The sequence below is a fragment of the Choloepus didactylus genome, chromosome 14, assembly GCF_015220235.1.
Source record: "Choloepus didactylus isolate mChoDid1 chromosome 14, mChoDid1.pri, whole genome shotgun sequence".
NCBI classification, from domain to species: Eukaryota; Metazoa; Chordata; class Mammalia; order Pilosa; family Megalonychidae; genus Choloepus; species Choloepus didactylus.
The window spans coordinates 52,249,508-53,391,913 of record NC_051320.1 but is presented as its reverse complement, the minus strand read 5'-3'; the positions used below and the strand labels follow the sequence as shown (position 1 = coordinate 53,391,913).

The window sequence follows — 1,142,406 nt, the reverse complement described above, 5'->3', positions numbered from 1 at the left end:
TTCTTTTAGTAGTGAAGATGCTCCCCACAGTAGATGCTCTACCTGTGGCTTTGGCAGTTTGCTGGAGGAATGACCTTCCCTTTGTAAATTACATGGTCTATAAGGATGTGACTTTTTTTCAGTGGGAAATAGACGCCGTGGAGCTTGAGCCTCACTGAGTTATTCTTATGGCTTTATTATAGTCACTAGGGGTGGGATAACAGGTTTTTCTTGTGTGTGTATATTTTATTCTAGTAAATATTTTTTGAGTTCCTTCTATTTGCTAAACATGTGCCAGGCATATAGAGTAATAGTTAACATTGACACAGACTCTCTGCCTTCACAGAGTTTGTAACCTAATGGGGGATTACACATGAGAAATGTGACAGTAACCATAGAGTGTGAGATGTTCCTTAACTGGGGACATAAAATGAATTCCTGCCTGGCCAGTGGGTCATAGGCGGCTTCCGGAAGGGACTTCCCAGTTAAGGCCCACAGGATGAATTATTATTGGCTTTATTTTCTAATTTTTCCCCCATGTATCACTCATGTAATTTTAAAGCCCACAAGTTTTTAATGTTTTGTGATGCCCTAATCATACCTGGATTCTCTATTAAGATGTTTACGTAAGTTAGCTCCCAGGGATACAGATGATATAGCACATTAACTTCACAGGCAGAATAAAGCCTGTGTTCATAAAGTAAATGACTGCTCTGCTCTATTTGATAGATGTGAAAATAGACAAAGTGGTAACTTTTCTAGGGGCAGGGCCAGGGAAGGAAGTTGTGTCTCAGAGTCCTCAACTATTCCTTCCAGATAATACAAACAAATTACATCACTGCTGTGCATATTAGCCTGAGTGTGATGCCTGAAATCATAACATGCATACTTCTCACAATGATGAATCAGTGCAGTTAAAAAGGAAGTTGCTCAATTAAAACAATTAACCAGACTTTAATAAAAGGCCCATCTCAGTTGATTTTCTTCCTACCTGAACAAATTCTTTATAAGAATAAAAAGATATTTGCAGAGCAATTTCCAGTCTATTAAATAAGAAATCAACAGCTTTACTTATGTAACACTAACCTCTTGTTAAAGTACCTTCCCAAGTTTACAATATTTAAAATAACGTGTGGTGAGGCTGAGGAGGGTCGGCTGACCAACCTTTACCTTCCCGGCGCCTTCAGCCGCAAACGCTGCCTCTAAAGAAGAGAATCACCAAACTGAATGGCAGGGATTTTGCACTTGGTGGTTCAGAGGCCGCCAGGCAATCTCCAGACTGTGACAAAAGGGGTGGAGTCTCTCATTTGTACAGAGTGGATTCGTCACAAATTTACCAGGTCAAGAATTCCGGATAAAGTGTTTCAACCTTCACCTGCAGATCATGAAAAATATGGTGGGGATCCCCAAAACCCCCATAAACTGCATATTGTTACCAGAATAAAAAGTACAATAGGACGTCCATACTGGGAAAAAGATATAATAAAGGTGCTTGGATTAGAAAAGGCACATACTCCTCAAATTCACAAGAATATCCCCTCGGTGAATGCAAGATTGAAAGTGGTTAAACATTTGATTAGAATCCAGCCACTGAAACTGCCACAAGGCCTTCCAACAGAGGAGGACATGTCTGACACGTGCCTCAAGAGCACTGAGGAGCTGGTAGTGCGGTGGCGCCTAAAGCCTGTGGGGCAGGAAGGAATTGAGTCCTAATGCCAGAGGGGTTTCAGATTTTTAAAAACGCAATTGTTTTTATTTAAAGATGGTGAGAACGTATTTTCATTAAAATGTATTTTAAATATCAGCCATTTTCACTCACTAAAAATGGCATGATTCTTCCTTACTTACAGACTTGGAGGTTTTCGTGCTATTATTTGGTTTAATTTTCTCCCCTTTTCCCCTAGTAGTTTCACTCCACTATGGGTAAGAATGGCAATTTTTTTAACATCTAGGTTCAGATGCATTGCCACCGTAGGTAATCGTTATTAACTTAAAAAATTTTTTTTTTGTTTTCTAATTTAACTGAATTCAACAAATTCTTTGAGTGATTCTTTGCATCGGCACCACGCTATGTGTTGGAGAAATCCAAAGCTGACTAAAATATGTCTTGTTCTCCTCAAAAACTTACATTCTGTTGTGATAGATGATAGAGGTTCAGCCAAAGTCATAAAACATTGAGTCCAACCAGACCAGCTTCTTTGTACTTAGTGTGTTTAAATATATGTGGACATGGCTTTGTGTTTTCATTAAAGGAGATGCCAAAAAAGTAAAAAAATAAAATAATAAAAAATAAAATAAAATAAAATAAAATAAAATAACGTGTGGTTTTGCATGACTTGCATTCCTTCTAGGGTTAAGAATTCAAAATAGTAGAAATGAGACATTGGTAGCACGAAGTGAGAGACTATGTATAGAACTCTGAAATTCTTGATGTTTCAAAAGTATGCATCCCCCACTGAGATGCACTCAATTGGCGTTTAAATCCTGGCTCTGCCACTTAGTGCATGACTTCAGACCAGTTATTTTCCTATAAAAGCCTCAGCTTCCTCATCTGTAAAATGGGGATGAAGAGCTAAGATGTGTAAGGTGCTCAGCAGCATGTTTGACCAAAGTAAGAGCTCAGTAAGTGGTAAATATTGTTCAAACATGCTCTTAAGCTGGGTTACTGGGGAGGCCACCAGATACATGAGTCAATGGGAACAGATTTGGTGGGGGGAGGGAAGACAATTTTCAACTTGGGGCAAAACGAATATGAAATATGAGTAGGTCAACAAGATAACCTGGGTGACTGGGAAGCAGTGCAAAAAGCAAGATTAGAGCTGCCATCACTACCTGTGTCAGGGAACTAAACTAACACAAAGATCTATAGTCAAAACAACTAAAGGAACACCTTGAGAGTAAAACACTTAAATAGAATAATTAAAAACACATTCCTTTAGCTAAAATGCATGTTGGGTGAAAAGTAACATCATACCAAGGTCACTGCGCTGGGTTCCAGGAGTGTCTTTTCCTCACGAGACAAGAGGGCCCTTTGTGCTGTCGCTGGTAGCGCAGAGGGCAAACCCGGTCTCTGTCTTCCCAGGGTCGGGGTTTTCCTCAGATGGGGGCCTCAGGCGGAAGCCTCGACTGCTCTGTACAAGGCCTACACTGGATGCGCTGAAACTAGGATCCCATGGATCAGGAATATGTCACTGGATGCAACTTTTCAAGCTGTGAGCAGGCACGGTGGGAGCTGAGGCACCACAGCACCTGACGTGTGACTAGGAAGTGGCAGGCAAGATGACGATACACTGAGCAAGCCGCTAAGCGAAATTCAGCACAAAATCTTCACTGTTGGTTAACTATACCTGATCTAGCCTGGACCACACAGTCTCCTGCCAAATTACATTTGCTCTGTTGCAGCAACAGACCCTGGACTGCTTGAAACACAGTGGGCAATATATTATAAAAACCGTGGGTGTGCTGATTATTTTAAAGCAGGTGTGAGTTTTAAACAGGTGTGCGTTTTAAAGCAGGTGTGCTGTTTTAAGCCAAACTCTTGCTTCTGCAGCAGCAGCAGCAGCAGCGGTTCCTAATTGGGATCACGTCAATGGGTATATAGTACTAAGGCTTTTGGCCTTGGTGTAACTTTTTCAGAGTTGGCCAAGCAACAGCTTCTCTCTCCCACCGTCAGGGTGCTTTATTCTGCAGAAGATATGCATGAGCTTCTGGGCAGAAGGTTGCAGATTTGGCTGACTTCCTTACATGAGCCATTTAGCAGAAAACTTGGCCAGTTTGCAGAAACACTTGACATGAATTCCATGGGTATGGAGACATCCTTACAACACCTTTTAGAATATGAATCTGAGCTGCCATTTTAGACAGCCACAGGTGCAATTTTTGGCGCTTGTTAGGTCTGAAGTTAGGGAGCTCTGAAATGACAGCCTGTACTTGATGCTGGCAGTTCTTTTGCAGGAATTACTCTCAATACTTGGGCAAAGACACCTGCCCTCTCCTCTCCAGCATGAGACTGCCTATATGACTAGCAGCAATACTATTTAGGGATATTTTACAAGTCCATTTCTAGTCTGATTGTAGACACTAAAATTTATTTTTTTAAATGGAAATAAATGTTTTTATAGTTTTAGTTTTTCTCTATCACAAAAGCTCAGTTTGCACAGGACTTTTTTCGCAATGATGAATATTTCAAGTGTAATACACCCTTCTATGCAGATAAGAACTTTAATGGGTGCAGTTTCTCAAGATGGTCTATTGAAATCATCACTAAGAGGTATTGTTGGTTAACAAATTGAGGGTGAAAAGACAAGGAAGTGAAATGAGGTGTAGTTTGGTTAAGCAGTCATACTAAACAGATGTTAGAGACAGAATAGGCAAGAATAAGAAAGGCAGCAGACTCTCTAGCTAAGCCAACTTGAAAGGTGAAATCACTGCCCTCCCCCCTACGTGGGATCAGACACCCAGAGGAGTGAATCTCCCTGGAAATGTGGAATATGACTCCCAGGGAGGAATGGAGACCCGGCATCATGGGGTGGAGAACATCTTCTTGACCAAAAGGGGGATGTGAAAGGAAATAAGCTTCAGTGGCAGAGAGATTCCAAAAGGAGCCGAGAGGTCACTCTGGTGGGCACTCTTATGCACACTTTAGACAACCCTTTTTAGATTCTAAAGAATTGGGGTAGCTGGTGGTAGATACCTGAAACTATCCAACTACAACCCAGAACCCATAATGTAGCTTATGAGGGGTGACAATGGGATTGGGAAAGCCATATGGACCATACTCCACTTTGTCTAGTTTATGGATGGATGAGTAGAAAAATAGGGGAAGGAAACAAACAAACAAACAAACAGACAAAGGCACCCAGAGTCCTTTTTTACTTTAATTGCTCTTTCACTTTAATTATTATTCTTGTTATTTTTGTGTGTGTGCTAATGAAGGTGTCAGGGATTGATTTAGGTGATGAATGTACAAATATGTAATGGTACTGTGAACAATCGAATGTATGATTTGTTTTGTATGACTGCATGGTATGTGAATATATCTCAATAAAATGAAGATTTAAAAAGGGGGGGGCAGAAAAGATGGGAGGGGAGAAGATTCTTGTATTCCTTGAAATAGTATAGGGAAGGAGGCAGGGACAAGGACATCTGACTTGGGGAGACCCTGCAAATAATGCTCTTTTTAGGTAGGAAGGAGCAGGAAGGAAGGGGACTAGTTATTGGCCTTTAAACTCTTCTATATGGCTTGGCATTCTAGAAATCTAAATTTCACAGAAGCTGTTTCTAGGGTGGACAGACCACACTTGAAGACAAAAGGTCTATTTTCCTCTTTCCTTTACCCCAGAAAGAGACTTAAAACCATCTCGCCTACTTGGGCTGCTTATACCTCATGGTGTTGGGATGAATGCATAGGAGTCAAGAAGAAAAAAAAACAAAAACAAAACTAAAGTGTTCCATCAGTAAAGCAACCAAGAAGCATCTAAAAATTAAGGTAATCTACCATTAGTTACTATTAATTCTGTTAACTAAACCTATTGTTTTCTTAAAAGAGTATATATGACAGAAAATAATCTGTCACTATAAAATCAATTAAGAGTCTATAATACATATCTTAAAAAAAATTAAGGCAATGATTGTTCTCTATGGACAACAAAAAGTTGAAAAGGGCTAGGTATTAAAATGGGATTTATGATGAATGCACAACCAAATGATACTGTGAGCTGATTGTACACTTTGGATGACTGTATGGTATGTGAATATATCTCAATAAAATTGCAGAAATATTAAGCTTCCCCACCTGGGTTATTACTGATGTTGTTGTAAGCATTGAGGACTACCAATTTGGTAGGCCAAGCCCTCAGTCTTGGGGCCTGCCCTTATGAAGCTTGTTACCGCAAAGGAGAGGATAAGCCTCCTTATAATTGTGCCCAAGTCTCCCCCAAAGAACCTCTTTGTTGCTCAGATGTGGCCTCTCTCTAAGCCCACTTGGCAGGTGAACACACTACCCTCCCCCCTACGTGGGACATGACTCCCAGGAGTGTAAATCTCCCTGGCAACGTGGGTCATGACTCTGGAGATGAGCCTGGACCCAGCATCCTGGGATTGAGAAAAATCTTCTCTACCAAAAAGGGGAAGCAAAATGAAACAAAATAACATTCCAGTGGCTGAGACTTCAAATGGAGTCGAGAGGGCACTCTGGAGGGTATTCTTCTGTGCTATATAGATAGCCTTTTAGTCTTTAGTGTATTGGAGTCGCTAGAAGGAAATACCTGAATCTGTTGAATGGCAACCCTGATTCTTGAAGACGATTGTATAACTATTTAGCTTACCCTGTGTGACCTGGTGATTGCAAAAACCTTGTGCCTCACTCTCTTTATCCAGCGTATGGACAGATGAGTAGAAAAATGGGGACAAAAATTAAATGAAAAATAGGGTGGGATGGGGGATGGAATGTTTCAGGTGTTCTTTTATATGTATTTTATTTTTATTTTTATTTTTTTTTTTTGAGCAATGAAAATGTTGAGAAATTGATTGCAATGATGAGTGCACAACTATGTGATGGTACTATGAACAACTGATTGTACACTGTGGATGACTGCATGGTATGTGAATATATCTCAATAAAACTGAATTTTAAAAAAATTCACCCTGCCTCCCCTGTGCCTGAGTCATTAGAGGATCTTAAAATTCATAATGTCTTCTCATCTCAAATTTCCAATTTCTATACTCCCACCCCATTTTACAATCAAGAAGAATGTATGTAAGAGGGGCTGACTATCTTGACCCAAGGTCAGGTAGCTCTTTTTGTTCCATTATAGTTGAAAATGAATTAATAAAGAAAAACCATGTTATATATCTTCAAAAGGAGATGGTATGTTTATATACTGTAATGAAAGTTTACACAAGCATGGAAGATGCTTAATATGTTTGATTTATAAAATATTGTAACAAAAAACTGTTAAAATGGGATTTAAAATGCATTCAAAAGACATATTATCTGGATTAGCAATGAGCTTGATATAGTGAATCACTGAGTCATGTAATGTGCTCTGCAGTCATTTTAATCCAAATATCACAATTTCCTTAGTGGATACAGGAAGAAGACAATTCTTTTCCTTCAAGAGTTAAATATGGAGGCAGGTCTGGGGCTTAGCCTGGGACATGCTACAAGTCAAGAAAAAGCAGCACCACATGGGATCTGAGAATGAAGTGATATCCTGACGCCTATGGTGCTGTGCGAACAAGAGCACCAGCCTTGGTTCTGCTCCAAGGAGCTGCAGACTCTCAAAATCATCACTTCTCTTCATCTGACCATGCATCATTTTTCATACTGCAAAAAAAAGAGCTGGAACCTTTTGCTCCCTTATTTTTATAGGTTGGAAGATTAGCATGCTATGTAATTCAACCTTATATTTTCATAGCCTGGTACCTTCCAGAATATTTTTATTCTATCCCATTTTATCTTCAAACAAAAGAAAATCAGCATTTATTATCCCAATTTAACTGATGAGATGACTGAAGCATGAAAAAGTAGCACAACTTCCCCAAGATCATGTAGTGAGACAATAGCAAACTAAAACCCAGATCTATAGACTAGTCCAACATTCTGGCCATCACATGCCTCTGCCTCTCGGGAGTGGTCCATTTCAGTTCACCCCTCTTCTCTCCAAGCCTATCCACAATAGGCACAGGGAAAGGAGCAAGTTTCCAAATTATCTCTGCCAATCATGTTCTTGAATTTTGTTAAATTAAGGGCATAACAAACTAATGGTGAAAATGTTGCACTTTCTCCCCCATATAGCAGAGAAGCATCAGATTCTCCATTGACGATTTGAAACCCATCTTCTAGATGAAAGAGGGAATTATGTGTATGGAATAGTGATGTCATGCTTCCTAACTGGCTGGCATGATCCTAGTTTCATGTAATTTTATTATTTTCATAAAAGGTGATTTAATAATTTTAACTAACCTACGAGATTTATCTTGTGTGTGGGATTTATTTTTTTCAAATAAATTTAATCAGAAATAATTAGGGGAAAAAAAAAGCTGGAAAACCATGGAGAGCAACATGCAAATAACTGATTTCCTATGTGCCTTCCATAGGGATCAGAGAAACTATTTGGTCAGCCCTTTCCGTCCCTAATAACCCTTAATATGTTTAACTATGTGTGAATCTTAAAGGAAAAAAGCTTCAAGGAACAGAATTTCTTAGGTTGTGTTCGTAAAGAATATTAATGATATACCAAAAGAAGTAACTGAGGCTGATTCTCAGAGATAAAAAATCAACCCTTCCCCCTTTAATTCTAATCTCCCTCGAGAATTCGTAAAACCTTAGCTACTTATTAAAAGGGCACTAGGGACATAAAGCAATAATATGCATAACAGCTGAGCACATGTTGGATGCCTGTGTCTGACTCCTGTTTCTCCTGGCTTAAGAAGCTCTGATCTTATCAGCATTGAAATATTAAAAACCACATATATGTGAAAGGAAGTCATAAAGCCTCCTCCTCATGCTTAACAGGGTGCATCTGCAAGGCCACATCTGGGTGAGAAGGGTCCCCAGGCACAACCACAGAGTGAAAAGGGGCATCTTCTTAGATGTGGGCAAATTTCACTTTAATTGCAAAAGCCTTCATTTACAGCACATTCAATAATGAATAAACAGAAGAGTTGCTGATATTTGAAGATATGAACATATAAAAGCCCCTTGAAATTCAGGTAGTCAAGACAAGAGCATTCAATAAGGAAAACAACCCTCCTCAGTTTTATGAAGACTGTTTTACATTTTAAAGGATGACTAGGCATATTAATTCAAAGTAGTAGGATGTACTTTCCAGAGAAAGGGGAAAACTTTTTTTCATATTATTAGGGAAATACATGTTGATAGTTCCACTTGATAAAGTGAGTTGGAAGTCCTGCCTGGATCAGGCTAGGGCAGTATTTAGTAAAAGGGGGCTCTGGGCAGGGATGAGAATCAGGAGAAAGGGAGCACCAAAAAGCATGCAGTTGCCAATCAAATTAATTCACATCCCCTAAACATAGACGAGGCCCACCATCCATGACCCCAGACACAGAACATATAAGAACAGTCATCAGATATTTACTGCTCCCATTGCCTGGTGCTAATGGTCTTAATTTAGCCCAAGGAGAAAATCTTTGACCAACAAATTAGTCATTGAATCTAAGTCAAAGAATTTTAAGGAAATTCTTGCTATATATATGGATTCCTATTTACCTACTCAAAGCAATGGTTATACAATGAACATTCCTGTTTTCATAAGGGTTTGTTCTCTACAATGGAATGGTTTAAGAAAAGCATTGCCTAATTTTGCCTTTATTTTGCGCTTTCAAAAGGGACAGAAGGAATAGAGATTAATTCTTCAACTTTGGGGGCCCACCCGGTATAAAACCAGACTTCTTTAACTCAAGGTCCATTCTTATTTTTTGGATGTGTCAATGTTTAGGAAGGCTAGTGAAGTCCATTATATCCCACTCCTACAGTGAATCTACCACAGTGTTCTACCTAAATTGTATGTTTAAAACTACAGAGGGTAATTCAACTTTTAATAAAACTGCAGCAATTCAGAACAATCTCAGAGAGCTCATCTCAGAAGTGAAATTAAAGAACTATTGCTCAGATGTTCTGAAAAGTCAAGCAGTTGTTCTCAGCTCTGCCTCCCTTCCAGGCTCAGGCGGACACATAAGGCGGCGGCGGCTCTTTAGCGGTGCCATTCATGGCAGTGTCATCATACGGGGGTAACAGCACCTTAGGAGAAGGAAATGGAAGGCAAAGGTTAGTGTTTAGAAGTGCACATATGTTCCTCCAAGGTTTAACTGCAATTCAACTTCATGCAATTAAACATCTTCTATGATCTGTACCAAGTTTGATTTTCCAGCAAGTGGACACACTTTGACAAGAAACTTTTTGTAATTTTAAAGAAGCAAATGGGGAGAGACTTTCTGCCTTTTCTGAGTTTTCCCAGCCCTGTGTATGCATAAGCCATGGTGCCTGGTGGCCAGAGAGCTGTGTCTCTAGGATTAGGAAGAGGTGATGGTGGTTTCTGAAGAGACATGTGCTGAGCACGCACACCTGCCAATTAGAGCAGGCCTCTGACTGACAACAAGAGCACTTGTGGTAAGATCCAGACACTACAGTGGAAGACATAAAAGGCCTTGGCGTCAATCTGGACTCAAAGGCTAGCTCAGCCACATTTCATCAGTGTAGACTTGGGTAAGTAATTTAAGCTGTTTCCATGTCAGTAAAACATTGATACTGAGAATTAAGAGTTCTATAAAATATCTGACACACAGCTTTGTACAAACCTGAAATGGAAGGCACTATTTAGCTTGGAGAGGAATAAACAAGAACAAGCCCTAAATTTATTAACCTTTCTGCTTACAGTTCAAGTACAAAAACAATTGCTTGTATTTGTTTATGGACTATTAACATAAGAAAACACTGGCTATTTTTATGTTATTGAAGGAGAAAACAAAATACGAGGTTATAAACTCAATATTAGTCTTTATTCAGTCTGTTAACATTTATTACGCATCTACATCATACGAGGCATTGTGAGGACAAGATAAATAGGATAAGAGACACTTCTTACCCTTTAGCAGTTCAGAGATAAGAAGATTAAATAAAACTTCACCCATCAAGTGCTTTGTGGAAAAAGAAAGAGTATTCCCAAACAGAACACCACCACAATTTCTTACTTTTTCTATTATGGATATTAAATTAAGATGGTAAATGTTCACCTCATTCATATATTTTCATTTATCTATACCTTCAGCTCCTAGAGGAAAGACACTAACATTTTCTGTCATATGCACTGCACCCACCCCCCACTCATACACATACCTGACGCACACAGCCTTCTCTCTGACTCAATGTACTTCATTATTTTTTTTCTGCCTCCTGTAGGGCTGAAACCCTGTCTTACTTACCTCCAAGGTTGGACCTAGCGCCTATGCGATAACTTAGGTGTTTGCGGAATAATAATAAATTCACTTAGGTTGGGCCTTGAAGAATTCACAGGGCTCCTTAGGTGGGGAAGAGGAGCCTGGCATTCTAGGCAGAGAGCACCTGTATTAGTGAAGGGCCAATCACAAGACAGAAACCACGCACTAATCTAAACAGAGTAAGTTTAATATCGAGGATTATTAACAGGGAATTAGAGTAACAAGGAACTGGATAAGAGGAGGAAAAAAAAGAGAACACTAATAGACACTAGTTCTGAGTAAGGGTGCTATTCAAGGAGGGAACAAACATGGAGAGGGGTCCCCTCCCCAAAGGTGGGAATCAGACATGGTTGGAGAGGGTGTGGCTGAAACCCACTGGACAGCAGTTAAGTTTTCTGGGCTGAACCAGGTCAGACCTTATCCACAGGCAGCAGGTGGAGGCTGCCATCCAAAGAACCACCTGCTGAGATGCTGAGAAGTTGCTGCACAGGAGGCTGATGACTTGCTGCTGGAAATGTTCACCAGAAGGTACCACTTGCCCTGGAAACTGCCTCAAAAGGGCTATGTGTTGGGAAGGGAGGAGCGGCTGCTGGAGCCTCTTTCCCCTCCTCAGGGCTCTGCCAACAAGATCCAAGCACACTGTAGGACCACCCACTGACCAGGAAAATATAAGCCCTTCTTCCTCCAGCTTAACAGCATGCCAGCAGGCAAAGGAAAAATTTTTACCAGGTCCAGAGCCAATCAGGCTAAAAGAGAGAATTTGGAGCCGAGAAGCAACACTTTGATAACAGTCATGGCAACACACAAGCAGTGGCAACAGGCAGGGGTCACTACTTTCAGCTTCCTGGCCCTCATTCCTTAAAGTGGAAATGACTGTGTGCCTTTGTCCTAAATACTTTATTCTTCAGGCACTGCCCAAAGTACACCGTCTTGGGCAAATATTCCACTGCTGCCCATGCTTAAAGGGAAAGGAATACCCCAATATATATTTGTATATTCGACATCACTCCAAGGCAAGAAAACATTTCCACTCTTCTCCCCACAAAATGAAACTATCCACTCTGGCACCCAAAAAAACAGCACATACCCAGCACCTAGTAAATACAGGGCATTCAGTAATAGCACCACAAACCCAAAAGCACAACACTTTTTGTCTGTAGGTTTACAGAAAAATCATGGAGGTGTACAGAGCTCCCATATACCCCCCTCATACACACAGTTTTCCCTTTTAATAACACTTTGCATTAGTGTGGCACTTTTGTTACAATTGATAGAACAATATTATAATTATTCCATTAACTTTAGTCCACTGTTTACATTAGGTTTCACTCTGTGTTGTATAGTTCTATGGTGTGTATGCGAGTGGTAATGTCACACAACCTAAATTTTCCACTTTTATCCCTTTTCAAATATACAATTCAATGGTGTTAATTACATTCACAAAGTTGTGCCACCATCACCATCATCCGGTGCCAAAACTTTTCCATCACCCTGAACAGAAACTCCATACCAATTAAATATTAATGCCACATTCCCTTCCCCAATCAATCTCCTGGTAACCAGTATTCTAGTTTCTGACTTTATGAATTTGCATATTCTGCTTATTTCATATATGTGAGATCATATAATATTTGTCCTTTTGTGTCTAACTGACTTCACTCAAAATGATGTTGCCAAGGTTCATCCATGTTGTACCATGCAGAGCTTCATTCCTTTTTATGGCCAAATGCCTATACCACATTTTAATCATCCATTCATCTGCTGATGGACATTTGGAGGTTGCTTCCACTTTTGGCAATTGTGAGTAATGTCACTATGTACATCAATATGCAAATATCAGTTCAAGTCTCTGCTTTCAATTTCTTTGGGTATATACCTAATAGTGGGACTGCTGGGTCATATAATTCTATACTTAACTTTCTGAGGAATTGCCAAACTGTTTTTTACAGTGGCTGCACTAATTTACATTCCCATTAACAATGTACAAGTGCTCCTATTTCTCCACACCCTCTCTAAAAACTTATTTTCTGTTTTTTTCCAATATTAACCATTCTAGTGAGTATGTTATAGTATCTTGCTGTGGTTTTGATTTGCATTTCCCTAACAGCTGGTGATGTTGAACACTTTTTCATGTATTTCTTGACCATTTACCGATCTTCTTTGGAGAAGTGTCTCCTTCAAGTACTTTCCACATTTTTTAATTGGGTTGTCTTTTTGTTGTTGAGTTGTAGGAGTTCTTTATATATTCTAGAGATTAAGCCCTTTTAAATATATCGTTTCCAAATATTTTTTCTCATTTTATAGGATCTTTTTACTTTCTTAATAAAGTCCTTTGATGTTCAAACAAAAGTTTTAAATTTTGATGAAGTCACATTTACCTATTTTTCCTTTTGTTGCTCGTGCTTTTGGAGTAAAATCTAATAAACTGCTGTCTAACACAAGGTCCTGAAGATGTTTCCCTATGTTTTTTTCTAGGAGTTTTATAATAATTTTAATTCTTATACTGAGGCTATTGATCCATTTTGAGTTAATTTTTTATATGGTTTGAGGTAGGGGGTGTCTACCTTCATTCTTTTGCTTAAGTATATCCAGTTTTCCCAGAACTATTTGTTGACAAGACTATTCTTTCTCCACTGAGTGGACTTGACACCCTGGTCAAAGATCAACTGGCCAAAAGTGTGAGGGTTTATTTCTGAACTTTCAATTCAATTCCATTCGTCTATATATCTGTCCTTGTGCCAGTACCATACAGTTTTGATTACTGTTGCTTTGTAATGAGTTCTAAAACCAGGAAGTATGAGTCCTTCAATTTTGTTCTTATTTCAAGATGGTTTTGGCTGTTTGGGGCTGTTTACGTAACTCCCATATGAATTTGATGATTCACTTTTCCATTTCTGCAATGAAGTTTGTTGGAATTATACTGAATCTGTAAACTGCTTTGGATTGAACTGACATCTTAACAATATTTAGCCTTCCAATCCATGAACACAGAATATTCTTCCATTTGTTTAGGTCTTCTTTAATTTCTTTCAGCAATATTTTGTAGTTTTCTGTAAACAAGTCCTTTACATCCTTGGTTAGATTTATTCCTATATTTGATTCTTTTAGTTGCTATTATAAATGAAAATTTTTTTTCTTGATTTCCCCTTTGGATCATTCATCACTAGTATATAGATACACCACTGATCACTTGTTAATCTTGTATCCCACCACTTTGCTGAATTTATTTATTAGCTTTAATAGCTATTGTGGACTTTTCAAGATTCTCTATGTACACGATCACATTGCCTGCAAAAAGATTTTTATTTTTTCCTTTCCTATTTGGATGCTTTTTATTGCCTAACTGCTCTATCTAGAACTTCCAGCAAAATGTTGAATAACACCGGTGACAGTGGGAATCTTTGTCTTGTTCCTGATCTTAGGGGAAAAGCTTTTAGTCCTTCCCCATTGAGTATGATACTAGCTGTGGGTTTTTCATATATACCCTTTATCTTGTAAAGGATTTTTTCTTCTATTCCTAGTTTTCTGAGTGTTTTGAGTTATCAGGAAGGGGTGCCAGATTTTGCCAAATGCCTTTTCTGCATCACTTGAGATGATCAAGTGTTTTTTTCCCCTTTGTTCTATAATGTACTATAATAACATTAATTGATTTTCTTATGTTGAACCACCTTTGCGTACCTGGGATAAATCCTATTTGGTTACAGCATACAATTTTTTTAATGTGCTGTTAGATTCAGTTTGCTGGTATTTTGTTGGAGGTTTTTGCATCTATATTCATGGGGGATACTGGTCTGTAATTTTTTTCCTGTGATATTTTTATCTGGCTTTGTTATTAGAATGATACTGGCCTCAGAGAATGAGTTGGGAAATGCTCCCCCCACTTTCTTTTTTTTCAATTTTTTAAAAGAGTTTGAGCAGTATTGGTGTTAATTCTTCTTTAAAAGTTTGGTAGAATTCACCAGTAAAGCCATCTGGTCCTCAGCTATTCTTTGCTGGAAGGTTTTGGATTACTGAGTCAATGTCTTTACTTCTTATTGGTCTGATGAGATCTATTTATTCTTAAGTAAAAGTAGGTAGTTCAACTGCTTCTAGGATTTTGTCCATTTCACCCATGTTGTCTAATTTCTTGGCATATTGTTGTTCATTATGTTGGAAATAAAGTGGTACCTGTAGAGGAATAAACGATCACTCTGTTCTGGAGGAGAAAAGAATTTATTTATGATCTTGCAAGAAAGGGCACACAGCCAGAAACATGGTGGGCTGGCCCCAGGGAAAAAGAACATGGCAATAATATTCTACCGCTAACATGCAGGTCCCTCACTGTTTCCCCACTGGCTGGGTACTCCAGAGGTTACAGCCTATCTGAGAGAGCTAACTAGCCCATCTTTGAGATCTTGAATTGTACAGCTTATCCGAGAGAGTTTATTCAGTTTAAATTTCCCGCTGAGAGTTCCCGCCTCTGATTATACCCAATATCCCTCTACATTCCAGTAACTCTGGTTATTTTTCCCATATAAGGAGCTGGTGCTGATTTTAGGCTTACGTCATGGCTTTCTTTTTCTCCTTCTCTTTACCATGGAGCCTGTTTAAGCCAGTTCTGCTGCCATTTTCCCTATTCCATGTTGCCTTTATGTGAAAGCTAAACTTAACCCTTTCTTACAATTATACCCTCTTTAGTCCTTTTTAGTTCTGTGGGGTTGGAAGTAATGCCCCCCATTTCACCCCCCCCCCCATATAGTTAAAGGTTTGTTGCTTTTTTTGATCATTTCAAAGAACTAACTTGGTTTCAATGATTCAATTTTTTTTTTTTTTTAATTTTCTATTTCATTTATCTCTGCTCTAATCCTTCCTTTTGCTTGATTTGGGTTTAGTTTTCTCTTTCTTTTTCTAGATCCTCCAGTTGTGAGTTTAGGTCTCTGGTTTGAAATATTTCTTCTTTTTTAATGTAAGCATTTAGAGAGATAAATTTCCCTCTCAGCACTGCCCTCCGCTGTATCCCAGAAGTTTTGGTATGTTGTGATTTTGTTTTTGTCTCGAGACATTTCCTAATTTCTCAAAGCACTGACTTTTAAGGCACTTACAGTGTAGTGGAGGGCAGAGACAAGTGAAACAGGTGTAACTCAAGCATAATCAGGGCTTAGATGCTAAAGAAGAGGAGAGGGTGGGGGTCAAGGAAGGACTCCCAGTAGGATAAACAGGAGAGGATCAGACATAAAGGAAAGAGGATGACATGCCAAATAGAGGTAACAGTACACTGCAAAGGCAGGGAACCCTGAAAGCACAGCACTTTCTGGGAACTGCAAGGGATCTATATGGTGACTACTTAGGGAGAATGTTAGAGAGACAAAGTTGGAAAGATGCAAGATCAGAACATGAAGAAAGAGCCTTGTGTACCAACTTAAGGAGTTTTACCAATATCTAGCAGGAGCAACTCCACTAGAAATCCTAAAAGCCTCAGCTTGAGCCGAGGGAAAAAAAAAATTATTCCTTAGAACAAAGCAACAGCTCTGTATCTGCACATTTGACTTTAGGAATGGACTTCCAGCATGTAAATATACACATACACACCCACACACATACAGAATTAGATATGGTAACTTAAAGCAAGTGGAAAGAGCTGTGATTAGCACTAGAAACATTAAATTTCTCATGACTTAGCTTCAGTATTATGCTCCAAAACCTCATTAAACAATTAACTGCTTCATATCTATCATTCTTGGGAAAATTATTCTAAAATACAGTATAGCTGGTTAATAAAAAAAAGGAGTAGCATTGGCCATCATATCCAACTTTTTTTTAACCAAGTAAAATGTAATATTCAAACTCTCCAAAATGTTCAGAGATTAAAAACAAGATTTCTTAAAAAGAAATCAGTAAAATTTGCTTGTCAAAATAAACTTACTTTAACTTGAAGTTTCAGTTTTTCACTATTTCTTGCTATTTCTCTTCAAATTTATTTTTAAATTTCATTTTACACTAGTATTTTAATATCCTTGATGGCCTTTCCTCTCAAATATCTATTGCTTTTGACCTTTTATCTAAAGGTCAAGATGCCTGGTAAAGTTTCTCCTTTCGCTTGTCATCACTTTCCCATTACCACGTACTAAATGCTAAGGGTAAAATATTCTTCACACTGCATCTCATGCTACCGGACTACTTTCAAAAGTTCTCCAAATGGTACTGGTTTTAAATTCTTGAGGGGACAGTGCCATCCCATCTTTAATCTAAATGACAGTGATAGTGATGACCTCAAGGAAGGGTCTGGTGAGTAAGAATAACCATACTGTTTATAACTGTCTAAAAAACACCTGCTATTTTCCTTTCCTACAAAGATCAATGAAGTACTTAGAAATCTGAGAAAAATAACCATAGGGCCAATTAAGACATAATAAGCCTATTAAGATGTCATAAAGAAAAAGTGGTGAAAACTCAATTATTCTGACATTTTCAAAGGCTGGCATTTAGTTAAACCTAGTCTTTTACTTTTTTATTTTACAAGTCTAATCATTTATAATGAATGGCCAGAAAAATAATCTCTAAGGACTAAGGTCATGCCCTACTTCAAGCTAAAGTCACTGCCTGGCAAACAGCAGGTACTCAATAAACGAATACACAACACTACGCATTGCAAACCTCACCCACAGACCACCTTACTTCAAGCCATATTCAGTACAACCAAATTCTAATCTAAGTACAGTCCCTTGGAGTTATTTTAGCAGATCTTAGCTACAGTGACTGGATGATAGTACAACTTTCTTTCACATAGATGTAAAATTCTTTTTGCCAAGGGTCCCAGAAGTCATCTGCTCACTAGGAAAATTAGCATTTATCTATATATGGTGTCTCTTCTATTGGGAGACATTATGCTAGGTGACAGCTTGCTGGCAGGAAAAAAGTTCATCATTCATTTCAGTCTGACTCAACAAATACTGAGTGTTCCCAGTGGAAACTTCATTCTTCTTAGTTACAATAATATATGGAATAGTTGGAGGAAGAAATCAATTAACCTCAAAGGTTGCAAAATCTAACACGCTGGAATATAAGTGCTTCCAACTGGGCATAAATCCACAAGTCATTAAAATTTGGGAAATTAAGTTACTTCATCAAATAATAAGAAATGATAAGATGCTAAACAGGAAAGAACTATTGGTTATAGGACATGTTTGAGTGCTATGGTTAGAACTGGACTTGTACTATAAAATCAGTTAAGCCACAATTAAAGAATATATCTTTCAATACTATGATTTTGAGCTATGTATATGCAATACTATATTAAAAATAACATTTTAAATATAAAAGGATAATAAGGGCAGTGTTGAAGGAAAAAGGAAGTTAGTCATCAAAGACAACTTGGAACCTGAGGATGGTGGGCAGGGCTAGAGCCATCTCATCCCTTTTGCCTTCTCTGATGGCAGGTGGCCTGGAAAGCAATTCTAACTTGCCAAAGATGTAGCTCTCAAAACAAGAAAAGGCACCAAATAGAGCAACCCAGGAGTGCCACGCTATGTGAAGTTCTTACCTAGGAGATGAAACATTTTTTCCTGGAAAAGCTGGTCAGGATTGGCCCCTCACCTGCTTGGGACGCTCTTCCAGCCTTGAGTTCCCCAACCTCCACATTATAATATACAGTATGCAAAACACCAATGGAAACTGGAGATCTATGGTGCCATGAGGCACCCCCAAGGAAATAAATGTGCGTAATGGGAACATGAACATTTCCCTTATTTAATACCACATTCTTCATGTCACTCCTGCATAAGACAACAGCAGCCCAATATTTCATGGCAAGCTCTGATTTTCAATATCTGGCGTTATCCCACCAAACTTATTTCCATTATTCCCCTAGCACAACCTGCTCATTTCCAACCTGTGTATTTCTTTGTGGTATTTCTCACCTGGTTTTTTTTTTAATTTCTTCTGTCATTTCATACAAAACCCAAACACAACGCTCAAATTAAATTCACTTCTAACATGGAGGTCTCCTGAAATATTCCAGTCTTGGTTACTCTTCTCTCCTCTTAACTATACTATGCAATTGTAGCATAAGTTAGTTGTAGAAATAAAAAACACTACAATCATATATTTTATATCCTTTATAGATAAAGTCATGAGAGTAGCATTGGAAAGGATAGTAATTACAGTATGCCCCTACGAACTCAGACACTGTATTACTTTCCCGAAGCACTTATATAACTTAACAATTAAATTATATACTGTCTTGTACTATTTACTGCCTTGTACACATTTACCTTTCTCCTCTCTGAAAAGTTCCTAAAAGGCAAGGGACTTACACTTCTGTATCCTTTTCTCAACACTGGTTCTTAGATAGAAGTGTGTTCAAATTTTAATCTTATCACAATATCTGTATGACTGTGATCAAATTGCAGAGGTAATATAGTGGTGACAGTCAAACATGGATTCTGAAGTTAGGCCTGGGTTCAAATTCCAGCTCCATGATTTGTGAACCCTGGAGTCCTGAGCAAGTTACTTAATCCACCTGAACTTTAGTTTCCATATCTATAAAACAGGGACCATGATAGATACTCCTTAAATACTATGGTAAAGATTTAAGTGAGATAACATACCTAATGTTCTGGGTAGACTCATAGCATTTTGGGTTCTCGATAAAGGGCAGTAATTCTCCCACTATGGAAAGATAATCAACATGATTATCTCCACCAGTTTGACTACACACCTTCCTTAAGGAGTACTTTGCCAATAAATTTAATTCATTTGGGTTAGAAAAGTTCTTTTTTCTTCTCCAGTTCTGGTGGATGCAGATAGTTGAAGGCTAAAATCTTAGCTGTTCTGCGCAATACACATTGAAGCAAGGAGGTGGCCAGATAAAGGCCTACAAGGAAAGATCACTGAACTAACAACTTATCTGACCTGGATCCTGTCTCAAGAATCGTGAAATATTTCTATTCTTCACTATGAAAGAATATGACTCAAGATCCTGAGAAACCTTTAGTAACTAACTCCTTTGGAAATAGCCAGCTCATAATTCCTTTTACCTTAAGCTGGGAGTGAAGCACTTCATTTATCTCCCTCTACAATCAGAGTTTCCAGCCTACTATTCCTACCCCTATCTCCTCTTTAACCAAATCCAAACAAAAAAATTTCAATGATGAGACAAAAGGATGCCATTTTTACTGCAGTCTGTGTGTCTCAAGAGGGGTGGGTATAGAGTTAAAATTCTAAAATCCAAAGTAACACTTGGTTGAAACACCATCTCCATTCGCTCATTCTTGACCAAGTACACCTGAATACCCATCGCAGGCCAGACATGGTGCTAGGTGCTGGGAGGCAGAGATGAAGACAGTTTATTTTATGAACTGACTAAAATCTGGAGGATGGTGCCCCAGATTAACTGAACACTACTCATCACAGGAGTGGGGAAAACACATGTAAACGTGTCTGCCGTGAAAAGCCAAGGCATGCATGTGAAGCTGAGGTAGTTTGCGGTAGTTGAAGAGCTGGGTGCATGAGGCCAGATTACAAGAGATGGGCCTGGAACAAAAGGCAAGGATCCCATCACAACTGGCCTTGTTAGCAATGCAAGGAAGTGGAACCTTTTCCATAAAAGCCAGCAGCCCTCACCATTTGGGCAGGGAGCAGCAAGCTTAGTTAATAATGTTCACATGTAAGAGACTCCTGAGAGCATACAAGGATTTGTTTGTTTTTATGAAATTAACTGTCTATCTTTCCCCCTAAAATGTGGAAAACTAAAGAATATCTCACTCACTGTAAATAAAGATTTGTTTTGTTTTGGCTTCTTTGGGAGGTAGTGGGTAGGAAGCAAGGGGCATGGCATTCATAAATCGCTCAGAAGAGCTGTAATTGTTGATAATACATCAATAATGGTCCTTCAACGCTGCTTCACAAATATGATGGACTTGGCAGGATGAAATTTTAACTCCACTCCCTTCTTTATCTGCAAGAAAATATTAGAATGCAAGCAGCTGAGACTGTTGTTATTGTATGGATAATCTTGAATCTGCTCTCATTTATTTATTAAAAAATAAAAAAATCAAATTATTGGGAACTTAGATTTTAGCCCACACTTCACAAATAACTGTCACCCAGCAAAGTGAACTGATAGCACAATTAAGAAATATTGAAGTAATAATTGGTAGAACCCCTGAAAGGATGATAAGATCAGATTTAAGGTTTAGAAAGACTTGTCAACAATAGAGAAAAAACTGACAAGGTAGGGTTGGAGACTAGAGGCTAAAAAACTAATTACAACAAATTTGCAGGTGATGACTCCTAGGTTACTGGCTCAGGTGACTAAGTGGACATTGCCAGCACTCACTACAATAAAAGAAAAGCAGCAGACTGGGAAGAAATGAAGCGAGCTCTGCACTGTGATGTCTCCATGGAGCTGACCACTGGGTGGTTAGGGATATGGACATGGAAAGCAGAAGGGACCTGATCTAGTTCACACAATCTAAGCTATTTCCTCCAACCTGGATGAAAAGAGAGCAAGACAAATGAATGATTTAAATACCAGTCATTCATTTTGTCAACACATGTTAAGTCTTACTGTGTACCAGGCACTAAGGATATCACAATGAGTGAAACTACCAAGGTCTAAGCCAGCACAGAGCTTATATGCTAGTGGAAGAACATGATAAAAACAGAATTTATCATCTATCCATTTATCACAGTGTGCCACACAAATATTGTAATTTTCTATGTTTGCCACCATGTCAAGAAAACCAGGCTGAGAACATGGGCTCTGGAGTAGACCATCTGGGTCCAGCACTTTCCAACAGAGACCACCATTCCTAACTTGGAGACCTTGGGCAAGTCACTTGCATTTTTTTAAGTCTCACGTTTTTCATCTATCAATGGACATGGTAATAGTCTCTATCTCACAAGGCTGGTGAAATAAATAAGCCCAAGTAATGTGCCTACCACAGTACATAACATGTAAGGGTTGATGAGTCTTAATTTTATTATATACATTTGTAAAAAGAAAAGGTGGCTTGCAGTACTGCACATAGTACAAAATAAAACTGAGTATTAAAATGGCCCAGAAATAAGGTAAAACAGAACATTGAGTTATGACTGTTTAATTTCTCTCTATATATGTATATATAGAGGGGGTGGTGTTTCTGGCACTAAATTAAATTAAGATTTTATAGAATGAATTCCTATGAAAAAGACAGTGGGAAACCCTGCATATAATAGCTTAAGGCCCTGTTTCTCAAGACTTTAGTTACTGTTTTGCAAGTGATCAGTTCTTTTATTTATTTATTTTTCTTTTTACTTTTCACTATAGTTCATCAAATAGAAGCTTGAGTTTACATTTGCAGGAAAAAATAATAAATATGGAAGATTAAAACTTTCTCAGATAAAAGATATCCCTTAAAAGAACCAAATAATGGATGGCATAACATTGTAAATGTAATGAATGATGCTGAAATGTACACTTAAAAATGGTTAACATGGTGTGCCAGTTTGGATGTATTATGTTCCCCCAAACGCCATTATCTTTGATGTAATCTTGTGTGGGCAGACGTATTAGTGTTGATTAGACTGTAATTCTTTGAGTGTTTCCATGGAGATGCAACTCACCCAACTGTGGGTGATGACTCTGACTGGATAGTTTCCATGGAGGTGTGGCCCCGCCCATTCAGCCTGGGCCTCAATTAGTTTACTGGAGCGTTACATAAGCTCAGACAGAAGGAGCGAGTTTGCTACAGCCAAGAGGGACACTTTGAAGAACGCACAGGAGCTGAGAGAGGAACTGCAATTTACAGAGACATTTTGGAGACAGCCTTTGAAAGCAGACTTTTGCTCCAGAGAAGCTAAGAGGACAAATGCCCCAAGAGCAACTGAGAGTGACATTTTGGAGAGAAGCTGAAGCCTAGAGAGGAACGTCCTGGGAGAAAGCCATTTTGAAATCAGAACTTGGAGCAGACGCCAGCCACGTGCCTTTCCAGCTAACAGAGGTTTTCCGGACACCACTGGCCATTTTCCAGTGAAGGTACCCGATTGTTGATGTGTTACCTTGGACACTTTATGGCCTTAAGACTGTAATTGTGTAACCAAATAAACCTCCTTTATAAAAGCCAATCCATTTCTGGTGTTTTGCATTCTGGCAGCATCAGTAGTCTAGAACACATGGCAAATTTTATGTATCCACAATACTGTTTAAAATGTTTTAAGATATCTTAGAACAGAAAAAGGAAATTAGATAAAACTAAGGAAATCTGAATAACCTACGGACTTTAGTTAATGATAATGTATCAACACTGATTCATTAATTGTAAGAAATGTATCATCTCTTATGCAAGCCTCACTAATGATATGCCAAATGACCACTACATGATAGGCCCACGTCAAAGGTAGTCCCTAAAACCTTAAAGAATACCCGGATCCCTATCTGAGACTCTATAAATGTTTCACTTGCTAAGTTTATTCATCAGAAACTTAGATCCTTCAGAGTGCTCCTATGCCAACTAAGTTCCGAAACCCAGAGGCAATAGCCTCTTCGGGAACATCAACAAGATGTGTCCCTTTTGCTCATAAAGTTCACATCCCTTTTCAACATGAATAGGTTGGGGTGGTCACTGCCTAGACATCCCTGAGGATTGGAAAAGTGACTGACTAGAGGAGGGAGTGGCAACAGACAAGAGGAATTTACCAAAGGATTATGAATACTGAACATTTACATAATTTTCTTTTTCTCAGTTGCTAGGGTATTAGAAAAGTTAGAAGAAAAGAATTGAAATGGTGGAACTGTAACCCACAGCATCCTTTGAAATTTGTTCTATAGCTACTTATTAAATGGTAATTTGAAAGCTGTACCCTTTTGTATATATGTTGTATTTCACAATAAGGAAATAACTGAAACTATGGTACTATAACTCATAATAACTTTAGAAATTTCCAAATATTTACTTGTTTAATCATACTTTGAAAGATATTACATTTTTGTATATATGTTATATTTCATAAGGAAATAACAAACTGTGGAATTAATATTCTTTGAAATTTGCTCCCTAACTACTTGCTGGATTGTACTTAGAAAGTTGTCACTTTTATGTATATATGTTATATGCCACAATTAAAACAGAAATTAAAAAAAAGTATCATACTACTGTAAGATGTTAATCATAGGAGAAACTGGGTATGGGTATACGGGGAACTCTCTGTACTGTCTTCTCAATTTTTCTGTAAATATAAAACTGTTCAAAAAATTTTTTTTCTTAATTTTAAAAAGAGACAGAGAACCAGAAGATTAGGTGCTGCTATTTGCTCTTGCAGCAGGGGAAAAGCTCAATTCTTGATCTATCTACACTAAAAGCAGGGGTTATTAAATTCTCTGGGCTTATTCAACAGTGGTCCTAAAAACTCAGCTTAAATTTCCACTATGGCAGAGGTCAGCACACAATATGGATCCAATCTGGCCTGATGCTGGTTTTATATGACCTGAGAGCTAAGAATGGTTTTAACGTTTTTTAATGGTTGGGAAAAAAATCCAAAGAAAAACAATTATTTCATGATATATAAAAAGTACATAAAATTCAAATTTTAATGTCCATAAATAAAGTTTATTGGAACACAGCCACACTTACTTGTTTACATATTGTCTACAGCAGCTTTTGCAGTGTAGTAGCAGAGTTGAATAGTTATGACAGAAACCAAGGTTTGGCCTGCAAAGACTAAAGTATGGCCTGCAAAACTTAAAATATTTGCTATCTAGCCCTTTATAGAAAAAGTTTTGCCTTGCCCTGAACTGAGGAAAAATATTTCCCTGAATTCCGATCCTGGAAGATATGAGATCAGATGTGAGTATACACAGCCCCAAAACAATCTCACCATTTAGAGGAAACAAGTCTTCCAAAGGTCTATTTAAACTAATCCCAAACAGCCAAGATATTTTCTCTTCTTCACGATTTGTTACTCCCCTAAAAGCCTACAATACATCTTGTTTAAAACAGGCAACATCTACACTAAATTCTTATCTTCAACTGGTCATACCACATTTGTTTATTTAGATGTGAGCTTTCTTTATTCAAGCCAAACAGGAAAGGTGAGATAGCTGAGTCTGAATCTCTATGATTAAATGGAACAACAATTTGGGCAGGAAGTCCAGGTTTACCTTTAAAACAGCTAGAATAATTGTTCCCAAACTTTTTTGAATACCCCCATCTATAATATATATATTAGTAGCACATATACACAGAACCATATTTCTTTGATTTGATGGTACACATTTTCATACAGTTTTAACATCTCTGAATTTAGGTTGTCCCTTGTAGTCGACAGCATCTTTCAATAAGAGGTACCTAAAATAATGGCACAATTTACAACTGGTGGCATCTTGAATTCAAACACTCAATAGACCAGGAGATGGGAGAAAATAAATTCTGGGGATTCCAATGAGAAGTTTTCCACCCATGTATAAAAAATCATTTTCAAAGGCAAATAAAATAGAAACAGATTTTATTCTCAATTCATTGCAAAACTGCTTTAAGTTGTCCTCACTGATATAAATGAAAGACTTTCCCTTGATTCTCAGCAGAGATGTCTGAATTTTTATATAGATTATATTTAAAATAAAAAATTCGTAATTCAAAATTCTTCAAATTGGGTCAATAAATTCTCAATGTTAGGCTATTTAGGCAGGGAATACCTAATAACATACCAGTCACACTGAAAATTAAAACAGTTTTGAGCATTTAAAGATGTATTTGAATAAATATTACATCTTTAAATATTGGAGGAAAAAGAAGGAATGAACTGTGAACTATCCCCACCACAGGAGTCCTATTAAAGGCATCCCAGCTACTTCTTCCCCGCATCCCCCAAGCCTTAATGTGCTACGCCACCTGCTGTACACACCTCCTTCCCGCCACCACACACCATCCTAGGGTGCTGCCCCTCCCTGCTGGCCTTAGCCCCCACAGGTGTCCAGGTCTGCAGCTGGAAAGGTAAGGCTGGGAAGGAAAGCCTGCTCAGACTTCAGCGTCCCATTTCACCCAGTCATCCATTCCCCCTTCCCTTCCATTAATACAAAGGGAGAACTATGACCTACTTCTAGGACCCAACATCAACTGCTTGATTTTTTTTTTTTTTAAAAAGCTGAGTTTTTTCATAGTTACAACCATAATACAAACTTTCATATTCTGCTCTTTGAAACACCATGAGCCTATGGCCATCTCTCTCTAGCTAAGCCAACTTGGCAGGTGAAATCACTGCCCGTCCCTCTACGTGGGATCTGATACCCAGGGGAGTAAATCTCCCTGGCAATGTGGAATGACTCCCAGGAAGGAATTTAGACCTGCCATCAGGGGATGGAGAACATCCTCTTGACCAAAAGGGGATGTGAAAGGAAATGAAATAAGCCTCGGTGGCAGAGAGATTCCAAAAGAAGCCAAGAGGTCACTCTGGTGGGCACTCTTACGCACAATATAAACAACCCTATTTAGGTTCTAATGAATTGGAATAGCCAGCAGTAAATACCTGAAACTATCAAACTACAACCCAGAACCCTTGAATCCTGAAGAAGATTGTATAAAAATGTAGCCTATGAGGAGTGACAATGTGATTGGGAAAGCCATATGGACCATACTCCCCTTTGTACAGTGTTTGGATGGATGAGAGAAAAATGGGGGCCAAAAAAAAAAAAAAAAAAAGGGCACCCAGTGTTCTTTTTTACTGTAATTTTTATTATTATTATTTTTGTGTGTGTGGTAATGAAAATGTTCAAAAATTAATTTTGGTAATGAATGCACAACTATATAACGGTACTGTGAACAACTGAATGTATGTTTTGTATGACTGCATGGTATGTGAATATATCTCAATAAAATTGAATTTAAAAGAAAAGGAAACATCATAAGCCTCTCTTCTGCAGTCTCATTGTTCACGATAATTTTTAAGGCAACAAAGACATTTTATCAATTGGCTATACCTTTATTTAAAGTAACCATTCCCTACTTATTAGACAATTAGATTTGATAATTGTTATTAAAAACAATGCTGTATGAAAATTTTATGTATTTTTTTTTTTTTTACAACTTCCCAGAAACCTTTCCTATAATGTTAAAAAATTCAATGCTTCATTTGACTTGAGAGCAAAATCAATATGGACTCTATCTTGGGCATATGTGATTAAATAAATAAGAAGTTCTGTGTATGTTTAAATGGTTCACAATGGAAATCAGGTCTTTTTGAATGTTCTTCCAGAAATTTCAGGTTTCATTTATCTGTGTTGACATGATGGCTCCAAACGTGTTTCTTTCTCTCTCTCTCTCTCTCCCCCTTTCTCCCTCTAAGGCAACCCTGAGACTCCCCGTCAAGCCTTCTAACATTTAAAAGTATACATACAGTTTTTTCCAAAGTTGCTCTGGGGTGAAATAACTGGAAAGTTATATGGGTCAGAGATGATTTCCAGCAGACCAGAACATTTAAAACATCCTGTATTTCACTGATTTAAGAATGTCACACAGCAAGAAAGAAACACTGGGTGAGTTAATGTCACACATGGTCTGCTTCATCCATGTAACCCACATTCAAGCAGAGGAAATCTCAGGAGCATCAGGTTCAATCTCATGTATGATGCATTCACATTAGTGCCAAGAGCTAAGCAGATAGGAAGCCATGTGCACATATAAGGAAGATGTCAGGAAAATGCCCAGGGCTGAACTACATAAGAAGAAGCAGGGCTATTCAGCACAATTTTAAATAAAGCAGCTGCCTTGTTACGGAGTTTACTTTTAACCTTTCCTATTCCACCTCTTTCCTCTAAGTCACCTCTTCCTTCCCTTCTACTGGGCAAAAAAGCAAAATCAAGCAAAGTCCTACCACTTTTAAAGTTGGTAATCTTAGTGGAGAAGAAATTTCTGAATGAATTGTTTATCTGCTTCATTCCGCATCCTGATCAAATACGTGCAGGGCACTGGTGGTAAGAGCACAAGGCCCCGGGCTATGGTCTAAACAGACATCTGAGTAAGAACAAAGAGTGAAGGCAGGCTGCTGAGGTTAGAATCTCTCTCCTGCCACCCACTAGTTGTGTGATCCTGGCAAGTTACCCACTTTAGTGCCTCAAGATCCTCATTTGTAACACAAAGCATTATATTAACAGAATCTACTTCATGGACTCTTGTGAGATTAAATGAGTTAATATATGTAAAGCACTCCATGCAGACAGCTTAGCAGATGGCGACCACTACATGAATGTTTGGGGGAAAAACCTATAATGCAAAAGCTACAGAGGAGGGAGACACAACAGATGCAGAGAAAAGCTGAGCAGCACTGGAGCCATTCAGCATTGAGCCAAATGACACCTGTGGGAACACTATCAAGGAGATGAAAGCATCAAAAGGTGGTTGGACCAGGTATCTTTTAAGGTCTAATCTTACCCTGCCAATAAGTGATTTTATGTTTTAAATTACAGTCATACAACAGAATACTTAAGAACTCTCTCACCATACATTCCCTCATTTACCAACTATCATTTCTACCTCCAACAACTCTCTCACATCCTTGCCCCCTCTTCTTCAGTCCCTCTACTACTGTGCCCTGATTTCAGCTTATTTGGGATTTTATCAGTCAACATCAACGTCTCATATTGACATTGGTATTTCTAAATTAAAAAAATATACACACACACAAGCTCAGAGAGATCAAACTATGAAGCAAAATTGAGATATTACAAATCAGATCTCCCTTTTATATTAAAGTACTTAGGCCAGAAGCTTCAAGGCCAGTAAATCACATGCTCGCGTTTCAAACCCTCTAAAAAGTTAAACCCTCCTTTCCCATTCTTAGAGAACTTTCTTTCTCTCCCTCCACTTACACTCAATGCCTCCTGACAAGACAATGTATGACCGTAGGTAGCATTCTATTTGTGTGGTATTTTTAACACACATGAATCTTAAACGGCCAAGACTGAAAAGATCTTAAGTTAACAGCCAGACTAGTATCTACCCTGCAGGCAAATCCTTCCCCTCAAACCATTTCAGAAAGTTAGTTATGACTTTTCTGAAGAATCTTCAGAGATGATGATTGTATATTCATTTTGGTAACATTTGCTTTCTCAGATAAGAAGGAACTTCTGGCATCTAACTAAAAATCTATCCTGCTATCAATTTAGTTCATTCCCTTGCCTTTTGTCTCTCAATTAAGCACAACTCGTGCTACCAATTAAGAACTTGCTTCTACCATATCCAGGGGAAAAAAAACAAAAAACAAAAAACAATGGATTTCATGCACAACTTTTGAAGTCACCAAGGCTACTACTCTTTCTCACCTCCTACCCCAGTAAACTGAAACCTTGTTTTGTGGCTTTCTGGCAGACCAAGGTCAACCACAATTAATCCCTGGCACCTCAAAAGAGCATCTCCTGGGAAACAGCTGCTGGGAGACAATCTGGCCTTCAGTCCAGTCACTGACTTTTTTCTTAACTGTGTTTTCCAAGCAGTCACAGACTCAAAAGAAGGCTCCATATGTATCTTTTGAAGTCAAAACAATAAGCATGTATGTAATGGTAATATGGATATGCCATAATGACTTCATGAAATTAAAAATTTTCCTATTTATTCCTAAATAGTTAGGAATTTTCCTACATCACCCAAGACTATGATTCTTTCATCTGGAATCAGACTTTCAGACCTCATTTTGGCTAAATATTAATCTGGTTGCTTTTAAATTGCCCAAATTCCAATGAAATTAGGTCTCCTACTTTTAACAAAATACTGGGTACTATCATGACCCAAGTCTTTTTATTAATATTAGTAAGAGATGGCATAGATTAGAATATTACTAAACCCCTCAATCTGCACAAAGTTCATTCAGCACATTGCTATGTTTTTCCCTTTAAGGACAATTTTTTTAGGGGGAGGAGGGGTTAAAGTAGAGAAGTTATAGGTTTACAGAAAAATCATGTAGAAAATACAGAGTTCCCATATACCATTCCCATTAACAGCCCCCAATTAATATTTGCATTAGGGTGGCACCTTTGTTCCAACTGGCGATAGATATTATAACTGTACTGTTAACTACAGTCCATAGTTTACACTGTTGTACAGTTTTTTTAATTTTTATTCTAGTAACATGTATATCACCTAAAATTTCCCCTTTTAATCACATTCAAATATGTAATTCAGTGATCTTAATACATTCACAATGTTGTGCTACCATCATCACAATTCATTACCAATATTTTCCATCATCCTAAACAGGACCAATTAAATATAATCTCTCCATTCCCTACTCCCATCCCAGCCCCTGGTAACATGTATTCTAGTTCTGACTCTATGAATTTGATTATTCTAATTAGTTCATATCAGTGAGATCATGCAATATTTGTCTTAAGGTAAAATTTTGATGAGGAAAAGCGGGGGGGGGGGGGAGAATTATGTAATACGCAGAACTAAATAATTTACCCAGAATGTGATTCCTACAAAACTGTTATAAAAGGAATGGTACGTTTCCTGAGGGCACCAAAACTGTGTGCTCAGGCCCCAGGGTGCTATAGAAACTAAAGGGATACCTTGGGATATTTTAAATTTTCAAGTAAAACACAGCAAAACTTGTTAGATAGGGCAATAACTACTTCTCTTAAGCTATTTATTAAGTTGAATACTTAATAGAACAGTGATTTTTTTATTTTTTATTTTTTTTTTTGGCCTAAGGGCATGGTGAAAAAAATCAGTAAGACTCTGAGTCATTATGAGCTGAGAAAGTTTGTGACCCTCTGCCCCAGGCATTCCCTGCAAAGGCTTTTTGACTGGTTGGGTTGGGTAACCCTTGGAAAAGAACCTATGGTAATGATCCCCAACATCTAATAACTCTTCTCTGTATTATTTCTGGGCAGAATTTGGAAAAGTATATAGCTGGTTAATAATATGTGTACTTTATAAAGAAGGGGAAAGAAAAACACATTTATTTTCTACTGACAAGAGCTCCAGTATCCTTCCACAGAAGAGAGACTATTCAGCTTGAGAGAAAAGCCATCTGGCCTAATATTTGCTAGAAAGTAAGACAGGTACAATATGTTGTTATGTCAACGTGGATTACCAAAAAAAAAAAAAAAAAAGGGATATGCACAAAAGAGAAACATGCATTATTATGTAAGATTCCTAATGCAGTTTTGGGTGAGACAGGATAGAATAGGGCATCAAGGCTGTGGTCTCTGGTCTTATATTCAGCTTCAAATGAGTTAATGCAAACCTGCAAAGCCTCAACTGCAGACTTCATGAAGCCAAAATTTCCCCTAAAAGCTCTGAAGCCTCCCCAAACACCATAAACACTTGTGAAATCATGGGCCCAAGTAAATTCTCAGTTAATAACAAAAAACACGGGGTTATAAAGGTTGTAAACGCTGCCCAAAGACAAATTTCAGATACGTAAGGGCAGGTCACAAGTTCTGAGAACTGTGATAACTATCCCTTTCTAGAACAAAGGAGACACCTAGTAAATGCAAAACATGGTTAATACAAACCTTTTAAGCCCCTAGTGTTCAAAAGTTACTATGGAAACCTGCCATCAGCAAAACTCTCCTATATAACAAGACAACCCACTCCCACTCAGTGCATCCATCTCTTTGAACATGTCCACGTTATCTCTTTAACGTGGCTTCTTTCTCTTTTTCTTTAATAAACTTTACACTTATTTCTACTGGTCCCTCTTGTCCCTGAATTCTTTCCATGGCAAGAGTCCCGAACCTGGAATGGAGTTCTGCCCGACACTGCTGCCAGCAGGGCACTGGTTACATGGGGACCAGGGAAAATGACAGAACTAGATCATTCTAACCCCCATTTAGGGTCTCAGAGTAAGGCAAAGGTACATTTCATTTTCTAAAGTCAGAACACTAATATTAATTTAATTCTAGTCAAAACAATCTTTAAACTAGCAGAGACTTGCTTAAAGACAAGATCTATTTTCCAACCACAGAAATCTAGATTATGATCTCCAAACATCATTCCATACAAAAAGGAAGCAGGGCTCCTTGAAAAAATGGCCAATTCTAGGTCTGGGATGGGAAATGGCCAAGATGAGCCTGGAACAACTTGTCATACCAGACAGCGAGGAAGCTATCAAATACTACAAGAAGGCTGTCAAAAAGACTGAGAACCCAACACGAAGAGGCTCCAAATGGCCAAAGATGGTGCAATTTGAGTATTAATAACAATATAATTATAGTGGAAACAGTAAATAAATACTTTTAAATCCAATTGTTCATTTATCACTTAAAAAAAAAAATCTCACTGGTCATCATTGAAGAATCATTTTGAGAATTGACAGATAAAGAAAACAAACCAAGAATGTATCCATGTCACAAGTATCAAATAGCAGTTGAGGGAACGTTTCCCTTTATAAAAATATCCCAGCTAAATAATGAAGCAGGAATGACAGAACATCACAAGTTTGCAACACCTAACGAATCAATGAATGTGGACATTAGACACCAATGGTTGCTGACATCCCAAAAAGAAAGAAATAGCTAGACATCATATGCCTGCTAACGGAAGAACACCATTTATTACTTATGAAGTAAACTTGGAAAAATAAAATAAAAAGAAAATCCTGAACATGGTCAATCCTCTAAACCCAACTACTTACTTACTGTAAATAGAGAGGAATAAATGACAAGTTAAAAGACATTACAGAGATGCAATCAGAAAAATCTAGACTATGGGAAACCCTATAGGTCAATCTAATTTCTTCAACAAAAAATGAGAAAGATGTAGAATATATATTGAACCACAGATCCTGATTAAATAAAGTGCTAGAACAATTACAATGTTTATGAGATAATTGGAAATCTGAGCAATTACTGGATATTTTATGATATTAAGGCATAGTTATTTTTTAAGTCTTTATTATACCAAAAATAATCATCTTTTGGGGAAAAAAATCTTTAAAAACACTTCAGAACAGTTGAAAGAGGAAGGCTAGGGGCATGTAGAACACCAGAAGGAAAGATATAAGATAAAGACTGGGACTGTAAAACTTAGTGAAAACTAGAGTGGTCAATGATGGAATTAAATGTGCAAATATAAGAATGTTTCTACACAAGGGAGAACAAATGAATGTCAACACTGCAAGGTGCTGAGAATGGGATGGTATTGGGGGGAAAATGCAGTCAATGCAAACTAGAGTCTACAGTTAACAATAACATTGTAACATGCTTCCACTAACTGTAACAAAGGCAATATACCAAAGCTAAATGTCTGTAAGAGGCGGATATAAGGGAGGGGTATGGGATTCTTGGTGATGGTGGTGGTGTCTGAACTTTTTAATGTATTTTATATTTTATTTTTATTCTTTGTCATTTTTTTCCTTTTATTTAGTTTTTTTTTTCTCCTCTTCCTCATTTTTGTGGAAGAAATGGAAATGTCCTCATACAGATAGTAGTGGTGAATGCATAACTGTGATTATACAGGGAACCAATGATTGCTTACTTAGGAGGGAATGGTGTTTGAATAAAACCATCTAAAAAGTAAACAGAGGGATACAAGTGCTGGAGAAAATGTGCAGAGAGGGATATACCTAATCACTGCTGGTAGGGAGTAGAATGGTACAGCCCATCCAGAGGGCAGTGTGGTGGTTCCACAGGAACCTTAGTCTGGGATTGCCATATGGTCCTGCCACCCCCGTTACTGGGTATATACTTGGAAGAACTGAGAGCAGAGACACGAATGGATATTTGCACACTGATGTTTATGGTGGTAGTAGTCACGATTTCCAACGGATGGAGATGGCCTAAGGGTACATCGACTGATGAATGAAACGGTGAAATGTGGTATATACATATGATAGAATACTGAGCAGATACAAGAAGAAATGAAGTTGTGAGGTATGCAACTAGGTAAATGGACCCTGAGGACAGTATGTTATGGGGAAATAAGCCAGAAATGAAAAGACAAACACTATAACACCTCACTAAAATGGACTAACTCTAATGTGCAAACTCTGAGAAATGAATCTGAGAGCATATGTTACCAGGGGAAGGCATATTGTAATGGTTCCTAGATTTCTTACAGCAGTTACATCTATTCCTGAGTTGTAATGGTTATTCTAGATTCTGAGATTTGTGTATAACCTGTTCAGTGCCTGGAACTTCAGGTATCTGTGTGACACCTGAGACTCAGAGCTACAGTTCAGTAGCTTTTAATGTCAACATTACCCCATACAGTAAATGTTAAAGAAGCTGAAAAAGAGATCACAATTCAATCAGAGATATGAATCAAATGGACTTGGTTAAGACTAAGGTAAATCAGACTAAAGGGCAAAGGATGATAATGATTGTGTTTTAAAACTTCAACTTCTGTGTGAGACCAAAGAGATGTTTATTTAGTGGAAAATCCTTATTTTCTGCAGCATGCTATATAATTTAACTTGTACGCTCAGTTTACTCAAACACTAAAATTTCATGTAACCTTGAATAGGGAGTAAAATCTGGTTTGTTCGTACAGGTTAGTGTGAAGCACCAATACATCCCACAGTAATTTGGGCAGAGGATAAAAAAGTATTTGAAAAGCCCCCTTGAGGGACTGGAGAAAAATGTATCAATATTAAATTTACCCACCTGGGAAATTCCTTATATTCTTGCAAACACAGGGGCCTACCAATTCAGTAGGTTGAGCCCTCAATCTTGGGGCTTGCCTTTATGAAGCCTATTACTGCAAAGGAGAGGCTAAGCTTCCTTATAATTGTGCCAGAGAACCTCTTTTGTTTCTCAGATTTGGCCTCTCTCTCTAAGCCAACTTTGCAGGTGGGACATGACTCCCAGGGGTGTAAATCTCCCTGGCAATGTGGGCCATGACTCCCAGGGATAAGTCTGGACCTGGCATCATGGGACTGAGAAAGCCTTCTTGACCAAAAGGGGGAAGAGAAGTGAAACAAAGTTTCAGGGGCTGAGAGATTTCAAATGGAATCGAGAGGTCATTCTGGAGGTTATTCTTATACATTATATAGATATCCCTTTTTAGTTTTTAATGTATTAGAATAACTAGAAGGAAATATCTGAAACTGATGAACTGTAACCCAGTAGCCTTGATTCTTGAAGATGAGTGTATAACTATATAGCTCATACAGTGTGACTGTGTGATTGTGAAAACCTTGTGGCTCCCACTCTTTTTATCCAGTGTATGAACAGATGAATAGAAAACTGGGGACAAAAAAGTTAATGAATAATAGGGGAATGGCAATAAATACTAAATACTCAACAACTCACAGAGAAGGAAAATATTCTTTAAGCCAGTAAATTTATCAAAATTATAATAACTTTGAACAATTATGTCTCTAAGGAGACTCACCAACCTTTTACTGTAATCAATGCATAGGATTCTGCAATCCCCATAAAATGCCTCCTTAGCACTTGGGTATGCTGGTTTTGTGCATCTAGTCATGGCAGAGTTCATTTCTGAAACACTGCTTATGTACATTTGATTCAATTCAACAAACGTTTGGTGAGCACACAGGAAAATTATTCATGTATAACATGTTTCCTCTCAGAAATGCTACATGACTCTTAGTAATACCAGCTTATACCCATATATTTAGGAAAACATGACATTTTTTTATTCCCATTTTATACATAGGAAAGTCAAGTCAAGGGCAGGTTAAATTATTTTGGTAAGGTCATACAGCGAGCACATCAGCAGATTTTTAAAAAAAAACTCTGTTCTAGTTTAGACTCAACGTTGACATTTATCCTTTTGCCCACCCTGTTCCTTCAATCTTATGCAAGCCTGTCCATTCTGACCCATTTCATGTTATCCGTCTTCATCCATTTCAATCACCACTCACTGAAAACAAAGATGATGGCAACACATGGGGTTTAATACCTAAAGGACTCACACTTCTATCTTTACCATGAGCCATGAGTTTAATTTATATAAAGTATATATGACTTCAAGGACTCTTCCGGTGAAAACGCATTTTCCAAAATCATACTTGGTAGATTTAAAAATCTTAAGTAGCAGAACAGAAATCATCTGAATTCTTTTACTAAGGTTTTCATGAGCTGGGCAAGATTTAAAGACCTAGTAACCTCTGTTATTCTTATTTATCTACTTATCACATTTCTAGATTTAATTTCACATGTAAAAGGTTATTGTATAATCACAATGCAGAAATTATATCTAGAATTATATACAATGGTTTAATTAGGTTTAATTAAAGTTTAAAATACACAAATATGGGTAAGATAATATTCAATACAATATTTTAAATAACTAAACCATAAGTTGGGCTATCTAAATTTTAACATACTATAAGGAAAATCAAACACTTATTCAACAATGAAACCTTGAAGACTAAGCAGCTCATGAGCATGTTTCAACAACAATAAAAATCCTCAGAGTCTATGGCAAACCAATTTAACAAAACACTAGAAACATTAAGAAGCCATCATACAGCAGAGGGGTGGGGAAGAGCTCCATGTTAAATGATATCACACTTACCGTAGTGTCATTGCTGGTAACATAAACCAGGACATCGGAGGAGTTTCTGCCATTGATATATCGATAGCAGTTCCAAACACAGCTAATCAGGTAACCCTGAAAGTGAGTAGTGATAATGAGATTTCTAATCTTCAAACTTCAGCAAAGTTAAAATATCACCATAGATGAAGTCATATTACAGACTTTTTATTCACCTAAATTATAAATGTACATATTAATTCTACTAAACCAAAAACCCTTACAATTAAGGATATTAGGTGTAGTAACTTTTTGGCAAAGGGTGCTACTGTAGCCTTATTCGATCACATATAGAAATATCATACCCCAGAAGATGGTAGGGAAGGGAACAGAAAAAGAAAACAGAACAAGAAATTCCTACATAAAAGGTTTCTGGAAGGAGCAACAGACACAAGTATTCATTGCCCCCGAATTCACAGATCAAGCTTATTAACCCATTTCTCACCATGCTTCCTTGGGAATTTTTATTCTACATGATTATCTGTGATTTTACTAGACAAGTCAACTTTAAAAAAAAAAAGATCCACAGCATTATGTCTGCTTCACAATCAAGAAATTCAATAAAACATTTCCATGTTCACAATAAAATAAAAACAACTCAAAGAAGATACTTAAAATTATTAGGCAAAATAAAGATGTGAGAGAAAAACACGAGTTCATGGGAGATGTTTAAACTATGAACTCTTTCAACTTTCTTTCCAATCATTTGTAACTGGAATAGAACTAAATGTTTTCAAAAATTTCTTTCTAGCTTTAAAATTCTTCGATTAAAAGAAGCTTAAGGATATAGACAAAATGGAACCCTCACACATTGTTGGTGGGAAAGGAAAACAGTGCAGGCACTTTGGAAAACAGTGGGGCAGTTACCCAAAGATTAAGTACCATAAGATCCAGTAACTTCTCTCCTAGGAAGAATTGTGCCCACATAACAACTGTACATGAATATTCATAGTAGCATTATTCATGATAGCCAAGAACTGAAACAACTCAAATGTCCATCAACTGATGAATGGATAAACAAAATGTAGTACATCTGGTACAACAGATTATTTGGCAGTAAAAAGGCAGGAAGTAGTGACACAAGCTACTACATGCATGAATCTCGAAAATATTATGTCAAGTTGAAAGAAGCCTGTGACAGAGGGCCACAGATTGTATCATTCTATTTATATGAAATGTCTGGAGTAGGCAAATTTACAGAGGCAGAAAGATTAGTGGTTGCCTAGGGCTAGGGGTGGGGTGAGGCAAACGGGGAGTAATGGGTTTCTTTTTGGAGTGACAAAAATATTCTAAAATTAGATTATGCAATCAGAGATATGCACAACTCTGTGAATATACTAAAAAACCACTGACTTTACTTTAAATGGGTGAATTTTACAGTATCTGAATTACATCTCAACAAAGCTGTTTTTAAAAAGAGACAACGATATTTAAAGACAAAAGGGGTGCATATCAACATTTTCAGGAGAGTCAAGTAAAACATTCTGTCCCGTACTCAGAATGCTGGTTTAAGCTGCATTCATACTTTACTGCATTTCAATTTTTATGTGATGATGTTAAGATGAAGATGCATAATTCTATTTTATAAAATATTTCTTGAATGGTAGTAAACTAAAAGCATGGATGAACAATGAGAGAGATGGAAAAGGCATATTTCTTGAACACGTATTTAATTTACTCAAACTTTTGGTTTCCTCAACTATGCTACCACTTCTTTATTTAAATTTTTTTTAAAAAACTAGATTTTCAAAGAATTTCAATACAAATGAGTAAGGAGGAATGCCTGAGCATATTAGTGGTGTGTTATGTAAGGAAATTATTTATTCGTTGTTTTAGTAGTGAACACTGGATTCCTTAATGCAAGAATTCTTTCTGATGTGAGGCCTCTAAAACAGTAAATCTATAAATGAAAGATTTAGGGCAAGGACATGGTGCTGAGGCTTCAACAGACCCACAGCATTCCAGGGCACACCACCACGTGCATTCACTTACTAAGAGCTCCAACAGAAGAAAAATCTCTGCATGTTGTCTCTAAACCCAGCAATTTATTTCAGTGACCTTATTTTTTGACTTTTCTGTAATCTTGAAGAAATATTTAGTATATTCCCCAAATAAATTTGCATTGGCATATTATTTCCATCTCTATTTGCAGAGCTCGAGTTAGGCAGTCAAGCATTGTTCCCTTTACAGTCTTAGGACAGACTGAAGCTGACAAATGTCCCTTTTTTGGGCTCCTAGGAACTGGGAGCCTTATTAAAGATTAACAGTGAATTTAGGTAGTAAGAGCTACTAATCAGGTAAACTGACATGTGAAACCACAAGACTCATACCCAGATTTAATTAAACTAATAATTACCAAGTCTACAGGTTCAAGGCATCAGCTTAGTACCAGGGGGATAGAAAAATGAAGGCACAGTCTATGTTCTTGGGGAAGAGGCAATCATCTAGCTCTTGGGAGAGACAGAAATGTAAATAAATGTAAGACAAGCACACATTTCTCACAGGTCGAAGGAAGTGCTATAAATAATTTGATGCCTTTTATCAGATAATTATGATAATTAATATTTGTGTTTTGCAATTTATGAAAGCACCATGAGAGTAGGAATTTTTCCTATTCACTACCAAAACCCCAGTGCCTAGAACAGGGCCTGGCATATAGGAGACCCTTAATAAATATGTACTGAATAAATAAATGAATGATGAATCTTCCCACCCATTATCTCACATCTCATAGTCATCCTATATGATGATTTTATTAATTATTATTGCTATTCAGTAAACAAAGAAACTGAGGCTCTGTTCGCACAGCTAGATGTATTGGTGACATGACATCAAAATCCCAAAACCAAGCATTTCCATTACAGATGAAAATGCTCACAGAATTTTAAAACAACAATATTTAGAGGACTGAGAGGTTCCAGGCTTTTGGCAATAGAAAAGTAGCCTGGTCAGCCTAACCTTCCTACAGGCAAAAATTATAAAATCTGGAACACATGCATGCACACACACACACAAAGAAAGAAAAAAAAAAGGCGGGGGGGGGGGAAGAAAAAATAAATAAAAGCAGGTAGAAGCTGAAAGATAGTCTATTCTTGAAAGACAATCCACAATGTGTGAGATTTGAGCATGTGGCCTTTTGCATGGAGGCACTGCTAACTCTGTATGTGCAGCCTGGGTGGCAGAAAGTCCAGTCTCACAGGCTTGGGTTTCAGAGGATAGTGCTTAGGACTGACTGAGAAGCCAGAAAGTTGGGATGGGGGGAGTGGGAGCTGCAGGTGCAGTGAGCCTCAAAATCAATGTATAAAATTTGCCCAAATCCATGACCAATAAACTATGCATGTGACCGTAAAAAATTCAAATGGTATTTTATGGAAAAACATTTGGACTCAGGTGATTCTTAATAAATCATTCCCTTTCTACCACACATAATATTACCTATTTAAAATGCAACCACCCCCCACCCCCCAACCCCAAATGCAGCTTTCTCAAACCTGTTGAAGCAGATTTTTAAAGAATTGGGTAATTTTATGCCAATGAAGATCATGAAAAATATTAAGAATTAAAAGTTTCATAGCCTAATAACCATTTGAGAATTTTTTGCCTATTAGCAGCATATAAGCACAAATTACAATGACATTTTTATAATCAGACAACAATTGAAAAAGGATAGATAATTCTCAAATAATGAGGGTGAGGGGAAACACTGCTTATCAGAGTGTCAAGTCATTGAACTTTTGGGGACAGCAATTTGACAATGTATAAAAAGTCTTCAAATAATGTATACTCTCTGATTTTAAGAAAAATATCTTAGAGAAATAACTGAATAAGTATATAAGGATGCCTTTAGATGTATTTATTGCAGCACTATTAATAAATGAAAAAGTAGAAACTGCCTCAACGTCCAACAAGAGGTAATTTCATAAATAATGATAAATCTTTGTAATGGTTTGATATAGGATGATGTTCAAAATATATTAAATTTATAAAACAAATTACAAAGAACATGTACAAAGACATTATAATGGATGTAGTAGCATATAATATACACTATGTAATGTATAAGAGAATAAGAACAATTCATTTATTCCCATCCAAATAGATTTTGTAATAACCCTTGACGGGCCTGTGGAATTTTGGTTAGTGTTCATCTCTATCTAGATAATAGAAATAACTGTAATGTTAGGATATCAAAAAGTGGTTCAGATATCTAAAGGAAGACAATGAACTGACTGAAGTTTGTTTACTTCTTTGGCATTCAGGAATACATTTTAATACTTAGACAACACATAAAATCTTATACTTACCTTAAAAGCCAAGATGAAGCTGATAAACAAAAGTATGATAAGGACCAAACAGGTAGGATTCACTGACATGATATCATCTCTATAGGGAAAGTTAGGAGGCTACAAAAGAAAAGTGTCTCATTAGCAAATCTCATTAACCTTTCAAGATTAAAGTCCCTAGGAAGTAATTCAGGTGTGCTTATCAGAAAGCAATTAAAGCAGACAGGCATCATTTAGGACCAACACAAAATTTCTAACCTATCTCTACCAACGAAAAAAGCTACAAATAGTGATGGAAAGAAGCTAGTCTGTTCACATAATTCAGGCATTAACTTTCAAAAAGAAAAATAAAAGATCTGAAAACATGAACTTGCCCTCCAAGAATTAAAAAAAAAAGTCAGTGGTCTTTATCTGGGAATATTCTGTATACTTCTGGTATTTGGATTTTCTGCAAATTCTAGAACATTCTAAAGGGGATAAATGGTGTACTGTTTATATGGCGTGCTTTGCAGATGATACTTCTCCTGAGAGAACAGAATCTCTCATACTAAAAGGTATTTACAGCATTAAAAAAAAAAAAAATTAAGTCCTACCATTTGACCACATTAATTAACTACCAGGTCAAAAGAAACATTTTTAGGAGGATCGAAATCTGCTACTATGGTTACAGCAAGTAACAGACATTCCCATGAAATACCTGCACTGCACTTACTGAAGCTCTCCACTTACCTCGCCTAGGTAAGCACGGATGGAAGGCAGCCCTATGTGCTCTATCCCCCTTCATCTCTAATCGCCATCCAATATTTGTTTGGATTCCACGGTAGCAATATTCTGATACATAACAAAGTTCCAAATGTTAAGGTAGAATGTGGAGAATACCCATGGCTCGTGTGTTTAGCTCCTACTCCCCAAGATAAATGCCATGTAATGGAAGTTTTCGGACTCCTTTCACTTAGGGCAAAACACGTAAGAAATAAAATCAAAGTAATTCTTTGTTATCAGCTCACGAAACTGGTGCTTTCCCTCAGAGCCTTGGTTTTTTACAGTTCTGATCTTAAAAGGGCAGGAATAAAATAACCTGGTACTGGTCACAAGACCAACAAGAAGTCATACTGCTCCTGTGCCTAATAAAAAATAAGGATTAAAATCGATGTGATCTTTTCCACAAAAAAGTTTACATTGTTTTCCCCAAGAAAAGTGAACATGGTTTCTGTCAGTTGATACCTATAAAAACAGGTGTTAACATATTTTTTAAAAATTCAGTTTTATTGAAATATATTCACATACCATACAATCATTCATGGTATACAATCAACTGTTCACGGTACGATCATATAGTTATGCATTCATCACCACAATCTATTTCTGAACATTTCCCTTAAATCAGAGAGAATCAGAGTAAGAATAAAAAAAAAAAGTAAAAAAAAGAACACCCAAACCATCCACCATCCCACCCTATTTGTCATTTAGTTTTGTTTTTTTTAATTTCATTCTGAAATAAATTCAAAGTTATAGAAACAGTTGCAAAAACAATACAAACCCATACACAGAACTCCAGCATACCCTGACCCCTCTCCCCCGATACCCCGATCCACCAACTTTAACATGCTGTCACACCACCATTTCTCTTTCCCTCCCTCCCTCCTTCCCTTCCTCCCTATCATCCATCACCTATTGCTGTGTCTCCTGAACATATGAGAGCAAGCTGCACACATCCTTGGACACTGTAATTCACATATACAATTCCCATGAACAAGAACATCATTCTTTTATGCAATCCCATTAAGTGCAGCTAAGAAGTTCAAGAAATTCAACATTAATACAAAGCTTACATTCTATATTTCCTTTTCTTTTTTTTTTCTTATATCTCAATTGTGTCCCTTTGAGCCTCCTGTCCTCCATCCTCAGATCCCATCCAGGATCATCCTTGGCATTCAATTGTCATCTATTTAGACTGCCTGTTTTTTTTTTCAATTGTGGAAACATATATACAGCCTAAATCTTCCCATTCCAACCCCTCCCTAGCATTCCATTAGTGGGATTAATCACATCTAGAATGCTGTAACACTATCACCTTCCCATCATCCATTACTAGAAATTTCCCTTCACCCCAAACAGCAACCCTACATTCATTTCTTAACTCCCCATTTCCCCTTCCCCAACTTCTTGTAACCCATACTTTACTTTTCATCTCTATGGTCATATTCTCTGATAATTTCGTTGTGTTTACTGTGGGGCTTAAAATTAACCTCTTAAAGTCTCCCCGAGTACCTCTTTGTTGCTCAGATGTGGCCCTCTCTCTAACTGAGCCATCTCGACAGGTGAACTTGCTGCCCTTCCCCCTACGTGGGACCCGACTCCCAGCGGTGTAAATCTCCCTGGCAATGCAGAGTATGACTCCCAGGGATGAATGTGGACCCGGCATCGTGGGACTGAGAGTATCTTCTTGACCAAAAGGGGGGTGCAAAATGAGACGAAATAGTTTCAGTGGCTGAGAGATTCCAAATGGAGTCGAGAGGTCACTCTGGTGGACATTCTTATGCACTATATAGATAACACCTCTTAGGCTTTAAGGTATTGTACTAGCTAGAAGTAAATACCTGAAACTACCAAACTCCAACCCAGCAGTCTGGACTCCTGAAGACAATTATATAATAATGTAGATTACAAGGGGTGACAGTGTGATTGTGAAGACCTTGTGGCTCACACCCCCTTTATCTAGTGTATGGATGAGTGGAGGAATGGGGATAAAAACTAAAGGACAAATGGGGTGGGATGGGGGGATGATTTGGGTGTTCTTTTTTCACTTTTATTTTTTATTCTTGTTCTGGTTCTTTCTGATGTGAGGAAAATGTTCAGAGATAGACTGTAGTGATGAACGCATAACTATGTTATCATACTGTGGACAGTGGATTGTATATCATGGATGATTGTATGGTGTGTGAATGTATTTCAAAACTGAATTTAATTAAAACAAATCTTTAAAACAAACAAAAAAATTAACCTCTTAAATCCATAACAATCTTGCTTTTCTTTGATATCAATTTAAATTCAATAGGACGGGTAAACTATGTTCCTATACTCCTTCATTCCCCCACCTTTGTATAGTTCTTGTCAAAAATTATGTATTTTACATTGAGTCCAAAACCACTGATTTGTCATTAGAGTTTGTATATTTTATATCATGTAGGAAGTAAATAGTGGAGTTACAAATCAAAAATTATTGATTTCTATTTGTATTCCATTGTGGTCAGAGAATGTGCTTTGAATATATTCAATTTTTTTTTTTTTTAATTTATTGAGGCTTGTTTTATGTCCCAGCATATGGTCCATTCTGGAGAAAGATCCATGATCACTAGAGAAAAATGTGTGTCCTGTATATGTCTGTTAAAATTCTCTCTCTCTCTCTCTCTATCCTTTCTTTGTTTCTCTATTGGTAGGGCTCCCTTTAGTATCTGAAGTAGGGCAAGTCTTTTATTGGCAAAATCTCTCAACATTTGTTTGTCTGTGAAAAATTTAAACTCTCCCTCAAATTTGAAGGAGAGTTTCGCTGGATAAAGTATTCTTGGTTGGAAATTTTTCTCTCTCAGAATTTTAAATACATCATGCCACTGCCTTCTTGCCTCCATGGTGGCCACTGAGTAGTCACAACTTAGTCTTATGTTGTTTCCTTTGTATGTGGTGAATTGCTTTCTTCCTGCTGCTTTCAGAACTTGCTCCTTCTCTTCAGTATTTGACAGTCTGATCAGAATATGTCTTGGAGTAGCTTTATTTGGATTTATTCTATTTGGAGATTGCTGGGCATTTATGCTTTGTGTGTTTATAGTGTGTAGAAGGTTTGGGAAGTTTTCCCCAACAATTTCTCTGAATACTGTTTCTAGACCTTTACCCTTCTCTTCCCCTTCTGGGACACCAATGAGTCTTAAATTTGGACATTTCATTTTATCTATCGTATCCCTGAGATCCATTTCGATTTTTTCAATTTTTTTCTCCATTCTTTCTTTTGTTCTTTCATTTTCTGTTCTGTGGACTTCTAGGACACTGAGTCATTGTTCAACTTCCTCTAATCTTGTATTATGAGTATCCAGAGTCTTTCTAATTTGGCCAACAGTTTCTTTTATTTCCATAAGATCTTCTATTTTTTTATTTACTCTTTCAATTTCTTCTTTATGCTCTTCTAGGGTCTTCTTTATGTCCTTTGTATCCTGTGCCATGTTCTTCTTTATGTCCTTTGTATCCTGTGCCATGCTCTCGTTCTTTGATTGTAGTCTTTTGATTAACTGCGCCAAGTACTGTGTCTCTTCTGATATTCTGATTTGGGTGTTTGGGATTGGGTTCTCCATATCATCTGGTTTTATCAAATGTTTTAAGATTTTCTGTTGTTTTTGGCGTCTTGGCGTTTGCTTTGGTTGACAGCTTTGATCTTCCAGGACCCCTGTTGAGGGAAGGCTGTGGTATGTCACAAGTGCTCGCCGTCCCTCAAGGGAAGCCCCGGGCTGCCAGGCCGTGCAGGGGCGCTCCCAGCCTAATACAAAAATGGCTGAATGGGGCGTCTCAACCCCCTCCTTTTTGCACAGCTCCGCCTTCCCAGCTCCGGGACAACTAGCTATGTATGTACCCAAGGCCACTGTCCATGGCCGATACTATGGCATGTGTGCAGTGCCGTGGGATATACTCCCTGTCAGACTGGGTTTCCTGGCGCGGCTCTGGGCTGTGGGTATCGCCCCGGGCAGGAGTGCCTCCAGGCCGCCAGGGAGCCGGCTGCAAGCAGGGCGGTTTCTTTCTCCTTTTGGCTCTCCCCTCTGGCCCCCTGGCCTGAGGGAATCAGCAGTGGTCTATTCTCCACGCCAGACACCGAGACGTTGGCACAGCCCACTCCTGCCGTGCTTCACTGCGTAGTTCTCACCATTGTACCTGCAGCCACTCCTGGGTTTTTGTTTTTTTTTTTTTTTTAAAAGAACTAGTCCATCTCCACACACCAACCCCCAGTTTCCCCACACCGCAGCGTGGCCACAGGACTTTCAGTTGGCTTACTCACTCGTTTCAGAATGCAGACTCCTGGTTTCACCAAGTGCACGGTCCCTGTGGTTTTAGCAGACCTTGTCCAGCTGGTGCATCACTGAAACTGGTATTCTGGGTCACTTTCTGGTTTTTATCTAGTATTTTTCACAGAGGTGTTTTTTTCCCTGTCTCACCTAGCCACCATCTTAGGTTCCACATGTAACATATTTTAACAGCATTTTATAATACTCCTCATAAACAGATGATTATCTTTCATCAGAACAGGCTTTAGAACTAAGCAGGTGCTTTCCCACAGCCTTCTTGGATAAGAGTCGCCCCAGACTCATTATATCTCAATCTGACACCTAGGGTCTCAATACCAGTCGTCTTTACTGTTACCATTTGTTACTGTCTCTTGGACATTGTCATAACCTGTAGGCCTCACTCAATACACACTGATTTGTAAGTAAAACATATGGAAGACATTCACTTATATTATTTGATCTGTAATTACAAATAAAAGTGAATGGTGATTTTTTAAAAATGATATTACAATTACTATCACCATCACCAACATCATCATCATCATATCACTGGTTGCCCTAAAGCAAACGAGTGTGGAGTGACTGGATGACATGGAGCACAACAGAAAGTCTATGTATGTGTGTTTTAATTGCTTGTCCTGTATAGTAAGCTTTATGCTCCCATAAATCTCTCCAATATATAGATTGCAGCACATAATATTCTACTCAAACAGTCACAAGGCTGCCATATGGCTCATCTCACTATCTCATTAATCAACACCCACCCTTTCCAAGCCCCCTTGCATGACAGACTGCTGAGATCATGTTTCTTCCACCTTTCCAAGATGATTTCAGTGCCAGATTATCATTACAGAGTAAAAACACAAGTCCTTATAGAGGTAATTCTCATCATGTGTAAACCCTTTCATACAAAAGCACCTAGCTGTAACATAAGGAATAATATATAAAATGAGCACATGGGAAATACACAAAAATTTTATTGACATTACTCTCTACTAAAACATGGACTTGTTTTCTAAAACAAAAAGGAGCTATTAATAACAAGAATGACAAAAAACAATTGACAACTAGATACTTACGGGGAAAGCACTAGAGGATTTTTGTGCAGGTGTGCCAGGTACCAGTAAAACGGACTGAGCATGACTGCCATCAAGATCACAAACTCCTTTTGATGTGTTTCTCCCCTCCCTCCATCCCCTCCAACTCTCTCATTTCCACTGAACCTTTCGACTTTCACTGTCATAGCAAATCCCCCAGCCTAATGTCTCCCACCCCAGAAAAAGCTTTCTCTTTCCCACACACTCAGATATTACTACTACTGTCACCAAAGATAAACATTTAACAAGACATTTAACAGGAAAAAGGAAATGTTAAAATACATTTAACAGGGAACCAGTCCCAAAAATGTCTGGAGAAGAAAGGGATTCTATGGTCAAATAAGTTTGGTAACCAGTGAATAACAGAGTCCCACTTTTCCCACATAATAGCCAAAACAAAAAGCTATTATTTGTTGATAACTAAACAGGCTGCATTTTATAAAATAAGACAATTAGTAATTAGTTTATAATTTAGCTAGCCACATCTAACACCACCATCACTGCCACTAACTTAACTATTTCAGGCTCAGGGAGGCCCAAAAAGCATAGGAAGCTAAAAATCTCTGTAAAACAACATTCAAAAATTCCTAATCAGGAACACAGATGAAAATTAAAAACCCACAAATTAATATGAGTGTGTGTATCTCTATCTCTAGATCCCTTACTTAACCAGGTGCCCCTCATGAAGAAAAGAAGTACTTTGGATGGCCACATACCAGCTGCCGTATGTACTCCTGAATGGAGTTTGGATAAACAAGCACAGTGACTGCCACCAAGGTGTTCAGGGCAAAATCAAAGATCTGGTAACAGAAGAAGGGGATGATCCAGGCAGCATGTTGCTAAACATATGAAAAAAAGAGAACGTTAATAGGTTCAATATTACCAAACATTATTTTGTTGAAGTCAAAGAAATATTTTATTAATCTGAAGGGAAAATGGAGGAAGAGAAATTGACTAAATCAGTTCATGATGGTAACTGGCAGGCCAAATGTAAGTAGTCAACAAACAAGTTTCCATGAATATTTCTGAGACTGTAATATTAGCTTCCTTAGTAGCACCTAATAGAAATGAGAGATTTAAAACTTCCAAAAGTTGTTACAGAAAACTGAGAATAATTACTTACAAACAGTTGCACAGATTATACCTGTAAGGGACTGAGGAAAAGGCCCAGCACCTTATTTCAAAGCTGCTTACCTTATATGCACCATAAGTAGCCATTGCACATATCAGGATCATGAGAAGGGAAACTGCAATCGCGATGCACATGTCTGTTGAATGGGAAAAAAGAAAAAGACAATCAGTAGCAGATCTACCGTTCAAACATTTTTTGAGCCTCTCCTCAAAAATTTTGTTTATAAACCAATATAAGCAAGAACTCTTTACTAAGTAAGCCCATCAGTTGCTTTTTTTTTTTTAATTTGGGAAGATGATCGTTAGCGGAGATAAAAGCACCCAAAGATGTTTTCCATAAATAAGAGAAATATCTATAAATAAGGTGCTGATATTACACATATTTATTTCAATAACGGGAGATAGACATTGGTTAGATATAAAAAAGTTTGGTCTTCTGGTCCAACTAATTATATAAATAATGAATTACATAGGTATTCTTTTAACATGTAGGTACCCAACTTGTATTCTATAAACTTGTGTGTGCCTCACACCCCTCATGGGAGCCCTCCGATGGCTTCCCATCTCCTTCAGTCCCCTACGTATTCTCTAATCTCATCTTGCTTGCATCGTCCAACACTATCTTGCTCACTATCAGTCCCATTGGTTCGTTAAACACAGTAAAATCATCCCATCTTTAGCCCTTGTATTTGCCATTCCTATTGACTAACAAAACATTCTCCCATATTTTTGCTTGGCTAGTTCCCTCTTTTTAATAATTGAGGTCTCAGCTCAAATGTGAACATCTCAGAGAGATCTTCCCTGAGTATTTTTGCTAAAGTACCTCCCCATAATATCACATCACTGTTGTATTTCCTTTACAGCACATATCACCATTGGAATTTATCTCTTACTAATTTATTTACTTGTTTACTGTCTGTCTCCCTTTGCTTAAGTAAATATCCTGAGGGAAAGGACTTCTTTTTCACTACTACAATCCCAACATCTAGAAGATGACGGATGTCCAATTCAGGAGCTGCTGGCCACATAGTGGCCATTGGGTACCTGAAATGTGGCCAGTCTGAATTGAGATGTGCTCCAAATGTAAAATACACTCCAGTTATCAAGGACTTAATATACAAAAAGGATGTAAAATATATCATTAATAATTTTTACATGGATTCCATGTTAAAATAATACCTTGGATATAATGAGTTAAATAAAATATATTATTGAAATTAATCTCACTTGTTTCTTTTTACCCTTTTTTAATGTGGTTACTAGAAAATTTAAAATTACTTACTTTACACTTATGTATTACTCATATTACATTTCTACGGGGCCGTGCTGTTGTAAACCAATGCCCAGCTTATAGGAGTTACCAACTGAACATTTATTCAGGTCATATTACCAGATCTTTAGGAAATTCTGGTTAGAAGCATGGTATGTCTGGCATTCTAAAGGCAACATATAGGGTCATTAATAGGCTAAGAACACAAAAATCTGTGCAATAACTTATTTGTACAGTACCTTCTGGTTTTCAAAGCATTTTCACAGACTTTTAGCCTTCATAACTCTGGGGTAAATACTATTATTCCCACTAAACAGATTATGAAACTAGGTCCCAGAAGTTAAATAACTTCCTTAAATTGCACTGGTATCAAAAGGCTGAATTATGACTAATTAGGCTCTCATGACTCTAAATTTCTCTTGCTGCTACACTATACTGCTTCAGCTTAAGCTTTGAATACTGACCAATGAATCAACCTGGGCTGCCACTTCCAACACCTACAAGTGTTTCTCCAAAACAGGAAAGCATCCTAGTTTTAGAATGCCCTCTCTGTATCTCCAGCTTTAGAGATGGAGAAGGAGGGAGAATATTTTAAGCAAGAAGTTTATAAACTAAAGCACAGGATGAAAATACATCCTGTGACAGAAATTCATATCAACAAAGGTCATTTTGCCATCTTAAAAAATGGAAGGTTCCTCAAATTGGTCTATATATTTAATGCAATTTTTATCAAAATCCCAGCAAGTAAACTTACAACCATGATAATAACTTCTTAGTAAAGGAGTAAAAAATTCTCAAAAAAGAAAAAAAAAAAAAAAAAAGAAGGTACTGAAAGATCAGAAGATGATTTAGTACCAATTACTACTTAAAAGATCATGATTTCTTTCAGGATACACAAATATTTTCCAGTTCGTTTTAATATTTTAATGTTAAATTATCTTAACTTTTCCCTCTTGTGAGGGAAAGAGGTATCTTACAAGGAAAAAATTCATGTATGCCTTGGTATTCTTGAAGTAGTAAATAGGAGAAATAAACTTTAATGCATTTGAAGTGCAAAAATTAAGACCCAGTGACTTAAGTCCTTAAATGAAAAAGGGAAAATCTCTGTATACACACATGCATATATAAGCACACAGAGATGCATTCCAGTGCTATTATTTGCATATAAGGTATTATGCTTGTCTTTCCTGCATAAAGCTATGACCACAGTGGAATACTCATTGTCTGCTTTCTCCCCTTCCCCATTTATAAGTGTGTTTTTTCCTTCCCCCAGGGAACTGGGCACTGTGTTACTTCATTTATTCCTTACAACAACCCATGAGATGGATACAATTATTATTTCCATTTTAGAGAAGAAAAGGATGACTAAGAGAAGGTTAAGTAACTTATCCAAGGTTGCCCAGCTAAGTAAGTGGCAGATGAAATATTCTACTCTGGAAGTCCAATCCAGAGTTAATACTCTCAGCCCCTATGTGAATTAGTTAGCTGAGAAGGAGGAGGCTCTAATGCAATAGTGGAGGTCAAAGGGCTGAAAAAATCATAAAGCCTCCCTAAAAGGAGTTAGACATTAATAAGGTCTATTATCTGCAAAGCCTATTCAAGTTTGTAGCTATCTCTGAAGCTTGAACTCAGGCAGAAGTTTATTATTTTCCTCTTTGTCCATTTCTTTGGTTTCCAAATTCTGTACAAGCAAATTTGAGAAGTGAGAAAAAAAATTTATAGAAGCCAGCCCATTAGAAAATATTTACCTGACTACATCACAGCTCTTAAAAAACACAGATTGGTGGTGGGGTGGGGTGGGGTGGGGTGGGGGGGTGGAGAAGGAACCAAACAAATCAAGGCTTTAGTAAAAAAAAAAAAGAAATACAAATATATATATTAATATAACCTACAAAAAGAAAGCGCTTGAGAATTACATGTCCTATTCTGAAAAAAAAAAACACTCCAGAACTGAACCTTATATAATCATTAATTTTCTTTAAGTTCCATCTTTTTCAAATAACATAAGACTCAGCTAAATGTAAGATACAGCTAAAGAGGTCATAAAATATTCTATCACCATTCACAAGATACTACTTACCATAAAAATGTTAATTTGAGATGAGAAAATTTTCAAAGTTCTATCCATATAAATGACATCAACCACACTAACCAGATGAATAGATCACAAACATGTGAATAGTTTAGGTAGAACCAAAATGTAAACACTGAGCAGATAAGATAAATGAGATTACAGACATTTCCTTTCCTAGAAATCTAGAGCAGATGTCACCCCCTTAAATAATGTGTAAGCATGAGAGTTTATTTTGAAAAATTAACATTCACTCCTTTAACTATGTCAACGGCAAATAAAGAAAAGGTTCCAAAAACAACAGAGGATTTTTACAATCGGTAAAAGTGGTAGAAGGACACTTCCCAAATATGGGTTCGTTGCTCAGCAAAGTCAACAGAAGTCACACAATAGAAGTCACCCTGAAACCAGGCTGAAGAGGAAAGCGGACAGGGGAACCTTTCCCAAATCAGCTCCCAAGTGTTTCTTCAATTAGTTTTAATACCCAATTGAGATATTCTCCTCTATATTCTAACCCTCTACAAAGAGAGTTAATCATTTAATAACAATTAACAGGCAACAAGAGTGACAGCCGAAAGGCTTATCTATATCTGAGAGGTTTGGGGCAAACTTCCTGAAGTGATTCTTTAATTGGCTAAATCCATTAGAGACAAACAGAGTTAAATCATTTTAGTTAACATGTAACTGAGGTTTGGAGAACCCCAGCAATTAGCCATTTCCCATTTCCTTTAGGAACCAGATGACACTGTGAAAGCCCACCCCCCCCTTCCCCCCAAGGGGGTCAAGGAAGATAGATGAAAGGCTTTATTCATATCTGGGAGGACTGCGGACCACAGATGAATGCTTATTCAAATCTGAGTGCAGACTTTACATTTACATACTGTTTCCGACTTTGTATTTACATACTGCCTCCTTTGTGAGAATAAAGCTTTCCATTATAGCCTGCTTCCAGCTTTGAAAGTTACATTTTAAGGCTACTTTAACAATTCCTGCTTGTTTACAGTTTTAAGATTATATTTAAAAAAAGTCACTGTTATAAAAGTACTGGTCAGTGATAGGAATATTCCTTATTCTCTTTGCACTTTGCTCCCCCTCCCTCCAACCCCATTCTTTGCACTTTGTCCCCCAACCCAGCCAACCCACATAGATATCTTATTGTTTTCTAATTAAATTCCTACCTTAACAATGCAATTCCTAATTTGAAAAGGATCCCAAGAAAAGCTATACCACAGGTCACAAAAGACCTAATTAGAAATGTTCCTGATACTCAATTAGTCATGGAAATAGAACAAGCATACAAAGGAGTAACATAAAATGCTCCTCATTTAAATCAATTTCTAATTCTACTTTCCCTTATTTCTTGGATTTGTTTCCTTCCTGAAACTTACACCTAGCTAACTAGTTCATATTCCTACATCTTACTTGCCTAGTCAAAACCATTCTTATCTATACTTTCTTGAATTTCTGGTCACATTTCCAGTGCTGTAATACATGAAAATAAACAGTACTTGGGGTATATTCTCACCATGAAGTCTAGAGGACAAGTACCATCAGCTGTGCTCACAACCACAGGCTGCAGCAAAATACAGAGTTCTCAAACTCACAAGGGCAAAAAGAACACCCAGGTTCAAGCCTCTACTGCAGGGGCCCCTGTTCTAAGGTTGAAAGTTTGGGGAGAAATGAGCTGTGTGTTTGAGTTTGGTCTCATAGAGGAACAATATGTAAAGTATGCACCCAGACATGAATAGGCTTTCATCTATCGCCCCAGACTTGGAGGCACCATGCCCAGGTATCTCAGAGGACGTAAATCCTAAAGGAAATAGTACATAACTGAGATAAGGAACTACCGGAGTTCTCCAGACCCTGGTAACTTGTTACCCACGATGATTATCTTTCTTTGTCTCTAACATGTATAAATACCACGTGAAAAATCACTACAGGGAGGCAGACTTGGTATGTTTCCCCTGCCGTCCTGCCGGGCTGACATAAATAAACCCCCTTTTCCTCCACAGCCCATTCTGTGTGTCTGTGCATTAAGCCGTGCCAAACGCCGAACTCAGATTTGGGAGGGCCTCATCATCAATATAATTCTTAAAATTACAATATAATTTACATATTATAAAAATTCACCCTTTTAATGTGGTTTATAATCGTTATATTATAAATGTAACTGTGTGACCACTGACTTCACCAGTTAGCCTGCTTTTTTTTTAGGATCCCTCTTTTGTGCCCTTGGGAAAAGCCTGATTCCCTGTAAATTATAACCACTGACTGCAGGATTTTAAATGTAAATGTTATTTTAGTTTATTTCCATTCCTTTACTAGCTATCTTGTTTTACAACACTGCTATAATCTGTAACTATATGTTTGCCCCAGCTGGCTTTTGTCAGCTCTTATAGCCCATTTGTTTTGCCTAGTTTCTTTACTTGTTATCTTACGGTAAGTGAACTGTTGAGGACATTGCTGTAACCTGTAACCATGTTTGCCAGATCTTGTCAGTTCTTTATAGCCAGTTCAATTCCTTTACTTAATGTTAATTAAGTGATTTACAACCCTGTAGTAACCTGTAACCCAATACTTACTCCAGCTGGTTTTTGTCAGTCTTCAAGAACTTTTTGGGTCCAGGCTTAAACACTTCCAATTCAACCTAACCAATCAATATCCAACATCACTATTCCCACTTTCCTTTGTTTAAATCCCATAAAAGTCCCTGTCTACTTACTGGCAGCCATGTAATAAACCTCTTTCTCTCCTGCTTACTGCAATGCTAAGGATGCACAGTCAAAAGTTAAAATTCAGAACTGACGTGTGTTCCACAGAGAACTCACTCTTGCTCTATGTCTGATTTTTATTATCTTCTCCACAATGACCAACAGTACTGTGATGGTTAAATTCATGTGTCAACTTGGCTAGGTTATGGTGTCCAGTTGTTTCATCAAGTAAGCACTCGCCTGATTGTTAATGTGAGGATATTTCATGGATTTAAATCATCATTAATTGCGTCTATGGCTTACTACATCTACAATCAACTAAGGAAATTGCATTCAACAATAGGGGGAGTCTCATCCAATTATTTGAAGGCCTTAAAAGGAGAATAGATGATTTCAAATGTCAGAAGGAAGAATTTCCATCTCTACTTCAACCAGCCAGCTTCTGGGGAATTTATCAAAAACCTTCATTAGAGTTTCCAGCTTGAGGTCTGCCCTAAGGAATTCAGACTTGCCCATCCTCACAGTCATGTGAGCAATTCCTATAATAAACCTCGTAATATTTACATATATATATCAGTTCTGTTTCCCTGGAGAATCCTAAAACAAATACATAATCACATTCTGCTCTTCTAGAAATGGAAGCAGTGATAATATAGGCTAATTTGAAGGAATAATCTTAACAAAAAAGTTCTATTATTTGCAACCATAATTGAAAATTATCCCCATTTTCTTCTATTTCTTTAACTAACAAAACACATTTATATGAAAAACAAAAACCTCCCTTCAACCACATCCCTACCTAGCTTATTGACTTCTTTTTCTCCCTTCCCTCCACATTCTATGTCTCTCTTGTCCTCTTCTTACCATTAATTTCTCATCCAATCCCATGATGAATCTCATGGCTTTACCAGCCATCACCCATAATGAGCACTCAAATCTTCCATCTCTAGCCTTGCACTGGTCTAATGACTTTCTAGTTCTCACCGATATTACTACAAAAGACTCGACTATCAAGAAAAGTTTCAATGGCACAAATTTCATCAAATCATTCCCCTGCTTTCACATCTTTCAATGGGTATCCATTATTTTTTGCTTAAAAAAACTAGTCATGATATAACCGTTTCTATCTTTTAAGTCCTGTCTCTTGCCACTCCCTGACGCAAACTTGTATCCATGCTTCCTGTCTAGAACAATAAGTTCCCAGTTCTGAGTTTTGTTTTGCTTTTTTCTTTTGGGAAGGGGGTATCAACATACCATATGCATATGACTTTTAAAAAAAAACTTTGTGTGAATGGGGGCAAAAGGAAAAAGTATAAGCCTCCAACCTCAAGCACTCCAATGCCCACCAAAGCCAGAAGCAGCCACTTTTACTATTTCTATTTTTAGCTACTCTACTATCTTCAACACTCCAAAATAATATCTCTATTTATTAAGTTGAGCCAGTATTTATACTCTGCTTTGAAAGAAAAAAAATAATCATACCAATCCTTCCTAACTTTTTATAGCTTCAATGTTTAGGCCCTTAATAATTAACATACTTAAATGTAAACTTTTAAGTCTCTCAACTCTCCCCTCTCTCAGATAAAGAAATTAGCTCCTGTCATCTATTCCATTACTTTTATTTGGAGAGATTTATATTTATATAATTAAGTCTTCTGGGCTTTGTATAAAGGTTGCTTAAATAATAATAGAAAAACTTATAGACAGCATTTAAAGTTTTTTGTGATTATGTCACTACAGTTCACTGAGAGCCAAGTCATGTGACTAGACCTGAAGAAAATTTTAATAAATTTAATAAAAAATACACAAGACCTACATGGCAAAAATGCACGATCTAGATGGGAAAAATCTGGAAACACCAGTGAGGGACACTAAAGATCGAAAAACTGGAAAGGCATAAGTTGTCATTAGACATTTTTTAAAAAGTTATATAACTTTGAAGTTAGTGAAAATACTGAACTGTACAATTAAAATGGTTAAATTTTATGGAATATACAATATATCTCAATAAAGCTGTTGTTTTAACAAAAAATGTACCTAGACAAAATTTTGACAATAGATAAAGATGTTACTTCTCCCTTAACCAATAAATTTAACATAGTCACAAATATACAACAGGATTTTCTTGGAAACTGGAAAAGTTGAAGCTAAAGTATATTTAAAAAAAATAGAAATAAGCAAGAACAATCAGAAAATATCTGGGAAAAAATGGTAGGATTAGCCTTACCATATACTAAAACCTTGTACTCTAGGGGATATGGTGAATTGGCACTGAGCATTCATTCCTACCTTTTAATGTGCCTTCCTGCTCTGCAGAGGTTAGAAATCTAAAATCCAAATTTTCTAGATTCCTTGCAGCTAAGTACTAGAAGCAGTTTTAAGTTTTCCCAATTAAATGTAGACAGGGCAAAAATGAAAAAGCAGGTCTCAAAAGAATGCATACTATATGAATCCACTATTAAAATTCAAATACATGAACACTAAATAGGTCAATTAGGGATATAAATGTATTGATAAGTCTATAAAGAAAAGCAAAGGAATAATAAACAATTCAGGAGTGGCTTTCTCTGAGGTCAGAAGAAAGGATATGGGAATAGAAAGGGACATAGAGAGCTCTTTCAAAGTTAAGGTAAAAGTCAATTTGTTAAACCATGTGGTGGGAACAGTAAGTGCATGCAGTACTACTAATGTTTTATTTATAAATTTTGTTTTGCAAATAATCAATATTCAGTAAGAGGTGATTCTACAAAGAACAAGGAACATCTTTTATGTGCTGATATAAAATAACCTCTAAAGTGAAAAAAGCAAGATGGGCATTCATTTTACATGCAACTTTTCTGTAAGGTTTATATTTTTTCAAAATAAAGATTTGGAGGGAAAAAATTATCTTCACACTAAATCCACTCACTCAATTGTAAATCCTGATTTTGAAAACATTAAAATTTAAACAACAAAGTGCATCAGAGAAGCAGCAGGTAAGCAAGGGGGAAGAAAAACAGAGACCTGGGCTAATCTCTAGTTCCAGCTCAGCAACTGGCAAATTTAGGACCTCCAACAAATCAAGGTTGACTCTTTTAAGCTTAATGCATCTAGATTTCAACAAGACATTTAGCAAAGTTTTTTATGATATTCTTATAAGAAAATGGAAAAATGTGCACTTAGTGGAAAGTCCAAATAAGCAGGTGAAAGACTACCAGATATAGCAGTCTTTGGCTTGCATTTCCAAATCCACCCTCCACTCTTGAATGCCCTGCTCTCTGTCCCGGAGGCCAACTACATAAGCTACCAGTAGGGGGCTCCCTTGGCCTCTGCCTTCAGTTGAGTTTAGCCAATGAGGAGCCCAGGCATGCGATCAGAAGGAGAAAAGAGTGAGGTGCCCCTGCTGTGAGGCTGCCTTGGGCTGGCTGTGACCCTAACCAAAGTCACCTCAAATACCACTGGCCTCCCCATAAATCCTTCAGGTTGAGGGATGGTAATAGCTAGGCTAGATTACCCAGCTTCCTTCACTACCCCTTGTGGTCTTCTTACACCTACACCTTTGTGTATTGTCTCTTGAAAATGAAGTCATTGAAGCATCCTAAAAAAAAAAAAACCAGAAACACGGCAAGATGCAGTCAAGTATAGAGTATGTCACCATGTGCATAAAAATAGGGAAAAAGAAGTGCATAGCCAAAATTTACTGTATATGCATAAACTAACTTTGGAGGAATATTCAAGACACTGTAAAACAATGGCAGCTTCCAGGGAAAGAAAAACTGAGAAACAACTAGGGTTGGGACTTTTCACTGAATACCCACTCTTCTATACCTTTTGAACCATGTGATTTAAAAGATAAACTGTCCTCAAAAAGTTAAACATAGAATTACCATAAGACTGGCAATTCCACTCCTAGGCATATACCGCAAAGAATCCAAAGCAGGGACTCAGCAGACACCTGTGTACCAATGTTCATAGCAGCATTATTCACAATAGCCAAAAGGCAAAAGAAACCCAAATGTCCATCAACTGATGAGAAGACTAAAAAAAAATGTGGTACATACATACAATGGAATATTATTCAGCGATAAAAAGGAATGAAGTTCTGATAAATGCCACAATATGGATGAACAGTGAAAACATGCTAAGCAAAAGAAGCAAGACACAAAAGGACAAATATTGTATGATTCCTCTTATATGAAATATCTAGAATAAGCAAATTCAGAGACAGAAAGTAGAGTACTACCAGGAGCTGGGGGGGAGGGGAGAATGAGGAGTTAGTCCTTAAAGGTAAAGCATTTCTGTTTTGGGTGGTGAAAAAGTATTACTAATGCAAAGTGGTGATGGTTACACAAATAATTAAAAGTGAAGTATAACACTTAAAATGGTTAAAATGGCAAATTTTATGTTACATATATGTTACCACAATAAAAAAAAAGATAAATGACTGGAAAGGATGGGTGGGTAGGTGGGAGAATGGACAAAAGAAAATAAAGGCCCAGGCTGGTTCCTATGGCCCAGTTTCCTCTGCTGTTACATAAGTAGGTCTCTTTCCAACGGGACCTTTATGCCCAACTCCGCAAGCTGTGCAGACTGCCAAGCTTATCTGAGGGTATGTGAACAGAGAACAGGTAGACAGCCTGGGGCCCTTTTCAAAAATTCCCGAGAAGGAGGGCTTTACTCTGTGGTGCCAACAGCCACAAAGAAAGCCCCAGCTTGCCACAGGCTGGTCACTCTTTTCTTATTCCCCTATGTCTCAGTTTTTATTATCAAACACTTCTAACACACACAGAAGTACGCACATAGAAGTATAATGACTCTCCATCACCCAGATTCATTGTCCGTATCATTTCATGCCCTTTCTGGGCATTCTACTACCAATGAAATCTTTAATAAGAATTGTTTCCAATTTTGTGCTATTATGACTAAAGCTACTATGATCATCTTTAAACCGAGTTTATGATGGACATAACATTCATTTCAGTAGAGTATGCATCTAGGAGTGGAACTGCTGGGTCAAAGAGTATGTACTTTTAGCTTTAGTTTTTCCAGAGTGTTTGTATGAGACACATTCCCAGCAGCAATTTGAGAGTTCCAGTTGTTCAAAATCCACACCAATAGATGGTATTGTCAGTTCTTTTAATACCAGCCATTTTGGAGGGGTGTCATGATTCAATGTGGTTTCAATTTCCATCTTACTCACAACAGCTGAAAATATTTTCATATGTTTATTACCCATATGGATAGCTATCTTTCTCATATTGATGTGACCCAGAACCATTTATTGAGAGGGATTACCCTTTCTCCAATAAATGCAGTGATGCCTTTAACCTCAATCAGGTGACCATATATGGGTAACCATCAATTCTAGATTTCTTTCCTGGCCACCTCCTTCCTCAGACCAGGTGTGTCTAAAATAAAATGAGTGAATAAAATAAGATTTTGGCTAAAAAGATGAACTGCTACAAAATGGCTAACTCATTCAATTCTCCACAAAATTAATCAGAAATTAATTTGGATGAACTGCTGTTTGGTAATAGTCATAGCACTGACCCTGTTACAGTTCTTTGCCAAACCATTAATTTTACAAATAAAATTCCAAAAGGAATTAACTAATTTATTTACTACTTCTAATCAGTTAGTTGTGAGTGTATGACACAATCTGCCACACATGCACGTTTTTCAATACTTATTCTTTGATCTCACTCAGTAAATTGAACTATTTTTTCTTTGGCTTTTTATTTTGAAATCATTTTAGACTTACCATAGAGTTCATGTATAGCCTTCACCCTGTCTCCCTAATGTTAACAATTTATCTAACCACAGTATAATTATCAATACTAGGCAATTAACACTGGCATACTGCTAGTAATTACACTACAGCCTTTATCTGAATTTCACAGGTTCACCCGCAATGCTCTTTTTCTGTTCCAATACCAGATTACATTTAGTTTTTTCTCCTTATCTCCTCTAACCTGTGAAAGCTCCTTATTCTTTCCTATAGTAATCTTAATTTTTTAAATAACATAAAAAAGAAATATTTATTTACAAATTACCTAAACATGTACTATCACTAATACATTTTGTATTTTATAAAATATATGCAAAAAATATAAATGTTAAAAGGCTAGATTTAAAAATAAGAGAAATTCTAATATTTTCTTTCTTTATTCCAGACAATTCCCTTATGGGCTCTATTTCATTGTAAATAGCAATATAGCTTTCATCTATAGATCTTTTCAAGAAAAGATCACATGGAAAAACTTACTCGTTTCCAAAGTAAGACACATTGGTACAAAGTAAGACACATCCCTTATAAATCTTCAGATGGACGCCACTGTTCCAAAAAGATATGGACTTAAAATTGCTATAGTAAGTGCCATGATTTTTCAAGCACACTTGAAAGCAATCGATTGTACCCTTCTTAAGGACTATTTAACTCTATCCACCTGTGAGTTACATATGGCAATGCATGTCAAACACAATGACCTCGGACCTACAAACGTCAGATCTCCTTTAAGGAGATCAAAACATGAGAAAGAATATAAAAGAAGTTATAAAAGAAGATTCACTCAAGTGAATATCTACTTCTCTGTACCTTTTGAACCATGTTATTTAAATGATAGATAGTCCTAAAAGTAATTAAAAACTCAATCCTTTCAAATACATGAAGTATGAGAGAAACCTCAAATGTACTGTAATTACTACCCAGGGCATTACAAAACTATTATTATTTTAAAGCCTTGAGTACCAGCAAGCCTTTGAAGGCAGCTAAATCAAGGTGATATTGTCAGATATCATCACCCAGATTAATCTCTAGCAGTCAGAACAAGACATGCAGTTTTACTAGTCGATTCAGATAAAGTCATAGCTATACAGCATTTAAAATTTCTTTTTCTAATTTCAGTTACTCAGAAAAGGAATCTTGCTACTGAAGACAATGATATAAAATTTATTTTTAAATGTCAATCAAACATCCTATTTGTAGCTTAATATCGTTTTTAAACTGAGGTGAAGAAAAGCAGAAATTATTAATTTAATATTACTGGAACTCATTATCCTTTCTGGAAGAATCCATAAGAGTAACAGGGTTATTCAGAAGAGAGAGGATGAGAAATGTTATAGCAGAAATGTTTCAGCTTGGCAAAGTCCCAGAACCCAGGAAAATATAATGCTTCTGACTTCTTATTACACTTTGTGTAACAATGGTGGTGGAGGACAATGGATATCAAACGTCTCCTGGTTTTCAGTCTGCTTCCAGAGCAGTCACTCTCAGAGTCCTCCTCCTCACCTTTTTTTTTTTTTTTGTAGTTCTTTTTTTATTTTTTTATTTTTTTATTTTTTATTTTTTATTAATTAAATTCAGTTTTACTGAAATACATTCACACACCATACAATCGTCCATGGTATACAATCCACTGTCCACAGTATGATAACATAGTTATGCGTTCATCACCACAATCTATCTCTGAACATTTTCCTCACATGAGAAAGAACCACAACAAGAATAAAAAATAAAAGTGAAAAAAGAACACCCAAATCATCCCCCATCCCACCCCATTTGTCCTTTAGTTTTTATCCCCATTCCTCCACTCATCCATACACTAGATAAAGGGGGTGTGAGCCACAAGGTCTTCACAATCACACTGTCATCCCTTGTAATCTACATTATTATATAATTGTCTTCAGGAGTCCAGACTGCTGGGTTGGAGTTTGGTAGTTTCAGGCATTTACTTCTAGCTATTCCAATACATTAAAACCTAAGAGGTGTTATCTATATAGTGCATAAGAATATCCACCAGAGTGACCTCTCGACTCCATTTGAAATCTCTCAGCCACTGAAACTATTTCGTCTCATTTTGCATCCCCCTTTTGGTCAAGAAGATACTCTCAGTCCCACGATGCTGGGTCCACATTCATCCCCGGGAGTCATCTTCTGCATTGCCAGGGAGATTTACACCCCTGGGAGTCGGGTCCCACGTAGAGGGGAGGGCAGTGAGTTCACCTGTTGAGATGGCTCAGTTAGAGAGAGAGAGGGCCACATCTGAGCAACAAAGAGGTACTCAGGGGGAGACTCTTAGGCACAATTACATGCAAGTTTAGCCTCTCCTTTGCAGTAATGAGCTTCATAAGGGCAAGTCCCATGATCGAGGGCTCAGCACATCAAACCGCCAGTCCCGATGTTTGTGACAACATCAACACCAATCCAGGTGAGGATGTCCAACACATCTGCACCTTCCCCCAGATCCTCAGGCTGGGGAGGGGGCTCCTCCTCACCTCTTAATGCTGGGGCTTCTTCAGGGCTCTCCCCTTTTCTCTTTACTCTCCCTTACACCATTTTTAGGCTGATGTCCTCAAATTTATATCTCAGTCCAGACTCTCCTCTGGGCTACAGAGTCACAGGTCTGACTACCTTTCTGACATCTCCACTTAAAGACAGTTCACACTCAACGAGATATCCAAATAATAATAGCTAGTACAATAGCTGAACTGATTGAGCTGTATTATGGGTCAGATCCCACTCTAAAGACTTTTCATGTACTAACTCATTTAATCCTCACAACAACCTTGTGAGGTAGATACTATGACAATCCCTATCCTTTAGAGGAGGAAACAAAGGCACTCAAAGGTAGGTAACTAGCCCAACATTAGCACGGTTCATACCCAGGCAGGGTCAGGATTCAAACTGAGATGTTCTGGCTTCAGAGTCTACACTTCTAACAACCATGCTAAACTAATTCACTTAAATCAGTCTATTTTTTTCCTTGAGGTGTGTTTGCCCTTCCCGACCCCAGACTTCATCACCTCAGTAAAAACAATGGTCATTTACTCAAGCTGGAAAGCAGGAGTCATCTTTGATTCCTTCCTTTCCTTCACCACCACCCCAGCAATTCTGTCAAACGTACCTCCAAGCCACCTTGTTCTTCTACAGCGCAGCCACCATACTCTTTCATCTGGATTGTAGAAAAATGTCCCCAAAACCAATCTCCCAGCCTCCATGCTCACATACCCAGTCCCCTGAATGCATCCTCCACTCAACAAAAGATATCTTCTTAAAACACAGTCAGATCATGCATCTATTTAAAAACCACTGAATGGCTTCTTCTCACCCTGAAAGTAAAATCCACAAACCTCACTGCTTTCAAACGCTCCTGGCCCAACTCTAAAACTGTATGTTGAGCCCCTCTTTCCTTCCTTATTCACTTTGCTCCAGTCACAGTTTTGCTGCTTCCATACTTGTTTAAAGGTCTCCAAAGCCAATGAGACATAAATCTGCCTGATGATTTACTTGTGATTGTGCACACAGCTGCCTCTTTCAAGTTAGCATTTATATAGTGCAGCTATAATTATAAAATGTTCAGGTTTCAGTGACCTTCGAGTGGAGAGCCTAGCCTCTTCCCACTTCACATCCACCAAACATAGTTTCTAGAGAGGAGAATGATCACCTCTTGGAGGAAAAGTAAATACTGAAACATAATGGAATGTACAATGAGAGACACACCATCTGTTCCCTGCTGTTTTCTCCCTCTCTCCCCCAAAAAGGCCAAAAAGTCCATGATAAAGCCAAAAGTCCAAATTTAAAAATGGGCAGGTTAACTTAAGAGGAAAAAAAAAAAAAAAAAACAAAAACAAAAACCAAGAAATCTTATCTAGTCTCTTGCATTTAGAACAAAGGCAGAACATGGGCAGCACATAAATATCTGTTGATTTGATTTGTAACAATGGAAAGAAAGTTAAGTATCACTCAAATGGGCCCATGAATCAATATTTGTAGTTACTAGGAAAAACTGAAGCCTGATCCCCAGTCCTTGAAAATACCAAAATATCTACAGTTGTTATCAGATACACTTACTGGCATCATCCATGAACTCAAAGTCACCTCCTAGTTCAGAACTTGAAAAGTGATACTGATCTGGATCAGCCAGGGCACTCAATAAAATCAGAAGCACCACAGCATTGATGATCTGCAATAAGGAAAAAAAAAGTGTTACCTGGGCATGGTCCTTCTAATGGAAAAGTATCCCAATGACATGGGGTTTAACAGTAACTTAACTTTCAACACTAAGTCCTGGCCCCACTGGGGAAGCAGGCAAACATTCCCAATGCTGAAATACCACCAGTCCATGCAGAAGAGCCAGAGAACATGGCTTGAAGCACAGACTGCTGGGTTTTAGCTCACTCACCCCTTGGCCCAACACCCTAGAGCAGTGCACTACCTGCCAAGCTTATGCACCTTCTAATGAGCTAAAGATTTGACACTGAAGTTTTTTTCAGGTAATGAGACATTTTTCATGGATGCAGACAATCAGAGCTTTGAGACCATCTAGAAAACTGTCTCAGGGAATAAATGCAAAGCTTCCTAGCAGCAGAGCCAGGCTCATTACTCCTGCAGCAGCACATGTGAGCTCCTTTGTACTCCAGGCCCACATGTCTGTCTTCCGGATATTGCTCCATCGATTTTCCTCAGGTTATTCAAACTCCACATCTCCCACCTCTGCTTCTCCTTTTCTATTCTCTAACTTAATCAGCATCACCCAGTGTGATTGTGAAAGCCTTATGGATCACACTCCCTTTATCCAGTGTATAGATGGATGAGTGGAAAAATGGAGACAAAAAACTATATGAAAAATAGGGTGGGAGGGTGTTTTGGGTGTTCTTTACTTTTATTTTGTATTCTTATTTCCACTTGTTCTAGTAAAGGAAAATGTTCAAAAAATATATTGGGGTGATGAATGCACAACTATATGATGGTACTGTGAACAACTGATTGGATGACTGTATGGTATGTGAATATATCTCAATAAAATTGAATTTTAAAAAATCAGCACCACCATTAATAATTTAAAATGGAAAGTATTTATTCAGGACAACCTAGGGGTTACCCATTATGCTAACCACTTTGTATGGATTCTCTTTCTCCAAGGCCCACAATAACCTTATGAAGTAGGTGCTTAGTTATCCCCATTTTATAGATGAGAAAACTGCGGCTCGGGGGATTAAGAACATTGCCCAAAACCAGGAAGCTAACAAATTGTACAGACAGGATTTGAATCTAGGGATTTTAATTTCAAAACTTAACCTCTTCAAGTCTCCTGTTCATCCTTGAAACCTGATTATCTTCGGACTTACCATCTTCCCCTTATACCACACATCCAACCAATTGCAAAATTCTGACCAATACCTACATATTTCCATTTTCTTTATTCTTCCCAACTGTCCCTGCTAATATGCATGTGTACCAACTCTGACGAAGTGGGGGAGAAAAGTTCTAGAGTTTACGTGAGGCACTGCCTGAGACTGGGTTGTTATTTCTCCTGGTTTCTAAGTTCAGACTTGTGTTACAGCTCTGTTTCATTCTTGTCAAAATGTTGAGAAAAGAGGAAGAATCTTCATACCTAGAAAAAAGCTTTTTATGCACAACACTGATAAAGGCATTCCCTACCATAAAATTGTGTTTAGAGATACCTACTTACAGAAGAGGTTGAAATGGAAAGTCAGGTTGTTTTATAAAACCATCCACTCCAGATTTCATTTTAAAATAGCAATCTCCAGTAGTAGTTTTATTTTGTGGAAATTTCAATCATATTTTTCTTTCTCTATTTTCCAAATTGTCTAATACAGTCTAATTGCTTTTTTGAAACAAAAATTAATGAGAATAGCAATTTCACAGAATACACACATTTATTACTAATTTAAATAGATAATACAAACAAAGGTATAAAAGGGTATTTAGTGAAAAGTCAGTTTCCCTCCTATTCCTATCTACCAGTCACCACCCCCCACAGAGGTTATTACAACTACCAGTTTCTTATTCTCTCCAAAGATCCAAGAAACTCTACAGCATATTTTAAAGAGAATGTGATTAAGAAAACTATTTGAAGAAAATCTTTCAGAACACATCTAAGGCTTAAAGGAAGGTTCAAGCTAGTCCCACAACTGGCGCCATGATGTTCAGCCCAGATGTCTGATAAACCGACACGTCTTCCTGGCATTTCATTTCCTTTATACTCCTATCTTTGAAAAGGCAGGTGAATGATTATGGACTGAAATAAGAGGAGATGAAATAACGGAGGAATGTGCTTTGGAAAAAAGAACAATAGAAAGGCAATGTATCACCGTCCTGTTTGTTATTTAAATGAGGAAGATTTTAACGTTGAAAGGAAACTTTTTTTTTTTTTAAGTTGGGATTCCTTAGGTGACCTTCTCACAAGCGAATGTGAGTGAAAGCTCTAAAGAGGGAGGGGGTGCCTTTAGGGAGGATAAGAGATGAAGACAGAAAGGTGAAGAGGTACAGCAGGAAGCTAAGCATGGGGTTGCCATATGGTCCTGCAACCCTGCTATAGGGTATATGCTTGGAAGAATTGAAAAGAGGGACACAAATGAACACTTGCACAGTGGGGTTTATGGTGGCAGTATTCAAGATTCGCAATGGATGGAGGTAGCCGTAGGGTACATGGACTGATGAAGGGAATGGCAAACTGTGATGTATACATACAATGGAATATTGAGCTGCTACAAGAAGGAGCGAAGTTGTGAGGTGAATGGACACTGAGGACAGTATGTTGAGCGAAATAAACCAGAAATGAGAAAAACATTGTAATGCCTCACTAATATGGACTGACTATAATGTGCAAACTCTGAGAACTGAATCTGAGAGCACAGGTTATCAGAGGAAGGCTTATCGTAAAGGTTCCTAGACGGTAAGCTCTTATAGCAGTTACATCTATTCCCTGAGTTCTAATGGCTATTTTTAAATCCTGAGATGCCAAGTTCTTTGAGTATAACCTGGTTGGTTCCTGGAACTTTGGGTATCTCTGTGACACCTGAGATTCAGAGCCAGGGTCCCGCAGCTATGAATATCAACATTATCCCACACAGCAAATGTTAACGAGTCTGAAAGAAGAGATCAGACTTCAATTAGAGATATGAACAAAATGGACTTGGCTAGGACTAAGTTAAATCAGACTAAAGGGTAAAGGATGATGTTGACAGCATTTTTGAAGCTTCAGGTTCTGTGTGGGACCAAAGAAAGAGATGTTTATTAGGTGCAAAAACTTTATCTTTTGTAACACATTATATAATGATTTATATGGTCAGTTTATTCAAACAACATAATTACATGAAGCGTTGATTGGGGAGTGAGATATGGTTGGTTTGTGCAGGTTAGTGTGAAGCCCCACTACATCTCAGAATAATTCTGGCAGAAAATAAAAAGGTATTTGCAAAGCCCCCTTGAGGGTTGGGAGGAACATCTGGAAACATTAAAATGATATTCTCACAAGCATTGGGGGCTAGCAAATTAGAAGGCCAAACCCTCGATCTTGGGGCTTGCCTTTATGAAGTTTGTTACTGCAAGGGAGAGGCTAAGCCTACTTAAAATTGTGCCTAAGAGTCACCCCCAGAGAACTTTTGTTGCTCAGATATGGCCCCTCTAGCTAAGCCAACTCTGCAGGTAAACTCACTGTCCTCCCCGCTATGTGGGATGTGACTCCTTGGGGTGTGGATCTGCCTGGCTACGTGGGACATGACTCATGGGGATGAGCTTGGCCCTGGCCCTGTGGGATTGGTAATATCATCCCTTACCCTTCAATCCAAGCGAAATGAAGCAAGGTAAAGTTTCAGTGGCTGAGGCTGAAAGATCTCAAATAGAGCTGAGAGGTCATTCAGGAGGTTATTCTTATGCACTTTACAGATAGCCCTTTTTAGTTTTGGTGTGTTGGAATGACTGGAAGGAAATACCTGAAACTGTTGAAATGCAACCCAGTAGCCTTGATTCTTGAAGACTATTGTATATAGCTTACACTGTGTGACTGTGTGATTGTGAAAACTTTATGGCTACCACTTCCTTTATACAGTCTATAAACAGATGAATAAAAAAATTAGAATAAAATGAAAATGAATAATAGGGAGGGATGGGGGGTGGGATGTTCTGGGTCTTCTTTTTCACTTTAACTTTTAATCTTATTATTTTTTGTGTATGGTAATGAAAACATTCAAAAATGGAATGTGGTGCTGTGAACACTGACTGTACACCAGGGATGACTGTATGACATGTGAATACATCTCAATAAAATTGAATTAAAAAAAAAAAGAGGTAGTGCAGGTGAGTCTGGTTAAGGAAATAGGGGCCAGATAAGGAGTTTGGATTTTATTCTAATGTAATAAGAAGCCAATAGAGAATATTAAGGAGGGGAAGAATGTTAAGTGATCAGGGTTCAAATGGGTAAACATATAAAACACCTTGAACAGTGACTAGTCGATAAAAGACACTCAATTTAGTCCCCTTACCTACTCATGCCTTAAGAACCACAGAAATTGCATCACAAAATTGCCTGTTTTCCAGATCTTCTAAGCCAGTGTTACACATCTGCTTTCCTGCCCCTTCAGTTTCAGTGGACTTATTATCCCCTTGCCTGGGTCACTCACCATATTACATAATACATAAGAATTTACTAATTGTCTACAACATATCAGGTACTTTGCTAAGTGCCTTGGAAGAATTCCCCAGAACCAAAAATTGAGGACAAATAAGTCAAGCATCCAAATTAGCACAAAGCATAAAGCAGTAATTATCTCAAGAATTAGAGAAAGAATTATGGAAGTTCAGAGGTGAACGATATTCCTGAGGTGGGGTGACAGGGAGATGCAGTTAGAAGCACTTGGGCTAGAGCTGGGAAAATGAGAAGAATTGGAACCTGAAAGGTGTGGAAAAGGACAATGTCCAATATAAGCTAGGCCACTGAGACAGGGGGCCTGTACAGAAAACAAGTGCAGCTGAGAAAACGCTCACTGCCTGCAACCCACAGAAGTCAATGCCATGACACTGAGGTTTTGAGGAGAGAAAGAGCTTTAATGCAAAGCTGACCAGCATGGAGACAGGAGCCCAGGCAAAAACCCAAGTAGGCTTAGGGTTTTTATGGGATTTAAACAAAGGGGTGGTGGTGGAGATAGTGACATTATTTAAGTTGACATATACTGATTGGTTATGTTTCAGGTATAGTGAATAGGGAATGTGCAGGCACAGGGCCAAGAAGCTAACAAAAGCCAGCTGGAGTAACCACAAAATAGCTGTAAAGGAGGGCAAGCATTTGGTTACAGCAGTGTTATAAATCGCTCAGTTAACATAACTATAATAAGTAAAAGGAGTAATAAAATAAGAACTACAGTCACAAGTGTTACAAGTTAAACTGCTGTAGTCAGCAGTTACACAAGCAATTCAATTTGGCTGGAACACAAGGTAGATGAAGGAAGGTGATAGGAAATGAAGCTAGAAATGCAGGCTGGGGCAAGATGATGGAAAACCCTGAAAGCCAAGAAAGGAATTTGGAGTTTTATTCTAATAGCTAAAAAAAAAAAAAGAAAAAAAAGAGGCCTTAAAGACTTTTTGAGAAAAATGATGTGATCAGAACTATGTCATTAGGAAAATCAAATTGGCAGAAGTAGGGGGGCTAAATTGGAAAGCAACCTGGAGACTCATGACATAGTCGGGCTCAGAGGTAATCACAGGTGTATCCACCTCATCTCTAATTCTCATGATAATACGGTAAGATAGGTTTTATTGTCTGCATCTTACAGGTGAGTTTGAGAGTTAACCCTAGGACCCTATGTGTGGAAGGGGCAAAGCTCTTGAACCCCAAGGCCTTTCCAAATGGAAACAATTGATAGATATAATAACTCCCTAGATACAAGGATAAAGGAGGGAAGCAAATATTCTGAGGTTTCAAGTCTGGGTGACAGGAGGTACTATGACATTGTGAGGAAAAGGGAAGATGGTTTGAGGGTCTATGACAAGGTTGATTTTAGATACATTGTTTGAAAACACTTGCAGGATGCCCAAATAATTTTTTTAGCTTGTCCATCTGGCCTCTAGCTCTCCTCTTGGTTCTCATTCCTGTGCTATGTTTTTCTGTTTGCCTACCCAGGCTCTTCCAGCCTGGTCTTCCTATATGCACTCCTGCTCTCTCCTGCTCAGTCTACGAACACAACACATAGTTCCTGACAGCACAGATATGGCTACCGGTTTGCGATGTCCTTCTCACCCTCCAAGTGTACTGGTTTCCAAGCTTGGCTGTGCCCCAACTGCTCTAGAAACTACCTTCTTCCCTGTACCTCTTGCCCCCTGGCCCTTCTCTCTGTGTGCAAAAGCCACAGACTGCAGTCCTGGGGCCAAGTCCCTTCCGGGTGCTACTTTGTGATAGTCCAGATAAAGGTCATGGAGACACAGAGTAAACAAAGATGTGGTGCTAAGGTCATTACACATCACAAATGCCTCTCTAATCAGAGTGAAATGTTCATAATGGGACATCTGTGTACTGACAAACATGCACTGCATTATTACATAAACCTCAATTGTTGGATGGGAATATGGCACATTATGAATGATGTGCCTACAACAGGGTGATCCATGATGACCTAGGACTACACAAAGGGATGGTGACAGGACTAGTCATGGTAGCGATTAAATAGGGTCAAGTGGGAAAGGTCAAATTGGAAAAGGTCAAATTATGTCAAGGCCCCAACGGCAGTAAGAAAGAAGAAATTTGCAAAAGAGAGAAAATTGAAGTAAATGAATCATCAATTCTGACCAAGAATGAAAAGTTACCACAACTAAGAACCAAAAAGATAATAAGACTTGCCAGGAGCAGATTATGTAACAACCACAGCTAAACAAAATGTAAAAGAAAGAGAGGAAATATTTATGTTCTTATTCGGTTAATGCTCACTTTCATTTGGGCTTTCTCTGTTTTGGTCTGTCACATACAAACTGTTCCCGTTCTACTTACAAAGTGTTCCTGTGGTGTCACATATTTTTCCTTATTCTTGACAATGATTACTTCCATATGTAAGTAAATTCAACTTCTGTCCAATTACTTAAGTGATGCTAGGCCCTTGAAAATTCATTCTCTTAAATCATATATCAGATTCTGGTGAAGAATGAATCTTGCAGCCTGAATCTAAACAACTGAAAATTAAAATTCTTAGTTCTCCTTTTCAAATGTCATGATAAAAGAACCTTTAAGAGCATTCAAACTCATTAAAACAATAATTAAACAATAATCGGAATCTGTACAAAAAATTACTACAAAAATGATCACTGCAGACTTATCTACAATAAAACTTTAAAGTAGACAAATGGCTAGCCTATATTACAATCAATAACAGAATCCTATACAAGCAATAAAAACACACTTTAAAAATATGACAAGAAAAAGCTCACAGTATGATAAATGAAAACTGAGGTATAAAAATATATAATATGATTCCAATCTTATTATTTGTATTTGTAATAAGCTCACATGTATAAATCACAAATTAAAAATACTAAAACATACAGTGGCTACAAAGCAGGTGGTAAATTTGCAGGTGGCTTATCTTTAATTATTATATTTATATATTTTTTTTAACTTTGCAGACTAACATGAGCATTATTGCTTTTGGAGTCAGGAAAAATATTTAAAGCTTAAAAAATACTTTTAATATGAGACATCTTACAGAACATAATTATTAAACCTGGTTCTCTAAAGAGAAACAATTAGTATGGCAAAAAGATGATCAATAAGCAAATTTGGCCATGCATTCAGTTCAAAACATGGAAACAGATACAACTAGGGAAAAATGTCAAAGTAAAAAATGAATGAATGAATGATGTCACTTCCAATAATGGCAAATAAGGTAATTCCAACTAATCTTCCCACTGAGAACTGGAAAATCTGAACAAAGTATAAATAATGTCTGCAAGAAAGAAATAGAAAGCTAACAAGGTGGTGAAGAATTGCTGAGCCAAGAGCCAGGATAAGGCAGAAACTTGCCTGTGGATATTTGCTGATTCCAGAAAAGATGGAGGAGAGTTAAGAGCTGAGCAGCACTCTGGACAGTCTTGCTGTGCCAGGGCCAGTGGTGGGCTGGGGGGAGAGATCAGAACTCCCTAGCACTTCATCATAAGACCCTGAAGGGGCCGCACTATAGCAGTAAGAATAAGGTGAGCCAGAGTAGATGAACCTTCATAAGGCCACAGCCCAGATTTGCATTATCCAAAGCCTGAAACTGGATTGCTAGGCCCCTAGATCCCTGTAAGAAGCTATTAAATTCCTCAGTGGCGCACAATAATATCCTATGTCTCAAATGATCTCTTCAATTAATCAAATGCAATGCCCAGAATTAAAGAAACAGGAGAAGGCAGAACTACAAGAACAGCAGAAACAACCAACGACAGAAGCAGACAATACGTGCCCTAAACACTGCCAATTATCAGGCACATGCTCTGAAGTGACTATGTTTATGATATTCAAGGAAATGAGGGGAAAAAATGACAGTTGAGGCAGAGAACTGGAATCACAAAAAAAGGATCTGACAGTAACCAAAACCAAGAACATGTTTAATTATAGATTAGAAAGAAATGCAAGAAATTTAATGAATTGGAAAAGACAAATGGAAATATTCAGAATGATGGCTTAAACAAAAACAAAAGAAGCTAGAAGAAAATGGAGTTACATCTTGAAAATGCTGGAGGGTAAAACTGCCTACCTAAAATTTGGTATAAAGCAAAAAAAAAAAAACCTTCAAGATGATAGGGAAAAGAAAAGATACTTCCAAACAAAAATGAGGGAATTAGTCACCAGAAGTTCAGTAGTAAAGGAAACACTACAAGACATTCTTTGGGAAAAGGGAAAATGATACCAGGTGGGAGGATAAAGATGCAGAAAAAAATCAAGAACAAAAATAGTTATGTGGGCAACTGTATTGATAAATAAAACAATATTAAAAACTTATACAGATGCTAAATATAAATAGAACCAAAGCACACAATAAATCAAAACAGGGTAACTGGAGTTGTACTAATGTAAGGTCCCTGCATCATCCAGGAAGAGTAAAAGTACAATTAATGTTATATTTTAAAAGAACAGATTTGGGTGGTGGATACCTCATAATAATAGAGCTGTTTATATTTCATGCACTTTTCTACATGCAGTGCAATTTTCAATTAAAATGGTTAAAAATAAAAGATAAATGTAATCTGATATGCTGTTTTCAAAGATTAGGATAATTTTTTATTCCAATACTTGGAATTTTTTTTTCTAAAAGCTTTCAGTGGTAGATGTGCCTTTCATTTGGGTCAATCTACAATGGGCAAATCAAAATAACATGAAAGTTTGAACTTTTTATGTGAAATTTCTTTAAATAAAATCTTTTAGGATCATGGTACAAATATGCTTTTTATTGAAACAAGCGCCTATGTGGTCCCGCTCTGGTGTTGCTATTCTAATTCAAACAATTGTGATAAATATATTCTGGGGGGAGAAATCAAATTTACTGTAATTTGTTTACTGTAAATTTCTATTTGCCTATGCAATTGACTAAATTAGTTCACCTACTATGTGCCCACTCTGCTTGAAACTGATTATATGAAGGTGAATAAGGCAGAGTAACTGACAAAGATTAGTACTCCAGGGGGAGAAATACAAAAATAGCTAAGTAAAATGCACAATAAATGCTATAATGCCCATTAACTCTTTCATCCATTCATTCATTCAAAAATTACTTATTAAACACCAAATACATGCCAGGCCCTATGCTAGGCATCACAATAAATATTATGGCAAACCTCTCAAGGTAGCCTGTTCTCTAGTGGGCAAGACAGTCAAATAAACTGGGCATTCCATTCAAAGTGAAAAGAAATTGTTACACCAGTGGCTTGGGGAGAGAGGGTGTGGTAACTGAAAGATTTCACAGAGAGTTGACATGATTAACACCAGAAAGTAACAGACTTTTGGAAATCTTGAGAGACAAAAATTACACTTCAGCAAAAATAATTTTAGGGTCTCAGACTTAGTGACTAAGAACTGACTGATAAGAGAAACACAAACAAAATGAGCCATTCTCAGTGGTTCTTTGAATTGGATTATAATTAGCCAATTTTTAAGTTGCTGAAGCTATAAATCAAAGGATAGTTTCTAAGTTACACACTGTGAGGGAAAAAGTTGAAGCAGTAAAATGCACCTTTTATTAAAGCTCTATTTCAATAGACAAATTTAAAAAATGGATTCTAGAGATTTCCCCCAAAATCTGATTAGGTCCATTTGATTCATCTGTATAGCCCACAGCACCATCCTTTGGTATGTCTTCCTCATGGGCGATGAACTAAAATCAAGAGACTACTACCATCACAACATACTGCTTTGTATTATCAAAACAGGTTCACCTCCCCTGTGAGGTATCATTATTACACCATTCTACAGATGAGGAATCTCAGACATCAATGGAAACCTGCCAAGGTCATCTAGTTTTCAGCTAAGACTCAATCTCTGGTCCCCTGATTCCAGGTACCACAACCCAGGTTCCTCCCAACATGCCACCACATTTCCCTCACAAGCCCTGGATGACTCAGAAAACCAATCCCTGGCATTAGTCTCGGAATTCTTTTCAATGGACTATTCCAGATAGCCACACTCAATCTGATGGGTGGGCATGCAAAATGTAATCAATTTGCTACTCCAGCAGAAGCAATCCAGTTTCCCTGAATGGACCTGGTTGGGTTCTGACCTTCATTCTTAAGCATTCTTAAGCTGGGACACCATGGCATACTCTCAAAACACAGGGCACACATGGCTAGTGAGAAGGATGTCTGGATGGTGGAGAGAAAGCAAAGGGCAGTTCCCTAGCAGAGGCTAGAAAGAGGAAGACTGTCCAAAGAGCCACTGGGAGACTTGGAAGTAGGGGGTATGGACCAGGAGGAGTGTGTTCCCGTTTAAGACTTAAAGAACATTTGGAATATTTGAATACGAAGAAACAGGAACAGCCAGAGCCTAGGACAGGATGGAATATGGAGATCTAAACTCTGTATAAAAAAGTAACAAGTACTAGGGGGTTGGAAAGCTGACATTTGGAAAGAAGAGAAAAATATAAAGTGTTAAAATTAAAATTTTAGTGCAAACCATGCTCTTTGTGGTCTAATATGCTCTATCCACTAGATCTGTTAGTTCCCCCTGTTTGTAACCATCCAACTCCAACAACCTGGATTATTATAAGATGTGCTTTGAAAGACTGAAGTGACTGTATTACTTCCTGTTTAGTTTTTTTTTTTTTTTTAATCATCATTTTATTGAGATATATTCACATACCACGCAGTCATACAAAACAAATTGTACTTTCGATTGTTTACAGTACCATTACATAGTTGTACATTCATCACCTAAATCAATCCCTGACACCTTCATTAGCACACACACAAAAATAACAAGAATAATAATTAGAGTGAAAAAGAGCAATTGAAGTAAAAAAGAACACTAGGTACCTTTGTCTGTTTGTTTGCTTCCCCTACTTTTCTACACATCCATCCATAAACTAGACAAAGTGGAGTTTGGTCCTTATGGCTTTCCCAATCCCACTGTCACCCCTCATAAGCTACATTTTTATACAACTGTCTTCGAGATTCATGGGTTCTGGGTTGTAGTTTAATAGTTTCAGGTATCCACCACCAGCTACCCCAATTCTTTAGAACCTAAAAAAGGTTGTCTAAAGTGTGCGTAAGAGTGCCCACCAGAGTGATCTCTCGGCTCGTTTTGGAATCTCTCTGCCACTGAAGCTTATTTCATTTCCTTTCACATCCCCCTTTTGGTCAAGAAGATGTTCTCCATCCCACGATGCCGGGTCTACATTCCTCCCCGGGAGTCATATTCCACGTTGCCAGGGAGATTCACTTCCCTGGGTGTCTGATCCCACGTAGGGGGGAGGGCAGTGATTTCACCTTTCAAGTTGGCTTAGCCAGAGAGAGAGGGCCACATCTGAGCAACAAAGAGGCATTCAGGAGGAGACTCTTAGGCACAAATACAGGGAGGCCTAGCCTCTCCTTTGCAGCAACCGTCTTCCCAAGGGTAAAACTTATGGTAGAGGGCTCAACCCATCAAACCACCAGTCCCCTATGTCTGTGGTCATGTTAGCAACCATGGAGGTGGGGTAGGCGAATACCCCTGCATTCTCCACAGGCTCCTCAAGGGGGCACTACATCTTTTTTTTTTTTTTTCCTTGTTTGTCTTTTTTCTTTTTTTTTTTTTTTTTTTAACTTTCCCTTCTTTTTTCAAATCAACTGTATGAAAAAAAAAGTTAAAAAGAAAACAAACATACAATAAAAGAACATTTCAAAGAGACCATAGCAAGGGAGTAAGAAAAAGACAACTAACCTAAGATAACTGCTTAACTTCCAACATGTTCCTACTTTACCCCAAGAAAGTTACATAATATAGCAACATTTCAGTGAACTTGTTCCTACTACATCCATCAGAAATTAACAGACCATAGTCATTTCTGGGCATCCCCAGAACGTTAAATAGCTTATCTGTTCTTCTTGGATTATTGATCCCCCTTCCTTAATTGCTCTCTACTGCTAGTTCCCCTACATTCTACATTATAAACCATTTGTTTTACATTTTTCAAAGTTCACATTAGTGGTAGCATATAATATTTCTCTTTTTGTGCCTGGCTTATTTCGCTCAGCATTATGTCTTCAAGGTTCATCCATGTTGTCATATGTTTCACCAGATCGTTCCTTCTTACTGCCGCGTAGTATTCCATCGTGTGTATATACCACATTTTATTTATCCACTCATCTGTTGAAGGACATTTGGGTTGTTTCCATCTCTTGGCAATTGTGAATAATGCTGCTATGAACATTGGCGTGCAGATATCTGTTCGTGTCACTGCTTTCCGATCTTCCGGGTATATACCGAGAAGTGCAATCGCTGGATCGAATGGTAGCTCTATATCTAGTTTTCTAAGGAACTGCCAGACTGACTTCCAGAGTGGCTGAACCATTATACAGTCCCACCAACAATGAATAAGAGTTCCAATTTCTCCACATCCCCTCCAGCATTTGTAGTTTCCTGTTTGTTTAATGGCAGCCATTCTAACCGGTGTTAGATGGTATCTCATTGTGGTCTTAATTTGCATCTCTCTAATAGCTAGTGAAGCTGAACATTTTTTCATGTGTTTCTTGGCCATTTGTATTTCCTCTTCAGAGAACTGTCTTTTCATATCTTTTGCCCATTTTATAATTGGGCTGTCTGTACTATTGTCATTGAGTTGTAGGATTTCTTTGTATATGCAAGATATCAGTCTTTTGTCAGATACATGGTTTCCAAAAATTTTTTCCCATTGAGTTGGCTGCCTCTTTACCTTTTTGAGAAATTCCTTTGAGGTGCAGAAACTTCTAAGCTTGAGGAGTTCCCATTTATCTATTTTCTCTTTTGTTGCTTGTGCTTTGGGTGTAAAGTCTAGGAAGTGGCCTCCTAATACAAGGTCTTGAAGATGTTTTCCTACATTATCTTCTAGGAGTTCTATGGTACTTTCTTTTATATTGAGATCTTTGGTCCATTTTGAGTTAATTTTTGTGTAGGGGGTGAGGTAGGGGTCCTCTTTCATTCTTTTGGATATGGATATCCAACTCTCCCAGCCCCATTTGTTGAGAAGACCATTATGGCTCAGTTCGGTGACTTTGGGGGCCTTATCAAAGATCAGTCGGCCATAGATCTGAGGGTCTATCTCTGAATTCTCAATTCGATTCCATTGATCTATATGTCTATCTTTGTGCCAGTACCATGCTGTTTTGGCAACTGTGGCTTTATAATAAGCTTCAAAGTCAGGGAGTGTAAGTCCTCCCACTTCGTTTTTCTTTTTTAGAGTGTCTTTAGCAATTCGAGGCATCTTCCCTTTCCAAATAAATTTGATAACTAGCTTTTCCAAGTCTGCAAAGTAGGTTGTTGGAATTTTGATTGGGATTGCATTGAATCTGTAGATGAGTTTGGGTAGAATTGACATCTTAATGACATTTAGCCTTCCTATCCATGAACATGGAATATTTTTCCATCTTTTAAGGTCCCCTTCTATTTCTTTTAGTAGAGTTATGTAGTTTTCTTTGTATAGGTCTTTTACATCTTTGGTTAAGTTGATTCCTAGGTACTTGATTTTTTTAGTTGCTATTGAAAATGGTATCTTTTTCTTGAGTGTCTCTTCAGTTTGTTCATTTCTAGCATATAGAAACATTACTGACTTATGTGCATTAATCTTGTATCCCGCTACTTTGCTAGATTTGTTTATTAGCTCTAGTAGGTGTATCGTTGATTTCTCAGGGTTTTCTAGATATAAGATCATATCATCTGCAAACAATGACAGTTTTACTTCTTCTTTTCCAATTTGGATGCCTTTTATTTCTTTGTCTTGCCGGATTGCCCTGGCTAGCACTTCCAGCACAATGTTGAATAACAGTGGTGACAGCGGGCATCCTTGTCTTGTTCCTGATCTTAGAGGGAAGGCTTTCAGTCTCTCACCATTGAGTACTATGCTGGCTGTGGGTTTTTCATATATGCTCTTTATCATGTTGAGGAAGTTTCCTTCAATTCCTACCTTTTGAAGTGTTTTTATCAAAAACGGATGTTGGATTTTGTCAAATGCTTTTTCAGCATCTATTGAGATGATCAATTGATTTTTCCCTTTCGAGTTTTTAATGTGTTGTAATACATTGATTGTTTTTCTTATGTTGAACCATCCTTGCATGCCTGGAATGAACCCCACTTGGTCATGGTGTATGATTTTTTTAATGTGTCTTTGGATTCGATTTGCAAGTATTTTGTTGAGGATTTTTGCATCTATATTCATTAGGGAGATTGGCCGGTAGTTTTCCTTTTTTGTAGCATCTTTGCCTGGTTTTGGTATTAGATTGATGTTAGCTTCATAAAATGAGTTAGGTAGTGTTCCATTTTTTTCAATGTTTTGAAAGAGTTTGAGTAAGATTGGTGTCAGTTCTTTCTGGAAAGTTTGGTAGAATTCCCCTGTGAAGCCATCTGGCCCTGGGCATTTATTTGTGGGAAGATTTTTGATGACTGATTGGATCTCTTTGCTTGTGATGGGTTGGTTGAGGTCTTCTATTTCTTCTCTGGTCAGTCTAGGTTGTTCATATGTTTCCAGGAAACTGTCCATTTCTTCTACATTATCCAGTTTGTTGCCGTACAGTTGTTCATAATATCCTCTTATAATTTTTTTAATTTCTTCAGGATCTGCAGTTATGTCACCTTTTTCATTCATTATTTTGTTTATATGGGTCTTCTCTCTTTTTGATTTTGTCAGTCTAGCTAGGGCTTGTCAATCTTGTTGATCTTCTCAAAGAACCAACTTTTGGTGATATTTATCCTTTCTATTGTTTTTTTGTTCTCTATGTCATTTATTTCTGCTTTAATCCTTGTTATTTCTTTTCTTGTACTTGGTTTAGGATTGGTTTGCTGTTCATTTTCTAGCTTCTTCAGTTGATCCATTAGTTCTTTGATTTTGGCTCTTTCTTCCTTTTTAATATATGCGTTTAGTGCTATAAATTTCCCCCTTAGCACTGCTTTTGCTGCATCCCATAGGTTTTGGTATGTTGTGTTCTCATTTTCATTCGTCTCTATATATTTAGCAATTTCTCTTGCTATTTCTTCTTTAACCCACTGATTGTTTAGGAGTGTGTTGTTTAACCTCCAGGTATTTGTGAATTTTCTAAGTCTCTGATGGTTATTGACTTCTAATTGTATTCCATTGTGGTCAGAGAATGTGCTTTGAATAATTTCAATCTTTTTAAATTTATTGAGGCTTGTTTTATGTCCCAGCATATGATCTATTCTGGAGAAAGCTCCGTGAGCACTAGAAAAGTATGTGTATCCTGGTGATTTGGGATGTAATGTCCTGTAGATGTCTGTTAAATCTAATTCATTTATCAGATTGTTTAGGTTTTCAATTTCCTTATTGGTCTTCTGTCTGGTTGATCTATCTATAGGAGAGAGTGATGTGTTGAAGTCTCCCACAATTATTGTGGAAACATCAATTGCTTCCTTTAGTTTTGCCAAAGTTTCTCTCATGTATTTTGTGGCACCTTGATTGGGTGCATAGACATTTACGATTGTTATTTCTTCTTGCTGAATTGCCCCTTTTATTAGTATGTAGTGGCCTTCTTTGTCTCTCAAAACATCCCTGCATTTGAAGTCTATTTTATCTGAGATTAATATTGCTACACCTGCTTTCTTTTGGCTGTAGCTTGCATGAAATATTTTTTTCCATCCTTTCACTTTCAGTTTCTTTGTGTCCCTGTGTCTAAGATGAGTCTCTTGTATGCAACATATTGATGGTTCATTTTTTTTGATCCATTCTGCGAATCTATATCTTTTAATTGGGGAGTTTAATCCATTTACATTCAACGTTAAAACCGTGAAGGCATTTCTTGAATCGGCCATCTTATCCTTTGGATTATGTTTGCCATATTTTTCCCTCTCTCTATTAATATCCTTTATTGTACCCATACCGAATCTCTTTAGTACTGAACCTTTCTCCAAGTCTCTCTGTCCTGTCTTTGTTTCTCTGTCTGTAGGGCTCCCTTTAGTATCTCCAGTAGGGCAGGTCTCTTGTTAGCAAATTCTCTCAGCATTTCTTTGTCTGTGAAAAATTTAAGCTCTCCCTCAAATTTGAAGGAGAGCTTTGCTGGATAAAGTATTCTTGGCTGGAAATTCCTCTCACTCAGAATTTTAAATATATCGTGCCACTGCCTTCTCGCCTCCATGGTGGCTGCTGAGTAGTCACTACTTAGTCTTATGCTGTTTCCTTTGTATGTGGTGAATTGCTTTTCTCTTGCTGCTTTCAGAACTTGCTCCTTCTCTTCTATGTTTGACAGTGTGATCAGTATATGTCTCGGAGTGGGTTTTTTTGGATTTATTCTATTTGGAGTTCGCTGAGCATTTATGATTTGTGTATTTATGTTGTTTAGAAGATTTGGGAAGTTTTCCCCAACAATTTCTTTGAATACTCTTCCTAGACCTTTACCCTTTTCTTCCCCTTCTGGGACACCAATGAGTCTTATATTCGGACGTTTCATATTATCTATCATATCCCTGAGGTCCATTTCGAGTTTTTCAATTTTTTTCCCCATTCTTTCTTTTATGCTTTCATTTTCCATTCTGTCATCTTCCAGGTCACTGATTCGTTGTTCAACTTCCTCTAGTCTTGTACTATGAGTGTCCAGAATCTTTTTAATTTGGTCAACAGTTTCTTTAATTTCCATAAGATCATCCATTTTTTTATTTAGTCTTGCAATGTCTTCTTTATGCTCTTCTAGGGTCTTCTTGATTTCCTTCATATCCCGTACTAGGGTCTCATTGTTCATCTTTAGTTCTTTGAGTAGCTGCTCTAGGTGTGTCTCTTCTGGTCTTTTGATTTGGGTGCTTGGGCTTGGGTTATCCATATCGTCTGGTTTTTTCATATGCTTTATAATTTTCTGTTGTTTTTGGCCTCTTGGCATTTGCTGACCTTGATAGGGTTCTTTTAGGGTTTGTAGACCAGTTGAAGTCCTTATCTCTAATTTATCAGATCTACAGCTTCGTGGAGTACTCTTTCTCTAACTAACCAGCAGGTGGCGTCCACGAGCCACCTGTTCTCCACAAGCCAGATCTCCCCTGCTTAGCCTTTTTGGTGAGTGGGGGCGTGAGTCTTGTGGGGCCCAATTGGTGTCCCAAGCTTGCGTGTGTAGTTGGTGTTGCCTGCCCTGTATGTGGGGCGTGTTTCTGGGCAGTCGGGGAGGGGGGGTGGCCCTAACAATCAAATCTCCCTGATGATCCTAGAGTTTTAAAGCTACTGCAATAGTCTAATCCTTCAGTTCAGTCCTGCCACAGTTTGTCTCTGCCACTGACCCACAAGTCTTTGGTATTGGCGTATGGCTCCTGAGACTTGCAAGTGGGCCCCTCTTCCAGGCTGTGCACCCCGGGTCCTCTGTTGAGGGATGACTGTGCTATGTCACAGGTGAGTGCCGTCCCCCCAGGGCAGTTCTGGGCTGCTGGGCTGTGTTGGGAGGCTCCCAGTCTGCTCAAATGATGGCTGAATGGGGCTCTGTTAATTCACACTGCTCCCCCTTCCCAGCTCTGGGACATTCAGCTGAGGTTGCAGGGAAGGCTAATGTCCACGCCCAGTTTTGTGGTGTGTGCCTGTTATTTGAAGCACTTCCGTCACACTGGGTTGTCTGGGGCAGCTCTGGGCTATGGGGCTGGCGATGGGCAGGAGTGTTTCCTGTCCACCAGGATGGTGGCTGTGAGCGGACACCCCCCTTTTCTTGGGAAGTTGTGTTGTTTAGTGAATTTTCTCAGCCACTGGATTATTGCCTTTTGTCTCAGAGCTCTCTTAGTTCTGCTCTTGACTTGACGTGCCCAAATTTCAATTCTTTGAAGCTTTCTGTATTGAGCTTCTTAGAGTAATTGTTTTAGAAAAAGCAAAAAGGATTTAAAAAAACAAAAAAAAAACAACAACAAAAAAAAAACGGCCCTCCTCAGAGATCTAATGGGTTATTGAAATGCTAATAGACAAAGCAACCAGGGCCATTAAGGAAAGGTGCACAGGGCAGAGAGATCAGCCTTGCTTCGGGATTTGCATATGCGCCTCAAGGCCTGATCTCCGCCCTTCCCCTTTCTGTGTTCACCAGAACTCCAAAAATCCTCTGCTTTTACTTTGGAGTTTTTCGTGTTGTTTTTTTTCTATGCCTGTCTCCTCTCTGCTGGGCTGGCTGCTCTCAGAGTCTCTGGTGTCTGGCTTCAGTCTATCTATGGTTGGAGTTTGAATCAGTAGAATGAGTTTCCGATAAGAGCAGCCACTGCAATTCTCCCTTCTCCTTCCTGGAGCTGACAGCCCCTCCTCCCCCGGGACTGAGCCTGGCAGGGAGGGGCGCGGGTCCCCTGGCCGCAAAAACTTACAGATTTCGCTGATCTCAGCAGTTCCACGTTTTCATGAGTGTTGTATGAAGTATGCCCAAAGACAGATTGCTCTGTGGTGTCCAGTCCACGCAGTTCCTGGCTTTTTACCTACTTTCCTGGAGCAGTAACTGGGCGAATCGGCGTCTGAATCCAAGGGGAGGCCGAGGCCGCTGTGGCGAGAGACTATAATCCGGGCCGGGAGGGGGGGTGGCTACGGCTCCTCTTCCGTCTCCTCAGTGCGGGGAACATGTAGAGCCGGGGGGAGACCAGCCGAGAAGACAAATCGCTCCTTCTTCTTCCTCCTCCTCCTTCTCCCACATAGAAACACTCACAAACACCCAAGCAAGGGCCCGAGCTACCGGGGGGGCATCGCCACCAGCCCGGGAACCAATCCTCCTGTCGGCGGGGGCGTCCCTCCCTGCGGCTTGGTGGTGTCGGGTGAGTCGGTACCGACGGAGGGAGGGGGGGAGGGCGGGGGGAAGGAGCCCTGTGTGTGTCTCTCTCTCGTTCCGTCTCTCCCTCTCAGAACAAAATCCTGTTTAGTTTTAATATATAAAATAATGCTTTCTTTCTATAGCTGTTTACCAAAGATAGAAGATACAAAACTCATAAAACAGAATGTCTTTACTGATGAAAGTGAAGACAATACAGATTTAATCAATTAGAATATAAATTTTTCATTCCATTCAAGAACAGTGCTGTTATATTATTCTTTAGATTAAAATTTTCTAAAAGGGCAATGCATTCAACACATCCAAAAACAGAAACAAATTTACAAATTAATGACAAAAACTTACATTTCTTTCCAGAATTGAAAAAGTTTGCAATTACAAAACAAAAAGCTGCTAAACTGTAACTTGATTGCTAACTTTTTCAAGTCTTGTCAAATGAAAATAAAATGCAATGATATATTACAATCCACCCATCTCTTAGACAAAGAAATGTTTTATAATCTTAGTGCTGAATTGTTGAATAATACTTTCTCCTTTCTGTATGTAGTCTTTTAAAACTGCTATAAATATTCATCACTTTGAATCTAGGTAATGGAATATTCTTCAAGGAGATGTCAATATCTGACACTGTTACTTTTATTTAAAAGAAAACAGCATCAGATTATTTCAAAAATAGTTGGCCTCTGAAGATCACTGTTCTCAGTTATTCCCAAAGTAATGAAAAGATTAGCTAACAAATTAATTGTTACTAATGTAAATATATAAACACCTTCAAGAGTCTATTCATGTTTACATACTTATTTTAGAATATTAAGATTATCTAAGAAACTCCCATTTAATTACTAAACTGCTGAAAGAAAAAAAAAGGAAATAGGTAAAAATAAAAGAATCAAGCAGGTACTTACTAACTTAATTTTTTTAACATTTCACAAAGTGCTGTGGTATTTCTGTTACTAATTCAAAGATTACTCCTTACAAGTACTTTGACTCTTATTACTAAGCCTTCAGTTACTTGTTCTGTTCAATACCTTTTGCAAGAATAAAATAAAATAATAAAAACTTATAATCAGTCAAAGTTTTAATGACACAGGCAAGCTTCTTAAAAAAAGGAGTTTAGCATAGGAAGTGTGTGAGTCCACCAAATCATTGCTACCAAGACTGGTCTTGCAGACCAGCTGCTTTGGCATCACCAGGAGCTTATTACTAATGTGAACCTCAAGGCCCACCCCAGACCTAACGAATCAGAAATATCAATTAAACTGGGGGGGGGGGGAGCCAATTAGACTGACAACTGACTTCTCAGCAGAAAACAGAAGTCAAAAGACAGTGGAAGGATGGTTTCAATGTGCTAAGAGACAATAACTTGTCTTTCAAGAATGAGGGCCAAATAAGGATATTTTCAAAAAATGCTCTTTTGAGATGGAAAGTGCTTATCCATTATAATATTCTAATCTATATACTAGTTTCATTTTCTGACTTATCTAGATGACTGTATGTGTTTTTGAACTGAAATTGTTATCGTTACCATTTTAAAAATTTGCACAATTAGAAACTTCATTATTGGAGCACACCTTGAGAAAAATGCATTAGCATTTAGATATTAGTTTTATCAATAATCATAACAATTTGCATGACTTGTTTAAGCTGCTTTGTGATACATTATAATTAACACAATTGGAGAGGAAAACTAAAGTACAGGCATACCGCATTTTATTATGCTTTGCTTTACTGCACTTTTTTACAAATCGAAAAGTTTCCAAGTCTATTGGTGCCATTTTTCCAACAGCATGGGTTCACTCCAGATCTCCATGTCACATTTTAATTACTGTATGTACATTGTTTTTAGACATAATGCTACTACACACTTAACAGACTCCAGTCTAGTATAAACATAACTTTAATATGTACTGGGAAACAAAAAATTTATGTGACTTGCTTTACTGCAATATTAACCTTCTTGCATTATATGCCATATTGCACTGGTCTAGGACAGAACTTGCAATATCTCCGAGGTATGCCTGTATTGCTAACTAAAAAAGTTATTTTATTATGAACAAGTTTAGACTGTATTTAAAGCTTCCTGTAGATAGTACAGAATAACTGACTACTCACTGGGTAACAGGGAGATGCTTCTCAAGTGCTTAGAAACAAGACTGCTGTTAGGTGGCATGTCACACTACTAGATGTCCCGCACCCCTCAATCTATTCTTTCTTCCACAGTAATAAACTTATCTGGGTACATAACTAACCAGCTAAAGATAAGATCTCCCAGCTTCGCTTGCAGCTAGTTATGGCCATGTATCTTGGATTTGACCACTGGGATATAAGTGAAAGTGATGTGTGCAACTTTTATTTTACATCCTTAAAAAAATAAAGTTGCTTGTCCACCAGCTGCCATTTCTCCCTTCTAGCAGGCCAGAACTATGCTGATGAGGATAAATGAAGTAGCCTCCTCAGACTCAGAGAAGAAAGCCACGTGTTTAGGATGGCAGAAATGCCCCTCCAGCCTGGGTCTCTGGATGGGCTCACAGAACAGCCAACCCTCCCTGGACTGTTAACATAAGAGAGAAATAAATGTCTATCTTATGTGAGTACTGCATTTTTTCATCTCTTTGTTCTATTAACTTTACCTATACCACAACAAATATGAGGGTTAAAAGTAAACATTAACACAAAAGAGAAAGTAGCAGATTATGAGAAAAGTCAATGCCGTTGTAAAAAAGGAAATAGAAAAAAGAACACGACTCCTAGACCAGCAAGACTACATCAAAGTGGGATAATTGAAAATGAGACTTTAAAAAAGGAATATCCAAGAAGTAAGCCCTCTTTTTAAGTACAATTGGAAGAAGACATGCTGTCCTGGTCTGGAAACATGATCTTTTTTGGTCCTGAATGCTTGTTATCTCTTTTGTGAGACTGGACTCATCAGTTGTCTTCAAAAGCTATTAAATAATTGAATTAATATCCAAATAATTCAACTATCATTATTGTCTTCTAAAGAAAAAGAATATATAGGCCCAAGGATAGGAGTATTCGTCTCAAAAAATTCTATTTCCCCACTGTATATTAATAAATTGGCATGCTGGTTTTACAGGCCAGTGTAATGTGAGTTCAGTTAGTGTAAATCAGCCGTTCAACTTTAGGGCACTGACAAGATCAAAATCTCTGGTCCAGAAATGTAGAGGATTCACTAAGGAAGAGCCAAACTCTGATAAATCCCATCTAGCCTTGCTTTGGTGACTCTGAAGTGCTTCTTTCTTTCCAACCTGTAGCATCCCGTCTTTGCAATCCCCCAAGCCCTCTACTATTGATTAACAGAGATTTCTGCACCTACTATGTGCTAAGTGATACTGCTTCACCATCTCTGCATCATGGAACCAACAAGCCATGTAATTTTGACAGCTCAAGGTTAATAAAAATATAAGCTCAAGCTTATTTTTACTAATCATTTGAAATTGTATGTCCTCAAACATTTTTTGGTTCCCATGTATTGCCCTGCCAGAGAAATACAACCCATTTTTATCCAGGTAATTTTCCTTTGGAAGCTACAACTGCAAAGAAGCAAATCTGAACCTTTAAAAGTTTGGCAAGAGCCACTGAAGAAATCTGAGCTTTGATTAATTTTTATTTTGCTTAAAGAAAAACGGGTTAACTATTTTACAGCTCTTCAACAACTCTCATCACAGCTACAGACTAAGAGCCAAGAGAGCTGGGAACAAGAGAAGGAAGCAGGGAATTATGCTGGTAGGGTGTAACACACATCATTTCCACTAGCATCCCTTTATGAGTAACAACACATCTACCCAAAAGGGAGAGAAGTAGGATGGGAGAATTGTGGTCTCTTCCTTCATGGCCAAGATTCAAAGTAAGATGACAAAAATATATTACACATTTAGTCAAACATGATACACATTGTAGTGTAAAACCTTTGCACTACACCTTAATATGTGATGCTTTGTTAGTTAAGTTGGATATATTCAAAGTGAGTCCCAGAGGGGTTGATACTAAAAAACAGCTTTGTCTTCAAAATGTTCTGATGAATATCATAATTATGCAATAAAAACTAAAAAATAATAATAATAATATTTAATCCCAGAGAAATTTCACCACTCAATATTTTATAGCACTGTCCCTGATTCCTTAAAAGAGGGGGTGGCGGTGGGGCAGCAAATAGCACTTCACAAAGGAAGATATACTATTGGGCGTAAAGCAAAGATAAAATGTTCCATACCATTAGTCATAAGGGAAATGCAAATCACAGCCACCATGTTGCTACCACCATGAGCTACCAGCATGAATAAAATTAAAAAAACTTGCCAAATGTTGGCAAGGATGTGACACAACTGGAACATCATACGTTGCTGGTGCAAGTGTAAGATTGCAGAATCACTTTGAAAAACTGACTGGCAGTTTCTTATCAAGTTAAACATACATCTACCCAATGACCAGCAATTATACTCCTAGATATTTATCCAAGAGAAATAAAAACATATGTCCACAAAGAGTCTTGCGCAAGAATGTTCAGAGCAGCATTATCCATAATAGCACAAACCTGGAAACAACCCAAATGCCTGCCATTTGCCAAATGGATAAACAAACTGTGGTATATTCATACAGTAAGATATTCAGCAATAAAAAGAAATGAGCAATTGATACACATCAAGAACTTGGATGAATCTAAAAGAGGTTATGCTAGGTAAAATAAACTAGATACAGAAAATTATGTACAGTATGACTCCATTTATATAAACAGGCAAAACTCAAGTTCAGTGAGATGGGGTGGGGTTGTGTGTGACAGAAACAGACAAAGAGGCATGAGGGAACTATCTAGGGTTCTGAAAATGTTCTCTAGGGGTATGGGTTACACAGGCATATGTATTTGCCAACTCAGTGAACTAAATAATATTAACCAATCTCTAATATAAATACCTGAAGCCAATATTTTCAAATCACTGGCCTGAATTGAAGGAAACCTTTATTAAACCAAGGCAAAAGCAAGGGTTTTTAAGGGTATAACATAATGGCAACAGAACAGTATCATACAGACCACAAACTAATCATAAGACCTCAAAATTACCTTAGCTCTTTTGGCTTCAGTTTTCTCATCTATAAAATGGGTATAAGAAAAATAAGAAAACCTATCTCACTGGGAATTTATGAAAATTAAGCTCAAGCAAAACATCTAGGCACACAGGAATTTAGTAGATGTTAGTGGGAGAAAACAACAATTAGAAAACACAAGAAAAAGATCCACTTTAACTATCTGGCATAGCAGGCAATCACTTAATAATTTAGGGAAAAGCTCTTATAATGGTCTCTTACTTGAGTATCTCCCCTTAATTTTACCCTTTCTTCTGAAAACCCTCCCCCTTTCTGATAACTGACCCCAGAACTGATCCAGATGGCAGATAGGGAGGAATGCCTTGTTCTTTGGCAACCCTGTCCCCTGTCCACACAATATCTTCAAAATGTTCTTGTAAATCAAAGTTTTGAATAATCAAACCATATTTAAAGGTATATGGGAAACTCATTATGTTTAAGAAAAACACTTACATTGTTCTGTGAATGCAAAAGACTTTTTATGAAAATTACCAGTATTTAATCCAGGTTTCCAACATACTGAGTTTACCTAAAGTAGCACTCTTATTCCCATCTGCTAGAAAGCTTTCTATCTTACAAAAGGCCACATATTTCCAAAAGCTAAGACATGCACACCAAAAAATGGTTTCCACAAAGAGTGTTCAAATGGGAGGCAAAGCATGCAGAGTATGCTCCTTTTATCACACCAATATTGTCTGGTTGGATTACAGCCAATAACAGGGCTCAAGAAGATTTATCTTTACTGTGCATCACTTAGTACATTTGCCTAATGCAGTGCCCCAGATTTACAAATTACACTCACTGATGTACAAGTCTGCAGATTTGAACATTTTCAAGGAGGACATGAGACATCTGCATAAAATAGTCTGTTTTTATCATAAATAAAAGCACTAACTGTATTTGAAGCCACCTATCCCTTTGCTAAAGAACTTCTTGGCTTTTAGCAAAATCAGGGTGGAGCCAATACAAATGGTATTTCATCTGCATTCAGACTGCACAAAAGAATTATATGAAAGCTTTTAAGGCCCAAAATTTCTATTGTGTAGTCAGGATAGGCTATGACTAAAAAAAACTTGAAACTGTAAATAGCACAGAGAACACTGTATGCCTGGGGATGGGGGTAGGGAGGATGTTTTGATTAAAATGTTACAACAAATGAGTTCACGATTCGACATAATGTCCTTATATTTAAAAAATTAGCACAGTATTAAACATGGACCAACAAACACTGATTCATGCTTAAGAATTTTTTTTTCTCACTGAAAAGTTCTACATGATATTTTACTACCATTCTTAAGTCATTTCCTCGTGATGTAGAGGTATTCATTGTAAAGTGGCTCGGGTCTACCTCTCCACCATGATGTCATAAACCAAACATGCAGTGGAATCCGACTCAGGATTGGCGCAGGCTAGGGGCGCCAACAATCACCCTAAAGCAGGCACCAGGCAAAACTCCATCAGGAAACCTCACTGCACCTGATAACCATTGCTCCCCATAAAAATAAGGTATTAAAAGCTCCAACCTAAAAAAAAAAAAAAAAAAAAATCAGATTTGCCTGCGGTATTTGTTAAAAGGTACAAGGATCACCTGCAAATGGGCAGGAACGAGGTAAGTGGGTGTAAGATGGCTTCCCCAGGCAGATTGAAAACTGCAGTAAATCATAAGCAAACCCCTTCTGAGGGTAGTGTCTTTAAAACAGGTGAGGAGAACCATTCATAAGTGTAATAAGAACCCCGGACCATTTCAAGTATGGATCAGAACGTGCAAATAAGGGGATGTAGAGCAAGTCAGAAGACGCTGGGACTAAGAATGGGCATTGCAAATCTTCAACCCTGACCACAAAGGTAGTAAAATACGCCCAGTCACCTCAAAGACGGCTCTCTGGACCGTCAAAACACAAAGCCAAAAGGATTTTTAAAAGAAAAGGAAAACACGTACTCCTCAAATAAGAACAGAATTATTCGTCCACTAACTGCACTTTCACCGGGAAACACGGAGCTGCGCGCCTCACCGGCTCTCCAGCAAAATCTGAGGGATTTCGGACGCTCTGCTCTCCGAGCCCCCAACCCACCCCCATGACCCCAACCCCCACGAAATACTCCCAACTTCGGGGCCGCAAAGGGATCCCCGTCCGTCTCGGCCTCACCCTGAGGGAATTTCACTCATCCCGGCCACAGGTTGGCCGAGCCGGAGGGGGGTGGGGTGGAGGGGACTGCGGACAGGCTCACCCAGAGAAGTTTCTAATAATACAACTTTAGGCGGATTAGCGCCGACGTCACCAGCCCGGAGGCCGAGCCCGTAACCCACTTCGGGGCGTGAAAAGGGACACCGTACTCGGGCCGGGGTCCGTGCCGGGCTCGGGGCCCTCGCGCTCCCTTGGCGGGATGCCCACTCCCGGCCTCGGCCGACGCGCCCTCTTGTTCGCCTTGCCCGGCCCGCCGCGCTCACCAGGTACCAGACGCCGAGCAGGATGGTGCCGGTGCGGACATGGCAGCACAGGCAGCAGCTGTTGGAGTAGAACCGCGTCCAGGGCGCGACCATCTTCATCGCTCGGGCCGCGGACGCAGTTGCGGGAGCGCGCGCCCAAGTTTGCAGAAGCCTCGGCCGCGTCGCTCCGGCCTCTCCGCTCGCCCCGCGCCGCTACCGCCGGCTCCTCCGCCGCTGCCGCTCCCCGTCCCGCTCGCCCGCCGGTCCTCGTGCCGCGCTTTCCCCGAGGACTTCGAGCGGCCGCCGCGCTGGGACCCTGCGCTCTGAAGACCGCGGCGGAGAGAGGAGGCGGGGCGGCCGGCGGGCCACGTGACCTGCGCTGGTGTTCGTGATGTCACCGCGGACCGGGGCCAGCTGCGGGTGCCGCAAGCACCGCGTAAATAATCACCTTTGAACCCTCCCCAGGGCCCAGAGTCTGCCCGCAATGGAGTTCCGGGCCTTCGGTCTTTTATTTGGTTGTTTGTGTAACTATTGTAGGTTTGAGATTCTTTTACAGTCTAGTTCCTTGGGGTTTTCACCCACCCCCCTTCTACTTCTGTCTTGCAGATACTTAGGTACCATGCTATTACTGTTGTTATCTTGCAAACTAGAGGAGGGGAAACTGTGTGGTGTGATTCCAGTCAACTGCAGTACTTTGAACAACTGCTCAAGCCGCTAAAAGCAATTTGTCTCAGTTTCTTAGCGCAGTTACTGTGGTAGTAACCTTTTCCCAGAAAATAGGATGTATGTCAAGGACATCCTCCCTGTGCTTCGGTTAGCATTTTTAATCAGGGCTGCAGCTCTAAAGAAACACTCATCAAACGAATTACTGCCCCAAGGTCCGTGCAAGACACAACATAAAGCCTTAAGAGATACTGAAAGATTCGACTCCAGTTTGGAGTTTATTTCCTCCCATCTGGTGTTTTGTCTTTAAGCGCCCTTGTCCTCGGTTACCCTCTGACCACTGTTAAAACCAAGCAACTTGGACAGGCTGGATTATTAGCATGGGTGAAAGATTTGTTTCACAGTTGGAGCAAGAGAAAAAATGGTTCAATTAAAAATTTTTTACAGACAGGTTATATAGGAAGAAAGAGGAATGTTAGGTAAGGTCATTTAAGTGCAGGACTTACTAGTTTTTCAAGGCTATCATTGGTATTGTGCATTTTAAACTTGGATCCTAAGGGACCCAAGAGCCATCCCTGAGATGTCAGGTACAGACCCATAATCAGAAATAATAAGTAATATCATTGTGGGGGTTAATCAGAAATTCTGGACAAGAAAGCTAAGGGCTTTTTTCCTCTCACTTCAAAGTTTTGTTTTCTTTTACATTAGAGATTTTTTTTCAGACTCTTCCATTTAATATTTAATTATGCTCACAGCCATCTCTACCCAGATATTAGGACAAGCATTGGAGCTCTGAGAAGGAACGAGAATATCACGTCAGGATGGGGAACGCTGCCTTAGAAGGTACTTTCAAACTCCCAGAACTTCCTGAAAGTTACCTCCCTCTTTTCTCCCTCCACCAGAATTTCTGGTTCATTAGGCAAATGACTTATTGATTCAAGGGAATCTTAGATTTCAGAAAGTTTACTATTCAGGATCCAAGTTTACAGACAATTGCCAAATTGCTCTAGATAAGAATAGAGACAAGAGAGTGAGATGGCAGTGAGAGAGAAATTTGGGGAAAGAGTAAACCCGGCTGGAGAAGGAATCTAAGAAGAAAGAGACTATATGCCTGCTGGTGTAATGCCAGCAAGTTTGATTAAAATTGGCATTACACGTCAGTGTTTTTGGAGTTAATATTTATTTGGATGCAAGAGAGTACAGGCATTGGCCTCAAAATAAGAACAGAGGCTTCCCAGGGAACTTCGTCACAGCTGGGTTACTCATTTTTAAACAGCATATTTAACTGGAATACTAATTTCAGTAGTGCAGTGATTTAGACAAATCACCTTGTTTTCATCCCTGGGAGACTGAGATTGAGCAGCTACCTTTGCTCTCCTTTTACTACAGCCAAGGAAGCTTGATAAGGTCACCTTGCAATGGGTTCATGCCCCTCTCCCATCCCTCACTGTCTCCATTGTGCCTCCAGTGCCAAATTTTAAACATGTCATCACCCAGGTCCTTTCCTTGTTTTATACTTCAAATTTTCTCTCCTGTTTCAGTCTCTTGTCCCCTTATTCCAAGTTCAATTCTTTCCCAATGAGTCAGAGGGAGGAGTCCATCAGATAAAGCCATCCTCCTTTCTTTTTCAAGCCTCCTCTTTTCTATGGCATCTTATTTTAATCTGTCTGTTAAGAGAGCCAAATTTCCCAACATTAATTTGAGTGCCTACTGTGTGTCATAGTTCTACCCGCCTCTTTAAAGTCTCCAATGATTCATTCTTTATTGTTTAGTCTGTTGACACAAGTCCCTACGGTGCTAGTCAGAATGTGGGCAGAGTACGATTAGAGGTCAAAACCAAATGCAGTGGGAAAGCGGAGAAGGATTAATCCCATTAAAACTGATGAGAGGTAGCATTTGAGTTGGGCCTTGTGAAGGGTTGGTAGACGGTGAACCAAGAAAGGTGAAGGAAGAGATACCTGCTCCAGGAGTTGCATAGGGCCAGGTTCCTGTGTGGAGGGAGGTATCACATGAGCTACCCTCTAGCTTCACGTCCCTATGCCGGAGGGTACTGTTAAATGGATCTTCTTCAATCTTTCATTAATTCATTGCTCTCTTGGGTGAGACCGAAAAAAAAAAACCACCCAAAAACAAAAAATACCACTCTTGGATACTTCCTTATGCATTCTTTAAAAAACCAGGATCTGTTCATTCATTCGTTCATTCATTCATTTGGTGAAAAGGAACTTAGTGAGTACTTCCTTGAAGCCGAGCATGAAAAAGGAACAAGAGATAGTTCCTACCTCCAAGGAGCTCATAATCTCATGAGCAAGACAGAGAAATAAACAGATAATAACAAAACAACAAGAGAAGTACTAAAATATATTTTTAGCACAGGGTACTGTGAGAGCCTGAAAGGAAGACATCTCAGCTTTGGGGAGATGAGGGCAGGCTTCCCAGAGGTGGTGATATCTAACTTCAAACTTGTAGGATAAATTGGAGTTGGCTAGGGAAAGAAGTGGGGATGGGGGCAGGATACACCAGGGTCTAGCAGCTGAAGGGCCTGTAAGTTTAGAAACAGCGAGAAGTACAAGAGCTGCTGCGGCTTCAAATTTCAAGGCGGAGACAGGGTAAAGACAGAAAAGACTAAGAAGTTTCAGAGGTGTCCCTGTGGATGGTGGAGGTAACAGAAGATGAAAAGCTTTTTCATACCATGCTTTGCTAAGTGGTTTGGGGTATTTTTCCTGAGGAAATGGGAAACTACTGAAGGTTTAATAAATATTAAATGCTTATCATTTGATGATAAATTAGTGTCACAGGTTTAAAATATATACAAAGGAGATAATCAGGACCAGCTACATGATTTATAAGGTCCTGTGCAAAATGAAAATGCAGGGCCTCTTTTTAAAAAGTATTAAGAATTTCAAGATGGCAACAGCAGAACATTAACCCCCGTGTGGAGCCCTTGGGAGTGAGGAGCCCTGTACAACTGCACAGGTCCCACACCCACAAAGCCGGTCCCAGAGATAGGCCTCTATCTCTCTCAGAAATTAAAACACAAGACACAAGAATCATTTGAGAGTTGTCTATTGTTTCTGTCAGATAACAAGGAACTGCTTCATGGAGGCTGTGATAAATGTCAATTTTGTTGGAGTGTGCAGAAGCAAAAAAGGTAGTATGCCAAAGGATTCATTACGGTATCTGGAGCTTGTCCCAGTCGGGGGTCAGGACAGTGAAGGTCAGAACCGGGAGCTGGCTGCAGCCCTGAATTGCAGCCAAGGTAGAAGTCAAAAATCGTGATTGATGCACTCTCAGAGACCCAGGTAATTAATGACTTATTCATTAAAGCACACATTTAGGGTTTGGTCAGTTTCTGGAGTAGGGATTGTGAGAAAAAATACATAAGACACAGTCCCTGTCTCAAAGAAACTCAGCAAATCAGGGAGACATAGCTGGGCGGATGGAGTCATTAGTTTATTAGCTAGCAATAAAACAACAGTATTCCGATTAATAGTGACACTAATAGGATACACCATATGGTTTCTCAATGTTTAAAGATTTGCAGTCAATATATCTATATTGTTCAGGGTCCAGTCAGGAAAATAGAAACCATTCTAGATACTTCAAATGGAGGGAATGTAATGCAGGGAATTTGTATGAGATGAAAAAACAGACCAGGGACAGTGAGGCAACCCAGAGATTAGCAAAAGTAGGAAGGCAGCTGCCCCCACCAGCCTGGCTGGAGCGGAGACCATGGAGGGAAGGGCTTCCACCCAAGGAGGCACGGCGGCTGTCAGGCCCACACACTGCTGGTGCCTTTGAAATGCTCCCGAAGCGGAGAGAGAGGAGCAGAAATACCCCGGCCTCTCCCCTCTTGCCCCCCGCTCCAGTCTGCTGCCAGTGCTGAACTCCCAGAAACCAGCTGAGAAGCAAGCCTGGGAGACATACTTTCCTGCCATACCAGAAGAGTAGGCGGAGGGAGGGGCTTGAGAGCAAACAGGCAAGTGACCAAGGCAACATCCAACCCTCAAATGATATAGAGCATTGTTTATCTTCTTTGATGATCTAAAAAAGACAGAAGCTTGCAATGTCAGGTAGCAGGAAGACCAGTACATCTCCCCTTTCTCAGTTTGTGGAATTTGGTCACAAGGGGCACGAATTCAAGACTAGATTTGCCAATGATTGCCTCTTTGGGAGAATCACTTTAACTGTCTGAATTGCATAAATTGGTAATGATAATCTTGCCTTTGTGGTTGTTTGGGAGGATTAGGGAGTAGAGTATGTGAAGTGTCTGTTGCATAATAAGTGTAGGAAATGACAGATCTAGACAAAATTTACGTTGTATAGCACCTACTAGTCTTTTACATATATTATGTAATGCTCACAACAAACCAGCAAGACAGGTATTAGAATTCCTATTTTCAGATGAGAAAACTAAGGCCCAGAGACTTTAACTCACTTCCCCAGCCTTCTGCTGCAATTGCAGAATCAGGGTTGGGATTTGAATTCGGGTCTCTCTTACTGCAGAGCTTGGATGCTTTCTGTCCTCCATGCTGCCACTTAGCTCCCACCCTCAAGGGATTTACAATATGAGGAAATATGGCACAACTTTAAAGCAACTAATTAAAATGTCAGCCAATAAAGGCAGGTACATAATATGTCCCTGAAAATATACATAAAACTAGAATGTCCAGAAGTTGACACAATAGAGTTTCTGTTCCCAGAGAGTTAAAAAAATTCCTACTAATTACACCTCAACTTTTAAACACAAGCTCTGGTGATATTGTTCTAGCTTTACACAAGTTTCTGGATTTGTTTCCTTTACAATGGAGCAAGATCAATTAGCTTAGAAGGTCCAAGGAAGGACCTGATTGAGATAGTCACAGCTTCTGCCATACCCAACATTTCCTCTCAAGTGTTTAAGTTTATGAAAACTATGTTTCTTATGACTCTCATCAGCACTTTAAGTTTCCATTTTCCATCCATGGTTATAAATTAATTAGGGCCAAAATGCAATAAAATATTTAAATGTTGGCACAAATAATTCCTTAAGAGGGCAACACTGCTGAAATTGGCAGTATCAGCATGTGAGATCACAGAAGGATTGTTGGCTGAGGGATGAAAGTTCTAATTCAGCATAAGAAATGTTTTCCAAGAGTGTGTGGTAGATCTGGTTGCCCCTCCACGGTGCCCCTTCCAGCAGGAAGATTAGGCGTCCCTGCCCTCTGGAACTCGGGATTGCCCTCGTGACTTGCTTTGCCTGATAAAACGTGGGCAGAAGCAAGTGGGTGGAACATCAACGGTTTTACTAAGCTTTTTCCTCCTCCACCTTGAAACATGCAATGTGGCAGACAGAGACTGCCCTGTCCCCGGGGCCAGAGGGAAGACAGCACGGGTGAGAGGCACGGCCTACCCATGATGGACATGGAGTGTGGGCAAAAAGGGAACCTTTGTTGCATGGTGCCAAATTCGGGGGTTGTTTGTCAGCCCCATCCGAGGGATACAGGCCACTGATGAAAACGTGGGTTGTCACACAAGCAGAGGATTAAGTAGAGGATTACGTTCCAAAAAGTAGTGCATGTAGCAAAGGCTCCAGAAAGCTGAGAAAAGTAGTCACAGAGGGTTGAGGCAAACAGAAAGGCTTCAAAGAGGAGGTGGGACCTAAGGTGACCTTTGGAGGGAAAGGAAGACTTGCATGTGCTCTGCCTCCTCTCCATCCTATTTTAATTGTCTGATGATGCATTTTCCGACACCAGATCATTAAAAGGTCAACAAAAGGGAAAACAAGGATAGGAGAGGTTGTTTTCATTCTTAAAAAAATAATTCAGGTAAACTGAAAAATATTCAGGATGTCTGAATCTGTCACCCAGATTTTGTCACATAAGATTTTGCCATCTTTTTTAGAACATTTTCATTACTCAAAAAAAAAAAAAAAAAGAAAAGAAAAAAATTGCCATCTTTGCTTCATATTTTTTTAAGGAAAAAAAACATTACAGATACAATAAGTTCAAGCTTCCTGCATATCCCTCCCCAAGAACAAATATTGACTTGTTCTTTTAATGGTTAGTTTGGTTCTAGCATAGCTCCACTCCTTTACATTTGTAAATTGCTTCTGCTTATACTTGTTATTGAAATGATAACAACTCCATCTCCCCTTGTTAGAATCCACAAAATCCTTGAACTCCTTAGACCCGAGAGAGAGATTTTTAGGCCTTTAGGCTGTCTGATCTCCTGCTTCACTCCTGGCAATAAACTCTTTCTCTCCTTGAAACCCTGGTGTCTCAGGAATTGGTCATTTGAGCACATAGGCGGAGAACCCAATGCTTTGTCCAGTAACAGGGAGAAAATAAGATGTTAATTAGTGACTACATCACTGTTTTATCCAGTTTTAGGCTTGCACAGTATTGGGAAATGCTATTATCTTGTCCTTTAAGGATTTAATAGGGTCGTAAAATGTCAGAGCTGGAAATATTTTGGAGCTGACTTTAACCAGAGCTTTCATTTTACACTTAGGAAACCGAGGCTCAGAGAGGCAAACTTTCCCAGTCACGCAGGTGATTCATCGTAGAGCTAGAGCTTTGTCCCCACAAAGTGTTACCTTCCAAAACTAGTATGGAAGAGAGCCTGGGGAAGGGAAGGCCAGGTATCCATCAGGGCCAAGTGCATGCCAGCTTTTAGAGGTATGAGAAAAGCAATCCTGAGGTTTTGGAGGTAGTGGAGAGCCAAGAGACCTTAAGAAGCCAGGAAATGCCTGTGGTGGTTATCTAAAGGCAGGTTGCAGCCTGCTGGGATCACAGTGACAACCAGGAGCTTCCCTGGCTGCCTGGGCTGGCCTTAGAACTGCAGTTAAACTGAGTTCTTGGGGCCTCAGGATTCCAAGGGCCCAGGAGGGCAGTGAGCTGGGGGGACATCACTGGTTCTCCTCTCTGACAATTGTTGTTGTGTTCTGCTTTTGCTTTGATAGTCTGAGGGAAGTTTTCTGTCTATATTCTGCTATGGTTTAAATAATAATCAGAAGCAAAGAATGCATTTAAATTTTGGTTTTTTTCTTGAAATGAAGGTTTCAGATTAAGCACATACCAGGGACGTTTTCACAAGGGTGTTTTCATTTGGTTATTCAATCATTTTAGAATACATGAAGCAATCCTTTACAGGCGCCAAGTCCCTTGCTACACAGAGGATTTAACACATTCCAGAAATGTGCTAGAAAAAAGGCTGAAGGCACTTTGTTTATGGAAATGTTTGGCAGCCTTTCCTGTTTTCCTCAGGGGGAAAGAAAATTTGCACTTTAAAATTGAGCTGTGCTAATATCCATGAGTCCATACTGATACTAATAAATGATTGAATAAATAAATGAGAGAGAAGAGGCAAATCTCTCATGCAGAAAAATTCCAAATAATTTATGTAGTTCCTCTGCCCTCAAGGAGGAGCATAACTCCTCACTCCTTAAGTGTGGACCGTGCCTAGAGATTTCCTTCCAAAGAATACCTCATGGAAACGGAATAAAAAGTAACTTTGCAGTGGGGAAACCTGACAAACACACCTCAGTCAAGTCATCAGGGTCAACGTCCACAGTGAAAAGTCATATTGGTAGTAGGTACCTGTTATAGGTCTGGCCTTTGTCTCAGCCCCTGGGGGATAACTTCTATATCCTCAGATGGCAGGAGTGTCTTTTGTCATTTGTGACAGGCTCTGGACCACACCTGATAGTTTATGCTAAGGAGATGACTCTGGGCAGGGACAGCTGGAGGTTGAGTTCAACCACCTGGGCATTCATTCCATCACCCATGCCTGTGTAATGAGACCCCCAAAAAGCTCTGGGCAAGCTTATCCGATTGATAACAGACATCAACGTGATGGGAAGGTGATGCACACTGACCCCACAGGGAGAGGACACCAGAGCTTCGCATTTGGGGACCCTCCCAGACCTTGCCCTATGCATCTCTTCTTTTTTCTTTTAATTAAAAGTGTTTATTTATTTTAAATTTTAGATACAGTAGTATTCACTTCTTTTTGGTGTACAGTTTTATGAATTTTCACACATGCACAATTTCTTGTAACTATCACCACAAACAGGACATAGAACAATTTCAACACCTTATAGAATATTAATCCCTGAAAACCACTGATCTGTTTTCTGTCCAATCTTAGTTTCCTGTGGCTGCTGTAAAAAATGACTACAAACTCGGTGGCTTAAAATAACAAATTTATGGTCTCACAATTCTAGAAGTCAGAAGTCCAAAATCAGTATCAGTAGGCTGAAATCTAGATACCCGCAGGGCCATGCTCCCTCCAGAGAATGAATTCCTTGACTTTTTTTTTTTTAATTAAGAAAATATTATTATTATTAACTTATTTTTAGAGCAGTGGTAGGTTTACAGAAAAATCGTGCAGAAAATAAAGAGTTCCCATATATCCCCCCACATACAGTTTTCCCTGTTATTAACATTTTGCTTTAGTGTGGTACATTTGTTACAATTGATGAACAAAGAATATAATTATATTATTAACTAAAGTCTATTTTACATTAGGACACACTCTGTTGTATAATTCTATGAGTTTGGTTTTTTAAAAATTCTTATTGTGGTAACATATATACAACATAAAATTTTCCGTTTTGACAACTTTCAAGTATATAATCCATAGTGTTAATAACATTCACAATATTGTGCTACTATCAACGCCATCTATTACCAAAAGTTTTCCATCACCCTGAACAGAAACTGTATCTATCCATTAAGCGTTAGCTCCCACCCCTTCCTGCGACCCCAGCCTCTGGTAACCTGCATTCTAATTTCTGACTTTATGAATTTGCATATTCTAGCTGTTAGGTTGGAGTTGTTCAGGAATCCACACAACGCAGCGAGTCATGGTTTAAGTAGAAAGTTTAAAGTTTATTAGAGGAAGAAAGCAGGTGGGAGCCAGCGAAAAGAAAGAAAGAAAAGGGCTCTAGCTCTCTATCTGAAAGCAGCATTTTTTAAAGGAAAAACCCACAAAGGGAGTGTGTTGGGGGGAGAGGGTGCCTGCTGAGTGTGTCCTGTGCCTCGATTGGGTGAGTGCCTATCAATTTCTGGGCTGATTGGTTGCTAGGGTTCTGAGCATTATTATTCTTTGGAATGTAGCCGTGTTATCTATCTAGGGAGAGCAGGCCTTTCTGGTTGTTCATCTTATGGGCATATCTGATCTTGCCTTATCCACCCCCTGGGGATCGAGGCGCCACCATGGCTGGAACAGCCTTGAACAGCCTTTATCCTTTACTTTATGTTGCACCTGGTTTTTCTGAGATAAGCTGCGGGGTCCCTAGGTCATAAATTCCTTCTATATACTAGATTCTTTTTCTGGAATCTGACACTAGTTATTTCTGTATAAGTGAAATCATACAATATTTGTCCTATTGTGTCTGGCTTTTTTTACTCAACATGATGTCTTCAAAGTTCATCTATGTTGTAGCATGTTAGAAACAAGCATTATACCTAAAAACACACACCTGATTGTGGGGGAGAAAAGAATTTATTCATGATCTTGCAAGAACAGACGCACAGCCAGAAACCTGGCAGGCATGCTGAACAATAGAACACAGCAACATTTTATATCCTAAGTCTAAGACGCTAGTCCCTTCCCTGTTTCTCCATTTGGCTGGATACTCCAGAGGGTACAGTCTATCCAAGAGAGCTCATCCAGTTTAAATTTCCCGTCAAGAGTTCCTGCCTTTGATTATAGCTAGCACCAACTCTGGGCTTACATCAGGGGCTCTCTCCTTCCCTTTAGCCTCGGAGCCCGTTTGAGCTAGTCTTGTTTAGTTTCCATTTTCCCTGCTCCACGTTGGCTTTGTGTGAAAGCTAAACGTAACCCTTTCTTACAAGCATATATCAGAACCTCCTTCATTTTTACAGCTGAAAAATATTCCATTGTATGTATATGCCACATTTTGTTTGTCCATTCATCTGTTGATGGACACATGGATTGTATACACCTTTTAGCCATTGTGAACAAAGCTGCTATGAACATTTGTGCATAAGTATCTGTTCAAGTTCCTGCTTTCAATTCTTTGGGGCCTATACCTAGAGGTGGGATTGCAGGTCATATGGTAATTCTATACTTAACTTTCTGATGAAACTCCAAACTGTTTTCCACAGTAGCTACACCATTTTACATTCCCACCAACAATGCATGAAGGTCCTATTTCTCCGCATCCTCAACCATACTTGTTATTTCCCTTTTTTTTTTTTTTAGTAATAGTCATTCTAGTGGCTGTGAAGTAGAGTCTCATTTCGATTTGCATTTACCTAATGGTTAACGATGTTGAGTATTTTTCATGCGCCTATTGGCCATACATATATCTTCTCTGGAGAAATGTCTATTCAAGTCCTTTACTCCTGTTTTAATTGAGTTGTTTGTCTTTTTTTGTTGAGTTGTAGGAGTTCTTTGTATACTCTGGTTATTAAACCCTTTTCAGATATATGGTTTCCAAGTATTTTCTCTCATTCTGTAGGTTGTCTTTTCACTTTCTTGATAATGTCCTTTGATGGAGAAAAGTTTTTAATTTTGATGAAGCCCAGTTTACCTATTTTTTTCTTTTGTTGCTTGTGCTTTTGGTGTCAAGTCTAAGAATCCATTGCCTAATGCAAGATCCTTAAGATGTTCTCCCATGTTTTCTTCTAGGAGTTTTAAAGTTTTCAGTCTTATATTTAGATGTGCTCTTATTTGTATCCTTCTTGCTTTAATAAAACTAATCAGTAAGCATAGCACTTTCCTGTATTCCATGAGTCATTCTAGTGAGCTGTCAAACCTAAGGAGGTGATGGGATCCCCTGAATTTGTAGGCAGTTTGTCAGAAGTGAAGGTGGCCCTGGAAACCCTGTCTTTGTGGGTTATGTCTGAAATGAGGGAAGTCTTGGGACCATGTTCTAACCTGTGTCAATCTGACCTAATTCCGGGTAGTCAGCATCAGAATTGCATGGTAATTGATACCAGAAGTTATTGCAGCACTCTTGATATGATACGATGAGAATGACACTTTACCACTGTGATCTTCCCCAAACCCACAACCCCAGTCTAACACATGAGAAGAACATTAGACCAATTCCAATAGAAGGGCATCCTACAAAATACCAGACCAGTATTCCTCAAAGCAGTCAAGATCATCATAACAGGGGAAGTCTGAGAAACTGCCACAGCCAAGAGGAGTCAAAGGAAATATGACAACTAAATGTGATGTGATAACCTGAATGGGATCCTGGAACAGAAAGGGGGCATTAGGAAAAAACTAAGGAAACCTGAATGAAGTATTGATTTTAGTTAATAGTAGTGTATCACTATTGGTTCATTAATTGTAACAAATGTACCATACTAATGTAAGACGTTAATAACAGCGGAGGCTGGGTCTGGGGTATATGGAAGCTCTCCATACTAACTTAGCAGTTTTTCTGTAAATCCAAAACTGTTATAAAAATTACAGTTTACTTGAAAAACATATGAATTGCATTGTAACAAAGAGAAAATGATTTTAAAGCAGTCTCAGAAATTTTTTTAAATAAATTTTAAAGGCAAATAATCATAAAAGCAAAATTTTTTGAAGACCTCTACATTTCCTTTGGCCTCACTTATGCAGAGGGAGAAAGGGATTTTTTGTGAGTTAATGAAAATGTGATAGATGCATTTTAATAAATAAGTCTATGATACTCTCCTAGTGTTGTTTGCTTTTCACTCTGCAAATGCCCTGTCAAATCCCCAGTAACATTTTTAAATGCAAAAACTCCTCAACTGTAATGTTAAAAATGCAAATAGAATATTTCAGTCGGACTGAAGCTGGGATCTGGATGAGGAGGACTTCCTCATGTGAATGGCATGGGAACAATTGGGAGTAGCTATTAGAGCTCCTTCAGTTCCTTTCCACCACCATTTGTTGATGACTACTTCGTGCCAGTCCTCTGGAACAAAAACTGATGAAGACAGTCTCTGCCTTCATTGAGTGTACAAATTAGTCAGGGAAACTGTTGTACCATCAGATGATTTCAATGTGAGACCCAGATGTTACCAGGCATTGAGTCGCATCAATATCAGTTGTCCCAAGTTCCTGTTCTTGCTCTTACTGTGTCTGTGGGATCCTGCTCCCTCTTTATAAACCCATACCTCAGTGTTTGACTCTATAGAAGAGCTTCTCGTTGCTAAGGATGTCAGCCCCATCCATGCATTCGCAACATGCTTGCTCTCCCTCTTAGGAGGCCCACTGGTGCGCAAGCAGCTCAGTCGGGCTTTGTGATGCCCCTGCTGCATGTTCTGTCTCCATGTGCTCCCTGAGCTGGCTATCTGGAGCAGGGCTGGATTCTGTTCAGCGACAGGGAGATTGTTTTCTCCCAATGGGGCTACCTGTGTCCCTGGGCCCTGGAAGTAGAGCTATCTCTGGTGAGAAGTTCACAAATATTGCCAGAGAACACCTCCTTTGTCTTCTACAGACAGCTTCTCCAATGAACACAGAAATGTTCGTAAGAAAAAGTAGTGGTTTATCAGGACAGAGGGACTCCCTGATATTGCCTTTCAGGTCTTTGCGGATATACCAATCTCTTCAGCAGCCCAGGTGGATCGTGGAATTGATAGAGAGTTGCAGTTTTGCCAGGGAAGCTGGAGAAGAGCAAATGGCAGAGGAGAGATGAGATCCTGGCAAGAAAGTACCTCAGCTATCAACCTGAAGCCATCTAGGAGATGGCTGAGGCTGAGAAAAAAAATGGAAGGTTCAGGGGTCTGAGGGCATCTGCTGCTGTGAGGCAGCTGGGTGGGGTGGAGACTATGGTGAGAGATGCTGATGAGGATGGGGACAAAGGCGGATGAGTGGAGCAGAGGGCTACCAGGGAGGTCAAGGGGCATAGACATAGGAGGTTCCTCAGGATGAGGGTAAAATGGACTAGAAGGGGAGACTGTGAACCAGGTGATGAAGACTTCAATTCCACTTGGGAGAGATCTCCAGAGCTTGGTAGATACAAGGCCACCAGGTACCTGTGTGGATTTGCTCTACTGTGGCCAGTGGATAAGCTGTGTTGAAATCTGGACAATGCTCCACTCAAAAAGCCAGGCACATTTGAGCAGGGCTGTGTCCACCAGGAGGAAAGGGCAGCCTAGCTGCAGCCCTGGGTAGATGACAGATGGTCAAGGGCAAACTGGGATGGCATGAGCCTCAAAGGAGGAGTGAAATAGGAGGCACAGGAGAAATAGTCTGGAGTGGCATAAAGGAGGAAGGAGATGCTACTTGTCTTCTGGTTCCATGACACAAGGCTCTTTTGTAGATAATAATAATAATAATAATAATAATGGCTAACACATACAGAGCTTACTGGATGCTAGGCACCATGCTAAGCACTTTTCACCTATAAGCTCATTTAATTTTCACAGTAAACTCATGAGGAGGTACAGTTATTAACCTAATTTCACGTTGAGGAAACTGAGTCACTGAGAGGTTATTTGCTCAAGCTCACATAGGTAGTGGCACCATGAATTGACCCCCAGCAGTCTCACTCCAGAGTTTATGCTCTTAGCCATGATACTAAAACATGAGGTCTGCTTTCCATCAAAAATAGCCCACAAAAACTATTTTTATATCCCCAGGATGACAATGTTGACTCCAAGTCTAAACCAACTCTAGTTTGAAAATCCATGTGGGAATCCAAAGGTAAACTTTATTTCTTTCAAAGTAGAGAAAGATCTCCCTGTGTTTCTCCTCATTGCTTGCTTCTCCTGCTGCCCTTCCCCTCCCACATTCTCCTGTCCTCTCACCAGCTCTCCTGGGGGCTCACGTGGCTCCCTGACCTGCTGCTTCCATTGTTAAAGGATTAGAACCTAAGCATGGTCTGTAGTTTCTCTAATTGGTTTTGCATGATTTGGATGTTGATTTTTAGTCCCCTCTTCCTCTAATTGTTTAGGTATGCCACGGTTAGGTGTGCAGGTGGGGCAGCGGGAGCAGACGGCATCACATGGTGGGAAGAGGTTGGAGTTCTGGCTCCAGCACTTGGCTCTGGACCTCAGACAAGACAGCATTCAACAGACATATATTGAGTATTTAGCACATGCCCTCCTGGATGTGCCACAGAGATCGAATAGGTTTTCACCAAACCCACTTCCTTGCAGTAATAAGGTGAGGTCCTGTGCCTGAGTTGGGCCATGAAATGTGCATGAAAGTGGTGTATTGCCTGTTCCAGGCCTGGCACATAAACATTCTCCATTCCTGGACTGAAAAAGAATTTTAAAGTTCAGAAATTCCTACTGATGGAGCACAGTAGGTGTTAGACACAAGCATGTGCTTCATTCATTTGACTCTGCAATTTGAAAATGCTAACACTTGGAAGAGATCTATTGGGTAGCTGTGGCTGAGATGATTAAAATCGAATCAGTACTTTTTATACTGACCTCCCTCCAAAGCACACTTTCAGCATTTGTTTTGCCAACTGAGTGATGACTGAAATAAAATCTAATATCATCTTTCTCCTAGTAAACCATCTACTCCCTACATTATATATTCCATTTCTAGCAACACAATTCCAAAACAGTTTATCTTGAAGTCTTAGGCCAATCTTATTTCAAACATTTCTTCTGGCTATAGGAAATATACTTAGTTACTTGACAGTACGTAAATCAACCATTGTTACTGTCCACAAAACATTTTGCTGCATAGAAAAATCTCCTAAATTCTGCGTCCTTGAGACTTTTCTTTCCCTGTTCTATAATTCTCAGATCAATTACTGCAGTTATTTTTCTTTTGGATTCTAGAGAACCTATAAAGCTTATAATAAAAATAGCAATTAAAGACTAGTGATCTTATGCAGCTTTTCTCAAGAATTCCAGGCAATTCCATGGAAGCTATATATAGCGAAGCATGAGATGTGAGCTAGACAAACAGCAGCTGAAGCCAGGTAGAATCCCTAAGTGTTTGGAACTTTATGAATCCTCATCTAACTTATTTAAAGTACAGACCATCACTGTGATCTTAGAACAAGGGTCAAAATTCTGCTGGGCTTCAGTTAGCTTTCAGGGCCTGACAATATCCAGGTCAAATAAGTCAATCATCAAAAAAGGATAATTATAACAATAAGGCAAGAATAATAGAAATTCACAGTAAAAGTTTCTGCATCTAAAACAGAATTTTACTTTTTTGAGAAAAGAAATTTCTTTGACCTTGATCATCACAATTTATGCCTCTCCTGGAATCCAGTGGCCCTATAGTTCCGGCCTGCCCAATTTCCTGCTCACGAAGGGTTCACTGACGCTATTTCTTTGCAGCTGTACCAAGGGAGCTCCCGTCTAATCAATGGCAGGCAAAAGCTGTCTCACGGTGAAGTAACCTGGAGCCTTCTCTTTCCTTTGAACATCCCACCCTCCCTCTCACCTGGATTTCCTCAGCAGCCTTAGGGTGACCAACCATCCCAGTATGCTGGGGGCTCAGGGGTTTCCCGGGATGTGGGATTTCCAGTATTAAAACCAGGAAAGTCCTAAGCAAACCTAGATGTGTTGGTCACCCTAAGCAGTCTCCTAAACTGGTCTTTTTGCCTTCATCCATTTCCCCCCCTCCAACCCATTCTGCACAGAACAGCTAGAAAGATCTCACTAAAAGACAAACCACTCCCTTGCCGGAAACCCTAAGATAACCTCCTAGTGTCATTAAAATAAAGCCAAACCCCTTAGCACACAAGGATCTTCTCTGTGACTTGGCCCTGCTTTCCTCTGGCTTCATCTCTCACCAACAATCTTCTTTCCTGCTCCCCCCCCCTTCCTGAGCAGCTGCTCTAGATTCCAGAAACACCTGCTCCCGCCACTCCTGGAAGGCCGCACACCTTTTCCCTGCCACACGCCTTCCTCACACTCACTGGTCCCTCCACGCAGAATGCTCTCCTCCACCGCCGTCTGCCGAGGGCTCTCTCCTCTGGCGAGTCCTCTCTGCCTTAGCCTATTTGCCTTTGGTGCCTGCATCTGTAAGGATGGGATTTGGCTCCTGCTGACAGAGACCCAACTACCGGGGCCTAACAAGATAGAAATTCAACTTCTCTCTCACATAAAATGAATCTGGAAATATTGCTCTGGGGCGGTTTGGGCAGTTCCGGAAGAGGCTAGCCGGGTCCAGTGTTGTCCCAAACAATTCAGGGTCCTGTTATGGGGGCTGTCATAAAACAAAAGAAATTTTTTCTCTCACATCCTGGAGGCCACAGGTCTGAAATCAAGGTGGTAGCAGAGTCGGTTCCTCCCAGAGGCTCTGAGGGAGAATCTGTTCCCTGCCTCTCCTAGCTTCCGGCAGCTCGGACTCTCCTCGGCATTCCTTGGCTTGTAGATGCCGTCCTCCAAATCTCTGCCCGTCTTCACGTGGCCTTCTTCTCTGGGTGCCTTAAATCTCCCTCTCCTATTTCTCATAAAGACATACTTATTGGATTTAGGACCCACCCCAAATTCAGGATGCCCTCATCTCAAGATTCTTATTTAATTACATCTTCAGAGACCCTATTTTCTAATAAGGTCACATTCACAGGTAACGGGGGCTTGACTTGGACCTATCTTTTTAGGGGGACACAATTCAACTCACTATGGTGACCCTACATATCCCCTTTCCTGGCATTTATCCTACTGTCCCATAATTGTCTGCTTGTTTGTCACCCCTCCAAGCTCAAGCCAGTAAGGTGAGGGATTGGTTTGTCGTGTTTTGTCTCTCCACCTAGATGTACCTAGGATGTCCCTAGGCAGTGCTCAGTACCACAGAAGGAGAGGGTGTGGTGTTGACCCATCAGTTAGGAATAGAGGTGACGGATGTCTGCATTGTCAGGTTAAGCACACCTTCTTTATAAAATGGGCATGGATCCATTCATTTGTACAATGACTATGGAACAAATACTTTTGAGCCCCTAAATCAGGTTAAATATTGGGTTCTAGGTGTTAGTGATAAGGCGGTGAGCTAAACAGACAGGGTCTTTTATTGGGTACTATATTTATAAAAAGTTCCTGGCAGCACATCTAAGCCTTGCTGAGTTCACCTTCCTTTTTCCTTCAAAGGAGTTTAATTCTGTTCTTTTTACAGTAAAAATTCATTAAATCTCAACTGAGCCACCAGTTGAAAGAAGGACAGAGTGGTAGATTTTTAATGTTCTCATTATCATCCCAATTTCCTCTTTAAAAACATTACTTGGTCATTGTTCTAGTTTGCTAATGCTGCAGAATGCAAAACACCAGAGATGGATAGGCTTTTATAAAATGGGGGTTTATTTCGCTACACAGTTACAGTCTTAAGGCCACAAAGCATCCAAGGCAACACATCAGCAACCAGGCACCTTCACCGGAGGATGGCCAATGGCCTCCGGAAAACCTCTGTTAGCTAGGAAGGCAGCTGGCATCTGCTCCAAAGCTCCGGCCTCAAAACGGCTTTCTCCCAGGACGTTCCTTTCTAGCAAGCTTGCTTCTCTTCAAAACATCACTCCCAGCTGCACTCTCTTTGTTTCCTCTCTCTGAGTCAGCTCATTTATATAGCTCCACTGATCAAGGCCCACCCCGAATGGGTGGGGCCACGCCTCCATGGGAACATCTCATCGAAATGATCATTACCCACAGCTGAGTGGGGCACATTCCAAGCAAATCTAACCAGCACCAAAAATGTCTGCCCCACACAAGACCACAAAGATAATGGCATTTGGGGGACACAATACACTCAAACCGACACAGTCATTTTAAAAAGTTTTATAGCCCTCAAGAAATGAACAATTGGATAATAAGGATTGCATAGAATGTATCTTTGTAACACTGTGCATTTTCCTTTGAACTTTTGATAGTGTAGAAATTTCTGCAGAAGAGGTTTTCAGAATGAGCTGAGCCCCACACCATCACAGAGAGTTATCTTTCCCAGTCCCAATTCTTAGCATTTAAGATCTGGTGTGGGACAAAAGCCCCAGCTACCACCATGATCTCTGTGCAGATTCTTCAAAGACATATTCCCCATAAGCCAGATAGCTGAGAAAACAAGTTCACTTTCAATTAGTTATTGGCATAAAAATATTTTCCATTTTAAAAATCATACACTGTCCGGCGCCGCCCCGCTCGACCCCTGTTCCCCGGCCGGCGAGGGGAGAAACAAGGGATGAGAGAGAGAGAGATGCAGACCACGCAAACTGACCTGGCTGGAAGTCACGACTCGAGCCACACGGCGGTTGCGAGAGCAAGTCTTTTACTGAAGCTAGATAAGCATTCTCTGTTACAGGTTTCCACGCGGGGCAGAGTGCCTCGCGGGAGAGCAGCCTCGATGTGGCCGTCAGGTACGGCTCCTAGTGGGCTGTCTCCCCGAGGTTCGCTTGGGCAAACTCTTAAGTACTCTACTCATAACCAATGATCTAGCGCCGCGCATATGCACTCAATTGGCAGATAGGAATAGTGAGTGTGCACGTCATAAGCGGAAGCAGGATATGGGCGCCATCTTGGCTCATTCGATGGGCGGGGGGACTTTGGAGCAGGTTTACAGCGCATGCGCTATGCCCGTCCCGGGAGACGGCTCTCCACATCTCCCCCTTTATTATTTATATCGACCCAGTGTCCCCAGTGATGAGTGTGCTCCCGTGAACCCAGATGGCTCACAATTTGTTCCGGTGCTTTGGGGAGTCTGGACTAGGTCTCAGCCATTTAGCGGCGGAGCCTCTAGCACCGACCAGAATGCTCACCTCATATGGAGACAGGAGAGTCCGTGAGCTGGAAACAACATGACTCTCCCTGCAGTGCTTTGCCTTGCAACTGGGGGACAAAGGCGGGGGCAGGGATAGCATTAACCAGAGTCGGAGGCGTCACTAGGCGTCCCTATGCATTGGCTAGAGTCAAGTCTGGCCACAACTATGACTCTGCCTTAGGGACCTACCTGAGACAAAAATTACGACTGCTGGCGTCGCCCGTTATACCCGGGACACAGCTGCGCGCTTAGCTACAAACCTCGCTCCCGAGTGCCCCGCCCGAGGCGGCCAGGATGGGGTATGGCCATCAGAATGGTCGCTGTTGGGGGTATCAAAGGTGGAGGACATAGCCATCATAGTGGTAACACGGTACTGCCGCGCTTGAAACAGGCGTTCTAGCAAAGATTTAACAATGACTAATCCCACCAATGGTCCCACCATCAAGAGAATCCAATTAGTCAAATTGGGCCAAGAGAACCAAGAGGTGACTTGGTCCCACAGATTTTTTACAGTCTCGCCCAGTGTGGAAAGGTCGAAACTAACAGGCTTCAATTTCCTAATGTTCTCAAGTCCCTGAAGGTCGGATTTCACTTGGTCGGAGAGATTGGTGAAGTTGGGGAGATAAGTGTCCTTGAGCCACTTGGCGACATCTTGCTGCTCCTCTGTCAAGTTCACCCTAACCGGGGTGACACAAAGCCTCCCGAATAACCATCGGGTATCACACGTCTGCTGGAGAACTCTCCAGAGTCCATCTATTTCTAGTCCAAGTTCATCTATCTCCGCTAGGAGTTTCTGAATGGCCTGGAAATTTAAGTTCAGCATCTGATTGTGGCGGCGTAGCACGTCTCGGGTAAGGTATGCCTCTTGGACGCCTAGACTTAGAGAAGGGGATATTGTTAAGTGAAACAACTTGAGAAACAGGGCCAACCCAGTCGGTTGCCTTGACGGGGAGCCAGACATAACTTGGGCGATACACTAGGATAGCGGGGCGGCGAGGCATCCGGGTCTTTGGAACGGTTGCAGACTGTAGGAGCAAACCCCGGAAGGAAAAGGCACCTTTGAGTCTCATTTTTACTCAAGATCCCTTCACAAGACTGGCGGCTCTTCCCTGTAACGTTAAGAAATTCAAGCAAGACTCCCTTACTTAACTCGCCATTACCAGTTTCACAAGTAGCATTCGCCGCAACTGTGGTGTTGACAACCTTGACAGAGAGGTTAGCAAAAGAGAGGATCAGTGTGTCATTGGTGAGGGGGAAGGACTCGTTGAAGCTTGTGGAGGAAATATTTCTGTCAGAAGGCAGGTGGTGGAGACCTAGAGACAGGGTACGAGTGAAAAACACAGGAGAGGCGGGAGACCCAGCAGAGAATGGGGCCAGGGTCGGGGGATGATGCCACAGGCCCCAAAGACCACTCTCCTGCGCTACCACAGTTCCACTAAAAAAAGAAAAAGGCAGATTAGAAGGATTGCTATAGGAGAGCAAAGAACAGAGTTACCGATCCTCTTTTTGGGCAACCGCGGGGTGGTCAGTCCTACTATTATCGTCTTGTCGGTCGTCGCCATCATCAGCAGGGTCGGAGGCTTGGTCTAATGGTTCAGGTTGTATATTCGTTGGCGTTTCTGACAGCTGTTCCTTGGCTTCTTCAGGTGATGTCACGGTTCTCACCAGTCTTTCCGGAACCCACACTGGTTGACGTCCTGGTTCCTGGGGAAAAACACAAACAGAGCCTCTGGCCCAGCTGAGCACCGGGTCAGGGCCTTTCCACTGCCCCGACAGGACATCCTTCCAACGGACTAGACCTCTATGCTGAGGACTCGGGGTGGTGTGTTGCAGGGCAGGTGTCACTCCCTGTGAATTTTCATTTAAAAAATTGTATGTAAATAAGGCTATAGACAATTGAGCCTTAGTTTTTCCTGTGGCAAGGGCCACTGAGGCACCCACACCGGAGCCTCGGTTTTCCATTTTAGTTTTATAGGTGTGGGTGGGAATCTCTCCTCAGTGGCCCCTATGAAAAACCCAAGCCTCGTCTGTCAGACTTGGGGGCAGCTTGTATAGGCTCCGCACGTCCGTGCAGTGAAGCTCCTAAACCCTTGCCGGGGGTATACCCCATTTCTTTTAGCAGTCGCTTAGAGGTTGGGGAGTAGCCGCTAATTAAAGTAACGTCCATTTGGGTCAGAATGTCTCTTCCCCACAAAGACACAGGCAGGGCTAATACATAAGGCTGGAAACTGCCTTGGTGTCCTTCTTCATAGGCCAATGAAGGGCAGCTGCACTGAGCATGGGCGCTGAAATTTGGCCTATTCCTCTAATGGGCTCTTCCGCCCTGCTCGTTGGCCAGGTGGGGGGCCATTCTTGTTGTCTTATGATAGACCGATCGGCCCCTGTATCGAGCAGGCCCAAGAAAGATCTGCCTTGCACCTTAATGGTTAGCATAGGTCGAGACTCCAGGGACATATGGAGTCCCTCAAAAATCGCTCCACTGGATCCGAACCCTTTTTCCCCTCTCTGTCTGATTCTGCTTGGAAAGACTGCATGTAAGCTGGGTAAGAGCAGGAGCTGCGCCAGCTTATCACCTTCTGCAATGACTAAGGTGCCCCGCTGAGATTGAACCATAACTTGGGCACGGCCTGTGAAATCTGAATCTACAAGTCCTGGTATAACTGTTAATCCTCTCAGGGCCGTGGATGCTCTCCCCAATATGAGCCCTACAGTACCAGCCGGTAAGGGCCCCTTGAAGGAGGTCCCTACTAACTGGACACCCATGGAGGGGGTTAGTACGAGTCTGGAGGTGGCACAGAGGTCCAGTCCTGCTGAGCCGGGGGACGCACGAATTTGATCGGATCCTGTGTTGTCGAATGGCATGCAAGGGGGTCCGTCGAAAGGGCGGACCCCCTCTTCCCGTTTTTTGGAATCTGCTCGGGGCGGCCAGAGAGGCGTCTACCCTGCGCATCGAAAACCGATTTACAATCTTCTGCGCGGTGGGGGCCTTTGTGGCAACGGCCACACGGCCTGGTTACTGCACCTGGTTCGCCAAACCGTTGAGTGGCAGGGGGCTGACGTCTATTGGGACAATCTCTCTTAAAGTGCCCTGATTGGCCACAGCCATAGCACCCGTTAGACTTTGCCCCTAAGGTTCTCGGGCCTTTTGTAGCCACCTGTAGGGAGCTAGCTAGCATGGCAGCTAGACCTGCATTAGTTAAAGGGCTGCCAGTATCTCTACAGAGCCTGACCCACTCTGTCAAATTTTTTGCTCTGTTTTGTGCCAGGATAACTTTGCACTCCTTGTTGCACTGCTCAAAAATCATTTGCTTAACCACAGTCTCTGCTACTCCTGGATCTGAGAAGATTCTCTCAGCTGCGGTTTGCATCCTGGCTACAAAATCCGCAAATGGTTCTGTGGGGCCTTGGTGTATATTGCTGAGTGAGGCCTGAGCCTCTCCATTACCTGTTAGCTTTTTCCAGGCACCCACAAAACAGCGGAAGATCTGGGCGTAGACCTCTTGTGGGAAACCCGTTTGGTTCTGGGCATGGGCGCCTCTCCCCAACAGCATGTCAGCATTCCACCCGCCACGTCTCCCTGCCGCATTCCTTGCGGCCTGCTCTTCAGCTAACTCCTCAAACCATGCTTTCCAATCTATGAATCGGCCTGATGGCAAGCAAGCACGGGCTAGCTGAAAAATATCTGCGGGTGTATGATTTAGAGCAGAGAGGTTCTCGATCATGTTCAAGGTATAAGGGGCATTGGGGCCATACTGATGGACGGCCTGCCTCAATTCCCTCAATAGTTTGTAATCATATGATTCGTGCTGATTGCCACCTTGGGGATTGATAATAACCGGGTACATTTCTGAGACTGGCTGCGGCTCAAGTGGCTGGTAGCCACCCAGCACGCCAAAAGGTCTAAATGTTGTGAAAGGGTTCCATCTCCAGAAATGTCTCCCACCACTACCTAATGGCAAAGGGTCCTGAGGGCCTGTGTACTCGGGCGGGGGGTACGGCAAAGGTTGCCCCTCCCCTGACCGGCCCATCGAGGTTTCCGGGTCTGGCAGCAAAGGATAATTACATTTACTGGGCATGGCCACTAGAGGGAGCTCTCGGCGAGGTCCTTTGGTGGGACCGCCCAAGGCGTCAGTTGGGAGCTGGGGTGTCCCTGGGGGTGCAGCGGTAGACATTGGCGGGGCGGAAGGCCGCACGGGTGTGGCGGGAGGCTCCTCCCACTCAATTAGCGGGGATGCTTCCGCCTCCTCGTCAGTATCGCTATCTGACTCTGAGTCAGAGTCACTGGACTCCGGCGGTTTGCCCTTATAGGAGCCGTCCGCTGACGAAACTGACTGGGTTTCTTGGAGCGCGCACCGTGCTCCTTGCAAGGCAGAGGACGGGCTTAGGCCGGCAGCCGATTCTAGTTCAAGGACCGCACGGACGGTCTCCCATATGGGTACTAGAATCGGGTCCATACACACGCCCGTCTGGCGCGCTCGGTCTATGTCGCGACCGAGCTTCATCCAAGAGGGTAGGCTAAGGCTGCCGGTGCAGGCAAACCAAGGGGCAAAAGTATCAACATCATCAAGAAAACGCTGAAGGGAGCTTTTCCTGACCGAGATACCCCGTTGTTTCAAAAGGTTCTTTAAGGGAGCTAAGAGAGGTGAACTTCCGGACTGCCCCATGATTGCAGTCGGCACTATACTTCAGTCACTCGGAGAGCTCTTCCGAGTCCCCCGGGGTCACCTGAAAACCCACGGGCCCTAACTATCATGTAATAAGACGCACTCACCTTCTCGCGTTGATCAGGCGCGGGAAGTCCGCCGTAAGCTCGATGCGCAGCGCTGCTCTCCTCACAGAGGGACCGTCGAGAGCGAGGCAGGAGGAGGAGCGTTCCCCGTACGGGCCACCACTTGTCCGGCGCCGCCCCGCTCGACCCCTGTTCCCCGGCCGGCGAGGGGAGAAACAAGGGATGAGAGAGAGAGAGATGCAGACCACGCAAACTGACCTGGCTGGAAGTCACGACTCGAGCCACACGGCGGTTGCGAGAGCAAGTCTTTTACTGAAGCTAGATAAGCATTCTCTGTTACAGGTTTCCACGCGGGGCAGAGTGCCTCGCGGGAGAGCAGCCTCGATGTGGCCGTCAGGTACGGCTCCTAGTGGGCTGTCTCCCCGAGGTTCGCTTGGGCAAACTCTTAAGTACTCTACTCATAACCAATGATCTAGCGCCGCGCATATGCACTCAATTGGCAGATAGGAATAGTGAGTGTGCACGTCATAAGCGGAAGCAGGATATGGGCGCCATCTTGGCTCATTCGATGGGCGGGGGGACTTTGGAGCAGGTTTACAGCGCATGCGCTATGCCCGTCCCGGGAGACGGCTCTCCACAATACACACAAAAAATATTCATATTTGTTTATATCTATATCTTAAACCATTTTTCTGCTCATCTGTGTTTTTTAGGGTCATGTTGATAGAGAGACATTAAAGCAGCATGCCTCAAATTAGGGTCTCAAACAATATATGACTAGTTTGCTAATTAGTGTCAGCGCTTTGGGATCCAAACCCAAAGTGATTTTTTTTTTTTCCTCCCATCAAAGCCTTCATCCACTTTCTGTTGAATCCTCCTTTCCTGTCCCTTAGAGACATCTCTGGAAGATTCTATCACTTCCCAGTCATTTTCAGTACTTGGAAGTCCAGTTCAGTTGACAGCTCCAGTTTAAGTCGCATTCTTTGCCCTCCCCCTGCACTGACCAGGCTCCATGACCTAGGGTGGAGTGTGCTCTGTGCTTCCATTTCTCTCCCTCTCCCACCTTGGGATCGGCCCCTGGGACACCTTCCCCCACCCTTCCGTACTCCCGCTTCTCTAATGTGTTAGGATGGCCAGGTGGGAGGGAGACAGGTTTTCGAGACTGTTTTCTAGCTGACTGCTCATCCTCTCTCAAGGGTTTCTTTGCTTCTTTGCTCATCATTGACGATCACTGGCCTTCATGGGTGGGGCACCCAGATGTGTGAGTTCTCCAGGCAGACCTTCTTGCAGGCACCATGCTCTCCGAGCACCTCTTCATTTGGCCTGGGGAGGTGGTGAAGGACACCCCGCCCTCTGCATTACAAAGTGGGGGGTGGGGGGCTGGTTAAGCCACAGTGTACTGCTCTAACCCACCAACATCCTACTCTTATGATTCCCTCCCCCTCCCTCTTCCCTGGTATTTTCAGGTGGGTGTTGGGGACTGAGGAAGTGGGAGGGCGTGGACAGGAGGATGCCCCAGGTGTTCTGTCCCAGGGATGGCAGTTCTCTCTAGAACAAGGGCTACATAATGCCCCTTGGTCCTCAGCTTTGCCTCAGTGGTCTGTTCCAGGGCAATGGGAAAACGTCAACTCAACATCCGTCAATAAGTTTTCAGAATGCTACTTGGCATTCCTTGTAAAAAGAGTCCCAAGTCCAAATGTATTTTGGGACCACTAATGAAATAAACCCTTTTTTTTTGATGCAAGACTTTTCTAAAGTTCTAATATGCTGATGTAAATGGTGAACCCTGGAGAAAGGAAACAGTATGCTGCAACTCCTAAGCTTTGACTGTGGAACATAGTTTTGACACTCACCTGGTGGGAACTCCTAAAAGTGTTTCATGAAACAGGGGATCGGGAAATACTGAGTTAGCAAAAAGGCTGAACAGTTTTTATACTGGTCAAGGTGAGTTTGAAGAGAGCAGTGAAGTCATAGATAGTGGGTTACATATTAGAAAACTCAACTTCCTATTACAAACATGCAATAAGTAAACACAATTTCCTACAACAAACAAACAAGTAAAACCCAGGCATGACATTCCCTGAGATAACAGGGATTGGGAAATAATTAGAATTCTTCCATTCTTTGCCCAGCCTCCATTCTCAAAAGGCAAGAGGGGACTGGGTAGAGGGGAGTTCAAGAAAGTGACTCCCTTCAATTTTAAGTGTTGAAGGAGCATGATGTGTACAACTTACTCCCAAATGTTTCGAAAAACAAAGATAGAAATAGATAGATAAAGACAGAGAGAAAGGTTGACAGATGGATAGATAGAATGATATAGCAAATGTGGCAAAATGTGGATATGGGTATCTGAGTGAGGGATGTGTTGGAGTTCTCTGTGGGTTTTGTATTATTTTTGTAATTGTTAAAATTATTTCAAAATAAAAAGTTTAAAAAAGGAGTGATGGCCTTTTGATGCTTATTCTCAGATTCTCAGATCAGGGTTTGGTCATTTGTGATAAAGTTCCATCATCTTTACTTTTGAGCTTTATGAGACAGTAAAGACTGGCTGAAACATAGTGTTTTGGTTCCTTTTGCAAAACACCACTTCATGTTTTATGTGACTGAATACTTTAGACTCCACTGCATTGTAGCCATGAAGTTAAAGACTATTTAACATTTAATATTAGAGTAAGTAAAACCTTTCAAAGAGAGCTTCTTGCAAAGAATTTCAATTTATGGTGGCAACATCAGAATATATATATGCATAATGTACATATAGTGTGTGTGTGTGTGTGTGTGTATATATATATTTTTTCAAGGTGGACTTTTACCTCAAACTGGCTTATGTTTATTGTTAATATCATCAAGGTATCTGACTTGGAATATTCTCTAACCCTTTCTCCTTATCTTTTTAATACAAGGCAGTGGCTTGGTCATTGCATCTCTTCTCAAAGTTTCATATCAAAGTTCACAGACTTTCAATATCTCAAGGATCTTGCTGTTCGAAATTTGTGTTCTTTGGCTTACACTTTGATTTTAATCGAGGCTATCTTAAAGAATTTGGGTTTATAATTCTTTAATTCAGCAGTGCTTAACATTTCACCATGAAAAATATCTTTGTTACTTTTTCTTATGTCTCCCTATTCATCATGATCGACCCAGAACTCACAACCTTCCCTACATTTTAATCAGCTATCCACAGGTTGCATGAGGAGATGTCTCTTCTGGACTTTTCCTTTATTTCAGTTATTTCTGACATGATCAAGCTTTAGGTGATGAATCAAATCAGTCATCCCCAGGTATAGTTTATGGTCTGTTACTCAGCAGTGTGAGAATCTAATGTGGAGACCAGAGTTCACCTTGGTCTCCAGTGAATTAATTTTAATAACACATCTGATTTTCACAAGGAGTTGAACTTATCTTCAAGTTGAAACTTATTTTAAAAACTTTTCTTCTGGGAATGTAAAATGGTAGAGCCACTCTGGAAAATAATGTGGCAGATTTTCACAAAGCTATACATGTAGTTACCATACAACCCAGCAATAGTACTCCTAGGCATTTAATCCAGAGAAATGAAAACTTAAGTTCACACAAAAATGTGTACACAAATACTCACTGCACCTTTGTCCATAGTAGTCAAAAACTGGAAACAACAGGTGAATGGTTAAACCACAGTACAGCCAGACCATGGAATATTACCCAGCCATGAAAAGGAATGAACTATTGACATATGATAATTTGCATTGGTCTCAAGGGAATTAGGTTGAGTGAAGAAGCCAATCCTCAAGGTTAGGCTCAAGGGGGAAGGTGAGTGTGAATACAAAAGGGCAGCACAAAGGATCCTTGTGTTAATGGATTTATTCTGCATTTTGACTGTGGTGTTGACTACGTGAATCCACACGTGATAAAATTGCCTAGTACTGAATACACACACATGCACACAGACACACAACTGGGTGCATACAAAACTGATGAAATCTGAGTAAGTTCAGTGGAATGTATCAATGCCAATATCCTGGCTGTGATATTGTGCTATAGTTTTGCAAGATGTTATGATTGGGGAAAACTGAGTGAAGTGGGATTGCTGTGTTATTTCCTCCAACTGCCCGTAAGTCTGCGGGACACTGATTACGTGCTTCAACTTGGCGGGCCTGGGCTGGGGGACCTGATCAGCCCCTGGGGAGGGTGGTGGGCACGGGCGACAGCGCCCTCCGCAGCCCCCCGGGCCTGGGAAAGTGAGGCCGGAGGCAGGCCCCGTTTCCTCACCCAAAATAACACTGTTAGGGGAGGCTTGCCGGAGGGAACCGCCTTTTCCCCACCCCCTTATCTTGCCCGGACACTCCCCGTTGTCAGTGCAACTCCCATCACCACCAGTGCGCATACATTGTTGCCAGACACCGTTACCGGAGCAACTCTCGCCCCTTTTCAATCAACCTCCGCGCCCTCTCAGAACCAATCCAAGCCTTTAACCTCTACAGCTACCCCGCCCTCTAAACGCCCAATATAAGCTTGTACTCTCCCCTAATAAACTCTCTTGGCTTCTTCACCCTAAAAGAACCGTGTCCCGCCTGTTCCTTTCTCGCCGCCCTCCATACTTTGCACGCCACCCCGCCGGGGACCTGGCCAAGTCCCCCGCCTCGCCCTCGCCTCCGGGAAAGAGCCCCCGCCGCCGGTACCCTCCGAGCAATCCTGGGAGCCTAGGATTTAGCAACCGGCCGCCACCCCCCCCCCCCAGACGAGTCAACTGCGACCGCATAAGTCTACAACTATCTCAAAATAAAAAGTTTAATTAAAAAAAAAAAAAAAAAAAGAACATGCTACCTGTCTTGCTTTTCAAAGTCGGTAGCATGCCAGGTTCTCAAAAACCAGATTGTTCACATGTACTATCACATTACTGAAAAACATCAATCATTCCTGCATATTTGCAACCTTTTTTTTTCTTATGAGTTATGTGTAAGACTCCTGATTCAAAATGAGGTTTTTAATTTTTTTTTTATTTTCATAAATTCTGTTATTTTAAATTTTACTTTTTAAAGCAGTTTTATTCCCACTCTGTACAATCCATCCAATGTGTACATTCAATGGCTCTCAGTATGAGCACAGAGTTGTGCTTTGATCACCACAATCAATTTTAGAACACTTTAATTGCTCCAAAAAGAAAAACCCTATACCTCTTACACACCCCTATTATCAACGCATAGCACTGGTGTGTATCTTTGTTACAGTTGATGGAAGACTGTTACAATGTTACTGTTGACTATAGTCCATAGTTTGCATTAGGTGTATTTCAAAATGAAGATATTTTTAATGGAAAATAAAAACAAAAACAAAAACATAAAAAAGAAAAAAAATAGGCTCTTATAGTTTAATAAGAACAGATAAGATATTGAGGGTAATCTTAATGATACGGGAATGCTCAGGAATGACTATGGTTTTGTTCATTTTCTTGGCGTATGGTAAGAACATGTTGGAAGTAATGTAGTTATTTTAGGTTATTTGTTTTGTTTTGTTTGAAATGTTTTTTTTTTAATTTTTTGATTAAGTTTAAAAACAAAATATATACAAAACAAAACAAAACAAAACCAGGCTCTTAGAGATTCCTACTGTGTGAAAGTCACTGTGGGTGGAAAGAGGATCGACAAACATTGGCCTCAGAGAATTCACGGGAGTGGAATCAGGAAAATGGGGCAGCAGTAGCGTGGAGTGTCTTGAATGCCGCAGGATGTGCAGTGCAGATGAAGGCCACGGCTGTGCAGACCGGGGAGAGACAGTCTGAGTGTGTGTGGACACTCGTGTGTACATGTGCGTGTGTGTGGAAGAGTTTGAGATGAAGACTGAGGAGGCTCAGGCTAGGATTCCAGGAGGAAGTGGTATCTAATATGGATCTGAAGTGACTGCCTATGTAGCTATTTTAAATTAAATTAAATATGATACGACTAAATAAAAATTTCAGTTTCTCAGTTGCACTAGCCACATTTCAAGTGCTCAATAGCCACAAGGGGCCAGCGGCTACCGTATTGAACAGCATGGCTATGTAACATTTCCATAATTGCAGAAAGTTCTGTTGGATGGTGCTGGCCCAGAAATTGACGGCAGAGTGGGGGAAGGATATTTAGGGTGGGCTAGACAGCAAGAGCCTCAGGAAGGATCTACCGTGACCAGCTTGCTTGGTGTGTGAGAAGGGGAGCAGTAGGAGATGAAGGTGAAAGTGAAATTGTAATCCAATTGTAAAAGGACTAGAATGGAAGGTGTGCCAGTTTGGATATATTATGTCCCCCCAAAAGCCATGTTGTAATCCAGTCTTGTGGGATATTTGGATTAGGTTGTTTCCATGGAGATGTGACTCACCCAACTGTAGGTGAAACATTTTGATTAGATATTTCCATGGAGGTGCAGCCCCGCCCATTCAGGGCACATCTTAATTAGATCACTGGAGTCCTTTAAAAAGAGACGACACAGACCCAGATGCTTGCTGATGCTTAGAGATGCTTGGAATTGTGGACAGAAGGATGTTTGGAGAAAGCCATTTTGAAACAACATGGGAGCAAACGACCAGTAGACGCCAGCCACGTGCCTTCCCAGCTAGGAGAGGTGTTCTGGATGTCACTGGTCTTCCTTCAGTGAAGGATCTTCTTGTTGATGCCTTAGTTTGGACACTTTTTGGCCTTAGGACTGTCAATTATAACCAAGTAAACCCCCATTTTTTATAAAAGCCAATCCATTTCTGGTATTTTGCATAACGGCAGTATTAGCAAACTGAAAACAGAAGGTTTGGGAGTGTGAAGAGCAGAATCTTTCTCTCTTTTTTTCACTTATAAATATACCCTGATGATCATGCAATACCAGTAGATAGAAAACCTCTATTTTATTTGCCTCATTCCTTTCTACAGCTGCACAAAATTCCATCTTTGAATGTAACATAATTTATTTAACTGGTACCTCTTGATGGGTACTTGGATTGTTTCCCATCTTTCACTATGACAAAGGACATCTTATGTATAAGTCAGTTCATACATAAGGCAGCGTCTTCTTGAACTCAGTGGCTCCAGTGGTGGCCTCCTGGGGCCCAGCTTAGAACCTGCTTGCCTACCCCTTCCAATGACTTGGCAAGTACCTATGTGTGTTTTTTTTTTTTTTTTTTTTAAATGTTTTTTTTGTTTGTTTCTTTCTGTAGATTCAGGAGTCACCCTTTCCTGGATGACATGCAAGTATATGGAGGGGGGAACATGCAGAATTCTTCCTCTTATCCTTGCAAATATAACATTTATAAATGTAATATGTCACTGACTCAAATTAAACATGGTAAATTGCACTCCATAGTTCTCCATATTCTCTAAAACTAGGCAACTGCCTTTTTATGAGTCTCCAGCTCAAAATTATTCTCATCAAATAGGGAAAGTATGTGGAAAAAATAAAGTTGGATCTCTACTTCATCCTGATACCAATCAAAAGCAGTGAGTTCTCGGCCTGATGTGCTCAAATGACCAACTCCTGAGACATGGGGGTTTCAAAGAGAGAAAGAGTTTATAGCAAGGTGTGAAGCAGGAGAGCAGAAAAATCTGTCTCCCTGAACCACAGTAACTTTGATAGTTTTATAGTATCAAAAGATGGGCAGGTTTTAGGATAATGAGTACAATGGCTCCAGATGACGTAATTAGAGGTGATCTAATTACTGATTATGCAGACTGATTGATTACATGCTAAGTCACAGAATGTATGTAAGAAAATGGCAGCCTTAATATGATGATGGGCATGATTTTTAGTATTATAATGAGGTATAAAGGTTGAAGTCTAAGCTACTGTGCATGTCAGGGTGGGGCCATTTTGGTTGGATCCAGCTTCAGTTATCAAGATAGCTTTGGAATTTGGGTGGGTTAGTGCTGGGTCCAAGGCCCTTCACTAATAAACATTAGGGGCTGTCTTTAGTGATCATAAAACTCTAAAGTCGAAAAACGGGATAAAATGGGTACAAGTAAGGGTCAGTCACAAGTTTTTACAATCACAAGGGCACAGGAGATAAAGGTTATACAATCATTATCAGAGATCAATGTAGCTGGATTATAGTTGAGAGAGTTCAGGTATTTCCCTCTGTCTACTCTAATATACCAAAAAGTAAAAAAGGAATATCTATATAATGATTCAGTAATCACAATCATCCCTGAAATCCTAATTTCTTGGTTACAATCCCTTTTTCTAGGATAAATTCCAAACGAATAAAAAATTTAAATGCTAAAAATCAAACTGGAAAAACACTAGAAGAAACCATAGGGAAGTTATTTAATAACCTGAGTGGGCAAGGCCTTTTAACTATGCTATAAAACCTAGAAGCTATAAAATAAAAAATTTAAAAGTTCAGCTACATAAAAATAAAAATTTTCTACTTGGGAAAACTATTATAAATAAAGTCAAAGACAAAAACAAACCTGGAAATTAGTTGTAATTCATATCAAAATGGGATAATATCCTTAACAGATAAAAATCAACAAGACAAAGATCAACAAATAGAAATACAGCAAACAATTTGAACAGACAAAATGTAAATATAAATCAAGCATATGCAAAGATGCTCAGTCTTACACATAATAAGAGAAGTGCTGATTTCTCATTAGCAAAATAAAGAAGTTTGTTAATATAGTGTATTGAATAAAATGAGGGAATTCTGGCATTCTCATATGTAGCCAATAGGAGTGTAAATTGATTTAAACTCTCTCAGGGCAATTTGGTGATCTATCAAATTTACAAATGCTCATATCATTTGACCTAGCAACTCCATTACCTAGGATTTTATCTTCAGCTATACTCATACATGAAGAAAGCTGGCAGGTTGATAATTATGCACTACAGCATTGCTTGTAATAGAAATAGAGAGGCAAAACCTAAATGTTCACCAATAGGAAACTGATTAAATAAATTATGGTATATTCACTCAATGAGGCATGATACTGGGATGAAAAGAATGATGAAGCTCTTTATGGAGTGATGTAGAGAGATCTCCAAGATACACTATCAAGTGAAAAATACGGTGTATAATATACTAACATTTATTTTAAAAGAGGAAAAATAAATATTTATACATTCACATACTCACATGCTTATTTTCTTGAATTTGAAATAAAATAGCTCTGGAAGAATTTTCAAGAAATTAGAAATATTCTTTGCCTGTGCAGAGTGGAACTAGGTGGCTGAAGGATGGGGTGACAGGGAAACATTTGCACCCTTTGATACCTTTTGAATCCATCTTGAGTTAATTTTTCTTTTTGATGTGAGATAGGGGTCCTCCTTCATTGTTTTGCATATAGACACCCAGTTTTCTCAGCATTATTTCTGAAGAGATTATTCTTTCTCTACTGAGTGTACTTGGCACTCTAGTCAAAAATCAACTGACCTTCTCTCTCTCTAAGCTCACATGGCAGGTGAACTCACTACGTGGGACATGACTCCTAGGGGTGTAAATCTTCCTGGCAACACGGGCCAACTCCCGGGGATGAGCCTGGACCCAGCATCCTGGGATTAAGAAAATCTTCTTGACCAACAGGGGGAAGTGAAATGAAACAAAATAAAGTTTCAGTGACTGAGAGGTATCAAATGGAGTTGAGAGGTTACTCTGGAGGGTACTCTTATGCACTATATGGGTATCCTTTTTTAGTTTTTAGTGTATTGGAATAGCTAGAAGGAATACCTGAAACTGTCAAACTGCAACCCAGTAGCCTTGATTCTTGAAGACGACTGCATAAGTATGTAGCTTACACAGTGTGACTGTGTGATTGTGAACACCTGGCGGGTCACTCCCTTTATCCGTGTATGGATTAGTAGGAAAATGGGGAGAAAAAGTAAATGAAAAATAGGGTGGGATGTGTGTATGTTGGGGGGGGGGGTGGTGGAATGCTTTGAGTGTTCACTTTTTACTTTTATTTTTTATTCTTATTTTTTTGGAGTGAGGAAAATGTTCGAAAATTGATTGTGGTGATGATGCACAACTATATATTGGTACTGTGAACAGCTGATTATACACTGTGGATGATTGCATGGCATGTGAATATATCTCAGTAAAACTGAATTAAAAGAAAATCAGCTGGCCATAAATATGCAATCTATTTCTGAGCTCTCAGTTCTATTCCATTGGTCCATATGTTTGTTCTTGTGTCAGTACCATGTTTTTTGTTTTTTTTTTTAATTCATTTTATTGAGATATATTCACATACCATGCAGTCATACAAAACAAATCGTACATTTGATTGTTCACAGTACCATTACATAGTTGTACATTCATTACCAAAATCAATCCCTGACACCCTCATTACCAAACACACAAAAATAACCAGAATAATAATTAAAGTGAAAAAGAGCAACTAAAGTAAAAAAGAACACTCGGTGCCCCTGTCTGTTTGTTTGTTTGTTTGTTTCCTTCCCCCACCTTTCCACTCATCCATCCACAAACTAGACAAACGGGAGTGTGATCCCTATGGCCCCCCCAATCCCACTGTCCCCCCTCATAAGCCACATTTTTATACAATTGTCTTCAAGATTCATGGGTTCTGGGTTGTAGTTTGATAGATTCAGGTATCTACCACCAGCTATCCCAATTCATTAGAGCCTAAAGGGTTGTCTATATTGTGCATAAGAGTGCCCACCAGAGTGACCTCTCGGCTCCTTTTGGAATCTCTCTGCCACTGAAGCTTATTTCATTTCCTTTCACATCCCCCTTTTGGTTAAGAAGATGTTCTCCATCCCATGATGCTGGGTCTACATTCCTCCCTGGGAATCATATTCCACGTTGCCAGGGAGATTCACTCCCCTGGGTGTCTGATCCCACATACAGGGAGGGCAGTGATTTCACCTTTCAAGTTGGCTTAGCTAGAGAGAGAAGGCCACATCTGAGCAACAAAGAGGCATTCGGGAGGAGGCTCTTAGGCACAATTATAGGGAGGCCTAGCCTCTCCTTTGCAGCAACAGTCTTCCCAAGGGCAAATCCCATGGTAGAGGGCTCAATCCATCAAACCACCAGTTCCCTATGTCTGTGGGCATGTTAGCAACCATTGAGGTAGGGCAGGCCAATACCCCTGCATTCTCCACCAGATCCTCAAGGGGGTTCTGTATATTTTTTTCCTTGTTTTTTTTTTTGTTTTGTTTTTTTTTTTTTAAACTTTTTTTCTTTCTAAATCAACTGTATGAAAAATAAAAAAAAAATTTTTTTAAAATTAAAAAAAAAAACATACAATAAAAGAACATTTCAAAGAGACCATAACAAGGGAGTAAGAAAAAGACAACTAACCTAAGATAACTGCTTAACTTCCAACCTGTTCTTACTCTACCCCAAGAAAGTAACCTAATATAGCAACATTTCTGTGAACTTGGTCCTACTATACCCATCAGAAATTAACAGACCATAGTCATTCCTGGGCATTCCCAGAACATTAAATTTACCCATGATAGCTTATCTGTTCTTCTTGGATTATTGTTCCCCCTTCCTTAATTGCTCTCTATCGCTAGTTCCCCTACATTCTACATTATAAACCATTTGTTTTACATTTTTCAATGCTCACATTAGTGGTAGCATATAATATTTCTCTTTTTGTGCCTGGCTTATTTCGCTCAGCATTATGTCTTCAAGATTCATCCATGTTGTCATGTTTCACAACATCGTTCCTTCTTACTGCTGTGTAGTATTCCATCGTGTGTATATACCACATTTTATTTATCCACTCATCTGTTGAAGGACATTTGGGTTGTTTCCATCTCTTGGCAATTGTGAATAATGCTGCTATGAACATTGGCGTGCAGATATTTGTTCGTGTCACTGCTTTCCGATCTTCCGGGTATATACCGAGAAGTGCAATCGCTGGATTGAAGGGTATCTGTATATCTAGTTTTCTAAGGAACTGCCAGACTGACTTCCAGAGTGTCTGAACCATTATACAGTCCCACCAACAATGAATAAGAGTTCCAATTTCTCCACATCCCCTCCAGCATTTGTAGTTTCCTGTTTGTTTAATGGCAGCCATTCTAATTGGTGTGAGATGGTATCTCATTGTGGTCTTAATTTGCATCTCTCTAATAGCTAGTGAAGCTGAACATTTTTTCATGTGTTTCTTGGCCATTTGTATTTCCTCTTCAGAGAACTGTCTTTTCATATCTTTTGCCCATTTTATAATTGGGCTGTCTGTACTATCGTCATTGAGTTGTAGGATTTCTTTATATATGCAAGATATCAGTCTTTTGTCAGATACATGGTTTCCAAAATTTTTTTCCCATTGAGTTGGCTGCCTCTTAAACTTTTTGACAAATTCCTTTGAGGTACAGAAACTTCTAAGCTTGAGGAGTTCCCATTTATCTACTTTTTCTTTTGTTGCTTGTGCTTTGGGTGTAAACTCTAGGAAGTGGCAACCTAATACAAGGTCTTCAAGATGTTTTCCTACATTATCTTCTAGGAGTTTTATGGTGCTGTCTTTTATATTCAGATCTTTGGTCCATTTTGAGTTAATTTTTGTGTAGGGTGTGAGGTAGGGGTCCTCTTTCATTCTTTTGGATATGGATATCCAACTCTCCCAGCCCCATTTGTTGAAAAGACCATTATGACCCAGTTCAGTGACTTTGGGGGCCTTATCAAAGATCAGTCGGCCATAGATCTGGGGGTTTATCTCTGAATTCTCAATTCAATTCCATTGATCTATATGTCTATCTTTATGCCAGTACCATGCTGTTTTGACAACTGTGGCTTTATAATAAGTTTCAAAGTCAGGGAGTGTAAGTCCTCCCACTTGGTTTTTCTTTTTTAGAGTGTCTTTAGCAATTCGAGGCATCTTCCCTTTCCAAATAAATTTGATAACTAGCTTTTCCAAGTCTGCAAAGTAGGTTATTGGAATTTTGATTGGGATTGCATTGAATCTGTAGATGAGTTTGGGTAGAATTGACATCTTAATGACATTTAGCCTTCCTATCCATGAATATGGAATATTTTTCCATCTTTTAAGGTCCCCTTCTATTTCTTTTAGTAGAGCTATGTAGTTTTCTTTGTATAGGTCTTTTATATCTTTGGTTAAGTTTATTCCTAGGTACTTGATTTTTTTAGTTGCTATTGAAAATGGTATCTTTTCCTTGAGTCACTCTTCAGTTTGTTCATTTCTAGCATATAGAAACATTACTGACTTATGTGCATTAATGTTGTATCCTGCTACTTTGCTATATTTGTTTATTAGCTCTAGTAGCTGCATCGTCGATTTCTCGGGGTTTTCCAGATATAAGATCATATCATCTGCAAACAATGACAGCTTTACTTCTTCCTTTCCAATTTGGATGCCTTTTATTTCTTTGCCTTGCCGGCTTGCCCTGGCTAGCACTGCTAGCACAATGTTCAATAACAGTGGTGATAGCGGGCATCCTTGTCTTGGTCCTGATCTTAGGGGGAAGGCTTTCAGTCTGTCACCATTGAGTACTATGCTGGCTGTGCATTTTTCATATATGCTCTTTATCATATTGAGGAAGTTTCCTTCAATTCCTACCTTTTGAAGTGTTTTTATCAAAAACGGATGTTGGATTTTGTCGAACGCTTTTTCAGCATCTATTGAGATGATCATTTGATTTTTCCCTTTTGATTTGTTAATGTGTTGTAATACATTGATTGATTTTCTTAAGTTGAACCATCCTTGCATGCCTGGAATGAACCCCACTTGGTCATGGTGTATGATTTTTTTAATGTATCTTTGGATTTGATTTGCAAGTATTTTGTTGAGGATTTTTGCATCTATATTCATTAGGGAGATTGGCCGGTAGTTTTCCTTTTTTGTCGCATCTTTGCCTGGTTTTGGTATTAGATTGATGTTAGCTTCATAGAATGAGTTAGGTAGTGTTCCATTTTCTTCAATGTTTTGAAAGAGTTTAAGTAAGATTGGTGTCAGTTCTTTTGGGAAAGTTTGGTAGAATTCCCCTGTGAAGCCATCTGGCCTTGGGTATTTATTTGTGGGAAGCTTTTTGATGACTGATTGGATCTCTTTGATTGTGATTGGTTGGTTGAGGTCTTGTTTCTTCTCTGGTCAGTCTAGGTTGTTCATATGTTTCCAGGAAATTGTCCCTTTCCTCTACATTATCCAGTTTGTTGCCATACAGTTGTTCATAGTATCCTCTTATGATTTTTTTAATTTCCTCAGGATCTGCAGTAATGTCACCTTTCTCATCCATTATTTTGTTTATATGGGTCTTCTCTCTTTTTGATTTTGTGAGTCTAGCTAGGGGCTTGTCAATCTTGTTGATCTTCTCAAAGAACCAACTTTTGGTGTTATTTATCCTCTCTATTGTTTTTTTTTGTTCTCTATGTCATTTATTTCAGCTTTAATCCTTGTTATTTCTTTTCTTCTACTTGGTTTAGGATTGGTTTGCTGTTCATTTTCTAGCTTCTTCAGTTGATCCATTAGTTCTTTGATTTTGGCTCTTTCTTCCTTTTTAATACATGCATTTAGTGCTATAAATTTTCCCCTCAGTACTGCTTTTGCTGCATCCCATAGGTTTTTGTATGTTGTGTTCTCATTTTCATTTGTCTCTATATATTTAGCAATTTCTCTTGCTATTTCTTTAACCCACTGATTGTTTAGGAGTGTGTTGTTTAACTTCCAGGTATTTGTGAATTTTCTAAGTCTCTGATGGTTGTTGACTTCTAATTGTATTCCACTGTGGTCAGAGAATGTGCTTTGAATAATTTCAATCTTTTTAAATTTATTGAGCCTTGTTTTATGTCCCAGCATATGATCTATTCTGGAGAAAGTCCCGTGAGCACTAGAGAAGTATGTGTATCCTGGTGATTTGGGATGTAATGTTCTATATATGTCTGTTAAATCCAATTCATTTATCAGATTGTTTAGGTTTTCAATTTCAATTTCTGTCTGGTTGATCTATATATAGAAGAGAGTGATGTGTTGAATTCTCCCACAATTATTGTGGAACAATCAATTGCTTCCTTTAGTCTTTCCAGTGTTTCTCTCATGTATTTTGTGGCACTTTGGGTGCATAAACATTTATGATTATTTCTTCTTGTTGAATTGCCCCTTTTATTAGTATGCAGTGAACTTCTTTGTCTCTCAAAACATCCCTGCATTTAAAGTCTATTTTTTCTGAGATTAATATTGCTACACCTGCTTTCTTTTGGCTGTAGCTGGCATGAAATATTTTTTTCCATCCTTTCGCTTTCAATTTCTTTGTGTCCCTGTGTCTAAGATGAGTCTCTTGTATGCAGCATATTGATGGTTCATTTTTTTTGATCCATTCTGCGAATCTATATCTTTTAATTGGGGAGTTTAATCCATTTACATTCAATGTTATAACCGTGAAGGCATTCTTGAATCAGCCATCTTATCCTTTGGTTTATGTTTGTCATATATATTTTTCCCTTTATTAATATCCTTTAATGTACCCGTACCAAATATCTTTAGTACTGAACCTTTCTCCATGTCTCTCTCTCCTTTCTTTGTTTCTCTGTCTGTAGGGCTCCCTTTAGTATCTCCAGTAGGGCAGGTCTCTTGTTAGCAAATTCTCTCAGCATTTGTTTGTCTGTGAAAAATTTAAGCTCTCCCTCAAATTTGGAGGAGAGCTTTGCTGGATAAAGTATTCTTGGTTGGAAATTTTTCTCTCTCAGAATTTTAAATATGTCGTGCCACTGCTTTCTTGCCTCCATGGTGGCTACTGACTAGTCACTACTTACTCTTATGCTGTTTCCTTTGTATGTGGTGAATTGCTTTTCTCTTGCTGCTTTCAGAACTTGCTCCTTTTCTTCCGTATTTGACAGTGTGATCAGAATATGTCTAGGAGTGGGTTTATTTGGATTTATTCTATTTGGAGTTTGCTGGGCATTTATGATTTGTGTATTTATGGTGTTTAGAAGATTTGGGAAGTTTTCCCCAACAATTTCTTTGAATAGTCTTCCTAGACCTTTACCCTTTTCTTCTCCTTCTGGATCACCAATGAGTCTTATATTTGGACATTTTATATTATCTATCATATCCCTGAGGTCCATTTCAATTTTTTCAATTTTTTTCCCCATTCTTTCTTTTGTGCTTTCATTTTCCATTCTGTCATCTTCCAGGTCACTGATTCGTTGTTCAACTTCCTCTAGTCTTGTACTATGAGTATCCAGAATCTTTTTAATTTGGTCAACAGTATCTTTAATTTCCATAAGATCATCTATTTTTTTATTTAGTCTCACAATGTCTTCTTTATGCTCTTCTAGGGTCTTCTTGATGTCCTTTATATCCTGTTCCATGCTCTTCTTGATGTCCTTTATATCCCATGCCATGGTCTCATCGTTCATCCTTAGTTCTTTAATTAGTTGCTCTAGGTACTGTATTTCTTCTGATCTTTTGATTTGGGTGCTTGGGCTTGGGTTATCCATATCGTCTGTTTTTTTCATATGCTTTAAAATTTTTTGTTGTTTTTGGCCTCTTGGCATTTGCTTAACTTGGTAGGGTTCTTTTAGGATTTGAAGACCAATTGAAATCCTTATCTCTAATTTGTCAGATCTACAGTTTTGTGGAGTACACTTTCTGTGACTAACCAGCAGGTGGCGTCCACGAGCCACCCGTTCCACTCAAGCCAGTTCTCCCCTGCTTTGTCTTTGTGGTGAGTGGGGGAGTAAGTCTTGTGGGGTCCAGTTGGTGTGCCAAGCTTGTGTGTGTAGTTGGTGTTGCCCGCCCTGTATAAGGGGCGTGTGTCTGGGCGGTCAGGGAGGGGGGTGGCTCTAACAACCAAATCTCCCTGGTGTTCCTGGAGCTTTAAAGCTGCTGCAATAGTCTTATCCTTCAGTTCAGTCCTGCCACAGTTTGTCTCTGCCACTGACCCACAAGTCCTTGGTATTGGCATGAGTGGGTCCCTCTTCCAGGCCTTGCACTCCCTGGTCCTCTGTTGAGGGATGACTGTGCTTTGTCACAGGTGAGTGCTGTCCCCCCAGGGTGGTTCTGGGCTGCCAGTCCGTGTAGGGAGGCTCCCAGTCTGCTGAAATGATGTCTGAATGGGGCTTGTTAATTCCCACTGCTCCACCTTCCCAACTCTGGGACAACCAGCTGAAGGTGCAGGGAAGGCTAATGTCCACGCCCAATTTTGTGGTGTATGCGTTATTGTAAGCACTTCCGTCACATTCAGTTGTCTGGGGCAGCTCTGGGCTATGGGGCTGGTGATGGGCAGGAGTGTTTCCTGTACACCAGGATGATGGCTGTGAGCGGACGCCCCCCTTTTCTTGGGAAGTTGTGGTGTTTAGTGAATTTTCTCAGCCACTGGATTATTGCCTTTTGTCTCAGAGCTCTCTTAGTTCTGCTCTTGTCTTGACCTGCCCAAATTGCAAGTCTTCGAGGCTTTCTGTACTGGGCTTCTTAGAGTAATTGTTTTAGAAAATGAAAAAAAGAAAAAAAAAAAAAAAAGAAAAAAAAAGGGCTGTTCCGGCAGATCTAATGCGTTATTGAAATGCTAAGAGACAAAGCAATTAGGGCTATTAAGGAAAGATCCAGGGGGCAGAGAGATCAGTTTTTCTTCGGGTTTTGCAAATGAGCCTCAGGGCCTGAGCTCTGCCCTTCCCCTTTCTATGTTCACCAGAATTCCAAAAAGCCTCCGCTTTTATTTTTGAGTTTGTCTTGCTGTTTTTTGCTATGCCTATCTCTTCTCTGCTGGGCTGGCTGCTCTCAGATTCTCTGGTGTCTGGTCTCAGTCTATCTATGGTTGGGGTTTGGATCCGTAGAAAGAGTTTCCGATAAGAGCTGCCACTGCAGTTCTCTCTTCTCCTTCCCGGCGCTGACAGCCCCTCCTCCCACGGGACTGAGCCTGGCAGGGAGGGGTGTGGGTCCCCTGGCTGCAAAAACTTAGATTTCACTGATCTCAGCAGTTCCAAGTTTTCATGGGTGTTGTATGAAGTATGCCCAAAGTCAGATTGCTCTGCGGTGTCCAGTCCACGCAGTTCCTGGCTTTCTACCTACTTCCCTGGAGAAGTAACTAAAACATACACCTCACCAATCCACCATCTTGCCCTGCCCCCCACCCCGTACCATGTTTTTTGACCATGGTAACTTTGTAATAAGTTTTAAGATCGGGAAGTGTGAGTTCCAAAACTTTGTTCTTTTTAAGGGTAGTTTTGACTACCCTTACCTTTTCAAATTAACTTGATGATTGGCTTTTCCATTTATGCAAAGAAGCATGTTGGAATTTTGATTGGGATTGCATTGAATCTGTAAATTGCTTGGGGTAGAATTGACATCTTGACAACATTTAGTCTTCCAATCCATGAATATGTAATATCCTTCCATTTATTTAGGTCTTCTTTGATCTCTTTTAGCAATGTTTTGTAGTTTTCCATGTGTAAGTATCCTTGGCTAAATTTATTCTCAGATATTTGATTCTTTTATTTGCTCATTACTAGTGTATAGAAACACTACTGGTTTTTGTGTGTTGGTCTTGTACCCCACTTTGCTGAATTCATTAGCTCTAGTAGCATTGTTATAGACTTTAGGGACTTTCTATATATAGGATCATGTTGTCCGTAAAAAAGGAGAGTTCAACTTTTTCCTTTCCAATTTTGAAATTTCTTTTTCTTGCCTAATTGTTCTGGCTAGAATTTCCAGTCCAATATTGAATAATAGTGGTAACAATGGGCAACATTGTCTTATTCCTCATCTTAGAGTATGATGTCAACTGTGGGTTTTCCATATATGCTGTTTATCATGTTGAGGAAGTTTCCTTTTACTTTTAGCTTCCTAAAATTGTTTTGTCATGAAGAGGTGCTGGACTATGTCAAATGACTCCTTTTACTTTTAGCTTCCTAAAATTGTTTTGTCATGAAGAGGTGCTGGACTATGTCAAATGACTTTTCCGCATCAAGATTATCAAGTGTTTTTTTTATCTCCTTCATTCTATTAACGTGATGTATTACATCCATGCATGCCTGGGATAAATCTCATTTGATCATGGTGTATAATTCTTTTAATATGCTGTTTGATTCAGCTTGCTAGTATTTTGATGAGGATTTTTGCACCTATATTCATAAGAATATTGTTCTGTACTTTTCTTGTGGTATCTTTATCTGGCTTTGGTATTAACAGTGATGTTGGCCTCATAGAATGAGTTAGGGGAATTATGGCTCTTTTTAACTCTTGGCAGTCTGATGAGTAGGAAATGACATCATTCTTTAATTTGTATTTTCTTGAGGTTAATATGTTTGAGTGTTTAAAAATCTTTTTGATGACCATTTTTTATTTGCTTATTAATGAATTACTTATTCCCATCCTTCACTTATTTTTCTCATTTTTTTTTATCCCCTGGTTAATTGCTTTTATGTATTGTAACTAATAGCTTGTAATCTGTTAACTGCATTGCATATTTTTTCCAACTCCATTTGACTACTCACTTTGTATATATGGTATTTTACCATACAAAGTTTTAAATGTATACATGGTTGGCCACATATGTATGGCCAAAATGCAAAAGCAATTCATTAGGAGAAGGATAGTTTTTCTAACAAATGGTGATGGAACAATTGGACATCCATAGGCAAAAAAAAAAATGGACCTCAACCCAAACCTCACACATTATAAAAAAGTTAACTCAAGCTGGATCATAGTTTTAAATGTAAAATATAAAACTATAAAACTTTTAGAAGAAAACAAATAACTAGGACTCAGTGAAGCATTCTTAGACATGACACTAATGGCATGAATCAGAAAAGAAAAAGTTAAATTGAACTTGAAAATTTAAAAGCTTTGCTCTACAAAAGACCTTGTTAAGAAAATAAAAAGATAAGCTATAGGCGGGGAGAAAATATTTGTTAACCATGTATCTGACAAAGGAATTTAATCTAGAAAATGTAAAGAATTCTCAAAATCAAACAGACACAAGAAAATCAAAACACAAATTAGAAAACGGGCAAAAGACATGAACAGACATTTCATTAAAGAAGATATAAGGCTAGCAAATGGGCACATGAAGAGAATTTAGTATTATTAGCCATTAGGGATATGTAAATTTAAACCACAGTGAGGTGTTACTAAACTCCCATTGGTTGTGTAAGGGCCTGGATTGCTGGCTCTTCCAGATATTCTGGGGGTTAATGCAGTATTTTTAGCTTTAACTAGCTACAGTTGATTTTGAGTTCTAAAAATTGAGAACCCTGATTCAAGCAGTTTTATACCTTAATCTGTTACCTGGTTCATATTTTAATCTGATATTCATAAAATTAATCCTTTGCTCCCACCCCCCATGCTGCCTATCTACTGTTTTTTATCTTTCTCAAACATTATTTTCATAATCTTTGAGGTACTTTCAAAAAATCAATTTATATACTTTGGAAATACTGACGGTTTGTTTTCCATATAAAGAATATGATACAGCTTTTCATTCGTTAGACTGCTTTTTGTCCTCCAATTTTAGTTTTCATTTGGCCTTGATTTTCTCTAGAAATTTATTTCCATTTCTAGGTGCTTATCCCCACTATGGTGTATTCTCTTCTTGGCATTGGTAACTTTTTCTTAGAATTTCCTGTGCTTTCCAGGTATACAATCAGAACAAAAAGATAATTTCTCCCTTTTTTTCCAATGTTGTATCAAAAATTTTTTTCCTTATCACATCTGTTAGTACCTTCAGGACAATGTTGACTAGCAGGTAAACTTGCCTGGCTCTGATTTTAATGGAAATTACTTATCATCTATTTAAAAAAAAAAAACAACACCTAAATTAGGAATGGCTGTTGAATTTCATTTAATACCTCTTCAGCACAGTGTCATGATTACTTTTTTTGCTTTAATTTTGTGACGAAATATGTTAATAGATTTCCTGACATTTACTCACAGTGTATCCTTAATCACATTGTTTTATTTCTTTGATACATTGCTGGATTCTATTTGCTGATAACAAAGACCCCCAAGTTTCTGGTATTTGGACGTTCCCTTTCCTTGTCCCAGTGCTATGGCAGGTTTTATCCTATTTTTCATTATATTGGTCATTTCAATTTTGATTAGCAATCGTAATAGCTCCAACTTCTCCAGATAAACCCACAGTATTTTTAAATTATTATAAAGCTTAACAGTAGATTAGAAATCTTTCACAATCCCACCATCTTAGGTTACTAACAGCTCTTGCTGTCATTGACATAAACCTTGTGATCTGTCGGAAAGTCTCTAACTGTGCACTGAGGGTGCCTTAGCATCTTTTCAATACCAGGCCAGATGTTACCTGGGACCTTTAGCCAGTTCTATCACCAAAAAGGATTCACGTCAACCTAGGACATTTGAGGCCAGCCATCTTCATCCATGTCCTTTTTCCCTTTACGCTGTAACTAAAGAACAACAAAAGTCAAGCTTGCCCCCATCTCTCTCTATTGGTGATATTCTTAAGCAGAATGTTTTCAGAAGTGTTTGTTTTGTTTTATAATTCGTGTACCTCACACATACTCATTCTGAATGCCTTACACATATTCATTTTGAAATAAAGGAGGAAAGTACATCTAAATACAAATAAGGATGTCATCACCATGGGGATGACCTTGAATTTGGTTTTCCTTCAAATAAACTTATTCACAAACCTAACTATTATTAGTTTAGCAAATGACTTGGAATATACCTCACGTCTTGATGCTACATTGTTCTGTTAGACTATTTAAAAAGAGTGGAATAGGAGTAATGCCTTTGTAATTTTTTAAAAAAAGATTACTTTATATAACAGGGTAGTTCTATTAAAAATTGTAATAATAATCTATATTTGTAATGTAGGTGTGAGAGCAGGCTACCAAGTTTCTCTCAGATTGTCTCTAGAATTGTTGAGTGGCAGAAATTCTTTCCAGATCTTATTATATAGGAGTTGGGGCATTATTAGCTGCTACTCTGAGTACCATCCAAAAGACTTTTTGCTTAGCTGGAAAAGGTAAATCTAACTCAAATGTGATGCTTTGGTGCACAATTTACACAATTTTAAGTCAACCCGGTGACAGAGACTGCTAGCTGTGCCCAACATCCAATTCTTTTCTTCTTCCTCCGTAATAAAATCCTCAAAATTAATTTGGCCCACGATGACCTAGAATAACCACTCTACTATTTCCTAACTGCTTTCGTAGCTAATGGGACCAAGTGACTAGGTTTGGGTAAATATAATGTAAGCCTATGTGATATATGTGACTTCTAGGAATTGTTCTTAAAGGAAAGGGACATCACCTTTTTCCAGGTGGCTGAGATGCTGATATGAAGTTTGGAAGTGGAGCAGCCATCTTCAATCCTAACATGAAAGTCAAATGTTGGGAACCAGGAGCAACAAGATGGCAAGAACCTGGATCCCGGACCCTGCAGAGTGTTATATTAGCCCAGAATTGTATTACAGACTTTTATGCACAAGAGAAATAAACTTCTATCTTGTTTAAGTCACTATTTTTTCGGGACACAACTAAACCTAATCCTAAAACACAACCTCAATTTGAGTCTAATTTCCTTAACCTATAAGGTTACCTTATATACAAGTGCTGTATCGCACCTAGTAGCAATTACATCTACTGCTAAAATGACATAAGGCACAAGATGTTTACATGGAGATTTGTGTGTCACACCAACAGGGATATTAAAAACATTAAGAACAAAAATTAATCACCATCAGACTAACTTAGGATGCAAAATAACCAAGTCCCTTCCCATAAGAGAACTGTAATGAGCAATTTAAACAAAAGTGGTTTGTTTTATTTACAATTCTGAAAGCATTTTACAAATAACATATTTGCATTCCCTAAGTCTTTTGGAAAGTAATTCCAGTTTGTGCAATAAGTTTACAGGAAAACATAAGACATCTGTAAGACATCTTAAACCTAAATTCTATGTTTTGAAAGATACTTCACAGTATATTTATAGAGGACTTTTTTAATTAAGAAAAACTAAGCTCTGTAATTAAATATTGCCCTGCAGTATCTTTGACCCCACTACAAACCAGATTAGCCTATGAAACAATACCATTAGATTCAGATGAATTATTTCCACACCACTTCCGCCCAATAAAATTCATGCACAAAGTAAACATGGTAAATTACATTAATGACACTGTATTTCAATACTTCTTTTTTGGACTCTCTCAACTGTTGTTTGGCTCAACACAAGGTACTGGAAGGCAGGATTCCAGTCTGGGAAACCCTAAACTACTACTCTCTCTGCTCCAGGGTAGAGAAGGATTTCCATTAAGTATGTGGATACAGACCAGGATTAGGGATACTTTTGAGTGATTTCTCTAGGAGGCCTTGTTTGCTAATAGGAACAAGATTCCCCTCCAGGGCAGACAAAGTCTGAGGGAGTCAGTCATCTCTCTTCTAACAGTTCAGAAAGCATCTATCCAGCCACTAAGGAACAAAAAGCCTCCCTCTCCTCTCTGACTCACTACTTTGATTTTAGTGCTGTCTGAGGTGATAAATGAAAACTAGTTCTTCTGTTCAGATGCCAGAAACTGCTTTGATATCAAATAAAGATCTTATGGGATGGGAGGGAGCACTGAAAAACAATGACACTTTATTGAGCAAAACAGTTTGCACCTCATCCATGTAAAAGAGAATAAATGCATCAATTTTATCAGCCACATAGCTGCCATCCCTTAAAACATAAAGTCCACATCTTAGTTCTTGAGCCTGAGAGACCAGATGGAGGCATCTCCATACTGAATCCACTCCAACTTAGCAATGTGTTTCTCCACCTCTCTACAATACATCTCTCTTCAAAAGATGGTGTTTCTAACACCTAGTGTAGGTGGCTGAATGAGAAGATAATAAGCTGGAGAAATAAGAAAGTCCATCATTTGACAGAGACAACAGAATTCTAAGATAAGGAAAATGGTGAGGTAGAGTTGAGAGAGTTCAATTAAATTTTTTAAGCATAGACCTTTTGGCACATTTCAAAATTACAGACTCCCTATCAATTTCTCCTTTGTGATACTTTACAAAGTGCTGGCAAACTTATGAATCCTTGGTTCTACTTAGGAAATACCTATATAAAGCTAACAGAATAAAGTCATTTGAAGAAATCCATTTCTGGCACTTTAGCTATTATTTACCCCCATACAGAAGCAAATAAAACAATGCTATCCATTTGCTGAATTTATTTAAACAAATCAACTTAGAAATATCATTGAATTAAACAAAACTTCTGACATGTAAACATACTGCCATGTTCCTGATACAGATGTTAACACCTGTATAAAAGTTAATAAATGCTTGTTAGGAAAGCTGTCCATTAATAAGGCCAGTCTTTAGCAAAACAAAAACAATTTTGTTTCTTTAGCTTTCCTAGTCTGACAATGCAATACTATCAAACCACAATCAAATATAAGAAAGACAACATTGGATGGATAGATCGGTACCATTGGTTACAGCTGTTAAACAGTTTCATTCTTGGTGCCACATAAAAACGATTAAGCCAATCACATCAAATAAATCATGGCTTTTTTTTTCTATATCACAATTCACTAAGTGATGTTAATTATGGTCCTTGTCAAACATGTTTGGTAAAGGCTATTTACAGTGTACATGGCTGAGCATGCACTATTTATAGTTACAAAGATACCTGCCAGTTTATTACGATAGAATTACACAGTGCCTGAAAATGGTGAAACATCTCACACATCATTTTAACCAAAACAATTTCAAGCAGGAATTGCTCCTTATTTGACCACAATTGCAATAATTACATGAAAATTCTTATAAAAACACTAATCCTTCAAGAAATTGATGCATATTCTACACACTACAGGTTAAGGCAGTAAAAAAATGGATTCCTGATAACTGGAGGTCTTGACAATGTCAATTAAAGCTGTCTGATGCTAGTTTTTCTTCTTTATCAAATTCTCGAAGTTCTGTCTGTATAACTAGTTTGTGAATGATTTCATTTTTAAAGTAAAAAAAGTGATAGTAACTAAGAAGAGTTGACACAGATAAACATTAATTGCTAGGGAAAGAAAAGACGTAAGTTGATTTTGCCTAAAAAAAGTTTTCAAATCATAAACAAGAGCAATGTGAATCTGAACTTTAAAAGAATAAAACAAATACACATAGTTTACTTTTCTTAATTTAAAATATACTGTACTTTGAACAATTCAAGTAATATAAAACTATCAAAAATAACTTCATAAGCCATAAGTGTCAACTGCATTTTCAATGTTTTAATTAAGAACTTACTTTTATAAACTGCAAACTAAACCATGACAGTTTAGTTAAACAAATGATAAATGACTTTTTATTTGCACTTGTGATTCCTTTAATACAAACTACTACCAACAAATATGTAAAGAAATGGCAGATTATGCATTTGATCAAAGCACTTTGATTTAAGCATAAAACAGATTTAAATGGTACAAGTTCCGTGCATAAGATCCAAGAGGTACCTACTAATTTGTAGGCAACCCTCTCTTCTAATCAGAATCCTTTATTCCTCAGTTGCAGATGAGACAGGGCACAATCTGTTGTAAACAGGGCACTGTTGTAAAACCAGGATAATATTCTTAAATTAAGATCGTTCTCGTTAAATTGAAAATACTTTCCCAAGTGTCTTCCAGCACTGAAGTATATTCTGCTGACCTTTTAATTTCATAAATTAACTCTCTTTTGATTCCATTTTTATGGTGGTTGTGTTCACAGTTTTGTTTTAAAAACTGGTTGCAATTTATATAAAACTCTGTACATGTTCACAAATTATTGCATAAACAGCATTATCTTCAAGACAGTGTTGGCAAACACATGTCCAACTCAGGAAAAATATATTCACGTTTCCCGTCTGGCTTTTTTCTTCTTTTTTATTTGTTTGGGAGATTCCCAGCTAGTTTCAGACTTGGCTTAAAAAAAAAAAAAAGAAAAGAAAAGAAAAGAAAAAAGGGCAAAAGAAAAAGAAAAGAGAAAAAGTTAGGAGGACAGTCAAGTACAGTTATGTCTCAATAATTTAATACTTAACAACAAAAACGGTTTAAAATCCACTAATGGTGCCTCAAATTTTATGTTCAAGTTTTCAGGTCCTAGATACGTTTTTAAGTTATCCTATATTTGTCTTCCTCGTTTCCCTTCAATCCCAACATATTACTTGGTTTAATCATATGGAATTGCTAATATACAACCAGTTTTGTCCTAGAAAAACTGCCATTTAACATGGCTCAACCTAACTAGTAATAGTGAAAATGGTAAAATGGACACTAAAAGTAGCTGAAGGGAAACGAGCAGGAAAAAGGCACAGAATAATTTGCAGCCTCAAGAACATGTGCACAGATAAAGGGAGAAGGACCAGGCAGACAAGAAGGCCTTGGTCACCTACTCTTTCCTTGAATCATTTCAACTCCTTGGTCCCCACCACTGAGTTCCACAAGATGCCAAATAATCTAACCTTGGCAAAGGAAGGAAATTAATGCACTTGACTTCTAAAATTAGAATTTTAACACATAAGAAAAACATGAACAGTACAGAGAACATGCAAAAGAACCAAAAATGAAGATGACTCACTCTGTGAAGGAGGCACACTATTTTGCTTAATATTAGACTTGGATTTATCTATCTCTTGTAGCATCGGTGGCACTTGGGAAGGGCTCTTGTCATAATCAGTTTTTGATGAAATTACAGATGGCTCGGTAGACACAGAGGGTGGTAGAGTCTTGATAGGCTATTTTGGAATAAAACTATCTTAGTTTTTTTTTGTTGTCGTTGAAAAAAATTCAAATAAATTTAAGCATCATATATTGAGACTTTTTAGTAGGAAGTAAACAGATGGTTTCCAAATAACCTGTCAGCAGAAGCACTACAAGTCATGCCTGCCCTCTAGTGACATAAACAAATACATCTCTACCCGTAGAATTCATGAACACAGGTTGAGATAAAAATGGGTGACAGTATAAAATTATCAAATGTCTACTGATTCTCAAATAGGAATGAGTAATTCTTTCCATTTAATTAAATTTTACATTTCTTTTTCATTACAAACAGCACAACTATATATCTGTTAATGATTCAGTGGTTCTGGACATTTCCTACCAACTTTAAACTTCTCAAAAATTTTTCATGTGAAAGACAAAGAGAAAATAGCTAATTTCTGAACTACCAGTAGGTGATGCCCCTTTTCCTCCTTCCCAAGAGGTAGGGATGGGCACTGAGGATGTTTCAAATAACAGCAGCAAAAGCTTCAGTTTCCTACCCAAGGAAAAAGATTAAGCTCCACACAACAGACTAGAGCTACCACTCCTATTAATAAAATTCAGGTCCAAACCTTCAGTATGGAAGCAAAAATGAATGTTTAGGCCTAGCTTCTTGAGCGCTGCTCCTCCTTGCAAACCTGGGAACGTGGGAGCAAGAAGGAGGTAAACTGATTTGTCTCGCTGAGGCATTCATCACTGTTAATGAGCAGTCAAGACCAGGTAAGGAAGAAACTCCAATATTTGGAGTGCTTTGAGGCTGTAATAGCTGAGTAAGAGATCATTTCACCCTTTAGCTTTACCTGTGATCATTAAACATATAAACATGGATACATGGTTCCTTGCCCCTTACTTTTCCAGGTTCCATAAAGTCCTAAACTAAGGGCCAGATTAGGACTGAAAGCACAATAGAGAGGAAAAAGGAGGAAGCTGTGTGATCTCAGGTAACTGTCTATGTAAGGTATCTGAAACTGCATTTATGTTGCTTAGTTTTTTTATCTTAATGTTCCTGTATTGATTTCTTATCCCAAAGTTTTATTCCTTAATCTCCCCTTTCCCTCTATCATCTCACTAATCTTTTTTAAATTGTAAAAAGCTCAAACTACTCTTTACAAGATGGCTTCTGAAAATGACTTGAGTAAAACATCATAAAGTCAAATGACCTTTTGCAGTCCTCCTATTAAACCTATGCAGATAGAAATTACATCCTTTTATATCAAAACACTCTTAGGTAATTAAAAAGCAACAAACCCAAATAGGAAATATGCTTAAGATTTTGTTTTAGTAATAAGACTGCTATTGATTATTTCTCCTAAGTAGAGGTTAACTCAGTTTCTTATCTAAAGCTGCTTCACTAAGAATGTAAACTCTACAAGGGCAGGGATTTTTTTTCTTTTGACTTACTACCATCTTTATAAAAATCAAATATACATACAAACACATCAACAATTATGGAACTATATCCCATTAAACTTTGATAAGACAACACAAAAGACCTAACAAATAGCTAAGATGTTGCTGAACTGAAAGCATTTTCAATAACGTTTTAATTTTATTTGTGTATTAAGAGAGGCTGGACTGTGTTTAGGCATTCTAGCCAGTGCTTTATTGAAGACCCAGTTCTACTTTATCTTTTTAAGAATATTATAGATAGGAGAAAACTCACTTATGCATGTGTGTAGACAGTTACAGACATATTCCCATGGCACCATATCACATTCAGATAATGCCAAAAGCAGACTTTAAGGTAGCCATGAAATCTAGCTTGAACAATGGTGAAGGGCAGGAATTTTTTTGGTCTGTTTTGTTTTCTGCTGTATCTGCAGCACCTTGAATAGTGTGTGGCATGTAGGTTTACAATAACTTTTTTCTGAACAAGTAAATAGATGAACCACACAACTCAAGTATAATTTAATATATTTCAGTTTGCTCAATGAGAAATCAGATTTTGAAGATAGCTATGGTCTGTGCATCATCTGACACAACAATATTTTCCACAGAAGGCATATAATTTGAGAAACTGCCACCAAATTTTAAACATTTCTAGAGGAAGAACAACAGTTGTGTCATGTGCATGCTTTGGGGAAAATGCAACTAATCACCATTTTTCTAAGTCATCTATCCCTTTGTGTGACTTAACATTTAATGGGAGAAAATATAGTATAGTGGGCTCTGGTTTTGCCACTAGTAGTTACGAGACTCGGAGCAAGTTAATTCAACTTCTCTACCCTCATTATATAATGGTCTTACCTTTCTCTTGTTTCGAGAATTAGTGTATTTAAAATGCTTAGCACAGAGCTTCAATAAAATATTAGTTATGACACAATTCTCCAGTTGTCAAAACTTTGTTAAATATAAAAAAATTACCTGGCTATTTTTGATGAGTACTTCAGCTGGATCGCTAGTACTTATGGTCTTCAAAGAACAAGTTTTTTCCTGTTTTGGACGGACTTTATTAGAGGTATTCACTGGAAGGTCTTCTCTGATCTGTTTTTCTAATTCTTCTGTGTCCTACAGAGAAAAGAAAGATTGTTAGATGATATAAATCGCTCAATCTTTACTAATTAAACCTATTTGGCTTGTTGCACTAATGCCCAGAAGACGTCCCATGAAAATAATTTTATTTTAGAAACTGTCCGAACAGCTTAAAAGAGAATATATAAAAATAATTAACTGAAGATTTATAATACATATATATGTTTTTATATACAGAGCCCCTGCTTTCCCTGGAGATTTAAACCAATTGTGAATTAAAACACACACATAACACACACACACCAAAATGGGAACCATTCTAATATACTAAACCAACTGAGAATAAATTAAACTAGAATCTCTTTTATTAAAAATAAATTACACAGTCAACTAGTTGATTAAGATTAAAAATAGCATTTTATCACTAAACAACTTCTCCAAGAAATGAAATACCTATACAATAACTGAATTTTCTAGATAAATGAAGCTTACATAGTGGAAGGGGCAATGGCAATTCCAATTTTGGTCATGCTAGCTATATAGTATCAGGGACAAATCACTTAAGTTTTCCTGAGTCTCAGTCTCCTCAGGTGTAAAGCAAACTTTGCCCAGATAATATCTAAGATTCTATCTAAGCTTTAACATTTCTATTGCTAGTCCTTTAAACTCTTTTTTTAAAATTAAATTGTATTGAGATTGTTTACATACCATACAATTATCCAAAGAATCCAAGTGCACAATCAATTGCCCATGGTACCATCATACAGCTGTGCATCCATCACAATTTTTTTTTTAATTTTTAGAACATTTTCAGTTACTCCAGAAAAGAAATAAAGCCAAAAAACAAAAAACAAAAAAACAAAAAACAAACCTCAAATCCTCGATACACCTAACCAGCCCCCCTCCACTGGTATAGTACATTAATTACTGTTGATGAAAGAATGTTTAAAACACTACTAACTGTAGTACATAGTTTTGCAATGGTATGTTTTTTTTTGTATATACCCCTCTATTATTAACTTTTAGTTATAGGTCATACATTTGTTCTAGTTCATGAAAGATACTTCTAATATTTGTGCAGTTAATCATGAACACTGTCCACCATAAGATTCCCACTGTTTATACATTCCCATCTTTTAACCTCCAACTTTCCTTCTGGTGACATACGTGACTCTAAGGCTTACCCTTTTCACCACAGATATACACCATTCAACACTGTTAGTTATTCTCACAATAACGTGCTACTGTCACCTCTGTATTTCCAACACTTTTAAGTTCAACCTACTTGAACGTTCTGTTCATAATAAGCAACCGCTCCCCATTCTTTAGCCTCATACTATATCCTGGTAACTTACATTTGATGTCTATGAGTTTACATATTATAATCAGTTCATATCAGTGAGACCCTGCAATATTTGTCCTTATGTGAAAGACTTATTTCACTCAATATAGTGCCCTCAAGGTTTCTTCAAACAACCAGTTTTTTTTTTAAGACAGTTCTGTTCACCCCACCATACTTCCGTCCTAAGTAAACCAATCGATGGTTCCCCTGTATAGTCACATACAATTTATACATTCACCACCATCACCACTATCTATACAGCGACATCTCCAATTCTTCCACAAAGGCGGAAGAGTCAAAGAAGGTGAAGAGAGAAATAAAAAAACATGTCAGCTAAAAAGCACAAAGGAAAGATAGAATTAAACTACAGTAGAATAACAGTCAGAAAACATCACGAATGCCAAGAGTCCAATACCCCTCCCTCCCTTATGTACCCCTCTTTAGGCATTTAGCTTTGGTATATTGCCTTGTTACATTAAAGAAGCATAATACAATGTTTCTGTTAACTAGAGTCTCTAGGTTTGCATTGCTTGTATTTTCCACCCCTATACCACTCTATTTTTAACACCTTGCAAGGTTGACATCCATTTGTTTCTCCATCATGTAAAAACACATTTGGTACATTTTATCACAATTGTTGAGCACTTCTAGGTTTCAATGAGTTATATAGTCCCAGTCTTTATCTTTCCTCTTTCCTTCTGGTGTCCCCACATGCTCCTAAACCTTCCTTTTTCAACCATACTCACAGTCCTCTTTGTTCAGTGTACTTACATTGCTGTGTTACCATCACCCAAAATGTGTTCTAAACCTTCCCTCCTGTCTCTTCCTACCTGCCTGTAGTGCTCCTTTTAGTATTTCCTGTAGAGCAGGTAACTTGTTCACAAACTGTCATTGTCTGTCTGTCAGAGAATATTTAAAACTCTCCCTCATATTTGAAGGACAGTTTTGCCGGATATAGGGTTCTTGGTTGGTGGTTTTTCTCTTTCAGTATCTTAAAAATATCACACCATTTTCTTCAGGTCTCCTTGGTTTCTACTGAGAAATCTGCACATAGTCTTATCAAGCTTCCTGTGTATGTGATGGATCGCTTTTCTCTTGCTGCGTTTCAGGATTCTTGTTTTATCTTGACGTTTGATTAATCTGATTAAGTGCTTGGCAAGGTCTATTCAGATCTATTCTGTTTGGGGAATGCTGTGTTTCTTAAATCTGTAATTTTATGTCTTCATAAGAGATGGGAAATTTCATTGATTAGTTTCCTTATTATTACTTCTGACCTCTCCCTTCTCTTCTGTTCTTTTGAGTGTAGGAATTCAAGTGTCTCGTTCTCCAGTTCCTGAGTGTTTTCCTCCGACTCTTGAAATCTGCTGTTGTATGTCTCCATTGTTTTCATCTCCTTGTGTTGTGCTTTTCATTTCCATAGATTCTGCCAGTTGTTTTTTCAAACTTTCAATTTCCACCTTATGTTCACCCAGTGTTTTCTTTATAGCCTTCATCTCTTTTGCCATATCTTCCCTGAAATCGTTGATTTGGTTTTTGATTTGATTTAGCATATTTCTTTGAAAATCTTTAATAGATTTTTTCATTAAAGCGAAACAATATCTCAACTTTATCTTGATTGAGGTGTAAGTTTCTTCCTTTGGCTGGGCCACATCTTTGTTTTTCCTAGTGTGGATAGTAGTTTTCTGTTGTCTAGGCATCTGGTTTCTTTGGTTTCCCCAATCAGATTTTCCCAGACCAGAAAGGGTTCAGGTCTCAGAATGGGTTTATATTCAGTTTCAAGTCTCCCTGCAGGTATGTCTTAGAGATTGACACTTTCCTGTGAGGTCTTTAGCTGCTGTGCTTTTCCTAACCTGCGCAGCAGGTGGCCCATCAGCTTGTTGCTCCAGACTGGTGTAAGGAGGTGTGGCCCCTTTAGTTTCTGTTTCTGTTTTAGCTGTTTTCCCTCAGGCTCTGGGTCTGGTTCTGAAGGGAAGACAGGTAGTAGAACTGGGCCGCACCTCCTTCCTTTTAGGATACATCCCTTAGGGAGTTATCATTTGCATATGAATAGCTTCTTTGTCTCTCTGGTTCTGTTATTTCCACCCATCTGGGTCAGAGCCTGTGAAATGAAAATGGCTGAGTCTCTCTTCAGCCCCTCAGGTTGAGAAAGAGAAAAAGGGACAGAAAGCCTCCTTTCAGAGCCAGTCCACGGCCCTCCAGTTTCACTCATTAGCCAGAGGTAACACCTGGTCTTCTGGGCTCCCCCTCCCGGAACAGTGGAGTCTTCTGGTTCTTTAAGGTCACTCATCATTAAAGCCTCTGTCTGCTTGTTAGAGATTTGTAGCTTGTATTCAGCAGTCCACATTTGTTAATTAAATCCCCAGTTGGAGTTGGGCTGAGCTATATTCACTTGCTCAGAGAGTGCTGCTTTCTACCACAGCGAGGTTTTGCAGTTCAGCCTGCCATGGGGGGAGGGGGCTCCTGGCACGGTTCCGCAGTTTTTACTTACAGATTTTATGCTGGGATCTTAGGCATTCAGATTTTATGTTGGGATCTCAGGCATTCCTCCCAATCCAGGTTGTGTATGATGTGTGGACAGTCACAGTTGTCCCCCAGCAGTTATTCCACATTATTTACTAGCTGTTCATGGTTGTTTATTAATTGCTCCAGGGGACTTACTAAATTCCATTCCTCTCTATGCCGCCATCTTAGCTCCTCCACTCTCTCTTTAGACTTTAAAATTTCATTTTAGGTATGGGAAATAAATATGAACTGGAAAATATTTAATAGGATTTTCATGATTTGTATCATTCTTTACCAAACCCACATATGTAAATAGTTGTTGCTCTTTTTAACAACAGGCTAAGATGATCCTAAAAGTTTCCTTTCAACACTGGTATTTTATGAAATTTGTTCAGCATGTTAGGGAGCTTAGACTCTGGAAGTATGCTATGTTAAGTTTGCAATCCGTACAGAGTTAATCAGAAGATTATCAGTTTATTTCTATCCTAAGTTGAACTCTAACAGCAAAAAACTCTACCAGCCACATGCCAAGAACTAAAAAGAACTTTACTAAAAACAGAACAAATTCCAACAATTTATGGATAGGATACAGTCTGCTACTCTGTGCAGAACTGTTTAGATATCTCATTTAAATCTCAAAGCAATCTATGCAGCTAAGTAACTTGTGCAAGGTAAAAGAAAACAACAACAACAACAAGAACTAGTAAATGGTAGAACTGGAATTTGAATACAGGTCTGACTCTACAGCCTATGCACTTATCCACTATAGATATTTTTTAAAACAGATGAAAACAGTTTTTAAAGGGCTATCAGAATATCAGAGGAACTTGTCACATTAATGATCTTTGCCAGTAAGTTGAAAATTTCAAGGTACATTTATCCCACAAAATTTATCTTAAAAGGAACTCACTCCACACCCACAATCCAGAAAAGCAGTATTAGTGAAGATCATTCGTCACAGAAATCCAGGAAAAGCCTGGCTAAAATGGATTCTAGATATTCTTACTCAACAAAGGATAGCTGTCACAAACATTTCTCACCAGCTTGCTCTAGCTAACAAGAAAGGCACATCTACTACATAATTTGTTTTTCAGGCCTATTTTGATCTTAGCAATGTTAATCTTAATGACCACCCATATTATATTGAAAAAAAACTGACACTGGATTTGTATCACCTTGATTTATGAAACGTTATGCCACCCTACAAACAACATATTTCCTTTAGAAGGAAATATGTACATATTTCCTTTAGAAGTAATGCAGAAACTTTTCCAAAGTAGAACAATCAGTAGGAAAATTACCATTTGAGGCTACTCTCTAGAAATTTTGGCTCCCTACCTACTACATTTAAAAGAATGAAAACAATTAGCAACATGGTTACAGTAAAGAATATAAAGATTTTCATTAAACTTAGCAATGCAAACCAGAGTCAGGTGAAAGACTCTGCTTACTATGCACATGGTTTTTAAAATCGTGCTAATTGTTGTTACCTTCCATTTACTCAGAGGGAATTTCTGTATGTGTGAAATACTGTACCTTCTTTTTCCCCATTTTACCATCATATAATTAAAAAATGCATCTGGGTAATTTGGAATTTTATTCATTTATTTTTTTTTGTTTACACTATTGATATGGTATTTTAGAACATTTTCATTATAATATGATGTATAAACTTTTAAAAATTCTATCATTTAAAAATGCTTTTCAATTAAGTTTGATGCCTTGTACTGTCTTTATCTCTACATATGCTAAGCATCTGCATATTATCTTCTTACATTTTCAGCAGTAGGTGCTTAATGAACAATGCTTATTGTTTTGATACTTTACCTGTGTAAGAGAGTTATCTTCACCTTGCTTCTTCTTTTTCTTTTTCTTCTTTTTAGATTTCCCACTTGAAAGAGTTCCCTCTCCCTTTTCTTTATCTTCATCTGAAACCTGATGTTAAACATAAATATTAAAGTGAACCTATAGATTAAGTTTTATAATTCAGATAGTTATTAAAAAGTAATTTCATTTATTAGGTTCAGTCTTTATGCCTCAAATTAAAAGAATTATTACCATGCCCTTGCGTGCCCAAGGAACATAATAATCGGTAATAAAGAAACAAACCCTTTCTGATGGGAATTATAAAGGTTAAAGAACAAAACCACACCCACCAATCCATTTACTTACCTTTTGATCACCAGGAATTGGTTCCTGTGACTTTAGAAGTGAAGCCCTTTCTTCCTCAACCCAATTCCCCCACTCTTCTGCTGGTGCATTCCAATCAGAGCTGGGATCGGCAGAAGACAGACCATCTAAAATTCACAAGTGGGAATTAGCTCTGTCATAAACTAAAATGCAAAAAATAAAATTTTTCATCTTTGTTGAACTAAACTATAGTTTTAAACTATTATTCTTCTTTCTCCCAAGCACATTTTAAGGGTTAGAATAAAACCATAAAATGATGGTAAAAAATCTTTATCCAACACCCACCAGGCATATTGTATGGTTAATTAAATGGAATTTCCAAGAAACTCCAGAAAACCTATGTATTAATCTTCCATTCTCCCAGCTTCCTTTGTTTTAGGTCTCCTGAATTTGCTCTCTTTTCACTTTCAATCTCTAACTTGGTCTAGGACCTCATCATTTTTTTTTGCCCTGATTATTTCAACATTTTGCAATTGATTTATTTTCTAGGATACAGAATTTGTCAATCTTTAACAGCAGTGCCAAAATTATATGCTGTACCTGCCATTTTACACTGTACTTTCCCCCTCCTTCCGAGCTTTTCAAGGTTAAGGTTTTTTTCAAATTCACCAAGTCATGAAAGAATACATATACACTATTGTCTCTTCCTCCTTTAATATTTAACTATACATCCTTACATTTTCCAAATTATGCAATGCTCCTTCTACCTGATCACTCCAAAGTATTTGAGTAACTTTCAGGACATCATGCATCCTATTCTCAAGAATGATTTTTTATTCAGAAGACATTGAATTCTACCTCCTTTAGGAAGCTATCACTAGCTTATTCTAAAAGAGAAAATCATTTGGTTTTACCCCAGCAAAACAAATACTTCTCAAAGTTAATGCTCCCTCCCCCCTTGCTGCACATCATACACTCTCATATACACTCCTGTAGTAACTACTTATAGTGAGGTTTCATTTACATTGGTTTAAAATGACAAGGTTAGGCTTTATTTCCAAATGGTTAACAAGTTGACTGAAAACTGCTAAACTGAAAAATCCAACCTTTCCCACAAATGTTAAATGCCACTTTTATCAAATACTAAATTCTTTCATATACACTTCAGCATGTAACTGAAATTTCTATTCTATTTCCCTGTCCTATTCCTAAGATAGTGTCATACATAATAAAACTAACACATTTTAGTATCTAGAAGGATAAATCTGCCTGTGATACTGTTCTTTTATTTTCTTTATTATTCTTATTTTTTCTTTAAGGGGGAAACATTATGGTATCTCCTCAAAAAGGCTTTAAAGCCTATGTTTTGGAAAAATACATAATGACCTGGGAAAATGTTCACAGAAAAAAAAATACAAAATTATTTGTACAGTATGACTGCAAATTTACATGAAAAAACAGAAAATATATTAATAAAAGATATACCCTAATAGTGTGGAATTACAAGAATTTCATCTATTCAACCCCTATTAAGTATTCAATGTGTGCTAGGACTTGAACTAAGTAGGTACTGGAAATACAAAAATGAAAAAGATACAATCCCTCCCCAAATGAAGCTCATGGTCTGTTTATGGACAGAGAAATGTTAAGTACGAAAAAGATAGTTAAGTACACAGTTAAAGATTCTGTCACGGGTGGCTGCACAGAGAAGAGGGGCTAATTCAACAGAGGACAGGGAGAAGTTGAAAGATAAGCAAGGATTCAGAGTCTAGAGGGGGTAAAACTAAACAACTAGTTCAAAATATGAAATGTGTTACAAAAGATAAAGACTCCTCCTGTATTTCTAAATTTGCAACCATGAGCAGGTATGTGCAGTCACAGTGAGGTTAAGAGCATGGGCTTATCTAAATTTGAATACTGCTCTACCATTTAACTGTGATTTTGGTCAAGTTTCTTAATCTTAATGGGCTATGTACCAACTTCATAGGATTGGGGAGAGGACTGTCTGAGATAATTGTAAAACAGTTTATGGCAAGGCAGTAAGCGCTAAATAAATGGAAGCCATTGTTTTTATGTATCACTGTTGACATTTACATTAGAAAGCCAGCTTCCAAGCACCAGGCATATATAATTAAAAATTTATTCCCCACAACCCTGATTAGTTTCTCAATAAGATACACTTGGTATGTCTTAACGCAGAAATGGCATTCATTAACACTACTAATGTTAGGAGATAAAATGCCAAAGGGGTTACTGATTTTGCTTAAATCTCACAAATAAGAAGCTTAGTTTTGGAAATTGTTTGTCCATAATGATATATCTAAGGCCTCTTGTCGGAAAAGAAACTATTAAGTTAAAAAATAAAGGGGGGGGAGGGGCAGGTGAATGGGCAATATACTAACATACAAACTGTTTTCTTAATAAATATGGTGGGAAGTGGGCCTAAGGGATAAAAATCAAGTGAAGTACTTCAAGTATTTTGTAAAAGGCCTAGATGGTCATAAAGTTTGGGGGAACAACTGCAGACGATGGCTTTATTTCTGTAAGAACATTAATGAAGCAGAGATCACTACTGACTATACAAGGTCTATAGTGATCCTTATGTTTATTGATTTTAGGTGTTCTGTTTGTTTTAAATTAACTGGGATCATATAAAACTGTTTTAAAATAACAGGTCAATCACCTAAACCTAGAAATCGCCACCAGGAGACTTTTCAGTCCATAATTCTTAAGTCACACGACTAATTTGTTAATAAACTTCTTAGATATAGTTCTCTAGAAAATGATTCAAAGTATAGTTTTCTCCATTTTAAAACAGACCAATTTCTCATTTCTCAAAATTTTCCCATTAGCTTGCCAGTGTCTTTTTAAAAAGCCAGATTAGATTTCTTTTCAAAATGGTAAGTAATTTGTCTCTCCATTTACTCTGCTTGTGGAATAATGTTTTAGGTTTAAATATTTCATTGGTAGTCTCTATTTTTTATCTGGAAGAAAATGGTTGTCAGCTATTTCTTGTCAGAACCTAATTCAGCATTAGCTTTAATAAAACAAAAACAATTACGCAAGAAAGAAATTTTCCAGTGTTTAAACAGACAATGTTAATTAACCCCGCAGAGGAGACTGCTAATTTTGCCACTCCCTAGTGGAATAATAAAGGAAACAACAGCAATAGCACGAGCTGTACTTACTGAATATTTACTATGTACCAGGTACTGTTGCAAGTGTTTCACATGTATTAACTTATTTAATGCTCTCAACAACTCTGTGGGGAAGGAACTATTGTTTTTCTCACTTTATAGTTGAAGAAACTGAGGTATAGAGAGATCATGTAACTTGCCTATGGGGACGGGATCTGGGATTCAAACCCAGGTAGTCTGTCCTCAAAGCTCACGCTTTTAACCAACTCACTATACTGTAGCTAATTAACTTATTCCTGTGCCAACAAGAATAAAGTTCTATTCAAAATCTGATTCTTTACAGGGATTATAATGGTATCATTCCTTTATGGTCAAGAAAACTGGTAGATTAACACCTGCCTTTAAAAAAATGTTTAAGCATGGGGGCTGGAATTGGGGAAGGGGCAGATACGGGGTTAATGATTAACGGGCACGGATTTACTGTTTGGGGGTGATGGAAAAGTTTTGCTAATGGATGGTGATAATGGTAGTACAATACTGTGAATGTAATTCATGTCACTGAATAGTATCTTTACAGTGTTTAAAATGGGAAATTTTATGTTGTGTGTATGTTACCAAAATGATTAAAAGAAAAAAACAAAACTACTTCCATTTATATGAAATGCCCAGAATAGGTAAATCCATACAGAAAATAGACAGAAAGTTGACTGGTGGTTGCCTAGAGTAGAGGTGGGAGGATGGGACAGGGGGTTTCTTTTTTGGGGTGATAATGTTCTAAAATTGACTGTGGTGGCCAAATACTAAAAACCACTGAATTGTACACTTTACAGATAGGCTGTATGGTTTCTGAATTATACCTCAATAAAGTCACTATTTAAAAAAATGTGTAAGTCCAAATGTTATCTTTTATACTTTATTATCTCAACCTTTTACTCATATTCAAGTGATTGGGCAAATTCAATGCCTTTCTGTCAGATAATGTCTATGCCTCAAACCAGAATCAATATAAAAATCATCTCACACTTTAAAGATATACATAATATAACATACTTGTGGATTAGTAACCTCAAATACTAAATTATTCATTCTATAAATTTAGAAGGAATAATTACATTCACTGAGCACCAAAAATGCCAGATTTTTGGTGGCAAAAAATAAAATTCAAAGAAAATGAGGTTAGAGAGAAACTTTGAACTTAAAAGCCTGCCAATGCAGCATAGCAAATTTGAGGAAGATGTTGTTCCTGACACATATTACTTTTATTAAACACAGAGAATATATATTTTTTTCAATCTCTTATTTTAGCACCCAGTCATGTTTTTCATGTTCAAAGAATCCTACTATAGATAAGATAAAAGTGGAGCTATTTTTTCCAAATAGGGAAGCCTGGAGCCCTGATTGCTCAGTCCTCCTCAGCTTCAACCCACAGCAGCCCAATATAACTCACTGATATTTTCCTACATTCACTCCTATTGTTCCTATCACGACTCCTCAATTCTAGTATGCTCATAGATGATCATTCTTCCTAAAGTACAGACAAACCATTTTTTTCCAAAACAGTGCCTGCATCATAATACCCTGGACTGTATAAGATATTTTATAATTCAAAAGAGCTTTCATGTTGATTCATTACCTCATTAAAACCTCATAACCAACTACAGAAGGTAAATATTAAAGACTATTAGATCCACTTTACAGGTGAATTAATCCAGATTTCAAGATAATGACAAAGCTCAAGCCATATATGGTATTACAATTTTGAGCCAGGACTAGAACTCAGATCTACCTTCTAAACTAGTACTACTCCAACCCCTACCACCTCTCTAGTCTTTAGCTAGCAACTGAAGGGTTTAAAACAAAAACAAAGACAAAAAACCCAAAACTCCATATGGCCCTAATCTACCTACCTACCTTTCCAATATCACCTATCACCTGATTCACAGATTAAAGGAATCTGTGAGAATTCTGCTTCAACCAGACCAATTTATGCATTGTGTTACAAACTTACCTTCATGACTACAATCATCACCAAGGCTGCAGTGGTTAAGAGCATGAACTCTGGAGCAGAGTACCAGGGTTTGAATACCACCTCTACTAGCTGTGTGGGTGGGGGCAAGTTCTATAACTTTCTTTGCCTCAGTTTCTTCATCTGGAAAGTGTGGAAAAAATAATACCTACTTTGTAGAATTGCTATTAGCATTAAATGAGTTAATAATTTGTAAAAGGACTTAGAACAGTGCCTGGCACCTAGTAGGGTGTCTGCCTTTATCATCCTTATTATTACTACTGAACACCTGTGTACAAAGCACTGCCCTAGGTACTGACTAAAGACTAAGGATAGTTCCTATTTTCAGAGGATTTCATTTGGAGAAACAAAACATATTCTTTAATTCTTTTTTCTTAACAAAGGCCAAAATGGTGGAAATTCTATAAGGTAGCATATGAATGCCAAATAAAAGGATGTGCTATCTAAAACTCAGAAAAAGGAGTAAATTCTGAGGTTTGGGGTTGTGAGGAAAAAACCTCAGAGGCTTTTTAAAAAAAAATAAATAAATGAAGATGGCATAAGATTCTGCACAGAAGGTAAGTTTAAAAGATAATCAGCTCCTCCCCTCAGAGTCCTTATGAACTAATATAAATCACATTCTTATTCCCTTCCTCTTTTTTTTTTGGTTTTTAACCTGGCTTTTAACCTCCCTATGCTTCTACCAGAAATTAGGCTAAGAAAGTGGCTGTACACCAGCACAAAAACTTGCACAATTTCAGTATCATAAATTCAAATCCATTCCTGTATATTGTCATTATTTTATTAAGAAACTAGAAGAAGTAACAGAACATTCACTTAAGACAAATTTTTAGACTAGAAATGCTACCAAACAAGTACAGGAACACTTTGTGTTTAAATATAGCCTCAATCATTAAGAAAAATGAGTTTAGTTTTAATTTTTATAGGTATTCAATAACCAGTTTACAAGTAATATGCTTGGTATTTAAATATATTACTTATGAGGTGGGAAATTAAGAGGAAAATTAAAACAAAGAGCATGAATTCAGGGTACTAGAAAGAAAATTCGGAAGAGTATAACAGGACATACTTAACCCAGACCATTCATCATCGATATAGGGTTGATTACGGCTAACATCCCACTGATAATCACAAGTGGTAGACTGAGAAACTGGCTCAGCAGTAGACCCTTAAATGAAAAACGAACGCAATAAAATTAAAAATGGAATTTTCTAATGATGTTTCATAACAATAGTTCTATACTTTGCACACGAATACTTTATTTTTTATTTCTCCTAAAAGGAAAAATTCAAACATTAGAAAAAGAGGTCAAATGGAAAAAGCAGAATTGAGAATGATTTTAGGTTAAATATGATAACCACTTGATCTAATTCGCTTGATCAGATATATACTTTTCCCTAGTACCAAACTGTTAGATTTTGTCTTTTGCAGTATTTACTTCTAACTAGTCATTTACAAATTCCAAGAAGTCGGAAGAGTTGTTTTAACTTTCTTCTTAATGGAAAATAATAAAGAGAAAAAATCTGCTCTTGATCATTTTAGTCAAGGATTTTTCAGGATATGCCTGTAATCTTAGAACCCTGAAGGAGAGATCTAGAAAATGCCTGAGTTAGCTAGAACCTTCTGACTAAGGAAAAGTTAAAGAAATAGATATTATCTAGAGAGAAGAGGGAGAGGGAAGCCAAAGACACAAGAAAACTGCTGGAGGTTTAAAGACCAAGTTCAGGTGCATTTTAAATAAAATAATGTCATAAGTTTTTGTGGGTTATTTTTTGGAACTGGGTATAGGGAATGAGAGTGGGGACCACACAGCCCTTTAGGAATCTGAAGAAAGCTGTGGTGGACTAGAACTTACATGAAATTTTGCATGTAGTTCTGGGGCACAGAAGTTCATGGAAGCCAAATAAAAAACTCTTCCTTTATAGCCATAAATTCATTTTAGAATATAAAATATAAAGCACTGGTTCTCTATCAGGTGTCTATCCCCAGACTTTTTGAATCAGAATTTCCACATGTATTTACCATTTGTATCAGTCTTTGGAGGATTCTAATATCAAGAAATGGTTAAGAAGAAAAGATAAGTTTAAAAGATAATCAGTTCCTCCTATCAGAGTCCTTACTAATATAAATTTCCACTTGGTTACAGATGATCTTAACTCATTAGCATTCCACTATTATAATAACTGCCTGATGTATACTCAAATTATGTTTGTTTGTTTGTTTTTTGTATAATTTTAACAAATATAGCACCTCTTTAAAGACCATATATAATTAGCACATCAGCTGCTTAGGAGGACTACTCTAACATTGTTTCTGTTCCTTTAATAGTTCACACTGCTTTTTCTGAATAGATGAAGGGAATAGCATCTGTGCAGTACAAAGTTGTCAAATGAGGAAAGCAATGAATTTGTACCTCTGGAACCAAAACATAGGCCACGAGACCAGGAGTTGACAAACTATGACCTGTGGGCCACATTGGTCACCCCATTTTTGTACCGCCCATGAGCTAAGAACAGTTTTTCCATTTTTAAATGGTTAAAAAAAGTCAAAAGAATATTTCACAACCATAAAATCATATGAAATTCGAATTTTATGAAAGATTTGTTGAATATATAGAGCTTCAATTATGATCAATAAAATACAAAGCCATTTAAGTAATTCTAAATTTAGTTTATTAGTAATAATGTATGTTCTAAAGCAACAGCTACTCAAAGTTATGTGAGTGTCCATATAATGCGAAAGGCTGAGCTATAAATTCACAAGGAGGAAAGGCGAATGGAATTAAATGCCAAATTGTAATTAGAAGTATGGGTAGGAGCACAATGGTAACGAAAGATAATCATGGTCCTGAAAGGAAGGCCTTCCATGTGTACTTGTCTGTGTACCAAGGTACTTTCAATTATGTCAGGCCACAGAATCTTCCTATCTCCAATACAAAAAGGAACTAAGCCATTTTGAGGATAAGAACTTAGGTCTTCTCCCCCAGCCCCCCTGCCCCTTTTTAAAGGCCTGTGTCACATTACATTATATATCTACTATTTATGTTAACAGCACTACTTGACGCTGATTATTTTTTTCAAATAGCAAGAGCTAAAGTTAATTTAAACACAAAAAAATTGTTTTTGTTAACTAAATGAAAGACTGTTTTCACATACCAGAAACAGCAGAGTTAAGTGTGAGAGATGCAAAAGAAGCAGAATTCTGTTCAGAGGTATTCATTCCCCTATCCACACTAGACCAAGCAGCTGTTAAAATAAAGAATGTCACTTGGAACCTTCAATTTACAATGAAACTTGAAAGACACGTACAGATGTAAAACTATAACAATATTTAAAGATAACCTTAGAAATTACAGCCACTTAATAGATACTATTTTATTATCTACCGTGTGCCTGGTCCTTCACACCAACCACTTCCGATCCTTGGAGCAACTCTATTAGGCAAAGTTTCAGAGCAGTTTTGTGACTGCTGATAGCTAGCAAACAGCTGAGTCATGACTGGAACCAGTTAATTTCCAAAGCCTATACTCTTTCCACTGTACCAAGCTACCTTATTACCTACCATAATTGAGCAACTACTTTTGGGCCAGGCACTGAACTTGGTACTTGACACTCATTACAACCAATATAATTACTTACATTTGAAGTTCAAATAGGTTAAATAACTAGCTCAAAGCCCAGAATGCTAGGATGTGGAATAACAGGTTTCATATGTACTAGGACTGGCTGAATGAGTGCCCATGCTCATTCAAGTATACCATGCTACCAACTCAATATTTTCAAGAGATTTGTTTCTTGTATTATTTTAAGGAACATTCATGTTTACATACTTCCATGAGAATAGTTACACCTGTCTTTCTTCTCAGTGACCTTTTGCAAACCTAATTTTACATAGTTCTCTTTCAACTTCAACAAATGTCCTGATACATCCTAGTAGGAACTCTAATCTGCTTCTTAATTTTATTTGTAGCAACATTAAGCAAGGACTATGTATTTTACATCTCAATTATGAAAATATTACACAGCTTTTATAAGCAAAGCACAAATATCCCAAAAGGTCCTAATTTTTAACATTACTCCACAGTAACTGAACTTGACCACTATTAAATGTTTAAGGATGCTTTACAGCATAAGAAATCCACATTTCCTTCCCTGCTGAAAATAAGGCTGAGAATTTAGGGAATATCTCTTTCCTAACAAATTTTGATATTCCTAAACAACTTCTGGACATGGTAGGGGAAGGAAGGTAAGCAAACTTAAGACCAATATTACTAAATAATCTTGAGTTTGCTTCCTGGGGGTCAACATTAGTTTCTCTAAACTTAAAAATGATGGGAAAAGCAACAAAGAAACAAACAGTATTGTCTACTTAAACACTAAAAACTTTCTAATGTCTACTGTTCCCCTTAAAAAAAAAAGAAATAAACTAAGAAATATCTGTGACAAACACAGATAAAATTACATGCTTAATGCACAAAGAAATACAACTTGATAAGAAAAGCAGCAAGAGGCCATTCATTAAACAAATGGGCAAACGACATGAACAGACAATTCAAAAAGAAATTATAATGATCAAGAAAGCTGTGGGAAAACATTTAACCTCATTACTGATTTTGATAAGTTAACCAAAACAAATTAATATATTTTTTTTGCTTAACAAATTAGAAAAGATTAAAAAAAAAATAAGAATACCCAGCCTTGTAAGCATATGATAAAATGGGTACTCACACTGCTGCTGAGAATATAAATTAGAACAACTCCCTTAGAAATACTTTGGCAATATGTTGTAAAGAGTATTACAAACATTCATATTACTTTAACCTAATAATTTTTTCCCCAGTATATATCCTAAAGAAATAATCCTAAAAAAAGATGTTCAATGCAATGTTATTTAGAACAGTTAAAAGAAAATTACTTCTCCGATAATACGGGAGTAGTTAATTATGCTATGCTTACACAATATATTATTTTAGGATCAGTAAATAAAAACAGAGAGTAAGGAAAATGTTTATATTACAAAGGCAAGTACAGATGGGATGGAAAGAGCAAAAAAATGCATATCCAATTTGAGTTGTAAATGGAAATAAAGGCCACAAAATCTATACATAGTATGTGTGTGTATGTGTAAGAAAGACCATAAAGAAATAAAAAAAAAAACTAACGATGGCTGTCTCTGGGTGCTGTGATAACAGTGGTTTTTTCCCTTCTCTTTTTATAGTTTTCCACATTGGGGACTAATTTCTTTTCTGTAACTAGTAATAGTACACACAAACACTTGAAAGTTAAGTTTATCTTAACTTGATCGTTCTCAATAGAAGTAAGGTTCTCAAACTACTGGTCTTTATTTTTAAAATCTAGGGGAAAAATTAAGTACAAATATGCATTTTACAGACTGTAAAATACTATGTAAATGCATACTTTCTTAGAAACTACTTCTGTTTACTATTTTTACTTAGACTCAACAGAACTATTTTGAAATTAATCAGCAAGTCTGCTCACACAATACTCTTATCATATCACTAAGAACACACAATAAGTTGTCTATATTGATAACTGAATGTGGTGAAGTATGTGAGAGCATGCTGTAAAAAGTAATAAACGCTAATCATTTATCTAGTTCCTACTTTGTTCTACTTGAAAGATCTGAGTTAATCACTATTATTTCTATATGGTATTACAAATTTTTCTATTTATGGATTCTTTTCCACTGCTGGAATATTTAAAATGTACCAGAGAAGCAATTTTAAACAAACTTAAAATAGTCTAACAGTTCTTACCAATGCCAGAAAATATTGAACGGTCACTCCAACTCCTTCCCCAGTCTTTTCCATTTGCATTAGCATCTCCAGTGTCTTGAATCCAAGCAGATGGCTCAGTTTTCCTCTTGCCTGCAGAAGCAGGTGAAATAGAGTTCCACTTCTCCTCATCTACATTGATTTGTGAGGAGAGTTTTATAGACTTTTCATTCCAGCCTCCTCCATTTACAGTGAGGTTTTCATTCAGTCCTGAAGAAACTTAAAGAAACAAAGAAAAAAAAAAAGAAAAAAAAGGAAGAAAGATTAAAAACTAGTACATGATTCATTGTTAACACTGGGTTATTTTCAAATTTCTACGATTGCTTGGGTTTTAACTATCATTCACTGTTTTCTACTGTACATCTGTTTGAGCTTTACAGAGAAAAATGAAGAATTTCAAGTGTCATGATCATCACGGATGCCTTTTAGATAATTTAAAAACTAACAGGAGGTTTGAACACAATATATATACTAGTGATGTTTTCAACAGTGGAATGACTTGCTCAAAGAAGTACAACAGAGCAAACAGGGAAACAACACATATTCTGCACTCAGAATACTCACCCATTATGAATATGAAGACTTCTCCTTAGTTACATGTTCTGTTCCTAAATATTTCTATGTATTATACACAAGGAAGTGATTCTCAAATCTAGCTGCTCATTAAAATCACCTGAGAAACTTCTTAAACATGCAGACCCTGGAGCCTCAGCCTAAACCGATTAAAATCAGAACCTCTAGGGGGTGGAGCCCAGGCATCAGTATGTGTGCATATATCTATATATTTGTGTATGTATATGTATAGATGTGATTATATGCATGTGTTTATGTATATGTACACATACACAAATACACACAGGTGTGTGTGTGTGCTTCTAAAATACATACATTTGTATGCATTTTGTTCTTTTAAAAACCTTTCTAAATGACTGTAATGTGTAGCCAGGATTGAGAACCAGGGGCATGAAGGAAAGCTGACAGGGTCAAGAACAAGCCTGAAGCTGAGAAGGTATTTTTACATTTCTGAACTTATGTTTATAACAACACTTTTGTTTTCAGGTCAGGTACACATTTTACTTTATTCAATACTTATCAAAACTGAATAAAAGATATTTCCTATTTGTGAAGCACTGCATAACTTTAGATTATAGTGTATTTATTGTGAACTATTGGACATTAAGGAAGAAGTTTAAAAGATTATAGGTACTAAGACTTAAAATATATAGGGTTAAAGTCTTTTCTCCCATATATGCCTATATTAAGTACAAAAAAGATCCTTTTCTACTGGCTTAAGTGATAGAAGCAAGACTCAAACTTTCAAATAAACTATTACTGAAAGGATGTTTTTAAATATGGGGGGAAGGGAGGAACAAGTAGAACATACAAAGATTAGAGACTGCTATTTTCCAAAACCTCTGGACTGTGATTATGTTATGTTACTTTAAATAAATAACAAATTTTCAGCCTTGTTTTCCTTCTGTGTTATGCTTTCACATGAGGAAAGAAACAGATACATATATGTTTCTATTATGATGGGCCTTCAATTTAAGTTACATGTAATTGTTCTCACCCTGTAGTGTAGAATCTCTTTTTCCAGACTTAAAGTTGCTAACTTGAACATTTAGATGAGAATCACCTGGTTGAAATAGAAATAAAATTTATTTAATACTAAATAGGCCACTATGCACAGTAAATTAAACTAGGAGTAGCATACAAATTAATATTTACTTACTCTTTATAATAAATTGCTCCTGCAAGTGCTAAATTCTTACACTGGAAAAGACTTCAGTTTTACCCATAAAATATTTCATATGTCCTTAAGAAGCTGAGTTCTCTAGTTACCATATTCTTAGTCAACTGAAATGCTAGTAAAGGGTCTGAAAAATGCCTAAGTATATATCAAGTCTGCTATTCTATAGCTGTTATTAAGTTTCTTTTAAGTAGAAACTAGAGAATTGGGCTCTGCAATTGGATTCAACTTTGCCACCACTCAACAACACCAGCTGCCTTTTCAACAATCCTGGAAGCAAACAGCAACTTAAGAAGAACTTTGCCAGTATTTGGGACCAGGACTTGGGAAATACGGCAAGAGGTGAGAATACACGTTTTAACACAGAAATACTATTTCTCTGACACTAAAAAGCAAAATGATCACAATGTATGAAAAAACCAGCATGACACAGGATAGTACTAGCAAGGAAGGCATGCACATGACAGTGAAATGGATAAGTAGAAGTCATTGCTGCACCAAGGCAATAAATTTCAACAAGTCATCAAGCAAAAAAGCAAAAGGCAATAAAGCTGAGGAAGTGGTTTAGAGACAATGGGGGGGGGGAGGTGTGGGGTGGAGTCGGGGAGCAACTAATAAAAAGGTGAAGGAAGATAAGCCAATGCCTTGAAGCAAGTTGAACAGTATCACTCTGCAGAATGACCTGGTCCAGGATAAAAATGATGGCAAGACATAAAATATGGCTACCAAACCATAAAATATGGCTACCAAGAAGCCATCAATATTGGATAGCTTGAGCATTTCCAATACTTGAGAGAAAGAACATTAGTTCAGTAAATTTTAAAGTTCCAGTCTAGCTTTATCAAATACCTATGGCACTCTTGAAAAATTGGAATAATAAGGAATCCAGATAAGTCTAGTATAACTTCAAATGCTTGTTTCATCTTGGAATGAAAGCACCCAACATGCAAAATGGTGATAATTCCATTTAATAAATTCCAGTATAAGAAATGGGGTTGCAAAAGAATTGAGGCAAAGCAATACATACGAGGAAAAGAGACAACATCATTTTCTCATGTGACTCAAGGTAGAAAGGCAAATTTTAATTTAATAGACCACTCATTAGGTGACATGTAACAAGCAACACTGCTGGTGTCCGGTAAACCAATACATGGTTCACAATACTCTCACGAAGAAGGGTATATCAGCACAATGATGTAAGCAGTTCAAAATAATCAGATTTTGAAGTAATCATATTTTGTACATCTGATTTAAAAGAAGTTTGATTTGATGTATCACTCTTATGTTCCACTAATATACCTTTATTCTTCTTGGAACCAACAGGAAATGATGCAGTTGTAAGTTGCTCGGTGGTAACTGTGATGGTATTTTCTATCCCAGGGATAGTTGAATCCAATGAACCAGAATCAGTCAGCACCTTATCACGTTTACGCTGCTGTCGTTTCTCTCTGTGACTAATTTTAGTTTCCCAGGCTCCTGACATATCCCCAGAAAAAAAATGTTATTCAGTAAGGGGAACAAAAAAAATGTAGCTGGGGGGGGAGGGGGCAAGCAAAATATCATGATAAATTTAGATATTACGCTAAAAACCAAGAGTGCTGATTATATTAATTTATTCTAAGAATTTATTTTCATCTCATTATTTTGTTTTAGGCAATAATAAACTGCCATTATTTACTCTGGCCATTTTTATCAAATCTGTTATCCATGGTTTATAAAAGGTGATAGATATAAATCATCATGCGTATCTTTTTAGCTTGCTGGGTTGAAGGGAAAGGATAGTGTTATGTATAATCACTAATAAACGGGTTTATTAGGTGATAATAATAAATGCCTTACTCAAGAATTTCATACACAGCCTTTAAGGGATGATATGTTTAAGAACATTGGGGGTAAAAATACCAAACCATATTTCTAGGACACAAAAAAAAGATGACTGGATTTTCAATTGTGCAAGATACTGAGCTAGACCTCAAATTTCAAGGCAGTTCCCCTCAGGAAAACTACTATTGGATCCTTAAATAATTTAGATTAACAAAAGTGTTTCCTAACAAAGTCACAGATCTGTACATTAAAATCTATGGTTATTAAAAAGAGCTAAATACAAGATTAGTAATATAAATGCAGCTTTTATATACTACACCTTGGTTAAAAAAAAAAAAAGGATTATGAATTTTTTCTATAGCCCTTTCCCTTGCTCAAGTACCTTCATCAACTTCCTTTCCATCATGGCGTGAACTGTTTTGCACTGCTTTAGCATCTGACTTTGATTTCTTCTTATTTTTCTTTGACTGAAAGTAAAATAGAATGTTACTTAACAACATTTCATTATGTTTTTATAAAGGTTGGATGGAGTCAGTAAAATACATAATGAAATGTATGATGCTGACAACCAAAAAATTTTATTAAGTTTGATTTAAAAAACAACATATTAGATGGCAATAATAATAATATGAGGTTACCATTTGTTGAGTGGTTACCCTTACTAAGTACTTTACACTCATTTTCTTACTTAGTCTTCAAAAAAACTTGCCGGAGAAGATACTACCCCATTTTAAAGAGGAAACGGAGATGTTAAGAAGGCTGCACTGGGTCACTGTCAGTTAGTAAATGGTTAAGGGTCGTAATTAGAAACTAAGTATGTCTGGCTCCAAAGTCTGTGCCCTTAGCCATCACACTATTGTATCCTAAACTTACATCATAAATAAGGCCCTATAATATAGTGTCTGCAGAGAGATAAAATTAAAACCTACTGCTAGTATTCAGAAGGAAATGATGAGCTGGCTACTAATTTTTGGATTGCAAAAAGCAGATTATTGCCACTTCTTATGTTTGTATAATAAATTAATGAGTTTACTGTATATAGTAGGTAGCACAGCTTCAAAGCATGTGAAAATACCTAGGATTTATATATAGTAGGGTAATTCAATGAAGATAAAATACCTATACACATAAAAGATACAGGCATTTTGGAATGCCCTTCAAACTCCCTTATACTAAATTATATTCTTTTGTCCTTTCAAAACCCCTCTATAAACTACAAAAAGTTTTAATTTCAAAACTTAGATAAGTGCCTCCAGACAACAAAGTTTATGAAACAGTATTTTTATTTATACATTGTATTCATTCATTTAACTATTGAGATCAGCTATGTATGTATTATTATGTATTATCATAAAGTTATGTTTAGCAACTAAATAAGACTGTATCTTGATTAGAAGTTCTGTTTTTTTTAAAATTTATTTTAAGCTTCTAAGAATAAGCAGTGAATAGCAGGTAAATGCTTTCCCTATTTCCATGTGGCATAATCTCTTAAAAGGTGATTAAAAATTGACTTTTGACAATGGAACACATGAAAATCTATTTTTAAAAAGATTTTTACCACCCTCATAATTAATTTGCATTTGTTTTTCTGCATGTGTTTATTATCGTTAACATGTATCATGTTTAATGTATGCTTCAACCCATCTATCAAAACCAGGCTCATCTCTTTTTAGAAAAATAGAGTCATCATCCACATACCATAATAGTCACCCTTTTAAAGTACGCAATTCAGTGGTTTTTAGTATATCTGAAGTTGCACAACAATCACTATTTAATTCCAGAACATTTTATCATACTAAAAAGAAATCCCATACCCATTAGTGGTCACTCCCCATCCCCAACCCTCTCCTGGAAACCACCTGTCTCTCTCTCTCTCACATCCACCCTAAGTAAAGATAACACATTAAGTATCTATTGTTCACAGTGTAGGTCAGAGATCTACAAACTTTTTCTGTAAAAGGCCAGATAGTAAATATTTCAGGCTTTGCAGGCCACATGGTCTGACAGAAGCACACAACTCTGCCGCTGTAGCACAAAAGCAGCCACAGTCAATATGTAAATGAAAGGGTATGACTGTATTCCAATAAAAACTTTATTTACAAAAAGAAGCATCTGGCTAGATTTGGTGGACCGACCCCTGGTCTACAGCAGCAGTCCAGTAGAAATATAATGCAAGCTACAGATGTAATTTAAATTTTTCTAGTAGACATACTTCAACAAGTTAAAAGAAATAGGAGTCATTAATTTTAAAACATATTTAACCCAATTCATATAAAATATTATAATTTCAACATGTAATCAATATAAAAAATTATTAGTGAAATGTTTTTATAAAGGTTGGATGGAGTCAGTAAAATACATAATGAAATGTATGATGCTGACAACCAAAAAATTTTACTAAGTTTGATTTAAAAAAACAACATATTAGATGGCAATTCTATGAGAAAGAATGTAAATTAAGTCTTCAAAATCTGCTGTGATTCTGCACACCTATCTCAATTTGGACTAGCTCAACAGCCAGATGTGGCAAGTGGCTACCATACTGGACAGGAACTAACTAAATGGATAATATAACATTGATATATACTTTGTACTTGGTGCACTGAAGAAATTGACAGCACATACACTTTTTTTTGATAAGCTAAAACCTATCATCATGTCTTCTGCTTCTGTATTAGCTCTACTTAGACTGCCACATGAATGTACATCTTTCTTATTCTCCAAAATTTGAGCTGGAAGCAAATATTTATTTGGTTTTGAAAACAAAATTGGAACTAGGAAAATGACCCTGATAGAGAATTATTAATTGACCACAGACTGTCAGCAACTATTATTCCCTTAATGGTACAATATGTCTTTTCTAAAACCTTACTAAATCATAACATTAATTTTTCAATCTCATCTTCCAATTATGCAAAGGTTTTTGTGAAAATTGAGCTAGTAAATTTTAATCAGTTGTTTCTACAATCAAATCAGAAGGCTCTACATTTTTTGGTATTTTTAACACATGGATTCACTAAAAAGTCTTTAGAGATTTTTAAATTGGTTGTATAACTTTTTTAATTGGTTGTATAACTATCACTTACAAGGCTCCTTTTAATTAAACCATTTGATTATCAAAATAATCCTTTGAGGTAGAAGACACTCTACATATGAGAAAACGAATGCATAAAGTGATTAACTCACCAACCCCAAGATCACATGACTAATAAGTGTGGGAGCTCGGATTTGATCCCAGATAACCAGGCTCCAGTCTGGGCTCCTAATCACTGTTTCATTTTTCTGTTAGAAAACTGCACCCAAGTTGTAACATTGGGCAGATATGAGGATTTTTTATAATTAATACAATCATTTTCTCTATATTTTATTTTGAAATATTTTCAAAACTTATGGGACAGTTACAGAAATAATACAAACCCCCTATAGACAACATACCCTATGCCCCCAGCTACCCAGATCCATCAATTTCAACATCTTGCCACATTTTGGCATGTCATTCTACCTATCTATCCATCAATCTATTAATCCACTTATTTATCATCCATTTTCTGAACACTTGAGTGTAGGGTGTACATATCATGCTCCTTGGACACTTAATAATGCCATGTACACAAACTAAGGACAAGGATATTCACAAGTATCCACCTTAAGTGCAGTTACCAAGTTCAAGAAATTTAACATTGTCATAAAGCTTACAGTCTATAGTCCAATTTTTTCACATGTAACAACAAAGTCTTTTTTAAGTCTTCTCTCCTCCTTTGTTAGATCCCATCCAGGAACATGTATTGCCTTAAATTGTCAATGTCTCTCTAGTTGCTCTTTTTTTAAACTGTGGGAACATATATGACATAAGCTTTCCCATCTCAACCATTCCCAAGCATACCAATCAGTGGGATTAATCACATTCACCATGTTGCAGTACCCTCACCACTTCAGAACTAAAACTTTCCTATCTCTCCAAACAGAAGCCCTGCATCTGTTTTGCATTAACTCCCTAATCCTCCCTGCCCCCATCCCCCACCCCTCGCAACACTTACTCTAATTTCTATTTCTACGAGTTTGATTATTCTCCTATATTTTCTTTGTAGCTACCATGAGGCTTAAATTTAACATCTTATATCTGTAACAATCTCATTTGCCTTGATACCAACTCAACTTCAATAGCACACAAAAACTATGTTCCTATACCCCCCATCCCCCATCTTTACGTAGTTCTTGTCACACATTATTTGTTTAAATATTATGGGTCCAAAAACCACTGATTCATCAGTACATTTTATGCATTGCCTTTTAGATTCTGTAGGAAGTGGAGCTACAAACCAAAAATAGAATAGTACTGGCATTTGTATTTACCCATCGTCAGCCTCACCAGAGATCTTTATTTCTTCACGCAGCTTTGATCTCGTCTACTGTCCTTTTCTTTCAATCTGCGGAACTCTCTTTAGCATCTCTTGCAGGGCTGGATCTAGTGATGACAAACTTGCTCAGCTTTTGTTTAGCTGGGGATGTCTTAATCTCTCCCTCATTTTTGAAAGACAGTTTTGCTGGACACAGAATTCTTGGTTGGACATTTTTTGCTTTCAGTACTTCAAATATGTCATCCCACTGCTCTCTTGCCTCCATTGTTTCCGATGAGAAATTGGCACTTAATCTTATTGAGGTGCACTTGTATGTTGCATGTTGCTTCTCTCTTGAAGCTTTCAGAATTCTTTTTTATCTCTGACATTCAACAGTTTGATTATAACATGCTGTATGTGGCATGAATCTAACTGAGTTTATCTTGGTTGGAGTTCATTCAGCCTCCTGGATGTATGTATTCATGTCTCTTATTCAATCTGGGAAGTTTGATAGACATTATTTATTTGAATATTCTGTCTGCTCCTTTCTCTCTCTTTTCTCCTGGGAATCCCACAGTGTGTATATTGGTACCCTTGATCTCCCACAGGTTCCTCAGGCTCTGCTCACTTTTCTTCAGTCTTTCCTCTTTCTGTTCCTTAGACTGGATGATTGCAATTGTCTCATCTTCAAGTTCACTAATTCTTTCTTCTGCCAGCTCCAATCTACTGTTGAATCTCTCTAGGAAAATTTTAATTTTAACTGAGGTCTTCAGCTCTGTTTGGTTCCGTTTCATAATTTCCATCTCTCTATGAATAGATACTCTCTTTGTGTTTATCATTTTCCTGATTTCCTTTAGTTCTTTGTCTGTTTTCCCTTTAGCTCTTGGAGCATATTCAGGGCCATTTTTAAAAAGTCTTAAAATGTCCTGAATCTGAGCCTTTTCACTGATGGTTTTTAATGTTTTAATTTTCTCCTTTGTCTGGGCCATCACTTCCTGTTTCTTTGTAAGTTTTGTAATCCTTTTTGCACATGTGGCCCTGGGAATTTCCCTGTTAACATGGATGTGAATGTCTCTCTTCCCTAGGCAACAGTTTCCTCCTAGTCCCAGGCACTGTACTCTGTATGTCCTACAGCCAGCAATCCCTTGCCCCAGGCAGCCTCTTGACTGCTCTTGCACAGTGTTCTATAGGAGGGCTCAGTGAGCTGCCTTCTACACAAAGGGCAAATTCTGGGAGAGAGTCCCTCAGGCCACCACTAGACAGCCAGACATACATGCTTACCAGTAAGTGCAGGAGGGTTGCTCTGCTACCACTGAAACTGGGACCAGGGACCAGAGGGGCTAGCCAGGGTGCCAAAAGATGCTACTGTTTCTAAGTAGCCTTTTCCTTGATTTGGGCTCATCCTATTACTGCTGTCCTTTAAGTGTTTTCTTGAGCTTTAAGAAAGATGTTTCTGCCAGTTCTTGCTGGTTATTCAAAGCTTCTGTTGGGGAACAGAGCCCTGGCCAATACAAATAACTGTTAATAACAAAATCACACAAGACGTAAATTGTTTTTAGAATACTCTCTTCATTCCATGAGTTTCTTAAAAAAAAAAAAACCAGTTACTTTCTGACTCCTTGTTAAATATTTCTCAACCCTTAAGACAGAGAAAGAAAAATTTTCCAAAAGTATCTGCTAGGTAGACAACCATTTGCCATTATTTAAAAAAAAAAACAAAAAAAACACACACACACAAGAAATCTGGAACACTTGTGTGGCTCACTTTTTAAAAGGAAGCCAGCTTCATAAAAGTATGTTGTCACAAGATAACTAATAAATCCTTTGTAGAATAAAAGATGATGATCACCACCTTGCCCTGTATGTTAAGTGGTTTGTCTTCCTAATTGCAATCTGTTTTAAAAAAACCTCTTTTCCCCATCAGTTTTCTAGAAAGAATGTAGTGAATGAATTTCATGCATGGTGCTACCTCTATAAACTTATCCCCAATCCCAAATTTTATTTTTTTGATTTAATTCCAATCAAAATGCCCCCTCTATCTGTGGTTTTTATTCAGCTTTGCTACAGTTTCAAAAAAGTAAATAAGTTGTTTTCTGTTAAGCATATATCTTTTTTTTTTTTTTTTGGCTTTTATAAACGGGATTTATTAGGTCACAAATTTGTAGTTCTAAGGCCATAAAAGTGTCCAAACTAAGGCACCAACAAGAGGCTACCTTCACTGAAGAAAAGCCCATGGCATCCAGAACACCTCTGTCAGCTGGGAAGGTGTGTGGCTGGCATCTGCTGGTCCTTTGCTCCTGGGTTTTGGTTTCAAAATTGCTGTCTCCAAAATGTCTCTGGGCTTCTGTCTTTGCTCCTTTCTCAGCTCCTGTACGTCCTTGTTTCTTTCTCCCAGGACGTTTCTGTCTAATCAGCATATATCTTTACAAGTATCTCATCTTCAGTTGCTCACAAAAGTAGTTCTTTATGCCTTTAATTATTGAAATAATCTAATGTTCCCAAACTTCCCAAACTGTAAATATATTTTTTATTATCTGCCCAAATTACTCTAGGATGTGTCACTATTTCACTCCAGCCTATACTAACCTACCGTATCTCACTTCCTATTCAAAGTTCCATGCAATTGTGGTGTTTGAACAAATCGACTGTAGAGTTGTACCATTTAGAAAATTTAGATCCTGTACCAAATAGATATCTATTCCCTTGGTCTCATATGAAAGTTGAAGTTTTAAAACACAATCAGTTTCAACCTTTATCCTTTGGCGCTTGGCAGATTTTACCACTATAAAGAATCACAAAGTATAACAAAAGACAGAACAGAGACCAATTAAGGCTGGAAAGATTAACTTTGAGAGTACAAGTTTTTATTTGTATAGCATCAGAATTATCATAAGAAGAATACTACTATATAAGTTTAAAGTTAAGTGATATTATCTTTATTTTGCAATTAGCTATTTATACAAGGTTAAGTAGCCAGGTTCTGAATGTATTCCTTATTCAACTTATTATAGTATATATTTCTACAAAGTACTGGTTTTTAGAAATCTGGTGAGCTGACACCTTTAATATTTATGTTTCTACAACTATCTAAAAAAGCTGTGCTGGTAATGCAAGGTGGGATATAGAAGTGCAGCATGAAAAAGAGGAATGCTGAGTATTTTCTACGTGTTAGGAATTGGATACTATGATGCTTTGATCTATGCACTAGTTGGTGTATTTAGGTTTTTTCACTAATTTATGACAAAAAATGTCCTATTTTCTGAAATTGTTTTCTTTCTACTGCCACTGTGTCAAAATTCCTCTTTTTTATAATGGGATAGACAGTTTTGAAAAATGCATTTGGCAAAATTAAAAATTGTTAGTTCTTGCAATTTATTTTGAAAAATTTTAGCAACTGAAAACCACTGCAATGGGGTCACTTCCACCTACTTTCTGACCAAGCAAATATGGCAAGTCCCTATTTTATACTGCGCCACATTTTTTAAAATACAATTTTATTGAGATATATTCGCATACTATACAGTCATCCAAAGTGTACAATTGTTCACAGTATCATCATATAGTTGTAAATTCATCACCCCAATCTATTTTTTGAACATTTTTCTTGTACCAGAAAAAGTAAAAATAAGAAGAAAAAATAAAAGTAAAAAAGAACACCCAAATCACACCACCATCCTATTTTTTATTTAGTTTTTGTCCCCATTTTTCTACTCATCCATCCATACACTGGATAAAGGGAATGTGATCCACATGGCTTTCACAATCACACTGTCACCCCTTGTAAGCTACACTGCTATACAATCGTCTTCAAGAGTCAAGGCTATTGGGGTGCAGCTTGGTAATTTCAGGTATTTACTTCTAGCTATTCCAATGCATTAAAACCTAAAAAGGATTACCTATATAGTGCATAAGAATGTCCGTCAGAGTGACCTCACTGCTCCACATTTTGACAGTACTTTTTTCATTTGTGTCTCAAACATACAAATAAATTGCGCATGGTTAGATGGGAAAAGATGGATCATTCAAGGGACATACTAATTCTATTTCTCTACTTTCTCTATACCAGCAATTCCCAATCTTAGTAACTTTGCAACACAACGTCAGGTTGAGACTGTGGAAAGTGTCACAAATAAAGTAGAAAAGTGTTGCAAATAAAATTGAAAAGTTTTCTATTGATTTCCCCCTTTTGGGGGAGCTGTAATCTAAGCTAGATTCAAGATTACTCCACTTGCTACTATTCTGATACATTTCCTGATTGGAAGAAGTAGGAGTAGATCTAAAGGTATAGGAAACTGCCCACATCCTGTATTTTATCCCCTTAACCTGTTTAATTCTTTTCATTCACAGCACTTATCACGACTTGACAACAGAAAATACATTTGCTTATTTTTTAGATGTTTTCCCCACCAAGACTGATGAGAGCAGGGAATCTCGTTTTATTTGTCTTTGCCTACAATAGTACACCTTACACAAAGGAAGTATTCAATTAATATTTGGCCAATCAATGAAAGAAGTTAAAACTAGACTGCAATACATACTGTTCTGCCTGCCCAAATGTCCCTCTGTGCTACCCAACCCCCCAGCCAAATAAAACCTCTGAGCTTTCATATTTACTTGATCTATCATCCAAATCATTAAATTATTTATATATGTTTGGTGTGAGCTCCTATGGCATAGTATACCACAAGTGCAGCATGCCTATTAACTCACAATCTTTAAAAAAAAAAAAAAAAAAAAAAAGTACAAGAAACCTTTCTTAAGAACTCTTTTTTATTTAGCCCTGAATTCTTTCTCAGAAATGATTCTCACATTTCTGAAAGACTAATAAATTAATTCTACTTTGGGTTCTCATTTTTACCTCAATTTCAGCATGTTTAAAACCAAACTCCACCACCACACTGTGTTTAATCCCTTCTTGCCATTTAATGCCTGGTAAAACTATGGTATAGTGGAAAACCAGAGGACTGGGGCAGAAGTTCTGGTTCTGGAATCAGTGCTGCTCCTTGTTGGGAGCTTAGATAGAAAAGTCTTGGGAGCAGAAATGAGGTTTCCTTGGTTAGATATCATTCTCATTTTTATAGAGAATTGTTTTATTTACCTTAAAGGGGAACTCAAAAACAAATTCTTTTGAGTGGGAACCCAAGAAATCACAAAGCTACAGACTCTGTGCTACCAGAGAACCTGAGAGATCAAGGGTCCAAGATGCAGAGAATCAAACCATATCAAAGTGTTCTAGATAATAAAACATTTTAATGAATTCAAAAGACCATAACAGGAGTTTAGATCTTTATTTACAAGAACAGGTATAGAGCTGGATTTAGTCCACAGGCCACAGTTTGTCAATCCCTGGTTTTAAACTATAGTTTCTAAGATGTATTATGGAAGGTAAAAGATGAATTTATCTAAGTTCTCTGTATACACAGGTATTCTATTTTGCTAAGGGCTGCTCTAGCTCACACCTGCTTTTATGTGCACTACTTTGGTGTCTTAAACATTGATTGCCCCTCGAGCAGTGGTTCTCAAACGTCTTGGTCACAGGATCCTTTTACACTCTTAAAATATATTGAGGATTTCAAAGATGTTTGTTCATGTGGTTTATATACATTGATATATTTTTTTTAAATCATCATTTTATTGAGATATATTCACATACCACGCAGTCATACAAAACAAATCGTACTTTCGATTGTTTACAGTACCATTACACAGTTGTACATTCATCACCTAAATCAATCCCTGACACCTTCATTAGCACACACACAAAAATAACAAGAATAATAATTAGAGTGAAAAAGAGCAATTGAAGTAAAAAAGAACACTGGGTACCTTTGTCTGTTTGTTTCCTTCCCCTATTTTTCTACTAATCCATCCATAAACTAGACAAAGTGGAGTGTGGTCCTTATGGCTTTCCCAATCCCATTGTCACCCCTCATAAGCTACAATTTTATACAACTGTCTTCGAGATTCATGGGTTCTGGGTTGTAGTTTGATAGTTTCAGGTATCCACCACCAGCTACCCCAATTCTTTAGAACCTAAAAAGGGTTGTCTAAAGTGTGCCTAAGAGTGCCCACCAGAGTGACCTCTCGGCTCGTTTTGGAATCTCTCTGCCACTGAAGCTTATTTCATTTCCTTTCACATCCCCCTTTTGGTCAAGAAGATGTTCTCTGTCCCACGATGCCGGGTCTACATTCCTCCCCGGGAGTCATATTCTACGTTGCCAGGGAGATTCACTCCCCTGGGTGTCTGATCCCACGTAGGGGGGAGGGCAGTGATTTCACCTTTCAAGTTGGCTTAGCCAGAGAGAGAGGGCCACATCTGAGCAACAAAGAGGCATCAGGAGGAGACTCTTAGGCACAAATATAGGGAGGCCTAGCCTCTCCTTTGCAGCAACTGTCTTCCCAAGGGTAAAACTTATGGTAGAGGGCTCAACCCATCAAACCACCAGTCCCCTATGTCTGTGGTCATATACATTGATATTTACCATTTTATAGATATACTGCAAAGTTTTATGTATTAATCTTTTTCAAAATTGTTAAATGATTACCTTTTACATGATAACTACACTTACATAACTATTTTCCAAAACAAAAACAAAACTTAAGACCAGTGGCATGTTTTTGTATTTTGAAACTATTGTTAATGACTAGCTTAATAAAAGACAGCTGGATTCGCCTATCTGCTTTTGCATTCCATCTATTACGATACGCTGTTTTGACTGAAGTGTATGAAGGAAATCCAGCTTCACTCAGATACGAATTTGGAAAAGGGAGGAGTATTTTAACAGTCTTTTCAGATAATTGTGGGTGTTCTTTGATATTACACCAAAGATTAGTTGCCAGAAGCTGGGGCTGAGGGGAAAGATAGGAAGTGACACTACCAATGGGCAGAGATTTCTTTACTGGGTAAGAGAAATGTTCTAAAATTATGGTGATGACTTACAACTCTGTAAATATACTAAAATCATATGTTGAAAACAACAGAATGTTATCATGTATTTCAAAATAAAGCTATTTAACAGAAAAGAAAAGAAAGTGTACCCATGGGGCTGGGACTTAAAGAAGGGTAAGAGGTAAAACATGAGACTAGAGCCTAAAAGGTAGTCTTATAGGTCGTATTAAAGATTTTTAGATAAGAGCAATGGGAAGTCATGAAAGGTGTTAGGTAGAGGAGGGAAAAATATTACCCCCAAAACTTGTAATTTCTTAAAAGCAGTTGCAATGTGGAAACTGGATCTGTATCAATAAACTTTCCATATTCTATTAAATTAAAATCCATTGGTCTACCTTGCACTTTGAATGGATCTTTTCCCGTGTGACTCTGTAACATGCAAGCTTCAGTTATTTGGAAAATATCGGTCCACAGAGTTACAAAGATCTTCCAAATGTTAACACATTTCATTATAGAATATTTAAAAAATCACAGTTGCTACTATCACTACTGATCTTATCAGAAATTTCTTTAAGTACTGGAAAGACGTAAAGCTCATGGCAGCAGATACAAATTTTCCAAAATTCTAATTTTCATTTGGCAACAAATCATCTTATTATTAGCAATATATACTATCAGTTGTTTTCCTTGAAGTGACAAAATCATTGTGTTTATTTTTGAGGAAATGTCTGAAAATATCCAATATGAATAACCATGGCTTGTCTATCCACATTCTTTCAAGTAAAAACGGGGTAACAAAGTAAGTGGCTTGTTCAGCTCGCAATTCACTCAACTGCACAAGTGTTTTTCCTCAAGACAACCACTATTCTGTAGTATGCAGCACACTTTACGTATACTTTCCAATTCATCACACAGAATATTTTAAGACCATGTATTCAAGAATCGAAATTAATAAAAAATTAATATTTTTTACTGCTTCACTAAGGATACTTTAAGTGTACCCAGCAGTTTTAAAAAATTGTTTTTTTTAATTTTTATAACCATGAATGAATGGCAGTAAATATGATTACTACTAGTAGTTTGGTGTTACTGCCTTGATTGATGCTAACGTACTAGCAGTTTTATCCACTACTGCTTTTGTACCATTAGTGAAAATATCAACACAGTGAAAGCAAACAATGTCTTTATTATGAAAATAGTGTTGACTTGGGGGATTCCACAAAAGGGTCCCTGGGATCTCCTCTTATGGATCCACGAACCACACTTTAAGAAGTGCTGTCTTAGAGAAATTGAGGGAACATTACATATTAGCTATGTGATCTTGGGCAATTCACTAAGTTCTTTTTATTGATTTGTATAAAGAAGAAAATGATAATGTCCCTCCCAGAGTTGTTAATCAGGATTAAGAGATGTGAAAATATTTTGTGCATTGTATAGCATCATAAAAATGGAAAGGGTTATTAGTACTTTTAATGAATGGTATCAGTATTTCAATCAACTAAGATACCACTGACTTTACCCCGAAAACTTGGTGACTGAATTTTATATTTTTTGCCTCTGTTGTTTCTCACAGCAATCTTTACACTTTTACCTCAATTCAGACCTTTATTATCATAGGATGCAAGACTGAGCCATTAATCATAAATGTTGCTGCCAGCTTAATCTATCTAAGTTTTTAAGTTTTTATCATATTCCGACTCCACCCCTACTAGTTAAACTGGTCTAGGCTTTTTCCTTGAATATATCTGAATATGTACAATTTTTTTATCTGAATAATGTCTGATTGTATTCAGTTGTTTCCCTCCCCTGGCAAAATTGGCCTCCTCACTTCTACTTACTGAAATACCACCCCTATCCTTAAGAATACAATTAAGTCAATCTTTTCTGGCTACTCAATTAGGATAATCTTTCTACTCTGAATACCTGGCACTTAATGCCTTGATTTACCATCTATCTTCTCTTCCGCTTGCCTTTCCTTAACTAGACTGTAATCTCTCTGAGGGCAAGTACACCTTAATTTCTCTTTATTCCTGTTAGCATCTATTAGCACAATGTGTTCAGCTCAGCTAATGGTCCTATTGTGTATTCTACTAAAAACTAGCAGACTGACCTTCACATCCAAATAAAGATTTTGAAAACTACTATAGCTTAACTTGCTTTGTAGACCTAAGACCAACAGCTCTTGTTGTATACAGTTGCTAGGGAAAGTTTTATCTATTTTTATCTATAAGTCATTTAAGTGACAGGATGAGATATCTATTATCATAGCTTCGAGTTAAATTATTCTATATGGGCAAAAAAATCATACTTTAAAAACTGCCCAAGATGTTCTGAGACAAAAGCAAAGATATGATAATGTATATTAAGGAGCATAAGTAGATATATGTTTGCTTATAAAGAAAGATAACATTAAAAAATCAATAGAAATGAGAGTTACTTGGACTAAACCAAGTTAAAAAGCATAAATTCATGATGCAGGATGGTTAAAAAGGAACATCAACCATGAACTGTGGCATTTATTATTATGCACAAAGTCAAATAAAAGAGGCAATAAACCAAAAGCAAAAGCTTAGCCCTGAAAAAGCAACAGAGACTGAAAGGTTAACATGGTTAAAATAATAAAAAGAGCATGGGCTTGTTGTCTACGACGGGTTCAGAATCCTAGTTCAGAAACTATGATATTAGCAAAATCATGAGATCCCTCTAAGCTTCAGAGCCTTTATCTATAAAATAGGGTTATTATTTTCTACCTGGAAGAGGTTTTGATAGGATCACAATATAGGGCAGTAAAAAGCACAGACTTTGAAGTCAGAAAAGTCTGGGTTAGAACTGGCTACTTTTTATAGCTTAGGTAATTACTTATGGCCTCAGATTTCTCATTTGTATGAGGAAGTATAACACTATCTCCTCAAAGATTTTGTGAGGATAAGCAAAGTTTTCATAAATATCCTATGAAGTCATAAAAGTATACTTAGCATATAATAAGTTTTCCCTACTATATATATATGTAAATATATTCATACATATGCACATACCTCACCTTGCACAGTGCCTACCAATTATAGATACTTAAATGTCAACTATTAAATTATTTCCTACCATAAGAAATTTCAGTGATGATTATAAACTTGAAACTGTGGTTTTATACCGACATACCCAATCTATTTATGATTAGTCAATCAGATATTATTCCAACTATAATTTTTTTAGGATAATTCAAGGAGTTGAAGCAAGAGTAAGTAAGTATAAGATGCTCACTAGTAGAAGGGAAGCCCAGGAACAAGGACACACAGGTGGGAGAAGTATAAATCTATAATAGATATATAAACTATTCATGGTATAAACTCACAATCACTGTATTGTATGTACTTATTTGTTTATACAAATCATTGACTATTTTTCTGCCAAAGGTAAAGTGAGGCATAAATTTAATACTTTCCTCCAACTACTGTTTATTTCAAGCCACCCTACCTGCAGCTGTCTTGGCCCTAGACCAATTTCACTGGGTTACAGGGGTTGAATCGATAACACCAGTTCTCCAAAGGTATTTTGAAATTGCAAGCATCAAGAAGCTGCAGCAACAAGTTCCACTGGCAACTGGAAAATTAATAAAATTCCAGGAATGTACCATTTATGGAGGACAATCAATAGTCTTTATTTGGAATTAGAGTGAACATCTAAATCCTTGAATAACGAACTGAGAAGAGAACATTTTTCTTTTGTCTCAATCACAACGGATATCTACTTAAACGCTTAATATCATTGGGCAATTTTACTAAGCTTTTTATGCCAGAGGTACATTATTAACAAAGGTAACACAATTCTGTTTTCTATTAAGAGTTATGTTATATATCTGGAACCTTATTCATAAAAGAGACGTTAAAGTCATATTAAATCTTTTTCAGCATAAAGAAGATTTAAAATGCCTCAGCAATGTTTAAGACACTCAGTGATAAATCCTTCCCATGAAAAAAAATTTAAAACTTTACTTTCACCACCCCATCCATCTGCTACATTTTTTCAATTTTCCCTAGTTGGGGGCAGGCGGGTAATATTTAAAATTTGTGAAACATAAAAGCATCATTTTACCAGTACATCATTCTCATTAAGAACTTTATACAGAATTTCATATGCTCCCAAACTTACCTTTTCATTTTTCTTGTCTGTCTCTAATGGCTGCTTTGCTGTTACACTTCGAGGAGTACGAACAACTTCATCCTCAGCAACTTCAACAGTTCGTCCATTTGGCTGCACATGCAACAAAAAAGTATCATGCTATCAAACCAAAGATTTTTACTCAGGAAACAGCATATACTAAATCAAATTCTACCCCCTGACCCAAATTAAAAAGGCTTTTGTGCAGTGTTTTCTAAGACCTGATGGACTACTGTCTTTAGTAACAGTATTTTGTAATATAATGATATAATGAATATAAAAAAAACTCTGTAGTATAAATGTATTTTCTGATTTCATCCAATTATCAGTCCCTCTAACAAATCCAACAGAAGCAGGAAAAAGAAGAAATACATTATTTTTGCGCCTTCTTTCTATATCTACAAAACAACTGTTATTATCTATTTAAATGTTGACAAGGCTTTGCTATAAATGATCAGATAGTAAACATTTTAGGCTTTGGGAGCCACAGTATGTCTTGCAAGTACACAATTCTGCCACTGTAGCTCAAAAACAGCCACAGATGATACATAAATAAGTGAATGTGACGGTGTTCAAATAAAACTTTATCTATAAACACAGGAGGAAGGCCAGATTTGGTACACGGACCATAGTTTGATGAACCCTATATTTCATGATCTAAAAGCTACACCATCCAACTCTATAATTTAACAGCTCTACTGTTATAGGATGAAGAATCTTTACCAAAGAGACACAGAGATCACAACAGAGTACCTGGGGCAGGGTGGGGAATGGACAGTTAATGCTTAATGGGGTCAGAGTTTCTTTTTGGGGATGAGGAAAAGTTTTGTTAATGAATGGTGGTGATGGTAGCACAATATCGTGAGGGTAGCACAACACAGAACTGTAAACCTGATAGTGGTTAAAATAGGAAATGTTACGTTGTATATGCTACCACCACCACAACAAAAAAAAACTAGAGAAAAAAAAAGAATCCTTACCAGCCCACCGCCACAGCGTAAAAAGGCTACCTCAACTATCCTAACACTACTAAAATAAAATAATAGAGGTGCTCATGAATGTAATCAAGTATGTGATTCCCAAACCTGGCTTTTAAAGACTCTCTCATGTTTTGTTTTTTTTAAAATACACATTCTTGAGCCCCTTACCAGAAATTTATGTAGATTCAGGAGTTTGAAGAATGGTACTTAGGTATCTGCATTCTATCATCTTCTTTCGAGATCCTAGCACTTTTTGTCACTTGCCCATTTGCCTCAAATTCAACATAATAAAGTTAGTAAGTCAATGTACTAATTTTAATCGCTTTATTTCCAGTCACTGCAGAATAGAAAAATGACTTCCACCAGACTGCCCACTCATTACAGGAGAGCTATACTCAACAAAACAATCTTAATGTTTAAAGTTCCTATGTGACTTTATTTGCATTTCTTAAAAATGATAAGGGGGAGAGAAGATGGTGGCATAGAGAGGAGTGGAAGACTTAGTCCCCTCCCCCCCACCCAAGAACAATTCATAAATGACCAAAAAACTAGTAAATAACGTGGAATAACAGCAGGGAGACAAACGTGACTGTCCACTCATCATCCACCAACCTGAATTGGGAGGAATGCCCAAGAACACAGCAAAAAATCTGTAAGTAAAACTGCGGACCCGCACTGAGAGCCGGAGCCGAGAGCCGAGAGCCCCTCCCTCACGGAAGGCGCCATGCACTCTCTCAGCCCAGCTCCAAGTGAGGTTTTAATATTAACTGCTCAATACAGACAGCGAATCCTCAACAAGCATACAGAGGCTCTTGGTGACAACTGACCTTGGGAGAACTGGGGGACATATCTGTCTCAGGACGGGGCGCCCAGAGGATCGGGTGCTATCTCTGGCTGACGGGTAAACCTGGGAGTTTTTCTGCCCCTTTCTCACTCTGTGGAGAAAACCTCAGCTGTTCTCAGCCCGCAACGCTTTGCAATAAAGACAGCCTCAGACATTTTAAAACCAAAACACGAGAGGCGGGGCAAGATGGCGGCATAGAGAGGAGTGGAAGCTAAGTAGTCCCCCTGGAACAACTACAAAAAACCAAAAACAACTAGTAAATAATCCAGAATAACTGCAGGGGGACAAATGAGACCATCCACTCATCATACACCAACCTGAATTGGGAGGAATGCCCAAGATCACAGCATAAAATCTTAAGTAAAACCTGCGGATCCAAGTCGCGAGACCCCCTCCCCCATACCCCGAGCTGCGAAGCCTCATGGTGCCAGAGAGAAGCTCTTTCCCAGCAAGCGAATATAGCTCAGCTGAGCTCCAACTGGGGTTTTAAGTAGCGAGTGTGAACTGCTCACTACAGGTACGCATCCCCAAAAAACAGACAGACAGACAGAGGCTTTGGGTGACGACTGACCTTGGAGAGCCAGAGGGTCGCCTTGGACTGGGTCTGAAGGGGACTATCTGTTTCTTTTTAGGCTCAGTGGAGAAAGCCCCAGTCATATTCAGTTTCCAGGGCTGTGAGTTGGAGAAGGGTGGAGACAGCACAAGCAGAGAGCCAGACCATTGAAATGCTAATGACCTCCACCTGTGGGGTCTGTCTTCTCTAGGAGGAAAGGGGTGGGGCCCTTTCCATTCAGAACCAGATCCCAGAGCCTGGGGGAACATGGCCATACCTCCTCACACCAGCCAAGAATTATAGGTTAACAGGCATCACCTGCTGGGCAGAAAAGCACAGTGACCTGAGGCATCAAAGGGTGGAGCAACTTTCTAAGACACACCTGCAGGGAAACCAGATACTGAATATTTCTTCCCTCTGGGACCTGAGCCTGTTCTGGTCTGGGAAAACCTGACTTGGATAACCAAGGAAACCATACCTAGACAACAGAAAATTACAACCTACACTAAGAAAAAACAAAGTTATGGCCCAGTCAAAGGAACAAATGTATACTTCAACTGAGATACAGGAATTTAAACAACTAATGCTAAATCAAATAAAAAAGTTTAGAGAAGATATTGCAAAAGAGATAGAGGCTGTAAAGGAAACACTGGGCATATATACGGCAGAAATCAAAAGTTCAATAAAACAACTAGTAGAATCTATGGAAATGAAAGGCACAAAACAAGAGATGAAAGGCACAATGGAAACATAGAACAGTGGATCTCAAGAGGCAGAAGAAAACACTCAGGAACTGGAGAACAAAACACCTGAAAGCCTACAAGCAAAGGAGCAGATGGAAAAAAGAATGAAAAAATACGAGCAACGCCTCCGGGAACTCAAGGATGAAACAAAGTACAACAATGTACGTATCACTGGTGTCCCAGAAGGAGAAGAGAAGGGAAAGGGGACAAAAGCAATAATAGAGGAAATAATTAATGAAAATTTCCCACCTCTTATGAAAGACATAAAATTACAGATCCAAGAAGCACAGCATACTCCAAACAGCAGAGATATGAATAGCCCTACGCCAAGACACTTAATAATCAGATTATCAAATGTCAAAGACAAAGAGAGAATCCTGAAAGCAGCAAGAGAAAAGCTATCCATTACATACAAAGGAAGCTTAATAAGACTATGTGCGGATCTCTCAGCAGAAACCATGGAGGCAAGAAGGAAGTGGTGTGATATATTTAAGATACTGAAAGAGAAAAACTGCCAACCAAGAATCCTATATCCAGCAAAGCTGTCCCTCAAATATTAGGGAGAGCTCAAAATATTTCCTGACAAACAGACAATGAGAGACTTTGTGAACAAGACACCTGCCCTACAGGAAATACTAAAGGGAGCACTACAGGGTGATAGAAGACAGGAGTGCGTGGTTTGGAACACAATTTGGGGAGATGGTAGCACAACAATGTAAGTACACCGAACAAAGGTAACTATGAATACGGTTGAGAAAGGAAGGTGGGGAGCATGTGAGACACCACAAGAAAGGAGGAAAGATAAAGACTGGGACTGTGTAACTTGGTGAAATCTCGAGTATTCAACAATTGTGATAAAATGTACAAATACGTTCTTTTATGAGAGAGAACAAGCAAATGTCAACCTTGCAAGGTGTTAAAAATGGGGAGGCATTGGGGGAGGGATGCAGTCAGCATAAACTAGAGACTGTAACTAATAGAATCATTGTATTATGCTTCCTTTAATGTAACAAAGGTGATATACCAAGGTAAATGCAGATAAGGGGGGTGGATAGGGGAGGCATGTTAGACACTTGACATTGGTGGTATTGTCTGATTCTTTATTCTACTTTGATTTAAGGTTGTTTTTCCTTTTGCTGCTTCCTAGCTGTCATTTCTTTTCCCTCTTTCTTTTCTCTACCTTCTTTGACTCTCCCTCCTGCCTTGTGGAAGAAATGTAGATGCCCTTATATAGATAGTGGTGAAGGTGGTGAACACATAAATGTATGACCATGCAGAGAACCATCGATTATTTACTTGGGATGGAATGTATGGTGAGTGAACAAAACCATATTAAAAAAAAAAATAGGTTGATGACAAAACCTCGAGGGCAATATACTGAGTGAAATAAGCCAGACACATAAGGACAATTATTGCAGGGTCTCACTGATAGGAATTAATTATAATATGTAAACTCATAGACATGAAATATAAGGTAGCAAGATACAGGACGAGGCTTAAGAATGGGGAGTGGTTGCTTAGTATGAGCAGAATGTTCAATTAGGATGAACTTAAATGTTTGGAAATGAACAGGGGTGTTGGTAGCAAGATGTGAGAATAACTAACAGCGCCGAATGGTGTGTGAATGAGATGGAAAGGGGAAGCTCAGAGTCATATATGTCACCAGAAGGAAAGTTGGAGGTCAAAAGATGGGAATGTATAAAACTGAATCCTATGGTGGGCAATGTCCATGATCAACTGTACAAATACTAGAAATCGCTTCCATGAACCAGAACGAATGTATGACAATACAATTAGAAGTTAATAATAGAGGGGCATATAGGGAAGAACTATATACGTATCACAAACTATATACTACAGTTAGTAGTATTTCAACAGTTTTTCATAAACAGTAACAAATGTACTATACCAATACTAAGAGTCAACAATTTAGGGGGGTTGGTTAGGGATAGAGGAGGATTAGTTTCCTTTTCTTTTTTTCTTTTTTCATCTTTCACTTTATTTCTTGTCTGTAGTAAGGAAAAGTTTCTAAAAATTGAACAAAAATTAAGTGTGATGGTTGCACAGCTGTATGAGGGAACCCAGGGGCAAGTGATTGTGCACTTTGGATCTTTGGATAATTGTATGGTATCTGAACAATGTCAATAAAAATGAAAAAGCAAAAAAAAACCCAAAAAAACAAAAAAGCCAAAACACTTTGATCAGCAGAGTCACAGAAACAAGGAACTTAATTGATATGCAAATGACATCTCTGAAGGGGGCACAGCTTCCCAAGAGGAAAGGAAGGCGCCCAGCTCTACTGTCCATCTTTCAGTCTTTCCGGAACCAGACCCCAAAGCCTGGGGGAGGAGAGCCACAGGCCACACCCTCTTACACAGGCAGTGACAGGCTGACAGGTGGATTTGCCAGGTAGAAAAGCACAGGTGTCTCATTCCTCTAAGAAAAGCCATCAGGGAAACCAGATACTGAAATATTACCTCTTTCTGTGACCTGAGCCTGTTCTTATCTGGAAAAACCTGATTGGGGTGGCCTAGGAGGTCAGATGCCTAGACAACAGAAAACTACAACCTACACTAAGAAAAACGAAGCTATGACCCAGTCAAAGGAGCAAACGTACACTTCAACTGAGATACAGGAATTTAAACAACTAATGTTAAATCAATTCAAAGAGTTTAGAGAATATTTCACAAAAGAGATAGAGGCTGTCAAGAAAACACTGGGCATATATAAGGCAGAAATTCAAAGTTCAAAAAAACAACCAGCAGAATATATGGAAATGAAAGGCACAACACAAGAGATGAAAGACACAATCGAAACATACAACAGCAGATCTCAAGAGGCAGAAGAAAAACACTCAAGAACTGGAGAACAAAACACCTGAAAGCCTACACGCAAAGGAGCAGAAGAGAAAAGAATGAAAAAATATGAGCAACGCCTCCGGGAACTTAAAGATGAAACAAAGTACAAGAATCTGCGTATCACTGGTGTCCCAGAAGGAGAAGAGAAGGGAAAGGGAGCAGAGGCAATAATAGAGGAAATAATCAATGAAAATTTCCCAACTCTTATGAAAGTCATAAAATTACAGATCCAAGAAGCGCAGCGTACTCCAAACAGAAGAGATCTGAATAGGCCTACGCCAAGACACTTAATAATCAGATTATCAAATGATAAAGACAAAGAGAGAATCCTGAAAGCAGCAAGAGAAAAGCAATCCATTACATACAAAGGAAGCTTAATAAGACTATGTGCAGATCTCTCAGCAGAAACCATGGAGGCAAGAAGGAAGTGGTGTGATATATTTAAGACACTGAAAGAGAAAAACCGCCAACCAAGAATCCTATATCCAGCAAAGCTGTCCTTCAAATATGAGGGAAAGCTCAAAATATTTTCTGACAGACAATGAGAGACTTTGTGAACAAGACACCCACCCTACAGGAAATACTAAAGGGAACACTGCAGAGTGATAGGAGAAGACGGGAGTGCGTGGTTTGGAACACAGTTTTGGGAGATGGTAGCACAGCAATGTAAGTACACTGAACAAAGATAGCTATGTATATGGTTGAGAGAGGAAGACTGGGAGCATGAGAGACACCAGAAGAAAGGAAGAAAGATAAAGACTGGGACTGTGTAACTTGGTGAAATCTAGTGTTCAACAATCGTGATAAAATGTACAAATACGTTCTTTTACAAGGGAGAACAAGCAAATGTCAACCTTGCAAGGTGTTAAAAATGGGGAGGCATTGGGAGAGGGATGCAATCAATGTAAACTAGAGACTGTAACTAACAGAATCATTGTATTATGCTTCCTTTAATGTAACAAAGGCAATATACCAAGGTAAATGCAGATAGGAGGGGGGGATAGGGAAGGCACGTCGGACACTTGACATTGGTGGTGTTATCTGACTCTTTACCCTACTTTGATTCGGGGTTGCTTTTCCTTTTGCTACTTCCTGGTTGTCATTTTTTTCCTCTTTGTTTTCCCTCTCTACCTTCTTTGACTCTCCCTCCTGCCTTGTGGAAGAAATGTAGATGCCCTTATATAGATAGTGGTGAACACATAAATATGCGACCATACAGAGAACCATCGATTGTTTACTTAGGATGGAATGTATAGGGTGTGAACAAAACCGTCTTAAAAAAAAAAAGGGGCTGATGTCAAAACCTCAAGGGCAATATACTGAGTGAAATAAGCCAGACACATAAGGACAAATATTGCAGGGTCTCACTGGTAAGAACTAAGTATAATATGTAAACTCATAGACATGAAACACAAGGTACCAAGATACAGGACAAGGCTTAAGAATGGGGAGTGGTTGCTTAGTACGAGCAGAATGTTCAACTAGGATTAACTTAAATGTTTGGAAATGAACAGAGGTGTCTGTAGCAAGATGTGAGAATAACTAACAGTGCTGAATGGCACTTGAATGAGGTGGAAACGGGAAGCTTAGAGTCATATATGTCACCAGAAGGAAAGCTGGAGGTCAAAAGATGGGAATGTATGAAACTGAATCCTATGGTGGGCAATGTCCATGATTAACTATACAAATATTAGAAAACTCTTCCATGAACCAGAACAAATGTATGACAATACAACTAGAAGTTAATAATAGAGGGGCATATAGGGAAGAAATATATACCTATTGCAAACCATATACTACAGTTCGTAGTATTTCAACATTCTTTCATAAATAGTAACAAATGTACTATACCAACACTACGAGTCAACAATTGAGGGGGTTGGTTAGGGATAGGGGAGGATTAGAGTTTCCTTTTCTTTTTTTCTTTTTTCATCTTTCACTTTACTTCTTGTCTGGAGTAATGGAAAGTTTCTAAGAATTGAACAAAAATTAAGGGTGATGGATGCACAGCTGTATGAGGGTACACAGGGGCAAGTGATTGTACACTTTGGATCTTTGGATAATTGTATGGTATCTGAACAATCTCAATAAAAATGGAAAAAAACAAAACAAAACAAAAAAACCTAGAGAAGAAAATACAGTTGTTTTATTAGAGAACTGGCATGGTTCCAAAGTTCAGTATGGTTGCTGTGGAGAATGGGGAAAGGGGCAGGGCTTAGGTTAGGGGTGAGGAGGCAGTGCACAGAGAAAGGTATGATAGCCCAGAAAGGAATTTGGACTTGGGGCCATTATCTATCCCAGGAATATAAACGTTAAGTCTCTTTCCATTATCACCACTCTGTCTATTCTTTTATACTACTTCCTAGTTAACTCCTCTCTAGCCAAACCTGCCTCTTCTGATTTCTTATGGTCAGCCTCATCTTTCTATGTAACCCTTACTCAACTGAACAATCTTGGAGCTCCAATTCCACACCGTTTCCCATCTCTTCAACTGGAAGCTCACAGGCTTATCTCCGGAAAACTTCACTTAACTAACCCTTTCAGGAAACTTACTACCTTCATTTTACTCATGTAAATGACTATATTGAGTGATTTTAATTTGTTTACTATACGCTAACAGATGAACTTAAGTGGTCAACAAGTGTTTTAAAAAATTTCAATGCAATTTTCTTTGAAACCAGCTGCTGTTTGTAACCTCCCAAAAGAAAGACGAAACAATCTTTTGTTTCGAATAAAGTCTGAGGTTTTCAATCAGTGACCAACAGCATTCCCAAAGATAAACCACACTCAGTTTCCATTTAACAGGATATGAGATGATCAGCAAGCTAAAGGTCACACACTCCAACCAATTTTATTTCCTTTGCAATGTCAAACTACCTCTACCTATGTTAACGGCTATAACTGCAGCTGTTCTCTGTGGCCTACACAGATCACCCAAATTTTCTATTCACTCTTGGACTTTTACATAGCTCTCATCACTACTGCGGTCCCGTATGTCGTCAACAATTCCCCACGTATACCAGAAACCATGAAAAAATCCTACTCCAAGAAAACAGGTAATAAAATTCTTGGACAGCAGGTCAAAAGGATCACCAGGGTGTCTGTGCCTCTCCTACCAACCAGCAGCACTCATTTGTCCTCTTATTCTACCACTAGCTGGTCAAGAAGGCTTTGTCCTTAACAATCATTAACCATGGGGATTAGCAAATCCTTAAATGGGAGCATATAATATGGATCTCCTTACATGAAAAATAATTAATTGTAAATCAACACTTGGAATCCAGTGTATCTGCTTTTGTGGCTGCCAGTCTGGATTTTACATTAAAGTACTGTTTTCTCTGATCATGAAGCCTTACTATACCTGACATGTTTCTACAAATTAGCAGTTACATGAGTCTCTCACTGTACCTCAGTTTAAAATTCTATGGAGAAATTTGACATGTTACCCTCCAGGAACTTTCAGGGTTAATTTCATCTATATTTTAGGTTAGACCACAAGCATGACTGTCAAACTTGGTGAAAATGAACCAGTGAAGAAAAGCAGTACAATCATTTTATTTGCATGGATGAAGTCCTTGGAAGTATCAGCATGTCTGCCTTATTATTATATCTTTCCTTATTCCCACCCCACATTTTTTTTAAATGCATGCATAAAAAAGGTGTGTGTGTGTGTGTGTGTGTGTGTGTGTGTGTGTGTGTGTGTGTGTGTGTGTTGGGTAGGGTAGTCAGAATGAAGACATCTAGGTGACAATAAGGAGAATGGAACAGATTAATGGTATTGGGGAGGGGGAAGGGGAAGTTCAGCTTGAAAGCAGGGGCTTATTTCATTGACTCCTGATGTCAAGAAAATAAAAAACTTCATGTTAGTCAATCTGCAAGTTACTAATTCCATTAAACTTTATTAAAATACTTAAGTACCAGGGACTGTGCTAAGGGTTGTAGGAATAAGGATGTATGAAAGGAACCTGACCTCGAGGAATTTCAATGTGCAGAATAAATTATGCTTAATAATAATGGACTTTTACACTTCATCTGAGCAGCCTTATATATTTGTTAAACTGATTCTAAATTTCAAAAAAGCCTGTATCTGAATGGTAAGTAGATATAAAGTTTAACATGTGACTTCCAAGATGAAACACTGAGAACCCTACTGCCACTTACTTATGTAATTTCATTTCTAGCCACTGAAGTCAAAACCAAGACTTCAAATTACCTGGAAACATCTAAGATTTAGAAACTGGAATGGCAGTTTACCAACTAAAAAAAAAGGGGGGGGGGGCTTGAGATGAAAAAGACCATGAGATCTGGAGTTAACAAAGCCTAGAATTAAGGCCCAACCTCAATATTTAATCAAGGTGATTTTAAGCATTTTCCTTGACCCAGCTCCCTAATTCATCATTTGAAAATATAAGAATATGTACTTATAGGTTTCTTGAAAGAATTACATTAAATGAGAACATATGAAAGCACACTTGCTCAATGAACAGCTTATTCCCCTCCAACATCCTTTCCTTTCCAAAAGTAAGAAAGCCCATTACCCTCTATTCCCATGTTCAAGCATTTGGGTTATTTTTTATATGAGCTCAAAATAAATGGTAAGTTCTGGTGGTCAAAAGAGCAACAAACAATACACATATCCATCAGGACCAATGTTCCAGACATAAATTTTGGGGGGAGTTAAGAGAATACAAATTTTAAATAGATACATCCTCTCAAAAGCTAAGAACAGTCCATGTTAGGTCTAGAAACAGCACTATAATGCTAATTTTCTTTTTTAAAACTGCCTACAGTTTCACAGTTTTAAAGAAAATTAATTTACTCAATAAAGGAATACAGTTTAGCAATATGTCAAGTCCTTAAAACCTTGAAACAAAGTAAGAAGACAGGTATACAATAGCATTTACTAAAATACAAGACAAAGGTACACTTTTTTTTTCATTTAATAGTTTTTAATTATTTTTAGTCTAATTCCTGTTTTATCAATTAGGAAACTAGGAGCCATCTTACAAGTTAAGTGAGATGAACACATGTACAATCAGCAAATCAGAAAAATGAGGCAAGTATCTTCATCTTCTGACTTCTAGTGTTTCAGAAAGAATGCCATACCATAAACCTGAGTTACCCATTTGAAATAGAGTGAAAGAAATGGTAGCATGGAATAGGATGTGATACTAAGTACGTTTTCTCCTTCAAAAAGTCACCATTCTGCAATATGTTTATTCTTCTATAAAATATGGAATTAAAAATAATTTAATACAGATTGTGTCTTACAATGAGTGTGATGATAACTGTTCTAGTTTGCTAATGCTGCTAGAATGCAAAACACCAGAGATGGATTGGCTTTTATAAAATGGGTTTTATTTGGTTACAGTTACAGTCTTAAGGCCATAAAGTGTCCAAAGGTAATAATACATCAGCAATCAGGTACCTTCACTAGAGGATGGCCAATGGTGCCTGGAAACCCTCTGTTAGCTGGGAAAGCATGTGGCTGGCATCTGCTCCAAAGTTCTGGTTCCAAAATGGCTTTCTCCCAGGATGTTCCTCTCTAGGCTGCAGTTCCTCAAAAATGTCACTCTTAGTTGCACTGAGGGGTATTTAAAATGTCACTCTTAGTTGCACTGAGGGGTATTTGTCCTCTCTTAACTTCTCTGGAGCAAGAGTCTGCTTTCAATGGCCGTGTTCAAACTGTCTCTCATCTGCAGCTCCTGTGCTTTCTTCAAAGTGTCCCTCTTGGCTGTAGTTCCTCTTCAAAACGTCACTCACAGCTGCACTGAGTGCCTGCTATTTGTCAGCTTATTTATATGGCTCCAGTGATCAAGGCCCACCCTGAATAGGTGGGGCCACACCTCCATGGAAATATCTCATCAGTTATCACCTACACTTGGGTGGGGCACATCTCCATGGAAACACTCAAAGAATTGCAATCTAATCAGCACTACAATGTCTGCCCCACAAGATTGCATCAAAGATAATGGCATTTGGGGGACACAATATATTCAAACTGGCACCATAATAAAGCCAAAATTATATTCAATGGTCACTATATGGCTTAAAAAATGCATCTTCATCTAATATTATGGAACCTTTCTCCATATCTCTCTCTCCTTTCTTTGTTTCTCTGTTGGTAGGGCTCTCTTCAGTATCTCAAGTAGGGCATATCTTTTATTAGCAAAATCTCTCAGCATTTGTTTGTGAAAAATTTAAGCTCTCCCTCAAAGTTGAAGGAGAGCTTTACTAGATAAAGAAACCTTAGTTGGTAATTTTTCTCTCTCAGAATTTTAAATATGTTGTGCCACTGCCTTCTCGCCTCCATGGTGGCTGCTGAGTAGTCACTACTTAGTCTTAGGTTTTTTCCTTTGTATGTGGTGAACTGCTTTTCTTTTGCTGCTTTCAGAATTTGCTCCTCTTCAGTATTTGACAGTCTGATTAGAATATGTCTTGGAGTAGGTTTATTTGGATTTACTCTATTTGGAGTTTGCTGGGCATTTATGATTTGTGTATTTACGTTGTGTAGAAGGTTTGGAAAATCTTCCCCAACAATTTCTTTGAATAGTCTTTCTAGACATTTACCCTTCTCTTCCCCTTCTGGAACACCAATGAGTCTTATATTTGGACATTTTATATTATCTATCATATCCCTGAGGTCCATTTTGATTTCTTCGATTGTTTTCCCCATTCTTTCTTTTGTTCTTTCATTTTCTGTTCTGTTGTCCTCCAGGTCACTGATACACTGTTCAGCTTCCTCTAGTCTTGTACTATGAGTATCCAGAATCTTTTTAATTTGGTCAACAGTTTCTTTAATTTCCATAAGATCATCTATTTTTTAATTTGCTCTTGCAATCTCTTCTTTATGCTCTTCTAGGCTCTTCTTCATGTCTTTTATATCTTGTGCCATGGTCTCACTGTTTGTCTTTATTTCTTTGATTAATTGCTCCAAGTACTGTGTCTCCTCTGATCTTTCAATTTGGGTGTTTGGGTTTGGGTTATCCTTAGTGTCTGGTTTTCTCATATGCTTTAAAATTTTCTGTTGTTTTTGGCATCTTGGCATTTGCTGAACTTGCTAGGGTTCTTTTAGGATATGTATGTTAATTCAAAGACTTCTAATTTGTCAGATCTACAGCTTGGTGGTGTACACTTTCTCTAACTAACCAGCAGGTGGCACCTGCGAGCCACCTATTCCCCTCAAGCCAGTTCTCCCCAGCTTTCTCTTTGTGATGTGTGGGGTCTGATTCTTGTGGGGTCCAACTGGTGCACCAGTTTTGCGTGTGTAGTTGGTGCTGTCCGCCCTGAATGTGGGGTGTGTGTCTGAGTGGTTAGGGAGCAAGGGCGGCTTTAACAATGAAACCTCCCAGGTGTTCCTGGAGATTTAAGGCTGTTCCAAGGGTCTAAACCTTCAGTTCGGTCTCGCCACAGACTGTCTCTGCTGCTGACCCACAAGTCCTTGGTATTGGCGCATGGTCCCTGGGATTTCCGAGTAGGTCCCTCTTCCAAGCCGTGCCCTTCTATGGCCTCTGCTGAGGGAACGATGTGCTGCATCACAAGTGCATACCAAACTTCAAGGAAGTTCTGGGCCGCCAGGCCGTGTAGGGGCATTCCCAGCCTGCTGAAAGGATGGCTGAATGGGGCATGTTAATTTCCCCCTTTTTGCACCACTCTGCCTTCCTAGCTCCCAGACAATTAGCTGTGGGTGTGCTAAAGGCTATTGTCCATGCCAGATATTGTGGCACATGCGCGCGTTGCTGTAAACACTTCCCGTCACATTGGGTTTTTTGGCGCAGCTCTGGGCTGTGGCGCTGGCGCTGGGCAGGAGTGTTCCCAGCCCTCTGGGAAAATGCCTGTAAGGGGCGTGTTTTCTCCCCCCTTTTGGCTAACCTCTGCCTTCCTAGTGCTGAGAGAATTAGCAGCAGGTGTGTGAAAGGCTATCATCTACGTCAGATATTGAGGTGTACTCACAGGTTGGGGAGACGCTGTTCCTGCTGTGCATCCCTGTGCAGTTCTCACTGCCATATCCACAGCTACTTTTGGGTTTTTAAAAAGAACTAGTCAGACTCCAAATGCCAACCCACGGTTTCCCCACACTGCAGTGTGGCTGCCAGATATTCAGCAGGCTTACTCACTCGTTTCAGAATGCAGACTCCCAGTTTCATCAAATGCACGGTCCCTGTGGATTCAGCAGACCTTGTCCAGCTGCTGCATCGCTGGAACTGGTGTTCTGGGTGACTTTCAGGCTTTTATCTAATATTTTTTACGGAGTTGTTTTTTTGCCCTGTCTCTCCTAACCGCCATCTCCCAGAAGTCCTACGTTCTCTCTTTTAATGGGAAAGAACACAGATTTTGAAGACAAGATAAAAGACCAGAATTACAATCCCAAATGTAGGTCATATCACCATGGACAAGTTACTTGACTGCGTCGTAATATTCCTAACTGGAAGTTAACCTGACCACACAGGAGGGATAAGTATGTAAATTATGTGCATCACAAAAAAGATAAAAGGTAAGATGTTATGGAAATTCTGCAAAGGCATCATCTGTAGCTGACAGGTTAGACTGTAAGGCAGCCTGACAATAAAACTATTGATTCTTGAGTATTTGCCACATGCCAGCACCTTGCTAGATACTTTACATGCATCATTTAAAAGTTAATGGAAAAGACCTAGTCTTGGTCAGTTCCTTAGTTTTAGTTGTAAAACATTTTGATACAAATTCAAGATAGAACAACTTGTCAGTATGATTGAAAGCACAAACCCTGTGTTTTTTTCCTCTGCAAATTGTGTGTACATATAAACTACATAAACTACATATAAATTACAGCTTCAGACAGTAATTTACCTATTTATTTTAAATCCGGCCCCAATTTTTTAAGCAGTTTTACTGAAGTATATTCATACACCATATAGTTCACCAAAGGTGTACAATCAATGGCTTTTAGTATAATCACAGAGTTGTGCATTCATCCCCACAATTAATTTTAGAACATTTTCATTACTCCAAAAAGAAAAAATCCCATACCCCTTAGCAGTCACCTCTGAATTCCTCTATCCTTCCCCAGCCCTACATAACCACTAATATAATTATCTCTACAGATTCATTTACACTTAAAGAATACTAAAATATTACTGTTAACCAGGTCCATAGTTGCATTAGGTTTATTTTTTCCCATATACTACCCTATTATTAACACCTTGTGTGCTGGTTTGAATGTATTATGTCCCCCAAAATGCCATTATCTTTGATGTAATCTTGTGTGGGCAGATGTATCGTGTTGATTAGATTGTAATTCTTTGAGTGTTTCCATGGAGATGCGCCCACCCAACTGTGGGTGTTGACTCTGATTGGATAGTTTCTGTGGAGGTGTGGCCCCGCCCATTCAGCATGGGCCTTGATTAGTTCACTGGAGCACTATATAAGCTCAGACAGAAGGAGTAAGCTCGCTATAGCCAAGAGGGACACTTTGAAGAATGCACAGGAGCTGAGAGAGGAACATCCTGGGAGAAAGCAATTTTGACACCAGAACTCTGGAACAAATGTCAGCCATGTGCCCTCCTAGTTGGCTGTTATACAGTCCCATGTTTTATTATCTTGCATTCCTTATAATAAGATACACAACCTAAAACTACCCTTCATTCACGTTCACACACATAACTGAGCACTGCTAATTATACTCACAGTAATGTGTTACGATCATCTCTATTCATTTCCAAACATTTACAATCAACCTAAATAGAAATTCTGCACAAATTAAGTATTAGCTCCCCATTCTCTACCCCTGTTCTATCTCCTGGTAACCTGTATTCTAGATTCTACCCCTATAAGTTTGTTTATACTCACTTCATATTAGTAAGATGATATATTATCTGTCCTTTTGTGTCTTGCTTATTTCACTCAACCTAATGTCCTCCAGGTTCATCTATGTTGTTGTAGGCATCAGGACTTCATTCCTTCTTACTGCTGAATAATATTCCATCATACGCATATACCACATTTTGTTTATCCATTCATCGGATGATGGACACTTGGGATGCTTCCATTTTGGCAACTGTGACTAATGCTGCTATTAACATCGGTGTACAAACGTCTGTTAGTGTTCCTGCTTTCAGTTCTTCTGGGATTATACCTATTAGTAGGACTGCTGGATCATATGGCAATTCCATAGTTGGCTTCTATAGGAATCACCAAACTGTCTTCCACACCAGCAGCACCATTTCACAATGCCACCAGCAATGAATGAGTGTTCTCCACATCCTCTCCAACACTTTTAACTTTCTGTTTTTTAAAGTGGCCATTCTAGGTGGGAAAGGTATCTCGTTTTCATTTGCATTTTCCTAATAGCTAGTGATGTTGAGCATCTTTTCATGTGTTTTCTGGTCATCTGTATTTCCTCTTTGAAAAATGTCTATTAAAGTCTTTTGCCTATTTTTAAAATTGGGTTGTCTTTTACTGTCGAATTGTAGAATTTCATTATATGTTCTGAATATCAAACCCCTATCAGATATGTGGTTTCCAAATATTTTCTCCAATTGCATAGGCTGCCTTTTCACTTTCTTGACAAAGACCTCCAAAGCTTAGAGGTTTTAATTTTTAAGAGGTACCATTTATCTAATTTTTATTTTGTTGCTTGTGCTTTGGGTATAAAGTCTAAGAAACCACTGCCTACTACAAAATTTTGAAGATGCTTCCCTACATTTCTTCTAGGAGTTTCATAGTCCTGGTTCTTATATTTAGGTCTTTGATCCATTTTGAATTAATTTTTGTACAAGGTGTGAGGTAGGGGTCCTCTTTCATTTCTCTGTACATGGATATCCAATTCTCCCAAGACTATTTACTGAAGGGAGACTATTCTGTCTCAGTTGAGTGGACTCGGCAGCCTTGTCAAAAAATCAATTGGCCATAGATGTGAAGGTCTATTTTTGAACTCTCAACTCAATCCCATCGGTCAGTGTATCTATCTTTATGCCAGTACCATGCTGTTACCACTGTTGTTTTGTAATGTCTTCAAAGTCAGAAAGTGTGAGTCCTGCAACCTTGTTCTTCTTTCTCAAGTTGTTTTTGGCTATTCTGAGCCCCTTAGTCTTCCAAATAAATCTGATAGTTGGTTTTTCCAATTGTGCCAGTTTGAATGTATTATGTCCCCCAAAATGCCATTATCTTTGATGCAATCTTGTGTGGGGAGACGTATTAGTGTTGGTTAGATTGTAATTCTTTGATTGTTTCCATTGAGATATGACCCACCCAACTGTAGGTGATAAGTCTGATTACATAATTTCCATGGATGTGTGGCCCCACCCAGTCAGTGTGGGCCTTGATCAGTTCACTGGGGCCCTGTAAAGGCTCAGACAGAAGCGAGCCTGCTACACCCAAGAGGGATACTTTGAAGAATGCACAGGAGCTAAGAAAGGAATGTCCTGGGAGAAAGCAATTTTGAAACCATAACTCTGGAACAGATGACAGCTACGTGCCTTCCCAGCTAACAGAGGTTTTCCGGATGCCACTGGCCATCCTCCAGTGAAGGTACCCAATTGTTGATGACTTACCTTGGACACTTTATGGCCTTAACATTGTAACTTTGTAACCAAATAAACCCCCTTTATAAAACCCGATCCATTTCTGGTGTTCTGCAAAAAGGCAGCATTAGCAAACTGCAACACTAACTCTGCAAAGTAGGCTGTTGGAATTTTGATTGGGATTGCATTGAATCTGTGAATCAATTTGGGTAGAATTGACATCTTAACAATATTTAGTGTTTCAATCCAGGCATATGGAATGTCCTTCTGTTTATTTAGGTCTTCCTTGATTTCTTTAAGCAATGTTTTGAGTTTTCTGTGATAGGTCCTTTATATCATTGTGTGAATTTATTCCTAGATATTTGATTCTTTTAGTTGCTGCTGTAACCGCATTTTTTTCCTTGAGTCTCCTCAGGTTGCTCATTACTAGCATATGGAAACGCTACTGAATTTTGCATGTTGATCCTCTAACCTGCCACTTTCCTGAATTTGTTTATTAGCTCCAGTAGCTTAGTTGTACAGTTTTTTCAGGATGTTCTATACATAAGATCATGTCATCTGCAAACACTGAAAGTTTTACTTCTTCCTTTCCAATTTGGATGCCTTTTATTTCTTTTTCTTGCCTAACTCCTCTTGCCCAAACTTTTAGCATAATGTTGAATAACAGAGGTGACACTGTGCACCCTTACCTTGTTCCAGATCTTAGAAAGCATTCAGTTCTTCGCCGCTGAGTATGATGTTAGTTTTGGGTTTTTCATACATGCCCTTCATCATGCTGAGGAAGTTTCCTTCAATTCCTATCTTCTGAAGTGTTTTTATTAAGAAATGATGCTGGATTTTATCAAATGTCTTTTCTAGATCAGTCAAGATGATCATGGGTTTTTCCCATGATCATGATAATCTTGGGCAATTTGTTAACGTGGTGCATTATATTGATTTCCTTGTGTTGAACCCTTGCATAGCTGGGATTAAAACCCACTTAATCTTGGTGTATAATTGTTTTGACATACTATTGGATTCGATTTGCAAGTATTTTGTTGAGGATTTTTGCATCTACATTCATTATAGAAATTGGTCCGTAATTTTCTCTTCTCTGGTATCAAGGTAATGTTGGCTTCAGAGAATGAATTCGGTAGAGTTCCCTCCTCTTCTTTTGGAAGAGTCACTCTCTTTACTTGTAATTGGTCTGTTGAAGTCTTCAATTTCTTCTACAACAACTTCTAGGTTGTTCATGTGTTTCTAGGAATTTGTGCATTTCACCTAAGTTTCTAATCTGTTGGCATACAGTTGTTCATAGTATCCTCTTAGGATTCCTTTTATTTCTGTGGGGTTAGTAGTGAAGTCCCTTCACATTTTACTGATTTTATTTGTATCCTCTCCATTTTTTTCTTTTGTCACTCCAAGGTTTTGTCAATTTGGTTTTGTTGATTCTATTGTTTTTTTCTTTAATTCTCAATTTCATTTATGTCTGCTCTAATCCGTTAATTCTTTCCTTCTGCTTGCCTTGGGATTAGTTTGCTGCTCTTTTTCTATTTCCCCCAGGTATGCAGTAGGTCTTTAATTTTATCTCTTTATTTTTAATTCATGATTGTTATTTCCTTTCTTCTTGGTAGCCTATGCCTTTTATTAATATAGCGTCCTTCACTAATATACACTGTCTTACATAACAGTTTTGCACTCACAGTCTATTTTGTCTGATACTAGTATAGCTATTCCAGCTCATTTTTAGTTACTGTTTGCAAGGAATATCTTTCTCCAACCTTTCACTTTGAAACTTTTGTGTCCTTGGGTGTAAGGGAAGTTTGTAGATAGCATATAGATGGATCATTTTTTTAATCCAATCTGCCAACCTGACCCTTTTGATTGGGGAATTAATCTATTAACACACAATGCTATAATTCTAAAGGCAGTGCTTCAACCATTTTATCCTTTGACTTTTATATGTCATACCTTATTTTTGTCTTTTTTTAGCTTTAGTATCATCTTGTAAGGCAAGTATCTTGTTGACAAACTTCCAGTTTCTGTTTATCTGGGAATATTTTCAACTCTGCTTTAGTTTTGAAGAACAGTTAATAATTCTTGGCTGGCAGTTTTTTTCTTTCAGTACCTGTGCCAGCTGTAGATATTCTGTCCTCAAGAAAAGCCATGTTCTTTAATGCAATCCATGTGGGGGCACACTGATTAGTCTGTTGATTAGTGTGGAACCTCTTGATTGAGTGTTTCCATGGAGATACGACTCCCCAACTGTGGATGATACCTTTGATTAAATTATTTCCATGGAGGTATGGGCCCCACCCACTCAGGGTGGGTTTGATTAGTTCATTGGAGTATTTAAGAGAGAAGCTAAGAGCCAATACAGACCCAGATACTTGAAGATGGAGACTAAGAGATGAAGCCCAGAGTTTGCCCCAGAGAAGCTGAGAGGACCCCCAGATGCTTAGAGAGAAACGCCCTGGGAGAAAGAAGCAAGGACGCACGGGAGCTGAGAGAGAGGAGTGAAGACAGAAGCCCAAAGACATTTTGGAGAAAGCCATTTTGAAACACAACCCAGGAGCAAAGGACCAGCAGACAACCTGCCTCCCAGCTGTTCTTCAATGGAGGTACCATCCTGTTGATGACTTGGTCTGGACACTTCTATGGCCTTAGAGCTGTAACTTTGTAACTTAATAAATCCCTTTTATAAAAGCCAATTCATTTCTGGTATTTTGCATAACGGCAGCATTCGCAAACTGGAACAATACCCTAAATATATCATATCACTGCCTTCTTTCCTCCATGGTTTCTGATGCGAAATCAGCACTTAGTCTTATTGATCATCCCTCATATGTGATGAATCACTTTTCTCTTGCTGCATTCAGAATTCTCTCTTCATCTTTGGCATCTGTCATTCTTATTAGTAAGTGTCTTGGAGTTGGTCTATTAGGATTTATTTTTTGGAGTATGCTGCGCTTCCTGGACATGTATATTTAAGTCTTTCATAAGAGTTGGGATATTTTTTGGCTATTACTTCCTCAAATATTCTTTCTGCCCCCTTTCCCTTCTCTTCTCCTAGGATACCCATGGGTTTATGCTCTTCATGCTGTCATTTAATTCCCTGAGATCCTGTTCAATTTTTTTCACTCTTTTCTCTACCTGTTCTTCTCTAAGATTTCAGATGTCCTGTCTTTTAGTTCACTGATTCTTTCTTCTGCCTGTTCAAATCTGCTGTCGTATGCTGTTCAGATTTGCTAAAGCCATCCTAATGCAAAATACCAAAAATGGGCTGGATTTTATAAAGGGGATTTATCAAGTTACAAATTTACAGTTCTAAGGCCATAAAAGTATCCAAACTAAGGCATAAACGAGGACACTTCACTGAGGAAAAGCTGATGGTGTCTGGAACACCTCTGTCAGCTGGGGAAAGCACATGGCTGGTGCCTGCTGGTCCTTTGCTCCTGGGTTCTGTTTCAAAACAACTTTCTACAAAATGTCTCTGGACTTTTGTCTCTCTTAGCTTCTCTCTCAGCTCTGTGCATTCTTGCTTGTTCTCCTAGGGCATTTCTAAGCATCTGGGGGTCCACTCTTAGCTTCTCTGGCGCAAACCCTTGGCTTCACTTCTTAGCTTAGCATCTCCAAATGTCTTTCTGTCTGAATCTCCAAGCATCTGGGTCTGTGTTGGCTTTTAGCTTCTCCCGAGGGCAAACTCTGGATTACATATCTTAGCTTCTCTCCAAAATGCCTCTCTCAGCTTCTCTGAAGGCATTTTCTCTGTGAGCTCTGTTTAAGGAGTCCAGTGATCTAATTAAGACCCACCCAGAATGGGTGGGGGTCACACCTCAATGGAAGCAACCTAATCAAACATTCCACTTTAATCAAAAGACTAATAAGTCTGCCCCCACAAGATTGCACTAAAGAACATGGCTTTTGTGGGGGACATAATAGATTCAAACCAGCACATATGCCTCTAGTATATTTTTAATCTCCTCTATTGTGCCTTTCATTCCTGCAAGTTATTTTTTTTGTATGCTTTCAAATTCTTCTTTACGATCATACAGTGGCTTAATATCCCTTAACTCTTTAGCCAGATTTTCCTTCATTCCCTTGAATTAACTTAGGACAGTTGGTTGAATATCTTTGATTAGTTGTTCCAAATTCTGTGTCTCCTCCAGGTTCTTAATTGGTTCCTCTGACAGGGCTGTATCTTCCTATTTCTTAGTATGACTTATAATTTTTTGCTGATGTTTAGGTATCTGATTATCTTGATGAATTTACACCGATGTTCAGTTTCTCTCTGTTGCCTAGGGTTTTACTGTTTATTTGCATTGAGTTAAGACTCTTCTTTGACACTTGGTGCAACTCATTCTAGATTTTTATAAGTGCCTGTGTTTAACTGACCAAAACGGGGCCGGGAGCCCTTGAAGGGGGCACAGAACAGTTCTAAAGGGTCCTGGGGAGAGGGTCAGGAAGGACACCAAAAGCTTTTTCTGTCTGTCCCTGAAGCTGCACTTTCCTGGCCTGCCCAGCAGATGGTGCTCTTGGGTAAACGATTCCTTGCAGACCTAAACAGGGAGTGTTTTTTCAACCTGCACACGTTCCAGCCCTGGCAGGGGCAGTGTCAAAACAATGTCAGCAGGGACCCCTGTTTGGGGCAGGCTAGAACTGTGATTCAAAGTCAGGGCCCAACATTCCAAACCTGCTGATCAGAAGCCACATTTGACAATGAGCTGTGTCCCCATTCCAGGGAGGAAGGCCTCCACATCCCTCTCCATCTTCAGCAGCCAGCCACAGACCATACCAGGGCTGCATGCCTTGAGGGTGAGGGATGGGCACTGACCACTGCCATGGCACATTTTTTTTTTTTTTAACTGCAGCTTCTCAATCTCCTCATCCGCTCTTTCCTGGATGCTGTACAGTGCTTCCCTGGCCTCTGGAGCCCCAGAACCACTGTTTCAGACAGTTTCTTCCTGTCCATTATCTGCTTTTGGAGAAGCGTGTCCTGCAGCATCCTACTCAGCTATTGATCTAGTTTGCTAATGCTGCCAGAATGCAAAACACCAGAAATGGACTGGCTTTTTTACAAGGGGATTTATATTTGGTTACACAGTTACAGTCTTAAGGCCATAAGGTGTCCAAGGTAACGCATCAACAATCAGGTACCTTCACTGGAGGATGGCCAATGGTGTCCGGAAAACCTCTGTTAGCTGGGAAGGCACGTGGCTGGCATCTGCTCCAAGTCCTGGTTTCAAAACGGCTTTCTCCCAGGACGTTCTTCTCTAGGCTTCAGTTCCTCAGAAATGTCACTCTTAGTTGCTCTTGGAGCGTTTGTCCTCTCTTAGCTTCTCCAGAACAAAATTCTGCTTTCAAAGACTGTCTCCAAAATGTCTCTGTAAGCTAAAGCTCCTCTCTCAGTTCTTCAAAGTGTCCCTCTTGGCTGCAGCTCCTCTTCAAAATGTCACTCACAGCTGCAATGAGTTCCTTCTGTTTGTCAGCTCATTTATATGGCTCCAGTGATTTAATTTAGACCCACCCTGAATGGGTGGGGTAACACCTCCATGGAAATTATTCAATTAGAGTCATCACCCACAGTTGGGTGGGGCGCATTTCCATGCAAACAACCTAATCCAAACATTCCAACTTAATCCCCACTAATATATGTCTGCCTCACAAAACTGTATCAAAGAATATGGCTTTTTCTGGGAGACATAATACATTTAAATCAGCACAGCTATCTTCCCCAGAAGTTCTCTGACTCCCTTTTTTCCCTGACTACCACAGAATCACACTCTCCTAATTTTCCTCCTAGCCTATCAGTCACTCTTTCCTAAGCTCCTTTGCTGATTCCTCCTATTCTTCCTAACCTCTTTTATTTCCAGGTTATTTTTCCACATATTCTTTCAAATTCTTCTTTATGCTCTTTTAGTGTCTTTGTAATATCTTTACCTCTTTATACACATTTTCCTTCATTTCTTTGAATTGATCCAGATCTGTTTACACATCTTTGATTTGTTGTTCCATATTCTGTATCTCCTCTAACTTTCTGATCTACTCCTTCAGCTGGGTTATTTCTTCCTGAGTTTTAATATGCCTTGTGATTTTTTACTGATATCTGGTCATGTGATTATCTCGATGGGTCTATTCTGAAGGCAGATCTCTCTCTCTTGTCTAGGGCTTAGATGTTGCCTGGGTTTATATTAGAGTACTGCTTTGACAGTTTGGTTGTCTGTATTTCTCAGCCCAAAACAGGGCTAGGTACCCATATAGGGGGTATAGACCAATTCCAATCAACCTGGGAATTCGGTCTGAAAAGTCCTGTAGTTCCCCTGCACTTTCCAGTCTGCCTAGCAGATGGTGCTGCCTGGTGACTTAATTGTCCTCAGAAGCTGTTTACCTCCCAGAACCCAGAAGCATCTGACTAGGCAGGGCTGAAACTGTGGGGTCCCTGTGCTCTCATATCGCCAACCAAAATGTGGCTCAATGCGGGGTGTGTCCCCTACTTTCCTAGTGGAGGACTCCCCCAGCTGCCCCAGCCTGCAGCCACCCCCCTCCCCCACAAGGATCAGGCCTTGAGCTGCTGTGTACCTCAGGAGTGGGGGATGGGCACCAGAACCCAGGGCTGGAAACAGTACTGTCCATGTTTTCCCACTCTTCTGACCTGGGACTGAAATGTCATCTCCTGTCCTCCAGGTCCCCAAACAGATGATTAGGGTAGTTTCTGCCTAGGTACTTGCTGCTTTTAGGGAAGACTTTGTGGTTCCCTCCCTGATCCTCCATCTTGCAAATTCTTCCTTGCTGCCCTTTTGTATCCAGCCTTCCCCTGCAGCCTAAGTCCTGCAGTGGGTCCCTGTGGGCATGGTTCTCTGTCTCACTGCTGTGATAGGTTTTATGGTCTGTGTCCTTGGTGGCAGGGATCCCAACTGCTGGCTCTGGGACCGAGCGAGGGGGACAGGAAAAGACCGGCCAGTCCAGGCCATAAGTTTCCTACCTGATATTTTTCTCTTTCTTTGATTCAGCATTTGTGGGATCCTTCACCAATCTATACCTTCCTCCAGAGTTCTGAACAAGTGAGAATTGTCCTTTTTTTGTTGAATCTCTGGGGAGGGGTTTTCAGCAGTTGTTTACATTGTCATGTTGATTATGTCACCTCTTCCTAACCTCTTAGAGGGCTCTTGGTCCTCAGTACTTTTTTTCATCTCTATCTGCACTCCCTCCCTCCCTCCAGCCCCAATTTTGAAAACTTGTAATAACTGAAAGACCTTTTATTCAAATTTGCAAAATCTTGACTATATTTCCTGAGATCTTTGTGTCTTCTAAACAGTTAGCCAAAAATTCAACTCTTTTCAGGAATTCCAAATTATCTTCCTGTTCACTGTACCAAGGTTGTTCTGGGGGTTGTTTTAATGGATGGGAAGATAATGGGGAAATGAATGACACGCAATACCTGTCACATAGCCAATTTATACTAACAACGGTCTCTGAAAACTAAACTAAAGAGCACTGATTTTTAAGGTTTTACATCTGATGGGTGCTGAGATAAGGACTAAAGGTAATTTACCAGATAGATATCCTTGCACTTCTTGGATCATGATAGATGCCTTCTAGAATCCTGTAGACAGTTTGAAAACTACTAGCAGAGTTGGAGAGAAAGAGTAAATTTTAAAACTGGTTAGAAAATACCAATTCTTCATTTAGATCTCTTGATTTTGCTTGAATAATAATTTTAAAATATTTTCAAGGCTTTCATAACCTCAAGAAATAGTACATTAATCAATAATGCCAAAGCACAACAAAAACAATGTTTAGAGAGTTTCCCACTGTTTTTTGTATCTGAATAAGATGAGCACAACTTTATTAAAGGTCTTTTCTGTCTGCACTATTAAAAATGTTTTCTGCTAGACCTTTGGCAGAATAAAATGAAAAGTCAAAAATTTAGTCCTTTCACATACCCAAACAAATGGAACCAAAATTCTGGAGTCTTTGTAAGGGTCATTATAATTTTCATTAGACACTTTAGAGTCTAAAAAGTAAATTTCAAAAGCAACAAAGAAAAGTAGCACTGACTGGGAATATTAGATTTGTTCTCTGAATGTAATTTAATATGCTGGAACATGCTACCAAAACCACAGGAATATAGTAGAAATAACAGTGAGTTCTTAGGCTAGAGATTTGGACACTGTTTTGCCTCTGAGATGCCTCTGCACTCTGACCTTGAATAAGTCACTTGATCTCTCTGAATTTCAAGTTTCCGCTTGTAAAATTAGGAGTATGTATTTCACTTACCAATTAGGGTTATTTTATCAAATGATAATTCTTTTAAGAATTACAACTAAGGGGGATAATGACTTAAAGGTAAAGAGAACACCCTATAGGAGGCAAAAAATATAATTTACCTTTAATATTACCTGGGATGATACAGCAGAAGCATTACTTAAGAATTAAAACACACACACACACACACACACACACACACACACAAACAGCTCTACTGGGAATATCTTGAGAGACAAATTTATTTAGCTAAATAATAAATTATCCAATGAAACCGTGAGATGTCATTTTAGCCACTTCATTCAGCATTTGGTTCAACAAATAATCACCAAAGATCCTTAGAAGCCACAGTTTGCCACTGTATATCCAGAAGCTTCATGAAAGAGACCCCCCAAAAGCAAATGAGTAAGTAAACAAATTTACAAACTGTGACGAGGTTTATGAAGGAAACACATGAGACTGAGACAGAAAATAGAAGGGGAAGCATATTTCAGACAGGATACTCAGGAAAGGATTTTCCGAGAAGGTGACTCTTAAAGGTAAGAGCTAAAGGATGATGAGAACAGTGAGGGGAAGATTGTTCCAGAGTGTTAATAACAGTTCATGTGAAGGTAGGCATTGGGTTGTGAGCATGAAGAACTGAAATAGATAAAATAGTTGGAAGTAGGTAAAGAGAAGAAAGTAAAATCAGTTTAGAAAAAAATAAGCAGATACTAGGCCACATAGGCCATGAAAAGTTGTTTAGATTGATTTTAAATGCAAAAGCTACTTAAGTGTTGATTTTAGGTAGGATGATGATTTGTTTTTTTTAAAAACTCTTCTTATTACGGTGCAGAGAGAAGAGTTGGAGGCAGTCAACAGAAGGCTATTACAGCAGTTCAAAGAAGAGTGACCTGAGCTAAGATGACAGAACTAGAGAACAGTTGGATTGAATACATATTTTGGAGATAAAATTGTATCTCCAAATAATGGTATTATCTCCAGATAATGGTATTAGCTGATGGATTAGATAAGAGGTGAGGAAAACAGGAGGAGGTGAGGTAAGGGAAGACCCAAGGATGACTCATTTTTGGCTTGAATAACTGAATCGGTTACGGAGTCATTTACCATTTATAGAAATGGGGAAGACTGGGGGAGCACAGGAAATAATGAATTCTGTTTTGGAGATGTTAAAGTTAGAGACAACTGTCACACTTCCTGGACGTGAGATTCTGGAGATCAGAGGAATGGTCCATCTAAAGATTAGACTATATGGGTTAAAACAGAGTGGTATGGAAAAACTATCCGTTACATATTAAACACCGTATTTAATAGGAATATCTCAGCAACACTACACTAATACTAGGGATGAATAATTAGCAGCTGATAAGAGCTCTGGGATGTATAATGTTATGATAATTGCTTAAAGTTGAGTGATGATGAGTGAAGATATGTAAGAAACTGACCGTTTACTTTGTAATAGAATATATATTAAGTGAAATTAGGAACCCACTACTTAATAAATCAAGTCCTCGACTTGAGGCTTGCTTCTGTGAAATTTAGGGTTGTAAATGGGAGGCTGAACTCCTCAATTATGCCTAAGAGATACTGCCAGGGAAACTCTTTTTTTGCTCAGATGCAGCCTTTTTTCTTTCTAAGCCCAATTTGGCAAACAAATTCATTAGCTCCCCACCCCCAACATGAGAGACAAGATTCCCAGGGGAATGAATCTCCCTGGCAACATGGGACATGACTCCCAGGAAAGCATGTGGCCCTGGCAATGATGGACTGAATTGTCTACTTGACCAAAAGGGGGGAAAAGGAAAAGTAGCAAGCTGAGGCCACAGTGGCTGAGAGATCCCAAACAGAGTAGAGAGGCTATCCTGGAGGTTTCTCTTCTGCAAGCTCCAGCAAAACAACCAAAATGTCCACAGTATGCCATGCCCTTACCAAAAGTAGTTCCCAAATACCTAGGTTCCTACCTGAGATTCTATAAAAGATTCACCCGCTAAGTTTTATCTCTCAGAAACTTAAATCCACCAGAGTGTTCCTTACCAGACAAGTCCTAAAACCCAGAGGCAACAGCTTCTTTAAGATCAACAATCAGATGCACCCCCTTTCAATACAAACAAGTTAGCGTGCTTACTGCCTAGGCATCCCTAAAGATGGAGAAAGAAATTAAGTGAGAAAAAGGGGTGGCAAAAAAACAGGTTAAGATTTAACAAAGGTCTATGAATCCTGAAACTTTATATAAATATTATATATATATATATTTTTAGATGCTGGGGTGTTGGAATAGCTGGAAGGAGGCAAGTGACATGGCAGAACTGTGACCTATAACATCCTTTGAAATTTGCTCTGTAATTACTTGTTGAATTGTGCTTTGAAGGTCTTCACCTTTGTGTATATACCTTATATTGTATAATGGGGAAAGAACTGAACTATGGAACTATAACCCATAACAATTTTTGAAATTACCTATGTAACTGCTTGTCGAGCTGTACATCAAAAGTTAGCACCTTTTTGTATGTATGATACAGACTAATATACTCATCTGTTCATTCCATAGTTACTTATAATGTACCTTCTCTGTGTGTAGCATACTAACAATGTGCTCTATGCTGCTGACACAATAAGGAACAAACACTCAGGTACTTGTTCAATGACTTTGTTATATTCAACCATTTAATGTACAAATATGACAACTGCATAGTTTCCCCTAAATGTAGAGCATTATACCAGGCATTACAAGGATATAAAAAGAGTGAGACTAAGTCTAGCTGGGAGTGGGAGTCTGGGGAAAGCTTTTCAGCTGGGCCTTGAAGGAAAATTTGAAACTGAAAGAAAGACAGGAAGGAGGACCTTCTAATAGAAGAAAACACTATGAACAGTGAGTCACAGAAATCTAGCCAAGCAGAAGAATTTCTTGTCTTAGGGGTAATGGTGAGGACAGATCTAAGGTGGGGTTAGATCAAGCAGAGGCTTAACTGCCATGTCATGGACTTTGGATTTTATTCAATAGGTGATGGGGAAACTACTGAGAAGAAGTACATATGAAAGTCATATGATCAGGGCTGGGCTTTAAAAGACTGAACTAACTGGAGTAGGTAGAATGGACTGCCAACAAAGAAACTGGAAGCAAAAGGTAATAAAACCCTAAAGTAGGGCAGCCATAGTGAAACTAGAATGGAAGTAATGACTACAAGACACTGCATACCATTAGAAGAATTTATTGGCTGCAGTAAGGATGGACCTTACAAAATTATAGCCAGAGAAAGAAAGCAGTAGCAGATGAGGCAGTCATCTTCCACTTTAAAAATTCAAAACTGGCTCATATGGCTGTTTACCAAAGATTAAGAGTAGGAATATATTGTATAAATATTTTGGTGGGACATATAAAAATCTAATAATTATTTTAAGCACAGTCCAAGGTTATATAGTAGCAAACAAAAGAAGACACTACTCTTTTCTTCAAGGAGCTCGCAGATATTGATGAGTAAACAACAGCAAATTTTTATGAAAATTCCCACACTAATACACAAATACCTTGTTCACTGCAAAGAATTTTCTTTGCAGTTGATCCTGGTTATATGCTGAGTGCCTATTAAGGACGCACATTGAGCTAGATGTCATGGAAACTATTTATTAGATAATAATGATTTCCAAAATGCCAAAAAATAAGCCCAGTGAAAAGATCCCCCCCCCCACCACTTTTATGGGGGGGAACAAACTACAATTCATGCCCTAAAAGACCAATGACAAGATTTTATTAGGGGAAAAAAAATTTTGATTTAAGTATTTCAAAAATTCTTATAAAAAGGTTCAAATAAGTAAAGATTTTAAAACATTCACCAAATAAAAACAAGCTACTAGAAACAAATTTTGAAAATTTGACTTCCAAAATTTGGAATGATTTAAGAGAAAACTAAAAATAATGTAATAATAGAATGAAAACAAAATATTTAAGCAAAATGTCCTAAAGTAACATGGTGTGCCAATTTGGATGTATTATGTACCCTAAAACACCATGTTCTTTGATGCAATCTTGTGTGGCAAATGAATTAGTGTTGATTAGATTGGAGTTCTTTGTTTCCATGGAGACATGACTCAATCAGCTGCGAGTGAAACATTTGATTGAATAATTTCCATGGACGTGTTACCCTGCCTATTCAGGGTGGGTGTTAATTGGATCACCAGAGTCATATAAAGGAGTCCACAGACAAGGACCTTAGAGCAACTGAGAGTGACATTTTGAAGAGGAGTTGTAGCTAAGAGAGGACAAAATGCCCCAAGAGCAACAATTTGGAAAACACCATTTTGTAATGCAACCTAGGAGCAAGCAGACACCAGCCACATGCCTTCTGAGCTAACAGAGGATGTCCAGATGCCAATGGCCATCCTTCAGTGAAGGTACCCTTTGTTAAGGTGTTACTTGGACACTATATGGCCTTAAGACTGTAACTTTGTAACCAAATAAACCCCCTTTATAAAAGTCAATCCATTTCTGGTATTTTGCGTAATGGCAGCATTAGCAAACCGGAACACATGGTATGTTCTTTCTTACTTTAGTTAGTTTACATCACTGAAGTGATTCGAATCAGAGAAAGTATATCCTGAAATGTACAGAAGAATGTACAGAACAACAATGGAATAATGAAAAAATGGATTATAAGATGAAATGTAACTTGACTCAGAGATCTTGCTTATGCTATGGATCTTATGGCCCTATTCCTGTAGTGATTTCAAACTGATAGGTAAAGGTTCATGGGGAGCACTTGTTTAAAATGTAGATTTCCCAGACTCATTTCCAGAGATTTTGAATTTATAAGATCTGTGGTGGGGCTCACAGGAATCTTACAAAATTTTAACAAATATTCAAAGAAACTCTATTGCAAGTAGTCAAGAAAAACAAATTTGAGGAATCCTGCAGTATTTTAACCTAAGATCTTCAATTTATAAACAAGATTAGCTAAATAGAGTAAGATTTCCCCATTCCTGCCAGCCTGACAAGATAAGTTTTCTTCCCCTGAGCCTTTGCTGTTTCTTTGGCCTCTCCAACTAGTCTTCCCCCACCCACTTTCAAAGCCAACTTCAGTAATTAGGATTTCCAAGCCCATTTCAGCCGATAACATGACTATACTGCTAATTTTTTAAAGTGAGTATACTTTTTTCCCACAACTGGAATAAAAAAAGTCCCTGGGGAGAAACTGAGCTTTTACTTTTGTATCCCCTTCACAATGAGGCATATGAATATCGTATTCCTTTTTACTGCCTTCAATTTGTAAGCAGTATCCTTCTTTTCTACAAGCAAATATTTAGCATGGTGCAAGGTATATAATGAGCTCTAAATAAACAGCTTATACGTCTTAGCCTTATAAGGCAGAGTATTTTTTAACTGTGGGTCCCTCTTGAACAGTCAAATGTAAAATCAATTTAGTGGGTCACAAACATCAAGAAAAACAACAGTTTGTATGTGTGTATACTGTAATGTAAAATCTACTTACTGAGGGTTACAAAGTATGAAGGCTATAATTTTGTAAACGTTGACTGACCTAAAAGTTCTCCAATACATCTTCACCACTTACTAGGCAAAGATACTTTTTAACTCAAATTAACATTCAACCAGTCAGTCAGTTTTCCCATTCTCCACTCCCCAAAGCTATACTAGGGTTCATTTATTCATTCCCCCCTTCCTTAACTCAAATGAAAAGGAGGAGAGGAAACAGACCCCAAGTTTAATGAGCACTTTTCACAGGATGAGCATTCACAGGAGTCTGTGTTCCTTCTTCAGATGAGTCATCTGAGTGTTATGATGCACTTCAGATGGGCTCTTGGAGCACCTGTCTCTTTACTCAAGTCTATCTGAAATTCTAGACATCCCAAATAGGGCCTTGAAAATCTCACAACCTGCTTCATCCACACCGGGCTTAGGCTTAATGTAAGTGGCTTTTTTTTTTTTTTTTTCCAAAGATGAGCTTCTTTCCTTACTTCACAGCCAGGTTCTGTATTTCCACCGTAACATTACTTTTGATAATCCGCTCTTGAAGCTCTCTACAAATTTAATACAATTATATATGCTCCAAATCAGTTTTATTTTTTCTTTGCCTGGCTTAAAGTACTACCCACATGGAGAAAGTATTAGTAATTAGTAATATAATTACTTTAGTTTGAACTCAAATCCCACTTCCTCCAATAACTTTCCTAAATCTCTTCAGTGGGATTAGTCTCCCCTTCTCCAAACTTCACTAACACTCTGCTCACACACACCTCTATCACACTTGCCAGTCTATTCAATACTAAAATTTTTTTGTATTTGCCTGTCTCCTACTAGTTTCTGTGACTGAATCTAATTCCTGTGTGTATAACTTGCACTGTTCATCAAACACTGGAGTACACTCCACATAAAAGGGCTTTGATACTGGCTGGCTGAACTGTACTGAAAAGGTGAAAAGCTTTAATTCAGCAGATTTCAAGTAGGTTAGAAGTCATTTCTAATTCTGCACATCCTCCATATCTTCAATTTGCTCAACTGTAAAGTAAGTATTGAAAAATAAACAAAACTATGAAAGATACAATGAGAGAACCATGGGAAAACTGTAATAAAGAATGTAGAAATAAAACATGAAGGCATGATAAAACGGAAGTGACACACTCTGCATTTCCACACGTGGTCTAGTAAACCAGTACCTGAATCCCTCTCAGCCTGCACCATTCTGCTCTGTCATAGCCTTTCACTCTATTTCAAAAACCTCCCACTCCACGGGGTCAACAAGTTCACTGAACCTGCCTTAGCTTTCTCTCATAGGGCTAAGTACCAAAGTATATCAGGTAACCAACTCCCTCTTGCTCCAGGTTAGGATTCCGTGGGCCACATTCAACAGAACAAGAGTGAGCAACCATTTCCCTTTAACAGTCCTAACTAAAATGGAAGCGCGTCTAGATCTGGGCACCTTTAATCCTCTGTAAGCCCCGAAGTTTTAGGTCACCGTATTCCTTCCACTGGCTACCGTCTCACTGTGACTTGAGATGGCACCTGTCTTCCAGGCGCAGTTTTTCCAGAATACCACCTATTACCCTCCACATGTAGGCTACCCTGCAGGCCTCAAAGAAGGATGGTTGTTTTTCGGGCAGTCGAGATTCCGGAAAATGGATTAAAATTCTGGGATCTTTTATTTATAAACATATCCCAAACCTTCTAACTTCCTTCCTCCAAACTGGCCTTCCTTACTCGTCCCGTATTTCTTTAGTCCCACCATTCCCCAAGTAACCTGTCCAACTATCACCTTCTCCACCTTGGGAGATCTGCGTCTCCGCTCTCGACTAACCTCACTCTTTTCCCATCCCGGCTGGGGCTCGGCCTTCCACTCAAGGGTCTCTTACGCCGACCGGCTACACCGGCCCCTCGCCCCTTTTCTACTGCCGCTCCTTCCTTACTCACTTTGGGCTTCTCGGGCAATTTCTTCCGGTTCTTCTTCTTTTGCTCCTCGCTTCTGAGAGTCTTCAGCAGGGGCAGGTCGTCCGGGGCCGTAGCCGGCGCTGCTGCTGCTTCCTCCCGCTTGCGGGGCGGGCTCCTCCGTTTCTTGCGGGCGCCAGCGCAAGCCGCGGCCCAACCGTAGCCAAGCAAGCATAGCAGTAGCAGACCCAGCGCGCCCGTGCCCACCAGGATTACCCAGCCCGGATACCGCTTCGGCTCCAATCCCAGGTCGAGGCCCAGCTCGGTGCGCAGAAAGCCTAGGCCGGCCGAGAGTATTTCCCGCAGTCGGGCAGAGCCCTCCTCAGCCTGCTGGGCCAGCGCGTCCTGCCAGCTTGGTGCAGCCATCTTCCCTCCAGTCAGAGAGACTCGCAGGAAGACTAGGGCGTAGAGACGCAGTGGGATAGTCAAGGGAAGGAAGCGCCAGGCCTGACAGCCTCAGACTGAGCGCATCGCGGCCGCTCCTCGCGCCAGAGCCGGGAACCGGCCGCTGCCACCGCAGGAAGCGGAGAGGGGGTTCCCAGGTTCCCCCTAGTCGGCCTCACTCCGCTGCCACCAGGAGGAGTGGGGGGGAGAGGGGAGAGTCTCTCCAGTGGCGGCCGCTAAGCGGCGTCTCGGCGCCAGCGGCAGAGTCCCACTGCCCTCCCTCGGCGGAACAATGGCGGCTCCGGCCGGGATCCACGCCTAGCGCGGGGTACGACGGGGAGGGTCTCAGGTCACGTGAGCGCGAGCGGGCGGGGCGCAAGGGGTAGCTCTTGGGGGGCGGGGCCAGGTCGGGAGGCAGCCACTCCAGCGAAGGAGCTGCGATTGCGATTGGCTGTGAGTAGTTCGGGCCTAACAGAGGCGCGGAGTCTGAGGACCAGGTGGCTCTGGCCTGGAGGCTGGGAGGGGTTTACGGTAGGAAACCTCCGCGGGGTGGGTAGGCTCCAGAAGCCAGAGGACGTGGCGCTTTGAATGAGTCCGGGGAGGAGCTCTCGAGGAAGCCCCGTGGGCGGGCAGGAGCAGGGTGAAGAGCAATGAATTGGGTTATAGGGTCTAGGTCAAAGTCACCCCGGTAGTAGGTTTTTTTTTTTTTCCCCTTTTTCTGGAGGTGGGATGGAAACGGCTTTTGCTTCCCAGGGTCACCGGTCCTAGGGTCACTTCCAGAGTGGGCTCAGTTAAGTCAGGCGGGCACCTTTCTTCTTCAGCCTGCGTTTAATTCACAAACTGGATATTTTTCTTCAGGGCCAACTAACACATATGGCGTGCTTACCATTTGCCAAGCTGGTTTGGGCGTGTTCGCATCGTTTCGCTCATTCACTCTTGCTCTCACTGTTACTCCCCAGAATTCAAAAGCTGGAAAGCCCGTGGGAGGCATTATTCTTTTCCTCCTAATTGTAGCTCTAATAAGAAATGAGAGAAGCACATTAGATTGTATTTACAGGCAGAAATAGCTTCTAATTGCGTTTCCTTTTAAGCTTTATACAACACTGCAAAAGGAGTTTCCAAAAATGCTACACTGTTGACCATTTGCTCACCAGGAAGCTCTAAGAAGGAAATGAAGAGCCTTTTCAGGTTTCAATTATAAAGATGTTTGAAGTCTGCCTAGGGTTTTTGTTTTTGTTTTTGTTTTTTTCATGGTATCATCATGAAGTTGTACATTTATCACCACAGTCAGCACTTGAACATATTGATTACTACAAGAGAAATTGTTTTGCCTAGGGTTTTTAAATTCCATTTTACCATAAGAAAACTCAGTGTTCTATTATTAAATGATAATTAGCATGTAAAAAATTGTCTTAAATGAACTAAAACACAGGCTTTCTCAAAGAATAAAATTGGTAGGAATTTTAATAAGTACCCAGTGCCAAAAATGTATTAAGCAATATTTTGACCTACTTTGCAACAGCATTGGAATGCACATTGTGATTAATGGATAGAAGGGAGTTTTGTAAATAATAAAAATAAACTACTACTTTTGGAAAGCTTAAGCAGATTTATAAAGATTAAATTACAAGGCCCAAAACTTAGAAGTTGTCATTGTGATCTGCTTAAACTCCAAAAGGTTCCAAGTTCTATTTATATTTGTGAAATTAGAATTATAGTCCTACTTATGTCTTGGTTCCAGAAATAAGAAGTGTTCATGATTTTCCTAAGAAGTTCCATTGATTATTCTAGGCTAACACCTGTGGATTTATGAATTACACTATTGCAGTAATAGTAGACGGGTTTGTTTGCCCATTCCTTTGGCAGCCTAGCAAGTATTGATTCAGATATATTACCTTTCCTCTTAACTTCTTTCCATAATTGCCCTTTAACCTTAAAAACAAAAATGTTAATGGTATCACCATATAGAGACACTAATTTTTCATATATAATGTTCTAGTTATCTTTCCATGTATTTATATTTTAAAAACAAAAATGGAGTCATACACTACTGTGTTGCTCTTAAGGTAGTGTCAATTGATAAAACTCATTTGATAAAGCCCACTGGGAACATACCTGTAGTCACGTGAAGTTAGGTTTATTAACTTGTGGCAGGTTGGAGTTAGATAAAATTTAAATGAAGCAATGTTTTGAAAGACTCAACACAAAGCAGAATCATGTGTGAAGGGGAGACTATCAGGCCTGGCTTGAGAAGTAGACCAATAATCCTAATTCCTTGGAAATAGCAAAACTAAAATAAACATTAAATATTTCTGCAACCCCTAACCTGAAGCTCTTCACCTGGGATGGAAGTAAAGATGGCTTTTTCTGGGAGTCAAAGTGATCCATGTGGAATGGATAAATGAATTGTGGTATAACCATACAATCTACTACTCCTCAAAAGGAATGGACTATGCAACAATATGGATGAACCTCATCAAATTTACGCTGAGTGAAAGAAACCAGACAAAAAAGAGTATATAATGTATGGTTCCATTTATATGAAACTAGGAAATGCAAACTAACGTATAGTGAGAGCAAATCAGTGGTTACTTGGGGTTTGGGGAAGAGCAAGAAGAGGTAGGAGGGAGGAATTGCAAAGTGCTAGGAAACTTTTGGGAGTGATAGATGTGTTCACTATTTTGATGGTGGTGATACATTTTATGGCCAAATATGTATGTGAAAACTTATCAAATTGTATACTTTAAATATGTGCAGTTTAATGTATGTCAGTCATACTTCAATAAAGCAGTTCTGTTGTTTTTTTTTTTAAGTGACCCACATGACTCAGAATTGGCAGACAAGAATGGATGTTTCATACTCACTGATGGGATTTCAAAGTTTTTGTCCATCTACGATTTTAGAGAACAAGGCTTTTCAACACTATGTCCTTGATGTTAATTTACAAAAGCAGTTTTTTACAGGTTTGCACAATAAATATCCTCATACAGTATTATTTTTAATGGCTACATAGTCTATTGTCTGCCTCTTCTGATAAGGGATTGAAGAAGAGGGGATTAGCAAGAATGATTTCTAGGTTTCTCACTTCCAATTGGATAGATGGTGAATGCCATTCACTGGTATGGGGAATACTGGGAGAAAACTGAGTTTGGCAAGCAAAGATTAGTGGCTTGGTTTTATGCATATTGATTTTGAGGAATACACAATATCCAGGTGGAAATACCAAATAGGCAAGTAGATAGATGGGTGTGGACCCCAGAGGAGAGATCAGAGTTGGAGGTACCTCTTGGTTTCTTTGCTCTTCCCACATTTTTCATTCCTCAATCATAGTATGTTCTCTACTGTCACAAACCCCTTGCATTTGCTCTTTCTTGTGCATGGAATTCATTTCCTTACTTTTCCTAGTAATTCCTGCTCACTCTTTCTATCTCAAATTAAATGTTATGTTCTCCTAGAAGTCATACCCAATCCCTACATCATGTCATGTCCTCATGTTACATATTTTCATAGCAACATGAACTTTCATAGTATTTTTCAAAATTGTAATTTCATGTTTATCCATGTAATTATTATTTTCTCTCTCCCTCTGACATGAGAGCAGAAGCTGCGTCTCTTTTTGCCCCCTATTGTATACCCTGTACTTAGCTTAATGCCTGACATGGTAGGTGCTCAGAATATATTGAAAGAATAGTTTATATTAATATGAATAGAAAGACTAATAGCTATTTACTCATGATACAAACAGAGATATATCTCTAATTGAAGGCATCAGTTAGTACTTTGTGGAGGAAAGCCTCTCAGATGGCCCCAGTTATTCCTGCCTCCTGTTTGTGATTTGCTTCTACCAAAAAATATGGTAATAGATGATAGGATGATAATTCTGTGATTATGTTACTTACGGTTGTGGTTCCCGTTTGCTAGCAGACTCTATTTTCTCTCTTCTTCGCTGGCTTTATTGAAGTAAGTTTTCATAGAAGAGGCTTATGTGGCAGGAAACTGAGGGTAGCCTTTTGCCAGCAGCCAGCAAGAAACCCTTTGTCTAACAGCCCTCAAAGAACTGAATCCTGCCAACAACCACATGAGTTAGAAAGTAGATCCTTCCTCACTTGAGCCTCGGATGAGACCCCAGTCCTAGCCAATACCTTGTGAGAGACCCTAAAGCAGAACGTCAGTTAAGCTGTGCCCAGACTCCTGACCCACAGAAACTGTGAGATAATAAATATGTATTGTTTTAAGCCACTAAATTTGTGGTGATATTGTTATGTGGCAATAGATAACTAACTTTGGTATTTTGGTACCTGGTAGTGGGGTACTGCTGTAACAAATACTTAAAAATGTGGGAGTGGCTTTGAAACCAAACAGTGGTCAGAGTCTGGGAGAATTTTGAGGAGCATGATAAAACCTAAATTGCCTTGAACAGAGTTAGTAGAAATACGGATTTTAAAGACACTGCCAGTGAGGGTTCAAAAGGAAGTGAGGGAAGTTTTGGAAACTGAAGAAAAGGGCGTCTTTGTTGTGTAATGACAGAAAACTTAGCAAAATAGTCTCTTGCAATTATGGGGAAAGCAGAATGATGTAAATAATGAATTTGAATATGTAGCTGCCGAGATTTCCAAGCACAGTATTGAAGATGTCACTGGGTTTCTTGATGCTTTTAGGAAAATGTGAGAGGAGAAAGATAAATTGAGGAAAGAACTATGAAATAAAATGAAACAGGATTTGATGATTTTGAAAATATCAGCTTCTTCAGAAGGTAAAAGATGCTGAAATTAAGAAATGGCTTCTGAGCACTGTCAGAAAAAGTGGCATAGAGAAAAATCGGAGAGTGACTGTACAATCTTTTGTTAAAACCTCAGAAAGGTAAAAGGATCAGAGTATTCAATCAGATGAAGGACCTATGAAAGAGATTAAGGTGTGCCTTGAGGAACTTCTTAATCAAACTATAGGTCTTCTGTTACATGAAGTTTAAGAGCATTGGTTCTCAGCAAAATTAATAGAAGCACAGGACAGAGAAAGTCTTACCTAAAGTGATTTGGGGGCATGGCTTTGTTCTAATTTGCTGAACCCTGATGAAATTCACAGAGGGCACACAGAGTTTTTGAGAAAATTGTATCACCTAAAACACTGCCAGTTTGGAAAGGAACAGAGAGCAGAAAATGAAAAGGTGTTGAATTCTCAAAATTCTACTGTCAGGAAGCAGGCTGAAAAAAATACTCAGTGGCAAACATACTGCTTTTCTTGAAATAGGAGGGAAAACTCCGAAGGTTCCAGGAGCCCAGAAGGTAGAGCCAAGAGCCACAGGGAATTAGTCTGAGAAACCTAATCAAGGAACTTCTCATGTTTGCCCATGTAGATTTCGGAATTTCTATAGTTCACTTCTCCTTTTACCTCCCATTCCCACCCCACTTTTGAACAGGAATGAGTTTGGCTACTTTCCTTAGCCTATCCCATCATTATATGTATGGTGGGGGAGAGGGGCATAAAACTTGTCTCTAGTTTCACAGATCCACAGATTGAGAGGAAATATGCTCCATGAGCTGTAATTAACAAACCATACTTGGGAACCTCATCCACATCTAGTCTTCATTTAAATGATGAGATTCTGGACTTTGAGCAGATGCTATAAGGGGATGAGACTCTCAGAGACCTTAGCAGAAGGTGAATGTGTTTTGCATGTGGAAGTGATGTGAATTATTAGGGACCAGTGGGTGAACTGTAGTAAGTCGTTTCTAAAACGGCTCCTTGTGATCCCTGCTTCCTGGGATTCATGGCCTTATGCAATCTCAATCACTTAAGAAACTTGCTTCTAACCAATAGAGCACCTCAACAGTGAGGGGATCTCACTTCTGTTATCAGATTACAAAAGATTCTCACTTCTATCTTGCTAGCAAACTGTTCTTGTTGGCTTTGATGAAGCAAGTTGCCATGTGGGAGAGGCACATGTGGCAAGGAGCTAAGCCCCTCAGTCCAGCAGCCCAATGGTATATAGTACATTAGTTACTATTGATGAAAGAATGTTAAAACACTACTAACTGTAGTACATAGTTTGCAATAGGTATGTTTTTTTTCCTATATACCCTTCTATTATAACTTCTAGTTATAGTGTCATACATTTGTTCTAGTTCATGAAAGATACTTCTAATATTTGTGCAGTTGATCACGAACATTGTCCACCATAAGATTCACTGTTATATACATTCCCATCTTTTAACCTCCAACTTTCCTTCTGGTGACATACGTGACTCTAAGCTTACCCTTTCCACCACATTCACACACCATTCAGCACTGTTAGTTATTCTCACAATGTGCTACTCTCACCTCTGTCCATTTCCAAACACTTGTTCAACCTAGTTGAACATTCTGCTCATAATAAACAACTGCTCCCCATTCTTTAGCCTTGTTCTATATCCTAGTAACTTATATTTCATGTCTATGAGTTTACATATTATAATTAGTTCATATCAGTGAGTCCCTGCAATACTTGTCCTTATGTGTCTAACTTATTTCACCCAGTTTACTGCCCTCACGGTTTCTTCATCAATTTCCTTTTTTTTTTAAAGACAGTTTTGTTTACATACCATACATTCCATCCTAAGTAAACAATCAATTGTTCCCTGTATAGTCACATATTTATGTGTTCACCAGCATCACCACTATCTAAAAAAGGACATCTGCATTTCTTCCTTAAAGAAGGAGGAAGAATCAAAGAAGGTAAAGAGACAAAAGAAAAAGAAATAAAAAAGATGACAGCTAAAAGCAACAAAGAAAAGAAAGAATTAAACTAAAGTAGAATAAAAGAGTCAGACTACATCACCAATGCCAAGAGTCCTATACCCCCCCTTATGTCCCCCTCTTACAGGCATTTAGCTTTGGTATATTGCCTTTGTTACATTAAAGGAAGCATAATACAATGTTTCTGTTAACTAGAGTCTCTAGTTTGCATTGATTGTATCTTTTTCCCCAATACCACCCTCTTTTTAACACCTTGCAGGGTTGACATTCATTTGTTCTCCCTCATATAAAAACATATTTGTACATTTTATCACAATTGTTGAGCACTCTAGGTTTCACTGCATTATACAGTCCCGGTCTTTATCTTTCCTCTTGCCTTCTGGTGTCCCACATGCTCCTAACCTTCCTCTTTCAACCATATTCACAGTCATCTTTGTTCAGTGTACTGACATTGCTGTGCTACCATCACCCAAAATTGTGTTCCAAACCTCTCCCTTCTGTCTTTTCTTATCTGCCTGTAGTGCTTCCTTTAGTATTTCCTATAGAGTAGGAGTTCACAAACTCTCACATTGTTTGTCAAAGTCCCTCACATTTGAAGGACAGTTTTGCCGGATATAGGATTCTTGGATGGCAGTTTTTCTCTTTCAGTATCTTAACTATATCACAGCACTTCTTTCTTGCCTCCATGGTTTGTACTCAGAAATCCACACATAGTCTTATCAAGCTTCCTTTGTATGTGATGGATAGCTTTTCTCTTTCTGCTTTCAGGATTCTTTCTTTGCCTTTGACATTTGGTAATCTGATTATTAAGTGTCTTGGCATAGGTCTATTCAGATCTATTCTGTTTGGGGTACACTGCGCTTCTTGGATCTGTAATTTTATGTCTTTCTTAAGAGATGGGAAATTTTCATTGATTATTTCCTCTGTTATTGCTTCTGCTCCTTTCCCCTTCTCCTTCTGGGGTACCCATGACAGGTACATTCATGCGTTTCATGTTGTCATGCAATTCCCTGAGATGTTGCTCATAATTTCCCATTCTTTTCCCTATCTGTTCTTTTGTGTGTAGGATTTCAGGTGTCATGTTCTCCAGTTCCTGAGTGTTTTCTTCTGTCTCTTGAGATCTGCTGTTGTATGTCTCCATTGCACCTTTCATCTCTTGTGTTGTGCCTTTCATTTCCATAGATTCTGCCGTTGTTTTTTCAAACTTTCGGTTTCTACCTTATGTTCACCATTGTTTTCATTATAACCTTCATCTCTTTTGCCATATCTTCCCTAAACTTGTTGAATTGATTTAGCATTAGTTTTTTCAATTCCTGTATCTCAGTTGAGTGTAAGTTTGTTCATTTGATTGGGCCATATCTTTGTTTTTCTTAGTGTAGTTTGTAGTTTTCTGTTGTCTAGGCCTCTGGTTTCCTTGGTTACTGCAATCAGGTTTTCCCAGACCAGAAAGGGCTCAGGTCTCAGAAAGGGGCAATATTCAGTATCAGGTTTCCCTGAGGGTATGTCTTAAAAGTATGACACACCCTGTGAGGACTCTAGCCACTGTGCTTTTCCTAATCTGCCCAGCAGGTGGTGCCTGTCAGCCTGTCATTCTTGACTGGTGTAAGGAGGTGAGGCCCCCTTAGTTTCTGTTTTGACTGTTATCCCCTAGACTCTGGGGTCTGCTTCTGAGTGCAAGGCTGGTAGTAAAGCTGGGCACCACTTCCTTCCTCTTAGGGAAGATACACCCCCTAGGGAATTATCACCATCATTTAAATAGTTTCTTTGTCTCTCTGACTCTGCTATCTCTACCCTTGTCTGGGTCAGAGTGTTGCGAACTGAAAATGGCTGAGGTTTTCTCCACTGAGCCTCTTAGGTTGAGCGAGCAAAAAAGGGACAGAAAGTCCCCTTTCAGAGCCAGTCCATGGGCCCCTAATTTCACTTGTTGGCCAGAGGTAACACCTGTCTTCTGGGCTCCCCATCCTGGGACAGATGAGTCTTCTGGTTCTTTAAGGTCAGTCATCACTAAAAGCCTCTGCCTGCTTGTTGGGGATTTGTAGCTTGTATTCAGCAGTCCACATTTGTTAATTAAGACCCCAGTTGGAGCTGGACTGAGGTATATTTGCTTGTTCAGAGAGTGCTGCTTTCTCCCACCGTGAGGTTTTGCAGTTCGGCCTGCTGTGGGGTGAGGGGGCCCCCAGCGCGTTTCCACAGCTCTTACTTACAGATTTTATGCTGTGATCTCAGGCATTCCTCCCAGTGCAGGTTGGTGTATGATGTGTGGACAGTCATGGTTGTCCCCAGCAGTTATTCCAGATTATTTACTAGTTGTTCCTACTTGTTTATTAGTTGTTCCAGGGGGATTAACTAACTTCCACTCCTCTCTATGCCATCATATTGCTGCCTCCTCTTCAGTCAAATTTTAAAGATGCATTTCTAAAGCTGTGAAACCTTTATTACTAAAAGAAAAGCTTATTTAGAAGGCAATAAGTAGACTTTCCTGGAAGAGAGGAAAAAATAATATCCCAGATCTCATTTGAGACCTAATGTCTGCAAAAACAAGTTGTTATTCTGGTGGCTGAGCAGAAAGGAATCAGCTATCATTACTGAAAATACTGAAGTATTTATGCAAATTAGTAGCCTCAGATACTCAAAAATTTACAAAGAATTGATAATGTAAAATAAAATATAAAATTTGGCAGTTTGCTAATTTATTACTCCAACATTGTCTTGCTAGATCTAAAAAAAATCTTAAATTTTACAAACTACTTGAACTCATTGAGCTTTTTCTTCTTAGAATATAGTACGTGTGAATTGCAGGCATGGTTACTGTTTGGATAAATTCATTTTGTCTATGTTGTGACTCCTAGTTCCAATCAGCCATTTTGTGAATATATGTAAATGCTTCAAATTGCTTTGGTACAAACCTATAACTTTTACCAAAAAAGGGCATTTTTGGTAGATAACATACCATTTTCAGATAAATATGTTAAGACATTATTTTCTTGGAAAAATTAAGACAACTATACTATGGTTCACCTAATTACTTAAAAATAATCTTTCATAATTGAATCTAGTTTTGGCCAAGACAGTGTCAGCTTCCTACTTTTCTCTGTGAGTATCAAACGAAATCGATGAATGTGGAAGTCCTCATTAACCATAAAGTGCTGGGCAGATGTAAATTTATCAAGTTATATAGTTACTTTATGATTCCTGTTCCTAAGAAGTTGTTTAGTTCCCTTTGTGTACTTTGCCTGCAGGTAGAATAAGGAAATCATCTCTTAGTGCTTTAGTTATAGCCTCCTCTTCCAAATAGGCAGACTTCATTTATAGGCAGGAAGATCTGAGACAGGTATTTGCAAACTTCTCCAGTAGTTATGTTCTAAGGAATAATGGAGTTCTGTGGTAAGTTGACTTACATACCCCAGAAAAAACATTCTTAAAATAATCCCTGTTGGACTTTTTAACTTAGCAAAAACTGGAGTGGTCAATGATTGTGACTAAATGTACAAATATAAAACTGTTCTTGCATGTGGGAAAACAAATGTTTGTCAGCCATGCAGAGTGTTAGAAAGGGGATGGTATTGTGGAAAAAATATAATCAAAGCAAACTGGAGTCTGTGGTCAACAGTAACATTGTAATATGCTTCCATTAAATGTAAAAGGCAATATAACAAAGCTAAATGTGTATGAGGGGAATATAAGGGAGGGATGTGGGATTGTTGGTAGTGGTGGTGTTGTCTGACCCTACTATTGTATTGTATGATATTTTATTTTTCTTTTTATTATCTTTTTTATTATTCATTAAAAAACCTTTTTTTTTGTAGTAATCAATATGTTAAAGTACTGACTGTGGTGATAAATGCACAACTGTATGATGATACTATGAACAATTGATTGTACACTGGTATGTGAATATAGCTGTATAAAATTATCTGGAAAAATATAAACAGGGATAAAAGTCCTGGTGAAAACATGGAGAGAGGAATGTACATATTTACTTCTGTTAGGAAATAGAATGGTATAGCTTTTCTGGAGGACAGTGGGGTTGTTCCACACAAAGCTAAGTATGTGGGTGCCTTAAGGTCCTGCTACCTCATTAGGGAACATTTACTTGGAGGATCTGAGAGCAGGGACATGAATGGACATTTGCACATTGGTGTTAATGGAGAGAGTATGCATGATTTGCAATGGGTGGAGGTGGCCTAAATATGTTGACTGAAGAACAGAATGCTAAACTGTTGTGTGTGCATACAATGGAATATTGAGCAACTGAGAGAAGGAGTGAAGCTGTGAGACACGCGGTGAGGTGAATGGAAACTTTAGACAGCATTTTGAGTGAACTACACCAGAAAAAAAGGCAAACACTATAATGCCTCACCAATATGGACTAACTACAATGTGTAAACTCAGAATTGAACCTTAGAGCACAGATTTTTGGGGGAACGCTCATTGTAATGGTCCGTAGATTGTAAGCTCTTACAGCAGTCACATCTATTCCTGAATTATAATGGCTATCTCCAGATTCCGAGATGCTTATCCCTTTATGTATAACCTGATTGATCCCTGGAACTTTGGGTATCTGTGTGACACCTGAAACTCAGAGTTAGAACTTAGCAGATATGGATGTCAGTATTAGAACATATAGCAACTGTTAAAAAAAGCTGAAAAAGACTCCAAACTTCAACTAGAGATATGAATGAAGCAAATGTGGTTAGGGCTAGGGCAAATTAGGCCAAAGGGTAAAGGACAATACTGACTGTGTTTTAAAACTTCAAATTCCATGTTAGACCAAAGGAAGAGATGTTTAGTTGGTGCAAGATCTATATTTCCTAAACAATTTAACCCCTACAGTTTGTTCAAATACCATAATTACAAACTTTTAATAGGTTTGTATAGGTTAGTTGAAATAGAGACACATCCCAAAGTAATTTGGGCAGAGAATAAAAATATATATGCAGGGTTCCCCTGAGAAGCTGGGGGAAGATGCAGAGGTCTTGGGCTTCCTCACCTGGATTGTTGCAGATGTTCTCACAAACATGGAGGACTGGCAGTTTGATGTGCCGAGCCCTCTATCATGGGACTTGCCCTTTTGAGGCTCATTATGCAAAGGAGAGGCTAAACCTGCTTATGATTGTGCCTAGGAGTCTCCCCCTGAGTGCCTCTTTGTTGCTCAGATGTGGCCTCTCTCTCTGGCTGGGCAAGCTCGCAGGTGAACTCACTGCCCTCCCCCCTATGTGGGACCTGACTCCCAGTGGTGTAAATCTCCCTGGCAACGTGGGATATGACTTTCAGGGATGAATCTGGACCCAGCACCATGTGATTGAAAACATCTTCTTGACCAAAAGGGGGATGCAAAATGAAACGAAATGAAGTTTCAGCGGCTGAGAAATTTCAAATGGAGCTGAGAGATCACTGTGGTGGACATTCTTATGCCCTATATAGATAACCCTTTTTAGGTTTTAATGCATTGGAATAGCTAAAAGTAAATATCTGAAACTGTCAAACTGCAACCCAGTAGCCTTGACTCTTGAAGATGATTATATAGCAATGTAGCTTACAAGGGGTGACAGTGTGATTGTGAAAACCTTGTGGATCATACTCCCTTTATCTAGTGTATGGATGGATGAGTAGAAAAATGGGGACAAAAAACTAGATGAAAAGTGGGGTGGGGGGGATGATTTGGATGTTCTTTTTTACTTTTTTTTAATATTTATTTTCACTTTTTCTGGTACAAGGAAAATGTTTCAAGAATAGATTGGGGTGATGAATGCACAACTATATGGTAGTGCTGTGAACTACTGATTGTACACTTTGGGTGATTGTATGGTGTGTGAATATATCTCGATAAAATTGAATTGCAAACAAATAATCCCTGTTCCTGCGGGTGTCAAACCATTGTATAAGGACCTTTTGAAGATGTTATTCTTAGTTAAGATGAGGGCCAATTTAATTAGGGTGCTTTGCCATGTGACAGGAACGCCAAGGACCCAAGGATCATTGGCAGCCAGCCCTGGAACATCAGTCTTCAGAGTGAAAGCATTGCTTTACCAATGTCTTGATTTTGGACTTCTAGCCTCAAAACTGTGAGTCAATAATTTCCTATTGTGTATGGTATTTATTTTAGCAGATGGGAAACTAATGGAAGTTCTCTATAAAACAGTCAGGTGTAGTAGTGATGAGGAACAACTTGAGTGAGGGTTTGGAATAGAAAAGAAGTGGTATGTCTTTGGAGAATTTTACTAGACTGAAGCTGAGGACTGGTATTGGAGATTAGTGCCTAAGTGTTGGGTTAGCAAGAGTTACTGGATAAGATCTGGGATTTATTCTGTAGAGTCTTTGAAGACACAAATATCATGAAAATAATGTGTTAGATTAATTTCCTAGCATCTCTTGCTAGAACATCGGCTCCATGTGAGCAGGAAGGGTGTCAGACTTGTTCACCGTGGCACCCCTAGCACCTACTGCTGTCCCTAGTGGTATTTATAAATGTTTGTTGAATGAATAAAGCAATGAATGTGGTAGATTGGCGGGTGGGGTAGGAAGGAGGCAGTTTCGGTGGTCTAAGAAGTGAAGTGCCAAGTGCCAGTACTTTGTGGTGGTGGAAATGGAGAGCAAGGGTGCCAATGAGTGACAGACAATAAGAAGCAGGGACGGCGGGAAGGGAGGAGTCATGGGTGACAGGGATTTTGTGATTAAGTAGCATGGTGATCACTGTACCATTAGTGAAAACAGGAAAGTCAAAAAAAGTTAGTTTGTTACTACAAATCCTAATTTTGAATTAGTATACCTCTTAGGAGTTATTCACAGTTTGTGAAACTGGAATTCCTCATAGCTTGTCCCACATGCTCCTTAAGGGTTTTGTGAAGGCTGTGTTCTTTCTTCTTTCTCCAGCAACATTCAGGACTCCTATTTTCTTACTTTGCACTCTCACTCTATTTTAGTAGCCCAGAGAGAATTATAAGGACTAGAAACACACATTTCCTCTCCCATTCTAACAATATGACCTCTGCCTTTACTGTTTTATTTAAGCTGTGGTAGTCACAGTAGAAATGAAAAATTATGGTCATATTGCGCACTAGTGTTTTTTTATTTTAAGATTATTTCCTTTTTTTCTGACTGCTTCCTTGTCTTTATAATTCAAAGAGAAATAACTCAAAACTTTCTTTCTCACTTAGTTCTTTAGCTGAGTTATTTGTGAACTGAAATTTGCATCTAATAACAATCTTCTTTCTGAAAGAGTTTGTAGTTACAACAATCTCAGTTTATATCAGAAACTTTTTGACTATGTCCATTTTCTCCTCTGAACAAATATTCTTAGCCATCTTTAAAATGGAAACTCAAAAAGATAGTTAAATATTGATTTAGAGTAATCTGAATACATCTGCTAACAGGATTTAGTACCAGGAAATTATTTGTTTATTTTGAATAATTGGAATGCTTTCTTCTAGCTTTCCCCCTTGCTGCCCTGAGAAGCTAGGAACCAAATTTAACATTGAGGCACACTCCCTAACAGACTGTTTGTTAATGTTCTTTATGGGTGGATAGCATTATTCATAACTTTGAGTATAGGGTTTGTTCACTGAATTTGGACTTTTGTTATCAGCTGATAAAATGACCATTTTGAACTATTGCATGAGACTAATGTCTGTCAGTTTTTTCAAAGTTACCATCCCGTTTTGTCAGAAATTTATGAAATTCTTTAAATGTTGTGTTGTTTTTTGCCTTTAGCAAAAATGAAATAGCAACTAGTAACAGAAAGCATAAATTCTAAATGTTATACAATTGAATTGAAATTTCAAGGTGTTTCAATTAGGATACAGATTCAGCTGCTTTAACAAAAACTTGCAGAAATCTAAACAAGATAGAGTTTTATTTCTCATTTAAAAATCTGGTTCATTTCTCACATAATGCTGCTATGTCTGCTCCTTATATTCTTTGGTTCCAGTATCTCTAAAATATTAGCCTCTTCTGCTTGATTCAAGACGGCTTGCCGCCATGTCTAAATTCCAAGCAACAAGGTGGGATAAAGAGTAGAATAAGAAGATATCTTCCATTTAAAGAGCACAATCCAGAAGTTGGATGCACTATTTTTGCTTACATCCTGTTGACCAGAACTTAGTCACATGGCCACACTCAGACACAGGAGTGGCAGGGAAATATGCCTCACTAAAACTTGGGGTTCTATTTCTTATGGAAATGTGGGAAGTATGGATATGGCATGCCAAAAGTTGTGATTTTTCAGTATCAAATGAATGCTCATTGAGCTAAGCTGGTTGACTGCATATTCAACTGTGAAGAAAAAAAAATGAAAGCAAAATTATGCATCATCAGTAAAATGCTGAAAATATGTCATCAAAAGTTAGGTCAAAAGTGAAGTATTAAGTAATAAGCACTTTCTGTATCTCTTGGGTCTTGGCAGTGGAAGCTCTCCTTATAACTTACAAGTCTATTGTTTGACTTCCAACCATTTGGCTTTTGAATTCATTTAAAGTCACATACTTTGTATGAAAATAGGGAACAACCTACCTAAATGGAAATTTCTGGCTTGTTCTGAAATTTTATGGCAGAATCAGCATTACTTAGAAAGCTAGCAGCTTTGAATAGCCAAGCTTTCAGTTAGAGTACAGTGTGATGGGATTCATACTTCCTAGGCAGTGCTTCCCCATTGAACTGTATAAAGTGCTTGACTTTGTGTGTAGGGATGACTTTGTTCTCGGGCATCAGTAGTGTCCACCTTAGCTAGAGCAGCTCTGGAGGGAGCAGCATTCTCTAGTCTCCTCCTGGTGCTCTGCTGAGGCACCGTCAGCCCTGCCCAGGAAGAGGAAGAAGAGCACAGCTTGAGAACAAGTGAAGTGCAGGAAGGGTGGAGTATCATGGTCCCAGCCTGGGTCCAATGGAGGAAGAGGTGATCAAAAAGGTCAGGAGTCCCAGCTCAGTAGGGAAAAGAAGTTGCAGGATACTTTTCTGCTCTGGACAATTTGGGAGTATCAGAACCTCAGCAGCTGGTGAGGGAGTGCGGGGCTTGGCCATCTCCTGCATGAGAGCCATGCTGGCTTGGATGTTTTGATTCTGGACCAGGACTGGGTTTGTCCCTGGGTGGACTAAGTAGCCACATACTTGGGCTTCTTTGAGGAGTCAGCTAAGTCTCACCCAGATATATCATACTTCATTTAGGAATCTACTAACAAATATGAGATGTCATAGCTTCCTTTTGGCTCCAGTGGCATGAATTTTGTATCGCTGAAGACACCCTTCAGGCTTAGCAATAAAAGTGAAGGCACTGTCTCTGAGAACCATCTCAGATGTTTCCTTGGAGGCTAGGGGAGTGGGATGTTGTATCTCTAGGCTTCTTTAGCTCATAATCATTTATAACTGACCTGTTTAACTGATTAACTGGTTGTCGTATTGGAAGCTAAAGAAGTTTAAATTAATAGCATTTAATATTTCAGACTGGGAGAGTGTGGCAGATATGTCAGCAACAGTATGGTCCAAATGACCAGGGGCCTTTTTGAGGGTTTTGTGTTAAGGAGGGCCGGGTATTACATTGCATAAAGGAAAGTATGTGGTGACTGTGCACCAGAAAAATAGGAGTGGCATGCAGTTTTTTTCTGGTGAAATATATTCTCCAAGGGAGCTTCTGCTCTGACTCCTTTTAGGCTTAGAATGTCTGGATTGGTGGCAGTGTACATTATTATGATGGTGCAAGTCACTGTGGTTTAATATATAAAATATTTTTTTCTTTTAAGGTCTCATAATTCTTTTTTCATTGTATTTTCAGTACAGTGATGTTTAAATGTATATATTATGATGAATTGTGATTTTGGGATAGCACTTTTATGGTAGTTGTTCCAGTTTGCTAATGCTGCCGTTATGCAAAATACCGGAAATGGATTGGCTTTTGTAAAGGGGGTTTATTTGGTAAGAAAGTTACAGTCTTAAGGCCATAAAGTGTCCAACGTAAGGCAACAACAATAGGTAGCATCATGGAGAAAGGCCACTGGCATCTGGAAACCTCTGTTATCTGGGAAGGCATGTGGCTGGTATCCACTTGCTCCCAGGTTACGTTTCAAAATGGCATTCTCCAAATGTTGCTCTTGGGGTGTTTTGTCCTCTCCTAGCTGTAGCTCTTCCAAAATCTCACTCTCAGTTGCTCTGCATCTAGGCCTGTGTGACTCTTTTTAAAGTACTCCAGTGATCCAATAAAGACCCACCTTGAATGGGTGGGATAACACATCCATGGAAATTATCCAAACAAAGGTCTTGCCCAGTTGATTGAGTCACATCCCTATTGAGAGTGTTTCTACTCAATCAAAGATTCCAACCTAATCGACACTAATATGTTGCCCCCACAAAATTGCATCAAAGATAATAGCGTTTTGGGGGACATAATGCATCCAAACTGGCACAGTAGTGGATATGGAAAAGGCAAGTCTTTGATGAGCTTAAGTATCTCTAGGGAGATCAATATTTTATGAATATGAAATGACTCTTTATATAACTTAAACAAATTTGAAGCTGGCTATAGTTCTCTAGGTATTTTCTGTCCATGCAGTATTGTAAGTATATACAATTTGAAAGTATAAACATTGAGGAGACATCTGAATACAAATGGCAAAATGAAGTCATGTTAAATAACCTTCCTCTAAATCTAATGAAATGAACAAAAGTAGTTAAAAAAAGGCAAAAATTTATGAATAGCATCCAAACATAGGGGAACAATTTTATGTCATAAACTTCAAAAAGTGTTGACCAAAGAAAGGGACAGAAGTTTTGGTATAGTTCTTTTCTTCACTCCTACCTTGCAGAAACAATGTTGAAATAATATTTATTAATGTCTTCCATGTTTTAGAAAAACAGTCTGTGGGAGTAAATAGATGGTCCTGGAAAAAGTAAAGGAAAATCCTTCAAGTGTGGCAGCCCCTACTGATCCCTGTGGGGTCTTGACAGAGGCAGGAGGGGCCTCCATGGCTTCCCATCCTCCAGGTTCCTGTGTGGAGCAGGATGAATGAGCCAAAACCTGTAGGAATGGGAAATGCCCACACCTGGGTGACATGGGCACTGGTGCAAGATGTTTAACTCAACCTGGAAAGGAAATCAGAGACTCCTCCCAGACCCAGTGTGGGTTTCCCCTCCCAGAACCCCCACCATGCCTTCAGGCTAAAGGCAAGTGGATAGAAAGCAACCCAAGCATTAAACTAGCTGCAAATGGGGCAGACAGATTGGTCCCAAATAAAGTGGAGATGCTTTATCAGCACAAATGGGAAGTCTGGATGACAGAGCTGTCTAATTTAAATTGAGAATTACAAGGACTGGCTTGATAAGTAAGCAAAGACATAGAGCAAGAAGAAGGAAAAGATGAAGAAAAAGAAAGAAAAGAACATGAAGTAAAAAGGCAGATGTTTTAAGGGGCAAAAAAGCTTTTAAATTAATGAAATTATACCTCCTCCAAACAAACAAATAAACAAAAAACAGATTTCCTGGAAGTTCTTTAAGGTATAAAATAACTTTATGATACTATCACTCTGTAAAACCAAGACCACAAAATGAGTAGTAACAAAAAGGAATGAATCAAACACTTAAATTTCAGAGGTAAAGACATAAATTGAGACCCCAAAGAGACCCATTAGAGATCTACTAAATAATTTAGAAAGAGCTAGGAACAGGAGGACATGGCTGAAAATGGAAGTAGTGGCATGGAGGAAATGCTTGCAATGATCAGTGAATGTAGAGAAAAGGGGCAAAGAGATGAAAGTAAATGGAAGGCAATAAATATGGAGGACAGAGACTATCCAACATGGAGAGCAAATGGAATAGGGGAAGTATTTAGTTATGTAATAAAATAAAATGTCCCTGAAATTAACAAACTGAAACCTTGGGGGAAAAAAAGGCATGGCACATTGTAACTCAGAAGAAACTGATACAGAACAGTAAACTTTGAGATACATTCTGGTTAAGTTATTCACATTCAAGGATAAGAAAATAATTCTTTGGCCATTCAGGGAGAAAAAGTAAGTCACCTATAAGGTGGAAGATTAAGCTTGCCTCAGACTTCTCAGCAATTTTCAAAGCCAGGACGCAGTGAAGCAGTATCTATAGCCTTCTGAGGACAAGAAAGTGTGTGCCGCCAAATTGTTCAGTTTTGAAGTCAACAAGCAGGCCTTCTCAAACTCGAAAGAACACAGGGAACGTAGCTCTTGGAAAAAAGCTTGTAAGAGATATAAAACTTGTGAGCTCTTCTTGGGAAAAGAAAAACACCACCACCTTGATATTCAGATCCAACCAAAGAAATGAATGAAGATCAATAATTTAGGAGTAAAGAGTCTGTGGTAAAAGAACCTGAAACAAGCATTGGATCCATTAAAAATAGAAGAAAGACTAAATAACTAGGAGTATTATAATTGTAGAACACAATGTGAAGGTTCTAACCTGGCAAAATAAAATTAACAATGAAAAAATGGGACGGGGATAAGGGTAGGCCAGAGAAATTGTTTAGTGTAATCACCTCATCTTTCACAGCAAAGAGTCGACCCATGCTCTCCAAAATTAAATCACATAGCTAAAAAAAAAAAAAAAAGTTTCCAACCCTTTAATGATTTTTACAATCTCTTTGCTTAACTTGAGAGCCAGAGAGGCAAGTCAGAAGCTGTGTCCCAGATTTGTCTGCAGCTGTGTTTTGATTTGTGAGGTCAGTTCAATGTTTTCAAATATTTTTTAATCTGAGTGTTTGTAGGTGGGGTCATCCTTGCCAGTCTTATTTCACACATTTAGGGGCCTGCCTGGCCCTGTCTTTGGAAGACTCTTAAGGAACTAATGTGATTCTTCCTGTGATGAAGAATCATTTATCCAAAGTTCAGTTATTCCTAAGATGAAATAATTGTCCAATAGATACATTCCTTTCATTTGTTTTGTAAGACATTTATTTTTTTGCCATAACAAATGATACCTTCCCATACATTATAATGACAGAACTATCTCTCCTGGTAAATGTAGGTATTGTCTCCCACCCCCTACCCCCCCAACCCCTGGCTCTTTTTTCTTAGCTTTGTTGCTACCTGGCTTTGGCTCCCGTTCAAGCATGAGTGATACATCATGAAAGATCCCTTTATCTGTGTAGGAGCATCCCAGGGAAGCTTCTCCTTATGTGGTGTCTTACTCTATTTAAAGCCTTGGGGGCTTTGCTGCTGTCACCTTCTAGCTATTTCTTTGGCAAAATTTTAACTTTCAGTCCTTTAAATAGAGTACGAATTGGGACTGAAACGGAGCCAGAAGAAACAGCTGATTGGCTGTGAAGGCCACTGAGAGGTTCTGAACCTGGCCTTAGAGGCTGAGCTGGTCATTTAAAAAACAACTGCTTGGGAAGCCCCAGGAACTCTATGGATGGCTTTAGGAGGGACAGCTGATGGACACTGGAAGGACCGGAACTCCAGCAGGAGATCAAAGATTAGGCTCTGCAGAAAGAATCACAGAACTTGAAGTTAGTATTTGTACATGCAGGTACCATATTAGTTCTCCAGGGATGCTGAAAATGGACACCACCTAGAAAAGCAAAATTAGCCTTTTATTTAAATTAAATCCTATTATAATCAGGATTTAATTTGAAGTCAGTCAGAAGGTCTTGCCAAGTACTCACGGGGAAGAGTAAATGCTGGACTGTATGACAGTGGCAATGGGAATGAGGAGGGAGGGGCCGATATGAGCCATTTGAAAGGAAGAACCAAAGTTTGGTTACAGATTGGATATGGGACAGAGAAGAAGTCAAACTTCATCACTTGAATGATAGGTAATATCATTAGCCATGGGCAAGTGGAGGGGTCTACACACAGCAGGGTCTTGCTTGCACACTTATTGCTTTGATAGGTCAGTGTTTCCTATAATGAAGGGGTTTTCTTCTGTCTTTTCACTTCTTAACTCTGATCAGCCTCTTGTGACCACCTCTCAGAAAGCCCTGCAACAAATTATCCCATATGGGCTTCCTGTAAAACCAATCTCCTTTAACCTGTTGATTAATTTCCACATTTAGCATTGAGAAAGGCAAATTGCTTGCCGCTAAAATATTTCAAGCCTCTTTAGGCAATGATATATTTTTAACCAATTGGATACCGAGGACAACTTTCAGTATAGATGGCTACCCCCATTCTGAATGCCGTTCCATGATATCTTATGAGTTTATACTTAAGGAAAGTATTGAGCATAGAAAAGACTGCCTACATTTGTTTGTATTTAATATTCAATTTGTTAGAATTATAAATTGAAAAAATTTGTTTTTTCTTAAGTCTATAAGTCCAACTTGCAAATCGGGTTATTTTATTAAGAAGTCTTGTCAATTTTTGTAAAAATTAAGAAAAATTGCTTTCACTTTTAAAAACTAATGTTGCATTAATTTGTAAATTTGATAGATTAAGTGCCCCTAAATAAAACTAGTTTCCTTAAACATTTTAAACCACACTTACAAATTTAATAACATAGTATTCTGGTATTAAGTAATTTTAAGATGCATCATTATTTTATGTGCTACCAATAAAGGAAAAACACTGCCCATGCTGTCTTATCACATTGGTTGATCATAAGACACACCCAGATTTCAGATTTGTTAAAATGCAAAAAAATTTGCATCTTAGAATTGATAAAATAGTTCAAATGTCTGACAGGGCATTTTGCTTGTTAGGGTTGAAACGAGCAAAATCTTCCTAAGCATTTAAGTAACTATTGTAAATCTAAATACTTTTAAATTAATATGTAGATTTCTAAATGTAGCATTTTAAGTATTTAAATACTGCTCATAAATGTAATAAAATCCTGTTACAGATTCTAAATTAAAATAAGTAAAAAAAAATCAATAGAAAATTTCAACAAATTACAGGGTTAATCTGTCAGTTTCTGTAATATGTCAGGTACTCTTAAACATTTCAAACATCTTAAATTGCAAGTACATGAAGATTTTGATGTTTATGAAAACTTATTCCTAAACTGAACACAAAAGAATGAATACACAGGTTTCATTTCTTCCCATCCTTATTCTTATTTCTATACCTTCTTAGTGTTGTACAGTCACTTACCCAATGAGCAGATTTATCATCTCAGGTGGGCTTGGGGTTACTGTTTCAATGTTCAAATCGCTCATTAGATTATGAATTAGATCAGTGGTTCTCAAACTTCTGCATTCAATCTGTTGAGATATCATAGAACATGTAGCTTCTGGAAAATTCTACTGTAAATTAGTGAGAATGAGAGGAAGAAGGCCAATAATTTCTTAGAATTACTATGAAAAAAGTTTTGACCTCAGGGACCCCATGAAAGGGTCTCAGATTGCCACAGAAGTCCTCAGACCGTTCTTTCAGAACCATGGAGTTAAATAAAAAGTTAGATCATCAGGCCAGGTCCTGGGTGCTACATACCAGGGTAATTCTACCCACACCCCAGGTTAACATGCTGAGCCCTTTCTTACCACTGATTTCTGTCTACTGTGTCAATGGAGCAAATTCATGCCTTTCATCATGTGCCTCCTAGGTGTCTTTTGGGTTTCAACCTTACTCAACTTTTTCAAATTTTTATCATCTAATTTAGAAAGATGTAAGTCTTTTTACTGCATGACTAGAACACGTTGAACGCTGTACTTCCTCTCTATACTTTCTCTTTGCTGTCTAGTTGGACTGTGAATTATTTTTGTATTTTTCTTTTCTGACCCTTGATCACAATTCCATAGTCAATTTGTTGATGAGACCCTAAATCCTGTTCTCATGCATGTAATAGCTAACCATCCAGGCATTGCTACATTGTCTGAATTCAGCAGAAGCCGCATGACCATCTGTTAGAGAAGTTGTAGAAGTAAATCTTTCATTAAGTAGGAAATTGCTCCAGACCAATAATCACTAAGTTCTCATTTAATTTTATGATTCTACGCTGCTTCTGTTTCCTCCTTTCAACCCTGAAAACGTGCAGGCTACTCTGAGGATCATGGGGCAGGCACTGCTGGTTGCTTTCCCATTATTTGGTTTCTCCTTTTCCTTGGTAACAGAGGGAATAGTTAGTATTTCCTACAGTGAGGCTATTTTCTTCTGTCTTAGCAGTACTTAGATTGACCATCCTCTTATGATCACGTCTTGGAAAGTACTGCAACAAATTATCCAGTGCAGATGGGCTTCCTGTAGATAACATTTCTGTAATGAAAAAAAAGTTGATGAATTTGTGTAAAGCCAATCACATTTTACCTATTAACTTCCAAATTCAGCACTGAGAAAGGCAAATTGCTTGCTACTAGAAGAGACCCAATTGTTTTTAGAGCATTAATGTGTCCACTTAAAAAGACATAATTCCCAGGATACCTTACAACTAGGGGTGGCTTTATGACCCAGTTTTGGTGCGTGAGATATAAGCAAAAGTACACAGAAAGGGGTTTCTAGGAAAGCAATTATTTTCCTTATGAAAAAGAAGTACACTTAGAGAGTATGTGTTTTATTTTTTACTGCTTCCTGTCTGGAATATAGATATAATACCTAGTTGGGGGTAGCACTCTTGTGACTATGAAGAAGCAAGCCACATGCTGAAGACTGATACCAGGAAGTGAAAGGAGCCTGAGATCTTGATGATGTCTTCCAATGTACCAGGCCTGGTCTGCTTCCTTCTGGAATTTTCATTATATGGGGAAAAAACTACCTCTTTAAGACACTGAAATTGAATTTCTGTTACATGCAGGCTAATGCAAAACTAATTAGAATGATGGAAAAATATGATTGAATTCAATTTGAACTTAATTGTCTGATACATTTGTTACTAGCCAGCTGTGACAGCCAGTGGCATTCTTATGTTGCTTTGCCATGTCATCTCACCCCTGGGATATTCTTGATAAATTTAATACCATGGTAGAATGCAGAGTGGCTTTGGAACTTTGGAATCAGTCAGAAGAATCCTGGCTCTATATCACTAGCTATGTGGCTTTGAACAAGTTACTTAATCCCTTTGACCCTTAGTTTTCTCAGCCATGGAAATGAGGCTAAGATTTAATATCTCCTAGAAAGGCCCCTATCAAGATGACAGACTGAGGTGCTTCAGGGCTCCATCCCCCCACAGAAGCTTTGAGCAACCAGCAAGAACTGGCAGAAACCTCATTCTCAAAACCCCAGAAAACAGTTAAGACTGCAGTAACTGGGCGAGCGCCAGATCAACAAAAAGTCTACTTAAAAGCCATGTGGTCCCCTGGTGCCCTGCCTGGCTCCTCCCCCGCCCCTCATTGGCTTGGCTTGCACGCCCAGTGCATATCCTTGGTTCTGGTTCTGGTTCTTGAGGAAGCAGAGAAACCCTCGTGCACACACTGGGACCATGTATGTTTGGCCCAATCTCTCTGGTGGTGGCCCAAGAGACTCACCATCCCAGAAGCAGCTCACAGAGCCCTCCTAGTTGAAGGAGAGCAGTCAAGAAGCTGCCTGCGGCAAGAGATTGCTGGCTGTAGGACACGCAGTGCAGTGCCTGGGACCTGAGGGAACTGTTTCCTAGGGGAGAGGGGATATTTGTATCCATGTAAATGGGGGAATTCCTAGAGCCATGTGCTCATGCCCAAGACAAGAGGCATGGGCAGAAAGGGCCAGTGAGGCTGCTATGTTCTGGCCTCAAACTATTCTCTAAACTCACTGTATGGATAAGCTTTAAAGAGAGCACTGCACAGGTCAATCGGCAAAGACTGGTAAAGGTGTTTCCTGTTTTTCCCCCTTTCGTTAGCTCCTGGCATTCAAGGAAAGCTGTGGCCTAACACTAGCTGGAAACAAGCTTAAGGAACTGATGATTTAATGGATATTCTATCAATACTAGATATCTTAGTGAGTTTTCTTGTAAAATAAATATTCAATTTTAGGTTCCATTTTTATGTTTTCTCATGGCATCTTATACTTTTCTTCTTAGGAATTGTTATAGTTGTAATTTCCTTAAGCCCTAATATTTTATTAGACTCTGCTGTAATTGTCTGCTTAGTTATTTTCCTCTCTCCCAAACTTCATGTAGGCAGGGACCAAATCTATCTTATTTGTAGTTATAGTCCTAGTACCTAGCACAGTGCCCAGCATATAATATAGTAGTTTGTCAAGTTTACTGCCATTTTTGTTAAATCTATGTTGCTTTGACCTACAGTAGGGAATAGAGTCATGTAAGTAGTGATAAATAAATACTTTTAAAAACCCATAGAGTGGTGGTGGACTTGATTTACAGTTATATTTCTTTTCTTTAGCAATTCAACGTTGATTATTCTTCTGATTGCATACAAAACATTGATATGTTCTGTTCAATGGAAAAAATGATAAAATAGAAAATCCACTCAACAAGTTTAGATTTCTTGATTTATCTACATTTGTAGTACCACAAGCTTTATCAGTTTTCATTGTTCTTTCTTTTTTTTAACCCCTTCGAATATTAGTAGTGAATTTATGTAGTTTTTTCTCCAAAAGGTTTTAATTCTTTTATAAAGAATATTTGCATTAAACAGTGATTGACTCTGCATTTTCTCTACTCTGTCTTTTAATTTTTACCTCAGCAGAGATATTAATGACCATATGCCAGTCTTGAAGATCAGTAAATTTGTGGTAAAATAATAGAATCTTGAAAGAAAGATGGGGAAAGAGCTATTGAAAATCTATCCCACACTCATGATCTCTATGAATCTGGTACGACTTAAGTCACCATTTTATGATCAAATATTTTATCTCTGGTGTCTGAGGAGTCCTTACGAATATTGTATCTCTGTTCCTTAGAACAGAGGAAAGAATTAAGCTGGTATGTTGCTGCATAAAAAGCAATTTCCTTCCAGGACAGAATGTTTAGGGGAGATAACAGTTTCCAACCTCAAAGCTATATATTCAAGTCAGAGACTTGATGTCTGGGTTGTTAGATACAAGCAGAATGATAAAGATAGCTTTCCTGAGTTACTACATTCAGGGAGAAGATAATATTGGCTTGGTTCATTATATTTCTGAAAAGTCCCCTTTAATTTCTTGATCAAACATTTTAGTTCCTTTAGAGTCATAGATGACTTGGAGTTGATGTCACTTCTATTTAACTTCATCTCATAGTTCCGCAGGTACTGTAAAAATAAACAAGACAATCCAGTGCTGGTGTCAGCCTGACCCGTATGTGGTGGACACTCCCCTTTCTTCCAGATGGTGTTATACACAGGCCAGCTGGGCCACTGCCAGTATTTTCTGGTTGTTATTGGAAATGGACCAAGCTTCATACATCAGGGGATCTAAGAAGCAGACTGTTCTCCATTGTTCAAGTTTTTCTATTCAAATTCATATTCCCTTAAGGACCATATGTCCTTTTACCTGTTTACAAGTATTATGCCTGCTTTTTCATTCTTTGGTAACACTATTTTTTTTGTAATCTGTTTGTCTAGATAGGCTTCTGATAATGAATAGAAGTGATACATTTTCCTTGGCATGGCTTGAACACACTATTGTTCTCCCAATTATTTTTGTTATGTATTTTGGAGTTGAAACATTTTTTAAGTGACTGATTCCCAGATGCCAGCTGTTTCCAAGGACAACTTCTGTTCTCATTTCATGCAAATCTAGACACAGGACTTGGCACCTTTATGCTTTCTCCAGAAAACCCATTTGCAAGGTAGTGGTTAATATGGTGGATTTGTATCTTTGCTCTCATTGGGTGACCTTTGGTTACATAGCCTTTCTAGGCCTCAGTTTTCTTATCTTTAAAATAGAGATGTGGTAGTTTGAAGTGTATGTACCCCAGGAAAGGTCATGTTATTTAATCCATTCCTGTGCATGCAGACCTATTGTGGGTAGGACCTTTTGATTAGTTTATTTCAATTGAGATATGACCGGCTTCATTTGAGGTGGGTCTTAATCCCCTTACTGGAGTCCTTTATAAGAGGATAAAGGACACATAGAAAAAGCCAGAGAGTTCAGAGAAGCCTGAGAGACACTGAGAGAGGAAGCCACTGAAACCAGAAGCTGGAAGCAATGAAACTCGGGAGAGGAGGACCTGCAGACGCAGGCCATTGTGCCTTTCCATGTGACAGATGTGTCCCCAGATAACAGCAGCCTGTTTTCAGAGTCCAGATACTGTCCTGCCCTTAACTTTGCTTTCTTCACATGACAGTATATCATGGAGCTTTTGTGATGTTCCTTTTACTTTTTATAGCTGTGGTTGCCTCCATTGTATGGCTCCACCATGGATCACTCAACCACTCCCCTATTCATGGACATTCCGGTTATTTCTAGTTTTTTGTTCTTGCAAACAGTGCTGCAATTAATAACTTTGTGCATAAGTCTAATTGTAGTTTTACCAGTGTATTTTTGTGATACAGTTCTAAAAATGGAGTGCCAGACATGGGAAATACAGATTTGAAAGCAGAATGACTAGGGTCTTTATTCCATTATTCCCTTCGGCATTTCTCTTCCAGCCAGCACTTTTCTCTCCACCAGCAGGAGCACACACCAGGCTCTGTGCTCCTCCTCTTGGGCTGGCTCTTTTTATTATAAAGAATATAATAAAAATCTCACACTGTTCCGCCTTCCAGCCCTATAGACCTTCACCCAACACTGACTCAGAAAATAGAGACTCTCCTGTATCAGGACCCTCTTCCTTGGAAATCACTGGGGCTTTCTATATGAGAGACTTTTTTTTTTGTATGACCAGATCTTTAAGGTTTGTCACAATAAAACTCAAATTGTAACTCCCGTGTAAATAACCTATAAAGATCTCTAGGATTAAGTCTTATGCTTTCAAACCATTGAAATTTGTAGTTTGGGCTTAGATGGAGGAAATAGTCAAAGATAAGGAGGCCCCTTGACTGGGGAGAGCATGTATCTCTTAAACAAATTCCATAAAAAGAAATCCCATTTGGAGTGGCTCACTTGAGGTTTTTCAGTTCTCTTGCCCATGTCTTGCCCAATCCTCCTTCAGCTAAATCAGTCTGGTTGCCATCCTAACCAGGAATTACTTGCTTATCTTGATTTCAGTGCTACGGATGTGCCACCTCCCACATTTGGAATGTCTTCCGTTTATGTCCTCTGCTTTTGTCAGTAGTTGGTTTAAAACTCCTATTCTCCAGAAAGCTTATTTGACCAACTCTACTCTGTTAGAATCTTTTCTGTACCCCACTTGCCTCAAGTTTAGGGTTGCCAGGTTTAAGAAAATAAAGAATATAGGATACCCAGTTAAATTTGAATTTCAGATAAACAACACATAATCTTTTTAGCATGGGACATAATTATACTAAAAATTATTTGTTGCTTATGAAATTCAAATTTAACTGGGGTTCCTGTATTTTATCTGGTAAACCTACTCAAATTTGAAGTTCTTGAAAAACAAAGAACCCCCAAACATTGTTACATTTGTTTATTATGTTGCTTTCAAAATTTCCTACAAGTTATTTTGTGTGTATATTTTGCTGTCTAACTAGATTACAAACTCCTTAAAAGTGGAAGCTGTCTTCTGATTTCTGTGGCACAACCTTCCCCCACCTGTATTCCCAGCACTATGCTTGTTATCAGTTCTAAGCTAAAGTTTGATGAGTGAATAAATCCTCAAAATGAGCTTTAAGATTAAAGAAAAACAATCTTCATCCTTGAGAAAATTCTGATTTAAACACTAAACCAATCTAAATTTCTAAGACTAGAGTAAAATCAGAAGTTATTTTATTAACTATATTTTATCCTTACAAAATTGTACCATTATCTTACCTACAATAGACAATTATATTAATTAAATTTTTGCTTCAATTAAAAAAAATCATAGTAGCAATAGTTTCCAATTGCTTTAGTCACTGTGCCAGCATCAGTATCTGTTGTGGCCTGTGCTCTCACTGTCAGCAGAAGGAGCCAACTTCAGGTTTGATTCTTCTCTACTGAGAATTAGTTTACTTCTGCTTCCTAAGGCTCAAATTTAGAGACTAATATTTGAAGACCATTTATTTGATCTTAATATTGAGAATTAGACCATAGGTAAAAAATTAATTGAGATAACTAAATAACCAGCATCTAGTTTATTTTAGCAGTTGAAGTGGGGTGCTATTAAAGCTAATATGAATGGCAGCAAGGGAAGCTGTTTAATTTGCTGTTAATTTTCTGAACAACGTTCTGGAGTACGTTAGGATTTTGAAACTTGAATCTTGTTTCAAAGGAACTGGCTCGGTTGTAAGAAGAGAAGTGAGGGGAAGCTGCTGAGGAGTGTTTCATCACTGGGACGGTGTACGCAAAGCAAACAGACCACTCAAAAGGGAAGGGGTTTTGGAAAGGTGGGGTGTAGTGGGCACTGGAGAGGAGCTGTTCTTTTATCTAAAAGGAACGGAAAGGGAAATGGTGGTAAAAGAGCCAAGAAATGGTCTGACTGGAGGGAATCTAATCGGGGGAATTCGTTTTTCTGAAACAGATAGTGGTTTGGTGTCCTTGGGGTAAGAAAGAAGTTGGTGTAGAGTTGGGAAGTGGCCTATTTAAGCTGGACCTGAAGGCTGGGAGGGTGAACGGTGCCCCCGACTAGGGCAGAACTAGTGTTGGCTGCAGCTCTTGGAATGACCCTGGGGCCACACCATGCTAATTTTAAAGGTGAGGTATAAAGAAACATTGGGAACAAGGTCTGGTGAGATTAGAGATGAAAACAATTAAAAAATTTTAAAAAAGGAAAATTATTGGAGATCTGCTGGACTTTTATTTATTTTAAAATGATTTCTGGTTGTTAAATATACAAAATTATTCTGAATAAAAATGGTTTATTTTTTCTTAGATACACCATATGAAAGGTCATACTTTACAGAGTTCTGTGTATTTGAGCCACCATCGACATTCCACCCCACCCCCAGTATTCATAGCTTTAATTAAAATATCATCTGCACTTTCACCACCAGATATAACCATTGTAATGTTGTGATATGCACTCTTCCAGAAAATGCATGTGTCCATAAATAGATATATTGGATATTTAAAAAAACAGTGGGCTCATGCTTTAAGTAATGATGGTAGCTAATACCTGCTGAGGGCTTATTATATGCCAGACACTATCCTCATAGCTTTACACTATAATACCCATTTAATCCTCACAACAGCCTTGTGAGGTAGTACTATTGCCCTCATTTTATAGATGAGGTCCAGCAAGATTAAAAAACTTGCCCAAGGTCGCACAGCTACTAATGGGTAGTCAGATCCTGTGCTCTTAACCATCATAACAAATTATCTTCCATATTAATGTTCTGTCATCTGCTTTTCACTTAAAAATAACATATTGTGGACATCCTTCCATATCAGTATAGATCTTCATCATTTTAAAAAATAATGTATCATAATGTATGTAACTAAATTGTCCACTGATCAGCATTTAGGGTTTTCACTTTTTTTCTATTCTAAACAATGCCTCTGAATGTCTTTATTCACTTATTCTATTATTGTTTTTTAGTTTCTAAAAGTGGGATTTCTAGGTTAAAGGCTATTTATTTAGTAACACTGCAAAACCACTTTGAGAAAGAATCTCGGTGAACCATACACCAGCACTGGGCTCTGAAGGCTGGCATCTAACCTTGAAATTAGCTTAGAAGTTGGACCAACATGGCAGAGAGTCCCTAATGCCACCTAGTGGCCCCATATCTAAACTGTAGTATCAACATTTCGAGACTTTAAGAACAATCCAAAGATTCAATACAACCCATAATACTCAGAGAAGGACCTGACAATATGTTCTCAGTTTTTCCTCATAAATAATACTGTAATGGTCAAATTCATACATATTTCAGATTATTTCCTTAGGAGATAGATTCCTGGAAATGCTATTACATTGTTAAAAGGTATAAACGTTTGTTAAAACATTTATCTTATTATAAATATAGTACATTATACACAAATGTAGTATAGAATGAAGACTAAAGTATAAGAAAAATTTTAATCATTTGTAATTTCATTATCCAGCAAAACCACATTATTTTTTTTTAGAAAACAAAATTGATGTTATATGTATACAGAGTTTTATACATATATACTTTTTGTATATATGTTTTTTTTCCCATTAAAATTTTTTTTTGTTAGATTTCATTAGTCTGACTTCTTCACTGGGAGTCATTGAGGGCAGAGACTTTGCCTTATTTCCTGATCTGCATTAAAATATATATTTTTTGATTACTGAGTTTTTTGGCATCCTCTTAAATGTTTTTTTAAATGCAATTTTATTGAGATATATTCACATAACGTATAATCTTCCAAACCCCTCAAAACCCCTTAAATTTTGTGCCCCAGTCAATGCCTCACTTGCCTTGCTCTAACCATGGCTCTGGCAGTCATTTCCACCTGGGTCTTACATCTTTGTTGATCTTTATTACCAAAAAAGCCAAATCCACCTTCTTTCTTCCCCTCTCATTTCTGCATCCCTGTTCTCTCTCTATCTTCCCATCTTACTATTCTGCACTGTCTCTGTTCTGAGTCCTCCTGCTCTTGCCTCCTGCCCCCCCTGTGCACTTTAGAATGTTGATTCCATTGTAAGCAAACTCCTCAACATCTGATGTATTTTCAGACTCCTATTTCCCACTCCTGGTACAGAAACCTGGCCCAATCCCCGAAGATATCACTGTTCTGAAACTCTCTTATTTTACCCACTCAAGGACCAGTAGAGGTGATGGTGGTGGTGTGGAGAGCTCTCTTGTAAAACAGCCTTCTTTGAGGCTCTGGAATTCAGTTAGATCTCCCCGCTTCCTTGTCAAGGTCCCCCACTGATAAGCTGGAGCTCATCCCTTTCCTTTACTGAAGACCTTGAGATAGGGCTTATTCTTGGTAAAGAAGCCTGTTGCAATCTAGTATATTTTGATGTCCATCCAAGATCTTGCCCTCAGAATTCCCCTGATGTTCACTTCTAATCCTTTACAACCACCTGTTGCAGGGCCACATCTTCGGTTGTGTTATAATTACCAATTTTCTATTATTTTTCTATTCTTTTACTCCAACCATCTGTCATTCTATCCAGTGACCTCACGCTCACCTTACCTTCTTCTTTACTTCTGTTTCTACCTCCTCTGGCCCTTGGTCACTCAGTTTTCTTTCAGCTTTATTCATCTCTCTAAGCTTTCTTCGTTCTCCACCTGGCCATTTTATGGTTATTCACCAAAACTACCAATTCCTTTGCACTCTTACCCTTGTAACACATTCACCCCATATAATTCAAACCCCAAATCAATCAGTCTTCTCTTCCTTTACACTTGGTGTTAAATATTTGGGAGAAGACACAGATCAGTCTTCTTTTTTTGTTCAAAGGTCATTTTGCTCAATCATTAGCTTGGTCCTCTGCCGAGATGCATCTCCCCTTAGTATAACACAGCGTCCCCAGTGTACCAAGGCAGTGGACTGAGATCAGACTGAAGTTTGCCTTGCAGACTCCCAGACCACATAACTGACTGTGTGGTGTCCGCTGGAATCATGGGAGTGGAAAATGTGCTGTCTCAAAGTTGTCTCGGGAATAAATGCTGGCGGGATTTATATAATGTAGATTAAAGGTAGCAAATCTCTCATAATCACCTCCCATTCAGGCTACTCCCGACCACCATAACAATCCACAAATCATTAAAGCAGGGAGAGGGGAGGAATATCCAAGTGGAGTCACAGGGATTGTAAATTGTGTCTTTGTTATCATTTGTAAGGTCTTGTCTTGGTGGTCCCATCTGGCGATGTTTCCTTCTTTGGGGCTCTCTATATGCTGTGGTATATAGCACCTAGAAAATTCCTTAGATTGATCTTGGGGGCCAAAACATCACTTCGAACCTTATGAATCTTCTTTAAGTTCAATAAACATGAATATTTCATACATTTTAATTCTCTAGCTGGGAATACCTAATTCTATGTTAATCAAAAAGGGAGATTATAACACATTTTAGGCTAAAAGGGAATGCTGGACATCATTAGGTAGTGAATTACATCACAAAACTAACATCCAAAGGAAAACCAGGCTGAGACCTGTGTGTCTTAAGCTGAGGGCCTAGTATAAGTCTCCTATTTCCACTGAGTAATCCTTCATTGTCTGCTGAATTGACAGCCAGCAGAATCGCTGTGGGGACTGCCACAAAAAAAAAAAAAAAAAAAAAAAAAAAGGGCAAGGGAACCCTGTGTCCTGGGCCAAGAATCATTTGGAAGATGAGGTGGAAACTCAGTGGGATCTACAGGTGCCAGATGGTCTAGGTGAGGCTGGTGCCACCAGGAGCAGCATGAGTCCTGACCAAGTCGAGAGAGGCCAGACCAGGAGTGACTCCTCTTGTGAGTGGTGTGCTGGTATACTAGCTCTCTGAGAGGAGGAAAAAAAAAGAAAGCCCTGATTCATGGTGTTTGGTGATTTCTGTGCTGTAAATACCACCATGGTCCATTTAGAACTATTAATCCGATGTTACTAACACAGAGTTGAGAAAAGATATGCATAATCAGCTCTTGAATGCTGGTAAGACCCAGCTCCAGCATACCATTATCAGTAGGACAAGCAGTGACCAGATGCACAAAGGACTCCACACTGCAGAGGCCAGTGAGAACCCAGAAGCAGCAAAAGGCTCCAGATGCTATTCTGACACCTTCTTTCCCTGCTGCTGTGAAGTTACATAAGTCATAGGTAAAAGAAACCTACACTTCCTCTGCATGTCTGAGTCGAGATGAGAGAAAATTTGGAGGCCTCCAATAAATGGGATAAAGTCTAAGCTCATCAACACAGCATAATAGGCTTGCATGATCTGCCCTTGCCCGAGTTTCCAGATTCATTTTTTATTATTATTTGCCATGTTTGTTTTCTCTGCCTGGAATGTTTTTCATTTCACTTTTGTTTTTTTTGACCTGTTATTGGGGATTGAATCATGAACCCCACAAAAAGGCATGTTCAGGTCACAACCCCTGGTCTTATGAGTGTGAACCCATTTGTAAGTAGGAAGATGTTGTTAGGTGAGGTGTACCCAAACTGAATGAGGGTGGGTCTTATCCAACATGACTGAAGTCCTTATAATCAAAGGAAATTGGACATGGAAGAGGAAGCTACGGAGAGCAGCTAGAAGCTTGAAGTCAACGGAACTTGGAAGAGAAAGGAGATGATGCTCCTTGTGCACTGCCAAGTGATGGAAAGCCAAGAAACCCCAATGATTGCTGGCCAGTCAGAAGATAACCAACCCAGGATGAAGCAAGCCTTCTAGCCTCTGAAACCATGAGCTAATAAATTCATGTTGTTAAACCAACCTATTGTATGGCATTTGTTTTAGCAACTGGGAAACCAAAACACCTTTCTAACTCCTATGCATTTTTTTTTAATTAAATTCAGTTTTATTGAAATACATTCGCATACCATACAATCATCCATGGTATACAATCCACTGTCCACAGTATGATAACATAGTTATGCGTTCATCACCACAATCTATCTCTGAACATTTTCCTTACATCAGAAAGAACCAGAACAAGAATAAAAAATAACAGTGAAAAAAGAACACCCAAATCATCCCCCCATCCTACCCACTCCTATGCATTTTTAAAGACTCCATTCAGGCATCAAAAACTTTCTCTGAATGCTCTAGAATCAGCACTGTTCAATGAACATTCTGCAATAATGGAAATATTCTCTGTATGTGCTATCCCATGAGGTAGCCATTAACCACATGTGCCTTTTGACCACTTGAATTGTAGCTAATGTGACTAAGGAACTGAACTTTGAATTTTATTTAACTTAATTTAAATTTAAATTTAAATAGCTACATGTGGCTTATGGCTATCATATTGGATAGTGCAGCTCTAGATTGAGGTGAGTGCCCCTTTTTTATGGTCATAAAATGCATTTTGTGTTGCTTTAACTTGCATTTACCTAATTATGTTATATTTGCTAATTTTTTTTTGTTGTTGTTGCCTGTCTGTCCCAACAGATGGTACATTCAGTGAAGGAAAGGAATGTGTATTATTCATTTATTTATCCCTAGCATCAGCACAGTACTTACAACATGGTAGATCCTTAACAAATGTTAGTTGAATGAGTGAATAGCGCTGGATCTTCCTAACATTAACAAATGCCTCATAGATCTCTCTGTAGGCACTGCTGCCTGAATGGGACTTTACCATAAGGTCACCAATTAGATCTTCACTCTCTGCTGCCTCACTCCATTCATGTTGAATTTTCAACCTTGAATTTTCAAAGCTTTCCTTGAATAATGACTGCCTTTTCATTTTCTCCACCTCTGCCTGGATTAATGTCTAATGTTCTAACATTCTGCTGGGATCATGACTTAAGTTATTATCCCTCTCTGGACTGATACATTGGTGTCCTTTATCTTCTAGACTCATGCTATGTGTCAGTCCCTATAGACATACCTCTTTGAATTTATGCACACATAGTCCCTTTTTAACCTATACCATGAGCTTACTTAAGTTTGGCCTGGGTTGTGCCCCCTCTCATTCTTTTCCAACTTGCTGTCTCTGAAGAATTGGTTTTGACTTACTGGGTTATAAGATACCCACATTTTCTCTTATGATCAATACTCTCAATATAGATATGCCCATGCAAGAGGTTCCCCCCAGTCCCTTTAAAATTGATCCTAAATTACTGTATTCTACCATTGTACCCAAATCCTTTTATCTAACTACTAGACTTAAGATAAACCACACAATTAACTGAGTGCAAATTAGCATGTGTTGTTCACTTGTTCTTCTTTTAAAAAATAAATGTAAACATGTAATAAATATCCAAACTGGACAGTAAATGTCATTTTTTTAAATAGATGGTCATACAATTTTCTTCTTTATTTTGTCCATGTGGTAAATACACTAATTGATTTTCAAATATTAAACCAGTCTTGCAGTCTTGGAATGAACCCAACTTGGATGTGATTCATTATTCTCTTATAGCTGAATTTGGTTGGCTAATATTTTGTTTAGGATTTTTACATCTATGTTCATAAAAGAGATTGGTCTACAATCTTCTTATCTCATAGTATCCTTGTCTAGTTTTGGAATCATGGTTATGAAGGCCTGATAAAATGCAATTGGAGTATAAATACCCCAGCTCCCTTGCCCCTTGAGGCATAACTCTGAGGCATGAAGTCTCCCAGAGTTACCCAGTAGACTCAGACTCCAATTACTCCTAGTGGTGACCTGTTGGATAACCAACTCTTTTTTAGCTGCCTTTCCTTCCTTTTTTCACTTCTTCACTCCTCTACTTGTATTTCTTGGAATCACCTTTGGCAATTTCTTGCTTTCCTTGACTTACAGCTGCAGAACTTCAATCTCTGCCTCTGTCAGGTCACATGGTTTTCTCTCCTCTATGACTGTAGCTCTGTGTCTCTTCTTATGAGGACAGCAGTCTTACTGGATTAGGAGGGCAACCTGGTTCAGGGTCTAAGGGTGGAAGAAGGGTGTCTGTGTACAGAGGGGATGATGGTGATAGGATATTAGTTATATACAGGGGATGATAAAGTAAGTGAGAGCCAAGTTTCTCACTGTCAGGGAAGGGGGTTACAAATACATTAAAGGAGAAAATGAATGAATTATCTCTAATACTGGTTTAGAATTAGAAGTATCATTGTGAGTTCATAATTTTCAATACACATAGATAGATTTAGAAATAAGCATAGATGTGTGTGTGTGTTTCCATAAATCCATTCCCTAGCTCTGTCACCTGAGAGGGCCTGGGTGTAGTAGAGCCCAATAGAGCATTAAGTATACTTAGCATCTCGGTCACAATTTCTAGATACCACTCTCCATTAAAAGGATCCAGGGTTCCTTGGAGAAATGGCTAATTCCAGAGCTGGGGCAAGGCAAGTACAAGATGAGCCTGAAACATCTTATGCCAAAGGACACAGAAGCCAGCTTGATAGTAATTGATTAACATGTGTTGAATTAAACAGAACTCCAGGAATCAATATGATATAAATAAGCAAATGAATAAATTGGAAGACTGACAAGGAACAGGGTATCTATATAGTTTCAAGGTACCTGTCCACAAAATGCATATTAGTTACAGAGGGGAAAGTGTAATTTTACAGTAGGGAAGTCTAGCAGATACACCTTAATCTGGTGATGAAAGTGAATATCACAAATAATAGAACCTGATAGGATGCAGTGAAAACAGCACGGCATATTCTGTGATATTTCTGCCAAAGCTATAAACCTGAATCTACATATTAGGTACCACCAAATAATACACATTCTCCCTCCCTCTTTTTCTTTCTCTCATGCACTTGTTGGGAAATTTGTTTTGGTCTTCAACTTCTTTTGATGTGCAAAACCTTTTCAACTCTAGAATCTAATCTTGTAGCAGATTTGAAAAGATAGAACTGCAAATATCCATTATAGCTATAAATGAAGATTACTTATAGGATGTATTTTTAAAAACCTGCTGAGTCTAATGCTCAGGAAACAAATTATAAAAGTATTGTTTTCACTTGTTAGAAACTGGAGAGTGCTGATGGGAGGAAGTCAATATTCATCCAATATAAATGCAAATTTTTGTGATATATAGTAACATAATATGCAACATAATCAAGTGACCATAAAGTGCTAAATCTTTGGTTCATACTCTGCTCCATCTGAACTAAATTCTCAAACTGGCTAGAATATGTTGCAGATAATTGTGCACCTTTTCCTTTTTTAATTTGGTGAGACTGTGTAACGCTCAGACTTCTTTCACATAATCAGATACGATGAACCTGAGTTGGTAGGCCAAAAATAAGTTCCCTTGGTATATAGAATTCATTGGTAGACCATTCCACCTGGAAGCACTTTTTTCTCCAAGTTTCTGAGACACTCCACTCTCCTGGTTTTTTCCTTTTTCATTGATCATTAGGTCTCCATTTCTTTCACCGAGGCCTCCTCTTCCAGCAAAACTTTAAAGATAAGAATGCCTTGGAGTTCAATCCTTATTCCTTTGCTCTATCTACACCCTTCTGCAAGGTGGGGTCCTCTAGTCCATGGTTTTATATATCATCTTTATGTTAATGGCACTCATATTTTTGTTACCAGATCAGATCTCTCCTTGGTCTCCAAACTTGTATATCCACATTTTGAATTAACTTTTCCACTTGGATATCTAATAGCAAACTTAGCGTGACAAATATAAAATCTATTGATTTCCCCATCTCTTCCCATTCAAATCCTCCTCTAACAAAACTTTCCTCCTCTGAGTAAGATGTATCATCATATACCATGTTTAGCCTGGTAGCTCAGGCTAAAAACCCTGGAATTCTTCTTGATTTCTCTTCATTCCTTGCAATGCATGGTCAATCCATCAGTAAGTATTGACCATTTTTCACTCTTTCTACTGCTACAAACCTGGTTTAAGACACCTGGATGACTGCAAAAGCCTCCTAACTGGTTGTCTGGCCTCCATTCTTTCTCTACACAGCAGCCAGAGTAATCTTTGGAAGCAAAGGTCAGAAAAAATATCCCTCTTCTACTTAAAATGCTTCCATGGCTTCCCATATCAATCAGAACAAAACCCAAACTCTTTGTCATGACCTACAAGGGCCAAGAAAGTCAGGCCCTTAACAAACTCTCAGACCTCATCTCCTCCATTCTCCCCTTGTTCACCCTGCTTGTATTAGTTTCCTATTGACATGTGACAAATCACCATAAACAAAGTGGCTTAAACAAACCAAATTTATTTTCTTACAGTTCTGAGGTCAGAAGTTTAAAATCAAGGTGTCTGCAGGACTGTGTTTCTTTGGAAGGCTCTAGGTGAGAATCTGCATCTTCACTTTTTCTAGCTTTTAGAGGTCAGTTGTGTACCTTGGCTCCTAACCCCATCCTCCATCTTTGTAGCCAGCCATGTGGCATCTTTATTCTCTCTCTCTGATTTTGACCCTCCTTCCTCCTCTTATAAGGACCCTTGTGATTACATTGGGCCCACCCAGATAATCCAGAATACTCTCCCATTCCTCTGATTTCCACAAGGAAAATGTTTTCCTTAATCCTCCTGGCCTTTTGCTGTATCCTTATAAATGGGAAGTGAGTTACCTGGGGAGTGAGTTTGAGGAGGAACTGGACACAAATAGCAGATACCCTTCTGCTGTCTTTCTTTTTGGAATCTGCCTGCCTGCAATTGTTTTCAGCCATATACAAGCAGTAAAGTTCTAATGGTATGGGGAAGCCTGCCTGTGGTGATCCAGCATCTTGTCTGACTGGGATGATAAGTATGCTTAATTCAGAAGGACTGGGAGTTGAAACCTTACTTGGTTCCCAAAACTAAAGTCATATTTTCTGTATCAGCTTTGTCAGTTATAAAGGTTATATTTTGGTCTCCATATGCTAACTCTGTCATATTTCTTAATTGGTTCAGAACTTGGGCAGAGAAATGAGATGCTATTTATTTGTACCCTCCTCAATTCCTCCAACATTTATGCATTTGGTTGTTTGATACTTCTCTTCCCTTCTGAATATGACGGCATGGCCTTTTTCATTGCCTAAGATAGTTACACAGCCTGGGATAGTACTTGGCATAAAGAATGTACTCAATAAATATTTGTTTGCTAGAAAAAGTTCCATGTCAAAATACAATAGCTACTGAAGTTTTGGTTGGGAATTCATTGAGGATTAACTGTGCTGTAGGTAAAATTGACTATATGGGCAAAGGCAACCTACTGTTTAAAGTTGCACCTATTAACCTACAACATATTTAAAGGATCATATTCCTTTTCATAGAACATATTTTAAAAATGAGCCTTTAAGCATTATTTCATTTTTTTTGATATTAAGTGATTTTTTTTGCCACACAACTCATGTTAACCTGACAGCTTCCACAATTATAATTAACATTGTAATTCACTTGTTAAGCCTAAGATGAGTCAGTATTTAAGATTTCTACTACCAAGGCACTGAGAGTATCTGGAATGTAAAATAGTATGTATGATATTTCAAGATCTTCAGATATTTTATAACCAGTAGTTTAGTAAACATTTATTATGCAACTAGTGTATGCAGTTCATGGTTCTGGACATGAATAATATTCTCCCTCAAGCAGCGTGCTTTTGGGAGATAGAGACATGAAATACTATTAGGGCTTACTATGTGCCTCGCACTGTCCTAAAGGCTTTATATTTATTAATGCATTTAATATTCACATAAATGCATATAGTATAGCTACTATACCATTTTACTGCACATCTTGTGAGATAGATATTGACTGCCTTTTGTTACAGGCTGTTTTTTAAAGGATATTTATATAGCAGACAGCTTTGGAAGATGTACAGTCTCTCTTTGGAGAAAAGGGCAGTTTCCTAAAATCAAGATTCTTCCTCTGTAACATACTGCATATGTAGGTGTGACCTGGCCCTTTTACATTGCCTTGTGGGAACTGGGACTCAGGGAACCAATGCAAAACATGCTGATACTCTGGCTACTGCAGTTTACTGTGAGTAATAAACTGTCCTTCATCTCTGATCTAGGAGTCTCCTATCTTCTACCAGCATCCATGAAACTGTGCAAGCTAACTTGTTAGTTTGTAAGTAGGGTAACATCTCAGATCCTTCACAGTTCTTGACACACATCAGGAAATTAAAACACAAAAGGCCCAATAAGTTGCCCAAAGTCACACAGCCAGTAAGTTTTGGAGATGGGATCCAAACTCTTGTGGTCTGGGGAAACTAATAAGTTCAATTTCAGGCATATGAGGTTTGAAGTATGTTGGGGGATTGAATCATGTATCCTGCAAAAGATGTGTTTAATTGTATGGTCAGTTTATTCAAACACCATAATTACATGGAACTTTGAATAGGGAGTGAGATCTGGTTGGCTTGTACAGGTTAATGTGAAGCCCTGATACATCCTGGAGTTATTTTGACAGAGAATAAAAATGTATTTGCAAGGTCCCCTTTAGGGACTGAGAAAATATGTAGATATATTAAACTTCCCCATCTGGGGAATTACCAATACTCTCACAAGCATTGGAGACTACCAATTTAGAAGGCCGAGCCCTAGATCTTGGAGCTTGCCCTTATGAAGCTTGTTTCTGCAAAGGCGAGGCTAAGCCTACTTATAATTATGCCTAAGAGTCACCCCCAGAGAATTTCTTTTGTTGCTCTGATGTGGTCCCTCTCTCTCTAAGCCAACTCTGCAGGTAAACTCACTGCCCTCCTCCCTACGTGGGACATGACTCCCAGGGGTATAAATCTCCTTGGCAATGTGGGACATAACTCCTGGGGATGAACCTGGACCCGGCATTGAGGGACTGAGAAAGCCTTCTTGACCAAAAGGGGGAACAGAAATGAAACAAAATAAAGTGTTGGTGGCTGAGAGATTTCAAATGGAGTTGAGAGGACATTCTGGAGGTTAATCTTATGTGTTATATAGATATCCCTTTTTAGTTTTTAGTGTATTGGAATAGCTAGAAGGAAATACCTGAAACTGTGGAAATGCAACCCAGTATCCTTGATTCTTGAAGATGATTGTATAACTATATATCTTACACTGTGTGACTGTATGATTGTGAAAACTTTGTGTCTCACACTCTCTTTATCCAGTGTATGGACAGATGAGTAGAAAAATGGGGACAAAAAGTAAATAAATAATAGAGAGGGATGGGGGGTTGGGATGTTTTGTGTGCTTTTTACTTTAATTTTTATTCTTATTCTTTTTTTGCGGAAACGAAGATGTCAAAAATTAATTGTGGTGATGAATGCACAGCTATGTAATGGTACTGTGAACAGTTGTACACTTTGTATGATTGTATGGTATGTGAATATATCTCAGTAAAATTGAATTAAAAAAAAGGCATGTTCAAGTCTTAATCCATATTTCTGTGGGTTTGAACCCATTGATAAAGAGGACCATTGAAGATTTATTAGTTAAGGTGTGGACTCATTTGTGAATAGGATTTTGAAAGATCCTATTTAGATGAGGCCAAATTGAATCAGGGTGGGCCTTAATCCATATGACTGGAGTTCTTATATGCAAAGGAAATTCAAATGAAGCCAAGAGTCAGTAGAAGCCAGAGGTCAGCAGCCACCAGAAAGAAGCAGAAATCAGAGGAGCAGACATACGGAGAGAGAGATTGCCACGTGATGCCAGAATGCTACAGGCTCCAGGACAAAGCAAGCCTTGACAACACCCTGATGTTGGCCTTCTGGTCTCCCAAACCGTGAGACAATAAATTCCTGTTCTGTAAGTCAATCCTTTGTATGTTATTTGTCATAACAGCTCTTGGTGATATATCTAGTATGTATATATACCAAGGAATCCAGGGCATAGATTTACATTTGGGAGCCATTTATGTAAAGGTTGTTACTGAGATGATGAAGTGGGGATAGAGTATGTAGATACCTCTTTCTAGAAGCTTGGCTTTGAGCAATAAGCATACAGTGGATGCTAGAGGAGAACTTAGAGGTGTGTGTGTGTGGGGGGGTGGTGTCATTTATTTAAAGTTTGGGACTGATCTGAAAATTTAAAAATATTGTTGGGAAAGAACCACTAGCAAGGAAGAGGTTTAAGGTTGAGAAGAGAGAGGGGAAAGTTGATGGAGCAAGACTCCTGAGGAAATAAAAGTAATAGAATCCAGGTCACGTCTTTTCACTGAGGTAGGTGAGGAGAAAAATATGGGTAAAGTGCTGATAGGTGTGTAAGTGGAGGGAGTCCTTCCCTAAAATAAGGGTCAAGGCCATTGCTAAGAGAAATGAAGGAAGTGTTGGGACTGGGGGCACCAGGAGTGCAGAGTAGGTTAGAAATAGCTGTGTAGGAGGCGTAGCTGTCTGCAGACTGTTGACTCTCCTGTATCTGGCACAATACCGTGCACACAGTAGGTGCTCAATAAAATATATTGAATTAGTGTGTAGAGATGTGGAAGGATTCTTGGCAGCACCAACAGGTTGATTAAGATTGGAGACCACCTTTCTGCAGAGGCAGGGTCCTGAGATGCTGAGTTGGAAGGTGTATGGGCTGGAGCAGGATCCTACTTGGTGACTGTTTGTAGCGCTAAGTGGGCAGGGCCCAGCCCAGGTTGACGGGTGACAGGACATTCAACCCTAGGGTACAGGCAGCGTCGAGCAGTGATCAGCTGGGATGGAGAAGGACTAGCACAGCTTCAAAGCTCTACCTTGACCCCATGGACCCCAGAAGGTTGAAGCCTGGCCACATCTGGACTCTGAGCGTATTATAGCACAATTAACAATTATTTAAGTAATGATGTAATCAAAGAATAAATTTAATGATACAACCATTCCAAGTGCAATCAGTTTTTATTTTTAATGTATTTATAGACTTGAGGTTCAGGCTTCTAAGGGAAAGGGATAAAGGGATGGAGATCAATAAAGCGAGTGAGAAAAATAGCTCAAAATGAGCCACGGAGCATTTCATTTTTAAAAGAAATGTATTTATGGTCAGCCAGAAAATGATGTTAATGGTTGTAAATTGGAAATAGTCATAAGAGAAAGATTTAAGAAACTTTCCATTATTTGGTAAAGTTTTAAATTTGGCTACATTTGAATATCAACAGGGGTGAGAAAGCAAGTCCATAATTCTAAAACCAAGTTAAAACAGCTCTTGAGTCATGTGAAGATTTTGATCTTGGAGAGTAATTGGTTTTGTTTCAGCTCCCCTGAGTCAGTAGGAAGGGTAAAGAAAGCACTGACTGCAGCAAAACATTAGCCTTCCAAGCATTAGGTCTTGCTTTCCATAAGTGCAATTTAGGGAAAAAACTCTTCCAACCTTCTGCGTCTAAACTGAATGGTGCTGTGCAGTTTAAATGTACATAACCCCTCCCACACATGCACTTGGCAGCAGCTCATGGTCCTGACTTATAGAGAAGGATGCAGGGGAGAGTACATCCCAGGAGAGCGATTCACAGGGCACTAATGCGTGTCATTTTCCTTTACTATCATCTAATTGATCTTGATGGTTTGGGGCTCTGCCATTCATTTCAACAGTAAATTATAAGCTTTTAAAACCAGACCACTGTGCCTGGCAACCCAGTGGTTTCCTGTTCCTTGCCTGCCACTGCTTGGGAAAGTCATCTGAGGAAATGTAATGAGATCGCTGGGGCAACCCCATTTCAAGACTAATTATTCCAGCACTCTGTATTGCATTATTATTTTTAACTTACTAACATTAGCTTTCTTCTTCCTAAGGTGACTTGGGTACACTTAATTTCCCTGTCAGAAATGCAAATTGCAATGTTTTTTCCTATTTCCTAGGAAATTATAACCCTCAAGTCTAGCCCCATTTTCTCTCTTGTTTTTTATTTTCTTTACAGAGAAGGGATTAAATATGGTCACTGCAAGATGACACTGCAAAAGCAGGCTGGACACATTTTTAAATGGCTAGACCTTTGAAGGGAAAAGTTGTTGGGAAGGGTGGCTTTCACTCTGGTGGGACAGCAGCCTCCTAACTTGTCTTTCTGCTTCTGCTCTGGCCCCTCTCCAACCTGTTCTCAACCCAGTGGTCAATGTGATACTGTTAAGCCATCAGTGGATAATGTGCATGCTCTTCCCAAAACCCTCTGTGGCTTCCCATCTCAGTACAATGGCCTGAAGGACCTGCCCGCTCTCTCCTCTCACTCCCTCCCTGACCTCATCTATTAGAACCCCCTCACTCACTCCCCTTCCACCACTGGCTTCCTTGCTATTCATCAGACACACCAGGCATGTTCCTGCCTCAGCACACTGCCCTTGCTGTTTCTTCTTCTAGAATGATCTTCCCCCAGATGTCCCTATGGTTTGCTTCCTAACATCCTTAAGGCCTTTACTCAAATGTCACCTCAGTGAGGCCCTCCTTGACTATCCTATTTTAAATTCCTAGCAGCTGCTAATAAAAAAAAAAAAAAAAAAAAAAGGAAAATAACAAGTATTGGTGAGCATGAGGAGAAAATGGAACCCTTGTGTATTTCTGGCGGGAATGGAAAATGCTGCAGTTGCTGTGACAATTTGGAGGTTCCTCAAAAAGCTAAACATAGAATTACTATATGATCCAGCAATTCCATTCCTAGGTATATGCCTCAAAGGATTGAAAATAGGGACTCAGGTGTTCACTAGTTTATGTGAAGTGCTTGGCACAGAGACTGGCACCGAGTAGGACGTCGGTATGTGATGACTATCACCATGGCGATATGATTCACTGATTCTCTACCACAGACATCTTCAGGGCAGGGGCTATGCCTTACGTGTCTTTATATCCCCAGTGTGGGCACAGTGCCTGGCTATGGTAGGCAGCACATAAAAGCTTTTTGACTCAACACCGTTCAAGAAACCTTAAGTTGTTTGAGAGCAGAGGCAGGGTTTCCAAACCCTCTTACACCTTAGCCTGGTTACATAGTAAACACTTAAAAATACATGAAAAAATTATGCAAATTAAAAATGAATGGGAACAAAGGGAGCATCATATATATGTTATAAATACCTTATAAGGCTCCTATGGTGAATTGTCTTATAAGCGAATAACTTTTCTATTTGGAATCTGATTTAGGTTTGGATGGTCTATACCATCAAACTTGGGCATGGATCAGAATCACTTGGGGAACTTGTTGAAAAGACAGAGGGCTAGGCCTATCCTACTTGAATGAACCTGGGCATCAGTGCGATTTATTGGTGCTCCAGGTGGTTCTGATGAACAGCAAAATTTGTGAACCAGTGGTCTACACATTAGGTTTTCTTAAAACAAGGCACACCTGTCTGTCTTTGCAAGCCCAGGAAGGAGAGATGTCCACAGGTACATGCATTAGGAGATAGGTGTGTGGTTGTGAGGACAGAAGTGCCTTCCTATGACTCTTTTGGTTTGGTTTTTCTTCCCCTATCCTCAACATATATAAGAACCCCATCACATAACTGCTTTCTCACTAATTCTCTACTCTCCCCACCCTCTCTCTTCCTGTACACTCACTGTTATATTTTCCGTACACAAATAGAAACCATAAATACCCCACACCACCCCAGAAGAGAAGCACAGAGGAATGCAGTGAGTTTTTAATCTATGTCTCCACTTTGAACACTTGAAAAATAGGTCATTCATAGTCTTTCCCACATAATTAAGAAATCCATTAGCACCATTAGCAAGACACTAGCTGTGACTTTGAACTAAGTATGTGTGTCATGATCTTTCCCCAAATAAAGGAAACATCTTTAATAACCCTGAAAGATGTCTTCGATTGATTTGGATCAACTTGGTTTTATTTTTTCAGAAGTGATTTCTCTGCATTGAGAGAGGAGAAAGTTTATTTACTCATTCAGTATTTATTAAGCTCTTTCTGTATTCCAAGCAAAATATTACCCACTGTGTTATAGTTATTTCATTTATTAGTCTTGATTCGGGGGACTTGGTTTTCACCAGTCTAGGCCTTTAATAGAGGTGTTAATGGTTTTCCCCTTGAGAATCCCCAGAAGGTTACACCCTTTGAGAGACTTTGCTTTCCTGGGGAATTTTTGGCTCTTTGGTAACTCATAGTCTTGGTCTCCAAGTCTGTCTTTTTTCTAGCAAACGCCCAAAGAAACCACCAGACAAGATTTCCCCAGAGCTGCTTCTACCATTCTGTGCTATTCTTAGTCCTTTGTGGGGGAGCGAGTGTGTGGATAAACAATGTTCTTTCACACCATTTCACCTTTACTCATTATTCTTTCAGGGATTGATAGTTTCCAATTGTGATTTGCACTTCCTTCTTAACCAAAATCAACATATATTTTCTGATTCAACATTCATTCATTCATTCCAGTACAGTGTTAAGCATGTGGGCTTTGTTGTGCTAGGTAAAAATTTTAAAACATTAAGAATAAAACTCTCATTCAAATATAGAATGAACATATGCCACAGATTTAATAACTCATTAATGAGAGAACTAGCAAGATGGTAAATCTGGTTCAAAGGATTACAGTTGAGACAGAAATATTTATAGTAACCAAAAGAAAGAATGCTGGAATAGGATTGCTAAATTAGATACAAAACTGACTTCTCTCCTATAGAACAATAAAACTGTAACCTTTGGAGTTATCTTTTCTGTTGGAGAGAAACTCATTTACCTTGTTATAGTCAAGAATCATTTGACTCACTCTCAATTTTCTACAAGTTAACAATATCCTAACCAATCGTAAATAGTGAGCAATAAAGATAAAACTTCCCTAGGGAATAGGATTATTCTAGAGTGGGTCTGTTAGGCAATGTTCCAGTATGACACTGAAAGGCACAAAGCCATCTTTTTGCCTGTTTCTACGTTTTGGTTATTTTTTCATAATGGAAATTAGTTGTTTGGATTAAAATCCTGATTCCCAGTTATTAGCTGTGTGACCTTGGCCAACTTATTTTACTTCTCTAAGCCTCAGTTTGCTCATTTGTACAATAAGGATAACAGTAGTTTCTACTGCATTGGATTATTGTGGGGTGTTAATGAGCTGATCCATGTGAGAGCAGAATAGTGCTTGACACATAGTAAATGCTCAATAAAGTTTAACTTCTGTTACTTATGCATACATTAGTGCAAAGAGTTTAGGCCAACTCTGAAGTTAGAGGGCAAAGTCCTCACAAGAGTGCCCTCACTTCTGACACCAACTGCAAGTGTACGGGTTTCCATGTGTTCCACGATTAGATTCATAGAACTCACTGAAAGCTGTTATACTCATGGTTGTGGTTTATTAAAGGGAAAACATATGAATTAAGACCAGCCAAAGGAGGAGTTGTATAGGACAGAATGCAGGAGAGTTCTAAACATGGAGCTCCTTTTGTCCTCTCCCCATGGAGTCAGGATGCATTACATTTTCTGCATCAATGTGTGACAATATGCATGAAGTACTGCTAATCACGGAAGCTCACCTGAGCCTTGGTGTTCAGAATTTTTATTGGGGCTCCATTAGGAAGGCATGATTAATTGCTTGATTGGTCAGGTGGTTTATTTCAGTCTTCAGGTCAACGATATCTTGTGACCCAAAGCCCCTATATCACATTGTTGGTCTTTTTGGCTCATGGTCAGCCTCTACTCTAAAACTATACAAGTGTGGCCAGCCCCTGCCCTTAGTCACATTGTTAGACCATCCAGTATGACCCAAGGCCCCCAGGCAAACAAAGACACTCCTATGAGGCATAATATTCCAAGTGCCAGAAATTACCTCTCAGAAGCCAAGGGCAAGGGTCAGACTTTGTCTTTGGCGAAGTCCGAATTCTTTACTACTCAATTAGACTGAACTGTAGCAATTAGGGGAAAGGTTTGTATCCTCTGTCCTGGTCTTGTACGAGAGAGAGCTGCAACCCTAAGGCCATCACAGAGTTGATTGTAGTGAGCAGGGGGATTTCATATCATTCAGGAACTGCAGGAAATTATCGGCTCATGGTCAGAGTAGCTATTGGCAGTCCAGAGCCGAGCCTTGATGCAGATAGGTGGGAGCTCATATGAGACAAAGAAGAGGTAGAACAAACCGAAAAGGAGATCTGAGAGCTTGGTGTCATTCACAAGTATTTTTTTTTTTAATTTTATAAAAAAAAAACAACAAAAAAACAACAAAACAATAAAAAAACATTTCAAACAAAACCAAAACAAAGGAATAAGAAAAAACAAATAACTGAAAATAACCACATTGCTTCCAACATGTTCCTACCCTACCCCAAGAAAATAAATAGACTATAATCTAACAAAGGAATAAGAAAAACAAATAACCTAAAATAACTACATTTCTGAGAACTTGTTCTTACCATACCCCCCAGAAATTAACAAACCATAGTCATTCCTGAGCATTTCCAGAACATTAAGTTTACCCTCCATAACTTATCTGTTCTTATTAGATTATCATTTCACCTTCACTATTTGCTGTCTATTGCTAGGTCCCCGACATTCTACCATATAAACCATTTATTTTACATTTTTCATGGTGTTCACATTAGCAGTAACACAATATTTCTCTTTTTGTGCCTGGCTTATTTCACTCAGCATTATGTCTTCGAGTTTCATCCATGTTGTCATATGTTTTACGACATTGTTCTTTCTTACTGCCGTGTAGTATTCCATCATGCGTATGTACCACATTTTGTTTATCTACTCATCTGCTGAAGGACATTTGAGTTGTTTCTATCTCTTGGCAATGTGAATATTGCTGCTATGAACATTGGTGTGCAAATATCTGTTCATGTCACCATTTTCAGATCTTCCAGGTATATACTGAGAAGTGAAATTGCTGGATCGAAGGGTAACTCTGTATCTAGTTTTCTAAGGAAACACCAGACTGTCTTCCAGAGTGGCTGTACCATTATACAGTCCCACCAGCAATGAATAAGAGTTCCAATGTCTCCACATCATCTCCAGCATTTGTAGTTTCCTGTTTGTTTAATGGCAGCCACTCTACTTGGTGTGAGATGATATCTCATTGACTCACAAGTATTGAGCCAGTAGACATTTGAGTTAATTTCCTTCCCTCTCTGCCCTTTTCCTTCTTTCCTTTTTTTCATTCCTCATCCATTTGAATTACCCATTGCATGCACTAGTCATGAATCTTCTAGTCATTGGAGATTCAAATGTGAAAAATCATTATAGTACATGTAAAAAGTACTGGGGATCACATGAGAAGCATGTCCACAGAAGGGATTGTTCCAGCTTATTGGCCTGGGAGGGACCATAGAAGTAAGGAGGTAAAGCTTATGGATACATTAGGAAAGATATAGGGATTGGTGGGAAAGGGCAAAGCCAGGGAGCTGAGTATCCTGGATACAAGGTAGCTTTTCTTGGCGGTAATGATTTTATAATTGTTTCAAAGTTGCATTTTAAAAAAATTGTGGGCTAGGGAAACACTGATATAAGGTTTAAAAAGCATAACTCATGTGGCTCAATCCTGATGGTTTGAGAGAAAGATCCAGGAGCTCAAAATGACAAGAACAATAGTAACATTCATTGAGGGCTTGAGATGACTAGCATCATCCTAAGATCTTTATATGGATCAACTCATTTGACCTTTAAAAACAACTCCTATAAGTTGTGCATGAGTTATGTATGACTGTTATCCCCATGATACAGATGAGCAAACTAAGGCATGGAAAAGTCACTTAGTAAGTAGCAGAACTGGGACTTAAAACCAGGAGGTTTGGTTCCAGAGCTTGTGCTGTTAATCTGGACAGTACTCAAGTTTTTTACTTGGATTTCTGGAGAGCAGAGGATAGTTGCTTTCCCTTCACTCACAGCCCTCACACATTCTCCCTGCAAGTGTTCCCTGGGGCTTCTTGATTCTCTTCCTTCCATACTGATTCCTTCTCAAAACGCTGCTTGGAGGGTAGAGAAGCTGAGAAGCCTGAAGTAGACCAAGGAATGGGGTTGGAGCTAAAGAAAGGTTGGGAACATGCCCACATTAATAATCTTTTATTTCATCAGTCACTCTTATCATGTGTGACTATTCTCAAGTTTTGAGAAATAGACTAAGTAGCTTCTCCTTGACACTGAATCATAGAACTTTAAAGCTGAAAGAAACCATATGGATTTCCCAACTTGTTGGATTTTCAAACTATCTTCGGAAGGCCTCTCTCGGGCCTCTGGGGCCTTAGTGTCCTCCCATCTACCCCCCCCCACCCCCTTCAAACTTACTGGCCCTGATTTTACCTGTTTCACATTTTGGGATTCTGGGTGATATTTCGTGTGAAGAGCAGAGGGGGGTGATATTTTAAAATTTAAATTGTTTGTGCTTCTCGTATTTCCTTACACCCCTTGGCTGTTTACCCATTCAGTGAGCTTGATATTCTGTGTTCACTGCCTTAGGACAAAGAAGGCTTAGAGAGAGGAGAGGCACACAAAAAAGGAAGACATCCTTGGGTTCTAAGTTTAAAAACCCTAAGCTTCAAAAAGGGCAGGATTCCTGTGATAGATAAGAGATTTGGGAGATGAGAAAGGGCTAAGCCTCAGCCCTGGAAAGGACTCCCAGAGCTGGGGAGAGGCAAAGATGGAAGGGAAGTGAACAGGAGGTGGTCACTGGATCTGGGAAAAGGACCAGACTTAAGAGACTGGAGTCCAGGCTCCACTGGAACATAAGCCAATGACAAATGGCCCACCTGCGTTGGGCATGGAAGTAAAGGAAGTCTCCTTTGGAGGGAGTGCTGCATCCCCTGCCAGGAGGAGCCTTGTTAGCAGATTTCTTGTTAATGGCAGCAGAGGACTCCCTCTTAGACAGCCATCTGCATGTCACCTTTTGACTGGCAAGAGAGACAACCTGCTGAATAGAAGCCTATTCAATTTCCATGCACACCATTTCCTTTGTTATCATATGTGCAGTTTGGTTCATGGTGGCAATGTGCCTACCAGAACATTCCATTTCCCAGGCTTCCTTCAAGGTAAGGGTGGTCATGGGGATAGTTCTGGCCAATGAGATGCTAATGGAAGGCTTACTCCTCCACTGAATGAGGCTTCCTGAAAGGCGATTGTTTTCCTCATAAAAACATACAGGCCTCCATGGTGTGGGTCTCTTGCCTCCTCCTTTCCTCACTCTTCCTGCCTGAAATGGAGACATTATGCCCGTAGCTACCCCAGCCATCTGTGGCTGCCTGCCAAGGAGGGCAGAGCAGGATGGTCTGTGAGCAACCACACTAGTGCTGGCTTACCCACCACTCACACCTTCCTTGTTACACGAGAAACATAAACTCTCACTTAATCCACTCTGGCTTCTGAAGCATGTAACTGAGCACTGTCCTGACTGGTTCCATGCCTGTTACTGTGTGGACAACCTGCATTTACACACCTGTTCCACATGTGTGCACCCAACCCCGTGATGGAGAATGTCATCCTGGAGACCTGAGAGGGTGCAGTGTGCAAAGGAGACCCGGGTCCTGCACTTGGGTGCACCACATGGAACCTGTCTGCTGGACTTTAGGAGAATATTCCCCTTCCCTTACAGGAGAAAGGATTCTCTTAACAACAACACAAAACTGTTCCAGCTCAGCCCCCTCACATTTTACAAAGGGAGAAACTGAGGTCGAAAGACATGAAGTGACCTCCCACAGTCCCACAGTCCCACAGTTAATCACTGGCTACTGTCTGTTGGAAGGCAGGTCTCCTCCCACCCAGGCTGGGGGTTCTCTTTCCGCTGCCAGAGTGGTTCAAGTGCAGAGTTCCTTCATATTTTGTTTTATTTTCTACTAAGGTGATTAGCTGAATCTCTGGCATGCCAAATTAGCGATGTTTGAGGGCTTTTCGATGAAAATAAACAAGGATTAAACAAATCAAATAATTTGTAAGAGATCCAGATGGTAATTAAATGTATGAATCCTGGTGTTTCTAAATGATAAGCAGTTCTCTTAATTATTAATTGCTAAATTAAATGTAACAGCCTCATATTGGTCTGATTTATTCATCATCAGTGTACTTAAGAAGAACAAAAAACATAAACTAACCACATGTAAATTTCTACATTCATCAGCAAATACAAGAATAGGACAAGCCCACTGGAGCTCCAGACAGGTGTAGCAGATGTAGAGCTCTGGTCTGGGGCAATGTGGAGCCCCTGTGACTCTCTGACCCTCAGAAATCATGTCCTGTTCTGGAAGCCTACAGTAGAAGAGACAGTGCTTTCCCACAGAGCACAGTTTAGGGAGGATTGGTTGGGAAAACAATCTGGATAACTTTGAGATGGTTCAGGGTAGGTCTTCATTAAAGAGCACTTAAAAGGGAGCTCCCTAAGGGGTTTCCTTTGGATTCTGGTTGAGCACCCTCTGGTGGCCAAAATTTTCCCTGCAGTTTTTGTTTTTGTTTGTTTTTGGCAGGGAAACAGAACAAAAACTCCGCTGGGCAGAATAATTTTGAAACCAGAGTGTTTGCCGTTTTTATGCTGATTCCATACCTCTTTTAGGAAAGACTTCTGCTGCTTCATGGATCTTGGTTTTGACACAATTTTTTCTGACACCAAACCTGGGTTCCTTTTGATGCTGTTTAGGTTCTTTTCTTTTTGATATTTATTCACTTGAAATGGGTAGTAATGCTTCTCATAGAATCTGAAATGCACACTTTCAAATACTGCATTTAAAGATCAATTTTTAATGGACTAAATGGAATGTAGGAGATATACCTTCTCCTAGTTCTATTCAGTATAAACCATAAACTTTCTACTCTTTCTCTCTAGCACTCCTCTGGTCAAGGTATATTTTTTGGATTAATTTAATATAAGTTTAAAATGATTTTTTAAATGTATATGAATGCACTTAGAAAATTGTAAAGTCCTCCACTCATCTAAGTATTATCTGCATCTCTGTCTTCTCAAAAGAATAGGAAATAGTCACTGAGCCCTGCTTTAAAGGCAGGGAATCCTCAGCCTGAAGGTTGAAAGATTGTTCATTCACTCATCAAACATTTATTAAGCATTCATGTTTAAGAAATACAAAGAAGTAATTAAGGAGTTTATAGTAGTGTATTAGGGGAGAGAGAAACATAAAGAGTAACAATGGATGAGTGCTTTTATAAGCTAAAATTCTCTTTATGTTAACAACACAAAACCACTTTAATGCTCACAATTTGGGAAAATATTTCATACAAAGACTTATGCTATTTAATGATGGTTACATATGTATTTCAGATAAAGGAAAATAAACTGACATCTATTTGTCATGATATAATTCAGTGGTTTAGATGACACATAAAATGCTTCTTTTCTCCACTGTTTTATGAAATAACAGTTAAGAGAACATTGACATGCCCACCTCCCAACACCCAGGGAAATAAAATAAAAAGAGAAGGTTGCAGTGGCAAGCACAGTCTGGCATGTAGCTGGGGCTTAACAAATATTTTGGAAATGAACAAATACATTAATAGCAAGATGGGGGAAGGGATTTTCCTATTTCTTATGTGAGTATTGTTGAGAATGTTTGTTTCGGAACTCATTAAGAGGCTCTCATATCCTAGGTATGAGCATGTTAATAACTACAAACCTTTCTATGATGCTGTGGGGAAAAAATGTGAAGGGCTCATGAGTAGGGTGCTGGGGGAAACTATATGTCCATCTCCTTCATAGCTAGGAAAGGCCATTGCATTGGAAATGGAAGTTCTAGAATGGGGCTTCCAGGTCATTTCATTACAGGGAATTGAATCAGCTGGAAAATAGATCCTTTTGACCTTCACTTTCTCCATCTATCTGGAAACAGATATGATCACTGGAGCTCCAGCAGCTACATTGGGCCACAAAACAAACTAGAAGATGGAAGCCAATGCTAAGGATGATGGGGAACAGAAAGATAAAAGGAATCTGGGTCCTTGATGACCATGGAGCCACCAAACCAGCCTTGGATTATCAACTTCTTTTATATGTAAGAAAAGAAACCTTTATTTTGTTTAAACTACTATAATTAGGTTTCTGTTATATGCAACTGAACTGAATCCTAACTTATAAACTGCCCTTTTGCTATTCTTAGGGAGTTGAAGTCAGCAATTTCCTTCCCTTACTTTCTTTCACAGCTTTCCCTGCCGCAATCCCTCCACCTAGCCTTAAATCCAGGGGTCAGCAAGTTTTTTCTTAAAGGACCATATAGTAAATGTTTTAGGCACTGTGAGCCACACAGTCCCTGTCACAATGACTCAGTTCTGTTGTAGTGTGAAAGCAGCCATAGACAAAATGTCAATGAATAGGCATGACTGTGTCCCAATAAAACTCTAATTATAAGAACAGGTGGGAGCTGGAGGGAAGTGCCGCTTCCAGCAGGGGAGCTGCTTTGAATGTCTGGGGCTCCAGAGGGAGATCTGGCTGGATTTGTGACTCATAGCCCCTTCTCTCCCAGAGGTGACAGATATAAATAGTGGCTAGTTTCTTTGGATGGGGGCTACTTATGCTGATCATGAACATATCCTACATGAAACCCACACACCCATCTTTCCCCATCTGTCTTATATAATGAGCTCCCAGTTTGCCTGACATGATACAAGACGCAAATGAGAATTAATGAACATTTCTAGTGTGAAGGTGTTAGCTCATTTCTCTGTTAATTTACATATACTGGTCCAAAATCCCTTATCCAAAACCCTGGGGCCATTATGTGTTTTGGAATTCAGATTGTTTTGGGTTTTAGAAAGGTAAAACAGTGCACATGTCAAGCACATTAACATTTGTGTAGAAAAATATGAATAGTCACACTCCATGGAACCAATGAAGATATAAGTAACCTTACTCATATCAGGTCAGGTTTTGCCATGAAAGGTTTTGATGCCAAACTCATGGAAAAAAAATGGTTTTCAGAACTTTGTGGATTTTAGAAATGTGAATAAAGGGTTGTGGACTGTATTCAGTCTTTCCTAAAGTGCTACCTTCCAATCATTCCATAATGCTTTTTTGACCATAAGGGGGAAAAGAAAGACAACAAAATAAGGTTTCAGTGGCTAAGAGAATTAAAATAGAGTCAAGAGGCTGTCCTGGAAGTTACTCCTATGCAAGTTTCACCTAGATATGCCAAATGACCACCATATGATAAGCCCAAGTCTACAGGAGTCCCGAAAACCTTAAAGAATACTCATATCCCTATCTGAGACTCTATAAAAGTTTCACTCACTAAGTTTATCCTTCAGAAATTTAAATCCTCCAGAGAACTCCTATGCCAGCTAAGTTCCAAACCCAGAGGCAATAGCCTCTTCAAGAACATCAACTAGATGTGTCCCCTTTTCTCATAAGGTCGGGGTGAACAAGTTGCGGTGGTCAATGAACAAGTTGGGGTGGTCACTGCTTAGAACATTCCTGAAGATCAGGAAAATGATTAAACTAGAGAAAGGGGTAGCAACAGATAAAATGCAATTTAACAAGGGGTTATGAATACTGAATCTCTACATAATTTTCTTTTTCTTAGTCACTAGGGTATTGGAATAGCTAGAAGGAAAGGATTGAAATGGTGGAATTGTATCCCATAGCATCCTTTGAAATTTGTTCTATAGCTACTTGTTAATTGTAATTTGAAAGCTATCAACTTTTTATATACATGCTATATTTCACAATAAGGAAATAACTGAAACTATGGTACTGTAACTCATAACTTTTGAAATTTCCTATATAATTACTTGTTAAATCATACTTTGAAAGATATTACCTTTTTGTATATATGTTATATTTCACAATAAGGAAATAACTAAAACTGTGGAACTGTTATTTATAATATTCTTTGAAATTTGCTAACTACTTGTTAAATTGCACTTGGAAAGTTATCACGTCTATATATATGTTATATTCGACAATAAAAAAATGATTAAAAAAAATGAAGCTGAGTCTAAAGCAGTGGTTCTCATCAGGAAGTGTTTTGACACCACCCCCTGCCCCAGCATTTGGCAACCTCTGGAGACATTTTTTGGTGTCACAGTTGGAGGAGGGGTGCACTGGCATCTAGTGGGTAGAGGCCAGGGATGGTGCTAAACACCCTACAACTCACAGGACAGTCTTCTACAACAAAGAATGATCAAATCCCCAAGTTATTAGGGCTGAGGTTGAGAAACTCTGGTCTAAGGATACCACTCAATTGGCCTAATTCAGAAAAACACCCTGATGAGATCTTTTGAGTTAGGAGACACATTTGGTTCTGTATTTCTGACTCTCTGTCATTCTCTGTTAGTCTCTTACCCCTACCTCTTGTCCCCTACACTCCACAAACCAAATCAAACCTACCCTCCTGCCGCCTGAAATGATTGCTCCTCGCGCTTGGGGGATATTTTGAAGTTCCATCCTGAGGATTGCCTGTGCTACTGGGCCGAGAGGGAAAGCGAGCAAATGGGTTTTTCTCACCAATGGGGAATACATTTAAAGACATTGGAAATATCGCCAAAGTAATGGAACTAATGCCTTTTTAAAGGACAGGATGATGATTTTACATTTCTTTCTTGTCTTGTCATCACTGTCTTGACAGATGGAAAAGGAAAATGTTTGCTTTTGGTAGCTCTGAATCACCAGCAGAGGGCAGACATTACTTACCTAAAGGAAAAATCCAAGTTCCGCTCTGCCTTCAAGTAGAAACTACAACACCAGTATCCGTCGGAACCAGCTGGCAGATCAACAACCTCCCCTGGCCATTTTCTTCCTCCATGTCATAACTGACACGATTAAACTTGTTTCATTCAGTCATAGTTCTTATCTGGAAAGATTTGGTTTCTCCTTTTTTTGTGTGTCAACTATTTTGAAGTGATTTGAAAGACTTTTTTGAAAAATAAAAAAGGTATCACCTAATTAAAAGTAATACATGTTCACTGAAGGAAATATGAAACACATATAAAAGCACAAAGGGAGTTTTTACTACCCCGAGATGACTACGGTTAGTTTTTGGTGCCTTTTCTTCCAATCTTTTCTCCTATTACAACCTATGAAACATACTTGTGGAAATTGCCCTACAGAAAAATGCATAAATATGATGTGCTTTCTTTTCTCTGTGCTTTTTCTCCCAGCTCAACTGGAAACTCTTTTTTCTAATCTTTGAAAATCCTAGACATTCTTCAAGGTCAACCTCAAATGTCTTGCTTGATTCTACCCAGCAGGAATTGATCTCTTTTCTCCAGCTCTTTCTGCCACTGTGTCTATGGCTTCTTGTGGCAATTGCCACCTTCTGTGTTATATTGTGAATATTTAAATAATAAACTTTATTTTTTAGAATAGTTTTAGATTTACAGAAAAATAGTGCAGAAAGAACTGAGTTCCCATATATCCTGGCCCAGTTTCCCCTATTATTAACATCATGCATTAATGTGATAGATTTGTTACAATTGATGAACCAAACTGACACATTATGATTAACTGAAGTCTATAGCTTACATTAGCATTCACTCTTTGTGTTGTACAGTTTTGTGGTTATATTATAGTTGAAGGTTCCTACTAGGACTAAATATTCTGACTGTGGGAATCTTAGTCATCTTTGTATCTTTCATAGCACCAATACTGGATTTTCACATAGTAAATACTCAAGTATCTGTGAAGAGGAAGGGAGGAAAGAAGGAAGAAGGAAGGAAATTGTTTAATTATGACTTGCAACAAGCTTTTGAAGAAGACGGGAAGGCTTTATTCTAGTTTCATACCTTTACGATGCCATTGGTAGTTTTTTGGATTGAAAGACTCAAAGTTTGGGAATCATGCTAAGAATTCTTAGTGACAACAGCCAGTGACTCACCTGGGGAACAACAAGATGTCCTGTGGGACATTGGAAGGAAGTCAAGGTTTTGAGGCGATGGAGTTCTTGGTGAGGGTCAGACAGAGAGGGTTGTTTGATGTGTTCAAAGATAACTTTCAGTTGTTTCTTTGCCAAAATTTTGGGACAGGAAATCTTTCTTTTCCCTCATTTCTTTTTTGATGTATCAGGCCTGAGCCGGGACCTGCCAAGGTGCCTTATTAGAGGCGTTGGCTCAAGTTACTATGCACATTTTCGTTCCCAATATGGAATACCTCTAACTCCTTTGGTGGCAAGAAAAGGTCTTTCTTCGAACACCTATTAAGATTCAGGTCATTACTTGGGATTGTTATTCTTTTAAATTAATTAGCATCCAAGAACGCCAGATAACATGAAATTTTAAGGCAGGAGTCTGGGATAAGGGGTGGACACATTTTGTAAGGCTGAGTGAGTTGGGACTGGTTTTGACTTTGGGTGCTGGACACCTTGAAGTAGGTGGGGCCTATGCAGGGGAAGGCGGGGCTTCTGAAACAGGAAAGGCACTGAAAGAAGAGAAGGTGGGAAGTGTCCAGAGCTGTGCAGTTCAATGCGTGCTCACTAGCCACATGTGACTATTGCACACTTGAAATAGGTTCCAGTTCAAATTTACACTTCAATAAGGGTTAAATACACATCAGATTTTGAGGATTTAATAATAAAAAAAAATCTCATGATAGCTTTTTTCATATTAATTACATGTTGGAATGATATTATTTTGGATATATTGGGATAAATAAAATATGTTACTGAAATTAATCTCACCAGTTTTTTACTTTTTTTAATGTGGCTACTAGAAAATGTAAAATTACATATGTGGCTCACATTTATAGTTTGTGTTTGTTTCTACTGGACAGCACTGGTCTCGAAAATAAACATTACCCATTCATTTGTTTATTGCTTCTTCCTTCTCTCCCTCCCTTCCTTACTGGGCATTTTCTATGGGCAGGTTGTGTGTTAGGCTCTGGGTTAGAGAGAGGAGTTCCCTCTAGGAGCTTCCAATGTAGTGGAAAAGAAAGACATATAAACAAGTTATTATACTATATCGTGTTAAGTACTTTCTTAGGCCATATGATGGGATTCTTTTGGGGGGGTGTGATTGACTCTGAGGAGCTGGTGAGACTTGAGCTGATTTTCAGTTCTGCTTATAGCCATTTGTGGGAAGTGGCTGAGTCCATGAGGCAGCCCCAAATCAAACAGGTCTCTATAATTATGGCTCTAATTACCCATCAGAAGGCAGACTTCACATATACTCCAAGACAACAAGGACTCCTTCAGTCATTAGAGGAGGGGGAGGGGACTCTATACTGTACAAAACACTTGCTTGTTGCTTCACATCCAGAGCTATGTTTTCAATATGGTGGAGGATTTGCTCCGAGCCGACCTCACCCAATTATCCAGAATCTCTTTGAATATCGTTGGCCAAGATGAGATGTGCAAGTTATTGAATGTCCTTCAGGAAAGTTATTGAAAGTCCCTCAATGCTAGGAGCACTGTATTACAGTATAACAGCACTGGTGAGATGCTCACCATCTGTTATCTGGTCCTTTCCACCTCTGCTTTGCCATCTTTGGTGTCAGTTACATCTTCATGTGGGCAGTAAAATAGCTGCAGCAATTTCAGGCAGGGTTTACATCTAAAAAGGATAACCCACAGAGTCTTCCAGTGAGTCTTTTATTTTTTTTAAAGAATGAGAGATGTCTGCAGCAGACTTTGCATCTCATTTGTCATCACTGGGTTGGTTGTACATCCATTCCTGAGCCAATCCCTCCAACCCTTGGGGGGACTGTCTTTTGTTTGGAGGTAGAGTCACTTTCTTGAGATGTACTAGGCTTTGTGGTACCTAAACAGGAAGGAAGAATGGGGAGTATGTGCTTGGCAGACATCCAATAGCGTCAGCTGTGTGAGGCCAGCACTGTTCAATGTGGTGCAGATGATAGGTAGTTATTTTGGTGGACTGTCTAAAGCCACTAATGTGAGTTACTTGGTTATCAGGATAGTTAAGGAAGCCATAGTGAGTAGGAGAACACTACATACAGGTTGAAGTTTCCTAGTCAAAATACTATTTTGTATATAGGACTGCTGTGTTGTTGTTCTAGTGATGAACTCATGCTCCACAAGGGAAAACAGATGTTTAGAGCAAAGAGTAAGAAAAGAAAAGAAGAAATGAATCCAAGTTCTGCTGCATAATATTCAGGTGTTTCATCAGCTTAGCTGCTTGAGTCCCTGGAAACAAGGCGGGATGCTCTGAGTCAGATGTTTACACTTAAGTAGTAGATCAAAAATAAATTAGCCTTTGCTACATCGGGCAGCCTGTGATGGTGTTTAATCACCTCAGAATCCATATTTATTCATGTTAGCAGTAGGAACTAACAGGATAAGTAAAATAGGTAGGATTAGATCCAGACCCACACTCTCCTTTGTAATAGTGGGAAGTTCCTCAAATTTTTGATCATTTACAGCGATAAGTTCCTTGGGAGTGGCATCTTGTAGCACAGACCTCGGCTTATTTCAGGCACACATTGCATTTTTTGGGGAAAGGAATAAATCTAGAGCAACTCCAAGGGGGGAGCAAATTTCTTGGAAAGACTTCTGGTTTAGTGCCAATGACTTAAGAATGTCATCAGTCTAAAGAAGCTGTTTCATTGGAAGGGTGACTAACTGTCCAGTTTGCCAGGAACAGAGGGAATGTGGGATACAGTGTTTTCAGTGTAAAAACTAGAAAAGTCCCATGCAAACTATGAGGAACTGGTTATCCTAAGACACCAGTCACTGAAGAATGAGGAGGAAAGGGCAAAAGAGGCCTGGGAGGCAAGAAGGAATGAGTGAGGGAAAAGGTGACATGGTAACAAAGCTCTCGCAAATCCCTCTCCCTCAAACATCACAATTCATCAAGTACTCCAGCCTTTGAAAAATAAGGAATGAGAACAGTTTCATGATGGAGAGAACTTGCATGATGTTGGTCTTCTCCCTTTAAAATATGTATATTGAAAGTATCACTCCTAAATGGATGCAGTGACTATTGAATTGTCAAGATCACTCAGGCATACGTTTATGAGATACTTATTAAGAATTCCATCTCAAAAACTGTCCTCGTAACTTATCCCCCATTCATTCAACAGATATTCACTGAGCACCCACTGTGCCAGGCTCTGTGCAGGGCCAGCAGCTGTGAGGAAGCCAGGCGAGGGAGGGCTCGGTCCCCTGGGAGCAGGAGCTGACAGCCGACTCCTCCCTCCACATCTTGTTGTCCATAGCTGGTGGGTTTACTGTGCAGTGGGATCTTGGGAGATGTCCAGAGCAGTCCTGGGGTCAAAATGATCAGCAAAAGCTTTGTCAAGTTTGAATATAGCTTGAGACCAGGTTCTCTGAGGTACCCGGTAATGAAAACAGCCAACTACAATTCATCTCCAGCTTAAATGCAGTAGTGACATGTGAAAAGCAAATCTTTCTTTGGTCTAACCTCACAGTTTTTTTCCTCATTACTTTCATCTGTCCACCATTAATAAACTGTCTGCAGCTCCTAAACTTGCCTGCTTCTCTTTGGCTTCTAGGCCTTTCCACAGGCTGTTGATTCTGCTTGTATCATCCTTCCCAGCACACCTGCCCCCACCTCTGTTCACCTGGCTAATGTAGACTTGCTCCTGAAGTTTCAGCTTCACCGTCCCCTTCTCCTGGAAGCCCTGCCCAAGTCCTCCCTCTGGGCTCTCATAGCCCCCTGTGCCTGCCCTATTGTAGCATGTTACACATTTTGAAATTACTTATTTCATTATCTGTCTTCCTCATTGGACTATAGGCTCCCTAGAAGCAGGACTGTGCCTGCAGTCCACCAAACAGGTGCCTAACAAATATTTATTGAATAACTGAGGGTGAGAATAAAATAAAATTCCAATAAAACTATAGCAAACATATGTTCCACGATTTCTTTAAGGCCAGCTGATATATTAGTTTAGTTTAAGAATGATATTCAAAATACTCCTGAACTGGATCACCAAGCAGAATGGACTGGCCCCGTGATGCTAGATGAGGCTGGAGGTCCCTGCTGTGGCAGGTGCTAACTCTTTAGTGGACTCTGGGGAGTGGGGGTCCCTAGGGAGAGGTCTGGTATCTGGTATCAGAGATTGGTCATGCCAGGAACATGGCTAGTTACCAACCAGTACTGAAGTGTTTCAGTATTTGAACAACTGCTGTGGTCATACAAATGCACTTGGGCAGAATTTCAGCCCTGGTCAGGTTCATTTTCTCATTAAAGTGGCTACAGTGTAGTTTGTAGCAAGAAGAGAAAGGCTGCATTTTAAATGGCCCCAATTTCCCCTTGTGGAATGATCTGTGTAAACTTATCAGATGTGTTTACCTATGGGAAAGATGCTATATGCAGTTTTCATAGCAGAGCAGAGAAACACTGATTTTATCTACACCTTTCTCTACTAAATGCCAGCTGAGGGGGTGTATTAGGCCCATGCTGAACCTCTGTCCCTCACTTGGCATTTAATAAGACCTCGTGCTTTTCAGGAAGGTGGAATTGGATGGGGAAGCTGTAGTGGGGAAGCAAGCAGTGTTGGGGCTCTCTGCCTCCCTAAAGATTTTCAAAGGATGCTAACCCTTAAGTTAGAGATTTTTGAAACAAACGATTTTTTTTTAAATTGATTTTTTTCAGAGCCTGAAAGTGCCAAAGTAACATGTGAAATAATTAAGAAATGAAGATATTTGGATATGTTTGAAACTTCTTTGCATTTCCCCAAACTTTAAACTTTGGCTTCATTTAATTTAGCCATAGGGAGATGTCTCATATAGATCTATAGGCCTATTTTGCTCAAGTACTGAATATTGTAAGGTGTTTAAGTACAACTTGGATGCTAATGAGTGCAAATTTCAGCAACTCTGCCACATTCCCCAGTGAAACTCTGATCTAAAAGAATTATACAAAGCCATGCTTTCTCTCTAAGCATAAGAGATTTTCCATCGAAAAAAAGTTCAGAAACTGTAGGTTGGTGTTATAAAACCTGTTTTCTGTCTATTTTAATATAGGCTTTGAAAATGCAGGGGTATTAGAAGAAGAGGAGAATGTAAGATCCAAGTTATGTACTGAAAGATCCTGGGGAATGGCTTATAAAGTATAATAGGATGTGGGATGATAAGAGATTGCATCAGTACTGGCAAGCACTGTTCCTGATTAAGAGCTCAAATCTAATGGTCTGGACACCTGGAAGGGCTGAATGAAAATAGAATCCCCAGAAGAATCTTTGAAAAAAAAAAAAAAAAAAAAAAAAGGACAGAATCCCAGAGGCATATCCAGAAATTGCTAAAGGCACCAAGTAAAGAAAGGTCACAAAGAAGAAAAGAACCTGGACTAGCCAAAGGAAGGGGGAGACCAGGAAGGGGGTATCTCATTAAAATACGGCATGAAAAACCATACTATTGCTACTTAACAAAGGAAATAAACTGATATACAGGCAAAGATTTATGCTCAAAGATTTTCATCACAATGCTATTTCTCATAATTCAAAAAATGGAAACAGCCTCAAAGGATGACAGTAGGAGAATGATTAAGCAAAGTTCAATGTGCCTTTATAATAGAATATATCATGCAGCCATTAAAATGATGCTCTTCAGAAGTTTTTTATTGAGGAAGGAAAATGTTAGTGACACATGTACAGCTTAATCTCATCCCTGTAAACAGTGACAAAAAATTTTTGTGGCAGGTTAATTCATTATATAGTAATTGTGTTTTGTTCCCTTTTACTTTTCCTTCTTCCCATTTTATATAGGAAGGCAGTCTTTTTAATTCTTGGTCTCAGGGATATGAGCAGCAAGCAGTAGCAATCTAAAGCTAACTACCTATCAAAATGCCACTTTTATATTCAGAAAATAACATAAATGTTATTTTGAAAATACTGTTAAAATTCCCACTTTAAATATCACAGAAAAATAATATGCAATACTTACTCCACACAGTAGCAGCCTCTGCTGCTGCTGCTGAAATGTCCTGGCTCATCCATTGCAGTTGCTGCTTTCAAAGAGGACAGGGAGACTGCACAAGGCTTCTGAGCACTGGAGAAATTATGGGCCACCCTAGATTGGTTTCAACTTCTATTAAGAGCAATCTTATAGATTGAATAGAATAGAATCTCAACTTCTATTAAGAGCAATTTTGAGTAATTATTTTGTATACATCTGATGTATTTGGAGAGCTGAGAATGCAAATGTTATCCTCAGTCTATCAACCAGAAAAGCTTATTAGCTACCACTTCCATAATAAAATCTTATAGTACTTTCTGAGTCATCCAGATTGGCCCAGTACGGGTTTAGGATTAAGTTTGTTTTGACATAATCCAATTCTTTGAAAACTGGTAAATTATGTCGAGTCAAAATTGCAATTTGTTAACTAGAATGGTGGTTTTCAATCTTTTTTCTTTTTTAAGCAGAGGAATAGCCCTTGCTTCAAACTGCAGCTTCTGTGGAAGTTGAGGAGGACCCCAGGACCTCCCAGCTCAGACGTATTTCCTCTTCTCCAGGTTACCTTCCTCCCACCCAGAGGGTCTCTCAGAATCCCCAGGGCTCTGTGGCACAATTAAAAAACCATGGAACCTAAATGTTCTAATGAGAAGGAGCTCTGCTCTAGCTAAGCACAAAAAGAGATTTTACAGCCTACAAGGTATAATTGCTGTACCTTGTGGGGAAAAAGGAGAGAGGTAAAGAAAAGGGCACCTCCCTTAGACTGGGAAGGATTTGGGGGTCCCTGGGCCCCTTCTCTTTCTTAAACTTTGCCATTTATATTTTTCTTAGAACTATGAAATCTAAGAGTGAGATAGCACTGTTTTGTGTGGAGTGCTATAGAAAATTATATCAAACCCAAAATTTTAGTATATTCCAGGGTCAACCATATATTTGAGATAGGAAAATGAAAATGGTCTAACAATGCTGCATCATGAGGCTTTTGAGTTTTAAGATTCATTTTGGCAGGAAAACTTTCTTCACCTTCTCCTACTTCCTTTTTTTTTTTTTTTAACATTTTAAAAATTGTGGTAACATATACAACAAAATATTTCCCATTTCAACGACGTTCATATGGACAATTCAGTGATATTAACTACATTCACAATGTTGTCCTACCATCACCACCATCCCTTACCAAAACTTTATCATCATCCCAAACAGAACTCTGTACCCAGCAAGCAATAACTCCCCATTCCCCCTCATCCTAGCCCCTGGTAACCTCTAAACTATTTTCTGCCTCCACGAACTTGCTAATTTCTAGGTATTTCATACAAGTGAAAACATACTATATTTGTCCTCTTGTGTCTGGCTTATTTGACTGAATGTATGTCTTCAAAGTTTATCCATATTTTAGCATGTTTCACAACTTCATTCCTTTTTATGGCTGAATAATATTGCATTGTCTGTAGGTAGCACATTTTGTTTATCCATTCATCTACTGACAGACACTTGACTTGCTTTCACCTTTTGACAATTGTGAATAATCCTGCTATGAACATTGGCATACAATCACCATTCAAATCAGATTTCTTTGAGTTCTTCTGAAATCATTTAGCAATTACCTGTTTTCAGTGAGAGGCAGTGTATGGTCCTGGTGGACAACCTAGCCCTGGTTCTGGAGTCAGACAGAGCCAAGACTGAACCCTGACCCCATCATTTAGTAGCTGTGTGTCATGGAGTAAGTTACTTAAGTTATATGAGCCTCAGTTTTTCTCTGTAAAAGTCATAGTAAAAGTACTTACATCAAAGGATTGTTGTGAGGATTAACCACTAATGATGTATTTACCTATCATACTACCTGGCACATTGTAAATGCCGAATAGATTATTACTATTTTGCTTTTAGTCTCTCAAACAGTGATTCTTTATCATGGCTGCCCATCAGAATCTCCTGGAGTGCTTCAAATATAAGAATTACTGACAGCCCAGGCCAATTAAATCAAAGCTTCTGAGGCAGGGCCCAGACATAGGTAATTAATAATAATAATTAAAAAAAAAAGCCATGATAATTTTAATGTTCACTGGGCTGAAATATGCAGCTCCTTGCTAATTAGGAAGCAGGTAGGGAACAGTTACCAGGTAGAGAAGTTAAGTAAGAGGCATAGTGGCATCCTGGAAAAGCCCTGCCTCCCATGACCGGGTCTCTACGTGTCCACAGACCCACCTAAGGACAGAGGCCCACAGTGACAGTGAGGATAGACTAACTGATTTCAGGGAGATACTTGGAGATAAAGGAACCAATGATCAGAGCTTAAATTTGCATGGCCCTTTATGATTTTCGAAGTGTTTTCCATAACTACCCCATTCAGTACTCTCAATAACCCTGTGAAGTGCATGAAGGCACATGCTATCCCCGTTTAAAGAAAGGGACATTAAGTCACAAAGAAATCAGTTCATTTGGCCATAGCCAAACAATGCCTGGCACAGCTGAACCCCATCTCCTGATTCCAGGATGCCACTATGCCTCTTACTTAACTTCTCTACCTGGTAACTGTTCCCTACCTGCTTCCTAATTAGCAAGGAGCAGTTCTGGAGAACATTCTAATAGGATTGTTGAGTGCCTTTTTGCCTTGTCCATAAATGATCAGGGTAAGAGAAGGTTCTAGGGGAAATAATTGCTGTAATGAGACTCTCCTCTGCCCCTTTCCCAGAGCTTTGAAGTACAACCAAGCTGACAGTCAAGTGGAACTTGGACTTTTGAACTTTGTATCAACAAGAAAGCTTAGTGCTGCTTTTGTGCCTAAACGCTCAGAAGTTGATAAAGTTTGTGAATAGGAGACAAATATATTAATGATGGATTTCAAGCTACTTGTGTTGAGTATTCCAGGAAAAGCTGACCTGAGAATATATCATATTCTCGATGTCCCACATAACTTCTTAGAAGAACCTGTTCCAAAGTAAATTGTGGTCTGTGTGACAACAGAACGTTTGCATGCCTATGCACGCACCTAGTTATCCCTGGTGACAGTAACCAAAAATTGGATACAGCAATCAGATACTCTGTGGCCCACTATTTCTTTGACTCTCTAGTACTATTCAGTTAATCCTACATAAAGTCTCTCATCAACATAAACTCTCTCGTTTCCCTACTCTAGGGGATGTGCTGCCATTTTAAATGTTGCAAGCAGCTGGTGGAGCTTACAGTAATTGCCCAACCAGGCATATGTCCTGACTTGTGGTCTCACAATTGGTTATGGAATTGATTCTGGATTCAAAGAAGCAAGTGACCACAGCATCAGGATGTGGGCTGGTCTTAAAAACAAGGGTGGAGGTTCATTCAGATACAGCCTTCTGGGAACCAGCTTGTTTTGTACCATGAGAAAGACCAACAAGGTGTCTTTTCCTTTTGATTTTTTTAGACAAGCCTCTCTGGTTTAGTAATATATTCTGAGACTTTAAACTACATGAGAAATCTTTCTGGACCTGAAGGGCATGAAGCGCAGACTACTTTGAATCATGTTTCAGTTATGGCTACTGAGAGAAATATGGGTTTCATCCTCAGGGATTTATTTCCATGAGGATCTTGGAAACATAGTCAGGGAAATATCATGTTCAGATCTCATTCTCTGGATTCTGATCAAGGTAACCGTCATCTCAGTTTTGATAACTTGTCATGAGAAAAGATTGACTTTTAAGGACAAGCCAAGGAGAAGCGAAACCTCAGGCTGTCAGTCTCCCTGCCTTCTGTGCTCTGTTCCTTCCTGCCTCAGGGCCTTTGACTGGTTCTTCCTTCTGCCCCAATTATCTTTTCCCAGTTAGGTCCTCACCATTCTTCTGATTTCAGTTCAAATGTCAACTTTTGGAGACGATCCTCCCCCAGCCTGGAGTGTGTCCTGTCATAAGGTCTTATAACAGCTCTGCTTTTCCTTCATAGCACTTATCACATTTAGCAATTATTTGCTAAGTTTGTCTTCTCTGTTAGACTGTAAATTCTCTGAGGGCAGAGCTGATGCTTCTAGAACCCACAATTGCATTCCCAGCAGCTAGGGTTGAACCTGCCTCCAGGACCCACTCTCTAAGAATTTGTTGAATGACTCAATGAATAATAAGTAAATTACATTTAAAAAAATTATTTTAGTTTTTCAAAATCATCTGGAGACTACCAGTTTATGAACAGAAATTTTCTAACTAAAATCACTTTACCTGACAGAAGAGATTGCCTTTTTTTCAGAAGCTTGAAAACCAGCCTTCTCATACTTAGTCATAATATTTTCCTCCAAAATATTGAAAAAAACGTTTAGGTTTTCTTTTATATAAATAGCTTTCAAGATGGAAACAGTGTGAAGAAAACCTTGCTTAAATTGTTTAAAGCCTCCCTTTCCTTCTTCCTCCATAAAGTGCAATTTAGAACATATTTTGAATATTCTCTTCTTGATGGATTCACCACTTAGGGGAGTGGCAGGACCATTCACTGAATAGGAAATAAGTCAACAAGTTGTTGAAAGTCTTATTTTCCTTTCGTTTTCCTCAATGCCTTCTATCTTTCGTAGAAGCTGCTAGGATGGATTACCTTTTGGCCACATACAATAGTTGGAGAGAACACTCAGAAAGATGAAAAAAATGAAGCCTGACTATAAAGATACGTCAAAATAGGTGTTTCTCTTCACTTTGGGGTATTTAATCCAAAGTTGTTAGAAACAATTTTGTGGCTCTTATTTTGGAAAAGTTTCTAGAGGTTGAAAGAAAACCAGCCTTGCTACTATATTGTCATTCTGATTTTAGAGGAAAAAAATAGATAACCTCTTTATCAGTGTGATAGCTACATGTTTTTGACCATTTCAAAGTATGAAAAATTGTCAACAATGGGATGTTCAAAGGACTGGGCTCTGAAAGAGGGGGACAAGATGGTTCAGCAAGGCCAGTGTGGTACAGGAGAAAGTGCTATGGATGTGGAGTCAGCATGGCTGAGTTTGAGCCCCACTGGAGATCTTGAGCTAGTCTTCTGTCTTGTGCCTCAGTTTCTTCTTTTTTGTAAAATGAAAATATTTCATAATGTTGTTAAGATGACTTTTGATAATGTGTGTGAAAAAGCTGGACCACATGTGAAGTGCTACGAAAATATGAGTCGAATCTGAATTTAATTATACTATACACTTTTATAACATTTTGCCACTAAAAAGCACTTTGGTACACACTCTATTATTTGAGATGAAAAATAATCAAGTAAGCAAACTGCACTAGGTAATAAGGTACAAAGATGAACAAGATATAGTTGCTGGCATCAGAGAATTTGTGGCCTAGTGGGAAAGACAGGCACGTAAGCAGCCCATTTCAACAGGAAGGAGAGGGATAAAGGCATGGCTGAGGAATAATCACAGCTGACAGACATTCGATGAGCATTTACAGTGTTGTGTGCTTTGCCTTGGACTTTACATTATTATCCCATTTAACCCTGATAGCCAACCCCAAAGGTAGTAATAATTATATCCGTAACTTGCCCAAAGTCACACTGCAAGTAAATGATGAAATTGAGATGGAAACTTAAGTGTATCTCCAGAGTCTGAGGGCTTGATTATTGCCCTTGGCAGCCACTTGATAGGTATTCCAATCTTTGTTACTATGTAACAGACCACCTCAAACTTGGAGATACAAAACAACCACCATTTTATTATGCTCATGTATTTTTGTGAGTTGTGAACCTATAAAAGGGCACAGCAGCCATAGCTTACCTCTGCTCCATGATGTCTGCAGCCTCACCTGGGCAGGCTGAAAGGTTGGGATTCTGCATCTGGAGGCTGGTAGCTAGCCTGCTCACATACCTGGTGATTGATGTTGGCTGTTGACTGAGACCTTAGCCAGGGCTGTCAGTCAAAACATCTCCATGTGGCCTCTCCATATGGCTGCTTGAATTTCCTAACAGCATGGTGTCTGGGTTCCAAGAGCACGCATTCCTAAGAAGACTAAGCAGAAGCTGTATGGTCTTATATAATGTAGTTTTGGAAGTCACATCATTCCAGAATTTCATCATGCATAGATAAACAAATAATAAAACATAGAATTTTATTTTCTTCCTACCTGGCCTCATCCCTGCCTTTTTAAAAAAAACAAAACAAAACCCAAAGGTAGTATATTTTGCAAAGTGTTCTGCAACTTGATTTTTTTCTCTTCCTACACCTCTTGGAAATTTTTTCCACACAATTACAGGGAGAGATTTTGTATTTATATGTGTGCATGTATGTATGTATTACAGGCAGCAAAAGAATTCTTAAAACTAATTTCATGGGAGGTATTGGATGGAATGTAGATATTGGGATTAGGACAAACATGGGTTTGAAACCTACCTTTTCCATTTAAAAACCACATAAGATTGGGAAAATTCCTTGGTCTCTTAGAGCCAACTTCCCCCTCAAAAGTACAGATAATAAAACCTTGCAGATTTGTGGTGAGGCAGTCAATAAATAATGGATATAAATTGCTTAGAACATAGAAGATGCTCAATAAAAACTGCCTACCATTATTATTTCATCCCTAGAGTAGAGAATAGCACTGTTATTCTTCAGTGCTTCAACAATCATCCTGTCCTGGTTCTGGAGGGGCTTAAGTCTTCTTTCCTAAACAGGCTTCATTTCCGCTCTGCTAGACACTCTGTGAAGCAAGTTCTACAAGCCCTGAAAGGGGTCAGGATCTCTCATGAGCATCAACAATTGCTGCTAAAAATAACCATTGTTAGCTATTTCCTGGTATTTAAGGGGAATCATGAGATTAAATCCCGGTTCCAGGACTGAGGCTTGTGTGATGGCTCAGATTAACCACTGCAGTAGATTGCATTTTTAGCCCCAATTCTTAACTCCTTCCTGTATCCATGCCATTGACTCTGTGACTTTGTAATTCCTCTTACTAAAAGGATGGAATATATTTCCCTATCCCTTAACTTTGGCCATGTGACTTGCTTTGGTCAATATAAAGAGGTAGAAGTGACAGTGTGTCAGTTCCAAGCTTCGGTTTTAAGAGGCCTTGTGTGTTTCCACTTTCCTTTTTTTGTTCTGGCATCACTAGGAGGAGGACATGTTAGCCCTCTGATCATAGGAGAACAAGAGACATGTGGAGCAGAGCCAACACAGCTGACCATCCTAGTCAAGCTACCCTAGCTGGCCCAGCTTAGAACAGATGACTTCAGCCAACCCACAGATATGTAAATTGAATAAATGCTTACTGTTAAACACTATGATTTTGTGGTTGTTTGTTATACATCAGTAGCAAACCAATATAGCTATACTTCATCAAATGCTAGGAAATGGTTGAGAAATAACAGGAAATTCAAAAAAAACCACTAGTTGAACATTGATTTATCATGTATATGCATGGGCAGGGTAGGGGAGAGAGAGAGTAAGAAACAAAATGATTAAGTATGTTTATAATACAGCCAAATAAGGATGAGGAGTATATAAACTGTCTTCATGTAGTTAAAGTATAAATATCAGGGATGGGGATAAATAATTTCCTGAGCTCCAAGAGGAAGTATCTAGGAAAAATGCCTCAATTCTGAGCCAACAAAAACTTCTTAGGCTGGAGCAGGAAAATGTCTTCATGATAAGATCTGTATCAGTCTTGGTCCTGAGGAAGCATTAGGTGCCCCCTTGATCTGATATTTTAAAATTCAAATAGAAACATCTTGTGAAAATATTCTCAAGCCAATTGGATGGGGCCTGGAATCAACAGGTCAGTTAAGTTGAGCATCCAGATCTCGTTAGACAGATGGGTGTCCGTCCTGTCCCCAGTGATCTTCCTGGCGTCTGATATCAGCCTGTGAATTTTAAACAGCTTAAAAGAGGAAATATTGCAAATAATCTTTTCAACTAGCACAATCTTTTAAAGTTAGACATAAGGCACAGACAGATCTGACAAGGAGTCTAGGTTAATGGGCTTTGGGTCAGAAAGGAATTGGAGTAAAGCTAGGAGCTGGCACGTGGCCCTGGGACTATCCTTGGGTCATTGATGGTCATTACAGGTAGTCTCATTGCCGTGGGAAGGCTAGTGAACACGGGGCTGGTCCAGAGGGGTTTTTGTTTTGTCTGGTTTGTTTTTTTCCCCTAATGTAACAGCAAGATTGAACATCTCTGGTTCCCAGGCTAAAGACAGTCTTTCAATGTAGACCCATTTAGAATTCTTTCTTGCAGTTTGGAGAGTTGAATATTCTTTTGGTAACATAGGAATGGATTTTATGGGAGTATTGTTGGGGTTCTCTTGGGAAGGAATTCACAAGAGGACAGAGCAGCACAATGTATCTTCTTGCCATTAGCAGAGAAGGAAACATTCTGTGTTTGGTTTTAACAGGGGCTGGGGCTGCACAAATAACTTCTCCTGGTGTTAGTTGTAATCTACCTCATGCTTCAAAAAGCATTTGGAGTGGCTTTTACTAGTTTCTCATAAATGAATTCCTTTCGGGGTCTGGAAATAGATACCGGGGGGACTTGCCACAGGCTTCTTCCTAAGGTTGATTTAATTAAAACAACTGTTTGCTCCTGGTTGCTCTCTGTGATCTTTGTTCAAGCTCATAATTTCTTGATTTCCATGGGTTAATACAAACAAATAAAACTCTTAGACCATAGATATAGTCCTGTAATTCCAAGGGGTTAAATATTTTAGTGACAGCATGGAAAGACTAAGTTTTAGGCCAATTAGTAATGCTTCTGTAATGGAAGTTTGCATAGGTGTGAAAGCCTTTCTGACACGAGTGATAGGACACTGTCTTCTGTACATGTAGAAAATACTTTAGCCTTTCATTCTAATTTTTAGTAAGCAAGTAAAGACAACTTCTAAGGTTATTTTTAAGTTTTTTTCCTTAAACTGTAAATTTTGAAATAATTCAAGACAGTTGCAAAAATAATACGTAAACTATACAGAGAACTCCAACATACCCCTTTCCCCCAGATACCCAGGTCCACCAATTTTAACATTTTTCCACATTTGTTATCTATCTATCTATCTATCTATCTATCTTCTAAACATTTGTATTGTATATATAATGCTCCTTGAACACATACTACTTCCACGTTCGTCTCCTTAGAACAAGGATGTTCACTTATGTAACCACCTTAAATACAGGGATCAGATTCAAGAACTTTAACATTGATACATTCTGTATTACAATTTTTTCACGTCTCAACAAGTCCTTATTGGCATTTTATCCTCCATTATTAGATCCAATCCAGGATCATGTATTGCATTTAGTTCTTCTTCTCTCTCTCTTTTTCTCTCTTTCAACATTTTGTTCCCATTTATTAGAGAAGTTGTGGGTTTACTTAACAATCATGCATAAAATACAAGATTCCCATATACACCCCACCACCAACACCTTGCATTGGTATGGAACATTTGTTACAATCGATGATGACACATTTTTATAATTTTACTGTTAAAGTTCAGAGTTTAACTTAGGGTTCACTGTGTAGTGTAGTTCCATGGATTTATAAATTTTTTTTTTATTCTATTACCATATATATAATCTAACATTTCCCCTTTAATCATATTCAGATATGTATTTCAGTGCTATTAATTGCATTCATGTATATCCCATTACCACCGTCAGTTACCAAAATAGTTCCATCATTCCAAATAGGAACCCTGTAAATTTTAAGCTTTAACTTCCCATTTCTTACCCCCACCCCGTCCCCTGGTAACTTATGTTCTATTTTCTGACTCTGTGAGTTTGCTTATTCTAATTGTTTCAAATCAGTGAGATCATACAATATTTGCCCTTTTGTGTCTGGCTTATTTCACTCAATGTGATATCTTTAAGGTTCACCGAAGTTGTTGCATCAGGACTTCATTCTTTTTCATGGCTGAATAATAGTATATGTATATACCACATTTTATTTATCCATTCGTCAGTTGGTGGACACTTGGGTTTCTTCCATCTTTTGGCAGTTGTGCTGCCATGAACTTCCTTGTGCACATATCTGTTCGAGCACCTGCTGTCAATTATTTGGGGTATAAACCTAGTAGTGGTATTGTGTGGGGAGCCGCTTTCCGGGTTAAGGCCTAGTGGACACGCCGCGACCTGCTCCAGAGTAGCCCCCGCCCATCGTTTGAGCCAAGATGGCGCCCGTATCCTGCTTCCGCATATGACGCATGAGGCAGCGGTTGCTGCTAGCCTATTGTACACGCTTACGTAGTGTCAGCACATTGGTTGTAACTATTGTATATAAGAAATTACCCGGGCTAACCTCGGGGAGACAGCCCACAGGGAGCCGTGCCTGACGGCCGCATAGAGGTTGTTCTCCCACGGGGTATAGGGCCTCGTGTGGAATATGTAACAGAGAAAGTTTTCTTCCTGGCTCCAGTAAAAGGCTTGCATTCACTGCCATTGCGTGCCTCAAGTGTCAGTTTGTCTGCGTCTCTCCCTCTCTCCCTCTGTTCTCCTTGCCGGCCGAGGACAGGACGTGCGGGACCGAGCGAGAAGGCGCCGGACAAGTGGCGGCCCGTACGGGGAACTGCAGCGGACTTCCCGCGCCTGATCAGCGCGAGAAGGTGAGTGTTTCTTTTACGTGAGAGTCAGGGCCCGTGGGTTCTCAGGCGGTCCCGGGGACTCGGAAGAGCTCTCCGAGTGGTTAAAGTACAGCGCCGACTGCAAGCATGGGGCAGTCTGGAAGTTCGCCTTTGTTGGCTCCTTTAAAAACCCTCCTGAAGCAGAGGGGTATCTCAGTTAAGAAAAGCTCCCTACAGAGGTTTCTCGATGATGTTGAAACTTTTGCCCCTTGGTTTCCCTCCACCGGCAGCCTCAGTCTGCCCTCTTGGCTGAAGCTTGGTCACGATATAGACCGGGCGCGTCAGACGGGCGTTTGTCTGGATCCAATTCTAGTCCCTATATGGGAGACCGTCCGCGCGGTCCTTGAACTGGAGTCGGCTACAGGCCTAAGTCCGTCCTCCGCCTTGCAAGAGGTACGGCACGCTCTCCAAGAAACCCGGTCGGTGTCATCTGCGGCCGGCTCCCATAAAGGCAAGCAGCCAGAGTTGAGTGGTGGTAGCTCGGACACCTCTGCCTCAGAAGCGGGTAGCGATGACGGTGAGGGAGCGGAAGCGCCTCCATTAATTGATTGGGAGGAGCCTCCCGCCCCACCCACGCGGCCTTCCGCCCCGCCGGCTCCTGTCGCCGCGTCACAAGAAACGCCGCGGCTTCCGGTGGGCTGGTTGAGCGGTTCCGCCAAAGGCCCTTACCGAGAGCTCCCACTAGTGCCCGAATCCGATAATCACGATGGTCCGCCTTTGCGGGACCCGGAACCCCTTGCAGGCGGGCCGGGGGAGGGGCATCCACAGCCGTATCCCCCACCTGAATACTCAGGCCCCTTAGACCCCATATCATCAGAATGTGGAGGGAGGCATTTCTGGAAATGGGTCCCCTCTTTCACCTTTAGGCCTTTCGGTATACTAGGTGGATACCAACCACTTAAGCCAGAACCATCCCCAGAAATGTACCCGGTTATTATTAACCACCAAGGCAACAACCAATATGAAGCATATGATTACAAACTTTTGAAGGAGCTAAGGCAGGCCGTCCATCAGTACGGCCCCAATGCCCCTTATACCCTGAACATGGTTGAAAACCTCTCCGCCCTAAATCATACGCCCGCAGATATCGTTCAGTTAGCCCGTGCTTGTTTGCCACCAGGCCGATTTATAGATTGGAAAGCGTGGTTTGAGGAGTTAGCTGAGGAACAAGCGGCTAAGAACGCAACGGGAAGGCATGGCGCGTGGAATACAGACATGCTGTTGGGGAGGGGAGCCCATGCCCAAAATCAAACGCGGTTCCCTCAAGAGGTCTATGCCCAAATCTTCCGTTGTTTCGTGGGCGCTTGGAAAAAGCTGACAGGTGAGGGAGAGGCTCAAGCCTCGCTCAGTAATATTCATCAGGGCCCCACAGAACCTTTTGTGGACTTTGTAGCCAAAATGCAAACTGCAGCCGAGAGAATTTTCTCAGATCCAGGGGTGGCAGAGACTGTAGTTAAACAAATGATATTTGAACAGTGCAATAAAGAATGTAAAGTTATTTTAGCACAAAACAGAGGAAAACAGCTGACGGACTGGGTTCGGCTTTGCAGAGATGCTGGCAGCCCGTTAAGTAATGCAGGTCTAGCTGCCATGCTAGCCAACTCCTTGCAAGTGTCTGCAAAGAAATCTAAAGAACTAGAAATGAAGCCCAGAGGATGTTATCATTGTGGCCAGCTGGGACATATTAAGAGGAACTGTCCCAATAAAGGTCAACCACCTGCCACTCCACAGTTTGATAGACCATATGCAGCAACCAGACTATGTGGCCGTTGCCACAAGGGACCTCATCGCGCAGAAGACTGTAGGTCAGCCTTCGATGCGCAAGGTGTGCGCCTTTCTGGCCGTCCTGAACAGGACCCAAAAAACGGGCAGGGGGGGTCCACCCTTTCGGTGGGCCCCCCTGCATGCCATCCGGCGACACGACGCCCGCCCAAATTCGCGCATCCCCTGGGTCAGCGGGACTGGACCTCTGTGCCACCTCCAGACTCGTACTGACCCCCTCCATGGGTGTCCAGTTGGTAGGGACCTCCTTTAAAGGGCCCTTGCCAACAAAGACTGTTGGGCTCATAATAGGGAGAGCATCCACAGCCCTGAAAGGACTAAATGTCATACCAGGTGTTGTGGATTCAGATTTCACAGGTTACGTCCAGATTATGGTACAATCTCAGCAAGGTACGCTGGTCATTGCAAAAGGTGACAAGCTGGCACAGCTCTTGCTCTTACCCAGCTTACATACACTCTTTCCAAGTAGACCCAAACAGAGAGGAGATAAGGGATTTGGGTCTTCAGGAGAAGTTTTTGAGGGCCTCCATATGTCTCTGGAGTCTCGACCCATGCTGACTATCAAGGTACAAGGCAGATCTTTCCTAGGCCTGCTAGATACCGGGGCCGATCGGTCGATTATTAGACAACAGGACTGGCCCTCCACCTGGCCGACGTGCAAGGCGGAAGATACCATCAGAGGAATAGGCCAGGTTTCGGCACCCATGCTGAGTGCCGCTGCCCTTCATTGGGCAGACGAAGAAGGACACCAAGGTAGTTTTCAGCCATATGTATTAGCCCTGCCTGTTTCCCTGTGGGGAAGAGACATTCTTACCCAGATGGACGTTACCTTGACCAGTGGTTGCTCCCCAACCTCTAAGCGATTGTTAAAAGGAATGGGATATGTCCCCGGCAAAGGCTTAGGAGCCTCGTTACAGGGACGTGTAGAGCCCATACAAGCTACCTCCAACATTGTCAAGCAAGGCCTGGGTTTTTCCTGGGGGCCACTGAGGGAATGTTCCCACCCACACCCATAAAGCTAAAATGGAAAACCAGATCTCCGGTTTGGGTGCCTCAGTGGCCCTTATCACGGGAAAAGCTCTCCGCATTACACACTCTGGTGTCAGATCAGCTAAGAGAGGGCCACCTCATTCCCTCCACATCACCTTGGAACACCCCTATTTTTGTCATAAAGAAAAAATCAGGCAAATGGAGGTTGCTGCACGATTTAAGAGCCATCAATAGTTGCATGGAGCCTTTAGGGCCCGTTCAGATGGGGTTGCCCCTCCTTTCGGCCCTGCCAGAGCGTTGGCCTGTTATCATCATAGATATCAAAGACTGTTTCTTTTCTATCCCACTCCACACAGAGGATACCCAAAAATTTGCTTTTACTGTGCCCTCTCTAAACCAAGAGGAGCCCTGTCACCGCTTTGAGTGGACGGTCCTGCCCCAGGGCATGACCAACAGCCCTACCATGTGTCAGTTGTATGTCGCTGCACAGTTGGCCGATACCCGGCAGCAATTCCCCAAAGTAAGGATCCTTCATTACATGGATGATATCTTGCTGACTCATGAAAGCCCAGATCTCCTTAACGCTGCACTATCACATTTGGTTCTTGCACTTAGAGAGGTCAATCTTGAAATAGCCCCAGAGAAGATCCAGATGACCGAGATTGTCACCTTCCTGGGAGCAAAACTTACGTCTACTCAAGTCTCCCCCCAAAAGGTGTCTCTCAGGTTAGATAAACTGAACACCCTCAATGACTTACAAAAACTCATGGGAGACATAAATTGGGTTCGCCCATATCTGAAGTTACCCAATGCCGAATTAAGACCCTTGTTTGACTTGCTTAAAGGGGATCCGGACTTAGCTTCGCCCCGGTCCTTCACCCCTGAAGCAAGACAAGCACTATGCCAAGTAGAACAGGCACTCAGTAGTGCCGCGTTAAAAAGAATAAACCCTGATAAGCCTTTCGAAGCTTGCCTGCTGCCGACGGTGTCACAGCCCACGGCGGTGCTGTGGCAACAGGGGCCATTACTCTGGATCCACCCCGGAGTTTCTCCAAAAAAGATCTTAGAGCATTACCCTACCGCAGTTGCAGATCTGGCCCTGGAGGCCATCAAGAAGGCCATCCAACACCTTGGCCAACCACCAAAAAACCTTAGAGTACCCTACTCTCTCCCACAAATTGAGGTGCTTACCGGATGCATAGATCAATGGGCTGTTCTCCGATGCACCTTTTCGGGATGTATTAATAACCAATATCCCAAAGACCCCCTCTTACAGTTTGTCACCCAACATCCGGTAATCTTTCCCAAAGTGACTTCGTCTAGGCCACTAGCGAACGCCCTTACCGTGTACACGGATGGCTCCAGCTCCGGTACAGGGGCGTATTGTGTGGAAGGGGACACTCCCAAAACAGTGTTTTTTCAACCACAAAAACCGCAGTGGGTTGAATTGCAGGTTACTATTACAGTCCTGAGAGAGTTTCCTGGCCCCCTGAATATTGTCTCTGATTCCCTTTATGTCGTAAATTCTCTACAAATCCTAGAAACTGTGGGCATTATAAAATGCTCCTCCACTGTAAGCATATTCTTTCTCGAGCTGCAAAAGACGATTCGTACTAGGCAACATCCCTTTTACACAACTCACATTAGGGCCCATTCAGGCCTACCTGGTCCCGTGGCCCAAGGAAATCACATAGTAGATGTGGCCACTCGACAGCCACACGTCTTCCCCGTGCTGACACCATATCAGCAAGCCCGAGAGTTCCACGCCAAATTTCATATCAATGCAGGTACCCTGGCTAAGCGGTTTAGTATACCGCGAGCGGCCGCTAGAGACATAGTCCGAGCTTGTGGAAATTGTGTTACTCAACAGCATATCCCATCTGTGGGAGTTAACCCTAGAGGTCTCGTCCCAGGAGACATTTGGCAAATGGATGTCACTCATCATTCAGAGTACGGAAAAATCAAATACCTGCATGTGTCAGTAGACACATGTTCTCAAATATTATTTGCCTCTGCTGAGACAGGAGAAAAAGTCCACCAAGTCATTGCACACTGCCTTGCCGCTTGGGCAGCGTGGGGCAAGCCAAAAATGTTAAAGACAGATAACGGACCTGCTTATACCAGTAAAACTTTCCAAAAATTTTGTGATAATATGGGAGTACAATTGAAGCATGGAATCCCTTACAACCCTCAAGGACAAGGTATCATTGAAAGAGCACACAGGTCTCTGAAAGACTTGCTCAAAAAACAGAAAGAGGGGATAGGTCACGGCCTATCCCCAAAGGCTCAACTGTCTGTAGCCTTATTCACGTACAATTTCTTAAATGAAAATTCACAGGGCATGACACCTGCCCTTCAGCACACCACCCCGAGTCTTCCACATAGAGGTCTAGTCCGATGGAAGGATGTCCTGTCAGGACAGTGGCAAGGCCCTGACCCCGTGCTCAGCTGGGCCAGAGGCTCTGTTTGTGTCTTCCCACAGGAACCAGGACGTCAACCGGTGTGGGTTCCGGAGAGATTGGTGAGAGCCGTATCAACGCCCGAGAGCGCTGAGAAGCTGCAGCCTGACCAATTGGGGAACCCCCAACATGACACAAGAGACCCAACCTTCAACGCTGGTGACGACCAGCAAGATGACCAGCAAGATGATGAGAATGATCCTGACCGCCTCCCCGTCGTCCAGGGGGAGGACCGGTGATCCCAACCCCTATTCCCCTATAAATACCCTCCTGATTTGTTTTCTCTTTCTCAGCAGTGTTGCAGTGGTTCAGGGAGAAGATCAGTTCCTCTGGGGCCTCTGGCACCATCCCCCGACGCTAGCTCCCTTTTCTGCGGGGTCCCCCGCCTCTCCTCAGTTCTTCACTCCTAATTTAACTCTTAGCCTCCGTCATCTACCTTTGCCTGCCAATGTTTCCTCCATAACCTTCAACGAGACCTTTCCTCTAACCGATGACACGCTGATCCTTTCATTTGCTAATCGCTCTATAGCTAATTGTTCCTGCGCAAACAGCACAAGTACTGCCTGTGATACCCATTGCACTCAGGTGACTTTTGGAGTCTTGCTAGAATTTCTTAATACCTCGGCTGGCTATCAACAGGATTGTGAGGGGTTGCTTAACAAAAATGAGACGAAAAGATGCCTCAAGCTTTCTGGGTTTAGACCAACAGTCCTTAACTGCTCTCGAGATCCTGATGTCCCGCAGCCTCCTTTCCCCCCTTGCGCGCATGATCTACACAGGAAAGCCACTCTGGAGGACTTCTCTTGGCACAGCTGTATGCCCGTGAGGCACCCGTTCCTCTTAAGTGAGGACTGGTGGCTCTGGTCCGTGCGCCCTCACATACGTAATTTCACAGCAATAAGCAAGATCCGAAAATATACTGAGGCATCGGCGTGGGGTACCATAAACCAATGTCGAGAACCGTTAATCGACCCCAAAGCCTCCCGTATCCAAACCTTCGCTCAGCATTTGGCCTGCAACCCCCTGGGGGCATGTCTGGACCTGCGCTATTTCATGCTATTGAATGGTACCCTTACCAACACGTCAACCGACGCGACGGGTAACTCTACCACTGCCAATTGTTCTTTTTTGGGTGCAGAGGGAACATATGCTGATAAGAATTGTTCCTTCCCTTTGCACAGGCAGGTTTGTGTGCTCCCTCCCTTCGCCTTTCTACTCTCTACAGAGCCTACCTTCAACTGCTCCAGAGTCCCCTGTACCCTGTCTGAATGCTGGAACGGATTCCCTCCCTACGCCATCCTAACCTACCGTCCCAGCTATGTTTGGGTCCCAGTCAACACCACTGATTGGGTAGGCCCTATTACCCAGGTTGTGTCAACGGAAAACTTTCCGTTTTCTGGGCCTTTTAATCCCTCCCTTAACAGGAAACCAAGAAGTGTCAAAGGCTGGCTGTGGAACCTCGGCGGCATCGTCGCTTCAGTGTTCGTCCCAGCAGTGGGGAATGCGGTGCTTCAAGCCTGGACAACGGAGCAGATCGCCCTGACGATGGAAACAGTCAACACTTTAGCCAATGCCACCCGGGACGCGTTGCACGCCCACAATCTAATGTTAGAGTTGAATTCGCAAGCAATCCAGAAAATGCAAAGTGAAATACAGGAACTTGGACAGGAGATAGATGGGCTCTGGAAAACAGTCGAGCAACTGTGTGACACCCGATGGATCCTTTTCAGACTTTGCGTCACTCCGGTCAGGGCCAATGTAACTGCTAACACCCACAAAGTCTCTGACTGGCTTAAAAATACTTATCTGCCAACTTTTACCAATCTTACCCAGCAGGTGGACGTCAGCCTGGACAAGATTGGGGCCGTTAAGTTGACCCCCGTTAAGTTCAACCTTGTCAGTTTGGTAACTGACCTGTGGAACCGAGTTACCTCCTGGTTTTCGTGGCCCAATCTGACCACTTGGGTTCTCCTCGCTATAGGGTTGTTGGTGGGTTTAGTAATCGTCAAATGCCTGTTAGAACGCTTGTTTCAAGCACAGCAGCAACTGCGCGTTACCACTATGATGGCTATGTCTTCAACCTGTAGTACTTCTGACAGTAGCTTCTATACTGATCGATCCCCGTCCCGGCCACTCGGGGTGGGGCGCTCTGGGGCCAGGTTCGCGGCAAAGTCCATGGCCGTATCCCGGATATAACATATAACTCCAGCAGTCTTAATTTTTGTCTCGGGCGAGTCTCTTAGGCGGAGTCCCAGTTGTGGCCAGACTGGACTCTGGCCATTGCACAGAGACGCCTAGTGACGCCTTTGACGCTGGTTGCCACTCTCCTGCCCCAACCGTCTTTCCCCAGTTACGAGGCAAAGTACTGTAGGGAGAGTCACGTTGTTTCCAGCTCACGGGCTCTCCGGTCTCTATATGAGGTAAGCATTCTGGTCGGTGCCAGAGGTTCCGCCGTAAAATGGCAGGGGCCTAGTCCAGACTCCCCAAAGCACCAAAACATGTAGTGGGTCACTCAGGCCCACGGGAGTACACTCATCAATGGAGACACTGGGTTGAAATATATAAAAAAGGGGGAGATGTGGGGAGCCGCTTTCCGGGTTAAGGCCTAGTGGACACGCCGCGACCTGCTCCAGAGTAGCCCCCGCCCATCGTTTGAGCCAAGATGGCGCCCGTATCCTGCTTCCGCATATGACGCATGAGGCAGCGGTTGCTGCTAGCCTATTGTACACGCTTACGTAGTGTCAGCACATTGGTTGTAACTATTGTATATAAGAAATTACCCGGGCTAACCTCGGGGAGACAGCCCACAGGGAGCCGTGCCTGACGGCCGCATAGAGGTTGTTCTCCCACGGGGTATAGGGCCTCGTGTGGAATATGTAACAGAGAAAGTTTTCTTCCTGGCTCCAGTAAAAGGCTTGCATTCACTGCCATTGCGTGCCTCAAGTGTCAGTTTGTCTGCGTCTCTCCCTCTCTCCCTCTGTTCTCCTTGCCGGCCGAGGACAGGACGTGCGGGACCGAGCGAGAAGGCGCCGGACAGTATTGCAGGTCACATGACAGTTCTACACCTAGCTTTCTGAGGACAGCCAAACTATCTTCCACAGCAGCTGCAGCATTTTCCATTGCCACCAGCAGTAAATGAGTGTTCCTATTTCTCTGAGTCTTTTCCAAAGCTTGTTATTTTCCATTTTTTTTTTTTAAATAGCAACCATTCTAATGGATGTGAAATGGTATCTCATTGTGGTTTTGATTTGCATTTCCTTGATGACTAATGATGTTGAGCATCTTTTCATATGCTTTCTGGCTATTTTTATATATTCTTTGGAGAGATGCCTGTTGAAGTCTTTTGCACATTTTTAAATTGGGTTTGTCTTTTTGTGGTTAAGTTGAAAGATTTCTTTATATATACTAGATATTAATCCTTTATTGGATATGTGGTTTCCAAGTATTTTCTCCCATTGTGTAGCTTGTCTTTTGACTTTCATGATGAAGACCTTTGAGGCACAAAATTTTTAATTTTGATGAGATTCCATTTATCTGTTTTTTCTTTTGTTCTTTGCACTTTGGATGTAAAGTCTAAGAAAGCATTGCCTGACACAAGGTCTGAAGATGTTTCCCTACATTTTCTTCTATGAGTTTGATAGTTCTAGCTCTTATATTTAAGTCTTTGATCCATTTTGAATTGATTTTTGTATATGGTGTGAAGAAGGGGTCCTCTTCCTTTTTTTTTGGGCAAATGGAGATCCAGTTTTCCAGCACCATTTGTTGAAAGAGACTATTATTTCCCAATGGAGTAGTCTTTGCTGCCTTGTCAAAAATCTGTTGGATATAAATGTAAGGGTTAATTTGTGAGCTCTCAATTCTGTTCCTTTGGTCTATATCTCTGTCTTTGTGCCAGTACCTTGATGTTTTGATTACTGTAGGCTGCCCAGCAAATGCAGCTCTTCAGCTAACTTTCCCCTGTAATCCTGAGGAAGCACTGCATCTTTAAACATCTACTACCTCCACCCCTATCAGGGAGGGTTGAAACAACAGCTGCCCTCAGAGCTGGGACCCAGTGATCTGAATCCGCTAATCAAAAGCTATAGATCAGCGATTGGCTGTGTAAAACCCTGTTCTTGAGGAAGAGGATTTTTATGTCCCTTGCTGTCAGAAGTGGCTAGCCAGGGACTGGACCCCATGGCAGCCATGAGAGGAGGGGATGGGTGCTGGGAGCCGCTGCAGAGAGAAATTTACTGTTCTTTACTGTAATTTATCAGATTCTTCCGTCTGCTCTTCCCTGGATGCTGTATAGTGTTCTTCTGGCCTCTGGAGTTTCAAAATATTTATTTCAGGCAGTTCCTGCCTGTTTAATAGTTGTTTTGGTGGAAGGACTGAGTCCTGGAATCTGTATTCCGCCATCTTCCCTGGAAGTTGCTATTATTGTCTCTTTAGTTGCTCCTTTTTTTTTTTTTTTTTTTGTTGGAATATAGGGGTCGTGATCTAGTTTCATGGCTTTGGATATTTTCTATATCTCATGACAATGGACCTCTTTCCTGAACTTCAGACTCACAAATATTCACATATTTTCAACATCTCCACTTGGATGTCAAATCTACTATCTAAAATCAAATCCCTGATTTTCTCCCTGAAATATGCTCCTCCTGTAGTCTTCTCATGTCATTCAAAAACCTGGGATTCATCCTTGCCTCCCCTTTCCTTCTCATCTTATATCCCATCTGCCAGCAAATCTTGTTGGCCCTATCCTCAAAATATACTTGGAATCTGACTATTTCTCACTATTTCCTTTATTACCACCCTGGTCCAAACCACCATGATCTCTTTCTTGTCTTATTGCAATATTTTTCTAACTGGTACCCATGCTTCTATCCTTGCTCCCTTCCATCTAGTCTTATCTTAGTAGCAAGTCAGACCATGCCTCTCCTTTGCTCAAAACCATCCATAGCTTATTATTTCATCCAAAGTTAAATACAAAATTCTTAAAATGGGCCCCAAGAGCCATGACCTGGCCCCTGCTCTCTCTTCCACCCCAGTGCCTACACGCTCTCCTTTTGCTCATGCCACTTTGTCCAAAATAGCTTGATTGCTGGCCCTTGAACATGACAAGCCTGTTCCCAGCCCACAGCCTGAGCACTTGTTCCTTCAGTCCAGATGGGCAGCATCACGGGTCAGCTGCCATCCCAGCAGTGAGGGCTTTCCTGACCACTCTGTGAAGCAGAAAATGCCTCAGCCCCAACAATGGGGCTCCTCCTCTTTCCTGCTTGTTTTACCCAGAGCACTTATTGCTATCAGGTAAACTATATATTTTACTTTAAAATTTTATTTATTGCCTGTCTCCTCCCACTGGGATGTGAGCTCCCAGTGATTTTAATCTGTTTTGCTCACTGTTGTATCTCCCAGTGCCTAGAACTCTAATAGAGTAGGTGCTGTATTTGTTGAATGAATGCCTGAATTATTTATTGTTGATATTTTTTTGTCTCTTTATACAATATGTGTTTACATATATAGTATTATTTGTAGCTAAGGACTGTGTTGCACATATTGTTTTCTAATTTGTTTTGCACTATCTCATAAACATCTTTCTATTTGTTAAATAGTTTTTTGTAACATCATTTTATTGACTGTATTTCATTTTATAGATAAATCACATTTTATTTACCTAGTACTCTACTGGTGGTAATGTGCAGTTTCCAAGGATCAACAACTTCAATGCACTAACTACTTGGCTATATCTGAGATTAATTCCTTGACAACAGTAATAATCATCATTTATTAAGTACTTCCACTGTGCCAGGCTCCAGGCTAAGAATTTTACATGTGTTATCTCATGTAACAGTCCAATGAGGCAGGTATTTGAGGCAGGTAGATGTTAGAAGAAACTGAGGTTAAGTAAGTTGCTCAAGGTCACGTGGGTAGAAAGTGGCAGAGCTAGGTTTTACTCTACAGCCTACTTTCCAAACTGATATGTTCTACCACCTTCATGGCATCATTTTTTAGATGTGGAATTGTTGCTTGATTCCCAACTCTTAAAATGTCAGGAGCTCTTGAGGGACTTGATTCATGTGTTACTAGGTTAGAAGAAAGTGCCAGTGATAGTGATTCTTGTCATAGGACCACAGAAAGAAGGAAACTACAAAAAATTTATTTAACTTTATTCATAGCATTAAAATAGAAAATTGTCTACATATTTAATAAAATGAAGTAATATAAGGGTATTTAATGAAAAATGGGTCTTTCTTCCACTTCACAACACCCAATCCTACCAAGCTAGAGGTATCACCATTAATCATTACTCATATTCTTCCCAAAACTAAAGAACTTCTTAACTCAAACATGTTTGATAGGGTTTCTAATGTGGGAAAGTCCACTACAGGCTAATTTGCAGAAAGTTTAAAAATGGAAACATCTTTGAGAACCACAAAAATAAAAATTAAGAGCCCTAAGGAGATGAGAGCATCATGTTTGAAGAAAAAGCAATCAGCCACCTAGTCCATCTCTTTACTTCAGGCACTCACGGTGATCAAGGTAGAGAATGATAATTCCCATAAGTTTTGCACAGCCCTCAGAGGACCAGCTCCTGCAGCCTTTCCCAGGAACCAATTTTCCTCTTTATTCTTTCTCCGTAAAATATCCTTCCCCCATGTAGCTTTTCCTAACTGACCCCACCCCTCAGTCCCTCTTTAATATCCCAGTAGCAGGGGAGAGCACAGCATGGCATTGGGTCCAGCAGACTCGGGCATGCATCCTGGCTCTGCTATTAATTAGCTGTGGGAGTTGGGGCTAATTACTTCATCTTACCAAACTCCTTATCTATAAAATGGGGATAATAGTACTTATATTATACATTGCAGTGAGGATTAAGTGAGATAACATAAATAGTACAATACCTTAGATATAGTAAATTCTCAAAATATGGCAGCCATTATTAACCAACCTGGTAAATAATTTTCTAAATCTGCTTTATTCAGGTGTAATTTGTATGCAATAAAATTGACTCTTTTCCAGGTACAATTCTATTAAGCTTCAACAAGTGCATATAGTTGTGTAAGCACCACCATCACCACAGTCTAGATATTTCTATCATGATTTCTATCATGTCTAAAAATGCTCTCGTGCCTTTTGTAGTCAGTTCTTCCCCATCAGTCCTGGACTTTGGCACCACAGATATGTCTTTCAGTCCTTATAATTTTTTCTTTTCTACAATGTCATATATAAATAGACAGTATGTAGCTTTTGGAGTTTGGCTTCTTTTGCTTAGCATAATGCATTTGAGATTCACTCATGTGGCTGTGTGTATCAGTAGTTCATTTCTTTCTATTGTTGAGTAGTATTTTAATATGTGGATGTGCTACATTTTATCTATTTACCAATGGAAGGACATTTCATCTGTTTCTAGTTGGGGCTATTATAAATAAAGCCATTATAAACATTTGCGAATAGGTTCTTGCGTGGACATAATGTTTAATTTCTCTTGGGTAAATACCTAGGAATGGGGTTCCTGGGTCATATGGTAAGTGTATATTTAGCTTTGTAAGAAACTGCCAACAGTTTTCAAAAATGACTGTACCATTTTGTGTTCCTACCAGCAACATATGAGCTATCCAGTTGCTCTATATCCTCACCAACACTGGGTATTGTTAGGTTTTTCTATTTAAGCTAGTCTATGGGTGTGTAGTGGTATCTCACTGCGGTTTTAATTTGCATTTCCCTAATGACTAATGATGTTACACATATTCTCATGGACTTATTTGCCATCGTACATCTTTAGTTCAGGCTCAAATCTTTTGCCCATATTTTTCATTTGAATTGTTTCTTTTCTTTTTTTAACTTTTTTATTTTTGAACTAATTTTAGAGTAACAAATATTACAGAAATAGGACAGAGTTCCCATATACCCCTTATCTTAGTTAACCTCATATTAACAACTTATGAAACCAAAGTACAATTATCAAAACCAGGAAATTAACATTGGTACAATGTTGCTGTACTAATTGTACTATCAAATTGTACCTCTTGTTAGAATTTCAGTAGTTTTTCCACCAATATTCTTTTTTCTTTTGTCTGATGCTAACTAGAATCCCATTTTGCATTTTGTTGTTATTTTTCCCTTACTTCTTCTAAATCATGACAGCTGTTTGCCTGTCCTTGTGTTTCATGACCTTCACAATTTTTGTAGGATGTTCCTCAGTTTGATTTGTCTGATGATTTTTCACAATTGGAATGAGGTTGTTTTTGTCAAGAGCACCACAAAAATGACATTGTGTCCTTCTCAGTGCTTCATTATTAAGAGGTTCATGATTTAAGTCTTACTACTGGTGATGTCAACCTTATCATTTCTTTAAGATGGTGCCTGATGGGTTTTTCCATTATAAAGTTACTCTCTTTCCCTTCGTAGTTAATAAATATATCTTGTGGGAAAGACTTTGAGACTATGCAAATATCCTTTTTCCCTTCAAATCTTCACCCAATAATTTTAGTATAAATCAGTGGATCTTGTTGGCAATGATTTTTACTGTGGTGTTTGATTAATGGTGATTTTCTATTACTCTCCTACCTTATACATTTATTCGTTGGAATTCTTTGGTAAGGAAAAGGAGTCCCTTCTTTGTATCAGTATGGACTCAGATATTTGTTTTATTCTATTGATTGAAGTTCAATGCTATCATTATTGTATTGCTCAAATTGTTCCATCTCTGGCTATTAGGAGCTCCTTTGGGTTGGCTTTTGTGTTCTTTTGACAAGCTCTCATCCTTTTTTGAATACTTCCTTACTTTCTGGCACCACAAAATATTAATCTTGTGTTTTTTTCAGCTCCAGCCCAGAATCAACCACTTCTCCAAGGAGCTCTGACTTCTTTTATTTGATAATGGTGATTAGAAATAAAAATCTGAGTGGTAGGTGTACTCATTGCTACTGAGGTGTCATTACTTCTAGGCCCTCCCAGCAGACAGAGCTAGAAAATACATGAATGTATTATTCTGACCTACGCACACATATATATATATGTATTCCTGTATCTATCTGTCTATTATATTAAAAGCAATGTGTTTATACTGATACCTCGGATTCCAGTCTAACACCATATGGCTAATTTCAGCCTTTCTTTATTTGTAACTTTTCTCCAACAGTGAGAAATCTAGCCTCTGTATCTACAGTATATTTATTTGTTCAACTCTAGTATTACCTACAGAGGTTCAGAATGGCTAACCCCTGCTTCTATGAGAAACACATTTAATAACTAGATTATAGCATTTTTGTATTGTTCTTTTTTGTCTTTAGCCTTATGGTATCCAGTCAGTCCACTGACTGGTTAATTCTTTCCTTCCCCACTCCTTTCAGTGTGGTTCTGTTACTTATATGTAATACAATAAGGTTCGTTTGTTACTGCTTGCATTCTATTTTGGGTTTTCCTCACATCACTGCTAATTTTAATTATTTGTTTATTTTTTGGGTATGTGAAATGTTACTATGCTTCCGAAAGTCAGAATAAAACAGATATACCCAGAGAAATGTCCTTCCCTCCTTATCCCTGCTACTCTGTCCCCATTCCTCACCCTTTTTTTTTTTCATGCCTTTACACCCATCCCCATAGTTAGCCAATCTCTAGTTTCTGGTGTATCCTTCCAGTATTTCTTTTGCCAAAAGATCAGATACATGTGTATTTTTTATATCCCCTCATTCTTACATGTAGTGTAGCTTACTACAGGTGCTCTTTTCCTATTAGTGAGCTGTGAGTGTTCTTTATATAATCTGAATACCAGTCCTTTATCAGATACGTGTTTTGCGAGTATTTTGTCCTGGTCTGTGGCCCACTGGATGATGAGAGAAATGTGGTCCAACCATGCCCATCACCCTAGTCAAGGATCAGTCAACTGCCACACGTGTGATGGGAACATCTTGAACCAGTCAGCCCCCAGCTGACATGCTACTTGTCTGCAAATGCATATATGAGCCCAGTTGAGGTCAGCTGGGCTTGGATTAGATAAGCAGACCCACCCAGCTGACTTGTAGACTCATATAGTAGCTATCATAAATGGTTAATTCATTTTTATTGAGATATACCCACATACCATGCAGTCATACAAAACAAAGCACACATTCAATTGTTTACAGTAGCATTACATAGTTGTGCATTCATCCCCAAAATTAATTTTTGACATTTTCATTACCACACACACAAAGATAATAAGAATAAAAACCAAAGTGAAAAAGAACAACCAAAGTAAAAAAGAACACTGGGTGCTTTCCTTTTTTTTTTTTCTTTTTTTCCCCCCATTTTTCTACTCCTCCATCCATAAACTGGACAAAGGAGTGTGGTCCATATGGCTTTTCCAATCACATTGTCACCCCTCATATACTACATTTTTATACAATTGTCTACAAGATTCATGGGTTCTGGAGTGTAGTTTGATAGTTTCAGGTATTTACTGCTAGCTATTCCAATTCATTAGAACCTAAAAAGGGTTGTCTATATTGTGCGTAAGAGTGCCCAACAGAGTGACCTCCCTTTCGGCTCCTTTTGGAATCTGTTTGCCACTAAAGCTTATTTCATTTCCTTTCACATCCCCCTTTTGGTCAAGAAGATGTTCTCCATCCCACGATGCTGGGTCTAATTCCTCCCTGGGACACATATTCCACTTTGCCAGGGAGATTCAGTCCCCTGGGTGTCAGATCCCACGTAGGGCAGTGATTTCACCTGCCAAGTTGGCTTAGCTAGAGAGAGAGGGCCACATCTGAGCAACAAAGAGGCATTCAGGAGGAGACTCTTAGGCACAAATACAGGGAGGCCTAGCCTCTCCTTTGCAGCAACAGTCTTCCCAAGGGCAAACTCTGTGGAGAGGGCTCAGCCCATCAAACCACCAGTCCCCTATGTCTGTGTGCACATCAGCAACCATCGAGGTGGGGAAGCCCAACACCCTTGCATTCTCCACCAGCTCCTCAAGGGAGCTCTGCATATTTTTTCATTGTTTTTTTTTTTTAAGTAACTTTTTTTTTAAATTAACTATATCAAAAAAAAAAATAAAAATAAAAAAAAGATATACAGTAAAAAACATTTCAAACAAACCATAACAAGGGCGTAAGAAAAAGACAACTAACCCAAAATAACTACTTTACTTTCAATGTGTTCCTACTCTACCCCAAGAAAATAACCTAATATAGCAACATTTCTGTGAACTTGTTCCTACCATAACCATCAGAAATTAACAAACCATAGTCATTTCTGGGCAATCCCAGAATGTTAAATTTACCCATGATAGCATATCTGTTCTTATTGGGTTATCATTCCCTCTCTATTAATTGCTCTCTATTGCTAGTTTCCCTACATTCTACATTACAAGTCATTTATTTTACATTTTTCAATGTTCACTTTAGTGGTAGCATATAATATTTCTCTTTTTGTGCCTGGCTTATTTCACTCAGCATTATGTCTTCAAGGTTCATCCATGTTGTCATATGTTTATGACATCGTTCCCCTACATTCTACATTATAAACCATTTATTTTAGGAGTATGTTGTTTAACCTCCAGGTGTTTGTGAATTTTCTAAGTCTCTGATGGTTATTGACTTCTAATTGTGTTCCATTGTGGTCAGAGAATGTGCTTTGAATAATTTCAATTTTTTTTTTTTTAATTTACTGAGGCTTGTTTTATGTCCCAGCATATGGTCTATTCTGGAGAAAGTTCCGTGATCACTAAGAAGAATGTGTATCCTGGTTATTTGGGATGTAATGTTCTATATATGTCTGTTAAATCCAATTCATTTATCAGATTGTTTCGGTTTTCAGTTTCCTTATTGGTCTTCTGTCTGGTTGATCTATCTAGGAGAGAGTGATGTGTTGAAGCCTCCCACAATTATTGTGGAAACGTCCATTGCTTCCTTTAGTTTTGCCAGTGTTTCTCTCATGTGTTTTGTGGCACCATGATTGGGTGCATAAACATTTATAGTTGTTATTTCTTCTTGTTGAATTGCCCCTTTTATTAGTATGTAGTGGCCTTCTTTGTCTCTCATAACATCCTTGCATTTAAAGTCTATTTTATCTGAGATTAATATTGCTACTCCTACTTTCTTTTGGCTGTAGCTTGCATGAAATATTTTTTCCATCCTTTCACTTTCAATTTCTTTGTGTCCCTGTGTCTAAGATGAGTCTCTTGTATGCAACATATTGATGGTTCATATTTTTTTATCCATTCTGCCAATCTATATCTATTAATTGGGGAGTTTAATTCACTTACATTCAATGTTATTACTTTGAAGGCATTTCTTGAATCAGCCATAGTATATCCTTTGGTTTATGTTTGTCAGATATATTTTTTCCCTCTCTCTCTTATTGTCCTTTAATGAACCAATATTGAATCTCTTTAGTACTGAAGCTTTCTCTATATCTCTCTCTCCTTTGTTTCTTTGTTGGTAGGGGTCCCTTTAGTAGCTGAAGTAGGGCAGGTGTTTTATTAGCAAAATCTCTCAGCATTTGTTTGTCTGTGAAAAATTTAAGCTCTCCCTCAAATTTGAAGGAGAGCTTTGCTGGATAAAGATTCTTGGTTGGAAATTTTTCTCTCTCAGAATTTTAAATATGTCATGCCACTGCCTTCTCGCCTCCATGGTGGCCGCTAAGTAGTCACTACTTAGTCTTATGTTGTTTCCTTTGTATGTGGTGAATTGCTTTTCTCTTGCTGCGTTCAGAATTTGCTCCTTCTCTTCAGTATTTGAGAGTCTGATCGGGATATGTCTTGGAGTGGGTTTATTTGGATTTATTCTATTTGGAGATTGCTGGGCATTTATGCTTTGTGTATTTATATTGTGTAGAAGGTTTGGGAAGTTTTCCCCAACAATTTCTTTGAATCCTCTTTCTAGACCTTTACCCTTCTCTTCCCCTTCTGGGACACCAACTGAGTCTTATATTTGGACGTTTTATTTTATCTATCATATCCCTGAGGTCCATTTCAATTTTTTTGATTTTTTTCCCCATTCTTTCTTATGTTCTTTCATTTTCCATTCTGTGGCCCTCAAGGTCACTGATTTGTTGTTCAGCTTCCTCTAGTCTTGTACTGAGTATCCAGAATCTTTTTCAGTTGGTCAACAGTTTCTTTTATTTCCGTAAGATCATCTATTTTTTTATTTACTCTTGCAATTTCTTCTTTATGCTCTTATAGGGTCTTCTTCATGTCCTTTATATCCTGTGCCATGCTCTTGTTGTTTGTCTTTAGTTCTTTGATTAATTGTTCCAAGTACTGTGTCTCCTCTAATCTTTCAATTTGGGTGTTTGGGTTTGAGTTCTCCATATCGTCTGGTTTTTTCATATGCTTTAAAATGTTCTGTTGTTTTTGGCTTCTTGGCATTTGCTTTACTTGATAGGGTTCTTTTAGGATATGTAGGATTGTCCAAAGACTAATCTCTGATTTTTCAGATCTACAGCTTGGTGGAGTACACTTTCTCTAACTAACCAGCAGATGGCATCTGCGAGTCACCTATTCCCCTCAAGTCAGTTCTCCCCAACTTTGTCTTTGTGGTGTGTGTGGGTCTGATTATTGTGGGTTCCAATTGGTGCACCAAGTTTAGGTGTGTTGTTGGTGCTGTTTGACATGAATGTGGGGCCTGTGTCTGAGCGGTTAGGGAGGGAGGGCAGCTTTAATAATCAAACCTCCCAGGTGTTCCTGGATATTTAAGACTGTTGCAAGAGTCTAAGCCTTCATTTCAGTCTCACCACAGATTGTCTCTGCCGCTGACCCACAAGTCCTTGGTATTGGCGTATGGTCCCTGGGGTTTCCGAGTGGGTCCCTTTTCCTAGCCGTGCCCTTCTAGGGCCTCTGCTGAGGAAAGGTTGTGCTATGTCACAAGTGTGCGCCATCCCTCAAGGGAAGTTCTGGGCCGCCAGGCCCTGTAGGTGCGTTTCCAGACTGCTGTAAGGATGGCTGTATGGGGCGTGTTAATTTCCCCCTTTCTGCACAGCTCTGCCTTCCCAGCTCCAGGACAATTAGCTGTGGGTGCGCAAAAGACTATTGTCCACACCCGATATTGTGGCATGTGTGTGTTGCTGGAAACACTTCCTATTACACTGGGTTTTTTGGTGCGGCTCTGGGCTGTGGCACCTGCGCCAAGCAGGAGCGTTTCCAGCCTGCCAGGAAGATGGCTGCAAGGGGCATGGTTATTTTCCCCTTTTGGCTCATCTCTGCCTTCCTTGCTCTGAGACAATTAGCAGCGGGTGTGTGAAAGGCTATCTTCCCCGCCAGATATTGAGGCGTTCGCACAGCCTGTTCCTGCTGCGCTTCACTGTGCAGTTCTTGCCGCCATATCTGCAGCTGCTTTTGGGTTTTCTAAAAAAGAACTAGTCTGCCTCCAAACACCAACCCACAGTTTCCCCACATCGCAGCATTGCTGCCGGATATTCAGCAGGCTTACTCACTCGTTTCAGAATGCAGACTCCCCATTTCACCAAGTGCATGGTCCCTGTGGATTTAGCAGACCTTGTCCAGCTGGTGCATCACTGGAACTGGTGTTCTGGGTCACTTTCTGGCTTTTATCTAGTATTTTTCACATAGGTGTTTTTTTGCCGTCTCACCTAGCCGCCATCTTAGGTTTTCCCGTAAATGGTTAATTTTTAAACCGCTAAATTATGAATTGGTTGTTACACACAATAGCTAACTGATTCAGCCTTGAAAGCACAACATATAAAGAATTATGAAAGGAATTAATAATATTGCCCTCATGGAAGAAAAGTCTTGGGGACCATGATAACTCTAGAGATTGTAGGGCTCAGAGGCCATCTCTGGAAAAACCTAAAGGCCAGAGGTTTATGGTGGTGAGCTGCAAAGAAAAGTGGCTATTAGCGATTGTCCTGCTCCCAGTTTGTAGGGGTAGAGGTTGTGTATTTCCACAACCCAGTGTGGACCATGCATGGAGTGACTTTAGAGAGACTCTGCTAAGAGGGTAACCTGGAGGGGTGTTAGGATCCTAAAAGAGAGAATTTCTGGAGTGGCCTGCCAGAAAGAGGGGACTGAGCAGGGTAGTAAGTGGCCAGTTGAAGGAACTATTAGATGTATTAAAGGAATTGTGGGTGAGAGATCACCAGTGAGATTTCTGGTGAACATGCTAATATATCATAAGCCAAAGAGTCCAAAGTGCACCAAGGCCAAAATGCAATAGCACCTCACAAGTAAGGCCTGTCTGTGCCTTTTACTGCCCTCCCTTCTGCTCTTCAGCTCTGGAGGGCAGAGGCCACCTAATGCATGGAGGATGGTGAGGGGCGGGGTGCTGGACAGGTCAATATGGGGGACCTTCCAGCCTGGACTGGTGGAGGGAGGAGATTTTTAACTTTGAATGAAGTTTGGAGCTTTCTGTACTACACAGGAAAAATATTGTATCTACTAAAATGAGATTATTTTTGTGACTGGAGGACTTTTTATTTTCTAAGAGTTTGCAGATAACCTATAGGCCTGCTCCAGATGATCTCATCTAGGGGCAGAGCAAGAACCAGCTGTGACCTGTGGGTCTTACTTATTTGCTTCTTATACACAGGACTGTGAATGTGTGTGTGTATTCATTGTTTCTTTTTTTTTTAAAACATAAAGATGATAGTAGACAAAACTCATTGATCTGTATCACATTATATTCATTTAAAATGTTTTGGAGCCCATCCCTCAATGGCTGTGTGCCTTTATAAAGTTTATTCTGATTATGATATTCTTGAATATATCTCCTTTCCTCCAGGGCTTCCTTGATGAAACCACAGGTCGCTTGTCCCCAGGCACTGGGGAGAAGTAGAAAAGTTCACACTTGTCCTTCTGTTTGGGTAATGAATTGCATTTCAGTATTTTAAAATTCCATTTAAGAAGCACCAAGTTTACTTTGGTCCTGAATTGCATCTCAATACAATTTATAGTTTAATAGGTCAGCTATTTCACTATTTTCTAAAAAAAAAAAAGGCACCAAAAGTTAGTAGATGATAACCAAGAAAACTAGCTTGCAAAATGCCATTTTCAATGTCTCCATCATTCAGGAGAACTTTAAAAAGAAGAAAAAAAAATCCATGCAATGTAAAACCAGATAAATTGATTTGTTTCTGTTTTAGAAAACATATTCCTGGTTCACTGCATCCTTTCCATGCAGCAGTTCTTTGCCTGAGGTAACACACTGAATCTGAAAAGGTTTATACCAAAAATATCTAACAACTCCAAGTCACTTGCTAGCAGCAGGGTTGTAGCATATCAATGAAACATAATCATTGCAAGGAGTGGCAAGAACTTAAGGTTTGGAATCAAACCTGAGTTTGAATTTACCAGCTGATTCCTTAAGAAAGTATTTTAAATCCTGGGAGCTTCACTTTCCTCATCTATAAAAATGGGGTTGTATTTCTTGCAAGTTTGTTGCAAGGACTGAATGAGATAATATATGGAAACTAGTCATGTGCCTGTCATATAGTGAGTACTCAAAGATAATTTAAAAATTATCTCTAACAAGGTTTTGGAAATTTCATCAGTTCTTTGAGTTCAGTATGACCTCTTGCACGTCATCAACTCTCAGGTAATGTTCAATTAAAGAAAACTATAATCTAAGGTGCCACTGCTAGACTTCTGCAGTTCATTTTTAGAAAATATCCTATGTAGAGTTTTGGTGTAATTGCTCCCAATTTCCTGATTTTCCTACAATCATTGATTCATGAGGAGTATGGGCACAGGAGAAACATGTTGTAAGGGAGGGATAAGAGAGGTCAGGGAAGACTGGGTGCATCTAGCTCTTGTAAAATATTGTACCTGAGAAAGCTGCTTGATATTGTAGAGGTGGAACACGCTTGGAGTGTGAGAGATGTGGCCCTGACACATAACTGGTTGTGTGTTCATGGGCAAATTTCCTAATTACTCTCAACTGCAGTAAAATATCAAGTTTAAAATCCACTTTGTAGGGTTGGTGTGAAGATTAAAGGAAATATGCTGTGTAAAGCTCCTGGTGTAAGCTCACAGTAAGTGGTATAGTAAGTGGCAGCTCTGGAGAATGGCTTTGAATACTGTTGGGTCAGTGGGCTGAGGTCACCAGCTACTGGTCCGAGGCAGGGGATAAGGAAAGAGAATCATAGAAGAGGGAGAAGGAAGGAGTGAGGGGTGGGAAGGAAATGCATAAAGAGAAAATGAGAACTGTACTGGAGGGAAAAGAAAGTTAAAGGAAAAAGTTTCTATAGGAGAGGAATAGAGAAAAAGAAGCATGTCTAGCTGCAGTCAAAATTTAAATACTGTGACTCAGATGTACAAAAAACATTCATCCCATATTGCTCTGAAGTAACAATTCAACTGAGGTGGGAAAAAACACCTTAAATTTCCCCAAAGTTTGTAATTCAGTATTCTCCAGAATGAACAGTTCTTTGTAAGTATTTAGTTAATTTAAAGTCCAAGTTTTCCAGAGGGTTCCTTTTAGTTTCTCCAAGTGTCTCTCTTTTCCTTTCTCCTTCTCAAGATGATGCTTCAGTAAGGTGAAAGCCTCATGGCAGCAGGAGCCTGGGTCTCTAGCTTTTGTTTTCCTTGCAGCCTTCTCTTCAGAATCCCCTGATCCTCTTGGCTCACAGGGCATCCTATGCTGGTGTTGCTAAAGGGTGGCTTATACCTGCTGGTCTTTTCATGGTGGAAGTAGATGGTCCTTGTCCAAGGCTCTGGTGGTGGTGGTGGTGGTGGTGGTGGTGGTGGTGGTGGTGTGTGTGTGTGTGTGTGTGTGTGTGTGTGTGTGAATGTTTCCTGCCTGGCCAGCAGACTGATTCCAGTTCTTTCTGTTATCACTCTGCCTATCCCTACTGGGGCACATGGAAACTGGAGCTTCTGAATCCCTTCATACCAGCACGTACAGCTGCAAATGTGAGGGCTAACGTGGGCCCTTCTATCCAGGCACTGCCCCCTAGTACTGTTCTACTGCTCCTGAACCTATTGATCTTGGACTTGGAACTTCTCTCAAAGGCTCCCAACCCTTCCAGGCTTCACCCAGGCAAGCAGGACATTCTTTAATTCCTCCCAACTCATCTTGGGCTGAGGTCCAAGGTGGGGAAGAATCTGTGGTTCTGTGTCCTTTCTCTGGGAGTTTGGTAATTACCTTACTTTACCAGGGTTGCTATGACAAATACACAATGGATTGTCTTAAATAACAAGAATTTATTGTCTCACAGTTTGGAGTCTGGAAGTCCAAAATCAAGATGTCAGCAAGGTCATGCTTGTATTCTGGTGATGGAGTCGTCCCTCACATGGCAGGCTCTCTCTCTTCTCTGGCTTCTTCTGACTTAGGGTTTCTACTAACAGAATTTTCTGTCTTTATAAGGCCTCCAGTCATACTGATTAAGGCCCATCCTGATCTAGTTTAGCTTCATCTAAATAGAATCTTTGAAGATCCCATTCACAAATGAGTCCATACCTTAACTGATAATAATGACTTCAAAGGTCCTATTCATAGATGGGTTCATGCCCACAGGTAAGCAGATTAAAACTTGAACATGTGCTTTGTAGGAACATGGTTCAATCCCCAACAGTAATATATTTATTTTAGTCTCATTTCTTCCTGATTCCTCACAGTAGTTCTCAAATCTTTAGTCTCGGGGTGAAAAGAGCTTTTGTTTATGTGGTTATATCTACTGTAAATTAGAAGTTAAAAAAGAAAAAAAATTAAATTTTTATTTATTAATTCATTGAAAAATAACATTAATGAATCCATTGAATGTGTTGGGGATTGAACCATGTCCCCCACAAAAGGTTTATCCAGGGCCCCACCCCTGGTTCTGTGGGTATGAACCAATTTGTAAGTAGGTCCTCTGAAGATGCTATTGGCTAAGCTGTCCCCAAACTGAATGAGGATAGGCCTTAATCCAATATGGTTGAAGTCCTTATAAGCAATGGAAATTGGACACAGAAAGAGAAGCCACTAGAGAATAAAGAAGCTGGATGTCAACAGAACCTGGAAGAAAAAGGAGAAGATGCCACCATGTGCATTGCCAAGGTTTGCTGACTGGCCAGAAAATACTGACCTTCGGAGGAAGCAAGCCTTCTAGCCTCTGAAACGGTGAGCGAATAAAGTCCTGTTGTTAAGCCAACCCATTGTATGCTTGTTGCTTTAGCAGCCAGGAAGCTAATAGAATACGTTAATGTAACAGCATTTTAAAACAATGGAAATAAGCATATTTTCCAAAGCAACAAAAGTTAGTAAGGAGAGTAGCATTGTTTTATATTTTTCCAAATCTCTTTAATGCGTGGCCCAATAGAAGACAGTCCTATTAAGCATATATCTAATAGAAGAAATGAGCTTTTCTCAAGAGTTGCTACTTACTGTACCACTTACTGTATGCTTACTATAGTATACCATATGTCTAACAAAGATATCTTCATTCTAACTGTTGTGATAAAATAATGTTGTGTGTTGTGTAGTCTCTGGAAAACTGCATTATACTTCCCTCAGAGAATGAGAGCTAAAGAGGCAAATAATGTCTGAGTAGGACCATGAAAATGATTTTGATCTTGAAGACCCCCTGAAAGGATCTTGAGGACCCACAGAAGAACCCAGACCTCACTCTAAGAACTGCTGCTCTAGAACTTCTTACCTGTACTACTCTAGGGTTTCTACATATCTTTGCTGTCTGATGGGACCTGCTCCATGTCATTTCCTCCTTCTTTCCAGTGGCATTTCTCCCTTACCTTCCTCAGGGTAAGAATAGTGTCTGAGCTCTAAGGGAAGAAGTTGGATTTTCCAAGAGGAAGAATATAGGGATATTTCAAATATATTATCTCCACTGCAAAGAGGAACATTATTTGAAAGGAGAGGATGGTTGAAAGTGAAATGAGCTGAGGTCCTTATCAATTGCCAGGTGTGTGTGTGTGGGAGGGTCTGAATGCTTTGCTATCCCTAGCCTGTCTAGCAAATATATTGTTCTTGCAGCTACATTTATAGCATGTCTCTTAAATTCATTAGACCAGCTCAGTTCCTTGTTTTGGTTTTTCTTTATTATCTTGTTTTGGAGTTCGGGGGAAGAAAATGTATATATTTCTTTTTTTCACAAATACTATTAGTGATAATAACCAAGACCTATAAACTCATCCCAGGGTGAGCAAGCTGTGTGATTTTTTTTACTGTCTTTCATGTGAATCCTCCCTCACCACAACATTGTCAGTCAATCACATTGCCCTTGGAGTTCATTATGTTACCATGGCAATGGCTTCTTGCACAGTTAAAAAGAAAATTCTGTACTCCTGCTGAGATATGGAGAGAGCAAAAACCTAATTGTCTGGCAGTCCTCACCATGGCAAAGTGGACGCCTCAGCAAAGGCAGTCCAGCCCCTTTGTACTAGAGAGTGAAGATGAAGCGCAACCACTCAGCTCCTTGGGTAGGGCCGATAAAAAATGAGTCTGCCTTTTGCAGAGTTACATTGGAGGTTATTTATTTATTTATTTATTTATTTATTTATTTATTTATGTTTATTATCACAGATCCACTGGAGGCTTCTCAGTTCTTAGGTTGGGGACCTTCACACACATCTTCTTGGCAGTATGACAAATCTATGGGGAAGAAGGAAAAAAAATCAATGCAGATGGCTGGTAGGGAACTTTAACTGCTCTTTTGGTCACCTTAGATTGCTTAAGAAGGAAAAAGTTTTTGTAAAGATGTCTTCATTTGGCTTCCCCCAGAGACGGATGCTGAGACAAGGATTCAAGTGCAAGGAGTTTATTTGGGAGGTGTAGGCAACATCAGTAGGGGGTGGAAAAGTGGCATGGAAAGGAAAGATGGCAGTAAAGTTGCAACCACAGCAACCACTGTAGGTGGCTGGGACTTAATTCTGCAGGGAAACTTCTAAAAGTAGGGTAAAGCACTTGTCTTCGACTTACCCCACCTGAAGGGAGAGAGAACTGGGGTATTTATATATCAATGCCCAAGAGTCTTTGGCTGAAGCCTGCTCCAAAGGGTATTAATTGCTTCTGTGGTTCTAGAAAGAGTCTGCAGACACAGAGATGCAGATACTGGCAGTCCGAAATCTGTGGATGTGGATAAGGGATAAAGGTGAGACAATGATAAGGGTTATACACTACAGGTGCCCAGATTGGAGGCTTTGTTTTGGGAAGTTAGAGAGCTTCTATTGAAGCAAGTTTAAAAGAACCTCACAGCAGTAATGGTGGGTGTGAAAATATGTAGGATTTGCAGAAGGTAAAAGAACATAAGGTTGTTTTTTCTTCCTTAAACAATTGTTTGTTTTGTTATTTTAGTTAGTTTGTATTTTTTAAATGAGTATTTTCCTAGTATATCAGATCTTTGAATGGACGTTTGAATCTTCACTATCTAAAATGTTGGCTTTCTCATCCTGGAAGCTCTTGGAACTTTAAGTGCTTCAGATCCAAGCATTTAACCCTAAAATATCCTCATGTGACCATATCAATATGAACCATCTTCCCTAAGTATATTTTGTCTTTTCTTTCTGCTGTCTTGAAACTTTCCCAAAGATGACTCCTGAGGACAGCAGCCAAGAGTACAAAGTGACAGGAATAGATGAAACAGTGCTCCCAGCAGGAGAAAGAGTAGCAGCAACTTGCATTTATTGAGTACCTACTACGTACCAGACAATGTGTTAAATGAGCACATGGATTCTTTCATTTAAAACTCATAACTATTCTATGAAAGATTACCCCATTTTACAGATGAGAAAACAAAGGCACGGTAACTCATTCAAGTTTAACCTAATCTACTCCTGTGAGTGTGAACCCGTTGTTAAGTAGGACCTTTCGATGAGGCTACTTCAGTTAAGGTGTGACCCACCTCAATCAGGATGGGTCTTAAACCTATTACTGGAGTCCTTTATAAGTGGAATGGAATTCAGACACAGAGAAAAAGACAGGGGAGAGAGAGAGAGAGAGAGAGAGCACCACAGGAAGAAAGGAGCTGAACATCGACACTGGAAGAGAAGGGACAGACCAGGGGACATGTGCCTTACCATGTGACAGATGTGACAGGCTAAGGACCAAGGATCAGCAGCAGCCAGTCCTCAGGAAGAAAGCATCACCTTGATTTGGACTTTTTCCCAGCCTCAAACTATGAGCGAATAAATTTCCATTGTTTAACCTGATCATTTCATGGTATTTGGTTGAGCAGCCTAGGAGACTAAAACAGTGATCTAACAGAATTTCTAATCATCTGCTCTTCTAGATTTTCCAGGGTATATCTCTGCATCAAGTTACAGCACCAGAAAATTACACACCTGGACCGTATCAGCTTACTTCTCTGGAGAAATGCCTTCATAGAGTTATGATTTAATAGTATGCACTTGAGGTTTAACATAGAAAACGTTCACATGAAAAGCAATGTTGGCATCTTTAAAACGGTCTTAAAAGTTGCCTATTATTGTTGTTTAATGTTCTTTATGTAAGGATTCATGCCAAGGATGAAACTTTGTTTATATTTTAATGAATGAGAATTATGTAATTCACCAAATTTTCTATCTGCTACTAGAAAAACCAAAGCAAAATTTACAGCTCAATTATAGTAACTTTCCTTAGCCTGTTTTTCTGTGTAATTATCTCTCTCCTTTCAAGTACATGGCTCTTGCTATTTTATCCTTATTTTAATGATTGATAAGTATATGTGTTTGTTGTCTAAACCACTTCAAATACCTTTTTGAAGTAGCTGGAATGCAAAAAAAAAACAAACAGGATTCAATACTTATTATTAATATTTAGGAGTTTGTTGCTTAATAGGGTAAATGCTAATGATTTTAGGGAACTTTTTGGTTTTAGGGGAGTTGTCTCCAGATTAGTGACTTTTTATGCTTAAACTGGGGGACCAATAACTTCAATAATAGTTATCACTGTGCTTCTGCTACTAAGAAAATGTCTTCATGTCCCCTAGAACAATCTGACTATATGTTTACATTATAGAAAATTTGAATCTTAGAGCATTCACGCAAAGCTTTATTTTGAAAGGGGATGGGTTGAGGTTGATAGCCTCTAGTGAGGAGTCATTCAGTTCAATAAAAGAATCAAAACTTGATAGCACTTTGCCTTTTATAAGTGATGTTGTAGGAAGCAAGGGGCTTTTATTAGTTACTTACAAGTATCTCCCTGTTTCACATTTCTTATTTATGTTCTGGAGTGATGTCTTTATGTTGAATGCCTTAGCAACCAGTTGAAAATCTAGTTAATCCACTGTCTGTTTTGTCTACACATTATCAATAATGGATTGATGGATTTTTTTTTTCTTACTAAAATAATCAAACAGGTTGCTTGTTTTGGCATTGGTAGACACAGCTCCAGTATGCAATTTAAAATAAGTACAAAGACACATACACTTTCTAGAAAGGAAGCCCTATTTCCTGAAGGCAGTGAGCTGTGTGGTCTACCAGGGTAACAAACTTGTTTTCTTAAGTATCTCTTTAGCTTTGCATTAAAAAAATGAGACTTAGCAGTAGCACCAACATAAGTGGTTGTCACAGTGACTTGCATCTTTGTGGAGTGTTATTTTCTGGGTTACTGGGCTTTCTCTGCTATTGGATTTGGTGTCATGCCATTCAATTCCTATTTTGAAAATTGCTGAGTCTCAAAAACTGCCCACACTTCAGCCCTGGTCGAGCCCTCCAGTGGGTCTGATTGGTCCTTGGTCAACCTCTGCTATACAGCAAATTTATTACCTTGGAACATTTCTCTATGGCTGTTTGTCATTTTGGTCTCACTTTGGAGGAGCCAATGCAGTTGCTTTTGGCACCTGAGTTTGTAACCTTTTCCAGATTTCTCCTTCACAACCTCTTGTCACAGACCCAAATCCCAAAAGCACATGCTAACTCAGCCCAGGTGCCAGGAGGATCCATCCCCAGCTGAGCCATACAACCCTAATGAGCAAGCAGCCATATGCACAGTTAATTAAAACTGAAGTCAAAATAATAAAATGAGTTTTCAGGGTATACTTAGAAATTGCAAGGTTTCCTTTTTTTGAAATCTGAAAACCACTTGTGCAGCCAGCAGGAAAAAAGGAACGATTCCCTTTCCTTCAAAATCTCTGTTTAATAGCTACAACATATGTTATATACCAAAAAGCCCACTGAAAGACATTTCAAGGAAGATACAGTAAAAAAGAAAGCATAGTTTCTGTCCTCAGTCAGCTCATGGTCTAGTGGGGCATTATAACAAACTCTCTCCTTTTAATGACAGAAGGTCAAGATTTTTCTTTTCTGTTTCCCTTGACCCTCTGCAGATAGAATTTGTCTCTTACGTTTGAGGTTCCACAGCACTGTGCCTGCCTCTATGTTATAACTAATGTTTGACAATTCGTCTCCCTTGCTAGACTGTGAGGTCTTGTGGTTGTGCAGGAGTGTTATGAGCTAGTGCTAAAGTGTTAATCGCTTGATATTGGCTATAGTGAGAGTATTTACGGAATTCGGCAAATGCTACAAAGGAGGGATATGATTTTGGAGTGCTGGTTTACCAGCATATCAGGTTCTTAAAATCAGGAATATGGCTTTCTTTTGGATCTCTAGAATTTAACAGTGCCTGGCTTATGGTGGGAACTCAATACATATTTGATGAATTGATAAGGGAAGGTACTATACCTAGGCTTTATAGGACATAAACAGAATAAATCCAACCAACAAATGAGGCCCAGTCGTATGTTTAGGGAAACAAACAGCCACAGAAATGTAGTGATTTGAGAGGCCTATGGAATGTTGTCCATTTCCCCATCAAAATATGTCCCTTGTTAGCTTGCTGCACTACCTGATTTCCATATTGATGCCATTTTAAAAGTAAAATGCACATTTCAATTGGTTTTAGGCAGAAGTTCCCTGGGTGGAGCCGGGGAAGAAGGGGAGGATGATGTGGGGGCAAGAAGAGTGGGAGGCAACACCTCAGCCAGATAAGACCATAAGGAGGATTGTTTATCCACTTGTTATCCCTGTGCTGGAACTAAGTAGGACTGTGAAATGGGTGAGATTTATTCCTAATACATTGTAACTTTTCTTTCTCTCTTGATCCTTTAACTGTAATCTAGGACTTTTTCTGTCCCTTTAAAATAAAATAATGATCCATTATGCTCTGGACCTATTTCTTCTTCCCTAATTTTCTATCAGCTTTCTTGTCTTGTGGTCCAGTCTCCATGATGTTATGATGCTTATGTTATTCTGATGACAGTGCTATCGTAACTCAACAGAAGACTTGTGCAAACAGTAAAGTTTGAATCCAAAGCCACAAAACCCCAATGATGGTGTTTCAAGTTCTAAGGTAGATGTATGGGTGAAAATTTTTGTGTAGGGGAAAGAGAACATTCCATGTGGTGTGCTTCAAATCATATCATATAAGCAATTACCTCTTCTGTCTTAGTGCGAGATAGGTTCTGATTCATTTTTGGTAGAAGAGAGCAGGGACCTGATGAGGTAGAAAGAACTTGGGATGGGTAAGTTTTAATGAAGGGAGTGAGGAGGAACTGCTATAGGATGGGAGATTTTTCCCTACCATAGGTCCTGGTTGTTCAGTTTGCATTAGGAGTATGGAATGTGGATGTATGCTGGGGGCTGGAGACGGGAGGGGGGATGAGGCCCCTGAAAAGTATTGGGGGAGAGGTGACAAAAAAGAAGAGTAGGGGGTCTCAGAGACAAATATTGCCTAGAGCCAGCTATACATCTGGTCTTTTATGATGCTACTAATTTTTATAATTGCTGAAGACACATTATGGGACAAGCTCCTCAGGCCATACTTGGGATTTTATGCTGATGGCCTATCCCTACTGGATTCACCTTGCTTAGAGGTTTATCTAACCTTAGGGATAACACTTCCTACTGCCACCTACCTTGTAAAGCCTTCAGGGAGAAGGTGGCACCAAACTGAAGGAGAATCCCAAAGAAGGCTTATTTGCAGTCAGTCACTTAGTAGATTCTGGAAAATAATTTTTGTTTAAACCAAAAAGCAAAAGAGGCAGAATTTTTTTATTAAAATTCTTTCATTTACCCAAGCGTACATCTTTATTCTTCAGACAAGCTGTGAGGAGCTGGCAGGTGGGGAAAAATCCAAATCCTCAAAAATGTCATGCAGTGTTTCTAAGATTTAAATAAAGATTACATCAAGGCTTTAGAAAATTGAACTTCCATTCTTAACTACAGATATCTGTCTGGGGAAGAGCATGAGCTAAAAAGTACCTTGGCAATGGGACTAATAAATAGTATCTTTCAAAATGGTGTGAATAAGGAAATAATGCCGATATGTGTGAGCTGTACCAAGGTGTTTGTGCCAATGTGTTGGTTTATAACATCATACGAAGTTCAAATGGAAACTGCTTTCTCTCTCTTAAAAGTGTCAGGTCAGAAGTACACATACATTTATTGAGTACTTCCTGTGTGTGTACTTCCTGTGCACTAAGTGTTTCCTGTGTGAGTACTGTGTGCCAAGTGCTTTCCATGGATTATCTCATTTACTCTTTTAATAATTCTGTGAGGTACTTACTATTGTAATCATTCACATTTTACAGGTGAGAAAACTGAGGCAAAGAGCAGTTAAAAAACTTGTCCATGGTCAGCAGTAGAGATGGGATATAAATTGAGGCAGTCTGACTCCATATTTCTGAGCACCATGCTTCTCTTATCTCCCGGCAGTGGAAGGCAGGGCAGAAACTGCCACAGCAGCAGACACTGATTGAGCACTAACTATATGCCAGGCACTGTGCTAAGCCCCTTCCTTGCATTAGTCACTTATTTTCATGATAGCATTCTGAGGTTAGTACTTTTACAGAAAGCACAGCAACTTGCTGGTGTCACATAATTGGTGTGACGGAGCTGATGGGGTGAAACTTCAGCTGGGCCTGAGCCACTACAGCTAACCACCAGAGTGACTAAAAACACTAGCCAAGGACACATCCAGTTTTCATAAAGACTAACCAGCAGGTCCCATGTAACTGATTACAAGCATGCTCAGGCATTAAAACAGATGTGATTTTTCTCACCCATGGGTGCCACCCAGGGGTAGCACTGATGCTGCTGACCAGTGCCATCTTCTTCCAGGACCTGCCTCTTTCTGCTCTGAGTATCTCACTACCCAAAGCCCAGGCCTCCAGGGCTGTGGAGTGGATGGCCTTTTGGCTATTACCCCTAGGTAAAGGATGAGTGGATAGACAATGCTGTTGGTTTGTTGGTTTACTTGGAGGGAATTTCAGATTCTTCTCTATCACTCAGTTCCTGTTACAAATATAATCCACCATTTTTTTTTCTCATAAGAAAAGAGTACCAGTCACCAATGGAATGTAAAAGTCACTTAAAGCAGAGCTTGAGGACTACAAATATGCTCATGCTTTGAACCTATGTGGCCAGTTTCAGGGACAGAAGTTTACTGAACATGTCTTTGACTTAGCTAGGAAAAGTGAGGGTTGATTTCTATAATTTGTCCCTTGTTGGAGTTCACTTGAACTTACAGTGCTCTCAAAATTTGATGTTACAGAAATTAAAATGATTGTTCCTTTCTTCCCCTGTTCTAGTTTGCTAGAGCTGCCATTGTGCAAAATACCAGAAGTGGATAGGCTTTTATAAAGGGGTTTTATTAGGCTACAAGTTTACAGTTCTAAGGCCATAAAAGTGTCCAAACTAAGGCATCAACAAGAGGATTCCTTCACTGAAGAATGGCTGATGGCATCTGAAACACCTCTGTCACTCCTGTGTGTCTTTGCTTCTGTCTCCCAGGGCATTTTTCTCTAAGAATCTAGGGGTCCTCTCTTAGCTTCTCTGGGGCAAAGTATGGGCTTCATCTCTTAACTTAGCATCTCCAAACGTTCTTCTGTCTGCATCTTCAAGCATCTCTAAGCGTCAGTGTCTGTGTTGGCTCTTGAACTCTCTTAACTACTCCAGTGAACTAATCAAGACCCACTCTGATTGGGCGGGGCCACACCTCCATGGACATAATCTAATCAAAAGGTCTCGCCCACAGTTGGGTGAGTCACATCTCCATGGAAACACTCAATCAAAGGGTTCCACCCTAATCAAAAGACTAATAAGTCTGCCCCCACAAGATTGCATTAAAGAACAAACATGGCTTTTCTGGTGGACATAATATATCCAAATGGGCACATCCTCCAATTCCTTTTATCTCTACACAATGCTTAATTTTTATGATGTGGGATTTGGCCGTCTGCCAGGATCATGTCATCTGAAAATAGGGAGAGTTTTACCTCTTTCTTTATAATTTGGATGCCTTTTATTTCTTTTTCTTGCCTAATTGTTCTGGCTAGAGATTCCAGTACAATGTTGAATAACAGTGGTGACAGTGCACATCCTTGCCTTGTCTCTGATCGTACAGGAAAGCGTTCAGTCTTTCACCATTAAGTATGATGTTATCTGTGGGTTTTTCATATATGCCCTTTAACATGTTGAGGAAGTTTCCTCCTATTGTTAGTTTTCTAAGTGTTTTTTGTTTTTTTTTTTTTCTCAAGAAGGGGTTCTGGATTATGTCACGTGCCTTTTCTGTGTCAATGGAGATGATCATGTGGTTTTTCTCCTTTGTTCTATTAATGTGGTCTATTACATGAATTAATTTTTTTATGTTGACTACCCTTGCTTACCTGTGATAAATCCCACTTGATCATGATGTATAATTCTTTTGATGTGCTGTTGGATTCAGTTTGCTAGTCTTTTGTGAAGATTTTTGCATGCATATACATAGGGGATATTTTGTAGTAATTTTCTATTTTTGTGATATCTTTATCTGGCTTTGGTACTAGGGGATGTTGCCCTCAGAGATTGAATTTTTTGAGTTTGAGAAGGATTGTTATAATTCTTCTTGGATTGTTTGATAAAGTTTACTAGTGAAGCCATCTGGCCCTGGGCTTTTCTTTTTTGGGAGATTTTTGATGACTTATTCAATCTTTTTGCTTGTTATTGGTTTGCTAAGATCTTCTATTTTTTTCTTGAGTCAGTGTAGTTTGTTTGTCTTTCTAGGAATTTGTCCATTTCATCTAGGTTATCTAATTCGTTGGCTTACAGTTGTTCATTGTATCCTCTTATAGTCCTTTTTATTTATGTGGGATCAGTAGTAATGTCCTCTGTTTCACTTCTGATTTTTTGTTATTTGTGTCCTCTCTCTTTTTTCTTTTTCAGACTAGCTAAAGGTTGTTGATTTTTTTGATCTTTTCAAAGAAAAGAATTTTGGTTTTGTTAATTCTCTTTGTTATTATTTTTTTAATTCTCTATTTCATTTCTCCCCTCTCTAATCTTTGTTCTTTCCTTCCTTTTGCTTTTGTTGTGTTTTGTTTGCTCTTCTTTTTCTAGTGCCTCCAGTTTTGAGGTTTGGTCTCTGATTTGAGATCTTCTTTTTTAAAGTATGCATTAGAGATATAAATTTCCCTCTCAGCCTTGCCTTTGTTGCGTCTGCAAGGTTTTGATATGTTTTGTTTTCATTTTCATTTACCTCAGGATCTCTCCTGATTTCCCTTGTGATTTCTTCTTTGGCTTATTGGTTGTTTAAGAGTGCATGTTTAACTTCCACATACTTGTGAATTTTCTATTTCTCCCTCTGTTATTGATTTCTACCTCCCTTCCATTGTGGACAGAGAAGATACATTGTATGATTTCAATATTTTTGAATTTATTGAGATTTGTTTTGTGACCTAACATATGGTGTATCCTGGAGAATCATCCATGTGCACTAGAGTAGAATGTGTATTCCACTGTTGGGTGAAGTGTTCTATATGAAGCTATTAGGTCTAGTTGGTTTATAGTATCATTCAAGTGTTCTGTTTCCTTATTGATCTTTTGTCTACATATTCTATCCATAATTAAAAGTGGTGTTTTGAAGTCTCCTATTGCTAATGCAGAACTGTCTGTTTCTCCCTTCAAATCTGTCAATATTTGCTTCATGTATTTTGAGGCTCTGCCATGAGGTGCAATATATATTAAAATTATGTCTTGTTGTTGAATTGACCCCTTATCAGTATATAATGACCTTCGTTGTCTCTTTTAACAGTTTTTTTACTTAAAATCTATATTATCTGATATTAGTATAGCTACTCCAGCTCTCTTTTGGTTACAACTTGCATGGCATATATTTTTCCATCCTTTCGCTTTCAACCTATTTGTGTCTCTGAATTTAAGGTGAGTGTCTTATAAACAGCATATAGTTATATCCATTCTGCCAATTCTGCCTTATAGCTGGAGAGTTTAATCCACTTACATTAAAAATAATTATTGATAATGTGAGACTTTCTTCTGCCATGTTACTATTTTGTTTTTGAATGTCTCTCTTATACCCTTTTGGCTCCTCAATTCTCCCATTAATGCCTATTTCATATTTGTTTGATTTTTAAAAATTTACCATTTTGAGTTCCTTCACATTTCTTTATGTACATATTTTTCATGTATTTCTTTGTAGTTCCCATGGGATTTAAATTTCACATCCTAAATCTATAACAATCATGTTTGATTTGCTACCAACTTAACTTTAATAACATGCACATACACTGTTCCTAAACCCCTTCTCCTCCCCCATCTTTTTGTTGTACTTGTTACAAATTATATTTTCATACATTGCAAATCTGCAATCATAGATTTATCATTACTTTTCATACATTTGCATTTTAGAAACTGCAAGAAATAAAAAGTGGAGTTACTTACCCAAAAATGCAATACAACAGTACTGGAATTTATAATTATCCATATGGTTACCTTTATCAGAGGTCTTTCTTTCTTTATGCCTCTTCAATCTACTGTCTAGTGCCCTTTTCTTTCAATCTGAAGAATTCCTTTGAGCATCTGTAGGACATATCTAGTGGTGATGAACTCCTTCAGTTTTTGTTTATCTGTAAATGTCTTAATTTCTTCCTCATTTTTGAAAGACAGTTTCACTGGATATAAAATTCTTGGTTGATACTGAAATATTTCATCCCATGGCCTTCTTGCCTCCAAGGTCTCTGATGAGAAACTGTCAATTAATCTTATTGGGACTGCCTTTTACATACACATTGCTTTTCTCTTGCACTTTTCAGAACTCTCTCCTTGTCTTTGGCATTTGACTATGTGCCTGGGCATGGTTCTCGTAGCATTTATTCTGTTTGGGGTTAATTGGGCTTCTTAAATGTGCATATTCATGTCTTGTGTTAAACGTGGGAAGTTTTCTGCCACTATTCCTTTGAATATTCCTTCTGCCACTGTCTCTCTTTTCCTTCTGGGACTCCCATATTATATATATATATATATATATATATATATATATATATATATGTATATATATGTATATATATATATATATGTATTTATTTTGAAATAAATTCAAAGTTATAAGAACAGTTGCAAAAACAATACTAACCCCATACACAGAATTCCATCATACCCTGACTCCCCTCCCCCGATAACTCAATCCACCAACTTTAATGTGCTGTCACATCGCTCTTTCTTTCCCTCCCTGTCTATCATCCATCATCTATTGCTCTGTCTTTTGAACATATGAGAGCAAGCTGCACACATTGAACATACACTATAATTCACATATACACTTCCCATGAACAAGAACATTCTTTTATGCAATCCCATTAAGTGCAGCTAAGAAGTACAAGAGATTCAACAATGATACAAACGTTACATTCTATATTTTCTTTTCCTTATGTCTCAACTGTGTCCCTTTGAGCCACCTGTCCTCTATCCTCCAATCCCATCCAAGTTCATCCTTGGCATTCAATTGTCATCTTTTTAGACTGTTTTTTTTTTTTTTTTTTTTTTTTTTCAATTGTGGAGACATATATACAGCCTAAATCTTCCCATTCCACCCCCTCCCTAGCCTTCCATTAGTGGGATTAATCACATTTAGAATGTTGTAATGCTCTTTCCCATCATCCATTACTAGAACTTTCCCTTCACCTCAAACAACAACCCTACACTCATTTCTTAACTCCCCATTGCCCCTTCCCCCATTTCTCTTAACCCAAACTCTACTTTTCATCTCTATGGTTATATTCTCTGATAATTTCTTTGTGTTTACTGTGGGGCTTAAAATTAACCTCTTAAATCCATATCAATCTTGTTTTTCTTTGATACCACCTTCACTTCAATAGGACACATAAACTCTGTTCCTATACTCCTCCATTCCCCCACCTTTATATAGTTGTCTAAAATTACATATTTTACCTTGAGTTCAAAACCACTGATTTGTCATTAGAGTTTGTGTATTTTATATTATATAGGAAGTAAATAGTGGAGTTACAGTTCAAAAATTATTGTCTTCTATTTGTATTCCATTCTGGTTGGAGAATGTGCTTTGAGTATGTTCAATTTTTTTAAAATTTCTTGAGGCTTGTTTTATGTCCCAGCTTATGGTCCCTTCTGGAGAAAGATCCATGATCACTAGAGAAAAATGAGTGTCCTGGTGCTTTGGGATGTAAGGTACTATATGTGTCTGTTAAAATTCTCTATATCTCTCTCTCCTTTCTTTGTTTCTCTGTCAGTAGGGCTCCTTTTAGAATCTGAAGTAGGGCAGGTCTTTTATTGGCAAAGTCTGTCATCATTTGTTTGTCTGTGAAAAATTTAAGCTCTCCCTCAAATCTGAAGGAGAGTTTTGCTGGATAAAGTATTCTTGGTTGGAAATTTTTCTCTCTCAGAATTTTAAATATGTCATACCACTGCCTTCTCGCCTCCATGGTGGCCGCTGAGTAGTCACTACTTAGTCTTACGTTGTTTCCATTGTATGTGGTGAATTGCTTTTCTCTTGCTGCTTTCAGAACTTGTTCCTTCTCTTCAGTATTTGAGAGTCTGTTCAGAATATGTCTTGGAGTGGGTTTATTTGGATTTATTCTATTTGGAGTTCGCTGGGCATTTATGCTTTGTGTATTTATATTGTGTAGAAGTTCGGGGAAGTTTTCCTGAACAATTACTTTGAATACTCTTTCTAGACTTTTACCCTTCTCTTCCCCTTCTGGGACACCAATGAGTCTTAAGTTTGGATGTTTTATTTTATCTATCATATCCCTGAGATCCATTTTTATTTTTTTTATTTTTTTCTCCATTCTTTCTTTTGTTCTTTCTTTTTCTGTTCTGTGGACTTCTAGGACACTGAGACATTGTTCAGCTTCCTCTAGTCTTGTATTGTGAATATCCAGAGTCTTTTTAATTTGGCCAACAATTTCTTTTATTTCCATAAGATCTTCTATTGTTTTTATTTACTCTTGCAATGTCTTCTTTATGCTCTTCTAGGGTCTTCTTTATGTCACTTATATCCTGGGCCATGGTCTTCTTGATGTCCTTTAAATCCTTTGCCATGTTTTTGTGCCTCAATTGTAGTTCTTTGATTAATTGTGTGAGGTACTTTTTCTCTTCCGATATCTTGATTTGTGTGTTTGGAGTTGGATTCTCCATATTGTCTGGTTTTATCATATGCATTAATTTTTCTGTTGTTTTTGGCCTCTTGGCATTTGCTTTGCTTGATAGGATTCTTTCAAGTTGTAAAAAAAAAAATACTGTCTAATTTTTCAGAAACACAGTTTGGTGGCGTACACTTTCTCTAACTACCCGGCAGATGGTGTCTGTGAGTCACCTATACCCCTCAAGTCAGTTTTCCACCTTGTCCCCACAGTGTGAGGGGAAATGATTCTTGTGGGGTTCAGTTGGAGAACTCAGTTTGGGTGTGTTGCTTGAGCCGTCTGCCCTGAATGTGGGGTGTATGTACGGGTGGCCAGGGAGGAAGGACAGTTTTAATATTCAAATCCCCCAGGTTCCTGGGGATTCAAGGCTGCCGCAAGAGTCTAAGCCATCATTTCATTTCAGCCCCAGACCCTCTCTCTCACTGTCCCACAAACCACTGGACTTGGTGTAGTGTCCCTGGGTTCTCTAAGTGGGTCTCCCCGCCCAGCCGCGATCCTCCAGGACCTCTGCTGAGGGAATGCCGTGCTACGTCACCAGTGCACACCATCCCTCAAGGGAAGCCCCGGGCCGCCGGGCTGTGCCGGGGCGCTTTCAGCCTGATGCAAAAATGGCTGAATGGGGCGTCTCCACACCCCCCACCTCGCACAGTTCCTCCTTCCCAGCTCTGGGACAACTGGTGGGACTCTGGGCTGTGGGCACTGCCCCAGGCAGGAGTTTATCCAGCCCTCCGGGGAGCCAGCTGCTAGCCGTGGGGTTTATTTCTGCTTCCAGCTCTCCCATCCATTCCCCCGGCCCCAAGGGTATCTGCAGCAGGCTATCTTCCAGGCCAGACACCGAGAGGCCGGCCCAGCCCCCTCTTGCTGTGTTTTACTGTGTGGTTCCCACTATCACAGCTGCAGCCGCTCCTGGGGTTTTCCCTTTTTTTTTTTTTTAAAAAGAGCTCGTCGGTCTCCAAACGCCAAACCCTGGCTTTCCCAGACGGCCGCGTGGCTGCAGGTCTTCCAGCCAGCTTACTCACTCGTTTCAGAATGCAGACTCCCGGTTTCACCAAGTATACAGCCTCTGTGGAACTAGAAGACCTCATCCAGCTGGCACATTGCTGTAACCGGTATTCTGGGTCACTTTCTGGTTTTTATCTAGTGTTTTTCACGGAGGTGTATTTTTGCCCTGTCGCACCTAGCTGCCATCTTAGTTTCTCCTCCCATATTGTATATTGATACACTTTTTGGTGTCTCACAGGTCTCTTAGTCTCTGTTCATTTTTTTTTTTTAATCTGTTTTCATTCTGTTCCTCATCCTGAATCATTTCAATGGTCTTGCCTTCTAATTCACAGATTCTTTCTTCTGCTGGCTCAAATCTGCTGTCAGAATCCTCTAGGGAATTTTTTATTTCATTGATTGTGGTCTTCAACTTGTGGTCTTTCTTTGTCTTGTAATCTTTCACTGCACACTGTACCTTTGAATATTTTGAAGTGTTAACTCTAGGATTTAGTCCCTAAGCTGTCTGTTCCTTAAGTCTGTATCCAGATAGTGATATGACAGAGATTTCCTTAAGTGCTGGGAACTAATACAAACAAAGAAACCAATGCAAATACCACCTTTCACAGTCTTTGCAAATTTGCTTTGTGTTGGCTGGTGTTCTCCTCCAGAGTTTAGCCTTCCTTCAAGAAGATTAGCCTGGTACAAATGCAAAGTGAAGGGTCTTCTCCTTTTCTGAGCCAGTGTCTTGTCCAGGACTTGTGTTTCCTTGTGTCCTTAGAAATTCTCCCATTTGCAGGAATTTGAATGCCCCCTCAACTCCCTATGAATAGACTTTCTCCCCCTCCTGGGTGCTCAATTGTATGACTTAAAGTAGGTAATACTTTGCCTTGGGCCTCTTTGACTTAATTGTTTCTTGCAATTAAGAAATATAGCTATCTGCAATCCACTTGTGCCTGCAGGGCAAGATCTGGAAGGGAGAGGCTGAGATGGTTTAGTCTTTCATGCTGCCACCTTATAGATTGGCACTGATACAGAGACACTGCAGTATGCACATAGGGGTTACTCTGCTCCCTCTGGAACAGGGCCAGGGACCCACAATGGGAGCATAGGGTGGCTCCTCAATGCATGAGAAGGAGGTGGGGGAGGGGCCAGGAAGGATGCCATGTCCTTCCCCTACCATTTTTTAAAGCTGTGCTTTCTTGACTCAACATTTGCCCATTTTCTGCAACACTTAACTGTTTCCCAGAGTTCTAAGGAAGATGGCTCTGCCAGTTTTTACTAGTTGTTCAGAGATTTTGGGGTCAAATGGAAACCTGGAGTGTCTTACACTGCCATCTTGGTTAACTGGCTTGTCTGCATTTTAACCAAATCCCCAGGTGATTCACATGCACATTCAAGTCTAAGAAGCTCTGCTCTGTACCATCAGTGAGAGATCAGACTGCTTAAGAAATGATACTGACATGATGTTTTAGATGATTTGGGGAGCCATGCAATGTAGTATGCTTCAAGTAAATCCAACGATTGCTTGCTATTAAATACCTATAGAATTTTTTTTTCTAAGTCTTTACCACTTTAATTTAAATTCAGATTTATTTTGGGAGTTTCAATTTTCATGTTAGTCAATAATGGAGCTTGATATTGTTTATCAGCATGAATCCTGCTCTCCCCCTCCCAATTCTTCTTGGGTTAAGAACACGGATAATAGAAGAAAACTATAGAGCTGACATTCAAGGAAAATCTAGAAAATGAATTCCTTTTTATCTTCAGTCAGAGCAGCTCTGATGAATAGAGTACTGTAATAAAACCTTTTTATATGCCTGTCATAGAAAGACAAACCTTTTCCAAAGGAAATGGATTTGAGCATTTGCGAGATATGATAAACAGCCTGACAAAAAAGGGCCTGAATTTCCCTTTTAAATGTTCAGTAGGGGGAGGTTTTAACTTCCCTTGTCAGGTTAAAAAAGAATTCATTATGAAATCCATTCCAGCTGAAACTCAGAAATGAAAACTAGACCAGATCAGAGTAGAAAGCAATGATTTAGAAATGTGTTAAAGGGAGTAGTTTAATGAATAAAGTGTCAACTTTCTATAGGAGCCAAAATAAATCATGCATGGGCTTAACCAGTTTCGTCGCCATGAATTAGCTGGGTGTAGCTGACACTGGCACTCAGTGTAAGGAAACATTAAAATCTAATTCTCACCAAGATTTGTATAAGTGAATTGTTGATAATGATGTTAATAATGGCATTGTATCCATTTTATGCCTTCTTTATTCCAGCAAATGTGAAAGGGAAAAAGAAAATGAGGAGCATTTGAATGAAAATGGCCCTCATTTGACGAGTTTTCCATTCAGCAGATGCCTTGAGCCTTAGAGTCCACCCAGCAAACAAGGACTTGAAGTCCTGCCACAGAGCCATCTCTCTAGACTCAAAAGTTGCTGTCCTGGCTGTTAGTTGCCAGGTGAGGCTGCTTCCTAACAAGGTTTTTTGGTTTGTTAATCACTGGCTCCCGGACACGGGGTCAGAGTTCAGCAAATCATTGTTGAATAAATAAAATAATTTCTCACCTAGGTATAGATACTTATAAAACACCCGCACATACCTTTGAGGGATGGATGATACAATACTTATTTTATAAGGGAGAAAACTGAGGCACTAAGAGGCGGACAGAATGCTTCTCACATTCTGTAGTTATTTTGTTTCTTTCTTGTTTGTTTCTCCAGCTAAAAGTTAGGGTAGGAACCTTGACTATCTAACTAATGTCTTAGTTCCAGCATCAAGCATGGTGGTGGGCACATGGAGGGGTGGGGTGGGGGCTCAGTACCAGTTTGGGGAGTGAATGTAGGATCAGGGATCTGAAACTAAGTTTCCTGACTCTAAATGTAGTTCAGTTTCTTTATGAACAATTAGTAAATAAATGAGCTAATTTCTACCATTCTGTGGTGACCAAGACAGAATTCCACTCTATAGTGAACAATGACTAGTGTTACAGTGATGCTACAGTGAAGACTATCAGTAGACTGAGAAAATTATCTGCTTAGATTTTTTACACAACAAACTTGAGGGTGAGGCTGAGCCAGTGTCTTTCAAACATATATGACTGTAACCCACAGTAACACACACACACACACACACACACACACACACACACACACACACATTTCATTAAACAGAATTTACTCTTACTACATGCAATACTCTTATTCCTTCCCTCCCCTCCTTTCCCTTTCTTTTCCCTCCTCTCCCCCTTCATTCCGTTTCTTTCCTTTCTTTTCTTTTCCTTTCCTTTCCCTTCCTTCCCTTTCTCCTCTCCTCCATTCTGTCTTAAAATATGCTAATCTGCACTTTCTAAATTGATTTTATGACCCACTAATGAGTTGCACTGGCAATCAAAAGCCACCATGGCAAAGACCGCTGGGCACAGGGTGAGACTGCATTTCTCAGCTCTCTTTGCATCTAGGTGTAATCATGAGCCTAAACCCTCTCCAGTGGAATGTGAGTGGAAGTCAAATGCACAACTTTCAGGCCTAGCCCGTGAAATCCACCCTGGCTGGTGCCTTCAGGCTCTCTCTTCTGGCTGACTGGGAAGGTGATACCCAGCAAGACCCGGGCAGCTGCGTTCTAGAGATGGCAGAGCCACCGTCAGCTTGTGTGCCTGGGCTGTAACCGGAGGAAGAGATAAACTTCTCATTCTTTAGGCTCTGAATACTGGGAACTATTTGTAAGGGGAGCTTAGCTTATCCTTACTCACACAATGGCTAAATAGATGATTGACTAAACACTCTCCTTTGTAGCTGTGGCCACATTAAGGTATGGAGCCCTGAGTGTAAATACATCTAAGAAAACAGGGGCTGCCCCCAACACCGCATTAACACAAAAGTCATGTAAGATGATCTCATCCCAGGGCTACGTTGACCTGCTGGGCTTATACTTGTGAGGTGACCAGATTTCCATCATCACTGCTGCCTTTTCTTCTGCAGTGTGAAACAGCACAAATAGATCGAAAGTAAAAATGTGTAAGAATGAGAAGACCAGAGCTTTAATGGGAAAATACACATCAGATCTGAGTGACTGTGAGAAACCATCTGTTGCAGTTTGCTAATGCTGCCGCATAGCAAAATACCAGAAATGGATTGGCATTTATAAAGGGGGTTTATTTGGTTACAAATTTACAGTCTGAAGGCCATGAAAATGTCCAAATTAAGGCATCAATACAAGTATACCTTGAGCAAAGGAAGGCCTATGGTGTCTGGAAAACCTCTGTTAGCTGGGAAGGCACATGGCTGGCATCTGCTGAACCTGGGTTGTGTTCCAGCTCCTCATTAAGCTTCTGTGCATTCTTCAAAATGTTGCTTTTGGGGCATTTTGTCCTCTCTCAGCTTCTCCAGCGCAAACTCTGGGCTATTATTTCCAAAGTGTTAGCAAAAGTCTGCTTTCAATGGCTGTCTCCAAAATGTCTGTCTAAGCTGCAGCAGCACTGAGCTCCTTCTGTCTGAGCTTTTATAGGATTCCATAAACTAATCAAGACCCACACTGAGTGGGCAGGGCCATGCCTCTATGGAAATAATCCAACCCAAGGTATTACCCACAGGTTGGGTGGGTTACATCTCCATGGAAACAACCTAATCCAAAGTTTCCAATCTCATCAACACTAATATGTCTGCCCCCACAAGATTATGTTGAAGAACATGGCATTTTGGGGGACATAATACATCCAAACCGGCACACCATCCAATTTAATACTCACACACATTCATGGGTCTCATCAGCAAAGAGCAGGGAAAGTTGGTCGTTATGTGCGAGTTCTTGCATGCCAAGGACAGAGAAGCAAATGATGCATGTGCCAAGCAATGCTTACATTTCCTTCCTCCATCTTCTTTTCCTCTGTGGTGTATTGAGTCCCACTGGTACCTGCTGGTATGTTGTTGTTCAAGACTTACTCTTTACTAATTAAGGAAAACCAAATGATTGAATTTTATCTCATTTTCCCTGTTCTTCTGCTGTTCATCTAATGGGAACCTTAGTGAGCAGGATAATGGCTAAGGGCAGCAGAAACAGAAAGAAAGGGAATAAAGCAAAGGCCTGCGTGATTTCTAAATTGAGTTCTTTTACATAAATAATATAGAAATGACTAGAATTTATATAAAGTTTTCTCTTAGAAGACACCAAGTTGATTTTGGGTAAATTCATTTTCCATAATCATCTTCAGCACTAAATGAAAGACTTGTAGGCTGGGCCTTACAGTTTTCAAGTCCAACTCTCTCATTTTATATGGGGAAGCTGAAGCCCAGAGATGATAAGGGACTTGTCCAAGGTGACAAAAATTAGTTTTTGTGAGAGCCTGCACTGGATTCCATGTTTTCTTCATGACTAAGTCTCCTCTATTATTTTCAGTACACAATATTCCCTTTCAGAAATGAGAGGCTGTTTCTTCTCTTTCCTTTCCCCCTCCCTCATGCCTTCTCTGTCTCCTGCCTTTCTCTCCATCTTTCCTAATTTAAAAATGTTTTTATTTTTTTAGATGTGGCTGACAGCTGTGTTCCTTGTGGAGGAAATTTCACTTGCCTAGACAGCCTACTGGGTCCTATAATAGTCCAGTGGGTCATATTCTGACTAGGTATCTGCTTGCATTAAAATATGGAGGGCTTCTCTATATGAAGTTATGTAAAGGTAACAAATGGGATTAGCTGGGGATGACTGAACTCCCACTATGGAATCAGCACATATGTGGATTACTCTACTCTGCTGGTAACCAAGCTTAATTGTTTACAACAGTTCTGAATACCACCCAATGGCATTGTGAGATTAAGTTTCACTTAATCTGGGTGAAACCTTCAGCAAAGTGTGGCCAAAGAACTGTCTCAGTTCTGGCCTAATCCAGGTATCTTTTCTTACACCATCCTCTTCCTGCTGATGCTCTCTCCTGTGGCCCTAGTGAGTCTTGTCCCCAACTGCCTTGTGTGGGGCTCAAGATCTATTGATTGTTGTATCTGACCCTTTTTAGGATTTGTAGAGAATTCTCAGTCCCCTCTGCCATCACTCCAAGTTCACTTTAAGCTTCAATGATTTAAAAGAGGCTGATGCACCGCAACACGCTCAGGAAAAATGTTGGATTCCTGCTGATCTTAGTTGTCAGAAGAGGCTCTTTCCTCACGGTTCTGGGGCTTGCACATGTCTCTGTTCCTACCAGCCCTACCCTGCAGCATCTACACTGGGATCTGCCAGTGTGTCTTCTGCTAAACTGTGATGCTGGGTTTTCCCTTTGACTTATTGGTAAAAAGAGAAACTTCCAGATTCTTGATTTTACCATTTAACCTTTTCATATCCTTATTATCTGTATGGGGTATACAAGTGTACATAAAGTGCCTATTACCCCCCAAACCAATGCTAGTTATTTGGGGAGAGGAAATGGTCATCTAATAGATCTTGATTCTTTAGTCCCTCAACTGAGTTGGGGAGATGAGAATGCCATCAGCACGCATCGATTTCTCATGGGTTTCGGAAACAGTGATTTGATCAGTGAGACCATGCTCTTGTAAAACCACAAAACAAAAACAGAACCCAGACCCCAAACAAAACTTCCAGAGAGGGAAGTGGAGATGAAGACTTGACAGAGGGGTGGAGCTTGTACTCCCAGGTGGCTGCGAGGGAGGCAGCCAAGTGATAATGTGGATGGTCAGTGTTGCCTGTCTGCTAACCCCACTTCTTCTCTCCTTTTCCACTTCCACTTCCATTTAGCCCCTCTCAGCAATGGAATGAGAACAGGATAGTGTATGCCACTTCTGGGCTTGGCTTTAGAGAGTGGATGTGCCTTCTCCACTGTTGCCCTCCTCTTCTACCTGCTACAAATGAGAGGACTCTGGGGCTCTAGAACAGTGCTCTCAACCTTTGCTGCTCACTGGAATCTCCTGGAGAGCTCAAACATATCCCTCGGCCCAGACTCCTTTCCCAGAAATACTAGTTAGATTGGTTTTGGGTGTGGCCTGGCAGCAGGATTTCTAGAAGAGCCCTCAGTGATCCGAGTTAGTGTGCAGCGGAGGCAGAGAACTGTTGCTCTGGCTGGGGTGGTAGATCCATAAGATGAAAGTCACCATGGGGAAGAAAGCTGCCCATGATGGGGAAGGAACACCCACATTGGACTGTTACTTGAGAAGCAAACTTCTATTCTATCAAGTCACTGAAATTTTTGGTTTATTTGTTATGGAAGTAACTTATCTTTTTAGTGAGCCCAGAGAGAATGCCACCTTAGCATGCCAAGATATCATCCTAACACCTGCCAGCTGTTCTGTTCTGTCAGATTAAACTGTGTCACAAGTGGGTGACTGGGGTGCTGCTGGAATGTAGAGCCCCCCTCTGCTCTGGTTTTCCTGGGCACTCATCTTGTTGACTGTGAGCACTTTGGACCAGGTTTTGGCCCTGTTGTCAGCCATGAGCTCACACATGGAGATAATCATTATTTTATCTTAAAGATAGTGATTCCCTCAAGATTGCATTTGTTCTATGATTCTTCAGACTTTGTAATTCTGTTTACTGTTATCCAGTGCTCAGGATGATGCCATCTACTTTGTGGATTGGTGATGATTCCACATTTAATTTTTCCAAATTTTCTGATACCACTCAGTGGGAAAAATAATTGTTGGTGTTTGGTTGCAGAATATTTCTCATCTAATTGTCCCCAAACAGCAGGATATTATTTGATTTCTTTGATTGATCTGTTTTGTGTATATATTTTTAAAACATCTTGAATAATTTAGAAGTGATCTTCGGTTTGTGGATGATTTGGTGTCTACAATTGTGCATCCATCTGAAGCCACATATTTCAATCAAGTGTCTGAAAGCAGAAAAGAACAATGAGTAACAAGACTCACTGTTACATGATTTTGGGCATATTGAGTGGTCATCAGGTTCCTGGAAACCTGGTGCTTACCGTCGAGCCAAGTTATGTTCTAAAGGGCAGATCCTGGGCCTATCTCATGACATCAGCATTGAAGGATTGATAAATTTTCTGTTTGCACTAAGCTCTTTCGCTCTTGTTAGTTGGAAGCATTAATGAAAGGGAAAATAATACCTGCTGAAGCTCCTTGATCAAGCTTGAAAAAAGAGTTTCAGGGAGAAAGTAGTTCGTGTTTGTTCATCTGTTTTTGTCCCTTTTCCTTGCACCTATGATCCAGCTCTGTGGGAACATAAATCAGCTCTGGAGAGGAAGTGGGGCTGTGGCAGGGGAGTCAGCAATGTGTAATGCTGATGCTCTGGAATCATCCTGGGACCTGTGAGGAGCAGGCAAAGGGATTTGTGTTGACCAAACTGTGCACTTTCCTCCCTGATGCCTTAAGGCAGGGCTCCCCAGCCAAGAGGTCAGGAATCTCACCTGCTAAGTCTGAAAGTTACCACACTGTTCTTCATGTCACTAGAGTTTGCCCTCTTGTCTTGCTCCTCACTTGGGAGTTTTCCAGGATTAGCAGTGGGAAGGGGGACAGGGTGAGGGCTAGGTCCCATTGTCTCTTCCCCATGCGGGAACTTAATTGGAAGCCCTCCTTGGAAGCTTGGGACCTCTTTGTCAGGAATCCCCTCTTCAAAATGATCGTAAGGCTTTGGGCAAGACACAAATTCATCTTGTCAATGACCTCCAGTCAAGGACCACAAGGAACATACCAATGGTTGAGCAAGTTGGGTTTATAGATTGTTACATTGAGAGAGACGGCACGCCATAGGGAAATGTGGGGAGTCTCAGTAAAAGGATGTTAGAAAGGACTTAGGAGATTTGGGCTTTAGTTACTTGAATTTGGGGAGGGTCCAAAGGAGCAAGGGTTTGCTTTGCATTGGGTGCTGTCAGAAGCAAGGACAAGTCTATGGCTGGGTATCTTCATAAATCTCATCTATATGGAGGGCAGACTAGATCAAAGCTAAAGCTATAACTGGTAAAGAAGCAGGAGTCACTCCTTAGCCAGGAGAGGGGAATGTCTGGTCATTTTTGTGCTTTGGACAATGTTCGTATTTTAGCCTATGTTCAGACATGAAATGGAGTGGCCTTGCTCTTGCTTTGATCCATCAGTCAGAGAGTGGCCTTGTCTGATGTTGGTGTTCTGTGAAATAGTTTATGTCCAATACGGCCAAACTGTGAGTGCCGGTGTCAGCTCCTGCTCAGTATCAGGAAGTCAATATGAGGATTGTCTCCCAGATTTCAGGGGCCACTTTTCTCACTCTCAATTCAGTACACTCTTGCACAGCCACATTGGTCATTAAAAGATTGAAACACTTCTGCATTGCTTAGTAATTAGCTACTGTTGTTGGAGGTCTCCCTCACATCCCTTCCCCCTTGCTGCCTCTCCCATTCCCCCAGATTTCCCCACAACCCATCAGTTAGTGGCAAAGCAGGGGACCTTCCCGCTTCTGCTCCAGCTCAACATCTGATGTCTGTTCTGATGGGTCAGGGCCTGTGCGGTGCCTTTGTTGAAACTTTTGAATATCACCCTGGCTTTGGAATTGTATCTCCTCTCCACATTAATATTAAGAAGACCCAAGAAGACAGAAGAAAGGAAAAGAAAGAAAGAAGTGAGAGGTGAAAGAGTGACAGGGAAGTAAGAGAAGGTGAAGGTAGAAAATGAAGCAGAAATAAAGCCTGAAAAGTGAACTTAACAAAGACTAAAAACTAGAACGAAAGAGCTGAGGAGAAGAGGGGAACAGAAGAGGAAGAGAATTGAGAACAAGAGGAAATGAAGGAAAATTCAGGCCAAGACACCTACTTTTTAAGGATCTCATACTATACGGTAGTTTGGTATTGAGTATGCCTCAAAATAAATTGCAACCAGCTGGGGCTTAGAAAACAATTGTTAAACAGAAGTTGGAGCTGAATCAAATTTGACAGGGTTTAACCTGTAAAGAAAAGAAGGAAATGGAGCTCTACAGTCTAATGGCCACTTGTGGCAAGGCGTGTGGAAGCTGGTTATAATTCACAGCTGGGGGCCTCTGCTGCTTTCTTCTGTTTGCATCCCGTGATGCTCTTTTGAATCACAACTTGCACAGGTTCCTGTGCAGGTATGAAAAATCTCACTGTCTTTGAATTAGGATGAAAAACAGCATGTGTTTCCCTGCCAAGTCTCCAGGAGAAGGCAGTGCGAACAGATGGTGGAAGGAGCTGCGCAGAGATCCTTGATTAACCCCGCCGTGATGAGAGGGGAATCACAGGCGGTGGCCTTTTCTTTTCCACTTGTGAAGAACTTATACAAATAGTCAGTGGGAAGACTGGGAGGGGCAGGGAGGGGGCGCGTAAGAGAGGTTCCTTTCCTGTGATGTCTGGATTCTGTGAATTGGCAGCATAACCACTGTCCCTGCAAACACACAGGGATATCTGAAGGCATCAATTAAAAGGAAACAGAAGGTAAGAATTAAACGAAGGAAACAGCCTGTTGGCAAATGTAGGGTGGGTGCTAGAAGCCCACATGGGCCTGGAAGCTCACTCCATCCTGAGTTCTCCTTGTGGCTCCTTGTGTCCTGATGCTCTGGGGCATCTCTGGCAGCCAGTCTAACTGCCCTCCTCAGTGCAAGGCTGTGTGGGGTAGAAGCAGGCATTTGTGCAACTTGGGCCAGGGTAAAGTGGGGAAGATTCTCGCAGAGTGGCCGTTCCATTAAATTTCTCTTTAGAGATTGTTTTTCCCTAAAGAAATTAGAGTCCCATTTCACATACACTTTCAGAAAAGCTACTGCCAGCTCTAGGCCTTTTTTGTGCATGTGCATGTTCAACCTTAGGGAAATAATTGCTGGAAGAGTTTGTCCTACCAGGGGCTTCCTTTGTCCAGTGATGTAGTAGGAAGTTTATCTGAATTTCTTTGTTTAACATTTTTGAGAGGGTGAATATTTCTGGAAAATTGAATTTCCTTTCTGTTCATGAAGAGTTCAGTAATTTCCGCTTTAGAGAGTTGCTTTGATTCCCAAAATGTTTTTTAACTACCTCCATCATTGAGATACCTTGTTTTTTCTCCATTTAGGGAGACAACAATGTGTATTGGATGAAATACAATCCCAAATGTAGTCATATAATTTTTTTTATCTAATTCCTGAAACAGTGCCTCATAATCTTAGGATTGAGGCCCTCCACAGATTCCTTACTGAGATGGGCCCTTTATGATCTGGCTCACTCCCTTCTCCTGCCTCATCTTGTACCACTTCCCCTACAGGTTGCCTATGTCCCCCTTCATGGAGATCCTTGACATCCCTCCAAATAAGCCATGCTCATTCCTTTTTTTTTTTTTTTTTTAATATATTCATTTTATTGAGAGATATTCACATACCATGCAGTCATACAAAACAAATCATACATTTGATTGTTCACAGTACCATTACATAGTTGTGCATTCATCACCAAAATCAATCCCTGACACCTTCATTATCACACACACAAAAATAACAAGAATAATAGTTAAAGTGAAAAAGAGCAATTAAAGTAAAAAAGAACACTGGGTGCCTTTGTCTGTTTGTTTGTTTGTTTTTTTCCTTCCCCCATTTTTCTACTCATCCATCCATAAACTAGACAAAGGGGAGTGTGGTCCATATGGCTTTCCCAATCCCATTGTCACCCCTCATAAGCTACATTATGGGTTCTGGGTTGTAGTTGGATAGTTTCAGGTATCTACCACCAGCTACCCCAATTCTTTAGAACCTAAAAAGGGTTGTCTAAATTGTGCATAAGAGTGCCCACCAGAGTGACCTCTCGGCTCGTTTTGGAATCTCTCTGCCACTGAAGCTTATTTCATTTCCTTTCACATCCCCCTTTTGGTCAAGAGGATATTCTCCGTCCCACGATGCCAGGTCTACATTCCTCCCCAGGAGTCATATTCCACGTTGCCAGGGAGATTCACTCCCCTGGGTGTCTGATCCCACGTAGGGGGGAGGGCAGTGATTTCACCTTTCAAGTTGGCTTAGCTAGAGAGAGAGGGCCACATCTGAGCAACAAAGAGGCATTCGGGAGGAGGCTCTTAGGCACAATTATAGGGAGGCCTAGCCTCTCCTTTGCAGCAACAGTCTTCCCAAGGGCGAGTCCTGTGTTAGAGGGCTCAGCCCATCAAACCACCAGCCCCCTATGTCTGTGAGCACATTATATGCTCATTCTTTTATGCCAGTGCACAGGCTGTTCCATGAGAAAGTGCTCATGGAACATCCTGTTCAGTTGGGCAGAAAGGACATGTCTCTATTATGTTAGATTCATTCAGGTTACAAGGAGAAGAGACTTGCTCAGATTGTTTTTGGGTTGAGTTTGAGGAGATAATGGCTTATCTCATTATTCACTCCATCTACTAGTGTTTCTTCCATGTTACAGCATCTCATTTTGTTCGGTCTGAGCTTTCACTGTTCTGACACTACTGCCTCACTGTGTCCTTTGCCTTATAGTCTGGTTTATCCATCTTTCTGCTTACTGCTATCTTCAAAGTGAGTCTTTCTGCTTCTGTTGCCTCTATGTCTGTTTTCCTCTCTGTATGTCTCATATTCACACCTCCTAAGAGAGGGACTCTTTGTTTGGGCAGTCAGCATCCAGGATAGAATGGAACCACTGGACAGAGCTTTTGTTCTGGGCCACCTCACAGGGCATGGCCAATCAAGGGATAGCTGCCTTCACGTCAGATACTAATCCATGGTCTGATCAGCTATAGCAGAGTTAGGTGGTACAAAATGTGGCACCAAAGGATGAGAAATCCCAGAGAGGGGCAGTGGGTGGGTTAGCATCATAAAGCTCCTTAGAAACACTCATCTGGGCTGCTTGGTACATGGAAATAATAGATGTCAGCAAATGTGTCATATTAATAAAATACACAATGAATACACAAGACAAGGCCAGAAGAGGCTGAGATCATTATATTCTGGGGTGGGAATTCCTTTGCTTATATCATCAAGGACATACTTCTCAGCATGGCCCAGTGTCCTTCCTAAGATAAGTCCCCTGCTAACCTTTCCAACTTTGTTTCCATCCCCTCCCAGGCACCTGTCCTCCAGTCACTGGATCTCTTTGTTGGCCCCCAGATGATAATGCCACATTCATTCAGGTACTGCTAGGAAGAATTCCTATGCTTCTTTAATTTTGAAATGAAGCATCATTTTTTCTTCTGAAACCTTAAACCACCCACCCCCCCAGCCACCTGACACCTGACCTCACTCCCCCCGCCCTTGGTACCTGCTTCTCTTATAGCACTCCTGGGTTGTGATTATTGGTTGACATGCTTGCCTTGCTCACGAGACAGTGAGGAAGAGGAATGACTGTTTTACTCAACTTGGTATCCCAACAACTAGCCCAGTCCTTAGGACCTAGTACCACTGCTCTGATTAGCTCACATGTATTGAGTTACTATTCTGTTCCATGAATGATTCCAAGTGTTTTATAGGTATTAACTAATTTAATCCTCTCAATAACTTTCTGAAGTAGGAGCCATAAGTATCCTTATTTTTGGGAAATTGAAGATCAGACAAGCTAAGTAACTTGCTCAAGGTCACATAGCTACTAAAAGGTAGAGTCAGGATTCAAATCAGGCAACTTGTTCCACAGTTTGTGTTTGCCCACTGCACTATATTGCCTCTTAACAATAAATATTAGAAAGGTGTTAGTAGACATTCAGTTAGTGTTGGAAATAAAGGAACCAATGCTGGAATTTTGAGAGAGAAGGAAAGCTAAGGTGATGGCATTCTTGGGAAGGGACATGAGGCATGAAAAACCATCCACAGAACAGAAGAGCCTTGGGAGATGTGGTGGTTTGGAACTGTATGTACCCCCAGAAAATCATGTTCTTAAAACTAAACCATTCCTGTGGGTGTAAACCTATTGTTAAGTAGGACCTTTTAATTAGGTTACTTCAGTTAAGGCCCAGAGTGGGTCTTAATCCTCTTACTGAAGCCCTTTATAAACAGGATGGATACAGAGAGAGAAAAAGAAAACCATGGAAGCAAGAAGCTGAAGGAACAAAACCCAGGAGAGACGGAGAGACTGGCAGACACCGCCATGCGCCTTGCCGTGTGATGGAGGAGTCTGGGATTGCTGGCAGCCAGGCTTCAGGAATAAAGCTCTGCCTTGATGATGCCTTGATTTGGACATTTTCCTCAGCCTCAAAACTGTAAGCTGGCAAGTTAATAAATTTCCACTGTTAAAGCCAACACATTTCATGATATCTTCTTTCAACAGCTTAGCAAACTAAGATAGGAGACAAGGCTGAAAATATCAGACCAGATTGAGGACATTCCCAACTGACAAGACAGGGATTGGACTTTTGAGGAGGGGAGTGACAAGATTAAAAGTTTAAACAGATTAATCTGGCTTCAGAGTTTGAAATGGGGAGAGAATAAGCATAGGGAGTCTGATTAGGAAGTCACAGAAATAGTCTACAGAGGCAGTTTAATGATGGAGTTGCAGGTGTGGTCCCTGGAGTCAGATGAATGAGGGGTTTGAGTCCTGATTGGTCTGTCACTTGCTGGCTGTATGCCCTCCTGAAATCTTCAAGCCTCTGTTCATTTAGAAAATGGGAATTATTGCTTACTTCATTGGTTGTTATAGGGATTAGATGCATGTTTGCCAAGGACTTAGCAAAGAACCTGACCTGTTCTTCTTTTGTCTTTGGTGAGGTGAAAAAGGACTTGTACTTTTGTGGTAGCACTGGCAAGAGAAAGACGGGAAAGTGAGAATCAGTAGAACCTATAGACTGATGGATGATGAGAAGTTGGGGCAAGGAAGGGTCAGTGTGTGATCAGTGTATGTGTTAAAGCCAGGGTATCTGGGTCCTTGGATACATCATTCATCCACACAGCTAAACTGCAGATCCTTTCCTGGAATGTAAAAATGTTGGACAACGTTTGCTCTTTTTTCTTTCAGCTCTGAAATGCTACAATACTATAGCCAGGAAGTTTGGAGTCTGGACAAATGGGAGAATATAAAATATGCCCAGGCTCTGTCTTTATCTCCAAAGACATGTCCTCTTAAAAAAAAAGAAAAAAAACCCTGTCATTTTGTTCTCCCTTTTAGTTGGAAATATCATTGTTTTCTTTTGTTTTGGGCAAATGACTCCAAAATCTCTGCCATTGATGGAAGGTTTTATGAACAGAGCAGAAGATGAAGCAGAGATAAGTTTTCTCCTGCAGCCCTGTGGCTGCCCAACCCTGACTTGGGCCTCCACATTTCTTCGAGAGGCAGAAGCAGTTGGCTTCTCTAATAATTTACCCCTCTTTTCCTCTCTGCGGGTGTGGCCCACCCTCTTCCTGGTCAGTCTTTACAGCTGGTTTGTGGAGGTGCTTCTTAGATGTCTTTCCTTCTGGGCACTCCAGCTAGGTGTCTTCAAAGAGAAAGAAAGATTAAGATACACACGCAGGCTCCTGTTAATAAATGTCTTTATATTGTGGACACTTCTTTGCTTGGGTTACCTTTCGTGGTGGGTGAAGTGAAATGTCTTAACAGTTGTAGAAGCCTCCAGTGAGCAAGTTTGCGAGGCAGCCCTTGAAGGGTTGAGGCCCTCTATATAAAAAAAAGCAGTTTATTTTCAGTTAATGAAAGGCAAAGTGTTCTTTCCTGCAATTTTGTTTGTGGCAACTTCAGATAAATTTTTCAGCCCTACAGGTGCCATATAATCTTCCACTCACTTATCTTTATGGAGTTGGAAGGAAGGTTATTGACTGCTGTAAGATTATAGCACAACACCCTGAGCACTGGATGTTGATGATGTAGTCCAACAAAAGAGTGTGGGCTCTTAATCAAAAGGGGAAACATTATGAAATTGACCCATTGGGCACTAATCAAGTACCTGCTAGTAATTATATCTGTTAGAGACAGCAAATTTCCACTCTCAGAGTTCTGGCTTGGATGTTGAGACTGGATGTCTACTTAATAGCGGAATGAACTGTGGCATTCTTTGATAATGGTGCAATGAACCATCCCATTAAACATTTCAAGAATCACAGCCTCTCTGAGGAGACAGAGTTAATAATTATCCAAGTATAACCATAAAACAGCAGCTCACCATGTGGAAATTTACGATAATGCAATTAAAGTACAGGGAAAAAATTTGCCCTAAGATCCTGGAAAATAGGGTTCTTCTTGACGAAGAAAGACGTACAAGAGTTCTTGCAGGGTCAGTAATTTTCTCTTCTGCTGTGCCTGATCTGTAGCCAGATACATCCATTGAGTTGTTGTATATTTCAACTATGGAAGTCCGTTTGATTCTTTTTCAAATCTGTGTCATCGCATTGTATAGTTACTAATCCCTGTGTGTATTTTCAAGATTGCAATTTTATTTCTTTAACATGATAATCAAAGTATTTTATAAATCTGGGTCTGGTAGTTATAATATTTGAAATTTGTGTGGGTATGTTTCTGTGGTTTATGATGATGGTTCTTGTCTATGCTCATGTTGTCTTGTTTTCTTGTATGTCTCATAATTTTTGACTGCTTGCTAGTTGTTGACCTTGGAAAATTATTTGTGGGGGTTCTCTGAGGCCTAGTATGGTTGTGGTTCCTCCTAAGATGCCTCAATAAAATTCAAGGTCTGAGCGCCTCTGGCTTAAGATACAGACTCTATAGAATGAGGTGCAAATTCATAAGAGGACTAGCTCCTGGCCACAAATACCCAAGAATAGCTTCTTATTGTTTTCTTTCCCTTTTTCCTTTCCCCTGGGTTGGGGGAGATCAGATTACCCTTGATTTGAGAGCTTAGTGTGGGAAGGGGCCTCCCACAAGACTCCTCACCTTTGGTGGGCTTGAGCCCAACTCCCGTCTCCCTGGGTCTGAGGCTGGTGACCTGAGTAGGGTGTTTGTGTTACTGGAAATATCTTCATATTATAAATGGTTTTGTAATCAGTTTTGGCTAACTCTCTGTTTATAGGTTTTCATCCAAAATTAGCCTGGAAGTTCCTCATGTCAATTCAGATCTTCAATGTTTTTAAGTTGTTTATATTTTTACAATGATATCCATCATTTTTCTTTGATTTCAGCTGGGAGGTTGATCTGAATAACCTTAACACACTTTTCCAGCTACTGGATGTCCACTGGCTCTTTTAAAAATGCAAACCAATGCAAGTTTCTCTTCATCATCTATGACTTACTTGTTAAAAATTATTCCTTTCCAGTTGGACCCCAGGCTGCACTTTGAGAGAGTTCCAGGATAAAGTTCAGTTTGCTTAGCATGGAAAACAAGGCCTCTTCTTACCTCTCTGGGCCTATCTTCTTCTGTTCTCCATTTCTCACCCCCACGCAATACCAATAAGCTTAGAAGTTCCTGAATACTTGACATTTTTTTCATACCATTGTGCTTCACACATGCAGTCCCCACTGAATAGATATGCCCTTTCTCTTTGAGTGTAAGGCAAATGCTTATTCATCTTTCAAAAGCCAGCTCGGAGGTCACTTCCTTCAGGAAATTCTCTTGGACTGCCCTCTCCCCATATCCTATAATTTATCCTCTTTTATGGCACATGATTGTATGGTTATTTATTACACTATAGCAATTTCCTTTTCTACTGGAGTTCAAGCTCCTGAGGGCAGAGATTGTAATTGATTAATATATCTTTTCCCCAGCCCCTGATTCAGTGCCTGGCTCATAGTTGATGCTCAATATATTTTTGTTAATTGATTGAATGAATGCTGCATCCAGATATTCAGTCCAAACAGGAAGAACACTGTAAGCCCTAATTCTGGATGTATTTGGTGCCCACGAATCCAATCTGGTGGACTGATGAGTTAGGGGGAAGGAGCTGGGTCTGTGCTACTTAGCTCCACCTTGGATCTACCTTCAGTAGAGGGATGAGGGCTCATTTTTTCTTAGCCCTGTGGAGAGCCCCTCAGGATGGGTCTCCAAGGAGAAACCTGTAGTTTTCCAGCTGGTTACTGTTGGCTAACCAGACCTACACCATGCCGCCATCAGAGCTTTTTATCTGTATTGAAGGTGATATTTTGATCTTCCTGTGCCAGATTTCTGTGTCTACCTCTGGTTCAGAACTCCAGCAGGGAATAGGGATATTGTTTATTAGCCCCTTGGATGCCAGCAGGTGAGCACTGAGGCTGCTCCTGGAGTTGACCGCTGAGAAGCACTGATTTGGACATAACAGGGGAGAATGTGATTGGCTCTTCAGCAAGCACTTCAAAAACTCATTTAGTCCCTGTGCCAGTTTGGATGTATTATGTCCCCCCAAACACCGTGTTCTTTGATGCAATCTTATGGGGGCAAAGTATTTAGTCTTGATTGGGTTGGAACCTTTGAATTATGTTGTTTCCATGGAGATGTGACCCACCCAACTGTAGGTGAGAACTCTGATTAGATAATTTCAACAGAGGTGAGGTGTGGCTCTACCCATTCAGCGTGGGCCTTGATTAGTTTACTAGAGCCCTATATAGGAGCTCAGACAGAAGGAGCTTGCTGCTGCAGCTGAGACAGGCATTTTGAAAATGGCCATTGAAAGCAGACTTTTGCTCTGGAGAAGCTAAGAGAGGACAAATGCCCCAAGAGCAACATTTTGAAGAATGCACAGGAACTGAGAGAGGAGCTGGAATTCAGCCTGGGATCAGCAGATGCCAGCCATGTGCCTTCCCAGCTAACAGAGGTTTTACTGGACACCACTGGCCTTCTTTTGATGAAGGTACCTTATTTTTGGTGCCTTACATTGGACACTTAATGGCCTTAAGACTGTAACTTTGTAACCAAATAAACCCCCTTTATAAAAGCCAATTCATTTCTGGTGTTTTGCAAAACAACAGCATTAGCAAACCGGAACAGTTCCTAAACCCCCTGTGCCCCCCAAATTATACTGGTACAAGAGAACAGAAAGGAAGGAAGAGGAAAGCAAGAGAGAAGAAGGGCTCGGAAAGAGGGGAATTGAATTAATGAATCAGGGTCGGTTTATTGGAATAGCTGAGGGATTGCTGTAGGTTTTGGATTTTTCTTTTAATGATTTTTCCTTGCTCCCAGCCCAACAAAGCCCAGTTTTATGTTTTTGCTCTCTGGATCTGTGGGCCCAGACTTCCACAACACACTAGTCAGTTTTATAAACTGTGTTTCAAGGGGGTAACCTGTGAGTGTAATTTTCCATTCTGCCTTCCAGTGAGCTTGGCTCCCTCAAGGAAGCTTGTCAGGCCCTGTGTGTGTGTGTGTGTGTGTGTGTGTGTGTGTGTGTGTGTGTGTGTGTGTGTGTGTGGTGGTGGTGGTGGGGTTCCAACATGCCTCTTTCATGCAGTACAGCTGCAGGGCGTCCCTCATCTCTGAGGGTTATTGATGACTCATTTCCCCCTGCCTGACTTTAGGAGCTCCTGAATTCACGCCTGGGTCATGTTCTTGCTCCTAGCCTTTCGCTCTGGATTCCCAAAGCAAGAAATTATCTGCCAGCGATCCAGCATCCAACCCCAGCTGCTAGGTGGTGAGTCTGCATTTCCGTTTCTGCAGCAGCGGGAGGGTTGTGGGTAGTCGTCTGCTCAGATGCCTCGAAGGAGGGACGGGAGGAAAGCTGGGAGTGAGAGAGGCAGGAATGTGCAGGCAGGGTTGGGATCCCAGAGAATTTTGTTTATTACACCGGCATCATCAGGCCTTGGTATAATGACTGCTCAAGATACGGGAAGGGTTAGCTTGCTGCTGCCCCCAAATTAAACTGACTACAATTTTGCTCAACATAATAAGATGATTCCTGTTCCTAGATGCTCATAATAGAAATCTCTACCTAAATGTGCCATAGGTGCCGCAAAAGATACCACATCCAAAATAGAACTCTTGATCTCATCTCCCTCCCACCAAACTTGCTCCTACCCAATTCTTCTCCCCCTCACTGTGACACCACCATTTTCCACTTGTGCAGCCACAGATCGCATCCTTTGAACACACCACACCCATGAAGTAGCCATCAGCAAGCCCTGTGATTCTCTCTTGAAAATAAATCCCAAATTCTATTGCTCCTAACTTTCTTCCACCTAGACCAAGCCACCACCATCCATCACCTGGATGGACCTGGATTGTGACGCCACCTCTGAATTCAGACTCCTGCTTCTAATCTTGTCTTTTTAAGGGTAAATCATAGCAAATATCTCCCTCATTACTAGGTTCACTCAAGAGGCTTAATTGCAGACAGAATAATATCCAAACTTCTTACAGTGGCCTGCAAGACTCTAAATGAACTGGTCTGTGATGATTTTCCTATCACTCCCCCAAAACCACTACCTTCCAATCACATTAGCCTTCCCTCTCTTTCTTGAACCGTTAAACTCATTCCATCCTTAAGAATGATGTTCTGTCTACTTGGAAGTCTCTTTCCCAGAGCTTTGTGGCTGGGCACCTTTGCATCATTTGGGAGTCAGCAAAAATTGCACCTCCTAAAAAAGACTTCCTTGACCAGCATTCTTCTCCATCCTCTATTATGCTTTTTTTTTTTTTAAGTTCATCTTTTTTTTTCTTTATTAGAGGAATTGTGAGTTTACAGAGCACTCATGTGTATCTTTATTATTCTTTATCCCATTTAACTTAATCTATTCATAGCTCTATCAGAAATTACATTTATTTGTTTATGTGCTTATTTTATGCCTCCTTTTGCTAGAATGAAGAGTCAGGATTTTGTCATCTTTACTACACAGTGCCTAGAACAGTGAACTTGGCTATAGTAGGTGCTCAATAACTTGTTATTGAATGGATGAGTGAATATCTGTTTGCTTCCTCAGGCTTGCTCTTTGGTCTATCCTTATCTCATCAGTAATCTATCCAAGTTCCAACTATTTCTTTGGAATGTCTTCTGGGGAAGTGTCCACCACCCCTTCCTACTGACACCTCCCCTGGCCCTGATACGTTGGTGCTTGGATTTCCACAGTAGGCTCCATCCTTTCCTACTCCCGTCTGTTGTCAGAGTGACTGTCTTACAACACAACCTCATCATGCAGCTCCTTGATCATCTGCGACATTCTTTATCTCCCATCAGCCTGCAGTCAGGGCCCTTTAACTGACCCACCTTCCGATTTAAGCCCACCCTTGCAGGTTTCATCTGAGTCTCTGTTGTGGTGAGAATGGTGCCTCTTGGTTTATATCTAGAGAACTGGGCACAGGTATTTACCCCCAAAATATTTGTTAATGAATTTATATGACTAGGAGTCCTTTTGTAAAGAGCAAACACCCTCTGTTTTCTGATAGTGAGGAAATGACTTATTTGTGTTATTTTCTGGAAGTCAAAAGGACCAAGTCTGGCTGAACTGCAAAATCGAACATAATTACTTTGCTCATTAAAAATTCTGAGATGTTTGAGACTATAATTAAAGAAAACACCTCCCCCTAAAATTACAAATGAATTTCTGAAAAAGAAATTCATCCAATCTTACTAACCCAGAGGAAGATATTAAAGATTCTAACATCTCTCAGATGCCTATTACAGAGGTAGTAAGAATAAAAGATTATTAAAAGTAAAAGAGCCTAGTCGGAGGCGGGGCAAGATGGCAGACTGGTGAGCTGTATGTTTTAGTTACTCCTCCAGGAAAGTAGGTAGAAAGCCAGGAACTGCGTGGACTGGACACCACAGAGCAATCTGACTTTGGGCATACTTCATACAACACTCATGAAAACGTGGAACTGCTGAGATCAGTGAAATCTGTAAGTTTTTGCGGCCAGGGGACCCGCGCCCCTCCCTGCCAGGCTCAGTCCAGTGGGAGGAGGGGCTGTCAGCTCCGGGAAGGAGAAGGGAGAACTGCAGTGGCAGCCCTTATCGGAAACTCATTCTGCTGATCCAAACTCCAACCATAGATAGACGGAGACCAGACACCAGAGAATCTGAGAGCAGCCAGCCCAGCAGAGAGGAGACAGGCATAGAAAATAAACAACACGAAAAACTCCAAAATAAAAGCGGAGGATTTTTGGAGTTCTGGTGAACATAGAAAGGGGAAGGGCAGAGCTCAGGCCCTGAGGCGCATCTGCAAATCCGGAAGAAAAGCTGATCTCTCTGCCCTGTGGACCTTTCCTTAATGGCCCTGGTTGCTTTGTCTCTTAGCATTTCAATAACCCATTAGATCTCTGAGGAGGGCCCTTTTTTTTTTTTTTAATCCTTTTTTCTTTTTCTAAAACAAGTATTCAAAGAAGCCCAATACAGAAAGCTTCAAAGACTTGCAATTTGGGCAGGTCAAGTCAAGAGCAGAACTAAGAGAGCTCTGAGACAAAAGGCAATAATCCAGTGGCTGAGAAAATTCACTAAACACCACAACTTCCCAAGAAAAGGGGGGTGTCCGCTCACAGCCATCATCCTGGTGGACAGGAAACACTCCTGCCCATCGCCAGCCCCATAGCCCAGAGCTGCCCCAGACAACCCAGTGTGACGGAAGTGCTTCAAATAACAGGCACACACCACAAAACTGGGCGTGGACATTAGCCTTCCCTGCAACCTCAGCTGATTGTCCCAGAGTTGGGAAGGTGGAGCAGTGTGAATTAACAAAGCCCCATTCAGCCATCATTTCAGCAGACTGGGAGCCTCCCTACACAGCCCAGCAGCACAGAACCGCCCTGGGGGGACGGCACTCACCTGTGACATAGCACAGTCATCCCTCAACAGAGGACCCGGGGTGCACAGCCTGGAAGAGGGGCCCACTTGCAAGTCTCAGGAGCCATACACCAATACCAAGGACTTGTGGGTCAGTGGCAGAGACAAACTGTGGCAGGACTGAACTGAAGGATTAGACTATTGCAGCAGCTTTAAAACTCTAGGATCACCAGGGAGATTTGATTGTTAGGGCCACCCTCCCTCCCTGACTTCCCAGAAACACGCCCCATATACAGGGCAGACAACACCAACTACACACGCAAGCTTGGTACACCAATTGGACCCCACAAGACTCACTCCCCCACTCACCACAAAGGCTAAGCAGGGGAGAACTGGCTTGTGGAGAACAGGTGGCTCGTGGACGCCACCTGCTGGTTAGTTAGAGAAAGTGTACTCCACGAAGCTGTAGATCTGATAAATTAGAGATAAGGACTTCAATAGGTCTACACATCCTAAAAGAACCCTATCAAGTTCAGCAAATGCCACGAGGCCAAAAACAACAGAAAATTATAAAGCATATGAAAAAACCAGACGATATGGATAACCCAAGCCCAAGCACCCAAATCAAAAGACCAGAAGAGACACAGCACCTAGAGCAGCTACTCAAAGAACTAAAGATGAACAATGAGACCATAGTACAGGATACAAAGGATATCAAGAAGAACCTAGAAGAGCATAAAGAAGACATTGCAAGACTAAATAAAAAAATGGATGATCTTACGGAAATTAAAGAAACTGTTGACCAAATTAAAAAGATTCTGGACACTCATAGTACAAGACTAGAGGAAGTTGAACAACAAATCAGTGACCTGGAAGATGACAGAATGGAAAATGAAAGCATAAAAGAAAGAATGGGGAAAAAAATTGAAAAAATCGAAACGGACCTCAGGGATATGATAGATAATATGAAACGTCCGAATATAAGACTCATTGGTGTCCCAGAAGGAGAAGAAAAGGGTAAAGGTCTAGGAAGAGTATTCAAAGAAATTGTTGGGGAAAACTTCCCAAATCTTCTAAACAACATAAATACACAAATCATAAATGCTCAGCGAACTCCAAATAGAATAAATCCAAATAAACCCACTCCGAGACATATACTGATCACACTGTCAAACACAGAAGAGAAGGAGCAAGTTCTGAAAGCAGCAAGAGAAAAGCAATTCACCACATACAAAGGAAACAGCATAAGACTAAGTAGTGACTACTCAGCAGCCACCATGGAGGCGAGAAGGCAGTGGCACGATATATTTAAAATTCTGAGTGAGAAAAATTTCCAGCCAAGAATACTTTATCCAGCAAAGCTCTCCTTCAAATTTGAGGGAGAGCTTAAAGTTTTCACAGACAAACAAATGCTGAGAGAATTTGCTAACAAGAGACCTGCCCTACTGGAGATACTAAAGGGAGCCCTACAGACAGAGAAACAAAGAAAGGACAGAGAGACTTGGAGAAAAGTTCAGTACTAAAGAGATTTGGTATGGGTACAATAAAGGATATTAATAGAGAGAGGGGAAAAATATGACAAACATAAACCAAAGGATAAGATGGCTGATTCAAGAAACGCCTTCACGGTTATAACGTTGAATGTAAATGGATTAAATTCCCCAATTAAAAGATATAGATTCGCAGAATGGATCAAAAAAAATGAACCATCAATATGTTGCATACAAGAGACTCATCTTAGACACAGGGACACAAAGAAACTGAAAGTGAAAGGATGGAAAAAAATATTTCATGGAAGCTACAGCCAAAAGAAAGCAGGTGTAGCAATATTAATTTCAGATAAAATAGACTTCAAATGCAGGGATGTTTTGAGAGACAAAGAAGGCCACTACATACTAATAAAAGGGGCAATTCAGCAAGAAGAAATAACAATCGTAAATGTCTATGCACCCAATCAAAGTGCCACAAAATACATGAGAGAAACATTGGCAAAACTAAAGGAAGCAATTGATGTTTCCACAATAATTGTGGGAGACTTCAACACATCACTCTCTCCTATAGATAGATCAACCAGACAGAAGACCAATAAGGAAATTGAAAACCTAAACAATCTGATAAATGAATTAGATTTAACAGACATATACAGGACATTACATCCCAAATCACCAGGATACACATACTTTTCTAGTGCTCATGGAACTTTCTCCAGAATAGATCATATGCTGGGGCATAAAACAAGCCTCAATAAATTTAAAAAGATTGAAATTATTCAAAGCACATTCTCTGACCACAATGGAATACAATTAGAAGTCAATAACCATCAGAGACTTAGAAAATTCACAAATACCTGGAGGTTAAACAACACACTCCTAAACAATCAGTGGGTTAAAGAAGAAATAGCAAGAGAAATTGCTAAATATATAGAGACGAATGAAATTGAGAACACAACATACCAAAACCTATGGGATGCAGCAAAAGCAGTGCTAAGGGGGAAATTTATAGCACTAAACGCATATATTAAAAAGGAAGAAGGAGCCAAAATCAAAGAACTAATGGATCAACTGAAGAAGCTAGAAAATGAACAGCAAACCAATCCTAAACCAAGTAGAAGAAAAGAAATAAGAAGGATTAAAGCAGAAATAAATGACACAGAGAACAAAAAAACAATAGAGAGGATAAATATCACCAAAAGTTGGTTCTTTGAGAAGATCAACAAGATTGACAAGCCCCTAGCTAGACTGACAAAATCAAAAAGAGAGAAGACCCATATAAACAAAATAATGAATGAAAAAGGTGACATAACTGCAGATCCTGAAGAAATTAAAAAAATTATAAGAGGATATTATGAACAACTGTATGGCAACAAACTGGATAATGTAGAAGAAATGGACAATTTCCTGGAAACATATGAACAACGTAGACTGACCAGAGAAGAAATAGAAGACCTCAACCAACTCATCACAAGCAAAGAGATCCAATCAGTCATCAAAAATCTTCCCACAAATAAATGCCCAGGGCCAGATGGCTTCACAGGGGAATTCTACCAAACTTTCCAGAAAGAACTGACACCAATCTTACTCAAACTCTTTCAAAACATTGAAGAAAATGGAACACTATCTAACTCATTTTATGAAGCTAACATCAATCTAATACCAAAACCAGGCAAAGATGCTACAAAAAAGGAAAACTACCGGCCAATCTCCCTAATGAATATACATGCAAAAATCCTCAACAAAATACTTGCAAATCGAATCCAAAGACACATTAAAAAAATCATACACCATGACCAAGTGGGGTTCATTCCAGGCATGCAAGGATGGTTCAACATAAGAAAATCAATCAATGTATTACAACACATTAACAAGTCAAAAGGGAAAAATCAATTGATCATCTCAATATATGCTGAAAAAGCATTTGACAAAATCCAACATCTGTTTTTGATAAAAACACTTCAAAAGGTAGGAATTGAAGGAAACTTCCTCAACATGATAAAGAGGATATATGAAAAACCCACAGCCAGCATAGTACTCAATGGTGAGAGACTGAAAGCCTTCCCTCTAAGATCTGGAACAAGACAAGCATGCCCACTGTCACCACTGTTATTCAACATTGTGCTGGAAGTGCGAACCAGGGCAATCCAGCAAGACAAAGAAATAAAAGGCATCCAAATTGGAAAAGAAGAAGTAAAACTGTCATTGTTTGCAGATGATATGATCTTATATCTGGAAAACCCTGAGAAATCGACGATACAGCTACTAGAGCTAATAAACAAATTTAGCAAAGTAGCGGGATACAAGATTAATGCACATAAGTCAGTAATGTTTCTATATGCTAGAAATGAACAAACCGAAGAGGCACTCAAGAAAAAGATACCATTTTCAATAGCAACTAAAAAAATCAAGTACCTAGGAATCAACTTAACCAAAGATGTAAAAGACCTATACAAAGAAAACTACATAACTCTACTAAAAGAAATAGAAGGGGACCTTAAAAGATGGAAAAATATTCCATGTTCATGGATAGGAAGGCTAAATGTCATTAAGATGTCAATTCTACCCAAACTCATCTACAGATTCAATGCAATCCCAATCAAAATTCCAACAACCTACTTTGCAGACTTGGAAAAGCTAGTTATCAAATTTATTTGGAAAGGGAAGAGGCCTCGAATTGCTAAAGACACTCTAAAAAAGAAAAACGAAGTGGGAGGACTTACACTCCCTGACTTTGAAGCTTATTATAAGGCCACAGTTGCCAAAACAGCATGGTACTGGCACAAAGATAGACATATAGATCAATGGAATTGAATTGAGAATTCAGAGATAGACCCTCAGATCTATGGCCGACTGATCTTTGATAAGGCCCCCAAAGTCACTGAACTGAGTCATAATGGTCTATTCAACAAATGGGGCTGGGAGAGTTGGATATCCATATCCAAAAGAATGAAAGAGGACCCCTACCTCACCCCCTACACAAAAATTAACTCAAAATGGACCAAAGATCTCAATATAAAAGAAAGTACCATAAAACTCCTAGAAGATAATGTAGGAAAACATCTTCAAGACCTTGTATTAGGCGGCCACTTCCTAGACTTTACACCCAAAGCACAAGCAACAAAAGAGAAAATAGATAAATGGGAACTCCTCAAGCTTAGAAGTTTCTGCACCTCAAAGGAATTTCTCAAAAAGGTAAAGAGGCAGCCAACTCAATGGGAAAAAATTTTTGGAAACCATGTATCTGACCAAAGACTGATATCTTGCAAATATAAAGAAATCCTACAACTCAATGACAATAGTACAGACAGGCCAATTATAAAATGGGCAAAAGATATGAAAAGACAGTTCTCTGAAGAGGAAATACAAATGGCCAAGAAACACATGAAAAAATGTTCAGCTTCACTAGCTATTAGAGAGATGCAAATTAAGACCACAATGAGATACCATCTAACACTGGTTAGAATGGCTGCCATTAAACAAACAGGAAACTACAAATGCTGGAGGGGATGTGGAGAAATTGGAACTCTTATTCATTGTTGGTGGGACTGTATAATGGTTCAGCCACTCTGGAAGTCAGTCTGGCACTTCCTTAGAAAACTAGATATAGAGTTACCATTCGATCCAGCGATTGCACTTCTCGGTATATACCCGGAAGGTCGGAAAGCAGTGACACGAACAGATATCTGCACGCCAATGTTCATAGCAGCATTATTCACAATTGCCAAGAGATGGAAACAACCCAAATGTCCTTCAACAGATGAGTGGATAAATAAAATGTGGTATATACACACGATGGAATACTACGCAGCAATAAGAAGGAACGATCTCGTGAAACGTATGACAACATGGATGAACCTTGAAGACATAATGCTGAAGGAAATAAGCCAGGCACAAAAAGAGAAATATTATATGCTACCACTAATGTGAACTTTGAAAACTGTAAAGCAAATGGTTTATAACATAGAATGTAGGGGAACTAGCAATAGAGAGCAATTAAGGAAGGGGGAACAATAATCCAAGAAGAACAGATAAGCTATTTAACGTTCTGGGGATGCCCAGGAATGACTATGGTCTGTTAATTTCTGATGGATATAGTAGGAACAAGTTCACAGAAATGTTGCTATATTATGTAACTTTCTTGGGGTAAAGTAGGAACATGTTGGAAGTTAAGCAGTTATCTTAGGTTAGTTGTCTTTTTCTTACTCCCTTGTTATGGTCTCTTTGAAATGTTCTTTTATTGTATGTTTGTTTTCTTTTTAACTTTTTTTTCATACAGTTGATTTAAAAAAGAAGGGAAAGTTAAAAAAAAAAAGAAAAACAAGGGAAAAAAAAAGATGTAGTGCCCCCTTGAGGAGCCTGTGGAGAATGCAGGGGTATTCGCCTACCCCACCTCGATGGTTGCTAACATAACCACAGACATAGGGGACTGGTGGTTTGATGGGTTGAGCCCTCTACCATAAGTTTTACCCTTGGGAAGACGGTTGCTGCAAAGGAGAGGCTAGGCCTCCCTATGGTTGTGCCTAAGAGCCTCCTCCCGAATGCCTCTTTGTTGCTCAGATGTGGCCCTCTCTCTCTGGCTAAGCCAACTTGAAAGGTGAAATCACTGCCCTCCCCCCTACGTGGGATCAGACACCCAGGGGAGTGAATCTCCCTGGCAACGTGGAATATGACTCCCGGGGAGGAATATAGACCCGGCATCGTGGGACGGAGAACATCTTCTTGACCAAAAGGGGGATGTGAAAGGAAATGAAATAAGCTTCAGTGGCAGAGAGATTCCAAAAGGAGCCGAGAGGTCACTCTGGTGGGCACTCTTACGCACACTTTAGACAACCCTTTTTAGGTTCCAAGAATTGGGGTAGCTGGTGGTGGATACCTGAAACTATCAAACTACAACCCAGAACCCATGAATCTCGAAGACAGTTGTATAAAAATGTAGCTTATGAGGGGTGACAATGGGATTGGGAAAGCCATAAGGACCACACTCCACTTTGTCTAGTTTATGGATGGATGAGTAGAAAAATAGGGGAGGGAAACAAACAGAGAAAGGTACCCAGTGTTCTTTTTTACTTCAATTGCTCTTTTTCACTGTAATTATTATTCTTGTTATTTTTGTGTGTGTGCTAATGAAGGTGTCAGGGATTGATTTAGATGATGAATGTACAACTATGTAATGCTACTGTAAACAATCGAAAGTATGATTTGTTTTGTATGACTGCGTGGTATGTGAATATATCTCAATAAAATGAAGATAAAAAATAAAAAAAAGTAAAGGACATAGAGAAACAGGACATGAAACCTGTTCCCAACTTCTTCTTGTGACACTGAGTTGGGGAGTTACCACCTCACACAACAACTGAGTGCACCCTCCATGTGGCAGAGTCTCAGGATACTCAGTAAATATTAAAAACCTCTACTCATGGATGATGGAAAAAGTTTTGGTAAAGGATGGTGGTGATGGCAGCACAACTTTGTGAATGTAATTAACAGCACTGAATTGTAAACTTGAAAGAGGTTTAAATGGGAAACTTTATGTTGTATATATGTTACCAGAATAAAATTAAAAAAAAAAAAAAAGAGCCTAGTCATTAAATGGACAAGTGGATAATATTATGGCTTTGGGCTTTTTTATGAATCTCACACAGGGGGAGAAGGATAATTCTAGCTGTGTAGTAGGGTGAGGCATCCCTAGACAAGACATCTAAAATTTCCACTTATCTGCAAGTCAGTTCCTGGAGAAAGATGTTAGAGTCGCTCCTCTTTCTAATATAAGATATATTTTTTGTCATTGTTGGGGATGATCCATGGTTGGGGAAGGCAAAGACAACAAGACTTTGGGAACAGGTCCTTATTTTTTCACTGAGAATCTCTTTCCACAGTAATATTCCTGGACTCCCAGAAGCAAACTCTGCATATTACTTCCTGCCATTGCAAGCCATTCCCAAGACACAGGGCCTGGGTCCTTTTCTCTGGGCCTAGCTCAGAAGAGACTGAGGGCTTTTAGCTGGGGACCACGGCAACAACTCAGTCCACAAAGTCATGGATATGAAAGAGGTGATGGTTTGTTCTTCTCATCACATGAGTCAGCAGTCTACTCCCTATTCCTTCTTCAAACTACACACATTCCAACCTCTTGCAAAAACTTTAGCAAGTTCTTGGGGTAATGGATATAATTAGCATGGATGAATGAATGACATATAGAAGCTGCTACAGGAAGCACATGCTAGTTCATCTAAATGGTATTTGTGGGTTTGAACAATGTATACCTGTTAAGACTTTTAGGCACCAGAACAAGTTCATAAATATAGATGCTAAGTAAGGTGGGACCATAGCATCTTGCAAGGGATATTACAGCATGGGATGGCATGATATATTTGTAATTCATGTATTCATCTTACAAACATTTATTAAGATAAGCATATGGCTTAGTGCTGTAAATATAAGGTGGATCAGACACAGTTCTTGGCCTTCAGGAACCATAATCCATTGGGGAGATAGTCATGTACATATCCGTAACAGAATCTGATGAATGCTGAAGTTGTGGAATGGAGAGAAACTGTGGAAGCATGGATTATCTTTGCCAGGGTGGGGGTGTGGTGCTTAGGGAAGATTTTGGATAGAAATATAAAAGTTGGAAAGGTGAAGTTTGGGAGGTAACCTGGTGAAATGAGTTTTAGATATTTTGAATCTAACATTTGAAGGCAGGTGAAAATATGTAAATAGAACTTAAGCTGGGGCTAGAGACTTACAGAGGAATAATTCATATTGATGACGGTTGAAGTTCCATTATTTGATTGGCCACTGAGGTAAAGAATATGTACAGAGAAGAGGAGAAAACTAAGAGAGGCAGTTGGGGACCATCCACAGTTGGGGAAGGCAAAGAGAAAAAGTAACTGCTACTATTATTACTGCTAATACTATTAGTACTAGTTATAATACTTCAAATAATTCTAACTACCAATTCTAACTACCAATATGACTATTACTATTGGTATTGTTGCTGAAGCTATTACTACTCATTGCTCTTTATCGAGTATTTAATTAAGCACTGTGCTAGGGTATGCACATGCAGTATCTTTCAAAACTCTGCTCAATACCTCTGCAGGGTAGGTATTATTATCTTGCTTTTATAGATGAGGAAAGCAAGGCTTAGCAAATTTAAGATACATACCCAAAATTACACAACCAGTTTGGGCTTCCATGTATGTCCAGGATGCCTAGAGAAATAGCAGTGGTCAGAGACACAGGAGGAGAGTCAGGATAACATACTGAGGCTGAGGAGAAAAATGGTGGCCAGAGGTGCCAAATGCAGAAAAGAAGCCAAAGAGAATGAGCACTGAGAACAGGCCAAATTATATTAGAAACAGTAGTCTATGATGTGATCCTATAGGTGCTATTATAGTATAGTGACGTATCCAGAAGTCAGATTACATGAGTTGAATTGATCACTATTGCTCCTTGTAAGTTGAGTTTCCTTTACTAGACTGTAGCTTCCTTGAGAGCAAGGGCCATGTCTTACACTTCTGTATTTGTCACTGTGCCTAGAATAGTGCCAAGTGCCAATGGGACATCAACACATCAATTGATTACATTCAGGTATTGCATTTGGGTGCTATGTCAACTAGGAAATCTGGGTGCTATGTCACTTAGGAAACCAGTGCAGCACAGAAAACCAAGGAGTTATTTGATCTGAATATTACCTGAGTTCATTGTCAGGACCACTGACATCAATCTCATGTAAGCAGCTCCCAATGTGTTGGGGCTTGGAAACTGGTGGTGATGGAATGTGGCAGTTCTTCACTTGACAACCATTATTGGTTGGAGATTCTGTCATGTTGGTGGCAGCTGTCTCTGTAGAGAAGCAAGTGAGAACCCTTGTATCAGGTTTAAGTTACCTTGTGAGTAACAGAAAACAGCAAATAGTAGTGACTTAAACAATATAGAATTTTATTCCTCTCTCAAGTTCAAGAGATCAGGAGGGAGTCCTCTAGCACTATACAGAGCATCAGCAACTCAGGATCTTTCTATTTTGTTGATATGCCGTATGCCTTCCATATTCCAAATCACCTCTTGTTTCAATATGGGTGTCAGAACTCCAGCCATCACATCCACATATCAGCTAGCAGAGAGGAGCAGTTAAACAAGGGAAAAGTTCATGCCCTCCTTTAAGGATACTGCCTGGAGGTTGCACACACCACATCTGCTTATACTCCACTGACTAGAAGTTAGCTGCAACCACAGTTCGCTGCAAGGGAGGCTGGGTAATGTATCCTGGGTGACCATGTGATCCTCTATTATGGCGGATGAAAAGTAGAACAGATAATGGGGTCAACCATAGGGTCTGTCAGAATCCTTCATTGGATTTTGACACCAGCTGATCAGAACTCTGTTTTCCGTCAAATTCTCAACTTTGCAAAGGGACAGAGAATTTGTTTATGCTATTTTTAGGATTTTAAAAATAGAAGTTCTACATCCAATTAGATATAAAACTTCAGTAATTTTTGTCCATTCGTTCATCTAATGATCTATTTTTAATGGTTACATAGCTAGTCCATTGGTAAAACGGACGGGCTCTTGAGTAGGACTGCCTAAGTTCAAATCCCAGTTGTATCACACACCACTTGTGTGACTTTGGGCAAATGGCTGAATCTCTGTAACCTCAGTTTCCTCTTCTGTAAAATGGAGACAACCTATCTCAGAGGGTTGTTGTAAGGAATAAACGAGACAATCTGTTTAAAGATCAGTGACTAGTTTATAATGTCTCAGCAAGTGATATGATTATAGCTCAAAGAATGTTTGTTTTATATATATGCATAAATTATGTATCACATAGTTCCAAGCAAATGGGGGGGATTCAATAATTATTGAATTGCATACATGCACACATACAATATTCACATAATCTCCTTTTGACACCTGGGGACTGTTGGTCTGAAGCACCAGCTGCAGTTGCTTGTTTTTGCTTTGGCTACCTGATTTCCTTATTTACTTTTCTCCCCTGATTTAATTTGAAGTTGCCATCATGTAAGAGAGGCTTAGATGTGGGGAGAGAGATGGAAAGAGAAATGTGTATTTGGTGAAAGGCATTTGTGTGCACATCTGAGCTATTGATTTAATGAGATAACATCTGTGTCTTCAGACTGAATGAGAAGGAAGAGAGAAGGGTTTTACAAGCTGACTGGGATAATTACAGATTTGTTTAACTGTCACTGGGATTCTATTTCATGGTTTTGTTTCATTATGAAAATTATTTCACCACTGGGTTAAGACCTTATATCCTAAGTGTCAGCCAGAAGCATATTTTTGTGATTGAGCTCTTCTGGAAAGCCTTTGAAACTCAAAGCTTACCAAGGAAATAATAAAATACAGGTACAGTAAATACCAAGGGGCAAACTCAGGGTGGTGGATTAACATGTAAAGATTATTGAAGTGTGCAGTGAAATATGGGATAATTTAGTGGACATGGTTTACTGGTGAAATTTTAAAGCACAAGGTGTTTTAAAATAAATAAAACCCAACTTTGATTAGTGTGTGCACTTTCAGTTACAGAATACATAATGTTGAAAAAATATTGGAGTCCATTTGAGGTACAACGGTTTAGCACAAATTTTTCATTTGAAATTAGTGTTTACTCTCAGCCAGAGAAAACTCCCAGATGTTTTTCCATTAGGCTGTGTATTTAACTAGAGGCCATAATTGTGGCACAATCTGAATGTGCAATGTGCTATTCTTCATATGAACCCTATACTAATATTAATAACTACCATTCGTTATGGGTTTGTTATAGATCTGGCCCTGGTAAGCACGTCACTAACTCATTTAATCCTCAGGAAAACCCTGTTAGTATTAGTATGCCGATTTTACAAATTAGGAACTTGCTACCAAGTCAAGTTCATAAGTACCTTGCCCAAGGTTGTGGACAGACAGGGCTGGGATCCTCTCTGTCTGACTCCAAAGCCTGTGTCTTTAATAACTGTAGCGAGCCTGGATCCTGAGTGGGAGGCATTTGCACAAGGAGCCATCTGCTCGGTCTTGCCCTGTATGTTAACAGGGTCAGGTGAGATTGTAAAAGACACCTGGGCATTCAGTCATGGCTAGCAACCAGACCCTCAGTTTTGTATTCTGTAAAATCGGCATCATAATTCCTATTACTTACAGGGCTGTTATGAGTCTTGCGACATGATGCATAAGAAAAAATTTATAAATTGCAAAAAAGGTCATAGAAATGAAACTAACAATTGTGTTAATTGGTTTTTATGACAACAGTCCTTTTTAATTTTGAGAATATTACTTTTCTATTATGGCAATACTATTATTCAGTCAATTCTCACCAATTCTGTGGATACAGTTATTATTCCTGTTTCCCAGGGAGACAGTGTGTTTGACGGGCTTTTTGAAATTTGAAAAACAGGAAATGTGTTTAGGAATAAAATCCTTTTGCCTATCCCTCTCCCTCCCTGCAGCTCTAATCAAATGGCCCAATGCCTCCCTGGAGATGGAGGGTTTTGTTTAACTGAAAAACTACTGGGCATCTGGAAAGCATTCTTTCCTTTGCTATAACCATTTCAAAGCTCTGTTGTCATAGGAACTTTCTTTGAGTGTCCACTGCTGTGCCCCACCCCCATTCTTTTTTTTTCTTTTTTTCCCCAATAACCCCAAGGTCTGTAAAGAGGAACTTTGGGAATTTTTTTCCTTCTTAAAAGTGATACTTATTTTATTCTGAAATGTCAAATGACTCATTGTAGCTGGAATAGAGATATTTAGGATATTAGACAACTGTATTGCTAAATAAATAATAGGTGGCATTCTAGAGTGATTTCTCTTTGCATGTGCTGGTCTAAGAAGAACCTTTATTCAAAGAGTGGGAGTGCATTGCCAAGGCTCTCAGGGCTCAGAAGCAGGAGATAGGTATGAAGTTCATGTTATTGGGACCAACCCACTGAATGATGTGTGCCAGTCCCATGGAAAGCACTATATTAGGGACTCTAGGGGTGCACAGACAAGGAAGACATGGCTTGTTTGTATGATGCTCTTATACTATAGGGAGGAAAAGGCTAGAATGCCAATTAGTGTAAGATAAGGTAGAATATAAAAAGTGTGATAATGTATTTACAACATGTTGGATTAAGAGGGGACTAGATCAAATCCTTTTGGGGGAAAGGAAGAAGTCCAAACACTGGAATAAAGAGTGGCCCAGCTTGGCGAGAGTGTCAGTTACCATGGGGAAGGAGTGAGAAACAAGTCATATTGCAAATAGTCTTCAATATTTAGGCCAAAGAGGAGACTGAAAGAGGAGTTGGTTCCTAGAGTCACCTCAGCTTTCCACATCCTTTCAGGTCCTAATGTAGGCATATAATAAATCTGCTTATTTTGTGGGGGACCTTGGGTGGGTTCTTATGCAAAAAGAACATGACTAAAGCAAACCTTCCTTCATTTTTTTTCTCCATTCATCTTTCCTTTTTCAGGGCTCAATGCCAGATCTGTGGGTGTGTGATAATTGGCTACAATGATTCAAGGCAAGATGTTACTTGCTCAACTCATTTGAATTCTCCTGATCTTGGATTGCACAGTCCTGTGATAATTGGAATGGATTGGGACTCATTTCTAAATAGGGAGGGGTTCCTTAGATGAATGGTTCTCAACCCCACCTGCACATTAGAATCACTTGGGGAGATTTTTTTTTTTTTTAAGAGTTCAGCTTTTTATTGAAGATGTTACAGGAGTTTAGTCAAAAAGACCAAAGCCCAAGTCATCATTAGACTCCTCAAATTCTTCTTTCTTTGCTTCCACTTTCTTGTCCTCAGCTGGGGCAGCAGTGGTGGAGGGGGCAGGAACTCCTGCTGGTATAGCCCATGCTGCTGGGACAGATCCAAAACCAGCCCCTACACTGAAAATGAAACTACTGGGGAGATTTAAAAAATTCCAACCCTTTAGCCCATTACAGGATAACTGAATTAGAATCCCTGGGGTTGGGATAGGACATTGATATATTTGTTAAAGTTCTTCTGGTGGTTCCAGTGTTCAGTGAGAGTTAAGAACCACTGCTTTAGATCATTTCTGCCAGGAAACATAAATATTCAGCAGTCAAGCGTTCCCTGTTTGATGTCTCTTTCTGAATCCAAGGTGAAATTTAAAAGTGTGATTTCTTGGTCTAAGTTCCCGTCTAAGCATTATCTAGAAGTAGCAGCCAACAGCCTTAATACAAGAAATTACCGAGGTAGCACCTTGTCCAAGCCCGGGGACCCAGCAGGTGAACATCATGACTATGAATACTGACCACCTGACACTGCTTCTGGTTCCCAAACACTGTCTCACCAGCCAAGGACTTCAGATGCCACAGTGTAACCAGCACTTCTTCCTCCCAGCACAAAATGTTGAACAGGTAAATGGAGGAGTTGAGCACAGCAATTTGAAGTAGATTTGAAACACATTTCTCTGCCCAAAGAAAGACTTTTATTTAGCACTTCTCAACCCCAGACTCCTCACATGGAGAGGGCCCTTTTGGTTCAAACCCCCAAAGATAAGAAGTCTGGTTTCTAAGAACTTGATGTTTTTGCCTTGGATTATCTGGAGTATTCCTTCAAGAACACCATTCTGTGTAAAGACTTTTCGTTGGATCAGGGAGTCCATACCCAAAAACAAAGAGAATTGAATTTTATGTAAAGGGTGCTCCCTGGAGATGTACGATGAAGGGGATACTCTTTACCAATGCCAGTCCGTGGGAAAAATCCGGTTTAAAGTCACAAATTGTTTCACTGCACAGTTGTCACGTGGGAAATTACTTTGATGGAATGGGGACCTCCAAGTGCATTATTGGTGATCCATCCCAGGATAAAGACTGTGCTTCCTTGCAGCTAGGAGTGACCACACATGTCACTATGTGCTGGCCAATGGGATATTAAAAAAGTGATTTATGATACTTCCAGGACATAAACCTCAGAAGGAAACAATGTTCCCTCTTTCCTCCTGCCTGCTGGCTGGAATGAGGACTTCATGTAAAGCCACTTTGGTTTTTGGATCTTGGGGTTGAGAGAAATTTTCATGTTAGAGAGAAATAAATTTTTATCTTGTTTGGTTTGGGTATCTGTCACACACAACTGAACTCATATCATAATTAATATACAATCCCTCAAAGCCTAAGTACCATTACAAAAATCTTCCTTTTATTGTCTTATTCTTTGGAGGTCCTTGACTCCAGGAAGAGAGATAAAGAAGAAAACTTGACCTGCAACATAATGATTTTGTTGCCACCATTATTATTAAAAGTAGTCTGATTTGAGTCTCCTGTAGAGCCGAGAAGAAATGCAGCACAAGAAAACCAAACAGTGCAGAAGGGCCACTGAAGCATGGGGACACTAGTTTTGCCACCCAGGACATGCTGGACACCTCACCTAAGCAGGAGAGATAAACACATTGGAAACAAACTCTACCCCACTGAGAAGAGCCTTATATAATCAGTAGCCTATATAATGCAGGATTCAAAAAAGTAAACAACCCCATGCTTCATGCACAATTCAGTGGAAATAATTAATTTAGAATGATATAATTATGTCTACATGTTCAAAGTGTCATCCAGAAAAAGAAGAAAAAAATTATCTGCACTGGTTGCTTTGCTAACCTCATAAATTCAAAGGAGAGAGAGAAAAAGGTGAAAGGCCTTAAAATTCATGGAGCACTTCGGGCTGGGCCAGTAAGTCCTGTGCCACTCCTTATCGAGCTTTGCCAACATTTGTCTCTGTGTGAGCTCCCTAAGTGATGTTCCTTTTGGATATCTATTGAGAGGAGTGGCTGAATTCTATATTTCATAAGGTTCATTTCAGTTTTCCTCAGCCCCAGAGAAGGCAGTCTAGCCTATAGCATGTTTAGAAGAGAAACTAATGAGCTGTCAGGAAGGCAGATTAGAAGCAATTCACTGACTCATAAGGATCCTCGGCTGTATCCTTGTCAAGTAGGTGAGATTTTATACCTCTCAGTTCTTAGGAATTCATGTGTAACCCTCAGGGTAATGTCCAGCCAAGTCGCTTGGGTCATCTAATCCACTTACACCGACTCTGGTTTTCTAGACACGCAAGAACGGATGACATAGTTGATATATGTCCATATTTCCCCTCCTGAGCCACCTTTCTTGCCTCTATTCCAGTGCAAACTCAGACATTGCAGGAGCACAAGGTTTAATAAAACATATGATACTGACTTACATGAAATGTGGTGTTTAATTCCACCCAGAACTGTAGTTGGTAATATAGTGTGAAGTTTTAAAATAATATTTTAGCACAAAAATGTAAATGTTCCTGTAAATGTCACATCTTTCCCAAGTGCTTTGGTTGATTCATTGTTTAATGAGAAGCCTTAATTATATTTCTGTTACTCATTAACAGCTGCAGTGCAGTATGAGTTGGGATATTCAGTCTCAAAGCTTTCTGAGTGCTGATTTGAGGCGACAGCTCACAGATCCTGGGGGTTGGGGGGGGGGCATGTCCCACCAGGAGATGAGATGATGGACTTGCTGATTTTTTTGGAGCTATAACCAATCTTCAGGGCATGATATGGAACCTTTAGGAAAAAAAAGCTGAAGTCATCTTTTTATGGGTCACTGAGGTTCTCTCAGATCTTTAAGGATCCCAGAGGTTCTCTCATAGGCCCTGGACCCCAGCTTCTCCCCCAAACTACCATCCAGAATGGTAGTCTGAATGTATTGGTATGGTTCTTTCCTCAGTACCCTAAGGAAAGAATGGTGTGCAGTTTTTGAGAGAGAAAAGGGGGCCCAATTGGCTGTGAAGGGAAGGAGAGCAAGGTCTGTGGGCCAAAGGAAGAATGAACCAAGAGAAAAGGCACCTTATATGGCCACACAAAGGCTGGGGGTGGGGGGTGCGGGGGGGGCGAGATTTGTAGCTCAACAGCCAGGCAAAAGCACTGGGAGGCAATGGTGGGCACCAGGCTCTATCGGGGAAGGGCCTATTGGGCAGGGCAAAAGATGGGCTTTCTTGATTTAGCTCATTTAGCCCCACTGTGATGGCCTGTTTAGAGTGGATTGGGAGAACTGGTCCAAAGAGCTAATGTTGACTGAGTTTATTCTAATTGCCCAAAAGGCTGTGTACACCTTGCCTCATTTAATCCTCACAAATTAGTTCTTCAAGGTAGCTATTATTTTCTCTACTTTTCCAAGACAAACTGGGGAAGTTAAGAACCTTGAATGTAGTTACTCTGTTAGAAAGTGGTGAGCTGTAGATTAATTTGTTCATCTGTTCATTCATTCATTCATTAATTCATCCTGCAGCTGGGAACTCCATCCTGTAGCTGGGGATTACCTATATGTGCAGAGAAACATGTAGGTCCTTTATTTTCTGTAGCTTAGGACTTCTTACTGATGCCTTGGGGCTCAGGGGTCTGCTTCGATTAAGTTGCAGGGGTGCCTAGCTATTGATACTCTCTGCCTTCAGGGCAGCAGGGCAGGAATTGGACACCCAGCTTCTCCCTTGCCTTGTCTGCTTGCCCCCATGTTACATACTAGTGTTGTTATTTCCTATGCATGCCATGATGTGGAGGTTTGGAAGTACTGCTGTAAGGCCATCTTGCTGATGTGCCCCTACCCTGCTGGTAAATGGGTGGGGAGGGTGTGGGACTTGAACATACTTGTCCTGATTTATGGTATAATCACATCTCAGTCTTTCCCAGTTTAAACTGCTTCTTTCAAGTTAACTCAATCTCCTTCAGATAAATGCTTGGATTTCCAGGATTTCTCTTTCTCTCCCTTCTTCACTCCAAGATGGCTCCCAGCATAGGGATGTGCAGCCCCTTGGCCGACATTTCCTGGACACTTTCTGGCTTCAGTTGAAGTGTCTTTGCCTGCTTGCCTCTGTATATCAGTCCTCATGGAGTCCTCTGCCCGTGTCACTGGGCCTTCCTGGTTTTGGGTCTCATGCTGGCATCAGCAGCTGCTCACTGTGAACCTTGCTTGGGCTTCCATCCTCAAGGTCACTGTCCTGGAAGTCTGGTCTTGCTTGCCCCAGGCCTTCTTCAGTTCTTCTTTCCTCTCCTCACCTCTGCGTCCCCCCACCAGGCATATGGGAACTTCTGGACTGCCTGTGCATTGTGCACCAGCCACGGAAAACCACCATTGCCATCTTAGACTATCTCCCTAGACTCCTGCCGGTATTGCCCTGAGACCCAGGCAAATGAGGCCCCTGCCCTGGGCCCTGCACTTTAGGGGGCACCCGTCTGGCATTCCTCTGGCTGCACCCCTCCCTATCAGTCCCCACCAGTGAGGAGCTTTTAGGGATGGAATCATAATCATGCCCCCTACAAAAGACATGTTTAAGTTTTAATTCACTTTCCTGTGGGTGTAAGCCTATTTGTACACAGGACCTTTGAAGATGCTAATATCAGTTAAGGTGTGGCCAAACTGAATGAGGGTGGGCCTTAATCCAATATGGCTGACATCTTTGTGAGAAAATGAAATTGGACATGGAAGTAGTAGCCAGAAGCCAGGGGAAATCAGAGGATCAGGTACAAGAAGAGAGGCTTGCCATGTGATTGCCAGAACACTCCATACTCCAGGAGAAAGCAAGTTCTGCCAATACCTTGATGTTGGACTTCTAGCCCCCTGTTGTTCAAGCCAACCTATTGTGTGGTATTTGTCTTAGTGGCCCTGCACACTAAGACAGTCAATTGGGGCTCATTTGTCTAGATAACTTTGGGTACTCAGGACCCTGAAATTCACTGTACAAACAGCCCTGAGTGTGAGTCTGCTCCAGGGCCTGTGGGAGCCTTTTTCAGGCCACTGATATGTATGTGCCTTGGCCCAACAATGGTCAAGCTACCATGGGTAGGGGGTCTGTGGACCTATGAGAGACCCCTATGAGGAACAGAATAGAGCCAGGAGTGGGAAGAGAAAGGAAATTAGATGGGGGAGCCTCGAGTTGGACACTTGTCCAGGTGCCAATCCGCTCCTTCCTCTGTCAAGTATGCACCATTGCTCTTGTGCAAAATTGGATATGATGCCCTGCCAGAAGGGGATCTTCTCCAAAAGCTTGTGACCTTGCCTCAGTGTGGTCAGGAAAGCTGGCCCCTTGTCTTGATGCTCTCTGGTTTCTTCATACTTATCTAGATATTTCTAGATCAACAATATCCTTCCCCTACCCCGGGACTTTTACCTGGTGGCTGTGTATGTCGTGGTGGGGGGAGGGAGTGACCACATGGGTCTGACATATTGTTTTCACTTGCTTTTTTTTTTTTTTTTCACTGTGCACACTAGAAACCTGTCTGCTGTTTCCCAGAGTGGTCTCTACTTGTGGCTTAAAGTAAAACTCCACAGCCAGACCTCAAATCTTTGCTTTTGATGTCTAAAAGAAGTTGTGAGGAATCCTGCTTTCTTCAAAAGCCATCAAGCAGTGCTACTCTAGCAATGTGACATTTCATTGAATAAGGGTTAGACCAGTTTGGACGTCCTCAAATTCATGTGGTAAATTGCCTCTAGTTACTCGTCACACACAGTAGAACCAAATATGGGTACAGCTTGATCAAAAACAAAAACTAGTCCTTCTGCATAGATAATTGGAGAAGCACTGATCTAGAGAGTCCAAACCTTTGAGTCAAAAAGCTTACCAAAGACCTCCTTTCCAAGGTGGTATCTACCTTCCTCCTGAAGGGATAGATGCGTTGTTGCCCCAAAGCCACAGAACTCATATTTTCCACAAATATGACAGTAGACCAACTGTAATGCAGTTACTTTCAGGTATTTGAATACATACCTATGTTATTCTAAAGGCCACACTTGCTCTCCTAAGCTACATTACTTTTGTGCATCAGTTCTACTACAGTTCCCACTTTTTCTATCACAACTTCATGCTGTAAGCTAGCTCCTTCTAACCCTTTGCTATTTTTTTTGGTTCTTTGTGATTCAGTTCTCCATCTGATTCCATTATTTGTCTTTATTCTGACTCCTGGTTTGTTCCTAGGTTCGACTGTGGCGTTTATGGACCAAAGACCCTCAGATCACCCAAGAGGGCCCAACACAACCAAGTTTCCAGGTCCTGTCGAGGTGACCACCAGCACTGGACTTCTGCTTTCTCAAAGGCCAGTCAACTTGTGTTCACATATTCCCAGCCATTCTGATGACTGATGACTCCTAAGCCTGCAACTCCAGGTGAGCTCCAGACTCAGAGGCTACTTTGGGCTGGGCTGAGCCCTACACATTCTTTAGGACCCTGTGCAGGCCCATGTCCTCCAGGAAGTATTCCTTAACCCCTAGCTAACTTGGGTGCATTATCGGTGTCCATCCATAGCTGTAGGTCCGTGTCCACCTTTAGAACCTAAAGCAGTGGTTCTGACTGTGTTTTCTGGACCAGCAACATCAGCATCACCAGAAACTGGATGGAAGTGCAAATTCTTAGGCTGTACCCCAGACCTACTAAATTAGAAACTATGGGATTCACCTAGCATTCTGTGTTTTAACAAGCGTTCTTGGAGATTCTGTAAAGAATAAGCTCAAAGGCAGGGTTGAGCCATATCATCTTTGTGCCCCAGTATCTAGAAAAGCTCCCATGTGCCTGGTCCGTGATGGACCAAACTGGTTTTGCTGCCCTTTTGATGATTTTATGACAAGAGATCCAGGATTGCCTGCTCCTGGCTTCCAGTAACAGCTCCTGCCCCTTCCACCCACAGAGTTTCTCAGAGAACAATGGATGAGTGAGAGTAGAGAACCAGTTTTTATATTAATAAATGTGCCTGCTGTTACCCAAGAGAAAGCTAGATGAAGACTGGGCTAGCTGATGCAGTTGGCTTGGGGCCTACACGGTGTCTTCTATTATTTACCCCACAATTCAGACCAGGGACCATACTGCCCTCTGGCTGCTGCACAGAGAAAGGACGTTTAGAGGAAGAGGGCTGCCGGTTGGTTGGAGATTTAACCTGTCATCCAGCTGCATGTAAGGGTGAGGTGGACAAGGGAGGGGAGGCTGCTCCTAGGGGGCCATGAGCTGGCTCACCGACCTAGCCACCCACCCTTGAAGGGTCAAAGGAAATAATAAGAGTGGTCATAAGGACAATAGGAGCTAACATTTATGGGATAGTTACTATGTGCCAGGCACTGTTCTAAATGGGATAGATAAAATCATTCAACCACAGGTTTTCAGATGAGAAAACCGAGGCACAGTTTGATAAGGTCACAAAACTGGTAAGTGACAGAGTCAGGCACTGGGTCCAAAGTCTAATCACATAACTATTAATGCTACACTGCCATCCCAAAAAGGGGAAAAGCAGGATAGCTCTGATTGCTGGTTGGGGGCAAGTTAGCAGGGAGTTTGATGGAGAAGGGGCACATGTGGATATACACATGCACACACACATGCACATACACACATATGTGCACACACAGTGAGAGGATGATTCCTGGGCTTCCAGTGGGCCCTGGAGTCTCCTTTTCTAGATGACTTCTTGGCCTAGAAGGGAGTAAGGATGGTTGATGTGCCCTGGGGGAATGAGCCTATGGTAGCCAGGAGCAGGGGCTAGGAGAGTGGGGGGTGTGGCAAGGGCTAAGGGCTCTTGTTTTTAAAGCATAGTAAATGTCCCCCTGTCCCCCAGTACAAAAATGTCTTCTTGTCAGACTAATCCAATGTGGGATGTGGGGAGGGGCACTGGGAGGCAGGTGGGCAGGGGCAGGCTTGGCCTGTGGGGCCTGCTGATGGAGGGGCTAGTCTGTTCTTCCCTTACCCACAGCACAGCGGAAGGAGAGAGAAGCAGGCAGGAAGGCTCTCTGGATAGGGGTGTCTCAGCAGTGGGGGTGTGGAGTGGAATGACGCCAGTGCCTTAGTAAATAGGCAAGAAGGAGGAATATGTGGGGAAATGTTTCCTTACCCAGTTCACATTTGTTCAGTTTCAGAGCTTTCCTTAATAAGGGAGATGACAGTGATTTGGGCAGAGATTTTAAGTCAACAGCAAGAAAGTTGATGCCTTGGCCTTTGTCACTGTTTTCCTGCAAAGGTTTTTTGGCATTGTAAACATGTATTTTTATTTTCTGTAAAACTGCCAGCTCTGATGTTTCTCTTGGTATCACGGGTACATTATTTTTCCTCAGGGTGATTGGATTGAAAGAGACTTAATTTATTCCACTTATTGATGTCCAATTTGAAATGTGGTGGGTTATGGAAAACAGAATCAGTTTTTGATGTAGACCTTTTCTCTGAGTATCTCACCACACGTTTGGTAGCTTGATCAAGATTTCCTTCCTATGTAACAAACGAGGAAACAGATTTGGCGGAGGTTCAGCGGCTCGCCTGTGATGATCAGTTAGCTGTCAGGGTGGGTTAGAGCTTCATTCTCTTCTCATTGTTCTGGCCAAGATGTATGCCCCTGGGTCCTCTCGCAGCACAATCTTTGCCTGTGTTTCTGAAGCAACTGACCTATTTCTAAGCAGGCCCACTAAGGAGAGGCCCTTAATGGATGAGCTCATTTCTTCTCCTCCCAAGATACACATGCAATGGATGAAGTTACTATCCTTCAGCTTAATTCTGTCTCTTCACTTTGGAGTGCAGGGCACCATCTGCACCTTCCTTCCACTTTAAACAACTCCTTGTGATGGGGAGGACCTCCCACTAAGCCCTGGAGGGGGTGCAACGGAGCTAGCAAGTTGACTCTAGAGGTTGCTAGTTCCCACCTCTTGAAGCTCTGGGAACCCAGGCCGTACACCCAGGGTAAGGCCCATGGACATGGCAGCTGCACTGGCTCAGAGAGCCTGGGTTTCTCCACCACCTCTTTCACAAACCTTAGGAAGCACAAGGAAGCTCATTCTGGAATTCAGTGACTAAATGGCTGTCCGGACAAGGTAACCCAGATTGATTGAGATTTCTTTGAAGGAAGAGAAAATGGAGCTGGGGACCAGGGGGCAGGTGATAAGAAACCAGTAGCAGTCCTCATGGTAGAGTGGGGGACAGAGCTAGATTCAGGGGGTTGCTGGCTGGGAAGCGGCCCAGGTGCCAATCCATAGACAAGAACAGCCGTGGAAATATGGGGCGGATTAACTTGGGTTTCCATACGACACTTTCCTTAACTGGCTAAATGTAAATCAATGCTACTCCTGCTACAGTGGGCAATGCTCCAGGGTAGAAGGTAAAGCCCCACTCCTTGTTGCTGTCTTCTCTGGGTGTCTTTGCAAAACTAATGTGCACATTGCATATTCCAGCTATTTGTACCATCACCCCCGAGGCCAGCTTCCTGCTGACGGTTGTAAGAAGTTGGTGTTTGCCATGATAAGATATTTTGAAACTCAGTAATAGATGACATGGTATGGTTTATTGTGGATAAGTAATTTATTTCAGGCTGATTTATTTTGCTGTCTACATTTTTACGTGATCAACTTGCTTCTAAGAAGTTTTTTGGCCCCCAAAAGTGTAGGAGTTAATCCCTTATTTTGAACCTAGCGAAGTATACAATTTTTGTTAATAGAAAATCAGTTTCTCTTTATTTCCATTAAATGATCTTGAACAAATATTTAAAGAATATCAGTGTGAAGGGTAACCAAATTATTCCCTGCAGGTCTTTCCTATGTCTAGGTATGTATAGATCTGGTTCCAACTGGAGGTGTTGGAAGGACATATGTTGTCAACTTCACAGGGAAAAAAATGACAAATTTAGTGACAAATCAAGTGAGGGAAGATGAGGAGAAGTCATACTGCATTGATGTGCATTTGGACAAACCAGATTGCCTGAGCCATGTGGCCGTTTCGGGTAAACTGCCAGTGGGATAACTGGTACTTTGGAGTCCTCTCTGCTCTCAGGACTCCAAGGGGCTCAGAATCTGGCTTAACAATGGAATCTTTGGGTCATTTCCAGTTTCAGGGTGGAAGTATGATCTCCAAGAAAGATTATTCTGGAATTTTCACCAACAGTATTGAGAGTCAACACATAGTAGTTACACGAAAAAAAGAATCAATTTAGGGAAAGAAAGTGAAGAAGCATCCTCTTTGCCATGTGTAGCTGAAACTGGCTCTCACAGGAGAGGTCAGAAAAATAGGAATAGAGAAGGGGGAGCTAAGATGCAGGGGGAGAGGCATGTCAGCACACCCAGGGAAATACCCCCTCTCCCTTCCACTGCTGGTTCAAGAACAAACTCAGGGAGAGACTAACTTATTTGAAGCCGCTTCTCTACAATTCTGTAGAATCATGCAACCTCCTTGGAGAAAGAGTCTAGATAAACACAAAGCTTAATGATTACCAATAAATAGTTATTTCTCCATGTTGAACATGGAAATTATTATTTACAGTGGATTTCAGCATTTTTCTTTTGCCCTTTACAGATCATTAAATGCATTTTCAAATCAAGGAAATTCTCAAGGGCCTTCACAAGCTCAGATTGTTTATAGAGCAAAAAGTCAGCTCCCAACAAATATTTGCAACGTAATGGTACATTTGTATAAAGCCCAGAATTTTTGTATAAAACAGGTGACAACTCAGTATATGTTTCACTGCTCTATTAAGCATCTATCTTCCCCTTAAAAATTATTCCCCATCTTGTTTAGCACAAATACACCAAAATGGTCATTTATTTTAAATTAACTTAGTGCTGGCCTGGAAAAGACGGCTCCCAGATGACGGCAAAATTATTCCAACAGGGTTGCCATTGGGACTGTTCACCATAAAGTGATCTTTATAGGTCAGTGTTTTTAACTTCAAATGACTGTGACTACATGAAAGGAAAATGTCTGGCACCAGGAAAAGGGGCTGTTTGACCAGTGGGGCTTTATGGCCAGTACTTCTTAAAATATCATTTTCTTTTTTGTTTTTCCCTTTACTCACTGTTGGGGCATGTGGAAAACAGACTCTTTCAGCTGAGAAGACATAGAAAGGTCTCCCTGTTCTAGGGACAAAATATAAACAAACATGCTGGACATCAGTTTACAGAGTTTCCTATTTCTTGCTTTCATTGCACCTGCCTGCCCTCGCTACAGGAACCAGTTCTGTCTGCTATTTGGAGCTCTTCTTTAGCAGAGTGAATGAGCAGATAAGTAGAGATCTCTCCTTTTAAGGATTTCTTATCTCACTGGGTCCAAATATTGCTTCTTTTGGAGGCTAGTCCCCAAGTTGTATAACCCAGCACCTTTGCTTCTTGCTTGAACAGTTCCAAGGAAGTGCACAGGGTCTTTCCTCTCAGAGCCCTAGTGTTAGCCTCTGTGGCTTTGGCTTGTGGTCTCTAGGTTTGCTACCTTTTTATCAGGCTTTTCCCCATAGTTACCTACCTCCTGGTTCCTAAGTCTTAGTTCAGCTGAATAATAGTGGGCACAAATATCTAAAGATGGGGATAAATGACATGCCCTCATTTGTGTAGTGCTCCCTTTTCTTAACGTGGACGAGGCTTCCCCGAGGCTGTGATGCTCAATCCGAAGTGTACATTAGAATCTCTTGGGGAGGAGGCAGGGCAAGATGGAGACATAGGGAGGTGTGGAATTTAGTTAGTTCTCTGGATCAACTAGCATATAGCCAGGAAAAACTAACTAGCAAAGAGTCTGGAACAACTGTTGGGGGACATCTGTGACCAGTAACACATCGTACAGCAGTCTGGAATGGGTGGAACAGCTGAGATTGCAGCATAAGAACTGTAAGTAAAGCTCCCTAAACTGTGGAGCTGGCGCCCCTCCCCCACCAGCATGGCAGGCTGTGCTGAAACACTCCCCTGTGGGAAAAAGAAGTCTACTAGGAGGAAGGGAAGGTAGCTCAACCAAGTTCCAACTGTGGTTTTGGTTAACAAATTTGGACTACTGAATATAAGCTGCGAGCACAGATAAATCTGGAGCAAACAGTAAAGGAACCTGGAGGTTTCTCTCAGTAGAGAGGAAGCAGGGCTAATGGAAAAAAATACATAAATAAAACCAGAGACTTTTGGAGTTGGCTGAGCTCAGAATACTGAAAAAGGGCTGTGTGCCAAGAAAAGGGGCACTTAGAACTGGGCACCGACTCTGGTTCTTGACTGGTAACTGGGGGCTGAGGACTGGCTCTGAAAAGGGGATTTATTTCTTTTTTCCTTTTTTTTCCTCTCATTCTCAGTAGCTCATTAGAGGAAGCCTTAGGCATTTTCAATTTGTCAGCACTGACCCAGGCAAGAGTGGAGTTAAGATGCTTAGAGCGACAAAGGAAGAAGTCAAATGTAGGAAATAAACCATAATGGACTTATATTCTCTAAGAAAAGTAGCTACTTTCCCTCAGAGAACTCAGACCTTAGGGTCAGGGATGGGGGGCAGAAATAGATTAAACTTGGCTTCTGATGCTCTCTGCCCCTGGCAGGGACAGGGTCTACTGAGAACTAAAGGCAATGCACATTTTTATGCCAGTGGGGAGCTGTGGGCTGAAAAGCACCACCTGCTGGACAGGATAGGAAAAGCATAGCATCTAAAGGCCTCACAGGAAAGTCTGACAATTTTTGGTGTCTCATCCTCAGGGACCCTTGATACCAATTATACCCTCTTCCTGAGACCCAGGCCTGTCTGGTCTGGGAAAATCTGATTGGGGTAATCAAGGAAACCAAATGTCTAGACAACAAGAAATTATGAATCACCTAGAAAAAACAAAGATTTGCCCAGTCAAAGGAACAAACTTACACTTCAAATGAGATACAGGAGTTGAAACAACTAATTAAAGGTCTTCAAATTAATATGCTAAATCAATTCAAAAATCAAATCAATGAGTTGAGGGAAGATATGGCAAAAGAGATGAAGGATATAAAGAAGACATTGGGCGAACATAAGGAAGAACTTGAAAATTTGAAAAAACAATTGGCAGAACTTAAGGGAATGAAAGGCACAATAGAAGAGATGAAAAACACAATAGAGACATACAACAGCAGATTTAAAGAGGCAAAAGAAAGGATTCAGGAACTAGAGGAGAGGACGTCTGAAATCCTACACACAAAAGAACAGATAAGGAAAAGAATGGAAAAATATGAGCAGGTTCTCAGGGAATTGAATGAAAACATGAAGTGCATGAATATACATTCCATGGGTGTCCCAGAAGTAGAAGAGAACAAAAAAGGGGCTGAAACAATAATGGAGGAAATAATCACTGAAAATTTCCCATTTTTTATGAAAGACATAAAATTGCAGATCCAAGAAGTTCAGTGTACCCCAAAAAGAACAGATCCAAATAGATCTACTGCAAGACATTTAATAATCAGATTATCAAATGTCAAAGACAAAGAGAGTATTCTGAAAGCAGCAAAAGAAAAGTGATCCATCACATGCAAAGGAAGCTTGATAAGACTATGTGCAGATTTCTCAGTAGAACCATGAATGTGAGAAGGCAGTGGGATGATATATTTAAGATACTGCCAACTAAGAATTCTATATCAGGCAAAACTGTCACTCAAAGATGAAGGAGAGTTAGAAATATTTTCAGGCAGACACTGAGACAGTTTGTGAACAAGAGATCTGCTGTACAAGAAATAGTAAAGGGAGCACTACAGGCAGATAGGAAAAGACAGGAGAGAGAGGTTTGGAGAAGAAAGTAGAGATGAAGACTATCAGTGAGAGTAAAAAGAGAGCGAGAGGGAAAATAAAATAAAAATAAAATAAAATAAAATAAAATGAGATATGACATATAAATTCCAAAAGTCACAATGGTAGATAGTAGACATTATGTAGAGTGAAATTAGCCAGAAACAAAAGGATGGGTACTCTATGGACTCACTAATATGAACTAACATTGATGAGCAAAATTTGAGAGTTAAAGTTGAGAACATAGGTTATCAGGAGATAGAAAAAGATTAGATATTGGGCATTTGATGCTGAAGGAGTACATAAGAATAAACAGGATTGATTGTATAGATCCAGAAATGGATAGCATAATACTGTGTGATGGTAGCACAATATTGTAAGTACTCTGAACAAAGATGAGTGTGAGTATGGTTGAAAGAGGAAGGCTAGGGGCATGTATGACACCAGAAGGAAAGATAGAAGATGAAGACTGGGATTGTATAACTAGTGAAACCTAGAGTGGTCAATGATGGTGATTAAATGTACAAATATAAGAAAGTTTTTAAAAGAGGGAGAACAAATGAATGTCAACATTGCAAGGTGTTGAAAATTCAGTGATACAAGGGAAAAAATACAATCAATGCAAACTAGAGTCTATGGTTCATGGTAACATTGTAAGATGCTTCCATTAATTGTAACAAAGGCAATATACCAAAGCTAAATATCTATAAGAGGGGGTTATAAGGGAGTCATATGGAATTCTTGGTGGTGGTGGTGTTGTCTGACCTTTTCATTGTATTTTACTTTATTTTAATTTTTCTTCTACATTTTATATTTTTATTCTTCATTTTTTTTCTCCTTTTTATCCTTCTTTGCAGAAAAAATGGAAATGTCCTCATATAGGTTGTGGAGGTGAATGCGTAACTATGTCTAAATAGGGAATTATTGATTATTTACTTAGAATGGATTGTATGGTGTGTGAATAAAACTGTTTAAAAAATAACGGAGAGATACAGGTGCTGGAGAAAATGTGGAGAGAGGGATGTACCTATTCAGTCTTGGTAGGGAAGTAGAATGGTGCGGCCCATCTGGAAGGCAGTGTGGTAGTTCTACAGGAAGCTAACTATGGGGTTGCCATATGGTCCTGCAACCCTATTATTGAGTATATACTTGGAAGAACTGAGGGCAGAGACATGAATGGACATTGCACACTGTTGTTTATGGTGGTGGTATTCACGATTTGCAATGGATAGAGGTGACTTAAGGGCACATTGACTGATAAAAGGAGTGGTGAACTGTGGTGTATACATTCAATAGAATATTGAGCAACGGCAAGAAGAAATGGAGTTGTGAGGTTTGCAACTAGGTGAATGGAACTTGAGGACAGTATGTTGAGTAAAATAAGTCAGAATCGAAAAGATAAACATTATAACACCTCATTAATATGGACTAACTATAATGTGCAAACTCTGAGAACTGAATCTGAGAGCATAGGTTATCAGATAAGGCTTATGGTAAAGGTTCCTAGATTGTAAACTTTTACAGAAGTCACATCTATTCATAAGTTGTAGTGGCTGTTTCTAAATTCTGAAATGATGAGCTGTTTGTGTATAACCTGGTCAGTCCCTGGAACTTTTGGTATCTGTGTGACACCTGAGTCTCAGAGCCAGACTTCAGCAATTATGAATATCAGCATTACCCCATATGGCAAATGTTAAAGAAGCTGAAAAGAGATGAGACTTTAATTAGATACATGAACAAAATGGACTTGGTTAGAACTGAAATAAACCAGACTAAAGGAAAAAGGATGATATTGACTGTGTTTTAAAACTTTAACTTCTATGTGAGAGCAAAGGAAGAGATGTTTATTTGATGGAAAATCTATATTTTCTGTAGCATGCTATATAATTTAACTTGTATGGTCAGTTTATTCAAACACCACAATTACATGGAACCTTGATAGGGGGTGAGATCTAGTTGATTTGTACAGGTTAGCATGAAGCCCCAATACTTCCCAGAGTAATTTGGATAGAGAATAAAAATGTATTTTCAAAGCCCTCTTGAGGGACTGGGAAAAAATTGGAAATATTAAACTTCCCCAGCTGGGGAATTCCTGAGATTCTCACAAGCACTGGGGACTGCCAGTTTAGTAGGCCAAGCCCTCGATCTTGGGGCTTGCCCTTATCAAGCTTGTTGCTACAAAGGAGAGGCTAAGCCTCCTTATAATTGTGCCTAAGAGTCACCTCCAGAGAACCTCTTTCGTTGTTCAGATTTGGCCTCTCTCTCTAAGCCAACAAACTCACTTCCCTCCCCCCTACATGGGACATGAGTCTCAGGGATATAAATCTTCCTGGCAATATGGAACATGACTCCTGGGGATGAGCCTGGACCTGGCATCATGGGATTGAGAAAGACTTCCTGACCAAAAAGGGGAAGAGAAATGAAACAAAATAAAGTTTCAGTGGCTGAGAGATTTCAGATGGAGTTGAGAGGTCATTCTGGAGGTTATTCTTACGTGTTTTGTAAATATCCCATTTTAGTTACTAGTGTATTAGAATAGCTAGAAGGAAATACCTGAAACTGTTCAACTGCAATCCAGTATCCTAGATTCTTGAAGACGATTGTATAACTATGTAGCTTATTTGGTGTGACTGTGTGATTGTGAAAACATTGTGATTCACATTCACCTTATCTAGTGTATGGACAGATGAGTAGAAAAACAGCGGAATATGGGGGTGGGTGTGAAGGAGTGTGAGATACTTTGGGTGTTCTTTCATACTTTTATTTTTATTTTCATATTTATTTCTTGGAGTAATGAAAATGTTCAAAAAATTGTGGTGATGAATGCACTATATGATGATACTGTGAACAAATGATTGTACGCTTTGGATGATTGTATGGTATGTGAATAAATCTCTATAAAATTGCATTCCGGAAATAAAAGAATCACTCGGGGAAATTTTTAGACTTCAGATCCTCAGGCTTCCCTCAAAACCAACTATGTCAGAATTTCTAGGGTGGAACCTAGACAGTGATATTTTTTAAAGCTTCTTGGGTCCAATGTGCAGCCAAAGTTGAGAACCACCATCTTGAGAGCATTTGAGTGATTTTGACACTTCCTCGGTGTATCCTCATGGGAAGGTAATGACTGATTCTCATTTTTCCCTTGAAATAAATGAATCCTTGAAAAGACTGGGTCTGAAGTGACCACCTGAGTTGTCTCTGGACACCTACACATTGAAAATGACTGCTCTTTAGAGAACTTCTGCTTTAGAAGGACTGCAGACTTTTGGAATGAGAGTGCCAACAGTTTTTTATCATTTTATTTGCAACTTAAAGCTATAGGTATTAGTTACTGAGTGTTGCTTGGAAATTGCTTCAGAAAGTACCATTTATTAATTGATATGCATATTGTACTTTTGTTGTTTATAATAATATGCTGTTATGGATATACTTTCTTCATGTTTATATCCTGGGGATTCTGAGAGGCAGAGTGTGATGCTGACAATGAAAGTAAACCCCTTCCCTCTTCGTTGCTTGGGTGTAAATTCATTTACAGTTTATACCCCTCCCCTCCAAAAGTAAAATAAAACAAAAAATACTAGGAAATTATATTTCCAGCTTAGAATATTGTTTTACATTAGGTAACTTCAAATTTACCTAGATGCAACCATATTATTAATTATCATTTTTTTCCTGTTGTGATTACATTAGATTTTCTGCAATCTAAATAGCCAGTTTCTGTACTATCACCTACAGGAAGCTTGAAATAGATCTGGTTTATGAAAACAATCTCAATAAATATTTGGGCCCTATATTTCTTGAAGATAAACACAATTTCTTGGTCAAGGGTCCAAATAAGCCCAAAGTGGTTACCTCAAAGTAGATTAACACATGTAAGCACCAGCAAGGAAACCTGAAAAAATGGCTCTAAGACACATCAAATATTCCATGAGTTAACTTGTGAACTCCATTGCCAGTTTTCACTTCTCAGTAATAGAGAAGCTCTCATAATCAAAGAATTTTAATGATGAACATCTAAGACTGATCTAGTTCAGGGATGGCAAATGGATTCCATTCCTCACACCAATGTTGAACTACTGGTGGTGGCTGCCTGGGATGCTACGTTGAGAAGGAGAGGGAGACTACATCTGGGCTCAGCCGAAGGAGCCCCCCATCAAAAGCAACGTGTGCAGTGGGTGTGAGAGGAGGGCAGTGGCAGACCAGGGGTCAAATATTTGCTGCACCTCATCCAGTCTAATTCTTCCCCTTGGGAACAGTAGTTCTCAACCTGGTCACATACTGGAATCATTTGGGGAAGCTTTAAAAAATCACAATGTCCCACCCAAACCATCTGGGTTTAGTACTCATTGTGCATGCAAGATTGAGAATGACTTTTATACAGAAAAGGAAACAAGGGCTTTGAGAGACAGTGTGAATTGCTTAATGATATAGTTGTAGGTAGAGGATATTTATCAGGTTCTGTAATTCCAATCCACTGTTCTCGCCACCATACCATATTGTCTCTGTTATGAATCTTTGTGGAAACACACAACTAACTGAATGACTTTATCCATTGACTTTTAGACCAGGGGATCCCAACCCATGGGCAGTAAGCATTGACTCTCTAGACTAAATTAATTAAAAGTATTCATATTTAAAAATTACTGTTTTGAAAAATACATGCAGAATTTGTTTTGATGAATAAAATACAAATGTATTTAGAAGCTGAATTCAAAATTTATTGCCAAATTCAGCATAGCCTTTTAACCTTTTGTTCAGTGGATAATATCCTCTCAGTTACTGACATGTTGGGGTTGGGCATTGCTAATTTAGACTTAAGGAGTGCATGAAGCAGTGTGAAGAGCCCAGGCTTTCAAAGGGGCTAATTAAAAGGCTCAGTGATTGCCTGCAGATTAGCTTTGACACGAGAGTTGTTGGTCTGTCTGATGTTGTTGACATCTCCTATGAACGAGAGGACTCTTTCAGGATGCATGGGGCTTAATATGATACGACTCCTAGAGTGCCAGAAAATGACATCCTTGAGTCTGATTCAGTGAGGACGCCAGTGATACTTCAGTCTGGACCTCTTTCAGGGCGGCAATAAGTCATTCAGTGACTGCAGATAGGTGTGGTAGAATTCATGAATATGTGCTGTCACATCATATATATTGTGTTTGATTAATGTTCATTTGGACAACTCTATTTGATTCTAGCTGGAAATCCTAGTGTCAATCACTTTCCCCCCCTGTGACCCAATTTCCTAATCCCTAAAAAGGAGAGATTGATGTCTTTTCCAATTCTAAGAAACTATCTCCTAAGGATACATACATTGGATGGTTATTAGTTTACAGATGAGGACACTGGAGTCGTGGGTGTGAGAAGCAACTTCCCTAAAGTAATGAGAAAGTATTGGATTAAATTAGTTTTTTTTTTTTTTTTTTTTTTACTTAGAAACCTATGCTCTTTCTATTAATAAGGCTAAATAAAATTTCTTGGACTACACTGAAATTTTAAGATTCCTCTGTAATTGCTGTATCCTTCTTAGGCCTCTGTTGCAGACTTCTGGTGCTTTTAAGACTAAAATATGAGTCCAGAAGCCTAGACACTTTTGGCAATTCTAAATATATGTTCTTTCTTTTCCAGTTTGCTGGAGCTGCCATTATGCAAAATACCAGAAATAGACTGGCTTTCATAAAGGGGCTTTATTAAGCTACAAGTTTATATTGCTAAGTGTCCAACTAAGGCATCAGCAAGATGATACCTTCACTGAAGAAGGGCCAGTGGCATTTGGAACACCTCTGTCAGCTGGGAAGTCACGTGACTGGTGCCTGCTGGTCCCGGGTTGTGTTCCAGCTCCTCTCTCTCAGCTCCTGTGTGTCCTTGCTTCTTTCTCCCAGGGCGTTTCTCTCTAAATGTCTGGGGGCCCTCTCTTAATTTTTCCGGGGCAAACTCTGGGCTTCATCTCTTAGCTTAGCATCTCTAAACATCCTTCTGTCCGCATCTCCAAGCTTCTCTGAGCATCTCTGTCAGCTCCCAAGCATCTCTCCAAAAGTCTCTCTCAGCTGCTCTGAGCTCCTTCTGTCTGTGAGCTCTCTTATAGGACTCCAGTGATTTAATTAAGACACATCCTGAATGGTCAGGGCCCACACCTCCATGGAAATAATTCAGTCAGAGGTTCCAGCCTAATCAACAGACTAATCAGTCTGCCCCCATAAGATTGCATTAAAGAATATGTTTTTTTCTGGGGGACATAATATATCCAAACTGGCACATGCTTCTTGTCACTGGTGGCACTGTGGACTGAGTAAAGGGCCCAGCCAGAATCAATGTGGTCTTTTCCTAAGGGTCAGCACTGGAGCAGGAGCTGGGGAATGGGGCAGTTAATTCTGTAGACTATATACTTGTTGAATTCCTACTCATATATGTCAGGAAATTTGGACACACAAACATGAGTGAAAAGGGATTTCTGCCTTTGCATATTAGCGAAGGAGACAGCCACATGCATAAACAATTAAAGCAAGGCAGACTGATAATTTATGTGGTTGTGGCTGTCATGGCTGATTGGCCAGTTTAGTGCCCTTCCCCTATTTCCTTGCCTGCCACCAGCACAGAAGTTCAAAAAGTGAAATATGAGGCTTTCCTAGTTTTCTGTGCAGGAAGGTGGTCATATGAATAGTCTTGCCAATGAGAATTAAGAGGAATACAGTACTAAGGTGGTTTCTGGGAAGGTTTTATCTTTCTTTCTTGATAAAAAGGGAAGATGATCACTAATGCCACTTTTTATAGTTCCAGTTTCTTAACTTAAATATGAATGTGGTATCTAGAGCTTCAATCACCATTTTGCAACAAACATGTGGGATATGCCAAAACAATTGCAGATATGCTAGGTCTAACATAATCCATCCACTGAACCAATAGTAGCACAGTCCTCCAGATATTTTGTAGTATGAGAAAATGAAATATTGATTTGTTTGAGGTACTGTAAATTGAGATTCTTGTTACTTGCAGCTGCATGTATTCCTAACAGATATATAAATATATGCAAAATATTGTGGAAGTAAGTTTCTATCTTCAGAGCCAGGTAGTGAAAAGTAGTGTTTAAGGGCATGGATTTGGGAATCAAAGTTCTGCTGCTTATGAGATGCGTGACAAGAAGTTAAGGCAAGTCACTTAACTTCTCTGAGCTTCATTTTCTGCAATTGTAAAATGGGGGTAATAATATCAACCTCACAGAGTTGATGTAAGAATTGAGTCTAAAAAGTACTTAATACAGTACTGGTAGCTCTTATTGTCAGTAACCTTCTTGAACCCTTTTACTGAAACTCTTTTGGTGAATTTAAGTGTTTCTTGTAGACAGGGCAAAGCTCAATGCTCAAGGACTTTTTGTTGGATAAGCAATCTAGCATCGAATGACAAAGTGTCTCTCAACAGAGGTCAAGCCTATATATGATCAGGAAAGCAAGTTCGAGTTGTCTGGGTAGTGGATGCTCTTGGGCACCATCCAGACCCTCCCTCCTCTTTCAGGACTGAAGCACTGATTCCCCCAGCTGCTCAGAGTGTTGGCAGGTGGATGCTTTTGGATGAGTCCTTCTCTAGAATTGTCGTCAGCCAAAAAGAGACATCTCATCCAAGGTCACACCTCCTTCCGAGGTGCAGTTCACGTCCAGTGACTGTCTAGTGCTTCCTTCTCTGGTACAAGATATAGCTGAAGGGTCAACCCAGCTCCAGAGCTCCTTGAAGTTTCTACCGAGGCCTTTGTCTTGACTGTATTGTGGTTAAACTCCTCTCTCTGCCCAGTCTTGCTTTTTTCTCTCCCCTACAGTTATTGATCCTGAGAGTACCCTGCAATAATTTTCCTCCATCTCAGAGGCTGTTTCCCGGGGAAAGACTGCAGCTGTCTCTCTGGTCCCATGTATACATGCAGAAATGTGGCCAGTAGTGGCAGCATCCTCAAGGAGGAAGGACAACCTGGACTCCAGCAGTTCTCTCAGTGGGATCCCTGGTTAGAGAGCAAGTGTGTGTGTGCTGTTACTACTCTCCAAGGGTTATTTGTTCATTTGTTTGTTCATGCATTCATTCCATTCAGCAGGTGTTTATCAAATGCCTACCATGTGAAAAGCACTGTGCCAGCCTGTGTCCACCCCCATCCCTGAGGCTTCCTGACTAGTTGGGGAGATTGACATTAATCAAGCAATCACATACACCTTGTAACATTACTACTATGACGAGCCCTGTGAAGGAGAGAGGCATGAGAGATAGATCTTGGGTTGGGAGCAAAGGGGCAGGAAAGTCTTTCCTAAGGACATGATGATTCAGCTGAGCTGAGGGATCCTCAGGGGTTAACTGGACCAAGAGAGGAGGAAAAAACATTCTAGCAGAGGAGCACTGTGTTCAAAGGGCCTCTGGTGGGAAGGAGTGAGGAGGAGGTGCTGAAAGGAATTGAGTTGGCCAGAGTGGGGAGAGAAAGTGAGGGTTGTGGGAGGTGAACCCTCATTCTCTTCTCGTGATGTTTTCTTTCATTAGGAGGTAACTTCATTAGTTGTAGCACTCTTGGCCTCTGTCTATTCCTCACTCACTCACCGTCCTTGGTGTGCCAGTTTGAATGTATTACGTCCCTCAAAAACGCCATTATCTTTCATGTAATCTTGTGTGGGCAGACATATCAGTGTTGATTAGACTGTAATTCTTTGATTGAGTGTTTCCATGGAGATGTGCCCCACCCAACTGTGGGTGATAACTCTGATTGGATAATTTCCATGAAGGTGTGGCCCCACCCATTTAGCATGGGCCTTGATTAGTTTACTAGAGCACTATGTAATCTCAGACAGACGGAACCAGCTTGCTACAGCCAAGAGGGACACTTTGAAGAATGCACAGGAGGTGAGAGAGGAGCTGCAGATGAGAGACAGTTTGAAGATGGCTGATGAAAGCAGACTCTTGCTCTGGAAAAGCTAAGAGAGGACAAATGCCCCAAGAGCAGCTGAGAGTGACATTTTGAAGAGGAACTGCAGCCTAGAGAGGAACGTCCTGGGAGAAAGCCATTTTGAAACCAGAACTGGAGCAGACGCCAGCCATGTGCCTTCCCAGCTAACAGAGGTTTTCTGGTCCCCATTGGCTATCTGCCAGTGAAGGTACCCGATTGTTGATGCATAACCTTGGACATTTTATGGCCTTAAGACTGTAACTGTGTAACCAAATAAACCCCCTTTATAAAAGCAAATCCATTTTTGGTGTTTTGCATCTCAGCAGCATTGACAAACTAGAACACCTGGGGTGGAGTAGGAATGGCCAAAGTGGTGGGTCTGGAAGGAGAAACTGGGCCATGTACCTGTGTCTGCCTTTCCTCTTAAGGAGGGAGCTGCCTGCAGGGAGCTTGAGTTCCCTCTGGTCCTCCAGGAAGAGGCTTTGCCCGCGTGGAGGGAGGCCAGTCCTGGGTGGGCACCATTTTCACTAATGGGGCACTGTCGGCCTCATTCCGGGGCTTAGCTCATGGAAGCACATATCAACAGGTTCGACCTGGATCCTCTACCCTGCCTTTTATCACCAACAAAGATGCTATTTTGGTCTCCATCTGCTTCCTCCTTTGTCTTATTGATCCACTGTTCAGAACTTGGTGGGAAAAGGGGGTGCTATTTATAGGGCTCTCAAAGCTCCAAATAGGTGGGAGTTGAGACTGGTTAGCTAGCAGGGCCCAGGCTGTTCAGAGCCTTGCAGGTTTGCAACAGGTTTGGAGTTTATCCCATGAGGAAGGGGCATCTTTGAAGGGGTTTTAGAGAAGGAGAGGGTTTTGATCAGATTTACATTTTGAGAAGTGACTTCTGGCTGCTGTGTACAGAACAGAATTAAGGATTCTTGATTCTGGGTGGGCCTCTCCCTTCCTCTATCCTCTGGCTGCAAACACATCGTCTCAGGTCTTGGCTTCAGGAGGTTCTCAATGAGCAGAGCAGTGGCAAGTGGTCCTGGGCCCAGAGGGGAGCATGCCAGAGGCAGCTCCTCTCCAGCCTTGGCTTCTGCTGAAGGGGCAGCCGTGCTTCCCTCGCTGACCCATCCACCCACCTGCAATGGTAGGTTAAAATTATACTGAGAAACCTAGGGCTTACTTTGAACAGTGAGTTCCCTGACTTTTTAAGTTGCCAATATTGAAAAAAGAAAAGGTAAAACTCAGTTTTCAGATGAAAAAAAATGCAATTTCAGTGATGGAAGTAGCTTGACAATGATTCTTTGCATCTTTAAATCATATTGATCTCAGGATTCACTGGTGGGATAGGCAAAGTGTTTCCAGTAAGTTGGGGAAGGAAGAGGAGAGTGGCAGCAGCTTGCCTGGAAGAGAGAACATGAAATATTGGTCAATTGTGATCAGAGCTTGAAGGAAACAAACAGGGGACTGAGAAAAAATAACAGGGAGGATCTACTTTAAATAAGGGACTGGGGAAGTCTCTTGGAGGGAGTGATTTTTTTTTAAATTCAATTTTATTGAGATATATTCATATCCAAAGTGTACAATCAATTGTTTACAGTACCATCATGTAGTTTGCATTCATCACCCCAATCTATTTTTTGAACATTTTCTTTGTTCCAGAAAAAGTGAAAATAAGAATAAAAATAAAAGTAAAGAAGAACACCCCAAACACCCCCCCCCACCCTATTTTTCATTTCATTTTTTGTCCCCATTTTTCTACTCATCCATCCATACACTGGATAAAGGGAGTGTGGTCCATAAGGCTTTCACAATCAAACTGTCACCTTTTGTGAGCTACATTGCTACACAATTGTCATCAAGAGTCAAGGCTACTGGGTTGCAGTTTGATAGTTTCAGGTATTTACTTCTAGCTATTCCAATGCATTAAAACCTAAAAAGGATTATCTATACAGTGCATAAGAATGCCCACCAGAGTGACCTCTTGACTGACTCCATTTGAAATCTCTCAGCCACTGAAACTTGATTTTGTTTCATTTTGTATCCCCCTTTTGTCAAGAAGATGTTCTCAATCCCACGATGCCGGGTCCAGATTCATCCCCGGGAGTCATATCCTGCATTGCCAGGGAGATTTACACCCCTGGGAGTCAGGTCCCATGTAGCAGGGAGGGCAGTGAGTTCACCTGCTGAGTTGGCTTAGCTAGAGAGAGAGGGCCACATCTGAGCAACAGAGAGGCACTCAGGGGGAGACTCTTAGGCACAATCATAAGCAGGTTTAGCCTCTCTTTTGCAGTAATAAACTTCATAAGGGCAAGTCCCGTGATAGAGGGCTCAGCACATCAAACTGCCAGTCCTCCATGTTTGTGAGAATATCAGCAACAATCCAGGTAAGGAAGCCCAATACCTCTGCACTTTCCCCCAGTTCTTCAGGGGGTCCTCCATAGATATTTTTATTCTCTGCCCAAATTACTTTGGGATGTGTCTCTATTTCACACCAACCTATGCAAACCTACCAGGTCTCGCTTCCTATTAAAAGTTCCATGTAATTATGGTATTTGAACTAACTGTGTGAGTTAAATTGTTTAGGAAATACAGATCTTGCACCAACTGAACAGAGGGAGTGATTTTAAAGCTGAAAATGGTATCATGAGAAGGTATGAGCCAGCAAGTGAAGTGTGGGGAGGAGTGGGCCGCAGGAGGGGAAGAATTTGGTGAATATAAGCCAAAGGAATAGCGCAAGACGAGTTGGAGACAGAATGGAGCAGATTATAGCAAACTGCAAAGCAACAGAGGAAAATGTTGGAGGAGCAATGGACTTAGCCAGAGGAGTGAGAAGATGGCTTAGGACGGCTTCGAAGAGAAGACATTTGAACTGAGTCAGGAAGGACAAGTAGGAATTCTTTAGGTAGAGAAGAGAAGGAAGCACATTTCAGGGGCAAGAATAGCTTGTTTATACACAGGGAGGTGTGAAAAGACATGATCTGGGATAGTCAGATTCTTCAGAAAAAAATAGTTACCACCACGTCCACTGGCTCCAGTAACATTCCCCCATTTCATGTTTTCTTTTATGTGTTTGTCTACTTGGGAGGGGTGTCTGAGTGTTTTCACTGAAAATAAAGCTCAGGTAGTTTATTTACTGCTCATGCTATGAAAAGCCCTTGGTGTTGGGCCAGATTAGGCAGAATGCAAACAGAGATATCCCCCAAATATTTATTTCCATAGCCTGTTTATCCTACATGGATTCAAAGAGGCACATTAAGCTGGTACAGAGATGAACTAAAGTTTGAAAGTTGGTCCAAGTAGCAAAATGCTCAGAGGCTCACACTGGCTTAACCAGGCCAGTTGGCAAAGTGAACTTGAGTAAGGAAACCTCCTGAGTAATTCAGATCAGGAATGAAACACTTGGGCTTTAATTTGTGCTGTTGGAGAGATCTTAACTTCCTCTCCCTCAGCACTGCATGACTTAGAACCTAAAGAAGCAACAGTTACAAATAATCAACCATTTGGACTCATTTCCTGTCATGCCCTGTCCAGAGTGACCTGTTGATATTGGAAGTCACAAGAAACCCAACATCCCAGGTTATCCCCTCCCCTGCCCCATCTCCTGTCTTGTTTGTTGCCTTTACATCCTCTTTTCTGACTCAGGCTTGGACCCTACCCAGCCCTCCAAACCCTTCTACTCTGCCTTCTGGACTCATGGTCTGTCATCTGCAAAGTCTATAGCCTCAAGTTATTTTGTGGGCATTTTCTTCATCTTCCTGCAGCCCAACTGAAATCCCCCGCAGCTGTCAATTGGTGCTTTTTCCCTCTCTCCTATATTCTTCATTCCACTGGGCCTGGAGGCAGGTGAGGTCTCCTCCTTGCTTCTCATTGCTGCTTCCCGTCTTTTGTTCTTCCCACTCCCTAAAATATTCCAGCACATTTGAAACACATGCCAGGGACTGTTACTTATCCTATGCCTCCTTTTGAGTCACTTACTTTCCTCCTCTTCATGCACCCTCATTTATTGATAGTTTTAGTGCCTTGATTTTGGTCTTTCCACCACCGTTTTGGTCATTATATCCACAGAGATGATTCATCCAACACCTTGGCATCTCATTTGCAAGGATCTTGCCCTCAATCCCACGTCAGCCTTTTACTCCATGGCCGTGCCTTAGACTTTGCGTTACCAATTACCTCACCACCTCAAAATCTCAACTTCACTTCAAGTACTTTCTGACAATCATCTCCTTCTATTATAGCCCATTCCTTCCTGTCTCACAACTCCAGTAATTCTTTGGTCCCACTTAGACTTCCAGTCCATCTTAATCCTTTTCTTTATCCATCACTTCCCTCAGTATCCAGCTTAGAGTTCACTGGCTGTTGTGCATTCATTTCTTTGCATGCCACTCAGCTCCGTTGTTCTTCTCTCCCTCTTTGTATTTGTTAGCAAAACTCCACCCTTCATTGACTCCAACTCTTTGACTTCTCCACACCTGCACCCAAGCAGCTGAATGTGGCTTGAGGGAACATGCAACCTTGTCTACTGGCCTTACTTTAAATTCATGACCATGGGCCTTCAGAAGTCTCTCAACTTTGCCTGGCCAAGCTGCTTCAGTTCCCTTGTCAATTCATTTCCTGCTCTCTGAGAGCACTATTACACCGCTTTCTTCTTTCTCTTCAGATCATTAATGCTCTCTCCTCACCGCTCACTCTCAGCTGATAGCCTTGCTTCTTATTTCCTTGGGCAAATAAAAGCAATCCAAAGAGAACCTTGGTAGGCTTCAACCACCTGATCTTGGCTCCTGCAATTGTCCTTGATTGCTTCTCTCCCTCTCTACTGAATTTAAACATACTGTAAGCATTTAAACATACTGCAGTACCTCCTATCTTTAACCCCACATCCTGCTCAGGCTATCGCCCCATCTTGTGCTCCTCTTTATAACAAAACTCCTTGAAAAGCTGTCTCTACTTGCTGTCTCCACTTTTTCATTTTTCTTTCTCTTTTTAATCCACTTCCATCAAATTTTGGTCCTCATTACCCCATCCAAAATCCATGTGTCTACACTGACCAATCCAGCAGAAAATTCTCAGTTCTTATCTCAACATTTTACACATCATTCCTTCCTTCTTGTGGTGGCCTTCAGTTGGCTTGTGAAATACTGCATCCTCCTGGTTTCTTTCCTTCCTGTGCATTCCTTCCTGATTTCACTTGCTGAATCCTTCTTTGTGGATCTCAAGAGTTGGAGTATGCCTGTGCTCTGAGGCTCTTCTTTTCTTCAGCTACACTCCCCTCCTAGCTCACCTCCAGGCCTGTGTCTTAGAGACATCTGTAAGCTGGTGACTGCCAACTTGATATCTCCTGCCTGTTCCTCTCACTGGTCTCATTTCCTGCCCAGGGGCACACTTACTTATGCTTTGCACAACTCCAGGGGCCAGCACTGGCATTGGTAGTCATCATAGATTAGCGTATTTATTAAGACAATTTTCTGGCAGTTGACAAAGTATTTAGAGGAAGTTATAGCTTTTTCTGGTTTGCACAGTCATCTTGTGAGCTAGCAGGCAGGGCTGTAGCCTCACAACTCTTGCCTTCCATCTGGCCTCACTCCAGTCATCCTCCCCTCTTGGCTGCTCTTCAAGCAAGCCAAGGGCACAGTGGCCCCTGTGCACTGCTGTCCCCCTGCCTGGCACTGTCATCCAGGTTTGTCCTTGGCTTCCCTACCTGCCCACGTCATTCTGTGCTCTGTTTAAATATTATCACTTCAGATCAAGTAATGGCCCCTGTCTGTCTCCTACTTTATTATGTTTAATAACACTTATCTCTGCTTTGCATTGTAATGTAAGTATATTTTCTTATCTGTTTTTCTGTTTTTTCTATTAGTCTTTAAACCCCATGAGGGCAGAGACTTTGTCTTGTTCACTGTTTAGTTTCTGGAACCTAGGACAGCATCTGACATGTAGCAGGTGCTCAGTAAATACTTGTTCAAGAATGAATGAATGGGTGCCATGGTTATAAATCTTCATTTCACCAGGTGTATGTCCTAGTACTCCTTACGTACTGAGTGCCTTCTAAGTGGGGGTGACACTACACTTATGGGACTATTGTGAACCTTGGGGAGCTGCATACGGAGGCCTGTACATTGCTCTTATTGCAGAGCAATTAAATGGTAGAGATGGGAATTTGAATTTCATTTATTCAGTTATTATACAATCAATTTTTGAGCCCCTTGAACACATCAGACATTGTTTAAAGCTCCAAGGGATTCAGCAATGAGTAAGCAAATAATCTACCCTCCTGGAGCACAAGAATTCTCAAATGATCAAGTTTCTTATTTTCTTTTTCTGGCTTTGCTCTAACTTCAGAAGGGTGTGGTTCAAGTAGAAGGTGCAATCTTTAACACAGGAGGTGGCGTGGAGTGTTGGGATTCAGTGGTGAGCACAGGGTGTCTGAGGGTGATGATGACATTTTCAAAGCCCAGCAGCACTTAAAGTTTTAAGAAGTTAAAGCTGCCTGAATGGGAAAATTACATAATCTCTATAAACCTCAGTTGTCCCTCCAGTAAAACACAGGAACTAACTGAATCTACCTTGCTGGTCTGCTGTGAGGATAATTTATGTAAAGTACTTGGCATAGTACCTAGTGAGAATTGAGTGCTCAGTAAGTGTTACTTGGAGAGCCCTTTTTAGGAGATTAGGAGAGGGGAGTAAGGAAGAGCTCCCAAGGGAGAAAGTTTCAGATCTTAGTGGAAAAAGGATGGAAATTTCTCAGACTGGTCCAGGTTGTACTTGATTTGTTCACAAGAGAATGATGATTATGAAAGAATGTAGTGGAAGGGGTTGATAAGAGGGGAGGGAGAGAAGCAGGCCTGGAGAGGGAAAGATGAGTCAAGGAGGCCTGAGAACATGGGGAGCTTTATGTTTGAGGAGATCATTTCTAAATCCCAGGGATGAAGGAAGGTGGGATGCATTGGTGGGCTTGGGGGCTGAGAATGTAAAGGAGGAAAGACCTGCTAAGGGAAGTGGAACTTTGCTTATTTAGCTGACACCCTGAGAGGCTTAGGTTCTGCTAAGGTGGTTGTGGGGTTGGCTGAAGAGAGCTGAATGATCGAGCTTAATAGAGTAAAATGAATTTGGAGTTTCTGGGGGCATTTGGGGAGGTGGTTGGAAGGGGTGGTTGGAAGGGATAGAAAAGGGGAGAGAGCAAGCTGCAGTCTGAATGGGATGGTGATGTCAGTGAGGGATCCCTATGGCTAGGTGATTGAAAAGAATTAAGGACAAGGACAATGAAATTGTGTGGTCTTGCAACCCTCCCCATGATATGCAAACCCCAAGGACAGTTCTGATGTTGACGACATCATTGTTTCCGTGGATGGTTTAGGGAAGGGGTGAGAGGATTGATTTCATTCAGTCCAGTGCACACACACACATTGTTATACAAAATATTTATCCTTACCGTGATGGTACAGTAAAAACATTACAAAATTAAATAACAAAAATAGTTTTTTTTAGTAATACTTTTAAAAATTTAGCTCAATTGTTAAATAAATGTTTTGAAAAGAAAATGGATTTATAACCCAAGCATTTTTTTCTTTAATGTTTCAATTTTTCTTCTGGAAAATTAAAAATTAGAAGTTTGGAGCAGAAGGGACTTTTAATAATATCACTAATTCTATTTCATTTGGACTTTATTAATAATGTTCTCTTTAATATATTGTAACAATAAACAATACTGGGAACATTTAGTGGATAGGGCAATTACTTAATCTTAGTTACTAGACAAAGTCTTTTGCATCTCTGGGATATGTTAAATAACTTGTTGATTTTCCTCTATGGTTTCAAATGTAGTTCATTAAGAATGAAGACTATGTTAGTTAAATGTGTCGATTTTGGAACAAACATCATCTTTGAAACAATTACAAATGATATTGCTTTTCAACTAGAAAAATGTGAATCTCATTCTTGCTTAGTAGTTTCTGTCATGACAACCAATAAACTTTGAGTTTATGATACAGTAAGTGGATGTGATTAACTCTAATTTCTGAATAAAATATTCTCCCAAATCAGCTATTCAGTGAAGTTCCTTTAATAAAATTAACAACTTAGTTTGCATTTTTCAATTTGTCCATGAGATTTGGTGGGATATCTTTAGATGCTCCAACCCAAAGACACGTTAAAAAGATTCCAAACAACACAGTTATTAGTAGCATCTAACCATTTTTCAATAACTCCACCATATTTTCCAGTCATACTTGCTGTCCTATGTCTTTTGTTCTCTTTTAAAGCACTTCAGTTTAATTTGTATTGATTAATAATGCACTTTTCTAATTCTGTAACTGTGTCTAATTCAGTTGTGTGAGATTAAATTTTAACTATATAATAAATCCTCTATGAATCAGCTCACCACACATTATCTGACATAAATGAAAAGTATTGCTTCTCTTACAATATCAGTGCCCTCACGAAGTTGGATTGCAAAATCTATACTAGCCTATATATTTTGTACAATGATTCTCTGTTTTCACTGAGGAAGAATTGTAATTTTATTATACTGAAAGAACAATTTTTTAAGGAATTATATAATCCATTTTCTCTTTGGTGATTTGATATTCAACCACATATGAGAATAAGGCTTTTTTATAAACAGCTGTAGAATGACCCAAAATAATAAAACAAATTATATAGAACTCCTTATGGGGTCGGGCTATTTTCTATGGGCTTTACAACCCTATGGACTAATTATAATTTTTAGTTTCATTTAACGTATAAGGAAATGAAGCACAGAGAGGTCAAGAAAACTGCCCGAGGTCTCATGGCCTATAGAAGGAGATTCTGGGAATCAAACCCAGGAAACTGGCTCCAGAGTTTGTTTTCTTAACCAGTATACAGAACTACCTCTAAAATTAGAAATTGTATAAATAAACTTGTCTTTTCTTTTTCTTTATTTATGAAAAGACTTGAGAGATTCATTGAAAATATATAATTGCAAATAATACAATAAGGGCTGTAATTTTCAATGGGTTTTGCCTATTAGATAAAGCCCATCTTTTAAATAATATTCATTATAAAATCTTGCTTTTACTTTTTTGCTTTTTAGAATGAAGCTTAAATGAAGTCCAAGTTAACTGATTCAAGTTAACATTTTTCTCAATATTTATTACTTTCTAACTTCCAGATTCAGTAGTTGAACTTGCACACATGCCTCTGGATTTTTCATCTCATCATTTTTCCTTCTGACAATAAGATGATCCATTTAAAGGTCAATTCGTACCATTTCAATTATATGGAAACAATTGTTGAGAAACTCAGAATATATCATGCTTGATAGCATCCTTTCTGAAAAAGGCCTTGCAAATTTGTAACTGAAACTCAATTGGAAGTCTCTATAATTCTGCTGACAGTGGATAAATTACCCTGTACTTCACTTCACAACCAAATGCAATTTATGATAATATAAAATAAAAGCACACCAAATTAACCCTCCCATTATGGAGATGGTCAAATTGAATAAGGGAAATAGAATAAGATGTTATAGAGCAAAAGAGCAAATGACCCATTCCTAGCCACTGTGTATTTGTCATATCCCTACCACTGTCCCTGTCACATGGGGGTATTTTTGCAACATTTACATTGTCAGGATTCCTCCTATGAACCCTGATATTTTCTACTTAATTTTTAAAATGTGGATTGTGACCTACTACATTGAATTTATGATCCACCAATGGATGACGCCTGCAGTTTACAAAACATTCAATTAAGGAAAAGGGCTGTGTTTTCCCATTGGGTCAATGCCAAGGTAGAAATAAATTATCTATGAGCTGTTGAGCCAAGGAAGGAATTATGGGAAATTTAGCGGAGCCACACAATTAGAGCCAGAGGTGACCATGAGACCCTTGACCCCTTGAGACATCTCAGGAACATTGCAGGTCACTTGAGTTTCCCCAGGATTTGGATGGGAATTCAAGCCAATCTATTCTTAAGGGGCCTGGTGGTCCCAGATACATTTGCTTGACCACAGCAGCAGCAAAATGAAGTTGCCAAACATAGGAACTTTGGGGCAGGACTGCTAAGTTCAAATCTTGGTTCTGTCACTTATCAGCTCTGTGGCCTTGTGCAGGTTACTTAAACATTTGTGGCTCCATTTTCTCATTTGCAAAATGCAGATAATAATAATACTATGAGCTCAGAGGATTATTGTAAGGATTAAACGAGTTACTATGTACAAGTAAAGCATGTAGAATAGTGTTTGGAATATAGTATGTATTTATTAAAATTAGCTTTTATACAATAAAAATTATCCAGGGGAATTATGGCCAGGAAGATGATAGGAATTGAAGGAGCTTCTCAGGATTGCTGCAAACCTCGACTGAAGGTAGCCTCTGGATGAACAGTGCTTCCAGCTTCAGGTGAATTGGAAATACTATAATTCCCCACCAGTTCTGCCTGGGAGTCTATGCACTATGGTATGAATCCGCATTCAGAGACTGCACATCACTATCCAGGAGCTGGGGTCGTACCATTTCATCAAAGGGCCTGGAACCGGGAAATGTCAATCAACACTCCTCCAAGAGCACCAAATGGTCTCACAGGTGGACTCAGTGTGTGGTGGATATTTACATGGAATTTTGGAAGAGAACCCAAGCTTTCTGTTGTCTGTTTTCCAACATAGGAAAAAGGTTAAATAGAGCAGGAGTTTCTGCTCTCCCAGGAAATGGCTGGCTAAAGATATTATTTGGAAGGTAGAATCAATAGGAAGCTGTAGAGAAGATATAGGAAGACATTTCAGGTGGAAGGAATAGCATGAGAAGCACAGGGTTTATTTTTTGGGGGGTGGGATGGTGAGTAATTCAAGCCATGTTGGCACGAGAAGAGGATAGAACAGGAAAACAATAGGAGCAAGAGAGCACAGAGGGTGCAGCCTGGACAGACTCCCTGAGCCTCTGTGGACACCAGTAGATTTTGGACATCGGTGTGGAGGAAGCTGAAAATTCTTGCTGTCTCTAGAAGGACAATCCTCTGAATTCTTTCTTGATCTGTGTAAGTGGAAGAGTTCCAGGTAATATGAAGAAGTCTAACTTGAACCACTAAAACAGAGTCATGGCCCCTCAATCAATTCCCAGACTTGAGCCAGTTACAGACCCTGAGCCCCTTGACTGAAGTGGTAGCCAGGCCCCCTTGAGAAAGGCTCCTGCTACATTGCCCATAATATATACTGTTCATCTGCCCCAAAGTTACCTGCACTGAGGAAAAGGAAATTATCAGACATTTCTGGGATTACTAGATACTGTCTCAGAACTGACATGAAATTCAGGAGACCCAAAACATCACTGTGGTCCACCAGTCAGACTAGGGACTTGTGGAAATCAGGTGGTCAATGGAGTTTTAGCTCAGCTCCATCTCTCATGGCTCCATTGGGTCCCTGATCCCATCCTCTGGTTATGTCCTCAGTTCCGGAATGCATAATTGGAATAGGCAAACTAAGCAACTGTCAGAATCCCCACACTCGGGACAAATAGGGTATCTGAAGAGAGAAGAAAATGTTTGAAACAGCTGCTGAAGAGAGCTCATCTAAGAGAAGTAAAAGGATTGAGGGTAGTGTGGAGGGGTTTGGTGAGGTTGGAAACCTACAAATTTCAGTGGCCCCAGTCAGAGAAGATGTGAAATTTTCTCTAGCTGCACTCAACTTTGGTGTTGGAGAGACTGAGGGCAGATTGTTGGGTGGATCCAGGGTTGAATCTGTGGTCTGGGTGTGGTGGAAGGGCAGGGGTGTAAGTACAGCAAGTGCACGTGATACTGTAGTTCAAGGAGGCTCAGGGTGGGAGAGGAGAGAAGCAAGACCAGGGAAGGACTAATTAACTGAAGGAAGATAAGAGGAGTGAGTCAGAACTGGAAGGCAAGGAGGTTGAGGAGGGAGTTTGGGATGTTTGCAGTTGAAGAAGAACTTCCAGATTTTAAATGTTGGAGTTCAAGATTTAAAAGGAGAAGTTATGGGTAGGGTTGGGTGTGCTCATGGAGTAGATTTGGAGAATGGAACAAGGTGGAGGTAGTTGAAATCAAGGTAATCCTGGAGTGGTGAGGCATGGGACATGGAGGTATCATCTACAGGAAGCTGAGAACATGGGGAAAGGTGGCCAGGCTATGGATGGGCAAATATCATAAACCGGATGCCAGAGTATGTGACTGTGGTGAGGGTGGTGGGTAGTCACTGGAAAGTGACAGGTTATAGTGGAAGGGAGGGGTAGAGAGTGCTGTGAGCTTCAAAGGAGATGGTTTTCGTGGGGTGGGGTGTGACAGTTAACTTAATTTTATATGTCAACTTGGCTAGGTTATGGTGTTCAGTTGTTTGGTCAAGTGAACACTGGCCTGTTGGTTACTCTGAGGGTATTTAGGGGATTTAATCACTAGTCAGTTGATTCCGTCTGTGGCTGATTACATCTACAATCAACAAAGGAGCTTGCTTTCATCAGTTTGAGTAGTCCCTAATCCAATCAGCTGAAGACCTTAAAGGGAGAACTGAGAATTTCAGCAGTCAGAAAGAATTTCTATCTCTAACCAGCTTCTCTTGGGTAATTAGCACCTTCATCAGAGTTCTAACTTGGGCTTCTCCTGGGGAATTCAATGTCAGCTTCACCGAGTTTCCAACTTGCAGCCTGTCCTACAGAATTTGGACTTGCCAATCCCCACAGTCACATGAGCCAATTTCAATAACAAATCTCTCTCTCTCTCTCTCTCTCTCTCTCTCTCTCTATATATATATATATATATATATATATATATATATATATATATATATATCCTACACTCACAGTTCTATTTCTCTGGAGTACCCTGACTAATACAGGGGGATTGTCAAAGAGCGATGACTAGAAGCAACATTGGGATGCTGATGCCACTTCCTCGCCTGGGGGTGCCCTGGGGCAAGGGGGAAAGAGTAGCTCTAATTTGAGTGGACAAAAAGAAAATGGTGTCCTTTGGAGAACTTGGTTTTGTTGATGGAATTCTGTGAAGGGATTAAGTCTGTTAATGATAGAAAGCAGGTTTTGATGGCAGAGGAAGAGGACACAGAAAATGGAGATCGGCATGGGATGGTGGAAGGAGAATGCCCTGGGGTGCATTTTAGGAGGTGCCGCGGCTGAGAGAAATTGGGGATATGAGCTGATGTGATCAAGGAAACCGAGTCTGTGGGGACATGCCTACCCCTCTGTAGGATTTCAATAAACACAACTTCCCTTCTTCCTTCTCCCCTTTCCTTTCACTGAGCCTTAGTTTCTACCCTGTAAACTGAGAGAGGCAACTGAGCTAATGAACTAATGAACACAAAACTGGGCAGCTGGCTTCATGTCCTCCTTTTCCTCAGTGTCCACACTCTTCAAGGTCCTATGATCTTTCCTGGAGATGGACCCAAATGGGCTTGGATTTTAGTCACTGGAATTGTGTGTAACGAGGTGGGGGTTTCCCACCCGGTGGCCCAGCCGCCCAGCCCGGGTGCCGGGCTTTTCCTTGCGCGCCTCCCTGGCTCCTTCTGTTTCAGGCACATTTCAGCCTTTGGGCACTGAGTAAGGGAGGGGCCCATACAGGCCATTCTGATGGGGGCTCAGCAAAGTCTTGTCACATGGGCTGCCCGATGGGCCAGGTGATGAGCCGGCTGCTGTCGAAGGAGGACCCTGGCCTTTTCATGGATGTGGAGCTGGCCCTCCAAGGGTTGGGGTGACCTGCAGGCATTGGCTCAGCTTCAGTGGCGCCCACCTCTGAAGGGGCTCAGACACCCCTCAACACAAACTCCCCTCTCTGAGTATCCCCTGTATCCCACCCATGTCCAGTTTCCTGGCATCTGGCCACAGAACACCCCCAGGTCATGGCACCACCTTGCTCGTCCCTCTCCCAGCCCTGATGACATTCATCTTGTTTCCTGGGGAGAGGGGAGACCTGGTGGGGGCTGCCTCTCCTTACATTTTCTTTTCTAGACTTTATTACAGCTTGAACTCTGTGTTCCTATGGACTCCAGGCCTTCCCTTTTGGTTTTCAAGGGCCTAGTTTTGAACTAAAAGTCTGAATATCAACGGTTTCTCTTTCTTAGTGTCCCTGCTAGCCCAAGGACCTGCAGATGCCCACAACTGATTAGGGATGGGGCTCTCTTTCTAATCTTTGTAATGGCACAAACTAGAAGTTCCGCTGCCTTCAGGACCTTCTGTTCCATTCAAGGTCAGCAAGTGAGGGAAGAAAGAAAAAGCCCCATGATTAATATTTCAGGATCTTATCTCTCTACACATACGATTGTTAGGAACAGACTTCAAAGGGCCACGCTGGAACAGGCTGGGGCCTTCTGCCTTCCCATTACAGGCCCTCTGTTTGAAGGGACCTTCCTGGCCAGTCCCTATTTGTACCAGAATTCACTAAAAAGCTGCCTGGGGAATATTTTTTAAAAGGGTGCAAGGGTGTCTCTGTGTACTCAGGGGCAGGAGAGCGGCTGGCCTCAGACAGGGCCTGGTACACTGCCCTGGAAGGTTCTTGTGGTGTGTCCTCATTCGTTAAGGCAGACTGGATTTCTCTGCTCCTCAGACCACTTGGCAGAACATGGCTGCCCCAAGGCCCTCAAGCTTACGTGATGCAGGGCCAGCCATGTGGATGTTGTCCAGTACCGGCCATTCCCAAGCCCAGATCCCCAGATGGAGAATCCGATTGGCTTTGTTGGGACCAGACATCTGCTCCCATTCAGATTACCTGTGGCTGGGGTGGGAGAAGGTTCACATAACACAAAACGGTTGCAGCAGGCCATCTCTGAGTGGGGAGGTAGGTGGTGGGCCGTCATCAAAGATGGGGGGCTCATTGTACAAGGGAACACCACTGTCACCGTGTCCAGCTGCACTTCTGCTGCTCGGAGGCTCCATTACAATACTCTGTCACATGGTGGGCTGGCCTCTGAGAGCCCCTCCAGGAGGGCCCATCCCTGTCTTTTCCTTTCACCAGTGTTGATTGACTGCTGAGCTGAAGGCTGTTTCCCTGTAACTTCTGTCCTCGTTCCAACCCCTAAAGCCATCTAAAATAAATCCACACCCTTTCCACTAACACACCCTTCTGGTATTTGAAGTCTTCTTGAGGGAACTATGGCCAATTCCTTTAACTTCTCATGAGATACAATTCAGGCTCCTTTGCCATCCTGAATACTTTCCTCTGAATGAGCTCCTTACCTGACTGTCTTTAAAGCATGGCTCCCTGGACCGACCACAGTGATATTCAGTGTGTGGGCTGATGTGGCACAGGGCAGCAAGGAATGCACGTCCCTCATTTCGGAAACTGCAATGTGTGCAGTATGATAGCACCAGGTTGTTTTATGGACCTCTGTACTGCACAGAGGGTGCTAAAACAGAATTTAAAATCAGATTGCATGGGTTTTAATCCCAGCACCGCTACTTACTATAGAGGGGATCTTGGGATATCACTTCAAGAATTTTTTGAGCCTCAGTTTCCTCCTTTGTAAACTGGTAATAATAATGTCCCCAGCTTCATAAAGTTATATAATTGTTTTAAGTGGGGATTAAATAAGCACAGCATTTAGTACAGTGCTGGTATCTGGAACATGTTCAATAAAAGTTAGCTATTAGTACCACAGTTATTAGTAGTGTTCCAACAGTGGCACTTGTGGACAAAAGCCTTGGGTGTTTCTCACGTGATGTTTGGTGATCTTCTAGATTTGCCCACATGGTGCTATGGGGTCCATTGTAGGTCTCTGTCCTTGTAAAATTCTGTCTTGTTAGATTCTTCCCATTACCCTAGCCCAGTCCCAATAATTTTGGACTCTGGTTCAGTAAAGCATTGGATTCGATGTCTCTTCTAACTTTGTGTTTTGCTCAAAGTTTGTGGAATTTCAATGCTAATAGGAGGGTAACTTCATTTTCCATTTCCCTGTTTGAAGGTTGGGAGTGGAGTGGAGAGTGCCAATGGAGAAAGATGCATCTCCATGAAGGCAGAAGTATAGAACACTGGTTTTGGGTTCCAGGGCTGGAGTGCACAGCCCTGGGCTCAAACCTCTATCCACCAGCTGTGTGGCATTGCACATGCTGAGGGACCTGTCTAAGCCTCAGTCTCCTCCTCTGTAAAATGTGAATGGTAATGGAGCCTGCTTCATGGGTTGTTGTAGGCTTACATGTGCCCACACATGGCTGGCCCACACATACCCGCCTGGTAAGCACTCGCTGCAGTCTGAGCTGAGTTGCCCTCTGCAGTCCTGGAGCCCATCAGGCAGCCCTGGTGCTAAGAACAGCAAGACTTTGGAAGAAGCATCGGGGTCTGGGGTTATACTAAAATGGTCCTTTGGGAGATAAGAGAACAGTTTGGAATGAGAGGTGGGGGATTCAATGAACAGAGGGCCAGGTAACAATAACAGCCACAAACAAGTGACCCTTTGTTCATCCCCTTGCTGGCATGTTATCCTCAAACACTGAGGCTATTATAACACGGGCCTCCCTCATTGCACACACCATCCCCAGCTGCCAAGAACAGGCGCCGGGAGCCAACCTTCCCCAGCTGTGGACTGGCCGGCTCCCAGCTCATCAGTGGCTGGGTGCTCCACAGAGGGCGAGCAGAGGGCCAGGGCGTGGGGGATCATGGAGGTTGGGTCATGGTGTGGCAGTCATAGAAATGTGAAAAAGGCACTTATTTTTAAAAGCTCCCACCTTAAAACTTTGGAAGTTCCTAAAGAGAGTGGTTATAAAATGATGGTGGTAAATTGCAAAGTTAGGGGCTGTTCAGCCTTCTGAAAAGTATTTTTGCTAGATGGAAATTAAACAGCTGGTTGTAGGCTTTTAGGAACACTGAAAATCAAGCAACTCAGATCTTTGTATAATTAAAGTCCTTTATAAGGATCAAAGAAGACCCTACTGGGGAGGCTTTAAAGACATGGAGACCCTCGGCATGCACATTCTGGAGATCTTGGAGATACCTAAAGGAGGCTTGTTATGTCCACCTTAACAACAACGCAAAAGAAGGAAAATCAGAGAGGAGGTTGTTCAGGTCTGTGGTCCCGGATTATCCCAGCATGACCAGAGCCTGCCAGGGCTCACAGACCTCCCTTGGGGGAACTTCCCGCACGCCTCCCGCTTGTTTTCATGTGGCTCAGGAGGGTGCTGCAACCCCAAACCGAGCTGTGCCCCAGACCCACTCCTCTGCCTCAGGGTCTGCTCGGGAAGCAGGGGCCTGCCAGAGCAGCTGAGGCCTCGGGCACAGAAGGGAAACCCTGTCCCAGGGCCACAGGGCTGGAGGCCCTCTGTTTAAAAAGGAAAAAATTAAAAGTAGGTCACCTGGCTTCAGCTCCTTGGCTGCAGGGCCACTTTGCAACTTCCCAGAGTTTCACTTTACTCTCTGGTGACATCTTCTTTTTAGCCTGTTCCAGAAACCAGGTTTCCTGATGGCTGCTGTGTTCCTAGCATTGCCTCCTGGGTGGCCAGGCTGCACCTGGAGAAGATTCTCTCCCTCCCCTTCAAAGCCTCTTGCTTCAGCCTGAAACAGTCCTCATTCCCCACATCTAACATGCTGCCTAGTGCTGTTGGTTCTGCCTTTGCCATCACTTTCTTTACATTTTCACTGTGACAGTGCTACAGCTCAGACCCTTCATGTCTCTAACATGCATCATTATTACAGCAAATTCCTAACTGGATGCCCTTTATTGTTTCTCCAATCCAATCCGTACACCAAAATTATTTTTCTTGAGCCTGGATCTGATCAAGTCACACTATGCATAAAAATCTTCAATGGCTCTCCATTGCCTACAGCTTAACGTTCACTGCCTTCCTTAATCTGACTACATTCTCCTATTCTCACTTCCCCTCTCTTTCTTTCACTCTATTTTGTTCCAACTGTGACATGCAACTTGGTCCCACAAACCTGGAATGCACTTCCCTGCTTTATGCTTTTGTTTTTACTATTCCCTTTGCACAGACTGCCCTTCTGTCTCTATCTCAATTGTACTCATCCACCCAAGGAACTCAAATGCCTTCTCTTCTGTGAAGTCTGCTCAGATTCTCCCAAAGTACAACTAATTGCCCCAGGCTCTTTCCCGTCACAGAATTTTGCTTCTGCCTCTATTTGCACGTTTGCTTTCTTTCTACTTTGCATTAGGATTTGTTGTTTGTTGCATGACCATCCGAGTTCCCCTCATCCTGCCACAGACTGTAGGGCCCTCTAAGGGTGGGCCTTGTCTTATTCATCAAAATATCTACCAAAAGTAGTGCTTTGCATATAGTGAGTCCTTACTATCATGAGTTGAACTGAATTGAAAGCAATAGGCTTCAATCCAAAAAACTTTGGTTTTTTAAATGTTGAAAATCATGCTATGGGTGTGGACTCTTCAAATTAATGCATTCTCATTGTTGGAGTTTTGAAGTGGCCAATTTTTCACATCCATCTCCTGTTCAATTGCTGCACCTATTGAAAAGAAGTCAGACTGGAAATCAATATATGAAATTTATCTCTGACAAAACAGGATTGGAAAATGCAATTTGGACCCAAGGCCAAAACAGACAATATACTTCTTTCCCCTAAAGTAGAACTTGTCCATCCAGGTGGGAAAGGAGCAGTCGGGCACTGGCAGGCCCATGGCCCTGCAACCTGTGGGAGGCAGGGTCTGGCCTGGAGCTTGCTACCTGGAGAAGGGAAGAATAAGTGTGTCCTGCAGATAGCTTGGTCTAAACTCAGCAACACATGCTCCTTCCTCAGTTTACTTTCTCATCAAGCAGGGAAAGCACTCACCCTCAGAGGTAATCATTGCTGACTATCTAATGGCTTCTTCTAGACCTTTTACTTTAATATATTTAGATAATATACATAACACAGTCTGTATGTTGCATACATTAAATTATACCTTGAATATTTTCTGCACTGTGACTTTTCCCCATAACCATAGATCTACATGGGCTAAAAAGAATATACTTTTAGAAGATATAACTCACTTTTTAAAAATGCCACATACCACCTACCATATGGATCTATCATAAAATATTTTCTTTTTCTGGGTAAAAGATTCTAAGTTGACAGTTATTTACTCTCATTCTGTAGAGGATATCCTGAAACTGACTTCAGGTTTCCACTGTGTTTGCTGGGATGTCAGCTGTCAGCCCAAACACGAGTTTTTCTATCTTTTCTCTCTCTATTTTTAACATAGAGACTCTCTTTCTTTGTGTTCCACAGTTTGCCCTGATATATATAGGTGTGAATTTATTTTTATTAATCCTGCTTTAGAATTGTTCTGTTTCTTAAATCTATGTATCGATGTCTTTCAACACTATTGGAAAATTCTTTGTTGTTATTTTTCAAATATTTCCTCTGCCATCCTTTCTTTCCTCTCCTTTGAAAACTCCAGTTAGATATATGTTAAATTTGTTCTCCATGTGTCTTATTAATGCTGTCATCTTTTCCATATACTTTCTTTCTCTGCTGTATCAGTCTGGGTAAGGAGTTTTAGATCTATCTTCCAATTTATTAATTCTCTTTTTTATTGAGTCTTTTCTGAAGTTAAGCCTATCTATTGAGTTTTAAACATCAATTAAGGTATTTTCCATGGCTAGAAATTTTGTTTGGTTCTTTTAAAATCTTCTTGGTCTGTCTTTATAATTCTTATTCATTTAACATATTTTTCCAGCTTGTATTTTCTTTCTTTGATCATCATAAGCATAGCTATTTTACACCTTTTGACTCATAATTCCCATATCTGAAGTCTTTTGGGGTCTGTTTTTGCTGTTTATCATTTTGGCTGCTTCTCACTCTTGGTGACAGGTATCCCTGTGTGTTTAGTGAATTTAATGAATTTTTATTGTAAAAAGCTCATATCCCTTGATGTGTGTGTGCCTGTGTGTGAACCTTCTGAGGTGGAAATGCAGATGAATTCTTCTAGTGAGTTTTTACCTTTGCTATACATCTGATAGCTTTACCAGTTAAGAACCATTTTAAATTAAAACTTGTTTTGAGAATTTTAGACCACCTCAGACATGGCAAGTTTGGCTTATAAATTGTGTGAGGACTGGCTTGTGGGTATAACTTGTAGGCTTAAAAAAAATTTTTTTTTTCCCACTTGAGAGTGTAATCCTATGGGGTCCTAGCTTTATGGGGTAAGAATTTTCTATTTATCTTCCCACTTTGGGTGGATCTTGGCCTTCTGCAAACTATAAAAATGAAATACCAGTTTACCATGTTGGCAAATGCCCTCGGGGTGAAAGCCAGCTCTGTGCTCTGCTTACCTTTCTAAGATTCCCGTCTTCATTCATGAGCTGCTCTTAGTATTTCTTAATTATTTTATGGTTCTCCGTGGTTGCCTTTAAGATGTTTTTACTATTTTATCCTGAATTTTAGTTAGTTTCAGCAGCAGAGTTGTTCTAGATACCTAGACATCTATATTACTTTTCCATAATTTATTCAATCATTTCTTTTCAACTGAAAATTTGGTTTTTCCCCCAGTTTTTTGCTATTACAAATCATGCTGCATGAACATATGTCATTGTGCATACATGTGAGTATGTCTCTCGGAAAGATACTTATAATTGGAAATGCTGGGTGGAAGAGTAGGTGTATTTTAATTTTGATATAAAAAAGTATTACTAATTTGTCACCCCAAAAATAGTATACGAGACTGCTCCTTTTCATAACCTCTTCCCAGGACTGGATTATCATACTTAAGAATTTATGCCAATCTGATGGGTAAAAATATATTTCCTACTCGTTTTATTTTGGGTTTTCCCTGTTCATTAAAGAGTTTTATCACCTTTTAATTTTTTATTGGCCATTTGTATTCTTTCTTCTTGGAAATGTCTGTTTATATCCTTTGCCTTGTTATTTTTTAAAAAAACTGGATAATTTTTCTTATCTTACTTCTTGCAGAATCTCTTTGCATAGTCTGGATATTAATTCTTTGTCTCCATATTTGATGCAATACTTTTGCTTCAAATTTTCCACATTGTCTTTTAACTTGCAATGAAATCTTTGCCATATAGTAATTCAAAATTTTTATGTACTCAATATTTCAATTTCTTCCTTTATGGCTTCTGAGTTTTCCACTGTTCTTCTCTAATAATTTTATGGCTTTCTTTTTTATAGTTAACCCTTTAATATATCTAGATTTATTTTTTTTTTGTAAATGGTGTGATATAGGTTAATTTTTTTTGGAATGGGGAGTTATGCACTTAGTTTCCCCAAAAATTTGGGGAAAAACCCCACAATCCTTTGTTATATACTAACTTTCTATGCATACATCAGACTGTATCTGGATTCTCTATTTTTTCCCCTTTAACTTACTTGTGTATTCTTGTTTCAATACTCTATTTCAAATTGTTTTATCTGTATAGCATGGTTTGAAAGCTGGTAGAGAATGTCCCTCTTCATTGTTACTTTTGGTTACTCCAATGTATTCTTTTTTCCAGATGAAGTTTTTCAATCAGCTTGTTAAGTACCATAAACAATCCTTTTGCAGTTTTGATTGTAATTACATTGATTTATATTTAATTGGGAAAGAATTGGAGTCTTTATGATACTAAACATTTCCATTCAGGAACATAAATATCTCTTTATTCTGGTCTTTAAAAAGTATCCTTCAATAAAGTTCTTTTTAAAGTGTTCTTTATATTGTTTTCTGTATACATCCTGTTATTTTTATCTAGGTATTTTATATGCTGCTCTAATTAATAGGATCCCCCCTTTTATGAAATATTCCAATTGATTAATCCTGGAAAAGGACTGAGTTGTGTTGATTGTGTATCCAGTTTCTTTGATGAATTCCTTATTAGTTTTCATTTAAAAATATTATATTGGAATTTCTTAGAAGGTATCATATCCACTACAAATAATAATATTTTGTGGATATAAGCGTGTATGTGTGTATGACAAATTTTCTCCCAAACTCCGTATTTGTGTCATATAGAGAGGCAAAAGAAGTGGGGGAAGAACCTGACATACTAATTCATCTGACCTAGGAACTACTAATCTGACCCTATTTAGCACCCCCAAAATGATTTTGCCTCAAACATCATGAATTGACAGGTTAGGACTCTGCTTCATCTTCTCCCTGTTTCTTTACAAGCTTGCCATAGATCAAATGTTGAATATAGTTCCTTTGGTACTTTTTATTCTTGCAAATTTTGCCTCTTGTTCTTTTTTCTTATTGCATTGACTGAAATCTCCAATACAATGATGATCTTAGATATATTTTTCTTCTCCCTGATTTTAATGAGAATGCTTTTAATAAAAGGTCTGTTAGAGATTTCTGATAGCTTTATCATATTAAATAAGTTTCCTTCTAGTCCTGTTTCACTAAAGATCCACCCCCCCCTTCCCAATCTGAATAGGTGGATAATTTTATAAAATGTTGGTTGGAATCTGTTGTTTTTATATGGCTTTTCTTATTTAATCTGATAATGTAGTGAATTAAATTGATATCCTAATACTTAGACATTCTTGCATAATTAGGATAAACTCAACTTGGTCATGATACATATATTTAAAATATACTGCTGGATTCCATTTGCTAAAATTTTGTTTGTGACTTTTGCATTTATATTCGTAAGTGAGATTGGCCAATAGTTTCCTTTATTTGTTTTCTCCTTTTCCATCTTGGTGTCAGGGTTATTCCAGCCACTTAGGTTGAGATGAGCAGCTTTCAATTGTTTTCTCATGCTCTGTATTACTTTACGTAACACAGGGTTTGTGCATTTGGTGGAACTTGCTCTTAAAATCATCTGAGCCTACTATCTTTTTCAGGGTAAATCTGACAATTTTAAAATTTATTAAATGACTATGGCTTCCATTATTTTTCTACCTCTTCTTGAGTCATAGATATTATCTTCATCTGCAGCACCAGAGGGATGCCCACCCAAACTTTGGTCCAGATGTTAAAAATGATGTGCTCATGCTCGTGCTCTCTCTCTCTCTCTCTCTAACACACACACACACACACACCAAAAGGGTATGAAAATATTTATTTCTTACATAATTAAGGTCCCTGGGGGAGAGCAGAGCAGGCCTCTCGGGCAGGTCTGAAATGGCTTGAGAGAGCAAGGAAAGGGGACTGACCTGGGTTTTTATTGTTATTAGGGGGGTGGGACCAGGGTGAGAGTTTCCAGGAGCCCTCAGGGTCTTGTAGTTTGAATATACCATGGTGCTAAAAGGAGGAAGCACTGGGTTTTCTTAATCAGCTGGCCCAGATGTGGGGCACCAGGGGAAGAGGGTGGAGTGAGGCTTAACAGCTGTCAGCAGTCAACCATCAAAAAATAGTCAGACTCCTCATTATGGATATTCATAGAAAGCATGCATTTCATGTAAGTGTTCAAATTGGTGTAAATTTTATAAAAGATTTATCATATTTTAAAATATCTTTCCTTTATCTGTAGTTATTTTCTCTTTCTAATTTCTAACACAATTTGTCTTCTCTTTTCTTAAACAAACTTGCTAAAGTTTACTGATCTTTCTAAAAACCAACTTTGTTTTATTGTTTAGACCTACTATTTTTTATTTTGTTTTCTAATACATTAATGGTTACCTTTGTTTATGAATTATTTTCTATTTTTACTTTGGATTCATTCTTCTGTTTTTATTTAGATTTTAGAATTGAACACTAAATTTATTTTTAATTATTCTTATTTTCTAATAAATACATACGAGGTTATACATTTTCCTTTTGCTACTGCTATGACCAAATCCATTAGCATCCAGTATGCAGTACACTCATTCCTTTCTAAATAGTTTGTAATTCATCTTTTAATTAAACAGTCATTTAGAAGAGTGTTTTTAAATTTCCAATAATCAGTTGCATGTGTGGGTGTGAGTGTGAATGTATTAGATTTCTATTGATGCTGTAACAAGTTACCACAAATTCAGTGGCTTAAGACAACAAAAATTTATTCTATAGTTCTGGAGGTCCAAGGCCTGAAACCGATTTCCCTGGTCAAGGCGTCAGCAGGGCTGGTTCCTTCTGAAGTCTCTGAGGGAAGGATCTAATTCCTCACCTTTTTCAGCTTCTAGCGATCACCTGTATCCTTTGGCTTGTGGTCCCTTTCTTCATCTTCAAAGCACATCCATCCAGTCTCTGCTTTTGTCATCCTCTCACCTGTAGAAGGATTTCCTTTACCTCCGTCTTAGAAGGGCGTTTGTGATATCACTGGACCCACCTGGATAATACAGGCTACTCCCTCCAGCTCAAGATCCTTAACTGAATCACACCTGTGAAGAAGTCCCTTTTCCTGTGTAAGGTAACATATTCATAGGTTCCAGGGATTAGGATGTGGACAATTTAGCAGCCATTATTTGGCCTACCTCAGAGATGCTATTCCCTAATTGTTAACATCTACTATACTTCATTTATGCTTTAGTGAATTTATTGATTTTTATGGGAAATTAAGATTTCTAAAGTGTTGAATAATATGATCATTTAAAGACCTGTTTTAATGTGATGATATATAATATGAAAGTATTGAAATCACTAAGAACATATTGGAAGACAGGAGAGAAGCTGGCATCTTGAGAAAAATGAATTAGGAAATGCTTATAGGAAAATCAAATTCAGAAAAGACTTAATAAAGTTAGAGTTCAGTTAAAACATCAGCATGAGTTTATGACTTTAAAAGACTTCTCTGGGTCACTGAGATAGCCCAGGCAGTCTCTGGGATAGCTGTGCCCACAGCCAAAAATAAAACAGAACCCTGGTATAGACTGCGGATGCTAATTGTGGCCATTGTTTTTCAACAATATGGGTCAAGGGTTCTCTTTTTTTTTCTGCAATATCTGTAAAAAGGGAGAAGAAATAATATTTGCAAGGCCCTACTTGAAGCTCTTTGGGACTCTTGATCACTTGCCATTTTGATATGCCCTTTTGTATCAAAAGAAAGTTGTAATGGGATTTTGCCATGGTCAGAGTTCATAATGGATTTCCCATAGGTGGTGGTTTTAAGTAAATTTCATCATGGATCTATAATCTGCTTGCTGGAATTGTAACCTGGAAATTCCCTACAGGGTTTGGCATTAGGCTCCTGCCGTTCCTTATATCATATTGTCCCCTTTTTACTTGCACCCCTTAATCACTGTACAAGCAACCCCAACTCTGCATCGTAGGACTGTTTGTATAAATGGAGTTTTCAGTGTTTGGGCAGAGGGCTGAAATCAATGTGGGCGCTGTTGAAATGTCATTTAAGCATTAAATTTGATAGTGAACAAAGGCTATGAAACCCTTTGTCTGGTCTGTCTCTTTGTGTTCTGAAATTCATCTCATTGTGATTCAAAGACTCAAAGTATAATCTGCCCCAGAGATGGTGACATTCTGAAATTTGGATGACTGTAAAACATGCACAGATTTATTTTGATTTAACTATAAGTTTTCCTAGTTTGTTTTCTTACCAGTTGTGGAAGAATGAACTTTTTATGTTGCTTGGATCAGTTCTGACTTTCTACAGGTAGGATGCCAGTTAAAGAGAGGTGATAATCTTTCTTTATCTATGTATATCTAAAAAAAGTCTTCATTTTGTCTTCCCATATTAAGTTAGTTTGGCTGAGAATAGGATTCTAAATATAAAATAATTTTCCATCCCAAAGGTCAATATATTTCTCCTTTGTATTTAAGTATCTAATATTACCAATGGGGAATTTTATTAGGATGTTCCTGGGCATGGGTCTTTTTACACTAATACTATTGGACAATTGGAAATTCCTTTCTAGAACTTGGGATAGTTTCTTCTACTTTATTATTATTTTTTCAATTTTTTTGAGATATATTCACACACCGCACATACCATCCAAATTATACAATCACTGTCTCACAGTATCATCACATTGTTGAGCATATATTTTATCATTTTTTAAAATTAATTTCCACTCCCACCTTTTACAAAATCATAGGCAAAATAGGACATCCTGAAGTGGTCCCTCTTGTCTCCTCCTTTTCCCTCATACTTTCCAAATCTTTATCTTTTTTGCTCTAATTATGGATGATTTCCTTGATCTTATCCTTCAGAATGGTAACTTGGTCTTTAGTCATATCCGTTCTATTATATTCTTCTCACGAATTTTATCTCAGGACTCATAATTTGACTGCAGCTAGGAGAATAGACTGGAAGCTGTCCCACTTGAGACAAGGAGACCAATAAGGAGCTTCCGCAGTAGCACAGACGAGAGATGATGGTGGTTTGTACTGGGACAATGGAGAGAAGTAGATCAGTTAGAGAAAATTATTGTTGGAATAGATAGGATTTGGGGATTGGATTTTAGCATTAAAGAAGAGGGAGGTGACAAGGTTGAGGCTCAGGTTTAGATTTCAGCATCTAGGTGAACTGTGACGCGATTCTTTGTAGATAGAGATTACAGGAGTAGGGGCCAGTTAGGGGCAGACAATAAGTTTAATTTTGGTTGTGTTAAGTTTCAGGTGCCTCTGAGACATCTGATTGGAGATTTCCGGCAAGGAGCTGTATCTGTGGGTTTGAAACTAAGCAAAGCCATAGACACATCTGAAATGGAGGTATGACTTAGAGAATTAGTAGCATATAGACAGAAATTGAAGCTATGGAGCTAATAATATTGCTCAGGTAGAATGAAAGCAACGTTTAAGGGACAGGTAGAAGAGGGGCCCACAGAGGAGTAGAGAAGGAGCAGTTAGATTTCTATTGCTGCCATATCAAATTACAACACATTTAGCATCTGAAAACAGCACTCATTTATTATCTCACAGTTTTGGTGAATCAGGAGTCCAGGCACTAGATGCTTTGGTTGGTTTTCTGCTTCGAGTGTCATAAGGCTTAGAGTGCTGGCAGGGCTGTGGTCTTTTCTGGAAGCTCTAGGGAGAGTCCATTTCCAGGCCCATTCAGGTTGTTGGCAGAATGCAGTTCTATGCTGCTGTAGAACTGAGATCCTCATTTTCTTGCTGGCTGTTGGCTTGGGGTTGTTGACAGTTTCTAGAGACCACTCACATTTCCTGGCTCTTAGACCCCTTTGAAGCCAGCATTGTCAGCTTGAGTTCTCACATGTCAAATCTCTGTAACCTCCCCTTCTGCCTTACCTCTCCTGCCTTTCTGCCACATCTCACTGACTGACTTCAGCCTTCCTTTCTTGCTTTCAAGGGCTCATGTGATTACAAATTGGGTCCACCTGATAATACAGGATAATCTCTCTCTTTTAGGGTCATCTTTTATAATCTTAATCCCATCTGTGAAGTTCCTTCATTGCAGCATCTAGATGAGTATTTGATTAAATACTGAGGAATGGGAATCTTGGGCACAACATCTTTAGAATTCTGCCTACCAAAGAGAGATAAAAGAAAACCTAGAAGAGCAAAGGGTGATGGAAACTAAATAAATAATATTTCAAAAAGGGGAGAGTAGTCAATAGTGTCAAATCTATGAGAGGTCAAGAAAGATAACTTTAGTATATCCTTTGGATTTATTGAGAGCAGTTACACTAAATTTGGGGGTGGGGGTAGGGCATAGGTCAAATTGAAGTGGGTGTTTGGGGGATTGGGGAGCAAGAAAGTAGAGACTATGAATGCAGATAACTCTTTAAAGAAATTTGTGAAAAGGAGAAATTAGGGCAATAAGTTTGGGAGCATTACTATTATTTTAAGATGGAAAGAACCTAAGACTGTTTCAATGCTGAAGAGAAAAATATATTAGGAAGAAAAAGGGTGAGATTGAAGAGAGAGGGGCAGTGAAGAGAAAAGGAACCTGATGAGTCGGAAGGTGAGAGGCTTTGAAGTGTCAGCTGAGGGATTGGATGAGAGAGGAGAGGCACTCCTCCCATTGTACAGAAAAGAGGAGAAAAGGAAGGTGCAGCCTTGTGAGCTGGTGACAGGAAGTAAGAGATTTCCCTTAGATATCTTCTATTTTCCCTGTCAAAGAGCAGGGGAGGGTGGTCTGCTCTTTCTCCAGTAGTTTGTGAGTGCCTGGCACATGAAGAGATACCCAGTAAGTACTTTTTTGGAAGAATGAAGTGATAAGTAAATTCATAAGGCTGAGGGGGTAAACAGCTAGTAGGAGACTTGGACAGAGTGGAGAAAATGAGACTGGAGGAGAAAGCTAACCAGAAAATCATAAGCATTGTTGGATCACTTTGAGGGTCCCCATGAGGCTGGAGACCAGGGTTATCTAGAGTTCTTGTGGGTGCTTTAAAAAATTTTATTTTCAGCAGTGCTCAGAAACCCAGGTAAAGACAAGAAAAGACATATTTTTGGATTGATTTGGGTTTGGGATTTTTCCAAGCAGGTGCAAAAGAAGAATGAATGGGGTAAAGGAGTTGAGAATATTGACAAGGGAGCAGCTAAACTTACGGGCTGTGGAATCTGAGTGAGATGGACAAGGAAGTGAAAACAGAAGGGAGTGTGAGATAGATGGGATCAATGGTTTGGGGTTCTCAGTTTGGTAGAAAACCCATACCCAGTGAAAGCAGCTAAGTGAGAGAGCTGGAAGTATGGGTGGTTGTGGTCAGAAAGTGGGCATTTCTACATTAAAAGGTGGAGCTGTTCTGTTGAACGCAGGATCCAAGGAGAGAGTGGTTGCCTTAGCATAGCGCTGAAGGTCATGGAAGTGGGGTTTTGCATGTGGATGATGATGTTACTTAAGATGGTAACAGGATAGAAGGCAGAGAGGAAGACTCTGAGTCTGGTGCCAGCTCTCACTGAATAAAAGGGAGGAGTCTGGAACTTGGTGGAAGACAACAGCCATGAGGTGTAGAAGATGTTACAGTCAGGTGGCCCTACATGAAAGGGTAGGAATAATGGTTTTAGAAGTAATCCCGAAGTACATGGGTGTGGAAGAATCAGCAACTTGTAATCCAGAGGGAGAAGCCCTCAAGGAGAGGCAAGTTTCACCTGAGGATGGTGAGGGAGGTTGGAGCTATACCAAGCTGCTTTAGGTGAATAGCACGCCTAGAGAGCCTGGTGGAAGATTTGGGGACAATGGGAGGTTGGGCTTAGGGAGAGAAAGTCCAAGGAGGTATGGAGATGAGAATGAAGGGGAGAATATCATCCATAAGAACTTAGATTTGACAATAATAAGAAGCATAAACATCATGGTGGGCTTAGTTGGCTGAAAAGCCTCATAAAGAATTATTTTTTCAGTACCTTATTGGGTGGAGGGATGTAATCATTTTGGGAATATTCATCCTCCATCTGTACTGATAGACCTTCCAAAAAATTGCTGCTTCCTGGCAGTGGGGGAGACCCTGGTCTCTCTGGAAAGTGGCAGCCAGAGTCTTAATTGGAGAGGTATTGAGTATTGTGTCTAATTCCTCAAGCCTTATTTATATCATTAGCTCCTATCTCCTTCCACCAGAGCTCTTACTGTCTGTATTAGTTTTCTGTGGCTGCTGTCCCAAATTACCACAGACTTGGTGGCTTAAAACAACAGAAATTTATTCTGTCACAGTTCTGGAGGTCAGAAGTTCAAAATCAGTATTACTGGACCAAAATCAAGGTGTCCCCAGGGCTGCACTCCCTCCCGAGGCTTGAGGGCAGAATCTGTTCCTTGCCTTCTCCAGCTTCTAGTGGCTACCAGTGTTCCCCGGCCTGTGGCTGCGTCACTCTAATCCCTGTCTCTATAGACACATTGTATCCTCCTCCCCTTCTGTCTGTGTCTAATGTCCCTCTTCTTCCTTCTTATAAGGATACAAGTGATTGCATTTAGAGCCCACCTGTATAGTCCAGGGTAATCTCCCCATTTTAAGATCCTTAGTTTAATCATAATTGCAAAGTCTTTACCGTATAAGGTAGCATTCACAGGTTACAGAGATTAGGACCATTATTAGCCTCTTAAGCCAGGGCTGCTAGATACTTGCAAAATAGACCGACTTGCCGTGTTTCTCCTAAATGGGTGTTGTTCTCTAAACTCACCAACATAGGCGAGTTAGAGAGAGGGGGGATTTAGGATCTTATGAACCATCCCTTGGTGACTGTGGCATGTCCTGGCACCTGGATCTCCGGCATCTTTCAGGAGAATGATGCTGTTGCCAGTATTCTGCTTATGGCCAACAGAAAAAAAACCTCTTTCTAACCCAATAGCTTCCACGGACAAGTATTTTATTAAGAATGATGTTCTATGGGATAACAAGAGGTGGTAGTCTCTTCTACCATTTTCCAATCCACACCCCCCCCCCCCCATATTCTTTGAATCCATGCTTTGGTGTTGGCAGCCAAAAAAGCTCTGGGGCTGGGGACAGCACAACAAATTGGGATTTCTTTGCAGGTATCTGCTGATAAAATTCAATTTAACATTTATGAACATACTTTCTCTGAGTAGGTTCTGGCCACCAGAGTTGAGTAAAACATATTTCCCGTGCTCTAGTATCTTACAGAGCAGAGTAGAAGACACAGAGAGTGCTATATAATCCAAGGCAAAATGACTAAGAGCTAAAGTATGGTGGAAGAAATAAGTAGTAAGAATGGAATATGTCTACATGGCAAAGCAGAAAACACATGGGGTCTAGAGTCAGACCAATCTGAAACTGAAACCATTCCTGCCAGTTGCTAACTATATGGCCTTGGGCAAGTCACTTTACCTCTCTGGGGCTCTTTTTCCTTAACTCCAAACTAGGGATGATAACGTGTACTCACAGGGCTAGTTGAGGATACAATGACACAATGGATATAAAGTGAATTTTCTATCTTGGGCAGCCAGTACATGATGGAGAGAAAGCTTAGTACTCTGCAAAGAGTGTGCCTTTGGGATGCTATAGAAATTAGTTCAACTCCTGATCTTGTGAGTCACTAGGGTTGCGATCTTGGATGAGTTATACAATCTCCATCAACCCCAGTTTCCTAATCTGTAAAATAGATATTTTCCGGGGGTATTTGGAAGATTAGAAAGGATAATTGTGGTTATTAATATGGAAGAATGAGTGATTTCTTCTGTTTGAGAAGGGATCTAGGTAAATTACAGGGTGGGGTTGCATTTTGAGCTGGGTCTTGCAAGTTGGAAAATATTGATAGTTGGAGAAAGAGGGAAAGGCATTTGAGCTGAATAAATGATGTGAACAAAACAACAAAATGAATAGAGTGCATTGTGCATGCAGGAAGGCGTGGGTGCTGATGTGGTAGAGAATTTAGTGCAGATGGAGAGACCTTGCCAGGATGAGGCCTGCAAGATGGGCTGGGGCTGGACACTGGAAACCTTGCCTGTGAAGCCAAGAGGAGGTCCAGAGAAGACCCAGCTCCCCTTCTCTCAGACAGTGTTTCCAGGGAGGAGTGTACCACACCATACAGTGGGGCGTGGGGAAAAATAGAACTTCCAGAGAACTCCTATATTCATTTGTAATCTCATCCTCTCTTAATCTCTATTTTATGAATGTTTTGTATTGTTTACAAAATATTAGTATAGCAATTGATGCATATAATCTATTTATTATATATGTTTGAATATATATGTATACAGATATACATGTACACACATACATATACACATATATCCATACATATAATAGAGTTTTTTTTTATGACACTTTTCCTTGCTTTAATATTTTTTCTTTTTTCTGCTTTTGAAATGAGCTCTCGATTACAAAACATCAAACTACACTCATAAGTGGGTGTTGAAAATGCCAGCCATTGGCACAGCATGGAGAAGCCCACAAGTAAGGACATATAGGAGCAGCAGGTGGCAAGAGGTGGTAAGTGATTGAAGCAGTGGTTACAACAAATGTTCACAGGAAGCTAAAAATATCCAACAGGTTGTGCCCTAATGTTAGCACAGGTTAGACTAGTCACTACTTTGGTGGGTGGCCTCAGTGTGTTTGGGTTCAGATTCTATACATCAATACAATTTCTTCCAGTTAAGAGTTCTTGGCTTGCACTGATCACAGGGTGGCCGGAGGGCACTGGACCAGTCTATTAGTTTTTCAAAATGCTGCCATAGACCTGATAGATGTACTGAGAGACTTCAGGAGCTCTACACTTCAGCAACAGTGTATAATTGGGGTTTCCTAGCTGGATACGTAGCTCAGCTAAAATCCAAATGCCATTAGTGAGCATCAGTGATTGGTACAGCATGTCCTGCCCTTCCACATTCCTCTTGGCAATAGTATAAACATTGTTGTTTTGCAATTTTCTGGAAGCAGTGCCAGCATTTAAATGACATTTCTTCACCTGAAACCGAAGTTCATTTTCATTGGGAATATCTTTCCATGTTGCGAGGGAGACCTGGCGCTCCATTTTGCCATCTTCTACAAAAAGCACATAGAGTGGGATCAGGCAGCTGAAGTAGGAGACATCGATATTGTTTTTCACAGCCACCTGCAGGTTATTCAGAGGTTCCGTCTTCATGACTGGGCCCAAGGTGTTGAGAGGCAGGGAAACATCAGTGCTCTGGTTTGGCATCAGTGGTGTGTGGATGGCCAGAGGAGTGCTGGGGATGACACCAAAGCTATTCTTGTTAAACTGGATGGCAAAGTCTGTCTTATGCTGCAGAGCTTTGTTGGTGAAGTTCATTTCCATGTAAATATGCCCTTGGCAGTGAGTGAATTTTCCTGAAATCTCCAAGCCTTTAGCCTTTACCACAGGCAGCCAGACAGCTTTAGGAGCCACATATCCACCAGGCGCCATGCCTATCCCTGTGGAGAGTTCAAACAGATCATTCAGACCACTGCTGACCACAGCAGGAGTAGGTGAAGGAGCAAAGGTTGCAGGCACTGATGATGGGATGAAGGACTGTCCCACCAGACTATCTAGTCCTCCTCCCAAGAGATCCATCGCTCCCATCTGCATAGAGGATACCTGTGGTACACTGACTGGAGGACCGAGGTCAAGGTTCAAAAGGTCCCCCAGAAGGTCACCTTGAGAGGGGATAACTTGAGGCTGTTCCAGGTTGGTTGCAGACATGGTGCCAACAGGACTGTCACCTGCATCAGTGCTCCCATGATGAATTGGCAAGTGTTTGCGATGGATTCCATGACTTCCTTCCACAAGAGCATTGGGAGGCTTGTGGTACACAGAGGCCAAAGAACCAATGTGGCAGATCAGCTCATCCAGCAGAGTTGGCTCAATAAGATCTGTCTCCTCAGAGATCAGTGGCTTCTCAGACAAGACCTCTTCTTTGGCTGTGACAGGGTCTGTTGAGAGAAGGCACCAGTAAATATAGCCCCGGTCTCGAAGAACAGGGTTATCAGAATCCTGGGTTGCCAGGATTCTTAAAACCTGCTGGACTAACTCCTGTGTTTCTGATGGTTTCTTGAGAAACAGCTTCACTATGGCAGTAAGCAGAGTAAGCTGCACCTGGGTGCTTTCATCATGAAAGCCTTCCAAGAAGCTCTCTAGTAACTCATCTGCATTGTCAATCCTTTCAACATATTCTCCCACAATCCAGATCATAGCTGCTCGAGCATCTGGCTCATCCAGTGAGTCTAAGTTCTCACGAAGAGTGGCAATGATACTTTCATATTTGTTGGGATATTTGTGGAAGATGTCTCTGATGACAACAATTGCCTCTTGGACCACATAATTTACTTTCTTCTGGATGAGATCAAGCAGTGTGCTCACACAGCGCTCTGCAGATTGCTCCACCTTGATGGCACACCGTCCAATAGCTCGCACAGCTTTGCGAACAAAGTCAACATCCACGTCTGTGGCATATTCTTTCAGTTCTGCCAGAACCTAAGCAATGTTGGCTTGGGATGCCAAGTGAATCATGATGTCCAACTTCTCTAGTTTAACATAGATGGGATCATTGTACTTCACAAAGAAGACTTTGATTTCCTGCTTCAAGATTTCAGGCCTTTTCTGGACAATGAGGTTGATGTTCCTCAGGGTGACATATTGCACCTCTGGCTCCCCAAACAGCAAAGTGACAAGAGGAGGGGCTAACTTCTTCAACAGCATATTGTAGTAGTCAGAGTCCTTGGGTAACAATTCTAGAAATTTCATTAGGACTTTTACTGCTGAGAGCACCACTGCTGAGTTGGCATGGGATAGCCGGGGAGTTACCCGCTCACAGATGCTCTGAGCTCCCGGTCATCTTTAGGGTTGTAATTAGACAGGCAGTCCAGGAAGAAAATCTGGCCCCATTCAGTGCACTCATTCAGGGCTGTCAGCAGCTTATTAATGTTCTGTGGGTGTAGATCCAGTAAGTTTCTATTTGGGTGAGACTCACTGATTTCAGATAATGCTGCTACAGCATTAGCCACCACCATTGGATTTGAATCTGCTATGAGATCTTGCAGAGAATCCAGAAATCCCTGATCTTCCACCATTTGGGCATTGATATCATGGAGCTTTCCCTCACAGACTGCTGCTGTTTTCCAAACATAGGGATCTTCATCCTTCAAGCATTTGTGGAGGGGCTCACAAAGATATTCAGTAATCTTGTCCACTCGGATGCACCCCATGGTTCTGACTGCCAAGGCCAGAATCAAAGGATTGGGATCTTCACAGTCCTTCACAAAGCTGTTGACAGCCATGATGCCCATGTCTGGCTGGCTCTTGGCATAATGCGTCAAATAGAGATACACAAGCTTCTTGAGTTCCAGGTTGTCAGTCTGCATACAGTTCACTACATCTGGAAAGAGAGAGCTAGCATCTTTCCCCATGGTCATAGCAGCAATCACTTTCTTCACAGCCTCCTTCCTCTTTTCTTTCTTTTCATTGTTAAGTTCAACCTTTAATTCAAAGATTTCTCCTTTTTTATTGGTTGTAAAGTACTTGGAGTCAGTCATGGTTTTGGATCTTGAATATGTACCGGAGTCAAGGCCGGAGGTGGCGGCAGCAGCCAGAGAGCACGGCCCAGGTGGTGTATAATAAAGAGTTTTGCTGATGGGGTATAGGATCCAAAAGGTTCAGAGAGCACTCACTACCTTAAGGTATAGTAGAGCAGCTTGTCCACTATCCCCTCTGAGAGCTTATGTAGACTCCAGATGGGTCCCAGAAATGATGTCGTGCTGCTCAGGTGGCAAAATTGGCTCTAAGGCTCCAGGATACCAGGCCTAGACCCTGGCAGCTGCTTTTTTTTTTTTTTTTTTTTTTAATTAAATTCAGTTTTATTGAGATATATTCACATACCATACAATCATCCATGGTATACAATCAACTGTTCACAGTACCATCATGTAGTTATGCATTCATCACCCCAAACTATTTTTGAACATTTTCCTTATCAGAATAAGAATAAAAAATAAAAGTAAAAAAGAACACCCAAATCATCTCCCCCATCCCACCCTATATTTCATTTAGTTTTTGTCCCCATTTTTCTACTTATCTATCCATACACTGGATAAAAGGAATGTGATCCTCAAGGTTTTCACAATCACACTGTCACCCCTTGTAAGCTGCATTGTTATACAGTAGTCTTCAAGAGTCAAGGCTACTGGGTTGGAGCTTGATAGTTTCAGGTATTTACTTCTAGCTACTCCAGAGTATATTAAAAACTAAAAAATATTATCTGTATAGTGCATAAGAATGCCCACCAGAGTGACCTCTCGACTCCGTTTGGAATCTCTCAGCCACTGAAACTTTATTTCGTTTCATTTCGCATCCCCCTTTTGGTCAAGAAGATGTTCTCAATCCCATGATGCCAGGTCCAGATTCATCCCCAGGAGTCATATCCTGTGTTGCCATGGAGATTTACACCCCTGGGAGCCAGGTCCCACATAGGGGGGGCGGCAGTGAGTTCACCTGCCGAGTTGGCCTAGCCAGAGAGATAGAGAGGGCCACATCTGAGCAACAAAGAGGTACTCAGGGGGAAACTCATAGGCACAATTATAAGCAGGTTTACCCTCTCTTTTGCAGTAATGAGCTTTGTAAGGGCAAGTTCCATGATAGAGGGCTTGGCACGTCAAACTGCCAGTCCTCAATGTTTGTGAGAACATTAGCCACAGTCCAGGTGAGGAAGTCCAACACTTCTGCATTTCCCCCCAGCTCCTCAGGGGAACCCTGCATATATATTTTTATTCCCAGCTCAAATTACTTTGGGATGTGTTGCTATTTCACTCTAACCTATACAAACCTACCATATCTCACTTCCTATTCAAAGTTTCATGTAATTGTGGTGTTTGAACAAACTGACTGTAGAAGTCACACTGTTTAGAAAATATAGATCCTGGCAGCTGCTTTTAAAACAGGTGGGAAAAAATGTTCAAGATGCTGGAGTCTAGACCCATTGACCATATCTGAAACATCTTCCAACATCGAACTAACTTGCCCTAACAACTCTCTAGCACCAGTGTATTTAATTACTGGTTTATCTTGGAGGGCTCACCAGGAAGTGACCTTGCTTAAAGTTAGATATTCAGGGTCTGCTTTAATCAGTTTATTTATCAATTTACTTTTTAATGACTGTGCCTGGAGTCTGGCTACAGCTGATTAAAAAATTTTCCAGGCAGAAACGATCATAGCCATGCTGTATGAGGAAGGATTGTGGGGGCTAGATTGCCCATGCTACTCTGATGTTCCCTGAATCATTTTCTGAGGGTATTGGCGCCCTGCCTCGGTGGTCCTCCTGTAGTCTGGCTCCGTGCAGAGAGGGGCCGGGTGTACGTCTATCAGGGGACTGTCCTCAAAATGCTTCTCATTCTTCACAAAAGGGTATCAGTAAAAAGACCCTCTATGGGAGTGCACAGGCCTGCCTTTAGCTGGTGCCTTGGAAGGCTGCACCCCAGATTTCCATCAGGGAGTAAACTCCAGGCTCAGCATGAGGAAATGTGTTTATGGAGTTCTGCCTCCTGGGAGTCAGCCAGGCCACAGCAAAGCTGTAAAATCTGGATTTGCTCTTTTAACCTGGGCTCCAATGCTAAGTCGTTTCACTACACTGAGATGTGTTATAAATGAGTCAATGAAATAGTCCACGGAACTGATGTTGCATGTGCTGCAGGGATGCTGTTGAAGATGACAGTCTGTCGATCATCACATCGCACTGTCCTCTTTAAGAGGCCCAAGTGAGACATTTTCTGTAAGTCTCAGTATGGAGAGAGAGATATTTTCTTTTCCCCACTGAGCACCTAGTTTGCTTTTGATTGTATGGACACTGTAAAGCATGTAAATGAACATATTTACCTCATTTGACTGCTAGGAAATGAAGAACCAAATCTGCTGCTTTCTTCTACAAAGCACAGAGCACTCCTTAGGTTTATATTTTGTATGCTAATTCCAACTTCATCTTATTGTTCCTCCCTTAGCTTTCTTCTTTGTTGCTTTAGTTCACTAACTTGTTATCTGGTGTGTTGAAAGCATTTTTGTAAAGTCACCTCAGATACTTCTTGGAACTAATGAAGTTGATAAGGGTGCAATGGTTAAAAACGTGAGATCCTGTGATAAACTGACCTGAGGTTGAATGCTTGCCCTGCCACTTAATACTTGTGTGACCTTTGGTAACTCAGCATTCTTATCTGTAAAATGGGGATATTTTACCTATTTTATGAGGCTATTATGGGCATTATGTTATTCGATACTTACTACATGCTATGTGCCTAGCATATAGTAAGTACCGAATAAATGCTATAATACTATTATTGCTGTTAGTACTAGGACTAGAGAGAGAATAAATAGATTGATGAATTAATAACTGTAGGAGAAGACCAAGTCAGTCCCCTCCTGCTGGGACATCTCTGTTCTCACGGGCTGAGGCATCCTGGAGAGGCTGTACAACCCCCAATGTACAAACTATACAAGCTCCAGTGATGATGGCTTAAAATCCTTTAGAAGCTCACAAACTCTCAAGTCTCCCAGAAGGATCCTTATTTTTTAACTAGAAGAGAATGGAATAAGGATCATAAAATATTAAAGTATCCTATATTGCTTTTAACAACAACTTCTAAAAAGATTTCCAAATAACAGTTCCAAAGAATAATGGTGCAGCTGTGTGTATGCTGTCACTTCAGAAGGGGTGCTACTAGCTACTGGCCATAGACTTCAAAAACGTAAGAAACAAAACAAAATAGAACAGTAGATGATTATAACATTTCCAGAATAGGTTGGATATATCACAGTGAGTAAAAATCAGACTTATTTGAGAAAGAATAATAATAATAAAAGGGACCAAGTACCTTCATTAAGGTACTTTATATACATGAGCCTATTATTCCTCTGAGGAACTCTGTAAAATAGCACTAACTCCAGACACCAGACAGAGCTCATTTTAGTCTGGACTCTAAGGTACCGAATTCATCTTTGAGTCTGTTCCAGCATCCAGCACATACCTAACACAAATATTTGTTGACAGAACAATGAATGAATAGGTTACCTCAAACCATGAGGGGCCTCTCACTAATGCCTGGGTGTTCTCACTTTTGGCATTGGGACTAAAGAAAGCTCAATTGCCTGTGAGTTGATGAGTCAGTAACTGGAAGCCTTTAGTCCCAGGAATATGGGAGAAGGGATTGCATTTATTCACTCAACAAATTTCTAAGTCCTTCCTATGGTCTGATGTTAAACCACCATAGTGGACACAGCAGACACGGCAAATCCAGGCTCTACCCTCCTGGCAATAACCATTTAATAACAACACAGAGTGACAGGCACAAGGTGTTCTATGAGGTAAGAAAGGTAGGCCACCTAATCCAGACTTGGCAGCAGTCAGAGAAAGCTTTCATGAGGAAGGGATCTCTGAGGGATGAGTTGGAGGTCTTGACCAGGTAAAGGGAAAAAGGGGATGAGGAAAAGTAGGACCAGCCAGATAATGGAAGGGAGCATGACTCATATGAGATGCTGGCTATGCCAGGTCAGTGGCTGGAGCAGAAGTGATGGTGGGAGGATGGTGAAAGCCAAGGCTGGGGAGGACAGAGGAGGGGCCAGACCATGCAGGGCCTTGTTTGCCATGAGAAGGCATGTGAACTTTATGCTAAGAGCAATAAAGCCATAGAAGGTTCCAAGCAGGAGACTTTCAAGATCAGATCTAAGTTTAGAAAGCTCATTCTGGATGCTGTGGAGAAGGGATTTAGGGGTGGGTGACTAGAGGCGGGGAGACTACCCAGTAAGGAGGTGTTGCAGCTGATCAGGCCACCTGAAAGATATTGTGGCATTCTTAGTGATTGATTGTGATTGGGGAAAGAAGAACAGGAAGTAGGGCCAGAACTATTTAAAGAAGAATGAAAATAAGATTGGTGCTTCCTTTAAGAAATGGGTGGACATCTTTCTACCCTAACTCTTTGCAAAAGCCACATTGTGAACCATGGGCAGGACAGTGAGATGTGTGTCCAACATGCAGGGGGCCATCTCAAAGCACTCAGAACTCTTCCTTTGCCTCATCGCCAATCTTACGGTTGGTTGCTGTGGAGCTGCAATCACATTTGTCGGTCATGGGAGCCTGAGGTTCCTCTGATGGGCTTTAGGAGGCTATAAGATCTTCTGACATTGCCTCCCTTAGGTGAATGGAGGTTAGGAGCTGCATATGATGCAGCAGAAAATGAGTAGACATCAATGAAATGCAACAGTTGTGGCACTGGGTTTCTTGGGATTTGGAGGCAGAAGGCCCGCACCCAGGCTCCATCTGGGGGGAGACTGGGGAAATCACCCAAGTTCCCTGAATCATTTAAGTCATTTACAGTCCATGAGTTTCAGTTTTCTCCTTTATGAAATGAGAATTAAAATATCTGCCCATATGTATCTTGTATGAAACAACTCACACATGTAATAATGCTTTGAAAACTGTAATATGATTAGCATGTATAGGTTGGAAACATGAGGCTCTGTCACATGGTGTATTGAGCATGGATTTTATATGTCAGACAGACATGGATTTCAGTTCTGGATACACTACAAACTAGCTGTTGGCAAGTGTGGTAGGGTGTTTCTAAAATAGCTTCCAACGATCTCACCTCCTGACATTTACTCCCTACATATTCCTCTCTCCTTGTGTGTGGGCTGGACCCAGTGACTTTTCTAATGAATAGAATATGACAAAAGTGATGGGATGTCACTTTGGAGATTACATTTTGAAGGACTGTATCTTCCACCTTGTTTGCATTATCTCTCTCTGACTCTGATGATGCCAGCTACCATGCTGTGATCGACCCTATGGAGAGGCCCATGTGGCAAGGAACTGAGGTGGTCTCCAGCCAACAGCCAGCAAGAAGCTGGGGTCCACAGTCCAACAATTCTGTGAGGAAGTGAACCCTGATAGCAAAACCACCTAAGTGATCTTGAAAGTGGATCCTTCCCCAGTAGAGCTTGGCATGAGTGCACTTCCAGTTGAATCACTGATTGTAGTCTGGTGAGAGACCCTAAGTCAGAGGACTCAGGTAAACCAGGCCAGAATCCCTGACTCACAGAAACTCTGAGATAACCAATGTTGTTTTAAGCCATTAAGTTTTGGGGTAATTTGTTGCACAGCAATAAGTAACTAATACAGAAAGTTATTGAATCTCTCTGAGCTCCAGTGTCTTCCTCTATAAAATGGTATCCTAATACCTGAGAATTTGATCTAAGCCAAATGTAGTGCTTGACACACAGGAGGCACTTAGTAAATGAAAGTTGTTACTATTTGTTCTAGTTTGCTAATGCTGCTGGAATGCAAAACACCAGAAATGGATCGGCTTTTATAAAGGGGGTTTATTTGGTTACAAAGTTACAATCTTAAGGCCATAGAGTGTTCAAGGTAAGTCATCAACCAATCGGGTACCTTCATTGGAGGATGGCCAATGGTGTCCGGAAAACCTCTGTTAGCTGGGAAGGCACGTGGCCAGCGTCTGCTCCAAAGTTCTGGCTTCGAAATGGCTTTCTCCCAGGGCATTCCTCTCTAGGCTGCAGTTCCTCAGAAATGTCACTCTTAGTTGCTCTTGGGGTGTTTGTCCTCTCTTAGCTTCTCCAGAGCAAGAGTCTGCTTTCAACGGCCATCTTCAAACTGTCTCTCATCTGCAGCTCCTCTCTCAGCTCCTGTGCATTCTTCAAAGTGTCCCTCTTGGCTGTAGCTAGCTCGCTCCTTCTGTCTGAGCTTATTAGTGCCCTAGTAAACTAATCAAGGCCCATGCTGAATGGGCAGAGCCACACCTCCACGGAAACTATCCAATCAGAGTCATCATCCACGGTTGGGTGGGTTGCATCTCCATGGAAACACTCAAAGAATTACAATCTAATCAACACTGATACATCTGCCCACACAAGATTACATCAAAGATAATGGTGTTTGGGGGGACATAATACATTCAAACTGGCACACTATTATATAAAAGGCAGCAAAACTCAGGGATAGCTGAGTGGTATGTGTGTACAGTAGGTACAGTGGAGTTTCCCATGGCTTGCCCCAACACAGCATAACCACAACCCATTATTAATGCTTGTTTAGTTGTGTGTCTTTTCCAGTTGACTGGGAACTGGATGAGAGCAGGGAACATGGATGTCTTGACACTACTGTCTCTCAAGTGACAGGCACACACTCAGTGAGGGTCTGTTACATGAATGAATGAATACATAATTGTATTAGTGAGTGTGTTGAGAAATTCCTTGTCCCCTTGTGATGTCTGGTACATAAAGTAGCTGACACTTGCCCCAGAAGATAGCATGGGGAATGGAAAGGATGCTGGAGCTGGAGTGTTGGTACCACCTCTGTTGTTTATTAGAGACACTCCCCTGGCTGTGAACCTCACTCAGAGAACAAGTCCCTACCTGTCCAGGCCTTGGCTTTCTCAGGTGTCAACTGGGAGCAGTAGTGCCCTAACCACCTAATAGGACTGCTAGGAGGACTAAGTGAGGTTGTAATACAAAAATACTTTGTAAACTGCAAACACCATACAAATGTTTGTTATTAGGAATGTTGTTGGAAACTGGCCCCCAGATGGCTGTTCCTCTCAAGTGGGCCTATTACTCAACTGAGCATGTTTTCACACAACTCAGATTTATAAAATGTGTTTGGATTGTAAACAAAATTCATGACCCAATTTCATATTTTAAAAAATCCCAATATTCTGCCAAATTTTACTTTTGAATTATATGGAGCACGTATTTTCAATGGGTAATGAATGAATGCCTTTTTGTTTCTTTTAAATTGTTTTTATTCACTTTTGTGACTGATGTGTTTGGGATTTGCCAACAAGAAACAGGTCCTTTGCAGATGAATTTCTTTAGCAAGTAGGAGCACTGGTTTTGTTTTTACAATGTATTGATGGTCACTTTTGGCTCCAAACACTTGTTTTCTCGCATTGAAATGTGGGTAAACACTCTGTACCAGTTTAAGGAAACAAAGACTCTAGCAGGAGGCACTCCCTTTGTAGTCAGGCTGGGTTAATCCCAAGGAGCCAGCTCTGCCTCATGGAACACACCAGCAGGCTATGAACAGAAAACCATTTCTGTCTCAGAGGAACCCAAATGAAGCAGCAAAGAAGGCTCAGACTGTTTTCTTGGGGCAGAAAATTTCAAGGCCCCTTCTCAGGCCACCCAACCTCCTTTTCCAGGCATATTTTCCTCTGCATAATAGATGTCTTTCCTCATCATTTTCCAAATGGAGTTCTGCAAAATGTTTACCAGTTTGCCATGAAAGAAGTAACCAGGTGCCATGAACTCAAGTTTGGGAGTTTGGCTCCCTGTTGGAAAATCACAACTAAGTCTAACATGGCATCAGTCAAAATAAACATCAGCTAGTCAGAGTAATTGCTTCCTTTGTACTTTCTTATATTGCTGTCTTTTTACAAAAATTATGTAAAAAAAAGTTTAAAAAACATAACATTTTCCATTTTAGCCATTTTAAAGTGTATAATTCAATAGCATTAATTATATTTATGATGTTGTGCTACCATCACCACCATCCATTACCAAAACATTTTCATCACCCAAACCTTATATCTCTTTAATAACGATAACCTTCATTCTTGCCTTTTGGTCATTTGTGCCATTATCGATCTCCTTGGTTACTATAAGATCTATGAAAGTGCAGACTAGATGTTTTTCACCTTTGTTTTTCTCCTGGGCCCACCACAGTGCTATGAATGGAATAGGTGTTCAATAGATGTTTGTGGGATGAATGGGAAGAAAAACGAATGTTGAATCTTCTTGAATAGGCCAAATAAGCAAAACTTAGAAGAAGAGGGTGTAGGGAGGCAAAACAAGTCAGCCTTCTTACTGGACCAGAATCAAACAGTTAAAGGGTGAAAATACCACTTTATATTAGTGGCTTCCAGCAGTCTGACATCAGCAGACTCTATTTAGCTATCACTCCAAAAGATTTGGCCCTTTCTAGCCGTTTATTCTGTGTCATATAAGCATGGCCTATTTATATTTTCCTGCTCAGAAACATTTATTCATCCACAGTAATTATTATGAAAACCTCTGCAATTGCCACAACAGCTTCTGACGTCAACTGCAAATACCCTAGTAACTTGATCAAATTGTGTTCTGACTCTGCCTTGAGTTAGACCCCACAGGTTAAGGACCAGCCTCTACAGCATTGCCCTTCAGGCACCAGTTGCCAGTTCAGGCGTCCAGGCTGCCCACACTTCTGACCAACTGGCTACAAATCTGGGCGTTGATCCTACCCACTATGGTTTGATAATTTGCTGGAACGGCTTACAGAACTCACTGAAAGTGCTATATTTACAATTATAGTTTTATTATAGTAAAGGGGTACAAATAAGAGGAGACGCACAGGCAAGGCCTGGGAGGGTCTCAAGCACCAGCTTCGGTGTCCTCGCCACCTGGAGTCAGAAGGCATCACCCTCCCGGCTCAGTAATGATGTATTTTCTCAATCATGAAGCTCATGGATCTTCAAGTGTCCAAGTTGATAGGGTCCCGTTACGTAGGCAGGATTGATGGAATCGATGCCCGCCTGGTTGAGCTCCATCTGCAGTCCCCTCCCCTCCCAGAGGCCAGGGTGGTGACTGATAAAATGTGGCTCAAAGCCCCGCCCTCTAATCACATGGTTGGTCTTTCTGGTGGGGCCAGGTGTGCTTGGCCCTTCCCTGTCCTCTCATTAGCATATGAACTATCAGGTATGTTCCTGGGCTGTCCATGAAGAACAAAAGACACTCCTATCACAGGAAATTCCAAAGATTCAGAGGTTGCTTCCCCAGGAACCAAGGACAAAGACCAGTCATAGTTTTCCATTATATTGCCCTGACAAAAATCTTCAATTTCTTCTTAGAGACACTGAATTTCTTTACTGGGGGAAAGCAATCTAGAAACTACTCATCTTGATTTGGAGTCAATGAAAGCAAATGCCTTGCCCACTTAAAGTTACCAATAAGATGATCATCTCACAATAACATTGATAGCTTCTGGCCAGATACTAATTTAGTCTTTGCTTTAAAAATCTGTCACCAACCACCTTCTCCTATGCTGTGGGTAGAAGGTAATCATTGAAGCCTTTGAATATGCTCTGAGATACTCTATTACTTATCAGGTTTCCCTTTGCTTTATGGGAAAAAAGACTTTAACCCAGATCAACCCAAGAATAATATGTCTTGGTGTCAGGTACTAATTCTCTTCTGTAAGTTTTATCAATGGAGATTCTGCATCTTTTATATCTAGCTAAGCTACATGCTTCTGGGTCTGAAGGCGAGAGAAAGAAGATAGCTTTCAGATAATGATTCTGGGTCCCAAAACATGGCAGAACTGCTGCTCTCTTAGCCTTGTAGGGCTGCCGTAACAAAGTACCACAAACTGGGCAGCTTAAAACAACAGAAATGTATCGTCTTCTAGTTTTGGAGGCTACAAGTTTGAAATCAAAGTGTCGGCAGGGCCAAGTTCCGTCTGAAACCTGTAGGGAAGAATCTGCCCCGTGCCTCTCTCCTGGCTTCTAGTGGTGACTTGCTGGAATCCCATGGTGTTCTCTGCCTCAGTTGTCACACGGCATTCTCCGCTCATCTACTTGTGTCCAAATGTCCTCTTCTTATAAGGACAACAGTCGTTGGGTTAAGGGCCTGCTCTACTCCAGTGTGACCTCAGTTTAACTTGTCTAATTCCATCTGTAATGACCCTATTTCCAAACAAGGTCACATTCTGAGATACCAGGGATTAGAATTCAACGTATCTTTTTTGGAAGACACAATGCAATCCATAACAACTGCCTTGGGCTATGTCATTCTTAGTGCGACAAAATACCAGAGAGAACTCAAGCCTAAAGGCCCACACTCTGTCGTGCTAACCGCAACAGTATGTGGAATTTGGGGGCGTCCTTCATGGTTCAGCCATGACATGAGGAACTTCAGGACACATCTGGGTCTGTTTTCTGAGACCCAAGTGTCATTCATTGCTGAATAAGGAAAATAAACCCAGTTGATAGGATGAGAAGAATGACACAATCTTGTATGCATTTATCCAGGGTCCTGCAGGGAACCCAGCTGGGGGGAAGCAGAATTGGTAAAGATGATCTTTAGTAAAGTGACATGTGTTAAATTGCTAGTTATTGACAGGGATTCATGGGGCATGCCAAAGGCAGACGAGCCAGACTTTCTTTTATTGTTACTATTCTCTTTTTGACTCCAGGAGGGATGGTGGAAGGGACAAGTTGGGCAGGAACATGGGCAGTGCTGGAGGCCAGAAAAGGGCTCAGAAACACTAAATGTCAAAGAAGAAGAGAGGGAAACTGGAGCTAAGGACAAAGGGAGGTCTCAGCCCATCAAATAGATAAACCAGGCAGTGAATTCCTTGGGCAAACAAATGAGGCCCTGAATCATTTAATGCTGAAATTGTGGTTGCAGTTATTGAAAAGAGTCTAGCAGGCAAGGCAGAAAATCATTAGCAGAAATTAATCACCCTCTTCTTTCAACACTGAAAATTATACTGACCTATGCAAACTGAAAAGACCATGGAAGAAACCAGAAGGACTGCTCAGGGCCTGAGGTCTCCTGAAGTGGGGCTGCTGTCCTGGCAGGCAGAGCTGCCTGGGCTAGGGGTTGTCCTATGATGCTCTCGAAGAAATAACAATATCACAGACCTTTGTGTAACTGAGAGAAGGGAAGATTTCTGTAGAAAAATGAGAGGAGACGTTCAGCACCAATGGGGCCCCAGGATGCCCTTGTGAAGAAAGCAGATGAGTGCAGTTCTGGCAAGGGGAGCTCTTCGGTTAGGCCTCACAGAAGGTTAGGAACCATGGATAGAGACAAGGCACACACCGTGCAGTCTGGGGGACAGGGTGACTGTTCCAGCCGGCACAATAACCCGAGGAGCTGGGCAAGCTATCCCAACACTGTCTTCTGCATGGGTTGGAGTCTGAGGCTGCCTTGCTCCCTCCATTGCATACAACCTCAGCTTTCTGGACTGTGGCTTTTTCCTTAGATGTCTAGACAGTACCCCTGCAATAAGAAACTATACAATAAACCCTCTTTCTTGTCCAGGGGTTGAGGAAGGATGGGGTGGGCGGCTGTAAGGATCCTGGCTGACTTCCTGGACTTGGTGATGGTTGGGATCAGGGCCAGCACTAGAGTGAGGCAAGACAGGTGCCTAGAGCACAAAATTTAAGGAGGCACTCATTCTCAGGGTTGGCACAGTATATGGTTGGTACTCACATGATCCTGAGAGTGAGTGCTTCCTTAAATTTTGTGCTCTAGGCACCCCTCTTGCTTCACTCTAGTGTGGCCCTGGTTGGGCTCAGGTGTTCTTGCTCTGAATTTGGCAGTGACCAAGGCAGCCTGGAGCCCATGGCTAGAGAAGCTGTGGACAAATTTGGAATGCATCTGGGTGGGAAGGGGGGCGTTTTGTTTTCTGCAGCTTCGAGATTCCAAGGAAGCTACAGAGACCATTAAAGAAGGGACTATTAAGGGCCCTTTGCTCTGGTGCTCACAACCTGTACAGCCATTCCTTCTTTGGAGACCAGGAGAGGTGGGAAATAAAAAGAGAGCTTTAATCAGCATGAGATAATGGGAATCCCAAAAGGATATTGACCAACTTTTAAAAATAACTTCTAATTTTTGTTTATGATTACAACATATGTGCATGTTCATTTTAAAAAGAAGTAGAAAATAAAAATTGCCTATAAGTCCAATCCTCAAAGTTATTGGCTATTTCCAAATTGGCCAGTTCAGCTAGATTTTCATCTTTAATTCCATGATCCTGGTGATGGCAATGATGAGGGTGAGGGTGAGGCCATAAAAGTGAATGTATTGAGCACATACTTCTCCTTGCCCAGTGCTGTGCTAATTGTTTTACGTTTCTCTTACAACATGATCTGATTTATTCCTCATAAGAGTTGCATGAATACAGCAAGATCATCCCTATTTTATAGGGGAAGACACCACAGTTTAGAGATGTGAACTAAATTGCCCAAGGTAATGGGGAGAGTTGAGATCCAAACCCAGGCCCACCTACTCCCTGAGAGCCTGAGAGCCTGAGAGCAAGAAGAAGGAATAGAAAAGTTTCCCTCTTCTTCCTGTCCCTAATCCCCACTCCTATTCCTTCCTCTGCTCTCACAAAGGAAACACAGAGTGAAAACAACACAGAAGACCCTGCTCTAGAAGGTTCTTCACCCTCCCAGTAGGAATAAAACAGAAGTGCTCCAAACAAGAGGTGAAATATCGGGCCCTCCAGTCCAGCCCTTTCCAAGTTCTTCACACATTTCTCGAGCTTCATCACACCACAGAATTGACAATTTTGAAAGAAAATCTTCTTGTTTTCTTTTTGTGCTTGAACTTTGATTCCCTACATTGTTTTGAATCTCTCTAACGCTCAGAGCAGTGGAAAAGGCAGGAGTGAGATGGAGAGGGTGGCATCTCCTCGGATCTAAAGACGTGCCTCATGGGCTTTTGTCAGACACAGTGGGCTACGTGCCACTGACATAAGAAGAAACTGCCCTTGGGTTCAGACATACTTCAGAATTTTTTAAAACACAGTGATGTGTTTGGAAAAGATGAACACAAATTCTTTGACACTCTTTGCTTTAAGCAGTGGGGACTTTTTCCCCCTAGGGATGGCCTGTGACTGATTTGACACATATAATACAGCAGAAGTAATGCTAGTTCTGGGCATAGCTTTTATGAGAACCAGCAGCTTCTGTCTTGATCTCTTAGAACACGCTCTTCTGGAGGCCTGAGCTATGAAAGTGGTTTTACTACCCTGAGGCAACCATGCTGTGAGGAAGCCCCAGCTACCAGCATGGACACACTCTGTGGGGAAGGAGAGAGGCCTCCATAGCCTCCCGGCCATTCCTGCCCCCCTAGCCATACATGTCATCTCATATGAGACCCTGGGCATTGTGGAGCAGAAATTAGCTATCTCTGCTGTGCCCTTTCTGAATTCTGAACTGTGTACCCTCAAGATAAAATCATAAATTATTGTTCTAAGCCACTAATTTTGTTTGTTTGTTCATTACACAGCAATAGATAACAGGAACAGAATTGCATATAAAATTTTACAAACCACCAAAGAGACTTTACCCAGATGAGCCTAGGAAAGCAAAGGAGCACTTTGGATGAGTGAGAGGTCACCAAAACCCAGATGGTTTATCCCTCGCAAGACACGTTTCCCTGTAGTTGAGTTAAGTAATTTGTTGTTTTGTATTCCAGTTTTAGTTTTTACTTTTGGTCTGTGATTCAGGAAGTACAAGTGTTCACTTTCTAGTCTAGGTTGCAACTTCAATTGGAAATGTTACATGGGTAGCCTTTGGGTGAATGTACATTTAAGGAGAGTTAAAAAAACAAAAACAAAACAGTGAATGTTTCGCCTGTTATAGCATTTAAAGGTCTCAAAAACTGAGCAACCAGATGAGCATTGGGGCACTCCCCCATTTCTCTCTGTCCCTTTCACACACACACACACATACACACACACACGCACACACACACAGTCACAGACTCAGAGCAGTAATAAAGGCCAATCATCGACTTTTCCCCTGGTGGGGGCTGGACAGGCATAGCAGGCCAGTCTAGGCATGAGGAGGGGCAGGCATTGGGGAAGGCTGGGAGTGCCAGCCAGGCAGACACATTAATTCAGCTACTGGTGCATTCATTCAAAACACCCATATCCAGCAGTGGCAGCAGCACAGCTATTGTTGAGCACTACTCTGTGAGCCAGGAACCATCAGATGATATCGTTTTAGTCATTTTCAGCATCCAGAGCAGCTAGGAATGCTAAGGTAGGTGGAAGGTTAAGTGGGGAATGATCTTGACTGGAGAATTAACCAGGACAATGAGATGGTGGTAGGAGGAGGGTGGGGATGCCTAGATAGAGATAGTTGTATTGTCACAACTGATAGTTCACTTTAGATGTTGGGATGAATTCATTCTGAGTTCACATTTTAGGCAGTCTTGTCTAATGGTTAAGCACCTTGGTCCTTGGTGCCAAACTACTTGAGTTTAAACCCCAGCTCTGCCTCTCACCTGCTGTCTGGTGCTGGACCATTACTTTATCTCCCCAAGACCTACCTTTTTAAAAACTAGAATGAAGTTAATAACTAGTATATATAAAATGCTTCTTATGTTTTAAGTACTTTTTGTTTGTTATCACATTTAATCTTCACGGTACCCCTACGAGATTGGTATTATCATTATTCTCATTTTCATATGGTATAGCTGAGGCACAAAAGAGTTCAATTAACAGCTAGTGAGTGGTAGAGCTGGAATGTGAACATAGCAGTCTGGTTTCAGGGTCCATTATACCAGAATTTGCCACCTGTGAGCTACAGATGGGTTAGAGCTGTGCTAAGTTATGGACTCCTCCTTAGTTTTGGGGAAACCTGGTGGGCTTGAGGTGGTTGAAGCTGCGTAACAGTCACATTCAGCTGTGAGCAGCCTCCTCTATTTAACCCCAGTGTTCAGTGCAAACAGCATTTTCTACTTGTGCTGAGATGTGAAAAATCATGGGAAGCACCATACTGCTTTGTGCTGCCTGTTTATGATTTTCTACCTTATAGTTTGGATGTTTTGAAAGTCAAATGAGAGAAAGCACTTGTGAAGTATTTAGTCTAGCACCAGGCAAAGAGTAACACTCAATACAGTTTAGCTATTTTAACTCATAATACCATGATCCATAGGCACTGGTGGCCTCTCTGGTATCATTTGATCTTTCTTCAGCATAGCCAGGTGTCTGCCCATAATCTGTGCCTCTGTAGGGACATATCCAAGAACTAAATGTAGAAAAAAGTGATGGTACCAAGTCATCTATGTGAAGGTGGCTAGGTGTCCAGGAAGGGTCTTACGGAGAGATGTTGCCTTTACAGGGACACAAAAGACCAGCTCCATAGCTTGTGGATCTATGGATTCCAGTTTTAAAATTAATGCCCCCAGAGATGATCAGTTCCAGGGAAGTGGCCTCATGCTAACTAAACACCAAGCAGCAGATGTGTACCATAGAAAGTTGTTTATTAATTCTTAATGAGAACTACATTTGTCTAAGGTCCCAGAGCCTCAATGTTTTTGATCAGCACATCATCAGAAGTTTCTTAGCACCTGACATGGAACAAGGAGAGTAAAGGGATAAGCTATGTGGCTAGCTCACCAAGTAACCAGAGGCTGAGTCATGTGTTCATCTCTTGGTGGGGACACATTGGCCATCGGGAGCAGAATCCTGCCTTTGGCAGTTCAGAGCCCCCTATGCCTGGACAGGGCTGAACACAACCCCCATTTTTTCTTCTCTGACTCTCTCCCCTCCACCATTTATTTCTAGGCCCATGTGGATCACCTTTGTCCACAATTTCAGATTTGTTAAGGATTTGATATCTAGGCTTTGCTCTTCCTGCTTGTCGTGAAAGACATCAGTCTTTTAAAAGGATTTCTGTAGGGAGAAAAACTCATCAATTATGTGTGGCTTTTACCATTTCCAAGTTCTGGAGTCATCCCAATTGCACTCTGTGCAAAGCAATGTGCTAGGGACATAAAAAGGCTTAAGCTTTTTCCTGGACGTCAAGGACCCTGTTGTCTAAACGAGGGAGGTAAGACGGATGTGACTGAAACCCTCATGCCAGGAAGGGGTTACTGGTGAGACCAAGAGTAAAGTCAGCCACGTGGACTCACCATCACTTTTCTACTGATCTTTTTTTGAAATAACCAAAACAAGAATGAAACTTTGGGGAGCTTGGCGACTGGGAGAAGTTTAAGTTTATTCTTTCATTTTGGGAAATTCGGAAAAATTGGCTTCTTTTTTCCCATCCCTTTCCATCCACTCCTCAAGGATGAGGTGGAGTTAAACCTAGACATATTCCCAGGGAAGAGGAGTTTTGATCTGTGTTGTTCAGATTCCAGAATACTAATTGGGCCAAATTTATAGGGGGCTGAGATTCTTTTTCCAGTTCAGTGTTTTAAAAATTGTTACTTCCCAATATCCAAACATTAGGAGATTTTACGTAAAATCTGAATTTCTGGCATATCTTGAAAAATCAGACCTAGCAACACTGGGCCTGCAATTTTCCTGGCAGTGGGCAGTGGTGGCTGCCCCCTTTAGGGTGTTCTCCCACCCCTCCATTTGCTGCAATGTAATCGATTCAATTGTATTATCCTCCTGGCATCCAGGGGCATTTGAGTTTGTATCCTGTGTTAAAGGCCTAGAGTGGGTGTGGTCCTTTTGAGATGATGCCTTGGTAGGGTTGCCAGATTTAGCAAATAAAAATACAGGAAGGCTCATTAAACAATGAAAAATTTTATAGTGTTTGTCCATGTAATATTTGAAACATACTTATCCTAAAAACTATTTACTATTTATCTGAAATTCAAACCTCACCAGGCATCCTATAATTTATTTGGCAATCACATCCTTTAGAGCCAGAATGATTCTTGGGGTCAGAAATACTCCCTTGGAAGAAGGTCTGATGGTCTCTTCTCCTGTCCCTTTTGGAAGCTCTCTTCTCTAATATGGCACCAGACTGAAGTCTCCCAGAAAGGCAGCCTAGACAGCTTGGATATTGGATTTGGAATGAATTTTCTTTCTCCCTCTGTCTTGAGTTTCTTCTCCTTTGCTACTGGCTGGTGTGGCTTGAATCAGCTTTTCTTTGCATTGATGATAAGAACAGAGACTCAAATATGAGTTTGGGGGAAAATGACCAAGAGTCTACTTTGATCATACAATGCTACTGAGAACTACCTAGGATTAAAAAAGAAAAAGAATCTTCCATATGTCCTAGCTTTATCTCAGTGCTTCACTTAGTTTTGAGGTCAATTCTGTATCCAAGTGTAGAGTGCCATGTGTCTTACTTTGCTGTCTTTTATCCTGAGGTTTAGATCTCCCTTAGGGCTCTTGAGTGGAGGGTTAAGAAAAATTATTCAAAACTTGGAAATAGAGCAAAAGGATTACTACATGACCTTTCAGTGTCATCTAGGGCCATGCTACTCAAAGTGTGGTTTGGTTTGCTGACTTACAGTGTCACTGGGGAATATGTTAAAATAATTCTGTCTTAGCCCAAGACCTACTGAATCAGAATTTCTGGGGGCAGGGTCCAGGAATCTGTGCTTTAATACCATTTAGAAGCATTGATCTAGAGAAGCTTCCCCACTCTCTAGGGGAATGCAACATAGTTTGTATAAATTGATTCAGGCCCAGGCCTTCTACAATACCAATAAAATGGCAATGACTTTATTTCCTGTGCAATAGAGAAGACAACTCCAAATATGATGGTTTTACTGCTCTGTTGGACATTAGTTTTGTATCTACTAATTTAAGTAATCTTACCTCAGCCTTCTTTACTTCTCCCACTGACTACACAAGTCCCATTTTCTCATATTCTCTTTTGAAACAGTTTTGTCATCCTGTTGGTTCCCTCATGAATGAGTTGAATAAAACTTTGGCATGTGCTTTCTTATCTATCTATATGAAAATTAGGTTCTTGATATTTTGAGAATTATAATTTGACAGGAGGATAGCTGAGAAAAGACAGGATTCATTTCTTCTTCAGATTCCTGACTAAATATTGTCATAACACTGTCTCAATCTGGGTCTATTTGGTTACAAATAACAGAAGACAACTCAAATTACCTCATTAAAAGGGGATTTTTGGAAGTATATAGAGAAATCTCATGGGACTTATTTGCAGGAAATACAGCTAAGCCTCAGAGGAAGTAGAAAACTGCAGAGTTTATTATTATTTTTTAAAATTTTCTCTTTCGAAATGCTCTCTGGTGCTGATTTTCTCTGGCTGTGAGTGCCATTCTCCAGCTTCTCAGTGTAGACTGGTTTCCTCATTTACTCATCAGCATGGATATGGCTGACAATGGATCTGAATGACCTTCCAGCCCCAGGAGAGAGAATCTGATTTGTCCCTGACAAACCAGTAAGTCAGCTGGCTTTGGGTCACATGCCAGGGGAAGGATCACATGATCAGTCTCCCAATCATCAGAAGCTGGACATGAGAGCAGATATTCTAGGAAGCACCAGCGGGTAACATCATTTAATAGGTGATTAAGGAGAGATGACAAAAGAGGTGTTCCTCCCAGGGTTTCCTCCTTGCACATGAAAATGGTCTTGTTTGACCAATTTGGCTCAACCCATGTCTGAGACCTAACGGACAGGAAAGCCTCTTGGCTTACTGAAACAGGCAGAGTCAAAACTGAAGAAAGAAAAATTGAGTTTTAATTAAAAATCTTTAAAGTTGAACCTAATAAAAACCTCCTTTATAGGGTTTATGCACAGTTATTGATCTTTGAGAAAATTGCATCATATTGGCAGGCATTTTTAGGCAGAACATTTAAGTTAGAATAACACTGACTGCTCTCTCAGATAAATCCCTTAATCTTAGTGGCTTAGTATAATGGAAGTTTGTTTTTTGCTCACAGCAGTATTAAGTAGGTATTCCTGGTCAGTGGGTGTGAATCATTTCATTTGTTTAGGTCTTTTAAAATTTCTGCCAATAAAGCCTTACATGTCTTGTTAAATTTATAGAGATTGGATGATTTTGATACTATTGTAGGTGGTATCTTAAAATTTTTTTTTCTAATTATTTGTAGCTGGTATCTGGAAATACAATTTATTTTTCTATATTGACCTTGATATGTTTATCTAACAATCTTACTATATCCACCTATTCATTTTAATGATGTATATTTGTTTGCATTTTCTATGTTTTTGATAGTCATATTGTTGTCAAAAGAATTTTGTTTCTTCTTTTCCAGTCCTTATATCCTTTACTTCTTTTTCTTGTCTTATTGCACTGGCATTGTCCTCCAGTACAATGTTTTATAGAAGGCATGTTGGCATGTGTCCTTGCTTATTCCTAATCTCAGTGGGGGAAAGCTTTCAGTAGTCCACCTTTTGGTATTATATCTCTCAGCATCAGTTAGAATACAGAAACCATACCAGTTACTTTAAGAAAGAATTTAAATTAAAGAATTGTTAACCAAATTTTGTAGAAGGGAAAAGGCAAAGACAAGGCACTGGGAACCACAGAGGTAGTATCTACAGGAAGACGCCATCACTCTGGAGATCAAAGGGAAGAGGTTGGTATGAGTAAGATTAGAAACTTAGATGAGGGTCTCCATGGGTTTGGATTGCAGATGCTTGGGGACAGGGCACTGCCTGGCAAGGCCAGGTGCCTGGAGACCCTGAAGAGGGACTTTGTAGCTAGGATTTAGACATCTAAAAAGAGGGTTCTTAGAGGGCTGGTATTATCTCTGAGGGGACATGGTGAGACTGATTCTGAAAAAAAAATTGTAAACTAGAACTAGCTGCATAGTTATTTTTTAAGTCTATGACTCATAATGCCAATACTTGGTACCATTTGAGAGTCTGTTTCCATTGTCTAGATTTTCCCTTGGTTTTTAGTCATACAGTCCTTTATCCTGGCATCTAATATATATATTTTTTTAATTACATGCCATGAAGTACGTACGAAAAATTGTAAAGACTGGATAATGTAAATTTTTTTCCAAAGAGGATTCCCTCTTTTTCTAGCAGAGTTAGAGAAGAGAGAGAGGACTTGGATTCACTTGGTGATTGAAATAATTCTAGACTACTTTTCAGTGCTTTTGAATGCTAACATATTTCCCATTTGCCTCTCCTAGTAAATAGCCCTTTGGGGGTCTCATCTGAAAGCTTTGGGTGTTTACCAGGACCCTTTCTCCTGGCAGGCACTAAGCTCTACTTTTGTTCCCCAGCACTGTGTGAACCCTAAGAGTTCTGCTTAGCTTTTCACTTTTAGCTGCTGCTTTCTGAGTAGTGAAATTTGGGAACCGGCAAATTCCTCTGTGAGAAAAGCCACACAGACAGATTACTGGGCTCACTTATCTTTAGTTTCCTTTTCTCTAGGATCTTAGAACCTCAGGTACTGACTTCTTGGTCACCAGTTTTGTTTCTGCAGCCCCAAGAAATTACTAAAAGCTCTAATAATTGTTTTCTGCTTGCCCCCTTGACCCCATGTTGCTTACAAATTGGCAGTGTAGAGGTCAGGCTCACCAAAGTGCCCTTCTCTTCTCTCTGTGGTCTTGGCCTGTCAAATATTGGCTGCCTTTATTGATGGCTGACATCTTTAAATGGCTGCTTTTATATTTTATCCTAGCGTTTATAATTCTTTGTGGCAGGATGGTAGTCTGATAAAGGATACTCCATTATATTTGGAAGCGGAAGTTCCCCTCTAATCCATTTTTAAAAGATTAAATCTATTTACTTATTTAATTGAAGGTTCAAATCAATGATGAGAGACAAATTTTTTGATGTATGCCTCCAGGCATGACAACATCACATGTAATAAAACAATATGTGTATCCACATCAGATGTAATAAAACAATGTGTGTATCAGAGCTCTCTTTGTTTGTTTTTTTGGGCTTGTGATGCTGCATGGAGTTTCATGCTACTTTGAAAATGGTAGGATTACTTTTCATTCTAAATTGCTTTGGGAAACACAAATGATCTATGAGGTTTTAATAGGTGTTCTGTAAAAGAAGATTTTTCCTTGTTTAATTACTTTGGAAAGTGAGAGTTAAACAGAATTTTTTACTTCATGAAGTTTCTGAGCCTTAGGATGTTATATTACCTTTTCAGTCTCCAAGAGGGAGTTATAGTGTGCATAATTTCCTGAATTTATTTGATCAAAGGACACTTTGTTTGAGAAGCAAGTCATAGGAAAACTGTTATTTCACATACTGTAGTTTGGGAAATACAGGTTTAAGAGGAAAGAAGGCTAAGTTTAAAGTTAGATGATCTCTGGACCTGGTTCTGCCATTTATGAACTTTTGCATCTTAGTTATGTGACAGTGCCTCTCTGATAATTAGTTTCCTGATTTTTAAAATGAAGAGGCTGCACTTGAGATATCTAAGATACAGGTTATTCTCTTCTGTGGTATTATGAAGCATATGACCTGAATCACACAATAATATCCCTTTCTCACTCTTGTTATTCCTTCTCTTTTATACTTGATGATGAAGATCTAGAGTAGTGGTTTGATTATGGAGACACATATATCACCCTTGGATTTTGAGTCAAATCGCTAAATTGAAAAGATAATGTCAAAAAAAAAATCTTCGAACTCCTAATGTGTAAAATAATGTAAAAACACAAAGCAACATAGTTTTAGTTATTGAGAACAATAATAGAATATTTTGTGTAAAGTTGTTTTTTCATGGCCTCATGGAAAACAGGGAACAAGAGAAAACCCAGGACATGCCCAAGGAGGGGAGATAATAATAGATATAATATTATAGATCCTCTAAAGAGAGGATTTGAAAGTGCTCTTGGTCTATTACTTCCCTCCACCCCAGAGTGCAGAGGATATTACCTGTCTCAAAATTTGTTCTTAATCAGAGGAGAAAAAAGGTACTCTTAGAATTTTTAACCATTATAAGCTGAGCCTTATGCTAATTTGCAGCCCAAATTCATATGGATTTGGCAATTCAAAAAACATTGAACCAATAATTTAATTTAAAATTTGACTTTCAATGATAGTCTCTCCAGGAACATGATAGAAGCTAATGTAAATATTCTCTGGAGGAACTCATCTTCATTCGAGGCCTTAAAAATTTCCCAGATATAAATTTCCAATCAAACTGAGCAGCTCATAGGAAAAAAATCACGAGGATACAAGACATCAGCAGAAAAATCAGTCTTCAGGAAGAGACCATAAATACTCTAGATATTCCTAACTCTGGTTAACATGTTTAAAGAACAAAGGACATAAAAGACAAGCTTGAAAGTATGAGCAGTGGAAAGAATCTATAAAGAATAGTCAAGCAAATATGGAACAGAATAAAATAGAACATCTCAAAATTATAAAAACAATAACTGAAATAAAAATATCAGTTTTATGTGTTTAACAATATATTAGATAAAACTGAGCAGATATTTAGTGAACTGGAAGATAAGACAGGAGAAATTCTCCAGAAGGTAGAACAGATAGATAAGAGACGGAAAAGATAAAAGAGAGATTAAGAGATATGGAGGATAGAATTAAAATGACTAGAAATAATTCCAAATATATCAGCAATTATAATACATGAGAATGAACTAAATATTCCAGTTAAAAGACAAATATGGTCACATTGGATAGTAAACAAAATTAAGCTTATCCTATTTACAAGAGACATAATAAAACCTAAGGACACAGAAAGGGCAATAGAAAAATAATGGTAAAATAGATTGAATTTTTGGCTCCAATTCTTCACCCTTCTCTGCATCCCCACCCTTGCATGGCCTTATTATTGGTGTAATGTACTTCCCCACACTTTGTCTTTGGGCTTGGCATGTGACTTGCTTTGGCCAATGATATATTCACAAAAGTGATAATGTGCTAGTTCTAGGCCCAGGTCATAAGAGGCTCCACTTGTGTCCACTTAGGCTCTTGACCCCCTGCCATTACCATGAGAAGAACGTGCCCTGGCTAGCCCGTTGGACCAACGAGGATGAAAAGTATGTGGAGCAGAGCCATTCCAGCCAACCCAACCCATCGATCTGCATTGAGAAATATAGACTCATCCCAGACTAGGGCAGCTAAACCCCAGATCAGCAGACATACGAACAGCAATAAAGGATTGCTGGTTTAAGCCACCAAGTTTTGAGGTGACTCATTATGCAACAATAGCAAAAGAATACATCAGTCAAATGCTAACTAAGAGAAAATTGGTGTGGTTATATCAATATCAAAGTAAATCATAGGGCAAAAGATGTATTTCTACTGAAATAATATCTCTTCATTCTGATAGGAGGTTAAATTCAACACAAAGCAATAATAATTCAATGTTTATATGGACCTTATTAATGTAGCCTCAAATGGGTAAAGTAAAAACTTACAGAACCATGAGACAAAATTGGCAAATTCTCAATGATGGTAGAAGGTTTTGATAAATGTCTCTCAATAATAACACAAGTAGACTAGAAAATCACTAAGGATAGATAGATTTGCATTAAATAACTAATGAGCTTCACTTAAACATATATGGATCATTTCTGTACATAGAATTCTACAATAATCAGTTAGAAGAAATGTGGGAAACAGTTTTCCATGTTGCCTGAGGCATATCTAGGGTGGTGGCTTAAAACGCTGAGCCGCAGGCCTGCATAGAATACCATGCAGGCCCGCCCTGTGAAGATGTGTGTCTTGTGACCATGATGACGATGCTTAAACCTATATTGTATACACCTGATGTAAACCTTGTGACTATGATGATGACGCTTCTTATATACACCTGATGTAAGTCTTGTGACTATGATGTAAACATCTGATGTACACCTGATGTAAATGCACCTGATGTAGACATAGGTCATGTGGGCTCTCCAGAGCCCAAGGACCTTGAGCATGTGCACCTAATGCTCTGTAATAAATAGCTGGAGCAACTCAGAATTGTCGTCCATTCACCCTAGAGGCGAGTGGGTCCCCTGCTCCCTTAACTCTTAGCTTTGTGTCCGTGTCTCATTCCTGCATCACCCTGTCAGCAATAAAGAAACCCATTCTTTAGAAGCACACAATGAACTTTTAAGAAAATTGAGGACATAGTAGTCTGCAGGCAAGTCTCACAACTTAAGGATTTTTATTATTCAGATCATATTCTCTCCCCATAGCTTAAGATAGAAATAAAAAACAAAAATTCCATTTATTTAGAAATTAAAAAGCATACTTCTAAATAGTCCAAGGTGAGAGGAGAAATAATAAGGGGAATTAAAGAATATTTAAAACTGAGTATTATTGAAAATGTTACATACTAAAAATTTTAGGTTTCCATTAAAACTATATTTAGAGAGAAATTTATTGTCCAAAGAATAGTTAGACATGAAAAATTGTAGAAAATTAATGAACTGAGATACACCTGATCTTCTGAAATAACTAGCTGGAGCAAGGCTGCATTGTCGTCCACTTAGCACAAGATGCAAGTGGGCCCCCTGCTCCCTTAACTCTTAGCTTTGTGTCCGTGTCTCATTCCTGCATCGCCCTGTCAGCAGTAAGTGGCGCCCGAACAGGGACTTAAGAACTGGATCTGGTTCCTGACAGAAGAATCGCTTGAACGACTGAGGTACAGCAGCGTTGGAACTCAGGTGGAGGTTATGGTGAGCTGGAAGAAACAAGTACCACTTATACCTTAGGAAGACATAAAATGCCAGAGTTTCAAGATAAAGCCAATGAAATTTCAAGGACCTGCTACCTCAGTGAAGAGTTTTAGGTCTGGCATGTGTCATAATATCCCTCTGGTGAAAGTTACTCCTCCAGGAAAGTAGGTAGAAAGCCAGGAACTGCGTGGACTGGACACCGCAGAGCAATCTGACTTTGGGCATACTTCATACAACACTCATGAAAACGTGGAACTGCTGAGATCAGCGAAATCTGTAAGTTTTTGCGGCCAGGGGACCCGCGCCCCTCCCTGCCAGGCTCAGTCCCGTGGGAGGAGGGGCTGTCAGCTCCGGGAAGGAGAAGGGAGAACTGCAGTGGCAGCCCTTATCGGAAACTCATTCTACTGATCCAAACTCCAAACATAGACTGAGACCAGACACCAGAGAATCTGAGAGCAGCCAGCCCAGCAGAGAGGAGACAGGCATAGAAAAAAAACAACACAAAAAACTCCAAAATAAAAGCGGAGGATTTTTGGAGTTCTGGTGAACATAGAAAGGGGAAGGGCCCTGAGGCGCATATGCAAATCCCGAAGAAAAGCTGATTTCTCTGCCCTGTGGACCTTTCCTTAATGGCCCTGGTTGCTTTGTCTCTTAGCATTTCAATAACCCATTAGATCTCTGAGGAAGGCCCTTTTTTTTTTTTTTCATCCTTTTTTCTTTTTCTAAAACAAGTATTCAAAGAAGCCCAATACAGAAAGCTTCAAAGACTTGCAATTTGGGCAGGTCAAGTCAAGAGCAGAACTAGGAGAGCTCTGAGACAAAACGCAATAATCCAGTGGCTGAGAAAATTCACTAAACACCACAACTTCCCAAGAAAAGGGGGGTGTCCGCTCACAGCCATCATCCCGGTGGACAGGAAACACTCCTGCCCATCGCCAGCCCCATAGCCCAGAACTGCCCCAGACAACCCAGTGTGACGGAAGTGCTTCAAATAACAGGCACACACCACAAAACTGGGCGTGGACATTAGCCTTCCCTGCAACCTCAGCTGATTGTCCCAGAGTTGGGAAGGTAGAGCAGTGTGAATTAACAAAGCCCCATTCAGCCATCATTTCAGCAGACTGGGAGCCTCCCTACACAGCCCAGCAGCCCAGAACTGCCCTGGGGGGACAGCACTCACCTGTGACATAGCACAGTCATCCCTCAACAGAGGACCTGGGGTGCACGGCCTGGAAGAGGGGCCCACTTGCAAGTCTCAGGAGCCATACGCCAATACCAAGGACTTGTGGGTCAGTGGCAGAGACAAACTGTGGCAGGACTGAACTGAAGGATTAGACTATTGCAGCAGCTTTAAAACTCTAGAATCACCAGGGAGATTTGATTGTTAGAGCCACCCCCCCTCCCTGACTGCCCAGAAACACACCCCATATACAGGGCAGGCAACACCAACTACACACGCAAGCTTGGTACACCAATTGGACCCCACAAGACTCACTCCCCCACTCACCAAAAAGGCTAAGCAGGGGAGAACTGGCTTGTGGAGAACAGGTGGCTCGTGGACGCCACCTGCTGGTTAGTTAGAGAAAGTGTACTCCACGAAGCTGTAGATCTGATAAATTAGAGATAAGGACTTCAATTGGTCTACAAATCCTAAAAGAACCCTATCAAGTTCAGCAAATGCCAAGAGGCCAAAAACAACAGAAAATTATAAAGCATATGAAAAAACCAGACGATATGGATAACCCAAGCCCAAGCACCCAAATCAAAAGACCAGAAGAGACACAGCATCTAGAGCAGCTACTCAAAGAACTAAAGATGAACAATGAGACCATAGTACGGGAGACAAAGGAAATCAAGAAGACCCTAGAAGAGCATAAAGAAGACATTGCAAGACTAAATAAAAAAATGGATGATCTTATGGAAATTAAAGAAACTGTTGACCAAATTAAAAAGATTCTGGACACTCATAGTACAAGACTAGAGGAAGTTGAACAACGAATCAGTGACCTGGAAGATGACAGAATGGAAAATGAAAGCATAAAAGAAAGAATGGGGAAAAAAATTGAAAAAATCGAAATGGACCTCAGGGATATGATAGATAATATGAAACGTCCAAATATAAGACTCATTGGTGTCCCAGAAGGGGAAGAAAAGGGTAAAGGTCTAGGAAGAGTATTCAAAGAAATTGTTGGGGAAAACTTCCCAAATCTTCTAAACAACATAAATACACAAATCATAAATGCTCAGCGAACTCCAAATAGAATAAATCCAAATAAACCCACTCCGAGACATATACTGATTAAACTGTCAAACACAGAAGAGAAGGAGCAAGTTCTGAAAGCAGCAAGAGAAAAGCAATTCACCACATACAAAGGAAACAGCATAAGACTAAGTAGTGACTACTCAGCAGCCACCATGGAGGCAAGAAGGCAGTGGCACGATATATTTAAAATTCTGAGTGAGAAAAATTTCCAGCCAAGAATACTTTATCCAGCAAAGCTCTCCTTCAAATTTGAGGGAGAGCTTAAATTTTTCACAGACAAAGAAATGCTGAGAGAATTTGCTAACAAGAGACCTGCCCTACTGGAGATACTCAAGGGAGCCCTACAGACAGAGAAACAAAGACAGGACAGAGAGACTTGGAGAAAGGTTCAGTACTAAAGAGATTCGGTATGAGTACAATAAAGGATATTAATAGACAGAGGGGAAAAATATGACAAACATAAACCAAAGGATAAGATGGCTGATTCAAGAAATGCCTTCACGGTTATAACGTTGAATGTAAATGGATTAAACTCCCCAATTAAAAGATATAGATTCACAGAATGGATCAAAAAAAATGAACCATCAATATGTTGCATACAACAGACTCATCTTAGACACAGGGACACAAAGTGAAAGGATGGAAAAAAATATTTCATGCAAGCTACAGCCAAAAGAAAGCAGGTGTAGCAATATTAATCTCAGATAAAATAGACTTCAAATGCAGGGATGTTTTGAGAGACAAAGAAGGCCACTACGTACTAATAAAAGGGGCAATTCAGCAAGAAGAAATAACAATCGTAAATGTCTATGCACCCAACCAAGGTGCCACAAAATACATGAGAGAAACACTGGCAAAACTAAAGGAAGCAATTGATGTTTCCACAATAATTGTGGGAGACTTCAACACATCACTGTCTCCTATAGATAGATCAACCAGACAGAAGACCAATAAGGAAATTGAAAACCTAAACAATCTGATAAATGAATTAGATTTAACAGACATATACAGGACATTACATCCCAAATCACCAGGATACACATACTTTTCTAGTGCTCATGGAACTTTCTCCAGAATAGATCATATGCTGGGACATAAAACAAGCCTCAATAAATTTAAAAGATTGAAATTATTCAAAGCACATTCTCTGACCACAATGGAATACAATTAGAAGTCAATAACCATCAGAGACTTAGAAAATTCACAAATACCTGGAGGTTAAACAACACACTCCTAAACAATCAGTGGGTTAAAGAAGAAATAGCAAGAGAAATTGCTAAATATATAGAGATGAATGAAAATGAGAACACAACATACCAAAATCTATGGGATGCAGCAAAAGCAGTGCTAAGGGGGAAATTTATAGCACTAAACGCATATATTAAAAAGGAAGAAAGAGCCAAAATCAAAGAACTAATGGATCAACTGAAGAAGCTAGAAAATGAACAGCAAACCAATCCTAAACCAAGTAGAAGAAAAGAAATAACAAGGATTAAAGCAGAAATAAATGACATAGAGAACAAAAAAACAATAGAGAGGATAAATATCACCAAAAGTTGGTTCTTTGAGAAGATCAACAAGATTGACAAGCCCCTAGCTAGACTGACAAAATAAAAAAGAGAGAAGACCCATATAAACAAAATAATGAATGAAAAAGGTGACATAACTGCAGATCCTGAAGAAATTAAAAAAATTATAAGAGGATATTATGAACAACTGTATGGCAACAAACTGGATAATGTAGAGGAAATGGACAATTTCCTGGAAACATATGAACAACCTAGACTGACCAGAGAAGAAATAGAAGACCTCAACCAACCCATCACAAGCAAAGAGATCCAATCAGTCATCAAAAATCTTCCCACAAATAAATGCCCAGGGCCAGATGGCTTCACAGGGGAATTCTACCAAACTTTCCAGAAAGAACTGACACCAATCTTACTCAAAGTCTTTCAAAACATTGAAGAAAATGGAACACTACCTAACTCATTTTATGAAGCTAACATCAATCTAATACCAAAACCAGGCAAAGATGCTACAAAAAAGGAAAACTACCGGCCAATCTCCCTAATGAATATAAATGCAAAAATCCTCAACAAAATACTTGCAAATCGAATCCAAAGACACATTAAAAAAATCATACACCATGACCAAGTGGGGTTCATTCCAGGCATGCAAGGATGGTTCAACGTAAGAAAATCAATCAATGTATTACAACACATTAACAAGTCAAAAGGGAAAAATCAATTGATCATCTCAATAGATGCTGAAAAAGCATTTGACAAAATCCAACATCCCTTTTTGATAAAAACACTTCAAAAGGTAGGAATTGAAGGAAACTTCCTCAACATGATAAAGAGCATATATGAAAAACCCACAGCCAGCATAGTACTCAATGGAGAGAGACTGAAAGCCTTCCCTCTAAGATCAGGAACAAGACAAGGATGCCCGCTATCACCACTGTTATTCAACATCGTGCTGGAAGTGCTAGCCAGGGCAATCCGGCAAGACAAAGAAATAAAAGGAATCCAAATTGGAAAAGAAGAAGTAAAACTGTCATTGTTTGCAGATGATATGATTTTATATCTAGAAAACCCTGAGAAATCGACGATACAGCTACTAGAGCTAATAAACAAATTTAGCAAAGTAGCGGGATACAAGGTTAATGCACATAAGTCAGTAATGTTTCTATATGCTAGAAATGAACAAACTGAAGAGACACTCAAGAAAAAGATACCATTTTCAATAGCAACTAAAAATATCAAGTACCTAGGAATAAACTTAACCAAAGATGTAAAACACCTATACAAAGAAAACTACATAACTCCACTAAAAGAAATAGAAGGGGACCTTAAAAGATGGAAAAATATTCCATGTTCATGGATAGGAAGACTAAATGTCATTAAGATGTCAATTCTACCCAAACTCATCTACAGATTCAGTGCAATCCCAATCAAAATTCCAACAACCTACTTTGCAGACTTGGAAAAGCTAGTTATCAAATTTATTTGGAAAGGGAAGATGCCTCGAATTGCTAAAGACACTCTAAAAAAGAAAAACGAAGTGGGAGGACTTACACTCCCTGACTTTGAAGCTTATTATAAAGCCACAGTTGCCAAAATAGCATGGTACTGGCACAAAGATAGACATATAGAGCAATGGAATCGAATTGAGAATTCGGAGATAGACCCTCAGATCTATGGCCGACTGATCTTTGATAAGGCCCCCAAAGTCACTGAACTGAGTCATAATGGTCTTTTCAACAAATGGGGCTGGGAGAGTTGGATATCCATATCCAAAAGAATGAAAGAGGACCCCTACCTCACCCCCTACACAAAAATTAACTCAAAATGGACCAAAGATCTCAATATAAAAGAAAGTACCATAAAACTCCTAGAAGATAATGTAGGAAAACATCTTCAAGACCTTGTATTAGGTGGCCACTTCCTAGACTTTACACCCAAAGCACAAGCAACAAAAGAGAAAATAGATAAATGGGAACTCCTCAAGCTTAGAAGTTTCTGCACCTCAAAGGAATTTCTCAAAAAGGTAAAGAGGCAGCCAACTCAATGGGAAAAAATTTTTGGAAACCATGTATCTGACAAAAGACTGATATCTTGCATGTATAAAGAAATCCTACAACTCAATTACAGTAGTACAGTCGGCCCAATTATAAAATGGGCAAAAGATATGAAAAGACAGTTCTCTGAAGAGGAAATACAAATGGCCAAGAAACACATGAAAAAATGTTCAGCTTCACTAGCTATTAGAGAGATGCAAATTGAGACCACAATGAGATACCATCTAACACCGGTTAGAATGGCTGCCATTAAACAAACAGGAAACTACAAATGCTGGAGGGGATGTGGAGAAATTGGAACTCTTATTCACTGTTGGTGGGACTGTATAATGGTTCAGCCACTCTGGAAGTCAGTCTGGCAGTTCCTTAGAAAACTAGATATAGAGTTACCATTCAATCCAGCGATTGCACTTCTCGGTATATACCCGGAAGATCGGAAAGCAGTGACACGAACAGATATCTGCACGCCAATGTTCATAGCAGCATTATTCACAATTGCCAAAAGATGGAAGCAACCCAAATGTCCTTCAACAGATGAGTGGATAAATAAAATGTGGTATATACACACGATGGAATACTACGCGGCAGTAAGAAGGAACGATCTCGTGAAACATATGACAACATGGATGAACCTTGAAGACATAATGCTGAGCGAAATAAGCCAGGCACAAAAAGAGAAATATTATATGCTACCACTAATGTGAACTTTGAAAAATGTAAAACAAATGGCTTATAATGTAGAATGTAGGTGAACTAGCAATAGAGAGCAATTAAGGAAGGGGAACAATAATCCAAGAAGAACAGATAAGCTATTTAACGTTCTGGGGATGCCCAGGAATGACTATGGTCTGTTAATTTCTGATGGATATAGTAGGAGCAAGTTCACAGAAATGTTGCTATATTAGGTAACTTTCTTGGGGTAAAGTAGGAACATGTTGGAAGTTAAGCAGTTATCTTAGGTTAGTTGTCTTTTTCTTACTCCCTTGTTATGGTCTCTTTGAAATGTTCTTTTATTGTATGTTTGTTTTCTTTTTAACTTTTTTTTCATACAGTTGATTTAAAAAAGAAGGGAAAGTTAAAAAAAAAAAAAAAAAGACAAGGAAAAAAAAAAGATGTAGTGCCCCCTTGAGGAGCCTGTGGAGAATGCAGGGGTATTCGCCTACCCCACCTCCATGGTTGCTAACATGACCACAGACATAGGGGACTGGTGGTTTGATGGGTTGAGCCCTCTACCACAGGTTTTACCCTTGGGAAGACGGTTGCTGCAAAGGAGAGGCTAGGCCTCCCTATGGTTGTGCCTAAGAGCCTCCTCCCGAATGCCTCTTTGTTGCTCAGATGTGGCCCTCTCTCTCTGGCTAAGCCAACTTGAAAGGTGAAATCACTGCCCTCCCCCCTACGTGGGATCAGACACCCAGAGGAGTGAATCTCCCTGGCAACGTGGAATATGACTCCCGGGGAGGAATATAGACCCGGCATCGTGGGACGGAGAACATCTTCTTGACCAAAAGGGGGATGTGAAAGGAAATGAAATAAGCTTCAGTGGCAGAGAGATTCCAAAAGGAGCCGAGAGGTCACTCTGGTGGGCACTCTTACGCACACTTTAGACAACCCTTTTTAGGTTCTAAAGAATTGGGGTAGCTGGTGGTGGATACCTGTAACTATCAAACTACAACCCAGAACCCATGAATCTCGAAAACAGTTGTATAAAAATGTAGCTTCTGAGGGGTGACAATGGGATTGGGAAAGCCATAAGGACCACACTCCACTTTGTCTAGTTTATGGATGGATGAGTAGAAAAATAGGGGAAGGAAACAAACAAACAGACAAAGGTACCCAGTGTTCTTTTTTACTTCAATTGCTCTTTTTCACTCTAATTATTATTCTTGTTATTTTTGTGTGTGTGCTAATGAAGGTGTCAGGAATTGATTTAGGTGATGAATGTACAACTATGTAATGGTACTGTGAACAATCGAAAGTACGATTTGTTTTGTATGACTGCGTGGTATATGAATATATCTCAATAAAATGAAGATAAAAATAAATAAATAAATAAATAAAAACAAATAAAAAAAAAGAAAATTAATGAACTAAATATCCTTAAGAAGTTAGAAAAAAAAAAATCAGCAAATAAACCCAAAGAAAGTGGAGGGAAAGAAATATCAACGATAAAAGCAGATGATGAACCTACAATAAAGAAGATCAACAAAGCCAAAGTTGTTTTTTAAAAAATTAGTACAATTGATACACTGGCAATATTAATGAGAGAGAAAAGGAAAGAGAGACACACACATACAAAGAGAGAGAGAGAAAAGGCACAAGTTAACAATATTAGAGATTAAAAAGATAAGACTACTGATCTGCAGTTGTTAAAAAGGAAGTAAGGTCCTTTAACTTTATACCAATAAATCTGAAAATTTAGTTGAAATGACAAATCCTAGAAAAATGTTAACTCACCAATACTGATTCAAGAGGAAATAAAATTATGAATAGTTCTATAATCACTAACGATATTTAATCAGTAATATGAAATATTTCCACAAAGAATAATTCAGTCTAGACAGTTTTACTGTTAAGTGCTATCAGCTATTCAAGGAAAAAGATCTCAATGTTATAAAAATTATTGAAGAATATATGAGGCTAGCGTAATCTTATATCAAAATTTGACAAGGACATACAAGAAAGGCAAATTACCATTCAGTGTCATTTATGAACATAGATCCAAACGTACACAAAATATTGGAAAACAATTCAGTGATGCATGAAAATAATAATACATCATGAGTAAGGTGGATTTATCACAAAGATGCAAGTAGTTAAAATTAGAAAATCAATTGATATGATTTGCTACATGAATATGTTAAAGGAGGAAAACTATACCATTAGCTCAATAGCTTCAGAAAAAGTATTGCCTAAAATTCAACATCTCTTCGTGACATAATGCTTAGCAGCTAGATATAGGAAGAACATTTATTAACCTCAAAATAGCTATCAAAAATAGTTAGTAAAGGGAAACAATAAGATTGGAAAGGAAGGCTTATAAGCATGGTCAAACTGTTAAATTATCTACCTAGAAAATCCATAGATACATTATTAAAATTAATGAGAAATTTTAGAAAAGTGGGTAAATAACCAACAAGAACAAGAACAACAAAATAATTGAATTTCTATAAACTAGAATAAATATTTTAAAAATGAAATTTAAAACTCACAATAGCATCCAAAAATAAGAGGTACCTAGTAATAAATCTTATAAAAATGTACAAGATTTGTATGGAAAATAGAAAAATGTATTGAAATATAGTTCAATGACCTAAAAATGGATGTAGACACACACAAACACACATTTATAATGTTCATAAACAGGAAGATTTAATATTGAAAAGATGTTAGTTTTAGTTCATCCCCAAATGATCTAGATTAGGGAGTTATATAATTTACACAGTTCCAATCAAAATCCCATTCTTTTACCTGGAACTTGACAATCTGATTCTAAAATTTATATGAAAATGCAAAAATCCAAGGATAGCCAAGCCACTCATGGAAAAGAAGGACAAGAGGAGAGGATTTGCTTTACTGAATATCAACTTATTCTAAAGCCACGGTAATTGGTACAGGAATCGGCATATTGAGTGTTGGAATAGAATAAAAAGTCCAGAAACAGACCTAGTCATTAGCATATTTGTATGTAACTGAGATGCTATTGCAGATTAGTTGGGTAGTAAATGGATTTTTCTTTTATTAAATAGATATGGGACAAATGGTTATTCATGTGCAAATAAATGAAACTGGACCCCTCCTCCACACTCCACACAAACATCAACACTAGATGGATTAAAGTGCTAAATGTGAGAAGCAAAATGATAAACTTTTAGAGACATTCTAGGAGGATATCTTTATTATCTCAAGGAAGGAAAGAGGACATAAAGAAGAACAAACCATATAGGAAAATGCTTGTAAAACTGACTACATTAAAAGTATGAAATTTGTTCACCAAAGACATAGGAAAGTGGAAAAGACAAGCCATGAATTAGAAACAAGGTACTTATAAAACATATAACTGATAATAAGTTAGAATCCATTCTATGCAAAAACTCTTGAAGAATCATATAACGAAAAAGTGAACACGGGACTTCAACAGGTGCCTCAAGGCCAGTAAACACGTGGTAAGATATATAGCATTATTAATAACCAGGTAAACACAAATTATATGTCATTTCATATCCGTCAAGCTGGTAAAAAAAATTTAACAATTTCAGTGATAGAGAAGATGTGAAGCAATGGAAATTCTAAAATTCTGCTCTTGAGAGGGAAATTATTAATGCATCACTTTGGAAAACTGTTAGCATTCATTACCTAATAATACTAAACATGTGCATTTTTCAATGCCCAGCATTTCCATTCCTAGCTCTAGGCCCTGACCTATAACTAGGTCTATAGGTATAAGACTAAGGTTCTTAGACTTCAGCATGCATCAGAATCACCTGGAGGTTTGCAAAAGTGCAGATGGATGTGGGCTTATAGAGGGCTTCCAGAGTACTAATAATTGGTAGTAGGTACATGCTTAACACACCCTTCTCTGTATTTGATAGAGTTCACAAGTTTTACAAAGTGGGGAAAAACGATGTATAAGCAGAGGCTCTATCAGCAGAATGTATTAAGTTCTGTAATGTGAAGACTACACTGTGTTAGAGGAGCACAAAGGATGGAATCACTGATCTTCCCTGCGGGTGGTGGTGGTGGTGGTGGTGGTTGGTGCAGACTTGACAAAAGAGAATATATGAGCTGAGTCTTGAAGTATCAATAGGAGTTCATCTGGAAAAGAAAAGGCAAAAAGACATTTCCTGAGAGAGTAAATTCCAGGCACAAAGGTTCAGAAGCATGAAATATAAGAGGGATAAGGGAACAGGGAGTGTTTGGGTGTGATTGGCACAATGCATGTGTGGGAGATGGCCGGGGATGTGACTAGAAAGGCAAGACTGAGGCCCAATTGAAATGACCGTTTATGTTGTAGGAAGGGATGGCATTTTAAGTAGGGGAATCAGATGATCCCATAAAGGTTCTGGAAAACATTAACAACAATGTGGCAAGTGTATTAGAGAGGGAAGGACTGGAGACAGGGGTATTAAAACAAGTCCAAAGTGGATATGTGACTTATCCAAAGTCACACATTTAAGACATTTATTCCTGGAGCCAGAACCTAAAACCAAGTGTATAGACTTCACCTGCAGTCTTTCTCCTAGTCTATATTCTGGGGAACATAACCTGATATTTTGGCAGACTTAGTTCCCATGAAAGGAGTTGGAGTTGCCCTCAAAAGAAAAAAAAAATGCTGTGGGGGACTGAGGAACACAGCACTTAAATTTTGTTTTTAGCATTTCACTTCCCAAAGTAAAATCTTGCCTTATTCCTTAGAACAGAAAGGTATTGAAAAGGTCAGGGAATTCCATCCTTTTTGATAGTAAGTTAGGGTGGTGATGATCAGGCAGAACTATAGAATCAAAGACCTTCAGAAGCAAACCACATAGTCTGCTTCAGGTCATTGGGGCATCACTGGGCATTAGCCAACTTTTTGGGTGATATGGGGAGAAGCCTGGAGGAAGCAAGAAGCCATGGGTGATGGAGAATACACCTGTGGAGGCAGAGGTGCTGCCCTCTTTTCCCCCACTGCCTGGCAGTGGGCAGGGGATTGCTTGGAGAGGGAAATGTCACGGATATCACATTGCACATCTTTGAAGGTGCTGTTCATAGGGTGAGTGATGCACCTGAAATTATGCAATGAGTGTTCGTGAACCAGACTGGTAAGCGGGGGATGCTGGGCAGTGAGGAGAAGGCCCACGAGGAGGGGTAGCTCCTGTACTACTGCAGAGGGCCTCAGGAGTCTGGGTATCAGCCTGGCAATGACAGCGCTAACAGAATCCCCAAGAACAGCCAATGCATTCATTAAAAGTTTGCAAATAACCCTGAAGCCTGGCTGGGAAGACTGCTGAGCTCTTGATTTTTTACCAGGGAGATACTTGTGCGACAGAGGGATTCAACGACTGTTGGGGGGAAGCCTTGAGAAGTTAAACACCTCATTTATATTTTGTTGTTTTAACTTCTGAGCTATTCAAATTCCGACACTTTACAGAATATTAGGCCGCATCTAGGCCTTAAATCAGGATGGAGGAAAGTGGTTCTCTCCTTCCTAGTATGAAAGAGATGCTCAGTCTTGGACAAATAGAAAAAGATTTTGGAAGAGACACTTTATGGTAATAATGGACACATCATCTTTATGGCTTGATATAACAGGGCTGAATTATTCGTGGCAAGCTTCAAAACCCGAAGGCTTCGTCTTTATCTTCAATTACTGTCAGACGAGGCTTCATCAGGCTCCAGGTGCTTTGCTTCAAGCCAGCCAATGAAAAGAAATCATCCTGCAAGAATGAAAGGAGGGCTCTCAAAAGTACCAATTTAGTGAAATGTGGCATATTCAGGGTGAACACAAGGTTGGTTAAGGAGGGCGTGAAAGTCCTCTTGTGCTCTTGTGTCCTTTTCCCATGTAGAAGTTATCACTGTGTTATTATTGCCCATTGAAAATCAACAGGAAAAGAGCCAGGAGCCCAAAGCCCATTCAGACTAATCATCTCAGTGTGTTTAATCAAAAAACTGTCAGCCTTAGTGTAATCACAGCTAGCACAGGCAGTAAATGGCATTTCTAAAATGTAACTGTCAGTCCTGCCTTTTCCCAGCCACTGTGGTTTTCCTCCTCCCACAGCTGAGATGATTTGACCCCTACTGGCAGGTTCAATGCCACAGTAGTTTCTAGGAAAGGAATTATAAATATGCCTGCCACTACTTCCTGCTTTCCTACCCAAGGTAGACATCACTAACAGATCACCACCCTCATTTCTAAGTCCAGATAGATGGAGCCTTAGAATCCCTCTTAACTCAATGCGCCAGGCAGCTATACACAGCTGCCTGGGATTGGCATGTTCCTGTCTGGTCAGGGCTTCCCCCACTAAGTAGGGATTCAAAGGCCAACCCCCACCTATCTTAGGGTTTTACTTTTCAATACCAAGGTCAATTCAAGGGCACAGCAGATGGGAGGATTGGGCATGGGAAATTTTAATGCATCAGTCCAATTACTTCCACTTACAATCTATTGGCCAGAACGCAGTCATGTGGCCCCAAGTAACTTTAGGGACTTGTGCTCAGGAAGAAGAGGGCACAGGTGTTGAATCAGCCAGCAGTTTCTTCCACAGTTAAGTAGTGGCTGGGTCAGGATAAAAACTCATGTCTGTTTGCCTCCAGAGTTAACTCTCCTAGTCACATCCCTCTTCTGTCTCTTTGATATGGATGGAAGGACTGAGGCCAGACTCCTTTGTGTCTATCTGAGGGCCTGTCTCCTGCCCCTGTAGCTTAGCTTGGCCTTTGTATCTGCCGGCAAACTTTCCTGAGTCCCAGTGCCTGCCTGCCTGTGTCTGTGTATTGTCTGTTCCCAGGCCCCCTTCCCCGGTGTGTTGGCCATGCATCAGTGTACCGGATCCCCTGTGGTCTGGGCCTAGCCCTCCGGATGCCAAGAGTCTGCCTGCTGCTCTGGACCTGCACCTGGCACCTGCACCTGGCTTGTTCCTCTGCCCCAGCATCTGCTCCAGACCGATGGGCAGGCCTTTCCCTATACTGCTTGGCTTTGTAGCAATTAAGGGGCTATTCTCAGTGCTAAATGCAGCCGCTATATTTGGAAAATCAACAGTTTCAGCATACACAACTGGTTTGACCATTGTGATTACAGGAAAGGTACTTTGGTGCTTTCTGTAGAGTAAAAGGAGAAAAGAACTCTAACATTTAACTGAATTTAAAGTCATCCAAATCACTGCATGTGGAGACTCAAGCCTGGAGTGAATGAAGTATCAGAATCCAACCAAGGAACATATCTATGATCACAAGGAGCCTGGGGTGGAAGGGATGGCTTAGGACACCCCATGCCATGCCCAGAAAAGCAGCTCAAAAAGGCATGTCCCACCGATGGCAGGTTAGTGGTCTCATCTCTCCATATAAAAGAGAAGACATCTTGATATATAATGATACATTTATATGTTTCAAGTTAAATGTTTCAATGCATTTTCCAGTGCATCCCCATTTTATCTTATTTTATGATGTTATGCCTTTTTTTGAGATTTTTATTCTCAAAATCTTAGCATAGCATCTGGCACACAGCACTTTCATAAGAAACAGTTGTCAAGTAAAGAAAGACTTAAGGGGTGCCTGAATGAATGAAAGAGTAGGACCAAAGTTCCTTAATTCTTAACATTTGTGAGGAGATGAGCATATAAGCAAGAAATATAAAGATTGAGGCTTTGTGAAGATAATTTATTATTGCTTTGATAAACATTATAATAGGGTTAATTTGATTCCTGCAATGATGTGAATGTGGGATTGTATAATTGTTAAGGTATAAATGTAGAGCGATTTGCTTACGAGAGAATTATGGAGGTTGGGTCAGTGGGAAATTGCCCCATTCTGTGAGGTTCTCCCTGCCTTATGCCATTGGGGAAGCCAGACCCTTCACTCTCACACTCTCCTGTCTGGGAAGATACCTCACCCAAGGTCTTTTAGGTAATGCTCCAAAAACAAATAGATCCAAGAATAGGAAAGGAAGGAAAAGAAAAGAAAGGAAAAGAAAACCAAAAACACGAGAAAGACCCAGAGAAGTGTTGACTCTTCTAATTCTGGTTCACTTGTGGACACACACACCCCCTCCGTTTCTGAGGCACTAGAGTACTTCCTGTCCCCATCCTCCTTCCCTGGAATTTTCCTTTTCCCTGGCTGATCCCTGGAACCATCTGGTATAGTTTAGTTATGGTGTGAGGACTCCAGAAGAAGCAGCCAGGATGACGGAATCAAGCCTCTCCTTGGTGGTGGTGTGGCTCAGGCCAGGCCTGTGCGTTTTCATCTCCTCAGAGTTCTGTCGGAGGTAATCACGTACCTGGGCTGTGGGAGTATTAGTGGGAGTAGTAGCCGAGACACATGAGGAAGTAAGGCCCCAAAAGGCCATGGTCTTCTCCCTTTTTTCTCACACTCCACGCCTATTTGGGAACCAAGTTTTAAGCATCTCTTGTGTCTGTCATGTCCTCTTTATCGTGCTTCTCCCTGCCTCAGATCGGGCTCTAATCATCCCTTCCTTGGACCAAACCATGGCTGAGACAATGCAGCAAGCTTGTCTCAGTCTGCCCCTTATGAGCTGTGGGTTTCCTCCCCACTCTGTATTCCAATTCCTTCAGCTTTTAAATGGATCTGGAAGGGTAGTTGAGGAGATTAAATATGATACCCAGTGCGAACCTGCCTGGTGCCCAGAGGGGTCTGAGAGAGTAAGGCCACCTCTCTCGCCCTTTCTGTCACACTGAGGCCACAGCAGTGCAAGTTCAACCAGTGGCCCTGCCCCGTCCCTCTGTAGGATAAAGACCAAACTCCTCATCACAGTTTATAAGCTCTTCATGATCTGGTTTTCCCTTCTTTTCTGTACTGATCTGCCAATGCCACTTTGCTTCCAACGACACAAAATTACTCACAACTTCCACTGAATTCCTGACTTTCCATTAGCCTGAGACTTTTCGCCCATGATTGCTGCTGCCTGGAATTTCCTCTCCTCTATTGTTCAATTGGTGAATATCCAGTAATTCTTAAAGGCTCAGTTGAAATATGCCACATTCTGCAGACCTTGCAAACTTCTGCACTCGCTCCTCAGTGGACCCATTTCATAGTTCACCCGCTGCCAGGACAGAAACCAATGCCCCGCGTTGTATTGTTAGTTTACTTGTCTCTCCCAGTCGGAAGCTCTTGAAAAGTGGCCACCTGATCGTAGTCCTGGGTGTCCTGAGCACACACTAGGGACCAGATGCTGTTTGCTGAGTAACCGGAGCATGAGTTGCTTCAGATTACGTCAGTCCGTGCACAGTGGGGACAGTGCCGTTTCCTTTCCATCAGGCCACGTGCTGCAGGTCAGTACCTGGGGGCAGGATGAACATGAAACTCATGAAGCTTGAGCTTCAGGAGCCTTCACTTTTTTTTTTTTTTTTTTCAATATCTAAGACTTTTATTATAAGTATTATTTTGATAATAAACCTCTGAAGCAACCTAAATGTCCAGCAACATGAAAATGTTTAAATAAATTATATGTATAAGATGGCATGTCAGGCAGCTATTTAAAAAATCTTGTTCTTTAAGAATATTCATTGACCTGAGAAAATGCTCATTATATGATCTTAAGTGAAAAAGACAGGCTACATACAGTTGTATGTATCAACTATTGTACAAACCTAATTTTGTAAGAAAAAAAATTCCAGGTATATTAAAAGGCCTGGAAGGAAATTACCAAAATGTTAATGATGGTCTCTTTAGTTGATGGGATTACAGGTAATTTGCACTGTCCTCTTGAGCTCACACCTCAGTGGGAGGAGGCCGTTTTTTCAGGCTCTCCGCTTGGAAGAGAGAATCCCTCCTAAAATGAAGCCTGGTCCACTGCAGCTCAGGGTCACCTCTCAGGCCCTGCGGAGTCCTGCTGCTGACAGCTGAATCTGTGCACCAGACAGAAACCTGGAGAGGTGAGGAGAGGAGAAGGAGGGGGAAGACCAGGAGAAGGGAAAGGAGGTAACGGAGGCTCTTGATGGCAGTAATGGATCGGCAGGAATAATGCGACACAAGGGGATGTGGTATCCAGCAGGTAAGAGATGTAAGAGATTTCGCAAGGTTTCGTGAGAAATGAGTAGGGAGATGAATGGAGGGCATAAGCTTTAGATGCAGGGCTTGGAGAATCACGTACCTTCCACAACCTTCGGTCCTTTAAAAAGATCATCCAGGCAACTGTTGCCTCTGCTTGGTCAATTGGATCCTTCTGGGTGGCCCGACTCTCTTCCCTGCACACGACAGACGCACGTCTTTCAGTGCTGCTGTCTCCTTCCAGCCCACACTTGCCAGCCCTCCTTTAATCTCCTGCCTTCCAGCGCCCTGCACACCCAGAGCTCCACACATCCCACGGGCCAGTACACAGCTCCCAGGGCTCTTTCGGATTGGACGACCAGGAGGTCGTTGCTAAGGAGAGTATAAAAGTCCTTACTTTTGAGGCTCATTCCTTGTGCATGGGAGGGTCCCTGGTTTTGTGTTCACATGATTATGAATTTTGGTAAAATTTGCAAAATGATATTTTAACCACAATCAGTCAGGACCACTGTCTTTTTCTACTCTGACTTCCTCTTGTCCAGATGACTTTATAATGGCTGTGAACTTTTTTGGGTCCTGCTAAGAAGATGTTGAGTTGGAGATAGATTTGATAGAGTTAATGGGATTTGTGTGACTTGCAGACGCTTCCATCATAGCTCAGGTATAGCTAGAAAGATGACTTTCTGAAATATGCTTACCAAGCCGACTCAGTCAGCAATGTAACGCAAAGGTGCAGGGCCAGAGCCACACCAATTTGGCATGCGACCCTCGGTGCCCAGCCCTGAGACCAGTGGGGGAAGGTGAGAAGAAACAAGGCATGAAGTGTAACCTGTGTGGTCTGTGAAAAGTTCTTTGATTCACCAGACACATAAAAATTGCAATTGGAAAACCTGGTGCTCGTCAACTCTTAGTCAAATGGAAGTTCTCTCCTGCCAGGAATTATTTAAATAATGCTGCATGTGCATTGATAAATAGTCCACAATTTATCAGAATTCCTGAGGTTGTAGGACAGAACTTGTAGCAGTACTACAGTGAGTCTGTCCTGAATGTAAAGTTTCATCTTGCATTCCAAAATATCATCAGTTTATGTTTTTGTGAATCTTTTGTATCCTGTCTTGATGAGGTCTGGTGGTTCCAGACAAAACAGCGTGCAAGAAACAGCCTGAAGAAACAAGTGAACCTTTGCACAAATCTCCTAAACATATTCATCTTTAAATCCTTGTGTAGTTAAAGAACTGTTTGTTATACAATTATGTAACTCATTACAAAACAGTGGCCATTTTGAAATGCATTTTCTCTGGTGAATGTGTGTCATATATTCCAAAAGTATTTAAGATTGGCCAAGAAATACCCTGAAATCCTACAACTCTTTATGAAAGCAACTAGATACAAATTTTCCCAAATTTGACAACAATCCTTAAAATTTACATGAAACACCAATAACAAGTTTTGAACCTGAAAGCAACTTTTCCAAACTATTCATACGAAACAACTTCTTTTGCTAGAAGAAAGACTGACTTAATTTTTTGTTTTCTCTCTAGAAAAGATTACACAATTTTTCTTATATGACGAGTTAATCAAAGAGTTTGGAGCCAAAAACTGTGGGTGAGGAAAGTATTAGAGAGGTGTGTCAGGCAGTTACATAATAAACATATTGTGCTGGTTTGAATGTATCATGTCTGCCAAAACGCCATGACTTTTGATGTAATCTTGTGTGGGCAGATGTATCAGTGTTGATTAGCTTGTCATTCTTTGAGTGTTTCCATGGAGATGTGACCCACCCAACTGTGGGTGATGACTCTAATTGGATAATTTCCATGGAGGTGGGGCTCTGCCCATTCAGCGTGGGCCTTGATTGGTTTACTGGAGCACTATATAAGCTCAAACAGAAGGAGTGAGTTTGCTACAGCCAAGAGGGACACTTTGGGGAATGCATAGGAGATGAGAGAGCAGCTGCAGATGAGAGAAAGTTTGAAGCCAGCCATTGAAAGCAGACTTTTGCTCCGGAGAAGCTAAGAGAGGAAAAACACCCCAAGAGCAACTGAGAGTGGCATTTTGGAGAGAAGCTGAAGCCTAGAGAGGAATGTCCTGGGAGAAAGCCATTTTGAAACCAGAACTCTGGAGCAGATGCCAGCCATGTGCCTTCCCAACTAACAGAGGTTTTCTGGATACCACTGGCCATCCTCCAGAGAAGTTACCTGATTGTTGATGACTTACCTTGGACACTTTGTGGTCTTAAGACTGTAACTTTGTAACCAAATAAACCCCCTTTCTAAAAGCCAGTCCATTTCTGGTGTTTTGCATCCTGGCAGCATTAGCAAACTAGAACACATATTATACTCTATTTCTGGATTTTTTGATATTTGTGGTATTATTAGTCAGCTTTGTTAGACTTGTAATTTTTCCATCGAAATAAATATTTGCTTTGGTACCTTATACATTCCTCATTTTGTATTCTTTTTCTTCAAGAAAGCTCCCCAAATTATATGTGTCAAGCCCCATATAACCTTGATCTGCCCCTGTTGACACATAATCATGATTGAAATGATTAATTTCATCAAGTTTTATTGACAACCACCTGCAGGTGAGGTAATGTGACAGGGGCTTGATGGAATAGAGTTAAAGTGGGAAGAGCGCTGGGTTAGACTTAGGAGTCCAGTCCAAACTGTCCAGAAAGAGTCATATGAGATTAGGCACATCCCTTCCTTTCTCTAAAACCTTGTTTCCTGTTCAATTAGATGAGAGTTTGGGGCTAAATGAGTTCTAAAGCTCATCTTCACTCAGAGATTTTATGAACATGCATTTTACAGTCAGAACAAACCTCAATATTATTTATGAATAATATCATCATCTGGCTGATTCTGCCTCCTAGGAGCTTATGACCCAATGAGCAAAGACAGGCCTTTGGTGTGTTATGATAGGCGAGCAATGCTGGCAGTTCTGTTCCTTTGTTTCATAGGTTGGCTTACCTGTTGGGCCAGAGAGCCCATTTCTGATTGCCCATTTCTGATCACGTCCTTGTGATTCTCCTGCTGTCCACGCCAACAGGAATTCACACATTTCATAGCTAGGTTGCTGTCTCACTGTCACTGAGCCTCTGACAAGTTCTGCACAGGGGACCCACATCAAAATGTACTCCTGCCTGGTGTTTGGGGCAGGATCCCATGGCTCTGTTCTCACAAACCCTAACTTGGCACAGAGCATTCTATCTGATGTTTAGGCCATGCTGGGGAAATCCTCCAGGATGCTGACTATGATTTTTGCCTTAGGAATAATGCTTACTGTTGCATGGGATATTGACATGACAGTGCTCTGTAGTTCTTTGGCTAAGAAATCATCTTCCATATATATGTCAAAAACAAATTTTCCACCAACCAGCTAATGTTCACCCTATACTGTACTAGAAACTTCCAGCCTACCTCGGTTGACACTTCTATTTTTATTTTCATGCCTAAGTTAACTGATTCTGTTTTAATTATTAGTCATTTGTTGATTTGATCCATAAATCTTTTTTCATCACTCTTTTTTTCAACAAGGATTTGAATTGGATTTCTAAATTCAATAGGGAATTCTGGCCACATCAAAATGGCAGTTTTTGAACCTGGCAAGATCACAAATTGTATTTGGGTTTGATTTTTGTTTCTGAGGATAACTCAAGAAGGTGTCAACAGTCCTTAATAAGGTCAGCAACATCAGTAGATAATTAGTTTGAGAATGGAATGTCAACATCACTAAAGCCTGCTAATTTGATTATTTTTAAAAGTGTTTTAGCTGTGGCACATGCCTTTTAAATAAGAACTCTCATCTGTCATGACTGTTTTTGAAGATTATGCACAAGTCAGTCACATGATTCATTCAATAATTTCCTCAGTAAATATTTGTTAAGGCACTGGATGAGACACTGTTGACCACTTTGCAGAGCTCATGTGGTTCTAGAGACTGAGAGTTAGCACGGAGAAGATACACTTTACAGGTCAGCTTGACGACAAAGAAACCTGACTTTGAAGTTCCACCCTGAAAATGAGAAGCTGGTAGAGGATGCTGATTCCTGATGGCTTGAAAGACCTTTGATGGATCAAGAGAAAAAAAAAATGGCTTAAAAACCCCAGCATGGTCCTTTTGGGGATCAGGAGACAGTCACTCTATATTTAATGAAGAAGGTGGTCCTTTGATTGCTGATGTAGTGAGTAACTAACCATAGGGCTGAGTCACAAAAGTAATGGATATGGAAATTGCGTGGAGAAAATAGGACAAAATTTCTGGCCATATAGCAGTGTATTTTTTTTCTATAATGATATAGATGTGTCAAATTATTAGCATTAATGCAACCAGTTTTAGACTGTGTGGAAAGCGTTCCTGAACATTTTACTAATTAACTAATTCAATCACTCAATCAATTTATTGAACATCTGCTATGCACTAGACCTTTTCTAGGTGCTGGGAAATCAAAGATGAATGAAGCAGTCTTTGTTGACTGACTTTATGGAGGTCACTTTAAGGAGACATAAATAAAATCAATACAGGTTGGAAAGAACAAAGCAGAGTACTTGAAGGGCATCTAACTTAGTCTGGTGAGTGAGTGATGAGCAACGGAGACCAGTTGAGGAAGCCAGAGCCCAGACTGTTGGTAGTCTACCTAACTATTATTCCCCACTTTGTCCTTTCCAAGAGAAACCTAATTTTGTTCACTATGAGGCAGAATGAGCTCAAAGAAGGTGTTGTTTTCCCTGAGTCATAAAGGATAAACCATAGCAATCCTATTTCCCTTTCCAGCAATCAGTCTAGGGTGAACTGTTGACCCAGATATAATTAATGGAAACTTGGAGAAGTCTACTGAGAAAGATTTTCCTCTTTGATGAAAAAGAGAGGTGTCTTAGTGGAAGACTTCTGTGGAGGACTGAATTGTGGATATGTTCTTGGTCTTGGGCCACATTCTGGTGAGTGTGAACCCATAGTAAATAAGATCTCTTCAAGATGTTTCTTCAGTTAAGGTGTGGACTAACTGAATCAGGTTGGGCTTTAATCTGGATTATTGGAGTCATTTATAAACAGAGTGAAAGTCAGAGGGAGAGAAGCCATGAAGAGCAGCCAGAAGACAGAAATCAATGGAACTCGGAACAGAAAGGAGAAGATGCCACCATTTGTTTTGCTCTGCGATGGAAAAGCTAACGATCACGGATCACCTGCAGCCAGCCCCAGAATGCCACAATCTTCTGGGAGAAAGCATCCCCTTGCTGACACCTTGATTTTGGACTTCTCCTAGACTCAAAACCGTGAGCCAATAAATTCCCATTGTTTAAGCCAACATACTGTATGGTATTTATTTTAGCAGCTCAGGAACTAAAACAGCCTCGTTTCTTTCCACCTTTCAGTATGGTTTTATATGGATCTGATGTTTTGGAGTCAAGGAATGCATTTTGAGACCATATAGGGAAAGCCAAGATAAAGCAAGGCAACCTAGAGTTTACATATCATGTAACTGCCAAATTAACCAGCTCTGGAACTGCCTGCTGTGGACTTCTTGTTAGGGAGATAATAAAGCTTTATATTATACTATATAAAATGCTTTGATATTTTGTTAGCTGAAGGAGAAACATCCAAGCTGATACAGAAGTCTTACTGAAGGAAGTTCTGAGCTGAGTCTTGAAGAGTGCATGAGACTTAACCAGACAAAGGAGTGCATGAAGGATGTTCCTGGCAGATGGGTTGATACAAAGGCATTGTGTCGGCAGGTAGCATGACACTTTCAAGAAGCACATGTGGTTCATGATGGCTATAGCAAGAGATGTGACTGGGGACAAATGCAAGGCCTTGTGTGCCATGAGAAGCTTAGATTTTATCCTGAAATTGCCTGGGAGCTACTGAAGATTTACATCAAGAACTAAGCTGAGCTGGGCAGAAAAAGCTGCTCTGCTAGGTGTTGGAATGGCTGATAAAGAAAACTCAAAATGAGAGTATTAGCCACACCTTTAATCACCTACTGCAATAGTACAAGCATGAAGCTGAATAGGAGAAATCCCCCATAGAATGGTGCCAACTGAGGGTCACATGGGTCATCTCATTGTCCTGGGAGCCCATAAACCTATCTCTAAATCTAACCCTAACCCTATCTCAAGCCCTATCCATAAACCTAACCCTTATGGACCTGGGGGCTGGGGGAAGGAGAAGGAGAAAGAGCTGGGAATGAAAAAGTACTGAGTACTGAGTCGGAGAGGGGAAAAGTGTCTTCAAGTCCCCCACCCTCATCCCAATAAGAAGGTCTCAGCAGATGTACCCAAGTAAGGCGTTGACTGAGGCCCCCCCAAGGAGACCTCAGAATGCAGGTGCCTGGGCTAGGAATACAGATAATGTGTAAAAACATGGCCTGCCAGTGAGACCCGAGTCCTTGACTGCCACTCCCTTCACTGACTGCACTGGCTGTGCACCAAGTCTGGTGTGAGGAGGGCAGCTTTTTTCCATGAGTCCTGCCACGGAAAGCCTTTATAATTGCATACGGCTGGGACTGAAAGATCGCACATAGGATTTTGACCTGGAGCCCGACTTCTCAGTTTATGAGGACAGGCATAAAAGGCTTAGATTTGTATCTTATAAATCTTATAAGGGCACAGAGATGGCTATAGAGAGGTAGATCTGAGGTTTAGGGACAGAGTATAGGTGGAATAATCCCAACAAGAAATGGCAAGAGTGTTGATCATGGAGGGTGTTTTTGGGAGATGTTGAGGGGGTAGAAACATAGTACTTGAAGCCTGGTTAAATGTAGGTGGGAAGAGATAGGGAGGTAGAAAGGACAACTCGTGGGTTTCTGATTGGATGTCCAGGTGGATCGTGGTTCTAGGCATTAAAATGGGAAACTGACAAAGAAGAGTGGGTTGAGATAATTACAAGGGTGGGGGAGATGGCTGGTAAGCATGTAATAGATTATGTTGCATGGGGATGATTAATTGGAACTATTAAGTTTGAGAACCCCAAGGGGCAAGCAAATGGGGATTTCCAGTGATCAGAACTAGGGCGTGGTGCTCAATGCAGAGGCCTCTCTGGATTGTTCTCAGGGACTTCAGCAGAGAGATGCTGTTGAAGTGTTGTGAGTGGCTGTGCAATGCATAGACTGAAGTGAGAAGCCTATCAAGGACATGCCCTAGAAATATCCAGAGTGTTTGGAGGCACAAGGGAGGATAAACTCAAAAAAAAAAAAAAAAAAAGGGTGGGCAAAGGAGACAAAGAGGCATCAGCCAGAGAAGTTGAAGAAAATGATGCAATAAAAGCAAAGGGAAGATTATTTCAAGAAAAAAAGGTTAGTGCCAAATTCCAGAAAAATGTTAAGTACAATAGGCACTGAGAAAAATCCAGAGGGATTTGCAGGAGGTAGCTCATCAACCACATTAGAAAAAGCAGTTTCTGGAGGAATGGTGAGGGTAGAAACTAGTTGGCATTGTGGTGTGGTAGGAATGGGGGGTAAGGAAATGGAGACAGACATCTACACACATATGTCATGGGTTCTCAAACTTGGCTGTACATGGAAAACATTGGGAGACTCGAAAAAATACTCCTGACTGGTTCTTGGCCCTAGACATTCTGATTTAATTGGTCTGGAGTATGTTCTGAGCATGAGGATTTTCAAAAGTTTCCCTAGGTAATTCTATAACTCATCAAAATGAGAGAACCACTGCTATAGACCACATTTTGGGAAATTTGGCTCCATGGAGGAAGAAACCTTATGTATTGGAAGAAGCAGATTTGAGGAAGGCCTTGTTGCTGTTGCTATTGGTGTGGCATAGGCCTATTCATTTGCCCAGGGGAAAAGCATCAGTACAGAAGAGAAAAATGAGGGCACAGAGGTAAGAGAATAACTGAGGGAAGGTCATCTTCAAAGAGGCAGAAGAGATTGAGACTGAGGCACAGAAGTAGGATTGCTTTTAGTGGAAAGCAATGCACTGGTCTTCTATGGAGAGAGAAGAAGCTAAGGATGTATGTACAGGTTTGTAACTTTAAGAAGGGGAGGAAATTGAGGGAGTCCCCTCTTCAGGGGACTCAAGGGACAAGGTGATGTCATTTGTGTGATGAATTGACTGGTGCTTGTTTTCTTGTTTACAACTGTCTGACCCACTAGACTACAAGCTCCATGGAGAGTCGGGGGTGGGGGTGGAGGACCTCATCCGTTTTACCCACTGTGACATGGTTATTGTCATGTGTCAACTTGGCTAGGTTATGGTGTCGAGTTGTTTGGTCAAGAAAGCACTGGCCTCATTGTTACTGTGAGGGTCTTTTGTAGATGGACTAGCATCTATACTTAGTTGACCGCATCTACAGCTGATTACATCTGCAATCAACAAAGGAGATTGCGCTCAGCAATGAGGAGAGGCTCCTCATCCACACAGTTGAAGGTTTTAAAGTGAGAACTGAGGATTTCAGAAGTTAGAAAGAAAAACTTCTGACTTTTTTTCTGTCAGCCAGATTCTCTTGAGAAATACAACTTTACCTTCATTGGAGTTTCCAGCTTGTGGCCTGCCTGCCTATAGAGTTCAGATGTGTTAGATTCCAGAATAACCTTTTTTTTTGAAGTTTCTGGCTTGCAGCCTGCCCTACAGAATTTGGACTTGCCAAATCCCATGTTCACAGAAGCCAATTCCTGTAATATATCTCATGTATGTCTCTCCTATCAATTCTGGTTCTCTGGAGAGCACTGACTAACACACCCACCATTGCATCGCCAGTGACAAACTTCCTGACTGGACTAAAGTAGGTTCTTATTAAATATGTTTTGAATGAATAAGTGAATTATTCATCTTGGTGTGCTTGGCACCATTCCCTGGGATGCTCAAAAAAAAAAAAAAAAAAAAAAATGGCTGTTGAAAGCAGTGAGAAGCTAGAGACCTGCCACAGGTATCCCATTACATCTGACTTCTTACTTGATTCATCAACACCACAAAGCCTAGACACTGAAAATGAGGTCTGGTGATTCGTGTTCAGCCATAGAACCCATTACTTCCTGTGGATTGACCTGGGCAGGCTGCTCATCTGAACAACTCGCAGGAACAGGAAGGAGAGTTGGAGCTGGAGGTAGCTATTTGGGGGTGGGAAAGAAGCAAGGATAATTCTGAATTGTGCCAGTACAGAGGCATTTGCAAGCAGGCCTTTCATATTTTTATCAGCTGAATGGACCAGCTGCCTTCTACAAGTAGCAGAAAGAAATGGATGAACAAAATCCAATGTCTCTGTTCCCCTTACTGTGTTAGCATGTACCTTCTTGAGGGTTGTTTGAACTTGTTAGTCTGTCTTCCCTAATAGAAAGTAAGTTCTGGGAGGAGAGGGAATCTTTTTTATCTGTTTGATTTTCTGATGTATCCCAAGTCCTTAAATCAGCATCTGGCCCTCAACAAATATTTATTGAGTGAGTTAATGAATGAATAAGTGCTCACATTGAACCTTGGCCCCTGGGGATTCCCACTTCTCAAATTCTGCAGCACTCTTTCTCCCAATCTAGAACCTAATCATCACCTGTTCTGTTATGATTTTGGATTTGTACAGCTTCTCTAGATGCTGGACTCCTTTAGGGAAGGTATTCTGTCAATTCTCACTCTTGAATTGCTCTCAGTACCTATTGAAGTCCCACGCACACAAGTATTAATGAAATATTGAATGCATTCACTCAACAAATATTGGCTGAGTATTGGTAATACCAGACACTGTTCTAGGCATTATTGATGCAAAGTTAAACAAGACCCAGTTCCTGATCTCAAGAGTTTACAATTCAGGGAGGAGACGGATCTGCAAGCAAATAGAAATAATACCAGTGGTAAGTGCTACAATGGTGATCTACCCAAAGAGCAACAGGAGTACCAAGGAAGGAGCACTTTTAAGCCACCTGAAGGTTGGGTTGTAGGGTGGCTGGAGGGGAGATAAGGGGAGCTTTCCAGAGGTTAGGGTTGAGTAGGGAGTCGGGAGGATTCAGGTTGGGAAGCAGGGATACGGAGGGCAAGGTGGGATGAGGATGGGATGGTGAGAGGAGAATTATTTCAGGCAGAAGGGCATGGACCTAAAAAACAAGGAGGCACAAGAAAGTATGGATGCATTAAGGGTTTGGAATGCCTGTCATGATGTGGTAAATAAATTGGCATTTAATTATAATCATATTGACACCAAACAAGAACCTGGGACTCAAACTTAGATTAGCTACAGCAGCTGCTGGAGGGAACAAGCCCAAGTGCACAGATCCTGATGAATAACATCTCCACACTGAAGCTTCGGCTCTGCTTTCTCTGTTCTTTGCAATTAATTGTTGTGGTCATTGAGATCTCATCTTTCTCCACTCTAAATCCTGCATTTTGTGTCTGATACCGATCTATATGATTACACTCTTCTCTTAATATTGACTTGGTTTTATGGCACGAGATACACTTTCAAATGATAAAACTCGTTTTCTTTGAGATAAAAAGGGTCAAAAAAGAAATTGTCTGCAGTGTCTGCAGAAGGGGAAAGGAAATAAACATTTTGGGATAAGCATGGACATGTTAAGCCCCAAACTGTGATCGATTGGGAACGTTTATATCCAGAAAGCAGTCCTGTAGACAGCAGTGAGCAAAAAATGTTTGGGCTGCAAATGCTAAATGCTTCAAGGAAAAACATTCCTCTTTGAAAGTAATCAAATTCAAAGGAAGAGAACTGAAGCTAAATCCCATTCCTAATTTGTGCTAAAGACCATGTGGCCAAAGTGTACGATTTATAAACGAAATTATCCTTGGCTTCTTGAACTGGTTTGTTTGGCTTCCTCAAATGAGAGGAGAAAAGAGAAGGAAGAACAATTTTCTCAGGACATATTTCCTCTCTGAGTGTGCCCCTATTTAATTGGTTTTGCTTTGGTTCTTCTGTGAGCAGAAATGGAGAAGACATTGCAGGGTGAACTGGTCAAAGCCCAGTCCCCCAGATACCTATCTCTTCAAACAGAAGATGCAAAGAAGAAGACATTTTGATGTTTTGTTCTTGCGTTTTTCTAACTTGGCTCAAGTCACTTACCTTTCTTCACAATGCTTCCTCACCATAGAAACAGATACCCTGTAATTCTGGTAAGGGATAAAAACAAACAAGCAAAATAAAAACAAATTCCAACCTGCTTGCAATACAATGGTTGGAGTTATGCAGACATATTGGTATGGACTGAAGGGCTCCCATGGGACTTCTACAACCCATAATATAAATAGTCACCATTTTTCTGCCATGGTGCTTACATTCCTGCTTGACTCATTCTTTTAGGGGAAGATATGTCAGTGTTTCTCATTCCTCTCATTAAATGGTTAGCTGCTGGATGGCGAGGGCTGCCTTATTATTTCCCCTGGGCCCCAAGTACAATCCACACACATGACAGGTGTTCAAGAAATACTTGTGGAGAGACAAAACAAAGCCATAGTTAGCCATCAGCACCACGGTGAGAGGGTTCTTATGCTTATAGGAAAAAAGGAAAGGAAGGTGGGTTCAGGTGCTTTAGGAGACCAGGAGGATGGAGGATGGAGGACGATGTCTGGGGCCTGGGACACTAGACTCTAGGCAGCACTATCCCACAGAAGTGGGATGCGAGCCACACAGGTAATTTAAAATTTCCTAGAAGCCTCGTTAAAAAAGCTAAAAGAAACAGGTGAAATTAATTTTACAATATTATATCTAACCCAATATATAAAAAATTATCATTTCAACCTATCAACATAAAAATTACTAGTTTGATATTTTACTTTTTTTTTCATGCTAAGTCTTCAAAATCCAGTGTGTATTTTAATCTTACAGGAGCTGCATTTTAAGTGCTTAATAGCCACATGTGGCTACTGTATTGGACAGCAAAGTCTAGAGGCCAGCTGGCAGAGAGGGAGAGGAGGAAGGTGGGAGTGGGCATTGCAGTGGGGATCCCTGGGGAGCCAGGGGCAGCAGAGAGAGGCTGGGGGTGGGAGATGGGGGAGGAGAGCTGGAAAACAGGATGCCCTTCATAAGCTTGCTGGGGCATCTCTGGTCGATGGCTAGAGCTGGGCTGCTGAGGCATGTTTGGTTCAGGCTGGGCCGGGGGATGCTCAGGGCCTTGGTATAGGGGGGTTTCTTCAAGTGGAAGATGTGTGGTTCCTTCGGCAATTTTTTTTTTTTTATTATTAAATTCAGTTTTATTGAAATACATTCACACACCATACAATCATCCATGATATACAATCCACTGTCCACAGTATGATAACATAGTTATGCGTTCATCACCACAATCTATCTCTGAACATTTTCCTCACATCAGAAAGGACCAGAACAAGAACAAAAAACAAAAGTGAAAAAAAACACCCAAATCATCCCCCCATCCCACCCCATTTGTCCTCCAGTTTCTATCCCCATTCCTCCACTCATCCATACACTAGATAAAGGGGGTGTGATCCACAAGGTCTTCACAATCACACTGTCACCCCTTGTAATCTACATTATTATATAATTGTCTTCAGGAGTCCAGACTGCTGGGTTGGAGTTTGGTAGTTTCAGGTATTTACTTCTAGGTATTCCAATACCTTAAAGCCTAAGAGGTGTTATCTATATAGTGCATAAGAATGTCCACCAGAGTGACCTCTCGACTCCATTTGGAATCTCTCAGCCACTGAAACTATTTCGTCTCATTTTGCATCCCCCTTTTGGTCAAGAAGATACTCTCAGTCCCACGATGCCGGGTCCACATTCATCCCCGGGAGTCATCTTCTGCATTGCCAGGGAGATTTACACCCCTGGGAGTTGGGTCCCACGTAGGGGGGAGGGCAGCGAGTTCACCTGTCTTCGGCAATTTTTAAGGGAATTAATCCAACCAAGGAAGTCACTTACTTTATAAAGTCCAAAGAATTAATAGGACACCCAAGATTATCAATTACCTTTGAAATTTAGGAGCACAAGCAAATTGCCATGTTCTAGAAAAGATGTCTCTGGCCAAATCATATCCTCACTCTATATTTAATGCCATAGAGGATTGAAGTAGAGACTGAGAAAAGAGGGTAGATAAAGTTTTAGTTTCACCTTTATTAGTTCACCTTTATTAGAATGCCAGCCTCTTGTTCACAGTCCATAACCCGTGTAATTAAACTCAGTTGGGAGACATCTTCTATAAAGATGTTAATTATGGTACTAGTTTACATATTGCAAGGGTGTGGGGTGGGTGGAATTCCTCACAAATACAATTTCCTTCATTAGAGAGTGGAAGTTGACATGTTCCTGCTGTCTTGCCAAGTTTGGAAATTTGCAGCTGTGGTTGCTCCAGTCACCAAGCCTAATTCAAAGACCCTTTCTTTCCTATAAAGCAAATTAAAACTTAGAAATTTTAGGATTGTGTGTTTGTGTAGTATACTTCTCTCGATTTTGTCATGACTGCTCTTCATGCTGAGAGTGAAGAAGTCGAAGATTTCTGGATCTTCCCAGCATTCAAATAGAAGTTTTCCATCTTCTCTCCCACGAGTGGGATAAACCAACCTTGGAGGCATAGTCCCATTAGACCAATGTTTTACACAGGGCCTGCTCCTGATCTCTTTTTGTCCTGCTTTGCATCTTTTGAGAAGGTTTCAATCTCCGATGCCCTAACTCCACAGATTTCCTGGGCATGTGCTTGCAGGACATGGGCAATGCCTGCATCTGCACATAGGATGATGGTTCTGCCTTAAAATCCACCCCATAGTTTTTTGAATATTTTAGGTGGATCCTCCCCTCTCCCAGCTGTCTAAAATTTCTGTAACCACCTGGCAGAGCCATCATATTGTCCTCTCTGTGGTTTCCCCAGTTGTTCTTATTATGGACTGTCTTCCTATAGCTATAAGAGCCTGCTTCCCAATGGTTTACTGAACTCTGGATGCCTTGGGAGTGGGGTGGGTTCACTCCAGCTGGCTCTGTTCTAGTTCATTCTATTATTCCTACTCTTCTCTTTACAAGCAGCTAGAGCTGGTATGTCTCCCGTGCCCCCTACTCTCCTATCCTTCTACCTTGTCCCTAAAACTCCAGCTTTCCCCTAAGGAAATCTTTCTCTTCTTCCTACTTAATCCAGTCTACCTGCTTTTTAATTTGTCATTCTTTCTCTGCTCCTGTTTGGATGAAAAGACAGAAGCACATTTGACACCCAATCCAGTTCCTCCTTGAATTTCTGAGGAAACCTGCTTCCAAAAACACTTTCAGACTCAGGCCTCCTAAAATGCCTTTGGGTTGTAATAATTCCACTGAGTATTTTTTTTTTTTTTAATTTTTCATCTCAACCCCAAAAGATGGAATATACTTCATAAAACAAAGGCTTCTGTTCCTTTTGAACTATTCCCTAGTGAAATCTACCACTTTTGGGAATGTCACCAAGGCTAGGGACCCTGAAGTGTAAGGCTATGGTGAGCACTTATATAATTAACAAATTCAGAACTAATTTGAGGCCCCTTGGTTTGAGGTGACTCTAGTCTGTGGATGAGCCACATATTTCCACATGCCACATTTCCCTCCCTTGTCCCTGAACACCGTTCCCAACCACATAGCAGGGAACAGAATATTGAGCAGCTATCTAGCAGTGCCTACCTACATCTGGCATGAAACACACACTGCTGCTCTGTAGCCAGGAAGAACTTAGCTTTAAACTTTTTAGTTTAAAGACCTGGCCTATAGAGACACCTAAGAAACATTATCCAAGCAGAAAAAATTGTTGCATACACCAATGTCTGAAAAGCTTGTATACTGTGGCTCAGCCAACTTTAGGATTAGCTTTAACTAGGTTTAAAAGGTTGTATTTCCCCTAAAATCAAATTTTTGCAGCAGTTGCTCCTGCTCAGGCATAAAGTGTTCCTGCAAGGTCAGATCAAGGTCAGCCTCAGGGAACCTCACTGTCTTTGTTTACTTTGATGGGCAGAATTCTAAGACTCTAAGGTTCTGCCCCAAGATTCCTGTGCCCTGGTGTACATGCCCTGTACAATCCCCTCCTGTTAAGTAAGAGGCTGGATCTGTGAATATGATGGGGTTTCACACCTGTGATTAGGTTACTAATTGGTCAACTTTGTGTTAACCAAATAGGAGATTATCCTGGTGGGCTTGACTTAATCAAGTGAAAGCCTTAGAAGAGAGACTCCTCTCTTCAACTAGGAGAAGCAAATAGCCATGTTGTGCACTGCCTATGGAGAGGGGTGGCCTCTATGAGCCAAGCGCCTCAGTCCTACACCGCAAGGACTGAGTGCCGACAGCAATCACGTGTGCTTGGAAGAGGATGGCGAGCCTCAGATGAGACCACAGCCTGGCTGCCACCTTTGATTGCAGCTTTGTGCTGCCTGAACAGAGGATGCAGATAAGCCGAGACTCCTGACCCCTGGAAAAGTGAGATGATGCATGTCTGTTGTTTCAAGCTGCTAAGTTTGTGGTAATTTGTTACGCAGGGATAGAAAACTTAATACATATACTAAGGCAGTCACCTAGCCACAATAAAGGCTGCCATTAACCTTCAAGTTAAAAAACTGACCTGTTTGTCCCTTACTTGAGCACTAGCAAAGCCCAGCCTCCAACTGATCCTTCATCATTCACATGCATTACTTTCTCCCCAAGTAGCACTTCTTGACCGTACAAGTTCCTCAGCGGTGATCCTCATCAGTATGCAGCCGCGTGGTCAAGAGAATGGACCCTGGAGCCAGACTACCTGATTTGAGTCCCACCTCCCACACTTGCAGGCTTTAAAATGTTGGGCCAGTTATTTAGCCTTTCCCTGCTACAGTTTCCTCACCTCAAAGGGGAGATAGGAATGGGGGCCTTCCTCAGAAAATTGTGAGGACTCAAATAAATTATTACCTGATAAAGGCTTATGAGTTTGCCTGGCACATAATAAATCATGTTAACTAACAATTTCTTCGGTTTCTTATACATAGAATGTTATGTCAGGATTTTAGAGTTTCAGTAAAGAACATTCCTTTTTTCCTCCCAAATTTGGGGTCAGTGGAGAAGTAAGACATGGGAAATGAAGAGATGGAGCTCAAATATCAGCTTTGTCGCTAATAATGCTGATTGGAGAAGTGGCTTAGATGTTTTGCCACAGTGGGTCTCCTGATTCTTTTCTTAGAAGTTCCTCCTCCCAGACTCACCTATTAGACATAGCTCCTCCCTTATGGGCGGGGAAGGTTATCAGTAAGGTCGGTGGTTCTCAAACATGAGGGAGCAGCAGCATGGCCTGGAGGTTTTGTGACAACACAGTTGGCTGGGCCCACCCCCAGAATCTCGGCTTCAGTAGGGCAGGGTGTGGCCTGCAAACTTGAATTTCTTAAAGTCCTCAGGCAGTGTTGATCCTGCTGTTTCCAGACGTCCAATTTTGAGAACCACTGATCTGGGGGAATAAGGTCTGTGAAAGGTGGATAGATCATTCTTTGCCTGAACCAGCAGTCTGTGATTGGAGCAGCTTCCAGAAACTTGAGTGACAAAAAGAAGGGAATGTAGCCCTGTTGGCTTTGTTTTCATGGCAGACAGTGAAAGGAAGAAGAGGTGACTGAGAAAAGAACTTGCAGCATTCTTACGCTAAATCCTTCTCTGCAGGAGGCATTGGATTGACCAGTCAGTGCTATCAGAGAACCATGGTGACAGATATTTTTCCACTAATGAGACCCATTATTTCATTAAGTTAAGTCAGACTAAGGTAGATAAACTTAAGGTTGTGGTTTTCCACCCTCAAACAAAAATCAAGCATTTGGAAATCTGTGCATTCTCAATAATTTAATTTCTCTTTATTTTTTCATCTTTATCAATCAATACCAGCATTGTCAGAAAGCAATTATTGAGCACTCTATACTGGATAGTATGCTGGGAAGTGTACAGAGCAAAATAACACGGTGCTATTCTTCATCAGTGTGGCCCATGAATCAGCAGCATTGATTAGAAAAGTGGAATCTCAGGCCCTACCCCAGATCTCTGAACCAGAATTTGCATTTTCACAAGATCACTAGGTGTTAATGTTCAGGCAGCTGGTTGCACCCTCCCTCCTAATCTCTTTAGGCTGCTCCAGATGATCTTTTGAAGATATATCTAAACCCTCATTGCTTAAAATTCTTCATTGATATCCAGTCACCCAAAAAATTAAATTTCATAGCTTTTGGGGGAGGGGGGTAGATAATAAAAATGACTCCAGTCATTTTGCAGACAGGGAAATAAGAAGGATTAGCTGCTAACTAGTTTATTGGGCTGAATGGTGTTTTTCTGGCCTTTCTTCATTCAGAGAGGTGTCAGGGAAGCCCAGCTCAGCCTATCCCCTCACCCCAAAAACAATAATTTTAAAAGGCAAAAGTTGGGTGTGCCTATAGCACTGCCGTTTTTCATGATGGTTGGTTTATAAGGTAGAGATCTGTGTAGGACAGGAACAGGTAATCAGCTGTGATTAGCAAATCTAGACATATGAATAAGGGGAAAAATTCAGTTTACCAAATGTTGATGGGGTCTGTAATAGAAAAGCGACCAGGGGCTCATCGTTTGGTAACCACCATGATTCATTGAGACTCACTCTGCTATGCACTGTGCTAAAAGCTTTACTGCTCTCATCTCATTTAATGTCTACAATGGCCGTGGAGGAAGGTATTAATATTATCCACAGTTTACAGAAGTGAAAAATAAGACTCAGAGAAGTTAAGCAACTGACCCATGTTATATAGCTAATAGGAGGTGGAACCAGGGTTAAAGTCCAGATCTGATTCTAAAGTCAGTGCTCTTGACCAGTTGTACATGGCCTGCCCATCAGAGGGGTGAGGCACTGTCCACTTCTTGTCTTTTCATTTAAACCCATATTCCTCTGACATGAATCTTAGGAAATTATTGACTGCCCACTGCCCTTTCCCACTATGCTTCTAGAATGAATTTCCTTGCAAGTGACGAAGTGAAAAGGTACAAATAGGTAAGAATGAATGGACAGATGGGAGTTCCAGATGGAGGTGGTATGTCCATAAATCAGCAGATGTGTCCCAGTTCTTAGTGACAGACACCCATTGGCCCCACAACCAATCTGTCTGCTTTGGCTTTGCTGAGCTGTAGTGGAAGCCAAACTGTCTACTACTGAATGAGTGACCTAGAAAGAGGGGCTGAAATTGTGAAACCAGGCAAAACAAAAACCAAACCCCGTTCTACAGTGGAAGAAGGAGAGAGGTCACATGCCCTTTTCTGAATATTTCAGAGATTGTTGTTGCCCATGAATGGATTTCCAATGACTGGAAAGGCAGAGAGATGATTGCTTTACATGAAGTCCATTCATTCTTTTGCCAAGGAGTAAGTGAAGATAGGGTAGAAGAAATTGTTATTGGATGACCTTATGTCTACTATTTTAGCTAAAAGTAAAGTAGAAAAGGAAGGTTCCCAAAGTCATAAAGGATAATACTTTGAACTAGAGAGAGAATCTAGGGCAGGTTTTTGTAAACTTGATTTTCGACCTTGTTCCTGATGAACATAGACCTGCGGATCTTTGAGCTTTGCTGTTTTTCATGCAAATTTGAACCATGCAAATTTCAAATAGTATAATACGAAAACAATAATAAAACTTCCCTTTAGGTACAAAATTTGAAATACTGTGAATTCCCCTGTAGTTGTCATGGTCCCAGCAGGAAACAGAAGATTCTTAATTGGACTTAAATTGGATGAAAGGGCGCTTTTCAAAGTTATGGGCAAGATGGAGGGAAACTACACAGTGCTCCACTCTAGGCCTGAAGGTATAAGCGGAGGGAACAAGTTCTGAACACTTGAGAGGTGTCTGTGTAGACAGGGCTGTCTGATAGGAGCTGGGTCTTTGTTAGGGACATTGCTGACCCACGATGACCCGGTTGAGGGAGCCCAGGGAATAGATACCCCGACCTCTCTCCTCCATCTCCGTGCTTTCTTGGAGGTGCCACTTACCCGGAACCTACCAGGTGGAACCTACCTGGAAGCCAGAGGGCAAGGGAACCTGTTGATAATAGCCCATACAGATCAACTTCCTGGAGTACAGAGCAGGGTAGAGAAGTATCTGGAAGGGCAGACAGATAAAATCCAGCACACCCCCAAACGAAACCAAAAACTGAGCCAAGAATCATACAATTTCAAACTGACAGACAGGACAAATTGTAAATGGTGTTTCTTATTGCTACACGGCGATGCCATTTTAGCTGTAAACAACATACCCTGACCACCACTCTCTACCCTGGGTTAATATGGCTCTTGAATTATGTGGATTTTGAATTATGAGATGCCTTCAGGAAACATCCCTTTCATAAAGTTCAATCTCCCCAGTTGTCCTTCTTTCCCAAAATACTACTTTGATTTGGAATCTCTGGCAAGAGATTTTAAGCTGCAAATTAATTACCAGGCTACAGAAAGAATTCTGGCTTATATCCCTTTATGCTGTTTCTATGTTCTTGAAACAACACAAAAATAAAAATTTTTAAGTGCAATTCCATATTTATTTTGAGGCATGGGATATTTTCAGAGCTATGTGGCTTTCTTTTCTCTTGCCCTGTAATTGATTGATGCTCCAAAAAATTAATTTTTGAACAGAATTAACAACTGTTTTTCCACCTGTTACAATGGTTGCAGGAACTCTGTGTGCTAGCTCGTAAGCTTACTGAGGGCAGGGGCTGTGTCTCATTCAACAACATATCTCCAGCTTCCTGCACAATGCCTGGCTCTTAGAAGGTACTCAAACATTTCTTGAATGAATGAACAAAGGTTTTAAAATAATGCATAGATCCATAACTGCATCATACCAACTTCTAACCTTATTTCCTAACGATGTGTTATTAAAAGATTAGGAAATCACTATAAATGATATTATGAAGATCATGTTTTCGAATGGTTTTTCCCCTCTATTGGAATGCTGGGAAACTACAGAGTAAGAATCAATATCCAAGACTAGTTCTTGTGTTATGGTTCTATCATACTGAGCATTCTCCAAAGAGCAATCATTGCCAGTTGGAATCTTTTCCCAACTAAGACCCTAGAAAAGCCATTAATCCTTTCAGATTCCCTGTGCATGCAGAAACCTGGAATCTTGACCAAACCAGGTATGAGTTGCCATGGAGGCAGGTCCCTTTTGTTTAGTCATCTGCTTTACTTAAACAACAACTAGCCTGCAGTTTAGCACCATCAAAGTTCATACCCAAGTCTGCTGGAAGGAGCCTTTGATCCTCTCTAGACAGCAGGATATAACCTTTGCTTAATTGTCACAAGACAAAAATGAAGCTGGGGCCGAAGGGGGCTGGAGGTACGCGCCAAGCTTTGCCCTGTGATATTGTGTCTTACTCTGACTTGCTTACTTACTAACTCTTACTGGCGGCTTAATTTGAGATATTTTTAATCCAGAAGATTAAATCAAGCCATCCATTAAGAAGGTAATCCATGTGCTTGATTTCCATTAAGAGAGAGAGGAAAGGATTTTGTTTCTTCTTTTTGTCCTTATTTCCCCTTTACTTCAACTTCCTCTCCTCTGCTTGGTGATGTCATTGTGCTGTCATTTAGCGGCTGGCCTGGGAGTGGGTGTGGGCAGCTCCCTCTGCAGCCAGTGCGCATTCATCTTGGTGAATCATCGGCCTGGGTCTCCGGGCTGGGAGAGGGTAATTAACTGCATATCCTCCTCCTCCTTCTCCCTGGCCTCCTCCTCACTATTCTGCCTGTTTGGAACCGGCGTGTTCAGCTGAGACTGCCCAGGAGCCTGGGAACTCACTGAGCTTCCCAAATGCAGGGTGAACCCCGGGCAGGGAGCCCTGGGGTTGTAACCAGTGCAGGGCTGACCTCACTCCCGCTGCTCTCCACGAGCCATTTATAGACTCAAATAGCTAGGAGGCGACCAGCCTGATAACATCCAAGGCAGCTGGATGTCCGGGAGACAAACTTCCCAGCCCTGTTCAGCCTCTCCGCTTTGAGGTCAATTATTATCAACTGTCATATTTGTAGGAATGCTCTTAAATTCAACTGTTGTATAAACCGTGGGTCTGTTTCTTAGCAATTAGAATTCACAGGCTTCCAGGCAACAGTAATCCCCGATTTGATCTTTTTTCTCCCTTCCCATTTCTTTCTTCTTCTTTCTTCCCCAACTGCCTCCCCCACCCTCACTCCTAACTTAACAGTTTCCAGCTGTGTATTATTTGGCTCTGTTTCTTACCCAGCTTTCTCCATAATATGCAGCTGGACCATTTCCAGGTCCCAGATGTGCTATTTATTTATGCTGAAGCATCTGGGCCTTGACACAATCCTGTCATTGCAACGTGGCAAACTTGTGAAAAACCCAACTGGCAGCCAACTTGCAGGCTGCACCATCCAGGCAAGCCAGGGAGGCATTTCATGGGGGTGTGAGGGAGGCCAGGGGCAGGGGTCTGAGGGGTGATGGGAAGTCAGGTGAAGACAGACACTCACCTTCTCCCATGCTGTGGCTTTTGTGGTTACAGAGGAGACTGGTCACCCCGACAGATGAGAGTTCGGTTCCTTTCAAAGCAGGTGGTGCTGCTGCTGAAGCCAGATACCTCACCCTCCTCCATAAGTGAACTGGAAGTGAGGTTACCCAGCTAAGGCAAATGGGCACCACCCCTAGCTGATGAGGCTGTGAGAACCAAAGAAGGGAACCCAGGATCTTGATGGATGTGGAGCTGTAGGGAAGCGAGCACCTAACTGTGAGCTGAAAGTCCTGGTTCTGGACTCAACTCTGCTTATCCTCTCTGTGACCTTGGACAAGCCTTTTCAGCTGGGCTCATACTTCTTCTTCCATGGAATAAGATGATTGGATTAAATTGTGGGGCTTCAAGCTTTTGTTTTAAAGATTCAAACAGCATCTTGAGTGGAAGCTTTTTATGAACTTGTGCTCAGTACTGTCATAAAGGAAGTGGTAATAACAGCATTTTATTAAACAGCCTTCCTGGTAGCCATCCCAGCACATACGCTGCTCATAAAGGAGGGCCAGAGCAATCCTTATTTTCTTGTTCTAACCTTGTCTTCCTGTTCATACAGAGTTCAAAGAGAGAGGGGTTGACAGAGGGCCATCTCTCCTTTCAGTCAGGAGTCAGGAGGCCTTGGCACACAGCTACCCTCCCCACAGGCACAGAGAACAAACCTCCTTTTGACTCTCTCTCTTCCTTGTTCCTCTTGTGGCCCTGACCCTCTAACTCCACCCCCACCTCCGCCTCCACTGGCACCCTCCTCTCCATAGTTTCCTGCAAGGATGGCCAGTTGTTCAGTTCTGCCCACTCTGATGGGCCATGCAGACTAGGGGTGGGGCAGAAGCACCAAGATCCTCAGGTGAAGCAAATACCTGACGTGCAGCTCTTCTAGACCAACAGCATGGAGGCTCTCCTAGCCGGCATTCTGCGCATTGTTATATCAAAAGGAACTCCCTCTCTCTTCCTCTGTGTTGAGTCTCATTACTAAAAGTCTCATTCTTATCCTAAGCTTAGCTTCCATGTGTGTCAAGCTCCAAGAATGAAGGTAAGGGCATATGTGGGTGTGTGTCCCTCTCTTCGGTTATTTCTGAGACACCTTTATACAACACCAAGGGCTCCTGGACCACAGTTGGAGAATCACTGATCAGTATGCAATTTATCACTCCTAATCCCTGAATCTGAAGAACTGTCCTCAGAGAATAGTGTTCTTCTCCAACTGGATTAGAATTCCAGAAATAATTCTAGAGAGGGCCTTTGGAGACCCTTACTTTTATCATCTGCTGCTTTGAGGGAGGTCTACACCAACCTAGAGTTCTACTAGTTGGGAAGAAAGTTTCCCTGAAGAACAATTCATAACTCCTAGTAGCACACACAGTTGTCCTCAGGCTATAATGGTGGAGTGTTAGACACTCAGGGCACCTGGGCGAAGGAAAATTTCAGGCTCCGTGACTCTCTCACCACACAGATGACTCCGTACACAGAAACCCAGGAGTCCATGTATAGACTGGCCTGGATCTGAGTGCTCTGCCACTAAGGAAGGTCCCAAATCTTCTTGACTTACTGTAGATAAATTACTACTTTTCCTCTCCTCTCCAGTGAGCCGTATAGCACAATAGTTAAGAGCTGTAAATTCTACTATTGTTTTCAAATATTTGCTGCCTTGCCTGGGGAGAAAATGATAGCCCCTGCCACATGTATATCAGGTTTGGTCATTGACTTGCTTTGATCAATGAAATAACAGACGTGATGCATGTTACTTCCCAGCTGAAGCTCTTAAAGCCTTCTTGAGGGTCCATCATCTCTTTCCTGCTAATGGAAGGCAATATCTGAGAATGGCAATATCCCGGGTAAGAACTGCTGCCTCAGCCTGGGTCTCAGAACAATGCTGATGTGGAGCAAGAGCAAGAAATGAATTTTTGTTGTTGTAAACCTCAATGTGTTTCAGTTGTTTATTATTGGTTAGGAGTCAGACAGACCTGGGTTTCAATTTCAGCCATATGACCTTAGAGAAATTTCTTCTCCCTAAGCCTCAGTTTTCTTATTCATAAAATAGAGCTCATAATGGCAATTACCTCATTGGGCTGTTGAGAGGATTAAATATGAAAATGCAAGCAAATTGTTTAGCACAATACCTAGTACATAGAAAATATTCAATAAATATTAGCTATTCATATTGTAAAATAGATTTAGGGCATAAGAATAAGAAAGTAAGTTTGTATATGAGAGAGATGGGCAATTATGAAACATGACATTTGATCATGTCTTCTGACGTCTTTTAGAAACAGTACTCGATCACTTATGGCTCTGTGTTGGAAGGATAATGTGCCTCAAAGATCCTAATCTCCAGAATCTACAACCAAGTATCTTAGCGTGGCAAAAGGGAATTTGCCAATGATTAAATTAAAGATATTGGGATGAGAAGATTACCATGGATTATCTGGATGGGCCTAATAATGAAAGAGGAAGGTAGGAAGAGTCGGAGTGACAGAGGGAGACGTGACGATGGAAATTGTGTTCAGTGTGGTGCCATTGCTGGCTGAAAGAGGGCCACGAGCCAAGGAATGCAGGCAGCCTGCAGAGGCCAGAAGAGCCAAGGAAATGGATTCTCATCCAGAGCTCATAAGGAACGCAGCCCTGCCAACACCTTAATTCTCATCTGGTGTGGCCGTGTTTGGACTCCTGGCCTCCAGAACTGTGAAATAATAAATTTATGTTATTTTATGCCACTAAGCTTGTGGTATTACATTACAGCAGCAATAGGAAACTAATACAGTCCCCAGTTACCTTTTCTCTTATCATTGCTGCTGCTAGTCAACAGGTAGCTGAGTTCAAAATCATAAAGGGCTGGGTAGGATTTCTTTAGACCCCAAACAGGCTGACCCATAAGTTAGCCCCCTACCTGTGGCCACCCTTCCCGCCTTCCACATTCCACATGATCCCAACCTGTCTCATTCCATGAGTACTGTCAGTCAGAAGGAAAGATACCCAAAGAATCTTCAGCCCACTCCAATACAGGTGTCGGGGTGGGTGTCGCTCCCCTGTAGCCAGTGGGTCTCAATCCTGGGCCGAGGTAGGGTGAAGTTCTCTGCACAGCGCCCCTCTCTTGTGTTGACGCACGGCTGCAGGGGAGGAACCCCACTCCCTTCCCGCCAGGGACAATGGTACCACCAGGCTGTGACCTGGATGTCATAAAACATGCCCACCAGAGTGAGGCTGCCTCCAATGAATGTTTACATATGCTCGGGACGATAGGGGAAGGCGTGTGCCGCAGTCCCCTTATCCACCAGGGGTTTGTGTTTTATCCCAGGCTGACACCCCTGGTCCTGAGCACAGGATGTATTTGTGGTTCCCATGGAAAGGTGGCAGGCTGTGCTAGGTCTGCCGCCTACCACAAATATAACACCAAAGACATACAAGTAATTTTTCTACCTTAGTTTTAAAAATGACATTTTATTTTAACTGTGTGTAATTTGGGGGTGGTTTGTCATGGGATTTTCCTGTCCCTATTGAATGATAAAATTTAGTTTAGAAGACCAGACCCTCACAAGAACCTGAATTATTCCTGCATGATAGATAAGCTCTCTTGATGATGGAGAATCTGTTTACTAGAGTGATGCATGAGGAAGATGGCAGCAATTTTTTTTTTTTTTTTTTTTTTTTTTTTTTTTTTTTTAGCACCATTGGTTGCTGAAATCTTGTCATTTGCTTCTTTTGGGTACTTTTGTTTTACTTTTTAATTTGTTTGAGTGAGGGAACACAAGAGACAGGAGGAATATTTGTCATGTTCTCGGCACAGGCACTTTTGTTTTTATTTCCAGTCCCCTCTGGGGTAGGAGAGGCCATGTGGGCCCCTCAGGAGCCTCTCGTCGGCCTGTAAATCTTCTGCAGAAGCACAGCCCGGCGTCTGCTGTCATCTCCAGGGCTATCCCTGATGCAGAGGTTCTCGGTTCCTCCACCGCTCCTGCAACAGGACCCTGGGGCTTGGGGCTAAGAGAACAAGAAACAGAGGTAAGCATAAACCTCCTGGCCTCTCAAACTATAGGTCAGATATTAAACCACAGAGTGGTGAAGAACATAATAATTCAGTGTTTAAAGTGCTACTTGTTTTGCTTCCCATTGCCTCCCGCCTTGAGATCCCATGCTGGGAGTATCTAACTTTCCATCAATCCCCTCAACCATGACCTGCTGTTCAGCTTTAGTTATTTTCTCATATTAATGTATGTTTGCAGCGTGGGAGGGGTATCCTCTATAAGTCCAGTTCTAGAAGATGAATCTTTTATCTCTCCTTATGCTTGGCCTGGTATTTCTAGGTTCCTTCTCCATCATTTCAGAGCTCATAGCTGTGAGGCCCTCCCAATCTCTACGTTCTCCATCTCTCTGAGATGTGGGCTGCCAGGCTGACATTCGGGTTCACTCTCCAGGAACCTCCAACTCCCCCTCAGAGTGTGCGTCATCCTAAGGTGGTGATATCCAAGAGTACACTTAGGATGCGTGTTCTCACTTTAGAGATTTACTATCACATTTCAATTCCGATTCTCCAGCAGGAGCTCTTACAAACTCGCTGCTGCATAATTCACTTTTATTCAATGTTTTGTCTAAATACGGCTATATCCATTTTTAGCTGGATATTGCATGAATTAGCACTGAATCATGCCCAAGAACAGACAGAATTTGCCTTTTCTGAGGAAGATAAAGCTTCAGGTCTTTCTTAGTTATGAAAAACGGCAGCTTGAGCAATTACCGGCTGGTGTGCTAATTGTCTTAATGGGTGAATCAGAGGGACCATATGGCCCATCTGATCAATTATGGAGGTATTGATTAACATGGGTAGGAAAAAAATAATCCAAAGAGGCATAGTTATTCACTCAAGTCCCGCATTCTTGTCAGGAACACGTGCTCAGTAAAGATTTGCAGAGGCTGCTGACTTGGTGGTGAGTAGGACAGCTGTGTCTCTGAGCTGGTCATGAAAAGGGAGATGAAAATGTTTCTGAGTCTAAATTACACATGTTGAGAGATCAGAATTACTACAGAGCCCTACGTATGGGGAAAACAAACAAACAAACAAAAAAGCCAGGTAAAAATAACGATCATCTTTGAAGTTTAAAATGAATAAAGGATAAAATGCTTACTTCACAAAAATGTATACCCTTACTTGTGTCCACCCTGAGTAAAAGCTGTCTTCCATTTGTCAGCCTTCAATTCTTCTCTTGCCTTAACACACTCTCAGAGTCCTACCTTGAGACATGTTACTGCCATTTGTTTCTCTCACATGACAGGAACAAAAATTTCTCTCTGGCGGTAATTCAAAGAAATTCCCCAGGCAGTTGTTCATGATTTCACTTAAAAACTCAGTTTAAGAAAAACTCTTGTAGAACAGGGATTGCAAAGAAGAGGCCTGCAAGCAGACGTTCTGTTTGGCTACCCCAGGATTTTAATAAGTGAGCCTTTTCACATTAAAAAAGTAGATTTCTGCATGATAACAATCAACTGGGGTTGAGTGGCAGCTGCCTGCCTGCCCCTGCCCCAGCTCCCTAGGGACAGTACCCACCTGCTTTCTTCACTCAGATCACCTGCCTGGCCCTGTACTTGCACCCAGACCTGGACACCCAATGCTGACACCACCCACTGCTGACACCATGGAGAAACCGCAGCACAGAGTCACTCTGAGAGGAAAACAAAACAACTCCAGTGGGACTCAACTTAGTCTGCGTGTGAATGGGAGAGGGCTTTAGCTGGGAAAATATTTTTAAAAGCAACTGGAATGGTTCCTATAACACATTATTTTGTGGGAGAGAGCCAAGAAAGAAAAGTGAGGGACAGAAAGAAAGATGGAGGAATGGGTGAGGGGGGCACAGCTCTCAGAAAAGCTACCCATTGGGCAGCAGGGACCAGAATGAAATTAACCAATCCATTCATCACGTGATATTGTCTACCACAGATAACAGCCAGGCGGCAGGCACTTGCCAGGGAGAATAAGGTCAGCTGAGGAAGGCAGTATTTGCAGTCTCTCCTCTAAATTCTACAAACCATTTCCTTGGATTAAGCCATTTGATCTCTGTAGCTGGAACCTCCATGAAACCTCCTGGGTATTTAGGGGCTGTGCTCTGTCCTGCTCGCCAGCCTATACAGAGGGTGCTGTTAGGACTTGGCCCACAGAGTCAGGATTCTATTGGGAGTTTCAACCCTTACATTCTTCTTTGGATTCAGTATTGTGAATAAATGAGTTTTCCTTGAGTACCTGTTTTGTTGTTGTTGTTGTTGTTTTATTTTGTTTTGTAGTTGTTGTTTTAATATTACAAACGCTATAGATGTTATAACATTTCTCTCTTTGCACTGATGGATAAAATGTCAGAGTCAAATCTGTGGCCTGCCTCTAGCAAGCATATGAGACACAGTCAAATGCATTTGTCTCTTCACTCTGTTTTGTTTTTTCTTAAGTTTTCTAAAGAAAGTCCCTATTTTTCCTTTGTTTTTTTCCTTGACTACTAATTTAAGTGGTTTTTTTTTTAAATGTCTTATTGCTACCAGGTATTGCACAAATACAGAATGAATAACCAAAGCACGCATTCCAGAAGGCAAAGATTATCTTTAGTTAAATTAGCCCAGGTAAAAGGAAATGGAACAATGAAACCCCATGATTATGGGCACTAGTTGATTGTAGCATATAATTGAAAATTTTAACCTCATGATGCTTGTTCATTAATTTAAAATTAAATTTAATTTTATCTTTGTTCATTTTTTTCCCCACGTTCTTGATGTAAATTCCTATCTTGATAAGGACTCACGGCTTGTTTGAGAGGTTCTTGGTAAGGGGAAGCCTTCTAATTAGTTTCTCTCATCACCAGGGCTTCCTGGCTGGCATCTGAAATGTGCTGGGCAATATGATAGGGCTCAGCACCCCCTCTAGTTCCATGCATTTCCATGACTGCCTTCCATAGTGGTATGTGTTTTTCACTCTCAAAACCTAGTGCAGGACCTTAGATTACAACCCATGCAGGATTTTAGATTATATGGGGCAGAGGTGACTCCAGTTTCTGTGTCCCTGTTGCCCTTTCTCAATGACTTTTTCTGGGTGTCCAGGATTCACATTCATGTCTTGTGGGTCCTTTTCCTCCCAGATAATCTTCTAAGTGAAAATTTCCCAACCTCACTTCTATCTTTAGAATATGTCTATACTATAAATGTGTTGTAGTTGGGAAAGCGAGCAGGAGTAGAGACATCAAGGGGGTGTGTGTGTGTGTGTACGTAGGAAAAAGAACAGGAAAGATATAAAAATTAGGTGTAGGATGTGAAACAAAACATCCCTGAAAGGCATAAAAAGAGATGGGAGAGTAGAGAGATCCCTTGCATCCAACAGTTTTCTGCACTAACATGTGGCGTTGACTGAAGACAGCTTATTTTGGGTTTGTCAATAGATGAGAGTTGATTGGTGCAGCAATGGCTTCGGGTAATTCAGGAGAAGGCACTGACTGTGCACCTGATATAAATGAAACAACAGCAGGTTGGGCCTTGGTAACTCAGGGAATGACAATATAAAATATGGCTCCTGCCCTCGTAGAGCTTCTGATCTGGTTGGAGACAAAAGGCTTTAATATGTAGACCAGCTGGAGAATACAAGTGATAAATGACTAAATTACATATTTAAAAACAGTAACTGCAATAAATTGGATGAACCCACAGTTCTAAATTCAACCCACAGTTAATTAATGTATGATTTTCTTCGGGGGCACTTAGTTTTGCTTTAGGGTTCCCTCCCTAAATTGCAGTAAAAATGCTCGTATTTGGTGATTGGAATTTCATGGCTAAGATTTATTGATTTTTGCAATCATAAGCATATTTTATGAGACCTTCTTTTAATGCCTTCTCTTATTTTCTAAAATTATTAATGTGACATATCCTAAGGAGTTTTAAAGTCACCTGTCTCTTAAGTTTCCTCAGCTTTGGTGTTGTATGGCTAACCCCATCTGAAATGGGGCCTGGCCTGGGTAATGCTATTGTAGTGAGCATGAACTTTCATAGTTGCAAAAAGTTATAGAATTCAGGTGAACTTAAACTTGCCCATTCAAGTGACTTGGTCACTTAGCATTTACAATTTCAGATTATTTTAAGTAAATACTTAGTCATTTAGCATTCTCCCTATTCCATTTCTACATGTCCTCTGGGGGTGCCTTGTGTGTATCTCATCTTCTGTTTGCACTGGCCTCCACTGAAGTTTAGCTGGCCCTCCTTGGTCTTTGGAATCTGCCTCCACTACTATAGTACCCACTGCTGAAGCATTCTTGTGTCTGCATAGTTGCTGATCAACAGGTCCTTTACTTTGCATCCTCTGGGCCTGTACTGCAAGGCCCATCTGCTCTTAGCCAACCGCCATGCTTCTCTCCTGTAAGCATGGGGGAATGTAAGGCTGCTCTTCCTCTCTGTTCTGGGTAGTGGCGTGGATGGTAGGTGGGCAGGCCATTTTAGAACTTCCTTTGTCAATACATATGCAAGATGTACTTTTTTTTTTTTTAAGAGGATATCAAATTGTTTATTGATTACACATGATAATGGATGATACAAAAGCTTCATTTCCCATCTATAACTTCATCTAGTACCATTATTCAATTTAGATATACTGCATAGGATGTGCCAACAATCATTTTTATAACCAAATGAAATTCTGTAAGTTTGCTTGGGTGACCCTTTTAACTGATGAACTTCAGGTCACAACACAGTTAACTGTCAGTTCAACTACACCAAGGTTTCTGAAGACGAAAGGCTTCTCTGCCCACAAATCAGTCTTCTAAGATTGTAAACGAATTTTGAATGGAACCTGGCATTACCCTGAAGAGAATCTAACACTGTTGGGTCAGTTTATCAAGATGGCTTCAGAGTAGACTAACTACACAGCACATTTAAAAAAAGACACATTTATTCAGCATCATGATAAGACTATTACATTTAGCAATCAATGTCCGGCGCTCTCTCCGCCCCGCCTCGAGTCCTCGGTCGGCCGGCGATGGGGACCAGAGAGATAAGGGGAGAGAGGGTGCGGACAACGTCTTACCCGGAGCACTTGTGATCACTCAGGACTCGCGGTGGTAAAGCAGATAAACTTTTAATGGGACTAGGCAATCATCCTCTTTACAGGTTCCGCCCGGGGCAAGACGCCTCGGGGGAGAACAACCTCGATGCGGCCGTCAGGCGCGGCTCCTTGTGGGCTGTCTCCCCGAGCTTTGCCCGGGAACTTTCTTATAAACCTTGCGTGTATCCAATGGGCTAACGCCACGCACACAAGCATGATTGGTGAATACAGCGGGTGGTTACATACATCAGAAGCCGGAAGCAGGATGTGGGCGCCATTTTGGCACCACTCGATGGGCGGGGGGACTTTGGAGCAGGTTTACAGCGCATGCGCTATGCCCGTCCCGGGAGACGGCTCTCCACAAATCAACAGCATGGGGAAAAAAAAATCTACATTAAAACCCTTTGTTGGAATGCTTTACACTTTCTACAGAACAGAAACTAAAATAACCTGTTATACAATTAGTCACAAATACAGTCCTCGTGTTTTTTTTGCCCATACACATGAGTATTGTCTAAAACATGTCTTCTTTGTAGCAGCTAGGCCCTGCCACCACTGTGCTTGGCTGAGTTCACAAATCTGTTGTAACCTGTAGCTTCCCTGTCACTTCTCTGGCTACTGCTGCTACTGGAACCGCCATAGCCACCTTGGTTTCGTGGTTTGGCAAAGTATTGGCCTCCACCACCATAAGGGCCAGAGCTTCTGCCTCCAAAGTTTCCTCCCTTCATGGGTCCAAAATTTGAAGACTGATTGTTGTAACTGCCCAAATCATTGTAGCTTCTGCCACCTCCAAAATTGCTTCCATCACTACCAAATCCATTATAGCCATCCCCACTGCCACCATATCCACCACCACCTCGGCTGCCACCAAAGCCACCATGACCACTGAAGTTTCCTCCTCCACCAAAGTTGTCATTCCCACCAAAACCATCTCTGCGACCACCACCGAAGTTTCCAGAACCACTTCGACCTCTTTGGCTGGATGAAGCACTGGCCATCTCTTGCTTAGACAGGGCTTTTCCTACTTCATAGTTGTGGCCATTCACAGTATGGTATTTCTGAATGACAATCTTATCCACAGAGTCATGGTCGTCAAAGGTTACAAAAGCAAAGCCTCTCTTCTTGCCACTGCCTCGGTCAGTCATGATTTCAATTACTTCAATCTTCCCACACTGCTCAAAATAATCTCTTAGGTGATGTTCTTCAGCGTCTTCTTTAATGCCACCAACAAAGATCTTTTTCACAGTTAAGTGGGCACCTGGTCTTTGAGAGTCTTCTATTGAGACAGCCCTCTTTGGTTCCACAACTCTTCCATCCACCTCATGTGGCCTTGCATTCATGGCTGCATCCACCTCCTCCACAGTAGAGTACGCGACAAACCCAAAGCCTCTGGAGCATTTGGCGTTTGGATCTCTCATAACCACACAGTCCGTGAGCGTTCCCCATTGCTCAAAATGGCTCCTCAGACTTTCATCAGTTGTTTCAAAGCTTAGCCCCCCGATGAAAAGCTTCCGCAGCTGTTCAGGCTCTTTAGGAGACTCTGACTTAGACATGATGGCAGTGGGAGGAAAGAATTCAATGATGTTTCCTCAGCAGCATCCACGGGCAGAAAGCAAGATGTACTTTTATACTCTCCTGGCTGCCTGGGTTGGAATGGAGCCCTGTGAGAGGATTTCTTGCCTGGGTTTCAGTTGGCAAGTTGGGAACTAGTCCTTTGTACTCTCAGATATCCATCTTATCCAGGGAGAGTGGTCTCTGTCACTTCCCCAAGGATTTTCACCCTTGAGAATCCCTTTCTCAATATCCTACACCAGCTATTCACTCCCCTAAGCTCCTCAACTCCAGTCCAGAAACAGTTCTTATCTCTTCCTTCTGTGGTGGAGAAATAGCTCTTACATTATCACACATTCTTCTCCTCTAAGGTTTATATAAACTCCATGCTCTTAGTGCTCCAGGATTTACCTTTGAAGAGCTAAAAAACAAAAACAAACTAATAAAAAACAACCCTTTTCTCTTTCAGTGCTGTTGCATCTTCCCATCTCAAGAGCCTATTTTGGAATTCAAAGTAAAGAATTCGATTTGCTGAATTCTTCTTATTAGGTTCTTTGGTGTTTTTTTTCTTGTCTGGGACAAAAGTCTTAGCTTAAAGATCTAATTTTAGTAGTGAAAATGTTGCAGAGTAAAAAGGAAATACCAAGAAGGAAAAATACATTTGGCAATATTTTAAAAATATTTTACAGCTACTTATCTTCCATGGAATGAAATGACTTAGGAGGTTTATTATAAAATTTGCTCTTTTAGGGGAAACTGGAATGAAGTTAGGCACACTTCTCAAGATGATAAGTTCAAATATTCTTGAAATTTACCACAAAGAGGCACATTTTCTTCTCCTCTCCCTCTTTCCTTGGCTTTGAAAATATTCCCTGTGACACCCCTTTCTTTTCCAGGACCCTTCCATAAACTGGGAGGGTTGGGTGGCAAAATTCCTCACAGTAAGCAATATTTACTGTCATCTGATAGACTCGAACTATCTCCTTGGGAAAAAGAGAAAAGTTTATTGGCTTCAAATGTCAAGTCTGGGATCCTAAAGTTCTACAAGAGAACTTTGGGGAATGTTGTCCCCTTGGCTGGGGAATAGATCAGATAACTGGAATGTCTTTCTCGCAGTTGGTTAATTTTTATAGTCTGAGGAAAACATACCTTAAAAGGAAAGGAGGAAACACAATTTCCAGAGAACAAAAGTGAAGACTAGTTGTTTGAAATATTTTGAAACGTGTTTTTATGAGTTTTTGATAAATATTTGCTAAATGAAACATCACCACATTAAAAAGAATCAATTAAATGCTTACATTATCATGAATCTCACCTCCACCCACACCCCCCAAATTTCGGCAAAAGGTCAAAACACCTCAGGTCTCCAAGTTCATGACAGTGAATTTGTATTTCTTTTATAATATTCACGAAATGCTCAAGAAAAATTCAGTGCAAATGGAAATGCTTTATTCCCAACATGGGCTGTTTAAACTCACTCATGCTGAGTATCACCATGCCAGGTATTTCCTTCATAGATAGATGAATCATTATTAATTGACATGTGGATGTATGTATATACACACACATATATAATTTTTGAAAATGAAAGATATTCTTATCCACTAAAGAAAGTTTGGTATTTCAATCTCTCAAGTTATAACTGTACCTCAGGGGTAGTGATTAAGAGCATGGGTGCTAGAGTCAGATTGCCTGGGCTAAAAGCATTTATTAGCTGTGTGACCTTGGACAAATTACTGAACTTTTTTTTCGTGTAGCAGTGGCATCATCTCTAAGACTTAAGATGTGAGCAAAAATTGCACCTACCCCGTGGGGTCAGTGTGGGGATTAACTGAGTTAAGGCATGGTACCATATAAAGCTTAAAATAAATGTGAGCTTCCATTATTATACGTACTAGTATGAGCAAGGCCCAGAGTTAGGTGTTCAGAGGGATAAAATCAGAAAGAGACACAGTCCCCATCCTTACATTATTTACTATCTAATTGGGAACCCAATTACAATCCCATATAAAGTTAAATATGAATAACTGAGAAGAAAACCAACAGTTCAGTTCAGCAGCTCAGACCAGCTTCTTAGATACAGAACCCAAGGGGGCTCAGTGACCTGAACCAGAGGAAAATCTTTATATAAGGTGATCTTCTCACATTTGTTTCCCTTCACCTGATGCTTATCTCTTTGACATGATGAAAGGAGGCTCAAGGCAGATTGTATAATAAACACTGTTGGCAGTGGCCCAGCCGATTTTAATCCGGCAGTGGTTTAGCCATTGGTGAGCATTAAGTGATGCAGATGTTGACACTGGATTAAGAATTTTGACAACAGAGGTTGATCGACTTATGGTGCTCTGAGAAGTGGGCCAACTCATCAGTGTCTGCAGTTTACAGAGGACTGGCTGCTGTGTCAGCTGATTATTTATTTTTCTGAGATTTACAGAGAGTTCCAGACTGTAGTTATCCAACTTAAGAAATAATTCTGTTTAAGAATTGGCATAAAACAGTGCTGGCTTAATTGATGGATGAATAGTACAGTTAACAAGCACTCCATGAGATCAAGGACAGGGCTGCTTATTGGGGTCTGGGGTGATCATGGGAGGCCTTGGGAAGAAGGAAAGGGCCTTCAACAAGAATTTAAGGTAATCCTTGGGTTAATCCCTTTTAAGTCAAATATTAATTCCTCTAACTTAACATTTTTAATGTTACTTTAGATTTCCACCTACAGATTGTCTCTGAATGGTGTCCCATATCAAAAGATATTTCAGGGGGGCTAAATTGTAAGTTTAATAGGTTTCCAGGGTTGATCTGAGAATATTTCCTTCATCTAAAACACTGCTTCTCTGGAAGAAAAAGAGGATTCTGAATTTCAGACAATCAATTTATAAACCCATTTTTGAAAACTCTGCTTTGATTGTTTCATTCATTTACCAGTTATTTATTGAGTGCTTATGATGTGTCAGAAACTTGCAGGCACTGATGTTACATCAGTGAACAAAACAAGATCCCTGCCCTCATGGAGTTGACATTCTAGAGAGAAGAGACAGTAAAAAACAGTGAACATAATAAGTAATGGCTATAGTGTGTTAGAAGGTTATAAGGGTTATGGAATAAAGAAAAAGAGCAAGGTAAGAGGGATGGGGTGGGTGGCAATTTTAAACAGGATGGTCATTGAGAAGGTGACCTTTAAGGAAAGTATGAAGGTCCAAGATGGCCATGACTGAGCATTTCAGGCACATGGAAGAACCAGTGCAAAGGCTCTAAGGCAGGAGATTGCCTGGAGAGTCTGAAGGACAGCAAGAAGGACTGTGTGGCTGGAGAGAAGAAGAAGATGAGGTCAGTGGGGTAACTTGAACAGTGGGGAACAGGCCTTGCTGGCTATTGTAAAGCCTTTGAGAAATTAGAGATCACTTGTTTTGGGCTGACTCAAAGTAGAGGCCGCCTGTATCAAAATAGGTCCTCCTTTTCCCTGCCTCTCATATTTAAACTTTAATGCACATGCAAATCACCTGGGAATCTTGTTAAAATTCAGATTTTGAGTCTGGTGTGGGGCCTGAGATTCTGCAATTCTAACAAACTTCCAGGTGATGCCAGGCTGCTGGTTCATGAGTGAGACCTTATAGCTCATGACCCCCCAGAGGCTTTGGGATTTATCCCTCCATTAACTGATTGCAAGGGCCTTATTGTTCACTTTAAGTCAGGAAGGACAATCTAAAAGATTTTTCTTCACATTTCCATATTGGCCATGGATTCCCTCACTGTTTCATGGTTCTATCACCTGACTAGTAACAGCATGGCCCAGACCTGCTTCCAGTAATATCAGGCAGGTTGTCTGAATGCTTCCAAGCAGGGTGTAAGAAGTTTCTAGGGCCTTCTCACTGCCACTATGGATGCTCTGCTTCTCAACTTCAGCCTGGGAAACCCTGCTCTGCTCTATGAATGGTAATCTTACTCTCTGACCACATTTCTGTCTTACTTCAATTATAGGGGCTTTGACTTGTGCTCTTCACTCCTAGGCCTACACCTTGATAGCCCAGCTCTGTAAAGCAGGCCCTGAGGTAGCTGGAAGACTCAGTGATGTCCACAAGCAGAAGAGGTGCTCCGCAGACTGTTAACAGACAAGGCTGGCCTTCTTAAGAGCCAGCACAGTCATTTACAGCTGAACAGCTTTGGAAGGAATCCTTACTTGTGAATATCAAGCATTGGTTATGGAGTCACATAGGGTTGGGTTTGAATTGTGCTTCTATCCCTTGCTGTGGAATCTCAGGAATGTTCCTTGGCGTCTCTGAGTCTCAGTTTCCTCATCTGGAAAACGGGAATGGTAACAATACCTCCCTCGTAAGTTGAGATAATGCACATAAGCCTCTTAGTAAAGTGCCCAGTACATAATGATACTCACAAAATATTAGTTGCTATTATTTTATATTTACTCTTAACAGCCCACCACGTATCAAATTGCTTGTTGGACTGGCAATATGGCACTCTCGTTTACGTTTCCTGGAGTTAATGTGCCAGGGCAAATTCCTTAGCAAAAGCTTTCGAAGAGCAGACAAAGAGGCCAGTGGCTGTTGCACTATGACAGGTGTCACAGCAGACAGTTAAAGGAGCTGTAGATATTTAATCTAGAAAATAGATGGGAGGAGAGATGTGATGGTTGTCTTCAGATGGTTTTGTATAGGAGGAATAGAGACCTGAAACCCTGAAAAAACAACTGAGAGCAATAGGAATAAATTAATCAGAAGCACATCCCAGGTCAACGCAAGAGAAAACCTCCTAACCCTAAAAACCGGTTGGGGGAGATGGAGGTGGCAGCAAGAGTGCCCGTGAAGGTCAGCTCCTGCGCAGCTGCGGCGGCGGAGCCAATCACCGGGCGCAGCCCGTCCTCGTGCGACGGTACGTCCTATGGTCGTGACGTCGACGGTTGCCATGGAGAGGGCCGCTGGGCTGGCGCGAGAGACCGCAGAGTTCCCGCGGGGCTTTGAAGAAGTGCCCGCCACCGGCATGAGCGGCCGAAGTAGGGGTAGTAAGTCCTCTCGCGCCAAAAGCCGAGGCAAAGCCCGCGTCAGAGCCCGAATCCGTGCTGCTCCTGACGACTCCTCGCGCGATCCAGACTCTCCAGTCTGCCAGGGGCTCCGGGAGGAAACCAAGTCCACACAGGTGCAGGCTGGCGCGGGTTGGGGTGGCCTTGAAACCGCTGCGCCCGCGCAGCCCCGCCGCCCCGGGGAGGGGGATGCCTCCCGGCTCCCCTTGGACTGTGGCCTCGCGCTCAGGGCCCGAGCTGCGGGGGATCTCGAGCAGGTGACAACCAGGGCCGGGTCGGGGAAGGCCCCATCTCTCTCGGAGCGCCTGGAAACAGACACTGTCTTCGTGGGAACCGTGGGAACCGTGGGAACTGTGGGAAGGCCAAGGAATGGTCCCCGAGTTGGAAATCGGCGTGGTCCTACTAGGAAGAAGTCCCCAGAAACCTGTAGCACATTGGGGAGGGGTCTTCAGGCAATAACTAGTGGGAAGGCAATGAAAGGGACAAGTGGGGAGTGTGCCTCCAGCTCGGTCGGGGAAGAAAAGAAAATGGAGAAGGATGCAGGGTTAGCCCCCCCTGGCAACAGATGGCAGCATGGATACGCTGGAGACCGTCCAGTTGAAGCTGGAGACCATGAATGCCCAGGCAGACAGGGCCTACCTTCGGCTTTCCCGCAAGTTTGGGCAGTTGTGACTGCAGCACTTAGAGCACAGGAACCTCCTCATCCAGAAGATCCCGGGCTTTTGGGGGCAAGCCGTTCAGAATCACCCCCAGCTATCAACCTTTCTGAGCAAACAAGATAAAGAGGTACTCAGCTACTTGACTAGCTTGGAGGTGGAAGAGCTTGGCCTCGCCAGATTGGGCTACAAGATCAAGTTCTACTTTGGCTGCAACCCCTATTTCCAAAATAAGGTCCTCATCAAGGAATATGGATGTGGCCCTACAGGTTAGGTTGTGTCTCGATCTACTCCAATCCAGTGGCTCCCAGGCTGTGGTCTCCAGTCCATAAGTCAGGAGAACCCAGACAATATCCGTAGCTTCTTTGGGTGGTTTTTAAACCATAGCTCCATTGAATCTGACAAGATTGTTGAGATAATCAACGAGGAACTGTGGCCCAGTCCCCTGCAGTACTACCTTATGAGTGATGGGACCCTTGGAGAGAAAGGAAAGGAGGAGAGGCCAGGTCCAGCCATGCAGCCGATCCAGTCCTCTAAGCCAGGGGCAAACCAGTCCAACTAATTCTGCACAAGTCTCCCTACTACCTCCTGCTGGACCTGTGCCTGGCTAATGACATGTGTGTTTGGCCATCTGCCTTCTCTTCATGTTGGCCTCTGTGCGCCGTAGTCCTTTGGAACTTCAGTGCTCTCATCTATGAGAATATGGCCTTTATGATCATGTTCTTTCCCCTCCATGTGGCCTTCATCCTTATTTACATTACTGTCACATGTTATGTGGTCTCACCCATACTGTTACACGCCAAGCACATGGTTTCAGATGTGTGCTGCCTTTGTCTCTTTATCTGCATTGTCTGGATCCTTTTCTTGGCTCTGGCCTTTCCCACTGGCCTGTCTTTAACATGGACACTTGTCAGTAATTCTCCAGGAGGATCAGTGCATCCTCAAGCTCTGATATTTCAGGGCCAGTGACTCGCTGGAGTTTGTGTTCATGCTGGCCATGCATACCACCTATGTCAAACTTCTCTATTGCCACTGCAAAATGAAGCCAGTGCACATGGTATTGGCCATCAATCAGAATGAGTTCCATGGCTCTGGGGTCACCAGTCTGGTGCCACCGGTTTGGTCTCTGGCTTCGGCCAGGGGCTCATGCTACCCACCTTGCTGGGCATGCAGCAACTGGGCATGGATGAGGTTAAGGGTGAAACGTAGTATGCTGGGTGTTCTACACCATTATGCCTCTTTTGTTTATCCTCTGGGCCCTTCTCCTGGTGAACCTTTGTCAAAGCCCTCACCATACCCCATCACTCTCAAGCTGTGGAGTATTGTCTAGGTTGCTGTCAGCCCCAGTTGGCTTCCTGGTCAAGGACTGCAAGAACTGCCTGAGGACCCAGGCCCCCTGCCAGTGCATGAGACACACTTGCTCTCCTCAGCCTTCCAGGAACCCTGCTGGCTGCCAGAGTGATGGGCGGGTTGGGATGTGAGTGTATGTGCTCACTGCCATCATGCTGTGACTCCAGGTGAGGGCAGGGATGACATCAAATCTAGGTACCTTTACCCCTTCCCCCTTCCCTAGATATGACCAGAGTGCCATGGTGGGGGTGTTGGGGAAGAGGTGTTCCTGATCTGTGGGCTGTCTCTACCTGCCTTCGTCTCATACCTTCATATCTCCTTACTTGTCCTTTCTCCCTTTCTCCCTCTTCCCTCCCTCTCTTCCTTCCCCCCTTCTTTTCATCTTTCTTTCTCTGTATAAATAAGATGAGAACCCCAAAACAGAAAACAAACTAACTGAAAAACCATAATCTAGGGAGTCATAATCTATGCAGGCAGCCTGGGACTTGCCCTGCACACTAGGCAGAAAGGGAGTAAGGGAAGCCGGAAGGCCATGTGGGTCTGCGGTCAGACCCTGGTCCCAACTCCTGGGCTCCCTCTCATTCTGCAGTTGGAAGTGATTTTCATGCCTGTGCTTCTGGTGGAGTTTTAAACCCCAAGGTAGCAGTGTTGTGGACTTGTCCAGGCCTTTTGAGTGCACACGTGCTTCTTAACCCCCAGGTGCCTGCTGCTGCTTCTTCCTCAGTGGTAGCCTCTGGCATCTAGGCCCCAGCTCCCAGTTTTCCCACTCTCAGCGGTCTTTTGCTCTCTGCGTCCACCCTCAAAATACCTACAAGGCACAGGCTTTAGTCTCCAGTATGAGGGATCCCAGGGTTCCATCCTGGGGCATGGGGATGGAGAGCATGGGGATGGAATCTGTTCTGGATTTCCAAGCTCATTTCCATTGAGAGTGAAAGCTGACCTGGGCCCTTCCTGTCCAGGTGTGTCTGTGCCCTCTTTACCCCTCTCATCCTTAAGGGTGGGGAGGTAGGATTATATCCATACCTGTCTTCCCCCTGACTTCCCTTTCCTATGGAAGATCTTATAAGTCAAGCCCTGGGGAGGGTTTGACTCAAAGTTATAGAGAGGTGTTCTAGGCAGGGGAATCAGAGCAAACACATAGAGGCAGGAATGAGCCTGGTGCAGAGTGGGTTTGGAAAAGCGGACAATGTCTTGGTAAGCTTCAGGGAGGGCATGCCTATCTCAGTGAGGGACAGATGGGGGAGGGCCTTCCCCATGGCTGGGATGGGAGAATTAAAGGGGTTGTGGGCAAATGGATACCTAAACAAAGAATTTTGTAAATCACAGAAACAAACCAAAAACAGAGTAATGCTACTTTGGATGTTTTCTCTCTTGTTCTAGGCATGGCCTGGTGTGTGTGGAAGATCAATGCTATATGCTGCTTGTTTTGCCTCTAAGTAAAATCTTAACACTCTCCCCATTTTTTTCTTAATGGGGAAATTGAACTGTACAGGTTTGCTTTTTTGTGTGTTTTTAATTTAAATTTTGGCTGTTTATTTTGGACATTTTCCAACACGTACAGAAGTGGAGAGGATGGTATATGGACCTCTGTGTGACCATCACCTAACTACATCACTTATCAATTATGATCAACCTTGTTTCATCTGTATCTCTCTCTGACCTCCCACCCTCTCTGGATTGTTTATGGAGAGTCCGGGACATTGCCAATTTCATTGTGACTACTTTGGGAGAATGGCACTCTCTTTTTGGTGGTAATAGTGGTTGGGTGCATTATAATTATCACTGCAGGTCTGCTTTTTGCTTTTAATGTTAACTTATGAGGTTCCACAGATAGGCCTTAAACATGCAAGTCTTCATAATTAACAAGGGGTCTCAAACATAGATGGAGATGCTCCCTTTCCCCTGTATCCAAACAGGAAAGAATGACTGTTCTATTGTCAAACTCTTTAAAAGACTGGTATGATAAGGTGCTTAATTGAGGCCCTTCACCAGAATATCAATTTTTTGTTTTCTGTGTAATATGGAGACTTGTATGACTGTTAGGACTGTTATCAAATTGTCCTGGTCTCTCTCAATAGAACTCTGGTTTTATATTACACCTCTGGTCTTGGAGGTGTAATTTGGAAATTGTTGCTTTCTTCTATGAAATTGACCTTCAAAATGTAATATGTAACTGGTTGTCTTTCTTGATAATTTGCCCTGATAATAATGTAATTATTTCTGTATTCTTAATCAATATAAATAGTTGTAAGCTTGCATGCATGATGGAAAAATAAAAGCCTATATCTCTGTGTTTTTTTTCTTATTTTCAAAAAAGAATTAGAAGGTTGTTTAATCAGAGGCTGGGGAGTTGAGGGGCTGTATGCCTTGGCCTAGATGAGTGATTCCGAAGCCTGGCTACACCAAAATCGCTTTAGAAGCTTATTAAAATTCTGATTTCCAGGCACTTCTCAGAGACTGATGTTCTATGGTGCCCAGAGGAGACCCATAGTCTTGTTTTTTTTTTTTTTTAGCAAGTCTTCCTGGTGATTCTAGTGGGAATTCAGTGCTTCTCAAATTTTAGAGTGTATTTAAAATCCTGTTAAAATATGGATTCTGATTCAGTGGTCAGGTGGACCCTGAGATTCTACATTTCTAACAAACTTCCAGGTGATGCTAGTGCTGGCAGTTTGTGAACCAGCACTTTGGATAGCAAGGGAGATGACCTTTAAGGTCCTTTCAGTGGCACTCAACCTTGGTTGCGCATTAGAATTATCTGGGGAGTGTAAAGAAATACATTGCGAGAGCTCTACCCCAAGCCCAACTAAATCAGAATGGGTTGGCCCAGGCGTAATTTTTTAAAACTTTCCAGGTGATTCTGATGCCTAGCTAGGGTAGAGAACCAGGATCTCTGATACGGTTCATCACATCCATAGCAAGGGTCATTTCCTATTAATTAGGAGAAGCGGAGCAGAGAATCAAATGCCACATAAAGCTGCCCAACAGAATGTGTTTGGAAAATTAGAGGTGGATTGTTAATTGACAAGAAAACTGTGTTTTGGTGAGGACTTGAATTAATAAATTTGAGGTGTTCAGGGCATACTAGGCACTCAAATGTTGAATGAATGAATTTAAAGCATGGTTTATACTCATGTCTCAGAGTTAAATTGGTAACTAAATTTGTGAAAGGGCCAAGTTTGTTTCCTAAGACACAAATGTACCTTGTATGTTATAGTAGTTAATACTTGTTGAGGCTTATCATGTCCCAAGCACTTCTTGTAGGTACTTTACAAGGATTAATTTATTGAATCCTCAGCGCAGCCCCATGAGGTGAGGTTATTATCCCTAATGAGCACACAAAACCTTTAAGTAGTAGAGCCAGTACTCAAACTCGGGTCTTCTGATTCCAAGCTCCCTCCTTATATGGGATGATAAATATGAACTGCCCAGAGCAGTTATCACTAGTCAGTCAAGGCACTCATTTCCACAGAACTAGTACCTGCACAGCACATCAGAACCCTCAGCAAAGCACATTAGCCAGTCACTACCAATCAGTGTGAGTCAGCCTAGGAGTGTAAACCTTATTTGCCATCCCCAACCGCAGCATGCTGTGGGAGCTCAGTTAGGAGTTGGACTAATTCACTTAGACAGGGAGTATTGGCTGAGGCTTCCTTCAACACCTTTGTTCCAAGGTCAGGATTGGCTCTAGGCATGCAGAGTGTGTCTAGAGATGAAGGCTGAGTGAGGTGGTTTTGGCTGTAAGTGTTAATACCTGAATATGAATGATTTGAAAAAAAAAGGTAATTTTTCTAACATAAGAAGTCTGGTGATAGGAGACTGAGGCTTGCTTCAGTGGCTTCATGCATTAGAACTCTGGGTCTGCTTCTCTGCTTCTCTTATTTTGGATTCCCCTCATGATTCTCCATCTTCAAACATCACATCCTCACCCAACGGCATTTAAGGGCAGGAAGAAAGGAAGATAAAACGTCTCATTTTATCAAGGAGGAGAATCTTTGCCAGTTGTCTCTCTGGTGGATTTCCCCTCAGGGGGCCTGAGTTGGGTCCCTAGGGCCGGACACAGGTCACATTTCCTCATCATACTTCAAGAAAATCGAGCAATTTTCAGCATCTCTCCTAGGAGAGGGGCTCTGCCTTCAAGGAATAAGGAGAGATCAAGGGGCAAGAGCCAAAGGGCAATTTCCAGTCTCTTGTTGGTTTGTCTTTTCTGGAATGATTTTGTGACTAAGCTGGTGGCATCAAACATCAGAGAATACTTGGAGGCCTGGTCTGTCTGTCCAGCTCTCTTAGCCACCTCTTTGCTCATGTCTCTGTTTCATCTCCTCTATCACGTGCAAATGCTTTGCGGGCCAGGCAATGCCTTTTTGATTTTCATTTATCCCATAGAATCTAGCTCAGGGTTAAGTCAACATTTGATGCAGGAGATCAGTAAATGCTAGTTGAGTGTGTGCAATAAATCAACAATCTTTCTAAAATGTAAATTTGATCATGTCACTCTTCTACTCAAACCCTTCAGAAGTAAGGTCCAAAATCTTAAGGAGCTCATAACAGGCCCTCCATTACTGACCCCCCTTTTTTCTCACACTTTTTATGGAATATTTCAAAAATACAGAAAAGTACAATGATCACCCGTATACCTACCACTTAAAATCAATGATTGTTAACTTATTGCCATATTTGTTTTGTCTACACACATATGTGTATGTATATATTTGCTGAAATATAAGTTGCTTGACAATTCATCCCTTAATATGCAGCACGCATCTTATAAAAAAATAAGGATACTTTCCTACATAATCACAATACCATTATCAGACTTCAGAAAATTTCAATTCCTAAATACCATCTAATATCCAGTCCATATTTATATTTCTCTATTGGTCCCCAAAATTAACTTACAGTATTATTCTTAAAATCAGAATCCAAAAATGTTTAGGCATTGCAATCAATTACTATGTCTCTTTAGTCCTTTTAAAACAAAAATAACTCCCCTGCCCTTTTTCCCCATGACAATGACTTTCTGAAGAAGCCAGGCCAGTTGTCTTGTAAGGTGTCCCAGATTCTGGATTTGTCTGCTTCCTCTTGGTGTTATTTGACTTCTTCCTCTAGCCCCCATATTTCTTGTAAATTGAAGACTCAGGTCAAATATCTGTGGCAAGAATATTGCATAGGTGAGGTTGAGGATGTCATAATGCATTACACCAGAAGGCATACAATGTCAGGTTATCCTACTAGTGCTAAGTTTGATCTCTTGGTTAAGATGGTGATCACCAGAACTCTTTTTGTAAAGATATATTTTCCCTTTCCAATTAGCAGGTAATCATCTATGGCGATGATACTTTGTCACTGTAGGAATATCTGTTCTCTAAAACTTTTCATCCTATGATTTTAACAACCATTTTATGATGTTTGCCCAAATCAGTTATTTCACTGTGAGTTGCAAACTAGTGATTTTTGAATTCTGTCATTTCTTTCACATATTTTAGCTGACATTCTACTGTAAAAAAGACCTTTCCCTCATCATCTGGGGATGGACTACTGTCCCTCCTGAAAGAGCAGTGTAATGCCTATTTCCTTCTTTTAATTACCAAGTACACTGAACTGCTATAATAGTCACCTCCAATGGTGGCAAATAAGGGCATTGTTTTTCTTTTGTCTTTTTTATCACTACAGAAATGTGGATTCTTATTTATTTAGTGTTGTTAACAATCCATTACAGTCATCTTTTTTTTTTTTTTTTTTTTTTTGGCTGCTCAATTGGCCTGCATTTTGGCCTTGCCTAACTTTTACCAGATCCTCTTGTCCTTGTTCTTTCTCCCATTGTCCCCTGAGCTGTGCTCCAGCCAGTAGAACCACATCTGGTTCCTTGGACACCTGTAGTGCACCCTCACACCCTCACACCTGCTTTCTCAGCAAGAAAGCCCTTGCAGCCCCTCTCAAATGCTCAGTTACAACTCAGATATTCTTGTTCTGTGACATCTTTTTTAATCTTCCAAGGCTGAATTAGTCCTTCCCTTCTCTTCATTTCCAAAATATGTTGACCACAATTCAGTTTAGAGGATGTAACATACTTGTACTTACCTGTCTGCTCTCAGGAGAGAGTGTGAGATCCTTGAGGTCACAGAATAATACTATCAAGCAGCAAGTTGTAATCATTTTTATATTCCCAAAGTTGAGTGGTTTACACATAGTAGGCACTCATTGAGTGAGCAGATGAATGGTTCCTAAAGACTCAGGAAGGCATTAGTGATAAGCCACAGTGAGGTAAGAGTGCCCAGGAGCAGAGACTGGGAATAATTTCAAGTGACGGAGGACCACGAACCTAATACAAATGGATTAAAGAGGAGGGTAGGGGAGAGAAGCTATTACCTGCACAAAGCCTCAGGCAAAAAACTTGGTGACACCAAATTACTCTCACAGCATATTGGAAATCAAGTAGGATAATGGAAGTGAGCAGGAAAGCAAATGAAGACTGTTGGAAATGTACCGTGTATGCTGAGCTTAGTAATATCCACAGCACAGGAGCTCTTTGGGATCTGTAATTGAAAACAAGAAAAAGCAAACTGATACGATTCTGGACAATGACTTTCCCAGGAATCGTTCTCTCTCTCTTTAGATTTGTATATACAGTCTCAGATGGCATAAGAGGTCCCTTGAAGTTAAACAACTCCAAAAAAATGGGAGCAATATCTAAAAGAGCATATCTCTGAGAAGCAAGCTAGACAGATTAAGCCTGTAGAACGGAAGTGAGGGAGCGGATCTAGGGGGAAATTACCTTGAGCTTCAATGCTAAATAGTCTAATTTCCAGACACGGGGAAAATATGGTCATCCAAACCCAGTGCTGCTTTGCCAACAGCTGTGGCACCTGATACTTTATGAGGACATTTATAACATTGAGAGGTGGGGAGAAGGTGCAAGATCGGGCATTTGTAACCCAGTAACGTCTGAAGAAGCTTCTGATCACAGCCAAATTATCCCTCAGGCAAGGCTATAGTACCTCAGAGTGTCACTGGGAGAGGTTTCATCTTCCGCCCTGAGAACCCACCTTGCTATCAGTTCCACCTCCAGCTCAGGGAGCATTTATTCATCCAACTAGCATTTATGTGAAAGACACTGAGCTCCTATAAGCTTTCATGTCATTCTCTCTTCAAGCACTCTTGCCTGACTCTCAAGTAAAATTAGACTCCCACCCCCACTGCTCTCTCCCTATTCCCTCTGAAATCTCCCTCTTCTTTGACTTCATAGGATTTATCACAATTCATGACTGTGATTTTTTCTTCCCCTAGACTGTAAGCTCTGTGTTTGTTTCTTCCTCTAGACTGTAAGCTCTCAAGGATCTTTGTTCACTGCTGACCTCAAGTGCCTGCAAATGAGGTATTTGACAAATATTTTTGGACTGGTGAAAATGTTAGTTTTATGAGCCATGGCCAGTTAGGATGGCAGGTTGGATGGGCCATGCCTTGGAGCTGTCCTGTGGCAGGAGGAAATGACTCCTTCTAAGTGAGCACAGTGCTAAGCACATTTATGTGCATTATCCTCATTTTACAGATGAGATAAAAGAGCCCTAGAGACTTTAGGTAACTTGCCCAAGGTTACATGAATTGTAATTGCTGGAGCTAGGAGTGGAGTCAAGTTCTTCACCACTATTCTGCTCTGCCTCTGTGGCTGGGGTCTGCAGTGTGGAGAGGGTAACTGCGCTCGTGCCTTCAGAAGAGGGGGGTGGGGTGTGTGGCTGCGGGTGGGCTCCCAGCTCTGAAGAGGCATAGCCGTCACTGTGCCTTCTCGCCAGGGAGGGGAAGAGTGTCTGTGTGTGTGTGTGTGCACGCACGTGTGCACACATGAAAGTGGCCAGCAAGCCAGCTTTGGAACATGGAGCTTAGACAGCCTGCTGCTGGTCCATAGGCCCACGGTGCCCCGAGGCTGCCAGGGTGCGATGCACTGGCCCAGGATCCCTGCCCACTGAGGCAGCAGAGTCCACTCAACTGCGGGCTGCTTGTGGGGAAAAGCAAGCAGGCAGACACTCCTGGCATGAAGCATCCCAAGAGAAGGAGGCCTCTTTCAACAGAGGCACTGAGCAGATGGCGTTCAGGGAGGCTGAGTCACACATGGCACCAGGCTCAACAAAAGGCAGTAGCAGCTACTAAATGAGATTTAGTTGTGTACAGGCAACATAGAAAGGCCTGCTGATCATAAGCTGTTCTGTGAGCTATAGCCTCCCACACAGATAACTGTCCCTATCACTGCTCTTGCCTCTGAATAAGAAGGATGATGAAAAGTCATTCTGTCTTGAGCATGGTCATGTGCTTCCTTTTCACAAAAATGTTGCTAAACCTTGTGCTCTGTACAGGGATTGTGTGGAGGGAAAGAGAATAAGGCAGTTAACATTTATTGAGCCCCTCTTGCAAGACAGACTAAGTGACCCATACACAGTCATTATTTAATTTTCTTATAATAATAAGCTTATGGGGTCACCATGGTTATCTGCATTTAACAGTTAAGGCTATTTGAAGCTCTGTAGGTTGAGAAACTTGCACAGGGTCACTCAATTAGGATTCTCTCTGACTGGAGTCTGACTCTATTCTCTCCTTCATACTGTCCTCCTAGAAGAAGAAAGGAGACATAATTATGGATATGAATCAGTTAGAATGCTTTCAGCTGCAAGTAATAGAAACCCTGACTAATAAGGCTCAAGAATAAGGACAGTCATTGTTTCCATAATATGGAATCTGGAAGTAGGTGATCCCATGATTGGTTTAGCTGCTCAATTATTTTATCAGGCTCCCAGACTCTTTTCATCCCTCCAGTCCTTCTCTTCTGACTTCTTCAGCATGGACTTGGCGAGACTTTTTGTCCTTAAACTTGTCTTGTGGTCTCAAGATGGCAGCTTCAGTTCCAGGCATTGTATTCTCAAAGACAGTATCCAAAGCAGGAAAGTAAGGAACGGGGCAAAAGTGCCCTTCTCATGCCACCCCCTCTCTTTTATCAGGGAGGAAAATCCTTCTCAGAAGTCTCGTAGTGGACTTTCCTTTACATCTCTTTGGCCAGCAATGAACCTCAGGCATATATCCACCTTTAGACCAATTCCTGGCAAAGGGCACGTTCCTGTTGTGGCCGACTTGGACCACCAGGATCCCAGCCCGGGGGCTGGGCACACTGCCTGCCAGGCAGGGAGGATGGCATTGGGTAGGCAGCCAGCAGGGCTGGCCGCCCAATGCCAAAACCAAGAGCTCCCTGGAGAATGGAGTACCTTGGAGAACTGAGGATTTTTGCTATTTATTAATGATTTCATCAGCACATTTCTTGAGTATCTTCTCTGATCTCAGGCCCAATTTAGGTACGATGGGGTCAAAAGCACTTCAGGGCTGCACTTACTATATAATGAGGAAGGAATACTTATATAAGTGAACAGTTAAATAAAAGCACGTGTAAAAATTTAGCAAAAGCCAGCACATGATCAAGTGATCTTCAGCTCAGAAGGCATTTCAGTAGACTTGTCTAGAAGCATTTTGTGAGTTTTTCTCTCTTACTCATGATTGTGTGGAAGCACTTGAAACTCTTCAATCAGTAGGAATTATTTTATATTCTCTGTTGGTTTTGTTATTTTCCTCCAAAGAAAATGCATATATTTTCCAATAATTTGGGGGCTATTTTGGGTCAAGGAAATTATTTTTAGGTGTTAAATACAATATTGCTGGATGCCTAGAAGAAATATTTGGTGCTTCAGCCACAGATATGAACCAGTCCTGGTGGCTTTATCCCTTATGGTTACTTGTATGATTATTATTATTTTTTTTTGGTGAGGGGGGTTCCTTGTGGATCTAAGCAGCACTGAAACGAAATGTTGGTAACTTCCATTAAAGTTTAGCACAAACATTCATTTTAACAGTTAAATTTGAGGCATTTGAATGTGGCAAAATATCACAGCAGCAGGCAAAACTTGAATTTGGCCTCTGATTAAAGGCAATCTTCTCACTCTGGCCCAAGTTCCTAGAATAAGCCTCATTATGAACAGATTAAATACATACACATTCTTTATTGATAATTGTTGGTTGGTTCTATAACACATTGATTAGGAGACTTGTTATCATTTGAAACAAAAAACCCCCAAATGGTGATCCAGAATATGGGCTCTCATTTCTCTAGATATCCATCTGGAGAAATCACCCTGTAGACCAGTAACTTTGCTAAAATTATCACTTGGGAGACCCTTTTTTTTAATTTTTGTTATATGAGCCTCCCAGAAAAACTTACCTTATTTATTCCAGCCTCTTCCAGGTTGAGGGTGTTGCAAGAGAGCAGGGAGGGTTATTCCCAGTATGTGTGCACGTGGGGTTCGGGCTGGGGTGGGAGGTCAGTCTCCCTGTTCAGGGACTACTCTTATTAGAAATTGTCGTGTTTTATTGCCTTACCCCACCCTGCTGGATACATAAAATGCTTCTCAACCCTAGTTGAGCTGGAGCCATGCTGTTTTAATTCAATCTGAAAAGACTTGGCCGAACAGTTATCCAGGGCAGTTCCCTGCGCATGAGAGCCGCGGCTACTGGGCCAACAAGCAAATTGAGGGAAATGTGGTGGATCTTTTGGCTAAAGAAAAAAGCTAAAATGCAGCTTGCTGCACATGCTCACCTGGTAGCTGGCATGAGTTCTGTGTTTGAAAGCCCCGGCCTTTACAGCCACAACTGAAAATCCAGCTGGAGCCAGGAAAGAGCAGTGATGTGGCCTATGGTATCCATGAGCTGGCTGGAGTCACTGGCTTTGGGGTTTCAGGGTGATGTCAAATATTCCAGAACGGTTGACTGCTAAATGTTTAGCAAAGTTAGGTCTGGGGCCTTGGGAGTGAGGGGAAAGGAATGTAAAGGGAGGTTGTAGGGTGTGGCAGCTAAGACTTGAAATTAGGCATATCGGGGTTCATACTCAAATTCTGATAGTTACCAGCTAGTGTGTGTGACCTTGGTAGGTATCTTGGCTTCTCCAAGCTCCAGTTTTCTTATCTGTAAAATAGAGAAAAAAGTATTAAGTTAGTTGGATGTCATTAAAGAAAACTCAAATTAGGATAATGGTAATATTAAAATTATTAGTGTGTATACTAAAAAACCCAGGCGCAATCCTGGCTTCAGACAGGGTTTGATCCAGGGGCTCACATGGTGTCTTTCTCTGCCTCTCAGCATTTCTTTCGTCTGATTAACTTCATTCTCAGGCACGTTCTTCTCTCCTGGAGTCAAGATGGCTGCTCAATGCACTAGGCCCACAAATCTTATTCTACAACAAAAAGTATTTTTTTCCCTTCAGTTCCAAAAAAATCCCTAAGACTGTCCCTCTTGGCTAATTCTGCCACTGTGCACCCTTGAACCAATTGCAAAGACCTAGGTCACTGTCTAGCCCTGGAGCCAGGAGTGGGGTCAGCCCCACCCAAACTGTGAGGCTGAGAATAGGGAAGGGATAATATTTTTCCAAATGAAAATCATGGTGCTAGTACCAGAGGAAGGAGGCAAAAACAATAGATGCCTGCTGAACAGCAGTTCATTTCCAGGTCATCCTTGTTAAGGAGGAAGTAGGAGGGATGGAGGAGAAAAGGTGCTGTTATTTATAAGAATCTGCACTGGGGATTGGGCATCTGGGGCCAACAACTCTCCACACTGCCTTTCTTCCCAGTGCGACATCTTTATACCATAGACATTTGGCTGCAGCTTGAATGTGACATAAAATCCATGTCACTTTAAACTCTTAAGGCAGCAAAACTTGTATTATTATTATTATTATTATTATTCTCTCAAGGTTGTGGCATTTTCCTCTGTATTTTCTCGTGTGCCCTCTGGACATGGATAATGGGACAGTGGTTGCTGTTTGTGGGCATGTGCGGCTGCAAAGCCCAAAACTGATGTGGCAGCTTCTACCGACCGAGGGAGGGGCGTGTGCAGGGTATAGAGGACAGGCCCTTGCCCTGGAGGCCGTCTGAGGCAGCTGATGCAGGCTGGTGCCTCAGAGAATCTGGGGTTGGGGTTTTTCTGGGAGCCTGGGGACTTTTAATATACTTCACAGAGATTCAGGAAATTTTTATTCCCTCTTTCCCCGGCCAGGGCCCTGCCCTCTGTTTTCCTCTTTGCTGCCAGATCCCCATCCCTCTTTGAATTCTTGTGCAGTGGGCCTGCTCCTTTGGGGATAAGCTGCCCCAGGTCACTTCTCTGGAGTGTGGGTGGTAGAGGGACACCCGGGAGGATGGGTAGGTGTTGTAATGCTGGGCAGTGCCAAATGACGGGAGGACATAAGACTGGCCATACAGGGAGAAAGGAACGTGGCTTTGCTCATTATGTGGGGGCTAAAGTCCCTGAGGCTCAGAGAGAGGGCAGGATTCACCCGCAGACCGAGAGCGAGACTGAATTGGAATGAATTTATAGCAACGTGAGAAAGATTCTTCATGAGAAATGTTTCACACAAACTTATCACAAGAGCTTCAGTCAGAGGAGAGATGAGCTATACTTCGTGGTGGTGGTGGGTGCTGTGTGCATCCCTGTGGGCTGGGTTGTGGTGAGTGAGGGAGGAGAGGGTAGGAGAGAATTAGGAGAATTTTAGATAAGTCGCTCACAATGTAGGGGTTTGGGGAATTCAGTCTTTGCTGCTAAGAAAAAAGAGAGCCCCCGTGGCAGGGCCCAGAAGGGGCAGGAGTGAATTAGGTGGGGAAGGTGGTGTCCAGATAATTCCACCCAGAATTCCGAGGAGCGGGCCGGTGGCCCAAACAGGGAAGACTGCTCCTGCAGCGATCAAAAGGAGCCCGGAGGAGGCGGCCCAGCTTTGGGCCAGTGTGGGAACAGAAGAAGGAGAGCTCTGCTGGAGGCTGAGGGTAGGAGAGGAAGGAATCAGAGACCACCCAGAAAGGGAAGCCTTGCCTGTCCAAAGGTGGGAGACCCCGTTATCTCAGAGGTTGGAGCGCCTCCACCCCTCATCTGAGGTCAAGCCTAGCTCTGTACCTGGGGCAGCTGTGTGAGGACAGGGTGGGAGAACAAGGTGGGAGAATGGTACTCAAGGAGAACCAGGGGCCAGAGGGAAGCCCGGGACTCAGGACTGAGGCCTCAGATGGAGAAATCTCCTCCTCCCCTTGCCTCCCGGATGGTGGTAGCTGGGAGTTAGCTGGAGAACCCGGAAGCTGTTATGGGAAGGCCCCTGTAGGACCCTTCGCCCAGTGAGGGGAGGGGGTTCACCCTGCAGAGCTAGGGTGGGGGTCTGTGACCTGTTTTCTCCCTGCTGAGGGCCATTGTGAGCTCTTCCCCCCGCCACCCACCACCAATACAAATAATGAAGCCCTCCATTCTCCAGCCTAACCTAGAGCAACTAGTTGTTCTCTCAAGCTTTATTCAGATTTCCATAGCACAGGAAAAAAAAATCCAAAACAAAAAGCAAAACCATTTTAAACAACTAGGGATTTTGTTTGGGGTTTTTGTTGTTTTTTTTTTTTTTTTTTTTTGGAAGGATGCATATCGGAGGGGTAGTGGGCGGGGGAGTTTATCACTGGAGAATCAACATCAATGAAAAGTAAATTAAGATCTGGCTGCCAAGATTGCACCACAAAGTCTCAACCCAAAATAAACTCTGAAAGCTACATTTTAACAGGAAACATGAGGGCTGTATAGTGGAAATGTTGGCAGCTCCTGGCTCTGCCCCTGGGCCCTGGGCTGGGCTGTGAGTCTGTTTATTTGAAGACGAGTCTGTTTTCCAGGATGCAGCCCACAGAGCGGCACCTCTTGGAGTGTGGACTTGGCAGTGCCGAATCCCTCCCTCGGCTCCTGCTCTTGGCTCCATTGCTGCTGCTGCAAATGAGGCCTGGGCATCTGCCACGAGCCCCCTGTGCCTCTGAAAGCAGACGCTGCTGCTTCCCACCTGCCTCTCGATAGGGGAGAGTTCTCCTTCCCTTGGCCTGTTGGGCAGGTGGAGCTGCCCTGGGTGGGAAGGGCAAGCGGCTGGCTAGAGGCTGAAATGAAGGTGAACCATAGGGAGCTCCTGTAGGACTTGTGGGCTAGGCCCCTGGTCGCCCTACCCCGGGGTCTGTCTTCTGCAGGCTGGCTGCTCTGCTCACCCCTCCAGCTGTGCTTATACCTGGGGGGAGAGCTACGTTTGGCTGTGTGAGGATGGCAGAGGATGGGTGGCACTGAGGCCCGGGACGTGGGGGAGAGGGACAGGACAGTATGGGACAGTGATTAGAAGCACTGGTTTTGCAACAAGACAGATGTGGGTTTGAATCTCAGCCTCAGTTCTCACTGTCTGTGTGACTTTGGGTGAATAGCTTGCATCTCTGAGGGTCAGTTTCTTGATCTTTAATGTAGTGAAAATTTGTAACCCAGATAAAGGCTCAGGCCCTCCTATGCCCCATCAGGTATTGTGAGATTTTGAAATGAATGCCTTGCGCTCAGAGCTAGGCCATGGACTGTGGAGATCTAAAGCCTTCTCTAGGAATAGGGACGTCTGCTCCCATGGACGCCTCTGTCCCAGCTTCCAATTTGTACTGCAGCCTGTTTTGCATCTGCATCAGTCCACACGTAATACTCAACGTCCCTCAGCAGTTTCCACAGCAATCCTCTCATAACAAGCACTTCACAAATTTGGTAGATCCTACAGGTGACCTGGGGACACTGAGCAAGCGGCTTCTGTCTAAGCCCTGGTTCCTCCTCTCCTCCCATCTCTTCACTCCTGCCCTCTGAGATTGCTCAGAGTTCCAGAGACTCCATTTGTAGAGCTCTTCAGCTCTCCCCAATTCCTATGCCCAATGTTGCAAACCAAACTTTTAAATTGCTCAGCAAAAAGATTTAGCCAGATCTAAATATCTTAGAAAACAACGGGATAGCAAATAACATATCTTCCCCAAATGGAGCCTATGTCACTGCATTTTCACGGGTATTTAATAAGATGAAGTAACACTCTTACCACAGTGATTAGCATGTAGTTAGTGATCCACAGCTATAACCATGAAAAAGCCGAAGGATGCTCACTCATTGGTGGAACAAAGAGCAAACACTGGGGTCAACTCATTGTTTAATTTGCACAGGCATTCTATATCCTTTTAACACTCGAGGGAACTTGGTGACGTGGGCATGTCAGGCTTCCTTGTGCCTGCGTAGTCAAGAATTTCCCTTTGCCCAAAAAGGGCCTTTGCTCTTGGCTCTTGGAGGTAACTTTTGTCTGCCGGGGGCCTTGGGCTGGCCAGATAGGACCAATGTGAGTTAGGGGAGGGGCCTTTGGGCCACATGGTATCAGTCAGCTCAGCCAAGTGGGCAATCAGTCAATCATGCCGAAGGAATGGAGCCCCAATAAAAACACCGAGGCTTAGGTGAGCTTTCCTAGTTGACTGTGCTCCATGCATCTTGCCACACGCCAATGCTGGGAGAGTAACGTGTCCTGACCCCATTGGGAGAGCACAACGGAAGCTCTGCATTTCCTGAACTCTGGCCTGTATGCTTCTTCCTTTGCCTGACCTTAATCTGTACCCTTTCCCTGTGATAAACCAAAATTGTGCACACAGTAGCTTTCAGTGAGGTCTGCGAGTCTTCCTAGTGAATTATTGAAACTGAGGGTTGTTTGGGGAAACCCCCAAATTTGCAGTTGGTGTCAGAAGTGAAGGCTGTTTTGGGGATCGGGCCCTGTAACTTCATAGTTGGCCTAAAATCATCACAATGCCTGCCCTTGGTACAGAAAGAAAAAGTGACTTGCCCAGATTCATTAACTGGAAAATAGCAAATGCAAGAACTAAAATCCAGATGGGTTGAGGCCTTCTGGGTGTCTATCCCAGTATCTATTTCCTTCTTTTTCCATAAATATCCTCTCAATTTCTAGGCAACGTGGGCCCCAGAAGAAAGACCTCGTTTCTCCTTTGCAGATAGATGTGGTCAGGTGATGAAGTCTTGCCCATGGGGATGAAAGCAGAAATGTTAGTGGCCGCTTCCAGGAGCCTTCTTTTAAAAACAGCTAGGGTGCACTCTACTCCTTTTGTCTTGCTCTCTTCCTCCATTCTTTGTCATGTGAGTGAGTTACACAACAGGGATAATGGAGCTGTGAGCGGGGAAGGAGCCTGGGCTCCTGAAGACTTTGGGGAGCCACCCCGTACCAGTCCTGGACGGGTTTCCTTTGGATTTGTATGTGAAGGAGAAATGAGCACCTCTCCTGTGACTCCCGGCTGAACCCTCTCCTGTTGGACGCAGCTGATTTCCTGACTCCAAGCTCCACCCCCACCCGATCTTCTCAAGCTGCTTCTGAGGTGGTGTGCTGCAGGTGCTCGGGGAGGCCCTGGGCTGTGTGCACTGCGGATGGGGAGAGTGAAGAAAGGCCCAGAACATTCTGGGTGGCGTTCAGACTGTGGCCTTCACCCTGCCCTCGGTTTTGCACAGGACCTGCAAAGCAGCAGGCAACCCAGGGCCAGAATTTGAGGTTTGTCTTCAGCGCCCTTCACCTTCTCTTTCTGCACCCCTCCACCCCACACACACTGTGATGCTGGTGCCCCCAGCCCCCTTCACTAGGTACTACCTCCCTCAGGCTCCCTTTCTCCTTGCTCCTATCAAAACCCCTTTCAGGAAAGGATTCTCATGCCTGCCGTTCTCACAGTGGTTGGAATCACAACCCAAATCCCATGTTAACACAACATCATGCTCCGGTCTAGAAATAGGAGCCTTCAGGGGAGACTTTCCTGGTGTGACTAGACAGCCAGTCACCCACCCCTCTGCAGTGAAAATGGGCCGTGCTTCCTGTCTGGAGGGGTAAAGTCTACGAGGCAGTGGGACTTGGTGAAAGGAGCTTAGACTCTGGCACAGCAGTCCTGGATTCCAGGTCCTTGTTGTTGAATGTTCAGAAGCCCCAGGTTCTTTGTAGCAGGTTGAGATTCCTGGAGGCAGACACATCTCCTGTTCCTCTACATCCTTCATCAGTAAACAAGCATGATGATAGTACCAAACTCACAGGGTTTAAGTTAGATAATGTGTGGGAATGTCCTCTGTAGGGTGACTGTGGACAGTCCCCCTCCAGGCAGCACAGCCTATGGGAGCCCTTCCCATCAGAGCTGCCTGGGACAAACGTCTGGGTAAGTCAAACCTGACATCAGCCCTTTCTTACAGGATTAACTCCCCAAGAATGTCATGGTGGTGAATCTAGAGCCCTCAGAGTTGGACACTGTTAAGATTATAATTTTATTGAGTCCTTGTTGCTCCTTTATTTGGTGTTTTCACATTTAAATTGCAATCTGGGTTCAGAGCAAGATGCTTTCTGATCAAAACCAATGAAATTAAATACAAGGAAGTCCAGAAGAAGAGAAATGCTGAAGGAAGCTGAATTCCATTCCATTCTGGCACTGAATATATCTGGCCTTAAATATATTCAGTGCCAGAATCTCCCTACACTAAAGCCATGCAGCCTGAAGGGCCCAAGCTTTCTATGCTCCCACCGTCAGGATCTAAGGGCCTGAGTTGGCCTAGATGATTAGAAGGATGCCTGTTGAAGACGGTCACAGCAATGGCGCCCACTGGGATTCACGCCCTGGTCCTGGCATAGTCTTCTCCCACATGGACTCTCCTTAGGCCAAAGGGATATCAGCAAATAATGTAACACAAGCAGAAGCTTAGTAAGTGCTTGTACGATGGGATTTGCTGAAGACTGGACTAGCCTCCTCGAGGATGAAAGACCACATGGGAAGAGAGGCCGCATCTTCCTGGCTGTCCCCGCTGAGCCCAGCCCTCCCGCTGAATGCAGCCACACACGTGAGCCTACGTAAAGTCAGCGCTGTCACTCAGCCGCCCTGCAGAATAATGAGAAATAATAAATTGCTGTTATTTTAAACCATTACATTTTGGGATGGCTTGTTATGTATTGATAGATAACTGATAGTGTTTTTAAGGTGCTTAGAGTAATTAGAAGACCTATCAATTCTTATATGCTTTCTACATGGCACATACTGTGTGAAGCAGTTTGCGTGCATTATCCTTTAATCCTTGTGAGAACCCTGTGGTTTAGGTACTGTATTGAACTGAATTGTATTTCCTACAAAAAACAAAAACAAAAACAAAAACTGATGTTCAAGTCTTCATCTGCATTCCTGTGGTGTGAACCCATTTGGCATTAGGAACTTTGAAGATGTTATTATTAAATATGGTTAATGTAGACTCATTTGCGAATAGGATCTTCAAAGATCCTATTTAGATGAGACCGAATTGAATTAGGGTGGGCCTTAATCCATATGACTGGAGTTCTTATAAGGAGACGAAATCTAGACAGAGACATAGATGCTTGAGGAGAAGTAGAACCTAGAAGGGAAGCCACATGCCACAGGCAGAGATAGAGCCCCAATGATGGTGGCAAGACAGCACTGGAACTCTTCAGAACCCAGGAGAAAGCATGGCCTGTCAAGACCTTGACTTTGGACTTCTAGCCTCCAAAACTGTGAAACATTAAGTTCCTGCTGTCTAAGCCAACCCATTGGGGAGTATTTGTCGTAGCAGCACTGGTAAACTAAGACAGGTACTAATAGTAACTCCATTTTACAATAGGAAAGCGGAGGTTAAATAAATTTGCCCAGTTTCACCTAGAAAGTCTGATTCACTGACTGAATCACAATCCAGCCCTAAATGATAGGTCTTTTCTGGAAGATCTAAGGACATGAGCCACACAGCCTCATGGGTTTGCTCTGGCAAGGCACCACTCACAGTTTGCTACACAGGTCATAACAAATATCACTCATAGAAATAATTGACAGAAACTAAAGTTGATAGTAGTTAAAATCTGTACAATATAAAATTCTAACCTGTGATTGGACTTTGTAGAAATAATTTCTATAAAATAAATATATAAAGGCAGAAGCTACAATAATATTTGATATAAACAAAGCAAAAACTGAAGACTGGATTAAATCTTTGTTGTAAAATTTGCATGGGAAATAATCAGAGTGAAAATAATTATGGGAAGCACGATAAAAATGAAAATGGGAAGAGTTGGAAAGGATTTTACTGGGCTATTTAGAAAATTGATCAAGGAATTAAATTGACTTAATAGAGTTTACTCCAGAAAATATTTGCAATACAAAAATGTATCCATGATGATATAATTTTGGTTTCAACAGTAGTATTCTTGGGAGTAAAAATAGCTTCAAGACAGAACAGTTCTCTAGGTCTAAACGTTGTTTGACTTTCATAAAGATTCTTTGAAGAGTAAAATGCACTAAAATTTGAATGTTGGTCACTCTGTGATGTCAAGACTGGTTTCCAAGATCTTAGATGTTTTGGAGAATGAGTGAATTGGGATTTAGAGTCAGACATCCAGGTGATTGACATGATGTGGCATGGGGTGGTGAAGGATGCCTCTGGGAATCAAGAATTCACTGTGATGCAGGGGACACTGAAAAGTTCTGGTGTCCCTATTGAGACACAGGTTCTGGGGCAGGGAGGAGAGGCCACAGGGCTGACCTGATGGCCCAGTGTTTGGGGAACACAATATAAACTCTCCATAATAGAGGACCATCATCTTTAAAGGGAAGGAAGAGCAGTGTCTCTTTGGGGTGCCATCATTTCAGGGAACCACGGAACACAGCACAACAGAGCTATGAACCCAGCAGCAATACCTGCCTAGTGGCCAGGGGTTGAGAGCAGGAGTTACTTGGAGTCCAGTGGAAAGGAGATTTGAGCCTGACTGAGGTAGTGTTGGGGATGGGGGAAAAGGGTAGTGCTGCTAATTCACTGTGCACCATTTCTGGGGCCTGCCAGCTTTTTGGGGCTTGTAAAAATATGTATTAGCTCCAAATATGTAGAGAAATCTCCAAAGCCAAAATTAACAAATGAATAATTAAATATTTACAAAATGTAACATTAGGTCATCTCATAATGGATTATGTATATCTGTTATATAGTTATACATAAATATAAAAGTTTGCACCACAAAAATAAAACAATGATTTATCCTTAAACTCAAAGTTATGAAAAGCAAACACTTTCAAAAAATTGTAGCAAACGATATTTAACTATATATACATAAGTACACATGGACACACATCATATACATAAATTCAGCCTGTAGGTATATTTAAATAGGTTTGACATGATGTGATCTAGGGCTTATATAGGTCACCACATGGCATGAGGTAACAGTGAGGCACATGACTTGAAAGTAAGGTAAGGGTAATTAACCTGTTAACAAAATTGGGCAGGGGTTGGAGCCAGTGACCTTGTTGAGCTTGACTTCTTGAAGCTGATGTGAATGAGGAAAAAGGAATTGTACAAGATATTGTTAGACTTTAAGCAGAAAAAATACTAAGGAATACACAGATAATAAATAGACCCAAGTTTTAAGATTAAAAATGTGGACCTAGGTTCAATGATAGGCTAGGCACCAAATGGAGTTAAAAATAAAATCCCCAAACCACTTGCTTGGGCCTTCGAGTGGGTGGAGCCCTCTGGAGTTGTGCAATATGGCGGCCTTGCTATATCCCTTGGAGTCATAGAAAGATGGCAGGATAGAACCGTGGAGACTGTCCATCTTACGTTCCATTCATTGGGATCCTACTCAAGATATAACAGATGTGGAGTCATCACGGAGAAGGAAAGAGATATCCTGCGCAGTGAGGGCGCTTGATGAAGAGCTGCGGCCGGCCCACTTGCTGAGCTCAACACAAATCATCACCTCTCCCTGCCTGCACTAAAGCTTCCTTCATTCCTGCTCACAGGATGGAGCTGGGAGCCTTGGGAATGATCCAGCATATCCTGTTCCTAGAGAAGCTCATCCGGTCTGGGCAGTGGGCTGTGGGCTGCACAGATTGGAGCCCACTGCCCAGAATGGAATGCAGAAAACACTAATTTGTTAGGAAGCCCTGGAGCCCCTCTGCTACTGGCCATTGCTTATGTCCTAGCAGCTTTCTTTGCAGGGGCCTCATCTTGCTCAATGAACACATTCATAAACTTAATGCCTTTGTTTTTTAAGGGGAGAGAGTGTAAGTCTATCATAATAGATCCCCAGTGTCCTAGTGCTGCACTCTGTCACTGTTCATCTTGTTAAATGCCAGCAGGGTGGCTTCTGTGGAGAAAACACTAAACTACTGCAACTTCACTTTTGGACAGAACATGAAAGTTCTGCTGATTCCCAGCCTCAATGTGATTACTCTGCAGGAAGCAGTCTGCTTGATGTTTTAGAAGCTAAACGGATAATGGGAACACTTCCCTAAACGGGAGGCAGGGAAATGGATCTTCCACAAACTCCACCCTTCCCAAATTCAAGGAGAGCATTGATGGAAAGCACATGGCCAGGGATTTCTTATGGATAATCTTGCAATCACTTGTAGGGCCTTGGTGGAAATTTAAATAAAGGTTCTGCATCCTCTTTATTCTTGCAGGTGACTGTTCCCATCCATTCTAACCTTGTCTACCTCTCTGCCTCTGCTCCTAGAATATCAGGGTGGAGGGGAACATGGAAATTGTCTTTTCTAATTCCTCATCTCCACTGCCCCTGCCTCCTGGGAAAAAAGGCCCAGAAGTATGAATGGAATTGCCAATAGTTATTCAGCTTAGCATCACAACTGGGCTAGGAACAAGAGTTCTTGAATTTTCACCTAAAGGAACTGGGCCAAAGACCATTTAATGATGCACCCTGCTGAACCCCGGGTTCCTATGTGGAAACCTGTGGGAATGAATTGTATTTCAACCTCATGTATACAGATTGACAAAAGACCAAGCTCCATTGGACATGCAAGCCTGGCTTTGTGGACCAAGCATGCTGCTGAAAGCTGTATATATTTTTAAAAATTAGCAACTGTGCTTTAAAATAGTTGGCAAGTTTAAGGAAATTTAAAGCAGTCCTTTTGTGATACATTTCTTAATTATGCCTTTCAGATAAATCTGGATTTTCCTAAACCATGAGATTCTGCATATTTTGGTATTGTGAAACTGTGGTTGGCTCAGGTAATCTCTCTGTGCCTTCATTTTATCATGTATGACACAATATTGATATTCCTTGGCATCCTCTGATGGGACAAATTGTGAGATTATAATTTGCTAGGCTATGAAGAAGGTATTAGTCCCATTCCCTAGCACAAATATTATCAATAGTGTCCATAAACTTTGGCTACTATTAGTTGGAAAACTCCTTTCGTGAATCGTTGAGTATGCATGTTGGACAGTATATTAGAGGGCCTGGGAAATAGTTCTCATGTTAGAGAAATTCTTTGCTTTTAGAAGAAGCCCAAACTCAAGGTGTGGCAAACCAATTTAATTTGTGTGCATTGAGCAGGTGCTGTATCCAGAGACTAAAGAGCTCAGTGACTGACGGGCCCCTCAAGTGGCAGGGAGGGGCAATGTGCCCCGAGGCAAGAGAGGACCCCTCAAAGCCCTGCCTGGGGGCCTTAAAGAGGAGCTCTCCATCCTGTGACTCAGTTTGGGTCATTTTCCACCAATATGTTTTTGTTGTATTGAGGTGGTCCCAGCAGAATCAGTCAAATATATCCTGAAGGGTACCCAGTGGGGAAGAGAGGCACAAAACAAGGTGACCTGAAGCTGGAATTTTGTTATTCTGAATTCAAGACCCTCCTTTGGAAGAGTTGTGATGAAGCGTTCACTCAGCAAGGAACCATCTTTCCAGCTTCCTGCCAACATTTGAAGTGGAAAGTTCTGAAGGTGAGCCCAGGCCTTCATATCCTCTCCTTGGCTCCCTCAATGCTCATAACCATGACGAGTCGCACCTGGCCATGGCAGTCGTTTAATTTTTTAGAAAAGCCAATCTGGAAGGCTTACCATGCTTAAAAGGCACACTGACAGATAAGCAGCCTTCAGGATGCCATTTCCAAAAATCCATCTCTAACGAGGCATAGCTAACAAAATGTGTACAGTGATTATTTATTTCACCAGAAAGTCCCAAGGTGATAGAATCAGCTGCATGTGAAATCTGCTTTGACAAGCCATCCGTGAGTACGTAAGCCCTCTGCTGTGCTCCGGACCAGGGATGCTCCACTATTGACTGAAGCTTCTGATCAACTGTTCCTGCAAATGGCAGAATATAGATTGGAGCCAGGGTCAGGGCTACGTCATGCACCATTTCCTGGGACTGCGAGCAGAGAAACAAGCTGTGGAATAGTGGGAAGTTGAGGGGGCTGCAAGATACAGGGCAAAGCACTGTTGCTTCCCTGGGGAGAAACCAGCTGCTGCTTCTGGGGGAGACCAGAAAAAGGGTGATGTGTGGGGAGGCAGAGAAGTCCACCTGGTGGTGGTAGTGATTCCAGGGTCTCAGAGAACCATGTTAGGTTTTAGGGCTTTATCTCTTAGCACGTGCCTTGGTTTCTCCAATTTCAAAAAGGTAAGAAATCATACTTGCCCCGTAAGTTCTGGAACCTCAGGCTACCCACAGGTTAACTGACATTATCTGTTGATGTTTAGGAAACAATATGTTGGATCTTTATGGGTTCAATTTTGTAGCTTGGATATGCTTCAACATTTTTCCAGGACGTAGGGCCTGGGGGAGTGGATGGTTTACTTTGATTCAAGATAGTCAAGTCTTCCTTTAAAAAGCTCATAAATACCATATGATCTGTATAAGTTAAGATTAGGTTCAGCCGCTAGTAACAGAGACCAGAAATAAGAATGGCTAAATAACATGGAGGTTTATTTTCTCTTTTCTAAACTAAGTCCAGATGTCGGCAGTTCAAGGCTAATCCATTGGCTTCTGGCTTCCATGGCTCAAGATGGCTTCTGGAGCACCAGCCCTCAAATCTGTGTTCTACGCAGGAAGACAAAGGAAGAGGAACTGGGAAAAAGTAATGCCTCCTGGTTGCATCTGTTCTCTTTAAAGAAGCCCTGCCCAATCACTTCCATTTATATTTTTTTGGCCATCCCAAAAAGTTGCAAAGGATACTGAGATATATATTATTTTAGCTGGATACATCACTGCACAGAATATTTTGGGCAGGCAGCAGGCAGGCTCAGCACATCATCTTTTAGGAGCAACCTTTGATGCTAAGGTGGAAAGAACATTGCCTTGCAACCTAGATGTAACTACATTTGAATCCTGGCTCCATCACATTTCAGCTGTGTGACAATGGGCAATTTATACTGATTTTCTGGACCTGTTTCTTCAGCATAAAAATGATGAGAATAATCCTACCTTATGCGGCCGTTATGAGGATTAGATGAGCCAGCTCATGTAAAGTGCACAGCCCAGTGCCTGACATTTGAACAGTAGCTGTTCAATAAATGTTAGTGCCCCCTCTTCCTGTCCATGAGAATGCCTTATTTACCCACACGGAAGCTTGGACAACCAGCTCCTAACCGTAGTGCAGATTCCCCAGCATCAAGGGCCTCGGAGGATGACAATCATATTTTGAATAACTACAGCCACAGCAGCAATAGCAACAATAAGAGCTGGACTTTATTATGTGCCTCCTCTGCCCCAGGTACTGTGCTATACAAAATCATCTTGTTTAACCCTTGCTGTGTCAGATACACTGATGCTCCACCCATGTCCTTGCGTCCCTTTTACCATGACTCTGCTCCCAATGGCTTGCACCCTTGACCCTCGTCAGAGGTCTGCATAGGGCCTTCTGGAGCCATTTACCCACAGTGCAGAGAGCCTGAAGGTCTGGGGGTTGACTTCCGTAGCACAGCCTTTGGCCAGTGAGAGACGGGTCCAGCAGTTTGAAAGCCCAGATTCCTTGCTTGAGTCGGGGGGAACTGTGAGGTATAACAGTGTGCCCCGTGGGATCAGGCTGAGGCTGGGACTCACCTGAAACCGTATCTTGCTTTCCCCACTTTTCTGCTTGCTTTCCCCACCGGGTGCCTCCTGGGAACATGTCCGAAGTCAACCACTTGTACATGAATCCTCCTCTCTAGGGAATCTGACCTGAGATCCACCCCAAACCCCATGAGGGGGACCTATAAGTAAACTCCTCTCCATTTTATTCCCATCTTACAGAAGGGAAAATCGAAGCTTAAATAGTTTAAGTAACTTGCCCGAGGTCCCACAACCAGTAATGTGATAGACTTGGGATTTAAATCCACGTCTGCCATGCACGACCCTAAGACCTTACCTTCCAGCTGCATATTTTCTCTGAATGGTGGTCCAAGATTAGGATGGATAAAGTAGCAAGGACTTGGGTGGGGTAAATTCCTCAAGCAATCTGCCTTTAAGGTAGGCCTTCTTGTTTCAGGGGAACGGATGACTCTAGGAAGTTTCCCTCATGGGTGTCCTGAAACTACAATTCATTCATTGAGGTTTGGTCCTCCGCAGCTTGGGGAAGGAGCAACGGAGCCACTGGAAAAAATGAGGGCATGACTCTGCCTGGCAAGAGAGAGCCTCAAGTCAAGCCTGGCGGTCTGTGGAACTTAGAGTCCATGGCAGAAGGTCCCTCCACCCCAGGCCTTGCCATGTCCTCCTCCCAGGGCCCTCCGTGCCAGTCCCGGCTCCAGCGTCAGTCCTGCCCAGAGGACTGGGCTCCCTTCTCACCATATTCTCTCCAAGCATTTTGGAGCCGTCACCCTGGGGCCTTCTCATTTCCAAAAGGCTCCAAGTTCATTCCTTTCTCCTCCCTTAGGCTTAAGGAGATGGTCAACACCATTTCCATTAAGGAAGACTGGAAAATAACATTAAAATTAGCAATATTAATTCAATGCTTATAAAAGGTCCTCATTATCTGAGGATGCTTGATATCAGGAAAACAAAGCTGATCAAAAGTGAATCCACTTAAAATATTGATCAAAAGATTACGGTAAACTTTTTAAAAAAATCCTTTTTTTGATTTTGCATTAAAAATGAAACTAAAAACTGTAAGAAATAAGTTTATTTTCTGTTGAACAAACTTTAGTTCATAATATCAACAATCAGCTCATTCTTAGATCAAAGAATGAATGGAATAAACATTTTTTGTGTGTCTGTGAAATTTTTCAAACAAAATTATGTGATTGCCTCGTACTAAACTCTTCACATTCGGCTTTTTTTTTTTTTTTTTTTTTTTAACCACAATTCAGAAGAGAGTAATTTTCACAAAACACTTGAGTTTTTACCAATTTTTACAAGAGCCTTTCTTAAAGCTTTGATATTCAAATAATTTTCTTTGAAGCATCACAGTCTTTGCTCTTTGTCTCCTTTGTTTGGTAACTGGCTACCTCTGCCCATATGTCCTCCTTGCTCAGTGGCTTAGCTGATTGAATTGAGGAGTCTCCAGCAACTCTTTCATTGACCTCATGAAATCCCTTATTTATTGCAAGATTTGCAATCTGACTTTGCCACCTATTTGCATTACCTTTGCAAATACGGCCTGATAATGTGGGTGTCAGATCATCAGGAAAGGCCAGACTTCTTATGCTCAGTAGAAATGAGTGCTTTTATTAATTGTAAGGAAGTCTGGAGTGGGAACTAATTTTATATGTACTTTAGTACTTTGGTAGTGAATAGTTTCATGACATGAAAACTTTTGCTTCCCTGTGCCACTCCGTATTTCAGCTACTTGCGTAATGAACGTTCCAGTCACAAGGTTCTCCCTATTTATCTGTATGGTGCTGCAGAGTTTGTAAAGCACTTTGACACGTCATTTGATCCACACAGCTGCCTGGTGAGGAACCGTCATTTTCTGGATGGCCTTTCTGAGAGCCAGAGGGGTTAAGTGACTTGCTCAAGGTCCCACAGGTGGTGAGAGACAGAACCAGGGCTGAAGTCCACAGCCATTGGTGGTTAGCCCTGGATTTTTCTCTCACTACCTGCAGTCCTGGTTTACCCAGAAGGCAACCTAAAAATAGGATTGACATGCCCCAAACCTTATATAGAAAGAATTTGGTAATTGATATTTCTAAAAGATGCATCAGAGTCATCATCATGGGAAAGACTGAACATCATTAGAATTCCTTGAATTAATTTTAAGGTTTAGTATTATTTTTATTTTAAATTGCATAATGTGGGAGGGCAGTATTTTTTGGGTGCTTAGGTCCGTGGAAGTTCTTTATCTGGCTCTGCTCACCTGGTCACCCAGCAGGTCACCTGCAGACCCCGAATGGAGGTCTGGAGGGGAAAAGACCACCACAATTCTGTCCTGGTCTCTTCCTCTCAGCCAGGAGGCCCATATGATGCAGACCCAGACACCTGGCACTCCTCAGGTCAAGTTAAAAAGCCCCATTAACAAAGCTCAATGTGACATTTCTAGAACTTACCAAAACCAAAATTAGCAACTCTGCTTGTGGGAGAATCTGCTGTGGGCTGGCAGCTCTCCCTCATCCGGGACTGCAGTTTGGCTCACCTTGGTGGCATCACTTCAATTAGGGCCAACAACCCTCTTAATTATGCACTATTCCTTAAGCAGCAAGGTAATGCTTCATTCATCAGCATTTTATCTGTTGGTTACACCACCAAGAGTCCCTGTGGTCTACTCCATTCAAATTATCAACAAGAATAAATTCGGGAGTTCAATATTACTGCAGAGTCATCCAGTCATGAGGGCTTGTTTTATTAGTCTCCTGCAGTTTGGAGCTGCCAGGAAGTGGGCAGACTGCTGCTAGCGAGGACAAACACATGGTAACCAGACCTGCTCCGAGGAGGTCCAGGGAAGGAGAGGGCAGGCTGGGGAGGGTCCTGGAGGCAAGCCGAGGGGCAGCAAAGCTGTCTCCCTTCCCTCCAATCTCTTCTATGGGCAAAGCTTCCTCTCTACCATTTCTTTTCAGGGATGTGACCAGAGATGCCAAGGACTACCTTGTTTGTTCATCTAGTTGATTCATCTTCTAAGTCTCTGGCTCCTGATGGAGGCCTTGAACCCCTGGAGCACCGAGGGGTTATTGCAGAAGGTCCAGGAAGCCATGAGTGCCCCTGGCACTGTTTGCACTGCGATTTTTCAAAAGTGTCCGTGTGCTTCTTGGCTGAATAAAATAAAATTTCATTTTAGAGCTACAGAATTCACAGTAGGTGCATAAACCACCTTTTGGGGGGGGTCCTCTCAGCTTCGAAAGATTCCTTTTTTCTGAGAACTAAGCCCCTTCCCCCAGGGGAAGCTGGCCTCTGGCCCGTGTTTGTACCATGCTAACTAGACCTGGGGTAACCCCCTTGCCCAAGCTCAGCCAATCAGTCTCCCTTTTAGAAACTTGGAATTGGGGTTCAAAGATAGCCTGTGAGTGCAGGTGAGTGGCCTTGAGGTGAGTGGAGCTGTGGGGTGGCATCAGCTCCCTGCTTTAAGCAGAAAAGCTGGGGCACAGAGGAAAACGCATTGTGAACACAGGGAAGGCACAGCGGGACCCAGAGACGCTCTGGTTCTGGCTTTCCACCTCCCCAGAGGCCTGGCTGCCTCTGGGTATCCCAGGAATCCTTCCAGTACCTTAAAAAACTGATTAAGGGAGCTCATGCTGGTTTCCATGAACTTTGACAAACAGTGACTTCTTAGTATTCTATATTTTCTTGGACAGTAGAAACTAAAATAGAGCTGCTATTATGTGGGGATCCTGATTTTTTACACAGCACAAAGGTGTCTTAATTCTTAATAAAAGTGTTTTAGATGAATGGTAAACTGTAGAAGGGGTAGACTCTGCTTTGCCTAAACATTTCTCTAGAGAAGGAGATGTATCACTTGCAGGAGATAATTCACACAAAGCACTCAGCAGAGCATTCTTCATAGAATAAGTGCTCAGTACGAGTTAGCGATGACTTTTTTTTTCACCAGTCATAGGCTCATGACTAGTACTCACAATGATCAGGTCCAGAAAGACCCTCCTGAAGTCTACTCTACACTAACGCGTCCTAATTGGAGCATGTCCCCCTTACCTTTAGGTCTTAGCAGCCACAGTCCACTTCCCCTGTTTTAAGGAGTAGGAGGAGCAGGCACTGGGATGGATTGTGGCTATGAGGTGCTCTCACAAGAATCACACTGAATTCATATTGAAGTAAATATTGACTTACAAATTTTCAGGTCCCCATCCCAGACCCATTGAATAGAAGCTCTGGGAGAGGCACCTGAGAAGCTATTTCTTTATCAAGTGCTCCAGGTGATTCTCATCATGAGGAAAATGTGGAAAACACTGATATTTGGGGAATTATAAAACCCGGTCTTTAAGTGGACAAGCCACCAGTCTGCGGAAGTGACCTAGGTGTGGAAAATCATATCATATTTTTTTTAACCCAAGAGATATCTTTGGTTGCTTACCCAGCATCCAATTGCCTACCTTTTCACACTAACAGTATACCCCTCTTCTAGATCAAAGAGCGGGCTCTGATTAGACCGAGTCTATCAGTAGATTGCATTTCCTGATTCAAGCATGGGCCTGTGACCCAAAGAGTTCTCATCAGAGTGAATTTCATGACAGTTGCTGGGAATATTTGGTGTAGTCTAAGAATGTGAGGCCTGGAACTGCTGCAGCTATTTTGCTGCATGAGGGACACAGCTTTAGGCTGCCTCAGACCCTATGGAAAGCAGAGCAAATAACAGAAAAGAAACCAAGCCCTTATTGACATTAATAAGGTGCCTATGCTTTCCATTTATGTGGATCAATGAATTCCCTTTGTTTATTTGAGTCATTATGAGTTGAGTATTTGGAACTTGCATAAAAGAACGCTAATAAATACACTTCACATCTTTAAAACACTTACTTTGTTTGATGTATTGATGCAAATTGATCAAAGTGTTAAATTATTGGCCAATCCCCAAATAAGAGGGAATGAATTTGGATTTCAGCAAGAGGGTTGGAAAGAAGGAAAACTTTTTTTCCCATGAAAGTTATGAGGTATTTAAAAATTTCATCTTGGGAAGTTTTAAGAGTTTCTTGTTCTAGAGATTAAGAAAAAGAGACAGAGAATTTTCTAGGCTAAATTTGAGTGTTGTCCTTCAGGGCAGTGGAGGGATAGATTAATTGTCCTCACTTGGGATCTCTTCTACCCCATGATTTCATAAAAATGTCCAAACTTTATTCTGGACCAGGTTCTCGATTTCAGTTATGAAATTCATTATCCCAGCACTCCTAGAGTTTCTCAAATGACACTTTACAAATATTCTCAGGAACGGACCCACCCAGATGCCTTCTCCCGGGCTCCTGAGGAATGAAAGAATTCGTTCTCTCCCTCATGGTTGACTATAACAGCTGTGTCACTTGGCGAGCCAGGAATATTTTTACTGCAAACTATGCTGTTTCCACTGACCACAATTCCAAAGCTGTTAAGACAAAAACAGAAAAAAGGTCATATTCTGGTTTGATTTTCTGATGTGGACTTGATGAGGCAGACATTATTTCAGGGTCTTAAATCTTCCCCACTAAAATGTCCCACTGCATCCAAAGTCTGCTCACTTACACGAAGAGTACAGCAGTGGTTCCGTGGAGGTGACTCGGCCAAGAAACACAGTTAATTTTTTCTATACAGGGTGCAACAAGGACCAGCGCACTCTTGACCCATTGGCACGACGTCAGGGAGGGTCAAGCCCCAAGCTCATTCATTCATTCATTCATTTGACATTTATTGTGCTGGGTGCTAAGGTAGTCAGAATTGAATCAGACACTGTCCCCGCCTTGGCGAACCTCACAGTTTGGGGACAGGGTCACGTAACGGCTAACGCGAACGTGAGCAGTGGGAGCAAAGCACTGGGGAGCTCAGGGAAGGGAGCAGAGCTCTGCCAGGGCAAGGCTTCCAAGAGGAGCCCAAGCCGCTTGGCTCCCGCGGGCAACGCTAGCTGAAGGGAACTGAAAATAACTCGTCTTGGCGTTAAAAGCTATGACCTCTTCGACCCAACTCTGCTGATGTTTTTACCTTAACTAAGTCACTCAATTTTCCTGAGCTTGTTTCTCCCACAGTCCAGCAGAGCTCATAACCCTACCCCACACAGTGAGGGATCTCTGCGCAAGAAAGTGCTTCCTAAACCATAACATGTCCCTGCGCTGAGTGGCTCTGTGAAGCTGGGAGGGACATTAGATCTGCGGAGCCCGACGAACCACCTTTCGTGGAGAGAACCTGGGCTGAGACGACAGCAGACCCCGGGTGAGGGCGGGGAAGCTGTGTGACCTGGGGAGGTCACACAGACGCCCGCACCACCTGACAGCTGGGAAACACTGGACCATCACCATCGGTGGTCTCGCCTTTCAGCTGAAATTCGTAAAACCCTCAGGCTGTCCTAGACTGTGGGCCCAACTGATTCTAGGGGTGGGATTAGAAAATCGAAATCCCAGTCCTGCCTCGCTGGTCTAGCAAAAAGACCCCATTTGTCTGCACGGCTGTTTTTCCACTCGCTGAGAGCTTAGTGATCCTGGACAAGCCGGGCCCATCGCCAGGAGACGGGGACCTGCCGGGCGCGCTGGTGGGGCAACCCAGGCGCGGGGGTGCTGATGGGGCCGCACTTTCAGAGAAGCCAAGAGGCCCCATCCCCTGCTTTCTCCAGGGTCCTCGCCTTGCTTTTCACATGTTTTGACCTGTTCACAGTGTACACGTTTTCTTTAATGAGGACAAAAACTTTCATTCCGTAATTTGCTATAAAGGCTAAGGTGCCTTTGTCTCTGGGGAGAGGAAAGAGTGACGATCACAGAGAGATGTCTACAGTGTTGGAAGCTGGAAGCAGGTGGGAAGAGGGCAAAAAGTACTCCGTGTTTGGAAACCCAGAAAAGGGCGTCAGAGCAAAAGGAGAAAGGAGCAGAAGGCTGCTGTCAGAATGTTACTGCACTCACGATTTTCTCTAGAAATCTCTAGAATTTCTTATTAATCATGCCTGAAATTTCTGGCTGCTATATGACTTATGTCAGGAGACTAATGTCTTGATTTTCAAGAAAGGAAAAAAAAATGTGAATTTTGGAAAATATCAGGCTTATTCTTGATCCTTAGCTATGTTCTGGAATAGATTATTTGGCAGAAGTTTGTGAGCTTCTATTTGAAAGAAAATAGATCTCATGAATTACAAGCAAAGACTCAGGAATTTGTAGCTTGAACCCCCACCTTCTTCTGGGGAATTGCTCTGTGCAAAGGGGACGAAATATTGGAATAAAAGAAAAAAATAGATAAAAACAAAAGAAAAATCAGAAATAAGTATTTAATATCTGGGGTGAGTGACTGCAAATGAGATTCAGCTCCAAGATTGCTGGAAACTAATGCAAAAGAGTAACTGTTAATCTCTCTTATTTTCCTAAATCTGGTTAAAAAAAAAAAAGAAGAGGAAACAGAATTGCACCTGGATAGATGTTTTAAACATTTTTTCCCTGGTACTAAATTCTATGTGAAATTTATTGCATGAAAATTGTATCTTATAAGGAACAGCAGGTAACACAATTTGTTTCGAAAGATACAGAAACATTCTTCAAGTAGAACTTTTAATACGTATTCTTTGTAAAAGTTGAGGACTTCATATTGAATCATAACTCAGTTAAGACATTTTTGCAGAGAACTGTTATAATACAGATCAGATAAATTTCTTTAGAGACCCTAAAGAAAATAAATGGATACTGTGTCCCTTGGTGCAGCTTTCTCAAATATAAGGTATTGGGTTGGAGTTTTAGATCATAGTAACACAGACAGATGCTAGAAATGTTCTTATTCTGTACTTTTTTGAGGGACAGTGCTAAATATTTTAATACCAGACATTCAGAAGCAAATTTGATATTACATTACAAAAGTTAGGAATTTGAAAAAAATTCTCAACTAGAGAGGCAATGTGGTGTAGAAAAACAAGAGCTCAGGATACCGTTCCGGTAGACAGGGTTTCAAAATCTGGCTCACCAATTACTGCTTGTCCACTGTGGCTAAGTTACTTAACTTCCCTGAGTCTCAGGATTCTATTTTCCAAAATGTAGATGATACGCTTTACTTTCAAGGTTGAGTGGGAATTAAATTATATAATGTATTAATTACAATTAGTCGCAGCTGCAAATAGCAGAGAAACCCAAAATAGCAGTGGCTTAAATAAGATAGAAATTTATTTCTCTCTCATGTTCCGGACCAGGACCTAGGCTCCTCTTGTCTTTTGCTCTTCCACAAGTGGTTTCCATTCCCAAGGTCACCTCATAGTCCAAGATGGCTGCTGGAGCTCCAGCATTACCTTTCCATTCCTGCAAGCCGGCAGGGAGGAGGAAGAGACAAAGCACACTCCTTCCTTTTAAGAACACTTGTATTTCCCTTGGGCCAGATTTGTCACATGGTCTCACCTATCTTCAAGGAAAGCTGAGGAATGTTGTCTTTATTCAGGGCACCCCAGTGCCAGATTTAACAAACAAACAACAGCAAAAGCCATATAGGATACCCAGTTAAATTAAAATTTTAATTAAACAATGGATAATGTTTTTAGGCAAGTATGTCCCATGCAATATTCTTCTAAAAATTATTCATTGTTCATCTGAAGTTTAAATTTAACTGGGTGTCCTGTATTTTATTTGGCAAAATCAAGAGTCCTATTACTGAGGAGGGAGGAAAAAACAGATATATTGGTGGACACCCAGCACTCTCTGCCACAGGGGCATGTGTGAAAGTGTGTTACACAGACTGGGTCCCCAGTAAACTTTGCTCTTTCCCCTTCTCCTATGCAGCAAGGCAAAGCCAGAGGGTGGTCATGGGGCAATTGCTGCTGGAGCCAAACTTTGATTTTGAAGTAGAATTTAGAGGCTTGAAAAAGCACATGCAAACACAGGTATTTGGTTAAAACCCCAGAGATCTGTGCTCTATGCATGGAGGAGACAATTTTGGCCTGAAAAGTCATAAAAGCACTGCCCTTTTTAGTTACAAAGACACTCAACTCTGTGGAAAGTCCCTTTCTAAGCATCTGCAAGCTAGTGGACCCATCCAATGAACTGGCTGCAAGGGAACCTTCCCTCCCCTGAAGGAGAGGCCTGCAGGGTGGGAGTGGGTGTGAGTGGGTGGAGAGGGGGAAGGTATTTAGCTTATTGCTTGCCCACTTGCCGTCCAATACAAATATTTTCCCTCTAGCGTAGCTGATGCTAGATTTTTCTTTCCAACCTTAGTTAACCAAATGTTTCAGCTTCTTCTCATGGCCACTCCTAGTTCCTGACCCTGAAACCATGTCATCAGTATAATGGAGGAAGTCCCCAAATACTGTGGCCTGCAGAGCAGGAAGTCATTTCAGTAAATTATTTGGATTTAAGTTAAAATAAAGGAGGACTGGGACATAGTCCTGTTTTACAGGATTTTGATTAGGATTTGCTTTGACAAAATACTGTTCATTCCAGTGATATTGTCTTTGACAAAGAATTATTCACCTGTAATCTACACTGAGAATGGCAGATTCTGCCCATACTTAAATGTTCAGATTGTCAATAGCCTCCGACTGGTCTATCTTCTTCTGCTCTTGCAGACCCCTCACCCCAAATCCATGCTTCATAGAGCAGCAAGGGTGAACTGTATAAAATATATCTCAGTATGAACCCTGCTTGAGACTTCCAATGGCTTCTCACTGCCAGATGAAACCCCTTACCAGGCAAAAAGGGGCCTAAGATGTCTGACTTCCTTTTTTCCTTTGACCTTACCATTAAGGATTGAATGGTGGCCCCCCAAAAAGCATGCCCAAATCCTCATTGCTGGAAACTGTGAATATTGCTTTGTAGGGCAAGAGCTATGATTAAATTAGGGACCTTGGGAGGAGGAGCTTATCCTGGATTATCTGGTGGGCCCTACATGCCATCCTTATAAGATTGCATTGTATTGCAATGTATTGTATTATTTCCTCATAAGAGCAACACACAGAGAAGAGATGGAGGTCATGTGACCAAGGAGGCAGAGAATGGAGTGATGCAGTCACAAGCCAAGGAACCCCTAGAGTCACCAGAAGCTGGAAGAGGCAAGGAACGGACTCTCCACTAGAGCCTTTGGTTGGAACATGATCCTGCCAATGCCTTGATCTTGGAATTCTGGCCTCCAGAACTGTAAGAGAATAATTTCTGTAGTCTTAAACCACCCAGTTTGTTGTAATTTGTTACAGCAGCCACAGAAAGCTAATACACTTGCCCACCCTGTTAAAAGCCTGTTGGGTTCTTCCTGTCATTCACGGCTCAGTTTAAATGCCACCTCTTTAGATGTGCCTGCCCTGCCTGCATTGGCTCCCTGGTACTCAGTCTCTCTTTGAGGGTTTCCAGAGGAGGGAGTGATCGACTAAGGCTATGCTACTTATAAGAGAAGTAACATAAGTATTGAGAACTGAGGAAAAGGAGGCACAAAGAGGTTAAATAAATTATCCAATGGGGCACCTTAGGAGAAGGGGCCAGGAATTAAATTCAAGCTGTCTGACTCCAGAGCTTATCCTCGTTCTCACCAAGCTATGCTGGCTCTCAACAGTTTGAGAGGATATTGCCAAACGACTGTTTTAGCAGAGTAGTCTATTTTCAACATACTTGTGAAATTGCAGGGACCCTTGTTGTTTCATCTCATCCCTTTTATCCCTCTACCACCTCATCCCTCCTGGGTGCTTGCGGACAGCCACAAAGACAGCCCTTTCAGGGGCAGAGGAAGTGTAAGTGGAAATGAGCATCCACTTTCACCCATGTGAAATAGCCATTCTGAAGGATAGAGATAACAAAAAGGGGCCCCGTGGTTGTTCAACAATCAAAACCGATGGCCCATGAAGGGTGTAATTGGACATAAACTTACACCTTGTTCTGCTACTTAGCCATGGTGATTAAATGAGGGTTATAAACATTTGGAGCTGGGTATTTTCCTCTTTGCCTCAGGCAACTCACTCTAATAATTCCTAGAGAAATTGTCTAAAGAGAGGCAATATTCCTGATATGGGCTCCCCATGGATGACTGTTTGACAGATACATTGCCAATTGTGGCCTTCACATGCCCTAACATTACTGAAGAGTTAGTAAATATTCTGTACATATAAAGTTCAGAAGAATAGCAAATTGGGTCTACATTTATCTAGGATTATGCATATTTTTGTAAGATAAGAGACAACAAGATGGCATTGGGAACAGTTTCAGCTTCAACATTTACAGAAATGATTTACCAAGTATGCAGAGCTGACCCATAGTTTTCATAGACTATTATTTTTAATGGGAGGATATAAAGGTTAGTGATTAGGAGTTTTGTACCAAATTAAAGATGACTCTCTCTTGAAATGCTTACTCTCAGAGTGCTTCCTCTTAGAACAAAGCACTATGTGTAAGGGGCCTGTTCTAGTTTGCTAATGCTGCCGAAATGCGAAACACCAGAAATGGACTGGCTTTTACAAAGGGGGGTTTATTTGGTTACACAGTTACAGTGTTAAGGCCATAAAGTGTCCAAGATAATGCATCAACAATCAGTACCTTCACTGGAGGATGGCGAATGGCATCTGGAAAATCTCTGTTACCTGGGAAGGCACGTGGTTAGCGTCTGCTCCAAGTTCTGGTTTCAAAATGTCTTTCTTCCAGGACGTTCCTCTCTAGGCTGCATCTCCTCTTCAAAATGTCACTCTCAGTTGCTCTTGAGGCGTTTGTCCTCTCTTAGTTTTTCCAGAGCAAGAGTCTGCTTTCAACGGCTGTCTTCAAACTTCCTCTCATCTGCAGCTCCTCTCTCAGCTCCTGTGCATTCTTTAAAGTGTCCCTCTTGGCTGTAGCAAGTTCGCTCCTTCTGTCTGAGCTTATATAGTGCTCCAGTAAACTAATCAAGGCTCATGCTGAATGGGCAGGGCCACACCTCCATGGAAATTATCCAATGAAAGATCTCACCTTCAGATGAGTGATCACATCTCCACGGAAACATCCAATCAGAAGTCTCCAACCTAATCAACACAATACATTTCCTGCCCACACAAGACTGCATCAAAGATAATGGCATTTTGGGGGACATAATACAGGGCCCAAGCCACATGGAAAGTACACATGTAGCCTTAGATAAGCTCCCAGCCTACAGCCAGCATCAGCTGTCAGCTATTCATGTGAGCCATCTTGAACATCCATCCCAGTCAAGCCTTCAGATAACTGGAGCCCCAGCTGATAGCTGAGCAATTGGATGAAAAACCCCAAGGGAGAACCACTCAGCTGAACATACTCAATATGTAGAACCATGAGAAATAATAAATTGTAATTCCAAACCGCTAAGTTTCAGGTGGTTTGCCATGCAACCATAGATAATGGGAATAGAATCTGGGACCTGGAAATAGAGTGCTGCCATAAAAACAACCTGAAACAGGTGACATTAGCTTTGGTGCTTAGTGGCAGGCAGAACCAGAAGGTGCTTGAGGAAACCATTAGTGAAAGTTAGGAGGAAAGGGAAAAAAATTTAATTGGAGGTTAGAAAAAGGCAGCCTTTGTTTTATGATGATGGCTGATTTGGCACATTGCTGCTTGTGGAAATGTGAAAAATAGAAAATATACATGTGAACTAGCAGACTTGGCTAAGGAGACTTCCAGGCAGAATGTTGAAAGTGCTTCTGGCTTCTTTTAGCCAGGTATAATAAGGTATGGATATAGAGAGGTGAGCCAAAAAGGAAGTGCTCAGTTAAGTAAAACAGATGAAATACAAAGAAGTCAGAACTTGCTGGGTTTAAAAATAAAGCTGTTCTCATTCCCAGCTCTCCAGTTGGCAAAAGATTCTCAAGGTAAGAAATGATATGAGGAGTGGTTATAAGACCCTTGTTAAGCCCTCAGAAAGTTTTAAGGGGTTGCCTCACAGACCCTCTTAACTAGACCAAAATGCTTCTAAGGAATCTCATGGACACTGTTCCACAGCATCCTGACTCTCAGCCCAAGCTGGAAAAGGTCTGTTTTAAAGAGATTTGTGGGTATGACTTTTGACTAATAGTGTGAAACCAAAAAAGTTCTTAGAAAGCCCACAAAAATTTTAGAATTGTTTACATGGAATCATCATCAGGTTGGACTAAAAGGGACAAAGACAGTTCAAAATGCAAAGAGCCATTAAGGTCCCCGACCTTCTGTGTATAGGAAACAAGATGAGAAAGCCACTAAGCTGCAAAAATGACCATTTCCTGTGGAAAAGGAAGAATGATTCAGAAGGTAGAATCAAAAACCCAGGGAGCAGAGCCAAGACTCATCAGAGAATCATCTCCAGGGAACGTGACTGGACAGTCATTAATCTAGGAACTAGCGACATGTGCCTGGTTGGATTTCAGAATTGCTATGGGCCAGTGAGTACTCTGTGTTTTCCATTTCCCTCCTTGTGAATACAAGTTGTATTGCAGCTATACTCTACCACTATTGTATTGTTTTTTGTGTGTGTTTAGGGGGACTGGGGGTGGAGACAATTTGTCTCTTTATTTCACAGCTTCAGATTAAGAACTGTATTGAAGGGACTGCACCCAAGGAGCCTCATCTGCATCAGGACGTGATTTAGGTGATGAGATCCTGGACCTCAATTCTGAGCTGATGCCACTTGGAATGATGAGACTTTCAAGTCTTAGGAGGGGATGAATGTATGTTCCATGTGAAAGGAATGTAAATAATTTGTGACCACAGGGCAGACTATGGCAGATTAAAGATGACTGCAAATCCTTTGACCCTCTTCCTATTGAGAGATAGTCTCTAATCCCCTTCCTTTAAATTCTAGTTGGCCTTAGCGAATTACTTGACTAACGGAATGTGATGGAAGTGAAGTCCCAGAACTTCCAAGGTTAGGGCCTAAGAAGCCTTGCAGTTTTTGCCTGGAGCTCTTGGAACACTTGCTCTTATAATACGCTCTTTTGGAACCCACTGCCGTTCTGTGAGAAGCCCAATCTACACAGAGGCCACATGGAGTCACTCAATCAGCAACCCCAGAAGAGCTCCCAGCCACAGCCAGCATTGGCTGACAGCCAGGTGAGGGAGTGGTCTTCTTGGGTCACCAGTTCAGTTGAGCCTTCAGATGACTGCAATCACATGAGAGACCACAAGCAAGAACTTCCCATCTGAGCCCAGTCAACCCACAGAACCACGAGAGAGAATTATCATTTGTCATTTCAGGCCATTACATTTTGGAGGTGGTTTGTGATCCAGCAATAAACAGACAAGGTTGGAACTTAGAAGTCGGCAGTCATAGTTTCAAATCCCAAGTCCACCATTTATTTGCTATATGACTGCTGCCAAGTCACCAAAAACCTCTCAGCTTCATTTTCCTCATCTGTAAAGTGGGAATAATAACAGCACCTACCTTATGGTTTTGTTATGGGGATTAAAGGAGATAAAGTATGAAAAGCATCAAGCACAGGTGTAGGCTCTTAGCAAGTGGCTCAAAATTTAGATGAGGAGATTGGGAGCACATGAAGTGAATTAATTTGAATCTGGTTTTTTGCTAATGACTTGAGAGTAAGGCTAGGTCATTAACATCTTTGCATTTGCTTCTCATTTTGCTATAAGCCAGGAGAGGCTTTTGAGTAATTGGAGGAGATTTCCAAAGAAATTCTGGGGTTAGGAGAAATGTAGCCATTTGGCCTTTGGAAAAGGGGCTGGAGTGATTTCATGGATGGTTCTTGCTACCACCACATGAGCTGAGCAGGCCTAGTTCTTAAAGGCATAATGAGCAGATGAATAGACCTGCTTTGTCACAGTGAGATCTGGGGGTGTCTCATCCCTGAAAGCAGGAGAAAGAGGTCTCTAAAGCCCCGTGGAGGCCTAGCTTGGTGCTGTCCATGCTGTCCAGTGTGTGTGTGATAGGGGACTGGGGGTGTTGGTGTGTGTGTTTGTGTGTGTGTGTGTGTGTGTGTGTGTGTGTGTGTGTGTGTATGCTGGAATTCAGTGTGGGTACTGGAAACTTAAAAAGTCTGTACCCCAGCATAGAGATTTAAAGGAACATCAAACTGATGTTTAACTCACTCATCAGAGACTGATGTCATTCGTTCATATAGATATTCACTCAACAATCTTTTATTGCACACCTCTCTATACCAGACACTGTACTGTGCTCCAGGGACCCACGATGTGTAAGAGACAGGCCCTCCCCAAGGGGCCTGTGGTAGAGTGGGTGGAGACAGACAAGTAAACAGAAAGCATAACCCGGGGTAAGTGCCACAGTAGAGAGTGAAGTGGAAGCACAGAGGAGGGGGCCCCAATCCTGCCATCAAATCAGCTCTACCTCATGACAAGCTTCTAAAAGGAGCAGCAAGTGGGGCATGAGCCATGTCTGGAAAGAGGACAGACTCAGGATTGGCAGGCTGAGCTGCAGACAGAGGTCCACAGTGGACCAGAGGCAACGAAGGGCATCCCACATTGGCCTCCTGGGGGCCATCGACTGGCCCCCTTTGAGGCTCAGCTTCTGGAATCTGGTGGGTCTATTCCAAGCCTCCTATGGGGTCGACAGAGGGAACATCTCTCACAGGCACAGATGAAAAGCAAAGCATCTCAACTATGTCTTGGTTTTGGCTCCAAAGATAACTTCTGTGTGGCCATATCTTTTTCTTCATGTGTTCTATTATTTTTTGTTGTCCATGCTCTAAAACATTTTTTTTTTTAACAAAAAAAGCTAAAATAAACTTCTACAGAGTTCAAAATGGCAGACTGTGATTTGCTTCTGATGTTGGCTTAGTTGCCAAGTGATGTCATACATATTTGGTGAGCCGGTGCCTTCCCAGTTCCCACTCACATGAGGTTCTCATCAACAGCAGCTGTGGTCAAAGGATTGCGCCCTGCGACAAAGTCTACTCTGGCCTCTCTTCGGGCCTTGGCTGAGGGACTTCACTTGTCTCCCTGTTTGGAAGTTGAATTATCTACATGGGAAAGGGCTTCACGATGGCTTTCCTGTCAGTGACAATGTAGAGCTCTCTCCTTCCTTGCCCTGCTGATTGTCTAGGCCACACGGCGTGGTCTGGCCGTGATCAGGTACAGATCCAGGAGTAATGTTCATCAACATGAGTTGGTAAGGGTCCCTGTTCGGGTCTGAGAGAGACTTGAGGGCAGGTTCCATAGCTTCTTTCCTCATTCTCTGGAACCCTAGCAAGGCTGCCTAACATCTGGAAGGGGCTCAGTAGTGTTTGTTGAATTTAACGTGGATGTCACGTAGGCAGGCAACAGTCCTCAGACCCGCCTTATTATGTGGGGGGCTCTTCCACTGCCAAACAATAATAATAATAATAATAATAATAATAATAATAATAATAATGAAAATGATTACCATTTATTTAGTCCTCATGTTTTGTCAGGTACTAGAATAAGCACTTTACACCCATTATCTCAGTTGAGACTCTGACCTTCCATGTGTAGCTATCATCACCCTCATTTTACAGATGAAGGAATGAAGTCTCTGAGAGGTGAGGCCACTTGCACCAGCCTGGTTGGTGAGGCTTGGACTTAAACCTAGGATAGTCCATTTGGAGAATGGACTCTTATCCGTGTGGATGCCTGGAGAGTTCCCCAGATGTCAGGGGACGGATTTGTCCTTGGGGTTCCTCTCAGGCATCACCTTTGTCTGGGGCATACCTCCAACTCGCTCCCTACTGGGGACCAAGGTCAGGAAGCAGGAGTCAGCCTCATGCAGTGGGAGGGTTGGCTTTGGTACCCAAATAGCAAAGAGAGAATTGCCATTCTCATTCTCATTTAAAATAAGCAAACCAGCCCTGGGGCTCACGTGGACAGAGCAGGGGCCTGAGGGATTCTGCAGGTCTGTTTATTTAAGTCTGTGTTTGACCTTGCACTACATCTGCCAAGCAGGCTCAGTGAATGCAGAAACCTTTCCCCTGTCTTAGGAAGGTTTCCATGAAAACGGGAGCACTGCATGGATGACAAAAATTAAGATGTATTCTCCAGTTTGCCTTGCTGTATTATTGAAAACAATTACTGTATGATTTTCCTTTCACATAGTCATGGAAACCCTGCTGAAAGGATTTAAAACAATTTATTGTGCAAAGCTTAAGAAGAAATCTGTTTTCCCAGCGCTGGAAAACAAAGCAAGCCAATTTTCCCCCATTTTGTTCAAGGTATGTTGGATGCAAATTGTGATACAGTGACCTCACACCGCAGGCTCCTGAGCTTTCTGGGAAAGCATTCTGGAAATAAGTGGACCTGCTTCCTTTAGATGTTTTGGGAAACAAAGACGGTGCCAAAGAAATGATAATCTTCTCTGAGGAGCTGGGGCTGATTCACTGTTTCAGAAAGGGAAGCTCAGCTGAGAGTGGCTGGGCCACAAAGCTGTGCAGTAAACACAACAGAAATTTCTCCTTCCAAGTTACCCCACGAGTCTCTCCATTCATAGGCTCCCCTTACAGGCATCTCACCCCTGTCATGACAGCGGGGAGGGAAGGTGGGTGACAGTAGTTGTAATGGAGGTGGGCTCACTCAGGAGGCTACCGATACCGATGATGGGGCTTGAGGGCAGCGGTTCTCAACCCTGGCTGCATATTAGAAGCCCCTGGGGGGCTTTGTAAAATGCTAATGCCTAAGCCCAGACTGGATTGATTAAATTAGAACCTCTGAGGCTGGACTAGGCAACAGTATTTCTGAAACGCTCTCCAGGCAATTCAAATGTGCAGCTGGGGTGGAGAACCACTGCTCTAAGTCTTGAACTTTAGGTTGAACTCTTTGTATGTGCTTACTTTCTGGTTCCCAGCAAGAGACCCAGTGCCTGATGATCTGTAAACCTAAAAGGGCTGCTTTAGCAAAAATGCCAGTTTCTGCAGCCCAATGGTTCCTCATTCCTCATTCCTGATTCAGCAGGTGGTGGGATGAACATGAAATTGCAGCTTAAGTTGGGAAAGCTGGGTGAAGGGTGCATGCGATTTCTCTGTACTATTTTTGCAACTTCCTGTGAGTCTATAGTTGCCACAGATTTTGATGAGTTGTAGCCTCATTGAGACAAAAGTTAAAAACTGCAGCTCAAGTCTTGGGTTCAAATCCTGGATTTATTATTTATTAGATATGGGAATTTTGGAAATAAATTATTCTCTCTGGGCCTTGACCATTTCCTTTGGAGGATGAGGATAATTGTGTCTATTTATTGCATGATCAAATGAGATAATAAGAGTGTAAAATGTAGATATTAGCTGGGGTCTCTTTGCCCCTTAAGGGCTAGATACAATTGTTCAAACCCTCAACCTTCAGATTATGGAACATCTAATTACTTCCTCAAGAGTTAGGCGAATTTCTGGGGAACTTACATCCTGTGGGTCACCTTCAGTTGTGAGCTTCTCCTTCCACTAAAGTAGTCAGTTGAGACATTGTCTCACCACCCCACTTGTGTTATTCAGCCCTAATGTGGAACTCAGTCATTTCCTGTAACTTCTCCAAAAGAAACCTCTCATGCAGGCATTTTGTGTGTGTGTGTGTAGGAGACTTTACTGAAAGATTGGGAAGATGGAGGGAATTACACTGTAGCATCAGAAATGACTTAAAATGCAATGCCATATAATCTTGTTTCAAAAGTTCCATGGCTGCCTTCATGTTGCTTGGTCCCTCATTTCTTCTGTTCCTGCCTTCCCTCCTGGGTTTTCTCTTCATTCCCAGGTTTCTATCCATTTCTAATGTGGAACACATTCACTTTCTCCTTTGCCTCCTTGGCTCTCATCTTTCCTTCAGGGAGCTTATCAAATATTTTCCTACAATATAATATGATACCATGTGATATGATATGCTATATATGATATGATATGATACGTGATTTTCCTACATATCTGGCCCCTTCAAAGCCCCAGAGAGCTTCAGTCGGGTCAACAAAAAGCCAGCCCCCCACTGTGACCCGGATGTGATGACGACAGCAGGACCCTGCTTTCAGCCCAAGCCCACTGCCCATGGCACCCTCACAACCCACCCGCCCCGGGGAAGGCCCTGGAGAGTTAGAGGTGAGAATGGGCCTAATGCCAACTTTCTCTGATTTTCCAGGCTCAGGGCTGGAGACCACACTCTGGACTTGGGGAATTCAAAAATCCAGCACTCTTGGAAAGAGGGCTTATCGGGGCTTCTCATACCTTGATAAAGAATAGCATTTTGAGGACCACGAATGAGTCAGGAACCCAAGAATTATATTTCCTCAGAAGTAAACAAGTTTACCAAAAAATGAAGGAAAATGCACCAGGCAAAGTGCCCTCCGCCTGACCCCAAACATTCAACAGGAATTTGGAGCCATGTTTCTGCCCATGAGCCTCCTGCAACAGCCGCCTGTGGAGGGGCTGGTCCTGGAGATGCCCGAGAGGCTGAGGCTCTGCAAACAGCAGCCTGAGGGCGGACCGGATGGGTCTGGGTGCACCCGATGACAGAAATTAAGAGTCTTGAAGCAAACAACTAGAAGGGAGAAGGGAGACCAGTTGTTCCCGCTGCCTAGGAATTCACCCCTTCTCCCTCCTCTCCTTGGGGATATCTCTGCTTCCTATCAAACTCAGGGTGGCCTGGTCTGAGACGGCATCCCAGCGAATCATCTCCTTGGCCCAGGCCGAGTTGATCAGCCTGCCCCGTGCTGCCATGGGACGCCGTTCGTACCTCCTTCAGAGCAAACTTTACCCTCTGCTTGCAATTATGTGCTTGCAGGTTGGGTCTCTTTTTATCCCCCATTCCCTACACTAGCTGGTGAGGGCCCCAAAGGCAGGAAACATGTCCATTCTAACACGTAATCCTGTCCCTGGTGCAGAGAAGGCATTCAATAGATGTTTGCTCTAAGAATCAATGAATGAATGAGGTCTCACCAAACAACAGTGCTGAGTTTGCAAGTGTTATTTATTTTAACATCACATAGAACACAGAGTAGGCATCAACTCTTGCTCTTAAATCCATTGTGATTGGTTAATCAACAAGGTATGACTAAAGGTAGCTACAGGCAAAGAACCAGGTGAGAGGGAAGCAACAACTATATGCTTAAGAGGTTTGTTCATTAACTGTAAAATAATAATCCCACAACAGATTATTAGAGGCACTCTTATTTAAAGCTCAGAGTTCTGCTTATAGAGTGCCTCATTTAATTAAAAAATATCCTAGCAAGGGGAAAGGACAACAGTTTTGTAATACTGATTTTCCATTTTCCAGTATTCATCAGCTAGCCCATCGAAACTCAGCTCTAGAGTCTAATATACTTTACTTTTACTTTTTACATATGCTTTTCTTTGGAATAATACATTTCTGGAAAGAGGAGTTAAATACTTCCAGCAGGCAGGGCTGTGTCTCTTAGCAGAGCAGGACACAGGGCTCAGTTCCAGCATCCCCCTGGCCGTTCTTTCTCTAGGGCTCGCTGAACCAGGTCTGTGGCGTAGCTGGATATTTTAGCTTCCAGGTCCAGCCTGGTACTGGGGATGGAGACAGACAGTGGGAAGCTGCTGAGACACTCACCAGACCTCAATGCTCGTGCTTACTCAGTGACACTGGATTGAGAGAGCATGACATGTGCTCATCCATACTTCAAAGAAAGTCAGTCCATGAACATTCATTGAGTAACATTTGTGTGCAGACACTGATTTAGGTGCTGAGGATGATGAGGTGAACAGAGTCGAGGTCCCGACCCTGATGGTCTCGTGGAGAAGATGGACATTTGACAGATAAGTTGTCCTAAATGTGAAAATTGCCATGACAGAGAAATGCATGAGGATTTAGGGTATAATGGGAGAAGTGGTGGAAGCTGAGAACCGGTCACCGTGTACTATTGCATAGACTACAGTCTATGTGAATGGTGTCCCCTGGAGTAGTGTATTGCACAGTCTACCTGGTAGTGTGGAAGTCCTAGCTGATAGGGAGGAAACGACATGCAAATTGAAGCTGAAAAAGATGAATAGTGTTGGCCAGGTTAAGAAACAACGAAGAACTTCCCAGGAAGAGGCAAGAGCACTTGCAAAGGCCCTGAGACAGACAGGAGCTGAGCATGGCCAAAGAGCTGAAGGAAGACTAGTTCAGCTAAAGCAGAGACAGCAAGGGACAGAGTGGTGGGCACTGAGCCTGGCAGGGGAGGAGGAGCTGGATCAGGCCTGGCAAGGAATTTGGATACTATTCTGACTGCAAAGGGAAAACATTGAAGGATTTTTAAACAGGGTGTGGCATGATTTGATTTATATTATTTTGGTTGCCATTTGGAGGATGTGTGCAGGGATGGCAAGACTGGAGGTGTAGGAAAGGCTCAGAAGGCTACTGCCAGAGTCCATTTGCAAAATACCTTGTATACAATCAGTCCACAATAAACCTTGGTTTCCTTTTTCTTCTCCCTCTTACCATTGTGACGTGCTTCACGCTTCCCCAAGCCTTTACAATTCATCATTTCATTTGATTTGCACAATAACCTTATGGGGTAAGGTGGGCATTATCACCCCGTTTCATACCTGCAGTAACTGAAGATTCCCAACATTCAATAACCCATACCTGCTGGAGCATTAAGCTGGCTCTCAAACCGAATCAAGGAACTTGACTGATCCCAAGTTCTACCGTATCATGTCCAAACCAAATCATATCATTACTTAATTTTTTAAACACTAAGAAGTAATTTAACATTTCCAGGAGTCATGATTTGCAAGCAGAAAAGGAAAGAAAGAAAAATACTGATGAAAATGAGCTGATGGTTTCCTAGGAACAACGTGGGTCATCTAAACTTCAGATTAACTGAGTTAAAAACACTATATTTCATGACAGTCACCCTGGCTCTCTCTTCTTTTCATCTTTATTTACTTCCAGTGTGGGCCACTAAAAAGAATTCAGTGTGCTGCAAGTCTCAGAAGATATACTTTTCTCATTAATCACCAAAGAGAGGTTAAGACGTAAACAAATCAACATTATTTATACAGAATGAGGCAAACATGCTTTTCAAAGACTCGTTTCCTGTGGGAGCTGGAGCTACCTGAGCCATAGCCACCAAAATATGTATTTTCTTTCCTTGTTAAGGAAATGCCACCTCATTGCCAAACCTCAAACACAACAGCCCAAATAAAAGGAGATGTTTCTCAAGTAGAGCAGGGAGAAAACAGATTCAAAAGCCTCTCAGCTCTCTTTAACTCTAGACTCCCTCTGAAACTGTCTGTGGATAGTGTTTAATGCTCTGCAAATCTTCTAGTGAAAAGAGATTTTCATCACAACTGCATTATAATGTTCTTCCCCATGACACCCCCTTGAATAGGAGCCAACAGCTCCAACTTTGAACAAATAGTTCCCAGACTTTATTTCCAATACCCTCATCAAGAAAGAGGCAGGCAGGCATCTGGGAGGCTCCTTCTTATCTCGGGCCATCCGTGACACTTGGAATACCAGATCAATTGCAGTAACCCCTATGAGTTTTGGGTTTGAGGACTACAGTCCATGACTCATCCTCTTCCTTTTTTTTTTTTTTTGCCAGTGTTGTGTCAGAATTAATTCACTTGTCTTTGCTGTTTTGCTAGAATCTCTATGGAAATTTCTAACCCAGAGCATTACAAGCACAGTCCCCATGAAAGAATGAAACTCAGATGTGGGCCAGTATGGCCCAGTGGGAAATGGAGAATGGTAAACACAAAGAGGGGATGTTTTTCCACAGTCTGGGCACCGGGAAGGCAGAAGGTACTAGAACTCAAAGCTGTCATGGCCTCAAAGTGTATTCAGTGTTCAGTGAAAGGTCCAAGTTTGGGCATTCAGGAGAGACTGCTCGGGAGAATGCAAAGCTGCCAAATATGCTCTCCTTGCCTTGGCTTGCTGTCACCACTGAGAAACCCAGCCCCTCTTCCCCTGGCCCCTGCACAGAGGTGCAAGGTGGGGGGTGGGTGCCAGCTTCTGGGTGGCTGCATTCATTGGTGTCGGATCTCACTTCTGGGGAGGAAGCTCTGCGGTGTAGACCTGGCTGTGGCTGTCACACAGAGCAGGCTGAGCTGGTCCCTGGGACAAAGCTCTATTTTCTCCAGTCGTTTTTGCGGTTGCTCTACTTGAGGACAGCAAAGCATCCCTGTCCTCACATTTGCTCAAGTGTTTAGGCCATTTCTTGATCCTGTGCGTGATCTTTCCACTCCCCAAACGCTCTTCCTTTTTTCAGGCTTCTGGATCTCCGCCCCTGCTTCCCCAGTTCCCCTCTCCTCCATTTTCCTGTGGCACTTGCTGATACATCCAAACTTTACCACATGGCTAGGGATTATCTGTGTGTGGATTTGTATCCTTTAGGGTCCTTCACTGCAAACCACAGAAAGTGACTCTGGTTAACCCAAGGGAAAGGGAGTTTATTGGGTGGGAGATCAGGCACTCATAGAATTGTTGGGAATGTTGAAAAACCAGGTTAGGAAACAGGCAGGCGGCAAGGTGGCTCTGGGCAGCAAGGAAAGAGTCTGCAGAGTGATGTTTCAGCAGGACGGTGTGCTCAGGGAGGAGGGACTCCGGCCACATCACAGGTCCTTGGGACACCCACTCAAGACTCAAAGATGGGGGAAAGCATCTACTTACTGAGCTTAGTCCTGCACCTGTCCCCTGTGATTCAGGGGCACTGTGGGAGGCTCTGGGGGAAGCTTTGACTTCTCCGTTTGGAGGGCAGGTACCTGGATTTATCATCCCACTAAGACAAAAACCAGAAGGCAGTCAGGATGCTGTTAGGGAATGGATGCTGTGTAAGGCGTTGAGGATAACCAATGCTCACCACACTTTCTCCCTCTCCCCCTGGACTGTGAGCTGTTCCAAGCAGAGGACGATGTGTTGTCTTATTCCTCTTTGTGTCCCCGGTGCAGAACCCCATTAAATACAAATATCTCAAAGCAAGGGTCAGACCTGAAGGCTGTAGACAGGGCTCAGGCTGGGCTTGCAGCCGCAGGTTCAATTCCAGGAATTGGGGGTCCTCAGAGAGGAGGAGGGAGGGTGTCCGCGGTTAGCTGTGAGTGCTCCGCTCCTACAGTAAACTTGGGAAACTGGAGAACCTGGAGAGGAGTCACTCCCAAGTGAATCTCCAGGTGCAAACGAAAGTCAGTGCAGCTGATAACCTGAGGAAACATATCACACCCCGTGCCTCTTCATAGGATCTTTTGCTGTCCTCATGGGGAATGAGGCTGACTTTCCCTCCCCTCTCCTATCCACGCCCCACCCCAGCTAGAAACCTGCACCTCATGTATTTATTTCTGAAGCAATTAAAAAAAATTGCAGCACCACATAATGACTGGTGGTGGAGCTGCAGTTTTAACCCGAGTGGTGACTTCTGCTTTAGTGATAAAATCATGGCTCTATGATGCCGGAAGTCCGGTCATCTCCCTGGGCCTCAGTTTCCTCCCTCTAAAATGATAGAGGTGAGCAAAAAGTGTCTCCAATCCAGCAGTCCACCATGCTAACTAAATTAGGGCTCTGACTGCTTGGCTAGGATGTATATGAGCCTCATTCATTTGGGACTGACTCAGAATCGAGAGGCACAGCCGGTCTCCTAGGTGACAGCAGTGCAACACCACGTCATCTATTTCCTGTGCCTGTTTTCCCCTGTAAGGGACTCTGTAGAAGCTCCTGGAGGCACCGGCAGAGCGGAGAAGCCAGGATGTTAATATACATGTGGTGACATTTAGGGCCATGTCAGCATCTCCAAACCGAGCTGGCACAGGCATTCAGCTCACAAGATGCCTTTGGCTTATGCTCTGCTTAAAAACAAAACAGAAATCCACAAGGGAATCCAAAGTATCCTTCAGCAGAAGAGGAGGGAGGCCTGCTACAAGTCTGGAGTTAGGTGGATTGGAGGAAACAGAGATTACTGTCAAGACTCATCTTGGGGGATCGCCTAATAAAGGCCCCCAGGGGTTCCGTAGTAAGTAAAGAGGTTTAACTTCTTATGGCCTAGCACTTTCTGAATTTATTTGAACACGGAATATTTTCGTTGCCTGGAATCCTTGTTGACTGTTGGAAAGTTCCCATTATCTGTTTATATATGCATTTTTGTATGGGACAGGAACTTCCCATGTGAACTGACCACAGGCCCCTCGCTGCCTCTCTCTTGATTGCTTTGGGACCTACTAGGCAGCTTGTAAATAAATGACTAAATTAATAGGGTCATCAAATATTCTTTGAGAGCTCACCATGGATCAGACCCCCTGAGTATAAGAGGATAAATTTGTAAAACTTAAGTGGCTTCTTTCCTCAAGGAGTTTGCAATCTAGTAGGAAAAGAGACACACAAACAATGACATGAAGTCGCCTTCAATACGGTATGTGTTTGGGTTGGGGAGCTGGAGTGGTCTCCCAGGGCCAGCTCACCAATGACTCGGAAAGCCTGATGGCTCTGGCCAGCCGCCCTGGAGCAGGGAGGAAGCCAGGCTCAGGCACGTGGGCAGGTGTCAAGTCTGAGACCCCAAAACAGTATCAGGTGAGGTCCAGGATGGGCAGGCAGGGACATAGACTGGGTAAACAGGGGCTGAGATCTGGGTAAGGTTTGGATGGATAGGAGAAAGGAACAGAGGATCTGAAGTTAAAAAGGGCAGCCAGGGAAGTGTCAGAAGCTACATCAGGGTGAACTGCGCGTTTTCTCTTGAAGTCTACTTATCTGTGGGGCTTGTCGTGAACTCAGAGGCCTTTTGGAAGCCATGCTGCATCTCTGGGCCTCAGCTTCCAGATCTAATGCATGATGGGGTTGGTCTAGATGGGCCCAAAGGGCCCCTCTGGTTCTCATGTTCTGTTGTTGTTTGGTTCTTCAAAGACAGAGAGGATCAACTTGCCCAAGGCATGCAGAACCACCTTCTAGACCGTGTCATGGGCTAAAGAAGATGTAACAAGTTTGGTATTGTGTTCTCTAGTCTAACACTCTCCTGTCCATCCTCTACTGTACTCTGAGAGGATCTTAATAAAATAAAAATCTCATCATGCCACTCCCCTAACAAAAACTTGTAGTGCACACCAGCCCTTCATGATTTGGTCCCTGCCCAGTCTGGTGCCGGTTCTTGTCCTTGTTCCTCTAATTCATCAGAGAACCAGAAAGAGACATTGGGAGGCACAATCAGGTGGAGAGGGGACAACTGTCGCCCTGAAACAGATAGGATTGGGGCTGCAGGTCTGTGGAGGCTGCCCCAGAATGGGACAAAGGGGTTTGGCCATCAGAAGAATGCAGCGGGGTTTCTGCCAAGACTCTCAAGAGAGGCTGTGTGATGCCTAAGGAGTTGTCTGGGATGAGAGCCTTGTCAGCAGGGTGTGTATCACCATCACCACTGCCAAGTCCAGCGAGAGCCAGCAGGATTGGAGAGACAGTCATCAGAAAGAGGACGCCAACCTCATCATGGGCCCTCACCTAAGGAGGTGCCTCCCTGCCTCCCCACTTCTCTCCTCCCTGCCACAACACCAGAAGAGTGAACACCTTGCAAGAGGCAGTGGAGGGAGGGTGGTGAGGAAACAGATCCTGATCTTTCCCTATCCTTGGCCCCAAACCAAAGTATCTACAAATCTGGTCAGTGCTGGATGGCCAGTAGGAGGACTTTGAAATGAATCTGGGCTTGCAGTTTTAAATAGATAGCATCTAGTCTTAATAAAAGAAACTGTGCAATGAATAACAGTGACAGAGTGTAGCTGCTTGCAGTTACTGAAACAATAAAATTGTGTTATGTTTATGCCTCATAAGTTGAGACAATATTTTTTAGATGAGGGAAAAGAGGCAAAAAGATAAAAAGTGCCTATCACATTCAGCTTGGGGAAAATTAAATTGTACATAGTTCTCAGCTTTAATTATTGAAACAGAGAGAAAAACAGGTATGAAATCTCTGGAATAAAATAGCAGACACTCGACTGTACCTTGTATTGCCTTCATTTAGCAGTTATAATCCAGCACTGCAGTCATTGCTTTGCAATATCTACTTGCCTCCTTTACTGTATGTACTGTGCCTGACCCATAAATGAATGACAAATGCATGATGAATGAATGAATTCATAAATTGAATTGTGGGAGTTAATGAGGAGACTTGGAGGGTAGGTTTAGCTACAATTGTTGGGATGCTGAATAAATGTGGTGGTTTGAAGCTGTACGTACCCCAGAAAAATGTATTCTTAAATCTAATCCATTTCTGTGCATGTAAACCCATTGAAAGTAGGACCTTTTGATGATTTTACTTCAGTTAAGGTGTGACCCACCTCATTCACGATGGGTCTTAATCCTTTTACTGGAGTCCTTTATAAAAGGAATAAATTCAGACACACAGAGAGAACGCTACAGAAGCAAGAAGCTGAATGCAACCAACCCCAGAAGAGAAGGTAGAGAACAGCAGACACCACCATGTGCCTTGCCATGTGACAGAGAAACCAAAGATTGCCAGCAGCCAGCCTTTGGGAAGAAAGCCTTGCCTTGATGATTCCTTGATTTGGACTTTTCTCTGCCTCAAACTGTAAGCTAATAAATTTTCATTGTTTATTTAAGCCAAAACCCATTTCGTGGTATTTGCTTTAAGCAGTGTAGCAAACTAAAACAGCAGAGATGGTGATAAACTCAGGATTTAGGATGTTTTCTCTAAGATGCAGGTTGTAATGAACTTGGGTATGTGAGAGAAAGAGAGAGAATAGTCTGACTCCTTAACCCAAGCTTGGCCAGTGCTGCAGAGTTGGTGGAGGGCCCTAAGCAGCCTGGCTTACTGAGTGACCAGTGACAACCGGAATGCAGAGTCCTCCGTTTGGTGTTTGTGCTTCCTCTGTATTCATTATGTCAATTGGTTGTGCATTTGATTTGGTCTTTAAGAGATCAATGCTACATGGGAGAAAGTGTTCCGAGTGAGCAGCTCTGCTGAAATAATAAAAAAGGAGCAGCAAGAGGCAAAATCCTTGCTTAAAAGGCAGTACTGGCCCCACTTGCTGAAACAAAGCATTCTGCTTACATAGAGTTTTAGGGAGACATTTCCCCATCCCAAAATAAATAAGAAATTATTCCCCAGAAATTATTCTTTGATGAAAGAGCTATTCTTACCACTGGAGCCCAAGTTTCCCCAGGCTTCCCCAAAATGAACTGGAAGGAATTTGGGTAGCTGCTCTATGCCCAGCACTTCAGAGTGTGTAGCTGCTCAATAAATATGTGTGGATTGGAATGGGATTGGACCTGGAGTTCCAGGGGAGAAAATAGCTGACTTGTATATGGCAGAGCTCATGGGGCATCTTCCTAAATGGCTAAGTGAGAGGCAGATCGAGGCCTCAACTATGCAGAGTCCAGAGGAGGGAGCTCACCCTGCAGGGGATGAGCTTCCCGGGCCTCAGGATTAGCTTGTTCTCAGAAGACTTTAAAGATCAGTCCTTTCTTAAGGTGAAGGGCCTACAACCAGTGATCTCCTCCCTGCCCCTCCAGTTCTTAAAATTCAATTTTGATTTTAAAGAGAACTAAATACCTTCGTGTAGTGCCTCCAATATACCAGGCTCTGTGGTATGCACTGCACAAGACATGGTTCCTCTGTTTGCCAGGCTTGCTTTCTAGTCTGGGATACAGAAAAGTAAATAAAAACAGGCTGAGAAAGGATGCTCAAAGAAATTTGGCTGTTTCCATCTTCAACATCTATGAGAAAGATCTACTCAATGCCATGGCCACTTAGCACATTGACAGCCCCATGGCTGTGATGCTTTCCTCCATCCCTCTCAACTTCTTACTATGAAAACAACTACACAATAGCTGAAATTTTGTTCAATTGTCTTAGACCACTTCCTTTTTTACTCTGGCGGCCTCCAACAACCCTTTGACTCCATGGGGACTGTCCACCCACTGACCCTGCCAGTGTTTCACTACCACCGTGCTCTGTGTCCTCAGTTCATTTCTCACCTATTCAGAGTCCAGGGAACATTCTCTCTCCCTTGCCCTCCAATTGTACTTGCATGGCCAAGTCACATTCTTGACTGAACTCGTCGCCGTCTACTCTGTGCTTGCACCCAGATAGCTCTAACTCTCTGTGGAGGACTCAAAGGTTAACCCAAGGCTTTCATTCTGAGCCGTGGAAGGATGGAGCTGCCATTTATGGAGGTGGGAACGTCTTTGGAAGGAATAGGTTTGGTGGTTGTGGTGGTGGTGAGAGTAGAAGTTCAGTTTCAGGTAGTTTAGGTTTGAGATGGCTGCTGGACAGTTTAGATTTATGAGTCTGTAGTAGAGAAAAGAAAAGTCCAGGCTAGAGATATAAATTTGGGAGTCAAAAGCACATAGGATTTAAAGCATTGAGATCAATTAAAATCATCTAGGGAGGTGATATAGTTTAGAGAACATAAAAGTCCGAGAACTGAGCCCTGGGACGCTATAATATTTAGAATTCAGGGAGATGAGGAGGAACCAGCAAAGGAGACTAAGGATGCACAGCTCCTAAGGTAGAAGGAAAACCCAGAGTGTGTAGTGTCCTGGAAGCCAACTAAAGAAAGTGCTCCAAGGAGAATGGAGTGACTACTGGTGTCAGCTGCTACAGAAAGGGTCAAGCAAGATGAGGACTGAACATTGACCTTGGAGGCCAATGGGAAGCCGTTCCAGTGGAGTGGTGGAAGAGAAATTATGACTAGGTGGGTTACGGAATGGATGAGAAGGAATTGGAAACAGCAAATGGAAACAACATTTTTGATGAATTTTGCTGTCAAAGAGGGGCAAAGAAATGGGGCAACAGAGAGAGACGGATGTGGGGTAGGAGAGTTTTTTTTTATGGGAGAAATTATATTTTTGTGCTATTGGGAAATTTCCAGTAAGGAGTGAAAAATAGATGATGCAGAAGAAAGAGAGAGAGAAAAATTGCTGGAGCAGGTGGCCTTGAGCAAGCAAGAACGGCACCCAGGAGAACTGGGGAGTTCATCCAAAGTCAGGGAGTGTGGCGGTGGGGGTGGGCAGAGCATCTGAGTACACATGCAGTGGGGTTGGGGCAAACGCGCAATTTCTCTGTTTCAGTTTTCTCAGTGGATTAGGAAGTCGCGAGTGAGGATAGAGTGGGGTGTTCATGGTTTGAGAAAAGAGTGTGAAAAATTCATCTATGCAATGAATGGCGTGAGTGTACCAGGGAAATGATCCTGAATCCTGGCTCTGGGAAGCTTTTAAAAAGTATCGTGCCTGAGAAGGAGGGAGGGATACGGACTGGACCAGGCAAAGTGGGGCACGAAAGCACCCCCCGACCCCTGGGTCCAGTCATTCCTTGAAGGGTTGGGGGGGAAAACTGCCATTGGGGGGGGGGCCCTCAGAGGACGGGGTGTCCTTGGAGACAGCCGGCATCCGGGGGGAGCAGAAGGGGGCTGGGATCCAGGGATTTGCTGCCCCCTCACCAAGGCAGACACTCCCGGACCCCACAGCCGTCCACCCACTAGCCTGTCCTACATCCTCCCCAGCGCCTGCTGCCTCCTGGAAAGGGGGATCTCGGTGAACACGCTCAGCTCCCCCGCTACTGTCAGCTTCCCAAGGACAGCGACTGCTGCCTGTTCATCGCTTTTATTCTAAAATCTTGGACAGCAGCTGTAGACACTAGACCAGCCGTTCCCAAATGTTTTGCACTCTTAAAAATGATTTTCATGTGGTTATATCCATCAACATTACCACACTTGAGATTAAAACTGAGAAATTTAAAAACACTTAATTTAAAAAGATTTATTAGCTCATTTAAAAACCAATAATAAACCTATTGCATGTTAACATAACCTATTTTTATGAAAAATGACTATTGTTTCCAAAACCAAAAGGTTTTGAAAGAGGAATGGCCTTGTTTTACATTTTTTTTTTTTTGCAAATCTCTTTACTGTCTGGCTTAATAAAAGGCAGCTGGAGTCTCCCAACTGCTGCTGCCTTCAATCCGTTGTGATGTCACAGGTCAAATAGCCTCCGAAAAACTCTACAGGACACTTGTGAGAGACAAACAAGGTCAAGTATTACTCTGAAAATAATCCTGACTTCTTGGATACAGTTGAAAGGGCCTTGGGGATTCTGAGGGGTCCCCAGATCATACATTGAGGACAGCTGTGTGGACAATCTTTAAATACCCGTTGACTGATGAGACTCACTGACTGAACCGCGAGGTGTTGTGTCATTAGTTTCTAACTGGGCTCCCTGCCTCCACCCAGTATCTCCCACACCAACTTGCTCTTCCCAGCTGCAGGGTGACTTTCCTGTTGCATTCTGTCACCTCCAGAGTCTAGTGAAATTGGGTAGCCTGACATCCATGGTCTCCATGCTCCAGCACCTGCCCGCCTCTCCAGCCTCTTCTTTTTATCTACCACACCTCACCCCAGCCCCACTGGAGTCTCCAGCCATATCCAACTGCTTCTACCTCTCCTTGTGCTGTTCCCATGGCCTAGAATATCTTTCCCTGTGCCCCCCTCCATCTCACCCCAGCACACATCATCTGTGCGGCCTTCCCTGGCTACCTGTCACCACACCCAGACACAGATAAAGAGACCCTTAGTCCAGACCTCATTATGGAGAACATGAACACTCTCGTATCATGGCTGATGACCAAAGTGGGTGCAAATAACCTTCCACATAGTGCGTCTTTAATCCTCACTGCAACCCTGGGAGACAGAGTCTGCTCCACGGCTGCCAAGTGACCAAGCTAAGGATTTGACCCCAGGCTCCTTAAATCTCAGCTCTGTAGTCCAGCTGCTCTGAGTTCAAATCCCGAGAAGTGAGTTTGAAATGCCCCAGCTATATGACGTTAGGCAAGTTACTTAATATTGCTAAGCCTCAGTCCCCTCATCTATGAGATAGGATGATAGTTGGACCTATCCCCAAAGGTTTTTTTTTTTAAATTCTGTTTTATTGAGATATATTCACATACCATACAGTCATCCATGGTGTACCCCAAAGGTTTTGTAAATTTCAAACACATTAATACATGTCAGTGATTTAGTACAGCATCAGACACAGTAGGTGCTCAATAATTGTTAGCTCCCACTGTGTGTCAGCATGTACTATAGCTCCTACCTTCCACACTCCAGGTGTCGACTTTTATGTCATTTTTCTCTATTTGACTGTGAAGCCATAAAAGGCAGGACTGTGGCCTTTATATCTGCGCATCTACGGCACCCACCACGGCTCCCAGCACCCAGTAGGTGCTCAATAGCTATCCCATGAACGAAAGACTGAAGGAGGGCACAGATGCCATCGAAATTAAGGGAAATAAATTTCCCGTTTCCTCATTAGCTCCTCTATCTTGGTTAATTCATCCTCCGTGTGGTCTGTATTTGGGGAAGGGCCTCTAGGGTACCTCTTTTTATCAGGGCGACCAAGAAACTTATCTCCTCCGAGAGAACCTGCGAGAAAATATAATTTGAGGAAAAACGTGGTGAAGGCAGGCTCCAAGACTTCCTTTGAGATGTGCCCTTTGAAAGCATAAACGTTTTCAGAGGCAAAACCAAACCCACGGCGCCCAGGGTCCTACCCGTGCAGACCCTTCTAGAAGCAGCTGTGCTTTCCGTGGAGGCAGCGCTGTGCGTGCCCCTCCCGGCACCGAGTCTCCTGGCAACCTCTCTGAGAGGGCTCTGTGAGAAGAGACGTCGGGGGGGACAGCGGCCTTCCCTCAGCAGCAAGCCTCCGCCCGGCGCCTCTCCCACGGGCACTTCCCACTGAGCTTCTCCGGCTGTCCCTTGGGGGAAGGCTGGGGTGGCCCTGGGCTTGGGCAAAGGAGAGCTGGGTTCTAGTTACTCTGCAGACTCACTGCCTGGCCTTGAAGACGTCTCTGCTTGTCACTACTGTTACTGTGGTTGCTGAGCACTGTCTTTAAAAATCCACTTCTCTCAGAGAAGAAAGAAAACAGACCTCTAGCCTGGGACTGTGCTTTGCACACCAAAGGTTATAAACCATAAGGGTTAAGTTTTGGGGTCAAACAAAACAGACCCAAATCCTAGAGCTGCTTCTTTCTAGCTGTTTGAGAGTTCACGTAAATTCCCCAAGCCTGAGCATCCTCATCAGCAAGCTGCAGATAATATTTACCTCATTGTGCAATTGTGAGAATTAAATGAGCTAAGGCAGGTAAAGCTCTTAGCACACCAGTAAGTGCTCCAGAGAGCCCAGCTATTATTAGTACAGGAAATCTCAGGACAAACAGCTTTACTCAAAGAGTTGGGAAGAAGGAGTTTTGAATTTTAATTATCTCAATATAGCAAGCACATCATGCAAATTTTTTTTATAAATTTAAAGATAAAATGGGAGCTTTCAGAGGAAAAAAAATGTGCTTTCACTGTCTGTTATGCTCTTTCAGAACCGTATCAGCTCACCCTGTTCTGAAGTGGGGGTACTTCAAGGCACACATCCAACCCACTGCGGTGCTTTAACAAATTCCTGGACCCTTGATCTCTTGTTACCAGAGGAGGGCATTAGTCAGAGGGGTCATCCCAAAAAGGCCCTCCTCTTGGGCCCTGGGAATGGGCTGGGGGCTTGCCCTCTCTGTTTGGGACTCCTAAAATGTTGCGGATGAGTCAGTATTTCATCTGCAGATTGGGATGAGGTAATTTATCTCACCTGCCCCTTGGCTCTTTCCTTGCATTTGCGGCAAGGCCTGAGCGTATGGTTTTCTGATGGTTCCTTTGGGTTAAGGATGCTGAAAGAGAAGTAAATACACAGATGCTCCCGCAAACATCTCTGCCTGTGCTGGCAGCTTATCGCTTTCATGTGTGGGACACGTGGGAACTTGAGGTCTCTAAGTCGCTGGGCCATCATAAGTCTATTTAAGGCCAATTACGACCAGTTTTGAACAAAAGATTAATATGAATCTGACAAATCAGGTTAGAAAATCTATTTATTTTGTCAGATTTCTTGTGTAGTATCGTTTCTTGGTCCAGGCTGAGTGATAGCATTCAGCAGGCATACTTACTCATCTTGACAGCTAACAAGATAAACATGTCAGCTTGTGATTTGCCAAACACGTCCCCATGAATTTCAGGTAGAAGTTGCCAACGGTGCATGCTTTGGAAGGGTGAGTGTTGCATTCGAGATAGTGGCTGTACAATGCTGCTTCTGCACGTTCTGCCCAGGCCCCTGCCTCTGATGGCTGGTCAGCCTTGGCCATGCCCAGGCAGCCAGCTCAGGATGAAGCATCGCGGTGGTAGCGGGCCATTGGCAGGGAGCTGAGATCCCATGGAGGGTGCTCTGTGAGTACAGGCGAAAGTCTCAGATCATCTGCAGCTCAGGGCCCCTGCTTTGTCTATGGCGTCTATGCAGCCACTGGTAGTCTGGGACCTGACACAGGCAGCTGCTGGGTGCTGCCAGGCTGCCGTAAAGAGCCCCAGAATCCAGCCCTGGAGGACCTCATGCATCTCAGAAGGAACCTAAAGGATGGCAGGGTCCTGGCAACATAGAGGCAGGGGGCCCCATGGGGGTGGCTCCCTGTGCTCTTTGCCTTGCCCTCCAGGTTCAGCTTGTCAGGAACCACCACATCCATCTGTTCCATCTCCCTGGGAAAGTGCTGGATTAACCAGCTCCTCTTGCTTGGCATGTGCCCTGTCGATAGGTGCCCAGGGACACAGGACGCTTCCAAGTTCAGGGCACAGTCGACTTGAGTTTGGAGAACGTGCTTTCACAAACGAGACATGCCAGTGCTACAGCAAAGTCCCCTCCCCACCCCACCCCACTGCCCACCCCAAGCAAAATCAGCACAGCTCCTTGAGGCTGGTGGCCAAGGCGGATGAGCAGGACTTGCAGGCAAGTTCCCTGAGGAGCTAACAGAGAGAGACCCAAAATAGAGTCCAGTGGTGCCTTGGAAAGAAAAGCTGGGAGAGTCCCGACTGAGTCGCCCTCCCCTTCATGCGTGTGACATTTCCACACTCTCTCAGCAGGGCTGAGGTCACTGATGCCTCCAGACCCTCAGTCACGTGGCAGGTCACACAGCCTCCTCCAGGATTCAGGACTGTGATTACAGCTGCTCCCCAGGGGTGGGGCGCGGGGCAGTGGCCAGAGCAGGGTGGCTCTGGGTGGGCTGGGAAAATCAGGCAGGGTCACTGCTCAAACTTTAAGACTCTCGGCCATACTTAAGAAACAAATCCTCCTTTCAACCCTGAGCACATTTGAGATGAGGCCAGATCTTCCGTGTCAGCCTCTGTTTACGACAGTGTTTCTCAGTGGAGAGGGGGTGGGACGGCTACCACTCTCCCCAGGGAGAGAATTCAGCTGGTGACAGGGGCATTTTTGGCTGGGAGAGCACCTGGCCTTTGGTGACTGGAGTCGTGGATGCTAAATATCCCTCAACGCCTGCCCAAACATCTAGATAATGACCCATTTATGCAAACACTTACTAAAGCCTCAGGATAACCAAGGTGTGTGTGTGTGTGTGTGTGTGTGTGTGTGTGTGTGTCAGGGAGGGGGGACAGAGGAGACTAGGCAGACACATGGAGCTCACAGATGAATCCAGACAGTGGACACTGACAAAGTGAAGCTGAGATCCTTTTAGTCTGATGCGTCCCATGACAATCTCTGGGCTCAATGGCTCTGTCCTGGGGAGGGTGGTGTCCAACCTCCCCCCTCCTTCCTCTCACTTCCCTCCACCCCTCTCCTCCTTGGTTCATCCGTCAGCCTCTTCCTTACAGCTGACAGCCCAGCCCTGGGACCACCTTCCCCGACCGACCTGCCGCCTCCCGGCATTGGAGCGTTGCACACGTGTGTCTCGTCTTCCCTGTTAGTGTGTAAGCCCCTTGAGGGGATGGACTGTGCTTCCTTTCCCACAGGGCCGATAAACGCAATGAGTTCTCATTGGTTGACTAAATTACCAAAGAGACATCTCGTTTTGCCCATAGAGGACATTACCTGGAAGATATGGCAATCTTCCGTTTCCTCAATGGGAAGATTTCCCAAAAGGGTTTTGTTTTTGTCAACCTAATTATGCAAACATTTTAAGAATATAGGTTAGCTAGTTAAATGTCTACTTAAGTATTTAATCTATTAACTTAGTTATACACATAGATTCAAAATTACATAAAATATTTCATTTTAGAAGTATATTTCTTTAAGATATTTGATTAAAGCTACAGGTGTCTCTGATAGCATCTTTCTCTTAGCACAGCTGCATTTGAGTCACATCATTTTTACTTCCCTCCGAATCATTGAGCTACAGTGCTTTTTGAATCTGTGCGTGTCATCAACTTAGGAAACACCCATGTTGCATGTCATAAGGCTATTTGACAGAAATCACTTGCTATATTTTAAGTGCTCTTTGACGTGTTGTTCACATCGTTGCTCACAACCCCAGGAATAATCGCTAAATCTGAGTTGTATTCCTTTGTCGTCTCCTTTATTTTTAGCCAAATTTTTATGGTCACCTCTTTAAACCTCCCAAACTAGCATCACTTGAGGTCATGCCAGCCTAATGTGCTTTCTGCAAAAAGGATTTTGTTGGTTCAGGTAAAGTCTTAGAGAGAGGGTTCTTTGCTGTGAGAAATGTGACTTTGTGAAGACTGAGATAAAAGCAACTCCCTTTTTTTTTGAAGGATAAGTTTTTGGGAAAAAAGGCGCTCACCTTATTTGTGGGAATATACGTTATTTCCAGTTTCAGAATGAGACAGCATTATTAATAATTACTGATGGTAGTTTAAGTGCCTCTTCCTCCAGGAAGCCTCTCTGGCTCCAGCCTAGACCGGCTGCCCCTGCTGTATTCCTACCACAGCGCTGGTCACACTTTATCGCAATCACTTGTTTAATTAGGTCTCTCCTAATAAGTTCCAGGAGGGCTTTGTTTTGCCCTCAGTGTCTAGCACAGGGGCTGCCACGGGTAAGTGGTTATGTCTGATTTGACAAATGGAGGTATGGATGAGAAAGAGGTGATTTGGCGGGGTGATGATTTGCCTTGGTCCGGTTGACGTACTGTGCAGCCTGAACTGCCCTGGGCGGAGGGCAGTGCTGAGCCTCCATCCCTGGCAGGGGTCTGGAATCGGGTCTGGCTTAGCAGTGAGGACTAGGAGGCACGTCACTCACCGAGCGGCTGGGGCCATTGGTTACCTGTTGGTTTCCCTGTTTTCCCATCAGGACTGAAGCCCCAGCGTGAATATCAAAGGGTGAGACCCTGATTCACTAATTCTTCCAACGCTCTCTGGGGTGGGAGGTGGGGCGATGGGGTCTTTTCCGGGACACAGGGCCATGGTGTGGGAGCCTAATAGGAATGGATCACGGTCCCAGAACCATCGCCTGTCTGTCGCCCTGGTGTGTCATTCGCCATCTGAATTCATGCCTCTTTGTCCTCAGATAATTCAACTCGCCAGGGCCAGGTGCAGGCCACCACATCTTTGAACAGTATAATAGCTATTTACTGAGCACCAGACATGTACCAGGCACTGATCTAAGCTGCATATAGACATACTCTACCACAATGCTGTGATGATAGTTATGTTATTATTCTCACTCATTCAACAAAAGCCTGTATGTGCCAGATTCAGTTCCATAGATAAGAAAGCGGAAGCCCAGAGAGGTTAAGTAATGTGCTGGTGGTAAACAGCTAGGAAACGGCGGTGCACGCCATGACCTCAGGCAGCCCGACTCCGGCTCCTGACGCCCGACCCCTGCGCTGACCACCTCTCATGCTGAATTTAGGGGTCTGCCTTCACGGGACGCTTGGGCCAGCCCCAGAGCTCCTTAGGGCCCGAAGCCAGGAAGCTCTGGTCTACTGCCCCGGACACCTGGATACGGCTAGAATCCCAAGAGCCATCTTGGGGAGGTAGGAGGGAGGGTCTGCCATGCTTTTGGGCTGGATTTTTTCTGGATTATTTCAGACCCAGCTTGGAAGTCCTCCTCCCTAGACAATGCTGGCCATGCTGCAGAACTACGATTCATGGTTTGGGATCAATGAAGCGTTTGAAGGACAGATGTCCCTTGGAGGGCAACTGTTATCCTCACCCTCCACTGCTTCAGCTGACATAGTTCTTTAGTGTTCTCTGTTCCAGACAGAGGCTGAGGTAGGGCTGAGAGCATGAGGATTTGGCAGGAAGATAATGGGGGAACAGGGGACTTGGCTGAGGCCACCAGCCAGAGAGAGGTGCACAGTGGGCTTTGGGAGGGAAATATGGAATGGGAAGTAGGAGAGGAACAAAATTATATTCCATTGCTTTCTCAGTTTTGTCAAAAACTGATCAGGCTTCTGAGGATCCCCGGAGGGAAGTGGGGACAAGATTCCTCTGGATTATATTCAACCCTCTTGAGAGGGTTTAGAGCAGACACAAAGAGGCCTGTAATAAATGAGAATTCTTCTGACCTGGCTCGGGATGTGGCTGGGGGCAGCAGAGAGGGCAGGATTCGGAGCTGGTTCCCGGGCCTGGCATCCTGACTCCCCAGGTACTCCATGTCTCCATCACGTAGTTCTCAAGGCGGCCTCATGAGAGGATTTGAAAATGTGTGGGGTGCTCTGGATTGTCTCAATGACAGGGGTACCCTGCAGGCACCTGGAATGCAAGGTCCGGAACGCTAAGCTTCTGCAGTGTCTGTAGTGCCATTAAGGAAGAACTGTCAATTCAGAGCAGCTCCTGAATCCATTCAGAGAAGCTCCTGAATTCAGGGCAACATGACTCAACTTCCCCACCTGTAGTTTTGGTGCCCGAGTGGAATCTAAAGGGGACCCCCAGTGGCCCCCAGAAGTAGTGAGAAGACCAGGTGAAAGTACCCACTGAGCTCCTCTGTGCTCTCTGCTTCTCTCACAGCTCCTGGAGATAATTTTTGTCCTGATGAATCCCTGAAAAGACAGGCCAGCATGTTTCATCTTCAACATATGGGAATGTCCCAGAGTCCCACAGAAAAGAGTATCCCAGGACAGATGTTTCTTCTTAAGGTAGGTAATCGAAGAAAATGTGATTGAAATGGTACTGTTTCTAGTGAACAGAGACTAAAAACAAAAACAATAGACACTCTGACTCAGAGACAGGGCTCTGCTTGTAATCTACTCAACAGAGTAAGTAATGCCACCCCAAGGGTCTCAAATGTAATTGAACAGCCACCCAATGAAAGTTATTGCAACTGAGAAAGAGAAACAAACTTGAAAAGTGAGAAAGAAAAGGGAACAAAACAAATGACTGAGCCCACCCAACCTTCTGTCAAGAAAAAAAAAATCAGTGGTGGTGACTGGAATGTTTTGGTCAAGTTTCCAATGAGACCATTGGAAAATGACGAAAAGGGGAATGTTAAATAAAATAAAATGGCTGTCTGCATTGGGCATTGCTGGAAGGACCCTTTTCTGAGAAAGGATTTTCCAGAAGACAAAATAATTGACCTGCTTGAGTGTCCAAGCAAATGAAACCATGGAATAAACCCTACAGAATTGTAGATAAGCAACACCTGGTAATAAACCAGTTTGGAACCAGTAGAGAGAGCTTATAAGAATTGTGCTGGTTTGAAGCTGTCCTGTACCCCAGAAAACACTATGTTCTTTGAATCCGTCCCTGTGGGGGCAGACTTATTATGGGTGGGACTTTTTGATAAGGTTGTTTCAACTGAGATGTGACCCAGCCCACTCAAGGTGGGTCTTAATCCTTTACTGAAGTCCTTTATGAGAGGATAAAAGTCAGGAACATACGAAGAGAGAGAGAGAGAGAGAGAGAGAGAGAGAGAGAGAGAGAGAGAGAGAGAGAGAGGAGAGAGAGAGAGAAATGTCCAGAGTTGCCAAGAGAGTACCTACAGATGCTCAGAGGGAAAGCCACTGCTGGAATCAGAAGCTGAAATCAATGAAACCTGGGAACGAAGTACCAGCATGCTGGTCATGTGACTTGCTATCTGACAGAGGAACCCGGGATGCCAGCAGCCTTTCTTTCTTCAGAGAAGGCATCCTCTTATTGATGCCTTAATTTGGACATTTTCATGGCCTTTGAATTGTAACTTGTAACTTAATAATTCCCCATTGTCAAAAGCCAACCCATTTCTGGTATAATGCATTCTGTTAGCTTTAGCAAACTGAAACAAGAATGGACAAGTAACTATACTAATTAATGTATATCTGCTCCCCACTTTGTAAGACCCCTATATGTAAAATAGAAACTTAAATGTCTGTCAATCAAGACATGTCTTCATTTGTTTCCCCATTTGCCCTGTTCCTCCTTTCCCAATAGCCCACTTCCCTGGGTGGAGCTCCTTTTCACATATGCTTTGGATGTTGTTCAATTCATGAATTGTAAACTGTTCAAATAAATTCTCGTAAATAATAATAATAATAAAAAAAGGAAGAATTGTCCTCCCAAATTCCAAAAGCCTCTCCACGGAGAAACTCTGGTCCAGGTGTTAAAGGGACAGCATGTGCAGTGGAAAGAGCACTGTCTTCCTCAGTGACTGACAGCCTGGGTGGGAATCTCCACTCTGATACTTGCTGGGCAGCCTCGTGCTGGTTACTTGACCTCTCTGAGCCTCAATTCTCATTTGCAAAATGGGGGTGATGGAACTCACAGGATCCCTGATGGCTTGATGAAGGGGCTTGGCAGGCAGGGAAGGGAGTTGGCAGGCAGAGGGGCGACCCAAGCAAAAGCGGGCAGTGCCCACCTACCTGCTGTTGGCACCGGCTTCGGTTCCCTCGGTGGTGGCTTCCCTCTGCCCTACGGTCAACCGGTAATTGGAGCCCTTCACAGGGACACAACCAGCCCCCCACAGAGGACACTCCCTCTCCGGAAGGTCAAGGCCCTGCTGACTTCCCCCAGGCCCTTCCCTGCACCAGGCAGGACCTCTGGGGGCCCTTGTTTGACAAGCAGCAGGTGCTCCCTGTTGCTGCGCGATTACGGCCCCATACAGAGGAGCGCTTTTGGTTCCGATTATGAAACAGAGACCATCAGAGCCCTGGATGCTGGAGCCTCTGAGGCCTCTCAGATTTCACAGCATCACTCTTGAAAAATGAAGTGACACAATCCCTGTCTTACAGGGCCGTTGTGGCTCCCCAAGTCATAGCATTCTTGCCTCCACTCCTGGCTTTTGGAGGTGCTTCCTCACGCCTTCCCCACTTCCCCTCCATGGCAAGCTTTCCCTGCACAGGGGAGCTCCCAGCCTCGTATCTGGGCTGGTAAAAAGCCGGCTGCTGTGCACGGGGGGAATGTGTGTCGTGGGGAGGTTGGTTGTGTCCAGGGTTTCTGTCTACCATCCTGTGAAGAAGCCCATTATCAGTGATATTTCTGGTCCTTGCTAGTGAAGTTTCATGAAACTTCTGGCCTTCTTAAGGAAGCCCGGTGAGTCAGAGGTGTGGGGACAAGTCCTCTCTCCATTCTCAGTTCAGAGAAGAGCTGTCCCCTCTGAGGATGCTGTCAGTTGGTGGCTGTGCCCTCTGTGTCTTGGACGTGGTTGCCCACATGGAAGTATTCTCTCTGTATTTCAAACTGGAGGGAGGAGAATGCACTGGCTATTTATTAAGTGCTTGCATGAAGTCAGTTGCTGGTCAGAGTATCTTCATTAATCCTCATCTGCCCAGTGGTAGCTGCTATGTTGAGATGCAGATGGAGAAATGAGGCACAGGGAAGTTAAATGATCAATGGTTGCACCAGGATCCAAAGCCAGGGCTTCTAACTCCAGTGCCCCTGCTGTTAACCATAGCACTGAGATGCCGGTCAAAGAGGACCCCAAGCCCCACATCTTCTTCTCCTTAGTTGGGAGCCACAATTATTTTATTCCAGAGTTATTCCTCAAATGTTTATTGAACATCTGCATGCCAAATACCATGCTGTTGCTTGGGGCTTCACAGTGACCAAGGTTAGATGAGTCCCCTCCCTGCCAGGAGTGGTGCCAGAATTTTTATTTAGCAGGGGCTGCGGCAACCATCTAGTTGAAAGGGATGAATTAAGAGACTGGCCCTAAAGCTGTGTTATCACAGAACTTTACATAAAATTGAGAACATTTTCATTACTGACGTCAGTGAAGAGGGGTGCAACTGTTAGGGATTTGGGGGTGGGTGTGCTAAAGCCACCATTCACCTTCCTAATGGGGATGAGAACATGAAGCAATTATAGGCACATACACGCAGGATCAGGGAAGGCTTTGGAGGGGTGAGGGGTAGGGTTTGGGTTAAGGGTCTGGAGATCCCAGCATATTGTTGAGATATTGCTATGGTTCTGCGGAAGACAGAGAAGCCCATGCCAGGAAACAGCTAGGCAAGAATGAACTAGATGGTGGGGTAGGTACAAGTATGGCCAGGAGGACACACCTATGTCCTTTGCTTTTCTTCCTGGAGATATATTTCTGGGAGGGTCTGTGAGGGAAACATACACTTGAACAGCAGGAATTTCCCAATGTTTTGTGCATTGACCTTCACCCTAAAGGGGGTACATTCACTAGGCAGCCAACTGGAAGAAGGGAAGAGGCATGAGTGTGGGCAAAGGGTGCTACCTAGATATAATGAACAGACCATTGAGAAAATTAGCCCCCGATCTTGACAGCCGGCCCGCCGTGTATCTAATCTCACCCTCTGTTTGAAGGTCTTTGTTGATTAGTCTACTAATTCCAAATACATTGCAATTTCCTTGCAAAGAGAAACTCCAAATCTTGGAAAAGATCCATTGCTTTGTAAAGCTGATTAAAGTGATGGTGTAGAATTGCTGGAATCACACAGAAAGCCATGGCCAAACGTTTGGCAGGGTCAGGACTGTTAACAAATAAGTGAACCTCATCAAGGGAGAGGTCATGAAAGGTGCTTTAAAAGACTTGAGTATTAAAGGATGAGAAGGGCCTTTGGGAAAACTGATGAAGACTTCAAATATCTTTGCAATACTTTTGCAGAGGTCCTCATCATCAGTATGACACAAGTCAAATGAGAGCACTATCATGTCATGTTATCAGATCAGTCACCTCTGATGGATGGATTCATGTTTGTGGCCTCAGCTCTGACCAAAGCCTGGGCTGCAGGAGACAGCCTTCTGTGGGCTTCCACACTGATGGCTCCAACTGTCTCAGTTTTCTAGGGCTGCTGTTACTAAGTGGCCTAAAATAACAGAAATTTATTGTCTCACAGTTCTGGAGTCCATAAATCCAGCCTGAAGAAACAGACTATATATAGTATCATGTCATCTGCAAATATGGAGAGTCATACTCCTTCCTTTCCTATTTGCTTTTTATTTCTTTTTCTTACCTAATTGCTCTGGCCAGAACTTCCAGTTCAATGTTGAATAACAGTCGTGACAATGGGCATCCTTCTCTTGCTCCTGATCTAAGTGGGGAAGCTTTCAGTTTTTCACCATTGAGTATGATGTTAGCTGTGGGTTTTTCATATATGCCCGTTATCATATGAAGGATGTTTCTTTCTATTCTTAATTTTATAAGTGTTTTTATCTGGAAGGGGTGCTGAATTTTGTCAAATGCCTTTTCTGTATCAATTGAGGTGATCATGTGGTTTTTGTTCCCCTCATTCCATTAATGTTGTGTATTATATTAATTGATGTTCTTATGTTGAACCAGTCTTGCATACCTGGGATAAATCCCCATGATCGTGTTGTATAATTATATTAATGTGCTGTTGGATTCTGTTTGCTAGTATTTTGTTGAGGATTTTTGCATCTATATTCATGGGGGATATTAGTCTGTAACTTTCTTTCTTTGTGATATTTTTATCTGGCTTTGCTATTAGAGTAATGCTGGCCTCATAGAAAGAGTTGGGAATTGTTCACTCCTCTTCAAATTTTTGGAAGAATTTGAGCAGGATTGGTGTTAATTCTTTGAGTGTTAGAGTTCACCAGTGAAGCCACCTGGTCCAGACTTTTCTTTCTTGGGAGGTTTTGATGACTGATTCAATCTCTTTACTTGTTATTGGACTGTTCAGAACTATTTCTTCTTGAGTCAGTGTAGGTTTTTTGTGTGTTTCTAGGAACCTATTTCATTTAGGTTATCTAATTTTTTGGCATATACTTGTTCATAGTATCCTCTTATTATCCTTTTTACTTCTGTGGAGTGGTAGTAATGTCCCCCCTTTCATTCCTGATTATACTTATTTGCATCTTCTGTCTTTTTCTTTGTTAGTCTAGCTTAAGTTTTTTCGATTTTATTGATCCATTTAAAGAACCAATTTTTGATTTCACTGATTCTCTCTATTGCTTTTTTATTCTCTATTTCACTTTTCTGTGCTCTAATCTTTATTTCCTTCCTTCTGCTAGGTCTGGGTTTGGTTTTCTCTTCTTTTTATGGTTGCTCTATGTGTGAGGTTAGGTCTGTGATATGTGCTTTCTTCTTTTTTAATGTAATATTTAGAACTATAAATTTCTCTCTGAGCAATGCCTTTGCTGTGTCCCATAAGTTCTGATATGTTGTATTTTGTTTTAATTTGTCTCAAGAGATTTCCTGATTTCCCTTGTGATTTCCTCTTTGACCCATTGATTGCTTAAGAATGTATTGCTTAACTTCCATTTATTTGTATTATTGATTTCAAGCTTTGTTCCAAGTGCTCAAAAACGGGTATTAATAGAATTAAGTTACTGAGAATAGCTATATAACTCATTCCTATACCAGAGACTTGTCATCAAATGAAGTGTATTTAACTATCCTGGACTTCCCTTTAGAACTCACCAGTGGGTCTTGTAATGTGGTCTAGCTGTGTGGGAGAGATGAGCCACTATTGCCCCATCCCAGAACTCCTCACCACATCCTGGCCGCCCAGCCTCACTTTGTGTCCAGAGCTACCATATGCAATCAGGAGAATCACCTGGAATCTTGCCGCCCACCTCCACAACTGACTTGCTTTCCCAGTGGAAATTTTATATCTCATTGTAATCAGAAGGATCAAAGTGTGCCCATTTCATGACACAACATTGGCCAGAATCCTGAGACTTCTCCTAGGATAGCATATACCAAGAAGGTGCAGATAATAGGCGGTGGTGTTGGCAGGAGTCACAATTTTTATCAAAGAGAGATTTGTAAGAATAAGAGACACAACAATGATTTGAGCTACCAAAGTGCTGAGAATGATTGGAAGGGTCACAACTACTCAGCTCTGCCATTGCAGCACAAAAGTGGCCATAGACAATACGTAAATGAATAAGTGTTGCTGAGTTCCAATGAAACTTTATTTATGGATACTGAAATTGGAATTTCATATAATTTTCATTGTCATAAAATATTCAGCTTCTTTTTTTTAAAAAAAACTACATTTTGAAATGTACATTCTTAGCTAGCAGGCCATATAAAAATAGGTGGCAGGCTAAATTGGGCCACAGGTCATAGTTTGCCAACTCCTGGTCTAGAATGATGCTTTGTTAAAAATGAAATTTGGATATCTACCGGCCTGTTTTATCTAGCTAGTATCTTTCTTCCCATTAAATGTGTGTTTTTATGGAAGGCTGACTCTGTGCCTGAATTGTGCTGAGTTCTCTGTCTATATCATCAGAACTTTGAGAAGAAATCAACAAATCCACCATCATAGTGAATGTTTTCAACACATCTCTCCCCATAATTGATCCACCAATCAGATATATGTTATCTTTTTTAATCTTTACAACACCACCACAAGGTAGGCTTTATCATCTCCATTTTACAAGTGAAGAGACTGAGGCTCAGATTGGCTACTTAAATTGTGTAGGGTCACATGCTGAGCACATAGTAGAACAGAGATAAAGCCCGGGCTTGTTTGATTTCAAAGCCCAGGAGCTTTGCACTGGCCCCATGGCCTCCCTTCAGCCACCAGCCTCCTAATGATAAGAATTTAAGGGGTAGGCAGAAGACCTGGGAAGGCAGGTGTGGTGTTGAATGACCTCAGTCTCTTCTGTACTCAGTTCAAGGTATTTTCCAGAGATTTGGGGTTCTATGGGGCAAATTTGGGGAAGTTTGGTCAAATTACCAGGAAGTGAAGTAGCTATTTGTATTTGGTTGTGTTTCTGAGTCACACTGAACAAGCATTAATATTAGCCAGGAGTCAACGTGATGGGCGGTGGGAGTCATCCAGGAGAGGAGGAGCAATTGCTGAGGTCGGAGATCACTTCCGGACAAAGCTGACATAGGCGTCTTGTCACTTCAGGAAGCACCTGGTGCAAAAATCAGTTGAGGCTGAGCCACCCTGGATCTAGCAAGTCAGTCTGCACTGAAACAACGTCAATTAACTTGAGGGAATTAGGAGACCAGAAAGATAAATAATAGCAGCTTTGGAAGGGGCTGATTCAGGAAGACCAATTTCTGATTTGACAAGAGTGACAGAGGGGGAAAGTGGTGACAGAAGGTACCCCAGGAGAGGAGATTTTGCCTGCATTTGTCTTGTGGGTAGAGGGAGGAGGTCAAGTAATCAGCTTGAATTGTTCCAGAGGTCACAAACCAAACTCTTCTGACTAAGAAAAGAAAAAAGGGGTGGTGGTGGTGGTGGTGGTGGTGGTGGTGGTGTTGTAAAATGAAAACCAAACAAAATAGCAAGAAAAAATTAATGTTCACCATCAGCTGGCCTGGAATAGCCTCTGAAAGGAAGCCTGTGTGTGCTTGTTGTGGGAGAAGCTCACCTAGTATGTAAAAATGAGATAATAAGCAAGCAGGAGGGGATTATCTTGCCTGATAAAGACTAAAAAGGAAATGCTGGGCCATATCTGTTTTCTCACACTATTACTAAAGTGATCAGATTTCAGGGTATGAGCCTGTAACAGGGGATTGGAAAGTTTGCTCTTCTAAGGTATCATGCCCATGGGGGAGGGACACTGGTGGTGCCAAAGAGATGATAGGGGATGTCCTAGCTTGGGTCTCCCCCAAGAAGCAGACTCTGAAATAAGAATTCAAGTGCAGACATTTTTTGGGGGAGGTGATCACAGGAAACAGCAGAAGGGGAGTAAAGAAATGAGACTGGGATAAGGAGCCGATCAGACAAAGGTACATCATCAAGATGTACAGAGCTTAGGCCCGTTGAGGAAGGCTACGAGAGTGCACAGCCTTGGAGTTATCCTGCCCGAGGGCAGAGGGAGCTGGAGTGTTTGCCCCCCAACATCCGTCTGTCATTGGCCAAGGGCTCTTCTCCCACATAACATATGACTATTGACCCCAGGTGCTCTCCAGTGGGCAGAATGGGTGTTAGCAGCCAGAGGGGCCTTCAGCAAATGCCACTGGGGCTGGCCTTTGAGAGCTGTGCGGGTATTTGTGACAGTGGTGAATGGTGAAACTGACACCATCTGCTACAGGGGGCCTCTCAGAAGAATCCAAGATTTAAGGGTAACAATATTACATTTACACGTGCTCTTGGCTGAACTAGAAGGGGGATGTGGACAGAGCAAGAGAAAATAAACCTGTGGAGAAGGAGAAGAACAGATATAAAGAAGGAAGCAAGACCAGCGGGGGCCGAAAGGTGTCAGAGGACCAGAGTGAAAAAGATGAAATATAGGATTTTTCTTGCTTGTTGCCCATTCCTCGTGTAAAAGGAAAACAGGCTATTGTCTGTTGGGCTCAATAATTCAAGTACTCCATGTTCTCATACTGAGTAGCATGGTGGCAAATTCTAAGATCGATCGTTTTCTCCTTCTTGAAAGTGGAGCTGGATATGAGAGAAAAACTTTGCTATGTCAAAAACTCTAAGCTGCTTTTGTTAGCATGGCAGGCTCCACAGATTAAAGAATGAAGATCCTCGGGAGTCCTCCTTTTAACTGGTCCTAGTAGTGAGAATGTTTTTCCCAAATGGATTCCCAGGCCGGTATCAATTTCTGCTGGAGCCGACTCTGCCCTTCCGGCCTCAGCCCCTCCTTCCACACGCTCTCCCCAGAAAAATGTGTGCAGCCAAAGATGAAGCTAAGCTTTGGGATGCATCCAGAAGGTCAGTCTTGTGTGGGGTTAGGATGTCTCCATTCAGGCAAACATGCCCTGTTCATCCATTGAGTCTTAAGTGGGTTCTCCCAGGTGCCCTGGAGGCAACCTCTCTTCTCAGTGGGACTTTTTTGCTGTTACCAGGGAATGACATAAGTGCCCCTGGCATGGCCCAGGGAGCCGAGTTGCAGGAGACTGAATAAAGGCCACACAAAGATACCCTTTCCAAATCCCTGGAACATATAAATATAACCGTATCTGGAGAAAGGGTCTTTGCAGATATGAACATAAGGGTTTTGAGATGAGGAGATAATCCTGGATTTCATGGGTGGGTCTACATGCCATCACAAGTGTCCTTATGAGAGAGGGGCAGAGGGAGATTTTTCACAGACACACAGGAAATTGGAGTTAAGCAACCACAATCCAGGGAAGGCCAGCAGCCCAAGAACTGGAAAAGGCAAGGAAGGGACTCTCCCCTAGAGCCTCCAGGGGAAGCAGGGCCCTGCCACACCTTGGTTTCAGACTTCTGGCCTCCAGAACTGTGAGAGAATAAATTTATGTTGTTTTAAGTCTCATGGTTGTGGTAATTTCTTACAACAGCCATAGGAAACTAATCTGTGAGTGTACAAAGTGTCTGGTCATAAACTGATTTAGCTACAGCCAACAGTAGCTTCTTCTGAGTTTAGGTGAAGGCGGGGAAAGGAACAGGTGGGGAGATGTTTCTCCCAGCAGCATCATCCCTGGGATTGCAATCTGCTCCTGGGAAGACTAAGCAGGTCCTCACTCTTATCTCCACAATGGCTACGCTGCTGCTACCCAAGGGTGGGGGTGACTCAGGGAAGGAATATGGGACACGGTGCAGATCTGGGTTTTGGGGTTCATCAGCTCCTCACTGTGTGGTGAAGTGGCTGACTCAGGGCCTGCCCCTGGCAAAGTCAGCATTTGTACCCAGGTATGGAGCATCGTGGGAACCCAGGCTCAGTCTCAACAAGTTTCTCCACAAACGATCACTTTATTACCTCCATAGCACAAAGGGTCCAAAGGAGCAGGGAAAGAGGACCCATTGTGGCCGGTACCCCAGGGAAGCCAGTGGCTTTGGTCAGGATCAGCAGATGGCAGCTCCGCACACCCTGCCTCGTGTGGGAGAAGAGGGGCGCCTGTGCTGCCCAAGGGCTGGGTATTTATGCACTCCAATGGGAAGGTACCATAACCCTGAGCAAAAGGCATGTATCAAGCAATGTTCATGCAGAGTTCCTGCCCTGAAAAGCAGCTGGGGCTGCTTGTTCCCAGTTTTGGGTACAGTCAGGCCATTTTATCAGAACTAATGTCTCCCCCAGTCTGTGGCATGGAAACATATTGAAACCTCTACACACAAAGAAAAGGAGAGGGATAGGCCAATCCTGGGAGCTGTCTGCCAGGCATGTCCATGACTTCCCCAGCACCAGGCTTCCTGGGCCCACCATGGACAGCACAGGGACAGGAACATTCAGTCTGCCACCGGGAGGGCCTATTGGTCTCAGATGCTGGTCCCTTGGGGAACCAAGGTTGTCTGATGGGTAATACCAGGAATTTATAGGGTTCCAGGCTCTGTCCTAAGTGCCTCACATACATTACCTAATTTTTATCTTTACAACTTCACTGTAAAGTAAAGATTATTACCCCTACCTTAAAAAAACAAACAAGCAGGTGAGGAAACTGAGACATAGAGAAATAAAGAAACTTGCTCAAATTCATGCAGCTAGTACATGATTTGACTTAAAAGCTATCCCTTATCTCCCATGTTATACTGATTGTAGAAATAACCCTAGCATTACTAGAAATTGGTTATGCAGAAACACCCCAATCCTTTGAGCAGATAGGTAGCTCCCCCTTACTCCTTTATCACACCCAAGTCAGGCAACTATTCAAGGTGACCTTAATCAACTTGACTTCTTTTTTCTCCTTGTTTATTTCTCACTTTTAACCTCTGTGCTCTTTCCTTCTGCCGTCTCTTGTCATTCCCACTTCTCTGTTCCCTAGCTAAGTTTACTTCAAAACATGCCTCCCACTGGTGTTCTATTTTTTTCCAGTTACTTCTGGCATTTCACAAAGCTGGCACATACCCTGTATTTACCCAGAGAAAGCTCTTAGTCCACAGCAACCACAACAGGTCAAGCCAGGTGTTTTCATTTCCTAGCTGCCAAAAGACATACCATGCAGTGGGTTGGCTTAAACAATGAGAATATGTTGGCTCATGGTTTTCAGGCTAGGAGAAGTCCAAAAGCAAGCCATGATCAAGGGGACACCATCTCCCAGAAGACTGTGGTGTTCTGGGGCTGACTGCTGGCAATCCTTGGTCCTTGGCTTTTTTGTCACATGACAGTGCAACTGGTGGTCTCTCCTGGCTTCTCCTTTCTCTTCTGACTTCTGTTGGCTGTCAGCTTCTGGCTTCTCCCTGTGGTGTTCTCTCTTTCTGTGACCTCCCCTATAAGGTCTTTAGTAATAGGATTAAGATCCACCCTGAATCAGTTGGGCTATACCTTGATTGAGGTAACCTCTTAAAAGGTCCTATTTACAAAGGTTCACACTCACAGAAATGGATTAACATTAAGAACATGTTTTTCTGGGGAACATAGCTCCAAACCACCACACTGGGACACATTTAGATGGGCAAAGTGAGGAGGTTTCTATTCCTTACATCCATCACTCACAGGGGAGTGAGAAAAGAACCCAGGTGTTCTTGGTCATGAAGGGCAAGTGCTGGTTCTCAGTAGACCTCAAAGGCTGGAGCATCTCTTAGATGTCTTTGGACCCTGTATCAGTAAGCATCCAAGCATCAGCAAAACTCCAACCCTCCAGATGTTTCAAACAGGGAGAATTTCATTCAGGGAATTGATGGAAAATTTGGACAGCAAAACCAGGGCTCAATAGCTGCAGGAAGGCACTACCACTCTTGGGCTGGGGACCAAAGGGAAAATGGTGTACCCAAGAGCTCACAGGACCCTGAGGCAGCTCCTGTTAGAGCTAAGCTGCTGGGGCTCCCGCCCTTGGTCCTGCCTTGAGCACCGCAAGGGCCTTAACTCCTCTGCTGCCACTGCTGCTTCCAGGAGCTAGGAAAAAAATGGCTTGCCCTGGATTTGGGAGTGAATGTGATGCTAAGGGTGTCACTATGGTTACAAAGGTCTGTGGCTATGTGTGAGTTAGTGAGTACAAGTAGTCTTTCAGATTGGGTTGGGTTCCCACTTCGTGCTCTCATAGCACACTGCCCTGCCTCACAGCACTTGGCACAGGACAAATATTCCATTTATCACTTGCAATTATTTATTTTAACCATTCTCCCACTTGGACTGCTAGTCTCATGCATGAGGACCTCTCTCCTGTTTTCTCTTGTATCCCCTGCAAACAGGAAGGCAGTAAAGCTCAGAGCCTGCCCATTTGTTCTCTCATCACCCATTTTTCTCTTCAACCATTATTTACAGCTTGCTGCCATAATCCCACAAGCTCATCTTCACTACCAAGGGAAGAGGAAGTGAAATAGATTGATAGTGCTTTCCTTTGGTGAAAATCAGTATGCTTGTCCACGAACCTTGTTAGAGTTGGCATTCTGAGAGCAGTGGCCATTCTCCCAGAGAGGACTCCCCACAGTCTGGTGTGCTGGGCACCCCCGACAGGAGCTGCTCTGTCTCTCAGCAGGCTGAACGTGAATCGACCCGTGCCTGTCCTCAGAGGTGCTGTGCCCCAGCATTGAGAGCTCACAAGTGACTGTCAGAGCTGAGCAGTGACCACAGCTGGGGCTACCTCAGATGCATGTCAGCCTTGCCCCTGGCAAATGCATTGAGCAGGACTTGTGCTTCTCTAAGAGGCTGCCACCCATCCACCCTATGAGCCATAAAATATAACCTTGAGAATCCTGTACAGCGTATGCGTTTTTTAAAACAACAAGATATTCTTCTATGAGAGGGGCACAAAATGGATTCTATCTTGCATGCCCACTTTGATCATTTATTAATGGCCACCTGTGGACACTGTGTTGAGGAGGATTCTGATGCACTGTAACCAGTAGGTTTTCAGTACCAGAAGATTTTAAGGTTCTTTTACTAAAAAATATATGCTTAAAAATGATTAAATTTGGAAATTTTGAGTTGTATATATACCACTACAATAAAAAGTTAAAAACATGTGCTAACAACTAAATGTCCCAATAATGTGCTTTTCTAAACTTCCTCTGAGAGGAATTCTGCTGTTTCTCTGGAATGCATAAGCAGCTACAGTCATTTCATTGTTCTTTTTGTTAACAGCAAAACTTTTCTTCCTGTCACACTTGCCTATCACTAGACATGATATATATCATGGTATCATCGAATATTTGACCTAGATGGTTCTTTAGGGAGCATTTAGTCTAAGCATCTTGTTTTATAGAAGGTGAAAATGAGGACTTGGGAGTCTGATTTTCAAAAGGTCAAATAGCTACTTACAGCAGGTCCTCTGACTCCCATTTGTCTTATTTTGGACCCTCTGCTTCCAAGGCAGAAAATCTGTTGTTACTTTGTCTCTCTACTAGTAACAATATGGGTTGTATAGGATTGAACCAGCTGCATACCTTGAGCTGTAACGGCTCAGTTTTAAGCCATGTAGCCTGGCTCACTCCCTAACTGGTAGAGTAACTGCTAGTAAGTGTGTAACCTTGCTAAGCCTCAGTTTCCTCATCAGAAACGGTGGGTAAGGATGGGGAAGATTAAATGAGATGATAATTTTAAAGTGTATAGCACTAGGCCTGACTCAATAAATGTTGGCCTTGTTATTATCCACAGAATGATCTAGTTGGACCCAATGATTTCTTCTTGTTCTTAGAGTCTGTGACTCAAATTGTCAGCTAGTAATACATGGGATTGTCTCCAAAGTACCTGTGATGAGTTACATTTTTTTTATCAGGACCATCCTATCAAGTGATATCATGTACGGAGAAAGAGTTCTTGGCTAACTCTAAAGCATTTTGCAATGTTTATTTCAGAAAACAGCACCTTTATCAACATTGTCACTCTCCTATGAATACTCTAAGGATTCACCTCTGATTCCCATGGCAGGCTTTCAGATCCATGAGGGACTCTATGGAATACTCACCACCCACGCCCCCTCCCGCCCAGTATAGTCTGTACATGCCAACCTTTATATTCTGACCTGTGACTTTAAACTGATTCTTCTCAACGTGGTGGTATTTTTTAGACTGCTCTTTATTATATCTTGATACAGATTTAATCAGTAAAATATTTATATATGTTTTTTATTGATAGCTCTGGGTTGCATTCCATGGTCATTTCCTAGAGGGCACAGTTTTTAAAATTCCAACAAATCAGTTATAAATGTTGGGGTGGGGTGTGTGTGGTGGGGGGAGCTGGGGGCTTCAGGGTTGGGTCAGCATTAGTTTCTGAATGGTCACCGTTGAGTATGTGTGTGGGCACGTGCGGGGTTTGCATCCAGGCTAGAGTCAGCACTAGCTTCTGAACCAGTGAGCATGTGGTATTTATGAAGGGGAATGGCGTCTTCAGACAGAATTGTCTCTGTGCCTTGAGATGCTTTCTCGCATCCCAAAATATGTCATTTCTCTGTGAAATTCCACAGTGAGATCATGTTCTCCATCCCAATCCTGTAATCCTGATCCACACCATTTGGGAAAGGAAAGAGGGTGGGGGAGATGCCACTGATGTGAACTCAGCCAATTGCCCATCATGGGGCATCTCAAAGTCCCAGCAAGTGCCCGGCCCGAGCACGGTTCTGCCGGAGCTCGTGTTCCAGACACCAGGTGCACCCGTGATGCTCAGTAACATCTAGCAAGGCCTGAGGAATCGCAAGTGTCATTTGTGGCTGCAGTTTATGGATCCGTGAGGGAAAACTCCCTGAAGCTTAGGTTTATTATTTTTCATGGAAAAGAAGGAAGACGACAAAGTGGAAAAGGCTTCTTGGTCAAAGGCCTGGGTTAGAATCCTCGTCTGACCCAGCTTCATATTAGGGGCTGACTTGGGGCTGGCTCCTTACTCTCTCAAGTGCCAGCGTCCTCATTTGCAAACTGGAGGAGGGTTTGCTTCCCTTGTGGTGATAGATACAAAAGTATTTGAGAATTCTTCAGTCATTTTCAAAAATAAAGTTCTCACAATAACCATAACAATGATGGAAATAGAATTCTGTCTTGCATTAAAGTTCCAAGAGCAGAGGGTAGGAGCAGGAAAAATAGACGAAGAATAAAATTCATAATCTCTACTCTTAAAAACCTATAGCTCAAATTGAGCATGTGGTTCCTGACAGAGAAGACCATCAACGAAGGCCTGCAAGTCAGCACTCAGGAATGAGGGAGACACTCGAGTCACATGACTTCAGCAGGAAGGAATATACTGCAGCTCATCACCAACAAATCCACAGCTGGAGCTATAGGCTCAGTGTCAGGGGACCCAGTCGGTCTCATTCAGTCTCTTGGCTCCACTTTCCTCTCTGTTAGTTTTATTCTCAGGTCATGTTCATCAATCCCAGCAATAAAAGAACTTCTCTTTCCCAATAAAAGTTCTGGAATTGAATCTTCTTGGACTGGCTTGGGTCACATATCCATTCCTCAACCAAACACCGTGGCCAAGGGAAGGTAATACACCGATTCATTCATTTATGCAGCACATCTCATGGAGCTTCTAGGAGCTGAAGTTATAGCAGTGGACAAAACAGACCAAATAAGCAAACACATAAACAGAGATAATTTTAGATACAGATTCAACTTCAGAGGTTCTGGGTAGAGGGCAGGACGGCATTTTTAGCAAGCTTCCCAGTGTGTCGGATACCAATTGGTCCACGCTTTAAGGAAACACAGTTTAAAGATCCAGGGACCGGTGTTCAGCTGCAAGCCCACTTCCCTTAGGTCAGGTCAGAGTGAAAGGAGTGGACAGCGACACAGTGGCCGCTTCGGGGCGAACAGGAGAGCAAACTGCTTGCTTGAAGGGCGGGAATGGGAGTTAAAATTGTTCAAGGCCTTATTTCTCCCCCTGGAAGTCTCCCTTGCCTCCCAAGCCAAAACTCAGATATTTTCTGCAAATATCAAAACAAAGATTGTTTTTCTCCTTCCTTTCCAGTTTAAATATTTGTAAAGACTCAGTCTGTGTGGGAACTAATCATTTTGTGCTTAGTGTTCTAGATGCTGGTCTACATGTATCAGGTCCAGGATTAACTTATTTCCTGATGGCTGATTATTATTCTATTAGCTGTCCTCGCTTCCCCTCCCTCCTCTTCAGGGGGGCCTGTCATATCCCATTTCCTTCTCATCTCCCAGAAGGCAAATCTTTGTTGAAAATGTCTCTGTATGTGGAACCCTAGAGGCTTGTTTCTTGGAGGCAAAGAGTGAGAGAAGCATTGAAATCCAGTTCTGCAAGCCTCCCAGTTTTACCAGAGGTAAGGAAGCACAGCTGAGGAAGAGCAATGGCGGATAGCGTTTCCAGAGCCTTGTCATGTACACCTGTCCCAAGGCCATCCCTGTGAACTTCTCCAACTCCTTTCTAGCGCCTCCCGCTTGCGTCCTGGGGAAGATCATTATGCCCCGAGACCGCCTTTTCGTCTGAACATTCTACGTTGCATTCTAGCCTCTGGTCACTTCTTTCCCTTGTCTGAGGGCCAGGACCCGGAGCCTTGCCAGGCCATGTACATTGAAGTGCTCGGTCAGTGTTCATGAAGCACATGAAGGATTGTTCCAGTTGGGTGTGGGGAGGGGGAAGATAATTGCAATGAAGGCACAAAGAGGGGGGGCAAGGCAGAGAGGCCAACTGAGGCAGAGGCAAGATGGGAGGCATCAGGTATTAGATGTGGAGGAGGCAACTGATGTGATCTCCCTAATAGGGCAGGAGAGGGCACAAAGACTTTCGAACCCTCCTTCTGGATCATTCACAGCTCAGTCATGTAATTGAGGGCAGGGATTTAAGAGTGGGGCCTTGGAGCCATAGGGGCACAGGGCAGAAACGCCTCAGGGTCATCCTGTCCAGCCTGTTGTCCTGAAGAGGAAAGTGAGGCCAAGGGGGGAGTTGTCCACAGTCAGCCAGGACCTTTCCATGACAACACATTACAAATCATAGGCAGAAGCCCTGGGAAAGGGTGCTAAGATTCATCCAAGGACACAAGTCTTAAAATCTATCAAGCTTTAGAATGAAGCAGAAGTTGACATCACTTAGTCATTTATGGATAAAGGAATGACATACATCAAATTTCGACTTCTTTCACAAATTCTTTCATTTGTGGTAAGGCCAATGATGACATTTGGTGGAGCGTGAGTAGCTCCATTTCAAGAGGAGGATATTTGGAAATAAAATGACAGTTCCTGATTTCTCTTTGTAAGTGAAGAGCTTCCTGACTGAGGACATCTGGTACTTTTAGGTTGGCAATCTCCTCTATCTTAAAAAAGCATCTTGAATAGTATATGAACCCTAATTTAACAAGTAATAATAATAAAATTGAGAAGATGAGGTATTAATTCAAATCCTATGGCATTTCCCACTTCCAACCATTGAATCCCAGGTCCTTGGCAAAGTTCCAAGGGCCTGCCCTGCCCAGCCTCTGACTTCTTTTCACCATCTGGAGCTACTGACTTGATTATTTTTTAAGACTAAGTTATGCATTTAAATTCCTCTAAGTCTAGGGAAGTGGGTTATCTGCTTCAATATGTGAGAAATTGACTCCTATATTTTTCTTTTTAACAGTCAGATCACTTGTCAATATGAACGCCTGGAATATCAGAGATGAATCCAAAGGAAATGGCCTGGGAAGAAAAAAATATGAAATACAGTCAGGCATACAATTAAAAATATTAGTTTGACCTTCTGTACTAAGGTGAATGGAGCAGAAGTTCCTGAAGCCAAGTTCAGATGTGACATCCTTTCCTAAAGGGGCACAATTAAGATCATATGTCAACTTAGCTCCCAGATTCACATGTGAAAAGGCACACTGATGGGTGTAGGGGACTGTCCGCCAGGGAAATCAGAAGGGAATGCTTCTTGCTTCAGTCATCAAGACACCATTTCAGCTGTTTCGGTTTTAATTTTGTAGGCTGGAAAGTCCCTGTTGCTATTAGTTACACAAGGTCAAAACTGGGAGGAGAGGAGATGTGTTGGTAAGAAAACAGGATGCAGCAGAAGATCTTGCAGAACACTGCATCAACGGAAAGCGCTGGGAAAGGGAAGGTTTGTGATTGTCTGTGCAGAGAACCCATTCTGCCAGAGCGCAGGGAGAACAAAGCTGTCCTTAAGGAGTACGGCTTTCAGATATTCCTTCTTCCTGCTTCTTCCCTTACCTCCACAGACGAAATCAGCCCAGGCCAAGTATATGAGATTCACTCACAGAGTCTGTGGTCAGCAATTTCTCTCCACCTCTGCCTTAAATCATTGGACCCCTCATCGATGTGGTTTTTTGGTTTGGTTGGGCTGACACCAGGCAGATAGACCCATTTCAGCCAAGATAAGTACTTAAGTTCTCAAACTATCTGCACATTATAATCACCTAGGGAGATTTAAAAAAATACTGATGCCCTGAGCTCATCCTCGGGAGCCTGATTTAATTGGCCTAAGTGGGCCCAGCCATTTTGCTTCTTAGATTTCCCCATTGGTTCTGATGTATGGCCAGGGTGGAAATGTAATGCATTTGAGAAAAGTATGAACAATTCAGGGAAGCTGCTTGCTTTTCACTATTGTGCTTGGTTCAGTGCAGCAGGCCTTAGATCTGCCCTCTCCACCGCCACCCCACTCACCTGGCCCGGAGGCATGGACAGAGGATGGACAGAGGAGAGCAGACAAGGCCTGACTTTTGGGTTCATCACACCACTGGCTAAGGGCATTAGACTCACGGGGCTCAGGTTCCTCTTGGGTGAGATTACGAGGGTGGGCTGTCTCCACGTCCATCAGCTCTTCTGGCTATGACTCCTGCGGGACTACCGTTCCTCTGGTTGACCAAGAGGTTCAGTGAGAAAACCAGCTCTATTGCTTTGAGTCTCATTTAGCCTAGTCATGGAGGTAAAAATTTGTAAAAGTGACCCCCACTTTGCCCTCTCTTCCTTCAGATTTCGGTTTTGGCATAACTTCACGTTGGTGAATTTCTTTCTATAGTTAAAACATTTTCTTACAATTAGCCCTAACATGGGTTTGAGATGGACACACCAGGTCCTGATGCAGGAGAAAAATGGTCTGGATATTAGGTCTCAGATTGCAAGAGCTAAAAGGGGGATGCATCATACCTCAGATGGCACCTTGGACTTGAGCGCTCTAGCCTGACAGCCTAGATGCTTACAACACTTAGAACATTCTGGGTTGAAGAGGAAGCTTCAACTTCTTGAAGGTGAAGGAAGGGAACCCCACTCCCCACCCTAAAATCCTGGTTTAAATACAACAGTCACATACATCTATTTAGCCATGGAAGACTGGAGCTCTTATACAAGAGCAGTGTGTATGAGTTAATAAATAAAAGGGGCTAATAAATCTTAAGGACAAAATGGAAGTGTGGTCGAATTGGAAAGTTGCAGATTACATTTTCCCTGAAATATAGCACAGGATGAAAAATAAAATAAGACAAGGTTTGGGGGCTGATATATGCTGAGGGTGTGCTGAACCCAAGCTGTGCACAAAAGCAGTTCAAAGTGCTTATGTATGTGAGTATGTGCATGGCTCAATGTTTTCTTTCCCCTAACCTGTTGCTGGAATCTATTGTCCTGTCCTTTTTCATAACCTTCTCTGCAGGGTAGATGTACTTTCCCAACTGGGGCTCTATTTGCCCTGCTAAATCCCACTCTGAAAATCAGCTTTCCAAATGGCAGCACTAAGGGAACACAAGCAAGGCTGAAAACCAGGGAACAACCTCGAGGAACAGGTTGAGTTTGGAGTTAAAGAGAATCTGAGAACCCTGTGGAGTGAGCTCATATTTCAGGAGGATCGTGCTGCCTTGTGCCAGTTGAGGTGACCATTCTCTCCAGATGGGACATATGACTTTGTGCAATGGATTGTAATTGCCCATGGCAACTACAGGCTACTTACTGCACCAAGAAAAAGAAAAATATTAACAATAACGGCAACCAGAAACTCAGCAGTGTTTGAGGCAGATGTCCTATTAAAACTGTAATTGTCTCCAGTAGAGAAATTCCTCCCCACATTTTCATTCTTTGGTCATGTACTGATTTTCAGTAGTCTTCCTCTGCCCACCTCCCGCACTCTCCTGGTGTCTCTTTTGTGGAAGGGAAAACCAAAGGTACTGCTAACCTTGACTCCTCTTACTGTTCTTATATACAAGGAAATATTTTCTCTTAAGTTTCTCATCTTAGAGACCCTTTCCTGGTCTGCAGTGAGCATTCAATTAAAGTTGGCTATAGGTCAACTGTGGCCTGTGGTGGTAGAGGCAATGGACAAGATTGGAGCCGAAACAAAGCTCCCACGAATCTGCTGTCTTATCTTCTCCTCCACTCCATCCCACTGTGGTAGACTGTGCAGTTGTTCCTGATTAATAAGAAGGTGGCTGATGTAAACAATTGAGATTTTTGGTATTGTTTGTTCCTGTGGCCTATCTTTGCAAAAGCTGACTAAAATGTCACCTCTCTCCACTCACCTACAACAAATACTGAAATCAGGACACTTCATGTGGGAAATTAGCTCCCAGCACATGCAATGGTGGTTGTCAAGTACACGACCAGGCAAGTTATTCCAGAAAGCATATTAAAATGCTCACATCACAAGGTTTATTAAAATGCATAGCAAGAAGTGATGGGGGGAAGGGTGGGGAGTGGGATAAATTAATGCATTGAAGGTAGAGTTCAGGTGGGATGGAAGGACCACACTATCTGAATCCTGGGGGACACAATGCTCACCTGCCTTTGTTTCTCTTTGCCATATAAGCTTTCCCTGCTGATGGTGTGGTTACCAGGATCAGAGTTGAGGTTTGAGCAAGGGGACTGTGCATCAAAAGGTTAATTCTTTGGACTTGGGGTGCTCAAACCCTGCATATTCCAAATAGAAGACTGATCCTTGACGAGGTCCTGGACATAACCTCCAAGCCCTTGGAAATCCTACCTGATAAGCATGTCTTTGTTTACCTGGGCCTTGGGCCACAGCAGATAGTCTATGCTAATAATATGATTTATGGTGGGGGCCTTGGGCCTCACTGCATCAGCTTGACCTATGGAGGTGCTGGGGACTGTGTGGCTAAGGTTAGTCATGTGGGTGCTCCCTGTGTATGTGACTTAACTCTAATGAAAACCCTGGGCACCAAGACTCGGGGGAACTTCCTTGGTTGGCAATACTTTGTAGATATTTTTACCTGTTGTTACTGGTAGAGGACAACTGGAAGCCTGCTTGCAACTAGTCCCTCCTGGACTCTGTCCAATGTGCTGTTTTCCTTTGCCAGTTTTAATCCCTCTCCTTTCACTGTGTTAAACCATAACTAGGAATATAACACCTTTCCTGAATTATGTGAGTTGGTCTAGTGAATCACTGAGCTGAGGGTGGTCTTGGGGATCTTCCAAAACAGGGTCCCACAAAAGGAAGGTGCTGTGGACCAATGTCACATACTTGCTGTACTAGAGAGACGTAGGGACAAGTACACCACAACTGTCAATTGCTAATTAGGGTACCACTGATATGTGGTCTACTTAGGAGGTCATGAATATTAAATGTTCATGTATATTTAGTATATATTTAGTGATACTTGGTATTTAGTCTCATGTATATTTAATAAATTATGAATATTCAGTGCTCAGGTGCATCATAAATATTAGGTGTTTCTTGGTCATTCCATCTCTCCATGTGTTTAACACGCACATGTTCTACTTGCTAACTACTTAACACATCTCATGACTTCTGCCTATGGTGATCAAACTTTTGCTTCTTGGCTACTTATCTATACTTAAATCATCTTAAAATGATTTGCCTATGTTTTACAAACTACAAGCTTATACATTTAATATAACTGAATATTCTCAAAAGCAAATGCACATTACAGGGTGCACTTTGATAGGAGAGTTAGGAGAGGAGGGGCATGAATATATTACTAAATACTTCAGTATCCCAACAACTTCAGGTCTGGAAAGCCATGGTGGTAACAAATAACACACAAGTCCTGATTCCTGGCCTCATGGTGGCTGCCCCCAAAAGTTTTTAGCTTCTATTCTTCATTCTTGCTGAACGATGCTAATAAAGCATGTACGTAGTGGTATTGTGTCCCAGGAAATGTTCTAAATACTTTGCATAAATTGATGCTTCACAACAACCTCTATGAGGTAGGGACAATCTTTAACCTCATTTTTGCAGTGGAGAACACAAGGCACAGATGGCTAAAGCAACTTGCCGGATGAAGAGCAACAGCTAGATGTGGCAGTATAGCCAGGAATCAAATACAGGAAGGCTGGCTCTTAGCCATTGTGCTCTTCTGCCTTCCAGAACAGTGTCCGCCCTCTTCATTTGCAAACTGAACGCAAGGAAATGCCCTGTAAACACTGCTAAATGTAAAATATTTGAAAACCAAAAATGCTTAGACCATTGGTAAGAAACTCAACAATGAAGATAGAAACATTAATTTATATTAACCTGTGACAAGATCATTGTTGAGTAGGATGTCATAAGTTATCTCAATTGCAATATGGACTTGACCAGCAGACGTTCAAAATGGTGGATTCATCCAGCATCAGAGCACTAAAGTAGATATTCTCAAGAGATAATTAGATCCCAAAGTTTTATGAGCAAACAATGTTATTTATCTATACAGACAATAAATGCATATAATAAAAACCATCAACACATGCAAACTACTTCAGACTCACCTGATATTTGTCACAAGGGTTATCTGCATGATCACTTACTTCAAAATTGGGAAGACGAAAAAAAGTACAGAGGCATGAATAGGGTGGGTCAGATTACAGGTTGTCACACTCAGAAGCCCACAGAGGAAGACATTTTAATATTCCTTCCCTTAAGCAACATAGTTTTGTCAGTCGAAGGTCTTAAGTACAAACTCTGGCTCTGCTCTCATTGTGTGACCTTTTGTAAATCTGTAGACCTGAATCTTGGTGTCTCTATCTACAAAGCTGGTGACCATATACCTTTCCCAGGGAATTCTGGGCATCGTGGGAATTATGGAACAAGGCAAGGAGAACTCCGCAGGGCCTGGCATTTAGTAGATGCTCAGTCAGTGATAGTGGGATCTGAAGTGTATATGCATTTTGTCAAAATATCACTTTTGGAGATGAGCTCCCGAGATTTTTCCCATCCCGGATTCCTATTTGTCCTCAGAATGTTGGCGGAAGTGGGGTGAGGTGAGATGGGATAGGGTTGGGAATTGGATTTTTGCTTTTATTGGTTCAAAATCAAATTTTCTTAACAAAATACAATACTTTGTTTTCAAGGGATTATAAAAGAAAATCTCACTAGGTAATCAAGTACCTCTTAGAAGAGTGTATTTTAAGGCACAGTTGCATGCAGAATCATTGGGAACAGATGGCAGTTGGGAGTAAGATCTTGTGAAATGCTGTCCACACCTGCTTACCAATCCAGACAGGTCAGGGAGCCAGCCCTGGGCAAAGTCTGTTTGGAAATTCACAAAGATCCCAATTTTAAATAACAAGTCATTTTGCTGAACCCCGCCGGCTCATCTTCCCTGTCCCCTTTACTGTGATGCTGGTGATGAGTCCCTAAGGGCAACAATCCCACGGGTAATGAACCCACACCCAACAGGCCTCCTGGTCCCACACAAGCCCAAATACTGCTTGAGGAATTAGCCTGTCCCATTATGCCCTCACCCAGGAGAGGACTGCTGCCACGAAATGTGGCTTCCCGCTTGGTCCCCTCATTGCAAATCACTGTAACTCCCTCAGCTGAGGCCACGGAGTTCTCATAATTACCTCTCTTCCTATGGCTAATGGTTCTTACAGCCAGGCCTCTCATGTAGGGCAGCCAGCAATTCACCCTGAGGGCTTCTTGCCACATGTGAAACCAAAGCATTTTTTAAGAGTCTTTCTGTAGCACAGCAACAGCCTAAAAGTTGCTTAGAAAGCTAATGGGAAAGGCCTTTATAACTCTGAGGAGAGTCCCACCAGACTTGTGCTTGATTTCCTTATTCTCCCCCACCCCTCCTTTTTTTTTGAAAAGAATAAAATAATCAAGTGCATCCCTGTGCCGGTTTGAATGCATTAGGTCCCCCAAAATGCCATTATCTTTGACGCAATCTTGTGTGGGCAGATGTGTCAGTGTTGATTAGATTTTAATTTCTTTGAGTATGGGTGATGACTCTGATTGGATAATTTCCATGGAGGTGCTGGCCCACCCATTCAGGGTGGGTCTGAATTAAATTACTGGAGCACTATATAAGATCAGACAGAAGGAGCAAGCTAATGTAGCCAAGAGAGACACTTTGAAGAAAGCATAGGAGCTGCAGATGAGAGACATTTTGAAGACAGCCGTTGGAAGCAGACTCTTGCTCCAAAGAAGCTAAGAGAGGACAAACGCCCCAAGAGCAAACGAGAGTGACATTTTGAAGAGGAGCTGTGGCCTAGAGAGGAATATGCTGGGAGAAAGCCATTTTGAAACCAGAACTTTGGAGCAGACACCAGCCACGTGCCTTCCCAGCTAACAGAGGTTTTCCAGACACCATTGGCCATCCTCCAGTGAAAATACCCGATTGCTGATGTGTTACCTTGGACACTTTATGGTCTTAAGACTGTAACTGTGTAACCAAATAAACCCCCTTTTATAAAAGCCAATCCATTTCTGGTGTTTTGCATTCCTGCAGTGTTAGCAAACTAGAACAGTCCCCATCTGAACGTGTTTGGTGACTGCAAACACTGGCCTCTCAGATGGTGGGTTGCTGGGAGCTGGGATTTCAGAGAACTTCTGACCTGAAAGTGACATTGTCCTCGGGAAGCCCTCAAAGAATGTGTCCATATGGGCACATTTATTTGAGGCTGATGGAAAAGGGCTAGAGCATTCCAACAGAAAATCCTCTAACAAATAACTCCCACCAGAACTCCAAATACATAAACTGAAAGAAAAACAAACAAATGAAACTCAAAACCAACAAATGAAAAAACAAAAAGGTCAGGATCCTGAAACAAAAAAGAGAAATGAGTGTGGACATCTTGTGATTCCGTGGATAAGATGAATGGCTTGGTGAGGATAATACTAGTAAGAGTTAACATTTATTGCTCATTATGGATGTGCCAGATGCTGTGTGACAGAGCTTATCATTGTTTCTCACACACTCCTCAGGACACCCTTGGAGGAAGATGCTATTTTACAGACGAGGACGCTGAGGCTGATGCACGGGAGGCCGGACAGCTGTGGTGGGGTGTGATGGTGTAGGCTTCTCGCCCCTGCTCCCGGCCAAGCTCCTACAGCTGCCTTCTTCAGAATGTCCTCTCTGGGTCCATCTGGGGTGACCTGCTGGCCTGCTGACTGCCTGGCCTTACACGGCACCTGCTGCTGTATTCTCTATTGCGTAGAGTTTTATCTCCAGGAATGTTCTCCCTTCTTAAGCCCTCATCTCCAGGTTCTTCCTATCTGAATCTCTCCTCAATCCAGTCTGTTACCAGATCCTGCAGCCAGGTCAGACCAGCGCTAAGCAGGAGAGAGTGTCATTCAATGAGCTCTTACAATACATGGGGCTCTGGGATATAGAAATAGAAAAGTCAAGGTCTTGGGCCTCAAGGATTTCATAGTCTGGTGATAGAGACAGACAAGTAAACAGACAATTCCACTGCATGTAACAAATGTTATTATAATAGCTACAAATAGCACATATTCCTTCTGGGTATTCTTCTTAGTGTTTTCTGTAGATTTTTCTCATTTTGTTAATCCCAGGAGTAGTTATGGTTAATGACACTTGGCAGGCAGGGAAATGGAGGCACTGAGAGACTATGTGACTTGCCTGCAAGTGGCAGGGCCAGAATTCTAAGTCTCAGCAGCTGCACTTTCAACCAACCTGCTCTGCTGCCTCTACCCTGATGCAGGCAGTTGCGGGGTACTTGGGGAGCACAGAGGAGGGACACCAGACCCAGTCTAGAGGCCCTTGTGGGGAGGGTCTTTCCCAGAAGAGGTGGCTCTCCAGATGGAAGAGGGTGGGTGGGAAAGACTCTGCCCTGGGATGTAGCACTGTGACTAGCTGGATAATTGACGAGAAAGAGAGGTCCTTTTACTCCTGCAAATCCTTAGAACACACTGGTCCATGACTGGATAAGACATGGGGTGGGAAGAAAGCAAAATACGGTGCAGGCACATCACAGAGTTTATAATGTGGTCAGAAGCAATGGACATGATATGCACATGGCAACATAGGAGGTTCTAGAAACAACACGGAGTGGCAGAAAGAAGGCACAGAAGGCAACATGTAGTACAGCACCATTTATGTAAATTAAAACAACAGGCACACAAGACAACAATTGACATTTTATAAGAACACATAGAGATGAAACAATTCTCATCAAACAAAGTAGAACAGCTGCTTTCAGGGTGGGGACAATGGGAGTGGATGCTAGGAATAAGGTATAAATAAAACAAGAGATGCATCATGATGATCCTGTGCCCTGACTGAGAGAAAGACGAAGTCAACCCCCAGGCCTGAGGGAGGTGGAGGGAGAGGGAGGGTGATACCTTGCTCTTCCATTTGGCTGCCAAGCACTTCCTCTCTCCTTCAGAGTGCAGCAGAAGAACCAGGTTGCTTTCTACGGTGTGATCCCACTCCCTTCTTACAGTTATTGGTCCAGGGCTGGGCACCTAACTTAAGCTCTGCCAATCAGTTCACTGCCTTTTGTAGAAGGCTGTACTGACAGAAAAAGGCACTGAGGCAGAGGGTTAAGGGCAAGCTAGAGGTAAAGTGGATGCAAATCCTGCCTCCACTTTGGACATGTTGCTTAGCCTCCAAGTATCCAAGTTTTCTTATTTGGAAAATGGGAAGACAAAATACTTGGCTCATAGGATTGTGTGAGGATTTAATGAGTGAATGACATGCATGTATAGTAATTAGAACAGTGCCTGGCAAACAGCAGGTGCTCAATAGTAAAAGATGATGATTATTTCCTAAGAACTTGGGAATTAAGAGAATAAGGAAAAGGCTTGATCTGGTTGGCTGATCAGCATGTTAAGGAATAAGTGCAGAGCTCGTCACTTCTGGTCACATGGAGCAGTCACATTGTTTTATACCTATGGGTCACCCAAGTGTCATCATTTCACATTACATCTGTGAAGTGAAGAGGGTAGGGAAGCCCTGATATACAAGAATTTAGTCTCTGGCTCAATTCTTGAATCCCTGCTATATACCAGACCTTGAGTTGATGTGATACCTCAATATTTTCCATTATATTAACATTATGAAGTTAGCTTAAATGTATTTCTGTCACTTACCTATAGAGTCCTGATTAAGAGCATCATAACAACAGAGAAAACACCAAAGCCTCAGCTTCTTGGGTCCTCTCCATGGAGGAAATTCCATGGCATCTTCTGCACACTGAGTCACCCTCAGTAGCTGCTTGCTTAGTTAAAAATTGTTAAAAAACAAGTGCAAATCATGTAGTCATCCTACTGCCATGATGACGCCCCAGTCCACACAAATGGTGACGTAACCAACACACTGGATTTTACACAGAATTTCCTGCTGTAAGGACATAATTTGTGAGTTCATTAGCTTTAAGTATGTGTATTAAAGAATCTGTTTCTGCTCTTTTTCATTTACTTTTATGTAGGTAAGTTCTATTCACCAGTTCCTACCTTTTAACATAAAGATTTTTATTCAGGAAAGTTGGCCAAGTCTTTATTGGGAATTTGAACTTGCATATCAAACAGAAAAATGATAGATTTACATTTCCCAGAACAAAGGTAACTACAAGAGAATGTGAAAGTGTTTCTGGAAGGATGAACACACAGAAAATCTTCCCTGACCTTTGGAAGTTAGAGAATAGTCAACAAACTGATTTAGGCAACTTCACTGCTTTGAAGGGTTTCTGAGAAGACTGATTTCTGTTTGTTCAGCCACTATTTGGAAGTGCAAAGATCAGGGACATCAAAAACTTTATCTGGGCTTTTGAGAGTGTTTGTGAAATCACTGATGTGTTGTGGGAACATTTCTCGGAGATCAACATTGCATCAGGTTTTATCTGTGTCGGTTTGTCAGGTGCCATATGATCGAGTGAGTGGCTCTTCCGGCATGCCAAACGCCTTCCAAATGCATGCCAGAGAGGAAGGGAAACCAGCCATTTCCTGTGATTGGGGGTCAGACACAACCAAAGGGGGCTACAATGACTTCCTGAGGATATTTAATCAATCACAACCGTAGCTGAAAGCTTGTACATGAAGCTTGAGGTCTGTACTTCACAAGTAGCACCATTAAATCTTCAGAAGCCTAAAAAAGTTCAGTTGCCTTTCATAGGAAGCTGATTTCAATAAAGTTTATCCAGAGGTAGGTGGTCCAGGACTAGGATGTCAACCACACAGTGTCAGGGACCCATGCTCCTTCCCATCTGCTTCCCGGGTGGGCCTGGCTGCCTCCCAAGCTCCCTTCATGGTCAAAGGCTGCTGCTGCTGCTGCAGTCTTCCAACAGGAAGGAGGAAGGGGAGAAGAGCATTCCAATACCCACTCTCCAACCCCCTCTTAAGGATACTTTCTGGAGTTTTCTCACACCACTTCCAGTTCCAACCCATTATAGACAGAACTGAGTCACATGGCTACACCTAATGATAAGGAGTGGGAAAACTGTCCTTACTCCAGATAAAATTTTGCAGCTCTATTACCATAAAAAAAGGGCAGACTGGGTTTTGAAGGACAATTAGCTGTCTCTGCCCCATCATCCTTCAGGACTCAGAACAAATGCCTCCTCTTGAGAAAGACCATTTTGGATGTGGGCCATCTGCCAATAGTAGGCCCTCTTCACCTCCCTCTATCTGCAGGACCTATTCATTCTCACCACAGGAATTATCTTGTTTGTTTATTTATTTTTATGGTCTCCCTCCCCCACTAAAATAAAGGTTCCTGAGTGCAGGGATTTATCTATCTTGCTGCTCACCACTATATCCCCAGGAAGGAGGATACCTGGTGCATGGTGGAAACTTACTGAAAATGTGTAATGAATGACCAAACCATGAATGAATGCCTTTAACAGAGAAAAGCAATGTGGCCTGTGGCTAAATATAGACTCTGATGTTAGACAACCTTGATTAAAATTTTAGCTCCACCTCTTATTAACAATATGACCTTGGGCAAGTAACTTAACTTACTTAAGTCTTGGCTTCTTTATCTGTAAAAATTGAGGAAAGGACTTTTGTGAGAATTAGAAGCGCTAATAGATGTGGTGGTTTGAAGCTGTATGTACTCCAGAAAATCATGTTCTTAAATCTAATCCATTCCTGTGGGTGTGGACCCATTGTAAGTAGGACCTTCTGAAGAGGCTACTTCAGTTAAGGTGTGACCTGCCTCATTCAGGATGGGTCTTAATCCTAAATGCAGCACACAGAGAGAGAAAGCCACCAAGCAAGAAGCTGAAAGCAATGAAACCCAGAAGAGAAGGGAGAAACCAGCAGATGCCTAGTCTTTCCCTTCTTGCCAAGTGGTAGAGGAGCCAAGGATCACCAGCAGCTGGTCTTCGGGAGGAAAGCATCACCCTGATGATGCCTTGATTGGACATTTTGCTGGACTCTAACCAAAGCAAGTAAATTCCCATTGTTTACGTCAACCCATTTAATGGTATTTGCTTTGAGTAGCCTAGGAAACTAAAACAATAGATATGAAGTGCTTAGCACTCTGCTTGGTGGATAACAAACACTCAAATGATAATGGTATTAGTTTCTCTGACTGCTGTAATGAAGTACCACAAACTAGGCGGCTTACAGAAATGTATTCTCTCACAGTTCTAGAGGCTAGAAGATGTTGGCAGGGCCATGTTCCCTTTGAAGGCTCTAGGATAGAATCTTTCTGTGCTTCCTCCTAGCTTCTGGTGGTTGCTGGCAATCTTTGGTGTCCTTGGCTTGTAGATACATCATCTTCACATGGCCTTTTTCTCTCTGTTTCCTCTCCTCTTCCTATAAGGATACCAGTTTGGATATAGGGCCCACCCTAAGTCCCATATGATTTCATCTCAAGATCTTTAACTAATTATACGTTCAAAAACCATGTTGAAATAAATTCACATTCTGAGGTTCTGGGTGGACATGAATTTTGGAGGGACACTTCAACCCAACATATCAGCCTTTATGCATTACCATAATAATTCTTATTGTTGTTATTATTTGATCTATCTAGTCCAAAGGTTCAAAGGAGGCTTCCCAAAGGAAAGCTGAATAACTGGTGATGAGTCCAATGGATACACAGGGCTTTCTGAATGAACCAGAGAAAAAGTCAAAGCAGGCAGAGTGAGGAGTGGGAGAATGTTGTAAAGTGAGACCGGAAAGGGAGCAGGGGCCAAATCCCACAGGGCCTCATGTACTATGAACTTTATTCCAAGTGCAAAGGGCTTAGAAAACAGAGGAGTATGTAGTCAGATATGCATTCTATAAATATAATCCTGACTACATTATAGGATGGGGATTATCTTATCAGAATGACTTCTGTTAGTGAGAAGTCTACTGTATTTGCACTTCAAACTTGTGTCTGCCTATGAAGTTTGTGGGGCCCTGGGCAAGGAGAGCATGGTGCTCCTGACAAGCTTCAGACACAGCTGGCTATCCTTGGACTCCTTGAATGTGAGAGAGAAACTTTTAAATGTGCCTAAATATTTAAAAGCTGTAAATCAAAACTAACAAACTGATAAATATGATCCAGGCATCCTGCTGTAAAGAATATACTTTCCTAATGTGCCAGTTTGGAAGTATTATATCCCCCAAACGCCATGTTCTTTAATGCAATCTTGTCGGGGTAGATGTATTAGAGTTGATTAGGTTGAAATCCTTTGATTGAGTGTTTCCATGGAGATGTGACTCAATCAACTGTTAGTGAAATGTTTGATTGGATAATTTCCATGGAGATATGACCCGCCCCATTCAGGGTGGGTCTTGATTTAATCACTGGAGTGGTATAAAAGAGCTCACAAATAGAAGGACCAGAGAGCAGCCAAGAGTGACATTTTGGAGAGCAGCTGCAGCTGAGAGACACATTTTGAAGATGGCCATTGAAAGCTGACACCAACATTTTGGAGAAAGCCATTTTGAAATGCAACCTGGGAGCAAGTAGATGCCAGCTACGTGTCTTCCCAGCTAACAGAGGTTTTCTGGACGCCATTGGCCATCCTCCAGTGAAGGTACCCAATTGTTGAACACTTACCTTGGACACTTTATGGCCTTAAGACTGTAACTTTGTAACCAAATAAACCCCTTTTATAAAAGCCAATCCATTTCTGGTGTTTTGCATTCTGGCAGCATTAGCAAACCGGAACACCTAATGACTAAAGGTCATTGAATTGTGCCCCCACCAAAGATATGCTGAAGTCCTGACCTCCTGGACCTTAGAATGTGACCTTATTTGGAAATAGGGTCATTGCAGATGTAATTAGTTAAGTTAAAATGAGGTAATAGTGGAGTAGGGGAGCCCTTAATCCAATAGGTCTGGTGTCTTTTTGAGAAGAGAGAAGAGACACAGAGTCACAGATGCACAGGGGAAGCGGCCATATGAAGATGGAGGCAGAGGCTGGAATGAAGTGTCTACAGGCCCAGAAAGACCAAGGGCTGCCTGCAGCCACTGGAAGCTAGAAGAGGCAAGACAGAGTTCGTCCCTGGAGCCTCCGAGACAGCACAGCCCTGCAGACACCTTGCTTTTGGCCTTCTAGCTTCCAGAACTGTGAAAGAATAAAATTCTGTTGTTTTAAGCCACCCTGTCTGTGGTATTTTGTTACAGCAGCCCTAGGAAACTAAGTCAGAAAAATGTCAAAGATAATTTAATTTAACTGTTATTGCCCTTCTCAGGGTGTTCTATTGATGGGTCATTAATAACAAACATATATATAATTCATAAATTATTATATATATTACACAAAATTTATTTTTCTTGTCTTCATTTCAGCAAAGTCACAAATTATATTTTTAAAATCCAGGTTTTCACATAATGTGTATTTTGTTGAAAGCTATGCTCTAAAGTGTTAAAAAATAAAGGTACTTGTATTCAAAGTTCAGGAAACTGAAAATATGCAATAAAAAGGTAATTTAAAGTAAATATAAAAAAATTAAAAAAACATTTTTATACATTTTCAAAAATATATTTTCTTCTAAAATATTCAAAATTAGCTATTAAATTAAAGGCAAGTAATAATAAGTAATGAATATCAAAATTTTAAATAAAAATGTTTAAATAAAGCTCTCATTTTCTATTTAAATTTTAAAATGTTTGTTAAATATTATTGGACAAATTTATAAAAATAAAACTATTTGCAATACTACATCTATCTTAGTTGCCAATGTAAACTATCAGTATTACATTTCAGAAGCGTTACACCTACATGAACATATACTCAAATTTATGAGGAATACAAATTATTAAATATTACAAATATTAAATAATGCAAAATGCTGCCATGTACAACTGTTCCAAACACCATGCTAATTCATAAGTACCTTTGGAACCACAAATCAGAGAATGACAAGTATCAAGAAAATATATCTTTGACACTTCTGGGAGACAATACTTCATTATGCAAGAAGCTATTGCTTTCATGCTGTTTGAGAGGAAAGCTTTGACAAGTTAATGAATTTGTTTTTTTCCCCTTGTTGAGTACTTATGTTCCTCCAGCCTTCCTCATATTCTGAAGCAATGTCTATCTTTATAACACTTGGGACATTCGGACACCATTTTCTGCGTGTCTCTGGAGCCCACATGGCCTTAGTCTGCAACGGATGCTTCGGTAATGGGTCCTGTTGTGCCAGCCCTGAGCACCAGATCCCTGGTGACATTAAGACATTTATGGGATCCTTAAGACATTTATTGTTGGCGAGTGTGATATGTGGGGCCCTCTAATGCTCAGGTCCCAGGCCAGAGCCCTTCTTTCCTGGGCCTAAGGGTGGAACTTTTCAAACCCCACTTTCTAGTCCTTGAAATCAGCTAGCCTGGATCTACCAGCACAGTGAAGACCATTCAGGGAATTTAGGTTAAGCTGAGGCAGTACTTGGATTTGAGTTTTCTAGATTTCAGCCACATTTTATCAGCTCTGTGACCCTAGGAAAGTTACTTCTGAGCTCTAAACCCAGGTTTTCTCATCTTTCTAAACTGGGAAATAAAATAGCACCTATTCACTGCATTCAGTGAGAATTAAATGAGAAAATATATATGAAGTTCCTAGCAGCATAATTGGTACAGGGAAGGTATTAGCGATAATGGCAGTCATTATCAGATGGCAAGGCAGCGCCTAAAAGAACTTATCTTGGGGAAAAATTCATATTCCATTATGATCTCTGGGATGCACTGGCAGGTACGGTACTTAGCATTAAGAGAACTCATAGGACAAGGGGTTAACTTTATCATCAAAATCTAAAGCACAGCTAAATGTTCCTTAAATCTGGAAAATAAAACAAGTCCTTCTGAGATTCAGCCAAACAGATAGTCGCATGGCTGCTTGAGTAGACCCAGAATGACCACCAATGATATCAAGAAAGTCAAATCCTCCAAAGGACTTGTGCACTCTTAGGATATGCTACAATCATAGGAGTGTTTATCTGCCAAGTTTAAGGGCCACAAATAGGCTCTAATGTCCAGGGAAAAGGTCTTCTTTGCCTGGAGTCTGGGAATCAATCGATTAGAAGATATCAAAGACCTGATTTGATGACAGCTAAGCTCAGCAATTTCATTTTGAGTACAAAACTCTGTTAATCATTACCTTCCACCATTCCTTTGGTTAACAGAGGATCATTTAAAGGAGAGAAAAAAAAAATACTTCAAAGGTAATTTCTTTCTGCTCCAAAAACAGCCTTGGGTTTTCTGGTTTAACAGAGTTGAGAAGTAAGCATGCATCATTAATTTCTATGCAGAAAACATTTTTCACTTCAAATGGCAATTAGTGATAACATTTCTATCTCACGTCGTGATGAGATTTTTATGCTAATCATCACATAACAGTAAATTAATCATTTGGGCACAGTTAGAGAGGATGTATAGTTCATGAGATAGATATAGATATCAGGATCACTTTGATATTTATTCAAGGTAAATGGGAGGCATCCCAAATTGTTATGAAGGAAGCATACTGAGCAAATATGATGACGTGGTAATGCAATGTATGCAGTGTGGACGAGTGAGGATTTTCAAAGCACTCTTGGTGTCATTAGTGTAATTATTGTGAGGAAGGTGGAACACTCAGGGGAACGTAAACCACAAGTCATTCACAGACACACCAGAAACCCTCAAAACCACATCTTAACAAAGTCAAGGGTGACAAAATCAGCAGTCGACCTCCTTTCCTCTAATCCCCTCCTACTCTCTTACAGAATTCACCCTTTTCACATTATACAATATTTAAATGGGTTTCGCTTCTCAATTTGCACTTAAGTCTACTCAGCTAAATGAATCAGAAAAGCAACTTGACCCTAAAGTCAAATTGGAAAGCTGCTGCATGCACAGGAAATAGGCCACCACTCAAATAATATGGCAATTCTTAGCAGATGAGCAATTCCCTTTATAATAGTATATGGAAAATAAGAGAATTATACTTTTAAATGCCTATAGCTATAGTTACTCAATGACATGTGGCCATCTCCATGGCTGCCTGGTAGACCTAAGCAAGCATGCTGTGCAGGGAGAGTTGTCATGAGGGAAAAACCTTATATACCCCTTTCTTTTCTCATATTTCTTCTTCCTTCCTTCTCTTTTTCCAAGCCCAGCATATTTCTTCATACCTCCCCTACTGATAACCACACTCACCAGGACACCCCACCATGTGCACTCGCCCACCGCACATATTCATATTGTCCCCCTGAACCAGCCCTGTACTACACTTCCTTCAGTAAAGCAGCAGTGAAGGGGCCCAGGTAGGAAATGGGCCATTTCTGCTACTGTTTGGCCCCATGTAATGCTGTTTCTTTTTTCAGGGAAATAGACAATTTTATTTTAGTGTTTGCATTTGATTCTCTTTTATGCTTTCCATCTCTCTGCTGAAATTTCCCTTCTTTTCATGTATGTAATTCACTTCTCCCACTAGATCTTTAACATAATATACTTAGTTATATTACAGTCCCTCTTTTACAATTCCGGTATCTGGGTTGTCTCTAAGTCTACTTCTCTTTATTGCTTTAGCTTTTGACAATTATTTGATTTTTTTTCTTGCTTTTTTGTGTGTCTTGTAATATTTTATGGTGCACTGGACAATGTATATAGGAAAAAAAAGTAGAAATTGAGGCAAACGTATTTATGTCCAGAAATTGTTATTTCTTCTTCTGTCAGACCCGGGGGTGGGTGGGCAGGGGCATTACATCGATCCAGTGAGGAATTGAGACGGGTTTTGGTTTTGTTGTTGCTATCATCACGTTTAGTGTAACACGAGCTCCAAGTACCCCCAGCAGTGGACTGCCAATACCTGTGATTAGTGTGAGGCCAAGAGTGCCAAAGATTGTTTTCTCAGTGTTGCTGCTCTACCCTAAGCTTTCTGGAGAACTTGCATTCCCGAGCCATGGGGAGGGGGATGGTATCTCTCCATGCTTTTGACTCTCCCAGTGGATGCTTGTTACTGGATGTTAGGCTCATGGTGGAGACTGATCCATTCTCTTGGTCTAGCCTCAGTCTCAGGCAGTCTCTGTGTAACTGGGCCTCAGGGATGGGGCTTTCTCTGTATTTTTGTCCCCCCCCCCCGCCCAGGTAGCTACTCTGCCTTATAGCTAGTAATATGCTGAGCCAGCTCATACCAGCTTGCAAAAGTCAATTGTTAAACTTTTAAGAATTTGTGAGCCTCTTGTTAAACACAGCCATTATTAAAAATTAAATTACATAAACTTACAATTACATAAATTATATTAAAAACAAAGGTAATTTATATTAAAAACTCATCACTTCTTAGTTATTGTACTACATTTTACTATTATCTATGTGCTTGAGGTTATTTGCATTTGTTGTCTGTATGGTGGAAATGCTACTGCACATCTCTTCCCAACTCTGCATTTGGTGACATCACATTAGCAGCTTCAGTTGGCCACAGTGGGAGTAGTTACACTATGGAAATAGGTAAATGCTACAGGTCAAGGCTCTCTTCATCCCTGCTCTCACCAACCCAAGAGTCAGTTGTTAAACATGCACCAGCACAACACTGTTTGTAACTGTAGCATATCTTGGGTGGGAGAGAGTTTCCTGCCCCTCCCCCAGTAGCAAACTTTGGTTTGTACTAGTGCAGGTTTCTGGGTCCAAAGGGATTTTCTGACCCTCTTCCCAGCAGGTTAAGGCTTTTGTTTAGCATGAGAGAAGGGTCTGGGAGAGCACACAGGTTCCATGCCTGACTCCCAGAAGCTTCCAATCACCACCTGCATGACTGTGCCATGAAGGGCGTTTGCTCCAGCCAGCTGCCCTGCCCCCAGTCTCATGAGTATGCACTGGAGACCCATGAAAACGGCTTGTGAATGAGTGTGAATTCTCCTTGTTTCTGGGGCTCCCAGCCATTTTAAACAGATGTCTAGAGCACAACTAGCTTTTAAGAATTTGTTAACATTTTAGTTGTTTTTTCTTACCCTCTTTTAAGGCAACCTCCTGCTCCTCCCATGTTCTTTCACAGGTAAAACAGTCCACAGGTCACATTTCTCCTCAGAAGGGCTTGCCACTCTTTGGAATTCAGTCACTTGGCTGCCTTATTCCTCTGATGGACACAAGAAAAATTATGATTTTATAGATTATTCAGATTTTTCTTGTTAGAAAAGGAGCAAGATTATCTTTCAGCTTTCTACATCTCAAGCAGAAGAGAACACCATTCTTCCAAAACTGGTACGTGGATCCTTGTTTGACTTCTTATGATTATGGTCCACTATCCACAAACTTGAGGGGCAAAAAGTGAATGCCTGTCAAGTCAACAGTTTAACATTCTGAATAAGAATCATTCTACTTGATGGGAATCTTCCAGCTTCAAGTTTGTTTCTAGGCATAGAGATATGAATCTTTTTCTTAAAGTCCAACTCCTAATGTAAATTCAACAGCAAATAACAATGTTCTCTAAACTGACTTTATCTTTGTTCACTTATCTCACAAGGCTAAGGTGAACAAAAGATGCTGCGACTTCATTATATCATGATGTGAAGATAAACCCCTCATGTGGGCCCTGGACAGAGTGTCAGATGTTGAAGCTTGTTTTGTCCAACCAACCTGCATGGCCCATTCTTCTCTACAATGAACAGCAGGTGCCAAACAAAAGAGAACTCTGCATTGCTTTGCTGTTCACAGTTGGGTGCTGAATTGCTTGCTATGAGCAGAGGGGCCTAGCTCTCTCTGTTCTTTTCCCAGACTTTTTTGGCTGCTTACTCTTCTTTGGCTTGCCTTTTCAGCCTTGTCTCACTTTGACTCTTGTCTTTATCTTCCCAGTTATGACCTTGGTTTCTCATTGTGATTTCAGTCATTCCTAGATCCACATTACCTCAAGCTGCTCTAAGCAAATACCTCCTCTCAGCTTATCTACCCCTCATACCCTCCACTTCAGGGCAACTCTCCATGGATGGGGATCACTGTTCTCTCTCTGAAATCCTGTGAAAGTTTTCTCTCTGAGCCTCAACTTTGTTACTGGCAAAATGTGAAAAAGCCCCAACATCGTGAAGAGGTTGTGTAAGATAATATTTTTATTTATCTAGTGATAGACCATAGTATTTAATAAGGCTGCTGGATTATGCATACTTGATTGTTTCCCTACATGGTAAAAGCTACTTTTTTTTTCTTTCTCCTATTAAAAAAAAAATCCGTATCTCCCTTAAAAATTCAGAAGTATAAAAATGTACTAATTAGAAAGCCAAAACCCAATTGAGATCATACTACAATTTGCAATTCCTTTACTCCTTTAATAAGTAACATAAAACACAAAAATTGATGCCATCGTATTTGATTTAATGCTTATAAATGAACACAAAAAAACCAGAGGCCTTCCAAAGATTTATACGGTGTTTACTTTCAAAGTAGAAACAATATTTTTTATAGACGGTATAAAGAAATGCCCCCGCTGTGATCTCTATCATATGCTGATTCTACGTGGGGGCAGGGATCATTCCTTATTCTACAAACAGGCAATTCAAACAGTATCAAGAAAGATGATAACAAAGTATGAAAAAGGGCTGTGCTTTGCAAACAAATCAGATGGAACTGTTGGGTGAAGAGTGGCTTCCTGAAGCTCCAGACCCAGGGCTCCTGGCTGGCACGGAAGAACATGCCTGCTTCTTGCTCTGGCTAGGACCTGGGCAGCATATCTTCCATGTCCGCAACGACATACGAGACAACAGCCCAAACAGCAGCAGCGATGTTCATCTCCTTTGGATCCATGACAGACATGGTGTCTCCATGGGAGTGATGTAAAGAGAAATATTTATACAGGTCATCAAGTAGACTGGCTCCTAGGGAGAAAAGGGGAAGAATTCTTAGTGGAGTATTTTGATAGAGACTGCTGAATAGCTGCTCAGAAAGTACTCGTACCCTCCCCCTCCACTCTTGCCTGCTCACACTGAACAGGCTGAGTGGCAAAATAATTATTTTCCTAGCCTTCCTTGTAGCAAGAAGTGGCCAAGTGACACCATTCTGACTACCTGGATATGAGTGGCAGGCTGGGGGAGAGTTCTAGGAAAGTCGTTACTTTCCTGACAAAAGAGTCAGGAAAATGCCCCCCAAGCTGCATTAAAGGTAGATTAGAAGTTTGGAGCTGCATGGGGCAAAAGCGCACACACAAAATACGGTGGAGTGGAAAGACTGACGGAGCCTGGGTTTAGAAAATAATTCTAACACACAGAACCAGCTCTGCACTGCCGCCTTCTGCTCTTCCTGTTATGTGAGGAAAACAACATCTTTATTTGTTGAAGTAACTGATGCAAACGTCCTCAAATCAAAAAAACAAAAACAAAAACGAAAAAAGACATTATCTTCTTTGTATCCATGAAGGTGCAACTTATATAACTTCCTGGATATACAAGAAAGTCAACATTCTTTTTGCTCAAGTTTTCCTTCTCAAATCATGCATTTATTTACAACAGCCATGAAATACCCCGGCAACCTCCAAGGGATCAGCAGGAGCCTCTGCCCCACCTGAAAGCTTTCCTCTCATTCAAGTTTGACTTTTCCGTAGTTTCGGCCATGGATCAATACCTCAGGGAACCTTCACCGTCTCTTAGTCATCCCTCAGAACCTACACTATCAATCTTTTGGATTCCAGTTGTGGTTCATTAGCTTCTGATGTTGTTTATGTATTTAATTACTCACCTACTGATTGTTTTCTTGTGAAATATCCCATACAGACAAGAGGCTATGGAGAACCTGAACATATATTATAAAGGGCAACAACAAAAAATAGCATATACCTGCAATTCAATGCAAGAAAGATATGATAGTTATTTGAAGCCCATTTTATGCCCCTTTAGAGGCTCCTTTCTCCCTTTCAGACGTGCTTTTCTTTATAACTGTACCACAACTATGTAAATACCACACACATATATGATTTCTTGTTTAATACTGCCCATTTTTGAACCATATACTCCAGATACATCTCTGTGATTTGTTTTTCCACTTAATCTTATGTGAGATATTATTTATGCTATTGTGTATAACTGTAGCATTTTCATACATTATCTCACTGCATTTATTTATCCATTCTCCTGCCAAAGGACATTTATGTTATTTCCAGTTTTTTTGTTATGTGCTGCTATCAACATTCTCTAGCATCTATGTCTAGGAGTGGGACTGTTGGGCTATAGGGAATGTGTGTGTTTAACTTTAGCTTTTTGCAATTCCAAATTGTTTTCCAGACTAATTTTCAAAACTTCCACTATCCACCTATGACCCTTTCTGGGTCTTCACAACCTCTTCTCTTGGTACTGTCAAGTGAAGTTTTGCTAATTTGGTGGTTGTAAAAGGTTTTCTCATTATGGTTTTAATATTTGAAATTATCAGGGAGATTGAGCATGTTTTCATTTATGTATTTTTTTTGTCATTTATGTTTTCCTTTTTTGTGAAATGCCTGTTTATGCTTTTTGCCCATTTTTCAACTGGTTTGTCTTTTTCTATTGATTTGTAGGGGGCTTTGATATAACTTAGATACTAATCCTTTGTTGGTAATAAGTTTACATATATCATTTTTTGGTTTGTGGCAGGGCCAGAAATCACTTCACTTCTTTCTCTACCTCCTCTTCCTTCTACAAGAATGTCTCTTTTGCTCTTCCATACCTTTTGCTGATTTTTTTTCATGGATGACTAATACTTTCTGTTCTTATTGTAAATTATGTATTTTTTAAAATTTGCATTTTCTGTTTGTAGCTGCCCAGTATTAGTATCATGTATATATCTGATTCATAAAATGGCAAGTATAACATCTTTTTCTACACTCTGGAATAGCTTGTGTAAGATTAGAATTATTTACTTCCTGGTTATTTTGCAGGACCATCTACAAAATCATCTAAGTCTATTGCTTTCTTAATTGTAAAAATTTTAACTGATTCAATTTCTTTTATGCTTAATGGGCTATTCATGTTTTGTACTTCTTCTTGAATTAATTTTTGCAATGATGTTTTCTAGGAATTTGTTATTACCTAAATATTAAAAAAAATTGGCATAAAGTTGCCAATAATATCCTGTTATCTTTATGTCTGCAGTATCTATAATAGTGATCCCCTCCTCTTCATTCTTGATATTGGTTTTTAGTGTCCTCTCTCGTTTTTGTTCATCAATCTTGCCAGCAGTTTGTCAGATTTATTAGTCTTTTGAACAAAAGAAGATAACTTAGAGTTTTTTGATCTTTCCTACTGTATCATAGTTTTTCTTTCATTGATTTCTGCTCTTCTCTTTATTAAATTCCTCCTTCTATTTTCTTTGGCTTTGGTCACTTTTCTTTTTCTAACTTCTTGAGTTGAATACTCAACTTAATACTTTACAAATTTCCTTTTTCTCTAGCTTAAGTGTTTAAAGCTATCATCCTCCCCTTAATACTATTTCAGTTGTAAACCATAAGTTCTGATTAATATTTTCATGATCATTCAGTTCTAAATATTTACTAATTTCTAGTTTGACTTAAATTCTGTGACTCATGGGTTTGAATATATTTTTTTTTTAATTTTCAAAAGTATGGGATTTCTTTTGTTATTTTTTCATCATGGATTTCTTACTTTAGAGAATGTTATGTATGACACAAATTCCTTGAATTTTGTTAAGATTTGCTCTTTATCCTATTATGTTAACTGTTTTTATAAATGTTCTATGGTACTTGAAAAATATGTACTTTCTGTGTTCTGTGTATGGCCATTAGAGCAAGCTTGTTAACTGTGCTCTACAAACCTTTTAACTCCTTACTGATTTATTGTCTATTTAACCTATCAATTTTGAGAGAGATGCATTAACATGTCCATTTCTGGTTTTTATATGTTATTATTCTTGTAGTTCCAGTAATTTCCTTTTTATATATTTCAAAATTATGTTATAAGGAACATACAAATTTAGAATTATATCTTCCTGGTGAAGTAGACATTTGATTAATATGTAGTCATTCTCTTCATCTGTAGTAATGCTCTTTGGCTTGAAGTCTAGTTTTTCCTAATATTTAATATAGTCACACCAGCTTCCTTTTGCAGAGAATTACCCTAGTATGTCTTTTCCAATAGTTTTATTTATAATCTTCCTCTCTCCTTATGTTTTAGCTGTTTCTCTTATGAATAGCTTATAGTTGAATTTTTAAATCTAGTCTAACTATATTTGGTTTTTAATTGGAGAATATAATCTATTTATGTAGATTGTGATTATTGTTAAATTGTATTTATTTATATCATCTAAATTGTTTTTCTATTCGTTCATTTAGTTTTCTAGTTTCCTTTTTTCCTTCTTTTGGATTTTTTTTCCTCTTCTCACTCCCCCCCCCACCCCAAATCTGTAACACTCTTTATTTCTATTCTTTTAGAATGTGGATGTTACACACTCTATTTCTATTCTGTCAGTAGAGACCTTAGAACTCATAGTTCACATATTTATCTTAATAAATCTAAAATTAATCAATGTCTTACATTATAAAGGACAGTAGGGGTTCCAACTTTTGTCTTATGTCCCAGATTCACTCATTGTTCATTAAAACCAATACTCTATCAGGGCAAGATGGTGGCAGAGGGAGGTGTGGAATTTAGTTAGTCCTCTGGAACAACTAGCATATAGCTAGGAACAACTAGTAAATAGTCTGGAACAACTGTCGGGGAACATCTGTGACTGGAAACACATCATACACCCACCTGGAATGGGTGAGATAGCTAATCGCAGCATAAGAACAGGAAATGTGATACTGATTACACCCTCTTCCTGAGACCTGGGCCCATCTAGTCTGGGAAAAACTGATTGGGGTAATCAAAGAAACCAGACACCTAGACAACAAAAAATTATGACTCACATTAGAAAAAAATGAATATATGGCCCAGTCAAAGGAACAAACTTACATTTCAAATGAGATACAACTAATTAAAGATCTTCAAATATGCTAAATCAATTCAAAAATCAAATCACCAAGTTGAGGAAAGATATGACAAACAAGATGAAGGATATAAAGAAGACATTGGGTGAACATAAGGAAGAACTTGAAAGTTTGAAAAACCAAGTGGCAGAACTTAAGAGAATGAAAGGCAAAATAGAAGGGATGAAAAAGACAATGGAGACATTCAACAGCAGAACTGAAGAGGAAGAAGAAAGGATTCATGAACTGGAGGACAGGACATCTGAAATCCTACAACAAAAGAAAGATAGGGAAAAGAATGGAAAAATATGAAAGGGTCTCAGGGAACTAAATGACAACATGAAGCACATGAATATACATATCATGGGTGTCCCAGAGGAGAAGAGAAGGGAAAAGGGGAAGAAACAATAATGAAGGAAATAATAACCGAAAATTTCCCATCTCTTATGAAAGACATAAAAATACAGATACAAGAAGTGCAGCATACCCCAAACAGAATAGATCTGAATAGACCTACTCCAGGACATTTAATAATCAGATTATCAAATATCAGAGACAAAGAGAGAATTTTGAAAGCAGCAAGGGAAAAGTGATCTATCACATACAAAGGAAGCTTGACAAGAATATGTGCAGATTTCTCAGTAGAAACCGTGGAGGCAAGAAGGCAGTGGCATGATATATTTAAGATAATGAAAGAGAAAAACTGCCAACCAAGAATTCCATATCCAGCAAAAATGACCTTCAAAAATGAGGGAGAGTTTAAAATATTTGCAGACAAATACACACTGAGAGAATTTGTGAACAAGAAACCTGCTGTACAAGAAATAGTAAAGGGAGTACTACAGGCAGTTAGGAAAAGACAGGAGAGAGAGGTTTGGAGAAGAGAGTAGAAATGAAGACTATCAGTGAGAGTGAAATGAGAGAGAGGGAAAATAAAATAAAATAATATAAAATACGACATATAAATTCAAAAAGTCAATATGGTAGACAGTAGACATTACATTGAGTGAAATTAACCAGAAACAAAAGGATGGCTACCCTATGGACTCACTAAGATGAACTAACATTGATGAACGAGATTTGAGAGTTAAAATTGAGAACACAGGTTATCAGGAGATAGAAAGAGGTTAGAAATTGGGCATTTGATGCTAAGGAGTACATGAGGGTAAACAGGATTGATTGCATAGATCCAGAAATGGATAGCATAATACTGTATGATGGTTGCACAATACTGTAAGTACTTTGAACAAAGATTTGTGTGAGTATGGTTGAAAGAGGAAGGCTAGGGGCATGTATGACACCAGAAGGAAAGATAGAAGATAAAGACTGGGATTGTATAACTTAGTGAAACCTAGAGTGGTCAATGATGGGGATTAAATGTACAAATATAAGAATGTTTTTAAAAGAGGGAGCACAAATGAAGGTCAACATTGCTAGGTATTGAAAATTGGATGCTACAGGGGAAAAATACAATCAATTCAAACTAGGGTCTATAGTTATTGGTAACACTGTAAGACGCTTCCATTAATTGCAACAAAGGAAACATAGCAAAGCTAAATGACCAAAAGAGGCAGTTATAAGGGAGTGATATGGGATTCTTGGTGGTGGTGTTGCTGTCCGACTCTTTCATTGTATTTTATTTTACTTTTATTTTTCTTCTATCTTTTATATTTTTATTCTTCATTTTTCCTCTCATTTTCCTCTTTCTTTGTGGAAGAAATGAAATATTCTCATATAGATTGTGGTGGTGAATGCATAACGATATGACTACACCAGGAATCATTGATCATTTACTTAGAATGAATTGTATGGTGTGTGAATAAAACTATTTAAAAAAGTAAACTGAGGGATACAAGTGCTGGAGAAAATGTGGAGAGAGGGATGTACCTATTCGCTGTTGGTGGGGAAGTAGAATGGGGTAGCCCATCTGGAGGGCAGTGTGGTGGTTCCACAGTAAACTAACTATGGGGTTGTTATATGGTCCTGCAACCCCCTTATTGGGTATATACTTGGAAGAACTGAGAGCAGGGACATGAATGGACATTTGCATACTGGTGTTTATGGCGGCAGTAGTCACAATTTGCAACAGATGGAGGTGACCTAAGGGTACAGTGACTAATAAAGGGAATGGTGAACTGTGGTGTATACATTCAATTGGGAGGCGGCAAGAAGAAATGAAGTTCTGAGGTATGCAACTAGGTGAATGGACCTTGAGGACAGTATGCTGAGTGAAATAAGCCAGAATCGAAAAGATAAACATTATAATGCCTCACTAATATGGACTAACTATAATGTGCAAACTCTGAGAATTGAATCTGAGAGCATAGGTTATCAGGGGAAGACTTATGGTAAAGTTTCCTAGATTGTAAGCTGTTACAGCAGTCACATCTATTCATGAGTTGTAATGGTTATTTCTAAATTCTGAGATGATGAACTGTTTGTGTATAACCTGGCTGGTCCCTGGAACTTCCATTATCGGTGTGACACCTGAGTCTCAGAGCCAGAGTTCAGCAGCTCTGAATGTCAGCATTACTCCAAAAGCAAATGTTAAACAGGCTGAAAAAGGGATCAGTCTTTCATTAAGATATGAACAAAATGGACTTGGTTAGGACTAAGCAGAGTAAAGGGAAAATGATGATATTGACTGTATTTTAATACTTCAACTTCTATGTGAGAGCAAAGGAAGAGATGTTTACTTGGAAAATCCATATCTTCTGTAGCATAGTATATAATTTAACTTGTATGGTTGGTTTATTCAAACACCATAATTACATGGAACCTTGAATAGAGGGTGAGATCTGATTTGTTTGCAGAGGCTAGCATGAAGCCCTAATACATCCCAGAGTAATTTGGGCAGAGAATAAAAATGTATTTGCAAAGCCTCCTTGAGGGACTGGGAAAAATTGGAAATATTTAACTTCCTCACCTGGGGAATTCCTGAAATTCTCGCAAGCATTGGGAACTACCATTGTAGTTGGCCAAGCCCTCAATCTTGGGGCTTGCCCTTAGGATGCTTGTTACGGCAAAGGAGAGATTAGCCTACTTAAAATTGTGCCTAAGAGTCACTCTCATAGAACCTCTTTTGTTGCTCCTATGTGGCCTATTCCTCTAAGCTAACTCGGCAGGTAAACGCACTGCCTTCCCCCCTACATGCGATATGACTCCTAAGGGTGTAAATCTCCCTGGCAACATGGGACGTGACTCCCAGGGATGAGCCTGGCCCCAGCATGATGGGATTGAGAAAATCTTCTTGACCAAAAGGGGGAAGAGAAATGAAACAAAAAAAGTTTCAGTTGCTGAGAGATTTCAAAGAGAGTCGAGAGGTCATTCTGGAGGTTATTCTTATGCATTATATAGATATCCCTTTTTAGTTACTGGTGTATCAGAATAGCTAGAAGGAAATGTCTGAAACTGTTGAGCTGCAATCCATATCCTTGATTCTTGAAGAGGAGTGTATAACTATGTAGCTTACATGGTGTGACTGTGCAATTGTGAAAACCTTGTGGCTCACACTCCTTTATCCTGTGTATGGACAGATGAGTAGAAAAAGCAGGGACAAAAAAGTAAATGAATAATGTGGGGGCGGGGGCAGGGGGAGAGTATGAGATGTTTTGGGTGTTCTTTTTTACTTTTATTTTTAATTTTATTCTTATTTTCATTTTATTTCTTGGAGTAATGAAAATGTTCAAAAAACTGATGGTGGTGATGAATGCACAACTATATGATGATACTGTGAACAACTGATTGTACACTTTGGATGACTGTATGGTATGTGAATATATCTCAATAAAATTGCATTAAAAAAATAATGCTCTAGGCAAGTAGGGATTGATAGATATCCTTACACAAATGCCAGCTCCAGAGTATCCCAACCTCTACAGATCCTCACTTTATCACCTTTCTCACCCCTGAGAAATTCCTCCTCATAAGCCATGTACTGATGTACTGTAAAAATTAATGTTTTATCCAACAATTCTTTTTTTTTTTTTCATTTTTATTGAGATTGTTCAGATACCATACAATTATCCAAAGATCCAAAGTGTACAATCACTTGCCCCTGGGTACCCTCATACAGCTGTGCATCCATCACACTTAATTTTTGTTCAATTTTTAGAAACTTTTCATTACTCCAGACAAGAAATAAAGTGAAAGATGAAAAAAGAAAAAAAGAAAGGGAAACTCTAATCCTCCCCTATCCCTAACCAACCCCCCTCAACTGTTGACTCGTAGTATTGATATAGTACATTTGTTACTGTTTATGAAAAAATGTTGAAATACTACTAACTGTAGTATATAGTTTGTAATAGGTATATAGTTCTTCCCTATATGCCCCTCCATTATTAACTTCTAATTGTATTGTCATACATTTGTTCTGGTTCATGGAAGTGATTTCTAGTATTTGTACAATTGATCATGGACATTGCCCACCATAGGATTCAGTTTTATACATTCCCATCTTTTGACCTCCAACTTTCCTTCTGGTGACATATATGACTCTGAGCTTCCCCTTTCCACCTCATTCACACACCATTTGGCGCTGTTAGTTATTCTCACATCTTGCTACCAACACCCCTGTTCATTTCCAAACATTTGAGTTCATCCTAATTCAACATTCTCCTCATATTAAGCAACCACATTCCATTCTTAAGCCTCGTCCTATATCTTGGTACCTTATATTTCATGTCTATGAGTTTACATATTATAATTAGTTCCTGTCAGTGAGACCCTGTAATAATTGTCCTAATGTGTCTGGCTTATTTCACTCAGTATATTGCCCTCGAGGTTTTGTCATCAACCCATTTTTTTTTTTAATATGGTTTTGTTCACTCACCATACATTCCATCCCAAGTAAATAATCGATGGTTTTCTGCATGGTCATACATTTATGTGTTCACCACCTTCACCACTATCTATATAAGAGCATCTATATTTCCTCCACAAGGCAGGAGAGAGAGTCAAAGAAGGTAGAGAGGCAAAAGAAAGAGGAAAAAAAATGACAGCTAGGAAGCAGCAAAAGGAAAAATAACCTTAAATCAAAGTAGAATAAAGAATCAGACAATACCACCAATGTCAAGTGTCTAACATGCCTCCCCTATCCCCCCCTCTTATCTGCATTCACCTTGGTATATCACCTTTGTTACATTAAAGGAAGCATAATACAATGATTTTATTAGTTACAGTCTCTAGTTTATGCTGATTGCATCCCTCCCCCAATGCCTCCCCATTTTTAACACCTTGCAAGGTTGACATTTGCTTGTTCTCCCTCGTAAAAGAACATATTTGTACATTTTATCACAATTGTTGAATACTCGAGATTTCACCAAGTTATACAGTCCCAGTCTTCATCTTTCCTCCTTTCTTGTGGTGTCTCACATGCTCCCCACCTTCCTCTCTCAACCGTATTCATAGTTACCTTTGTTCAGTGTACTTACATTGTTGTACTACCATCTCCCAAAATTGTGTTCCAAACCACGCAGTCTTGTCTTCTATCACCCTGTAGTGCTCCCTTTAGTATTTCCTGTAGGACAGGTGTCTTGTTCACAAAGTCTCTCATTGTCTGTTTGTCAGAAAATATTTTGAGATCTCCCTCATATTTGAAGGACAGCTTTGCTGGATACAGGATTCTTGGTTGGCGGTTTTTCTCTTTCAGTATCTTAAATATATCACACCACTTCCTTCTTGCCTCCATGGTTTCTGCTGAGAGATCCGCACATAGTCTTATGCAGCTTTCTTTGTGTATGTAATGGATCGCTTTTCTCTTGCTGCTTTCAGGATTCTCTCTTTGTCTTTGACATTTGATAACCTGATTATTAAGTGTCTTGGCGTAGGCCTATTCATATCTCTTCTGTTTGGAGTACGCTGCACTTCTTGGATCTGTAATTTTATGTCTTTCATAAGAGATGGGAAATTTTCATTAATTATTTCCTCTATTATTGCTTCTGCCCCCTGTCCCTTCTCTTCTCCTTCTGGGACACCAATGATACGTACATTATTGTACTTTGTTTCATCCTTGAGTTCCTGGAGACGTTGCTCATATTTTTTCATTCTTTTCTCCATCTGCTCCTTTGTGTGTAGGCTTTCAGGTGTTTTGTTCTCCAGTTCCTGGGTGTTTTCTTCTGCCTCTTGAGATCTGCTGTTGTATGTTTCCATTGTGTCTTTCATCTCTTGTGTTGTGCCTTTCATTTTCATAGATTCTTCTAGTTGTTTTTTTGAACTTTTGATTTCTGCCGTATACATGTCCAGTGCTTCCTTTACAGCCTCTATCTCTTCTGCAATATCTTCTCTAAACTTTTTGAATTGATTTAGCATTAGTTGTTTAAATTCCTATATCTCAGTTGAAGTGTACGTTTGTTCCTTTGACTGGGCCATAACTTTGTTTTTCTTAGTGTAGGTTGTAATTTTCTGTTGTCTAGGCATGGTTTCCTTGGTTATCCAAATCAGATTTTCCCAGACAAGAACAGGCTCAGGTCCCAGAGGGAAGAAATATTCAGTATCTGGTTTCCTTGCAGGTGTGTCTTAGAAAATTGCTCCACCCTTTGATGCCTCGGGTCACTGTGCTTTTCTGCCCAGCAGGTGACGCCTGTTAGCCTATAATTCTTGACTGGTGTGAGGAGGTGTGGCTGTGTTCCCCCAGGCTCTGGGGTCTGGTTCTGAATGGAAAGGGCCCCACCCCTTTCCTCCTAGAGAAGACAGACCCCCCAGGTGGAGGTCATTAGCATTTCAATGGTCTCGCTCTCTGCTTGTGCTGTCTCTGCCCTTCCCCGAGTCACAGCCCTGGAAACTGAAAATGACTGGGGCTTTCTCCACTGAGCCAAAAAAGAAACAGTCCCCTTCAGAACCAGTCCAAGGCGACCCTCCGGCTCTCCCAGGTCAGTCGTCACCCAAAGCCTCTGTCTGTTTTTTGGGGATGCGTACCTGTAGTGAGCAGTTCACACTTGCTACTTAATACCCCAGTTGGAGCTCAGCTGAGCTATATTCGCTTGCTGGGAGAGAGCTTCTCTCTGGCACCACGAGGCTTTGCAGCTTGGGCTATGGGGGAGGGGGTCTCACGACTTGGTTCCGCAGGATTTACTTACAGATTTTATGCTGTGTTTTTGGGCATTCCTCCCAATTCAGGTTGGTGTATGATGAGTGGATGGTTTCGTTTGTCTCTCCGCAGTTATTCTGGATTATTTACTAGTTGTTTCTGGATTTTTGTTGTTGTTCCAGGGGGACTACTTAGCTTCCACTCCTCTCTATGCCACCATCTTGCCACTTAATCCAACAATTCTTTGTGTGTGTGTGTGTGTGTGTGTGTGCGCGCGCGCGCGCGCGCGCAAGATTTACAAACATCTGGTCTACCACATTGCCAAGGTTCTCTTCCCCAAGCCTTCAGAGCACCCTGTAGACTGGGCACTGTCATTGTTCCTGAGCCCTCCCTTGCCCTAGGATGTTGTCCTAGTTTGCTAATGCTGCAGAATGCAAAACACTAGAGATGGATTGGCTTTTATAAAACAAGGGTTTATTTTGCTACACAGTTACAGTCTTAAGTCCACAAAGCATCCAAGGTAACACCTCAGCAATCGGGTACCTTCACCGGAGGATGGCCAATGGCGTCCGGAAAACCTCTGTTAGCTAGGAAGGCAGCTGGCGTCTGCTCCAAAGCTCCGGCCTCAAAACGGCTTTCTCCCAGGACATTCCTCTCTAGCAAGCTTGCTCCTCTTCAAAACATCACTCCCAGCTGCACTCACTGAGTTTTCTCTCTCTGAGTCAGCTCATTTATATAGCTCCACTGATCAAGGCCCACCCCGAATGGGCGGGGCCACGCCTCCATGGGAACATCTCATCAGAATCATCTCCCACAGCTGGGTGGGGCACACTCCAAGCAAATCCAACCAACACGAAAACGTCTGTCCCACAAGACCACAAAGATAATGGCATTTGGGGGACACAATACATTCAAACTGGCACAGATGTTATCTAGGTTTTCCCCAAGCCCAATCCAAGTGTTTTAAACCTTGGTACAAGGTTTTCTCCTAGTTATCCACCCAAACCCCATGCCCTGGAAGGGATTGTGAGCTTCCCTCATTTTTGTTCATATTCTGTACTGAGTTCAGCCATGACGCCAATAATCACAACACAAGTCAATGAGGCAAAAAAGAAGTATTAAAAAAGCTCAACTATCGACCCTGACAATTAATGGCTCCAATGCCATTAGCAAATGTCCCTAATGGCAAATATTAAGCTGACAAGACCTATCAAACCCTTCATCTGTGTTAAGAAGGCTTCTTCCTCCTCAGTGATTTTCTTTCTAAACTAGTAAAGCATGTTTTCTTTTAGCCTAGTAGCTCATAAAGGGTGGGATCTCATCATCACCATCCAGCCTGATAATGAAAAACCCTCGTAGTGGGCTGGAGTTGAGGCCCATAAATGTTCTGAAGGTTCAATCCAATTCAACTGGACACTTATTTACTGAGTACCTACAATATTCTAGACAGTGGGCTAAGGCTGATGCAGACATAAAGGTTAAAAAGACACAGATTTTGCTCTCAAAAAGCTTACTCTGCAAATGAAGCAGAGAAATGTGTACCCAAGTAAGAATAACACAGTCAGAATGTGCTGAGTACTGTGAGAAAAGGACAAAGAAATGGTGGGTAGCTCATGTAGTTGAATGGACTTCTCTGACCTCTAGAGTTGGCTAGGTCCCCTTGCTGTGTGCTCTCTATACTTCCCTTATCATAATTTTATAATTGCCACTATCCTTTCTTGTAATTGTTTGTTTAGTGCCTGTTTTTCCCACTATATTGGAAGCTTGCTGAAGGTAGAGCTTCTGTTTTGTTCCTCACTGTGTCACTAGTGCTTACAGAAGGTGAATGTATATTTGTGGAATGAACAAATGAATGAAATAAGCAAATTTTATGAGAGAACTTGGCCTTGAGGGTACTCTATCAGTCAGAGTCCTTGCAGGAAACAGATGGGATACTACGAGAAGGTGACTTAGAGAATATAATGAGAGAATTACTTAGAAGAGCAGTCAGGGTTAAGTAACTAACAAGAGATGGTGAAGCACCCAGGCTAGCAAGAATAGGGAGCCATTACCACCCCAAAGCCTAAAAGGGCAAAGAGAGAGAGTGACTATTGGAACTCCAAAGAACAGCCATAGCTGCAGTTCAGCTGTGGGTAAGAGTCGAAGGATCTGTGGTTGTTGGTAGGAGAAGCCAAGGAGGGGAGCCAGTGGAATCAGTATCCTGCTGATGCTTCCCAACATCCTGCTGAGAAATACACTGACCATTATCTAATCATAAGCCAGAGGGCAAGAGCAACTTGCTAATGCAGTTTATGAAAGTTAGCCTCTAGGAGCACAGTACAGGGTAGAAAAGGGTGAATGATATGGAGGTGTGAAAGAAGTCCAGTCCAGGTACTTAGGATGTCAACAGACAGAGATGGGGAACAGGCACTCTAGGTCAAAGGAATAGAGTCTATGAGTGTTCAAGTTTGGGTGATGTATGGAGTAACTTGGGTTAAATATTGGCAGATAAAGTTGGCATCAATGTTAGAAGGTCCTAATGTCATGGTGAAAATACAGTGAATGTAACTCATAAACGGGGAGCCTTTGGGGGTCATTGGGAAGGGAGATGGTGTGACTAGAGCTCCACGTTAGAGATGTTCCAGCCAACTGTGGAGGTGGAGTTGTGTGCATGACCATGGAGGTGAGGGGACAGTTGGGGAAGAGGTGTAGTCTGGGGAAGTGTCAAAAAGGACCAAAATGATGACATCTCAGCCTCTGGAATTGTCTGGAAGGCATGTGGATTAGAATAATGATACTTCCCATTAGAAAGGCCAGGAGTCCATTATAAAACCAGAAGACTCTACACTTTGAGCCCACAGCACACCCAGGAGGGACATAGCTGTGTGTTTACTTTGGTATAGCTAGAAATATTTAAAAAGAAACAATATTTTAGAATTAGTTGAAACTGGTGGGGAGCATATGCTCTGGGGCCCCCAGAGAACATCAGGTGAATGTCAAATTCAGTGTACAAGTTAAGGACAGAGTCAAAGAGTTAAAAGAATGAAAGTCACTGAGAGTAGATGGAGGATGAATCAGAATTGTGAACATCAAGAGACAGGAAGAGACATTTAATTCCAGCAGACAGAATTTGGCTAGCTTGGGGCCGTTTTCCTCCCACTGAGCTTTGTAAAGACCTGCATGGTGGCTGACAGAAAAATTCCTGCCTAAAGGCTCCAAACCCATATTGAAAAAACACAGACAAGAAATATTTGGGCATGCCCTCTTGAGGCTTTTGAAATTCTTTCTCTCCCAGAACTTGACTACCTGATGGGTGGGAATTTGACTCCCTCTCTTTAGAGCTAGTGACTTAAGGAAGCCATTTCCTCAAAGATCTTCTAAGTTTCCATGAAGATTTCACGAACTTAACTCAAGAAAATCAGATATCATCAGTGAGAATGCAGAAAACCACAGGAGATATGAGGATGGGCCTGTTGGCAAGGAGACATTTTTATCAGTGAGAGCTACTGATGTAAAGTCCAGCACTGAGGGAGAGACTGCATTTCAATTTCTGAGAGCGCCTGAAACTGTAGGTTGGGGAGAATGTTAACCATACCCAGGGATAAACTGCACAGTACCTTTTTTTCTTTTTAATAATATTTTAAATTTAACATTTATTATATTTTTACCATCATAAAAATAGATATACATTCTTTAAGCTATAGTGAAGAGATGCTTCCTGAAGCTCCAGGAATCATCAATTGCTTTTTAGAAACAGAAAGCTGGTAGCACCGAGCCTGTTCTGAAGGCCAATATTCACCCTTGGAAATAAACTACAGCCTTGTTATTAGAGCAGTTCATGGTTAGGAAATTATTTCTAAGGGAGGTTTGGAATTTGTGAAAAGACCTAGGCTGAAATTCATACTCTCCTGCTTAATAACTGGTGGACTTTGGGTAAATTAGATAAGGTTCAGCCTTAATTTCTTCAATCATAAAATAAGGCTAATGATGCCTAACTGTCAAGATAGTTGTGAGGATTAGTAGGCACTCACTTTATTACAGCTATTATATATCCACAAGATGACACAACATAGCCACAGCAGCATGATCAATTAAATACAACTTGGAGAATTTAAAATTCTGTTTTAATCAATTAAAGTTGGGATGATTTTTCTGAAAGATGGTACAGTTGGACCATGAGTTCTATTCTCTATGGCCCTACTTTGAACCTAAATTAGACTATTTTCCCTCCTCCTCCACCCCTTTCTCTTTCTTCCTCCACCCTCTGTGAATCTTTTTTGTAAACACTCATCTCATAGAAAATATTTTCCAGCTGTGTGACTGGATGAAGATGGTCCAATCAATATTGTAAAAAAATATCCTACCTCCTCTAAGTGCTCACAGCAGATTCTAAATTTTTCACAGGGAGATCCAAGTAATGACTATGGTCTGTGCAGGATATCAGAACAAGGCTGAGTATATCCTAATTCCTGAAAAGATGCATAGGCAAATATACAAAGATTCTCATAGCCTCCTCTTATTATATGTCAATCTCATTTATATGTAATTAGTGGCATTTTAGTGTATACAAATTAAGCAATTTGTGTTATGAGAAGTTTTTGCAAGATATCTGAAAGCTTTGAAAGTTTAAATTCATGTCTGTTATTTTATTGCATACATTAGCTGCTGCAATGCTGCATGAAGGATGCACTGCTAGGCAAGTAGCTGTGGAAAATCCATTTCTCCTTTATAAACCGATCTTGAACAGTCTGTGGTACATAATTTAATTGCAATGGAATGTATTACAGACATTTCTCTGGTCATAGTAATTATGGGGTTAGAAAAGAATGTTACAGTCTTAACTTACACCCTGCAAGAAAACTTAGTCTCCCTAGAATCCATAAAATGCTAAAAATATATTTAAAATTCAATTAAACTTATTATTTCTTTCTGCAACATTATCAAGTGAAAAAAACAGTGTTACTAAAACAATTAGAAAATCAGTTCATGGAATTTTTAGACAGTTAATCTCTCTTTTCAAAAGGAGGACTTTTTTCCCTACTATACTAAATCTCACTGGAAATGAGAGTCAGAAGCAGCTAATCAATATCTTCCTAACCCATTTTCCCTCAAAGACAAAGCAATTTATAAGAATAAAGGGAAGAGAGGGCTAGGAAAGAGAAGTAAATGGTTAGGAAAGCAAAGGATAAGGAAGGGAAGGGAAGGGAAAGGAAAAGGAAAGAGGGGAAAATACCTCCTCGATAAAAATCCATGAAAAGTGCTATAATTTTAGTTTCTAAACTCTCAACCTTCCTGATAATCAGGTATACCTAAGAATCTCAAGGACTGTACTCAACCTTATATCTTCTATCTCTTTGGAAAACCTCGATTGGTTACTGGGACAATCTTGATAATATAGCTTGGATCAACACCAACATACCTGGTGGACCTCCAGTTCACAGGGTACCTGAACTGTATGAGAATGATTTTTCTTTCCACAAGGTTGAAGAACTGCATGATGACAATAAGACTAGTTAATCATTACTACATGAATGTAGCACTATAGACTCTCCATATGTGAGAATAACAGGAATAATAGTTACCATTTCTTGAGGGCTTCCTGGATGCTAAGGGTTTTTGTAGATTATTTCATTCAAGTCTCCCAATGACCCATGAGGGAGAGATCATCATGTGTCATTTACAGAAAGAAAAATGATTTAAGTAACTTGTCTAAGTGGTAGAGACAGGATTCAAACCCAGGTATCTGTGATCTAAGCACCTCGCTCATAATAGTTTTACTGTATCACAGGAAATCTGTAATTGCTTTCTCCCCTGTGGGAAATTATTTGCATGATTTGCCCCACTAACCTCGCTGGCTGCACTCCCATTTCTACTTCATGATAAGGAGATGGAAATTTGGGTTAGAGATATCCTGGGCCATGAAACAAAGTGAAGACTTGAGTTATATCCCATAGTGGGCCACGGCAGCCTGGGCCTATCTATCAGAAGACGGATGGCAGAGCCCCTGTACACTGTCCTGCTGCTTTGATGATGCCACACTCAGTGGATTCCACTACGCCTCCCAAGGGGTCCAGACCATCCTATCTGGACAACCCCTCACCCTGCCTTTTTTTTTTCCATAGTATTTCTGCTACCTGTAACCATATTATCCTTTTACTGATTTTCTTATTGTTGCCGGTCTTTCTCACTAGAATGTAAGCTCCAAAAGAGCAGGGACTTTGTCTTGCTTACTGCTTTATTCCTAGTCCTAATGCCTGACATGTAGTAGATGCTTAACAAATATTTGTTGAATCACTGAATGAATAAATAAATTATTAAATATTTAAAGGAACAAAAGCAAAGATAAATACTGGTTTTCTCCTCTTGCTCTACAGGAACTTTTGGTAAGGAAATTCCACGTTCTGGGGATTCCACTCCTGGCTTCTGCCTTGGGAAATAACAAATAGGTTCTTCTTACCAAAAACATGGGATATTTACATATATAGGCTGAGATCCAAACATTCTACCTATGATATACTACTCAATATGCCCCTATACCTCTCATCTTGTTATGCAAATTATTCACAACTTGGACATAAGGCAAAGAGGCGAGCAGCACACCTTTCAATGTCACTGAGGAGCAAATGCTACCCAAGGTTTACCTAAGGAAATGTACTTAGCTTGACTTACTGCTTACTACTGATTAGAGGTTGAAGACTTAGTGTAGTTACATGTTATCTTACAGATGTTTGTCCAGTAGAGATGACAATGATTTCTGTCCGATAGAACAGACAATACCAAAGGTTAGTTTATTGACCTGTAAGACATTAGCCAGTTTTTCTCTAACTCAGCAATCGTATGCTAATATTTCCTTATTAAATTGCATAAACTTAGTTTCCCAACTGCTCTTTGGATTGACTTTAACTTCTTACTCGTTCCTTCATTAATTAATCGAATTGAATGAAATCTTTGACATGTTCATTTTACATTTGCACAAGAGTCATGATTTTTACCTTTTACAAAATCATACTTTAACACCACTTTATAAGCCTTAAAGGAACAATTATATTCATATGTTTGTTTACAAAAATTAAGTGACTCACAAAGTCTCCATCCATGAGCAAGAGTACTAAATCTTCATCCTAATAAGCAAGAATACTGAGCAAAATGGTCTCCAAATAAGGGCTGGTCTTCAGTTTGGAAGTTTGCCTTCCCCCTATAGGGTACTGGATGGTTTCCAGGTATGAGGAAGATGGAAGGGGGAGATAAATATAGATAAATTATACACACACATACATAAGTGTAAACACGTGTGTGTGTATATATATGTATGTATATGCATATATGTGTGTATAAAAGTTGGCTCTTCCTTAACACCTACCCACCCCTTAATACCTTTTATTTCTTCCCAACCTACCTAATATGTTCCACATGATTCTATGTTCCTTATCTTTGAGTTTACAAATTTATGTGTGGATGTACGATCATAAACATATATAACTATAAAGAAACACCCATATCTTCCTACCACTCTTTCCTTCTCTGGCTATGTAACACATAGTAACACTGACACTTCTTCTAAGAGGGGCAATTTGAACCATAATCTTGTTTATCTGTCAGTCCCAATTTATTATTCTCCCTGTGTCCAACCAGAACTTATTACCATCTTCTTTCATGGCCTGATGTCAATCAAATTCCTCACTTATCTAAGCCAGTGTGGCTCCTAGTAAACACCTTTTTGCAGTTCTCTCCACACCTGGGGAATGATGCTCACTAAGAAAACATCAGTAAAAATTGTGTCTGACAGAGCACTGCAAAAACATTCAATACATATGGGTATTCAGACTTGAAAAGACTAAAAATTGTTTCCAGTGTAGTATTTATAATGAAGGTCTTCAATCATCATGGTTTTGTATAATTATGTTCAAATTGACAGGTTTTTGATTTCTGGCTACAGATACAAGATGGTTACAAGGACACTGAGAAGCAGAAGGCAGGTTTTAGCAGATATGACATCTGAATTTATATTTCTCCCCCCACCTTCCATTCTGTTGGCAAGCAACAATAAAGGAATCAGACAAGTGGGAAGTATTACATGGACATGCTGTCCTAGACCTAATTCCCATACTGAATATGGGTAATTTAGTAGGACTCGTTGGCAGAAACTTTGTAGGAAGGCTTGGGTGACCCTCTGGAGCTCAAGTCCCAATTTTGCTAACCATTGTTAAATGGTTATGATATAAGAAGACAACTGGTTAAGTCAGGAATACATTCCTCCATGAGAGGGACACGGGAGAATCTATGAACCTCTGACCAGTGATCTTCACTACCAAATGGCCAAGCTGATACATTTATAATATCCAAGGTTTATTATTAGGCACTTAAGCACACAGTATATACGGAAAAATGATATCACAGCTTCTGTATGAGGATGTCTTGACTTACCAGTTCTTTACAGTCTTTGTAAAAAAAAAAAAGGAGGTTGTAGGTAAAGAGAAGGCAGTATTTTACCTGTTCAAAAGGTTAATGTGCTGTGGAATTAAAGGGAAAGTTTTGCAGTGGATAGGCAACTAACTGGCTATGGGACAAAGAACAGAAGTAACAGGTATTTCTCAATAAGGATTCTAATCAACCTGAGGTTTGATAACATTATTTGAAATTGTAATCAGTCTTGAGAACCTGTAAAGTCCCTTCCAGTTATAAAATGTTGTGGTTCTCTTTTATGGCCCCTCCCCCCAACCCTGGAGCAGTATAGGCTAAAATTGTCCTTTTACAGGGCTCTAGTAAAAATTCATAGTTGTAATTGGGCTAAAAAGAGAAATGAGTTTCTTTTGGAGAGAATGCTTCTAATAATGTTAGAGGGTGATGTTGATGTGGGTAGCCAAGTCCTCACTGAAATGCCACTTGGAGCCACTATCTGCAGAAGAATTATGGGCTGGAATGGACCAAGTGTCAGAGCTAAGATTTGTTGTTTTGTTTTGTTTTTCATATTTGGATGCCTCTAGTGTCAAGGTCCCAAGAAGCTGGACCACAGATAACAGGAGACATATTTATAAAAGAAAGTTTTACTACTAAAAAAATCCAATCTGAAAAGATTCAGCACTAAAAATGTAATAAAAGTTGAAATACCAATGAATAACATATATTGTGTTCAGAAAAATGAGGACAGTGTCACGTAAATTGATTTAGAGGCAGCTCAGGCCAAGGAACAGAAAGTTGATCTGAGAGTGTGAACCTCTGGATTCCTTTCTATTCTCCATGTTTGCTTAAGTGTCAGACAGCATGAATTTATCCAAAATAAGTGTGTCCATGCTTTTGAGTTAGGCATTTGGTTACAAAAAGATGACAAACTATTTGCCTAATGCTGCAAAATTAGTGAGTTTTCCCCAAAATCAGCTTCTGAGGAAAGAATGACAGGAGGATAGAAACATGGTGAAATGCTATAATCCTTGAAGATGGAGCAAAGTTAGGACAATGGTGAAAATTTTGTTGAATATTGGTTCAGTTATTCTAATGTGCTTTCATTCCATTGATGCAAATAGCTTTTTAATTGCTTGGTCACTAGGCAGTTTTCTACTCGGTAGGTGAATGCAGCCCGTTAACTGACTATCTGCTAAAGAGATGTGAATTTTTTTTTACATCATTACGGAACAAGGAAACAAATGAGCTAAACATGAAAATCTTTGTGAATTCCCAAAGGAAAATGAATGTGTAAGGAGGAGTCTGTGAAATGAATATGCAAACACATTTCACTTCAAGTAAAACATCGGTTCAAGGAATATCCATTAGATGGCAAAGTCCATGAAAAATCCTGGCCCATGCAACCTATTTATAGGGACTCTACAAGGTGGCGTGTGAATTTAATGCTTAAATACAGCTAAATTCTCAATGCTATTTGTGGGTGACCCTCATTAATGTAATTTTTAGGACAATCCTTGCAATGAAGAAACAGTGATTATTCTCAGTAGTCACCCAAAATATAATTATAGTACATTTGATTAAATGTTTCTGTGGTGAGATAAACTGCAATTTATACGTTTCTGTGCATTCTTTTAAAAAAATGGTTGATGATGATACAAGAAGTCAATTATACATTGTGGGGGTATATGTCATTAGCTGGTACATCATTCATACTCAAACTCCAGAATTATGGGGTAAAATAAATGGTGCTAGAGATTCCCTGCTACAAATCCTGAAATAGTTTTTAGCACAGAGTTTATAAATAACACCAGGAGTCCTGCTGTTTTACTTCCTGAGTCATTTTTCTCTAAATCCTTTAGAATTTTTGATAAAAGGTGGAAAGGAAAATGTGCTGTCCTTCGCTAACTAATTAAACAGGTAAGAAGACCTCATTATGAAGGACATGGAACATGAAATATGAATTATTTCCTTTTTAATTGTATACAGCTAAGTTATAATCTTCTAGTTCCTGAAGATAGGTTAAATGACTACTCAGTTATGTTTACAACGCATTAACCTTTCACTCATTGCTGCATAGCAAGGCAACCCACTAGAGATTCTTTCAAACATGATGTGCATAAAAAGCTTTTGGAAAGGAGATAATGTATTCATTCAACTGATATCTATCAAGCTCCTAGTAAGTGTCAAGTAGGGAGAATACTAGGCCCTTAGAGAAACAATGGTGGGAGTAAGTTACCAGATGCCTGCTCTCAGGCACCTTTCAATGTAGTGGAGCACACTACAGAAATGATTAGAATATAAAAGAGGGCATCCAATATTGCTTGGGACTCCACAGATGAAGCTTGAAAAGAGAAAAGCCCCATTCTCCCCGTTTCTGGTTGAAACACAACAGAGATTGTTTATGGGAGTGTTATGGACGACATGGGTTGTATCACAGTAGGCCTAGTACAGAGATAGGGAAATAATGCTTCTACTTGTCTTCAGGGATACTGGCTATGCAAATTTGGTACGGCATTGGTGAGGACCAACAAAAGTGCAGGATAGAAAAAGTTGGGATGGGCCCAGGGAGGGTCTCCAGGAGGCAGGCTGGGCCGTTGTTCCCTGGGAAGGCAGCCAGCGATGAGCTGAGTTCATGAGCCCATGAGGGCTCCAGAGGGCTTGCGGGGATGAATGGCTCCCTGGGCTGAGCAGCTGCCTGCAGGGCCCCGGTATGTAGGCAGTGGGCTCGGGTGCAGACAGCGGCAGCAGCTTGGTGGAGCAAATGTACACACTGGTGCAGAAGGACAAGGTGGTGGTCCCCCTCAAGGGGATGCCAGAACAGCCCCAGTGGGGCTTCAACAAAGATCCCGCGGCTGCATGGCATCTGCGACTACACAGCCTACAATGTGCAGGATGACTCCGAGCTCACGCAAGGAATTAAAGACTATTCCAACTGACCCAACATGCTGTGGGTGTATCTCAACAGTGAGTTTATGGGAGGCTGGGACATTCTTCTGCAGATGCACCAGAACACCCTGGTGGAAGAAATGAAAAGGCTGGGTTGCGGCTCCTTCCTTTGAGATGAAAAGAAAGACCAAGACTCAAAGTGAAGGTGGCAGTAGACCCCTGAGCAGACTGCTTCACTGTCTGAAGAGGAAGCTATTAGTGTCCCAGACTCAGTGCAAGAAAAGCCTTCTTGCAGGAGAAATAAAAGGTATCCATATTGGAAAGGAAGAAGTAAAACTGTCATTATTTGCAGATGATATGATCTTGTATTTGGAATATCCTGAGAAATTGATGACAAAGCTACCTGAGCTAATAAACTAGTTCAGCAGAGTGGCGGGATAACAAGATTAATGCACATAAGTTGGTAATGTAATGACCTAACTGAAGAGGCAATCAAAAAAAATTCCATTCACAATAGCAACTAAAAAAATCAAGTACCTAGGATGTACTTGTAACCAAGGATATAAAAGACCTCTATACAGAAATTTACAAAATTTTACTAAAAGAAGTAAAAAAGGACCCAAATAGGTGGAAAGAGATTCCATGCTCATGGATAGGAAGGCTAAACGTCATTAAGATGTCAATTCTACCCAAATTGATCTACAGATTCAATGCAATTCCAATCAAAATTCCAACAACCTACTTTGCAGACTTGGAAAATTTATTTATTTTCCAAATTTATCAAATTTCTTTGGAAGATAAAGGGGACTTGAATTGTGAAAAACATCCTGAAATAGAAGAACGAAGTGGGAAGACTTACACTTCCAGACTTTGAAGCCTACTATAAAGCCACAGTGGTCAAAACAGCATGGTATTGGCACAAAGATAGATACTATTGATCAATGGAATTGAATTGAGAGTTTGGAAATAGACCCCCAGATCTATGGTCAACTGATTTTTGTTAAGGCCTCCAAATCCACTGGGACAGAACAGTCTCTTCAACAAATGGGGCTGGGAGAACTGGATATCCATAACCAAAGAATGAAAGAGGAACCCTACCTCACACCCTATAGAAAAATTAACTCAAAGTGGATCAAAGACCTCAACAGAAGAGACAGCACAATAAAACTCTTAGAAGATAAAATAGGGAAACATCTTCAAGACCTGGTAATAGGAGGTAGCTTCTTAGAACTTACATGCAAAGCACAAGCAACAGAAGAAAAAAATAGATAAATGGGAACTCCTCAAAACCAAAAGCTTCTGTGCCTCAAAAGACTTTGTCAAAAAGGTGAAGAGGCAGCCAGCTCAATGGGAGAAAATATTTGGAAACCATATATCTGGTAAGAGATTGATATCCTGCATATATAAAGAAATCCTTCAACTCAACAACAACAGTACAAACAGCCCAATTATAAAATGGGCAAAAGATATGAAAAGACACTTTTCTGAAGAGGAAATACAAATGGCTAAAAAACACATGGAAAAATGTTCATCTTCACTAGATAAGGAAATGCAAATCAAAACCACAATGAGATACCATCTCACACCAATAAAACTGTCTGCCATTAAACAAACAGGAAACAATAAATGCTGGAAAGGATGTGGAAAAATTGGAACTCTTATTCATTGCTGGTGGGAATGTATAATGATACAGCTGCTATGGAAGACAGTTTGGCAGTTTCTCAGAAAACTAGATACTGAATTACTCTACAATCCAGCAATTCCACTTCTTGGTATTTACTCAGAAGATCTGAAAGCAGTGACATGAACATTTGTACACTGATGTTCATACCAGCATTGTTCACAATTGCCAAGAAATGGAAACAATCCAAGTGTCCTTCAACACATGAGTGGATAAACAAAATGTGGTATATACATACAATAGAATACCATGCAGCTGTAAGAAGGAACAAGGCCCTGAAACATATGGCAACATGGATGAACCTTGAATATATAACGCTTAGTGAAATAAATTAGACACAAAAGGAGAGCTATTATATGTTACCCATACTAAAAACTCCCTGACCAAAGTAAAATCCATGTCTTACAATGTAGAATATTGGAGACCTTGTGATAGACAGAGGCTAGTGAAGGGGTGTGATGGTTAGGTTCATGTGTCAACTTGGCCAGGTGATGGTACCCAGCTGTCTGGTCAAGCAAGCACTGGCCTAACCATTGCTGTGAGGACGTTTGTGGCTGGTTAATAAACCAACAGGCTGGTTTATTAAATCATCAGTCAATTGGCTGCAGCTGTGACTGATGAGTCAACGAAGGGTGTGTCTTCCACAATGAGAGAATGCAGTTGGCTGGATTTAGTCCAATCAGTGGAAGACTTTTAAGTGAGATAGATGGAGGACCTTCACTTCTTCTTTGGCTCACCAGTGAAGCGTTTCCTGAGGAGTTCATCAAAGTTGCCGGTTCATTTCCTGAGGAGTTCATTGAACACGTTTGTTGAAGTTTCCAGTTCATTTCCTGAGGAGTTCATCAAACATCTTCATTGGAATTGCCAGTTTGCTGCCTGCCCTACAGAATTTGGACTCGTGCATACCCACAGTTGCATGAGACACTTTTATAAATCTTATATTCATAGATATCTCACATTGATTCTGTTTCCCTAGAGAACCCTAACTAATACAAGGGGGAATGATAATCTAATATGTTCAGATATGTTAATGATGGTGAATTCAAAGGTATGGGAATGGATAGGGGTGATTATTGGTTGTTAATGGGTTTATAAGTATCAGAGCTGTATTGAAGGCAAATAGGATTGAAAGGGGTTGTTTAAAGGCATATATCCCACAGATCACTACTACGAATATAATAGGTGCTTACATGATATATTTCTAAGGTATGACACTGGTACAGAGAGTTGACAACAGAATCATATATGGGAAAAATCTACCTACTGCATATTAGGGACTATAATTAATAGGAATACCTTAGTAGTACCACACAAATACTAGGGACAAATAATTAAGTGCTGAAAAGAGCTATGGGGTGTTTTGGGTCAAGAGAATTGTTTAAAATGGAGAGTGATGAGGATTGTACAACTAATTGATGATAATATGAGATGGGGTGGATTATCGTGGGCAGAACATATGCTATATGAACTTAGGAATCCCCTACTTTGTAAGTCAAGCCCTTGATTTTGAGGCTTGCTCTTGTGAAACTTATGGTTGCAAAGGGGAGGCTAAGCCCACCTATACTTATGCCTAGGAGTCACCTTCAGAGGACTTCATTTGTTGCTCAAATGTGGACTTTCTCTAAGCCCAACTCTGCAAATAAATTCATCACCCTCCCCCCAATGTGGGACAGGATACCCCAAGTGAATGAGTCTCCCTGGCAACGTGGAAAACAGATTCTGGGAATAAGCCTGACCCTGGCATCAAGGACTTGAGAATGTCTTTTTGACCAAAAGGGGGAAAAGAAAGGCAACAAAATACGGTTTCAGTGGCTAAGAGATTTCAAATAGAGTCTTGAGGCTGTACTGGAGGTTACTCTATGCAAACTTCAGCTAGACATGCCAAATGGCCACAGTATGATAAGCCCAAGTCAACAGTAGTCCTGAAAACACTAAAGAATACCCAGATCCCTAAGTGAGACTCTATAAAGGTTTTACTCACTAAGTTTATTCTTCAGAAACTTAAATACTCCAGAGAGCTCCTATGCCAGCTAAGTCCCCAAACCCAGAGGCAATAGTCTCTTCAAGAACATCAACGAAATATGTCTTCTTTTCCCCTATGTCAACACTCCTTTTCAACATGAACAAGTTAGGGTGGTCACTCCTTAGATATCCCTGAAAATTGGGGAAGTGATTAAACTAGAGGAAGGAGTAGCAACAGACAAGATGGAATTTAACAAAGGATTATGAATACTGAATCCCCATATAATTTTTGTTTTCTTAGTTGCTGGGGTATTGGAATAGCTAAAAGGAAAGAACTGAAATGGTGGAACTGTAACCCATCACATTTTTTGAAATTTGCTCTATAGCTACTTGTTAAATTGTAATTTAAGTGTTGTCAACTTTTGTATATATGCTATATCTCACAATTAGGAAATAACTGAAACTATGGTACTGCAACTTGTAACATTTTTGGAAATTTCCTATGTAACTACTTGTTAAATTGTACTTTGAAAGTTAATCATCTTTTTGCATATATTTTATATTTCACAATAAGGAAATAATGGAAACTGTGGAATTATAACCTATAACATCCTTTGAAATTTGCTAACTACTTGTTAAATTACACTTGGGAAGTTACCACTTCTATGTATATATGTTATATTCCACAATAAAAAATATGATTAAAAATAAAAGAAAGCCTTCTCAATTTGGGGTTTTATTAAGACAGCAACTGCTTGCACTAATTCTTCAGGTTGGTGAGCAGTTGGGTGATTTTAGTTGGTTTGGGTTTGGGCTAAGAATATTCTATACTGAATTATAATCACAGTACTGTAATAATTCAATGTTGCACTATGATATTGCTATACACAAAATTTGTTCTAATATTGTCATTTACTCTTTGATTCAGGAGTAAAACTAGGAACTTTTGAATCATCTTATCATTCATGGCTTCTCTGTGAGTCAGTCTGCAAAGATAATATATCTCCCCTCTCCAATTTTGTAACTTTTCCTTTTAAGAAAATGATGGACAAGGAAAAAAATGTTATAATTGGGGTGATGTTTTTAAAACAAACTGCCAACTCTGGGAAGAAAAAAAAAAACAGGTTGAAGTTGTCATCAAGCTATAAGCTTCAAATAGGCAAGGACAAAGACCAGCTCTTCTCTCATGGAAGTATATCTTAGCCCCAGGTATACTATAGACAAACACCTGGAGTATGGTTGCATTCTCAGGTGCAAGGATGGTTTTCCTCCTTTCTCTGAATTTCTCCACAAACTCACAGAAGACTTTTGGGGCACTGATACTGAGGCAGAGTCTTACCTCCCTAACTTGTTGTAAGCCTTCAAAGGCAATATTTTATATTGCTTTGTATTTTACCATGATGAGGAGCACAATGACATATGGTTTAATGATGAAAAAAGTAACAAAATCATAACCATAATTATAGTAAAGATTTACTAAATACTTTCAAGGTACCATGATCTGTACTAAACATTTGATGTCCATTACATTGTTACAGCCTCACAATGATTTTATAATTATGATTATCCTAATTTTACTGATACATAAACTTAGGCTTACAGGGAATGATGATTCTTATAACCAGAAGTGTCTGGTGAGAGGACCTGTTGACCTCAGTATTTTGACCTGGTGCTGGATTCATTCATTCAACTTAAGGATGAAGACCACAGGAGTGGGAAGTCTTGGCACCAAAAGGGTGGAGGGAAAATACAATTTTATGAAGCTGCCATCCTCAGATGACCCATGGCCACAGCCTAATCCCTCATATTTGTCCAGAGAGCTTCTCTCATGAACTTCTGCTTTTTGAAATTCCTTTCATTAGATTTCATGCCTGACTTGTACATTTCCCAAATGCTTCCAATTCAACTCCACATGCTCACTAACAGACATCTAATCCCACTGCTCATTTGGGGGGTGAATCCCATTCTGCTGGTTGGGGGGAAATCCCATTCTGCCTGTGGTGAGAGAACTGTCAGAAAGGCTACTGTTCCTCCTAACTTTTAGGATCACTTTGTCTGTGAAAAAATGCCTCATCCCTTTGGAAGCTTGCTTTTCACTCTATATCACGGCTACCAAAGACTAATCATCACCTAATGTTCAAATCACTTTATACCATTCCTTATACATGGTTGTTTAGCCTTTCTTGAACACCTCTCTTGACAAGAAACTCAGTGCTTTCCAAAACATCCCATCCCAGTTGCTCTCCAGTAATGAATTTATTTAACAGTATCCACATTAATAAAGTGAGTTGAGTGGAAAGTTTTAAGGACTGCTCTTCAGGAGGCTCTCTTAGGGGAGCTAGGACATGCACATCTAAAGTTAGAACACGAGGCCCAAAGTTCTGCAAGAGCTCAGGGGACAGAAAAGTCACTTCTAATTGTGATGTCCAATCAGACCAAGACAATTCATGCTAATTTCCCAATTCTCTGATTAATTAAAGGAATTCATAGTACTGCATAACCTTGGGAGAGAGCTAGATAATAATTATATTAATATTGCTTATCCAACACAACTGTTAGCTTATTTTTATACATAATTTGCATGAAATAAAATGCACCCATATTAAGTACAATTTGATAAGTTTTAACAAATATATATACCACTTTTATGAAGATGCAGAACATTTCTATCACTTCTAAAAGTTCCCTTGTGCCCCCTTTTAGTCCACTCCCTTTAACACTCAGTCCCAGGCCACCACTGATTCACTTCTTATTACTGTAGATTAGATTTGCCTTTCCTAGAATTTCATATGAATGGAACCATATAGAATGTAATCTTCTGTTTCTGGCTTCTTTTGCACAACATAATGATTTGGGGATTCACCCAAATATTGCATAGTTTGCTATTGTTGTTGTTGTTCTTCTTTTTTTTTTTTTTTTTTAGAAAACTGACTTTATTCTATTAGTAGTTGGAAAAATGAACTGGTACAGAAAAAAAGTTTAGCTGGAGAGAAGAGAACTGGTGGCTCCTCTGGGAGGAAACTTGGATACAGTGAAGAGAGAGGAGCACTGTGATTTAGAGCCAGACACTGCAGTCCAGATGAGACAGGTTAAGCCACCTCCCAAAGCATCTAATTGCCTCAACATGAAACTAAATTCCTGTTTACTTAGCCCAGCTCTGGGGAGAGGATATTGGGGGATGTGGGGGCTGAAAAGAGGTCGCATGGTCATCTTTTATCAGAGAAACTGACAAAACGGAAGTTTTTAAAATGAACTTTGCATCTGACTTTACTTTCAAATACACTTTCTTTTTTTTAAAAACAACAACAACAACAACAACAAACCAGTCTGCACAGTTGACAAATATCAGTATTAGGAAACCCAATTATACAGAAAATACCACATCTAGTCTGGGGTAGGTATATTTTATTTTTGGTAACATACAATAAGTGGCACTAATTACACAGTAACTATAAAGTAACTAATATGAAACCACAGAACTGTATTTGCCACAGCTGCATGGACTTGGGCCTTTCTGGCTGAGCACACTTTAAAAAATCTGGATGTCCACCCCAGAGCTATGCTAATGAAATATGTTTAGGAGGAAAGTTCTGAAGTGGTAACTCACCAGAGTACCTAGCAGCTGACAGATGATAGGCATGTTAGTTATTAAGTAGTTACAGCCTAATTCACTAAAGTTATCAACTTTTTCTCTTTCTAGAAAAAAGCAAGAAGAAAAGACATTCTTTGAATTAGCACCTGATGTGTCAGGTAGGTGTGCAGAGGAGGGCTGTTAGAGTGGTGTCCAAGGGACCCTGGCCGGCCAGACAGGTTGGATGTCATTAATAATCATGGTTGGCTTCTAAAATACTGGTAACAAGATGACTCCTGATTTGTAATCTTAGGTAAATTAGAGATAAATAAAAAAGGCCAGTAATCATAAACTAATATTCATAAACAGCACTTCAAAAATTAACCACACGAGGGTTGTTTTTACAGCGAGGTTTCACAAGGCAAGGCTCCCAGGTTTTTTCTTCCCATGTCTGGCTTGCAGAGCCGCTCTTGTGGCTATTTCAAAAAACTCCTTCACTCCATCTTTGGTCTTTGCTGAACACTCCACATATCCAAAAGCACCAATCGTGTTTGCTGTATCTTTGCCTTCTTCGGGTTTTAAAGGTTCCTGCTTCATCTTGGCTAACTGCGCCTGTGTGCTCATCGTTGGGATCTTTCTTGATCCCAACAAGGATGCAGGGCACAAACAGAAATGCTTGATTTCCAGGGTCCATTTTCCTGGGATGTTTTCTAAACTCTCAGGACTGTCAATGGAGAAACACATCACTGTAACATCAGGTCCGTGTGGGAGAGGGGCCTCAGGCCATCATAATCTTCCTGCCCAGCACTGTCCAAGAAAGCCATCTCTACCTGCCTTCCACCCACTTCAATATCTGCCACATAGTTCTTAAACACCGTGGGCACATATACCTCTGGGAACTGATCCTTGCTGAAGACTATGAGCAAGCAGGTCTTGTCACAGGCTCCATCACTAACAATCACCAGATCCTTCCAGATGGCAGCCATCGCTTACAAATCTGCTGCAAAATGCATGGCCTGTGTGGCAGAAGCTCTACAAAGTACCCTGGACTTCTCAGATGAAAGGCATCCAGGCGGTGACTCCAAGTCCCACCTCTTTGCACCGAGGATGCCACCCTGCGAGTCGTGAGTTCGGTGGCACTGGCGGGGAGCTGAGGAGACCTCCACGGACTAAGGAGGTAACTGATGGAGCACCACCGCCCGCAGGCTGGGAGTGCGAGCAACATGTTCTTTTTTATTGCTAAACAGTAGCATTTCATCACATGATAAAAACAATTTGTTGATTTATTCACCAGTTGATGGACATTTAGGTTGTTTCCATAATTGTCTATTATGAGTAAAGCTGCTATGAACATTCGTGTTCATAGCATGTTCAACCACTTAGTGTGGGCATATGTTTTTGTTTCCCTTGGGCTAATACCTAGAAGTTCTACTGGTAAGAGTTTGTGAAATTTTATAAGAAACTGCCAAACTTTTCCAAAGGGGTTATGCGTTTTACATGCCCTATAGCAAAGGATGGGAGTTTCAGTTGCTTCATATCCTCACCAACACTTGGTATTGTTAGTCATTTTACTTTTGGCCATTTTAGTAAGTGTGAAGCAGTGTCATTTTGTTTTTAATTTGCATTTCCATGATGACTAATGGTGTCAAGCCCCATTTCATATACTTAATGGACATTTATCTTCTTTGTGAAGTGTTAAAATCTTTTGCCCATTTTAAAAGTAGTTTTTCTTCTTTGAACTAAGTTGTAAAGTTACAAGTCCTTTGTCAGATATAGGCATTATGTTTTCTCCTCATCTCTGGCTTATCCGCCATTTTCATAATGATGTCTTCCAAAGAGCAGAAGTTTTAATTTGTTGAAGTCCAATACCAATATTTTCTTTTATGGTTACTGCTTTTTGTAATCTGTCCAAGAAAGCATTGATTAATCTGAGGTCAAAGATTTTCTGCTACATTTTCTTCTAGAATTGTCATAATTTTAGATTTTACATTTAGGTTTCTGATCCATTTTGAGTTAATTTTTGGGTATAGTGTGAGGTAAGGATTAAGGTTTACTTTTTTCCATAAGGATATCTGTTCTTTCCAACACTATTTATTGTAAAGACTATGCTTGCTCCATTAAATAATCTGGCACCTTTGTAAAAATTAATTTTCTCATCAGTGTTTTATAATTTTCAACAAACAAGGCTTACATGAATTTTGTTAAATTTATTCCTGAGATTTTCATGTTCTTTGATGCTACTTTTTTTAAAATTTCATTTTCCAGTTTTTCATTGTTAGTATATATAAATACAATTGATCTTGTATATTGTGACCTTGCTTACTGAACTTACTGATTAGCTGTAGTAGCATATTTTTGTAGAGTCTTTAGGGTTTTCTGTAAATATATAATCATGTTGTCTGCTAATAAAAATAAGTTTACTTCTTCCTTAACAATCTGTAGCCTTTTATTTCTATTACTTGCCTTATTGTACTAGCTAGGACCTACAATATAATGTTTAATCTAAATAGTGAGAATAAGAATCTTTGCCTTATTCCTCCGTTAGGAAGAAAGCATTCAATCTTTCACCATTAAGTGTTATGCTGGCTGTAGGTTTTTCATAGCTGACTTTTATCAGTTTGGGGACGCTCCCTACTACTTGTCATTTGCCAAGAGTTTTTATCATGAATGGGTATTGAATTTTGTTCAGTGCATTTTGTGCATCTCCAGAGATGAGTATATTTTTCTCCTTTGTTCTGTTAAAGTGGTAAATTACATTGAAAGAGTTTTTTAATACTTAAACTAACCTTGAATTCTTGAGGCAAAATCTACTTGGATTGGTGTATTATCCTTTTCAGTATTGCTGAATTCAATCTGTTAATATTTGTTAAGGATTTTTGTGTCTATATTCATGAAGAATATTGGTCTCTAGTTTCCTATAATATCTGTGTCTGGTTTTGGTATCAAGGTAATGCTGGTCTCATAAAATGAGTGGGAAGTATTAATATCCTCCTCTATTTTCTTAAAGAATTTGTGTAATAATGATATTATCTCTTCCTTAAATGTTTGACAGATTAATTAGTGAATCATCTGGGCCATGGGTTTTCACTGAGAGAGGTTTTTACATATAAATTCAATTTATTTAATTTACAGGACTATCTAGGTTTTTAAATTTCTTTTTGAAACAGTGCTGGGAATTTGGGTCTTTTAAAGAATTTTTCCATGTCATCTAAATTGTCAAATTTATTGGCATGAGTATGTTCATAATAGTCCTTTATTATTCCTTTTAATGTCTGAATGATCTGTAGTAATGTGCCCTATTTCATTCCTGATATTGATAATTTGTATCTTTTCTCTCTCGTTCTCTCTCTCTTTTTTGTCTTGATCTATCTGCCACAAGTTTATCAATTTTATAGATCTTTTTTCCCATGGGGTCAATTCTAAAATTCATTTATTTTCTCTTTTGTTTGTTGCTTTCTATTTCATTGATTTCTACTTTTTTTATTATTTCCTTCCTTCTAGTTACATTGGATTAATTTCTTTTTCTATTCTTTCAGCTTCTTAATGTAAAAGTTAGATCGATTTAAAACTTTCTTCTCTAATATAAGGATTGCTTATAGCTATACAGTTACATCTAAGCACCACTTTAGCTTCATCCCACACATTTTGATATGTTGTGCTTTTAGTATCAAAATGGTTCAAAGTAATTTCTGATTTCCCTTGTGATTTCTTCTTTAACCCATGGCTAATTTAGGAGCATGCTGTTTAATTTCCATATATTGGAGATTTTCTAGATATCTTTTTCCTATTGACTTCTTACTTAATTCTATGGTAGTTAGTGAACATATTTCATATAATTTCAATTCTTTTAAATCTACTGAGACTTCTTTTATGACCTAGATATGGTCTATCTTGGTGTATTAGTCAGGATTCTCAAGGGAAACAGAACTGCCAGGAAATATCTATAAATGTTATTAGATTTTTATAAAAATTGTCTCACATGACTGTCAAGATGCCCAAGTCTAAATTCTGTAGAGCAGGCTGCAAGCTGGGACTCTAATGAGAGTTTGCAATGGATTCCCCAGGAGAAGCTGGCTGGCTGAAGATTTCTAAGATGGAAATTCTCTCTTCCAACTGCTGAATTTATCACATCTCCTTTTAAAGCTTTCAATTGATTGGTTGAGATGTCTCTCATTGTTGAAGGCAGTCTCCTCAGTGGATTGTAGATGTAATTGGTCATAGATGCAGTCAACTTACTGATGATTTAAGTCTACAAAATGTCCTTACAGTAGCAATGAGGCCAGTGCTTGCTTATCCAAACAACTGGACACCACCACCTGGCCAAGTTGACACATGAACCTAACTATCACACTTGGTGAATACTCCATGTGCACTCTGTTCACAGAATGTGCTTTCTGCTATTGTTGAATATAGTTTCTATAATATCAATTGGATGAAGTTGGTTGATAGTGTTGAGCCTTCCACATCCATGTTGATTTTCTGTCTACTTGTTCCAACAATTCCTGGGAAATGAGAGTTTAGAAATCACCAACTGTAACTACGAATTTGTCTTTCTTCTTTCACTTCTGTCAGGTTTTTCTTCATTTAATTTTGAAGCTCTGTAATTGGGTGCATTCACATTTGACATTGCTATGTCTTCTTGATGAAGACTAATTTTTATCATTGCAAAATGACTCTTTTCCTCTCTAACAATATTCTTTACCTTGACATCTACTTGTTCTGATAGTACAATTATTGTATCATATGTTCACAATTCTCTGTATATCTTTTTTATCCATTTACGTCTTCATATTTAAAGTTTGTTTTTCATATACAGCATGTATGTATCTAGTTTTTTTATTCAGTTTGATAGTTTTTAAATATGAGTGTTTTGTCCATTTATGTTTAATGCAACCATTGATATGTTTTAGTTTAAGTCATCAAATACCATCTTGCTGTTTGTTTTGTATTTGTTTCATTTGCTCTTTGTTCTTCTATTCCTGCTTCTTTGCCTCTTCTTGTGTAATTGGGTTTTATTTTTTTAAGACTCCATTTTATCTCTTTTATTGCTTATTAGTTATACCTCTTCTTTGATAATGGTTGCTCTAGCATTTTAACTTACCATAATCTTTATTTAGCTAATAAATGAAGAAGATATTTAAGAATCTGATAATAGTATACTTTCTCTCCTCTCCCATTCTTTGTGCTTTTGTTATCATGAATTTTATTTCCTTATGTTTATAAATCTCATGTCATTATTTTTGCATTAAACTGTCATTTACACTTTAAACATATTTTAAAAACATCAAAAATGCCTATTTAATTTATTCATATAATACTGATATAAGCACTCTTCTCTTTTGTGAAGACTTACATTACCACTGGGCATCATTTTATTTCAGTTTGATGAACTTCCTTTAACACTTCCTATAGTGCTAGTTTTCTGGTGAAGAATTTGTTCAGCTTATGTTTGCCTAAAAGTGTCTTTATTTCACCCTCATTTTTGAAGGATATTTTTGCTGATTATAGAATTATAGGTTGACAGGTTTTTGTTTCATCACTTTAAAGATGTTATTCCATTGCGTTCCACAAGAAATCAGTGACTATTCTTACCTTCTATCCCCTTTATGTAATGTTTTTATTTTTTATCTCTGGAAGTTTTAAGTATATTTCTTTACCACTAGTTTTCAGCAAGTTGATTATGGTGATTTTCTTGTTTATCCTGCTTGGGTTTTCCTGTGCTTCTTGGATGTGTGGGTTTGTAGTTTTCATTAAATTTGGACAAATGATGACCATTAATTGTTCAACTTTTTTTATGTCACTCCATTTACACATAAGACTGCCTGATTTTGTCCCAAAGGTCACTGAGACTTTTATTATTATGCTTTCAATTCACCAATCTTTTATTTGGCAGCTTCTTGTCTGCTTTTGAAGACATTCAGTGAATTTTTAACTTCATATGTTGTATTTTTCCATTATAGATTCTATTTGATTTTTAATAGTTTATCTTTTTCTTTTCTTTATGTTTTTTATTTCATTCAAGTCCTTGAATATATTTACAATAGATATTTATATTCCATGTCTGCCAGTTTCATCATCGGTATCATTCATGGGTCTCTTCCTCTTGAATGTGTAGTCTCCTTGTTATGGATCACATTTTCTTGCTTCTTCACTTGTCTAGTAATTTTTAATTGGAGTTAGACACTAAATTTTACACTGCTGAGTGTCTGGATTTTCTTGCCTTCCTTTAAAGAGCGTTGGATATTGTTTTGGTAGTTATGGATGTGTTTGATCCATTCAAAGCCTGTTTTAAAGTTGTTTTTATTTTTTTGTATTTTTTGTTTTTAGGGTGAGTCTAGAGTAGCCTTGATTCAGGGCTAGTTTAACACTGCTATTTAAGCATGACCCTTTTGGGGTCTCTGTTGAATGAACCACACATTCAACAAGTTCTCTCTACTTTCGCTGATCAGAACTCAAACTTTTCCCACATCCGTGGACTCTGAGAATTGTTCAGCCTTCAGCTCCCTGATAGTTGTTTACTGAGTTTTGTGGAATTTCACCCTATGTGTGCTCAGGTTGGAATGCAGCTAACGACTCAAGGAGACCCTTACGCAAAGTTCTGGAGCTCTTTTTCTGTATAGCTTCCTTCTCTCTGGTACTCTGTCCTCCAAATTGTAGCTGCCTCAGACTTCCTGAATTCTAATCTCTCTCTGCAATTTAGTGAGCCCCCTGTGCTATGCTTGGGTTTCTCATTCCTTGCTTTACAGCCCAAAATGTGCCCCCAGGCAGAAAATCAGCACGATCACAGGCATCATCTTATGTTTCCTTTATGTCAGAGATCAAGGTCCTCATCTTCCTGTTGTCTAATATATGAAAATAGTTGATAGATATATTTTGTCCAGCTTTCTAGCTTTTTATGGTAAAGAATAAGTCCAAAGTCGGTTTCTCTCTTATAGTCCAAAGCAGACATTCTCATTAGCTTCTTGAAGGTAGAAAATATGTATTATGCTGCTCTTGCTCCTGCATTTTAGTACCCAACAGTTGCTTTACTTGTCAACATAGCAGAGTGGTTAATAGAAGAAACTGTGGAGCCACCCTTGCTGAGTTTGAATTCTGTCTCTGTGCTTACCAGCTTGTGATTCAGCGAAGGATATTTTACTTCTCAATGCCTTAATTTTACAATCTATAATATAGGAATGTTAATAATTTTACCTACCATTTAGGTTTGTTTGAGCTTTAATGAATTAATGCAAGTAAAACACTTAGAAAGCTGCTTGGAACATGGTAATGATCAATGTGGTAGTTATTGTTAATATTATTATTATTCATCATCAAAACACCATTTAGTGTATTTCTGTATGACCCTTCATTTTTCTGAAACCTCAGGCCAATAGTCAGATAACATATTAGTCAATGAAATCACCTATGATTGTTTTATCGTTATTTCAAAGAATCACACACCCGATATCTCCCAGTCAATCCTAAGTAACAAGTAACATTAAGCACCTTGGTTGGGAACAAAAGACTTTCAGAATAGCCACATCTTAAGAACCAGGGAATTATAGATGCACTCTGCCCATTATCTCTCCATCCAGGTTAGCAATGAAATAGCATATGTGAACAATAGGGCTTTATTCTAACTGCACTATTGGCAATAGATCAGTAGAGGAACATAACAGTGAATCTGCTTGTGAAGTGAAGAATCCTTTTACAGAGTAAATTATTGCCCACTAATTTATCTATGCCATAAATCTGGAGTTGTGTATGTAAGGACTGTAAATGGACTGCACCTGAGCCAATATTACTTTCAAAGAACAGGCCTTCCATATATTTCCCACACAAAGAGCTGCTCCTTAGTGAGATCCTCTCCAGACTTTTGAGAGAATTCTTGGGAAGGAGGAGGTCCCAATATTTACATGTGTAAGGCAAAGTTTTGTTAACCATTTGTGTATGTACTTAACCAGTCTGGATATCAGTCATGCATCCAAGTATCAAATACAAATTACAGTTTTAATATAAACAAATATCTCTGGAATTTGCTCTGTAAACCAGCCCATGTGCTGCCATCACCACTGTTCTACTCTCATGTGTTTGGGAGGCCCCTCTGTATTGGTCCTGGACTAAAATGGCCAGCTGCCAATGACCCCAGCAGAGATATTGGCCGGATCTGAAGTTCATGTCTTGTAAATATTTAATGACAACCTTCAGAGGATAAAGGGATAAAGAAGCAATTAAAACTCATATCCCTGAATGAATACTGTGATTAAACTAGATTCGGGGGCATTATTTCAGCTTCTGATGTAGTACCACAGTGCAGGGGTTTATATGCTATCACTGAACTAACTAATATTCCACTGATGTACATGAGAGAACTAATATCAGAGAATAATAATACTTAGTCATCATTTTTGACTCATCTACCTATATCTACCTTATAAGTAATACTTTGTATTTAAATAATCTTTCCTCCATAAAAGATCAATAATTTTGCTTTCTTATCTAGCCTATCAACATATCCATGAGGAAAGAAGGGGCTGGATTTGTCTTCCCTTTTTTTACAATCTGAGAAAAGGAGAATCAAAGGGATTAAATCATTTGCCTGGGATCACATGTTGAAACAGAACTCAAAAGAGAGTCCAGGACCTTGGAAAGCCAGCCTTGCAACTTTTCTGCTAGATCAGAGTCAGTGAACCATTTTTGTTAAGAGCCAGAGACTAAATATTTTAAGTTTGGTGGGCCATAGAGCCTCTGTTGCAACTATTTAACTCCGCCATTGTAGCATGGAAGCAGTCGTAGATAATATACAGGGAATGAGCATGGCTGGTTTCAATAAGCCTTAGAAAAACACAGCAGGTGGTAGGCCAGATTTAGCCTGTGGGCTACAGTTTTCCAATCCTTTTAATAAATCATGGCCATGCTAAATGCTACCTGTAGCTGTAAGGATCATTACATGACAGCAGAATGTGATATTTGTACATGCTTCTTATATTGCTACTTTATCTTCACAAGAACCCTGCCATTAATGACTTTCCATTTTATATATGAGAAAGCTGAGAAGCTACTGCACTTGTGCAAGACCACATGGCTATAAATGAAGTGTGAAGACAACATGAGTCTCCTAATTTCTAATATTTCTTCTCTGCTTGCTGTTCCTAGGAAATTCTTACCTACAATTTCATTTCAGAGGAGGAAATCTGAGGATCTAGGTATATTGAATGACTTGTCTGGGGTCAGTGGCTTGTTAGTGACTGAATTGGCTTCCAGGCTGGTTTTCTATCCCTTCACGTTATTGTGAATATTTTCCAGTAAAAAAAAAAAGGGTAACAAGATAGAATGTTATGTCTGTTATCTTTTATTCTTTCAACTTTCTGAAATGATACCATTTTATAAATGATCTCTTTGATGTGCCAAATGGTATCCATGTACAGAATAAGTCATTTTTAATTTATTTTATCTTTTTGACTATCTAATTTCCAAATCCCAATCTGGATTATGGCATTTTTATTGGCATACTGCAGTACCTTTTGTTTTATTTTATTCTCTAATTCAGTCTGAAGATAACATCTTCAACCATAGCACTTGTTACCTTCCCCAATCCAAAGAAGGTGTGAACCAGAGGAAAATAATCTATCACTTGATCTAAGAAGCATGTAACAAGTGGGTTTTTAGCTTCAGCCATAAGAGACAGTACCTGAAAGGGCTTGTGTGAAGTCAATGCTTAACATGGAAGACTATCTGTAATCTACTAGTGACCATCAATTCTTGGACTCAACAGAGCATCCAGTTGCTAGGCACAGATCAACAGCAAGCCCAAGAGGCTGTGCCAAGGTCCAGACTCTGGATCTGAGGCCATGGGCCAAAGACACTTTTCTGAGATTTCTCTTAGGCCTCCTGCTATCTACACATACCTCGGTCAACTCTGGTTTTGCAAATTTCGGCTAGCTGAGAAGACCTTCTCTGGATTTCCAAGCTTTGATGGAAGGATTTCCTGCTGGTCCCTTTAGAATCCAAGTCCTTTAAAGGTACCAAAAGAGTTAACATTCCTGCCAGGGTTTCATTTACACTGCAGGTGTTGGCCAGCTCTCAGTCCTGCAGAATGTCAGAGTAAATACTGGACAGTCACACAGCCCAGCAGTGGAACAGTTGCTAACATACTTGCCAGGGTTAAGAACCACAAATCTCTAAACGTTCTGGAAAAAGCAACATAAAGGGTTTTCAGACTTTTTCTATAGAAACACTCATCACGGGAGACCTTATTCCAATTTTCATTTACAGCTGGTGACTGTTTATTTAAGACCTTGGTTAGAAAAAATCAGTATAAATATGCATCAGTGAACTCTGTTGCCATCATAGACTGGACAAATCCAGTAATGAGTCTGTCTGGTACTTATTTCAGAGTCTGAATTAGCATATGTAGGGACATTCTCCCTGTCAGACTGTCCTAAGGAATTCAGACACCTAACTTCATTAGGGATATATCAAGCCCCTCTGCTTCCTTTGAGGCCACAAAAAACTTGCAATTCTTAGGCCTTGGATATTTCTGACTTTTCTTCCTTAATTCTTACTTTGGCTTTCACTTTCTATTTCTTTCTTTGAGTCCATTACTCAAGTCTGCATCATGTCTTTTCCTGTCTCCTTTCTTCCCTCCTGCATCTTCCTTGACCCCTTCTTCCTTTCCAATATATCACCTGTCAACCTCACCCATTTTTCTTATTTTGCTCTCTCCTTTTAAAGTGTCCTTGTCTTTATTACCTAATTTCACTTCCTCTTTTGCAACTTGTGCCTGGTTTTCCACTTAGAGTTTCTTTCAGGATTTTAAAAACCAATAATCATCATGCTGTTTTATTTTTAATAAACTTGATTTTTAAAGTGAAGCATCATTTTAAAGAAAAGTGATTTTAAGGCTGATGTTAGAGTGGAAACTCAATTATGTTATGTGCATTAAAGCAGAGAGGTGAAGACATAAATTGACTAGAGCTGGCTGAGATGGGTAATAGGAAGCCAGTTTGCAGCTGTGTGCCAGCATGAACACAAAGCAGGGGGTGAGAGGTATGACTACATACATATATCCAGCTTCGCACACACTCTAGCCACCATACACATACAGCCCATCCATGCCCAAAGAAAACAATTTCTCCTCCACTGAATGCCAAATCAAGGCTATTAAAGAAAGGTACTGATACAGTATTTAAAGAGAACAAATTTTAAAAAGACACCAAGCTGTTCCCATGAAGTCCAGTTTTGAAAACATGAGTGCCTGAGTCAGTGGAGACATTCCTTTAGGGCACCTGATATCTGTGCATTGGCCGATGTGCTCTGGTGTATTCTCCTGATCCCCAAACATTCTGCTAACACAAAATCTGAGCAGCACAGGCCCAGCAGCTAGAGTAAAATTGCTGCAGATTGATAAGCCTGAAATAGCTTCCCTGAGTTTTCATCAGTATTAGACTCACACCGGCCAATATAGCTTTTGATTACAAAACACAACAGTCGGGCAGTGCAGGTAACAATAATTATCCAGTAATTAGATCCTGTCACACACTGTGTACTCAGGGACTTGGGCTTTTGTGGAAACAGAAGAAGGACCCAGAGTGTCTTTAGAGCTCTTGGCCTCTTCTCATGAGCAGGACACTAACCAGCTCTTCCTGAAACGAGAAAGCAGATTGCCTCTCCATTCATACCTACTTCCTCCCCTTTCTGGTTCAGCAAATTTCAGTTGTGTTGTAGAATAGAAAAGAAGCAGGAAAGCTGTAAATGACTAGGGAAGATGGAAACAGTCCAGGAAGACATCCGATTTCTGTCTTGTGCTCTGTGCGTTTCAAAATGAAAATGCAACCCTCATTAAACTTCCCATTAAGCAAACAATACAGGGGAACTCAATGGGGGTTAGCAGGCTAGAAGAGAGAAGAGGCATGTTGGGGAGAGGAGACAAGACGAGGCAATTGTTTTTAGAGGAGACTACAAAATGCTCAACCACAGAAAAGAAAATGCCTGCACAGATTTCATTTAAGAATGAAGGAGTGTATCATTTCAATAATGACAACCAGCAATAACATCTCTATCGCAGCTACACAGAACTCTTGGTGTCTGACAAGACAGAGTTGAGTCTTGGTAAAGGTGTAACTTTCATATAGCGAGTTTGATGCATTGGGATTACGTGTGACTAAATACTTGACACATTGACTTAAAGTGAAGAAATGTAGCAGATTTGTGAGTAAACATGGTTACCTAGTAGCTAAAACAAAACCAGGACACAGAGAAGGGTCAAGAAACAAATACTGAATGCCTACTGTGTGTCAGGTACTTTCACATACGTTGTCTCATTTAACCCCTAAAACATGGTGGGTATTATCAGGCTTGGTTCACAGATGAGGAAAAAGAAGGCCCAAGAAAATATGTAACTAGTCCAAGTTCACATGGCTGCTCAACAGTGGAGCCAAGATTTGGGAACAACTCCCTTATGCTTTCCACTCTGCCACGCCACCTTATAAGAACACCATCCTGGTACCTTTCAGAAAGGAAGAAAACCAGTACTTATGGTTCACCAACTGTGTGCCAGCTACTTTGGAACACACTCTCACATTCTTCATCTCCTATAATTTCAGCTCTGCCAACACGCAGATGATTTGACAGACAAACAGTTATGAGGCCTCTTCAAAAGACAATTCAAATTTCTACCACTGTAATTACCCAAATCTGGTTCCTGGGGTTGGGAGTACTATGAAATCCCTGGTACTTGGCATCCCTCCCGAATGGTGAAATGTCATTTGAAAACCAAAGGAAAGGCTTTGGGATCAAACAGGAGAGGAACCCAGAAGATATTTCTCAACTCTGTACTGCCTTTATCATGGACACTTCTGCTGCCCATCTGGGAGTCAAGCAATACCAGTATTGTTTCTACAGATCTGAGGACAGATCTGACTTTCAATAATTTAGAAAATAAAAAGTACAAGGACATGTTTGTTAGCATCTGTAGCAGTTTAGGTAAGAAACCACCAAATAAGTTCTTTTCCTGTAACCTCAGGCTTCAACAGATGATTATTGCTCAACATTCATTAAGCGCTTGTCTAGTGTGGGCCAAGCACTGTGCTAAGTTCTTTGTATGTCTTATCTCATTGAACCGACACAAGAATCAGAGGCAGGTGTGATCATCTCTATTTCATGTAGAGAGATTAGGTAACTTGTACAAGGACACTTCGTTGGAAATGGAACCAAAGAGTTTACTCCAGAGCCTGCCCACTACCACATAGAACATGTGCTTCCTCTACCACATGGAACTGAATTCCCTAATGCTTTTGTAAATTGGGTATTTTTGCTTAAAAAATATAGCCCACTATCAGAGAATCTGGTGGTTAGCAAGCTTGTAAGACAGTGAACATCATGCCTATGTTCTCCCAACTGCTATTTGCTTCATATTCTGATTGCCTCTCACCATGGATTTCAATCATCCTCCTCATTCTAAAGAGCCCTACAGTCTTGTTTATGTTTCTCCCATCTTAAAAAGCCCATCCTTTGACTCCATACCCCCTTGAGAGAGTTTCCTTACTCGCTGTCTCTATTTCCTCATTTCCCACTCACTTTTCAATCTGCTTCATCCCCACCATTCCTCTGAAATTGTACCTGCCAACATCAACCTTCTAGTTGTTCAATCCAAAAGATATAAAAGTGTCCTGGAACATTGGGCCTAGTTGACTAATCTGTCCTTCTTGGAAGACTCTTTCCTTGGCCCTTATCAGGATGATCACCTTTCCTGGTTTGCTCCATTTCCCTGCCTGCTCCTTCTCAGTCTTCTTTATAGGCTTCTCTTCCTCTGCCATTTCCTTAATGTCCTTGGCCCCTTCTTCTTCTCCTGGGCCTTATCTACTCCTGGCCAGCAGTACTGTAGAAGTACTGATGATTTATACCTCCACTGGCTCAAACCTCTGGTGAGGCTCAGATACAAACTACTTATGGACAGCTCACTCTGCCCCCAAACATGAATTTCCTTGTGTTCCCAGGTTCTGTGAATGTGCCACCATTATCCCAGTGGGCCATGCCTCATGCTTTGCCCTTTCTTCTCCCTCAACCCTCATGTTGTGTCACCAGGCTGTGGCATCACTAACCCATGCAGCCTCTTCATCTGCACCACCGCTCCTCTGGTTGAGGCCACCTCTTGCTTGGTTTCCCACCTGTTCTAGCTTTGCCTTTTCAATCCATGCTTCCCTACCCATGCTACTGTCCAAGTGACCTTCTGAAACACAAAAGGTGTCATCTCACTCCCCCACTTAAAGCTTTCAAATGGCTCCCCTTTGCTATGAGAAGTCTCTAAGCCTTATCAGAACTTACAAGACTTACAAGAAAGTCTTTACTATTATTATTACTGCTCATCTCTTCAGCTTCATCTCCCACTACTCTCTTTTGAACTTTGCTTTCCAAGCACACAAAACTTCTTTCAGTTCCCTACTGTGCCATGTTCTTATCAGTCTCTGGGTGTTCTCACACAGTGTCATCTCTGTGAAACCCCCAACCTCACTCCACCCCCATGTGTCTCAACTGGGTAACTTTTACTTGTCCTTCAGGTCTCAGCTTAAATGTCAGTTGAAGAGGATGGATGGGTTAGTGATGCCACAGCCTGGTGATGCAATATGAGGGTTGAGGGAGAGGAAAGGGCAAGGCATGAGGCATGGCCCACTGGGATAATGGTGGCACATTCACAGAACCTTCTTCTTTGACGCCTTCCAGCCCTACCAAGCCTGGGTTCAGTGCCCCACCTATGTGTCCTTCCTGTCCCCTGTACTTTTACTAATATGACAGTTATGACACTGTTTTGTAGTTGTGTATCTGTATCTCCTTCTGAAACATAAGCTCCAGGAGTAGGCACAGTTTTTAGTCTTAATCACTGTTGGACTTCTAATTCCTGAGAATGCCTCACAAAAACCCAGGTGCTAAATATTTTTGAATGAATAAAATATATTTTGTAGGGAATGAGAGGTGGGGAGAGAGCAGAGTACAATAACCAAGTGAAGAGGCAATATAAAAAAGCTTGGGAGGGGTAATTCTTGTTCCTATTTTCTAGCATTAAAGATGAATGGTTTTCTGGAGTCCAATGCAGACAATGAGGAGTCCAAAGAGAAGATATAAATTCTGCTTTCCAGGCTCTCTTTCAGGAAGACATCTGTTCTCTTCGTCAAGGAATATCTACCCAGAGCATAAGAAGGAACAGAGAGGGGTCTGGTTTGTTTTGAGAGAGAAGATGAGAGAACAGAAAGAAGAAAACCAGGAGAGTTGTTAGGACCCTTCTCTTGTCTTGTGCAAGATATTTGCCAAATTTATGCTGAACGTTTCTGTCTCCCTCAGAAAGTGAGCGGCCCTGTACTGCTGGCACAAGCAGAGCTGTGTTATTTAGGGCTGGTCCACAGACCCAGAGGACCGACTGCTTTCACATGTGCTCTGGAATGCAACTCAAGTTCTGGACTGACTGGTAAGTGATGCAACATGTTCTCAAGCGATTTATTACTTCAAGATGATGGCAGGAGGCAGACAGTGCTGTTAGAAGTGGAGTGGCTCATTTTGAGCAAGGGATGATAAAAGAGAGGATCTGAACAGCAACTGGCCCTATGGGACACAGCTACAGGCATCTGGGGTGCACTTGTCATTTATGGAGATCTCTTCTGCCCTTGGATGCCCCTATTAATCTAGAAACTCTGAAGCTAGGATACAGCCATCATTTCATCCTGGGAAGATCATAATAATTCCTAGGAGAGAATAGTTACTGAAAGATGAAGCAGCTAGGAAAGCTTCATGTAGATATTGGCATTTGTGCCAGGCCTGGAAGATTTAGCTTCTAGGAGAGAGAAAGGGAAGGCATTCCAAGTAAGAATTTTCACCAACTGTGGGGAAAGGTGTGGAGGAGGATATGCACAGGGTTCACCCAGGGAATAATAATTAGACCCTCTTGACTGGAGAGGTGGGCTCCCATCATAAAATATTGAAAGTTAAGATAGGACAACAATACCCTGCAGTGTTCTACAGGTAAGATCAATTGCTCATTTACCTGGCTTCAAAAGGCTGCAAATAGTTATTTTTTATGTTGGAAAAGAAATTCAGTAATTTGTATCACTTGCTGCTATGAATCTGATTAAAAAAGCCTTTCCTGAAGACTATAACTAATGGCCACAGGAGCCCCACATTCAAGCAACAATATTGTAATACACCACTGGATGTGTCAGAACATACTGATTTAGATGAGCCACTTGGCTGTCTGCACAGAATTCCCAGAGTTCCTGGCTCCTTCACTGGGTTCCATTTTATTTTGTTTTGCACAGGTTCAGAGGCAGCCAGCTCCCCAGGCTAGACTGTGGGTGCACAAAGACGACTGAGGCATGGTACAGTCCTTAAGAAGCTCTTAGAGTGGAGGGGGAGAAAAGACACTCTCACAACACAGGGCAAAAGTGTCAATAAAAAGCATGAATGAGAACACAAAGATGGATGTGGAGTAACTAGAATTCTCACACATTGCTAGTGGGAATGTAAAGAACGTAAAATGGTGAAACCACTTACAGAAACAGTTTGGCAGTTTCTTACAAAGCTAAATACCCTTATACCCTATGACCCACCAATCCCACTCCTAGGTATTTTTTTCCAAGAAGAAAATAAAACATATGGAGGACTGGGTGAAATTGTAAAGGGTGGAGGGAGAAGAAAGTCATGGGTGCTCATGACGGATGTCCTCTAAGTCTCAATTCAGAAGGAGGAGAGGCGTCTAGTGAAAGCAAAAGAGGTAGGACTGGGGCCCTAGGAACATGGAGAGATTATTCAGAACAGGTACCATAGAGAATTTAAAGGGGGTTTTCCTGACATGGATGAAAAATTATGGAATGTCATTGAGGGCTGTGTAGCACAGATGATAATGGAGCTAATTTCCAAGTCCAGGGATTGGCAAGGTAAGGAGAATGGAAGTACATAGTGACTACTGAGAGCATCTTTGAAATGGGTCATGTCTAGGGCTGGGGATGAGATAGGGCAAGGCCAATGGAAATTAGGGAAGGGTCATGGGTCTGGAAGTCAGGAAGGAGAAGCAAGTGTGGAAGGCACAAGCTGGTAAGTATAAGGCAGTGCTGATCAGTGAAGGCAGTGTTAGGGTTCAAGACACTTGAAGGAGAGCAGTTGTGAATGATGAAGAGTTTCAAGGTATGCTGAATGCTGTGACATTCAGTGTTGGAAGTCCAAGTCACTAAGGATGATGGTGCAAGACGTGTAGGGAGAAAGACTGTGAGCCAAAGTCTGAAGTCCTTGAGAAAATGTGGTGGAGAGTCTTCATTTTCAAGTTTCTATCCCACCTGAGGTAAACTGGAAGTTGGCCTGAACTTTTGTTACAAAGTACTATTTAAAATATTGACTATATTTAACTCCATTTATTCCATGAAGTTCAAAATTATTCAGGCTATGTTTTAAAATTGATTTCAATCAAGTCTCTGTGAGTGACACAAAAGTGGCGTTTATTCTCATTTTACAAATGAGGAGCCCTCACTTCAGTGCCTCATTTCCTCCCACCCCTTCCCTACTCCCTTCTCCCCAATCAGATAGGATTTGGGTGTGTGGAGGTAATTGCTAAAATCATTTGGCTATTCAGAAAGTGACTGCATTAGACCAAGGGCACAAAATGCCATAGGTTTCAGTATCTGAAAAGAAGTTACACATTTTGATACTTTAAAAAAATGAAATTTAAAAGAAGAAAGGAGTTGTTTTGTTCTTATTCATCTTACAGTTCTTTCATTGATATTTTTATTGAAATAATTCCTGCAAACCTTTAAAAATCAAAACTCTTAGTTAGGGACTCTCAGTTGCCCGTATCAAGAGATGTATTCAAAAGGCCAGTGGGAGCTGCTTGATATAACATGAATCAGAAGGAAATGGCAGCAGAATTGTTTCTACCACTTACTGGTTGTGTGTGTCTTGACAAATTATTGTCTCTCAGCTTCCTCATGGAGAAATTGTGAAAGTGAAAGAACTACACAACATGGAGTAATAAGTATTTAATATATTTTAAAACAGTGAATCATAAGTGACTTTTTAAATAGAGACTAAATTAATGGAAAAAGTCAACTTAACTGAAATAGCATCTGGCAAGGTATTTTAATCTGGGATTTTCTGGAAATGATTGCTGATTAATTGGGAGAAACTTCCACCTCTTCCCACCACCACATCTATTCTCCCTCACCAGCATCAGCATCCACAAACTCTGGCTTCCCATTTGTTATCATAGAACTATTCCAGCTTATATCCAAAGCCAATCTCTATACTTGTGTACTAGATCTTCTTCCCTTTTGCCTAATCGAGGACTTGTTTTATTAATTCCCTCTTCCATATCATCTATTTTTTCCTATTTACTGGATTGTTCTCATGAGCAAATAAAATGCTGTTATTTTTATCTGAATTTTTTTTTCCTCCACCCCATTTCTCCTACCAGCTCAGTACTACCTTGATGGAAGGTGAGAAAGTCCCTGTTTTTGGCCCTGTACCTTAAAGAGCCCCATTCTGGCCCTTCTCCAGCCACATACCACCCTATGGGTAAGGAGTCTGTTGGGACAAGGGGAAGTGCTTACACAGAGCTGATGCTCTGTGCTTTCTGGACCATACTCTGGGCACTCTGCACCCAAAAATTCCTGTCCAAATGGTCCATAGCCTACATAGCCCTCTTCTCAGGGTTCGTGTTTCCTAGGGTAAACCATATTGCTAATTTACACACTCCTAGGCTTAAGAGATATTCAAGGGATAGCCATTTGTAGGAGTGTGGACAGAACTTAGACAACCAGGCTGGGTGTCCACACGCAAGCACACAAGACCCAAGCTGCATGAGATGGAGCTGAGGTTTAGAAGGGAAGGGGTGTAGGTCACAGGCCCTTTCTCTGTGCTAGCACATTCTGGCATGGAACTACAAAGTTCAAGAATTCTAAATCTAAAACTGGTTTTCCAAATGTTTATGAAGATACATTTGCCAATGGAATGGAAATAACATTTTACTTAAAAGTTTGTAAGCCTGCTACATAGAATTTATATATTTAGACATACAACATGTGGGCCTCCATTTGTTCTTTTGCCCTAGACCCCATAAATGTTGGGCTATACCATCTACTAATCTAATCCTTCTTTTATTCCCTTCTGCTCCAAAATTCCTTTAAAGAATAGTCTATAATCAGTATCTCTGGTTCCTCTTACCCTATTCTCTCTTAAACATACTCATACTAAGCTTATGTTCCTCACCATCTATAAAAACTGCTCTTGTCAAGGTCACCAATGACTCAGTTTGCTAAATCCCAATGACTTGTTCTCATTTCTTCATTTACCTGATGTGTAGCCACATGAGACCCAGGGGATCATTCCCTCTTCCTTAATACACTTTCTTCACTTGGCTCCTAGGATTCCACACTCTCTTGGTTTGCGTCCTACCTCACCGGCTTCTCCTTCTCAGCTCTTTGCTGATTCCTTCTTTTATCTAATTTCCAACCTCTCACAGTTGGAATTGCCAGGGCTCAATCCTTGCATCCATTTTTTTTTTCTCTATCTATACTCATCTCACTCTCTTGTGATTTCATCCAGCCCCATGGTTTTTTTTTTTTTTTCTTTTGGAGGAGAAAAGAATTTATTTACGATCTTGCAAGATAGGGCGTCCAGCCAAACACGTGGTAGGCCGGCCCGCCAGAGAAGACAATGGCGATCTTTAAGTCTCCTACTCCTAATGCGCAGGTCCCTCCCCTGTTTCCCCATTGACTGGGTACTACAGAGGTTACAGCCTATCCAAGAACACTAACTAATTCATCTTCTGAGATTTTAATTTGTACAGCCTATCCAAGAGAGCCAACTAGCTCATCATTGAGAGTTTGAACGGATCAGCTTATCCCAGACAGTTCATTTAGTTAAAAAAAAAATTTTTTTTTTTTTTTTTTTGCTGTGAGTTCCCGCCTCTGATTTTACCTCATATCTCTTTACATTCCAGTAACCATGGTTACTTTTCCATATAAGGAGCAGGCAGATTCTCTCCCTCCTTTCCTCACCCGGGGCCGTTCAAACCGGTCCCGCCTCCCCCTCCCCCACTCCACACTGTCTCCACGCGAAAGCTCAACTCACTCCTTTCCCACAGATTCCCTCCTCTTTCTTTTTATTAACCCTTTTATTTTCACATTTTAGATTCTCAAATTTGCTACAGGCTTTTACACATTCCTCATCATAGGGATCTTTCTTACTTTTGACTTTAGTGGTTTTGGTGGGTTTTTGAACTAGCCTCTGGGCACATGGGGTGACGTAGCACCCAGCTGTTATACACATTTTCAGCCCCATGGTTTTATTGCTGATGATTCCCAAATGTTTTCTCCAGATCAGACCTCTTTACTACTGTATTCTCTGCTTGACATCTCTGCTTGGACATCTAACAGTCATCTTAAACTCACACATGTCCAAACTGTATTCCTAATCTTTCCCAAACTTACTTCAGTTTATGTCAACTCCATCTTCCAATTCCTTAGATCAAAAACCTTGGAGTCATTCTTTACTCTTCAAATCTAACAGGAAATCATATTGGCTATATCATCAAACTATATCCAGAATATGACCTATTTCTCACCACTTCCACTGCTATAAACTGTGTTCCAAGCTCTAATCATCTCTTGCCGGACTACTGCAAAAGTCTTCTCACTTCTCACATTAGGGTTTTCCTGATACTACTCGTGCCCCCTTCAGTCTATTATCAGCACAAAAACCAGTGTGACATTGTTTAAATACATGTTGCTCCTCTGCTTAAGACCCTGCCATGGTCCCCATTTTCACTCAGAGGAAGGCCAAAGCCATTATTAGTATTCAAAGTCCTCATTTTCTAGACCCTGTTACTCTCTGATCTTCTTTATCCTCCTCTCCTTTGCTCTCTCATCTCCAGTCACACTGGTCTCCTTGCAATTCCTGGAAGATATCAAGCATGCACCTGATTTAGGACCTTTGCTCTGGCTGGTTCTAAAGGGTTGGTTAGCCTCAGCCTCTTCTCTCAGTTATCTACTTAGCTATCTCCCTCACCTCCTTCAGGTCTTTGTTTAAATCTCACCTTCTCAGAAAGTTTTATCCTGGCCACCCTATTTAATACGACAACTTGACTCTATCCACCATGACTTCCTAATTCCTCTTACTCTTTTCTACTTTCTCTTTTCCATAACAATTATTGCTTTCAAACATTCTGTAATTTAGTTCTTTAATATCTGCCTTTCTCATATCATCATCCAATAGAACTTTCTGTGATGATGGAAATGTTCTATATCTGCACTGTCCAATACAGTAGCCACCAGTGCACATGATCATTGAGCACATGAATGTGGCTAATACTGACTGAATCACTGGATTTTAAATTTTATTTCATTGTAATTAATTTAAGTTACATTTTTCATTTAAATAGCCATATGTGGCTAGTAGCTACCATATCAGGAGCAGCTCTAGATGAGCAGGGATCTTTGTTTCATTCACCAAGGTATCCTACACATCTGGAAGAGTGCCTGACAATAGTTGGTGGACAATAAAAATGTGTTAATAAATGAATGATTAACATCCAAGGCAAAGTTTCCCAAAGCCTTTCAGTCAATCACCTGTAGAGATAGGGTTCCAAACCCAGGTACTCATCACTTGGTAAACCTACCACTTTCCCAGCATATGAAGGAACTATCCAGAAGTCTGGCAGCATGCCCTATAGGTTAGCACAGTGCCTGGTCTACAGTTTTGCTGACTTTACAATCACAAATGCTCACCCATATAAATAAAAGACACAAACAATCTCTCCTGTACAGAATCCAAACCCTCCAATCTCTGCAGATATAGAATCCACTCAGTTCACTTGTGACCATCATCAAAATTCAGGGCAGACACACTGCCCAGTCATGGCCTTCCAGAGGGAGCTTATTATAAATCTATAAAGTATTGTGCCATCCCAATGGTGAGGAAGATGAGGGCACATTTCAGCATTCACTGATGAAAAGATTGAGGTCATAGAATATAATGTTTTATGCAACTGAATCCTGGAAACCAAGCAGAATTACCAAATAGCTATGGAAATGTATGTGATTTGGGTAGAATGGAACTACAATATAGGAAATTAAACAACTGCAGAGTGAATGATATTTTTAAAAGCTATTATGGAGATGAACTATAAAATCAGTTTAATGATACTAAATCAAGAGTTTCAGATTGTTTTCTTCTTAAACCTTACTTTAAAGATCCATGAGACCAACATTTTCAATTGTATTAAGGTACTGAAAAAGTTACAAGTGCTTTTCGAAACTACAGTAATACTGAGGATTAAGCAATATTCTGCTTCTATTATCTGTTTAGGTTCCTGGTAAAGTTACCAGATTGTTAAGGTGTCTGTAACTTACTTAAAAATACATCATCATGTACACTCTGATACTGTATTGCAATTACTAGGGTAAAGCTATAACCCAGGTGCTGCCTCTGTGCTTATCAAGAAAGCCCAATGTGGGTGGAGTCTTTCCAATCAGCTACCATAGGTAGCATCCCAACCCACAAGCAATGCATTGACAATTAACATACTGAAAGTTATAAATGGCTTTTTTAAATGATGGAATTAGTAGCCGGTTATGTAGTATGCTGAGTGTTGTAAATGGGCTCTCATTAGAGAAATTTAAAAGATCCATTACATGAGGATTGGCAAAAATATTTTAGAGACACTCCCCATGTTTGCTTAAACAGGACGTAAGAAGTCAATTAAGCCTGTAGTCTGTACCCTCAGTGATGATGACCTAGGCTAAATCCCTAAATAGCCCTATGCCAGACAGGAACCCAGGGGGATCCTGGATGCCTAATGTTAACCACAATGGTGACAGAATCTTGCCAGTGGAATCTTTGTGATGGCTTTCAGTGAACATTTTGTGCAAGGTAGGGGTCAGAGACCTAAAAATACTGAGCTGGGACTTGCTTGAGCTTACAGACAGGTCATATGAACCCCATGTGTGTGTATGTGTGTGTGTTTGCTTGCTAATGACTATTTACTTAACGGATGTTTTGTGACAGTATTTGTCTGAGATTTCTGTTAATTATAACCTAGTAGTAACCTAGGGTTGGCAAGTAGCCAAACCTTACTTCAACTATTCTTCAGTGGCTACCATGATTTAACAAAAGAACTTGTCCCAGTTTGCTAAGCTCCTGAAAGCAGATACTGTAAAATGGGTTGGCTTTTGGCAGTGGGAATTTATTCACTTTACAAGCTTACAGTTCTGAGGCCATGAAAATGTCCAAATCAAGTCATCATTAAGACAATACCTTCTTCCTGATGACAGGCTGCCAGTGATCCTGGACTCCTCTGTCACATACCAAGGCACATGGCAGCATCTGCTGGTGTCTCCCTTCTCTTCTGAGTGTTGTTGTTTCCTGCTTCTTGTTTCCATGGCTTTCTCTCTCTTTGTCTGAATTTCCTTCACTTATGAAGGACTCCAGTAAGAGGATTAAGACGCACCCCGAGTGAGGTAGTTCACGTCTTAACTTAAGATTCTACTCACCAAAATATTCTATGTGCAATGGGTCCACACCCATAGGAATGGAATAATTTTAAGAACATAATTTTCTGGGGCTCATACAACTTCAAACTACCACAGAACCTAAGAGTTGCAAGAGTTGCACATGATCAAATTAGCCCAGGTTGGTTCACAATCGCCAGCGTAGAGGCCAGAGGGAAATTTGAGTGCCAAAGGACATGGGGAGCCAAACCATCAAGAATAAGATTATTAGTCCTAGGAATATGCATCAAGATGGTTTATTTCCCCACCACCCCTACCCTGCCTTAATTTAAAGATAAGATTGAGGCTGAGAAAAGTTAAATGATCTTCCCAAGCACAAACTAATTTCATAAGCAGGGAAACCTTTGATATCATCATTATTCAAGAGCTATCTCTTATTGAGCCAAGTATACCACTAGGTGCTTAAACACATACTTGCTGATTCTCCCCCAACCCCTGCAAGGTGAGTACTATTAGCCTTGTTTTTTCAGAAGAGGGAACTGAAGTTCAGGGAGGTCATGCTAGCAGATGCTGTCAGTGCCCCACTTACTCCCCAAGGTACTCAGCATACCTTACTAGATGGGGGAGGAAGGGACCCTACTGCAAACACCTCTCTCACAGGGCTTTCTCAGCCTGCTTGTGGATTCACGCTGGAGGTGCTGGAGATAATGCCCTAGGGATCAGCCTTCAGCAGTAATTAAGGCCAGTGATGAAAGTTTCCTCCTGCAAGGTGGGATTCCTCAGAGGCGTGTTCTGCACTGTCTCTCAGAGTTCACCCCTTAGCCCACAGGAGTCACCTGCTTGATGTTACTGGTTTCCTTCCATTCTCTGACTCATTTCCCCACTCCCCATCAATGCTCCATGGGTTTACCTGCTGGGGGAATACAATCCAAGGCAATCATGTAATTACTTCCAAGGTCACACAGCCAGCCAAGAAGTCTCAGAGTTGGACTGTGAACCCAGGCCTATCTGAATTTGAGGACAATGCTTTCAATGTCACATATTTGAATCACATCTTCCTTCATAAGTAAGTGATATAAAATGGTGGTCAGGAGAGAATGAATGTTACAGGAAAAAAAAAAAAACACTTTTAGTTTCCTAGAATGATTTGTTTGGTTAGCATCCCAAACCCTTGTATCCTCAGTTCATACTCACTATACTGCATCATAGCAATATGAACAAAATTATTTTAATGATGTTCAATAATCTTATTAGTCATTGTGGTTGGCCAAATATACCCCCCCACAAGAAGATATCAACCTAATCTCAGGAACCTATGAATGTTTCTTTATATGGCAAAAGGGAGTTTTGCAAATAGGATTAAGTTAAGGATCTTGAGATGGGGAAATCATCCTGGTGGGCTCATTGTAAGCAGGGCAATCCTATAAGAGGCACTCATGAGAAGTCAGAAAGAAGAGAAGGCTATGTGATGATGAAAGCAGAGACTGGAGTAGTATGCTTTGAAGATGGAGGAAGGGGCCACAAGGCAAGGAATATAGTTGGCCACTAGAAGCTGAAAAATAACGAGGAAACCGATTCTTTCCTCAGAGCTTCCAAAGGGAAACAGTCTTGCCTTGACTTTAGCTCAATGAAACTGATTTTTGACTTCTGGCCTTCAGAACTGGAAGAGAATAAAGTTTCATTGTTTTAAACCACTAAAATGCAGTAAATTGTTACATTAGCAATGGTAAACTAATACAGTCAACTAAACATTGACAGTGATTACAATAGCCAATATTTATTCTGCCCTTACAATGTCTAGGCATTAAGCTTGGCATTTAAGTGGACCATCTGGTTTAATCCCCACAGTAACCCTACTGAGGAGCTATTTTTAATCTCCTCATTTCACAGATGAGGAAACTGAGATTTATAGAGGTCAAGTCATTTGCCCCAAATCAATAAATCAAGTCATTTGCCCCAAATCAAATAATTAAACTTGGGTCTTTCTGACCTCAAAACAATGTTCCCAACCAATGCACTAAAATCTCAATCCTTGCAACCGTGAATAAAAGGAGGTAAGTGAAAGGTCACTGATAATCAAAGTTGCAAAGCAGCAGGACTTCAATTATGTGTTGAATATAGTGAAACAGTCCCATGTACAATATTCTATCGAACACAAATCATTCCAGTCTTCACCCTATTTTTCCATCACAGATGCTGTTCCTTGTTTCCCTCTATGTTTCTGAAAAAGGGCTACTTAATCCAAATAGTGATGGTCAAAGGGGGACAATTTAATAATTACATATTTTGGCTTCTCAGGTCTTGGTCTTCTTACTTCTAGCTTCTATCAGAATTGAGCCAACCAAAAACTCCCCAGATACCTTCTTGGAATCAGAAATGTCTTTACAAAACCAGAAATAAACACGTCTCTTTTCTTTTTCTTTTTCTTTTTTTTTTTCTTTTTTTTGACTTGAGAGCATTTTCCTTTTTAAATCAAATAAAAAGCTCAAGTGATTGCACCCATTTTAAAAAAGAGTAGGATTTGACTGGCTCATATAGCTAGGTCTTGTCTCCATACCCATACCATACTGTAAACTTTTCTAAAGCAGGGATTGGGGCCTATATACCTTTTGTCCTCTCTTTAGCATCCAACATACAGTGGACTATCAATAAGCTCTGAGAGAAAGAGAGAGAGACAGAGACATTGATTCATTAGGCAAAGGAGTGAATAATCACAGGCCAAATGAATGAAGAAAGCAACATTATGGGCATGTGGGAAGGGAGGGGGAGACAGTTTCATATAATTCCTGCATTTATGTATTACTAATAGTATACACTTGCGGGACATTTATAATGATAAATTTGTTTGTTTGCAACTTTGTAGAGCTATCCCTTAATCCAGGATGGTAAGTAGGTTTCAATTTGCCTGTGCCAACTCTGATCTACTTGTATTGGCTGCCTAGAGCCCTATGTGGAAAAGAGACATGAAGGTCAACTCCAGGTGCAGCTGGAGAGAATGACTGGTGAGACGTGCCGTGACTTGGAAGTGGGGAGTTGCAGGACTGCCCTGTATGTGCTGAACTGACAGCACAATTTGAAAAACCGTGGGCAGAGCACACTGCCCACACTCATTCTAAGGCAATACAAACATCTCCAAAATGATGTCTACTCTTTGAATATGCAGTTTCCACCTCTGTTTCTTCAGTAATTTCTCATCATGACAACCAGCAAATTTTACTTATGTTTCTAGGCATACTCGGAAACAATGACTTTCATTTGAGAATATATTTGAAAAGAAGTTTAAATCAATGCTTGTCAAGTTCTCTGAAGATGAGGAATGTTATATATGCCAAGAATCATTAACAACAATAAAGGTTTGTATTGTATTCCTTAACAATACAAATGTGGTTGGATGTTATTCTAATCAAGTTCCTTTGCTGATTCAGTGAATGAATGTATCTTTACTTCCCACACAATAACTCTGTGAAACAAATACATACAATTTATAATAGTTTAAATTAATAACACATATTTAACTTTTAAATCACTTATAATACTTATGAATCTTAAAACAATTTTATGAATTATCTTACTTTGAAATTTCTCAATAAGCAATCACTAGATTTCATGTTTTATGCATATTTCTTCCCAGGAACACATCCTGGAGCCATTCTAGGAACCACTTTCCCACTCTAAGAAAACAATCAGAATCAAAAGGCCACTCAGAAAATATTGTTTCTATTAATAAGAACAATAATATCACCTTTTGAGTAGCTTTTCAAGTTTACAACTTTTTCACCTATAATATAATCTTAATTTTTATTTGATATATTTCCTATAGTATTATTCCCAAATTAAAGATGTTAAATGAGGCAAAAAGGATTATTTATCCAATTAGTAAATAAATGGCAGCACTAGGACTTAGATGATCTAAGTCCATATTGCTATGATTGACCTGCTTGGTTTCTATTATACTACCTTGTGAATGTTGTGACCTGAGCCAAACCCACTTCTTACTGCACCATGGCCATTCCATCCTGTTCTACCGCTCTCATTCTTTGTCTTTGCCTGGTCTGCCCACCTCTCTTTCCTCGATCTATCCAAAGCTGATAACTCTTCATGGCTCAGCTGAACTCAGCCATCTTCATGAGTCCACTATTCTCGCTGAACTCCTTCAACTCTTAATATTTAATGGTAATCTCTATGCTGTTTGATCTTTGATTCATTCAACAAGTAATCCTTAAGGACCTACCATAAGCTAGGTACTGCTGAAGGCACTAGGGATTCAGCAGTGATTAGGACTGGCTCTCATGGAGCTTACATTCCACTTGGGGCTCCTCCTTTGAAGTGTTCACATCTAGAGTTTAAGCTCCTTGAGGACCGTAACCATGCTTGTGTCTCCTCTGTTTATGAGGAGTAACGTAATTTCATTGCTCCATAGCTTTTCACTACATTAATAAAGTGGCTATCTTGGTATAGGCATATAACCAGCAAACATTGGAGGAGTAGACAAGTAAACTTCTTTGAGATACCAGCTTGCTCCATTCTTCTGTAATTTTAACTCTAGGAAATCTATGTTACCGTTGACTACAGTACTTTAGGAATTCTCAGGGGGGAACTGGTAAAGGAATTGTAATGAGGAACTGCCTGGAGATCAGCTTCCTGTGTATGCTAAAGTAAGATCCAAAATATTCATTTCTCAGAGATATGCCTGGAGAGCCCCACCACACTTGGGAACAACATTCAGTTTTTGAATAATTGTGTTCATTAATATATTCTTTCCCTTTTTTGATCTTTTCCTTGAGGACAACTAGAGCTGCTTTTACAACATTTCAGGGGTGGTAAGAATTTACAATTAGGAGAAACCACTTGCTTAGGGAAACATATTTTAAGATTTTTATATAACCAAATGAACAAGAATGAAGTTGAACCTGCCAAAACAAAACACCTGTCCCTCCCAAATCATATCAGAGTTTTAGGACTTCTTCCAGATAATTCATCTTGGGAATCTGGCATCTTGAATGTTTAAAAATACTTGGTTAAAAGAAAATACTTAGTTGCTGTGTTAAATTAAACCTATATTTAACAGGCCTAAGTAATATCTCTGAATATTAACAATATATATATAACTTCAGGTGATTGTAGAGTTTAGTTTGCCTGTCTCCCTGGGGGTGGGAGTGGGGGTGAGGGGTGGATCGTGGGATACCCAGGCCATTCCTGGAAACTGATTTGCAAAAATATCCTTTTTCCTATGGAAGGACATGTGAAGGGGAACTTGGAGCTAGTGCCAGTTCTTCTAATTACCTGAGATCAGACTTCCTCCAGAGGCAAGTAATGGCCTATGCTGACACTCCTAGGACAACCAGATCCATTCAGGAGTTATGAGAGTTCCCCATGTGCCAGGGAACATCAGTGGTAGAAAGCAATGATCAAGGGAAAAGTGGATAGTGCCAAGTTGGGAAGACTGTATCCCTAGCTTTCTCCATCATCATATTGAGTGTCCCCCTTGACATCTGAGAGAAGGGTGAAGACTTTGAAACTTTCAAAATACTCAGAATAATTGGGAAAATGAAGAGGATAAAAGCTACAATAGAGACAGTGCTATGTGTTCACCAAACCGTTTTATTTTCTCCTGGACCTGTACACAGAAAGTCTCCATTTCTTGAATCCCTTGCAACCTAGAGGAGATCATGTAACTTGTTCTGGTCAGTGGTTTGAAGTTATTTGGGCAAAAGTCACCTGTGCTACTTCCAGGTCTGGCTCTAAAAACCTCTCTTGCAATTCTCTATGCTGTCTTTCTTTTTCTCTCTCTCTCTGTTTGTCTGGTCAGCTAAAAGATGCAGAGGTTCCAGTGGAGGGCTTCAATGCTCTGAGACCTTAGGACAAAGCTAGGCCAGCAGATGGAAGGAGCCCGGGTGTCTAAACTGTGTGGTACACCACCTTCCTCACACAGGACTTTCACACACTGATCCTTATTAGATTGTGACATGAACAAGATATAAATGTTTGTTTTGTCAAGCCATAGAGATGGAGTTGTTTATTGTAGCTGCTAGCATTACTTACCCGACTAAAAAAGACCACTGACTTCTGTGTTAATTATAGGGAACTGGAACTCTCAGATTCCTGACAGAATAGGTCTAGAAAATGGGTGTTACAATCAGGTACATATTTACATATCTGCACACTGAATCATAAATACAATTTATTAAGCATTTTCCATATGCAAGGCATCAAATAAATACCAAACCAGGCATTTCAGAATGATTCTTTATGTACTTATAAAGTAAAAGAAAAGAGTCTTAGGTTAACAGATTCATTACGTAGCCATGTCAGAGATGACCACTACCAATTTCAGGTTATCTATAATTGTTAGCTATTTTCCCTAAGAAAAATCTAGTATTCATAAAACAGTTCTCTAAAAACTTTACTGGAAAAAAAAAAAAAACCCACAAGAGACCCATTGGACAAAAGTATTTACAGTCAACCAAGCAGTCCACAGAGTTGAAGAGCCAAGCTTACCAGGCTGCCTTCTGGGCATATCTGAGACCTCAGGTATCTCAGTCCCCTCCTGGGCTAAGGAGCCATTAAAAAGACCCAACACATTGCCCAGTTAAGTGGATATGGGTAGAATATACCAAATAATATAGATATGGACTGAGTTCTGGCAGGGAAGCATGTATTGGTTTAAGGTTTTCTGTCCCTTATTTTCTCGATTTCATAGATGCCTGCACAGCAGCAACCAAGGGATTCTGAGTCACAGATAACTACATACCCCAATTCCCCTTCCCCTGTAGGGAAAAAGCCATCCCAAGACATCTTGCCTTTTGTTTTCAACTCTGTTATGATCAAGCGAGGTAAGATATTGTTTTGTTCCTTCTCATCTCATTCACTCTTCACACCTCAGCCATCTCCACCCCTTAGGACTTAACTTTTCAGGCACATATCAAATGCCATCTCCTCCAGAAAGACTTCCCTGAGTTTTCCTCAACCAAGTATGAAGTTTCTTCAATTTCCACAACACTTTTAAGTTTTAGCATTTATGATATTTTGCTTAGTTGTTTGGGTATGTTCATATCTTATTTCCCTTTCTAGATGGTAAACTTGAGAGAAGAGCTGTGCTTTTTTTTTCCTTCAGAGACCTAACTCAATGCAACACAAAGTTTGCAGGCTTTCTTTCATAGAGAAACAGGATAGAGTAAAGTTAGTATTGGGACATGGAAAATATTTTTCCCTATCTTTTTGGAGGATCTTGGTCTCTGGAGTATCACTCCATGTATTCAAATCCTGATTCTGCTACTTAATTAGCTGTGTGATTTGGCCAAGGTACTTATCTCTCTGTTTTAATTTCCTCAATCATTAAATGAGATTAGTAATAACAGCATACATGCAAATAATTTAGAAAGTGCCTAGCACATAGTAAGAGCTCAATAAAGGTAGTTATCATAACATTTCATTAGAAAAATTGATTATTTTTGCTATTTTAAGCACAGATTGTGAACCCAAGTGCCTTTAGAGCCCACTCAGGAAATGTAAATGAGTGAAATAGAAAAAGTTTAGAATTAGTGGTAGAAGGACAAATGGCCAATTATTACATAGTCTGATTAATGCTATGATATAGGTCTACTATGGGAATACAGAGGAGAAGTACCAAACAGCTTTCAATACTAAAGGAAGGCATAATAACAACTACAATTGATTGCTAACATTTACTAAGTGTCCTAAGTGTGTTAAGGAGTTATTATATGAGTTGAGCCTTAAAAGATGAGCCAGGTGGATGAGAAGGGAAGAATGTTAGCAGCAGAGGAACTGCATATAAAATGTGGAACTGTGAAATAATTTTGTGTTTTTTAGGGAATTTCCAGAAGGATGATCTGCCAGAGTGAAGGTCCAGATGGAAAACTGAAACGAGACCAAGCTGGAGAGTTTGGCAGGTGTCAGATCATGAAGGACCTTAAATACATGCTCAGTACTTTGGATTTTGCCTTGAAAGCAACAAGGAGTCCATTTTAGGAAGGCAACTAGTGACGAAACAGTAATGTGAGATGCTGATTGTATCTCAGAATTTGTGTATGAATGTATCTGTTTATTGCTAAGGCAACAGCAGAAAGAATGAAGGAGAGGTGACATTTAGAAAGCAGAATTTGCAGTCGTCGTTGATTTGTCTGAGGGGGGGGGGCGGCCGGTTGCTGAACCCTCGGCTCTCGGCGTTGCTCAGAGGGTACCGGCGGTGGGGGCTCTTTCCCGGAGGCGAGGGCGAGGCGGGGGACTGGGCCCTAGTCCCCGGCGGAGGCGTGCAAGGAGGGCGGCGAGAAGGAGCAGGCGGGACACGGTTCTTTGAGGGATGATGAAACCAAGAGAGCTTTATTAGGGGAGAGCACCAGCTTATATTGGGCGCTTAGGGGGCGGGGTAGCTGTAGAGGTCAAAGGCTTGGATTGGTTCAGATAGGGTGCGGAGGTTGATAGACAAGGGGCGGGAGTAGTTCCGGTGACTGTGCATGCGCACTGGCGGTGGGGGAGTTGCTCTGGCAACGGGGAGTGTCCAGGCTAGATAAGGGGGTGGGGAAAAGGCGGTTCCCTCCGGCAAGCCTCTCCCAACAGTAGTATTTTGGGTGAGGAAATGGGGCCTGCCTCCGGCCTCACTTTCCCAGGCCCGGGGGGCTGTGGAGGGCGCTGTCGCCCGTGCCCACCACCCTCCCCAGGGGCTGATCAGGTCCCCCAGCCCAGGCCCGCCAAGTCAAAGCACGTAATCAGTGTCCCGCAAGAATTGACATATTTTGGGAATTGATTGCATGGAAAGGGGCGAATGGGGAAGAGGTTTAAATCAATGCTAAGCTTTAAGGTTTGGGTGACCAGGATGATAATTTGCTATTGCTAGAGATGGGTTGGAGTAAGGTGAGATAAAAGCTCACCTTTAAGCATGTTGAGTGTGAAAGTCTATAGAACATCCAGTGGTAATGTCAGTTATATAGATTTTGACACCTGGAGATGCATATTTGGGAATCATCAGTGGACAGAGTAAGAAGAGAAGAGCCCAAGGTTGAAGCCCTAATGCATACTAACATTTAAGGGACCAGCATAAGAAAAGGGAACCTGCAAAGAATGGCAAAGACGAAGATGCAAAGTCAGGAAGAAAAGTGCGCAGAATCCAAGGAAGTAGAGTTTGGTCAATTCTGTCAATGTTCCAGAAAATCAAGTAAGAAAAGTACTAGAATGAGCCCATTAAATTTTGCCAAAAGGAGGTCACTTGAGTCCTTGGAATGGAATGGACTTGGTGTAGTGTTACAGGAGGAATTAAGACTAGAGTAGAAAAAGGGATGAGAGAGAGGAAAAAAAAACTGTGGAGAGAAGAGGGTCATGGAGTTGAGTGCAGGTGTTTTTATTTTTTAATGGAAAAGATGAGAATATTTTATATTCTGGAAGGAAAACTTTAGTGAAGAGAGAGAGAACTGAAGGTACAAGACAGAAATAATTGCTGGTTTGAGGTGCTTGCAAGTGTAGGAGGGAAAGGAAACAGAGAATAACCCTGGATTGGATAAGAAGAACATATATCCTACTGTATCTGAAAGGAAGCCTGGGAATGGATGGAAAATGGATTGCTGAGCAAAGAAAGAAATGCAGGTGAGAGAGGGAGGTCAGTGGTGACAATTTGGAAGAAGAGCTGACTGAGGACACATGGCAGGATTATGAGGCCTCATGGATGCCAGTTAAGGTTGAAGGCCATGAATTTGCAGTGGCACCAAGTTAGTGTTTATGTGACTTTCTTGAGCACTAGTTTAGATGGGGGCAGAGAAGCAGACAAGTGAATTGATCCAAGGTGTCCAGACATCTGGAGAAAAAGCTCATGCTCATGAGCTGAGATTTCATTATGAGTCTGAACAATTTGCAAACCTGCAAATCATCTGAGATTTCCCCAAAGCCGTGTTGAATACTAATTCATCTAGAAAGACAGTGTAACCTGCAAGGGAATTGGAGCCTTTAAACTCAATTCTTTCTTGACACTTGAGAAATGAATAGAGAATTATGCGTCCAATTCTTAATCACTGGAGAGCAGAGCACAAAAGTGTTTTATAAGAGTTATCAGAGAATAGTTTTGTTCTTCTCAGTATGCTCATTCTGAAGAAGACAAAAGAGACAAAAAAAAAAAAAAAAAAGAAAAGAAAAAGAAAAAGAAAAAAGAAAGAAAGGAAAAGAAAAAGGAGACTTTCACCTCCCCCATCCCCAACAGGAGAAGGTGGTGCTTACCAAGGGCATTTATCTACTTTGTTTGTGAAGCCTCATACCTCATGGGACACATGCAATAAACATTAATTCAGTGGATTTAGGATACCACAAAACACACTAAAGAATCTCCACTCTGACCCCAAATGATGCCAGAGACTCCTGGTATTGGCTTTGGCAAAACTCCAGATTTAAAGCAGGAAGCAAAGAAAAATAGCAGACAAATGGTTTTCCATAAAGATTTCAGGACCTGATTAGTGGTTTAACCTCTCAGAAGGCCTATTTCTTATGAAGAACTCAGAAAGGAAGAGGGACTACTGTGCTCCCTGCCCAGGGTGGCTGGCATCAAGTGAGAGTTCCATCTCCAGAGACAGTACTCACATAGCACGACCGGGTTCTTTCTCCCACCTCTCAAGGAAGGCTCTCTACTGGGTTGTTCTGCAGAAGGAGTGTTGGAAAAGTATCCTCTCCTCCCTGCCTCCCCATGCCAACCCCTGGCGCCATTCCATATTTATATGAAAAGGAATAATTTGTAGGCTCTAAACCTTATGATTCTGAGGATTACCACAGATGACAAATGATTTTTGACAGATTTCAAAGGTAGTGCATGTTAAAACAAGATGTTGCACTGTTTTCTACTATGGTTTTCATTGTACGTATTTTCCCCCTAGATGTGAAGCAAGAAAAGCCTGGAACACTGGGTACTTTTCCCATAATTTCAGCAGCCTATAATTTCAGCATTGTGTGTCAACATACACATTTACGTTAATAAATGGGAGAAATCATGTGTCTTGCTGGTCATTAGTTTTAGAGGTATTTAGGTATTCTTACTACCCCAGAGAAGCTGTACTTCTCTTCACTGTTTTTACTGTTCCTAAATTCCTTGGTGCTAGCTAGGGGCATGCCCCTTGAGATCAGACCAGCTGGTCATAAATGAACAGTGGCAAATCTGAAGATTAATTAAAAAACACTACTTATGAAGAGAACCTGAAATGTTCACCCTGAAAAATCACACTGCTCTAAAACTGATTTTATACTTTAAAGACATTTGATCTGAAAAATAAAAAAAAGTAGCCCCTGACAACCGAGAACTGGACTGACAGGTAGGTGTCAGTGTTGTTAAAGAAGCTAGGCCATGTTGTTCCCTTGTTGGACATAAACAACTTCACAGAACATCAACATTAGACAAGGTCACTCTGTGACTGATGAAGTGAGTCAAAACAAGCCACTCCAAAATTTTCTCTAAGCCCAGACAAAAACAAAGTCACTGTGCAAACTACAAAATACCAAACATCCCTCTCTCCTGGCTAGTTTAGGGAATGAAGCTTCTTTACCCACTACAGCTTTAGCCTTGACCTGGTCTGCCCTCCTTCTAGAGCAGATTTATTAAGATACCTTCCTGACAGCAACCAATATAGAACAAACCCCATGACCCACGATTCCTTATGGTGTGTGTTCTCCCTTGCTGCCACAAGTAATAACCCCAACTTGTTCAACCATAGGTGTGTTCCTGCTCTTAGACAAAGCAGAGATTAAAGGGGACACGAACTCTCGCTGCAACACATGCTTGTTGAGGCTGAGGTGGGTAAAACAATGAGAAAGCTTCCTCTAGTGGAGTTGGGCAGGGACGCTTCCTTTCAAAAATTCCATTTCCATAGAACCACTTGAGATCTCGCTTTCTCCCACTCAGCCACTTTTGCTCTTGCATGAGGTCTGGTTTAACACAGAGGCACCCACTCACTGACTCATTAACGGGAAGGGTTTTGTGGTTTAACTTGACTTTCATCCCATACAATAGCCCAGACTGGTTCAGCAGCTGTTTTATATTTTCAGAGAGTCAAGCATGGTTGACCTTCTAGGTTCTGAGTGTGGGAAACATAAGATTTCCAAGCACACTGGTTAGAGGGTGGTTTACAAAGGTGGCATGTAAATTGGCATCCCAACATCTTTATAGAAATGAATTGAGACAAGATGAAGGTAAAGTAGAAGGTTATGTGGAAAGTCCCTGAGGAAGTGGATTTTAAAACTATCATCAAAAACTGAGGGAAATTATTATAAAACTAAGGAAAATTCTGGATTTTTCTATTGGGGCTTGGTATCTGGAAATCTGTTACTTATATAACTACACTACCATGTAGAAATTAGTTTATTTTTATAAGTGGTGCCTCAACATTTGTTAGAGCACTGGTATTACATGGGTAGAGGAAGCAAAGATGATGATCTCCACTCACACTAGAAAACAGAGTTGTGGTAATCACTGTACAATATTGCCAGAGCACTGTCAGTGGGGCCCCGGAACTCCCCCAGGTCTTCCTACTCCAGAGCACTCTCAGAATTCACCAAGCTGCTGTTTCCCAGAAGTAACCTAGCTGTTATCCTTGCATGATATATATATATATATATATACTGCCTAAATCATGTAATTTAGTTTCTGTATGAACAGATGACCAAGAAATCAGAGCCCATCTTGTTCTCCAAAGGTAGTTCCTAGACCCTTAGCATCTTAATCATCAAGAGAACTTATTAAAAATTAGGATTGCAGGTTCCAACCCAGACTACCTAAATTAGGGTCTCTGGAAATGGGACTCAGGAATCTGCACTTTTCACATGCTTTATAAGAGATTCTTAAAACATTTGTTTAAATACTACTAATCCAGGGTAAGTAAGAGTTTCCGAAAGGCCACTCGAAGTTAAAGAAAAGGATCACCATCCCTCCCTCCCATCCTATGTTGTGCTCAATACACCCTAAGGAGTAGTGTTGAGAAGCAAAAAGTCACATTTGAAAAGGGGCCCTCAGTTTTTATTGGCTAAATAAATAGACCTCTAGCAGAAAGGGATCCAGAGTTTTTTCCCAACACTTTTGTAATAAAGTTGCTGTTTTTATGCCCATAGAACCAATAAACATAAGTGAACTAAGCACAGATGAAAAGGAACTAGCAAGTCATTCCGATGATAGCAGAGCAGAATCTGCAGCGGACTATATCCTACATCATTTGAATTGAGTCTAAGTTGCTTTTAGGAAAGAAGCAAACATACGCTCAGGAAAGATAGAAGCAGCACAATTCTCTTAATACAATGGCTGTCTAAGCATTTTAGGAGTGGTAAATTATAAATTATTTTTCAAAAAATAGAAGGGTCATCTATAAAAGTTATTTCAAACATGGCTTGGACTTCATATTTTACAGTTAAGCTATAGGCAGTCTATTTCTTTTCTTCCTATATGTGTGGTAGGTTTTAATTGAATAGTACTTTTAAGCTACCTATGGCTAAACTTAATGAAGTTTGATCAAAATAATGCTGCAATTCAGCCTATTACCCCAAAGTAGCATTTTTTTCTTAACCAGGGCCTAGGTTCTAAATGCAAAAATATTCTATAAACTAATAAAGGCAACACAAAGGATAGAAGGGTCATACAGTAACAAAGCTTCTAAGAGAACCATCAGCCACTCCAGTAATTTAAATCTCAATTACTCTAATTCTCGCTGTTGAAACTGTTTCCGTTTCTTCAACAATTGTATAACATTTAAAAACTCATAGTGAAATCACACATTCTGGGTTTTAAAAAGCCAACCTAAGTTATACAGTCTGTGATAAGGTAAGCAATTTGCTAAAATTGGTATAATATTTATTTTTTAAAAAAGTCTCATTTGGGACTTGAATGTAGTATATAGAACCAAACCACGTGTATTCAATGAAGCCAATGATCCTTTAGACTCCTTTTCTGAAATAGTCATCTTGAACACAGATGTTTAAAATGTGCTACAGATGTATAAATTAAGGCATGCAGCTATTTATAAAATTAAAATTTGATCAAAGAGGAAACATTTACATTTTTACCCCACTTCCAGCTTTACACCTAGTTCAGGGAAAATTAGTTCTATTTACAAGAAATTTATTACCTCTTCTTTCATCACTATCATTTATTCTTTACCATTAACATTTTTAGGCAAATGTGAAGTGTGGAATGTCATCAAATAAGTGGGTACTTGTCTTTCAAAATCATATTATGAAGGAAAAAGGTGAAAAAACAGCTCATTCTTTTTTTTCTTCTTTACTTTTAATTTCTATTTGGATATAAGATGTTTAATAGTTGGAAGTCAAATATCCTTTGATGACCAAAAAAAAGTTTCCAATGTTATCTTATAAGCTGAACTTGCAAATCACCAGGACAATATAATAACTAGAAATAGTTCAGTTTTGAATATGGTCAAGTGCTCTAAATGCATGCCTTTTTTTTTTTTTTTTGTTTTAAAGCAGGTATTGAAAAGAGACATTTTTAACCAGATATAGAATATGAATATAAAATATCACGTTAGCAATAACCTTTTGTGTTTTTTAGTGAGATCTTTTCAAATTAATCTTTCAACACTTATATTGAGAAATCCCAGTTCTTGTCAGTTCTCAAATTTAATGACAGCTTTTTGCATTTGTGATGTTCAGGATTAGAATAAAGTGATGAATGCACAAACTTGGCTAATTTAGCTTACCTTCAGTCCACAAAATTAATGCAACTGGATTCCTAGAGGAAAAGCATTTTAAATTTAAAATTCTGTTTTGGATTTCTTAATTTGCTATTTGAGATGTAATGCAAATTACCATTATAACAAAAGATTAAAATAAAGAGAAGAGCCTGCAGTATTCTTCCGGGGCAGTGAGGACTTCCTTAGGCAGAGGTGAAGGCCTGTGGTCTCAGCTGTGGCACCTCGGAGAGGTGTATTGGCTGAAGCAGCACCTGCCTGAGCTGGAAGCCACAAGGTGTCTTGATTTCCCCTAGGTTCTTCACAGTGCAAGGCCATTCCTTTTGTCTTGTGCAATTTGCAGCCATTATCACAGATACTGAATGCGGAAAGACTTGGCAGGTCACCTAATTGCCAAGTGCTTCATGCAGATTGCCCCTACTGAATATTTATGAGGCAGTTGGTAGCAGGCGCCTGTGGAAGCCAGCCTATTAGCAGTTGTGGTTGTTTTCCACCACCTTGGGGGCAAACGACATCAAAAGAGCCTTAAAACAGGCACAAGTGGAAAAATAGGCGATGAAGGAATGCCATATTCTAGACATTTGACTAATTGACAAACAACGAGATTTATTAAAACATTCCATTAAAACTGTGCCTTCCTGTGTTTGGGGGTCAGGTGAAAGGGCTCTGAAGGATTCCCGGTAGAGGCCTTCCTTTCCTTTTGTTTAGGAAAATATCAAAATGGCCTCTTCCCATACCTGAGTTGGAGCATGCTTCAAAAACCAACCTGAAGGATTCTTGATTTAGGTACCATAAATGTAGTTAATAGGAGACAACACGGTACATACTTGATTAACATAAGACAACATTCTTGGTGTTCCTCTGGGACAATGAGAACTTTGAGACATTTTAAGCAGCTACAAAGCAGAAACTGGAGAGAGGATCTAGCACTATTTGAATGCAAAGCCTATATAAACTAAGAAGCTGCCACTCCTTGTGTTTTCAACATAATTTTAGGGATAAAAAGACAGCAGAGAAAGAAAAAAGGCTTTTCAGTCAAAGAGAACTCGGGTTTCAGATCTGCACTACATCTCCAACCAGTTAAGTAACTGCTCCAAGCCTTCCTTAGCCTCAGTTTCCCCATTTGTAAAGCAGAAACTGAAATACTTACTCAAATGGGTGTTAAAAAGAGTAGATAAAATAATGAATGTAATGTACTTCGCACCTTGTAGGTCTTCAACAAATATTAGCTTTCCTTTCCCCTCTGAGCATTCTACACTTATATTTAAATGTTCATTTCTAGAAGAAAGAGTATTCACGAGTACTGTAAAAAATTTTATTACAGGTAAAGTTGCATGTCTCTAAATGCAGTAAAATTTTCTAAATATTTCTACCCCACTGAACAGTAGAGCAGACTTTTAAAATGCCAAGCAATTAAAATTGTTTTGCTCACATAACTCCTTGATTTTAATAGCACCAAACCAATGCAAAATTTAACGCCGTAGAAGAGGCATGCTTGTACATCCTGTTTTCTCCATTTGAAGGAGGTGGGAGCCTAGACTTTAATAACTTCCTCTCTTCTGTTGAATTCTTGAAGCCACTCAAGCTGTTCCTAAACACTAAAGAATTTGTAGGTCACTTCACTTCTTTTCTCCAAAATGGTGGTAGTTCATTTAGATATTCAGGATAATTAAGTATTACAGCACACTTGATATTTAAAGATTAAGAAACACCATTAACCACCATGGATGAACCATCATTGACTTTACCCTCAGTCTTCTTGTATTCCTAGTTCTTCCTTAAGGCAAGAAATAACTCCTTTCTTTAGCTCTCCTTCTAGAATTCATTTAATTGTTCATAATGTTATTAAGAGATGCTCACGATATCCAAACACAGTACCTCTCTTTAAAATGAAAACACAATTAATGTTACTGTGGTCATGCATACCCAATTGTTAATATTTGGATGAAAAGGGGAAAAGGTCAATATTATAGTTATGGTCAAACATTCTAGGTATTAAGATTAGAGAGATAAAATACATGAAAGATGAATTGTAGGTTCAGTTCCACTTTCCTCATACTGGATATATCCTGAATAATATGGCTTTTGGAATACAAAATGCTAGGTGCTTACAGGTCAGGAAGAGATCTGATAGAAAGAAGGCACAGCTCCAGAGAGGGTCCCAGGGACATATAAATACGTATCTCATATTTTAAAACAAATCTAACCCACATCTCTTCTGAAGAATATGAGCATACGAAATCAGAACTAAGTAGTAAAAAAAACAGACAAAATCCAAGAGGAGCCAAGAAATATGCTATTAACAAATGAATGAATAGAAAATAAAAGCAGCAACTTTGTGGGTAGGTAGAAAAAAAAAATCTTTATGCTTGTTACCTGATTTGGTTCTTCTCTGATGCACGCATAAACATGCATACACACAACAATAAGGGAAAGCAAAAGAGAATGACTAGCTCCTTTACAAGGCACATAAACACATTCTCAGGCAAAATTAAACTTTGTGTTTCCAGGAAAGTTAAAAAGCATAGACTTAGTAAATGTCCCTGAGGGCCTATGAACTAAGGCACAGTGAGGCACATGCCATGTGATGAATGACATCGTATGTACCTCCGTAATCATCAACAGATGTGGTATGTCAACAGATGGGAAACACGGCTTCCACTTAACATATACTTTCTTATGACTGACAGGATAGAAGGCTTGGAAAAATGAAGGTTTGATGAATGAGGCATCCTGCTTAATTGTGCTAAATTGTTTAGCTCAAATTTTCATAGATAGATTCAACAGCTGAGAAATAAGAAACATTTTCCTGATGCTCTCAAGAAGAAGATAGGGGAGGGGTAGAAAGGAAATGAAAGAGAGAAGCACAAGATCACGTTGCCATGGACATTTAGACTGTATAGATCAGGCATTTATGCAGTTATATTAGCAGAAATTGAAACAAAATTGGCACCAAGACCAGATGTTTAAAAAAAATTAAGAAAACATGTTCCTTAACTGCCAAGATAGTCTCATCAATTTGCTACCTGCATTTTTGCAATGCTGAAACACTAGTGTTTTGAGCAATTTAAAATCCATAGCTGAACTTCTTCATGTTTGTTTGAAATAGGTAATTTTGTGCTATTTCATCTTTTTCCTTCCTAAGAGGTAGAGGTTCATGAGGAGACTGCTCCTTCATTCCATACACCCCTGTTTTACATTGAAAGCAATTTTTACTTCTGGAAAAATAAGAGTTTTTCATTATAGAGTCTTAACACTAAAAAGGCTTAGAGAGGTAATTCCCACATTTTCAGGTCAGAGAAAACACATACTATCTAACATCACTGTCTGGGATGAGGCTTCTTGCCAATAGAGAATACCCAGTCCATATTACATAATCTAGAACTTGATGCTGCCTGTGAGAGTCACTTACAGCTACCTGTGTCCTCAGCTCTGCACTAACTGGCTTAGACACATTCACTCATAACCCTCCCACTAACTCTATTAGTTAGTAATATTACACTCTTTGTATGAGGGAGAAAATGATGGTAGAGGTTACATACTTATAAGTGGTAGTACAGGAGAATCATATAATTTGTTGTCCACAAGGACACTCTTGAGAGTGACAAAGGCTGGGTGGGATGCTGTGATGACAGACGTAAACTAGGACCAGTCCTGGGCAAAACTGACATTCAGTCACCCATGACAAAACTTTCAACATGTGTGCTCTTTTTATGGAATTGTCCTGTTTTCTGGTCTCTTTGCCCACATACTGCCTCTTTCCCAAGTCTGATTGGAAAAAGCAGAAACAAAGAGGTAGGGGGTCTATTGTAATGGCTCAGCACACAATGGGCTTTTAACAGTGGCCACCTGATGATGGAATGGTACATTAACTTAATCTGGTCTCACCTACACGTTCAGAACATTTGGGAAGCTTTCCCCACTAGAGTAGCTGAGAAATCCCTGTGAGCCTGGATTATCACTTAATCTTCAACCTAGGCTTCTTTTATCCATTTTGGTTCCTTAGATCAGATTTTCAGCACCAAAAATTTTGAAGCACTATTTCGACTATAAAGTTTCATGGAGAACACATCCTGTTGGCAAATTTAAGTCCTTGAATCTCACTGTCAGAAAATTCTCCCCTGTATCTAACTCAAAATTTTCCTAGAGGCTCACATACATTTATTCTTATTTGTTCTTATAGTGTTATCTGAGGAAACGTAACGGTATTGTAAAAAAACAAAGACCACCACCATCCTCTCCCTTTCTCTTTGGGTCTTATCAGTCTATAATCATTTCATTTTGGCTGAAGAACTGTAAAGAAGGACTCAAAATTCCCAGAAGCATCATATAGAACAGAAAAACTATGAATGCTATTAATACTTGACTTTTTTCTTCTTTGCTTCCTTCTGTGAAGTTTATATTGCATTATGTTAGGGTGAAGTGAGTCAGGTTGCTTTCCTAAATGATGCCACTGAATCAGTCACATAGTGAATGCCAGCAGCTCCATCACTCTTGTATGTAAGTATGCTGAAGATCCAAAGGCCGGTGAATACCAATAATACTTGTGCATCTTTCTAAAAGCATCCCCCTAATCATTCTCTCTACTGGGTCCAAATACACAACAGCATGTTCACAGAAAGGGCCTCTTCAATAATTTTGTAAACATAAAACTATCCAAAAACCCTGAAAAACCACTTATGGAATGTCAGCTGTGTATGCATAATCAACTTTCATATACATTATCACGTTCAATCCTCTCAACAGTTCTGGGAAATAGTGTTGCCCTCATTTTACGTATTAGGAAACTGAAGCTCAGAGAATTGAAATAACTTGTCAAAAGCATGCTCCTATAAAGAGATGAATCCTATTCCTCTTTCATGACTCCTGCTGCCACTCTACCACAAGAGTTAGGTAAGTGGTTTGAACAATTCAAATGTTAAAAGGTATCTCTGGGCCTTTTGTGATTGTTCTACCTCATTGCCTTATTCTTGGTTAACATACACAGTAGAGGCAGTAGAGGAGCTATAGAGAGTGTTCTTATAAATAACCGCTAAGTTTTCCCTCTTGTATGAGTAAGGAGAGCCTGGGCGTGAGTGGGAGGAGAGAACACTTCAGGTATTAGATAATGCACAGACCTGGGAGTGTAGCACGAGCTTGTCCAACTGCTAATCAATCTGCCTATCAATCTGAGTGAGGTAAAATGGACTAGAGACTTTGTCACCCTAAACTCATTTTAGGGGATGATTTCCATTGGTAGGTAGTGAAAAGCAGAGAGATTAAGTATCTTAAATTCAGGGAATTCCTTTATTGCTTCTGGGACCTTACTGCTGTCCTTCCTTATATCCTCATAAGCTCTAGGACCATGCAGGCTTTATATATTTTGCATCATGTCTCAACAGAGAGAATAAATGCAGTCATTGCGTTTATCTATATAGTACCCTTCTCCCACTTTAAGGACCGCAAACCCCCTCCCTTCACCCCCTCCACCAACCACAGGGATGGGCATAGGACCCAGGCTGGGCCCTTTGCAGAACCACAACAATCTGATCACAGTATAAGGTCCACAGATGAGAAAGGAACTTAAGCCAGGCCAATCAGAGTTCTTTTCTGAAATTTTTTCCAAGTGAACTGGTAGGATGCTTATGAGGCTATAAAGATATAGGCCCTGAGCTGCCCATGCTTATAGCTGCCCAGCTGGCCTGAGAGAATGAAAAGAGAAGTTGAGACGAGCACCACTGACAGAGCGTGTGTATTTGAACAGCATTTAAATAGAATCTGTGAGGCCAGATCCACCCCTATCCTTCTTGTGGCTTGATTGAATTCCCCATTTCTGCTTCAGGTCATTTGATGTGGATTTTTGTCACTTCGTACTGAATGAGTCTGGACTAATACAGAAATCTTATTTTAATAACTGAAATAATAAAACATTTTACTTACACGGTTTCATTTTTTCTTCAATATTATTTCATGAGGGAGGTATTATTTATGAAGAAATCAGGGTTCCAAGAGGTTAAATGACTTTCCTAAGGTCACATATTCAGTAAAGAAATGGAGCTAGTCTTTGAATCCAATTTATATGGTCCCTTCAACTGTGCTCTTAATATCTAAGCTATCATACCCCAACAGTTTTCATTTTGAGCTGCGTATTAGAATCACATGAGGAGTTTTTAAAAGCAGGAGTTCTCAGGACTCCAGGTTTGCACAACTACAAGGGTTACCCATACACACAGAATACAATGGAATCCTGCTCCAAGAGGATGGGGCGTGTGGGGTGGGGTGGGGTGGGGCAGGGATGGTGCTTTCTGGACTTTGTACAACTGTTGTAGCCCTGCAGCCAAACCAATTAAATATGAATCTTTGGGAGTGGTTCCCTGCTTCAATATGTTTTTCCTTTTTTTTTTTTTTTTTTAATTTTTATTGGGATTGTTCAGATACCATACAATTATCCAAAGATCCAAAGTGTACAATCAGTTGCCCCTGGTATTCTCTTACAGCTGTGCATCCATCACCACACTTGATTTTTGTTCAGTTTTTAGAAACTTTTCATTACTCCAGCCAGAAATAAAGTAAAAGATGGGGAAAAAAAAAAGAAAAGGAAAAGGAAACCCGAATCCTCCCGTGTCCCTAACCAACCCCCCTCAACTACTGACTCGTAGTGTTGGTATAGTACATTTGTTACTGTTTATGAAAGAATGTTGAAATACTACAAACTGTAGTATATAGTTTGCAATAGGTATATATTTCTTCCCTATATGTCCTTCTATTGTTAACTTCTAGTTGTATTGTCATACATTTATTCTAGTTCATGGAAGAGTTTTCTAATATTTGTACAGTTAATCATGGATATTGCCCACCATAGGATTCAGTTTTATACATTCCCATCTTTTGACCTCCAACTTTCCTTCTGGTGACATATTTCAATACATTTTTAAAAGCTTCCAGGTGATTCCTGGACCCGGCATCGTGGGACTGAGAGTATCTTCTTGACCAAAAGGGGGATGCAAAATGAGACGAAATAGTTTCAGTGGCTGAGAGATTTCAGATGGAGTCGAGAGGTCACTCTGGTGGACATTCTTATGCACTATATAGATAACACCTTTTAGGTTTTAATGTACTGGAATAGCTAGAAGTAAATACCTGAAACTACCAAATTCCAACCTAGCAGTCTGGACTCCTGAAGACAATTATATAATAATGTAGATTACAAGGGGTGACAGTGTGATTGTGAAGACCTTGTGGATCACACCCCCTTTATCTAGTGTATGGATGAGTAGAAAAATAGGGATAAAAACTAAAGGACAAATGGGGTGGGAGGGGGGGGATGATTTGGGTGTTCTTCTTTCACTTTTATTTTTTATTCTTGTTCTGGCTCTTTCTGATGTAAGGAAAATGTTCAGAGATAGATTGTGGTGATGAACACATAACTATGTTATCATATTGTGGACAGTGGATTGTATACCATGGATGACTGTATGGTGTGTGAATGTACTTCAATAAAACTGAATTTAATAAAAAAAAAAAAAAAAAAGCTTCCAGGTGATTCCAAAGTGCAGTCAAGGGTGAGAACCATAACTGTAAGCTAAACACATATCTTGGGTTCAAAGGGCTTTAACCCAAAAATGAAAAATTGAAACTTACACTTTGCAGGAAAGTATTGACTAAAGACCTTACAATAATATTTGTGAGTTATTTCACTCTGTAAATATGGTATTAACAATGATTAATGAACTATTTCTACCCAAAAATGTGGATTTTGTAAAGATGTATCCAGCACACATTGTCCACTTAGGCTTAAACCTCCACAAACCAGATAGCTTTGAATATTGATGTAGCCAATGTCCTACCTCTACGTAGGGTTCTGTTCTCTCTCTTGCTAAGAGAATACTTCAGTTATTACAACTGAAAAATAAAAGATACTGAGGAAGCACTTCAAAATTAACTAGTTGTATTACAGGCAACAGTTCGTATGTGTCTCAAAAGATCCATAACTAATAGATTTCACAGAGCTCAACTATATTTGATTTATGCATTATGAACTGGAAGGACAATGAAGACAGTAAATTTACTATGTTAGAGATCCCAGGAGGGAGTTGTGCAAGAACATCAGGTTAAGTGGTCATTTTGAACTCTAATACTGAGCAAAAGGAAGATCTTAAGACAATGAAATTGTTCAAACTAAGGAGTCCATTGTAATACAGCTGAGACACAACTCATTTCTATAGTAAAAAGCCATTAGTTAAAAAGAGTGCAATTTCACCCAAATCTTTTGAATTGTGATGTTTTTCCTGTTGCTTCCATAATCCCATAATTATTAAAGTAATAAAATTGATAAACATATTTTTAGCAGACCACTTACAGGAAATTGATAAAATATCACAATGCTCTAAAACTTATTTGAATTAAAGAAGGCTCAATGAGCAGATTGAGTATGCCCAATTAGAGTCAGTCTTCATTTGTTGACACATGAGAATTCCAGTATACCCACTGCCAATCACAGTGCAATGCTTTGTGGAACTACTCCATGTCTCTCTAACTGGAAGGCTTAATGTGGCAAAACTCCAAGTAGCAAAACACCAAAGAAAATGACAAATTTAGCAAGAAGTTTATAGAAGACATGCAGCACCATCAGTGAGATCTGTGGATCTATGAAGCTGGGTCTTGTCTTGAGTTCCTCAAAGGAGGAGGAGCTGGGTTAAATGGAACCTGCCCAGTGGCTGGAACTGAGCCATCATATTTCACTCCCATTAAAAACCTTCAAAAGTTTCAGACTGTCCCAAATTCTCAGATTGGCATTCAGGTCCCAACTGGGATCCCAGGTAACCTTTTTCAGTTTTATCTCTGACTATTTCCCTATATTAAACTAAACTTTGGCCAAACCAGACTACTCATCATTTTAAGAACCCAGTATACTTTCTTACCTACAGAATTTTGCTCATACCCATCTTTCTATGTGTTCTTTATCCAACAATATTCTATTCTCTCTTCAAAATCAGGTGAAATATCTCCCCTTTGGGGATATACCAGTCAATTCCATGCTTCTTTTGCATTAACTCCCACTTCACTTTGTTCTCTTCAGATCTAAACTCTTCATTAACTCCTTGAGGACAGGGACTGTGCCTTAAAATATGACATTGGAGTCATACCGACCTACATATTCCTTCTGGTATCTCCACTTAAAGCTGTGTGACTTTGGACAAAGGGAACTCCTAGAGCCCCAATTACACCATTTGAAAACTGGTTACAGAATAATAATGTATACTTCATAAGGTTTTTATGAAATTATACATGATGTATATAAAGCACCTAGTGTAATACTTGACACACTGTAGACACTAAAATATATGTTAAACTTCTTTCTTATTCCCTTTGTCTGAATGCCACATAGCACTTACTAGATATCTCTTGAATGAATGAAATCATGAAATTGTCTAAGTCAGGTCTAAGAAGAAAGAACAGGTGATAGTATATCCTAGGATCCAACCATTTCACACTCCAAGGTAATTACTTTAGTTAATCTTATAACGATGCCCTTCTATTACCTAGATACCACTTTATAAAAAAAATTACAAATATTACTCAAACATTTTAGAAATCAACAGTAGTTTCAGTTTTTAAAAGAAAAATAAGAAAGATGGAAATGATATCACATTCAGAGTAATTTGCTGTGTAGGTTAAGAAAAATCAATATATCTTTAGTGGAATATACATACTAAAGACAAAAAGAACTGTAAAAAAAAAATACCAGTCTTCAATAATCATAATGTTGGTGTTTGCGTTGGTATTGTTATTCTGAGACTATTGTGTGCGTGTGTGTGTGTGTTGTGGAATAAAGTAAACTAGTGATTATGTTGTTCCACTTAGAACGAGGAGATACAGATATAATATCGGTGAAGTTAAGTAAAATTCTTGTAGACCTGAACTTGAATTGGAAATATCATATATTTCATGATATATTTTCTCTTTAAAGAAAAAGAGTATGTATTTTCTAGCTCTATCCACTGAAAGGCCTAGACACAATGACAAACCCAGTAGTAATAAGCTTGCTTAGTGTTCAGATTGTGGCCTCTAAATACTGTAGCTTTGTAAAAGAACCGGGCTCTTTGGAGAAATGGCTGTTATGGATCTGGGGTAGGAAATGTCTAAGATGCTCTGGAACATCTAGTCATATGAGGAAGCTAGGAAGTTATCAACAACCATAAGGGTTATGGAAAAAGACTCAGGAACCAACTTAAAGAGGCTCCTGCTGGCCAAAGATGGGATAATTTGAGCATCAATAAGAATAATCACTGCAATGGAGTGAAATACATCAAATATTTAAAAATCTGTTAGTTCATGATGATACTAAAACATAAACAGATCAATTAATCATAATGTTCATTTTCAAATTAATACATCTAATATGCAAACATTAACTAGATACCTATTATATGTCAGGTAATAATAGGTCATATGGGTATATAAATATGAATAAAACATTCTCTTGGAATTCAATCCAGTTAAAGAAATAAAATACAAAGTATATGAACTGTAAAGTGAAAGTGTGCCTTAAATAATATTTCAAGGCATCAATAGAAGAGCGTTCATCAGGCATGATTAACAGTGCAGTGATATTAACAATACTCTCCTCTCCTTCTAGGCTGTAACTATTCTAGAGAATGTGGGCCAGGTCTGTTTTGGACAACTTTTGCATCGTTGTACTAAGCTCCTGTTCCTATTTTGCTAAATTAAATGTTCAACTTTTCATGTGTTCAGAACATTTCTTAAGACATAGGAAAAACCACAGAAAAGGAATATGCAAAAATGATCATAGCTCTGTGTCAGAGTAGTTGGTCAGACTGCCTTATTTGATCCCTGTTTCCCAAGCTTTTGGAAATATTATTTATATTTCTTTGTAATTTTATATATTATATATCTATCTTTTATAATATTTTTTATACTAAAGAACTGTTTTGAAAAAAAAAAAAAGCAAAGCTTAACGTCATTAAGTGATTTTTTAGTCCCCACGGCACCTAACAGTAAGTAAGCAGTCAACAGACACTGAATTAACGTTCCCTCCATAAAAGTAGAAATGGAAAGGTTAAACTGCAAACCACAGATAAACCGAGTCAAAAAGGAGCATGGTGCTACAATTCAGAAAGCATCAGAGAGGCACTGCCTCCTGAACCACAAGGGAAACTTTTTTACAACTTGTGCTATAGCTCATTGTTTGCACCAAAATCCAGAGAGCTGTAGAAGGAAAGAGAAATATTAGCAGGTATTTGTTGAACATGCCCTGATGAGAGCAAATCTGCTTATGTTTTGGCATAACATTGTTTTTTACAGTAGTTATTCTACAACTAGAACTATGGCTATACAGTTGAATGAGATTGTGTACTCAATGCCTTCAGTGAATTACAGTGATTCAGTGAGGTGAGTGTGATGGTTATGTCCAAATGTCAGCTTGGCCAGGTTATGATGTCCAGTTGTTTGGTCAAGCAAGCACTGGCCTGATTGTTATTGGGGGGTATTTCATGGATTTAAATCATTAGTCAGTTGTTTGCATCCCTGGCTGATTACATCTACAATCAATAAAAGAGAGTGCCTTAAGCAATGAGATAAGTCTCATCCTATCAGCTGAAGGCCTTAAAGGGAGAACTGATGAGTTCAACAGTGAGAAAGAAGTTCTGTCTCTGTTTCAGCCAGTCAGCTTCTCCTGGGGAATTCATCAGAATCTTCGTCGGAGTTCCCTACTTGAGGCCTGCCCTATGGAATTTGGACTTGCCAACCTGCGTTGTCACTTGATCCAATTCCTATAATAAATCTCCTAATGTTTACATAAATACATACATATGCGCACGCATACATCGTACATAGATATGTGCCTGTGCGTGCACACACACACGCAGATGTGTATGTACATATCCTGTCGGCTCTGTTCTGTTTCCCTGGATATCCCTGACTAATACAGTTAGTATTAAAACTCTTTTTTTAAAAACTCTTTTTAACTCAGAGTGAGACACAGCAGAGATTAAATATGGCAATAAAGATGATCTAAGAAAACTAGGACAGAGCTGCTTGCCTTTAACTGTACTTGGTTTTCCCAATACCTTTCTGTAGAGGGACTGGAAATTAAAAGTGAATTACTACAATATAAATTTTGTTTTATATGTCTGTTTATATTTATTTCATTATTAACTTTAATAAATATCCTGTAGTTTATTCCTACCTGTGGGTTCTATTATTCTCAACTGTTTCATTTTTCATTTAAAACTCTTGTGCATAATAACCCTCCCATGTAATGGGAGGCAGATAGGCACTAATCATGTATAACTTTACTGACAGATTCTCATAAGCCAGATGCTGTTGTCAGTACCATATGAGAATCACTTCATTTAATTCTCCAACAATCCTATAAAGTAGCCAAAGAGAGGTTAAATAACTTTCCCAGGATTGCACATGTAGGTCAGGGTAGAACAGAGATTCGGATCCAGGCCCAGACTGTGATCTCGAGGGCCTGTGATCTAGATCACCATGGATGTGTGTACTCTAATGACAGTTACAGCCAGGAGGTCACTGGCAATTGCCTCCATACCTAACTGGATCTTCAATGTACTGCTAGGTGCTTGAGGGAAAGCACTCTATTTTGATCATTATTTCATCTCCAGTGCCTAGTACAGGCTCTGGCATATGTATGAATAAATGCATGTATAGTTAAATAAGAAACCAAGTCGTCAAAGTGAGCAGACATGGCATACAGCTTTCTCACAGAACAGTGCCTTTACATCATTTATTTCTTCTGGGAGGATGCTGTATGACTCATACAAGACAAGACAAGATGGTCAACATGAAGCCTGGGCAGCAGCAAGAGCCACAGTGGCTTCTGTCAAGCCAAAGTGCATCTACTGCAAGTAGTTGGGAGGGGGTAGGCAGAAGAAATGATGATTAGCTATTCTGATGAGCAATTACTAATGATGTGGTGTTAATGTGGATGGTATACAACCCATCTACCAGATCGCAGTCAAAGGATATTAAAGCAAGAACTCTGACCTATCTGAAAAGAAGAGACAGCCACCCCTTTATAACTTCCTGTATAATGCTATCACTCTCAAATATTTTTCTTTATTCTTGATTTATTTATTTGTTATAGTCTGTTTCTTCCCACCACTATACCCCAACTACAATATAAACACAAAAGCAGATACCAGGTAAGTCTTTTTCATTCTATTTCCTCAGTGTCAAAACACAGGCACTCAAAACATGCTTGTTGATTGAGTAAAACTGCCCCAGCTATTTAAAAGAGGGCTACAGTCGCAAATCAGAGAGTGCCCTTTTCACATTCCCTATGGGGTGAGGTCTGCTTACCAGGCAGCACTGATCTTTCTAAACATCACAGCACAGGGTTTTCACCACAAGGGAGGCATCTTTTAATTAGGGACAGCAGGGGACAAAGAACTGCTGGGTTACACTGTTCCATCTGGTGACTGGAAAACATTTGAGTTCTGGGTCCAGAGGCTGAACCTTCAATTTATTTTACATTACCATTCCCACTTGTGTCCTGATCTTCTCCTTCCTTGGAACATTTTAGAAAAAAAAAAAGATCTTTGGAAATGGAAAGTTTTAATTTAGTTCTGCTTAATGCCATATGAGGTATTGGACAGAAATAAGCAAGATGGAAAATATGTGAAATTCTGAGTAATCTGCATAGTTGGTACTTCAGTATGGACTCTAAACAATTATAGAAAAGTCAAAAGAAATTAAAATGTTTCTTTTAAACAATTCAATATGTAAAGGCAGAGGACTGCTCAATGAAACAAAATTATTAATAAAGTAATCATAACTTATGGCTGTGCAGTGCATTTCAGTTAACAGATATCACTTACATTATCTTGTTTACTATTCCCACTACCCTAGATCCTACTTATTCAATATTTGATTTGTGGATATCTTGTTGAGGGCCAAGTTCTTCTTGGGCACCAGGAGTTCTGAGGACTTCACAGTTGATCACCGTTACAAGTGCAGGGTAAGTACTACGAAGAAAGTGAGCACAGGTCACTATGGGGCCACATACCCAAGGTACATTTATCCAAACAGGAATCAGGGAAGGCTTGTGGGAGGAGGAGAACCAGGAACTGAATCATGATGAATGAGCAGGAATTAGCTGGTTAAGAAGCCACAATAGGGCAAGTCCAATGGCAAGGAAGAGTGAGAGCACAAGGAAATACTTACAATTAGACCTGTACACCTGAGGGATGGATAGAAAGGAGTGGAGGAGGATGACAGAAGAGACACAAGCCAGAGGGTGGAACAAGAAAGGCGATGAATTCCATGCTAAGGGAAGTCTTCAGTAATACATGACACCCTGAAGGCAATAGGGAGACACTGAAGATTTTAAGCAAGGAGGAGAGATGATCAGATGTTGCAGATAGTCTTAGTTACTTACCCAACAGAAAACCACACCTTTTTCCTAAAGAACCCCATTTTTCTCATACATCAGGAGGCTACATTTTTCAGTGTAGCCTGGGGACCTGATCTAGGCCAAGGAAATAAAATATGATCAACTTAAGCCCATTATGGTAAGTCCACTTGATGGACACTGCCTGATTTAAGTATAGACACGTACCACCATTTTGGCCAATGAAATTGAGCAGAAATCCATGGTGGGGCTTTCTAACTCTTAGAAATGGATATCATTATGGACATTTTCACTTCTACCACTGCAGAATTTGAGAATGTGTTGCTTGGAATTACTGCAGCCATTTTGGGACTATAAGGGAACAAGTTTGAATACAAGAGTCAATAGGCTGAGGTTGGCAAAGTGGAAAGTTGGAAAGAATCCAGGTCCTTGATGTGGTTGAGGGACCAAATTAAGTGCTCTGTAACCACCCACTCCAGAGTTGCTTTTAAGTAACTTAACAAATCCCCTTATAGCCACTCTGAAATGGGTCTTCTATTTCATTTTGTAACCCAAAGCATTCCAATTTATATATTGATTTTCAATTTAGAAACTTCACTCTGGAAGCAGTAGGCTTCCAGTGGGAGGGGCCTAAGAATGCAGGTCCAGATGTCAGTATGAGGCTGGGGTAGGAATCAGCAAGTATTGGTGAGACGAGCTCTGTGGGCTGAAACAGAGGGAATGAGCTTAAGAAGTAGAAAGGATTTGGAGTAAACAGGACTAGGAAACCAAAATGTCCCAGGTGAATTTTTCTTTGTTTTCCAACATCGTATGAGTATTTTTAATTAATTAATTAGTTTTCTTGGAGAAGTCATAGTAGGTATACAGGAAGATCATGGAGAAAGTACAAATTTCCCATATGCCACCCTCATATACCACACAGTTTTCCCTATTATTAACAATATGCCTTAGTGCGGTACTTTTGTCACAATTGATAAAACAATATTATTATAATTATACTATTAACTATAGATCATAGTTTACATTAGTGTTCACTGTTAGTGTTGTACAGTTCTGTTTTCTAAATTTTTATTTTGATAAAATATATATAACCTAAAATTTTCCAATTGAACCATATTCAAATACACAATTTAATGGTGTTCATTACATTCACAAAGTTGGGACTTCAACACCATCATCCATTGCCAAAACTTTTCCCATTACCCTAAACAGAAACTTCTTACCAATTAAGCATTAATTCCTCATTCCCACCCCTACCTTGGCCCCTGGTAACCTGTATTTAGTTTCTGACTCTATGAATCAGTTTCTGACTCTATGAATTTGCATAATCTTATTATTTCACATCAGTGAGATCCTTTTGTGTCTGGTTATTTCACTCAACATAATGTCTTCAAGGTTCATCTATGTTATAGTATGTATCAGAACCTCATTCCTTTTTATGGGTGAATAATATTCCAGTGTATATATGTACCATATTTTGTTTATCCATTCATTTCCTGATGGACACTTGGGTTGCTTCCATCTTTTGGCAATTGTGAATAATGTCACTATGAACACTGGGGTGCAAATATCTGTCTGAGTTTCTGCTTTCATTTCTAATGGGTATATACCAAGAAGTAAGATTGTTGGACCATTATGGGAATTCTGTGCTTAACTTTCTGAGGAACCACCAAACTGCTTTCCATAGTGACTGCACCATTTTACATTCCCACTAACAATGAATGAATGTTCCTATTTCTCCACATCCTTTCCAACACTTATTTTCCATATTTTTAAAAATAGTAGTTATTCTAGTGAGTGTGAAATGGTATCTCATTGGTTTTGATTTGTATTTCCCTAATGGCTAATGATGTTGAGCATCTTTTCATGTGCTGATTAGCCATTTGTATACCTCCTTTGGAGAAATGTCTTTTGACTGTTTTTAAATTGGGTTGTTTGTGTTTTTGTTATTGAGTTGCAGGACTTTGTATATTCTAGATAATAAACCCTTATGAGATATGTGGTTTATAAATAGCTTTAAATTTTGATGAGGTCTCACTTATCTATTTTTTCTTTTGTTGCTTATGCTTTTGGTGTAAAGTCTATGAAACCATTGCCTAATACAAGGTCTTGAAGATGTTTCCTTATGTTGTCTTCTAGGTATTTTATAGTCTTAGCTCTTATATTTAAGTCTTTGACCTATTTTGAGTTAATTTTTGCATATGGTGTGAAGTAGGGGAGTCCACATTCATTCTTTTGCATATGGATATCCAGGTTTCTCACTACTGTTTGTTGAAGAGACACTGAATGAATTTGGCACCCTTGTTAAAAATCAGTTGGCCATAGATGTGAGGGTTTATTTCTGAACTCTCAATTCTGTTCCATTGAGTCTACATGTATGTCCTTGAGTCAGTAGCATACTGTTTTTATTACCATAGCTCTGTAATAATTTTTAAAATTGGGGCTAGTAAGTCTACCAATTTCATTATTTTTCAAGACTGTTTTGGCTATTTGGAACCCCTTATCCTTCCATATGAATTTGATGACTAGCTTTGCCATTTATGCAAAGAAGGCTGATGAAGTTTATTTATAAATATTTGATTCTTTTAGTTGCTATCATTGAAGTGGAGCTCCTTTCCCTTAATCCTATAACATCTGCAAAACAAAAGTGTTGTGTAAATGGCATTAGGCCATGAGGAGGGGGGAGTGAGACTGTACCTGTACCAGTTAAAGGAAGCAAAACTTTACCATTTAGGGGAGGCGAAGCTGCGGTTGCATGCATCAGCCAAGCATAACCCTTTTAACAATAACTGCTCCAGGTCCAAGTGAAACTCTTTGTAACCCTTTAATAACCAATAACTGCTCCAGTTCCAAGTGAAACTCTTTGTGAAGTGAAACTCTTTGTAAAATTGTTTTTTTGTGATCAAGAGCTAACTGCCAACTCTGCTTCTGTTAGAATAGCTTGCTTGCATTTCTAGGATATGGTTTCTGTCTATATAAGGCACCAGTGCACACAGGTCGGGGCTGCTCACTGAATTCCCTGTGTGGAAGGAGTCAAGCTGAGCAGTTGCTGGCCAGCTAATAAAGGCTCTTTAAATTCTGTTTGGCTGTCTCGTACTTTAACTCGCGGGCACCGTAACATCATAAATGGTATTTTTTCTTGATTTTCCCTTCAGATTGTTTATTACCATTGTATAAAGGTGTTCTAGTTTGCTAATGCTGCCAGAATGCAAAGCACCAGAGATGGATTGGCTTTTATAAAAGGGGGTTTATTTGGTTACAAAGTTACAGTCTTAAGGCCATAAAGTGTCCAAGGTAACACATCAGCAATCGGGTACCTTCACTGGAGGACGGCCAATGGTGTCCGGAAAACCTCTGTTAGCTAGGAAGGCATGTGGCTGGCATCTCCTCCAGAGTTCTGGTTTCAAAATGGCTTTCTCCCAGGACATTTCTCTCTAGGCTGCAATTCCTCCAAAATGTCACTCTTAGTTGCTCTTGGGGCATTTTTCCTTTCTCAGCTTCTCCGGAGCAAAAGTCTGCTTTCAATGGCCATCTTCACACTGTCTTGCATCTGCAGCTCCTCTCTTCTCAGCTCCTGTGCATTCTTCAAAGTGTCCCTCTTGGCTGTAGCTTCTCTTCAAAATGTCACTCTCAGCTGGGGCACTGAGTTCCTCCTGTTTGTCAGCTCATTTATATGGCTCCAGTGATTTAATTTAGACCCACCCTGAAAGGGTGGGGTAACATCTCCATGGAAATTATCCAGTCAGAGTCATCACCCACACTTGGGTGGGGCACATCTCCATGGAAACACTCAAAGAATTACAATCTAATTAACACTGATAGGTCTGCCCACACAAGATTACATCAAAGATAATGGTGTCTGGGGGGACATAATACATTCAAACTCGCACAAAAGGCAATACTGATATTTGCATGTTGATTGTGTACCCTACCACTTTGCTGAATTCATTTATTAGGACTATGAGCTTTGTTGTGGATTTTTCAGGATTTTCTTTATATGGGACCATGCCATCTGGAAATAGGGAAAGTATTGCTTTCCTTATTCAGATGCCTTTTATTTCTTTTCTTGCCTACTTGCTCTGGTTAGACTTTCCAGTACAATGTGAATAACAGTGGTAACAGTGGGCATCCCTGTCTTATTCCTAATCTTAAGGGGAAAGCTTTTAGACTTTCACAATTGAGTATGATATTAGCTGTGGGTCTTTCATATATGCCCTTTATCATGTTGAGGAAGTTTCCTTCTCTTTCACATTTTCTGAGTTCCCAGATGATTGTGAGGTCTTCGATGGTGGTGTCAGTCAATAAGATAGGGGGCATTGGAGGCGATACTCACAAGGAGGCTTGGTGGAAATGATGCTCAATATGTAATAATACCTATTTTGTAGATGAAATTACCAAATCTCACTCAGTAGACTGTGCAGTCTGTGAAGGTACAGATCTTATCTATCTTCTTTACCACTGATTCACCAGTGCCACACAGGAGACGGGTAACAAGGATGCTTAATAAGAAATTAGTAGGACTTAGAAAAATTCCTTCATTTGCCTAAGATAGCATATGCAATTGGAAGTTGTGAAGCCAAAAAATCCTCTAACTCTTTCCAACACACTTCTACTGCAAGCCAACAACATCAGAAAAAAGCTGAATATTAAGTCCTGAAGCAGAAGAGGAGCCTTTTTTTGGCAGATGTGGAATAAGAGTGGGCTCTCTTCCTTAGGTCACTATAAGAGGGTTCATAATTATTTCATTAATGGATATTTTATGGAAGAGTTTTCGAAGAATGAAGATGTTTAAAATGAATGCATTTGGGGAAATCTGAGAATCTTGGATTATACCTCATGTTCTGGCTTGCTAATGCTGCCAGGATGCAAAACAGAAATAGATTGGCTTTTATAAAGGGGGTTTATTTGGTTATACAGTTACAGTCTTAACGCCATAAAGTGTCCAAGGTAACACATCAACAATCGGGTACCTTCACTGGAGGATGGCCAACGGCGTCCGGAAAACCTGTATTAGCTGGGAAGGCACGTGGCTGGAGTCTGCTCCAGAGTTCTGGTTTCAAAATGGCTTTCTCCCAGGATGTTCTCCTCTAGGCCGCAGCTCCTCTTCAAAATGTCACTCTTGGTTGCTCCTGGGGCATTTTTCCTCTCTTAGATTCTCTGGAGCAAGAGTCTGCTTTCAACCGCAGTCTTCAAACTATCTCTCATCTGCAGCCACCCTCTCAGTTTCTGTGCATTCTTCAAAGTGTCCCTCTCTGCTGTAGCAAGCTCACTCCTTCTGTCTGAGCTTATATAGTGCTCAGTAAACTAATCAAGGCCCATACTGAATGGGCGGGGCCACACCTCCATGGAAATTATCCAATGAAAGATCTTGCCCACAGTTGAGTGATCACATCTCCATGGAAACATCCAATCAAAAGTCTCCAGCCCAATCAACACCAATACGTTTCCTGCCCACACAAGACTTCATCAAAGATAATGGCGTTCTGCAGGACATAATACATCCAAACCAGCACACCTTATTACTGACATATTCAGAATGAAGGCTACTTGTTCTCATTCTAACCTGGAGCTCTAGCCTATCTGAAGTGAATACAGACTAATCTAAATTCCTCTGATGCTACCTTCAGTTCTGCTCTTGAACTATCTTTGAAAGAGTCAGTGAGTAGATGTTCACTATTTTATGTATGAGAATCAGTGAAGTACTGGAAAACATTATGCGACATCTTCTCTCAGTCTTCTTTCTTTTAAGAGAAGTAATCCTGACTGATCTACTCTTCCAAATCTATGTCATTCTCCTAATATTTTATACATTTTTAGGGCTCTTTTCTAATTGTCCTTTAATTTCTCCATACCCTTGAGCTGAGGGACCCAAAAGCATTGTTGAGAAAAGAATGATTTCTATGTTTTTATTTCTTCTCTCAAGAAAGACTACAAGACTTTAAACGTTTCTCAAAATTAAATGAGCTACAGACTAAAAGTGTTTTAGAAATTTAGAAAAGCAATAGAGCACTATGGACTGTTAAGGAAGGATTCATAGACACCAACAAATAAAGAGTGGGCCTAAAAGAACATTTAGAACTTGGAGGGGAATAAAAGAGTCTGGTGGTAGGGAGTGGAAATGGAAAGAGGGTGGAGTATAAAGATATCTAGAATAAAGAGTTTATGTGGAAAGTACATCCAAGATAACTATTTTTTTAAAACCCTTTTCACCCAAAGCCTTATATTTATGTTTTTCTTTAACCTATCCCTTATGGACACTGTGAAGGTTAGGTTCATGTGTCAACTTGGCCAGATGATGGTGTCCAGGTGTCTGGTCAAGCAAGCGCTGGCCTAACCATTACTGCAAGGACATTTGTGGCTGGTTAATAAACCAGAAGGCTGATTTATTAAATCATCAGTCAATTGGCTGCACCTGTAACTGATTACATCAACGAAGGGCATGTCTTCTACAATGAGAGAATTCAATTAGCTGGATTTAATCCAGTCAGTTGAAGACTTTTAAGGGAGAAAGAGAGAGAACCTTCACTTCTTCTTTGGCTAGCCAGTGTCTCCTGAGGTGTTCATCGAACACCTTCATCAGAGTTGCCAGTTTGCTGCCTGCCCTACAGAACTCAGACTCATGCATTCCTGCCCTATGGAACTGGACTCGTGTATCCCCCCAGTTGCGAGAGGCACTTTTATAAAAAATCTTATATTTACAGATACTTCTTGTTGGTTCTGTTTCCCTAGAGAACGCTAACTAATACAGACACCCTCTAGATGGCTGAAGGACATCATCCCTCCACTCCCAAAGATGATCCTTTCATAAATTAATCTAAGTGTTCTCAACAATTAATGAAAATTAATTGTAAGTCATGTCAAATTCTAATTCTAATTCTATTTTGTTCTTAATTAGAATTTCTATATGAGTATACATAGGACATTGAAAAAATGGGGCCCAGCCATCATATAGTCACTTCATATTACAAGAATTTAATGGGCTTAGAACATGGTAGGGGCCCAAGAAATATTTATTGAAGGAATGGAAGAAAAGAAGGAAAGAGGGAAAGAGGAAAGAATGGGTGGAATTTGGAAATACTATTTTTCAATTTTTCAAAAATTAGGCAAGCAATTATTTAAACATAATTAATATTTTGAATTCTTAGGTTTAAGTCATTGTGATTTGCCAGGTTTTCAAGGATACAGCATAGACAGCTTGTATATTTTTATTTTCTTTTTCAGATTAACTATGGTTCTTCATCTTTTTCTCAAGTTCCTGAAAATAACTGTAAGTGCCAAGAGTTATAAGCAGTTCCATTATTTCTTCCAGAAATAGCTCAAATTTGAAATATCAAAAGATAGCTCAGAAGTAATAAGGGGAAGACGGCCATAATTTGATTCCATCTCACAATACTCTCAAGGAAAAAAAAAAAAAAAAATTTGTCGTAGTCTAAATGAACTGCTGACTTTATATAAACCTTTCCGATCTATAAAGGGAGAGAGGGGACTGGAAGAAGGAATGTGAGAAGGAATAAGTAGTTATTTACAATAATAAACTCCTTCCCCCTAGAGGGAAATTATTCTGGAACAGGAATGAATTGAAATCCTTTACAAAAGCAAGAGCTAAGTAACATAAACATTTCAGACACTGCCACAGATTCAGAAGAGCATCTCAGCATTCCAGACTCGCCTGCATTGTTGCATATTGTAGGAAAAGGGCCATTGGCCTTAAAGCCAAAATGGCCTGTTCTCAGGGTGACATAAGAACTTGAAAGCAATATAGCCTTGAGCAAGTCATTTAACCCCCGTGAGTCTGTTTCCTCATCTGCAAAACAGGGATAATTGTATCTACTTCACATGTGTTAAAGAAGGCAGTGTCTGCAAAAACCTAGTGCCTGATAAACACCAGGAGCTATAGATGGTAACTCCTAAGCGACCAGAAGAGGCTCAAATTTCCCACTCCACTCCATCAGACAGAAATCAAATCTAACCACACTGGCAAAGAGCAAAAAGTCTCCTTATCTGGGGTGACCACAATCAAATCAATTTGTTAATCCAAACAAAACCAATATGTTATGGAACATCTACATGTGAAGAAATAAAGCTAGAGCCAGTTCTCAATTATCCAGAGCAACAGAAGCAAGAAACACCTGGGAAGACAGGATACATTTTTTTTCTTTTGGTCTTAGTTCTGCCTTTGGTTTCAACTCCTTCTCACCCCCCAATGACCACTGATTTCCACTATAATACACCACAGCTCCCACCTGGCAGCCTACTTAGGTTTTGTCATATTTTAAGAAAAATTTGCTGAAAATTTTAAGGCTCAGGAAAATCTAACAATCAACTACATTATTCTATACAACTTAAAGGGCAAACTCCCTCCCATAGACATGGATCATGTTTATTAATGTCATAGAGAGAGTCCAGATCTGTCCAGATGATGTATAGCATTGTACATGAAAATGCTGCTTTAAAATTTTAAAATATGGTTAAAATATTCACAGACGAAGTGGAGAGAATTCGGGTTCTTGTATTGGAATAAAGAAAAACTGCTTCTATTTTTAGTTCGGAATTATTATAAACCTTAAAACCTAAGCTACTAAAAGGAAATACCTGAAACTATTGAACTGCAACCCAGTAGCCTTGATTCTTGAGGGTTATTGTATAACTATGTAGCTTACACGGTGTGACCATGTTATTGTAAAAATCTTGTGGCTCACACTCCCTTTATCCAGTGTATGGACAGATGAGTAGAAAAATGGGAACAAAAATTAAATGAATAAAAGAGGGGGATGGGGGATGGGATGTTTTGGGTGTTCTCCTTTACTTGTATTTTTATTCTCATTTTTATTTTTTATTTTTTTTGAGTAATGAAAATGTTCAAAAATTGATTTTGGTGATGACTGCACAACTATAGGATGGTGCTGTGAACAACTGATTATACACTGTGGATGACTGTAGGGTATATAAATATATCTTAATAAAATTGAATTGGAAAAAACAACCTAAGCTATACTTATAAAAAATCTACAATATCTCAAGAACACATGAAATGCACCCTTGGTGAAATCCACTTTGCTGGTTGTAAGCAAAGGCTGGATTGGGATGGGTCTAGTAAGATACTGTTTTTGTATCCATGAAAGTGTTTTGCGGCCAGAGAAATGGTTCTGGAAACAGTAATGTTAAAACTATTCAAAAGCAGAGCTTTCTGTTGGTATAATATAAATACAGAACAATTTGCAGATGGATCCTTCAACATTTTTTTTGATTATAGATACAGTGGTGTTGAGGGAACAACCTCGGGTAATAGACACTTACTATCATCGATAACCCTTTTCCATGGCCATTCATAGGCAAACTTGTGAAGCAGTTTGTCTTCTTTAAGTTAGCTTCCTCTTTGATTCCTGTAACTTCCCCAGGTCTCCTCCCTTCCCCCAGGTGCTTAGGACATCTCTTAAAGATATCAAACTGATAAATACCTGATATGGAGAAATTAGTTTGATGTTCAATCTCCTCTAGGAGACTTTGCATTAAGGAAAAAAAGTTATTAGCAGAAAGTACCCCAACTCAAGGAATAAATCTCCAATGGCAAAATTTCAGACACCATGGCATTTGGGTAGGGAATTATTTGGGTCAGAGAAGATTTCCTAGCAAAGTGCTAGAACTGGAAGGATATTATCAGAAGTAACTGCCTTCTATTATACTTCGCAAATTTTGGTCATAAAATCACTTGTGCCACAATCACCAAGAATATCTGTTTAAACAACAACAAAACACAACAGATTTCTAGGCCCAATCCCAGAATCATTAAATCAGAATCTCTGGGAGTAAGAAGCTTTAATTTAGAAAGGAAAGACAGAGGGGTAAACAAGTACAAAGTGAGTAGTATGATCTCAATTTTGGAAATCATCCGATTATACCGTTATAGACAAAAGGTTAGGGTTTCCGTGCATTAAATGGCCTATCAGTGTCCATTTTGTCACATTAGGATAGAAACTTCATTTTAAATCTGTGGAAGTATGTAAGGAAAACCACCCTCATACTGACTTTGTCTTTTGGTCTTACCGGGGACTCCGGCTTGGATCCAGTAGTTAATGTCTGTTCCTTCTCCACCGCTGAAGACCCGTGTGACATTGATGGGCCGCAGCAGGCTCATGACCTCCTTCATGATGGTCCTGGCCTGATCACTGCCAGTGAACTGCAGCCCATAGGGTAAGAAGGTTCCCAGGTCAGACTCCATCACCAGGCTGAAGTTGGAAACAGCTTCCTAAACAAAAGAGAGCAATGTGTGGTTTTTATCTGTTACTTCTTTGTTTTCTCCTTGGGAGCTACCAAACAACAACAACAATAACCAAATACTTTACTTTCTCACAAGCTGTTGAAACACATGTCTCTCTGCCGGACTTAGGGTCTGGTCTGTATATTACCTAAGCGTTATGAGATGCCCAATTACTCATCCCGAGATTTGCCAAACTCAAGAGTTGACTTGGAAGGATTCAAAAAATGTAATGAAGGAAAATATAAAACCCCATATTCAAGTTGTTCAATTATTTTTACCAACAATAATATTCTTAAGGGCCTACTGTGTACTCCAGATACTGTTAGCCATGCTCAGACAAAAGAAGGTATGCTTGGTGGACCTGTTTCTCTGTACCTCTTCCTTCTAAATAGATATTCAACCATATTTGAACTGTGCGTTCTGCTGAAGCTTAAAGGCATCAAACTGACAGGTTTGTCTTGGGTTTCTGATTTTCTTGTTGTTCCATCTGTTGACTCTCCAGGGAGGGTGCTAACAGAAGAAGGCATGAAATGCAGCTCTCCCTGGCGTAAAACCATAGCACTCTAATCCCATGCAACTCTGCCAGGCCACTAGTTTGCAAACTCTTTCTAAATAAAGTCTGGTAAGAAAGCACGCAATGATTATGTGTAGCCAATTTTGTCATTGCAAGAGCTTAGAATGTAAGAAGCTCTCACCAGGCTGCACAGCTAAAATGTCACTCGGTCCTAACACCTCCAAGTTTAAGGCCCTTCAGATTGACAAGGCTATCTGTTTCCCAGAAACCATGCACTTCTTCAAGAATAACCAACTACTACCAAGGCTGACTTATTCCCAAGACATTGTTGGGTATGCACTGCTACTCATTCCTCATTATTTACCTAGTAAAAATCAATAATAACATTTGTACAGTGCTTCCAGAGAGATTTCATATTCACAATCTCCTTTGATCTTCTGTGACAACTCTGGAAAGGAGACAAAGCAGCTTTCTTATTGATGATGGCTTACAGAAAAGAACTGAGGATCAGAGAGGTCAAGTAATTTGCTCAAAGCCACACAGCTGGCAAATGAAAGCTTTCCAGAACTCCATACTGCCATCACTAGAATGGGACTGAAGTGGTAACAAAAATCTTGCTCTGAATTATAATGCTATTTCACTTGTATAACTATTTGAAGGTTGTATAAGTATTTTTTTCTAAAACAGATTCTGTTTTACAATGATTTCCTAATTGCCATGGAAGTGTACAGTTGTTACAAGGGCAAGAGCAGTTGTTAGTTCTCAAGAAGGATGCTGCCAGCATTTGCAGGACTGAATGCTGCAGCCCTGGGTTACCAGCTCTTTGCTTTTTGATTGCTGATGACGAGAAGGTTAATAAAGCAGAATCTGCTCATATTTCCACTCTCACGTCTAAGGATTTCTGTCTTTATGGTGATTTTCAGAGAAAGACCCAAGGTATTTATGATAAAAAGTGCCACCTCAGCTTTCTTCTGTGGCCACTGCATGGTGATAGCATCATTAGAGCTAATAATATGCAAAATATTTGCAGTAATATCTTACATTCAGGGCTTGGCTAACTAGCACACTGATGCTTGGCAGCAGGTTGACATGCAATTTGGCTGTCCTGACCCTCTCCTCACCTCGATTCTCTCCCTCCCATGAAAAGGAGAGAAAAGAATAATCACAATATGTTTTGAAAATGGAAACAGAATTGGGCAATCTTGTATGTGAGGGTTCCCATATTGCAGGCAGATCCCATTCTTCCAACAAGAGAATTAGGCAAAGTTTCTAATTATGTACTATTTTAGGTTAAAAGTGGAGCTAGTTAGCAGTTTGGCTGTCAGAGCCTACACTAATGAGCAGCCTGGTGAGGTGGACACAGCCCTGACCCATGCTGGTGTACTGAGGGGGGTGTCTGACCTCTCATCTCCAAGTCATGTCATCTTGGCCCTTGGCTTCTCCATCTGTAAGTTGGGACAAATGCTCTTTTTCAAGGTTGAATAATAAGCCTGTGCCTATGAAACTTTGAGCTCCTTCAAAGAAAAGACTTTGGTCAACCAAAGTGAAAGTGGCTGCATTAAATTTAACTTACCAGGCCTCCAAACAAAATATTTATCTAGGGCTTCCTTGGCTTCTTCAACTGCACAGGAACTGATGCACAAGGGACAGGGGTAAAGAATAATGTAAGTATGGGAGGCTATATATGTGGAAGCCAGTTGAGCAGAGAGGTAAAGAGTATGGACTTTGGAATTATCCAGGCTGGGTTTGACCCTCAGATTAACCAATTATAAGCTATGTAACTTTGGGCAATCTCTGTAACCTCTTGGTTTCTTTCTCCATGAAATGGGGATGGTAATGGTACCCTGCTCATAGAATTACCAGAAATACTGCACGTAAAGCCTGGCACAAAATTAACACTTGCTGAACAGCAGTATTCTTATCATTGTTCTTAGCCGTAGGCATCAATGCCTCTCAGATTTTCAAGGATGATCCCAATGATAACCATTCTGTTGGCTGCTTGTAATGTGATAGGCCACATTTTGGGGTAGGGTGGGGTAGGGGTACTTCCTACATGCCAGATACTGTGTGAAATGCTTTAAAGCTTATCTCAGGTAATGCTCAAAATCATTCTATTAGATAAGTGCTCTTACAGTTCTCATTTCATAGATAAAACAACTGGGGCTTAGTAAGGTGAACTCATTTTCCCAGCGTTATTTAGCTACTAGTTAAGTGGTGCATCCAGAATTCAAACTCTAGAGGTCTGCCTCCCCCAGGCTGTGCTTGGAACCACTCCACCATCCTATCTCCTGCGAGGCCACTTCTGTCAGGCCATAGAAGGCATCACTTTGGGTTCAAAAAATACAGAGATTGTAGTTAAACAAATGTAAAGATTTTTTAAAAATTACCTTCATTATCATAATACAAGATCTACTTGGACTGATTTCATTGTCCCTGCTAATAAAACAATTTGATTAAGCAAAGAGAGGAAGAAGGAAAAAAACAAAAAACAAAAATAGGAAACCAAAACTCTTGCTCCACAATTTCCCTCCAAAGTGGAATAAAAAGCCTAAAATAATAAAACATCTTTTCAAGTCAAATTAGATAGGATGTGCAGATATCAGTAACCTAGAATTCTGGTGTAGGTAGAGAAATGTTTGATTTCTATTCACATGGAATTTTAATAGACACTGCTAACATGATGGCAGCATTCTATTGTTTTCTATTTATATCTAAACAGCTCCATATGTTTTCAATAACGAACTAAGAAAACAAACCACCCACCCTCTATGATACTGCTCTTTCTCCTCATTTATGGAATCACTGTCTAATTGTTAGCACATGGTGAAGGTATAGTGAAAACAAAGTATCTCTGCACAAAGAGATGGGAATGAAGAAGGCCGGTCACAGTGCTGTTAGAATTGTGGCTTCTCAAGAACCTGTCGTCACAAACATCCGTGTCCTTTATTATGCAATGAGTCTTTGGGGACACAGTGTAGATTTGAAAAGCTGATTATAGCTAGTGACAGCAAAGCACAGCCATTCTCGTCTCACTCAACCTATTTTAGCATATGTAACAAGATATGTCCTCTTATTTACAGAGCGTAGGAAGAACCGTACTTCTAGAGCTGAATGTTTTATTGCTGAGATAATCACCACTGATTGAGACAAGCTGAGGCATATGGATGAGGCGGCTGAGTAGGTCAATGATAAGCTCAGATATTAGCTGTAAACCCCCACCCCCCACCTATGCTCTCTTAATAAAGAGAAATATCTCTATTGGGAGCCATGGAAACTGTCACTCATTGCCATGTAATGTGTGTAATTCAACATAAAGAAATGCTCCTGGGTAACCGCCTAGGTTTGGTTTAGTTAATATCTGCTCAGGATTGAGGGTTCATAACTTAGTCTTGTGTTAAAAGACTTCTTTTACTTCTTTTTTCTTCTGTTAAGGGTCAGCTAACTGCAAACGAACAATTTAGTAACTATTAGCATTCTTTGAGTGCAGCGCATGAGTAAAAAGAAGAAAAGTGTTTAAAATACATATTGCATGTTTTAACATGTTAACTTCCTAATATAAACACAAGAATGATGTTTGTGTGCTTTGCTTTTACAAAATTCCAGGCAATTCTTCTTCAGAATTACAGACCCAAGTTTGACAACCTCTCCTCTCTCTGCAAATTTGGTTTCTTTTTTGTTTTAAAGGTTTTATTTTTTCCATAACCTAGGTGATGTGTCTTTAGTTTACACCTAAAGTGACACTGGAATCACAAAATCGTATTAAGAGAAAAAGACTCCTAATTATTCAAATTAATCATGTAGACACCTCAATTCGATCTTCAAAGAAGTAAGCTCTACCCTGACTCAGGGCAATCAACCTCAGTACCACTTTCTTGCCCAGTAAACGTTAATATTTTACAGATGATGTCAGGGATTCTGTTTGGTCAGGTGGTTGGCTCAAAAGAAGTTTTCAAAAGCAAATTATCTTACAATATTGTGTGCTAACTTGCTGCAATCATCTTTTCCACTTGTAGCAATGACCCTGGAATTCCCAGTTCAAGGGTAAGGGTGGGGTGTCCTTCATACAACTTCAGCTCAAACAGCTGTCATGTTTGGATGGTAGGTAAAGACGTTTCGTCCTGTTATGCAAAACCAAGAATAGGCTTTACTTTCTGGTCAGATCTACCTTGAAGTTCACACTTTTTTTCTAACGGTCTCCAGCATTCAGTTCTGAACAAGTCTTGGATACCCAAAGGAGAGCCAGGAAAGGAATGATGACAAGGTGGAGTGTCCTAAGTTATTTTTATTTGACAGCTAAATCGGCTGTACCTTGGAGAAATGGGCAGTCTTGGGTAAGTTACATTAGTACTAAAATTGCAGACACCTACTGTGGTTTAGACACCATTCTGCCTGGAGACAGTGGAACAGAATAAATGGCTTCTAAGGTCCCTTTCCAGTCCTATCATTCTGTGGGTTAGCACAGAAGGATTTCATTGTGAGACAAACCTGTGTTCTCAGGCAATCCAATTTTTATAATGTCATTCCAGGTACTCTACAGCTCAACAAATTCTCTTCTTGTGCTGGCTACCATTCGCAGATACCCTTAAACTGACTGAAAACACATCATCCTTCGATAAATGCCACTATGGTGATCATGGTGAGCCAGAAGGCTAGAGAAAATATGGCAAAAACATAGGTTAAATATATATAAGTATTTTATTTATATTATATAGGAAATATGACTGAATTCACATTTTCTTTAGTAGAAAAAGAAAGAAGTATCCAGGATACATGATGGATAGACTGCAAAAGGATCACATAGCAAGTTAATGCCTATCTCGGTTTCTAATTTTATTGCTGCATGTTGAAGCAACATAATCAATAGATAGAACAGTGAGACTCAAGATTCCCAATCAAATTTTGATTCCTTATATAACACATCGGTCAAAGGTTCCACGTTACTAGTTTCATATTCATTTCTATATGCGACTGTTCTGGTTTGCTAATGCTGCCAGAATGCAAAACACCATAAATGGATTGACTTTTACAAAGCGGTTTATTTGGTTACACAGTTACAGTCTAAAGGCCATAAAGTGTTCAAGGTAAGGCATCAACAATAGGGTACTTTCACTGGAGAAAGGCCATTGGCATCCAGAAAACCTCTGTTAACTGCTAAGGCACGTGGCTGGTGTCTGCTTGCTCCCAGGTTGTGTTTCAAAATGGCGGTCTCCAAAATATTGCTCATGGGCTGTTTTGTCCTCTCTTAGCTGCAGCTCTTCTTCAAAATGTCACTCTCAGTTGCTCTGAGGTCCCTCTGTTTGTGAACTCCTTTATATGACTCCAGTGATCCAATTAACAATCACCCTGAATGGGCGAGGTAACACCTCCATGGAAATTATCCAATCAAACATTTCACTCACAGTTGATTGAATCACATCTCCATGGAAACACTCAATCAATGAATTCCAGTCTAATCAACATTAATACATCTGCCCCCACAAGACTGCATCAAAGAACGTGGCATTTTGGGGGACATAATACATCCAAACAGACAAAGAGACTTTAGAGGAGAAATCTTGAATTCAGCTGGCTTTGTGAACACAGGCTTTTCTGTCTTTAACATTCTCTCTCCCTCTCTTTCCCCTCCCTCCCAGGTTTTTTTCCCTTCAACCTCTCCTCTTATATCTACCACACTCCCCTCCTCTCCCAGGCTCAAAATTCCCTAAATGAGGAACTCTTCATTCAGCTGACCCTCCTTCTTTAACATTGTAATATGCTAAAAAAACAAACAAACAAAAAAGCATAAAGAAGTGTTTCTTGTTTTTGTTGCTGGTGTTTCACAAGGCAAGACAGTGCTTTCTGGTTGACTTCTGATACCCTTTCTGAGGATGTCTAACATTCTCTTGGCTGGGAAGAACTGCAGCAGGCCTTTCAGTCCTTTTCCAAGGTTATCACTGACAGCTGACTTCATCTTATCTGTAGACAGATTGTTTCTTTTTAAAATGCAATTCTTTTCATTTGCTTGTCCTGCAAAAATAAGCTACTCTACACTCTAGAACCCAAGTATTCCCTCGATCCTATGGCATACAATATTAAAGTTTAATTCATTAATTCTCCATTCTCTATAGCATAGAGTCAAGCACTTACAGCTTTCTTGCATTATAATATCCTCGGATGTTTTATGTGATCAAATCTCTCTTGAGTAATATTAGGAAAGATGTTCAACATGTGGTAGACATAGCTCTAGCAATAATTTTATTTTCTTTAACAAGTCTTTCCTTCTCCTCTCCCCAAAGCACAGTAATGGCTCTGAAACCTCATGCAAAATAATAATACCCAAATATGAATTTCAAGGTTCTTGGTCTACTCAAGTGATTTCATGTCCTTCCTACCTCCTTTGCCCAAACCTTGCATGCCTACCACACAATACCCCTACCTTATATACTATGATGTTGCACTTTAATCAATTAATTTTTTTATATCTGCCACACTCCTTAAAGAATACAAGGATGACTACAAGAAAAGACCCAAATACCACATTAACAAAGAAGGTAAACTATCAAGAACCAATAAAATGCCATGGTTGAGTCCGTGTGGATTTCTTCTACATCTCTGGCTTAAATAACAGAGTCCAGCATGTAGTAGGTACTGATAAATGTTCAAGGAGAAGGAAAGTCACAACACGAAAAATTGCCATACTGTCCCAACAGCACCTTGAGGATATAATTAAGCTCTAACTTGTGGTTGCCAAGGTGAGAAAAGATTGATGTATTGCTGAGCTCTCATTATCTAGGAAAAGAAAGCATACCTCTAGCTCCTTGAAAAAAAATCAACTGTTTTTCTGGCATTCAATTCTAAGAGGAATTATTGTGTAAATCTTTACATGAGGAACATTGAACAAAATGGACAGTCTTCAATAACAGGTTTACAAAAGAGGCAGAAATACTTCTCCTAACACTGCTTCCGACATATTGATCCTCGATTAAAGTAAAAAGAAAAATATTATATTTCAGTAAAGGTGTTTCTTCAGGGAGCAAAATCTATTTATTCAACAAACGGTTGTTGAGACAGAAACTGAGGAACAGGGTGACCATGCATCTGGTTTGCACAGTGCAGTCCCAGTTCACAATTGCTGTCCCGACCTCATTACTACTAGCACTTTCTCTCACAAAGGTTTCCCAGTTGGAATAATAAACCATATTGCCAACCCACCTATGAAAGAATGTGTTTATTAAGATGAATAAGACAGGATTGCTTTGCTAAGGGAGGGCTGAGTTTACCAGCAGAGGCAGTAACAGGCTGTTACATTAAATGTGGTGAGTTCTACAAATGACATATGTACAAAGATGAGAAAGCAACTAGTGGAAAAAGTTGGAGAGGGCTTGACAGAGGAGGTGATGTTTGACCTGTGCAAAGCCCTAGACTGGAAGTTCCATAAGGGCAGGGATCTTGTTTGTTCCTAGGGCCTAGCCAAGAACCATTCAATAATACTTATCAAATAAATAAATGAATGGATGACACTATTATAAACATCCAAATAATTCTGTCCAGATATGTAGCTTTCTGAGACAGGACTGAAGCTTAGGCCATCTCTAAAAGAGTAAATATGAGCAAGTTCTATAGAATAGCCCTGTCTCACGTATCAGTTGTCCCTCCTGGAATTTTTGTGGGAGTTCGAGAAAAATTCAAGATTTGGATGACTGTGGACATTAAATTGGAAATGTTGAAATTGCTGCATTTGTTTTATCCCTGGAAAAATGTTCTTCCCTTGGCTTCTGGGACCCCATGCTCTTGGATCTTCATGTCATGCCTTACTGGATGCTCCTTCTCATTTTCCTCAGCTGGTTCTTTCTCATTTCCATGACTGCTAGACTTTGGGGTGGTCAAAAACAGTCTGAGGCCTCTTCTTTTCTCTATCCACATTCACTCTGTTGGTGAAATCATACAGCCTTATGTTTTTAAATACATCTCTATATATGAGTTCCAAATTCATATTTCTACGCTGCACCTCTCTTAAAATCAGATCCAACGGCTACTCAGCACTTCCACTTTGATGTCTATTGGTGTATTAGTTTCCTATTGCTGATGTAACAAATTACTACAAACTCAGTGACTTAAAGCAACACAAATTTATTTGCTTTCAGTTCTGTAGTTCAGAAGTCTGAAATGAGTTTTATGGGGCTAAAATCAAGGTGTTGGCAGGACAGTTTCCTTCTGGAGACTCTAGGGGGAGAATCTGTTTCCTTGCTTTTTCCAGCTTCTTTAGGTTTTCTTCATTCCTTGGCTCATGGCTCCACTCACATTTTGCTTTTTCTCTGCCTGCTTCTGTCATCACATCACCTTCCTCCTGTGACCTTCATGCTTCCCTCTTACAAAGTGGTTGGAATAGTGGCAGGGAGATGGAGATAGTAGGCAATGAAATCAGACAAGTTTTAGGAGACCAGGTCCAACTCAATAAACAGCAAATTAATACTTCTAGTTGTTGAATCTAAAACTTGGGTATCATTCTTGACTCCTCTCTTGATCAAAATGCAATCCAAGAGCAAATCCTGTTGACTCTACTTTGAAAATATACTTAGACTACAACAACTTTTCATGACTTCCACTCTTATCACCTGGTCCAAGTGATACTCTCACCTAGAGTATCACCATAGCTTTCTGTCTCCCTGTTTCAACCTTTGCCATCCTTCAGCCTTTTATCTATGTAGAAGTCAGAGTAACCCTGTTAAAGGATCTAAGTCAGATGATGCTCCTCTCAAACCCTCCAAGTGGCTTCCCATCTCACCTGGGGTAAAAGGCAAAGTCCTTACATTGGCCTGTGAGGCCCTACAGGTTCTGGTCTCCTAAAACTTCTCTGATTTCATGGCCTACTATCTCCATCTCCCTGCCACTATTCCAACCACTTTGCAGGTAGGTCCTCAGTCTTTCTTGACCATGGAGCTTTTGCATTTGCTACTTTCCTCTTTCTGGGACACTATTCCTCTGGATATCTCTTACCTCCTTCAGGGCTCTGCTGAAATGTCCTCTTCTTAGGGAAGTCTTCCTGACCACTTTATATAAAATAAAATCTCCCCCAACATTCCAAATGGCATTTCCTAACAACTATTCAGATTTATTTTTCCCCTTTGCATCAAAATAAGTGTTAATTTTTATTTGGCTGTCATCCCTGGGAAAAATGTAAGATCTCTGATGGCAGGGATTTTGACGTTGTGTTCACTACTTGAGATAGATTGTTTGATGGCTATAAATTCCTTCATGTTTGTATGATGCCTTTTTTTTTTCATTTTTATTGAGATTGTTCAGATACCATACAATTATCCAAAGATCCAAAGTGTACAATCACTTGCCCCTGGGTACCCTGTATGATGCCTTTTTGCACCTCCTTTCATCAAGAGGTGCAGACTCTTTTCCCACTTTCTGATTCTGGGCTGGCTCTAGACTTTGTTTGAACTATAGACCATGACAGAAGTGACCACATGTGACTTCTGAGCATAGACTACAAGAGGCCTTGAAAGCTACAAGTCCTCTTGTAGCTTTTACGTTGAACTCGTGCAGCCTTAAGATTAATATATAAACAATCTTGGGCTAGCCTCCTTGAGGTTGAAGCACCATATGGGGAGAGCAGCCAGTTGACAGCAAGTCCCAACTCCCACACATGTAAGGGAGGCCATCTCTGACTGACCAGCCTAATCAAGATGCCAGATGACTGCAGCGTCAGGGACCAGGATTACCAGATAAAATGCAGGATGCTCCATTAAATTTGAATTTTAGAAAAACAATGACTTTTTTTTTTTAGTGTAAGTATGTCCTGTGCAATATTTGGAAGAATGTACGCTCCTTAATGACAGCTTGGTAGCTGAACAACTCAAAAAATATTTGTTGAATTAGTAAACATTCCATATCTGCTTTAAAGGAGATGAATGTGTTTATCTATAACCAGAATATGTAGAAAAGTTGAAATTTTATCACTGAAAAAAGTAAAGAGCCTGATTTTTAATCTTGCCCATGTGGTAGACCATCCCTCTTCTGCTGAATTGGGCTCAGGAGTGTATCTAAAAGCAGAGCCAAACCAGTCTCAGGAAGCATCCTATTATCTGCTGAAATTCCTAAGTATCTGCTCAGTTAAATTCCTGGAATTCTTTACCAAAAGAATGGAATAAATTATCTTGGCCAAGAAGAATCTTGGGGTAAGTTAAGTTACTAGTTATTTGCTCTTATGATTAAAGAAAACTTAAGTTGTCTATAAAATATTGAATTGAACCTCAAAGAAGACTGAACAAATTAGCTACAAAAATCATTCCCATTAAACTAAATCAGTTGATTTGTTGAATGGAAAGGTGGTGCATCCAACGGCTCTTGAGTGTTTGGTGGTTACAATGGCCATGGGAGAGGGAAGGGAAGAATGGAGACATCAGGGGTGAAGAGAGACCAGCCCAGAGACAGCCACTCCCAATGAGGCTCATGAGGATGGTATGGAGAAGGCCTGTGGAGAATGCTGTCCTGCAGACTAGGGGATTTTCAAGATAAAGGGACAGGGTCTCTAAGGGCACTAGATCCCCTGAAGAGCAAAAGTAACAATCTCAGGAGTTGAGAGCATCCACTGGACAGGAAGCAGAGGTGTTGAGAGAAGGGTGAGTGTTATTGTTGATGCAGATGGAGCATCTATATGGAGAAAAACCCATACCCATGCCTATTTATGGAGCTCTTACCTGAACTCTAGATTCCTTTACCAAGCTGCCTCCTTGACCTCTCCACATGGATATCCAATATCTCAAACTTAACATGTCTAAAATTGAGCTCAGCTTCACCTCCCGATCCCTCCACCCAACCTTCATTCCAGTTGCTCAGGCACCCAACTGTGTGGTCGCCCTTGACTTCTCTCTTTCTCTCACACTCCACATATAATCCACCATCTGATCTCAATGGCTCTTTCCTTAAAATATATCCAGTGCCTGATGACTTCTTACCCCCTCCACTGCTACCATCTTGGTCCAAGCTACCACCTCTCTCACCTGGATTATTTCCTTGCTTCATTTCTAGACTCCCTTGATCTATTCTCAACCCGGTAGCCAGAGGATCATTTTAGAATTTTAATTCAGATCATGTCACTCCTCTGCTCAAAAGTCTCCATAGGTTCTAATCTCACTCACAGAAAATGGTCCCTGGGGCCTGACAGGATTTGGGCACCTTTATATTGATGATCTCATTTCCTATTACTTTCCCCCTCACAGTCCACCTCAAGCACATTGGCCTCCTTGCTATTCTGTGAATACCAAGTACACTCCTTCATTAGCACCTTTGTAACAATTCTTCACTTTGTCTAGAATGCTCTCTTCCAGATATCCATCTGCTTCCTCACCTTCTTCAGGTCTTGACTCAAGTATTACCACCTTAATGAAACTTTCTTTCTCCAACTATCAAAAATTAAAACACCCCCCACCTACCCTATTTCTCTTCCCTGTCTTATTTTTCTTCATAGCAGCTATCTTCATCGAATATACTATTTTAATTATTTATCCAATTTGTCATTTAGTCTTGATCCACAAGATGTAAACAAGATGAGAGTAGAATTTAAAACAGTGCCTGGCACTTGGAAGGCTCTCAAATGTGTGCTAAGTGAATGAATATAATATATGTATGTATGTATTTAAACATGGGTAAATGTAAAGGCACACTCATTCATATGTATTTTTAAGCCCATTCAAGTGCATAACTAGATGTTATTTTTGAATATGATGGTGGTGGTGATGATAATGATGACGATGTGGTAACATCAGTTTTTTAGAATCTATTTTTTTCTCTACTCTAGAAAGCATAAATTTCAAAAACTAAGATTGTAAGCTGAATCTTTAGCATATATTTTATAAAGCTTTTAAAAATATACAAGTTTTTACAATATCCATTATAAATGCTAAAATAAATTCTTTCCAGAAGACTATATAGAGTAATATTAATGAAAAGAACTTGGCCTTAAATTATCTAGAAACAAATAAAAACTTTAAGTTCCCTTAAATAACACGGTAATAAGATGGTCTTATTCTGGAGGCTGTGCAGCAAAGTTTTCTCCTTCTCAGGTGAAAATGGGTAAATACATCCTTGGCAGACCCTATGTCATCATCATCCTCACCATCAAAGGTGTAAGACTTGCCAAAATAAATGGCCACCATTCATAGGGGGAGAAGGAGCTGAGAAATAACAGTTGAACTGCCAACTGGGCATTTGAATAGACTTTTAAAAAGAGATTAAATAAATTTTCAAAAAAATCCTTAAAGTGTGTTATGCTTAAGCTAGTACACCATGAGGCTAATAATACATGGTGTAATCTGTAAGACACAATTACAGAAACTAATAAATGCATCCTGGGACTACTTAGAGCTTTAACAATTGCTTCACATACTTTGTAAGTTTTAAAGCATTCAGACAAAATGAAGAAAAATAATAAACAGATGAGGCAATTTAGCTTTTAGAAGAGTTAAGGTAATTTCATAGGTATAGTTTAGATAAAAGAGGGTAAGGAATTATAGCGATCACAGAAAAAATCCAAATAGGTACCTGTAGTGAGCTAAGGGAGGTGAAGAAAACAATTTCCTCATCTGAAAATAGTAATAAGCAGTAGCAGTAATCACCTAAACAGGAAAATAGCTAAGGTAGAAAATACCATCAAATATGTTGGAAATGATCATTGTGGGAAGCCACTTGAGGACCACTTAGGGGAGACCGAATGCTAGAAATGCGCAAGGCAAGTTGAACAGAAGCAGTTAGGCCCCCACAGACCTCTCCTCAAATTCTCTTTAGACAGCTTCCTTCTTCACAAAGGGTGTCACTGGTGTTTGGAGGGTATGCAGGAGATTAGGGTAACAATCCTTTGGGGAGATGGTCAGTCTCAGGAGTGGAATGGATATTCAATTCCCACTTCAATAACGATTGCCAGAGGGAACAAGAAGAGCTGATGTACAGAAACTAATGTCTTCTGACACACTATGTGGTCATGAGGTGAAAATATTAGGACTCAGTTTACTCATTTGTGAAATGGAGATAACAATTATTTTGCAGGCAGAAGTTCTTAATCTGGAGTCCCTTAGGCGTTCGTAGGTGGAAATGAGAGTGGGGGTAGGAGGAAGTATCTGTGAACCTGAATGGGAAAACATTACACATTTATTTTCATTAACTTCTAACTGAAAACTCGGCATTTCCCTCAATTATGAATGTAAGCAACAAACCACAGTAGTATTGGCAAAACCTGTCACTTTGTCACCAACACAAATCACAGATATTTTCATCACATTAGATGTTGCAGAAATCGCAAAATGATGTTTACATTCATCACTACTTTGAAATTACTGTAATAATTAGATAACACTGCAAAACTTTAATACATTTTTTTCTTTATTGTGGAATACAACATATCCACATAGAAGTGATAACTTTCCAAGTGCAACTCAACAAGTCAGAGAGCAAACTTCAAAGAATGCCATGGGCCACAGCTCCACAGCCTCAGCCATTTCCTTATTTTGAAACACAACATATTTGCAAAAAGGTGACAACTCTCAAAGTAAGACCCAACAAGTAGTTATATAGGAAATTTCCAAGAATGACATGGGTTACAGTACCACTTCCCCACTGTGAAATATAACATTTTTAAAATGTATATCACAAATTCAGTTTTCAAAATGTTGATAACCGTATTTTAATAAAATTCATATTTTCATAATGCTAATGCATTTTACTTTATGCATTAAAAAATATTATTCAAGGAGAGGGCCACAGACTTCATTTACCTAACTGCCAAAGTGGTCCATGACACAAAAAATGGTCAAGAACTACTGATGGGTAAATGGTAGCTTAATTATTATTGTAATAACAATGATGAGGATGATAATAATCATTCCTATCACTACTATTACTGAATTCACTAGAGTTATTTTTCCCTAGACATCTTGTTTCAACTCTTGGTTCTATCAAAAAAGAGCTAAATGATTTGGTAAGCCATTTAATCTCACTGAGATTCATATTCAATTCAATAAAGGAAAGACTTATTTAATAAGGCTGTTCTAAGGATCATATGAGAAAATGCATTTGAAAAATATGTCCTATTTCAAATTAGTCAGTGATGTTTTAAGACTAATTCTTATTATCATCATCAAGAATTCCTAAAAGTACAGTAACTATGTAAGTTATCATCTAACCCAGGACACCTCTGAGAGTAAAAGGGGGCACTATCAATACATATGGCAGGTTGGGTGGAAACTGGACTATCTCAGGCAAATCAAGAATCAATAGGCTACATGAATACTACTTTTCTGACTTTTTTTGTCTATCATATTTCTGCCACTATAAAATTCAACAGATAAATACCATATTTACTTGATTATAAAATTGTATTTTTCTCCAATTTTAACACTTTGGAAATTGGACTGCATCTTACTGTTGATGCATTCCATAAGAAATGTCAGACACCAGGCAAAAAACAATCTATGTCTTATATTAGTTGTCATTGCTTGTCCATGTGTAAACTTCTTCAGGCAGAGAAGGCCTCTGATAATTCATTTTAACTTCAATTGCATTATTTGCATAGGTTGATCAAGATTGATGACTAAATTTTAAATTTGAATTCCCAATTATTGATTAAAGTACTTCAGAATGTTTGGGTGTACACAGAAGATTGAATTTCTTACGTGAGACAAAACAAAAGCAGTAGAAATTGTCAAATCTTCAGAATAGACCCTCGGGCATTCAAGGTTAGGAAAGACTGATGCAATCTATTATGCAACAGGGAGTTCCCCCACTCAGGTACTGGACAGTCTGCCAAAAGCTTCTTTAGACTTTCCAGAGAAGCTGTATGGCTTTTAGAAATATTGAAATTAAAAAGAAAATGGGAGAGGAGAGGCGGGGAGAGATAGCAGCATAGAGAGATGTGGAATTTAGTTAGTACTCTGGAACAACTAGCATATAGCCAGGAACAACTAGTAAACAGTCTGGAACAACTGTTGGGGGATATCTGTGACTGGACAAACATCATACACCAGTCTGAAATGGGTGGAATGGCTGAGGTCACAGCATAAGAACTGTAAGTAAAGTTCCCCAAACTGTGGTGCTGGTGCCCCTCCTCCACTGGCATGGCAGGCTGAGTTGGAAGACTTCCCTGTGGGAAAAAGAAGCAGTCTACTAGGAGGAAGGGAAGGTAGCTCAACCAAGCTCCAACTGCAGTTTTAATTAATGAATTTGGACTACTGAATACAAGCTCTGAGCATAGATAAACCTGGAGCAAGCAGGAAAGGAACCCAGAGGTTTATCCTGGCAGAGAGGAGGTGGGGCTAATGGAAAAAATACATAAATAAATAAAAACAGAGGCTTTTGGAATTGGCTGAGCTCAGAATACTGAAAAGGGGCACAAAGAAGTGGGTACCACCTCTGGTTCTTGAGTGGTACCTGGGGGGCTGGGGACTGGCTCTGAAAAGGGGATTTCTTTCTTTTTCCCTTTTAAAAAAACTCACTCTACGTAGTTTATTAAAGAAAGCCTCAGGCATTTTCAATTGTCAGTGCCAACCCAGGCAATGGTGGAGTTAGACAGTCAGAGAGTCAAAAGAAGAAGTCAAACTTAGGAGATAAATCCCTAAAGAGCTTTTCTTCCCTAAGAAAAAGTGGAGGCGGGGCCCAGTCCAAGTGGCTGCCCTCTCTTAGAGACCTCAGAAACTAGGGCCTGGGGGTAAAAAAGAAAAACAGAAACAGCTTGAGATTGGCTTCTAACACTCTCAGACCCTGGCAGGGACAGGGTCTACTGAGAATTAAAGGCAATGCACATTTTTACACCAGTGGGGATCTGTGGGCTGACAAGCACCACCTGCTGGGCAGGATAGGAAAAGGACAGCATCTAGAGGCCTCACAGGAAAGTCTGACAGGCTGCTGGGTCTCATCCTTAGGGAAACTTCATACTGATTACACCCTCTTCCTGAGACTGGGGACTGTCTGGTCTGGGAAAATCTGATTTGGGTAATCAAGGAAACCAGATGTGTAGACAACAAAAAATTATAAACCACAATAGAAAAAATGAAGATATGGTCCAGTCAAAGGAACAAACTACACTTCAAATGTGATACAGGGGTTGAAACAATAATTAAAGATGTTCAAACTAATATGCTAAATCAATTCAAAAATTAAGTTGAAGGAAGATATGGCAATAGAGATGGAGGATACAAAGAAGACATTGGGTGAACATAAGGAAGAACTTGAAAGTTTGAAAAACCAACTGGCAGAACTTATAGGAAGGAAAGGCACAATAGAAGAGATGAAAATCACAATGAAAATATACAACAGCAGATCTGAAGAGGCAGAAGAAATGATTCAGGCACTAGAGGACAGACCATCTGAAATCCTACACAAAAAAAGAAAAAATGAGGGAAAGAATGGAAAAATATGAGCAGGGTCTCAGGGAATTGAATGATACCATGAAGCACATGAATATATGTGCCATGGGGTGTCCCAGAAGGAGAAGAAGAAGAGAAAAGGGGCAGAAAGAATAATGGAGGAAATAATCACTGAAAATGTCTCATCTCTTATGAAAGACACAAAATTGCAGATCCAAGAAGCTCAGCATGCCCACCCCAACAGAATAGATCTACTCCAAGACATATAATAATCAGATTATCAAATTTCAAGAAAAAGAGAATTATGAAAGCAGCAGGAGAAAAGCAATCTATCACATACAAAGGAAGCTTGATAAGACTATGTATGGATTTCTCAGTAGAACCTATGGAGGCAAGAAGGCAGTGGCATGATATATTTAAGATACTGAAAGAGAAAAACTTCCGACCAAGAATTATATACCCAAAAAATAGTCCTTCAAAAATGAGGGAGAGTTTAAAATATTTTCAGACACACAAACACTGAGTTTGTGAATAAGAACCTGCTCTACAAGAAATAGTAAAGGGAGCAGTACAGGCAGATAGGAAAACACAGGAGAGAGAGGATTGGAGTAAAGAATAGAAATGAAGACTATCAGTAAGAGTAAAGAGAGAGAGAAAAAATTAAAATAAGATATGACATATAAAATCCAAAAGACAAAATGGTAGAGAGTAGACAGCTTACATTGAGGGAAATTAGCCAGAAACAAAGGATGGATACTCTATGGACTCACTAATATGAACTAACATTGATCAGCAAAATTTAAGAGTTAAAGTTGAGCACACAGTTTGTCAGGAGATAGAAAGAAGTTAGAAAACAGGTATTTGATGCTGAAGGAGTACATAACGGTCAACAGGATTGACTGTATAGATCCAGAAATGGATAGTATAATACTGTGTGATGGTAGCATAATATTGTAAGTACTCTGAACAAAGATGAGTGTGAATATGTTTGAAAGTGGAAGGCTATGGGCATGTATGACAACAGAAGGAAAGACAGAAGATAAAGACTGGGATTGTATAACTTAGCGAAACCTAGAGTGGTCAATGATGGTGATTAAATGTACAAATATAAGAATGTTTCAAAAGAGAGAGAACAAATGAATGTCAACACTGCAAGGTGTTGAAAACTGGATGGTATAGGAGAAAAAATACAATCAATGCAAACTAGAGTCTACAGTTAATGGTAAGATTGTAAGATGCTTCCATTAATTGTATCAAAGGCAATATACCAAAGCTAAATATCTATAAGAGAGGGATATAACAGAGTGGTATGGGATTCTTGCTGGTGGTGGTGTCAGATCTTTTCATTGTATTTTATTTTATTTTTATTTTTCTTCTATCTTTCATATTTTTATTCTTTTTTTCCCTCTCTTTCCTTTTTTTTTTTTTGTGGAAGAAATGGAAATGTCCTCATATAGTTTGTGGTGGTGAATGCAAAATTATGTAATTATATTGGGAATCAGTGATTATTTACTTAGAATGGATTGTATGGTGTGTGAATAAAACTGTTTAAAAAATAAACAGATGACAAAATTTCATGCACAGTGTCACAGCTCTTTGCTGGAGAAATTAAGGGCATCTTGTGTGAATTCACTGGGAGAGACCTCTTGGAAGCTTGCACCCGGTGTATTCCAAACTTTAGAGGGATAATAGTGCTGGAGAAAGAGAGAGGGATGTACCTATTCACTGTTGGTGGGGAAGTAAAATGGGGCAGCCCATCTGGAAGGCAGTGTGGTGGTTCCACAGGAAGTTAACTATGGGGTTGCCATATGATCCTGCAACCCCTTTATTGGGTAAATACTTGGAAGAACTAAGAGCAGGGACATGAATGGACATTGAACACTGGTGTTTATGGTGGCAGTATTCATGATTTGGAATGGATGGAGGTGACCTAACCGTACATTGACCGATAAATGGAATGGCGAACTGTGGTGTATACATACAATGAAATATTGAGTGGCAGCAAGAAGAAATGAAGTTCTGAGGTATGCAACTAGGTAAATGGACTTTGAGGACAGTAGGTTCAGTGAAATAAGCCAGAATTGAAAAGACAAACATTATAACACCTCACCAATATGGAATAATTATAATGTGCAAACTCTGAGAATTGAATCTGAGAGCATAGGTTATCAGGGGAAGGTTTATGATAAAGATTCCTAGATTGCAAGCTCTTACAGCAGTCGTATCTATTCATGAGTTGTAATGGTTATTTCTAAATTCTGAGATGATGAGCTGTTTGTGTATAACTGGTCGGTCCCTGGAACTTTGGGTATCTCTGTGTCACCTGAGACTCAAAGCCAGAGTTCAGCAGTTATGAATGTCAGCAATACCCCATAGAGTAAATGTTAAATAGCTAAAAAGGAGATCAGACTTTAATTAGAGATAAGAACAAAATGAACTTGATTAGGACTAAGGTAAACCAGACTAAAGGGAAAAGGATGATATTGACTGTGTTGTAAAACCTCGACTTCTTTGTGAGACCAAAGAAGAGATGTTTATTTGGTGGAAAATGTATATTTTCTGTTTCATGCTATATAATGTAACTTGTATGGTCAGTTTAATCAAACATCATTATTACATGGAATCTTGAATAGGAGGTGAGATCTGGTTGGTTTTTACAGGTTAGCAAGAAACCCCAATACTTTCAAGAGTAATTTGGGCAAAGAGTAAGGAGTATTTGAAGGGCCCCCTTAAGGGCCTGGGGAAAAATATGGAAACATTAAATTTCCCCACCTGGGGAATTCCTGATATTCTAGCAAGCACTGGGGACTACCATTGTAGTAGGCCAATCCCTCATTCTTGGGGCTTACCCTTATGAAGCTTGTTCCTGCAAAGGAGAGCTAAGCCTACTTATAATTTTGCCTAGGAGTCGCCCCCAGAGAACCTCTTTTGTTGCTCAGATGTGACCTCTCTCTCTCTAAGACAGCACTGCAGCTAAACTCACTGCCCTCCCCACTACGTGGGACATGACTTCCAAAGGTGTAAATCTCCCTGGCAACGTGGGACATGTCTCCTGGGGATGAGTGTGGACCCAGCATTGTGGGATTGAGAAAGTCTTCTTGACCAAAAGGGGGAAGAGAAATGAAACAAAATAAAGTTTCAGTGGCTGAGAGATTTCAAATGGAGTTGAGAGGTCATTTTTTTATTCTTGTGCATTATATAGATATCCCTTTTAGTTTTTAGTGTATTAGAATAGCTAAAAGGAAATACCTGAAACTGTTGTACTGTAATCCAGTATCCTTGATTCTTGAAGATGATTGTATAACTATATAGCTTATACGGGATGACTGTGTGATTATGAAAACGTTGTGGCCCATATTCCCTTTATCCAGTGTATGGACAAATGAGTAGAATAAAGGAGGACAAAAAGTAAATGAATAATAGGTGGGGGAAACGGGTATGAGATGTTTTGGATGTTCTTTTTTACTTTTTTTCTTAATTTTATTTCTTGGAGTAATGAAAATGTTCAAAATATTGATTGTGGTGATGAATGCACAACTATATGATGAGACTGTGAACAACTGATTTTACACTTTGGATGACTGTATGGTATGTGAATATATCTCAATAAGATTGCATTTAAAAAAAAAGGAGCAAAAATGGGAAAAAAAGCTTAGCCAAACTGAAGATACAGAAGAAAGCCTGTGTTCAATATGCTTCATAATTAGACTGTCAACCCAAAAGGTGCTAAAGATTACAAAACAAGGAGCATGGGTTACACAAGGCAGCCTGTTACTCTGACACTGAGGCTTCACTGCTAATGACCAAAAGATATTCAGAGCAATGTTTAGATTCTGAATTGAAGATGCTTTAGACATAGACTAATTTTAAAGACTAAAGTGTTAGGTATTATATACTACTGTCAGTTAAAAGAAACCCATATATTTTTCCTGAAAAGCTGTATTAACCCTAATAGTACTCCTTACAACTGACATTCTTTAAATCAAAGAAATGGAGAGCTGTGAATGATTGTTTTTATTAAATTATAAGGAAGTTTCTTTCACCAATATTTATACGTCAACTGTTTGAACCAAGCTTTAAGAAGATACCTGCAGTCTGGACTGTCGCAGCTACAGGTTGTCATACACCTTGACATCCCTTGGGTTGCCCTGTCGGTAACAATTTACTCATATAAATCTCACTACCCTATTTTAATGGTGAAATATCTCCTCAAAGGGAGGGGGTGGTATTATACTCATAAATATAGAAGGCATTTTGATCTAATCAGAATAATCACCAGAAAAATGCACTTCATTCCACTTCAAAATTTCAAAATTAAAGTCCACAGTTGCTAGCTTTCATGAAGATGATTTTAATTTATTACTTCACACATGTCACCTCCATATAATGAAATAATTAGCTGGGAAATTATGTTTGCATTCTCAACATTTTTGTACAATAGACATGTCAGTATAATTAGGCATTAACCACAGTTTTAGAGAATTGAAGGTAGCAGCTTTGTGTACATGTGAATATTTTTTCTTCCTCTTCATTTGTTCCATTCTTGTCTTGGTGACCCACAAAAAGATGTTTAAATAGAACCTTTCAATGGAAGCCATCACTACAGCATGCCATATTAAGGTAATTGCCTAAAAGATTAGAAGATAAAAAAAATCCCATGGACAGCCATAGCCTTTCTGCCAAGCTCTCTGGAAGCTAAAAGGCTTAGTGCCTTAGGCTCCAACTATTGGTTGCACTCTTTACTATGTCTTCCATTCTCATTTTCCTTTCCACTTCTGTCATATTAGGCTGACTTTGGCAGGCTGAACTATCCAAGAAGGGTGGCTCTTGATTACAGCCGCCTTTCTCTTAAAAAGAGCAAACACCAATCCTTTTTGGCAGGTGCAATTTTCCAACGCATTCAGAAAACAGTTTGCCAGAAAACATACCAACAAACTGTGCCCCCAATTATTAAGGAAAGAACATGTTAAAGGTTACCAACTATTCAACTAAGGAAAGAATAAATTAGAGCAAACAACAACAAAAAAAGAGAAAGTGTTGTCTTTTGTGCTGAGTTAAATTTGGAAATAATGACAAAATCTCTTCTTTGCAATTCACAATTCACCACCCCTCCATTGTCCCCATTCACCTATCCTTCCTTAGTGCTTTTGTGCAGGAACTACTAGGGCAGGTGGGGTTAAGGTGCACAAACTCGCAGAGACTTTACTGCCATTTTGTTTACATTGCTCCTCCAGGGTTCTAAATTTCATCCTTAAATTAATGTATCACTAAATGGATCTGGTCTGTGATATGCTTACTGTCTGATAATGTTAAAAAGTACTGACATGATAAAATCTCTGTTCCTGGAAATCTTTAAAAATAGCAAAAGCAGTGATCTGCCCTGGTGTGTCTGTGTCCTTGGTGTATCAGGCACAGTTATCCTGAAAGAAGGAAGCTAGACTCAATTTGCAGAGGGTCCTAATATATTTTCTTAGGTATCTAAGTTCAACACATGTAGAGAAAAATTTTAAAGATATGCACATATACTGTTTCCATCTCCCAAGGCCTAGAGCTTGTTAGCATTTTTCTTTTCTTTCAAGATTAGAGGCAATGGGAAATGTCCTAAGGTGGTATCCTAGGGTGCTTATGATCTGAAAACAATCTTTTAAATAGTAGAGTGGTCTAACATTTATCAGTGTGAAAAAGAGTTTCTTATCACTAAAAGGTCTCTTTGATTTTTTAAAAAATATTTTTTATTGTCCAGCTAAAACTTTAGTTAGAAAATTCCCCAAAGTAACATAAAATTACTCTGAAGAGGGAAGTGATTTATTTTATCACTTTAGCAGGATTTTGAGGGTCAACATCATGAACAAATACATATATTTATTTTTATACTCCCCAGGGAAAGTGCAAATATAAAATATTGAGAATTATCAGTGACAACTGATGTCTGCATGGTTACACACTATCCCTTGGCTTTATCTTGTACTTCAAAATTTTTCAGAATATGATTCTGTGCTGTATGTATCTTAAACTAAACACTTTAAGGTGATTCCTCCATTCATTTTTTTTATTTAAATTCATTTAAAATTCATTTAATGTACTATCCAGCAAATTTGTATAAAATGGTGCAGATATCCTTAAAATTATAAGAAGTGGGTAGACACCTATATTTAATATGGGCTGAATGAAGTACATGGTCATAGGAGTCATTATGGCTGAAGTCTGGAGACAGAGCAGTAGGTGCAAGTTCTGGCTTGGTACCCTATGGGCTGTACTATGCAACTCCAGGTATGTTCTTTATCACTCAGCCTCTGCACCCTCACCTGTGAAATAAGGAAACATTACATGGCCTGGCAACTACCAGGGATATAACTCATATTAATGAGCTGATGTCTATGAAAGAGTAATTTATAAAGATCACATAGATACAAGGGATTATAATAATATCTTGTAAATAGTAAGAATCTGTAACATATCTGTTTGGGATATGGGATCTTTCAAATTCTTTCAAAAACCAAAACTCTTACTGAGTTCTTTTCCCTATATAAGTCTATCCAAAAACTCCCTAGTAGGTTATGGAATTTTCAGATCTAATATAAGGAACAAATTGCTCTCCCTTACATGGAAAAAATGGGCAATTTTCAGGGAGCATTTTTCCCTATTTTGTTCTCTTCCCTTTGACCTTTCCTAATTCAAATGACAAAACAGCATGATTGCCTCCAATTTGGCTCTGTGGGGTATAATAAAGTATTTTCCAGAGCTTAGGAGGGGGACAACAACATCCAGCTATGACAGTGCGGGGGAAATAGCTGCATGCCATACATCCTTCTAGCCCTCAGTTAATACCTGGAGAGTTTCTCAAAGCACACTTGCAGGTATTTACCATAGCACTGCCTCTGATTTCCTGGGCTGGTGCATCTCATTGGATGAATTTATTAAATGAATCTGTAGGAATCCATAAAAGCAAATTACACTCCTGTTTTAACTAGTAATGGAAATTGCCTGATTGCAAAATAACTCATATAACGAAACTACTTTAAACCTTTGTTGAAAAGTCTTTTTAAGCTTTTAAAATTTGAATTGCTGTTTATATATGTTTTGCTGTGTGGGGTATAAAAGCTCTTTAGAAATTGATTCTGAGAAGCTCTCCTTTAAGAGAATTCTGAAACCAAAGCAGTGTAGACAAACTGTTGGTTGCTAAGGGCAACCTCAGTTTCTAAAATGAGTCATTGCAAATGTAAGACAAGGATTTGATAAGAGCATACAAAATGAGGTCTTCTGAAAGAAATTAAGGAACAAACGTTCTAACCTTTGGTTAAGAAATAAATTATGACTTTGTGTCCTTACACAAATTAGAGAGTAGTCAAGTCAAGAAAGATGTTACCTAATTGATAAGGAAGTTAGAAAGTCAGGCCAAGTCCAACTCTATCAGGTGACAGTGGCACCTTTAAGATACCAAAGACATGGGTTACTACCTACAGGAATGGTCCATTAAAATAAGTTCCGAGAGAAAGACAAAGGACTGTGAAAATCATTCAGGTTGCTCTCACAACTGTGTCCCATGATTCTGCTTCTCATTTCCCTGCTTGGTCCTCAGCCCCCAAAATAGACACTGCTTTAATACTATCCACGTGTGGCTTCTGGACACTGCTTTTCTGAGTAAAAAGCCAATTCACTATCTAGTACTTGATTTGCAACACTGACTTTGCAGACTTGATAGTATTATTTTTGTTCATTTCTCAAGCCATCCCGGTCAGACCATTCTTTGATCTTTATATACTAGTTTAGTGGAAGCACAGAAAAATCACAGCATCCAGAAGTAGAGGACAAACCGCCAGAAGTTTACTGACTACCAAAAAACTTGATGTTCTTGGGGTCTTATGGAAAAGGCCTCACTCACACACAATAATTCAAATTTAACATAGAAATGCTATAGGCAATCTATGGATAAAACTAGGATATGACTAAGCAGTGAATGGCAATCATTAAAGATTAGTAAGACAGTTGTCAAGATGTATTGGAATGTTCATTTATTTAAAAGATCTTTCTTGATGTATAAACTTCTAAATAATTAACACTTTAAAGTATATTTTTGAATATTATTACATTTAGCAATCTTAATAAAGGATTCTGTTCTTGTTTTAAGAAATATTGGGAAAGTATGTTAACTGCTTTCCTCCTTAGATAATAATTAAGGTACTGGAACGACTTAGTGATGGTGTATACTATTGGCCAATTGTAACTTCTTGGGTGCTTAACTTACAACAATCGTGTTAATAGCCTACAAAGACACAAGCTCTAAATTTTAAAATTCCATTATGTGCTATAAACTTCTTCCAAAAGATGTGACTGTGGGATTGGAAAAGGTGTCAGAAAAAAAGTTTTCTAAACTTCAGCCCAATAAAGGTTTAGAACAGCGACTGGCAAACTATGGCCAAATCTGACATGCTACCTATTCTTTTTTTGTAAATAAAATTTTATTGGAACACAGCAATGCTCATTAGACTAGTATTGCCTATGACTGCTTTTGCATTAAAAAGGCAGAGTTGAGTAGAGAGACCATATGGTCCCAGGATTTTACAGAAAAAGTTTGCCAACCCCTGGTTTAGAAGATGGAGTAAAGACATGGGAAGAAGACAGCTCCAGACAATTAAAATAGTGCTAGTGATTGAAAAAATAGTTTGCTGACTATGTAACTTAGTAAGACCCAAGCACATGTGATGGGATAATTTAGACCCAAAGGCTCTGACCCATATAGGTCACTTGTGAGCCCAAGGAATGACACCTCAGTTCAGATTTGTGTATCTTGGCATGCTTGCCTAATTTCCTTAGAAAGTTCATGCACTACAGAAACTAGATAATGCTATGGGTCTTTCCAGGTCAAATCATGACCTGGTTGGGAACAGGGAAGCACTGAGGCAGACGCTATTTGTGCCTAGTAGGCAACCTCTAGTAAGCTAGTAAAATAGTCTAGATAAAAGGAAGCCCTTCTTCCTGGTTTTAGGAATGGAGAACAAATGAGATAAAATGCCTGCCACGGTAATTCATAATAAGCCTCACTGTTTTGGCAATCTTCTCAGAACTAACCTTAAAAGGCAGTTGCCTTATCTGAGTTAGTAATTGTAGCAGAGAAGTCAAGATACTGTTCTTCATGGGTGTTGAGCTGTGACCAACACTTAAGCTAAATGGTGCAGTGATCTGAAACCATAAGGTGGCATTTGATAAATATTACCCCAGAAATCTAGGCAAGGTGATGGCACCCCAGAAACATGGGAAGATTCTATTCCAGTTGTTCAGAGCCAGTCTTTTTACCTTAAACAATTTATTTTCTTTTCTACGGAAAGAAAAAAGTCAGTTAAAAAGGATCCCACCTAAAGAGAGATAAAGGAAAGAGGAGAATTGAAGCCTATTCATGTTCATTTGCAAGGCAGCATAATGTGATTGTTCTAATATCAAAGGGAATATTTTGCTAACTCTGCCCAGGCTGACATACATCTATATGTAATTATCATATATACATACATAAGATTCTCAAGTCCCACAGTCTTAAAGGAATTCTACACAGGAGAAAGCAAACAAATGCACAAAACAGCCCTCTTCTGCTTTTAATCAAATCCACAAATTCCAATAAGACCCCAAAGAGCTCCCAGGTTTACTGTAGAAATTATGTGAATGTTGGAATTCCAAGGGCTCCAGACCAAGAACACACTGAGATAAATGAGATTTAAACTAATTTTGTGATGTGCTTGACTCTCTAATGCAAATATCTAGGCACTGAAAGAAAAACACAGGCCACATAAAAGCCTGGCAGTAATGATTGAAACAATGATCTCTGATTAGTACATCTATAGTGCACAGAACATTAAAGATACAAGGAAAGCTGTGCTTGGAGACACAGAACAGATACAGTTATGCTGGAAGGGTATATCAGTTCTATTACTTTTATAACTAGAGCTGCACATCATTTCTATTATTTTTATAACTATAGCTGCATTTGAGTACAATACTGTCCACACTTTAGTAGTGTCACCCTGGCTAAATTAACACTATGTAGAGGCAATGAGGTTGGTAAAATAAAAATGCCAAAGAAACCCATCTGTCCAGATAACATGAAGAAGTCTCACAAAAATTTTAAATATATTCCTTTATTTTGAGTGAAGTATGAAAACTAATGTGGACCAGAAAGTTGGCAAGAACTTTACTACCAAAAGAGGCAAGCAATTTTATATATTTATATAAGTACAGAGAAAATTTTATTTCTCAACATGGCAACAGAGGGAATTCTGACAAAATATTACACATATTCATTTGGTCTTTTTCTTTTTTAGAGTTGGTTAGAGATGGGATAAAATGATGTATTTAGAATGATCATATATCCCCATCCCTCATTTAATAAAGTCTATTTAAAATATTGCCCTTATTAATGACTACCAGAACACAGCAGTGTTCATAATCCTTGCAATTCAATTGCCAGAAGCTTGTGCAATAAATCAGGAAAAGGTTAAAATATTTTTCATGCCAGAATAGAACATATCAATCTATTTTATCTGATTACCTTGTGTAATGAGGCTTTCTCAAGACCAGATTACCTTACTCATTATAATTACACCAAATCAGATTTTTGCTTAAAAAGGAAAAGACTTAAAAATGTTAGCAATCCAATTGAAACTATTCTAGGGTTTTTTTTCCCCCTCTTTTGTACATTTCAAGACATGAGAAATTACATCCTGCTCTCCTTCCAAAAGTAGAGAGAAAAGTAACATTATTCCCATGAAAAGCAGATTAGGCAAATGGCATCTGGACAACCCTCATTTTATTCACTGATCTGAAAATTCAATAAAATCATCTATAATATATTTTAATTCTCAAGCTAAATTCCACTCCCATAAACAGATTCTTAAAAATCACTAGAGCACAATAAAATCCTTCTGTGTGTGGTGACATTTCCTTCTTAGTGAATGCAAACTGAGTTCAACCAACAAAGAGGTTCATATTTTTAAAAAAGAATAATTTCATTAATAAAGAATAACACAAAAGCATTTTCTGTAGTGTTTTCTTCGCACCCTAGAATAACTTGTTTTTTTCTGGGCATAAGAGAACTCTCTCTCCCTAAACCATTTTGGGGATCACTCTTGCCTCAGCCCTCTTTTGATTCCAGTTGAGGTCCAGCTGGCCCCAGCCTCCTTCTGAAGTCTGTACTCCAGGGAGTCAGCTGTGAGTATGAGTAAGATGGCATTTCTGTGCCCTGCTTTTGCCAGTGTGACCCTCTAAAATGAATGAGGACCACTCTAACCATTAATATACCCACAAACATCATGTAGGGTAAAAAGTCTCTGTCTCCCCCTACCACATACCCCTTAAATCACAAGGCAGAAGGCAGAATGAAGGTAGTCTCAAGACAATGAAGTGAGGGAAAGTGAAAGAACCATGACTTTTAGAAATGGAGGCAAGATTACTCTTGTAACTCTACAGAACTGTACCTCGTAAAATATAAAAATATGACATTCACCAGAATGGTCAGAAATAAAAAGACTGACAGTGCCATGTATTGGGAAGGATGGGGAGCAACTAGGACTCTCATGTGTTGCTAGTGGGAATGTAAAATGGTATAACCATTTTGGAAAACTATTTGGCAGTTTTTATAAAGTTAGACCTATCTTATGGTCTAGCAATTCTACTCCTAGGAATTCAACCCAAAGAAAACAAATGCATATGTCCACCAAAAGATTTATACAAAAATGTTCCCAGCAGCATTATTCATAATACTTAAAACTGGAAACAACTATCAACAAGAGAGTGGATAAAGAAATTGTGGTATATCCATACAATAGAAAACTACTAAGCAATATAAAGGAATAAGCTACTGTTAATGAAACAACATGGATGAACACAAAACCAGATACAATGGTATATACTGTGAACACAAAACCAGATACAGTGGTATATACTGTGATTCCATTTATATAGTTTTATAAGCATATAAAAATTGTTTACCTTGGGCAGAATATATGCTATGTGAAATTAGAACCCCCTACTTAATAAGTCAAGCCCTTGATCTTGAGGCTTGCTCTTGTGAAACGTATGGCGGTAAAAGGGAGGCTAAGCCTTCCTATAATTATGCCTAAAAGGCACCTCCAGAGAACATCTTTTGTTGCTCAGATGTGGCCTCTCTCTCTCTAAGCCCAAATCAGCAAATAAATTCATTAACCTCCACCCATATGGGACCTGACTCCCAGGGGAGTCAATCTCCCTAGCAAGTGGGACATGACTTCCAGGAATGAGCCTGGCCCTGGCATTAAGGGATTGAAAATGCCTTCTTGACCAAAAGGGGGAAAATAAAAGTAACAAAATAAGGTTATAGTGGCTAAGAGTTTTCAAATAGCATCGAGAGGCTATCCTGGAGGTTACTCTTATGTGAGCTCCAGCTAGATATTCCAAATGGCCACAGTATGCCAAGTCCTAACCAACAGTAGTCCTGAAATGCCCTGGTCCCTATCTGAAACTCTACAAAAGTTTCACTCACTAAGTTTATTTTTCAGAAACTTAAATCCACCAGAGTGTTCCTATGCCAGATGAGGTCTAAAAGCCAGAGGCAACAGCCTCTTTAAGAATATCAATGAGATGCAGCCCCCTTGCCCATAATGTTGATACCCTTTTTAATCTGAAAAATTAGGGTGGTCACTGCCTAGACACCCCTGAAGATAGAGAAAGTGATTAAATGAGAGGAAGGGGTAGTAACAGACAAGATAGGATTTAACAAAGAATTAAGAATACCAAATCTTTAGATGCTAGGGTATTAGAATAGCTAGAAGGAAAGAACTGAAATGGTGGAGCTATGACCCATAACATTCTTTGAAATTTGCTCTGTAGCTACTTGTTAAATAGTACTTTAAAAGTTATCACCTTTCTATATATATGTTAAATTTCACAATGAAAAATGTATTAAATCAGCATAGTAGTTGTTTTTGGTGGAGTTGGGGTTTGATCTAATCATTAAGTTTATGTGCTAATATGAAAAGAGACAGTGGGGAGAATTTAAAAACCAGAAGAGAAATTTTAGAACTTATCAAAATATATGAACTAATAATTCTTTTTTTCAAATAAGAGCAAAACAACACAGTCTTTATGAAATTTTCTGTTACTGGCATACTGAATGGACCCCAGAAGGATTTCTACTCTAGGTGATTCCAAAATATAGTGTATTTTTCTGTTTGAGCTATTTTACTTAGTAACCACCACTACCACCCCACCCCACCCCACCCCCCAAAAAAAACAAAAAAAAATTTACAGACCTTTTTGAGACAAAGTTTATTTCCTTGGACAGATGTTTTAGACATTGCAATAAAAGTTGCATATGAGTTTGCAATTTTGTAAACAAATCACAAATAGTGTCACATTTTTCATGATGATTTAGTAAAGCTAACAACTGATATAATAATTAAGCTAATATTTCAGAAGAAAGCATAATTATGAAGTAAGGCTAGATATTAATCCAAATATAATTTTTGGAAATTAATTTGGTAATAAGTGTTACCATATAATTAAAAATACATATCCTAGATATATATGTATATTTTTCTAGCACATATATCTATAAAACTAAGTTGTAAACCAAGAGAGATTTTTGAAGAAAAGTATAATGAATATTAATGTTTAATTTATTTTCCTATAAAAGTTAAGCCAAATGTGTCCATTAAAATAGCTTTTGTAGAACCTTTACCATTGAAAAGATTCTCTGGGGGAAGAAAGAATACATTAACAACAACAAAAAGAAAGAAAAATAATTTTCTACATGCTGTTTTTCTCCGCAGCCCATGCCATGTACATTAAGCCAACTTGACTATTAAACTCTACCAAACAAGAATGAATAGGAAAAAAAAAAAGATAGTGCATGCACATGTTTATATTATAAGAATAATATCTTCCTACAATAATATATTATAAAATATTTGGCTCCAAACAAACTTTACAAAATTATCTTTTAGGTGATTTTACCAAAATAACAACACAAAATATTTTATGATTTTTATCATATAGATCAGGGGTCAGTAAACTTTTTCTGTGAGAGGCCAGATGGTTAACATTTTAGGCTTTGGGGGCCACATACAGTCTCTGTCACATAATCAGTTAAAAATGTTAAAAAGCATACTCAGGTTGAGGGATTTAGGTAAACAGGTGGCAGACTGGATTTGACCCACAAGTCCTAACTAAAGAAGTGACAGGGAGCACAGAAAGAAGAGGATGTATCTAAAGTGACAGAATGTAGGATCAATAGTGCTTTACTGTTCATTAGATGAGAGGCATAAGAAAGAAGTAAGAGGCAAGATGACAGTAACATTTTGATCCCTGGTGGTGGGGAAGATGATAGTGTCACTAGTAGAAATAATGAAAAGGCAAGGAGGAGCAAGTGTGACAGAAATGATGGACTGGACTTCTTTCATGCTGGAATGATTATTGTATAGTAGGTTTTCAATAATAATATTTAACTGATCTATGGTTGTACTACTGAATAATATTGTCTTTATTTTCTCACAAACAATGACATCAGAACTTAAAATGGCATGTTTAGGGCATGAAATCATGAAAATGTTACAATTTACATTCTCAGTAGAGCAAGGCATAATTATTACCTGGGATGGAACTGCAGAAGTGGAGAAGAGGAGATAAACTTTAATAAGTGGAGATGAGGAAACTGGGTCTCCGAGAGGCTGAGGAATCTTTTTTGATGTCTCACATCTAGTTAGTAGATGAACAAAGACTTGAACCTTTTCTCCTGATTGCCAGTTCAGTGATGTACTCAGTTTCTTATTCGAAGGAAGAAAGCAAAACTCAAGGCCTAAAAAGCTCAGATGTGGTTTATCTTGACAGTTACCATATTGCCTTTATACAAAGATGTCTAGACACTAGTGGCTGGTCTGAATTGCATTTTCAGAGACAGAAAGAAGAAATTTCAGAAAGAGAAAATATAAGCTTCTTATATTTCTGCTAACTTTTTAGAATCTAGTTACTTCTGACTTCATACATGCATTTTAGTAGGCAATGGTGAAACTGAAAACCTTGCAGAGAACATCTAATGAAAGAAACCTTCCTTTCTCAGATCTAAGAGATTTTAGTAATCAAGGAAATTTCAAGCAAGATCCACTACAGTTTATATCCAAATCTTTTTCTTGGAGGAGAGAATATTACAGGGAATAAAAGTGCTTTTAGGTCTTCTGTTTTCTATCGAGTCCAGGATGTAGAGAATCTTAAAGTTCTTCTTCAAAATAATTCAGTTACTCCTCTTGCCCTCAGGATAAAGTTCAAACTTCTCAACATGATGCATATGTTCTTTCTTCTCTATGTTTTTACCACTGTGCATCTTGCAGCTTATGCACAAGCTCCTCAGAATTACTTTTAGTTTCTCCAGTGTGCTATGCTCTCTCTTACCTCCAGCCTTTGCATATACTTTTCCCTCTGCCTGGAGTACTTACTTCTCCCTGCCAATTCTTTTCCCTGGCTTACTTCTATTCAGTCTTCAGGTCTCAGTTTAGTTGCCATTTCCTCCATGTAGCTTATCCTGATTGACCTCCAAGGACAGGTTAGGTGAACTTCCTGTTTGTGCCATCAATAACTTTATTCTTTCTCTATTAGGACACTCAGCACACTCTATTATAATTGAGGTTTAGTGGTTAGTTTCCTGCTTTGGGTTGCAGCCTCCATAAAGTCAGGGGCTATTTTTTTAATGATGCTAAGCCTAATGCCTAACATTAACTGAATGCTGCTGAACCCAGAAAAATCATTATCTGATGTTTTAGTCTACCACAAGATATAGAAGATGACGTTACTGCCCCATCAACCAAAAGACACACATCTTGAATTATCTTATTCTCAAGATCATTTGAGGCTAAAAGAAGTAGTGAAAGAGTCGGCCATAAGACATGGCTTTTCCTCTGTACAGTAAATAAGTATACTCTGACAAAATTCATGACCCTGCACTCATTACTCTCAAGCTCTAACTAATTGAAATAGGGTAGTAGAGACTGACTATCCAAAAAGATCAAAAAGGTATAAACACAATTCACAAAATAAATAAATCCTTCCCTGATTTTGATAATTCAAACTTGTAAGGTCTGAGTCTTCTAATTTGGAGATTCAGAGAAAACATTCTGGCAGCAGCAGCAGCAACCACCAAGCCCACTCCTCTGTCCCCATCACTGCTCAGCAACATGCCCATTGCTTTGGGATTCCTTTTTGAACTAACATTCGATTTGATCCTGAGTATTTTTGAGCTTGTACAGTTTGCTCTCTCAAAGGCTGTCATTTGACATTAATCTCCCTGTTTCCCATCTTAAGTGTGGTCTTAAATTTCTAATCATGATTCTCCGTGATCACCTGTTTACCTCAAGCTTCACTAGTGTCCCCACAGCTGTCCTCCACAGCCAGGTCTGACACCTCTGGCTGCTGCCATTCCTACAGCCATTATGGCCACATTTCTGGCTCACTTAAGGCCTCAGAACTTGGCTGTCAAATTACAGGGCCTCCAGGAGGATTTGGGACATTGAGGTATGGGTATGAGTTCAGTGGGGAGAGGGAATGTCTACCTATTATTATTTCTCTGGCATATACAAATGTAGCAGAACTAGAGAGACAATACGAAAATGGCAACATAGCAGTTGGCTTTTTCTAAAGCCAAGACTATAACGCAGAAATAGAAAAGCCCTTAGCTCTGTTCCACAGCATCCTATACCTTTCTATTTTTAGGGCTGGATGAAGAAAACTTTTCCAAGGGAGGTTGGTTGACACTGATATTACACTTACAAATGCCCAGCTATCTATGGCAGCATTCTTACCTTGTGTAACTGATAATACTGGAAGGCTCCAACTCCGCCTTGTTCCTCTGCAGTCCAGAGCACCAAGCGCAGAGTCCTTTTTGGACGCAGCCCTAGGAAAAATAATACAAGTGATACTTCAGTTGGTTTGAATTAAAAAAAAAGGCAGGGCCCCTCATATGCTTTCTGGAGACAGGAGTGTATCCAGCAGTGCTCATCTCTTGCTGCTGTGACTGCCTGATCCAGAGTGTAGCTGACATAACAAAGGAGCTCTTTTAGGCCTGATCTCCAAGGACAGGTTAATGGGAAAAGGAATTCAGACCAATGCTGTCTGCAAGCCAAGAAGTGAGAGCTTCTAATTACACCCTTAATGGGATGTTCTGCCCAGCAGGACTCAATGAACAGCCAAATTTGGTGGGATATTTGATCATGTCCAGAAGATGCAGTTAGGAGGACTTGAAGCAGAATATTGGACCTTCTAATGATTTTAACAGAATCTCATTGATTTGGCTCTACTTCTACTTCAAGATAAGGTGTGGAGGGGGTTACTTCTTAGTCTAAATCCACAAGTATGGCTAGCTGCCCACGCTGTATGAAATAACATAATGACTGCGAAGTGGATGCAACGTTTACGTTTACCCATGGTCACTTTCTTCTCTTACTTACAGTCAAGGAAAATTAATTAAATCAAGAAAAAAACACTTTATTCATCTTATGACTGCATGAACACCTTGGTGGAAATTACGTTGACTTCAGAAACAAAATTTGTATTCTGGAGCTATTAAAACTTAATGGCATGTCTAGATCCTTTTTGAGTGGCTACGTCTGCTCAGTAAAAATTAACTACATGGTTGTGATTGTAAGTAATAAAGACATTAAGTTAACAAATATATAAGAAATGTATGCACTGTTTGAAATGTAAATTATTCTTAGAACACTCAAGGGAGTCGCATTGTCTTAGTACCTTAATTTGAGAGAATTACTTTACTGCCATGACTAAGTATAGAAATTTCAGAAAACGTATTGTCAAAAATTGTGTCAAAGGGTTTTTCATTGATAATTGGTTTAATTTTAAATATTTAGAGGTTTGTTGGACTTTCATAAATTGAGTACAATCTTTGCATAAAAGTATCAGCTGCAATAATGAATGACTTTACAAAACTATCAGCAAAAAGTGTAAAAGTTTGCACCAATATAAAAGAAAATTATGGCAGTACATCTGAGATGTTTTCCAGTTAACATAGGAATTACCAGATAAATACTGTTGAACTCTTGTCCAGTAACAAGAGTTGATTCGTATGGACAGTACGATTTATTGTTTATTTTTTTAACCAAATACCTCCTCAGTAATTTATAATGGCTTTGCAGTAATGCGTATCAAATAAGAAGCACTGGAAAACCGATTAGTCTCTAGGATGATGCATATTTCAAATGCTATTGAAAGCCGCACTGATGGATATGTAATAATAAACATATCTGTTATTAATATGCTAATGACCCTGTGCTCATTTAATGAGAAATAAAGGTAATTTATGGATGATACCTTTATTTTAAAAAAAAGGTAACTACAAGGAACTTTTGTTTCCCAAATGTAAAAAAAGGTATAACAGTATGATAAAAGTGCCACTTTGACCAAGAATTAAAATCTGTTCTGACCTGGACCTGATGATGTCTTTTCTGAGAAATAAAGGTAAAACAATGTGAAGCTGGTCTTAAATCTTATGATGAGGATCCATCCTCCTGTCTCCTTACAGGAGAGCCACAGGGCAGGACTGAAATGCACTTGATGTGGTCTGAGATGGACACACCACAAACATCAAGTATCATTATGCAAGTGCTGCCACTGAGGCATAGAGCCTTTCATGGGGCCGAATGATCTGCTGTAGTCTGGACGATAAGTCTCCTGGGACATGGAGCTCTGTCCTGTCTCCTCTGGGCACCAACAGATACTTTCCTTTCATAAGCCTAGCCCTAATGAGATGAAGAGGAGCAATGTTTTCATTAAATTGAATATAGTTATGAACCCACTTTTCACTTGGGCATTGGCGCATAATTAAAAGAACATAGGTTTAGCAGGTAGGCTCTCCTGAGTTCAGACGAAAACCTGGAAAAGCAATTTCCACATCCAATTCATTAGCAAATCCCATTGGCATTCCCTTCTAAGAACATCTAGAATTCAGTTTCTCAACCTCTGTTACCACTTAGGTCCAAGCCACCATCGTCTCTTGCCTGGATTGTTGCAGTAACCTCCTGACTGGTCTCACTGTCACAGCCATTGCCCCCTGCCGGTGAATCTCCACACACAGCCAGATCATGTCATTCCTCTGTTCAAGACCCTCCAATAGAGAGAATGTAAGCTTCTGGAAGGCAGAGATTCATGTTTTTGTTTTTGTTTTTGTTTTTTAATTCACTGCTATGTCCCTAGTACATAGATTGTTTGACACTTGGTAGGCACCCAATAAATCTGTACTGAGTTAATAAATGAATGAAAAACTTGGTGTCTCAGAAAAAGTCCTCCTCCACCTCCCCAGCCTCACCTCCTAAAACTTTTCTCCTAGTCCACACCCAAGCAAGGTGCTATAGATCTAGTGAACCCTGCTGTCAATCAGGCACTAGGTGTGTAATCCCTGGGAAATTGATCCACCAGAACTTCAGTCTCCTTATCTGAAAAGTGGAGATGATTACGCCTATGTCATAAATATTTCCTGGAGTTGTGACAATTAAATGAGGTGTGACAATGTATATAAAACACCCTTGTGCCTGGCATGTAAGAGACATTCAATAAATGAACTATAAAACTACATAATGACTATCCATGCACAGAACACACACTTTTACCTGCAGAGAGAAGAGGGGACATCTAAATGTCCTAAAAGAGGACTTTCTTTCAAAGGCATTTGAGCACTTGGTGAGGAAAAATCCTGGTGTGCCCACTGCCTTTTCCACAGATATAAACCACCTGCTCACACTCATAGCCCAAACTTAACAAACTGTTGTCTAAGAAAGAAATCTACTCAGTATAGCTAAAGATCACAACCTCTGGTTTCCCTAAAGGAAATGTTTGTGCTTAAAGTCCATTTAAATCAAGTGACATTTTCCTTGAAATAGTATAACAAAGAATAAAGTACTATTGTTTATATGTTGCAAATGCAAATTCTTAACCTTTAAAAAATCCCTAGAAAGGAAAAAGTGCTGTTTCTTTTTACATATCTTTGCACCTACCAGCAAAGCAGTACCAAACTATTTAAATGACAGTATTCCCTAAACAGGGATAAGTAGACAGTACAGCCCAGAGAAGATTCATTTTTTTAAAAAAAGCAAAAGCCCTGAATATCCCTATAGATTTGGTGTTCCACTTGAAAGTCATTATCGTACAGGATTAGTCTCCCTCACATTTCAAATCAGCCAGATGGCCAATGATGTCATATCAAAATAATAAAGAAATAATCAGTTTGAAGCAAGGAATTCTAAGGCCTCAAAACAATAACAAGAGCAGAGCCATTGTGCCTAGCTGACCTGAAAGAGATAAACAGAGCCTCCTTCAAGGCCCTGAGAAGCTCAGCACACAACAGCACTGAATGGCAGCAGCTGACACTCTAGTCAAGGCCAAGAGCATGACAGAAACGGAGAGGAACCCAGAGGGTTAGCAAATACTTGATTGTACTCGAAATTCTCTTTCCACTCTGACTTTCTGATTGTCCTATAGCTAAGAGAAATGTATGGGACTTAATTCAAAGACTAGACCTGAAACCAGTATGGAGTTCAGGTCCCCATGCCACCTAAGTCAGAAGATGGGTAGCATGGGGTATAGGAAGGTGCTGGCTATGGAGTCTGAATGAGTTGTGTTTGACTCCTGGCTCTGTCAATTCCTGTGTTGGACTTTGAATTAGTTATGTAATCTCCATGAGCCTCAGTTTCTTCATCTATAAAATAAGGAAAATTGCCTCACGGGACTATTAAAAAAATTAAAATAAACAAGGTAAATATATATCCAACATAGTATCTGGCACATAGCAGCTTCTCAAGAACTGTTTGTTAGTTTCTCTCTTCATCAAATCAGACAACTTTTCAGTCTGTGCCAACAATCACCAAGTAGATAATGTGGGAGAACAGGAAAGAATGAATATTCCTCATTTTCTTAGGAGCCTTAAAAATCTTTTGTTTATACAGAATAGATATAATATCCAATCAATGGAAAAAAGATTTCACCTAACCTGTAGAAAAATACATGACCTCTTTCTGTCTGAAATGCTCTCCCCCAACCCACAGCATATCTGAATCCAAACAAATAGAAATAGGTTCCTCACTTTTAAAATGAGGGCCAACCAGAATTTTTAGTTTCTGAATGAAGTAAAGAAGCCTAATAAATCTGAAAATTGAATAAAGTTGATATAAGGATATCTATATCATTTATAATTGACAGCATTTACTACGAATCTCAAATTCAAGCAAATTTCAAAAGCCAAGAATTTCATGTATACAAAATAATAATAATAATAATATAATAATGATAATAAAGCAATAACACTAACAACAAAACAAAGTGACATGAGGTCAAATATAGGAAATTCATCTTGTAGTAGAATTGGGGCAAATTAACTAGCTCAGTCCTAATACCGACTCCCAACTCTGGCTTTGGCTTGGTGGCACACAGTACCAGCCATATCAAGCACATGAAAAAAAAGTCCCAGAAGTGAAGTAAGAGGGAGGACCCTGCTCTCAGCTGACTAAAAATGAGCTATCGTTGTGGTTCTGTCAGAAAATAGGTATTTTAACTACCCCACAGATATATAGAACTTGACAATAGGACCCTTAATTAACTGGAATTTCTATTAAGGCCCCTAGATAGTGCAGCAAACATTTTTCAGCATCATGGTTTTCCTCTAAAAGAACATAAACTACTGATAATGTGACAGAGATGTGTTTATGTAATACAATATACATGCATTTCATTTTCATTTTATTGAGAATAGTAATGCTTTTTAGAAAAAAGGGCCTATCAGAAAAGGTGATAAAATATATGGTGGGGCTTTTTTCCCCCCATTATTATCAATTTTAAAGAAGAGAAGGCTGGGAGGTGACTATCATTAAGCAGATTAATTGAAAAGGTCAGTTGTCTGTCTTATACTTGCGCAAAGAGTGGAGCAAAGCAAAATGAACTAGACTTTTAGGAGAACTCATTATTCTAGCTTTATAGATTGCTTTCCCAAATCATGAATTCTAAAGAACACTATTTGTTAACAATGTGTATTGACCCAAACGCTAATTTACTACTCAGTTTCAGTCCCTCCTTTCTGCAACCTGACCAGGCAGAGAAAACACATCTTTCTCTTACAGTTAAAATACTCATTTTCCACATAAGTCTAGTTCACAAATACATTTGTTGTCCAATACTCCTTTTACAACAATTCAGAAGAGATTGCCTATACTTAAAGAGATTTCCATACCTGCAATAAATTTGACTTTATAAGGAGTATAGTATCTGAGATATAGAAATAAGTAGTGACATGGTAGCATATAAATTGAATTGAGAAGAGGCAGTGGTTAAAAGCATTATTTGGGGGTTGAGACCTATTTCCACCCTGGACAAGTTACATAATTTGTCCTCTCACATATGAGCACATCATCATTGATTTTTAAATAGGGAGCACAGTTTTACTGAGATTAATTACTTTAGTGAAATAAACTGGAACTATCTTTATAGGCAGGGACAGAAAACCACCTTGAAGATCTTTCTTCTTGGAAGAATCACTTAGTGGGTTTCTTGGTCACGCAAATATAAAGCAATTAGGTAAGGGCAACAAACGTTTTTTAAATTTCATCAACTGGATGACACGTCATAAACTGGGCAAGAGGCAGATCAGTGTACAGAGGAGCCCAGGGCCCTCTGGGAGAGAAGCAGCCAATGCCCTCACCCCAATTCCCTGGGATTGGGAACTGGGATGAGTGACCTGTTATGGTGGGTGTTATACTGACCAAGACTCAGGGGCGGGAACGGGGCCTGGAAGCCACTGAAAGAGTGACCCTGATGAAGGGAAGTGTCTGGGCTGCGGACCTGGGCTCAACTCAATGGCCTAAGTTTCTAGGGGAAGGACTAATTTCAGCCAACTCCAGAAGTTCCTCCAGACCCAGCCACCCTGGTGCAGTAGTTATGAATTTGGGAATGGTAGCTGAGGATGGGAATGTAAACAAAGGGAGCTGTAACGGTGATGCCCAAAATGGGGAGCAAACAGAAGCACTATCTCAGTTTCATTCAGTGCATGGGGCAAGAGATGCCAGGCAGCAGCCAGAAGGAACGGCAGCCATAGGCAAATCCAGTTACTAACGGTTTATGATGGAGGACTGAACAGTTTAAGCTGAGTAAAGTCCTAGGATTCATGGATTATTCAGAGATGGCGAGAGGCCACATGAGGCGATACTAGACTTCCTGCAAATAAGGCATGTGAAGGGTTGGGTAATTAACAGTAAAGGAGATTAAAGAGATGTGATCATATCCTATAACTTGCATTTGTGCAACAGGTTGTAACAGTTATAATTTCCATAATTCAAAGGGATCAGTCCTATCACATTATAATAATAGCCAGGAAAACCACTATTTATCATTGCTGAAGTAGAAACACTGTGACTACCATTGAGTGAAGGCCATTTCTGGCGCTAACCTCGTTTTCCACTCTCATCTTCTGCATCTGCCTCTCAGTCTAAGCTTCAGCTGCCCACATTTCCCACCAGTCCCTGAATGTACCACACTATCTCAGATCTTTGGCCTTTTGCATATGCTTGTCTTCCTAACTAGAATGTCCTTCACCTTTTCCATCTGCCAAACTCTTAATCATTCAATAAAGCCCAGATCAAATCTTACTTTCTTTGGGAAGGCTTCTCTAACTCCAAGGAGAAATTGGCTGCTTCTTTCTCAGAACTTCCTATATACCTCTACTTTCATTCTCTCCACACTCAAATGTTGCTCTCCCCATCAGACTGTTACTTCTCTGTATCTTACTTTTCTTTTTCATGATCTTTGTTCAGTGCCTGACATTTAACAAGTGCTGGATAAATGCTTATTGACTGGCTGAATGACTAACTGAATAAATGACTAAATAAATATATTTATTTAAGTAAATATATATACATATTCTGATTTCATCTAAAGCATGTTGGTGTCTCCTCTATTAAGAAAGATGATAACAGAAGCTATTTTTGTGAGATCGAAGCCCAAATAATGCAGATGAATACTACCCAGTAGGCAAGATAATTAGATGTGCTTCAATTTCAGCATTTATTTCAGTTGCTATTACATTTACGTACTTTTGTAGCACAGCTTGGTCTAGTCAAAATTTTATATATCAACAGCTCTTCTTGGTCAAGTCACTAAATAAATACATTATAGTCACAGAAAACTTTCCATTCAGCTAACCGAATTAAATTATAGGTATTTATATTTTAAACTCTGGTAGCTCCCTTTAATTTTTAATTTTTGATACTTTTTTCTGATTATAACAGTAATATATCCATTTTAATTCAAAAATAAGGAAACAATAAAAATTAAAACAATCCATAAGGATAATGTATTTCCTTATACTTTTCCCATACTTACACTGGGTTACACACACACACACACATACTATACACACATATATAAACATACTGAGACTTTATATATAGTTTTATACTACCTTTGCCACTTAAAATCATGGCATGTATTGTCCATCCCTATTATAATCAATAACTTTCAAGAAAATTATTCTTACTTTATTTAGCTATTCCCTTACTGTTGGACATTTAAGGTTTTTATCCTTAGGATAAGTTCCTAAAAGTAGAATTACTAAATCTAAATAACATAGACATTTTTAAGTCTCTTGATGTATGTCATCAAATTGCCCAAAAGAAAGGTTACCAGTTTCTATTCCCACCAGCAGTATAGAAGAATACTTACTTTTACATAATGTGGAACTTTTAATCTTATCTCCTTTTTTTCTATATGAGGCAGTAAATCTTATCTATTTTTCTCTACTACATTCTACTCATTTTTAGCAAAAACATAATTATACACACACACACTATCTTTGGTCTACTTTAGCTTGATTGAAACAAATGTTAAGTTTATATCTGATGGCTGTCTAAAGTTCAAATATGTGAATTTATTTTTCTTATTTAAATTGTTTGATAGTAGGCTTCTTTCATCAATATATTCCTACGATAATGTTAGTATTACGTAGCGATCACAAGCCTGATTTGGTTGGCATTTTAAAACATACTATTTTTTCCCCTTTGATTATTTAGAGTGCTTTTATCTGCAAGGAGAAATTGAGAAGACTGGTTAATGATAGATTTGAACTCTGAATCACACTTTTGTTAAGTGCTCTACCTTGCAGAAACATCAAAGGTGAGGAGTTAAACAACAATTTTTAAAGAAAATGATGGTAAAACAAGTACAAGAGCAAAGACTTCTTTTAAAAATTTACATTCATCAATACGGTTTTTAAAATTTTATGTCTTGTGAAAATCAAGCTATGTGAGGATGAACAAATGTGTTTGCGTTGGCATTGGGGATTATAAAAAAGTAATACGTCTCCAACAAGCAATTGAGATAAGAAAATTTCTTGGATCCCTTTTTACCATCAAACAGCAGATATGAAGCATAGATGTTTGATAAAGCAGAAGTCATCATTAAGCTGTTTCTGCTAACTCTCTCAAGTGTTTCTTTTTAGGATATGATGGAGAGGATGTTATCTACATTTTCAAAGATTTTCCTTACATAAAAATTATGTAATGGGCTTATTTACACTTGTGTTTGACCAATAATTTGTCATGGTTTTTAAAATTGTTGGTTCCTTTTAAATTTAGGTTTTCAGATCAAAATATATTTGTTAATACCAATACAATTTTCAATCAGGTTTGAACAAAAACAAAAAAATCCTCATCTTTTTGAGCATTGCTCCATTCTCAGCCCCCAAAGTGATTGCTGAAAACTCTTGCTAAGGGAAAATCTCACCATGAAAAGAACAAGATCATCGAAATGACTCTGGTACTTTCCCCCTCCTTTACATTCCCATGGTGGCTACCATAATTCAGGCCTTTTGAATTGCTGCATTCACCAATTAGCTGTTTTTTCCAATCCTCTCTGTATAACTGCTGCCAGATTCATCTTAAAATGCTGCTTTGAACATGTCACTGGTTGCAAGAAAACCTTTAATCACTCACCATCATATATAGCAGTAGTTTGCCTCCAAACTTTTTTGAACATGCAATATATATGTATATTTGTGTATAAATGCATACACTTGTCAATCTACATAATAAATTTTAGTAAAAATTTATTTCTCTTTCTAGAAAGAAGAAATATAAGTAAAGTTCTATTATTTTCCTGTATCTAAATGGATAGTCCTGCACATATCCAGCTTTGGAGATCACTGGTGGATAGGACAGAGGCCATCTTGTTTAGCATGACATTCAAGGCCCTGTGCAGACTAGTTCCAGTCCATCTCTCCAAACATAGCACCAACTACTCCCCTTCCCAAAGCCTTATTTCCAGGTAAATTGTTTTCTTCACTTTCTTCCCACCTCTGTGCTTTTCCTCACACCATTTATCCCATCTGGATTGCTGGTCATTTTTTCTCAACTTATCCATATTCCAACCATCTTTCAAGACCCAGTTCAGATTCCTCCTCTTCCATGAACCTGCTCCACTCTCTCCTTCCTCTGAACTCAAAACTGTTATTTTCTGTTCCACCCCTTTGGCAATTAATCATGATTAATGTACTTCCTACTTTAGGATTTCTATATGCAGCCCCTGGCAAATCAAGGAGCCTAATATTTGTCGATGAACCGATTAGCATACCTCATGGAAACTGTTGCAAACTGCAACAGGACAGATATGGATTAGATCTATAAAAAGCATTCTTAAACAGGGAATATTTTTTAAACATTAAAACACTTGCCTAAGGGAGCAAAAGGCTTGGAAATAAGGCTGGGTTGAGTGGTGGGAAAGGTGGAAATAGACTGGAATCTTTGAATCTCTGTTAGATCTAGGATATTACAACTGGCAACTCTACATATGCTGAACCCTGCCTAAAGGAATATGAGGTGGCATTTTTTCAAGAGAAGTGCTTGGCCTGCCAGGAGAAATGCTGTTTATCTCAAACACTTCAATTCCTCGACTGTAAAAAGTGTGAGGCATATTTGTATCCTTCCAGATAAAAGAAAACTTAGAGCAAACTCAAGGGTGTTTACATGAAATTTCAATACTTCAAAATTTACGACCCTTACATTGTCAAAGAAATGGATTTATCTGACCTTACGGGGCTTTTGCTTCTCTGGGTCATTTTGTTACATCTTATTTATAAAAGCTGTTAAGGTAAGGGAGAAATTTTATATAGTCTTTTAAAAGTATTTATAGGAGCTTGCAAAAATTTACTTAAAATCTCAAGGGACTGTTCTCTTAGAAAGACTCCCCAAGTTTATCTGCTGCCTTTCTAGGGCTGAATTTAAAGGGGTGTGTTCACAGTCTGTGAACACTCCACTTTTGAAATGAAACCAAATGCAAGCAGAGTTATGTGCTTAGCGTGGGAAGGAATGTGATGCCTTCATTCTTAGAACTTTTCCCAGGACCCCTGTCCTTAAACCTTTCCTCAAACCTTAAAATCAATCTATAGATTTTTTTCCCCGTGTAGACACAAACATTTCAAGGAAATTATTTCCTGATATGCTCTAATTTATTTTTAATTTCCACATTTAACACTTACTAAAACACATTATCATTGTCCATCTTGGACACACAACCACACTTTTAAGAATTCTATTCCATTAAAAAAGAAACTTAAACTCAATAATGGGAGAAGTGAACCCCCACATCAACAAACACTCATTTTGGCTGGCTGTGTGAAAACACAAAGAGTAAATGGCACAATTGAAACCTACTCAAAAAATCAGACTCAGTCAATCAACAACTATTCCTGGTCCAAGAACTGACAGATTTAGAATTGAAGAAACAGTCATGTCCTTTATCTCATGGAACTTACAATCTAGAAGAAAAAGAGATTTAAGAAATTCTCATATTATCCTTACCATCATTGTCATCACCTTCATGATTGTAGTAGGTGCTTTGAATTTGCCTAAAGAAAACTTTATTTTTTTTTATTTTTTAAAAAACTTATCAGTGTTCTGGACAGAGAATGAGGTTACACCCAAGAGAAGGAGAGAGTCATAATAGAGTATAGAATTGGGAGAAAGGGCAGAAAGGTAATAAAGAAAAGGATTGGAAGAGAGGCATCACATAATGGTAAAAATATGTATAGCACTACAGATGCAAGTTTAGAGATGTTCAATCTTATGAGCAAAATGAGGGGAGAAGAAACCAACATTTACTGGACACTCAGTACTCAGTATTGTGTCAGACACTGAGCTGTTTCCAGACAATATTTCATCTAATTTTAGAAACATTATCTCATATAATTCTACAAAGTAGTAATATTGCCTTTCCATTTTACAAATCATATAAGTGAGGGGTAGAAAAATTAAGTCACTTGCCCAAAGCCACACAGCTAATAAGTGGCAGAGATGACACTCAGTCTTGGGACTGTTTGATGTCCAAACCATGTTCTCAACTACTTCATTCTACTGCCTTCCCAAGTAATAAGCTGCATGGGATGACCTGACCAGTCCTCTGCAACCTCTACCTTCTCTCTCTTTGTAGGCAAAACTCTCACGTTAGAGAATACAATCTAACAAAGCTGTTTGCATCTGTCCCTGTTAGAAGCCTATGTTAGCACCTGCTAAAACTGCTCAATTTCAAAGAGACAAAGCAGCAAGAACATGGCCTATAGATGGGTGGTTGGGTATATGTGTTGGTCAGTGGAAGTAAGAGCTGGAGACCAATGCAAAGAAGTACATTTTTCTGGCTGAAGGAGATAAGCAATCAGACCCTAAGACAGACAGCATTGGGACATTGAGATTTATAACAACACGGATGACAAATGACTTGAACTTCTGGGTAGAAAAAACACCACTATGATTAGGTAGAAGACAGGAGAGAATAACTTATCTTCCAAATGGGTTGCTGAAGACTCACTTGCATTTTGGGGGACTTCAAATTGAATCTAAAAAATTATAAACCTAGCATCCACTTAAACAAATCAACAAAATGCATTGCTGCACAAAAATCACTGTATTTCTCAAAACTCAGGAAAATATTATGATGAAGATTATTATAAAAATAGGCTCCAAATGTAAATATATTAATTTTTTATTGCCCACAAAAAATCCTGTTGAAAGACAAAAACTCACAACACTGAAGGTGCTTTAAGTTCTTTTAAGGAAGAATGATTTTTTTTTTAAAACATCAAGGTTTCACTGTTCTATGCAGAGAGGGAGATTATACCAGGAGGAAAGTCATAACTGTGTTTATGAGTAGACCCAGAGGGAAGGCAGAAAGTTTATTAAGGAGAGGACTGGTGAAGAGCAGTTACATAATAGTGGAAGTATTTACAGTTTCACTGAAGCTGTAGCAGAGACAGCTGGCCTACCTAAAGGAGGCAGGACTGAGGGGGAGAAGAAACCAAGATTTACTGGGTTCTTACCACTATGCCAGGCCCTGTGCTAAGTTCTTTCCAGACACTATCTCATTTAGTTTTCACAACAATTCAGTAATGCCTGGGAGCATTACAACATGGGGAGGGGGCGGGGGGGGGCGGTTATTATCCTCAAGATACAGATAAGGAAGCAAAGGAACTTAAGTCCCTTGCACAATGACACAGAGCTAGGTAAGTGCTGGAGGCTGGATATAAATCTAGATTTTTTTTTTTTAACTCCTGTGCCCATGCCTTTTCAACTAGAACACCCTGTTTCAGGCCCCCTTATTTTGAGAACATTCTCTGACACACAAAGGACAAAAATCATTTAGGATAAATGCTAATGGTATCTGTAGACAAGGTTTGGAGATAAAGGGCTTCAATAACAAAGTGGAAGAAGACTGAATTGCTTTCTAAAGTATATTTTACTAAATCAGCCAAGTACTAAGTTATCAGCGTTAGGTTACAAGGCATCATCACAGCAGAAGAGAGAATAATTTTTCAAGTCTTCCTATTTATTTCCACTATGACCTCCCCCTCTAACCACTCCTCAAGTTTCCAGGGTAATCTTCCCCAAGAAAATGAGATTTGAGATAAAGGCAAAGTGTGGAGAAGGAAAGAAGCAGTACAAAGGCAGACACAAAGCATAACGCAAGCAAATCAAACACCATCAGACAGTTGCTTGTAGAAATCACAGAAATTGTAGAAATCATACCATGAGCTGCAGTCCATAAGGCACGACTGTCCCCATTCTCTCACCACACCTGTGCATAGCTCTGTGATAAAAGTCATCACCTTATAATTGAGCAGGGCCTTCTCCCTCTCCTGAGTGAGCATCTGACTGGCTGACTGGAATGAAAATTAATTGAGAATTAAGAAAATCCAGAGAGCAAAATGACTCAGAATATAGATGATACAGATATGATATAGACATTTCAAAAGATGAATGCCAGATGGTAACCTGGGTTTCTTTTTAAAGGATACAAAGAATGTCTTTTTTCTAGTAGATGAAAAATACTCAGATAAAAACTGGTGACCATAAATACTACTGTCATAAAGTCAAGAAAAGATGTGGAGACCTTACTCTGTCACTTCCTGCACCTCTTGCCAACACCACTCTTTGGGGCAGCTGTCACCAAACCACACTTACCACCTCGAGTCCAACACCTATCCTCTACAATAAGGAAAAGTCAGATGTGGCACAGAGGAAATGAGGTGGAAGTGTATGGGGCTAGGTAGAAAAAATACTGGAACTTGTCAAGTACAGAATCAAAGAATCTCAGAGCTGGAAGGCATTAGTCTACTCTGAGGCATCAGAAGGAGCCCTGTAGGTGCTACAGGGCAGCACAGAGCTCGTGCAGATGGAGAATCCAGGTGCTGATTTCCTGGGCCCAAGCAGCTGGCTGTGCAGGGCTGCCAATGCAGAATGATCGAGAGGATTCTGCCATGGATGGTGCAGAGGTTCTGTTCTGGCCATTGTGCATTGAACTGAATGGAATCCAAAACCAGGGGACACAAAAGGATGGTGCATGGGTGAGATCTTAGAGCCAGCAAGGTCAGTAAATGAAGAAACAGAGTCACTTGAGCAGTTGACAGAACTACAAACAAGATATATATCCAGGATGTCATGCTGACCCTGATGTGGAAAGGAGAACACTAACTCAAGAATAAAGCTGTCGGTAATGATGTAAAGTAAAAACAAAGCTAGCATCCATTGAGTGCCTATTATGTGCCAAGCTATAAGGTAAGTATTCCATATACATTAGTTCCTTTAATTTTTCCCAACTGATCCTCACAGTAACACAAGGATGTAGGTACTGTTTTTCCCAGTTTACAGATCAGGAAGTTGAGGCTTAGAGAGGTGAAGCAACTCCCTCATGGTCACATATCTAATAACGGGCAGAATCAGGACTTGAGCTCAGGTCCTTCTGACCCTAAAGCTCAAGGTTTAGGCCTTTGCTCCCCTCTGTGAGCCCAATGAATAGGGCTGGCTCATTTGGGGATGAGTCCTGTGGGATCACAAACAGGTGTCGATGATAACGGCACTCACAAGCCTCCAACAGGGAGAAGCATGCTCCGGGCCAGTCACAAAAGTGAAAACTGAGGAACCCAGTCCCAGCGAAAAGCTATTCTCTTGGCACTCAGTTTACTCTGGCCACAGTTGAAAGTACATTTGTACACATTTGTATAAACAGACACCCTAAAATGTCCAAGCATAAACTGCATGTTATTACAGAACTTATTGGGCCATTGATCCCAGCTTCCTCACTCTCCTTGGCATGCTCAAATCTACTTCTGTGCACCCAGGGATCAATAGTACAAAGCATCAAATTGTTCTGAGCAAATAATTTTGTCTTTAAATTCTTCATATGACAACTGACATTAAAGAGGTTTTAAAAAATAAAGATTTCCTTAAGCTTTGGACTTAAAAGAGGCTCTAAACAGGGAGGGCCGGTTCACTCCCTCACCACCCCTCAAGCACACATATGTCCATGAACTCTGTACAGTAACAGTGTTGATTTATTCATTTTTGAGTCTTGAACTTTGAGTATTTTCAGTCAACTGTCTAATCTAATCTTAGCCACCTTATTTTACTGTTCCAGCATTAAATAATTATACTAGAATGTGTCTCTTCATGCCTAACAGAGCATGGGCATTAAATGTTAAATAAACAAGACTTATCCCAGTGCTCCACACCCTACTTCTTTATAGTATTAAAATAACAGTTTCCTCTCACATCTAGAAAATACAAGCCATTCCCCACACAAAAGAAGTTTTATTTAAAGAATTAAATTACTATAGATCCTCAAGGATAACTATGTTCTGGCTGCCCATGTGTTTTGGGAAAATCACAATCCACTTTGAAAATTTGCACACATTTGTCATATTGGAATAGCCCTTCGTTTTGGCTTCTGAGTAAGAAAAGGATTTTTCTAAGATCAATGTCAAATACCTCCATGCTTACTCCCATTTTAGTATGCCAATCATTTTCTTCCATTACCAGGCTACAGACACTGGCAGCTTTGAAAACAGCCTTTTTTTCTGGAAACTAAAAATATGAAGCAGGAGGCAAGCAGGTTCTCAGTGGCATCCACACGTGTCATTTTATTCCAGGCAGTACCTGTGGCATTTCTGCAGGGTGGGCCTGCTTTTATCAGCTGCCAGGGGCATGGTGGGAGGACACTGGCATTCAAGGATCTGGCCGAAAAAACACCACATGGCTTCCGTCAAGAGTCGGATGTCAAAAATCAAGCCACACAGGAAACTACTGTGTAAAACTCCAAGTGAAATGGAGGATTGTGTCTCATAACAGAAGCCCCTTTCGTTCCAGAACCAGCTGTTAAAAATGCTAGTGGATCACGGTCTGTTTGGATTTCTACAGAGGAACCTTTTCAAACAAACTCTTTTTGAAGGTGTGGGGGTGGCAGGAGGCAGGATTGGGAGCAGTAGCGTTCTTTTCAATGACTGAGGTTGAATATACTTTCCTCTGGTTTTCTTTTATGTTTTTTCATAAAGCATTTTTTTCATGCTTTCCTACTATTTTACAGTGCATTTTCCCCTCTAATATACTTAGGTTGCAGAACTGAAAAAGAATCTCTGCCCCCCTGTACTCTATTTAGTTGGAAGACAAATTGCAACTATTCCAAGCAGGAGAATGAGCCAGCAACCTGCCACAGAAGTCGGGTAACAAAAGGCTCCCTTCAGAGCCGGTCGATTTCCAGGCCCCGCCGTGACCAGATAAGATGGTTCCCATGCACCTGGGTCCTCCTGGGCTGCAGGGAGAGCACTGTCTCAGCATCACACACAGAGGATCCAGCCACTGTATTTACATTTTAATAAGTATTTTGTTTTTATGACTTTTTCTTGTTTGTTCCCAGAGGTTCTGAGGAAGGGAGAGCCACAGTAATAACCTGCTCATATCAGGTAGGGTCAACTACATTCGGCTGAATTGCAATTTGAACTAAGAAATTGGAGACGGAATTTTTCAAATAGAACAGATATTTAGAAGGCTACAAGTGTGTTTTGCCTGAGTTTTATTTCTCTTGTATTTCTTTGTACTCTGAGAAATTCCCCACTGTCCTATTTACTGCATATAAAAGGTACAGTGGGTAAAAGTCCCCTATGAGAGCTTTCGCTGGACTTGAGCTCTTGATGTTCTTTAGGGCCGGTTTGGGTAAATACAAGAAATAGCAGGAGATGCATAACTGGAAGAGACTTTGAAAAGGCTACTCAGCTATTTGAATCTGAACTTTTATTCCTTATGCAACGTGCCATAGTCTTCTTGGTTTCAAAACTGCTACCTCACTTTTACTGAAATGCTAAGGGCCTTCTGACAAACACAGATGACCCCTCGAAGCATCAAAGGTGAAAGGACCTCTGACCAGTTGGCAGACTTGGCCAGCTGAAACTCAAAGCCTCTATCATCACTGACTAGCTTGTTTAGACTTTGCTTCCCTCACCATGTGTTTTTGGGGAAAGTATTCAAGATTCTAAACTGCAGAGGTCACCAGGGACTCTGGTGCTTCCTTATGATCAGCACATTTTATCGAGCACATGAAATAGGCAATGATATTTTTTATTTTATGTTCCCATTATTCAGTGCAGCAGTGTGTCCATATATATGTAGGCAGAAAATACCTCTGGAATGGGGAGATTAGCCTCAAATGAATACAAACTGAGACCTGAATATTCAAAAGAAACAACCCTTTGTCTGTCTGTCGGTCTATCTACCTACCTATCTACCTACCTACCTACCTACCTACCCTCACACGCATTACATTTCATCCCTTAAACTGATAAATGCTTTTAAATTTCTTTAGGTTCATTGTTACACATGTATATTTTTCATTTTACATTTCAGCTTTGACATTTAGCTGTGTTATTTCACATTCTCCTTAAATTTCTGTTTATATGGGCAGCAAAATATTTCACTATAATGGAAAAGCATAATTTAACTATTCTTCAATTGTCAGACATTACATTTCTTATTAGTAATAACACAACTAATACTGTAATGACTATCTTTGAACATAAAGCTTTTTCTCAGATATTTGAATTTTTTTTGAGAACCTATTATGGGAAGTAGAATTGGTCAAAGGGTAATTTTAAGGCTCTTAATATATATTGCCAAATTGCTTTCCAAATAGGTTGTATCAAATTATATTACCACAGTGCAGAATATACCCTTTTGTTGTGTTTCACTAGTATTCTCAGTATTTTGTTTTTTATTAAATCACTAATTTAAAGGGCTAAAAATGTTATTTTGTTGTTCTGAACTCCAGGTATGTGACCATATATGACTGCTACTGGGATTTAATATTTCAAACTTTTGCAGATTATGTATTTTGGTCCTTTGCTCATTAGTTATTGCATTTCTGGGTTTTTGTTCCTTGTTGATTTGTTTGTATCTTTAAAGTAGTAAGGTTATTATTGGTTATACTTTTATTGGAATTCCTTCATGCATTTTGTATTAAATTCTTTGACTTCATTATCTGTGTTTCTTAATCTTTTGTCTTCTTGCCAACATTTCAAAGGATGGCTTTGGATTTCAACATGATAAAAATGAATTAGGAGAACTAAAGGAAAAGTTGTCAGGATACTTAAACCCAAAACTTCATTTCTTCTTTAAGGTTAGAAGTTCAATATTACGCTTTCTCATCACATCCCAAGATTCTTAAGTCGAAGCAGTAAAGATATGTGTGTGTGTGTGTGTCTGTGTGTGTGTATCCTAGATGATAATTATGACAGTCAACAAAATAATGTATGTCATTTCAAAAATATCTATTCTTATTTTTTAATGGATGCTATTCACTTTTATTCGTGACAATTTTAAACATATTTATTTTCAAGTCCTTTCCATCCTAGTCATTCCACCTTGTAATGACTAGGTGGCAGGGCATGCTCTGATACGCATAAACTCACGTTGCTGGACTCTATGGGGGAATATACTGAAGCACACTCTAAGCAGAAGAATGAAGGTGATGGAGATTATATGAGAAAGCCGCCATATAACTTCCATTTTGCCTAAGTTGAATTTAAAAATACTTAGAAGAAAACAGTTGAATCCTTTTAAGAAAAATACTAGACTAAAATGTGACAAATGGTTTACTTTAAAAATTCGAAATGCTAACCATTCCCAGGAAGGCTTCATTGTCTTCATCACCCATTGCTTAGCAAAAGAGCTGTTCTCAACAATTGTAGGTTGAATGGATGAATGAAGAATAAATGGATAAATATTAAATAATGATGAATCCCACAAATGGAAAAGGTCAATCAAGTGAAATGACCATTACTATTATGACTGTTCAACTCCACAGGCATATTTTTGCACATTTAATGTTTCTGAAATTGGAAACATGCATATATTCATTGAGAACTTTTTTTTTTCTTTTGAAAATCTCTTATAATAAACATGAATTTTTCAACTAATACTATTTGGAATTGAAATATAATATTTAATTTAAAATATTTAAAAGGCTTAAAACATGCATAAAAACAAAATGACAGCAACAAATTGGGGATTTCTGATTAAATGGAAACAGAGACCAATCCCTAACTGAAATGGATAGGCTATATTATACTACAAAGTCAGCAAAAACCTGAGGTTGGTCAAAAGAGAGGAAAATTAAATTACAGGGGCTTGAACTCTTTAGAGGAAAATAACCTTTTCCTAGCTCCCTAGGGTCTGTCTGTATGAACAATTTTGACTCTTCTAGCTAAAGTGAGTTTTCTAATAAACCAGTGGAACCAAGTTTATGAGCTTTAATCTACCCAGCTAAGAGAAACTTAATTGGTAGAGAAAAAACTACAGGGGTATTTGGGAATGCTTTTGATCAAAATTAAGGTATCTCTGAGAGAACGTTTTCCCTTGAGGCAAACAAAACATTTGAAAAGATTTTCCAAACAGAGGATCCCAGATGGAAGGCTGTAGCACGGAATTATGATGCAGTCTTAAATTCTGATTCTCTTATGCCCTAGCAAGACTGGAAGTGAGTGATGGGAGACTTGGGACCTTTCAAAAACAAGGCCAATGGTTCCTTCTGATAGAACATTTCCAGATGCTTAAACTACCTATTCTACTAGCAGCAAACTAACTACTTTGCTCTGTCAATAAACTACCAAAGGCACTAGGGGAAAATGTTCAAGTATTTGAGAAGAATTATCATTTAGCAAATCCCATCTAATGGTATGACCTAATGATTTAATAATTATTCTTTGAGATGAGCTGGATATAAAGGCACACAAAAAAATAGGTAAAAAAAAAAAGATAAGTTTCGCCTATAGAACACTATTCATAAACTATGCATGGATATATTTTTTTTATTAAGCTATAAGATCTTTTTTTTTCTTTTTAATTTTTATTGTGACTGTTCAGATACCATACAATTATCCAAAGATCCAAAGTGTACAATCAGTTGCCACTGGTACCCTCATACGGCTGTGCATCCATCACCGCACTTAATTTTTGTTCAATTTTTAGAAACTTTTCATTACTCCAGACAAGAAATAAAGTGAAAGATGGAAAAAGAAAAAAAAAAAAAAAGAAGAAAAGGAGACTCGAATCCTCCCATATCCCTAACCAACCCCCCTCAATTGTTGACTCGTAGCGTTGGTATAGTATATTTGTTACTGTTTATGAAAGAATGTTGAAATACTACTAACTGTAGTATAGAGTTTGCAATAGGTATACATTTCTTCCCTATATTCCCCTTTATTATTAACTTCTAGTTGTAGTCTCATACATTTGTTTTGGTTCATGGAAGAGTTTTCTAATATTTGTACAGTTAATCATGGACATTGCCCACCATAGGATTCAGTTTTATACATTCCCATCTTTTGACCTCCAACTTTCCTTCTGGTGACATATATGACTCTGAGCTTCCCCTTTCCACCTAGTCACGCACCATTCGGCACTGTTAGTTATTCTCACATCTTGCTACCGACACCTCTGTTCATTTCCAAACATTTAAGTTCATCCTAGTTGAACATTCTGCTCATACTAAGCAACCGCTCCCCATTCTTAAGCCTCATCCTATATTTTGGTACCTTATACTTCATGTCTATGAGTTTACATATTATAATTAGTTCTTATCAGTGAGACCCTGCAATACTTGTCCTTATGTGTCTGGCTCATTTCACTCAGTATATTGCCCTTGAGGTTTTGTCATCAACCCATTTTTTTTTTAAGATGGTTTTGTTCACACACCACACATTCTATCCTAAGTAAACAATCGATGGTTCTCTGTATGGTTACATCTTTATGTGTTCACCACCTTCACTACTATCTATATAAGGGCATCTACATTTCTTCCACAAGGCAGGAGGGAGAGTCAAAGAAGGTAGAGAGGCAAAAGAAAGAGGAAAAAGAATGACAGTTAGGAAGCAGCAAAAGGAAAAGTAACCTTAAATCAAAGTAAAGAGTCAGACAACACCATCAATGTCAAGTGTCTAACATGCCTCCCCTATCCCCCCCTCTTATCTGCATTTACCTTGGTATATCACCTTTCTTACATTAAAGGAAGCATAATACAATGATTCTGTTGGTTACAGTCTCTAATTTATGTTGATTGCATCCCTCCCCCAATGCCTCCCCATTTTTAACACCTTGCAAGGTTGACATTTGCTTGTTCTCCCTCATAAAAGAACATATTTGTACATTTTATCACAATTGTTGAACACTCTAAATTTCACCAAGTTACACACCCATTCTTTATCTTCCTCCTTTCTTCTGGTGTCTCACATGCTCCCCACCTTCCTCTCTCAACCGTATTCATAGTTATCTTTGTTCAGTGTACTTACATTGCTGTGCTACCATCTCCCAAAATTGTGTTCCAAACCATGCACTCCTGTCTTCTCCTATCACTCTGTAGTGCTCCCTTTAGTATTTCCTGTAGGGCAGGTGTCTTGTTCACAAAGTCTCTCATTGTCTGTTTGTCAGAAAATATTTTGAGCTCTCTCTCATATTTGAAGGACAGCTTTGCTGGATATAGGATTCTAGGTTGGCGGTTTTTCTCTTTCAGTATCTTAAATATATCACACCACTTCCTTCTTGCCTCCATGGTTTCTGCTGAGAGATCTACACAGTCTTATTAAGCTTCCTTTGTATGTGATGGATTGCTTTTCTTTTGCTGCTTTCAGGATTCTCTCTTTGTCTTTGACATTTGATAATCTGATTATTAAGTGTCTTGGCATAGGCCTATTCAGATCTATTCTGTTTGGAGTATGCTGTGCTTCTTGGATCTGTAATTTTTTATCTTTCATGAGAAATGGGAAATTTTCATTGATTATTTCCTCTATTATTGCCTCTGCCCCTTTTCCCTTCTCTTCTCCTTCTGGGACACAAATGATACATACATTCTTTTTTTTTTTTTTAATTATTCATTTTATTGAGATATATTCACATACCACGCAGTCATACAAAACAAATCGTACATTTGATTGTTCACAGTACCATTACGTAGTTGTACATTCATTACCAAAATCAATCCCCGACATCCTCATTACCACACACACAAAAATAACCAGAATAATAATTAAAGTGAAAAGGAGCAACTAAAGTAAAAAAGAACACTGGGCACCCTTGTCTGTTTGTTTCCTTCCCCCACCTTTCCACTCATCCATCCACAAACTAGACAAATGGGAGGATATGTACATTCTTGTACTTTGTTTCATCCTTAAGCTCCTGGAGACGTTGCTCAAATTTTTTCATTCTTTTCTCCATCTGCTCCTTTGCATGTAGGCTTTCAGGTGTTTTGTTCTCCAGTTCTTAAGTATTTTCTCCTGCCTCTTGAGATCTGCTGTTGTATGTTTCCATTGTGTCTTTCGTCTCTTGTGTCATGCCTTTCATTTCCATAGATTCTACTAGTTGTTTTTTTGAACTTTCGATTTCTGCCTTATGTATGCCCAGTGTTTTCTTTACAGCCTCTATCTCTTTTGTGAAATCTTCTCTAAACTTTTTGAAGTGATTTAGTATTAAATTTAAATTCCTGTATCTCAGTTGAAGTGTAAGTTTGTTCCTTTGACTGGGCCACAGGTTCATTTTTCTTAGTATAGGTTGTAGTTTTCTATTGTCTAGGCATCTGACCTCCTAGACCACCCCAATCAGGTTTTTCCAGATGAGAACAGGCTCAGGTCACAGAAGGAGGAAATGTTCAGTATCTGGTTTCCCTGATGGTTTTTCTTAGAGGATTGATACACCTGTGCTTTTCTGCCCAGCAGGTGCACCTGTCAGCCTGTCACTGTTTGGTACAAGAGGGTGTGGCCTGTGGCTCTCCTCCCCCAGGCTTTGGGGTCTGGTTCCAGAAAGGCAGGCAGTAGAGCTGGGCCCCTCCCTTTCCTATTGGGAAGCTATGCCCCCTCCAGAGAGGTCTTCTGCGTATCAATAAGTTCTTTGTTTCTCTGACTCTGCTGATCAAAGTGTTTTGATTTTAAAATGGCTGAAGCTGTCTTTACTGCAAAGCGCTGCAGGCTGAAAACGGCTGAGGTTTTCTCCACAGAGAGAGAAAGGGACAGAAAAGCACCCAGGTTCACCCATCAGCCAGAGATAGCACCCGATCCTCTGGGCTCCCTGTCCTAAGACAGATATGTCCCCCAACTCTCCCAAGGTCAGTTGTCACCAAAAGCCTCTGTCTGCTTGTTGAGGATTCGCTGTCTGTATTGAGCAGTTAATATTAAAACCCCAGTTGGAGCTGGGCTGAGAGAGTGCTGCTCTCTAGAACCACGAGACTTCTGTGAGGGAGGGGCTCTTGGCTCTCAGTGCAGGTCCGCAGTTTTACTTCCAGATTTTATGCTGGATCTCAGGCATTCCTCCAAATTCAGGTTAGTGGATGATGAGTGGACAGTCACGTTTGTCTCCCTGCAGTTATTCCAGGTTATTTACTAGTTTTTTGGTCATTTATGAATTGTTCCAGGAGGGGACTAACAGTCTTCCACTCCTCTCTATGCCGCCATCTTAGCTCCTCCTGCATGAATATATTTTTGAAACCTAAAATATATTTCCCTAAAAACTGAAGTTCAAATTAAATTCTAACAAATTTGTTAGGATAAGACAGGTTTTATGCCTTGTCTACAGGTGTCAACCTGTGAAAATAAAAGCTGAACCCGAGTAGAATTCAGGTAGAGAATCACAGAATAATAAACACTTTCAGACAGAAAGAATTTTGGAGGTCATGTAATACAAAACTTTTCTTGATCTCTAAATCCCCTGTGCAACTCTGGGACCAAATGATTGTGTAGGCTTGGCTTTTAAATAGCCCCCAGCCACACATCACCCTTACTTTTCCTTCATGGTCAAGCCCCCTGAAGAAAAGATTTATACCTCACCATCTAAATGTCCTTGCTTCTCATTCTCACCTCTACCCTCTGTGATCAGACTTCCACTTTCCCTACTCCATTGTATCTATTCTTACTAAAATCACCAACAGCCCCCAATTACCAAATCCATGGAACTCATTTCTTTTCCTTTTTTTGATTTGTGTTTGGCACTGAACACTGTTGTCATCTCTGTTCTTCCTGATTTTGTCTCCTACTATCTTGGCTTCCTTCATATCTCTTACCTGCTTTTCTTCTATTTCTCTTGTTTTTCATGGGCTTCTTTTCCTCTGCTTTTTAAATACTGGTTTACCCCAAAGCCCTGTTAAAGGCCCTTTTATTTCCTTACTCTGAATACTCTCCCTAATTGATCTCTCACATTTTCTAGATCTTGAAGGGTCACAAATCTGGATTTCAGCTCAGAACTTTACCTGAACCCTAAACTTACTCAGCTTCTGTTAGACATTGCCATTTGGAAACTCCACAGGTCCCTCAAACTCAACACATACAAACCAAATACATTATTTCTCTCACATAAATTAGCATTTCCTGTATTTTCTTTCTTAGTGACCCATCCAAACCGTATGTACTATTTCCCTGACAAAAGTTGACCTGTCCTGTATTTACTATTTAAAGAACCACGCAGACAGCCACCCAAATCAGAAACCTAGTTTCTCACTTATTTCATATTCAGCCATTATAAGAGAAAACATCATTGTCTTCTTCACTATTGTGATATCAAAGATTTATTGAGTATTTACTATATGTCAGGCACTCTTATAAGCTTTATAAGTTTTTTTTTTTAATCTCATTTGATTTTCACAACAATGTTTTAAGCATTTTTGTTATCCCCAATTTAAAGATGAGGAAATTGAGGTAGGGATAAGTTGGTAACTATTAAGGTGTGACTCTTGATTCTAAGAGTTTTAACTCCTATGCTAATTAGTTATCAAGTCTTATACAACTGACGTTCTCAACCTTTTTCAGATATGTCTTCTCTGATCCATCCTCATAGCTAATGCCTTGTTTAGGTCCTCCCCATTCACTAGACTAAACTCTAAGCTCCATGAGGGCTGGGATCACATGTGTCTTTGTTCATCACTCCCCAGTGCCTCGTACAATGATTAGGACTAAGGTATATCCTCAATAAATGTTTGCTGAAGAAATTAATAAAGTACTCTCATCATGTTAACAATAGATAGGGTGACCATATAATTTATTGTCCAAACAGAGAAAGCCTTGTAATTGAAATGGGGCATTATCAATAATGACTCTGGGTCAATAGGAACAAAGTGGGACTGTCCAGACAAATTAGAACATATAAGCACCCTAATACTTGGGTGATCTGTGTATACCATATTGTTTGTAGACAAACTCAACACCATTTCCCCTTACTGTCTTGTATTGGTTTTGTAGGAGTTGGAAGCCTGAGAACTACATTCCCTAGAATCTCTGCTAATAGGGTTATGGTTTATTAAAACAATGAGACACATTCCTATGAGATTTCAAAGGCAAAAGAGAAATAGAAACAATTATTGTGTTGGTTAGATTCATATGTCAACTTGGCCAGGTAATGGTGCCCAGCTGTCTGGTCAAGCAAGCACTGGCCTAACTATTACTGAGATGATATTTCATGGACTTAAATCACCAGTAAGTTGATTGTATCTGTGGATGATTACATCTACAGTCAACTAAGGAGAGTATCTTCAGCAAGAGAGATGTTTCATCCAATCAGTTGAAGGCTTTAAAGGAGAAGTGATGACTTCAGCAGTCAGAAGAGAGAACTTGCATCTCTACTCCAGCCAGAGAGCTTCTCCTGGGGAATCCATTGAAAACTTCCATTGGAGTTGCCAGCTTGCAGCCTGCCCTATGGAATTTGGACTCATGCATCACTACAGTTGGGTGGAGCATTTTTATAAAATCTCATAATATTCACAGATATCTTCTGTTTGTTCTGTTTCCCTAGAGAACCCTAACCAATACAATTATTATTCCTGTGAAGTGGGTGGTTATTATACAGGCTTTGGCAGAAAGCAAATGTGAGTGTTTGCCAATTGCTTCCAAGGATCTTGTTTACAAATCATTCACGTCTGTGCTGTAAGAAGCTGAGATCATTGGTGGCTGTTTCCTACATTCCTGTGTTTCATGATTTTCTGAATCCTAGTAGTTACTTCCCTCCTCTTCCCTAATCTGGGCCTTCCAAAATTTGTATAAGTCTTTGTATTTACAAAATAATTAACTCTCGCTGCCTCAACAGACAAAACTCTCAAATCTCTGTAGTTTAGCCCTGTAAAAGTTGGATTTTTGTTCATGCAAAGTCCAATGCAGATTAGTGAGGGCTCTCCTCCATCCAATGATTCATTTTCATTTTTACTTTAACATAAAGCTTCTAAGGTTGCTGCCAGGGGAAGTGAGGGTTAGGAGAGGCATACCAGCTCTTAAACAGTTTGACCCTGGGAAATAACTACTCCAGTCCCCTTTAAAGCCCTTCAACTAGGACTAGGTCATTGAGAGAACAATAAAATGTTTGGTGAGCACTAACTCTTTCTTCCATAGGCTCTAATTCCTTAAATTAAACTCCTTCCTGCTTGAAATACCTGCGAGTAGTTTCTGTTCTTTCGATTGATACACTTGAAATAATGCACAGTTGTAGAAATCTACCTATATTAACTTTATAAAGCAGCAATAATAACTTGTTTCTATACCTAAATGTGTAAATATTGATTTTACCATGTATGTATACTTACATATAATACTATATAAAACTTTACATACATGTTCAATGTTTAGCTCATTTACCTATTGATAGATATTATTTTGAATAGATTCAGTAGCAAAGACTAAATTAGGATAAAAATGTGTTGAATAGAGAGAACAAAACAAAAATTTGTTGATATATTGCCTGCTGTGCCAGTTTGAGTGTATTGTGTCCCCCAAATGCCATTATCTTTGTGGTCTTGTGTGGGGCAGGCGTTTTGGTGATGGTTGGATTTGCTTGGAATGTGCCCCACCCAGCTGTGGGCAATGATTCTGATGAGATGTTCCCATGGAGGCGTGGCCCCGCCCATTCAGGGTGGGCCCTTATCGGTGGAGCTATATAAACGAGCTGACTCGGGGGGGAAGAAAGAGAGTGCAGCTGTGAGTGGCGTTTTGAAGAGGAGCAAGCTTGCTAGAGAAGAACGTCCTGGGAGAAAGCCGTTTTGATGCCGGAGCTTTGGAGAAGATGCCAGCTGCCTTCCTAGCTAACAGAGGTTTTCCGGACACCACTGGCCGTCCTCTGGTGAAGGTACCCGATTGCTGAGGTGTTACCTTGGATGCTTTGTGGCCTTAAGACTGTAACTGTGTAGTGAAATAAACCCCCATTTTATAAAAGCCTGTCCATCTCTGGTGTTTTGCATTCTGCAGCATTAGCAAACTAGAACACCTGCCTATACATAAATCTAATCATTTCCTAGAATTAAAATGTACGATATTTTTTAGCAAGCAATAATGTTTGTGAAATTTACAAGGATCTAGTACTATCATTCATTGGTCCTATAAAGACCAGGGTGCACATCAATATTTTCCATACCAACATGCCTGACGATGCATAAAGTTTTACTAAAGTGGGCAAATAATTATATTTCAGAGTGGATGTGAAAAAGAACATTGACTCCTGAATTTTCTAATCATTATATTTTCATTGAAAACTATTAGCTTCTGTTCAGATCTTAGTCAAAAAACAAATAATGCATACATAAACCCACTCATGCTAAACAATATCTTAATACATCTTCCAAGTAGTAGAGTTAGAATAGTGCATATATTCACAGGATTATAAAAGTAGATGCACCGTATATCCTGTGCTGGACCTTCATTCTTCCCATCTGAAGGTGATGTGCAATGGATTGGCACTTGTTTCTGTCTCAATGACTATGGCTAAAGGTGGGTTAATTTCCAGGAATGATGTATAGTCAATGCAGGTGGCAGACCCAGCCTACCCCACAAGCAACATTCCATTCCCGCCTGAATTGAGACATTCTAATTTGTGTTAATCAGAAATGTGGGTACAACAAGCAATCTGAAAGATGGATATGAATTGAGAGAAAGCCCTTCAGGTGAGCCATCACAGGACTGAAGTCAAATAATGCCACGTTTCATCGCATGTTAATTTTTAGAAAAGACAATGAAGGAAAGAAAGTGGGTGGAAACTCACTTTTATTGAATATTTACAATGGACCTGAATATATGCTATAATTTCACATATATTTTCTTATAGATTCATCCCTTGAAGATGGCACTAATATTATCTTCATTATTACAATAGAGAAAACTGGCTTTCAAAAGCAGACCAAAGGCCCTGCTCTTCAGTCCATGCCTCAGAACCTACTTGCAGGAGGAGTTTTAAAATGAGGACTGCATGGACAATCTAGATCCTCCTCAGACACGAGAGCATTCTCAGGCAGAAGTCACATTTAGCACAGTACCATGAGAAGCTTATCTTTGCCATTAAAAATTTTCATTCATCAAAGACTACTACAGATAAAAGAAAATTATAGAAGAGAAGCAGCCAGTGAAGATAAGCAGAGAAGGTCACCTTGCTGTTGATGTTTGCTGGCACATACCCATTAAGGGATACAGAACAGACCTAAGTAAAAGTCAAATCCATTCACTTTGTGTGCTAGATACTGAAACTAGTGACGAATCTTCAAAGAAATACCATGAACTTTTGAAGTCACTCACTGATGACCGAGGGTCAGTGATTGGCCTCTGTTGATAGACTGTGGGTCCTCTGCCTCAGCTCTTTCTCATCATGGGGTATGGAAAAGAAGAAATCAAACTAAAAACTACCACCCTCAAGGGAGCCAGAACAGCATCAAAGATAATAAGAATCACAACAACTGTTTAAAATTACTCTCTACCTTTCCCAGTCATTTGGTCAACCAACCCATGAATAAAGTAAATGCCTTATGATGGACCAAGTTCTGTGGACACAGTGGTAAACAAGATCATATGGACCCTGTCCCCATGTAACTGACAATGTAACAGGGAGTAAAATGTTAAAGAAATAATTATAAGTGTGAAGAATGCCTCAATGTAGGGCAAGTATTTCTATTTTCATTTAACAGAAAAGAAAACTGAGGCTGAGAGAAAAGGGTTTTATTGAAAGTTTTCAAGACAAAATGTGGCATGGTCAGGCCTCATACCTGGGTCTTTATACTTCTGGTCTAGAGCTCTTTCTACATTGCTACAATGCCAGAATGCTAGTTTCTATGCACCCCTGTCTACCATGATACTCTGCTTCAAGTCTACTGAAGGTTGGATATGGCGCATGCAAACTATCAGGGGAAAAGATAAAATTGATTACAACTGATTATGGAGATGACCTTGAGGCATTCTCTTTCTTGACTTCAAATAACAGGGCCATTATTTTAGGAAGGGCTAAAGAAAGGAGCTAGAAAGCATTTCCATGGATTGTACTAGGATTCACAGAAGCTCCTTATGGTCCTTATTAGTTTTCATTAAGAATATTCCTATTATTCATCAGGATACCTCTGAGCTGGGTCTTGGTTCTGATTCTTGTACAAGCCACATTCTCTCTGGGTCTCAGTTTATTCACATGAACAATCAGATTGTTCCACCTGACAGTCTTTGAGATCCCCTTTCATCTCTAGCAACTAAGCTTCTTTGTTTCTCAAAACTATTGGGGAAGAAAGGGATCCATCTCAACTTCTGGCTAAAGGTCCAGAAGGACAGAAAACCAGTGCCACAGAGAACAAAAAGAAAAAATATCCAATGAATTTTAGCATAGTTGAGACCCCCTGAAATTCCTTAAACCGGTGGGTGATTTAATACTAGATGCTGAGGAACACTATTATTTTTCTGCCAAGACTCAGAATATGAAGTTGATAGGGTTTGAGGAAATACAGCCTACATGCCTATCTCTTTTCCCTTTTGCTGCACATCCTTTAGATAGGTAGACAGTCTCCATCAGTCATCTGACATGCAACTCATAAAATTGGTCATGCACATTTCTTGCTTCAGAATCATTTCCCCTTGAAGATGCTTCCTAATTATCAAAGTACTTGGTGGGTGCTGTGGTGGTTTTCCTTTAGTGCCTCAGTGCTGGGAACTTCAGAGGGGTCTGCCTTCTCTGGGTAGCATTCACAATGATGGAATCACCTCTGCCCCCTTGAAGATATGAGTGGAATAATTATGCAAGAGCCTATTTCTTGCAGATGTAATTCACATAGCACATAATCTTGTCTGAGACTGAATATGGTCAGGACAAACATTACATAGACTTTTATACAGATCAAGTATTTTGCAAGAAATATTTGATCTAGATGTATTTCCCTCAAAGAGAATAAATACATAAGAAAAATTTTCTTTGAAGAGCAAATAAAAATAAGCACATATACATACATTCATCAAGGGAAAGCTTATGACTTTGATTTTATTACTACTATGCAGCATTCTCAGTTCATATTTAACTGAAGGAGGAGGCATTTCTGTTTGATCATTTTTATTTCCTCCCTATTACCAAGTGTCTGCTTTTTAAATTGCCAGCTGTTCTTAACAGGAAGCAGAATGACCAAAGTTCCCTTTTCCAGGTGATGCTTTAGAAGGTTTTAACTGCTAATATTATTACTTCCACCAGTGAATCACACTAGGTAAATATTTCTAAGTTTGGGAGCTCAACAACCAAGGTTTTGTCAAAGCTGGAAAACAGCAGCTATACTTAGATATTTCTCACGGTTTCAAGCAGTAAATCACAGCAGGAGAGAAATAAAAAGGCATTTATTGAAATTAAATCATCTATTACAAATAGTACATTTTTTTCCCAGTCTGGAAGATATGAAAAGAAAACAAAAATCCTGCGCATCTATGCAGTGGAGGCTGATGAGTCTTAAGTCATACATGTATGTGTGTGTACATGTGTGTGTATAGTTAATATCACAGAGGCCAGATAAAAGAGTTTATAAAACTGCATCTAAAAATAACATTTCAGGACAGCTAAACATTAAAAAACCATCCTACAAATGACCCACAAATAGCAACCAGATCCAAGAAAGCAACAGAAAATGTTTGAATCCCTAGAATGTAAACCAACTCATCTCACACATTTTGAATCTAAAACAAACCTTACAAGGTTGCTGACAGACAGTATGGAAAGAAATATCACTTCAAAGATGATCACAGCAATTCAAAGTGACAGGACAACTCCCATCATGGGAATTCACTTCATGCCAGTAAGTTACTTTTTATAGCACTTGGAGAATTATAAAAAATTCGCCACTGTGACCAGAACTAATCTCTCCATTTGAAAGAATTATTAAATGAGGTCTGTCTTCTTCCATAAGAGGAAAGAACTGTCACTTCAAACACGGGTATATCAAAAAGGACTTAAAGTGGCTGACCTGGGAGGCTGTCCAGGTTGAAAGAAGTTTTCTGAGTTTATCATACTGAATTTATCAAACCAGTTAACATTAATGTGATGTTTAAGAGGGAGCCAAGTAAGGACAAATGAAAATGATTAAGTGATTAAACAAAGGCTAAATGATTAACAAAAGGCTAAAATTCAGAGACAGTTAATGATGGTGATCAGATCAAATAGACACAGATGTGGACTTCCCATGTGGCCTTATGATGTATGCCCCAAAATGTCACTCCCTCACTCAACTGTGCTTCCTTGAGCCAGGCTCAAATCCAGCACTCAATCAGAGAGAGGTACACAACTAAAGAGAAACACTATGAACTGAAAGAATGGCTCTGAGGAGAAAGCTGCAAAGGGAGAGGAAGAAATGGAAAATATGAAAGTGAGATTGAGAGACATGGGACAAAGAATGAGATATTTATCTTATGAAGATACCAGTAGGAGAGAATAGAATGAGGGAGGATGATATTTGAGGAAATAATAGCTTATGACAATACAGATTTTAAAAAAAAGTTCACAGATTGAAGAAGCAAAAATAATCAGAGCAGGGAAAAATAAAGACAAAAATAGTCCTAAGCAAATCATGGTGAAAATAAAGACCATCATAGAATCACTTAGATTTCTTAAGAACAACTATAAGAGCCAGAAAAAATAAGAGAATAATGTCTTCCAAATGCTGAAGAGAAAAAAACTGCCATCTAAAATTTCATATAGAAGTAAACATCATTCAAGGATAAGAGCAAAATAAAGGCACTTTCAAATAAAACTGAGTTTATTACTCAAAGAACTTGATTAAAAGAACTACTTCAGGTTTTACTTAAAGAAGAAGATAATGAACCAGAAGAAAGGAATAACAGTGAATTAAAATGTCAGTAAATACATGGGAAATTTAGTAAGTACTGACTATAAATAACAGTAACAGCTAAAATTCACTGGGCAGTTATTACGTACCAGGAACAAAACTGACTCGTTTAATTATCACAACAAACCTATAGGTAGGTACTGTTATAATCCCCATTAAACCTATGAGAAAACTGAGCACAGAGCACATGAGCAACTTGAAAGAACATACAGGTAGTAAGTGTCAAAGACAAAAATCAATAAACAAATGATAATTGATCTGGGGAGGGTTTAGAAATTAGATATAATTACATGCTAGTCAAGAAGAATATTTTATATGATGGGAAGGGATATACTGGAACAAGAATCCAATCTATGGTTCCTGTATTATTCAATTAAGACAAACATACATTTAACATTCTAATACTAACCACAAAAGAATAGAAAGAGAATGTCTAACTTTCTAAATAGTAGGGGGAAAAAAGTGAGGAAAAGGTTAGGAAAACCAATGATTCTAATAAAAAGCAAAATAAGAAACAAAAACAAAAAAGTACAACTTTAAGAGGAAAAAATGCTAGAAAATTACTAAAATATAGGTAACCACAATAAAGACAAACAGAACCAACTTCTCTGCTAACAAATACTATCAGATTGGTTATTCAAAAATTTAACTACATGCTGATTACAACAGAACCAACTAAAACACAATGACCTAGATAAGTTGAAAATAAAGGAATAGAAAAAGAAAGAGTAAGCAGAGTTAGTACTATGATATTAATAAAAGATAAAATAGACTTCCAAGGAAAAAATATTATTAAGGATAAAGAAGGCCTTTAGGGTTCAACTGTATAAAGCAACAAAGCATCAAACTATATAAAGCTAAGGAGAGAGAAATACAAGGAGCGATTTATAATAATCACAATCCTAGAGGGAGATTTTAATATACTTCTCTCAAAAACTGATAGATGAAGCAATTAAAAAACTGGTAACAATACTATAGTGTTGAACAGCACAATTAACGTTTGCCCTAATGAACATAAATGGAACCCTATTCAGAGGAAAAGGCTACATATTCTTTCCAAGTGCACGCAATACATTTTTTAAAAATTTACCATGTAATGGACAAAAAATAAGTCTCAACAAATACCAAAGAGTTTATTATTCTATAGATTGTTTATGACCACCATGCAACAAAATTAGAAATAAAAAACAAAAGGATATTTTCACTCTCCCCAATATTTTTAGGAACTTAAAGAAAGTTGTAACAATTAAAAGGTCAAAGTAGAAATCATAATGAAAATTCTAAAACATTAGGTGTGTATGGACACTAAGGCACTATTTCAAAACTGTTGGAATGCAACTAAACCAGTGCTTAGAGAGAAATGTATGGCCTTAGATGTGTACATTAGAAAACAAGAAAGACTGAAAATTAATGGACTAATCATTCACCTCAAGAAGATAAAAGAAACAAAACAGAATAGATACAAATAACAAAGAAAATAAAGATAGGATAGGAATTAATGAATAGAAAACAAAGAAGTAATCATTAATTGAAACAAATAGCTATTCTTTGAAAATAGAATAAAAGAAAAAAATTACAGGAGTAATGATCAAATAAAAAAGGTAATAGGCACAAGTAAACAACATTAAGAATAAAAACTATGTATAGAGTAGGACTGGCACTATTTAACAACATAGGTACTATGACCCAGCAATTCCAACTCCAGCAGTCTGATCAATTAGAAATATAACATTTTTTTTAATTTGATAAAGTAATTTAAAATATATACATATAATGCAAACTACAAAAGCAAAACACTTATGCAATTTAAATTTTTCTAGTACCAAAAGTTTAACAAATACAAATAAATAGGTGAAATAATTTTCATGACATATTGTATGCAATATATACAAAATAACATTTCAACATGTAATCAATATAAAATTATTGAGATAATTTACTTTTTCTTTCTTGAACGAAGGCTTCAAAATCCAACATGTATTTTATGTTTACAGCACATCTCAATTCATACTAGCCATATTTTAAGTTCTCAATAGTCACATGTGCCTTGTGGCTACCCTATTGGACAGTATAGCTCTAGAGAAACACTAGCATATATATATGAGGAGACAGGTACAGGGGTGTTTATTGCAGCAATTTTTATTGTAACAAAAAATTAGAAATGATCTAAATGTCTATTAATAAGGGAATAGATGAGCATATTTTGCTTAAATTTTTAAAATCAATTAACTAGATTATATATAAACTAAGTCATATCTTTGTAAAATGTTGAGTAAAAAAAGCAAATTCCATGAGACATACATTAGCAAATAAGACTAATGGACTAAACATTCACCTCAAAAAGACAGAAGATAGAAGAAATAAAACAAAACAAACCTAATGCAGGAAGAAAATAATACCACTTACACAAATTTTTGAATGCACAAACTATTTAAACTGTTTATGGATATACACACTTGCAGAATAATGCAAAACAACCTCAGAACAAGGCTCACATTTGAAGAGGGAGAAGTAGATAGATTGTGGAGAGGTACAAAGCAGGTTTCAATTGTACTGGTTAATTTTTTAAATTTCTTTTAAAATAAGGATCTGAAACAAATATCTGAAATTGTTAACATTTAAGAAATCTGGAAGGAGGATATGTGACTGTTTATTCTATGCAGTTTTCCAAATGTTTGAAATATTTCATAATAAAAAAAGGAAAAAAAGAATTTAAAGAGCAACTTTAAGAAAAAGAAATTTTCTGCCTTTGTTAAGTTGTAGCTGTAGTAGCATCAGCATTAGGCCCCTTATCTGTAAAAAGAATAATAGTAAATCCTACTTTTTAGACTCAATGGGAATTGCAAATCCAGCCCTTAGTCAGAGAGAGGTACAGCATGCTCAAGAATGCTACCTGCCATTATTATTTCACCCTAAAATTTGAAACAGACTACTAAGAAGGCCTGAGTAAGAAATCTTATTTGACTTTACCTCATTTAAGTCTTAAGGCAAGGTTATTCATGGTTACTGTCAATTTGAGTGACTTTTTTCTTAAAAACATAAAGCCATGGAACTTTATAAATTTGTAATCTGTAAAATTATGCTACTGTTATAAAAATGCTGCAGTACATTCTTTTTTTTCTTTTTATTTATTAGAGAAGCTGTGGTTTTGCAGAAAAATAATGCATAAAATATAGGGTTCCCATATGTCACCCTATTACTAACAGCTTGCATTGATGTAGTGCATTTGTTACAATTGATGAAAGCATGTTTTTATATTTGCACTATTAACCATAGTCCATGGTCTAATTTAGGATTCAGAGTTTGTGTTGTGCAATTCCATGGATTTTTTTTCTATTTAGGGCCGAATAAGATTCCATTGTGTTTATACATCACATTTTGTTTATCTATTTATTGATTGATGGACACTTGGGTTGCTTTCATCTTTTGGCAATTGTAAATAATGCTTCTATGAACATGGTGTGCAAATATCAGTTTGAGCTCCTACTTTCAATTATTTTGTGTTTATACCTAGGAGTGGGATTGTCAGGTCATGTGGTAATTCTATACTTAACTTTCTGAAGAACTGCCAGTCTTCCATAGCAGCTGCACCATTTTACATTCTTACCAGAGATGAATGAGTGTTCCTAATTCTCCAAATCCTCTCCAACTGTTGCTATTTTCCCTTTTTTTTTTTTCAATAGTAGCCATTCTAGCAGGTATGAAATGGTATCTCATTTCGGCTACGATTTACATTTCCCTAATGGCTAATGATGTTGAGCATATTTTCATGTGCCATTTGGCCATTTGTATATCTTCTTTGGCGAAATGTCTACTCAGTCTTTTATCCATTTTTTAAGTGGATTGTGTGTCTTTTTGTTGTTGAGTTGTACAATTTCTTTTTATATATTGGATATAAAACCCTCATTGGATATGTGGTTTCCAAATATTTTCTCCCATTCTGTAGGTTGTCATTTTACTTTTCATGACAAAGTCTTTTTTTTAATGCAATTTTATTGAAATATATTTGCACACCATATTATCCAAAGTGTACAACTGTTCACAGCACCATCACATTGCTGTGCACCCACCACTATAATCAATTTTTGAACATTCTCATTACCTCAAAAAATAAAAATAAGAATAAAAGTAAAAAAGAACACTCAAAACATCCTACACCCCTCCTCCCTCCCCCATTCATCCATTCCCTGTACCCATTTTTCCACTTATCTGTCCATACATTGGATAAAGGGAGTGTGAGCCACAAGGCCCTCACAATCACATGGTCAACACCATATAAGCTACATAGTTATACAATCATCTTCAAAAATCAAGGCTACTGGGTTGCAGTTCAACAGTTTCAGGTATTTCCTTCTAGCTATTCTAATAAACTAAAAACTAAAAAGGGTTATACATACAATGCATAAGAGTTACCTCCAGAATGACCTCTCAACTCCATTTGAAATCTCTCAGCCACTGAAACTTTATTTTGTTTCATTTCTCTTCCCACTTTTGGTCCAGAAGGCTTTCTCAATTCTACAAAGCTGGGTCCAGGCTCATCCCTGGGAGTCATGTCCCATGCTTCCAAAGGAGTCTTACATCCTGGGAGTCGTGCCCCATGTAAGGGGGAGAAGGCAGTGAGTGTACCTGCAGTGTTGGCTTAGAGAGAGAGGTCACATCTGAGCAACAAAAGGGGTTCTCTGGGGGTGACTCTTAGGCACAACTATAAGTAGGCTTAGCCTCTCTTTTGCAGTAACAAGCTTCATAAGGGCAAGCCCCAAGATTGAGGGCTCGGCCTACTAAACTGGTAGTCCCCCATGCTTGAGAGAATCAAAGTCTTTTTTTGATTCAATTTTATTAAGATATATTCACATACCATACAATCATCCAAAGTGTACAATCAATTGTTCACAGTACCATATATAGTTGTGCATTCATCACCCCAATATATTTTGTGAACATTTTCCTTATACCAGAAAAAGTGAAAATAAGAATAAAAAATAAAAGTAAAGAAAAACACCCAAAACTCCCTCCCGCCCACCCTATTTTTTGTTTAGCTTTTTGACTCCATTTTTCTACTCATTGATCCATACACTGGATAAAGGGAGTGTGATCCATAAGGCTTTCACAACCACACTCTCACCTCTTGTAAGCTATATTGCTATACAATCGTTTCAAGAGTCAAGGCTACTGGGGTGCCATTTGATAGTTTCAGGTATTTACTTCTAGCTATTCCAATACATCAAAACCTAAAAAGGGTTATCTATATAGTGCATAAGAATGCCCACCAGAGTGACCTCTCGACTTCATTTGGAATCTGTCAGCCACTGAAACTTTATTTCGTTTCATTTTACATCCCCCTTTTGGTCAAGAAGATGTTTCAATCCCATGATGTTGGGTCCATATTCATCCCTGGGAGTCATATTCCACATTGCCAGGGAGAAGAATCAAAGTCTTTGGATGCACAAAAGTTTTTAATTTTCATGAGGTCCCATTTATCTATTTTTTCTCTTGTTGCTCATGCTTTGGGTGTAAAGTCTAAGAAACTAATGCCTAACACAAGTTCCCAAGATGTTTCCCTATTCTTTCTTATATGAGTTTTATAGTTAGTTATGCTCTTACATTTAGGTCATTGATCCATTGTGAGTTGATTTTTGTATATTGTAAGATAGGGGTTCTCCTTTTTCCTTTTCCTTTTTCTTTCTTCCTTTTTTTTTTTTTTTTTGGCAAATAGAGATCCAGTTTTCCCACCATCATTTGTTGAAGACACTATTCTTTCCCAATGGACTAGTCTGTTCCCCCTAGTCAAAATTCAATTAGACATAAATATGAGGGTTAATTTCTGAACTCTCAATTCAATTCCACTGGTTTATATGTCTGTCCTTGTGCCACAACTATGCTGTTTTGATTACTGTGGCCTTGTAATAAGTTTTGAGATCAGGAAGTGTGAACCCTCCAACTAGTTCTTCTTTTTCAAGATGGCTTTGGCTATTCAAAGCCCCTTAACCATCCATATAAATTAGATGTTTGATTTTTCCATTTTTGTAAAGAAGGCTGATGGAATTTTGACTGGGATTGAATTGAATCTGTAAATCACTTTGAGTAGAACTGACATCTTAATATTTAGTCTTCCAGTCAATGAACATGGCATGCACTTCCATTTTTTTGAGGTCTTCTTTGTTTTCTTTCAGCAATGTTTTATAGTTTTCTGTGAATATATTCTTATATCCATGTTTAAATTTATTCCTAGATATTTGATTATTTTAGTTGTTATTGTAAATGGATTTTTTTTCTTGATTTCCTCTTCCAAGTTTTCATTACTAGTGTATAGTGATATTGTACCCTGCCACTCTGCTGAATTCCATTTATTAGCTCTAGGAGCTTTGTTGTGGATTTTTCAGAATTTTCTGTATATAAGATCATGTCATCTACAAATAGGGAAAGTTTTACTTCTTCCTTTCCAATTTGGATGCCTCTTATTTCTGTCTCTTATCTAATTGCTCTGGCTAGAACTTCCAATACAGTGTTGAGTAACAGTGGAGACAATGGACATCCTTATCTTGATCCTGATCTTAGAGGGAAAGCTTTCAGTCTTTCAACATTAAGGTATGATGTTAGTGGTGGCTTTTTCCTATATGCCTTTTATCATGTTGAGGAAATTTCCTTCTATTCCTAGTGCTCTAAGTGTATTTATCAAGAAGGGGTGCTGGATTTTGTGAAAGGTCTTTTCTGCACCAAATAAGATGATCATGTGTTTTTGTTTTCTTTCATTCTCTTCAGGTGGTGTAGTACATTGATTGGTTTTCTTATGGTGACCCAAAATTGCATACTTGAGATAAATTCCACTTGATCATGGTGTATTATTATTTTAATGTGCTGTTGGATTTGGTTTGTTAGTATTTTGTTGAGGATTTTTTAATCTACATTCATAAGAGATATTGGTCTGTAACTTTCTTTTATTGTTGTATCTTTATCTGGCTTTGGTGTGAGGTGATGTTGGCCTCCTAGAAAGTAAGAGGGAGTGTTTCCTCCTCTTCACCTTTGGAAGAGTTTTAGCAGGATTCGTGTCAATTCTTCCTATAATGTTTGGTAAAAATCACTTGTGAATCCATCTGGTCCTGGGCTTTACTTTTTTGGGAAGTATTTGATTACTTATTCAATCAGTTTACTAGTTATTGGTTTGTGGAGATCTTCTATTTCTTCTTCAGTCAGTGCAGATAGTTTGTGTTTCTAAGAATTTGTCCATTTCATCCAGTTTATCTAATTTCTTGGCATACAATTGTTCATAGAACCCTCTTAGAGTCCTTTTTATTTCAGTGAGGCAGGTAGTAATGTCCCCCTTTTCATTTCTGATTTTAGTCATTTGTGCCTTCTCTCTTTTTTTCTTCATCAGTCTAGCTAAAGGTTTGTCAATTTTACTGATTTTTCAAAAAAACAATTTTTGTGTTTATTGTTTTTATATTAATGATATAGATATTTATCTCTGCTTTAATCTTGGTTATTTCCTTCTTTTTGATCACTTCGCAGTGAGTTTGCTCTCTTTTTCTAGTCTTCCAGTTTTGAGGTTAGGTCTCTGATTTGAAACCTTTCATCTATTTTAATGTAAGCATTTAGAGCTGTAAATTTCCCTCTCAGAGTTGCCTTTGCTGAATCTCATAAGTTTTGATATGTTACATTTTCATTTTCATTCACCCCTAGTTATTGCCTAATTTCCATTTTAATTTTCTTTTTAACCCATTGGTTTTTTAAGAGTATGTTGTTTAATTTCCACATATTTGTGAATTTTCCATTTTTTCAGCTGTTATTGATATCTAGCTTTATTCCTTTGTGGTCAGAGAAGATACATTGTATGATTTCAATATTTTTGAATTTATTGAGACTTGTATTGTGACCTAAGATATGGTCTATCCTGGAGAATGATGCATGTGCACTCAAGAGGAATCTATACTCTGTTGTTGTTGGGTGAAGTGTCTGTTAGGTCTAGTTGGTTTAGAGTATCATTCAAGTCTTGTATTTCTATATTCATCTTCTGTCTTGATGTTTTATTAATTATGGAAAGTGATACTTTAAGGTCTCCTACTAATAGTATATACAATCATCCATTTCTCCCTTCCAATCTGTTAATATCTGCTTCATATATTTTGGGGTTCTGCTGTTAGATGCATATATATTTATAATTGCTACATCTTCTTGTTGAATTGACCCCTTTATCTGTATATAATGATCATCTTTGTCCTTCCTGTTTTTGACTTAAAGTCTATTTAACTGATGTTGATATAGCTACTCCAGCTCTCTTTTGGTTACTACTTGCAATGTACTTTTTTTCCATCCTTTTACTTTCAACCTACTTATGTCTTTGAATTTAATGTGGGCCTCTTGTAAAGCGCATATAGTTGGATCATACTTTATCCATTCTGCCAATCTCTCCCTTTTGACAGGAGAGTTTAATCCATCTACATTTAAAGTAACTACTGATAATACAGGACACCTTCTTCTACCATTTTGCTATTTAATCTTTGAAAGTCTTACACCTTTTTGGTCCCTCAATTCCTCCATTAATGCCTACTTTCATATTAATTAATTAATTAATTAATTAATTTTTGTATTTTACCATATTGAGTCCCTTCTTATTTCTATTTGGTATATTTTTCATGTAGTTTCCTTGTGGTTACCATGGAGTTAAAGTTTAACATCCTAAATATATAACAATCATATTTGATTTGACACCTACTTGAGTTCAATAGCATACACATACACTGTTCTTATAACCTTCCATCCCTCCACTTGTTTTTGTACTTGTTACAAATTTTATCTTTGTACATTATAAACCCAAAAACATAGGCTTTTAATTGCTGTTTACATATTTGCATTTTGTACCTCTAAGGAGTAAGAAGTAGAGTTTCATACCAAAAAATACAGTAGTACTGGCATTTATAATTACCCAAATGGCTACTTTTACGTTTAGTTCTTTATGCCACTTTGAGTCACTGATTACTATCCTTTACTATCTGTAGAACTCCCTTTAGCGTTGCCTGTAGGGCAGCTATAGTGGTGATGATCTCTCTCAGCTTTTGTTTTCCTGAAATGTCTTAATCTCTCCCTCTTTTTTGAAAGAAAGTCTCATCAGATATTAAATTCCTGGCTGGCAATTATATTCTTTCAGCACTTTAAGTATTTCAACCCACTGCATTCTTACCTCCGTGGTTTCTGAAGAGAATTAGGCACTTAATCTAATTGGTACTTCTTTGTACATAATACATTGCTTTTCTCTGGCAGCTTTCAGAACTCTCTTTGTCCTTTGCACTCGACAGTTTGATCAGTATGTGATGGGGCATATTTTTCTTCAAGCTTATCCTCTTTGCTGTTCTCTGAGTTTCTTGGATGTGCATATTCATGTCTTTTGCTATGTTTGGGAAGTTTTCAGTCATTATTTCTTTGATTATTCCTTCTGCCCTTTTCTCTCTTTTCCTTCAGAGAATTCCATAATGCATATATTGGTATGCTTGATGGTGTCCCATAAGTCTCTTAGGCTATTTTTACTTTTTTACAATTCTTTTCTTTTCTGCTCCTTAGCTGACTCATTTCAATAATCTTGTCTTCAAGTTCTCTATTTCTTTTTTCTGCCAGCTCCAATTCGCTGTTGAAAGTCTCCTGTCAATTTTTTATTTCAGTTATTGTGGTCTTCAACTCCAGTAGTTTGGGTCCCTTTAATCTTTTTCTTATCTCTTCAACTCTTTATCTCTTCAACTCCATAGTTTGGTTCCTTTTTAATTTTTTTTAATCTTTTTATTGAGATTCTCATATTGTTTATTCATGTTTTCCTGATATCTTTTAGTTCTTTCTCTGTGTTTTCTTTCATCTCCTTGAACATACTGAAGATCATTTTTTTTTAAGTCTTTGTCTGGTATGCCCACAGTCTGGTCTTTTTATTGATGTTTTCTAGATTTTTATCCTCTTCCTTTGGAAGGACCATCACTTCCTGTTGTTCTGTTATCTTGTAATTTTTTGCTGCACACTGTACATTTTAATATTTTAAAATGTTAACTGTGAATTATTCCCCAAGATGTCTCATTCCTTGAGTTTAACCAGCTGGTGATATGACAGATTTTCTTCAGTGTCAGGAGCTAATAAAACCAAGCAAATCTAAGCAGAAAACACCTTTCATTGTCTTTGCAAATTGACTTTGCAATGGCTGGTGCTCTCCATCAGAGTTAAGCCCTCCTATCAGGCAGATCAGCCAAAGGCAAAAGCAAAATGACAGAATCTTCACTGGTTTTTTCTGTGCCTATATATCTTGTCCTGGGCTTGTAACTGCTAGTAGCCTTAGGAGTTCCCCTGTTTATAGTAGTTTGAATGCTCCCTCCACTTCATAGAAAACATAGCTTCTCCTTCTCCTTCTCCTGGGATTTTCTACTGCAGGATTTACGGCAGGTAATACTTCGCCCCAGGAGTCCATCTCAATTGTTTCTTGCACTGCTTTTGTTGTCTCAAGCTGCTTTTGCCTGGAGGGCAAATTCTGGGAGGGCTGGCACAGGGAGAGGAGTTTCCCAAGTCAGTCTGTCCTAGCTGGAACAAGGCCATGAACCCATCCACAAAGGGAGTGCCAGCGGATTCCAAACTGCTCTGGGGAGGGGCTGAGGGAGGGGCCAGGAAGGGTGGCAGGAGCTTCTTCCATGGCTCCCCAAAGCTGCAGTTTCTTGGCTCATCCCCTGCCCAGTCAATGCAGCCTTTCTACCGTCCTCTGCAGCTTTGAGGAAGCATACCATGTTTAAGTCCCCCCCCACTGCATTTGCCTGGGGTGGGTTGGAACAACGGCCACCCACAGAGCTGGGACTCCAGAGATCCAAAGTAGTTAATCAAAAGCAGTGATCAGTGTTCAGCCCATACACCCCACCTTGGATCTTGGGGAAGTGGAGTTTTATATCCTTCTCTGGGACTAGCAAGCTACACCAGGGGCCAGACCCCATTGCTGCCTGCCATGAGAGTGGGGGATGGAGGCCAGTAGCCACTCCGTGGAGAGAGTAATTTTATAAACTTGTATTTACCGTAATTTACCAGCCTCTTTCTCCGGTTCTTCCCTGGATGCTGTACAATGCTCTCCTGGACCCCAGAGTTTTGAAATAGTTGATTCAGACAGTTCTTGCCTGTTTAATAGTTGTTCTGGTGGAGGGACCAATCCCTGGAGCTTCTACTCTGCCATCTTTCCTGTAACACCTTCGGCAGTACATTCTTGAAATTTTTCCATTCAATAACCACCTTGAAGGTTGTCTTGTCTCCCTTGCTACTCCAGGAAAATGTTTAACTTGAATTCCAAGCCACTGAGATGTTCAGCAGCAGTGGCGCCATCAGCAGCAGGGTTGCCATTCTTATATGTTCCATGCATGTTTAATCCTTACAACTCTGATAGGCACATGAATTTCTAATTAGAAGAATAGCCGTGTAAACCTATTCTCATCTATTTTAACAATAAGGAACTGAGGCCCTGACAAGACAAGTAATACATGCATCAGAGGGCTGTTTTGAGGATTAAAAAAGAGCATATAAAGTAATTGGTACAGAGAAAATATTAAATAAGTATTAGTTTCCTCCTCCCTTTTCCCAGGTGTTCAATCAATGTTTGCTGAGTATAAAGATAAAAATATGGGGATGGGAGTCTTCTTAGCATATATTTTATATTTTTACAAAAAAGCTCTGTTTTATAAGTTTAACCATTGTTTCTGGATACATTGTTTCTGGATACTTACCTGTAAGTATCCAGACAGGTAATCAATTCAAAAGTTGCTCTACAAAACTCCTCATTTGTGACAAAAAATGACATTCAAATGACTTCATCTAAAATTATTTGACTATAAAAGATGAATTTGCACATCCCTGTTTCAGAAAAGGAGTAATTTCATTATGAAGCACTGCATAAAATACTGTTTTATTCTAACATGCTGCCTGAAACAAGTGAATATGGGTAGCTAAATTGATATACGGTCTACGGTGATATGTACAGAAATATAGCCTTTGAAACACTTCCTGACTTACATTTTCCAACACATATTAATCAAAGCAATAACTCAGAGCAGTTCCAATTATGTTTTATATATATTCCTTTTAAAAGATGTCATTATTACAGAGAAAGGACAATAATAGAAGCATCAGTGGCCATATTCCCTAGTTTTCTATGCATGAGGATCTTCTAAGAATGCCTGAAAATTGTGAGGCTTTTGACTATATTAAAAAGACTTCTTCAGAATTTAGTTACTTGGGTAAATTATAAACAGTAAGCACTAGATTCAGTTCTTTGTTTTCTCTGCCTTGATTTTTTCCCCTATATTTCCAACAATTTACTTTGGATAAATTAAGTTTCCTTCAACAGCTATTTCCTGTGTTATTACTATTTTTTCCAGAAGTATTATAAATCTTTGTATATATAGCGTTATTAGGTTAAAGACATTGGCAGAGAGAGCAAAGTGGGTGGGAAACGATGAAATTCTCTTCATCCCCAGGTCCTGCAGAGTATTATTTTAATTCTGTGTAATATTGATGAAGATTTTTAAGTGTCCTTCTCTACAACGAGGAAAGAATCAGCCTTTATATATACTCAAGGATGGTGGCTATCCTAGGGTAATTGTTTGTGAGTTTGGCTCGTTGGAACCTGCTCCTGTTCTTTTATTATAGGGGCTTCTCTGCTGTGAGACCAGCCCTGACCAAGTTGAACTGTGCCGATGGCATACAGACATTTAGACTTGGGAGCTCAAAGTGGACACTGAGATTACACCCTCTGCTGGAACATCCACATCCATTAATTGGCAATTAGCATTTGATAATAATGGTTACTACTCACTGATGGTTTAGCATGGGCCAGGTACTATACATATTATTTCAAATCATCCTATCAATTATTCAAGATGATATGTTCCCATTTTAAGGAAGGGTAAACTGAAGATTTAAAAGGTTACATAATTTGTCCAGGATAACACAGCTACTAAGTATAGAAGGATTTGAACCCAAGATATTGTAATATAGAGAATGTGCTTATTCTACTTTCCCTGCTGCTTCTCATTTACTGCCAGATTTTGACTTATTTAATTTTTGTTTCTCTGGGTTAAAGAATGAGGATTTAAATGGTTGAAAAACCAGTGAGTTCTGTGTCACATAGCCTGGTCTGGAGACGGCAGTGTCGGTAAAGAACATGGGCTGGGCATCGGCTCATCAATGATAATTATTCATTATGGGAGGGCATTAGAAGGAATTCAAATAGGTAATAGTATAATAGTCAACTTTTTTCAATATAGCCCATCATTGCCATAACATATCCAGCAGAAACTCTCTGTTCCCAGGGCTTGATTTTGAGGACACTGACAGGTTTAGAGGAATTTAAGAATGGACTAAACAAACACTTATTTTCTTCCAGTACCATTTTTACAAGATGGTTAACCATAAAGGCCAGATCAGATGTTAATAGTATATTTTCTTGTTTCTTTGTTTGAAGTCATCTATTTTAGACAGTCTAAAACAGAACTCATTTGGAGGCAATATTGGAAGCTGGGAAAACCACAGTTTTTGTAAAATGCAGCATTAGCATGATGCAGAGAAATGTGTAGGCGAAGAACACAGCATCCCTGGAAACCCCATCACTTCCTCTTTGGTATATTTAGCATAAAAGAAGTAGAGGCTGGCTCATCAGCCACAGAGCAAATAAAATTTACTTTGCAAATAAAATAACTTCAAAACTGTGGTTTTCCAGGCTCAGTATAGCTGAGCCCTCCCCCTCAGTTTCTCCCTCTCCATTTTGTCACACTACTTTATAGGTTAAAAGGATAACCGACCCAGTATGTGTATTCTGGAAAGAAGTCTTATACCATCCCTTGGTTAAAATATTCAGTGGCTTCTGCTGCCTATAGCACCAAATCCAAACTTTAGCTCTCTGCCAATGCCCTTCAAAACCTGACCCTCACCTTTCATTGCACACTTATTTCCCATCACTCCCTGCTCATCTATTGCTCTAGCCTCATGGCAACATCCTCCATTCCACAAACTAAGTAATTTCATGAGCTCTAATTCTGTTCTTTCTTATCCCACCTCCCACCCCAGTTATATAATCTACTTTCCCTTCAAGGTTTAGCTTAAATGTCTGTGCCTGTGTGAAGCTACTGCTGCCTGACTGTGATCTCCTTAATGGGAGGAAATGCATCCAATCATTTTTTTATTTGCTTGACATGAAACGGGTGCTCAATAGTTATTATTGAAACAGAATGCCATGAAGTCACATAGGAGATCTCCTTGTTGGCCAAGCTGTGCAATACCGTGATAATACCATTTTAATAAGGCAGCCTAGGGTTTTCTGGACAGACCCACCCTGGACTTACTTTCCCATTCTTGGGTGGGAGGAAACCTACTGGGGCACTATACGATTTTATTAAAACTTTCCATGGCCCTTCTTCTCCAGGATAAATACTACCAATTTCTTAAGCTTCCACTTCTTTTACCAACACCACATTTTTTTTATTTTCTAAGGCACACATGCCAAATCAAAGCAGATGCGGGGTGTGAGCTGAGCACGCTGTGGAAGAAGGGGTCTGGATAGCAGCACTCATCTACCACCCCTCCAGATCCCTGTAAGACAGGAAGGAATCGGTCACGATGCTGTATCCTGCTGCTCCTGGGCCTCGTCTCCTTCTACATGGAAAAAGTATATTCTAACTAAATGATGAAATAACAACAGAAACAGTCATGCAGCCTAAGGCTCTAAAATGACTATGGACTCTCCCATACTACATCCAAACTAAAAGGGAGACCACATCCAAAGTGACACATTTTTAACAAATCTTACTTTATTTCATGGACATATTTGGCAGATCCATCTACACACAATGTTTGTCTTTTCACACATGCCAGTGGAAATGTCTGTGTTAAAGCTGAATGTGATATAATATAAAGAAGCTAAGTGTGCTAGTGAAAGTTATAATTGTGTTCAAACCTCAAGAAAAGTTCCCAGTAATTCCCAGCTGAAAAACTATGCATCTGACACAGATCATATGGGAAAGACAAGCACTACACAATTTGCCATTAGATGAAATAACATATCTGAATAAAAAATTAGAAGATCATCCTCAAAATCAAATGAGAAGGAGCCACAAATGTCCCATAACCACAAATCTACTTTTAGAAGTAACCAAAAAAGGAAAAGTGCAAGCAAATTCTTGAAGTTCGTAATTCCTCTATTGTGCTAGGCATTTGCCTCACTAAAAGCAAATACAAAAAGTCAAGACCAAAGTTTGTTCAGAAAAATAAAAGCAAACAACCATCTATACATTAAAATTGAAGTTAATAAAAATGACATTTAATGTTGGTGGAGGGCATACTTTTTTTTAGACTTAAAACAAGTTAATTCCTTGGACAACTTCACAAGCAGATGTAGTATTCTCTAAATGTATTGAGGAACAATGATTTTAATAGGATATCTTTCCAAGGGCCATCAGTTTCCCTTCCTGTAGTCACAAAGAAACTGTGGAGAAAAAACATCCTAAGTAGGAGTAGGGAGAGTTCAAGGAATGCTTTAAGATTTAAAAAACAAACAAACAAAAGCCTCCATCTAGAAAAAAAAAATCAGCAAGTGCATTCACTTGGGTCATAGAAAAGCTAGGCAGAGAAAGCCCTTAGCATATTCCAAATATTTCCAATTCATTTAAAAGGCTCAGTTTGTGTGGGTAAGAAGCTAGTTGTTGGGTAGAGTTTATAGTTGGGTGTGTATAAATGTTCTTCAAGGAGAAATACAAGAATAACCTCTACCATGCCAATTAAGGGACTATGACATGGTTCTACCATGTCATCATTCTGGAAGCCTCAAACCTCCAAAGCTAGTCTCAAAAATGTGGAATGAAAACAAACCCAAAGCCATTTGCACTCAGTTCTGTGAAGTGTACCAAGTATTCACGGACTCTTCTTCAGTTCTGCCACCACCAAAAATGCCCTAGAACGCTGTTTGCCAAAGTATACAGTAGCCATGGAAGGTTCTCCCCAAAAATGATTTTTGGTGAATATAATAATTCCCCAGGAGTTTTCCAAACTTATTTGACCATAGGACAATTTTTTTCTGTACAACATCCCTTGCTTTAGGAAGAGTGTTTCTAGAAACAGAGTAGGAACATTGTTTCAGGGAAACAGAATTATATAATACCATAGGGTTCAGGTTCAGGTGCCTGGATTTAAATTTTTTACTCAATAGCTGTGTGCTGGTTTGAATGTATTATGTCCCCCAGAAAAAGCCATACTCTTTGATGCAGTCTTGTGGGGCAGATGTTTTGGTGCTGATTAGATTTGCATGGAAATGTGCCCCACCCAACTGTAGGTGATAACTCTGATGAGATATTTTCATGGAGGTGTGGCCCCACCCATTAAGGGTGGGCCTTGATCAGTGGAGCCATATAAATGAGCTGATGGGCAGAGGGAACTCAGTGCAGCTGAGAGTGACATTTGAAGAGGAGCTACAGCCAAGAGGGACACTTTGAAGAATGCACTGGAACTGAGAGGAGCTTTAGCTTACAGAGAGATTCTGGAGATGGCCTTTGAAAGCAGACTTTTGCTCCGAAGAAGCTAAGAGAGGACAAACACCCCAAGAGCATCTAAGAGTGACATTTTTGAGGAACTGAAGCCTAGAGAGGAATGTCCTGGGAGAAAGCCATTTTGAAACCAGAACTTTGGAGCAGATGCCAGCCACATGTCTTCACAGCTAACGGAGGTTTTCCGGACACCATTGGCCATCCTCCAGTGAAGGTACCCAATTGTTGATGTGTTACCTTGGACACTTTATGGCCTTAAGACTGTAACTGTGTAACCAAATAAACCCCCTTTTATAAAAGCCAATCCATCTCTGGTGTTTTGCATTCTGGCAGCATTAGCAAACTAGAACAGAGCTGTGTGATCTTGGGAATGATACCTAGCTTTTGTTTGATTCTGTTTCCTCTTCTGTAAAGTGGATATAGTATCTACTGATTAGGGTTACTGTCAGGAGGAAGAGAGAGCTTGTACATATAGAAGTACTTAGCACAACATCTATAACATAGTAATATTCAGTAAATGTTAGCTATTAGTACTTTTACTATCTCCAGAGATATGGCAGGCCCAGAGGGAAGTCCTTTTCAAGTGGAACCTCCTTTCTAGGTCTAAAATAGTCCTAAATTGGCTTCAGGGTACTACCTGTTTCTAGTTCTGCCCTTTAGGTTTCTATGTCATTGGAAGATGTTATTTTCACAAGACAGACTTGATAGGAGGCTGGGCAAGGAAATCCTATTCCTGATTGAGTTTGCACCTCTGGAAGAGTACCCACTGACCAGGATGTGGCAGCACAGAGCTCCAGCTATCAAGTCAAATTTGCACCAAAGCTGTGGCATGCACTTGGCTGTTTTCACTGGTATACTCTGGGCCTGGGAGACTTGGTGGTCTCCTGCACCACTCTTCTGACTTCCTATCTCTGCCCCATATTTCCTGTTTAACAGAGTGTGTGTCTGTGGGAAGGGGGAGCTTTTGAGAGTTTTTTCTTTGATTACTAAAGTAGTGCATGCTTATTATATAAAAATCTAACATGCAAACATATCAGGTAAAAAAGTGAGCATACCTAAAGGAGAGGCTGGGCCTGCCTATAATTGTGCCTAAGAGTCTCCTCCCGAATGCCTCTTTGTTGCTCACATGTGGCCCTCTCTCTCTAGCTAACCCAACTTGGCAGGTGAAATCATTGCCCTCCTCCCTACGTGGGATGTCACACCCAGGGGAGTAAATCTCCCTGGCAACATGGAATATGACTCCCGGGGAGGAATCCAGACCCAGCATCATGGGATGAAGAACATCTTCTTCACCAAAAGGGGGATGTGAAAGGAAATGAAATAAGCTTCAGTGGCAGAGAGATTCCAAAAGGAGCCTAGAGGTCACTCTGGTGGGCACTTTTACGCACAATATAGACAACCCTTTTTAGGTTCTAATGAATTGGAATAGCTAGCAGTAAATACCTGAAACTATAAACTACAACCCAGAACCCTTGAATCTTGAAGACAATTGTATAAAAATGTAGCTTATGAGGGGTGACAATGTGATTGGGAAAGCCATATGGACCACACTCCCCTTTGTCCAGTGTATGGATGGATGAGTAGAAAAATGGGGGCAAAAAAAGAAAAAAAAAAGGTACCCAGTGTTCTTTTTTACTTTAATTGTTCTTCTTAACTTTAATTTTTATTCTTATTATTTGTGTGTGTGTGGTAATGAAAATATTCAAAAATTAATTTTGGTGATGAATGCACAACTATATAATGGTACTGTGAACAACTGAATGTACGCTTTGTATGACTGCATGGTATGTGAATATATCTCAATAAAATTGAATTTTAAAAAAAGTGAGCATATTCTTGCAATTTTATATCCTCTCCCACAGTCTCAAGGCTGCTACTGTCAACAATTTTCTCTTTATTTTTAATGATGCATAGAACTGGAAGCTCTATACTCTGCTGGGAATTCTTGATTCTTCCCCTTTCACTTCAGGAATTTCTATTCATCTTTTTGAAAGAAAGTACAGAAATTACCTTTGTAAAGTTTCCCTGACCCAGACAATCAACGTTGGTCCATCCTTTCACGAGGTACCCAAAGTAATCTGCATACATACTTCAATTAGAAAATGTGTAACAATTTCAGTGCCATTTTTAAATTAAATGCCTTGCCCATTGGACTTCAAGGACCACATTCTACTTTGATGCAAGGAACTTGGCACACAGATTCACAATCAATGCACAATAAATATCTTTTGAATTATGAGTGAAGGAATATACAAATAAAATGCTATACTAAGAGATAGACTTATATGATATGTACAATCACAACTGAGATGCTCACATTTAAATTTCTCCAGAAAGATGATTCTTATATATCCCACAATTCAACAACCAGGAAATATTATTCATTCTAATTTATTTCATTTCTTTATGCCTAAAAGCTCAAAAAATTCTAACTTCACAGACATGATAAGGTTGGAAAAATTTGGGGATGGATGACAGTTTATTTTTCAAGTGCCAAATGAACATACTGAGGCATAACATCTTTAGCTATAGGCTTTGTCCACTGACACCAGAACATTCCAGGAAATGATGTTTCAAATAAACAATTTCAAGTCCAGTAAACCACAGACACAAAAAAAGTATTCAATAGTACTTCACAGCAAATAGCATTCTGTTGACAGTTACTCAGGAATGACAGATTATATTTACAAAGCACAAATAACTCTTGTTACATTAATCAAATATAGTTTAGGGGATAGCTTGGGAAAAAAAAAAAAAAGTGACTCTATAAGGGTGGTGAAAGAGGAGGACAAAAGAGAAGAGACCAGAGGATGAATCTTAGAAAAGTATTACCAAATATCAGAAAGCCCCACTGGACTAACACTTCAAATTAACAAGCCCCACTGAGAGACTTTGACATAAATGATGCATGACATACTGTCCAAGGAACAGCATCCAAAAGGAGTTTCACTTTTCTTGGAAATAGAGATTTCCACAGAGCTTTTGTATTTCACCAAACAGTTTGGGCTCAATGTAATTATATAATATAATTATGAACCCATTCCTTGGCCTCTAACCCCGGGTCCTATTCTTATTCAAGTATAGCAGTCATTTTCACTCAGAACTCATAGGTCTCATGATGGACTCTGCTCTTTGTATTCAAACATACAATCTACAATAGAAATCCACAATTATTTTTAAAATTAAAGAGAAAGACTCAATGGTGCAGTCTCAGGAAATGAGATGCAGTGTAGTGTTTGGGCATTCAGCCCTAAGCAGGAAATGGAAGCAGGGAGTGACCAGGAGAAATATGATACCCGTGAAAACTTAGTATGAAAGTGTTGAAAAAAGTAGAGGGGTCACAAAATTTCCATCACATAAGGGATGGAAAGGAAAAGGATATTTTAGGGATACCAAAGCAGCTCTCCCCAGAGTTAATACTAGTATAACTAACATATTAAGTAAGGAGGCAAAGTAATTATTAAAGGGGTGGGGTAAAAAAAAACAATTATTGTCCTCTCTTACATAAAATTATATTATTGCCAGAGTCATGCTTATTAAATAATAGATAACCTTTATTGAATACTTAGGTTAGATCAGACACTTTCTAAGTACATTATGAGAATAGACCATTTAATTTACAAACAATCCTTATGAGATAGGTACTATTATTTTCCCCATTTTGCAAATGAGAAAACTGAGGCAAAGTAATTTGTCCAAGGTCACACAGCTAGCAATAATGCAGACAGATTGGCTCCAGAGTACCATTTTTTTTTTAACATGTCTCTCTTGACACCTACTCTAAAAAAGTATTACTCTTTATTTTAGACTTTTATTCATAATATGCTTATATAGATTTTCAGAACTCTATAGAAGACTTAAGTCCTTAACTGAAGAAGACTGATCATGAACTATCAAAAGTCCATCTTCTCCATGTCTAGCTTTACCTGGAGTGTCCCAATTTTTCAATTTGGATTCCTTACTGAGACTAAAGGAAACATTCCTTCAGGCCTAGGTTGGTCTTTTGATTTCTACTATGGAGACCATTGGACCAAAGCTATCCTAAGAATCTGATAATGTCTTTAAGAGAACAAGGAAAAGCAATAGGGGGGCACTGCTGATTTTTCTTTATACTTGGTTGTAGTTTTCTTACATTGTCTCCAGTGGATGTGGTTACAATTGCTTCAGTTTTATTTGCTTGTTCATTTTCCCCAGTGGCTGATCCAAAAATCTGATGCTTTGGATGTGTAGCGTACACATGACTAAAAATGTATTTCTTTAAGGGGATAAATTAGTTCTTTTCTGGGAATTAACTGACAAGAGAATATATAGACCTAAGGAGGATCTTTGAACACACCAGAGAAACGAATCTGTTGAGTTTAACATGTCACTACTGAGACCCTTATACATTGGTTAATGACTTTCTAAATATTTACCAAGATCTTTAATAAGCGAGAGTGCTTCCCATGATATAAAGGCTCCGCCACCATCATCTATGGCACCCTGCCCAACATCCCAGCTGTCCAGATGTCCACTGACCAGTACAACCTGGAACAAATAATAAAAAAAGAAAAAAAGAAAATAAAACTAAACAGAAATGACATCAGAGAGGAGGCATTCACAGGATTCCAAATACAGAAATGAAACTTTTATATTTTCTTTTCTATTTTTAAGTTTTAAAAGATATATGTCATTACTAGTGGAAAAGTTGGTATATAGGCATTACATAAGGGATCTCAGGTCATCCTAATAGTAATAAAGTCCTACCTTGTACCTGTCTTTATTAACATAATTTTGAGTACTCGAGAAAAATGGTTTTTACTGGTAGATAACTGATGACTTTATTAGAGGTCTTAAAACTTAAATGACATAAACATGATGCTAAAAGCTTCAACCATATTCTCAACCATCCCAAATTATAGTAGACACAAAATAAACATTTGCTGAATTGAATTCAAATGAAAAAATGAGGACAGTAATTTATTTTTTACAAAACGATTGTGCTTTTATATATTATAAATTTCTCTGTTGTTGAATAAGTAAATATGCTAGGTTTACAAGCTAGAGCTCAAGTGTTTGAATAGAACGACTTTTAAGGGTGCTTTTAATTTACATTAGTGTTAAATAAATGTACAGATAATTTCATAAATTTTAAATCACCATAGGTTTGAATTTTTTTCTAGAATCATTAGTAATTATATCCAGGAAAGTATAAAAAAACATTTCACTGTAAATAAATTTTATGGACACATTTTAAACAAGTTAAAAAGCCAAGTAAACTGATGCTGGGTCAACAGAATATGCATATGGACAAAATGTATCTTGATCCCTACATCATAAAACATGCAAATATCAAGTCAGATGGACTGCAGCTCTAAATAAAGATTTTAGAAGAAAGTATAGGAGAACAGCTTTGTCAACCCGGAGTAGGCAAAAATTTACTAAACAGGACACAAAAGGCATAAAGCATAAAAGAAAAAAAATAATAAATTATATTAAAAAATAGGAATATTTATTTATCAAAAGATCATATTAAGAGAATGAAAAGGCAACTCATGGTAGGGTGATGGGTACTGATATCACAACACATTTATTCAACAAAGGACTCATCTCCAGATTATATAAAGAATTTCCATGAAACAATAAGAAAAAGACAATCAACCAATAGGAAAATGAGCAAAAGACATGAGACACTTGACAAAAAAAGATGCACAAATTACTAATCATCATATGAAAAGGTGCTCAGCATCATTCCATCAAGGAGATGTAAATTAAACACGTTGTGATACATATCCAACTGAATGGCTAAAATGAAAAAGAAAATGCCAATATTGGTGAGAAGGTGGAGCAACTAGAACTGTCATACATTGCTGGTATGAGTATCAAAACATACAATCATTTCTGAAAACTATCTATCTGAACATATGCACAGCCTATGACCTAGCAATTCTACTCCTAGGTATACAATAGAAGTATCTGAGCATGTGTGTGTGTGTGCATATACTTTCACCAAAAGAGATGTACTAGAATGCTCACAACAGTCTATTAATAGTAGCCCCCACCAAAAGGAATCTACTCAAATGCCTGTCAACAGTGGAATGAATAGATTCTGTTGCATTCATTAATAGAACACTGCATCACAGTAGGAATAAACAAACTCATCTACATGAAAACTTTGGATGAATCTCACAAACATAATGAAGACTGAAAGGAGACAGACACAAAATAATAAATCTTGTATGGTTCCATTTACATAAACTATCAAACCAGGATTGTGGTTACCCTTGGTTGAGGAGGGTTAGTGACAGGAAGGGGACACAAGAAACACCTCTGGGAGGCTGGTCATGCTCTGTTTCATGATCTGCGTACTGATAACACAGGTGTGTTCAGCTTGTAGAAGTTCATTTTGTTATCCATTTAGGATCTATGCATTTCTCTGAGTGGGTTACAGGTCAATGAAAAGTAAACAAATGAACATACAACAAAAACCCCAGTTCAACAGACTGATGTATATGCACAGCATATAGGAAGCAAAACAAAGTTGAACCAATCTTCTTGATGATTAAAAAAAAATACCCTATGACTCTGGGAAAGTAGGATTTTTGGTCTGAAACAGGGTGACCACTTGCACTGCCTGAACTCAGCAAGCAGCTGCAGGATCTCCCATTGATTCTGTATACACAGACCCAGCCTAGTATGACTTCATTGTAGTCATAAGTACAATGCCCCAGCCCAACACATGGTCATATAACAGACCCAAATGGATTGTTTCTAAGGAGAAAAAAAGAATAAAGAGAAAAACATGTTGCAATAGCAGGAAATTCTGATTCAGAAAGTGGTGTAATCCCACGTGGGACCAAGAGCCTAATTAGTCAACATTCTCACCACCCTCAGAACCGTCTTCCTGCTGAAGTTAAAGTTCCAATGACTAAAAGTATCAAAATATGTTTTAATAAAACTTTTTTTTAGGTAGTATGTAAGAGTAACTATAACAAGGCAGCTATTATTTTATCCTTCAAACATCCTTCAGGTCGTTTATACAATCATACTTCCTGTATTTCTTAAATGCTCCCCTTCTCCAATCCAAGAATTACTATTTGATATAGTCATTAAAAGATGGGGAAAATGGCTTTGAATGATAAGAAACTAAATCATATCCCATAGGATAAGATTTTTGGCACAGTGCTATGAAAGAATGGTTGCAAATCTTTTGGACTATGAGAGCTGGTTTTAATATTAAAAAAAAAAAAAAAAACAGAAAAAAAGGGGACCACAATGAGTTAGCAGTTGCAATTTTAATCTCTATTGACTGGAAAACTAGATAATGACAAAAATTTTTTCTAATGCAGTAGCATTTTTAATGAACTTGAATGTTTCTAATCATAAGAGCTTCTAGACCTTTAGAATAGTATTGAAGGAGAACTCATTCAAAATGCTGTCTGGTTAGCATTCTTTACCACAGTCTCACAAAAATAACTCAACAAAACATACAAACCCACCACACTACCAAAAATTCATTTTATGTCAAGCAGGAGTGAACATTAATTAAAATATGGTTGGACCTGATTCAAACCAAAATCGTCTACTCAGGCACATAATAAACTCCAGTTTCATGGAAAAGAACCATCTGATAAAAGAAAGGAAAATGTACAGTCCCTCCACTGCCTGTCACTAGATGTGGTGCCCCTAGAGCAATAACATGGCCTGGAACCACAGTGAAGTGGCCTCTCACTCATCTACACCCTTTATGTGCTCCTCCCAAGGTAGGGAGACAACGACCAATCCTCCCCACCCCCAACTTTCTTTCCATCAAAACTTCTTCCAAATGCAGACAGAGTACAAATGATTAACATCAGGAATAAAAGCAAAAGCAGCTACACCAAAACAAATAAGAAAGCAGACTAGGAACTGGTAGTGCACTGAAATGTATGGTTCCTGGTTTGTGAGGCATGAGGGGTGGGGACAGACAGGGATAAGAAGAAAGGAGTTATCACTGTGGCTGGTAACTGTACTTCTTCATGTCATACATTAGCCCTGATGACCAAAGACTCAGGCCTTGGAAGCTGCGGAAGCAGCTAACTCAGTAAAGCAGAAATGGAGGAAAACCTGCCAGGTGAGGAATTAGACTGGCACATGCCACCTGCAGGCCAGTTGTGAGTCTGAGACAGAAGACGGACTAAATCAAGGGTGGACAGAGAGCAATTCCAAGGACAAGCTCCTCACCTGTTAATGGCACACACTGAAACTCAGTCCAATAGATTTGCTTAATTAAAAGATGAATAAGAAACAAATCAAAATGGGACCAATGAAAACTATGGCAGAAAAAGGGAAAGAGAACAGCCTCAGAATAAGTGCATTCTTACGAGAACAAGCTAATGCAGATACTGGAGAAAATTTCATGATCTTTGACATTCATTCAACAATTTTTATTGAGTTCCTACTATGTGCCAGGGATACAGAAATGAACAAAACAAGCAAATATTCTGCCTTAGTAGAATTTACATTCTGTTAGTGGAGATGGACAATAAATAGGAAAATATATACATCATGATAGTTTTAATTGTTATAAAGAAAAAATAAGATAGAGAAAGATAAAGTGATGGTGGCAACTGGAGAGGAGAATTGTCAGGGAAGGTCTCTCTTTAAGGAGATGACATTTGAGTAGAGACCTGAATGAAGACAGGAAGTACACTGCAAATATCTGGGGAAAGAGTGTTTCAAAAAGCATGAAAACACAAGAAAAGGCTCTGGAGTAGGAACAGATATGACATACGTGAAAACTGGCAAGTGGGATGGAATGAATAGAGTAGAGACAGAAAGGCAGAGAATGGCTGGACAGGGCACTAGAGGCTAGAGATCAAACAGCAACTTGTAGACCATAGTGAGGATTTTGGATTTTATTCTAAGTGTGATGACAGGCTGTGAGGGAATGAAATGATCCAGTTTATGTCTCTAACAATCATTGCTAGTAGGCAGAAAGAGTGGAGGATGAAAGGAAAACAGACCAGTATACCAAAACTAATTCACTAAAAATCAGTTTGTGGGAGTCTGGCTTCCTCTTAAAATGTTGAAAGCAACAAGAAAACACTGTTCCCACCCTAACAATAAGAGAAAGCTAGATAATCTATAAAATCGTAGCTTGGTTTTTAGCCTAACAGAGATCTGAAGTTCCAATGAAACAAGAGGAATTGAATTTCCAGAGGATGACAAGTCCCTCCAAGGAGAGATAGGATACATGAAATGTTTTATCTTTGGCAGCCACAGGAGGGAGAGGTGACAGCCATAAAAGCAGAAATGAAGAAAACAACTGAAATTTTAACAAATTCTTAAAGGGCGAATGTGGCTTAGGCTGAGAGTTTAGAATCCCTGGGAACCTCCACACAAGGAGACAAGGTACCCACTTTCCAGGTCTTTTCCATGGGCCTCCACGGTGTGCTCAAAGAAGGATCGAGAGCAGGGCAAGAGACCCGAGCAAGCCTGCCCTAGTGGTACAGGAGTGCAGATGATGACTGGCTGCTGCTGGGAGGCAGACAGGAAACATGCTTGTATCATGGACCCTTCTCTCATATGAAGCAAAAGCCATCTGCTCCTGGGCCAGTAGCAGAACACTCTCCTGCATGTCAGTCCCAGGGAAAGATCAGTGGCTATGGCGAGAAATTTCACTCCCATCTTACACTGACTCTAGACTAAACCTTCCTGGGCAGGATACGAAGCCCACTCATGCCTAGAGCCCTGCACTGATATAAAACAGACTTATGCTGCCACTGAGTGAGGGGCAAGATACTTTCTTCCATGTCACAAGGTAGGGTTTGGCTTCCACGGGAGAGGAGCAGAAATATTGAAATAGGCCTCCCCGGAGCTCAGGCACGAAGGGTCTGGCTGAGATGATGTTGATGCGTGAGAACCAAGAAACCACCTTGTCCCCAGCATGAGGCTTGCAATGAAGGAGAGGTAAGAACTGCATGGCTGGAGGAGGGGCAAGAGCCTGGAGAGAGACTCATTCTGCGGTGCAGGCACACAGAGCCTGCTGATGGCTGAGGGTGAAGCAGGAATACTAAGAAAAGCCCTCCAGCAACCCAAGCCCCATACTAAGAACAGAGTGGCAGCAGCCTACTGCTGAAGAAATCTCAAGTCTGTGGGCACCAAAGGTAAGAACAGAAATAACAAAATCCAAACTTACCTCAACTGTGAATAGACCAATGCAACCGCCTTCACACTAATGGCTTGACAGAAGAAGAGGCATTCTCATTTTTGGACGTAAATACTACTTACCTAAGGCTCTACCATTCTCATATACATATTCAGTGTCCAGCATTCAATCAAAAATTATAAGACACAAAATGAGCAAGAAAAAAACAGATGATTTATTGTCAGGAAATACTGTATTTAACAGAACCAGACCCAGATATAGTCCAGATGTCTATACAATCAGACAGAGTCTTTAAAAGAACTATGATTAATACGTTAAAGGATCTCATGGAAAAGATGAAGAATTTAAGCAGAGAAATGGAAATTATAATAAAAAAAGTCAAAGATACTAAAAATTAAAAAAGACAATATAACTAGTTATAGGTGGACTAAATACATGTAGAAGTCAAACATTAAAACTTTTTAAACAAAATAAAGGAAAATATATTCATATTTTTGGAGCGGGAAAGATTTCTTAAGCAAGATACAATTATTGCAAAGCATGAAGAGAAGACTAATAAATTCAACTATAATAAAATGATTTATATTCATCAAGAGAAATCATAGAATGAGCAGAGTTGCTACAAAGTGGGAGATATTTTTAACACATATAATCAACAAATGGTTTATATTCAAAATATATAAATAATTATTCCTAATCAAGAAGAAAAGGACAAGCAAACCAAAAGGAAAATGGGCAAAAGACATAAACAGGTATTTCACAGAAAAGAAACTATGAACAGATAATAAGAATCTGAAAAGATGACAAAACTCATTATTAATCAGGGAAAAAGTAAATTACAACCATGTTGATAAAAATATTAAAATCTGACAATATTAGATGCTACCAAGGATGCTGAACCACAGGAATTCTCATCTTCTGCTGGTAAAAGCAGGAAACTGTTAAAATCATTTATAAAACAATTGGGCATATCCTCATAAAATTGAACATATATGCATTTCATAATCTGGCAATTCTGCTTTAGGTGCACACATTAGGGGAATTTTGACACTTGAGTTCCAGGACACATGTACCAAAATGGTCACATAGAAGAGATCATAAGGCCCCAAACTGGAAACAGCCTAAAGGTCCATTAACGGTATAATGGATAAATAAATAAATGGATAAATCAGAAAGATAATGGAACATTATAAAGTAGTAAAAATGACCTACAGCTGCATGTCAATATGGATGAATTTTAAAACAAAATTATGAACAAAGCACATATACATAAAGAAAGAAAATTATAAAATAAATAGAAGAGTATAATTCTACAATATAAATTGCAAAATTAGCTTGAACTAAATAGCATAATCTTTATTGATACATACAAAGATGGTAAAACCATGAAGAAAAACAGCAAGGGACCGGTATAGCAAAAATTAGGATAGTGTTTATGTCAGATGGGGGGTTGGGGAAGAGAGAAGGAGATGATCAGGGAGGGTGCACAGTGGTTTTGTAAGGCACTAGTAGTGCTTTATTTCTGAAACGAGTGGTGAGATTACATGATCATTTCATCATTACTCTTTAAACTGTACATATACGTTAAATAACGACTTTTGCATGTGTGTTATTTTAAACAATACCAAGAGTTATCAAAGAACTACCTTTGAAAGGCATAGGGCTCAGATAGTTTTATAGTGTTATAAGTGAGTTCAACCAAACTTTAAAGATAAGTTTTGGCTCATCTTATTTAAACTGTTCCAAAGAAAAAAAAAATCAGAAAATTTCTAAATTCACTAACAAAGGTATCATATTCTTGATACTAAAAGTGTATAAAGATAGTATCCCCTTGAAAACCATCTCAAGAACAAATGTAATTGTAAAATCTGGGATCATTATATCCAGCAGCATATTAAAAGATAATGCAAAAATGGCTCAATTGTCTCCAAATGTCCATGGTAACTCTAAGTTATATATGTAACAGATAAACTAAGAGAGAGCCACTTTCGGGTCATGCTTCTCTTCTTGGCATGTCTAGCAGGTAACAGTCTGCATTTTAAATAATGTCAGTTGTATAGGTTCATATCCAAACCTGACCGTGTTCTTATTGGCCAATCACCAATAAACAGGGTGCCCACCTAACAGTGGAGCATGCTTGATTTTACAAATGTCCTTAGTCAATAAGAAGAGGGGCAACCACTCATTGTTTTTGTTTTTTGCTATTGTGATGTTTTGTTTTGTCTGCAGCTGCTTCACTCCTGTGGTCATATTTTATCACGAGTATTTTAAGAGGTAGAAGGAGGAGTATTTGGGTTACAAAGTTCAAGACCTAATGCATTTCCAGACCCAAGAAAGCCCTAATCAGATTTCCAACAACAAAAAATTAAGTGGTTGAAGAAGATGACCTACAACAAGAGGGGGAAAAACCTGTCATTATTTAGCCTCAGAGGAGATGCCAAAGAGTGACCTAATAATGGGCGTCAGATATGACAAGTCCCTCTATGGAGGATATGAACAGCAGATGATAAAGAAAAGAAAACAGGTTTGGGCAGCAGCAGGGAGCATTAGGGTCATATAAGTGAGCAAGAATTTTCTGACAGAAGGCTTTTGTAGAAGTTAGAAAATGGCTAACAGGGAAAAGGTTGTGGGAAATTTCCTTCTTAGAGGATTTCTAAAATAGAATACATTCTTAAGGCTTAGATGGAAGCCTAAAAGAGAGGGGATAAATAAAATCTTTCAAGGTTCCATTTAGTACAACATTCCAAGAGAGTTCTCAAGAATTCCTCTTCTATTCTAACCACTTTATTTTTTTTTTTTAATCATCATTTTATTGAGATATATTCACATACCACGCAGTCATACAAAACAAATTGTACTTTCGATTGTTTACAGTACCATTACATAGTTGTACATTCATCACCTAAATCAATCCCTGACACCTTCATTAGCACACACACAAAAATAACAAGAATAATAATTAGAGTGAAAAAGAGCAATTGAAGTAAAAAAGAACACTAGGTACCTTTGTCTGTTTGTTTGCTTCCCCTACTTTTCTACACATCGATCCATAAACTAGACAAAGTGGAGTTTGGTCCTTATGGCATTCCCAATCCCACTGTCACCCCTCATAAGCTACATTTTTATACAACTGTCTTCGAGATTCATGGGTTCTGGGTTGTAGTTTAATAGTTTCAGCTATCCACCACCAGCTACCCCAATTCTTTAGAACCTAAAAAAGGTTGTCTAAAGTGTGCGTAAGAGTGCCCACCAGAGTGATCTCTCGGCTCGTTTTGGAATCTCTCTGCCACTGAAGCTTATTTCATTTCCTTTCACATCCCCCTTTTGGTCAAGAAGATGTTCTCCATCCCACGATGCCGGGTCTACATTCCTCCCCGGGAGTCATATTCCACGTTGCCAGGGAGATTCACTTCCCTGGGTGTCTGATCCCACGTAGGGGGGAGGGCAGTGATTTCACCTTTCAAGTTGGCTTAGCCAGAGAGAGAGGGCCACATCTGAGCAACAAAGAGGCATTCTGGAGGAGACTCTTAGGCACAAATACAGGGAGGTCTAGCCTCTCCTTTGCAGCAACCGTCTTCCCAAGGGTAAAACTTATGGTAGAGGGCTCAACCCATCAAACCACCAGTCCCCTATGTCTGTGGTCATGTTAGCAACCATGGAGGTGGGGTAGGCGAATACCCCTGCATTCTCCACAGGCTCCTCAAGGGGGCACTACATCGTTTTTTTTGTTTTTTTTTTTTTTTCCTTGTTTGTCTTTTTTCTTTTTTTTTTTTTTTTAACTTTCCCTTCTTTTTTCAAATCAACTGTATGAAAAAAAAAGTTAAAAAGAAAACAAACATACAATAAAAGAACATTTCAAAGAGACCATAGCAAGGGAGTAAGAAAAAGACAACTAACCTAAGATAACTGCTTAACTTCCAACATGTTCCTACTTTACCCCAAGAAAGTTACATACTATAGCAACATTTCAGTGAACTTGTTCCTACTACATCCATCAGAAATTAACAGACCATAGTCATTTCTGGGCATCCCCAGAACGTTAAATAGCTTATCTGTTCTTCTTGGATTATTGTTCCCCCTTCCTTAATTGCTCTCTACTGCTAGTTCCCCTACATTCTACATTATAAACCATTTGTTTTACATTTTTCAAAGTTCACATTAGTGGTAGCATATAATATTTCTCTTTTTGTGCCTGGCTTATTTCGCTCAGCATTATGTCTTCAAGGTTCATCCATGTTGTCATATGTTTCACCAGATCGTTCCTTCTTACTGCCGCGTAGTATTCCATCGTGTGTATATACCACATTTTATTTATCCACTCATCTGTTGATGGACATTTGGGTTGTTTCCATCTCTTGGCAATTGTGAATAATGCTGCTATGAACATTGGCGTGCAGATATCTGTTCGTGTCACTGCTTTCCGATCTTCCGGGTATATCCCGAGAATGGCAATCGCTGGATCGAATGGTAGCTCTATCTCTAGTTTTCTAAGGAACTGCCAGACTGACTTCCAGAGTGGCTGAACCATTATACAGTCCCACCAACAATGAATAAGAGTTCCAATTTCTCCACATCCCCTCCAGCATTTGTAGTTTCCTGTTTGTTTAATGGCAGCCATTCTAACCGGTGTTAGATGGTATCTCATTGTGGTCTTAATTTGCATCTCTCTAATAGCTAGTGAAGCTGAACATTTTTTCATGTGTTTCTTGGCCATTTGTATTTCCTCTTCAGAGAACTGTCTTTTCATATCTTTTGCCCATTTTATAATTGGGCTGTCTGTACTATTGTCATTGAGTTGTAGGATTTCTTTGTATATGCAAGATATCAGTCTTTTGTCAGATACATGGTTTCCAAAAATTTTTTCCCATTGAGTTGGCTGCCTCTTTACCTTTTTGAGAAATTCCTTTGAGGTGCAGAAACTTCTAAGCTTGAGGAGTTCCCATTTATCTATTTTCTCTTTTGTTGCTTGTGCTTTGGGTGTAAAGTCTAGGAAGTGGCCTCCTAATACAAGGTCTTGAAGATGTTTTCCTACATTATCTTCTAGGAGTTTAATGGTACTTTCTTTTATATTGAGATCTTTGGTCCATTTTGAGTTAATTTTTGTGTAGGGGGTGAGGTAGGGGTCCTCTTTCATTCTTTTGGATATGGATATCCAACTCTCCCAGCCCCATTTGTTGAAAAGACCATTATGGCTCAGTTCGGTGACTTTGGGGGCCTTATCAAAGATCAGTCGGCCATAGATCTGAGGGTCTATCTCTGAATTCTCAATTCGATTCCATTGATCTATATGTCTATCTTTGTGCCAGTACCATGCTGTTTTGGCAACTGTGGCTTTATAATAAGCTTCAAAGTCAGGGAGTGTAAGTCCTCCCACTTCGTTTTTCTTTTTTAGAGTGTCTTTAGCAATTCGAGGCATCTTCCCTTTCCAAATAAATTTGATAACTAGCTTTTCCAAGTCTGCAAAGTAGGTTGTTGGAATTTTGATTGGGATTGCATTGAATCTATAGATGAGTTTGGGTAGAATTGACATCTTAATGACATTTAGCCTTCCTATCCATGAACATGGAATATTTTTCCATCTTTTAAGGTCCCCTTCTATTTCTTTTAGTAGAGTTATGTAGTTTTCTTTGTATAGGTCTTTTACATCTTTGGTTAAGTTTATTCCTAGGTACTTGATTTTTTTAGTTGCTATTGAAAATGGTATCTTTTTCTTGAGTGCCTCTTCAGTTTGTTCATTTCTAGCATATAGAAACATTACTGACTTATGTGCATTAATCTTGTATCCCGCTACTTTGCTAAATTTGTTTATTAGCTCTAGTAGGTGTATCGTTGATTTCTCAGGGTTTTCTAGATATAAGATCATATCATCTGCAAACAATGACAGTTTTACTTCTTCTTTTCCAATTTGGATGCCTTTTATTTCTTTGTCTTGCCGGATTGCCCTGGCTAGCACTTCCAGCACAATGTTGAATAACAGTGGTGACAGCGGGCATCCTTGTCTTGTTCCTGATCTTAGAGGGAAGGCTTTCAGTCTCTCACCATTGAGTACTATGCTGGCTGTGGGTTTTTCATATATGCTCTTTATCATGTTGAGGAAGTTTCCTTCAATTCCTACCTTTTGAAGTGTTTTTAGCAAAAACGGATGTTGGATTTTGTCAAATGCTTTTTCAGCATCTATTGAGATGATCAATTGATTTTTCCCTTTCGAGTTTTTAATGTGTTGTAATACATTGATTGTTTTTCTTATGTTGAACCATCCTTGCATGCCTGGAATGAACCCCACTTGGTCATGGTGTATGATTTTTTTAATGTGTCTTTGGATTCGATTTGCAAGTATTTTGTTGAGGATTTTTGCATCTATATTCATTAGGGAGATTGGCCGGTAGTTTTCCTTTTTTGTAGCATCTTTGCCTGGTTTTGGTATTAGATTGATGTTAGCTTCATAAAATGAGTTAGGTAGTGTTCCATTTTTTTCAATGTTTTGAAAGAGTTTGAGTAAGATTGGTGTCAGTTCTTTCTGGAAAGTTTGGTAGAATTCCCCTGTGAAGCCATCTGGCCCTGGGCATTTATTTGTGGGAAGATTTTTGATGACTGATTGGATCTCTTTGCTTGTGATGGGTTGGTTGAGGTCTGCTATTTCTTCTCTGGTCAGTCTAGGTTGTTCATATGTTTCCAGGAAATTGTCCATTTCTTCTACATTATCCAGTTTGTTGCCATACAGTTGTTCATAATATCCTCTTATAATTTTTTTAATTTCTTCAGGATCTGCAGTTATGTCACCTTTTTCATTCATTATTTTGTTTATATGGGTCTTCTCTCTTTTTGATTTTGTCAGTCTAGCTAGGGGCTTGTCAATCTTGTTGATCTTCTCAAAGAACCAACTTTTGGTGATATTTATCCTTTCTATTGTTTTTTTGTTCTCTATGTCATTTATTTCTGCTTTAATCCTTGTTATTTCTTTTCTTGTACTTGGTTTAGGATTGGTTTGCTGTTCATTTTCTAGCTTCTTCAGTTGATCCATTAGTTCTTTGATTTTGGCTCTTTCTTCCTTTTTAATATATGCGTTTAGTGCTATAAATTTCCCCCTTAGCACTGCTTTTGCTGCATCCCATAGGTTTTGGTATGTTGTGTTCTCATTTTCATTCGTCTCTATATATTTAGCAATTTCTCTTGCTATTTCTTCTTTAACCCACTGATTGTTTAGGAGTGTGTTGTTTAACCTCCAGGTATTTGTGAATTTTCTAAGTCTCTGATGGTTATTGACTTCTAATTGTATTCCATTGTGGTCAGAGAATGTGCTTTGAATAATTTCAATCTTTTTAAATTTATTGAGGCTTGTTTTATGTCCCAGCATATGATCTATTCTGGAGAAAGTTCCGTGAGCACTAGAAAAGTATGTGTATCCTGTTGATTTGGGATGTAATGTCCTGTAGATGTCTGTTAAATCTAATTCATTTATCAGATTGTTTAGGTTTTCAATTTCCTTATTGGTCTTCTGTCTGGTTGATCTATCTATAGGAGAGAGTGATGTGTTGAAGTCTCCCACAATTATTGTGGAAACATCAATTGCTTCCTTTAGTTTTGCCAATGTTTCTCTCATGTATTTTGTGGCACCTTGATTGGGTGCATAGACATTTACGATTGTTATTTCTTCTTGCTGAATTGCCCCTTTTATTAGTATGTAGTGGCCTTCTTTGTCTCTCAAAACATCCCTGCATTTGAAGTCTATTTTATCTGAGATTAATATTGCTACACCTGCTTTCTTTTGGCTGTAGCTTGCATGAAATATTTTTTTCCATCCTTTCACTTTCAGTTTCTTTGTGTCCCTGTGTCTAAGATGAGTCTCTTGTATGCAACATATTGATGGTTCATTTTTTTTGATCCATTCTGCGAATCTATATCTTTTAATTGGGGAGTTTAATCCATTTACATTCAACGTTAAAACCGTGAAGGCATTTCTTGAATCGGCCATCTTATCCTTTGGATTATGTTTGCCATATTTTTCCCTCTCTCTATTAATATCCTTTATTGTACCCATACCGAATCTCTTTAGTACTGAACCTTTCTCCAAGTCTCTCTGTCCTGTCTTTGTTTCTCTGTCTGTAGGGCTCCCTTTAGTATCTCCAGTAGGGCAGGTCTCTTGTTAGCAAATTCTCTCAGCATTTCTTTGTCTGTGAAAAATTTAAGCTCTCCCTCAAATTTGAAGGAGAGCTTTGCTGGATAAAGTATTCTTGGCTGGAAATTCCTCTCACTCAGAATTTTAAATATATCGTGCCACTGCCTTCTCGCCTCCATGGTGGCTGCTGAGTAGTCACTACTTAGTCTTATGCTGTTTCCTTTGTATGTGGTGAATTGCTTTTCTCTTGCTGCTTTCAGAACTTGCTCCTTCTCTTCTATGTTTGACAGTGTGATCAGTATATGTCTCGGAGTGGGTTTTTTTGGATTTATTCTATTTGGAGTTCGCTGAGCATTTATGATTTGTGTATTTATGTTGTTTAGAAGATTTGGGAAGTTTTCCCCAACAATTTCTTTGAATACTCTTCCTAGACCTTTACCCTTTTCTTCCCCTTCTGGGACACCAATGAGTCTTATATTCGGACGTTTCATATTATCTATCATATCCCTGAGGTCCATTTCGAGTTTTTCAATTTTTTTCCCCATTCTTTCTTTTATGTTTTCATTTTCCATTCTGTCATCTTCCAGGTCACTGATTCGTTGTTCAACTTCCTCTGGTCTTGTACTATGAGTGTCCAGAATCTTTTTAATTTGGTCAACAGTTTCTTTAATTTCCATAAGATCATCCATTTATTTATTTAGTCTTGCAATGTCTTCTTTATGCTCTTCTAGGGTCTTCTTGATTTCCTTCATATCCCGTACTAGGGTCTCATTGTTCATCTTTAGTTCTTTGAGTAGCTGCTCTAGGTGTGTCTCTTCTGGTCTTTTGATTTGGGTGCTTGGGCTTGGGTTATCCATATCGTCTGGTTTTTTCATATGCTTTATAATTTTCTGTTGTTTTGGGCCTCGTGGCATTTGCTGACCTTGATAGGGTTCTTTTAGGGTTTGTAGACCAGTTGAAGTCCTTATCTCTAATTTATCAGATCTACAGCTTCGTGGAGTACACTTTCTCTAACTAACCAGCAGGTGGCGTCCACGAGCCACCTGTTCTCCACAAGCCAGATCTCCCCTGCTTAGCCTTTTTGGTGAGTGGGGGAGTGAGTCTTGTGGGGCCCAATTGGTGTCCCAAGCTTGCGTGTGTAGTTGGTGTTGCCTGCCCTGTATGTGGGGCGTGTTTCTGGGCAGTCGGGGAGGGGGGGTGGCCCTAACAATCAAATCTCCCTGATGATCCTAGAGTTTTAAAGCTACTGCAATAGTCTAATCCTTCAGTTCAGTCCTGCCACAGTTTGTCTCTGCCACTGACCCACAAGTCTTTGGTATTGGCGTATGGCTCCTGAGACTTGCAAGTGGGCCCCTCTTCCAGGCTGTGCACCCCGGGTCCTCTGTTGAGGGATGACTGTGCTATGTCGCAGGTGAGTGCCGTCCCCCCAGGGCAGTTCTGGGCTGCTGGGCTGTGTTGGGAGGCTCCCAGTCTGCTCAAATGATGGCTGAATGGGGCTCTGTTAATTCACACTGCTCCCCCTTCCCAGCTCTGGGACATTCAGCTGAGGTTGCAGGGAAGGCTAATGTCCACGCCCAGTTTTGTGGTGTGTGCCTGTTATTTGAAGCACTTCCGTCACACTGGGTTGTCTGGGGCAGCTCTGGGCTATGGGGCTGGCGATGGGCAGGAGTGTTTCCTGTCCACCAGGATGGTGGCTGTGAGCGGACACCCCCCTTTTCTTGGGAAGTTGTGTTGTTTAGTGAATTTTCTCAGCCACTGGATTATTGCCTTTTGTCTCAGAGCTCTCTTAGTTCTGCTCTTGACTTGACGTGCCCAAATTTCAATTCTTTGAAGCTTTCTGTATTGAGCTTCTTAGAGTAATTGTTTTAGAAAAAGCAAAAAGGATTTAAAAAAACAAAAAAAAACAAAAAAAAAAAAAAAACAGCCCTCCTCAGAGATCTAATGGGTTATTGAAATGCTAATAGACAAAGCAACCAGGGCCATTAAGGAAAGGTGCCCAGGGCAGAGAGATCAGCCTTGCTTCGGGATTTGCATATGCGCCTCAAGGCCTGATCTCCGCCCTTCCCCTTTCTGTGTTCACCAGAACTCCAAAAATCCTCTGCTTTTATTTTGGAGTTTTTCGTGTTGTTTTTTTTCTATGCCTGTCTCCTCTCTGCTGGGCTGGCTGCTCTCAGAGTCTCTGGTGTCTGGCCTCAGTCTATCTATGGTTGGAGTTTGAATCAGTAGAATGAGTTTCCGGTAAGAGCAGCCACTGCAATTCTCCCTTCTCCTTCCTGGAGCTGACAGCCCCTCCTCCCCCGGGACTGAGCCTGGCAGGGAGGGGCGCGGGTCCCCTGGCCGCAAAAACTTACAGATTTCGCTGATCTCAGCAGTTCCACGTTTTCATGAGTGTTGTATGAAGTATGCCCAAAGACAGATTGCTCTGTGGTGTCCAGTCCACGCAGTTCCTGGCTTTTTACCTACTTTCCTGGAGGAGTAACTAAAACATACAGCTCACCAGTCTGCCATCTTGCCCCGCCTCCTATTCTAACCACTTTAAAGGGAGATATGACCTTTGAAAAATCTTCATAATCTCAAAAGATTTTTTCCTGAACATCTCCTAGATGTTCTTTGGCTGCAAAGCATCCTCCCAAAATTTGGAATCTAAACACAGGTGGGCAGGCACTTTTCAAAAAATCTGTATTTTAGTAATCCCCATAGGAGACAAAGCCTTGGCTTTTCAGAGGGCGGTGGCTGAATACATTATGTTACTGTCCAGCACAGACAAAAGGGACTACTTTTGAACAAATAATTTTCTTCCCAATGATTCAATATAGGTGGTCTATAGAATAAAACTAGGCCTCCTGACATGCAGGGTGTATTTAGAGACAGCACAGCAAACATCTGAGATCCTTTTGAATTGATTCCTTATCTTCACACTTTGTTTGGTGAAGCTGGTGGGAGTTGACAGCTTGTGGGATACAAACTTCTTTCACAAGAAATTGGGCCATCTGTCTGAATGCTCACACATCACCTAGCTGCTCCTGAAAGGTGTTTCTACCGCCCTCTTGTATGGGGCAGTCAGACAGGCTTCTTAAAGACAGATCATGCTTACTTCAGCTTGAATTCTCTGAGCACATTACTGGACTGAAATCTAAGGATAAAATGGAAGGGCCTAAATTATCTATGACTCAGGAAAACCAAGTCTTAGGTAGAATTATAAAATGTGATTGCAGTGAATTTGGAAGAAATGGCTGAAATTGATTAAACATTGATTTGAGGAAAGGGGAACAGCAGAAAATGTCTTGGAAGGAAATCATTCTGATTAAAGGGAGGCAATTGAGTTTCATCCAGAAGTCATGACTAGTTGCAACCAGAGATAGATGATCTTTAAAGTGAAAAGAATCATGCTACTGAATTCTTTCTCCTTTGCCCTAAAGCAACCACAGTATAAGTTGTCTCTGTTGAAAGGATGAGAGGAGCAGAAGAGCTGAATTGCAATGTTGTATTTGAACTTACTGAAAGGAGGGAAGAGTGACAGAGAGTTTAGGCAACTTCTATCTCAATAGTCATCATCTTTCCCATGGTCAAATCCAAGTATGGTACAGTATACAGAACCATTCATTCACCATTATGTTCCAGGCTTTAGCTAGGCATAGGGTGCATAGGATTAGAAGAGAAAAAGAACAGAAGCATAATCAACATTTTGGTATGCTACAGACTCTTTTAGGGTTCAATTTAAAAAAGATAATAAGAGTATGTATCATGAATCTTTCATTATTAAAAAAATGGGGTTCAGGTGCTTCCTATCAAAAGAAACTTTCTTTAATTTGTTTTTGGCCATTTAGCTTTACAAGCTAAATGATTTTTTTAAGCCCCTAATGGTTTCTAAAATCCCAGAAGAATATGTAGCTTAGAGTACTGTTTTTGATGCTCATTTGTCTACTGATTATGAAAACTTTCTCAATTATTTAACCTTCTGTGATGTCCTGAATGCTCTCCACAGGGGCCAGCCTGACAAGATCAGCTGAAAGCTTTGTCTGTACAATATTCTGTAGACTCCAGCTCTGGGCTTATCTGATGTGCCATGAGAAAAAAATAAACACCACACCAAGTTTACCTATTCAGTGAGTGCCATCATCTTGAAAAGCACACTCCTTGGGAGACTCTACTAAAATTCCTCCAGTCCCCATTTAAAAAAAAAGCCAAATTAGCTTGGATTAGTATATGGATTTACTTCTGAATAGCTTTTCCTCAATAGCAAGAAATTTGGTTTGAGGATGTGAGATTTTGAGTTACTTTGTGAATGATTAGAAAAGCAAGATGGAAAGAGGAGGAGAGAGAGTAAGGAAAGAAAAGCAGGAAAGCAAAGTGATGACTAGCTTGAAAAGAGGAGGTAAAGTGAAAGGCAGAGTAGAAGAGAGGAGAGTTGCAAAGCAGCTTTGGCAAAGGCAGAGGAAGAGAAGGGAAAGTAAACCCAGGTTAAGAAGTACATCCAGGCTTCTTTCAGGTTGCAGGTTGCTGAGGTTCACATAACAAAGTACAAATTGTTTTACCATGTTCTGGTGTGCACTAACTTGATGTCATCATGGATAGTACTAAAAAGCTACGTAAGCTGAGAAGTGGGGAGAGGTCTTTGATAGATACTATCCAGTTATGATAGCCTGTATAGTTTAAATAAAAGTTAACCAAAGCCTGTTTATGTCAAACATCAAAGCTTTTCTGCTGGTTCCTGCCTGCCATGTCCCTGGACCACGGTGGTAATAGGGAGTGGGAAGTCAACCGTCTAAGTCCCAAGACTTCTCAGTGAACTTTGGAATAGTTGTATGGCTTCTTGTGATGGCAACACTTGAAGACAATTTTTATTTTAAAGTACAAATTCTAGTTTAAGCATAAGACAAATGATTTTATAGCTAATTCTAAGGGCGGACTTCTGAATGTCAAGAAGCCAGGTTTATTTTGAAAGGCTCCATGCCTGCCCAAGCAGCAGGCTTGCTGTCCATTCACAGGACCCACTGAGCCTTAGTCCTTTCATCATAACATCCCACTCATCCCACCAGCCAGGTCATTTCCATTAATAATCTGTGTTCAGACTCTAAGGGACAAGCCAAGTTGCCATCAGTATGTTTTGTTTTAGGAAGAGGATGTTGCAAATATTGAACATTTCATTTTTCTTCATCATTGTATTAAAGAATATTATTGTGCCCATTAAACTTGATCCTGTTTTATTTTCCATTGGAATTTAAACATCCCAGAATAACAAACAAAACAGATATCTTAACTAGTTTTGCATCTAACATAAATTCTATGAGAGCCTGGGGGAAAATATATATATATACCTAAAATGAAAAACTCTTTCTTCTTTTTTAAAATATAAATTGAAGCTTAACTTGTATACCTGCATGAAGAAGAGAAGTAATAACCTTTGTCTCACAAAAATCAAAAGCTATAAACAGCCAAAATACTGATTAACCTTATAATGATTGTGCATTGCAATGCAAAAAACAAACAAACAAACAAAAAGATTGTTGTGAAAGTGATTTCTTCTAAGTCCAAAGCTAACTTGGAGTGTAGTCACACTTGGTACAGTATAGAAAACTTATCTTTTTCCCACTTAAAAATGAACTGCAAAGATAAAGAGTAGGAGGAGCTTGAATGTCATAACATAAAAGCAGAGCTGCTAGGGAGAAATGAATAAAAATTAGTCCTATTAGAAACCAAAAATCCACAAAGAATGACTATTAAAAAAGAACTTAATAGAAAGACAAGGTAATTCTCAGAATTGAATGGTGATCACAAAGGCAAACAAATAGTTTAGCTTTCCTATTTCCAAAATGCAATAAATTAAAATAAAAGAACATCATGAAAAAAAAGAATGTTCACTTTCTCTATCAGTGGACTCTGTGACTTTATTTTCATATTGTGGATTTATATCTTTAATGCCAACATGCATGAGGTTGTCCATGGCCCCTTAAGTATTTGGACTTTTCATTAGACTATATTCTCATCAGTTAAATGGGGATGAGTTGTAGCCATGTATTTTGAGTAGTTAATTATTTGCCTATGGAAAACCTAGTAAAAGAAAAAGGAAAAAAGAAGCGGGTTGTTTTCCATTCAATTGTACCTTTTCTGAAGAAACAAAAATGCTGATGAAAACAATTGTTCATTAATGTAACTAGCATTTATTGGCACAATAGTATATTTTAATAGGCTATTAAATTAGAGCAAGATATAAAGAAATGCAAGCATAAAGTATAATTCTCACTAAATTCTGAATGCTATCTCTGCTTAACTTAACCTAGTCCTTGGTACAATCTTGTTTAACATTTCCATCAATACCTGTGAGTCACACTTATGAGTTTTAAGATAATAAAAAGAGTATAAAGAACAATTATTAATATGTTAAATCAAATAATCAAGATTTTAAAATATCCTGAAGCAGAATAACAGCTTAAAAGCAACAAGATAGTTCACTCAGCAAGGATAAATGTGAAAGTGCTCACTGCGTTTAGAGATGGTGGGTGTGACCCAGCTTGATAGTGGTTTGTCTGGCAACAACCAGGAAATTCAGGTGAGCATAACCTTTTCTGAACTAAGAGTGTAACTCAGTTATGGGGAAAAAAAGAAAGTTAATAAAATTTAGGATTCACTGATAGAAATATGGATCTTGATTATATGATGTAATACTCTGAATTAAGCAAACACTTTTTTTCCACCCATTTGTTACCAGAGCACCCCATTCTAAGGAGAGTTTTCAAAAATCTGACTGTAGTCAGAGAAGAACTCTCAAAATTTTACAGTATTGTTAGAAGCACCACTGAACATCTTAGCCTGGAGAAGAGAAGGCTTCAAAGGGTTAGATGCTTTATCTGCAAGAGGAATAGATTTGTCTCAGAAGGTATAAGCAGGCAGGTGAGTGGAGGGTATATGCAGATAGATTTCAGCTCAGTAGAAGGATTAATCTGAGGTGGTCCAACAAGAAAACAGTATACCCCTCAGGGGAGTAAGTTGCTAAGTACTGGCAGTATTCAAGCAGAGGCAAAATGAACATTTGTCAGGTGAAGAATGGATACTTGACCTGGTAGTGGGAGGTAGGCACTGAGCTAGATAATCTCCAAGGACACTATCAACTCCAGGATTTTATGATTCCAAAAGGAAAAATGGGCTTATCTTGGTCATCATTCAGTGAGAAAGAACTGTTAATGTTTTCCTATGATACTACTTTTGTTTTTCTACTATAAATTTCTATTATCATGTTGTTTCTTGAGCTGGAAACAAAATCAAATTTTAAAATTTTATTATATCATACTAACATTTGCTATTAAGGAAATCTGCTGTCCTGTAAAAGGATTCTTTATGAACTTAAAATTTGCCTCCCTGAATTGGAGCCGTCCTCTGTTTTCAAAGTTGGAACCAAGGCACATACTCTTGGAGGTCATAATAATTATGATCACTGTCAATACCAACATTTAGGGTGAATTCCACACTTTATAGATTCCGTTGATAATCGATAATGGACTGTCAAACTGTTCTCAAAGTTATTTTTATTTTTTACACCCATGTGTACAAATTTCCAGAAATTTATCACCTACTGTGTAAAACAGTACTTCCTCTTAACTGCCCTAAGATTACCCTCTCAAGAAGATAACACATAAAAATCATGATTTTGTTGGCATTTTTAAATGAAGCTTTTTCTTTTCTTTTCTCTTTTTTCCCTCCCCTCCACTCCCCTTTTCTCTTTTCTTTTCTCTCTTTTCTCTCTTCCCTTCCCTTCTCTTCCCTTTCCCTCCCCTCCCCTCCCTTACCCTCCCTTCCCTTTCTTTTCTTTTCTTTTCTTTCCTTACCTGAAGATTGCTACACCTATTAAAATAGCCATGCCATACATACCATTCGGATGCTTCCTTCTAAACTTTCTCCAATTCCATACATTTTGGAGATGTAGCAACCACAACTGTGATGTATAGATATAATAATTTTTTTTTTTTTTGTATTATATATAAACTGTAACAACCCTCCTGACAGTTAACAGAATTTACTTGGTCTCTTTAATTGCATGGAATTATGTAAATTAAGAAACCTACAAAGACTCTTGGATTCCTTTTCTGGCTCCTACTTTCACACACAATTAAAGCTAGAATGACCCTAGAAGACTATGGCCAACACTCTGCTTTTATACAGAAGAGTGAAGTGATTTGCCTAAGTGGCAGGGCTTGATAACCTGGGGCTTTTGGCCCAGAGCTGAGGACTATTGCATCATATCCTTCTGCCTGCCTCATATGACAGTGGAGAAACTGCTTTTTGTTTTATTTTGTTTTGTTGTTTTCTATTTTTTAAATTAGAGCACTTGTAGGTTTACAGAAAAATCCTTCAGAAAGTACAGAGTTCCCATATACCTCATCCCCCAACACTGTTTTCCCTATTATTAACATTTTGCATTAGTGTAGTACCTTTGCAAAGTCTACTTTTGTTTGCTTTTCTCTAACGTATTACCTTTCACTTGACTATGCTAAAAATTAACCTGCTATGTTTTGTCTACCCTCCTAATGCAATGAGTTTTTTCAATTTTTCCCTATTAGCTTGACATGATTACGTTACTTAACCCATTAAATATTGTTACCCTAACTGAAAAGCAGGAATAATACAAACCTACATTTAATGTAGGTTGTGAGAATGAAATGAGATGGCATAATTTTATCACTGTTGTAGCTCCTGGCACATAGCATGAACTCCATAAATGGCTGCCATTTTTTATTATAATGTAATTATAAGATGACCTCAAATATTGCAAACAGTTCTCCCTAGGAAGACTCGCTTGGGAAGTTGGAAAGCCTAAGTAGATTCCATACAGACTGCTTCAGCAGCCACAGGTTTAGGGTACTATGGACTGCCAGTTTGAATTAGAGGGAGTATCAATCACAAGCACAAGTTATTTAGAAATGTGACAAATATTCTAAAAATGTTGTTTGGTGAGCCTAATTTAAAACAGCATGAACTTATTCCATTTGAAAACATCCCATACTCCATGAAATAACTAAGTTACATTTTCATTTCAATAATAGGTTGCAAAGGGGAAAGAAAGTTACAGCTCAAGCAATCACAGACATGCAGCCCTCTTTAAATAACTCTGCAGTTACTAGGTAACCAGGAAGTGCTGCATGAAAATAAATTCAGGTGTTTGAGCTGAAGCTTCCTCTGCATCTAAGGTAAGTCTTGTCCTGGCAACAGCTAATCCAATGAGTGATTCTACTGTCAATTGCATTTAGAGTTGGCAAGACCGGCTACAGAATGGCTCTCTCCAGGAGAACCCTGAATACAGGAAGAGGACCTAGAATAGGACGCTGGAGAAAACATTGTTCAAAAGCTGGCATGTTTCCTTTAGAAATAAGAAGCTTAAGCTCAGGACAAAAAGCATTTCCTGACTTCACACTTGAGTGTAATCTCTATAGCAGAGGTGTAAAGATTGCCAAGGATGGGGAATTGAAAATAAGGGGAAAATATCATTTTTTTTTTTTTGCTATTGTGGATAAGTATAAGTGTAGCATTGTTTAAACTTCAAAACAAAAACTGAATGGTCTGTCAAAAGGGCATGATTTCATCTCTTCTAACCCTATACTCTAACAAATTATGAATTTTACATATGAATGAATATTACAGTATACTCCTTCAGGAAACTGCAATAAGGCAAAGCATGTTCCGACTATATGTCATTCTACCTCTTACTGCCCCAGAGTAGTTAAGACCATGGGCTTTAGAGGCAGAAATCTGAAGGTTACTCCTTGCCACTGACTAGGAACCCTCGGCAAGACACTTGATGCCTCCTATTCCCAATTTCCACATAGCTACAAATGGATGTTAACAACTGCCTCACAAGTTGATGAACAATAATTGCAAGTAAAGGGCCTACCACACTGCCTGACACACAGTGCATGCTCAACCGATATAGTTTTTAATCCATCTTAGCATTTAATTATATGTTCATTGTCATCAAAATGCCCAAATGAGATAGTGTATTTTCTTAGTCAAGCTAACTCTCTCTGATGGTAATTCTCAAGCAGTTGTGGGCAAGGAATATTTTCCTTGGTAGAAGGGGGCTGAGAAGGGGTGGTGGTATGCATAGTTTGAAAATACAAAGTCTCCCATTTCTGATTCTGATACACTTGCACTTGGCTGGGGGCGGCAGCAATGCCTTCTATCCCCATCTCTCAGTTGAGAATCGGAGCCCAGAAGACTCCTAATGGCAGTAACCCTTCCACTTTCTTCATACGTAATTCCCACAAGGCCTGGAATACAGTAGAGAATCAACAAACACAGTTGATTTGTTTCTGTTTAGTAATAAAATATTATTCAGAATGAAAATAGTTCAGTCATTTAAAGAAAACAATATTGCTTTGCGATCAATGCACAAAACAAATTTCCCATTAATTACTTTGACCTTTACAATTTTAGTCACATAAACCCTTTAAAGAAGTTTATTCCCAACTACTATATAATGTAAAATCCCTTTCTCACAGTATTGAGCATAAACAATGAGTGTGTTAAAAAAGGATTAACCTTTAATGTGTTCCTCAAAGGTCAAGCCCACACTAAACTTTGGACAAGAAATTAGGACCAGAAATAGAGAAATGCATAGCAGTTAATGATGAGAATTCAGGTAAATGTGGTGCAGTCAATTCACACCTTTTTGAGCCAAACACATGGCAATTAGAGATGAAATGTAAAAATTGAAAACCTAAAAGTCACAGCATGCTCCAAAAACAAGATAAACATCTTTATGATTTAGAATAAAAAAGCTGTGAGTGGCCCTGAAGCCAGGAGACCTGAAGGGCTCCAGTTCCATTCTTCTCCTATGGGGAAAAAGAATTTAAAATCTAAAATAGCTTCACTGGAGACAGGAAGACATATGCCAAGTTAACTGTGGGAACCAAACATGAGAGTTGGGTGCATGAGAAAATGAAAACAAAACAAAACAAAATGCATAGAGCTGCAGCTTTATAAAAAATTTGAGCCCGACGAAAAGAAATGGACAAAGACATGACTCAGAACCAGACACTGAACTAAGCCACCTGCTGCCCTGGGAACAGAACATGTGATATTATCACCATTGGCAAAGAGTGCTAAAACAACATAACAAAACCTGGTTTTGGACTGGAAGCTTTACAGATCAGGTGAAAGTGACCACAAAACCTCTTGGGAGACAGCAGTGAGCCCAGAGGGAGAAAAAACAATGCAACAAAACTGAATTTAAAAACATCCTATTCAAAATGAGTCAGCAAACCAAAATTCTAAAACACATGAAAATATATAGTGCTAAAAATGTTAACAAATCAACAACTGGAATAAAAACGCCACTCCAGATTAAATTAATTTTATGGAAGGATCATATACAACATTTAAAAATTATGCTCAGGGTGCTCAAATGAATACTTTTCTAGAAAAATATAAGTTATTAGAATTGACTTAAGAAGAAATAGAAAACCTGAAAATAATAACCATTAAGAAAAAGAATCAAAAAACAAAAACTACCCTGTCTTCTCTCACATACAAACTAAACCACTAGACCCAAGAAGTTTTACAGGTGAGTTTTATCTAACTTCAAGGAATAGATAATCCTCAAACAAAGCCAGCTCTTTTATTAAGGTATCACCTTGATACCAAAACAAGACCAGAAGAGTTTGATAAAATAGATTTTAGACCAATGGTACTTATGCATACAATACAAAATTCTTAAACATATTAAATAATGCAAAAATTTTCTCCAATTCAATAGATAAAATTAGAAAAGAACCCATAAGGTTGAAAAAGGGAGCTTATACTTTTAGTTAATCTATAAAATGTATCATCATAAGGTGAATTTATCATTCTTGAAAAAGCAAATATAAAAGCAAATAAAAACCTGTTTGGTCCACAATATAAAACATAGGAATACTTCAATTCTCCATGAAGAAATGAAATCTACATCAATTCCGATCACACTTACAGAAGTTTCAAAAGGTAAGGAAGGAGGCGGGGCAAGATGGCGGACTGGTGAGCTGTATGTTTTAGTTACTTCTCCAGGAAAGTAGGCAGAAAGCCAGGAACGGCGTGGACTGGACACCACAGAGCAATCTGACTTTGGGCATACTTCATACAACACTCATGAAAATGTGGAACTGCTGAGATCAGCGAAATCTGTAAGTTTTTGCGGCCAGGGGACCCGCGCCCCTCCCTGCCAGGCTCAGTCCCGTGGGAGGAGGGGCTGTCAGCTCCGGGAAGGAGAAGGGAGAACTGCAGTGGCAGCCCTTATCGGAAACTCATTCTACTGATCCAAACTCCAACCATAGATAGACTGAGACTAGACACCAGAGAATCTGAGAGCAGCCAGCCCAGCAGAGAGGAGACAGACATAGAAAAAAACAGCACAAAAAACTCCAAAATAAAAGTGGAGGATTTTTGGAGTTCTGGTGAACATAGAAAGGGGAAGGGCAGAGCTCAGGCCCTGAGGCTCATATGCAAATCCCGAAGAAAAGCTGATCTCTCTGCCCTGTGGACCTTTCCTTAATGGCCCTAATTGCTTTGTTTCTTAGCATTTCAATAACCCATTAGATCTGTGAGGAGAGCCCTTTTTTTTTTTTTTTTTAATCCCTTTTTTCTTTTTCTAAAACAATTACTCTAAGAAGCCCAATACAGAAGCTTCAAAGACTTGCAATTTGGGCAGGTCAAGACAAGAGCAGAACTAAGAGAGCTCTGAGACAAAAGGCAATAATCCAGTGGCTGAGAAATTTCACTAAACACCACAACTTCCCAAGAAAAGGGGGGTGTCCGCTCACAGCCATCATCCTGGTGGACAGGAAACACTCCTGCCCATCGCCAGCCCCATAGCCCAGAGCTGCCCCACACAACCCAGTGTGACGGAAGTGCTTCAAATAACAGGCACACTCCACAAAACTGGGCGTGGACATTAGCCTTCCCTGCAACCTCAGCTGATTGTCCCAGAGCTGGGAAGGTGGAGCAGTGTGAATTAACAAAGCCCCATTCAGCCATCATTTCAGCAGACTGGGAGCCTCCCTACACAGCCCAGCAGCCCAGAACCGCTCTGGGGGGACGGCACTCACCTGTGACACAGCACAGTCATCCCTCAACAGAGGACCAGGGGGTGCATGGCCTGGAAGAGGGACCCACTTGCAAGTCTCAGGAGCCATACACCAATACCAAGGACTTGTGGGTCAGTGGCAGAGACAAACTGTGGCAGGACTGAACTGAAGGATTAGACTATTGCAGCAGCTTTAAAACTCCAGGATCACCAGGGAGATTTGATTGTTAGACCCACCCCCCCCCCCCTGACTTCCCAGAAACACACCCCATATACAGGGCGGGCAACACCAACTACACACGCAAGCTTGGTACACCAATTGGACCCCACAAGACTCACTCCCCCCACTCACCACAAAGGCACAGCAGGGGAGAACTGGCTTGTGGAGAACAGGTGGCTCGTGGACGCCACCTGCTGGTTAGTTAGAGAAAGTGTACTCCACGAAGCTGTAGATCTGATAAATTAGAGATAAGGACTTCAACTGGTCTACACATCCTAAAAGAACCCTATCAAGTTCAGCAAATGCCAAGAGGCCAAAAACAACAGAAAATTATAAAGCATATGAAAAAACCAGACGATATGGATAACCCAAGCCCAAGCACCCAAATCAAAAGATCAGAAGAGACACAGCACCTAGAGCAGCTACTCAAAGAACTAAAGATAAACAATGAGACCATAGTACAGAATACAAAGGATATCAAGAAGACCGTAGAAGAGCATAAAGAAGGCATTGCAAGACTAAATAAAAAAATAGACGATCTTATGTAAATTAAAGAAACTGTTGACCAAATTAAAAAGATTCTGGACACTCATAGTACAAAACTAGAGGAAGTAGAACAACGAATCAGTGACCTGGAAGATGACAGAATGGAAAATGAAAGCATAAAAGAAAGAATGGGGAAAAAAATTGAAAAAATCAAAACGGACCTCAGGGATAAGATAGATAATATAAAACGTCCTAATATAAGACTCATTGGTGTTCCAGAAGGGGAAGAAAAGGGTAAAGGTCTAGGAAGAGTATTCAAAGAAATTGTTGGGGAAAACTTCCCAAATCTTCTAAACAACATAAATACACAAATCACAAATGCTCAGCGAACTCCAAATAGAATAAATCCAAATAAACCCACTCCGAGAAATATTCTGATCACACTGTCAAACACGGAAGAGAAGGAGCAAGTTCTGAAAGCAGCAAGAGAAAAGCAATTCACCACATACAAAGGAAACAGCATAAGACTAAGTAGTGACTACTCAGCAGCCACCATGGAGGCAAGAAGGCAGTGGCACGATATATTTAAAATTCTGAGTGAGAGGAATTTCCAGCCAAGAATACTTTATCCAGCAAAGCTCTCCTTCAAATTTGAGGGAGATCTTAAATTTTTCACAGACAAACAAATGCTGAGAGAATTTGCTAACAAGACACCTGCCCTACTGGAGATACTAAAGGGAGCCCTACAGACAGAGAAACAAAGAAAGGACAGAGAGACTTGGAGAAAGGTTCAGTACTAAAGAGATTCGGTATGGGTACAATAAAGTATATTAATAGAGAGAGGGGAAAAATATATATGACAAACACAAACCAAAGGATAAGATGGCTGATTCAAGAAATGCCTTCACGGTTATAACGTTGAATGTAAATGGATTAAACTCCCCAATTAAAAGATACAGATTCGCAGAATGGATCAAAAAAAATGAACCATCAATATGTTGCATACAAGAGACTCATCTTAGACACAGGGACACAAAGAAATTGAAAGTGAAAGGATGGAAAAAAATATTTCATGCAAGCTACAGCCAAAAGAAAGCAGGTGTAGCAATATTAATCTCAGATAAAATAGACTTTAAAGGCAGGGATGTTTTAAGAGACAAAGAAGGCCACTACATGCTAATAAAAGGGGCAATTCAACAAGAAGAAATAACAATCATAAATGTCTATGCACCCAATCAAGGTGCCACAAAATACATGAGAGAAACACTGGAAAGACTAAAGGAAGCAATTGATTGTTCCACAATAATTGTGGGAGAATTCAACACATCACTCTCTCCTATAGATAGATCAACCAGACAGAGGACCAATAAGGAAACTGAAAACCTAAACAATCTGATAAATGAATTAGATTTAACAGACATATACAGGACATTACATCCCAAATCACCAGGATACACATACTTTTCTAGTGCTCATGGAACTTTCTCCAGAATAGATCATATGCTGGGACATAAAACAAGCCTCAATAAATTTAAAAAGATTGAAATTATTCAAAGCACATTCTCTGACCACAATGGAATACAATTAGAAGTCAATAACCATCAGAGACTTAGAAAATTCACAAATACCTTGAGGTTAAACAACACACGCCTAAACAATCAGTGGGTTAAAGAAGAAATAGCAAGGGAAATTGCTAAATATGTAGAGACAAATGAAAATGAGAACACAACATACCAAAACCTATGGGATGCAGCAAAAGCAGTGCTGAGGGGGAAATTTATAGCACTAAACGCATATATTAAAAAGGAAGAAAGAGCCAAAATCAAAGAACTAATGGATCAACTGAAGAATCTAGAAAATGAACAGCAAACCAATCCTAAACCAAGTACAAGAAAAGAAATAACAAGGATTAAAGCAGAAATAAATGACATAGAGAACAAAAAAACAATAGAGAGGATAACTATCACCAAAAGTTGGTTCTTTGAGAAGATCAGCAAGATTGACAAGCCCCTAGCTAGACTGACAAAATCAAAAAGGGAGAAGACCCATATAAACAAAATAATGAATGAAAAAGGTGACATAACTGCAGATCCTGAAGGAATTAAAAAAAATTATAAGATGATACTATGAACAACTGTATGGCAACAAACTGGATAACGTAGAGGAAATGGACAATTTCCTGGAAACATATGAACAACCTAGACTGACCAGAGAAGAAATAGAAGACCTCAATCAACCCATCACAAGCAAAGAGATCCAATCAGTCATCAAAAATCTTCCCACAAATAAATGCCCAGGGCCACATGGCTTCACAGGGGAATTCTACCAAACTTTCCAGAAAGAACTGACACCAATCTTACTCAAACTCTTTCAAAACATTGAAGAAAATGGAACACTACCTAACTCATTTTATGAAGCTAACATCAATCTAATACCAAAACCAGGCAAAGATGCTACAAAAAAGGAAAACTACCGGCCAATCTCCCTAATAAATATAGATGCAAAAATCCTCAACAAAATACTTGCAAATCGAATCCAAAGACACATTAAAAAAATCATACACCATGACCAAGTGGAGTTCATTCCAGGCATGCAAGGATGGTTCAACATAAGAAAATCAATCAATGTATTACAACACATTAACAAGTCAAAAGGGAAAAATCAATTGATCATCTCAATAGATGCTGAAAAAGCATTTGACAAAATCCAACATCCGTTTTTGAAAAAAACACTTCAAAAGGTAGGAATTGAAGGAAACTTCCTCAATATGATATAGAGCATGTATGAAAAACCCACAGCCAGCATAGTACTCAATGGTGAGAGACTGAAAGCCTTCCCTCTAAGATCAGGAACAAGACAAGGATGCCCACTGTCACCACTGTTATTCAACATTGTGCTGGAAGTGCTAGCCAGGGCAATCCGGCAAGACAAAGAAATAATAGGCATCCAAATTGGAAAAGAAGAAGTAAAACTGTCATTGTTTGCAGATGATATGATCTTATATCTGGAAAACCCTGAGAAATCGACGATACAGCTACTAGAGCTAATAAACAAATTTAGCAAAGTAGCGGGATGCAAGATTAATGCACATAAGTCAGTAATGTTTCTATATGCTAGAAATGAACAAACTGAAGAGACACTCAAGAAAAAGATACCATTTTCAATAGCAACTAAAAAAATCAAGTATCTAGAAATCAACTTAACCAAAGATGTAAAAGACCTATACAAAGAAAACTACGTAACTCTACTAAAAGAAATAGAAGGGGACCTTAAAAGATGGAAAAATATTCCATGTTCATGGATAGGAAGGCTAAATGTCATTAAGATGTCAATTCTACCCAAACTCATCTATAGATTCAATGCAATCCCAATCAAAATTCCAACAACCTACTTTGCAGACTTGGAAAAGCTAGTTATCAAATTTATTTGAAAAGGGAAGATGCCTCGAATTGCTAAAGACACGCTAAAAAAGAAAAATGAAGTGGGAGGACTTACACTCCCTGACTTTGAAGCTTATTATAAAGCCACAGTTGCCAAAACAGCATGGTACTGGCACAAAGACAGACATATAGATCAATGGAATCGAATTGAGAATTCAGAGATAGACCCTCAGATTTATGGCCGACTGATCTTTGATAAGGCCCCCAAAGTCACTGAACTGAGTCATAATGGTCTATTCAACAAATGGGGCTGGGAGAGTTGGATATCCATATCCAAAAGAATGAAAGAGGACCCCTACCTCACACCCTACACAAAAATTAACTCAAAATGGACCAAAGATCTCAATATAAAAGAAAGTACCATAAAACTCCTAGAAGATAATGTAGGAAAACATCTTCAAGACCTTGTATTAGGCGGCCACTTCCTAGACTTTACACCCAAAGCACAAGCAACAAAAGAGAAAATAGATAAATGGGAACTCCTCAAGCTTAGAAGTTTCTGCACCTCAAAAGAATTTCTCAAAAAGGTAAAGAGGCAGCCAACTCAATGGGAAAAAATTTTTGGAAACCATGTATCTGACAAAAGACTGATATCTTGCATATATAAAGAAATCCTACAACTCAATGACAATAGTACTGACAGCCCAATTATAAAATGGGCAAAGGATATGAAAAGACAGTTCTCTGAAGAGGAAATACAGATGGCCAAGAAACACATGAAAAAATGTTCAGCTTCACTAGCTATTAGAGAGATGCAAATTAAGACCACAATGAGATACCATCTAACACCTATTAGAGTGGCTGCCATTAAACAAACAGGAAACTACAAATGCTGGAGGGGATGTGGAGAAATTGGAACTCTTATTCATTGTTGGTGGGACTGTATAATGGTTCAGCCACTCTGGAAGTCAGTCTCGCAGTTCCTTAGAAAACTAGAAATAGAGTTACCATTCGATCCAGCGATTGCACTTCTCGGTATATACCCGGAAGATCGGAAAGCAGTGACACGAACAGATACCTGCACGCCAATGTTCATAGCAGCATTATTCACAATTGCCAAGAGATGGAAACAACCCAAATGTCCTTCAACAGATGAGTGGATAAATAAAATGTGGTATATACACACGATGGAATACTACACGGCAGTAAGAAGGAACGACCTCGTGAAACATATGACAACATGGATGAACCTTGAAGACATAATGCTGAGCGAAATAAGCCAGGCACAGAAAGAGAAATATTATATGCTACCACTAATGTGAACTTTGAAAAATGTAAAACGAATGGTTTATAATGTCGAATGTAGGGGAACTAGCAATAGAGAGCAATTGAGGAAGGGGGAACAGTAATCCAAGAAGAACAGATATGCTATTTAACGTTCTGGGGATGCCCAGGAATGACTATGGTCTGTTAATTTCTGATGGATATAGTAGGAGCAAGTTCACAGAAATGTTGCTATATTATGTAACTTTCTTGGGGTAAAGTAGGAACAGGTTGGAAGTAAAGCAGTTATCTTAGGTTAGTTGTCTTTTTCTTACTCCCTTGTTATGGTCTCTTTGAAATGTTCTTTCATTGTATTTTTTTTTTTTTAATTTTTTTTTCCATACAGTTGATTTAAAAAGGAAAAAAAGGTTAAAAAAAAAAAAGGAAAAAACAAGGAAAAAAATATGTAGTGCCCCCTTGAGGAGCCTGTGGAGAATGCAGGGGTATTGGCCTACCCCACCTCAATGGTTGCTAACATGACCACAGACATAGGGAATTGGTGGTTTGATGGGTTGAGCCCTCTACCATAAGTTTTACCCTTGGGAAGATGGTTGCTGCAAAGGAGAGGCTAGGCCTCCCTATAATTGTGCCTAAGAGCCTCCTCCCGAATGCCTCTTTGTTGCTCAGATGTGGCCCTCTCTCTCTAGCTAAGCCAACTTGAAAGGTGAAATCACTGCCCTCCCCACTACGTGGGATCAGACACCCAGGGGAGTGAATCTCCCTGGCAACGTGGAATATGACTCCTGGGGAGGAATGTAGAGCTGGCATCGTGGGACGGAGAACATCTTCTTGACCAAAAGGGGGATGTGAAAGGAAATGAAATAAGCTTCAGTGGCAGAGAGATTCCAGAACGAGCCGAGAGGTCACTCTGGTGGGCACTCTTATGCACAATTTAGACAACCCTCTTTAGGTTCTAAAGAATTGGGGTAGCTGGTGGATACCTGAAACTATAAAACTACAACCCAGAACCCATGAATCTCGAAGACAATTGTATAAAAATGTAGCTTATGAGGGGTGACAATGGGATTGGGAAAACCATAAGGACCACACTCCACTTTGTCTAGTTTATGGATGGATGAGTAGAAAAATAGGGGAAGGAAACAAACAAACAAATATACAAAGGTACCCAGTGTCCTTTTTTACTTCAATTGCTCTTTTTCACTTTAAATATTATTCTTATTATTTTTGTGTGTGTGCTAATGAAAGTGTCAGGGATTGATTTAGGTGATGAATGTACAACTATGTAATGGTACTGTGAAGAATCAAATGTACGATTTGTTTTGTATGACTGCGTGGTATGTGAATATATCTCAATAAAATGAAGATAAAAAAATGCACAACTGTATGTAAGATGGTGCTGTGAATAATTGATTGTACACTGTGGATGACAGTAGGGTGTGTGAATATATCTCAATTAAACAATATTTTTAAAAATGTAAATGAGGAGGAGGGAAATGGGATGTTTTAGATGTTCTTTTTTTATTTTAATTTTTATTTTATTTTTTGGAGTAATGAAAATGTTCAAAGATTGATTGTGGTGATGAAAGCACAACTATATGATGATGCTGTGAACAACTGATTGTATACTTTTGATGACTGTATGTTATGTGATGCTATCTCAATAAAATTGCATTAAAAAAAAAAAAAAAAGGTAAGGTACATGGCATTTGGATCAATCAGTCCCCAGTTTGTTGCCTAAAGATTAAAGAATTGTGTTGAGGAGAAAATGTGCACACTACTACAGTAACTCTTTCTGCTTCACTATTCATAGCTATAAAACCTACTCATATCTAAAAAACTATAAAAAGGAGTACAGTATCTTCAGCACCACATTTTACTTAGTTTTTCTTTTATATTTACATTTTTTGCATTAACAGTGGAATATTCAACAGTGTAAAAAATCAAAACAACAATAAAACAGAAATACAAGACTCTGTTCCATTTCTCCTCCTGTACTAGACAAGTCCAGAAGCAATAAGTTCGTGCCCTGTCTACAGGATTCTCCTCAGGAAAGCAGCATCAAGGAATTCTCTCTGCATAGAGTTGTTATAGCTTATGCCCCTTTTCCCTTCTTTTCTCCTTCTAGGACATCCATGACACATATGTTTGTGTGCTTCATGCTGTCATTGAAATTCCTGAGACCCTGCTCAATGTTTTCCATTCTTTTCTTTATCGGTTCTTCTGTCTGTAAGATTTAGATTGTCTGGTCTTCTACTTTATTGGTACTTTCTTCTGCCTGTTCAGATCTGCTGTTGCATGCCTCTAGTGCGTTTTTTTTCTCTCTTCTATTGTGCCTTTCATTCCCATAATTTGTTATGTTTCTTTTTATACTTTCAAATTTTTCTTTATGCTCATACAGTGTTTTTCTTATTATCCTTTATCTCTTTGGCCATATTTTCCTTCATCTCCTTGAACTGATTGAGGAGATTTGTTTGAACATCTTTGATTAGTAGTTCCATATTCAGTGTCTCCTCTGAGGTTTTAATTTGTTCCTTTGACTGGGCCCTATCTTCCTGTTTCTTAGTATTGTCTGTAATTTTTTGCTGATGTCTAGGCATCTGATATCTTGATGAGTTTACTCTGAAGGTCAGTTTCTCTCTCTTGCCTAGGGTTTTGTTGTTGTTTGGCTTTGTATTAAGGCTCTTCTTTGACACTTGTTTCAACTTATTCTAGACCTTCAGAATAGCCCGTGTTTAACAGATCAGATTTTTTCAGTTCTTCTTCATCTGACTCTTACCCTGGATATGTGGTACAGTTTTTAAGTTTCACCATTTGTGCAATTGTTTAACCCCCAGGAGAAAGTTTCCTTTCCTCTGTTCTTTCTCTGGGAATCTTGATCTGTTCTGTTTATTTTTGTTCTGCCTCTATAGTTTTATTTACATCCCTTGTTTTGCCTTTAGCTGCTTTTGCCTGAAAGGCAAATTCTGGGAGGAGGGTCACCCTGGAGAGGACTTTCCCAAGTCAATATTTCTCAGCCAAAACTGGGCCAGGGACCATGAAGGGGGCACAGACTAGCTCCAAAAAGAACACAGACCATCTGCCAAAAGCCTTTTTGATGACTTCCCAAAGCTGTACTTTCCTGGCCTGCCCAGCAGATGGTGCCCTTCAGCAAACTGCTCCCCACAGTTCTTAGGAAACACTGTGACTATAAATCCCCACCCCCACCCACCCTCACTTCCACCCCTGTTAGGGGTGGGGTTGAAACAGAGGCTGCCATCTGCTTTTGGTCCTAGGCTGGTTTAAACCACAGCTGCCCTCAGAGCCAGGACCCAGAGTTCCGAATTTGTTAATCAAAAGCTGCAAGTGGTGCTCAGCTGTGTGATCCTCCCACCCCCACCCCCCATTCTTGGAGAAGAGGACTCTAATTTCCCTTTAGGGACTGGACTCTGGGGCAGCCTGCTGTGTGAGAATGGGGGATGGGCACCAGCCTCCACAGCATGGAGAGTTTTGCTCACAGTTCTTCACTGCAGGTTATCAGTCTCTTCCTTCCACCATTCCCTGCATGGTGTATGGTGCCCCGTGGTCTCCGGAGCCCCCAAACAGTTGTTTCAGACAATTTCCAGCAGTTTACTAGCTGCCCTGGATGATGAACTGAGTCTTGAAGCTTCCTACTCTGCCATCTTACCTGGAAAATGTACAGGGGAATTTTTTTTATACCCTCTAGGAAACTAAATCCATTAAAAGAGGAATTTGAAGTATTTCCCCACTATCCATGCCAAGGGAAGAATTTTTAAAGTTGAAGAGTAAGTATGAGAATACTGTAACCTTTTAGAAGTACAACTGTTTAAAAAGGGTATACTGGCAAGCTGCTCAAACATTTTAAAACAATGAGCAGCTTGACATTTTTCAAACAAATAATTTAAAACCCAGGTCGATGTGTGCACTGGAAATTAATGCCATTTGCTCAACAATAATAATCTTGATTCATATCCACTCTCTACATTGGATTGTATTTGCTGATTTCATTAAACCTTCAAAAGGTTATAGCTGGTTGACATATGAAAAACTCCACACCTCTGGAAAGAGATTTTTGCACCATCTTTAAAATTTTTTACAGAACCACTAGTCAGAAAGAAATGATAAAGCATAGGACTCTGATCCTTAGTATCACTGATCATATATGAAAAAGTTGATTATATCAGGGTATATTAACAAGGAGACAGAAGAAGGTGGTCATGAACAAACTTGGGACTGAGCATATGAGAGACACCCCCAGGAACTCCATCAAATGACTGGAGGGGACTTTGTGTGTGTGTGTGTGTGTGTGTGTGTGTGTGTGTGTAGGGGGGTGGGGTGGGGACTGGAGTTTTGTGGCTATGAAAGCGAGGGTTATAAGATGAAAACTGGGCAATAATGTTAATAGAGACCACCTTTGCTTTCATAGGTTGGTGGGGCCAGGGAACATAGTGATCAGACAGAACTCTGGAATTCAGTACTAAGTAATACCAGTTGTTTTCCTTTTTCTTTCAAGAACCCTAAAATAATCCTCAAAAGGAATTCTACCATGACTAACAAAAGGGCTATGTAATGCCAGAGAGTCTGAGGCCAGCCTCTAAATATGCTTTATAAAGCTACTTGAATCAGGAAAAAAATCATGACTATGCCAGAAACATATTATGATCAATGTGGGTTAAATTAGGGGATTCCATAATTATGACAGTAATTTCTGCAATAAGATCGTTAATAGCTACTAATGTACAGAATCCTCCAGCCTCAAAGGTTTAGTGGCACAAATAACTATTACACTGTCAAATCCTGAGTGACAATAAAAGTCTTGGAATTAACCCCAATATGCATTAGGGGCTACAGCTACTGTGCCATGATACATTTATGAAAAACTTTTTTGATAAAACAAAACAAAACAAAACAAAAAAAGCTACAGATCAAGATGGTGGAGTGAAATAGTTCAAGGCTCTGTCCACCACAAAAGTTTTGGACAACCAGCAAGAGCTGGCAGAGACATCTTTCTCAAAGTTCCAGAAAACAGTTAAAGGACTGCAATAACAGGGTATGCCCAAATCAAGAAAAAGGCTACATAAAAGTGGTAGGATCTCCTGGTGCTCTGGCTGGCACCTTCCCCGTCCCCTCACTGTCTCGATACAGAGCTGATCTATGCTCCCTGTGTGGATCCCTGGTCCCAATTCTGGAGGAAACAGACTAACCCTAGTGCACATACTGGGAGTAGTATATCTGACCCAATCTGTCCGGTTCTGGCCTGAAGGACAACCAGAAATTATCCTGCATGTATAAGACAGTTTACAGAACTCTCCTACAGAACACTGTGGGAGAGCAGTCAAGTCAAGGCTGCCTGGGACAAGGGCTTACAGGCTAAAGGACATACAGAGCAGTGCTGGGGATGGTGAGGGAACTGTTTCCTAGGGAAGGAACCCTGTAAGTGGGGAAATTACCAGGGCCACATGTATATACACAAGATAAGATGAATGTACAGAAAGGATCAGGGAGACCCTGACATTTTGGCCTAGAGCTATTCTCCAAACTCATTGCAAGGATAAGCTCTGAAGTAGAGCATTTGTAAGGTCAATCTACAAAAACTGGGAAAGATGTTTTCTTCTTCTATTTCTTTTTTCCATTAGATCCTGGCATTCAAGGAAAGCTCTGTCATTAAGACTAGTGGATACAAGCATAAGGAATAAATGCTTCAGAGTCGAAATTCCTTGATTAACATATTAAAACATCAACGTGTACAGATTTCAACAAAAGATTACAATATTTACAAAGAAACAGGAAGTGATGGCCCACACAAAAGAGAAGATTAAAGCATTAGGAGCTATCAATGAGCAGGACCAGACTTGGGGCATACCAGGCAAAGACTTTCAAAAAATGGTCCCAAATATGCTCAAAGACCTAATGGAAAACATGGACAAAGAACTAAAGGAGATCAGGAAAATGACAGATGAACACAGAGAGAATATTGATAGAGATAGAAATTATGAAAAGGAACCAAACAGAGCTGAAAACCACAATAACAGAAATTTAAAATTCCCTAGAGGGTCTCAACAGCAGATTGAAGTTGGAAGAAGAAAGAATCAGAGAACTTGAAAACAAAAGAATTGAAATCATTCATTCAAAGAATGAATGAAGAAATAATAAAATGCAAAAAGAAAGAATAAAGAAGAAAAGTGAACAGAGCCTGAGGAACCTGTGGGACACCATCAAGTGTACCAATATATGCATTGCGGGAGTCACAGATGGAGAAGAAAGAGAGAAAGGGGAAGAGAGAATATTTTAAAAAATAATTTAAAAATCATTTAATAATTTAATGAAAAACATGAATATACCTATACCAGACACTCAATGAACTCCAAATAGGATAAAACCAGAAAGTCCCACAATGTGTCATACTATAATTAAACTGTCAAATGCCAAAATTATAGAGAGAATTCTAAAGCCACAAGAGAGAAGCAAAATGTCATGCACAAGGGATCTTCAATAAGATTAAGTTCTGATTTCTCATCAGAAACCCATGGAGGCAAGAAGGCAGTAGGATGACATATTTAAACTGCTGAAAGCAAAAAATTGCCAACCAAGAATTCTGTATCTGGCAAAACTGTCTTTCAAAAATTACGGGGAGATTGACATTCCCAGATAACAAAAGCTGAGGGACTTCATCACCACCAGACCAGACATACAAGGAATACTAAAGAGAGTTCTGAAGGTTGAAAGGAAAGGACAGTAGATAATGGATCAAAGCCACATGAAGAAATAAAGATCTCCAGTGAGGGTATGATGTGGGTAAATATAAATACCAGTGCAATTATATTTTTGGTTTGCTATTCCACATTTTACTTCCTACAGTATCTAAAAGGGAAATGCATAAAATGTAATGACAAATCCGTGGTTTTGGACTCACAATGTATAAATGTGTAATTTCTGACAAGAACTACACAAAGGCAAGGGGATGGAGGGGTTTAGGAGCATGGTTTGAATTAAGCTAAGTATCAAAGCAAACTAGATTGTTCAGACTTTGTGAGGAAATAAAAGCTACAACACTTCTTACAAGTGATTGTGCCCCTATAATGTCCTTCATGTATTTATTTTCTTTCCCTTTTGAAAATGGAGGCTTCTTCAGATTCCTAGCTTCTTTAATGGTTTCATTTCAACTTATACATTTTTAAAATACAGCCAAATCAAGGAGGCTAGACTGCTATTTTCTAGCTGTGCAACATTACACAAGTTACTTAACTTCCCTGTGCCTTGGTTTCTGATAATAATAATACTTAGAATATTGTTTGTTATGAAAATTAGTTAAATGTATGTAAATCTTATAGAACAAGACCTGACCCATGGTAATCAATGATAAATGATTTTTACTGTTTTTATTTTTTTTCAGTGGCCTATATATATAACATGAAGCTAGGTTCGACCTTACAAATTTTTGTTAATATACTTCTAGGTCATTCAGCTTTCCTATCTAAAACTGCAGTCTGGGAGTTATCTCCTGTTTTACACTGGAGGGAATGTTTTCCCAAAGAAGAGGATCTGGGTCTGTATGAAAGACTAGCTACTGAGCCCAGCCTTCTACCATTCAAACCACTAGACTTTACATGGGTACAGTGGGAGCCTCCTAGAAAGGTCATCAGTAAGTAAAGTACCTAAAGTCTTCTCAGTTAGAATTCAACTAGGTTAGATAGAGTATATCACAGGAAATCCTGGGTCGAGCCCAAGAGGTGACATAAAAGAGTCATATTTAAATTCACTTCCTGAAGCACAGACAGAATGCAAAAGGGAAGGAATGAAAAGAGGCACTAAGTTGATTGTTTCTCCAATATGGTCCTCAAATCATCAATATCAGAATCATCTGGGACATTTTCTTTCCTTGCAATTTTATCGAGATATAGTCACATACCATACAGTTATCCAAAGTGTACAATAAATTTTTCACAGTGTCATCATATAGTTGGGCATTCATCACCACAGTCAATTTTTGAACATTTTCATTACTCCTATACACACACACACACACACACACACACAAGTAAAAAAGAACACCCAAAACAACCCATCTCACCCATCCCACCCCCCTATTATTCATTTACTTTTTTGTCCCCATTTTTCTACTCATCTATCCATACACTGGATAAAGGGAGTGTAGGCCACAGGCTTTCTACAATCGCACGATCACACCATGTAAGCTATATAGTTATGCACTCGTCTTCAAGAAACAAGGCTACTGTGTTGCTGTTCAACAGCTTCAGGTATTTCCTTCTAGCTATTCTAACACATTAACAACCAAAAACGGATATCTATATAATGCATAAGAATAACCTCCAGAATGATCTCTTGACTCCATTTGAAATCTCTCAGCCCATCTGGAAAATTTTTACAAATGCAGATTCCTTGGTCCCACCCAGACCTACCAAATGAGAAACTGAGAATGGTCCCCCTGGAATCTACACTTCTGACACACACCCAGATTATTCCAATGCAAGCCAAAGTTTAAGAACCACTCAGGAAAATATGATTCAAGTCTTGGGACTAAGCTACAAATCTGGGCTATTGGTAATGGGTCTTCTGGGTCAGCTAGAGGAGCCTTAGGCTGTTTGCTGTCAGGTTCATCTTTCTGACACCCCAAGGGTCCCATTCATTTGCTTGGTCCCTATACCCCACTTCAGCCTCAAACAGAGAACTCAACTTGTAAATCATGCTGGGACCAAAGGAGACAACTGGGCAAAGCTAGTCACCCTGAGAACTTAGCTGCAAGGATTCCTTCCTTAAAATGGGCTCTGGCAAGATTATCAAATTCCCATTTAAAAACAATCATGGGTGTTGAGGATAAGACAGCAAGGTTTTAAAAAAACCAACTTAGCATTCTGCCTTATAGAGATGAGAAAAGATGAGGAAGATGATGTGGTTGTCTTGGGAAAATTAAGGTAAGCAGTGTTTGGAAGGACAATGCTATTTCAAGTACTGCAAATAAGAGTAGTCAAAATTGTTTCTCAAAATTGTGAATCAGTGTATAATCCTCTAAGTTATTTAGACATTGTGAAATAAGTTAGTTTTATGTAAAGAAAAGGAAAAGGAGAAAAGATGGGGATAATAAAGCATTCTTAGCACATAGTTCACCATTAAAGAAATTCAGTATTTTAGTAGTAGCTCAAATGACTAAATATCTTCCTCTTTCAATGCTACCTGCCTCATTCTCTCTTTAGCAGTTCAGTTTTCTTGCATTTCTGTATTAAAAAAATAAAACTGGTTACACTTGATCCATGAGAAAGGACAAACTGATGCATAATGTATGTAAAGATGTGAAAAAAGTTCTTATGCACAGTGAGGGACACAGAATAATATTACAAACTTTCATTCCAATAGGTTTAGAATCATCATTCTCAGTTAGGCTCATGATATCCCTAGTAGAGAAAGGAAAACATCATCTCTAGCAGGAATGGAACAGAAGACCTGAAGTGCTTGGCAAATTCCCCAGAGTCCCACAGAATGTGAGCCTGGAAACCCTCAGTCCTGAACTGTCTCAATTGCTCCATCTACTAAACCCCATACTGATGCTCAGTAACAACTCATTACTATGAATAGCAACCATATTGTCTGGTGCTAAGCTACATTCCCATGCTTTGCACAGGAGCCTACAAAGAAAGAACTCTTTACAGAGTATGAACTGGGGCAATATATGGACAGCTGAAAGTCTGAAGCTGATTTACATTCAAGCCAGCCAGGACAAAAGATTAAAGAAACTGGGGACCCAGGCAAATGCAACTGAGCTCTGGAATGCAAATAAAGTTTACAAATGAGAAAAACATGAAGGTTTTAATAGTAAGAGGCAAGGTCAGCACAAGTTCAGCCAATGCCAGCAGCTTGTTAAAAGCAGTTCTCCCCTCCCCCACTGTATATGCTTCCTGATTTCAAAGTAATGTAACCCTACCAGTAGACCCACCACTGCAGTCCATCCATTACCCACATTCCACCCAGCTAATTACCAAGCACCAGACATACCTCTACAGGAGAGGGCTGAGAGCCATTTTGTAAGTCCCTGTGTTTTCATTAATGTGAGTTTCTCAGCTTTTCTAGGTCAGAGAAAAAGTGGGTGATTACAAGCTCTTACTTATATAGAAGGGGAAAAAAAGGATGCTATCTCATAACAAGGAGCTGATGCCAGCTCCCAAGATGTGGGGAAAGGAGACATGCTTGAAAGAATGCAAAAGGTATTTTTTTAATAAAAGTAAAATAAATTTATATCAAATGCTTTAAATTTCCTGAATGATCAATCGAGAAGTCATGTACATTGTTTTGCATATTAAATTACCAAAGACAAATTCCAATAATAAAAGATGGACTAGTTGATGGAAATCCCAATCCATGTAGCTCTTCCTAAACTGCACCTTGGAAAAATCTGAGTTAAGAGCTGAAAAATTTTTGATAGTATTCATTCATTCATTAAGTAAACACTCAGCAGAGCCTACCCTATCCCAGGAACTGAGGTGGACTCAAAGAATGCAGAGAGCAAGTTTTCTCCTCTGCTCCCTAGAAGCCATCCATCCATTCCTCAACATCCTGTTTGTAAGCCACATGATAATAATCCATTTGTCTTCACTAGATTTTGAGCTAGTCAGGAAATGAATGAATAAAAGAAAGAAAGATAGAAGGCAGGAAGGAGGAAGGGACAGAGGAAAGGAGACATACTTGTTTTCAAAGGGCACACAGTCCAGTTTGCTGTAATGTTGGGGTGGTCCAGAGTTTGGTGAAAAGGGGCCATAGAGCACTATTTGGTTTTCTCTTTCCATTTTGTGAGCTAACTCCTTCATATGGGAGCAACTCTAACGTTCAGCTTTGATGAACCATAATTTGCATGTGGAGCCCAACCAGAATTATGTTCATTTGAGAGTTGGAAAGAACTTAAAGACCCATTTGGCAGGTTTGTTTTCAATATATTAACTAACTTTAAATGTTTTAAGAATGCAACACAATCAGTAGATGATATAAACCTCAAGAAACAAATGAGGTAAATAAAGTAGGGGTGGAAAGGGAAAACAATTTTCACAGAGAAAAGTAGAATTCATGTTTTAGGCTAGCCAAATTAAAAATATTTATTATGATAATAGGGTCAGACTCTCACTAAGCTTTCACTTGGCATCCCTGAAAAGAATATTAATGGTAAAAATTAAGACGTCTGAAAATACCAAGCACTGGGGAGGACAAGGAACAACCAGAACTCTTACATACTGCTGGTGGGAATGTAAATTGGCACAATCCCATTGAAAACAATTTGGCATTACCTAGCAAAGTCCAATATGTATAAACCCCCTGACCCAGAAATTCCATTCTGAGGTACGTGCCCTAGAGCAACTCTTGCACATATGTGTCCAGAGGCACGTACAAAAATGTTCATAGGCAGCAATGTTTTGTAACAGCCAAAGCTGGAAGCAACCAAAAAGCCCAGCAAGTAGAATGGGGAGGTAAGTTGTGGTAGAGTCACACAATGGGGTATTATGAGCTGTGCAAATAAATGAAGCACAGCTGCACACAGCAATATGGGTGCTATGTTAAACAAAGCAAGCTGTAGAAAACTATATACAGTTAAAATAGCCTTTTTATAAAGCTTTTAAAAGAGCAAAACTATACAATATGTTGTTTAGAGATACATACATATATGGAAAAACTATTTTAAAAAACATTAGAGGAAAAAGAACACAAACAATTCAGACCAGCGCATGTAGGGTGAGGAGGCACAGGGAGCCTGTAGGGGAGCTTCTCAAAGCCGAGTCAATGGTAGTAGGGCTCTTAGGTTGAGAGGTGAATGAGAGATTATAATTGTTACTAGGCTTCCTAAGGCTCACAAAGATGGTAATATTCTGTTGTTTATACAAACTATACAACATTCTCAACATAGGCAAAATTTAAAAAAAAAACAAATTCTGATAAAATAAAATACTATACAACCATTAAAATACAACCACTAAAATGAATGAATTAGATCCATATATATGGATATGGAAAATCTCAAACTTTTAGGTTTTAAAAAAAAAGTCGCATAAAACACCATAGTACAATACCATTTCTATAACAAGTAAGAAAAGAAACTAAAGCTCATGTAACTATATATGCTTATATTTGTACTGGATGCCTTTTTTTTTTGCCCCTCCAATACAACCTCCACCCTTCTCCACCCTGCTTTCTGCCCCAGGAGGCTGGCCTGCATGATCTGCATCAGTATGGACTGGTCTGTATGTTTTCCTGTCCCCTGGCTTCCTGTAAGGTTCTGACAATGGGGAGTTCAATAGGAGAGTGGAGGGAGGGAGGAATGGAAGTCAGAGTGTTTATTCCCAGCTACCTCCTTGTGGTCCCTGAAGACTGGCTGCATCTCTCCACCAAAGGACTCAGAACCCATCAGAGGGCCCTTTCTGCAGCACCTTCTGTGTGTGCAGGCTTCCAGGACCGCTCTCTCCTTGCCCCATGCCCCTCAGGTCTAGGGATAGCAATGGCAGCTGCTGCTAATAGCTTATCAGCTTCAAGAGACTGCATTATGTCTTGTGGTTTTCCTACATCCTCCCCACATCTTGTAAATAGTCCCTTTATTAAACTCAACTTAAATTTTCCTAATTTGAGTGCACTGTCTCTTTCCTGCTGGGATCCAAACTTATACAACTATATATGGATATACAAGGATAGAAAAAGAACTAAAAAGATACACACTTAAAGGCTATCAGTGGTGAGAGAGCCAGTATTAGGGGAAGGAAAACACTAATGTTTGGGCCTTTATATTTCTATATTGTTTAACTTATTGAATTGGGCAAAAAAATTTCAAGAGTACCAGAAAAATAATAATTTTTAAAAATGCACAAATGGGGTAGCTTAGTGAAAAGACAAACCAGGTCCTATTTATCTCTGCATCTCTGGGGTCTGTGACAGCACCTGCTATAGCTAAGGAATCCTGATAAGGAATGCTGACACTGTAATCCAATGAATCTTAAAAAGGATCTCAGAAGCAAGGTAAGCTTGTATGAGGTTTAGCAATAAGGGGAAAGGGATAAAACCTTCCTAGACTAGCTCAACAGTAGCTTTCTAGAAGGTGTGGGCAATAGTGGTCCCTGTTGACTAAGGTGCAGGTGACAACCAGGCCATCGACCCAGTTCCTGGACCGTGCTGTCTGCCCCAGGCCCTCTTCAGACTGAACGATGCCATGGTCTCTGGGCATTAGAATTGTACCTGACCATGTTCATGCAAGTGTCTTTCCTAAGGTCTGAAAGACTTCCAAACACACTAACTCCTGTCCTGCTACCCAGGGTTTGGCTGCTTCTCTGGACCATGACCTCTAACGCTAAACCCTTTGGATACTATGCTAGGATGACTGGACTGGGCTCTATCTGACGACCTGAAGCTGGGTGTGGTCACCAGTAGCTGCCTCATCCCAGTAGGTAGATTAAATCCAGGACTAGGATCTTCCTATCTGGCCCACTCGGTCACAGAAAAACCAGGTCTGGCCAACTCCTATTTGTCATTCAGAACTCAGATTAGATGTCACTTCCTCAGAGAAGCCTTTCCTGATTCCCTGAGTTTGGATTCTCTTCTTAAATGGTCCCAGAGCACTGTGTACTTCGCCTATCATAACATTTATTATACTCTATTGAAACTGCCCGTTTACTTGTATCTCTCACTAAACTGTAAGCTCCTTGAAGGTAGTGGCCAAGCTTTATTCAAGCTTTATTCACCTCTGTATCATAAGGGGCACTGAAACAGAGTAGGGTCTGTTAAATACTGGAATGGAGAAAGGAAAGGAAAGAAGGGAGGGAAGGTGGGTAGGTGGTGGAAGCAAGGGAAGGAGGAGGGAAGGAAAGAAGCAGGGACAGAAGGAGGGAAGAGAGGAAGGAGGGAAGAAACCATGGGGATGATAATACAAAATAGATCACCTTGTTTTACCTGCCCTAATGGCCTTCAAAGCAATGGCCACTCAAAATCAAGTTAAAGACAAAGTTATTGATTTATAACATACTTATTGAAAACCTTCTCTCCACCAATCCCTGCATAGGGCTGGTGACATGAACGTAAGAAGAAAACAGACGATAGTCCCTTTCCCACTCCCATGCTCATTTGTGAGAGTAATTTGTTTCTCAAGTTCTGATGTTTCTAAATGCTTTTTAAATAGTTTCCAAAATCTCTTCATACAGTATTTAGTTATTTCTATACTATTCATTCTATATCTAATTGTTGTAAGTCAAGAGCTTTTGTGAGTGAATTAATTAGCATTAGTTACGGTTATCAGGGAACCTCACTGGTTCCTCTGTGCTGGATTATCTCAATAATTATTTGCCAAAGTAATGAAAATGAATGCTTAATATTGGGCCTTTCTGTCTCTATGACGGTTTTACAGAATTCTGGGGTACTTGAGAAGCACCAGGGAAAGTAAATAATGAAGGTTTGGTGTTCCTTTTTTAAACATAAATGAAACCATTAAGCACACAAGTCAGAAATCATATAAGAGAACACTGGATATTAAAACAGAGTTGAAAATGATTTCTAAAAAACTTTAGGCAACAATTCCCTTCAATCTGGTTGAGAAATACTGCATTAGCCTCACCCATACTGAACAACACTTCTAACTGCCCCTCACCACTCTCACGATCTTTTAATATGAGCTCAGCAGACTCTATCTCCAACTGCATCAGGTGAGAGAATGCAAGCATTTCATTCTTAACAAGCCCAGAGTTTCCTCCAAGTACCTGAGAACTACACAAAAAGGCTATGTAAAGCAGAGAAGAATGCACAAAAAGTTATCATTTCCTATCTGATGTCTACTATTTGACTTGGCCTCAAGACATTGGTTACACTCATGAGTGAGGTAAGCAATGTGTGGTAAGAAAAGGGAAAGACCAATTTGGAATGCACTATTGGGAGGACAGTTAGTTAGCGTCAACTTTCAACTGCTTATCTGTGGTTAACCAATGGAAAACTTTTCATCTCAGGCTGATTTCCCTGGCTACCATCAGGATAGCGTTTATGTGTAAACAGAGTAGATAGTTACTTCATGCTATGATTTTGGGGAGCCTGAAAAGCCCCCAAATCCAAAATCTTGATCTTCCTCCAATCCTCTTAAGGGCCTCTCCATGGTATCCCCAATTGCCATGTTCTACATGCTAAAATATTGAAAGTCCCCCACAAGAAATAAATGAGATCTGGGATATAATACCTTCAACTGTTCTCAGTCTGTCGTGGTCTCTGTGCATGGTGTGTGTGTGGGTTCACATGCACCAGCCCAACATTTATTTCCCTCCTTGTTTTGAAAACAGAAACCTGATTTCCTCTTGGGAACCTCCTCTTTGGTGCCCTCAGCCCATAGTTTGAGAAAGGCTAACTGCCATGCCTGGCTCCAGCTGTGGGAGACTGGCCTAGGCTTGGACAATCACGGTGCTATAGCCCCCTCACCACTGACAAAGTGGGCACATAACTCAAGTCAAATCAATGATAGCCTGACCTAGGACTGTTACCAAAACAATTTCTCAATTTCTCTTGGGGTGCTAAGATGATAAGATATAATCCTGGGGCTGTTAGGTCTTTTGGGTACCATTTGCAGGCAGCCTGCCTAGGAATACAGTCATATCAAGCAAAGCAGAGCCTTGCAAAGGAGTGGCAAACCCCTGACATCTTCTGGACACTTGGATTCAGCCCCTATCAGAATTCTTCAATCACTGACTCAAGAAATTCCCTTCTTTTATTAAACCAATTTTATTAGATTTTTGACACATAAAACTCCAAGAGTTCTGATTATTACACAGGTATTGATGCCCATAGCCTAAGTTAATCAAACCGAATATACGGCAGAGAAAAGTGCAAGCTGCAAAGTAGAAGGAAAGAACACAACTGGGAGATCGTAAATATCCACTCTGTCCCTTTTCTGTTCCTGACACCTTAGCCTTGGGCTTGTCCTTTCACTACAAAGTAAGGGGGCTATAATTATGAACTCTATGCTCCCTTTGAACTCAGATATACTGTGATTCTAGGCATGCTTTTGAGGGTGGGGAGAAGAATCAGAAAAAGGCTTCTACAGAGGGCATATTTTACAGGCTTGCAAAGTGGGGTGAGTGTTGGAGGTGGGTAGCCAACTGACAGGAAAGCACAGAGAACGGAAGTTGGGATTGCTGGCAAGAAGTTGAATGGTTGTGCAGACAAACTTCAATGACTTGACAATTTTGCCAGAACTTTCTCTATCAAGGGGACAAACTTCTGAATCAAAGCCAAGAGATTTGCATTATCCATTCTCCTCCATGAATGAGGCTGTCCAGAAGTGAGGAGATGAAGGCAGTGGCTGACAAAGTTGGTGTGGGAGCTGGCCCTTTTGCTCTCATCATGCTCCTGCCTGGCATGTTCTCTTCCCTTAGCTCTTCCTGTAAAGCCTTCCTGACTTCAGCACCAGCCAAGGCCCTTCTCCATGAAGCCATCCCATGTCATCACATCCAGTGATCTCTCCATTGCCTTTCATCCTAGATTACTTGTACAATCCTCTCACTGAGAAATTACATGATTTGAGGATGGGCCTCTCTGCACTGATGGGAGACACCAGAGGATGCCAGAGAGATGTGGCCAAGGGCACCTAGTTCCTTGGTGACAGAGTTGGGTAAGAACCTAGTCTCTATACTCTACATCCAGAACTCTTCCCTCTATGCCCACTAATGATACCTACTGAGATATTTCCTCAAGCTCCTGTTGCCTTTTTACTAAATATTCATTTCAATCCCCCCTGCCCTCCCCTTCTTACTGAACACCTTCCATGTGCCAGGCACTGTGGTAGGTTCCTTATAAACATTTTCCATAATCATCACAATAATCCTGGAGGTACAGATCATTATTCCTATTTTATGGTTGAGAAGCACAGAAAGACAGAATGACTTGCTCAAGAACAAAGATTTAAGAATAGGAAGAGCTAGGATTTGAAACTAGAGCTATCTAGTTGTGAAGCCTTGTTTTCCCTTCTCCATTATCATCATCACCACCAATACTGAACTGTAACCACTGCTACCACTTAGCAAGCAGCAGGCAATTTAAATACATTATTCCCTCAAGCCAGCAAAGTGGATATTAATCCCATTTACAGATGCAATCATTTCTCCCAAGAAGTCTTTGCTGACCACCATGACTCGGACTAGGATGATGCCCCTCCTAAGTGCCCCTATACCACACTGTGTATTTTTACTCACTTTAGCATTTATTTACTGCCTTGAAAACACCAGTTTTCTGTCTCCTCCACTAACTTAGAAGCAACTTGGGGGCATGGACAGTGTCTTGTCAATTGATTATTATATTCAGCAAATAGTTATTGAATGAATGAAGTTGACAAAAGTCATCAGGAAGCCTCTGCTGATGGTACAGAACTGCTTTCTTTTTCACCCTGGCCCCTACAACCATTCATTACAGGAGGGCATGTCTACTTCCAGGCAGAGCAAGAACAAACTGGCCTTGAGCTTCCCAGAATAGCACAGTAAGGGGGAAATTGTCTCTCTTTGGCTAGGGCTTCATACTTGGCATTTTCTCACCAAATCTGGTATTCATGACCTTGCTGGGGACTGACTAGTCAAAGCCAGTTCAAGGTTACTTCCAAGAGACAGATGGCAAAAGAGCAAAACATCTGCCCAGGCTTTCAAATCACCAATTCACTGTGGCAAGAGTTTTTAGTAGGCCTTTGTAAGCATCCAGTGATCCTCACTGAACCATGCAGAAGGGGTCTACAATATGCGAGAATTGACAAAAATCATCTCTTTAATCTGTTGAGGCAATTCTTGAAGAATAAACCAACACACAAGAAATGAATGGTTGCTGTAGCCTACATGTTCACAGGAGCTGTACAGGACCCAGGACAGATAGCATTCTAAGTTGGTAAATAAAACAGGTGCAGAATAAAGAGCGGGTCTATCTTAAAAACAAACCAATAAATTTCTCCAGGGCCACCATAAAACTATAAAATCAAAACTTCATTTTTACCCAACTTCTTTAGATAAACAGGAGACACACTTGTCCTTTCTTGGGACACAACAGAAAAGTTAAAGAGAAGAAAAATGAAAGGAAGCTGAAAACAAACCATTTTACCTATTTCGTTCCTGAACCTGGCATGAATACTAGGCGAGAAGGTCAGACCAGCGTTGCTCTTGTAGCCTTGGTCCCTGGAACACTCCATAAGGGGAAGCCAGTTACCTAGTATCCATTAACATGCTCTTTACTTTTACAAATCCTTGTTGGCGAAGAGAGGAAGAGTGGGCCAGACGCCTGTACCTGTGTCTGATGAATGGTGAGTGTGACCTTTGTGTGTAAACAGCCCCTGACAGAAGAGGAGGAAGAACATTCTTGGGTTTCCTCTTCTCCCTATGCCTTGGATGTTCAGCACATCCTTGGGGACCACCTGCCAAGGTAGCCCATGCAAAGGAAGTCTATAAGACTTAGCCCCTTGATATCTATCTTTGCCCTGTGAATGTCTCTCTGTGGGGCAAACATTTCCCTCCTCCTGGCCATGTTTACAGACCCAAGTCCAAGGAGATAAAAATCTTTTTGATGTTCCATTGCCATCAAAATTCTTTCCTTATTTTGGAGCCCAGCCAGATATAACCATCTCCATTCTGACCCCCTTTGTCAAGCATTTAAATGATATGTCTGTTGGTGATTCTGTGAATGGAGTTAGCATTGTCCTCCACATTCTCCAGATGTAAAAAACCATCGCTGGGAGAACAGGAGGGTAATGAAGGCCTTTCATCTAACCACTAGGAAGTGGAATATGCAAAGTATGCCCCCAGGAAAATATTCCATTTAAAACTAAAAATCTCCCAAGAATACCATCCTCACTGCCAAGGACAGAACTTTTTGATAATAATGTTTGTAGGTAGTTTGACTTATCCTTTGGAAACAGCTAGTCAAAAAATCAAATTTCTGAAATAATTCTTGGGACCTCATTCCATAGAGAGCTGGCAAATGAGATACATTCTCTATTTCAAAAGAGCCCTGCACAAATGAACGGGATTGGCATTTCAATCTCTCTGGCAAAAAGAAAAAACAAAACAAAACTCTAGAAAAAAAGAAATGATTCTTGGTTCTTCATCTAGTAAAGTTCTTCTAAGGAGTTTCAGTTGCTAGCCATCTGCTAGGCCAGAAGAAACACACGTCCCTCTTTGCTATGTGACTTTCTAAGTATTTGATGCCTTGATCTTGGGCTCATGTGAAGCTAAAAGATCTTAAGAAAAGCAGATGGCACTTCATTTTCATTTCTGTTGTCATAGAAACCCCTATAGTTTCTGAATATGTCTTGGGAAACCTGTATCTCCCTCCTGATCTCCTAATAGTTCAGAAAGGATAAGATTCTCCCCTCCTGGTTTTTGACTGCTTCCAACTGGAGGTGTTTCTTGATATTCCTAACCCCAAGCTTTGACCTGAATATAGCTCCCCTTGACTTCTCAGCACAGAGAGAAGGCTGTTTTCAAAGCATGGCAATATCGTAAAGAAACTTTTGCCTACCAAGATGCTCTGAGACACAGATATTCTGAATTCTGTATCCACACTTTTCAGTGGATGCTTTCAGCTGGAGCAAGAATTAGCAATTTTATCTCCAAGTACTCGTTTGGATGCTTATATACACACTCCTGAAAATAAGGGTACATAGTGAAAGCACATTTTCATACTGAACACTACAGTGTAAGGACAGATAGAGGAAAAATTAAGTGTGTTTCATAGAGAAATTGTTAAAAGCCATGGTTTGAAGGATGCTGAAGAAATCTGTGGGGATATCTAAACAGACTTCTGAAATTAAGCCAAATGGGAGTAACAAGAGAAGGGACTGCACTACAGTGCTCTTAATACTGGAATTGAGAAACTGCATATGGAAAAGCTTATCAGAAAGGCTCAAAAGATGGGTACTTTTGTTTAGTTTCATAAAACAGGTAAAAAAAGACACAAACATAACTTCTTTACAGAATAACATTCCTAAAAACATTTTCAAGCAGAGTAAAACATTTTATCATCCAATGTTCCTCTTCACCAATACAATGGGTCACATCCTCTCACCAAGACCTAAACAAGGCCTTCATCAAGCTGACAAAATGGAATGTGGAGCATTTTATTCCATTGCCTTTGAAAAGTTCTCTCTAGGCAGTTTTATTCTTCCCTTCCCTCTCCTCCCAATCAATAGAGAGAAAGCACATAGGATTTTTTTTTCTTTTCATATCAAATTTTTATTAAAGATCTTAGCTATTTTCTAAATGAAAATCCTTTTTATTGGATTTTTTTTCCAATTACAAATGAAATTTAATTTTACATCTCTAATTAGAAACAACACTTGACAGTGGGACTGTACAAATTTAGGTCAAAATAAAAATATATGTATTTTGAGACTTCATAAAACTTCATTTACTACATCTTTAAAGAAAACCGAAGTAACAGGAATATATGCAAAAGTGATGGTTTAATGACTATAAGCAAGACAAAGCAATAGATTTTGCTATTGTGCTTTCGCAGACTGGGGACAATGAAATGTTTAGCTACAATTTTTCCCATACAAACATGAAACAATATTCATATAGAAGAAACACCCTCAAAATAACTGATGGGTGATGAACAGACACCAAAGTTCAACCAAAGCAAAACACAAACTGAATATTGTTGGGGTTATTCATATTTTAAATTCAACATGCTCATTCTATTTAAAAATTAAAACCCGTAGAAGGTCTTAATAAATTGCTTCTATTTCCAGACATTACGGAGATGGCATATGACCATTTTCATGACTGTTAAAGTAAGTCTTAAATTTGAAATTACTGCTATGTAATATATTAAAATAATTTTAGGTAATCCCTGCCTCCAGCAAATTGCTGGAATATTTAAAAATTTGTTTTAAGCACATAGGATTTTAAAATACTCCTCATTTGAATCAGAATGATCCACCTTCATTCAAAAGCCTGCACAAGCTCTTAATGCTTGTTACCAGTTATTAGAAAGTTCATGAGCAAAAAAGAGGTTGGACGGGGAGAGCATCTTCTTATTGGGAATAAGTTATATCAAAAGTACAGGTTTTAAACAATTTACAATTCCTTAAAAGTGACATGGCTGTAGAGTTTAGGTTTTGTGTGTTTTCATACTCAGCAGAAAGCCTTCAGTCCCGACTCCTCAAATTAAAATCAGACCCCAATCCAAACAAATGGTTTCTTCTGAGTTGCCGGAATATAATTTTCCTACATTAGGGTCTGAATTTTGCAAGCCCATCTTGCAAACAGCTTTCAGTCTATGAACAAAGTGAAGAGGCCTCTGCTTTTCACTGTGAGAGTTGGTGATGTGGAAAGCCCGGTGCCTCCACAGGGCACAGCCTGGCTGGTTGCAGTCTAAACACACAGGGAGGTTTGCTTTCTTTTCTGGAAGCACTGAACACAGAAATAAACTGCTTCACCTTGTTTGCCTGCTTAGAATACCATGGGCAGAAGAACTCAGGAGAGCTCACAACTGGCAAAAAATACAAGCATCTGATAAACATGCTTCACCCACAAATCACAAGGTAGCCTATCAGCTGCCAAGCACAAGGTCAGCAGCTCTTTTCCTTCTCTCTTGTGCAATCCCCTCATTTATATCCGGGTTTAATTTTTTGCCTATTCTTAATCCAGAATAGGCAGATACTAGACAGCTCTTAAGAAAGGAAAGTTAACCCTTCTATATCGAACTTCCTGACATTTAATTTATGCTACCATTCCAGTGTTAACTCCATTTAATTTAATTGCTTTGGTTTACTTTCTTTTGAAAAGCAAAAAGGAAGGAAGGTTATTAGTGCATAAATGCCCTAGGGTTTGGAACTGAAAGAGCACTTTTCCCTCATTCCCTGTCTTATGATATGAAAAAGTGCTCCCTGAGCATAAGAGATGGGTACAGTCAACCAATAAAATGAACTGAGTGATTGGATGGTCATTAAACATCATGATGAACTTGAGCTGTACAGGAGTTGCTGGTCTGGCCCCGCATATTTTCAGTGTCTGTGTCTGCTTTAGTGTTGATGCAACTGGGGGGTGGGAGGGAGTGTGTGTGCAACTATCTCAAGGCCTAATGGATTCCACAGGATAAAGCATAGCAGGGTGGCAGAATAAATCAAAATTAATCATCAGAATGCAAATTTCACTGCACCAATGAGCAGAATTTAAAAGGAATTCAGATAATCTCAGGCTTGGGTATATTTGAAGGAAAAGAGGATCTGGAGTCTAAACAAGCAAGAGAGAATGATGGAAACATCTTAGCTAACTTGGTTTCTAAAGTATAAAATGCCTTCCTGATGTGATTCTAAGTTGGTATAGATGGAACCATGTTTTACTTCCCAGGAAAGAGTCCCTGGGACCTCTTACTTTCCATTGTATAGGGCAGCATAGGGTCTTCCCTACTTCTCCAGCACCAGATCTTCTTTCACAAGGTGCTCATCCCCACTGTGCCCTTGGCCCAGGGCCACCTCATTACATCATTCCAGGGGTGCCGTTCAAGTCCATGAAGTTTATGAATGCAACCTCTCAGAAGTACAACACGAATGGAGCTCTGCCACTCAGCAGCCCTGCTTTCCCTCTCCTTGAATAAGCCACACAAAGCTATATACGGCCAGTGTGACCCAAATTTGCCCTTCAGTGCTTTATTTCCCAGGAAAACCTTCAACTTCAGGGAACTGGCACAGCCAAGCACTACTGGACAAAGGTTTTCCTGGGCGACCTCATCTGGCTTCTTGTATTGTGGGGAACGACGGGAGGGGAACCTTGTTTATCTTTCCCCTAAAAAAACATCAGCAGGAAGTCAAACAAGTATCTTAATCATTCACGCTGGCTTCCCCAGGGCTGCCTCATTTAGAGACATAGAATGACTCAGAGGGAACTCTGAGAAGTAACTAGGACATTGCCCTCCACCACAAGGCAGTATAAAACTGGAGTCATATGAAAACATGTCATATTTAAAGCCTCAAGGAAAGATTCCACAACCTTACTCAGAAAACTGTTCCCAAATTTTAATAGTCATCACTCTGCTACCTAAAACTCTCATGTCATAGCTTAAATTCATTTGCTCTTTTTCTGTTCTCAGCCTGGGATAATCTTTTATATAAAGTAACGTGGCAGATTTTTTTTTAAAATCAGGTTTTATTTAGAGATATAAGGATTGACTTTCAACTCTTCCTAAAAATCTATACTTTTATTTCCAATGAAATAGCTCAGTGCCCAATACATAGTAGGCATTCCATAAATATTTGTTTGAATGAATGGACTGTTCAAACATTTTAAAACCTTGTTGGGAAGACTATTTTTCCAAAGTAGTAGAAAGAAAAAGAATACATTGAATCTACAAAGAGACAGACTTGTATCCAAACTGTTCAGAGCTGCCCCAAAATGGGCTAGGTTGCATCAGGAAACAATTTCCATGTCAGTAAAGGTATTCAAGCTGGACAGCAAGAAGGTTGACAGAGGTATCTGGGAATTCAAAGTGCGGTTGGGCCATCTGATCTTTAAAGTATCTTGATCTAGAACACAAGGGCAATGACAACTGTCATTAAGAGTTACACATCCAGCTAGGATGGTGTTTCTCAACCTTGGCTGCATTTATCACCACTTGAGGAACATTAAAAAATACTGAGGCCTGACTCACCCTTTGCAACTCTGATTTAAGTGACCTGGGCATAAGGATTTTTAACAGCTCCCCAATTGCAGCCAAGTATAAGAAGCACTGAATTGGAAGAAATTGGGGAAGTTTTATTAAAGAAGGAGAAATTATGCTTTGGCTTTAAAATTTGAATAAGATTCAGATAGACGAAAAAAAGAGAGTGGCATTCCTGGCATAACCTAGTATGTATGTGTGAAACACGTATTTCCAGCTTGACTGGTAATAAAAGCCAGAGTATCTATAAATGAACCCAAAGAGAAGTTAATTCATTACTTTTTGTTACAGTTCTTGGGAATTTGTTATTAGATATAAATTCCAAGTGGATTTCATTCATTCATTCAATAAATATTTCCCATATATTAGTCATTCACAGTTACTTTTGCCCTCAGCCCAGTCATAAGGAGAGTAGAAGAGTTTACACAAAAGGATAGGTGACTGTGTTAAGAAAAAGAACAAGCTCAATTCAATTATAAATGTCAGTGAAAATCTTTTTAATGGTCCCAAAATAGATGGTATTCTAATTGTAATACTTGAAAATATTGATAGCCACAAAAGATTCTTTATATCTTAACCAATTCAACAGTACCTGGTAAATTAAGTCCACCAAACCAAGCACTCAACAATCAGTCATTTGCTACCTTCCCCCGTAGGTGGGACATGACTCTCAGGTGTGTAAATCTCCCTGGAAATGTAGGACATAACTCCCGGGGATGAGCCTGGACCTGTCATCATAGGATTGAGAAAGCCTTCTGGACCAAAAGGGGGAAGAGAAATGAAACAAAATGAAGCTTCAGTGGCTGAGAGATTTCAAGCGGAGTTGAGAGGTCATTCTGGAGGTTAGTCTTATTCATTATATAGATATCCCAATTTAGGTTTTAGTGTATTAGAATAGCTAGAAGGAAATATCTGAAACTGTTGAACTGTAATCCAGTATCCTTGATTCTTGAAGATGATCGTATAATTATATAGCTTACATGGTATGACCATGTGAGTATGAAAACCTTGTGGCTCACAATCCCTTCATCCAGTGTATGAACAGATGAGTAGAAAAATGGGGACAAAAAATAAATGAATAATAGGGTGGGAGGAGGGTTATGGAATGTTTTGGATGCTCTTTTTTTCTTTTCTTTTTACTTTTATTCTTATTTTGGTTTGTTTTTATTTTTTGGAGTAATGGAAATGTTCAAAAATAGATTGTGGTGATGAATGCACAACTATATGATGATACTGTGAACAACTAATTGTACACTTTGGGTGACTGTATGGGATGTGAATTTATCTCAATAAAGTTGCATAAAAAATTTAAAAAAAAATCAGTCATGGTATCTAGACTGGTGTTATATCCATCTCCTCTTTTCTATAAGATGGGCTGAATCGAGTATTTCTCTCTAAACTTTCCATGGATAGTGTCTGCTTACTAACACACAATAATTAGCGAGTAAATTAGTGATGAAGCAAACTGCATTAGCCTTGGAAGAGTGTTGCTATTTGAATGTAATCATGGTTAAAAAAAGTCATTGCACAAGAGTTGCAAAATACTCTTTTCAAATGAGAGATAATAAGTCAAATGGCATGATTAATGTCAGTACAGGGAAATTTGCAGTGGTGCTTTCAGTTACAATATTTTTCTTGTCTGCATAAATCTGCTGAATAGAGGTTGCAAAGAAAAAAGAAGCTATATATATTCACGAAATGATTAAGTCCAATTCTAAACATAGTGCTGGGTTTCTGCACATGAAACAGAGTAAATGCTCACTCTGGTAAACTTTGTCTGGAAAATGGAAAACTCTCAGGCATTTCCAAGTAAGACAGCTAGGATGGCCACAGAGGATAAAGCAGACTGATGGAGAGCCCAACCACAGCCTCTGGGCCCACCTCTGAGTTGTCCTGCAGCTTCGGATAACAGAACCTGTGCATGCCCTAGTCCTCTGCTTTTTGCCTGAGGACCTTCTCCAGCACTAGAACTTGCAAGGCCTGCTAGGAGGGCATCCTGAAAATGCCTGAGATTTAATGCCCTCAGGGATATTCTCAACCAATAAGGGACAGGGGTCAATGGATAAATAAATATTACAGCTCTCCCATCCCTTAGTGGAACAATTCTAAGGAATGTTCAACAAGGTTCCTCAAAAAATTCCCAGCAGGGCTGAGCCCAGTTGCCCACAGCAGTTATCCACTTCTTTTTTCTAAAATTCAATTTTACTGAGATATATTCACACAACATATAATCCATCCAAAGTATACAATCAGTGGCTCACAGTGTCATCATATAGTGGTGCATTCATCACCACAATCAATTTTAGAACATTTTCATTACTCCAAAATAAAGAAAAAAATAAAAACACAAAAGAACACCCAAAACATCCCACACACCCTATCCACCCCCTTTATTTTATTTATTTATTTATTTATTTATTTATTTATTTATTTATTTATTTATTTGTCTTGTCTTTATTACTCATCTGACCTTACATTGGATAAAGGGAGTGTCAGTCACAAGGTTTTTCACAATCACATGGTCACACGATAAAAGCTTTGTAGTTATACAATCATCATCAAGAATCAAATTTATTGAACTATCCAGTTCTTAATGCATCCTTTCTTGCTTTTTATCCCTTCCCTATCCCTTGTTGCCTCACTTTTGCTTCCTGAAATCACCTCTCAAATAAAAGACCTGCATCCGATACATTATAGGTCTGCTTTTGAGGAAAAACTAAGTCAGAGGACCTCATCTTTCATTATCTTCATAGCTTGGCCAGGTAAATTATACTTTGAGATATGTCTCACATGCATACAGTAGATGCTCAATAAATGTTGAATAGATGGATGGATGGGTGGATGGATAGATGGACAAACAAGAGCATATAACTGGGGACAATGGATAAGATAAAATAAGGTCAAGATTAGATTCATGGGAAACAATGACATTTAAGGGAAAGAGAGAGAAAAAGGAGTTGAAGGACACTGAGTTGTGCCCACTGGCCACATTCTAAGACCTAGTCGAGTGATTCTAGCTAAGTCAGTATAGGCATAGAAAGGAGGTGTTTCAGGAGCCAGTGCAGGAGAAGCACATTAAAAAGGCACCACTCTTTGAATACCAAGACAGCTTAATTGTCTAACCACTGCTGATTCAATTTCATATTTTATACTGCTTCAATATACTCCCTTCCATTAAAATTTTAATAACTTCAGGTTAATGCATTACTTTTAACCTTCAAGTTAGAATTCTGATTTTCAGAGATGGTATATGGAAAAAAAAAAAAAATCAAGAAAGGATAGTGTGGAAGCCAAGAGAGAATATTAAAAAGGGAAGCTGGTTAGGTGTGCTCCATGTCACTAAGAAGCCTGCTTTGTCTAAGTCCTTACCACTGTAGCTGAATCCTAGATAAGATGGTTTCAACATTCAGTGGCAAGGGATTATGGAGACATGGTCAAACAGCCTACTACCTACTACTTGCTGCTGGCCCCTATCTCTACAGGAAATTCATTCCCACTGAGAGACATGCAATTGTTCTGAGGGGAGAGGATTAAAATGAAGGAGTGGTCTCAATTGGGTAATCCTGCCACTGCCTCAGTTCTGAAGATCAGTTAATCTTATGGATCACCACCAAATCAAGCACCAGTGGACTATTCTGACACTGACTTGGACACTTTGAACCCTCTGCACACCACAATGATCTAATCAAGCCCAATTTTGTATGAAATCATCATAAAGAAGTTGGCTCTTAAAGTATATTAAGAACTGTTTTAAGTATTCACCAGAGAGGAGTTTCTGCATTAGAGTTAGAGGTAACTATAAGGAATTTGCTACTCTATCAGAAAAGCATAGAATATTTAAAAGCCTTTCAGGTTGAGGGAGACACTCATGTGAAAGTTGTGTTGTTTTGGAGCTATCTGTACCTCAGAAAAACATGTTATTAAACTTAATCCATTCCTGTAAGTGTGAACCCATTTTAAGTGGGACCTTTTGATGAGGTTACTTCAGGTTAAGGTGTGGCCCATCTCAAGCAGGATGGGTCTTAACCCTATTACTGGAGTCCTTTATAAGCAGAATGAAATTCAGACACAGAGAGAAAGCCACAGGACGCAAGAAGCTGAAATTCAATGGAACTGGAAGAGAATGAAGAGGCCAGGAGAGGCCACCCTGTGCATTGTCTTAGAAAGAGTCCAGGACCAAGCACCACTGCAGCCAGACTCAGGGCGCCACCATCTTTGGGGAGAAAGCATCGCCTTGATAATGCCTTGATTTGGACTTTTTCCTGGCCTCAAAACCATTAAATTCCCATTGTTTAAGCTGTCCCTTTGCATGGTATTTGCTTGTGCAGCCTAGAAAACTAAAACAGTTGTGATATATTTTTATTTCTTTAAGACAAAACAAAACTTTATTACCTAGGGTCACAAGCAGCAGGTAAACAATGAATTGTTCCTGCCTGATATTTTGGTCACGAGTCAGTCAAATAGTTTCCAAACACATTTGGCAGCTCAGGCTGCTGTGGATTTCACAGCAACCTATCCTCTTCCAAAAGGAAAAAGAGAAACAAATTAAGGGTTAAACCTTGCTGTCTGATGGACTCCCACTGTCTGAATCACATGCTGCTGAACAAACAGCTTTATAGTTCTGTATGCAAAAAGCATTTTGAATATCATCCAAATTTTGTTTTTTTGGTCCAGACCCTTTACTTATGTCATTTTGTAAAAGACAGTTGGGAAAGTATTAGGGTTTGAGCCTTGATAGGAAGAGTGGCTTGTTGTAGTTACTGTTCTATAAATATGGGCTCTGGACCAATTTGCTGATCTTACTTGGGAAACATCTTTTTAATTAGATGGCCAGAAACTTAAAATTACATACTCTGTTTTCACACAAGAACAACAAAGGTCTCTGAAATTTAAAAGTAATAATAATAAAAATAAATTTGCAAAGACTCTATTTTTAAAACATCATTGCTACTCTTAGGGAAAAAAAAGAATAGGAACATTCTCCATATCCTGAAGTAAGATTTTCAGTGAAAAAAAAATATGTAAACTCATTTATATTATATCTGAAAATAATGGAAAAGAAATACTAAATCAAAGTTGTTACTTAACTGTCTCCTCCCTGTCTTATCTACTTTCTCCCCCAAGATGCTCAGCATATGAACAGTTAGGATTTTAAGTATGAGTGGCTAAGAATTATACAAAGCTAGTAATAGCAGATTGTTCACTACATTATTTTGGGGCAATAGTTTTTTCAAATTCCATAGAAATCTTTCTGGGAATGAAAGGGAATGTTGAAAGTTTAATTTGGGGATGGGGAAAGGTGTATTTTCAATATAGAAAAGGCTACAGTGTAATTTTATGGAAAAGAGACACTTAGCTTAAGAGCCATCAGTTTTCTGTTCAGCCCTCTCTCTCCATGCTGAACTTATTAGTGCCTACCTTAAAAACTGACATCCAAACTCAGGGCTCATAATAGGTGCTCAATATATATTTGTGGAGTGAATTAACAAAAACAAAAAGTTGATCTAATCTCATGGAATGGTGTAAAAGCAGGAAAAACGATATACTGTGTTAACATTCCATTCTTCAACTTCAGCAGAACAATGACAGAAAACTGAAAGGCATTAGATTCTGGAAGCCGAGTAATAAAATGTTCTCTTTTTAGATTTGGCAAGTATGCTGCTTTCTTCAGTCCAGCATTAGGCAGAAATCCGCAGTCACCAGTGGTAACCTGAGAGCTGCGGAGAGTTCAAATCTCACTCAAAACGATCTTATACCAAATCAAGTACACAAAGTACAATAATAATAAGGAGAAGCAAACTCTACACTCATGGTAAAAGGGAGGGAGAAGTGAGAGACATGTTGGCAAAGTGAAAAGAGCAGGGTATTTAAGTCAAAGAGTCTGGATTCAAATTCCACCTGCTCCCTAAGTAGTGATGTGGTTGTATGGCTCTCTGAGCCATAACTGCTTCATTTAGAAAATGGGGTTAACAATAACACGCAGTTCATAAGGCTGGGTGAGGCTCAAATGTGTGTGCTAAGTGCTATATAAACTAAAAGGTATAAAATAAAATCAGAATCTCCAGTTTAAATTTTGTTCCTCAATATTCAACTAAATATATACTTATAAATATAGAAACCAAAAATAAGTGAGGGGATGGCTGAATAATGCTGGAGTCTGCTCTGCTGACTAATTAGCAGGATGCCAAAGTTAAATTATAGCATTTGGAGAAAACAATATATTATAATTGTTAAGAAAACAAGTCCATTATCAAAATACCACATTTATTTACACCAATGGCCTCACAACATTAACAGTTAAATGGAGTAGCTAATAGACTTTATATCATAAGAAATGATTTGTAAAGCTGCTCTTTTCCTTGGATGCTAGAGCACAATCTTTCAATTTAATAGGACTCAGTAAAGCAAGTACCACTGCTTCTCTACATTGCTAAATTTTCTATGTCCAATCCCCAACTTTTCTCACTAAACTTTTTTGAATTATTTCAGGCGACCATCAAATATTTGCTTGGCATGAGATTTGTCATGATAGATTAAAAAAATATAGATAACATTTTTCGATAGTTTACCACCTGCCCAGGCATTATGCTAAGGGTTTTTTTTTCTTTATTTTTTCTTTTATTTTAAATTCAGTTTTATTGAAATATATTCACATACCATACAGTCATCCATGGTATACAATCAACTATTCACAGTACGATCATATAGTTACGCACTCATCACCACAATCTATTTCTGAACATTTTCCTTACATCAGAAAGAATCAGAATCAGAATAAAAAATAAAAGTAAAAAAAGAACACCCAAACCATCCCCCCCATCCCACTCTATTTGTCATTTAGTTTTTGTCCCCATTTTTCTACTCATCCATCCATACACTAGATAAAGGGAGTGTGATCCACAAGGTTTTCACAATCTCACTGTCTCCCCTTGTAATCTACATATTTATATAATTGCCTTCAGGAGTCCAGACTACTGGATTGGAGTTTGGTAGTTTCAGGTATTTACTTCTAGCTAATCCAATACATTAAAACCTAAGAGGTGTTATCTATATAGTGCATAAGAATGTCCACCAGAGTGACCTCTTGACTCCATTTGAAATCTCTCAGCCACTGAAACTATTTCACCTCATTTTGCATCCCCCTTTTGGTCAAGAAGATATTCTCAATCCCACGATGCCGGGTCCAGATTCATCCCTGGGAGTCATATCCTGTGTTGCCAGGGAGATTTACACCCCTGGGAGTCAGGTCCCATGCAGGGGGGAGGGCAGTGAGTTCACCTGCCGAGGTGACTCAGTTAGAGGGAGAGAGAGGGCCACATCTGAGCAACAAAGAGGTACTCAGGGGGAGACTCTTAGGCACAATTATATGCAAGTTTTATGCTAAGGGTTTTACATACAATATCTTGTTTAATTCTCATACAACACAATAATATATGCATTGTTGAAGTGAAGTGACTTACCCAAGTTGGTGAGCAGAGGAGTTAAGTTTCAAACTCAGATCTCTGCAATCCCCGAACCCATATTCTTAACTGTTACCTCCTGTTGCTTTCATATTTTAAGCTTAACTGGACCTCTAAATTAATTCCACTGCTGAAGTAATTATTTCTAAAGATTAGGCCACACAAAATTCACAGTAAATCTGCACAGGAATGAAACCAAAGTATGGAAAATGCCTCTATATAATCAGAAAGGTCAGTTCTTTGGGGGACCTCCCATTTATAGTATCCTGAATTCTTACAATTCTGTCCCAGGTCACCCAAGAATAATACCTTCTAGAGGCCGCATACTTGTAGACCATGAAACCAGGTTAAGATCTGGGAATATGAAATTGTACTTCAGCCCAAATTGTCACTTAACTTCCCAGGTAGCACCCAAGCAACTATAATGTATCTCAGAGATTTTAGTGCCGGCTCAGAGTTAATATGGCAAACACAGTGCTGTTCACTCACTGAGTATACCCAGCAGAGCCAGGTCATCACAAGGCTCATGGTGCATTAGTTAGATATAGTCCCTGCCCTAGATGGTTCACAGTCTACTTGGAATAATGAACAGATGTATTTTAATAGAGTATGGCATGTGCCCTGACAGAGGTACAGTCAGGATGCCATGGAAGCTGAGAACAAAGTAACTTAATTTTGCTTGGAGGATTCAGGGGTGCCTTCTCCAAAAACATAACATGAGCTGAATCTAGTGTGGGTCACAGAAACTGAGACTTCTGACTTAAGTTGGGCCTCCTTTTCCCTCCAAAATCACCCTCAAAACAACCAGTAGCACAAGAGACACAAACACAAACTCCATCTTTGATGAAATTTAAATACATGTGTAACACGGAGCCATACTAAGTGAAGATGCAAAGCAGATAAAGGAATTCTTACTGACCTGGCGGAACAAAGCAAAAAAAGCAGAGGGGATAACTAAGAGAAGCAAGCTGTATTGCTGCAGAAAAGCTAAGGAGGGTACAGGAATTAAATGCACAGGTACCATAAAAGCAGGAATGAGGCATAAGTTTGAAAGGGAGTTTGCTAGGAAGTGTGTATGTGAAGCACAGAGACAACCCCACCCCCCCCACCCCCGCCACCTCAGGTCCCAACCTCCTTCATTCCCACATGGGCAACTACATCCCACAGTCTCCCAGCTTCAGGAGACAGAAATAGGAGTCTCACAGAAAGGGAATCAGAAAGTCTTGGGACTCAGTGAAATCGGTACATTGGAGGGAATGGTAAGGCACTAAACTGAGAACAGGGAAAAGGCAAAAGGAAATGTACATAACAAGCACTGTATTCTAGTTGATGAAGTTGTATAATATGGGTATATGGGTATACAGGTTAACAATTCTGAAACAATTCTAAACAACTATTCATGTATACTGGAATTGGATGCAGATGGGGGGGCAGATTTCTCACTGCTGAAGTGGGAAGTTAAAGATTAACAAAGGGAGTAGGTTAGAATGATCCACATGGTAATGGATTAGAGTTGGAGACATCAGTATGAAATCATGTTTTGTTTAATAGATGCAGATGGTTACATATAGAAATATTTACAGATATGTATATATAAATGGTACATGTGTATACCATGTAGATTGAAAAGGCTGTGTCAATTGAGAAGGCCTAGAAGCAATGACATCCAGTAGTAAGGAGCATATCTAGTAGCCAGATCTTGGTTTCTAAAATCGTTAGCTAATAAAAGGAACCAGCACACTTTGGAGAAATGCCTGAGTCTAGGACTGAGGCAAGAAATATACAAGATAAGCCTGGAGCATCTCGCAGTTTCAGAAAGTAAGGAAGTGCTCAAAAAGAAAAAAAAAAAAAAAAACCACAATGATGGAGGCATGTCAAAGTGATATAGGAGCCAACTGAAGGTTCCTATTGTCCAAAACTAGAATAAATGGAGGAAAAGAGATAAGAATTCCAAATAATGTATATAAACATTCTACCCATAAGGAAGTGGACCATAACTCCCCATTGCTTAAGTGAGGGCTGGGCACCGTGATTCTCCTCCAAAGAGTATACAATGTAAAAGGAGGGGGGATAAAAGAGTAACTTCATAGTGGAGAAATCCAACAAACACTACTTCAGCCAGATAATCAAAATTAATATCAACAGTAATAAGTCATACTGAGGTGCCCTTGATAAGATGTGATGAGAACGGGCACTTAACCTCTGTGATCTTCCTCCCAAAGACACATTACTGCAGTCTAATCATGAGAAAACATTAGGCAAATACCAATTAAGGGGCATTCTATGAAATATATGACCAGTAATTCTCCAACCTGTGAAGGTCATCAGAAACAATAAAGTCTGAGAAACTGTCACAACCAAGAGTTGCCTAAGGAGACATGACTTCTACAAGTAATGCAGTATCCTGGATGAGATCTTGGAACAGAAAAGGGCATTAGCCAAAAAACAAACAAACAACAAAAACACCCAGAAAAACAGAGGAAATCTATTGAATAAAGTATGCATTTAAGTTAATAATAATATGTAAGTACTAGTTTATTAATTGCAACAAGGTACCATACTAATATAAGATGATAATAATAGGGGAAACCGGATGTGGGCTATAGAGAACTCTCTGTACAATCTTCACAATAGTTCTGACAATCTAACATTGTTTTAAAAAAATAAAGTTTATTTAAGAAAAAGATAATGGTACTACATTTTCCAGTTAATTTCTTCTGTAACTTTCCATTCTAAATTCAAAAGTTTCCAAACTTCAGAAAACTGAAGTGGTATAAAGGAGGAATAATATTATTTGGTTTAGTTAACATCTATAATTTCTTTAAATTCTAGAACTTTCTGAATTTTAGGCAACAACTTTCCCAGTGCTTTCAAAATGCCCCAGATCATTACGGAGGATCAATCAACAGGCAGTAGAAGGTGGGGTCCTTATCAGCAACCCAAAACTAATTTTGGCCAATTTAAACAAATAAATGGAGGATACAGGGCAATTCGCAGCATTTAAGGTACAGCTATCCAAACAGGATTTTAAGCAGGCAGCTCAAAGTCAGGCCTCAGGATATCCCACCTTCTCTTCCAAGAACTCTCTTGAGAGGAATCAGCTCTAGCTGACTTCCATTCTGGGGACTCTGCTCAAACTCAGATTCTCAAAACATGGATGTAGTGTGGGTGGCTTACTTTGAATCATATACTTACCTCCTGGCCAGAGGAAAGCCTATAGGCAAAGGGGGAGAGGGAGCTATCCCTCAAAACTAAGGTGCTATTTCTAGAAGAACAGGAAGCAGAACTGAGCAGACCAAAAAATCAGTAGTCCACCACAGAGTCCCTGCCTTCAAGGAACTTACAATCCAAAGAGGAAAGTCAGTGCAAGGAGGATATTTGGACCCAAACATCCTGAAATAAAAACACAGGTGGGAAACTACAAAGCAGGGAGGTGGGATGCTCAAGAATGGGATCTTCAAGGTCTGTCCTCAATATTGGAAGTATCATGATGGAGGACACAGAGTCAAACTGTAAGAGTTTCTGGGAAAACATCATCCAGTGATAAACAAATGTGAAGAAATCCAAATAGCATGCAAATCATCAGTGAAGAGAGTAGCCCATTTGGTCTACATGGATGGGTGGTGTGTGCGTTTTCTTATTTGCAAATCTTGTTTTAAGAGTGATTTTTTTTTTAGAACATGGTTACATCCATGAATGAAGAAAAGAAAGAAGTATGCTCAGTCTTAGGCATGTTTCCAGGGATCAGCTATAGTTATCTTGGTGATCAGCATTTCAGCTGTAGGCTTCTAGATGCACAATGAGCCTATTCTTAGAGTAGGAAGTTTCAGCTGCTTCAGGAAGCTTGTCTCCACCTCTCCTTCAGGCAAAGAGCTTTGGACACAGAAAAGATACTGACAAAGAACATTCCCAAGGCCCCAATTTAGGCTCCTGAAATGGCAGGAAAGAAAGGGCTTTTGCAGGCACCAGTTATCATCAGGCAAGTCAATGCTAAGGACCACTCAACAGTTCCCTGCCTCTCTAGCTCCTCCCCTAAACAAAAAGCTTTCATGTCATGTTAGGCAAATGTGCCAGTTTGAAACTGTTAGGGATCCCAGAAGAGCCTCAATCTTTTAACCCAATCTTGTTGGGAGGAACCTTTGACTGAGTGTTTCCATTGAGATGCAACTCACCCAACTTTGTGGGTGAGACCTTTGAATAAATTATTTCCATGGAGATGTGATCCCACCCATTCCAGGTGGGTCTTGATTAGTTCACTGGAGAACTTAAAAGAAGCTAAGAGCCGACACAGACCCAGACGCTTGGAGACGCTTGGAGATGCAGACAGAAGGACGTTTGGAGATGCTAAGCTAAGAGATGAAGCCCAGAATTTGCCACGGAGAAGCTAAGAGAGGACCCCCAGATGCTTAGAGAGAAACACCCTGGGAGAAAGAAGCAAGGACGCACAGGAGCCAAGAGAGAGGTGTGAAGACAGAAGCCCAAAGACAATTTGGAGCAAGTTTTTTGAAACACAACCTGGGAGTAAAGGACCAGCAGACACCAGCCCCATGCCTCCCCAGCTGACAGAGGTGTTTCAGATGCCATTGGCCATTCTTCAGTGAAGGTATCCTCTTGATGATACCTTAGTATGGACACTTTTATGGCCTTACAACTGTAAATTTGTAACCTAATAATTCCCCTTTATAAAAGCTAATCCATTCCGGTATTTTGTATAATGGCAGCTTTAGCAGACTGGAACAGTAGATAAGGCAGATAATTCAGGAGAACCAGCACCCTGTGTCACAATCCAACTTTCATGATAACTTAGAAGAAAAAATTTCCCTCTGATTATTCCATGAGTGATTTCAATGCCAAAGAGCCAGCTGGAGTAAGTGATTTTTCACATTTTTGACTACAGAATGGACCACAATTGGCAGAAATGCATCCCACAAGTCAGTCTCTAACCTACGATTTAGGCTTACATCAACAAATTCCTCCAAATTCCCAAGTGTTATTTTATCTGAGCAATTGCCTTATTCCTGGCATCCTAGCATGCCACTTCCTGTTCTGTACAGTGGAGGTGGGGACCATTTTGGCTAGTTGAATCAGCAAACTCGCTTAGAAATTAGCTTGGTAGAACTCTGACCCCAAATACCCTTACTATAATTTTAAAATAAATCATCCCAAAATGACAAAGCAGGACCAGGGCAGTAGACCCCTCACTGAATACTAAGAAGTTTAATGGAAAGGAAATTGCCAAAGCTACAGGGAAAATTGCTATTACAAAAATTGTATTCCAGATTTCAGAGCACAGGTCAATTATATTTCCTAAACATGTTCAAAGGATAGATAAAATGCCAGCCATGCTCTCTGTGTTTATATCTATTAATTTACTATTACCAATACTTGCTGAAAGTACCACAAGAGAATTCATGGAGCTCTATAGAGGGTTCTGCTCTTTTTCTTTCACAATCTTATTACTATTGCTATAAACTCCTCTATGATGCAGGCATTCAAGGAATGAATCAAAACTATTTTTTCATATCTAGGTTGTAGTAACTTCTCTGCCTTTTTACAGCTGTAAAGTCCTTGGGTTGCTGCTTCCTTTCAAAAAACAAATGAACAAAAAACAAAAACGTCATTCCCTAAATGAGGTCAAGTTTCCTTTTGACACATTGAAGGTACTCAACAAATGTCTGTCAAATTAATTAAAAATAAAGGTACCATTTACAAGTATTATGTACAATAATTTTGTCTATTTTAAAATGACTAACTCTTTTGGCTATACCCCCAACTTACATCACAGTCCCCCAACATACATTCATATGGCATACTGTGTAGAGAAGCTTGAACACAAGGAAAGGAATATGAAATATTTTCTTTAAAAGGCATTTATAATTATTTTGTAAAACCAATGTGTGTTTAGGAAGCATTATGTTACTAATCTTTTCAGTGGTGTTCAAGGTAATCATGTGGGTATGTAAACAGCAAAGAAATGGCTGAGAAGTGAATGATCATCTTCTTTTTTTTTTTTTTTTTTTTTTTTTTGGTAAAGTTTTCAGCAGAGATACTTGAGACTGAAAAAAAAATAATTTATAAATAGCTAAATAACCAAAACAACTTAACCTGCCTCTTTGTAAACTTTAGCTATGAGGAATTCTTCTGAGATATGGGAAGAGGGGGTTTTATAAAACACAATTTATCCTCCACTCTGAAATCACATCTTGGAGTTTGGGCTAGAAAGGGATTTGGAAAGTATCATCCAATAAAGCTTGAAAGTTTATAATGAGTGGGGATCCAAAACACTGAAAAGAGAGAGGGTTGAGTCCAGTTCCTTTTAATTCCCTCTTCCTGCATCTAACATATGCCCCTTCTCCTTGCAAGACTATGGTTTCTGGCCCTCACTTTCATCTAAGAATTAACTTAATTGCCACCTTGTACTAGAGGAACACGTGGTAGTCACAACTTGAAAGCAGACAGATACTTGCTATCCCGGAAGCTTCATAATGATGATGGGGTTGAATCAGCAAGACTTTGGATGCCAGAACAAAGAACAAGGGAACAAATGTGTTATGACCATTTGTGAAAATTATGCCAGCCCCACCAATAGTGCGTACTATGGCCCCTATGTGAAGTACATCTGGAGCTACATGTGGTTGCCTGATTGTCTTGCTCAATGCTTCCGCATATTTAGTAGAAACCAAGGATTTAAAACAGATTCCTCTTCATGTCAAAAACTAATGTCACTTTGTCCTCAAGATTATCATTTTTTTAAGCCTCTCATTTCTAAGAGAAGAAAGGGTACCTGTATATTTGTGTGCAAGTGCTCTTGCATGTGTGTGTGTGTGTGGTGGGAGGAGAATAACAAGGAGAAAGCAGAGGAGCCAACAGCCAATCCTGGCTTCTGTGTAACAAGGATGTCATTATCAGATGAGATGTCTAGGTGTAATGTGTCTTGCATAGGCTGCTCAGCAGAGTATTTCTGTTCCACTGCTTCTCCTCACACTGGACACAGAACAGCCCTATTTAGAGACAAAGAGGAGAGGTTTCAGAGGACAGCATATGGAATTATTCTGTGTCGTTGAGGCAGATTTGATCTTTGAGACTATTTAAAAATTCTAAGCCTGCAGCAATATAACTGGGTTATTTTCTCTTAATATTACTTCAAGGTAGGTCAGAGTCTACCATTTCCTTCAAAGACCTGGCAAAGGATTTCGCATTCCTTTATTTTAGCATTACTTCTATAAAACTCTAAAAAAAGAAATCCCTATATGAAGTCATGAATTTGGCTAGTGCATGCCTGATTTAATATAATTATGAAAAAATAATCTGTTTTTTTGCCCCCCGAGTCGTCAAAATAGCCTTCTATTTTAATGTGTTTTTAAATAAGCATCTTGATTCATTATTATTATACTGGAAAAATGAGAATTTTCTACCATTAAAAGGCTAGATTAAAATAAACAATATGTTTGCAGAGATATACTTGGCACATACAGGATCCTATCACATTCATAAGCAAGATAACACACAAAAAAATGCCTTTCTTACACCTTTGCTCACAGCGAAAGGATAAGGAATGATAGTAACCCAAAGTGAAAACTTACTAATATTGTAAAACTTGACTTCTAAAGTAAGGTACAAAAATTTTAAATAATAATCCTTTTCCAGTAAAATTAACGTATTTCATATATTGAAAGAATCAAATGACCTTTGTCTAGCTAAAGCTTCCTAATGAAGGAAAAACAACAGAAATGAATCACTCAAATGTTTCTGGGGAGCGAGATCAGGTAAAATGCTGTTTTATAACTAAGCACTTTGCATGTGAAGCTCATTTGATCCTCACAGCATCTGTAATTTTACAGATGGGCTAGGTGAGGCTCAGAGAAGAACTTAGATCAGATCACACAGTTAAAAAGAGCAGAGCCAGGACTAGACCCCAGATGAGTCTTACCTTCTGAACCATGCTGTCCCTGTGCTGCTTTTCAACCTGAATGCACACAGAAACAGCAGGAAAAATGGAGAAATCAGACTAAATCAGGTTACACAGGGAAACCTCAGAATGTTAATATTAACATTTTAAAAACTTGCATGGTTTTCTACACATGGTCAATAGTACTGGTTCTAAAAGACTTAGTTGTATTTCCAGAAAACAAAAAACAAACAAACAAAAAAAAACTGCTTTTCAGGAAGCCTCTTGGATGGCTCAGTATAAGTGAAACTCATTGTGATGTTGTTATCACCAAGAATCATTAAACTACACCGTAAGGAACAGACATAATACATGGCCTAGAGGATGGGAAAATGCAAACGGGACTCCCCATTTGATTGAAAATGCAAAGGGGACTCCCCATTTGATTGCATTTGATTGGAAAGAAAATGCAAGCACAAGGCCCACAGACTCCTTTCTCTCCTGCCAGTTGAGCCTCAAACCTCCACTGAGACCGTACACCACCTTGACTCTGACTGGCCTGAACCGAAACTTGCCAGGAACACATGACTCAGGGGTCTTCTCATTTTGTTTTGTTCTGTCGTGTTGTGTTGTGCTATGCTGTGTTTTGTAAAGACTTCTGATGGAAACCTGCTGCCTCTTGCTTCACTCTTCTACCCATGGGAAACTTCTGGTGACTAGAAAGCACATGGGCTACTAAAATATTGATATAATAAAAGAAAACTACTTTGGTCTCCTTGTAACATCTCCAACCTAAAAATTCCTAACTACAACTACTAGATTATAGATGATAATATTGATTCCTTTTTATTTCATCTCTCAATCCTTTCCTACATGTGCTGATTTAACAGTGAGAGTACATTTAGAACAGGGTGAAACCTACACATTTGGAGTCTCACAGACTTGAGCTCAGGTCCCAATTAAGCCTTCAGTGTGACCTCAGCAAGATACTTGGTCTTTCAGACTTTGTTTTCCCAAATGTAAAATAGTGGTAATGATAATATTATAACAGTAACACTACTTCACCTCTTACATATTAAATGGGAATATACATTTTAAAAAACACTTTACAAATTAAAAAGTATACAAATGATAATTATTATGATTATTCATTGTGCAAAAGTACAATGGGTGACAAAGATGAAAAAGGTAGTAACAAGTCTAAATATGACATAGTGAGAAAAGGTCCAGGAATAGGGTCTTAGAAAACATTACATCTTCTTCCAGCTCTACTATTAACTAGATGTATGGTACTGGACAAGGGATTTAACCTCTTTGGATAAACATTTCTTCATCTACCATAAATATAATGTGAATGGAAAAAGAGAAGAAAACCATGGGTCACACAATGGGCTAGAATTTTATAAATTCTCCCTCATTTAATCCAAATAGCAGGTTTCTCAAGAAGCATTATGATATCCACTGTTATAGATGAAGAGAAGTGAGAGACTGAGAAGTTAAGAAATATTACTTAGGGGTAAACTCACTGCCTTCCCCCTACATGGGACTTGACTCCCAGGGGTGTAAATCTCCCTGGCAATGTGGGACATGACTCCCAGGGATGAGCCTGGACCTGGCATCGTGGGATTGAGAAAATCTTCTTGACCAAAAAGGGGAAGAGAAACGAAACAAAATAAAGTTTCAGTGGTTGAAAGATTTCAAATGGAGTTGAGAGATCATTCTGGAGGTTATTCTTACATGTTATACAGATACACCTTTTTAGTTTTTAGTGTATTGGAATTGTTAGAAGGAAATGCCTGAAACTCTTGAACTGTAACCCAATAGCCTTGACGCTTGAAGACAATTGTACAACTATGTAGCTTACACGGTGTGACTGTGTGATTGTGTAAACCTTGTGGCTCATACTCCCTTTATCCAGTGTATAAGCAGATGAGTAGAAAACTAGGAACAAAAAGTAAATGAATAATAGGGGAGATGGAGGATGGGATGTTCTGGCTGTTCTTCTTTACTTGTATTTTTATTCTTTTTTTTTTTTTTTAGTAATGAAAATGTTAAAAATTGATTTCGGTGAATGCACAACTGTATGATGGTATTGTGAACAACTGATTGTACACTGTGGATGATTGTAGGGTATGTGAATATATCTCAATAAAACTGATTTGGAAAAAAAAAATAGAAAAACAACAGAAATATGCCTTAGAGCACACCGTGGTAGCCCAAAGTTCAAACCCTGTTCCGCTGACTCCAAACACCATGATCAACCTTGTAAAGCACCACAAAAAGAAAAGAATAGTGACCATGGCTTTGATCTAGGTGATTTCTAAGGGCTTATTTTAACTCTAACATAACACAATTCTTAAATTTGGTTAATTTTCCACTTGATGAAAAATAAAAGCCTATGGAACCCAGAGTTTTAACTGCATCTTCAGTTTCTACATGACCTCTTTTCACAAAAGCTTCCTTGTTTTTCAGACAGGCAGGCTGGCTATTAGTGGGCTGATCAAAGTTCTTTAGCTGTCCACTCCCAGCTCTTCTCTGGAGATGAACATGACTCATGTCATTGGGCTGTTTCAACTCATCTCCTCACAAACACAGGCCAATAACAGAAGGACAATCACACCACTGGTTTCCAACACTGTGAGTAAAAGCTGCCCACATATCCCCAGCTTCGTGGACAGAAAATAAACACAGCTCTCCCTCTCGCTAAAAGAAAATTGCTGAATTTATAGCATGGGACTTGCATGGTAACTACATTGAGAGGAGGGGGGGAGAAAACCTCTGAGGAATTCTCCTCTCTGACCAATGTCTGCGACAGAAGAAAAGCATTAGAGGATGGCTGCCTTGTGTTAACTACAAGGCTTCTAACTCCATTTTACTTCCACTGTTACTGATGTAATTGTGATTTCCTGCTGCATTTATAATTAAGAAAGAAACAGATGGTAATACTTAGTATTAAGCAATAAGGAGTGGCCATTAAAACAATCTAGAATGCCAGCAGTTGTATGTGATGTCAGAGGTTTAGTTTACCATAACCAAGTTTTATATCCATGGGAAAAAGGAAGAGAAATTAAGGCCTTCCCTCCCCCCACCCCCCACCCCCAAAACAAATCCATTCATATCACAGCTGTCCCCTCACTGAAGAGACTTCTCACATCACAAGCAGACTCCAACTTTTCATTGCTAGACAATGAAAAACACATCTTGGTTTTATCATAAATTGCCATCAAAATGGCAAAACATGAAATTCAAGATGGAACATTTGCCAAGCTATGGACATGCTGTTGGGGTGGCACTAGAAAATCACTAAAATCACACTTGGGGGGTGGGGCAGACTGAGGCTAGATGGATGAATTCAAGAATACTGTAGGAACATGGTCAGCAGCCCAGATCTCCTACAGAAAGTAAGGGGCTATTAAATTGTGATACAAAAACAAGACAAAACAAACCCCCTTCCCCCACTAAAAATATATTTGTATAAAACTGAAAAGACAAATGGCTATATAATTTTTCCAATCAGACATTCCATTGTCCAATCACAACGTCAACAAGCTATTAGTAACCTCTTCCCCTTCCTCCAACTTACATGTGGGAAAGCTTTTGCCCTTAGTAATCTGAACTTCCTATATAATTTCTCAGCCCTCAAACTTGCCTTCAGATTCTTCTTTGAGGCAATTTCATCTCACTGGAATTAAACCATGTCTCATAGGGATCCAGTTACCAGTGTGGAGAAATCATTGTCTAAACCAACACACCTATCCAGGCAGCAGCTCTGACTCTCATCAGTCTCTTCCATCTTCCTTACAGTTTCTGTCACACGCCAACCTCCAGTCTAAATTACTAAACTTGTAAGATGCATGGCAGCAGAATGGCTTCACCCTGAGAACATCCCAAGGCAGCTAATCATAATTCCTTCCAGTTATGAATAGTTCTATACATTACCAAATAATGAGGAACACATCTTAAGAATTCTGAAATACCTTACACTGGTAGAACATTCTATTCCCTACTTCCCATGCCCAAAACACACACACACACACACACACACACACACACACACACACACACTGACCAATCAAATAAAAAGGTAGTATAGAATGAAGGAAGTACAGGGGTAGGTGGAGCTTAGGAACCATTGGCAAAAATACTGAAAATCTGTGAACTCATTTTCCAACTAGAGGATCCTTAAGAAAATGTTCTTAATGTTCAGAGCCTCTGATTATGTGACAATAGTTACACTTGAGATTCATTAAGTCACAATCATCAGAAAAGCAAATGGAAGACAATTCATACTGAAACTTTTGCCAACATTTTCCAACCAATGGCACATTTATTAACTGTAGGATAGGACTCAACAAGTCTTTTCTCATAACCTGCACAGACTACAGTAGGAGAACCCTAAAATTGAGAAAAGGGAATGCCAGCATCCACATTGCCTGGAATAACTCTTAGATTTAGCTAAATACTAGGCATAAGGCCCTGGACAGGCTATGAACAGCACATCAAAAGAAATACCGATAATAGCTGCAGCGCTGGCTAAATACTGAAGTCATGAAAAGTAGTGATTGGCTCCGTTTTCAAAGTCCTATATATCCCCATCTTTTGGCAGAGGATGCTAGTTAGTTACCAACTCTGTTTTCCTCTTCTTCTACCGTATTAATGACAGAATTATAGCTGAGTACACTGTATATGGCTACTCAGCTAGACTATGTTTTCCAGCCTCCCTTTCACTTAGGCATGGTGGTGTTTTAAGCCTCATCAATGGTTTATGAATGAAAGTGACATACGCCACGTCCAGCTCTGGCCTTGAAGATGACCATGTTCTCTTTCCCTTTTCCAGTTGACAAATCAGCTTCTACAATGCAGATAATGACAGGGTTCTAGGTGACAGTAGAGCAAGGAAATGGAAGAACCTGGTCCCTGAAGGAACATGGGTAGCAGAGATAATCAACAGACAGGACACTCACACCAGGACTGTTAAATGAACAATAAATGAGCTTCTTTGCTATTTGAGCCACATTATTGGGTCTTTTTGTTACAGCAGCTTAGACTTTACCATAACTAGTATATGCACCAAATAGGAATAAAATATATTAAGAATACAAATATACTATGAATGTAATCTCATTGGTCAACATTTGTTTTCCATAACTACTGCACTCCCTTTATCAATCTACCTTGGAAAATTCTCCTTCTAAATTTCTTTGGCATTTTCTCATAGGCACAGAGACGTGAGTAAGAGCAGTTTTGTCATTTTGATATCCTAGAAATTTTCAATAGCTCCTAAGCAAACATATAAAGGGTACCTTTTATATGCCTATTTCTATGCTAAGTGCTGGGGAATAGGAGGGTGGGAGGTGGTACAGAAATCTCTGACATAGACTTTTATTCCTGTAGATCTATTCTAAGTTCATAGCATCATCTCTTTTATCCACACAGTCTTTTTTTTTTTTTTTTTTAATATTTTTTCTGAGCTTGTGATTTTGGTAGAGAAAGGTAGCACTATCTATATTACATGAGAGGAAACTAAGACTCAGAGAAGTTAATATGATTCCCAAGGAATACAAAGCTATTCCAAGACAAATTTCACTGTTTTTCCTCTCATTGTCTAGGCCATTGTTCTTAAAGTGTGGTCCGTGGGTGCTTCTATAAAACACAAAGTCCAGGTCTCCCCTCCATATATGAATCAGAATTGGCTGGGGGCATGGTAGGAATCTGTATTTCTCACAAGTGTCCCAAACTATTCACATGCAAATTAAGCAAAGCACTGTTCTAGACAGTGGCCATACCCTATGCCAGCTCAGCAACATCTCATTAGCGTGTGAGAAGAAAATTCATTTCTTTTTTTTTTTTAATCTTCATTTTATTGAGATATATTCACATACCACGCAGTCATACAAAACAAATCGTACTTTCGATTGTTTACAATACCATTACATAGTTGTACATTCATCACCCAAATCAATCCCTGACACCTTCATTAGCACACACACAAAAATAACAAGAATAATAATTAGAGTGAAAAAGAGCAATTGAAGTAAAAAACAACACTGGGTACCTTTGTCTGTTTGTTTCCTTCCCCTATTTTTCTACTCATCCATCCATAAACTAGACAAAGGGGACTGTGGTCCTTATGGCTTTCCCAATCCCATTGTCACCCCTCATAAGCTACATTTTTATACAACTGTCTTCGAGATTCATGGGTTCTGGGTTGTAGTTTGATAGTTTCAGGTATCCACCACCAGCTACCCCAATTCTTTAGAACCTAAAAAGGGTTGTCTAAAGTGTGCATAAGAGTGCCCACCAGAGTGACCTCTCAGCTCGTTTTGGAATCTCTCTGCCACTGAAGCTTATTTCATTTCCTTTCACATCCCCCTTTTGGTCAAGAAGATGTTCTCCGTCCCACGATGCCAGGTCTACATTCCTCCCCGGGAGTCGTATTCCACGTTGCCAGGGAGATTCACTCCCCTGGGTGTCTGATCCCACGTAGCGGGGAGGGCAGTGATTTCACCTTTCAAGTTGGCTTAGCCAGAGAGAGAGGGCCACATCTGAGCAACAAAGAGGCATTCGGGAGGAGGCTCTTAGGCACAACCATAGGGAGGCCTAGCCTCTCCTTTGCAGCAACTGTCTTCCCAAGGGTAAAACCTGTGGTAGAGGGCTCAACCCATCAAACCACCAGTCCCCTATGTCTGTGGTCATGTTAGCAACCATGGAGGTGGGGTAGGCGAATACCCCTGCATTCTCCACAGGCTCCTCAAGGGGGCACTACATCTTTTTTTTTTTTTCCTTGTTTTTCTTTTTTTTTTTTTTTAACTTTCCCTTCTTTTTTCAATCAACTGTATGAAAAAAAAAGTTAAAAAGAAAACAAACATACAATAAAAGAACATTTCAAAGAGACCATAACAAGGGAGTAAGAAAAAGACAACTAACCTAAGATAACTGCTTAACTTCCAACATGTTCCTACTTTACCCCAAGAAAGTTACCTAATATAACAACATTTCTGTGAACTTGCTCCTACTATATCCATCAGAAATTAACAGACTATAGTCATTCCTGGGCATCCCCAGAACATTAAATAGCTTATCTGTTCTTCTTGGATTATTGTTCCCCCTTCCTTAATTGCTCTCTACTGCTAGTTCCCCTACATTCTACATTATAAACCATTTGTTTTACATTTTTCAAAGTTCACATTAGTGGTAGCATATATTTCTCTTTTTGTGCCTGGCTTATTTCGCTCAGCATTATGTCTTCAAGGTTCATCCATGTTGTCATATGTTTCACGAGGTTGTTCCTTCTTACTGCCGCGTAGTATTCCATAGTGTGTATATACCACATTTTATTTATCCACTCATCTGTTGAAGGACATTTGGGTTGTTTCCATCTCTTGGCAATTGTGAATAATGCTGCTATGAACATTGGCGTGCAGATATCTGTTCGTGTCACTGCTTTCCGATCTTCCGGGTATATACCAAGAAGTGCAATCGCTGGATCAAATGGTAACTCTATATCTAGTTTTCTAAGGAACTGCCAGACTGACTTCCCGAGTGGATGAACCATTATACAGTCCCACCAACAATGAATAAGAGTTCCAATTTCTCCACATCCCCTCCAGCATTTGTAGTTTCCTGTTTGTTTAATGGCAGCCATTCTAACTGGTGTAAGATGGTATCTCATTCTGGTCTTAATTTGCATCTCTCTAATAGCTAGTGAAGCTGAACATTTTTTCATGTGTTTCTTGGCCATCTGTATTTCCTCTTCAGAGAACTGTCTTTTCATATCTTTTGCCCATTTTATAATTGGACCGTCTGTACTATTGTCATTGAGTTGTAGGATTTCTTTATATATGCAAGATATCAGTCTTTTGTCAGATACATGGTTTCCAAAAATTTTTTCCCATTGAGTTGGCTGCCTCTTTACCTTTTTGAGAAATTCCTTTGAGGTGCAGAAACTTCTAAGCTTGAGGAGTTCCCATTTATCTATTTTCTCTTTTGTTGCTTGTGCTTTGGGTGTAAAGTCTAGGAAGTGGCCGCCTAATACAAGGTCTTGAAGATGTTTTCCTACATTATCTTCTAGGAGTTTTATGGTACTTTCTTTTATATTGAGATCTTTGGTCCATTTTGAGTTAATTTTTGTGTAGGGGGTGAGGTAGGGGTCCTCTTTCATTCTTTTGGATATGGATATCCAACTCTCCCAGCCCCATTTGTTGAAAAGACCATTATGACTCAGTTCAGTGACTTTGGGGGCCTTATCAAAGATCAGTCGGCCATAAATCTGAGGGTCTATCTCTGAATTCTCAATTCGATTCCATTGATCTATATGTCTATCTTTGTGCCAGTACCATGCTGTTTTGGCAACTGTGGCTTTATAATGAGCTTCAAAGTCAGGGAGTGTAAGTCCTCCCACTTCGTTTTTCTTTTTTAGGGTGTCTTTAGCAATTCGAGGCATCTTCCCTTTCCAAATAAATTTGATAACTAGCTTTTCCAAGTCTGCAAAGTAGGTTGTTGGAATTTTGATTGGGATTGCATTGAATCTGTAGATGAGTTTGGGTAGAATTGACATCTTAATGACATTTAGCCTTCCTATCCATGAACATGGAATATTTTTCCATCTTTTAAGGTCCCCTTCTATTTCTTTTAGTAGAGTTATGTAGTTTTCTTTGTATAGGTCTTTTACATCTTTGGTTAAGTTGATTCCTAGGTACTTGATTTTTTTAGTTGCTATTGAAAATGGTATCTTTTTCTTGAGTGTCTCTTCAGTTTGTTCATTTCTAGCATATAGAAACATTACTGACTTATGTGCATTAATCTTGAATCCCGCTACTTTGCTAAATTTGTTTATTAGCTCTAGTAGCTGTATCGTCGATTTCTCAGGGTTTTCTAGATATAAGATCATATCATCTGCAAACAATGACAGTTTTACTTCTTCTTTCCCAATTTGGATGCCTTTTATTTCTTTGTCTTGCCGGATTGTCCTGGCTAGCACTTCCAGCACAATGTTGAATAACAGTGGTGATAGCGGGCATCCTTGTCTTGTTCCTGATCTTAGAGGGAAGGCTTTCAGTCTCTCACCATTGAGTACTATGCTGGCTGTGGGTTTTTCATATATGCTCTTTATCATGTTGAGGAAGTTTCCTTCAATTCCTACCTTTTGAAGTGTTTTTATCAAAAACGGATGTTGGATTTTGTCAAATGCTTTTTCAGCATCTATTGAGATGATCAATTGATTTTTCCCTTTTGACTTGTTAATGCGTTGTAATACATTGATTGATTTTCTTATGTTGAACCATCCTTGCATGCCTGGAATAAACCCCACTTGGTCATGGTGTATGATTTTTTTAATGTGTCTTTGGATTCGATTTGCAAGTATTTTGTTGAGGATTTTTGCATCTATATTCATTAGGGAGATTGGCTGGTAGTTTTCCTTTTTTGTAGCATCTTTGCCTGGTTTTGGTATTAGATTGATGTTAGCTTCATAAAATGAGTTAGGTAGTGTTCCATTTTCTTCAATGTTTTGAAAGAGTTTGAGCAAGATTGGTGTCAGTTCTTTCTGGAAAGTTTGGTAGAATTCCCCTGTGAAGCCATCTGGACCTGGGCATTTATTTGTGGGAAGATTTTTGATGACTGATTGGATCTCTTTGCTTGTGATGGGTTGGTTGAGGTCTTCTATTTCTTCTCTGGTCAGTCTAGGTTGTTCATATGTTTCCAGGAAATTGTCCATTTCCTCTACATTATCCAGTTTGTTGCCATACAGTTGTTCATAATATCCTCTTATAATTTTTTTTAATTTCTTCAGGATCTGCAGTTATGTCACCTTTTTCATTCATTATTTTGTTTATATGGGTCTTCTCTCTTTTTGATTTTGTCAGTCTAGCTAGGGGCTTGTCAATCTTGTTGATCTTCTCAAAGAACCAACTTTTGGTGATATTTATCCTCTCTATTGTTTTTTTGTTCTCTATGTCATTTATTTCTGCTTTAATCCTTGTTATTTCTTTCTTGTACTTGGTTTAGGATTGGTTTGCTGTTCATTTTCTAGCTTCTTCAGTTGATCCATTAGTTCTTTGATTTTGGCTCTTTCTTCCTTTTTAATATATGCGTTTAGTGCTATAAATTTCCCCCTTAGCACTGCTTTTGCTGCATCCCATAGGTTTTGGTATGTTGTGTTCTCATTTTCATTCGTCTCTATATATTTAGCAATTTCTCTTGCTATTTCTTCTTTAACCCACTGATTGTTTAGGAGTGTGTTGTTTAACCTCCAGGTATTTGTGAATTTTCTAAGTCTCTGATGGTTATTGACTTCTAATTGTATTCCATTGTGGTCAGAGAATGTGCTTTGAATAATTTCAATCTTTTTAAATTTATTGAGGCTTGTTTTATGTCCCAGCATATGATCTATTCTGGAGAAAGTTCCATGAGCACTAGAAAAGTATGTGTATCCTGGTGATTTGGGATGTAATGTTCTATATATGTCTGTTAAATCTAATTCATTTATCAGATTGTTTAGGTTTTCAATTTCCTTATTGGTCTTCTGTCTGGTTGAGCTATCTATAGGAGAGAGTGATGTGTTGAAGTCTCCCACAATTGTGGAAACATCAATTGCTTCCTTTAGTTTTGCCAGTGTTTCTCTCATGTATTTTGTGGCACCTTGATTGGGTGCATAGACATTTACGATTGTTATTTCTTCTTGCTGAATTGCCCCTTTTATTAGTATGTAGTGGCCTTCTTTGTCTCTCAAAACATCCCTGCATTTGAAGTCTATTTTATCTGAGATTAATATTGCTACACCTGCTTTCTTTTGGCTGTAGCTTGCATGAAATATTTTTTTCCATCCTTTCACTTTCAGTTTCTTTGTGTCCCTGTGTCTAAGATGAGTCTCTTGTATGCAACATATTGATGGTTCATTTTTTTTGATCCATTCTGCGAATCTATATCTTTTAATTGGGGAGTTTAATCCATTTACATTCAACGTTATAACCGTGAAGGCATTTCTTGAATCAGCCATCTTATCCTTTGGTTTATGTTTGTCATATTTTTCCCCTCTGTCTATTAATATCCTTTATTGTACCCATACCGAATCTCTTTAGTACTGAACCTTTCTCCAAGTCTCTCTGTCCTTTCTTTGTTTCTCTGTCTGTAGGGCTCCCTTTAGTATCTCCAGTAGGGCAGGTCTCTTGTTAGCAAATTCTCTCAGCATTTGTTTGTCTGTGAAAAATTTAAGCTCTCCCTCAAATTTGAAGGAGAGCTTTGCTGGATAAAGTATTCTTGGCTGGAAATTTTTCTCACTCAGAATTTTAAATATATCGTGCCACTGCCTTCTCGCCTCCATGGTGGCTGCTGAGTAGTCACTACTTAGTCTTATGCTGTTTTCTTTGTATGTTGTGAATTGCTTTTCTCTTGCTGCTTTCAGAACTTGCTCCTTCTCTTCTGTGTTTGACAGTGTGATCAGTATATGTCTCGGAGTGGGTTTATTTGGATTTATTCTATTTGGAGTTCGCTGAGCATTTATGATTTGTGTATTTATGTTGTTTAGAAGATTTGGGAAGTTTTCCCCAACAATTTCTTTGAATACTCTTCCTAGACCTTTACCCTTTTCTTCCCCTTCTGGGACACCAATGAGTCTTATATTCGGACGTTTCATATTATCTATCACATCCCTGAGGTCCGTTTTGATTTTTTCAATTTTTTTCCCCATTCTTTCTTTTATGCTTTCATTTTCCATTCTGTCATCTTCTAGGTCACTGATTCGTTGTTCAACTTCCTCTAGTCTTGTACTATGAGTGTCCAGAATCTTTTTAATTTGGTCAACAGTTTCTTTAATTTCCATAAGATCATCCATTTTTTTATTTAGTCTTGCAATGTCTTCTTTATGCTCTTCTAGGGTCTTCTTGATTTCCTTTGTATCCCGTACTAGGGTCTCATTGTTCATCTTTAGTTCTTTGAGTAGCTGCTCTAGGTGCTGTGTCTCTTCTGGTCTTTTGATTTGGGTGCTTGGGCTTGGGTTCTCCATATCGTCTGGTTTTTTCATATGCTTTATAATTTTCTGTTGTTTTTGGCCTCATGGCATTTGCTGAACTTGATAGGGTTCTTTTAGGATGTGTGGACCAATTGAAGTCCTTGTCTCTGATTTATCAGATCTACAGCTTCGTGGAGTACACTTTCTCTAACTAACCAGCCGGTGGCGTCCACGAGCCACCTGTTCTCCACAAGCCAGTTCTCCCCTGTTTAGCCTTTTTGGTGAGTGGGGGAGTGAGTCTTGTGGGGTCCAATTGGTGTACCAAGCTTGCGTGTGTAGTTGGTGTTGCCTGCCCTGTATATGGGGCGTGTTTCTGGGCAGTCAGGGAGGGGGGGTAGGTCTAACAATCAAATCTCCCTGGTGATCCTGGAGTTTTAAAGCTGCTGCAATAGTCTAATCCTTCAGTTCAGTCCTGCCACAGTTTGTCTCTGCCACTGACCCACAAGTCCTTGGTATTGGCGTATGGCTCCTGAGACTTGCAAGTGGGCCCCTCTTCCAGGCCGTGCACCCCGGGTCCTCTGTTGAGGGATGACTGTGCTGTGTCACAGGTGAGTGCCGTCCCCCCAGGGCAGTTCTGGGATGCTGGGCTGTGTAGGGAGGCTCCCAGTCTGCTGAAATGATGGCTGAATGGGGCTTTGTTAATTCACACTGCTCCACCTTCCCAGCTCTGGGACAATCAGCTGAGGTTGCAGGGAAGGCTAATGTCCACGCCCAGTTTTGTGGAGTGTGCCTGTTATTTGAAGCACTTCCGTCACACTGGGTTGTCTGGGGCAGCTCTGGGTTATGGGGCTGGCAATGGGCAGGAGTGTTTCCTGTCCACCAGGATGATGGCTGTGAGCGGACACCCCCCTTTTCTTGGGAAGTTGTGGTGTTTAGTGAATTTTCTCAGCCACTGGATTATTGCGTTTTGTCTCAGAGCTCTCTTAGTTCTGCTCTTGACTTGACCTGCCCAAATTGCAAGTCTTTGAAGCTTTCTGTATTGGGCTTCTTAGAGTAATTGTTTTAGAAAAAGAAAAAAGGATTAAAAAAAAAAAAAAAAAAAAAAGGGCCCTCCTCAGAGATCTAATGGGTTATTGAAATGTTAAGAGACAAAGCAACCAGGGCCATTAGTCCACAGGGCAGAGAGATTAGCTTTTCTTCGGGATTTGCATATGCGCCTCAGGGCCTGAGCTCGGGCCTGAGCTCTGCCCTTCCCCTTTCTATGTTCACCAGAACTCCAAAAATCCTCCGCTTTTATTTTGGAGTTTTTCGTGTTGTTTTTTTTCTCTATGCCTGTCTCCTCTCTGCTGGGCTGGCTGCTCTCAGATTCTCTGGTGTCTGGTCTCAGTCTTTCTATGGTTGGAGTTTGGATCAGTAGAATGAGTTTCCGATAAGGGGTGCCACTGCAGTTCTCCCTTCTCCTTCCCGGAGCTGACAGCCCCTCCTCCCATGGGAGTGAGCCTGGCAGGGAGGGGCGCGGGTCCCCTGGCCGCAAAAACTTACAGATTTCGCTGATCTCAGCAGTTCCACGTTTTCATGAGTGTTGTATGAAGTATGCCCAAAGTCAGATTGCTCTGTGGTGTCCAGTCCACGCCATTCCTGGCTTTCTACCTACTTTCCTGGAGGAGTAACTAAAACATACAACTCACCAGTCTGCCATCTTGCCCCCAGAAAATTCATTTCTAATATTTAATATAATCACAACTCTCTTCCTCCCTTCTCTAAATTTTAACCTTTTATCCACCCTAGTACTCTCAACTCCTTTTCCCATCTTTTACCAACATACCTGGCTTCTAGGGGCTACTCTGATGTCTCTATACTACAGGCTTAAGTGTGAACAATTTTTTAAAAATTTTTCTTTGACTCAGTTAAAACAAGGCTGAAATGTTTTTTCCCAAAAGGAAGCTTACAATGTTTGAAAGGAAAAGAGAGCCAAAGAACCCTCAAAGCAAAGAAGTTAGTTGGCAACTAAGCTTGTCTTAGCTTTTCTTCCCCACTTCAACCTGGTCTCGGGAACCCTGCCCCAAAGCCCACCTTTCAGACCAGCTGCTTCAATGCCCCGCTTTCTTCAGAGAGCTATCCTTCTCTGATGGGTGGCAGCTGTAATGTGAGACACACTCTGATAGCCAGCTTCTTGTGGACAGTGTTCATTAGCTGTTCTTAAGGTGCCTTCCCCTTTCCTATCCTATTGTCATGGCTACTGTACCTCCACCCTTAACCACGTGCTTCAGGGCCACTGTCCACCCAGCACCTCACTCCTCTTTATTGTCATAAAGTTAGAGAATATCCATGTTTGGAAATGACCCTCTGCAGAAATCAGCTTGTACAGGACTTCTGTGTTGTACAACTCGAAGAGATATGTTCATATTGTATTCCATGCGAACAGTGCCCATGGAGCTTGTACAATGTAACTGGCGTCCCTGGAGTTGTGCAGTACTACATAAAGTGGCTGCCAAACTGCACGTCAGAATGACCTGGGAGAGCTTCTTACAATTGTGAGTTTTGTGTCTCTGCACCACCACCCATCCTTTTCCCTCTTTCCACCTGAACTGTGATTCAGGAGGTTTGGAATAGGGCCCCATTTAAAAAGTATCTATGGTGAGGCTGATGATAATTATGGTTTGAGAATAAATAATCTCATCCACATTCATTTTGCAGGTGAATGAACTGAGGCCCCAAAGGATTAGGTGACAGATCAAAGTCATACCCTGCTGATAAGTCAGAGCTGCAGTCAGGTCCCAGATATCATGAGTCCCAACAAGGGCCTTTGGTCACAATCATTTAAACAACCAAAAACAGAAACAAACAAAACAACAAGAACAAAAGCATTACTGGAGAGAAGAAAAGTGGTATGAAGCATCTCAAAGCCAAATATTTGTTGTTGTCTTCACTCTCATGGATCAACTGCACCACAGCTCCCTTCCAAGACAAATGCCCTATTTTTTGCCACAAGTACAAAACTCGGGTTTTACTGAGAAAGGAAAGTTGGGAGATGAGAGTTTTAGGTTCAAGAGAATACATATATTTTTTTTAAAACTAGCTCTTCTAAGGACACCTGTGAAAGAAGGTATCAAGAAGGAGACCTCTGTAAAGTCACCACAGTTCAGGATTTGGTTCTGCCAGGCAGACTGAGAGAACTGACTCATGCCAATCCAATACATAAAAGATTGCTCAAGGAGCCAGAGGGCCATTTATTATCTTACAATAGGAAGTATTCTTGGCTTGAGAAGTATCAACCATCTGCTCCCCAGGACTGGGACACTTCCTCCTAGTAGGCAAGGATACTCCAAACACCAGCAGGTAGCTCCACCAAAAGTCACTTTTGGAGAAAATTAGGACAAAAGTGCTCTTTTTATCCTAAAAGGCTCTCATAACACATTTTCTCTCTATGTGGCTTTTTTCTGCTTCAAATAACTTACCTTGATAAGGAACTTCACTGAAGGTATTCTGAACTTGATATGTTTTTCAAAGAATCTAATGTCCTTTCTTATCTATGAACAATGAAGTGGTTTTAAGAACTATGACCACTACTCTGTTTCTACTTCTTAGCCCACGTGTACTTTCTTTCCTTGGGTTTTAATGCTTTTGGGGTGAGGTAGCAAGGGTTAGAAAGAAAGAAAGTGAGACAAGGAAAGATGCCCAGCAATGCCAAGTAATTTATCACTACTGCCTCACAATGAGCCACGAAGACACAAAGAGATACAACAGGTCCTTGGGCAGGAGCATCCACTTGACACAACAGACTTCTATGAATGGGCCTGAAGGAAAACTTGTGCCTTGGAGTAATCAATGGGACAGAAGATGAGGGCATTTTCTGGCTGCTTCTCCCCTGCTTCCTGCTTTCCTCTGGTCAAATTTCACCACACAGGGAGTTAACACTTCTGCACTTTCAGGTTGTATCACCCAGCTACTTCCAACACTCACGGGGCCATGTCCCATGCCCCACGCTTTGATATTTCATCCAAGTCCTGGTATGATAGGAAGGGCCAGAAACTCCAGACATAGGTTTAGTTGGCCAAGATGCATGGTGGCAGCCCTGGGTGAGGGCCCAGCACCCCCAGGACTAGTGGCTGGATGGTTCCCTGAGCAGTGCAGTACAAGGTGCAGTTGACACAGACGGATCTGAAGAGGCAGATAAAATTTGTGTCTAATACACCCCTCTCCCCCATTCTGAACCAATATTGGCCTTTCACCAAGCAAACTTATAATATATAAGAACTTCTGCCTCAGAAGCAACCATGTGAGCCAAAAAGCTAAATTCAGAAGAGCACAAATTTGGGAAGAGACTATCTGCGTTTGAAACTAGGCTCAGCCACTAGCTATGTGACAATGGGCAAGTTATTTAACTCCTTTGTGCCTCATCTATTAAATTGGTTTATAACAATAGCACCTACCTCATAGGCTTGTTGTGAGAATTAAAATGCATAGAACAGCAGCTGATATGTAATAAGTGACAAGTAATAAATATTTGATATTTTAGATGTCTGGTTTCCAGTCAAATATCTGATTTCTTAGACTCTCTGGCTTGGGTCCCCAACTCTTTCTTTCCAGTCATTCTCCTAACTCTATTCCTGATTCAAGATGAGCTTCCTAAATGTAGCCCAGCCTATCCCTCTTTGCCTTTACTAACCCTTCTCCTTCCATGCCCCGGATATCTGGCCTTGTTGACGTATAGCCCTCACCAGCCCCACTCCTGTCTCACCAACCTCTCAGTTCTGGTCTTCTCAGTCCTATTACCAGCAAATTTCTGGTGTGACAAGTATGAACTTTTTGACATGTTTTGTCAGATAGCGCAAATACTACCAGGAAACACTGAAGAGATGGAGGTGAAACTCAACCCAATAAAGAGAAAAGCAGGTGCAACATGAAAGCTGTTTTCAAATGTGTGATGAGCTCTTATGTGGAATAGATATTGGGATTTGTCCTCAATGGGTAGAACAAGGAACAACCAGTGAATATCTGTTTAGAGGGTGGAAGATTTTACCTCAAAAGTAAGAACTTTCATATAGGGAGAGACTTTCTAAAAAAGGACTGGGCCATGTCAATAAGGACCTGGGAAAGGTGTAAAGTCAAGTCTGAGTAGAGCAAATCCAAGAGACGATATTAAGTTCCCTTCCAATCTGGAATATCCACAATGCCAAGAGTCAGAGTAATGTTCATAATACAAAATTGTCACATATATATCATTTATAAGAAGCACTATCAGTCTTAAGGCACAAAATGAATATGAAAGAGTCATTTGTCAAGGTTACATGAAAAACTTAGTTGCTAAGCAATATAATACTGACTAGTGACTTACAAACTCAAAACTCACTAACAACCATCCTTCTAGCTAGCTACCTAGCTAGCTGTCTATCTATTTATCCACCTATTTATGCTTTCTTAATTCTGTAGCAAACCAAGCACTTCAAGTTCATCCATCTTCACCACTGAGCAAAAAAATAAGATTTCTCTTGTGACAAGATAGACAGCAGGACATGGCTAACCCAAGGCAGCATAAATCAACATACCTTAAACCAAACTTATGTTCCCTTTCCCCATATCCCACTCCAACCTGTATTCTTTCTGTATTCCTTTATTGTATAATGGTGGCACTATTAACTAAGACATTCCAAGCCAGAAACCTTGAAGTTCATGAGGTTTAGAGTCAGACATACTTGATTATGAAACCAACTTTCTCTATTTATTTATTATATGGACCTGGACAATTTAAATAAACCTCTCTGAGCCTCATTTCCTCAACTATAAAACTGAGATAATACCTATCTCATTGGATTGTTTTCAAATTAAAATAAATATACATAAACCACTAACAAATTCTTGAGCATATAGCAGGTGCTCAACCAATGTTAATTCTACTCTGCACTATTTCCATATTCAATGGGTTTCCAAGATCCAGGCATCTCTTAAATTGATTTCCTCCTCTCTATCACTACTGTATTTCCCTTAATTCAGTTACTCACCATTTCTTGCCTAGACTGCTACAGTAGATTTCCCTTTGTTTTCCTTGACTCTAGTATTCCCTTCCTCTAATCCATCCTCTATGTGTTATCCTGAACCCTTCCCCCTGCAAACATCCATGTCCTCACAAACTGTTACCTCTTTAGAATGTCTTTTATACCTGGGTCCTCCTGCTGAACTCCTACTTACTCTACAAGAATTAGCTCAAACATCACCCCCTCAGTGAAGCTTTCCCAAGGATCCTTTTCTCCCCTAGGCTGAGTACTGCTTCTTCTGTACCTTCCTAGTTCCTATACTGTATTTATCTCCAATATTCACTATGAAATACTGTGCTTTCATGTCAATATCCTCTAAAAGAATATAAACACCTCAGGGTAAGGCCTGTGTCTTGTTCATCTTGCCACACCCAGTACCTATATCGCATGCCTGGCACTATATGTGCTCAATAAATATCCACAAATAAATGGATGATTGGATGAGATGGATGGATTTTTTTATTTTACTTTTTATTTTGAAAAAGTGTCAAACCTAGAAAAAAGTTGCATGATAGTATACTGAAAACCAATGCACCCTTTACGAAAATTCACAGTTGCTAACATTTTGCCACACTTGATTTATCTCTCTCTCCATAGATATATACTTCAGCATGTAACTTCCTAAGAATGAGAACATTCTCTTACATAACTGCAATATAGCTATCAATTTAATATTAATATATTATTATCTTGTACAAAGTCCATATTCAAATTTTGCTAATTGAGATGGATGAATTCTTAATGAATATTATCATAAAGACAATATTCTCTTCTTAACTTAGAGAATGTAGACATAAAAGTTTGTTGATGTTGGTGAATGGAAGTTGGAGAGATGAGAGCAGAAAAAAGGGAATGAGAACATAGACTGGGAAGCACAATGAATGAAAGTCTTCCCTTAATTATCTGTGAAGCCTTAGGTAAGTTATTCTCATCTTCAGATACCTTTCCTCATCTGCAAAACAATAGAGATCTCAAAGCTCCCATCTAGCTTTAATGCTCAATAATTCAGGCAAATCTATAAAATGCAGAAGTTATTTAAGTGACAGACTCCCAAGCAAAGACTCTTTACCCCAAAATGTTCCTTTGCACAGCCTGAAATTTGTCATCTCATTTGCACACAGCCTGAAATTCCAATATGCTTAACAAGAATCCTCTTTTCAAAATCAACATACATTTGAACCTATCAGTCATTCCCATCTTGATATCAATTAGTTCAACCCCAGTTGAGAGAAAAAGAGTTCTTAATATAGGTGGGGGAAGGACAAGGGAAAGGGAGAGAGAATTTTGGAGCTCTGAACTCCAAGAAGATGGAGCCACTGTCAAAGGTAGACAGGCTAAGAGCAACAAAACGCTTCTAGAGTCAGGGAGAAAAGATAATAGGAACTGGAAGAAGAGGACAAAAAAGAAAAGCCATAAAAAAAAATCATCAATTTTTTTTTTTTGGCCAAGAATTTGTCCAACGTACCTAGATGATAGAGAAAAGTTTATTCCTCCACCAGTCTGTGCCTCTTCATACAGATTTTCTTTTACCCTCACATTTTGAACTCAAACACTTAATGCTAGAAGATGACTTAAACAAGTCGTTCTCAGCTTTACCTCTATGAACACATTTGAAATGCATTCCAAATTCCAAACAACCTATTTTTTGTGCAGTTGCTGTTAAACTGGCAATTGTTCAAACTCAAAATAATATTACAAAGATGTTATATTTTTACATAGGATGTGGTTGCACTTAAGGCTTCTAATAGTCTCTCCAGTCCCTATATCAAAGATCAAAGACAGATACTTGATCAAAACTCTCCTACTTCGTATCAGTATTCCCCCAGCCATCAGTATCCTTTATTTTTCTGCCCATCACCCTAATTTTACCCACAACCTTTCATCAGCTAGAATATAAAAAGTCTTGATCCTAGATTACCTTAACACAGATGCTTCCTGGACATTTCATTTACAATTCCCTTTGTTCTCATTATCAACTCCAAAATTCACTGTTTCACTTTTGAAGTTCTCACCACCCGTAGTGGAAAGTTTGTTAACAAGCTGGAGCCTCATCCTAACTCTGTCCATTAAAAGAGGGTTTTGACAACTGGATGGCTGGATCCTTTATAGACTTCTACCTTTCTTATCCCTTCATACTCTCCTTTTAAGCTCCTCACCCCCCACCCTGAAAATGCCTGAGTTTCTTTAGAGCTATTGTTTCTATAAGCTTTTTTCATTGTAATAACAAACAACTCAAAATTTCCCATTTTAACCACATTCAAGTGTACAATTCAGTAGTATTAATTACATTCACAAAAGTATGCTACCATCAATGATATCCATTACCCCTACCATCACCATTGATATTTAAAGAATGAAGTCTTCAAGGTTTTAACATCAAACAGTATTATAACAAAGTAACGGTGCATCATTCATAGTTCACAATCATCTGATTATTTTTTGCTAATTCATCAATTGAATAGCCAAATGTGCTTCTTAAGTATCTTCAATAATTCTGCATTTGCTGCCTTCTCAGTAAAAATAATTTACTTTTGCCTTTCCTTCTTTTGGGGGAAAAAGAATAGAATTGTCCCCAGGACTACTAATCTCCAAGAGCAGAGTAATAACTAACATTCACTGAGTAACAACTCTATGCCAAAGCTTTCACAGACATGATCTCACCAAATCTTCAAACAACTTAGTAAATAAAGTCTATGTACCCCATTTTGCAGAACAGGAAACTGAGGCTCAGTAATCTGAGCTGCCTGGGGCACCATCATGGATGATTCAGCTCCAAACTTCTTCTGTCCTTCATATCTCTGCTTAGACTCCAGTTTTGAGGGGTGAGAAGTGCCAGAAGCACAAATGAAGGGAGAGCGGACTTTCCCAAAGGAAGGGCTGCTGGGCTGGCAAAAACACCTTTATCAAGCCTTGATTCCTTAATTAGAAGCCTTCTGCCACTCTTCCCTGCCCTGCCCTAAATATAGAAACATAGAATTCAAAGTAACTTCATATTTTGAAAGAATGATCCTCTCCTGAAGGACAGTTACGCCTACTCTGCTTCAGAATGCTGTGCAGATTAAAAGGGAACCTCTAACCACTGGAACAGCACAACTTTTTGAGAGGCCACTATTGCGGCTTCAACAGTTTCCTTTAAAAAAAAGTCAAAATTCAACCCTGGAGTCTTATGCATCTTTCATAGAGCATGTATATAAATAAAAATTATTTGAGGCAACAAAGAAGAGTGGCAATTTACAGTGTCACTATCAAAACCCACACATTTTCTAACCTCATGCATAGATAAAGAAAAGCACAGAGGTTGAACTCAAGGGTTTTAGAAACTAGTCCTATGGGCATGGAGAAGTTGACTCATCTCTTTAAGGTTCTCCTTCATTGTGAGGACAATAAAAGTACCTGATTCACAGGGTTGCTTGGGCATTAAATGAGAAACTGGACAATAAAGCCCCTGACACATAGTAAACACAAGCTGATGGTTATCATTATTGTTTTGGTGCCTCACTTATATTATAATCAAAATAGCTCATCCTTACAGTTCAAAATCAATGGCGTCTCAAAATTACTTCATCTGCCATATTCTTCTCAGTTCATATGTTTGCCTTTTTGAATGTTAAAGTAAGTTATCAGCACTCCAAAAGTAGAATTTTCCTATTCAATGTTATCCTTAAAATACTATGTCTTATAATGAAACCCATAAAAATCTTAAATTTCTATTCCAGTTTAACCATTTTATTTTGGTCATCAGATTCTCTTGATAGAGAAGGCACAACTTTCTTTTATTCATTATTAGTTTATCCATGCATCCATTCATTTTTTTCTTTAATTCAAGAACCATTTTTGAGTGCACATTATATGCACAGCAATGGGGCATGTGACTTGTGACAAAAGAGAAGTATAAAAAGATCTACTGAAGTTCTAAAAAGGACACATGCATCTAACTGAGGTAGTTAGGAAAGGCTTCCTAAGGGAGGTGCAATTTGAGCTGACCCTTAAAGAGTGTCTGACATGCAAAAGGTCCTCAATAAATATTTATAAAATAAATGAATGTCATTGAATCATTCAATCAATCAATGAATAAGTTAAAGAAAAAGCAAGTAAGATTTCAACAGTAGCTACAGAAAAGGGGGTCAGTATGGAGAAGGCAAGAGACAGGGAAGTGACACCAAACACATGGGTCAAAAATTCATCTGGGGCTTGTGGACCATAGGTTAGTTGTGAGAAAAGGAATACCTTGTAGAAGCAAGGTTTTGAATGCTATATTTAAGGAGTTTGGGCCATCATCTTAATAAGAAATGGGGATCCATTGACTGTTTGAAATAGAGGGCTGACAGAGGCATGCTTCTATATAGAGACATACTCAAGGAATATTTTCTGGGTGGGGCACAAGACAGAAGAGGGGGAATACTAGAAAAGTGATAGTAAGAGGGCATCTCTGTTATCCACACAACATCCTCTGAAGGATAATGCAAGGACTAGGTCCAGTAACCTGATCTGCATTGATTCAAGACCCGCTTCTTAGAGGCTTATTATGAAAATACAGAAATGGTGGTTGCAGTATAAACTCAAAAGCCTTCTGATGTAAAACACCGAGGGAAAAGAGAAGAAAGTGCTACTTACAAATTTGGTCAGATTAAATTTGGAATGAAATATTGTAATTTTGCAAAGAAAGGATGCATGACTAAGGAAGAACATGCATTAACTGCCCATAATTGCTGCTAAAAATTCACATGACACTAAATTAAGTTAGTTTAACCTTAAATTAAGAGTCAAGAATGCACACAGAATAATGTTCTTTGTCCAATCATTTGTGTTTAATTTAACTAACAGCATAGCTATGATGGCACATTCCGCGCATGACCTCCATGGTCACCGTAGAACTTTCCAAAGGCAGTTCTTTGGGCAGGGAGGAGAGAGACATGTTAACTTCTTCCTAAGCTTCCCACCGGTTGTTATTTAAAATTACTCCATTATCACAAAACCCATAAACAGTCCAAAAGGCAACTTCAATATACCCCAGTTACATATTTAATTAGATGGGACATTTTTACTGAAAAATTAATGTTTGATTAAAATATCTAACAATGGGTTAAGTAAATTACAGAATGCCCATCTGTTAGAATAACTTAACAATATTAAAAATTACACTTTGAGGGATACTTTGCCTGATGTTAAATAAAAATAGGATCTGACATCTACAAAATTGATTAACTATATGAAAATATTCACAGAAGAAAAGACCTTGAAGGAAATGCAGCAAACTTTTAACAGCAGATCTTCGAATTAACGTGTTTCTGAGTAAAAATTCTTTTTATTTTTCTCTATTTTTCAAATAATTGGGCATTAATTTTTTATTAAAAAACCATTTTAAACAATAAAACAGTCTTTCTATCAGGAATGGCTATTGACTCTTGAAAACAGTAGAGCCAAAACCAGGATGCAGAGAAATTTCTGCAACACAAATATAAAGGTTTGGTTTATGGGCCTATCACAGTGGGTACCACATGAGTAGCACTCAATAAATAGCGAATAAATGAGGTATGGCATAGAATAATAAGTCAGTTTGTGCAATTCTCTTTTTAAAAACATTCAGTTGGTTAGCATGATGCCAAGCAAAACACATAATTAGTTATAAAACATTAATTCCACCTGACTGTTGTAGCAGAATGAAATCCTCAGGAAAATACAGGTGCTCTTCATTAGCTACTTTTTGGCCATATATTTAAACTTCAAGTTTCCAAAACAGACCCACACAGAAAGGTAGTTATTCAGGATTGCCCAGACTCCTTTTCAACTAAGAATTTATACAGCACAATTTTTGTTTTAATTTTTGAAGTAAACATTTCAAACAATGTTTTAATTGCTTTTCTATCTTGGTAAATAGTCCATAAAGAACTTAACTTGAAGATCCGAAGTCACTCTTAGAAACACCAGTTGTTACATTATGATATGATAGAGTAAGTTCTTAGTGAGATTCCCATACCTAAACGGTCCCCAATTGCTATGATTTTTGAGCTGTGGGCTTCTGTCTTGTCCTTTATTGTGCAGTTTCTTAAATGAGCTTGCTGTGGCACATTTCCATGCTTTTTCGCACACACTCTTCTCTTTACCAAGAACATTTCCCGTAAGTTCCTTCTCCAGCTATTAGATTCCTACACATCATTCTCATCTTTCAGGACCCAGCTTTCCAGACAGCCCAGACACAGTTATTCCTTTCTGGGTATCATGTACTCCTTGATTGTTGTATTAGGTATATCTTTCTGCAAAACAAATTACTCCAACACTCAATGGTTTAAAACAATAAACATTTATTAGCTCAGACAGTTTTGTAGATCAAGAATTTGGGAGTGGCTTAGCTCAGGGTCTCTTACAAGGTTGCCGTCAAGATGTTGGCAAGGGTTGCAGTTATCTGAATGCATGACTGGAGCCACTGATTCACTCCCATGCCTGACTGTTCTGTGTTGGTTGATCGCAGAAGGCCTCAGTTCCTCACTATATGGACCTCTCCATAGGGCTGCTTGTGTATCCTGACGACATAGCAGCTGGCTTCTTTCAGAGTGAATGATCCAAGAGAAAGAGCAAAGAGGAAGTCATATTGCTCTTTATGCCCTAATCTCAGACATCACACACCATCACCTTCGGGCACATTCTATTAATTAGAAGCAAGTCACTAAGTACAGCCCACATTTAGGAGAAAGGAATTAGGCTTCATCTTTTAAAAGGAGATCAAAGAATTTGTGGACATATTTTAAAACCACAAAAATTGTTCTTACTGCATTATACTGCAATTATTCATTTAAATGCTTTTGTTTTTTGGATTGTATTTCAGGACATCCTTAAAGCATTTATTTTATGCTATATAAAATTGTAAGGCTCTAGGCAGTGACTACAGCAAGTTACAGAGGAATTAAACTTCAAATATTATCTCCTTCTTATTAGCTGTGTATCTGGCTCTAGTCAAGTTATTTAACCATGCTGAGTGTCACTTTCCACATCTTTAAATTAGTAATCATAATAATAAGCCCTATTGTGAGGATTAAGTGGGCTGAAAGTAGAATGTAAACTGTAAAGCAGTGTATACATATGTTAGTGCTGGGCAGCTGGGATTTGGTTTTGCAAGTCCTGCATTAGCTCTAGCAGAGTCTGAGTTCCAGAATTTACTTCCTACTTTACTTATAGCAGGGGCTACTTTAACCTCCCTCCTCTTAGCCTCAGAATATTTTCCAAGCTTGTAAAACAGAGTCCTGCACAGAGTAGGTGTTCAACAAGCTTTTGTTGCTGTTGATTATGATGCTGATAGCAGTCAGCATCTAGGGCAAAACAGAGGAAATGCTTTAGGTAATGGCATTTTAGGATAGCAAGTAACAGGATAATGAATTGTACAGGTTCTGGGATAGGACAGACCTGAGTTTAAATCCAGCTCTGCCACTTGGATGCTTTGTGAACTTTTTGATCTCTCTACCCATCAGTTTCTTTTGATCTCTCTACCCATCAGTTTCTTCATGGGGATAACTGCTTATTTGACAAGGTCATAATGAAGAGTAAAGGAGATAATGCAAGAGAAGCACTTAGAACACTGGCCACCATTTAGTAAGTATCCCATTCATGTATTACTATTCATCTTGTGGTTATGATTGTTATTAAATGGCTCCATCATTAATGAAGGCAAGGTGTTCAAACCTATGAAAGATCACATCCTCCTTCATGAAAGTTCCATTGTAGCACACTAAGATGACTTATTGAGTTCAGAAAAGAGTAATCTCCAAGACTCGCCTTGCCTACCTGGGTGGCTATCTGTCTAAAACAGTCTGTCTGGCTTGAGCTATTTCCATTTGCTGTCTTTATGAGCCCAGAGACATGCACAGCTATGAGTGCATTTCAGAAATTTGAAAGATAAACAGTGAACTGTCTCATGCTTGCCACACATGTATTTTTCCTTTCATAATTTAGGTTGGCTGGTTCAAAGCCATAAAAATTTATAATAAGAAAAAGAATGAAATTTGTCAGCTTAAAACTCTTAACCCCACCCCCCAAAACTTTCTAATTCAAGGTTAAGATGTGAACAAATGTTCTAACCAATGTGTTCATGAAAGATTTAATAATTACTTTACTTAATGAAAGTTTAAACAGCTGCTTAAGTTAGTAAAAACTCTCCCACACAGGCAGAATAACTTGCTGTACCCATTAAGAAGGTTTTACAAATCATCAGACTATATAATTAGATGAAAGGCAAAACTGTATTTGCTGAGCAGCCTCTAACTATTCAATTATGTATGGAATGAGTTTGTCTACCAGGTAAATCAGGTTTTGTTTATTCCTTCAACAAGGGTCTTGACAGCATCAACATTCAGGCAGTTCCAAAGGGATTGCTGAGCTTTTTAATAATTTATTTTTAAAAACATATATAAATGAAAAAGGCCATGCCTTATTCTTTTTTTTTTTTTAATAGCATAACTCTATGAAAATGGAGTTTATTGTCAAATAGATTTGGAAATTACAGGAAGTCACATCACATTCCTTAAAAAAAGAATAACACTACTGTTTGGGTTTTCATAAATACTATTCCCTCTACTTGGACTCTCCCCATCCTAAAGCCATCCCTATAACCCCTCTAGTCATGGTATAGGAATAAGTTGAATCTCTCCAGGAAGCCTTCCTTGCCCCCTGGGCCAGGACGGCTGCCCCTTCCACCACCACCTTTTACTGTAGTTGCTTGTTTAGTTGCCTATTTCTACCTTCAACCCCAATTGGACACACCCTGCATATGACAGGAGTGCAATAAATTTGTGTAGAATTAATGAATGAATTCTCCTAGTCACCCAAACTTTCTTCTCCCTCTTTCTCTCCCTTATATCCAATCTTTAACGATTCCTTCCAATTTTATTTCCTAAACATTTCCTGATTCCCTCCCCTCTTTACCAACATTCTTTCAACTGCATAAGATCAATCCTTTAATATCTCCTGGCTGAATTTCAAGTTTTGGGCCTCTTGAACGTATAGAGTAGTCAGAGCAATCTAAAAGCCATTCGACGGCTTGAAACCTTTCAGTGACTCCTGGTGTCTACAGGACAAAGCCCCAAGCCTTCACATGGCATGCCAGGCCCTCTATGATCTGTTCCTCCTAATGTGCCTTCCCCTAGCCCCACTCAATTCTCAACCTTTTGCTGTTGTATAAGCTTTCTCCTCTACACAGAAGGTTAATATTTATTGAGGCTCAGAGGTAAAATAATCTGCCAACAAATGGAAGAGGCAGGATTTAAACCTGGGTCTTCCTAATCCTACAGACTGTTTTTAACCACAATGTTCTATTACCCACCCAATGCTACTGCTATAACCATAATGTCTTCTGGCACATAATAGATAATAAATGTGTTTTAAATTAATGAATGAATAATTGGAAAAAATCAATATAATAAAAAGTACAAAAACATAACTTACCCAGTGGATCCTATGCCTCTATCTTGTTTCTCAGAAGTAATCACAAGTTTGGGGAATACTGCAAAGTCCCTAAAGATTCCCACTGCAAATCAGCACATTAAAAGCTTAAGAAGTGAGAGAACCCAAGATGGCGGCTAGGTAAGACAGGGCAAAAAAACACCTCCGTGAGAAATACTAGATAAAAGCCAGAAAGTGACCCAGAACACCAGTTCCAGCTATGCACCAGCCGGACAAGGTATGCTAAATCCACAGGGACCGTGCATTTGGTGAAACTGGGAGTCTGCATTCTGAAACGAGTGAGTGAGCCAGCTGAAAACTCCAGCGGCCATGCTGCAGTGTGGGGAAACCGTGGGTTGGAGTTTGGAGACGGACTAGTTCTTTTAAAAAAAAAAAACCTGGGACCGACTGTGGATACAACAGTGAGAACTGCGCAGTGAAGCGCGGCAGGAGCGGGCTCTCCCAATGCCTCCATGTCTGGTGTGGAGGATAGCCCTTCCCATACCCACTGCTGATTGTCTCAGGGCCAGGGGGGCAGAGGAAAACCAAAAGGAGAAAGAAACCACACCCCTTGCAACCATCTCCCCTGCGGGCTGAGGATGCTTCCGCTCGGGGCTGGACCCACAGCCCAGAGCCGCACAAGAAACCCAGTTTGACAGGGAGTGTTTCCCGCAGCACTGCACACATGCCACAATATCGGCCGTGGACAGTGGCCTTTAGGGCACCCACAGCTAATTGTCCCGGAGCTGGGAAGGTGGAGCTGTGTGAAGAGGGGGAAATTAACACACCCCATTCAACCATCTTTACAGCAGGCTGGGAACACTCCTGCATGGCCCAGTGGCCCAAGGCTTCCCTGGAGGACTGGTGTGCACTTGTGACGTGGTGCAGCCTTCCCTTGGCAGGGGTCCTGGAAGAGCACGGCTGAGAAAGGGGACCCACTCGGAAATCCCAGGGGTCCTACGCCAGTGCCAGGGACTTGTGGGTCAGTGGCAGAAATAGTCTGTGGCGGGACTGAGGTGAAGGCTTGGACTCTTGCAACAGCCTTAACTCTCTGGGAACACCTAGGAGGTTTGATTATTAAAGCTGCCCTCCCTCCCTAACTGCTCAGACACATGCCCCACATTCAGGGTGGACCACACCAACAACACACCCAAACTTGGTGCACCAATTGAACCCCACAAGAATTAGACCCCCACACACCACAAAGACAAAGTTGGGAAGAACTGACTTGAGGGGAATAGGTGACTTGTGGATGCCATCTGCTGGTTAGTTAGAAAAAGTGTACGCCACCAAACTGTAGATCTGACAAATTAGAGATTGATAATTTATAGACCCTGAAAGAACCCTATCAAGTAAAGCAAATGCCAAGAGGCCAAAAACAACAGAAAATCTTAAAGCATATGATAAAACCAGACAATATGGAGAACCCAAACCCAAACACCCAAATCAAAAGATCAGAAGAAACACAGTACTTGGCACAATTTATCAAAGAACTAAAGTCAAACAACAAGAGCATGGCACAGGATATAAAGGACATGAAGAAGAGCATGGCACAGGATATAAAGGACATAAAGAAGACCCTAGAAGAGCATAAAGAAGAAATTGCAAGAGTAAATAAAAAATAGAAGATATTATGGAAATAAAAGAAACTGTTGACCAAATTAAAAAGACACTGGATACTCATAATACAAGATTAGAGGAAGGTGAACAATGACTCAGTGTCCTCGAGGACCACAGAATGGAAAATGAAAGAACAAAAGAAAGAATGGGGAAAAAATTTTAAAAAAATCGAAATGGATCTCAGGGATATGACAGATAAAATAAAACGTCCAAATTTAAGACTCACTGGTGTCCCAGAAGGGGAAGAGAAGGGTAAAGGTCTAGAAAGAGTATTCAAAGAAATTGTTGGGGAAAACTTCCCAAACCTTCTACACAATATAAATATACAAAGCATAAATGTCTAGGGAACTTCAAATAGAATAAATCCAAATAAACCCACTCCAAGACATTCTGATCAGACTGTCAAATACTGAAGAGAAGGAGCAAGTTCTGAAAGCAGCAAGAGAAAAGCAATTCACCACATACAAAGAAAACAACATAAGACTAAATAGTGACTACTCAGCAGCCACCATGGAGGCAAGAAGGTAGTGGCATGACATATTTAAAATTCTGAGAGAGAAAAATTTCCAACCAAGAATACTTTATCCAGCAAAGCTCTCCTTCAAATTTGAGGGAGAGCTTAAATTTTTCACAGACAAACAAATGCTGAGAGATTTTGCTAATAAAAGACATGCCCTACTTGAGATACTGAAGGGGGCCCTACCACCGGAGAAACAAAGAAAGGAGAGAGAGAGATAGAGAAATTTAACAGACATATATGCAACATTACAACCCAAATCACCAGGACATACATTCTTCTCTAGTGATCATGAATCTTTCTCCAAAATAGACCATATGCTGGGACATAAAACAAGCCTCAATAAATTAAAAAAAAATTGAATTTATTCAAAGCACATTCTCTGACCACAATGGAATACAAATAGAAATCAATAACCTTCAGAGACTTAGAAAATTCACAAACACCTGGAGGGTAAAAATGAGGGGGAGATGAAAACATTCCCAGATAATCAAAAGCCGAGGGACTTTATCACCAGTGGATCAGATCAATCCTATAAGAAATGCTAGAGGGAATTGAGCAGGCTGAAAGGAAGGGGCACTAAACAATTGACTGAAACCACATGAAGAAATAAAGGTTTCCAGTAAAGATCACATGGTAAATATAAATACCAATACTACTGTATTTTTGATTTGTAACTCCACTATTTACTTCCTACAGGATCTAAAATACATAAACTGTACTGATAAAAAAAAAAAGCTTAAGAAGTACCACAGAAAAGATTGTTTACCTTTTTAATAGGAGGGTTCATAACTGTATGTGAAAGCAGAATTTTTTAAAAAACAAAACCTACCAACACTCATATTCTGTGAAATAATACTTTGTTCCAACACCAGCTTTAGAAAGGGCTTCCACTATGTCTTATCTTCTCACAGTACCCAGAGTGTACCATCAGCCTGATGATAAATTTCATCTCCAAATAATTTTTAAATAATGGGATTTAAGAGCTGGAAATGACCTTAGAGCTTTCCTAGACACAGACCCTCATTCTATAGACGAAAGATTAAATAGCCCAAGTCACTTGGTTTACTTGTTGGCAGAAAGAAAACTGAACAAAGGCCTCGTGACAACCAACCAGTCCTTCCATTACTCTACACCAAAGGTTTTCAACTGGGGGTGATTTTTGTCCCCTAGGGAAAATTGGCAACGGCTGGAGACATTTTTGACAGTCAGGTCTACAAAGGGGTAGGGGTTTGTGCTACTGGCATCAAGTATGCAGAGATTAGACAATAATGATGCTGCTAAATATCCTACAATGTGCAGTATAGCTTCCCCAAATAAAGAATTTTCCAGTCCAAAATGTCAGCACTGCTGCTGAGAAACCCTGTTCCACACTAAGGAAAAGGAACTGTGCAGTGTCCTTTCTCATTCTAGTTAGCAACTGTAGCTTTCACTTCTGTTTCCTAATTGCCCATATAGTGCTGTATTTTATTTGAAATGATACTGGCATGTGAAACTGAATTTTTTTCTTTGAAGCCATAAAAATAACTGCTATAGGAAAAGGGCACTGTGAACAAAAAACAATTCCTCTCATCAAGGCCTGATCAAAATGGGTTTAGATATTATGAACAACAACAAAAAAACAACAACAACAAAAAACTGAGACACTTTGTTTTCCCACACAATCTCCTTGGAAGAATTCTTGAATACATTAACATTTTTAAAAGATTGTATTTATTGAGCAAAACCTCAGAATAAGGCCTAGAAAATCACTGGGGATCAAAAGAAATAGGCTAGTCCCAAGAGAATATGCCATCAGTGAGACAGTCTCTCCTAAAGGTGCAATAAACTCCTAATTTAGTCAATTTGCACTATCTGCTTTCCTTGTTTGTTTGCTTATTTGTTTATTTGTTTGTTAAAGCAGAAAACCATGGAAGGATCATAAACTAAGTCCAGGAAAGAACTGGTAAGTGCTGAATCAAGAAAATGCAGCTTAAAAAGCTTTAGGGGTCCTAGTGCACTTGCTGGCTTGTCTCCCACTTCTTCCCACTACAGCATGGAACCAGCCCGTGCTCCCACTGTGGGTCTCTGTCTGTTTTCCAGAGAGAGCAAAGTGGAATAAATAGAATAAATCCAAATAATGGATTTATAAACAGGGGTGTTTATACAAGTCAGTGCCAATCTATTGGGTAGAAATCTGAAGGACTGAGCTGGAGAACTTGTCTCAGGCTCACCCTACCAGAGTTTGTCCTGAGGCCAGAGAAGTAGCTTTCAGACATCTGGGGCACTGTGAGAAACAATTAAGACAAAGTAGCCTGGGACAAAGGACTACCTGCATTAAGTAACACAATACAGCACCCCAAAGGAGTGAAAGTCTATCTCAAAGGAATTAGAGGAGGCATTCAAACTCCTGTAAGCTGTAAACGAGGGAATTCATAAGGCTGCCAGCAAACACAAGCCCAAGAAAGAAAGAAAGCTCCATGACTCCATGCAGGCTCAGATAAGACAGAGAGGACCTTATACTTCACATTTGCCCTGGGATGATCTTCTTAATGTGAAGGCTAAGCTCTGAAAGAAATCACCAGCCAAAGCAGAGTCAATTTGCAAAGACTGTGAAAGGTGCTTTTTCCTTTGGTTTGCTGATTTCAATTAGTTCCTGGTGCTCAAGAAAATCTCTGTCATATCATCACTAACTGGATTCAAACTTAAGGAACAGACAGCAACTAAGAGACTAAATACCAGAGTTAACACTTTAAAATATTAACATGTATAGTGTGCAACAAAAGATTACAAGACAATCAAGAAAACAGGAAATGATGACCTTTCCAAAGGAACAAGATAAAAATCCACAAATCATCAACACAGAGAACAAGAGTTTGGACTTGCAGAGAAAATGATCCTCAATATGTTCAAGAAGATAAAGGAAAACACAGAGAAAGAATTAAAGGATAGGAAGAAAACAATGAGTGAAAAATATGGAGATCTCTTTGATATTCTCAATAGGAACCAAAAGAAATAATGGAGTTGAAAAACACAACTGAAATTAAAATTTCCTAGATGAAATGAAATGAAAATTCCAAGAACATATTGGAGCTGGCAGAAAAAATAAACAGTGATCTTGAAGACAAGACTACTGTATTGATTCAGACTGAGAAGCAGAAGAAAAAAAGAATAAAAAAAAGCTAACAGAGCCAAGAAATCTGCGGGTCACCATCAAGCATACCAATATATGCATTATGGGAGTCCCAGACGGAGAAGAAAGAAACAAAGAGGCAGAAGTAATATTCAAGAAATAATGAGAGAAAACTTCTCAAACTTAATGAAAGACATGAATAGGTAAATTCTGAGGCCCAATGTTACCCAAACAGGAAGGATAAACTAAATAAGAACCACATGCAGACATAGCAATCAAACTGTCCTGTGTCAAGGACAAGAACAGAGTTCTGAAGGCTGCAAGGGAATCCCAACAAGATCAAGTTCCAAATTCTCATCAGAAACCATGGAGGCAAGAAGACAGTGGTATGAAATATTTAAAGTGCTGGAAGAAAACAATTGCCAACCAAGATTTTATATCTGGTGAGCTTTTCTTTCAAAAATGAGAGAGAAATTAAGACGTCCCCAAATAAAAGCTGAGGGAGTTTGTCACCACCAGACCAGTGCTACAAGCAATGTTAATGGGAGTTCTTCATATTGAAAAGAAAGGTCTCTAGACAGTAGTTCAAAGAAGCATGAAAAAGTAAAGATCTCTGGTAAAGATAACCATAAGGATAATTATAAATGCCAGTATTAATGTGTTGTAATTTTTTTGTATGTAACTCCACTTTTAACTTCTTACAGTTTCTAAAATGCAAAGGCATAAAAAGTATTGATAAGTTTTGGACATACAATGTATAAAAATATCATTTGTAACAGTACAACAAAAAAGGTGGTGGGACAGAGGGGTATGGGAGCAGTGTTTGTATATGCTATTGAAGTTAGGTTGGTATCAAATTGAATATGTTTATTATAGACTTAGGATGTTAAATTTTAACCTTATAGTAATCACAAAGAAATTACATGAAAAACATATTTTTAGAAAGAAATGAGACGAGACTCAAAATGCTACAATACAAAAATGAAATAAATATCAAAGAAGGCATTAATAGAAGAATTGAAGGTAAAAATAAACAACACGTAAGACTTACAAAGACTAAATAGCAAAATGGTAGAAAAAAGTGCTGCATCATCTGTACTTACTTTAAATATAAATGGGTTTAAACTTGTCAGTCAAAAGGTAGAGATTGGTAGAATGGATAAAAAGCATGAGCAACTATGTTGTTCACAAGAAATTTACCTTAAATTCAAAGACACAAGTAGGTTGAAAGTGAAAGGATGGAAAAAATATACCATTCAACTAGTAATTAAAAGAGATCTGGAATAGATACACTAATATCAGATAAAATAAAATAGACTTTAAGTTAACAACTGTTATATGGAATAAAGAAGATCAATATATACAGATAAAAGGGTCAATTCAACAAGAAGATGTAACAATTATAAATATATATATATGTATCTAATGGCAGAGCCCCATAATATTTGAAGCAAATCTTAACAGATTTGAAGGGAAAAACAGACAGTTCTACATTAATAGTAGGAGATTTCAATATACCACTTTCAACAATGGATAGAACATCTAGGCAGAAGATCAAAAATAATAAAAAAAATACTTAAACAATACTCTAAGCCAGGGAGACCTAATATATATATATATAAAACACTTTATATATATTTATATATAAAACACTTCTATGTATAGAACACTTCACCTATCAGCAGCAGAATACACATTCTTGTCTAGTGCATATGGATGAGTATCCAAGTAGACCATATGTCAGGGCACAAATCAAGTCTCAATAAATTAAAAAACATTGAAATCATGCAATGTATCTTCTCTAACAACAATGGAATTAAGTTAGAGATCAACAGCAGAGAAAGAACTAGAAAATTCACAGATATGTGTAAATTGAACAACACATTCTAAAACAACCAATGGGTCAAAGAAGAAATCACAAGAGAAATTAGGAAATAGTTTAAGGCAAATGAAAATGAAAACACAACATACCAAAACTTATGGGATGCAGCAAAAGTAGTGCTGTGAGGGAAATTTATAGCTCTAAATGCTTACATTGAAAAGGAAGATCTCAAATCAGATGCCTAACCTCACAACTGGAATATCTAGAAAAAAGAAGGGTAAAACTATACCTAAATCAAGCAGAAGGAAAAAATGACAGAGGAGAGTGGAAATAAATGAAATAGAGGAAAATTACAGCAACAGGAAGAATCAAGAAAACAAAAGTTGTTTCTTTGAAAACATCAATGAGATCAACAGACCTTTAGACAGACTGACAAAGGAAAGAGGGAGACACAAACAACTAAAATCAGAAATGAAAGAGGGGCCATTATTACTGAACCTACAGAAATAAAAAGGATTATTAGAAGGTATTAGAACAACTGTATGCCAACAAATTATATAACCTAGATGAAATGGACAAATTCCTAGAAACAAACTACCAACACTGACTCAAGGAGAAGCAGAAGATCTCAACAAACCAAAACTAGTAAAGAGATTGAATCAGTAATCAAAATCTCCTACAAATAAAACCCTAGGACCAGATGGCTTCACAGGTGAATTTTACCAAACATCCAAGAAAAGTTAACGCCAATCCTGCTCAAACTCTTAAAAAAAAAAAAAAAAAAAAAAAAGGAAGAGGTAGGAACTTACCCTAACTCATTCAATGAGGCCAACATCATACTAATACCAAAGCCAGATAAAGATATCACAAGGAAATAAAATTATAGATCAATATCGCTCATGAATATGGATGCAAAAAATCCTCAACAAAATACTAGCAAACCAAGTCCAGCAGCACATTAGAATAATTATACACCATGATCGAGTGGGAGTCATTCCAAGTATGTAAGCATGGTTCAATATAAGAAAATCAATTAATGTAATACACCACATTAACAGAACAAAGGGGAAAAAGCGCATCACAATTGAAGCAGAGAAGGCATTTGACAAACTCAGCATCTCTTCTTTATGAAAACACTTAGAAAACGAAGGAGAGAAGGAAACTTTCTCTACTTGATAAAGGTTATACATGAAAAATGCACCACTAACATCACACTCAGTGGTGAAAGACTGAATGCTTTTTCACTGAGATCAGGAAAAGACAAGGATGCTTACCATCAACACTGTTATTCAACATTGTACTAGAAGTTCTAGCCAGAGAAATTAGGCAAGATAAAGAAACAAAAGGTATCCAAATTGGAAAGTAAGAAGTGAAAATTTCCCAATTTGTAGACAACATGGTACTATATAAAGAAAATACTATAAGCCCCACAACAAAGCTACCAGAACTAATAAATTAATTAAGCAAAGTGGCAGGGTAAAGATCAACACCCCCAAACCAGCAATTGGAAGAAGAAATCAAGAAAAAAATTCCATTTACAGTAGCAACTAAAAGAATCTAATATCTATGAATAAATCTAACCAAGGATGTAAAGGACTTGTACACAAAAAAACTACAAAACATCCATAAAATTAAAAAAAAAAAAAAAAAAAAAACTAAATAAGTGGAAGGACATTCCATGTTATGGATTGGAAGACCAAATATTGTTAAGAGATCAATTATACCTAAAGCTATTTACAGATTCAACAAAATCCCAATCAAAATTCCATCAGCCTTCTTTATAAAAATGGAATAGTCAATCATTAAATTTATATGAAAGGGGAAGGGGCCCCAGATAGCCAAAGCCTTCTTGAAAAAGAAGAACTAAGTTGGAGGACTCACACTTCCTGATCTTAAAACTTATTACAAAGCCAGAGGAATCAAAAGAGCATGGTAGTGGTATAAGGACAGACATATAGACCAATGGAATCAAATTTAGATTCAGAAATAACACCTCAAATCCATGGCCAACTGATTTGCAACAAAGATGCCAAGTTCATTCAATTTGGAAAGAATAGCATCTTCACAAATGGTGCTGGGAAAACTATGTGCCCATACGCAAAGGAGTGAAGGTGAACCCCCTACCTCACACCACATACAGAAATCTACTCAAAATGGATCAAAGACCTAAATACAAGAACCAGAATTATAAAACTCCTAGAAGAAAACATAGGGAAGCAACTTCAGGATCATGTGTTAAGAAATGGTTTCTTAGACTTTATACCCAAAGCATGAGCAACAAAAGAAAATATAGATAAATGGACCCTCATCAAATTAAAAAAAAAACCTTTTGAGTATCAAAGGACTTTATCATCAAAGTAAAAAGAAAACTTACAGGATGAGAGAAAATATTTGGAAAATACATATCCAATAAGGGTTTAATATCCAGACTATATAAAGAAATCCTACAACTTAAAAACAAAAAGACAAAAACCTAGTTAAAAAATGGGTAAAAGACTTGAAAATATACAAATGGCCAGAAAGCACATGAAAACATCTTCAACATCATTAGCCATCAGTGAAATGCAAATCCAAACCACAAGGAGCTACCATTTTACACCCACTAGAATGGCTGCTATTAAAAAAACACACACACACAATGGAAAATTACAAGTGTTAAAGAGGATGTGGAGAAACATTAACATTCGTTCACTGTTGGTGCGACTATCAAACAGTGCAGCTGCTGCAGAAGACAGTTTCGCCATGCCTGGGAAAGTTAAGTATAGAATTACCATGTGACCTGACAATATCATTTCTAGGTATATACCCAAAAGAATTGAGAGCAGGGACTCAAACAGATACATGCACACCCATGTTCATAGTGGCATTATTCACAATTCCTAAAGATGGAAGCATCCCAAGTGTCCAACAACTGATGAGTGGATAGACAAAATGTATCCACACATCAGTGAAATACTATTCAGCTAAAAAAAGGATTGAAGTTCTGATACATGCAACAACATGGATGAACATGCATCATTTTGAATGAAATAAGCCAAACACAAAAAGACAAATATTGTAGGTGTTAGGTTCAGGCCCTGGGCCCTTACCTCACCCCTGCCCTTAGAAATTTTGCCATAGAGCCGCTACCCCTCACCCCACCCTAGGAACCCTGCAGATCTGCAATAAGCCACTACCCCTGTCCTAGGAACCCTGCAGGTCTGCAATAAGCCACCGCTCCCACCCTTAGGAATCCTGAACGTTAAACTTGAAACTTTCTCGCTTCCAAGCCCCCACTTTCAAACTGGCCAATGGATACTTGCCAGCTACCCCCTTTCCTCAAAGTGGCCACTGAGAAACTGCATACCTAGACCTACCAGCCTCCCCTTTCGTGGACAAAGAACTTCCCGCCAACCATTCTTTATAAGCCCTACTGTTCCCTTGGATCTGGGCTGTCGCCATTTTCTTAGGCTTCAGGCTGCCTGCGCACGGCTGGACAATAAAACTCCTTTTGATAGAGTTTTCGTCTCTTCTCTTCTCGACTGAAAAACCTTAACAGTATGATCTCACTGATACAAAATAATTAGAATAAGCAAACTCATGGAGTCAGAAAAGAGAATATATGTTTCCAGGGGCTGAGGCGAGGATAGGGGGAGTTAATATTTAAATAGTATAGAATTTCTACTTGGGGTGATGAAAAGGTTTTGGTAATGGATGGTGATGATGGTAGCACAACATTATGAACATAATTAACAGCACTGAATTATATATGTGAATGCGGTTAAAAGGTGAAAGTTTAGGTTGTAAGTTAAAACTTTTTAAAAACGGACTGTAAAACACAATGAACTCTAATGTAAACTGGATTATAGTCAATAGTGCAATTATAAAAATGTTCTTGTATCAATTGTTACAAATGTATCACACTAATGCATGGTGTTATTAATAAGGGGAGTATATGGGAACTCTGTGTTTTCTGCAGGATTTTTCTGTAAATCTACAACTTCTTTAATAAAAAAATGTAAAAAGAAAAAACGATTATACTGAGTGAAAGATTCTGACACAAAAGACCACATATGATTCTATTTATATGAAATTCTAGGAAACACAAAACTATAATTGTAGAATGCAGATCAGATATTGCAAGGGGCCAAGGGGTAGAAGAGATTGAAGGCAAAGGGTACAAGAGGACTTTCAAGGATGATAAAAATGTTCTATATTATGTTTATGGTGGTGTTTACATTTTTTAAAAGTCATGGAATTGTACACTTAAAATTTGTAAAATTTTTCTAATAAATACTACCTTAATAATGATGATTTAATTTTTAAAAAAATTACTCAGTGTTGCCCAGCCAGAAGGTGTCAGTGGCCTTCAGGCAGCTGTCAGAGCCAGCACTTCCTTCAGTCCTCTGTCTGCTGTGGCCCCCAGAACGTGAGAGCTGGAAGATATGCCTATTAAAAATTCTTTCACTTAAGATTAATCCAATCTTAGCAGTCTATTCTTTGTTCTTAGTTCTCAAAAGGTCAATAACCATAACTTCTAAGTTCTGTTTACAGGAATAAGATGATAGAATAGCATCAAGAATACCCTGTGGCCAAGTGAATCAGTAACTTCCTCCACAAAAGACAAAAGTTTGACATTCCTGAGGGTCAGCTAAAGAGAAGTCTTAAAGACCCTGCATGTAGGAGTTTGCACATCAATATCTAATCTAATCACTGAAGCTGAAACAAGACATGCCTGAGACAACACAGGATTGAGAAATTGCTTGTGCCCTCCTCACAAAGACCCAACATCATTGCTGACCAGACAAGAATGAATCATGTGGACATTACTTAGTTTTTGACCCCAACCACCTTCTTTTACCTATAAAAACCCTAACTCACATCCCTACCTCAAACTGGTTTTAGGAAGATACCTCCAGTCCCTTGTTAGTGCACTTGCAATAAATCACCTTCACACTGAGAGACATGTTTCTTCTTTGTGGTGTTGGATCAGGTGGGCCCTTCTATTGGAAAAAGCCATGCTTGCGGTATCAAACTCTGCATTAATGGTTCAGCCTCAGACCCTGACATCTGACTCTGCCTGGGTTGTTTCAGACTAAGGATCCCCAAAATATCTCACGCTTCCCTGCCACCCACCTTTAGGTGACCAGAACCAGTCTGCTCACCCAGACAGCTGATAATCCATAATACTAAACCCTCATACCCAGGACTAGCAAACTTAAAATGGCAAAAATTTATGCTGGAACCACTAGCTGAGGAAAATACACTTTATACATTAATGAGTGTCTATTCAATATCTGAAATAGACTTTTGTCATTTCTGTTATCAGTTTCCTATAGGGGCAAAGGGGCTGGGTTCTTGTTTACACAGCATTTGAAACTACAGTTTCTCTATAGCTATCTGACTTCCAGTGTTCCTACTGAGAACTTGCTTTTCCATTATTCCTGTGCCACAACCCCAGGGTTGATATATGTTCTGGGTCTAGAAGCGGGTGATTTGGAAAGAGAGAAGAGGGTCCTAAAATCAAAACATATCTTTACTGTGACACAGCTCTCAAGTTAGGGAGAAGTCCTCAGATATGTGCAGAGGGTTTCGTTTTGGGGAGACAACTACATTACTATTCACTTTTTCCTTATCCACCAATGTCCTCAAGAAAATAAAATCTTGAATAACTTTATTTTTAAGTTCTATTTTCAGAATTTCAATAACTACTAATAAAGGAGATTTCTACCTCAAACCTTATAAAACCTGTTGTCTGCACATTTCATGTCAAATGAGGTAAACTTACATTCAGTGAGTGACTGTGATGTGCCAAATGCTGAATTAGAGTATTTCATGTGCATTATCTAATCTAGCTCTCACAATAATTCTGTTAGTTACATATATCATTCCTTTCTTTGCATATACAGTCACTAAGACTCAAGGAGTAAGTTACTTGCCCAAGTTATTTAACATTCAGCTAGTAAGTTATCGAGTTTGGAATTGCCTCTAGGTCTATTTGATCTTCACACTTTGCTAAGCAAGAAAAAAGAAATAGTTCTTTGGAAACTGCACATCAACTGTGGTTTCAAGCGTGATTTAATAGTCATGAAGTCCTGTTTCAAGTCCCTTCTCAGCCACTTACTAGCTGTATGGACCTTGGGCAAGTGACTTTCCATCTAAGTTAGTTTCCTCATCTGTAAAAATGAACAAGATAGATCCTACTTTACTGAGTTTTGAAAGGATTAATGAGATAATTTATATAATAAGCAAAACTGTTTGCCATTAGCATTATCTCAAATGCCAAGCTGGTTCCAAATGGAATAAATACAATACATATATGCAGAAACAGATTTCAAAGTATTCAGAGGTTGGATTTTTACACCATGGATCTCATTCTATCCATTAGTCCCGCTCTTCTTCAGCCAATTTACTAAGCTTTGATAGGAAAAAAATATATAAAGCTTCTGGCTATAGTGGCTCTATGAGGACCACCTCTGCAAACTCATGTTCTCTCTTTCCCAAACTATCTCTGAAAATGAACCTTGACCCAAACAGCCTCTTCCCAGACAGCCCACCCCCCTCCTTCACCCACCTGCTCTGGATACTTGCTCCCAATGATCTCTGCTACAGTGTTGAAGGAATCAGCCTCTGGATAGTTCTTTGCCCCCATCTTCAACTGAATGACAATTCTGGTCCCACGAGAAGCCATTCTTGACATCATTTCTGCATCTTCAACTGTAATACAGGCCGTTGGGACCCTGGGCACACCAACCTGATATTCCTGAATACCTGTGTGAGGACTTGAGAAGAGAAGTCACCAGGTTACTTTGAAAGTGGAAATGTACCAAAAGTAGTTTTAAAAAGAAAGCCCCTGTGAATTGACATTTGACTTTCACTGATTTTTGTTTACATATGAGTGGAGAAGGTGTCCAGTATTGGTTTACTTGCTTTTGATTCGAATGCAATTTTTCTTTTTGGTAAAAATAATTCAGAAACTTTAATTTAATAATAATCTCACTGAAAATATTCCATGGAATTTATTTTGATAATTTAGATAATCCTTTATAGTTGCAAAATGCCTCAAACTCTGAAAGACACCAACAGTGTCTCACCACCAAGAAGTGAAGACCTCTGGAAGAGGAGATAAAGGAGGTCTGAGGTCCGTCTAGCCTACAGACTTGAAGGCCCACACATCTGGGGGAAACTTGTCCAGTTACACCCAGCTCTAGGGCCACCAACTGGCACTGGGCCTACTCTCTTTCCGCCCAAACACAGAGTCCCGAGCAACAGCCCTGCACTGGAGGCAGAACACTGTGCAGGAAAACTGTAGAAAATGGGGAAATGTTTGCATTCCCATGAAGAAACGAGCTTAAAAAAAACTTAGGCCCATGTTTATACTGCCACAAGAAAAAGAAAACTGTTAGAATTCTGGCACTAGAAGAGAAAATAAAATTTTTCCTGCTAATTTCCAAATGTTTCTTATGTTACTAGAAACATTTGGAATTCAAATTTATATTAATATATTGTCGATTCAACTTCTGTATTTGCTAATCCAGTTCATCAAAGTAAGTTTTAAAACTTCTCTTTCATACTGCCGTTTTTCATCCTTGAGGTATATTTCTAAATTCTCTCAGACCACGATTCCATGAGGACCAAGCTGACATGGCTTCTGAGTACACATCACATCCTATTGGTCTATTCCTACCCTTGATGGAAGCACCAGCTCAAAGTCTCCCTTTTAAAATTAATTTTTCTTTTGTTTCAGGTTGTCTCATATTTACAGCACAGCCTTTCTCTTCCTTTCAGCTATAATACATTTCCCTCCTTCTACAGATGATAGCTTGATACTTCTCTGCTTCAGAAGTGACTCTAACCTCCAAATGCACAAATACAGTGATCCAGTCCTATATATCACTGATGTCACTGTATTTTTGTGACCACATTTCAGGTGATGATTTATTTACTTAGAGAAATTGCATAGCAAAATAGTTAAGAATATGAGCTCTGGAGTAAGACTGGGATCAAATCCAGGCTCTGCACATATTGCTAATTGTCCTTGGACAAGATACTCATGTGTCTTCATCTATAAATAGAGGGGATAATAATAATAATAATACTTATTTCACAGAGTTATTTTGAAGATTCAATTAATTTATATAAGTAAAGCATTTATCCTGGCACATGTCCAAGAAATGCTAAATATTTATTTTTTAACTTGTCTATTATATTATCCTTGCAGAGAGATATTGTCTTATCGCAAATCTTTAGTAACATCTGAGTACACTTGTTAGGATTTCTTAAATGTGACTGAAAATTTCATTCTTCAACAACAGAGAAACAGATGATTTATAAACCCAGAACTTGGGCCCTGAATCTGAATCTCTGTTCTGAAATACAACTAATCCACTATAACTTCTGGTTCAAGGCAGGCTCTGAAGTCACATAACCTAGGTCAAATCCTGGCTCTCTACCTGCATAACAGTCTCTGCCTGCATAACACCAAGTAACTTAGATTGCCTTTCTGTAGTCAGTTACCTCATTTATAACATGGAGAGTGTTATTAGTATTGACCTCATTTCTATGAGGAATAAAATTATGATAGTATGTGTAAAGGAGTGAAGACAGTTCTGGTGCATAATAACTATCCAGTAAATATTAGCTATTATTATTATTTCTTCAGTCCTAATTTTTCTCACCAACTTGGTAGAGTGATTAATAACCAAAAAGAACTTTAAATGTATAGGAAGACATTCTAAATATTTGCTATTCATAGTACCTTTTACATGATGTCTGGTACTCAACATACTCCTTGTTCTCAGGCTCTCTTACTCAAGAGGGGGTCAGCATAACAGCATGGCCTTAATAAAGCTCCTTTAAATAATGTTTCTAGACTACTATGTACTAGTAAGTTGCAGGTAAGAGCCATGCACCACAGCTCCACTGAGGAAAATGGCACTAGAGGCAACTTGCATATGTGGTTCTGAATTCAAGATATAAAATCCTTTCAATTTATTTCTTCACTTAAGCACGTCCTCTAGTGTCAGGTCAGCAATCATTACTTAATAGAAGGAGGCTGTTCTGGTTTGCTAATGCTGCTGTTACACAAAATATCCGAAATGGATTGGCTTTTATAAAGGGGGTTTATTTGGTTACAAAGTTTACAGTCCTAAGGCTGTAAAAGTGTCCAAACAAGGCTTAAACTTTAGTATACCTTCACTGGACAAAGGCCATTGGTGTCCAGAAAACCTCTGTTAGCTGGGAAGACAAGTGGCTGGTGTCTGTTTGCTCCAAGGTTGCGTTTCAAAATGGCATTCTCCAGAATGTATAAGCTTTCAAAGGCCTTCTTCAAAATGTTTCTCTAAGCTGCAGCACTGAGTTCCTTCTGTCTGTCAGCTCTTTTATATGGCTCCAGTGATTTAATTAAGACCCATGCTGAATGGGCACAGCCACACCTCCGTGGAAATAATCTAATCAAAGGCATTACCCACAGTTGGGTGGGTCACATCTCCATGGAAATAACCTAATCCAAAGATTCCAACCTAATCAATACTAATACCTAATGCATCTGGCCCTACAAGATTGCATTAAAGAACATGGCGTTTTGGGGAACGTAGTACATCCAAACCAACACAGAGGCAAAATGAGGACCTAACAGTTTTATTTAGAGTTTTATTCACTGTCACTGTAGTAGAAGTCAGTTGTCCTAAAGGGGATGATCAGCACAAACACCACTTCCCACACCATTTAGAAGTTCCTGGCTGCCATTTAACCTTAGCAAAGGGTAATTTTCAAGGGAGGACCTTCAAAATAAAAAATATGAAAATTTAAAGATTAATACAGTTCTTTACAAACTCTTCCAAAAAATACAAAGGAGGGAACACTTCTTAACTCATTCTACAAGGCTGGTATTTGTGATATGAATACCAGATAAAGATATAAGAAAACAAAACTACAGACCATGATAAAAACACTCAACAAACCAGGAATGGAGAGAAACTCCTTCAAACTGATACAGGGCCTCTATAAAAAACCCCACAGCTAACATCACACTTAATGATGAAAGACTAAATGCTTTCCCCTTGATCAGGAACAGACAAGGATGTATGCTCTTCCCATTTAGGCTAGGAAATTACACAAGAAAAAGAAATAAAAGGCATCTAGATTGGAAAGGAAGAAGTAAAACTATCTTTTCTCTCAGATGACGTGAGTTTTTATATAGAAAATAATAATGAATCCAAAAAACTATTAGAACTAGTAAGTTCAGCAAGGTTGCAGGATGCAAGATACATATAAAAATCAAATGTATTTCCATATAGTAGCAATGAAAAATTCAAAAATGAAATTAAGAAAACAATTTTATTTATAATAATAACAAAAAAGAATAAAATACTAGTAATATATTTAATAAACGAAGTGTGAGACTTGAACACTGGCAATTAAAAAGATCTAAATAAATAAAAAGGCATTTCATGTTCATGAATTGGAAGACAATATTGTTAAGATAGCAACAGTACCCAAATTGATCTACAGATTCAACACAATGACTACCAAAATTTCAGCCACTCTTTCTGAAGAAATTCACAAGCTGATACTAAAATTCATAGGGAAAAGTTAAAATGATGTTTATTTTATGTATATTTTACGACACCTAAAACTGAATAAATTATTTTTAAAAATTCATATGGGAAAGCAAGGGATCCCAAAATAACACTATCTTGGAAAGTAGAAAAAAGTTGGAAGATTCATACTTCCTGATTTCAAAACTTACTACAAAGGTACAGTAATAAAGATAGTGTGGTACTGGCATAAGGATAGACATCTAAATCAATAGACTAGAATTGAGAGTCTAGAAATAAACCATTACAGGTATGGTACATCAATTTCTGACAAGGGTGCCAAGACAAATTAATAGAGATAGAATAATATTTTCAACAAATGATGCTGGGACTACTGGATATCCACATGCAAAAAAAAAAAAAAAAAGAAGTGCACCCTGTTTCAGTTTGCTGAAGCTGCCGAAATGCAATATACCCAGAAATGGATTGGCCTTTTCAATGGGATTTATTAGATTGCAAGTTTATAGTTGTAAGGCTGTGAAAATGTCCAAATTAAGGTATCAACATAAGGATACTTTCACTAAAGATAGGCTGATGGCATCTGGAACACCTCTGTCAGCTGGGAAGGCACCTGGCTGGCGTCTGCTGGTCCTTTGCTCCCAGATTGCATTGTTTTCAGCTTCTGATTCCAGTGGCTTTCTTTTAAGTGCCTGTGGGTTTTCACATAGCTTCTCTAGGGCAAACCCTGGGCTTCATCTCTTAGCTTAGCATCTTCAAACATCTTTCTGTCTGCTATTCCAAGCATCTGGGTCTGTGTTGGCATTGGCACTGAGCGCTCTCTCTCTCCCTGACCTCTTTTAAGGACTCCAGTAAATGAATTAATCCCACCTTTAGTGGGCAGGGTCACATCTCCATGGAAATAATCTAATCAAAAAGTCCCACCCACAATTGGGTGGGTCATATCTCCATGGAAACAGCCTAATCAAAAGATCCTACCCACAATAGGTGTGCCCCAACAAGAGTGTATTAAAAGAACATAGTCTTTTATGGGGTACCTAACAGATTCAAACCAGCATAGACTCTTATATAAAACCATATATAAAAATTAGCTCAGAAAGAATAATAGACCTAAATGTAAGAGCTAAAACTATAAAACACTTAGAAGAAAATATAGGAGTAAATATTCATGAACTTGGGTAAGAAAATTGGTTTTTAGATGCAATACCAAAATCACAAACAAAAAAGAATAAATAGATGAATTGAACTTCATCAAAATTTAAAACTTTTGGGCTTCAAAGGAATCCAACAAGAAAGTAAAAAGACAATTCATAGAATGGAAGAAAATTTTTTCAAATAATATATTGGTGAGGAACTTCTATCTAGAATATATAAAGAGCTCTTACAACTCAATTTTAAAAATACAAAAGAACCCAATTAAAAATGAGCAAGAGAACTGAGTAGACATTTCTCCAAATGACCCATACGAACATGTAAAGGTACTCAACATCATAGCCATCAGGGACCTGTAAATCAAAACCACAATGAGGTACCACTTCACACCCACTAGGATGGCTATGATCAAAAAGAAACACAGTAACAATATCAGTGAGGATGGGGAGAAATAGGAACACTCATACATTGCTGATATGAAAGTAAAATGGTGCAGTCCCTTTGGAAAACAGCTTGATAGTTGTTCAAAAATATGAAACATAGAGTTACCATATGACCCTGCAATTACACTCCAAGAGAAATAAAAGCATATGTCCACTCAAAAACTTGCACATGGATGTTCATAATAGCTAAAAAGTGGAAACAATCTTCATGTCCATCAACCAATGAATGAATAAACAAAATGTAGTTTATATCCATCCAGTAGACTATTATACAGAATAAAGAGAAAGGAAGTACTGATACATGATGAGACATGGACAAATCTCAAAAATATTATGCTAAATGAGAAGCTAGACACAAAAGATCACATGTTGTATGACTACATTTATAAGAAATACTCAAAATAGGTAAATCCATAGAGATAGAAGGCAGACTAGTGGTTGTGAGAGAATGTGGGGAGAAGGGAATGAGTAGTGACTGCTTAAAGGGTAAGGGGTTTCCTTTTTGGGAGGATGAAAGTGTTCTAAAATTAGATAGTCATCCTGGCTGCACAACTCTGTGAATATACTAAAAACCACTAAATTGTGCACATTTAAGGGTATGTGAATTATATCTCAAAACCAGTTCTATTATAAAAATTCAAATCAAGAATAATAAGGTTCCTGTTTTCTCTTTGAAAATCTTTCTCATTAAAAACCCATGTTTTCTGACTTCCAGGGGTGTGGATCTCCCTGGCAATGTGGGACATGACTCTCAGGGACAAGCCTTGCCCTGGCATCTTGGGATTGACAATGCCTTCTTGATCACAAGGGGGAAAAGAAATGAAACAAAATAAAGTTTCAGTGGTTAAGAGATTTCAAATAGAGTCAAGAGGTCATTCTGGAGTTTATTTTCACACATTCTACAGATATTCCTTTTTAGCTTCTAGGGTATTAGAATAGCTAGAAGGAAATACCTGAAACTGTTGAACTGTAATCCAGTAGACTGGATTCTTGATGATGATATATAACTACATAGCTTTTATTGTGTGACCATGTGATGGTGAAAACCTTGTGACTGACACTCCCTTTATGCAGTGTATGGGCAAATGAGTAACAAAATAAAGACAAATAAATAAATAAATAATGGGGGGGAATAAGGGGTATGGGATGTTTTGGGTGTTCTTTTATATTTTTATTTTTTCTTGGAGCAAGGAAAACATTATAAAGTTGATTGTGGAGATGGATGCACAACTATATGATGATACTGTGAGCAATCAATTGCGTACTTTGGGTAGATTATTTGGCATGTGACTGTATCTCAATAAAACTGCATTAAAAGAAATAAACAGTAAGCACCTGGTGGAGGGGGGCTCATGTTTCCATGGACCTAGTTTATGAAATCTATACAAACAAAGCCTGTGATCTCTGTGCTTGCAAGAGACTATACCTTAAATAGAAAAGGAACATGGAAAAAATGTAAGTCTCAGATCACTTTTTCAAACTTTATTAAATGTTCTGTGCATTTTGCATAAAGTGACATAATTTGATGTCAGCTGAATATTTTCCTTTTATCTATATAAAATAAGTGCAATATTTAAATAAATAAGTTTGAGATTTCCCTCCAGATGAACAAACATCAATCAAACTTCCTCAATGCTAGTCATTTCTGACTAGTTCTTTATAAAAGATACCAGGCTCTTTATGTTAATAAGTATTTCAAAATTTGCAAACCTCAAATTGACCCTTGAAAGTGGGTATGAGCTCCTATGATAAATATCCAACAAGAGGACAATTATGTATATCCTTACTTAGGAATATTTAGGTTTTCATATGGGGCATATAATACATTGACTAAAATAAAATGAAGCCTTGCAATGTCCCTAAAGAAAGGGTCTGGAGGTGGGAAGCACTATGAGCCTTGAGAGCTTCTAAAGCTACAGTCTTTTGTTTCTATAGGGGTTTCCTTTTTAATTTCTTTATTAGCAAGGTTAAAAGAACACTTATTCTGATTATAAAGGTTTTTTGGTCTAAAAACAGTTTGAAAAATTGAAAAAATTACAATTGATTTTATTAAATATGTTTTTAGATCTAGCACCTTAAGAGTAAATTCATCTCAGACCTTGCTACTGTTATTAACAAGAGTAAATTCATCTCATACTTTTATGCTCTCATTAACAACACAAAAGAAAAAAGATTCATATATATCTTAATTGCATAAAGGAAAACAATCAAATATTTTCAATTCCCCAGGTAACAGATCTCCTCAAGAGAAAGGAGATAGGACTAAAATTCATTCCAAATTTCTACAATTCAGTTGAGATGAGAGAAGAGAGGTAGGAAAAGTCAAATTCTTGAATTTTATTCTATACTGATGATGGACTCCACATGAGCAAAACTCAACCAACATGTTTAATATCTTATTTTACCTACAGAACTCAGTAAGGAGGCTACTACAAACATGATGTCAGAGGATGCACCTTCTTCCAAAATGGAGGAAGGCATCTGTGCCAGTTTAGATGTATTATGTCCCCCAAAACTCCATTATCTTTGATGCAATCTTATGTGGGCAGATGTATTTGTGTTGATTAGATTGTAATTCTTTGATTGAGTCTTTCCATGGAGATATGACCCACACAACTGTAGGTGATAACTTTGATTGGATAATTTCCATGGAGGCATGGCCACACTCATTCAGCATGGGCCTTGATTAGTTTACTAGATCACTATATAAGCTCAACAGAATGAGCGAGCTTGCTGCAGCCAAGAGGGACACTGAAGAACGCACAAGAGCTGAGAGAGGAACTGCAGTTTACAGAGACACTTTGGAGATGGCCTTTGAAAGCAGACTTTTCTCCGGAGAAGCTAAGAGAGGACAAACATCCCAAGAGCAACTGAGAGTGACATTTTGGAGAGAAGCTTAAGCCTAGAGAGGAACATCCTGGGAGAAAGCAACTTTTTTTAATGCAATTATATTGAGATAAATTCACACACCATACAACCCATCTGCAATACACAATCACTGGTTCACAGCATCATCACATAGTTGTGCATACATCCCCGTGATCAATTTTAGAACATTTTCATTGCTCCAGAGAAGAAATACAAGTAAAAAAGAAAACCCAAATCCTCTCATACCCCTTATCCCCTCCTATTATTGACCCATAGTATTGGTATGGTACATTTGTTACTGTTGATGAAAGAGTATTAAAATATTATTGTTAACTATAGTCCATAGTTTGCAATAGGTACATTTTTCCCCATATACCTCTCTATTATTAACTCTTTGTAATACTGTAATACATTTTCAGGCCAGTTTTTTTTTTTTTTTTTTTTTTTTTTTTTAATTTTTATTGAGATTGTTCACATACCATACAAATTTTCCAAGGATCTAAAGTGTAAAATCAGTTGGCCCTGGTACCCTCATACAGCTGTGCATCCATCACCACGCTTAATTTTTGTTCAATTTTTAGAAACTTTTCATTACTTCAGACAAGAAATAAACTGAAAGATGAAAAAAGAAAGAAGAAAGAAAGAAAGAAAGAAAGAAAGAAAGAAAGAAAGAAAGAAAGAAAGAAAAGGAAATTCAAATCCTCCCATATCCCTAACCAACCCCCATCCATTGTTGACTCATAGTATTGGTATAGTACATTTGTTACTGTTTATGATAGAATGTTGAAATACTACTAACTGTAGTATATAATTTGCAACAGGTAAGTATTTTTTCCCTATTTGCCTCTCTATTATTAACTTCTAGTTGTATTGTCATACATTTGTTCTGGTTCATGGAAGAGATTTCTAATATTTGTACAGTTAATCATGGACATTGCCCACCACAGGATTCAGTTTTATACATTCCCATCTTTTGACCTCCAATTTTCCTCCTGGTGACATATACAACTCTTGAGCTTCCCCTTTCCACCTCATTCACGCACCATTCAGCACTGTTAGTTATCCTCACATCTTGCTATCGACACCTCTGTTCATTTCCAAACATTTGAGTTCATCCTACTTGAACATTCTGCTCATACTAAGTAACCGCTCCCCATTCTTTAGTTTCATCCTATATCTTGGTACCTTATATTTCATGTCTATGAGTTTACATATTATAATTAGTTCCTATCAGTGAGACCCTGAAATATTTGTCTTTATGTGTCTGGCTTATTTCACTCAGTATATTGCCCTCAAGTTTTCGTCATCGACCCATTTTTTTTTTTTAGGATGGTTTTGTTCACATGCCATACATTCCATCCTAAGTAAACAATTGATGGTTCCCTGTATGGTCACATATTTATGTGTTCACCACCTTTACCACTATCTATATAAGGGCGTCTACATTTCTTCCACAAGGCAGGAGAGAGAGTCAAAGAAGGTAGAGAGGCAAAAGAAAGAGGAAAAAAAAATGACAGCTAGGAAGCAGCAAAAGGAAAGATAGCCTTAAATCAAAGTAGAATAAAGAGTCAGACAACACCACCAATGTCAAGTGTCTCACACGCCTCCCCCATCCCCGCCTCTTATCCGCATTTACCTTGGTATATCACCTTTGTTACATCAAAGGAAGCATAATACAATGATTCTGTTAGTTACAGTCTCTAGTTTATGTTGATTGCATCCCTCCCCCAATGCCTCCCCATTTTTAACAACTTGCAAGGTTGACATTTGCTTGTTCTCCCTTGTGAAAGAACGTATTTGTACCTTTTATCACAATTGTTGAACACTTTAGATTTCACCAAGTTACACAGTCCCAGTCTTTATCTTTCCTCCTTTCTTCTGGTGCCTCACATGCTCCCAACCTTCCTTTCTCAACCGTATTCATAGTTATCTTTGTTCAGTTTACTTACATTGCTGTGCTACCATCTCCCAAAATTGTGTTCCAAACCTCTCACTCCTGTCTTCTCCTATCACTCTGTAGTGCTCCCTTTAGCATTTCCTGTAGGGCAGGTGTCTTGTTCACAATGTCTCTCATTGTCTGTTTGTCAGGAAATATTTTGAGCTCTCCCTCATATTTGAAGAACAGTTTTGCTGGACATAGGATTCTTGGTTGGCGGTTTTTCTCTTTCAGTATCTTAAATATATCACACCACTTCCTTCTTGACTCCATGGTTTCTGCTGAGAGATCCACATATAGTCTTATTAAGCTTCCTTTGTATGTGATGGATCACTTTTCTCTTGCTGCTTTCAGGATTCTCTCTTTGTCTTTGATGTTTGATAATCTGATTATTAAGTGTCTTGGCATAGCACTATTCAGATCTATTCTGTTTGGAGTACGCTGTGCTTCTTGGATATGTAATTTTATGTCTTTCATAAGAGATGGGAAATTTTCATTATTTCCTCTATTATTGCTTCTGCCCCTTTTCCTTTTTCTTCTCCTTCTCGGACACCAATGATATGTACATTCTTGTATTCTGTTTCGTCCTTAAATTCCCAGAGACGTTGCTCATATTTTTTCATTCTTTTCTCCATCTGCTTCTTTGTGTGTAGGCTTTCAGGTATTTTGTTCTCCAGTTTCTGAGTGTTTTCTTCTGCCTCTTGAGATCTGCTGTTGTAAGTTTCCATTGTGTCTTTTGTCTCTTGTGTTGTGCCTTTCATTTCCATAGATTCTGCTAGTTGTTTTTTTGAACTTCCGATTTCTGCCTTATGTATGCTCAGTGTTTTCATAAACAATGCCTTTATCTCTTTTGCCATACCTTCTCTAAGCTTTTTGAATTGATTTAGCATTAGTTGTTTAAATTCCTGTATCTCAGTTGAAGTGTAAGTTTGTTCGTTTGACTGGGCCATACCTTCGTTTTTCTTAGTGTAGGTTGTAGTTTTCTGTTATCTAGGCATCTGACCTCCCAGGCCACCCCAATCAGATTTTCCCAGACAAGACCAGGCTCAGGTCACAGAAGGAGGAACTATACAGTATCCGGTTTCCCTAATGGTTTTTCTTAGAGGATTGACACACCCTGTGCTTTTCTGCCCAGCAGGTGCACCTGTCAGCCTGTCATGGGCTGATGTGAGGGGGTGTGGCCTGTTGCTCTCCTCCCCCAGGCTCTGGGGTCTAGTTCTGAAAGTAGGGCAGGTAGTAGAGCTGGGTCCCTCCCTTTCCTCTTGGGAAGCTATGCCCCCTCCAGAGAGGTCATTTGCATATAAATAGATTCTTTGTTTCTCTGACTCTGCTATCTCCACCCTTGTCTGGGTCAGAATGCTGTGATTTTAAAATGGCTGAGGCTTTCTCTACTGCAAAGCGCTGTGGGCTGAAAACGGCTGAGGCTTTCTCCACTGAGCCGCCCAGGTTGACAGAGAGGGAAAGGGACAGAAAGCTCCCAGATTCACCCTTCAGCCAGAGATAGCACCCAATCCTCTGGGCTCCCCGTCCTGAGACAGATATGTCCCCTGACTCTCCCAAGGTCAGTCGTCACCAAAAAGCCTCTGTCCTCTTGTTGGGGATTTGCTGTCTGTATTGAGCAGTTAACTTTAAAACTCCAGTTGGATCTGGGCTGAGGTACACTCGCTTGTTCAGAGAGTGCTGCTCTCTAGCACTGTGAGGCTTCTGTGAGGGAGAGGCTCTCAGTTCTCGGCTCTTGGCACAGGTCCGCAGTTTTTACTTACAGGTTTTATGCTGCGATCTCAGGCATTCCTCTCAATTCAGGTTGGTGTGTGATGAGTGGATAGTCATGTTTGTCTCCCTGCAGTTATTCCAGGTTATTTACTAGTGTTTTGGTCGTTTATGAATTGTTCCAGGTGGACTAACAGTCTTCCACTCCTCTCTATGCCACCATCTTAGCTCCTCCTGAGAAAGCAATTTTGAAACCAGGACTCCAAGGTAGATGCCAGCCACATGCCTTCCCAGCTAGCAGAGGTTTTCTGGACACCATTGGCCATCCTCCACTGAAGGTACCCGATTGTTGATGCATTACTTTGGACACTTTATGGCCTTAAGACTGTAACTTTATAACCAAATAAACCCCCTTTATAAAACCCAATCCATTTCTGGTGTTTTGCATCCCGGCAGCATTAGCAAATGAGAACAGCATCCAACTCCTCAAGAGTGTAAGAAGGAAAGATGATGGTCAAAATGCTTAAGGGAATAAAACCACTTGATTTTTAACATCCACACAGTACAGAAAGGATTTTGACTTTTTTCTCTAAAGCACAAAAATGTAAAGAAGGTCCAAAGACATAAGGTTATAACTGTCTGTGCAATAAATATAAAAGAAAATAAGATATAACTATAACTTTAAACTTAATGTTTTGCTAGTGAGAAAATACTGAACAACTATTTTTTGTTATTCTTCCATATTTTGTAATCCAAGGTTAACAACACAAAATATGTTAGTTCTTTTGTTTCTATCTGACTTCATTCTTCTTTACAAATTACAATTTCTTCCTAACATATTTTCTCAATTGTAACTTGCATTTTTTTCTTATTTTCATTTCAAATCTCTAAATTTAAAAGAAAAATGTGTTTATGAAGCAGTATTAAGCAAAACAAAAACCTACACTGGAACAACATAAACATTTTTAAGTGGATAATTTGTTTGATAAATATCATGATGATTATAAAACATGAAGGAATATAAAAATCATTTGGTAAGTGCAGATTGTAACCTTAACTGATGAAATGCTCTGTCCATATTACCATTTAAACATTGATCTCAGTTTAAGCTCCAATGGAAAACAATTCTGATTAACTGTACTGGAAAGTACTTAAGGATTATCTAATCATGTCACTCTCTTCTCATTAGGAATTAACCTAAATTTCTTGTATTATCTCTGTTAAATGATACCACTCTCTAATTACCCTCACAGCCCCTAACTGAACATACAACTCATGACACATTTTATTGGAAAGGAAGCAGGATAAAGACATTTGAAAAAATTAGCATCCATTCTTGATTACAACTCTGAAGAAAGAAGGAGTGGTCAATTTCTTTCTTAACATAGGGCGAATATATTTTAAACGAAGTGTTAAGTAGGTGTTTGATAGAGAAATACTAGGGCCATTTTTAATAGGCATGTTCCCCAGAATACTAGGCCTAGAAAACCATGAAAAGGGAAGAAGATACCCTGGTTAAAAAAAATTCGTGAAACACTGGGTACTAGCTCCCAAATTTGAGGCGTCATGATGCACATCAGCCTATAGTAGTCTCTGAGAAGTAACAGGTAAGAAACATGCCTGACTCAGCATTTCCCAAACAAATGACCCCAAAACTTTTTTTCATGAAACAGTTTTATCATCTCACAGTCTTGTTATGAGAAACATACTTTATGAAATGTTGATTTCACTCTCCTTTAAGAAGGATCAAAACAATATGGTTTGTGAGTGTCCCAATAGAGCTTATTAAACTAACACTAGCAATATCATTTCCCTCCCTTTCAGTATAGAAATCTCCCTATTGGCTGTCCACTGCCAGGAAGTAAATCCCTAACCCATGTATTGCGGATAAGGTCTTTTGTAATCTGGCTGACTCATTTCTTTTCCTATCTCCTGTCACTCTCCCCACAAGGACCCTACTACACTTCACCCACTCAGACTCCATACCACTTTTAGAAGATGCCTGTCCCTTTAACAACATGGAAATTTGACAGAAGCTACTGCCTCTGTGAACCGTTTCCTCCCACTTCAAAGCCTGGACGTTTTCTTTCAAGGTCCAATTCAAACAGCCCCTTCTCTATAAAGTCTTCTGCAAACCACTTGAGCAGAATTGGAGTCTTACTCCCCTGTCCACTGCTGCTCCCCACTGTTCAGAGCCCACATCAGAGCCCTTACCATGTTATGTTGTAATTCTGTATTTAAACACCAGATACTAGATATGAGCTCCTCCAGAGTCGAGTCATGGCTAATTCTGCTTTGTATAACAGAAACTTTTAGTTTCTACTATATTGGAAGTATTTATAGTTTCTCCTATATTTTAAGTGCTCTATAAATTCATAAATGTATGTATTTGATAATGAAATGTATCCAAAGACTAAGCAATAAAGAATACCACGAACTTCTTTTTAGATAATGTTATTGCCCATTCAGATTTTAAAATGTATGACAAACACCAATGATCAAAACACATAGTATTATAACCAGTATCATAGAATATAGATTCCAGAAAAAAGATTAATTTTTATAAGAAAAGCTAGAAAATTCACAAAAGGGAAAAGAATCATTTAATTAGTCTTGATACAACTGAATATCAATAAGGAGAAAACTTCATTTGGATCCATAAGTTACATTGCAATAAATTCCAGAAGGGTCAGTGTTGAACATTTAAAAAATATTTTTAAGTTAGAAGTAAGCAGTATAACATTTATTACAGTTATGAGGGAAAATAAACTTCCAAAAACTAAAGAAATGTAAGATACAAGCAGGGACAGAATAGATGAGAAGAATTCAAAGTAACTTTTTTTTTTCCAAGATAAAATGTGACTTTTCAAAGATTCAGAAATGATAGTATGATAAGTACACACAGAAAGCACACAGAAAGAATGTGATATATATGTAGCTAATTAAGACTTACTGTATAAAATATTTTATAAAGAATTGATAAAAACTGAACCCAGATTCTACTTGATAAGAGGTTGTGACAGGTAACTCAAGGGTGGCTCATCATACCCCATTTACAAACACTTTCTACCTTGTCCTCCTCTATATAGAAGCTTCCTTTGTAAGGAGAGGCTGGGAATGTGATCTGGTTCTGAAAATGAGATGGAGACAGAAGTGTCTTTCCCAAATATAAAGGTAAAGGCTCAGAGAAGAAAGCCCTTTCACTCTTTTTCCCTTCCTGTTTCTTCTCCACTTAGAAAATGATGTGAATCCTGGAGATGCAGCAACCATCCTGTGACCATAAGTCAGCCAGCATAAAGAAGGCATAGTTACTGAGGACGGAGAAGCCGAAAGACTGAAAGAGCCTGGGACTTTGACAGCACCATTGATCAGATGTCCACCACTGATGGATGGTGTTATGTGTGGTACATAAACTACTATTTCTTTAAGACATCATTAGTCAAATTTTCTCCCATTTGTAGCCAAAAACATTCCCAGCATTTGCAATGACCCAAGTAGATGAGTTACTAATTTATTATATATTTAATGGTTATAAATATTAATCCATTCCTTTTACAAATGCTAAGCTTCATATCAAGTAAAATAATCAAAATTAAATTACTGTAAAATCCATTCAATATTTTGTAAGCTGTGGGAGAAAGTGTTACATATATCCCTTACTGAGAGCACCATAAACAGGTTTGCTCTTTCTCCCAATATGTAGCAAGAACTATAAGATTGTTTATTTCTTTTGTTTTAGTTATTCTGCTTTGAAGAACAAGAATTTTCTGCATCTCTGTGTATAAATGTGGAAATCTAGAAACCATCCAGTAGAGGAACTTCAGGAGAGGTAGCTATAAAATGGAAGGCATGAATGGCAGATAAATGGCCAACGGCAAAACACAGAAACATGTAAATACAATAATGCTATGTTAAAATAAAATTAAAAACCAAAGTATGTACATGATAAAGATTGAACATGAATTTGGAGTGATGTAAATTGAGCAAATATTCACGTGGTTCTTTGAGAAACTAGAGTCATCCCATTAGACTGTAACCATGTGAACTGCAGCATTACCAATAAGCAGAATTAAATCCTAAGAAGTATGTGCCACAGACTATAAATAACCTGGAAGCAAAGCCCAAAACGATCACAGTAGCAATTTGAATCCTTGAAATTGTAGGTCATAGGCAATTGAGCACCTGTGACAAATTAAAAGAAAAATATCTGTTCAAACTTTCTTTTCTTCCACCTTCAGTTTCATGAAATACTTGAAGCTGAATCCTTTTGCAATGCCAGTCCATCAATGCATTGTCTAGGCAGAATTACAAAGCTAATATTTTCTTGATGTCAACCATGTTTGTGTTCAATGACTCTTCCTATACATCTGGTAATGTTTTTACTGTTTAATCACATTTGTGTGCATCTTCTCAGCTTCTGGAGACAACAGGTACAGGTTTTAGTCTTTTAGTCTTTAAAAAAATGTTCATGAGGTCTCTGTTCCACATGATATAGAAGGGGCACAGAATTAATTCTGAAAAGATTATGCTGGCACAGATAAGAAATCACAGTTACTTTGAAGGCAGACAATAATGAGTACAAACAACATCTGTACATCATTATAGGTATATTTGCTTAAATAGTACATTTCAATGAAATAAAAATGGATACCCTTTGATTTAAACTTTTCCTCCCCTTGGTCTTTTGTAAGTCTTATTTTGGTATCATTTTTTTTTTCCTATTTTTAGGCATCATAAAAAGACCTTTATTCAATTATGTAGCTGGCTTTGAACCCCACAAATGTAAGGAAGGATGTTATTCTTGTTCCATGGACCCACAGAGTATACACCATTTCACCAAAATCATGAAATGCCACAAGAGGATGTTAGGGTTTCTGACAGAACAGTCCATACAACATTCCAGAGAAATTAACTGCAATAATAGCTGACACTGAGCATAGGCTATGTGGCCGGCAGTGTTCTCTACATTCTTATGCATTAATTCATTTATGAATTACTACAACCTTATGATGTAAGGACTCTTATTATCTCCATTTTACAGATGAGGAAATTGCAGCACAGAGAAACCTAAGGTCTTAAAGCTATAAACTGAAAAAGCTAGAGTTTAATCCTGGCAGTCTGGCTCAAGTAAATGTTCATAACCTCTATAGAATCTGTACTGTACTGCACCTCACCATGCTGGTAACAATGCTTATTGTATCATGAAGATGATGATGATTACTGTTAATGGCAATAAATACAATTACTATCTATTAGATATTTATGACTTGCACTGAACTTACCAATTTCATACAGTAACTTATTTAATCTGCATATCAATTTGGAGATAGGTGCCAATATGCCCATTTTTGAAGTGAACTGACAGAGTCCCTGAATAGGTCAACTATTCTGGGAAAGAAACAGTCAATTTTGAGACCAGACTGATTCTTTCTAGGTTCAAGGGAACCTATTCAGGCCATATAGCACTTTTAAGTCTTGTATATTATTTCTGATGGGCTGAAAGAAATGATAAATTGTAATGGAAAGCACTTGCACTGTGCTGACAGATAACAATGGTTAATAAAGGGTAACTATCATCATCATCACCTATATTTTGCATATTAAAAGTATTACAGGATTGTATTTCTTTATTTACACTTTTTTATACCCATTTACACATCTTTCTCTTCTAGGTCATCAGCTCCATGAGGACAAAGACATCATATATTTTACTTTTATATATCAGTGTTTACAGCACAATTTTTAGTCCCTGATAGCTTTTCAGGAAGCATTTATTGAACTTCACTAAACTATGGCTTTTGACCACCAAATTTGCACACAATCATCTTTTTTATCTTTGTCATTTATTGTTCTGTATCATAAACCCATTTCTGGGTCCAGCCTCCAGAATTTTTTATTCAGCAGACTTCCCAGAACAACAGTTTACTCAAAGATAGGTTCTTGTCAACAGAAAAGAGTGTCCTCAACATGGCATTCACTTTTACAGAATCAGTCACAAACATACATAAGCATGTACATGTGCAAGACACTAATGGAGGTGCTTGGAAAGAATCAGTTCCTGCTCTCAAGGAATTGACATTTATTTGAAAAAATATTAAATTTATGCAAAGTATGACTACAGAGCCATAGACTTAATGGATATAGTAGCAAAGCTGCCCAAAGTCATAAAAAAAGACGTGGTGTCCCTACAAAATCATCACCGAGGGAGGCTGCAGTTATTCCAGTGACTGGAAACATTTTTGGAACTTTTCCTTTGAAATTGTCTTTGGAGCATTTGGCAGCCTTCCAAATGGTCTAAATGGAGGCAAAATTTGGTCATTTAAAATCAGAAACGATTTTTGGAAACAGCCAAAATATGAACAAAATGAATGAATTATTTGGGGTCCAAACCAAGATACGTTATAAAACAATGAGGCAGGTTTTTGATGTGTGGCTCATCAGTTGGTTCCTTAAGACAAATTCAAAAGAGAAGTATATTAAATGTTTGAATCAATGGCACCTTTTAGAATATATGTTCAGATTTAGAAGAGATTTACACAGTAATATTGGTCAGATGTACATTGTCGTATATTTGTTTTTTAAAATGTTTTAAAAATTATTTATTCTGACAGTATCTTTAGAAAAACAGCATCCACCTAAAAGTTTAGTAATAAGGAAACTGTGGTATAAATTATGGTATTCAATTTTAATGGATTATTTTCAAGCCATCATAATGTTAATTATAAAGTCTATAAAGCAACATGAAAAATTTTGATATAAGGTAGAGAAAATGCCCACTTGTACTAAACTATGGATGATTTTTGTGTTCTTCTTTGCTTTTCTACATTATCTAAATATATATGTAAATAGTACAGTGATAATCAGAAAAAATATGCTGCATTTTTTAAAACTAAAAATAATGTTACTTAATTTTCTTAATTAAAAAAAGCTATGAGTTCAACTGCTTTTTCACCATCCCAACCTGAATATAAAATGTCAGCTTTGTATATTGCCTTATTTCCTCCTTTCTCTCTCTTTCTTTCTTTCAATACCCCTTGCTAAGTCATCTTAAACTGATTAATAGTTATAAGCTAAGCAGACAGTTTTTTCAAAGGAGTAGATTCTGCTGTTGAATTTTGAGGAATTAGGGGTGCTCATCCATCCATTTTGCAGTTTTTCCATTAATAATCTGCTTTAAGAAATTGAGAAATTAAACTTTTTTTAAAATAGAAAATACTATTAGGAGAAAATAGAAGAAGAGATAGGAAAGGTATAAGAAGCATTTGCCAAGGACTCTGTATTCATACAAAATCCCATAAAACAGGCTGAATTCTTGTCATGTGTCATGGGGAAAAGAGGTGATGATAGGGAGCAAGTCCTTCCAAGCCAGAAAAGGGGTGGGGTGTGGGGCGGGGAGTGAAGGGCCATTGGGCAGCTCAAGTGTGTAATATTTAGTTGATGCAAAATACTTTCGTCTGATACTTTGAAGCAGGCAAATACTTTTCTTTTTTAACCACAAAGTCAAAGTATAAACAGGACATTAGTTAAATGGCATTTTATAAACACTTGTGTTCCTAGGCCTAACCGTCTAGGAATCAGCTGTCAATAATTCCACATCATCACTGGTGAAAACACTTTACAAACACAAAACCTCTTTTAATTGCTGTGGTTTCAGAATACCCTGGAACATTCTATAAGACTTCATCTGTTTCATAGACACTATGTTGAAGTATAGCCTTAAATTTAGAATTTGAATTTTAACATGGAGGGAGTAATTAAAACCATCCAAACATAGGTGAAAGTGAACTCTAAAGAGAATTAGTAATCAAATGGGAAACTATCATTTCTACTCTTAGAATTATAATTCAACTTTTATGAGAAACTAACACCCATAATTTTCTGATTCATAAAAATATTTCCGTTAAATGCTGAATCAATTCCCCATAATCTATCCTTTTTCAGGTAACTTTTGCTTTTAAATGCAAACTACATGTGACTTTCAAAGTTATTTGCCTAGTTCCCTAGGAAGAACGTCACATAATCAAATAACTCTCATTTGCTGAGAAATTTCCCTAAGCTACCTGGAGTAATGTCTTGAAACTGCCAACAAAATTGCTGAGCCTGTCATGAACCTTCTGCTTTTATTAAAACTAAATCATTCATCAAATCTGTAATGAACCACATTCATCAATTATCAGAACTTAAATATTTGGTTACAAGGTTGACTTTGGCAATCAAGATTCCTAGCTCACTAAAGGGAGTAAAAAAGACTCATGGGTTAAATGAACTCATTCTGGCCACTTGATCATATAATCAGATTTAGTAAATCAAGTAAAAAAACATCTATTGGGCACTTAGCTGAGCCAGGTTCTGTTGCTGGCGGTGGAGATAGGCTACAGCCATGAACAAAACAAATGCAGTACCTTTCATCTAGGAAAAAACCAATCACATTATTGCAAAAAGTTTGTTGAATATGTATTTCCCAGACTAGCCCGAATGCCACTTTCAGGCTTTCCACCCCACTCCCTAGAACAGGCATTGTTTATATATTTATTCCCATATTTCTAGTACTTAGTATATAGCCTAGTACACAATAGGCTCTTAAATGTTTGATGAATGGATGAATGAAAAAATAAAGATTATTATTTCCATCTATATATAGATGCCCATCACTGAGGGATGATGCATTTAATATGGACAATTTTAGTTAAGGAAAAAATCAACTTTTCCTTCTTGTGTGTGCTCTCTCTAACTGCTCTCAAGCCCCATGGATCTATTTAAAATCAATATCATCTGAATTTCTAACTAAGTCTAATAAAGAATTAGTCACACAATAACTCTAGTGTAAGCTCAGCTTAAGAGGCAGGGGCATGTTGCAACCCCTCCAGTGTTAAATGAACTGAAGTTGAGTGGAATAGGAATTCGATAAGTGGCCACCCTCCACAGGGGATAATATTGACCACAGACACCAGGAAAGCTCCTGCTGTGCTGCTCTTGAGTGCACTTGCCCAAGAAATGAGATATCTGGGCAAACATCTTCTATGTGCTATTTAAAACTAAGTCAGACCGGTGTGCAGAGCCTCTGTTGCTGCTCTTCTCCTCTAAGACAGAGCCAGCTACTCCAGCAACTCCCAGGACCTCTGATTAAAAGCTCTAGTACAAATCTGTGGAGCTCAGCTGTCCTTCAGGGCACTGTTGATTCTATGTTGAATCCTGGTGAGATAGGGTCACCATACGAATCAGAGAAGTGGTTTGAAATCCAGCTTTGACATCTACTAACAGTATGGCCTAGGATAACTTTCATAACCACACTAAACCTCATATTCCTCATCTATAAGGAGAGTCTCTAGCTCAGAGTGTTGTTGAGACTTCAGAAGAGCTTATGTAAAATGCCCATTACACTATGATTACAAATGGCAGCCATTTCATTATTACTTTACTTTGTGGAGCCACCTGTCTTCCTATACATCCAGAGGTCCAGAATCCATTCATTCCATTCAAGCCTTCTATTCATGTCTTCCTCCACAGCTCTCAGTACCTGGCTGTGCCAGTTTAGACGTATTATGTCCCCCAAAATGCCATGTTCTTTAATGCAATCTTGTGGAGGCAGACAGTAGTGTTGATTAGATTGGAATCATTTGACTGAGTGTTTCCATGGAGATGTGACTCAATCAACTGTTGGCGAAACGTTTGATTAAATTATTTCCATGGAGATATGGACCCTGTCCATTCAGGGTGGGTCTTGATTTAATTACTGGAGTCCTATATAAGAGCTCAGACAGAAGGAGTTCAGTGCTGCAGCTCAGAGACACATTTTGGAGACAGCCTTCAAAAGAAGACTTTTGCTGACACTTTGGAGAAGCTAAGAAAGGACAAAACACCCCAAAAGCAACAATTTGAAGAATGTACAGGAGCTGAAAGAGGAGCTGGAACACAACCCGGGACAGCAGACACCAGCCACATGCCTTCCCAGGTAATAGAGATTTTCTGGACACCACTAGCCTTCCTTTGGTGAAGGTATACTCCTGTTGATACCCTAATTTGGCCATTTTCATGGCCTTCAGACTGTAAATTTGTAACCAAATAAACCCCCTTTATAAAAGCCAATCCATTTCTCGTGTTTTTCACGATGGCAGCATTAGCAAACCGGAATACTGGCAGTACTCCAATTTTTATTATTTTATTACTATTAATATTAATAACACTTAACATTTGAATCACCATTTAGAGTTTATTAATCATGTTCTCTTAAGTTTTATTTACTTCTCACCATAATCCTATAAGGTAGGTATTGTCAGACAGATAATGGAGATACTCTGCCTCAAGATTTTAAGTAATTTGAAGGTAGATTTAGGATGCAGTTTTAAATATTCTTGAAATAAGGATATTTATTCAAAACACATCTAAAAATACTAGTTGACTATTCTATGTTTTAAAGATACAGTGGTGGATGTGATAAATTGTTATCATGGTTTGCAATCCTTTGAGGTTTATTTTTGTCCTGCACACTGCATTGTTTCATCTTTGAAAACATTGATCATGCAGCTGTCTTGCATATAGCTCTGGTCAATACCTGTCCAAGGTTCCTGTAACATTTAGGAACACAGTCCTGCCCCCCTTTAGACTGCTAATGAACCCAGCTAGTCATAATCTCTGAAGTTTCTGTGGTCTGCTGCCTCTTTCTATCCCGTTGGGGAGAAGGAATAGCTTTGGGAGCCATGTACAATATCTCAGAGATTTTCAGGAAATTGGAGAACCCCACATGGTCAAGTTTTCTATCCTCTGCAACTGGGATAATAAGGCTGGCAGACTTGCCTGCCCCAGAGAGTGGAAACTGGAAAAGTGTAGACACACTATGTCCTTAGGTCACCTTGACTGGGGACCAGGCTCTCCAGGCCTCCAACTCTAGAGCAAGCTGGTAGGGAAGTGGGAAGAGGAAGAATGCCCTCATCCTCCCAACCCTTCCTCTTGACACAAACTATTCTTTCCTTCACTTTTCTCAATATCATCCTTCTTACAGTTATCCCCATATGTGTCTGTAGTGTGTCAGGGGAAAGGTACACCTGGTTATTATCAGTTATAGTAGTTAATGCATGAGCTATTATCATGAAGACTTATAATAATTATGCATACTACTAAAACATAGCAAATCCAATTTGTTAGTAATTTTTTATGCCAACACCAAACACTGTTCATGAGTTCTCAGTCTTCACAGTTTGTTGCTTATGCAGCACGATCATCTACACACAACTTAAAAAGCCATTATGCGACTTTCTAACCACGACCATCCATTTTCTGTGGGATTCCTTGGCAAGTATGTCATTCAGGCAGCTTGGTATGCAGCTGTTCACTTAAGTAGAGGCTAAAAAAGCTGGATTTAAGCATTAAAACTGGAACTGAAACACTAAACAAAATAGAATTTTATTCATTAACCAAGTAAACACATAATCACCACATTCTTAACCGTAAGAAACCTAGGATTTCCTTTTCCTCTCTCGCATTTCCTGGCACATGCAAAAGAAATGTTTCACCAGTTCAGCTTCAACCCTTCTTCCTTTTACTGCCTCCTCCTCATCATCATGCCCCTTCCCCCTGCCCAGATTCACTATCTCTGTTGCCTTATCCTTCTTCTCTATAAACAGACCTATACCAAGGTCAGCATTCCGCTTTCTACATTTTTTTATATATCTTTTCTACATTCTTTTCCCATGGAATTTTTGTTCCCTCCCATGCATTCGACTATCAAGATAGTTAGAGGGCTTCTTCCCACTCCAGTCTAGACCTCCAGTTCAGACCTCTCCTAACACATGTTTACAATCACCTGACATCTCCACCTGGATTGAACTCCAAACAAAAAACATCATCCTTCCCCTGCTCCAGACATGTTTCCTTTATATTCCTATAACTGCTATGAGCTTGACATCCTAGAAATTGAACTCCTATTCATTTATTTCCTTCATCTTTGAATGGGTTGGGATTAGATCTTATTGTAAGTAACAGAATCCCAAAATCTCAGTGGTTTAAACAAGGTAGTTTATTCCTCGCTCATGGAGAAGTCTAGGGGAATTTAATCTATGGCTGGTATGACAATCCTGCTTCATGAAGTGCTCAAGTTCCTTCTAGTGCACCTCTTTACTATTCCTAGGTTCCAAGTAAAAGCTAGACCTAGACCAAAACAGCAGGTGATTATCTGGGTAACAGGATGGAGGAAGTGATAAAGAAGAAACGAATAAAGGGTGTGTGTCAGCCATCTTTTAAGACATCTTTTAGACAGCCATGTTTTCAAAAAAAAATCAGGGTATTTATTATTATGAAAGGGAAAAGAACAGTTATTTGGTTGTGATTAGCAGTGTCTGACACCATGCTCCAAATCTAATCGTCCTAATCCTTTAACTTATTTCCACAATGAATCTGGCATCTGCACAGCCATCAGAATAAAATTTCCAATTCTAAGTCTTTATCACCCGATCAAAAATTTTCAATAACTCTCCAATGACTATAAAATAAAGTCCATATTCCTTAATTAGCTCCTTTAGAACATCCAAAATTTGATCACAAATTAATGTTCTGGTTTATCTAACAATATTGTGCAAAATCAAGACAGCCTAACTATTTACTGTAATAATTGCCACCATTTATTGAGCTCCAGAGGGTGTACATAGATTATGGTCAATCTTCACCAAAAATAGACACACAAAATCTACATTACTCCCCCTATTTTATAGATGAGGAATATGAGTTTCAGAAAGCTTAAGTAACTTGGACATGATCTTATGTTTGTAAGTGGGAGGACTAGGATTTAAGACAAATTTGTGCAACACCAAAGTGAATTGTTTCTCTGCATGCCCCACCCCAGTAACACACTACTGGACATCAAACAAGCTCTCCTTCTTCTAAGACTTTGCTCATGCTGTTCACTCATGATGTCACTCACTCATAATGTCTTACCCTCCATCCCTGTTGACTTTCCATCACTTGTTGACATTCAAACCAACTTCCATGATTGGATAAAAACCTCTCTCCATCAAGAAAGCTTCTGTGATTTGTTTCCCTTCCTCCCTCTACTCTCAACCCTAATAATCAGAAGCACTTTTCTCCATAAAGTCTCACAGTATTTTGGCTGCATTTTCTTTGAAGTCTTAATCATACTGTATCTTATACTGTAATTGGTTTATCTCAGCCTGACCACCCTCAAGGCTTCTCATTTTCAGACAGGTGGACCCTGTGCTTTTCATGTGCATCCCACTGTGGGTAGCACTGGGCACCAGGAATGATGGGTAATCATCTGATTTTTGTTGAATAAGTAAATTTGAATTTTCACGTATCAAGTTTGTTTAAGAATAGATACAACTGTTTTAGAGCTATCTACATATGCTGTTGAGACATTCTCTGCAATAGCTTCTGATGCCAGAATTAGCAAAGAGAAGTGAGAATGTGATGAGTTTGTCACACCCCAATGATGCCTCATCATGTACTTACTATGTCTTCATGGTCACAATGTACTGATTGGGAATAATTGTAAACTGAGTGATCTGAATAACCATCCTCAATCCTTGGCACTTTTCCCCCTTCAGTTCAAATTTTGTTCTCTCAGCTCTGGTTCCATGCCATTAACTTCTTGCCCCTTTCACTGGTCTTCTCAATTTTCTATTTAGTCTTCGTTATAAGATTCTAAATTACTAGTAAAAAGCAAAGCACTTTCTTAGACAATTGACTACACAATTTTTATTTGGTTTATATTTTCTATATTCTAAAATGCTCATGCCAGCTTAAAATTGCAATCTAGGCAATTTATATAACTCAACACCATCTAAGGTACCATGCAGGGTCTTAATCATTATTGTATCACCAATGAATGCAAAGCCCAAGGTCTAATGCCTAGTAGGGACTTTAACAACTGTTTAATGAAGCATGAATAAAGGAATGAGCCCAGAAGACAGACTGCTTTGTTTCTGACTCCCAACCTCATTATATGTCAGCATTAAAATGGCAGTACCAAATCAAAATTCAAAATTTTGAAAATTCAGAATAAATTATCAGTTATTACCAGGATACTGGCATAGAAAATCCATTTACTAGCTTTGAAAATATGTGTGACAACTTCTTGTTTCATTAGAATAGAGAGTATATTGATGCTGTTTAATGCCAAGCTAATGCAAAAGAAAAAAAAAGAATAAGGAATTTTACTTCAGAATTTTAGGTTAAGTGTCCAGAGGTCTAAGACTTATCCTACCTCCTACTTTTTCAGCTAAAAGCTTATTTCTACTGGTAGTGAAAGAAGATGCAAGACAACTATTCTAGCAGATCCACCCTATTAAATGGAGAAGCTCCTATAGGCTGAACACATTTGTACACCCCATGTTCATAGGCTCCAACCCTTTCCACCACTCAAAACCAATACATGATTGCCTAGAAAAAGCTGCCTTCCTATTCCCTGGGGCCTGGCAAGGAAAGAAACAGCTACTGGGCCAAGGAGCTTGAGGGAAACTGAAAAAATATTCACATATACTGAGCAAACTCATCCAAAGGATTGATTTTATAGAAAGCACATGGGAAAATCACTGGTATGAATAAAGAATAGCCCCCAAAGCTTTGAAGCCATGGCCAGTATTCTCTCAGTTCAATAACAGCTAAGCTTTGCAACTAGGAAATTGCCTGTATTGAAAATATGCTATTCTTGGTGATTTGTTATTTTCTATTTAATGGCTCCTCAGTGCCTATATCACTCCCTTGGTGTCTTAGAGAAGATGTAAAACTCTTCTAATCCACTGCATGAACATTTAACACATTGTAAAGGTACTGAATATGCTCTCAGGGGGGCACCAGAGTCAGAATGGCAGGGACAACACAGCAGATCATCTCTCAGTGTGCCCCAGAGTATCCAAAAGAGTTAACAGGCCTCCCCAAGTTCCTAGTAGAATTATATAGTAGTAGGGCCAAGTTACTAGAGCAAATACAGACTTAAGAAGTATTGGTCCAGTTGAAGGAAGGGTTTAACTCCTTATATTTAAATGTAAGCCTTTTCTGGAGAGAAATTCGGCAGTCCCTATTAAAGTTAAAAATCCATATTTTTTTAATACAGAAATTCCAGACATTAGTAATTTCCATAAATAAATAAGTGCACAAAGATGCAAATTTTCAACAATGAAAAATTGGAAACAATCAGCATTCCATAAATAGTGAGATGGTTAAATAAACTACAGTATATGGCATATCAAGCAATGGAATAATCTGCAGGAATTAAAAAGGAGACAGAAGTTCTATTGGGTAGAATAGAGTTGTTCATGCAGGCAATCATTCCTACTATAAGCAACAAGAAAAGCCAAATAAGCTGCAAAACTCATACATTTAAAGACATTACAGAGCTATCAAAGCAAAGAAGACTAAAGAAAGTAAGACTCCAGACAAAAGAATACTTCAGAAATGAGCTAAAGACCTGAAACTACCTCTGGGGGCATTTGCCACTCCTGAGCTGGCTCTCTAAAGAAGCAGGAATCTAAGACAGGCCCAGGTAGAAGGAAGCTGCTGGGACATAGCAACTAGCAGATCCTCTAGCAGCCATGTAGGACTTCAGTTGCAAATCCTGGAGATTTGAAGGGCCTTGATCACAGAGCTGGTCCCCCAGTCAAGTTATCTGCCAAATTTTGAAGCTGTGCAGAACAGAAGACTAAATAGCTGAAGCAAAAACTCTCAAAAGTAGAGTAGAAATTGTGCATTCTCTTGGTGTTAAAGAGACAAAGCCCTGGTGAGTCATGCTCCAGAAATACGAAGAACCAGAAGTAGACTAAGTCTTAAACAAAATTGCAACCTATCCTGATGCCACTTAGTCTGTGGTTGGATTAAGGTGATCAGTCCCTCAGTTTTATCTGCCTAGCAGAGCAAAGGTGAACCTATGAGCCTCTACAGCTTTTAAAACAATGTCTAGCATTCAAATGAAATACATGACTGACAATCATGAGGAAAAAAACACATAAAACAATGAATTAGTGCTATATGTATTGATGTAAGATTACTCAGTTGAGTTGTTGGGAAAAACACAAGGTTACACATTTGTATATGTGCATACATTCATATGTTAATGCATAAGAAAAGGTCTGAAACAATATACATCAAAATCACATATCAGACATACATCTGACAATACTGACTGGAATACGGCAGTAAGGAGAGTAAAGGAAAATATCTGCATTGTTCAAATCTTTTTATTTTTTAAAGTATTTTGCTCTCAAAACAGAGATACTTGGCTTTCTATATCACAGGCAAAGAGGCACTGGGAAATCAGTGAGGCGGCAGCCCATTTCACATAGGTTGGACAGAAGACAAAAGGCTGAAGCTGGGGTGGGGGGTGGAGAGAAGGGAGGGAGTGTCAGATCTCTGCTCATTAACCATCCCAGTGGCGAATTTAGTCAAATCCATTTTGTTAATACAAATCTGCATTATTGATTTTCAGTCGGGGAGGTAAAAAGACGTAACCATCAGTATATTCGACATTGCTGTGCAAAAAAACTCAGACACGAAGCAAAGAATTGGAGACATATAAAAGCAAAGGGTAAACTGAAAATAGGTAGATTATTTGATAAAAGCAAACACAGGATCAAGATAATGTAGTAAGATGCTTCAGAGCTCCACCCCCCTGCAATGCTTTGAATAATTACCAAGAACTGGCAGAAACCTCTTTCTCAAAGCTCCAGAAAACTGTTAAAGGATTGCAGTGATAGGACAAGAGCCAAATCAGGCAAAAGGTCACTTTTAAAGTGGTAGAATCTCATGGTGCCCTAGTTAGCCCCAACCCCATTCCCTCACTCAGCTCGGTAGGAAATCAGCCCATGTTCCCAGTGCAGATCCCTGGTCCTGATTCTGGAGGTAACAGAGGAACCCTTGTGCACATAGTTGGGAACATGTATGTCTGGCCCAATCTGTCTGGTAGTGGCCTGAGGGACTTGCTATCTCAGAATTTGCCCTATGTATAGAAGGAAGCTTACAGACCTCTGCTACAGAACACAATGGGAGAGCAATCAAGTCATGCTGCCTAGGGCAAGGGATTGCTAGCTGTAGGACATACAGTGCAGTGCCCGGGACAAGGACCATGAGGAAACTCTTTCCTAGGGAAGTGGGGACATTTATATACATGTAAAGGGGGGAATTCCTAGGGCCAAATGTATATCCCAAGACAAGGAGCATGCACAGAAAGGATCAGAGAGACCCCTATACTTTATCCTAGTGCTATTCTCCAAACTCACTGTATGGATAAGCCTGAAAGAGAGCACCCACATAAGTCAATCTTTAAAGACTGGGAAAGGTTTTCCCCCTTTCCCCCTCTCCTTTTTTTTTTTTTTTTTTTTTTTTGCTAGCTCCTGGCATTCAAGAAAAGTGCTGTCGTAACACTAGCTGGGTCTAAGCTTAAGGAATAGATACTTCAGCATCTAAATTCTAGTGACATCACACTAAAGTATCAAAATGTCCATGTTTCAGTTAACAACAAAAGATTAGAAAATACACAAAGAAACAGTAAATAATGGCTCAGGCAGAGGAGAAGATTAAAGCATTGGAAACCATCAATGAGTGGATCAGACCTGGGACATTCTAAAAAAAGCCTTAAAAAAAAAATGGTCCTAAATATGCTCAAAGAGCTACAGGAAAACATGAACAAAGAACTAAAGGAAATTAAGAAAATCACAGGTAAGCAAAAAGGCAATATCAATATAGAGATGGAAATTATGAAAAGGAAATAAACAGTGCTGAAGACCACAGCAACAAAAATTAAAATTTCCTACAGAAGTTGAATAGGAAATTGAAGCTGGCAGTAGAATCAGTGAACTTGAAGATAAGAAAACTGAAAGCATCCAGTCTAAGAAAAAGAAAGAGTAAAGAATGAAGAAAAGTGAGCAAAGCCTGAGGTACCTGGGGGACACCATCAAGTGAACCAATATACACATTGTGGGAGTCCCAAAAGGAGAAGAAAGAAAGAAGGGGTAAGAGAGACTATTCAAATAAGTAATAGCTGAAAAGTTCCCAAAGTTAATGAAAGATATGAATATACATATCCAAGACAATCACTAAAGTCCAAAAATGATAAACCCAAATAGACTCACACTGTGCCCTGTAATAATCAAACTGTCAAATGCCAACAATAAAGAGAGAATTCTGAAAGCAGCAAGAAAGAAGCAACATGCCACCCACAAAGGAACCTCGATCAGATTATGTGCAATTTCTCATCAGAAACCATGAAGGCAAGAAGGCTATGGGAAGACATAGTTAGAATGTTAAAAGAAAAAAAACGCCAACCAAGAATTCTGTATCTGGAAAAACTTTTCAAATGAGGGTGGAATTAAGACATTCCAAGATAAATATGAAGGGCTATGTCAACATTAGATTGGCCCTACAAGAAATGCTAAAGGGAGTTCTGCAGAATGAAAGGAAAGGACACTAGACAATTGACTGAGGCCACATGAAAAAATATAGATTTCCAGTAAAGATAATAGCATGAGTATATATAAATACTAATACTATCATACTTTTGGTTTGTAACTCTACTTTTTACTTCCTACAAGATCTAAAAGAAATATGCATAAAATGTAGTGATGATTCAATGGTTTTGGATTCATGATGCATAAATATGTAATTTGTGACAAGACTTACATAAAGGTGGGGGGAACGCAGGAGTATAGGAACATACTTTATATATGCTATTGAAGTTCTTAAGTTGGTATCAAAGCAAACAAGATTGTTATAGATTTAGGATGTCAAATTTAAGCTCTATGGTAACCACAAAGGCAGTATCAGAGAATATGCAAAGTCATGCAGATAGAAAGTAGAGTGTAGGTACCAGAGCTGGGTGCGGGTGGGCAGGGGCAATGGGGAGTTAATGCAAAATGAGTGTAGAGTGTCTGTTTAGGGTGAAAGAAAAGTTATAATAATGGATGGTGGCAAGGGTACTGCAACATTGTGAATGTGATTAATCCCACTGAATGGTGTGCTTGGAAGGGATTAGGAGGAAAAGATTTATGTTCACACATTAAAAAAAAAAGAGAAAGAAAAACTAAAGTGATAGTGGCAACTAAATGCAATACATGGATCATGGATAGGACTAAGAGTGGAGAAGAAAAGACTCTGAAGGACACTATTGGGACAAAATTAAAAATTGGAATATAGAATGTAAGATTTGAACTTGATAATTGCACTTAAAGTGACTACATAAGTGAATATCCTGGTTTGTAGAAAATGTACATGGAAGTATTGTGTGTTCAAGGAGCATGATAGTGCAATCTACTCTCAAACTAGAGATAGACAGATAAATATAGTTAGTTGATAGAATGATAGAGCAAAGGTGGCAAAACGTTAAAATTGGTGGATCTGGATATCTGGTTGGGATAGGGATATGTTGGAGTTCTCTGTATGGGGTTTGTATTATTTTTGAAACTCTAAGTTTGAAATTATTTCAAAATAAAAAGTTTAAAAAAAAAAAAGACACATACTTTGAGGCTTGCCTCAAGATAGAGAAAACTAATAATCCAAGAGAAACACACCAAGTTAGGAGCGGAGAGGAAAGTGTGGAAAAGGATCCCTTGGGTTCTAGTTTGCTAATGCTGTCAGGAGGCAAAACACCAGAAATGGATCAGCTTTTATAAAAGCGGGTTTATTTGGTTACACAGCTACAGTCTTAAGGCCATAAAGTGTCCAAGGTAACGCATCAACAATCAGATACCTTCACTGGAGGATGACCAGTGGTGTCCGGAAAACATCTGTTAGCTGGGAAGGCACGAGGCTGGCGTATACTCTGGAGTTCTGGTTTCAAAATGCCTTTCTCCTGGGACACTCCTCTTTAGGCTTCAGCTTCTCTCCAAAATGTCACTCTCAGTTGCTCTTGGGGCGTTTGTCCTCTCTCAGCTTCTCTGGAGCAAAAGTCTGCTTTCAAAGGCCATCTCCAAAACGTCTCTGTAAACTTCAACTCCTCTCTCAGCTTACGTGCATTCTTCAAAGTGTCCCTCTTGGCTGTAGCTTCTCTTCAAAATATCACTCTCAGCTGCACTGAGTTCCTTCTGTTGTCAGCTCATCTATATGGCTCCAATGATTTAATTTAGACCCACCCTAAATGGGTGGAGTAACACCTCAATGGAAATTATCCAATCAGAGTCATCAATCACAGTTGAGTGGGGTGCATCTCCACGGAAACACTCAAAGAATTACAGTCTAATCAACACTGATATATCTGCCCACACAAGATTAAATCAGAGATGATGGAGTTTTGGGGGACATAATACATTCAAACCAGCACACCTTATAAGGCCAAGATTTTCCCAAGGAGTATAAATATCACCCTCCTCTGCATCGACATAAGATTTCCAATATTTCTCCTTTTAATCTTAGTACATTTCTATCTTGAGATACAGTCTTCATGAACACATCTCTACCCTCATTTAACAATGAGTCCCCCTATCTCAGTATCCTACACATAGCAGTGCTCTACACATTTCAAATCTAAGCCAAGTTGAATAGACCTCTGACTGTGGTGCTTATCAGGGAGAAAAAGAACAGACCCTTACGTTGCAGGGCATCATTCACTGCAACAATCAGCTTTGAACTGTGAATTGAATATCTACTGTCCGTTTAGCATTATGCTAGGCACTAACTCAATTCTTCACAGCACAAGAGTTGTCAAGACTCATCTCTTCCCTGTCTGCTTTTAGATCAGCCTTGCTTTCCCTTTCCTCCTAAAGGTATTAAATGGGTCAGTGGTCTTGAGTTATGGGAAACACAGAGAAAAAAAGGTAACAAGAGGAAAATCTTGCAGAACAATTCCCAGTAGAGAACCAGTACACAGTTAGTATAAAATAAATATTTATTGACTGCCTGACAACCACAAAGTCTCTTCTGGCTAAAATGTGTACAGTAGTTATATAAGGACAACTGAAAACTGCTGTGCTGCCAAAGCACTGCAAGCTTACTACAGTATGGAAGGTTTTTCATTTTTCATTTTTATAGCTGATCAACAATCCAGTGAAACTTTCCCTCTGATTGTTCATCCTTATCCAAGGATAAAACTGCTTAAGGGCAAAGTTCTTTCAAAATCTTCTGTTCAAAGCAGATGCTATGGAAGAAAAGATTTCATAAAAGGAGGTCTTAAAAGCATTCCTTGAGTAGAGGAGGAGGAGGTAGATTTTGTTTTTTAATAAACATGCAGCTGCTCCTCAGATCCCTCTGGGTGCTGCTTTCTTGCACTCTACACTTATTGGCCCAAGTCGGTTCCTCAAACAGCAGATTTAATTCCTCCCCAGTGACCTTGAGTTACTATCTGCTGCTAAATTTGTAGTAAGGCTGTGGGTGACAACATAAATCCATAGGTGGGCTGCCCGTGCCTATTAACAACCAGGGCCAGGGGAGCAGTTCAATCACAGGCCTGCCAAGGATGACCCATGGGTTTAGGCACCTATGTGAGAAAGGAGGAACTTGGCCAATTTCCCTAGCTGTCACATCGCACAGATACTCAGATAGGTACTGAAGGCATACCAGAAAACAAGGATGGCTTCCCGGCATGACTAGCTCATTTGTATTTATTGGATACATATATAACTGCTTAGCACTATACAGAAGAGTAAGACTTCTAGTCTTTACTTTCAGGGAAGTTACAATCTAGTGAATACATGTAGAACAACAGAACTAGAAGAGAGGTTTTTCTTAATCACTTTTTTTATCCTTTTCACAACACAGAATTTATCAAAATCTGAAACAACTTGGCTTACAGGTTTATTGTCTAACTCCTCCACTAGAAGGCAAGCTCTGTGAACACAGGGGTCTTTTCTGTCTTGTTCTCCTGTGAATCTCAGCCTTAAAGCAGTGGACCAGTCTCCATACTAAGTACTCAATAAATATTTATATATCAAGTATTCAAGATGCCAGGCACTTTACTGGGTTCTGCGGATGAGGCAATGAACATGACAAGCAAGTATCTACCATCTGATGGGAGGAGATAAACAGCAAATAAGTACACAAATAAACAAGATAATTCCAAATAAAAATTAATGCCATTAAGAAAATAACAACTAGCAGTCACTCTTGAATCCTTTATTTCCCTCAACCCCTTCCCGTCCCCATACTCAGACCATCAGCAAGTTCTAAAGGCTCTGCCTGTGAAACGTAGCCAAATCTGAACACTGACCAAATCCAGCCATAGTAATCCCCCACCTGGACTCCTGCAGCAGCCTCCTAAATGTCTGGCATTCTTCTTCCAATCCTGCTCCCCACAATCTATGTCCCACCCGGCAGTCAGGGATTTTCCTAAACCATAAATCAGATCATATCACTCCTCTGGTTAAAAACAATTTCTATTAGGATAAAATACAAGCTCCAAATCAGGGCCTATACGAACATCCAAGAAGATCTAGCTGTACTGACTGCTCTGATCACCTCTCCTACTTTTCTCTCCCCTTGTTCACTCTGCCCCAGCCACATCGACTTTTGTTCAGTCCCTACAACAGGCCAAATGATCCTCCCCAGTGAGCCATGCTGTTACCTCTGCCTGAGAGGCTCTTCCTCCAGATTACTGAATGGACAGTTTCTCCGCATCATCCAAATCCAAGCTGACTGTGATCTTCTGGTGAGATCTTCCCTGACCAGCCCAGCCAGGGTAACCACCCCCTGGTCCCAAGTCAACATTCTAATGCATTACCCTCTTTTATTTATTTTATAGCATGTATCACTATCTGAAATTACTTATTTATTTATTTATTCCCCACTAGTATGTAAGATGCTCGAGGGCAGAGACTTCGTCTGTTACTCATGATCACTGTTGAATCCCCAGTGCTTTCCACAGGGTAGGCTCTCAAAAAAATTGAGGGGAATGAATGAATGAACAAGAACAGCTGAGAAGACTACTTTAGATCATGTATGGGGAAGGCCACCCTGAGGAAGTGACATTTGAATGGAGACCTGAATGAATGAATGAATTGTTTTTTTTGCATAGCTTGGAAACAAATCCACCTATTTCTGAGAACCAGGCATTCTCCCATCAGGGCTGGATTTATTATCTTTGCCCTTGACCTTCGAGGCTGTGACATGAGGACATCCATCTCCTTTCCCTGGCCTTTCTCAGCAGCCACCTGATGTTCAAAGATAGGAGGACATCTGTGTGAGAATGATGGGAAAGACAGCCTCTTTCCCATGTGCTTAACACTTTCACTGGGCTTTCAGTTCCCTTAGGTTCCCTTGATTCTTAAAAAGAAGACACAATACACTTTTTCTGGGTGACTCAATGCTATCCTTAGGTATTTCCACCACTGTAGGGTATGGCAGTCCAACTTTTTGACTACATGCTTTAGTTTTCCTGTCTCTTCCCTCAACATCAAAATGTCCTCTATCACTCCTACTTTCTCTAATCTAGCATATCCTGAAAAAAAAAAAAACAGAAATCAACACATTAAAAATCACCTACTAAAGCCCCAAGAGTTCTTGGTGAGAACAGAAGAAGATGCACTGCCTTGCCACATCAGAGTTATAAGAGCTAGATGGAGGGCTCAGAGGCCCTTTTCTCTGACTTTAACTTTAAGTTGTCAATGAAACTTAAACTTCCAGATAAGTATAGCACTGCTACCATTGGTTTTGCCCTAACTGTGGGATTTTTAATATCAATCAACTGTATAATTTAGTACAAAATGGAGTAATAAAGAAAACTGTGTGTTCCCTATACAATTTGGTACTTTACTTCTTCACTCACAATAAGCCTATTCCATGAATGTTTCATCAATGAATTATCAAAAACCTCAAACCTTCCAAAACATGTAAATTTATAGCCAAAGCATACTGACTGGTAAAAATAAAGCTTCTCATGTGAACCAAATATTGACACACAAAAAATCAATGTACAGCATTACAAACATCTGCATTGTTTGTGTCCCTAAAACATTAACTTGTTTTGCTCTTTCAGATGATCCATTAGTGACCAGTAACAGCGCAGTGCAGGGTTGGAGGAAAAAATTTCACTGTAAACATAAGCAAACAGCAAATGTCAAATGAATTACTAGTGCTCAGAGGAGAAATTCTGCCTGGGTCTGTAAAGGTAGATCTCTCTCTTCCTGTTCTCAGGGTATATTAAGAATATAATGATTCATAGATTAGAGGCAGCCCTGGTGCCCTGGCCTTGAATTTTAGAATTTTATACATGGACAAAAAAAAAAAACAAAAAACAAACAAACAAACAAAAAAAAAACAACTCACATTAGTCTAAACACCTTCCCATGACATCTATGGCCATAGGTTCCCTTTCTGGCAAGTGAGAGCCAACAAAATCAGTCAGACGATGAGGGCAATGGTGGAGAATGTTTAAAAGGATACTTCTGTTTGTATCTTAGCAAAGAATTGATAGGCTTTAGCCAGGTTTGGGGACTGTCTGAAATGTCAACTTTTTTGCAGCTTAGTTAACAGAACTGTTTATTAAACAACTAGTAGTGTTCAAAATTGAGGCTTCTTCAAATCTGCCCAAATGGGTCTGGGAAGTGTTAGTGAAAAGTTTTGACTATTCTTTTGGGGCAGGTGTGGGCATCTTAATGCTGAGTCACTATGAATTTTTTCCTTGGAAACTTCCAAGAAGAATTTGTATTTCGAGGTCTCCTTTTTGGGTCGACCATGAACAAATAAGAGTAAGGGAGAGTGAAAGACAGAGAGGCCACCCGGAACATGAGCTGGGAGTCTGATCAGAGTTTCTCCAGTCGTGCCATCTGGTGTGTCCTGGCACTTGTCTTCCAAATTGCTATTCTTCTGAACAAATATAGCTTCCCCCAGACAGTTATGAGCTTAAATGAGCTCATACAGCCTATCTGACACCTGTCAAAAGAAGAGTGAAAGATTTCTCTGAGCCCTGAATTGAAGGAGAGAGGGAGGCAGAGAGAGAGAAAGACGTGATGAGGAGCAAGGAAGAGGACAACAGGGATGCATGCCAGGCAGAAAGAACTCTTTCTTGGAGAGTCAGTGTATTTTTATCTTAACCTGTAAACCTAAGGCCAGAGGTGGGGAAGGAAGGAAAAGCACCACTTTCAATCACATTTCCTAAGAGAAATATGATTGAACACACCAAATATGAAAATAGTTCAAACTACATTTATCCTCACCCAATGCCATATTTTCCCTATTTGTAGTGTGTGATGTTTTGTTTTGTTTTTAGTTAAGGTAGGAAATACTAATGGAGAAATCTGATCTGCTTCTGACAGCATAACCAATGCTCTTTTTCCATCCCAGCTGGAACAGGATTCAGTGACTGGCAAGGGCAAGTAGAGGGGTGATTTCATTAACCAAGCCTTGAATCTGAGGTTTGCATATCTGCAGATCTGTTTTTCCTTCCTGGGTCTTGGGGAGCTGCCAATATGGGTAAAAGAAGTGATGATAATGGATTGAACTCGCCATAGGGCAAATCTCTGGAAAGAGAGATATGAGAAATAATTGCCAGGAGGATACTGACTGTGCCTTTGCCTTTCAGGTTGGACAGTAACTAATTTAGTAACTGTTATTTGCCATAGGAAGGCACTGAATAAAAAGGAGGACAGCGACAAGAGAGAAGGTTAGGAAACAAAAGGACCTCACAGAAATACAACCCAAGATGTCTTTCAAAATTCACCCTCCAAAAAAAGGGGAGCCCAGGATCATTGAAGCCTCTTCAAATCCATCCATTGTTGCTAAATCTGCTGTTAGTGAATTTTGGGGCAGTTTTCCTCCTTTTATTCCATATATACCTGGTTTTCACCATTGGAACACATTGTTTGGTCTCTTTTGCAAACTTTATTAAAGTGACCTGACAAAGACCCTTTTCTATAGGAGTACTTTTTCTTTATTTCCATTTAGTTACATCAAGGCTATCAATTCTGAAGTTGGAAAACAGATAAACAAAACCCTTTTTTCAAAATGTCCTAGAATAGACTTGACCAAGTTACTCAAATGTTAAATGTGTCTAAATCTCCCTGCCTTCCAAAATTCTTATAAAGATGCAACTGAGATGGTATTTATAAAGCAACCAATACTTAAAAGCAGTAGGGTATATGGTGTTCTTTTGTCTTCCCCTCTTTGAGTTAAGAGATTCCTAAAACTTGCAGCAAAAAATCTAGATCAGTAAACAATAGAATATGGAGCTTGGGCACTTTTTAGTCATACATTTATGAACATAAGCTTTCTAAGGGAATAAGTCTAATTAAAGATAAAAATCAGCACAACATCAAAATGCCTCTTAAGTACTTATGAGCATCTGAGTCCCTTTAAAAAATTATTCTAATAGAGCAATATTTTAAATACACCATGGTGTTATGGACACAGCCGGTGCTGAGCAACTTGAGGTGCGTAAACAGTGACGATCTGTTTCACAGCTTCTTTCCTTAGCAGGGAAAGAGATGACATTTTGTCTGCCTAGCCTTCCTGCAGGTTTAAAACCAACTCAAAGAAGGCCAGGCAGCTGACATTTAGGCAATTCCCTTGCTGAGAAGGGAAACATGAAGTTCATGGGAAGCTTACTTTTTCACAAGGTGAGTTTCCATTTTCTATGAGAGTGTTCACTATATGGTTCACATTGCTAAAAGTTCTATCAAAATGAGCAAAGTAACATTATTATGTGGCCTTTTAGAAATATGTCAAATATTCTAATTCTTTAAAATGTCAATTGTAGGGGAAACACCCAGGGATTGAACCAATGCATGCTTAAATTAATCACACTTAATCCTTGAAGGCTAGTTGTAGTCTGATACAGATCTACCCATGAGACCTTAGAGAAAAAAAACATGGTACCAGGAGCTAAAAGACTTGTGTCCTTATTCTGCCATTACCTAAGCTGAGTAAGCTTCAGCCCTAAGTTTTTCATCTGTAAAAAGAGGGGTAAGAACAAATGTTGACTAAGGGTTCATCAGCTCTAAAATTTTGGAAATCTACATTCTAAAAGTGAAAGGGAGTAGAAATAGGAAGAAGCTGCTTATAAAGAATTCCAAGTGCCAAATCAACAAAAACCAGCAAAGGCTGCTAAAATACGTATAGAAATGATGACAGAGAGGATGAGGATGGTATTAGCTAACATCCGTGGATGCCTTACTAAGAGCTCAGCACTGATACAAGCACTTTATAGGTGTTAACTCTTAATGCACTCTCACTTCTTTCTCTCATACTTCCCATCCTATTGGACAGCATTGGAATGACTTCAGGCATTTTGAGGATCCAGCTAAGAGGAAGTTGATTTGGGGATATATTAATTTGGATTTAAGGGGATGTTTTTATGTGGTTCACAGTTGTTTCTGTCCTGGCTTCCAGTACTACTAGTATCTTAATACAAAGGTGCACGGCCAGTGGTCATTTTGTTATAAGAACATATGCTGCAACACCTGGCAATGAAAGTATGGAAATAGTGGAGGAGACCCAAAAGCTAGTCACTGGAAAATTCTTCCAATCAATAGACATGTAAAATTGTAATCAAAGGATAACATTCTCATTGATGCCTAGTCAAAATGGAAGTTCTCTCCTGTGAGGAATACAGTGAAGTGCAGAGTACAGTATTATGAACACACCCTATAATTTTATACTTTATTTTCCTTTTTTTTTGGAAAATCATGTAAAGAGGAATTTGCTTGGAGGGCACAAACCTATAGCTATTCTATAAATAGTGTCTATGTATGGCATCACATGTTTTATCCATCTCATCATATTAGATTGCATGTTAGCATATATGACACATCCTGTCCTGACAAAGTTTGCCAATTCCAAACACAAGGCATACCAAAAGCCACACTTTATTGAGAAAAAGAAATGTACTTTGAGTATTCATGACAAATAGTCTCTTAGGTTATTTAATAATCTAAGTAATAAAGAGTAAATACCTTGAAAAAAAAAAAGACGTAAATCTCTTGTTGATTTGACACAAAATACTGACAAATGTAAAGGTCATAGAAGATCTCTAAAAAAAGGACATGGACACAAACTGGTTTGAATTTTGTCAGTTCACTGTCACTGTACAAGAAAACTTGTAATGTCTCAAAATCTCATAGCTCTTACATGAAAGAGACATGATAGCATTTCTCCAAAATTTGACAACAATCCTAAACATGTATGTGATATTACCAATAAAAAGTTGTAACACTGAAAGAAACTCATCTAAACTACCAATAATAAAAACGAAATTTTGACCAACCATGCTAAAGAAAAATCTGAATTCTCTTTTTATTCTCTATTTAGAAAATAGAACACAAAAGCTTTGTCATATGAAGAGCAATCAAAGAGTATGAAAACAAAATATTTACCATAAATATAGAAGTTTTGCAGGTAGTTATTTAATAAAAAGTATTATGATATTTTTCTGAATTTTGTAATGTTTATAGTATTTGGCAGCTTTCCTACATTTTTAATTTGTTAAATTTTCTTTCCCATTCTAAATAATTTTTGATTCTATATATTCTATATATCTAAATTTGTATTTATAATTTTGCATTCTTTTTCTTTAAAAAATTCCTACAATTATGTAAGTGTTAAGCCCTATACAACTGGGGTGCTCCCCTGGCTTGAAATGCAGAAATCAATAAAAGTTTATTGAATGAATGAAGTTAGAAAATGTTAAAAACTAAATTCTTCTTGCAGATCTCAAGTATTTGATTTATTGAGTGGCTACCAGTGTACCAACAGGCAACCATTAAACTTCCTCTAACATCAGCCACCTTCTCATGTGACCAGTGAGAGAGGTTATTAAACTATTGCAGTTGACTCACCAAGAGAGGCAAGTTACCCCTTCAAAACCACTGAGTGAGGACAGGGAGAAGTTGGAGTGGGAATAATTTACCATATTCTGTACTACTCCATAGCCAGAAGGTAAGCTCACCCCAAAGAAACATTCTTGTAGGTCTCTGCTAATACACAATGAAACCCTACTGTCTTGAAAAGAGCTCTTTAAAAACACACTCTTGAATATCAGCAATTACATAGAAGTAAAAAAAAAAAAAAAGAGAGAGAGAGCTCTGGAGAAACCCAATACATTTATTTTAACAACTAACAGCAATTATGTATGAGGTGGGGGGGATAAAGGATCTTCATTTGCATATGACATATGACATATACTTGATAATGGTAAATTCTAAAAATAACTTCAGGAGTTATTGCTCCAAAGCGCATACTGTTAATGAGAAAGTTCAGAGGAAATGGTATTGATTACACCCTGCTAAGGAGTTGATTTATCTGGCGTAGTTTGGCTTCCCTGGGTTAAAAAAAAAAAAAGTGAATTCCCTCAATGCTTCAAATATTCAAGCTTGTTGCATAATACTAGCTTTGACATTTATTAAGCACTTTGAAATTCTTGATGCTTTGCCAAAAAGAATAATGACAGTAATGAATTTTAACACATACATTTTAAAAAATCCATAAAGTGATACTCAGAAACAAAAAGAAGAGGAAGGTGGAAGCACCTCTTTACAGAAGAATGCCAGCTAATAAATGTAATAGGAATAACTGAATCAGAAAAATATTCGTAATCACCAGTGTAATGACTGAATCAGGCAAGGGTCATCAACAGATGCTAAAATTTCACTGGGTGAAGTTTTATTGGGGAACACAAGATTCAAACTTCAAAGCATCTCCCCATAACTACAATGTATTTCCCCTACAAAGGGGGAAAAGATACCTTCCTGAATATTGCTTTAGACAAGTGATCAAACTTAGCCTCACGAATAAGGAAAAGTGGTATTATTTGCCTGCTTATGTAATTCAATAGGAGGGACACAACATTATACACATTACATACATGCAACATATAATTTTTGCCAAAAACATTTAACCTGAATCTAATAATGAATAGATAAGAAATAATCAACAACTCTAAACTGAGGGACATTCTGCAAAACAGCTGCCCTGGATTCTTCAGAAATGTCAGTGAAATTAAATCCTAAAAAAAGGCTAGGGAACAATTCCAAGTTAAAAGAGATTAAAGCTACATAACAACTAAAGGCAATGCATGTCCTTGATTGAATACTATAATTTAAAAAGGTGGGGGGAGGGAGGGAGGGAAGGAGAGTAGAGGCATTAGTGATTAGTGGGCAGGACAATTGGAGAAATTTGAATATGGACTTTACAATATGTAATATTTTATAACAATGCTAAATTTCTAGGTGTGACAATGAAATTGCAGTTATGTCAGGGAAGGTCTTTGTTTTTATGAAATATATGTTAACATCTGCACAAAGTGTCATCATGTCTATACCTTATTTTTAAATGATTCAGAAAAGAAGAGAGAGAGAGCAAATATGGCAAAATAGTTAATCTAGATGAAAGGTATATGGATGGATACAGGCAACAACAACTAAACATAAAAAGAAAATTTAAAACTTCTGTTCATCAAAAGGCACTATTAAGCAAGCCACCAAGTGGGAGAAAATATTTGCGAAATATCTATAACAATGGACTTGCATCTGGAATATATAAACTACTTCTATTCAATAATAAAAAGGCAAACAACCCAATTTTTAAAATGGGCAAAAGACTTGAACAGACTCTTCACAAAGAAACATAAAGAAATAGCTAATCCGTTCAACATCATTAGTCATTAGGGAAATGATAAACTTCAGAGAGATACCAATACACACCAATACACACCTAGAATAGCTAAAATATAAAAAAAGACTGACACCAAATTTTGGAAAAAATGTAGAAGACCATGAACTCTCACACATGGCTGATGGGAATGTAAAATGTTACAATCACTCTGGAAAAAGATTAGGCAATTTCTCATAAAAAGTATACGAGCCATTTACTATTCTTTCAACTTAAAAAGAAATTGATATTTAAAAAAAAAAAAAAAGTTGGGAAAAAATTGGTGGTGCTTCAGAATCTGACTCCAAAAAATACATGATTCAATATGTATCCATGTACAGCTGGTCCTTTCTTCTTTGATCTTAAATGATTATTTCAGTATTTATTAAGTAGCTGCTATATGCTAGGCAATCTCCTGTGTGCTGAGAATATAGTGATATACAAGAAGGACCTCATGGAATTTACATTCTTGAGAGACAGCTACTAAATAAACACCTGGATAGATAGTTAAGTAGGTAGAAAGCTAGATCAAGAGATTAGAGAGAGATGATAGATAGAGAGATGACAGATTAGAGAACTAAACAGATGGGGGAGAGAGAGAGAGGGAGGGAGGGAGGGGGAGAGGTATAGATAGGTAGATATAGATTGATGATAAATAGAGAGACAGAGCTAGAGAGAAAAATGATAGAGAGATAGATGCTAGAGATTAGGTAGATACAGATAGATGTTGACAGATGATTAGATAGATAGATAGACAGACAGACAGATATAGATAGATAGAAGTAAGTCACCAACTGTTATTAGTTCTCTGAGCATACAGAGGAAGAGCTATGAAAAAGAATTTGAGGGAGAATCCTACTCTACTTAGGATAGTAAGGAAAGGACTTTCTGAAAAAACAACCTTTCAGTCGAGATGTGAAGATTGAAAGGGATTTAGCCATGCACAAATCTGTGGAAACCACCTTCCAGACAGAGGGAACTGTGAGTGCAAAGGGCTTGAGGTGGAAAATAACTTGGCTATTGTTTCAATGAGAACACTGGCTGCCTCTCAGTCACTTGTCTGGGTCACCACATCTTTAGTATTACACTCAAGAACTGCATCAAGAGGATCCAAGAAGGCAGATTAGGAAACACAGAGCAAAATACTTCTCTGTGAAAAACACTAGATAAAAGACAAAAAGTGCTCCAGAATACCAGTTCCAGGGTTGTACTGGCTGGACAAGGTCTGCTATGTTCACAGTGACCGTGCACTTGGTGAAACCAAGTCTGTGTTCGGAAACGAGTGAGTGAGGCTGCTGGGGAAATGGCAGCCACGCCACGGTGGGGAGAAAACTGGGGTTGGCATTTGGAGGTGAGTTAGTTTAAAAAAACCCCAGGGGGGGTGACAGTGTGATTGTGAAGACCTTGTGGATCACACCCCCTTTATCTAGTGTATGGATGAGTGGAGGAATGGGGATAAAAACTAAAGGACAAATGGGGTGGGGTGGGGGGATGATTTGGGTGTTCTTTTTTCACTTTTATTTTTTATTCTTGTTCTGGCTCTTTCTGATGTAAGGAAAATGTTCAGAGATAGATTGTGGTGATGAACGCATAACTATGTTATCATACTGTGGACAGTGGATTGTATACCATGGATGATTGTATGGTGTGTGAATGTATTTCAATAAAACTGAATAAAAAAAAAAAAAAAAACCCAGGGGTGGCTGTGGATCCGGCAGTGAGAGCTGCACAGTCAAGCGCGGTGGGGAGTGCCTTCCATTCCCCGGGCACCTGCCTCAGTATCTAGCGTGGATGATAGCCATTCGCACACCTGCAGCTAATTGTCCCGGAGCTGGGTAGGCAGAGGTCTATGGAAGTGGGAAGTTACCGCGCCCTGTACAGCCATCTTTTCAGTGGGCTGGGAACGTCCCTGCACAGTGCCGCAGCCCAGAGCTGCCCTTGGGGATTCTGCTCACCTGTGATGTTGTGCAGTCTTCCCTCTGTGGAGGCCCGCAGAGTGCACAGCTTGGAGGTGGGTCACACATGGAAGTCTCAAGGGCCTTACACCAATCCCAGGGACTAGTGGGCCCTCAGCAGAGAGACTGTGGGGAGTCTGAGCCAAAGGGTTGAGCTCCTGCAACAGCTTTAAGTCTCCAGGAATGGCTGGGAGGATTGATTATTAAAGCCACCTCCCACCCTAACAGCACAGGGCACACGCCTCACCTTCAGGTTTGGCTGCATGGAAATTTGGAGCACTGATTGGACCCCCACAAGATTCAGACTCCCATTCACTACATAGATGAAGTTGGGAAGAACTGGCTTGAGAGTAATAGGTGGCTTGGGGGTGCCATCTGCTGGTAAGTTAGCTGTAGTTCTGACAAATTATAGACAATTGTTCAAATAAGTCTGCATACCCTAAAAGAATCTTATCAAGATAAGCAAATGCCAAGAGGCCAAAAACAACAGTAAATTTTAAAAGCATATGAAGAAACCGGAAGATATGGACAACCCAAACCCAAACACCCAAATCAAAAAATCAGAGAAGACACAGTACTTGGAGCAAATAATCAAAGAAGTAATCATAAACAATGAGATCACGGCACAGGATATAAAGGACATGAAGAAGACCCTAGAAGAGCATAAAGAAGAATTTCCAGGAGTAAATTAAAGAAATAGACAATCTTATGGAAATAAAAGAAACTGTTGATCAAATTAAAAAGATTCTGGATATGTACAGTACTAGATTAGAGGAATTGAGGAAAGAAAGAGCGAACTGGAAGAGTGCAGGCCTGAAAGTGAAAGTACAAATGAAAGAATGGAGGAAAAAATCAAACAATTCGAAATGGATCTCAGGGATATGATGGACAACATGAAGCACATAATATAAGAATGACTGGCATTCCAGAAGCGGAAAAGAAGGGTAAAGGTCTAGGAGGAATATTCAAAGAAATTGTTGGGGAAAACTTCCCAAACCTTCTAAACAACATAAATACACAAATCATAGATGCCCAATGAACTCCAAACAGAATAAATCCAAAGAAACCCAGTCCAAGACATATTCTGATCAGATTGTTAAATGCTGAGAAGAAGGAGCAAGTTCTGAAAGCAGCAAGAGAGAAACAATTCACCACATACAAGGGAAACGACATAAGACTAAGTAGTGACTACTCAGCAGCCACCATGAAGGCGAGAAGGCGGTGCTATGACATATTTAAAATTCTGAAAGAGAAAAATTGCCAAACAAGAATTCTTTATCCAGCAAAGCTCTCCTTAAAATTTGAGGGAGAGCTTAAAATCTTCAAAGACAAACAAATGCTGAGAGAATTTTCTAACAAGAGACCCACCCTATAAGAAATACTAAAGGGAGCCCTACTGGCAGAGAAACAAAGAAAGGAGAGAGAGGTATGGAGAAGGGTTCAGAACAAAAGAGATTTAATAAGCATACTTTAAAGGAAATGAAGAGAGAGAGGGATATCTGACAAACAAAAACCAAAGGATAGGATGGCTGATTTAAGAAATGTCTTTATAGTAATAATAATGTGAATGGATTAAACTCCCCAATTAAAAGATACAGATTGGCAGAATGTATTTAAAAATATGAAGCATCAATATGTTGCTTACAAGAGATTCATCTTAGACCCAAAAACACAAAGAAATTGAAAGTGAAAGGATGGAAAGAAAATATTCCATGCAAGCTACAGCCAAAAGAAAGCAGGATAGCAATATTAATCCCAGATAAAATAGACTTTAAATGCAAGGATGTTATGAGAGACAAAAGAGGTCACTATATACTAATAACAGGGAAATTCAAAAAGGAGAAATAAGAATCATAAATGTCTATGCACCCAATCAAGGTATCCCAAAACACATGAGACAAACATTGGCAAAACTGAAGGAAGCAATAGATGCTTCCATAGTAACTGTGAGAGACATCAATACATCCCTCTCTCCTACAGATAGAACAACCAAACAGAGGACCAATAAGGAAAGTGAAAACCTAAACAATCTGATAAATGAATTTGAATTAACAGACATATATAGAACATTACATCCTAAATCACTAGGATACACATTCTTCTCTAGTGCTCACGGAACTTTCTCCAGAATAGATCATATGCTGGGACATAAAACAAGCCTCAATAAATTTAAAAAGATTGAAATTATTCAAAGCACATTCTCTGATCATAATGGAATACAATTAGAAGTCAATAACCATCAGAGACTTAGAAAATTCACAAATATCTGGAAGTTAAACAACACACTCCTAAACAATCAGTGGGTTAGAGAAGAAATAGCAAGAGAAATTTCTAAATACATAGAGATGAATGAAAATGAGAACCCAACATATCAAAACTTATGGGATGCATCAAAGGTGGTACTGGGGAAATTTATAGCTCTAAATGCATACATTAAAAAGGAAGAAAGAGCTAAAATCAAAGTACTAATGGAACAACTAAAGCAGTTAGAAAATGAACAGCAAACTAATCCTAAACCAAGGTTTAAAGCAGAAATAAATGACATAGAGAACAAAAAACAATAGAGAGAATAAATAACACCAGAAGTTGGTTGAGAAGATCAACAAGATTGACAAACCCCTAGCTAGATTGACAAAATCAAAAAGAGAGAAGACCCAAATAAACAAAATAATAAATGAGAGAGGCGACATTACTGCAGATCCCAAAGAAATTAAAAAAAATTATAAGAGGATACTATGAACAACTGCATGCCAACAAACTAGAAAATGTAGAGGAAATAGACAATTTCCTGGAAACACATGAACAGCCTAAACTGACCAGAGAAGAAACAGAAGACCTCAACCAACTAATCACAAGCAAAGAGATCCAATCAGTCATCAAAAAGCTTCCCACAAATAAATGCCCAGGGCCAGATGGCTTCATAGGAGAATTCTACCAAACTTTCCAAAAAGAACTGAAACCAATCTTACTTAAATTCTTTCAAAACATTGAAGAAAATGAAACACTACCTAACTCATTTTATGAAGCTAACCTCACCCTAATACCAAAACTAGGTAAAGATGCTACAAGAAATGAAAACTACAGGCCAATCTCCCTAATGAATATATATGTAAAAATTCTCAACAAAATACTTGCATATCGAATCCAAAGACACATTAAAAAAATCATACGCCATGTCCAAGTGGGGTTCTTCCCAGGCATGCAAGGATGTTTCAACATAAGAAAATCAACCAATGTAATACAACACATTAACAAATCAAAATGGAAAAACCAAATGATCATCTCAATAGATGCTGTAAAAGCATTCAACAAAATCCAGCATCCTTTTTTGATGAAAACACTTCAAAAGGTAGGAATTGAAGGAAACTTCCTCAATATGATAAAGGGCATATATGAAAAACTCACAACCAGCATAGTACTCAATGGTGCAAGACTGAAAGCCTTCCCTCTAAGATCCAGAATGAGACAAGGATGCCCGCTGTCACCACTGTTATTCAACATTGTGCTGGAAGTGCTAGCCAGAACAATCTGACAAGACAAAGAAATAAAAGGCATCCAAATTGGAAAGGGAGGAGTAAAACTGTCATTATTTGCAGATGATATGATCTTATATCTGGAACACCCTGAGAAATCAATGACATAGCTACTTCAGCTAATAAAAAAAATTAGCAAAGTAGCAGGATACAAGATGAATGCACATAAATCAGTAATGTTCCTATACACTAGAAATGACCTAACTGAAGAGACACTCAACAAAAAGATACCATTCTCAATAGCAACTAAAAAAATCAAGTACCTAGGAATAAATTTAACCAAGGATGTAAAAGACCTATATATAGAAAACTTTACTAAAAGAAATAGAAGGGGACCTAAAAAGATGGAAGAATATTCCTCGTTCATGTATAGAAAGGCTAAATGTCATTAAGATGCCTATTCTACCCAAACGCATCTACAGATTCAATGCAATCCCAATCAAAATTCCAACAACCTACTTTGCAGACTTGGAAAAGCTAGCTATCAAATTTATTTGGAAAGGGAAGATGCCTCTAAATGCTAAAAACACTCTAAAAAGAAAAACAAAGTGGGAGGACTTATACTCCCTGACTTTGACGCTTATTGTAAAGCCACAGTAGCCAAAACAGCATGGTACTGGCACAAAGATACACATATTGATCAATGGAATTGAATAGAGCATTCAGAGTTAGACCTCAGATTTATAGTTGACTGATCTTTGGTAAGGCCCCCAAAACCACTGAACTGGGACATAACAGTCTATTCAACAAACGGTGCTGGGAGAGCTGGCTATCCATATCCAAAAGAATGAAAGAGGACCCCTACCTTACACCCTACATAAAAATTAACTCAAAATGGATTAAAGACCTCAATATAAGAGATAGTACCATGAAACTCCTAAAAGATAATGTAGGAAAACATCTTCAAGACCTTGTATTATGAGGTCACTTCCTAGACCTTATGCCCAAAGAACAAGCAACAAAAGAAAAAATAGATAAATGGGAACTCCTCAAACTTAAAAGCTTCTGTACCTCAAAGGAATTTGTCAAAAAGGTGAAGAGGCAGCCAACTCAATGGGAAAAAAATATTTGGAAACCATGTATTTGACAAAAGACTGGTATCTTGCATACATAAAGAAATCCTACAACTCAATGACAGTAGTACAGACAGCCCAATTATAAAATGGGCAAAAGATATGAAAAGACAGTTCTCTGAAGAAGAAATACAAATGGACAAGAAACACATGGAAAATGTGCAGCTTCACTAGCTATTAGGGAGATGGACGACAATGAAGTAACATCTCACACCAATTAGAGTGGCTGCCATTAAACAAACAAGAAACTACAAAGCTGAAGAGGATGTGGAGAAATTGGAACTCTTACTCATTGTTGGTGGGACTGTATATTGGTATGGCCACTATGGAAAACAGTCTGGTGGGTTCCTTAGAAAACTAGATATAGAGTTACCCCTTGATCCAGCAATTGCACTTCTCAGTATACACCTGGAAGATCTGAAAGCAGTGACATGATCAGATATCTGCAAGCCAATGTTCATAGCAGCATTATTCACAATTGCCAAGAGATGGAAACAACCCAAATGTCCTTCAACAGATGAGTGGATAAACAAAATGTGGTATATATACACATGATGATATACTACGTGGCGGTAAGAAGGAACGATGTCATGAAACATATGACAAACATGGATGAAACTTGAAGACATAATGCTAAGCGAAATAAGCCAGGCACAAAAAGAGAAATATGTTACCACTAATGTGAACACTGTGAAAAATATAAAATAAATGGTTAAAACTGTAGAATGTTCAGGACCTAGTGACAGACAACAGATAGTGAAGGGGGAACAATAATCTAATAAGAACAGATAAGTTATGGAGGGTAAACTTAATGTTCTGGGAATGCTCAGGAACAACTATGGTTTGTTAATTTCTGGGGGTATGGTAGGAACAAGTTCACAGAACTCTAGTTATTTTAGGTTATTTGTTTTTCTTATTCCTTTGTTGGGTTATAGTCTGTTTATTTTCTTGGGGTAAGGTAGGAACATGTTGGAAGCAATGTAGTTATTTTAGGTTATTTGTTTTTTCTTATTACTTTGTTTCAGTTTTGTTTGAAATGTTTTTTTATTTTTTAAATTTTTTGATAAATTTAAAAAACAATGAATGAGTGTGAAAAAAAGTAAATGAACAATGTGGGGAGGAGGGGAATGGAATGTTTTAGATGTTCTTTTTTATTCTAATTTTCATTTTATTTTTTGGAGTAATGAAAATGTTCAAAGATTGATTGTGGTGATCAATGCACAACTATGAACAACTGATTGTACACTTTGAAGGATTGTATGTTATGCAAATATATCTCAATAAAAATGCAATTTAAAAAAAAAACAACCAAAAAAAACACATTGTCCCTGAGATAGACAAGCTACTAGGGGATACCATAGACGAGGTACTGACTAATATTTGGGCTCTTACTCACCTAGATTGAGTTTACAGTATTTAAAAAAAGAAGAAGAAGGAGAAGGAGAAGGGGGAGGGGGAGGAGGAGGAGGAGGAGAAGGAGAAGAAGAAGAAGAAGAAGAAGAAGAACAGCATCAAACATTCACTACATGGTCAAATAGGGTGGAAAGGGCAAAGAGACAAAGATTTAAGCCAAAGACTAAGAGAGAATATGGTGAGTCAGTGCCTGGAGTCAGGATGTAAACAGAACCAAGGTCTGGGGAGCCCACACAGAGGAGAATTGCAGAGATGCTGCTTTTAAAGATAAATCAGCTGATACCAACCTACCTGCTTAGTCCTATCATCTACTGAGGATGACAATGATAATGACCATGATCAAGATAAGACAGCAGCTACAATTTATTGCTTCTGTATGTGAGGTTCTGTGTCAAGTGCTTGACATACATGATCTCATTTTAATTCTCTAAACAACTCTCTGTATTCTCCCCAGGTTATAGATGAGGAAATAGGCTCAGAGTGGTTAAGTAATATGCAGAAGGTCACAACTTCTAAGCGGCAGAGCCAGCATTTGAATCCAGGACTGTCTGATTCTAAATCCCAGTCTCTGTATTGGTACTTTGTTAGTCTCCAAATCCCCCTGGTAGTGGTCGTTTCTGGTTGTACTTTTTCCAGGGGCCTAAGAAGCCAAAAGTTTCAGTTGAATGCCCAAGGACTTTAAGAGTCATCTTTAATATCGGTGACAGAGAGAGGGAGGTAAATAACACAGTCTTATTTATCTCCAGAAAGAAAGGGAGAACAAAAGCCCATGCACCTGTAAAATACTGGCTTGAGGTTACTCGGGATTCTTTGGGCTCATTTGCTACTGTAGATATTTTTCAAAAGGCACTGTATAAGCAAGCAACATTGCCATAATCCTGAAAAATTGAATTAAAAATGCATTAATTTCTCTTTACCGCTAGAGTTTTGGCAAAAACATGCCACGGAGAGGTGAGTTAAGCTTGTGCTTTCAATAGTCAGAAAGCTGAAAAATAGAAGGTGAGATATATATATATATATATATATATTTAAATTGTGAATGCAAAATAGCGGCCAAAAATAAAATTTTATGTAGGTTATAAGCAGATGAAAACTGATAGTCTGTTAGAAATGCAAACAGACCATTAATTGTAGCAGCCCCACAAAGCACCACAGTAATATGCAGTTTGCAATACTTTACTGAAATTTACATAACTATCTAGTCTCCTCTCAGGTTCCAGAGATTCTATGTTTGATAAGCAACAATTCAAAAGGTTAGTCACCTCATCTATACTATTATTCAACTTCTATGAACATTGAACAGTGACACCTTTAATATCATGCAAACTGGTAGGCCTGCCTCTGGTTACTTTTTTACTCACTCAGTCCACCACCACTGTGTGCCAGATACTGTGTGTAGTCCTGGGGATACCAGGATGAATAAGACACATAGTCTTATTTGTCTCTAGAGCTGGAGAAAGAATTGTAAACAAATAACCCCAGCAGAGTTTGGACACACTAACCAGAGAATAAAACAAAAATATGATGTTAGGGTTTATCTCCTTATCAGATAGCTGCAATTATAATCCACCAGTATGACAGTGACACTAAATAAGTTGTTTCACTTCCTTCCTTCCAGCTTTCTTCTCCTCCTTTCTTCCTTCCTTCCTTTTTCCCTTTCTCCCACCATTCTTTGCTCCCTTACTCCTTTTCTTAATCAATAAGAATATCCAGCCATTAGTTAGAAAGACTAGATAATAATAGCATTTTACATGTATTAAAAACTTACTATGTGCAGGCACCAACGACATTATTTCACTTAATCCTCACAAAGCTCCAGACGGAAGGTATAATCATTACTCCCTTGTTACAAATGAAACTGAGGTACAGAGAGTTTGCTCAATTTGCCAAAATCACACGTGGCAAGTGGCTGAACAAAGACCCAGACATTGTGATTCCAGAATTTCAGATCCATAGTACACTGCCTGGCTCCATCCATTAAGAGGTAGTATGCATGTCACACTACCTGCAGCAATCATAAGAATTCTGTGAGTAAAGAACATTTCAGAATTTCTAACAAAAGGCCTTCTAAACAAAGAATCTACCTTTCAAAAATCAGAGAGGGGAAAAGAAAAGGATGATGCAAAGAAAAAAATGCAATATTTACAGTGGGTCTTCTCTGGTTTCCCCTCTTGGGAGCACAGTGGGCCTCCATCTGCATAAATGATGAGAATTGGCATTCTGCTTGATTACTGCGCATCTGTTACGGTCCTCAGAGTGAATTAGGCAAAATAAAATAAGGGAGTAATGGAGCCTACTAATTGAGGTTGGCCTTGTTGTACCATTTTGAGTCACGATGGTTATTTTCCTTGTTTTATAATCCTGAAGGCAAATGCCCCAAAAATTGCAGTAATATTTCCAAACCATTTAAATCAAGCTTGATAGCTAATTATCCTAAGGTCACGCCAAAGAACCAAACCACCAGGACATTAAAAATCCAAGACAGTCTAAGTGCAAACTATGCAGCATTAATTTTTTCCCATTAGAGGGGGACAAGCTTTTTTACTTTCAAAGAATAACTGGCTTTCAAAAATCATCCAAAATAGACCTCTTAAGACATTTCACCTCTGCTTTGAATGTTTTAAGATGTCCCTCTGATTACACAAATGTTCATATTAAAGCTCATCAAGATGCTTTCTTAAAATGCAAAAATGTTTTATGAATTGTCATGGCTTTAATCAATAGCCCTCTTTGAAGCTATTTAACTCCCAGGATGTAGCCCAACCAGTGCTTCAATTATATCATTTACTGAGTCTGTATTAATTATCATTACAAAGATTGATTTATACAATTTTTCACATCTCTCTCACCAGATGATCTACCATTCTCCCTCTGTGACGTGCCATAAACATCACCTGGACTCACTCATTCCTCTCCGCAGGTGCATGTTTAATCAGATCTTAGCTTCACACTGGACTGCTCCTTGTCCTCCTCCTCTTCACTCTAACACCACAGCACACAAAGACCAAGGGATATAAAATATAAGCTGGTAGGAGTCACAGAGCCAAGTTCTATCAACAACTCTCTCCCCCCTCAAAGAAGTTCCACCCAGTGCGGTGATGCAATTTTCACAGTAAAGTGAAGGGAGAGCTTACACTTTCATAGCTGATTAAAACTTACAGTTGGTGTTCAATTATCTGGAGCAATGGAGAAAATGACTAGAAAAAAATGTATATTTGACACTGGGAGTACAATAGTGGGAGTATATTTGGCCTCAGTAAGTTTACCTTCTGAATTATATTTTACCTGGACTTATACAAAAATTACTTTGCATTCATGGGCTCACATGTTGAGAAAGCAGGAGGCAGAAGTTCCAAGGTGTAGGGCATTGCAAGGAAGCCAGCCTAGAATTCTAAATTACCTTGGGTGATCCAAAACGGGGATAATAGAGAAAGGGAAATTTTACCTTTATTTTCCTACAAAATATAAAAACTGGATTAATGGGAATATCTCAATATCTAAAAGCCAAAGTAGTCAACTTTCCCTGCAGACCACCTCCTTACCTCTCCCAACCCATTACATTTCTCATCATTCTCGGTCCCCAAACTGGGATCCTTAAGCAGAGGTCACAAACTCAAATGCCTATAGGACCCAAGCAGGTAACAAAAATGAATGAAATGTAAGAAAGAGAAAGACAGTGGAGGGAAATTGTGGCAAATCCCATCCACCAAAAGGAGTTGCCGGCTAATCCACTCCAGCTGAAGCTTGCCTTAAAGAACATACCAGATGTCATCAGATCTGGTTTTTCTCTAAAAACTTATTTTTATGTAAAACTTATGATGTTTAAATATCGGGCTGAACACAAATTCATCCCATGGTTTTTGATCCTTGCCATACTATCAACGTTGACTCCACCTCTTTACCCCTTCAAATCCAATCAGTCTCCAAGTTCTGATCCTTTTGTTCATATTCTACTTCCCGCTATCTCTTCCTTCCCATTCCCACTGCCCTCATTATTTTACATCTGCACTCTTACAGCAGTATCCTTTCTTTTTCCAGTGCATGTTATGTAGTCACCAAATTCATCTTTCTAAAACAGAAGTTCTCAAATTTAACATGCATTTAGAATCACATAGAGGGCTTGGTAAACCACATACTTCTGGGCCTTACCCTCAGAGTTTCTGATTTAGTGGGTATGAAGTGGGGCCTGATAATTTGCATACCAACAAGCTCCTAGGTGAGGCTTGATGATGCTGTTCCAGAGACCACATTTAGACATCCACTCTAAAACCTTACCACACAGCTCTAACACATTCAGTGTTTCTCCATTTCCTCCGTATTAAATGCAAAAATCCTCAATCTGATAGTCTAGAATCTCTATAACCTGGCCTCTTCCTCTCACTCTAAAATTACATTTTTCTGCTTCCTCTGAAACCTTCTAGCTTCAGTCAATCTGGTCTAGTCACGTATTAGCGAAATTTATCATGCACTCCCACTTTCATGCCTTGATCATGCATAGAATGCCTTTCATTTTCCTTCCTCTTGTTCAAGTTCTACGTTTTCACTGTGTACCACCCAAGACCCACATCCTCAATGAAACCAGCCCCACTCTGACTTTTATTTTCTCCTCTAGACCCCTATAGCATTAGCTCTCCAGGTTGCTTGGTGCAATCTAAAGAGCATGGACTTCGGATCCAGAAACTCTTGACTAGTTCTTCTACAAGATGTATAACTTAACTAACCATTTAACCATTCTGAACATGTTTCTCCTTCAGTAAAAGAGATTCCAATATACACTTCCAGTGGATTGCATAAAGAATTAAGTGAAAAAATATATATATTTAAGTCCCTAGAGAAGCATGGTAAAAGTAGGTGCTTAATAAATGTTAATTTCCTTCTGTTTCAGTTTGCTAAAGCTGCCAAAATGCAATATACCAGAAATGGACTGGCTTTTAACAATGGGGATCTATTAGCTTACAAGTTTCAATTCTAAGACCATAAGTCCATGAAAATGTCCAAATTAAGGCATCAACAGGAGGATACCCTCTCTGAAGAATGGCTGCCGGCACCTGGGATACCTTTACCACATGGGAAGGCACATGACTGGCATCTGCTGGTCCTTCTCTCCCAGGTTTCGTTGCTTTCAGTTTTTGGCTTCAGTGGCTCCCTCTGTGGGTCCTCTCTTAGCTTCTCTGGGGCTTTTCTTTCTAAACTCTCTTGGTTTTTTTCTGTCTTTTATCCTATCACAAAGGACTCCAGTAGAAGGATTAGACCCACCTTGAATGGGCTGGGTCACCTCCCAATTGAAATAACTTTACCAGAAAGTCCCACCTACAATTGGTCTACACCTACAGGAATGGATTAAAAGAACATGACCTTTTCTGGGGTACATAACAGCTTCAAAGTAACACAACTTCTTACATCCTTTTTCCCCAATCATGCACTTAGTACTAAATCAAAAATATATTCTAGTCATTTATATTTTAAGCTTACCCCCTCTCTCTTTTAGTTAGAATATTCCTGAAGGACAAAAGCATGTCTAACTCATCTTAGCAACCCTAGTGCCTAGCAATTTCTGAACAGTTGGTAAGTTCTCAATAAATACTACATATATAATTAGTTTGAGAAATACAAGGTAAATGAGTTCCATTGAGAAGATTTTCTCTGTAGAACTTAAACTTTTTAATAATTATATTTATCCTTAAAATATCCCTCATGACAAAGGCAGTTGGCAAAGTGCCATTATCCCTATTTTACATATGGAAACACTGAAAAGAATCCACTAGGGAGTCCAAGTTGATATTCAATGGTGAATGAAAGAAGGGTCATTATAACAGCATCAATAAAGAAAAGGTCCTCTCTCTGAAGTAAATTTGAACACAAGAACACTAATAATGGTAATCAAGAGAAATAACAATGAACTTGGAGATGATGCTGGCAAAAAGTAGCTGACTTTCTTTTGAGGACATCTGTTATGTAGTGATGCAATTCTTACACATCCAAAATGGCTGATGAATATTGAAAATTGCACTGACAGGATCAAATCAAGCTAGTAAAAATACATTTCCTGTCCTCTAGAGGATTCTCTAATTTTGAAGCCAAGCAGCAACAACTTAAAATATATATTCTGTTCTCTAGTATTACTGACTTCTACCAATATCCCCATTCAGAACCCAACAAAAACCACTGCCATCAAAGAGTGAAATACCTGTCAGAGAGAAGGGAGCTCTTTTCTTCAATCAGTAGCTCAAAACTTCATTGTTCATGAATGTTGCAGCAGAAAAAAATATATAATCTGGCATATTGGGCATCTATATATTTTCCTTCAAATAGAAAACAAAGTGCCCTAAAAGTACAAATTACTTTGAATTTATTAGGCAGTTTGGTCATGAAAGCACCAGGAATTGAGCCACCTAGTTTGTCGTAAGAGCCCTGCCACAATTTTCTATATAACCTTACACAAATTCATTCCTTCAATTGTCATTTCCTGAGGTACTACTATGTATCAAACATTATATTAGATACAGACAAAAACTATATAATCCATGTCTTTCTGGAACTTACAGTCTAGTTGTAGAGATAGGCAACTGGAGTAGTCAGCACAGCTGTTCACCAAACTCATATCCTTTTCACTCCAGGCATAAAAACAGACCAAATTTTCTAGCCTCCATATGACTGCATTCTGGCCAGTGGAAAGTGAGTGGAAGTGATGTATGTTGTATCAAGGCCTGGCCAGGAAACCCTCTCTCTTCTTTTTTTTAAATGCAGTTTTACTGAGATATAATCACATAACATACAATCATTCAAAGTGTACAATCAGTTGTTCACAGTATCGTCATATAGTTGTGCATTCATCACCACAATCTCTGAACATTTGCATTACTCCAAAAAAATAAAATTAAAATTAAAATTAAAAAGAACATCCAAAACATCTCATTCCCACCCTCCCCTCAATTGTTCATTTACTTTTTTAATACAGTTTAATTGAGATATACTCACATACCCTACAGTCATCCACAGTGTACAATTGTTCACAGCACCATCATGAATTTGTGTATTCATCACCAGAATCAATTTTTTAACCTTTTCCTTAATCCAAAATAAAAATAAAAGCAAAAGAGAACACCTAAATCTCCTCCATCCCACCCTATTCTTCATCTAATTTTTGTGCCCATTTTTCCACTCATCTGTCCATACACTGGATAAAGGGAGTGCGAGCCACAAAGTGGAAACCTCTCTCTTGATCATCTACTCTCTCATTCTCTCCTTGTTTGCCAGTTGGATGCAGAGGTCCCTGAAAAGAACTCCAAGGTCTTAGGGGTGATGGAGCCACAAAATGGAAGGAGCCTAGGTTTCTGAATTACTGTACAGAAGGCCTTCTGCTGAATACCCCCTTGCAACTATTGTGTGAGCAAGAAAGAAACTCCTACTGTATTAAATGACTAATATTTGAGGTTGCTTGTTACAATAGTTAGTCTATCCTACCAAACCATGAACAAAAATTACTTTCAAGACATTATGATACAGAGTATGCACAGGATGACATGGAATACTAAAAAGGGGTAGCTCACTTTGGCTGGAGCTGGATATCTGGTAGGCCTTCCTAGAAGAAGAAACACTTAAGATGAACCTTGAAAGACAGTGTGACACAGTGAAGAAGGGAATGGATGGCAAGCAGAGGAAAAAGCTTATGAAGTCATGGAACTTTGAGGAAATGTTGTACATTGGGAAAGTTTAAGGGATTTCTGACTACTGGAATGTAGAGTGATGCTGGGAGAAGGAGCTGCACAATATATATTTGTTGACATGAATGATAAAGAGCAGAATAGAAGTGATTTTGTAACTACTATAAATGATGGATAAGGAAAAAGAAAAGAGTGATCAAGGACTATCTGCCTTAGAAGATAGAATTGATGGCATTATATTCACTGAGAGACAAAATGCAGGAGAAAGAGGTGAAAAATTAGAGGATGAGTTCAGTTTCAAACAAACTGAAACTGAAATGGGATATGGGATATCCAAAAAAATAATGAGCAGGCAGTTGGCTATATGGTCCTGGAGCTCACAGCAGTGACATGGAGAGAGAGTGGGTTTGGAAACTGCCACACTATTGAAGGCGGTTGAGGCCACAGGCATGATGGGATTGCTTAGGTGGATGACGGCCTAAAGTGTATTTGACAACTAGAGAGCTATTTGTGACCTCAACAAGTTCCATTTCAGTGTTGACAAAAGCCAGGTTAAAATGGGCTACAGCATGAATGAGATGAGAAAATAGAGACAGAAATTCAGAATACACTTGAAGGCAACTTTGTTCCAAAAACAATTAGCTAGGTGTACAAAGAGACAGAGTATGTTTCATTTTGGTTTTTATTTTTCAAGATGGAAGACTTCAACATGTGAATATGCTGAGTTACTCATTCTAATCCTCTGAACTTTTGTTTCCTTACCTCTAAAATGGGGTAATAATGCCCCTTCTTCTTGGCCGTTGGGTTGTCAAAACAAATAAGATGACATATGAAAGATTCAAAATACAGGTAAAGAGCAATGTTATATATTTCTATATTTTGAAGGAATGGAGTTCTAAAAGTTAAAAGTCCATTGAAATATGAATGCTATAAAATTAATAAAAAATTTTAATCAGTCTAGATCTATAAATATTAAGGAAAATGCCCATTTAACACACATCACAAGTTGTTGACCCAAATCTTAGACTTTTAAGTCCTGTATTGGATAAAATGCTTCTAGTGTTCTAAGCTTATAGCCTGAGTTCCAGATGTCTTCATTATTTAAAAAAAAAAAACAAAAAAAACAACCAATGAAATCTGGCAGATCACTGTGCATTAAGTCATCTGGGAATTTATTAGTCTTATGAGTAGTAGTTCTTAAATAAGGATTCTTGGCATTCACCCAGTTTCAGAAAACAACAGACTATCTCCATAATTCAGGTCTCATGACCAGTGAAATCATGGTGAATGGCCACAGCTTGCTGGGTGTGTTATTCCAAGGGCTAAGTGAGGTTTCTGGTAAGTAAGCTAGCCATATTAGGACTTCCCTCCTGGGAAGAGTTAACCATTCAAAGGAATATAGTCCAATCATTATTTCACTAGTCATGAAATCTGTAAAGACTCTACTAAGAACATTATTTTTAGTACTGTGACATCAGTATAACTAGTTTTTCTCCCATAAAACTTCTAATAAGTGGTTTTAACATGCCCTATCTTCCTCCCATGGGAAGATATCTTATCCTTGTAAAAGAAAAACATATCTTTCCTTCTCTCTGTACTTTTGGATAATTCCTCTCAGACTGGGTTTCCTAGTTGCTGACATTTCCTCCTCAGTCATTTAATTTCCAAGAGCATGGGGTGCTAATTAAGGTCAAGCATCTGTGTCTCAAGCTCCAAATGGCAGTTGTGCAGAATAAACTTCCCTTTACAATAGATTCTTAAAATATCCAGTCTTGACACCCAAATAAACCCTATCTGCAATTATTTCTGCATGTTTTGTTTTTTTTTTTTAATCATAGAGGAACTAGGCTGCAACACTGAGATGGTACTTCTTTCATCCATGTTCTTCAAATATTTTATCATCAATATATGGCACTACCATATATATCCATTAAGCTAGGCTAAATATCTGCAGGTCAATTTTTAGACTTTTTATCCACTGTAATACTGAATTTCATCCTATGATTGAGGATCAGTAAAGCACTATAGCATTACCACAATCAGAACTACAAAGATAAAAACAAACCTTATGTTGTCCTCAAACAATACTACCAAACATTTATAGAGGCCTTTATAGCTAATCAATTATCTCATAAGTTTATCTCATTTAGTCTTAAAATAATTTTGTAAATTTATTATTTTTCATCATTGCTGGTTAATAGAGGAGAAAGCTAAGATCCAGAGAGTTTAGGAACATTCCCAACACATTTGTTAAAGGGCAGAGCCAGGTCTAAACCCCAGGTTATCTGATTCCCCAAATCTTTCTACTACACCATAGATAACCCCCCACTCCCAAACATGTAACCCATTCTATTTTTATTTCACTTCTCTAGCAACAATGAAAAATGACCTGGCTTCCTCTGAAGTCATTAGAAATCTGTGATCAAACACAAATGTGAATTTGGTTCTCCTTCCAATGAAAATATGTAATATATTAGTTATATAAGGAGTGATATAGGATATTCATGGATGTGGAAAGCTTTTTATAGGAAGGCACAAATGATTTTTGGAATCCTGAAAAGGCCAAGAAGGAAAATTCTAGGAACAAGAAGTATTTTCAGTTAAATGGCTTGTTTTGATTTCTTAAGGGCTTCTCTTTTGTGGTTTTTTGGAAGAATTTCAAATGAAAAAAAATGACCAACCTGTAGATGGATAAGGAAGTCACTGATCGAATGAGGGATGCCAAAGCCCCCACTTTGGCAGCTTCTGCTGCCCCCCAAAGTCGGTATTGCACTGTCCTTGAGTAGCCGACATAAGGTTGGTTGTAAACAACAATCTTCCCTTTTGCTTCTGGGGCCCTTCTCTGCAGTTCTTCAAAAGAGGTCACCACCAGAACTTCTGCTGTAATGCCTAGAAATAAAAGTCATACAGGATTAACTTATGGTTTCTGTTCAGCCAGGTTGAATTGGTATACAAAAGGTCACACATACTCCAGCTGCTACATCTGGCAAACTGGTTTCAGAGGATTAAAGTTTTAGAGCCATTTACCATGGGAGAAAGATTGTGGGACTGTCTCCCAAGACAGAGAAAAGACATTCAAAATAATAAACATACAACTCGTAACGTCTTTTAATTCACATGGCCAGTTGGTATTAAATCACAAATTGTTTGAGGAGAGAGATTTTTTTTTAATTTCCCACCCAAAGAAGTCATGAATTTCACAGACTGACAGTGATTATTTATAATGGAAATACAATTCAAAGTGTTCCCCTTGGGATTAATAAAACACATATTTATCTTTTCATAAAACTATTTTGATATGTTGCTAAACAACCTACATTGACATCATAAAAAGTATGGCAGTCTGTGAAGAATGCTTTTGGAAGTCAATGTTCTTCATAAATCCAACTTTTAGCAAATAGTTAATGTAACCTCTCCCAAGAACCACAAAAAGTTAGCTTGTTTTCTTTCCTCCTTTGTACTGAACACTTTTAAGTGATGTAGAAACTTCCCATGCTTCTCAATTTACAGTACTTACTCATCATCAAACACATCACTATTCTTCAAATAAAAATATTTTGAAGACACTGTATAATTGTCCTATAATTCGGTTGTCTTGTTTAAAAATTATGTGCCATCTTGCCTTACACCATGAGGCCTACCCACAGGGTTCCACATCTTCCAAGAAGTCATTCAAAAACTGCCATTCCATAAAGATCCAATTTGATTGAGCAATTAGTTAACAAGTAAAAAGCATTTAGCAACAAAGGCCCGATATATTAGCTAAATATAACTACTTAAAAGAGAGTCACAGGCATTTACAGCTTTGTAGTATCAGCCATGCAGTCATGAAATATGTCAGTAAAAAACAAAGTATCAACATATGCTTTAGTTTCCCAGCAGCTAAAATAAATAACATACAATGGGTTGGCTTAAACAGCGGGAATTTATTGGCTCACGGTTTTGACACTAGAAGAAGTCCAATGTGGAAGTGTTAGCAAGGCAATGCTTTCTCCTCGAAAACTGTAGGATTCTGGGGCTGGCTGCCAGCGATCCTTGGTCCTTGGCTTTTTTGTCACAGGGCAATGCCCATGACAGTGTCTTCTCTTTTCTCTTCCAGGTTCTGTTGACTTCCAGCTTCTGGCTGCTCCATGTAACTTCTTCTGGTCCAATTTCCTTTGCTTATAAGGACTTCAACCATATTGGATTAAGGGCCACCCTCATTCAGTTTGGGGCACACCTTAACTAATAACATCTTCAAAAAGTCCTGTTTACAAACGGGTTCACACCCAAAGGACCATGGGTTGAGACCTGAACATGCCTTTTGTGGGCCCAAGAATATTGTTGGCATACTTCTTTAATCTCACAGACTAGAGAACTGGATATTTCTGAAAGCTTAACAGATGTCATAAAAATGTTTAACCATCATTTGGAAAATCCTTTTAAAATACATTGCAGGTACACGAGAATTCTTGGTTTCAATATAGGCCCCATCATAATGGACCCTTCAGACTGCCTCCTCTCCTACTTCTTATTCCAACACCTGAACTGAATTTGTACTTGTACTTCAAAGTGATCGACTACAGATCTGTAAACATGTCTCCCCAAAACTCAGAACTTAATTTATAATCTCAAGAATAGTAATGTAAAATTATGGAAAGTAAGGAAGCCACTATTTCCACATGAAAAGTATGTGTAAAAATACTAATAAGGGTTCACCTAGACAGATTTTGAGATTCATAACTTTCTGAGACCTGAAGTTACCTTGAAATTTAACTGGGGTCATTGTTGGCTAGTATGAGAATTTTGCTAATGGTTTTCAGCTGTTCCTAATGAGTAACAGGTTTAATGGTCCTCCCAAGGGATGTCCCAGTGATGGGGTAATTTTGACATCTGGATTGTAGCTACCAGAAATGAAGCCAAATTTCTATAAATTTACTTAGGCCACCACAAAATTAAAGTCATACAGGGTGGTACTTCACTATGGTCTATGCTCCAATCAAATTCTTCTAACAATGAAAGAGTGATGGAGTCCTGAAGATCCAAAACCTAACCTAGACAACCAAGATGCCAACGCAACTAGTCAAAACCTATCACATGAACTTGGAACAAGAGTTCAAATTCCTGAAAGCTTCGAGTCTTCTTTGATCCCTCTCTCTCCTTCATCCCCCACATCTAATCAATCCCCAAATATTACAAATTTTACCCCTTAAATATCAATTGAACCCCTGTCCTTTGCTCTATCCCATTATACTCTCTCACATCAGGCCTTCTTTACCTCTTTTTTGGACTATCACAAGTCCTTCCCCATCCTCAACACTACCACTGGTACCCCAGACTCCAGTCCAGCTCCCTCACATTTAACCTCCACAGTGCTGCCAGAGTGAACTACTTGAACTACTGAAAAGTCAGATGTGCCTAAGTTATCACCTCACGACCCCTATTCAATATCCATCTTATGGATAGGCAGGAGGTGTATAATACATTTTAAGAAGATTTTTGCTCAAATTGAGCAAAATAAAACTAGGCCGCCTGGAAAAATTCACTCTTCTATATTAGGTTGTGTTTTGACATGTTACAATAAACAGAATTCTCAAGCACTCCTTCCAATCAGCAGACTCCTGTTCTTTTTCTACTCTCATCTTCCTTCTTCCTATCTTCCCATGCCAAAAGGCAGTACATGCAAACCCCTAAGAACATAAAACTAGTGTCCTCTCCACAATAAGGCCTACTTTAACCTCCCTATTTAAAGTTGCAACCCCCTTCCTATGCCTTATTCCCTTTCCCTTGCTTAATTTTTCCATAGCATTTACCAGCTTCCAGATGTCTTCCCCTACAATAATATAAGCTCCATGGGGATAGAACTTTTTGTCTATTTTATTCGTTAATATTACCCAAGGGCCTGAAAATCATGCCTAACACACAGTATGTGATTGATATGTTTGTGTATTTGTATGTGTGTGTGTGTGTGTGTGTGTGTGTGTGTGTGTGTATAATGAATGAAGAAAAAAAACAACAAAAAAAAAAATGAAAGTATAATACCCCACCCCTGATCACCCTCCAAAAATGTATACTTCCAAGAACTTGTATAATTCTGTAGGACAGAATATTTGATGATAATAATAGTATCTATATTTGTGTGTTTGTTTTTATATTAATGTTCACAGCAACTCTACAAAGTAATTATGAGAACAAGATGGAGATCCAGAGAAATAAGTTCACACAACTCTAAGTGATAAAGCTGAAATATGATTGTTTGAATCCAAGGGTCATGCTCTGCCTATTATCTTCATTGCTATCCTCTCTCACAAATGTAAAATATATCAAAAGAACAACTCAATATTTTCATTTTAAGAAGAATAAGAAGGAAAAGTAAAAATGTATTAAAAGGCTACCTAATTTATCAGTTAGCAGTTATTTTCCTTAGTCTACCAAGGATCTGGCTCATAAATCAGTACGTTGTTATCACACTAGCTCCCTATCTAATAATAGAGGAGCTGGAAGGGGCACTTCACTCTAGGACAAGAGTCATCAGACTCTGAATAATAAAAGGATCAGGTAGTTAATTCTGAAGAGAATGAGGGACTGAAGCTAAAAATACTTATAAAGTGATTCTCTTGGCTACAACCAATTAAATCATATAAAATAAAATAAAAATCCTCAGGTTCCTTTTTATCCTCTGCACCTAATTTTCAAAATTGATTAATTTATTTTTTTAAGCATTTTACCCTGTGTGTAATTACTGCTGCCATCTCCTTAAAGAGGCAGCAGATGCTGACTGCTGCGGTATTGATTCAGATCACCAATTCTAAGGAGAATTTGATAAAGAGACTACAATCTCACACTCTTCTGACTTGATTCCTCCCAAGAACAGTTAAGAATAAGAAGAAAGTAAAGTGAAAAGTTTATAATGATTTCTACTATTTAAAGCAAAAGATCACAAACAGAAAAGTTGTCTCTGGAGCTCAATTCATTGTGATATGTTTAGGAAATTGATTCTGATTTAAGAATAAGAATTAACCCCCAAACAGAAAATACTCTAGCCCCCACCCAAAAGGAAGTCTTAGTTTCTTACTCTTAATAATGTAATCTCACACTGCATGCACTATACAAGATAACGAGGTCTGGTAAAATGATCGACTTTTCCTGAACTCATAGTTATGGAGAAGGGAAAACAGTCCTTCTTGGAAACTCAGTGTTTTGGGCTGAAGTGTTAAGGAAATTTCAAATTCATAGCAAGGCAGAAAAAAGAACATCAGAGCAGGCTTTTCTGAGGATTGTGGAGAATATTATGATTGTGCAATGTTCTTTTCATGGAAGAACAAGTCTTAAAGATTCTAATTAATTCAACAAATGTGCAACCCTCCGGCGTCGAACTGAGCATTGAGTACCATAAAAAGATAAATAAGATCTAGTCCTATCCTTAAAGATCATATAATCTAGAGGAGAAAAATAGGTAATCATTAACTTTCAAATAAACACAGAATGTCACAAGTGCTAAACGAAGGAACCAAATAAAACATTATGAAATTACAACATAAACCATATTAATTCTCTCTGGGGAAACCAAGGAAGTTTCCTATAGGAGGAAGCTTTAAGTGGGCCTTGAAGGATTTTGGTAGCCTGAAAATGATAAAAAGGGCATTCTCAGGTAAAGAACAAAGAAAAGAAGACAAAATAGTTGAAATTGAAATAACTACCTATTTATTTATAGTGAATAGGAGGCTTCCTGTCCTGCCCCAGAACAGACTATGGGACTTCCTAAAATTTTCCAATTTTTAACCAAGACATTTATGGACCCCATCCTCATTCCATGAATTGCAGAAAGGGAGTTCAACTGTCTCCTTGAAGCAATTTGCAGGGGAAAAATAAACTCAGCCCTTAACTGAGTTCAAGTTAGAAGAACAAGGAGCAATGCCTAACTCTTAACATTAGCTAGAGGCCTCTGGCCCATCCTCTTCAAACTGGATCTCCTGAGATCTGGCTCAAATTAAACTTGGTCTGTCCACCTTGCACACAAGCCTGGCCTACTTCATCAAAATCCATGGTGCAGGAAATTCCCATCATCTCTAGAGAGACAGCTGTCTGCCAGTCGGAGCAGTGTCAACAGCCATCATGCCACACTGACACCTGAGAACCAGCTGCAGGCAAAGCAACCTGTCTACACCGACCTCGAAAATGTAGAATTTACACAGAAACTTTTGTTGTGTAATGGCAAGAAACCTACCGTAGAACCATTATGCTTAACTTGACACTTAAATTGCACAGGGATTAAATCCAGCCACATGCAGCAGCAATGAGCATAGAACACAGACTAGTCCTCAAATCTGATTACCTTAAAATCCAAGCTGCTTCCATTGGTATTGCTGCAGCATAAACAGGCAGTCAGATTTTGGAGTACCTTGATTACTTTTAAAAGCTATCAATAGGAATATCTGTGCCATAAACCATGTGTTTGTACTCTTTAGAAAAACAACTTAGTTGTTTTGAACAATAGCTGTTTTGAAACACTGTGGAACATGGTTGCTTTCTCCCCAATCACTGGATATTTCCTTGTGATAGTGATTTGTGTGGATGATTGAGGGCTTTCGCAATAACCACTGTCATCTAGTATATGTGTGAAAACAAGCAATGAAAAAGCAGTATCCACCTCAGTCAGCTTGAAGCGATATCTAAGGAGTAAAATCCACAGGCCTTAATGATGGGTGGAATACAGAGACTTGGGGAAGAAATGTTCCTTGAGCTTATAACTACAGTAGAATAAAACAGGGCTAGTTATCATTATGTGGGGCTCACGGTCAGACCGACGTCCCTGAGAAGGTGAGATCTGAAAAATGAGTGCTAATTGATTAGGGACAGGGAGGATGGGAGCCCAAGACAGGACTAAGAATAAAGCAGGCAGAGAGTGAGGGAGAAAATGGCATGAGATAAGGCTGGCGAAATTTGCAGGGTGAGGTCATGGGGGAGCCTTTTAGTTTCATGAAGGGATTTGGGTGGGAAAAGAGAAGTCAGGCAAACTCAGATTTACATTTTGAAATATCAGTAGGCTTCATGTAACAAAATGGTTGGAGGAGGTAAGAAAAGATATGGGAGTTGTTTAGGGGATGACTGCCTCATCCTAGGTGAGAAATGATGGTGGCTTGGACTAGGCAGGGCAGTGCAGGTAAAGAACAGCCCACTTCGAGAATCTGGGTAGATGACACATCATTTACTGCAGTGGGGAAACTGGCTTTGTGGAGTTGGCACTCCACTAACCATACTGCTTAATCTATGTAATGATTTCTTTTCCTGGGGAAAACTGTAGGTAAACTGAAATTTAGCAATCAAATCATTCAAAAAGAAGAAGACATTTTAAAACTTATGGTTAAAAAACCTTCAGTGAAACAAGCAACCAACTCACTCTAACTTTTTTACAAACAAGATATTTATTATATTGCATTATGCATTCTTCGAAACATGCTTAAACAGGGTATTTCTGCATCAGTAGCAAAAATTGGCTATCATTAAGTACCCAGGCTTGAACAATGACTATAAAGCTCAATAGCCTTTTGATCCTTAATAAGTTGCTTAACTTTTCCCAGCCTGTAAAATGGAAATCACAATAATACTGGCATCACCAGGCTTCTTACCAGCAATAGATGAGATGATGGAGGTAAAATTTCTTTGTACCTTATGAAGTGCTGTAAGACAGTAAATGTAAGGTATTATATTAGCCAGGGTTCTCCACAGAACCGATAGATAGATAGATAGATAGATAGATAGATAGATAGATAGGAAGTGGCTCACATGACCATGAGAATTGGCAAGTTCAAATTCCGTAGGGAGGCCACAAACTGGGAACTCGGATGAAGGTTTTGATAATTCCCCCAGAAGAAGACAGCTGGCTAAAATAGATAGAAATTATTCTTTCCAACTGCTGAAATCATCACTTCTCCCTTTAAGGCCTTCAACTGACTGGATGAGACTTCTCTCATTACTGAAGGAAATCTCCTTTGTTGATTATAGTCAGCCATAGATGCAATCAATTGACTAATGATTTAAACCCATGAAATACCCTCACAGCAACAATCAGGCCAGTACTTGCTTGACCAAACAAGTGGACACGTGAACTTAACCATCATAAGTTATATAAGGATTCCGGACATATATTGAATGGGTATAAACACTAATTATCTGATTTATTTCAAATTTTACTTCAAATTACCAGGAATAAAATAAAAAGAAGAAATGACTCAGCAAAAACAAGCCTATTGGCTCAAAAGAGAATCTATCGAGGCGGGGCAAGATGGCAGACTGGTGAGCTGTATGTTTTAGTTACTCCTCCAGGAAAGTAGGTAAAAAGCCAGGAACTGCGTGGACTGGACACCACAGAGCAATCTGTCTTTGGGCATACTTCATACAACACTCATGAAAACGTGGAACTGCTGAGATCAGCGAAATCTGTAAGTTTTTGCGGCCAGGGGACCCGCGCCCCTCCCTGCCAGGCTCAGTCCCGGGGGAGGAGGGGCTGTCAGCTCCAGGAAGGAGAAGGGAGAATTGCAGTGGCTGCTCTTGCCGGAAACTCATTCTACTGATTCAAACTCCAACCATAGATAGACTGAGGCCAGACACCAGAGACTCTGAGAGCAGCCAGCCCAGCAGAGAGGAGACAGGCATAGAAAAAAAACAACACGAAAAACTCCAAAATAAAAGCAGAGGATTTTTGGAGTTCTGGTGAACACAGAAAGGGGAAGGGCGGAGATCAGGCATTGAGGCGCATATGCAAATCCCGAAGCAAGGCTGATCTCTCTGCCCTGGGCACTTTTCCTTAATGGCCCTGGTTGCTTTGTCTATTAGCATTTCAATAACCCATTAGATCTCTGAGGAGGGCCGTTTTTTTTTTTTTTTTGTTTTTTGTTTTAAATCCTTTTTGCTTTTTCTAAAACAATTACTCTAAGAAGCTCAATACAGAAAGCTTCAAAGAATTGAAATTTGGGCACGTCAAGTCAAGAGCAGAACTAAGAGAGCTCTGAGACAAAAGGCAATAATCCAGTGGCTGAGAAAATTCACTAAACAACACAACTTCCCAAGAAAAGGGGGGTGTCCGCTCACAGCCACCATCCGGGTGGACAGGAAACACTCCTGCCCATCGCCAGCCCCATAGCCCAGAGCTGCCCCAGACAACCCAGTGTGACGGAAGTGCTTCAAATAACAGGCACACACCACAAAACTGGGCGTGGACATTAGCCTTCCCTGCAACCTCAGCTGAATGTCCCAGAGCTGGGAAGGAGGAGCAGTGTGAATTAACAGAGCCCCATTCAGCCATCATTTGAGCAGACTGGGAGCCTCCCAACACAGCCCAGCAGCCCAGAACTGCCCTGGGGGGACGGCACTCACCTGCGACATAGCACAGTCATCCCTCAACAGAGGACCCGGGGTGCACAGCCTGGAAGAGGGGCCCACTTGCAAGTCTCAGGAGCCATACGCCAATACCAAAGACTTGTGGGTCAGTGGCAGAGACAAACTGTGGCAGGACTGAACTGAAGGATTAGACTATTGCAGTAGCTTTAAAACTCTAGGATCATCAGGGAGATTTGATTGTTAGGGCCACCCCCCCCTCCCCGACTGCCCAGAAACACGCCCCACATACAGGGCAGGCAACACCAACTACACACGCAAGCTTGGGACACCAATTGGGCCCCACAAGACTCACTCCCCCACTCACCAAAAAGGCTAAGCAGGGGAGATCTGGCTTGTGGAGAACAGGTGGCTCGTGGACGCCACCTGCTGGTTAGTTAGAGAAAGTGTACTCCACGAAGCTGTAGATCTGATAAATTAGAGATAAGGACTTCAACTGGTCTACAAACCCTAAAAGAACCCTATCAAGGTCAGCAAATGCCACGAGGCCCAAAACAACAGAAAATTATAAAGCATATGAAAAAACCAGACGATATGGATAACCCAAGCCCAAGCACCCAAATCAAAAGACCAGAAGAGACACACCTAGAGCAGCTACTCAAAGAACTAAAGATGAACAATGAGACCCTAGTACGGGATATGAAGGAAATCAAGAAGACCCTAGAAGAGCATAAAGAAGACATTGCAAGACTAAATAAAAAAATGGATGATCTTATGGAAATTAAAGAAACTGTTGACCAAATTAAAAAGATTCTGGACACTCATAGTACAAGACTAGAGGAAGTTGAACAACGAATCAGTGACCTGGAAGATGACAGAATGGAAAATGAAAACATAAAAGAAAGAATGGGGAAAAAAATTGAAAAACTCGAAATGGACCTCAGGGATATGATAGATAATATGAAACGTCCGAATATAAGACTCATTGGTGTCCCAGAAGGGGAAGAAAAGGGTAAAGGTCTAGGAAGAGTATTCAAAGAAATTGTTGGGGAAAACTTCCCAAATCTTCTAAACAACATAAATACACAAATCATAAATGCTCAGCGAACTCCAAATAGAATAAATCCAAAAAAAACCCACTCCGAGACATATACTGATCACACTGTCAAACATAGAAGAGAAGGAGCAAGTTCTGAAAGCAGCAAGAGAAAAGCAATTCACCACATACAAAGGAAACAGCATAAGACTAAGTAGTGACTACTCAGCAGCCACCATGGAGGCGAGAAGGCAGTGGCACGATATATTTAAAATTCTGAGTGAGAGGAATTTCCAGCCAAGAATACTTTATCCAGCAAAGCTCTCCTTCAAATTTGAGGGAGAGCTTAAATTTTTCACAGACAAAGAAATGCTGAGAGAATTTGCTAACAAGAGACCTGCCCTACTGGAGATACTAAAGGGAGCCCTACAGACAGAGAAACAAAGACAGGACAGAGAGACTTGGAGAAAGGTTCAGTACTAAAGAGATTCGGTATGGGTACAATAAAGGATATTAATAGAGAGAGGGAAAAATATGGCAAACATAATCCAAAGGATAAGATGGCCGATTCAAGAAATGCCTTCACGGTTTTAACGTTGAATGTAAATGGATTAAACTCCCCAATTAAAAGATATAGATTCGCAGAATGGATCAAAAAAAATGAACCATCAATATGTTGCATACAAGAGACTCATCTTAGACACAGGGACACAAAGAAACTGAAAGTGAAAGGATGGAAAAAAATATTTCATGCAAGCTACAGCCAAAAGAAAGCAGGTGTAGCAATATTAATCTCAGATAAAATAGACTTCAAATGCAGGGATGTTTTGAGAGACAAAGAAGGCCACTACATACTAATAAAAGGGGCAATTCAGCAAGAAGAAATAACAATCGTAAATGTCTATGCACCCAATCAAGGTGCCACAAAATACATGAGAGAAACATTGGCAAAACTAAAGGAAGCAATTGATGTTTCCACAATAATTGTGGGAGACTTCAACACATCACTCTCTCCTATAGATAGATCAACCAGACAGAAGACCAATAAGGAAATTGAAAACCTAAACAATCTGATAAATGAATTAGATTTAACAGACATCTACAGGACATTACATCCCAAATCAACAGGATACACATACTTTTCTAGTGCTCACGGAACTTTCTCCAGAATAGATCATATGCTGGGACATAAAACAAGCCTCAATAAATTTAAAAAGATTGAAATTATTCAAAGCACATTCTCTGACCACAATGGAATACAATTAGAAGTCAATAACCATCAGAGACTTAGAAAATTCACAAATACCTGGAGGTTAAACAACACACTCCTAAACAATCAGTGGGTTAAAGAAGAAATAGCAAGAGAAATTGCTAAATATATAGAGACGAATGAAAATGAGAACACAACATACCAAAACCTATGGGATGCAGCAAAAGCAGTGCTAAGGGGAAAATTTATAGCACTAAACGCATATATTAAAAAGGAAGAAAGAGCCAAAATCAAAGAACTAATGGATCAACTGAAGAAGCTAGAAAATGAACAGCAAACCAATCCTAAACCAAGTACAAGAAAAGAAATAACAAGGATTAAAGCAGAAATAAATGACATAGAGAACAAAAAAACAATAGAAAGGATAAATATCACCAAAAGTTGGTTCTTTGAGAAGATCAACAAGATTGACAAGCCCCTAGCTAGACTGACAAAATCAAAAAGAGAGAAGACCCATATAAACAAAATAATGAATGAAAAAGGTGACATAACTGCAGATCCTGAAGAAATTAAAAAAATTATAAGAGGATATTATGAACAACTGTATGGCAACAAACTGGATAATGTAGAGGAAATGGACAATTTCCTGGAAACATATGAACAACCTAGACTGACCAGAGAAGAAATACAAGACCTCAACCAACCCATCACAAGCAAAGAGATCCAATCAGTCATCAAAAATCTTCCCACAAATAAATGCCCAGGGCCAGATGGCTTCACAGGGGAATTCTACCAAACTTTCCAGAAAGAACTGACACCAATCTTACTCAAACTCTTTCAAAACATTGAAAAAAATGGAACACTACCTAATTCATTTTATGAAGCTAACATCAATCTAATACCAAAACCAGGCAAAGATGCTACAAAAAAGGAAAACTACCGGCCAATCTCCCTAATGAATATTGATGCAAAAATCCTCAACAAAATACTTGCAAATCGAATCCAAAGACACATTAAAAAAATCATACACCATGACCAAGTGGGGTTCATTCCAGGCATGCAAGGATGGTTCAACATAAGAAAAACAATCAATGTATTACAACACATTAAAAACTCGAAAGGGAAAAATCAATTGATCATCTCAATAGATGCTGAAAAAGCATTTGACAAAATCCAACATCCCTTTTTGATAAAAACACTTCAAAAGGTAGGAATTGAAGGAAACTTCCTCAACATGATAAAGAGCATATATGAAAAACCCACAGCCAGCATAGTACTCAATGGTGAGAGACTGAAAGCCTTCCCTCTAAGATCAGGAACAAGACAAGGATGCCCGCTGTCACCACTGTTATTCAACATTGTGCTGGAAGTGCTAGCCAGGGCAATCTGGCAAGACAAAGAAATAAAAGGCATCCAAATTGGAAAAGAAGAAGTAAAACTGTCATTGTTTGCAGATGATATGATCTTATATCTAGAAAACCCTGAGAAATCAACGATACACCTACTAGAGCTAATAAACAAATTTAGCAAAGTAGCGGGATACAAGATTAATGCACATAAGTCAGTAATGTTTCTATATGCTAGAAATGAACAAACTGAAGAGACACTCAAGAAAAAGATACCATTTTCAATAGCAACTAAAAAAATCAAGTACCTAGGAATCAACTTAACCAAAGATGTAAAAGACCTATACAAAGAAAACTACATAACTCTACTAAAAGAAATAGAAGGGGACCTTAAAAGATGGAAAAATATTCCATGTTCATGGATAGGAAGGCTAAATGTCATTAAGATGTCAATTCTACCCAAACTCATCTACAGATTCAATGCAATCCCAATCAAAATTCCAACAACCTACTTTGCAGACTTGGAAAAGCTAGTTATCAAATTTATTTGGAAAGGGAAGATGCCTCGAATTGCTAAAGACACTTTAAAAAAGAAAAACGAAGTGGGAGGACTTACACTCCCTGACTTTGAAGCTTATTATAAAGCCACAGTTGCCAAAACAGCATGGTACTGGCACAAAGATAGACATATAGATCAATGGAATCGAATTGAGAATTCAGAGATAGACCCTCAGATCTATGGCCGACTGATCTTTGATAAGGCCCCCAAAGTCACCGAACTGAGCCATAATGGTCTTTTCAACAAATGGGGCTGGGAGAGTTGGATATCCATATCCAAAAGAATGAAAGAGGACCCCTACCTCACCCCCTACACAAAAATTAACTCAAAATGGACCAAAGATCTCAATATAAAAGAAAGTACCATTAAACTCCTAGAAGATAATGTAGGAAAACATCTTCAAGACCTTGTATTAGGAGGCCACTTCCTAGACTTTACACCCAAAGCACAAGCAACAAAAGAGAAAATAGATAAATGGGAACTCCTCAAGCTTAGAAGTTTCTGCACCTCAAAGGAATTTCTCAAAAAGGTAAAGAGGCAGCCAACTCAATGGGAAAAAATTTTTGGAAACCATGTATCTGACAAAAGACTGATATCTTGCATATATAAAGAAATCCTACAACTCAATGACAATAGTACAGACAGCCCAATTATAAAATGGGCAAAAGATATGAAAAGACAGTTCTCTGAAGAGGAAATACAAATGGCCAAGAAACACATGAAAAAATGTTCAGCTTCACTAGCTATTAGAGAGATGCAAATTAAGACCACAATGAGATACCATCTAACACCGGTTAGAATGGCTGCCATTAAACAAACAGGAAACTACAAATGCTGGAGGGGATGTGGAGAAATTGGAACTCTTATTCATTGTTGGTGGGACTGTATAATGGTTCAGCCACTCTGGAAGTCAGTCTGGCAGTTCCTTAGAAAACTAGAGATAGAGCTACCATTCGATCCAGCGATTGCACTTCTCGAGATATACCCGGAAGATCGGAAAGCAGTGACACGAACAGATATCTGCACGCCAATGTTCATAGCAGCATTATTCACAATTGCCAAGAGATGGAAACAACCCAAATGTCCATCAACAGATGAGTGGATAAATAAAATGTGGTATATACACACGATGGAATACTACGCGGCAGTAAGAAGGAACGATCTGGTGAAACATATGACAACATGGATGAACCTTGAAGACATAATGCTGAGCGAAATAAGCCAGGCACAAAAAGAGAAATATTATATGCTACCACTAATGTGAACTTTGAAAAATGTAAAACAAATGGTTTATAATGTAGAATGTAGGGGAACTAGCAGTAGAGAGCAATTAAGGAAGGGGGAACAATAATCCAAGAAGAACAGATAAGCTATTTAACGTTCTGGGGATGCCCAGAAATGACTATGGTCTGTTAATTTCTGATGGATGTAGTAGGAACAAGTTCACTGAAATGTTGCTATAGTATGTAACTTTCTTGGGGTAAAGTAGGAACATGTTGGAAGTTAAGCAGTTATCTTAGGTTAGTTGTCTTTTTCTTACTCCCTTGCTATGGTCTCTTTGAAATGTTCTTTTATTGTATGTTTGTTTTCTTTTTAACTTTTTTTTTCATACAGTTGATTTGAAAAAAGAAGGGAAAGTTAAAAAAAAAAAAAAAAGAAAAAAGACAAACAAGGAAAAAAAAAAAAAAAAAAACGATGTAGTGCCCCCTTGAGGAGCCTGTGGAGAATGCAGGGGTATTCGCCTACCCCACCTCCATGGTTGCTAACATGACCACAGACATAGGGGACTGGTGGTTTGATGGGTTGAGCCCTCTACCATAAGTTTTACCCTTGGGAAGACGGTTGCGGCAAAGGAGAGGCTAGGCCTCCCTGTATTTGTGCCTAAGAGTCTCCTCCTGAATGCCTCTTTGTTGCTCAGATGTGGCCCTCTCTCTCTGGCTAAGCCAACTTGAAAGGTGAAATCACTGCCCTCCCCCCTACGTGGGATCAGACACCCAGGGAAGTGAATCTCCCTGGCAACGTGGAATATGACTCCCGGGGAGGAATGTAGACCCGGCATCGTGGGATGGAGAACATCTTCTTGACCAAAAGGGGGATGTGAAAGGAAATGAAATAAGCTTCAGTGGCAGAGAGATTCCAAAACGAGCCGAGAGATCACTCTGGTGGGCACTCTTACGCACACTTTAGACAACCTTTTTTAGGTTCTAAAGAATTGGGGTAGCTGGTGGTGGATACCTGAAACTATTAAACTACAACCCAGAACCCATGAATCTCGAAGACAGTTGTATAAAAATGTAGCTTATGAGGGGTGACAGTGGGATTGGGAATGCCATAAGGACCAAACTCCACTTTGTCTAGTTTATGGATCGATGTGTAGAAAAGTAGGGGAAGCAAACAAACAGACAAAGGTACCTAGTGTTCTTTTTTACTTCAATTGCTCTTTTTCACTCTAATTATTATTCTTGTTATTTTTGTGTGTGTGCTAATGAAGGTGTCAGGGATTGATTTAGGTGATGAATGTACAACTATGTAATGGTACTGTAAACAATCGAAAGTACAATTTGTTTTGTATGACTGCGTGGTATGTGAATATATCTCAATAAAATGATGATTAAAAAAAAAAAAAAAGAATAAAGGATATTTTACTAAAAAAAAAAAAAAAAAAAAAAAGAGAATCTATCACATCAAAAGCATCAGAGGCTATGTTAATTCATGTCAGTTTTTACTAAAGCAATAATTTAAGCAATATATTATAAAGGCCCCCACTCAGGCTAGGCAGAGAAGCTGAGGAGATGTTCTGGGTCCACTTAGAGTCAAGAGGTATAGAAGTAGTGATTGAGAAGTGGGAAAGAGGCCTTTTGGAGAAGCAGCAACAGAAGAACATAGCGGGGGAGAAAAAGATGCCAGTGGTCCTATACAAAATTAGACCTACTATATTCTATTATTCCCTATCCCCTTCCCTATAAAAGGATAAAATCTGTCAATTATCTTGTAAGCTACAGCACCTCAGAGAGAAGAATATACTCCCAGGTCTATTGACACTGGGCTTGGCCATGTGACTTGCTCCCACCAGTGGAATGTGAATGGGCAGGATATATGGTCACAGCTGAGCAGGCGCTTTAAAAGCCATTGCAAGCCTTGCCTTTAACTCTTAAGAGCTCTTTCCTTCATCCACGAAAATGGCATGTCGCAGATGGAGCTGCTCCTTCAGCCTGGGTTCTGGAGTGAAAAAATACCTGCACCAGAAGCAAAGACGCTACCAACAGGCAGCCAACATTTTACACACACACACACACACACACATATACACACATACACACACACATATATATATGGTGAACAAGAAATAAATCTTCATAATTTTAAGTCAGTTGTTTGCTACCAGAATATTATTTAGTGACAGATAACTAATGCAGGGGCCCTGACTTTCTGAACTTAAAGTCTCTATTACAGCATTTCACAATCAATAGCTGATGACAGATAAGCTATAAAATAAATATATTTGATACCTTAGGGAAGACAGTGAAAATTAGAGAACTAGTTTCCTCTTCATATTCTACAACAAAGTGATCAAATGATGAACACCAAACAGCAGAAAACAAACAAATCTGAGGAAGAATTTGGTAAGCCTCAGTGATTTAACACATGCAGACTAAATGACAAAGAATTTTAAATAGGAGATAAACCCTAGAGATCATTCAAATAGAGAGTTTTGGCAGCTCCAGTTGACTTACCCACCCACTGTCATTTCTGAAAGATACAAGCAGCCCTGAAGTACTGTTAAATAATTCTATACACTTTCAGTAGATTTCAATATTTCATCTCTAAATGCATTTTCCAGCTTTGAAAAACAAGGGCAAAAATAGTAGAAATTGATATGCTTATGTTTGTATCAAGTACAAAACAATGTTATTACAGTTTTATATGTGAAAGATAAAATAACTCCATGACAGCTTGGCATTCCAAAATGAGCTTTTTTATTTTGCTATGTTTTGAAATGTTAACTTTCCTAAGCTCTTCTTAAAGAAGTAAAGCTTGGGGGGAAATATTGTTAAAAGCAGAATTTCGGCACCAAATAATAAGAAACGTGGCTCACTCCCCACTACATGGGATCAGACACCCAGGGGAGTGAATCTCCCTGGCAACGTGGAATATGACTCCTGGGGAGGAATCTAGACCCGGCATCGTGGGATGGAGAACATCTTCTTGACCAAAAGGGGGATGTGAAAGGAAATGAAATAAGCTACGGTGGCAGAGAGATTCCAAAGGGAGCCAAGGGGTCACTCTGGTGGGCACTCTTAATGCACAATACAGACGGCACTTTTTGGGTTCTAGTGAATTGGATTAGCTAGCAGAAAATACCTGGGGCTGTCAGACAACAACCCAGAACCCATGAATCTTGAAGACAATTGTGTAAGAATGTAGCTCATGAGGGGTGACAATGCGATTGCGAAAGCCATGCGGACCACACTCCCCTTTGTCTAGTTTATGGATGGATGAGTAGAAAAAATGGGGGAAGGAAAAAAACAAACAAAGGCACTCAGTGTTCTTTTTTACTTTAATTGCTCTTTTTCACTTTAATTATTATTCTTGTTGTTTTTGTGTGTGTGGTAATGAAGGTGTCAGGGATTGATTTTGGTGATGAATGCACAACTATGTAATGGTACTGTGAACAATCGAATGTACACTTTGTTTTGTATGAATGTATGGTATGTGAATATATCTCAATAAAATGAATTTAAAAAAATAAAAAATAAAAGAACACATTAACATATTAAAAAAACAAAGAAACATGGCTCAGTTTCATGATTCAGATTGGAAAAACAATTTGCCGCTAGAAGATTTTAGAGGCATCATAGAAAAATATCCGAACCATGACTTAAATATGAAAATTTCCTGGATGCCATTTTATTAAAGCCCATTGGCTGGAAGGACGCAATCCAATTATCAATTAATTAAAAGCCAGCACCATACAGTTTAAGGAGGATGGAGTAAAGTGTAATGGCATAAAAGAAATAGCATTTGGTGCTTCATCATTTTGCCAAGTCATAATGATGCTGGAGAGCCCCTGTGCATTCTCAGAGAGGTCAAGACCTCAACCAGGGGCTGATGCCACGAGGGTTCTTGACTTAGTCACAGGAAAGAATTAAAGGAATAGTCAGTGTGTACAGCAAAGAAAAGTTTGATGTGCAGTGAAAGAACACACTCTAAGGGGGTGAGTGCAGGCATTCCCCAGGGGAGGAGAAGCACTCACAGGGATGGGGAGTCCTGGGAGGGGGCCCTTCCCCTTTTGGTTATGCTAATGAGGGATAGAGGAGCTGTACCTTTCAATGGTTCTTTTCCAGAGCCAACTGAAGTGAGGACTAGGTGTGTGTGGTCCAAAAGAAATCTCCTGTTATGGGTCTTAGGGTCACTTCTCCCTCCCTCACTCCCTAGCTAACTGTCTCAATAAGTTCCCCTTTTGGGTGACCACCCCAGCTATTCCTACCATCATAACCACAACTAGTAAGGCATGCGCCTCCAGAGTTTGGATAGTAAGAGCCACTCCTAGCTTCTCCAAATAGTCCTTGCCACTACTGCTTTTCATTCTATATAGTTTAAACCTACCAAACCCCAGGATCCATGGGGAATTCCTACCACACCCTCTGGGTCACAGTAAAGGCAAGCCTTGGGGAGACACATGAGCTTCTCTCCCCTCTTTCCTTCCTGGATCCTCAGGGAGCCTATGTTAAGTAAGCTCTGCCCCTCTGCTGCCTTCATTCCTCCCCTTCCTTTTCTAGGCTCTCTGATCTAATAAAGTTGTCTTTTCATGCATTCTCGACTGGCTAACTATCTATTTGTGCCTCATCACCCAAAGAACTTCCATATAACATCTAAATGTAAGAACGTTAGCCATATTTTATAGGTGAGAAAATTGAGAAAGTTTCAAGCATCTTACCAAACCAGAAAGTGGCAGCACTTGGACTTGAATCCAGGTCAGACCGATTCTAAACCCATGCTCTCTTCACCCCATTCCACGTAACACTCCTACTTAACTTAAATCAGCAGGTTTTCATATGTTTTCTAGTACTTTCTAAACAGGAGTCATACATTCTGTCTTGTTCCACAACTTCCTGGTGTGAGGGTTAATTTTATATGTCAACCTGGCCAAGCTACAGAAGCCAGTTACTGAATCAAATATTAATCTAGATGCTGCTTTTGAAGGTATTTTGTAGATGTGGTTAATATCTACAACCAGATGAATTTCAGTAAAGGCGATTACTCTCTATGACGTTGGTGGGCCTCATCCAATCAGCTCAAAGGCCTTACAAGCAGAAACTGAGGACATCATCAAGATGGAGGAGAAAGAAACCCTCATGAACATTTTCTCTTAGAGGCAGCTAAATAAAAGGACAGATTCAACTTGTTTGGAACTCTGTAGGACAACAGAGACTAAACAAATACTCCACAAATGATTCAATTTAAAAAAAGAGGTAGGAGAGAAGCACAGACCTACCAGTCAGGCCCCTCCCCCAAACTAGGCCCCCAGACAGTTGAAGACACACACAGCAGCAGCGTTCGGGCCTGGGCCCCTCCTGCTGAATATATGATAGCAATACACCTTTAGGCATCTAACCACAGTGCCCCAAAATACATGAGGCAAACACTGACAAAACTGAAGAGAGAAACAGACATCTTTAAAATAATAATTGGAGACTCCAGTACACTTTATCAATGGTTAGAATATCTAGACAGAAACTGTATAAGAAAATGAAGAACTTGGACAATAACATAAATGAAATAGACCTAACAGACATATATAGAACACTGAGCCCAAAAAAAGCAGAATGCACATTCTTCTCAAGTACATATGGATCATTTTCCAGGATAGACCACATTTTAGATCACAAAACAAGTCTCACTAAATTGAAAAAGATTAAACTTACACAAAGCATCTTCTCTGACCACAATGGTATGAAACTAGGAATGAATAACAGAGGGATAAGTGAAGAATAACTGAAAATAGATCAACAACGAAAATATAAGAGCCAAAAGTATAAAATTCCTAGAAAAAAAAACATCGGGAAATATCTTCCAGACCTGCCTGTGTTAGACAGTGGTTTCTTAGACTTTATACCAAAAGCACAAGCATCAGAAGAAAAAACAGAGAAGTGGGACCTCATCAAAATTTAAAACTTTTGTACATCAAAGGATTTTATCAATTAAGTAAAAAGACAGCCTACAGAATGGGAGAAAGTATTTGGAAACCACGTATCTAATAAGGGTTTAATAAGCACACTATATGAAGAACTCCTACAACTCAACAACAAAAAACAAACAACCCTATTAAAAGACTTGAATAACATTTCTCCAAAGAAGTTATACAAACAGCCAATAAACACATGAAAAGATGTTCAATGTCATTAGCCATCAGGGAAATGCAAACCAAAATCATAAACAGATACCATCTCACACTCACTAGAATGGCTACTAGTAAAAAAAAAAAAAAAAAAAAAAAAAGAACAAGTGTTGAATGAAGAGGATGTGGAGAAATAGGAACATGCATTCATTGTTGGTAGGAATGTAAAATGGTGCAGCCACTGTGGAAAACAGTTTGGCGATTCCTCAGAAAGTTAAGTACAGAATTACTACATAACTGGGCAATCCCATGTCTAGGTATATACCCAAAAGAATTGAAAACATGGACTAGAACAGATATTTGCATACCAGTGTTCATTATTTACAATTGCCAAAAGATGGAAATGACTTAAGTAACCATCAACAGATGAATGGATAAACAAAATGTAGTTATATACATACAATGGAATATTATTCTGCTGTAAAAAGGAATGAAGTTCTGATGCATGCTACAACAAGGATGAACCTTGAAGACATCAAGTTGCGTGAAATAAGCCAGGCACAAAAGGACAATTACTGTATGATCTTGTTTATATGAAATAAGTAAAAAATTCAAATTCACAAAGCCAGAAACCACAATACGGGTTATCTAGGGCCAGGTGGGAGAGGGGTATGGTCAATTAATGTTTAATTGATACAGAATTTCTGATTGGGTTGATGGGAAAATTTGGGCAATGGATGATGATGATGGAGACACACGTTTGTGAATACAATTAATGCCACTGAATTGTATTTTGAAAAGGGATAAAAAGGGAAACTTTAGGTTGTATATAAGTTACCATTAAAAAAAAACCCACAGAATGGTATAACACAAAAGTGAACACTAATGTTATAACAGTGGGCTAAACTTAATAGAATAATTATTATAATTTTTTTTATCAATTGTAACAAAAGTACTATACTAATGCAAAATGTTACTCATAGGGAAAACGCTATGCATGAGAGGGGGTATATGGAACTCTGTACTTTCTGTATGATTTTTCTATAAATGTACAAGTGCTCTAATAAAAAAGAACAAAACCTGAGATTTCCCAGAGAAGACATTCTGCCTCAAGATTGCAGCATCAACTCCTGCCTGAGTTTCCAGACTTACCAGCCTGCCCTGCAGACTTCAGATTTGCCAGCCCCCACAATCACGAGTCAATTTGTGAAAGTAAACCTCTTAATATATACATACATATATATACAGATGTTACACGTGTGTGTATTTGTGTATCTTATTGATTCTGTTTCTCTGGAAAACCCTGATCCATACACCTGGATCAGAAATTGGGAAGGAAGGGCAATGATGTTGCAAAGCCTCACAAATTAATGGGTAACATTTACTGAGCTTTTTTAATATTCAGAGGCCTTGTGTTCATCCTCGATATATCCAAAGTCACTCACCTCCTGATTCCTCTCCCCTGCCCCTACCTATTCTACGAATGCCCCATCCATCTAGTTTCAGTAAAATATCTATTTAGTTCAACTTATTTTAAGCCCAGACTAGACTCAACTAAAATAACTGGCACTGAAAAACGGGTGAAAGGTGGAATATTTCCGTTTTAGAAGAGATTTTCACCTAAAATAATTCATTTATTTATTAAACAATTTTTTGAGTCCTTTCAATGTGCCAGTCCTGTCCAAAGTACTAGGGATACAACAGGGTTAAAATTGATATAGTCATTTCACTAATAAAGATTGCCTTCTAATAGGGAGAACAGATACCGCTCAAACACAGCAAACACATCAATAGGTAACTACAATCTGCAGTAAGTGAAATACATGATGTTCTAAAATAGGAATACTTGGAACTGGATGTGTCTGACAGGGTCTTCGAAATCTTTCATGGGAAAGAAACATTGAGTTACAAACCAGAGGGGTAAGTAGAAGCTAACTAGGTAGAGCAGGTTGGGGAGGAGAGAAATCAATCATTCCAGGTAGAATAAACAGCATATGGAAAAGCCCTGAGGTGGGAAGAAGCCCATGGAACTGAAAGAAGGGCAGGATAGGATGGTTGAATGATGCAAGATGAAGATGGAGAAGTAGGGAGGGGCCAGGTTAGGCAAGACCCTGTAGACCACTTTAAAGAATAGGAGTATTTGTCCAATGGGTAATTGAAAATAATTTAAAAGTTTTAAGTGGAAGCAGTAATAATCCATCTTATGTTCATAAAGTTTATACAGAAATTTACTCAAGGTATCAACAGCATTATAACTTTATATTCTGAGCATTAAGTCAGAACAAGAAATGGTTGCTCACTCTCATAATTCTATTCAACATTGTACTGGAGTCCTAACCAGTGCAGAAGAACAAGAAAAAGATACATAATATTTAAATGTTGGAAAGGAAGAGACAAGTGGTCCTTATCTACAGATGGAGTGATTATCTGTAGATAATCAGAGAAAATCTACCAAGAAAACATTAGAGAAGTATGAGAATTCAACTGTTACTTATACATAAGCAATACACAAAATTCAAATTGTTGCTGAAGACCAGACAAATGCTGATTACAAAAGGTAATAGAGCAAATTATCCCATTATTAATAACATCAGAAATTCAGTTAACTAAAAAATGTGAGGAAATACAGTAAGAAGTAACTTTGATTGTTGTGTTCATATTGTTGAATAGAGGGCCAACAATGGATAGGAATACATCAACAAAAATACATATGGAAGGCACTATCATATGGCAAGACTTATTATTGAGCTTTAATAGTGAAAAAAGTGCATTATTGGTGCATGGGAAAAAATAGAGTCCAGAAATAGACCCACCCATATATGAAAACTTGGTGTATAATATTGGTGGCATTCAAAAATCAATGGAGAAATGATAGATTATTTAAAGAATGATCCTAGGAAAATATAAAACTTGACCCTGACCTTGTAACATATAGAAAAATAAATTACAGAGAGACAAAAGACATGAAAGCAAAAAAGATAAAAGTTTTTGAATGAAACTATAGAAAAAAAAATTTGATGACCTCAACATAGGGAAGGAAATTCTTAAGACACAAAAAAACACAAACCACACTAAAAAGTTTGTTAGATTTGACTAGAGTGAACTGTAATAGTATAAAAAAAACTACTGTTTAAAAACTGGTTATAATATAACAAACAAAGTTAAGATGTATCAGACTGGGAGAAGATATTTGCTTCTCATACAACTTATAAAGGATTAGTATCCAAACTATATAATAAACTGGAAATCAATTAAGAACAAGACAAATAATCCAATAGAAAACTGGTCAATGAATATAAACAGGAAATTCATAGAAGAAACCCAAAAGATCAATTAACAAAAAGATATTTAACCTCTAGTTATTCCACAGTGAAATAACACTTCACACCCATCAGATTGAAGAAAAAAAAGTCTGACAATACCAACATTGGAAAGGATTTGAGGACAATAGAATCTTCAGGCATTGCTAATAGTAGTGTAATTTGGTACAAACAAGATAGAGAGAAATTCAGCAATATCAAACAAAGTTAAAGACATCCTGAAACCTAAACATTTGGCATTAAAGTATTTACCCGATGGAAACTCTCACTCATGTGCACTGTAGAAATGTACAAAGATGTTTGTTGCAGCACAGTCTTTAATCAAATAAAACTGGAAACCACTTAAATGTCCATCAATAAGAAAAGGATATATAAATTATTATATATTCATTCAAAAGAATACAGCTATTGAAATGAATGAACTAGACCCACATGTATTAACATGGATATATCACAAAAACAAAATAAGAATTTAAAAAAGAAGCTTCCATTAATGTGGCATTTGAAAGTGTATATAATATACATATGCATACCTAGTAAAAGTGTAAAAGCATGCAGGGGAAAGATACATACTAACTTCAGATAGTCATTACTCTGGCGGAATGAAGGACAGAAGTACAAAGGGAGCTTCAACTGTATAAGTAATCATTTATTTCTATTTAAAAGCAAAACATGTGAGTGAGTGTGTGTGTGTGTGTGTGTAGTAAGTGACCAAAATTTCACATTTATTAAATCTGGGTGGAGGCTATTTTTCTGTAAGTTTGAGCTATTTAAAAATTCACTCCATTTGAAGGAATTGGGAATGGAGTGCTACACTGCCCATGGATCCTATATCTTGTCCTCCAGTGGACAAGGCCCAGGGGAATGCTACTACAAACACACACAACTTATTTATTTCAACACACAAGTATATACGTTGTTGAAAAGAAAGAGTGTGTCTTGACCGAGTAAAGCCTGTAATCAGGAATGCCCCAATGGAGGTATCTTGCGTTTGTGAAGCACAGGATCTGCTATCGTTTTGAGTTCAGATACTCAAGCAACATTTATTGAGAGGTTAACTAAGTGCCAGGAGTGGTCCTAGTAGAACCAACAGTAAATAAGAAAGATATCATCCCCTCTCAACGCATTTCAATAAATATCTGCCATTGGTTAATTTTGTTTCCACACAATTGTAATCCCTGGATCAAGTTTTATCACAGATATGAATCAGTATTCTAGAATGACAGTAACACAAGCAGCAGCTATCATAAATCCTTTTCTAATTACTGAAGTCAAAGAACATGTGGATTGTTACACTTGGAAGTAACAGCCTCCACTCCAATTAGCTTAAGGAAAGGTATCAGTTCATGAGAACAGTGGTAGGGTTGGCTTCAGGCCTTTCCTGGCCCCGGTGCTGCCCTCTATGGTGTGACTTCATTTTAGTGTCTATGCAGTGCTCTGCCCCCTCTCAGATCCATGTTCTGCCAGACCTCACATCCTTACTATAATACCCAAGGAAGAAGAGCATTTCTTCCAGCAGTTTCCACAAAAAAAGGCAGAGGAAGCTTAAAAACTTTCTCAGAAGCCCAAGCAAACATATGTTCAAGACTCATGGGTTCTGATTGGGATATGCCCACTTATGAATCCAAAACCATGGTCATGGAGATGTGATGGGTTGTCTACCTTAATCCAGGCAAGGCCCAATGCTACACCTGTGCAAGAGGTCAATTCCACTCAAACCACCTGGCTGGGAGTAGGTGAAGGCTGCCTTTCCCAGATAGACAGGAAATGAATGTTGGGTGGCAAACAGTAGATAGCCACCACAAGGAATGTCCCTTTATATTGCCACAATATGTAGCACAATGCTTTTCCCACATTCTGAGTTCAACATATGTTTTTTGAATTGAATTAAATCGACCATATTGCTCAAGATCCTCTTTAGCAGGATAAAGAATCTCTCAGGTCACTTGTCCTCAAACATTTGAATTCAATAGAATGAATGAGAAGATTCTGATGAGCTTTTGATGAGTTACCAATTAATGAAAACCAGGCAGCCATTTAAAACAATTAACAGTTAATTAATCCATACCAGAAAATTAAGCATAAATGTTAACGGTAATAGAAACATCAATGTCATAGTAGCTCATAGCCTACATGATTCCCAAGAATTCTTGTGGGCTGTTTGTGATCCTTGAACCATATTCTTAAAATCCTTATTCTATTCAAGCTTGTCATGGAAAAAGCAATCATATCAGCATTTGTGGAGTTTCCATCAGGGTTTTAAGGCCAGGGTTTTCAGATAGTTAAAAATCATCAGGTGTGTCTATATCAAATGTAAATCCAAGAGGTGAGGATAAGAATTCTTCAGTTCAAAAGATTTACATGAAACTAATGATACAGAAATAACTATTATATGCAAAGTTCTTTTACATGCATTATTTCATGTAATCCTTATGTCTCTATGTGGTAGGTCCTATTGCTACCTCTATCTACAGATATGAAAACTGCGATCTAACCTAGGCTAGTTGTAGATCTAAGATTCAAACCCAGGCCTATTTGCTGGGCACATTCTAACCCTAATAGGAAAAAAGGCAGAGAGAGAAACAGTCCTTCTAGTGATTGAATCCTCATCCAGTTAGTGATCCACATGTTTTATCTACAAGATGCCTAACTACCAGATGTATTGAATGTTTTAGGGTCAGCTTTGCTTAAGATTTTTAGCATATTATCTTACGCAGCACAATGCTAGCTGCTACATAATATACATAAAAAAATTGCTGATGAGTGGCCCTTAAATATATAATTTTATCATTTCCCTCTTCCTTTAACCTAGTTTGAGAGTGTTATTAAGATGGTCTCTTCAAGCAGGTTTATCTGGTAGTCATGTCGGTAAAGATTTAATTATAATAACAATAGAGTTAACATTCATATGGCTCTTGCAATATGCCAGATACTGTTTTAAATGCTTTACTTAAAATAACTCATTTGATTCTCTCAACAAATTGGAGGTACTTTTATTAACTGCATTTAATATAGGATAATTTATTTGTAATTGAATTTTTAAATTCATTTCCTGCCTTCTCACCAAAAGAATTTGAAGAGACTTGCAAAAATACATTGAAAAAATAAAAATAAATGAGGAAAGAAGGTAAAGAAATATACAAAATAAAGTAATTCCAGTGTTAATATTACAGAAAAAAACATATGCCATATATGTTTTGTGCAGTTTCTGGAGGGAACCATAAGTTCATCTACAAAATGCCTGGCAAAAAAAGCAAAGAGGAAAACATAATCAGGCATAAGATTCACAGGGTCTTTATTATGAAAACAAGCCTGTTTCTCAGGAGAAGCATAAATTTCCTGGTAACAAGACCAACAAGAAAGTTATTTTGTGGGTCATCATAAAGAAATGATGTGATATAATAGACAAGAATCCATTGTCCATTCCTACCATGAGTATAACATATGAGGACATGGTTCCTTTTCCTCCATATCCATTTTCTCCCTCTTCCGCAGTAAGTCACTTAAGCTCTCCAAGCTTCAGTTTCTTTATCTACTTAATAACAAATTCACAGTAGTGTTGTGAGGATGAAATGAGAATGTGTACATGCAACTACTGTGTATATTAGATAACCAAAATAAAAATACAATATATTCTTTATGGTTTTTTCCCATTTTTTTTTCTTCTCAATAGCATATTTCTTGAAAGATCTATCTATCCCTCCCATTTCTCTTTTTCCAATAGAAGCTTTACTGAGATAAAATACATATACCATAAAAGTATACCATTGAAGTGTACCATTAAATGTTTTTTAGTATATTCACAGAGTTATACAACCATCAGTAAAATCAATTTTGGAATATTTTCAACATCCCCAAGACAAACGCCATACAATAGCAAGCAAAACCCCTGACAACCACTAATCTACTTTCTGTCTCTAAGGATTTACCTGTTCCAAACATTTCATATAAATGGACTCACAATATGTGGTCTCTTTGTGACTTGTTTCTTTCACTTACCCTCATGTTTTTGAGGTAAAATATTCATCCATATTTTCGCATGCATCAGGTACTTCATTTCTTTTATTGACAAATAATATTGCATTGTATGGATATACCACATGGTTTTTATCCATTCATCAGTTGCTTAAGCAGTTGTCTTTGTATTTCTTGAAGCATGTCACCTGATGCCAGTGAGGACTATGAACCCCCTGATGTCAGCAACTATGTCTTACTCATTTCTGTATCAACAGTAGCCCAACTGGCATATAGCAGGTGTTCAATAAAAGACTGCTCAGTGACTAAAAGAATGATATAAGTTCAAAAATCATTTATTGAAATAATATGTATGATGTGGGAAAGATTTAGACAAATGCAAACATCTAGATTCAAATTAGTATATTTTATTCATTGAGCCTTAGATAGCACTAATAACTAATTTTAATAAGGTGAATAGACTGCTTCTTTCAAAGTACCCTAAATTTCTTAACTTTGAGTGGAAGCTCTCCTGGAGCATTCTTCCTTCCGGGGTTCCTTCACAGTTTTGTGCCAAAAGCCTTTGGCTTTCTAGCTTCCAATCTTTTCAGACAGAAATTTTTTTGTTCTCAAAATAATCAGAAAAAAGGGGCATTTAGTTGCCTTTACAGCATTCACAATCCTTAATCTAAGGGATAAAGAGTCCCTATAGTTTTGTATTCCATTGGTAGAGAAAAAAAATAGAGTTTAAGGAAACCAATAGGCTACTTTTCTTTCCATTAAAAAAATTAATATACTCACATATAAACTTGGTTTTATTATTTGGTCTCATTCTTGATTTAAATAAGCAGACAGAATAATACCCAAAAATGTTATTCATTCAAGAAGTGCTTAATACTTGGGTAAGACAAAGAGAATAAACATAAGACATTCCTTGGTCTGAAGTAACAAATTACTTGGGAGAGATAAAACAGTTACGCATATACATCTTATATGCTATCCAAATACCCATAAAGGGGCCTGTTATATTTCTAAAAGGATCCAGAGATGGGGGATATCAGTCCCTGAGAGAACATGCCCTACCCTGGTGTAAAAATTAAGTCAATGACCTACAGGCTTCCCTTGCAGTGTATCAGAGGAATCTCTGGGGATAGTCTGATGCATTCTATCATTGTCTGATATGCTGGGGATGATGAGAGTCCTAGTACCAAGTGAGCTGCCATCTTCCTAGCCTCATCCCTCACTTTCTGAGGCCAGTCTGACTGCATCTCCCTCAGGCCCTAGTTTTCATGGTAATTTCCTCAAGGACACAGACTAGCCCTGTAGACCAGACTGTTGGTCTGGTATACTGAGTTCCTCACCAAATTCCTGCCTGTCCCTTGGGATTGGCTCCTCCTTCCAGAATCCAATACGTTAGCTAGCTCACAGAATATGTCTTGATCTCTGAGTAAAATAACAGTCTGGAAAAAGAAATGTCACCTTCTCTAAACAGTCACCTAGACAAGTGCTGTTCCCTCACCTTGGAAAGACACCTAGAAAATACTGTCAGTGTGGACAGTACCAGAGTTCTCTATTCCCCTCTGAATTTAGTGATCTGAGTAGCAAGCCCTGTTAAATAGAGCTCCCCAGCCCTCAGCCACGTCAAGCCTTAGCTTACTGCTTCCTTCCCACCATAATATCTCTAGACTAGAGAGAAGAATGGCTATCTAGAGTTGAGGTTCAAGTTGGAAAGTGGTAAAAGTTACACTGAGATTGGAACCAAATTCTAGAAAGTCTCCACCTGCCACTGAAGTGTTTGGACCTTTCCCTATAGTCACTATGGGGTGGGGTGGGATGGAGTGGGGTGGGGGGAACTCTGGAGGTGAATAGGAGATGAATAGAATGAAATCATAGTTCATTTTATAATCAAATCCTTCTAACCTAACCCCACAGGACCAAAATCACAGGAGGGAGGGTTCTCTCTACAAATCACTTCCAGGCTTCATGACAAAACATTTGCTTTCTTTAAAATACGAACATTATTTCTTCTTTATAAAAGTGGAGATATAACATATGGTCAGAAAGCCAGATGCCAGTTCAGCTTGAGGAAAAACCTAAGGAGGAGCTCAGCATTTTCTAAGATCAACCTCTTATTTTGGTCTCTTAGTATTAATTCCATCCTTTCCTCCTTACATAAATGGTGCTGCATCAGGCACTGTCAGGATTTTACAAAAGATTGACAAGACCTACCCCTGTTCTCAAGGACTCCATGATCTAAGGATCTCTTCTAACCACTGTACCATTCCCCTACCTCAATCCTCCTTATCGAGTTTTATGTTTGCACCAAAGACTCTCAAGCAGTCTGTCTAAGGTCAAAGCTATAAAGTACTACCTCCCCATCACACTAACTTTTCACTCCCTCAAGCAATATTTTAGAGCAATTCTTTCAAAAAGAGAAGTTCTTTATTATACATGAGGCAAGAGACATAGAGGAACCACAGTATTTTCAATAAACAGCCCTATAAATTAATATATGCTGTTTGGTGAATAAGTGCATCATTTTTAAGGTGCTTTTAATGTAAATTCAAATGTAATTAAAGATGAATGGCTGAGAAACATCTCTGCTATGGCAGTATAAGCCAGTTTGGGTGCCAAACCATCTTTAAAGCAGACAAAGCTCTGAGGAGTTTTGTGTGGTTGCTCTTTTGTGCGGAGAAGGCAAGTGGAGGGGAGGGCATGGGAGTGAGGAGGGAAATACCTGTACAAAAAAAGCTATAGTGGAATTAAGTAGTTTTCTTAAACGGAAATACTGCTAGATTAAATATTTAAAAGAACTCATTTGGTAAAAATGTAGTATTTCTCTTTGGGTACTTCAAAGAGAATTGCCTCAAGAATATATAATTGTATGTGAAAATATTGATCCACAAAGAAAAGAAATTATTTTGTTAATATCCAAACTGTCAGAATCACTAATATGGATGTCTAAATAAAATCAATAAACAAACATTTGGTTTATATTCAAGTTCTTTTTCTCCACTTCCTCCAATTTATACAGCCACTCATGGGAAACTCCAATTTATGGAAAGTAAATAAGCATAAGTAACAGATTTATTTCCCAAATATTTTCACATCCTAACTAAAAACACATTTAGATAAACATCTATACATGCTGCAAGAAGTTAGCAGCCCTTGGCATTTTATTTGAAAGGTTAAATCTGCACGTAAGCAAATGATTTTAAACTGCCAACCAAGATTATAACATAGGTTCAAATCACCTTGAAATAGACATTCACTTCTTAAAAACTACTATAACACAGAGTGGTTCATTGCTATTATAATTCTATCACATTAATTTAAATATTTCCATGATGTGCTATACCAGCTAAATATTTCTGTATGGCTCACGCACTCTTGTCAATTTCATTTGTTTTTAACCTGTTTCTGAAAACAGTCATACTATTTACAATATTATTTTGATGAATTCTTAATATGTCTCAAAATTTCACACCTAATTTAGCCTTTCTTTCATTTTGTGCCAAACAATATCAGTAAGGTTACTAGCAACTAAAAATAACAATGAATGGAGCAAATGAGGGCAGGTCAAGTGCCTTGTGTTTGCTCCATTACTTAAAAACAAGGTGATATCCCCATTTTTTCTACAATCAAAAGAAAAACTACATATTTTGAAAAAGAAAACATCTATCAAATGCTAGAAAGAATGGCACACAGATATTAGTGCTGTAGTTCAGATTTTAAGACTTTGTGGCAATGAACCTTAGATACAATGAAATTCTTTAGTCTTAGAAAGTTCCAAACAAAAACATCAGTAGACTTCCACAGATCCAAGACATTTTTAGTAGCTAAACTTGAAAAGTTTCTGTGGTAACTCAAAGTTATTTCAACAGACTCTAAAAAAATGAGATGCAATTAAAACTTTATTTTGAAATTTAGTCTTCTTAAAGAAAACTGGATAACGTTTCTCTAAGACTTCTATGTTACACTTTCCTTGGTTGGCCATTTTCAAAGGGCATAATGTTTTCCACTACTTTAACAAAAAGCAAATATTTCTGATTCAATATACTCTGTTAAGTACTGTAGAGGACACAAAGATAAAAAGACAGGGTTCATGTCTTTGAAAATTTTACAGACTGGTTGACAATTGCTTCAGTGAAAAATAACAAAGACTGAATGAATTTGGCAAGATAATAGATGTTCCTCAGTAGCAGGGGAAATTCTAACCAGTTGCCATGAGTCAGGTGAACTTAATGTAATTCTGAAGCTATGCTTAAACAGTTGAAAGTAGAATGGATGTTTTTTTATCTATTTGGTTTGGTTTTTCACCACTATATCCCATACCTGAGAAATTACACTCTTCCAGTGATATAATAAAAACTTATGTACAGATACTAATGATTCTGACAGTTCTTGGGCTCAGTGACAATTCGTAAGGCTTAAACACAATTTAGCCAAGGTTGACAATCTTGCTCTTGAGTTCCTTCAAAAATACTGAATGGATGCCATGTGGTCCTAGTGGTTATTTAACACCCACTTTGTCAATCAGGCCTTGAACATCCAATGCAATAGTTGATCTAAAACCTTTGAGCCATCTACTTCCAAAGAAGACAAATCTTCTTAATGTTTTCCTCATTAAAATGTTTCAATTTGATGATATAAAGTTTTGAAACTACCTGGAAAACTCATATGCAATTTTTCAAGACAAAGAAAATTAAGAATGTAAGGAATCCCCTAAGAACCTGGTCTATTCAGCAACCCTGGAGAAATGAAAGTAATTTCAGCTAATTGATATTATGGATGTGTTTTCCCAGATGCCATCTGTGAGGTGGTTTTGAACTACGTACCCCAGAAAAGCATATTCTCAAACTTAATCCATTCCTGTGGATGTGAACTCTTTCAAATAGGACCTTTTTGATGAGGTTACTTCAGTAAAGGTGTGGCGCAGCTGAACCAGGATAGGTCTTAATCCCATTACTGAAGGCCTTACAGAGAAGGTCACACAGAGAGAAAGCCAGAGGGAGCAGCCAGAGCTGTAAGTCAAAGGAACCCATAAAAGAAGGGAGAGGCCAGAAGAGGCTACCATATATATTTCCATGTGACAGAAAAGCAAAGGACCAAGGATCACAAACAGCCAGCCCCAGAATGCCACAGTCTTTGGGAAGAAAGCATTACTTTGGTGGCACCTCAATTTTGGACTTCTCCTAGCTTCAAAACCATAAGCCAATAAATCCCCATTGCATGGTATTTGCATTAACAATGAGGAAACTAAAACACCATTAAAATGGTATTGATTCTCAGGAAGCCCCTTTCAATGAGAAACGAATCTCAAAATTTTTCTTTACTGCTGGAAGAGTAAAAAATACATTCTCACCATCTTTCTTCAAGTGACTGTAAATCTAAGACTTCAACGGGGTTGTCAAAGAGAACTTTAACAGACTAAAGAAAAGACAGAAGTACTTAATTTGATCCAGAGCAAGAACCTGACATAATTGGAAATACATTGACCTTGGACTATTCTGTTAGTGAAGCTATAAACCAGAAACTAGGAGGTAGAAAATGAAGAGGAAAAAACAAAGAGACAGAAGAAGGAAAGGAGGAAGGAAGGAAGGAAGGAAGGAAGGAAGGAAGGAAGGAAGGAAGGAAGGAAGGAGGGAGGGAGGGGAGAAGGGAGGGAGGGAGGGAAGGAAGGGGAAAGGGAAAGAGGGAAAGAGCTATAGAAAGACAGGCAGAGAAGCTTAGTAGAGAGAGGTAGAAATAAAGAAACACAAGAGAGAAAAGCAGAGAAAATAACAGAGAGAGACACAAAGAGAAAGAAAAAGAGGTAGAGAGGATCACAACTGTCAAGAAAAATAGCTAAATTTCCTGGTTCTACATAATTAAGTTCAAAACTTATTGTAACTTTTTAATTACTGACCACATTTCTTAGATTCACCCACAACAGCAGTTATGAATAATCTATAGATATTAACCAATGATATTTCCTGACAGGAAAGTGGGGATGAGGGATGAGCCTGGAATAAGGGTGTTTGATTTCAAAGGCTGAGTGCAAACAACTGACATGATTTCATCCTCAAGTCTCTAGGGAGCATTATCTACACTTTTAGAAGTTCAACGAGAAAACCTCTTCTTAGAAGATTGTTCAAAATCTTCCTAGAAGATGCTTCATAAAATTAAACATTGGGATTATCATTAATTGTGATCTAAAGGTCTGACTATTCTAAGGGCTGTACAAAACAAATGAAAAGGAAATATCGTCCCTGCCCCTAGAAGTTTGAAACTAAAAAGCCAACACCAACAAAGATGTACATAACATGTAAAACTAAAAGCAATAAATAAAAAGTAAAGAATTGTATAAGCAAAGTCTAACAGTATGTCACAAAACCATGGTGAATGAAGAGGGAAATCAGTCAATGTTTAGAGTGACATGAAAGAGTGGTCATATTTCCTCTTGGAAAAAAAAGCAAATTTAACCCGAATCCCTACTTTAACCACATAAACCATGGTGGATTTTTTTAAAATATCAGATTAAATGGTTAATTGTACTCCTTAATTCATAGCATATCATCACCACTTCTCATCTGAAGCCAATCTGTTTTATTTGCTTGTTTTTTTTAATTCACTTATTTCCCTAATCCCCATTTCTCACACTCATCTCCCCCCACATGTCCTAGATTGGCAAACCTCCATGATGTCTAATGTGAACCTTTTTGCTTATGTTTTCCTGTAAACTGTGAAGTATTACTCTGTGTGCATGCAAAATTTCATTATATATGCATTTGTATTACACATATCATTCTGTTTTTTTACTTTTTCATCCAGCTTTATGTTAATAAGATCCATCCATGTTGCTATACATATATTAATCAGTCTTTTGCTTCCAGACGTGACCTGACATTCCCTAGAGGACATCCACCACATTTTACCTGTTCACTTTCCCAGTGATGGACTCCCAGATGGATCCTGACCTCACAGAGAGGCTGCAATAACAACAATCCTTGTACATATACCCTTGCACAGGGACTGTGTGACCATTTCTTTGGGAAATATACCAAGGAAGGGATTACTGTGTCATAAAGTAAGAAAATAAATTTAATTTGGCGAAGTACTCCTGATTCTTCTCCAGAATGTCAACATCATACTTCACACCCACCTCTCAGTTCATGAGAGTTGCTAGGTCCTCACAGCCCTACCAACACATTTTACACACACACACATCCCCACCGTTAAATGATCTCATTATATTTTTAACGTGCATTGTTCTAATTATGAATGAGTTGAACATCTCTTTATATACTTGTTAGCTTTTAGGCATCCTCTTCCTTAAACTTCCTACTCGGAACATTTGTCCATTTTTCTGCTAAGATTAGTACCTTTTCCTTGTTGATTTGCAGTAGTTCTTAACCTACATAATAAAATATCAACAATTTTATACAGTGCTAATATGTTCTCCCATTTTGCCATTGTCCTAGTTTGCTAATGCTGCAGAATGCAAAACACCAGAGATGGATAGGCTTTTATAAAACGGGGGTTTATTTCACTACACAGTTACAGTCTTAAGGCCACAAAGCGTCCAAGGTAACACTTCAGCAATCGGGTACCCTCACCAGAGGACGGCCAATGGCGTCCGGAAAACCATTGTTAGCTAGAAAAGCAGCTGGCATCTGCTCCAAAGCTCCGGCCTCAAAACGGCTTTCTCCCAGGACGTTCCTCTCTAGCAAGCTTGCTTCTCTTCAAAACATCACTCCCAGCTGCACTCTCTTTTCTCTCTTTGAGTCAGCTCATTTATATAGCTCCACCAATCAAGGCCCACCCCAAATGGGTGGGGCCACACCTCCATGGGAACATCTCATCAAAATTATCTCCCACAGCTGGGTGGGGCACACTCCAAGCAAATCTAACCAACACCAAAACTTCTGCCCCACACAAGACTACAAAGATAATGGCATTTGGGGGACACAATACACTCAAACCGGCACAGCCATCTATTAGCTTGGTCCATGGTGTCCTTTAATGAACAGAAATTCTTAATTCTGATGCAATTACATTCTGTAGTATTTTTGTCTTACAGTTTGTGCTTTTTAAGTCGTGTTTTATACGACAATGTTAAGGAGCAAAGGAGATAGATGTGGTGGCCCTATTCTAGGAGAAACAGCCAAAAGGAAGATAAGAATACCTGAAAGATGTGGACAGGAAGATTCACCATGAGGCAGAGAGAAGAAGGAAGGTATCAAGGACTACTGGGAAGACATGACACTGAGGTAAGACTGCCACATACTATCTGAGTGACCCTGGTCAAGACACTTAACCTCCCAGGGCCAAAGATCTGTCATCTGTAAAGTGGGAGAAATACCTATATCATAAGACAAAGTAAGCAGAAGAATATGCACAATGATGAGCATATAATAGATAGATACTCAATAATGTAAGGTCCTTGTCCCCGTCCTTCTCATTTCCACCCCTGACTTGATGCAGAGAGACGGAAAATTTGCAACCACTGATACTTAAGAATCAGATCTTACAGCTGACCCTACACCCCCAAATTCAAAGCATTATCTGTGGAGACAGGCTCTCCAGAGAAATTCTGCACATACTGCAAGTAGATATCAGACAAAAAAAGTGAGAAATGTTTCCCTGATGAGACCAAAGGGGGAAAAGATGACAGGTGCAAATAACTAATTATCTGGTGGTGGGAACTTGTAGGTAAATTAGTTAGCACTTCACTAAGAAATGAATTTAAAGTACTGGCTGCAGAATGTCTCCCTTTGGTGAAAATGCTAGGAGTATGCAGGAAGGCTATTTTAGGTTCTTATGAGATGAATACAGAGAGAGTTTGAAAATAAGCCTAAGCTGTAGCTTTCCTAGACTTTCTGATCTGTGCTGCTTATGTTTACAGAAAGAATAGACTGTGGAGAACAACCTAATCCTAATTTGATTGATGTTCATTCATCCTCCTCTTTCCTATCTGCCTGTACTTCAGATGCAAACACAAATTTTCTGTTATTTGGAAAAGACAGGGACATAAAAGACCAGCAAATAATCACATAGTGCTGAGGAAAACATATTTGAGTATGAATGAGTTTCAAATACCCTTTTAAACTTATGACCTTTCTCAAAATCCTTTCATTATTTAATCAGTAGGTATTTAATATGCATCAATTACACACCAGGCACTGGGCCTACTGCTGAAGAGGACACGTGAATAAGATCTGACCTTTACCCTGGATGAAGTCACTGTTTCTCAGAGGAAATAACCATACGAACAATCAACTATAATAAAGTACAATCAGTCCAAATAGGCAAACAAAGTGCTATGAGAGTAGAGATGAAAAAACAATCAAGTTTATTTAGGTTTGGGATCAGGAAAGACTCCCAAGAAAAGATCCATTTTAAATGAGTCTTAAACATGAGTAGGGGTTCTTCAGGCAGAGAGGGTTTGGGTGGGTTGGGGTAGGGTGAGGATTAGGTTAGCCAGGGCACCAGGGGACAGCTTTTAAGGCAAGGGCACATGAACATGTCAAGGGAAGCGCAGAGAGGCCCGTGTGGCTGGCGCAGCTCGGGGGGAAGCAGACAAAAGCCTAGAAATACAGCCTGGGATCACCTTTTAAAGGGTCATAAGAATTTAAACTATAGCCTGAACAATAAAAAGATTTTAAGCAAGCATAATTAGATCCACATTTTACAAAGATAATTGAGGCAGCAGTATGGAAATAGATTGAAATGAGACTGGAGTCAGGAAGATCAATCAGGAAGTAATTATAACACTGTAGGCAAGAGCTGTGAGGTCCTGAACCATGATGTGATACTGAGGAAGGAAGAGAAAGAATGTTGAATGAATGTTGGGGGTGAGAAAAATGGAAGGATTTATTTATTCAACAAATATTTCTTGAAACTTATTTATGTTTGAAATACTATGTTAAGGACTGGGGCATGATTTCTCAATCTCAGCACTATTGACATTTTAGATTGGATAAGTATTAGTAGTGAGGGGCTGCCCTGTGCACTGTAGAGTGTTTAGCCACATCCCTGGCCTCTATCCACTAGGTATCCACTAGGTGCAAGTAGTGCAACATCCTGGTCATGAGAATCAATAGTCTCCAGACATAGTGAAATTTCCCCTGGGGAACCACTGGATCAGGTCTCTGACTTCAAGAAATTTGTTTTCTAGTAGAGACATGCTTAGGATAGAAGTATGACTAGGATACAGGGGAGGCAGAAAGGAGAAGTAGTTAATACTTCTTTGGGGATGAGCAAGCATCACAAAGTCTCCATGGAGGAGCAGGACTTTGAGCTGAATCTTCAAATATGGGCATTCCAGGCAGGGAACAAAAACATTAAAGCAAGCTACCATATCAGACATTAGAATGTTGAGACTCCTAGATTGGGTGCCTGGGTGAATGGCAATGTCATTAAACAGGATAAGACATATAGGAGAGCCGAGTACCAGGTTTTGGATGCTTGTCGGAAATCTGCTAGGTACTTGGAAATGCACAATAGAAGTCAGAGACACATATATACACTTAGAAATCATAAGTATATAGGTGACACTAAAAATCATGGGACTGGATCATATCACTTGAGAAAAATGTTTAGAGGCAGAAGACAAACTTCTGAGAACACTCAAATTTAAGATGAGGCCTATGAAAGAGGAGCAAGCAAAAATAAATAGGGGGAAAATGGAAGAAAAGATGAAGGAAGCCCACTTTAGCTTATTTGACAAACTCAACAAAGAGCCTAGAGCAATTTCTCTCCAATTAATCAGGATGCTCAGGCAGACCTGCCCCTGCCATTTCATATTATTCTCATCTATATGCCTTTTAACCCTATTAAATCCACTAATGGACTCATTAGCAGCAGAGGAACAAAATGTTATTAGTGGTCTTACTCATACATATAACCAATGATCTCTTATGTACTTGTTTATTTATATCAAAAAAAGTTCAAATTAAATTGTTGATTAGGGGAGATAATGAAATAATATCCATTCCAAATCCCTTCAAAAGTGCCTCTCTGCTCTGCAAAGTCTGAAAACCTCAGTACTTTATTTCTGGGACTTCCTTGCAGCTACAGTTCTAGAATAATTTACACATCACCAATTTTACGCACTTGAGCAAGCTCTGAAAGGAAGAAGGTAGGTGGAGGCTGTTTTCTGCAGCTTCTACTGTTTTAGATATATAAGCATCATTGTGGAAATGCCCGGCTTTCTACAGCAGCCTTCAGATAAAGTCTGAAGGACCTTAATTTAGGAAAGGCAGTAGTAACCATGTTCTACAGCATGGTTCTCAAATTCATTCCTGAGAAAAATCAACAAAGTCTGCATCTTCAGCTGATGCCTTCAAAGATTCTTCCCAATGATTTTGTAAACTATTCAAAATTCCATAATATTCCCATGTCTGCTTAAATTAGTTAGAGTGGACTCAGTTCTCTGCAAGTGAGCATTAACTAGCCAGTCAACACTATTCACTAAGCCCAAGCTAGTCCTATCTCTGCCTATTCTTTCCACTCCTAAATCATCCCCATAAAGAAAAGCCAGGATATACACACACTTTGACAGGAACCAACAGAAGCACCAATGAGTTTACAGACAGCTCAAAATCTAACTCCAGCTTGACTGTGACCTTAAGTTTGTGAGTGCAGTTTCAAGGGCACTTCATCCGCAACTCTGTAAACAAAGATGCTGCTGTTTCAAAGTCTATATAAACTAAACCAAAGAGCTCAGTTCTTAGAGCACTTTGATAGGGCAGAGGTAGGGTAGATTAGTCAACTTTGCCAGTTTGCAGTCTTTTAACTACCTTCCAGTGCCAGCCAGACATCCTGCAAATATGAGAAATAAATAACCTCTTAAGAGGAAATGAAAGAGGCTGTGATGAGTCAGTGCAAACCATCTTAACAGCTTAAAAACACTAAATTTGAATCAAATATTATATCCAAAGATTTAAATTCTTATTATGAAATGAGCTTTTACACATCAATTAGAAATTTATTAGAGATAATTTTTATGATTTTATATTTATGCACAGATAATCTAAAGAAGAAAATTCAAATGACCAATACATCTGAAAATGATAACCGTGCCAATAAGCAAAGGAATGGAAATTAAAATCATAGTGAAATATCACTTTTTGCCCATCAAATTTGCAAAGATTAGGGAAAAATACCCAGTACAGATAAAGGTGCAGGGTTCATAACATTAGGATACACTGCTTATAAGATGGTAAGTGTGCACAATCTTTCTGGGAAACAATTTAAAAAAATTTATCAAGAGTCTATAAATACCAATATTTATGTTAATATTTTAAAAGATTAAAATATATTATATATTTGGGTTGTATTCTAAATAATTTTGTATTATATTGTCATATGTTATATTAACATGTTTAAATAATTTAAAAATACTAATGGTGGGAAAATGGTTTCTAAGAATTTAATTGGCATTTTTTACATCTCTAGGAGCAGTACATATAGAGGTGGCAAACTATTTTTTGCCACCTTCCTAAGACTTCCTAGAATCATTCCTCCTTTTTTTATCTTATATACCAAAAACATAAAGCCTCCATTCTAAAAGTCTATTCTTATTCTATATTAAATTTTTTATAACCATGTTATTTAAAATAGGCGGGGAAAGAAGAAAGAAATCATCTAGATTCCAATAGCAGGAACTTGGTTATATTAATTATTTTATATCTTTATTTTACAACCAGCAAAACTTAAATAATATGGGGTGAATATATGGGTAAAGGCTCATGATATGTGTGATAAAAGGATACAAACTATATGTAATGTGATCTCACAGCTGTAAAATAAATATATATATACATATGGAATGATTAAAGGAAAAAATAAAATGTTAATGACTCTCTGGATGAATGATCAAAGGTCATTTTTATTATTTTATTATTTATATACATGCTTTCTATAATGAGCAAGTATTAATTTATAATCAGAAAAAAATTCTAAGCAAATGATCAGTAATCAACATTTTCATTCAGTATGCAGAAGGAAGAACTTTTGTTTTACTACAAGTCAGTAATACTCAAAGGAAAGAGCTACCTAAAACAATTCACAATTGCTCAAACATTGAATGAGTAACTACTGTGCTCTAAGAGTTTAGTGCTAGTGCTGAAGATAGAGAGGTAGAAAAGATACAGTTCAGTCCTTCTGGAGTTCTCAAATTAATAGAAACCATATAATTTATAACATAGAATATTTTGGGAAAGCTTCTAAAGAGATGTTAGTCTCCATATAGGACGAATCAGTACTCAATGATCTACAGTGTTGCATTCAGAGATCCCACCCTGAAGATCCACAAAGTTGTGTGTGCTAGGGAAGAACTACAATATTCTGCCCAAGTTCCTCTTTCTTGTCATATGTCAGCCTCTCCTGGATTTAGCTACTGATTCTCATTCTTTTCCTTAGTCCATTCGAATCTGATGTCTGTTATGTTATTCCAGGATTAACTGGAGAATGTTCCTACTCTCTTCTTATGTCTAAGACTAAGTTTTGGTCAGCATTTCATCTTACCCAGACTGTCCATATATTTGCCTTTATCCAACTCTCCACAGACAGCTCACAGAAACCTCACCCTGCCACAAAGATAAGCTAACACATACTGTAATACTCACATCTAGAATTGGAAAGCTAAATTATCACTTTGGGCTATAAAAGGAATCTGCTCCAAAGCACACACTTGGGAAATCTTTTCTCTCATGAATTCTAGCTCCACTGATCCCTTGAGGATGCTCATAAAAATCACAGACTTTCAAATTTGAAAGATACCTTACAAACTCATATTCTGGACCTCTCTCATTTTACAGATGACAAAACTAAGGCACATAGAAATTAAGTAACTAGACCAAGGTTGCACAACTATTAAGTGACTAAACCAAGGATAGAACATGGATTTCCTGGGACAAAAGCTAGGAGATGGACTCTGCACTACTCCACCTGCAGCCAGAGATCTTTTTATGCTAACTTCACACTATCTCCGATGGGAATTTTCCTACTCCTAGTACAGCCCAACTCTCCAGTCTCCTCAAAGCTTAAAATAGTCCAGTTGTCAGACAAACTGTTTATCTACTCTGAGCCCTATGGAATGAGGAGTGGGGTGAAAGTGAATCTTGGAACACCAGAATAGATTCCAGTGAGTAAAATTCACTTCCCCTGGGTTTTGAAGGCCCCTTGAGCAATCAGTAACTTGGCTTAGTTTGCAATACCAGGCAGATAGCCCAGCTACAGAATGAGAAAAGAGAATAAGAAAGAAACAGGAAAGAGAAAACATGTCCAAAAAGAAGAGACAGAAACAGGCATCATCAGCTTTTGAAAGAGATCTGCTTCAGCCAGATGTCTGAAAAAAGAATTTTATAAATAAAAATAACAGAAAACATTCATATGTGAGGCACTGTAGTCTAATAAACTATGGAATTTGATAATTTTTTCATACCAGAACTTGACCTCATTATTAGTTGTATAACCCTGAGCAAACTACTTAATCTCTTGGTGTCTGATATTCTCACCTGTAAAAAAAGGGATAAGACTCTTAAGATAGTCGAGAGGGTTTAAAAAGGTAATGTGTATAAAAAAACTGATACCTAACACATAGATTATTGTGTAATAAAAAGCAATTAACCAAACTCCCAGTGATACTATAGATCCCAGGTTCAGGGACTTCTAATGTCTTTAGGGGACTATGCCACCAATTCAAGTGGCTTCAGAGCAATCAAAATTGACCATCCTGACAGGTCTTCTGGATTGGTCAAGTAAGGAGCTCAGCATACTTTCCCCAAGAAAACAACCATTTAAATGGGGAAAAGTATTTTTTAAAAAGCATTTAAATTTTCTCAAAATTATACAAATGGCAAACAGAGAAACAATGATTGAAGAAAATTTACTAAATCTAAGGAACAAGAGTCTATGGCATTTGAGCTATGACTCCTTCTTTCTTCTGCCCCCTGCTCTGTGTTACAAAAACTCTATACTGCGCATTCTACTCCAGATGAGTGTAGCCAAGAAGATGGAGGTTCCCTCTGCCTCTAGCTCTCAGTCTAAGGCCACAATTTCACCCTAGAAGGGACAGTCCACTAGCATTTCTCATACATCCCCATTCCTGAGTTGCAAAAGCTCTCTTCAAGGAGGCAAGGCTGAGAGGGCTGAGGCCACATTCCCCTACCCAGCCCTCCTGGTGTGGCATAAGACCTACTCCAAGTACAACTGCTGAAAATATTGGCTTCCCAATCACACCTGTCTCAGTTAATAGGTGGTGGTTCCACACTGCGAGGGGCAAGCCAACAAGACCAGGAGCTAGCAATGCCCCTTCTCACATGGTCACAGAGTAGGGATGTCCTTTGGGAAAAGCAGGCCACTATTGTTTCACCTAGTTCTTATGCAATGATGCAGATGTTTGGCCTTTAAGGAGGGGCAGGCCATAAGGACAAAGAGAGAGCAGTTCTTATTGACAGCAATAACTTTATTTGGAACACAGAGTGGAGAATTCCATGTTTAAGGGTGTTGTTGAAAACAATGGAGATCTTGACAGAGAGCAATTAAGGGGTGCTGGTAGCTCCATGATACTGGTAGCAATAAGCAAAATGGCAGTGCAGCCACTAGTTTAACAGAGAGAACCAAAGAAAGAGAGAGCCAAGAAGAGCCCTTCTGGGATCACAGTAAACCCAGTAAACCCTGGGGGTTAGGAAGGTTATGTACACGTGCTAGACTATACCCACATAGGAGCAATGAGAACAAGGCATGGATCAAACTTCTTAAAACCATTCCCCAAGTAGTACACAGATCCAGGGTGTAAGAAGAAGCCTCAGTAGTACAAGGGGCCTAAGCACAACCTCTGACCAAATACTGGCTGAAAAATAAACTAGTCTAACCTAGGACAAATACTATGAAATCAGGCTTAAAAATAAAATCACATGCATCCCTGGCAGTCTTGAAGACTGTATGCATGCCCAAGGCTGTACCCTCTGAGAGGGATTAGAGAGGAAACTTTCAAGCTATGAGTCCCTGGCTGAATGGGAGACAAACACATAAACTCCCTGAGTTATACTAAGCAACACAAACATCCAACAGTAAAGAGTAAAAGTCTAACCATCTAAGGGGGCATAAGTGCAACCTTTGACCAATAACTGGTTTATGCTGACTGAGGTGTGACTCCTAGGTAGCCAGTTGGATCAGTTTCTTACGGCTGCTATAACAAAATGCCACAAACATGGTGGCTTAAAACAACAGAGATTTATTCTCTCACAGCTCTGAGGCTATAAATCCAAATTCAAGGTGTCGGTAGGGTCATGCTCTCTCTGCAGGTTCTAGGACAGGATCCTTCTTGCCTCTTCCTCACTTCTGGTGATTGCTAGCAATCCTTGGCAGCCCTTGGCTTGTAAATGCATCACTACAATCTCAGCCTCCATCATCACGTGGCATTATTCCAATGTGTCTGTGCCTCTCCTCATCTTCTAAGGGCATGGGTCATAATGGATGTAGGGCCCACCCTGATCTAGTGTGACATCATCTTAACTAATTACATGTGCAAAAAATCCATTTCCAAATAATGTCACATCTATAGGTTCCAGGTAGACATAAATTTTGGGAGAGCACCATTAAATACAGAATACTAGGCTAAAAGAAAAAACAAAGGGAAAAAAACCCAATTTGGGAACTCAGAAGATGCAGAGACTTCACAAAATTATTACATCCAGTCAGTAAACAAATAAAAAACCAAACAAACCACAAAAATAAGTCAACCTCCAGTTGGGAGGAACAGGAGTGAGAAAATCCATATACAGAGCAGCTATAACATATTATTGAAAATGTTCAACTTTCAGCAAAAGATTCTAAGACATGACAAGAAACAAGAAAAGTGTGACCCATACACAGATAAAAATGTAGATGACAGAAAGTGCTTTTGAAGGGGCCCAGACAAAGATTTCAAAAACAGCTATTATAAATATGTTCAAGGAACTAAAGGAAACTATACCCAAAATAATTAAAGAATTAAAGTATTATAATAATGCCTAATCAAATAGAGAATATCAATAAAGAGATAGAAATTATAAAAAGAAACAAAATGGAAATTCTGGAATTGAAAAGTATAATGGAAAAAAAAATTCAGTAGAGGGGCACTATAGTAGATTTGAGCTAGCAGAAGAAAGAACCAGTGAACTCAGTGATAGTATACAATCTGAAGAACAAAGAAAAAACATGGAGAAAAATGAGCAGAGCCTCAGAGAAATGTGGTACCTCATTAAGTGCACCAGAAGAAGATGTGAGAGAGAAAGGGCAGAAAAAAATATGTATAGAAATCATGACTGAAAACTTCCCAAATTTGAAGAAAAACATTAATTTATATATCCAAGAAGCTCAAAGACCTAGAAGTAGGATAAAAGTAAAGAGATCCACATCCAGATACATCAGAGACAAGAAGTTGAAACCCCAAAATAAAGAGAAAGCAGTAAGAGTGAAGTAACTCATCATGAATGAGGGGACCCCCAACATTAACAGCTGATTTCTCATCAGAAACAATGGAGGTCAGAAGGTAGTGGGATGACATATGCAAAGCACTGAAAGTAAAAAACTGTCAACCAAGAATCTTATATCCAGCAAAACTTTCTTTCAAAAAGGTGAAATAAAGACATTCCCAGATAAATGAAAGATGAGGGAATTTGCTGATAGCAGACCTGCCTTGAAAAAATACTAAAGGGTGTTTTGCAGGCTGAAAGCAAATGATACCAAACAATAAACTGAATCCACATGATAAAACAAAGAATGTCAGAAAACTTAGATAATAAAACATGGGAGTAAATCCCTTTCATGACCTCGTGTTAGGCAATGGTTTCTTAGATATAAATACTAAAAGCACAAAAGACAAAAAAATATAAACTGGACTACAACAAAAGAAAAGAGTTTTCTGTTGCAAATGATACCATTAATAAAGTGAAAAAACAACCTATAGAATTTGAGAAAATATTTGAAATCATATATCTGATAAGGGACTTGTATCCAGAACACATAAACATTAATAACAATAATAATGATAATAATAATAAACCAATTTAAAAATGGGCAAAGTATTTGAATGGACATTTCTCCAAGAATATATACAAATAGCCAATGAGAACATGAAAGGATGCTCAACATCATTAGTCATCAGGGATACACAAATCAAAACAACAATGAGATACTGCTTCACATTCACACTACTAGAATGGCTATAATGAAGAGGAAAATAAGTTTTGGCAAGAATTCAGAAAAAGTAGAATACATTTTTAGTCAGAATATAAAATGGTGCAACCACTTTGGAAAACAATTTGGCAGTTCCTTCAAAAGTTAAGCAAAGAGTTACTATACGACCCAGCAATTCCACCACTATGTCTATAGGCATACCTCATTTATTGCACTTCACTTTATTGTACTTCACAGATATTGCATTTTTTACAAATTGAAAATTTGTGGCAACCTCTCATCAAGCAATTCTATTAGCACCACTTTTCCAACAGCATGTGCTTACTTTGTATCTGTGTCACATTTTGGTAACTCTCACAGTGTTTCAAAATTTGTCCCTATTATTATATCTGTTATGGTGACCTGTGATCAGTGATCTTTGATGTTACTATTGTAATTTTGGGGGGGCACTACAAATCATACCCAAATAAAACAGTGAACTTAATCAGTAAATATTGCATGTGTTCTGACTGCTCCACCAACTTCCCATTCCCCCATCTCTCTCCCTCTCCTATTCCATGAAAGGAAAGACAAATGATAAGGTAATCTTCACTGTTGTGTTATTTTAAGAAATTGCCACAGCCACCCCAGCCTTCAGCAACCACCACCCTGATCAGTCAGCAGCCATCAACATCGAGACAAAAAGATTATGACTTGCTTAAGGATCAGATGATGGATAACATTTTTTAGCAATAAAGTATTTTTAAATTAAGGTATGTACATTTTTTTAGACATAATGCTATGCCATACTTAATAGACTATAGTGTAGTATAAACATAACTTTTATATGCACTGGGAAACCAAGAAATTCATGTGACTCACTTTATTGAGATATCTGCTTTACTGCAGTGGTCTGAACAGGACCCACAATATTTCCAAGGTGTGCCTGTATACCCAAGAGAAATGAAAACATGTCTACACTATAACATAATGTGCATGAATGTTTACAGCAGCATTATTCATAACAGGGAAACTCAAATGCCCATCAACTGATGAATATTGGTGGTATATCTATATAGTGGGATATTACTTAGCAATAAAACAGAATAAAGTACTGATACATGAGCCAACATGGCTGTACCTTGAAAATGTTATGCTAAGTGATAGAAGCCAGTCACAAAAGACCACATACTGTATGAATCCATTTATGTGAAAAATCTATGGAAAACCCATAGAGACAGAAAGCCGATTAGTGATTGTCTAAGGCTTGGGCAGGTGGTAGGGGAGGGATGGGGAGCAACTGCTGATGGTATGGGATTGTGGGTGAGGGAGGTGACGAAAATGTTCTATGATTAGATTGTGATGGAGGATGTGCAATACTGTGAATATTCTAAAAGCCACTGAATTGTACACTTTAAATGGATAATTGTTATGGTATGTGAATTGTATCTCAACACATTTTTTAAAAAACTGACCATCCCCTTCTTTGATGGGTCTTCTTCTTGGCATTAGAAAAGGACAAAAGGGTAGAAACTAGTTCCTCTACTACAGGAAATTAATTCATGAATACATTCAAGAATGACTGATATCTCACTGTTGACTGCTTATAAATCCCTTATCCAGGCCTTTATATTGTCTGATGAAGTGGAGAGGGGATGCTGATAAATAAACATAGAACTCCACCCTAAAATTCCTTGGATTAGAGGCTTAAGACGCTGTAAAAATAACAAACTCAAATCAATTTAGTATGCAAGGTTTGTTCCCTAAATCAATATCTTTAAGAAATTCTGCACATAATGGCCATTTCGAAGAAGTCATAGCTTTTGTGGCCTATTTAAATATATTTTAAGTCTACACAGAACGATACTAATGTTTTACTGAATCAAGATTAATAAGTGATAGGGATGATAAGTTTCATGTACCAATAGCTATAGGTCCTCTATTTTAAAAATTACCTTTCAGAAAAGAAACAGAAGAGAAAGCGGAGAAAGGAAGAAGGAAGAAAAAGAGTATTAAGAGTAGAGAACTTATTAAGCCATCGGAATGGGAAATTAGTATGTTTCACATTTTACCATTCAAATTATAAGATTAAACATGCATATTATAATAATTATGCTAAGTGATAGTTTTATAATGTACACAACGATTTCAAAAGACAAACAATACCTTCTGGGGGGGTCCCAATGCTGCTGCCAAGACCCAAAATAGCCATCTTGTGAAATCTTGGTTCCAGCATCACAGCCGACTCTACTCCCCTTTCCCAGTGGGGTACTTTGACTGGCTCCAGGTGGACATTCTCCAGCCCTTCTTGCTGTAGGTTTTGGTACATGATTCGGATGGCTTTTTCTAGGCTCTTTGAGCCACTTGGTCGGGGTCCAATGGTATCAACCAGAAGTGCCAGTCGCTCATAGGATCTGTTCTGGGCTTTACCATAAACAGCAAGCTTGATGATTGATTTAGCGACATCTCTATACCCGGATATTTCTTCTCTTATATCTTGAAGAGTCCTCTGGGAGGCATCATTCCCATATACAGTGTTCCCAGAGGCCAGAGGTAACAGATGAACAACACAAACAAATGTGAAGAGAAGGGACTTCATTTCTTTTTTCCAGTTGGTTCTTCCTAAGAAATCTACATAAGTAAGAAATATTCATGTTTTAGGGAGAAAGAATGTCATGGTCATCTTCCCACCACTCAGGGATTGTTTTTCAGACAGCAAAGGCAGCTGCATTCCCCTTCCCTTCCCAACCATTCCCCAATCTCCACCTTCAAATGCAGGAACCCTAACTCTCAGGAATAGAGAAGAGTCTTCATCTGTGTGCCAAGAATATTTTGTGCTTATTTTCAAAAGATATTTATTGAATGTCTACTATATGCCAGGGATTGTGGTAGGTTGTTAAAAGGAAGAAATATAAGCTACTTCAGAAAAGTAGATAATTTATAATTAAGACTGGACTGTGTTAGCATCTCATTGTATGGTACTCTATCACTTACATAATAATAATGAAAATTATATTGATAATAACAATAAAAGGAAACATTTATATAGCGCTTGTTATATGTATTACATTCATAAATGCATTTAATCCCCCGAACTCTATGAGGTAGTTTCTTAATATTACCTCCATTTTACAAATGAGAAAACTGAGGCACTGAGAGATTAAGTAACATGCTCAAAACACCTGAAAGATTTCTAGCTCTAGAGACCATGTCTAAACAGTGCTACTCAAAACACAGTTTGAGGACAACTGCCAATGTGCAAACTATTTTCAACTAGTCCATGATGGATAAGTACAAGGATTGAGAATAAACATGTGCAATGTGGCCCAATACATTAGCCAACAACCTCATGTGATTATTTAAATTTAAATTAAATAAAATTTAAAATTCTGTTTCTTAGTCATGCAAGTCACATTCCAAATGCTCAACCACCACACATTGACTAGTGGCTACATCATTGGGCAGCACGGATATAAAACATTTCTCCATTATTCAAAAAGTTCTATTGGACAGCACTAGTTTAGAGACTTTTATACTTTTATATATATTTTATACAACTAAAAGAATAATTTCGCATCTGTCAAATCTAATGATAAAGTGGTACTATTTTCCAAAGGATCAGTTTGTGACAAATTAGAAAATTTAAAAACTGATCCTTCACTACAGAAAATTTGAGAGCACACTTGTAAACTACTACATTGTAAGGATAAATTCCAAATTCAGCCAGGCATACAAGGCCTTTCCAGATATGACTTCAACTACCACTTCAACCACATTTCTCTTCCTCCTCCCTCTAGAGAGTGTTTCTCTCTCCCTCCCTCCTCTCTCCCTCTCTCATTCTCTCTCTTTCTCTCTCTCTGTCACACACACACACACACCCATTCATACACACATACACTCTTAAGCTTCTAGATATTGGGTACTTAAAACATAGCTAGTTCAAATTGAGATGTGCTGTCAGTGTAAAATATGCACCTGATTTTGAAGCATTAGAAGGAAAAAAAAGCATAAATATTTCAGATATATGGAGTTACATAAAACATATTATTTTTACCTGCTTCCTTTTACTTTTTTTAATGTAGCTAATAGAAAATTTAAAATTACATTGTGGATTGCGTTATATTTCTATTAGACAGCAACTGTTCTAGTTGCACTGAATTTTACACTGTTCTTCAAATTTCCAAGCCCTTTCCTAATTCTGGGTCTCTACATATGTTCATTCCCTTACACTGCAAGGCTCGTTTCCTCACTCTACTCCCCTTCTTCTGGCAAATGTCTCTACTCATTCTTCAAGACCCAGCTTTAAAAATTACCTCTTCTGTGGAGTCCAACCAAACAACACCCTAGAGTTATGTGCATTACCTTCTGCGCTCTCAGCATGCTTAACTGGGTTGCCAGCTAAAATAAGTGTTTATATATCTGTCTCCTCTATTTTTTAGGTCAAGCAGGTCAAATTAATGACCTCTGCACTCTCAATCACTATACCCATATATAGGTACTCAATACATTTTTATTTAAGGAAAAAATGAGCCTTTAATCTCTAGGTTTTAGCTTCCCCATGGTATGAGAGTATTAGTCTTGCCTCTTTCACAAAGAAGCTGTGATAAAAGTTTGCTCTCATATGTAAAATACTTTGAAAAATTATGAAAACTATACATTGCTGCTGCTTTCCTTTTTATTACAACTATTTACATACATAGGTTCATGGTTTCTACAACCAACATAAGGATCCTTGTTTTTAAAGGCTAAATTTTATTAAGCAATCAAAATATTTCACCAGATTGCAATTTATTTTTAAAAGTATATTTTTCCAATATGTTGGTGCAAAAAAAAAAAAAATTAAAAAGGTTCATAAGCCATCCATTCATTAACAGTAACCACATGCAGCTATTTCTCATTAAAAATCTCTAAGCATTCTGCAAACGTTAATTAACTATTTCACAATACATTTCTAGTGATGGATTAGAATCATCATAATGACAGCATTGTGGAATACAGGGGAGTTTAGGGATTCCTCGTTCATACCTTTGTTTTGTAGAAAGCCTGTATTGTGATTCCCAGACAGCATATAAACCAGCAACTGCAATCAACCTGATAACTGGACAAACTGGCACAGACTTCCCAGAGGATCACAGATTGTTTTCTTAAAGGAAACTGTATGCATTTTCATATAATAGAAACCCAGTGAGGACACCCAAATGCAGTCTGAGAAGTGAATAACCATAACAAAATATATGTGCTATGGGAACACACAGAAGAATGGGAAAAATGAAAAGCTATAGGGAAGACAAGACATGTGAAGAAGGTCTCAAGGAAGGGCCAAGCAGGCAGAGAAGAGGGAATGACAGGGCTGTGGGGGGACCTGAAACGCCACCCTAAGATCCACATTCCAGTTAAAAGACGTGTCCAGAAAATAGCTGTGCCTAGTCTATAATTTTTGCATCTTTTTCACATATGTCAATAGTATTACTAGATAGCAAGCCATTTTGTGATAGTAATATTTAATGACTCCTAATATGGTCAGATAATGTTTAACATTAAAAAAAGGATATAATTACTTTAAAACAAAAATGGATCCCTGTAAGTGTTGTTCTGAATACCTCAAATAGACTGTATCTTCAAATCCCACCTACGCAATAAATGTTTATTTTTAAAATTGTTTAATTTCAAAGATGGTGGTTTATTAACTTTCAATAGATCGGTTTTTCCCTGAGTATAATAACATCAGCACTTCTGCAAAGGTGCAAAATAATGTACTACATGTGACATCATCTAGAACACTAGGCGTAAGTAAACACTAAATAATTGCTAGTTTATTCTAAACCTGGTTTTCCCTAGAACATAGTCTGAAAATTACTGACTACAATGTGTAATTCTTGGCAACAATGTGTAATTATATAGCTCTCCAACAGAATACTACAAGAATCTTTTTTTATTACTGTTTTAGAAAGATACATTAGCACAATTAAGATACTTTTTCATTAATAGAAAAAATAATAATTATTACTAACAGTCTATATTTGGAGAGGTGACAATAATGGAACAGGATATTGATATATTACATCCCATTAGAAAAACACTGTAAAATGTAATGTTTAATTTTAGAACACAGATACAATAATCAGATACATAATTTGTATATTCTAAGCAAGAAGAGAATTATCATAAAAATTAAATAGTAAAATATATAGACAGAATAAAAGCTGATAATCAAGGACAATTTGAAGAAATTTTCTCCTGAGGCACAGATTTAGAGTCATCATGCATCAAGAAATTCATTCTAGACCTGGAGTCGGTCCTAAGGAAAAGGATAAACAAAGGCATGGGCCTTTTATTTGCATGAAAGGACTAAAAACCTCAGCCCTCCACAGTGTAAAAAGTCTTCAGTTAAATGTAGATATATTTCAGCATATAAAATCAAGAAGGGTATGGATAAGATTAATACAGACTTACCAAATCTTTTAATGTTAGTACCAAAGGAGAGCCCTAGTAGCTCAGACCCAATTTTAGGAAAATCAAAATGTACAACTTCACACAACGAATGATAAGCTTATGGAATTTATTTACCTAAGAAAAAGAGACGCTTAAATAAAAACATGAATGATATATTCATTGGAAGCGTAACCCTTTTAAAACTACCACCACCAATATCAAGTAACATTCCCTATGGGATTACCAGGAAGTTCTCCTGATTCAACAACCAATTAAGTCTGTCCTAGCTCAGACATGTAAATTTCCCTTTAGAGTCATTTCAGTCAAATAAAGTTAAGCAAGCTATAGTGGTATTTTTCCATAGTCTGCAAAGAGAGAAAATAATTATGTGGTGAATGTGATCAACGTACACAAATAGTATTACACATCTCAAATATTTTCTCTCTATTCAATTGTAAAAAGGTGTTTTGTTTTGTTTTGGGTTGTGACTGCATCTCTCCATTCATTCAACAAAAATTTATTGAGCACCTACCAGGCATTGAAGACACAGATGGATAAGATAATATCCATCCTCAGAGACCTGCTGAGTACAATAGGGCAACTGGCAATGTGAAAAGCCCTGTAACTGAAGTAGTTACAAGGTTCCATGGAAACAGGGAGGATGGGGAGAATTAAAGGACACAATGCTTGACCTGAGATTTGAAGGATAAATAGGAGTATACTTACTGAGTAGGTAGAGAAGGTGAGGGTGGCACAGGGGGAAAGGTAACCCACGCACAGGAAACAACCCATACAAAGACATAGAGGCTTTACAAACCTGGCTATGGGGATGTAGGGGTATAGCAGGGAGCTGAATAATGAATGGGAAAGAAATAGGGAGTATTCCCCAAGGTCTGCCTAAAACTGCCTACTGTGTAGAGTTCCAACATATATAGAGCAAAATGCCCTAGGGCTGCCGTGACAGGAGATACACTGTACATTCCTCAGACCTCATACAGCCTGGACGAAGGAAGGAAGGAAGGAAGGAAGGAAGGGAGGAAGGAAGGGAGGGAGGGAGGGAGGGAGGAAGGAAGGGAGAATGCACTCAAGATACCAAATCAGTACAACAGCAGCATACAGAGTTCCTCAAAATCCCTAAACAAGCCATTACTTGTTACTTATCTGGTTATTCCTTGGATTTTTTACAGAGGGATGGAAATAATGTTGGAAAACTAACCCCTACTTAGAAAAGATGCATTAGTGAAGCAATTCATTTACAGACACTCAATATTTTCTTCTATTTAAAATGCCTAAAATGCTATTAACACAATTGACAAAAAAAAGTCTAGTCCTCTCTCAAACAATTGTAGAACCATTTGAAATGTCTAAATTTAAACTGCTTGTTTTTAAAAAAAACTCTTTATTCTTCTATACAAAAGGTTGAAGTCACTGTTTCTTGAATTCAAACTATGGAAACAGTAAATGTTATATTCCTCAAAATATTAAACAACTATTTTTTAAAACTATGGTGTATCATGCCTTTGAATTCAGAAAGTTGCATATTTAAAGGCAACTTTGGAGCACCACTTGAAAAAAAAATTTACTTTTCATATATTGTATTCACATCCACAGTTAATAGATTACCTTTTTCACACAAAAAATGATAAAATTCTTCATAATGTCATTTCATTCTTTTTTTCACTTAATCTGGAAGCAAATTAAAGCAAATCAACTTTTCTCCTACTGTGATTTATATTCTCTCTAATAATAGTTTTATATTTTGAGGAAGCAAGACAAAACCCTTTACTTCTGTTTCTAAATATATTTCCTAAAATATTGTTTGAAAACGTCTCAGGCTATGATAAAAATTCCAGAATGAAAAGACTAACCAAAGTAAAAAGGACACAATGAAAAGAGAATGTGCTGAAAGACAGAGGAAGTATTAGGGGCTGAGAATTTCTCGATTTTTATTGTCAGTTACTTTTACTTCTGAAGGCTGAATACAGTACTTACATGAAAATGTAAATATTTCCCCTAAAGTTTCCATTGCTGAATGGGATCACTGAAAAAATTTAACTCTTAGTCTTCAGCCTAAAGCATGTAGCAGCTATAAGGACCAGAAATGCTGAATCCTAGAACAGACACTGGCACATTACTTCCCAACTCTTGCTAATATTCCTGAATATATGATAATAAGCACTTGAAGTAATTTTAAACCCTTTTAGCTAATTTTAAGGAAGATTCTTGCCTTTATTAAATTCAAAGTGCAAATAAGACTGGGTTTCCATTTCCCATGGTTTACTTTCCATTTAAACATTCAAGAAAGCTTTTTGAGCTCTAAATGCCAAAAACCTGCATATGCAAGAATTTGGGGAAGATACAAAAATAAGCAAGACCCAGTTCCTGCTATTAGCAGACACTCTTTATTACCTACTCAATATCCATTCCCCCTTTCTACTTGCTAACCAAACCTCAATTTCATCTGGAGTGCAAAGTGTCCACCCTGGCCAAATGTAAGCCAGTTGTTCTCTGTATGGATGGTACTAGGCCTACAGAGTGTTTTGAATATGGAGAAAGGGAGGTGTTTAGGTTGTGAAATGGTGCTGAGGTGCTATGGCAGGGGCCAGGGATGGGTAGACATACTACTATGTGAGGGACAATCCTGCATACTAAGAATTGTTCTACGTTCCACACAGCTTTTAAAATATATAAAACCTATTATCTGAACCTTGAACTTAACTATTTTATGTAAAAATACAAGATACTTTCACATAGTTTTAATGCACATTGACTTTTTCAGGAAGCAACTACCATGTACTTAGTCTTGTTCAGAACTTTGCCAAGAGTTGGTCAACATTTCAGCTATGTTGTTTATGGCACTGGAGATGCCTTTACCACACCCCTATACCTGTCTGCATTTGCTGTCACATTCACCATGAAAATATATAACTCCTTATGCCATCTAGTGCAGTTATGCCTGGGAAACTTACATTTTGAAATACTTATTTTATTATGAATTATTTTCCTTTAATTTCCCCTTTATATTATAGTAGAGATAGCATACTAATTTATTTAAAAATATGCATAAGTAAATTGTCAATGATTTATGCCTTAGGATAATAAAGGGGGCATTATGAAATATTTGTTTTTAAAAGGAGACACTGTACCTAAGAGGGTGCAAACTATTGGCTTAAGTAAATCTAACAATCCTCTTCTTACTTTTCCAGCCTCACTTTCAGCTAGGGGAGATCCTGTGCCCCAGTTCAACTCAAAGACACCCAAACAGAAGCAGATGGCAAGAGGGTGGACCTGGTTCTAGAGCTGCATCAGCTACCTTGTAGCCATGAGGGAAAGTCTGAGAGAATTGGCCCTGAGTTGCTGAACTAACACCAGCATCACCGACTTCCCTACTAGGGAGAAAAATAAACTCCATTTGTTTAGCCACTGTTAGTTGGATTTTCTATCACCTGCAGCTATAAATACATTCCTAACTGATAAGTGACTTCTGGGGATCCATAATGAGATATATTGTCTATACTAATTAACACTGGTAAGCCAAGCCTAGTATCTACCAGTCAGTACGTTAGAAACAACAGTGTTTTATTGGATTCTTTCCTCTCCCTCAGGGAGAAGAGACCAACGGGTGGCAAATCCTGATTGCAATTCCACCTTCAAATCCTTTCTTGACTAACTCCTCTCCTCTCCACGCTTGCCATCACTGCCCTAGTTCAGAACTTCATTATCCCTTGTTAAAAACACTTCCTTATACAGCTCCCTGCCTTAAACACAGGTCCCTTTCCAATCCGTCTTCCATATGCCACAGATTTATCTTAAACCCAAATCATATGACCCCTGGCTTAAAATCTCTTTTCCCCACAGTTCAGTGTTATGGGTTTCAGCTTTCTCGTCTTCATAACCATTCCACCATTCTCCTACCCTTGTATTCTAGCCCCACCAAGCTGTTTTTCAGTCCTCAAAGTTATAGAATACTCATTATTCTTCTGATTTTTCTCAAGCTGTTGCCTCTGCTGAAAATATCCTTTCTTGTTTCTCTATTTTGTGGCATGATGATCATGATGCAAAAAGGTCCAGCTCATCTGTCGCCAGCTCCTAGGCAGATATATCTGCTGCCTTTTCAATAGCACACCATTCTATTAGCTGCTGTTGTGTCTGTCACCCTGCTAGACTACACATTGTTTAACAGCCATAATATGCTACTTTTATAAAATTCACAAAGCACGTTGTTTGCAAAGAATGTGCTTCGTCTTTGTATACCAAGCAAATAGTACAATACCTGTCAATAAATATTTATAGGATAAATGAATAAATTCATCAAGCAAATAGTCATATTTCATAAAAGAAGTATACAGCTCTGATGCATCACTTTAATGATTACTTTTCCTGCATCAGACATTAGTCTGCTCTTTTAAATCATAGCATACTGGTAACTTCCTTTTATAAAGGAAGCCAGCTTGGTCCTTCTCTAGTTGTACGACCTTGAACAATTTCTTTGTAGGGTCTCTTTATATGCAAAATAAGAGGTTAGATTTCTGTCCCAGCATTCTTTTATGGATTTTCTTAAATATTTAATAATAAATCAAACTTTTCTTTACACTCCATGTAGGCACTTGTCTAAATCACCTTATACACGACTATTCATTGTTTCATATATAAAAATCACTACTTAATCCAGTTTTGGTTTCTGCTCTCATCAATAACTGAAACTGAACTCATTAAGGTTATTAAGGACACTCATTCCTAAATCCAGTGAAAACATTTAAATTGCTATCATACTTGACATCTGAACCACCTGACATTGTTGACAGTCTCTTCTTCCCATAACTCTGGTCTCCTTCCCAATATCTCTCTCTCTCTTTTTTTTTCCCCCGGCACCAGCGTTTAGGATTTTTAATTTGTCCCAATGTTGCTGAAGCAAAAATCATGAAAAGTTCACTTTCTTCCATCCATTCTTTAAATTTTGTTTCTCAGGGTTCTCTCCTTGGCCCTTTTCTCCTACTACATACTCTAACTGGCACTGTCATTCACTCCAAGGCTCTATTAACCATTATGGGATGATAAGCTCTTACAGCGTGAATGTCCTATAGACACCATAAATGTAATATATCCATACCTTTTTCATGACTTTTCCTCCAGAGCTGCTTTTATCCCCGAGTTTCTACATATGGTACATGACAACAATCCATCAACTGGGACCTCTCAGGACAATTCTCCTTCTTTTAATCACTGAATTAATCACCAAATGCTGTTAAATTTAATCCTAAATAGCCTTCACACCCATCTCTTGTTTTGTAGGCCTTCCTCATCACCTTGGTTTCTGGCCATATTACCTTAGCCTAAATTAATGCAACACCATTCTAAGTGATCTCCCTGTTTCCAGCTTCCTCTTCTCCATATATTCTCCTTGCTACAGCAGTTATCGATCTTCAAAAGAAATTTGATCATTTCCCTCCTCTGTTCAAATCCTTCAGTGGCTCCCACTGCCTTCAAGATAAAGCTTCAACTCTTTTCCTGGCATTTAAGGTCACTGTTTCCTTCTCCAGTCTCATCACTGGTCTTTCTTTATCTGATATCCTATGGTCCAGCCAAAATGGGACATCCAAAAGTTTCCAAACATGCCTTTCTTTCTTATGCCAAGACTTAACATGTGCTGATTGCAATTACTTGAAACACTTTCTCCTGCTGATCCTCTGTCTTAGAACTCCTAGTCACTCTTCGAAATCCCAGACACTCTCAATTTGGCTTTCATCTCTTCTGGGAACCATTGCTGGACTCCCGGGTCTGAGTTAGATGTATTTTACATGTGCTCTCACATATTCTACTCATACCTCTATTTACACCTGTTATTATACTCTATCACATATTCCTCGTTATACATCTTTCTCCCACTAAACTGTGGGAGGGACTGTGTAGTATGCATCTTTGAATCCCTAGGACGTAGCATTAATTTGGCACTTAGTAGGTACTCAATGAACATAGGCAGGCAATATAGATGATCTCAGAATTAGTCTGGAGGGCTTTAACAGAGCTACGAGGTGTATGGGTTGCTGAAGAAGGGCAGATGTACATTCCAGGCTGAAGAGAAGTTCTTCCATTTCTATAACTCAAAGAACAGTGCTGAACATATCTCATATACTTAGTAAATATGTACTGTTTGAGCTGAACCTCCCTGTATAAATAAATGGTTCCCAGATATAGGACCATTTCTTCTTACAGGCATTTATGTCCTCCGTGGTAACTTTCAGAATAAGCATTCAGACTGTATTGGTTGATATGTTTTTTAATATCTATTTTTCACATGATAGGAGAGAGAAGGGCATATAGGATAAAAAGAAAGAGACCAGACATGAATCTTTGCTTCTACTACACCCTCAATTTTACTTTTTAAAAAAAATGCCATGGATTTTGAAATGCTTAGAAAGTCCCACCTAGTAAAAACTGATGAAATCTGAAAAAAAGATGGTAGATTGTACCAATGTCAAATTCCTGGTTGTGATATTATACTATAGTTATTTAGATGTTACCATTGGGTAAGTTGGGTAAAATGTACAACAGGATCTCTCGATAGTATTTTTGTAACTTCCTGTGAGTCTATAATGAATTCAAAAAGAAAAAGTCTTACCTGCTTCACTTTTTAAAAGTTCAAACATTAGTTTCTAACTTACTGCTTATATATGCTTCTGGAAATAACCACAGAGGAGTGAACCCGAATCATATCTACTTGTTTGAAACACACTCCAGGACAGGGAGAGGACTGCCCAGGTGAACCGCGCCTCAACTAGGTTTCACCTGTATCCAATAACCTACTTAGTATTTTTCCTAAGAGTAGTGATAAGGCGGCTTCGTTTCAAATGTCTGCCACTGAACACAATATCCTGAATAAGGAATGGATAGTGTAGAGGACAAGGGGGAAAGAACTGAAGGAAGAAAGGAGAATTCCAGCTGGGCAGAGGCCAGCTCATGACATTCCCCCTTCTTCTCCCACTAGTTCTGGGAGGTAGTATGGAGGCAGCAGGTTAGTGAAGTAACGGAGCAGGACAGATGGTACACAGTCAGTCTCATTCCCAGAAACAGTAAACATTTTACTGTTTACCAACAAGCAGTTTCCAAGTTTGCCCACTAAGAAAATTCACTGGGCTCACTTTACTCCCAATTTTGTTTTCCCTTTCAAGTTTCTTGAGTTTATAAAACAGAAAAGCCTAAATTTCTACTGTTCAAAAGTAGGCATCTTTATCATACAGCCAACTGTAACTGGCTTTTTGACTGACATCACAATGGGACTGTGATAAATAAATATGAAGCTCCTTTACATGCAGCTTAAGTGAAACAATATGATTAAAATTCCAATAAATTAAATCAGCTTTGAACCCTGAGACAAACTTTATATTCTTGGCTTACAAAATCTGCACTGAAATCCGCAGAGGATATGAGACAACTCCTGGTCCCTTTGTCTGCTGAAGACGCAAGGCTATGAGAGTGGCTGTCCTTGGGAACAGGGATCTAAGAGCTGTGATTCTGTCGCATGTGAACACACCTGGAGTTGGCAGTTATAATCAAGCATCTACAGTCAATAAAAGCACAGATAAATCTTGAAGAATGCAGTTTATACCTTCTGGGCCAAATATTAAGTGGATAACTCTAGCCACTAGCTATTCTGAGGTCCTATGATCTGAGAATACTAAAAAAGGGGGAGAAAGGAAATGGGATTCTAGCCTCATAAAGTCCTAGTTTCCTAGGACTTGAACCCCCAACAAAAGAGTAATAGGAAGTGCTTTATTTCTGCCAATAAAACCAGTGAAGCGTTTGTCTTCATCTGGCAATATTAAAAAGCTATTACAAGGCACAGCAGCCTCTTCCAAAAGCAAAGGAGAGAACATGGGCTTCCTTGAATCAGACAAAGTGCAGAAGTCTTCCAGAGATTCAGCTGCAGAAAACTATAAAACTAGAGATATATAGATTTAATTACCACTCACTAATATAGGGTTACAGTAAGCCGACTGTTCTAATGTGTTTTTATTGCTAAACAGCATGTTTCCCCCATGTATCTTCCCCTGAGCTGGTTAATAACAAGTTCCAAGAAACACTCTGGTAGAGATATCAGTAATTTCCTTTGGAACATGCCTTTCAGTTACCTTCACTTCAGCCAGGCTCCCCCAGCCCATAAACACAAAAGCAGAAAGACCCTCAATGAATCTTGCTGCACACACAGTTCTTGTTACAACCCAAGCCAGAAAGGCCTGTTCAGCATGTCACTTACCACAAAATTTGCTATTAAACCTGACAATAGATACATATGAAAATAACGCTTCACTAAACAGCTGTTAACTTTCATGAGCTTAAAAGAAAACACTGTCTAGCTATACACTGTTAACTCAACAGAGATTTGCCTACAGTTTTTAAAATCTGATATGCCAGTACACTTTTCCCTAAATCCTAACATTTGCTCTCTGCTATGAAATGGCTGCCACACAGCACCATTAGCAAACACCGGCTGAGAGCACAAACATACTTTTTTTGCAACGGTGCATGCTCCCTCCTTCTGCAATAGGAGCACAGAGCATCTGTTGCTTCAGGCTCTTGCACAGGAAAGCAAGCACTCCTCAGTGGCATCAAGGGGAAATTAATGCGCCGATTCCTCTCTGTCCCAATGGTCAGACATTAATCAAGGATGGCAAAAATAGTGTTATGCCAAACAGGTTCACAGTAATGGAGCTAAAACAATTATTCAGAGTGCTTAATCAATGCAAAATAAAACCATTGTAGCACTTCTGTCAGTACACAAGTCAGCAAAATTATACTGAGAAGAAAGCATTCGTAAAACAAGTTTTCTAGGAAGTGGAGTAAGCAAGGTGATAAGGCGAATGTTTGACAGCAGGAAATTAACAGGTAACTTAAAAAAATAAATAAAGGAACTAGGGAGACACTTGAAAATGTCAAGTATGGAGTGTGGAACAAAGACCAAGGTAGAAAATACTTCATAAATGAGGTGAGGAGGAAGGAGAAATGAATGAGGCATGCGAAATCAACTGAAAGTGATTTTTCTTGACAGGCAATTTCTAAATCCAAAAATTTTTAAAAAGAGAATCTCATTTATCAGAAGACTGGGTGTATTTTTAAAGGATTATGAAGGCAGGTTTAAAGAAAAAGATTCTTTTATCTCAGGTAGCTACTACAGAAGGAAAAGGGAAAAGAGAACTGGCTACCTCTGGGGAGAGACAAAATGGCTTGGGAGGAAGACAGAGAGAAATCAAAGACAGCACAGCTTATCTCAGTTTTTGTGATTTATTTCCCAACATCTTATTCGAAAGATGAAAAGCCTATAGTCAGGTCACTCAAGCCATTGTTAAGGGAAATGAAGTGAGGAAACACTAAATTTGGAATAATCACCCCATAATTGCCTAGAGGTCTACTAAATCTGTGAAGGATTGGCCTATTTCCTAAATGTAGAGCGTTTGATTTCCCTCCAGAGAATGCAGGAAATTGTATCCTTTGAAACAGATGAGAAGTTTTGGATAACATCAGATTATATTGGAAAGCACCTGCGTAATGAGTTGGCACCTCAGCAACTTGCTGCCTGCACAACAGTGTCTGATACATTTACTAGCAGATGAGGGGGAAGTTTATTGTGACAGCTGTGCAGAAAGTAAGTCTGAAGGTTAGGTGGATTTGCAACATGAGAAGGTGTTTGGGGGTTGGAAAAAACAAAGTCTTCTTAGGAAGGAAGAATGCACTGGAAAATTAACAAAAGGAAATGTGGGGCAGCGGAAAGCAAAGTGTTCCGCACTTGTCGCAAAGTTTTCAGCATCAGATCCCTCCATCAGAAATGCTGGCTGACCATTTTCAGCATTGGCACCAATCACTTGTACAGCAGTTAAGACCCAACCAAGAATAAGAACAACGCACTATTTGCAAGATACATAGATGCACAGTAAACCTGAGTTACACTTGAAGATGATATTCTTCTCTATCTACCCTCCTTGAGGATACATTCAGCCCTCTTCTCTCCACTCAGTTACTAAGGAACTCTTCTCTCACATGCCCCACACACTTGGCATGTGGACAGATGGTGGCTGCAGCCTGCCCTCACACAAACAGAGCCACATGACTGAAAATCCTCCAAACATTACCTCTGTGTAGTCTGCTACAGAAGTCATATTCCTCATGTGATAGAGGCAAAAGGCAGGGAAAAAGGAAAGAAGAAAAGCAATACTGACTTTGCCCATAGTAAATGACTGGGCTAAATGTTGTCATACATATCGTCTTATTTAATCCTTATAAGCAACCAATGAAGGATATTATTACTTCCAAAACAGAGGTTCAGAGAATGTAAGTGATTTACTCATTCTCATGTCAACAGCAAAGGGTAGAAGCCTTTCTTCTGCTTCTTCGACAGGTGCCATGGATTGAATTGTGTCTCCCCAAAAGATGAGTTCAAGTCCTAACCCCCAGTGCTATGAATGAGACCCTATCTGGAAATAAGATCTTTGAAGATGTGATAAATTAAGATAAAGTCAAGCTAGATTAGGGTGGGCCCTAGTCCAATGTTACTAATGTCCTTATAAGAAAAGGAGAATTGGACACAGATAGACAATCATTAAGAAGGCGGCCATGTGAAAATGGAAGAGGCAGAGTGAAGCATCTACAAGCCCAGGAATGCCAAGGACTGCTGGCAAGCACCAGAAGTTAGAAGAGACAAGAAAGGGTTCTCTCCCTACAAGTTTCAGATGGAGCATAACCCTGCTCCTTAATTTCAGCTTTCAAGCCTCCAGAATATGAGACAATAAATTTCTGTTGTTTTTAGCCACCCAGTTTGTGGTACTTTGTTACAGCAGCCTTAGGAAACCAGGACAACAAGGTAACTTGGACTTACTCTTTGAAAAGCTTTGCCTGACCCCCACATTCAGGTTGTGTGGTCCTCCTATAGGGTTCCATTACTACTCTGTTCTCCCTGCTTTCTCCACAGTACATATCTCTCTGCATTATAACTGCCTCTTTATTTTCCAGTACCCATTTCTAGACTGAAGGTTCAAGGAAGGCAGAGGCAGTCTTATCCCTCAGTGCTAAATGCAATGCGTGGCCTAGATTTGTTTGAGGAATGGTGGGCCAGAAATGAGAACCCGCCATTCCATGCTGTCTGTGAATATTACTGTTTGGAATTATAATTTAACCAAGTGCTTAACAAAATGAAAAAGAATCATAAGAAGACTAAACACGTCCCACTTCCCAGATCCTACTGTACCGGATCCATGGTACTAATGCCACTATGTGGGATGAGATTATGGACTTGTAAAACAGGGCATTTAAATGCAGGTAAATCTACAGCCCTGTGGTGCTTGCTATTCCCTGGTTAAAAAAGAATGTTAGGCTGAAATGCTTACATCTGACTATAGGTTTCTTCTAGGTTCTTTTCTACTTAATAACGAGAAGCACTAGCAAGCCCTGCTTTCACTCTTAGAGTCCCACAGACACCAAGTATTCACATACAATGTCACAACTTCAAAATGTTCAAGTGGCTCTGAACTTTCTTTTAGATATGGGAATGGAGAGTCAAATTACCTTAGCTCATGTTTTTGGAAGACATTATGGTTCCTGCACCACAGAACTCTGCGATCTTTTCCCAGAAATCCTGTTCCAATGCCTATATCCAAAGTAGAAAATGCATGATTTGACCACCAGGAACGTTTGTACTAAGTCCAAGTCCAGAGCAGGGTGGCTGTACCTGAACCTTATCAATTAGCAAAGTTTAATCAACCCAGAACACCAGCCAAAATAGGTCGACTAAACAACTAAGTCCAAACTTGCAATAAATTTGCCTTTATTTACTTTTCTCTCTTATTTCAAATACATCTAGGTACAGACATTAATAAAGGGATACACAAAGACTGGTTTCACTGAATTCCACACCCAATGCGGGAAGGAAATTTTAGATGTGAAAAAAAGTAGTCTCTAGCAACTAGAACCAAAGTAGAACACACATTTAATTCAAAGGACCTGAACACTATGGAAAAACTTCAACTTTTCAAAATTTGTCTTGGCAGCTGTGTGACTCCATGCTCTATTTTAGGGCTACCAACACTGTGAAGAGTCTCTCCTCAGTTTCCTGATTGCCTGGACACTTCCTAAGGTATACAAGAAACATAGTCATTCAAACGCCATTGGGATAGCAGAAATTCTAATAGGCCTGAAAACTAATTGCTAATATTCTTGTATTATTTCACCTTATTCTTTGATTCTTCATACCACTGATCCAAAAGTTTTCAATCACTTTTTAAAAAATGGCTTTATTGAAGTATAATTAACATGCAATAAATTGCATATATTTAAAACAATTTGGTAAGTTTTAATATATGTCTACATTCATGAAACCATCACCACAATTAAGATAATGAACATATTGATCCCCCACAAAAGTTTCCTCATGCCCCTACATAATCCTTCTCTCCTGCCTCTCCTTATACCCTACTAGTCCTCACCCCCCAGCCCAAGGAAACCACTGATCTGCTTTCTATTACTAAACATTAGTTTGCATTTCCTAGAATTTTATATAAATGAAATCATATAGTATGTACTCTTTTCATGTCTGGTTTCTTTCACGCAGCATAATTACTCTGTGATTCATCCATGTTGAAATATGTATCAATAGTTCATTCTTTTTAATTGCTGAGTGGCATGCCTTTGTATGGCTATACCACAGTTCATTTACCTATTAACCTGTTGATGGATATGTATATATAGCTGCTATGAACATTTGTGTACAAGTCTTTGTATGGACATATGCTTTCATTTCTAGTAGTAAAATGGCAGGAACATATGATAAGTGTATGTTTATGTTTTAAAGAAACCATCAAATTGCTTTCCAAAGAGGTTGTACCATTTTACATTCCCAGCAGCAATGCACAGGAGTTCTAGTTCCTCCATATACTCATACACATTTGATATGGGTTTATTTTACTTTTCTAACAGGTATCTAGTGGTGTCTCATTGTGGTTTTAATTTGTATTTCCCTATTGACTGATGATGTTGAAAATATTTTCATGTGCTTATTTGCATCTATATATCTTTTTAGTGAAGTGTCTGTTCAAATCTTTTGCCCACTTTTATTGGGTTATTTGCTTTCTTACTATTGAGTATTAGAGTTCTTTATATATTCCGGATATAAGTCCTATGTCAGATTTATGATTTACAAATCATAAATCCAGTCTGTAGCTTGTCTTTTCATTTTCCAAAGATTGGCTTTCAAAGTTTTTAATTTTAAAGAAGTCCAATTTATCAACATTTCAAGACATTATGAAGCTAAAGTATTGAAGTAATAAAGATAGACCAATAGATCAATGGAACATAATGGAGTCCAGATACACCCACATTTATGTTGATAATGATTTTCACAAAGGTAAAGGCAATTCAGTGGTGGAAAGAGTATCTTTTCAACAAATGGTGCAAGAACTACTAAATATCCATATGCAAAAAACAAAACGAAACAAAACAAAACAAAAAACCACAAAACTTCAATTCATACCTCGCACTACATACAAAAATTGACTCAAATGGATTTCAGACCTAAATTCAAAACCTAAAACTATAAAAACTTCTGCAAGAAAACCCTTCTGACCTTGGATTATCCAAATATTTCTTAGATACAACACTAAAAATATGACTCATAAAGGAAAAATTTATAAATTGGACTTTAATCACTTTTTGTTTAAAGATTTTATTCCAATTTAAAAAAAATGTATGTAGAGCACTTCTATATAAAACAGACATAAACAGAGCTTATTTTGAAGGGAGCAGGGATCCTGGGTACAATTTCCTTGGCCCCTCCATCACCTTCCTTTATAGCCTCTAGATGTTTCTGCAGAATGCAGGATTCCAAAGAATAAAATGTAGAAGTCACTGAATTTTATTAACATAATGTTTAGATTTGCCTAAAATAAACACTAACTTTTGAGAGGCTATTACGTGTTACATACTTTGATAGACTATCTTAGCTTCCTAACTGCTAAAGCAAATACAATGAATTGGCTTAAACGACAGCAATCTGATGGCTCACAGTTTTGAGGCCAGGAGAAGCCCCAAACTGAGGCATTATTAAGGTGATCCTTTCTCCCAGAAGACTGTGGCATTTGAGGCGGGCTGCCGGCAATCCTTGGGTCCTTGGCTTTTCTGTCACATGGTGAAGTCTTCTTTCTCTCCAGATTCTGTTGACTTCCAGCTTCCTTCCATGGCTTTCCTTCTCCATATCTGAATTTCAGCCTGCTTATAAAGGACTCCCATAATAAAGATTAAAACCTAATCTGATTCAGTTGGCCACACCTTTACTAAAAATAATATCCTCAAAAGGTCCTATTTACAAGGGTTCACACCCCCAGGATTAAGATTAAGGACATGTTTTTGTTTGTTTGTTTGCTTGTTTGATTTTTCCCTGGGTACATGAATCAACCTACCAAAGAAACTTGCTTATATTTTTTTTCTCTTTTAATACCATAAGGCAGGTATTAGTCACATTTACAGATGAAGAAATTAAGGCTCACATAGCAGTTACATTTCACAACTGGAATCTGAAACTAGTTCTGACCCCCATTCAATGCTCTTTCAAGTTCCAATGTTCAGGGACACCTCACATACAGTACTCTGAAACCAAACATAAAAGATAAGAACATGGAGGCACTGGTCAGACGAAACACAGCAAGTTTCTGTAGACATAAACTACTTCACAAATTTAACTGTCAATCTTAAAAAATAAAATACTTATTTTCCCAGAAAAATAAACTCCTGTATAAATAAACATCCAGGATATATTTCTTATAAAGCCACAATGGCACATGATAGTGTGATAGCATAGCTATAGAGCAAGTATTTTTGGCAAGCCTCCTTCACCACCCCTCACCACCACCTTACCTTCCCTGCTATCAATCAAGTGGCACACAGGGGTCTGCAGCTGATAAATTCCATTTGTTTAAAGGCCTAAGTGGGCTAGTAAATTTTGCTGCATTCCAAAGAGGGGCACAATAGCATAGTGATTATGAATATATGTAAGACAGCACAAATAGTAAAGAGACCTAGTGCTGATTAGACCCCATGTTTGATGCTATTAGAAAAGAAGTAAAAGTTATAATAATATCTAACCTCTGTAATGCTGAGGACCTAATATAGCATTATCTCATTTAATTCTCACAACAATCCTGTGAGCCTAGTATCATTAACATGACTTTATATACAAAGAAAGAGGCTTAGAAGGGATAATGGAAGTGGTCAAGGTCACACAGTAACTTAGGGACAGAGTCATAATTTGCACCCGGATCTTTGAATACAAAGCTGGTTCTTTTAACTTCTACTGTATTCTACCTCTCAGAGAGGAAGAGCAAAGAAAACTATAAAACTCTCCACTTTCCCCTAATTACACCACCTCCCATTCCCTGGCGCAGAACAATCACTACACGGGTCAGAGGGGGTTTCCCATTAGAAAAGTCAATCCAGGGCTACCTGGAGAGGAAAATAAGGGGTGCTTGGATCATGTGTGCAGAGAACCCTCTCCCCAGAGGCACAAAATCCCATCTGCAAGTTAATTTATCTATATGGCTGTTCATCTGCATCTTATTAGCATCCACAGAGTTCAGGGGGACTTGTGAATATCAGGGGCAGATATGCAGCTGTCTTCCCATAAGCTAAAAACCCAGCTGGGCCAGTCTCCCAAGGCTCAAAACAACCTTTGACTAGGAAGGCCTTCTAAGGCCTGGTCATCCAAGACTTCTGACTTGGAAGATTTAGAAGGGAGAGATTTACCTGAAAGTCATTTAGAAGGGAGAGATTTACCTGAAAGTCATTAGAGCTGCTTGTTGCCTATGAAGTTTCAAGCAAATGCTCAATAACATACCAGTTTGACACAAATTTGAAACTTTTACAGCTTTAGTTTCTCTAGTTAGAAGATTTTGCCTCTCTCTGACATAATTACAAGTTCCATATTTTTGCCCTAAGGCTAAATTGTAAATCATTTCCTGGTATACCGCAACCTCTCAACTTTGACTATATAAGGCAAGGCTGCACAACATTTAAAATTAAAAACATCATTTTCCTAAATGTGCATGTCATTATGATGTTTATCAGTGTGTTTTTGCTGGTGAAGTCCCAGTTTCCTATGCATTTCAGACAAAGGCCTGCTGGCATCATGATACAAGCTAAGCAGTGTAGCCTAAAACTTGCCAGTTTTTCTTCTCTTTCGGTTTTCTTATGAGTTCCTTCATGTCATATTTCATGGGGCTCCAGAGCATAGATTATAATGTCTATAACCACCAGGAGCTAAGTTCATCTGTGTTTGTTAAAGTCCTCCTTATGCCCCTAAAAACATTGCCTCCTCTCATTAGCCTTTAGAACACTGTCACTGAGCCTGGTCCTAATGAGGCATGGAGAAGAAAGCATGGGCGTTAGAGTCTAACAGACCTGGGTAAAAATACTGACTCCTCCATCCACAAACTTGAACAAATTTCTTCATCTCCCAGAACCTCTGTTTCCTTCTCCATAAAGTGGGAATGATAATATCAGACTTACAGAGTTCTTGTAAGGCAGGTTTCTAATGGGTATATATACAGCTGGGCATATATGAGACTGAGCATATAGTAGATGCTCAATAAATACTGGTTGCCTTTGCTTTTTCTGCCCTTTTTATTCATGCATTTCCTAATCTTACCCTTGACAATAGGGTCCCAAATTTTTGGGAGTCATAGGGAGGAGAAAGGAGTTTGTAATTACAGTTTAGGAAATGAGAAGTGGAACAGTCTTTTAAAACCTGATGTATTGAAATGTTCATAGGATCAGTCCAATAGAGCTACAGAAAGCTCAGTGGCTAAGAACTTGGGTTCAAATTTTTAACTCTACCACCACTAGCTGTATGACCTTCAGCCAGTTACCTAACTCTAAATTTTCCTTGTGGGTAAAATGTGCATGGCTGAGTGGGAGGTGGATATTAATACTGCCTACTTTGCTGGGTTACGAAGAGTATTAAGTAAGAACATGTATGTAAAGAGCCCAGCACAGTAGCTGGCATGCTGTAAATACCCCCTGTCAAAGAACTTTAATTACTGTTACCAACAGTGATAGGCAGCATTCCCTATTAGCCCAAGACATGGCTCCTACTCAGCATTCTGCCACCTTACTCACTGCATGACTTTGGACATGTAACTCAAATGCTCTGCACTTCAGACTTCATCTATAAAAAATGAATGAATAAAATACTCCCAACATTATTCAGAGCACTGTTGGGAGTACTGAAAAAAATAATGGATATAAAAGTACTCTGTGAAAGATATGGTGTAGAAATTTCAGAAGGTATTATTATTACAATACAATATATTACAGAAATGTGAATAGAAGCTGATAGTCAGGTTCTTAAGTTCATCCAAAAAGCAAGTTGGTCTGAATAGGGCTTAACTGAGTGCAGAAACAACAACAACAACAAAAATCCCAACCTAGAACCATCCATTAGTCAGGAAATCACTCTTCAAAGAAAGGTTTTAATGCTTCATAAATATTTATGTGGTCTATTTCTGACTTTGGAATTCAACAGACCATTTTCCTAGTACTAAAACTCCTTTTCTGTCATTGGAGGTTGGAGAGAATGGAATAATAGAGAGAAGAGAATAAGCTGAGCCCCTGAAAGCAGATGGAAGGTAGGGCAGGAATGGAGCAAAGTGTGTGATCCATCCTGCAGAGGCTTCAAGGAGGATACTTATGTGGACAGTCCCAGGAGACAAGAATAGGTGGCACATTATGTCTCTCACTGGAAGCCAGGATAGGACCTCCATAGTAGGCACTTGGGTTCCAAGTTCTCCTCATATTACCACTCAAACCTTCTCCTTTTCTCGGGTCTAACTTTTGTGGTAAAAAGAGGAGTAAGATGCTCATTCCTATCTCTTTTGTGAAAATAACTAGCTTATTGATACATCTACTTCATGGGGAATATAAGGAGTAAGAATTTGCTTCCTCCTTCAAGAAAGTGGCTCAAAATCTTATCGGTGATAGAATATCTGAGGCAATTTTCAATGCAAGAGGTAAACCAGTAAACCAAAATGTGTAGACAATAAAAAGCCTCATAAAGGAAGTCCGGTAAAAAGGTTGGGGAGAACCCAAGATGAGTTAAGTGAGGGAGAACTCACCTTCATAGGAAGAATTAAAAACACAAAAATACAAAAAAAAAAAAAAAAACAAACAAACCATGAGAAACAAAAAAGTTAATAACATAACTAAAGAGAAAACCAAAAGAGCCAACTGAGATACTTAGCTTATTAAAATTCAGTAACAGATTAACTACTGGACTCCATAACTTGGCAGCAGACTTGGTGTGCATTATAGGGCTTTTCCCCAGTTCCCGTTATACAAACCATTCACATACATACACACTACTGGCAAAGTACAGAAAGCCAAAGATCAGAGGGAAGGGCAGTTACATATAAGGATAAACATTCCATTAACTACAGCATCATTGGGAATGGGTTGGGAAGTGCATTCTTAGACTATATATCGTATGCTTTATCCTCATAACCAGAACAGAATGGATGGTTCCAAAAACTGTAGGAAAAGACCTTGACAGGCCCTATAATCAAGACCTTGATCATCCCTACAGTCTGCACCTAATTTGAGGACACAAGAACTGCAGTGGTCAGAAATACAGTGAATATCATCCAGTTTCATGGAAATTCTCTTTATAAAAGTCATGTACTCCTACCTCCACCAGTCTCTACTCACTCTACTTTTACTAAAGACCTCAGCTCTACTAACATAGCAAAATAATAAGTATGACTGGAAGCAGGATGTTTTGGTTTCCTAGCTGCTAAAACAAATACCATACAATGGGTTAGTTTACCAGGAGTCTATTGGCTCACAGTTTCAGAGGCTAGAAGCCTTGCTCCCCCCACCCCCATCCCCATCCCATGCTAGGGTTGGTATCTTCTGTCTGGCCAGCAATCTCTGGGGTTCCTTGGCTTTTCCATCATATGGCAATGCAAATGACTCTGTCTTCTCCTTTCTTTTCTAGGTTCCATTGACTTCCAGCTTTCTGACTGCTCCCCATGGCTTCTCTCTCTGCGTCCAATTTCTTTCCTTATAAGACTTCATCCATATGGATTAAGGTCCAGCTTCCTTCAGTGTGGGCACATCTTAACTAATAATATCTTTCCAAAGGCTCTATTTACAAATGGGTTCACACGCACAGGACCAGGGGTTGGGACCTGAACATGCTTTTTGTGAGGAACATGATTCAATCCTCAATACTGAGTTTTTAAGGAACAACATTATGAATTGGAGCAAATACAGGAAATGCTCATATTCTGGGAGAACATGTGAAGGAGTATTTAATGCTTTACACTATTTAAATAACTGCAAATTGAATATAACCCTATAGTTTTAAAAAATTTAAGAGTTGTATTATGAGGATATTAGCTGTAATCCACCTACATCCATACTAAATGAATGCGTTAGACATAAAAAAAGAAAAAAAGAAAACATCAAAATAACTTATAAGTTTATTTCTGAGCAAACTATGAGAAACAGTAAATTGAGAGGAAAACAATTTGTCTACTCCCTTTGTTGATAAGGACAAGGCCTACATAGTTCTCATACAATTCAAGAATGAGAAAGTAGAAAAATGCCAACAACATACTTATGGGAAAAAACACCCAGAAAAAGAGAGCCTTTAAAATTTTAAAATACAAGGAAACCCAAATGCAATTGGGTGTTTAAAAACATATCAAAACAATCAAGAACAGATTGACAATGAAGAAAATTGAATTTGTGATAAAGCAATACTTCTCAAACTTTCATAAGCATAAGAGTCATTTGAGTATCTTTTTAAACTGTAAATTCTCATTTAGTAGGTCTGTGGTGGCACCCCGATTTTGCATTTCTAACAAGCTCCTCCTGATGCTGAATTTCTAGTACAAGAGTCAACAGAAGTAGGAAAGAAACAGATATAGAGAACAAGCTTGAAAAACTCCCAAACACAGATAATTATACTCTTTGAGAAGGAATATGATAAGTAGGATGAACACAGAATACACAACCAATTTGATTAGTGTAGGTATGCTAGAGAAAAATTCTCTAAGTATGCTAGAGGATTAAAAACAATGAGCAAAGAAAACTTCTCTGAACTGAAGAAAAGCCTAAGTCCATAAAATAAAGAGGCAGTATTCAAGTTTGAGACAAAGTCATTGAAAGAATGACATCTAGGTAAGTTTTCAAAACATTCTGAATTTCATTGTGAAACACACACACACACACACACACATATACACACACACACACATGGATCCAGACAACTAAAACAACTGCTACAAAGGGAATTAGGAGGGAGAGGGGAGGAGGGAGCAAAAGGCTAGTCTCAGATCTCACAATACTAATTGTTGGGGAAAAAAAGGATATTAATTTACATGCAGATTTTGGTGGAAACAGTGATGCCTAAACAATCTGATACCCAGTTAAGCTGTTATGCATGTCCCAAAGCAAGACAACAGTATTTCCAGATGCATATGTGCTCAGAAAATATGACAGACTTCATCAAGATAGTGGCATAAGATATCCTTGGAACATCTCTCCTTAGAGAGAGCTAAATAAAATGGCAGATTCAACTCTCTTGGAAGTCTGGAGCACAAGCGAGACTACAGAGCAACTCTACAAATGCTGAACTGACAGGAAAAAAAAATAATAAAGGTAGGGGGTGTTTAAGACATTCACAGGTACAAACTGAGAGAATTTGTCACCAAGAGACTGCCCTACAAGAAATGCTAAAGGAAGTTCTTCAGGTTGAAAGGAAACAACAGGAGATAGCAGCTTGGGGCATGTTTTGGTTTGCTAAAGCTGCTGGAATGCACTGTACCAGAAATGGGTTGACTTTTACAATGGGGATTTATTAACATACAATCTAAAGTTCTTATTCTGTGAAAATGTCCAATTCAAGGCATCAACAGAACTATACCTGGACCCTGAAGACAGGCTGCTGACATCCAGGACACCAATGTTACATGGGAAGGCACATGGCCGGGGTCTGCTGGTCCTTTGTTCCTGGGTTTCGTTGCTTTCAGCTTCAGGTTCCAGCAGCTTCCTCTCTGAGCTTCTATGGGTCCTCTCTTAACTTCTCTGGAGTTTTTCTCTATGAGTGTCTCTTAATTTCATCTAAGCATCTGAATGTATTTTATCATCTTATAAGCTTTGATCAAGACTCACCCTGAATGAGGTGGGTCACAACTCAATTGAAATAACCTAATCAAAAGATCCCACCCACAGTAGGTCTACACCCACAAGAATGGATTTAAAGAACATGACCTTTTCTTGGGTATGTAACAGCTTCAAACTACCACAGAGCAGTTTGAAGAAGTGACGATCTCCAATAAAGGTAATAATTACATGGGTAAATGCAAAACCCAACATTAAGGTATCCTCAGTATGTAACTCTTATCTTTATTTCCTGTAAGATTTAGAATACAATTGAATAGGAAAGAGTCATATTTCTGTGTTATGGACATGCAACATATAAAGAGGTAATGGGTGACAAAAACAACATAAAGAAGGGAAATGGATGGGGTATAGGAGGAGAGACTGTATATGTTATTCAATTAAGTTGGTATGATTTAGAACTAGGAAATTATAGACTTAGGTTGTTTAATATAAACCCCACAGTAATGACAAAAAAAGGTATTTAAAATATATACAGAAAGTTACATCACAAAGATCAATTATACACAAAAGAAGGCTTCAATAAAGGAAAGAAAAAACAAAAAAGATACAATATGTAACAAACAAAGGACAAAATGGCTGAAGTAAGTCCTGACTTATCAGTAATTACACTGAATATAAATGGATTAAACTCTCCAATGAAAAGACACAGATAGGCAAAAAGGATTAAAAAAAAAAAAAAAGCACAAGCCAATTGTATGTTGTTTACAAAAGACTCAACTTAGACCCAAATAGATTTAAAATGAAAGGATAAAAAAAAAAAAAAAAATCCCATGCAAACAGTAACCAAAAGAGAGCTAATGTGGTTATATTAATATCAGGCAAAATAGACATTAAGTCAAAAATTGGTAAAAGAGACAAAGAAGAACACCACATATTAATAAAAGGGTCAATCCACCAAAAAGATATGACAATAATAAACCTTTAGGAACCTAATCACAGACACCAATTGACATGAGACAAACACTGAGAAACTGAAGGGAGAAATAGACACCTCTACAACAACAGTTGTTGATTTCAATACACCACTTTCATCAATGATTTGAACACCTAGATAAAAGAATAAGTGAAGAGAAGGAAGAAAATAACAACGATTAGAACAGAGGTAAATGAAATAGAGAAAAAAAAATAGAGAAAATCAATAAAACCTAAAGTTTGTTCTTTAAAAAAATCAATAAAATTCACAAAACTTTAGTTAAGCTGACAAAGAAAAAAAAAAGAAAGCACAGATCATGAAAATCACAAATTAAAGGGGACATTACTACCAAACCCACGGAAATAACAAAGATTATAAGAGGACTATATGAACAACTGTATGCCAATAAATTAGATAACCTAGATGAAATGGACAAATTCCTAAAAACACACAAACTACCTCCACTGATTCAGGAAGAAATGAAATATCTCAACAGACCAATAACAAGTAAAGAGACTGAAAGAGTCATCAAAAACCTGCCAAAAAAAAAAAAAAAAAAAAAAAGTCCAGGACCAGATGACTTCACTAGTGAATTTAACAAACATTCCAAGAAAAATTAGTGCTTAAACACTTCCAATAAAACTGAAGAGAAGGGAATACTTCTCAACTCATTCTTTGAGGCCAGGATCACCCTAATAACAAAACCAAATGAGGATATCACAAGAAAAGAAACTTGCAGACCAGTATCTCTCATGACACAGACCCAGAAATCCTCAACAAAATAGAAGACCGAATCCAACAGCACATTAAAAGAATTATCCTGCATGACCCAGTGGGATTATCACAGGAGTATAAGGGTGGTTCAACATAAGAAAATTAATTAATTAATTAATTAAATACACCACATTAATTGAATACAAGACAAAAAAACCCATGATCACCTCAATGTATGCATAAAGGGCATTTGACAAAATACAGCACGTGTTCTTGATAAAAGCACTCTGAAAACAGAGACTACAAGGAAACATCTTTAACATGATAAATGGCATATATAAAATACCCACAGTAACATCATATTCAGTGGTGAAAGACTGAAAGCTTTTCCTCTAAGATGAGGAACAAGACAAAGATGCCCACTGTCACCACTGTTATTCAACTTTGTACTGGGAATTCTAGCCCCAGAAATTAGGAAAGAAAAAGAAATAAAAGACATTCACATAGGAAAGGAACTCATAAAACTCCCTATTTGCAGATGACATGAGCTTATATATATAGCAAATCCTGAAAAACTCCACAACAAAGCTACGAGAGCTAATAAACAAATTAAGCAAGATGGCAGAGTACAAGATCAACATGCAAAAATTAACAGCGTTTCTGCACACTAGTAATGAACAATGAAGAGTAAATCAGGGAAAAAGGGAATAAAGCAATGGATTGGAGGCAGAGAGACTGAAGAAAGATTTTATTTTCCATTTGATGTCCTTCTATAGTATTTGAATTCTTATTTCAAGTAAAGGTGTCACTTTTAGGATTTTTTTTTAAAGAAGTAAAAGTTATAATCCACAATTAAGGTATGAGAGTCATTAAAGTTTAGGTTCCAATATTATAACAAAATATCAAACAAAATTTATCAGAAATATACATAGAAATTGACAAAAAAAAATCAGTTTTAGAAGAAAACTAATTTACCTCATTCTATAAAAGATCAAGTAAACCACAACAAAAAATTAATTTGAATCAATAAATATTTACCTTGTGTGCTTTACAAATTATAGAGTTTTAAAATATCCATGAAATATTTATAAAAATGGACCATGTAGTCATCACATAATAAATCTCAGGACTTCCAAATGATAGAAATTGTAGACTACACTCCTGCTCCAGTTTGCTAATGCTGCCAGAAATGCAAAATAGCAGAAATGGAATGGCTTCTATAAAGGGGGTTTACAGTACTAAGGTCATAAAAGGTCCAAATTAAGGTATCAACAAGAGGATTCCTTCACTGAAGAAAAGCTGACGACATCTGGGGTTCCTCTGTCACATGGGAAGGCACATGGCCAGAGTCTGCTGGGTTTCTCCCTGGGTTAGCTTCTCATTTCCGTTGCTTTCTCCAAAATGTTGCCAGGCTTCTGTCTTAGCTTATCTCTCTCAGCTCCTGTGCATCCTTACTTGTTTTTTTTCTAAGTGTCTGGGGATCCTCTCTTAGCTTCCCCAGGGCAAACTCTGGATTTCATCTCTTAGCTTCTCTCCTGGTTCTGGTTTCAACAGCTGTCTCTGGGCATTTTCTCTCTAAGCATCTGTGCTGATTTGTATATATTATGTCCCCCAGAAAAAGCTATATTCTTTAATGCAATCTTGTGGGGGCAGATGTATTAGAGATGATGAGTTTGGAACCTTTTGATTGTTTCCATGGAAATGTAACCCACCCTACTGTGAGTGACACCTTTGGTTAGGTGTGACCTCTGATTGAATGTTTCCATGGAGGTGTGGCCCTGCCCATTCAGTGTGGGCCTTGATTAGTTCACTGAAGCCCTATAAAAGCTCAGACAGAAGGAGCTCATAGCTAGCTGCAGCTGAGAGACACATTTTGAAGATGGCCATTGGAAGCTGACACTGACGTTTTGGAGAACACCATTTTGAAACGCAACCTAGCCGCCAGCAGATACCAGCCACATGCCTTCCCAGCTAACAGAGGTTTATGGATGCCATTGGCCATACTTCAATGAAGGTACCCTGTTGCCTTGGACACTATGGCCTTAAGACTGTAACTTTGTAGCCAAATAAACCTCCTTTATAAAAGCCAATCCATTTCTGGTGTTTTGCATTCTGGCAGCATTACCAAACCGGAACAGCATCTCTGACTCTCTTCAAAATGTCTCTGCCTTTTAACCTCTTAAAGAGGATGCCAGTAAACTAATTAAGACCCACCTTGAATGGGCAGGGTCACATCTCCATGGCAACAACCTCATCAAAAGATTCCACCCACAATAAGTGTGCCCCCACAAGAGTGGAATAAAAGAACATGGTGTTTCTTGGGGGGTACATAACAGATTCAAACCAGCACAATTCCCTAATCACAATGCAATAAAAATAGAAATTAATAACAAAATCATTTACTATCTTCTGAACAGAGTTTTAAAATCACTCTCCTAATTATGTATAGAATAGGAAATTTAAATGTAAGTAAAGCCTCTTTAAAGATAATGAAAATAATAAGTAAGTAAAAGTGTTTGAATTTCTGAAAAAGCTGTATTCAAAAGCAGAACCCACCTCACAATTACTCTGGAAGTAAACACAAGAAATTGGTAACTGTGGTTGCTTCTTGGAGGGATACTAGAAGATAGGCAGGGGAGGAAGGAGACTTATAGTTCTCTGATGCCATTTTGCAGTTTGAATTTTGTACCCTGTGCATAAAGGCCACAAAATACAAAACAATTTTTACATCAAATTTGTAGACTAACATATTTTCATTAGTAACTATGCTAGTTTGGATGTTCTTTAATGCAGTCTTGTGGGGGCAGACATATTAGTGTTGATTAGGTTGGAACCTATTGGTTCAGTGTTTCCAAGGAGATGTGACTCAATCAACTGTGAGTGAGACCTTTCATTGGATTATTTCTATGAAGGTGTTGCCCCACCCATTCAGTGTGGGTCTTTATTGGATCACTGGAGTACTTCAAAAAGAGCCACAAAGGCCCAGAAGCAGAGCAACTGAGAGTGACATTTTGGAGGAGCTGCAGCTAAGAGAGGACAAAACGCCCCAAGAGCAACATTTTGGAGAATTCCATTTTGAAACGTAACCTGGGGGCAAGCAGACGCCAGCCATGTGCCTTTCCAGCTAACAGAGGTTTTCCGAATGCCAATGGCTTTTTTCCAGTGAAGGTACCCTTTGATGCCTTACCTTGGACACTTTATGGCCTTAAGACTGTAACTTTGTAACCAGACAAACCCCCTTTATAAAAGCCAATCCATTTCTGGTATTTTGCGAAAGGGCAGCATTTGCAAACCAGAACAGTAACCAAGAATTTTGTTTTAAACGAACTATTCAACAAATTCAAGAAGGCAGAAAAGAAAGAAAAGGTACAGCAAGGGAAGTAGAAAGGAAATATAAAATAAAGATCTAAGCATAAAACTAATGAATTTTAAAACATTAAAACACACAGATGAATCAACAGATAAGTAGAAGAGGTGGTTCTTCAGGGAAAAAGTTTTAAAAATTGACAAACTCTGACATATCTAAATTTTAAAAAAGAAAGAAAATTGGAAAAAAAATCAGGAAATAAAATAGTTGACTATTTATAAGAACTATGCACTGTGTTTCAAGCATAGATCATCTCACTTGATTTTATTTACCAACAGGTAAGGTACTAAGCCATGCTTTAAGAATTTAAGAGAATTCTATGCTCAATTATATTTGAAAAAATTAGAAATATCAATAGTGTAGACAATTTTCTGACAACACAAATTAATAAAATTGATTCAATGACTTAGAAAAGCAGAAAAGACTAATAACCATAGAACAGATTTCAAATATCATCAAGGAATGATTTAAAAAATTAGTCCCAGACTCAGACAACATGTCCGGCAAGGTCTTTCTAGATTTCAAGAAACCAGTAACATCCATGATGGGATGAAAAGCCATCCCAACCCATTCAATGAAATTATAATAACTCTGATATCAAAATCTGACAATGACTAGTATTTTCTAAAGAAGATTCTGTGTAATTTAGTGTCACTTTCTGATAGGGGAAAATGTGTTGTGGATTAGTTTGAGAAACACTCTCAAAAGATTCACAGCACATATTAACATATAAAGGGCTCTGGGAATCCTGAAGTAGAAAAAATTGTTAAAATGTTTTAATCCACTTTTCTCAAATGTATTTGACCATGGAACCATTTTATTTCTCATAGTATTTCTTCCTAGAATAAAATTCAAGAAATGCTACTCCAGAAAAATCTTATTTATGAATATAGTTGTAAAATCCTAAATAAAGAACAAGTGAAATGAAGTCAAAGTATGTTAAAATAATAAGCTAGCATGATCAAGTAGGGATTACCTCAAAAATGCAAGAATTATTTAATATTAGAAAATATATGGCACATCTCATCATTAGGTCCAATAAGAAAGAGCACATAATAATCAAAAAAGGACAAAAGATCACTTGATAAAATTCAATACTTTTTTCTGATTTTTAAGCCTCCTGGAGAACTATGAGGCAAAATATATTTTCCTAATCTCTCTTAGAGCAATTGCCAATACCTCTTAACAATTAAATACTAACAGCATTCTCATCAAAATCAGAAGGCTAGTGAAGATGTCCAGGATTACCACTAATTTGAAAGAAAAGAAGTAAGGTAACTATTTTAGAAATGGATAAGAATTATAATTATTTACACAAGATGACATGATTGTTTTTCTGGAAAATATAAGGGAATGAGGCAAAAAAATATTAAACTAATAATACTCAATAAATTGGCTAATTATAAAATATGTATTTAAGATTCATTGGATTTTCTATATCACAGCAATAACCAGTTCAATATGTAATGGGGAAGGAAGGTCCAATTCACAACAGCAATGAACTATAAGTTACTTAAACAAAACCTTGGTAATTTAAAATATGCTCCTGGAAGAAAAGACTGTATAATGGAAAATGTCAGTTATTCCCAAATTAATTTATATTTTTGTCAAAATTTCAAGCATCGTGCTTGGCAAAAATTGTGTGTGTGAATACTAAAACAAACAAAAAACCCACAAGCAAAATCAGTGGAAATGTATCCAAACTAGATATTACATCATATTTTAATCCTTTAATAATTAAAACACTGTAATGCTGGTATACAAATCCATAGACAGATCAATGCAACAAAATAAACAGGACTGAAACAGACCCTGTATCCATCATAACTTAACATATTACAAAGTCCACATCACAAGCCAGTATGAAAAAAAAATGGATTACTCAATAAATGGTTTGTAAAGCTAGCTAAACTACTTTGGAAGAAAAAAAATCAAGTTATAGTTTCACCTCATACCATACAAAAATGAATTTCAAATAAATGCTAGAATTAAATGAAAATATAATATGTAAAGCAAAATGGTAAATATTTGGCAAATTTCAAAGAATAATTTTCTAATAATATCACTGGAAGGACAAACAGGATAAAATGATGGAATGGCACTGGGTCATGAAACCTGGCTCTCAAAGCCCTGAATGAAATGAACAAAAATAATTAATGACCAGCCAGAAATACACCAGCATCACTCAAACAAAGGAAGGGACATAATTTCATATCATGGTGTCTGAATAGTGAAAACCAGGGAAAGAGAAAAAATTTGGGGAATCAAAAAGCAGCTATTCCCCAGAAGCAGTTTCAGTGGAAGAAGATGAATGGATAAAATTCAGAAAAGTCTCCCCAATATTACCTAATAGTGGCAGTTTGGAGCGAATTCACTCGCCTATTCACTCAATCATTTAATTTTCTAATACACATGACACATTTACACTGTTCCAAGCACTATTCATTCAACCTTGAGAATACTGATCTAAAGAAATTTTCCTTTGTATAGGAATTAATTTTGAAAAAATTATTTCTTTATAATGCAAGTGTTATATGTTCTCTGTAGAAAATCTGGAACATAAAGATAATCAAAATAAAGTCTCTCAGGGTATAACTGTCAATAATTGTTTGGTGTATATATACAAAATATATATGTTTTTCCCCAAAAAATCATAATCTACCCATGGTTTCAAAGATTGCTTTTTAAAAAACATTATTTTTTATCATGTACCACTTTCATTTTCCATAAATGTATTTTTCTATCATTATTTCAGTGCTTTCATAATGTCCCCTTGTACAGGTAATTAGTTTGTTTTATCATTTCCCTATTTGTGGACCTCTAAATTAGTTTCAGATAACTATCCCTGAACAGACATCTTGGCACACTTCTCAGATCATCTCTTTAAGATAAATTCTTAGAAGTAGAATTTCTATGGAATGAAAATACAAACACCTTTAAGATTTTTAATGCACACTGCAAAACTGCACTCCAGAAAGGCTGTACCAATTCACACTTCTATCCCCCAAATCAACAGTGTAAAGTACCCGTTTCCTTACACCCTAGCCAATATCTAGCACTGTAATATTTTATTGACTACTGTGCCCTTGCATTTCCCTATTGCTCAGGTTCTTTACCAGACTGGTGAGTCCCAGACTGGTGGAAGAGCACCGCTTCCAAACTCTAGACTTCTTTCCTCCCTCTTATTCTAGCCCTACAAGTCTTTGTGGTTTATTGAAAAATCATCTCAACAATTTTCAGACCAGAATGGAAGTTTGTGAATTCTTGAGTTCTGATCCTTGCTAAGGTGTCAAAGCCCTGTTCCTGATCCAGATCTGAGACAGAAACAAGTCTATTAATCTTCAAAGGTAGTTCCAAGCCTTTCAAACAGCCATAATCACACCACTCTCAATGTATGAGTTTTTCTTAACTGCTCTATGACAGAGTTGAACCAGCTTCCCAGAGCAGGGAGGGAAGCCAGATCACATGGCCAGTCTATCATCACTAAATAGGTGTACATAAAATCCTGTGTTCTAAGTACTGGAGAATAAGGCAAGAGGAATGAGGTTCTTGAGAAACAAACACCTCAGTCAAAACAAGACTAATTTAACAGCCATAAGTGAATACCAACTTTGTGTCAGGCCCCATACAGGCATTTAGATATAAAGGTGAATGAGACATATCTAGCAAGAGAGGCAGAAACCAAATAAAAATTACTACTATTATAATATTTGATGTTAATTAGAAACAAAAGTATAGACAAATGTACCGAGCACCACAGAAAATATAGAGGAAAGAGTAGTTGACTCGGTGAGCAGGGCTCACAGAAGGCTTCGCAGAGGAGGTGACAAATGCACTGGGTCATGAAAAATGAGTAGGAGTTCTCCAGAAGGAGAAGCTGCAGAAAGGCATTCCAGGCAGAGGGAACTACACAGACATAAGCCTTGTTATGCAACAGTGCTTGAAGAGAACACTGATACTCCACAATCAAGGGATTCCTACTGTCTACATCACATAATGGCAAGCTGTTGCAATCTGTTGCAAAACTATTTTTTCTAAAAATAATGTGTAACACTTTCTTAATTTTAAGTATTTCTTACACAAATATTTCTTTGATACCTGTTTTCATTTTTCCAATAGCAGGAAGTAGCAAAGAATAAAAAAATACAAACAAATATTAAAGAAAAAATTCAGGAAAAAAACTAAATTCAGTGTTTGTTTTCTTAATATGTGCTATACTTATGGTTTAATGATTTAGTAGATTGCCATTTTCTTATGAATAAGATTGTCCCTGGATCATACGGTAGAGTAAAATATAAAGCTTTTGTGTATTTTAAAAAAAGAAACAGGAAAAAAAGATGACTCCAGGTTATCAGCTGCCTAAACTAGTTTGAGAACAAAGAATTCATGTGTGGATGAAGGCGAAAATTTGGGAGATAAAAATATATAAAGATAAGGTATGATGTAATACTTGGAAAGGCCTAGTAAGCCATGGAAAGAAATTAAGGTTGTTTAATGCAAAAAATAATAATAAATAAATAAATAACATTAATTGTATGGGGGATCTTTTGTGTTTGTTGTTTTGTAGACAGAAAAAAACCTTCTGACAAGAGTATAAAGGATGGACTTGAATGAAAAGAGACTGAAGGTTACTGCAGCAGGAAAGAAACAGGACCAAAGCTTACGATAAGCTGGGGTAGGCAGACATAAATATTGAAAACAGTATATTGTCATCAGTGCTAATTCATTGATTTCTGGCAAATTTAAACCATTACAAGCTCTGACATCAAAGAAAAAAGAGTAAAGAGGTCTTTGCTGAAATGAAATCCATAACTTGCTGTCTGCCTTTGCCTTTTTCACTCAGAGAATGACAGGACAGCAAGGTAGATAGAACCTAACAGATTACCTTGACCAGAGGTGCTCACACTTTAGTGCACACAAAACTCACTAGGTCAGCTTGTTAAAATACAGATACTTGAGTCCCACTCTGAGAGATTCTGATTCTGAAGACCTGAATAGAGTCCAGGAATCTGGACTTTTAGCAAGCTCCTCTTGTGATTCTTGATGCATGTGATCCAATCATTGATCTGGATCAAGCCCCTCAAGTGTCAGAGGAGAAAGCTGCGGCCAAGAAAATAAAAGCAATGAATCTAATTTCAGGCAGTTCCAGAAACAGAATCCTGGACTCCCAATCCCCAATAAATGTTACAGGTACACTGTACCTCACAGACTGTAGGTCCAGCTGGATGAAAACAGAATAGCCAGTCTACTGACACATGGTTGAATTCTGAAAGGAAGATTTTTCTTGGGTGTTTTGTTGTACACACACTTGCGGTTGACATCGCATTCACCTCAGTAGTTGGTCTTTCTCAAAGTTTGTTCACACTGTCACAGGTTTTTAATTTCCATTCTTCCTATGCATTGGACAGCACTTGGTTGGCCCACTCAAAGAAGGAGCCCAGCCAATTGCAAATGCACCAATTCCCAGTGTATCAATCTGGGAATTCACATATACAATGATGGTGAACTTTTCCCTTCCTGATACTGTTCTTTAACCTGCTTATCATCTTCAGTTTGTCCATTCTTTAATGGTGCCATTTAATCCCAAGCCATAATGCTTTTGGAAGTCATAGGGATAGTCCAACATAATGGGCTGTGGAAGGGTAGCTGAGTGATGGCATGTACCTTACAACCCAAGAGTCAGAAACTACTGGGAAATGTGTTAGAACACAACATTTGGCTGTTAGAGCTTAAAGATGATAAAACTCTACCACTAACTACTTCACAAATCACCATAATGAGAGGTTTCCTACCCACCTCAGAGAGATGCTGAAGCAGTTAGCTGTAAAATTGCTTTGACAAGGTTTAAAAGAACTACTCAAAAATAAGAAATATGTGAAATCCTTCTTTATATACGTTAACTACCATTACTGGGTACAGGGCAAGGTACAGGTTAGTGGAAACTCCTGGAAGAAATGTGCATTTGGCTGGGCTTTGAAAGAAGGGGAAATAGTTATTGATGCAGTGACAGTGAAGAGAAAGAAAATAAGGTCAACAGAAGCAGAATCTAAAGGGGGCTCAACCTGATTAGATAGAAATTAATTTTTTTATTTTTAAGTGTTCTTGGCTTTCACAAGGCAGAATATTCCAAAAATCAAAGTATAAAGGACAGAACTTTTTTTGCAATGAATTCTGGTACTTGCTAAAGCTCTCTGCTGTATACAAAATAATATTTCATTTAAAAAACATTGTTTATGTTTAAAATTAGGTACAGATTTATTTTTAAGTAAGATTTCTAATATGACATATGTTTATATCAAACAGAATCTCTGTTTTTGCATTTCTTGGCAGCAGCATTTCATATTAATGAGCTTTATGCTGCATTCATGTTTTCACATCTTCTCTTCACCTATCTAAAAAGGCCAAGTAGACTTTCATCAAGTCATCATCAAATAGCATTTTATTAAGCCCCTACCTGTAACCGTCACGTAACACTGCAGTGACTTAAGGAGGCTGAGTGAAGAAAGGACAAGTTTACATTGCAGCTCTTTTCAGAAATTAAGGAGAGTTTTAAAAGGCAAATACTTGTTAAGCTTTGGTACAGTTTCAATAAAACCAATGGAAACTGAAATGAACCTTAATGGCCATCTAATTCAAGCATCTGTTATAAAATACAACTCTTACTCAAAGTAAAAATACCCTTACAACAGCCTTTGCATATGACCACTTCATATCTGCTTGAAAATGTCCAGTGACAGGATGCTCATTGCCTCAAACGACAGTTCATTACATTTTTGAACAATTTTAATTTTAGAGATTCTTCCTTTATTTACCAATTCATCTCTCTGTGACATAGTTCAGTGAAAAGGGCAAAAGTCATATGAAATTGTGTATGACTCCCAATTCTGCCATTTACTAGCTGTGTGACCTTGAATAGCTTCTTTAAAATCTCTGAGTCCCAATTTCCTCACCTATAAAATGAGACTAATAATTCCCTATCTATCTTGGTGATTTGTTGTGTGTATTTAATATATGTGAAAAGTACTTAGCAATTTACCTGACATAACATGTGCCCAATGAATAATGTATTATCCCACACATTTGATTTACCTCTGTTATTTGCTGCTACATCTTAATCTGTCTTTTAAATGCATATGATGGTCCTTCAAATATACAATGATGGTGAGCTTTTCCCTTTCTGATACTATTCTTTACCCTGCTAATCATCTTCAGTTCTGTATCCTTTAATGGTGCCATTTAATCCCAAGCCACTATGCTGTTGGGGGTCATAGGGACAGTCCAACTTAATGGGCTGTGGAGGGGTAGTTGAATGATTCAGTGGTTGGGATATCATCCAAACTACGGATGTGGAGCAATACAGATCAACACTTCTGTCAAATCATTACAAAATGGAAGAAATGAATCCAAATATAACATTAGTCACAATCAATGTAAATGGACCAGATTATCTGGTTAAAAGGCAAATATTTTCAGATTGGATTTAAAAATAAAATACAACTCTAAGTTATTTGCTAAAGACACATCTAAAATTTAAAACACAAAATTTGAATGTAAATTTTATGAAAAAGAAATATCAAGAAAATACTAATCAAAAAAGTTGGTAAAGTTGTATCAGTAGCAGACAAAATAGGCTTAAAGGCAAAAGGACTACTAGATACAGAGAGGATCCCTATATAAAAGGCTCAATTCTCCAGAAAGATGTAACAATTTATAACAATTTTACATGTATATGCACTTAATAACATATTGAACATATTTTTATATATTCAACAATATATAAATCAAAAATGTCTGAACTACAGAGAAATCAACAAACATACAAAATAATGTGATGCACATACCTCCTCAGTAAATCACATATTAAACAAAAAAATCAATAATGATGTCAAAAATTTGAGCAATGCAACAATCTGACCTGATGTGTATCTATGTGTATCTATGTGTATCTATGAAACAATGCATTCAACAACCTGAGAATATGCATTCTTTTCAAGCACATATATATTATTGATAAAACCAGGTCATAAAAATAGATTTCAACAGATTTCAGAAAATCAGTATCTCAATACTGCATTATCTGACAATAAATATTTAAATTAAAAATAAATAACAAAAAGAACTATAAAACAAAATTATAAATTTGAGAATTCAATAACACTTCTAAATTGCTCATAGATCATGTATAAAAATGAAAATTAGAAAATACTTAGAACTGAAAGATAAAAAAACACTGTTAATAAACACTACTGGAGTATAGTTAAAGGCACATTTAATAGCCTTAAATGCTTAAAACAGGAAATAAGAAAGTTTAAAAAATTAATACGCTAAGCATACAATTTAAGAAATCAGGAAAAGAACAATAGAGTAAACATAAAAACTGAGAAGGAAATAAGAAAATAAGAGCAGAAATTAATAAAATAGAAAACAAAGACACAATCGAAGGAAACACCACCACCAGATATTGGTTCTTTGTAAAAACTAATAAAATTGACATACCTCTGGCAAGACTGAATGACAAAATAACAAAGAAGACACAAACAATATTAGGAATATAAAAGGGTCACAAGCAAAAAAAAAAAAAAAACATAAAAACAAAAATGGGGGAGCACATGGCTACATATGCCATAGATATTAAAAGTTACTAAGATAAATTTATGAAACCCTTTAGGTGAAGTGAACATATTCCTGGGAAAGTATAAATTACCAAAATGGATTCAGATTTAGAAAATCTATTATGTCATATAATTATTAAGGAAATTAAATAAATCTGTAACATCCTTTTAAAACTAAGTATGAGCCACAGTTGCAGTTGCTGGGCCGGATATGGTGTCTTTGCTAGAGCAAATCAAGACAACCTCCAGTTTGTGGTTTACAGCCTTTGTTCTGGTAAATGAATTATTTTCCATCCCTATCAATAAGGAGGATCGGAAGCAGCACCCATTCACATTGGCTGGGCAACAGTATATATTTACTAACTTGAGTAGAGCCCAAAGCAGCAAAGGGCTCTGTAACAGGATCAGGTTATGGTACAAGCAGCCCTGTTACTTGGGCCATGTGACCTGGTAGACTCTGTAGTTCTAGAGGTTTCTGTGGTGTGAAAACACACCATTTGAATTTCATGGAAAGAAACAATAGGAAAATCACCATATAGTCAATCCTATAGGGTTCAAAAACAAGAACATGTCATTTTTAGCAAAGAACTAAGGCCATTCAAAAAGCAGCTACTGAAATACTATTGAGCCCTGGGAAAGACAGAGTGTCTGACCATCAGACTTCAAGTTGCCTTTAATAAGATCTGGCCATCATGAGCTGAGTTCTGTCAGACCCACGAAGTCACAAGATTAGGCAGATTATTCAGTATTCTATCATAAGACAGAAACAATACATCCAAAAATAAGACAAAAGCAGGCCCAGAGGGCACACACAAACCACATGAGCAAGTGGCCCTGAACCCATGTAATCCACTTCTGTTGCAACAGCACTTTTCCTCAAATGATACCTATGGTCATATGGAGAGCCCTTATAACCAGACCAGCAAAGGAAAAATAGTTCACGGTTGGGTCAGCTCAGTACGTCAGTATGAGCCAAAAAACAGACTCCTGCTCCACAACCACCTCACTCAAGGGTGGCCTTGAAAATCTGTAATGAGGGGAAACCCTCCCAATTAGTAAAGCTCCAGGATAGGCACATAGTCATTCTCTCCGTGTGGAAAAAGTAAGTGGCCTGAGGTTAGAAGATATAAAGACTCAAGGACAGTGAAGAATGGCTTGGCTGATTGATCCAGGGGCTTGGAAAAAGACAGACTTGAAGATCAGGGACAAAGGAGTCTGAAGTAGAGGCTTGTTTGCAGATGGACCTATGGAAATGACCACGAAGTGAGAAGATGTTTATATCACATATTAGGACCCTCCAGACAGCATTCCTCCATAGAGAAAGCACTCAGCAACCAAGGAGATGGAAGTCAGTTGACATCATCCAGCCTCTATCTTCAGCCACCACAATGTCAGTACAATAGGTGCATGACTGGTGTAACCACAATGGTGGGGGTGGAGGCAATGAATGGACCCAATAGCAAATGAGCCCGCACTCACCACGACTTATCTAGATATCACCACTGCTGAGTGTCCAACCTTGTTAACAACAGATGCCAACACTGAGTTACTCATACAGTGCCATCTCTAGAGTTGATTACTTTGGTATACTTCTACCCTTGAAGGGGAAAAGATTCAACTCACCTGGGATCAACACATATTCCAAGTATGGGTTTGTTTTTCTGCCTACAGGGCCTTGTCCATGACCTCTACCCAAGGACTTTACAATTTTTGATGCACTGACATACAACCCTTCATAACCTCATCTTGGACCAGGAGATGCAGTATAGAGTGGCACTTCTTACCCCACTTGCAGTGACACTTGGGGAATTTATGCTCTCCATCCCACTACTTTAGGCTATATGGGCTGAGAAATCTTGGTTCCCAAAAGTGGAACACTTCCAGCCAGGGAACACAGTAAGAATCCTTTGGAACTTTAAATGTTAATTATTGCCCAGTCATCAAGAGGAGGTAGAACTACTGCTACACAATGGGGACCAGGAAGAATATGTTTGACAGTCAGATGATCCACTGGGGCATCTCTTAGTCCTTCTATGCCAATTTTAATGATAAATGGGTACATAAAGCAGATGCAATCTGAGAAGAGCATGGTAACCAAGGGCTCAGGCCCCACAGGGATGAAGATCTGGGTCATCCCAGCAGGCATCCTACCTAGATCAGCAGAAATGCTAGCTGAGGATGAGGGAAACCTAGAATGGGAAGTGAGGGAGGTGGGTGATGACTGTCAGTTATAGCCTAAAGAGTGATGGTGGCAGCAGCAGGAGCTGTAGTTCAACTCATTAACCATTCTCTTGTAAGTTCCTCAAAAAAACAGGGCAATCCAGAATCCTAGAGAAGCGATTCCCATACGGGACAAACTTACAATAAGAGGCAAATGGATCCAAGAGTTGCAAGGTGTGAACTATAGCGGATATATTGATAGTCCACCCAAATCCCTTCTTCAGGGCTGAAGTATCCATACCACAGCTTCTGGGAATACCAGCTGCAGACACTGATGGCTCAGAGCTGCCCCTTATTGGGAGTTGCTTATAGTATCAGGAAACTAATTTGCTGTAGGTTTTGCCCTCTCTCAGAAGGAAGTTCATGGCCAAGAACTAGCACCCTGTTAGCATACCACAAAGCAATGACTAGCACAGCAGAAATGGAGATAGAAAGGCTCAGCCCCACGACTCAAGTTTGGACAATTTTCAACAGCCATCCTCATTCCACAGCTGAAAACTCAGTTGTATTCGCATTATGGGTCAGCCTCCCCCTCTACCCAACCCTGCCTTCCTCATTTCCTTAGAGGTATATATCCCCAAATTATCCCCTAATAAAACTTTTACATGCAACTCTCCATCGCAGTGCCTTTTTCCAGGGAATCCAGTCTAAGACGGATGCCATCATTCCTCAATTTACTATACAGAGTCAGTGTAATTCCATTCAACAGCCTGTGCAGATTGACAATGGCTACAAATTCTTTAACACTGCTCCCACTGAGAAGTGGGGTTTATTTTCTCTTCCCTTGAACCTGGTTTTGCTTATGACTGCTTTGACCTATAGAAGGCAATGGAAGTGATGCTATTCCAAGTGCAGACTTGGCATTTTTAAAAAAACTGACTGTTTTGCCTTGGTCTCTTTGAATCCTGAACTACCATGTAAGAAATTTAACTATCCTGACACTGCCATGCTAGGAGGGAGGGCTAACTAGCCACATGGAAAAGGCATGTATTGAGTAAAGATGAGCCAGTCACACTGTCTCCTACCCAAATTCCTGACGCAAAAATAATGAGATAGAATAGTAAAAATAAATCGTTATTTAAAGCCACCAAGTTTGGAGACATTTGTTACACAGATTTATTGCTGAAAAAAATCCCAACAGAGTTTCCTGAAATACTTGACAATAGCAATGTGTAAATAAAAAGAGCAAGGATATTTGTCCTATCACATATGAAAACTTATCGACAATATAGTAATAAATGTATGGTATTGATACAAAGATAGGAAAGAGAGCAATGAAACCAGAGAGACTCCAAACAGTCCCATGTGTATTGGACACTTATTTATGATAAATTGTGGCATTGTTGATCAGTGTAGAAAGGTTGAGCTATTTAATTCATAATGTTGGGGCATTTAGATTCCCACTTATAAAAGAAAAAAAAATGGTCACTACATCATATCACGTGCAAAATCAATCCTGGTTAGATCAAAGATTCAAATGTGAAAGGCAATATATTTAAACTTTTGAAAGAGAATATAGTAAAATATCTTTGTAACCTTGGAATAGGGAAGAATTACTTAAATGAGATCAGAAAAGCTGAAACGATAAAGGAAAAGATTGATGAATTGACTATATTAAAATTAATAACTTTTATTTATAAAAAGACCACAGAATGAGGGAAAAAAGGCCACAAACTGGGAGAAAATATAGGTAATGCATACCTAACAAAGGATTAGAATGTAGAATGTGTAAAATACTCAAAGACCCAATGAGCAAAATATAAACAATCCAATAGAAAAAATAGCAAAAATCATTTAAAAGAAGGGGAAACATGAATGGAGAATAAATGTATGAAAAGATGGTCAACTTCATTAATAATCAGGGAATTGTAAATTTAAATCACAAGATACCATTTCATACTACAATACTTGTAAAAATAAAAAAATCTAACACTAATAAGAATGGGAGAAGACATAGAACAAAAGAAGAATTCCTGCATTATTGACCAATGTGTAAATTGATATAAAAACTTTGGAAAATGATTTGGAATTACATGGTAAATTTGAACATGCACATATCCTATGACCTAGAAATTCGACAAACACATAAGCTGGTATGGGAGGAGAGGGAGCAGGAATAGTAGGGTTATTTTACAAGGCTAAGTTAATGTCACTGTGGTCATCATCACAATGCCTGTCAGAAGTTTCCCAGGTTTATCAGCAGTCCACCAAAGAAATGGCCTCTTAAGGGACAGACTCTAAAATTCATTTCTTCAAAATGAAACAGAAGCTGGGACCCTGGTCATACCAAGAGGTTCTACAACCTTGAGAAGCCTCGGAAAGCTACAAGCTGCTGAAACAGCAGGCTGAGTGCCTGCATTTACCAATTCAGCTAGAATTTACTGAAGGCCTCCTGTATATCAGGCCCTGGGCTTGTGCTACAGATATAAGGATGACAAACAAGAGACATGATGTTCCCTGTCCTCCTACAGATCACATTGGTGGAGACAAATAATATATTAAAATTACACAAATAAACATATAAACAAAATTATGGTAAATGCTATGAAGAAGACATAGTGGTACTACTAGAACATATAGGATGAGGGTTCAAGAGTGCCGTGCTAGGATTTGCCTTTTAAAACACAGGTTGCAGCATAGAGAATGGACTGGAGAATATCCAGAGTGAAAATGGGGAGTCAGGGAAAGCCTATTACAGTAATTCAGATGGTAGCAGCTTGTGCTAAAGAGATGATAGTAGAGATTGAGGGATGTGGTCCGATTCTAAATATACTTTGAAGATAGAAACAACAGAACTTAGTGAAAGACAGGATTGGAGAGGATGGAGGTTAAGGATGAAGGAGCTGATAGGTCACCAAAAAAACTCCCTTTCTGGCACAGACAAGTAGGTAGTGCTACTGAAACAGTGCCCTGCATATGGCATGCTCATAAGAGGTAAATAGAGTAGCACAGTGAACTATCTGTTAAAACCATAAATGGCAAGCCTATAAGTGACAACTGCTGAATTGGAGCATGCTACAGGAGAAACAGACTTGGAAAGAAAAATAATTAGTTTAGATTTAAACATGTTTCATAAAGAAGACAGTCTAAATGAAATTAAGTACAAGCTCACACCTCTATACTCTTACTCAGAAATTTTCTAAGGCTATACCATCCAACAGAGTCATAACTGGTCACATTTAGCCATTGAGGACTTCAAATGGCTACTCCAAATTGAGATGTGTTGTATGTGTAACATGCACCATGGATTTCAAAGACTAAAGTGGGGGGAAAAAAGAATATGAAGTATCTAATCAATAATTGATACCTATTACATGTTGAAATGATAATGTATTTTGTATATTGAGTTAAATAAAAGATACTATTAAAATTAATTTCTTCTGTTACTTTTTTAATGTAGCACTTAAAAATTTTTAATTATGTATGGGCTTGCAATATAGTTCTATTGAACAGGGGTATTCTAAAAAAATAACTGACCCATGTCTTCATTAAGTAATGACGGATTGAAAAGTTCACTGTTAAAACTGGTTAAATGGAAATAAAGATGTGTCTCAAGCTCAAAAAGTCAGAACTATGATAAATAAAGGCATTGTGAGCTGAATTCAAAGTGAGAAACTGAATATCCTACTCCACAAATTTCACCTGTCCACCAATACTGAGAATAGTTTCAATGAGGCAGCATTTTGCATGTTACCAATGTCTTATCTTGGTAGGAACTGAAGGGGTTTTTAAATGTCCTGGCAACAGGGAAGTATAACAAAGGGAATTTAATGATGTTAAGGCAAAACTTTAATGGGGCCTTTTTATAAAATGGATTTGAAATAGAAGTTATGAGTTGAGATTTGAGAAGGGTCCATATAAGAGATACTATACACCAACCTGCCCCAGCCATCAAATTTATACCTGAAATCCTGAAAACACCTTTGACAACAGTTTTTATTAGTTGGTGTTCTAGTTTGCTAATGCTGCCAGAATGCAAAACACCAGAAATGGATTGGCTTTTATAAAAGGGGGTTTATTTGGTTACACAGTTACAGTCTTAAGGCCATAAAGTGTCCAAGATAATGCATCAACAATCGGGTACCTTCACTGGAGGATGGCCAATGGCATCTGGAAAACCTCTGTTAGCTGGGAAGGCATGTGGCTGGCATCTGCTCCAAAGTTCTGGTTTCAAAATGGCTTTCTCCCAGGATGTTCCTCTCTACGCCACAGCTCTTCTTCAAAATGTCACTCTCAGTTGCTCTTGGGGTATTTGTACTCTCTCAGTTTCTCTGGAGCAAGAGTCTGCTTTCAATAGCCATCTTCAATCTGTCTCTCATCTGTAGCTCCTCTATCAGCTTCTATGCATTCTTCAAAGTGTCCCTCTTGGCTGTAGCTCCTCTTCAAAATGTCACTCTCAGTTGCACTGAGTTCCTTCTGTTTGTTAGCTCATTTATATGGCTCCAGTGATTTAATTTAGACCCACCCTGAATGGGTGGGGTAATACCTCCATGGAAATTATCCAATCAGAGTCATCACCCACAGTTGAGTGGGATGCGTCTCCATGGAAACACTCAAAGAATTACAATCTTATCAATACTGAAACCTCTGCCCACACAAGATTACATTAAAGATAATGGAGGCAGTCTGGGCAAGATGGCAGAGTGGTGAGGTATAGGTTTTAGTTACTCCTCCAGGGCAGTAGGTAGAAAGCCAGGAACTGTGTGTACCAGACACCAGAGAGCAATTTGACTTTGGACATACTTCATACAACACTCATGAACGCGTGGAACAGCTGAGATGAGCGAAATCTGTAAGTTCTTGTGGCCAGGGGAACCCGTGCCCCTCCCTGCCAGTCTCAGTCCCACAGGAGGAGGGGCTGTCGGTGCTGGGAACAAGGAGGGAGAACTGCAGTTGCGGCTTTTATTGAAACCTCAGTCTGCTGATCCAAACTCCAAACACAGATAGACTGAGACCAGACACCAAAGAATCCAGGAGCAGTCAGCCCAGTGGAGAGGAGATACAGCTAGCAAAAACAGCAAAAAAAAAAAAAAACCAAAAATAAAAACAGAGACTTCTTGGAGTTCTGGTGAACATAGAATGGAGAAGGGCAGGGTTCAAACAGAGTTAGGCTCATATGCAAATCCAGAAGGCAAGTTTCCTTGTCTGAAGAACCGGTTTCTCTGCTTTCTTGATTGTTCCTTAATGGCCCTAATCTCCTTGTCTCTTAGCATTTCAGTAGCCCATTAGATCTGCAAGGAGGGCCCTTCTTTTTTTCTTTTTTTTTTTTTATCTTTTTCTCTTTTTCTGAAACAATTACTCTAAGAAGCCCATTACAGAAAGCCTCAACGACTTGCAATTTGGGCCCAGACTACAGCAGAGCTAAGAGAGCTCTGAGACACAAGGCAATAAGTCCAATGGCTGAGAAAATTCACTAAACACCACAACTTCCCAAGAAAAGGGGGGCATCCCCTTATAGCCATCTTCCCAGTGGGCTGGGAATACTCCTGCCCAGTGCCAGCACCACAGCCCAGAGCTGCCCCAAACAACCCAGTGTGACAGGAAGTGTTTCCAACAACACACGCATGCACCACAATATCAGGCATGGACAATAGCCTTTCCCACACCCTCAGCTAATTGTCCTGGAGCTGAGAAGGCGGAGCTGTGTGAAAAGGGGGAAATTAACACACCCCATTCAGCCATCATTTCAGCAGACTGGGAACGCCTCTACACAGCCCTGCAGCCCAGAAACTCCCTTGGGGGATGGCGCTCAAGTGTGACATAGCACAGTTGTCCTTCAGCAGAGGCCCTAGGGCAGCACAGCTTGGAAGAGGGACCCATTCTCAAGTCCCAGGGACCATACACCAATACCAAGGACTTGTGGGTCAGTGGCAGAGACAAACTGTGGCAAGACTGAACTGAAGGATTAGACTATTGCAACAGCTTTATATCTCCATGAACACCTGGGAGATTTGATTATTAAAGCCACCCCCTGCAACCGCTCAGACACAGGCCCCATATGCAGGACTGGCAAAACCAACTACACACGCAAGCTTGGTGCACAAATTGGACCCCACAAGACTCACACCCCCAATCACTGCAAAGACAAAGTTGGGGAGAACTGATTTGAGGGGAATAGGTGGCTCGCAGACACCACCTGCTGGTTAGTTAAAGTGTATTCCACGAAGCTGTAGATCTGACAAATTAGAGATAAGGGTTTGAATCAGTCTACGTATCTTAAAAGAACCCTATCACGTTAAGCAAATGCCAAGAGGCCAAAATCAACAGAAAATTTTAAAGCATATGCAAAAAACAGATGATACAGATAACCCAAGCTCAAACACCCAAATCAAAAGATCAGACAAGACATAGTATCTGTAGCAATTAATCAAAGAGCTAAAGACAAATAACGAGAGCATGGCACAAGATATAAAGGACATGAAGAAGAGCATGGCACAGTATATAAAGGACATGAAGAAGACCCTAGAAGAGCATAAAGAAGAAATTGAGAGAGTAAATTAAAAAATAGATGATCTTATAGAAATAAAGGAAACTGTTGACCAAATTAAAAAGATTCTGGATACTCATAGTACAAGACTAGAGGAAGCTGAACAGCGAATCAGTGACCTGGAGGACAACAGAATGGAAAATGAAAGAACAAAAGAAAGAATGGGGAAAAAAATAGAAAAAAATCAAAATGGACCTCAGGGATACGATAGATAATATAAAATGTCCAAATATAAGACTCATTGGTGTTCCAGAAGGGGAAGAGAAGGGTAAAGGTCTAGGAAGAGTATTCAAAGAAATTGTTAGGGAAAACTTCCCAAATCTTTTAAACACCATAAATACACAAATCATAAATGCCCAGAGAACTTCAAATAGAAAAAATCCAAATAAACACACTCTGAGACATATTCTGATCACACTGTCAAACACAGAAGAAGCAAGTTCGGAAAGGAGCAAGAGAAAAGCAATTCACCAAATACAAAGGAAACAGCATAAGACTAAGTAGTGACTACTCAGCAGCCAACACGGAGGTGAGAAGGCAGTGGCATGACATATTTAAAATTCTGAGAGAGAAAAATTGCCAACCAAGAATTCTTTATCCAGCAAAGCTCTCCTTCAAATTTTAGGGAGAGCTTAAATTTTTCACAGACAAATAAATGCTGAGAGAATTTCCTAACAAGAGACTTGCCCTATTTGAGATACTAAAGGGAGCCCTCCAGACAGAGAAACAAAGAAAGGAGAGAGAGCTATCAAGCAAGGTTCAGTACTAAAGAGATTCAACACAGGTACGTTAAAGGACATTAAGAGAGAGAGGGAAAAAAATATATCTGACAAACATAAACCAAAGGATAAGATGACTGATTCAAGAAATGCCTTCACAGTAATAACATAGAATGTAAATGGATTAAACTCCCCAATCAAAAGATATAGACTGGCAGAATGGATCAAAAAAAATGAACCATCAATATGTTGCATACAAGAGACTCATCTTAGACACAGGGACACAAAGAAACTGAAAGTGAAAGGATGGAAAAAATATTTCATGCAAGTTATAGCCAAAAGAAAGCAAGAGTAGCAATATTAATCTCAGATATAATAGACTTTAAATGCAAGGATGTTATGAGAGACAAAGAAGGCCACTACATACTAATAAAAGGGGCAATTCAACAAGAAGAAATAACAATCATAAATGTTTATGCACCCAATCAAGGTGCCACAAAATACATGAGAGAAACACTGGCAAAACTAAAGCAAGCAATTGATGTTTCCACAATAATTGTGGGAGACTTCAACACCCCACTCTCTCCTACAGATAGATCTACCAGACAGAAGACCAATAAGGAAACTGAAAACCTAAACAATCTGATAAATGAATTGGATTTAACAGACATATATAGAACATTATATCCCATATCACCAGGATACACATTCTTCCCTAGTGCTCATGGAACTTTCTCCAGAATAGATCATATGCTGGGACATAAAACAAGCCTCAATAAATTTAAAAAGATTGAAATTATTCAAAGCACATTCTCTGACCACAATGGAATACAATTAGAAGTTAATAACCATCAGAGACTTAGAAAATTCACAAATACCTGGAGGTTAAACAACATGCTCCTAAACAATCAGTGGGTTAAAGAAGAAATAGCAAGAGAAATTACTAAATATACAGAAACGAATGAAAATGAGAACACAACATACCAAAACCTATGGGATGCAGCAAAAGTGGTACTGAGGGGGAAATTCACAGCACTAAACGCATACATTAAAAAGCAAGAAAGAGCCAAAATCAAAGAACTAATGGATCAACTGAAGAAGCTAGAAAATGAACAGCAAACCAAACCTAAACCAAGTAGAAGAAAAGAAATAACAAGGATTAAAGCAGAAACAAATGACATAAGAACAAAAAAAAACAATAGAGAGGATAAATAACACCAAAAGTTGGTTCTTTGAGAAGATCAACAAGATTGACAATGCCCTAGGTAGACTGACAACAGCAAAAAGAGAGAAGACCCATATAAACAAAATAATGAATGAGAAAGGTGACAATACTGTGGATCCCGAAGAAATTAAAAAAATTATAAGAGGATACTATGAACAACTATATGCCAACAAACTCTATAATGTAGAGGAAATGGAAAATTTCCTGGAAACATATGAACAACCTAGACTGACCAGAGAAGAAACAGAAGACCTCAACCAACCAATCACAAGCAAAGAGATCCAATCAGTCATCAAAAAGCTTCCCACAAATAAATGCCCAGGGCCAGATGGCATCACAGGGGAATTCTACCAAACTTTCCAAAAAGAACTGACACTAATCTTACTTAAACTCTTTCAAAACATCAAAGAAAATGGAACACTACCTAACACAGTTTATGAAGCTAACATCAATCTAATACCAAAACCAGGCAAAGATGCTACAAAAAAGGAAAACTATAGGCAAAAATTCTCAACATGCAAAAATTCTCAACATGGGAAAATTCTCAACAAAATACTTGCAAATCGAATCCAAAGACATTAAAAAAATCATACACCATGACCAAGTAGGGTTCATTCCAGGCATGCAAGAATGGTTCAACATAAGAAAATCAATCAATGTATTACAACACATTAATAAATCCAAAGAGAAAAATGAAATGATCTCAATAGAAGCTGAAAAAGCATTCAACAAATTCCAACATCCCTTTTTTTTTTTTTCGGGTAATTGTCGACATTCTTTAATAGTACACCAAAATTCAACAACTCATAGTTTTTTTAAGGGTTAGTTGCAACATGGAATCTAAAACCTATTACTTGTTACCTTAAATACACTGGTTTATCTAGCATTTTGGACGAATTTTTTTTACCCATTTATAGTTTTGTAAAACCATACATTGGTGGTTTTGAAAATATTGGTTCATTGAATTGCACATATTTTCCAAATGTTGATACATCGCATTATACTGTAGAAGAAAAAATTGTTTAATATCACCACTAATCTCATCAGAAAAGTTGTTAAGTATTGAGAAGTTTCCATGCTCAGAGTGGCAGATAGTTTTCCAACATTCTAATTTTTCACTTGAAAGCATACATTTTAATCATTGTCAACAAATTCTGTCAGTTGTTTTTCCCTTGAAGTTACAGGTTTAGTTATTTTTGAGAAAAATGTCTATCAAATCCTTAAGCCTGAATAACCATAGTTTGGTTTGTCTGTTATTCATTCTTTCAGGTCAAAATGGTGTTTCCTGAAGAAAGGACTCATTTAGCTCATAACTCAAATTGCACAAGTGCTCTTCCTTGAGATTGCCATTTCTTCACATAAAATATTAAAAACGTGTACTGAAGAGTCAAGATTTAATGAAATTATTTTTTACTGCTTCATTAAAGATAATTAAGTGAAAGTGACATTCAAAAATCTGGAAATGTGTGGTAATGCTAGAATGGCTTCATGCCACTTCCTTTGTGCTAAGGTGCCGGCAGTTTTACCCACCATCACTTTTTTTTTTTTAATTTATTTTTTTTTAATTGAGATTGTTCAGATACCATACAACTATCCAAAGACCCAAAGTGTACATACAGCTGTGCATCCATCAACACTATTTTTTTTTCAATTTTTAGAACATTTTCACTACTCCAAAAAAGAAACAAAGACAAAAAAAAAGGAAACACATCCTCCCATACCCCTAACCACACCGCCCCCCTCCATTATTGATTCATAGTTTTGGTATAGTACATTTGTTACTGTTCATGAAAGAATGTTAAAATACTAGTAACTGTAGTATATAGTTTGCAATAGGTATATATTTTTTCCCTATATGCCTCTCGATTATTAACCTCTAGTTATACTGACATACATTTGTTCTAGTTCATGAGAGAGATTTCTAATATTTGTATAGTTAATCATGGACACTGTCCACCACAAGATTCATTGTTTTATACATTCCCATCTTTTAACCTCCAACTTTCCTTCTGGTGACATGCATGACTCTGAGCTTACCTTTTCCACCACACTTCACACACCTTTTAGCACTGTTAGTTATTCTCATTACATGCTACCATCACCCCTGTCCATTTCCCAATATTTAAGTTCACCCTATTTGAACAGTCTGCTCATAATAAGCAACCACTCCCCATTCTTTAGCCTCATTCTATATCCTGGTAACTTATACTTCATGTCTATGAGTTTACATATTATAATTATTTCTTATCAGTGACACCCTGCAATATTTGCCTTTATGTGTCTGTCTTATTTCACTCAATGTAGTGCCCTCAAGGTTTCTTCATCAACCCATTTCTTTTAAGATGGTTTTGTTCAAACACCACACATTCCGTCCTAAGTAAACAACAGTCGGTTCCCCGTATAGTCACGTATTTATGTATTGAGCACCATCACCACTCTCTATATAAGGACATTTCTTCCACAAAGACGGAGGAAGAGTCAAAGAAGGCAGAGAGGCCAAAGAAAAAGGCAAGGGAAAGAGGAAAACAAACAAACAAAAAAAACTTGATAGCTAGAAGGTGACAAAAGGAAAGGCAGCATTAACCTGAAATAGAATAAAGAGTCAGAAAACATCACCAATGCCTGGAGTCCTATACCCTTCCCCTATTCCCCTCCCCCCATATACATTTAGCTTTGGTATATTGCTTTTGTTACATTAAAGGAAGCATAATACAATGTTTCTGTTAATTCTAGCCTCTAGTTTGCATTGATTGTATTTCCCCCCAATCCCACCTTATTTTGAACACCTTGCAATGTTGACATTCATTTGTTCTACCTCATGTAAAAACATATTTGTACCTTTTATTACAATCGTTGAGCATCCTAGGTTTCCCTGAGTTAAACAGTCCCAGTCTTTATCATTCTTCTTTTGTTCTGGTGTCCCACATGATCCCAGTCTTCCTCTTTCAACCATATTCACAGTCATCTTTGTTCAGTGTACTTACATTGCTGTGCTACTATCTCCCAAAATTGTTTTCCAAACCTCTCACTCCTGTCTCTTCCTTTCTGTCTGCAGTGCTTCCTTTAGTGTTTCCTGTAGAGGAGGTATCTTATTCACAAACTCGGTCATTGTTTGTCAAAGAATATTTTAAGCTTTCCCTCATATATGAAGGATAGTTTTGCCGGATATAGGATTCTTGGTTGGTGGTTTTTCTTTTTCAGTATCTTAATACATCACACACTTCCTTCTTGCTCCATGGTTTCTATTGAGAAATCTACACATAGTCTTATCAAGCTTCCTTTCTATGTGATAGATCGTTTCTCTCTTGCTGCTTTCAGGATTCTCTCTTTATCTTTGACGTTTGATAATCTGATTATTAAGTGTCTTGGCGTAAGCCTATTCAGATCTACTCTGTTTGGGGTACGCTGAGCTTCTTGGATCCGTAATTTGATGTCTTTGATAAGAGATGGGAAATTTTCATTGATTATTTCCTCTATTATTGCTTCTGCCCCTTTTCCCTTCTCTTCTCCTGCTGGGACACCAATGACATGTAAATTCTTGCTTTTCGTTTTGTCTTTGAGTTCCCGGAGACATTGCTCATATTTTTCCATTCTTTTCTCTCTCTGTTCTTTTGTATGTAGGCTTTCAGGTGCCTTGTTCTCCAGTTCTTGAGTGTTCTCTTCTTCCTCTTGAGATCTGCTGTTGTATGTTTCCAGTGTGTCTTTCATCTCTTGTGTTGTGCCTTTCATTTCCAAAGATTCCACCAGTTGGTTTTCTGAACTTTCAATTTCTATCTTTTGTACATCCTGTGTTTTCATTATACGGTTCATCTCTGTTGCCATATCTTCCCTAAACTTTTTGAATTCACTTATTATTAGTTGTTTCAATTCCTGCATCACAGCTGAAGTGCAAGTTTGTTCCCCTGACCGGGCCATAACCTCATTTTTCTTGGTGTAGTTGTAGTTTTCTGTTGTCTAGGCATGGTTTCCTTGGTTACCCAATCAGGCCTCTACAGACCAGAATGGGCTAAGGTCCCAGAAGGAAGAAATATTCAGTATCCGGTTTCCCTGAGGGTGTGCCTTAGAAAATTGGTACACCCTCTGATGCCTGCAGTCACTGTGCTTTTCTGCCCAGCAAGTGGCGCCTGTTAGCCTATAATTCTTGACTGGTGTAAGTTCTGAATGAAAGGCAGGTAGTAGAGCTGGGCCCCACCCCTTTCCTCTAAGAGAAGATAGACACCCTAGGGGGAGGTCATTAGCATTTCAGTGGTCTCTCTCTGCCTGTGCTATACCCTTGTCTGGGTCACAGAACTGGGAACTGAAAATGGCTGAGGATTTCTCCACTGAGTCGAAAAAGGAACAGAGCTAGTCCGAGGCAACCCTCCAGCTATCCAAGGTCAGTCGTCACCCAAAGCCTCTGTCTATTGTTGGGGATTCGTACCTTGAAGTGAGCAGTTCACACTTGCTAATTAAAACTCCAGTTGGAGCTCAGCTAAGCTATATTCGCTTGCTGGAAGAAAGCTTCTCTCTGGCACCACAAGGCTTTGTATCTTGGGCTGTGGGGGAGGGGGTCTCCTGATTTGGATCTGCAGTTTTTACTTACAGATTTTATGCTGTGATCTCAGACATTCCTCCCAATTCAGGTTGATGCATGACAAGTGGACAGTCACGTTTGTTCCCCTGCAGTTATTCCGGATTATTTACTAGTTGTTTCTGTTTTTCTTTTTAGTCGCTGTAGGGGGACTCCTCTCTAGGCCGCCATCTTAGATCCTCCTTCCCAACATCCCTTTTAGATAAAAACACTTCAAAAGGTAGGAATTAAAGGAAACTTCCTCAATATGATAAAGAGCATATAAGAAAAACCCACAGCCAGCATAGTACTCAATGGTGAGAGACTGAAAGCCTTCCCTCTAAAATCAGGAACAAGATAAGGATGCCCGCTGTCACCACTGTTATTCAACATTGTGCTGGAAGTGCTAGCCAGGGCAATCTGGCAAAACAAAGAAATAAAAGGCATCAAAATTGGAAAGGAAGAAGTAAAACTGTCATTCTTTGCAGATGATATGATTTTATATCTGGAAAACCCTGAGAAATCGACACTACACCTACTAGACCTAATAAATTTAGCAAAGTAGCGGGATATAAGATTAATGCACATAAGTCAGTAAGGTTTCTATATGCTAAAAATGAACAAATTGAAGAGACACTCAAGAAAAAGATACCATTCTCAATAGCAACTAAAAAAATCAAGTACCTAGGAATAAACTTAACCAAAGATGTAAAAGATCTATACAAAGAAAACTACGTAACTCTACTAAAAGAAATACAAGGGGACCTTAAAAGATGGAAAAATATTCCATGTTCATGGATAGGAAGGCTAAATGTCATTAAGATGTCAATTCTACCCAAACTCATCTACAGATTCAATGCAATCCCAATCAAAATTCCAACAACCTACTTTGCAGACTTGGAAAAGCTAGTTATCAAATTTATTTGGAAAAGGAAGATGCCTTGAATTGCTAAAGACACCCTAAAAAAGAAAAATGAAGTGGGAGGACTTTCACTCCCTAACTTTGAAGCTTTATAAAGCCACAGTTGTCAAAACAGCATGGTAATGGCACAAAGATAGGCATATTGATCAATGGAATTGAATTGAGAATTCGGAGATAGACCCCCAGATCTATGGCCGATTGATCTTTGATTGAAGGCCCCCAAAGTCACTGAACTGGGTCATAATGGTCTTTTCAACAAATGGGGCTGGGAGAGTTGGATATCCATATCCAAAAGAATGAAAGAGGACCCCTACCTCACACCCTACACAAAAATTAACTCAAAATGGATCAAAGATCTCAATATAAAAGAAAGTACCATAAAACTCCTAGAAGATAACATAGGGAAACATCTTCAAGACCTTGTATTAGGCGGCCACTTCCTAGACTTTACACCCAAAGCAAAAGCAGCAAAAGAAAAAATAAATAAATTGGAACTCCTCAAGCTTAGAAGTTTCTGTACCTCAAAGGAATTTGTCAAAAAGGTAAAGAGGCAGCCAACTCAATGGGAAAAAATTTTTGGAAGCCATGTATCTTACAAAAGACTGATAACTTGCATATATAAAGAAATCCTACAACTCAATGACGATAGTACAGAAAGCCCAACTATAAAATGGGCAAAAGATATGAAAAGACAGTTCTCTGAAAAGGAAATACAAATGGCCAAGAAACACATGAAAAAATGTTCAGCTTCACTAGCTATTAGAGAGATGCAAATTGAGACCACAATGAGATAACATCTCACACCAATTAGAATGGCTGCCATTAAAGAAACAGGAAACTACAAATGCTGGAGGGGATGTGGAGAAATTGGAACTCTTTTTCATTGTTGGTGGTACTGTATAATGGTTCAGCCACTCTGGAAGTCAGTCTGGCAGTTCCTTAGAAAACTAGATATAGAGCTACCCTTTGATTCAGTGATTGTACTTCTAGGTATATACCCGGAAGATCGGAAAGCAGTGACACAAACAGATATCTGCAAGCCAATGTTCATAGCAGCATTATTCACAATTGCCAAGAGATGGAAACAACCCAAATGTCCTTCAACAGATGAGCGGATAAATAAAATGTGGTATATACACACGATGGAATACTACGCAGCAGTAAGAAGGAATGATGTCATGAAATATATGACAACATGGATGAACCTTGAAGACATAATGCTGAGCGAAATAAGCCAGGCACAAAAAGAGAAATATTATATGCTACCACTAATGTGAACATTGAAAAACGTAAAACAAATGGTTTATAATGTCGAATGTAGGGGAACTAGCAATAGAGAGCAATTGAGGAAGGGGGAACAGTAATCCAAGAAGAACAGATATGCTATTTAACGTTCTGGGGATGCCCAGGAATGACTATGGTCTGTTAATTTCTGATGTGTATAGAAGGAACAAGTTCACAGAAATGTTGCTATATTAGATTACTTTCTTGGGGTAGAGTAGGAACATGTTGGAAGTAAAGTAGTTATCTTAGTTTAGTTGTCTTTTTCTTACTCCCTTGTTATGGTCTCTTTGAAATGTTCTTTTATTGTATGTTTTTTTAAATTATTTTTTTTTATACGTTAATTTAAAAAAAAAAACAAGCTAAAAAATATGCAGAGCCCCCTTGAGTTGCTGGTGGAGAATGCACGGGTATTGGCCTGCCTCACCTTGATGGTTGCTAATGTGCTCACAGACATAGGGGACTGGTGGTTTGATGGGTTGAGCCCTCTACCACAGGATTTGCCCTTGGGAAGATTGTTGCTGCAAAGGAGAGGCTAGGCCTCCCTATAATTTTGCCTAAGAGCCTCCTCCCGAATGCCTTTTTGTTGCTCAGATGTGGCCCTCTCTCTCTAGCTAAGCCAACTTGAAAGGTGAAATCACTGCCCTCCCCACTACATGGGATCAGACACCCAGGGGAGTGAATCTCCCTGGCAACATGGAATATGACTCCCAGGGAGGAATGTAGACCTGGCATCGTGGGATGGAGAACATCTTCTGGAACAAAAGAGGGAAATGAAAGGAAATGAAATAAGCTTCAGTGGCAGAGAGATTCCAAAACGAGCCAAGAGGTCACTCTAGTGGGCACTCTTACGCACAATATAGACAACCCTTTTTAGGTTATAATGAATTGGGGTAGCTGGCAGTAGATACCTGAAACTATCAAACTACAACCCAGAACCCATGAATCTTGAAGACAATTGTATAAAAATGTAGCTTATGAGGGGTGACAATGGGATCGGGAAAATCACACTCCCCTTTGTCTAGTTTATGGATGGATGAGTAGAAAAATGGGGGAAGGAAACAAACAAACAAACAGACAAAGACACCCAGAGTTCTTTTTTACTTTAATTGCTCTTTTTCACTTTAATTATTATTCTTGTTATTTTTGTGTGTGTGGTAATGAAGGTGTCAGGGATTGATTTTGGTGATGCATGTACAACTATGTAATGGTACTGTGAACAATCGAATGTACGATTTGTTTTGAATGACTGCGTGGTAGGTGAATATATCTCAATAAAATGAATATTAAAAAAAACTATGTTAATTTCTGATGGGTATGGTAGGAACAAGTTCGCAGAAATGTTGATATATTAGGTTATTTTCTTGGGATAGAGTAGGAACATGTTGGAAGTAAAGTAGTTATCTTAGGTTACTTGTCTTTTTCTTACTCCCTTGTTATGGTTTGTTTGAAATGTTTTTTTTTAATTGTATGTTTTTTAATTTTTTTTTTTTTGATATAGTTGATTTAAAAAAAAAGTTATTAAAAAAAAAAAATGAAAAAAATATGCAAAGTCCCCTTGAGGAGCTGGTAGAGAATGCAGGGATGTTGGGCTTCCCCACCTCGATGTGCTCACAGACATAGGGGATTGGTGGTTTGATGGGCTGAGCCCTTTACCACAGGACTTGCCCTTGGGAAGACTGTTGCTGCAAAGGAGAGGCTAGGCCTCCCTATAATTGTGCCTAAGAGCCTCCTCCCGAATGCCTCTTTGTTGCTCAGATGTGGTCCTCTTGCTCTAGCTAAGCCAACTTGGCAGGTGAAATTACTGCCCTCCCCACTACATGGGATCTGACACCCTGGGGAGTGAATCTCCCTGGCAACATGGAATATGACTCCCGGGAAGGAATCTAGACCCAGCATCATGGGATGGAGAACATCTTCTTGACCAAAAGGGGGATGTGAAAGAAATGAAATAAGCTTCAGTGGCACAGAGATTCCAAAAGGAGCCGAGAGGCACTCTTACAAACAATATAAACAACCCTTTTTTTGGTTCTAATGAATTGGAATAGCTAGCAGTAAATACCTGAAACTATCAAACTACAACCCAGAACCCATGAATCTTGAAGACAATTGTATAAAAATGTAGCTTATGAGGGGTGACAATGTGATTGGGAAAGCCATATGGACCACACTAACCTTTGTCTAATTTATGGATGGATGAGTAGAAAAACGGGGGAAGAAAAAAAAAAAAGGCACCCAGTGTTCTTTTTTACTTTAATTGTTCTTTTTCCCTTTAATTTTTATTCTTATTATTTTTGTGTGTGTGGTAATGAAAATGTTCAAAAATTAATTTTGGTGATGAATGCACAACTATATAATGGTACTGTAAACAACTGAATGTACACTTTGTTTTGTATGACTGCACGGTATGTGAATATATCTCAATAAAATTTTTAAAAAAAAGATAATGGAGTTTTGGGGGACATAATACATTCAAACTGGAACATTCCACCCCCTGGACCCCAAAATGACATTATCTTTCCATATACAAAATACATTCACCCCATCACAATATCACAAAAACATAAATCATTTCAGTAACAGTAGATAAGCACAGGATCCCATCAGAATCAATTATAGGCATGGTCGGTCCTAAGACATAATTCCCCTCTAGCTGTGGATCTGTGAAACTCTGAACAAGTTTTGTGCTTCCAATATACTGAGGAGGGACATTCATAGGATAAACATTCCCATTGCCATAAGGAGAAACAGTAAGGAAAACAGGGTTAACAGAACCAAAACAGTTTCTAAAACCCGCAGGACAAGCTCCATTAGATTTCAAAGTCTGAGAGTCATTTACAGAACAACGTTGCATCCTTGGGGCTTGAGAGTGCAGGAAACTAACCCTTCCTAAGGGCCTTTGCGGCAGCCCTTTCCTCTCCAAATGATGGGTTCAGTGTTCCAACACATCCACACGTTGGGGAGACCATCTTCTTGGCCCCACTCTCTTCAAATATCGGGGCAGCACCTGGATTCCCTTCCATTTCCGGGGCACATGCTCAACCCCTTCAGAACAGTGGGATGGCAGCCAGGCTCTCCCCAATTCCCTGGGAATGTGTTCCACCCTCTTTGGGGCTTGGGGTGGCAGAACATTTCCTGAGCATCGAGGCAGAAAGCCCACCCTCGACCTCCGGGGCAAACTCACCCTTTCCCTGTGTGTGGGTCACTCCGCTCTCTCAACCCAAGACCTCTTGACTCCAGACCTCAATTTCCATGGCTCTGTCTTTGAAGAAATTTTTCCTTCAGTTTGTTCCTTGTCTGTCTCCTCCAGTCCAGACTGGCAGCATCTCTGTCTATAAAGATCTCGCAAAAATTCTGTTGGCTTCGCATGAAGCACACAGGGATCAAAGCCATCAGACAATAGGACTTTCCACAAATCCTTCTGGATAACTCCATCTCCAATCTTGGCTTGTATTGAAATGGCAGCTGGGTTCCATGTTTGGTTACATCCCCATGTTGGGCTGTAGTTTCCAGGGTTTCAACCCCTGGAAGCCCAGAGTCTTTCAGGTCATCAATTTCTGGTTTCTTTGAAACCAAGAGTTCATTTCTCAGCTTACCTCTGTCTTCTCTCATTTTACTAAAAGCTGCAAGTAAAAGCCAGGCTACTTCTTCTACATTTTGCTTGGAGATCTCATCAGCTGAATACTCCAGGTCGTCACTTTCAAATCCTGTCTTCCATCCAACACCAGGACTCAATTTTGCCAAATTCTCGGCCACTTTAAAACAAAGATCACCTTCCTTCTAGTTTGCAACAACACATTCATCATTTCTGTTCAAGACCTCATCAGAAGTATCTTTAGAGTCCTTATTTCCACAGTCTCTTCAAAGCAGTTTAGGCCTTTTCTATCAAGCTCCTCACAATTCTTCCAGAATCTTCCCCTTATCCATCTAAAAAGCCATTCCAACATGTTTGGTATTTGCAAACTCAGCACCACCCCACTTCCAGTACCAAAATCTGTTCTAGTTTGCTAATGCTGCCTGAATGCAAAACACCAGAAATGAATTGGCTTTTATAAAAGGGGGTTTATTTGGTTACACAGTTACAGTCTTAAGGCCATAAAGTGTCCAAGGTAACGCATCAACAATTGGGTACCTTCACTGGAGGATGGCCAGTGGTGTCTAGAAAACCTCTGCTAGCTGGGAAGGCATGTGGCTGACATTGGCTCCAAAGTCCTGGTTTCAAAATGGCTTTCTCCCAGGATGTTCCTCTCTACACCACAGCTCTTCTTCAAAATGTCACTCTCAATTGCTCTTGGGGCATTTGTACTCTCTCAGCTTCTCTGGAGCAAGAGTCTGCTTTCAATAGCCATCTTCAATCTGTCTCTCATCTGTAGCTCCTCTATCAGCTTCTATGCATTCTTCAAAGTGCCCCTCTTGGCTGTAGCTCCTCTTCAAAATGTCACTCTCAGCTGCACTGAGTTCCTTCTGTTTGTCAGCTCATTTATATGGCTCCAGTGATTTAATTTAGACCTACCCTGAATGGGTGGGGTAACACTTCCACGGAAATTATCCAATCAGAGTCATAACCTACAGTTGGGTGGGGTGCAACTCAAAGAATTACAATCTAATCAGCACTGATACCTCTGCCCAAACAAGATTACATCAAAGATAATGGAGTTTTGGGGTACATAATACATTCAAACCAGCACAGTTGGGGTTTACAGGCCACTCCTTTTGAAATATATATACTCCTTGCAGGGTAATATATTGAGCCCTACTATCAATTAGTCTCTCACTAATATGAATTATTTTTATCAAATTCTTTCCACAGACAACTCTCTAATATTGAGGCATAAGAAAATAGGAATTTTCTAAAGGACGGAAGATGCTAAATTTTAGAATCTGGGCATAGCCTTGGGGGGAATGTACTCCCAAGGAGACACTGCACAAGTGAACTCTGATGCCCAAAGAATCATTTGGGGGGCCTGGTGAGTCCCTGGATGCTAGTGGAGATATGCCAGATAGTGGGAAGATAACATAGGAAAGAGATAGCAGCAGAGACAGCTTCACAATCCTGCACAGAAATTACTCAATTTCAAATTGCAAAAAGAGATTTTATTGTCCCAAATAAGTATTTTTCACTTTTTACATCTTGGGAGGTTTTTTTTTTTTCCCCCTCATTATTAAGAATGGAAATTTAAAATACCACTACACATTAGAGTGGGACAGCAACCAAATTCACAGTCATAATATTTCAGATAATATATGAATAAGATAATAAAAAAAAAAATTTTTTAAAGAATAAGGATCATTCCCACTAAACCTATCAAACATCCTAACTATCCCAAATACTTACCCCTGGGTATAATTCCTCTATTTATCCAGATGCCATGGGGGAAAATAAAAGCAGGCAAGCTAGCTAGTTTCTGTGGAAGGTTATTCATTGTGAATGTTGAAGAAACTAAAAAGCACTTTTCATTCTGCAGAGGCTGGGAATATGTAGAGCCTAAATAAGAACATGATGTGGAAATTGATGCTGGCTTCGTGAAAGATAAACAGGAAATAGAATCTATGGCCATGTTTAGACTTGAATCACTAGTTCAATGTCATTGAGACAAGGCCAAACCCAAATGAGTTTTTCCTTTAACAGATTCTAGATCACTTTTGATTTGTGTATTCCACTCAACATTATTCAATTACAGATCATCTAACTTTGTAATTCCCCAAGCCTATGATTTCTCTTTTGTCATCTCCCGGAACACCCCTAGCCATTTCACCATTTACTAATATCTGCGTGGGAAAGACGAAGAAGGAAGAAGTTAAACTCCTATCAGTCAATTTCACTTCATAGCAACACTAGTAAAATATTCATAAGGGAAAAAGTGAGGTTTCTGTACTATCTGGGAGTTTTGTTTAACCATATTGGAGCACCAAAATGGGAAAGAATGCATTCATATTTCTTCATGCCTCTTAAAATACCATTTAATCAAAAAATCCCCTCTTATTCATGACCCTGCCTCTTGTGGTCCTCCTTCCTATCCCAACCTCCCAGGCCCTCCTCAGCCACCATTATTGACCTTCATACCTCTTTCCTGTAGTCCTTTTCATATAAATGGACTTTTCCCTGGTTCCTTCTCCTTGATTATTAGAGTTAATCTGAGTTGTAAGAGCATTTCCTGCAGCTCTGGGAATGGAAGCTGCTGGCTTCTCTCTCATCAATCAGCAGTGAACAACCTGCTCCGATGATGCTGAAGGCTGAGCCAATCAAGAATTTTAGGCCCATCATGGGTAGAAGGAATCTGTGCTTAATACCCTAGAGTACAATACAAGGGCAAATATAAAGTTCTCAGATCAAACCAAACCATCAATCCTGTGCCAGAACAGAACTGAAAGCTTGTGGTGGTATCAAGGAAAGCCTGAACTTTCCAAGGAGCTAACATCTATTGAGAGGCCACTATGAACCTGCTTATATCCAACCTTAGTCCTCATTATAACCTGTGAGATAGGTATTACCCCCAATTGAAAGACAGAGAAACTGAGGCTCAGAGAGTTTAGGTATAATTGTCCAAAGTCACACAGATAAGAAGTTAAGCGACTGAGCCAGAGTTCAAACCCAGATCTGGAGGGTTAAAATCCAGTTACCTACCTAGATCAGTGTGTTTTTTCAAATGGTCCTTTTATTCTGAGCCTAGTTCTGTTAAGATGCTGCTACAGGGAACAAAAACAAGAGTTTAGAGGAAATATGTGGTGGGGGTGGCAAATGGTACCCAATGGGCAAGATTTCAGGACCACCTTAACTAAAGCACCTCCACTTTTATCTTTTTATGTATCAGCTTCCACATGGTTTAATTGCCAGGAGGGAAGGAGGAAGATGCAACTTAAAAAAACAAAATAAAAAGGATTGGAAATAATTGCTCTAGAACAGTGGTTCTCAAACTTGGACACACCTGGGGAGCTTTTAAAAATCCTATTGCCACGCCACCCCTAGACAAATTACATCAGAATTTCTGAGAGTGCGACCCAGGCATCAGTATTTTTAAGTTCCTCAAGTGTTTCCAATGTACCTTCAAGTTCCAGAATCCCTGCTCAAAAAGGCTAAGTAAGGGTTGAGTTAGTCTTCCAAAACACCTTTAAGAAAGGATTTTATTGTCCTACTGACAACTAATTTTGGGGGAAAGAGAAAAGAGGTGAGCTGGGCCTTCCTATTGGTTACTTCCTTTCTTTGTCTTCTAAGCTTCCCTCTTTGTTTGTCTCCTTCCCAAGTCTTATACCCTAAAGCCTGTCATCAGCTTCTCCCAAGATACTTGGTCCTCTGCCCTTGTTTATTTCAAAGTTGGGTTCTCCCTACCCCCAAGAGAGATGAATAGACTCAGGAAGCAAGAAAAAAACTTAAGTTGTCAGGCCACAGGAAATCTCTATGACTGTCTCGTAGTTTTAGTTTCTTTTCATTTTCCTGCCACATTTTTATCTTGTTTTATTCAGGATACACTATTTAAAATACGCATCCAATAAGATCATTATATCCCGCAGCTCTGTGCTATGGCTTAGCAAAGAGGAACACTTATCTGGTTCTTTCAAAAAAGATTATGGCCCTGTGTGCTCACATGAGTCTGTGTCTGTCAGCCCTATCAGGGAGCAGGATACAGGAATATGGAAGATTCCTGGGCCTTTGTGTTTATCTCCATCCTTACTGGAGGCCTTCTGTGTACAGGGTTCCCTGGCTACTGCTCATTTCCAGGCCCAAAGCCGTTTTCAACACCAAATGCAAAGCATCAAAACTCATCCTTAAAAACCAGACAAATCCAGAAGATGGGACAAGGTACAGGACAACTGGCCAATCTCGTTAACAAGTCAGTGTCATATATTCTCTCTCTCTCTCACTCTCTCTCTCTCTCTCTCTCTCTCTCTCACACACACACACACACACACACACACACATACAGCAGAGGTATAGAAGGGTTGCTTTAAATTAAAAGAGGCTTAATAGACATAACAATCAAGAGAAAACACTCAAGAAATGTGAAACCAAGGTGTTCAGATAAACAAGGTATGTAAGGCAGCCAGCAGGACAAATGTCTACAATCCTAAGCCTACATGCAAATCTCTCTGTCCTTGTACTGTCCTCTATGAGAAGACAGCACTGTCTTGGGGTGCATATGTATGACTACACACTGAACAAAGAGTTACACAAAAACTCTTTAGCATTGGTCACGGAGTTCCAACCTGGCCATGGAGGCTCCACCCAGCTCTGTTAGCTACAACACTTCTCCTCTCTGGCTAGATTTCTTGGGAGTCACTGCAGTTTCCATTGGTCATTTAAAACTAGTGTGCCCTGATATTACATATGTTGGGAGATTTCATGCGATATAAATGTTCTCTCTACATGTAAGTAATATAGGTGTTGACTTCATCCACAGAGAACATCACTTACCATATCTAGCAGGACATGTGCTTTGAGTTTGTTATTTACCTGGTAATGAGGGATTTGCCACTCTCTAATCTAATCTTCCTTGGGCCTGAGACCATACATTTGCCAGACTGGCTGAGCTAGGAATCCTTCCTTGAGCTAAATTAACAGGCTTGTTTGGGGATCAAACCCATGACCCAGTGCTCATTCGCACCTTTCTCTAACATGCTCCACTACCTCCATCTCAGAGACCACAACCATAATCATACCTGGCAGACCAGCAAGGCTGGCTCAATATCAATATCTGTGTCTGATAGTGACACAAGAACACAGAAAGCTGTGTGATTTATGAAGTGCTTTCTTCATTTCCTAATTCCATACTGACCATATCTCCCCTTAGAATGTGCCAAATAATCCCAAGTAAAGCAAAGGCATTCTGTTTCTAGAGGCCTATGCTCAAATGATGTTCAGAAGCCTAGAATGTGCAAATCAAAAGGTGATGAATGTTTCTAAGATGGCAGGAAGGTGAAAGATTTCCTTTATCTAAATCAAAACTTGATTGCTTGTTTAGCCTACCAGTGTAAATAAGCCTACCAGTGTAAATAAGGATAAGAGGGGGAAAATGCAGCTTCTAAGGAAGTGGGGACCACCTAATCAGTATTAGAGTGAGAATAAAAAGAGAAACCCTATAGTGCAAACAGATCTGAAAGCTACTGAAGAAGAAAATGCTGGACTCTCATCATACTTACCTTTTCAACTGTTAAAAAAAAAAATTCCTTCCATATGACATTCTTCTTCTACTAAAATTATCAAAACAAATCAGGCCTCCCACGCACAAGCATTGGTAGAAGTTCTGAAGGTAAGCAGTGAGAAAAAGGCATTGCGTTGCCTATTCTCAGTATGGGATCACTTAGAAGTCAAGTGGAACCTGACTGAAGTTTCAATAAAGTATTGCCCCAGAGAGCGGATGATACCTTGTCAGGAAACAGCCGAATAGAAGCTGAAGCTGGGCAACAGCGAAAGCAAAAGGCAGACGAGCCCAAGTTCGAGGCAAATGTCATAGACAAGTGATAGGAATCCAAATCAGATATATTTTGTTTGGTATGCACAGTGTTTTCCCAAATGTCTGATCAATTGCTGAGACTAAATGGTCAGGAGTTTTCACATAAAAATATGTATTTCTATGTTTACTAGAAAATCAGAAGCTCTGGGAGCAGCCCTACTTCTACCCAACAACAACTAGAGTTAAGAAGAGGTTACCCTCATTATCAGGTCACCAGTCTCAACCACTCCCAACTGTACTATATTAATCTGGGGTCACAGATACATTTTCCCATTCTGGCCTATATATGCATTTGGATGTGTCACTCCTGGTTTAAGGATCCCTCAGCTGCCAAAAGTGAGAAAAGACCAGGGTTATGAAAGTGAGTCCCAAGAGTTAACTTTCCTCTGTATTTAGCTGCAGGTTAGGGTTCCTGAAAACAGAAAGCTAGGGGAGATGTGAAAAAACTGTCAGGTCTCAAGCAACTAGGAAAATCAAGATGGCAATGCCACAGAACACAGCAGTAAGACAAAGTCTCAAGTTGTACTGACAGTGTTTTTAATACCTTATATCAGGTGCAGGAACTGCTAACCGGACCAATGATGCCCAAAGGAAAAAGCAGGTGATAGATTGCACATGTATCCAAACTCAGCTATCCTCAGAAGTGTTTTCATCCAGGTCTCAGCAGAGGAAAGGGAATGAAGATCACAGAGACAGTCAGAAATAGCTGCTGTTTCATGAGAAAAGTAAAAAAAAAAAAAAAAAAATTGACATTGCTTCCTTCATACACTGGCTGAAGGGACTGAAAAGTTTGGCATTACCTCCTAAAATGGAAAACTCACATAACCTATGACCCAGTAATTCAACTCCTAAGCATATACCCAAAAAGAACTCTTGTACATTACAAAAAGAGACATGCATGAAAATATTCATAGCACCACTGTTCACCACAGCAAGAACCTAGAAATGATCCAAGTTCCCATCAGCAGGAGAGTTATAGTCACACAATGGATATTACAAAGAAGTAAAAATGAATTAATGACCAAAACATGCAAGAGTATGGATGATTCTTAACAATAATATTGATTTGAAAAGTAAGTACCCAAACATTATGCACAGCATGATGTCCTCCTGTAAGTTTAAAAAGACAGGGGGTGGGAGTGGGGGTGATGGAGGACAGAAAGAAAGAAAATACATATAGATGTATAAACTATATAAAAAAAAGCAAAAAAATATGAACATAGGATTCAGAATGGAGGTTACCTTGGATAGGGGTAGGTGGGAGATAGGTTGGTGAAGTGTAAAGGTAGTTTATTGTCAAGGCCCTAGCTTTTGTTTTGGGTGGTACATTCTTGGGTGCCTATTATATTATTAAAAATAAAATAATACAATTAAAAATTAAATTACATTGAAAAGTGAAGCTCCTGAAAATATCCTTTGAAATATGGCTGGGTGTAAATCAGTGGGTTTTCCCTAACATATGAAGTCTTTTGGGAATATGACATGTTCAGGATTTTAGAGTGATTTTTGTTTTGGATACCCCCACTTTTTTTGAGGACACTACAAAGATACCCATTGTTCTAGTTTGTTAATGCTGCCAGAATGCAAAACACCAGAAATGGATTGACTTTTATAAAGGGGGTTTATTTGGTTACATAGTTACAGTCTTAAGGCCATAAAGTGTCCAAGGTAATGCATCAACAATTGGGTACCTTCACTGGAGGATGGCCAATGGCATCCAGAAAACCTCTGATAGCTGGGAAGCATGTGGCTGGCATCTGCTCCAGAGTTCTGCTTTCAAAATGGCTTTCTCCCAGGACGTTCCTCTCTAGGCTTCAGCTCCTCAAAAATGTCACTGTCAGTTGCTCTTGGGGCGTCTGTCCTCTCTTAGCTTCTCCAGAGCAAAAGTCTGCATTCAAAGGCCTTCTCCAAAATGTCTCTGTAAGCTGAAGCTCCTCTCTCAGTTCCAGTGCATTCTTCAAAGTGTCCCTCTTGGCTGTAGCAAGCTTCCTCCTTCTGTCTGAGCTTATATAGTGCTCCAGTAATTTAATTCAGGCCCACCCTGAATGGGTGGGGCAACACCTCCTTGGAAATTATCCAACCAAAGGTCTTGTCCACAGATGATTGAATCACATCTCCATGGAAACACCCAAAGAATTCCAAAATCTAATCAACACTAATATGTCTGCCCACACAAGATTGCATCAAAGATAATGGCATTTGGGGGGCCAAAATACATCGAACTAGCACACCCATTAAGGGAGGGAGAGATGGGGGTAATAAAAGGGATTGAGTTGACAGGGATCCAAAGTCAGCCCTCTCAATCACAGCAGCTCCCTTTTGCATGTTTTGTAAACTGGACTTCCTCCTAAGACTTCATTTGTTGAAAGGGTACCAGGGCTTAAAACAAATAAAAGAAGGGCTTAAAAACCACCACTCTAAACAATGATATACCATTAATAGGATAAGCTTTCAGTCTACATGTAATTGTTCATAAAAAGGATCCCCTTGTGTCAGAAAGATCCTTCAGGACATTTAAGACATTGCTGTATTTCATTATTTCATCTAATTTGCATTATTGACATATTCTTTAAAAATTGTGTCAATTGAATATATTAAAATAACCAGTGGACCCTAATTTTTTTTTAAAGTGGTTGTTCCTCAACATGATAAAGGGCATTTACAAAAAACCTCACAGCTAATATCATGCTCAATGATGAAACACCAAAAGCCTTCCTCCTAATATCAGGGGGATGACAAAGATTCCTGTTTACACCAATGATAATAAACATTGTATTGGAAGTTCTAGCCAGAGCAATTAGGCAAGAAAAAGAAATACAAGGTATACAAATTGGAAAGGAAGAAGTAAAACTATCTCTATTCAGAGATGACATGATCTATTTATAGAAAATCCCAAATTATCCATTTTAAAAACTGAATAAATTCAGCAAAGTTGAAAGGTACACAATCAACATGCAAAAATCAAATATAATTCTATATACCAGCAACAAACATTTCAAAAAGTAAATTAAGAAACAATCCCATTTACAATAATATCCAAAAGAATAAAATACCTCAGGAATAAATTTATACAGGGAGGTAAAAGATTTATACACTGAAAATTACAAAGCATTGCCGAAGGAAATTAAGGACAACCTAAATAAATGGAAGAACATCCCATATGTATGAATTAAATAATTATAATTTAATATTATTAGTATGGCAATACTACCTAAAGTGCTCTACAGATTCAATGCAATTCCTATCAAAATCCCAATGGCCTTTTTACAGAAATGGAAAAACCAATTTTCAAATTCATATAGACTTGCAAAGGGCTCTGAATAGCCAAACCAATCTGGAAAATGAAGAACAAAGTTAGAGTTCTCGTGACTGAAAAAAGATTGAGAAATACTGCTCTAAAATAAGGCCAATTCTTGACAAAATTTCAAAACTTACTACAAGGCCACAGTTATCAAAATGGTGAGGTATCGGCAAAAAGATAAATTTGTAGACCAATGGAATAGAATTGAGAGTCCATAACTGAACCCACATATCTATGACCAACTGATTTTCAGCAAGAGTCTGAGTACATTAAATGGGGAGGCAGGGGGGAAATGATCTCTTCAGAAAATGGTTCTGGGAAAACTAGATATGCACATGCAAAAGAATAAAGCTGGACCTCTACCACACACTGTATACAAAAGTTAACTCAAAAAGGATCAAGGTATTAAACATAAGAGCTAAAAATATAAAACTCTTTAGAAGAAAACATAGGGGGAAACCATGACCTTGGATTTGGCAATGATTTCTTAGACAGGACACCAAAGGACAAGCAACAAAAGAAAAAACAGATAAATGGAACCTCATCAAAATTAAAACCTTTTGTGCAAAGGACATTATCAACCTACAGAATGGGAGAAAATAGTTGCAAATCATATATTTGATAAGGGCTTAATATCCACAATATGCAAAGAACTGCTATAGTTAAAAACAAAAAGACTAATCACACTAAAATAAATAAGTAAAAGACTTGAATAGATATTTCTGCAAAGAAGATATATAAATGACCAAAAAGCACATGAAAAGATGTTCAACATTATTGGTCATCAAGAAAATGCAAATGAAAACCACAAGATACTACTTCATACCCACTAGGATGGATGTTATCTTAAAAATGGAAAATAAGAAGTGTTAACAAGGATGCAGAGAAATTAGAACCTTTGCACATTTTTTGTAAAAATGTAAAATGGTAAGGCTGCTGTGGAAAACAGTTTGGCATTTCCTCAAAAACTTGAACAGAATTACCATGTGACCTGGCAATTCCACTCCTAGCTATATACCCAAAGGAATTGAAAGCAGGGACTCAAACAGATACTTGTACACCAGTGTTCACAACAGCATTATTCACAATAGCCAAAAGGTGGAAACAACCCAGGTGTCCACAGCTTACCAGAGAGTAGCTGCTAAAGGACTGAGAAAGAAAGAAATACTGAGGTTTGAACAGTGGTGGAGAATACTGGAATTTTGACACAGCCAGAGAGGAAACACCTATCTGTGAAATGAAGAGAATAATATTACCTTCCCTGTGGGTTTGTAGTGAAGATTATGAGTTAATATATGAAAAGTGCTTGGGGCAGTGCCTGGCACATAGTAAGCACTATTTAAGAGTAACTATCAAAAAAAAAAAAAAAAAAAAAAAACATGAATCAGTGGGACATTTTCTCAAACTTTTAGTAAAAATATGTGATGGGTAAAGAATAGATATTCAGTCGTAGCTTTCATTCACCTTTCTCCCTTTTCTTCTCCCCTTTCCCACTTCCTCATCGCTTCCCACTTGTCTTTGCCTCAGACCCCCTGAAGTCCCATATAGGATGTTAGAAAGTCTGTCCCCACCCCAGAGCTTGCTGGCCTCTCTAGAGGCAAACTGCTCTCATTCTAGAAAACAAGATGGCACTCCCTTCAAGTGCAGACTGGACAACTTCTGAGATGAATGCCCCTCCCTGCTGTATCCCAGCTGCTGCCCAAGATAAACCAACCATCCCGCTGTCAGGAGTTAACTTTCTGTAGCTCTGCAACATCCGACCTTTGCATGATGGCAAGGGAGCATATGGTTTCCATCTTGTCAGCACAATGTCAGCTTTCAGTGGGTCACCAAAGCAGGGTGGCTCCAGACAATGTGAAAGACAGAGATTAGGAGATAAATGAGAAACTGACAATGCCAAAACTGGGGCCTTTTCAAAGCAAACCTCTCGCATGCATGTCCGAGCTTGAGGATATAGAGAGGAAGTTAGGGTCATAGCCAATAGTAGAAGGATGAGATTATACAAACAAAAGTCCCTTGGGTTGAGCATGGAAAAGAGATTGGGCGCAGAGTGGCAGAAATTTAGATGACAACATGAAAACCCCCTCCTGCCAAACTCCACAGGGGCAGGGTTGCCAAGGAACACACTCCCAGGGCCAAGACAGTATATTATTTGGGGTGTCTTCCCAGTGAAATGTGTGTGGCACATTTTGAAGCTGCCAGAAGTCCTGCCTCAGATCTATTCAGGGCTTCCTCATCTTTCAGATCAGAACAAAAAGCACTTTTCCTGCCTTTCTAATAGTTTTTATAGTACCAGCTTCCAGTCAGATACATTTAAACATCCAAATTAAGCAGAAAAAAATGTTCTGAAAATGTACTGACCTTCATTGAAAAAGATAGTTTGCGATTCAGAAAGCATCAAAGATTTGACATATCAGATTTGCCATATCAAACTACTGCAAACTACATTTGATAGCTACATTGGCCAAGAGTCCTTGATTTAAAAGATTTGTCTCCAGTTGTAATAAAAACATCTCCCCCTTTCAAAGATCTGGGCTGTAGGCATCAAACTAGGCACTTTCTAGAATTTATTTCATTTAATCCTCAAAATATATATATATGTATTATTCCACCCACAACACACAACTGTAACAATGCCATTTTCTTTCTCCTCTCTACCTTTTATCTTCTTTTATAAATTGAGAAGGGATGAAGAGATGATAGTTCAGAGTAATAAGAACAGTTTGGCCACCTCTTATTGAGCTCAGAGTGAGATGCCTAACTCTAGTCATCTGCAGCTCACTTAAGAACAGGGGATACTTGATGCTTATTTGTCCTCATCTTGAATCCTGGTCACCAATTCCAAGGTAATAGGAAAAGTCCCACTCAATATGCTATTACATAAATTCTGTACAATTGTCCCATAATACCACACCTTTCAAATTTTGCTTGAACTTAGTGGGGTACAAACATGAACAGTGATTATAGATTATTTCAAAAGATGTCAAAAGTCTAATACTTTGGTGAAAACATTTTAATGTTGTCAATTTGTCAGTGGAGTCAGAAAAACATCACTCAAATTGAAACTAATGAAGAGAAAGTTCCCTTCTGTCCAACATAAGTGGCAGTCCCAAATGGAAGCCATCCATCAAAAGGCCAAAGCGGCCACATGAAAGGCTTCCTCAGCCCTCATTTGCCAGAGGTTGAAAACTGGTGGCCCAAGGGCCAAAGATTGCAAGCAAGCATTTTTGTTTGAGCCACCTGCATTTTTTAAAAGTTGAGTTAGTTGTCAATTCATCAGAAGTTTTCACGGAAAACTCCAGATTTTCAGCTTCACTTAGAAAATGGACAATGCAACAATACTGATAGGGAATGGCCATATGGTGATAGCTGTGGTAGCCAAAGAGAGCTTTCCCCTTTAGCCTGGTCTCATACTCTCCAGATCTAGACACTTGTTTGTCATTCCTGTCATCATACTGTTCTTTGCTCCCTCTGCAAATGCTTTTTATACTCAATAATTCTTGCATCAGATCTTTAGTAATCAAATAAATTTAACCTATATTTTCCTTAGTATCGTCCTCAGTTGCTATTCTCTGCCAGAATTCTTATCTCCCAAAAGACCAAACCTCTTTCATACACCAACACACAGAAGACTTTGCTGGTTTTGGAGGTCAAGGCTCTTCTCTTCCCTTCTCTGGTGTTCTTGCTCACAGAACTGCCTATTGAAGGAAACATGAAGGAGGAGAATGTCTCTCCTCAGCCTTACCTGTCCCCTTGGTCGAGACCCTGTCCACCTTCTCCAATATCATGGCCCTACTCACTCTTGCATCTCTATTCTTTATCTCCCAACTGCTTCCTTCTGCTCTCTCACCCAGTAGGTAGAAATCTTCCCTGCCTGGTAACACAATTACTTGACTGGATGACCTGCTTAAATTACTATTTAATTCCTTTCTCCCATTCACTAGCACACTTATCAATATGTCTCCATCTCCTTACCACCCGCCTCCTTGATCTTCTGCAATGTGGATTTTCAGTGCTTCCCAACCAACCACATATCCACAGTGCTGAAATGTGTTAAGATCACAGTAATTTCAAGTTGCCAAATGGCCCTTCTACTTGGCCTCTCTGGGTTGCTTGGTTTCACTGATCAAATCATGCATCTCAAAATTTCCTCCTACTTAGGTCTCAATGACGCCAATCTATCCTGCTTCTACCACTTATGGTGACTTCTCTGTATTATTAACAGGCCCTTTCTAGCTCAATCTTTCCCTCAAACCACTTTTTAAAATTTTGTTAAGGCAAGACTCATTACAAAATGAGAAGCAAATATTAACAAAATTTATTTAGGCTTTTGTGTAGAAGCATGGCTTTAGGAAGAATGCTACACTTTTTTTCTTCTTTTGGTTTGTGGCTAATATTGCCTATAAGAATTTAATATGACTTGTGTGCAAGTGTGTGTGTGTGTGTGTGTGTGCTGGATGTTTAAATTGTGGAGAATGGTAGAAACTCACAAGCTATGAAAGGCTCACCCTTTATTAAGAAATTGCTTTCTTCAGGATAGTCCATTACTTACTAACAAGCACATTTACAGTCTGGTACTTCTACCCAAACCCTGCAGCAGTCCAGTAGACCAGACTATTCAGTTGCTGTCTCAAGCTTGTCCTGGATACATTTCTTCCTTTACCAATGTCATTCTTGCTGCCTGTAATGCTCTCTTTCTTAACCATATCATACCCAACCTTTAAGATTCAGTTGAAACTACAACCCAGAACCCATGCATCTTGAAGACGATTGTATAAAAATGTAGCTTATGAGGGGTGACAATGTGATTGGGAAAGCCAAATGGACCACACTCCCCTTTGTCTAGTTTATAGATGGATGAGTAGAAAAATGGGGGAAGGAAAAAAAAAAAGGCACCCAGTGTTCTTTTTTACTTTAATTGTTGTTTATTCTTATTATTTTTGTGTGTGTGGTAATGAAAATGTCAAAAACTAATTTTGGTGATGAATGCACAACTACATAATGGTACTGTAAACAATTGAATGTACGCTTTGTTTTGTACGACTGCATGGCATGTGAATATATCTCAACAAAATGAATAAAAAAAAAGATTCAGTTGAAGATGCCTTTTCCAATATTAAACTTCCACACCTGTGGAATTCCTGATATTCTCACAAGCATTAGGGACTCTCAATTTAATAAGTCAAGCCCTCAACCTTGCAGCTTGCCCTTATGAAACTTATTCCTGCAAAGGAGAAGCTAAGCCTACTTATAATTATGCCTAAGAGTCACCCCTAGAGAAATTCTTTTGTTGCTCAGATGTGGTCTCTCTCTCTTACACAACTCTTCAAATAAATTTACTACCCTCTCCCCTAGGTGGGACATGACTCCCAGGGATGAACCTGGCCCTGGAATTGTGGGATTGACAATGCCTTCTTGACCAAAAAGGGGAAAGAAATGAAACAAAATACAGTTTCAGTGGCTAAGAGATTTCAGATATGGTCAAGAGGTCATTCTGGAGGTTATTCTTATGCATTATATAGACATTCCTTTTTAGTTTCTAGTGTATTAAAATAGCCAGAAGGTAATACCTGAATCTGTTGAACTGTAATCCAGTAGACTTGATTCTTGATGATGACTGTATAACTATATAGCTTTTATCTTGGGATGATGTAATTGTGAAAACCTTGTGACTGACACTCCCTTTATCCAGTATATGGGCAGATGAGTAATAAAATAAAGACAAAAAATACATAAATAATAGGGGGGAAAGGGGTAAGGGATATTTTGGGTGTTATTTTTTATTTTTAGTTTTTCCTTTTATTTTGGAGTAATGAAAATGTTCTAAAATTGATTGTGGTGATAAATGCACAACTATATGATGATACTGTGAGCCACTGATTGCATAATTTGGATGGATTAAAATGTGTGTAAATATATTTCAATAAAATTGCATTTAAAAAAAAAGATCCCTTTTCCAGAGAGAATTTCAACCACAGAAACCCATCTTTCTCCAAAATTGCCGAATTTACCAACAGTATCACTCTCTTGCATTTAGTCCATGCATTTAAAAACAATTATGTGTTTTTATAAAGGCCAGAGGAAACCCACTCAACCAATCCTCACTGTGATTTCTATGGCTATACTGTATCAAGGATGGATCATATCACAGAGAACACAGCATTTCACATGAAAAGTTCCATTAGGGTTGCCTCTCCCTAAAAGCCACCTCTCATACTACCATCAATGACCCTTTTGACCTTCCTGCCTTTGAAGTTCCTTCTTATTTCAGAAATTGAGGACTAACCAGGCCCTGGAGGCTAACTTCTTCAGAAGATTATCAAAGCACCATGTCAAGAAAAGCATCTTTCCCAGTGAAGAAGTTCTCACACCAGTTGCCACGATGACTCCACGTTGTTGAGAGTCAATAGATACTCTGAAACCCCTGGAATACTGCTATTCACAAAAGCGGTGCTCTGTAAACATCTGTCGAATGAATGAAGGGAGTTGACACAAGAAGGAACAACAGTATAGTGAGTTGAATGGTGCCCCACCCCCAAAAATGTATGTCCATGCTCTAACCCTAGGAAACTGTGACTATGACCTTACTTGGAAAAGGGTCTTTGTGGATATAATTAAGTTAAGGATCTTGAGATGAAGAGATCATCCCATATTAGCCAGTGGACCCTATCCAATGACAAGAGCCCTTAGAAGAGCAGAAAAGAAGATACAGAACACAGAGAAGAAGGAACATGTAAAGATGGAGGTAGATATTAGAGTTATACATCTATGAGCCAAGATATGCTTGGAGTCTTCCTAGAGCTTTTAGAAGAAGCTGCCAACACCTTGATTTCAGACTTCTGCCCTCCAGAGCTGTGAGAGAAGCAAACAGATAACCAAGTCTGTGGTAATTTGTTATGGCAGTGTTAGGAAACTAATACAATCAACTTCTGTTTGATTTATTCTTTCATTTGGAAAATACTCCCCAGAGGTTATTTCTGAAGTATGCATGTATTAGGCATTTTAGGTATATAAAAATGCCTTCACTTAGAGAAACTTATATTTCTAAAGTGATTCTGGTTATCTCCTGGATTTGGATGTAAATAGCTAACAGGAAATTTTACACAGAAGTACTCTTATTTTCAAGTTATGAGAACAGGAAGTCATAAAGTGGTTCTAGAGGCACAGGCCAGGCTTTCCTAATTCCTAATTCCAGCAATAGCAGTAGACATCAAAAAAGTCTGAACAAGTGAGTAACAACAGCATCCAAAATAGCCGGACACACATCACCCACCCTGCAGGGACATGTAACTGCTGTGACACAGTTCAAATGGGGTCACACAAGGATGTCAAAAGAAAGAAACTGTGGCTACAGATCTGAGACAAAACCAGAAGAGGCCAATTCTCCAAAGTAAGTGTCCCACACTCACAGGAAAAACTAACAATCCCTCATTTGGAATAATGATAGCAGGTGTATGGGCTGCCAGTAGGAGCTTTCCTGAACCAAACATGGTATAAAAGAAAAAAAGTGTCTGGGATTGAATAAGAAATCACATGCCCAAGTCATATTTACAGAATGTTGTCTGGAGGTAAGGCATTGGGGAGGAGAGTAAAAGCTAAAAGAATATACTCATACATAAAACTCCCATATAAAACCCCATGTCCTAAGGACATTTCTTGTTAGCCTAGAAAACAGCATTGGTTCCTGTCCCACACAAACTCTATACAAATAATTGATCCAAAAAGAACTTGCCTCATTTAAAGATGGCTATAAAAATGAGGAACAAATTATATGAGGGCAACAAAAGGAGAAAAAAATGTGGCATCCAAAAATCATTGCAACAACAGATAAAAATTGTGAACAAATACAACCAAAAATAAGCAAGTCACTCCATAAAACAAAAATTCACAGTAAAAAGATAAGGGCTGAAGTAAAATAAGGCAAAGAGATGAAATACGTATTGGCAGCATACAAAAATAGAAAAGAAAAATAAAACCATCAGAGAAATGAAAATTATATGGGAAAGAGTCCAAAGAGAATAAATATTGCTGAAAGCAAAATAAGAATCATTAAGAACACAAATTTAAAAATGAACAGAATGAAATAAAAGTAAGTAAGTTAAAAATGATTACAACAAAAATTATATACAGGGGGAAAGTTGGCAGAATGGGTAAGGAGAAGTGGGAATTCTCCATGAATGAAACGAGAGAGGGGCTGGAGGACACCCGGGACTGCAGTTTCAGGGTGTGAGTGGCCATAGAGGGACTCCTGTGGTGCATGGTGGGGAGGTGCATGGAGAGGCAGAGCGACTGCGCCTCAAGGAACGGAATGAGGTTGTTCAGCTGGGACTGCCTCCTGGGGCCAGCAGCAACAAGACAGCTGCCAGACAAGGGAATGAGCAGTGTCTCTCCAATCCCAGGCACACAATTTAACAACTAACTGGGGACATAATCCTCCACACCCACATGGCTGGCAGATCCTGTGAGGGAATCGGGGAAGCAGCAGACAAGTATTGACCGCATTTACTCTCTTCCCATGGAAGTCTGAGGGGTGCACGGGCAAGAAGTAGGATAGGAGCAGGCATCACACGGTAGCACCAGGAACCCCTCCCACACCCCAGAGACCTGCAGGTGCACGGCAGGCAGGGAGTGGAGCAGGTTTGAGATGGAGGGTGCCCTTGAGTGGATTCCCTGTAAAACAGCACAGGGCCCAAACTGAACCCTCAGGGCAGGCATTCTACAGTACACATGGAGAAATGGTGCACTGCATGGATCCCCACCCAGTTTGGACACCACCCAGCACACAGGAGAAGTTCAGGGAAGGCTGGCTTGAGAGTAAGTGGAAGCTCAAGAGTGCCACCTGCTGGTAGGACAGGGAAAGTGCACTCCAGCAAGCTGCAGCTCTGCCAAATTATATAAAGATGCTCAAATAATCATGCAATTCCCAAAACAATCTTGCAAGATAAGTAAATGCCCCAAAGCCAACAGAAAATCATAAAACACCTGAAGAACCAAGAAGACATGAACAAGTCAAACAAACAAATTAAAAAGACAGAAGAGACACAAAATTTGGAGCAATTAATTAAAGAGATACACACAAATCTCCAAAACAATAACAAGACGGCTAAAGACATAAAGGACATCAGGAAGAACCTAGAAGAGCATAAAGAATTTTAAAGAGTAAATTTTAAAAATAGCAGATCTTATGGACATAAAAGATACTGTTGATCAAATTAAAAATATTCTAGGGACACACAACAGAAGATTTGAAGAGGCAGAAGAAAGGATAAGTGAACTAGAGGACAAGACAATTGATTGTGAACACATAAAAGAACAAATGGTGAAACAACTGAAAAATTTGAAATGGATCTCAAGGAAATGATGGATGACATGAAGTAAACAAATATAAGAATCATTGGTGTCCCAGAAGGAGAAGAGAAGAGCTAGGAAGGGTGTTTCAAGATATAGTTGGTGAAAACTTCCCAACCCTTCTAAACAACATAAATATGCAAACCAAAGATGCCCAACAAACTCCAAATAGAATAAATCCAAATAAAATCACTCTAAGACGTACACTGATCAGATTGTCAAATGCGGAAGAGAAGGAGAAAGTTCTGAAAGCAGCAAGGGAGAAGCGATTCACCACTTACAAGGGAAACAACATGAGATTAAGTACTGATTACTCAGCAGGCATGATGGAGGCAAAAAGGCAGTGGTATGACATATTTAAGATTCTGAAAGAGAAAAATAGCTAATCAAGAATTCTTTATCCAGCAAAGCTCTCATTAAAAATTGAGGGAGAGTTTAAAATTTTCACAGATAAACAAATGCTGAGAGAATTTGTTAACAAGACACCTACCCTGCAAGAACTAATAAAGAGAGCTCTACCACCTGAGAAAAAAAGAAACAAGAGTGAGGTCTGGAAATGGCACAGAACTGAAGTGTATTAGTAAAGGTAACTAAGAGGAAAAAGAGAGAGAGGGAGGAAACAGATCTGACAACTAAAAACCAAAGGATAAGATGGCTGGTTTAAGAACTCCCTTTACAGTAATAACTTTGAATGTGAATGGATTGAACTCCCCAGTTAAAAGATACAGACTGGTAGAATGGATTAAAAAGTATGAGCCATGGATATGCTGTTTACAAGAGACTCATCTTAGACCCCACGATACAAAGAGACTGAAACTGAAACGATGGAAAAAAAAATATTCTGCACAAAAGACAGTAGGGGTATCTATACTAATATCAGAAAAAATAGGCTTTAAATGCAAAGATGTCATACATGACAAAGAAGGACCCTATATATTAATAAAAGGGACAATTCACCAAGAAGAAATAACAATCATAAATGTTTATGCAACCAATCTAGGAGCTCCAAAGTACATGAGAAAAACACTGGCTAAACTGAAGCAATAGACATTTCTACAATAATAGTGCAAGACTTCAATACACCACTCTCTTCTATAGACAGAACAACTAAACAGGGGACCAACAAGGAAATTAAGAACCTAAGCAATATGATAAATGAATTAGACTTCACAGACATATATAGATATTTATATCCCAAAGTACCAGGATATATATTCTTCTCTAGCACTCATGGAACATTCTCCAGGATAGATCAAATGCTGGGGCACAAATCAAGTCTTAATAAATTATAAAACACTTAAATTATTCAAAGCACATTATCTGACCATAATGGAATGCAACTAGAAATCAACAAACACCAAAGAACCAGATCTTTCACAAATATATGGAGGTTAAACAATACACTCCTAAACAACCAGTGGGTCGAAGAAGAAATTGCAAGAGCAAGAACACAACATATCAAAACCTATGGGATGCAGGGTAGGTGGTGCTGAGAGGCAAATTTACAGCTCTAAATGCATACATCAAAAAACAAGAAAGAGCTAAAACCAAAGAACTAACTGAACAACTGAAGAGCCTAGAGAATGAAAGCAAACTACCCAAAGCAAGTAGAAGAAAAGAAATAACAAAGATTAAAGCAGAAATAAATGAGCCGGAGAACAACAACAACAACAAAAATAGAATAAATAAAACCAAAGTTGGTTCTTTGAGAACAACAAGGTTGACAGACCCTTAGCTAGACTGACAAAGTCAAAAAGAGAGAATACCCAAATAAACAGAATTAGAAGTGAGAGCAGGGTAATACTATGCGTGACAAACAAATAAAAAAATCATAACAGTATACTATGAACAACTGTATATCAACAAGCTAGACAATTTAGAGGAAATGGACAATTTCTTGGAAACACATGAACAACCTAAAATGAACCAAGAAGAAATAGAAGATCTTAACAAACTAATCACAAGCAAAGAGATCCAATCAGTCATCAAAAATCTACCTACAAATAAAATCCCAGGGCCAGATTGCTTCAAAGGGGATGTTCCGGTTTGCTAATAGTGCTGTTAAGTAAAATATCAGAAATTGGGTGGCTTTTATAAAGGGGGTTTATTTGGTTACAAAGTTACAGTCTGAAGGCCATAAAGTGTCCAAGGTAAGGCATCAACAATAGGGTACCTTCACTGAAGGATGCACATTGACATCCAGAAAACCTCTGCTAGCTCAGAAGGCACATGGCTGGCGTCTGCTTGCTCCCAGGTTGCATTTGAAAATAGTGATCTCCAAAATGTTGTTCTTGGGGTGTTTTTTCCTCTCTTAGCTTCAGCTCTTCTTCAAAATGTCACTCTCAGCTGCTCTCCAAAATGTCACTCTTAGCTGCTCTCTGTTCCTTCTGTTTGTCAGCTCCTTTATATGGCTGCAGTGATTTAATTCAGACCCACCCTGAATGGGTGGGATAACACCTCCACAGAAATTATCCAATCAAACATTTCACTCAAGTTCATTGAGTCACATCTCCATGGAAACACTCAATCAAAGGATTCCAATCTAATCAACACTAATATGTCTGCCTCCACAAGACTGTATCAAAGATAATGGCATTTGGGGGGCCATAATACATCCAAACTGGCACAGGGGATTTTTACCATACTTTCCAAAAAGAATTGACACCAATCCTGCTCAAACTCTTTCAAAAAATTGAAGAAAAAGGAACAATACCTAACTCATTTTATGAAGCTAATATCACTCTAATACTAAAACCAGATAAAGATACCACAAGAAAAGGAAAACTATAGGCCAATCTCCCTAATGAATATAAATGCAAAAATCCTAAACAAAATATTTGCATATTGAAAGAATTATATACCATGACCAAGTGGGGTTCATCCCTAGCATGCAAGGGTGGTTCAACATAAGAAAATCAATCAGTGTAATACACACATTAACAAATCAAAAGGGAAAAATCCAATGATCATCTCAATAGATGGTGAAAAAGCATTTGACAAAATTCAGCATCCCTTTTTGATAAAAACACTTCAAAAGATAGGAATTGAAGGAACCTTCCTCAACATGATAAAGGGCATATATGAAAAACCCACAGCCAACATAGTACTCAATGGTAAGAGATTGAAAGGCTTCCCCCTAAGATTGGCAATGAGGCAAGGATGCCCACTGTCACCACTATTATTCAACACTGTGCTGGAAGTTCTAGCCGGAGCAATTTACCAACACAAAGAAATAAAAGGTATCCAAATTGGAAAGGAAGAAGTAAAACTGTCATTATTTGCAGATGATATGATCTTATATTTGGAAAATCCTGAGAAATCAACAACAAACATTATGTTCCTATAGACTAGTAATGACCTAACTGAAGAGACAATCAAAAAAAATTCCAATCAAAATTCCAACAACCTACTTCACAGATTTGGAAAAGCTAGTTATCAAATTTATTTGGAAGGGAAAAGGGTCTCAAATTGCCAAAAACATTCTAAAAAAGAATGAAATGGGAGGACATACACTTCCAGACTTTGAAGCTTACTATAAAGCCACAGTGGTCAAAACAGCATGGTGTTGGCACAAAAATTGGCATATTGATCAATGGAATTGAACTGAGAGTTCAGAAATAGACTCCAAGATCTATGGTTGATTGACTTTTTTTAAAATTTTTATTTATTGAGATTGTTCACATACCATAAAATTATCCAAAGATCCAAAGTGTACAATCAATTGCCCATGGTACCATCAACAGCTGTGCATCTGTCACAATTTTTTTTTCAATTTTTAGAACATTTTCATTACTCCAGAAAATAAATAAAGACAAAAAAAGGAAACTAAATCCTCCCATACCCCTAACCAACCCCCCCCCCCCATTGTTGACTCATAGTATTGGTATAGTACATTTGTTACTGTTGATGAAAGAACGTTAAAATACTACTAACTGTAGTATACAGTTTGCAATAGGTATATTTTTTCCCTATATGCCCCTCTATTGTTAACTTCTAGTTATAGTGTCATACATTTGTTCTAGATCATGAGAGAGAATTCTAATATTTGCACAGTTAATCACAGACATTGTCCACCACAAAGTTCACTGTTTTATACATTCCCATCTTTTAACCTCCAACTTTCCTTCTGGTGACATATGTGACTCTGAACCTGCCCTTTCCACCACCTTCATGTACCATTCGGCACTGTGAGTTATTCTCACAAATTGCCACCATCATCTCTGTCCATTTCTGAACATTTAAGTTCTACCTAGTTGAACATTCTGCTCATAATAAGCAGCTGCTCCCCATTCTTTAGCTTTGTTCTATATCCTGGTAACTTATATTTCATGTCTATGGGTTTAAATACTATAATTAATTCATATCAGTGAGACCCTGCAATATTTGTCCTTATGTGTCTGGCTTATTTCACTTAATATAGTGCCCTCAAGGTTTCTTCATCAACCCATTTTTTTAAGACAGTTTTGTTCACATGCCATACATTCTGTCCTGAGTAAACAATTGATGGTTCCCTGTATAATCACATATTTATGTATTCAGCACCATCACCACTATCTATATAAGGACATCTCCACTTCTTCCACAAAGCAGGAGGAAGAGTCAAAGAAGGTAGAGAGACAAAAGAAAAAGAAAAAAGAAAGAGAAAAAAAAATATGACAGCTGGTATACCAGTTTGTATATATTACGTCCCAGAGAAAAGCCATGTTCTTTGATGCAATCTTGTGAGGGCAGACATATTAGTGGGGATTAAGTTGGAATGTTTGGATTAGTTGTTTCCATGGAAATGCACCCCACGCAACTGTGTATGACGACTCTGGATAGTTTCCATGGAGGTGTGGCCCCACCCATTCAGCATGGGCCTTGATGAGTTTACTTGAGCACTATATAAGCTCAGACAGAAGGAGCAAGCTTGCTACAGCCAAGAGGGACACTTTAAAGAATGCTCAGGAGCTGAGAGAGTAGCTGCAGATGACAGACAGTTGGAAGATGGCCATTGAAAGCAGACTTTTGCTCTGGAGAAGCTAAGAGAGGACAAACGCCCCAAGAACAACTGAGAGTGACATTTTTGAGGAATGCAGCCTACAGAGGAACGTCCTGGGAGAAAGTCATTTTGAACCCAGAACTTTGGAGCAGATGCTAGTCAAGTGCTTTCCCAGCTAACAGAGGTTTTCCAAACACCATTGGCTATCCTCCAGTGAAGGTAGCCAATTGTTGATGTGTTACCTTGGACACTTTATGGCCTTAAGACTGTAACTGTGTAACCAAATAAACCCCCTTTTATAAAATCCAATCCATCTCTGGTGTTTTGCATTCTGGCAGCATTAGCAAACTAGAACAGCTGGGAAGCAACAAAAGGAAAGACAGCATTAACCTAAAGGAGAATAAAGAGTTAGACAATCTTACCAATGCATGTGTCCCATACACCCCCCTTTATGTCCCCCTCTTATATGCATTTAGCTTTGGTATATTGCTTTTGTTGCATTTAAAGGAAGCATAATATAATGTTTCTGTTAATTAGTCTCTAGTTTGCATTGATTGTATTTTCCTCCAATACTTCTCTATTTTTAACACCTTGCAAGGTTGACATCCATTTTTTCTCCCTCATGAAAAAACATATTTGTACATTTTATCACAATTGTTGAACACTCTATGTTTCCCTGAGTTATACAGTCACAGTCTTTATCTTTCCTCTTTTGTTCTGGTGTCCCACATGCTCCTAACCTTCCTCTTCAACCACACTCACAGTCATCTTTGTTCAAGTACTTACATTGCTATGCTACCAACAACCAAAATTGTGTTCCAAACCTCTCACTCCTGTCTTTTCCTATCAGTCTGTAGAACTCCCTTAGTATTTCCTATAGTGCAGGTATCTTGTTCACAAACTCTGTCATTGTCCATTTGTCAGAGAATATTTTAAACTCTCTGTGCTGGTTTGAATGTATTATGTCCCCCCAAAAAAGCCACATTCTTTGATGCAATCTTGTGGGGCAGACGTTTTAGTGCTGAATAGATTGGAATCCTTTGGGTGTTTCCATGGAGATGTGATCCACCCAACTGTAGGTGATAACTCTGATGAGACAATTTCCATGGAGGCATGGCCCCACCCATTCAGGGTGGGCCTTGATTACTGGAGCACTATATATGCTCAGACAGAAGGAGTGAACTTGATACAGCCAAGAGAAGCACTCTGAAGAAAGCACAGGAGCTGCAGATGAGAGACAGTTTGAAGACGGCCGTTGAAAGCAGACTCTTGCTCTGGAGAAGCTAAGAGAGGACAAATACCCCAACTGCAACTAAGAGTGACATTTTTGAGGAACTGCAGCCTTGAGAGGAACATCCTGAAAGAAAGCCATTTTGAAACCAGAACTTTGGAGCAGACACCAGCCATGTGCCTTCCCAGCTAACAGGTTTTCCAGACACCACTGGCCATCCTCCAGTGAAGATACTTGATTGCTGATGTGTTACCTTGGACACTTTATGGCCTTAAAACTGTAACTGTGTAACCAAATAAGCCCCCTTTATAGAAGCCAATCCATTTCTGGCGTTTTGCATTCCAGCAGCATTAGCAAACTAGAACACTCTCCCTCATATTTGAAGGACAGTTTTGCCAGACATAGGATTCTTGGTTGGCAGTTTTTCTCTTTCAGTATCTTAAATATATCACACCACTTCTTTCTTGCCTCCATGGTTTCAGCTGAGAAATCTGCACACAGTCCTATCAAGCTTCCTTTTTATGTGATGGTTAACTTTTCTCTTGCTGCTTTTAGGATTCTCTCTTTGTCTTTGATGTTTGAAAATCTGATTATTAAGTGTCTTAGTGTAGGCCTATTCAGATCTACTCCGTTTGGGGTATGCTGCATTTCTTGGATCTGTAATTTTATGTCTCATAAGAGATGGGAAATTTTCATTGATTATTTCCTCTATTATTGCTTCTGCCCCCTTTCCCTTCTCTTCTCCCTCTGGGATACCCATGACATGTGCATTCAAGTGTTTCATATTGTCATTCAATTCCCTGAGACATGCTCATATTTTTCCATTCTTTTCCCCGTCTGTTCTTCTGTGTGTAGGATTTCAGGTGTCGTGTTCTCCAATTCCTGAGTGTTTTCTTCTGCCTCTTGAGATCTGCTTTTGTTGTCTCCATTGTGTCTTTCATCTCTTGTGTTGTGCCTCTCATTTCCATAGAGTCTGCCAGCTGTTTTTTCAAACTTTCAATTTCTACCTTATGTACGCCCAGTGTTTTCATTATACACTTCATCTCTTTTGCCATATATTCCCTAAACTTTTTGAATTGATTTAGCATTAGTTGTTCCAATTCCTGTATCTCAGTTGAAGTTGAAGTTTTTTCCTTTGACTGGGCCATACCTTCATTTTTCTTAGTGTAGGTTGTAGTTTTCTGTTGTTTAGACATCAGGCTTCCTTGCTTACCCAAATCAGGTTTTCCCAGACCAGAACTGGCTCACGTCCCAGAAGGAGGAAATATTCAGCACCAGGTTTCCCTGAGGGTGTGTCTTGGAAGACTGACACACCGTGTGAGGCCTCAAGGCACTGTGCTTTTCCTAACCTGCCCAGCAAGTGGCACCTTTCAGCCTGTAGCTCCTGCCTGGTGTAAGAAGGTATAACCCCTTTAATTCTCAGTTTAAGTTGTTTCTGGTTTGATTGTTTTCCCCCAGGTCTTGGGGTCTGGTTCTGAATGGAAGGCAGGTAGTATAGCTGGGCACTACCTCTTTCTTCTTAGGGAAGATAAACCCTCTGGGGAATTTTCATTTGCATTTAAATAGGTTCTTTGTCTCTCTGACTCTGCTATCTCCACCCTTGTCTGGGTCAGAGCGCTGCAAACTGAAAATGGCTGAGGCTTTCTCCACTGAGTCACTCAGGTTGAGAGAGAGAAAAAAGGACAGAAAGCCCCCTTTCAGGGTCAGTCCACGGCCCCCGGTTTCACCCATCAGCCAGAGAGAGCACCCAGTTCTCTGGGTTCTCCTTCCTGAGACAGAAAAGTCTGCTGTCTCTTCAAGATCAGTCACCACTAAAAGCCTCTGCTTGGGGATTTGCAGCTTGCATTGAGCAGTCCATGTTTGCCAGTGAAAACCTCAGTTGGAGCTGGCCTGAGGTATGTTCACTTGTTCAGACAGTGCTGCTCTCTATCTTAGAGAGGCTTTGCAGTTTGGGCTGCCATGGGGGGATGGGGCTCCTGGCTCACGTCTGCAGTTTCTACTCACAGATTTTACACTGCAATCTCAGGCATTCCTCCCAACCCAGGTTTGGTGCATGATGTGTGGACAGTCACAGTTGTCCCCCAGCAGTTATTCCAGATCATTTACTAGTTGTTCCTGGTTGTTTATTATTTGCCCCAGGGGGACTAACTTCCAATCCTCTCTGTGCCACCATCTTCTTCCATCTCCTCTCAATTAAATTTTGATAAGGCCCCCAAATCCACTGAACTGGGATAGAACAGTCTTTTCAACAAATGGGGCTGGGGAATTGGATAGTCATATCCAAAAGAATGAAAGTGGACACCAACCTCACATCCTATACAAAAATTAACTCAAAGTGGACCAAAGACCTCAATATAAGAGACAGCACAATGAAACTCTTAGAAGATAATATAGGGAAACATCTTCAAGATCTAGTAATAGGGGGTAGCTTCTTAGACCTCACATCCAAAGCACAAGCAACAAAAGAAAAAAATAGATAAATGAGAACTCCTGAAAATCAAAAGCTTCTGTGCCTCAAAAGACTTTGACAAAAAGGTGAAGAGGTAACCAACTCAATGGGAGAAAATATTTGGAAGCCGTGTATCTGATAAGACACTGATATCCTGCATATATAAAGAAATCCTACAACTCAACAATAATACAAATAGCCCAATTGTAAAATGGGCAAAAGATATGAAAAGTCATTTTTCCAAAGAGGAAATACAAATGGCTAAAAAACACATGAAAAAAATGTTCAACTTCACTAGCTATTAAGGAAATGTAAATCAAAACCACAATGAGATAACATCTCACACCAATAAGAATGGCTGCCATTAAACAAACAGGAAACAACAAATTCTGGACAGGATGTGGAGAAATCAGAACTCTTATTCATTGCTGGTGGGAATGTATAATGGTACAGCTGCTGTGGAAGACAGTTTGGTGGTTTCTCAGAAAACTCGACATAGAATTACCCTATAATTCGGCAGTTCCACTTCTCAGTATATACCCAGAAGATCTGAAAGCAGTGATACAACCAGACATTTGTACACCAATGTTCACAGTGGCATTGCTCACAATTGCCAAAAGAGGGAAACAATCAAGTGTCCTTCAAGCGACAAGTGGATAAACAAAATGTGGTATATACATATGATGGAATATTATGTGGCAGTAAAAAGGAACAAGGTCCTGAAACATATGGCAACACAGATGAACCTTGAAGATATAATGCTGAGTGAAAGAAGTCAGACACAAAAGGAGAGATATTGTATGCTACCACTACTATGAAACTTCCTGAACAATGTAAAATTAATGTCTTCCAGTTTAGAATATTGGGGACCTAGAGAAAGACAGAAGTTAATGAAGGGGAAATGATAACCTAAGATGTTCAGATATGTGAATGAGGGTGAATTTAAAGGTAGGGGAAAGGATAGGGGTAATGATTGTTTGTTAATGGAATTATAAGTATCAGAGCTGCACTGAAGGTGAACAGGATTGAAAGGGGTTGTTTAAAGGCATGTATCCCACAGATCAGCACTACAATATAGATAGGTGCTTGCATGATATACTTCTAAGGTATGATACTGGTACAGAGAGTTGACAACAAAGTGGTATATGGGAAAAATCTACCTACTGCATATTGGGACAACAATTAATAGGAATAACTTATTAGTGCCACACAAACACTAGGGACAAATAATTTAGAGCAGAAAAGAGCTATGAGGTATTTTGGGTCAAGAGAATTTTTTAAATGGAGAGTGATGAGGAGTGTACCACTAAGTGATGATAATGTGAGATACTGATTGATTATTGTGGACAGAACATACGCTATATGAAATTAGAAGCCCCTACTCTATATAAGTCAAGCCCTTGGTCTTGAATCTTGCTCTTGTGAAATTTATGGTTGTGAAGGGGAGGCTAAGCCCACCTACAATTGTGCCCAGGATTCACCTCCAGAGAACTTCTTTTGTTGTTCAAATGTGGACTTTCTCTCTCTAAGCCCAACTCCACAAATAAATTCTTTTCACCCTCTCCCCAGTGTGGGACAGGAACCCCCAGGGAAGTGAGTCTCCCTGGCGATGTGGGACATGGATTCCAGAAATGAGCCTGACCCTGGCATCAAGGGGTTCAGAATGCCTTTTTGACACAAAGGTGGAAAAGAAAGGCAACAAAATAAGGTTTCAGTGGTTAAGAAATTTCAAATAGAGTCAAGAGACTGTCCTGGAGGTTACTCCTATGCAGCTTCAGCTAGATATGCCAAATGGCCACAGCATGATAAGCCCAAGTCAATAGTTGTCCTAAAAACATAAAAAACACCCAGGTTCATCTGTGAGACTCTATAAAAGTTTCACTCACTAAGTTTATTCTTCAGAAACTTAAATTCTCCAGAGAGCTCCTATGCCAGCTAAGTCCCCACACCCAGAGGCAACAGCCTCTTCAAGAACATTCGCCAATTGCATCCCCTTTTCCCATAATGCCAACATCCCTTTTCAACATGAACAAGTTAGGGTGGATGGTCATTGCCTAGACATCACTGAAGATTGGGAAAGTGATAAAACTAGGGAAAGGAATAGCAACAGATAAGATAGAATTTAACAAAGGAATATGAATACTGAACCTGTATGTCATTTTCTTTTTCTAGTGTTAGAATAGCTAGAAGAAAAGAACTGAAATGGTGGAACTGAACCCATAACATTCTTTGCAATTTGCTTATAGCTACTTATTAAATTGTAATTTGAAAGTTATCACCTTTTTGTATATATGTTATATTTCACAAGAAAATAACTGAAACTATGATACTGTAACCCAAAACATTCTTGGAAATTCCCTATATAACTACTTGTCAAATCATATTTTGAAAGTTATCACCTTTTTGCATATACGTTATCTTTCACAATGAGACAACTGAAACTGTGGGACTATAACCCATAACATTCTTTGAAATTTGCTCCCTAACCATTTGTTAAATTGCACTTGGAAAGTTACCACTTCTATGTAAATATGTTATACTCCACAATTTAAAAAGTACTTAAGAGGGAATTCTGTTGCAAGAGACTGAAACAGGGTTCGGAAACTATTCTGGCTTGTGTGATGAATCACCTTTGCTAAGGAGACAGACTTCTAGGTTGGGATAACCCTCAATCTCATCATTTACAGGCCAAGGAATGCCTCAAGGGGATGGCACAGTCAAAATGTTAACAGAGGGACACACCTGGAAGTACTGGTTTCCTGTTTAAGGAGCCACTGCTCATGTCCACTCAGGAGATTATGTCTCTGATGCCACAATCCTAGGAGCATTCCCTCTTAACTTAACTTTTAAAGCCATGTTTTAAAATTCTGCTGACATGCCTGCTTCCCAATGTCATAGGCTTAAGGAAAAAAACCGGGTAACAAAGGCTGAAATATAATTGTGTTATGTTTTCTGAAATTATAAAGAAGAGTTTGGTGAAACTCACTGACATACTGGCCACAGATGAAGATATAGCATAATCTAACAGTAGAAAAATGAGGTCCCAAGAAAAAAAAGGAGGGAAAAAAAACCTCATTAAAAATATTCCCATCAAAATAGCTGAAGTTGTAGAATTGTGACCCATGACATTCTTTGAAATTTGCCCCCAATGACTTGTTAAATCATACTTTGAAAGTTATCACTGTTATGTATATATGTTAAAGTTCACAATAAAAAATGCATTAAAAAATATTCCCATCAAACTAAATATTGAGTTGTCATAAAACCCAGCAACTCCACCACTCAGTAAATATCAGTCCCTCCACCAGAACAACTATTGAACTGGCAGGAACTTTCTGAATCAACTATTTTGAAACTCCAGTGTCTAGGAGAACACTGTGCAGCATCCAGGGAAAAGCAGGAGGAAGAGGCTGGTAAACTGCAGTAATACTGGTGAATTTCACTCTCCATGCAGTGGCTATAATTGGCTATCCCTTTCATAATATGGAAGACCTAAATAAAATAAGATATACCTATGTGATACACTCTGAAAATAAAGAATACACCTTGAGCTGGTTTGAAACTGTTATGGACCCCAGAAGAGCCATGATCTTTTAATCCAATCTTTTTGGGTTGCTCCTTCTGATGCAGTGTTTCCATGGAGATGTGACTTACCCACCTGTGGGTGAGACCTTGATTAGATCATTTGCATGGAGGTATGGACCCGCCCATTCCCAATGGGTATTGATTAGTTCACTGGAGTTACTTTCAGAGAGCTCAAGAGCTGAGACAGACACTGATGCCTGGAAATGCTCAGAGATGCAGACAGAAGATCATTTGGAGATGCTAAGTTAAGAGATGAAGCCCAGAGTTTGCCCTGGAGAAGCTAAGAGAGGACTCCCAGATGCTTAGAGAGAAATGCCCCAGGAGAACCAAGGAGAGAGCTGAGAGAAGCTATGAGAGACAGAAGGCCAGAAACATTTTGGAGAAAGCCATTTTGAAATGCAACCCAGGAGCAAAGGACCAGCAGACACTGGCCACATGCCTTCCCAGCTGACAGAGATGTTCCGGACGCCTTTGGCCTTCCTTCAGTAAAGGTATCCTCTTGCTGATGACTTAGTTTGGATACTTTTGTGGCCTTTAGAACTGTAAACCTGTAACCAAATAAACCCCCTTTATAAAAGCCATTCCATTTCTGGTGTTTTGCATAACGATAGCATTAGCAAACCGAAATACACCTTCTTTCCATGTTCCCATGGAACAGTCACAAAATTGCTATTTGGAAACAAAAAAAACTTCTGTAAATTCCAAAAAGGACAAAAAGTATTTTGACATCTGTAATCATAATACAGTAAAAATTAAAAATAACAAAACCAGAAAACAAGAGAACTATACCACCGGGATGTTTAAAAATTCTGTTACTCTTGGTTCAAAAATGAAACCAAAACTAAAGCTTCAGGATATCTAAAAAATAGTGAAAAAGAACTATATATCACTATCTAGGATATATAGCTAAAGATAATAAACAAGGAAGAATTAAAGTGGTGAATTAAGCACCCAACTCAAGAAGTTATGAGAAAAAAGGGAAGAAATAGAAGAGGAACTTAATAAAAAGAAAATTTTAAATTAAAGAATCAGAAAAACAGAACATGGGAGAACTAATAAGTAAATACACAAGCTGTTTCTTAGGGGTCAGGATGGGGTAATAGAAAAGAAAACCTTTAACTTGCCTAATATTTTTTAATTAGAAGGAAAGAAAATACAAATATATACACTAAGAAACAAAAATAAGAAAAATCAGAAACAAGAAATTTTAAAACTTCTAAGATGCCACTTTGTTCAATTTGGTGTAAATAAATTTGAGAACTAAGATGAAATGGATTATTTTTTAAGAAATATCACCTCAGATAATAATGAAAACTTAACAGACCAAATTGTTAAACATTTACTCCCACCAAAATAGCTCCACACACAGTTGGTTTCACAAGGGGAATCCTGCCAAATCCTTAAGAAACAGATAATCCCTATGCCATTAAAAGTTTCTACAGCATAGGGGAAAAAGCCTTCAAATTATGTTTATGAAGATATAGAACCCAATAAAGACAACACAGAAAAAAGGAAACTACAGCCCAAACTCCCTTATGAATATTGATGAAAAATCCTAAATGAGTATTTGCAAACAGAATTCAGTTATCACATTAAAGTATCATATACCATTACCAAGTGGAGTTTATTCCCAAACATAAAGAATTTTATAATAAAAATATTAATATAATTCACCATATTAATAATAAAAAATGAATAACTATTTCCATAGATTATGAAAAGGCTTTTTATAAAATTCAACTTCCTTTTTGAAAAAATTCTTATTTCATACTACACTAAGAATAGATGAATTCTTCCCTGACAAAATAGCTCTATTGCAGCTCAAAAGCAGCAAAAGGCTATTAGTATTCCTATTAAAGTCATGTCAAAGATGGGAATATCCACATACGACCATCACTAATTTTTTAGCGGTCTTGGACAACCTAATTAATTAAGCATAAAATTGAAAAGGTTAAGGTAAAATAATAACTACTTGTGGACACTATAATTATTTATTTGGACAAACAAGAGAACAACTGAAAAACCACTATAAACAATAAGAGAATTCAGTAAAGTGGATGCATACAAAAATAAGACACATCACTACTCTTCATGTAAATAACCAACACCAATAAGAGATATAAGAAAGAGTATATTCCATTTACAGTAACAACAAAAAAACTTATAAAATAGCTATTAAAATACTTAATGAAAATATAAACAATCTATATGAAGAAAACTTTTAAATATTACTGTAGGACAACGAAAAAATGAAAAGATGAAGTATGTTTGTGGGTAAGAAAACTGAGTATCACAAAGATACTCAAATTTAAGTTATTCCACAAATTTAACATTATCTCCCCACACTCAAACACATATATACATATATACATAATATACATACTAAATTAGCATTGTCTGAAACTAGACAAATTGATCCCAAAGTTCACGGGAAAAATAAACAAGGATGGTCAGGCATATTCTGAAAAAGAAAACTAATGATCAGGGATTAGCTCTGCAAGATATTAAAACCTATTGTAAAGCTATACTACTTTAAATGGTGAGCTACTGTAGACTTGTGAATAGACAAACAGATCAATGAAGCAGAACATAAAGTCTAGAAATAGATCCACAGGCAGTTAGAAATTTAAAATGGGATAAACAAATTGGAATCTCATAGGAAAAAAAGTGAGTGATTCAATAAATGATCTTAAAAAAAAACAAGGAAGGAAGTTGGAGGACTCACACTTCCCAATCGTAAAACTTATTACAAAGCCACCAGCAATCAAAACAGCACTGTCCTGGCACAGGAGCAGATATTTAGACCAACGGAATCAAACTGAGAGCATAGAAATCAATCCTCACATTCACGGCCAGCTGATTTTTGACAAGGTGGTAAAGATCATTCAGCTGGGAAAGAAGGACCCTTACTTCACACCACATACAAAAATAAACTCAAAATGGATCAGAGACCTTAACATAAGAGCTAGAACTGTTAAACTCCAAGAAGAAAACAAAATGTAGGGAAGGATCTTCAGGACCTTGTGTTAGGCAATAGTTTCTTAGACTTTACACCCAAAGAACAAGCAACAAAAGAAAAAACAGGTAAATGGGACCTTATCAAAATTTAAAATGTTTATGCATCAAAGGACTTTAACAGGAAAGTAAAAATGGCAACCTACACAATGGGAAAAAATATTTGGAAAGCACATATCCAATAAAGGTTTAATATTCAGAACATAAAAAGAAATCCTTCAAGTTAACAACAAAAAGACAAACAACCCAATTTAAAAATGGGCAAAACACTTGAATAGACATCTCTCCAAAGAAGATATACAAATAGCCAGAAAGCACATGAAAAGATGCTCGACATCATTAGCCATTAGGTTAATGAAAATCAAAACCACAATGAGGTATCATTTCAGATATGTTAAAATGGCTACTATTAAAAAAAAACCAGAAAATTACAAGTGTTGAAGAAGATATGGAGAAGTAGGAACACTCATTCACTGCTGGTGGGAATGTAAAATGGTGCAGCCAATGTAGAAGACAGTTTGGAGGTTCCACAGGAAGCTAAGTATAGAATTACCAGATGACCTGGCAATCCCTCTACTAGGTATGTATCTAAAAGAACTGAAAGCAGGGACTTGAACACACCGATGTTCATAATTGCATTGTTCACAATTGCCAACAGATGGAAACAACCCAAGTGTCCACTAAACAATGAATGGATACTTAAAATATGGGATATACATACAATGGTATATTATTCAGCTATAAAAAGGAATGAAGTCCTGAAACATGCAAGGACATGGATGAACCCTGAAGATTTCATGTTGAGTGAAATAAGCCAAACACAAAAGAGCAAATATTGTTTGATCTCACTGATTTGAAACAATTAGAATAAGCAAACTCATAAAGTCAGAATCTAGAATACAGGTTACCAGGGGATGGGATGAGAACAGGAAATGGGAAGGTAAGGCTTAAAATATACAGGGGTCCTATTTGAATGATGGAAATGTTTAGGTAATGGATGGTGGCAATGGTAGCACAACATTGTGAACACAATTATCAGAACTGAAATATGTATCTGAATATGATTAAAAGGGGAAAAGTCAGATTGTACATATGGTTAAGAGAATAATATTTTTTTAAAAAAATCAATGGAACTATACTACAAAAACCAGGAACCTTAAGCTAAACCATGGATTTTAATTAATAGTACAATTATAAAAATGTGCTATCATCAATTATAGCAAATGTTCCACACCAAGGCAAGGTGTTCATGATAGGGTGGAATATGAGAATCCTGTATTTTATGCATGATTGTTCTGTAATCCCACAACTTCTCTATTAAAAATAAAGTAAAAGTAAATAAATAACTAAACACCTGATACCTAGATGGAAAAAAAATTTAAGTTGGATCTCTGCATCATACCTTATACTAGAATAAATTCTAGATAGATCAAAGATTTAAACATAAAAACCATTGAAGTGGTATGAAACAAGAGGATTTGAGGAAATAAACTCAGAAAAGTGAAGGGCTTTCTATTTATGTCACATTCATTGCTATGTTTTTGTAATAACACAAGTTTGACAAAGCTGAAATGCCCATGTATAGCAGACTGATTAGGTATATCATGGTACATCCATAAGGCAGGACATGAAGCTATTAAAAAGAATGAAGTGGCTCATTATGTACAAATATTGAACAGTCTCCAATCTAATGTGTGGAGAACGAAACAAGGTACAGAATAAAATGTATAGTAAGCTACAATTTAACTAAAAATAAAAAATGCATACCTATATACATATGCATACCTACACATACACACATACATACATACACATATACACATACATGTGAATATGCTTTCTCCTGAAAGATAAACAAGACACTGATAATCATGGTTGCCTCTGTGGAGGGTAACCCTGTGGCTCAGAGCAAGGAAGAAGACAGAAATTCACATTTCACTCTATACTCTTTTTGGGTTATGTTCCACTTGCATCCCAGGAATAAGCTTCCCTTGGTCATGATACACAATTCTTTTCCTATACTGCTGAATTCTATTTGCTAATATTTAGACAAGGGTTTTTGTATCTATATTCATGAAGGACATTGGTCTGTAGTTTTCTTTTTTATGTACTGTCTTTGTCTTCTGGTATTATGGTAATACTAGCTTCATAAAATTAATTAGGCAATTGTGATGGTTTGAAGCTGTATGTACCCCAGAAAACATGTTCAGAAAAGGTCAGCTAATCCATTCCTGTGGGTGTAGACTTATTGTGGGTGAGACCTTTTGATTATATTATCTCAGTTGATGCATGCCCCAGGTGTGTCTTAATCCTCAAGACTACTTGAGTCCTTTATAAGAGGAAAAAACAGAGAGAAGACACAGGAAAAAGGCCCCAGAGAAGCTAAGAGAGACAGAAGCTGAAAAAGAGGACACACAGAAAACAGAGAAGAAGCCACTGAAGCCAGAAGCTGGAAGCAACAAAATTTGGGAGAGAAGGGAGAGACCAGCAGACATCGCCATGTGCCTGACATGTGACAGAGGAGCTGAGGATCACCAGTAGCCAGTCTTCGGGGAGGAGGTATCATCCTGTTGATGACTTAATTTGGACATTTTCACAGCCTTAGAACTGTAAACTTGTAAACTAGTAAATGCCCATTGTTAAAAGCCAGTCCATTTCTGATACATTCGATTTCATCAGCTTTAGCAAACTAAAACAGAAATGTTCCCTCCTCTTCTATTTTCTGAAATACTTTGAATAGAATTGGTATTAATATTTTAAATGTTTGATAGAATTACCAATGAAACCATCAATGCCTGGACATTTCTTTTGAGGAGTTTTTATCTTACAAATTCAATTTCATTAATAGTTATAGGGCTACTCAAATTCTTTATTTCATATTTGGCGAGTTGGGGTAGTTTGTGTTTTTTGAAGAATTGGTCCATTTCATCTAGGTGTTCGAATTTATGTTTGTAGAGTTGTTCACAATATTCCCTTATGAATTTTCTGATGTCTGAAGGGTGACTGGTGATATTCTATTTTATTCCTAATATTGTCAATTTGTGTCATCTTTAAAAATTTGTCAATTTTATTGACAAATTTTATTGTCAATTTTATTGATCTATTCAAATTACCAACTCTTTGTTTTATTGGTTTTTCTCTATTGCTTTCCTGCTTTCAATTTCATTGATTTGTGGTCTTATCTTTGTTATTTCCCTCCTTCTGCTTGCTTTGGATATTTTGAACTATTTTCCTATGTTCTTAAGATAGAAATTTAGATTATTGGCATGCGACTTCTCTTCTTTTCTAATGTATGCATTTAATGCTATAAACCTCTTTCTTAGCACAGCTTTAGCTGTGTCACACAAATTTTGCCATATTATACTTTCATTTTTATTCAGTTTGAGGTATTTTTTTTTTTATTTCCCTTGAGACTTCCTCTTTAACTCATGGATTATTTAGAAGTGTTTAGTTTCCAAGTCCTTAGAAATTTTCCTATCTTTCTCGTTTGATTCCACTGTAATCAGAGAACATACTGTACAGATTCATTCTTTAAGATACTTGAGACTTGGTTTATGGCCCAGCATATGGCCTATCTTCACATATGTTCGATGGACACTTGAAAACAATGTGCATTCTGCTCTTGTTGGGTAGAACAGTTTATAAGTATTGATTAGATCCTTTTGGTTGACAATAGTTTTTAGTTTCTCTGTGTCCTTACTGATTTTCTGTCTAGTTGTTCTATCAACTGTTGAAAGAGGGAGGTTGACGTCTCCAACTATAACAATCGTCTATTGGCTCTTTGGATATATTTTAGAAGTCCATTTTATTTATCTATAGTGTTTCTGAATGTATCTCTTTGTATACATTTTTTTTTAATTAAAAAAGTCAGAGGTTTACAGAAAAAATGTAAAAGATACAGAGTCCCCATGTACTCTACCATATTGTTAACATATTGCATTAGTGTGGTACCATTGTTAAAACTGATGAACGAATATTAAAATTGTACTATTAACTATAGGGCATAGTTTACATTAGGGTTTTTTTAATTATATACCACCTTATTATTAAGACCTTGCATTAGTATGGTACATTTGTTAAAATTCATGTAAGAACATTTTTATAATTGTAATATTAACTATAAACCATCATTTACAATAGGGTTCACTGTGTTGTAAAATCCTATGTTTTGTCTTTTAACTTTTACTCTAGTAATATATATGCAACCCAGAATTTCCCCTTTTAACTGCATTCACAGACAGAATTCGGTATTGTTAATTACACTCACAATATTCTGCTACCATCACCACCATCCATTTACAAAACTTCACAATCAACTTAAATAGAAATTCTGTACATATTAGGTATTAACTGCCCCAAACCCATCCCCTGGTAACATATATTCTGGATTCTAACTCTGTGAGTTTGCTTATTCTAATTATTTCATATAATATTTGTCCCTTTGTGTCTGCCTTATTTCATTCAGCAAAATGGCTTCAAGTTTCATTCATGTAGTCACATGTTCCAGGACTTCATTCCTTTCTATGGTTGAATAATATTCCATTGTATGTTTAGACCACATTTTGTTTATCCATTCTTCAGATGATGGACACTTGAGTTGCTTCCATCTTTTAGCTATTGTGAATAATGCTGCTATGAACATTGGTGTGCAAATATCTGGCTGAGTCCCTGCTTTCAATTCTTTAGGGCACATACCTAATAGAGGGATGTAAGGGTCATGTGGTAATTCTATGCTTAGATTTCTGAGGCACTGCCAAACTGCCTTCCACAGCAGCTGCACCATTTTAAATTCCCGCCAAGAATGCATGAGTGTTCCTATATCTCCACATCCTCTCCAGCACTTGAAATTTTCTGTTGTTTTTTTTAAAATAATAGCCATTTGCATTTCCATAATAGCTAGTGATGTTGAGCATTTTTTTCATGTGCACTTGGCTATTTGTATATCATCTGCGGAGAAATGTCTATTCAAGTCTTTTGCCCATTTTATAATTGGTTTTTTTTTTTGCCTTTTTTGTTGAGTTGTAGGATATCATTATATATTATCAGATATGTGGTTTCCAAATACCTTCTCCCAATGAGTAGGTTGTCTCTTCATTTTCATGACAAAGTCCTTTGATGTACAAAAGTTTTAAATTTTGATGAAGTCCCATTTATCTATTTTATCTTTCATTGCTTGTGCTTTGGGGGTAAACTCTAAGAAACCACTGCCTAACACAAGATCCTGAAGATGCTTCCATATATTTTCTTATAGGAGTTTTATAGTCCTGGCTCTTATTTGTAGGTCTTTGATTGATTTTGAGTTAATTTTGCATATGGTGTAAGATAGGGGTCCTCCTTCATTCTTTTGTATATGAATATCGAGTTCTCCTGGCATCATTTGTGGAAGAAGCTATTCTTTACCAATTGAGTGAATTTGGCAGTCTTCTCAAAAATCAATTGGCCATATATGTGAGGGTCTACCTCTGAACTCTCAACTTGATTCCATTGGTTTATATATCTATCCTTGTTCAGTATCTTGCTGTTTTAAACCACCATAGCTTTGTAAATTTTGAGGTCAGGAAGTGTGAGTCCTCCAACTTCGTTCCTCCTTTTCAAGATGTTTTTTGGCTATTCAAGGTCCTTACCCTTCCAAATAAATGTGGTCATTGTCTTTTCCATTTCTGCAAAGTAGGCTGTTGAAATTTTGATGGGGATTGCATGGAATCTGTAATCATTTTGAGTGGAACTGTCATCTTAATAATATTTAGTCTTCCAATCCATGAGCATGAAATGTCCTTCCATTTATTTAGATCTATTTTAATTATTTTAGCAAAGTTTTGTAGTTTTCCAAGCATAAGTACTTTACATCCTTTATTCCTAGATATTTGATTCTTCTAGTTCCACTGTAAATGGAATTTTTTTCTTTATTTCATCCAGTTTACTTTTTCCTAGGTATAGAAACACTACTGATTTTGCATGCTGATCTTGTACCCTGACACTTTACTGAATTCATTTATTTGCTCTCGTAACTTTGTTGTAGATTTTTTGGAGTTTCTATAGGTAGAATAATGTCATCTGCAAATAGTGAAAGTTTTACTCCTTCCTTTCCAATAAGGTTGCTTATTGTTGAGGGCTTCTAATTTCTTTTTCTTAATAACTGCTCTGGCTAGAACTTCCAGTACAATATTGAATAACAATGGTGACAGTGGGCATCCTTGCCTTGTTCCAAATCTTAGAGGGAGAGCTTTCAGTCTTTCACCATTGAGTATGATGTTACTTGTGGGTTTTCCATATAGCCCTTTATCATATTGAGGATGTTTCCTTCTATTTCTTATTTTCCAAGTGTTTCTATCAAGAAAGGATGATGAATTTTGTCAAATGCCTTTTCTGCATCAAATGAGATGGTCATGTGGGTTTTTTCCATTCATTTTTAAAATGTGGTGTATTACATTAATTGATTTTCTTATATTGAACCACTTTTGCATACCTGGGTATGCACCACTTGATCATGGTGCATAATTCTTGTGATGTGCTGTTGGATTGGATTTGCAAGTATTTTGTTGAGGATTTATACATCCATATTCATAAAATAAGTCAGTCCATAATTTTCTTTTCTTGTAATATCTTTCTCAGCTTTGGGATAGGATGATGTTGACTTCATATAATGAGTTAGATAATATCCCCTCCTTTTCAATTTTTTTTTTTTTTTTTTGGAAGAGTATGAACAGGATTGGGAAAGTTGGGGCTATTATTTCTTCACATATTCTTTCTGTCCATTTCCCTCCTCTTCTCCTTCTGGAACATCCATGATGCGTATGTTTGTACACTTCCTGCTTTCACTCAAATCCCTGAGATACTGCTCAATTTTTTCTATTCTTTTCTCTATGTGTTCTTGTGATTTATGATTTCGATTATCCTGTCTTCAAGTTTGCTGATTCTTTCTTCTGCCTCTTCAAATCTTCTGTTGTATGACTCTAGTGTATTTTTAATCACCATTATCCCCATACAGATAAAATACATATTAAAATATCCATTTTAATCTCCCTTCATGCCCATAATTCCTGTTATGTTTCTTTTTATACTTTCAAATTTTTCTTTTTCTTTATGTCCTATTAATATTCTTTAACTCTATATCCATATTTCCTTCATCTCCTTGAACTAATTTAGGAGATTTGTTCGAACTTCTTTGGTTAGTTATTCCAAATTCTGTGTCTCCTCTGAAGTTTTTAATTTGTTCTCTTGACTGAGTTGTATTTTCCTGTTTCTTAGACTGGCTTGCAATTTTTGCTGATATCTGGGCATCTGATTCTCTTGATGAGTTAGCTCTAAAGGTCAGTTTCTACCTCTTGTCTAGGACTTTATGGTTGACTGGCTCTGTGTTTAGACTTTTATTTGAAGCATGACCCAAATTATTCTGGACCTTTGGAGTAGTCTGTGTTTAATCATTCAGATTTTCTCAGCTCTTCCTCATCGGATACTTGCCCCAGATATTTTTTAAATTGCATTTTTTGTGCACTTGTTTCGCTTACAGGAAAATGTTCCCCTTCCTGTTCCTTCTCCAGTAATCTTGATCTGTTCCATTTGTTTCTCTACAGAATTTTCTCCTAAGCTTCCATGATTTGTTTAAATTCTTTCCCTCACTCAGTGCCCTCTTTTCCTTATACTTTTCAGGTGTGGGACCCATCCTATGTTACAGCAGTTCAGTTTTACCCCCTTTTTATTATTCTCTGTGACGATTTCTGCCTCTGATTTCTTCCCCATAAGAGTATACTGCCCCAGGGGCCCAAAGGGATTCAATCCAGAAAGGTGTGTCAATCCAGAAAAGTCCATTTTGTGTGTAGGCGGTCCAGTCAACAGAAACTGGATTGAGTGTGCACTCCACTTGCCAACAATTCTGCCACAGTCTCCCCTCTCCCCCCCCACCTTACTGGGGACCCCTTTGTATGCAGCATTCCTCAACTGGTGTTCCTCCCTGGGTCTCTGTGGACTTGAGTCCCTATGCCTGGATATGCATGAGGTTCTAACTCACTGCTGTGAGTGGCTCTATAGTCTTCATCCATGGCAGGAGGGATCCAGGCAGTGCTGCCTCTGTGCAACTCCCCAGCTGCAAGGGACTGAGGGGGAGAAGTCCATGCTGGAGTGTCCCAGTAGAATATCTACTAACTGATCTTGGAGATTACTTTTCTTTTTCTCTGATTCAACACTTATGGAACATCCTCCAAATTCTATTGCCCTCCAGAGCTCCAAGTAAAATGAAATTTTCCCTTTTATAGCTTATTCCGAGGGGACTTTTCCAGAGATTGTCTTATGTCACCATGTATGACATCACCTGGTTGGACTTTTTAGTATTGCTCTGGATATTATATTATATTATATTATGTTATGTTATATTATTATATTATATATTATATTATATTATATTATATTATATTATATTATATTATATATGCAGAACATCACAGTCTACCAGTGTTGTCATTTTACCGGTCTGAGTGAAGTGCAGAAACCTTACATGCCTTTATGTCCCTTTGCCCTCCCATGTTTTAACATAAGTTTCTTAAATATTTCCTCTACATATATTTAGAACCTCATTAGAAAGTGGTATAATGTTTGTTTCAATTGTCAAACACAATTTAGAAAAGTAAAGAGGAGAAAGAAATCCAATTGTTGACTCATTGTTCTAGTTTGCTAATGCTGCCAGAATGCAAAACACCAGAAATGGATCAGCTTTTATAAAGGGGGTTTATTTGGTTACAAAGTTACAGTCTTAAGGCCATAAAGTGTCCAAGGTAAGTCGTCAACAATCGGGTACCTTCATTGGAGGGTGACCAATGATGTCCGAAAAACCTCTGTTAGTGGGAAGGCATGTGGCTGGCATCTGCTCAAGTTCTGGTTTCAAAATGGCTTTCTCCCAGGACATTGCACGCTAGGCTGCAGTTCCTTAAAAATGTCACTCTCAGTTGCTCTTGGGGTGTTTTTCCTCTTTTAGCTTCGGCAGAGCAAAAGTCTGCTTTCAATGGCTGTCTTCAAACGGTCTCTCATCTGCAACTACTCTCTCAGCTCCTGAGCGTTCTTCAAGTGTCCCTCTTGGCTGTACCAAGCTTGCTCCTTCTGTCTGAGCTTATATAGTGCTCCAGTAAACTCATCAAGGTCCATGCTGAATGGGTGGGGCCACACCTCCATGGAAATTATGCAATGAAAGATCTCGCCCTCAACTGAGTGATCACATCTCCACAGAAACATCCAATCAAGTCTCCAACCCGATCAACACCAGTATGTTTCCTGCCCACACAAGACTGCATCAAAGATAATGGCATTTTGGGGGACATAATACATCCAAACCAGCACACTTATATTTGCTTACCATGCTCTTTCTTTCCTCCCCAATGTTTGAAGTTTCCTTCATCTAGCATTTCCTTTCTGTTTAGAGAACTTCCTCTAGCCATTCTTTTGGAGTAGTTCTCTTTAGAGTAGTTTTCTTTTGAGAATGTGTTGGCTTCCCTTCATTCCTGAAGGGTATTTTCTCTTAGTATAGGTTATGGGTTAATAGTTCTTATCTTTCAGCCCCTAAGAAGTATTGTGCCACTTCTTTGCATGGTTTCTAATGGGAAATCCACTCTTATTCTCATTTTTTGTTCCCTACACATAAGGTATCATTTTTCTCTGACTTCTTTGAAGATTTTTTTCTTTTTCTTTAGTTTTCAGAAGTTTAATTATGACATGTATTGGCAGGGATCTCTTTGGGTTCATCTTGTTTGGGGTTCACTCCACTCCTTGAATCTGTAGTTTATGTCTCTTGCCATATTTGGGAAGTTTCTGGCCATTTTTTTTTAAGTCCTTTTTAAACCCTAATCTCTTTCTTCTCTCCTTCTGGAATTATAATGGCATGAATGTTAGATATTTTCTTTTAGTCCCACAGGTACCTGAGGTTTTGCTCATTTTTTAAATTCAATCTAGTTTCTCCCTGTTGTTCAGATTGGGCAATTTCTATTGTTCTAAAACCCAATTCACTTATTCTTTCTTCTGCCCCTCCACTCTGTTGTTGAGCCCATCTACTGAGATTTTATTTCACTAATTGTATTTTTCATTTCTAAAATTTCCACTTGATTCTAATTTATATCTTCTAATTCTTTGCTGAGACTTTCTATTGCCTTCCCTGTGGCTTTCTACATTTTCAGTTGTTTCAAGCATGCTTGTAATTGCTCATGAAGCATTTTTACTGGCTGCTTTAAAATCTTTGTCAGATAATTCTAAAATCTCTATCATCTCAATGTTGATGTCTATTGATTGTCTTTTTTTTTTCAGTCAGTTTGAGATCTTCCTAGTCCTTGGCATGACAAACAATTTTTATTGAAACTGAGACATTTTCATATTATTTATGAGAATCTGGATCTTATTTACACCTTCTGGAGCAGGAGAAAGGAGAGGAGCACCAACTTATCACTGACAGGTAAAGTTAGAAGCCCAGGTTCATCACTCAGCCTCTGTTGACACCTGAGGTGGGGTGGTTTCCTTGTAATTTCTGGGCAGCAGTAGGAGTTCCATATTCCTATATGGCCCCAACTGAAACTGTGGTAGTAGCCCCATTACCACTGGACAATGGTGAAAAGTCCTGACTCTTCATTAGATCCCTCGGACACCTCCCAAGTGGGCAAAGGGTAGGGTGAATAACTGCTGAGTGAGGATGCAAGTCCAGGCCCCCCACATGTTCTCTTTTGGCACCATGGGTGGGGATATCTTCATTACCAGCTAATGGGGATGAAACTACTAGCTCCCTACTTGGTCTTCTCTCACACCACCCTGGCAGGATTGTGAGAATGGAAGCTGTGAAAATGGAAGTCTGGGAGTCCCACTCAGTTTCTGTTGGTGTAAGTGAGGGTGAGGCCAGTTTTTTTTCTGTGGTGTTTGGCTGGAGCAAAGTGGTTACTTTCTAAAAGTTTTCTGTCTTGCTATGCTGTCCCTTTCCTTGCCCTCTGGCTAGAGAGGGCAGGCTTTTGTTGAGGCTTTATATGTCTGCACCCATTAGATTTTCAGGATAACCAGCTTCTTCAGGTCCAAATCTGAGATATATGAGGCAAAATGATAACCCAGGGAACTTGCCACCATTTTGTTCCGTGGGTTCTAATGTCCTTAGATTTTTTCCCCATCTTTCAGAATCTTTTTATGTTTGTTTTATATATATAATGTCCAGAGCTTTTAGTTGTACTTGATGGGAGGAATAAGGAAAATATGTGCTATGCCATCTTCCTGGAAGCAGAAACTCTGGCATGTTAATTTTAACAGCACACTCTATAAAGTACAAAATTATCCCAAAGCAAACAAGAGTGTCAATGTTCCCTCCCTGCATGCTTCATTTTTGCCTGGATGTTATCTCTGAATCATTTCCTAAACTACCTGAGTAAGAATGAATTACTCCTTCCTTTCTGTACCCACAGCATATCAATTACTTTTCTGTGATGCCTTATAATTATCCAGTGTTATCATCATTGGTCATGTAAGTAAAGCAAATCGAGGATGAGGACCATGTCAGATTCATGTCTGGATTCTCGGTATCTAAATGGCTACCGATAGACGTTTCTCACAGTGGCTCACACAGTGTGGGCATGTAGTGGGTACTTGATAAATATTTATTGACTGAACAAATGAACAAATGAACATTTATTCCGTACTTACTCATATGTTCCAAAACTCAATATGGGTTTGTTAAATGGAACTAAATTGTTTTAGCATCTGTCAGTCTAATCAATCCACAATTATTTCTTCCCATTAGGAAAAGAGAAGCTCAAAGAAATATATCCAAAATGCAGTTATTGCAGATTAGTACTTTTTCCCAGTTAACAATTAATCAATTAGCACCTATTTGTTTAAAACTATATACCCAGAATTGTTTCTTTTCACAAAAGAAGTGAAAGTCAGGATCCCTGCACTCAGAAGTATAAAACATATCATGGAGACTAAAAAACACACAGATATTAAAGAGTAATCAGTGAGTGAAGTTGAAGTTTGGGGTGGGGGGGATACTGGTGATCTGGATAATCAAAAAGATTTCATGAAAGAAGCAGGACTTTAGTCAGGCTTTGAAGGATGAGTAAGATTCAGTTACCCACAAAAGCAAGCAAAGAGGACATTTCAGTATAGATAGATGCAAAGATAGAAACAAAATTGGCATAAGTGTGGAGACAGAGAGGAATTCACTTAGAAAGAAGAAATAGAGTTGAACATTAGAATTAGGAAAGGACTTAGAATTCATACTACATAGAATGAGAAGTCAAGAAATCACCATCATCTGAACTACATTACAGTTTACAAAGGGTTTTCAAACATGTATTTTCTTACTTAAATACTAAATATCTTCAAAGAAATAGAGGAGGAACCTGAAGTGACTTGAAACTAAGTCCTTAGATCCTCACACTTGTACTATGTAAACAATATTCTCTCCCTGTAATGTTACAAATACGTGGGGATACTTTGGGAGGTGAGGGGGAAAATGGATGATTTTTCTGTAGTGAGATAAGTCTGACAATGTTAAAAAAGATGGAATGGAAAGGAGATACTGGAAAGATCAATACCCTAACTAGAAAAGCAGCAGTGAATATGGGTAAGGAATGGTAAATCTGCCAAATATTTCAGAAGAAGATAGATGACTTGATAGAGGGGAAAGGAAGGGAGTCAAAGAGAAAGCTAATGCTTCTACTATAAGCACGAGGGAATGCTAGGAAAGAGAAGTGGAAAACAGAAATGATGAGTTTGTTTTTGAACACTGAGTTTCAGAACTAAGACAAAAGAAAGGCATCCAGCCAGGGAGCAGGGGATGTTGTGCAATGAGGGCTGTTAAAACAAACAGACAAAAAAATCCCCTAGCCCCTCTGGAATCAAGAGGCCCAGGGCCACATGAGAACTGCCACCTGGTCAGCTCAACCAAGATGACTGCAAGCACCTTGCAGTAGAATATGGTAGCTATAGTTTTCAGCTTCCCAGCATTCTTTCTCATCTCTGTTTTCTTTTTCTTTAAGGTACTCCTCCCTGATCCCTGACATCTAGGTTGATGTCAAGTATAGCAGACTCCTTCACCCTACAGTTCACAACCAAATTACAGAGATGGGATAACCCAAACAAGACCAACTGGAATCCTCCCTGGCATTGATATATGGATATTGGAAAAACAAAAAGTTCTGTTTCCACTGGAATTTCTAGCTTGCCAATCTGGAGTTTTAGACACCCATCATATATAGACAGCCTGTCTGCAGAATAAAATCAAGCAGGACAAGCTAAGCCAAGAGATAGAGACGATAGGGATAGAGACAGACCTATATAACATCATTTGAGCCCTGGATCTAGCCATGCCCAAAGCCAGGTGCACTTCTGAACGTTCCAGATATGAAAGTTACAAATTCCCCTTTTGGTTTAATCTCATTTGGGTTGGATTATTTTCACTTGCAACCAAATGTTCTCTTTCAACATCTTCAAACTCAACATCTTCCCCCAAATATTCCATAACTCAGGATATCCCTCTTTTGATATATTAATTGTCCCTGTCATACAGGCCAAAAGTACAAAGTTATCACTCATTCCACCACCTATTCAATCACTAAATCTCATCACTATCCTCCTCACAGCTCTTTCTTCTATCCCTACCAATAAAACTTTTGGCATTTCAATTTAGATCTTCTTTATCTCTCTCACTTAGCAATAATATCATAGCTAACTCATCTCAATTATCACCTTCTCTTTGAAAGCTTTCCTTACCTGCCCTGGCCAAATCAATCCCCTAGCTCTGCTTTTTCCTCTCCATTTTGTCATTCTTCACCTCACTCTCCTATTCAATCATCTTGATTCAGCTCAAGGAAGATCTTTTCCAGGATGTTCCTCCTGACCTGTTCCCTCTTCCCACAGTGCTGATTGTCTCATCTATGATTTTCTCTGCACCCTCTGCTTACCGCCTTCAGAGTTTAGCACAATCTGAATTGAAAGTACCCAGATTATGTCACTAGGCTTAAAGCTTTTCAAGGGAAATATCAATGTCATATGGATGATCTGCTCAGTATACAGCAGAAACATAACAAATGCTTTTGAACTGAGCTGTTCCCTTCATGCCTGTACTCCATCACTCAGCATATGTGTGGCACAGAGTAGAAGCTAAAACTGATGTTGACTGTATAAATGAAGGGCCTCCTCACCTTCAGTCATCTGTGCTTCTATCCATCCAACTCACCATTTCAGCTCATGACCTTACTTGGTGGTTAATTATTTCAACAATATTTTCATTAGCACCTTACAATGACTTTGCCTTTCTTCCTCACCTCCTTGCCTACTCCTCAAAACTGATTTTGAATTTTCTCTGTACTTGCTCCAGAGAACATAATACCACTATCAATATTTGCATAATCATGCCAAATGTTTCTACTATAAATTAAGGCTATCTGACCTTAGTTGGGTCCTCTGCATTGTTGGGCAACCCTTATATTTATCTTCAACTGACCCCTATCAAATTCCCCACAGCAGCTGCTACAAAATTTTCCACTCTCCTTAAGCCCCAAATTCCACCCTTATTTGCCCTCATTCTCAGCAAAAGTTCTCCTCTTCTATATAACTGAGGAGACTAAATTATGGCCATGAGATGCCTTGGCTGTCTTCATCTTCCCCTCAAAGTTTTTCTATAGCTTTATCAAGTCTTCCCACTTCCTAAACCAGTGAAAGAACTGCCCAGCCTCCTTTCCAAATCCAAATGCCCTATCCATACTATACCAATTATCTAATTTTTCTTCTTCTCCTTGGATCCTTCCCTTCACCCTACAGGAATGCTTAAGCCTCCTCTGCCCAAAAATTTACTAAGACTTCATTATTAGCTAACATTTCTTGAGTGTTTACAATGTGGCAAGTGCTGTTTTAAGAAGTTTAGATATATCATTATTATTTAATCCTAACAACACCCTTTGATTAGGAAGCTGAAGACAATGGAATTTGGAAAATAGCTCAAGGTCACACAGCTTTCTCCTTCCTTACATGTTCTTTTCCAAGGAATAATATAAACTTCTTTAACTCTTTGCCCCAATTTCCTTATTCTCTTCTCCTGTGTTTCTACAGCATGTGTCCAAAACCTTCAACACTGTACCAATCACAGAGACTTATAATTGGTCATTTCTGTGTCTAGCAACAAGGATGTGGGCACATATACACACAACACCATTATTAATACATAAGTAAACAAGTATTCATTGCTGAAATGGTGAAAAAATGAATTAAGTCCTTAGGAGAAGCATATATTAAAAAAAATATACCAACACTTTACCTCTTTTTCTCAGCTGCAATCACTTTAGTAATTTTTTGAACACTTTGCAGTTTAGAACTATGAAAAAGAAATTAAAACACTGACTGAGTAGGTTTTCTTAGATTTATAAAGCACTCACAGCCTGAGATTTTTCTTTAGCTATTTAACCTAATCCCTGATCCACAGCTTGGCACAGTCTCCATGGCTTTCAAGAGGAATTCTGTCTGAACAAGGACAAGATTGGACCCAGAAAGGAAGAGCTTACAACACTATCAGCTGAAGCTGCTTCTCTACTAGAGAAGCCAGGGCTACACTGAGTCAGTGAGGAAACAAACATTTCTTCCACTGACAAGTGTTTAATTGGACATTTTGAGAATCTAATGTCATGTATGCAGATGCAAATGTCTGAAGAGTTGTTTACAGCATAGTTTGTGCCAGACAGGTTCTGATGCCAAGCCAGCACACAGCCTCCCATTATTCTGCTGGGCTTGGCTTCTAAAGATGTTTCAGGGCTCTTTGGGCCTTGTAAATTTCCACATCCAAAGGCTCATCTATGTTTCTGAAGCAGAGTCCTTCTTGCCTCTTGAATAGACATCAGTCCTCCCCCTGCCCATCTGTTTGTACATGCTCTGGTTCATAAAAACCTTTGGAGAAATGACTCGAGAGGTAACTACTCCATCTCTAGAAAGTTAGCGTTGAAGATTTAGTAGTTTTGGAAAAGCAACAAAGGAAATGCCAGAATCCAGCTCCCTGCCCAGACTGAATCTTAGCTAATCTAATTATTTCAAGAACTGTCTGTTATTCATTGACCTAGGAAAATACAGCTTAGTAGCTCAGCTAATAGACAAGACCACCGCAACATGCCAGATACAAAGAAACATTTCTTCACTGGGAGAGTAAACAAGAATATACTACAAATGGACATGGGGAAATCGATTCATTGTTAAGAACTGGACCATCAATATTCTGTCTTAAAAAATGCAATGTAGATAAAGATATCATTATCACAAGACTTTGTGATGCCTTAACTTTGTCCTCCTATTATCACATATCTTCTTTAAGAGAGAGTTTAAATTTCTTAAAGCTTTAAATTGGGAATACATATTAAGAATATCATTCATGTTAAAGATATTTAACTAAAGAAAAAAACTATAAATAAAAGTTCTGCCAATCATTTTATATTTAATAAGCTTATTTTTTATCTAATGGTCTACATTGTGGAAAAATCCATAAGGAAATTATTAGCCTTTATTAATGAGTTTATTTATGTATTCATACTAGAAATACTTATTGATTACCAACTACATTCAAAGTGATTGCCATGGTTTTAAATATACAGAAATATAGGATATGTCATCCTTAGCCTCAAGAAGCTAATGAAAGAGAAAGGCAAATAACTGTCATACAAACCAAAAGATAAAGAATCTGGAAGGCTAGGGTGTTATAAAGCACTAGGGAGAAGTTCAAACACACACACCAAACATTTTCTCAGTCCCATTTCAGAACTACTTATTCAGAACCTCCAGGGATCTAGATGGAAACCAGGAATCATAATCTTTAAAAAGCTTCCCAGATGCTCTAGTATTCACCCATGAGCGTAGAATACATGGAGAGATATATTAGGTGAATGCACCTAAAATGCACCTAGAAATGTATTTTAATGCCAGATCCTTAAGAATCTTAATGTCACATTAGGAGTTTAGACATTATTCCACAAGCAATTTCTCAAAATGCAGGTCTTTTGAGAAGGAAAGCAACATGATCCAGCCTATGATCCAACTCTTGATTCAATGTGGAAGATAAAGTGGTTTAAAAGATTCTGCCTGCACAAGGCAAGAAATAATAAGGGGTAGGTCTAGGGAAATGACAGAAAGGATGGGAAAAAATTAAAATTCATGCATTGTCACAAATAAACACAACAGCACTTGGTGCCATAATTTTGGAGGTTGATGGAACGGGAAGAGTTAAGGATAATCTCCCTGGTTTGTATCCCATATTTCAGACACTTCAAAATACCTACTATCCCATAGATTGAGATGCCACTAACCAAAATAGAAAACACAGGAAAGGCATGGTTGAAAACGAAATTGATGAGTTGAGAACCAGAGAACAGAAATCAGAAACAAGTCAAGTATGGAGAAGAAAGATCTCCTTAGTATAGACATCTTCTATAGAGGCATTTCTCTTCTATAGAGGCATTTCCCTCACTTTGGATTTCAGCTGCAACACAGTAAGAGTTTGGAAGTCATCTGCCCTTACAACAACAGAAAACCTTAAAAAAACACTGAAAATCCTTGGACCGATCAGAGAACTAAGTTTGCAGGGCAAACTATTTTCTCAAAATCTGGAGAGAGGCAAATCCAGAGAGTCACAGCCAAGATCTCCTTACCTGTAATTTTGACAAATTGCTGGAGGCTCAATGTGGATTACCATGCGAGTGAGAAACCACTGAGGCCACAGTGTTAGGGGAGTTCTGGCACTTTTGGGTAATAACAAGGCAAGTATGATAAAGGAGCAAGGACAGGGGGGAAACTAAAGTACCAATGAATAATAGCAGCTAATATTTACTGAACATTTACAATGTAGCAGGTCAGTCCTAAATGTTTACATTTCTTAACCCTTACAACAGGATAGTGTATTTGTTTTCTATCGCTGCTGTAACCAATTACCACAAACTTGGTGGCTCAAACAATACAAATTTATTATCTTGCAGTCTATAGGTCTTAAGTCCAACCCTGGTCTCACAGATAAAATCAAAGTGTTGCCTAGGCTACATTCCTTTCTGGAAGGTTTAGGGGAGAATCTGTTTCCTTGCCTTTTCTGGCTTCTAGAGATCACCCACATTGCTTGGCTCATGGCCCCTTCCTCCACCTTGAAAGCCAGAAGCATTGCATCTCTCTGACTATTTTGCCATCATCACATCTCCGACACTCCCTCTTCCGCTTTCCTCTTCTACTCTTTTTTTAAAAACTTTTTACTTTGAAATATTTTCAAACTTACTGGACAGTAACAAAAATAATAATAACCCCACACTGAGAACTCTGACATCCAACTATCCCTCCCCTCAGATACACAGACCCAATTTTAATATTTTGCCACATTTACCATATCATTCTGTATTTCCATCTATCTATCCATCTATGTATCAATCCACCTATCTATCTATCCATCTGTCTGTCTGTCTGTCTCTGTTTATCAATCCATTTTCTGAACACTTGAGTGTAGGTTGTATACATTATGCTCCCTGAACACTTAATACTGCCATGTATATTTTCTAAGAAAAACAATATTCACTTATGTATCCACCTTAAGTGCAGTTATCAAATTCAAGAAATTTAACATTGCTATAAAGCTTAGTCTACACATTCTGATTTTTTCATATGTCCCAATAATGTACTTTTGAACCTTTTCTCCCCCTTGATAGATCCCATTCAGGATCATGTATTGCAGTTGATTGTTATTGTCTCTTTAGCTGCTCATCCTTTTGTTTTAATTGTGGGAATGTATACACAATATACACTTTCCCATCTAACACCTCCCAAGCACACCAGTCAGTGAGATTAATCATATTCACAATATTGCGGTATGCTCACCACCTTCCACTATTAAAACGTTCCCATTTCCCCAAACAGAAACCCTATACCCATTATATGTTAACTCCCATGTCCCTTGCCCTACACCCCTGGAAACTTGTACTCTAATTTCTGTAGTTACAAACTTGCATATTTTCTTTGTAATTATAGAGCTTAAATTTAACATCCTAAATCTATAACACTCTTGTGTGCTTAGATACCAACTTAACTTCATTGGCATAAACAAACTATGTTCCTACACCCCTCTGGCCCCAACCTTTTATATAGAACTTTATATAGTTCTCACAAATCGCATGTTTATACATTATGAGCCAAAACTCATTGATTTCTCATTACTTTTTATGCATTTTCCTTTTAGATCCTGTAGGAAGCAAAAAGTGGAGTTACAAAACAAAAATAGAAGAGTACTGGCATTTGTATTTACCCATGCCAAACCTTACTGGAGATCCTTATTTCTACATGTGGCTTCGATCTATTGTCTAGTGTCCTTTCCTTTCAACCTGCAGAACTCTCTTTAGCATCTCTTTGAAGGGCTAGTATAGAGGTGACAAAGTCCCTTAGTTTTTTGTTTATCTGGGAATGTTTTAATCCCTCTCTCATTTTTGAAAGACTGCATATAGAATTCTTGGTTGAAAATTTTTTGCTTTCAGTACTTTAAATACGTTATCCCACTGCCATCTTGCCTCCATGGTTTCTGATGAGAAATCTGCACTTTATTTTTTGAGGCTCCCTCGTATGCGATACATTGCTTCTCTATTGAGGTTTTCAGAAGTCTCTCTTTATCTTTGTCATTCAACAGTTTGATTATAATATGTCGTGTTGTGGGTCTATTTGGGTTAATCCTCTTTGGAGTTCAAAGAGCCTCTTAGATGTGTATATTCTTGTCTTTTGTTCTCTTTGAGAAGTTTTCAACCATTATTTCTTTGAATATTCTCTCCTCCCCTTTCTCTCTTTCTTCTCTTTCTGAGACTCCCACAATACAAATATTGGTAAACTTGATAATGTTCCATAGGTTCCTCAAGCTCTGTTCATTTTTCTTCATTCTTTCCACTTCTGCTCTTTGGATTGGATGATTTCAGTTGTCTCATCTTAAAGTTCACTGGTTCTTTATTCTCAGTTCCAATCTGCTATTGAACCCCACTAGGGAATTTTTAATTTCTGTTACTTTGGTCTTCAGCTCTGTTTGGTTTCTTTTCATAATTTCCATCTCTATATTGATATTCTCTGTGTTCACCTATCATTTTCCTGATTTCCTTTTGTTCTTTGTCCATGTTTTCCTTTAGTCTTCAAGTATATTTAGGACTGTTCTAGTTTGCTAATGCTGCAGAATGCAAAACACCAGAGATGGATTGGCTTTTATAAAAAGGGGGTTTATTTGGCTACACAGTTACAGTCTTAAGGCCGTAAAGTGTCCAAGGTAACACATCAGTAATCGGGTACCTTCACTGGAGGATGGCCAATGGCGTCCGGAAAACCTCTGTTAGCTGGGAAGGCACGTGGCTGGCGTCTGCTCCAAAGTTCTGGTTTCAAAATGGCTTTCTCCCAGGACGTTCCTCTCTAGCAAGCTTGCTCCTCTTCAAAACGTCACTCACAGCTGCACTCTATTTCCTCTCCTTGAGCCAGCTCATTTATATGGCTCCACTGATCAAGGCCCACCCGGAATGGGTGGGGCCACACCTCCATGGGAGTTTCCCACCAGAGTCACCTCCCACAGCTGGGTGGGGCACATCTCCATGCAAACAACCTAATCCAAACATTCCAACTTAATCCCCACTATTCTGTCTGCCCCACAAGATTGCACCAAAGAATATGGCTTTTTCTGGGGGACATAATACATTCAAACCAGCACAAGGACCATTCTTTAAAAGTCTTTGTCTGTTATGTCCCAAGTCTGGTCCTCCTCATTGATGGTTTCTAATGCTTTAATCTTCTCCTTTGCCTGGGTCATCACTTCCTGTTTCCTTGTATGTTCTGTAATATTTTGGTGAAACCTTGACATTTTGAAATTTTAGTGTGTTCTATCTGAGTTTAGACTGCGAAGTGTATATTCTTTAGACTTGTATCCAGCTAGTGTTATGACAGAGCTTTCCTTGAATGCCAGGAGGTAGCAAAAAAACAAAAGGCAAAAAGAAAACACCTTTTCCAGTTTTTGCAGATTGACCTGTGAGAATGCTCTCCTTGGATCTTTACACAATGAGTTTGGAGAACAGCTCAAGACTAAAGTGCTGGGTATGTGTTGGGGACGCTTGCACCTTCAGCGATGCCGGAAGCACAACATGGCCGCTAGAGCTAAGAATAACCTTGAATAGCATCAGCCTTCTTTACGGAAGTAGTAGTTCGCGCCAAGAGTTCGCGCCTAAACAAGTAGCCGCCCATCTACCATCCACCCCAGCAACAGCTGCCACCAATCCCAGACCGCCACCTGTCCCTATTAGCCACCCCCTCTCCCTCCAGGGCATATATACCCTGCCTTTTCAATAAAGCTTTGCAGCTTGATCAGAATACTTGTCTTGCTGTCATTCTTCGTGTCTCTTGTCCCATACCATTCCTCCCTCACAGGTATCAGAACCTCCGTTGATCGTCCCGCGGGCCGGGACAACTGGCGCCCAACGTGGGGCTCGAGCCTTGTGAGGGACGGAACGCCGCACCAGGAGAGGCCTCTCACAATCACTGTGACCAGGATCGCCGCGAAGGGACTAGCTCGCAAGACAGATCCGCTCAGCAATTGATCAGTGACGGCGAATGAAAAGGAAATCTTCCCAACCCGGCAACTTCTAAAGGTAAGCCCCCATCCCCATTATGGGACAAGTAACTTCCCAACAGGAATTATATGTTAGCCAGGTCAAACAATCGCTCAAGGCACGAGGAACTAGAGTTAAGAAAAAGGATCTCACACACTTCTTCAACTTTCTACTAAAAACTTGCCCTTGGTTCCCCCAGGAAGGTACCATAGATCAGCGATGCTGGCAAAGGGCCGGTGATTGCTTAAAGGACTACTACCGAACCTTCGGTCCTGAGAGGGTCCTGGTCACTGCTTTTACTTACTGGAATCTAATTCATGAAATTTTAAAAGTCCATTCTTCAGCTCCGGACATTCAAAACCTCTGCAAAAAAGGAGAGGAAGCTTTAAGAGAGCACTCTCGCCCCGCCTCAGTCTGCGGCTCAATAACTATTGATATGCCTGAGCAACTCCAAGATGAAAATAGACCAGGCACCCCGGTCAGTCAGGCCGGCTTATCGCCCCATCTGCAAGGAATTGAAGCAGAAGTAAAAATCCCTCCCCCTCCGGAGGAAAATGCCCTTCCTACATTTCAGCCTCCCCCTTATGCACCTGATTTTCCAACCGCACCCAGTCCTCCAAAACCACATCCTCATTTTTATCCAGTTACGTCCCTGCCTCAGTTCAATGCGCTAGAAGAAGCCGCAAAAAATCTCCGGCTACATGCCGATAGTTTTAAGGAAGCCTTTAATCAGGAGCGGCTGCGAGCTGCCAATTTGCTTGCTGACCTTCGGGCAGCGACTCAAAGCGTTGCGGCCCTTGCACTCCCAGAAAATACTCACCCGTCTCGCCCTCATTGCACTCATCACACTTATGCCTTTCCAGTAACACGCAGTCAGAACTCTCAAAATGGCGCCGACAGCGCTCAACATGGCGCCAATATCTCAGAAAATGGCGCCAGCTCCGATAGCGACAGCGAGGAAGATGTTACCCAAAACCATAGTGATGAAGAGCAGGAAGAGACCCCTTCCACTTCCACAACCAAATATAAAAAACTCAGTTTAAAATATCTAGAGAAATTAAAAAAGGCAGTAAATGACTATGGTGCTACCGCCCCCTTCATGCTTACCCTGTTAGAAAGCCTCAGTGAAAAGGAACTCATTCCTAACGATTGGTCCCAACTAGCTAGAGCTGCCCTGTCTGGTGGCGATCTCCTACTGTGGAAATCCGATTATGAGGAACATTGTAAAAAATATGCCACCCATAATGCTAATAAAAGTGATTCCAAGGGTTGGACGTTAAATAAATTCTTAGGTCAAAGCCCTTTCCACCAAAACCATAGCCAAGCTCAGTACCCCCAAGGCCTCCTTGCGCAAATACAAACAGCTGCGCTCAGAGCCTGGAAAAAACTTCCGCAAAAAGGCGCTGCCACTTCCTCTCTTGCCAAATTACGGCAGGGGCCCGATGAACCATACAGTGATTTCCTCAGCCGCTTACAAAACACGGCTGAACGCCTATTTGGGGCTAGCGAAAATGAAAGCCATTTTATTAAACACCTGGCCTATGAAAACGCTAACGCTGCCTGTCAAGCCGCTATTCGTCCCTTTCACAATACCGAACTCAATAATTATATAAAACTCTGTTCGGGCATCAGGCCCACTCAAACTCTTGGAATAGCCATTGGTGCCGCTCTCCAAAATTTCACAGCAAAAACAAAGCCTCCCCCCACATGCTATAACTGCAAGCAGCCTGGCCATTTTTCAAAAAACTGCCCCAAGCCACAAACCTATTCCCCCTCACCCATAACAAGCAAGTCTCCATTGCCGCCTTCTATTTGCCCCCGCTGCAAAAGAGGATTCCATTGGGCATCTGAATGCCATTCTCGGACAGACATAAATGGTCAACCCCTTAAGTCTAAGCCCCAGGGAAACTCCCAAGGGGGCCGGCCCCAGGCCCCAACCAGAATGAACCCAGGGGCAATACGGTTTGTTCAGTCATCCTCAGTCACGATACCAGCTCTCCCTGCCATAAACCACGCTGCCATGTCACAGACTTATGGAGAGCAACAGCAGGAAGCGCAGGGATGGACCTCTGTACCACCTCCGAATCAATATTAACCTCAGAAAACAGTCCTCTCCTCATACCAACAGGAGTCTATGGACCATTACCCTCAAACACCTTTGGCCTCATCTTAGGAAGAGCCAGTACCGCCCTTCACAGGATTCAAATCACCCCAGGTGTGCTGGATAATGATTTTAAGGGTGAAATAAAAATAATCGCAGCCACCTCAAGCAACATTGTCTCTATTCCTCCCGGCACCCGAATAGCACAGCTTGTAATCCTCCCCCTTTAACATATTAACTCAAACTTCAAAAAAACCCAGCGAGCCACAGAAGGCCCTGGATCCTCTGACATTTTTTGGGCACAGCCAATATCCCATAATCGGCCCACCCTAAAGTTAAAACTAAATGGTAAGTCCTTTGAGGGAGTTTTAGACACAGGGGCTGACGCTACAATCATATCTTCAAATCACTGGCCTAAATCTTGGCCTCTTACGCCTGCTGCCACCCACCTACAGGGAATAGGGGAAGCCACAAATCCCCTACAAAGCTCACAAGCCCTAACTTGGGAAGATGAAGAAGGCAACACTGGTACAGTTATACCATATATAATTCCCCATCTCCCCGTTAATCTCTGGGGTAGAGACGTCTTAGCCCAAATGAAAGTCTTTATGTGCAGCCCTAATGATACAATCGCTGCCCAAATGCTAAAAATGAATTTCCTCCCTGGCAAAGGCTTAGGTAAAACTAACCAAGGAATAAAGCAACCTATCTCTGTCACACCTAAAGCGGCCAGAACAGGACTCAGGTTCTCACAGGATTTAACCTAATGGCCATTGACATCCCTGTACCCCATGCTGAGAACATATCTTGGAAATCGGTGGAGCCAGTATGGGTTGATCAATGGCCTCTAACTCGAGAAAAAACCCTAGCGGCTATAAAGTTAGTACAGGAACAACTTACTGCCGGACATATTGAACCTACCCAGTCCCCTTGGAATACTCCTATCTTTGTAATCAAAAAAAAATCAGGCAAATGGAGATTGTTGCAAGATTTGCACGCCATAAACAAAGCAATGATACCCATGGGAGCACTGCAACCTGGCCTTCCTTCGCCGGTTGGCATCCCTTTCGGTTTTCACAAAATAGTTATAGATTTAAAAGATTGTTTTTTCTCCATACCCCTCCACCCAGAAGATAGGCAGCACTTCGCCTTTAGTGTCCCTCAAATCAACTTTCAAGGCCCTATGCCCCGGTTTCAGTGGAAAGTCCTGCCACAGGGCATGGCCAATAGCCCAACCTTGTGCCAGAAATTTGTTGCTGAAACCATTACCCCTGTCAGACAACTATGGCCGCAAATCTACATCCTTCATTATATGGATGATATTTTACCGGCAGGCCAGGACATATCCAAACTACATTCCTGTTTTCAAGATCTCCTTAACCAGCTAACAGCAGCGGGTCTTCAAATAGCCCCTGACAAAATACAAACTTCAGATCCCTTCTCCTATCTAGGATTCGAGCTTTGACATCAACAAGTTTTAACACCCCGCATTCAATTGCGAACCTCCCATCTGCTAACGTTAAATGATTTTCAAAAACTTTTAGGAGACATTCAATGGCTTCGCCCCTATCTAAAATTATCCACTGAAACGCTTGTTCCACTCAATAATATCTTAAAAGGGGACGCTAATCCCTCCTCTCATAGAAGCCTAACTCCAGAGGCAAGGCAGGCACTTACCATCATCAATCAAGCTATCCAAAACCAAACTTGCTATCAAATAAATTATCACCACCCTTTAATATTTATAGTTCTTGCTACAGCCCACACACCTACTGGTGTCCTTTGGCAATCCAATATCGAACTACAAAACGGGCGGGGTCACCCATTACTTTGGGTTCACCTCCCTGCTACTCCAACAAAGGTGCTCTCACCATATGTTTCCCTTATAGCTGCCCTCATAACTAAAGGCCGACAAACTAGTCGCCAGCTGTTTGGTAAGGACCCTGATTCCCTCATCGTCCCATACACTCAAGATCAAATTCACTGGCTTTTCCAGACCGACGATGAATGGGCAATCACATGCTCCTCCTTTCTAGGTAATATTAACAACCATTATCCAAGCGATCCATTAATCCAGTTTGCCAAAATCCATCCATTCACCTTCCCAAAGGTCACTAAAACAAAACCCATTAACTCAGCTGTTTTGGCCTTTACCGATGGTTCGGCAAATGGAACCGCAGCCTACGTTATCCAAGACCAAACATTCTCCATACGCTCCCCCTACACCTCAGCCCAACTTGTTGAGCTCTATGCAGTCCTGCAAGTCTTCCTTCGCCTTCAAAACCAACCCTTTAATTTGTACACTGATAGTGCATATGTGGCCCAGTCGGTACCGCTATTAGAAACAACTCCATTTATCAAACCGTCCACCAATGCAGTCCCTTTGTTCACAAACTTACAAAAATTAATTCTTAAACGACACCACCCCTTTTTTATAGGACACCTCCGTGCCCACCAAAGCCTACCAGGGCCTCTAGCCAAAGGCAACGCGCTAGCAGATGCCGCCACCCAATTAGTATGTCCCGTTCTTTCTGATCCCCTAACTTTAGCCACTCAAGCCCATGCTCAACACCACCTAAATGCAAACACTCTCCGCCTCAAATTCAACATTACAAGGGAGCAGGCAAGAGAAGTTGTTAAAGCCTGCAAAAACTGCGTAACTCACCTGCCAGTCCCCCTTATGGGAGTCAACCCAAAAGGGCTCATCCCAAACGAAATCTGGCAAATGGATGTCACCCATCTCGCTAGTTTTGGACAACTTAAATATATACATGTCTGTATTGATACGTACAGTGGATTCATGCTAGCTAGTTTACAATCAGGGGAAGCCTCAAAGCATGTCATCTCTCATTTACCACATTGCTTCACCGTTTTAGGCCAGCCTAAAACCATTAAAACAGATAATGGACCTGGGTATACCAGCAAAAACTTTCAAGCATTCTGTCAGCAATTGCAACTTAGGCACATTACGGGAATACCGTATAATCCCCAGGGCCAAGGAATAGTAGAGCGGGCACATCGCACCCTAAAAAACACCCTGTACCGCCTAGCAGAAAGCACTCTCAACCTCACAAAACAACGACCCCGAGACCTTCTACACCATGCTCTTTTTGTTCTTAACTTCTTAACCCTGGACATCAATGGACAGTCTGCAGCTGACAGACACTGGCATCCCAAAACACACTTGCAACAAGCCACTGTTATGTGGCGTGACCCCTTAACATCACAGTGGAATGGGCCTGACCCCGTGATTATTTGGGGACGAGGCTCTGCTTGCATATATGATCAAAACAGGGACGGCCCTCGCTGGCTCCCAGAAAGACTAATAAAACATGTCAATTCACCACTGCCAAAACAAACCCCTCAAACTCCAAAACCCCCTCTTAATAACAACCTCTCCAGGGAAAAGGCCTCTCCCTGAGAGAAATCTTTTTCTTCTCTCCTCCAGCGCATCAACACTCCAATAACCTCGCAACTCCTGCTGTAGCTGCCCTGCCCGCGCCAGCGTCAGCACCCCACCTCTGTCACCACTCGACCCAGAGCTCCCGCCGCAGCCTGCCCAGGCCTGGCCTACACACATCCACAAAACTTACTCCCAGGTTTTTACCCCGGTACTAATACCACATGAGTTATCAGTTAAATTATCACTGGCTCTTGCTAATTGGTTTTCTGGCCCTGCTGTTCGCTGCTGGACTAGCAACCGTTTCTCCTAAGCACTGGAGCCTGTTAGACAAATTTTTGATTGCTGTCGCCTATCTTTGCGCTAGTGGGTGCATTATCCTCCTTGCCTGCATTCCCTAAGTAAACATACAAGTAAATCCGCACCACTATGTTCCTGCTACGCCCATCATCCTTCCAAGGCACTCTCTTATACTTTCTCCTACTTAACATACTTAATGGCATAGGTAGCGAAATTCTTAGCTATCGTCAGCCCCCCAACTCCGATGAGAACCCTCACCAGCCTTGGAAATGGACCCTAATACGATGGGAGGATTCAACAATTGTGCAAACCCAAATCACCACAAGTTACCCTTCTTTCATTGTTTATGCCTGCGATTTAATCCTGTTCCCAGAAGGCACACCTTGCCTTAATCAGGCACAATACTATGTATGTCCGTCCAGCTACCCCGAAAAACGATCTTGCAATGACCCTACCCATTATTATTGTCCATCTTGGGGGTGTGAAACACTAACACTGTCCACCGGTTGGAAACCCAGCTCCGCTGACAAATTCCTAACTTTAACCTGGGCTCCTTTTGGGTGTAAGCCCCGTGACCACTCCATTAATTACATATATGATAATTACAACTGTCAAAAACTAAATCTTACCGTACGGCAGCCTAAAGATTCCTCATGGCTAATTGGTAGAACTTGGGGCATCAGGGTCTATGTACAAGGAGCTGACCCAGGAGGCCTTTTTCGAATAAAAAAAGAAACAGTGCAGCAGACATCTGCCATTGGACTGAACAAGGTACTGGTACCCCAACCCCCAACCAGCAGGCCAAACAAGATAACTACCACCCCTTCCGTTAAAACAAAGTCCTCCTTTGCAAGCCCCTCTGCTACACCTAAACCAGTCTCTAACAACCCACTCTGGCCAATTCTACAAGCCACCTTTCTTTCACTAAACTCCTCTCATCCTAACCTTACTCGCAGCTGTTGGCTATGCTTTTCTGCCCAGCCCCCTTATTATGATGCAGTAGCCGTTAATGGCTCATTTAGTATTTCCCATAATACAAACCCCTCCCAATGTCCTTGGAGCTATAAAAAGGTTGGTCTCACCTTACAATCTGTCTCCCGTTCCGGGAATTGTGTTGGTAACGTCACTACCTCTTTACAAAAAATTTGTGCACAGTCCTCCTCACCCCCAACAGGGGCAAAATGGCTGTGCACCTCTACAGGGCTCACCCCTTGCGTTTCAGTAACGGCCCTCGCCGATACGGGAGAAATGTGCGTCTTGGTGACTGTGTTGCCCCATATCCTTTTCCGTCCTAAAGAGGACCTCTATCACTATTGGGATGCACGGCTCCCAACTGCGCACAGGGAAAAACGAGAAATTATTACTGCTGTTACCATTGCTTCTCTTCTAGGTTTTGCTGGCCTAGGCACCAGAATCGCCTCGCTCACCCTCCAACAACAGGGCCTCTCTAACCTCAGAGCTGCAATAGATGAAGATTTAACCCGTATTGATACCTCCATCACCCATCTTGAAAAATCACTTACATCCCTATCAGAGGTTGTCCTCCAAAATAGAAGGGGCTTAGACCTACTTTTCCTTAAACAGGGTGGACTTTGTGCTGCATTGGGCGAGGAATGTTGCTTTTATACTGACCATTCTGGCATAATTAAAGATTCCATGTCTAAACTGAGGGAAGGGCTTCAAGAGCGCAAACGTCAACGGGAAACCCAAGGAAGCTCCTCCTGGGGATTCAGCGCAATCCTCCCTTACATCCTTCCTATATTAGGCCCCTTAATAACCATACTCCTTATAGTTTCCTTCGCACCCTGGGCAATCAAAAAGGTTATTCAACTAGTCAAAGACCAAATTGATTCTGCGCTAGGCAGGCCTATTCAAATGCATTATCACCGGCTTCACCTCACTGACCAAGGTGTGGATTCAAACCAGGATGTTGCCTCCCCAACTGGGTAAGCAACCCCCTCCTACGGGAGCAGCATATCACTCGAAAGTATGCTTCTAGCTTATGCTATGATTGGTACCGCTGGGTGCGAGGCAAAGCACTGCAAAGGAGAGCCAAAATACAGTCAAAGGCCGTTTTCGAGCTCCTTGAGAAGTACACCTCACTTGCGTAGGGGTTGCTCTGCACAACATCCCCCTTCCCAGGAAAACAGAGCCACAAGCAGCTTGGGAAGTGAGGCCTCTACTTCCCCCAGCAGGTTAATGCCAACGAAATGCTTGATCGGCATTTCTCTCTCCATCCTTTTGTAAAACAAAGGGAGGAGATGTTGGGGACGCTTGCACCTTCAGCGATGCCGGAAGCACAACGTAGCCGCTAGAGCTAAGAATAACCTTGAATAGCGTCAGCCTTCTTTACGGAAGTAGTAGTTCGCGCCAAGAGTTCGCGCCTAAACAAGTAGCCGCCCATCTACCATCCACCCCAGCAACAGCTGCCACCAATCCCAGACCGCCACCTGTCCCTATTAGCCACCCCCTCTCCCTCCAGGGCATATATACCCTGCCTTTTCAATAAAGCTTTGCAGCTTGATCAGAATACTTGTCTTGCTGTCATTCTTCGTGTCTTTTGTCCCATACCATTCCTCCCTCGCAGGTATCAGAGCCTCCGTTGATCGTCTTGGACATACACATGTGGCCCTAGGAATCCCACCCCCACCCACCCACCCACTTTACATAGATACAAACATCCCCTCTTCCCTAAGAAAACAGTTTCTTCATAGTCCCAGGCACTGCACTCTATGTCCTATATCTTGCAATCCCTTGCCCTGGGTAGTCACTTGACTACTCTCCCAAAGCTTTTCTGTAGGAGTTCTCTGTGAGCTCCTTTCTACATGCAGGACAAGTTCTGGGATGGAGAGTATATGACCAGTGTCCTGGTTCAGTCCTTCAGGCCACCACAAGTTATACTGGGCAAGGCCTACAAGTCCCCAGAATGTGCATGAGGATTACTCTGCTCCCTCCAAAACTGGGACCAGGGATCCATACTGGAAACACAGTATGGCTGCATGCCAAGCTGGTGAGAGGATGGGGGAGGAATCAGCCATGGCACCATGAGATCCTACTGCTTTTAAGTAGCCTTTTTCTTGCTTTGGCGCTTATCCTGTTACAGCAGTCCTTCAACTGCTTTGAAAAGAGATATTTCTGCCTGTTCTTGCTGATAGCTCAAAGCTTCTGTGAGGAAACACAGCTCTGAAGCTCCTCAGTGCCATCTTAATAACTTCTACTTTTGAGGACCCTGTTATTACATTAGGCTCACCTGAACAATCCAGGATAATCTCCCTATTTTAAGGTCTGATTAGCAATCTTAATTCCACCTGCAATGTTAATTCCCCTTTTCCAGGTAAAATAATATACTCACAGGTTCTGTGGATTAGGATGTGGACATCTTTGGGGAAGTAGAACATTATTCTGCCTATTACAGGCAGTTATTACTCTTATCTCCATTTTACAGACGAAGAAACTGAAGAAACCAAGGCACAGAGAGGATATGTAATTGGCTCAGTGTCACACACATGGTGAGGGCAGAACTGAGATTTGACCCAGGAAATTGGCCTCAAAGTCCATGGTCTTAACCACAAAACTATAGGGAATACAAGGTGCTAGTGAGTGACTAGTTTAAGTATTAAATGCTAAACTTTGGATTGAGCAGTGAAATGAAGTCAGAATAATGCTGATTTACATGATTTGCCATTTGCTTCTCCATGAAAGTAACTGGTATTAGAGATACCTATATTCATTTTGCTAGCCTTCCTATGGTCCCCTGGTTTTCTATAAGCTTCAACTTAGAAAAGCTAATGAAAAGAGAAACTCTACAAAAGAGGAGACATGTTTACATGGTAACTTTTGCAATACAATACACATAGCATTAATGATTTAGGACACAATCAAATATAACAAATATAGTTTCAGATTAGTCATGGACAACATAAATCAAATGTATTTTGATAATGTAGAAATAATCCCCAAATAAAGCTTGGGCCACAATACGGATATATGTATATGAAGGTGGAAGATGAATTATATGAGCAGCTTGACAGAATCATGAAACACAGAGTTTTGTTTTCCTTTTGTTTTATTATTCCAACCTATTACAAAGCTAGCTGAAAACATGGGCTAAACTAAACTAAGGCACAAGGCCAATAAGAATAAAAAGGACCCTGGAATTCACTGAAGTCATAGTTTGACTTTTCTTTTGTAACTGATCTTTCATAAATGCTCCAAGGAAGAAGTGAATCCTCTGCAAATAGGATATATATATATGATATATATATATATATATAAAATATATATATCATATATATATATCATATATATATCATATATATATATCATATATATATCATATATATATATCATATGTATATATCATATATATGTATCATATATATGATATATATATCCTATATATAGGATATAAATATAAATAGGATATATATACACATACACATATATATTTATATGTATACATATGAATGACTATAAATAATTATATTCTTTAAGAGTAAACATATTATTGATACTTTCTATATTCCTATTTGTTTCTTGTCTACTTTATTTGTCATGTAAAACAACAGACCTTTAAGTCTCAGACTAATTGTTTTGGTCACTTTCTCATACATCTCATATTTCTAACCATTTGTTTTATGTATTTTCCAGGTATATATGTTTACATGTTTGCTCTGTAAAGAGACACAACCACCATATTTTCTTTATGCATTTAATCTTTTATCAATTCAAAATAACTCTGGGTCTGGTAATAATTTCTTTGCTTTGATGTATACTTGGTTTTATTTTGATACTGACATGGAACTCAAGGACCACAGACTGTCTGGTTTTCCCCTGGCCCACTTTGTTGTGGACTTAACATTCATGACTCTCTTTTGTGGGTCCCGTGGTCAGATTAAGGGCAAGGCCAGTGCTGGGTTTGTCTCTCCAGCTGAGCTTCACCTCAGCCAGTGCCCTCCCTGTAGGTGTTTGGTATATGGTAAAGGTAGCTAGAGGGATTTAACTACAAATCATGGTGTTCAAAATGTTTTAAATGGTCTCCAATAAATATGGGATCCAACTCCAGATCCCTATTCTCATATCCAATATCCAAGATGGGCAAAGTCTTCACATATAATGTAATAAATGTAGCTTACCAGATGTGGCCCTCTCTCTCTAGCTAAGCCAACTTGGCAGGTGAAATCACTGCCCTCCCCTCTCCGTGGGATCTGACACCCAGGGGAGTGAATCTCCCTGGCAACGTGGAATATGACTCCCAGGGAGGAATGTAGACCCGGCATTGTGGGATGGAGAACATCTTCTTGACCAAAAGGGGGAAGTGAAAGGAAATGAAATAAGCTTCAGTGGCAGAGAGATTCCAAAACGAGCCGAGAGGTCACTCTGGTGGGCACTCTTATGCACAATATAGACAACCCTTTTTAGGTTGTAATGAATTGGGGTAGCTGGTGGTAGATACCTGAAACTATCAAACTACAACCCAGAACCCATGAATCTTGAAGATGACTGTATAAAAATGTAGCTTATGAGGGGTGACAATGTGATTGGGAAAGCCATATGGACCACACTCCCCTTTGTCTAGTTTATGGATGGATGAGTAGAAAAATGGGGGAAGGAAAAAAACAAACAAACAAACAAAGGCACCCAGTGTTTTTTTACTTTAATTGCTCTTTTTCACTTTAATTATTATTCTTGTTATTTGTGTGTGTGTGGTAATGAAGGTGTCAGGGATTGAATGCACAGCTATGTAATGGTACTGTGAACAATCGAATGTACAATTTGTTTTGTATGACTGCATGGTATGTGAATATATCTCAATAAAATGAATTTAAAAAAATTTAAAAAAAATAAATGCAGCTTACTACATATGTATCTTGCTTTCAGCAAACCCCATAATTGAAAGTCTAGACTTATTTATTCAGTTTATAAAGGGGTTATTTGCCTCACAGAATATTAAATGAGATTATTTTATATTGTAGAATCTCCTACTGCATTGAAAATATCATCTGATTTCCACAGATATTCTCTATATACAACCCTTTGTGAACATCCCTACTACACATTGCAGAGATTTTGGCTCTGTTTCGCCTTCAATCTTTACTTTTACATGACGTGACACTGTTGGGGGCAGAGGGGACACATTGCAAAAGGCCGAGGTTCCAAGGCTCTGGTACAGTGGACAGGGAAGCTGACTTAAAGTCGGGAAGACTTGGTGTTCTGGCCAGCCATGGGATGTGAGGCAAACTACAACCCCTTTAATGCCCAGATTTTTACTTTATAAAGATAATAGTATTTCTTATAAAAGAAACATAACACAGAAGTAAGCTGCAGCTACTTCTGAAGGTTCCCGTAACAATCAAATGTAAAAATGCTTTTTAAATAAAGATGCTAGGCTAATAAATTCTTTTTTCCAAGCAAGCCTAGAGTCACAACACTAAGCAAACGCTGCATCAATCTACCTCTTTCTGTGTCAGCAACTATTTGTCATAGAATTTGTTAAATGTCCTCAAAAGTTCCTCTTAATCATTATCTTTTTCATTTTTAACTTACTCCTCCTGTTATTCTTCTCTTAGTTCGGTCTCCCAACACTTTCTCTGCAAAATAAGATCAAACCCTCTGCCCAGCCCTCACATCTCTGAATAATCTCCTGTTTGACTCTTCCTGACAAATTGAATATAATGAGAAATCAAAGCTCGTGATATTCTTACCATTAAAGAAGTGCACATTTCTACTCTGTATTCCCAGTCTACCTACAACTCTGCTTTTAGCAATCTCTCCTGCCTGCTATATGCCTGCCATTTGCTTATCTTCATTCCTTCAAGTGCTCCTGTCCATGTTTCTCTATTCAAGTTTCTCTTCGAGGGCTATAATAACTCCTCATTGTTTTGAGTCTCTAACCTTTTTTCCTTCAGTGGAAACTACATGAGATGTGGGGTTCTAAAAACTCACCTGAAATATGATGAGTCATTAGCCAAGTCTAATGTGGTTTTGTTTCTTCTTTTTAAGTGACTTATGAAAGTGATTGGTCTTTTTGGACTGAGGACCTGTCATAATGTTCGGCAGATGTATCAACTACCTGGCCTCACTGTACAGCTACAGTCATGGCTGTATCCCAGGAATGTCCACCTGGATGTTCCACCGGTACCCTATTCATTGTCCTCCCAAAACCTCTTCCTCATCTTTTATTATTATGCTCATTAGTGGCAACTCCATTTACCCATTCAAGCAATTCTGAAACCTCAGAGTTATTTTCAATCTTATTTTCTGTATCTAGCAGTCATTAAATGCTGTCCTATTTTCTAAATACCTCTTATATCTCTCTTAGTTTATACACATCCTATTTCATTTGGACTATAGCAACAGCCTCCTAATTTTCTTCTGGTCGCCTAGCTCTTCCCTCCTCCCATTCCCTCTCCATTATTGCCAGCACTATTCTCTAAAGAAAATCCAATCACATCACTCCTCTGCTTAAAAAGTTCAAGTTAAAACTCTTTTAAAATAGGTTATCATGGCTGTGATAAAGACTAAATTCCATGGCATTCAAGGACCTTCACTATCTGGCCCCAGCCTCACAAGTCCTTTCCACTGCAGCAACACTGAACCCTCGTCTCTCCCTGAGAATGCCATACTCATTCTAGCCCCCCTTTCCTCACCCATTAGTCCTGTCTGCTTGCCCTTTAATTCTTCTTCCTTCTCTTGGCTTTTAGCCTTCAAAACCCAGTTTGAAATTCACCTGATCTGTGATGGATTCCTAAGCTCCAACCACCCTCTTCTACAGAGAGAATGAGCTGCCACCACTTCCACATCATGCTGTGGTGCAATTATTTGGGGACGGGTCACTCATATCCTGCATAGGTGACTTAAACTTGTTACCTCATTCATCTTTATCTAGCACATAGCTGGTACTCAATAAATGGTTATTAAAATTAATAGCTGCTGAGTAAAATAGTAACGAAAGAAAAAATCCTAAGACCTAGAAGTGCACCAGTTCTACTACTTTGCCATGTCAAAGAAACAAGGCCCAGGAATAAAGGGAAAGGACTAAGAATCTGACTGTAGCAAACACGTGAATGGGGCGTTTATTTTTGAAAGCTAAGTGGTTTAGGGTGGGTGGGGGAGGTGTAGAAGAAAGTACATTTTAAAACTCTAGCTCCAGGACAAGTAATAAAAATTGTAGCTTTAATGTTTTTTTTTCATAATATTGTGAGCAATGGGAAGGTCTATTCCATCACACCAGCCCTTCAGGGCAGAAAGTTTCAGAATCCCGAGCTAAATCAAACTGGCATCGGCTCTTAGTCTCTCAGGCGGCAGCAATTAGTCTCTGCCTTCCATGGGGCTAAACTTGGCTGACAAAAAAGAAACAAAATAACCTTCCACTTATTTTATGGGTCTCTGTTTTCCTCTTTTGCTCTTGACAATTAATTATAAGGGTCCTGGAAACCCATCTGGAAATCTTGTCCCTGGTTTACAGGGATGTAGGCAACATACCGCATCTGAACTAGGAACTGTCATCATTCTAAAGAAAGAGGTTGGGAGACAGCATCTTACCATGGGTATGAAACTAGCCCAAGAGACAACATTGCTGATACTCACTATCCAAACACAAAGACAAAGCCCTTAAGTGACATTCACTGATGACCCCTTTTAATGTCACCAATTTTTTACTCCCTAAATTGGTAAATCTAAACATTTTTAAAATTAGGATGCATGTGCTCTAGGCCAAAGTATCAGAGTCCACTAGAGTTCCAAAAGAATTTAATAATCTTCAAAATGATAAACGACCAACTTATGTAAGTCAGTCTTAATCATTCCATCTAGGGGCGCCTATCCCAAATTCACTTACCTACAATGCACCACAGTTTATGTATATTCTGGAACACACATAGAGACCACATTCAGCAACATCATATAGACTTTCCTAGCAGGGATATTCTGTTTCTGGAAGAAATCCTGCTTCCAACTGTCTGTGTTTTGACTAGATGACTTTCCCATTTTCCAAGAATGGTTTCTATTTAGGAAAGCCAAAAAGGGATTACAATGGTACCTAGCTCTTAGGTTTATAGTGAGGATTAAATGGGGCAATACAAGTAAAAAGATTAAATATAACAGTGTTTGGTATGTGGTCATTGCCCCATAAATATCTGCTTTGTTGCATTCCATGCCTGAATGACTTGTGGCCTCATTACTAGCTCTTTGGAAAAAAGTCTTAGAAAGTCAGCCTGTTTCACCAAGCACCACTTCTCCCAACAGACTTGAAATAACTCAAGTAGGTAACATTAATTTTATTTACTTAACACATTTGGGATTTTGTGTTTGTTAAATGTAGCATGCAAAAATACTTCAGTATGTTTGCAAAACGATTTTTAAGTGCCCTTAAAAAATCTCTAAGGTCCTTTCAGCTCCAAAATTTTGTGATCTATGAGAACTAATCTCAAGTATATGCAAATTAAGAGTAATAGAATTCCCTAAACATATTGTAAATATATAGTATTGTCAGACTGTGTGGCAATGGAAACAAGTTAGACCCAGGACAGGAGTCTGTAGCAATGCAGAGTAAAATATTGCCCTCCTCTCTTCACACCAGCCCAGGGCCTATTATTCTCATCTCAGGCTCCCAGATCCTCTCATAGCAGATGTGGAGATGAAGGGGAATGAGCTATGATTTGCAGAAAGTAAGGCAAAACATTACAGAATCCCAAGAAGAGCAGCTAAAGTGAGCAGAATTCCAGGAAACTTACAGTTTCACCTTTTACCCCTGATAAAAGAGAATCACTGAAGCTTAACTCCAGAAAGGGCCCCAGCTAAAGTTCCTCATTTTCAAGAGTAAGAAACTGAGGCCTAAGGAGATCAAATAACAAGTCTAAGGAACCAAGTTTGGAAACTGAACTGCTGCAGTGACTATGTGAAAGGAGTCTCTGCCTATGCATCTTCCAAAGTGCTTTCAACACCGATAAATGTCTCCCTTTTCCTCTCAGCTTGCTTCAGTCACCCACAAATGAGTCAGCACCTGTCTCAGGAAAACAAATAATATTCTTCACAATTCTGAATTCCAGAGAAATGCCTGGTTCTACTAATAAGTCACCAAAAAACAGAGTTATGTGGTTCTACCTTTAGATTCACCCTTACCTTTCAGAAATACTTTAGATAATATTACAGTGACAATGATTATTTAAAAGTCAAAAGTAGGAGAGAACAAAATACAAGCAAGAGAAAGCATAGGATATTTTGTTTTAAGCAAACCCATATATGAAAAACTACCTGTGGTGGACTGATTTAAGTACCCTGATTTAGGCAAGTCCTTGATCTTGATCTGCATTTCTGTGAGTATGAACCCCACATAAATAGGAACTCTTTAAGATGTTATTTATTTAAAGTGTGGTTCAATTAAATAAGGGTGCACCTTAACCCAGATTACTGGAGTCCTTTAAAAGCAGAATGAAATCCAGACTTAGAAAGAGAAAGTCACAGGGAGGAGCTGGAAGCAGGAAGTTAGCAGGAGCCCAGAAGAGAAAAGAGAGGACCAGCCCAAGTTAAGGAATCCCAAGGATTGTCAGCAACCAGAAAGCAAGCCTTGCTGATATCTTGATTTTGAACTGTCTACCTTCTAAAACTCATAGTGGGGTATTTGTCATAGAAGTTGGGAAACTAAGACTACCAAGAGGAAACAGGAGGGAGTGTTTCCAGTGATTATTATTTTTTTAACAGCATAAACTAGAACTCCTTTTAAGTAATCACAATCAAAATTATTCCATTTGCAAAGGTGCAACATTTACATAATTTTTTGGAAAATGATCCACCGCTAGTAGATAAGAATTGTAAGCCTGTGCCTCCACTGCCTCCACTGCATACGTATTTATAACCATTCATGTATTTACTCATTTGGCTCTACTTCATCTGTACCTATTCATTTACTCATTTGTTATTTCATTCATCTGTACTTCATATGTACTTATTCATTCAATTACTGATTGACTACCACTGAGTGCATGAAAACTAAGTTCACACCAAAAGTGAAAGTACAAGGAAAAGAGGGGAAAAAACCTCAAAAGAGACTCGGATAAAGAGCCTTGAAAGCTCAAGGAAGGAGGGATTGTTTCCAGGTGGGAGATGAAGGAAGCTTCTTGGAGGCTTGGTGCCGGACTCTAAAGAGAAGGTGAGAAGGGTGGATAAAGGCCGCGCAGCTGTTCCGCAGCATCCTCCTCCATCCCGACACCCATTTCTGGAGCCGGTCCCTCCCTGGTCCGGGGAACCACAGGCCCGGCCCTTCTCCCAGCGGCTTCCCAGCCCCATCCTTCAGTCGCTTTTCCGATGGAGCGACGCAGGAAACCCGTCCCCCGGGCCTGGCACCGGCCTCAGCCCGCCCTCCCGCCGCGGGGAGGAGCTCAGGCCCCCGCCCAGCCGCCCGCGGGCACGGCCGGGACGGCGGCGAACGCACCTGCTCAGGTCGCCCGAGTGGCTGCCGCTGCGGCGACCGCGGAGTCGACGGCGGCGCCCGGGACCAAACCCGCGACCAAACCCACGACCCAGCCCTATGGTGGCGGCGGCCACACCCCCGGCGCCGTCGGGCCCCACGCGCCGCCTCGTGACCGCGGCCCTGCCCCCAGGCGCTGCCGACCGGGAGGCTGAGGAGCGAAGGCCGGAAGCTGGAGTTCAGGGTGTGGAGGCCGGACGGGGAAGGCCGGGCAGAGAGGCCGGTCGCGGGGCACCGAGGCCAGGCGGAGCGGTCGGCTGCCGGGAACCGCACGCGAGGGCCAAGGCCGCGGCCTCCAGAGCGTTCACCTTGGGCCCCAGGTCGACCGGTTGGCTGCTCACCTCATAGGTTCTGACTCCTGTTAGGAAGTTAGGAAGTTGAGTGCCACACCCTTGCTCCTTTATCGAGAGGCGAAAGATTCTCTGGCGTCGCCCTCAGACCCCTCATCCCATGGCCTGGGCTTCTCGGCCGCCAGGTAGTTCAGAAACTGGAGCCTCAGGTCAGGCCTGGAGCAGGAGCACGAGAAAGTGAAGGACTTGGCAGAGGCTTCAAGTGTTTTAATGAGGGGCTGAAAGGAAAACGTGAAAGATTTTGTCTGTCCCTGAACCTGGCTAACAGCAACTAGTCCGCAAAGCCGGGTCCGAAAGCTCCAAGCTCTGCGAGCTGTCACACGCCTCTCACCTGTAGGTGATAATTAAACCGTTATTTCCCCATCCCGCCACGGCAGTTGTTAAAGAGGCAGGGATGATGAATGGCGGAAGGATGAACCAAAGTGGAAGATCAAAAGGAGTCTTTTATCTTTTAGCTTATGTATTAATTATATGAGGATGCCCACAAAGAAAGAAGACTCATTACCCGGTATAGCTTATCCCAACAAGTCACATACATTTCTAGCCATAAAGTATGTGCTTATGTATTTTCAACATTTTATATTTTGATAAGTTTGGACTAGTTTGTTTAGCCAAACTATTATATATATATACATATATATAACAGTTATTTCTGTGAAACACAAAGCAATAACTCAGGTTTCTCCTCTTAACCAAAAACAAACAAAAAGCTTTTAATACAAAAAAGCACATGCTCACTTAAAAAAAAACAAGGAATCCAAACAGTAGTAAAAACTAAAAACCAAACCACGCAGCATCTAATCACATACACACACATAGCCTTCAGTTAACAACCCCTCCAAACTTTTACTAGCCCTGTTGACCACTGCGTTCACAGAGTTCCTTACCATATGGCTCTAGCCTACCTTGACGGGATCATCTCTATTGTGCCTATCCATCAGGTTGAATTACCTTCTCTCTCAATAATCTGGGGTAAAGGACAAGTTTTTAATATGTTCAATCTGTTGTGGACTGTTTTTATAAAATACAATTAAAATTTACTGGAAAAAGTGAAAAATAAAAAACATAAGCCCCTATTTTTATTATTAAATCAACAAGTATAAAATTATTCTATCAATTTGCTCTTTAAAAACTTTCTAAACACTACTTTCAATTTCTGTACCTACCTGGTCATGGACCATGGAAAAAGTTCATAGATGAGAACTGGCAACCAAGCTTTAAGTAGCACTGACTTGCTGTTGTTTTTTTTTTAATATTTCAGAAGCTTTTCAAATTCTGGGCCTTTTTTCATGTTATTCTTTTAACATGGAATGCCTGCTTCTTTCTTCTGTGGTGATCAAAGTTCTTGCTCAAGACTCAACTCCTTTGTAATAATAATAGTAATAATAGCTTAGCATTTATTGAATGTTTTATGATAAGACTTCAGATCCATTAACAGTGACTTTTTATCACAGCCCTCTGAGCTAGGTATTATTGTTATTTCCACTTTACAGATGAGGAGATTGAAGATTAGAGAGGTCAAGACACACAACTGAGATGCGAAATCAAAATTCTAAACTAAGCTGACCTAATTCTGGAGCTATGCAGCTCAACATCATGCTGGGCCCTCCTGCATGAAGCTTTCCAGTTCATATTAATCCCTCCTTACTTGTATCTCTACTATAACATTTGTTCCCTTTGGTTTTCATTTCTGTTTTCTCTTACACTAGGCCTAAAGTATCCCCACAGCTCTTAGCACTGCTTTCTTTGAGTAGAAGGTCCTTTATACTCTCAACCCTGCTCAAACTAATTACTAGAAGCAGAGGTCATTCTCTCCTTTGTGTTACCACTATGTTTGTGTTTACTTCATGTTACTTTTGCATCTCCTACCTGCTCCAGAGTCTGTCTCTGAACAAACAAGCTGTGCTGCTTTTCCACTACACTGTGTGTTATTTCTGCTTAAATCACTTTGATGATTTTCCACTACTCTTGAGATAAAGGCAAAACTCCTTAGTCTGGCCTGCAAAGCTCTGCATGACCTAGTTCCCAGATAACTCATCAGCTGCTCCTCATATCAAGCTTCCCGGACACAGTCTTCTTTCCTTTGCTCCTGAGAGTCATGCTCCCTCTGACCACCACGCTGATGTTCCCTTGCCCTGGAATATTCTTCCCTCTCCTTCTTCCCTCCTCAATTCAAAATTACCCTTTCAGATCTTAGCTTGGAAAAAACCTTCCTAGGCCAGATCAGATAACCCTATTATACATTTTAAAAGCATTTTTAGTTCTTTACATAATTATTTGTGTAAATATTTGCCTAAGGTCATTCACCCCCTTTCAATGGTATCTCCATGAAGCCAGAGACTGTCTTCTTTGCCCACCTTTATACCCTTAGCACCTAGTATGATGCCTGACATCTAGTAGGTATCAATAAACATTCACTGAATGAAGGTCAAAATAAATGGTGTTCAGACTGTTAGGAAAATATGGAGAGGCAGCGCACAGTGTTGTGCTGGTAAACATTAACCAACCAGTTAAAGAAAAAAAAACATACAAAAACCCTGAATTGTACCATTTGCAGATTTCCATGTTGTAAATATTCTCACCATGGCCAGTTTCAAGCTGCCAACGTGATGTCATCAAACCCTAGAGTTGGAAAGAGATGCACACCATCAGCTCTGACAGCCTGTACCAGCTGCCTCCAGCACACCAGCGGAAGGGCACCAAAGTTAGAAGGGCAGACAGTGGTGCACACAGCTTTCCAAAGATCGAAGCTGAGGTCTGAAGTGTGAGTAGAAGTTTGGGAGGTAAAGATATTTGTAGGGAAGCAACTGGGAAAGGGGGAAGGAGTTGGAAAAGGAAAAGGAAGAAATTTCAGTAGGATTGAAGAGTAGAAATGCTTGTAAATCTTGATAAGAAGCTTGGACATTACCTTTTTGGGAAGTCCTGGACTGATTTAAGCAGGCCAGTGGCACAATGAGGTAAGCAATTGTAAGAAAGTGCTCTGGCTGGCTTTGCTTAATGGGTTGGGCACTATGTAACCACCAAGGGAAGAGAAGCTGATTGACCAGGACCAGATAGGAAGAGAAAGTGCAGACAGTTTTGAAAGGGAGCCTGGTAGGAAGTGCTTTATGTGGAGATCTGGGCAAAAAGGCAGTCTGGTGGTGAGCAAGGCCCAAATTACATCCCTGGTGTCAGGAGGTAATGGGAACCAACACAAGGCATTGCCTGCCCTGGAGATGCAGGGGCTAGATCTTAATTACAAGCATAGGCTTTAGTAACAGGAAGACCAGGGCTTGGGTTCTATCCACGACCAATCAATTAAACCCTCTGAGTTTTCAGTTTTATCTATTAAAATCAAATAACTAGCTAAATAAATAAACAATAAAAACGTGTCACATGGTAATTCTGATGATAAAATGAGATGATATATTTCAAAGTACCTAAAAAAAAGTACTTAATATGGTGGCACGTAATAGGTATGCAATAAATATTTTTTAATTTAAAAGGAAAAGAAGAAATAGGACATCAATCAGGCACCCTCTGGGTTTATGAGAGTAGTCTTCAAACAGGAAGGGGCACTTAATATGTTAGAATTTATTATTCTAACAGAGACAGAGAGTGAAAGAAGTTACTGTTAATTATGCCAGGAAAACAGGTATAAACCAGTATGTGGTCATCTTAGTGTTCAAGAACTTTGCAAGAAGCAGGCAGGCATGGAGAATTTTATGGTCACAGGATTTTTTTAAGTAAATTTATGAGTATTTTTTTATTGTGGATAAGTGTGATAGGACAATCAAAAAAATATTCTGAAGCACAAAAATCAGGGGGATAAAATCCGGAGAGAGGAGGCATGGAATGAAACAATTTCATGGAGGAAAAGGAGCAGTGTAAAATTTCTGGCTATTAAGGAAGAGCTTTTTCAAGTAAATTTCAAATTGCTGCTGATTATTATCCAATCATTGTGGAATATAGATTCCATTGGATATATTTAGAGGAATGATATAACTGTTTTATTTTGAAATGTCAATGTCTTAGTTTTCCAGGTCTACTATTACAAGTACCACACAATAGGTTAGAGTGAACAGCAAGAATTTATTGGCTCAGTTTGGAGGCTAGAAGTTCAAAATCAAGGTGTCAGCAAGGCTATTCTCTCTCCTGGAATTGGTGGCATTCCGGTGATGGCAGTCCTCCATCGCATGACAATGTCCTTGGTCTCCTCCTGTGGCTTTCTCTGACTTCTGGCTTCTCTGATATCATCCAAATTTTCTCTCTTAATATGACTTCCAGTAATAAGGATTAAAATCCACCATGACTCAGTTTGGCCACTGTCTTAGTTTCCTGGCTGCTAAAACAAATACAGACAATAGGTTGGCTTCACAACAGGCATTTGCTTATGGTTTCAGAGGCTACAAAGCTTGCTCCTGGTGTCAGTATCTTCTGGCTAACTAGCAAGCTCTGGAATTCCTTGTCTTTTCTATCATATGGCAACATACATGGCAGCATCTTCTCCTTTCTCTTCTAGCTTCTGGCTGCTCCCTGTGGCTTCTTTTTCCATGTCCAATTTCCTTCACTTATATGGACTTCAGCCATATTGGATTTATGCCTGCTCTCAGTTTGGACATACCTTAATTATTATTAACATCTTCAAAGGTCCTATTTACAAATGGGCTTACACCCACACAGGTGTTGGGACCTGACCATGCCTTTTATGAGGGACATGATTTAATCCCCAACAGCCACTAATAATAACATCCTCAAAAGGTCCTGTTTACAAATGGGTTCACACCCACAAAAACACAGATTAAGATTTGAACATGTCTTTTGTGGGGTGCGTGATTCAGTCCCCAACAGTCAATATTTGCAACATGCTGGAAATTTTATCGTTTGCAACCATTAAACTTACAATTAAAATTATAGAAGTAAATGTAGCAAAAATGTGCAAGGAGATATATGAGCAAAACCATCTGAAGACCTAAAAGTTGAAGTCTGGCTCTGCCATTTATCAGCTGTGTAGCCATGGGCAAGTTACTTAACCTCTCTGAGCATTAATTTTCTTATCTATTAATTAGATTAAACAGGCATTATAAAAATTCCTTACCAGCTTGGCATATAAGAGGTACTCAATAAATGTTAAGAATAGCTAATATTTCTTGACCACTTAGTATTCGCTAAGCCCTGAGCCAATTCATTTTAATTCTTACATGACCGTATGAAGTGTCTGTGAATCCTAGTTGAGGAAACTGAGGCACAGAGTGGTGTCATTTAAAGTACTTAAGCTGATTAATGATAGAATCATCATTCAAAATCAAGTAGTTTTTTAAAAAAATTTTAATAAAAAAATTAAAAGGTGGGTTAGGGGAATGGGATGTGTGGGTTTGCTTGTTTCTTTTTATTTCTTTTTCTGGAGTAATGCAAATGTTCTAAAAATGATCATGGTGATGAATGCACAACTAGGTGATGATACTGTGAACCACTGAATGTATACTTTGGATGGATTGTATGGTGTGTGAATGTATCTCAATAAAATTACATATTAAAAAAATCAAATAGTTTTACTCTAGAGCCTTGCCTAGAAATCATTACACCTTACATTTCCTCCCTCGAGGCCCCTCTTGCACATCCCAGGAACCTGGGTTACCATTAATTAATATCATTGCATGAAGCTATAAGTTCATTCATCTTAATTGCTGTATAGTATTCCATTGTGTGCATTTACTGCAATTTATCCATTCTACTGTTGATGTGCATTTGGGAAGTATATACTCTGGGGTTATTGTAACTACTGCTATACATAGCATTTTTAAATGAGGAAAAATCAAAATCTATTCATATTTTTAGGGCTTGGAAGATGTTTATAGAACACTCACAATGTATTTTGACTGGATTAATATATCCTTTCCCATTCTCGCTCTCATCTGTATATTCAACTGCTACCTTAACTTCTCCACTTGGATATCTAATAGACATTTCAAAAGTTTCATGTCCAAACCTGCTTTACCAACAGCCTTTTTCATGTCTGTTGGCAACTCCATCTGTCTAGTTAATTGCCGAGGACAAAACCTTGGTAACATCTTGACTGCCCTCTATCCACCCCCACATTCAAGGCATTAGGAAATAATGTTGGATCTACCTTCAAAATAAATCCAGAATCTATTTTTTATTATTCTTACTGCTATCATTCTGGCCCCAGGCACCAACATTTCATGTTAAGTTTTTTACAATAGCCTCTTAGACTGCATTCTGCACATGCCACTCTCCATGCCCACCCCATTCCCACCACCCTTCCCACTCCCCCTCCCCACTGCCAGATCTCTCCACAGCAGCCAGAGGGACCATAAGGCATATTTCCAATAATAGCCACAATAATAGCATCTCACATACTCTTTTGCAATGCAACCTTGCCATTCCCCAACAAAAGGTGAAGTCTAACTCCCTGGGCTGACCTTAGAGACTTGCTTGTCCAATTGAATGCAGCAGAATAATATTCTGGGACTTCCAAGGATAGTTCAGAAGAAGCCTTGCAGCTTCCACTTGGGTCTCTTGGAAGGCTTGCTCTTAGGAAGTTCCCCCTAGGAACCCAACTTCCATGTTTTGAAAAGCCCAAGGCACGTGGAAAAGTCACAAGTGGGCATTCTGGTCAATGCCTCAGCTGAGTCCCCACTGACAGCCAGCATCAACTGCCAGTTGTGAGTAAGCCCTCTTGGATGTCAACTGTCAGATGACACCTGCCCCAGCTGTCATCTGACTGAAAGACCACAAAGGAGAACTGACTGGTTGAGCCCAGTCAAGTCCCAGATTGGCAGAACCATGAGAAAGAATAAAGTGCAATGGTAAGTCACTAAGGTTTCTGCTGGTTTGTTACACATTGACAGATAACTGGAACAAAATTTCTACAATGAAGGTCCAATTACGTCTTTCCTCTGCTCAGAACTCTCCAAATGGCTCCTCATTTTACCCAAACTATAAGCCAGTGCCTTTATAATGGCCTACAGAGGCTGTATGATCTAGCTGCCAACCCAGCCTCTGTTCTCCGTGGTCACTCTGCTCTAGCCACACTGCTCTCCTGGCTGTTTCTTAAACACTCCAGGGACATTCCGGCTTAGGGCCTTTGCACGGAGTGTTCCTCTTCCCTGGACATCTGCTTGACCAACTCTCCTCTCTCACTTCCTTCAAGTCTTTGCTCAAATCTCATCTGCTCCATGAGGCCAACCCTGACCTCCTATTTAGTATAGCACCAGGCCCTCCCCCACCCTAGCACTCCCAATAACCCTCACCCTTATCTGCCTTCTAATTTTTAACATGGCATGTATCATTTTCCAGCAAACTATGTAATAGTACTTATCATAATGTTTATTGTATATTGTCTGCAAGTTCCCCAAGGATAGGATTTTGACATTTTTCCTTGTTTACTGCTATATTCCCAGCACATAGAACAGTGTCTGGCCCAAGTAGGCACTCAATAAATATTTGTGTTGTAATTCCTGTTAATAGTTGAAACTGAGCTGACCAGAATGATGAGGATGAGGTAAAGGTGACTTGCAGCACCATATGAGAAAAGAGAGATAGAAATAAAGACAGGGGACTGGGTTATACTTCCAGAATTCTAGGCACCACCCATTTGCCCACT

The 1,142,406-nt window shown here is 39.5% G+C and overlaps 6 protein-coding genes, 2 long non-coding RNA genes and 2 pseudogenes across 14 annotated transcripts; 4 read left to right on the top strand and 6 right to left on the bottom strand.

Annotated features, from left to right (window-relative positions):
* The first annotated feature begins 1,117 nt into the window (after window positions 1-1,117).
* Window positions 1,118-1,783, top strand: LOC119509291 (39S ribosomal protein L30, mitochondrial-like). Its single transcript, XM_037803241.1, has one exon. It carries the CDS (start codon window positions 1,207-1,209, stop codon window positions 1,690-1,692), a length of 486 nt encoding a protein of 161 aa, XP_037659169.1. The 5' UTR covers window positions 1,118-1,206; the 3' UTR covers window positions 1,693-1,783.
* Window positions 1,784-8,570: 6,787 nt separating this feature from the next.
* LAPTM4B (lysosomal protein transmembrane 4 beta) lies at window positions 8,571-91,048 on the bottom strand. Its single transcript, XM_037803077.1, has 7 exons — window positions 90,723-91,048; window positions 63,827-63,938; window positions 48,009-48,082; window positions 47,531-47,653; window positions 40,694-40,792; window positions 36,372-36,467; window positions 8,571-9,742 (listed from the first exon to the last, which is right to left on the bottom strand). Exons 1-7 carry the CDS (start codon window positions 90,819-90,821, stop codon window positions 9,665-9,667), a joined length of 681 nt encoding a protein of 226 aa, XP_037659005.1. The 5' UTR covers window positions 90,822-91,048; the 3' UTR covers window positions 8,571-9,664.
* Window positions 91,049-137,380: 46,332 nt separating this feature from the next.
* Window positions 137,381-213,587, bottom strand: MTDH (metadherin). 5 transcript variants are annotated; one of them, XM_037802360.1, is made up of 13 exons: window positions 212,865-213,584; window positions 179,716-179,817; window positions 164,726-164,810; window positions 163,819-163,995; window positions 162,340-162,405; window positions 160,752-160,988; window positions 158,131-158,220; window positions 156,045-156,143; window positions 149,855-149,979; window positions 149,510-149,617; window positions 143,731-143,874; window positions 141,182-141,338; window positions 137,381-140,526 (listed from the first exon to the last, which is right to left on the bottom strand). In XM_037802360.1, the coding sequence occupies exons 1-13, from the start codon at window positions 213,243-213,245 to the stop codon at window positions 140,456-140,458; spliced, it is 1,842 nt and encodes a 613-aa protein (XP_037658288.1). In that variant the 5' UTR covers window positions 213,246-213,584; the 3' UTR covers window positions 137,381-140,455. The 5 variants fall into 5 exon arrangements, with proteins under 5 accessions (XP_037658288.1, XP_037658289.1, XP_037658292.1 ...); XM_037802361.1 differs by having other exon boundaries at window positions 160,752-160,979; XM_037802364.1 differs by lacking the exon at window positions 141,182-141,338 and having other exon boundaries at window positions 212,865-213,587.
* A 76-nt stretch (window positions 213,588-213,663) lies between these two features.
* Window positions 213,664-269,953, top strand: LOC119508693. Of its 2 annotated transcripts, none has more exons than XR_005211566.1 (4): window positions 213,664-213,716; window positions 225,952-226,060; window positions 266,957-267,118; window positions 269,687-269,953. It is a non-coding gene; the product is annotated as an uncharacterized LOC119508693 (long non-coding RNA). The 2 variants fall into 2 exon arrangements; XR_005211565.1 differs by lacking the exon at window positions 213,664-213,716 and adding an exon at window positions 213,717-213,794.
* Window positions 269,954-345,526: 75,573 nt separating this feature from the next.
* Window positions 345,527-356,840, top strand: LOC119508695. The gene is made up of 3 exons (XR_005211567.1): window positions 345,527-345,556; window positions 346,259-346,330; window positions 356,778-356,840. It is a non-coding gene; the product is annotated as an uncharacterized LOC119508695 (long non-coding RNA).
* A 60,239-nt stretch (window positions 356,841-417,079) lies between these two features.
* On the bottom strand, window positions 417,080-419,895 carry LOC119508690 (annotated as a pseudogene).
* Window positions 419,896-491,990: 72,095 nt separating this feature from the next.
* Window positions 491,991-493,004, bottom strand: LOC119508848 (heterogeneous nuclear ribonucleoprotein A1-like). The gene has a single exon (XM_037802601.1). The coding sequence runs from the start codon at window positions 493,002-493,004 to the stop codon at window positions 491,991-491,993; it is 1,014 nt and encodes a 337-aa protein (XP_037658529.1).
* Window positions 493,005-497,927: 4,923 nt separating this feature from the next.
* TSPYL5 (TSPY like 5) lies at window positions 497,928-502,315 on the top strand. The gene is given in 3 exon segments (XM_037802365.1): window positions 497,928-498,591; window positions 498,593-500,207; window positions 501,421-502,315. Coding segments are annotated over 2 exon segments (1,257 nt in total). The 5' UTR covers window positions 497,928-497,994; the 3' UTR covers window positions 499,253-500,207; window positions 501,421-502,315.
* A 98,927-nt stretch (window positions 502,316-601,242) lies between these two features.
* Window positions 601,243-1,134,524, bottom strand: CPQ (carboxypeptidase Q). 2 transcript variants are annotated; one of them, XM_037802736.1, is made up of 9 exons: window positions 1,134,415-1,134,524; window positions 1,001,752-1,002,216; window positions 954,037-954,244; window positions 893,123-893,330; window positions 852,130-852,165; window positions 780,855-780,966; window positions 727,780-727,871; window positions 693,898-694,099; window positions 601,243-601,763 (listed from the first exon to the last, which is right to left on the bottom strand). In XM_037802736.1, exons 2-9 carry the CDS (start codon window positions 1,002,182-1,002,184, stop codon window positions 601,600-601,602), a joined length of 1,455 nt encoding a protein of 484 aa, XP_037658664.1. In that variant the 5' UTR covers window positions 1,002,185-1,002,216; window positions 1,134,415-1,134,524; the 3' UTR covers window positions 601,243-601,599. The 2 variants fall into 2 exon arrangements, with proteins under 2 accessions (XP_037658664.1, XP_037658666.1); XM_037802738.1 differs by lacking the exon at window positions 852,130-852,165.
* Window positions 631,733-632,328, bottom strand: LOC119508983 (annotated as a pseudogene).
* Window positions 1,134,525-1,142,406: the final 7,882 nt, after the last annotated feature.

Excerpts from the sequence above, each read along its gene's own strand:
- LOC119509291 (XM_037803241.1), top strand. The coding sequence starts at position 1,207 with ATGGCAGGGATTTTGCACTTGGTGGTTCAGAGGCCGCCAGGCAATCTC.
- LAPTM4B (XM_037803077.1), bottom strand. The coding sequence starts at position 90,821 with ATGAAGATGGTCGCGCCCTGGACGCGGTTCTACTCCAACAGCTGCTGC. Across the intron at positions 48,083-63,826 it reads TGAGTTCATGGATGATGCCA|ACATGTGCATCGCGATTGCA; the intron begins GTAAGTGTATCT and ends CCCATTCAACAG. Across the intron at positions 36,468-40,693 it reads GCTTCATCTTGGCTTTTAAG|GGTTACCTGATTAGCTGTGT; the intron begins GTAAGTATAAGA and ends ACTCACTTTCAG.
- MTDH (XM_037802360.1), bottom strand. The coding sequence starts at position 213,245 with ATGGCTGCACCAAGCTGGCAGGACGCGCTGGCCCAGCAGGCTGAGGAG. Across the intron at positions 163,996-164,725 it reads TGGAAAGGAAGTTGATGAAG|GAGCCTGGGAAACTAAAATT; the intron begins GTACTTGAGCAA and ends GGGATATGTCAG. Across the intron at positions 140,527-141,181 it reads TAGTGTGCCTCCTTCACAGA|CCAAGTCTGAAACTAGCTGG; the intron begins GTGAGTCATCTT and ends TTTTTTTTTAAG.
- LOC119508848 (XM_037802601.1), bottom strand. The coding sequence starts at position 493,004 with ATGTCTAAGTCAGAGTCTCCTAAAGAGCCTGAACAGCTGCGGAAGCTT.
- CPQ (XM_037802736.1), bottom strand. The coding sequence starts at position 1,002,184 with ATGAAGTCCCTTCTCTTCACATTTGTTTGTGTTGTTCATCTGTTACCT. Across the intron at positions 780,967-852,129 it reads GGGACAGCATGGTTCAGAAG|GTTGTACTGGTCAGTGGACA; the intron begins GTAAGACTCATC and ends TATTTGTTCCAG. Across the intron at positions 601,764-693,897 it reads GATCCAAGCCGGAGTCCCCG|GAGCCAGTCTACTTGATGAC; the intron begins GTAAGACCAAAA and ends TTTTCTCCCTAG.